Genomic DNA, 1,065,628 nt, shown 5'->3' on the forward strand with positions numbered 1-1,065,628 from the left:
TATTTTTAAGGAGTTTTGTCTGCTTTTTGGAATACAAGGGGCCGCCCTAAGTATCTTAAGGATCCTTAGTAAGATTCATGAGTAAAATAATTCTGGTCTGTAGGAAACATTGACTGACTGTCTTCTCAGCATTTATTAGCCCTCTGCCATCTTCCTCACAGCACCCAAATTTTGATTCTGATACTGCGTCATTTGTACATGTCATTTATCTTCAAGTTCTCTTCTCGGCCCTCTGCCCTGGAATGCTGACCAGTATGGACCATATCAACAGAGCTCTGGCATCTTCAGGTTTCTGGTTTGGTTTGAATAATGAGGAGCCACAATAAAAACAGGAAAAAACAAGAACATATGATTATTGCTTCCCCCTAGCTCCCTCCCAACCTGCTCTGAAATTACTTGTGTTCCTAATGAGTCACTGCTCCTTTTAACATGCTATCCTCCACAGGAACTCCTCTTCCAGATTTTAGTAAACTCTTCCTCCCCTTTCCCTTTGGGCCTGGGATTAGAATGCAAGTTGGTGCAGCTACTTTGGAAAACAGTGTGGAGATTCATTAAGAAATTGAATATATGACCCTGCAGTTGACCTACTATGGCCCTGCAATTGCACTACTGCGTATTTACTCCCAAAATACAGATGTAGTGAAAAGAAGGGCCATCTGTACCCCAATGTTCATAGCAGCAATGGCCACAGTCGCCAAACTGTGGAAAGAACCAAGATGCCCTTCAAGGGACAAATGGATAAGGAAGATGTGGTCCATATACACTATGGAGTATTATGCCTCCATCGGAAAGGATGAATACCCAACTTTTGTATCAACATGGACAGGACTGGAAGAGATTATGCTGAGTGAAATAAGTCAAGCAGAGAGAGTCAATTATTATATTGTTTCACTTATTTGTGGAGCATAACAAATAACATTGGAATATGGAGAAGAGAAGTGAGTTGGGGGAATCAGAGGGGGAGATGAACAATGAGAGACTGTGGACTCCGAGAAACAAACTGAGGGTTTTAGAGGGTGGGGGTGGGAGGTTTGGTGAGCCTGGTGGTGGGTATTATGGAGGGCATGTATTGCATGGAGCACTCGGTGTGGTGCATACACAATGAATTCTGGAACACTGAAAAGAAATTTTAAAAAATAAATAAAATTTTTTTAAAAATTAAGAATATGACCTCACCCCTCCAAAAAAAAAAAAAAAGGAAAGAAAGAAATGGCTCTGCTAATGCTTTCTCCAAGTTCCCATGCTACGCCTTACAATCCTACTATACCCCATTCACAACTTTGCAATTTGGCCCTTTAAATAAAACAAAAACAAAGGCAAATACATCTCACCTCAAAATATCCTAATTTAGTGTGTATGATTTCTGATTCTTTTGGGACTCTGACAAATAGAGACATCTATAACTTGTTCATGTAGACTTATTTGCTTTGGGAAAATATTGTGTTAAATGTAATGCCAAGGATGGGTCCTGATTAGCTAAAGCCAATGAGAACATTTTATTCCACTTGGCTTGGTAGGAAGAAGGGTATTAGGCACATAACCTAAGCTGATTCAATTGGAATAAATATTATAAATTTTGCCTGGAACTTTTAGACACAAGTACTTTCTTTCCCAATGGATAAACCAAGAAGTATGTAGACTATTATCTGCTAGCTATCCTACAACCATAGGGCAATCAGCCTTAGAATAAAGCCAACATGTGGACTGCATAATGGTGAGTAGAAGATAAAAGCCTTAACTGAAGGTTAATGAAGATCCTTAACTGAAACTTTCGATACATCCTGAAATCTGTCCTTTTATACTTTCATTTGCTAATAAATCTTCTGTATTGTTTTTGCCAATTTCAGCTGGCTTTTCTGCAGCTTGCATCATAATGAGTCTGAACAAACACATGTTCACAAAGAAACTTGATTCTGATGATTTACCACAAATTTTCCAGCTGGAAATAGGTACAGGTAGCGAAATAAACCAGCAGGAAGTAAGGATCTCTTTTCCTTTCTCAAGGGCTCCTTGAAGTATTTCCAAGTGTCTAATAAAACTGTGTGCACCAGTGAGCTCATCTAGCTACGCTGGAACACTCTTTGTAGGAATCCAATTAAGACATTCTGCAATCCACACGATCTCTTCCCATTGCAAACTCATCCACAACCTGATGTCATTACTGGCACAGTTATCTTGTAAACAAAAGCTCAGTTCAAAACAGTACTTTGCAAAATCGTTATACACAAGTGAGGCAGAATGGTAGTGGCCAATGAAATTAATTTTTAAAGTATCCGGAAAATGTTAAGGTCCTTTGAAAAAGAAAGAAAGAAGGACAGAGGAAAGTGTAGATGATATGAATATATGATGAAGAACAAAGAAAAGACTCCAACATGCCTACACTGTGACACAAACCCAAGGGAACTATGAAAAGCGCACAAAATCTCAGAAGTGAATTTATTAGGAGATTTCAGAGATCAGAAGCTATTTAAGGCCAAAATAAATAAATAAACAAGTAAAAGATCATTTTCTACCACTTTACATCATGAAATCTGGGATTATCCTGTGCTGGTGACCCATTGAGAATCCAGATATCCGGGACACTTGGGTAACCAATTTTCACTGGCTTTGATTACAACGTAACAGGTGTCATTGATGGTATGTAGCAATCCACAAGGTATAGTAAGAGTGGTATATTATTCATTTATCTATTCAACACATATTTATTTTGAACCTTTATGTGTCTGTTTTATTTATTCTTTAAATATTTTTAAAATTTATTTATTATCTTAGAGGGAAAGAGAGAGAGAGCAGGGGGAGGGGCAGAGAAAGAGGGAAAATCTCCAGAAGACTCGCCACTGAGCAGGGATCCTGACACAGGACTTGATGTCTGGAGCCTGAGTTCATGACCCTGAGACCATGACCTGAGCCAAAGTCAAGAGTTCAATGCTGAACTGAGCCACCCAGACATCCCTATATGTCCGTTAGTTTATTAAAAAAAAAAAAAGATTTTATTCATTTATTTGAGAGAGAGAGAGAGAGAGATTAGAGTGAAAGAGAGAGCATGAGCAGGGGGAGGTCAGAGGAAGAGGGAGAAGCTGACTCTCCACTGAGCAGGGAACCCAGTGCAGGGCTTGATCCCAGGATCCTGAGATCATGGCCTGAGCCAAGGGAAGATGCTTACCATTGAGCCACACCATGTGTTTGTTTTAAATGTTGAGAATATAAGAGTTAAGAAACACAAAACTATCTGCCCTCATGGAACTTACATTCTAAGAGTAGACAAACAATAAACTAGAGAAATAAGGAAAATGTATACAGTGTTGGTGCCAAATGCTCGAGAGAAAAAAATGGAGGATAGAAAGTTCAAGGTAGAGTGGAGGTTATTTTAAAATTTTACATAGGCATCCAAGAAAGACTTAGAAGGAGGTGACATTTAATAAAAGACCTGAAAGTGTTTAGGGAATAAACCCTCTGAATAATTTTCTGAGTTGTATTTCTTGGCAGAGAGGTATTGCATGGAGAGGCCCTGCGGCAGGTGCTTGCGTGCTAGGTAAGCTTCAGGAACTGCAAGAAGTAAATGTGGCCTACAGTACAGTGACTGAGGAAAGAGTTGTAGTTGAGACTAGGCATCCAATGGGGAGGTAGGAGCAAATCATGCAGGCCCCTGAAGATCGTAAAAGGACTTGAGTCTTCACTCTAAATAAGATGGCGTACTTTTGAAAGGTTTTGAGCAAAGGGGGACAGCTGATTTATGCTGTTGTAAAATGTATCAGGTCATTATATTAAGATTAGCCTGAAGTCAAGAGATGATGATCCACGGTGACTGCAGTAGAGCTAATGAGTGATGGATTTTAGATATGTTTTTAGTACTCAAGGGGAAAGTTTTAAGACTATTACATAGAACGCCCATGTAACTTCCAGCCAGATACATCAATTGTTTGCCTCATTTACTTCCTCTAAATCTCCTCTTTCACCACATTTTATTCTGTATAACTTGAGAATATGTTGGGTATACCACGTATTACTACTAGTAAGTATTTCAGTTTGTTTCCTAAGAACAAGTATGTTCTATAGATTTTAAATTTTAGTATTTTTAAAGATAAAATCGACATGATTTGCTGATTGACCTAAGGTGAGAAATGAAAAAAAGAACCGTTAAGTGTGACACTAAAGCTTTAGCTTTAGAGAAGGATAGCATTATCACTGACTGCTATGAGAAAGGAAAAAACAGGAGTAGGTCTGGAAGAGAAGGTTACAAATTTAGTTTTGGACATACTTCACTTGGCATACCTTTTAAACTTCCCAGTGGAAATCCCAAGAAGAGGATTGGATATTCAAGTCTAGAATTCGGGACTGAGGTCTGGGCTAGTGATTTACATTTAGGAATCCATAGCATATGCATGATATTTTAAAAAATATAAGAAATATGAGTTTCTTATGAAATTGCATAAACACCTTTAGGAATTAGTGTATCTGGAAGACAGAAAAGATCCAAAGATGGAGCTCTTGATCCTTCAGAGTCTAGACATAGGGGGGATGAGAAGGAAGTAGGAAAGGAGACCAAGAAGAAATAGCCAGAAGAAGCAATACAATGAGGACAGTGTGTGGTAGGTTCAGAAGGCAAGCGAGGAAAAACATTTTAAGGAGAGAGGAAATAAGTCAAATGGTTCTGATAGGTCAAGATAGGGACAGAGACAAGAGCATTTAATTTAGCAAGGGAGTCAGTGGTAACTAGAAAAGTGGGTGCTGTGGGTTCAAGAGCAAGGGGCATGAGAGAAATGCCAACAGTGATTATAGACAACTCTGTCAGAGCTGGCTTAGAAAATAAGGGGTGATATTTGGAATTCAGGTCAAGATCAAGGTTTGTTTTCTTTTTAATAGGAGATGAATAACGGCATGTTTACATGCTTGTGAGAATAAACTAATAAGAGAGAAGAAATTAAAGGTTCTGAGAAGAAAGACACTATCATTGGCAGGAAGGATGGATTGAATATATAAGGGAGGAGTTCGCCTTAGCTGGGAGCTTGAGGAGTTCATTAGCGGCAATAAAAGACAAGTTTGCATATTATATATAGCACTGATGCAGATAGTGCAGATGGTGGTGGGAGATTCTCAAAATCCTCTTTTGATTACTTAAAATGTTCAAGGAAAATAGGAAGAAAAATTAGCAGTTGAAAATTTAGAGGCAGGAAAGATGTTAGAAGTTTGAAGAAAAAAGAAAAAAGTATGAAATTTGCTGAGGGACGTGAAAGGGTGTATTGATTAGAGAAAGAAAGTGTTCCAGGGCATCGGATGGAGGGATTGCGAATGGGGAGCGCAGCTGGGATGATGGGGTTTTGCTCGCATCATGTTCGGCAGCGTGAGCACAGGCACAATGTAGGTCGAGTTGAATTTAACAAGGTACGCGGTTTACCCAAGTGAGTAGGACAAAGTGAGAGGAAAAGTAGTTGAAGAGAAATGCAAGGACATGAAGATGATGATTAAACATGGACTTTACACCCGTTTCAGGGGAATAAACATAAAAGGGATGATGGGGATGAGACACAATGGTAGGACCAATAGTCCCCGAGCTGCCATAGATGGTTAATGTAGGTTATGCACTATTTTCACCGTAGATACCCCTTTCAAGTGGACTCCATTCATCCCTGAAATTTCTGATTTGTATATTTATTACAATAATGTTCTGGAAGATGACACTCAAATGTCTTGTTTTATCCAAACGTGGTATTATATCAGTTTCCAAAAGATCGAAGTGAAGTGTATTGAAGACGGATTCTAAGGCATCAGAGGGGCTAGCGGTGGCCCTAACTACGGATACGAGGTCCTGCTCAGTTGAAGGATTATTGGAATTGGAGCACTAGACGGCGTGGGCTGGAACCAAAGACGGAAGTGGTCAGAGAGTGGGGTGTTAACAGCTGAGATTATCATTATGGAATAGTTGTCAGTATTGGTAATGACAAGGTCAAGACTATGATCATGAGAGTGGATGGCTAAAGGAGGGACAATGGCAGTCTAAGAAGAACAGCTTCTGAAGGAACCATGGGGAGAAGGTGACAATATCACACTGGAGAGTTAATGACTTATCTTAAAATGGATCAGCAGGTTAAATTTTTTTTAAAACAGTCTTAAAATCCTAACTTTTAGAATTCCTGAACAATATTAAATATGAGTTGCAATAGATGTAAAAATTCAATGTCTTAAGCTTCAATTTCTCTGATTTTGATTTAAGTAAATATCTGCAAGATCCTGTTCACCCTAATTCTGTGCTCGGATTCTTGAATCCTGTTTTGTTGGCAAATAACTTTCGTTCACATCCATTCTATGTTCAGGGACTGGAAGTTTGGGAATTATATTTCTCAGGCTCTCAGGTTTTGGGTTAAATTTGCATTGGGCCAATGCTCTCACAAGAGATCTGAAAGCAAAGGGGACACAGAACAATTCTCCCTCAGACCTCAACCGCATTATTTCTACAGTGGCCGATGGAATGCCAAGCTCCACCACCAGGGGAGGCCTCTGAACAGGGGCATTGTGCTAGGGCCGGCCATTTGTTGCAGCATCTTGACCTCTAGGTGTCAGCAGTTAGTTGCTGAGTTCTGAAATTGGCCCTCGGATGGGGTTACCTGAAAGTTAAAGGCAGCCACACTAATGGTCACTTCCCTAGCTTTAGCAACAACTTTTGAGCCCTTAAATCCCTGTATCAAATATTCATATTGTTTTGATTTTTCATTAATGAATCCTTATTGGCACAATATTTCATGCTAAGACTATTCCAGAAAGATGGGAATCTTGTATTGGTTGGTTGATCGGATCAGGTTTGTATACAGTGATGATCTCAGTCCAATGTAAAATAGAATTCTAAGGAGACAGGGCATGCAGTGGCTAACATTTGCTTAAAGTAATACCTATGGATGCCTAAAGTTAAGGGACTACTGAAGTCAAGAATTCAGGAACCCACATTGTCTACTGCTGTGGAATAGGAAAGAGAGCTAGACAACTATGCAGCACGTCAGCTCCTTCAGACTATAATAGAGACCATACGAAAGAACATGATAAGCCCAAGAACTTTAGTCTTGGATCAAGGCATGGCCAAAGACCCAGAAATCTTCTAAGACCCTTATGCTTGCTGTATTGTTGATATAACCAAAAATCAGACCCAAGGTCTGTTGCTACAGCCTACAACTTTATAATGCAAGATGAATTCAAAGCCTTGCTAGGTCTCTTATGTGAAAGTGAGGCTTGTTACAGTGAAAAGTGGGTCCTGTGAATTGGGGAAAAGAACTTTTGGAGGATTTGGGTGAGCTTAGTACTTTGAACCCCAAATCTTTCTGAGGCTTCCTTGCTGGCAGAAGTGAGCCTTTCCTCCCTGGTTTTGTCCTTTATCTCTTGTTAGCAGACTCCACCAGCAGAAATTACCTAGTAAGGGGCTGCCAATCTCTTAAAATTCAATCAGACCAGAACTGACTGCATCAAGACCTTGATTTGTTAAAAGTCTCTTGAACTTTAAGAAGTAAGAGAGGGGTTTTTTTTTGTATAGAATTTCCCTGCTCTGTGAATAGAAGCGTGTTTTGAAGAAGCTTAAGACTAAAGGAGGGAGGTGGAAATGAAAATCCAGTTTTGGGTTGCACATGTTCTCTAGCCATAACGATACACCTCTAGTAAGACCCTAGGCTGATCCTTTTGATAAAGAACATATTTTAATTATGGCAAGTTTCTGTCTTAGTATTAATATGATTACATAAAAGAGAAATGATAGAAAAAAATGATTATTTGCTGATTTTGAATGGGCACTAGAACTCTAAATTTACAAATCCTTAAGAGTACAGTGATTCAGGCATTGGGGTAAAGCTAAACTGAAACCAGTGTGGGAGTTTTCGCTGTTTGTTAGCCCTCCTGTTAATGGAGAAAGCTGTCATGCTGGATGAGAATGGGTCTCTATGTAAACTGAAAGAGTAGGAAGAGAGGACAGATGAGAAGGACTGACCTTCAGCTTGGTAGAGGAGGAAAGTGGAAATTGCTACCCCAACAGCTGTCTCTCAGCCTGTGATGGTCCTGTGGTTATATTTTTCTGCTCTTAGGAACTGGTATCCTAACCCAATCAGCCTGTTGCAAAGTGGAGAGACTGTTTTCCCTTTATTTGCCAACTTCAGTATAGTTACTGTAACTATAATAGTGATGCATTATAATTACATTGCATTTCCTGGCCACATGCCAGGCACTGAAGTATAAAGTGCTTTCCAGGTGTCAGCCCATTTAGTCCTCACAATGGCCCTGTGAATGAGATATATGGTTATAACCCCCATTATGGGTTTATAAAATCTGAACTTGTGAGAGGTTAAATTTCTAGCTAAAAATCACATGAGTAGCTAATGATGGAGATTGATCCACGCCCAGGGCTTTCTTGTACCAAATCTGAGACTGACCATTATACTATTCTGACTTCCTTCGGCCACACATGGCCTTATGTCCCATAGATGTTATCCACTGAGCTCCCCTCAAATCCATCCACCATTTCCACCACCATCTCTCTAGTTATGAACACTATAATCCTCCTGAAGGATTACTATAGTCGCTTCCTAAATGATCCACCTGTACCCATTTGGTCCCATCTCTGATCTGTTTTCATATTATAGCCAAAGGGAACATTTCAAAACATGAATCTGATCATGTTGTACCACCTACTAAAAACACTTTCATGGCTTCATGTGAAGACGCATTGATTCAGGCTGGTCTTTCAGGCCTGCCTAGTCTGTCCCTCATCCCCCCTGAGCCTCATGGGGCCCACTGTCCCCGAAGCTGCCTCCCTTCCATTGCTGTCTCTTCTGCAGACGGACCTCCTCCCTTCCTCCAATGCACCATGTACTTTTCTTCCGTAGAGCCTTTGCTTATGCCCTTCCCTTTGTCTCGAGTGCTCGTCCGCACTGCACTTACATCTCCTGCCCTTCCTAGCAGTCTTTCTGGTCATTAAACTAATTCGCCAAAATTATTAACTAATTCACCAAAGGCTCTCATAACATGTGTCTCTTCTAGGAGGTTGGGGTTTTATAATTATTGGTGTGGTTCTCTGATGAATGGCTGTTCCCCATCATATGGTAAGCTCTGTGAAGGCAGGAACTGGGGCAGGTTTTGTCTGCCCCTGTAGACACAGTACATCAGGCATAGAGTGGGTGTTCAAACAACAGTTGGTGAATAATAGAGGCTACAACAAACCTCCCCTGAGATGGGGGCTATGAGAAAGAGAAGCCTTTTCCCAACGTCTGTAACATGCTTTGGCCTTGTGCAGGGGATGGAGACGAGCTGAGAGTGCAAGGTCAGCTCTTCAGACAACCAGGACTAGCCTGACAGCCCAGCCTCCAGGCTCCTCCTGAGCCTAGGAGGACTGTGTCTCATAAGGGAGTTTCACTTGATGGGAACAATGTTTCAGTCCTAGAATTTATAAGTATGCCACTAAGAAAGCAACTGCTTGATACACAGAGCATTGAGTTTGTAAAATACCTTATTCTGTCTTCAAAAGCCTTCGGGGTGAATTGGCTTTATAAAGATGGAGACTGAGAGGGAGTCTGATCCTTTCCTCTTGAGTGGCAGGCCTGGAAGTCTGGAACCCAGTCTCATGACCACACAGGAAGAGGGTGCTATCTGGAATGACTCGGATCTTCCAGGTTTTCTCCACAAAAAGCTCTGGGTATCCAATAAGTGTTACCCTGAGGCAGATGGAGGGTATACATTGAGAGTGAGTCTCCCAAACAGCGCCCTCTCCAGGCTTAACTTCCTGGTGTAACAAAGTCAGCCATTAGAGATTCATTCTTTGGTCTACAAAAAATGAAAATACAAGGAAAAAGAACACATCAGATTGGTTTACCGGATTCCTTTCAGAAATTGTTGTTTTGATGAGATCTGGAAGAAAAAGGAGTTTGAAGAAAATGCACAGTTAAATCATGGAGTGTTGACAGCAAGTGAGGGAAAGGCAGGCAGCAAAGACGGCCCCTCCATTTAGCAAATTTAGAGAATGGAAAACTGTTTCGACAGATTAAAAATTTGATTCTTGCAACACAGCTTTCATTATTTTGGTTGCCATAATCCTGTTCGACTAGCGCTGCTTTGTTGGGGAAGGGAGACTGTGTTTGACTTTGCTTGGAGACCATAAAACCACAACAAAATAGATTCCGCTGAACGCTACTAGGCAACACCAGGATCTCCTCTCCACAACGCGAAGGACTTGTGAAAAAGACAAACGGCTCCCAATGTGTTGCATGCGTACAGGGCGTCTTAAGAAACCGAAGGTGGTTCTGAAGCATCATCTTCATGAATAACCAGGAATAAATAGAACTAAGATGTCAAGAGACTTCTCAGGAAATCTGAGCTTTATAAACAACAACAAAGTCTATAGTCTCACCACTTTCCCCAAAATTGTTTGCAACTGATCTGACAGCCAAAAGGTCAGCTGTTAGGATCTTTTTGGAAGTTGATTTGAAAGGAGTGTGCTCAATGTCCTCGCTGAACTGCATCACTTCCTTCCTGGGACCATCAGGGAACCTCCCCAGCCTTTCAAGATAGGTTCTGCTTAGAAAGGTCAAGCGGGCAGTGGGAACCCCGGGCGAAAGTTGGCGGCTAGTGCAGCGCATCTCTGCCCCGGCGTTCTCGGTCGTTCCTTCTCCTCCTCTCCCCCCGGAGGTGGACCCCGTAGAAAGGTTCCGCCAGAGGGTGGGTCAGGGCTCAGGTTTGCAGCTGTGGAGAAGCGCCGGAGGCCGTGCATCTCCAGGAGGTAGGGAAAGCCTCCGAGAGAGCCTCCAGGCCCCCGCCCCCGGCTCTTCTAGGGACCCGCTCATCCTGGAACCCGGCGCGGGGCTCCCGGCGCGGGGCGCGGGGCCGGGGAGGGGTGTGGCGGCGCAGGGGGTAGGACCCGCAGGCTGCCGGCGGGGTGGTGGCGGGGGGGGGGGGGGCGCTGAGCCCGCCTGGCCGACCTCCGCAAGGAGCTTCAGTGCAGGGGGCGGGGGAGAGTGGAGGGGGGAGGCCTAAAACCTCAGGGTGCATACGAGGGGAGGACTCGATTGCAGAGGGAGGGCAGAGTCGCCGAGCAGCTGGGCGCAGGAGTGAGCGAGCGCGCGAGCGGCCCGGGGGAGCGCGGCTGCGGCTCTGCCGCGGGCAGGGAGCCGGCCGGCGCGTCGTACTCCGTAACCAGGGCGGCCCGGCTCCCCGCAGCCCTGCAAGCCGAGCCGGAGCTCCCGGAGCCCGCCGCCGGCCGTGCGCTCGCTTCGCTGCCGGGAACCTGGACGAGCCCGGGAGAGTGAAGGTAAAAGGAAAGAAGGAAGAGAGAGGGAGAGAGAGAGAGAGAGAGAGAGAATATGAGTGTGGGTGCAAGCCGAACAAATTGCAAATTGTAAGCAAGTTTGTACTTGCACGTTGGGGTTGTGCGTGCTTAATGGGAGGGAGAGGGCGGTGATGGTGGTGGTGATGGTGTGTGTACGTGTCTGATACTCAGGGATGAGGAGATAAGGAGGTGGAGAGCGTCCTCCCCGCATCTCGTACGTAGATATCCCTATTAATATCCCCCTCTCGGATTGTCATTTCCGCTTGTGGCACTTCTTTTGGGCTCCCGTGATGCAGAAGCAAAAGGCAGCCACCGTCTTGTGATGGTCGGTACTGTTGCTACTATCAGATGGGAGATGCAGGGCGTTGGGCAAATTCTAGGAGCCTCCCTTCCTCCACCCTCGACTATTTTAGGAAGGGCTGGGGGGAGGGGAAGCGGGTAGCACGGCCCAGGGCTTGACGACGGCGCGGAGGCCGGGGCTTCAGACTGCTGGGGTGTCGCCGTGCAATTGCTTCCAGGAGGAGCCTTCGCTAGAGGGCAAGAGAACTTTGATCTCCTCTCGGGAAAGACAGGTTTCAGACGGAGATTTTGCAGGGCTGCCTAAGGAGTTCTGTGAAATGGTGGTTCACAGGGCGGCAGGTGCATGGCAAAGGGCAGAAAAACAGTGAGGAATCAAGCAGTTCTCAGCCGCTAAGCAAAGAAAGCCCTTCTGGAAACCGGATTGGGTGTGCTGCCCCGGGGTGCCAAGAGCTTGGAGGCTGCAAGTTCAGGCCCAGCCTGCGGAGAAACATCAGCCGTGAAACCAGGATTAGCATCCTGGAATGTTCATCTCTGAGCTTTTCAGTTTGGGGTGGAAAACCTGTATGTATCCGACAGTCTTCCGTGAACGTTCCAAGAAAGTTCTAAGCGAATTATTTTTCTCTTCTTGAGTGTCTATATTTTTGTCTTCATCTGAGAGCTTTTACTGAAGGAAGCACTTGTTTACCAAAGCCAGACTTGTGCAAGAGACAATGTAGTAATTTTCAGTTAAACAACAATCATTAATATGACCCACATCTGTACAAAAGGCTGATCTAATTCTTAGTCATGAAGATTTTTCTTTCAGAGGCTTGATGAAAAAGAAATAGTATGGGTAAAAAGTTCCTAATATTGCCTGAACAGGGTAATAAATACACATAGCTGTTTGTTTCTTGTGTTTTTGAGCCTGTTCCTTACTTTGTGGCAAATTTAGAACAAAATGTACCAGATCAATGCTAATTTAATACGTTTCATGCTGAAGATAAAGGCATGGCTTCAGACTGACTCAGATAGTCATATTGCTAGCTTTTGACAATATTCGCTATTATCATCATAGACTCATTTTTATCTTTCTTAACTAGTGATTTTTTCAGAAACTGGCTTGTTCCTGTTCTCACTGTCCCCATATAAAAATTCTTGTCACTTGATTCCTTCCTCTTGCAGGGGACCAAGGGGTGGGAAAATGCAGTTTATCGGTCAGACTCTTTCAAGAATGGCTTGTAGTTCAATGTGCAGGACAGGCTCTCTGAGAAGTCTGCAGCACACATAGCTTCTTGGAAATGAAAGGAGGTGTAACTGAACAGGATGTAGGAAGCCCTCGGCTAGGCAAGGTTGGTAACATTTTCTCAGTTCTAGATGCTGCAGCCACACCCATGGCCTGACTGTGACTGTCACGTGGTTCCCAAGGGCTCCTGGGAGGGAATCTGCATTTCTCCTCCTCTTAGATGTGTTGTAGGTGCCCTTCCTTGTGATCTAATCCAGCCAGAGCTAGTGTTTGGCAGGCGGATATATATACTCTAGCGAAGTAGGGGAGAAAGGTAGCTGATACCTTGGGGTCTGATTTATCCTCCAAGCTTACCAAAAAGTGTCGAACCATGACACATCGTATCCATCATGTTGATCAGCTCTGTACTTTGTCTTTTGCTTACTTGTTTACATTTTTGTTCTCCCAGAAAAAGGGCTGATTCTTACTTGTTACCCTGTACAGCTCATAATAATGAATAATTCACAGTACTGTTCACTGATAACCCGTACACATACTTTAGTCGTGTACTTATATAACTCCAGATGTCCATCTCCTTCCCTACTGCTTAGCCATCTTAGTGTTTATTAATTAGTACCATTGCTAAAGGATGAATGCAGGAAAACAATAATTAAATTTAAAATTAGACACTTCATGTGACTCACTCCAGCAAAGAACTTAGATGTAAGGGGGTGGAGGTGTATTTGTTGGCTTTTTAATTTGTGTTTAATAACGATTTTTAATAGGGGTCTTATCCTTATACATATTTACACATCTATTTTAGTAATATTTATATTTTGTTCTGCTCTGATGCAGTCTGTGTTTTATGCTCTCAGCCCATTGTTTTCAGGTAGAAATGAATCACATAATCTCTGGTGGTCACAGGATTTGCAATTTTCTGCTGTAGTTTCCCAATACCTAAAATTGTAGTTGCATTACTTTACCATGTGTTCTTGGGGCCTCACAGTGTTCTTCCCAGTGTTTTCTTCATGCATTTCTCTTTAGGAGCACAAACAGGAAACTCTTCTGGCAGCCTGTTGTCCATTTTGCTTAGAGACTGGAGACTGGAGTTGAGTTTTGATGATTTGCTGATTTGAGGTCAGCAAATTTGATGATTTGAGATTTGATGATTTGCTCCAGTGCTTTCCACAGGTGCTGCTAGAAGAGTGTACGGTTCAGATAGGAGACCCCCCCACCCCCGCCCAGAGCAGACCGCATCCATTCCTCCTGCTTTCTGCACAATCAGTGCAGCAGCAGTGGTCATCGATTGGGCATTCAATTTGCTCACACAGTTCCATGGACAGAACTCACCCTACTTTGTTGTAGTATTATTGATAACATCTCCCCCTCTAATAGGTAAGCTGGAAGAAGGGCTTATCTGTCTTGTTCATTGCTATTTCCTCAGTACCATTGTCCTTTATGAGTAGTTTCTCCATACATTTTTGATGTGTGAAATAAGCACTGGGCTCTTAATTCTCTGCTAGCTGTGGTGGATGTACTTAGCTGCGGTGGGTTCCTAGTTCCTTCTCCTGGAAGGATTTGGAGATCGTGCTGGAGACTGTTCATTGGTCACAATCTATCAATGTCTACCTGATCTTCCCTTTCTGTCCCAGTACAGGAGCCGTCCCCACCTCACCAATGCCCACAATCTCCTGCACCTATGAAACACCTTTTAAATTTCCCTGAAGACGGGGAGCTTGTTGATGGTGCTGGACCTTCCTCTGATGTTCTGGCTCTTAGGTCCTGCCCACAACCCAGATCACTGCTAGGTAATCTGTCACTTCCAGGAGTGAATTTCAAGCTCTTATGACCTTGTACGAGTCATTATTTCAGCTGTCACCTATGCTGCCATTGGCTTTGCAACTGACAAGCACACTGGAGAGCATCTCTCCATGTTGGACCCACTTCACATATTGCATATTGGAGAAACTGAGGCCAGGAGAAGGAAAATGGAAACCATATATTTGCTGGAACTCTGTTACATGCCGAGTGATCTGCTAAGAATATTACATATTGATCTTTTAAAATCTAACTATACAGGGTGCCTGGGTGGCTCGGTTGGTTAAGCAGCTGCCTTTGGCTCAGGTCACGATCCCAACATCTTGGGATCGAGTCCTATATCAACAAGCTCCCTGCTTAGCAGGGAGTCTGCTTCTCCCTCTGCCCCCTCTCCACTCCCCTCATCCCTCTTGTGCTGGAGTATGTGCACTCTCTCTCTCATTCTTAAAAATAAATAAATAAAATCTTTAAAAAATTAAAAAATACATAACTTATGCAGGATAAAATCAAACTGAATTGGCAATAAAATAACTTCACTTTACAGATTAAGAAATAAGTGTTCAGGAAAGTTAACTTTTCTTAAGGTCATATGGACACAATTTAGACTCTGTTCCAGATCTTTCTTAGTCCACAGTATGTGCATGCCCCATAGGTACCACATCCCCTGTGATAGGCCATTGTTGAGGACCTCCACACAGACAACCAGCTCAAACTCACCCAGCCGATTGGAACAGAGCTAAACCTAGAACTCAAATCTTCTAATCCCCAGTCTCCTTTTATATTTGTTTTATTAATTTGAAATTTTTTATATATGTCCCTGTAAGTGAAAGTATCAGTAAAAAAACAAGATATCATAATTTCACAATGGAGGAAATGTGTGTATACATGAGTGATGAAAGCAAATATTTTATCTTATGTCTGAAAAAGGAAGGATATTGCATTAACTTCTTTTGCAGTGAAGAGGAAGAAGTTTTCTGGGGGTTCTCTCATCGAGGGAAAGTATTATGAAGTTGACTCTAAGAACGTATAGATCAAGGGCTTAGCATGTTTTTAGGGATATACTTGGTATCGATGGTGGGGATGTTAAAACAAAGCGAGTTATAGACTCTATGCCTGCAGAATGCTCACTGTCTACTTAGAGTTGAGGCTAACCACAGTGATGAGTAAAAGACAAATCATATTTATAATCGTATAGATTGTTAGTGCTGAGTCTATACTGGAGTGTTTAGGGACAGCTTCAAGCTGAGTGTGGGTCCTGAGTCAGGTGTTTAGGGATCCTCTGGGTCTGCTCAGCTGACAGTGCCCCACCCAGGGGTGGGGGAAAGTTGTTTAGCAAGGATAGGAATGTATAAGGTGAAGAGTGTTAGAAGTAAAACCCGCATAGCCCTCCAGGCTGCTAAGCTCAGTTGATGGCACCATGGCTCACAGACCCTCAAGTCAGAATCCCAAGAGTCATTTCAGACACTTGGAGAACCCTACCAACTGCTTCCTAGCTCCCCTCCCTGATCAGTCACCAAGTCCTGCACATTTTACCTCCTAACGATTTAAAGATTTTATCTTCTACTCACTCACTGTCTAGTTTCAGTCTGTCATCATCTCCTATCTTGACTCCTCAGATACTTTCCTAACTGAACTTTCTGAATCTTTCAGTCTTGTCTTCTTCAAACACACCCTTAAAAACTGTATCTAGAATAATCTAAATTATACTTGGGCACTTTCAGCTTAAAATCCCTCAGTGGTTTGCTATTGCCTTCCAGAGAATCAGGACCAAGCTTCTGAGCATAACACACAGGGCCCTCAACCATCGGTGCTACCTCCTTCTCCAGCCTCAGCTCCAGAATGTCACCTGGTAGAGTCCTTCATGATCTCCCTGTTGGTAATCCCACATAGAATCATGCCGTTTCTTGTGTCCATGACTTGGCTTGAGCTATTCACTCTGACTGGCCTGTGCTTTCATATTTTTCTCCGGACTAGCTCCAACTTGTTTACGAAGACCCTGCCAAGACACTTTTGCGGAACCTTCTTATTGGTTTAAATCCCATCCTTTGTTTGCATTTTTCACCTCTACATTGGCACTTGCTCATGACATTGTTCTATTATTTTCTTCTATATTGTATCTTCTACTATGTTCGAAGCTCCTCAAAAAATAGAATCCATGTCATATTCATCTTGGGACCACCAGCTTGGAGCTCTGACATCAGAACACATTTGTTATACTGTAGAAGTAAGACTGGATACGTAACCTGCACTTGGACATAAGCAAAGAAATTCTGAGTTCAAAAGATAGGTATATATATATATATATATATATATATATATATATATATCTCAAATATGTTTTAAATACTTGATATATGTATCTCATATATACAGATGAAAGAGGAGGAGCAAGAGTTAAAAATTAATCTATTGTGTAGTATGATTGTGAACTAGAAGAAGGAAGAAACATGGTGATCTGTAATGCAGTGACTTAGAGAAATCCTTTTTAATTCCATAATTCTTGATTGATAGTAGGAGCCACATCTTTCATGAACTCCAGTGCTGGGCAGGGGCTGGCTTGGGATAGCTGAGTTAAGATGAATTTCTTCCTTCATCACTATTTAGTATATATATGTAGTTAGCTAGCTAGCTAGAGTTCAGAAAGTTGTATTCTTGCATTTGGAGAACTTAACTTTCTATTAGTTTAAAGGAGCCATTTGTAAGATTTTAGGCACTTCCCGCTATTTACTAGTCTCCAAATTATGGTGGGTTTTGCATGTGGGCAAGTGGAATATTTTCCCCCAGGAGATGAAGGCTGCTAATGGACACATAATTCCAGTAGGCTAAAGGCCTTGATACATGATAGGCTAGCCATAAGTAATTATTTATCCTCTGAGAATCCCTTAGAAAGCTACCCACTGTGAGTCACCTCTCTAGCCCAGAAGCTCACAGGTATTGGGTCCTCCTTCTACCAAATATCTTTTCAAGGAACCTAGAGAAGCCCCCCATTAGGGCTGTTCACTACACCACTTCACCCTAACTTGCTTAGAGACCAGTATATCCTTTCTTGCTCCATATACCTCTCTGATGGTTTTGCACACAAGGAAGCCGCCATATGCAATGTTTTGCATCCTTTTGGATATAGTATTCTAAAACAGGTAGTATCAGCTTTGCCTTCATGCATGCGAACCAGATGCCAATGTATACCAGTTTTAATCATGCCATTTAAAAATCAATTATAGTTTGTAATTATATTTTGTTACGTAACCAATCTCTCATAAATGATGTTGCTTGTATGACCATATGGTCAGGTTACAATATCATTTTTGATAACACTCCTAGACTCCTTTTGGTCTCTTTTTTTTCCTTCTGGCAGGTGGACCATCCCACATGTATGTGTTTTCTTTACAGGTTTGCCTTTACCATCTTCCCCTGCCTCAGCCCCATCCTTTTTCTTTACCTTCCTCCTCCTAAGGCAGAGATGCAGTGTGAGTTGTAATAAAGTGTCATCTCACATGGGCCACCTTAGTGTGGCCCCTTGGTTAAGCTTCTTTCCCTGGTCCCTCTTCACCCTCCTCTTCTTTCTTCATTATTTATCCTCTCCATAGCAAAACCTTCTCTTCAACTAACACTAGGGTTAGGAAATCCTTATTAAGAGTAAATGTCTCTCAAACCATAAGAGACTCTTAATCTCACAAAACAAACTGAGGGTTGCGGGGGGAGGGTGGGTAGGGAGAGGGTGGTTGAGTTATGGACATTGGGAAGGGTCTGTGCTATGGTGAGTGCTGTGAAGTGTGTAAGCCTGATGATTCACAGACCTGTACCCCTGGGGCAAATAATACATTATATGTTAATTTTTAAAAATTGTAAAAAGAAAAAAAAAGTAAATGTCTCTCAGTATGAAGTTTTCATCAACTACTCTCCTGTCTCTATTTCTCCTTGCTCAATTCAGAATGATGACTTAAACTTGACCAAAATAGAGAATTCAGGAAAGCGGTACAAGGGTTATGGCTTCTCTGTGCAGGCCACCCCCACCCCCCAAAACCTTAGCCTTCAACCTACTTTAGAGTCTTTCTGTATAGGAAGAAAAGTAGCTAAATCAAATCCATTTTGACTACTAAAAACAGAATATTTGAAACTGATGTTGTTAGAATGATATACTTTTACATTTTTACTGTTTTAATTCATCAAATTGTTATTAGAAGTTAAGATTATCTTGTTATTTTTATTTTTATTTTTAAATTTTAATTCTAGGGTAGTTAACGTACAGTATTACATTGGTTTCAGGAGTGCAATATAGTGATTCAGCAATTCTGTGCCTTACTCAGTGCTCATCTAGAAGCTAAGATTTAATCTCATTCCTGGAAAGTGTACAAATGAAACAGCAAAATAAATGTACAAAGCAGGTTGAAATAGCATTGATGAGAGAACTTGGGAATATTGAGAAATAGGACTCCCTGTTTTGACTTCATAATACATTCACTTTCATAGATCGATGGAGAAATTATAGTTTAAAAAGAAAACATGGAAGGGGCGCCTGCGTGGCTCAGTCAGTTAAGCGTCTGCCTTTGCCTCAGGTCAGGTCAGGTCATGATCTCAGAGTCCTGGGATCCAGCCCAAGGTCATGCTGCCAACTCAGCAGGGAGTCTGCTTCTCCCTCCTCCTCTGCCCTTCCCCCCACTCCTGCCCTCTGTCTCTCCTCAAATAAATAAATAAATAAATAAAATCTTAAAAAAAAAAAAAAAGAAAACATGTAATAAGGAAACCTATCTTTCTCAGCAACCATCTTTTTATATATGTCTCCTGTACTTTGTCAGATCTACAGACTCCTAGCATTTGCCAAGTACTTTCTACATGTTTCACTTGGTAATGAGTCATCTATTAAAACTGAAGAGAAATAGTTTTCTTTTTAACATTAGGGGGATCTATGTAGATTTTTAAAAAAATATCGTACCTCTTATGTTTGTTTTCCAGGTACCTGAGTTCACTTAACAGAACAGTCTTAAAATAAAAGAAGGAAAAGGAAAAGGGGTCCGGTCTTTGGAAGCGCTGCCCCCTCGCTCGCTGCAGTGGGATTCCCGTGCGACCCTGTAGACCCAGGGAGCCCGGGCATGTTTCCCTGAGTGGTGTGCTGCGCCTGCGCCCTGGGGCAAGAGTCCCTGGTCAGGGTGTCCTGCTGCAGGAAGCACCATGGCGGCTTCTAGGACGGCCTCACGGTCTCCTCGGGACATTGCCAACGTGATGCAAAGACTGCAAGGTAAGGGGCAGAGCGGTCGAGACCGGTTTTGTATTTTTAAATACACGTTAAAGTTCAAATACCAGCTTCACTCAGGGTCTTTTCAATGTGCTTGCACTTTATTTCCATTTTAGGAGACTACAAGGAATCAAAAGGTGATGTCTCTTTTCCTAGCGTTTTCAGACTAGTCCCTGCTCTTTCCAGGTGCTGTCTTTTTCATGTTGCAAAAAGACAAAGATCGAGCTCTCTGTTTAGCTTGGCGTCTGCATTAGTGTGACCTTGACGGTTAGTCAGTGGCCTGTTGGGAATCCAGTGATGGTCAAACTGCCCTTCAGTCACCAAGGACGATTCCCCACTGTGACCGTGCACAAGGTTACGATGATGGTGACAGAGATTGTACACGCTGGTCAAATAAGTCAACCAGTAGTTTACTTATCCCAACTAGAAAGCTCTACGAGATCTAGAAAGTCTTTAGGGAAAATGAGGCAGTGAGGCCCAGAGGGTTTGTGACATGACAAGACTGACAGTGACAGGCAGTGTGGCGACGGGAACCACATTCCCCACCGCTGTTTTTTTCTCTAACAGCACATGATGTTCTAGAAGAGAATTAGCCCTGAAATGTTCTGGCAGCTTATGGATTAATTCTGTAATGAATAAATTATGCAATTAATAAAGTCATTGTGAATCAGACATGCATTTAAACATGTATATTCCTTAAACCATGGAAATAATCATCTGTCAGCGTATGACAATATCGCTTCCTTGTCACCATCCTAATGCTGCCTCTCCCCAGCTTCAGAAGTATATTTTTAGAGACAAAAATAGCCAGATTTAACAGGGTTCTCTTCTAGTCTTTGTCAAGAGAGCTTAAAGGTAATGCTACACTTGGCTTGTTGTTTTTCAAGTCTTTCCAGCAAGTGATCACTGTGGTTTCACACCACAGCCGTCATAATAATCTCTAATAGTCCCACTTTCTTAGCTTTACAAGGTATTTGATGTGCATAGCGGTCATTTCCAGTGAAGGACTCTTGACTTTCAAATACAGATGAAGACTGTGGATATTCACAGCCCAGGGCATGCTCTCAGCTAGAGAAAGCCAGGGAGTTTCTTCATGTCTGACCAGGGACCACGAATTTCACTGAAACTTCTGTAATCACAAGGATCCTGCTCATTTTGGGTTGATTGTCTTGGGCTGATTTTTGATGCTTTAGTTCCAGTGATGCTTGTTTCACATTTATTGCTGGAAGACCTCATTGTCATGCCAGAAAGAGCCTGGTGGGATGAAAGATCAGATCCTTGCTGAATATGTGGGCACAGACCTCCTCAGTAGGCTAAAAAACAAAACAAAACAAAACAAAGCAAAAAAAACCCCAAAGCCCTCTGATTGGGTCTACACAATGCCAAGGGTCTCCAACTGAAGTTGTACATCTTTATTTGGAGAGATTGAATTCAGAACGTAGAGTTCCATTTTTCTGTCTGTATCTGTCTTTGCTGCTTCCTGGGTACAAATTCCTGAACCATTTTGTGCCTCAGTGACCTCATTTATGAAATTATAAGAAGGAGCCTAGCAAGTCCCTTATAAAACTGTGGGGGAGATAATTAGGTAATAAAGCAGATTTTCCTTTGAGTCTATTGAATGTGAAAATTCTCTGGATGACATATATATATACACACACATACACACACAATAAAACAAAATTGTAGAGACTAAATTTGAAAAAAATTCAGAATCAGATTATGATTCTATGAATAGCTTACTCTTTATTCTTATTTTGATTCAAATGAAATTTTTTTTACTAAGGTAGTGGTTGGCATAAGAGGAGCGGGAAGAGGACCGATGCCTTAGTGTTTTATTATTTTCTGTAATGTATAGATAAGTGGTTTTTCTTGAAAGGTATGTGGAGTGGGGGAAAACACTGGAGCCCCACTCCCCTCCCAAATCTGGACTGTGACAGTGGATGTCCTATGTAACATCTGGGCATTTGGGGACCCTATTTTTAAAAGGTGCTCTGTTCTCACTCTGGATTGTTTCAAGATCAGTGAGATGATGATAAAAGTTCCTTTAAAAATCATAAATAGTGTCATCTGGTGAGGTGTTCAAATGGTCATGGAAGAAAAGTGGATTAGGAGGCATAAGCTTGATAATTTGTTGCAATTTTTTCTAGCCATGCAGACTTGAGAACAAATGTTAATGGTTTTATATATTACATGCCAACTAAAACTAGTAATTTTATTATATAATAAAGTGACTATACTCACTGTATTACTTTCCCCTTTCTAGTAAAAGAATGAATTATAACATGTCAAAGACTATCTAACTAGAACAATAAACTTTAATCATTCAATAGAAGACAAAATTAATGAGCACTAGATATTTATCATTAGTTTTTAGCATTAGTTATTTTGTATGTGTGTGTGTATATATATAATTAATGACAACAGAGTATAAGGTCTGCACTGCCCTAAGATGCAACGGGTCTAGCCTACAGATGTGGAAACACATCGTAGAAGTGAAAGAGATCTGGTGGCTCTATCTGTCGGCATATCGATCTGCTGGGTTACTTGTGCTGATTCAGCTGGCTAGGTCTGTGTCTCCCGTGCATCTCACTCATTGTGTATCCTACTGATGCTTGGAGTCCAAACAAGAATCAACCTGCCTGGACAGAAGAGACCTGTTTTCTGTCAAAAGTATTTAGTGATTCTTCTTGCCTGGTAGAACCTCCAACCCAGTGACCGTGGTGCTAATAAATGGAGGACTGGCATTATTGCCCAGATAATTGTGACAAATGAGGGAATGTGTTTGAGGAAAAATCTGTTACCTTAAATAGAATCAGAGTTGCTGTTTGCAAAGTTCAAATCCATAAGAACATTCTTCTAGAATCCCCTTTTCTTTGCTTAGAGTGATAATCCAAGCAACTAATGCCCCCCTCCCCGGGTTTTCTTGTCATATCAGATCTGTGTATAACTAATAAAAATCATGTAGCTTTGAATAGCGGCAACTTGGCTTTGCTCTCTTGCTTATTTGGTTTGCAACCATAATTGTTGACTGTTTTTCTGCTTTTAATTTTTATTTCTATTGCTAGGGAATTGAAGCACACACAGATTGCTTCGTGATTTAGCTGCTACTGTAGCAGTTCAATATTTCACCTTTGCCAATATTTGTGCTTGTTTGAGCATAATGTTTTAAGCTGGGATTCTGAATTATGGATGAGCAGGCCGACTGCAATGCAGAGTTTCATTTGCTCTTAAGAATAATGAACGTTTCTGTAACTTTCATCAATTTAAATATAACCTTAAAAGCAAATACAAGGCAATAGAATAATACAGGAGTATTAAAATTTTAAATGCTCTTTGAAGGCTAAGGGGACCCATTTCATGGTGGCTTATGGAGTGCCTTTAGTTTTTAGTCAAATCAGGAAAAAAATGAATGTCTGAACTCCTAAGATTATAAATTTCTTTAGGATACTGACAATAACTTTGTAAATTTCATCATGTTGCTGCATAACATCTGCTTATAAAAGATTTGTTGAGTAACTTTGGTCAAATAAATATGTTTTCTTCATTTTTTTCATTTGAAGATAAACTGTCAAAGTTTGAGGATTTTTAAATTAACATATTAAATGTTTGTAAGATAGGGCAGTATCCATACAATCTTACAGAGTGAAAAGATTCAAAATGGGCATACTACTGTGTCATATAGAGATTACTTGGATAAAAAAGGAGGATTATTGGCTAAAAGTAGAGTTTTTATTTTTAGATCTGTGAATCAATTCAAAGAAAAAGAAATGAGAAAAGGGATGAATATGTCCTGTTGCAGATATAGCCAAGAAGTTTGCTAACTGCTCAGTAAAAGATAATCATGACCTCCCTCTAAAATTGCTTTTGTGACAAACTTTAAATTCTTTTGGTTAAATATAATATTTCCTATAAATCCATGATACTGTAAAAGAAAACCTCAGACTAACAGAAAGGTTAACTGAAAAGTAGAATCAGTAATAATAAATAGTGAGATAATTTTTGGTATTTTAAATTTTTTAAATTTTAATTCAGTTTAGTTAACATATAGTGTAGTATTGGTTTTAGGAGTAGAATTTAATGACTGATCACTTACATACAACACCCAGTACTCATCCCAACAAGTACCCTCCTTAAAGCCCATCACCCATTTAGTGCATCCCCTACCTGCCTCCCCTCTAGCAATCCTCAGTTTGTTCTTAATAGTTAGGATCTTTTATGGTTTGCCTCCTCCTCTGTTTTTATCTAATTTTAATATTTTTCCTTCCCTCCCACTATGTTCCTCTTGTTTTGTTTCTTAAATTCTACATATGAGTGAAATCATATGGTATTTGTCTTTCTCTGGCTGACTTAATTCACTTAGCATACTCTCTGTTCCATCCAAATTGTCACAAATGGAAAGATCTCATTCTTTTCTGATGGCTGAGTAATATTCCACTATATCTGTTTATCTGTCTATTTATCTATGCTACATCTTCTTTATACATTCATCAGTCAATGGACATTTGATCTCTTTCCATAATTTGGCTGTGTTTGATAGTGCTGCTATAAACGCTGGGATGCATGTGTCCCTTTGAATCAGCATTTTTGTATGCTTTGGGTAATTATCTAGTAATGCATTTGCTGGGTCATAGGGTAGTTGAATTTTTAACTTTTTGAGGAAACTCTGTACTGTTTTCCAGAGTGGTTGCACCAGTTTACATTCCCACCAACAGAGTGTGATGGTTTCCTTATCCCTGCGTCCTTGCCAACATCTGTTGTTTCCTGAGTTGTTAATTTTTGCCATTTTGATAGGTGTGAGGTGGTATCTCGTTGTGGTTTTGATTTGTATTTCCCGAATGCTGAGTGATGCTGAGCATATTTTCATATGTCTGTTGGCCATTTTTATGTCTTCTTTGGAGAAATACCTGTTCACGTCTTCTGCCCCTTTCTTAATTGGATTGTTTATTTTCAGGGTGTTGATTTTGACTAGTTCCTTATAGATTCTGGATATTAGCCCTTATTCAATATGTCATTTGCAAATATCTTCTTCCATTTCATAGGTTCCCTTTTAGTTCTGTTGATTGTTTCCTTCACTGTGCAGAAGCTTTTTATCTTGATGAAGTCCCAATAGTTCATTTTGCTTTTGTTTCCCCTGCCTCTAGAGACATGTCTGGTAATCAGTCCCTGTGGCTGAGGTCAAAGAGGTTGCTCCCTGTGTTCTGCTCTAGTATTTTAATGGTTTCCTGTCTTACATTTAGGTCTTTCATCCATTTTGAATTTATTTTTGTGTATGATGTAATACAATGAGCCAGTTTTATTCTTCTGCATGTCACTGTCCAGTTTTTCCAACACCATTTGTTGGAGAAACTGTCTTTTTTCCACTGGATGTTCTTTCCTGCTTTGTTCAAATTAGTTGGTAATACAGTTAAGAGTCCATTTCTGAGTTCTCTGTTCTGTTCCATTGACTAATGTGTTTGTTTTTGTGCCAGTACCATACTATCTTGATGATTACAGCTTTGTAATACGGCTTGATGCCTCCCAGTTTGATTTTCTTTTTCAACATTACCTTGGCTATTCAGGGTCTTTTCTGGCTCCATACAAATTTTATGATTGTTCCAGTTCTGTGAAAAATGCTGGTGTTATTTTGATAGAGATTGCATCGAATGTGCAGATTGCTTTGTCCAGTTAGACATTTTAATAATATTTGTTCTTCAAATCTATGAGCATGGAATATTTTTCCATTTCTTTGTGTCTTCTTCAATTTCTTTCATAAGTGTTCTATTGTTTTCAGCATACATAACTTTTACCTCTTTGTTAGGTTTATTCCTAGGTATCTTATGGTTTTTGGTGCAATTATAAATGAGATTGATTCCTTGATATCTCTTTCTGCTGCTTCATGATTAATGTATAGAAATGCAACAAATTTCTTTATATTTATTTTGTATCTTGCAACTTTGTTGAATTCATGTATGAGTTCTAGCAATTTTCTGGTGGAGTCTTTGGGTTTTTTACATAGAGTGTCATTAATCTTCAAATAATGAAAGTTTGATTTCTTCCTTGCTGATTTGGATGCCTTTATTTCTTTTCATTGTCTGATTTCTGAGGCTAGGACTTCCAGTACTATATTGAACAACAGTGGTAAGAGTGGACATCCCTGATATGTTCCTGACCTTAGGGGAAAAACAAAGTTTTTGTTTACTCTAAGTTGTTTTTCTCCTGTTGAGAATGATATTTAATATGGGCTTTTCATATATAGCTTTTATGATATTGAAATATGTTTCCTTTATCCCTAATTTCTTTAGGGTGTGTACCAAGAGCAGATGCTGTATTTTGTCAAATGCTTTTTCTGCACCTACTGAGAGGATCGTGTTGTTCTTTTTCTTTCTTCTATTAATGTGTTGCATCATGTTGATTTTCAGATAGTGAAACACCCCCTGCAGCCCAGAAATGAATCCCACTTGATTGCGATGAATAATCCTTTTAATGCACTGTTGGATTTAATTAACTAGTTAGTATCTTGTTGGGAATTTTTGCCTCCATGTTCATCGGGGATTTTAGCCCATAATTCTCCTTTTTTTTTTTTTTTTTAAGATTTTATTTATTTATTTGACAGAGAGAAATCACAAGTAGACGGAGAGGCAGGCAGAGAGAGAGAGAGGGAAGCAGGCTCCCTGCTGAGCAGAGAGCCCGATGCGGGACTCGATCCCAGGACCCTGAGATCATGACCTGAGCCGAAGGCAGTGGCCTAACCCACTGAGCCACCCAGGCGCCCCATAATTCTCCTTTTTAGTGGGGTCTTTGTCTGGTTTTGTAATCAAGATAATGATGGGCACATAGAATAAGTTTAGAAGTTTTCTTTCCACTTCCATTTTTTTGGAAGAGCTTCAGAAGAATACGTATTAATTCTTCTTTATATGTTTGGTAGAATTCCTTTGGGAAGCCATCCAGTGCTGGACTCTTGTTTGTTGGGAGACCTTCATTACTGATTCAGTTTCTTTACTGGTTATGGGTCTGCTCAAATCTTCTATTTCTTTGTGTTTCAGTTTTCATGGTTTATATGCTCCTATATATGCATGTCTTCCGGATTACCCAATTTGTTGGCATGTAATTACTCATAAAGTTCTAATTATTTGTATTTCTGCTGTGTTGATTACAGTCTCTCCTCTTTCATTTGTGATTTTATCTACTTGGGTCCTTTCTTTTTTCTTTTTGATAAGTCTGGCTAGGATTATATCAGTTTTTTTAATTCTTTCAAAAAACCAACTTTTAGTCTTGTTGATTTGTTCTACTGGGTTTTTAAAATCTCTGTCATTTATTTCTGCTCTAATCTTAATTATTTCTCTTCTTCTGATAGGTTTAGGCTGATTTGCTATTCTTTTCCTAGTTTCTTTAGGTGTAACGTTAAGTTGTGTATTTGAGACTTCTTGTTGAGGAAGGCCTATATTGTTATATACTTGCCGGAGGACCACCTTTACTGTGTCCCAAAGGTTTTGGACTATGGTGTGTTCATTTTCATTTGCTTTCATGTATTTTTTTTTAATTGTATCTTTAATTTTCTGGTTAACCCATTTATTTTTTAGTAGAATGTTCCTTTTTTAAAAAAAGATTATATGTATTTATTTTACAGAGAGAGAGTAAGAGAGCACAAGCAAGGGGAGCATTGGAGGAAGAAGGAGAAGCAGACTCCCCACTAAGTAGGGACCCCAATGTGGGGATCCATCCCAGAACTCTGGGATCATGACCCGAGCTGAAGGCAGATACATAACTGGCTGAGCCACCCGGGTGCCCCTTTAGTAGAATATTCTTAAATCTCCATGTCTTTATGGTCTTTCCAAATTTTTTCTTGTGATTGACTTCACGTTTCATAGTGCTGTGGTCTGAAAATATGCATGATATAGACTCAGTCTTTTTATATTGGTTGTCCTGATTTGTGACCCAGTATGTGATGTATTCTGGACAGCATTCCATGTGCACTTAAAAAGAATGTGTACTCTGCTGCTTTAGGATGTCCATCTGGTCCAGTGTGTCATTCAAAGCCATTATTTCTTTGTCAATCTTCTGCTTAGATGATCTGTACATTGCTGTGAGTGGGGCTGTTAAAGTCCCCCACCATTATCATAATATTATCAATGAGTTTCTTTATGTTTGTTTTAATTGATTTATATATTTGGCTGCTCCAAGTTGGAGATGTAAAAACGTACAGTTGTTAAGATCTATTGGATAGACTCCTTTATTATCATATAGTGCTTATCTTCATCTCTTATTACAGTCTTTGGTTTAAAATCTAGTTTGTCTGATATAAGTATTGCTGCTCCAGCTTTCTTTTGATGTCCATTAGCATGATAGATAGTTCTCCACTCACTGAATTTCAATATGGAGTTGTCTTTAGGTCTAAAATGAGTGTCTTATAAGCAACATATTGATGGGTCTTTTTTTTTAACGCATTCTCATAAAACTATGTCTTTTGATTAGAGTATTTAGTCCATTTACATTCAGAGTAATAATTGACAGATAGGAATTTAGTGCCATTATATTACCTGTAAAGTTGCTGTTCCTATAGGTTGTCTCTGTTCCCTTCTAGTCTTTGTTGCTTTTGGTCTCTCCTACTCAAAGGGTATCTTTTAATAAATCTTGCAGATCTGGTTTAGTGTTCACGAACTCCTTCAGTTTTTGCTTGTCTTGGAACCTCTTTATCTCTCCTTCTATTCTGAATGGCATCCTTGTTGAATATAGTATTTTTGGCTGCATATTTTTCCAATTCAACAAGTTGAATATATCATGCCACTCTCTTCCGACCTGCCAAGTTTCTGTGGACAGGTCTTCTGTCAACCTGTGTCTAGCCTTATAGATTAAGGGCTTTGTGTCCCTAGGTGTTTTGAGAATTTTCTCTTTATCTTTGTATTTTGTGAATTTTACTATGCTGTGTCTTGGTGTTGATCTGTTTTTGTTGATTTTGATAGGGGAATTCTCTGTCTTTTGGACTCGAATGACTGTTTCTTTTCCCATATTAGGGAAGTTTTCAGCTGTAATTTGTTCAAATAAACTTTCTGACTTTTCTTCCTGCTCTTCTTCTTTTGGGACTCCTACGATACGATACAGATATTATTGTGTTTTGTGGAATCACTGAGTCCCCTCAGTCTATATTTGTGATCTGATAGTTTTCTTTCCCTCTTCTTTTCAGCTTTATTATTTTCCATAATTCTATCTTCTATTTCACCTATTTGTTCCTCTGCTTCTTCCATCCTTGTTGTGATTACATCCAGTCAGTTCAGCATCTCAGTCATAGCATTTTTTTTTATTTCGGACTGACTAGTTTTTATGTCTTTTATCTCTGTAGCTAGGGTTTCTCTGGTGTCTTCTATTCTTCTTTCAAGTCTAGCTAGTGTTCTATGAATGTTGTTCTAAATTCCTGTTCATATATATTGCTTATATCTGTTTTAAGCAAATCCCTAGCTGTGATTTCTTCTAGATCTTTCTTTTGTGAATTCCTCCACCTTGTCATTATGTCTAGGTTTCTGTCTTTTGCATCTTATGGAAGCTTGTTATGTTTCCTGCTCCTGAGAATAATGCTATATTAAGGAGTTATACACTATCTAGGGCCTGGTGCTTCAGAAAGTGTTTCTGTTGTGTGCTGTGTGCTCACTGTTAATGTATTTTGAGTGCTCTTTCCCAGAGGCAGTCCTCTGCAGAGTTCCTCCTTACTTACAATGGGGGATGTTTGGACCTTTAACTAGGTGTGTTTTGATTTGTTTGTTAAGGTAAGCCTGGAGGGAGAAAAACCTGATCCAAGAGAGAAAAGGAAAAGGAACAAAAAAGCAAACAAACCGATAAACAAAACAGATAAACAAAAAACTGTAAGACTGATTCCAAAGAAAAAAGAAATAAAATTAAATTTAAAAAATAATTATGAAAACAACAACAACAAAAAGCCTGGTCCTATTTCCACCAGAACCGAAGCTACTGATTTGGAATACTCTGTGATCAGTAGACTTGGTACCTATGGTGGGGCCAGTGATGGTCTTCTGAGGGAGAGGCCTGATGTGCTGGCTCACAATCAGACCTGCCCTAGTAAAGATGCCCCTCCAGTGTGGAAGAAGGTGGAGTTTGGTGTAAAGGACACCAGCTTCCACTGGAGGCACTGGGTTTCTCTCCGAAGTCTGACTGTGCTGGTGGGCTTGGTGGGGGAAGGGGTGGAAGATGGTGTCACCCGGCATTCTCGTCCCAGTGGAGGGAAACTCATAGCCCCTGATGTTCAGGAGGCCATCACAGAAAACCAAAAATTCTCTCCTGCTGTGTCTCAGGCTTTCATTAGATCTGTGCCCTCAACCTGCCTGTGCCCAGGCCATCTGGGAAACACAGTTCTCCTGTGTTTTATCTCTGGCCAACCGCTGGGTTCAAAACTCCAAATCTTAAATAACCCAGGAAGGCATGGACCTTATTCCTTCCTTGAGAGAAGAGCCTCACAGCACTGTGCCTGGCACCATTGTATCTCAGAAAAACAGTTGAATGACTGCACAGGTGCCTGTGGTCTACGGTGAAACACAGCAAAAAACTGTAACCACGTTATCTGCCCTGTGCATGCACCTCTGTCTCCTATTCTAGGGCTAAACACTGGTGCCCAGTGGGCCTCTTGTCCTTAGGCAGGCAATATACCTTCTTCCAAGTGTGCTCCAGGATGGGGAGCATTCTCTCTTAGTACAACCCAGGGTAGCCCCACATTGTGGCATCTTGCTTGAATCCTACATGCTGCTCTCTCTCCTGCTTCCCTGACTTCTTTCCGTGAATAGGGTTCCCTCTCCTCTGTGGCACCACAGCTTTTCTTGCCCCCAGTTTACATTTCTGAACCTCACATCTGTTATGTTCTTTTCCTCCAGTTGTGCAGATTGCTTCCTTAATCCTCAAATCGATTTCTTCATTGTTCAAAATGATCTGATGTTGATCTAGTTGTGTTTGAAGGGTGAGGCAACGTCAGGGTCCCCCAGCTACTCTGGCATCTTAACTCCTCCCCTTTAATTTAACATGAAATAAGCATCAGGAAAGGAAAGGCTCACCCTTTATGATGATTTTGGGTTTTTTTAAGAGTTCTTTGAGAGATTAAGTTCTAAATTTTATTGCTCTGACTTAATGACTCTTCTTATTAAAACTCAAAATATTGTCAAAAATCCATCTATTGTATTTAGACTAAAATTCTCTTTTTGCTTTAATCTTTCTTCCTTTAATGATTGTTGTATGCTAGTCCCTCAGGTTTAAATATTAAGCAATACTCAGCACAAGACATGATCATTTATTTATATTTTGAGCGATCATGGTTAAATAAGTATTTAATGAATAAATGGATAATTCACAATCCCTAAATTAATGAGTTGAAAATGAAATTAGTCAAGACACATGTAAAAGCAAAGGGGAAAAAAACCCAAACTGAGTCCTACTTTACTTGCCCTCTTTAAAAGAAATTTTTTATCTGAGTTTTATTTTTAATTAAACTTGATTTCTGACCATAAAATCAGTGTAAGGACACTTATAAAATCTGAACAGTTTCCCATGTTGACCTTTCAGATGTGTGTGATTTTTTTGCTTTGCTTTTTTCCTCATTTAATTTTATTAACATTTAAAAAACATTTTTACCTTGTGGCTCCTGGGTAGCTCATCAGTTAAGTGTCTGACTCTCGATTTTGGCTCAAGTCATGATCTCGGGATCATGAGATCAGGCTCAGTGTTGAGCTCCATGCTCAGTGGGGAGTCTACTTCAGATTCTGTATTTCCATCTTCTGCTGCCTCTCACCCTGCTCACACACACTCTCTCTCTAAAAATAAATAAAATAAGGCTTAAAAAGAACAAAAAAACTTTTTTTATCTTACATGTTCATATTACTTTTAAATGCATTGAAGTATTCACATTTGAATAATACCCTGTCCTTCAAGCCTTTCTATTTGCAGAGCCATTTTTTTTTTTTAAAGATTTTATTTATTTGACAGAGAGATCACAAGTAGGCAGAGAAGCAGGCAGAGAGAGAGAGGAGGAAGCAGGCTCCCTGCTGAGCAGAGAGCCCGATGCGGGACTCGATCCCAGGACCCCGAGATCATGACCTGAGCCGAAGGCAGCGGCTTAACCCACTGAGCCACCCAGGCGCCCTTGCAGAGCCATTTTATCTATTACATATCATGGAGAAAGTGCCAGAGGCTTTTGGGATTTTCAAAGGCCTGCACAAGTATTAGCTCTCAGATAGAAAAAGAAAACTGCTAAATCAAAATTAACAGAGGTTTACAAATTCTAAAATTATGTCAACAAGTCAAATGTAAATCAAGTTAATTCAAATATCTGTATTATATGTGTAAACATATTTAAATATGCAGTATGGGTGTACTTTATTGCTCTTGATATAGTGTGTGGCAGACCCCTAAATATAAGGGTATCTGACGCCTACAAGTAGAACATAAAGCATTCCTACACATTGCTTTCAAATTAATTCTTCTTAAAATACCACTTAATTTTATTACTTCTGTGATGAAAATCTTTCTTGACCTCCCTATTAATGTCCCAATTTCTTGACTTGGCTTCCTTCTTCAAACTTCATCTTAACTGCCCAACATCTGTCTCCTCTAGCTCCCCTACTTATCCCTAGATTGATGCCAAATTCCGTGACCTGAAATGCTCTCAAGATGCCCTGACTCTTCTCTGTCCTTCTGGGGCACTTCCAGAAATGAGCTCTGTTGATTGCTCCTAAAACTTGACTTACCTGCAAGGGTTGACTTAAATTCAGCCTCCTCTAGGAAGGCTCTATTGCTGATATAATCAGAATTTCTGTCTAAATCCCTTTTGCACTTTGTAGCACTATTACTGAATTTATCTAGTATTGCTTCACATTATGTTACATGTATGTGGCTAATCCACCCACTCAGAATATAATCACCTTGAATGCAGAAATTGGGTCAAGTTCAGATGAGTGCCCTACACATTGACTAGGCAGTGCATTTCAGTGTGGATACTCCATAAGTACTTGTCGAATGAATACAATATAACTATGTAATATCGTATTGTTTCTCCGTGGTAGAAGCAGGATGACCAGGAGGGGGATAATTTGGATAAGTCACAAGAGAGATTAGAGTGGCATGGACTAGATGTCAAACAATGGATGGGGAGAGAAGCAGTAAAAATCTAGATATATTTTGAGAGTAAATCTGAAATAATGTGCTCCTGGATTGGAGGTGGTGTATGAGAGAGAAGAAAAAAGTTGGCCCCCTCATTTTTCATTTTGAAATGAGATGAGACAAATGACTGTTGGGAATAGGGTTGAGGAAAACCGAAAGCTTTTTTGGGGTGTGTTACATTTTAGAAGGCTGTCAGATAGCCCAGAAAGTAGCTGGGTATATATGACTGTAGAGATCAAGGGAGAGGACACAGCTGGAGAAAACACTTGGAGATCCTAAACACACAGGCAGAATTTAAAGCTGTGTAGTTGATTGACACCACCCAGAGAATAAGGACATAGGAAAAAAAAGGTTTGGAACACAAAGCATCAACCATTAGTGGTAAGGGAAGGAGGAGAGTCCCACATAAGAGACCAAGAGATGCAGCCTATGTGGTAAGAAAAAGAGGAGAGAAGGAAGATCTGGAAGCCAAGAGAAGAGTTCAAGGAGGGAGTGATCAAGTGTGTGTTAATGCTGTTAACATTCTTGATATGTTCCTGCTTCCAAATGTTTATGGTCTAAAAAAAGATGATGTGCTTATATATATAAATATCAGGGCTGAGTGAGCCAAGTACATGTGCATATAGCTTCAAATTCATTTCTGGAGGAGTAAAATAATAGTCCTGTGCATTTCCCAGAAAGACTTGCAAAATTCTTGGAAGTTCATTGGATAGGAGCAATTCCTTAAGAATTTATTAAATACAGGTCTGTACTTCATGTACAGCCCAATCAGAAATGCATCCTAAGAATAAAATGTCTCTCCCTATGACCCTAATGAGTCCTCCATTCGTATGGAGCAGGGGCCCTGCTGTGAACTGACAGATGGTCCTCATGAGAACAGTGCTCCCACTGATGCCATTTTATGTGTGACTGTTGCATCTCAACGCCTTCCTTCCTTGTGTACGTCCTCCCCTCACAAATTTCCATGTGTACCCCTTGACATATTTTTCTAGGTTCTTTCCACATAATAAAATTAATAACATTCCTCTCGTGTTTTAGAGAAAATCTCTTGGAGTCAGTGTCACGTATTTTCATTGTTTTGGTCATTGTTTAATTAGTTTCTCCAGGGCATACTTTCTTGAAAAGAAACGAGAAAGCATGGCATCGTAAGTGTTTGGATTTTCTGAAACATACTGAGAACTCAGATTTTCTCTCCATCTAGAGTAGAATGCTAGCCTTCCCCAAAGTACAGTACCTGAATTTGGGCAAATTACATTTGCATTGAGGGAAACCTGCAGTACTGGTAGTTCTTTAACCCCGCTTTTGTTGGATCAGACTGGGGCCTCGGGGTAACCTCTGGCAAGGATGAAGACCACACTGGTGCCCATGAACTTTAGTTCCATTAATGTATATTTAGGGCGATAGTTACCCATAAAGGGAGAAAAATACTAGAGTCTAAATTTCATGTGATGGGGTGCCTGGGTGGCTCAGTTGGTTAAGGAGCTGCCTCTGGCTCAGGTCCTGATAGAGCCTAGGATCGAGCCCCATATCGGGCTCCCTGCTCAATGGGGAGTCTGCTTCTCCCTCTTCCTCTGCCCCTCCCCATGCTCACTCTCACCATCTCAACTAACTAAATAAAATCTTAAAAAAATTTTCCTGTGATAAATCCCTCCTGTCTCTTAAGAGCCTTACAGAAAACAGTTCATGTTCTGAGTAATTATTTTTTTCTTTTCTTTTCTTTCTAACTGGGGCTGGTGAGACTGTTGATGCATTCTTTACATGGTATTCACCTTAAATACAGAGTTCCTGTTCAATGCGTGACACTCTCTCATTTAATTAAGCAGCTATTACTCACAGATAGTCAGGAAATCATGCACTTATTTGAACACGTAAGAAGACACCATATAAGAATAGATGCAACTTTGTCATAATGCTGAGAATGGGCAAATCATAACTTTTTATTTGTTTCTATTTAAATAAATGAATGGAAATATCTGGGAGAAGGAAAATTTGGTGCCTGCCTCAAATAGGGTCTAGTCCAAATGATTTATGTAAGATTTTGAATTCCTTAGATATAGTGAAGTTTGCTTCAGTATTTTTAAAATGGTTTCTATGGTAACTTATGTTCTTTTCTTTTTTTTTTTCATTGTTCAGAATGACCTTTTGCATCAAAAACAAACAATTCCTTCCTTTACTGATATTAATCTTTCATGTTTAGTAAACACTGGTCTCCACCCATGTTTAAAAAAATTATTTAGCTTGAATTTCACAATTGTTCTCCATTCTTTTGCTTACTTTCTCCTCATGTGCTACCAGCCTTATTCACATGGCACTTTGAATCCCTTTTATCTGTTTATTCTTTATTGTACTACTGAGTTGTTTACTAATTTCGGAAGATGCTTCAGATTTCCAGGACTGATCTTGTGTTTTTGTTTTTGTTACTGTTATTATTATTTTATGAGCCACAGTGTTCATTTTGCCAAGAATTAAAATAGTTACGTACTCACAGCCCATGTTTTCAGCTCCTTCACTTTTCTCAGAGTTCTCAAAGGTTATCTCATTTTATCCAGCTGTGGCTGATAGGAACAGTCATTGCCTCAATAGTAAACAGCAAATGGAGACCTCTTACCCAGAAACTGTGTATTAAATTAGACTGTACCCTTGATATTGTAATAAGAGAGATCTTTCAAAATGTAACTCCGATTGCGTTCTTTTTCCTGGTTTTTTTTTTTTTTTTTTTTTTTTTTTAGATTTTATTTATTTATTTGACAGAGATCACAAGTAGGCAGAGAGGCAGGCAGAGAGAGAGGGGGAAGCAGGCTCCCCATGGAGCAGAGAGCCCGATGTGGGGCTTGATCCCAGGACCCCGGGATCATGATCTGAGCTGAAGGCAGAGGCTTAACCCACTGAGCCACCCAGGCACCCCCCTTTTCCCTGTTTAAAAGCTTACAATGACTCATCAAAACCTTCGAGATAAATTCATCACTCAAAAAGGATCTCTATCATTTGGCTCCTTTTAGTCTTCTGTCTTCAGGATCATCCTCCACTGATTAAATCGTGGTGTCTCAGTCACTCTGAACCACTTCCAGTTCTGCTCAAGCAGACTCTGATCTCACTTCCATGTCTTTTCATGTCCTCCACGACAGCCCCTCTTTTCCTTTTTTACTTACCTGGGCTTTTACTCGGGCTTAAGACCCAGCTCAAACATTGCCTCCACTGTGAAGCCTGCCCCAGCACCACCAGTCAAATTGAAAAGATTCCTTCTTTGTGCTCTGAACATGCTTTTATAAAAGTATTGATTACATCAGCTGATGGTTTTTGTTTTTGTTTTTGTTTTTTCTTTCTGTGTCCCATTTGATTATTAGAACCTTGAGGTAGAGGCTCTTGTCTTACTCGACTTTGGATACCCAGTACTGAACATGAAACCTTCACATTTAGTAGATACTCCGTTCATTCAAGTGTACATTCGTGCATTTAACAAATGTGTTTTGGGCGTCTACTGTATCCAAGTCCTCTGCCTACTGATGTGAGCATGTACAAAGTTCTTATCCTCATGGGGCCGTAGTTGTACTGGAGTGATGTGATAGTTAATGAAAAATTTATAAACTGGGTGATAGATATGATGATAGTAAGTACGTGTTTGATGAATAAATTAAATTTCCACAAAAACATGGAGTTGGAATTAATTGACCAGGGTGGCAGACTTTTGAGTGGCCCAAATTATTTTCTTTTTTTTTCTTAAAGATTTTATTTATTTATTTGACAGACAGAGCTCACAAGTAGGCAGAGAGGCAGGTGGCGGTCGGGGGGCGGGGGAGAGGATCCCTGCTGAGCAGAGAGCCTGATGTGGGGCTCCATCTCAGGACCCTGAGATCATGACCCGAGCCAAAGGCAGAGGCTTTAACCCACTGAGCCACCCAGGTGCCCCATATTTTCATGTAATCTTTGACTCTGCCTTTGCTGAAAACACTTAGTTTTTTGTTTGTTTGTTTGTTTGTTTGTTTTTTAAGTATAGGGGAGTGTGGTTGTTTAGATTGGAAAGGGACTTAGAGTGCATCATATGATGTTCTTTATTTTGTAGATGAAGCAACAGAGTTCTAGAGCAGTAAAGTGACAAGCAAAAGTCATAAGTAGGTTTTTGAGGAATTCCAGTCTCTAACAGAATTGAGGGCTGACTCGATATTCATACATTACTGCATATTCCTTCAAGGTCATTCTTTTGCACAGTTGCTGGTGGTCACTGGATCATTGTGGATAGGAGGCAAAAATGGCTACGTAATTTTTTAAATTTTAGCCCAGCTTAAAATCTTAAAATAAAACTGTGTGGCCCCTTGTTCAATAGTTGTTAAGAATAATTAATAAGCAGCAGATCATTAAAGCCATGTGTAGGGCCCATCGTAGTGCAGAGCCCCGTGCAACAGTCAAGTCACACACCAGTGAGGCTGGCACGAATAAATGAGATTTTGGAAACCTTGAGGCCCTAAGGATTTTAGGGCCATCATGAAAGGGAAATTAAGAGGCGGAAAAGGATGAAGAGAGGAAGAAAATATCAGACAGCCCTCAGCCATCTCAAAATTGTATCAGGGATCAGTCATGCATAAAAGGCAGGAGAAAAGAAGAGGACTGTCTCTCATCCTCAGGCACTACTGGTGCTACTAGTCACCTGCTCCCTGGGTGAACACACTGAGCTGGTCCTCAGGCACCACTGGTGCTACTAGTCACCTGCTCCCTGGGTGAACACATTGGGGGCCAGGGGGCCTTTCTGTCACTTACAACCTTATCTTTCTGGGTTCAAAATAACTTCTCACAAAAACAAATCCATGGCCTCTTAGTGAATTGAATTTGCTCATACATTGCATCAAAGAAAAGACCACTTTGAATATTAATTATTTTCATAACCAGTTTTCTACCAAAAACACTTAGGTCATACCAAATAATCATCATGAGAAACTAGCAGTTATTTTTCTTATTTATAGAAATATTCAAGCTAATTATATCCATTTAATTTCTCTATCCTTATAATTAATAACACTATAGTCAAATTCATGAGAAATGTGATATATGGTATACACAAAGATTTGGGGGAAATTTTTTGTCTTGACTTCGTCTTACTCAGTGAAGTTGTGGAAAATCCTTAAAGAGGGCATTGCTCTTGTGTTTACAAGTCAAAAGGTGTTAAAACACTTGGCCGTGAAAGCATTGCCAAGTTCCTGGGTCTCGTACAGGAAGATTCAGATATTTTGAGGTCATTTTGCATTCTAGTGTTATAATACTTGTTTATGTAATTTTGGTACCTACACCAATGCATAATTAATGACTTAAGTAAATTAATACAAGGCATCTTTAAATTTGACTAGAAACATGTATACAAGTAGCACCCTTTAACGGTTCCTGTTTGGTTTTATACTTTTCTGTGAAATACATGTGTCTCACCTTTGAGATAAAATGGCTCCTTTTCAAAATAATAACTCTCACAAGCACAACAGTAATCAGATAAACAAGAAAAGAAAGCTCTTTCTGATGTATTTTTTTTTTAAGATTTTATTTATTTACTTGACAGAGAGAGAGATCACAAGTGGGCAGAGAGGCAGAGAGAAAGGGGGAAGCAGGCTCCCTGCTGAGCAGACAGCCTGATGGAGGGGTTGGTCCCAGGACCCTGAGACCATGACCCGAGCTGAAGACAGAGGCTTAACCCACTGAGCCACCCACCCCCCCAATCCCCACCCCCTGCCAATGTATTTTAAAGCTCTGTGTAGTCTCTCCTTTTGATACTTTGTTTTTTCAAAAAGAACAGTTTTATAACAATATTGAATCTTAAAGCTACTTGTATGGGGATGCCTGGGTGGTTCAGTTGGTTAAGCATCTGCTTTTGGCTCAGTCATGATGGCAGGGTCCAGGAATGGAGCCCTGCCTCAGCTCCCCACTAAGTGGAGAGTCTGCTTCTTCCTCTCTCCCTGCTCATGTTCTTTCTCGCTATCTCTGTCACTCTCTCTGTCTCTCTCTCTCTCAAATAAATAAAATCTTTAAAAAATATATACTTGTATGAGTTCAATATAATGATAGCAATGGCTGCATAAAACTTTATTAAATACCTATAAATATTTGGAAGATGGCAGTTATAGCAAAAATCCAACTTTGGCTATTTAACTATTGTCCATAAAAATATCTGCATTTTTTTTAGATTCCCTAATTGATACTTATGGTCAAAATCTAAGTGTTCCGGAAGACTTACAGAATCTCATAATTTTTGAGAAAAAAATCCCAAATGATCAACTTGTTTAATTCTAAATTTAAGGATAAATAATTGAGATTCCTAAAAATTAAATGACCTATACAAAGTTGTGCATTTAGTTGAGGCAAAATAGGACCAGAACCTAGACGAACTGAATCTCTCCAGAGTTAGGAAATTTTATGGACTTTTCCCCCTTATGATAAAATTATATGGGTTTATTATTAAATATTGCCTTTTTGGCTCTGTTTTAAGTTGAAAAGCAAGATTTGTACTTAGTGTGTGCTTAGTTTATATAAAGTTATGTACTTTGTATTCACCTCTAATTAGAGCACTTATTACAAAGAGTTGGAGCTGTTGAGGGCATCGCCAATATCTTTTCAACTTTGCAAAATATGGTGAATGTTCACTAAATATTTGTTGAGTGGTGTTAGTCAATTCAGAGAGAAGGAGATTTGTGGGGAGGAAAAGAGGGATCTTTAGCTCATCACTTTGTTTTTCAACTGCTTCAATGGGCTGTTGCAAAGATTTCTCTGTAGGTACAACTTACTTGTTGTGGTCACTTCAACTAATCAATATCAACTGTTTGGCTGTAGATTAAAATATAATGCTGTTCTCAAGGATACTTTTTCTTCTAAAAAGCTGTTATGTGATTGATTCCTTTATTTGCATTTATGTCATCTTTTGTTGTGAAATGTGTTAATGGGTGACGATCTGGCAGATATTCCATTCCTACAGCAAATAAAATTGAACACCTCCTGTGTTCTAGATACTGAGCTGAACATAAGGGATCTAACTCTGACAATGGTATTCTGGTCCTTCGGGACCTCCAAAGCGAGTGACTAGGTTGTAGCTATGATTGAATTTTGCAATGAGTCACCCTGGACAGAGGCAGAGGACTCCATAGAGGTTAGTTGAGATGCCTCCCGCGCTAGTTCCAGACAGTCCCAGGAGCCTCCCTGGCTACCGCTGTGCTTGGGCTCCAGCTTGGGCACAGGCCCTTCCTCATGTTAATTCTCATGCCAGGTTTTCAGAACTAGGCCACATTCTGACAGAACTGCCAATGAGCTCCCCTTCTTGTCACACTCCAGATGGGCCATTAGGTCTTAGACAACAAACTGTGGCTCCTTCTCTCCAAGCACTGCCAAGCCACAGACGGTGAAAATGGAGGGTTGAAGGATGTTCACTTTCCTCCCCACAGTGCATCCGTGATGTTAACCTACTCTTCATTGTACCAAGGCAAGTGGGCTTTTGTTCCATGTCCAAGACACTTAGTAATAATAATTGTTATTATTACTTTCCTGAACTTCATGTTTTAACTTTGATTTGGGGAAGGTCTGGACTAGTTGAATAGCACATGCTCCCCATGGTTTTATTTAAAACAGGGCACTACTGTATGAACACATAGCTCCAACAATAATTAAAAAAAAAAAAACAACCTTTTTGAATTAGTAAAAACCCTAAGCCTTAATCCCAACTATAAAAATATCTTCAAGCATCTGCTTTTAGAAAAGTAAAGTTGTTCCTGTGTTCAAACTATATGGAGAGCCTTTCTTCCCAGAAAGCTCTGTGCAGTTTGAACCTAGAGCTGGTTTTAATTCACTCAGTTACTGATGCCTCAAAAAGTGGGGTTTTAAAAGAGAAAAGTTGAATCAGACTTAAGTGTAGACCACTGAAATGAAGTGCTGTAATGCATTTGTTCTTGGCAAACTTGCTTTATATGTTTGATAAAGAAAACTATTTCCTGTTGTCCAAAATAGCTTCTAATGTGGGTCAGATTATTGATGCAGAACATTAGACACTCCCTTTACATTTCAAGGACAATCAGTGCTTTGAAGTACCAAGTGGCCTTTGTTTCTGGTTTAAGGAAGGAAACATGAGTCCAGTTCTTCTTTGCTAGTAAGCTATTTAATAATTTAAAGTAGAAAATATGATGCCTAGGAAATAGATTTTATCATTACTTTTTAGCCACATAGCCACATAGGCTAAAAGAAATGAATCCAAATGGAAAACTAGTAAGATGTCTGTATTTAAGGGAAAATATTCTTCATAAACTGTAGTGATTGTTTTTTCAGCATTCCGTGACATTAACCAAAGAATGTATTAGATAGGTTTCTGAATTTTTTCCAAAGTTTAAATAACTTGATTTCCCCAAATTATACAAATATATGTTTATTCAAATTCAACCAATATAGAAAAGTATAAAGAATAAAGTGGTAGTCTTCCAATACCACTACATAGATGGAGAGACAGAGAGAGAAGAGATAATAGATGGACAGACAGATGGTAGGAAGGAAGGAATGGAGGGAGGAAAGAATAAATATTTTGGCCCCCCCAAGTGTTTTTTAGTGTACACACATACAAATGAAAGAAAGTGTTTTCACTATGAATGTTATTCTATTCTGCTTTTTTTTAATAGAGTGATATAAATGTGCACATCTTTACACATTAATAAATACTAATCTACATTGACATCGAATGGTTAAGTACCATTCTATTTTAGGTAAGCCCTGCTGTTGGTTTAACTAATCTACTCTATCTAGTTTTTCACTATTTTAGATAAGATTGAAAACCCCTTAAAAACAGGATACTTTCTGCATTGAATTTTACTTTAAGAAACATTGACTGAGGGCGCCTTAGTGGCTCAATGGGTTAAAGCCTCTGCCTTTGGCTCAGGTCATGATCTCCGGGTCCTGGGATCGAATCTCACATCGGGATCTCTGCTCATTAGGGAGCCTGCTCCCCACCCCCCACCCCGCCTGCCTCTCTGCCTATCTCTGTCTGTCAAATAAGTAAATAAAATCTTTAAAAAAAAGAAACATTGATAAATATGAGATAGTTTATGACCTTTAAGAATCAGATTTATAATAATTTTCAATGGACAAATTTCCCCAAAACATGAGATTGTGAGAGTCTAATAATCATTATTAGGGACTTAAAACTTTGAACATAAGTTCCCCAAAAAATGAGATTGTGAGAGTCTAATAATCATTATCAGGGACTTAAAGTTTGAACATAAGATAAATTTCCCACTACTTATGGAGTATTTTTTTTAATTTTTAAATTTTTTTGTGAGCATATAATGTACTATTAGCCCCAGGGGTACAGGTCTGTGAATTGCCAGGTTTACACACTTCATGGAGTACTTTTTCAATGAAGTCCCCAAACCTTTTCTTCAGATATAGTCAAACTACCTAACCCGGACCGAGTAGCCCTGGCATCTGTGTCCCCTTAAAGGAACTTCTGAGAGGACATTTCTGTCAAGAGCTGGTGCTTCCTTTCCTTCTATCAGACTGATTCGCATGTAGCTAAGGGCAGAGCCTTCAGCAGTGTGTCATTTAAAAGGGCACAAACGCTTTTGCAAAAGAACACGACCTCTGTTGTAATAAAACTGAAGTTCGTCCTCATATGCCGAATGGCACGTTGCAATCAAGGACGTTGGCCAAAAAAGTCTCCAACTCCAGTGCAATCCATAGGCCACTGAGGTATCGGAGTTTTATTTTCTGTTTCCTTGAATCACCCAGACAACTGAGCTCTCCGTTTTAGGCTGTGAGTGGGAGTGAGAAGTTGTGAGAAGTCATGAAAATAGGCGCCAAGATGCTAACGTCTCGCCTCATCTTCCTGGCAAGGATTGCTTCACCTGCAGGGTAGTTGCTCTGGTCTGAAACCCACGGCTCGTCTTCCCTGCGGGCCCTGCTGCAACACCACTGCATTCAGACCTGTGTCATATTTACTTGGATTTTGTTCCTGGGCTGCTGGTTAATGGCTGCAAAGGAGCGCCTCTCTCTCCAAGTGAGCTCCTACAGTAAGACTCTGTCCTTCCTCTCTCCCTCCCGTCCCAATATTACCTACTTCACACAGGACAGGTATTCACAAAAAATAAAACAAACAGCTCTAGGTCTAGTTTCAGATCATGAGGGATCTTTATTTATATCCTACTTGTTCCAGAAAGGATGGAAAATAACAAACATGCATATGACCAGATGCGATTTGTTTTTAAATGAGAAAGTGAGCAACTTGGGCCCGTGGAAAGTACTAATTAACAGTGCCTTCATTCTAAGCTTAGCGCAGATGTGTCCACATTTTTCTCAAGCTGAGGGTTGAGGGAGTTGGGCTGTTGGAGGAATGGAAAGTGGAGGCGAACCACTGAGTATCTTATTTCCAAGCTGCTGACTGCCAACTTTGGCGTTGACCAACATGAGTAGGAGTCAAAGGATAAGACAATCCGGGACAAATGAAAGTGGCCAGTGAGCTCTGGAGATGAATTTCCAAGGCATGAGTAGCTTGTTGCACACAGCCGTTGACTGATTATAGTGGGGCCCGTATGGAATCAGTAACCACACATGCACACTCCGTTTTGAGATGTCCTCGCATTGCTTACTGCTTAGATCTCACTATATAGAACCATTTCTCTTAGCACTGTTTAAATTCCATTCCTGCTGGAACTACTGCTAAGTTTAGTGACTCTCAGGTCACTTCAGGTCATGACTTCAGGTGAGTGTCCAAGGTGCCCCTCTGCTCATGGTTTGCAATTCATCTTCACTCTGGAGCTATTCAGCCGGACTGTATCTCTGTGTTCTTTGTGCTTTGGTAAAGGAAAGCATTTGCATCCTTACCCTGCTGTGGTTTTCCTACCTAGCTTAGGCTGCTGTCTTTCATTTCTTTTGGTTCCCCTCCCAGAGATCTCAATGGCATTGGTTATGGAAATTCCATCTCAACCTATTGTTCTCTTTTCTTTGGCTTGTCTAACCTGTGTTGACTAGCTCATGGTTAAGGATGAATACCCAGTTTGGTGAACCTCCGTTTTTCAGTTAAGCCTGTGCCTGGCTAGGTCTGCTGCTGTTCATGGTTTTGAATGGGCACCATTATCCATAAATTTTGCTTCGCCATAATCAGCAAGGCTTGTCTTCTTTCTATTTTTAGGCATTTAACTCTCTGTTGAACTTCTACCAACGTTCCTGTTTTTGTTATAAGTGAGAGCCCCCTAGCTTGGTATAAATTATTAGAATATACCCTGTATATTAAATGAACAGTCAGGTGAACAAGGCTTCCTCACCTTGGACAGTCTCATACCAACAATATCATTCTAATTCACAAGTTCTCTTTGGTGTTTCAGATTTGGTAGGTGATCTTACCTTCCCAAGTTATTTGGATTTATGCTTGCAACTGTAAGACAACATAAATACATGGGAAGATTCATAATAAGGTTTCTATTAAGAGGGAAGCTGTTCATACTCTCCCTGGGCATTGCGTTCCTTACTAAAATCATTTTTGCTTTACCATGGCTATATTTAAGTAAGAGCTTTTAGTTCATGGTGCATAAATTCTTACTCAGAATTTCTGAGAACTCTACAGATTACCTTTTTTTTTCTTATGAAATAAAGAGGCATTTAGAGAAAAACTTTCCTCCAGTGATCCAACCCCTTCCCCTCTCAATTTCTCAAAACATCAAGGAAAATTTAGACTGCCAGAGGGCAAAGCCAAGAAGAAAGAGGAAACTCATTATAAGGAATAGAGTTAAAAGATTGTCATTAGTTAAAAGAAAAATACAGTGGCAAATTTCAGTAGATTAATTTGCTTCCTTTTTTTTTGAATCATTTGCCAGCCAGCAAACACATCTCCCACAGGAGAGAAAGGTTACTATAGCTTCTACTTGGTCATGTCTGATCCTAAAATTCTGCATTCAATTTTCTATGGAAGATAAAGGAGACGCTAAAAAAAGATTTTTAGTTGTTTTTATTTTTGTTTTTTAATTAGGAAACCTCCTTTTTTTTTTTTTTAACACAATTATCCCCACTTACTAGCCACTGAAATAAAAGTTACTGCTTAGATGGTACATTTTGTACTCTTGAGTCTCAAAGCTCTCCAAAGGTGAGGTTTGTTTGGACTATCAGTTCCTTCTCACATAGGTGGTAGCAGCTGCTCCTTGTTGCCTCTCGCCATCTGTTGTCTTGTTTTGTCACCTCTTCTAAGGTTTTTGCCACAACACATCTCTCCTGTTACTGTTGAACTGTTCGTCTTTGTTACTATATGTGACATTTTGGGGCTTGTCAACTGCTACTACATTTAATATCTTGGTCAGTGCTGTCTAATACCACTGGCCTTTGCTGCTACTCAAGGAGAGACATTTCAAATCAATTATTGCATCTTCTCAAGCTCTCAGTATTTTGGGATTCAACCCAACTAATACTTCCCATTATCCTGTTGGTTCCTATGTCTGTACTTACTTTGTCTTCTGCTTTTTATCTACCAGTTATCATTCCTTGTGCTTAATGCTGATCTATTGACCTGTAAGAGCTTATCAGAGTGCAAAATACACACTTGAATGCTTGCCATTGCTGTTTTGGGATAAGCAGACAATGGAAGACAGGGTAGTGTAAATAAAATAATAACCCTAAACACACTTGACTCAAATGAATCTGACCCATGGATTTTAATTCTTGTCAGAGACAGGCAGTAGCAATTTAGTTATGTAAATTATCAGTATTGTGTTAAAAAATTGGGAGATTTTTACCAAAGCAAGTGACCAAGTCTCATGAAACATTTTGCAGTTTATTCATCCTATCTGCAATTTGAAAGAAAAACACTGATCTATCTGGTTGTGGTACATAATGTCCGAAGCACTAATTCCAAGATGCATGTCTATGTGATGTTTAAAAATAAACTTGCCTCCAGGTACTTAAAGGGAAAACATCACATTGTTTCCAAACTCAAATGTCTGTTGGTTTATTAAAACATCTAGAATCTCCAAGCATCCATTTCACATTCAATTTAATAGAAATCCTCCACATCTTTTTCCTCTGGGAACCAAAGGTATTTTTAGTTCTTTGATCTGAAAGAGTCACCTGTGCAGAACTGCTCTAGAGAGGGAAGAGAGGGGAGTTCTGGAAAGCGTGTGGGTGTGTGAGAACCTAATGCCATCAGATAAGTAGATCCAAAAAGACTGCGAAAACAAAACAAAACAAAAAACCCCACCACTACTACCAACCCCCACCCACCCCAAAATCCATTCTTCTTCTGTATTCCAAGCACTTACTAGAGTAAACCACAGTGATGTTTTCCTTGGCAGGCTTAACAGAGCATTTATTAGCCCTTGGGTTCTCCAGCCTAAAATTTATGGCAATTTGAGAGACTCACAAGGGTGTGGACTTAGTGCTTTAAATAAATTCAGAGTGATAATTTTTGTCTCCTATGAATTTTCATTATTGAAATTATTAAACAAACAGTAAGCTTTCTTAGACGACTTTGCTTATATATCTTATGTGAAGCTTACAAATCAAATCCCTATATTTGCTCTCTTTTTATTTTTTGAATGTTGTGGAAGACTTGGAAGACTCAGAAGAGACCTCTGATCTCTTACAAAAGAGTATGATATCACTTGAAATTACTAATTATTCTGCTTCTCTCCCTGACACAGATGAAACAACAGTAAAACATCTGGTTTAGTAGAGAACAGCTATATGAACAAAAACACTATTAATAATGTTGTAAAAGCTCTTGTTGGTCAGTGTATTTGTCAGATATAGATCAGTTATTAAATATATATGTATATATTACTGATGCTAGGTCTGCCTGATTCTCTTATGCATAAAACAGCAGATTTACCCAAACTCTTACAGGCTGTTATTAGCTATCAACAGTGATGAGTAATCTACCACTTTGTCCCTTCCTCTCTTTTGTTCTATGAAGGATGAACTTCCTTTTACCCTTATAAATTAAGAGTATACCATGTCCACATGATGCTATTTTGAAAATCTTGAACCTGAAACCATGTTTATTTTGGGAGATATTGCTAAGACACCATTGAGCTTGTGGAAAATTGATCAAAGTGATTAAATTTCTTAAAGAAGAATAATCTTCATATTTTGATGCGTACATTCAGTTCCTGAATCTGAGCTCCCAGCCTGAGCTTTTTCTCCCTCTCAGCCCCAGGAGATATCTTCTCTTTCTTACTTTGCTATATAATTTGTATAATAAAAAGACAGTGCATTTGTTACGACTTCATCAACTCAGTGATTCTACTGAGTTAGAGGGAGCTCATGGATCAAGTCTTAAGTCTCAGAAAAAAGAGAAGTATGCACATAAAAGAATCATCTCCATATAAAGAGTAAATGATACCCAATACCATAGTTGCCATAGGAACTATGAAAGAAAAGGGAGGTTTTCTAATGGAGAAAACCTTTCCATTTAACTGTAAAGTATATTACATATTCAAGCATGTATTTTACTTTTTTCCCTTTGAATATATTCATAATAATTACAACAAAAGAAAGAATTCCTGACATGTGGCTACTTTCTCATTAGACATATCCTGTACAATTGGATAATAGTGGACGTTGTGCCTGGAGCTTATATGCACTCATTCCGAGCAGAACAGCTGTCTGAGCTACTGAGTTTAATGCAACTGAGGTGTTTATCTTGTGCTCATTAAACCATATAAATTTCATAAGGGAGAAAAACTGAGGCAAAGAGGAAGATACTTCAGTGAGCTTGAGTCAATGTAAGATGAGAGTCTGTTTGATGTTTAAAGATAAATTTGCCTACATATGCTTAATGGAAAAACATCATGTTGCTCAAAACTCTAATGTCTGTTCTTTATTAAAATATCTGAAGCTGTCCAGAGCAGTGCATGAAAATAAAATCCACCATTTCACATTTAAGAAAAAAAATCATCATGTTGCTAAGATTTAATGAAAATGGTAAGAGTGGTTTTATTGAACTTTATCTACCAATATGATATCTACATTTTCCATAGACATATGGAAGCCCTCATGTTCCTGGCACAGAGGTCAGGCAGTTTTTGCTTGCGCCTTTGTCTGCACTTCTGTAGAGAACGAGTTCTTTGTGCAATAAATCAGTGCTTTATTGAGTTAGGAAGCATATAATGCCAGATTTACTTAAGGCTGTCAAAATCAACAGGAAGGAAAAATAATAGGAAGGGAGATCTCTTTTCAGTTAATTTTTAAAAGCTTTGTCGTCTGAGTTCCATAGTTAAGAAGATATAAGTGAAACAGTCCTATAAAAATCATGCTTCTGTACCTTTTCCTTTCCCTCTTCTTGTATCTGACACTTACCACAAGCATAACCTAACTGTTAACAGTTCCAGGCACCATATGCAGTGAAGGCTTAAATTAAAAAGAATAATAAGGGAGAATCAAGTTAAAAGTTAAAAGTATAAACTATAACATTTTTAAAATAAGAAAATAATCAAAAAAATCTGTGCACAAAGTTGGCCTTTAAGTATATATCAACAATTCTTTGTTTTTATTTTTTATTGAGCTATAATTGACATACATTATATCAGTTTCAGGTAACAATAGAAAGATCTGGTGTTTGTATATTTTGTGAAATGATCACCACGATAAGCTTAGTTAATATCTGTTGTCATACAGAATTACAGAAATTTTTTCTTGTGATGAGAGTTTTAAGATATATATGCAAGTTTCATGTACACAATACAGTGTTATTAACTGTAGTCACCATGCTGTACATTATATTCCCTGGACTTATTTATTTGATAACTGGCAGTGTACCTTTTGACTCCCTTTATCTATTTTGCTCACATACCAACCCCTGCCTCTGTTCACTGCAACTACCAGTATGGTTATTTTTTTGGGGGGGGGGGATTTTTTAGATTTAACATGTAAGTGAAATCCTGTGGTATTTGTCTTTCTTTGTCTGACTTATTTCACTTAACATAATATCCTTAAGTTCCATATGTGCTGTTGCAAATGGCAAGATTTCTTTCTTTTTTATGGCTGAATAATATTCCATGATACATATACCACATTTTCATTATCCATTTATCTGTTGATGGCTACTTAGGTTATTCTTACTTATTCTTGTCTTGGCTATTGCAAATAATCGATAATTATTTCTTCTCTATGGAAGATCCAGCCAAGGCACAGAGATCAGAGGGGCTTTTTTTTTTTTTAAAAAAAAAAAAGCTCTCCTTTTGCTCCAGGTGTACCTGGAAGAGAAGCACAAGAAATACTGAAGGAACCTGTTGAACCAACCTCAGCTCTTTACTTCTTTTGGCCATGATAAGACCAGCCAGCTCTGCCTCCCATCTCCTACATATGGCAAAGTCCCCAGTTAATTACTTGGGATATAATTAAAAACTATTCGAAACATAAAAGCACAGAATTTCAGAACTACATGGGACTGTAGAGGTCATCGCCCCAACAGTGGCATCTTACAGGTGAGGCCGTTAGAGCCTTGAAGTTTCATGCTTTGTCAAAGCCTGAACTTTGGCTTAGCTGCTGCTACCACATCCCCTTTATAAAATTTCCAAAGTTCCCACTAGGGGCAGACGCAGAGCCAAGTACATTTTTCTGTAACAGCTCTGTTAACAGATTTCTGTTCTAGTGATTCCAAATTCAGGAAAGAATATATAGTTTCTGGCAAAGCAGTTTGGAATAGCTCATAGCAGCATTTTTAAGTATTATGATAAAAAGAGATCCATGATTGCTCACTTATTCATTCACTAACCATTTAATAAACTTCTGTAATACTACTTGAGTTAAGGTTGTCGACAAAGGCTTGTGTCAGAGTTAGCATTTAATCAGAGAGCTGAACAAGAAGGATGGTCCTTGAAATGGTGTAGGACATTCCAACCTATGTGAAAAACAAACATAAAGCTTTGTGGAACAAATTTTGCCAATATATCTGGGGGATGAGGCATGGGATTAACTGTTGTGCTTTAGAAATGTTCATGTTGAGATGTTAAGTATCCAGTGGTGATGTTGAAAAGCTATTTCATCAAACAGGCTGGAGTTCAGGGAAGAATTCAAGACTGGGGATAGATGTTCGTGGTTCAGAAGCCTAAAGGTGACATTTCTCGGGATGAGATTTCCTGAAGAAAAACGGCCAGCAGAGAAAGAAGTGATCATTGCTTACTTGGTCCTCACCAGTATTTGCAGTTTAGCAGAAGGACAAGAGGCAACAATGGAAACCAGAAAGGAGGATAAGGAAAACAAAACAGGAGGAGAGATGGCTTGGCTTCCATGTCAGTAGAGTTTCAAGAATGAGAGCATCACTAGCAACATTGGTGTGCTGAGGGGCCCTGTGATACGATACCTGTGAATTAAGCTTGAGATTTGGTAAGGTGTAGGTGTGGCGCGGACAAGGAAGTTTCATGGCTCCTAGTGGGGATGAAAGTCTGACTGCTGTAGGGCTTAAGAGAGACTGGGAAGTAAGGAAATGTGAGTTGGTGTATCAGAAATTCCTCGGGATGTTTTTAGTACAAGAGAGTAGGGAAATTGATGGCAGCTGGAAAGAGACATGGGATCAGGTCAGGGGAGGTATTTACTTAATGAACTGATTTTAGTTATTTTTAGAGTAAATTTAATGCACGATTCAATAATTTAAAATAATTACTCTGTTTGCTATAACTAAGTCCCATATATCACCAAACACACGCACACACACAAAGTTTCGTGAAGATTGCATAGATTTTTATCAAGTTCAGAATAAATCCTAAAGGCAGGACAGTCTGACCTCTTCTTAGACCAACACGTCTGTCAGTGAGGCAGTGCATGCTATCTTTGGAGAGACTCAACAGTCAAAACCAAGTTCTTCACGTCTACTCAACAGAAATATCTTCTTGTAACTGCATTTAGGTGTCCTCATTTTATCCCATTAGGCCGCACAGACATTGTTGGGCTCCTACTGCTCGTGAGGTGACCCTGGTCTTCTTGGTATTTCTTTTTTCCAGGCTGATGCTTCCATTTGCCCATGCGCTCCTTGTAGGAGATGGTTTCACATCCCTTTACCAGCAATTCCTTTCTAGTGGCCCATGTCCCACATAAGACAGTATCTCCTTTGTGACTTCAGCTCCTAAAAATGACTCCCTTATTTAGCCGCTTATGCCTCTCCAGTATTCAAGTGAATAGGAATTAAGCAGAATGGGGAAAAAATGAGTAATTCCCTCATCTAAAATGTTCATAAAAAGAAGTTAATGAGAAGGTGGGTGGGTGCTTGTCAGTGATGAGTTTGGTACGATAGAGCAGTCATTGTCTTCCCCTGACCTGACGGATTAAAGGACACCTTTGTGAAATCTCACTTTACATATAGGCTCAGAGTACATTTAGATGCTCTGCTAAGTGATCTTATAGAACTTTCACATCATTTTAAGCAGATGTGTCTATCCTTATTTAGTAAATGAGAAAATATAGGCCCCCAGAACTCTAAATAAATAGTCCAAAGTCACATTGTTTGCAAATGGCCCCTTTGACATTAAACCCCAAACCTGTCTGACCTCAGAGGGTTTTTTAGGCCTGGCCTGGGTACTTGTCTGTGTTCTCAGATCACAGACTTGGAACCTTGCCTGTTTTCCTTGCTCTGTGGTCCTTTAAGATGGGTCATTTCTTAACACATCGCATTATATTATACTTCTCGTTGTAGCATGATTTTTATTGTACTCTACTCTTCAGATGTTTTATTTTGTAAAATATTTCATTATATTATATTCTTCTATTGAGTATCTTCTCTGGTCTGGTAATATTCAAGGCTCTTTAGGAGAAACTAAGAGGGAAAAACTCAATCCCAGCCCCTAAGAACTTGGTATTTCTGTAGAAAAGATAAATACAAAAATAATTACCAAAAATGAAATACGATGGGTGATCCTGGAGAGAGGCACTAATAAATTCTCTGGCCTCTAGATCCACTGTATGATGACTGGGAGGACATGATCAAGTGATGATCTTGACTTTCTCCACGAAAAAGTTAAATGTCAGATGAATTTTAAAGGATCAGGCGTGTATTATACATGTAGTCAACAGCATAAACAGTGGGTTGAGGTAGGAAACCCTAAGATACATCAGAGGACAGCTTGTTATTTAATTCAGCTGGAGGAAAGGATGCATATGGGACAGATCAATGGGAGAAAAGTGAGGAAAGTCAGGAGCATATTGACAAAAGTATGACTATTATTTTGTACCTGGCAACAGAGAGACATACAGGACTTTTTTTTTTTCTTAAAGAAAAGTAAAAATTTTGCTACACATAGGAGGCTCATTTTTTTGGTGTGTGTGTGGGATTTATTTTGGTAGTTAAGAGAAATTATATTTGTAATTTTTTTTTAAAGATCTATTTATTTAAGAAAGAGAGAGAACATGAGTGGGGGTAGGGGGAGGGGGAGGAGGGGCAGAGGGAGAGGGAGAGAGAATCCTAAGCAGACTCCATGCAGAGCATGGAGCCTGACTAGGACTTGATCTCACCAACCTGAGATCCCAAGAGTTGGTGGCTTAACCAACTGTGTCACCCAGGCATCCCTTGTAATTATTTTAAGAATAATTGTTTTTGCCTTTTTGACACTATGTAACATATAACAACCTATTTGGAATATGACCTATTTGTATTTGATGGATTTGCCCCATCACTTACTTTAAACAGTTTTTTTTGTAAGTTGAGACATTGTTATATCTTCAGGGGATTATTCCATAAGGTGAACACAATTTAAAAAATCATTGGTAATAACAAATAAGTGAGATTTTAGAGGAAGTTAGTTCTAATTCTCCTATTGAGTGACGTATGTTTTTATATATTGAGATTATAGAATGAAACCAACAAATAAATAAATTGGTGAAATATGAAAGACTATATATAAGAAAAAATAATTGATTTAACAAAGATTTGCTAAATCCTTTATTTCATTTTGAATTAATATTCCAAGTGAATAATTATAATTCATATTTAGTTTAAAAAGCTCACAATAGGTTGTCATACTGGTCTTTTGCTCTTCCCCCGATGTCCCTCATGATTCTTGCTTGACTCAAAGCTGTCAAATAGTAATATTGATATAAATTGATGGATAAAATGCTGACTATAGACTTAGATGAAAAGCCCCCAGCCGGTTCTATTTCTGTATCTTTCAGATTGTAATTTATGCCATGAACCTCTATCTGTTTAGATCCATTTATTACCCAGACTCATTTTTGTGATTGATTTTCTGGTAAGAGGATGAAATTTTTTCAAGTTAATGGGTTTTTTATTTAAAGCCCATAAAAAATAAAAAAAATTAAAGTAAAACTAGATTTATGTTAAATTTCCTAAGAGGAAATGGCTTTATGGGATTACTAGTAGCCTTTACTACATAACCAAAACTATTAAAAGAATATTTCTTTATTACATATTTCTTCAATAAGCCCTGCTTACAAATGTCTAATAAATGCTCATGATTTCTTTTAAAAGGAAAAATTGAAATATAAGCATTTAAAACTACTCTGGGTTTTTCGGGCACCTGGGTGATTTGGTTAAGCAGCTGACTTTTGGTTCCTGCTCAGGTCATGATTTCAGGTTCTGGGATTGAGCCCCGCCTGGAGCCCTGTGCTGGGCTCTCTGCTTGGCTCAGAGTCTGCTCCTGCATTTCCCTGTGCTCCTCTGCTCCTCCCCACTCTTTCTCTCTCTCTCAGGTAGATAAATAAATAAAATCTAAAAAAAAAAAAAAAAAAAAAGGAAACTCTGGGCTTTTCCCAGTTTTGCTTTCACAATCTACTAGCTGAGCATCTCTCCTCCTATGTAAGCTGGCTGTCTCAGTCAAGTGCTTTTAGCTCTAGGTGCCCTTCCAAGGACCAAGCTGCGTGAGTCCTTCCAGGACAGTTGTTCGCCCAGACCTCTGTGCATGCAGAATTGCGGGGGGGTTACCTAGGAAGCTTTTATAAAATACGTGTGCATGTCTCCTCTTGTCCTCCCTTGAACTGCAAGGGGAGGAAGACAAGGCATGTGTGTTTAAAAGAGCTTCTTCTTTTTTTTTTTTTTTAAGATTTTATTTATTTATTTGACAGAGATCACAAGTAAGCAGAGACAGGGGAAAGAGGCTCCCTGCTGAGCGGAGAGCCCAATGCGGGGCTGGATCCCAGGACGATTCCAGGACGCTGGGATCATGACCTGAGCAGGAGGCAGAAACTTAACCCACTGAGCCACCCGTACCCCCAAAAGAGCTTCTTTTTTTTTTTTAATCTGCCTTTGTAAGTTTATTTATTTTTAAATTAATTAATTTATTTTCAGCATAACATTATTTTTCACCACACCCGGTGCTCCATGCAATCCATGCCCTCTATAATACCCACCACCTGGTACCCCAACTCCCACCCCCCTGCCACTTCAAACCCCTCAGATTGTTTTTCAGAGTCCATAGTCTCTCATGGTTCACGTCCCCTTCCAATTTCCCCCAACTCCCTTCTCCTCTCAGAATCCTAGAGGAGAACATAAGCAGTAATCTTTAGATATCAGCCATAGCAACTTCTTTCAAGATATGTCTCCAAAGGCAAAGGAAACAAAAGCGAAAATAAACTTTTGGGACTTCATCAAAATCAAAAGCTTCTGCACAGCAAAGGAAACAGTCAACAAAACAAAGAGGCAACCCACGGAATGGGAGAAGATATTTGCAAATGACAGTACAGACAAAAGGTTGATATCCAAGATCTATAATGAACTCCTCAAACTCAATACACACGAAACAGGCAAACATATCAAAAAATGGGAAGAAGATATGAACAGACACTTCTCCAATGAAGACATACAAATGGCTATCAGACACATGAAAAAATGTTCATCATCACTAGCCATCAGGGAGATTCAAATTAAAACCACATTGAGATATCACCTTATACCAGTTAGAATGGCCAAAATTAGCAAGACGGGAAACAACATGTGTTGGAGAGGATGTGGAGAAAGGGGAAGCCTCTTACACTGTTGGTGGGAATGCAAGTTGGTGCAGCCACTTTGGAAAACAGTGTGGGGATTCCTCAAGAAATTAAAAATAGAGCTTCCCTATGACCCTGCAATTGCACTACTGGATATTTACCCCAAAGATACAGATGTCATGAAAAGAAGGGCCATCTGTACCCCAATGTTTATAGCAGCAATGGCCACGGTCGCCAAACTGTGGAAAGAACCAAGATGCCCTTCAACAGACAAATGGATAAGGAAGATGTGGTCCATATACACTATGCAGTATTATGCCTCCATCAGAAAGGACGAATACCCAACTTTTGTATCAACATGGACGGGACTGGAAGAGATTATGCTGAGTGAAATCAGTCAAGCAAAGAGCTTCTTTGATAGGTCTGATATAACCCATTTCTCCCTCCTCCCCAGTCACTAGTATCCATAATGTAGGGTCAGCTTAGCCTTCCGGGAGGATTGTTTTTTCTTCTCCCAGTTCAACCTTGACCTTGCTTGTCTTAGAACCAAGTCAAACACTGGCCAGAGCTCTCCAATTTGTATCTATTCAGGGAATGAAACCATAAAACAAACGCAGCAAAAGAACATGAATAGTTCTTGCCTTTCTATATGATACCATAATCACTGATCATTTCAATTTTAGGATATTTTATACACTGAATTGTGAACTGTACATAAATGACCTATTTAATATAGGACAGTGTGAGACTCTCCTAGGTATAGATTATATAATAAACTTATTTGTCCTTACTGCCTAGCACAAAGCCTCAAATTGGAATTTTTTTTAAAAGTTTCTGTGGTTCTTGTTGTCAGCATTGATCTTATTTTAGTTCCTACTGTCTGCCTTTGTGCTCAGTCTAATTTGGGGAATCTATATCTGATAAGGTAGACGGATGGTCTGTGTTGAAAAGTCTTGAGAGGCAGCTGCACTGCTGAAGTCTATAGGTTCTTCCAGAAAAGGATAAATATGAAGACTTTTAAAAATATTGTGGCATCTATGTCTAAGACAGGTGGCCAGTAAAATTCTGGTATCATTATTCTTAAAACAATGTAGACAAGCCTAAGATAGGAGCTTGCCTCTTTTATTCAGAGTGTCTGTCCACCTGACTGTATGTTGATGTACTATCTTCATAATCATAATTTATGCTAGCTGAATTCCATGTCATAAAATGACAAGTCTGACCTAAAACACATGACTAATGACAGCCTTAGTATCTTAGCATCTTACATGTTGAGTGACAGAGGTGTTCTAATTTCCCCCAACGGTGTTGCCACAAGAAATTCTATATGAGAGAGGATGTGGGAAAGAAAACAAGCAGACGGTAGGAAAGAAGAGGAACTTGCTAAACCGATGAAGTTCCCCTTATACTCCTTTCTGCCTGAGCACCCCACCCCATCGAAGTAGCACACCGTTTTCATTATTCTGCTCCTCATTATTTTGTGCAGTTGAACTGGATTTTCTCCAGTCCTGGTCTTTTTGAAAAGTTTCTTCTTTTCAGTGATATTTGTCACAGTGAAAATTTGGGGCAACCTAAGTATCTACAAGTAAGGAGATTGGTTAGACAACCAGCCACAGCCATACAGTAGGACAACAGACGGCCGTTAGAGTGAAGGCGTAGGAGCTATGGTAAAAGATTGGGAGAAAGGTTATTTTTGTTTCATATGTCTCCCTGAGATTTATCAAAAACAATAAAAAAAAACCACAGGAAAAATGATGAAAAAAAAAAACAGACTCTAGTAAATGTGAAAACAGTCATAGTCTAACTTCGCTCAACATCTCTGACAAATAATACCGACATTCGGATCAGCTCAAGTGGAGGGCATTGAGAATGGGTTCACGCTTCTCCAAAGCTCAGGCAGAGCTGGGGACCCTCTGTTTTCACTTCCCTTGGGCGCCCCAGGGCTCGGGGGTGGGGTCTGTGGCCTGCACCGGTGCAGGACATCCTGGCCGCCGTAGGCCACTGGTGCTGCTCGCTGCTCTGTGGCCCCGGGGCCTCGTCCACGTCCTACGCAGGCCCTGGTGCTGCTTGGGAGCTCGTATTTCCTGTAAAAAAGTGCAAGGGAACCAAAGCTTGTGCGTTTGTGTAAAGCGGCGCCCCTCGGAAACCGCCAGGCTCCCCCTGGCTGGCTGGACGGCCACCGCGCTCCCACGCCCCCGTGCCTGCAGTGCTGTGGGGACCACGAGGCGCCAGCTCTGAAAGGGGGACGGGTATGGCTCCCTTTTTGACGGCACCCCGCTGCTTGGACAGCCACTGGAAGCGGTGACCCGAGGGGTCGCTGGGAATTGGAAAGGATGCCACTGCTCAGCCTCGGGCGCCCGAGGGACAACCTGGAGGCTCCAGAGGCACCACGGATGGCAGGGCCAAGGTGCTGGCGCAGAAGCAGAGAGAGCTTAGCACCATGGTCCACCCCAGCGTTGGGAGGGCCCCTCCGGGCCCCTCCCGGACACAGCCGACAGCTCCGTGACAGCGCGGCCTCAGAGGACCCCCAGTGGCCCACCCAGGAGGCCAAGGCCCTTGGGACAAGTGGGGCCAGTCTGCAGCCGCACCCTCCATGGACGAGGGACAGCCCGAGAGGAGCAGTCCCCTTGGCGTGAATGTCCGTCCCTGGTCTCTTTTAGCTTAGATCCCCCTGGAGAGACTGAGGTCACCACATTAAGGGCACAGGTCTCTCTAAAAGTAAGCATCATGGTCTGAAACGACCTTTTTCAAAGATTCCACAACTGAGGCTCTAATGAGTTATTGTAGACAGGTTTATACAGATGTGGTTTCCTCACTGAAGCACATCAGATCATCAGGACTGAAAAAAGAAACAGAGAGGTATGTTTAGTCTCTCTAATCTTGAATGGATAGAATGTAGTGGTGTATTAGAATAATAATACACCACCAAATGGGGTTTCTTTCATTAATGTGGGAATGACTCAATATCATGAATGCTCTTAATATAGTAACTCAATGGAGAAAAACCATATAGTCACCCAAATGCGAATTAAGTTATATGAACTTTACATTTAATTCTATTAAAATACCTTTGTAGCCAACATCAGGCTTAAGAAGTTTTAGAAACATTTTCACTGAAGTTAATAGTTGCACACCAGCCAATGTAATCAGACAAGGATAAAAAGTATAAAGATTTGAAGTGGTATGACAATTATTAGTTACATTAATATGAATGCATGACTGGAGAACACAAAAGAATCACTTGAAAAATTGCTAAAAACAGTAAGAGAATTTAGTAAAGTGGCAGATTTCAAATGCAGAAGAATTATATAAAGAAAAATTTGAACACCCTTTTGAGGAATATACAAAAGAGGATTTGATTAAATTGGAAGCTATATGCTTTCTTAGGAAAACTCACTATAAAGATGTCATATCTCCTTAAACTAATATTGCACTCTCAATCAAGATATTAGCAAGATTTTTTAAAATTTGGATTAACCAAAATGATTATGTTGATTTAGAAAAATATGCATCATGTAATACACAGAAAAAGAAATCTGCAGAAGAATTATGAGAGAACATTGATTCCAGCAGATACTGCAATATATTTAACAACTACAGGGATTTACCAGATCCATCCTTACAGCAGAATATGCAATCCAAAACAGGCCCATAGATGTGGGAGAGGGATATTCACTAAATCATTTGGAGACAACTGGATGGCCATGGGAACCCGGAGGGAACCCACTGACTTATTGCTGCATATCCGTACACATGCATAATTACACATTCTCTCTCTCTCTTTTATCCCTCTTCCTCTCTGTCCCTCTCCCTCCTGCCCCCTCCTCTCCCTCACCTAAGTTCAGCTGGGCCAAGAATTAAATGTTTGTTTGAAGTTGACTTTTTGTAGGCTAACACCACTTGATTATTAGTGACTTTACATAGTGTAATGCAAATTTTAAAACACAAAACCACAGAATTAAAAGAAATTATAGAGATTATTTTTTCTCTTTTATAATCTGGTAGTGGAGAAATCCTTTCTTGGCATGTCAAAAACCCAGAATTAAAAAGGAATTGATTTGTATATATACAAATATATATAAAAATATACTGAAATATACAAAACGTATAACTAAACAAAAAGCAAATGAAAAATTAGAGAAAAACATCTGTCGCACATGTTACATTATGTATGTAATGGACAAAGATTTTTATAAATCAGTAAGAAAAAGAAAATCAAACAGTAGAAAATGGGCAAAGGACATAAGAAGTCATCTGCATTTAGGCGACATTCCTCCAAGTGAAGGTACATATAAATGTTCTGTCAACTATTTTGTTTGTAGATTTTATCCTATGGATCTATTTGCACTTGTATGCAAAACTAGATTACAAAGTTATTGATTGCAGCATTTTGATAAAAAAAAACCAAATATACACACACACACACATATATATATATATATATACACACACACATATATATTTATATTTTAAACCTAGAAACATCCTAAGTTTCACAAATAGTAAAATGCATCCATATAGTAAAATATTATGGATCTATTTTAAAAAGTGAAGATTTATATGCAATGTAATGTGAAGATGTGGAGGGATTTGTAAATACTTCATCCTAGAAGCAGTGTCTGTATATGTAAGAGTGTGTGATCATATGTCATATTACCTCATTATATTAAACACTATATAGTAAAAATGTAAGGATAACCAAGAAGCTATTAAAATTTATTGACATCAAGATAAATTAAGTAGAAAAAGTTAGATATAATATGACCCTGTCTGTGGTCTCATTTTTCTTCTTTCTCACTCTCTTGCTTGCTTTATTTATTACAACTGTGTCAGGCACTATTGAAAGTGGTTTACATGTATCATCTAATTTAAACCTCACAATAATCTTATGACTTGTATTATTATGTCCCCAGTTTAGCCAATGAGTATACTGGCACGTACAGTTTCATATTTTGCCAAAGATCACAGAGCTATTGAATACCAGAGCCAGGATTGGAAGCCGGGCAGTCTGTCCTCAGAGCTTATGTTCATAATCTTTAGGTAATAATGCTTTCCTGTACATAAATGCATAAAAGTCCATCACAGAGTCACATAGAAAAAGGGTCTGGAAGATATAACTTTATAGTCACTGGGTAGCATAGTATAAGCAATTGTTTTTCCTTATGGTTTTTCTCTATATATTGTTCTATAACACCAGGTGCATTTTTTTACATGACATTTTTAATAGGGTGTTTTTGTTTAAATCATACTTCTGTATATAAATTATATATTCTGTGGCCAGGATACAGTTTTACTGTGCTACTACAGTTTTGTTTTGTAAATCAGGCAGGATATTCTAATATGTGCTGTAAAACAAACTCTAGCACACCCGGGCCTGCCTTGTCCTCTAGTGGTGAAATCAAGCATGTTACCCAGCAGCTGGTTGTGGTATTTTAAATTTATACTTTCCACTGAGAAAGCAATCAGATCAGTGCTTCCTTATGTTGACATTCCCATGTACCTTTTTTCAGTTTCTGTTTTCTTGGAGAAAAGTTGCACAAAAGGCAACTATCTATTAAGAGTATCTGGGAACGTTTTTGTTGTTTCAGGCTGATTTTTATCCTTACTGAGTGTTTAAACAGTCTATGCCAGGGTGCTTGGGTGGCTCAGTTGTTGAGCGTCTGCCTTTGGCTCAGGTCATGATCGCAGGGTCCTGGGATCGAGCCCCACCTTGGGCTCCCTGTTCTGCGGGAAGCCTGCTTCTCCCTCTCCCACTCCTCCTGCTTATGTTCTCCCTCAGCTGTCTCTCTCTCTCTCTCTCTGTCAAATAAATAAAATCTTTAAAAAAAAAAAAAGAAGGCTTTATAAACAGTCTATGCTAAGTGCAGTTTTCTTAATCTTAATCGACATTTCTACCTATAATCCATTTTTTTCATTGCTTACTATTCCTGATTTGTCTAAAAATATTGCTTTTAATTTTGAGACTCAGTGGCATGGTAGCATCCTGTCTTTGTTTCATGTTCATACTGCACTTTTCAAGGCTTGACGGCTGACCTATCTTGGTTCATCGTTGTCAAAAATACGTTTATTGGCAGACACTTATCTGTGTTGTGATTTGCTGTGATGGTGTGTAGAATGTTATCTGAGGTAGCTGTATTTCATCATTTTGAAGTTACATTTCCAAGTTTCCTGGACTGTTTTACAGATGAACCCCTGACTGTTTCTTGGGTACTCCTTACAGCCAAGCTGCTCCTGGGTTTTGCTCACACAGATCCTATGCAGAAGTCTTTCAAAATTTCTAAGCTTACAGGAAGTATTGTAGGAATTCTTTGGCACGTGAAGTTCTTTTTTTATTCCAATGTGACTATGATGTAGTTATTTTTAGATGACTTCTTGACCTTTAAGTTGGTACAAAGGTAGAGGCTGAGTTTTTGCTTGTCGTGGAATAAGTCAAGCTACTTTTTATCTACCTCAAGTAACTTTCTTTTTCAAAATCATATGCTTATGCCATAAAAGTTACTTGAAGGTGTGACTCCATGGTTACAATCTAAAAGTCTTGTCCTTGCTACATACACATCGATAATGCTAACCCAGTGTTTGAGACAAAATCATTCTGCAACATAGGGCTAAAACAAAGTGTTTATTTACTTGGTTGACTGGTTGTGGGAATGGTCTAGCTAGCCAGAGCCATATATCCATACTAACCTAATGTGTTTAATGTGTTTACTTTTTAAAAGCTTTCATGAATTCTTATATAGTTATATTACATTTTTGTTTTTACCCCAGGAGGAACGAGAGGGAATCATAAATAATATGCCACTGGTTGGCAAAAATACACAAATACAGTAGTCTCCTCTTTTCCACAATTTTGCTTCTTGCAGTTACCCATAGTCAGCCATAGTCTCGAGCAGATGACCTCCCTCCTGCCATGGTCAGAGGCTCAGTAGTAGCCGAAAGCTTGATCACAGTGTCTCAGTCCTTCACTTCACTTCATCCCATCATGAAGGCCATGTTCTCATTTCACACCGTCAGATGAGTGAATATAGTACAACAAGATATTTTGAGTGAGAGAGACCACAATTACATAATTTTTATTACAGTATATTGTTATAATTCTTCTATTTTGTTATTATTTATTAATCCCTTACGGAGCCTAATTTATAGTTTAATTTAATTAAACTTTATTGTACGTATGTGTGTATAAGAAAAAAACACAAGGTTTGGTTATATATAGTTTCGGTCATCCACCAGGGGTCTTGGAACATATCTCCCTTGGGTAAGGAGGGGAACTACTATGGGTATTCTACTCCAGTCCCAAGAGAGGTTTTATTTTTTTTTTTAATTTTTAAAAATATTTTATTTATTTATTTGACAGAGCAAGAGAGCACAAGCAGGCAGAGCAGCAGAGGGAAAGGGAGAAGCAGGCTCCCTGCTGAGCAGAGAGCCTGATGCCGGGCTGACCCCAAGACCCTGGGATCATGACCTGAGTAGAAGGCAGAGGCTTAACCCATTGAGCCACCCAGGTGCCCCCAAGGAAAATAAGTTTTAGATACAAAGTAACTAAATAGAGAAAAATAGGCAGAGGGACACTTCATATCAATTTTAGTGAGTGAGAGAAGCTTAATAGGAAAATAAAATAAGTAACATGAATCAAATATACTAATATATCATCATTATTTTGTTTCGGAAGTTCTGTATTTCCTCAGAATTTGCAAGCCATGCTTCCATACTTTTCCTCCTGCCTTCTCTGTCTCCCCAGTATTATGGGGGGTGGGATTAAGAATACAGGCTCTGTGGCCATCCTGCTGGATTATGACTCTCTCCTTTGCTACTTAATTGCACAACTTTGGAGGAGTTGCTTATCCTCTCTCTACCTTTGTTTGGACATACATAACAGGGGGCTATGAAAAAGATAGACTTCCTGATTTGTTGTGAGGATTAAATGTTTATCCACATCCAGTGCCCAGAACCCATAAGCAATGTGTTCAGTAAATGATGCCAGTTTCATTATATTGATGTGAGTAAATTCAGCTGTATCCATTGAACAGTCCGTGATTGGAAGAAAGAGAGAAGACATTTATCCAGATGGTACGGTGTTCTGCATCTTCCTCTGATCCTGGAGCAAATTAGACAAGAATTGAGGTGGGAGTCTAGAGCCTGCTCTTCCCTCAGTTGGTCTTAACACCCACCTGTCTCTCAGCGCATGCGCCTCCCCTCCCTAAGTATGATTCTAGGCTTAAAGTTAAGATGTTCAGGATTGGGGGTTGGGTGAGCCTGGCGGCCGGTACTAAGGAGGTCACCGATTGCATGGAGCACTGGATGTGGTGCATACACAATGAATCTTAGAACACTGAAAAAACAAAGTTAAATTAAAAAAGAAAAAAAAAAAAGATTTTTCTATGACTTGGCTAACACAAGCTAAGTATATCATTCTATGAGATTGCCTTCATGTGATGGCTTTTGACCTACAAATTTCATGTGGTTCAACCTAGTACGTAATCGAGTGCTCAGGTAGCAAATTCTTGGGTTTCATTTGCCTTGTTTTAGAATTAATTATTGAAAAAGCTAAGATAGTATGTGTATTTTTTCCTCACTCCCATCCCCCGCGCCCCAACCAGGGAGTATGTTTTCTGTTTTTCTCCTTCATTGTGTGGAATGTCTGTTTTTGAGGCAATTTTGAATAGTAGAAATGTGTTTTTGACAACTCACTACCTCCAATCCATACCTGTTTCTTTCTGCTCTGCCTCAGGGCTCATGCATCACCCACATCTGCTCTCTCAGGAAAACACCTAATAAATTCAGTCATGCAGAGGAACAAATGGCAAATAAGGCAAAGTGTTCTCCAAGAAGCATGCAGATTTCTGTAACCATCATTCTCTTTAAGGCGGGCATGAACCACACATTATGGACTGAAAGGCTTTACTTAGTCATTGGGAATTTTCATGGGCCCAGAGGCAGGCAGCAGCGATGTAGAAGAGTTCCTGAAACCTATAAAAACACATCCAGCCCATTTCCCAGCTTCTGGAGGTACGAGCTTCCCTGTTTCTCCTTTTCTTTCTCTCTTTCTTTCTTTCTTTCTTTCTTTCTTTCTTTCTTTTTTTTTTTTTTTTGACAAAGACTTTAAGACCACACATTGAGATTGTGTAATAGATAACATTTATAGATTTCTTATTATCTTCTGTAAACCCCGCAATATCCTTTGGTAGCTGGTAGACATTATCATGATCCCCATTTTAGAAATGAGGACATGGAGATTTATAGCAGTGAGGTAACCCCCTCAAAGCCAGTAAACTAGTGACAGAGATGTCATGCAAAATGTAAAACTGTGGGCTGGAGGTGTGAGAAAGAGAATGTTGATGGTGTTAGCACTGCAAGCCCCTCCCCTCTGAGATTCCTTGATTTGAGGATGGGACCTTTGAGGCCAGTGTGTTCCAGAAGTCCCAGCTTGCAGCTGTCTTTAATGGCGGTCATTATTTAGAATCTGAGTAAAGATAATTAATAACATATTTTCATGTATTCCCTTTAGTAAAAAATAACTTTTCGTTTGGCTAATATATTACCAGAGAGTAGCTCTGATAAGCTTTTTCTGACCTGTAATATTTGTAGTAATTCAGAAGCTCTCTAATAAAAACATTTATTTAGTTATAAGAGCACTCCACGATTTTATCCATATTTATAAACAAACAAATGCTTCATAAAATAATTTGATAAAAAACAATTTAAAGTACTGACTGAGTGCAAGAAACTCATGTAACACAATTGTGCTTAAAGGAAAGTACACATTCTGTGTTGGAGGCTATAAATACTGATTTATTTATTTTGCCAAAAATAGAAGTATATTTTCTAGAAATTAATAAATAAAAGCCGGTTTCTTATTAGAGTGAGTGCAACCCTAAATTATATTTTGTGCTATATCATTTGTGAATCGAGATAGCCATTTACATTTCAAAAGCCCTTTGAGGGGCGCCTGGGTGGCTCAGTGGGTTAAGCCGCTGCCTTCGGCTCAGGTTATGATCTCAGAGTCCTGGGATCGAGTCCCACATCGGGCTCTCTGCTCAGCAGGGAGCCTGCTTCCCTCTCTCTCTCTGCCAGCCTCTCTACCTACCTGTGATCTCTCTCTGTCAAATAAATAAATAAAATCTTTAAAAAAAAAAAAAAGCCCTTTGAAACTAGACATTAGTAGAATAAATTATCACAAGGTGATAGAGCATGATTTGTTTCTGAATTTCCTGCTGAGATTACTTCATGTTTGTAGCTGTCCAGGACTGCCACCATAAATTATACATTTGCTCTTTCTTTTTAAAGTTAACTCTGTGTGTATATGTGACACACACACACATCCTTAAGCACTTTTAGGGCATGAAAGGGGAACAGAATTGACATTATTACTACAAGGAAGGATGTACTACTTGGTGCTGCTCTACATAGCAGGAGAACTACTTCAGAAGTGTTTAAAACAAGGTGCGACTAATTTTAAGAGGAGGAAAGGAGAACTTCCAGATGTGATGGTATCTTGGGAGAACTTGCTTTTGTACTAGGTGCTAAGGAGGAGGAGGATTTTTACCAGAAGCCATAGGAGAGCTGGAGGTGTCCAAGGTGGCAGGGCCAGCCTGCATAAAGATGGCGCAGAGGCAGCTGGAGAGAGGAGCCCGGGCTGAGTTGATGAAGTGTGCAGCGGCTGCCGTTTGGTAGAAGCAAGCTGCAGCGCAAGAGAACTCTCTATGTGGGTTATTGGTGACAGGACTAGAAAGTAGGTTAAGGCCAGTCTGGAAAAAGTTTTGAGTCCTGGGATCTGGAAAAAGAACCCTGCTAGGCAGTGGTAACCCATTTTAAGGTGGCAAGGGAATGACGTTATCAGAGTTATGCTCTGAAAAATTAATCTAGTGCTAGTGAGTCGTATGAACCAGGCGGCAGAGACTCGAGTCAGGGGAGGCTAGATAGATGCAGAACCATCAGCCGGAGCATTTATAAAAATACCAAGCCCGGGGCCTATCAGTAGTGATTCTGCAGTCAAATGCTCTACCACTGGGCTGTACCCCCGTGGCCCCGGAGTGATTCTGATTCAGTGAGTCTGCAGCAGCCCAGAGGTCCGCAGTATCAACAAGGACCCCAGTGATTCTCAGGCTGGTGGAGCGCTGTCTAGTCTTCAAGGACCACCCCGGAATAAATCGAAACTGGAGTGGGAGAGGCCTGGGCGGTGACAGGCCTGACAACAATCAGCGGTGACTTGGTGCAGGAGAGAGGCCCACCTGTGCTGAAGGGAACTGTGTTTTCATGGCCATTTCCCTACCCAGAAGTCCCTGCTCGACAAGAACACGGTGGATGCTTGGTGAATATTTGTGGAATGACACCACACTTTGCAGGCTCAGAAGCACCTGTACAAGATCTGGGCTCTTTCTCAGGAAACAGGTTGGTCATTCAGCTTCAGGTTCTGGTTGCCTTTGTGGCTGAGAGAGCAGTCTGGAGCTCTCCCCTGTCCCTGTCCCTGCCCCTGCAGGCGTCACCTCACACCCAAGAGCAGGAAAATACTAGCCCACATCGGCCGTACAGGGTTGAGCGTACTCTGGTTGGCCTGGAATTCAATTAGTTGCCGGTGCCACGTGGAGAGCAATTCTTTGCACACATCAGTTTACCCATCAGCGGTTCTTGAGGCCTCCTAGGAAAACTCTTGACAAACTTTCATTGGCCATGGCCAGCTCTGCAAGGGTAGACTATAGTAGAGTTTACCAAGTGGAGAAAAAACTGGTCAGTGGAGAAAGTAAGAAATTGTTTAAAAAGCCAAGAGAAAAGCAGTGCTATAAGATGTTGGTGAATGTTCCCTGTAAGCGTCAAATAGACCTTGTGTGCGTCCTCAAGTCTAAGTGCACATGTGTTCTGGTTAGCCGGGTCTCTGTAACAAACTTGGTAGCCAAAAGCAATCTCTTAGATTATGCTCACACATTTAATGGATCAGGAATTTGGACCCGCCACAGGAGAGATTGCTTATCTCTGCTCCATCATGGCTGGGTCCTCAGCTCAAAGACTGGCTTGCTGGAGGCGGGAATCATCTCCGAGCTCTCTTACCACATGTGGCAGCGGATGCAGACTCTTGGCTGAGGCTTTTAGCTAGAGAACCTACATGTGGCTTCTGTGTGGCCTGGTTGTCCTCCAGACATAGTGGCTGGGTTCCCAGGGCAGATGACCTGAGAGAGCAAGGCAGAAGTCTTTTTGCCTATAAGAGCTAGCCTCAGAAGTCGCCTAGCATCACTCTGACACGTTCTGCTTATCACAGCTGTGCGCAAAGCCCACCCAGTTTCAAGAGGACAGAAAACAGTCTCCCCTCATGGAAAAGGTAGCAAGGTTCTAAAAGAGCGTGTAGGACCAGAAATGGTGTGACTGTCTTTTTCAGAAAATGCAATCCTCCCCAATATGATTTAAAAAAGTAAACCTCTCAATGTTACAAAATTTAAACCAGTGGAGTCTATTTAGTGAAATGCATCTGGTAAAGTATTATAATTATAAATTTACTTTGCTTGGTTATAGGCATATGAAGTCAAATCTCTTCTGAAACAAATCAGAATATTAAATTAGCATCTGTTACCAAAGACTTAATAGATTTTTAGGTGGATAACCTGGAAATAAAATGTGACTCTTAATGCTAAAAATGTTAATGAAATAAACAGAGAAGTGACAGTGATGTAAAAAATTATTTACATGAATTCATAGAAGAGGTCAAAATTATGCGTAGGGTCAAAATTCTTAATTACTAAAGTTAACAGGAAAGCAAGGCTATCACTGTCACTGGCTTAACTAGCCTGAGAGCCTCCAAAGTTGGGAAACTTAGAATTAAAGAATATTAGAATTAAAGAATATGAAATTTTAAGACTATACTTTCAGGGATCATTTCTATAATTTGTTACTAGAGAAGTTTCTCTGAATGTGTAGAGTACCTAAAGAATATGAAATTTTATATCTCATGAGTTTAACCCAAGAAAAGTAGTTTGCTATTGTTTGGGGACTGATAATAGGAAAAAAACCATTTCTTCTATCTAGATTTTAATGATTTAATAGATTTAATAGAATCAATAAAAAATTTAATGTTTTAATAGAAAAAATAGAAAAATAATAATACAGACATACACCCACACACCTATACACCCACACACATGCAAACAGTGTGTCACACTATAATATATGTAGGACAGGGAAATGCAGGAAGTAAAGAAGGTGTGTGGCTTGTCCCAAGAACTGTGTGTTTCTGATGTTTAGTTTCTGAGTGAGGCATATTAGATGCAGTAAGTCTTCTCATAAGTAGGTACGTTACAGTGTAATAAATAAGTAAATTATTTTAGGGGCGCCTGGGTGGCTCAATGGGTTAAAGCCTCTGCCTTCAGCTCAGGTCATGATCCCAGGGTCTTGGGATCGAGTCCCGCGTCTGGCTCTCCGCTCAGCAGGGAGCCTGCTTCCTTTCCTCTCTCTCTGCCTGCCTCTCTGCCTACTTGTGATCTCTGTCAAATAAATAAATAAAATCTTTTAAAAAAAATAAGTAAATTATTTTATTGCCATATTGCTTGAAAAGCTAAAAAAAAAAAAAAAACCCAGTCAAGGCTACAATAATGAGATGTGAGACCAGTAACTGTAGCTCTTTACCCCAAATCTGATATGAAAAATTATCGTAATGATTAGAAACATTTCAAATATTTTATTTATTTATGTGACAGACAAAGATCATAAGTAGGTGGAGAAGCAGGCAGAGAGAGAGAGGAGGAATCAGGCTCCCTGCTGAGCAGAGAGCCCAGTGCGGGGCTCCATCCCAGGACCCTGGGATCATGACCTGAACTGAAGGCAGAGGCTTAACCCACTGAGCCACCCAGACACCCCTAGAAACATTTCAGTGCTAGAAAATGTTTTTGATTCAAAATACCACAAATAGGTCAGTTTTATATTCAGTTTTTTTCTAGGCTCTTAGTGAATTTTCTTTACCGGCAGCAGGATACACAGCCTCTTGCAAAGTATGTGTCGGTATGTCCGTATTTCTGCCTGTTAATATGGGCTTTGGATTAGCTGGGTAACTTTTAAAGACCCTACATTAATTGTAGCTCCTAATAAAATTCTTTCTATTACTGAGCCATTTATAACAGGTTTTATTCTTGTTAAAGAAAAGAAAAAAAAAAAAACACTTCATTAGCCCCAGTGATTGTAAGTAGCTTGATTTAATTTAAAGAAAAGACAAGAAGAATATCCCTTTTTAATGTAAGAACAATTATTACTGTCTGTGTCTGAAAGCTGGCATGTCATGTATTCCTCCATTTCTTTTTTAAAATCCCTTCTTGCATAAAATGATCAGTGTATTAACACATTTTTTCTTTGGCTCCCAATCTGTTTTCCATAGATCTTTTGTTAATGTTCAGTCACTAAGTTAAATTGTATCTCCATTTCCTCTGCTTGCTTTGAGGGTTATTTACTCTTCTTTAATCTAATAGGATTAGATTTGGGAAACACAGAGAAAAAGCTGGATTTTTCCACTGACTTTTGATAGCCAGATTTGGAATAATGTAAAATGGTTTCTGTACTTCCTCTAGCGAATTTTAATAGGAAGGTTGAGAATCTGGCTATTTATTCTTATACCTGCTGTGACCCAAAGTCTCCTGCCAAGGTTTTGAAATCCTTCAGGTCTATGTGTCATTGTCTCACTTGGAAATACCTGTGTCTTTTGGGGTGAGTCACCATTTCGTAGTAATGCTTCTTTAGCTACCTGTGACAAATTTAAAATAATAATACTTAATATCTAGTACTGTGTACTTTAGAAGTTATTTTGTTGGAAAAAGGACTTAAAGAAGTGAAATACTAAGTTGCAAATGATTAGTCATTCATCAAGAACCTGGAGTATAATGTACTCTCAAACACTGATTTAGTGAAACAAAAGTAACCCTGTATGGGAGAGTGTTGTAGAGTTGGCATAGCAGGACTCAAAACTCAAGACTAAACATGGGCTAGTATTTCTTCCCTATATGCCTCCTAATCAGTTATCCCCAGTCTGTTCTGGTGAGCTGTGGCACAGTAATATCTTGCTTGCTCTGGACCACTTGAGAATCTCCTTATGCAGAACAGCCTTTATTTTCGATATATCCTATAGCTACCGAATGTGAATATATCCCAGTAACTGCCTGAGGCAAACAGCTAATGCAGATTAGATTTAACATTAGTAAGCAAAGATGGCTTGCACATGTGAAAAAGGGAAAGAAAAGAAATCTCAGCAGGAACAATGTAATAGCTGGCTGCATGGCTACAGGAAAGGCATGCACAGGCCTGTCTGTGGATTAGTCAAACTCCACTTTGTTTTAGTGGGCAGATTATGCAACAGTTGTTTCCCAGAACATTGCTGATAACACCGAGGAATTACAAGAGAAACTTTGTTTAAACTGAGCATTGTTAAAGAGATTATATGCACATCAGGTTGCTAGAATGGAAGATAAGAAAGTTTACCTTAGATTAAGTTCCGGGCACGTGCTCCGTGTTTTATATATACTTTGCCCATTTAGCTTCCCAGCAGACCTGTGAGGTAGTTGTTAGTTTCTCAACTTTAGATTAGAGGAAACTGATGCTCAGATAGGTTAAGGCACTCGGTCAGTTTGGGAGCTAGCTAGTAATTGGTGGCGAACTTCATTATTCTGACTCCAAAGATCACGTTTATTCTCATGATACCACGCTCTAAAAACAGAAAGACATCTTAGATGATTACTGAGCTATATGTTGAAATGTGGTATCACTGCTCCCTTGAATGTTAGGGTAATTAACATAATCACATTATCATGCAGATATTTCAAGGATCTGAACACTGGTTTTTAAGCCTTAGTTTGGACAAGAATTATATGAGGGTGTGTCCAAGGAAGACCTCTAAGCCTTATCTGAGATCCTCATTCAGAAGATCTGGTGCAGAACCCAGGAATCTCTAGCAAGCACCACATTCTGATGCCAGTGTCCATGAACAGTGTTTGACAGTAATAATCTAAAAAGCTAAAATCTAAAAAAAGCATCAAGAAAAGCTTCATTTAAAATTGTCCTGCTCAAAATAGTATTTCATTAGGGAAAACTTTAGCAAGTGGGTCTTCTTGAAATAGTGCTTCAGGAAGTTTATTACATTCCCAAATTGAAGACTACAATCTCATACCATGGGACCAGAAATAACCTCATCATCTGGATATACTACCAGGTGTTTTTCAGAGATATAATTTATGCCTCAAATAGAGGAACTCTTACATTTAAGGTTTTGATATGTTCAATTATATTTATTTTTCTCTGAAGAGCATGATTCCAAGGGTTATTCTCTTGAAGCACTTACATGGTGGTTTAAAAGAACCTAAAACCATAGAGAAACAGAACAAAACAAAACAGAACAAACAGAAACCAGCGCAAAGTGAACTGAACTTCAATGCCCTCCCCTATAAGGACTTGAACAGGTGAAACCCAGAGTAATGCCCAGAATGCTGTCTTCTCAAGGAAACTGAAAGCATTTGTATTCCTGACAAAACCAGCAGTTGGGGGGCGCCTGGGTGGCTCAGTGGGTTAAAACCTCTGCCTTCGTCTCAGGTTATGATCTCGGGGTCCTGGGATCAAGCCCAGCATTGGGCTCTCCGCTCAGCAGGAAGCCTGCTTCTTCCCTTCTCTCTCTGCCTACTTGTGATCTGTCTGTCAAATAAAAGCAAAAAACAAAAAACAGCAGTTGGCTTACACATTGGGGCAAGTCACTTTGATTACCTCAAACATCTTGAATAATTGTTTAGGAACAGAGTTGAACATCAAACCTTCAGGTGATGTCCCGCTTTTACCACCTAAGAAACAACTTTGTGGCTGTTAAACAGCTTCAGTGTGGACTCCTCACCTGTCAAATTCATCCCCTTCTCTGCCCTCAAAGCTTCTTTAATGCAGTTAATGAGAGGAGATTGGGACCAGTGACGAGACCCTTCAAGCTAAATCAACTAACCAAGACGGGGAGAGAGCGGGACAGCCCTGAGCGTGACGGGAGGTAGAGGGCCTCGGAGTCTTTTGTCCAATTCAGGTGATTAGCAGTCAGAAGAGGAAGGACAGTTACAAAAACAAAGAGGAGATACTCATGCAGTATTGAGTGTGGGGGGGCGGGGCTTGGCTATACAAAGGTGTAGGCCCATATGGTAGACAGCTCTCCAAGAGTCCTCTGCAAGTATACACGTATACATACCTCCACACAGTAGGTTTTGTCTCTCTTCATTCTTAGCCCTGTTCTGAGGTTCAAGTTGTCATTACAGAACATTATCAGTGCCCATTTTCACAGCTTGGAATGAGGAGATTCTTGCTTGCCCGAGCCTTGGGCCTTGTCATTTGTTTTCGAGAAGCTGTCACTGGTCAAGAGATGACTCAGACCTTGGATGAATGTCACTAATTTTTTTTTTTTCTTTTTGATAAAGTTAAAATATATTCTACGGTTCCAGCAGTTGGAACAGAGCTTCGGTGATAGTCTGCCCTGTTTGAAAATGAACCCATTTGGGCTGCCTGGGTGGCTCAGTGGGCTAAGCCTCTGCCTTCAGCTCAGGTCATGATCTCAGGGTCCTGAGATCGAGTCCCACATCGGGCTCTCTGCTAGGCAGGGAGCCTGCTTCCTCCTCTCTCTCTCTCTCTCTCTTTGCTTACCTCTCTGCCTACTTGTGATCTCTCTCTGCCAAATAAATAAAATCTTTAAAAAAAAAAAAAGAAAAAAAGAAAATGAACCCATTCTGTTTCTTTGTCATGGAAGTTTGCCTTCTCAGATAAATGTTATTCTAGAACAGGTTGATGCTATTATCACAATTACTTTGATAATCGGTTTTTTAAAAAATGATTGACCTGATTTTTGAGCATATATATAAGAGTACCCAAGTAGTGGACTCTTATATGGGAAATCTTGAGCAAATTCATAAGGAAGTTATAATTTGTGAGAGTCCTAAGATACATGCTTAGCATTTCCTGAGGATGAGTTTTCTAAAAGTTTCTTGAGCATTTGTTCCTATATTCAAAATTGGAGAATAACAATTTGGGGCCATTGAAGGGAGGAGACAGTCGTGAGAAATGGAATTCAATCTACTTTTTCAGCCTTTCTCTCCAGCTTTTCTCTATGGAGACCTAAACCACCTCGAAGTGCCTCACCCTTAGAAAACTATGCCTTTCTCTTTCTTCACGTCTTAATTTTCAATGCCGGAGGCTATTCAGCAAGCAGCCCTCTAATTAGAGCAGTTGAGAGTGAGGTGTGAATGACAAAAAGACCTGCACTTCCTAGCAGGTGTTGACATTCCTGAAATGTTTATCGGACCAAAAGCAACTCCCTGCTTCAGAATTCACTCCTGGCTGAGATATTTTTTTATTCTGGGGTACTTTCCCCGCCTACCCTAGTAAGCCAAATGGCCAAGACAACACCTCAACACACATGAAAACACCAGTGAACAAAATTCATGGGATCCATTTTATATTATAGTTTTTTGGCATTACATGACTTAATTTTCTTTACTTCCGTTCCCTCACCTTCGAGGTGACTCCTCATCCCCTAGCGGCAAGTGAGTCACCCTTAGAAAAAGACTTTTCTGTAGCTAATCTTTCCAGTTACAGAAAAAAAGAGCTTTGGGGTGTCTGACAGCAATAAGCATTGTTTCTGGCTTTCTGTGGCTAACTGGTTTTATGACACTGGGCACATCACAGATTCGAACTACAGGTTTTTCTAACCTGTACACAGTACTCTAATTCTAGAGTTCTGCTATCCTGCGAGTTCCCTTATTCTGTTTGTTTTGAAGCCCTTCCAATCTGAATAATTTCTCCATAAGGCCTGTGAAATGTGCAGTTTTACAAAAGTTTTACAAAAGCAAGCCATCTGAGATTCTAGCTCAAGTGAATTGTTCTAACAGCTAACTTGATTTCGTGCATTTTGAATGTGTGTAATGAATGGACACCACCTTTAACAGGGGGCTGAGAAGAACTGAACATTAACAGAATTGGCAAAATACGAAAATACTTTGTAGAAACCTCAGTTTATGCAGATTGTAGTAAAAATTACCTTGGTATGGCTGTAAAATGCTAAGTATTATGTAATGGCAAAAGAAATATCACCCGGGCATTAAAGAATGTCATGAAAGATGTAGACATTTTATTTTTAAAAATATCGATTTCTGCTCACTTTCTAAAAGGCTTAAGGCAAAAAGCCAGTCCAAGATTGTGGCTTTGAAGCTGCCCTCCCCATCCCCCATCCCTGCCTTATTCAGGAAGTGACAGAAAAGAAAATGGCCAGTGCACCTAGAAACATGATAATCTCTTCTCAAGGGCATCGTGAAATTTTGTGATGATGCACAAACTAGTATTACATTTTTCCAAAACCCATTAAAAATAACAATTTAGTTGCTCATAACAAGTGAGCAAGAAGCAATTTAAAAGTTGAGCCCCATGTTACTCTAAATATTTGAGAAAATAAAATGCTGATATTGTTTCTAGCAAAGAAAATGCCCCTTCTGTTATAGTAATTGGTCCAATAAAAATATAGCTATAATTAGACAGTTTTGTTTCCATGACCAGTTGCTCTTCTTCCCTTCTTGTGGGCATTTTACAGTCACAGATTTGCAAACAAGTTAAATTGCACCATTTTTCATAAAAGGGTAACATGCCTGCTCCCACCTCCACTCCCCATTTTGGTTAGGGTAAAAAAGTGTGTGTGTGTGTATACATATATATTTTTAATTTATATTTATATATATATGTGTGTGTGTGTGTATATATATATATATATATATATATATATATATATATATATATGTATGTTAAATATATGTTCTCCCCTTCATCCTGCAGCTGTTACGAAATGCATCCAAAGGACGGTACTTATGTAGTTCTAACCAGTGTGTACACAAACACATATATGCTCCATTTTTTAAAGGAATCTTTTGGGTCTTTTTTGTTTCTAAAGATTGTTTTTCTTTCTTCTCTTGATTTTCTTTTTTCTGAATACTCAGATTCAACAGAAGTGCCAGTTCTCACTTAGAACTCATTGCCAAGGCTTGTTGTTTAAAAGAGCAAGTCTAGTCATGGGTACTTTGTTTCCTGTTCTTAAGCATTCTCAAGACAAAAACAAAAACAAAACAAACCTCAAAACAGCATTGCCATTACATTGGGTTAAGAGGGATTTCAGAAGTTAACACATTGTAAGATAACGCTTACTGGTTACGTTTATTGAAACGCTTTCAGGTCACTGAAATAAATTGTTGTTTGAAAAAATATCTGTGTATTCTTACCTCTGTCAAAAAGATCAGATTAACAATCAGATTGAAGAGGCAGTTTCATTTCTGACTCCAGTCCCTTCCCTTCTAGTTTTTCAACCAATGGGATGAATCACCCCATATCTATCCTTTCTTGAGACTGGGCAGAAGGGTGTCACTCAAACCCCTCCAGACCGGGGAGTGTCTTGGCAGATGCTCACCTACTGACAGTCTCCATACTGCTCTAGGTCGGAGTTTGGTTTTCCCTTGTCAGTGATGTAGGCAACAAAGATGAGATTTCTTGCGTGGTCCGAGGGTATGAACCTTCCTAGATAGCTCTTTATGAATTTGTAGGAGGAAAGGAATCCAATCATGTCAATTACCTCTGCTCGTGGGAGGAGTTATGAGAGGGTGAGTCTGACTTCCTGGTGGGAACAGATGGAGGATCACCCCTCCTGTATTTGTTAACGGTAAAGGATAGGAGGAACCCTGCATCATTCCTTGTACTGTGAGTAGACTAAAGATTCAAGATAGTCTCAGTGAGTCATGTCCCTAATGATGACAAGGCTGGGACTCACCAAAAGGTTAAAGTTGACTGCTTTGTTCTTCAGTAACCTCCATTCTTCGCGAGCCTCAGTGAATTCCCCATCTACCTGACCCCAAAGGCCCAGGGAGCTCCCTGGTTACTCTGTTCACATGAGAGAAGCTGAAAATTATACAGAAACGGAATGTGATAGAGCAAATGTTTTACGGACAGATATTCAAAAGATTATAGAAAGCATGACAAAAGATGACAAAGCATGACAAAAGATACTGTAATGTTTTAGACGATAAAATATCTACATGGTAAAGGATAAGTATTAGTACTTTTTAAGTTTTGTATTATCTTAGTCTTGAGCAAGATGTTTAAAAATAGAAAATATAAGATTATGTTTTCCATTTATTTTGCTGTGACTTCATGATGATTTAGTTATTATTAACAGCTAAATAATTGAAGAATTCAGTGGAGTTGTCAGACAGTGTCTAGACAACACTGAAATAATTACCAGACTTGCACTTTTTGTTTTGAAATTATGTCAGTATTAAACTGTAAATCAGAGAAGTAAGTATTAATAGACTGAAACCACTGAGATCACATCTTCTTGACAGGCTAAGATCATACTTGGATCATTTATAAATTAATAAAGGGCTATTTATTATATCAAAGTATGGGCTCAAGCCATGTTTCTACAGCCACTTTATTAGCATAGAAAATCAAACAAACACTTTTTTACCATCAAAGAGAGAAGTTTTAAATTCCCAAATTGTTTGAGACAGTATAAGCATTCACACTTCAGGGTTATCTCTCTGAATTACTTTTATATGACTCTCTCAGAGTACTTGAAATTATTTCAGATACAACCTATATTATTCCTTCGTCTTTCTCTCTCCTGTTCATCTTATCATTCATGAGCTGTTTACTTATCTAGGATCCTATTACAGATATGCAACTTGATTTATCATTTTAATAGTATAATTGTTGACTATTTAAAAACAACTTTTAATGTGGTCTTTTCCCTTTTTAAATAGAAAATTTTTTGTTTTTTTATTTGTATTTAACGACAGGACTAAACTATATACTACGTACTATTTTGTATGCTTTCCAAATATTAGCTCAAGCTGTCTTCCTAACACCCTTGTGCGGGGTATGTGATTATTATCACCATTTTACAGATGAGGCAACTGAAAGACAGAGTCTGAATAATTTGCCCAAGAGTTGAAGCTGGAACTTAAACCAGGCATTTTGGACGCATGCTGTTTTACCACAGCGTTTTATACAGTTTATCATCCGCACAGTGATCCCCATACTTGATTGTGCCTGAGAATCACCTGTCTTGTTAAAACAGATTACGGGTCTGATTCTGTAGGTGTGGGTTAGGCCTGGGGAGTTGACATTTCTGCCACGTTCCTGGTGATGCTGATCCAGACATTCTGAGAACCACCGATCTCCCGTAATATTGAGGTTATGGGAAACACATAGCTAACCTACCCATGTTGGTTAATCTTCATTATAATAATTGAAAATAAGATCTTTTTGTGGCTCAGAATGTCTTTTTTTTTTTTTTTTAATAAATGTATAATGTATTTTTATCCTCAGGGGTACAGGTCTGTGAATCGCCAGGTGTACCCATTTCGCAGCACTCCTCATAGCACACACCCTCCCTAATGTCCATATCCCCACCCCCCTCTCCCGTGCCTCCTCCCCCAGCAACCCTCAGTCTGTTTTTTGAGACTGAGTCCTTTATGGTTTGTCTCCCTCCCAATCCCACCTTCTTTCATTTTTTTCTTTTCCTACACCCCCCCAATCTTTTTTTTTTTTTTTTTTTTTTTTAAATTACCACTGGATTGGGGACCCTGGATAGCTCAGCTCTGGTCATGATCTCAGGAGACTGACTCCTATGCCAGGTTCTATGCTAGACATGGGGCCTGCTTAAGATTCTCTCTTTTCCTCTCTGCCTTTTCCCACCTTCTCTCTCTTTGAAAAGAAAAAATAATTCCCCCGGATTTTATGCTTATCTTATTGTTTTAATATCCATTTTTTTATTGAAATAATTTCAAAACTTATCTCACATATTTTAAAAGCCCATTTTGTGAGTTGCTTGTTCATACCTTTGTTTAATAATTCAATATAGCATGAGGTTTTTATCATTGATTTTATTTAAAATTTTAACTCTATTATATTTTTGGCAAATATTTTACCCATATACTCTTTGTCTTTAATTATGTTTAAAATTTGCTGGGTGTGCACTTTTTATTTTTAAGCAATGAAATCTATGTAGCTTCTGTTACTTTTAGGCCATGATTATGCTTCCTCATTCCGTAAACATAGGTATTTACCTTATTTTCAAGTACTTGTTACAGTTACTTGAATTCCTTAAACTGTTTGGAATTTATTTCGGTGTGAAGTGAGTCTCTAAACTGACTTTTCTATCTTGATTTGCCTTCTAATTTTGCCTAAGCCATTCACTAGATAATCTTTTTCATTTAAAAAAAAAATTTATTTATTTGAGAGAGAGAGCGTGCGATCCCAACCGAGCACAAGTAGGGGACTGGGCAGTGGGAGAGGGAGAGAGGGGCAGAGAAGCAGACTCCCTGCTGAACATGGAGCCCCACACGGGTCTCAGTCCCGGGACCCTAACATCATGAACTGAGTCCAGACCGAGAGTCAGAGGTTTAAACTACTGAGCCACCCAGGTGCTCTTCTTTCTCATTTTTATTTTCATAGGCTGCGGTCTCTTTCTGAACTACGTTTTCCATTCCATTCTTGGCTTGTTTCTTACCTGTTATCACACTGCTTCAACTCACTTCGCCTTTTCTTGTATTTGAATGTTTGGTAGAGTGGGGTACAAATACTTGCTGTATTTGAATGTTTTGTTTTATTTGAATCTGCTCCCCTCGTTGTTATGTTTCTTTGATAGAACTAAGATTATCTTCATAAAGAACCAGACCTCTCTCCAATTTTTTTTTTAAGGAAAGCATTTAAGAAACTTTTTTGGACAACTTAATAAAGATCACTATTTTCTTGGATTTTTCAGAAAAATCTATAAATTCAAAGTTACTCTTAACAATAATTCTTTGGCACTGGGACAGCTGGAGAATTTCAGACTAAAGACATCATGATAGAAGAAGAGTTTCTGAGAATGGTATAAGGACTCAATGTCTCCAAAAAATGGAGACAAATAATTTAATAGAGGCATCAGAATAATTATATATATATATTAGATTACATAAATATACATATATATACAAATATATATGTATATTTTACTCTAAGCTTGCAGTACAATCCACTGATAAAGACCTTTCTAAAGAAAATTTAAAGAAATTAAAAATTAAAGAAAAATATGAGTTAAGGAGGTTAGGAAAACAAAAGAATATACAATTTTATATTATTGTGAGGAAGGAAAATGTTTCATTGTTGAGTGTTACCATGATTTGGTTAATGTTTAAAATAATATGTCAGCAACCAAAGGCTACTTTACAGGCCACAAGAAAACTGAGTTTGTGGGTTGCTTCTTCAGCCTTGAAATGACACCCTGAAATGGTGAGAGTCCCTCTTATCACTGCATTTGTTTGTGAAATTAATATCTGAGTCAGGCCAAGCTCTACGTGGCGTATCCTGTAAGGACACCTTGCTGAAAGTGAACCTGTGGTTTCTCTTCCTGCCTGATGTCCATTTGGCAGCCACACTCTCGATAATTCCACTGAGCCTTATCCTAGAGTACCATGAACTTGAGATTTACTGACAAAGTGCTATTTTAACCATGCTTTCAATATAACTTGAACAGTGGTGGATTGGACTAAAACTGTCTCTGCGACATTTTACTGCTCTTGCTTCTTCCTGTGCTTCCTTTGCACATCCTTCCTATCATACTTCTTTGTTGTTGCTATTTTTTAAGCCAGATTTTTTTTTTTCTTTTGGTATTATTGTCTCTTCCTGAAAAGAAACAAGATTGCCCTGGACAAAACTGAAAAGGGAAGGTCATGCTCTTTGCATGCTCTAGCTTGAGAAGAGAGAACATATTGTTGGTAAACAAGCCAACATCTGCTTGCCCAAGTCAGTCCTTCCTTGTTGGCTTTTCTCTCTGATCTGAACACGATGAGGTGCTTCACCCTGGGCTCCCACATGCACCACAGGCTCAAATTTGGGGATCAATAAAATCACAATGAGGCTATTATATTTGCTTCTTCACCTGACACACACATAGTGCTGTGTTCTTGTAGCGAGAAAAGAAATACAGAGATCTGAAGGTAGTAAGTTCACAAAGAGGCTAGCTTTAGGACCTGGATCTTCTTTTTTTTAACCTTGTTCACTTTCACCGCCCCCCAGATCATCAGTATACCCAGTTCGTATCTTGCACATAATTTGTGTGCAGTAAATCTTGCCTAAAGCCAGTTAAGAAATTTGGTCTTCCTGGAGGTCTACAAACCCTCTTTAACTTGTCATCTCCACATTTCCTTGCTCTTAGTGATTAATAGCTGCTTAGCAAGTAGAGGTAAGGCTGAAATGAGAAATTTGAGAAAATAAGACATCCTATTTGTAAATCCATGGTAAATCATTTCTGTCTTCTTTTCCTCTGTGTTTCTTGAAAATAATGCCCTTTTTTAGAGGAGCCTTTTAAAATTTCCCTTTTTTCAGCAACAGAATTATCTGAATAAGTGGAAAATTTGAAGTGGTAAGTTTAGCAAACGTTGAGTCTTTTGGTCTTGAGTGAATACGAGTGAAAATTTCAAGAATAATAAGGGTGAAAACTCAGTGTTGAATATATTGGGATTGGATGAGCAGGGATAGCCTCCCCACCCAGTAAATGATGAAACGAAAGTACCAAACACAAAGAATATTGTTAAGTCCACACCTTCCATGGACTTTTCATTATAGCACTTGCCATATTGGAGGACAAGCCCTTATAGGAGGAGTGGTAAGCCCTGATCTCCAGGCTGGAGGATTACTTTATTCCTAGTAGTTAAATAACTTACTCACTAGCCCTAAACATATCAAGATAAATCAGACTTCATGGCTCAGATTTGTTCAGTAAACCTGTGTTGGAATGCCTTACCCTTCACACGAAGCACTGATTCTTAGTATTTGGAAGCAAGTAAAGATAAAAGACATAAAAAAAAAAGAAATCAAGTTTCTCCTGGCTTATAGAAATTTCTTAATTTTCCTGCCTTTGCTAAATATAATCTAGTAATAAAATCAAAGCAAGCAATGGTCAGTTCTTTTTGCTTAACACAAACTTTTATTATCATATTTAAATTAATGAGCGAAAACAAATGTAACAAAAAACAACCTTTATTGATGATAAATACTATGTGGAAAGCTTTATGTAAGTTACCAAATTTAACCTTTACAGCAATTTTGTGGGGATTGTGTTATTTGCATCCGCCTTGTGCAAATGAGTCAACTGAGGCATAAAATGGCTGAGTCACCTCTTTAAGGTCTTGCAGTAAATGCTAACGCTGGGGATCCCAAATTAGGTCTGTTGCCTTCCCAGAGCTAAACATTTACTTCTGAGGAAATTAATCATTCCATTTCTGCCTCTACTAAGTGGTAGTTTTGTGGTTGTTTTCTGTAAGTCATGGTAATAGCTAACATTTTTCATAAACATACTTTATAATCAAATTTGGTATCACAGTCAACATCCCTTACTCTAAATGGGACAGAGAAATGAAAACAGTTCCATTACTAATTTCATTATAGTGTCATTTTAACAGGCAAGAATATGGCTAAAACTGATTTCCATTTTACCCTGAAATCCCAGGTCAAGAAATTATTGTATTCTAGCCTGGAGAGACACACAAATCTCAACCCACAAAAAATAAGTAAGCATTTTTACTTGGGGATCCAGTCTTAAGTTGTTTTAGGAAGCGTTAACAAGGAACTTTTAAAATAGTCTTTGTGGATTCTTGTGCCTATTTTTTTTTTCTTTTGTATAGCTTTTTCTTTAATATTTTATGTATTTATTTAAGTAATGTAAAAACTCTTTAATATTGTTTATACACATATACAAACTGAGTGTGTGTGTGTGTGTCAGTGTGATTCGCTTAGTAACTTGCTATAATTATAATGTATATCTCTAATGTGGTAATTATAATTTTTAACTTGATGTGTCACAATACTAGATATTTGGATAAAATTCCAGCAAGTTCAAAGAACAAACTAGAAATAAGTAAAAGTAAGAGAAGATTAAGAAATTAAGTAAGAAAATAAGAAAATTAAGAAATAAGATGATCTTTTATATAAAAATAAACATGAGAAATTAAAAGTTAATATAATATTTCCTATAAAGGATTCATTTCATTCTTTCTCCAGAATTCTAAAAACTTTACATATACATCTAAGGTTATAATTTGGGACTTTTAATAATTTGAGTGATTTCTTTTCAAGAAAAAAGACAAAAAACAAAAAAACCTTATAAACTTTTAAGACTTTGACATAATAAGCCTGAATTCCTAAGTATAGGCAGAAAAAGGTGTTATTTTTTCCCCTGAAATGCATCTGAAGCACTTTTTAAAAATCGATAGAAAAACCGTCTTTGTAGAAATGCTGGCATTAGAGAGTGGTGCATTTGGTCAGTAAGCAGGGGGTAAGGCTAAAGAATGAGAGAATAATGTGCTATTATAGAGGCGTTGCTATAGGGATACTTTAGGGAGAACGCTGCTAGCTGAGTTGGAAGTTCCCTTGGTGAAAGCTGTGTTTGATGTTGATACTGATTGAATTAGGACAAGTTCCAAAAGTAACTATAATAGGTGGGATATGATAAAAACAAACTTCAAGACTCCTGGTGCGATAAAAGGTACTTTTGTTATTGTTGTTTGTGTGTGTGTGTGTGTGTATCTGTGTGCATGTGTGTGTGTGCACTTTTTCTTTTAATATAATTGTGTATGTTACTTTTTCTTTTAATATAATTCCAGTCTGAATCCCTGGCACAGAAACATTAAGATTGTATAAAATAGATTTTAAAGCAGCTCTAAATTGAAAATTTTATCTTCTTATTTTATCTGTGTTGAACACTAATAGGAGTGAAATGAATAGTTCTGGTCTATGTTTGTGATTCTGGAAAACCTAAAACCCATATTTACAGTGTAAGTCTGAACAGTAAAAGTTTACCAGGAGTGCTAAGATAAAATAAGAGTCAACTTTCAGTGTAGGAATTTAGATGATTGATACTTATATGTTCTAAAGAAGAGGTCTCTGAAACCTAAGACTTATCAGTGCATCAGCGTCTACCATTTATAACAGAACTTAATATCTCCTCAAGCTAATAAACAAAAATACTCTTGAAACCCAAATCTCCAGTCAAGAATTTTCACAGTCTGTTAACGACTTAATTTTCTTTTTACTTCCAGTACTATTGTTTTAAAATTCTAATATTTAAAGTACATTTACTTATTTCATATCTTCATCTGAATGTAATGAAATTATTTTATCTTATTTTCAGACTTTTATAAAATGTAAGGATGAAAAGAAAAATAAAATAAAATAGAATAAAATAAAATAAAATGTGAGGATGACTTACCTCTATGTTTACATAGAAGGTGGTACCCAAATGCATTCCAGTTTGCCTCTGGGGTCACGACAACTTTTTTTTTTTTTTTAGTGATGAGACCTCCAAACATAGTTGGCTGAGAAATTTTTCTTACTAAGAAGCAATTATAGATACAATAGCAAGTCTTATGCTAATGTTTGACTACATGGAATATCCTGATAACAACAAGTTTGTTCTTAACCTAGATTCTGGTGATTCCCAAAGTTTTATAGAAAGGGTACCATGTATTCTTATAGCTCATTGGTATTTGGAATCTGGTGTTTGTTATATATGAAAACACCAAAATCTTATGTTTATTTATATACATTTATCAAACTGTGTTTCCTTGATTTAAATCTTTACATAATTACAAGTTATGTTTAAGTAATTCTGATTTTTCTGAGTTTCCATGAAATATTTTAGTTGAAATAATGTACTTACCTACATTTACACCAATTTAAAATACTGGGAGGTGGGGGTAGAGAAAGGGAACAGAAAACCTCTTCTACTCTTCTCAAGGATATAACAGAAAAAACCACATAACAACCATATAATATATTTTTAATTAATATAATTATTATAACATATTAATGTAACATATTACATATTATATTATACATTATATATAATATAATCTATATAGTTTATATATTATATGTTCTTTCTCTAAGGATATGATTAAAATAGTTATATTAATATTTAGAATAGCTTCTTTTTAAATTGGGAGAGTCTTTATTCTGCTTGTTACCACTTCCTAAGATTTCTCATCATATTTTCCCCTTACCTGCTTCCAACCTGGGCATATATGGAAGTCAAGTCTTCCTTTTTCCTCGATGTCTGAAAGTCAGTTACCTTCAGGTAATCTGAGAAGTAACTGGTCTAAGAAAATTGAGTAAAACTGGGAAATGTTAAGTCTCACTCCAAAACATGCTAGTTAAAATATTTTCTTAGAACACTGGTTAAAGAGAACACATTTTGGGCCCAGGTCCTGCCTACAGGTCAGTGATGGGCCCTCCATTTCTTATTGGCATAGGCTCCTGGTCCTGCCTACAAGTCAGTGTTGGACCCTCTATTTCTTATTGGCATAGGCTCCTGGTCCTGCCTACAAGTCAGTGTTGGACCCTCTATTTCTTATTGGCATAGGCTCCTGGTCCTGCCTATAGGTCAGTGTTGGACACTCCATTGCTTATTTGCATAGGCGCCTGGCTGAGCTGGGAGGAGCTAGAAGAGCAGCATCACCTACGGGGGAAAGAAACTGACAGGATGGATGGTAATATGGAGGCCAGACAGAGGGCAGGACTAGCCAGTGGTTGCTGGAGATGTCTGGTTGGAGAAGTAGAAGGGTACCTCAGATAGGAAGGCCCAGAAGGCCCAAAGGCAGAACCAAGCTCGGTTGGCTGGATTGAGAAAGTACATGAATTAGTGAGGATGCATTCAAACTGGTAGGACTAAATCATCTGGATGATTTGGAGAACCTGTCTAATGACTTTCTCATCAGAGGTGTGACCCTGCCCCTTTCTTTGCAATATCCTCTTTGTGGCCTATGTAGCTCAAGCTGTGGGGTGCAGTGCAAGTCCTGTTCTTCAGTCCTGGGGCTCTCATTCCCCCAGCCACCCAGATTGTTGCCTGCTGGAGGCTCACCGCTAAACCCTTCCAGGATATGTCCTCAGGTCAAGGGATCTGCCTCATCCTACTTAGACCCCTCCCCAGGTCGGCCCATATCCAGTGAGTGGTCAGTGCCTAGGTATAAAGCCCTGGCTCCTTGCCTCAATTTAGGACATCTCTGAAGAGATCCCAGCTTCAGAGACATAACTGCATCTCAATTCAAAATCTCTGTCTGTCCAATGCTGCTTCCCTCATACCCTTAAAAATACTGTTTCTGAGAGCACATGCCCGAACAACCTCCTGCTAACGAAGTTTCTTCACTTTATCTTAGCCAAAAGGCCGAGAAGCGATGTTAACAAAATTTCTTCTAAAGTTGGTTTCCCCGTTGGCCTGACCTGTGACACCTGATAATACCAAGGCAGATAGAAATATAGAGATGAAGAATAAAGAGGTGGGAAAGGTTGGAGAACTGAAGACAACAGGTCAAGGTATCACTGGGGAGAAGCAGCCCTTATAGCTTGTAGCTCAGGAAGATGGTACATGACCTAGCGTGGAGGCGCTCTATCTATTGTCTAGATTCTAGTGAATTAGTTGCTAATATGGTGCAGGGGGTCAAGGATTCAGACTAACTTGTTTGGCTTAGACACTCATTTGCTGAGACAATTTATTTATGAAACTTGGTTGTGTTATCTTGAGTTGGGTAGAGTATCACTGTTGAGTATCTCTAGGGTTTGGTAACAATCAGGTGGTATAAATAAAACTATTCTAGAAACCCTAATGGGCAGTTGGAGGTGCAAGTAGAGTGACGTGATTGAAGCTACAGGCTTTGGAAAGACACAGAGCTGTGCTATGCCACTGAGTGTCTTTGTCACTGGAAGTAAGTTGATGAACCTTGTTAGCCCACTTTTTGCAGGTAAAATCCAGGTGAGGGGATATTTTCTCTCAGGGTTGTTGTCAAGTTTAAATTAGATTATATATATAATAAACATACATACCATTATGCCTGCCACGTGATACTTTCTAAATAGATGATAGCTGTTGTTGCTATTATTTTAAAAGCTTAAGATACTATATTACTCATAAGTACATGCACATACATTACACATAAACTTGACCACTTGAGGAAGTTCCTTTGTGACACTCACCACCTGTTTTCTCATGTGGAAGCCTCTGCAGTTGGCACAGTGGTCATAGCTTCTGTGATCCAGCGGATTGTCGTTTATGACCAAGGTCACTGCTGTCACTCCACTCCTGAAGCAACCAAAAACTGAATACCATCTGGGGCTCAGTTTGTGACTGCACACGGAATTCAGGTTTTCCAAGTGGCTAACTGACCATTATGAGCCAGGGTTGACTATGTTTGAGACTGGGATTTCTGGCATCTCCTCCTCAAACTTTGTGATCTGATATTTTTTTCACTTTTACTGTTTTCAGCTTTTATTATTTTTTTAAAAGATTTTGCTTATTTATTTGACAGAGAGAGGGATCACAAGTAGGCAGAGAGGCAGGGAAAGGTGGGGGGAGCAGGCCCCCACTGAGCAGAAAGCCCAATGTGGGGCTCAATCCCAGGACCCTGAGATTATGACCTGAGCCAAAGGCAGAGGCTTAACCCACTGAGCCACCCAGGCACCCCTCAGCTTTTATTATTTTGCCTTCTTTTCAAATTCAGGAATTTCACTGTTAGAACTGTAGCTCTCTTTCCTTCTGAAGAGGACATACAGTATAAAACAGAAGTGAAATTGTGTCAAATTATTGTATTTTGTGTTCAGATATTGATAAAAATAATGAAGTGGGAGAAAAAGAAATTTAGATCACAGGTCGAGACTAAGAAATAATATTAGCGGTAATTTAAAATACAGAATCCCCAAAGGTGGGATTGTAATCCTAAACCTGCTTAAGACAAAGGATAGTAATTTAATGAAAAAAACAAAACACCGCAACTGAACTCTGAAGGTCCTAGCTAGAAAAAGTCAGATTTATTTGAAAGAACTATATGCTTGTTGGTTTTGTTTGTTTGTTTGTTTTTATTTATTTGTCAGAGAGAAAGAGAGAATAGGCAAGAGGAGCCACAGGCAGAGGGAGAAGCAGGCTCCCTGTTATAGGCAGGAGCCCTGTGCCAGACTGTGATCCCAGGACTGGAACTCAATTCCAGGACCATGGGATCATGACCTGAGCCAAAGACAGATGGTTAGCCGACTGAGCCACCCAGGCACCCCTGAAAGAGCTATTTCTTTAAAAATTACGTCTAAATATGGAACATAAAATACGTGAACACTGTGATCAACTACTCTCTGCTCTCCCTCCCTACCCAAAATAAAACACTGTATTTTGATTGATTGAAATTCTAGTGTTGAAGTACAATTTAATGTTTCAATAAAATGGTTGTATGAAGATGGTATTTTATGACATTTTCTAATACTTACTTTCCTTCTGCTGCACTCGTATTGCTAAGCACTCACAACAGGAAAAGATTTCAACATTGTGGTCCTTTCCTTGCAAAATCAGGAGATGTGCCACTTTTTACCATTACGGAGCTACGTGTGGCTAAGTTCATCTGGCTCCAGCTTGAAACTTTTCTAAAGGTCTCTGTGCTAATTGGAAGTAATCCTTCAAGGAGATCAGCTCTTCTCGCTTTTTTATATATCGAGTGACTTTATTTTAAAAAAAACAGTTGCAAAAGCAGCGTTTTGCACATAGCTCCTAGGCAAGCAAACAGTAGGTGTTCGCTTTCACTTTTTCTACCGATCAAGATGCCTTTAATTTGATAGCTGCGGTCTCTTTTTCTTTATTCCACTCACATATGCCAAGTTATTGTCCTTTGCTCTGCATGCACAGAACCTGGACTGTGGTGCTTCTTAATGAGTCCTGTTCTCCTTTCTGGAGTGTAAGAAACCACACCAGCCTCTCAGAGTGTTTCCATAGCCAGCCAGAGTATTGTGTCCTCTACAGTAGGGACGCAATGGTATTCATTAAATAAGTGATTCAAATAGCAAGTAAATTTGGTGGTAATTAGGTTAGACTAAGACTCAGTTTCGTCGTGAGATGTTACTCAATTTTGCAAGAGTAACTTTAATGAAACAGGGCTTTTTAAATCTGGTCATTGGTTTCACTTAAAGAAATGCAATTCCAGTTCTAAAAATCTTAAAAGCAATATGTCATTACTGACATTTGCTTACAAAAAATTGAAGGAATGATCAGAGCACTCAACAGAGGCAAAACTCCCTTGAAATTCTCTTTACTCCATCTTTTTCCTCAAGCCAACTCCTCTGAGAGCTCTTGATCCTCTCCTCTCCTCTTCCCCTCTGTCCTCCTCAGTTAATCTCTGCTTAAACACAAGGAGAATAACTTTGGGTGTCCTTGTTCCTTAACACACTTTTCTCCTTGACTCATCTGATCAGAACATCGAAGGTCCAGGAAATGGACCCAACCAAGCAAGCCGAGAAACCTATTGCAGAAGGCAGGGTAATGAGGAAGGAAAAGAAGGATTACTTGTGCGTCTATCATACAAGTAAATGCATTTGTTGTAGTTAGCTATCGCTGTGTAACAAACCACCCCAATCTTAAAATAATCAGATTTCATCATTTTTCATGATCTGTGGGTTAGTTCACTAGTTCCCAGTTAAATAGGGATGGTTTCCTAAGGACAGATATATAAGACAATGTGCCAGGCAGTGATTTAGTCTCTAGGGATAGAATGATGGAGAAAGTGCTTTCTTGCCATGAGGCATTTGTGATCATGTATGATGGGCCTGTGGGAGAGAAGAGGTAAGAGATGCATCAACCCTGAATTCTTAGGTCTCAGTTTTCTGGCTTCTTCTGGGATGAGTTTATATGCAGGCTTGGCTGAACTACATCCTCAATAACCTCAGCCATGTATCTGGCAGTTGGCTCTGGCTATATGATAAGGCATCTCAGCTCTTCTCCACATGGAGTCTTGTCCTCCCATATAGACTGCTTTCCCTACATGATAGTTTTAAGACAGAAATCCAAAACAGCCAAAATAGAAAGTACAAAACTTCTAGGGCCTAGAATCAGATGCCATAAAGTCATTTCTGCAGTGTTGTTGATCAAAGCAAGGATAATACAAGGAGGGGGGATCAGTTCTACCCTTTGATGAGAGAAAGAACAAAGTCACATTGCAAAAGAGGATGGGACCAGAGAATTTTGTGGCCATAATTTAAAATCTGTCCTCTGGTCACTATTACTTCTATTCTTTCTACATCCAAAGACATTTACGTCCTCTCAAGACACTGGAAATATCATCCAATGATGTCGACAAGCTCCAAATCCAGTGTCGTGTGATCTGCCTTTGGTCCACATATAAATGAGCCTCCTCAGGTATAATTCTTCCCAATATGCAGGCCTATAAACTAAAAAGAGAAGTGGGTGCCTCCTCTTTATCCAATATGCAATGATGAGATGGACCAGCACCATTGCACTAGATGCCTCTGTTCAAAGGATGGAAAAGAGATAATAGTCATGGTCTGAAGTAGTTCTGAAATCCAGCTAGGCACATGTGGCAGGTCCCTTTAATCCGGGGGCCAGAGGTATTCTTATCTTTTTGATAAGAAGTGGCTTGTGTTATGGCTGATCATTTTCTCAGCCGTCTTCCTAATCATATAAAGTTGTCTTTCCAAAGTCTTGTCTTCATTTTGAACTGTTCTCTCCCCTTAGTGCAAAGTGGTGGTGTTTGACTTAAAAGGTTTGTTGATGTGGGGTGCCTGGGTCACTCAGTTGGTTGAACATTTGACTCTTGATTTCGGCTCAGGTCATGATCTCAGGTTTGTGAGATGGAGCTTGCCTTGTGCCCTGTGCTTAGCCTGGAGCCTGCTAAGGCTCCTCCCACCTCCTCCCTCCTCTTACACTCGCTTTCTCTCTGTCTCTCAAATATGTGAAGTCTAACAGATTTGTTGACTTTCTAAAAACTAGCTTGAAGCTCATTCTGTGCCACTCAAATCCAAAATTCATTTTTTTAAAAAAAAGATTTGTTTATGTATTTATTTGAGAGAGTGCGTGTGTGTGCAATCAGGAGAGGGCTGGACAGAAGGAGAGGGAGAGAATCTCCAGCAGACTCCCCACTGAGTGCAGAACCCAACGCTGGGCTCAGTCTCATGACCCTGATATCATGACCTGAGCTGAAATCAAGAGTCCAGTGCTTAACTGACTGAGCCACCCAAGAGCCCCTCAAACCCAAAATTGAAAAAAATTCTGGACCACAGGTGAGGGTGCTGTGGGCAGTGTCCTTATGACTCTCAGAAGCTGGCTTATCTAGTTGAGAAGGTCAAATCCATGGTACCTTTAATCTTTCTGAGTTCTTAAAAATGGGTCTTACATTAAAACCTGATTGATAAGAATGTGAATTGATTTAACCTCAGAGAAAGGTAATTTAGTAAAGTTGGTCAAAATTTAAAATGTACATATTTTTAAACTCAACAATTAAAGTTCTAGCGATTTATCCTGAAAAAAAAAGGGGGGGGGTCTTACAGTCACACTCTTGATTTATTGTTACACGGAAGCTACTTTTTACTTTGCAAATATTTTTCCAGGAAAGACTGGGGATGGCAATTTTGTAATCCAACACAAATGAGAAAATGCCTTCTTTGGTTCATTTTTCTGTCTTCTAGTACCTCATAAGAAGGCAGTTGATGCTTTCAGCCTTCTGCAGGAAAGGCAGTTGATGCTCTTAGCCCTCTCTCTAGCCAAATGCACAAGGTCAAGTTACTGCAGATGACAGGATCTATAATACATAAAATATATGTGACTCTCCTGATCTCCGAGAGCAGTGTGCCACCATCTTTTTAGTCTCTACCAACAGTCTGTGTCCTTTTAGCCTCCTTCCTACCTGTTCCCAAAGCAATACCCCATGTTGTAGATTTTTGCTAAAGCACCACTATATTCCCCATAGAAGTTTCTGTTTCCCTTATTTTTTGCTAAACCACCACCCAAACTTAGTGGCTTAAAGCAGTAACACATTATGGTTTCTCATGTTCTGTGGGTGGGCTGGGTGTTTCCTCTGTTGGCTGTGCCTGAGTTCATTTACATGGATGCATTTAGTTAGAGGATCAGCAGGACTATTAGGTCCACTGACTTGGAGGTCTGACAGTTGGTGCTGGCTGTCACCTGCCTAAGTTCTCTTCAACGTGTCTTTTTCCCTCTAGGATGCTGGCTCAGCTCCCTTGTGTGAGGTCTCGGGGCAGAGTCCTGAGAGAGCCAAAATGGAGCCTCAAGACTTTTCAAGGACCAACCTCAGAAGTCATATAAAATCATGTCAGCCACATTATTGGTCAAAGCAAGTCTTAAGGCCAATCTAGATTCAAGGGGTGGGGAAATCCATTCCAGGTGTTGATAGGAAGCTCAACAAAATCAGATTGCAAAGGGTGTGATGATCAGGATAAGAGGAATTTGTGTACATATTTCATAATCAGCCACAGCCTGGTTTTGAATGTTTTTTATTTACATGTTTAACTTACGGATTTAAACATTGGATAATTATAAACGCTATTTTATTATGTTGAAATAGTCAGTATACCATAGACCCTACCCAGGTATGACAAAGTTAGTGATGATTTTAGTAATCATAGATCGACAATCGGGACCATATAATTCTGAACCCAAAACCAATAATTTGATTGAGGCCATCTCATTGTGGCTGTTATTCAGTTAATAATGATTACATTGTCACCCGATGTTTTTGTTGTTTTTTCCTTCATAGCCATGTTTGTTGGTTGTGTCAAAAAGTTAAATTTAGGGCAACTGGGTGGCTCAGTGGGTTAAGCCGCTGCCTTCTGCTCAGGTCATGATCTCAGGGTCCTGGGATCAAGTCCCGCGTCGGGCTCTCTGCTCAGCGGGGAGTCTGCTTCCTCCTCTCTCTCTCTCTGCCTGCCTCTCTGCCTACTTGTGATCTCTCTCTGTCAAATAAATAAATAAAATCTTTAAAAAAAAAAAGTTAAATTTATGTTGTACTTTAAAATTTCTTTCCAACTTTTACTGAGGTGAATTCATCTGCTTTGGAAATAATGAGGAAACCTTACTAAATATAACTAAGAAATTATGATTTTAAACCTTTGTTTTAAATTAACATTTATATTTCAGGTAACTAAAATCTGTAAGACTTTTATTTAAGCCATCATTGTCATTAAAGCACCTAAAGAATAAAATGACAATCTGCACACACAAAAAATGTTAATCATAATCAATGTATCTATATGTGATACACAAATATTTTTATAAAAGAGAGCAATTTCAGACTTAACAATTATATTTATTTATTTTTTAATTTTTTTTTCTTTAAAGATTTATTTATTTGACAGAGAGAGAGAGAGAGATCACAAGTAGGCAGAGACAGGCAGAGAGAGGAGGAAGCAGGCTCACCACTGAGCAGAGACCCCGATGCGTGGCTCGATCCCAGGACCCTGAGAGCATGTCCTGAGCCGAAGGCAGAGGCTTAACCCACTGAGCCACCCAGGCGCCCCTATATTTACTTATTTAAATAGTCTTTCTTGCTGGTATTTTTATATTAATGTGACATTGATTAAGGATGGGTATACCCAGGAATTCAGTATTTTGATCTTTATGATTGTTCATGACTCTGATAAAAATATGCAACTTTAGGTGCATACCCATTTGTGAAGTGCTCTAGCTCTCAGAAATAAGTTCTTATAGAAGATTTGTTAAATATATTGAAATATGTCAACTTCGATTATCGTTAGTATTTTTAAAAACACTCTGTTAGGAGGCACCTGGGTGGCTCCATTTGTTAAGCGTCTGCCTTCAGCTCAGGTCATGAACCTGGGGCCGGGGCTCTAAGTTGGGCTCCCTGCTCTCCTTCTGCCCCTCCCCTTCTGCCTCTCCTTGTCCTTCTGCCCCTCCCCCAACACTTGTGCTCACGCTCTCTCTCTCTCTCTCTCTCTCTCAAATAAATACATGAAATCTTTGAAACAAACAAACAAAAAACCCACCATCTGTGAGAAGGACTTTGGCATGTATTTTAACTTTTTAAAATTTAGTAACGCTATTTAAAAGCTAATGAACATAGGGCTCACTTTCACAGTTTTACGTATTACATATGGTAAAATGAAAATACAGTTAACCCGTTTGTAGGCAGCAAAATTTTCATGATTGATTGCAAAGGCTCAAAATAATCTGGGCTGCTTTTTACTGGTCTCTTTGCTTGCAGGTATACATGTAAGTCACTTGTGCAAAATCAGCAAGTCACTTACTATGACTCATCAAGAGGAAAACTGTTGACTCTAAGTCAGGTGTGACAGCTTGTTAATGGTCAAATTTAATCACTCTTGCTAAACTGGGCTTCATTTTTGCATGTGTCATGATCTTATCCTAAAATAGCAAAATACTTTAAAAATATATACCAGGACAAAGACTTAGAGAAATTGAATGTCAGAGCCAGTTCCCTTCATCTTTCACTCATTTCTAGAGAGGGATAGTGCCTAGGAATTTGGGGATTATTTCTTACGACACCATTCCCCAGGGCCACGCTTGTACAATAGCCTTCCTATATAGACGTCCCTTAAGACCTCATGATTTCCAGCTCCTGAGGTCTGTTGGACCAACTGTCTTTGAGATGGAACCAGTGATGGAGACAAGGGTGAAGGACTTAATTTCCATAACTAGTTTTGTTGTTTCTTGTTGCTTTTGTTATTATCGTTGTTTGCTTTTTTATTTCTTGTTTTTTACTCACACAGTCTGGCCTTTAGAAAGAAATCAAGATCCAGGTTTAGAGGAGAGGAGAGTTTGAGCTGCTTATGCCTGGTAATACCTGGATCAAAGCCTGGCCTTAAGCTGGAGTCTCTCACAGGTCCTTACCTGTGGAGCACCCGCCTCCTAATCCAGCTTCTGAATTCTCAGCTCTCCTCTGCGCGGACGCTACCATCTTACCCAGACGTTTCATGATGCATCTGCGGCGCATCTGGAGCCTACTGCTTGTCTTTCCTTCTTTGATGAGTGACATAATTATGCATAAAAATGTGATAAAAATCTAGAAGGCACCCTTAGCTCCTGTCTGACTACTTCTAGTAGTTACTATGCAGCCGTCTCATGCACCTTGTCCCTCTTGGCACATTTCGAGAACAGAATGCATCACCTTTAACGTGCGTTCTGCTAGTATATTCCTAAATATCCTACCTGCTCCCAGCTTCCTCTCCGTTCAGTTAAGCCTCTACACTACCATTGTAGTATGAATTTCTGTGTCTCAGGTCTCATATGATCATTTCCAAAACTGTTGATGGCTTCCCATTGTCCATAGATAAAGACCAAACTCTGGCATGCTATTCAAAGACTTTAATTAACCCGATTGTTACCTGTTTTCCAGGCTTACTTACTTGTTTACCCTTCTTAAACCTATTCCATTTTATAATCCAGCTGTAATAGATTTTTACTGTCACTTTAGTATATAATGCCATGCTTTTAAAAGACGGCCTCTTTCTCCTAAAAGTTTCTCCACCTGCAAATTTCCACATATCTGCTGATGGTTGACGTCATGGCACCTCCTTTTTTAGTTTCTCTGAATCTTCCAACCTGTTCCATTGCCCTATAAAAGAATTACTTGTTTGTGTATTTATATTCCCTCAACATTTTATATGTTCCTCTGTTACAGTAGCTGACACATTGCTTTGAGACATTGTTTACATACTTGTCCCTTCCATGTAGTACCAGTTCCTTAGAACAGCTCTTGTTTTCTGGTCTTTAGCACGTCCTTAGCAAATGTATCCATTCGTTTCTTCATTAAGCATCTCCTAAGCCATAATGACTAAGGTGGTGATGGTAAATCAGACGATGTCCATGCCGTCTCATCTAAAACTTAGATTCTAGTGGGAGAAATGAACAGGCATCCAAAAGATGATGGTTTCTTCACTAGATTGATCTTGATTGAGATGAGATATTTGAGAAATAAAACCAACAACAATTCCTTATGAATTTGTTGCGCAGGATGAGGATAAGTAAAGATCCAAGAATGACTTCTAACTGACTGGCTTAAGAAGTAGGTGGATTTTAGTTTGCATTAACAGAAATTACAGATTACATGTAGAAATTAAGATTTATGAACAGGATTAACTTCTTATTCTCTGTGATTCCTAGAACTGGAGATCCAAGTTTACGTGTATGATGTAGACAGACCTCTGTGTTTACAACTAACATATATGTTTAGCTAAATGTCTTAATGAATTATTCCTTTTATAATTTTAGTGGAAATATTTAGCATGCATACGTACGAACACTTGATAAGAGCATATCATGTTGTTCTGACAAGTGTAAGATAGAAAAATCACCATAAGATTAACAGTTAAATTTACTTACATAATGCTTCATCAAATATAACTATGTATTCACAAGAACTGTAAACCTATATTATGGAGATTAGGTCAGTTCTTCATCAACAGCTTAAAATTGGACTTTATATTTTATAGAAGTTCTGAATTCTCTCGTGGCTCAGTTGGTTAAGCAGCTGCCTTCGGCTCAGGTCATGATCCCAGCGTCCTGGGATCGAGTCCCACATCGGGCTCCTTGCTCCGCGGGGAGCCTGCTTCTCCCTCTCCCTCTGACTCTGCCTTCCACTCTGTCTGCCTGTGCTCGCTCTCACTCTCTCTCTGACAAATAAATAAATAAAATCTTTAAAAAAAAAAAAATCTAGCTTGACTACTGGAGATTATTCTGCTGCTAAATTACTTTATTTATAGAACTTAAGGATTTTAAGGTCAAACTCCAAGTGATTTAAGTATGAATTTATCATTTTAACATGATTAATATTTGATATGACTAATATAGTAATTTCTGTGCATCCTTGGGCAGTAGTATAATGGTTTAAGAACCTGACTTGTGGAGGTAAACACTTGGCTCGCCACTAGGTGGCTTTGGTAAAAATGCTTACTTACAGGTAGGTGCCTTGGTTTTCTTATTTCTAAAATGGCATTAGTTCGGGGCACCTGGGTGGCTCAGTGGGTTAAAGTCTCTACCTTTGGCTCAGGTCATGATCGCAGGGGCCTCGGATCGAGCCCCGCATCGGGCTCTCTGCTCAGCAGGGAGCCTGCTTCTCTTCCTCTTTCTCTGCCTGCCTCTCTGCCTATTTGTGATCTGTCTGTCAAATAAATAAATAGAATCTTTAAAAAAATGGCGTAATAGTTCTTGCTTGAAGATTTGTTATAAGAATTATATGAGTTTATAAGTATATATTATATATGATAGGTAATAATTTTTTTAATTAAAATATAGGATCTATATAGAGACATAGAGATAGAGATATCCATGCCTGGGTATACCTGAAACTAATATAACACTATATGTTAATTATACTAGAACTAGAAAATAAATAAATAAATAAATAAAGATAAAGAATGGTTCAGAAGAACAAACAAAACCCTGAATGCTCTTGTGTCTTAGGCAGTTAAGTGTCTGCCTTCTGCTCAGGTCATGATCCCAGGATTCTGGGATTGAGTCCCACACTGGGCTCCCTGCTCAGTGGGGAGTCTGCTTCTCCCTCTACCCCTCTCCCCTGCCTGTGATCTCTCCCTCTCTCAAATAAGTAAATAAATCTTAAAAAGAAAAGAAAAGAATAAACAGTACATTGACTTTGCCAGGAATATTTCTGTAGGAAAAGAAGACATTAATAATTTTGATGAGGGATGATTGCATACACATAGATTCATCCAGAGTATTTGCTTGCTGAGTCATTTTAAACTGAGCAGTCAATAATTACTTTGATTCGCTGGGGAAATAACACTACTAGAAATAATTAAATGCATTTGGAACCAGAAGTTAAATGTGCATTATCACTTCCCCATACTGCAATACTGCAAATAAAAAGACTTGAAAACATTATGAGTCATATTATGTGAGACCACAGAGTTTCTATATTATAAGTGACAGTAAGCTGCTTTTGTGCTTGTTTCACTTAGCACTTGCCAAAATGATCACATTTTTGATATAATAAATTTTTTCTTCATTTTTTCCTTTATATCCTTCCTTGGTCATAAAAACATACAAATGGAGTGATATTTTTAAAATTTGTAACCAAAGCATGTCATTTTCGTGTTTTAAAACTTACTATCTGTAATTTCTAATAAATTACATATTTTCCTGTATATTTAGTTGTCATCTAATCCTCAGTGTAACAGGACATTCATATCATGAAAGGCCTAAAAATAAATTTTTTGGTTACAGTCAGTCATATCAGATAACTCAAAGGAAGATATGTAATCCAAAAAAATTAATAGAGCAAGTTAAATTATTAGAATTTAACTTTCAGCAACATTTGACACAACATTGTCAGGCATGTATCCATTCCATTATCTATTTTCTTTTTCTGAGAACACAGAGTATATTTCCAGCTTCTTTTGTAGTTCAATTTGAGATTTTATCTGGGTTTTCCAAAAAGATATACATAGAAATCTATCTGCTTTCAAACTCAGCCCTCCACACATCCCATATAATTCTTAAATTCTTTGAAAATTTAAAAGAAAAGAACAAAAATAAATATCTGTGCCTAGTACATTGCTTTTTAGTATACTGATTTGTTTTTGTATGTACTTGAAAGTTTAAAATCATATGCTTAAAGTACATTAGAAGTAATGGCATTCTGTAAATTCTATGGGTATATCCAAAATTTCTCTAAATTAAAATGTTTTGTTATTAAGTTTCCTCATTTCTTTATTGAACAGTATTTTTGGGGTCATATTTATAGGCATTGGGAACAAAGTTACTGTCCTCATAGGGCTCATATTGTCACAGGCAGTCAGATGTTCTCCGCTGAAGCCCAGGAGAGCTCAGCTCTGGGAATACAGATCTGAGCACCATCCCTGAAAGGGTGAGGAATTGAAATGGTGTCTTCATTCAGCTGTGTTCCTCACAGCCTCTGGTCTTGTGTTTTACAGACAGTTGATACTCGGTATATGCTGGTAGAATTAACACAACTCATCCTTTCTTCAAATATGTTAAACTGGCTCCTAGCTCTCTGGATTTCCTATCTTTAATGGCTCTGATGAAAGCCTTTCTGGATCCTATCTCCCCCCCCCTCCCATATTAATTTTCTCTTGTTTCATAAGAAATTACAACAAACTTAAGAAGTTAAAATAATTTTCAGGGGTGCCTGGGTGGCTCAGTTGGTTAAGCAGCAGACTCTTGCTTTCAGCTCAGGTCATGATCTCGAGGTTGTTAAGATTGAGCCCCGAGTGGGACTAACACGTTGGGTGTGAAGCCTGCTTAAAGATTCTCTCTCCCCCTCTGCACCACCCTACCACGTTAACTCCCCGTCTCTAAAAAAAAAAAAAAAAAAAAAGAAAGAAAAAGAAACCAACCAATACACAAAACAAAACAAAAACCCCAAAACCCCCAAAAAACAAAAAACAGTTTTCATTTGTTATCCTCAAACTTTTGTAGGTCAGGAGACAATGTTTAACTTAGATGGATTCTCTGCTCAGGGCCACACAAGTCTGCAACTAAGTAGACACGCCCATAATATCAGCTGCATTGCATTTTTATCCAGAGGCGGAAACAGGGAAGAATGCACTTTTGAACTTCTTTGGGTTGTTCGCGCAGAGTTCGTTTCCTTGTGGTTGTGTGACTGAGGGCCCCAGCTTCTTTCTGGCTTTTGGCTGGAGACCACCCTTCTCTAAACACATCTCCCTCTTCCCTGCTACATGACCCTCTCCATGGGCAGTTTCCAACATGGCTATTTGCTTCTGCAGAGCCAGGAGGATTTCTCACTCTGGTCAGCTAAGATGGAATCTAACGTCAAGTAACATCTTTATAGGTAGGACTTTGCCACAGTCTGTTGATCAGAAACAAGTCACATATGTGTAGTCTGCTTACACAAAGGTGTGGACTTCAAGAGGTGGTGGGATCTTTGGAGGTCATGCAATCTGGGTGAAGGCCCTGTAATGCCTCACATACACAGCTCTGTCTTATTGCATTACTGTATAATCCTCTAGTATACATATACCCTTGTTTGTCTGTCTCTACTTCTAGATTTTTCATGGCGAAGATGTTGCCCTGTTGTTTTCTATCTATCTCTGGGTCTAACCTAAAACTTGGCACTTAGTTGGTCTCAGTGAACTTTTTCCAAACAGCTTTATTGAGGTATGATTGTATATGAGCTTTGAATAAGTGAGTGAAGGTTAACATATGGCTAATATATTGAAAATTTGGAAGCATTTTCTGGTAATGTATAAAGAAGTAGTCAAATTGGAGTTTTACTGGCACTTCCTTCAAGACAACAATTGACAAAATTGTTTTGAAGATAAAATAATATTATGATTACTTCTAGACTGTGTAACCCAATGTCTTTTAGGATACAACTTTATGATATACTGTGTCATCTAACTAGATTCATTTTCTTTTTTTTTTTTTTTCCTTCTAGATGAACAAGAGATAGTACAAAAACGTACTTTCACAAAATGGATCAATTCTCATCTGGCCAAGGTAAACGAAACTACCCAGACTTCTATATTTTCTTCTTTGGAGCCAATAAATCATTAAATGCCAAGTGTAATAAAGGAATGCTGTTGGCACTCTTGTCACTAATACTAATCAATGATATTGGAAGTTCTATCAGTTTAACTGTTGCCTATCTGTGACATTTGCTAACACCGTCTTCAAGAGGAAATGAATGGATTGCTAGAGTCAAGAGCAGTGACTTCATGTCAATTCTGTGAATTCTGATCAAAATCTTTTGTTCAGTCATTTCCTCTGTACTAATGTGTATGTCAAGTGGAAAGGAGAAATCATGCTCAATTTTTTCTTTTTTTTTTTTTTAATGTACTTGTTTCTATTTGGGACAGAAAGAAGCAAGGAGTGGTGTGTCTTGAGCAAAGAATTCAGTCTGAGCAGATGATGACAGCATCTGGGCTCCCCTCTTAGGTGCTTTGATAGCAAAGTGACCATGGTGGCAAGACACTAAAAAGATGAATCATTCCGAGATTATCCACACTGACATTAGGTTGTATCAGGTGACGGTGTATTTGTACATTGTAAAGACTTTGAATATAAATGCTACCATAAAACAAATCCCAGTATGGCAATATTACAATCGAATTAGTCTCATAAATATGCATATGAAAAAATATGTGAACCATAAACCATTGCATTTGTAAAAATAAACATAGACAACAGTACAGTAGTCTGAATTGAGTTAACGGATCCTTTTGCTGGGAGTGGTGCCTACAGTGTGCCAGACATAACCCTATGAGCAGTTTTTTATCAGGGACTTCCCCAAAGCTTCTTTTATAGTTCAGAAGCAAACAAAGCATGGCGATTTATTACAGTCCCATTGTACGAATTAACTGCTCACTGCGTATCTAAGCTAGGCTTTGGAGACAGGAAGATGTTGGTAAGACCCTTTCCCAAGCTTGAGAAGCTCCCAGTCCAGTAAAGACAGCAGACTAAAAGATGCGTCTAGATACAGGATAAACTGGGATTATCTCCTCTATAATCTCTTTCCAAAAGCCCCTGATCAGAAGAGAATTCTCTCATACAGTGGTTGTCCCCAGAATCTGCCCTGTGACAAGGCAGTACATGCCCTTGGGGGCTCATTTTCTGTGGTCTTGGCTGGCGCCAGCCGGCCATTACTTTACTACAGAATTGTCATTAATTGGGAAAGATTTTTTTTTTTCCAAAATGAAAATAGAGTTACTGTTTTTGCATATTGTTAAAAAGATTACATGTTAATTATAAGTAATATTAATGATAAGCCTCTTACACAGGGTAAAGAAAGTAGAAATCACCTTTAAATCTCATGATACTGATACAACCATTACTAACATACTGATCACCATTTTTCTACACACAGACACATGCAATTCCACAAAAATGGTTTTGTAGGATATTGTTGTATATGCCTCTGTTTTACTCACTATATATTTCCATGTTAATTCAGAGGTATGTAATAATTTTATTGGCTGAATTGTATTTTATTATAGATATAATTACTTATAAATTATGAATCATAAATTAGGCAGTTTCCTCTTGATGGTCATTTATGGGTTTCCAATTAGTTAATATTATATAAAATACTACTTTGAAAATCCTTGGGCATATTTCTATTTAGGATAAATTTCTAGAAGTAGGTCAATAGTCAACAGATTTGCATGTTTATGATTTTAATATATACCAAAAGTTTCTGTGAATGCCCATTTCCTTACACTATTAACACTCTGAGGTTAACTATGTTTTCTAATCTGATTGGAAAAAATAACTTATAATTAATTTTTTCAGGTTTTTAAAATCAGGAGTTGAATATCGTTGTCAAGTCTTTAAAGTAGAATTATTGGGATATGCTCATCTGTGTACTGAACACTTAAAAAGATGGGAAAATTTGACTGTAAGCCACGGCAGACAGTATATGAAAGGCTTTTGTGAAGGGATTATATGACAAGAACTTACTTTCAAAAATATTTTTGTCATTCAAAAACATTTTTGTCATCATTTTAGCTTTGCTCAAAGTTACTTTACATGTTATGTAATAACTGATTATTAGACTAGGCTTTACCAGTGTGCATGCTTTCCTGTTCTCTTTTCTAGCCCTGCTTTGTAAACTCACCCTGTAATTTCCCTTCTAAAATCTAAGTCCTACCATTAATGTGTGGTGCTTGGCCCTCCCACTCAAGAAGTCTTTTCTGACGACCTGGGAAGCAGTGAGCCTGCCCCCTAGCGGATGCTCTCAGGACGGTTGTGGCTGCCCCTGCACCCCCTCCTCCAGCGCCCATCCCTCTGCTCTGGTTTTCCTGGTCTGGTGAAGCAGAATCTAAAATGTAGCACTTCTCCAGAACCTGTAGCATAGGTGGAGAAGTTAAACATCACTTAAACTATTTTGCACTGTGTATCTCTGCTTCCCAACAACCATGTAAAGTCTTCAAGGCCCATGCTGATTCTTAGAATTTCTTCATAGATCTTACAGCTCTAAGCACAGTGCTAAGTACCACGCAGAAGTGCATTTTAATACAACAAGAGCAGCAGAGTCTTTATGTTTTCTTACTTTGTTAGAATAGTAAAGATATCACATGGGGAAAATTTCTTTGAGGATATGTTCCTTTTCTGGTTCACTTATATCTGGAAAACATTTTAAACATCCAATCTGACCCCATGGCCCACCTTGGCAGAGTTTTAGGATAGCTGTGGAGTCAGTGTTTGTCTGCCTTTGTCTCGGCAGCTAATGACAATTCCCCACCATCGCCCTCTCTCTTTCCACATCCTTCGCCCACCTTCTTCCCTATCTGAGTTTTCATTTCGAGCCCCCTCTCTCTCTCTCTCTCATTGTCCCTCCATCTCTTTCCTACCCCTGGGCCATCTCTGTTTCTCCCCGCCTGTCTCCTACCCATTATTACTCCACGCCGTCTGTCTCTGTCTTAATTTCCCCATCCCCGTCCTTACCTACCTCTTTCTGTCTGATGCCGCCCCTACAAAAACACACGCAACCTGCACATCCTGGGCTTCACAGTTTCACGAGCTCCCATTTACAGGCACACCCAAGCTGAAATGGAAACACACACTTCCCGCACCATGGCAAAGCGCGCCCTGACTTCTGAGATGAGAATGATGATGCTTCACTTGCAATAGAAAAAAAAGGCCAACCTCATATCTTTGATCTGGCCTCTGGCTCGGGATACTGTGTCACTTTTCCAGCTGCCTCCATTGGAAGGCTTGTTTCCAAAGCCATTCTGTGTTGCTTGAGTGTGCTTGGTCCCATCACTCTAGCACCTCATGGACATGGACAGCAGGCATGTGCACACACGTGCACACAGGTGTGCGTGTACACCCGTAGTCAGCTAAGCTTCACAAAAGTATATTTTAGGCCCAGGGTTTTACTAAGTCCCTTATGAAGGGAGCTTCTATAATTTTTGGCCTTCAGCTCCCAATCACTTATCAGCAACATCCAGGCTTTCAGTGACAGAGAAGTCCTAAGTACTCAGGATGAAAACATTTCTCACTAGAAGAAGTAACCCATGAGTAAGCAGTTTGACCTGTCTCAACATTTTCTCTTTATCCCCCAAAGCTTTTGAAACCAACTTTCCCTCTTTCTTCTTGCTGATTAAATAACCAAAGCAGTGGTTTATCTTGTAACTAAAAGATAGTCTGCCCCCAGGAAGGAGACATAATTGTTGTCAGCTTTGAAAGGATGTGGTACCCTATAATTTGTTGGATCAGATTGAATCTGGTTATATGGGTTGTTTGTATGTTAGATTGTTTACTTTGTCCAACAAATACTCGATAAATTTGGACCCTGTGTTAGTCAACTTAGGCTGTTTTAACACAATACTGTTGATTAGGGACTTAGAGAATAAGCATTTATTCCTCATAGTTGTGAAAGCCCAAGAAGTCCTAAAATCAAGGTGATCAAGGTGCTGACAGATTTGGTTCCTGGCGAAAACCCTCTTCCTGGCTGGGTCCTCACATGGCAGAGAAGGAGAGAGAGAGAACTCTGTCTCTCGTCCTCTTCTCTAAGACACTAGTCCCATCATGGGGCATCACCTCTTGACCTCATATACATCTAATTACTTTCCAAAGCCCCCATTTCAAAATACTACCACAGTGGTCAGTTAAGGCTGCAACATGGGTTTGGGGGACATATAAGCATTCAGTCTGTAACTGGCCCCAAGTTCATTCTGAGGTCTGGCTTGAAGAACATGAGAATTTCTTCCAAACTTATAATATAAGGATGAAAACTCAATCCTGACTTGAGGATTTCATTTTATTGTTGGTGATTCCTGTAGTACATAGCTCTGTGCTCTGGAATCATTCAGATAATCTCAGGACCAAACTATTTAAGGAGTTAAAATGCATTTTATTCCTTGGTTGTCTTCTTTTTCCCCTATAATTTTCTGTTGACATCTACCAATAAAGGTAAGGGAATGACCCATGTCAAAGATATTTTTATGCTAGTTGCCAAGGTATTAGTCTTAATTCACTTATTTCTTATGCTACAGAATGTGTCAAGTTATTTTACCTCTAAGAACAAGAAAAGAGAAAAGTGCTAATAAGTTGGCAGAGGAAAAAAAAAAGAGTTTCAACTTTTTTCTAGAATGTAAGTTGTAAATATTTGGCAGGATCTTCTGAGAGCTTTTGCAGAGTAGTCATGGGAATGTTTGGGATTTAAACTGGAATGGTAAACCATTTCACCTTAAGTTCCATAATAATATCTTGCTACTACAATGTTGTCTTTAAAATTTTTAAGAAAATTTAAAGAATAAAACTTTTATTTTAAAGGACAATTTAAAAGACTCATTATTTAGATAGAAAATTTGTATCTATCTTCTACAAATTTTCTTTGGAAATTGAGTATATCTAGAAATAGCTTTAATGTTAGGTTGTATCAGGTTTTAAGAGTGAATTGAGAAGTAGAGAAATCGATTGTTCTCTCCTAAGATCATTCAATCTTGGCTGCATTAGGAGATGTTTAAAAGATATTTAACGGAGATGGATTTAGGGGAGTGTTTTTAATGGGAAAATTTTAATTTTGTTCTTGGCTGCTCTGCTCAGTTGCAAATTAACAAACTATTTACTTCTAATTAAATAAAATTACAAGCTCTTTTACTGATGGCATTCCATTCTATTATAATAATTCTTTATAAATATTATGACAGCTGTGTGACGAGATTGGGTGCAAATAAGAGAGCAATCTGTTTAAAAAAATACTTTCCTTAAAACAAAAATGTTACTGAAGCAGGGAGAAAAACCAAGAATCTTCTGTGTATATGTGTTTTATGCCATTTTTAGTACACAGATGTAGATTTTCTGAACTTGTGGATGTAATTAGCAGTTCATTTTTTTAAATGTTTGCTTTGTTTTCAAATTGAAGCCTTTATGGTTCTGCAATTATGTAAAACATTACACATCACAAATGGTCAATGTAATGAAATGTACCTAACAAAAATTAGTGAGTTACATTTATTTTATACACCTGATAATTCCTTTCGGGGATGGGGTTTCTTCAGACATGAACTCTATCATTTTCTTTTCAGGAAGATACCTGAATCTTTCTTTTCTGTTTGCCCTATTAGTGAAAGAAGGTATTTGTTTTTTTTAATTAGCCTGATGTTGATTTCAAGTAATGTTTTTTCAAAGTTAGATCATGATTCAGTTCTAGCTTCTCATCACTCACTGCTAAAAATATTTTTTAAATTGCATTCATCTTTTACCATGTGCCAGTTTCTCTGCCCTCTCAACTCTGTCTTCTATTTAATTTAATCTTTACTACAAGAATCAAATAAAAGTATAATTTTCACCATTTCACAGATGATGACCCTGAAGCTTAGTGTTAATTAATAAATTCAAGGTCACATAGCAAGTAGATAAAAAACCAGATTTCAACCCCAAGCCTCTTAAGTTTGGGCATTAACCATTGTGTTACCTATTTTCATGCTGCATTTGTTTCTTTAGCTATTTAGGCAGCAAATACCTTTTAAGGATCTAGTATGCGTTAGAGGTTGTGGACACAGTGGTGAACAGACCCGTTGTCCATGCCATCCTAGAACTGATATCTCACAGGAGAAACAAACAATTACCACAAGGTGTGTGGTAGATGCCATGAGAGAGAAGCACAGGGTGTCAGGGAGCCCAGGGCAAGCATAGCTAACCACAGGGGAAATCTGAAGGAAAGCATCAGAATAGGCTTTCAGAGAAGAAACATTTTAGCTAAGGCTTGAGAAATGCCTGTGGGGTTTGATACATGAAGGAACCAATGTTTTTAAAAGATGAGAGATGAGAAAAAACATGGTACATTAAAGGAAGTGGAGGAAGTTCAGAATACCTGAATATAGGATTCCAGGAGTGGGCTGACAACATTGGTCAAAGGCCAGTCATTAGGAGGATTTCACCTGTATTATGGGAAGTGGGAGACATTACAGAATCTTAGACAAGAAAAATAAAATTATCACCCTGGCCCTAAACATCTCTGTCTCTCTCTGTCATAAATTAGAATAGGAACAAGTAACATTAATGGTGAAGTAGGAGAAAAGTAGACACACTGAAAGACATATAAGGAGTGGACTCAGTAATTAATCAGAATCTTGGAGAAGAGCCAAGGATGGTATCTAGATTTCTGACATAAGCAAATGATTGAGATCATTCTTAGAGAATACAACAGGCTTAGGGAAACCTAGTAGTTCATTTTTAGACAGAAATTACTCAGAGATAAACCCATTTAATTTGGCAGTGAGAAAATCATTGACCACCACAGGGAGTAGCCACATTGTAACAGAAATCAGATTCTAGAACACTGATGAGTAGATGAGAGGTCAGGATGTTAGGGCAATGAAGGTACCTTACATGTTCGTGAGATAGAGTATTAGCTAAAACATAACACAGGATCTGGTATGAGCTGTTTTAATAAAGGGTAGTTTTAAGTGTGTGTCTACTGAAAGGAATGATCCAGAACTAGTAGAGGGGAAGAGACTTCAAAAGAAGGGGAGAAATGTTGTTTCATGAACACAGGCTCTCAAGGAGGCAAGATGGGATAGAAAATTAAGAGCATGGATGGAACATGTAGGTTTGTACCAAAGGAGAGACGTCCCCTTCTGGAGACCAAAGGAAATAAGAAGGGTGAGTGCGGATGTGCCTGAATTTGAGATGCGGTGAGATGAGGCGGACTTGAATGTGAGGGAATTCCTACCTAAGGGCTGTTGTTTTTTAGATCTGACAGAAGAGCCTTCGTTTCTGAGTAAAGAATTTAGGTTGGGGACAGCTGGATGGCTCAGTCGGTTAAGCATCTGCCTTCAGCTCAGGTCATGATCTCAGGGTCCTGGGATTGAGCCCCACATCGGGCTCTCTGCTCAGCAGGGAGCCTGCTTCCCGCCCCCCCGCCCCCGCCTGCCTCTCTGCCTTGTGATCTCTTTCTATCAAGTAAATAAATAAAATCTTTAAAATAAAAGAATTTAGGTTGGGGTAAATATTTTAAACATTGACAGTTATAAAGATGTTAGTTCTTTCACGTTTTAAAATTTATCTATCTTAGCAAATTCCTGAATTTCATGCGCGATTCGTAAGCGATGGTAATTGTATTGTGCCACTGTGGCCCCCAAAGGAAGCAACCTAAAGATGTGTTTTTCAAAACACTTTCACAAGAAATTAGATTTTTTAAAAAGATTTTATTTATTTATTTGAGAGAGAGAGAGAGAGAGCACACATGTGAGCACACCAGTAGGGGGAGGAGCAGAGGGAGAGGGAAAAGCAGGCTCCCCACTGGACCTAGACTTCCTAGGTCCTAGACTTCCTAGGACCCTGGGATCAGAACCTGAAACAAAGGCAGCTGCTTAACTGACTGAAACATCCAAGTGTCCCAGAAGTTAAATTTTTATTAGAAAAAGATAATGTAAATGTTCTTGACATTACCATTGGCTTCAGAATTTTGTAATTTCACATTTTCTCTCATTTCATCAAATGAGATAGAGTGTTATATTCATATGTAAATCCCCTGATTCAATCTTTATGTTATTTGCTGTGAAATAAATCTGTGGTTTGATATTAAGTCCTTAGGGAAAAACAAATAGGTCTCAAATAGTCATTGTTTAGTGTTTCTATAAATGGAGCTGCTTTTTAATAAGAAAAAAAAAAAAACAGTTCTTTCTCCATCTGCCAAACTTAGATCTATGGGGCTATTAAGGATTGGCACTAAATATTCTAAATACGGTCTTTTGGATGACCCCAGGCATGATATGAGCATCTCCTCACTTTTTAGAAGAATTTTTGAAAAGCATTATAAAATGTTATTTAGATTCTGTTGTTCATTTGCCAAAGCTACCATAACAAAGTACACATACTGGGCAGCTTAACATGGGAAATTTATTATCTCAGTGTTCTCAAGTCTAGACAGCCATGCTCCCTCTGTTACCCTGGGTAGAACCCATCCTTGCCTCTTTCTAGATTCTGGCGGTGGCCTGACGTACCTTCTTGGAAAATGCTGCTCTTAGCAATTTTCATGCGTCATAAAATTATTTTCAGTACATAGCATAAAAGAATTACTCTCCCTAAGTTATTTTATCCCATACAAAGTTGGGGTTATCCTTTTCTCTTTTCCTTTGCTCATACACCATATCTGTCCCATCAACAAATATCGGTGACTTTATCCTTCAGAATTCATTGAGAATCCAACCTCTGCTCACCACCTCTGCTACTTACCACCTTGATTCAAGCCACCGAGTCTGTTGCCTGGATGACTTGAACAGCCTCCTAACTTAAATCCCTCCTTGTGGCCTGGCCCCTCATCAGTCTGTTCTCAGTGAGACAGCTTATTTGCTCTCTTTCCTGTCCATGTCCCTCATTAGTATATAAGCATCATAATGCAGGGATTATTTCTTCTGGTTTGTTCACTGCTACCTTCTTTGTACCTAGATAAACAAGTAGGTTCTTTTATGCTGTATACTGAAAATAATCTTATCATACCTGAAAATTGTTAAGAGCAGAGTTTTCTAAACAGATTTAAAGTTGGGCTGAAACAGTAGTCATTGCCTTTGGTATTTGGAATTAGATGTATTTGGAATTAAACTAAGTAATTAGGGAAGTGGAAATGATTATGCTGTCATAGGAAATAAAAAAGAATGGGAACTGTCTCCTCACCTTTGACAAGGAGAGATGGAAAATCATCATAGCCGTGTTTTTATGAAGGCAGTGAAAGAGAAACAGATTACACATACAATTGTAATTACTTTACCTTGTTTCTGGAGATATTGGAACATCTAATTAGATTTTCTGAATATGATGGCAAAACTTTTAGATATTGAGTTAATTTTATGTGGCCGCCACCAGTGGTTGCAATCATGATTTTACCGTTCTGGTCCAGGGTACTTTGGCATTTTTAAACAATTTAGTGTGGTGGGCTCTCAGCCAGTCTTTGGGGAGGTAACTCACTCCACATCTGCTGGTCAACCCCGCTTTCCTTCCCACTGCTCTCTGTTCCTGTTGTTCAGCTTGTTGCTCCCACCCAGCAGATAACCATCAGGGAATGAGCACGCTATCAACTGGCCCTGTGGTGGGATTTTTCTCTGTACACTTGCTGTCCTTCAGCCTGTGAAATAGTTCCTACCTGAAATCTACGGAAACCAGAGGTAGTTTGACTGGCTTTAGAAGTAATTCGTCATTGCCTATACAGAGGTTTCGAGAGTGCACGGAGCACACCATGAGAACCTGCCTTTGCCTTGGGACCCCTCTACAGCCTGTGCAGAAGGCCATTTTGAGAATATTTTAGGGTGTGGTTATGTGTAATTTACAGCAAGCCTGACAGTGTTCAACAGTGTGTGTGTGTGTGTGTGTAGTGTGCGTGCATGTGTGTGTGTGTGTGTGTGTGTGTGTGTCTCAGTTGGAGTAAAGAGTCATCTGCGCCCTGTGCTTTTACTTTAGGCCTTTTCTAGTTCATTTTTATTGGTATCAATGGGTATCCAGCAATCACAAATTTTAAACACTAGGGTATTTAAAATGCCATAGCTTTTTTGTGTGTCATAAAATGTTTTGAGAGCTCTTTCCGCACGTGGGAAAGCATTCAGTAAAAGACTATCCAACGGTTCTGAGATTCAAAGTCATGATCATAAATGAAGACCTGGGTTGGTCCTGGCATGAAACAGGAGATTTTGCCCTTTTATTTGCTCAAGACCAAATTCTTCACACTGTAAAGCTCTGTGATAGCTGTGGGATACTTGAGGCTAAGGAACTCTAAGATTCTAGCAGATGTGTAGGTATATCTGTTGATAAAGCAATAGTATGCTAGTAATGTTTTTAGGTAGATCTATATCCTTCTACATTTCTGAATGCCTCATACCCAATGCTTCTTTCACCTTAACTGATGTGCATAAGATTGTCCTCTTATTGCAAAGTTAAAAATGGTAAAAATATTTTTAGTCTATTGCCATAAAAATGTGTTATTTTTGGATATAGGCATATAGTGGTCCATGTGAAATGGTTCTATTTATTTATTTATGCAAGAATGTATGTATGTTTAACTGTTTATCAGCAACATTCAGCTGTGTCTACCTTTGTCGTTTACCAGCATCAGTTGGTCAAAAGGTTATAAAACATCTTTTTGCATCAAATACAATTAGGTCCCCTGAAAGGGCACACTTTCATCAATAAAGTATTTTTGGTCACTCATGTGGGTCTGATCAAGGGGTAGCAGTAGAAGGGCACTGAACCGTAAACTGTTACCCTCAAGATGGTGTTTACAAAGTAATAACAAAATGGACCCACGTGTCGGTTGTGCTTTATTTTGTTGCAAGTAAATGAAATGATCTTAAATTATTTAACTAAGAAGTGAAATCTGTTGAAAAGATACACTCTCTGACTGGGCAGGAAAAGGTTAGCTCAGCGGGCTTGGGTTGCTCAAACTCTGTACATTGCAAATAAAGACCTATCTTTAGGAACTGTCCTTAACTGGCTCCTAGGAGCTCACCTCTGAGCCCTTGGGAAATTCTGCCTGATAGGAGTGTTTTGTATGCCTGGACCTTGGGCCATGCTGTTCTACTTTGATGTGATCAGTTTAACAATGTGTTTCATGGTGAAAACCTACCTGTTGGGAAGTGCGGGAGTTTGAGTAGCTGAGGCCAGTTATGTAAGTAGTGTATGCCTAAGTGACAAAGTCCAAATAAAAACCCAGGCAATGGGGCTAGTGCATACTTTTCTGGTCTGTGACACTTCACATATCACTGCACACCATTCTGGGAAAAATTAGGCATGCCCTATGTACTTCTCCTGGAAGGTCATTCATGCATGGAAACTCATCATGATTTCTCTGGGACCCTACTTTATGAGCTTTGCCCCTTTGCTGATCGTAATGTGTCCATTCACTGTAATTAATTGTAATCATTAAGTATATGAGCTCTTCTGAGGGTCCTTCTAGTAGAGTCATTGAGCTTAGGATGGTCCCGAGGAGCCTTGATGTACTGAGTGACCCAATCTTGAGAAAGTCTGAGGCAAGTGGTTCTTGGGGCCTCAACAGCAGGACCTGGTGATAATTGTATTTAGGCCATTGCCATGTGACAGCTTGATTCCAGCCAACTTCTGGATCCAAGCAGAGAATGTGATGATGCAGCTCAAGTCACTCATGTAACAGAAGATGGGGCTTTAGCACAAACATGACCACGAGGGGACACGGTGTGAATTAGGCCAACTATTTTCTATGCCAGTATGTATTTATATACATAATACTTCCATTATTACTATTTAGTCTTTTTTTATATCCATTCACATTTCAAAGTGGCCTTTTATTAATAATTTTTTTTTCTAGTAGAATGACCGGCACTTCAGCTGATTAGGTATTACTTTTCATATTAATATTAGATAAAAATTACATTTACAGGTTTATGTATTATTCTGGAAACATTTATGTTAATACCTGGCTCAAAGTTTAATATACCTGGGCTCAAATGTAATCACTTACAAGGGCTATGATCTAAGCCAAAAATTTTTATTTCATGCCAAATAGTTATGTCTGATACATCTTTTTGGTCAAAATTGTTCTCTTAATCCTTTTCCTCTAAGTAACATAATTGTTGCTAGGGGCATAAACTCAACATGTGGCAGAGCAAACATGGTCATCCTTTCATGAATAAAAGAATGAAAATAGATGGTAGGTCAGGCTTAAATATATACTGATGCTTATAGACTAGTAAAGTGACTCAAGATACACACACACACAATGTGAGAGAGTGGGTTGTCTTCCCCAAATAGAGGAAATGGTCAGGAGAAATTATGTCAAAGATACCTGTACTTTTATACTCCATAGAGATCAGGGATGGCTTTGAAGCTCATCATGTGTCACTAAAGGAGCTGCATCGCAAAAATAAAGGAGGTGGAGAAGAAACAGAGAAAAAAGCTCCATGATGTCTGTTTCACTAATGAGTTAGCTCCCAAGGGTATAGCCAGGCACAGAGCCATGCTCAACTTCCCTGTGTTTCCAGGGACGTTTAGACCCAGGCAGTCCTCTGAGAGCCAGAATTTTAGGTTTAAACCTAGTTTGAGGAGAGCTGAGAGAAGGGAGTAGCTGCAGAAGTGAAGTGCCTCCTTCTCCATTCTCTTTCCCATCTCCGTCTCCCTCTCCTCCTGACCCAACTGGCCATTCTGTTCTTTGAATAGCCTCAGATTCAGCATGAATATATTTTGGTTCCACTATAGAACATCTAAGGAGAATATAATTTTTAAAAATATTGTACCAAAGAAAGATAAATGATAAAAAATGATAATTGTAGTTTTGAAACGTACCTGATAGGATTTCTGCCTCGTGCTTAAAACTGAAAATTGGTAGGCAAGAGGAGCAAAAGCACATTGTTTTTGTTACTCCATTAAGTCAGGCTCCAATTAGTTACTTTCATTCCAACCCTTTCTTTTGGCTGCCAGTACCATGACCTAAATCCTGCCGAAGTATTCAGATTGGTGCTGTAAATATCTATATATGTGACAAGAAAGACTTTTTACCTAAAGGTTCCTTACTAAAACATTGTTCCAAAAATAACTGTGATATAGTCAAAATAATAAAGGTCGCCTCTATTTGATCATTTGCTACATGTAAACAATTCTTTATGCAAAATGGAACACCAAAACTTGTCCAATAATCCCTAGAATGTTTTTATTCTGATGTAATTTTTGATAAGTGTTTTGTTAATTTTGCACAATATTTACATTATATGCAATTGGATAGAGCTTATAAAAATATGAAGATCATTCTCTATTATTCATTTTTGCAAGCTCTTTATAGTAAGTCTGGCCAGAGGTTTATTATTCCCCTTCTTTTACTAGTTAAGTAAAAAATCGATACATCATGCTTGGTCCTATAATTTGGTGTGTTGAAAATATGTTACCTGTGCATTACAAATTAAATTGATACAAACATTTTTATTTTAGGGAGAAATATTTTCTCCCAATTTCTATTTAGACTGGTAATAGCCATCAGTCTCCATGTCTTTACTTTGTGCAGGAAGACACTGGTGGAAAAATTTCCAGAAGCAGCTCGTATTTCCTATAAAAAGAGAAATTCTGCGTCATGATCTTATTTCTGTGTATCTCTAAGATTCCCAAAGATATTTGCAAATAAGCATCACATATCTCTGTTGAGTGTGATTCACTCACCATTTACACGATTATTGCCAACTAGTGCCAAGCACTGTGCCTGGTATTAGGTATCTAATGATATATCCAACTTCTTTATCTTCAAGAAACTGCCCCATGATCTGAATTCCTAGAGACACAGATTTGTAAATAACCAATTGTAATGCAACATGATCATTCTAATCTGAACAATATATTTAGGGCAAAAGAGGGATTTAATTCTAGTGGGAAAACTGAAAAATATTACATATGATGAGCTGAGTCATGAAAATCAAGCAGGAATTTACGAAGCAGAGAAAGAGGGAAGTGAGAGGATTTTAGGTATCTGTTCTTGAAATAAAAACCATCTTCCCTTCTTTGTCGTGCAGACTGGAAACTTCAGTCATTTCTCCAACAAATACTTGATGAGTTCTTACTGAGAATAAGATACTCAAAAACAAGATATTCTGTGTTGAGTTGCAGTCTGATTGCCTGGAAACAAGAGCTTTTTCTTTACCCATTATATATGTACCACATTTTAAGAGCCATTAATGTGCACATAGGGGCTACAAAAAAATTTTTTTTAATTGCATTTATTCATTTATTCAGTGAGTCATTCCACCAATATTATATATTGAGGGCCTGTCATTTACCTGGACAGAAGGATTCAAGAGTTATGTGTATCCAGATAGCATTCTGTGGAGAACAGAGGAATCAGGATTGATCTTGGTGATGGCCATAGTCAGAAAGAAAGGAGAGTGAACAAGGCAGACTCATCAAAGAGGTTTGGGGAAGAATAGATGAGGGAGAGGTTGGTCCCAGCAGTCAGCACAGAGAGGCTGATGAGCTGAGTTGCTCAGTGGTCACTACTGACCCACCGGTTGTGTCCATAAGCCTGTGCAGAAGCACCTGGTGGCGGGGGAAGGTAGACTGTGGGGCAGCCGTCGATTCAACAGGAGATACGTGAGTGGCAGAAGAGGTTCACAAGAAAATGGTCTTCAAAGTGGCAGAGACGAGTTTGTGTTTAAAGGCAGAATGGGAGCTGCCTGGGTGGCTCAGTCCGTTGAGCGTCTAACTCTTGGTTTTGGTTCAGGTCATGATCTCAGGGTGGTGAGAGCAAGCCCCAGGCTCCGTGTGGAGTCAGCTTGGGACTCTCCCTCTCCTTCTGCCCCTCCCCCTACTCCCTACACACACACACTCTCTCTCTCTCTCTCTCATGCACAATCTCAAATAAATAAGTAAATCTTAAAAACAAAAGTAAACAAAGGCAGAATGAATGGATGTGACTTGTTTTTTTTTGTTTCAAATTTCTTAGAATTTTTATCATTTCAAGAAAATTCCCTGCTCTATTTCATTTTCTTTATATATTTTCAGGTTAACACAGTATAAGAAAAACTTCATTTGCATTTGTTCACTGAATATATCACATATTTATTAACTTTTTCCTCATTGTTATGCTGCATTTATATTACTAGGATACAAATGGACATTTTGCATGATAAACAGGTTGCATTTTTAATGATTACATATAACCAATACAATAATTTTGATTCTTATCACACTGAATAGTTTTCATTGTAGCTCAGTAATAATTTTATTTACATGCTTAGAATATAAAGTCATTATTACATTTTTGCTATATTAATAATAAGCAGTGTGAATAATGGAATATAAGAGAATGCCTGAAAAATGAAAACTCTGTTATTTTTGAACATGTATTTCACAGCATAAGAACAAAATGTATTCAGCTGTTCATTTTATAAAGAGAGAAAATGCGTTTAAAATTAGAATCGTACCATTCAGAGACCGTAATTCATGCAGTTATAGGAGAAATATAAATGCTTTCTATCAGTGGTTAGAGAAAAAAAGTCTCATTTCAATAAACCATTTGGTGATTAAATATCTCTACATAGAACTTTTCCTGTCTTTTTTCTTTTTTAGAAAGAAAGACAATTGGATAAAGTCAGAAATATAGCATTAGACTTTTAACATGTTTCAGTGAGAACCAGAAAACTGTAGAGCTTGAGCCCAGGTAATGAATGGAAAAGCTCTCATTCTGTGAGAAATCTGAAGACATCAATCCTCCACTGACCATGAACAATAGCATTGTTACTTCTTTCCTTCCTTCCTCCCTCCCTCTCTCTCTTTCTTTCTTTCTTTTAAGAGAAAGCAAGCACAAGCAGGGAGAGCAGCCAGCAAAGAAGTAGAACCCATGTGGGGCTCAGTCCCAGAACCCTGGGATCATGACCTGAGCCAAAGGCAGACACTTAACCCTCTGAGCCACCCAGGTGCCCCACTTCCCTTTCTTCTGAGCCAAGAGAGACCTTAATTCAAGGTTTGACAAAGCCTAGTACATAGGTATTTTAGTGATCTTTATTAAAAACAAAACAAAACAACAACAACAACAACAAAAAACCCTCCATGAATGGAGAATGGGCTTTGACTTATTTTTCCAGTAGTGGTGATGGATTTGTACTGATCAGTCTGTAATCTTTCACTTGTGATCCTCTGGGTTCAGTTCCATGTTCTGAAGACAGCCGAACTGGATTTGTCAGGCTGTGGAACAGGACATGGCCAGCTAACCCACAGGAGTTTCAAACTGCAGCCCTAGTTGTGCTAGCAATGCTCCCACAGCTGGCCACTGAGCTAAGGAGGTTGCTGTGGTGAGAACAGGCTCCGGGAAGCCGTGGTAACGTACTAGCCCGCAGTGAGGTTGGGAGGTTGATAGTTTATCTGGGGCACCTCCTCTTCTGTATTTAGGCCCTGCATTAATGTCTCTCTTATCTTTTATGTTGATAGTGACTTATTTTCCTTCTCTTACCCCATAACATCTCTTTGACCCTTGCAAAAATTCCTTTATAGAAAGCTGGTATGTATACGAAAACCCAAGCATTAAGTATCCTGAGGTTTTTGAGTAAGTTTCTCTTCAAAGGGTTGTTTTTCTGCTATAATTGGTAATTGCCAATCAGATCCAAAATAATTTATGTATTTAGAAATTGTTCCTACAGATTTCACAAAAATGAGTGGCAAAAGTATGACAGAGAGAGAGAGAAGCATTTTTTGCATTTATTCTTTTTGTTTGTTTGTTTTTTTAATCTTACAGCGGAAACCCCCAATGGCAGTAGATGATCTTTTTGAAGACATGAAAGATGGTGTTAAGCTACTTGCTCTTCTGGAGGTTCTCTCTGGACAGAAACTGGTAAGGACTTTTCCTGTGACCACACTTGTCAAATTGTCCCCCTTTGGAATTTGAGGGTGTGGAATTGGGAGTGGAAAGGGTGCTGTCCCTGTAAGACAAAGTTCTCTTCTTGTAGTTGGTAATACCTTGGAAACACTAGCCTGTCAGCCACTTCCGGGAGCTGAGAATAAATTCCCTTTAGCATTCTGACACACCTTTAGTGGATCTGAAATGTTCTATGTCATAGTGGCTCCCTGAGAATGCAGAGTAAAAGAATTTCATCACTAATCTGTCATGTTCGTCTTCTGGCTCTGTGTGGCATCCAGGACGATGACTTGCAGATTAACACTACCTCAGCTCATAGTGTTTGCTTTCCATTTGGGAAGGATTGTTGGTGCATAACTGTGCAGTATTTATGTAGCTGTTTGTTGAAAATTAAGTTGGAAATCAGCATGACATTCTCCATACACTTGTGGACATCCTCCATCGTCAATCATGTGTCACAGCAACAGCTTTTTTTTAGGTGCGGTGGAACCAGCAGAGTGAAAAAAAGCACATTGACAGTGAACTACAGAATGTCTTTTTCTACATTACTTAATAATAAAGTACAAACAGCCCCCAACCTACAGTGGTTCAACGTCATGACTTTTTGACTTCGTGGTGGTGTGAAAGCAGGACACATTCAGTAAAAACCATACTTAAAATTTTGAATTTGGATCTTTTCTTGGGCTAGTGACACACGGGATGGTCCTCTCTTGGGATGCTGAGCAGTGGTGAGGGCCACAGCTCCCAGTGAGCCACGTGATCGTGAGGGTAAAGAGCCAGTACACTTGCAACCATTCTGTACCCACACAGACATTCCTGTTTTTCACTTTCAGTTCAGTATTGAGTAAATTACATGAAATATTAAACACTCCATTGTAAGGTATGTTATATGAGATGATTTTGCCCAAATGCAGGTGAATGTAAGTGGTCCGAGCATGTTTCAGGTGAGCTAGGTGAAGCTGTGATGTCTGGTAGGTTAGAGATATTAAATGCATTTTTGTTTTGCAGTATGTCCAACGTAAAATAAGCTTATTGGGATATAACCCCGATGTAAGTTGAGGAAGATCTGTATTTCATTTTTCTGGCTTATCTTTTATTATTTCAGAGTAGTAGAGAGGTAAGAAGTTTGCAAAGATGAACTACTTATAAATGTTGTCTGTCATAATTACAAAAAGGTACCTAGGAAATAATCTTCAAAATATTGTCTAACATGTTAGACACAGAGTCCAAAATTGGGAGTACTCATCTTTTCTTTATCTACTGCTTCTTGGCAACAGCTGCCCCATCATTATTACTTGGGTAATTGAGTTTTTTAAGTGTTTTTGCCTAAACATCAATTTCCAGTTAATTTTGTGCAGAGTCCTCAGAATAGCTTTTGTAAAAGAGTTTGTTGGAAAATTACAAACTGATGCTAACTTTGTGTAAATCATTTATCTACTAGGATGCACATTGTGGTGGATGCTTTCAGCTCCCCTTGTGACATCTCAGCTTGCCTCCCTCTTCAGTGAGTGCGATTTCAGACGGTGGAGGGCATTGCCCACACACTGTAGTAGCACCTTGCCTCAGGTCCTCTTAACAGGTCTCCAGGATTCCATTCTCTTGGCTTTTTATCAAAGGCACAAGTTGCTTAAGGCAGCCCTGAACTATGGAAGCATTAGTAATCCCTAAGGGCCCTCAACCAGTGGAGATGGGAGTCCATGAATAAATGCTCAGCCTTCAATTTGTAGGAGGGACAATTCTGTGACATATTTTATAGAGTGCTTGGATCCCCAGCAGGACTGAGGCCCAGTCGCTCGCAGTGGGAATCCTCAAAAGCACTTTCCTTCTTCCCTGTCTTACTCTCCATACCTCTCCTCACTCTCACTACCTATAGTCACCTCCCCAATAAACTACATGCACCCAAGACCTTGTCTCACACTCTGCTTTGGGGGAATCAAACCAAACCCGTATGAAAAGCTAATCTGCAATATACAAGTATATGCATGAGCTAAATAAACTGGATTAGCATCCAGATGTGGGAGTCATTGACAGTACAGCCTTGGTTTCCAGATATAATTGGCCATCTTTATATATCTTCCTGAATTAAGCTCTTTACTAGAAGGTTAAAGGAACCTTTGTTATAATTCAGTTGGTTATTAAAGAGGTATAAGCTTCCACATCAATAAATTTGCCAGTGTACTTGACCAACAAAGTATAGAAATCTTGATGGGCATTTAATTGCCAATCTAGATGATTCTAGAAAAAGTAAATATTTTTACATAAGAGACTTACTTCTGTTTAAGTGCCATACTCATTCAGACATAGAATTATAAGACCTTGAAGCTAGAAGAAATTTCGAAAAGAATCTCAGCGTTCTTACTTAGTGGGTAAGAAAACGGAAACATGCAGTGGCAATTTCCAGTTTAACCTTTCTTATTTATTTATGGGAGTCCTTCAAGATTCTGAATTACATGAAATGAGATTACTCTGAAATTATAAATAAACCTTGGAAATGAAAATGGTTTTTTAAATTTTGTGCAGGTTATTATGGTCCAGGACCACATTAACATGAGAAATACCATTTGAAGGAATGAGTATCCTTGGCATCTTTTTAGAGCTTTCAAAGGGAGAATGTGGGTAAGACCATTTCTCTCAGGAGCATTAATACTATTCAGGAATTCTATAATATCTCAAAAATATAACTCTATTAAGAACACTATGCTTAACATCAGGGTTCATGTAGCCTGGGACTCTGACTCTGACCGCTATTATCTGGGAAATGGAGCCAAATGGGTTAGTGTCCTTGAACTGCCAGCATCTCTTGAGAAATCTCTATGATTTTATTTAAAGTCTTAGGGTATTTTTAATTTTTTAATTACTGTTCTTAGATTTCTCTACGTTCTTTGATTATTTGTGGAACATTTACTCTTTAAATGAATCAGGGATTATATATCTTTAATTGCCCATAAATATAGGAGCACTAAATTTAATTTGCACTTAGGATTTTTTTTTTTTAAAGAATATGATGACTTGTCATTGAAAAATTAGAATAAGAGTAGCAATAGGAAAGAGTTAAGGACTTCAGAGAAACTTACTTCTTATCCATTTGGTTAACCCTCTCCTTAAAAAACTCCTTAACACTTTGCAGAAACCGAACAATCCACTTGAGAGTACACAATAAAAGAAACAAAACACCAGTTCAAAAAGATACATGCAACCCCATGCTCGTTGCAGCTTGATTTAAAATAACCGCATGCACGTATGTACCAAGAGCACTTTTCATATAAGTGTTTCCTCACATATAGGAGGGACAGTCTCAGTAGGCAACATGGGAATTTTACAAATTTCTGCTCTTGGCATACAGAAACCTGACAGGCAGTTATATCAACAGATGAGCTGAGAATGAGTCTTTGTTGAGTAAATTAGTGTACCTTCCAGCTGCTGTGGCGATAATGCTCCTTTGTGTTTCTACTAAACTTTATAGAAATTGATGTTGTTCTTGAATATTCTTCAAGTCTATTTTTAATCCATTTAAATTCATCTTATAATTATATTTTTAGTGTGTGCATTTTTTTTTATTCCTATTCCTTCCTGTTTATAGCCTTGTGAACAAGGACGCCGTATGAAACGAATCCATGCTGTGGCCAATATTGGCACGGCACTCAAGTTCCTTGAAGGAAGGAAGGTAAGAGACAAAACAAAACACCTTTTTAAAGAAGAAGGTGTGGGCATACTGATGTTTTTCAAGTTGGCTGTGCAGTAAAAACACTGCATGTAAATTATACAGTGAGACATTCCATATTATTGTAAAATAATCCTAGATTTACAGAAAAGTGGCAAAAAAGGGCAGAGATTTCCTGTCTATACTTTGGGCAGCTTCCTGTAATGTGAGGAACTTACATACCTAGTACGTGTTTGTGTGTTTGTGTGTGTATGCGCTCATATATTCATATATATACTTGTGCTATATACATAGCACAATTATTAAAGAAGGAATTTAAAATTGGTGTGATACCATTCATTAAAGCATAGACATTAGTCTAATTTCATCCATTTTTCCATTAATGTCTTACTTCTCTCCAGGATCCAATCCAGTACCACACCTTGCCTCTAATTGTTGTGGCTCCTTGGTCTCTTCCACTCTATTACTTTGTCTTTCCTTGTCCTCCACGACCTTGAGAATAGCTGCCGGTCAGTTGTTTTTGCAGAAGGTCTCTCAATTTGGTTTTGTTTGATGTTTCCTCAAGATTCGATTGAGATTATTTATACATTTGTGGAAAGAATTCCAAGGAAGTGATATTGTATTCTTCTCAGGGCATCATGTTAGCAGATCTAGGCTTGCTAAGTCTTGTTGCTGGTGATGTTAACCTCAATCACTTGGCAAGGTTTTCTGCAGTGTTTTTTTTTTATGATAAAGTTACTATTTTTTCCTTTAAAATTGAGAAATAACTTAGGGGAGATAACTGCTATTGGGCTGATATTCTGCTTCTCGGCAAACTTTGCTTACTGATTTTAGCATTGATTGCCTTCAGTAATTATTTCTGTGGTGTTTGCCTACTGGTGATTTTGTGTTTCCCTCAGTCCTTTCACATGTATTAATTGAAATTGTTCTCTGAGTAAAGGTTGTCCCCCCCCCCCCGCCATTTGTTTACTTATTCAGCTCTTTATTTTGGCATGGACTTATTCTATAATTATAATCCAATTAATATTATTATCCATTAATAATAATAATACTCAAATTGTTCTAGCTTTGGCCATTGAGATTTCTTTCAGGCTGGCTCCTATACTCTTTTAATATGGCCCCATCCTTTTTTTTTTTTTTTAAAGATTTTATTTATTTATCTGACAGATTACAGGTAGGCAGAGAGGCAGGCAGAGAGAGAGGAAAGGAAGCAGGCTCCCTGCTGAGCAGAGAGCCCCATGCGGGGCTCGATCCCAGGACCCTGGGATCACGACCCAAGCTGAAGACAGAGACCTTAACCCACTGAGCCACCCAGGTGCCCCAGCCCCATCCTTTTTCAGGCTTTTCCTCATTTATATTTTTCCTCATTTTATATTTTTCAGCTTTTCCACATTTATATTTTTCCTGCTCCAGTTCGGGAATCTACCACTTCCCTAAGCAAGCTTTGTCCTTTTTATTAGTGAGCGACATTTGAGTGCTAGGTGTGCTCATTGCTACTGAAGTTTCATTGCCCCCAGGCCCTCTCAACAGACAGATCTAGAAAATATGAATATTTATTAATCCAGGTATATGCATATATGTTTCTCTGTCTCCCCCTGCCTCCCTTCTGTGTGTGTGTGTGTAAACCATGAGTTTAAACTGATGCTTCTGATTACAGTCCAATACCGCAAGGTTCGCTAATGGTCTTCCATGCTTACTTGTTTCGGTGTTCTCTGACAATGAGATACCTGGGTCTCATCTCTAATGCATTCACCCATTTTTTAATCTGAGTATAGACATAAAATTATTTAAGACTTGCTCACCACGCCCCTGTGAGAAACAGATATACTCACTGGAGAACAGTGTGTATGTATAGGTCTTTTGGTCTTTAGTATTACAGCATTCGGTCAAAAAGACTATTCCAGATTTACTTGTTACTTTTGTTCTTTTTTACTCCCTTCAGTGTGATTATGTCCGTCTTTTGTAATAGAGTTAGGTAACCAAGGTATATTCAGTTTTGAGTAATGCCTTCTTTCACACACACACATTCTAGTTGGTATTGATGATTATTATTGTTTTTATTTTGGGGAGACATTATGATGATTCCAAGAGTAAACGTCATGCTTCAAGGAGGCAACCCCTTGTTATCCTTTCTATTCCATTCCCATCTTTCTCCCTTTCATTCTCTATCTCATCTCAGGGAACCAATCTCTAGCTTCTAATTTATTCTGCCAACATTTTTTTTTTTTGCATAAATTAGCAGATGTATTTCCGTACACGCTCCTTTTTTTTTTACATGAAGGATAACATCCTATAATACATTCTTGCACTTTGCTTTTCTCATTTAGTAGTACATCCTGGAAATCTTTCAGATCGGTTCATGGAGATCCTCCTCATTCTTTTTCAAAGCTGCATTCATTATCTGGATGTGCCAGAGTTCATTCAACCACTCTCTTATGAGTGGGCATTTATGGTGTTTCTAGTATTTTTCAAACACAGTGATGCAATGAATGGCTGTCCACCCATACTTTCACACTATTAGAAGGGTATTTTCCGGGTGAATTCCTAAAAGTGTGATTGCAGGGTCAAAAGTGTGTATGTGATTTGTTAGGTATTGCCATGTTTCCTTGCAAACCAGTTGCACCAACTGGTTTATATTTAGCCTTTTCCCAACTTGTGGGAATTCAGGTGTCTGTGGCTGTACCAAAACCACCTTTACAAATGGATCTCTAGATACCCCTAGGAAATAGAATGATTTAACTATTTCCTTCAAAATCTATATATACTAAATTCATCTATTTACTACCCAAATGCATATGTGGGTACTTTCCATACAACCGGAACTCTAGAAAATACCAAAATACTTGATTCTGTTCATTAAATAATTTATATGTTGATCAGCTGGTAGTACAGTGAAATGATGTAAAATGCAGTCAGCTGTGCAGACTCTGTGCCAAAGGGAGATTCTGAACGTTATGATGGTGTAGAAAAATGATATTAGCTTCTTATAGAATATTGGACATTGTTTCCAGATCACTAATATCATTATTAATGGAGTGTTCCTCTTCTTCCAGATTCCTCCATGAGTTTTTCATAGAAAGCTGAAAAAGCTATGTCGAACAAGATATTTATAGTCTTCCAAGTCATTGGGTCTCCCATTTTTACCTCTATAACTATAGTGTCCTACTTTGTTCTGAGCTATCTATCCTTCATTGGCTAGAATATAAAAATAAAACTCCTCTTGCTAATGTCTTGGGGAAAATTTAAGGACTTAACCTATAAAGGCATTGTTTGCAAAAAAGACCAAAGAATCTTCTTTTCACAGAGGACTTGTTTTACACAAGATCATTTTCACAGAACAGCCCTAAGTAATAAAATTTGACTGTGGGGGAATGAGTTTTTTTGAGGCTCTTTAGCGCCCCCCCCCACTATTTATTTTATTTTTATCATCTAAGAACTTATATCTCAAACATATTTTCAGGGATTTATTTTTGACCTTTGGACTTAATTTGCCCTCACTTAGATTTTTTACTTTAGGTAATAGAAAATCAATTTAGTCCTTGAATTCTGGCTTGATTAAGGAATAAATCAGTAGGATTGGAACCTGATAGGAACCGTGTAAATGTGATTCTAATGAGTAAATCCAGTACCATTTCCACCAGTTTCTTTCTCCAGGAAGGTATCATGTAGGTCATTCCAAACAGTAACACAAGGAGCCAACCACTGACCAGTTTTTCTAAAACTTCCCTTAGTGTAGACAAGCGACATAAATTTAGGTTCCTGTAAAGTCAGGAATAGGTAATCTCAAAGATGATGTGAGTTAGAGGCTAATTATGGAAACAGGAGAATCTCAAAGATGATGTGAGTTAGAGGCTAATTATGGAAACAGGAGAATTAAGCAAGTTTTGTGCCCTGTCCAGAAAATGGAAGCGAACATTCAGTTCCAGCTATAGTTGCCTCAATGAAATGCAAGCACAGGGATCCCAGATTTTCCAATTAAACAAGAGAAGTCAGCAATCTGGATTTAAAGTAATTTATTAAATAATGCAGGTAGTTGGCTGCCTGTATCAATGGCTAGAATGACTTACTCTACACCTCATTGTAGAGAGCAACTAGTATAAAGTGGCAATGCATCCATGCGTTAAGCTTTCCAATTTCTAATTTCCAGCAAGGAATCTGAAATTTTAATTTAAATTTTTAAAAAAATTTATTCCCAAATAATTGGAATATTTTTTGGAAGTATCTGTGGGCCTTGTATTAATCTGTTATGGCTACCATAGCATTACCACACACTGGACGGCTTCAATAACAGAAATTTATTTTTTCACAGTTCTGGAGGCTGGAGGTTTAAGATCAAGGTACCAGAGAGTTGGTTTCTTTGTCTCTTCCTGCTTGCAGATAGGCACTTACTCACTGTGTCCTCTTGTGGCCTTTCCTCTGTGTGGGTGGGGAGAGAGAGAGAAAGAGCTCTGGTATCTCTTCTTCTCATAAGAACACCAGTTCTATTGGATTAGGGCCCACTCTTAGTACCTCATTTGACTTTAATTACCTCCTTAAAGGTCCTGTCTCTAAATATGGTCAAACTAGGGATTAGGGCCTCAACATGTGATTTTGGGGGAAATACACATCTGTCCATATGGGCCTCTAGCTTGCAAAATCAAATTTCCCCAGATTCCCTGGGCCATAAATACCAGTTGTCTGGTACAGGATTCTCGAATATTGACATGCATCAGAATAAAAAAAAAAAAAAACTAGAGATTTTGTTAAAGCAGATTCTTGAGCTGTACCCCCAAGGTCAGCAGGTCAAAGGTGACTTTGATCAATGTGATCCCATTCTCTTTCTGGTTCCTGGGAATTCTTCATTCTCTTTGAATGTCTCTATTGCCCATCACACACTCCTAAGCTATTAAGAATTTAATAGGATAAGTTCCGTAAGCCCAATAAGAATAAATTCCATAATCCCATTATGGAAAACACAGTTTTTAAGAGAAAAAATAATTATGAAAAGCATTTCTTCTTCAGAAGTTGAGCAAAATAGCTTCAGGTTCTAGCAAAAGTTCAATATGTTAACTTCATAGTGAGGTAAAAAATTCAACTCATCATTTTTAAAAAGAAAGATGTATAAGGAAAGATAAATAATCTGCTATTTATGGAAGGTATTAATCTTATGGTTATTAGCATGTATTATATATCTGTGTCCTGTGGATACTAAAATGGATGTGGAGAAAATTCTGGAGAAGCTGCAAATGAGAGTAATTGATTTTGGACATTGCTGGAGAAGCTGCAAATGAGAGTAATTGATTTTGGACATTGCAATAGGTTCTGTCATAAAAGGTTAAAAAAAAAGATGTTCTTTGTTTTCCACAGACATGCTTTATTTGTCTCATGTTGTGCTAGGTTTAAAAGAAATAGGTACATAAGCCTGTAATCTATGAATTTCTGAATTTTTTTTCCCTGTTTCTAAACCTGATGAATGAATTTCATTCATAGGTATATTTCAGATTATTTACAGTGATTTTTGTGCTAATTTTTACTCTACTCATAAATTTAAACTGATTATTCCAGAGTAACGTATTTGTGGGATGATTTTACGCCTGATTTAACCATTTACAAACTTCTGAACTTTATTCTTAATAACACAAGGTATTAAATCTTGTCTGAGAACTATTGAACTAGAAATCTAAGGATTACTTTATTTTTTTTCCTACTTTGTTTAGGGATTATTGAAAGGTTGGTGAGCAGTTGTTAATCATATTCTTTTGAGAATGGCTAAGATAGATGTCCATTTTGCTGGAACTTAGGAAATAACAGTTTTAATAGTTAGGAGGGTAATAATTAGAGACAACTGTAGACGGGTTAACATCTATCCGGAATGCTCAAAAGTCAGGAACTAAACCCTAATGGTCTCTTCTACTTTATTATTTCTTGCTTTCTTTTGTCTTTATAATGTATTCCCCAAATCTTGTTCTAAATTTATACCTACATTTTTATTCCCTTTGAACAAATAACTCTGATTTTGAAAAAATATTTATGTATGTATATCATCTTCTCCCTTTGTTTTTCATGTCAGTCCATGTACAGAGGATCACCGGTTAGTACAAATTTTAGAATTTTTAACTCCTGACTTTTATAGGTAAAAGAGAACATAAGTTTCATGCTATTTGGTAACAAACTTCAAAGTAAGTGCATTTTTTTAAACTACTCATCACAGTTTCTTTTAAGTTCCAGTCAACTTCTAAATGTAAAAAAATAACCTTTTTTTTCCCCTGTGTGGTGTTTTGTTGGTAATTTCCTGCATGATGTCATATTTTTTCAACTTAAAACAATTTTTTGAAATTCATTCTATGGATGTTTTTATTGTGTGCACCTAATGAATGCTCCTGAAATTTCCACTGAAACCATGTACTTGTTTGTTTTGATGGCTCACCCAACTTACTCTTGTGTATCACTATAGAGGCATGATCAAATTGTCCAACTGATGTCTAATAAAGTGCTAATAATTGCATAATTAGATGGCCTATAATCTTCTAGTACATTACTAGTACAGTTTTTCTTTTTAAACAGATTAAATTAGTCAACATTAACTCCACTGATATAGCTGACGGCCGACCATCAATAGTTCTCGGATTGATGTGGACCATTATTCTATATTTCCAGGTATTGTACTATATAGCTCCCTTTTCAGTTGATGTAATGTCATGGATGGAGGTAGTGGTGGAAATTTTAGTAGTACTCTCATTTGCCCTGCCTTTGGGGTTGATTCTCAAGTGAGCAGAAACTTGACTTTCCTGTGTACATTGTTTTTTGTTAGCAGAAAAATTTCCTTTTCTTCCCTGCAAAGATGTTATATAGGGAACTCTGCCAGAGAACTGTGACATCGATACTTAATCTGAAAAGTGAGCAGGGCACAATGGAGATAAAATATTGGTGTAGAAAGAGTTGAGGAAATTTTTGTTGTGGTTGTCTAGAAGGGACCAGTTTTATGTTCCTATTAGAATTAAGGGGAGCTTGAGCAAATTCTCTCCACTTTCTTTTCCTTCTTTTTCCCAACCAACTTATCTTACCGACTCCATTTTTAGAATTTTTAAAAATTTTTCATCTTTACAGTCATATCCAATCCTTCATTGTGTTTACCCTTATTTTTGTGTGTGTGTGTATATATATATATATATGTTTTTCTTTCTTTAAAATTTTGGAAAGTAGTTTCTTCTAAGAGACCAAAATACACCCAGAATCAAGTGAGTGGCTCTGTTCTATTCACCAGTCTAATATATATATATATTTTAACTTCTTTTTACCCCCTTTCTTTTCCCCACAATTTGGGGTCTTTTCTGATTTGGTTAATGCACATTTTTCTGGGGTCTTTGCCATCCTTTTAGTATTTTATTCTCTTGTTCATATATTCTTATTTGGATAAAATGACAAGAGGGAAAAACTCACCACAAAAAAAAAAAAAAAAAGAACAAGAACAAGAGGCAGTACCAAAGGCTAGGGACCTAATCAATATGGATATTGGTTACATATCAAATCTAGAGTTCAGAATGATGATTCTCAAGGTGTTAGCTGGGCTCAAAAAAGGCATGGAAGATATTAGAGAAACACTGGAGAAATAAAAGCCCCTCTCGAGGAATAAAGGAACTAAAATCTAACTAAGCTGAAATCAAAAAAGCTATTAATGAGGTGTAATAAATAACAGAGGCTCTTGCTGCTAGGATAAATGTGGCAGAAGAGAGAATTAGTAATATAGAAGACCAAAGGACAGAGAATAAAGAAGCTGAGCAAAAGAGACACAAACAACTACTGGGCATTGAGGGGAGAATTCGAGAGATAAGTGATACCATAAGATGAAACAATATTAGAATAATTGGGATTCCAGAAGAAGAAGAAAGAGGGGAGTGGAAGGTATATTGGAGCAAATTATTGTAGAGAATTTCCCTAGTATGGCAAAGGGAACAAACATCAAAATCAAGGAGGTGCAGAGAATCCCCCTCAAAATCAATAAGAATAAGTCCACACCCCATCAACTAATAGTAAAACTTACAAGTCTTAGGGACAAAGAGAAAATCCTGAAAGCAGCCTAGGAAATGAAGTCTGTAACATACAGTGGTAAAAATATTAGGTTGATGACAGATTTATTCACAGAGACCTGGCTGGCCAGAAAAAAGTGGTGTGATATATTCAGAGCACTAAATGAGAAAGACATGTAGCCAAGAATACTATATCCTGCTAGGCTATCATTGAAAATAGAAGGAGAGATAAAAAGCTTCCAGGATAAACAAAAACAAAAAAAAAATTTTAAAACACCAAACCAGCCCTACAGAAAATATTGAAAGGGGTCCTCTAAGCAAAGAGAGAGCCTAAAAGTAGTAGACCAGAAAGGAACAGAAACAATACACAGTAACAGTCACCTTACAGACAATGCAATGGCACTAAATTCATATCTCTCAATGGTTACCCTGAGTGTAAATGGGCTAAATGCCCCAACCAAAAGACACAGGGCCTCAGAATGGATAAAAAACAAAACCCATCAATATGCTGTCTACTAGAAGCTCATTTTAGACCCAAAGGCACCTCTGGATTTAAAGTGAGGGGGTGGAAAACAATTTACCATGTTAATGGACATCAAAAGTACTCATGAAAGAAATTGAGGAAGACACACAGAAATGGAAAAATGTTTCATGCTCATGGATTGGAAGAACAAATATTGTGAAAATATCTATGCTACCTAAAGCCATCTACACGTTTAATGCAATCCCTATCAAAATCCCATCCATTTTTTTTTTTCAAAAAAATGGAACAAATAATCCTAAAATTTATATGGAAGCAGAAAAGACCTTGAATAGCCAGAGGAATGTTGAAAAAGAAAGCCAAAGTTGATGGCATCACAATTCCAGACTTCAAGTTCTATTACAAAGCTGTCATCATCAAGACAGTATGGTTCTGGCACAAAAACAGACGCATAGATCAATGGAACAGAATAGAGAGCCCAGAAATAGACCTATGGTCAACTAATCTTCCACAAAGCAGGAAAGAATGTCCAATGGAAAAAAAGTCTCTTCAACAAATGGTGTTGGGAAAGTTGGACAGCCACATGCAGAAAAAGGAAATTGGACCATTTCCTTATACCACACACGAAAATAGACTCAAAATGTATGAAGGACCTCAATGTGAGAATCCATCAAAATCCCTGAAGAGAGCACAGGCAGCAACCTCTTCGACCTCAGCTGCAACAACTTCTTCCTAGAAACATCGCCAAAGGCAAGGGAAGCAAGGGCCAAAATGAACTATTGGGACTTCATCAAGATCAAAAGCTTTTGCATAGCAAAGGAAACAGTCAACAAAACCAAAAGACAACTGACCGAATGGGAGTAGATATTTGCAAATGACATATCAGATTAAGGGCTAGTATCCAAAATATATAAAGAACTTATCGGGCGCCTGGGTGGCTCAGTGGGTTAAGCCGCTGCCTTCGGCTCAGGTCATGATCTCAGGGTCCTGGGATCGAGTCCCGCATCGGGTTCTCTGCTCCGCGGGGAGCCTGCTTCCTCCTCTCTCTCTCTCTGCCTGCCTCTCTGCCTACTTGTGATCTCTCTGTGTCAAATGAATAAATAAAATCTTTAAAAAAAAAAAAAAAAAGAACTTATCAAACTGGACACCCAAGGAACAAATAACCCAATCAAGAAATAGGCAGAGGACATGAACAAACATTTCGGCAAAGAAGACATCCAGATGGCCAACAGACACATGAAAAAGTATTCCACATCACTCGCCTCAGGGAAATACAAATCAAAATCACAATGAGATACCACCTCGCACCAGTCAGAATGGCTAAAATTGACAAGTCAGGAAAGGACCGATGCTGGCGAGGATACGGAGAAAGGTGAACCCTCATACATTGTTGGTGGGAATGCAAGCTGGTGCAGCCACTCTGGGAAACAGCACGGAGGTTCCTTAAAAAGTTGAAAATAGAGCTAGTCTATGACCCAGAAATTGTACTACTGGGTATTTACCCTAAAGATACAAACGTAGTGATCTCAAGAGGCACGTGCACCCGAGTGTTTATAGCAGCAATGTCCACAGCTGCCACACTATGGGAAGAACCTAGATGTCCATCAACAGATGAATGGATAAAGAAGAGGTGGTATAGATATACAATGGAATACTACGCAGCCATCAAAAGAATGAAATCTTGCCATTTGCAACAACATGGATGGAACTAGAGAGTATTATGCTGAGCGAAATAAGTCAGTCAGAGAAAGGTAATTATCATATGATTTCCCAGATATGAAGAATTTAAAAGGCAACATGGGGAATTTTGGGGGTAGGGAAGGAAAAAATGAGACAAGATGGGATTGGGAGGGAGACAAACCGTAAGAGACTCTTAATCTCACAAAACAAACTAAGGGTTGCTGGGTGAGGGCAGTAGGGAGAGGGTGGTTGGGTTTTGGACATTGTGGAAGGTTTATGCTATGGTGAGTCCTGTGAAGTGTGTAGACCTGGCGATTCATAGACCTGTACCTCTGGGGCTAATAATACATTATATGTTTATAAAAAATAAAAAAATTTAAAAAGAATTAAGGGGAGAAATGAACTTGCCATTCCATCTAGAATAATTGTTCTAGCCATTCGGTTGTTTATTTATTTATTTATTTATTTATTTGAGGATTTTATATATTTATTTGAGAGAGAGGACAAATAGGGGTAAAGGGCAGAGAGAGAGGGAGAAGCAGACTCCCCACTGTGCAGGGAACCTGACACCTGGTTTGATCCTAGGACCCTAAGGCAGAGAGTTAGGTTTTTATTATTGTTGTTGTTGTTGTTTTTAAGACTTTATTTTTTAGAGTAATTTTAGTTCACAGCAAAACTAAACAAAAAGTCCAAAGATTTCCCATATACCCTATGTCGGCTCCTCCCACGACCAACTCCCCCACTGGAGTTATACATTTGTTACAAGTAATGAACCTCTATTGAGACACCATTATCATTCAGAGTCAGTAGTTTTCATTAAGGTTCCCTTTTGGTGTTGTATGCTCTGTAAGTTTGGATAACCATTATGTTTTATTTTATTCATTCATTCATGTGTTTAATAAGTGTTTATTGCTGTGTACAAGGTAGTTTTAGATGCAGTGGGAAGTTGGAAGAAGAGTACAATGTCAATCACGTCCTTAGGAACTTACCTTGTCAATGGTGTTAAGGGTGTGAATTTAAATTACTTTTAGTTGGAACCTTGACATCCAAGGAAAGAAGAACAAGATAATTCTTGTGTTTTTGTCACCTGTTAACTCACGAACAGATTGAGGAGTTGACCAGCAACCTGCCACAGCTGCAGTCTTTGTCCGGAAGCACATCCTCTGTGGACAGTACGGTTAGTGCTGAGACCGCCAGCCCCCCAAGTAAACGGAAAGTGGCCACCAAGATCCAAGGAAATGCCAAGAGGGCTCTATTAAAGTGGGTTCAGTACACAGTAGCCAAGTAAGTACCAAGAATTTGTTTAAATTTGAAACCTTGAATAATTTGAGTTACCAATTTATTACTGAGTGCACCTGCCAATGTTGCAAAATTTGAACAGACATTTGAATGAACTGCGTTGCTTCAGCTGTTCTGTTCTTTCCTTGAATTAAAATATAAACAGAAATCATCACTAATACTCTTAGAAAATGCTGTAATCGACCTACTTCCTTCATTATTTATTGATTGGGCCCAATTAAGTTTTTTTTAAACACACACTTGGATTGGTAATCTGAGGAGTAATTCTGTTTAGGTCATTGTTTGGACTTCCTGCTTTTATTAAATAATATTTACACAAAAAATTTGAGGTTTAAATGTGATTATCTCTTCATAATACTATTGAGTTCTATTTAATAATAATGTGAACTAAGGCGCACTTCTGAAATAATTCTATTTGTTTTTGTTTCCCAAAACTTTCTAGAAATTTTATTTTAAAATTCTTTTTCCTTGGGTCTCCTCTTTTATTGGGAATATAGATTCCTTTGTCAACTTCAGTTTTATATATTGTGGATTTGATTTTGGGCATATTAAATTTATGTGTGTGTACATTCATGTGATAATCTAGATAGAAAATTACTACTCTCAGTGAGTATCTTTTCATAGCAATTTCAGTAGCATTTTCAGTTGAGCATACCATTGTTTTGTGGTCAGATGTGGTCAGTGATAAGATCTCTTCACAAAGAAGTTGTGCTTTTGTGTGACTTCCGGGATGACATGTCAAGTTAACTCACTTTCTGTTTTGTTTTTGCATGCCTAAAGCTAATCTGAATTCCCTACTTCTGGAAAATAGTTTTAAACAAGTACTTATCATTATAAAATATTGAAGCACTAAATGTAGGGAGTTCTATTTTTAAAGTGTTTGAAGAGCAAAAATAAAGAGAGAAAACTAAACATAGAGAAGTTGTAATTAGTGTTACTATTTTACATCATTTTGTTTAACTTTTAAAGTGTGTTGGTGGTTTTCTAATTTGGGATATATTTTTATGATTCAACTTGTATTCAGAAATATTTCTGAAAGCAAAGCTTTGCGGCTTTTTAGAATCTGTAGTGGAAATGGAATGTTAAAAGCCTGACCACATTGCTGGTACACTGCATCCCATCCACAGTGGCAAGTACTAATCTCTTTTGCAGCTTAATTGGGCAGAAAGAAGAAATGTGCTAGGTAGGAAGAGACAGGTGACCATATGCTGCAACATTTGTCATCATGTTATTCAATAAAATTTTGTAATAATATCAATGGATACTCTCTTTCCCATTGCACCACAAAGCATTATATTAACCAAAAATAAATTGGTTTCCACTTAATATTATAGTAGCTTAAAATAAACTCAAATTTAATGCTGTTGGAGTTTTTTGCATTGGGTTTGTTTTACATATGGTGTGTTAGCTTTCAAAGATGTACGGGGCTCTAATGGTAACTAAAAGTCATTCCTGCAACTTGTATATTTGTAACATCAGGGGAAGTTGTATTTTGCTTATCTGTATAAATGTCCAGATTTATGGATCTAAAGCTTTTCCATCATCAGCTTATGAGTGAGATCCATTTATTTTATAGCTGCATCAAGTGAGGAGATTTGGGGAGCTGACTTTCTAAAATAAAAATTCTGTGATGAGCACATGATTCCATTATACCTGCCAAATTGTTGATAATTTTTCTAAAACCTGTTTTTTTAAAAAAATACTATCCCCCTGTGTACTCTTCAAGCAACTTTTTACCTGATATGGATAATAGTCTTCAGAATCCGTACTCATTTCAGTTTATGACATTTTTTTTAATTTTTAATTTTTTATAAACATATATTTTTATCTCCAGGGGTACAGGTCTGTGAATCGCCAGGTTTACACACTTCACAGCACTCACCGAAGCACACACCCTCCCCAATGTCCATAACCCCACCCCCCTTCTCCCAAACCCCCTCCCCCCAGCAACCCTCAGTTTGTTTTGTGAGATTAAGAGTCACTTATGGTTTGTCTCCCTCCCAATCCCATCTTGTTTCATTTATTCTTCTCCTACCCACTTAAGCCCCCATGTTTCATCACCACTTCCTCATATCAGGGAGATCATATGATAGTTGTCTTTCTCTGCTTGACTTATTTCGCTAAGCTTGCCATTTGCGACAACATGGATGGAACTAGAGCGTATCATGACATGTTTTTAAAATTATAATCTGTGAGAATCTGTGGTCTGAATATTCATCAGCCTCACAATCCTGACCATGACAAGAAAGGACAAAAACATCCAGTAAACACCAAACATGTTGTCAGAATGTATTCACTGTTTTCATGTAAAATTTCAAATTATGTGAGAAATAAATTAGACCTGTCTCAATAATGCGACATAATAAAGCCTTCTCTGTTTTTTTAACCAATTTTCTATCCTATCACTATTACTCTCAGACATGAAAGCAGTAAATTGTAGCATATCTGATATTTGCTTACTTTATTTTGAGATGTCTAGGAAGAATAATTGTATTTTAAGACGAAAATTAATAAGATAACAAGACAAATGAAAACATGTATATCCAGGTCCATTCAAAATAACTTGAAGTAAATATGTATTAGAGATCACATCTGCCTGTAAACTGGGTCTACTTCATCACTTCTTTAAGTGATGTGTCCAAGTTTCTTTGAGTTATTGTATTGTTTTTTTAAGTGACATATCCAAGTTTTCCTAGATTTTGTATCTCAGATTCTCAAATGAGGGGTTTGGACTATTGTAGCCAATGAGGTTTATCCGAGGCACGATTATTGCTAATTAAAACTAAAACTTTTAAGGAATATCACCTATTGCTTTGATATAATATGAAACACAATAGGTGTGTATGTGTGTGTCTGAGTATGTTCAATAAATATAGAAAAAGATGTAACGAAACTTGAAAAATTATTCCAACATAGTAAAATTTGGGAAATATTTTATATATTTATTGTTGAAATTATCTGAAACAATAAACAAGTTGGGGAAAATCAGAAAATATCTAATACGTGATGAATATTTGCTAGCTAATTGTTTGGCTATTTACACATGCCTTATTGCATTAAAATTATTGCAATAATTTGAGGTATCTGTGAAGATGAAAACGTTTTCAAATGAGGAAACGTGAGCAAAAGGAAAATGTAAATGGAAAAATAAGATGAAGCCAGGGTAAATGTACGAAGCGAAGAGTTGACTGGAGCCTGCTAAACTGTCCCATCCGGGTGGGTTTTGCCTGTGTGTCAGACACCGGCTGAAAATATTACTTGCAACTACCAGAGACAGAAATTCTCAAAGAACTAAGAGCAGGTAGAGGATTACTTTGTAATTACTGGCATTTTACAAAATTGTTTTGAAAATATGTATTTATGAAGGCAGTGATGAGATCCAGTGATGCTATTTTCAACACAAGCTGTTTAATCCAAGCTGAATGTACATTGTTAGGAGAGGATAAATTGACTCTTAAGTTTGCAGAGATAAAATTTAAGGGCACTTACCAACTTTGTATATTAGTCAACGTATCAGACAAATATACCTTATGGTCCCTGGGAATCTTGAGAATATAGTAAAAAAGAGAGTTTGGTGATATTAAGTCTGCTTCATTTACAAAGAATGATAATGGGACTATTTTTTTAAAAGATTTTATTTATTTATTTGACAGAGATAGAGAGGGATCACAAGTAGGCAAGAGGCAGGCAGAGAGAGAGAGGGAAGCAGGCTCCCCACTATGCAGAGAGCCTGATGTGGGGCTTGGTCCCAGGACCTGAGACCATGACCTGAGCCAAAGGCAGAGGCTTAACCCACTGAGCCACCCAGGTGCCCCCTATTTTTTTTTTTTAAAGGAAACTACGAAGATATTCATCCATTGAATGTCAGCTAATTCATCACCTTCAAAGGCTCTATACTTAACCAAGAGATGCTGTTCAAAGACATTTTTGTAATCTCCTTTTTGGAGCTGCCTTTATATTTAGTTGATAAGTTACATGGGAAAAAAATAATTGTGAGCTTGTATCACTTTTATTTTCAACAACAACGTATTACTATTACTATAGTAATACTATACTATTACTATTTGAATGAATTCTTAATTATCATAACTGGCTTTGAATTAATCACATCCACCACAAAAGTGCAGAGATTTGCCACCAAATCTCTCAAGGCAATACCAAAAACAGAGTTTAAAAAAAAATTTGATCAGGAGGGTAAATGGAAACTTGTCTGAACTTATGTGACGTGACGTGTGGGTTCCGTGTGACTGCTTTAGAGATATGATCACATGCATTTGCACTTGTTCATTCTAAAGCATTTGATAAAATTCATCCATATAATCTTAGTAGTTAATACCTGTGCACGTAGAACACATTTTTTTTTTATCATTGTCATTAGAAATGTGCTAGACACTTCTTCAGAAATATACAGTGATAAATTACCATCAGTTTTGATGTTTTTTGAATTTCTTTTTTATTTTTCCAGATATGTTTTCTCTATATTAGTTTCCTTTAAAAATGTGCTTTTAGGGTTGCCTGGGTGGCTCAGTAGGTTAAACCTCTGCCTTCGGCTCAGGTCATGATCTCAGGGTCCTGGGATCGAGCCCCACATAGGGCTCTCTGCTCAGCAGGGAGCCTGCTTCCTCCTCTCTCTCTGCCTCCTTCTCGGCCTGCTGTGATCTCTCTCTCTGTGTCAAATAAATAAAATCTTTTTAAAATGTGCTTTTACATTGAATGTCTCAATGACTGAAAAGTCTGATACAGAAAACTCAAGTATGGAACCAAAATTTCTCCTGCTCTCTTGTTACCCTCTAGAACTTTTGTTTTGCCTAATTTTTTTCAAGCAGCTACCTACTATGACTAACTGCCCTTCAGTCATTCCTGAGGATTAGATTTTGCATTAGTCCTTGAGGACAGTGCATATTATCTCTTCAGAATGTGACATTATTGTAATTTTTTATCACACTTAGGCAGACAGGAATCGAAGTAAAAGATTTTGGGCGGAGCTGGAGGAGTGGGCTTGCCTTTCATTCCATCATCCACGCCATTCGACCGGAATTAGTGGACTTGGAGCGAGTGAAAGGGAGACCTAACCGGGAAAACCTGGCGGAGGCTTTCACCATTGCTGAAACAGAACTAGGAATCCCGAGACTGCTGGATCCTGAAGGTAAGAAGAGTCATTGCTGGTTCTTGCACACACACGTCAAAGCAGTAGTTTTCTATGTCTTAAAGGCAGAAATCACAGATGATTTCCAAGACCCTATCAGACCTTATCCAGAAAACTTTAGGGAAAGCAGGAAGAAATAGTACCTTCCTGCACTGATTTTCTTTTGGAAAAAATATTTACTACTAGATATGGGAGCAAAATATAGTTCTGTTGCCCCAAACAGCATTTTGACATTGGTGGTGTCAGCCAGGTGAAGTGTGGTAACTCCATAGAGTAAGGGCGGAACGAAAGCTTTAGAAGTGTGCATGTTAGCGTGAGGAGGGATGTTCAGGGTGACAGAATCACTCTCTTTACATAACAAAGAATCTAGAAGAAGCAAGAGGTTATTAATAATCTAAGATCGTATCTTTAAAATGTCAGTCATGGGGCGCCTGGGTGGCTCAGTGGGTTAAGCTTCTGCCTTCGGCTCAGGTCATGATCTCAGGGTCCTGGGATCGAGCCCCGAGTCAGGCTCTCTTGCTCAGCAGGGAACCTGCTTCCCCCTCTCTCTCTGCCTCTCTGCCTACTTGTGGTCTCTGTCTGTCAAATAAATAAATAAAATCTTAAAATAAAATAAAATAAAATGTCAGTTGTTAGGAACTTAGAAATGTTGACCACCATCCAGTGTCCCGGTGTCAGTTGGGAAAACCATACAAATGGTCGAATTCTCTTTTTCATTAGAACTGTCTGGCAACTTTTTGGTAAGATTGTGAATTTTAAGATGTTGTGGAGGGGTGCCTGGGTGACTCAGTGGGTTAAATTCTCTGCCCTCAGCTCAGGTCATGATCCTAGGGTCCTGGGATCAAGCCCCACATCGGGCTCTCTGTTCAGCAGGGAGCCTGCTTCCTCCTCTCTCTGCCTGCCTCTCTGCCTACTTGTGATCTCTGTCTGTCAAATAAATAAAATCTTAAAAAAAAAATCTTTTAAGATGTTATGGAAATGGATTCGACTCTTCCAAGCCTGCAAAAGACAATTTTGATGCCTTTAATAAACTTTAGTAAACTGAATAAATTGTTATATTGAAATAAAAGGATTAAAAGTGAATTTTCCAGGGGCATCTGGGTGGCTCAGTTAGTTAAACATCCAATACTTGATTTTGGCTGAGATCTGATCTCAGGGTCCTGGGATTGAACCCTGCTTCTCACTCTGCTCTCAGCAGGGAGTCTGCTTCTTTCCCTCTCCGTCTCTCACCCTCTACCCCTCCACTGCCTGCTCTCTCTCTCTCTCTCTCAAATAAGTAAATCATTTTTTAAAAGTGAATTATCCAAATGTCACAAACAACTTATTTGGGTTGACGGTTATGGATATTTCTGTTAATGGATGTGCAGGAGTAAATACAGAGGTGCTTGGGTGGCTCAGTTAGTTAAGCGTCTAACTCTTGATTTCAGCTTAGGTCATGATCTCAGGGTCATGAGATCAAGCCTCAGATCAGGCTCCATGCATGTGTGGAACCTGATTAAGATTTTCTCTCTCTCTCTTTCCCTCTACCCCTCCCCTCCAATTAAAAAAAAAAAAAAAAAAGCAAAGTAAATACAATGAAAGCAAGTTCTTTTCAAAGATGAGATTTCATAGTGAGCATGCCTGACTCTAAACGAATGTCTAAAGTGGAGACAATTGTACCTCCAGGAGTAGGTTATAAATAGCTACAAACCCCTGGTTGACTTCCCCTGAGATGAAAGCAGCATGGAGATGCCTTGCCACTTCAGGATCCTGCTGGGGACTCCCCAGATTCACTAGGATAGCCAGGGTCTTTCCAGCTTGTTTCTGTGGACACACACAGACACACACATACACATCAATAGTGTTTAGCTCAAAAAAGCCATATGCACAACCCAGCCCTCAATTTTTTTGAGTAGGACGACAGGAGGGTATAAATGATTCTTTCATATTCACTGGACTAATGAAGCTTAATGTTACCTTTGATGATAGAACTGAGGTTGCCCAGATACAAGGCTAGCCCAGATATAAGGTGAGGAAAACTTTTGTTTTCCTCATACAAAGCCCCCCCCAAAAGTTATTGTTCTTAAACTTCTTTAATTAAAAAAATTAAACATAAAAAAATTAATTAATTATTTTTATTTTTTTTTAATTCTTAAAAAGATTTTTATTTATGTATTTGTCAGAGAGAGAGAGCGCACAAGCGCACAAGCAGGCAGAGGCAGAGAGAGAAACAGGCTCCCCGCTGAGCAGAGAGCCCGATGCAGGACTTGATCCCAGGACCCTGAGATCATGACCTGAGCTGAAGGCGGCGGCTTAACCCACTGAGCCACCCAGGCAGTCATCCCAAATTAATTAAATTTAAAAAGGTTATTTAGCTAACCAGGATGTATAAACTTTGAGGAATATGGATTAAATAGATCTATATCTATTATAACAATTAGTTTATGATTTAGTGACGCATATGTTTAAATGCTGAATTACTGTATTAAATCACGTGTTACGTGTTTTTCTCCCACATTCATATCTCATGAAAGTTTTACTTGTTCTCCACATGTTCCACGTCCTGATCTTGCCATTTCTACAGCCACCTCTGAGACATCCGGTGCTTTCAGAATGCACGACCATGGTTTCCTTTGAAGTCTTTTGAGCCGTAGTGCTTTTTCTTTTTTTTTTTTTTTTTAAGATTTTATTTATTTATTTTTTGAGAGAGAGACAGTGAGAGAGAGCATGAGAGGCGAGAAGGTCAGAGGGAGAAGCAGACTCCCCGTGGAACTGAGAGCCTGATGCGGGACTCGATCCCGGGACTCTAGGACCGTGACCTGAGCCGAAGGCAGTTGCTTAACCAACTGAGCCACCCAGGCGCCCCATAGCACTTTTTCAATCCTGCCTTGATAGTCTGTAGAAATTGTGTCTCAAATCACAAGGCACATTTCAAAATATTAGAGTAGTTTATATTTTGGCTTCATGGCTTTTGTTTGTTTTGTCAGATATTTGTGAACTCCAAATGTAGTCACCATTTCATGGCCTTTAAAAGGGATAATTAAAAGGTGATTTAAAACATTCAACACTTTATATGTTGCAGTCTTAGCCCCTCTCATTCTATAATGATGAGTAAACCTCTAATTAAAAATATCTTTTCAGGCTCTGTGTTTTCCCTCAGAGTACTTCACTGTTCAAACTGTAGTAATTTAGAGAATCATGCACAAGGGAGAGGTTATCCAAAGAACTGAGCATAAGGCATCTCCCTCTTTTCTAAAATAAAACTTGTGGAGGCAAGAGGGAGCTTATCTATATTTGTCCAGATACAGTATACAGGCTTTATGGGCATGGCATTTGTTGCCACACCTGTTAACATTTTTTTTTAACTACCTGATCACCCCAGTTCTGAAATTTACATAGTATTTGTATTTTATTAATGATGCAGAATATCTGAATTACCATATCGTGTCTCAGATTTCTGGTGAATTATCGTTGAGATTAACTTAAATGAAACATGTATTACTTTCCCAAAAGTTAGTAATTAAAATGTGTCATCTATCTACATCATAGCATTCCTATCACGTATCAGCCAAACTAAATGGGTTTGCGCTCCCTCACCATCTCAAAATATTAATTTTCTTTTTCTTTGGCATTGGTATACTAGCTAGATTCCAAAGTCTGTGTTATTAAAATATAAAGAAGGCTGATTAACCTGTTCATATTTGGTTTTGGTTGTTCCAGATGTTGATGTGGATAAGCCAGATGAGAAGTCTATTATGACATATGTAGCCCAGTTTCTGAAACATTACCCTGACATCCACAATACTGGCACTGATGGGCAAGAGACTGATGTAAGTATTTTTTTCTTCAAGCACTGATAGCACACTCAGTGATAGTGACATAGATGTTTAAGCATGGTGCTTTCTAAAAATTAAATTTGAATGCATTATTTTATTTATTTTATTTTATTTTATTTTATTTTGGAATGTATTTCAAAAAGTAAGGATGAGGTATCACCAACGGGAGAGGAGATTATAAGGAAAGATTTTTCTGATGTATATGTTGGATATGTGAGAGAAAGCATTATTAATGATAAATGCTGGACATATAACACTGATGAATTAAAAGTGAGAAAGGTAGACATGTTGGGGGATTCATTTAGTAATCTGAGGATTGAAGTAATTTTATAGTCATCATGTCATTTGTGCCTGTAGAGCTTGAGACCCCATATCCTGTTCAATCTGAGAAAATCTGATTTTGACTTTCAGATTTATTATATAAGTCACTACTCACAACAGACATACAGAAGGAAGGCAGACGTGTAAAAGTCCTAATTATCCACTGTGATTAGATTTTTTTAGCCTCAATATTTTAAGTAATGTATTTTTATACTAATCCAATGACTTATGTTCATTGTCATAAAAAAGAAAAAGTGAAAAAAAAGAAAAAGAAAATGATCTGTACTTAGATTTCTTCTAGAGAGACCCTATCCTAGAAAAAAATCAATATGTTGGTGTAAGCTTCCAGTGTTTTCTATATGTATATAGAGATGTGTAATATTTTAACAGAAATGGAATTACAGTACACATACAATTTCATCATTTTTTCTGTTAACATAAAAAATTCTTCCTATGCCATTCTCTCCAGGACATCATATGGTATACAATAATTTATTCACTCTTACTTGTTGAAAATTTCTGAATTTTTGCCATTATAAAAAATGCTTCTAGGAACAATTTTATAATAAAACATTGTTTTTGTATTCTGTCTTAAAAGTGGAATCTCTAGGCTAAAGTGCATATAGATTTTTAATGCTTTTTGAATTTTTTCAAATTTTCCTGTAAAAAGTTTGTCCCATTTTACAGTCCAGCTAGCACATCAGAATGCCTGTTTTCACAGATTTTAATAATGGATATTACCATTCTTCTAATTTTTAAGTATTATTATTGTTTTTTTAATTATAAGGAGGTGGATTTACTACTGAATTTAAAATTAATTATGGGGCAAAATGACATCAGGGAAAGAAAGAAATGGAATTTTCAAGATATGTTGAAGAAAATATCTGTCTGACTTCACTGCTCAGGTCTCAACTGGAGTTTTTAAAGCAGTTTGAGATTATAATGAAGAGAAACACCCCCCAATACACACACACAAAACCCTGAAAAACTTCACTTGGCTTCTAAATAAGACTTAGGAACAGGTCTATGAAAGGAAAAAGCCAAGGGTTCATAACCCCAGATTTTCAAATAGGCAAAGGTATTGCACTAATAGAAATCTGTGACTTCACAGAAATTAAGCAAAACTGGTGTTTCCTAATTTGCTTGGATGATGTTAATTTGGCACTATCAAGTGTTCTATCAAGAACCATGTTTATTTTTTTAAAACTCTCATTCAGGAAACCTGTTTTGTTCCTTGACAAGATTCAGGCGCAAACGTTGACCAGCCGAGTAACTTCTCCATAGTCAGCAGAGCACATGTTTCTAAGAAGCATCATATGCAGACTTTCTATACACATCCTAGCATAGATTGATGCAGATGCTTTGGTGTCATTCGGGGCTTTCTGGGTTTTGAGAATATAATCCGGTGTGGATACTGCTGTGTGAATAAGAAACTCTATTAGAAAGCATATTAGACTTACCCCACACAGCCTAGACAAAGTCAGCTTTCCATGTGATTTTCATATCCAAGTCCTGTGTTTCCCAATCGGGTTTATTTCTGATCAAGTTTCTGCGTTTGTACTGTTTTAATTTCTCTGACATTAATCGTCTCCCCAGATGAGTAAACTCTGTGACTGGCAGTGTCTGAGAAACAAAACGAGGTGCTTTTATTGATGTCCATGAGCAAGAATCAAATGCCAAAACTCCTCGGGATTTGAAAGACACACATTCCTGGCATAAGCTTGTTAATATGCTTTACTAAAGAGGCTTTATTATAAAGAGATTAATTTCATTATCTAGAAAATAAATTCTGATTATCCCTTTAAAACATTCCATCTATGCCTTCCTGAAAAAAGAGTACATATAATTTCTTCAGGGTTATTTCAAAAATTGATTTTAAGAAAACACATTATAAGCTTTGCCCCTTTTTGTGTGGCATTTATAACATAGGGCATATGCATCTAAAAATGAATATTTTCAATAAGAAAAAAGGAATTTTATGTATTTTATATACTTTTAATTTGCTTAATGCAGCTAAATGGCCATCTAATTTTATCTAGTGAAACTTTAAGATTGTATAGACTACACCCCTATGGGCTATTGATGCCATCATTTCATGATACTTAATATCTGTCTAATCAAGTCTTAGGGAATAGTTCTTTTAATTCACTTTTTAAGAAGCTTGGCAACAACATGTCTCCTAGGCTTCCATTTTTGGTGACTTTGATTTCTGTGTCCTCATTATGAGTATTTAAATTAGATATTTTATAGATAAAATTTTTAAATCTGATTTTCCTATTGGAAATAGATATTGCTATGCCTTTCTTACTCCAACTGATAAAACTGATCTTTTTCCCTAAAGGTGTTCTAGCACTCAATCATAAATAAATAAAATAGGCCCATTAGTTCATCTCTCTGAGCTATTCAACTTTAAGTTATTTATTCACTCATTCCTTCTCCTGCAACAAATACTGCCGACTGCTCTCAGCACTGCACCATCTTGATTGGTATAGGGTAAGAGATGCATATTAGGAGTATATTTAAGAGAAAAGAACCTCCTCTCTACAAAGTTCATCATTTAAAATGGTTACTATTTCAATCTATAAATATATGTGAAATGTAAATATTGCCAAAAATTAAAACAAAACATCAAATGCTAGAGTATTACATTGCCTTATTGGATTTGCACATTTCGATGCTTTCAAAAGTTCCAAAAAGCTCTTAAAGTTACCATACCCATAAAATTACCATCTATTTATTTATGGACAGTTGTCTCTCCATTGTTTTTTTTTTTTCTTGTTTCCTGTATAACTTTTGTCCCTGATTTATATTATTTTTCTATATATTATCTTTTCATATTGTTAGGAAATACTTCCAGGTTTTCCATCTTTTGCAAATTCTATCCAAATTTTTAAGGTAAGATTTAAATAATCTTGAATCAGTGACCTCTTTCAAGCATCCTATGTTGCATAGCTTATTAGCCATTCCTTTGCATGTATTTGTCCTTACCTACACATTTCTTTTAATGTATTAATTCTGTTATTTCCTTTTCCTTTCTAATGGAATAAATAACATACGTGTTATTGAATGTTAGTTATAGTCTAAGCCACTCCCATGGGCTAATCTTTAATTATAAGATAGCATCAATTAATTTCTTTTTAATAACACAAAAGCACTAATAAAAGGAAAAATTTATAATAACTATGGTTTCTTTGTACGTGATAGTAGAAATAAAAAATAAAGCTAAAGATTTATTTTTATATGTTAAAATATTAAGCAGGAAATAATTATTTGGAAAAAGGTAAGTATTCATCTAGCTTGTATTCTGAGTTTTATCACGTCTCCTGCTCAATATTTGGTCATATAGTTTATTTAGTAAAGTTCATGACATGCAGTAAGTGCTCAATATGCTTGTGAAATTCATGATTAAGAGCTCTTTCCCATTCCATGTTATCCTGTACTTTTTCCATCTTTCTTTATGTTCCATCTAGGCCTGAGGTTAATGATCTCTCAGCAGAGTAGACTTTATGCCAACATTGGAATAACAATTAAAAGTAATTTTATGTCAACTATTAAATTAATTTTTATTTCATGCTCCATGAATCATGAGTTGATGTACATATAAACCTACTACAGAACATGTAAAGATGCCTGTGTGTATGTCTGCATGAAAAAGAGAGAAAGAGAAAAAGTCATGAGAATTTCGGCCATTTAGCTGCGTGGAGTTTACTTGGTCTTCTGTAGGTGAATAGAACCCCAGGTCTTTGAATGCATATGGAAGTTAACAGTTGAAGCAAAACCACAGACTAAATGCTCTCTGGGAATCTAAATATTGTTTGTCCAGTATCTCCTCTTAAAAGGAGAATGTTGAGTGTGTGAATAGCCATATGCTTCTTACTTTATTGCAGTTGGCCTGACACTGCCCCACCAGTGGAAAAGTCATTTACTAGATGAACTCTATTGAAGTTATTTTAAGAACATAATTCTTTCTCTCAGATGACTTTGTAAAATAATTTCAATTGGTGAGAAATGGGTCCCTGGAGGCTCATAGTGAGGTCCCATGCTCACGTTGATGGAGTTCCCCCCACTTAGTGGTCACATTACTTTGGAGGTAAACCAAGAGCATTTAGTTCCTCTGAGTGCCTAAGAATGTGTCATATGTGCTTTTATGGGCATGATGGTCAACCAATGAATCTTTATCACATTTATCTGCTCATGCAGAGGAGCCATCTTAGAAAAAGCTAAAGCTTTGAAGTTTTGGGCTCCTGTTCCATTTCTTTCTCTACTTATCTATATTACCAGTCATTTATTCTACCATTATATAGTGAGGGAGACTGGGCAGGCAAAACTGAGAGAAGGCATGCATCATGACAGCCCTATGGGCCAGTCTCTGTGCTTGGTGTGCTGCCCAGGTTATCATGAATTTCCTCCCAAACTGGGAAGCAGTGTGTGGTGTCTACTCAGATGACAGCACAACAGTAGAGAGGATTAAAAAAAAAAAAAAAAAAAAGATGTGTCAAAAGTCACAGAGTTGATACTTGTCAGAACCAGAATTTGGACCAGCTTTGCCCACCTCCATGGCCAGCACTCTATCTCCTCTGCCACTTAACCTGTCATCAGTCACCTCGTCTGTGTCACAGGGCTGTGACTGAGTGAGATGCTGTAGTTGGAAGCTATTTGTAAGTGCCAAGAACCATGTTAAATGTGTTTTTGATTACATTGACATTCTTACCAGATAAGAAGTCTTTTGAAAGATTAAGGTATTGTCACTAAATCGAAGCTAGAATGGCTTGTTATTATTTGTGGAAATAATGATATAAATCTCTGATGAGGTTTTGTTTTGTTTTGTTTTTGTTTTTGTTTTTTCATGTTTGAGATGTGTGTGGTAGCCTGGATGCATTCATTCAGGAAATATTTTGGCAAATATTCTTTAGGTGCTGTGTTACCAGCATCTGGTAGTACCATATTAAACAAAATAAATATTTTCTGTCATCGTAGAGCTTAAAATACTCAATAGCATTTTAAAATAATACTAGTCCACAGTGTTACTCTGACTTTAATTCCTTGGGTTCAGTCAAAATTTTTCTCATCTGGAATGGTCCTCTGGGGGTACAAATGACCTTGGGTTGAGAAGCACCCTTGGCCTATGTTTTCATAGGCCATTGCTCTGAGTATTTTTGTATTTAGGACATTTCCTCTTGAGCACATTTTCTTAATTAAATACTGTTCCTTGAAAAGAAAATGGAGGTAGATCATTTCAGTATTTAGCAAGATGATTAAGCTATTTTTCTAGAATTAACTTTTGTCTCTTACTCTCCAAAAGAGGTGAGGGAGAGGAGAGAGAATATTTTTCAGAGACAGTTGGAAGTTATTAAATACTCAGTGCATTCTAGAATCAGTCAGGTATTAAGTAATTAAATCAGTACATAGTTACTAATGAAATTGTGACGTCTGCTGGTTTCTAGAGAGAAGACAGGCTAATTCTGAAGGAAGCAAAAGTTTGGATAGAACAGTTTGAAAGAGATTTGACAAGGGCACAGATGACGGAATCAAATTTGCAAGATAAATATCAGGTAATATATGAAAATGATTTCAATTTCTTGAATACCTTTTTATGAGTAATATTAATATATGTCATTTAATCCATGTCCAATCTTTCAAATGATATTAATGAGAAAAACCTTGAAAGAAATATTATGTGTTATCTTAAGTTTGCATGTAATTTAATAATTGTGTTTCTGTATAAATAGGTAGTTTTTTAAAAATTTAAGAAATTCTATTATCATATGATTGCCATCGTAGAGATAATTAGCACCTCTGTCACACCACTTAAGTATTTCTTTTTTGTGGTTGGGATAATTAAATTCTAGTCTTTTAGCAAGTTTGATGAATATAATACAATATTGTTATCTACATTCACTCTAGGTCTGACTTACTACTCGTTGCAAGTTTGTACACTTAAATAACATCTTTCCTATCTCCCCACCACCCTTGGTAATCACCATTTTCTTTCTTTTTATGAGTTTGGTTTTTTTCACATGTAAGTGATACCACAAATTATTGTCTTTCTTTGTCTGCTTTATCTCACTCAGCATAATGTCCTCAAGGTCCATCTGTGTTGTTACAAATAGCAGGATGTCCTTCTTTCTCATGGCATTTATAGATGGATTGATCTGTCTATCACATCTCCTATCATTTATCCATTAATAGGCACGCAGGCTCCTTCCATGGCTTGGCTATTGTGATTAGTGCTGCAGTATACAAGGGAGTGCAGGTGTCTCTCCAGTATCTTCTTTTCATTTCCTCTGGGTATATCCTGAGAGGTAGAATTAGTAGTTTTAAATTGTGTGTGTCCATTCTGTACTTAGAGCTCTGACGGTTCATGACTCTTCTGGAACTCGGAGTCTTATAGATGACCCCAAACATAAACGTCTGGTCATTGCTTTTCTACAGCTCATGATCTTGTAGATGTCACATAACAAAAAATTCCACCAAAAAATGACTTCAGTGCAAACAGAAAACTAGTATAGAATAAGCCGTGTTTAATAAAGTCTCGCAACTTGACTGTTTGGCGTGGGCCCATCATGGGATCTGTTTCTGTTGCCACCTGCCTGGTTCAACACTGTAGCTCTCAAATTGAGGCCAGGGTTGTTGCTGCTGTAGTTCCCCCAGTCTCCTTACACCGCCATTACTTGGATTTCGGCTTTCAATTTTCACACCTCAGACACAAAATCTTAGGTTTTCCCATGAAATTGTGATTTATTGCATGCAGCATTGATGTTTTCCTTCTAGTTACAATAGCATTACATTTCAGCGGCCAAACTGTAAATATATTCTAGTCTTTAATCAGTCTTGCTACATAAAAGGGGGTGATGATATGAGACTCAGCATGGCAGATGAGAAAGGATTTCGCCGTTGGCATTAATGTGTGGATTTTATGTAACAATATCTGTAAAGTAGCCCAAATTTAGATGGATGACTCCATCAATATTATATTTGTTGCACATGACAAAGCAATGTGTAGGTGCGTATTTAATTGCTTTGACACTCAGTGTAATCTTTTTTTCTGAAATATAATATTTTCTGGATGAGCTTCATGAAAAAAATGATTAAACCAGTAAATGGAGAATAGAAATACAAGAACAAATGTGACTGTATTTATTAGACCATTGGTGAGTTTTTGTTTGGGCGTAAATTATAAAAAAAATCAAGTCCAAATTATGAAGTTACCTGTTATACATATGTTTGTATAAAGGGAAAACAGAGGATTAGAAAAGTATGAAACAGAAACACTCCTTTCAGGCCAAAGATGATCAGCTGTCTTTTAAAAAAGATTTAGGGACCATCTGAAATCTGGAAACAGGGAACATGGAAACAGGGAAATGTTCCCTGAAAACAGGGAACATTTTTCTCATTGGTGTGTTTCTTACATAATCAGCATTTTCTGTTCCCACTTATCAGTCAATAGTTCATTATCCTGTTTTTTCATGCATAGAATTCTGTGGAACAAAACTGAAGATCGATTTTATGTTTTCGGTATTTCTAAATGACATTAAGTTAGAGTCAATGGAAGAAAAGTTGTGGTAAAATATTTACTCACCGTCTCCCCCCAGTGTTCTTCTTGTGAACTGACATGTTTGTTTATTCAGAAATTCTTTCAAATGTGTTACCGGCTAGATTCTGTAGGGACATTCTCATGTTCTTTAACATAATTGCACATTTTAGTGACATTTTCAATTCATATTTGGACTTGGAGACTTATTTTAGGATGTGTTCATTTAATAGGAAATGTAGAACTTTAATTAAAGTCAGTACTTGTTAAGGTTAGTATCAGACATATGGTTAAGTCTATGTATTCCAGATTTATGTTTAACATGATGATAAAGGGAATGATACAATAATTAATATTTTAATGCCAAAAAGTTAAATCAAAGTATTATTATATAATTGAGGTCCCTTAAGTAAACCTCTTTACCCCGGCTTACTTAAACACAAATTTATTTATCTTTAAACCAGCATAATTTGGATATGTATAATTTCTAACCTAAATTATTTGGTACTTAGAAGTAAAGCAACTATTTTGATTCTTATCATAGGTTTATATTCCTATTTACTATTATTTCTTCATGTGCATGGACTGACATATAAATTATTTAACTAGAAATGAGAAATCTTAGGTTTTAGTCCTGCCTCTGCTACTCATTCTTCCCAAGTTACCTCTGGGCTTCCTGTGGTAATAAAAATAGAGTATGTCAGTGTTGTAGGGCTATGGAGGGAGCCCGAGGAATGATGTGTAGAGAGGAGTTAGCATGGGACCAAGCTCATCATTGGGCTTGGGGCACAGTAGCTGCTCTCAGTATCATGACTGCCATCATTATGTCAACAACATATACTGTTTTCCCACTATAAAGGACTGTTATTTAGGAAATGTGGTTTCCTTTGCATTTGCTGTTTTTGACTCATTTCCATGTTGTTGCTCTTTTTCCTCTTTTAGTCATTTAAGCACTTCAGAGTTCAATATGAATTAAAAAGGAAACAGATTGAACATTTAATACAACCTGTACATAGAGACGGTAAATTGTCACTTGACCAAGCATTGGTAAAACAATCCTGGGACAGAGTGTCCTCCAGGGTAAGTTCTCTCGAGATTAATTTCATGAAGGCTGACAAGAAGTCAAGAAAATTTTCCATCATGTTTTTCTACAGAGCAATATTTCATCTGGTCCTACAGCCTCTATCCAAGACAGGAAAGGCTTACCTATGGGAGTTTTCTTCTAAGTTAGTGGAAGTACTCGGCTTAACAACTCTTCTACTTTGCCTGCCTTGTACATAGTTTCCCCGTTGAGTAGATGAAGGATGGAAATCCTGAAAGACTCAATTCTGGGACATTTAGAAGAGATGACTCTGCCGAGAATGGAGCCTCAACAATTTCTCTAAAGTCTATAACCAGGGTTCACCACCAGTCGGTCATCCGCCTATATGCACAGTCATTTTTACAGCCTTTAATTTAAGCGAATTTTCTTATCCAGTCCTTCACGAGCCTGAAGAAGAACTGCTCAGTAACATTCATGTTAATTAATTCTGCAAACTTAAAGGCCAAGATTTCGAAACCTCTGAAACTCCTATCACTAATCAGAATATTTGCCTTGAACTTACCCTGTTATCTTTTTATTTTATAATCTAATCCTTTTCCCACAAACTCTACCAGAGACTAGGTTAGTTCTAACTAAGCACCTCAACCTCTCCCACCTGACATTCCAATAAGTCAGGAAACACTGCTTAAGAATTGTTTGACGTGGTAGAAATTAAGAAATAGTTAGAAATTATACCATCATAGAAGCAATGTCAAATATTCTACTTCCTCCACAGATGACTGGATGACCCTGACTTTTCTGGACCTGTCCTCATGTGGCAGATTTTAAAGGATATGCATCAGCTAGTGTACAATAGCTACATCCTTGAGCATTTCAGCAAACCCAGTCCCTTCCCTTTCAGTGAAAGCCAAATTGAAACTCAGCAGGGGTTTCATGCTCTTCCTCTAAGAAGAAAATTGTTTAAGCTCTCAATAATGTCCTTTCATGTATAAGATGTATTTTAAGTTTCCTCAAAACTTTCTCATAACTAAAGTTTTCTCCTCATTCTCAAAGTATCAAATTCAGAACATAGATATTGTCTTCCTTGATATTTATTAAGTTAACCTGAAATCATTAACTCAGACCCTTATGTGGGCCTTGGAAATTATTTGGGTGAGTTTTAGGAATTGTCTTCTGTATTAAAGATAATTATGTGTTTCTCCTTTTGTATTTCAGCTCTTTGATTGGCATATACAGCTTGATAAATCTCTCCCCGCACCTCTGGGCACCATAGGTGCTTGGTTATACAGAGCAGAGGTGGCCTTGAGAGAGGAAATTACCATTCAGCAGGTCCATGAGGAAACAGCCAACACAATACAACGGAAACGTGAGCAGCACAAGGTAAAAATTCTGGTGGGGAGATCTTCTGGCACCGCAGTCCTAGTGTGATCTGGGCATGTGGCTCTTTAGACCTTCCATGGACACGGGTCTCTCAAGCATCACTCATACCATTTCAGAGATGCGGAACTTGACTCACTCATGCTTGTGACTGACGGTCCCCGTAGATTCATTTTCTGAGGTATTTTCCAGTAGCTCCGTGGTATTTTTAAAACTGTGGTTATCTTTGTTATTGCTATTGATGTATGTTATTTTTCAAAAGATAAGCCCACAGGCCAGACACATTTATATCATAATGTGGTTGGCCTTTGGCTGTAGACCTCATTCCTGTCTCCATTCTCAAAGAAAGACAAGCCAAGTTGACAAGTTCTTAGGTCCTGTGCTGTGGTGGGGCTGGGGTTGAAGGACAGTGGTGATTTAAGGAAGTGGTGGGATGAGGCCTTGATGACTTTTTAGTTATTTATAAATGTTTCAGCTTATTGCCAAGTCAGTTGTGCTTAGTGTAAATTCTAACATCCTTCCTCTTTGTGTTCTGTCATAGTACAGACCTAACTAAAAATGCTGTTTTTCATCAACATCAAATTAAACTCAATTCTGCATTTTGTGCAATTGAATTTGTGAACCACATTTACTGTGTCATGGTGGGGATTACTATATATGTGGAGAACAGCCAAGCAGGGATGACCACATAGGGGCAATTTATAGCTTGTTTATATTTTCTGCCAAACTATTAACATTTTTAACACTGCTTCAAGGGAATAGATTGTTATATATTCTAGACCAAACTGTAAAGCAAATTCATGACAGGTTTTGTCCCATGCCCCTCTGGGACCTTATGTTTGGAACCAGAAATGTAGAGGTACTTTGGTGTCCTGCAGTTTCAACTCCTGGCCTTCTCAACTCGGTTCACTCAACCCAGACTCGGCCACCAAACAAGAGGGACACAGGAAGATTTTGTTCCTGCACAGCTGGGGCCCTTCCTGTGTGGTTTCTTGGCCTCTCTTCAGTTATAATCAGTACCTCCAGACACTTGAAGTTTTGCTACTTATCTCTTAGCCTTTCCCTCTCCTGCCACCATCAACACGCACAAAACACACAGAATCCACTTTTCGGGTAAGAACACCATTTGGGATCTGTTCCATCGGTAGAGATACACACACGTAAAATTCAGGCCTGCTAGTCTGTACTGTCTATGGAGAAGGAAGATAAGAGATCAAGTCCCAAGAGTTTTTCTGGGATTGAACCAGGGTTGAGGCTTCTTAGAATCAGAAAAGCCTAGGCTGTGTCCATATTGAGGTTCCCAGGATATTAAAAATAGAGGGAAATTCTGAAACAGTGTTACACAAATGATACCACTTTAACAAATTACAATTCATCCTAAATACCATGTAATGCATCATGTATCAACTGAAATGATGTTTAACTGATATGAATATTTCACACAAAAGAAGTCACCTTAGGATTTAAAATCAAATGTATAGTATGCTTCAATTGTGGGTTAAATGTGTTAATTTAGCAAATATACACCAAGGGTCTACTGTGTGCTGGCTTTATGCTCCAGAGGAACTGGGCGGTGGGGGGGTGCCTCCAATCTAGAAGTTTGAGACACAGCATGTGTTTGTTGTTTACATAACATACGTAAGTCTGACTTGAATGTTCCACCTTCGAGAAAAAGCCGAATGATATTAGCTGTGCTATGTACTAGGTGATAAGAGTTAGCAGAAATGTTAATTTGCCACACACTCTGGGCTGCCACAGTCCCTGCTCAGGAGTGAGTTTTAAGTTGGATGCATACATGCTGTCAGTGTGTCTCGCAGTGATTCTATGACTCCAGGCTCCTCATGACCCTTCTGGATCCCTTGAGAGAGAAACCCTGTGCCAGCCACCAAGTGTGCAGCGAGAACCATCCTTTTGCCAAAGTGCAGTAAACAGCCATAAAAACAAGAAAAGAAATGGAGTAGAGAAAAGGGAAGTGGGAGGAATTGGAGGAGATGCTTGTCTGAGACTAAAACTCAGGAGCTGGGGAATGCAGCAAAGAGACACCAGGAAGCCAGCAGAGGCATGTAAGGGCGAAGACTAGGTTCCGGGCAGATCTCCAGAATGATCTTCTTACTGAGGGAGGGACCTGTACTAGGTCTGAACACAGGTCCTTAAAGTCATAGAGTCATAAAACAATGTCATTGTCAGTTAGAACGTCAATTCTCTCTCACTTAAAATATATTTATTAGGTGCCTAGAGTAAGATCAGTTTCGCTGATGTGGGCAATTTGAATCATTGTTGAAATAACTAAAATTCTAGGTCCCTTCAATAGTAGAAAAATCAGCCCATCAATTTGGTATTACTACTTTTTGCTGGTATATTGAGCTCATTTGGAAATGCAATATATACATCAAAAAGAGCACAATATAGGACGCATCAATATATAAGCAAGGTTTTAGAATATTATCTTCCTATCGCAGTCTATAAGTAATGACGGCTTTGCCATGAAAACTTAGATATGCTATCAGGATCTAGAATTTTTCGTTTTCTGCATTACTCACATCATATATATATATATATATACATATATATATATATATACACACCACAGGACAATTGTTCATTGCTGAATACATAATAACTGTTGGAAAACTGGATTCAGATAATTTTTAAAATATGTTTTTTGCAAAGAGGTCATTTTATAAATGGTTTTACCAAAGTTTTTTAATAACTTGCATGTATATAGAGTCATATTATTCTGAAAAGCAAGATACACCTTTGCTAGCTTTTCTATTTTCCAGATGCCCTTAGGCTTAGTTATCTAGGAAGGTAAGAAATAGAGTTATAGCTAACTATGATTGAGCATTTAGCCACATTTCTGTCTTAAGTACTTAATTTTGCTAAGCACTTGACATGTAAGATATGAGACAGGTAGTATTATCCTTAGTTTGCAAATGATTAATTGTTAGGCAGAGAGAGGTTAAGTGCCTTGCCCAAAGTCACATAGCTGATAATCGAGATTGTTTTATAATTTGTTTATTTATCAGAGAAAGAGAGAGAGAGAGAGCAGAAGCAGGGGGAATGGCAGGCAGAAGAGAAGTAGGCTCCCTGCTGAGCAGGGAAGCTGATGTGGGACTTGGTTCCTGTACCTGGACAGGACTCTGGGATCATGACCTGAGCCAAAGGCAGATATTTAACCCACTGAGCCACCTCAATATCCCTAATCCAGATTCTTTTAAACACTAAACTTAAACCGTGTCCACAAAGCTATCGCATAATACATATAGAGCGATTAAAATTCCTAATTTTTAGTAGTAGTATTGCTTTGGACGAGGCTTTCAGTCATAAGGAATCATAAAAGTAGCCATCAAACTCTACCACCTACTACCCATCCCTACTGTAGTCATCAGCCCTACCTAGATCACTTCTCCTCCTGTTTTGAATTTTATTTCTTGCATGACAATGCATGCCATAATTCTTAATAACTTTAGTAACGCACAGATGATCCTACCAATAACCTGGCCTTTTAATTTCTTGGTCTCTTGTCTTCCAGGGACCCCATCCTACACCCTCTTCTAACCCTTCAAGACATAGGCATAGTCCACAGCTTGTCATCACCAGTAACTGAACCCATCCCCCCCGACCCACAAGCTCTTTTTCAAGCACCTATCTCACTGTCTAACCAATTTTGCCCCAACTCTAAATTGCCTGGACTCTCTGCCCTATAACCCATGATTTTTACTGCCTCTCCCCCTCTTCATGTCATCCTTTCCCTTGATCTTCTACCTAAATTCAGTGCTGAATCAGTAAAGGTCATCACTTGTACACACACTCGTTGTCTTGACCAAGTTTCCTTTGTCCTGTGGGCCTGGTTAAAATACAACCCTGGTTATAGCCCACTCACTGCCGAGTGCCCCCCCCCCCGCCCCACACACCATATGTAGCTGAGTGTGGCTGCAGAGAAACACACCCCCAGGCACGATGACTAACCCAGCTGGGTCCCTAATGCTGCCTGGCACTCCAGAGGCATTTCCCGACTCCATCGCCTCTTTATTTTGGGGACAACTGTTCCACCTTTTCTCTTCAAATCTCCCACACCTCCTCCCATATCCTTACTCTCCGCTGGGGACACTGCTTCCTATTTCTCTGAGAAAATAGAAGCAATCAAAAAAGAATTTCCGCAGGCTCCCACGACCGCATCAACCCACCTACATGCATCTGTGCCCGAACACTCAGTCTTCACTTCTGTTACTAGGGATGAACCGTCTGTGCTGCAAACGGAGACCGGCCCCTCCACATGTGTATGCTTTCCTCCAGTAAACAATTCCTGCACTTCTTGCCTTTTGAAAAAATTTTTTTCCCTCTCTCTGCTGGATTTCTTTCCCACCCACGTAAAGTATATGCTGTTAATCCTCTTGTCTTAAAGACTCCTTTAAAAAGAATCAACAAAATTTAAAAAATAGAACCTGTCTTTCTTAACCCTCCCTTCCCCTCTGGTTACTGTGTCTTCTCCCTCCTCCTTTCTCGATGAGGCTCTTTGAAAGAAGTACCTGTGCTCATTTAGGTTTCAGGATTCTCTTCTCCAGTTCTTTGGAGAAGCCATTCCAGCCGAGCTTTCTCTTGTTCAGGCCAGGTTCATGAGCGTCATCCTTCCTCACTCAGTGCTCAATTCTCAGTTCTCATCCTCCCTTGCCTATCAAAAGCATTTCACATAGTTATTTCCTTATCCTTGAACCACTTTCTTTCTTTTTTTTTTTTTTTTCAGATTTTATTTATTTATTTGGCAGACAGAGAGATCACAAGCAGGCAGAGAGGCAGGCAGAGAAGGAGGGGGAAGCAGGCTCCCTGCTGAGCAGACAGCCCCTTGTGGGACTGGATCCCAGGACCCTGAGATCAATAGCTGAGCTGAAGGCAGAGGCTTAACCTACTGAGCCACCCAGGCGCCCCAACTTGAACCACTTTCTTCATTTTGGTTTCCTCATTTTCTTCCTACCCTTCTGGCTATGCTTCTAACGTTTCGTGGTCTTTCCACAAATATTTACTGCATATTCTCTATCTGCAGAGTTAATGTTCTTGGCATTTGTGATGCACCCGAAGAAAAACAGAAAAATTCCTACACTCATGTAATTTCTCTTCTAATGGGAGGAGGTGGATAAGAAATACTCAATGTAACTAAGTAATAAATAAATTATGTATTAGCTTAGAAAGTCAAAGGACAAAGAGTATTAAGGGTGTTGCAGTTTTAACTAAGGCTGTCACTGAAACCTTGCAGAAAAGATGTTATCGAACAGGCAAGCACATTCCCATCTGAACCCCTTTGCCCTTGCCATTGTTCCAGAATGTTCTCTGTCCTCAGCCTGAAACATTCTTGCATTGATTAATCTCAGTACATTCTTCCTCATTTCCTTTGGGCCTTTACTGAAAAGTCAACTCTTAGTCAGCATTTTTTCATCCACCCCTTTGAAACTACCACTTCTTTTCCCTCTTCCCTGCTTGATTATTCTCTTTGGCATTTATCTGCATTCTCAACCACTATTTCAACCGCTATTTTAATTATGTATCTCATTTACTTCTTGATTTGCTATACTCTAGTATCAACTCCATAAGGGCAAGAATTATTGTTTGTTTTTTTCCTGATTATTCCCAGCCCCTAAAAATGATGAGAAATAGTCAGAATTTTAAGTGGGTCAGTAATACAGATTCAAAGGGAAATTGTCCCTTTGACTAAGTTTTCAAAATCATTGGCATAAAATCGTTCAAAATATTCTCTGGTAATCTTTTTCATGTAGTTAAGCCCCTATTTTCTCCTCAATATTGTTTCTTTGCACTTCCTTACTTTCCTTAATTGTGCTTTTGGCACTGCTGATTTTCCCTGTCATAACTTTCTTTCCCATCTACTTTCTTACAGAAGAATGATGGTATCACTCTGTCTGTTATGTGAGAATAGAGACTGGGTTAGTAACAGAGGGTAGAAGCCAGGGAACCAGTCTCAATAATCCACGGAGGGTGGCTTGAGCCCGGATTGTAGTTACAGAGATGGTGAGAAATGGTCAGATTCTGAATATTGTTAAGGCAGAGCAATTTTTGGCATTAGATACTGATTATGAAAAAAAGGAGAGTCATATGAGACACTGTTTTTTTCAACTGAGCATTTGGAAGAATGCGGTCTCCATCAGTTGAGATGGAGAGACAGTAAAGCAGGTTTGGAGAAAGCCCAGGTGTTCAGCCTGGGGCACAGTATGTATGTGGCATATATGTATATTAAATTTTTTTTTTTAAAGATTTTATTTATTTATTTGTCATAGAGAGAGAAGCGAGAGCAAGCACAGGCAGACAGAGTGGCAGGCAGAGGTAGAGGGAGAAGCAGGCTCCCCGCCGAGCAAGGAGCCCGATGTGGGACTCGATCTCAGGACGCTGGGATCATGACCTGAGCCGAAGGCAGCTGCTTAACCAACTGAGCCACCCAGGCGTCCCAATGTATATTATATTATAATTATATTTTATATATATATGGCACAGGATATGTGGCATAGATAATAAGAGATCAGTGACAGGAGCTCAGGACACAGGTGTAGGATGGAGATAAATATTCAGACTCATTGCTATATAGAAGGACGTCAGAAGCTTTGAGACTAAAGAATTTAAGGAAGTATACACAGAGGAAAAAACCTGTCAAGAACTGAGCCCTGAAGGGAATCTAACATCAAGAGATCAAAGCGTAGAAGATGTACCAGCAGAAGAGTATGAGCAAGAGTGCTCTATGAGGTGGGAGGGAATCCAGCTCCTGTGCTCTTTTAGAAGCTACGGGAAGCGGTGCCTCATGGGTGGGGCATTACCCTAACGGGTAACATGGCCACAGCAGTGCTTTTAAAATACAAGTCAGTTCATTTCAGCCCTCTCAAAACTTCCCACTGGCTCCCACCTGTTCCCAGTAAGCATTCCCAAAGTCTTACAAGAGCCCACGAGGCCCCCAGAGCGGCCCCATCGCCCCTGGCTTTCCCTCCGCTCTCCGCCACCTGCCACCCCACTTGTTCCTTCGCTTCATCTCGGTCGCTGAGAGAGGGGCTTTGGTAGCTCCCACAGCCACGTGGTTTTGTCAGTCTCCCTGTAGTTCTATCGGTTTTTACTCTAAATATTTTGAGGCTTACTAGACATGTTCAAGTTCAGAGTTAAGATAGCCACTAGTAAATTAAAAGGCTTCGCCTTAAACGATTAATTACATATAATGATTTTATTCTCAAATCTATTTTGCCTGATATTGTTACACTCCTACCAGTTTCCTTTTGTTAGTATTTAAGTGTTCTGGCTCATTAGAACTCTGAGTTTCATTGTTTTCGCTTTCTCCAAGTTCCAAGATTCAAACTCCTACAGCAGTGGGTATAGATATTTGCCTCAAACAGTTAGCTTTTTCCATTTATTTTTGCTCACAGGTCTGTGATCCAGTTTGGGGGTCATATTTTAATGGGAGTTGGAGACCTAAAAGATTTTCCTTGCTTCCTGTGAGCCCACCAATGAGTGAAAGTCACATGCTGTGCTCAGCAACTAGCTGATTTTAAGTGCAATGGCCAGTGGCATCACACCAGCTATAGTTCCTTTATCATATTTTTGAAAACATTTTTGTTTGTTTTGATATCTTGTCAAGATTCTTTTTTTTTTTTTTATAAGATTTTATTTATTTATTTGACAGGCAGAGATCCCAAGTAGGTGGAAAGGCAGGAAGCAGGCTCCCTGCCAAGCAGAGAGCCCGATGCGGGGCTCGATCCCAAGACTCCAGGATCATGTCCTGAGCCGAAGGCAGAGGCTTTAACCCACTGAACCACCCAGGCACCCCTCTTCTCAAGATTCTTTCCATTAGCTAGATACTGACTATAGTAAGGAAAGCTGTTTAGAAAACAACTGGGCATACGAGTGTTCCAATAGAGTCCCAGAACCCTGCTCATATATTAACATGTAGTCATATATAATACATCAGAGCTGTGTGGGGTAATGGCTCTAAATTTGCTCTGCACTCACTTGTAGGAGTCTCAGCCAAGATCATAAGACACAGAAGTGTGTCTAGATGTTATAAAGGAGGCAAGGAGTGACTACTCCCAGTCATTAGCTGTTTTAGGTTGGTCTTTTGTCCCCTGTGATCAGCTCCTGCACACAGTGGTCTTCCTCTGGGCATGAGTGGCTTGTGAATATCTGTACAGTTACCCATGCAAATATACCAGGATAGAAATACTATGGCCCTAGAGTTTTCTACAGTGTAAAAAGTAATGCCCTCAAGTTAAAAGGCACAAACACATATGTCTTTACGTGAGCAAGCACATATAACCTTAACATACTTAAATTATTATTTTCAGTTAGTCAACCTATAGTATAACCTTAACATTTTAATTTATATATGGGAGCCTTCATTTTTTCCCCCTTCCATCAGTGTTTCTCTTAAGGCTTTCGAATGTTTTTTTGCTTCTCTTTTCTCCAATTAATCCACTAAATCTCAATGTCCGCTAAACACTGTTAATCTTAATGGATCATTCTGGTGGTCTAATGGGTCTTTTCAGTGAGTGACAAGCTATTGGGTATTTATTCTCATACTGAGAAACAAACTAAACTATAGAAAATATGGCGTGAACCACATTTCATCTTTGCTTCTGGGTGAGAAGTTGGCTAGGAACCGTGACATACCTGTAAGTCTTTATACAACTCAGTCTACCGACAGTGAAAAACTCAGAAAACAAATCTAGATATTATTAAAATTTGTGTGGTTCTATATAGTGTACAAAGAATATATGTAAAGATCACATTTGATCTTCCCACTCTGATATCTATGGAACATTCCCTGTGCTTGTTTGAAATCTTCTAAACCATAAGAGTATTTTCATAATATTGTGATATTATTGACTTAAAAGGTGAACAAGTAGCACTGTATTGTAGTCCACATGCATTCAAAATAAAATAACAAGAGAGTAATATATACATGTGTGAATGTGTGTGTATTACCATTAAAGGGTTAAGCCAGTTGCTTTAGTTTACAGCTTCTAAAAACCAGTATATTCGAAATCAAGGAAGGAGGAAAATCCTAACAAATCTTTGTTTATAGCAGTAACTACATTTTCCTTTGGACCATGTGCCTTTAAAATGTCTGAATGCATTGCCGTGCAAGTGTCATGTGTGTTTAAAAGATGCCATAGTTATTAGATACAGCTCTAGCACAGGCCTTATAGACCAGCACCAGGGCTCCTGGACAAGGTAAAAACCTACAAGAGGCACCAAGCCGCATATGGATGTAGCTGCACGATCGGATTGTTGAGTACATTGACTCATCGGTGCAGGCTGAAAATTATGCTTCTTAGCCTCCTGTGAACATGTTTTCTCATTTTTTTTTTATTTTTTTAAATTGTATCTTAGGATCTGCTTCAAAACACAGATGCCCACAAAAGAGCATTCCATGAAATCTACCGGACCAGGTCTGTTAACGGGATCCCAGTGCCACCTGATCAGTTAGAGGACATGGCCGAGAGGTAAGAGGACAGCTGATTATAAATGAAGTGCCTTTTTTTAAATGCTTGGTGGGTGTTTTTTCCATTTCTTTTCTTTTCAATGAATTGATTTTTTTTCTTTACAGAGATGCTTTCATTCGGTACATAAAAATCGAGTTCCCGTAACATATGCTAAGAATGCCAATGTTCTAATGTATTATTGTTTGAATAATAGACCTGAATATACCCACAGCCTGGAAATCATAGAAATGGTTTCTTCAGAGACTGTATTTTTATTCAGTACTGTGAGGAACATTATGTAATATTACAAAAACAGCTTATAAAAGAAACAGATGAGAGTTGCCTTGGCAGGGGAAAGACCTAAATTAAATACTTCACTCAATCATGATTTGCCTTTAAATCCAGAGCGAGAAAAGGAGTCAGATCTCCTGATACCGATTGATCAGCCAGAGTTTAGAAGACCTTGTGCCTGCTATTATATTTAGCACTGACGTGTAACGTGTAACAGGTTAAGTAAGCACCGTTCTGTTACTATTAGTTACATTCTGTAAATTCTCGGTGTTTTATTTCTAGGTTTCATTTTGTTTCCTCCACATCAGAGCTGCACTTAATGAAAATGGAATTTCTAGAATTAAAGTACCGTCTGCTCTCACTGCTGGTTCTTGCAGAGTCAAAGCTGAAATCTTGGATCATCAAGTATGGGAGGAGAGAGTCAGTGGAGCTGCTTCTGCAAAACTACATCGTAAGTCTCCCTGGTGCTTTGAAAAAGAAATCAGAAGACACATGGGTTTAGCATTTTGAACCTACCAGTTTATTTGACACTATTATTTTTATCTGTGTTAAATGGGCTTGATATAAGTTAGCTCTTTGCAATAATCTGAAATATTCACCTATGTCCTTTGGAAAAATAGAAAGATTTTGCTCTAGTAACCATACTAAACCCTTGTAACTGGCTTTATTGCTTAGGAAAAAAAAAAAGTTTTTACATTGCATACCCATGACTTTGATTGTGAGCTCACCGTTGAAACTGAGTTAAAAATACTTATGTCATGTCCCTAAAAAACAATCATTCTCTGTTATTCACATGGGAACTATAATATGTATGTCTCCAAGTTTCATTACTTCTTGTGTGCATGCAGGAAAAGTAAAATTCTTGTCTCCGAGTCTCTGTACCAATTTAATTTTTATGGATCATCATGTATTTTGGGCTATCAGTATGAATAATTCCATATCTACATAGAATAGTAGCCCTCTATTAATGAAGATATTAGGTTGTTCTCTAACTAGCAGTTTCTATTTACATGTAATAGAGAATTATTTATTAAAGGTAGTTTATTTCTGTTAAACAACCCTCCCACAAATTTATTAGCAATACAAATTTGCTTTCAAACTTATTATGCGTAAGTCATCTCAGTCCTGTACTACTCCATTTGTGTTTAATCATATATTCTAAATGAGAAATTAGTAAATTTAAAATCTAAGCCCATTTCTAATATGACTAGTCAGAGCAGCTCTGTAACTGGTATGACTGAATGTTTGTTGAAACCATATCATTATTGAAACATTCTAGAATCAGAATATATTTTGCTACATTTTAATTAGATTTTTAAAGTGATGAATGAACAAGATGCATTTGGGAAAAAAATACATTTACAGTAGAATCTTTCTTTAGGGTTACTACAATTGTCTTGGAAATATGTGTCAAAAATGTGAAATCTGTTATGATGTGTTCCCTTATTCTAATTATTTTGGAAAATAATGAAAAATCTTATTTTTTAAGTTTGAGCAATTACTTTAGTCTTATAAGCATTAGCACAGATAAGCATTTGTATTTTGGGGTTTAGTCATGTCAGTGGTACACAATGAGCTCAGCAGGTAATTATGCAGGATCCCTCTTTGTTCTCCTGATTTAAGGACAATCAGATTGAATGCCTAATGGGATTGTTCCACCAGGTTAATGTTCTAATAAAAGGATGTTAGTAATTCTTTTTTTTTTTTTTTTTTGGATGTTAGTAATTCTCTTTGAACTTCTCAAATAAAAGATATGTAAGTAGAGAGTTATATATTAATGATTTAAAAAATTAATGTTAATTTAAAAAAAAAAAAACCTAGTTCTGCTTTCTCCATAAAGTAAAGAGAAGTTCACTAAGCTGCTGGTTTTAAACTGCTTCATCACTTTTAACTACTGGTAAACTTGCCAATTTCACAACAAATGTAGCACATTTGCATGAACATTTCTTAATATTTTTATTCCATGGTGAAAAACACCTATTTATTGCTAACCCTTCTTTTCTATGAAGGGCCTTACAGTATTTTTTTGTTTAATAGTTTTAGTAATTGTGGACTATTGAGTGTCCCCCATGAACCCATTGTGTTCCCTGTGTCATCTTGTATCCTAGTGACAACCCTAGGGCATGGGCATTTCCATGTAGTTTCACTGAGAAAAATAGAGCCTTTCAGCGCTCACCCCACATGTTCCAGGTGGCACAGTTGATAAGAAGTAGACTCTTGGTAAGAATTTGGTTAAGAAGAAGACTCAGATCCTGACTCTTCAGGATTTGAAGTCACATCATTCCAAACCAAAAGTTTCGGCACTGAACCTAACAAAATGGGCTGGGAAAGTTTTGTTACTGTTGTTGTTGTTGTTTAACTTAAAAGACCAAATAATTAAAATGATCTCCTGTAGCTTGGTGAACTAAGGAATGCAGCTCACATAAATATTAGTTACATTTAATGTTAGTTCATATTTAACAATATTTTACACTTACATACATATAGTTTGATAGTGACGGTGACAGAAATAATAATTTCTTTTTTTTTTTAAGTTTTATTTATTTATTTATTTATTTGACAGAGAGAAAGATTACAAGTAGGCAGAGAGGCAGGCAGGGGTGGGGAGAAGCAGACTCCCCACTGAGCAGAGAGCCTAATGCGAGGCTAGGGCCCAGGACCCTGAGATCATGACCTGAGCTGAAGGCAGAGGCTCTACCCCACTGAGCCACCCAGGCACCCCAGAAATAATAATTTCTGTTTAGGCATGATATTGGGGCAGAGTGGGGTGAAGTAGGGGAGATATTACAGTCTGGCCACTAGTCACATGGAAATGCGTTGAATTATAGTTCAACTACTTACAACCCATGTGACTTCCTAAATAACTTAATTTCTAGGAGACTTAGTCTTTCCCAAATTTTTAGTAATGATGATGATGATGATGATGATGATAGAATTATAGGGACTTTTGTAGGGAAGAGCGACACATATTACTTTCCTTTTATCTCACACCCCCTATAGCTTCTCTCATCCCTTTGGAATTTGTGAGAAAATAATTTTTCTTTAGGATGGACTATTTCAAAGAGTGAAGACTTCCAAATAAAATAATAAAGTCAGGTTCTTAAATCTAATCCTTTCCTTAGTTTCTAAAAAAATGTATTCTAATGAGCCATATGCTGTTCTACATCATCTATTAACCAAAGTAATATGCAGGATGTAAAAGTTCCATAATTATCTTTTCCTTAGTTTGAATTTTCAATTCAATCTTCTTCATATGCAAAAAACCCACCATGTTTTAAAGGGTTAGAGAATCAGTAAATGTGCTTCCTACTTACCTCTGTACTAGGCGCTCAAGTGTGCATCTGCCGTGTGTTTAAGAAACTCTTGGAACATACTCCCCAAATGCTTGCTAATTCAACCTGGGCCACATGCTGTTCATAAGAGATTTCATACTGTACTATAAATCAGAGATCATTGGTTTGGATTTTGCTGTCATACTTGTTCTTGACATGACCATGCTTGTTAACACATGCTCCAGTTTTACTATGGAAGAAATAGGATAATTCATTCTTTTCCATAGAAGGAGAGCTCTTGGAATCGTGGCCTGTGTGAATGCAGCATAAGTAATGTGAACACTTATTTTATTATTTGTGATTATTTTATTAATGTAAGTAGGCAAGTCTGATAAAACCTCTTCTCAAGGATGATTTCTTAAATCTTAAATTACCTGGCTTAGCTCCGTTCAAGTGAAATCAATGAATGAAATTTATGTATCTCTATATTTATCTTGTGAGAAAAGTTTGGTTACCTTCCACTAATACTTTGGATTTAGCGGGATAATGAGAGATATTCTTTTTCTTGAAGTGCCATCAACTTTAACATGGCTTATTTGTTGAACTTGATAGCCAAATGTAAACCTTATTTTTATTTTTTTTAATAATTATGTAGTTCTTTGTTTTTAAGATTTTATTTATTTGAGAGAGAGAGAGAAATGGCAGGAGCAGGGGGGAGGGGCAAAAGGAGAGGGAGAAGCAGACTCCCCACTGAGCAGGGAGCCCCTAAGCAGGCTCTGTCCCAGGACTCTGCGATCATGATCTGAGCTGAAGACAGACACTTAACTGACTGAGCCACCCAAGTGCCCTGTAAGACTTATTTTTAAGAGAATAAATTAATCCTATCATTATTTTAAATATACATTTGCATTTTCTTTTGCACCCTTCTGAGAGACTGTCTAGTTAGCTCATGGTAAAAAGGAGATTTAGCAGTCCTCCTGCTAAAATGATATTAATATGCAAAATAATTCATGCTATGAAATGGGTTTACTCTGTGTTCAGAAAGAAAAAAGTGTCAAAATAAATGAAACAGTTAAAAGGTAAAATAACAAATAAAGTATCTTCCTTCAAAAATTAATTGCCTAGTCTTTCTAATAGAAAGGCTCAAAAACACTTTAATGAGTCCCTACAACATTTATAATATTCTTTAAAAATCTCCTGTTTTTACCCTTGGAAATGAAACGAAATAAACTTTTCTCTTGTTCATTTGTAATTAATTTGTAAACAATCCAAGCAAAAGCATATTTAATGAAGTCTGTCCAATATAGGCACTGTTTCCCATTCCTCGCACACTTAGAACAATTGTTTTCTCATTAGCTTCTTGAAATTTGCTCCAAAAATAAACAGAGAATATTTTTTAAACATTGCCAAATATATTTATCTCTTCAATTGTCTGCAATTTCTTGCACATTAGGTGTAACTTTCCTTTTCTGAACAAATTATGGTATATGTTCATTTGGTTTAGTTATTCCAAAATTAAATTGCCATAAATTACTCTTTCCCTAGTTGGGGAACAGGGAGGTTAAGGGAGTTGAACATGAGGCTAAATAATCACTTAACCAATTAATTGCTTTACTTACCAAGGTAATACAGCCTGTTAAAATATTGAAATAAGTGTTCCTCATGGAACCCTTCATTCCAGGTAACTCGCAGCTTTTCCTAGTTACTATATTCCTGAAAAGTAACTTATATATAGGTAAAGTGCTTTGTAAAGATGAAATGCTAGAAATATATTATGCATGGAATGTTTTTAAGTGTTATCTTAAAATATAAAAATTTATCAGTAAAATTGAGGGAGTCTATGACATTATGAAGTTTTATATCTGCACTCAAATATTTTACATCTGTGTATTAAAAGTATTCATGAACATATCACACTGGACTTCAGCTGGTTTTTAAAAGCTAATTTTGCATTTTATAATAGAAACACTTATCAAGTATTTTACTGGGTTCAAATCATAGGAACTAGTTGTACTATTAAAACGTTGATAACTATATTTGCATTTTTTTTTCTTACTACAACAGGACTAATCTTCAAAACAGGGGTTATTTCATATTTTCTGGAGTTAACAATAAAATTTACCTAAGGGTTTCTTGCGTGTTCTAAATTGTATTGTGCCCATTTGCTGATGGTGGCTCTGTTACATATGTAAATTACATATAGGTATAGACATGGCTTATCTGTAATTTTTACACTTGTGGACGGGCTATGTGATTATTTAAAAATTTTTCTGCTTGTAAACATTTTTTGTACTATTTATTTTAAAGGAAGTGTGCAATGTGCCATTTATTTATAATCCAACTTCCTCAGAGCCATCATTCACCAGAATTAATGTTCAAAGAGCAACAAAATCCCACAGCTCAAACACAGTTGGACAAGAAAATGTTCTTCCAAATTTAGTGCTTTCTAAATGTTAGCCCCAGGTTGTCTGGAGAGACTTCAGTCTCTTCTAAAAACAAACCCTTGTGTGGAGAAATAGAATACTTTCTCAATAGTGCTGAATTAGAATTAAAAGTGTGGAATCAATTTATAGTCTCAGAATAACCAGATTATTTTATAGCAGTTGAATTAATTTGCTGGGGTTTTTTTACAAGTGTGAGGCTGGCAAATTTGGGCAAAATACCCTTATTCCTCTCTTGAAGAAATGGACTTTGGTATTTCTTCTTATGCCTAGGGTTTGCCATCTTCTAACCACTCCCCCTTTCTAGTCTTTTATAGAAAATACCAAGTTCTTTGAACAGTATGAAGTGACATACCAGATCTTGAAACAGACAGCAGAGATGTACGTCCAAGCTGACGGGTCAGGTAAAACACATGATAGAACTGGCTGAACTGTTGAATGCAGTATAATTTAGAACCTACAGGTTTCTGTGATCAGATTTTTTTTTCCCTGCTGAATCTTTCTGTGACCATGCCATGGGCCTGGAGAGCACATATTGGCTTCAGTCCACTTGACTTTGTGCAATGCCTGTCTGACTTATATAATCGTACTGTGTGTGTGTGCATGTCTCTGTGTGTCATCTTCTGAGAAGAGGCAAAACAAACAAACAAACAAACAAACAAAAACCCAAAGCATTCATTTTCTAAATTGCTATTTTCTAAACTATTTTCAATTCTGATAATTAGATAAAAAAGAGGTAACTTGAATATTATCAAGTGAATGAAAAGTTAGTGTGAAGGCGCATGTTGTAAAATATGTTTGCTTCATTGTAAATATGTCTATCATGTTTGTCAAAAATGAATTACCGCTTTTGTGACCAATACTAGATATGTGACCATGTATTTGAGTGCATATAAAATGTGAAAAAATACATGTCATTCATTGCATTCCCATTTATCAAAAATTTTAAATGTATTATCACTTTTAATCTTTATAAATGCCTGTGAATATGGTATAACATATTCCCGGCATTAGCTGAAAGAAATTGTAATATTTCATCTTTTAACTTTATAATCTAAAGAAGAATTATAAGAAGAATTATAATTATATATAATATAATATATAATTATATAATTATAATTATAAATAATAATTATTTATGATTATAATTATAAGAAGAATTATAATTGCACAGTGTATAGACCATAGGGGAAAAAATAACTTGGTGGATTTAAAATATAAAGTAAGAGTTATAATTTGTTGTATCTGTCTTAGTGGAAGAAGCCGAGAATGTGATGAAATTCATGAACGAAACCACTGCCCAGTGGCGGAACCTCTCGGTAGAAGTCCGAAGCGTTCGGAGCATGCTGGAGGAAGTAATTGCTAACTGGGATCGATATGGCAACACTGTGGCCAGTCTTCAGGCCTGGCTAGAGGATGCAGAGAAAATGCTAAATCAGTCAGAGCATGCCAAAAAGGTAAGATTGCCTCTCACCAAAGGAAAGGAATACACCCAAGCTTAACAAGAGACATAGCAGAGTTCTCTAGGGAGTGTTACATATTCACAAATGGGACTCAAGATTCTTGACTTTGCCTGCTCTCAGCTTGATAAATTATTTTAGGCCAAGAAATACACTGCTTTATAGAGGTTATGTTAAAACAGTTCCCTCTCTGATCAGTTCAGTGTTTTGCTTTTGCATTCAGAAAAGCAGGAACCTATGGAGGGACAGCCAAACCCCCAGGAAGCCCAGGGGGCAACAGAGGTCGGTATACTTACCATTAGGTCTGTATGTGGAGGACACTGATCTCTGTGGATTTCCTCATTTTGGAGAGGACAACATAATACTGATTCTGTGTAATGACACACACCAGCTGGACATCTGGATCATCAGATTTTTTTTTCTCTTTGGATATTCTTTTTTTGGATTTTATCAGCCCTCCGACAAGGGTTGAGAGTGGCCAAAGTAGGCAAGAGTGATATTTTTTGTTCATTTACAGGTGTATGTATGGGTTTAAGAGGTACCGTTTTACTTTAATGTCACATACATTAAAATGTATAAAATGGATTGACTTCTGTATATGTACTTCTTGTGCTCGCTTCGGCAGCACATATACTAAAATTGTATATGTACTTCTTAATGGGAACTGATATTTTCTCATGAAAAATTAATTTATGTGTAAAAGATATTAAAATGCCAGGCTTCCATTAAAAAGTATAGTAAATACATTAGAATTAGTGCTTGCTATCCAAGATTGGTTCTTCTATTATTGTGTTATGCAAGTAGATGCATAATTTTTAAATGTTTAGCACTCTATATTTCACATAGATTAAATATTCTTGTGTTGTTGAGGTTGATAAGAACTGTATGCCCATACAGATTTTGGCTTTTCTGATTAGACTGGCAGTGCCCTAGTAGATGTCATATGTGTTCATTTCATCCAAGGGATTATAACCACCAGAAACAGAAGTGTTCTCTTCTATTTATGTGGGAAGTCCTCCCACATATGGCTTATAAAATAGATTTTGAATTATCTTTGGTATCCTTGGTTTTTACTGTGGTATGTGTGTATATGTATGCACAAGCACATATATATTAACTTGAAATCAGCAGAAAACTACTTCATTGCCAAGTCAGTAACCTTAAACAAACAAGAAACGATATTACTGTATTAAGTCTTCTTTGGCCCAGATTTTTAATTTTTAAAAAATTGCCTTCAATGATTTATATCCATGATAGTTAATTATCTTCATGTATTATATTCAGGTTTTAAACCCAAAAATAATAGGTCAAAGTTTGTTTATAAGTTTTAAACAAAACTATAAATTACTGTAAAATACCATACCTTTTATATGACCCTGGCTCTGGTATTTACCTGCCCAAACACTATGTACACATCCTTTACACTTACAGAAATTCAGTTTTTTCATCTGTAAAATAGGAACAACAGAAAATGTCTATCATGTTTCGTTTTGTCTTCAGCAAAAGTTATGGCAAAAAATAAAATTTTTTCTTGTAATAAGACACAGCATTTTTAGTTCCCGTTTTTTCTTTAAAGATTTTATTTATTTATTTGAGAGAGAGAGACAGTGAGAGAGAGCATGAGTGAGGAGAAGGTCAGAGGGAGAAGCAGACTCCCCATGGAGCTGGGAGCCCGATGCGGGACTCGATCCCAGGACTCCAGGATCATGACCTGAGCCGAAGGCAGTCGTCCAACCAACTGAGCCACCCAGGCGTCCCTTTAGTTCCTATTTTTGAACCTCTTTACTGAAAATTGTATTTGTAAAAAGCGCTAACATTTACCTTAAAATGTGTGCAAATTTAGAACAAAGATACTTCTCGTAGTTTGGTTACTTCCATATCCTTTATTAATTTTTGGTCTGTGGTTTACAGTAGTGTGCATGGTTTATTTTATAGGATTTTTTCCGAAATTTGCCTCACTGGATACAGCAGCATGCTGCCATGAACGATGCGGGCAATTTCCTAATTGAAACGTGTGATGAGATGGTCTCCCGGGATCTTAAACAGCAGTTACTACTGTTGAATGGGCGATGGAGGGAGCTGTTCATGGAAGTCAAGCAAGTGCGTCCTTCAGTCTCTATATGCTCAGAACATGCACGTGTTATAAACGTGGAGGTGCACAGTCTGTTTAGAGACTGTCTTATTGTAGCATGGGCTTATTTAGGCAGAGTATAGATGTGTTTAGAACCTTTATGTTTATTTTGGGCCCTTTATTCTTTCCCTTTTATTATAGAGGAACGTTACAGAAATATATGGTTTGTTGAAGGATTCTACTGACATATGGAGCCTATAGATATGGAACGACTCGTGTTTGAAATCATAATTCTTTGCTTCTATGCTAGTTCCTTTTTTTTTTTTTTTTTCACAGCAATTGGACTTCCTTCAAGTGTATCTAAAATAAGAATCAGAAATTAGTATCTTTCTTAACGTATAGCAATTCCAGAGAGTGTGTGGATGTGAATGTTACAGGCTCCCAGAGGTTCGACTTCATGGTTCTTCATGTTGTGCTCCTCCCGTTTCTTCACAGTATGCTCGGGCTGATGAGATGGACAGAATGAAAAAGGAGTACACAGACTGTGTGACCGCCCTGTCCGATTTTGCAACTGAAGCCCTTAAGAAAATGTCTGAACCCTTAGAAGTCTCTTTTCTTAATGTCAAGTTATTAACTCAAGACTTGGAGGTGAGGGGGGGTTTCTGGACAACAAAGTGAAAACCTGTTCTGTTGTGAGACGGAAGATCGCCGAAGTTAACCCAGACCATCGCCACGTTGTCCTATGTCTCTTGGGCACCATTTTGACATGTGTGCCTAACCTGATAGGCACTTCCAAATTGAAAAAAGTGCACTTAAATAAAAAAATCTATTTGGATTGTTTTTTAAGGATATGTTTTGACATAGATTAACTTCAGAATAGTTTTTTGATTCAGAGATTTTCTTTTCTACAACCGAATTACAAAGGACTAGGTGAAAACAGGAAACATCTACTAATTGTACCTCTACATAAATGCCTCTTCTACAAAGTGTTGCCTAAATGATTTGTGCTCTTTACATATTTTGAATACCTTACAGCTCTCAAAAATGAAGCAGTAAAAGAATATTTAATGACACAGAAAGCTTTTCTAATACACTATTAAGTGAGAAAAGCAAAAAAATTGTATCTTTTTTGGTAAATATAAAAAAATGGGTATAAAAATGCACAGGGGGAAACATTAATGATGTGTAGTGATGAGGTGTGGGTCTGGTTATCACTGTGTGAGAAGACTACGTAATTAACATTTTTTTATTATATCTGATTTATAAATTTTCTTTGATGACAATGTGTTACTTTTTTTAAGAAAAAGTAAGTTGTGTAATTGTGAAGGTCAGAGGAATTGGCCCAAATTAACATAATGTTTATATACTACATTAGCACACATATTTTGAAAGTGTACGGATTACTTCAGCTTGTCCGTATGTTAATTTAAGGATTCACAGTGACTTCTGAAGGAAAGGTTTTATCAATTCATGTGACATTACCGATAGATCATAAATTAGCAGTAAAGGAAAGCAGTAAGTGGAATCTCCAAAAATTTATTAGAAGTATAGGATTTTATACAGTACATATTGATTTTTGTCCAAACTTCTGTGGAATCCTGAAATGAAAAGGAAATGTACCGTGTATACCTTTGACTGTTTCAATGATTCATGCAGGACATTGAGCAGAGGGTACCTGTAATGGATGCCCAGTACAAGATGATTACCAAGACTGCACACCTCATTGCCAAAGAGAGCCCCCAAGAAGAAGCTAATGAAATGTTTGCAACCATGTCTAGGCTCAAGGAACAGCTAACCAAGGTGGGAACACACTTAAATGCATGACACACCGTGGTAGACCGACGCTGCCTTCCGTGTGCGTTACGCCTCCTCAGTCACACCCAGGGGCAAATCCTTTACCTGTTAAGAGATCATGCTTTTGTTTTTTCCTGGGATTCTTGATTTAGTAACTCTGTCATTTAGTAACTTTGTCATGAGTTTTAAAACTGAAACTATGGAGCTGATGTCATGTATTACCCCTGTTAATTTAGAAATACTAGGAGCTCTATTTAGAAAGATAGGTCTGCTCTGGAGGAATCAGAGGCCAGTTGAACGTGATAAAACAAAGGCAGGGGGAGAAAAAGAAGGGGAAGGAGGAGGAAGAAATCAGATATTTAAATGAGAACGAATTCCCAAATGCCCTTTTGTTGAGTTTTATTCGATATCCCCCGGCTCTAAGACTCTTTATGCTATTTTCTGCTGGCATGGCCACGAAGCAGCGAAAAAGTCTGCCCTTCCCAGCTCATGGAGCTGACTTTAAACTTAAGATCTATACATTTGTACCACCTGTGTCCAGGGAAGCCTGTGGATACCAAGCGCTAGCCATAAGACTTTGCTGTTCTGTTGAGGGACTTTCCTTAAGAACTTTGGAAGTTCCATTGGGATTTTGTTTATGTATCTGCAGTTAAAGATTTTATGAGGATGGTATTGTTTGTGATGGGGTAATTAATTTCTGACAGAAGAAAGGAGTGACTATATAAATGAAGAGGAAATTCTTGTAATGAAGAATTGAGAAACAGAGAAAAAGAAAGCAGAGAAACCTGTTATTTGGGAGGGAGAAAAAGCAGAATGAGAATAACCTACATGAAGTCAGTAGTGGAAAATTAATGAGGAATAAATGAGACAGGTGAAAATATGAAGAATATGGTCTTGAAAAAATGAGAAAACTTCATTTGCCAAACTGGTATTAATTAGAAGGTTAATTTCTAATTCTTTTTATTTTAACATTGAAGTTAAGATTAATTATAGAGATTGGGTAAATTCAAGGTCGATGTTGTTGATTTGATAACCTTCAAGCTTTTAGAGCCATATCTTGGGCTTGTACATCTTAGCTTAGGCCACGTTGATGATTTAGGGCTACCTCAGAGAAAGCAAATCCCACCTGTACACCCATCTAAGTTGTTCAGCTTTTTGAAACTGCTCCTTCAGTTGTGGCATCTTAGTTAAGTTTCTGACTGTATCCAGGAAAGATTTCTAAAGCATACTTGATTTTTATGCATATGCAGATTGTCTTCATTTTGTTCAGAGTCATTTCAGCAGAGCCTTGTTGCAGTAGATTTCTTTGGTGAGTTTATCCTTCAGGCAGGGTATCCTACAGCATGAGAATGTTTATAATTTAAGAAAAAAGAGAATGGCGGGGCATCTGGGTGGCTCAGTGGTTTAAGCCTCTGCCTTCGGCTCAGGTCATGATCTCAGAGTCCTGTGATCGAGCCATGCATCGGGCTCTCTGCTCAGTGGGGAGCCTGCTTCCCCCCTCTCTCTCTCTCTCTGCCTCTGCCTACTTGTGATCTCTCTCTGTCAAATAAATAAATAAAATCTTAAAAAAAAAATAATGGAGAATGGTGGACTAACAAGTACTCAGTTTCTTTTCCTTGGCTCCCAAAAGTATGAATAATATTTGGGGAGCAATTCTAAGTAAAATAAATGGGGACAAGGAGATCTTAGAGAATGACCTGGTCCTGGATTCTAACATAAAGGTGATCAGGCAGAAACTTAATGGATCTCATGATCCTCAGGAGTGTATGGCCTCAGTATTAAGATTAAAGAATGCAAGTGCATGAAGCAATAAGAATTTTTTCAAAGACAAATAACAAGAGGGCTGAGTCAGTTCCGACTAGAGAGATATTCCCTGGCATGTGGACCTTGTAAATAAGTTGGTACACGACTTGTTCACTTGGGATGAGTTAGCTGATGGGCAGAGAGTAGGGAAGCATGCAGCTGGGGGAGGTGGAAAAGCAGAAGGTCTGCCTGGGAAGAATGAGTCAGCAAAGTTACAGGTTTGACTAGAGTTAAGGATTCAAGTAGTAGAGACCCAGAAAATGAAGTTGGAAGGTCAGTCTAGAGAATGTAATTCATGGTCTCCGGTCAAATTCTGAGGCCAAAGTGAAGAGGAGCTGCATAGTTTAAGAGATGGAATTCGATGCCATCTGCCTCACCAACAGCATCATTTAGATGGGAAAATGCCATCCAGATGGACCGCTTAGAGGAATCTTCATGGGGAATTTCTAGCATTTATTTGTCTCAGTGATAATAGTGGTATTGTTTTTTATATGAAAATGTAACAATACATAGGAAATATCATTCAATAAGTGTCTTTGGAGATCTGTAAGCACCAGATGACAATGTTCCTGAAGACAATGTTCCTCAGAACTGTGAACGGTGCCCTGAGTTTGTGGTAATTAGTGGCCTTTAATAGAACTTTTGTCTTTGTATTTTTAAAGGTCAAAGAATGTCACTCTCCACTCCTTTATGAGTCTCAACAGCTGTTGATCCCACTGGAAGAATTAGAAAAGCAGATGACACTCTTTTATGACTCACTTGGGAAAATCAATGAAATCTTAACAGTTCTTGAGCATGAGGCACAATCCAGTGCTCTTTTTAAACAGAAACAACAGGTAAGGAGAAATCCCCTCGAGGAGACAAAGTTATTTTACAGCGTGTGTAGCAAGACTGAGATGGTGCTTATAGTGGGAGAAATTCAGTTAGGACAGGAAACATTTTTCTAGAATAGCATTCCTGAGTGGCTGATGGCTCAGTCAGTTAAGTTAATCATGTCTTTGGCTCAGGTCATAATTCCAAGGTCCTATGACTGAATCCCGCATCACTGGGCTCCCTGCTCAGGGGGAAGTGTGCTTCTCACTCTCCCTCTGCTCCCCCAGCCCTGCTAATGTACTCTCTCTCTCTCTCTCTCTCAAATAAATAAATACAATCTTTTTAAAAAAATAGAATAGCACTGGCATCTCAAAACAAAAATATACATCTGTCCAAAGATGACACCCCTTTCCCCTAACAAGAGAACAGAAGTTTTATCTGTCTATTAAATTTATATAGAGTTAACTTTTTATAAGTAAATTTTAATTTAGATACTTAGATATATATAAAAGCAAACAGTTGCATTCCATTTCTATCCAGTGTCTGTAATCTGTGTCTTATGAGATCTTTTCTTTGCATCTAAGATTAAGTCTGATTATATAGTCATAAAATTCTGGAAATGTGTGTCGAGTGATAATCCTTTTTCTTTATGTCTCATTTTTAGTAAGCAGATCTCTATGCAGAACAGCTTTGCACTCTTGCAGTTAATTGACTTATTTAGTTGGCTTATTATAAATGACCCTACCCATCAGAGGAGTGTGAAATTTAATGGGCAAACGGTCTACCACGCATTCCCTGAAACAGATTCCTGGAGGAAGGGCGGCATCACTTAGCAGAAAGGGCAGAGAGTATCTGAAATGAGTCAGACAAGTATTCAGATCTTAGATCTGATACAATAAATTACAAAGCCTTGATTAGCTTTTATTTCCTCTCCTTAGTTGAGAGCTTATTATGGAGATTACATTATCTGTTCCACAATGTAACTGACACATAGTGGCACATAGTTGGCACTCTATAACTGGTAGCAATTATTTTTATTTTTATTATCTTATTATTGTTCATAGTAAAGCCATAATGCTTATACCACCAAACCCTATTCTAGTAGGTTCTTGTCATATTAGATAACGATTGTCTTTCACTCTGAGTCACAGTGCCATTTCTTGTATTCTCAAATTGCTGTAAATTGCCATCAAAGAGGTAAGTGCAGCAAATTGCGTAAGACTGAGGAATCACAGACCTGTACCCCTGAAACAAATAATACATTATACGTTAATTAAAAAATTGCCATCAAAGAATCCTTCCACAATTAAAATAACATTTAATATTTTAGTAATGATAGTATTGATAATATTTAATAATATCGTTCTAACATATATTACTCTTTTGTATCCTAAATCTTCAAAAGGAGAAATATGTCCTGACTTCCTTTTGCCAAAACAAATAAAACCTTGGTCTTAGTACTTGCCTCTGGTTACCAAAACTGGTATCCAAATGAGCAGTTTGAAATACTTTTCCAAAGCTGTTGAGGATGTCGAAATGCAGATAATGTGGCTTCAAGTTAGAAAATGACTGTTGGCCTTGGGTTGGGCCAGATGATTTCCGTGCTGCCAGTTGCAGAAATCACTATGATGCCAGGTTACTAAGCAGAGGTGGAAGGCATGGGTCACCATGGTTTCTCATCCTGTGAACATGGGACAACTGCCGCTCCTCCCACACCCACCTGCCTTTGTGGTTAGGATATGAGGTCCACCGTTTTGTTAATGAGGTTGACAACTGATGAACCTTAGGAATTCAAATGTTGTGCATTTGGGGATACACAAATAATACATCATTTGCGGCAGCTCTGTCAGTGAAGTATGTGCACTGGCATTAAATTTATTTAGTCAGATTAAAACCTAATACGTTGACTGATTTTGTGATTGTTCTCTCATTAAATCTTAGGCCTGGGAGTTGGACACATTGCAGGCAAATAACAATTTTGATGGCCTTTTGGTTTCTTAATGTTAGTAACACAGGCATGAAATTAAAAAAAAAAAAACAAACTCAAAAAAACTCAATGTGACATTTAAATGCCTCATATAAAAAGCACTGACTTTAGTGATTTCTTAAAATTCAGATCTTCTCAATGAAAAGAAACACTTCCCTGTACTTTTGGTTTTACTTACAGCTGACTAAATGCCTAAAAGCTCTATAGTGTTGTTCTTCGTGTTTTGTAATGGTTCTCTTTCCTCCTCTTTCTCACCCTTTTATACTATTGTTATGGGCTTCGTGTCCCTGTAGGAGCTGTCAGCTTGTCAAGAAAGCTGTAAGAAAACCATGACACAAATTGAGAAAGGCAGTCAAAATGTTCAAAAATTCGTGACCTTGAGCAGTGTGCTAAAGCATTTTGATCAGACAAAGCTGCACAGACAGATTGCCGATGCCCATGGTGCTTTCCAGGTAAGCTTGCTCCCTGCTACGGAGACCTGAGCCAGGGAAAATACAAAGACGATATGTCGTCCTCATGTTTCATGCTTTCCCTCTTGCTAAATGCCTCTCCTCCTGAAGTTTGGAAGCAATCATTTACTTCTTCTTTTGCTGATATTCATAATGTCAAAAGAAGTTGATTACTCTCATAATAATGAAATGTATTCCTTCCAAGTGTTGTTGTTTATTTTAAAAGAAACAGTACTCTTTAACAAAATGATGCTTTCAGTAACGAGAAAGCAGCATCACATTGGCATTATTTCTTAAATCAAGAATATGGTGAAGAAAATTGGAGACTGGAAGAAACATGTGGAAACCAATAGTCGCTTGATGAAGAAATTCGAGGAGTCTCGAGCAGAGCTGGAGAAGGTGCTGCGGATGGCACAGGAGGGTCTGGAGGAAAAGGGAAACCCGGAGGACCTCCTGAAGAGACACACCGTGAGTTTGTCCCTCCTGGGGCACTTGACCTGAGGACACATTACAAGTGGTCTTGAGTGAGAAATTAAAAACAAACAAACAAACAAAACAAAACATAACAAAAACTCTGTTCTAGTCTTAAGTTTTTGAGGCAGCGGGGAAGCAGAGGTGAGTTAGGAAGGCTGAGACATTTTAGATTATTAGAACCCAAAACATGGCAGCAGCAAAAACAACAACAACAAAACAACCTTTAAGAGCAATTGATGAGCTGCCTTATAATTGGACATTCCAAAGCCCCTGAAGTGGTAGAGAGTTACTGGATGTATAATGAGGCTCTCCTGAATTATTTAGCTGAGAAATTCTTGTATAACCAACATATTCCCTTTAAGAGATCATTTTAGGTGGATGGCTAAGTCTTTGTGCTCATTTCATGAATCCGCCGTATCAAAGTGTGAGTACCACATCCCTTGAAGCTTGGTAGCTGATCCACAACTTGTCCTGTTGTGAAGTCATCTTCCTGTTAATCATACTCGTTTCAAACATATGGGTACTGAAAATGTTAGCAATCTCTTAAATGCTCTGTAGAGATTAGGGGCCCTCTGAGATCATGTATTTTGAGCTCCGTTTCTTGAAATTCCAGTGGGTACTGGTATAAACCACGCTGTCATATGATGACCGCAATGTATTAGTGCCGTAGCTGGCTGAAGTTCGGGTTGATGTCTCTGGCCACTCAGCATCTCCTTCACTGATACTTGGTCATGCACATAGGTACACATGTGCTGTATGGGTCTTTTTGATCTGCAATTAAAATATACACAGATTAGGTGGCTTAAGCAACAGGCATTTATTTTCTCACAGTCCTGGAGACTGTAGGTCTGAGATCAGAGTACTCGCATGGTTGGGTTTGGCAAGGACTCTCTTCCTGGATTGTGGGTAGTCACTTTCTTGCTGTGTTCTCATAAGGCAGAGATACATAGGGAACAAGACCTTTGATGTCACTTGTTATAAGGGCACTGATTCCATCATAAGGGTCCTACCCTCATGACCTCATCTAACCTGATTACCCCAGCGGCTTCGTCTCCAAATATCATCACATCGGCAGGCTATGGATTCAATATAGAAATTTGGGCAGTTAGTGGGGGGGAGCCCACAGTTCTGTCCATAGCATGTGGGGTCATGTTGTACTTGTTTGAATGTAGAAATGGCTCATAATGAATCAGCAGGGCCTGAAACACATTAAATTAGGGTATGAGGAATTGTGAGGCTAAATGCTGCTTCTACTCTGCTCTTCTGACTTTACCAAAGAGGAAATGAAAACTCTATTCCTATGGAATCAAGGTTTTAGACCCCTTGGCCTTCCAGAGTAGTCTACCAAATTTGAAAACTGCAAAGATTTTTTTTTTTTTTCTAAAAAAAATGAAAAGCACTAGTTGAATTTCTGATGTGGTGGCTTCTGACTCATAACTATAGATAATTATAGTTCATTCCTGAAAAAAAAAAGAAGAGTAGTTGCCAGGAAGGTTTGAAGAGGGCATCAGCTGGCTGAGGGGCTTGTGTAGAGGCACGATTGCTTAACTGGGTAGTGTCTGATGCTGCCTTTTATTCTGCCCGACACTCTTACCCACTTCCTCCTCTCCGAGCCAGGAGTTTTTCAGTCAGCTGGATCAGAGAGTGCTCAATGCTTTCCTGAAAGCTTGCGACGAACTCACCGACATTCTCCCTGAGCAGGAGCAGCAGGGTCTGCAGGAAGCCGTTCGAAAGCTCCATAAACAGTGGAAGGTGAGTCAGGACATAATGGGACACACGCATAGGTAGGTGTCACGTGTGATGAGAGAGAGCCTGAGCGTGTTAAGGTTCAATTGTAAGAGAAATGTGGAAATTCATGGAAAACCACCACAGCTACTTCTCCCATTGAAAAAAAAACTGAACTTGAATAAAACAATGAAAAAAACGTGACAGGATTTTGTTTTTCTTATTTGTTAATAGCATTGATTTTCTCATATTACTCAGTAGTGCTCTCTTTTCCTGAGTATTTTTGGGGATAAGAATGACAAGGGCATTTTACTTACTCGGTAACATTTGGTGAACCCTTCTCATCTAAGTAACTAAGGTATACTAACATTTTATATACTAAGTATGTAGTATACTAAGGTATACTAACATTTTGTTGTTTTTAAGGATTTTACCATCTGGTTTAGATTATTATGATCTAAAAAATATAAATATGAACATTTATTGTTTAAGGGCTCAGTGACAAACACAAAAGCACAATCAATTTCTCCAAAGAGCTTAGAGTTAATTATCTCCAGTAGGAGTTAATTATCTCCAGCAGGAAATAATTAGTTGCAGATAATGAAAGTATAATGCATAATAAGCCCCCGCAAATATAGGTAATACTTAAGAAAGCTTTGGACGAGAGAAGTGGCCCCACTTGGAGAGTAAAAAGGAATGAATCACGTAACTAGTTGTGAGCTAGGATTTTATTCATTTATTTATTTATTTATTTATTTCGGCCAGTTAGCCACTGTATAGCACATAATTAGTCCTTGTTGCAGTGTTCAGTGATTCATTAGTTAAGTATAACACCCAGTGCTCATCATAGCACGTGCCCTCCTCAGTACCCATCACTCTGTTACCTCCTCCCCACACCCTTCTTCCAGATTGTTTCTTGGGTTCTCTAGTTTCTCATGGTTCATCTCCCTCTCTGATTTCTCTTTGGATTTCCCTCCCTTCCCCTGTGGTCCTCTGTGCTATTGCTTATGTTTCATTATGAGTGAAACCATATGATAATTGTCTTTCTCTGTTTAACTTACTTCACTTAACATAATCCCCTTCAGTTCCATCCATGTTGATACAAACAATGGGTATTCACTGTTTCTGATGGCCGAATAATATTCTCTTGTGTATCTGGACCATATCTTCTTTATCCATTCATCCGTTGAAGGGCATCTTGGGTCCTTCCACAGTTTGGCTACTGTGGACAGTGTCGCTGTAAACATTGGGGTACATGTGCAAGTGGGGGATGTAGGGGTTCACTTGACTTGTCTAACCTGAGTGCCCCACATTGAGCTTGTCACAAGGAAGCTGACTCTAGAAGCTGCATGCCAGGGGAGAGCTGCAGTGTAATGGAGACCCACCCAAGGCTGTCGTCTTCTAGCTAGGCTGGAGGAAGCCTGCCCTAGCAGCAGATTAATGAGTGCTATCACAAGGGAATAGCAAGTGACGAACTTCATGTGCATTACGTGAAGTGCTCACAGGGTCTGGAAGATAGGCAGCTAAAATATTCTCCATCAGTTCTTGATTTTTTTTTTTTTTTCATCTCAGTAACATAGGCTAAAAAATCAACTCCAAGCACAGAAAAAACACAGTTAAGGACATATTTTGTTTACATGCTAAATTTGAAAATTAAAAAAAGATTCTTAAAGAAACCCAAGCTTTTTGAGATGTCTTTAAAGCCTAACATATCATAAATATATTGTGGAATGGAGACTCTAATGGAAAGCTGTAGTTAATGTAGATAATGATGTAGTTTATGCTTATATCAAAAAAGAACATAAAACATTTCATGTTTGATGAGGCTGGCTTATTTTCTCAAGGAATGCTCTAAGGAAGAAGGACAAGGCAGGTGGTCAAATGTGTGGCCTGTTTGATCCTGGCTTCTTTACTAGTAAAGTTTTCTCTTTGCCCTTTGTGTAGTGAGTATACCTATGTTCTTCCTACCTCACAAGGTCGTTGACAAAATTAAAAAGGACATATGCCAGGGAGAGGGTATGTGGAATCAGTGCATGGTTTACATATAGATTCAAATCTAGCTTTTCCACTTACCCCTGAGCCTCAATGGTCTAACGTATAAAGTAGAAATAGTAATACTGTGTGGGGCTATGGTAAAAATTAAAAAGAATAATTATTGTGAAAAATCCGACCGTGCAGGTTGAGAGAATTCATTGTGGTCCCAGTCTTTGGAAAAGTACAAATCACAGCAGCCAGGTGCAGTCGATAGTGATTAAATCACATTGGCCCCAAAGGGAATATTCTTGGACTTTTGTCACTCCAGTTGAAAATGTGTATGATTGGAATGGCATCATATTTTTTTAATCTTCCTATGGAATGCAGGATCTTCAAGGAGAAGCCCCATATCACTTGCTTCATCTGAAGATTGGTGTGGAGAAGAATAGGTTCTTAGCTTCTGTAGAAGAATGCAGAACTGAGCTGGATCGGGAGATCAAGCTGGTGGCCCAGGAAGGCAGTGAAAATATCATTAAAGAACACAGGGTACGTCTGACACACCCCAAGTGCAGGCATGAAAAGTCACCTTGTTACTTAAAAGATTTATACCTGATACTTTGGTTTCGGTCTGAAAACACGTAATAGCTTAATTACTGTATACTAGTAGACTAAAGGGGAATCGTCTATGAAAATATGGAAGTATTGTGTGGATTCTCACAGGCAGTTTATCAACGGTTTTTGCTCATTAGATTTTCTTCAGTGACAAAGGTCCTCATCATCTTTGTGAGAAAAGGCTACAGCTTATTGAAGAACTGTGTCTGAAACTCCCAGTCCGGGACCCGGTAAGGAACACACCGGAAACCTGTCATGCTACTCTGAGAGAGCTCAGAGCTGCCATCGATGCCACCTACATGAAGCTCGTGGAAGACCCAGACAAGTGGAAGGACTACTCTAGCAGGTAGTTGGGGAACAGAGATGGACATGGTCTGTCCTAATACTTGTGAATTCAGAGATCATCGCCCAACAAGAAGTGACATGTGTTTCCTCCAAAGCAATAAAGAAAATCAGATTGTGTGACCTTGCCCGTGCTCTTACATAAAAATGCTTCATTTAATAAAAAAAAAGAATGGGTTTCAGTCAGAAACAGGGTCAAACCCTTTATTTCGGGCGCCTGGGTGGCTCAGTGGGTTAAACCTCTGCCTTCGGCTCAGGTCATGATCTCACGGTCCTGGGATCGAGCCCCACATTGGGCTCTCTGCTCAGTAGGGAGCGTGCTCCTCCTCTCTCTCTGCCTGCCTCTCTGCCTACTTGTGATCTCTCTCTCTGTGTCAAATAAATAAATAAAATCTTTTTAAAAAAAAAAAAAAAACAACCTTTATTTCCAAGGGGCCCAGATATTATCTCTCTGAAGCACGTTTGGCAGTTCCTTCCTCCTGGATATCCTCATATCCCCAGAGGGCAACTTCTGCCTCTGGGTTCTGTCTCAGTCTGGGGGAGATGGATGAGGCCAGACCCCAGGTGGTGCCTTCCACACTCCCAGGTGCTCAGGCCCCGGGAACATACCTTTTTCCTTAGCTGAACTCCATCTGCTTTGCTTTCGCTTTCCTCCAAGTAACTGCTCAGGAGAGCCACCCCTGCCCTGAGCTTCATGCCAAAGGGGCAGTTTCCAGAAAATGTGTTCATTGACTTGCTAATCAGTTGATTGTTATATTTCCATGAATAAATTCCAAATAGAAAATGTATTTTATCCACTGAGATATTGTCTCCCTTTAATTAGAGAATACTTTTGATATTTCAGAATTTCCGAGTTCTCATCTTGGATATCTGCAAAGGAGACACAGTTGAAAGCGTTTAAGAGTAAACCCTTCGATACTGCCAACCACGGAGAGGTTAAACGTGCTGTAGAGGTTAGTTCTGGGCCATATTTTTCATAATAAAAAAATTAATGGTAGACAGTCTGACTAACTGATGTATTGTTTTCTATTTGTAAAAAAATTAAATTGCTGAAAAAACAATCCTAAGAATCCTCATGTTACTGTGGAGAAGAACAGGGGACTCCCCCATTGAATCATTCTTAGCTTTGAGATTTAGTCCTGCTTAGTTGTACCTCTCATATGTCTTTAGCTAATGGAAAATCCTGAGAAGAAAATTGCATGCATGGGCGTATAACACAGCAGAGATTTAAGAATTGTTATGGAAAACAAGAACACTGGAGGTTTTTATACATTTTCAGCCACAGATCACAGAATTGGGCGAAGTTTCTAAGTTTCATTTCTATGTCACAGTTAGTCTGGATTGATCAGCTCTTTAAGCATGGGCACAGCCTCATAAACCGAGTCAGGTGACAGAACCCTAAGCCCGAACCCAGTTCACGTTCTGTGAATGACATACAGCAACCCTCTCATTCTTAGCGTGGCTCTGCTCTGTTTTGTAGACACACGCCATGGTGAAAATCCTTATCTTTCAGCATTTTGAACACTTGTAAGTCACATAGCTGCTGTTAATGAGGACATATTTCCTTTTTATTCCTATCCTCTGAGTTTCATGTTATTCTCTTAAATTTATAATACCATTAAATACTAGAGATGCTCAGTAATATCATATTATACCTATAGTAGGATACTATTATTGGCTATTGGTTGCAGTTATATTAAAAAAAAAATGCACAGCTTCAAATGAAGAGACCACTTGGTTCTGGAAGCGGTCATTTTCTGTGGGTGTGAATTTACCCTGTATGGTCTTCTGTAGCAACTTGCATGGTTTCCTCATGCTTCCCAGAGCTGTGTAGGAGGAAGACGTTGTCCCAGTCAGCATTCCCACGGTTCCCAGACCTCACAAGGGCTGAGGCCCCAGAATCTTTCCAGCATTGTCCTGGTCAATATGCCTTCCCTTCCCAGATTGGAGCTGTGCTCCTTTTTGCACATCGTACTAAGTGGGTTATTGACTTCCAAGCTAACAAAAGCGAGGCAGAAAATATAAGTTCATGAAGTTAAGTTCAATTTTTAGGGCATCCATAATAGTATTCAACAACTAAACTCTTCCAATAAAAAGAAATCTGCTCTCTAAAAAAGGGATTCTTTCAACCTTTTTTTTTTTTTCTAAAAATACAATGTTCCTACCAACTAACAGAAAATAATATGTGTTATAGTTCCCAATTTTGGTATCTCATTTTCTTCTACAGTACTTTTAGAGGCATCTTTATTTGTGCTCAAAGGGAATATCTGTAAATATCTAACCATCTAATTATGAACTAACCATCTAGTTAACTTTTTCGATACAGAGTATTGATTTTACATATTAGGTATTGGCATTGGGGAAATATTTTCTTTCTAGCACTTGTGAACTTTTGTTAAAGATGTGAACAAAAAGCAAAATAAGCAGGCATTACTGGTGAGTGAAGGGCTCTCTTGGCTCCACTGTCTCCACTTTCTCGGTCTGTGTCCATTCTGGATTCACAGTGTATTCTGTTCATTCCAGGAGATCAGGAATGGCGTTACCACAAAGGGCGAGACTCTCAACTGGCTGAAATCCAGGCTTAAAATTTTAATTGAAGTTTCTTCTGAGAATGAAGCCCAAAAGCAAGGAGACGAGCTGGCAAAATTATCTGGTTCTTTCAAGGCTCTTGCAGCTTTGTTGTCAGAGGTAGATCATTTGCTCACACTCTAACTAGATAGTTTTGAGTGAAGAATCTGGAGGGTTCTTTGCTTTGGGTTGGGATTACACTGTAATTATATGAAGGAAGTATAGTTCAAACACAACAGTTAAGATACTTATTCATATGAAGATTGGTGGGGAAGATATTTGAACTGTGGTGTGTGCCATTATCGGATATGTTAGTTCAGAGTAACAACCTGTATTTAAAGTATGAAACTTACCAGATATACACTTTTTACTCTTACTAAAAACATTGTTTCATGATCAGTTGAAGGTATATTTTGGAGGTTAAGAACCTAGACTTAGGAGTCAGATGAACCCAGAGTTATAGTTTAACTCTGATAATAATAAAGTAAATAACTCTGATATAAAAATAAAATACAGTTTAACTCTGGTAAAGTTAAAAAAAACTCTGGTAATAATAAAATATTCAATGTTCACAGACCAGTAAAATCTATTTTATGCAAGACTTATCCATTTTAAACTTCTTGATAAACATTTCAGTGTTTATATTCCTATATGAATTAAAATAGACAAACCTATTTACTTCATTTCTAGTAGGTCCCTTCTACCCTCGGCGAGAACATTTTTACCGACCAGGTTGTCATGCATGTCTAATGAGTCTGTGCATGGGAAGATAACTAAGAATGGAAAGTTGAAGAGACAGCTACCATTATTTCTTGAAGTCATTTATGAACTTGCATGGCAAAATGATCATCTAGGTGACTTAAAGTTCCCTGATTCTGAAGATTTGGAATTCTCTGGAGAATTCCCTAATCTAACATAATTTGGTCAATTAACCTTTTATATTTTGAATGCATGTAGATCTGCTTACGACCCTAGCGGTGAATTTACATAAGCCCAAAATACTCTAAAGTGCACGTGATTTTAGTTTTATTTGTGAATTTTGATATGATATATCATTTTTTCTTAACAGTTCTTGACAAAATGAAAATAGTGGTAGGATTAATCAGATTTGGGGATGTGAGTTACCTCAGTCCTTCCATACCCGTCTTTCACAGCACTAGTCCGGGAAGCGTAGCCGCTACCATCCTTTCAGTAAAATTCTGACATTATTCTTCTCTACTCTTTCTTTGATCAAGAAGGTAAGGAGAAAAGTAAGGATTGCAGCTTTAAAAAGTAAATACGTGGGACATCTGGGTGGCTCAGTGCGTTAAAGCCTCTGCCTTCAGCTCAGGTCATGATCCCAGGGTCCCGGGATTGAGCCCCGCATCCGGCTCTCTGCTCCAGCGGGAAGCCTGCTTCCTCCTCTCTCTCTGCCTGCCTCTCTGCCTGCTTGTGATCTTTGTCAAATAAATAAATAAAATCTTAAAAAAAAAAAAGAGCAAATATGCATGCAGGTGAGCTTTGATCCAAGACTTAACAAATAGTTTTAGTCACATTGATAGATGAGTTTATATTTTGTTGCACCTCCCCACACATAAAGCACTTTGTCAGCCTTAAAAATTAGAAATTACTAGTCTCCCTAACACTTTACCAAGGCTGTTTATGACACTGCCCCTGGGACTTGTAGCAAGAATCTGCCCCTAAAAAGTACAGACATTAATTCTTAGCATACCTATCTACCTTTTGTTTTGTTTTGTTTTATAGTTTTTTAAAGTTTTTATTTGAATTTGAGTTAGTCAACATTCAGTGTAACGTTAGTTTCAGGAGTATAATATAGTGACTCAGTAACATCGCAGGATACAAAATCGAGGTAGAGAAATCGAATACATTTACATACAACAATAAGGAAGCAGCAGAAAGAAAAATCAAGGAATTTATACATTTACAGTTGCACCAGTAACATAAGATATCCAAGAATATTATTTTTGTACGTCTCTTTATAAGGAACATAAGATTTTTGTTTTCAGTAAATCCACTCTATTTTTTTTTCTTTTTTCTTTTTTCTTTTTTAGAGAGAGAGCACACAATCACAGGGCAGAGGCAGAAGGAGAGGGAGGGTCTCAAGCCGACGTAACGCTGAGCTTAGAACCTCACCACCATGAGCTCAGAACCTGAACCCTAGCTACCTTAAAGGTCATAGTTTATACTCATACCCTTGTATGCTACTCAATCATTAGTAAAACCAAAGAAAGAGGAAGGGAAACATTCATTTTGTTCACGTAGGGAATTTATATTAAGGGATGAATTTGACATTTTCAGTCCATACTTTGATCATAATCCATTTAATATTTAAATGAGTGTTGAACACAAAGTGTTTGCTGTTGTCCATTCTAAGAAAAGGCCGTGGTTAGACGGGCTTTATGTCAGGAGGAGTCACTTCTTTCAATGAAAGCTGTGATTTACTGAGATGTGGAGTCTGTGGTTTTCATTGTGTCTCCTTGCTGTTAGTTGGGAGCAGAGCACACTCACGTCGCCGGGGACAAACTCAGAGGAGAAGAGGATCAGAGAAAAAGATGGGATAAGAGTAGGAGAAATGAAAAGGCTTCCGTGGAACCCAAAGGGCAAGCAGTGTGAAAATGGCGATCTTAATGAAAAGGGAGAGCGATAGACTTTGAATACAAAAGAGGCTGGTGACCCTGAAACAGTGAAAGCAGAAATGAGACAGAAAATTCAGGGAAAAGAATTTACTAAAGAACCACAGAAAATTCAGGGAAAAGAATTTACTAAAGAACCACAGAATGAGCCATTGTATCGTGTTTTATGTAAAAATATTGGAAGTGCATTTTCAACAGATACTCTTCATTCTCCTCATTTTTTCCCCTCCACAGTTTTTCTCCTTACTTAAACAGGAGGGACTCAGCTTTATTATACTTTATTTTTTAAATTTATGATTAGATTTTAGTTGTGGGACTGTCATTAAAGGGATCCAGGAAATAAGGTATACAGCATAGCCACTTCCATCACCTTGCTTTGACTGTCAGATTGAGTGGACACAGAGCGCTGTATCCCTTGAGGCTTACAATCCCCACAAATGGCTATGCAGTTAATAATAACTAAATAAACCTCAAAAGTATAAAAAATAAAAGAGATCCATGTATATATTTCCGAGTTACTGAGATGGACTTTACACATGTTCTTAGAATATTTAAGATTCCATGAGCATCATATGAGTTGTAATTTTTTCATGAAAATCCAGGTTGAAAAGATGTTAAGCAACTTTGGGGACTGTGTCCAGTACAAAGAAATAGTGCAGAGTTCCCTTGAAGACTTAATTTCTGGCTCTAAAGAAGTCCAGGAGCAGGCGGAGAAGATCCTGGACACGGAAAACCTGTTTGAAGCACAGCAGTTACTTCTCCATCACCAGGTAGGAGGCCCGTTCCCCGGGGCACTCGTGCAAAGCTCGTTAGCCACTGGCAGAGCCAGAGCGGTGACGAGAACTGTATGTCCAAGAGTAAGGACAGAGGGAAGGGGGGAACAGGGGGAAGTCCATGTGAATGGTTAAAAAAAATCTTGGCACCTTTGTTCTCTGTTAAATATTAGGTATTTCAGAAGAGCCTGCCAGGTAAAATCCCAGCCTGAGTGATTTGATGACATCAAAAAGTTCAAGGAATAATTTAGCTACGAAAACCTTCATAAAACTTGCTCAGTTGTCCTTTTCATAACAGAGAAGGAAAGCGTAGAGATAAAATGATCTATATTTGAGATCACTCTTCTTTGCCGTTATGTTAACAGCCTGCCCTTCAGTTTACAACTTTGAATACGTCTCAGTTGGGAGAAGGATAACTTATATGAAGTATGAAACCTTTCAGGATAATACGCTTTTATGAAGGATTAGAACTGAGAGTAAAGAAATTCTGGTACATGTATTGATAATAAACAATTTTAACAAACTTACTTGCCAAACTCAATGTAAGTAGAAGTATGACTCAAGTATTTTAATGGCAAAACCTTAGCTAACGTAATATATAGCAAAATGCTAGCTAATTTTGTATATAATAATATATTAAATGGAAGTGGCATTAAAAGCGTGTATAGGGGCGCCTGGGTGGCTCAGTGGGTTGGGCCGCTGCCTTCAGCTCAGGTCATAATCTCGGTATCCTGGGATCGAGTTCCGCATCGGGCTCTCTGCTCAGCGGGGAGCCTGCTTCCTCCTCTCTCTCTCTCTGCCTGCCTCTCTGCCTACTTGTGATCTCTCTCTGTCAAATGGATGAATAAAAAATCTTTAAAAAAAAAAAAAAGCGTGTATAAAACAGCAGCCTCTGGGCATTACAGATTTATTTAATGATTATAAAAAGGCTGAGTACAAAAAAATTAATGCTTGGCATTACATTGTTCTCAGTCATTTTAAAAGTTGTGTTAGGGTTCAATTTAAGTCAAAGAAATATGTAATTACAGATATTTACATGAATGTTTTAAAACTCTTACATTTCTTGGAACAGTGCTTGGTTTTATGTATGCTTACTTCATGTAAATTCATATGTATACACCTGAGATCTGTCTACCATTGTTTGTACATTATACCTCAATAAAAAGTTTATTTTAAAAGATAACTTTCCCCATGTGTCTCAGCAGGTTTATCAGTCTGACTATACCCAGGAATTAAATTCTCTTAGTATCAGCATTTTTACAGCACAAACGATTTAAAAAAAAATTAGAGTTAGGAATTCACGTTTTTAGGCAGAAGTAGTTCTTTAAGGAGAATCATGTCAAATGAACGCTTTTGTCAGATTCCTTCTGGAATATTCCATAAAATGCTAAGTGCCTAAATTTGCACACAGTTAAAACACCAATATCAAATTATGTTGTTTACCATTAAAAACACAAAATATTCTTAAATAATGCCCATTTTGACTAACAGAGTCCCCATTGCCATTTTAACTGTTCACATTTAACTTTTTTTTTTTTAAGATTTTATTTATTTTCTTGAGAGAGAGAGACAGAGAGAGAGAGAGATAGCATAAGCAGAGGTGGGGGGAAAGGGAGAGTAAGAGGGACAAGCAGACTCCACTGAGCCTGAAGCCTGAAGGGTGGCTTGATCCCAAGACCCTGAGATCATGACCTGAGCTGAAGGTGGACATTTAACTGACTGAGCCACCCAGGCGCCCCTGTTCACATTAACTGTTAAAAGACAGTTGCGGGGGTCGGAGGGCACCTGGGTGGCTCAGTGGGTTGAACCTCTGCCTTCGGGTCAGGTCATGATCCCAGGGTCCTGGGATCGAGCCCCACATCGGGCTCTCTGCTCAGCAGGGAGCCTGCTTCCTCCTCTCTCTCTGCCTGCCTCTCTGCCTACTTGTGATCTCTGTCCATCAAATAAATAAATAAAATCTTAAAAAAAAAAAAAAAGACAGTTGGGGCCCACGCTGCCGCGAGGTTGTACCTCTCTGTACCCCTATTAGACTGTAGGTGTTTCTATCCTTAGTCGCTCACAGAGGAACTTTCATCCACCTGTTCTCCAGCAAAAGACAAAGAAGATTTCTGCCAAGAAGAGAGACGTGCAGCAGCAGGTAGCGCAGGCTCAGCGGGGAGAAGGCGGGCTGCCCGGCCAGGCCCGGGAGGAGCTTCGGAAGCTGGAGAGCACCCTGGACCACATGGAGCACAGCAGGGAGAAGCAGGAGCGCCGCATCCAGGTGGGAGACCGGACGTCCAGGGCCCTGTTCACCCCCAGGTCACAGCTGGCGTCTCCTCATGGGAGCGGGCGTTGGTTCCCGCCTCTGACGCTCCAGCACTGTGCTAAGTATTGACACGAATTCTCTCTTTTAATCATCTCGTCAAGCTTAGCAGAGAGGCGCTATAATTAGCGCATTTTGCCAGAGTGGAAGCTTAAACAGAAACAGTTTGAGGACTTTACCCTAAGTCACAGAGCAGCGATCAGTGATAAAGCCAGAATGTTAATGCTCACTTGTCGGAGTCCGGGAATTAACACTGGACCGTTTCACTCTTCTGGGCGGTCCAAACAGTCACATGTTTATTTATTTATTTATTTTAAGATTTTATTTATTTATTTGACAGACAGAGATCACAAGTAGGCAGAGAGAGGAGGAAGCAGGCTCCCTGCTGAGCAGAGAGCCCGATGCAGGGCTCCATCCCAGGACCCTGGGATCATGACCCGAACTGAAGACAGGGGCTTTAACCCACCGAGCCACCCAGGCCCCCCCACATGTTTACGTTGTATTGTGATCTTGACACTCTTAAAAAGTGTTGAGGTCTTGCCACCTACCCACTCCCCACTCCCTCCTTTCTCTTTCTCCCTTTTCTGTTTTCTTTTTTTTGAAAGAGACTGGGAGGCTCTATTTTCCTTTATCCCTTATCCACATTTTAAGTAATATCCTTAGACTCATAGGACTTTATAGTGGATAGAAAACCCTGAGAATGCTGGTCTACACATCCTCTCTTTTGTAGGTGAGTGAAATTCTTGCAGGAGACATTAGCACCGTCTTTGTTCAGCAGAACTCCGTGAAATTGGGACAGAGTTAACTGGAGGCCGACAGCCCAACAAACGAATGGAAACGTGAACAACATTTGGTGATGCGTGTTGATGATTCCTAACATGATATGTGCATTTTTTTTTTTCAAATTTAGGTCACATTAAGAAAATGGGAGCGATTTGAAACAAACAAAGAGACAGTGGTCAGATACCTTTTTCAAACAGGTTCCAGCCATGAGCGCTTTTTGAGTTTTAGCAGTCTGGAAAGTTTATCTTCAGAACTGGAACAGACCAAGGTATATCAGTCTGAGCGTACAGTCCCTTGGTGCTCATTATTCCGAAGCAAAACTGTTTTCTTTCTTCTTTTTTTTTTTTTCATTTTGAACCTGTTTTCATCCCTTATTACAATCAATTATTATAATTATTCATTTAATCAGTACTCTTGCTTATTGATCATCTACTCTTCAACACAGTGGTCAAGTTGCTCTGAGGAATGAAATAAATAAGATTTAAATATGAAGAACTAAGAAAATTTTTTATTAAAGTGGGAGATGGTTAGTTCGCTCATAGATGAATACTTAAAAAAAAATCTTTCTGAAGGCAGTAATATTTTTAACTGAACCTTGAAGGGCAGGTAAGACATAGAAAAGCAGAATGTGGAACAAAACATGAGCATTTCTATAATGGGAAATGGCATGAAGTATGAGACTGTATGGAGATTCTGTTTTAAAGCAGAAAAATGGAAGTAGAGCTGTAAAGGAAAGTTGGGCCATATTACACAGATACTGGAAGGTCTAGGCCACATGGAACCCTTAAAGGTTTTTAAGAAAAAGAGTCACATGATCAGAGCTATACTTTACAGAGATGCATTTTTTTTTAAAAGATTGATTGATTTAAGAGAGAGAGAGCACGCGTGCATGTATGTGCAAGAGGGGGGAGGGGCAGAGGAAGAGGAAGAGAGAGAATCCGCTAGCTGACTCCGCCCTGAGCATGGAGCCTGATGCAGGGCTTCATTCCAGGACCCTGAGTTCATGACCTGAGTCAAAATCAAGAAACACCCCTCAACCGACAGACCCACCCACGTGCTCCCAGGGAGAGAGATTTTTAAGCAGTGTAGAAAATTGAAAGGGTGCAGGGCTTGCGTCACGGGATCCGATTAGAAATTTATTGCATGTCGGTATTAATGTGGACATGAATCAGGGCAATAGGGATGGCCGTGGGGACAGACGCAAGAGAGAGAGAGGAAAGGAAGGGAAGCTATCCCGGGTTCTGAGCCCGACAGACACCCTGGGAGTGAGACAGGAACTTGGAGGAATGGCTGTTAGTTGAGGAAGATGATGGACTCAGTTTGGGACAAATCGAGGTTGAGGCTCCGGTGGGACATCCAACAGCTAATACTTAGTAGGCGTGTTTCACGAGCCCAAGCCTATAAGCCCAAACACCTTAGAGAGTCAGAGCAGACCAATACATTGTCTGACGCATTTAGAGAGTTGTACAGGTTGTTTTGGTTCCCTTTGTACATATTTTGGGTTTACAGAATGACTTGAGTTATTATAGAAATGTGTTAGCCAATGAATAAGAAAGAAGACTCCTATCCATGAGGTAGTAACCTTCAGCAAGTATACCCGTGTGCTGCTTTTTTCTTACCAGTAAAAGGCTTAAAAGGTTTCTGTCTCTCATCCTGCCAATTTTGTATTCTCTCTCCTATTATTAACTCACTGGGGAGTTTGAAGTCTTATAAAGCCATAGAATTTTTCAATTCTGTATGATTTTCATCATCCATTTAAATAAACATCATTTTTAATTTTAATTTTAATTACTTTATGTATTAAAACTATATCAGGTGTCTTTTATAAATACAAACAAATCTATTGGGTTAATTACTATGTGGGTGTTCCACCAGGTTACATCCAGAGTTTCTGATACCTTGTGGTTCTGATCCCTCTGAATAGGTTTAACAGCTGTAGATGAAGCAAATGTAATGTTTTTAGTCTTACTATTAAATTTTTCTTTAGCTAACCATCTTGCATACTTTGCGATTGGTTTAATAATGAGAGCTAACATTTACTGAACATATATATATATATATATATATATACACACACACACACACACACACACACACACACACATATAGGTATAGACATATGCTGGTCTATTCATATGGTATTTATCATCTTTAAACTCTAAAACAATCCTAAGAAATAGGTGTCACGATGAATCCGGTTGTGTAAGGAGGAAATATAAGGTACAAAGGTTTTTTAAATGATTTTATCCGAGATCTCAGGATGACTCACTGGTGAGGTTGGGATTCAAACCTACGAGAGCTGAGCCCAGAGCACACACCTTCAGCCACTAGGTTTTTCATTGAAAAACTGAGCTACTTTACTGTTTCTGTATACTGTCGCACAAGCACATGCCGTCTAGAATAATCGTTCTCTACTTTTTTGCTCCCTCCACATTGTTAACACCACGTTCATTCCATTTGTAGCCCTCGTGTGGTTGTGCTCAAGAACTTGAGTGCATTCTGTCACTGTGGGGTAAGACGTCCATAGCAATATCATGTTTATTCTTTACAGCAAGCCTTGACTGATGAGGAAATGAAAATGCAGAGGTCACACTCAAGGTCACACAGCTAGTGCAGGACAGAGCCTGGTTCAACTCTAGACCTACCTGAAGCCAGAGTCCGTCCTTTCCTGCCGCATTGTACTGCCACTCATGGGTCTTCTTATTGGGACTTAGAGATAAAGCCTTATAATATTATTCTGTTTCGGTTCAATTTGGTTTTTATCAATATCACTCTGTCCTTTAAATTCCTCTGCCTTGTGCTTTCCCCATACCTAGCTCTGACAGAAAGCTCTTAGAGTGAAGGTATATAAGCATTTTTAGATTTAACACCACTTTCTTCATGATTTTCTTGAGCTCTGGGAAACACTGGGGAAAAAATACTATTTTATGCTTCTGATTCTGTTCATAGGGTTTGGAGAGATTATGCTGTGAATCAGGCTTCACAAATGAGTTCACCATGATTCTAAGCCCATCACACCAACAGTGGACATTTATAACCACAGTATTTAATGTGACATTGGCAAATACCAATTTTTGGAATATTATAAATCTATCATGAAAAGGAAGCTGCACTTACCCATTTTTATTCTATCAAATTGCTGGGTCCTTCTCTGAAGTAATGTTGATATTTCTATGTGGACTTTAAGTCTTTCAAACATGAAGATACAATAGTATTATGTAGTAACTATCTTACATTGGAATTATGTAATAATTCTGGGAGATACTCTGTGGGAAGAGGTGGCTGTCAGAAGTCTCACCTTTGAAAATACTTCCTTTGGATTTCTTCATTACCTATTTTGGAAAGAGGAGTTTCTGATCAAAATTTAAACCTCCCATGAATGTCTCTTACGTGAGAAGAAATGAGACACTAAGATACTTTTTTCACAAAAGATTATCTCTGCAATTAGCTTTTTAAATTCAGTTTTCAATACATTTACCTGACAAAATTCAGGTAACAGCTAAAATTTACCAGTGCCTCACCCATATTAAATTCATTTTTGAATTGAAGTAGTTCACTATTAATGAAAATCAATGGGTAAATTTTATAAATCTTTTTGTCCTCAAATTTATGAGAGACATTTAAAAAATGATAATAGGCACCTGCTAGAGTGCCAGACACTTAAAAATGAAATTACTGATGAGCTGCTAATAGCAACCTTATAAGAAACCATTACTACCTGCATTTTATATGAAAGTCTGAAAAATAATTCACCAAAGTCAAAGAACTAGCAATTAGCAAATCTAGAGCTCTAGTCCAGGTTCAGCTGGTTAAGAACTTATCTTCTTTTCAGCATATAGTATAGGTATACAGTGAATAAGATTTGACAGTAATGAATAAGATTTAGCAATAAATAAGATTAACAATAAATATTTAAGATCAGATGATCTCTCTTTTCAGGGAACTAGTTAACAATATGTTTATTTATAGGTAAATATCAGTGATACACTGTATTGACTAAGATATCCTTCATTAAATAAAATATATTTATATTAATTAGCCTAGAAATCTCTTATCCATATGACTGAAAAAAAATCAATCACCATTAATTATTGCCTGAATGGGGCCTGTAATAAACTAACATGTTTGTAGAGCAGTTAGTTAGTTATAATGCAGCTGAGAATTCAAAGCAGTAAACCCAATCTAGGGAACCATGGAAAAAGATTTTTGTGAGAATTGTTGGATAACTATGAAGGTAGATAGGATAGAAGGATAAAAGGATAACTATGTCTTCCTAACAATGATAATCTCTTTTTCTAGGAGTTTTCTAAACGAACAGAAGGTATTGCAGTCCAGGCTGAAAATCTTGTGAAGGAAGCTTCTGAGATACCCCTTGGGCCCAAGAATAAGCAGCTGCTTCAGCAGCAGGCTAAGTCAATCAAAGAGCAAGTCAAAAAATTAGAAGACACACTTGAAGAAGAGTATGTGCTTGACAAGTCCTAAACTTTCTTCTCTGAGATAAAGTTTCATACAGTCTTTCCTGTATATTGTATTCAAAGCATTCCTTTAAAATCTCAAAGTGTCTGTGTATTTCAGCATGTTTTGAGGAAGCACTTACAGTTCAAAAGAAAGTATCAGCAAGACAGAAACTATCGTCTATATAACAGAGCAGAAAAATATAAAAGATGTGGTTTTTGCATTGTAAACTGACTTGGTTCATGAGAAAGCCATATCTATTCAATTCTGTGGCCTTCATACAATCTGAAAAAGAATCAATATTTAAAATATATATATATTTTTTTTACTGTATTGTTCTGTTGTCACCAGTTACAGGGAAGAAGAGATATTTTGGTTGTGTAGATGCTGGCCTAAATATGTGTGACATAGACGAAGTGTCTCCATCTCCAAGAAGCTCACAGAGCTTGTTTATAGTGCCTCCATATTTGATTTGTCACTGATTGATATGCTGTTTCCAAAAATTAACTTCAAAAATTTATTTTACTTTTTAACATCTAATATTTGTTTATTGAAAATGAAAGAAAAAATAGTTTAGCTTATGGTATCCTATTACATGCAAAATGAACACACAAAAGAATTGCAGGGAATAAATATATGAAGATATGGCCAATGTTCCTCAACATAATATGGCCACACATTTTTATTAAAGTAGATTTACTGGCAAATCACCAATACATATTATTCTTAAGATATAGAACATGATTTCTAAGGTGGATTTTTTAAACTGTAAAATTTGTTTTTAATACTAGTAACACCTTAAAATTAACATTGTACCTTTGCCTAAACCTTAAAATTTGTTAAATAATTTAAAGGAAATTATGACTCAAAACTTTGTGAACTTTATATTAAATATTATCCATCAAGTTCTGGAAATAATGAAACTCAAGAGTTTGTTAGAAAAGAAGCTGCTTTTATTAGAAATATCCATTTGAATCTATTTCATTTGAAAGCTTGCAATGTATTTTAGCTTGTGTTACCTGTACTGATAGGAGCATTAGGCACATCCAGGGTATACATTTGAGACTGCAATATTATTTAATTTAATATTCAGTGATGCCATTGCATTCTTTTTGCTGTCTTCAAGTGCCTTTTGGTAAACAGGGAAATTGTTTCATTTTTTCTTTTACCCCAAGGATGTATCAGTTCAATGATATACTATTAGTTTCTTAGTCTTTTTCTAACTGAAAGCCATAATCATCTGGTTATATACACATAGCTAAAACAAACTGGACATCTCTAGTTGAAATTTTGTTCACTAGATTTATAACAAATAAAGCCCAGATTTTCTAAAAGCAGTTAGGGTGCTCATGTACAAGACTGTCTATAGAGTCTTTTGGAATCAAGACTTGACCAACACGGGAGAACAGCTGAAATCGTTAGAGATCATAAATTGTAGGCTTAGCTCTAATGATAGAAACAGTTCCTGTAAGGCAGTGTGGGATTCAGAGTATAAGCTCTGTCTTGACTCGTAAAGGTACATTTTATAAAGATCTTTGAGTCTAGAGCATCCCTGCAGTATCTCTGCTCTGAGAGCAAAAGGACCTTGTCCATGAAAGCCAGACTGCTAAAAGTCTCCGTGCATTGGAATCTGTGTAGGCAGCCTTATTAAAAGTCCTGGCAACTACTGGCCACATGCAGAGTTTACCTAGATTATACCTGGATTCAAACCCTTTTGGACCCAGCTATATTTTTTCAAAGCACAGTTCCATTCATAACATAGTGTAGATACTACCTCGTTAAATGCTCATTCTCAGAGGAGACAGAGAGGAAGACTTGAGGACTAAATACTCAGATCGAATGTGCATTTTTTCCTGTTCCAGTAGTTTCAACTTTGACATCATCACAAATGCCTTTGCTGTCTTTTCATCTGGTGATTTAAAGGAAAATGTGTTGTTGTTTTCTATTAAAGTGCTGCATTTTATTTACTTAATTTGGTTAATTTTAGTATTAAAACCATGGAAATGGTGAAAAACAAGTGGGATCATTTTGGCAATAATTTTGAGACCCTGTCCGACTGGATAACTGAGAAAGAAAAAGAACTCAATGCCTTGGAAACTTCGTCATCTGCCATGGACATGCAAATCCACCAGATCAAGGTGACCGGCTCACACGTTACATTTATAATCCATGTCTAGCTTTTAAGAACTCCTTTCTTACATTTCATGAAGTGCTAGTTGGCCCCACGATTAATCTTTCACTGCTATGTGACTCTATTAAAATTCAATTCACACAAAATGTTGAGCTGAGAGGTCTTGATTGATACTGGGCAACACTTTATAGCTGGAATTGTGTATTAATATTTTCTGACTTATGCATTCAAAGTCAGTATTGTGTGCAATATCATTAAAATGTTTCTATGGTTATATCATTCTTTTCTTTGATTCTGAATTAACCCCATTGGAGTGTTCTGTTGATTCATCTATACCACCTGAAATGGATTCATCACCTACAGCTTTACTTTGTAAGTGTCATGCAAATGTCTGGCTCCAGTATTAGTGGCATTTACCCCCACAAACCACGGGGGGGAGCAATTCCTTTCTTTAGGGGAAGACCTCGGACTCCACTGCTCAAATGCACAGGCTGCATTTGGGCACAAACTGAGACACTGAGACTTATTGCTATCCCAGCTCCAACATGACCACATGCGTAGACTGTCATTGTTCACTTCATTCATATAGTTTAAGAAAAAGTGGACTGAAAGAAATGTATTCTTTCTTTTATAGTTTTTGCACAACACACTTTCAAAATGCAGCCACTTTCCTATCTAATTTTTTTTTTTTTTTTTTTTTTTGGAATGGGAAAACCCTCTTCCATTTCATGCAGTTAAAAATAGTAAAATAAATACCAAGTAGTTCACATTATTGCTCAGAACAAGTCATTCTGGAAGGGTGGAAGGGTGCTATGTCACTTAGCTACGATTACATTGCTGGGCAGATTATCCTGGTTTATCGTGCATCTTTTGCAATCAAGGTTACATGGAATCTGGTATATATGGAGTCTGCTTATGTCTTGTGTGGTGTACTAGGGAAAATAGATGTCAACCCACTAAGGCATATTCATGAAATATGTTTAATCTCTAAAACTGTTTTTAAAAGTTGTCATTTGATCATTTCACTACATCCTAAGTAAACAAAAAATAGCGCCTTTAAATGACTTTATCAAAAATTTTCTTCCAAAAAATTTTGGCGTACACTTTTTAATGTGTTTATTCTTGCTACAATTCATCTTATTATTTAAACCTTAATTCAATTCCAGGACTTCTGAAATATATCAGTGATCAACTGTCACCGCCTCTTTACTCTTTAGGAAACAAAATGATTACACGTTTTATTTTTAAATATATAAACATTCAGTCATAGATTTCCATGCCAGTAGACTAGAAATACATTTTAATATTCCAATATAGTATTTTGGAAACATCTAAAATGTATTAAATGAATATGAGTAATAGGAAAAAAAGTATTTGCTAGAAATAAGCAAAGATGGTGTGGAATACACTGGTGCTGTGAAATTTAGGCAAATAATTCATATTCTGTTTCCATTCAGAAGACCACACTATAGGAAACATTAGAAATAAGGTAACAATTGTCATGGTGTTTCACTTTAAAACAACCTTTGATTTAAAATGAATGAAGCATTTGCTTGTCATGAAGACATTTTTCTAGAAGCCCACTTTTAATTCTTCATTGCATGCTATTCCAAATTGACCGGTTTTCTTATTCTTAATTGATAATTTACAAATGATAAGAACATACACTGGGTACCTCTTCCATCTTCCCTTTTTGGATTAGAATCCAACAATATGATTACATAGTTTACATCTATGAATTTATTGGTAACATGTATTAATTACTCTAAAAACTAAGAAATTTTGTCTTATTTTAGATTGCTTCACTGAGCTAGTGCAAACACCTAGAACAATTTTGGCACATAGGAGACACCAAATATATATTTGTTGAATTTATGAGTGATTTTTCTAAAAAAAAAAATCATCTTGAAAAACAAAAAAGAAAGGTTGTATTCATGTTCAAATAACAAATATCTATTAGCTATACCATGGTAGTCCTGGACCGAATTTATTTTTGACTATGTTGTCTCATGTAGACATAAGTCACTTTTTTTTTTTTTTTTTCCGTAAGGTAACTGAGACTTGTCTGAAATTTTGGCTTTACTGGATTGGAAGATTTGGCTCTTTTTCTCAGAGAAATCATTTTTATTCCCTTATGCATAAATAAGCCTCTGTGTTTATGACAGACATGCCTCCTTGCGCCCACACACATCCTTGGTGTCTTTCAGTACTTCTCATGTGTTGGCCAATACAGTGTCTCCTGCTCCAAATGGAAATGATACTATGTAGCTTCTTCACTGTGCGCCCACAGCTAATGAGGAAGCAGTGGTTCAGAGCAGCATCGGCAGGATTAGCATCGCCTGGGTATTTTTTAGAAATGCAAAATCCTGGCCTCACTTTAGACCTACTGAGCCAGACTCCCTGAGGGTGGCGGCCAGGTGATCCTAACGTATTCCAAATTTGGAAACGACTGGCATAAAAACAATACATTTGAAAAGACTGGTTTTGCAAGAGTGGAATCAGACAAGCTTTTAGTTTGGTAAAGATGAAATACTCAGCTACATTTGAGGAAAATTAAACGAATCAACATTAGCATTTCTATGAGGTACTGGAATACACTGCTTCCCAGATCCGCTGGTACAAGGCATGACTCGGAGGATAAGCAAGGAAATCTCTTTACCTTTAGAGATACTTCTTGTTTGGTAAAACATGAAATACAAAAATGAAAAATATGAAACACAGGGACATCTCCCTGTTTACTTCTCTGCAACAGGGGTAGGTCTTTTTCTGATTCTTTATGCACGGAACACGACCACCATCACTTCATATTTTCCAACATTTATCTGCATTATCTCTCCTCCCCAAATGAGGTCTGGAAACTTACTGTGTTTGTTCCTAGCTGGTCTCTAATGGTCCAAGTGTGTTGAAATGTCAGCTAAGAAGCCCTCTCCTGATTTTCTCTCTGTGTAGAGAATCTATTATTTCAGAAAGACAAGCTTACTCAGCCTATATTGTCATTTTTCTTGTTTTAACTATTAGGTCACAATTCAGGAAATAGAAAGCAAGATGAGCAGCATTACAGAACTAGAAGAAGCAGCTCAGTCTTTTGCTCAGTTTGTCACCACTGGAGAATCTGCTCGAATCAAAGCGAAGCTGACACAAATAAGAAGGTACTGGGAGGAGCTGCGGGAACATGCACAGTGTTTGGAAGCAACAATCCTGGGACATTTATCTCAGCAGCAAAAGTTTGAAGAGAATCTTAGAAAGGTAAGAACGGGTCCATGCGTGCGAAAAGTATTATTTCCTATTGCATTTATAATGAAATGCAGTAAGTAATCCAGAAATAGTGAACTAAGGGAAGACACAATTTGCTAAGCATTGACCCAGTTGTCAATGATGACTAAGCCTTTAATTATTCATGTGATACCTTTTTTGAGGGAATATAAAATGTCATTATCCATTGTGTTCCGACAGGCATTAAGGCTTATCTATTCCTTTCAAATAATAGGACACACTGATTTTAGATTTTTTTTTTAAATGTGTATTTTAATAATTTTATTGAAAGCTATCAAAAGAGATAAGCATGCTGCTTCCTTGGTAAATTTTTCTGCCTCAATATATGTTTTCCCCACCATTATCTTTGTATTTCAATGATGTTTTAGATCCAGAAGTCTGTGTCTGAATTTGAAGATAAACTTGCTGATCCACTTAAAATTTGTTCTTCAGCCACAGAAACATACAAAGTCCTCCAAGAACATATGGTAAGAGCGATTTGATAATTCCTGCTTGAAAACATAGTAAATGTTTTTATGATGGTTAAAATTGAAAGGATTTTTATGTTACTTGAGGAATGACATATATCAAACATGTTCGCCTAACACAAGAAGTGTAAGTTTACAAATAAGTTTTTATTAAAAATGCATATTAAAGGAATATTCATTTACAGCATTTCTTTCTCATACTTAAGATATGATTTTTTTTCTGATTTTAGCTTTAGTAAATTCTGTTACTTGTTGCGAGTATTATAAAAAATCAATGGTGCATAAAAACATACATGCACAATGGCGGATTTTAGATTTTTAACCCACAACAGTCAGATGTGCAAAGAATATGTCCTCACTAACCTTTTACCAATGGCTACCAATGGCAAAAAATTGGTCTGCTGCCTGAACTAGTGACTATTGATGGGTGTTCACAGAGCGACAGATGCCTTTGGTGTAATTTAGGGGAAGAAGCAAAGAGGGAGACTCAGGAGCAGAGAAAAACCCAGAAGAAATGTGCTAATTTAAAAAAACATATCTGTTACCCCTATCTATATGCACGTGTGCCGAGGGAAGGGGCTGCAGTGATAGAAAGCAAAGGGCTGACAAAAGCACATCTGGAAAGGGGAGTGGAATTTATAGGTTTGAATACTTACAACAAGAATGGGGGGGGGCTGGGTGGCTCAGTCCATTAAGCTTCTGCCTTTGGCTCAGGTCATGATCTCAGGGGCCTGGGATCGAGCCCTGCATTGGGCTCCCTGGTCAGTGGGCGGTGGGGAGTCTACTTCTCCCTCTCCATCTGCTCCTCCCACTTGTGCTCTTTCTCTTCCTCTCTCTCCCTCTGTCTTAAATAAATACATAAAATCTTCTAAAAAATGTGTTTTTGTGCTACTACGTAATTCTTTTTAAATATCCAAAACCTGAGGAAAGGTGGGAAAACTGAATTTCATGGAATTATTTTTAATAGTTTACTAAGTTAATAATTGAGTACCAGAAAGGATACTATTTTTTCTAGTATTTAGATTTTGTAAAGCAAGTTATTTTTCTCTGCCTTGATTGTCTGATCTCTAAAATGAGAATAATGAAAGAACATAACTGTCAAGATTCTTATGAAGATTAAATGAGTTACTCTATGAAATGGATGTAACATAGAACCTGCCACATCCTGAGACAGGATGATATGATTATCACTGATTCCTGATAGCAGCTATGCCAGCCATATTGCGCGCGCACGCACTCTCTCTCTCTCTCTGTATATATATATTATTTATTTATTTATTTTTAAGATTTTTATTTATTTGACAGAGAGATATCACAAGTAGGCAGAGAGGCAGACAGAGAGAGAGAAAGAGGAGGAAGCAGGCTCCCCACTGAGCAGAGAGCCCAATGTGGGACTCGATCTGAGGACCCTGAAATTATGACCGGAGTCAAAGGCAGAGGCTTTAACCCACTGAGCCACCCAGGCACCCCCCATATATTTTTTATAGAGGTTATAGCATGCTTCATATAGCTGTTGTAAATTAAACAGAGGTTTTTTAAAAGTCATATTTGGCATAGAAGGAATAATAATTTTCACAAATGATCTGAATCATGAAAGGAAAGTTGAAATTATTCAGATATACAGCAGTAAATTCTTATTTGGGGAAGAGCCTTTCCATTTCGTTTTTGATTTCCGCATTCATGAAGTAACTCTCCTCACTTTGACTATGTCTCGCAGAAGATCATGGACTGAGGGAAAATTTTTAGTGATAATGGGTCTCAAAAAAACTGTCGGCCTTGTTTCTTGATGTTGTGCTTTCTTGGCCTCCCGTTAGGATCTCTGCCAAGCCCTGGAGGCACTGAGTAGTGTGGTAGCCACTACCTCAGCCAGCGCCCAGAAGGTGGCTAACAGAGGTTCCTCCGTCCAGGAGGCAGCGGCCCTGCAGCAGAGGTATGAGGAGACGCGGACTCGGGCCAAGGAGAGGCAGACAGTGCTGGAGACCCTGCTGGCCCACTGGCAGAGGTGAGCAGCCTTCCTTCCCGAGTTGGCAGTATGGATTTCAACTGGCACTCTTAAGTAGGAAATTCTGGACCAGCTTTGGGAAATAATCATCCCAGATGTAAAACACATCAACTCACGCGTCTAATATGAGAAGATCTTGGTCTGTGTCAAAAGGTGAAGATCCCTAAAATGGAGAGGACGTATGCGTAACTTTCCTATGACATAGATATAAACACAGGTGACAAATACATATGAATGTGAAGGGAATGTTCTTTTTACCTTCATATCTAGGAATAAGAACCAACACTGTATTATTCACAATGGTTAGTGTTGGACCTTCAAATTTGGAAAGGTTTCATTTTCTGACATAGTAATTTTGATAAATTTGTCTCTCATCTCTGCTTTCTTTAGACTGGAGAAAGAATTATCAACCTTTTTAACCTGGTTAGAGCGGTGTGAAGAAATAGCCAGTTCCCCAGAAATGGACATTTCTGCAGACAGAGTCAAGGTGGAGAGTGAACTTCAGTCAATACAAGCAAGTTCAAATTCAAATTTCTTCCTTCTTTGACTTTAAGGGTTTCCCACATTCTTGCTTCTCAACAACTTTCTAGTTCATTGCACACTGACGTTCTGCAGTATTCTCCCCAAAAGTTGCCCCTCAGAAACCCCCAGGGACTGTTTCCTACCCTAAAGATAAAAAGCCATCCTTAGTCCACACTGAGGAAAAAAGTTCTTATCTTTTTTAAAAATATTATTTACTTATTTGACAGAAGGAGGAGACACAGTCAGAGAGGGAACACAAGCAGGGGGAGTGGGAGAGGGAGAAGCAGACTCCCCACAGACAAGGGAGCCCAATGTGGGACTCGATCCCAGGACCCCGGGATCATGACCCAAGCCAAAGGCAGATGCTTAACAACTGAGCCACCAGCCACTTTCCAAAAAAAGTTCTTATCTTTTTATAAATATACTGTGAAGTGTCCTAAGAGACACAAAGCTATCTGGCCATGTAAAACTAGTCCTACACATCTCTACACAGAGAGTAGGTGCTCTACAGGTTAAGTGTTGTGGAGGAGGCTGAAGCCTCTGTGACATCTACATCTGGGTCCAGTGTCCACCAAGCTGCCTCCCACTGTGTTCTGAACATTTCTTGTCCATCCCCATATTCTGGCTTTGTGTGTTTTGTCCTGATTTGGAGCCCTTCCTGCCATCCATAGGCTGTGTGACCCTTCTTCAGAAACCTTCAGCAGCTTTGCTTGTATCACACATGTGGCCTCTTTAAGAAGGGGGAGAAAGCACCCTGACAAGCATCTACTGTGCGTCATTCTACAGTATCATCCCATTTGATACTATGTTATGCTGTTAGCTGTCTATAGGTGTTTATCTTTTATATCTTATTAGATAGGGACTGAAAATTTTATGCAGCGCTCACAGCACCTTACAGTTCATTGCCTGATTAAAAATAAGTCATTCTGTTGTGCGAAAGCAAAATGGAGAGCCCTTAAGTTCTCCAGTTTGGCCTCATATAGTCTCTAAATAAAGAAGGAGACCACATTTCTGGTACCCAGAATTGCATCTCTATTATTGTTAAATATGCACTGTTTCTCTTTAGCAGTAGCTTTTCTTTGATTCTCTTTACCTACACAGTTTGTTCATCTTGAAAGAAATTCTACAGCTTCTAAAGTTGCCTAACTTAATAGAACTCAGATTCCGGAACACTAATTCAGGTCTCAGTAGTATTTTAAATGTTGCATTAGAGGTTAAGCAGATCCACTCTAAATCAAGTAATAAAAACTCTCTTTAAGCCTGGTCCCAATGACCTCTGTGTTGCAAGAATGCAAAGTCTTTGGAGAGCAGCCACCTGTGTCACATGGTCCTTCCTAGTCAATCGTGCTGGGATGAGATCTAGAATGTATTCTGTTTTTCTTAGGCACTGCAGAATGAAGTTGTATCCCGGGCCTCGATCTATAGCAGCCTTTTGCAACTGAAGGAATCACTATTCTCAGTGGCCTCCAAAGATGATGTGAAAACAATGAAAGTACACTTGGAGCAGTTGGATGAGAGATGGAGAGATTTGCCACAGATAATTAACAAAAGGTTGGGTTTTTTAAAAAGAATGTTTTTATATCGTTCATTTTTTAAATAGTAAGCATATAGATTAAGAAAGCAGAGATTTTTTGCTTTTACTTAATTGAGCTATTCAAAAAGTATGGAAGGGAAAGAAATTACTTTGTTATTTGTGGTGGGTATTAAGGAGGGCACATATTGCATGGAGCCACTTGGTGTTGTATATAAACAATGAATCTTGGAACACTGCATCAAAAACTAATGATGCATTTTATGGTGACTAACATAACACAATAAAATAAATAAATAAATAAATATGCCCAGCAAAAGAAACAAGCAACAGAACTAAAAGACAACCTACTGAATGGCAGAAGATATTTGCAAATGACATATCCAATAAAGGGTCGGGATTCAATTAAAAAAAAGAGTTAGTATTCAAAATATAGAAAGAACTTCTACAAACCCATCACCCAAGAAACAAATAATCCAATTTAAAAATGGGCAGATGATATGAATAGACATTTCTTCAAAGAACATGGCTAACAGACACTTGAAAAGATGTTCAACATCACTCATCATTGGGGAAATGCAAATCAAAACCACAATGAGATGTTGTCTTACACCTGTCAGAATAGCTAAAACAACACAGGGAAAAAGCAGGTGTTGACAAGGATGCAGAAAAAGGGGAAGCTTCTTACACTGTTGGTGGGAATGCAAACTGGTGTAGCCAATATGGATAACAGTTCTTCAAGAAATTAAGAATAGAATTATCATATGATCTAATAATTCCACTACTGGGTATTTACCCAAAGAATGAGAAAACTTTAATTTGAAAAGATATATTGCCCCTATGTTCATTGCAGCATTATTTACAATAGTCAAGCTATGAGAGCAGCCCAAATGTCCATCAACAGATGAATGGATAAAGAAGAGGTGGGGTATACACGCACGCACACACACTCACACACACATACACACAGTGGAATATTACTCAGCCATAAAAAAGAATGAACTCTTGCCATTGGGAATAACATGATTGAATCTAGGGAGTATCATGCTAAGCAAAATAAGTCAGAGAAAGACAAATACCATATGATTTCACTCATATGTGGAATTTAAGAAGAAAAACAATCAAGCAAAGAAAAAAGACAAACTGAAAAACAGATTCTTAACTTAAAGGGGGGTGTGTGGGGGAGGGGTGAAATAGATGAAAAGGATTAAGATGTGCTTACTGTGCTGAGCATCGGATAAGGTACACAGTTGTTGAATTGCTGTATTGTACACCTGAAACTAACATAACACTGTATGTTAACCATACTGAAATTTAAATTTTTTTAAAAAACCCTCACGTGCTCAAAAATCAGCATTTCTGATGAACCTCAGTCCCCAATTTTTGTCTCACCATTAGGGAAAATGATCAAACTAACTGAAAAATGTTGAAGAGGGTAGGGTTGCTCATGTTTGTATTGTTTTTGCCCAAGCTGTTTGTATACTGGAGAAAAACGGTATTTAAAATTTCGCCTCCCATGGTATTCTCCACGGAGGCAGCGGCATTGCGGAACAGGGCTGTGTCAGATGAGGTCGGAGGAGTGGATTATGTGGGGTCCCTCATCGGCCACAATAAGGACTTTTGAGTTTGCCTTCCTATGTGCAACAAGTTGCCTCCGTGTTAGGCTTGGCAGACAATGTCCTGCTTACATTAAAGCCATTCCTGGCTATTACCTAGAGAGTGAACTGTGGAGACGCAACGGTCTCCCCTAGTCTCTCTAGTGGTTTCTAGTAGTCCACTAGAGCCAGGACTGTGGAGACAATGGCAGGAAGGAGGCCACGAGGAGGCCAGGCTAGAGATGAAGCATTATGGGGAGGAGCACACAGACTCTACTGTGTGTGTGTGTGTGTGTGTGTGTGTGTGTGTGTGTGTGTTACGGAGGCGGTATATGCAGATTAGCTGTGATGATAAAGAACCAGGGGCATGAACGATGGCTCAGGGGACCACCTTGGGGACAGTGGTAATGCTAAGTGAGATGTGGGAAATTGAGAATAAAGGGTTTGAGAAGTAGAAGACATCAAAAATATCGGTGTGCTCACGTAGGACAACATCTTTTTGCCTTCAGTTAAGGTTATTGCAACAGCGAACATAGCATTTTTTCTGTGAACTTGTGGGACATTTTCACTTTAACACCTTTCTCTCCGTAGGATCACTTTTCTTCAGTCCGCGGTTGCTGAGCACCAGCAATTTGATGAACTGCTGCTTTCCTTTTCTGTCTGGATTAAGCTGTTTCTCAGTGAATTACAAGCTACTTCAGAGATAAGCATAACAGACCATCAGGCAGCATTTACCCGGCACAAGGTAAAGGGCATACTTTAAGATCAAAAGAAGAATTTATTCATAAAAGAGCTCTGGAATTATAAAGAAAGCATTTTTTTTAACCCAGCCATTCTGCACTAGTTTAACCCTGCATCCGTATGCAGATGTTTTAATAATGGGACCTATGGGTCCTAGCAGTGTGTTACACAGATAAATTAAGCTGATAAAACCATTTCACATGAACTAGACAACCACATTAAGACACTGTTTTTTCAAAATGGAGTAAGTGATTTCTAGGATAAAGTGATGAGACTGTTTGTTTTTAAGCTTCTTGGTTTGTTTTGTTCCAATGCTGAAAACTAATAGGGAATTCCAACGCTTTAATGATGCAATTTTACTAAATTACTGTTTAGCTCAGAAGTTATTTAAAATTCATGATTTATTTTCCTTATTTGTAGATCATGCATAATATCTATCCTGGCATTAAAAAAATAACATTTAAATCAAGTGTTGGGGTAGTTGGAGATAAGCTACGTAATAAACTTAAGACAATATTTAATGATAAAACATTTAATATTTATAGAGTGCTCACTCTGCCCTGGGCTTGCTGATTGGTTTTACCAAAAGAAATAGTACTTTCTCGTATCTTTATGATCTCAAGTAGTTTGTGTCTTGCCATGGGACACACTTTCATTAAATGGCCGTGTAAGCATGATGAGCTGGGGGACCCTATGGGAGTATCATCGCAGGGTCACTCTCGTTCACTTTTGGTCCTTTCTGCACAACTGCAAAGGTCCTTCCCGGCTTGCTCTCCTCTTAGCTTATCAGTACTCGCGGAACGTGTACAAAACAAGCTCATAAATCAGGTCAACCAGAGTTTTCTTAGGGTAAATCGGTCAAGCATTTGTTCACTCAGTGTGTTGGTTTCAAAAGGATGACTCCCATGTCCTTTACAAACTTACTCTTGGGTTTTAACTGTACAGAAGCTTTGTGTCTCAAAAGGGCAGAGAACGAATTGTAAATTTTCTGAAGTAAATGCTCAAAGCTTCTTTCTAGAGTTTAATGGTCAAAGAAGGGGCATTTAAGGCCATTGTGTTCAAGATTAAGTGGGGTGATAATTTCTCTTTAATGGGAAGCATGCTGAGATTGTTAGCAATGCTCTGAGAGATTTCGAACCTGATTTATTCTGAGCAAGTTACATTGCCCACACAACGGTCTCGATGAGTTCATTTTTGTTTCTTTACAGGAGGCAGCTAAAACCTGTGTTCATCTGCCTCGCGCACTGCCTCTGAAGAGAGGCTGATGCCCATCTATTCCTAGGCTCCTTCCCTACAAGCTGTTAAAATTAACATTATTGCATATATACTTAAAATTTCCAAACTTCAGTATCTTTTATATAGATAGATAGTAATATAATATATAGTATTGAGAATATAGGTATATATATTTGTATATATACGGTATTGTTAAAAAGCAAAAATTTACTGAGTAAATGTGAAGATTTAATTGGCTTTACGAAGTGATTTGTGAATCAAGCAGTATCTTATCTAGCAAATAGAAAGGAGCTTAGGGGGTTGTAAAAAATGTCACGTTTTCATTAAAGGAGAGTGAGGCACGGAAGTTATTAGTAAAAGAAAAGAAAGGATCATTTTAGGCAAGGCCACTTTCCCTTGGGGGTAAGAATGGGGGACTTATCTTGGCGGGGTGGGGGAGGGGAGGAAAGGGCCTCTGTGACAGATTACCTTATCAGTACTGACCAGAAAATTCCTGACTGACAAGCTAACGCTGTATTTCTGGAGGATTCTGAAACCGCAATTAGGTTAGGTATGAAGGACCAGTTTGGTGACCTGACCTACCATAAGTGACTCCATTTGGGGCCTGTGATTTGCTTTTTGATGAGATATATAGATAGATGAATAGAGTTAGAGATAATATTTTGTTGATATATATATATATATAATACTATTATATATAATAGAGTATTTAGGAATGACATATTATTTATACTAGAGTAACAAACTTTAACTATGTATACATATGTATTTTAAATCTTCCACATTATACATATATGTGTATGTATTTATATAAGATTTCCTTCTACAATTCTATTCATGAAGACATTCTCTTCCATGCAATGAATTAGTTCCAAATCAGAGTTGTGTTTTATGTGAAATACATAGACGAGAAAACAGAAAACTCTAAGACCGTTTCTTAAAAAAGATTCACCACCGATGACCTTTAAAGCCTACAGCATCCATTGCACTGAAAATGGATCTCGACATGACAGACTGTGAATGTGTCTGTGTCCTTAGCCACGGTGTATCCGAGGACTCAGTGACCCGCTCTTCCCTTCCAGGACCACACGGCAGAAGTCGAGAGCAAAAAGGGAGAACTGCACAGTCTGCGCGATCACCTCGTCAAGCTGGGTGCTCTGGGTCGAGCTGAGAACCTCCCCGTCCTCCAGGGCAAGACAGAGGACTGCTTCCAGCTGTTCGAGGAGGCCAGCCAGGTCGTCGAAAGGCGGCAGCTTGCCCTGTCCCAGCTGGCGGAATTCCTGCAGAGCCACGCCTCGCTGTCAGGGGTTCTCCACCGGCTGAGACACACGGTGGAAGCAACCGACAGGATGAGTAGGAAACAGACCGATTTATTGGAAAAGGACTTAAATCATGCGATTCAAGACGCTAAAGCGCTGGAATCCGCGGCCATCAGCCTTGACAGCGTTCTGGCCAAAGCTCAGTACCATCTTAAAAGCGGAAATTCTGAGCAAAGGACATCCTGCCGGACGACAGCTGATCACCTCTGTTCTGAATTAGAGCGAATCCAGAACCTTCTGGGAATGAAGCAGAGCGAGGCAGACGCGCTGGCCGTACTGAAGAAAGCATTCCAAGACCAGAAAGAGGAGTTGCTGAGAAGCATTGAGGACATTGAAGAAAGGACAGACAAAGAGAGACTGAAGGAGCTTACCCGCCAGGCTCTTCAGCAGAGGTAAAAAGAAACGACTAGAACCTGTTGTTCCGTCGACTTTTTATTTGTTCTAGAGTTAACGGCAATGCTTTGATGGTGTCATATTTAGCAACTTCTTTTAATATTTTGAGGATAAAATTAATGACCAACTGGACACTTAAGAAGTACTAATATGGGGTGCCTGGGTGGCTCAGTGGGGTAAAGCCTCTGCCTTCAGCTCAGGTCATGATCTCAGGGTCCTGGGATCAAACCCGGCATCTGGCTCTCTGCTCAGCGGGGAGCCTGCTTCCCCCTCTCTCTCTCTGCCTGCCTCTCTGCCTACTTGTGATCTCTGTCTGTCAAATAAATAAATAAAATTAAAAAAAAAAAAGTACTAATTTTTTTTGGTTTCCTGAAGGATTTTCCCAAGGGCTTTATCTATATAAGCCGTGCTAAGATCTTATCTGTAACAGACAATAGAGATCATATTATCTATGTTTAAGCAATGTTTCGCTGTTAGGAGAAGGGCCTGCTTGTCTGGAGTTCCAACGAAGGCAGAGGCGAGAGCGGGTGATCCGAGTAGCGCTGTGGTCCTGGTGGTGACAGCAGGAGGGAATTCCTTCCCGGTGGCTGCCAGGCCCTCAGAAAGACGGAGCAGGCTCCTCAGATGAGAGTGAACGACAGGATATTGGCAGAGAGAAAATGGCATAAAATGGTTCTTTTGCAGACAGGAAATGGAAATGATATCCCTGGACCTTGGTAAGGTGATAAAGCTGCCGTCTGAGATTCCCATTCCTTCACTTGAAGTGAAATCAGTCCGCTGGCCAGAGTCGTTTTCAGCAGCCGCCGGCAACGGTTTGCTCGGAGGTGTGGCAAAGGCAGACGAGTGGGTTTAAGCAAAGTTGGGGTTTTGTCAGTGCGTTTGCTAGAGAAGCTAAGAGGTGATGGGTATTTTCCTGCTGTACATTTGGAAGTGATTTTTTTTTTCCTCTAATACTATAGCCTTCTTCCCAATCTTGTTTTTCCTCCTTAATAGAACTTTCTCCCCTTTTGTGTTCTCAGGGATGTTTGTCTTCCATTTTTTCAGGGGGCAAGGAAACAGCTGAAATGCTGTCAAACCAAAGTGTCCACAATTGAGAAGGATTTTGTTGACATGCAAGACCATTGCCATTTGCCTCCTTTTAATTGGAATTAAGCACTTAGCAAAGGCTTACCATCAGATCGTAATGGCTCTTGAGGTTTCGTGCCTTTTGAGCACTAGGCCCACCAGCTTAACAGTAAACTAACAAAAAGGAGTAAGATTTGAGGAGGAAACATAGCCTCCAGAGTAAAGACAAAAAGAGGAGCCAAATAAAAAATAATAAAAAATAATAAAAAATAAAACCTTAAAAATAAATAAATAAATAGATAGATAGATAAATAAATAAATAAAAAGAGGAGCCAAACATGGCAAAGGAACAAACAGCTTTGCTGGACCGATTCAGCCAAGCAGTCAGGAGATCCTGACATTGCTGGAGAAGAAGGTCCAGGTTGGGCTCAAGAGCCACATCCACACACCTAACACTGAACTCACCAAAGCCACGCAGAGGTGATGGAAAATGTTGCGTTCAGTTGATGGGTTTATTAAAGCCCCCCGTACTTACGCGTCACTGTGTGCCTTCGGGCAAATCATTTGTTTTCTTATAAGGTGCAGATCATGCTAATGTGTGCTCCTAACCACTTCGTTTTGGAATTCAATGGAATCATGCATGGATATTCACTTTATAAACTCTACACCACTATGTACCCAAGAGCAAGAATGCATGAGTCCATGGCTGCCTCTATGGGACCACTTCTTATGAGTACTCAAATATTAGTATATTAGGGACAAAAAAAAGTTATTTTTATTTTATTTTAATTTTAAAGGTTTTACTTATTTATTTATTTATTTGTCAAAGAGAGAGCGAGAGAGTGCACAAGCAGGCAGAGTGGCAGACAGAGGCAAAAAGAGAAGCAGGCTCCCTTTGGAGGAAGGAGCCCAGTGTAGGACTTGATCCCAGGACCCTGGGATAATGACCTGAGCTGAAGGCAGCTGCTTAACTGACTGAGCTACCCAGGCATCCCAATTATTTTTATTTTAAATGAAACAGCGTACCCTTAAATATTATTATTTTACATGAATTGGACTTTGGGACATGGAAGGCCTTTTTACTAAAGATCTTTTAATAAATACTTACCTGCTTTGCCTACAAGCTCAGCCCTAGTCTTAAAAGTCTTATAACCTGAAATCAAAATAGAAAAAGAATATAAACTTAATGGAAAGTTGAAGATGAATGGTAAGAATGACTTTAAATTTTCCCAAGGTATAGTCTGTAGTTCTGAAAAGTTCATTTTTAAAGTGTCTTTCACAGTTGCTATACATTAATTCAATTGTTGTGTTGAAAGTTTTTCTAGATACCTATAGGCATGCTTTATGGAGAAGAAATATTAGTCCTTACCTTTGGTAACTTAATAATAAAATGTTTTAATTCACAGATTGAGAGTCTTTAATCAGTTAGAAGATGAATTGAATTCTCATGAGCATGAACTATGTTGGCTAAAAGACAAAGCTAAACAAATTGCCCAGAAAGATGTAGCCTTTGCATCTGAAGTCGATAAGGAGGTAAACCGTTTAGAGGTTACCTGGGCTGATACCAAAAAACTAATTCATGAAAAGTAAGTAAAAAAAAAATGGCTTTTTTTTTTTTTTTAAACTTTCTATCTTGTGGCACTGGGCTGTTGTCTGTTGATTTGCATTGGTGTGATCAAGATTTGAATACCTTTTGCCACTTCTGTATTCTGCGTCTCTTTAGTACCATTAGAAAGTTAGTCATGCAGAATTTTGTTGTGGAAGTTGTTGAGATGACAATGACAGGTGTAATTCACCGGGGGAAAGCAGTAGCTGTCAACAGTTATAAGGTGCTAACCAATGAGACTTAAAACTTTTGAGTTTCTTTTTTTTGTTTTGTTGTACTTATTTGTCATTAAGGTATGATTTGCATATAGTAAAATTCATCCTGTTTAGTGTATGCCCTTAAACTGTATGAGTTTAATGCACATCTAGTTAATAAGTACACACACATAGTTAATGAGTAACTATTACATCTAGTTAATGAGTACATACACATAGTTAATGAGTATACACATGTAGTTAATGAGTAACTATTACGACTATCAAATCTCATATAATCATTCCACCTCCTGAAAAAAAATCATCTCATTGTAGTCAGCCCCTCCCCCGCTCCTAGCCCCTGGCAACCTTTGATAAGTTTTCTGTCTCTGTAGTATTGTCTTTTCAGAATCACATACAAATGGATTTTTTCCAGTTTGGATATTATAAATAAAGCATCTATAAATGTTCAGTTTTTTGTGTATACATAAGGTTTTACTACATTTGGGTAAACAACTTCTTTTACTCAACACACTAGACATTGTTATGTAGTCAAATTGTATTTATAGTCAAATTGTATTCCATTTAATAGGCATGCTGCAGTTTATTCATTCACCAGTTGATAGATATTCAAGTTCTTTCCAGTTTGGATGACGATAAAAAGAAGCACCTATAAACATTCATGTTCCATTTTTCATGTGTACATAGTTTTTATGACACACTGTAGATTATTAATGTGAGCTTCTAAAAATTTAACAATGTTGTAAAAATTTACCCCATGTTATTGAACATTCTCTTAAATTGTGATTTGTTAGAGATTGTACAGTATTCAGTTATAAGAAGGTATCAGAGTTTATTCAATTATTAACCTATTTTTTTAACATTTGGGCTATTTCTATTTTTTCCTCCTATTATAAATATTGGTGTAAAGAGTATAATTTTACATAAATCTTGTGCACATCTTTTTCTTTGGAAAAATTCTTATGTGTGGAATTGCTTGTGCCCACGGACATTTTATGCTTATAAACAGAAACCATCTTCTTTGTTTGACAGTTTCAGGGGATTCATATTCAATGAAAATTTGTGTCATTGAAAATGGGAAAAAAAATCCTCGTGTGTATTTTACTTATTTAGCAGCGGTTTTTTGTTTGTTGGTTTGGTTTGTTTGTTTTGCTTCCCCTTAATCTATACCATTATGATGTAGTTAAATAGTGAAAAAATTGAAAAGCAAAAATTTGTTGACATCTACAAAAGTTTTAGTTGTCAAGAACATATATTTTTTTCTTGTCACTGAGGTCACAGATTTTGTTTTAATGTGTGCATTCTTTTCTCTTGGAGAGCAATTTGGATGCTAGAGTTAAGTTGACTTAACCGCACTCTTCATCTCTGTAGGTAGAAATATGGCTTCCTCTTGATTCCAGCATCCATCTAAGAATAAATTTACATAGTTACATATCAGGTCCAGTCATAGGGAACACTTACCTTTCATACATGATAATAAATGATACCTTTTCTTTAATTACTATAGCCAGGGTCAGTGCTGTGGACTTATTGACTTAATGAGGGAATATCAGAACTTGAAGTCGGCTGTATCTAAAGTCCTAGAAAATGCCAGCAATGTGATTGCAACCAGAAATACTATAAAAGATCAGGAAGATCTTAGATGGGCTTTATCCAAGGTAATAATTCAAAATGTATTTATTTTAGTAGACTGCTTAGTAGATCTGATTTTCACATATAATTTTTTTTTTTTTTAGGAATACCGATATCCTAGGATTCTAGCAATCCAAAAAAATGTATAGTTCATTAATATCACTGGTTTCTGCATAAGGTCAACCATGAAGTAAATTTCTTAGAGGCAAATGGTTTTGAATGACTGACTTATCACTGATTATTTTATTAATTAAGGAAACATTTATGTCCACAGCATGAAACCGTCAAGAATGAAATGTGTAATAAACAGAAAGAATTGGATAATTTTACCAGTAAAGGAAAACAGTTGTTATCCGAGCTGAAAAAAATTCACAGTAGTGATTTCATCTTGGTGAAAACAGACATGGAGAGCACTGTGGACAGATGGCTGGATGTAAGATAATCCACCTGAATTGTATGAACAGTTTACATAGTCACATTTGTCAGTCACTATTTTTTTTTTCTTTTCTTTTTTTTTTTTTTTATTTCCAGCATAACAGTATTCATTATTTTTGCACCACACCCCGTGCTCCATGCAATCCGTGCCCTCTATAATACCCACCACCTGGTATCCCAACCTCCCACCCCCCGTCCCTTCAAAACCCTCAGATTGTTTTTCAGAGTCCATAGTCAGTCACTATTTTTGAGTAAAGAATTATTTAAGGATGTGAATTCCATTTTTAGCTTTTTGAAATTTTTTTTTTTTTTAAGATTTTATTTATTTGAGAGAGAGAACCAGCACAAGCAGGGGGAGAGGGAGAAGCAGACTCCCAGCTGAGTGGGGAGCCTGACTGCAGGGGCTTGATCCCAGGACTCCGGGATCATGACCTGAGCTAAAGGCAGACGCTTAACTGAAGGCAGATGCTTAACCGACTGAGCCACCAAAGTGTCCCTCATTTTTAACTTTTAATGCTAATGTGCAAAATTATATTTTGAAGAAAAACAGTATTCACATAAAGTTTAGAACTAATAAAAAAAAATGTTGTTTGCTTTATTTTCTTAAAATTTTGTGGCAGATTTTCAGGGGCGCCTGGGTGGCTCAGTCAGTTAAGCATCAGACTCTTGATTTCTGCTCAGGTCATGATCTCAGGGTCCTGTGATCAAGGCTGGGTTGGGCTCTGCACTGGGCATGGTAGAGCCTGGTTAAGACTCTCTCTTCCCCACGCCTTCCTCCTCCACCTCTTAAAACAAAACAAAGCAAAACAAAACAAAAACTTAGTGGCAGATTTTCTCGAATTTCACTTCGTAGCTTCAATTACAACAAATTTATAACTCTAAATATTTTTTCCCAAAACTCTAGGATTATGGATAAAAATTAAAGAATAATTTATAAGTATCCTGTAGAATATGAAACTATAATGTGTAATAACTTGGGGCTATAAGATTATAATTTTGCATTGAAAAACATGAGACTTGTAGTCTACATCCTTGGGTTTTAGTTCTTGCTCTGTCATTTTCTAGCTATGGGACAGAAGAACAAGTCACTCGATCTCTCTGGAGCTCCACATCTCAAGCCATACATATTTTATGTAGCATCCAGCTCAAAAATCCAGTGATTCGGTTGCCCTCCTGTTAACCTGCACTCTATTACTGGAGGTTAAGTTACATAAGCTGAATTACTAAAGTTAGACATTGATAATTATGTACTGTAATCTAATAATTTGGGGACTGCAGAAAACCTTACCCACTTCCACTTTTAAAAGAACATTCTTATTACAGGAAGACTATTAAATACTAACGCTTTACTTTAAACCGACAAAGTTGGTTGATATCTTATGTATTTATTTATTCTATAAATATATTTAGGTCTAATTAATGTCCATTTTTATGTTTCAGCCTTACAAATAAAAGTGCTTGCTGTGTTACTTTTAAAAATAAACCCAACACTCCCCTTGGTGGGTATCTATCCTATACAACTCAACCTCAGAGTATGTTACAGTTGACGCCAATAGACCTGCTCTTAATTTCCCAATTTACAAATGAAAATCAAATGTCTCAGAAATTTGGTCAATTCTCCCAATGACAGAAACAATTTAGTAACAGTTAGCATTTGCTTGAGTCAAATGCACTAATTCCCTTACAATCATTTTTGTAAAACTTCGTTTTCCAGTGAGAATATAATTTTTTGATTAAGGCAGCATCAACATTGTTAGTACTTGGGTGGGGAAAGAAGCACCTAAAAGCCCCAGATGAATAATGGTGTGGTTTCTGTTTTCCATCCCAGATGTCAGAGAAAATTGAGGAGAACATGGATAGGCTGAGGGTAAGCCTGACCATTTGGGCTGATGTACTTTCAAGTAAAGAGGAAATTGATGGGTGGTCCAATAGTTCCGTTCCACAGTTGGCCGAAAGCATCAGCCACCTGAATAACAGCGTCAGAGCAGAAGAAGTCCTTAAGGAATTTGAGGTAAACTGACTATATCTACTTTTGTGAGCTGGTGAGCTCATTAACCAGAATATGAGAAAGTTGTATCCTTTTTGTTAAAGTTCTTTCTTTCAGAGACACATATGTATGCTACCGAAGTCTTAACTATCTTTGTCTATTTACCTGAGAGTTGAATAGGCAATGGTTAAGACTTATTCCTCCCATTTTTATCACTTCTTAGTTGGGGCTCTGTATTTAAAATATTAGTAGAAAAGTGAAAGTCCATAAAATCTGTATTCTTCCCACTTTCCATTCAGCTAAGACTATTACGCCTTCCTACTGTAAAACCAAGTTGAAAGTGTTTGTCATTTAGTAATATTTAGAGGAGTTTGGGTTTTTTTTTTTTTTTTCCACTCAAACAAAATGTTTACTGAGTACTTACCATGTGCCAAACACTTAACCTTAGGTGCTAGGTTCTTCTACTTCCTCTTCGGAAATGGGAGAAAACTGGAGACCAGAGTGTGACAGGTTCCCCCAGAAACTGGCCTTTTAAAGTTCTCGTCATCAGGTTATTTTAAACTTTTTATTTCCATTTCTTGCATTCATTTATTTATTCATTCATCAGATTCTTAATAAGCACCTAAAGTATGCCAGGCACTGTGGTAGACCCTGAGAATAACCGGTAAGACAGATAAAGTCCCTGTACTTGTGGCATTTATTTTATTTACATTTACACTCTGTATGCAAAATGTGCAGTCGTAGTTAGGCTGGGATGAAAAATGAAGTGGATACGAGGAAACGGTGACAAGAGATAACTTGTTTCATAAAGCATATAATCACTACTCTCCACGAGGGCACAGATTAGTCACCACTGCATGCCCGGGTGTTCAGGACTGTGCCCAGCACTCAAATGGAACAAGACATATACGTGACTGCAAGACACGTATCAAGACAGATTTCAGACTACAGTCTGAAAAAATGTAGGGGAATCAACTCTATGCCTACATTTTCTACCTTTGATCCAAAAAACTTTCTAGAGATTTTTAAATCAAATGCCTATTTCTTTTTTTTTTTTTTTAAAGATTTTATTTACTTATTTGACAGAGAAAGAGATCACAAGTAGGCAGAGAGGCAGGCAGAGAGAGAGGGGAAAACAGGCTTCCTGCCGAGCAGAGGGCCCAATGTGGGACTCGATCCCAGGACCATGAGATCATGACCTGAGCCGAAGGCAGAGGCTTAACCTACTGAGCCACCCAGGCGCCCCCAAACGCCCATTTCTAAGGGCAAACAGAAGTCGAGGAAATTAGCCAGACTGAAAATGCAATCAGGAGAGGGATACTGCGGTCTCTTAAGTTCTCTTTGATGTTAAATTAACATTACAGCTCAGAACAGTAGTACCTGCCAGAATAGGGCTCCTACCAGCTCTCAAAAGTCAATTATTCAATTTTAAAGACATTTGCAAGCCAGTGTTAAACATAGTCATTATTGAAAATTAACTTACAATTAAATGATATTAAAAATCAAGCTAATAGTTACTTAAAACTTACCATTTTCAATTTCTACTCTACATACAGCTATTATCTAGGCTCTTGAGCTATAGGTATCCACTTGATCTGCACGGTGGGAATGTAAAAGCTCTGGGGCACAGCAGTGCTTTCCACCCTGTGGGCGGTGACATCATGTGTAGCTCAGAATGCTGGTCAATGCTGCAAGGCAGGGTCTTTTTTTTGGTGGGGGGAGCTGGTTGGTTAATCGGCACACACTGCCCACCTACTGCTGATCTTTGGGATCCAGAAAGCCAGTGAGCATCAACCCCACATTCACGTCTAGGTTTAGTCACTCACAGAGGTGGGTTTCTTTATGGTACCGACCACCTGTATGGTACAGCAATCAATAACACGAGCGGACTGGATTCGGCCCAGGGCCTGACTGTGCATTGCTGCTGCAACTCAAAAATAAAGCATGTACATGTGTATGTGTAAACCTTCAGTTGTTCAGCCGCTCCTGGAGGAAGCCAGGGGCCCCGGCACTTAGTTCATCACGTCTCACCGGGTAAGTAAATCACTTTCTGGAATGAGGCTCAGGACCTTTGTTAGTGTCCATCAAGAACCAAAATGCTATATTTAAGTTGAGAGGGATGCTTTATCAAGTGGTGCTTTGTGGCCCCAAATAAATAATGAAGTTTACAAGGATCTAATTTGTTCAGTAATGATTCTTTGTTCTACTTTTCTTTGTTTTGTGTTAGTGTTGGTGAAATCAATCAATCAATAGCCCCCCAAAAAAAATTTTAAAAAGGTTTTTATTTACAATAAAAATACCTTAAATTTTTATTTGAAACATTTCTGATGTATTACGTATAGCCTACAGTAACGAGGCATTCCTAATGTGTATTTGCTTTGAAATGCTTCCTCAGAAGTGCAATGCTGCCATGGTAGCCAGTGATATTAAAGCTAATGTATAAATGACAGTTACTGAAAATCCCCACTGACTCAAGACTTTTTTAGTTAGTGTTTAATTTTTTCCAGGAGCTTCCCTCCCCCCGCCCCGCCCAATAAAGGACAGTGGGAAGAAAGTTCCGCACACTCCCTCATGTTTGAAGTAAAAGTTAATGATGACATTTTTCCACATGCATAAATAATGAGTCCTCAGAAAATCAGAGATTTTTTTTTTTTTAAACTCTGGCTTGAAGTTGGGTTAACTCTTGGAGTTATTAAGTGCCAAATGTAATATGTCCAGGTTTGCACAAGTTGTGCTTCTTCTCTTTGTCTTTTATTTTGGCAGACTGAAGTTAAAAACAAAGCCTTGAGACTGGAAGAACTTCACTGCAAAGTTAATGATCTTAAAGAATTAACTAAAAATCCAGAAACTCCACCAGATCTTCAGGTAAGTACTCGGGTTTGTAATAAGTACTACATACTAGACTCTATCTCAAATATAATCTCTAATATAATTGACATATAACAACAATAAATAAATGTTATGTATTATATATAATACCTATGCATATATTCTCATTATTATTATCATCATCATTTTAAGCAATCATGTGGATCTTACCATATAGGGGGTTAAAACATTAACATCTTTAGAACTCCTTGTGCTAGTATTAGTAGCATATTTCTAAGACAAGTATAATAAGATTAGTTCCCCTTTTCCTTACTAAATTTTGTAAGTATTATCATCCAGCTTGCCTCACGGACTGTTTTCTGTCTGTACCAGAATAGAAAGCACACTTATGAATACTGATATTTTTCTAATTCATGTAGTCGGTGATCGGGTTTGGCAAAATCACTGTTGCAAACCTCATTCGAGGACTCACGGATGGCACAGACCCACGGGGCGCACGGGGCAGGCAGGCTAGACCCGCTCTGACCAGCAAGCCTGGACTACATTGGGGGAGCTCTGGGAACGACCAGTGGGGGGGGCTCTTTGGGCAGCTAGCACTTCAATCTCCAAGCTTAGTGTCCGCTGCCTTACTTTAAGCCGTGCATTTCTTGCTGCCCTCATGGATTTTCTCTACCTTTTCCTTCTTCCTGTTGGGCCTTTGTCCTTTACTCCCTGCTTCTTGCTAACCCCTGTATCTTGCATGTTTATACATTCTCTCTGACCTGAGACTGTGCATCTGTCACTTAGTATCATCGGTGGATGATACACACATACCAGAATGTTAGAATTTCACTTGACGCTGGAAGAAGCAAAGGGTGTTAATCATACAGGAAACGAGAAAGGAGTGCTTGTGCCTGTCGCCTGTGTCATGGATACAAATGGGCAACAGGTGGCCTCTCGCAGAGTAAAGATGGCGGCAGGGTTTGGGGAGAGAGCTACTGTTGTACTGTGACTCTCATAACCCCCTGTCCCTCACATGTACTCCATGAAGAGGTGTTGGGGCACCTGTTCCTTACCTCAAAATCAGGAGAAGAGTTTCAGTGGTACCATCTGGAGAGAATGACGTGCCCCTGCAGCTGGTGGACCCTGGAGTCTCCTCTCTGACTCCCCTGAGAGACTTTATGGGTGAAAGACGGGCTGACTCACTGTTGATGCTTTTGCCAAAAGAATTGATTGTTTTGGGTGGCGTGCATCTTAGAATCATCTGGTGTGAATGCCAGAGTGGGCCCCTGGCCCAGAAGTGAATTATCAGAGGAAAGACAAGGAGAAGGCATCGGTGTTGGGTATCTCAGGTTCTCTAGGAAGGCTTTCTGGAGGGGAGCGAGCCTCAGCAGCGAGAAGCAGAGCTGCCTACAGGCTGTGGAAGGAGAAACAGGAGAGCACTGCTCGCATGCCGGCAATGCCAGTGCGAGGTCCCTCGAGGTGAAGGGAGTCTCAGAAAACCCCACAGTCTAAGGCCTGTGACAGGAGAGAATGTGAAATGTCACCAGGCCTAAGGAGCACAGATAACAGCTCATAATAGTTCTCAAAAATGTCAGAGCCCCTCCCCCACCTCCTGCTGGTCCAGGCCTTTACGGGTCAGAAGCTATAGGACGTGTGGGAATAGAAATAAAGTAAAGAAAGACAAAGAGGCACTTGGCTCTTTTCTTCATGCGGGCTTCCTTTTTGTAGCAGATCTGAGCTGGGGATAAGAAAAAAGCCTTAACTTTAAGTTCAGAGTTTTGATTATTAAATGGGCCTAGATGTTTTAATTGTGGAATTGAAACCATTTTGCAATTTATCATGATTTTATAAGTCCTTTTGTTATCTGTAGGGCCAGAGAAGTCAGGAGCCCTCCCAAAACAAATCTTCTAGGAGGAGAGAAGAAGCAGCCTCACTAAACACATTAAAGTGGGAGGCAGAAATAAAATCGCTTTATGATAAAATCTTGCGGTGGTGTTTGTTCAAAGTAGTGGTTACATCAGGGGATAAAATGTGTGCGTGTTTCCCAGGAAGAAGTAAGAGCAGGGTTTTGGTAACCACCGTGGTAACTGCGTAGGTTGAACTCTGCTTTTGAAAACTGATCTTACGTATTCCTTGGATCTCCACCGAACTGCCGCTCTAGCATCCAGTGTCAACTGCCACTGTTTCCACGTTCCCGTCACTTACAGTGTTTGACCACTTGTACACACTGATTTCCCTTCTTAGAAGAGTTGAATTAGCATCCCAGGTTAGGCTTATGTGCTTTTTACAATCAAGCTGCACACGAACAGATTTCCCACAGAAAGAGTGTTCTGGTCTTCACAAATTTTTAATGAAATCTTACTTTATGTTTAGTTTATAGAAGCAGACCTAAGGCAGAAACTGGAGCATGCCAAAGAAATCACTGAAGAAGCCAAAGGAACCTTGAAAGATTTCACTGCTCAGAGTACCCAGGTGGAGAAATTTATTAATGACATGACGAGCTGGCTAGCAAAAGTAGAGGAGTCGCTGATGAACTGTGCCCAGACTAAGACATGGGAAGGGCTGAGAAAAGTAAAGGTAGGTAATCACCTATCATCAAGCCTGCACACCTCCAATGGTAATATTGCTTCTCCTGTTTTGTGGTGACTGGAATAAAAATATAACCTTTGCTCTCAGTTATACCTGTATTAGCACCAGGCCAACTAATTCACGATGTTGGATACAGCAAGTAAGTTGTGTTTGGAGAAATGAAGGCAGGTAGTAAGAAGTTGAAGATGAATAATCTAGAAATAGAAAGCACGCGTTATTGTAGGACCTGCTCATAAGCTGTGCTTGTTAGTATCTTTTTCAGTAAATGGGTAAAGCCAATAGAAGACCTGTTTGAATTTCCATGATTTTTCAAATTTGAATGCCAAATAGTTTTTCATTTCTTAATTTTTATTGGTTGGTATGACTGCTTTTATCTAGGGAAGAATATTAAAAAAAAAAATTTGAGAGCTAGCATTCTACTTCCATGTCTTCTATCCATAGAGATAATGTTCCTGATCGACTGTCTGTCTAGCTTGGGAGTTGAGTGTTCAACATATGTGATCTGTTCTCTTTAGCATTTTTCTTACTGTACTTAAGAATAAGGACATATATTTTAGAAGTACTGGTACTTTTTTGGTGTGGCTTGTGACCCTGAAACAAAGCCTTACTGGCCCATCAAAAAATGTGAACTTGGGTTGTGACTCCGCTGATAGTTTCTAGTCACCTGAGTAAATCCAAGGTTATGGGTTGGCATCTCTGAGAACCTATTCCATTTGCTCGGAATCCTAGACTGTAATCCACATCCTAGTACCTTTCAACAACCATTTGCAGTGGGTCCCAAGGAGAGCTGGGCAAAATTCTGCAAGTCAACAGATCTATCACGAACACTTTAAAAAAAAAGAAAGAAAGAAAAGAAAAGAAAAAAGAAAATCCCACAACAGTGTGTACCTTACTAAGTAGATTTCAACAGCATCAGTTTCCAGAAAGTGCCATGGTGGAGTAGGGGGGATATTTCCCTTGAATATCCTTCATGGCTTTCTTCCATTGTGTAGGAGATACAAAAGGAACTTCAAAGTCAGCAAAGCAACATCAGCTCTACCCAAGAAAATCTCAACAGTTTGTGCCGCAAATACCATTCCGTTGAGCTGGAGAGCCTGGGCAGTGCTCTGACGGGACTCATAAAGAACCATGAAGCTGTGAGCCAGTTGTGCTCCAAGACACAGGCCAGCCTGCAGGATTCTCTGGAGAAGCACTTCAGTGGTGAGCTCTGACGGGGCTTAGCATGAAACGTTTGTTTACCAGAAAGAATACAAACCAAATGCTGCCTAGAAACTGCCAGCACTAGTTGGAGAAAACTTTCCAGAAGATCCTTTAAATTTATTTGTGTGTCAAGATTTGAGCACTGTACGTGCTGTGCTCAGGCTCTCGCCATAAGCTGAGTTCTTCCTGTTTCTCTCCAAGAAAGTAGGAATCCACCATTTTGAGGATTCCAAATTTCATCTGGATTTTCTGCATGTAGCTCAGTTGTGTGGAAAATTACTTCCACTGCTGTGATGAAGTAACACAGTGAACTTGGAAATTAGGAGAGGCCATGAAATAGCAGTAGCCGTATAGTTTAGGAAATTGCCAGTCATATGTCCCCGATTGGGCTCTGTGCTTCTGCCGTAATGACAATGCCGAATGATGTTCTAAGTCCGCTTGGCTGGAAGAGGAGATGGCTCCTTCCTTTGCCATAAAAATGGCCCGAGCCTTTCTCCCTTCTCTGTCTTCCATATTCATTCAATTATCTTTCTTTATCAAGAGGAAGACAGTGGGAAATCGGGTATTTCAGGAATACAAATTTCTTTTCAGTCTTTCCCCTGAGGTAATTTCTCAGTCCTGCCATGAACAGTCATGTTGTAGTCTATTCTACATTATTATGATTTTATTTCTGAAATATTTCATATGGCAAGATGCAGTGAGCTGAAGGGCAGAATTAATTCATTGAGCCTAGAGGCTCATTCAGTGTTTTGAATGTATTTCTCATTTTTGTTACTTTTTTTTTTTTTCATGTTTGTTACTTTCGAAAGAGTCTATGCAGGAATTCCAAGAGTGGTTTTCTGGAATAAAGGCAGCAGCAAAGGCATCATCTGATCGAACTGGCGATAGCAAAGTTCTAGAGGCAAAGCTCCATGATCTTCAGGTATGGAAGCTGGCAGTGTGCCATCGTCTTCTCTGAGCTGCACTCCTGGGCCTTGTGGTCAGACCTAAATCATCTCTTTCCAAAAAGAAGACATGACTTGAGCTTTTTAATAACCTATAATCCAATTTAGAGCTAGGGCACACTGAAAGCTATAGATAATACAGGTTTTACAGGTTTTATTGACTATGAAAAATATATGAATTCAGGAAGGAAAAAGCCATTGCGAAGTAGAGTTCAGAAGTGATTGACTCAACTTGAGTTTGGGACAACTTTTCCAAGTAGCTCATCTGAACAAAACACTGAGTTAAGTATTATATAAAAACATTTTTTTTAGGGGAACCTGGGTGGCTCAGTTGGTTAAGCATCTGCCTTTGGCTCAGGTTATGGTCCTGGAGTCCTGGGATCGAGCCCCGCATCAGGCTCCTTGCTCAGCGGGAAGCCTGCCTCTCCCTCTGCCTGATAAATACATAAATAAAATATTTTAAAATAAAATAAAATAAATAACTGTTTTAAATGAATGAGGAATATGAGGATCTTTGTAGCCTAATCAGTGAGGACAGTTATGTAGGTAACTCATGAAAAGCCAGAGTAGCGAGATCATTATAAAAAGGAAGTTGGTTTTCCAGGAGGCATGGTGAATTGAAATGTGCAGTTGTCCCCTTTAAGCTTGTGTCCACGCATGTGATCTTTCAAGGAAGAGGTGCACATCAAGAAAAAAAGGGACCTGAGGGGAGGACTTTGTGTGCAAGGTGGACCAGAAGACGGCTTCTCACTACACTTCTCACTACAAGCAGCTCTGTACTGAGAAGGTATCACGTGAACCTGTGAAGAAGTAGAACCTGGGCTGGGCTGGGACAGTGAGAGTAGGTAGAGGCTGAGAGCAAGGCCTGGATGAGTACAACCTCCTTTACAGGCTAGCCTTGTCACAGCTGATTCTTCAGTGGTTCCAGTCCTGGCGGGCACCGTCTTCGGTCATGAGCCTTGTGTCTACCTAGTTGTACCTTCTCACTCTGGCCTAAAGACTTTCTGTCTTCAGGCTCTGAGCTTTTCTATCTCAACTCAGAATTGTGGTCAGTGCTCACATGCTCCAGGGTCCTTGAATAACAGCAAATATTTTCTATTACCTTTATTTCTTGAAACAGAACATTCTGGACTCGATCAGTGATGGACAGAGCAAGCTTGATGCTGTGACTCAAGAAGGACAAACTTTGTATGCACACGTGTCTAAACAAATTGTCAGCAGCATTCAGGAGCAAATTACAAAGGCTAATGAGGAATTCCAGGCATTTCTGAAGCAATGTCTGAGGGACAAGCAGGCTCTTCAAGACTGTGCTTTAGAACTTGGGAGGTAGGTTGTTTTGATAATATCATCATGTACAGAATACGTTTTCAAAGACTTTGAGAAAAGAGCCACTGTAAATAAACAAATAATGTTGGAGAGTACAGGTTCATACTACGATAACACTTAATTGCTTGAACTTTGATGGGACTGTGGCTTTATTTTCTACATAGAAAAAGTAAGGAACTATATTCACTAGTTATTGTAAATGGCCTACATGCATGTGTTTTTGTCTATTTGATTAAAATGACTAAATTAAATTAAATTTAAATTAAAACTAAAAGTCTGAGAGGCTTGACACACAGGTTTTAGATTATCCAAGTCCTTTCTTTGCTTCCACTTTTTTTTTTTTTTGAAGATTTTATTTATTAGAGAGAGACTGCTAGAGAGGGAACCCCAGCAAAAGGACTGAGAAAGGGAGAAGCAGGCTCCCCGCTGAGCAAGGAGCCTGATTCAGGGTTTGATCCCAGGACCCTGGGACCATGACCTGAGCCAAAGGCAGACACTTAACAACCAAGCCACCCAGGCACCCCTTTGCTTCCACTTCCGTTGGGTTTGAGTAATGACAGAAAACACTGGCCTAATTTCTATGAATGAAGATTCCAATCAGAAAGCTATGTTAACAGGGATGAATATAAAATTAGAAGGAAAAAAATGTAGGGGGGAGTGAAGTTGTCAGTATAATCAAAATACCTTTCTGGTCACAGAGTAATTTATTCTTGTCCAGCTTTCTTAGAAAACTTATGTTGTTTTCAAAACTTCTAGTCCTTGTGCTCTTTATGCCTATTCAAATCTCCATAAGATACAAAGACATAGAGATGACTTTCCCTTCCTTTCCTGGGCTTCCACTGCTGTCCTTAACCCATTGGTCCCAATTCAGAGTCCTTGTTGTAAGACACAAAGTCAAGTGCACATTGACATGGGAATGCAGTCTTGCTGATAACTACCAGCTGATTACCAGGAAATCAATTTAAGATAGGATCTCAAAAGAAAGAGTGAAATAAGCCAAGCAGAGAAAGTCAAATATCATATGGTTTTGCTTATTTGTGGAGCATAAGGAATAACACGGAGGACGTTGGGAGATGGAGAGAAGAAGGGAGTTGGGGGGAAATTGGAGGGGAAGATGAACCATGAGAGACTGTGGACTCTGAGAAACAAACTGAGGGTTTTGGAGGGGCAGGGGGTGGGAGGTTGGGTGAGCCTGGTGGTAGGTATTATGGAGGGCACGTATTGCATAGAGTACTGGGTGTGGTGCATAAATAATGAATTCTGGAACACTGAAAAGAAATTTAAAAAATAAATAAAAATTAAAAATACATACATACATACATACATACCCACCCAGGTGGGAATCAATAAAGTTTTTGTTTGTGTTAAAAAAAAAAAAAAAAGTGTACACAGCTTAAATTTAAAAAAAAGGAGAGAAAGTTCCATGATTTTTCATTTTGTTACTGAAGTAAGTGGTAATATGGATGGGCTTATTGTTGAGTTTTCTTCCATACTTGGGAAATTCATGAGATTTTAATGGCCATAGACGCCATGACCTCAGATACTAGATGTTACTTATCATAATGAGTGCAGAAGAATTTCTACAAAGTATTTTCCTTTCTGTAGCTTTGAGGATCAGCATAGAAAACTGAACTTATGGATCCATGAGATGAATGAAAGGTTAAGTACAGAAAACTTAGGAGAGAGTAAGCAGCACATTCCTGAGAAGAAGAATGAAGTCCATAAAGTTGAGCTGTTTCTAGGAGAGCTACTGGCTGCAAGGTATGGTGCTGCAATGGAGCAGGTCTTTCCCTACTAACAAGTGTTTTTTGTCTGGTTGGTTGGTTATTGGATTTGGTTGTTAATTGGTTGGTTGGTTGGCTGGTTGCTTAATTAGTGGTGGTTGTGTATGTTTCTGTCCCTAAATGTCTAGAATACAGATGATTGTGCAGTGTTCTCTACAGCAGAGCGGTATTCTAGAGAGAACATAGGGATGGCAGTGTGGATCTATCTGCATCTGCCTCCCTTTGCTCAACAAACTGGACAGGCCACCTATTTCCTGAACTTCTTGATATTAGCCTGTAAGCATTACACTGCTAAGGAGTACCATACGTTTTTCTCAGGTTGTTAGGATTGAAGGTCCTTATAAAGGCACGCTACACTTACAGAAATAAGGCTGTGGAACCCATTTCCATATATTCTTCACACACTTCAACATCTACTTTCATTTTTTTCTTAAATGTATTTGTCAGAGTGAGAGATAATGAGAGAACAAAGCAGTGGGAATGGCAGGCAGAGGGAGAAGCAGGCTCCCTGCACGTCCAGCCTGGCGCTGGACTCGATCCCAGGATCCTGGGATCATGACTGAGCTGAAGGCAAGCGCTTAACTGACAGAGCCACCCAGGTGCCCCTCTAGTTCCATTTTCTTTCTTTCTTTCTTTCTTTTTTAAGATTTTTATTTATTTATTTGACAGACAGAGATCATAAGTAGGCAGAGAGAGAGGAAGGGAAGCAGGCTCCCCGCTGAGCAGAGAGCCCGACGTGGGGCTCAATCCCAGGACCCTGAGATCATGACCTGAGCCAAAGGCAGAGGCTTTAACCCACTGAGCCACCCAGGAGCCCCTCTAGTTCTATTTTCAGTCCCCACCCTCATCCTAACAATGTCCTTAGTAAAGCAAAAGGTATGGTCCTTAAGTTTGACTACCCTGGAGGTTCCTCTTCTCCTCCGCGGTATTTGTCTCTTCATTGTTTCCCGACTAAGCCAACATTTGTGGCTCCTGGCCCAGGCCGAGTCATCTGGACTGTGCTTTTAACTCCACCAGCCTTGGGGATTTGATCCCTAAATTCATAATCCAACTGGCATTATCAGTTGCTTTGTTGTTACCTGGGTACAGCTAGACCCAAAACTTCTGATCTGTCCTCTTCAAAGCAGATTCACTCGTCTGTGAAGCAGCAGAGGCCAGCACCCAGCCTGCTTGACCAGACACATCAGGAGCATCAATCAGTTCCAGTCTAATTCTGATCATATTCGTTCCTTGTTTCTGCTGAGTCATCTTTTGGGTCAAACATGCCTAGTACGCCTTGCCTTAAAAAACAAACATTCAAACAAATACACAAACATGACCCATAATGACAGCTCTTATTGGTGTTTGAGTTTAATGAGGGTTACAAAATTTTGCTGGAATGCTCTGGTCGCATCGCTGTGAGCCCTTCCCATGGGGTAAACTCTTTGTTGACTCTATACATGCCAGCCCCGGACAGTGAGTTCCTCAAGGCCAGGGACCTTTAGGTCTTCATCACTGTTACAGTCGCAATGTCTGATATCATGCCAGAAAAAGAACATATTTGCTGAATTAATAGGATGACAGTATCATTTTAACTATATAGCTTTCTGAAAATGACACTGCATTTTATTGCTTTTTAAATCTTAACTCAGGTCTGGATACAATGTAGCATGACCAGACCTACTTCTCTCTTCCAAACTTCTAAAATGACTTTACACAGTCTTGTGGAATATTCTTCTGTGATATTCCAGGATTGAAGGATAAGAGTCCTTCAGTGTGCTTGCTGCCAGGCTCTTTGTAACTGGTTACTTCTCCAGAGAATCTTAACTTACTCTGATGCTTCCCAGCTTCTCCAGGTGAGTTACCTCTCACGTGTGGGCCGCTTGATCCTCCTAGCCCTCTGGACTTTCCATCAGAATATTTCAAGTACTCAACTATCTTGGGGGATGCCTTTTTTTACAGTACCCCAGATTTGAGAATTATTGAACTTTTATCATCCATTAAGCTGTCCTTCTTGTAGTAACAAGTGATGCACATTGTCCTGATTTATTTAACTGACATCATTGCTTAAGCCAAGTTCTTGTCTTACCAGATTATAAGAAAGGCAAGTTAGAGTAGGTGCAATATTATATGAACAATAAACCTCCCAGAGGGCCCCAGGATGCTATATCCTTGGTAGCTGATCCAAAAAAAAAAAAAAAAAAAAAATGACAGACCTTGCAGGGGATAAAGTTTGTGTTCTTTTTCTACTACTCACAAGAGTTCATGTTCACATATCTGTACTCTCTCTTCTGGTATCCTGGGAAGTTCCCGACACACAAGCTGAACTCTGTCAAACAAGATGAAGCCAGTCCAGCCACACAGGACTGCACTTTCCCTGCACCTAATTAACATAACTCCAAACTGAGATGAGCCAAGTATGCAAGAAACAACAAGGAAACCCATCAGCACTCATATAATAGCCTTTTGATACGAACTGGTTTTTTGCACTTTATCTTCCTGTGTTGGGTCCTGGGGATACGAGATGAATGTGATAACCCTGGTTTCTAGAAGTTGAAAGCCTGTGGATTGAGACAGACAGGTTGTTTGAGGAGATAGAATAAGACAGGGGCAGAGGGCACACAGGGGAGGAGCCCTATACTCTCCTTCTCTTGGGGTATCAGGGAGGTAATGCCTGCCTAGGCTTTGAAGAGCCAGCTGAGAAGGCAGCAAGGGAGAATCACTGGGTTTTCCCAAAAGAGGAATCCCCACATAGACCCCAAAAAGCAGAGGGCTTGGGGACATTTCAGGATTAGAGCATTCAGTCGGAACAGAGATGTTAGAGATAAGGCTGGAGAAGCAGTCTTGGGCCATTTTCTGCAATGAATTCCTCATAATAGAGCGGCCAGGATCTAAGCACAGCATAGATGGAGTGAAATTCCCTGATGTATACGGACTGCATTCACAGACGTATAGAGAAGGCAGAGCCAGCCCTGTGAGAGTCCCCGGCATCTTCATTTCAAAGGCATGTCAGCTATGAGCTCTTGTCTGGCGACTTCTCCAGGATCAACAATCACTCCTCACTCTGCTGCGTTCTAGAATGTCAGAATTCAATTTCTTTCTTTTTTTTTTTTTACTGTTTTCTTTAGAGAATCTCTGGATAAGCTTTCCCAGAGAGGGCAGCTTCTCAGTGAAGAAGGCCACGGCGCTGGAAAGGAAGGACGCCTGTGTTCCCAGCTCCTCACAAACTACCAGAACTTACTCAGAACGACCAAGGAGAGACTGCGGAGCTGCCAGATGGCCCTGCAGGAGCACGAGGCCTTGGAGGAAGCCCTGCAGAGCATGTGGTCCTGGGTGAAGGGCATTCAGGACAGACTGGCCGCGGCAGAGAGCACCGTTGGGAGCAAAGACACCCTGGAAAAGCGGCTGCTACAGATACAGGTAAGCAGGGACCAGCCACACACTGACAACTCGTGAAGATCCGTTTGCTGAATTCACATATGTTCGAGTTGGGTCCCCGTTGCTCTGTGAGCCTCTAAGTGAAGATTTGAGGACATGATGGAGAAAAGATGATGTTGGCAAAAGGGATCATGGAGGGAGCCTGTTTCCCCTTTGTAAAGGAACATTTTTGTTTCAATAGCTTTAAGATAATTTTTAATGTCACTTAGTAAGTATTCAGCAAACGTGGAACCAAGCACCGTGCAAGTTGTTGGAAACGTCAAGGTGAAAAGGACTGCTGGCTTTCTAGGTGTTCCCAGTCCAGAGGGAGAGACTAACCTGTAAACTGTAACTTGCAGTATCCATGTAGTCAGGGGTCATGGCTGAAGCAGACGAGGGTATCCTCCGAACACAGGGAGGCCACCAGCCCAGGCTGCAGTCAGTGAAGGCAACCTTGGAAGACAGAAATTAGCTAGACGGTGATGGTAAAGCTTTTGACAGGTGTGTCTTCATTTTCAAAACGATTTATTTTTACTTTGAATCCAACTTTCAGTAAGTGTGCAGTTTCAAGGTTAGTGGCCCCAAGTTTCCCAAGAATTTAAATGGGAGTTAATCCTTGACTCCCAGACTCTTGATATCTAATATTTAAATAAAGTATCATATTGCTGTAGGGTACAGAATTTGTTGTTGTATTTTCATTTTGTTGTTGTTGCTGAGTTTCCATTTCAAAGGTGGGGCGCCTGGGTGACTCAGTGGGTTAAAGCACCTGCCATCGGTTCAGGTCACAACCTCAGGGTCCTGGGATCAAACCCCGTGCAGGGCTCCCTGCTGAGCAGAGAGTCTGCTTCGATCTCTCCCTTGCTCACATTTTCTCTAAAATAAATAAATAAAATCTTTATGAATAAATACATAAATAAATAAAAATCAAATGAGTAAGGTATTTCCGACCTTGACTCTCATGGGAAACAACAGTTCCTAAAAACACGAGAAGGTTCTAGTGTTCCTACTGACCTGTAGTCACTGCTCCTTCATAGGATATTCTCCTGATGAAGGGTGAGGGAGAAGTGAAGTTGAATATGGCCATTGGCAAAGGGGAACAGGCCTTGAGAAGTAGCAACAAACAAGGTCAGAAGGTGATTCAGACCCAGCTACAGACTCTGAAAGACGTGTGGGCTGACATCATGAGCTCCTCCGTCCACGCTCAGAGGTAAGGGAGCCTATTTTCAGTGTTGATTCGCCTAAATAAAACCCAGTGGCTTAGTAAAATGATGAAACAGTGCAGTATCCTGCGGTAGAGTTACCAAGCATCTTATTTTAGCTAGCTGTCTACCTGCTTGGCTTTGCCTAGATTGTGTTTTCTGTGATAGCAAAGGCAGTTTGGTTTGCTTGCTTGTTGTGTGCCTGTGTGTGGGTGGGTGTGTAATATTTTCATCTCCCATAAATTTCTCATGGCATCTTGTACACAACATGGGCTCAATAAGATACCTCCTTTCAGTTCATCAAAGCAAGTGTTTATTAACTTTTCCCTTTTTAGAGGAACATTCAAGAAATTAATTTGTTAGCCACTATTGAGCTTAAGTAAGAATCTTTTTCTCAGCTAGAAGTTATGTCACCCGCAATGGGGCTGTGGAAATGTGCACAGGGTTTTTGATTGTTGTAGTGATGGGTGCATCCCTGGCACTTAGAGACGGCAGCCAGGAGAGCTTATGTCTTAAGTGGGGGCGTTCTCACACAGCAATCAACCTGCCCAGGGTTCCCTAGTGCCCCTGTGGAGAAGCCCTGCACCAGCCGCTCCTGAGCAGTCAGAGAAGAGACTGAGTGTTACACCAGGTGGTGGTGTTGCTGTTACTTTTATGAGTGGGAGACTCCTACCTTCATCTCTTTTCCAAGTATCCACAAATAATCTGGCCGGCTGGTTGGACAAATGACCTGGCAGTCAGAATTATACCAAAGTACCTTCCAGAAGCCATATCCTGAAAGTTATATATAGTGTTAGGTTACTGAAGAAGTGTGGGCTTAATAAAAATAAAGAAACAGCATAATAAAGAAGTGAAGAAAAGATGAAAGTTCATCACAAAACGAAACAAAGCAACACTGCAATTACCCACTCCGAAGGAAGCAGTGAAACATGGTTATAACTAAAATTTTGGAAGCTTTGTTTTGTTTTGTTTCCTTTAAATATGGAACATAAGTGGTGACTCCCTATGCCAGCAGGACTTTAAACCTCAGTAATAACTCATGGTGGTCTGCAAAGAAAGAAAACTCAGATCCAGTGGTTCTAGTGGTATGGACCACTGGAGCTCGAACAAACTCTCCCCGTGCTTGGCAATGGGCCAGCTCCAGAAAAGTGAGTAACAGTGTGGGTGAATGGTTTTCAGATGTTGGAATAAAAGAAGCAGATTCAAATCCTTGATTCTTCCTCTTCAGCAACAAATTAAATTTGACAGCCACATATTGAGCAATAGCAGTGCTGCAATTAATTGAGCTAAAATGACGAATCAAAACAAAGTAGTGTTTGCTCCCTAAGTGCTCAGAGGCTAGGGTAGCGTGCATCCGAAAACACTGACTCAGACTGCGTTACTAGGATAGCCAGCACTGTGGGGTGGTGCAGGGCCTGGGGTTAATTCTGGAGAGGTGAGATTGATTTGTACCTTCTGGAAAATTCTTTGAGGAAAGAATAGCACTTTAAAGCACTTATGTTGAGGTTCCTATTGATGCAAAAGGAACAGTTTGAGAGGATGCTGGAGGTGTATTTACCACAGATTTAACTCCTGGATCATAGGATTATATGCAGGGAATACTCAGAATGGTCACTGAGTATGAGTTTAGAATAGTTTGTAAAGATAAATAACGGAAGTTTTTTTTAAAAATTCCAGTCTGGAGAGCCTTTTACTTGACAATCTAGAGAGTGGTTTACTTGACTATTACTTATATGGTTATGTTCCTTATATTATAAATAAATGAAGCCTTTGTTCCTTCACATGTTCAATTCCGAAGCACTAAACACTGTGATATCCTTAATTGAAAATCAATCTAAGAATTATTTACTTAGAAAGATACCCTAGGGGCACCTGGGTGGCTCGGTCATTAAGCGGCTGCCTTCAGCTCAGGCCATGATCCCAGGGTCCTTGGATCGAGCCCTGCGTTGGGCTCCAGGCTCACGGGGGAGCCTGCTTCTCCCTCTCCCACTCCCCCCACTTGTGTTCCCTCTCTCGCTGTCTCTCTTTGTCATAAATAAAATCTTTTTTTTTAATTTTATTTATTTATTTGACAGAGAGAGCGATCACAAGTAGGCAGAGGCAGGCAGAGAGAGAGGGGAAGCAGGCTCCCCGCTGAGCAGAGAGCCCGATGCGGAGCTCAATCCCAGGACCCTGAGATCATGGCCTGAGCTGAAGGCAGAGGCTTAACCCACTGAGCCACCCAGGCGCCCCATAAATAAAATCTTTAAAAAAAAAGAATACGTTAAATGCTAAATTCTAGTTAATAGTTATCAACTGATTTGAATAAGGTAAACTGGGTCCAAGAAAATTAAGAATTGATAAATACTAAATAAAATTTAATCGGTGCCCCAGGGCTGATATTTTTAACAACAAAACACAGAACTCTGTCTGTCTATTTAAGTCAATTGGTGTTTGACAGACAAACCTCTAGAAGCCTATATGACTATAACATCTGACTTCAAATTCAGCATAGATTTGTTTTCATTTGAAGAAGCTGTTTTCGTGGGTTGGAGAGTAGTGTTCCTCCCTGCCCTTAAAAGCAGTGTTTTCATCACAGAAGAGCATTCAGTCAGACAGCTGACGTGGATGCAGTGCTCTCCTCCTTGGTTTCAGTCGAGATGTCAAGATAACTTGTTTTGGTGACGTGTGACATTAATTCTAGCACTTTGGAGGCTGTGATTGGCAAATGGAATGACTACCTAGAGTGGAAACACCAGCTGGAGCAGTGGCTGGAATCGGTCGATCAGAAAGTAGAGCAGCCCTTGCAGCTGCAGCCCGGCCTGAAGGAGAAGTTCGCCCTCCTGGACCACTTCCAGTCCGTCGTGTCTGAGGCGGAGGAGCACGCCGGAGCCCTGCAGAGTCTCGCCTCGAAATCCAGGGAGCTCTACCAGAAGACAGAGGATGAGTCTTTCAAGGAAGCAGCTCAAGAGGAGCTGAAAACACAGTTTAATGATATAATCACTGTTTCCAAGGTTAGTGTTGTATAGGGAAGAAAAATCTTCAAGGTTCAGGTAAGGAATAATACAAAAGGTTCAGGGCGTGCGGGTGGCTCAGTGCGTAAGCATCTGACTCTTGATTTTGGGCTCAGGTCATGATCTCAGGATTGAGATGGAGCCCCATGTTGGGTTCTGCACTGGGCATGGAAGCTACTTAAGATTCTCTCTCTCCCTCTGCCCTTCCTCTCTGTGTCTCTCTAATTAAAAAAATAATAATATATATATATGTATATGTATATATATATGAATACAAACACACACAGACAAGCACACGCACACACACAAACACATACATACATATATACACATACATACACTACGGGTTAAATTAAAGGGGACCCAGCTGCTCTTGAAGTATTTGTACATTTAGTGAACAGTTACTACAAGAAGATCATACTTGCTTCTAGATGCCCAGGAATCCTTCTCTTCCTGCAATCTTGGGATTATTTTTTACTCTTTGTTTTTTATCTTTCTCCACTTAGGGTGTTGGTCAGTCCATTTCTTTTCTTTGTAAGACTGAGCCCCAAATGTCAGTATTTGTAGTTCTTTTTCTTTTGTTGCCTTTTGTATTTGTTGTATTAAATGCAAGTCTGTTTACTTCCCAGATGTTAATCATGTACAGTGTATTTCATGCATTTCTTATTGTAGTATAAACTGCCCTTTCCTATTCTTATTCTCCAGGTATAGGCTCCTTTACGTAATATCAAAATTGGTTTTAATTCCCTCTCTGAATCATTACTTTTCCTCATGATTTTTCTTTTGTGTATTTGTGACTATGTCTTTTTCCTGGGTTTCCATTTGGGAACTCTCTTTGTATTATTAATGTAATATAATTTTTAACATATGTATTAGTTTATCTTAATTTTTATTTTGATAATGGTTAAGTTCTATAACTCTGGAGTCAAAAAGACCTAAATTTGAATTCTGGCTCTGTCCCTCTTCTTTTTTTGGGGGGGTATGTTCTCTAATGTTAAAGCAGATTTATTTTAGGGACGCCTGGGAGGCTTAGTTGGTTAAGCGGCTGCCTTCGGCTCAGGTCATGATCCCAGCATCCTGGGATCGAGTCTCACATCGGGTTCCTTGCTCAGCAGGAAGCCTGCTTCTCCCTCTCTCTCTTCCTGACACTCTGTCTGCCTGTGCTCACTCTCTCTGACCAAAAAAAAAAAAAAAAACAAAAATAAAAAACAAACAAACAAAACAAAACAAAAAATGAAACAGCTTTATTAAAAGAAAAAAAGAACCAGTAGGTTGCTGTACAGATTTTGACTCATTACTTCTGGAGTCAGAGCCCAGAAGGCTGCATTTAAAAAAAAAATTTTTTTTATTAACATATAATGTATTATTTGCCCCAGGGGTACAGGTCTATGAATCATCAGGCTTACACACTTCACAGCACTCACCATAGCACATACCCTCCCCAATGTCCATAATTCAACAACCCTCTCCCTATACCGCCCCCCCCGCAACCCTCAGTTTGTTTTGTGAGATTAAGAATCTCTTATGGTTTGTCTCCCTCCCGATCCCATCTTGTTTCATTTTGTCCTTCCCTACTCCCCAAACCCCCACTTTCCCTCTCAGAGTGAGTCAGGGAGATCATATTATAATTATCTTTCTCTGATTCACTTATTTAGCTCAGCAAAATACCATCTTGTTCCCCATTGTTGTCGCAAATAGCAAGATTCCATTTCTTTTGATGGCTGCATAGTATTCCATTGTGTATCTATACTACATCTTCTTTATCCATTCATCTGTTGGTGGACATTTAGGTTCTTTCCATTGTTTGACTATTGTGGACATTGTTGCTATAAACATTCGGGAGCACATGCCCCTTCAGATCACCACATTTGTATCTTTAGGGTAAATACCCAGTAGTGCAATTGCTGGGTCATAGGGTAGCTCTATTTTCAACTTTTTGAGGAAACTCCATGCTGTTTTCCAGAGTGGTTGCACCAGTTTACATTCCCACCAACAGTGTAGGAGGGTTCCCCTTTCTCTGTATCCTCGCCAGCATCTGTCACTTACTGGCTTGTTAATTTTAGCCATTCTGACTGGTGTGAGGTGGTATCTCATTGTGGTTTTGATTTGTATTTCCCTGATGCTGAGTGATGTGGAGCACTTTCTCATGTGTCTGTTGGCCATCTGGATGTCTTCTTTACAGAAATGTCTGTTCAGGTCCTCTGCCCATTTCTTGATTGGATTTTTGTTTTTTGGGTGTTGAGTTGTTAAGTTCTTTATAGATTTTGGATACCAGCCCTTTATCTGATATGTCATTTGCAAATATCTTCTCCCATTCTGTCGGTTGTCTTTTATTATGTCTGGCTTTTGACATGTTACTTGATCTCTATAACCACTGTAAATGCCCTTTCCTACATATAGTGGTGATCCTAGCATCTACATCCCAAGGATGTTGTGAGGAGTAAGTGAGCAAATGCATTTCAAGTGCTGAGCAGACTACTGTACATAGTAACTACATTATACTAAATAGTAATAACATGCTGTATTATTGCATGAATAATAAAAATAGTTATTACAATAATTCTTATCAAGTCAGTTATCCATGAGGGATGTTAGTAAACATTCATTCAGCATAAATTTTTGTTCTAACCCAGACTAAAGTAAATTTAAAGGAAAATGGTTGCTTCCTCAAAGCCTTTTAGTCTAAGCTTTTCATGTTAAGAATAATAGGAATGACATCTTCTGAAATCATTAATATATGATGTTTGATTTCATATTCTCACTAATGCCTGCTAAAATAGCCTTTTCTGTGTCTACTAGGAAAAGATGAGGAAAGTGGAGGAGATTGTGAAAGATCACCTCATGTATTTAGACGCGGTCCAGGAATTCACGGATTGGCTCCACTCCGCGAAGGAAGAACTTCACCGGTGGTCGGATATGTCTGGAGACTCCTCAGCCACCCAGAAGAAATTATCTAAAATCAAGGTCAGAAGATGCACAGATATTATAACTTCATTGTTTCATTGGTTCTTAAGTATGACATACCTGTGGTGAAGATTCCGTGGAGAGGATTGTTATTTAAAATGTTTCCCATTTTCTATTTGTTCATCTTTGTTACCTTGTACCTCGCAAATTATAAACATAAGCAAGGGGGAAAAAGGGAATTCAAACACTTTACACTTGTGAGCAAAATGGAACATTGTCTGTGTATACTTCAACATGCAGATGTGCTTATGGCCATAGTTGGGGAGGCTCTGAAATATATGCCAGCTTGGTGGGCTGATGGAACCAGACACTGTTTCCCAGCACAGTGATAGAAAAATTTATAACATAACTTTGTTAAAGGTATTTGAGCAGTAACTTGGAAATGTTACTGTTTCCTAGCCAACAGCACAAGAACCTAAGGGAGGGCAGTGCTTTAAAAGACATTTAAAAAGGGGTGCCTGGGTGGCTCAGTGGGTTAAAGCCTCTTCCTTCAGCTCAGGTCATGATCCCAGGGTCCTGGGATCGAGCCCCACAACAGGCTCTCGGCTCAACAGGGAGCCTGCTTCCTCCTCCCTCTCTCTCTCTTTGCCTCTCTGCCTACTTGTGATCTCTGTCTGTCAAATAAATAAATAAAATCTTAAAAAAAAAAAGACATTAAAATTATCACCTAGTTTACTCCTCACAAGGACATCTTAGAAAATAGAAATTCACATATCTGAGGGAGCTACAAGTATATTTCTAGTTATTTGAATAATAAATTGCAATAATCCCCCCATGAAAATAATAGGCTTTAATTTAAAAAGTAAGCAATAATGAAATCCTAAATGATTTAGTAGTAGATGAAGAAATGTTGGGAATAAATAGTGTAATTGTGATCAGGACTTTAAGATTCACACTGTGTGTTCTGATCCCTGGACATCAGAATATAAAAGTCTTAAAAATACTAGTTGATGGGACGCCTGGGTGGCTCAGTTGGTTAAGCGGCTGCCTTCGGCTCAGGTCATGATCCCAGCGTCCTGGGATCGAGTCCCACATCGGGCTCCTTGCTCGGCAGGGAGCCTGCTTCTCCCTCTGCCTCTAGCCTGCCACTCTGTCTGCCTGTGCTTGCGCTCTGTATCTCTCTCTCTCTCTATAACAAATAAAAAAAAAATACTAGTTGATGATAATAGTAATAACTACGTTTTGAGAATTTATTTTATTATTATTATTATTATTATATTATTCTAAGTGCTTAGTAATCTTATAGTGACCATGTAGGTTTTAAAGGAGGTAATCACATAAACCAGCCTTTGAAATTCTTATTTTCTGTGTGATTCTTTAAAATATTTCTTTGGTCCATTTTTCTCTCACTAATATTTTATTCATCCATCCATTTATCAATTTATTCAGCCAGCATCGTGCATTCCCTCAAGGAACCTGCAATAAAGTTGAGAACAATGATGTAAAAACTGATGTTTATAAAATAATACATTACATCTAATGACAGCCCACTATACTTTTAGAGCTTAGGATCTAGAATCCTACCCTGATGGCTGTATTCTCCCTCTACTGCTTTTCTTTTTCTTTTTATTATTCTTACTCTTTATTATGTTATGTTAGTCACATACAGTATGTCATCAGTTTTTGATATTGTGTTCGAAGATTCATTATTTACATATAACACCGAGTGCTCCATGCAATCCGTGCCCCCCTTAATACCCATCACATACCCATCACCGGGCCAACCCGGCCCTCCGCCACCCTCCCTTCTAAAACCCTCAGTTTGCTTCTTGGAATCCACAGCCTCTACTGCTTTTCTAGCTGTGTTTGGTAAGTCACTTGAGGTCCTGAAGCTTCAGCCTCTTAATTGGTAAATTAATAGTCCCTGCTTCACTGAGAGATTTCGAGAACTAAATTAGATCATACACATAAAACTTTTAGCATTATGCTTGACCCATGGGACACACTCAATAAGAGAATTCAGTTGATTTGGTAAATGAGTGATTTTAATTGGCTATGGAATGACAGTGCGGGAAAAGTCCAGAGTGATTGTCCAGCCTTTATACTCTTTTTCTTGAAATACTTTATAAAATACTTCCGCAAATATGGGAAACGTAGGAGAAGGAGCTGGCAGGAAGAAATTGGAATTAGGGAAGGAAAACGTGAAGTCCGCCTCCGGCTCTACTGGAGGCTGGTGCGTGGGTGAGGGGGAACCTTCGAGGAAGTCAACGGGCATGCGCTGTCTTTTGGTGTCTTCCCCCCTCATCCCCAAGAGTCAACACCAAGGACAGGCAACTTTGTAACCAAATATAGGTGTGTATGAGGGTGTGTATGTGCATATGATATTTTTAAATAGTTAAGTCCAAAACAAGGAAATACATATACAAATCATTTCAAAACACTTTAAAGTGATGACATTCTTGGGGTGTGTGGTTGGCTCAGTCAGTTAAGTGTCTGACTTTTGGTTTCGGCTCAGTTCATGACCTCATGGGTCATGAGATTGAGCCCCATATCGGGCTCTGTGCTCAGTGTGGACTCTGCTGGAGACTCTCTCTCTCTTTCTCCCTTTACCCCTCTGGCCCCCACCCTGTGTGCATGCACACGCTCTCTCTTTCAAATAAATAAATACATTCTTTTTTTTTTAAAAAATGATGGCATTTTTTTAAAGATTTTATTTATTTGACACAGAGACACAGAGTACAAGTAGGCAGAGTAGCAGGCAGAAGGAGAGGGAGAAACAGGCTCCCCATGGAGCAGGAAGCCCCACATGGGGCTCGATCCCAGGACCCTGACATCATGACCTGAGCTGAAAGCAGCTGCTTAACCCACTGAGCCACCCAGGTGTCCCATAACGGCATTCTTATTCAAAATCTGGACGACTGGAATTTGTGGCTGCAAATATTGTAATGTCCCATTTTCATGTGAAAGAAAACTGAGATAATGCATTAGAGAGTATTTTGGGAAACTGTTTTTTCACTATTGATATCCTTTAACTCCAAATTTAAGATCAGTCATAAAGGCAAATTATAAGTATTTAAATCCAATAATTAGATATAGCTCTTTTAAAAAAATCTATCTGTGTATTTTTTCCACCAAATAACTACTTACTATATACACTGATGAACAAGGCAGGTTTTTAGAATCCTGCTGCTGAGGAAACAGTGGATGTGTATATATTAAATGCTAATTGTGTGTAAGATTCATGTGGTTGCCTCTTGGACTACAATATAACAATACTTTTAAATGATCTTTACTAAAATGTGGCTCTTACATGTAATTATAAGAAGGTATATTTATTTCAAGCAAATCTAATGAAATATGAACAGTATTTGTAGATTAGTTAAGACACATTATGTTTGATATAATATGCTTCATACTTAATGTTACTATTTTTTTGTACTCGTTAATTTGTAATTTTCTTTTTTTTTTTTAAAGATTGTATTTATTTATTTGACAGAGAGAGAGATCACAGGTAGGCAGAGAGGCAGGCAGAGAGAGAGGAAGGGAAGCAGGCTCCCTGCTGAGCGGAGAGCCCGATGCGGGACTCGATCCCAGGACCCTGGGATCATGACCTGAGCCGAAGGCAGAGGCTTTAACCCACTGAGCCACCCAGGTGCCCCAATTTGTAATTTTCATCTTGAAATTTTTTTCCCTAATAACCATCTTTTCCTTCTATTTAATTGAGGACAGAAGTCATAATTTTGTATTAATACTAACAAAACCCTAACTTGAGTGATAGATATGTAAATGTATAAACACCAGTGATAGAAATTTCAGTGGAAGAGTCTGTTCTCAGAAAGAAATGCCACTATTTTACCTAATTTGTAATGCATATTTGAATTTTATCTTGTCCTTTAGAGCACTGGTGTGCTTTGAGCCCAAAAGCTATATCTAAATTGTTAAATTTCTGGCAAGTTTCTTAAAAATAAAAATAATAGCAATAAATAAATGTAGTCTGAAAGTTACTTGGAACTTTTGACTGAGGAGGTCTGTGATTTATTCATTTTGATTACTATAAAAATGTTTATTTAAGGTTCTGAAGTGTTTGTAGTTGAGGAGGGCTCCTTCTTTGGTTGCCATGGCTCGGCCTGATTCCTCAGAGCATGGAACCGACTTAAGCCATCTTCTGGAAGAAAATGAAATGGAGCACAGACCCAGAGCATTATTCTGCAGCGGTCCTTGGTCACTGTCTGTCAACTTAGGGAGAAGCGTGGATTTGCATAATTGTAGGAGAAACACACCACAGGCGGATGTTTCTATCACTATCCAAACAATTCCACATATTCAAACCCTGCCCGACTCCAGGGTCCCCGTCTAGTCTGTTCCAGGACGTTGTGGGACTCTGCAGCTCATTTTGCCACAAACCTCAGCGCCGAGAAGGATCACGCTCTGCCCCTCCGACTCAGGGGTGGGCGGATGAGTTGATTCCAGTCCTTGCGGCACACTGGCCAAAACTTCCTCGCAGGACAGGGTCCCTCTCTGCACACATTTGTAAACTCGCAGTCCCAGTGACTCACAGCCTCCTTGGTTGTCATGACGATATTCCATTACAGGAGCTGATGGATTCCAGAGAGATCGGTGCAGGCCGCCTAAGCAGAGTGGAGTTGCTGGCTCCGGCAGTGAAACAGAACACAAGTGCCAGTGGGTGTGAGCTCGTGGACGCGGAGATGCAGGCCCTGCGCGCCGACTGGAAGCAGTGGGAAGACAGCGTGCTCCGGACGCAGACCAGCCTGGAGGACCTGGTGAGCCAAATGGCCCTTTCGGAGCAGGAGTTCTCGGGCCAGGTGGCTCACCTGGAGCAGGCGCTGGGGCAATTCAGTGCCCTTCTGACAACCTGGACCCAGCAGTTAGCCCTCCTGGAAGGCAAGAACACGGATCAGGAGATAGTGGAATGCTGGCAGAAGGGACAAGTAAGTTGGCTTCCTCTTGTCTGTTGGTGGTTATGCGAGCAATTTTGTTTGGTTCTCGCTGTTGCTAAAAAATAAATGAAGACACAAAATCCTGGCTAACTAAAACCATGCACCACTCAGACCTAAAAAGAAATAAGTACGTACCTACCTAAATGTTTGAATCGGATTTGTTTCCTTTTCTCCTGAGTCAAACTACTGTAAAACAAGCTGTGAGGGGAAGGAGTTTTGATTTACTGTAGGAGACACGGAGGGTTTGTGCAGACATTTTACTTTCATTCTTATGGTGCAAGAGTCTGTAAGACTGTATTCAGCCATTCAGCCCGATCACTCGCCTGTGGGCAGAGGCATAAGTAGACGGAGAGTCATAGCTGGTTTTCTGCCAGTGAATTATTTCCAACAATTAAATGCTCGAAGTTATAGCTTAAAAGAAGCATTTGGTAATCTCCTAAAGCACAACCATTAGTTTTCACCCTGATTAGCTCTCCTAGGGCTGGTTTTGACAGCCATGCTCGAATTAAGCCGTCAACAGAACTCCTGTGTCATGCTCACGGGTTTTCTTCCAGACTTTGTTTTTTTTTTTTTAAACTAATGGCAGCTCTTTCAGAATATGACTGTAAGAAAGCATAGAGGGGATCATGAAGAAAGAGCAGAAGCTTGAAATCCTTCCTCTTGCTGTTAAATGGTATCTTCAAAACACTGTTATTTGCAGCTTTATAACAGTTGGAACCATGGATGTCCTTAAAAGGAAGTTTCAGTGAAGTAAACTTCTCTGTTTCTATTTATGTTATAATCATTTCAAAATAGTTTCAGCCAGTGAGAAAGTCATGTAGTATTTCCAGCATTGTCTTGTTCTAAATCAAGGATTTCAAACAAATACGGCACACCATGAAATGAAACTTTATAATTATCTCTTTGAGCTACCTTATTTATAATGCTTCTAGCTTATTTTTTTTTTCCTGGTGCCTGTCCCATCTTATAGATTTAAGCACCAGAATAAAGTGTAGAAAGCAATTCTGTAAAAGGGAGACAAGGAAGTCGGTCATTGTTCCATGCGGTCAGTATTATTCACTCTGATAGAAAAAAAGAAATCAGTTATAATTTTTAAACTCTATTTGATTTCTCTTCCTCTCCCTACCATTAATGTGAGGGACAGTTTTAAAAAGAAAGATTTGGTGGTGCTTAAGTTACAGTAGTATTTTGTGTTATCATTGTTATTTGGATAGATACTATTAGTAAAAATGGTTAGTGAGACCTATAAAACATCCACATGATAATGCAAAAGTCAATGTGGGTTTTTAGTTTTACTGATAGTTCAAGGATGACAGTGCTCTGCTCAGATCTACTTCCAGGTCTGGCTCCAGAGCTCATTCTTTTGATGACAGTAGTGCATTACCTCTCAATGCTCAGCTTTTCTCTTATTTTTGTTAATACTATAAGAAAGAAATGATAATTATGTGATGGGGTTGAGGTGTTAGCTAATGCTGGGGGGAAGGTAATCATCTTGGAATATATAAATGTATCAAATTAGCACACTCTATACCTTAAACTTATTACAATGTTATATGTCAATTATATCTCAATCAAAGCTGTAAAAAAAAATTAATGTTTAAATGGAGATAACTTCCAATGGAAGTTCCACTGTAACTTCCATTACAGTGAACACATAGGGAAAGTTTTACAAAAGAATGAATTTGTTAGGATCCTTATAACATCGTTTTGCTGTTGGGGAGGGCTTGACATTGTTGACAATCATAGTAATAGTCACAGACCACGAGTGTTTACTTTCTCTTTTGCAATTAAGTGATGATACCCAAGAAATATTTCAAAATGTTAAAATGGATCATCTATAAACTATATAGTCATGATGCCAAAAATCATGTTTGTGGTGTTTGCAAAAGTCATCTCTTAATATCTATTGGGTTATTAGTGTTTGAAATATAGCCAGTTTCTTAACCTTTATAACCTCTAAGGGGAAAAATGAGTTCTAGGACTTAACTGAAACAGAAATATATAACCTGATGTTTATATAATGAGACTACTAAAATTCTTTAATTTGTGGTAAAGTTATGGAAGTTTATTTAGTGTAAAATTTTGGTCCAGAGCTTTTTTCTTTGGTATCATCTACCTTATAAATGACTACCTTGATTCTCTGATTTTTTTATTTGTTCGCTGGCTTGCTTTTTTACTTTTTTGGTATGTGGTCAAGTTTCTAGAGTTCTAAGTTCTTCCTTAAATAAAAGATACAATGTAGTATAAAATAATAGCTACTAGTTTAGTGTTTGGAGTTTCAGAAAGAAACTTTATAGTTATTATGAATTTTGTGAATAAAAATATCTTAGACTCCCCTAGCCCAGACACTAGGATAAATAATTTTAAAACCAAGAGAGCACCACCCCTCTCTCAGAATCTCAGTCTAGATGGAAAGGCCAGTGAGTTCACAGCCCATGGGGATGCTCGATTGTGATGAGCTGGCGTGTGTGTGTCCTCAAGCGAGGAGCCCTCACGAAGAGGTAGGAAAGAAGGCAGAGTCCTTAGAGAAGTTGCTAGTTGAGCTGAGTCTCGAAGTCTGTTACAAACTGACCAGCTGGGTGAGGTGGAGGGACAGTCCCAGGATCCAAAAGTAGCAAGGAACAAGAAAACACAGAAGAGAAACCTGGAGAACAGGTTTCACATTGAGAGGACAGCGTGCCATTCCAGAAAGAAATGACAGATGTCCAAATGGGAGACCAGTCGAGTGCAGAGGGAAAGTCGCTGAAAGAGAGCTAACACAGAACAGACTGCACCTTGTTGTCTCTTGTTTCTTGGCAAGGCCAACATGGAGCTTGATTTTCTGATGTAGATCAGTGGCAGGACGGTGGAGCCATTTACTGGGATGAGGAATGCAACACAGACCTGGCTTGTTGAGAGGTGTGGTTTTCCTACAGATCTAGGCCATGTCTAGATAAAAATCTGAGAACATGAAGAGTAACATCAACACCCATCTGAGTAGTCAATCATCTTCTTGGCTCACCTCAATTAATTTTTTTTCTCCCTGTGGCAATACCATTATTTATACAGTTCCACTTAACATTTGGGTGCTGTTGACCTGCTGTTTTCACTAGGCAGACATTTATCCGTGTTCCGGGAATTGTGTGAGCACTTGACATTTGTGATCTCATTTTCTCCCTGTGACAGTCCCGTAAGAGCACGGTGTCCAACTCAGGGGATCTCGGCCTTGGTTTTAGAGATGTACTTGTCAAGTCTCAAGACTTTATGTTGGGTTAGATAGTCTTGGTATTGTGATTATTCATGTGTCTCTCTCATCTGTTAAACTGTGAGCTCTTCTAGTTCAGCCTTCTTGTCTTTATTCATTTTGGGGAGTCCTGAAATTCGGAAAAATGCTTGGCTCATGGCAGAAATTTAGCAAATATTTGATGCCTTTGTGAATAAAACTATGAAATGGATGGATTGCTAGTTAAATCAGACCTATGAGCTAGAAGCTATTTTTAGTAATATAATGTAATATAATGTAATACTATATAATATAATGTAATACTATATAATAATCAGTGGCTATATATATTTTTTAATCCAAAATGAGTATCGCTTTGCTTGGAAATGATTTCTCTCTGCCTTTAAACAATATCCCTATCTTCCAATGGCCTAATCAAACTGGTGTTAAGCAATTAAGTTATTTTCTCTCTCCTTTTTCTTGTTCCACTTTGACTTATTTGACCACATGAGCATTTGATTACTTGGTGACATTTGATGCTAGAGTGCCTATACATGCCTAGAAAAAGATACAAATAAGCCAGTAGGTCCCCTGAAAATAGGATGCATTTATTTACTGAATCTATTATGTTGGTTCTTCCCTCACTAATAATTTATAATATGATTTATGCACGTGTAGTTTGAGGCTATGGAAACTACCCAATTTAGGTGTTTGTTCCTCTGTCTTGTTATTTCCTAATAGGAGATACTGGATGCCCTACAAAAGTCAGAGCCTAAAACAGAAGATCTTAAATCTCAACTGAATGAACTTTGTCGATTTTCCAGAGATCTGAGTACATACAGTGGAAGAGTTTCTGGCTTGATTAAAGAATATAATTGGTGAGCATGAACCTTATTGGTCTGCAAAAGATTTTTATACAAATAAGCAGCCAGAAGTGTGTTTATTTTAAGGCATGATAAATTGATCATTAACTACGTTGCTAAATGTGACTGCATACGCTAAGAACTGTTGATTCTATCAAACTTTATTTTAATATATATTTTATCATTTTTCTCCATCCTTTAAACATTTCAAATCCTGGTGTTAGTCTTTGTTTGCAAGCATCCAAGGGCTGTCAGAATAGAGAACAGATTTTACAGCAGCGATTTCGAAGAGCCTTCAAGGATTTCCAGCAGTGGTTGGTTAATGCAAAAATCACTACTGCCAAATGTTTTGATATACCTCAAAATATTAGTGAAGTTTCAGAAAGTCTTCAGAAAATACAGGTAAGAGTTCCTCTAGATCTTTCTATAAGTATATTAAATTTGCGCTTAAGAAACTCAAATTTCAAATAAATCCCTGCCTGAAACAATTAATTTTGCATGTGAAGAGAAACTAGTCCATTTGCCCAAAAACATGCTATTTTTATATGTTAATAGGGATGTAGGAACTAATAAAAGTCCTTCTATATGACAAGCACTGTTCCTGAGCACCCTAAGCAGATTTTCTCATTTAATTTTCACAATAACCATATCAGGTATATAAGATTATTATTCCCAATATCTTAGTCATTTAATATATGCAATAAAAATGGTTTCTTTATTCTCTTTGTATCAAGAAATAAGTAGACAATCAATGTATTTGAAAGCATAGAACATTTTATTATGTCTAATCTTAACCATTTTCTTTGTAGGAATTTTTGTCAGAAAGTGAAAATGGACAGCACAAGCTAAACACGATGCTGTCGAAAGGAGAACTTTTGAGTACTGTGTTGCCCAAAGAGAAAGCTGAGGGCATCCAGGCCAAAGTTGCAACCGCCAAAGAAGATTGGAAAAATTTTCATTCAAATCTCCACCAGAAGGAATCTGCCTTAGAGGTATAATATAGCCAGGCACATGGATAAGTTCTCTGTGGTTTGTTGTTGTAGTCATCATTGTCCGTTAAAACCAGACTTTATGTCCAAATATGGTTGCCAATGATTTTGGTCATTCCTCTATGAATACTAATGGGTAACCGGACAACTGTAAGAACCAGCTCGATTTTTGAAGTAGGAACCTCACTGAGAAATTCGAGAGCCTCTTGCCTGGTAGGGGCTGTCATCCTAGGCTTGCAGTATCCCACCAGAAATGATTGGGTTTTGCTCTTAAACAATGTCACTTAGTCATTCATTTGAAATCCCTCAAGTCTGGAAGTCGTTCTAGGAGAATGAACAGAAATATCCATGTAAGACTACAAAATGCTATGGATGATAAAATATATGGCAACTAATGCAGATAGCAAACAGTAGGCTTTTAGAAGTTAAGTATGCAAAGAGCCAATGGTTATGCAAATTTCTTTTATCCAGAGACAACATAAGTTGAATTTATTATAATCATAATTACCGCCATGATGGAACTGTTTGTTTTTTCTTGTGAGATCACCTGTTTTGTGTATCAGCTCTTCTCTTAGAGGAAAATTTAGAGGCATGGAGAGTAATTGTTTCCCTTTCACCCAACATTTCCTGGCAGAATAGATTCTTTATTTGATGATGACCATAATTAATTCAGGATGGGAAAGAATAATAATAGAGAATTAATATCTGGAGAGAGAAAACGTATGTTCCCTTAATTCTTCCTTAGCCCAAGACTGTTGTGATTCTTGTTTGTCATGGCCGCTGTTCTCTCATGGCGGGCATCGTCCATTTACTAGAGAGTGATAACCATTGTGCATTGCCTAGAAATTTACTCATAATCTTAAAGAAATCTAAGTTACTGTAATGTGGCCTGAGTGCTGAAGCATTGATTGTTGAAGGTAGTACATCTAGCGTTGATTGTATGATTACCTGGTCCAAGAGATGTCCAGGAGTGAATGGGCAGGTGAGGATTCACCTGCCTTTATGCCTTTCTTCCCTTCCTTCCCTTTTTTCTCTTTCCTTCCTTCCCTCCTTCCTTCATTTCTATTAGGAATAAAATAGAAAACAATACGTGCCAGCCACTATGTTAGGAATACAAAAGGGTTAATCTCTTCCCTTTCCTCAGGGAGTTTACTTTCTAGAGAGTATAGTATATAAAGAGATGATCGCAATGTAATGTAGATACATTCAGGTTATGGGAGTCATTCAGAGAACGATGCAAGTAACTCCACTTGGAGAAACTGAGGCACGGTACAAGAAAGATGTCATTTTAATTGATCCTTGAAGGCTTAACATTCTTTGAATTTGCCAGAGCTGACCTGTGTTTCAGCCAGAAGGATCTGCATATACAAGGCCAGGTGTGAGTGTCAACGATGGAAGACTTTGAGAAATTTGACATCCACGTGGAGTTTTGTGGGAGGAATAAAAAAATAAGATTGGAAATGAGAATTAGGGAAAAATAGGAAATGTCTTGTATACTAAGCAATCTGATCTTGACTTTTATCAGGGTTTTCTTATCTGAACCCCTGAACAACGTTTATGTTCTCAATTTCCCCAAGGATGTAACATGACCTGTACTGTTATACATGCATAGGAATGAGGTTAATTCATTACATAGAATGGATGCTTTAGAACACTAGAGCTTAATTCTCTCTCAAAATCCTACTTGAAAAAGGCTGAGTGAGGAACCTGCTGGTCTTCAAGCTGGAGATAAACTTGCTGGAGTGTCAACTGTGAACATAGTGTGGATGAGAATGGGGAAGCTGTGAGACTAGAGAAAGCTTCTCATGATGGTTGAGATGAGAGAGTTGAGGGCCTGCATTAAGGAAATGATGATGGATAGAGAATTTATCCCTAAGGTAAGACACAACAGGATTTGGTAGTTAATTTCTCTGAGGGGCATGGGGAAGAAGGAAAAGCTAAGTTTGAATCTAGTTTCTCGCTTGGAAGATGGCACAAATGGTGATGCTGTTATCCGAGACGTGAGTATGGTAGAAAAGGTAGTTTTGGAGGGGATAGCAAAAATTAATTCCATATAATAGATGTTCAGTTAAATGGGCCTGGAAGATATTCAGTAGGTAATGCCAGGAAAGTAGCAGCGACCATGAGTAGTGGTCCAACAGAGAGGGTAGCCCTCCAGCAGTAGGGCCAGAGCAGAGCAGCACCAGCGTAAGCACTGAACATGCATCAGCGCCTGTAACCCTCATAACCATTCTCGGAGGTACGAACTCCCTTATTTCTGTGTTGAGGATGAGGAAACTAAGGCAAAATTTGATTACATAATCTGTCAAGTTCTCAGTGCTAATAAGTGATGGAGACGGGGTCAAACCCAGGCTTTCTGGCTTAAAGTGTTGCATAAATACAGTTCTGTAAATGTGGGGTTTTAAGAGTTAGAGGTGGTCATTGAAACCTTGGGAGAAGTAATTGGAAACACATGCAGAATAAACATTTAATAGGAAGTCTCTACAGCCCTATAGACGGGAAGCGTAGGAGAAATGTTAGGCGTCGTTTGACTTAATATTAGGCTCTTCTTCCTGCTCCTGGGGCACCCTGCTCACACCCTTTGTCTTCAGTCCTTACCTAAGGAACCCAACTATCTTTCCTTGGATGTCTAATGCTCTGCTCCTTAACTCTATTTCTTTGTAGAACTAAATTCCTTAAAATGGTCTCCAGTTTGTCCTTGGGGGACCCCATGAGAATCCACTAGCAGAATGATGGAAGCACCTTGAATTTATGAATTTATTTGATTATTCAACAAATATTTATTAAGCATCTTCCTTCTGCCAAGGACTAATCTAAGGTCTGGAGATAATAGCAGATAATACAACAGAAGAGAACCCCTGCCCTCATGAAGCTTAAATTTCAGTAGAATGCTCTAGGAATTATCCTGGTGTCTTATATTTGTGAAGCACTCTAAGTTTTCCAAAGCATTTCTACAGCTACCCATGTCCCTAAGAGGGGACCATGGCAGGTGTGACTGTCCCACATTGTAGATAGTCTGGATCAGATACTGACGGAACCGTGAGCCGTTCTCCCACAGGCTCCTGTAGCCCTTGTCACTTAGCTTTTCAGCTAACCTTTGTGGATTATTTCTTTGATAATCCATAAAGCTCTGATTTAAATTTAAGTTTAAATTTAAGTTTAAAAGCCTTTAGTCTGTTCACATGGTAAAATAAATTTCAAATTCTCTTCAGCTTGGCATTTTTATAAAGTAATAGTGGATATGGACACCTTTGCCAAAGTTAAATGGCTCTGTATAAAACCTTATCAAATACATTTTACAGCTATTAATGCCTACAAAGTATCTGTGAAAGTAATCACAGCTTCTTATGTAACAAACAGAGAACACTATTTGGGTTTTTTAGGGGGGTATCATTTTAAATTAAAATAAAGAAATTAATTATTAAATCCTAATAAACATATAAAAACCATATGCTAGTTCTTGTCCCATAAATTAATCAAAATTGACAAAGTGTTAATATTTATTTACATTTCTACAAGGTACCAGTGGTGTGCCATGGGCCCTCCCTTCATGGAGCTTAGAAGCTAGTGTGGAGACAGGGCATGTCTGCATGAGACGAAAACTCACAAGCCTGCCCAGTCTGTGAAAAAACACATACTGGGGGCACCTGGGTGGCTCAGTGGGTTAAAGCCTTTGCCTTCAGCTCGGGATCGAGCCCCACATTGGGCTCTCTGCTCAACAGGGAGCCTGCTTCCTCCTCTCTCTCTACCTGCCTCTCTGCCTATTTGTGATCTCTGTCGGTCAAATAAATAAAATTTAAAAATTTAAAATTTTAAAAAAATTTATTATTATTTTTTTTAAAGCACATACTGACTGATATAAACAACAAATGTGACAGAAGTTGAGGACTGGGTGTGAACTCTGGTGTGGGCTGGGTAACGAGGCCAAAGCTCCTTGTTGAGAAACTTGTGCCTAAAAGGATGTTCAGAAATGATACAGGTGCTAGGGTGAGAGTTAGAATGTCCTCCACCTCGGGAACAAGGAAAGAGGGGAAAGGGCAAGGCGGCCGGACTGTGTGTGCTGGGCTTTCATTGCCCAGTGAAGGTCTTTGCACTTGGTATTAAGTTTTTTTTTAATCCCTAATGTAATCTAAAACCTCGTAGAATCTAAAGATCCAAATGAAGGACTTTGAAGTAAGTGCTGAGCCTGTGCAGGACTGGCTGAGCAAAACGGAGAAGCTGGTGCAGGAAAGCAGCAATCGCCTGTACGATCTTCCGGCAAAGAGGAGGGAACAGCAGAAGCTCCAGGTAATGACACCCTCCGCCTTCTGGCCACGTCTTCACCCCCCTCCTCTGTTCCCCTTGCATTCAGGCGGGCCCCTGGAGTCACGTTCTGCTGTCTGGAGACGGAGTGTACCCCTTCCCGATTTCTGAACAGATTTTAATGTTTTCTGGCTTTCCTTTGAGGTGCGATCTGTTTCCGTCCTGTAGTCTAAGCCGCGTGTAGCCTGGAAATAACAAAGCCGCCGGGGGCACACCCGTCGCTCACCGTGTTTATTTCCGTGTTGTTTGGACCAAAGCTTCGTCCGCAATGTGCTTTTCCCCAGCCTCTTAATAGTAACTTGCTTGTGCTTTTCAGTCTGTCCTTGAGGAAATAAACTGCTACGAGCCTCAGCTCAACAGGCTAAGAGAGAAGGCTCAGCAGCTGTGGGAAGGACAAGCTGCCAGCAAGAGCTTTATGCACAGAGTGTCGCAGCTGTCTGCTCAGTATCTAGCTCTAAGCAATTTAACAAAGGTAACGCCCGCCATGTGCTGCGTGGCTGCGTGTGTGTGTGCGTGTGCATGTGCGTGTGTGTGTGTGGCACTGAGGCCACAGATCTGGAGTCTCGTTAGGGTTGTGCAAAGGTGTGCGCAGGGTCCGGAATAAGGTGTGTAAGTGTCCTTCCCAACCTTCCAGTCTGAGTCGTGCTTTTGTGCTGCGTCACCGTAGTGTAGTTGTCTGAAAAGAAGCAGGGGTGGTTTCAAAGACTGAAGAGACTTCCAATCTCTACTATTGGAAATATCTTCTTCAATACTGAGATGGTGTGTTCCCCAAGGCTTTTAGCTTGAAGACTCAAAGTGTAAACATAAGGCAACATTCAGAGTTTGGGATCTAAACAATCTCAGATTGAATGATTTTAGAAAAACGTGAATTCAAAGCAGTTTAAACTTATTGGATTGAATATAATGAGTTTGGGATCATTTTTAAATCATAGCTGTCAAGGATGTGTTGATTGAGAGTTTCATTTTGGATTCCGGAGTAGAGCTCAAAATCAGCAATGATTTATATCACTGATGAAGTATCTTTTCTAGCAGCTTAGGAAAAAGTACATTGGGCACCCTGGTGAGCTAACTTAGCGCATTCAACAGGCAGAAGGCAGGCTCATCTCGAACTTCTTCGGGCAGGACTACCTTGAGCTTTATATGGCTTCTAACATTTGTTCCCTAGATTTGTCTTCGGCATTTCAGATCATAGAAAGTAGGGAACCTGCCATAACACAGCTTCACCTGTTTTGCTGTGGACTTGCTTCTGGTCTGCTGATTTGGGTCCTCAAATAGTCTATGTTTATAAATAGTCTATGTTCACACCCATTTTTTTCCTGTGAATAAATTACTTCTTATTTGTCCTCAGAAAAAATGGCATATATCTGAAATTAGAAAGAATTAAGGACATTTTCTTATTCCTTTGTATTTATCTAGATGTCAAAATCAGTAGATATATCTGTGAATACTTTAAGAGCTGGAAACATAGTCATAAAATCCTCACTAGAGTCAGATATAACCTTTAACTAATAAGTAAAATCATATCTATGGTCCCAATTTTTAAAATTTAGAGCTATTAAGAAATCTCTGATAGTTTCAGAACTGGCTACAAGGTAGGTCATACGGATACAGGGTATCGGTTGAGCCAAATGCGGTATGGGAAAGGTAGAAAATACTCTGATTCTCTTCCAAATGAGGCATTAGGAAGAAATTGTGCTGATTCCAAAAAAAAAAAATCACAGTTGCCATAAAAAAGAGCAGTGTTTAAAGTGGGGGGCAGTAAATTATCATCGTAATTGTTCTGCTTTTGACGCAGTTATTCCAAAGATGCTCCCCACGTCTCCGATCAATGCAGACGTGCATCATATCTGTGCAGCTCAGGAACCTACGCCTGATGGCTGTTATTTGAAACCAGTGGTTAGCTTTGTGACTGGAGCATCTGTAGGCAGTAGAGTGGTCATGCACAGCTGGAAAACGATTTCTGTCTTTTCCAGGAGAAAGTGTCGAGATTGGATAGAATTGTTGCGGAGCACAGTCAGTTCTCCCTCGGGATTAAAGAGCTGCAAGACTGGCTGACGGACGCCGTTCACATGCTGGAGTCCTACTGTCACCCAACATCCGACAAGAGTGTGCTGGACAGCAGGATGCTCAAGCTGGAGGTGTGCACTTTACAGAGAAATGGGCTCTAATTTCCAGAAGTTGTTTTTCTCACAATGTCTCAAAGCTCTGTCTGTCTTGTATGATTAAGTCACACTCTATCCGCAACAACTCTGAGACGGCTCTGGGGGTGCGACCCTGTTTGCAGAGCATCCCCGAGTCATCTGACCCCAGACATGTCCACTCATAAATGCTTTACAGAAATTAAACTCAAATTGCAACCCAGGGTCGTTACTTGTTTGATATAGGTAAGAGGTGAGTTTCAAATGATATCATAGATAACATTTATTCTTGGAAAATATTTTCATGAAATATTTTTAGAGCAAGATATTTCCCATCTTGGTCAAACTCACTCGTCTGCCTGTATCCTGGCCAATTCTTGGTCAATTCTTCTCTTATCCCAGCATATTAGTTCTCTTTCACATTTGTGATAAAATCCTGCAGTCATTTGCCTGACCGTCGTATGCTGGGCATCTTGTCGGAGATTAGCCCTCTGTCTTGATTTCAAGGACTCAAAAATGAATGAAATGTGGTCATTGTGCTCGAGGATTTCATGGTCTGGGGCTGGAGGCCGACCTGGAGAAGACAGTAAGAGCAGAGAAGCGAGTGCTCACGGTGCTGCAGATAAACGGGAGGAAGAGTGGGGTGTGCAGGAGGGACTTGGTTGGGATTCTGCAGAGCTTTTGCAGAAAACCTCACACCCAGACTGAGATTTGAGAATGGTACCTGCAGAAGCCAAAGCCAAAGAAAACAAAACAACATGGCGTGGGAGCAATTGCTAGCAGTTCCTTCTTGCCGCAACACAAAGTGATGGCAGTGCGGGGCTGACAGTGACTCTAGATGCTGGCAGCATCCGGATTCGGGAGGGGGAGGAACTTTGCTTTTTAAGCGGTAACACCAGCTTTATAACTTTGAATTCAAACTTCTTCTATAGAAAAACAAGCATGCCTGGGAAGACCTTGAAATGTCTAGATTAATATACAATATCAACTGACCTATGGCTTTAGGCTTGTTGTGACAGAGACCTTAATATTATAAAGCTCTTCATCCTGTGCCCTTTGAAAATCCATGAATTCTGTTGTAGTCGATTTTTCTCTTATCAAAAACCAGTAGCTATGGTGAGCACTGGGTGCTGTATGCAACCGACGAACCACTAAACTCTACCCCTGAAACTAATTTAAAAAAAAAAAAAAAGACTGTTGAGCAGACAAAGAAAACTCGTGGATTAAAATTTCAGTGGAAAGAAGGGATTATACAGAGAAAAATTGAGATCTGAAAAGCCAAGTCCACTCTGAGACAGGCAGGGGACTGGGGACTGGTTACTGACACTCACCAGCAAATGAGTCTCCCAGCTGCCACCCACGCAGCCCAGCTGCCACCCCCGCAGCCCGAGAGATTCATGGCTCAATGCAATCGTATGTCATTGTACTATCTTCAGGAGCTGGGAAAGTTAAAGCCAGATACACTAAACATGCAAATGACAAAGGACTTCTGTATTGGCTCTTATAGGCTCTGTTATCAGTGAAACAGGAAAAAGAGATCCAGATGAAAATGATAGTGACCAGAGGGGAGTCTGTCCTGCAGAATACCTCTCCGGAAGGCATTCCTGCTCTCCAACAGCAGCTGCAGAGTGTGAAAGATATGTGGGCTTCCCTTTCGTCCGCAGCAATTCGCTGTAAGAGGTAAGGGAAAAAAAAGCCGACTCCTGCCAAGCCATTACCGAAAGATCAGTATGACAGCACGGTAGAAGACTGCTCCTGGGGTTTTCTTCCCTTCTTTCTTCTCCTTCCTTTCTCTCTCTCTCTCTCTCTCTCTCTCTCTCTCTCTCTCTCTTTTTATTAGAACAAAAGAAACTTACAGATATAATCTTACATTCAGGTTGGCCTGCCATGCCTATGTTTTAATATAACTCCATGTTTCTTTTTGTTAGTGTTCATTGCTTTAAAAGTCACAAGGTAAAGGTTTCATCACTTCAAGATACATTATTTCAACCAAGCAGTTTACTTGGGAGGTAACCCCAGGGAAATACCAGTAGGGGCTGGGGGCGAGAGACCAGGAAGGAAGGGCCGCTGATCAAGGGAGTGTTCTTGACCAGGTTAGCCCGCGGACAGCTGGAGCTGAATCCGGCCGGGCCATGCTGGGAGCCCGTGAAGAACAGGGTCTCAGAGGTCCCCAGCGAGGACTGGGGAACTAGAATGTTTGTAAACAAGTTCTCCCGAGTGTCCGGAGGGTGGTGGAGAGCTGCTCCCAGGAGAGCCACCATCCCTGGCACTTCTCACCTGTGTTGCCCTCAAGTTAGGCAGGCACCAGTGAGCAGAGAATGCCCTTGGGCCAGGAGGGCGCGGGGCTGGCGGTGGGCAGTGTGTGCTGCGGGGGTGTGCTTGGAGCGGGAATGTGGGTGGAGCATCTGCCACCAAACAGCCCAAAGTCTGGGTGTGAAATTAGGCACATGTGATTAATGGGGTCGGAAACCGAACATCCACTTTGAGGGAAGGAGTGCGTGATTTATCTGGAAGGGAAGTAATCAGGTTAGACCAGTTCCGAAAACGTGACCCTATTTTTCCATTGTGATTTTCTGATTTTTAAATCTCATGCGAGGTACTTATGTGCTTGTTCTTGCTTGGTGCTTCCGTCTTTTATTTATTCCTTTTTGCTCTCCTCTGGATGTCCTGCGCAACTTGATGGAGTCAAGTGTTGCTTCGCTTCCTCTGTAGGGTCTTGGCTCCAGAAAAGCCTCAGACAGTGGGTCTCTCCCAGTTTTGCCCTCACGCCTCTCCCAGGGTCTCGGGCGACCTGCTTATGGCTTCTGAGTTTTATGTCCAGTCCCACTATTCCCCCTGCCAGCCTCGGCTTCACTGTCCTTTGCTTCCGGGGGTCATGCTTGCCCGGGACCCAGACTCAGATTCGATAAGCCCCGGTCATTGCGCCCCTCCCAGCTGGCCGCTGTCCTCATCTGCGGGCTCGCTGCTGGCGCCGTGGACAGAGCAGGTGCAGGTAGAGATTAGACAGACTGGACATTTATGGCTTCTCAATGTAGATTATTGCCCTTTTGCATACCTTTCAGTCAACTCGAAGGAGCTCTTTCTAAGTGGACAAGTTATCAGGATGACGTTCGGCAGTTTTCCAGCTGGATGGACAGTGTGGAAGCCGGCCTCAATGAATCCGAAAGGCAGTACGCGGAGCTGCGCGAGAAAACCACTGCTCTGGGGAAAGCCAAGGTGGGAGCTGGATTTCAGATGCCCTTTGCCCTCTGGCAGGCTTCTTCAGAATGCCAGGGTTACGTAAAAGTGGGACTACCTGGATGCTAGGGCTGTATACATCGGTAAACAGTATTTGGGGCTTTTACTGCAATTTCTAATGGCTTCTTAAACCTGACTTTCGTTTGTGACTATTTTATTAGTGAGCAAAAGTCTTCTCTTCCAGGAAAACTGCATAGATGTTCTGTGATATGTTTAAAATTTGGCAACTTGTAGTATCTTTCAATATCTTTATGCTGATCATCATTAGGAAGTAAAAATGCTTTGTGTTTATGACATCTTTTGTACTTTTGTACATTTTCTTAATGCTTATGTTAGTATAGTGCTACATATATTTTTAAAGTAGATGATAGGTAGGTAGATAGAAAGAAAGATGATAGATAGATAGATAGATAGATAGATAGATATTGGGGATATGTTACTGAGTTCTTTTGTTCATAGTGGTGATCAAACAAAAAATTCTGGAGACCTTTGATTTATGTCCTTACTCCTGTGCCTATTTTTGGGAGGATCTGTTCTACCTCAGCCTCATCACACCCTAAGCAGTGCGTACTACTTCTGCCCCCAATTCCTTCAACTTCTGATATTCTCATTCTGAGTTCATCTGTGTCATCCTGTGCTGAATATCGTAAATTAGAAACTTTATTATCTGCAGCTCCTTCTCTCTCTTCCCTGCTTCAAATGAGGCATTAAAGTCCAGCTGATTTCATCTCAGAAATGTCTCCTGACCATAATCCGTCCTTCTTTTCCTGATTTGCAGCCGACTCCGAACTGCTTGTCTCTTGTCTCCATCTACTTTTATCTTCATATAAAGGTGGATGCCTCACTCTCCTGCCTCAGGGATTGTCTATGGTCTCCGACCAGTCTTCCCCATCTAGTCTGTAAGAATTGTCACCATCTCCTTTGTCACCCTCCTTTCCTTCACTCTCCGGCCCCCCTTCCACCCATGGCTCCAGCCTTACTGTGTTTCCTGAAAAGGCCACTCGCGATGGAACAAAGAGTCCACGCCTCTGCGGTAATGACCTAGCTCTGCTTCCACAGCCGGCAACTTTGCACTCACCTTTCTGAACAGACGGAAGTCTTTGCTATGATACCACCACCCTAAGCTTACTTAGTTCCTCTGTTCTCTGTTCTTCATATCTCTCTATCCATTATATTAAATATATGCTTACATCTCTCTCTCCCCTAGCAGATAAAGGTGCTTAATTTTTTTTTTTTTTTTTGGACCCTACCATTTGGCTCTCTGACACAGAGAAAATGCTGAATAAGAGTAACTTGAATGACTAAATTGCCTTATGGGACCTATGCCAAGTCTCTTAATGTTTTAGGGTTTCATTTATGCATCTGAAAATTAATTTAATCATAGTTATCTACCTTGTAATTGTATTGTGGTAATGATTTATTGCCTAATTAATTAAATTATTCATCTATTCAATAAATACTGATTGAGGGCTTGCTACATGCAGGTGTCATGCTCAATTCTAGGTGAATAAAACAGAGGACTGTGTTCTGGTGGGGAATTAAACATTCTTCCGAGTGCATGAGCAGATCAAGAATTATAACTGGGGATAGATGCTCTGAAGAAGGAAAGCTGAGAAAGGGGAATGTGCACAGAGCTAATGCAGATTGCTTGGGGTCAAGAAGGGACAGAAAAGTCTCTCTGAAACAGCAGAGTTTAGACCATGCCCAAAGGAATGTCATGCAGAGAAATTATTCTGGGGAGCTGGTGGGAAAGGAGCAGTCCAAATGCAGTAATCAGCGTGTCCTCGGGCCCTGAGGAGGGAGAGGGTCTGGCTCAAGAAGTGAACTAAAAGAAGGGCCACGAGTTGCTGGAACAGAGAATAAAGAGGTGTGCTGGCTGAGCGGCAGGACCCTGGCCACGCGTCGCCAGGTGGGCTGGCCGGAGGAGCTCCCCTCGGTCCTGACAGCACAGGGAAGACAGTTGATGCTTTGAGCTGAGGAGTGACAGGATTCTGTTAACAGTTTTAAAATGTTTTATCACGCAGGCTGCTGTGTGCAGTGGGGAAAAGGAACAGAGTGAGAATGGGTAGCAGGGAATCTGCCCAGCAGGATATTGCAGAAGTCCAGTAAGAGACAGCAGCAGCGTGGGCTAGAGAGTGTACAGGACGCATGAGGACAAGTGTCAGGACGCAGTGAAGAGGTAGAACTAACACAGTTTCACTGTGGCTGGAATGACAGAGAGCAGGGAGAAAATGGCCATCTTAGAACATTGGGGTGGCATGTGGCGGCATTTACTGCTTGATGAAAAAGACTGCAGGAGAAGGGGAATTGGGGTTTGGTGGGCCTGGGGAAGTATGGGAGTGGAAAGGAGCCCATTGGGGGACCAATTAAGTCTCCAAACTTTGATTCCGAAGTTATTTGGAATCAGTATCTCAGACAAAGTTCTGAGCCAGGTACCAAATACATGTGCGTGCACACACTCACACACACGCGCACGCACACACACACACACACACTCTCTCTCTCTCTCTCTCTCACACTTTATATACATGTATAGACAGATGGGTCTGTGGATCTACTTGTCTGTAGGTAGATAACCTAAGATCACTTGTCAACTAAACAGCTAAAATCTCTTAATTTTAGCAGTAGCACTGATACGATGGTGTTTCTTTTAAATGTTCTCTAGTTACTAAGTGAAGAAGTGCTGAGTTACAGCAGCTTGCTGGAGACCATTGAACTCAAAGGGGCTGGCATGACCGAGCACTATGTCACCCAGTTAGAATTCCAGGACCTTCAGGAGCGATACAGAGCAATCAAAGAGAGAGCCAAGGTATGGCTGAATGTGTTCGCTGCAGACTCACTGAAATAGGAGGGGTTAGACCCAAGACTAATTTATTTGCAGGAATGATGATTTGTGAAAGCACAGAAGAACAAATGAATTTTAATACTTTCAATGGCAGCAAACCCAAACAAAAACCTTCAAATACTGTTATAACATACATGAGAGTTAGTAAAGGAAATTAATTCTCAATAAAAATTCCCAGAAATTACCCAATTTAAGAAAGAAATTGGACAGCTTCATAATGAATACTCATAAATGTTTTTAAATGTCTGTCGATGAGAGTTTTCTAAAGCAATAAATAATCACAGATAACATTTGTAATTCTTATTTAGGCCTCACCAAGAAACTAAAAATAACTTTCAAGCACATCCTATTTTATTAGACAAGTACATGGAAGATTAAATCCACAGTGAGTCCCAATCCTCACTTATAGCACATAATGAGAATTTCAGTTTCCTTCATTAGTAAAACTGTGTTATTATAACACATAAAGTTAATTCATTTTTTGGCATATCCAGGTTACATTTCATAAGGAATTCAAAGATCAGGTAATTATTTCGAAAAAATAATCTTCAAGGCCCCTTTTCATCTTGCTAATATGTTTTTATATTTTTTTATGTAAGCCTTGACACTTTATTCTTCTAGGAAATCATACTTCAGTGATTTGATAATCATGTTTTCTTAAAATCCCAACATTACATTCTTATAGTACATCACCACTGCATGTAGTAATGTTTTCCTATCTTAATCATCTTAACTGCTGATAATAGGAAGCAGTAACCAGGTCTGAAAAGCTAGTTCGCCTGCACCAAGAGTACCAGAGAGACCTAAAAGCATTTGAAGTTTGGCTGGGACAAGAACAAGACAAGCTTGACCGACATTCCGTCCTTGAAGGCGATGCTGACAGTCACGAGACAACATTGCGGCATCTTCAGGTAAAGTCTCCTTCATCTTAAAGAAATTTTCATTCTGAACATGCAGTTATTATTTTAAGCCATGGGAAGTTAATATAACCTTGAATTGTATGAAGAGCTGAGAGTTATCAAGGGAGATCCTGATTCACAGGATCTCTGTAGTATACTCGTGGAGATCTTTGGTGGGCAATTTAGACAGAGTAGGACTGGGACTTGAGGAATTTGTTCAGCTGTGAAGGCGGCCTCTGACAGCAGCGGCTAATGATCTAATTTATGGTCCTGACTGGCCCGCCTGCCTGTGACTCCCTAGAGGATGAATTGGCAGTGGATCTTAGCAGCAGGAGTCAATGGAACATGACATTCCTCAAAGTGAAACTGATGACACCATCTAGTTTCAACCAAAAGCTCCCACACTGCTGAAGAAGGAATTAGAAGAGCTAGAAGAATTGCCGGCATGCGGGGCAAGACGGCAGACCTAGTGGGTAAAGTGGTCCTAACCCTTTCACGTATTTACCCATTCTGCATTTCTTGAAGACCTAATGTTGTGCAGAGACTGCACATAAAGATGATTACAATATATACCTGCCTTCAAGGAACTTGCCATTTAGTGAGAAATGCAGACCTAGAGGCAGATCATTATGTATAATGTGATAAGGAATAGGCTGGTTCAAGGGATCTTAGGGGAACACCTAAGAGAGCCCCCCATCTTACCTAGAGAAATAGGGAGGGGTTAGGAGGTGTCCTTAGAAGAGACCACCACGCACACACAGTAGAGAACAGAGAAAGGCCAATGAGACAACTGTGGCACCAGCTGTGCATTGGAATTTACTGACAAGAGTATCAGCCCCGATGAGAACTCGTTCAGGATTGAGCAGGATGTACCTATAACTTGCACAAAGCAGAAACAAGGACTAGGATGGTTACAATCAGCATATAGAATTTCTGGCTATTTCAGAAATGTGGCTTTGGGGGAATGTCTAATGGCAGGAGCACAAGTTTGGGATTAGGAAGTTTGGACTCTACTCCTTGGTGGGAGCAGACACTGGATGACTTTGGGCAGGAGAGAACCTCTCTCACACAGTGTCCTCCACAGAGTTGTCTTGAGGAAGGATTAAATGAGACAGGAACAAGGAGCTCCATTCATGAAATATGTATGAAGCGGAAGTTAAAAGGGTCCTAATTTCATTAGCTTAAGTAAGAATCTAATCCATCTTGTTTCAAAAGAATAGGTACCCCCGTCGGCCACATGTGGTTGTTGTAATTTATTTTACGAGATTTGGCTTTGTTTTTGCTAAATAACCCCTCTCAGCACTTCACTTCAAAATCTTGGCAAGCATCTACCAAGCTCTCTCGCCTTCTGGGTGGGAGCCGAGCCAGTAAGTTACTCGTCATCAGCAGATGTTTCTCTTGTTCTGGTCAGAAGAAAGTATTTCCCTTCAGTCAGTAGTAGTGTGGCCCAAACTGATACCCACCTCTCATTTCGCCATGCATTAGTTCTTACATTGTCTTATTTTGAGACAGCACAGATCTTAAAAAGGAGGGATGATGCTAGTGGTGGGAAAAGGGGCTGGGGAATCGTGATGTTCTACCGCCCAGCAGACCTTCTTCAGCCTCCTGAGGTCCTACAGCTCACCTCGTGGAGATGGGTCAGCTCTGTGGAGCACGATCCCAAGTTATTTTGTGTAAACTGAAGGCCTGATCTGGCTCATAGAACATATACATTATAAAAATATTGAGCCATATTTTTCCGTCAGACTAAATACTTGAAGCATGGGATATAAAAGAATTTACCTAATACAGTGATGATTTGTGTAATAGAGAAAACTTATAAAATAAAGGAAGAATGATATATTGGGAAGATTAATAAATTAGGGTGAGCACCAGTAAGCCGCAGCCAATGCCCACATGCTTACATTTTCAATAAAGTTTTATTGAGTCACAGCCATACCCATTCACTTATATATCATCTCTGGGTACTTTTGTGCTGAAATGGCAGAGTTTTAAATAGTTGCCGCAGAGAGTGTGTGGCCCTCAACACCTAAAAAGTTTCTTATTATGTTTTATATTACAAAAAAGTTTGCCAATCCTGAATTAAGAGAAAATGTCCACAAACAGAAATTTTGCTCCAATATTCTTAGTTACTTTAAAGTTAAGTTTAATTCAGGATTGGCAAACTTTTTTGTAATACAAAACACAATAGGAAACTTTTTAGGCGTTGAGGGCCACACACTCTTACTTGGGAAATGATGTTCAGTGTTAGATACCTGGTTTTTTTTTTTTTTTTTTTTTTTTTTTTTTTTTTTTGCATTGTATAAGACAGAATAAAATAATTCTTGTCTAAGGTGGAGCTCAGGCTGGCACAGGTGACTTGGGTGAGACATGGTAACTCATGCAGGTGTGGACTACGAATGCGGTGTGACAGGCGTGCCTTTGCCTTTTCCCCGGCAGGAGCTACAGGTGCGTTGTGCAGAGGGGCAGGCCCTGTTGAATTCGGTGCTGCATGCCAGAGAGGAGGTGATACCGTCGGGCATTCCCCAGACTGAGGACCGGGCTTTGGAGTCTCTCCGACAGGACTGGCAGGCCTACCAGCAGAGACTGTCTGAGACCCGGACTCAGTTCAATAATGTAGTCAACAAATTGAGGCTCATGGAACAAAAGTATCAGCAAGTAGATGAGTGGCTTAAAACGCTGGAGAGCAAAGTGAGCGTCAGGACAGGACGTCAGTCTAGCCGGGCAGCCAAGGAGATGCAGTTACATCAGATGAAGGTACAACTCCTGCAAATTCTCGGTCTTTGTTAAAGCAACAGTGACCTTGCAGTTTCTTTCATTGAAATATTTAGTAACTTTTTGTCTGAGTTTTACATTTTACAAAATCTCTTTCTGCTTATAAAAAAGAATTACTGTAGAGCACGTTCTGCGACAGCATTTACTAAATAGAATCTTAAATTAGTCTTTAACAAGATGTAATTTAATGAAGTATTTTGTATTTTTTGTATTTTGCATTTCCCATACCCTATTACCTTGTTTTATAAAGACGCATGAATGCTAGTATTGAAATCATTTAAGTTTAATGTTCTGATATGAAATGGCTCTAATGTAGTACATTGAAATAATACTTGATAATTAGTTTTTTACTAACTTTTATGCAAATTCAGTAGGCATGATAAAAATAATGCTTAGGCCTTTGGAATTTTTCTTTTAAAGATTTTATTTATTTGAGAGAAGAAAGTGTGTATATGAGCAGGGGGAGGGGCAGAGGGAGAGGGAAAAGCAGACCCCACACTATGCAGGGAGCCTGATGCAGGGCTCAGTCCCAGGACTCTGGGATCATGACCTGAGGAGAAGGAAGACACTTAACCAACTGAGCCACCCAGGTGCCCCAGGCTTTTGGAATTTCTTATCCATATTCATCTACTTTAAGATTTATCTAACAGAAGATACAACAATGTATGCCACTCTTTTTTTTTTCAAGTTTTAAACCAGTGTAATATATACAGAAAACTATTCAAACTCATAAAGAATATTTTTATCATGTTATTATAATACAATTTTTCATGAAGGTTATATAAGACACGTTTTCAAAATTATATCTCAAATATATTCTAAACATACATTGACATCATTTCCTTTTAGGGTGATTTTATATATATATATTTTTTTTAAAGATTTTATTTATTTATTTATTTGACAAAGATCACAAGTAGGCAGAGAGGCAGGCAGAGAGAGACGGAGAAGCAGGCTCCCTGCTGAGCAGAGAGCCCGATGTGGGGCCGGATCGCAGGACCCTGGGATCATGACCTGAGCTGAAGGCAGAGGGTTTAACCCACTGAGCCATGCAGGAGCCCCAGATTTTATATATTTTTATACTTTTTTCTTGTAATAAGTTCAGTATATACAGAAAAGTGCCCAAATAAGAAGTGTACAGTTTTTACCATAGTGCTATAATAAAATTTTTCATGAAGGTTATATATGGTATGTTTTCCAGAATTGTATCTCAGAATAAATAAATTCTGCACCTACAGTAAAATCATTTCCTATTAAGAAGATATATATAGGGACGCCTGGGTGGCTCAGCTGGTTAAGTGGCTGCCTTTGGCTCAGGTCATGATCCCAGTGTTCTGGGATCAAGTCCCACATCAGGCTCTTTGCTCAGCGGGGAGCCTGCTTCTCCCTCTACCTCTGCCATCACTCTGTCTGCCTGTGCTCACTCTCTCTGACAAATAAATAAATAAAATCTTTAAAAAAAAAAAAGAAGAAGAAGATACACACACACACACACACACACACACACACACATATTTGCCCAACACAGTTAGGCCTAAGATTGATCCTGTTCCTGTCACGTTTCTGTCATTTCAGAAGTGGCACGAAGAAATCACCGCATACAAAGACGAAGTTGAGGAAGTGGGAGCCAGAGCTCAGGAGATGCTGGATGAGAGCCACGGGAGCAGCCGAATGGGGTGCCAGGCCACCCAGCTGACTTCCAGATACCAGGCCCTTCTTCTCCAAGTGCTGGTGAGTGGGCTACAGGCCAGCAAATTTCACCAGCGAATTTTCTCCCTCGCATTAACTTCTGGTGAAGACACACATTTATCAAGAAACGCACTACTACAGGTCTGTAATTCACTGTCTGATTCTCTTTTTCCTTTTAAAGGAACAAATAAAATTCTTGGAGGAAGAGATTCAGAGTTTGGAGGAATCAGAATTATCCCTAAGTTCCTATTCTGACTGGTACAGCTCTACTCATAAAAACTTCAAGAATGTCGCCACCAAAATTGACAGAGTAGATAAAGCGATGATGGGGAGAAAAATGAAGATGTTGGAGGTAAGTGTGCAAACATGGGGCTTGTCTCTCAGGCTTTTTCCCACACTGCTGTCCCATTCCCTCGCGCAGACGTGGTGGGCATGAATGTTTATCCCTGCCCCCGGATGAGTGATGGTCCGTGGCTCATGCTTCACTCCAAATATTGTTATAATCTGTATAAGTCTAAACGCTGGCTTTCAGTTACTTATAATGTGATGTCATCTGAATGACTTAGACTTGGTTGCTTATGTCCGAATTCCAGTCTGACACTTAAATATTAGGAGAAAAAAAAATTATCTCTGGTTCCTGGCACCACGTATTAACAAAAGAGTTTTTACTCTGATCTTTAGGAATTCTAACAATTTTTTTTTATTTTTATTTTATTTTATTTTTTTTTTAAGATTTTATTTATTTATTAGACAGAGAGAGATCACAAGTAGGCAGAGAGGCAGGCAGAGAGAGAGAGAGGAGGAAACAGGCTCCCCGCTGAGCAGAGAGCCCGATGCGGGACTCGATCCCAGGACCCTGAGATCATGACCTGAGCCGAAGGCAGCGGCTTAACCCACTGAGCCATCCTGGCGCCCTGATCTTTAGGAATTCTAAATGAGAATTTAGTCGTGAGATGAGACAAATGAGAATGAGATGGAAGAACATCATGTTCTCTGATTTGGAAGTGACCTCTTGATGAAGACTTGTTCAAACCTATCTTAAGTAAAGAAGAGAAGATTCTGCTTCCTGGCAGATCACTTCTTTATAAAACTCCAGAAACATGTCTTAAGGGGAAACTCGAGAATGGGGACTTGAAAGCCTTTTCTTTAAAAGGAGAGAAATACTAACTCCCTGTTTGCTTCCTGCTCACTCTCTTCCTCAGGGTTTGCTAAAAGACATGGAGAAAGGCCATGGTTTGCTGAAGTCAGCCCGAGAGAAAGGAGAGAGGGCTCTCAAATACTTGGAGGACGGCGAGGCAGAGACTTTAAGGAAAGAGATCCAGGAGCACCTGGGGCAGTTGAAGGAACTGACCAGTGCGGTCCGGAAAGAGCACCTGACCCTGGAGAAAGGCCTCCTCTTGGCGAAAGAGTTCTCAGATAAATACAAAGCACTAACTCAGTGGATATCAGAATATCAAGAAATCCTACACACTCCTGAAGAACCCAAAATGGAATTGTATGAGAAAAAAGCTCAGTTATCGAAATATAAGGTAACGTGTTGTTACTCGCTGACACAGGGGTGGGAAGGTCCCGCACACAGGCAGGGCACGGAAGGAACGTGACTCCCAGTGGGTGTCTACCCAGAGTGGGTGTTGGAAAATATCCTTAACTTGCCCATCCTACTGGTGTGCGTGATGTAGATTTATTTGTCTAGGTATGCTGTGTCAGACTTAGTTTTCCATTCGGGAATCATATTTGCCTGATACTCAAAGATTGTATCACTAAGTGGAGATCTGCTCTGCACTCTGACTCAGGCACAGGGCTGCTGCAGGTTCGTCTTCCCGGCATCAGGATCTCACACCTGTCCATTCTCTGCCTGTCATGTAGAGTTTTTCCTTCATCTTTTGGTGCCAATGCCTATGAGTTGATCTATGGTGAATTGAAAATGAGATACTATATTTGTAAGAAAAGAAATTCTAATTAACCAATGTAGCTAAACATCTTAAAAATTAATTTTGGGGGCGCCTGGGTGGCTCAGTGGGTTACGGCCTCTGCCTTCGGCTCAGGTCATGATCTCAGGGTCCTGGGATCCAGCCCGGCATCAAGCTCTCTGCTCAGCAGGGAGCCTGCTTCCCCCCCCCCCACCCCGCCTGCCTCTCTGCCTCCTTGTGATCTCTGTCTGTCAAATAGATTAAAAAAAATCTTTAAAAAAATTAATTTTTGAAAGAACAAATGGTGACATGGTTGTAGCTATATATGTGTGTAGAGAGATTTCACCTGCTCAGATCTTTGAAAGAATTTGTGGAGGCTTATATGTGGAATAATTTATATTCCAAAGTTGACACAAATTATTAGCAATATTTTTTTAAGATTTTATTTATTTATTTGACAGACAGAGATCACAAGTAGTCAGAGAAGCAGGCAGAGAGAGGTGGGAAGCAGGCTCCCTGCTAAGCAGGGAGCCCGATGCGGGTCTCGATCCCAGGACCCTGAGATCATGACCTGAGCCGAAGTCAGAGGCTTCAACCCACTGAGCCATCCAGGTGCCCCTAGCAATATTTTTTAAGAATTAAAGTGTGATCGTTTACCTTGGAGATTTTCATGTTGGAAGCTTTTCCCTCCTCTAGCCAGTATGTCTATTCCTGTCTCTCATTGTTTTGTTTTTTGTTTTTTTTTTTTTCACCAAGGGTAGCAGTATGCCTTCGAAGGTGCCACATAAGATCACAACTACTTTGCCCTTTTTCCCCCTTGACTGAGTTTTTGTTATATTTAAATAGCACTTTTTTTTTTTTTATAAACATATGTTTTTATCCCCAGGGGTACAGGTCTGTGAATCACCAGGTTTACACACTTCACAGCACTCACCAAAGCACATACCCTCCCCAATGTCCATAATCCCACCCCCTTCTCCCAAACCCCCTCCCCCCAGCAACCCTCAGTTTGTTTTGTGAGATTAAGAGTCACTTATGGTTCGTCTCCCTCCCAGGGGGCTTAAGTGGGTAGGAGAAGAATAAATAAATAGCACTTTTAACCTATCACAGCGATGTTGCAGCTGGAACCTGTCTCTGTAACTTCACATCCATTTCAAGCTGCTATTAACTTCATGAACTCGGCCTCAAACGACATCACCTCACTCCCTTTTGTGTTGCGTTTTCTTTCCCGGGTGGAAGAAGTAAGGTGGAAGCCAGAAACGTGAACTAGGTTAAATTTAGCCAAAGGTAATTCTTCGCCCTGCATCCCTCTTCACGTGAGCTGAGGGCTGTTCGATGCGTTGCTCTTACTCTGTATTTTAAAACTTTAGTAGCCATAAAAATTAGTCTCTAATACCTATTTATAAAATAGACATCGGAGCTTTATGTGAGGTAGGTCGTCTCGCACGTGGCACGGACATAGGCATATATTCACCTTGATCACGGAGATGAATGAACTGGCTCTTTTATTTTTCCTCTTCGAACTTCAAGTCACTTCAGCAAGTGGTGCTGTCCCATGAACCCTCCGTCAGATCAGTGAGAGAGAAGGGGGAGGCTCTCCTGGAGCTCGTGCAGGACGTCACTTTAAAGGATGAAATAGATAAGCTTCAAGGTGATTACAAGGACCTCTGTGGTGCAGGAAAGGTAGGAGAAAACAGAAATTCAATAAAAATGTGCACTTTTTTTGGGGTCAGAAAGGGGTCTTGCCTTTTTTTTTTTTTTTTTTTTTTAATCTATCAGAAAATTAAGGGCTGGTCTGAGTCCGTCTTTTTCCTTTTATTTGGATCATCATTTTAAATGGCATGATGATTCCTTATGTTTTTCCTGTTCCTGGTAATTTTTGGTGGCTGTACCTACCCTGTGAGTTGCATGGGGTTTTTAAAAATATAAAACAGTTCTGAGTAGATTTTTGGCTTGAAATTCATCTCTAATGGGCACCTGGCTTCACAGGAGCACGTCTGCAGCCTCGAGGCGAAAGTCAGAGACCACGAAGATTATAACAGTGAGCTCCAAGAAGTAGAGAAGGGGCTGCTGCAGATGTCGGGCAGACTGGTGGCGCCGGACCTCATGGAGACGAGCAGTCTCGAGACAATTACCCAGCAACTGGCCCACCACAAGGTAAGCCTCTTCTCTGAAGAGCTGGAGAATGCAGTGTGGTTTTAGCAGCTATGCCTGTGTGTGTGTGTGTGTGTGTGTGTCTGTCTGTCTGTCTGTCTGTGTCTGTCTCTGTGTGTGTGTGTGTGAGAGAGAGAGAGAAAGAGAGAGAGCGAGCGAGCCCATCTCTGGATCACAATGACTGTACTTAAAGAATCAGGTCACAGTCTCAAGAACATCTGATAACAGAATTGATTCCACATTTCAGTGAAGGAACAACAGTTAAATCCTGGCTTTCACCTTCTGAACACATTGTGGCCTTTTTCCCAGCTAACAGGTTTTTTTTTTCTTTTCCCCCACAGAATTTAATCTCTATAAAGTAATTTATCAGAGGAAGAGATTATCTGTATTTTAGAAAAGTGTAGCCAAAGATAAGATACAGGGAAAGTAACGGGAAAGGCGGATTCTAGCCCGACTCGGGGGTTCCCAGCTAAGGGAACACCCCCTCTCGGAGTCTCCCCCTTTCTCTGTTCTGTAAAGAGCAGTGATGAGAGCGGCCCCGTCACAGCTGTTGTGGTCCTCACGGGTGATGATGTGCATGAAAGCATTTTGTAAGCCACGGAGCATGATGCCGATATGCAGTGTTCTTCGCTTTGTTAACATATATTTGTAGTAATTTTATGTGCCAGACGACAGAGGTCATATGGTGACAATTTTTTGGAGTAGTTTTGGTGACCTTAATGGGAAACTGAATTGTAGTCCTGATGTGGTGACATTCTAGTGTACCTTAGGAAAGCCAGGCTTTCCAAGCTTTCTCTAGGCTTCAGGAACCCTTACATGTAGGAGGAAATTTTATTTAGCACATACGAATAGAAAAGTAACTATACAGTGTATTCTATTAGGCATTGAGGAAATGCCCTCAGTCCCCTCATGATGTGGTAGTTCTGTAACAGCTCGAAGACAAATGGTTCTTTTCTATATGGTGGATATATGATAACTATTATCCCAGCACCATCGCAAAAGTGACAGACCGTGAGCTGCTGGGGACCAACAGAGTTTCTCTTAAATGTACTGACCTATCAACCCAAGAAATCTTATGTTGGAATGTGCCACTTATATTAGTATTGTAAAGCATTAAGAAATTAAAGCTTGATTTAAAAAGCTGATTCCCCACCATAAAGCGTCTGTGAGAGCGCTCACTAGAGATCACGTGAGGGGTTAGTGGTGTGTACGAGCTGGAGTCAGACAGCCCTGCGTCCAGAGGCTGGGGCTCTGACATTTTCTAGATGTATGACTTTGAGCATGTTATATAACCTCTCTCTGTTTCAGTCTCCTTATCTGTAGAATGAGGATAATAATATACATTTTTCAGAGATGTATATAGTTCCTGGACTATACCAGGTGCTTAAAAAATGTTGCATGGTAAATATTATTTTTATTAGTATAAATACTACTCAATGTAAGTTAGGTATGATATAAATTACCAATTAGATATTAGATTAATATATCAGTGAGATATTATATTATTAGATAAATTAAATATTATTAAATTAGGTTAAATAGTAATTAGATTATTTTAGGTATAAATTATACCAGAATTATAATTTATAAAGCTAAAAAATATATGAACACCCTTTTTGCTGTTAATAATACCATGGAACAGATATCTCTGTAACTATAACTGAGATCAGCCATGAATTCACTCTGGTCTTAATGGTAACTACATCACCCCTATTTAATAAGCTAATCTATTAAACTCAATAATTCTTCCCATTAGAGTATCCCTGACATTTTTTTTTGTTTGTTAATATGGTAATCAAGACAAATTACAAAATTCTTTAAAAACATCATTAAACAGTGAAATTACTGATTTTAAACTTTGATAAATTTGATAATTTGATAAATTCCATAAATGGAATTACGAAAACTCTGTATTTCTTCCATTTCTGCAGGCAATGATGGAAGAAATTGCTGGCTTTGAAGACCGTTTGAACAACCTTAAAATTAAAGGTGACAATTTGATCAGCCAGTGTGCAGACCACCTTCAAGCAAAACTAAAACAAAATGTGCATGGTCATCTGCAGGGCACAAGGGACAGTTACTCAGCTATCTGCAGTACAGCTCAGAGGGTGAGTACCCCTGGAACATTCTACAGCAATGATGAATTAAGGAAGAATTCTATACAATATAGAGGTTTTTAAAAGTACCTTTGATTTTCAGTTTTTCAGTTAGTTTTATTGTTTGTACAGACAGGAAATAAGAGGATAGGTTTCCTAGTTTCCCTGTGGACACGAGAACTATCAGACATTTGGTGGATATGATGAAGTGCTGAGTTTCAGATACTCAGTTTTACCCAATCCCTTTATTTCGTAGATTGGGTATGAAAAATTTAAAAAAATTTTTATTTTATTTGTTTTTATTCACACACTTTCAGTATTTCTAATTTGCCATTTATTCTCCAACACCCAAGTAAGTTTATTCTGGAGTTTTTTTACAATAATTAGTTTCTGTTTAACTCTGTGCTGCCTAAGTGCTACTCAAATTTAGTACTTTTATGAATTCATATAGCAACTGGATGGAATTCATACCAAATTTGAGTTATAATGTAATGGGTGTACTTCCACAAAAATGGAATTCCTAATGTTACAGAAATAAATCTAAGATGAATAAGAATTACACTTCTAACAAAAATTGGGTAAAATATGTGAATTGTTTTTTATTATTTTAGAATTTTTAAGTGGCTCCGCAAAAAGTCCCTGTATTTTTATTGTTGGGCTAGCCAGTAAGAAGTGGAGATCTACATGTGACATGGGAAAAATTCTCTGTCTTCATCATGATTTGAAAAAAAAAAATAAGTGCTGGGTGATGCTAGTTGACTTCCCAGACTTGAAAAATTCACTTTTGAAAAGTTAAGAAAAAAGAGCAGCGGAGAGGGGTGGGGAATGGGGTAACTGGGTGATGGGCATTAAGGAGGGCACGTGACGTAATGAGCACTGGGTGTCACACAAGACTGATGGGTCGCTGACCGCTACCTCTGAAGCCAATAATATGCTATATGTTAATTAATTGAATTTGAATTTTTAAAAAAGGAGAAAGAAGGAAGGACAAAGTAAATCTAACAGATAATTGAAAATGATGACACAGAGATGATTTTGAACACTTTGTAGTAAGCATTTTCTGCATATTAAGGATTTTGTAAATTTAAAAAAAAATGAGTCAATGTTCAAAAGACAAACATGTAGCTTAAAAATAAATTTTTAAAAAACAGATGAAATTCTAAGAACATAATCAGAACCTCATAATTAAAGTGGGTAAAAATGATGAGAAGAACAGCCAGTGTGCAGACCACCTTCAAGTGGGTGGTCTTTTATTTCTGCTAGAATAAGAATAAATAAGAGACAGTACCAATTATCAGATGAAGATGATGAGTTTAATAGAAGACAGAAGCAGAATCAATTACTGTTTCACTTGTCTTAATAAAAAGCCAGGCTAACTTAATTTCCTTCTTTTTTTTTTCTTTCTTACTCTTTTTTAAAATAAAATAGTTTGCTCAGAAAAACATTATAGGTAAACTTCACATTGATTTCAAGGAGACACATAATAGTTTCACATATGTCTATGGATAAAATGGAAATTGATTGGCTGATTAAGGATTAATTAATTGAATAGACATACTAGAAAATATTTCGATTATTCTGGATCATTATTATTCTGGAAAACAGCTTTAAAATGAAATGAGGACATTCAGCTATCCCTTTCCCTGTGTGATAGTTTAGTTACAATTTGACCATATTCTTAAAGCAGAAGCATTTCAGTTAGGGAAGTATCAGTTACCTTTCAGGATATGGTATTTTATCTTTATGTTTAGTTTCTAGGTTCGACAAAAAGTGCAGTGATTATACCATGGGGATTGGGGACTGAAAACCCTCTGATTTATGTCTGACAATTTACTTCAAAGATGTCATTATTCTAACACATTTCTACAGTAACATTAACCCTGCCCATATTCTCTTTCCCTAATCAGGCTATTACATTATAACGTGTGGGTTGAGAAATTATACATTGTTGATGGTCACTGAGCTTTGCAACATTTTGGAACTTATGCAAACTCCTTAGATAGGTATATAGTACTGGGGAGTCCTGTGGGGGAAATTCATGGACTTGTCTGCGCGTTTCACTGGCATCCAGTGATCCTTATAGAGATCAGCAGAGATTTTTTTTTTTTTTTAACACTCTCATAATGACAGCATGATTGTTTTGTCTCAGGTTTACCAGAGTTTGGAACATGAACTTCAGAAGCACGTTAGCCGACAGGACACAGTGCAGCAGTGCCAGGCCTGGCTGTCTGCGGTCCAGCCAGATCTACAGCCAAGCCAGCATCCACCTCTTAGCAGGGCAGAAGCCGTGAAGCAGGTAGTAGACTCCTGAAATTTATATTATACTGTAATTCATTCATTCAATGAAATTGTATCGAGTACTTATTAGTGCCACATGTGTGCTGGCTCCTGAGGGCATAGAAGTATACATAAGTTTCTTCCTAGCTAGAATATGCACTTGACTAGAGCCAAGCTCCTGAGGGCATAGAAGTATACAAAAGTATACATATATATACATATACATACACGTGGGGGCGGAAAAGCTGCTTTAATGTCTTTTCGGGGAACAAGCAGTGCTTGTCCTAGGAGCGAGGTCTGCATCTGAGCTGTGGATTGTTGGTTCCTGGAGAAGAGAACCCTGTTTCAAGTACAGCACATTTACTTTTTTTTTAAGGAGCCAGATAGTGAATAATTTGAGGCTTTATGGGCTTTGGGGTCTCTGCCTTAGATAGTACAGAAACAGATGAGCACGGCTATGTTCCGGGTAGACATCTTATGGACACTGAAATTCGACAATCTTCACCTGTTAGGGAATTTGGTTTTTTTCTCTATTTAAAAATGTGCAAACTATGCTGAGCTGGTAGGCCATGCAGAAACAGTGCATGTTCTGAGCTTGACTAGTCAAGTGCATGTTCTAGCTAGGAAGGTGGACCCAATACCGATGGTCAGCCTGGTAGAAAGAGCGTGGGCTCTATGACCGAGACTTCAACTCTAATAAACTACTCAGCGGGTGACCATGGGTACATCACTTAATTTCTCTGAGCCTCAGTGGTTTCATGTGTAAAGTGATGATTCCAAGTATACTTATTTCTGAAAGTTATGAAGAAATTCAAACGTCATACCGCAATGCACATGATTTGTAAACAGAAGGGAAGGGTGGTCAATGTCGGAAGACAGTTTGGTCTGTCACCCCTGGGGGGGTAGTCATGCTATTAGTATCAGCCAGCGAAACGGCTGAGCACCATGCAGTGATCGGGACAGCCCCCCAGCAAAGATTTACTTGGCTTCAAATGTCAGGAGTTCTGAGGTCGAAAAGGCGTAGATGCATGAACCCAACAAACTCAGATGTACGGTCAACTCCCCTGTAAGGTGGTCCATGGGTTGCCCCCCCACCTCTTTGACCTTTGCTCCTGCTGGGTCACTCAGGTCTTTGCACTGGCTGACCCCTTCTCACCCCATGGTATGATTTGCTCCCTCCCTGGATTCAGTCCTGTTCCTCAGAGAGGTCTTGGAGGCACATTCTTTCCAAAGTAACAGTGCCTTTTCATCAAAGTTACTTCCCTTTATTCTGCTACATGGTATTTCTCACTGCCAAACATTGCACTGCATGTTTATGTGTTTGCATATTATCTGTCTCTCTCATAAGAATCCAAGCTCCATGGAGATGAGGGTTTCGTTTGGGGTACTCCTTTGTCCCAGTGTCTACCGTAGAGCTTGCATACACCGAGGACGTCTTCACAGAAACACGCCTCTCTGTGTTTCTGTGTGTGAAGACCCACCTGTACCAGCCTTTCTTGGGGTTATGGAAAGGGAAGAGACTGTGTGAACTTTCTGCAGAGAGAAAGAGCCCAGCCATCTGCGTTTTTACCAAACTCCAGTGAAGTCTACAAATGCATAATGACCTTTTTCCCTTGTGTCTCCAGAATGTGCGAAACCATGTGAAGAAGCAGGCCAGGGCAGGCTACTGAGCCTTTCTCTGAAATGGAAAATACGCTAGAATGGGAGCAGGGAACCTGGAAAGGTTATAGAAGTTCCCTGGGTGTTCCCCTTCCTAGACCCCACAGGCTGATTACCCTGAGAAGCAGCTGCGGGACAAATAGGATCCCTGCCGGTGTGTTTCTAATGCCTTCCTGCAAGTCACGAATGTGTGTCATTTATAACAAGGGTGAAAATATGGAGCATGGCAAGGTTATTTTTGAAATGTCAGCCGAAGATTACAAATAGTACAAATATTTGCTGTCTAAAAATAGCATGTTTCTCTTTCACTCTGACAAGTTTGTTTGGTTTTGGTCTGTTTGTTTTTCCAGGTCAAACACTTCAGAGCTTTGCAGGAACAGGCAAGGACTTACTTGGATCTTCTTTGCTCCATGTGTGACTTGTCAAACCCTTCAGTGAAAGCCACAGCAAAAGACATTCAACAAACAGAGCAAATGGTAAAATGTTTAAAACATCACATTGGATTTGTCTGTATTATTATGTCCTCTTGCCTGATGCTAGATGGGACAGAAACTATCTCCTTGGATTATTCTTTCTGTGCTGCTCCTACAGCCATTATAGTAAATAGATATTTGAGTTTCAAGTAAGTCACAGAAAGTAAACACATTGATGGCACTAAGGCCACCGAACTGGTACTTTGAGTTCCACGGAGCTGCCAATCATCACCTCCTGTTTTCTCCTTAATTACCATTCTCTCTTCTTCTTTTCTGATTTTGCCACTCACGTTTTAATTCTTTTTTGTTCCAACTTTTTCTTTAGGTAATACTTTATATAATATGGCTCCTGATTCTTGCTTTATATTAGGGATGGCAGAGAGCATGCCCTCCGTCAGGACCTTCCTAATCCACAGGCAGTGCCTGAGGGTGGTGTTGAGAAAGATCCAGAAGCTGTATCTGGGCTCAGTGGAAAAAGGTTGTGAGGGGTTCACAGCACTTACCCACAGCAGATGGCAGCATCCAGCTCACTTGTTGGCCCGTGTTGCCTTCAGCTTGTCCAGGCAACATGTTCAGGTTTAAAAAAAACAAACTAAAAAACCTGGTTTTGATATTTAATTGACTGAGTATTCACCAAATAGTAAAAGAACATAAAGGAAAAAAGTATAGAAGAAATTAAATAATTCAATAATGTAGATATGAAAACAATGTAGGTGTTTTTTTTTCTATTTTTATATTACCAAAGCAAATCTCTCTTTAAATCCTTATGAAAGATGATATAATTCATTTATTTTTTAGAGAAATTATTTATTGAAATAAATTATATGGTTTTGGAAACCAAGGAAGCTGATCTAAAAATATACCCAGAGCGTTCATTATTCGGTGTTTTGTAAGTATTGACAAGTGCACACTAGAGAACAATATTAGTCTTTTCTAATTAAGCCCAAAACCAGATTCATGAGTCAGTCAAGCAGATGTGTCCCCTAAAATGCCCGATATAAAAAAACCACTAAGGCAGCTCTGACTTAATAAATTGTTAAAACTTCTAGAGCTTCCCAACTAATTGAAATCACATGGCCTAAGTCTCTGACATTTAAAGTCTTCAGAAAATATAGTACTGAAAAAAATAAAATAAAATGCAAAAAAAAAAAGTCTTTAGAAAATATAAATAGAAAAAGAAAATCTGCTTTTCTTCAAGCAAATAAAGAACTCATTTTGGATTATTACAGAGTATGTGTGTGTGTGTGATGTGTACATATATGTCACACGTGCACAGGTATGTTGGCCTGTGTGCATGGACGGCCCAAAGGATGACACGTATGATTCACTCAACCTAAATGTTTCTGTCTGTTGCCGCTAAGTCTTGCCTCTGTGTCCTCTTCAGATTGAACAGAGACTCACCCAGGCACAGAACTTGACTCAGGGCTGGGGAGAGATCAAGCACATGAAGGCTGAGCTTTGGATTTACCTCCAGGATGCAGATCAGCAGCTCCAGAATATGAAGAGGAGACACTCAGAACTGGAGCTCAACATTGCACAGAACATGGTTTCCCAAGTGAAGGTAGGAATTAAGGGATCTCCAGGGGGGATGAAGGGGACTACGACCGGAATGTGGCCGCCAATCCTTCCACATCAGTACAGCCATTTAAGGAATGAGATCAAATCAGAGCAACCTTCACTGGGTACCAAGAAAGGACAGATGAGAAAGTTAACATTCACGTATTTTCTTGGAGCTCCAAGGAGCTGCTTGGATCAAAGGACATTCACTCTGTAGTTTGTTTCTGAACAAAGGAATTGTGGTTTAGCCTACAGAACAAGAAGACGTTTCCATTAAACAAACACGAAGCCTTATTATTTACCAAGTTTTCATCACAATATTGCTAAAGCTGTAGAACTGTAAATATCAATTAATTAAATCTAACTAAGCTGTAAAATTATATTAATATATCATTTTAAATATAATAAAAATAGAATTTATATTATATGTTTACACACAGCTTAAATGTAATAGAAAATTATTTAAATTATATTAACTTGATTGGAAGTTGTACCAGATTTTTAACAAACTTCAAGATTTGTTTTTTGCCATGATAGTGAGCCAGTATATTTTCTACTGGAATATAGTTCACATATCCAGAAAAAAGAATAGAGATAAATCAGATTTTTTTCCTCAAAAGAGAAATGAACTTTAAACATTTTTAGAAAACTAGGGCAATATTTTAAGATACTACCTTTTTTTTTCTTAATCACTATAGTATTGTTTCACATTTATCAGTTTTCTTTATGTTTTTCAAAGTATAGGAAGTAAAGGAAAATATAGTTACCCTTTTATTCGTAGATGCCTAAAAACATGTATTCATAAAGAGGTATGATTTTTAGACTTTCTCTTTGTCCCTCATGACCCATTCATTATACAGTGCTCAGATACCTGAAGTGTTTGGAAGTATTGTGTCTATGTCTCTGTATTTATTGGATGGGGGCATGGGGGATGGTTATGACACATCATTTATGTTGTTGTTGTTGTTTTCCTTCAGGATTTTGTTAAGAAGCTACAGTGCAAACAGGCATCCGTGACCGCTATTACAGAAAGAGTGAATAAGTTAACCAAGAATCAGGAGTCTCCTGAACACAAAGAAATAAGTCACTTAAATGACCAGTGGTTAGATCTGTGTCATCAGTCTAACAATCTGTGCTTGCAAAGGGAAGAGGATCTTCAGAGAACAAGAGATTACCATGACTGTATGAATGTTGTCGAAGTGTTCTTAGAAAAATTTACTACAGAATGGGATAACTTAGCCAGGTAACAGCAATTCTCCAGTGGCTCACCAAAATGCTAAGCCAAAAATTTCCTCATTTTTGTAAAAATCAAAAATGTACATCTTAAACATCGTATTGTCTATCATGACAAATACTGATAAGACATTATTAAGACTCTAATGTCGTACGGTTGCAGAGTCATGGGTTCTTTTGCTCACTATTAACTTAACCAGTGAGTAGAAGGAAAATGTTTGAAAACAGTACCATTTTCCCCTATGACCTTAAGGGATATTCCAAAGACTGTTACATTGTAACCTCAAAGAATATCCCAACAGTATTTCTAGTTTTGTTTAATTATCAGTTATAAGACTATCATCTAATCAACTTACGAAATAAATCCTTCTCGAGTCTATGTATACTATAGGTTTCTTGCCAATTCTGTAATGTAGTATATTCTATCTAATTCAGTCAAGTTGTCTTGTACTTGTGGAATTCTAGAAATTAGTGAACAATCCAAATTCAATTAATGTACGTCATTTGTGATTTTGTGGCAATTGAACCCCTCAGCTTGTTGTTTGGAGAGGATTTCTTCACCACATATACTGGGTCATTATATGGAGATCTTTTCTATATCTCTGATCACTATAATTGTTAAAATCTACACTTCTTCTGCCTAGATTTACCAATTTATAAAAATTAAAACTTGAAATACTAGATGTAATTAAACAATAGTGGTGTTTTTGAAAGGAGGTGCTCTGGTTTCTGATTTGTTTCCTTTTCTTCGTTGCTCAGCATTCTACTAGTCTTTGGAATAAATCCAGTCAATACTAGCAAAAACCTGTATTTTGGGTTTACAGGAGGGACCTCCATCCGGTTGGTCCACAGACACCCGAGAATAAGGCTTAAACAGATCTCATCACACTACCTCTCAAGCCTGTTCCTCATACTTCAGAAATGATCATTTTGTAATTAAAAGAAACTTCTAGGATTCCTTTTTCTCATGTGTGTTTTATAGTCAAAGGGTTGAGAATTCTTTGCATTTTACACTTACTTTTAAAGATTTCTGATGATACGCAAAAAAATATCTCAGTATACAGATGAGTGTCTGTTAAAGTCATCGGCTATATCTCACAGATAAATTAGTGCTGTATTGTTTATTGGAGCTTCTTCTCATAGAAGAGTGCATAGCTCGCAAATAACTTAAGAATTTCTTTAAGAATGCAGTAGATCAGTTCTTGTCAAAATTTAGTATTTACATGAATCAGCCAAGGATGTTGTTAATATGCAGGTCATGCTCAGTTGATAAGAGCCAGAGGAGGAGGCTAGAAGTTCATGTCAGTTGTGATGGGAGGGCAGCATTAGCCAGAAGAAAAAGCACAGAGAAGTATCAAAGCATCTTATTTTGGTTCAGCTTCGATACAGAAATATATGGGTCCATAATGATCACAGAACCCCTTCAGTAAACCATGAATTAAGCTACTGAAAGCTTAGAGCATCCACTTTAAGAAAACGTTGAAGTGTAATTTTAACATGGCATGAACAGACATAGATCTTAACTGAAGCTAATTTATTTTTATACCTTTCGATGTATTTATAGATCCGATGCAGAGAGTACAGCCGTCCATCTAGAAGCTTTGAAAAAGTTAGCCCTAGCACTGCAGGAGAGAAAGCAGGCTATCGAGGATCTAAAAGATCAAAAGCAAAAAATGATAGAACACCTGAACTTAGATGACAAAGAATTAGTCAAAGAGCAGACCAGTCACCTTGAACAACGTTGGTTTCAGCTCGAGGACCTTGTGAAAAGGAAAATCCAAGTGTCCGTCACCAACCTGGAGGAGTTGAATGTGGTGCGGTCCAGGTTTCAGGAGCTGATGGAGTGGGCAGAAGAACAACAGCCCAACATTGCGGAGGCCCTGAAGCAGAGCCCCCCGCCGGATACGGCTCAGCACCTCCTCATGGATCACCTCAGCATTTGCAGTGAACTCGAGGCCAAACAGATGCTCCTGAAATCACTCATAAAGGACGCGGACAGGGTGATGGCTGATCTTGGGCTAAATGAGCGGCAGATAATCCAGAAGGCGCTCTCTGAGGCACAGAGACACGTGAATTGTCTCAGCGACTTAGTGGGCCAGCGGCGAAAGTACTTAAACAAGGCCTTGTCCGAAAAAACCCAGTTCCTCATGGCGGTGTTCCAGGCGACCAGCCAGATTCAGCAACACGAGCGAAAGATAATGTTCCGTGAGCACATCTGCTTGTTACCCGATGATGTGAGCAAACAAGTTAAGACCTGTAAGAGTGCGCAAGCCAGCCTCAAGACTTACCAGAACGAAGTCACCGGACTTTGGGCTCAGGGTCGTGAATTAATGAAAGGGGTCCCAGAGCAGGAAAAGAGTGAAGTACTCGGTAAGCTTCAGGAATTGCAGAGCGTCTACGACACTGTTTTACAAAAGTGTAGCCATCGGCTACAAGAATTAGAGAAAAATTTAGTTTCTAGGAAGCATTTTAAGGAAGATTTTGATAAGGCTTGTCACTGGCTAAAACAAGCAGATATTGTCACGTTTCCTGAAATCAACCTAATGAATGAGAGCCCTGAGCTGCATACACAGCTGGCCAAATACCAACACATTCTTGAACAATCTCCAGAGTATGAGACTCTCCTGCTTACCCTACAGAGAACTGGGCAGGCCATGTTGCCATCGCTGAATGAAGTCGATCATTCCTACCTCAATGAAAAGCTAAATGCTCTGCCCCTGCAATTTAATGTAGTTGTCGCCTTGGCTAAAGACAAGTTCTATAAAGTCCAAGAAGCAATTCTTGCTCGGAAAGAGTACGGCTCCTTGATCGAGTTGACGACCCAGTCTCTGAGCGAACTTGAAGACCAGTTCTTAAAGATGAGCAAAGTCCCTACGGACCTGAGGGCCGAAGAGGCTCTGTCTCTTCAGGACGGTTACAGAGCCCTTCTGGGAGAGGTAGCAGGCCTCGGGGAAGCCGTGGATGAACTGAACCAGAAGAAAGAAACTTTTAGAAGCACAGGTCAGCCTTGGCAGCCAGACAAGATGTTGCACCTCGTCACCTTGTACCACAGGCTGAAGCGACAAACAGAGCAAAGGGTCACCTTCCTGGAAGATACCACCAGTGCTTACCAAGAGCATGAAAAGATGTGCCACCAGCTAGAAAAACAACTAGAGGCCGTGAAAACAGAGCAGTCCAGAGTGAACGAGGAGACCCTTCCCGCAGAGGAGAAGCTCAAAAAGTACCACTCCCTGGCAGGAAATCTTCAGGATCTGGGAATTGTCCTAGAACGAGTCACTGTGCATCTTGAAGATCTGGTCCCCCACCTCGATCCCTTGGCTCATGAGAAAGCCAAGCAGCAGATCCAGTCCTGGCAAGAGGAGTTGAAACGGTTGACTTCTGCCATCGGTGCAACGGTGACAGAGTGTGAGAGCCGCATGGTACAGAGCATAGACTTCCAGACGGAGCTGAGCCGCTCCCTGGACTGGCTGAGGAGCGTGAAGGCAGGGCTACGTGGGCCGGTGTGCCTGGACCTGCGCCTGCAGGACATCCAGGAGGAGATCAGAAAGATCCAGATTCATCAGGAGGAGGTACAGTCCAGCCTGAGAATACTGAATGCCCTGAGTAACAAGGAGAAGGAGAAATTCACGAAAGCCAAAGAGCTGATTTCTGCTGATTTACAGCACACCCTTGCTGAGCTCTCAGAGCTGGACGGAGATGTTCAGGAAGCTCTACGCACCAGACAGGTCGGTACGCTAGGGCTTCTCTTTTCTTTTTTCCGCTCTGTGTATTTGTAAATGGTTGTGAGAAATTCCTTAGGTTTTCTTTTTGGTTACAGTTGCTTCATTCAGTATTTTTCTTTTTCTTTTCTTTTCTTTTTTTTTTTTAAGAAAGAGAGAGAGGAGATAGGGAGGGAGGAGTTACAGGAGGGGAGGGAGGGAGAGAATCTCAAGCAGATTCCACGCCCAGCGCAGAGCCTGATGCAGGGCTCAATCTCACGACCCTGGGATCATGACCTGAGTGGAAAGCAAGAATTGAACCTTGAGCCACCCAGACGCCCCTGTATTTCTTTTCTGATGCTACATGGAATCATCTTTAGTATCTTTATTGCATGATGCATGGTATTAATCTCATACAGTCCACATTTTGATTTTTCCTTCGTTGGAACACAGTAATACCTCAGTTCTCTCCCACCTTCGGGAGAGATAACACATGAGAGCACTAATATAGTCAGTACCCCACATGAATGCATTAATACTAAAATTGATTAATTAGCGATGTATAAATTAGTGGTGCCCTTTTTAAACCAAGTGAAGCCTGGCATTTCTTAGATTAGCACTGGAGGAAGAGCCTGTAAAGGAGGCCTTGCGGACAGGATGCCGTCCTGACCTGACGCCGAGCCACGTTTCCCGGGGGAACTCCCATCAGCTGCCCCGCCTCTCTGTCCTCTCCTCCTCTTCTCTTGCACCCCTGCAGCATGGCAGAAGCAAGACTGTCAGATTCCTTCATGCCTTGACCTGGGGAGAACTTCCCAGCTTGACGACCTGATCGCAGCCTGTTCTGAGGCTTGTGGGTTCTGCATGTTCAAAAATAAGAGATCTAATAGTGCCCAAGGGTTCACTTACTTATCCTTTGGGCTCTTTTTTTCCACATCTCTCCTCCGTCCCCGGTTCTATGGGATTTCAACCAGCCATTTAAGTGAAAGAGAGTTATCGTAAGGATAACATCGCAGCTAAAGCTTTGGAGTAAGGCCCACGGGGGTTTTAATCTCGGTGATTTGACCTGGGGCAAATGGCAAATGACTTTCCTCCTTTAAATCTCTACTTCTGCTCTATGGAAGAAAGATAGTAATATTTCCTCCTCAGATTTGTGTTCTCAGTGTAGGGCCTGATGGAGATAGAAGTAGTGCCTGATGAATCCTAGCTATCATTTAATTTTATTTTCCACAGAGATTAAGGTTAACACCAAATAATAAATCTTTTTTTAGTCTGAACATTTGGGAAAAATCTTGCGAAACTTCATCAGCTGAAGTTCTGACTTCTCAGATATAGTCTATTTAGTATACTTCTACATTTGCTGGTCGATTCAAGGTCACTGTTAAAAGTTGTTTTTTTGTTTGTTTGTTTGTTTGTTTAAATTTCCCTGTACCATAAAGTATTTACCCTAGAGTGAAGAATTAGGACAGAAGTTACCTGAAACTGTCATCTGTCCTGTTAGCTTGTTTCTTTTGATTTTTTGATTTTGGAACCAAAATCTTGCATCTGTTAAGGTGTCCCTACTTCGGGCATCTTGTGATTGATGGTCTTATTGATTGTCTTGGCCCCAGTGGCTGAAGGTGTGGTTCCCGGGGCATCACTCACCTCCATCACTGATTCTGCACTTGGCCACCCATATTCTTTCCTTATTAAGTGCTTTCCTTATTAAGTGCTCCTTAATAAGTTCCTTATTCTTGCCTGTACGTTCTACATGTGCTCGCACAGTGATGGCTTGTCTTGTCCAGTCCCTGCTGCGCAGTTATAATCTAACCTTTCCTTCTGGATTTGAATGGATTTTACTTTATGGAGTCATCTTTCCATTCTTAAATTTTCTGTTTTAGTCTCTGTTCAAGACTTAGGGACTACTAGTTCACTTCCAGAAATTGCTATTTACTCTGGCGAATGCCAGTTGAGAAGTTTGGGGTTGTTATACTTCCTACCTCCCACCCCCATCTTTATTGAGGGTTAACTGACAAACAAAATTCTAAGGTATTTAAAGCATACAATGTAATGGTTTGATATACGTAAACACTGTGAAAGGATTTCTCCCATTGAGTGAATTAATACACCCATCACCTCACATTTTTTGTTTTGGTGAGAACATTTAATTTCTCATGTCTTAGCAAATTTCAATTATACAATATAGTGTTATTAACAATAGTCATCATGTTGCACATTAGATCCTCAGGCTTTATTCAACATAAAACTAAAAATTTGTACCATTTTACCAACCTCCCCCATCCCCCACAGCAACCACTAATCTGCTTAGTTTCTGTGATTTCATTTTTTTTTTCCTTCAGATTCCATATGTAAGTGAGACCATGTGGTATTTGTCTCTCTATGGCTTATTTTACTTAGCATCATATCCTCCAGGTTCGGGGCACCTGGGTGGCTTAGTGGGTTAAGCCTCTGCCTTCAGCTCAAGTCATGATTTCAGGGTCCTGAGATCGAGTCCCGCATCAGGCTCTCTGCTCAGCGGGGAGCCTGCTTCCCTCACCCTCTCTGCCTGCCTCTCTGCCTGCTTGTGATCTCTGTGTCATATCCTCCAGGTTCATTCACGTTTTCTCAAATGACAGGTCTTACTTCTTTATTAAGGCTGAACAGTATTCATATTGACAATAATTTCTTTTCTTTTTTTTTTAATTGAAGTATTGTTGATACACATCACATTAGTTTCAGGTGTGTGATGTAGTGACTTGACAACACTCTACGTCACGCTATGCTCACCATAAGTGAAGCTACCATCTGTCAACATACAACACTATTACAGTACCGCCGACTGTATTCCCCAAGCTGTACCTTTCATCCCCCTGACTTATTCATTCCATAACTCCAAGTTCAGACCTCCCACTGCCCTTCATTCATTTACCCAGCCGCCATCCACCTTGCCTCTGGCAACCATCAGTTTTTCTCTGTGTTCTGGGGTCTGTTTCTGCTTTTTGTTTGCTCGTCTGTTTCGTTTTTATATCCCACATGTAAGTGAAATAATATGGTATTTGACTTTGTCGGACTGATTTCATCCAGCATAATAACCTCTGGCTCCATCCCGCTTGTCGCAAATGGCAAGATCCCCTTCGTTTTTACGGCTGAGTAGTATTCCATTATGTATGTATACCACAGCTTCCTTATCCATTCATCTTTCGTTGGACACTTGGGTTGCTTCCATGTCTTGGCTATTGTAAACAATGCTGCTAGAAACATAGGAGTGCATATATCTTTCAAATTAGCGTTATCATTTTCTCTGGGTAAATATCCGGTAGTAGAGATACTGGATCATTTGGTATTTCTATTTTTAAACTTTTTGAGGAACCTCCATACCGGTTTCCACAGTGGCACCAGTTTACATTCTCACCAGCAGGGCATGAGGGTTCCTTTTTCTCTGCATCCTCACCAACACGTGTCTTATTTCTTGTCTTTTTGATGCTCTCCGTTCTGACAGGTGTAAGGTGATGGCTCCTTGTGGTTTTGATTTCCATTGCCCTGGTGATGAGTGATGTTGAGCATCCTTTCATGTGTCTTTTTGCCATCTATATGTGTTTTTTGGGGAAAATGTCTATTCAGATCCTCTGCCCATTTTAATTGGATTGTTTGTGGGGTTTCTGGTATTGCGTTGTATAAGTTTTTTATGTATTTAGGATATTAATCCCTAATTGGATATATCATTTGTGAATATCTTCCATTCAGTAGGTTACCTTTTTGTTGATGGTTTCCTTTGTTCTGCAAAAGATTTTCATGCGGTTGCCATTCCAATAGTTCATTTTTGTTTTTGTGTCCTTTGCCTGAGGAGCCATATCTAGAAAAATGTTGCTAAGGCCAATGTCAAAGAAATTACTGCCTATGTTTTTTTCTAGGACTTAATGGTTTTAGGTCTCACATTTAGGTTTCTAATCCATTCTGAGTTTATTTTTATAGACTGTATTTTCTTTAACCATTCAACTGTGGATAAACACTTAGGGTGTTTCCATACGTTGACTAGTGAAAAATGCTGCTACAACCATGGGAGTAGAGATATCTTTTCAAAATAATGATTTCATTTATCCTTTGGACTAATACCCAGAAGTGGGATTGCTATACTCTACGGTGGTTCTATTTTTAATTTCTTTAGGAACTTCCATCCTGCTTTCCATAGTAGCTATGCCAGTTTGCATTCCCACTGGCGTTATACTCCAACCCACTGAGACATTATTTCACGTTGGTAAATATTCAGCCTCTCCTATTTGCAAAGCATTATATATTTATTTTTAAAAGGGAGAGAGCAAAGCTTCAGAAATAGTGAAGATCCCACTAAAAGATTTCTATTCTATTTCTATTTCTGTATAGGTTTATTTATTTTAATGCCATAATAAAATCATAATAAGAATAGCAGAAGGAAAAGTAAAAGATAATGGTGAATTGCACCTCAAAAAATTCCACCGACTTATCAGTTCCCTTATACACATATATCCACGTCACTGAGGACTGGAAAAGAAGCGGGAAAAAAATTCTACTATTTCTAATGAATACATTGCAACTGAGAGTTTATTGTGTTTGCAATTACTGTTTTTCAGGCTGTCTTAACTCAAATATATAGTCAATGTCAAAGGTACTATCAGGTATCTCAAGCAGCTAACGACTGGCTGGAGGACGCTCATGAAATGCTACAACTAGCAGGCAATGGCCTAGATGTGGAGAGTGCAGAGGAGAATCTCAAAAGCCACAAGGAATTTTTTAGCACAGAAGATCAGTTCCACAGCCATCTGGAGGAGCTCCAAGGCCTGGTAGCCAGCTTGGACCCACTCATCAAGCCAACTGGAAAGGAGGACCTAGCAGAGAAAATGGCTTCCCTGGAAGAGAAGAGCCAGAGGATAATACAGGACTCGCATGCCCAGTTGGATCTCTTGCAGAGGTATTAGAGTTGTTTTAGTTTTTCTATTTCAGGGAAATGAATTTTCACATGGAAAAGAGGAATATGGCAATGATGTATATTAGCACATAAATTCATTCTTCTCTCTTAAGTATCATTAGTCATATTAACATCAGAGCTCTGCACAGAAATGTGTGATTTTGTGTTGCTTATTGGCTTTTATTTGACTTTTTCAAGATGTTCAGCCCAGTGGCAGGATTATCAAAAAGCAAGGGAAGAGGTTATCGAACTGATGAATGATGCAGAAAAGAAGTTGTCTGAGTTTTCTTTATCGAAGACTTCTTCCAGTCATGAAGCAGAAGGAAAATTGTCAGAACACAAGGTTAGTTTTTGGTTGTTGTTTTAAATATACTTTCATTGTAATTGTAATGGGTCTTTGTCATCTGAGAGTTCCAGACAGGTCAGTAAGTCTTCATTTCCACCTGGATGCGTTTATTTTTTATTTATTTATTTTTTAAGATTTTATTTATTTATTTGTCAGAGAGAGCACACACAAGTAGGCAGAGAGGCAGGCAGAGGCAGAAAGAGAAGCAGGCTCTCTGCTGAGGAAGACGCCCGATACGGGACTCGATTCCAGGACCCTAAGATCATGAGCTGAGCTGAAGGCAGATACTTAACTTAACCAACTGAACCAGCCAGGCATCCCACACTTGGATGCATTTAAATACAAAAATGATATTATATGTGAAATGGATACATTTAGTCACATTTCGCAGCAGTGTGAACTTAATTAAATGCTATCACCTTTTTAGGATTCCTGTTGAAATGCACAGTTAGGGGGCACCTGGGTAGCTCAGTGGGTTAAGCCGCTGCCTTCGGCTCAGGTCATGATCTCAGGGTCCTGGGATCGAGTCCCACATCGGGCTCTCTACTCAGCAGGGAGCCTGCTTCCCTCTCTCTCTCTCTCTCTCTGCCTGGCTCTCCATCTACTTGTGATTTCTCTCTGTCAAATAAATAAATAAAATATTTAAAAAAAAAAAAAAAAAAAAAAGAAATGCACAGTTAGTTTCACAAAAAGACCGGAGAAATTTGCTTCTGATAAGATATGACACTTAATAAATTTCAGTAAAAGTGTCCTGGTAATAACTTCAATAAATTCAAATAATATTCAGATACTAATAACTGAGTCTCACTCATACATCACAGCAATATATGGTAGAATGTAACATATTTAAATATCAAATTCAGTGCATTTGTATTTCCTGCCCCTTTGAAATTGAGAAAATGTTTTCTCAAGTCACAAATAAACATTTCTTTTTAATAAATAAATTTTCAGTAAAGACATAAATATACCTTATCTCCTTTAAAGATTCAAGCCTAAGTCAATTAAAAATTAAGTGTAGGGGTGCCTGGGTGGCTCAGTGGGTTAAGGCCTCTGCCTTCAGCTCAGGTCATGATCTCAGGGTCCTGGGATTGAGCCCCGCATGGGGCTCTCTGCTCAGCGGGGAGCCTGCTTCCTCCTCTCTCTGCCTGCCTCTCTGCCTACTTGTGATCTCTCTCTGTGTCGAATAAAGAAATTTTAAAAAATCCTTAAAAAAATTAAGTGTAAAAGTAAGAGTTACCAGAGGAAAATAAAAATATGTAGGAACATATCCTTTTGCAGGTTATTTTGGGCTTTATGGAAATCCATAGGACTTTTGAAACATCAGTCTCTCCTCATAACCTTTTTTGTCCTCTTTCTATCTCAGTCTTTAGTGTCACTAGTTAATTCTTTCCACGAGAAAGTTGTGGCCCTTGAGGATAAAACTTCACAACTGGAAAAAACTGGAAATGATGCAAGCAAAGCAGCCATAAGCAGGTCGATGACTACCGTCTGGCAGCGCTGGACACGTCTCCGTGCGGTGGCTCAGGACCAGGAGAAGATACTGGAAGATGCTGTAGAGGAGTGGAAGGGCTTTAACACTAAGGTAATTTCCACGAGTGATGGGCTCAAAGAACTGTTTCCTTGCTGAAAACAATGTATTTTGAAAAGCACTTTTTGTTCCCTTTTAGAAAGTGGCTTCCTGTAAAGCAACAAGCCTTTCTTTTTTTAAGTCTCTATTTCAGTGACATGAAAGCCAAATTATGAAATGCAATGTGCAATTTAATCCCAAATCAGGGTCTGACTATTTTTTTTAAGATTCATTTTTTTTTAAGATTTATTTATTTTTAGAGAGAGAGAGAAAGAGAGAGCATGAGAACAGAGGGACGGACAGAGGGAAAAGGAGAGACTCCCCACTGAGCACAGAGCCTGGCTCAGGGGCTCAATCCCACAACACTGAGATCATGACCTGAGCCAAAATCAAGAGTCAGACGCTCAACGGACTGAGCCACCGAGTCTCCTCAGGGTCTGATTATTTTAATGAGAAAACCAGGCAATGAATTTTGAAAGGAATCCAAGCCCACTTTGCCTCATTTGCTACGCTCTTCATGAAATCATCTTACCCCCCTCCCCAAATGAATAAATAAGTCTTAAAGAAAAATAGGGCTGCGGGGTAGCCCAGTCGGTTAAGCACCTGACTCTTGGTTTGGGCTGAGGTCATGATCACATGGGTCCTGAGACTGAGCTCCCAGGGGGGCTCCCCCACTCAGAGGGGGTCTGTCTGAGATTCTCTCCCTCTGCTCCTTCTGCCACTCTCACACACTCTTTCTCCAATAAACAAATAAATCTTTTTTTTTTTTTTAATTTCTTACCTGGCCTTGAAAAAGTATAAAATATTTTCTTTTTTAAAAAAAAAATTTTAATACTTTGTTTGCCATGAAAATGAGTGGGAATTTAACTCATTTTGAAAATCTTATATATTTTTTTAAATATTATTTATTTATTTGACAGAGAGAGAAATCACAAGTAGGCAGAAGTAGGCAGAGAGGCAGGCAGATAGAGAGGGAGAGGCAGGCTCCCTGCTGAGCAGAGAGCCTGATGTGGGGTTCCATCCCAGGACCCTGGGATCATGACCTGAGCTGAAGGCAGAGGCTTAACCCACTGAGCCACCCAGGTGACCCCCAAATCCTATATTTAATTCCTTTTATCTTTTAAGTAGGCTTCAATGTTTTAAACCATAAATTCCTTAATGACTCAAAGGCACACATTCATGTTAACATAAATTTTGGAAAGAGATTTTCTTTTATCTATTTAGTTTAAAAAAAAAAGCAACCTTTTCTCTGTTATGCCATCTGCAATTGCCCCATTATTTTGAGATTAAGTCTTAAAACGCAAAGATCTCTCCTTTCGTGTTAAGGAGATTGTTCATGTCTAGTCCTTGAAATTTAGAGTTCACGCCATCAACTTTAACGTGCTTCGATGCCTTAATGTCAAATATGGCATTTATTGGTATTGCTCTCTTTTCCGTTTATTTTTGAGCTTCATAGTATATACATTTGTCATCAGGTTACAAAAGCCAGTGAAATGATTGATCAGCTGCAAGCTAAATTACCGGACAGTTCAGCAGAGAAAGCCTCCAAGGCAGAGCTCTTCGCTCTTCTTGACCATCATGAGACGCTCGTTCTGGAGCTGGAGCAGCAGCACTTGGCCTTGGGCCTCCTGCGGCAGCAAGCACTGAGCATGCTCCAGGATGGGGCCACGCCGTCTCCCGGAGGGGAGCCATCCATCGTCCAGGAAATCACGGCCATGCAAGATCGGTGCCTGAAGTAAGCATACACTTGCTTTCATTCTCTGTTACTAACCTTGGCCGTGGCCCAAAGGGATAAGCATTGTAGTCGAGTCTGGGGAGGCTCCCATCATGCCGTCTTAAAAACGTGGGGAACTGTTCCCTTCATCCCTACTTTTCATTTTTCTTAACTCTTCAAGTATTGATCTGGCAAATACATACCGTTAGTATTTAGGAATACAGTAACGAGCCACGCAAATTCAGTCTCCATCTTCATGAGGTTTACAGGCAAGCAGCAGAGACCAACAGCTCCGGAAGCATTTCAGCAGAGCGTGGCGGTAAGGGCATAGGCAGCAGAGGCAGCTACACTAGGAGAGGAATCAAGGAAGGCTTCCCTTCAGGACGGGTGCTTATGCTGAAGACTAGGCAGGACTGAGCTAGGCTGTGAAGAGGGAGGAGCGGCTGGCCAAGAGGAGAGTAGAGTGTAAGAGAGCTTGGATGTGATCCTGTCACTTTCAAGGAGCTGTTGGGTGACAGGGCGATTCCTGAGAAATGAAGCTTGAAAGGTAAACACGTGAGAGCTATTGAGAACTTCGTTTTGATGAAGTTTGATAACTCATTGGTCAAACTGAAAGACGGGGAGATCAGAGCAAGGGTAACATCAAAGTCCAGATAAATAATAGCTATTTCCTGAGAGTGAACTTAGCGGAAAGAGAATGGTAGTCTTAATGATGTATAACCAGCCCGGTTCACTTACTGAGCCAGAGGGAAGAGCCAGAGGGCAAAATGTCAGTAGATAATTTTATCCTGTATTAACTAATCCTTTATTCACCTCCTGTACCTATAAACGAATTCAGGATAATCTGACTTCACTTACTTACACTCTTTTGCCAAACCTTTTTCAGTTCAAATAAAAACTTACATTTTGGATGTTGAACATTATTAATTGCCAAATTCCAAAGCTTTATACTTTGTTTAGAGACTGATGTCTAATAGCCACAAATATTCCAATTACACATTACCTTTAAATGCTGGTGATTCCGCACCATTTGAGTCCATTTCCAAAGAAGAAATGAATAAGCAAATGATCTCCAGTTACTTAAGAGAGGAGAATTCATTGTAATTTAGTGGCTTCAGAGTGTGTGAACTCTCAGTTTTCCGGGGATCATTTGTTAACTTCCATTCTTCTGCTGTGCTTGGCTTAAGTGTTACTGAACATTCTCTCACTGCGAAGCATCTTTACTTCCAGAAAAAAGATATGAAGCTTTACTCTCCTCATGTCTGTTTCTGATAAGAGGATGTCATGGGTAGGGACTTCCTTTCATTTCAAATCCTCTTCTGGTTTCTCCCATTGCTGCTTCTGAAGCATACAGGACAAGGTGAAGCGTAACGGGAAGGCGGTAAAGCAGGAGCTCGAGGAGCGAGACGTTGTGGAGACTCAGATCAACTCAGTGAAATCCTGGATTCAGGAAACAAAGGAATATTTGGGGAACCCAACCATAGAAATAGAGGCTCAACTTGAAGAACTTCAGGTACCACGCTCTCCTAGTTCCCTATACCCATCATTTAAAAATGTCATCTTGATTTTAATGAGATATGTTTATTTTCAGTGAGTATTGAATTAAAATTTTTCAGAAATGCAATATATAAAAAGATTTTATTATTTTAAATTATATTATTTTATGTTATATAAACATTTTTAATTTTATATTTACCATATATTTTATGTTATTATTTTATTATATATTTATATTATATTATGTTATCGTTTATATTAATATTTTATATCATTAATGTTATTAAATATATTTTATTTTTATTATTATAGTATATATTTTATTAATATTAAATATTTTGTATTATATATTATTTTATATTTATTATATATTTTATATTATTACCATATTTATATTTAAATATATTTTATATTATTTTATTGTTATTTTATATATTTTATATTATTATTTTATATGTTATATATTATATTATTATTTATGTATTATTATTTTATTATACAAAACAATTTTATTATTATTTCAAGGTACTTTCTTTTGTCCTTTCCTTTTCCTTTAGTCTCTGGGGAGAAGCAAGGGGACCTGCTTCTCCCCAGAGACTAAAGAAAGGCTTGAGTTTGTTTTTTTTAAAGATATTTCTCTAAATCCAAACTTCATATATTGATGAACGATACATAGTCTTATCTCTGCACCCATAAAAATGAATTTCCTTATCAGGTTCCAGGAAGTTTCTAATTTTTTATCTTTTTTTTTTTTTTTCAGATTCTCCTAACGGAAGCCACAAATCACCGACAGAACATTGAGAAATTGACTGAAGAGCAGAAGAATAAGTACCTGGGTCTCTACTCCATCTTACCTTCTGAACTGTCCCTCCAGTTAGCCGAGGTGGCACTGGAATTGGGAACTATCCATGATCAGGTAAACCAAGAGGCACAAAGTATGCCTTTCCGTTCTTTCAGAGGCTCAGGGCTCTTGTATGAGGGTTCTTGATTTTCACAGTCATGTCTTCATGAAAACAGTTAAAAACACATCAGTATAAAACAATAATATTATATTAGAGGTCTTATTTGTTGGCAAAAAATATATCAGATGATCGCAGATATGAATAGTAATGTCATACAATTAAAAAGTAACTTATCTACTTAGACTTTCTCTAAAATAAATGACTTAAAAATTTTTATAGCTATATTTCATGTATTCAACAAAAATGTTTTGAGTCTCAGGACCTGCCAGGTACTCTTCTAGCTCTTATTTCAGTTCAGCAAAATATGAGTTAAGTAGGTAAAGATATTTGAAAAAGGAAGGAAAATCAAAGTAAAAAAAAAAAAGAGGTAAAGCCAGGGAAGAAGTTATTACCCACAATGCACATTGGTGGGTCCTATAAAATATTTCTAGAGGAAGGCCCTTCAAATAAACCCTAGCTTTCAAATGACCAAAGAAGGAAGTGACATATGAGCCAATTCATGTCTATAAATTTAAAATAAATCTTTTTTTTTAAACTAAGTGTTGCATAATCAGTATTAGCACTGAGATCAGAGGGAGAGTTCTATCTTAGGTCCCAAAAAGAGAACATGCTTTCACATTGTGAAAATAGCTTTAGTAGCATCTGTAAGGACTCATAATAGCTTTTTAAGACCTCCCCGGTGACATAATGCTAAAGTACAGTTAAGTTGAAAACAGTCCATAGGGGACAAAGACAATATATATCACTAATTCTAAAGTGCCACATGAAATGGAAAATGGTGTCACATTGTAGCAATTATAAAATTCACACAAGTGCACTGCATTTTTTGGACCCTCCAATGTATAGTGCAAAGTGTTTTAAAAACTTCTTCAAAATCCAATGCTACTACATCATGGTATTGACCTAAACTAAAATGTTATTTTCTATTTTAAATATTTAATTGGCCTCTTTGGTTTTTCTTCTTAGACATTGGAAGGTCTACTGGGAAGGATGACTTGGCAAGTTCAGATCTTAAAAATTTTTCTTTTTCTCTCGATAAATTTCTCTGTTAGAGTTACTCTCATGCATCCCACTTATGTTGGCACTCAACTCAAAATAATGAAGGCCAAAGAAGTATTCTTTTTTTTTTTTACGTTTATTTATTTATGTGAGAGAGAGAGAGAGAGCAAGTGTGAGCAGGGGGAGGGGAGGAGAAACACAGGGAGAGAAAGAGAGAGAGAGAGAATCTCAAGCAGATTCCCCGCTGAAGAAGTGAGGGCCCCATCTCACAACTCTGAGATAATGACCTGAGCTGAAACCAAGAGTTGGACACTCAACCAAGCCCCCCAGGCTCCCCCGAAAAGTATTCTTAAGGCATGTTTCCTCTATACTAAAGTACTTCTCACTTATGTAAAGACAATATTTCTTTATTGTTTTCTCTTAAGCATTTTATTATATGCAAAAATATCACTGTTATCAAATCAAACCAAAACTATTTGAAACTTATAATCGTTAATTGTACTTTTTTAACTTTTCTTTTTATTGGCTCTGCTTAACACTTTTTTGATATAGGGATGTACTTGGGAAGTTGGCAAAAGGGTTAAGAGATCACCAACAGCTAACTTATAAAAAGATGCTTGGGAACAAATCCAGATGCTTCCAGTGATCTAGCAGTGTTTTTCATTTTGTAGAGAAAAAGGCTTAAAGGAATTTGTACTCCAAAGTTGGTGAATGGAGAAGCTAGGATTCAAACTCAGCTGGATACATACTGCGATTTATGAGTTTTTTATAAATATTTGGTGCATAGATCACTGTACATGCATTGCTTGTTCCTTTGCTGAAACAGCAAGGAACAGTGGAGGCATAAAGGTCGGGGGAGGCAAAGCTGCGTGGAAAGCCATGAGAGCTAGTAACGACACGTGGCTCGTCTGACAAAGAGAATCAACGCCAAAGTAGCGTTAACCACGTCGAGTGTCTCTTGTCAGCTTCTGAAGATTGACGTTTTTAGCGGCAATTATGCAATTTTTTAAATCATGGTTGATTTTGCTGTTCTCATTGATTATTTAGATCCAGGACAAGGTAAGAGAAGTTGAACAGAGCAAAGCCATGAGCCAGGAATTCGGCCGACAAATTCAGAACATAGCCAAAGATCTCACAACTATTCTAAGTAAGCTGAGAACAAAGACAGATAATATAGCACAAGCTAAAACCGACCAAAAGGTAAGAAAAAAGTGGAAACATAAGAGGTGTTATTAAATGAATTTACTGTTTTTTGGAGTTAGTTTATCTTGGGGATATGGGGAGGGGGAGTTTTCTTGATTAGCAAGCTTCATTAAAACCAAATAGTAAATGCAGGCAGTAAGACATTTTAGAAACATAACATAGATTACTTACAGCATTACTTTGGACGTGTATTAATATAACTACTTACTCATGTGTGTAAGAGGGGAGAGCATCAAAGGAACAAATAATGATTTGGGAATATAAGTATAAAAATTCCAAAATGAATGGTCTTGGTGGTTAAATCTGTGTTCTCGCTCTGCTGATGAGGTAAGAGACGAATCCTTTTTGGGTGGGGCAGAAGGAAAACATTAACCTTCTCACTCAGCCTCATAGGAAACAAACCCCAGGATTACAAAACATCCTGCCTGCTCTGCCTTTCTAACTGAAGAAAGAGAAATGACCTGATTGGAGTCAAAGTATTCTTTATAATAGTTGGCATTTACAAAAATCATTTAAAATATCACCCTTGATCTTGGAAAATCTGGAGAAATTCACTTTCTGTAGGCTAACGTCCTTTTGTGTTGATTGCCATTTAGGTGCTAGGAGAAGAACTGGATGGCTGTAATTTAAAATTAGTGGAACTAGATGCAGCAGTACAGAAATTCTCAGAACAGAATGGCCAACTGGGTAAACCGCTGGCTAAGAAGATAGGAAAACTGATTGAACTTCATCAGCAGACCCTTAGGCAGGCTGAGAACCGGCTCTCCAAGCTCGGTCAGGTATGTGTTCTGGGCCAGGAATCAAAGTCTTCTAAGGCAGAAATTCAGTGGTCACTTTTTCTTTTGAAAATTAATCAAAAGATAATATGGACAATGATGAGGGTAGTTAAGGGTAGCTCATTTAATACCACACCTGTGTTTCTAAAATTTGCATGTAAGATTGCCTTTATTTTGTATCAAACCGTATTGTTGGTACATTGACAAACATGATCGTATAATGGACTTTGGAATGAATATTTTGTCAACTGGGGAAGTAGTTTGTGGAATGAATACTCATCCAGTAACATGCTTTACAAAATCAGTATGGGGTGAATTCAAATATCTTAAAATAATATATATATGTATGGATACATATATATATAAAGTATATCTATATATAAAATATATTTAAAGGCACAAGATATAAGATATATATATAATATATGTAAGACATAAGATATATATGTATATATGCACATATATATACTCTTGCATTTACCATTGAATAGGTTCAGATCACACATCCATCATAATTGTTGACTGTAGATATACCTTCATAAATTGATTATGTGTTTTTTTCTGTAATCAGGGACAAACTAAATCACAATTTGGCAGTTAATGAATTACAGTACCAAGCCTCCTTACTCAGTGAGGGTGGAGAATGGGGAAGGGAGAGAGAGGTCCCAGACAGATGACTAAGAGATGAGAATAGGGAATAATTTTAGAAGACAGTTATTCAAGCGTATTAAGGACTTGGACTTGATCCTAAAGTCACTGGGAAGTCCTTGACAGGTTTTCAACAAGGAAATGATTATTCATGTTACCTTTAGATATTACGGGTGTTATAACAATTATCCCCTAGGATTACTGTATCTAAAGAGAAGTAGAAGACTGATTTCTAGCTCATGAAGCAGAGTTGACATTGCTATGTGAATGGTAATGATTTTTCAGGCAGCATCTCATTTAGAAGAATACAATGAAATGCTTGATTTCATTCTGAAGTGGATTGAAAAAGCTAAAGTGTTGCTACATGGAAAGATTACATGGAACTCAGCACATCAACTTCGAGAACAATACATTTTACATCAGGTAACTTTGGGAAAAAATCATGTTCAAAGAGTCACTAAGAGAGCAATTTGATGTAACTGGCTAGACTGATAGAAAATTTAAAGGACCATGATGTAGAGTTAATGCAGATGCCAGAGAAAAAGAAAAGTAAGGTAGCCCTAATGACTCGTCCATGAAAGAAAGTCGTTACTCATAAGATTTCATTAGACTGTATAAATAATAGTATCCTCTATCTCCCCTAGACTTTTCTTTCTCCAAGACCCCAAGTAATCGGCCCTATGTAGGTCTCTCTTTTCTTGCGGCTTCTTTGAAACAACCACATGTTGTGGGGATATGGTGGAAAATTCTTCCCCAGGCAGAGTTGTGACATGTGGAAAGATGATAGGCTCCAGTCCCAGACAGATGGGAAAACCAAACTCTGCTCTTTAGGGCTATGTGATTTGGAACAAACTGCTTTGCCTCTCTGAATTCAGTTTTCTCATCAATCAGGTGGAGCTATAAATGATATTTATATGGCAGAATTATTAGGAGAATCAAATGGTTTAACATATGTGCAGATATTGGGCACAGTAGGTGTCACAGGGTTGCTCCTCTCAGCATTCAGCCTGGTCTCAGTTGTCCGGCTTTCCAGAGGAAGCAGGGTCAGCTGGAAAGGAGCAAAGAGTCCGTATCACATGGTGGCTGCATTACTTCATTTCCGGAAGTTTTCTTCTGGTCATATCATCCAGGAAATTATTTCATCCTTTTATTATCTTTAGCTTGAATTAGATACAAATATCTAACAGCCCAGTTAGCTTACAAGACAATACATAATGGTTTTTACTTAGTTATATGGATATCCTGAGGTATTTTAGATTCTCTTTTATTCTGATTTATATATACTCATATCTTTTAAATCATTTACTTTTCTAATTCTGTGGACAGGTTTCTAGATCAAACCCCTATTTTCTGCTTGGAATGCTTTTACAGATGCTAACCAATTTCCCTGTGTACGTGATTGTTCTTCTCTAATTAATCTTGTAAACTCTTCTGGAATCTTTCTTATACTATGCAAGACAAGTCTTAAGTTACAGTTGATTGTAAACAATGAAAAAATATTCAACCTCATTAGAAATCTAGAAATGAAAAATTTAGAAGAGAGAGAGAGAGAGCACGCTATCAAATTAACAGCATTTAAAAGTTATTTGAGGTTCATATTTAAAGAAGTGAGACCTCTCAACTCTGAAGATTACTTGTTAAAATCTTTTTGAAAAACAATTAGTAAAGTGTATCATGATCATCACAATGCTACTACTTCATAATCCAAAATGTATAAAATATGTGGTTTAATAACTATACTGGAATCTTATTTTTTAAAGATTTTATTTGAGAGAGAGTAAGAGAATGTGAGCCCGGGTGGGGGAGTGGTGGGTGGGTTGGGGGGGATGGGCAGGGGGGGAAAAAGTATCTCAAGGGGTCTCCACGGTGAGTGTGGAGCCTGACACAGGGCTTGATCTCATGACCCTGAGGTTTTGAACTGAGCTGAAACCAGGAGTCAGATGCTTAACTGACTGAGCTACCCAGGCACCTCACTAGAGTAAAATTTCTTTTTTAAGATTTTATTTATTTATTTATTTATTTATTTATTAGAGAGAGAGAGTGAGCAGGAGCAGAGGGGAGAGGCAGAGGGAGACAGAGAAGCAGCCTCCCCCCTGAGCAGTGAGTCCAACATGGCGCTCGTTCCTAGAACCCTGAGATCATGATCTGAGCCAAAGTCAGATGCTTCACTGACTGAGTCACCCAGGCACCCCTATAGTGGAATTTTAAAGAAAAATGTCAAATCACTTTTCCAAATGACATTTTGGATATATAATAGAGTATAAATGTAGTCTTTAAAACAACCATCAGGGGTTTTTGTTTTATCTTGTTTTGCTTTAAGTAGGACCTGTACTCATTTATTTATTCAACAAACATTTATAGAATGATTTCTTTCCAAAGCTGGGAATTTATTTATTTTTTAAAGAGTTTATTTATTTATTTTGACAGACAGAGATCACAAGTAGGCAGAGAGACAGGCAGAGGAAGAAGCAGGCTCCCCGCTGAGCGGGGAGCTCGATGCAGGGCTCAGTCCCAGGACCCTGAGACCATGACCTGAGCCAAAGGCAAAGGCTTAACCCTCTGAGCCACCCAGGCACCTCTGAAGCTGGGAACTTAGAATACAAAGACTATTCCTTGTTCTTGCCCCAGGGAGTTGATAAAGGGAGGTAGACAACTACAGACTGTGGTAAGTACAGCAGATGAGGGATCAAGGTGCTGAGGGATCCCACAGGAGCGCTCTCTGCCCACACTGCCCGGGGTCTCGGGGAAGCTGAAGGAGGCTGTCCTAGGAAAAGGGGATTCTGGGCTGAGGCCTGAATGACAGGCTGCCTACTCGTGTGAAATGCGGTGTAGACAAAAATGCATGTTGAAATCCCAGTAGTAAGAGTGAGGGGTGCTTTGGTGCAGTGGCGGGGGCGCTCCAGGTAGGAGGTGTGGAGTAGAGCTGGGAGGGAGAGGCGTAAGAGGTAAAATTAGAGAAGAAAAAAGATCCCAAGTTTTGTTAAGAAGAACTTGGGCTTTAACCTACAGTCACTCTGAAGTCTTTGACAGAAGACTTTGAGGCGAACGACAAATTCAGGCTTGTATTTTAAGGAAGATGATTTAGCAGCCTGTGGAAAACAGACCGAGGAAGGTAAGAGAGCAAGGAAGGTGGCTTCAGTCCTAGCCAGAGGGTGACAGGGTCCCTCTTTGGAGCTTGAGAGAAGACAGAATCGAGGGCTATTACTGAGCTGGAGTTCTGGACTCTAGAGACTCTGGATGAGGATGACAGAGAAGGGGGAGCCCTGGTCAGTTCCCAGGTGTTCTGACCTGGGCAGGCGGTGGGTCGAGAGCCTCCGAGACACGGGACGCCGCCTGTCCGTGGTGCTGTCAGATGCTCAGAGTGTCTTGAGGAGCTGTCGCTTACCTGCCCTAGGTCAGGCTGCCCAAGTTTAGCCAAAAACAGTACGCCGGGAGAATGCACGTGCTCCCATGCTAGGTGGAAAAGAAAGATGGAAAATTTTACATATATTATGATCTCAGTTACCTAAAAATATGCCCACATGTAACAGCAGTTATCCCTATTTAAAACTGTCTCTGATATTATGGAATATTTTATCTTCTTTATATTTTCAATATTTTCTAAGCTTTAATATATATATAGAGAGAGAGAGAGAGCATTCCTCATGAGGAAAAAATACTGTACTTTATTATTTAAAAATTATTATAATTATACATAATATGTAATTGTACATATTATATATAAGTATATTATATAGTTTAAAATTATATAATTATTAAATTATTATTTTATTAATATTTATTTTTCCTCATGAGGAGAAAAACACTGTACTTTATTATTAAAAAATAAAGATTTATTGCCTGAGAATCATGTCCCAGCTCCCATTTCTCTTCACACACCCCATATCCAGTCCCTGCGCATTTTGTGCGCACTCTCTGTTCCCTTGTTTGAGCTCTTCCTTTCTCCAAGTCTTCCTGCAAGCAGGAGCACATCTCGTTTCTGTCATCTTTAACCTTTTCTCTCTGTCACTGTCCTCACAGAATGTGTATTATGTGGTTAACAACCCATTTGTGTCATCCGTCCCACTAGGTGATACCGTCCTGAGTGACGAGCGCTGTGTTTTGTTCCTCCTGGTTTCTCAAGTTGCTTCGACCCCCTTTGTCTCACTAAAGCAAGTGTTGAAAGGTTTTTGTTTGTCATGCCCTTGTGTTATGTTCATTTCTTAGACTAATAGGCATCTCAGATCTTAGACTTAGAGTCGGAGAGCTGAAAGGCATCTCCCGAGTTTAAATATGAGTAAAAAGGAGGCTCAGCAACCTGACAAGATGCCCAGCCTGTCAGAGGATTGGCACTCCTGGGATACTCATATCCTGGCCCTCACCATGGAGCAGCTTGGGGCGGTAGATAGAGCATGAGCCTTAGTCTCCAACACTTAATAACATGTGGCCTCAGCTAACGGTTGACATTTCCTAAACTTTGATTTCTTTTCCTGTGAAATGAGGAGAAGAGTAGGTGGGGAGTAGGCACAGGGTATGAAGGTTAAATACAGTAAGACACACACTCCGCAGTGCGCGCGAGATCTCTGCAAGCATCTCCCTCCCTTCTGGGCGGACGGTCTTCCACCACACCAGACTGATGACCTACGCGTCTACCTCGGCCCACCTGTCATTGTCATGATTATTGATAACTCGCTCTAGAGCATGCTAGAAGAATCTGAAGAGATCCACAGCAGTCTGGAAGCAATGATTGAGAAATTACAGCACCTCGCTAGCGTGTACTCCACAGAAAACATGTCTCAGCAAGTGGCAGAACTGGGACGGGAGTCTGAGGAGCTGCGACAGATGATCCGAATTCGTATGCAGAATCTCCACGATGCTGCCAAGGTACATAAATAATAATAATGATAACAGTAACAATAATAATAATAATGTTAGTGATTCTAATTGGAAAGTCTATCATTTTAAAATATGACGGTTTTATAGTGAGGATGTTGTACTCACCTCTGATAATGCCATCTTGACTGCAATGTTACTCTTCTATGACTTTGAACTTCAGGTGCTTATATACTGACATTCATATTGCTTATACTCTGTAGGATATGAAAAAATTTGAAACCGAGCTAAAAAACTTACAAGTTGCTTTGGAGCAAGCCCAGACAACCTTGACTTCTCCAGAAGTCGGACGTCTTAGTCTCAAGGAGCAACTTTCTCATCGACAGGTAAGCAGGATAATTCAGAGGAAATGAGTTAAGGAGCTATATTTAAAAAAAAAAAAAAAAAAAGGAAAATAATGAGGAAAAATGATTTTTGAAATCAGTTATAGTCTTAGTACACTATACATTAAAGAAAAATTCCTTGGAAAATATTTATAACATGTGACAGACCTGTTATTTAGTAAACGGCTCTTATGAAATAAGCTATTAATAGAGCTTATGAAATAAGCTATTAAAATACACATTTTTTCCCCCATGCTTTCCACGATGTAAAATGTGAACTCGCACTTTCAGCATTTGTTATCTGAGATGGAGTCACTCAAGCCAAAGGTCCACGCAGTGCAGATCTGCCAGAGCGCCCTCCGGATCCCCGAGGATGTGGTCACCAACTTGCCGCTCTGCCACGCGGCCCTGCACCTGCAGGAGGAGGCCAGCCGGCTGCAGCACACGGCCATCCAGCAGTGCAACATCATGCAGGCATGTGCGGCCGTCCCGGGTCCCAGCTGGGGACTCTTGCGGTCCCCGTGCCCGCAGAGCAACAGCAAATGAGTCATGGACTTCTTTTCTTAGCGCTGTGTGGGCTCAGCCATCAAAACACATCCAGAGTGTTAAATCTGACAGATTGTTGTGGTTACATAAAATAAGGAGATGAAATGCTATCATTTGGATCACCCACAAAAGCCTGGGGAAAGCTCTATAAAAAATATCCTTTGGTGAAAACTATCTTTGAACAATATATTTTAGTAAAGAACAACTTATAAAGGTTAATTTTATCTTCAGTCATACATTTTTACCTCTTATTATTCATCTGAGAATCCTCTAACGCCTTGTAAAATGCCTTTACTGCTAGTATATGTTACAGAATTTTTTTTTCAGATCTCAGCTTACTGATGCACCAAATGCATTTTCTTGCCTGAAAAGTACACCCAAGTGTAACTCTTAATCTCTTTAGCTAATAAGAGAAAAATCATTTACTAGAAAGGAATGACATTCTCCAAGTCTTCTCTCCTTTCAACTAATACCTTACCTGCTTTACCCAAAAATTGCACACATATGTGCTCATTAAGTAGCCAATGGTCAACTTGGTCCACCCTCCCTGCTCCTTGGATTATCTCTTAATTTGTTGCACCGTAAATTCCTGAGGATAGAAGTCATGGTTACTTCATTTTTTTGTCTTCCACCCAGCATTTCAACAAGTGCCTTACATATATATGTATATATATGTAATATATATGTATATATACACATATATGTAATATAAATACTAAATATACATAGATAGACATAGATATGTCTATACCTATGTCTATATATGTCTGTCTATATATGTCTATGTATCTAAGAAATACTAAATACTATAGACATATATAGACTATATATAGTAATATATGTCTAATATAGTATATAGAAATACTATAGACTATAGACTATGTAGACTATATAGACTATATATCTAAGAAATACTAAATACTATAGATATATATAGACATATATATGTATATATATATGTGTCTATAGTATAGACATATAGTCTATAGTATAGACATATATTACTATATATGTCTATATATGTCTATACTATAGACATATATAGTAATATATGTCTAATATAGTATATAGAAATACTATAGACTATATACTATAGACTATATAGACATATGTCTGTACATATATATATGTATGTATATATATATATATGTCTAGGTATAGACATATCTATGTCTATCTATGTATATTTAGTATTTCTTAGACAAAAAAAAAAAAATGAAGCAATCATGTTTTTCATATTGCTTCCCACCATGCCATTGTTCTGACCAAGACACGGCCATTTTCAGGACAACATGAATGGGGAGAATGGAGAGGACCTAGCCACTTAGCCATTCTGAGTGGGTCAGTAATCTTAGCAAACTCTTTTAGAGAGAAATCTTGGAACTATCTGCATACACTTGAGGACTTGAATCACCCAGGGATTTTCCCCATCATTTCTTTGCTCCCTAGACACACAGGAAAATACCAGTTAACACTGTAGACGGCCGCACAGAATGAGTCCCATAGTTATTGTTACCGAAAGATAATCATGCGGCTGTTTTTTCTCTCTTTCAAAGGAGGCTGTGGTACAATATGAACAGTATGAGCAAGAAATGCAGCACCTCCAGGAGCTCATAGAAGGAGCCCACAGAGAAATTGAGGACAAACCTGTGGCCACCAGTAACATCCAGGAGCTGCAGGCCCAGATTTCTCGACACGAGGTAAGAGGGGAGTGCAGGCGCTTGCTGAGAACGTGTTCTCGGTTTCTAGTGAATCACAGAGGAAAGTTTGCCCTGTCCCACACACAGTGTGTTCAGTCCTTGAGGAGCATCTCTGACTGTCTTTGCGTTTTCAGCCCTGTTTTTGCTGATCCTCTCCAAGACCCAAGAGCCTGAGTCTTTCCCTTTGAGGCCAAAACCTCTTTATGTGTTGCTGATGATGTAACTCAGCGGGGACCCACCACTTGTCTCCTGCACCCAAAATTCTCACAGTCAGTTACACCGAAACATAGTTCACTCTGTACTCAGAGCCTGCTAGAAACAGCAGTGCTCAAAGCTTTGCTGCTTTGATCACCCTCTTTAAAAAGAAGAGACACTGCATATCAAAAAATCATTTGCTCTTTCAAACGTAGATTATTTCAGTTCCTTCCACCACAATCAGAGTATGGTCCATGTTGTTTTGCTGATTTCCAGATCGTGTCTGTCAGCATCTTCCCCATTTTCAAATATGCCTTCTTTTTTGTATTTATAACTTCATTATAAACTCAGGACTTGAATACTGCTTATGCAGACTTGGTCTTAGGGATCACAGACCTGGAGTGTCTTGGCCCATTGATACCTGCCAGTGAGCATCATGAACTGGGGTAAACAACAGGGCAGAAGAGTGTGTCTTATCTGCCAAGGGTAGATACTTAGTTTATTCTAACATAGTACAGAAAGTATATATTTTTTTAAATTCTTGTCTGAAATAACAATAATTATCATTACTACAGTTTTTTGAGTTTTTTAAATAGTTTACAAGGTTGTTACATTATCTTTTATAACATCACTGTGAGGTAAGGATTTTCTTTTAAATCATCTCCATTATACTGATAAGAAAACAGAAACTTATTTTTGTAAGTGACTTCCCAAGCTCCCAAATCTAATAACTGGTAGAAACCAGATTCTAAGCCAGAATCTGTGGCTCCAAATTCCATGATTTTTCCCCTGCAGCAGAAACTACCTGGGCTACCTTATTGCACAGAAGAGAAGAATGATGGTCCAGGAAAATAAATGACTTGTCTAGCATCCCAGAGCTGGTGCTGAGCACAGTCAACTGTAGACTGTCCTCCAGGGTCCTGTTCAGTGAGCCCCTCATTCTGTACCATTTTCTCTTTCCAGTTCTAAACATGAGTGTAGATATTTATAACTTCTGTAATGTGATTTAGAATGCATTTTCATAATAATAATGGCATTGTCCTGTGTGAGACTCGTGGTATGTATTAAACAAACACAGGAAGGAAAGTGCTGAATGGAGAAAGCCTGATTTATGATAACATAAGAATGGGGAAGGCTGCTTTTTCCTGTATTTTCAGTCTGCTTTTAATGAAATTTCAATTTTGAGGTGGATCTAATGTATAGAAGGATAACTTTCACTCCTAAAAATAATTGATAATTTATTCATTTCTAAGAAATTCACATTTTTTCTGTAATTTTTAAGTGTTGCCTTTAAGTTGAAAAAAATTATTCTGTCACTTTTCGATCATAGGAGAGAAAACTCAGGCTCTTTGCTTCTTACATACAAGGTCTTCTCCTAAGTGCAGGAGATTGCCCAGGAGAGGGGCAGCCACCGAACTTAGAACAGCCACAGTGTCTGCAATTCCTGCCTCTTTATGCTCATCCTTGTAGTCATTTTCAGAAATATCCAGTAAAAATTAAAAATACATACGCTCCCTGAGAAAAGAGAATACTTTAAGCCAGAGGGGCTCCATTTTAATTGAGTAGATTTAATCACCAGCCCACCAAGTTATTATTATGATATGGACAGGTTTTATTCTTACAGAAGAAAGTTCTAAAGAGCTATTTCTCCAAGGGAGTCATATGGGATAAGCATAAAATGCTTGGTAAGTCAAAATCCTTTGTGGAGACCAGAATTTCATTGTTAACAAACATCCCAAATGAATTTTATACACAAGAAAGTTGAGAACTCAAGGTTAGGAGGTAGGTGTCCGTTGTCAGGTGGGCGCACAGCTTTGTGGGATACTGCAGTAGGGGGCATAGCCATCCACATAGGCAGAAAAGGGGAGGGACTAAAACTAATGCTACTTCAGAAAGATTCTTCAAATCTACCCCTGGAGGGCAAGCCTTGGAAGGCTTAGTGATTTGTCCTATGAAAACGGAATTCATGGAGTTCACTGAATTGGTAGATGTTTTCCATATGTGCATGCTAATTATAATAGAGAAACCATGTAGTAGGCACTAGGCCAGATGTAGTAAAGAGCTGTTTAATCGCTATTTTGAGAAAAACAAAACCTATTAGTTTTAATTAAGTGCCTGCAGCTCTAAAAGAAGTGATGATTTCTACTTTTTAAAATTTTTGCTTTAAAAATTATTGTGCTATAGAAGAAGTCAGGAAGACAAGCTACTGGCTGAGTTTTGCTGGGTTTTTCCTTCCATTTAGTCAGTTTTGGCTGGCAGGGGTGGGGATGTGTGTGTGTGTGTGTGTGTGTGTGCCTATATATACAGACACACACGTATATACACATCTATACATATACACACAATCACTCATAAACACATATGTACATGTATATACATAAACACACATTATATATAAACCTGTTTGTTATTTCGTTTGTGAACTTCTGAGTTGAAAGCTATGGTTTGAATGTCAACATGTTTAAAATGATAGGATGTGCATAATATGTACATACAGGCGTAGTAAGTATATATGCCTTGTGATTTATGTATATACATACTATTGTTTTAAAGGCATTTAATGTTTTTGTCACAAAATGTGTTACATGCAAGCACTAAATGACAGCTTTTCAAGAAACACATATAAAAGGAACAGAAAAAAGTGATGGTTTGGTACTTTTAGGATTCATGTTTTGAATACACATCTTCATTTTTGTCAAACATGTATACATCTTTTAAGTAAAATATAAATTTAATATTTTAAAATTACCATTTTAGATAATTTTTACTTAATATTTTGGACTTTAGAGAGCTACGTACTGTCCAGAATCTATTTTCAGTAAGCTCTTGGTAAAAACTTTAACACCTCTATTTCTTAAAACAATTGTTCAACAATCAATGAATTTAAAAGCCATTGAATTTGACGTGAACTTCAAGTTCAAAGCTCTGGTTTGAAACATCAGAAACGTGTGAGGCATGGTAGAGCCTATGAGGGAGAATATGGTGAATGTACAGAATGTACAAAACTTTATTGTGGGAACGATCTGCATAAAAAATTAGGATTTCATATGTAATACTTAGCTTATCTACAAAAAAAAAAAAAAAAAAAAAAACAACCAACTCCGTGGGTCACAGAATTGACACGCAGGTTACTTTTGCGACGGGGTCCGTAACCGATGACTGCTCAGTTTGCTGCATTAAGTACGGTGAGAGCTGAGCGTTGCATTTTTTGTAGTTTCAGTCATCACATGACCTAATTTCCATGGCATGAACCATCTGGCAGTTTCAGATTCTTTAGGCATTTTAAAGAAAGTTGTGAGTGCTTCACGTTACGTAAGTCCCGGATTGCACCCGGAGCTTCTCCCGGGCGTGGACTCTCCCACCGCGGGGCACTGGGTGTCCGGCCCGTGCGGCGCAGCGCTCTCCCAGGCCCGCGGCGCGGTGGTCGGGCTGCGGGCGCGCTGCAAGCAGGCTCCTCCGCGGCTCGCACGTCCACATCCTGCCTCTCGGCCGCGGCCGCTGCTGTCGGCTGGCGCAGCTCTGCGATTTCATTGGCCCGCGCTGGAGGAAGATGAACGCTACTAGTTGTGTTTCCTTTTGATGCTGCTCTGACACACGGGGTGGGGGGTGGGGGGGATGTTTCCCCAGGAGCTGGCTCAGAAAATCAAGGGCTACCAGGAGCAGATCGCCTCTTTGAACTCCAAGTGCAAGATGCTGACGATGAAAGCCAAGCACGCCACCATGCTGCTGACGGTGACGGAGGTGGAGGGGCTGGCGGAGGGGACGGAGGACCTGGACCGGGAGCTCCTCCCCGCGACCTCGGCCCACCCCTCGGTGGTCATGGTAAGTCAGGGCGAAGGCCGGGCGCGCTGGGAGCCCCGCGCTCCCTTCTGACTGCACCCTGGCGGGGGGCTCCAGTTTCCCTCTTGGGGCTTGTTTTAGGGATCAGTGCTAGTAGCTCTTGCAGACTCGGACTGAGGAACAGTCTCCTTAACTCTCTGACTACATTTGGGCCAAGGCCAGTTTTTGATACTGAAAACAGTGACAGTTAAAATGATGCGATTTGCTTGAGGTGGCTGAATTATTTAAGGTGCCGGAGGTCGGCCCTTCATTTGTTTATAATTTATCAATAATACTGAGAGGCTGTGTGCTTTAAAAAATAAATTAATAAATAAAATAACATTCCTTTGCACGGTTTTCTACTGTTCTGGGGGATAGGAAAATCATGCTACACATATTGTTTTTGTGTATGTTTTCCAAACTAAAACTCTGGCCGACTAGATATACTTGTGTATTCTGTTATAATAAAATATAGAAGACATTTGATAAAATCTAGATGAAAAGGTGCTATTAGGAAAATAAGAAAACCGAAAATCCAAAGTTTAGCTTTGAATTAAAATAAAATAGTTTCCATCAATTTCTGTTCTGCAACATCACTTACCTGTCACTTTGCATCTAAAATGCATTACTTATTTTGGTAACTGTAACATTTTCCAGTGCTGTATATTTTTTCCACACATATGTGCTGTGCCTCAGGTGGTGTGTAACCGTACCTGGACTCATTTGGCAAAATATCACCTCGGGTGCATTTATTTCCCTAGAATATTTAGAATTTGAGATGGCCACAAAAGACGCAAGGTTTATTTTGTAGACCGTTCCCTCACTTGGATGATTCATGATTTTTCTACTTGTTTATAGTGACACAGACATCAAAGAAAGGAAAATAATAATCAACAACACGAGTCTTTATTTTGATATGCACTGTCTTTTACAAATGGGCCCTAGGGTCACAATCACTTGGGGACAAAACTCTTAAATATTAACACAATTTGTATGTAGATTTGGGTCTTGGGGTCTCTAACCTTTGTCATATTATTACTTTTGTTTTGACCAGTGCCTGACCAGGTCTTTCATTAACATAGCTAACCGATGTTCATGTCCTTTGGGCTACATTTTATGTGATAGATGACTGCAGGTCGCTGTCACACTTTGCTGTCACCTGTCACTGAGGAGTCTGGGGAGGAGGGAACCAGCAGTGAAATTTCCTCTCCACCTGCCTGTCGCTCCCCTTCACCTGTGGCTAATACAGATGCTTCTGTTAACCAGGTACCACCTCTTTGGAATTCCTCCATCTCTGATCTCTGAATGGTTGCAGGACTCCATTCTCTGTTTTTAATAGACTGTGGGCATGAATCTTGGACTTTGAGGGACACACCGTTAGGTGTGAAATTGCACAATCAGTGATTGTCATGTGAGACCATTGCTGGCTCAGCACATCAGCTCCTGTTCTGGGCTGCTAGCAGTGAGATGAGCAAAAATTAGGTCACAGAAATTATAGATGGAGAAAGCCCTGTTTTAAGGTATTACAGTGTTAGTTTCTAACAGCTGTCTGTCATGGAGTACTGCATCCTAACAGAAAATGAAGTGTTTGTGTCACCATTGTAAAATAATATGATCTCTTTGTATTTTAACATTCATTAAACATTGTTTTGCTGGTTACCAGCTCAGATTTTGAAGTTGAAAAGCTTCTGCTCACCATATTACACTTTTTAAAAATTTGCTGTTGACCAATTTATGGGGTGTCTGCCACTGTATATATATTGGAATGCTTCAGTAGACGTGTGCTTTTTTGCTTATTTTAATAATCTTAGTAATTAATAATCTTAAATTTGATTTCCTATACAGGTAATACCTTGTGGTTATGTGGTGCACTTCACATGTATTGTATTAAATTTAGCTTGTACTAAATTAAATATGTCAAAGAGTTTTCATGAAAACTATTGGGTAGAAACAAAAAAATATGCTTTTACAATAGCCAAAATTTTTTAATGCACATTAAGTAATACCTTTTCTTCCTTTAGCCAGAATAACTTTAGTAATTCATAGTAATTACATTACTATGAAATTATTTAAGTGTTCAAAAGAGTTGAGATTTATTTATTAGGAAAGAAGCTTTACACAGAGCAAATGTTCTATAAGTTATATTACAAATCAATTACAATTATTTTTATTTTAAAGCAGAAGCATTTGAAATAGTATTTATGTGATTTAAAAAAAAAACAAAAAACCTCATCCCCCAAAGGAGGAAAATAAAATTGATGAAAATTTTAGATGAAACAATTCTCTTGGTAAAAATGTATATAGCTCTAGGACGTTACCAATTTATTTATTTAGCAGACACATTCTGAGCACTTGCTTCACATGAAGTCTTGTGATGGGTCTCAGGTAAGTAATAAAGGAGAAGACAACAGTCCCTCTGTCCTCAAAGACCTTATAATTTAGAAAGAAAGATGGTTGTGGGGTGAAGATAACAGAAGTGTTGAGAGGAAATTAAAAACAAAACAAAAAAAAAAGGAGAAGTTCAGCGCACTCTGGGGGAAACTGTTCTTCAAATTCTGATTTTAAAATACATATTACTCATTCTTTGATGTTGTGTTCTTCTCTGTGGTCACAGATGTTATTAGAATCAGAGAAATGTGGCTATAGTCAGCTGTTCATTGTATAGGAAAAAAATTACCCTATATAGTATACTTAATGTCCTTAAAATTTTCAAATTGAACGGTAAACACTGACCTTGAGATTAACACTGTGGGAAGAATAGCCCTTTTCTAATATTGTCTGTCTCAGTGATACTTCCTGTAAAGTGTCTTTCAATGTACATGTAAAAAGGCCTTATGAATGATAAAATATGCAAATGTTTTATTATGGTTACTTTAACCGTCAAACTCAATCAGATCTTAAAACTATGAGATTTTTGCTTTAAATTCATTTTGATACCCCCTGTATCAAAGAAAAACATCAGTTAAATCACATTGTTAACTACTTTTATGTGATCCTGCAGACGAGCAAAACTGGCTTTATGTTACCAGCGGCTTTACTCAGAGGGGGCTGTTAAAAAGCAAATGTGTTCTGCCTGGTGTTGTGCAAACACATCAACCCTATCATACGGCCACATGTTATTCTTCTCGTACAGTCATAGAAGTCAGAGGAAAATGAGCAAATACCCCAACATGGCCAACAAGCTTTCTCGGGAAGCCGAGGAGGACATTTAGAATCCCCCTGAGTTCTACTTTTCAGACTCAAAATACTGTACAGAATGTGCACAACTGTTTCGAGGGCAGCCAAATATAACCGCTTTATAAAATTGCAGCTGTTAAGAAAAGGTTTGGGGCTTGCTGCTTCTGCAAGTAGATCTTCATTATATAACTGATTGCTTCCCCACCCCACCCCACAGGCAGTGTGTTCCGCCTCTAACAGTAGCTATTAGCTGAAATGTGGTAATGGTGTAGCTTCCCGGAGAGTGGAAAGAACCAGGCAACCCCCAGGGCCCCCTGCCCCTGTCCCACTGGCTGCAAGAGGAAAGCAGGAGTTGGGCTCCCCAGTAGGGTCAACGGAAGTCAAAGTTTGAAAAGCGCCATCTTGTACCAGGTAGAGTGCCAGACCCCCGGTTAAAGGCTTAGGACGGGGGCCAGGTCTCCTGCCTGTTAGCTGAAAGGGCCCGCAAAGTCCCTTGGCGTCCTCCTCTGTGATGGGAAGCAGTGCTTTTCAGTTCACAAAACTGTGGAAATTCAGTGTGACGTGAAGCCTGAAAGTACTCTTTAACCTGGACCATGTTAATGAAATAGTAGCTATAGCTTTCCAGATGTGGGTTCCCAGGAATCTGCGGGATAATGACTCTCCTAACGTAGGCACAAAGCGACAAGAGACATGTGCCTTAAGGATGATTCCTCCCTGCCAGCTGTATGGGACTGATTCTATGTATTGAATCTATGTAGCCCTCAAATAGATACAAATTATTCATCTACAAAAGGTGATATATATTTTCAAATGCTTTAAGAAACCAGGAATTGTCAGTCCTGTTAAATCCACCTGAGTGATACACATACGCACCCACAATGTGTCACACACACACACACACACAGACACACACACACACACACACACACACAAACAAAGAACCAGGGGGGGAAAGAAAAAAAGAATTTTTTAAAATAACATATTTGTTTTATTCTGGCTTTTTTGAGGGGCTTCTTTTTCTATAAAAGAGTCTTTAAAATTTTTACATTTAAAGCAACTTCTTGCTTTTCTTTGTGGACAGTAATAGTATTACCTTCTGTGTATGTGAGATGATAAATTTTATAAAAGCAATTATACAGGTATGATTCCTTAGGGATGCATATGCCTGCCTGTTATTTGCCAGACTCCCTAAGGCATGCTCGGAGTCAAAGACAAAAGGCTCAGAGTCCAAGACAGCAAGCTCACTCCGGTCTTGAGAGCTCACAGTCTGTGTGGGAGCAGGCGAGTTATCACAGTAGCGGGGGACGAGAGCCATGACAGTGGGAAAACTGCATGTGAGGGTGTTCTTGGAGCAAGCGCCTGACCCGGAAGTTCGGGGGGTCAACGGTGGCACCCAGAGCTTTCAGAAAGGAGTGCAAGTTAGGCAGCTGGTGTGCACTAGAGTGACGTGAAGTTTTTCAGACAGAGGGAAGGACCCATAGAAGGAGTGCTGATTGGACGGAGAATAGCCCATCAAGACAACTGCAAATAGTACCAGGATAATTAGAGAACCAGATTTGGAGGAGGAGGGAGAGGGGGTAAAAAAGAGACCGGGGGACTGAAGGAAACACATCATGAAGGACAGGACCGTGAAGGCCACACACCAAAAATTGAACTTGATCCAGAAGCTCATAGTTAACCGCAGAGGGAATTTAACTAGGAGCTATGTGCGGAAATCGGTTTTAGAACAGATCATCCTGGATCACTGTGGACAATAAAATAGAACCAGAAGCTGGTGAGGGACAGGAGCTGCACACTCTGGTGCCTGCCTGGGCCAGCACTGGTGAAGTTCATGAGAGAAACAGGTCGGGGGTGCAGGAGACCTGAACAGCACCTCCGTTCATGCACCAAGCGGCCTCTCCTCTGTTAGAACTGCTGTAACCTCGTGGAAAGAGCTGTGAATCTTGATTCTTATAAAGTCTCTTCTTCCTAATTTGATGACATTTTCAACAATTTAATACACTGCATAAGCCAAGCTAAATGTATGCAGGCCAAAGGTAGCCTGCGGGCTGCCAGTTTGTGCCTGAGAATTAGGAAGTGGTTGCTCTAATGAGAACTTAAACCAGTGCCATGGTAAGGGTATATGTCAATAGAGTTCATCCTAAATAAGCAGTGGATGGAAAAGGAAAGAAGAAATAGAGAATCCCAAGTTCAGAGCTTTGCTGAGTAGAAGTTCCATTTATTGAAAGGGGGATAAAATGTTAGTTTTTTCCCCTAAATTCAGTTCTCATCCTGGATTTTTTTTTTTTGAAATGTCTAGTTTGAAGAGCATCTGGGATGTGAATGTACAAATGAATTTGTGAGTATGGAGCTTGTAAATAGCCCATATTTCAGAGTGAGGGGAAAAGACAAACTACACAAGAGAAAGCCTGAGTGACCAGAGCTAGAAGGAGGACAGATTCAAGGGAACGTGTTTCCAGAAGGGGACGGGCAGCAGTGTTGAATGCTTCTGAAAGGTCAGGCAGAAGAAGGGCTGAAAATAATCAGTTGGTTTCATAGTAGAAGAGTCATTAGGATCGAAGTTTTTTGGAGGTGAATTGAGGGTGAGAAAGTGAGCATTATCAAATGTAAACTGCTATTCTACTACTACTAGAAGCTGAATTATCAAGCGAAAGGGAGAAAAAGAAGAAATGGTATCGTGACTGTGTGTTCACGTGTGATGACTCATAATGTTACGATTTATGGACTTTTCCATTATGTGGTGTCCTATAAGAAAAATACCCCCCCAAAATATGTGTTTAGACTGAAAAATATTGACTCTACTTATATACTGGAGAAAAAGTCATCAGAGAGAGAGAAGAGGAAGGTATTCACGGACGAATGTCCTTGAAAAAACGAAGGTGGCCGGGATTCTGGAAGTAGGTGGGAAGATTATCCTTAAGCAAGGAAACTGGCAAGTGTAAGATCATGGTGAGTCTGAAAATAGACAGGTTTGTGGAAATTTGAGAAGTTTCGGGATGATCTCAGTGGTTTCAGCTATGTGTCTGTGCTTGTGTGCGGAGTGTGTGTGTGTATGGGTGTGAGCGTGCGTACACATGCACCCTGGAAAGTAAAATTGGATTGAGTCCTGCTTGGGATTTTCCAGATGGGTAAAGCAGAGTTTAGGGGAAGAAGGAAGCAAAGGTGTTGGTGAGAGAAGAGCTTAAGTAACTTTAGACGTAGCTGTAAGTGCACATGGGGTGAACCTATTCAGTGATGGCAGGCTATCATGTTCAAGAGTGCGGAGGGCGGACGTCGGGTGAGAGTAGGGGAGCATGAGCGCGGATGAGCCGAGCAAAGACTGGGGAATAGCAAGGTCGTCTACTCAGGATGGCGACCGGATGACAAATGAAGGGGAACCAGTCTCCACATTCCAATGCCATCAGTTCAGGTTGGGGACTTACCCAGAAGTCTCAACACCACCACCAACAAAATAGATAGAAGATCCTCATGGCCTCTCTCATATGGCTTCCTTTAATCCTCTGAACTCCCCAGTGCTATACAGATGAGGGACCCAACTCATGAGATGTGAGTTTCTCCAATTACAGAGCTACTTAGGAGGAGAATTTCCACTGGAATCTTGGTTGTCCTGATTCCTCGGGTGTCAGACTCCTGTCGGAACTCCTCCTACTACACAATCCTGCTTTTGTCCTTGTACAGACCGCTAAATGCCAGGCCCCTTCCTGCTATTACTTTGGTTTTTCTAGGGGCTGGGACCTTCATAAGACATTATTATCCATAAGGCTCAGGTATTTTAAGTTCATGTGCATAGTTTTCTTCAGTATAATTGTAAAAGTAGTGAACTTTATAATATGAATTCCCAGAATATAAACATTACTCCCCAATTCAATTTCTATTAATACACAAGCATAGAAACAATTGAGAACAGATGAATTTACATGTCTTGAGAGAGTAGATTCCATTATGAGTACTATAAAATATGTAATGTTATTTATATCCCAAGAAACTAATAAAAAATGCAGAAGTTTGTTTTTCATCATTTAAGTTGATTATTTCTAGTCTACTTCCAGGAATTGCTTAGAAGGAATCCCTTTCATTAATTGTTTCTTAGAGTAGTTTTAACTTCTAAGCCGTTACATTTTCCTTTATTTAATATTAAAATATTTTAATTAATTTCTGTGATTAATGGATTCACAAATACTGAAGGTCTGGCTGTGTCTTAAAAATGACGTACAGATTTATTTAAATCAAGTGCTTCTTAAATTCAATTAACATATAATGTATTATTGGTTTCACAGGTAGAGGTCAGTGATTCACCAGTCTTCTATGTTGATTTTAAATGAAAATTAATTTTAAAAAAATGAATAAATCAAGTACTTTTTAGAGCTTTCACCAATACATGAAACAACATTTTGGGAAATAAGATCATTTGGATTCTCTGTTTTTGCCCTACTAATCAGGCTTTAAACATGTGTTCCGCTCAAATCGTTTGTATCTTCATTTTACCAAATAAAAACTAAGAATGAGTTTTGCCAATTGAAATACTGGCAAATGTGTTCATTTTTTAATAGAAGCCAAAATTGAAAAGAAACTGTAATGTGCTTCGATATGATCTTTATATTCTTCTTGTCACAAGAATTCTACTAGCTTCTATAGTTTATAGTCCCCTGGGACGGAGGGGGGTCCTGAGCCTTTCCTCCACGGGACAAAGAGTGCCCAGAGCATGTGAGCTCTGTCTTTCCCTGGAGTCTGACACTGGGCTTTGTCCCCACAGGACATTGCTTATTACCAAGCGCTATCCCCTGAGAGGTTGCAGACCGACGCCGCAAGGATACACCCCAGCTCGCTGCCCCCTCAAGAGTTCTACGAACCAGGGCTGGAGCCCTCTGCTACTGCTAAACTAGATGATTTGCAGCGTTCTTGGGAAACCTTAAAAAATGTGGTAAGTCTCTGAAATGTGGCATTAAGTCGGCCAGACACGGATTACCTTAGCGACTGTCTTACGCAACACGCGCAGCGAGTTTACACACTGGGTACACCGTTGAGTACCCTCTGTTGGGCCACAGAGGTAAGAAAGTCATATGAGGAAAGAACTGTCATAATCACGGAGATAAGGGGCTAGGAAACATTTGGTAACATCCTGTTCTCCAGATCAGTGAAAAGCAGCGCAGTCTCTATGAGGCCTTGGAACGTCAACAGAAGTACCAGGACTCCCTCCAATCCATCTCCACGAAGATGGAGGCCATCGAGATGAAACTCAGTGAGAGTCTGGAGCCCGGCAGGAGCCCGGAGAGCCAGATGGCTGAACATCAGGTAATAATAGCAATGACTTCAGCTTCCTGCATGATTAAGTAGGTGCACCCTTAAGACTGCCTGATCAGCCAGCCAAGCGGCCAAGCATGGTTTGGGAGAGCAGACTGACTTCTTTTTTTTTTTTTTTTTTTAATATCAGTTCTTACAGAGTAAACAAGATTCCAAAAGGTGGTTGTTTCCACCACTGCTTCAGGGAGGGATCTCAGAGGGGAAGATAGAAATTCAGACCTCGAACTTAATTAAAGAAAGCTGCCTGCATTAGTATTGCTTCTTTACTTCTGTCACACAGAGCGCCTTTCCTACTACTACGTGCCAATTTATTTTATTGTTGTTGTGAGCTATTGTTATAGGAATAGAATGTACCCCACGTCCCCCTTCTCTGGTTATTGTTGTTTTTAAGAAATTTAGCCGGTGCGTGCCTAGCAGCTTCCCAGTATCATGAGAGAATAATTCTCAGGCTTAAGTGAACAAAGAAGCAGTTGAAGAATAGGGTTATACCTATATTCAAAGTTATACCCTTAGGGTTGTCCCTGACTTGAATCATTATTTAAAAGTTATATAAACTAGGCAAAACTTCAGTTTTCCATGAGAAACCGAGATGATTACATTAACCTAACTCCGAAAGATGTTAAAAATGCATCCGTTTAAAATGCATGCGAAGAAAGTGCATATGTTAAAATCTAGTTAATGCTTCAGCAACATGATCGAGTGTGCTGTTAATGCACAATCGGGTATGATGGGGCCAAGGGTGCTGAGGTGGTCACCTAAATATGCAGTCATGCTGATGGGGGAAACACTACCGACCCCAAGCACAAAGAAGGAGCATGTGATGATGCTATAAAAGGCAGAGGAAAAGGAAGGTATTTTTAGATGCAAATGAAGTGTTGTAAAAGCATGGCATGATACGCGTATCTGTCAAGTATGGGGACATTTATGAGCTTTAAGAGTGAAACTCTGTACTTTGTTTTTGGAATCCAGGATATCCTTGTAATATGCTAATTGTTCATATGTATAGTCTACAACAAGATTTCATTCTTTTACAGTATAGGACCTTACAGTAGAACACAAAAATGAGAACATTTCATCTAGAGACAACCTATTGAGAAATAGTAGTTTCAGGTTTTTGACACTCTGATAACTTCTTACGATAGAGACCAAAGTGGATACCACCCATTTTTAAGCCTTATTTTGTTAAAACTGCCTTCTTTGGTGCTTTCTGCTGTCCCAAGGTCATCCATAGTTGGTCTGGTTTGGGGAGGGTGTTATAAAAATAGAAAATTAAAGGCTATCTTTGTTTACCTGGATAAACCAAACATGAGGATAACCAGGGACTTAGGTGACGATTACAGTGAAATTTTCTCCCAAGTGCCACTGTCCTCTTTGATACGGTAGCTGCCACCGCCTCACGGTTACTGAGGTGTTGTTTGTGTCACACCAGGTACTCACTAGGATTCCGTCTGCTCCCCTGCCCGCCGCCCCCAGCCCTATGCCTGGAGCAGGGAGAAAAACCACCTCCATTTGGTTCCAGTTTTCTCTAAGCATTCAAAAGGAATTTGGCATAAATTATCCCAGGGGTGCATTGGAGTGAATTTAAGCATTGCCGGCTCAGATTATCAGGACCAGGGGTTCCAGGGAGGGTTGACATAGTTCGACTCTCTTAATGCTCAGGGTCATCTCCGCCTTTGTTCAGAACTCATCATGCTGGGGCGCCTGGGTGGCTCAGAGGGTTAAAGCCTCTGCCTTCGGCTCAGGTCATGATCCCAGGGTCCTGGGATCGAGCCCCACATCGGACTCTCTCCTTGGCGGGGAGCCTGCTTCCTCCCCTCTCTCTCTGCCTGCCTCTCTGCCTACTGTGATCTCTCTCTGTCAAAAAAATAAATAAAATATTAAAAAAAAAAACCAAAACCATCATGCTAGTGTCCTAGGTGACTGACCACAGCCTGCCAAGACCCTTCACTAGATCCCCCCCAGGATTTAGGAACTGTGTGAGAACAGGATCCTGCTAGTCTGCCCTGACATTTCAGAGTTCCTAATGGGAGATGCAAATTAGCTCCCAATTAGGGCTACCACCCCCTGCGTGGCTGGCATTGGTGTGAAAACATGCATGAGACGTGTAGAACACAATTATTATTTTGTTCAAGGGATTTAATGGAGAAAACTCAAAATTGCATGTTAATGCTAAGTATTAAATATTAGAAATGAATCTGAGTTTTCTTGTAATTAATGCCAACCACTTGACTTTCTGTATCTTTCTAAATTGGGAATGGTAATGTAAACAATGTTAACAGTGAGGAGATGTAGCTAGTTTCATGATGATTACACATCTTTTGAACTTAATAACTATATTAATGCTCTAATGAGAGACAAAGAAAATATAAATAATGTAATGTTTTTCATATGATCACAAATCTAAAATTTTCCATCTGACCTACTTTTACCATCTGTACCTATGTTCTACAAATTCTGGGACAGAGCTGCCCACGTGAAAAGCTAACGGTATCACAAAGTCTAAATTAGTTCTTAGCTTCTGGAAGGCATTTTAAAAATTTCAAGAACTGTTGTAGAATTACTATTTCTAAGTTCCAGCTGAATGCGGATGAGGAAATCAGGTATGTTTTTTATATTTTCTAAAAATTAATAGAAACACTTAACTTGTTATTTCTTTCCCAACTCTCTCTTGGAAGTATTGATATTTCTTTAAAGAATTCCTAGGTTTTTCCTCTAAACATTTGTCTAAATCTGCTGAATTCGGGTGGAGTGCTGTGTCTAAATTGTATGGTAGATCTAATTTTAAGACATCCCTACAGTTCATAAGCTGACTTGTGGCTGTTCTAAGTGATAAGGCTTTCTTTGATAGGGACCTTCATGGTCATGGACAGTTCATGCTTTGTAGGTGTGTGTTGTCTTTGCCACATTAAGCTCTGAGATGGGTAGTAAGCAGAGCTCTGAGGTCATTTTCTTTTTGTTTTTGCTTTCTCAGTATACATGACAACTCAAAGTTTGAAACGAGGTGTGCATAGTTCTGAACGTCATAATAAAATTCATGTATACCTTTGGTGTTAAACCAAGCATGAACTTCATGTTCTCCCCAAAATGAGTCATTTTAGAGAAGCCCAAGGTACTTCTCTAAAGCGCAGAAGTGTCATGCACATATCCTCCTTGTAAAAACAAGTCCGAAACCCAGAGATGTGCATTTCTTCTCCGTCTCTTAGTCTTAAGTCGGATTTTGTAAAGGAAGAGCTGGCCACCAGCTGAGGCAGAGTTATGGGGTGGAGACATATTTGACTGTTGGATCTTTTTGTTGAAATTCTCTAATCACATAAAATTAACCACTTTTTAGTGTGCAGTCAGTGGCATTTAATAATTTCACAATGTCATTCAACCACCCCCTCTATGTGATTTCAAAACATTTTACCTCAGAAGAAAACCCCATCTCCAATAAGCTTGGCTGCTGGACCTCAAAGTTTAAAACGATAGCTACCTTCTAAAAACATTCACTCCCCCCTTGAGAGTAAGCTGAAACATTAATGGGGAGGCTTGACCCTAACAGGATGAAAACCAGCCATTCCAGGATTCCTAAATCACTTATTCCTTACTGCAGACCATGCAGGGAGCTGTTTTAGAACATTGTGAGCCTGAAACAGAAGCTGGTGACCTCACCGCACACTGGCTGGTCAACTCCGCTGAGATTCAAGGAGGTGGCTTTTTTCTTTCTGGTTGCTTCATGATTCAGATACCTCTTTTATCTGTTGTGAGCTAGAATTAAGTCAGCTAGATGTGTGGAGCACCTACTATGTGCACAGCTGAAAAAAACACACACTTCTCATGATACGTGATTTAAAAATATGCTTTTAGGGGTGAATCACCAACACATTGTACAAATAAAGCAATGAGATTGTGGGTTACAGCGATGGGAAGTAGATAAAAGGAAATTCAGGCCTTTTGGGAAAGACAGATCTTAAAAATTTATAGTGGCAACAGGAGTGGGTAGGAGGCACTATAAATATAAACACATGTGAAGAAAGGCACAGAGTAGCGAGGGCCTCTCCTTGCTCGTACAGAGGGTCAGTGCAAAAAAAAAAAAAAAAGACATAATAGGGTCAGTCTAGTTATGGAGAAGCCTTTGAAAGAGACCAAATAATATGAATTTTATGTATTTGACAATAACCAAAAATAGTTATGAATTAGTGGAAAATTTACTGAAGAAAAGGCATTTCAAAGTAAAACAAACAAAGTCAGTCTTTAAATTCATTACAATCTCATTAAAACATTTCAGCAAGTTATTTGGTGGAGATTGTCAAGCTAATTCTAAAATATTTTGCAAGGGGCACCTGGGTGGCTCAGTTGGTTAAGTGTCTGCCTTTGACTCAGGTCATGTAGTGGGGCTCTGGGATCAGCCATGTGTTGGATTCCCTGTTTCTCCTTCTGGCTCTCTTGCTCACTCTCACTTGCTCTCTCTGTCTCTCAAATAAATAAATAAATAAAATCTTATTAAAATTTTAAAAATAAAATATTTTGTACATGTATAAAAATATATATTGCAAATGAAAAGCGTCAAAAATAGCGAAGATAACCGAAAAGAAAATGAGTAAGGTTGATGGATGGATCCTACCAGAGAGTAGGACTTACAAAGCAGTAATAGTTGCGATAGTGTGGCATTGGCACAAAAACCCCAACTGAGTCAATGGAACAGAATTAGAAGCCATAAGTGCACAGATACCTACAGAGACACTTGGTTTATGTCAAATATTACACTGAAAAACAGTGGGTGAAAACACATTTTCTTTTTTTTTTTTTTAAGATTTTATTTATTTATTTGACACAGAGGTAGAGATCACAAGTAGGCAGGGAGGCAGAGAGAGAGAGAGGGGGAAGTAGGCTCCCCGCTGAGCAGAGAGCCCGATGCAGGGCTGATCCCAGGACCCTGAGATCATGACCTGAGCTGAAGGCAGAGGCTTAACCCACTGAGCCACCCAGGCGCCCGAACAACATATTTTCAATAAGTCATCCAGAGTCAGATGTATATCTGTATAAAAAAAATTTTGACCCCTGCCTACCCTGGACACAAAAATTAAGTTTGGGTATATTGTAGATCTAAATATGAAGGTTAAAAAAAAGTTTTGAAACAAAACTTCTCAAACTATCTGTAGTACTTAATTTTTGAAATTTCTGACCCATCAGATCAGTATTTTAGCAAAATAAAGTAAGATACTGCTTAAGCATGTCAATGTCAAGTTGCTTTAAAAATTTCTTGACACCTACATTCTCTCAATCTTGTCGTGAACTGGTAACAAGCACTTTGCGAACTGATACATTTCATGGGCCGTACTTTATTTAAAGTATCTTCTTCTAGAAGAGGACATGGAGAAATAATTCATGAGCTTGGGTAGGCAGAGATCTCTTAAATAGGACACCAAGTCTAACCCTAACTTTTCTGGTGAAGGAAAATGCTGATATGTTAGACTATGATAAAATTAAGAACTTTATTTTATTGAAAGGCAGCAGGAGGGAAGTCATTCCCATTAAGGGACAACTATGTCACAAAGTGGGAGCAGATATTTGCAATGCACAGAACCAAAAGGAACACTCCTAGGACTCCACAAGGCCTTTTGACCCCCTCTCTGTTACGACCTTCCTCCTCCCCAAAGATCACCACCATGTGACCTGTAAACATCACAGACTACTCTTGCTTGTTTTTGAGCTTTATAAAAATGGAATCATGCCTGAGGTATTCTGTGTCTGGCTTCTTTCCCTCCCTGTCACGATGATGGAAGTTGCTAATACTGACTGTGCGAAGGGCTGGTTACTGTCACCTCCGTATGGTACGCCACTGTCACCTGCTTTGGGGATCTTCTTCACCTAAGCCTTTCAGAGGGTTCCTAGCAGTATCTCACTGTGGTTGTAATTTGCATTTCCCTGATGACTAACGAGGTTGAGCACTCTTCCCTATGCTTCTTGGCCATCTGGATATCCTCTTTTGGGACTGCCTGCTAAAAATCTTTGGTCCGCTGGAGTCCTTCCTTTTCTTTTCTTACTGATGTGTAAAGTGGTTTCTATATTTTGGAAAGGAGTGCCTGTGTTCCTTTTGGTTTCTTGATCTGAGTGGCAGGACATGGGTTGTGAAAATGTACAGACCGATACTTAGGAGTCTGTGCACTTCTCTAGATGTATAGAATAACTTCAGTGTAAATATTTAAAAATCAATTGAGTGTGATGACACTTGATAGTAGGAGAAGAGAAGGTTTTTTTCGTTGTTTGGCTTTTTAGTATTTGTTGAGAGCCCACTCCGAGGAGGCACTGGGCTTACCCTGAAGCCTGCAGTCGGTGGCAGAGCTGTGAACCATTCAAGTACGGGGATGTTAGCAACTATGAAATATTAGTAAATAGGAAGGCTGGGGTAGCACCTGTTTTGTTTTGGGTTTTTTTTTTTTTTTAAGATTTTATTTATTTATTTGACAGAGAGAGATCACAAGTAGGCAGAGAGGCAGGCAGAGAGAGGGGGAAGCAGGCTCCCCGCTGAGCAGAGAGCTCGATGTGGAGCTCGATCCCAGGACCCTGAGATCATGACCTGAGCCGAAGGCAAAGGCTTAACTTACTGAGCCACCCAAATGCCCCAGCACCTGTTTTTCCTAACATACCATTCAAGTCCTAAATAAGAATTTCTCCTGTCAAGATCCTAAAGAGCAAGTCATAACATACCAAAAGCCGAGAAATAAAAACCGTGTATAGAATCGTGATGGATGTGAATAAAGAAGTCCGTGTGCTGTTTCCCCAAAAGACCTGGAGGTCCTAGCGTGAGTACAGGAGGCAGGAACTTCATGAGCAGGTACCGGTACGAGCGTGGCGAGATGTACAAGTAGGGCAAGGAGTCTGGCTCTTCCTTTACAGGCAAGAAGCCACTAAGTATTCTAAAGCAGGGGAGTGAGAGGATCTGATTACCTTTTTAAAAGCTCACTCCAACTGCTTTGTGCAGAGTCGAGGGGAGCGGCCAGGTAAACCCGTAAGCAGGAAAGCCAACCCTTAGAGCATTAGAGCAATTCAGTAAGAGAGCTGGCTCTGACCTGGGGTGGGGCAGAGGCGACCTGCAGGATACATCCGGGAGGAACTGGTGCTGCCCTGGATGTGGCGAGTGGAAGAGGGAGGCTGTGAAGAGAGACTCCTAGGTCCTGAGCTTGAACAATGCTAGAATGTTACCTTCCACCGAGATGAGGAAGACCGAGGAGGAAGCAGGCTTTGTATGGTTCACACTGGAGATACCAGGAAACCTGTACGTTGAGTATAAAGCCTAAAATTTACGAGAGATGTCTGGGTAAGGGATACACCCGTGTGAGCATGCAGGAATGGACAGGAGACAACCAGGAAAGGGTGAGGACATAGAAACAGGGGACGGATCTCCCTGGTCTAGAGTCACGTGAGCTTTGGGTTAAACTGCGGTGTTGTGTCAGACTTGGGGATATGGGGAGTGGGTGAAAATCACGTAGAGGAAGAAAATAGTGAATTCTGTTTTCAACACGGAATCGTAGACTCAGACTGAGCATGACCCCTCTCCTTGGACGGCAGCTGAGCCTAACCGAACGTCAGGAGGACTAATTAACTGGTTCAGATCAGTTTTGAAGTCAGAAACGTCCTGGCATTCATTCTGGTACTTTCATTTCAGAGCTTTAGTTAGTGGGACCCACTTGCTGGTGCAACGACTTGCCCGTGAACTACCTTCACTCATCTCGGGGTGAGATTCCGCTAGGGATGTGATTCCTCAGACCCCAAAAAATACATACAGTCTTGTGATTGCACAGTCTTCTCCACAGGCCTTGATGGACGAGATCCTCATGCTTCAAGATGAGATCAGCGCACTCCAGTCATCGCTCGCGGAGGAGCTGGTGTCCGAGTCCCCCGAGTCCGACCCCGCAGAGCAGCTGGCCCTGCAGTCCACGCTCACCGTCCTGGCCGAGCGCATGTCCACCATCAAGATGAAGGCCTCAGGGAAGCGACAGCTTTTGGAGGTAACGAGTGACTCGGAAGGTGCCGCTCACGTCCACGTTCAGTCCCCAACTTGTGTTGACAAGCGTGCGGGTTGTTTACGTGATCGACATTTTTATGGTTTCCCACTCAAGAAGAAGCTGGTATTGTGTGTGTCTCAAGGAGGGTCCCGTGAATAGAGCACTGAGTCAGTGTGGAGCCATGAATGTGTCTTTTCACCACTTTCTGACTCATTTCAGCATGAAAAATTGAGAATGTGGAAAAGCAAAACTTGGTAGACGTGAGCCTTGGGAAGGATAATTGTGAAGGGTTTGCATAATGGGTTGTTCTGTTTAAATAAGGGCATTTTATGACTAGTATTACTAATACTCTGAAGAGTAAATCTTTAGTCATCCTTAACCAATTTGAGCACATTAGTTCATGAAAACAGTTTTGCAATTCTGGTTCTCATGTTCCTTAACATTTAATAGATAAATTTTGGTGACAGTAACATAGGTTACAAAGTAAGTTATTTTGCTTTTTCTTTGTTTTCTTATAATTCCTGGCCCTAAATATAAATGATGTTCATATTGTTGCTTCTATAAATTTGATTAGACTGGAGACCTCTTTTTTTTTTTTTTTTGAAGATTTTATTTATTTGACAGAGAGTGACACAGCAAGAGAGGGAACACAAGCAGGGGGAGAGGGAAAGGGAGAAGCAGGCTTCCTGCGGAGCAGAGAGCCCAACGCAGGGCTCGATCCCAGGAGCCTGAGATGATGACCTGAGCCAAAGGCAAACGCTTAACCAAATGAGCCACCCAGGCACCCCTAGACTGGGGACCTCTTAAGGATTTTTCAAGTTTCTCTCTCCTGGTGTCTCTAGGGTGAAGCACATAATCAGCTCTCAATACATTTCTTATTATATGAACTTAAGAGTATTTATTTAGCTGCTGGTTATGCTGTAATTCAGTTGAACATAGACCTGTTGTATGTAGGCTCTTACCAGTTTTACCTATTGTAAGATTAGTCAAATCATATATTCATGTATTTTTTGAGAGAAATTTAAAATAAGGTGTAAGCTATATTTAATCTCTATTTTCAGCAAGCTTCTCTGATGATTCTAAGGTGACCCCAGAAATTTTAAAAATAACGACAATAGTAAGTTATTAGTGAAATAATTTTTAAAATAAGGTATTTACAGTCCTTGTCTTAAGAATTAATTTTTGAATTCACTAATACTGTTCCTAATCACACTATGAAATCCTTATGGAGTTTTAAAATGACGTGATTGGCCTTGATTTTTTTAAAATATGAATTATTTGCTATCCTTGAGAAAATCCAAAGTTGTAACCAAAAAATTTGAATTTCTGCTTTCACTCAAGAAACTCGTACCACTGAGCCCACGCTTCATGTGGGGAATCACGTGTCTGAAACTTTATGGTGGTGCTCTGTCCCCACCACTCCTTACACTTTCCCAGACATCGAGGTAAAGTATCTATTGCTGTTTACCATCTTCTGCCATTGTTTTGTTCTAATCCTTGGTTAATTTCCGTTATTTACATTATCTGCCTAGCCCCATAGGCATATTATGTAAGAAGCTTAAACTCTGGGTTCACATTAGAATCATCAGAGAAGCATTTAAAAAATACTGATCTTTTTCTTTTTTTTTTTTAAGGTGACCTGCAAAGTTAAGACAGGGATTTTCTTTCTTTCTTTTCTTTTTTTGTTTTGTTTTTAGGTTAGTTTTGTTTGTTTGTTTGTTTGTTTGACAGAGAGAGAGAGCACAAGCAGGCAGAGTGGCAGGCAGAGGGAGAGGGAGAAGCAGCACTCCCTGGGAGCCTGACATGGGGCTCAATCCCAGGACTCTGGGATCATGACCTGAGCTGAAGGCAGTTGCTTAGCCAACTGAGCCACCCAGGCGCCTCTAAAAAATACTAATCTTGAGACTCATTTCCAGAAACTCTCATTTATTGCTCTGGGATGTGGCTAAAGTATGGGTTGGTTTTTTTTTTTTTTTTTCTTTATAAGTCGCAGTGATTCTGATGCACAACCAGGACCAAAAAGAACCGGTTCTTTTGTGTTGAATCCTCATGACTTTACCTGGTGGTGATCTATGTTACATTTTACTTAATTCATAGGAGAAGTTAAGTGAGCAGCTTGAGGAACAGAGACAGGAACAGGCTCTGCAGAGGTACCGCTGTGAGGCCGACGAGCTGGACCACTGGCTCTTGAGCACGAAGGCTACTCTGGACACGGCACTGGGCACAGCCACGGAGCCTATGGACATGGAGACCCAGCTGGTGGACTGCCAGGTACAAAAATGGCCATGAAGGAAAATGCCAACATCAGAAAGTATATTGTTGAACTATAGAAAACAAAATAGTAAAAAGACTTGGTATGGATATATGATTTTTCACAATCCATATGCTTTATATAGTTAGAAAGTAGAAAAGCAACACCTTATAAAAACCTAAATGATATCCAAAATTGAATTTAGTCTTTTGAAAAATTTTACCAGTGGTATCTACTCTTTAGAAAATCTTCAGCTTCCTAAAAAGGACATTTTTTAAAGACCATAAATACCAAAAACACTTACGGTATTTATATTTAGTGGCTAGTAAGGACTACAGACCCAATGAAAAGAATTACTGTCAGTGAATCAGACTGTGGATGAACACAACAGGAGGTGTCTCTAGGTGCTCTGTTGTAATTTTGGTTCTAACTCTGATACATTGTTTGGAAAACTTGGAAAAACTGTCAGTTATAAAGAGATAGACTAAACATAGGAAGGTTGTCTTTTGGAGCAGAACATTACCTTCCTCTGATGTGAAGCCACTCGGAATTAATGTAAAGACTAATGATATTAAGGTTTTATTGTAATATTTTTTATCTCTGCATCATGGAGATTTTAAGACACATGTATTAGTATAGAGAATAGATAATGAACTCCCAGGTACCAGTCACCGAATTTCAGTGATTAGCAACATAATAGACTTCACACGTGGGTGAAGTCTATCTAGAAGCTCTTTCATTTAACAAACTAACACGTATCTAGAAAGATTTACCTAATCCGCAGCAGTAAGTATCAGTATGCATGACTTCATATGGCTCCTATTTAGAATCAGGAAATGTGCAAAAACCATTAATGAAGGAACACTGTCTTTTTTCTTAATATGTAGTATGCTATTTTGATCGTTCCTTTTATGATTTGGGATTTATTGTAACAGTGATCATTGTAACTTGGATTTTAATCTCTCTAGCCAGCTTATCTATGTGTATTCAAAGCACTGTTATTCTCTGCCTGGATGGTAGAGAGTAGAGAGCCGTGTGTGAGTGTTTTCTGTTCTTTATATCATCCTTTCTTGCTGGAAAGAAGTGTCTATTTTTTGCGTTGCCTGCTAGTGCTTAAAATTAGCACATGTACTAACTAGCGTTCCCAAATTATGTCTTACCATTACTCCTACCTCTCCCTTTTGGATGTCTCTATTTTTATAGCTATACATAAATTCCACAATTCAGATAATACATTTCAGGGTTTTTATGAAGTATTGAAATGGTATTTTGACAACATTTTTAGAAACTAGAAGCATATGGAATCACACAAATGTACAGCAATTCCTCAGTCCATTCAAATGTAGTATTTAAGCCAGTCGTGGAATTAGAACTGTGGCTATTACTAGGGTCTCATTATAACTTTTGGGGCCCTGGACACTTGGACTCTATGGGTATCTTCCAATATAAAATAACAAAAATTATATTTTTATTTTATAACTGCTTTGGTATAGGAGTGATATGATCCACAGTGGATTTATTAATACATTTTCATTATTATATTCATTCTTTTTTCTGATTTTAGAAGAAATTAAAATTAAGATTTTTATTGGCTCTCTGAAAGTATTATGAGCTCTCAGCACTGTGCCAGCTGTGCCTAATGGAAAAGTCTGTTCGGCACAGAATTATATTAGTTTCTCAAAAATAATCTTCAGAAAATCATCCGTTAAGCCCCATTACGCTAAACATTTCACGCTTCCATTTAGTTCAGGTTTCTTGGTTCCAACATATATTCTTACAAGTCGATGGTAGTTTTTCTGATTTAAAATATCTTTTCTCATTAATATATTACTTTGACTATAAGTTAGCACATTTTAAAAAGTTCAGAGTTAAGGAATATAAGAACAGTGATTTCTGCAGAAAATAAAATGGCTATTATTTGTTTAGCTGTGATGTTTTTATTTTGTAATTTGTTAGTTTTTGTTTTAAATCTTACGTTGGGAGAAGGAAGACTAGTTTTCTCCTTCTCTAAATTTAGCCTCTATTTCAGAAGAAAAGGCAGCCCTAAAGAGTTGCCACAGAAAGTGAGAGTAAAATTCTTAGGAAAACTTTTGGAAATGCAAGGTTAAAAATGTATTATATAAAAAAAATTAAAATCAAGAAATGAGAGCAGCAATCTGAAAAAAAAAAAAAAGCAGTTTCTAGAAAGAGAGAATCAGCTTTAAGTTGACACTTAAGGGTTGATTTTATGATGTCTTTACTCTTACCAGTCATAAGCATTACAATGTAACACTAAAATGATAAAACAATCATAATAATGGGATACCACAAAGGCATGGTCTTTTCCCCTTATCCGCTGGCTAGAAGAAATATGCTTTCCATGTGCTTTTCCAGTATGTTTTCCATTATATAATATTATATAATATCTAAACTTAAAGAACAGAAAAAAAATTAGGAAGCTCAAGGAATTTTTAAAAATGCATAACCTCTGTTCAGGTCTGTCAGAGAAGTAGGGAAAAACCCCAAAGGCATACTCTTCCAGTGACAGACGAAGGAGGTGTTGCGCTTCTATGTGAGAAAGGATCTTCACGGAGACCCGCAGGGCGCGTGAATGTGCTCCTCATTTCTGTTGCTCCAGAACATGCTGGTGGAGATCGAGCAGAAGGTGGTGGCCTTATCGGAACTCTCAGTCCACAATGAGAACCTGCTCCTGGAGGGCAAGGCTCACACGAAGGAGGAGGCTGAGCAGCTGGCTGTAAAGCTGAGGACCCTCAAGGGGAGCCTCCTGGAGCTGCAGAGAGCGCTGCACGACAAACAGCTCAACATCCAGGTGAGGGCTCCCGCCACCGCCTCCACAGCAGGCCAGCCCGGCAACACTGCTCAGTCCTAGGGCATTGCTGCGGGACCTTTTCTGTGCCTGGTGTCCCCAAAGGGAGATTTGGGGAAGGACACATATTTCCCCTTGGATCTCCTTTACACACACTTTGGCATTGGTTTTCAGATAGGTTTTGTAAGGACTGTGTGAAATCCATAGACCTGCAGACTGCAATATAGGAAAAGGAAAGAAAATGAAAATAAACATCCACATTTAGCAAATATACTGTTTTAAAGTATTTAAACATAGGTCATAGGTTAAGATATTCTATAATATTTTAATATTTTTCTTTTATTCGTCTGTATTCTGTTTTTCAGATATACTCAGGCTTTTTAATCTAGGGCTCATACCTTACAGTGTCATATATTCTAGGTGAATTGAACCTTTTTAGTCTCACGTGATGACCTTACAGTTCCCAAATAGTGATTTTCTGTTTTATGTTTTTGGAGCTTTTGATTTCAGGAGCTTTTGGGGGGTAATATTTGCTTGAGGTATCCTTTAACTTTCCTTGGTTCTATCCTTTCTGTGTCCTTCTGTTTTAGATTTGCTTCTTTAAAAAAAATTGGCTGTACTTTGTTGGTTTTAAACTTTTATCTAATCAGAAAATCTATGACTTTGAAAGGACGAGGTTAGTTCATTTAAGTTTACGGGGATTACTGATCCGCGTAGGCTTCTGTTACCTCATTTTTTGTTTTTTATTTTTTTGTTCTCCTCCTTTGATTTCTTTTTTCTCCTTTTTAACCTTTATTTTTAAGTGGTTGAATGCTTTTTTCCCCGTATCTATTCTTTACCACTCATACCTAACAAAGTCTAAGTTTATTTCTTAATCTTCTTCTATGTCAATATAAGAACCTCAGAACACATTCACCCAGACTTCTCCTCATTAACTTTCATTCTGATACTGTCCAGTATTTTAATTTTGTTCTTTTTTAATCTATAAAAATTAGAAATTACTATTATTATCCTATACAAAAATTAAGGGAACATTTATTGAGAAGCAACTATGCATCAGCTGCTCTTTTATTTACCAGAGTGAAGGAGGGTTGAAAATAACTATATTTGTATCAATATGTCTGTGTTTATGTCTATACATTCCTAACCTCAGAGGATTATGGTTGGGGGAAACAGAAATAAATAAAATTAAAACCCATTATTATATATTAAGTTAGGAGATGATGAGAGCTCTAGGTGAAATACCAGAACGTGAGTCGATGGAGAAAGGCAGTCTGCGTAGATTGGCGGTTCTAAACAGGGTGTCCAAGGAAGCCTCCCGAAGGTCACATTTGAAGGAGGAAACTTTGCTGATGATATGAAGGAGAGAGTTCTACACAAAGGGGAAAGCAAGTGCAAAGGTCCCGGGTGGGATCATCCCCGAGAAGGCCACTGTGGCTAGAGTGGAGTGAGCAAGGAGAGAGTGGTGTCCGTTAGAGCCCGACACAGGTAACGGGACATGGTACAAAGGATCTTACAGGCATTGTAGGTACTTTGGTTTTTACCCTGAAGGAAATAAGAAACCACTGGAGTCTCTGGGAATGACAAGATCAAAAGGAGTGACAAGATCAGGCTTTATCCACTCTAGGGGACCAGGGCGGAAGCTCAGACACCAGTTAGAGGGCAGAGTATAGAGATTGAGGTGATGAGAACTTCCTAGATTCTGTAAAGGTGAGAACTATCTGAGGAACAGATATCAGAGGAACAGAAAGAGTAGTTAATCAATAGTCTAATTTTGTAAAGGTGAAGTCTGAGATGCCTGTTCAGTGTCACTTCGTGGCTGGAATTCAGGGGTGAGAGATAGACTGGAGTCCTCATCCTCTAGATGGTCCTTGAGGCGTGAGGTTTGATAAGATCCCAAGGGATTGAGGAGGGACGAAGACCCAGCTCCCAGAATCAAGTGCTGGAACACTCCAGTGTTAAGGGTTTGGTAGAAGTAGAGGAGCCCTCAAAATAGAATGAAAAGGAGAAACCAGGGAGATGGGAGAAAGATGAAGAGTTTGTTTCCTGGAAGCTACTTGCAGGTCAGTGGGGTGAGAAAAGGATTGGGAGCTGACCACTAGATCTCATGACATGAAGGTCTTTGGTGACGTCAGCAGCAGCTGTTGCAGCTGAGGAGGGAAGGCTGAGGTACTCGGAATGGAAAGTGAGGACGAGGGGAGACAGGTTGGAGAGGAGAGTATGAATGACTCAGGAATTTCCCTATGGGGCGTGGCAGAGAAATGATAAGCTTAAGAAACATTTTAAGATCCGAAGAGTAATGGCATGCCTACATGGGGATGAAAGTATGTTGGAGAAAGTAGAGGAAAGAATGATGAAAAAGAAGCTGATGAAAAATGTGTAGGAGGGAGAAGATAGGGCCAAAGGGCAGGGTGTGGTCTTAGAACTCCAATACCAGGGAAACCTCTTATCTGAGTCAGATGCTGGCAGGGCACAGGACACCAATATTGTGGTGGAAACTTGACCGACATACACTCTGACTGCTTCTGTGTTCTCGGTGTAATGACGATTCTTTTCAGACTAAACTATGTATTTTCAGTTCTTTTTGCTAATCGTGTAATTATGTGGTCTGGAACATCAAACCTGATTAACAGAAAACTGTTAGAAGAAAAGGAAGAATTTAGTAAGATGACTGGCTTATTAAAAATAAATAAAGTAGCGAATCCAGGGGCACCTGGGTGGGCTCAGTTGGCTAAGCATCGAACTCTTGATTTCAGCTCAGGTCATAATCTCAGGGTGCTGGACTCCAGCTCCATGTTGGGCTCTGTGCTCAGTGGAGAGTCCATTTGGGGATTCTTTCTCTCCTCCCTCCCTCTGCTCGCTCTTTCTCTCTCTCTCAAATAAATAAATGAGTCTTTTTTTTTAAAAAAATGGAGAATCCATAACTTTGCCATGTACAAACAAAAAACAACTTAGAGAAATAAGAATTTTCCATCTGTAATACCAACAAAATATGAAATATTTGGATTCTCAACAAATAACATTTTAAAACCTGGGTAGAAAAAAAATGTGAAATGGACAGATAAACTTTATTCTTACGGAGGAATACAACATTTTAAATAAAAGATGATTTTTTTTCTGTACTAACATATAAATTTAAGTTATTTGGAATGTAACACAATGATAGAAAATGTGACAAAATTATTCCAGATTTATCTGAACAAAATAAATGTGAAAAAACCATAATATTCTGAAAGTGAAGAGTTCTGAGGGGCTAATTTAATTTTACCATATATTAAAATACAATATTGCAATAATTAGAATAGTTTGGCATTGGCACAATAAATGAATGAACAAAAAAATTTACAGAATAAATATTCCAGAAAGAGGCTCCAATATTTAAGGGACATTGATTAATAGTTAAGGTAGTATTTCAAATCAGTGGATAAAACAAAAATAAAGCATTAGGCAAACCACTTGAAATATAATAAGCTAGATTTCCTGTTCCATTCTTTATAGTAAAAAAAGCATCACAGATGAATCAATATTTAAATATAAAAACTTAAATCTGAAAAGTTCTGGATATATATTTTTTAAAAAAATCTTAAGATGGGAAGGATCTTTGTCAGTAAGCTCCACACCCAGAATTTTAGCTTCTTTAAAACTACTACGCAAAAATGAAAAAGTTCTATATGACCAAAAAACGACTACACAAAAATGAAAAAGTTATTTTTTAAAAAATTTTAAATTAACATATAATGTATTATTAGCCCCAGGGGTACAGGTCTGTGAATCTCCAGGTTTACACACTTCACAGCACTCACCGTAGCACATACCCTCCCCAATGTCCATAACCCCACCACCCCTCCTTTTTTTTTTAAGAATTTATTTATTTATTTGACAGAGAGAGATCACAAGTAGGCAGAGAGGCAGGCAGAGAAAAAGAGGCAGGAGGAGGGGGTAGGTAGCAGGCTCCCTGCTGAACAGAGAACCCGATGCGAGGCTCAATCCCAGGACCCTGAGATCATGACCTGAGCCGAAGGCAGAGCTTAACCACTGAGCCACCCAGGCGCCCCAAAAATGAAAAAGTTCTATATGACCAAAAACATAGTAACATAGGAAAAGACAGAGAAATAGGGAAGAAACTGTATAATTCACATAACAAGGAATTAATTCCCATAATCTCCACACATCTTTTATAAATCAATATGAAAAGGTCACCTAATAGAGGTCTAGACAAAAGATGAAGAGATGATTCAAATGAAGAGACATACAAAATAGCCAGTGAACAATGAACGTATGAAAAGATATTTTAACTCACTATTGGTTAAATAAATGCAAACAAAGGCAAAATACTGCTTTTTAAATTTAAATTTACATACTTTAATATGTACATGCAATCTGACTTTACGAATTAAAGCAAAAAGGAAAATGTTAAAAATATTAAAATTAGGGAGTAGGGAATATAATTGGGCAAATGAAGATGATTTTCTGAGACGAAAAGTTGATAGTAGTTTACTTGTTTTTACAAAAAAAAGTATTATCAATCTAATGTAGAATGTTTTATTTTTTTCCCCCTAATGGTGATATGTGAATGAACCTTATTTCTAAAACCAGATCAAAGGGAAAGACTTCAAGGTTCCACATCTGGAATAGTTATTGAGAGAGCTGCAGTTGTTGAAAATCACATCAAAAACGGATGATGTACTCTATGTTGGCTCATTGAACATCATCATCATCACCATCCTAAAAAGGAAAGCTTCTCTTGCGCCCCTACCTCTTAGAGCAGATAGGAAGCAAGGGGGAAGCCTGATACGTTCGCAGGTGGCACATGTCAGGATTAAAAAGGAGGTTTGAGGGGTGGGGATGAAGGGGTGAGGGCACAAATCCCAGGGCTTCAGGCCTGCCACAGGCATATAAATGAGCGAAGCAGGCCCCGTCAGGACCTTGGCGGGCTGGTCTCATGTCAAGCAGCTGTTCCTCAGCTTGAGCTATTGTCATACGAGAACTTAGAGGCAGCATTGCTAGATCTTCCAGAGAAGGGACATTCAGATTTATATCTAAAAATCTCCCAGTTTTAAAACACTGCCATTTGATTCTAGAACTTAAAAATAATCTGTGTGCCAAACAGAGGTCAGACTAGGTTCTTGGACCGTCACTTTGCAACTGCTATCCTCAAGTGTCCCCGTCCTCGAGTACCTCAAGTTGTTCACTCGGTGACCTGGGGCAAGATCCTGGAACTTGAGGCCAAATAACCCGTTTTCTCATCTGTAAAATAAGGATATGAATAGCATTCGACTTTCAAAAATCCTGAGGATTTCTATGCAAGTAATGCTCACAGGAAGTGCTCAAATACCAATGACTCTGATAACAACATCACCAGCTGTTTGCAAACCACATTCTCTGGGGGGAAAGCAACTCCTGACATGTTGGAAGGTTAGGTCTGAGATGGGTCAGGGCTGGCTGGGCTGAGCTCTGCGGCCGCTTGCAGAACTCACACCTGGTCTGCTGCCCAGGGCCACAGAAATTCTTCAGATAGAGTAAAATCCTGACCCTGCCCACAAATGGAAGGACTTCCTGAGCATTGTAAAAAGTGTAAATACTGGAAAATACAGTGTTTCACTGAATCGAAATTGAACCTTGTTTATTTTTAAAGTATCTATAAATTTCCTCATCTTTCGTCTAATGAGTTTCCAGCATACAAACTATTGATTTTCTTTTTTTATAATTCGAGTTATTTGAAGAGATTGTTTTTCCAACTGTAGGAGTGAAAGAGCCCTGTTTCCATTATTGTTACCATAAAAAGGGCCATTTGCCTTCGTGTAAAAAAATTCATAGTTGATCTGAAATTAACTAATGTTGATTGGGGAAAAAACTGAATGTAGATGTCAGTGAGGTTGTACCTTTCGTTTGGGGCTTGCAGGATTCAGGAGATCCGAAGCCCCTTCCTCAGTCTTGTATGGCCATAAGCACACCATTTCTCGGTGCTTCGTGGTCATATCTATCATGGCCATCTTTTTTAACGAATTGGACTTCTGTATGTATCAAAGAATAACCAGTCCCTTTAGGCCCCCCCCAAAAGATTTCTTCTCTTTGTGAAGGGACCCAGACATATGGGCATGTAATACTATCTCTTGAATTACATGGGATCTTTCCTCATAAAAAGTTTAGGTCATTTTCACACATTATCATCCTTTGAAGGAGCAGAGTTTGCTCTATATAAACAATGAAATGCTTTATAAAGTAATGTTTTATTTAATGTTTAGCATTTCCAATCCTCACTAATCTTCCAAAGAATGTTCCTGGCAAAAGTGGTTACTGTTCTATTATTTCCAAAATAAACAGCTTATGTAGCCCCACCCTTGGGGAACTCTGGGGACCAAAACTGCCTTACTTCCTGTTTCCTAGGTAGGAGAGAAAACGGTTACCAGACCTACAAGAAGAGAATGTAATTATCATTATTCTATTCCTTCAATCAGTGCCTTCTCATCCCCTGAGGAAAGGGAAAGAAATTTGAACTGGATTCTTAATCATTTTTTGTTTCCTGTGGTCCAAGTCTTATGTTTCGAAATGACTAAATCAGTCAAAGAAAAATTTACTAGCCTGAAAAATGGAACCTAACCACATAGAAAATACATACTAAACATCTGCTTTTGATGCTACTTAATTTTTGTTTCTCTGAAGCTGTGGATTCAATTAGTGAAATATGACTCCCCTTAGATTTTAGGTCTTAGATTCTGAATAAGTGTCTGGCTTGTAAAAGTAGTTAGCTGTTCTTAAGATCTAACATTTCCATCGTTATTTTTCTAAGCCCAAATTCAGCGTGAGGAATTTGGGGCGGGCGGGGGAGAAAAAACTCTCAATCGAACAGCGGTAACCTGTGTAGAAGAGTGAGGTGCTGTCCCTGAGTAGTCACCACGTGAGTCTCTATGATGGGCTCTGAAAACAAACCCTTACCGAAGAACAAAGCAGAGAGGAAGGGACCCGATCCCACATGAAGTGGCAGGTCATGGCCATGGCCACCGTTGTGTCAGCGGGGCAGCTCTCACTGGGAACAACTTTCAGCCTTGTACGCTGACTTCCTTGGTGTCATTCTCTGCAGGTCCCTTTTGACCTGCTGTCTCATCCTTATCAGAAAAGCCAGGATCTTTCAGAGTTTATGTTGAGTAGATGGTGCATTCTCGGATGGGAGAGAATCTGTTTCGTGCAGAAATGTGTGGGCTTCGTGCTGAAGAGTGCCCACTCACCCCATACCTCCTACCCTCAGGAGAATCAGGGCTCATCTGTAAGCAGCATTCCTGGAGGAATGGGGAGTATACTGAACTGGGTGTCCCTGGTCCCCCATTGGGAAGGTCCTGTGAAATGCAAAGGGCGTCCTTTAAACCAATGGTGTCCCCATTGTCCTCTCTAAGCATGTTCTCTTGCTGGGAAGCTGGATCATCTTAAAGGAAGGGAAGTCACCCGTGAGCTAAGGTGACTCCGTATCTGGGAGAGGATTATGTATAATATTACCTCTGGGTTTCACGCTTTCCTTCAGTTCACTGTACTTCAAGAATTAATATGAACACGGGGAAGTCCATGATCTGTACGTTATCTCAGACATTTGCAACTTAATCATGAGACTCTAATTAGTGAGACAGAAGGGTCAATAGACCCTATTTATCTCCTTGAATAGTTAGTGTAAAAATCTGAAAATGAGAGGAAGATCAGGCTGGATGACCAGCAGCGGTGGGCTTTCATTCCTTCGTCAGATTTAGCCAAAGGACTGGAGAGGAGCAGCCTTGGGGCTCAGGAGCAGGACCCCTCCTCCATGGAAGCTACCTGTAAACTGTCCCTCTCCTCTGCCCCGTGGCACAGCCACACTGGTCCCAAAACTGCTGCTGCTCTCTCTGAGATGCCCGATTTCTCTCCCTTTGCCGCCTTTGGTCCAGCTCTTCCCTCTGCCTGGGCGGGGGGGCTGCACCTACAGCTGTGCCAGGCAGGTGGTTTCTCATCACCCGGTGCTCAGTGCACTTGTCTGCTCTCAAGAGACTTTCTCTGCCCAGCCTGGGAAACCTTTCCGTCCCATTGTCTAGTTTACAGTCTTTGTAGCTCTTAGTTCATCTTCTCGGTTTATGGTCTGCCTCCCCAGCAGGGTCCCTGTCTGGCTTCATGGCCAAATATGCCTAGAACGGTGGCTGACACACAGTGTGTGCTTATTTAATAAGTGCTTAGTGAATTAGTCATCTTAAGATTGTAGAATTTATCTTTTTGACATATATAGATACACTCATGTGAGTAGAAGGGCTCTCATTCTGAGCTAATTGCATTCCGATATGCAGTATCAAATTCCATCAGAATTCCATCAGAATAATCCTGCAGGATGGATAAACTCCTGCCTGGGTAACAAGGGATTTCTCTTGTCTTTCTCCTTTACCCAAACAGCATCCACGCCATCAGTGGCAAGAGATGACAATGGGGTCTGTTCTGGGTGGCAGTGGTACAGGAAGTGAGATCTAGAGTTATATTCACATGGAAAAAGTTCTGGAATATCTGGTGACCACATCAGTTAGCTAAAAAAGCCCAACTTCTGAGTAGACAGTTTCCCCTTCAAATATTTGAGTATAATCATCTATTTATTGTTCTCATTTCTGCAAATACCATAAATTTGGTGGGTTTTGTGTTAGCCTTTTTTTTTTTTTTTTTAAGTCTGGTTTCATGTCCAAATGGAACTACTTTGGTATCATTCTGCAGACCACACCAAAGTCGCCTTCACTCCATTTGGTTAAGGTTTCTCTGTGGATAGTATGACTCTTGATTTCTGCCTCATTAAAAGCAGGGCACAGCGCAAGAGAAGGAGGAGAGCCATGCGGACCTAACTGCCAGCCAGAGCCCTGGGGTCCAGGACTGGCTGGCCCAAGCTCGAACCACGTGGGCCCACCAGCGACAGAGCAGCCTCCAGCAACAAAAGGTAAACCACTTCCGACCTCTCCATCGCCTGCAGACTTGCCGCACAAACACCTTGAGAGACGTGTTTTAGGTGGACAAGTGACTTCTGCACTAAATACAGAGTGCCCCTTCATCTTCCCTTTGGACAGACACAAGGCCTGGCTAACTGCTTCGGTGTACTTTCTTCTGACCCCTGGAATGACTGGTCTGATCTTTAAGAAAAGGTGGTGTTCAGGTTTACAAATAGCATCACTCAATTACAATCTGCCTGATGAAGATTACCAACTCTGTTCCCAGATTTGCCCCAATTTGAGCCTATTTTAGAGAATGAATAATCTCAGAAAGGCCTTTGAGAATTGGTAAAAATAAATAAATAAATAAATAAAACCTGAGTTACATGTTTTAAAAAAAAACTTATTAAAAATGCAATTTTATTTCTCACTTTCAGTAGGTACCATCATAAGATAGGATTAAAAATTATTGGCAGTGAAACAAATGAGCTTTGATGAGTAAGAATGATTTCTCATTGACACTGTAGCTTTATGTATGGGGCATATTAAAATATTTCCGACATTTTTCACAAGTAGTGAAGAAGTAAAACCAAATCTGTTGATTGTCCAATTTACAAAGCAAGTGGGCAATTCAAGGGAGCTGCTGTCCCCAAGGATTTATCTCAGCGGCAACAGGCAGTATTCATTTTGAAAAGTGAAAGTGTGTTGTGTACCACTTGAGGGCACCATTGCCCAGCAGAATTCTTTCTTTTTTCCATTAATTTTTTCCAAGATTTTTCAGAGATACCTTTTATAAAAGCCAAAGAAAGGTATAGAGTACTTTGGAGACATGATTGTGCATTTACCTAAATCACACCTGATACGCAAAATCTGAATTTAGGAACTTACTACAGGCGTTCTCTGAGAATTTTCTAGACATAAAACCATGATTGTAGGTAATAAGCAAAGTAACACATGTTTTCATTTCTTCTCTTCCTTGAACAGGAGTTGGAACAGGAATTAGCCGAGCAGAAGAGCCTCCTGCGGTCAGTAGCCAGTCGTGGAGAGGAAATTCTCACCCAACACTCAGCTGCAGAGACCTCTGGTGGTGCTGGGTATGTTTCAAAAACACTTTCTCTCAGCTTGCCCAGATTTGAAGAAATGTAAACATCTCACTCGAAATTTTATTTTAAACATCTGCAAGAACTTAATCATTTTGTTTTCACTTTGTGATATTAAATTTACTTGCATTTTGAACATTTGTTGTGCAACATGAGTATAGCCAGTAACTATGAAGACTGGTGGCTGACTTGTTTGCCCTCTTTCCAGTACGCTGAACATATCTGTCCAAAGAAGATGCTTCTGAGTTCATTTTTTAGAATCAAATAAGAAATGCATTCTAAACACATTCCTGTGTGTTTCTGAGTGATTATATCTAACTGCAAAGTATTTTCCCTGCAAAATGAGCTTACCTATCTCTAACATCACTCGGAAAAATAAATGTGTGTGCCCACTAAACGTCTTCGTTTCTCTTGATGATGTCTGTTTATAATTACTACATGTAAAGTCATTGAGTTTCAAGAGCTGGTTTGGAATGGAAACTGAAAGCCTTGTACACAGCTGAGCACAAGTGTTAAAAATGAAGGAAGTTGGAGAATTTTCAGGTTGGAGATTCTGACTTAAAAGGCAGGACAGAAAATAAACCACAGCAGGGTTGCAGTATCCCTGTATTTTGAGTCAGGTCTGGGTTTTATTCCATTTCTCTGGCAGTCGTCGTGGGAAAGGAACTCAGTCCTGAGCCCCCGTGTGCTCACCTCTAGGATGACAGAGATAATCAACTGCCTCCATCTCAGAAGGGTTTGAAAGCAGAGGATGCAACTGAGAGGCTGTGGAGGAAAACCTTCAACTCCAAAATATTATTTAAAAAAGGTTTCAATGAAACCACTTGTGCCTTGTAAAGATTTTGATTTAGTGGTATCCTCCCGCAACCGGAAATCGGCAAGTAGCTCGAACACCGCTGACTCCAGTGTTGTCAATGCTGAACATTTACTGGAGGAAGCAACCAAAGGAGGAAATAGATGCTATGGAGATGACTTTTGAAATATTATTTATAATACCAAGTAATAGAAAAGGAAGCAATACCTGCTAGTATAAAAAAGCCTAAGGAAAATTTTATGCATATATAATCTTAACAAAAAATTATATAACAATATCAGAAAATGTGTGTGTGGTACTACGTAAAAGTGTGATATACAATTGTAGGTATAGTCTATGAGTGGATAAGAACCATTTTCGCTATTAGATTATTTATCAAAGCTAACTTTTGGGGCATCTGGGTGGCTCAGTCAATTTAGTGTCTTGTCTTCAGCTCAGGTCATGATCTCGGGCTCCTGGGATCGAGCCCCTCATCGGGCTCCCTGCTCAGCCAGGCAGTCTGCTTCTCCCTCTCCCTGCTAGTGCTCTCTCTTGCTCACTCTCTCTCAAATAAATAAACAAAATCTTTAAAAAGAAAAAAAAGCTAGCTTTGGAGAGGATAGATTTGGAGACTTTTATTTTTTGCACTTTACTCAATGCTCCTGAAATACTGTGGACATACATCAGTGTTGACTATATGTATATATGTCTACATTTAAGAATAGCAAGTGCAAAATGATAGAAACCAAACCATGACATAATTGAAATAGACATATTATGACAAAATATATGGGAATTAGGATGTCGTTCAAGAAAAGAAAAATGAAACAAAAAGACAGTAGAAATATTGATAAAATTAATAACTATCAATTTAAACGGATACAAATGAAAACTATTGTGACATAGTTAGTCAGGAATTCCATCATAATAATCTTGAAACTGTAAAAATTGTGTTAAAATGTAAAAGAGTTTTCAAAATCCTGATGGTCCATCATGCTTACAAATACAGATAAGGCCATAAATATGTGTTTCTGTATAAAGACAACATGAGAAACACTGTTTCTTCCACACCGACTCTGAATCCAGACCTACCTTCGCTTTTCATTTTCTATTCTGTCTCTAATTCTTCTAGAACATTTATTCATCCTTCACAATTTTCTGAATATTTTTGCCAAACTCTGTTTTTACAAAGAACCCATTCACACATTGCCTTCTCATCATATGAATAGTTACAAAAAGCAACAGTAGGAATCTTCTGCAACTTTCTTGCCATGATATTTTCTTTCCTTGGCCTTTAGCTTTGGAAAGGACCCAGATGAAAGACAAACAACTATAAATTGCTGTTTCAAATACAAAAATATTTTAAAGAGAAATTCGCAGTGCAGTGCTGCCTTTCTACACAGGATCCACTTCAAAGACTACTTGATAAATTTCACACATTTTTAAATTTTTATATAAAATCTTTAGAAAAGTCACCTGTAAATCAGTTTGATTACAGTTCAGTCATTCCTTTCAAGCATCTGCATAAATAAGCCAAACAAAAAAAAAAACATAAAATAAGCAATATCTAGAAACCAAATGAATATCATATTATTTTAAAAGAACAGAATAACATTGCTAGGGGAAAAAAGTCCTTGTATTCATATTTTAACTTATTAGCTGATTTCTAAGACTATCAAATATATGAAGTAGTTTGTGTAAGAAAACCTCTGTGGAAGGATGACTTGTTTCCAGTGTACAAATTTAAAAAGAATAAGTACTATGTGATGTATAGAACTGTTGAAGAATAGATAAGGAAACTCAGCTGGACGTTAATTGATATAAACATCAAAGGCAAATAATATTTTTCATGGGATATAAAAGGTTTTGTTCTCATTTAAGACTGATTTGCTGCTGGCATTTTACATGTGTCAGTGATTAAGTTTATCCCCTGGTTATATACTAGATTGTTATACAAACATAAATGAATTAAAAATGGTGTGCTACCATCCACCATTACAAAGGACATCACAATAAAGAAATTTAATTTCATTAAGACTTTAAAACTATTTTTTAAAAACACACAGAAAATGCCAGAGACTACCATGACAAATGAAATTAGAAGTCCCAACATGATTTTAGCACTCTTTCACCCAATATTACTTTTTTAAAAATTTTATTTCATTTTTTTTCAGTGATCCAAAATTCATTGTTTATGCACCATACCCAGGGCTCCGTGCAATACGTGCCCTCCTTAATACCCACTACCAGGGTCACCTAACCCCCCACCCCCTCCCCTCCAAAACCCTCAGTTTGTTTCTCAGAGTCCACAGTCTCTCATGGTTTTTCTCCGCCTCCAATTTCCCTCAACTCACTTCTCCTCTCCATCTCCCAATGTCCTCTGTGTTATTCCTTATGCTCCACAAATATGCAAAACCATATGATAATTGACTCTCTCTGCTTGACTTATTTCACTCAGCATAATCTCTTCCAGTCCCATCCATGTGGATACAAAAGTTGGGTATTCATCCTTTCTGATGGAGGCATAACATTCCCATTGTATATATGGACCATATCTTCTTTATCCATTCGTCTGTTGAAGGGCATCTTGATTCTTTCCACAGTTGGATGACTGTGGCGGTTGCTGCTATGAACATTGGGGTACAGATGGCCCTTCTTTTCACTACATCGGTATCTTTGGGGTAAATACCCAGTAGAGCAATCACAGGGTCATAGGGCAGCTCTATTTTTAATTTTTTAAGAAATCTCCACACTGTTTTCCAAAGTGGCTGCACCAACTTGCATTCCCACCAACAGTGTAAGAGGCTCCCCTTTCTCCACATCCTCTCCAACACTTGTTTGCTGTCTTGTTGATTTTGGCCATTCTAACTGGTGTAAGGTGGTATATCTCAGTGTGGTTTTGATTTGAATCTCCCTGATAGCTAATGATGATGAACATTTTTTTCATGTGCCTGTTACCCATTTGCATGTCTTCTTTGGAGAAGTGTCTGTTCATGTCTGCTGCCCATTTTTTGGTGTGATTATCTGTTTTGTGCGTGTTGAGTTTGAGGAGTTTTTATAGATCTTGGATATCAGCCCTTTGACTCTAGTGTCACTTATAAATATCTTCTTCCAGTAGGTTGCCTCTTTGTTTTGTTGATTGTTTCCTTTGCTGTGCAAAAGCTTTTGATCTTGATGAAGCCCCAAAAGCTCATTTTCACTTTTGTTTCCTTTGCCTTTGGAGACATGTCTTGAAAGAAGTTGCTGTGGCCAATGTCGAAGAGGTTACTGCCTATTTTCTCCTCTAGGATTTTGATATATTCCTTCTCCACTTTAAGATCTTTTATCCATTTCGAGTTTATCTTTCTGTATGGTTAAGAGAATGGTCGAGTTTCATTCTTCTACATATAGCTGTCCAATTTTCCCAGCACCATTTATTGAAGAGACTGTCTTTTTTCCACTGGATATATTTTCCTGCTTTGTCAAAGATTATTTTACCATAGAGTTGAGGGTCCATATCTGGGCTCTCTACTCCGTTCCACTGGTCTATGTGTCTGTTTTTGTGCCAGTACCATGCTGTCTTGGTGATCATGGCTTTTTAGTAAAGCTGAAATCAGGCAACCTGATGCCCCCAGTTTTGTTTTACTTTTTCAACATTTCCTTAGCAATTCGGGGTCTTTTCTGGTTCCATACAAATTTTAGGATTGTTCGTTCCAGCTCTTTGAAATATGCCAGTAGAATTTTGATCAAGATGGCATTGAAAGTACATTGCTCTGGCAGTATAGACATTTTAACAAAGTTTATTCTTCCTATCCATGAGCATGGAATGCTCTTCCATCTTTTTGTGTCTTTTTCAGTTTCTTTCATGAGTGTTCTGTAGTTCCTTGAGTATAGGTCCTTTACCTCTTTGGTTAGGTTTATTCCAAGGTATGTTATGGTTCTTGGTTCTATAGTAAATGGAACTGATTATCTAATTTCCCTTTCTATATTTGCATTGTTGGTGTATAAGAAAGCAACTGATTTCTGTACATTGACCGCTATTACTTTTTAAAGCCAATCTATGTTAATACATATAGATCGAGTTCTTTCATTTTAACTGCTTAATTGTATTTTATCTTGTGACAATAACTTGTTCACCCATTTTTTTTTTAACTGATGGGCATTTACCTTGCTCCACTTTTTTTTTTTTTTTTTTCTATTACCAACGTTGCTGACATTAACTTTCCTGGGTCTCTCTAACTGAGCAGGTTGGGGAGATTCTCTAAGTTGTATCCTAGAAGTAGCATATCCTGCATTATAGCCTTATAGATAATTTTTAAAAACTTACTTCAGCAGGCTTACCTGAAGAAACTATTGTACTCAATACTTCTGAGATGAGTAGATTTCAGGGTAGTGTATAGTATTATCCTGCTAATGAACTTGTTATTTTTTTTCACTTAAGCAAAAGTTCTGTCTAAATATTAATTACAATGTGGTATGTCTTTCAGATGACATAATTCTATTAGGTCTTTTTTATTTTTAAGATTTTTTAAAGATTTTGTTTAAATCTTTGAATTTTATTATTACTTTTTAAGATTTTATTTATTTATTTATATGAGAGAGAGAGCATAAACAGGCTGGGGCAGAGAGGGTGGTAGAGGGAAAGAGGCAGACACTCCCTGAGCAGGGAGTCCTATATGCCAGTGCTTTATCCCAGGACCCATGAGATCATGACCTGAGCTAAAGGAAGATGCTTAACTGACTGAGCCTCCCAAGCATCCCTCTAGTTAGCTCTTTAAAAGTCTTGACAAACTAGGATCTATTTGGAACTTGGGTCCCCCAGACTCTTATCATTAGACCCCATTTATCAATTGGCTATTATGTTCCTGGTAGGGTTCTAGGCATTGTGCATATCTTCTCTAAATTCTTATACTTCTGCAAGATAGGTACTATCTTTATTGTGAAGATGAGATAATTGAGAGTCAGAGAATTGAAGCAAATTACTCAAAGTCATAGATCAAATATGCTGGGACAGAGATCTCAACCCAGATCTGTCTCCCACAAAGCCATAATCTTTGATGCCCCCCTGCTGCCTTAATAAGGATGATACTCAATGCCTTCCTTTCTCCCTTTGTACTTCTGTTCCACGTCCTGACCTTGTCTGTAGCATTTTCTCTGGACTCAGGATAAAAGCTCTCAGTAGACTAAGTGGAATTTTTAGGGTTTTTAAATTATTCTCTGAGCTGTTTGATGAAGGACACTAGTCTAATTGTACATTTTCTGATTGTAAATGTTAAAATTACCTTATATCTGTAATACTGAGCTATTTTCAATGAATTGTTAAATCATTATTGTCCTCATAGTTCACTTATAGTATAAGTTAAGAATATATTTGTTTATGGTTGGTCTCAAATTTTCTATTTTAATTGATAGTTTGAAAGTGTAAGCTAATGACTAAAATAATCTAGTTCCAATCTTAGAGGTCAGATCTAGTACATACAGTAAGTTACCTAGAACTTAATGCCTTTTTGCACACATTGTAAACTTAGATTATTTATTCTTCTAATAGCGAAAAACCTGATGTGTTATCCCAGGAGTTGGGGATGGAAGGGGAGAAATCAGCTGCTGAAGACCAGATGAGAATGAAATGGGAAAGTCTACATCAAGAATTTAGTACCAAGCAGAAGCTACTACAGAATGTTCTGGAACAGGAACAAGAGCAAGTGGTATCCAAACATTTTGATTTTATATATTAACTAATATAAAATGTGTATAGCTTATGCTAATGGAATATATCTGTGCAGTAGTCTATAATTTCATTATCAATTCAAGAATAAGACATAAAAGAAATCATTCATCTTATATTTTTCTTAGCAAGCATGTTTCGTGCTTCTCTTAATAATTATATATTTATATGTGTAAATTCATTTGATTTCTAGATACTCTTTTCCTCAGAGATGATTACTATCTGATGACTCATTAGCGTAAATCATTAACGGCCCCCCTTTTTTTTCCACAATCTTGAAAATAAAGGTTATAAGTCAAGAATATACGCATCTAGGACAAGAGAAACGCAACAAATTTGATTATTTTACTAGAAGTAAATTGTCAAGTTATCTTATTTTCCATTGCTATTTCCAGGACTTAATGGCTTCAGGCGATCTTAATGAGAAACATGTTGGGACATCAGTGGATCTAAAAGGAAGGGGAAGTCAGTGGCCTGCTAGAATAGTTACTGGCCCATCTGTAAGCTTGCTCCTGAGATGGGCAAGTACTGTGTGACATTGGACTTGACAAAGCAAGCCAAGTCCAGTGGAATTGAATATAGCAACAGAAGGTTCTAGGTAGATAATAACTATTAGCTCACTATAAGCAGAAGCCAGAGAACATTTGAGAGTCGGAGGAATCAACCCCGTAGAGAGGTACTGCATGAGGTCGGAACCCAGCTTGCCTGTGATGTTTACCACAGTTGTGGCCCAGCAGGATTTTGAAGATAGAAGTCTAGTCCTGAGTCATGGCCCCACAGTGCTCATCTCAGTGATTCTGTGACAGTAGTGTTATCAGAGTAAAGTTGAGGTCCTTTACCGTGGATCTGAGGCAGCTGCTGTTGTCTCACTGGTCTGACTAGGGCTAGCTTCAGTGCTGGGAGAGGCTGAACCCAGGAATGGAAGAATGTCAGTAACTGGAGTGCATCTGAGGCATGAAAGGCAGGAGCTGGCAGAGCAGGCTCTATAAAGAAAGCAGATACAGCTTGCCAGGACTACCTGAAAAGGAGATAGTCCTAAGGTCACAATGTGTCCCCTTATCTGTGGGGAGCCACGCATCAGTGCCAGAGCCATGCGTGTCTGTCTCATTTTACAGAATCTTGTGCATGCCACCCTTTCTCACTCCTCTCCTGCTCTGATCAGGATCCTTCTTTGTCACTGTCCACATGCATAGCCGCCAGCAGTGGCCCTGGGCAGCATAGAGCGAGACTCCATTCTTGGAGGTAGTTATTCCAGAATCCTCTGCCACCCTGGCACGTGGTGCCTTGTAGCTTCCGCATGGACTTCCTCCCTGTTTGAATTAATCTTTCTCCACATCCCGAGCAAACAGTTAGACTCATAGTCTGAATTCTTGATTTCCGAGGTGGGTCTCCCAGTCTTGACCACTAGCTCACCTTCATGTTCTAGTATTCCCCATTCCTTTGACTATAAGGGATATTTACAGTCCTACATCAGGAACTGCAGTCTTCTCTGACTATCCTAGATCAGATAAATCCAAGGTATTTCTAGTAATCAGCAAATATTCTCTATCAGTTAAATGCTCATCCCCTGGATTCCTCCTGTTGTCCTCCAGCCTAGAGCATCTGAGTGGTTCATGCAGCACTGCAGACTTCCTGGGTGTCTCATCCATGATCACCCTTATCTCGGAGAGCTATGTCTTCTGTCAATGCTGTGCTGTAACCCCGGCATCCTCCATGGGAGCCTACCACAAGAGCCCTGCCTGCTGCCACCGACATGCCTCTGTGAACCCCAAACGGTTCAAGTTTAGGTTCAGGTCCATAGCTCATTGCCCTTGGGAACTGGAAATGGAAAACATCGAATGTTCTTTATTTTATGGCCTTTTGGGCATTTGAGTGCTTTCTTTCCATAATTACTACTCATTTGTACAAAGTGCCTCCGAGGTGGTTTTCTTCTCTTTGGCGTGATGAGGTGAGACAAAAGGTGAGGAAGAAGCAATTTGGCTGGCTGTAAGAGTTGCCAAGAAGAAAGGGTGGTGATCACTTAGTGAACATATTTTGTGTTCTAGGTGTTATTTCTAACAACACTGTGGTGAGGGTGACATTACCTCTGCTTTGTAGATCTGTAAACTAAGGCTTGGAGAAACTAGATGATTTCTCAGGGTCTTGTGTCTAAGAAGAGGCAAAGCTGGGATTTGGATGCAGTCTGTCCAACTCCACAGTCCCTCCTTTTTCATACTACTTTCCTGACAGTTTTGTTTACTGGTAGTAGGTGTGGAATTTAAGGAAGTGGATTTTAAAGAGGTGTTATGTTGTGGGTGTTCTCGTTACAGTGGGAAATGAGTTGGGCATGTTTAGAGGATAATGAGTAATCAGCCTGAAAGGCAAAGTGAGAATGAGACATTTTATAAATTATAGGGACTGAGTTTGATGGGAAACATCTTTGAAAAGTCAGAGGGCTAAGCAACACCATGGTCTTTATCAGGCATTGTGTGTGTGCCTACAAGAGTGTAGGGGAGGTTGAGTGAATGAAGAAAGCATAAGGATCAAGTCTAGATCTGGTATCTAGGATGGATGATTTCATCATGGATAGTTTAAAACCAAGAAAACAAGTTGAGGGGAAGACCATGATAGAGTTCAAGCATTTTCCCCACCACTTTGGTTTTTTTTAAGTCCATCAGTGGAAACATTACCATTGCTGAATTTGGGCACCATGTTTAGTGGATGTGGTATATTAAAGAGGTCATATTTCTCTAGAAGAGCTTTTTATAAGGACACTTTCTCCAGCATGTGCTTCAATATGTAATGCTAGATGATGAAACCTAAACAGAGTACATATGCTGTTAAATAAGTGCACCTGTTTGCCTACAGCTCTACAGCAGGCCGAATCGACTCTTGTCTGGTGTGCCACTATACAAAGGAGATGGACAGACCCAAGACAGATCTGCAGTGACATCTTTGCTGGATGGATTGAACCAGGCCTTTGAGGAGGTTTCATCTCAGGTAGGGCTGCACTCTTGGCTTGCTTATGGATCTTGGTCTCCCTGAAGCTGTTCCACCTCTGGGCATGACTGGTCGAGACCCAGCACTCGTGATTAGCCCTGAAGGGCAGAGCCACTGGACCCTCACATCTCATCCTGGTATTTTTCTTTGAGTCCTCAAAGCGCTATAATTAATTCTATGCTCTCCCTTTTTCTCAGGGTGGGGGGACAAAAAGGCAGAACATTCACTTGGAACAGAAGCTGTATGATGGGGTCTCAGCTACGTCTACATGGTTGGATGATGTTGAGGAACGTTTATTTGTTGCCACAGCACTTTTACCAGAAGAAACGGAAGCTTGCCTCTTCAACCAAGAGGTAAGATTGGCAGCTGATGTCTGTGAGTATGTGATATTACAAAGCACTTGAAATTTTGGTGTTGGATAATTAATGTATAAGGAAGGTCAACATAAAACAGTTCTAATAAAGTACAAATTAGGTATATTTCTAAGCTGCATAATACCGAAGTGAACTGCCTGATATAAAAAGCTCCCAGAGATACTCATGTTTTGCATTTTTATCCTCTATCTTGTGTATGTAGGAGGAAGAAAAAAAATGGAAGATTCTTTGTAGAACCTTGTTGTGTATTGCAAACTCTCTTTACATGAAACACAGGCTAAAAATAGTGTTTCTAAATAGCCCTTTACAAATCTTACCTTTCATCAAATACATATTATTAGCTAATGATGTAAAATTTCTGAGAAAAATCTCTCCAGCAGCAACTTGCCTAATATTTGTGGAAGTGGGTCAACTTACCTTAGATATAGTTACCACTGAGTAGTAAGAGAGATATGGTGGGCTTTCTCTGAGGAAATGACTTGATGTGTATATAGATTCATAGATCCAAACACTGAAATGTGCTTTCTCTTTTATCAACCCTAGACTCTTGCCAAAGATATTAAAGAAATGTCTGAAGAAATGGATAAGAACAGGAACTTGTTTTCTCAAGCATTTCCAGAGAATGGTGATAACCGGGATGTCATTGAAGACACTTTGGGTTGTCTTTTGGGCAGGTTGTCCTTGCTAGACTCAGTAGTAAATCAGCGCTGTCATCAGATGAAGGAAAGACTTCAGCAAATACTGAATTTCCAGGTAAGACATCATCAAGAGATGGTTGATAATACTCTAGCTATATTCAGTAACAAGGAGGATGTCTTACTGAGGTATGACATATACCTATTTTTTTTTTCAAAAGTACAATGAAGAGCAAGAACATTATAGAAAAAGAAGGGGGTTCCTGGGTGGCTCAGTGGTTTAAGCCGCTGCCTTCGGCTCAGGTCATGATCTCAGGTCCTGGGATCGGGTCCCACATCGGGCTCTCTGCTCAGCAGGGAGCCTGCTTCCCTCTCTCTCTCTCTCTCTGCCTGCCCCACATCTACTTGTGATTTCTCTCTGTCAAATAAATAAATAAGTAAATTTAAAAAAAAAAAGAAAAAGAAGGGACTAGAACTCTAGGATGAGGAAACTAAGAGGCTTATGTTCCTAGAAATGAAGGGTTGAGAAAACCAACCAAGTAAACTAAGGGCTGAATAAAACATTAAATTCAACCAGTAATTTATATGACTATAATTATAATTTTCAATTGATAATTGGAATTTAAAACATATGACCAAAATTTTTTAAAAACATGACCAAAGAAATATGTGGGAAGAGCCACAATACAGGACCTTAGACTCTAGTGCCCATGGGCCACTGAGAATGACTATGGCCTGCTTCTGCCTGCATTAGAAACATACACAATTGGGACACCTGGGTGGCTCAGTCAGTTAACCATCCGGCTCTTGATTTCAGCTTGGGTCGTGATCTCAGGGTCATGAGATGGAGCCCCACTTCAGGCTCTGTACTTTTGGCAGAGTCTACTTGGAATTCTCTCTCTCCCTCTGCCTCTCCCCATATTTTCTCGCTCTCTCTCTCTTTCTCTCTCTCTCTCTCTATATATATATAATAAATCTTTAAAAAAATATTTACGGTGCTACTTCCTAATCCTAACTTCTCAGATTTATTGCCTGTAAGCCCTAGACTCACGTTCCATTGCCAGCTGACTAATTGTCTGCTTATGAAACTTTTCCTCTGACTATAAACTTCAGCAAATGCCAAAGCCACTGATAAACTTTTTTTTTAAGAATTATTTATTTATTTGACAGAGAGAGCACAAGTAGAGAGGCAGGCAGAGAGAGGGGGAGAAGCAGGCTCCCTGCTGAGCAGGGAGGGAGCCCAATGTGGGGCTCGATCCCAGGACCCTGAGATCATGACATGAACTGAAGGCAGAGGCTTAACCCACTGAGCCACCCAGACACCTGCTACTGATAAACTTTGAGTTGATTTACATTCCTAATAAAGTCATCTTTTGGGAATACTTAAGTTTTAATTGAGATTTCTTTCTTTCTTTATTTGTTTACTTATAGAGAGAGGGAAGAGAGAGAGATAAGGGGAGGAGCAGAGGGAGAGGGAGAATCCCAAGCAGGCTTCACAGCCAGCACAGAGCCTGATGCAGGGCTCAATTTCACAACCCCGAGATCATGACCTGAGCTGAAATCAAGAGTAAGACGCTTAACCAACTAAGCCACCCAGGAGCTCCTAATGGAGTTTGATTTTTAACAATTGTATAAGATTTATAAAATAGATAACATGTAATTTGGACCAAGAGTTTGATATAAATGTTTGATTTGTAAAAAATACTGTTAAAGTGTCAGGTGTAGCATCAGTCAAGAAATGTGGAATTCCCTAGATATTCATCTAAAGGGACAAATTATCACTGCCATTCGGTAGTGTTCTTAAAACTACAAAGGAAAATCAGAATGATTTGTGTAGCATTTTTTATTCACAAAGAATTTTCACCTGTATTTTTGTCTTTAATCTTCACAACATAACTCTTAGCTAAGCATTGTTCTGATATTCATTTTGCAAAAATTAAGAGCAGCCTCCAAAACCATCCCTCCTGGGTTCAAATTCTGACTTTGTCCCATGATACTATACACCCTTAGCTGTGTCTCTAAGGCTTATTAGAGTAACACTCATGCTGTGGTCTCCAGGAGTTCTTTGAGGATAAAATTGGTTAAAATGTGTAAAACAGTTTGAACGATGTCTGAAACATAGTAAGTACTCAGTCAGTTTTGTTATCGTTGTCACTATTAATAGGAGTATTCATTATAACATACAGAATCTGAAACCAATATAAAAGTTAAATTAATTCTCTAAGATTATTTAGCCATCAAGAACTAGAGCCGGGATTTGACTCAAAGAATATTTTTATATTTTATATCATTAGGGTGCTACAGGGGTGATGAAGAATAGTAGACCTCTTCACGATGTATTTTGAAAGCAAAATCAACAAGAGCAGATTTGTGTGGGGGTTGGATATAGGGAATGAGAGAAAAGGACACTGCTGAGGAAGTCCAGAGACCCCGGCTGACAGGCCTGGTGCAAAGCAGTGCCATTGACCCATGGGCTAGGCTGGACAAAGATACTAGAGTTAAGATACTCAGCTGACTACTCAGAGTAGACATTTGGATATGCATGACTATGGCTTCAGGGAATGACCTAGACCAGGTGTTTGCATTTGTAGAGGTTAGGTTGTAGAGCTCATAGAGAAGAAAGCACATTTCACTTGGAATCAGAAAAGCTGGGGTTCTTATTTGGGTATTTTGTTTTGGATGCAAGATCTGATTGCATGCCCACATATATACCATCTGTCTAAAATCAGCAAAACTTGTACAATTGATGGAAACTTGTATCATTACTCTAAAATCCACCTTTCATAAAATAATGTGCTGAGTTTTAACAGCATTCTAGTTGGTCTATCAGCCATGAATGGTGGGGAGCGGTTAAAGGTACAAATGTTTGTATCACTTAGAAGCATATTTCCCTTTACAAATTGCATTTACTATGCTAGTGTCTTCAGCCCTTTTAAGTTTTTATTCGTAATTATAACCAGTCAGAGTAAAATATGAACAAAGCATGAATACTCTGGAACTGATTTTCTGTAGAGGACCAAGAGAAGAACATACAATTATGAAATTGTCTTTAAATCACGTTCTCTATTTTTCTTCTTCCAACAAGTTTCTACTTGTTGGTGGCCAGCTCACGGACAGCAACTGACATTTCAAAATGTTTGTGTTCCAATTTAGCTGAAAGAAATAGTTCCAATGTTAATATAATTAAAGGTCAAGTCGTAAACCATTTTATTTTACTTTGCACCAAGCACCTGGTATGCTGTCCATGCTCGGTAATTAATGGAATGGTATGCCTTTGTCTTCCACTTAACTTTTGAGTATTAGCTTTTCCCAGACTGGTAACATTATCCTCTACCCAGCAGAGAATCTGGAAGAACATGTTGATGTTATGTAAATGTATGTTATCTCTATGGAATCAAAAGAAGTTAATCATCAGTTATTCTATTAAAAATGTTTTTACCTAGAGACTTAATCCCAAATAAATTTACTGGACATTTTTATGATTGGGCATTTTAAGTTATTTAAAAACTGGAAAAAAAAAAAAAGAATTCTTTTTAAATGAGTGAGACAGCACAGATGATTCAAAAACTTGAAACCTTTGATATACCTGTTTCTCAAAAAGCAATAATCCTGCCTCTTTATGCCCTACAAGCAGTGCCAGTGACCATATGATAAAATTTGTGATTTCTGATATTTGTATAATGTGGAGACACCTTAATTATCCTGCTGTGTCATATGCATAGTAACAAAACAGTTAAAGCCTTTGGATTTTCATTTTTAAGAAAATATCAACATCCATGGGGTGCCTTGGTGGCTCAGTTCATTAAGCATCTGACTTAAGTTCAGGTCATGATCTCAGGGTCCTGGGATGAGGCCCCCCTCAGGCTCCCCACACAGTGGGGAGTCTGCTTGTGCCTCTCCCTCTCCTTCTGCCCCTCCCCCATTTGTGCTTGTACATATGCACATCCTCTCTCTCAAATACATATATAAAATCTTTTTAAAAAACATTGGGATTGGGTTGCCTGGGTGGCTCAGTTTTTAAGCATCTGCCTTCGGCTCAGATCATCATCCCAGGGTCCTGGGATCGAGCCCCACATCGGGCTTCGCAGGAAGCCTGCTTCTCCCTCTCCCACTCCCTCTTCTTGTGTTCCCTCTCTTGCTGTCTCTCTCTGCCAAATAAATAAATAAAATCTTTTAAAAAAATAAAGTACCAACATCCATGTGGTTATTAACACCTCTCAAATCTCTTGTTTAGTAATTTTTAGATTAGTTGTATTCTTGGCTTTAGTGTCTTCTTGACTGGTCCTTTCCAATAATTAGTGAGACCTCCAGAAATGTGAACTCTGTTTTCTATTACGTTGAGTAGAATATAATTAAGACAGAAAATATGTTTTTTAAAAAAATAAAGATGATGTACAGGAAATAGATCTACAGTCTTTCTTCTTTCTTTCTTTTTTAGTTTATTTATTTGTATATGTAATTTCTATACCCATCATCGGGCTTGAACTCATGACCGCAATATTAGGAGTCACATGCTCTTCCAACCGAGTCAACCAGGCGCCTCCACGATCTTCATTTCTAACCCATGATATATTATTTAGAATTATCTACTCATTTAGATGAGCTGAATTAATGTTCTAAATATATGTCTCTAGTAGAGACTTTTCTTTTGAATTTGTTCAAATGAATGGAAACATATTTTCCTAGGCATACAAACAGATAAATATGTCATCATTCTAACGGCCCACATGGCCTCACCATGAGCACAGTTGAATAATACAAACATTGCTATAATTCATAAGCAAAAACCTTGCTTCTGGCAGCATTTTTCCAGGACTGTTACAACAGTTTCCTAGTGAATCTGCAGCAAGGCTTGCAGACTGGTTTGCATTTTGGTTAATGACAGTTATTGCCCTGTTGGATCATGTGCTTTTCTCTAATGTTCATGTGCAATTTTTTTCTTTTCCTTTTTTCTTATTATACTGCATAGTCCACCCACTGTTCTGTTTTCTAGACTCGCATTTTGTGTTAAAAGGCTGGCATACATCCTTAAAGATGCTTTCTTCTTCTTGGGTGTGATTATCCTTCTCCTTGTAGGTAGACAGATTTTTGCATCTTGATGATGTGTCCTTGTGTATAGATCAGCAGCCCCCAGTGAAGAGGATGTGATGAGTCCAATTTCAGCTTCCACTGAACAGCCAACCCGTCATATATGTTTACTGACGTTTCAGGGGGAAAAACTGGGAATTATATCATTCAAATTTTGCTCTAGTTTATTATTTCCTGTAGAACTGAGGACCAAAATTCTGATAGTTAACTTTTTTTTGTATAAACATAACTCAATATAAATATACGTGGACTTTTAAGTGAGAGATCTTTATGAACAAAAGGCTTTGCTAGGTCTTTTTGTGTTGTCTCTTCATATGTCTTTGGTCATCATGGATAAAATTTATTTTCTACACTTCTGGGTGGCTTTTTATAAGCTTGGGCAAATTCTCTGAAAATAGAGAAAAGGAAGTATGAGAGAGAGGGAATGAAGGGATAGGAAAGAAGGAATTATATTCTTCTTAAGAATCACATTTTTTTGTTAAATTTAAGATGTAGTTTTAAATAATATTCGGACTTCCATGCCAAGTAAAAAATACCAAATAACTTGAAATGAAATAAAAGGATCCTATTTTTTCCCAAGTAAGGGTAGCAGCTGTAGGCTCTTTCAGTAAATAGAAGTCATTAGGGTAGTATTTCCAGTGCAGTGTTTAAATGTGTGCATTGATTTCAAATGTATCAACAAGATTAGGGTGACTAGCATTGCTTTTTATTTGTATACTTCGTCATCATTTGTATTGTGTTTAAAAAATGCTTTCTGTAACAAATTCTTCAAAAGTCAGTTTTAACACTTAAATTGTCACCACTTACTTTCTCCTTTTCCCAGGACAGTATTGTTTCTTCTGGACATTAAATTCCTACAACAATACATTATTTCTAAGGATGTGTGTTATACTTACAACCATTCTGAATTCCCAGTTACTCATATTAAGTCTTCTTATTTTTTTCCTCTTTAGAATGATCTGAAGGTGCTGTGCACGTCGCTGGCTGACAACAAGCTCATCATTCTGCAGAAACTGGCAAATGTGTTTGAACAGCCTGTGGCAGAGCAAATAGAGGTATTTATAGCCACCTTTTTCTAGAAGAGCAAATGCATAGAGTTGTTCTGATTTGGCAGGAGATTTCAGATATTCTATAAAAGACTAGTGGCTTGCTATAACATTGTTACTAAAGAACTTATATTTTTGACAGACAGAAAGTGAGAAAAGGAGAAAGAGCACGAGCAGGGGGAACCGCAGAGGGAGAAGGGGAAGCAGGCTTTCTGCTGAGCAGGGAGCCCGATGCGGGACTCCATCCCAGAACCTTGAGATCATGACCTGAGCCAAAGGCAGAGGCTTAACCCACTGAGCCACCCAGGCGCCCCTTGCTATAATATTTTTGTTTGTCATACATTTTGTCTCTTAGTGTCATGTTTGAGTGACGGGCCAGGCAACATGGAATCTGTCACTTCTCTCTCTATGGAACTAGGAGATAGGTAAAGGTGTCGGTGGCAGATGATGACATGAAGAAGTTTGCCACCTAACCCTGAGATTAGACAGGAGTCTCAGGGACGCAGGGCAGACAGTCAGACTGTCCTGGGGTGATACAGATAAAGCACTATGGACATTCAGAAGAAGAGCCAACTGCCCCCAGCAGAGGTAGGATCCGGGGAAATTTTGTAAAAGAAAATTGGAACCAGACTGAGAAGTTTGGACACACAGAGACTGGGAAGAAAGATACCCAAGTCAAGAGGACAACATGAACAAAGGCTTAAGTGGTAGACAATTCAGAGCACTTCCAGAGAAAAGCAAGGTATCCTTAGATAATAATACAGGAGCTATATCTACGAATATATCTTAGAAAAGCAAGTTATCCTTATTCAGCTAAATGCTGAATTTATGATGAATGAAAACAATTGAGGGGAAGTAAGTTTGGATGAGTACATTTGAGGCAACTTGTGGGGCCTTTTGAATGTCAGAGAAATTTAGACTTTATTCCACAAACCAGTGGTTTCTAAACTTTATTGATGGCATATCTCATTAGTTTAAAAAAATAAGCACACCCCAAAAGTATATGAATATTTGCTTATTTATGAATTATAAGCAGGTACTTTGTTATAAAGCATATACACAAATGAAAATTCAGAAGAATGTGGTTGCATAGAAAGGAAAAATGTAGTGTTTCATCCTCACCAGTCATCTCGTACACGCGGGTCCTTGCACTCACCTTGGAGACCACTGGCAGTGCAGAGTCCCTGGGGTGCTTTGAAGGTGAGAATGAGACTCAGTGCCCGGCCCTGCTTCCCGGACAAGACCGTGTCAGGTCAGGAAGCAGGATATGCCTCTAGAGGCTTCATGTAGCTGCACTGAGGAGAAGGAAAAAGATTTCTAACTCCAGTGATGTCATTGAAAACAGCGGGGAGACGGAAAGGATGTTACACATTCTATCTCCTGTTTCCCAAGCTAAGTAATTATGTGTTTTAATAGAATTTCCTAATTTCAGTAGACCTCTAAGGGTTCTATGAGTAGGTTATAGAGAATCATCTGTGATAGAAATCCCCTGATATATTCCTCTAGATAGAAATAGAGATCATTCTGTCTTATCCATCCATCTGTAAAATTACCTAAAATAATTTGCTAAATTATGTGAATGTTTGTTTTTCTTGACCATAATTTCATCTGCTTTTTAAAACAAATCTCTCATTTTCCCCAAATTAAAAAATAAAAATTCTTCTATGTTGAAACTTAAACTTGAAAGGAACTTTTAAAAAAATTTTTACTTTTTCATTCTTGGATTTTAATATCCAAGATTTTAACATGCCTGATTCCAAAAAAGACTTCAGCAGCTGTAGCAATGATTTTCCTTGAATTTCGGAGGTGAAATATAGAGTATGTATGTATGATCACAAATAACATTTTTACTAAGTATTGACCAGGATCACTAAAATGATTCCCACAGATAAAAATAAATAGCTAGACTATTTCTCTGAATAAATAGAAAGCCACCAAAAAAAAAAAGTGCTAATTTCACCCCTACCCTTGTTGGGTTAAGAAGATAATAATAGCAGGAGACATAAGGATGATATTTCTCAATATATTCATCCTTTGAGCAATGTCATTCTGATCTAGAACAGACTTGTCCGCACAAGCTGGTGCCAAGTTGACTTCCAGGGATCTCTCCCTTTTCCGCTCTTCTGAGAATTTCCATCACTTCTCTCTCCGTTGGATCTTCTCTTTTCTGAGTCTCAAGTCCGTCTTTATTATATTGCTTCCTTGTTTTGTTACCTATCCTTACTAAGAAAGGATGCATGCTAGATGTATTTTTTAGTATTTTGCCTATCTGAAAACGATCTTACACTGGGTTCGCTCTTTCTTGGTAACGTGGCTCACTGTAAAATTCCTGCCTGGAAATCAGTTTTCTATGGAGTTTTGAGGCACCTCATTGTTTTCTAGCTTCTGAGGTTGGCTTGAGGAATCTAAAATCATTCGAATTCCCACAACGGTATGAAATGTCACAGTGATACATGGGAAGGGTGAGTTTTATCCACGGGGCTGGAGGGTCGGTAAGCTGTTTTTTTTTATTTGATAGCTCTCCTCTTTCTATTTTGGAAAATTGTCTAATGATTTAATATTTTTCAGTCCTCCATCTTATCTGTCTCTCTTTCTGGAACTCTTTTTAGGCAGATGTTGGATATTCTGGTCCAGTCTTCTAATTCTTTTATCAAGAGACAGTCTGCTCTATTTTTTGGAAGACTTCCGTGATTTCAACTCTCAACTTTCCTACTGAGTTTTATATTTCTGCTGTCATGAGTTTCATTTTTCCTGAGCTCATTCGGGTTCTCTAAATGATCCTTTTTTTGTAGCATTCTGTTCTTTTTCTAATAGATGCATTATCTTTTGTAATCTATCTGCATATGTTAGTGATTTTTTGGCCAAAGTTTTATTTTTCCCATAGAGTGTGTTTCCCTTCAGCCTGCTTTTAGTTGTTTGTTTCTGTCTCCATCTTTTCATGTTAGTGGCTTTTCTGAGATTACGGAAATTCTCTGGCTATCTGTTCACGTTTAGGATGGAGAATTAACAGCCAAATGGGAACTTTGTGTATGGATGTGGCTTGATGGTTTTGAGATTTAGGAATGTTGGGCTCTGTGGGCTATTTGTCGGAGAATCTTTGTGTCCAGCTTTTAGATTTTTCTATTGGTCTTTCTACATTTTCTCTCCTCTCCTGTCTGGAGACCAGAGGTCAGGCTCCAATACCTTAGAAGATGTGAGGGCTCCTCATTTAGCATTCTGTGGGCATTCAGTCATGTATCCTCTGTTTTCAGTCAAGTACTCAACACTGCTATTCTGTCTGGTGCCCCTCAGTCCAGAGTCTGCTTTACCTTCTCTAGAAAATAAACTCCCCATCTTTCCCAGAGAAGGAGAAGGGTAACATGGAGTGAGAAAGAGGCTCTGGAAATTTTGCTGCTCTTTAAGAAGCTTTTTGCCAACTGTCCTTATCTGGCACCCGCCCTACCCACCCAGAGCGCCAGACTCCTGTTCCCGTAAGTCTGGTGATGGAGCTCTCCCGTGAGCTTAGGATTCAGCTTTCTCAGATTTCTTAAGTCAGTTATCCCATATCCTTCTGAATTCCAGCTTTCAAAATGGTGTTGGTATTGCTTTCTTTCCTGTTTCTTTGTCCTTGTAGATTTATGGGCAGGAGGGGCACCAAAAAGCAAGCAAGAATTTTTGCTGTGCTGTAGCGGTGATTCTGGAAGGAGAAAATAAGACACATGTGTTTCATCTGCCATCTGGAGTCCATGTTCTTTTCCTCCTTCAGGGCAGCTGAGATTGTGTTTCTTCCAAAAGTCTACTTGGACGACCCCAGAATCCACTCCTGTATTTCTTATCCAGGCTCCTCTAACAGAGATGAATTGCATCGAGCTGAATACCTGATTGGTATTCCTGATTGGTATACCTGATTGGATTCACCCCTGTTTTGTTTTGCTGTGTTTACTCGGGCTTCCTAACCAGACTTCAGGCTCCTTGAAGGCCAGGAGAAGACCTTGTTCTCCTCCTACAGAACTCACACTGGGAAGACGAAACCTAGTGCCAGCAGCCACTTCAATAATTGTTAATCACTGCTTTTTCTTTCTTTTTTTTTTTTTTTTGAAAATTTTGTTGATTTATTTGACAGACAAATCACAAGTAGGCAGAGAGGCAGGCAGAGAGAGAGAGGAGGAAGCAGGCTCCCTGCTGAGCAGAGAGCCCGATGCAGGGTTCAGTCCCAGGACCCTGGGATCATGACCTGAGCCGAAGGGAGAGGCTTAACCCACTGAGCCACCCAGGCACCCCTATCACTTGCTTTTCTACTAAACAAAGAGTGAGATTTAGGGAAAGGACCATGCTGTGACGTATTTTTCTCTTGCGTCACTGTATCTCTCTCCCAGGATGCTCAAAATGCATCTCAGGAAACCAGAACATGTTTCCCCCAGAAAAATCCTAAGCCAGTGCCTTTTCTAACCATGTCTAAGTCACACTTCTTTTTCAGGTGTTTCTATTTACCAATTCCCATATTTGGTTCAGGAAGCCATTGTTCCCCCAGCGCTGCGTGTGAAGTCCTTCCTGCCTCCTTACCCGTGAGGTAGCTGGCTGTGGTATAATAAAGGGTCCCCTTCTCCTTCCTGTACACTAGATGGCCATGGTTTTTACGCTGTATTAGAATGACTCCTTTTGTAGACATTGAAAATATTTAATGTGGAGAGAAGAAGAGATAGTATAAAAGTATAATAATAGAAGTAATAGAACAAACAGTAATCACATTTCGTGAGGGAAATTGCTTATGAAGTTCTAATAAAGTATCATAAATCTTATATAGGCGATACAAGAGGCTGAAGATGGGCTAAAGGAATTGGATGCAGGAATCATTGAATTAAAAAAGCGTGGGGACAAGTTGCAGATTGAGCAGCCGTCCATGCAGGAACTATCCAAACTTCAGGTATGGTTTTCTGCCAGCAACATTTTAGCTTCAATGATGCATCCTAACTAGAAGTCAAGAAAAAATTATTTTCTATGTTTCCTTGGTTGTTCTCTATACAATTCATGTCATTTAGGTCCTAATTTTTATTTTAAGCAACACTTAGAAAATTTTCTGAAACTTTTACCAGGTTTAATGTGATAAAATAAATTGTGTTCTCAAACTTCTAAGATTTTTTTTCCTGACATTTACTTTATTATTATTCCAATTGTAGTGTACCTCAAAAAACTATTTGTTTGTTTCTTTATTTGATAGAGAGAGAGAGCACAAGTAGGCAGCGGGACAGGCAGAGAGAAAGGGAGAAGCAGGCTCCCTGCTGAGCAGAGAGCCCCATCAGGTCTTGATCCCAGGACCCTGGGTCCTGGGATCATGACCTGAATTGGAGGCAGCTGCTTAACTGACTGAGCCACCCAAGTGCCCCATCAAAAGTCTATTTTAAAGAAAAAATGCTCAAGCTAATATTTAGAAAGTAGTTTTTCTCTGGTGTTCAAAACTATAGTTAATCTTTCATACATGTCTGAATGGAAGAGAGACACAGTTTTAATACCAGACCAACAGAAAAAAATAAACTAAAAGGTAGGTGAAATCTAAACTGATTTCCCAACATCCTCCAGGAGTAGGAAATAATTGGGGGTTAATTTGCTCTCTTAGATCAGGTTGCTAGGCAAAAATCCAACTTGGGATATTAGAACTGGAATATTAAACCAGCGAAATTTAGCAGTTGATAAGCAACATAGTTAAATTACATTAAGAGAGAATGGTGTACAGTGACACACACATGTTAAGGTTTCTCTGCATTACTGAGAATCACTGAGGGATTAATAGTGTAAGTCCAGCGTAGGGTCACAAGTTCTTCCTTTTGAGAAAATAAAATAGCTCTTATTTTAAAAAGAACATTTTTATGTTAACTGTCTCATTCCATTATCTAACATTTCACAATGTCGTAAGCCCGGTGCCCCCACTTTGCACTTAGACAGTTTTCCAACAGTGCTTAAATGTCAGGTGGAAGAGTCAAACATCATAGTTGTAAATGGGCATTAAAGTTGAACTTTTCCAGATTGAGCCATTTTGGCCTGCTAAACCTTAATATGATACATTAATCAAGTCCATATGGTTCAAATAAATTTTGTGTTTGGTGGATCATCATCTCCTAAAATGTCTTTCCAGTTTACAGAGTTATTTATTTACTCCACCACATTTGGCAAAAACATTGCCTTTTTAAGTCTTAAAACATTTCGCTCACATTAAACTCCTCTGTTTCTCCAGCTCTTTATTTAGTCCAAAATCTGATCATTATTTAGCAGATAAAATGTGGAAAATACTTTATTCAATTACTCTAAAATTATGTAAATATTAAGAACACTATAAAAATTAGAATTACATTAGAAAATTAGAATTTACACTTAACATTTCCCTCAGCCACATGAATAACTTTTCAACATTTTAACCCCACATCCTACCATAAACTTTTGATACTCTGAGAAGAGAGCTGTCAAACCGACCTCACGTCATCCGTAGCCAATATTTTGCATATCCTTTGGAATTTGTAAATATTCAGCTTATCTTTTCTGAAGGAAGTTTCAAAGAGAATCATGAGAAAGATAGGCAGTGCTCTGCATAGAGAGTATCACCACTGGTCCGATACCTGAGGGACTGTTCTTGGCTGGGTTGTGGACTTCATAGGTAGCGTGCCTTTCGGCAAAGAGTCAACACATGAGATTATGCTGAGTGAAATAAGTCAAGCAGAGAGAGTCAGTTACCATATGGTTTCACTTATTTGTGGAGCGTAAGGAAGAACATGGAGGACATGGGGAGATGGAGAGGAGAGGGGAGTTGAGGGAAATCGGAGGGGGAGATGAACCATGAGAGACTATGGATTCTGAAAAACAATCTGAGGGTTTTTGCTGGCGAGGATGCGGAGAAAGGGGGACCCTCCTACACTGTGGGTGGGAATACAAGCTGGTGCGACCACTCTGGAAAACAGCATGGAGGTTCCTCAAAATGTTGAAAATAGAACTGCCCTATGACCCAGCAATTGCACTACTGGGTATTTACCCTAAAGATAACAAACGTAGTGATCCGAAGGGGCATGTGCACCTGAATGTTTATAACAGCAATGTCCATAATAGCCAAACTATGGAAAGAACCTAGATGTCCATCAACAGATGAATGGATCAAGAAGATGTGGTATATATACACAAGGGAATACTATGCAGCCATCAAAAGAAATGAAATCTTGCCATTTCCGACGACATGGCTGGAACTAGAGGATATTATGCTTAGCGAAATAAGTCAATCAGAGAAAGACAACTATCATATGATCTCCCTGATATGAGGAAGTGGAGATGCAACATGGGGGGTTTGGGGGGGGTAGGAAAAGAATAAATAAAACAAGATGGAATTGGGAGGGAGACAGACCATAAGAGACACTTAATGTCACAAAATAAACTGAGGGTTGCTGGGGGGAGGGGGTTTGGGAGAAGGGGGATGGGGTTATAGACATTGGGGAGGGTATGTGTTATGGTGAGTGCTGTGAATTGTGTAAACCTGGCGATTCACAGACCTGTACCCTGGGACTAATAATACATAATATGTTTATTAAAAAAAATTTAAAAATTATTAAAAAAATAAAAAGAAAAACAATTTGTGGGTTTTGAAGAGGCAGGGCGTGGGAGGTTGGGCCAGCCTGGTGGTGGGTGTTGTAGAGGGCACATATTGCTTGGAGCGCTGGGTGTGGTGCATAAACAATGAATTCTAGTACACTGAAAAGTAATTAAAAAAAATTTTTTTTAAAAAGAGTCAACACATGAATTGAGAGTGAGTATTACTGTCTCTATTTTGTAGGACATGTACGATGAACTGATGATGACCATTGGCTCCCGGCGGAGTGGGCTGAACCAGAATCTCGCACTTAAGAGTCAGTATGAAAGGGCCCTACAAGATCTGGCTGACCTGCTGGAGACTGGACAGGAGAAGATGGCAGGTGACCAGAAAATCATCGTGTCCTCCAAAGAGGAAATTCAACAACTACTTGATAAACATAAGGTAAAGAGAATGAGAGAGAGAGAGAGAATGTAGTTGTGAAAGCATATTCTCGGTCACTGATATGTATCTACCTAGTAAAACCTATTATTAATATTTTATGAGTTCCTCCTTGAATAAAACACTCTTTAAAATAGTTACCAAATGTATATTCAAACCTGTGGACACTAAATAACACAGAAAAATTATGGAGGATACATTCCTATAACTTTGCGAGTTAAAAAAGAATGCAGAGGCACGTGGGTGACTCAGCTGGTTAAGTGTCTGACTCTTGATCTTGGTTCTGTTCTTGATCTCAGGGTCACGAGTTCAAGCCCTGTGTTGGATTTGATGCTGGGTGCGGAGCTTAAACTTAATTAACAACAACAACAACAAAAAAGAATACCACCATTCCTAGTAATTTTAATTATCACCACTTCCTCAGTATAAACCAGGCTTTTCCCCTTCATTTACTGCAACCAGTGGGAAACTTGACTTTCTTCAAAGTGCCTAGCTTCCTTATTAACTCTTTTGATTTGTCCTTGTGTCTTTTATGTCCATTTATTTAGCTAGCCCTAAGTATTCTGGAGAGAATGTTCTCTTGTCCTGGCCAAAGGCTCTTCATTGTGCCCTGGGAAAGTAGAGCTACCTACCCAGCTGTGGGACTGGGTATCTGTCTCGTATGTACATCACTCGGCACTTCTGGCCAATAAGCACATGTTCCTCTGGCTGCTGTGGGCCTCAAAGAGTTTATTCCTGGGGACAATGAGTCCTTTTCCTATGTGATCAAACGTGGTATGCCTGAGGCTGCCCTATCAGTATGTCCCATTGCCAAGCTCAAGTTAGACACTGCTCCTTAGGAAAGGAATGCCTGTTTAATGTGTGCACAAATAACTCTTGCATTTTTGGAATGACTACAGAAGGAGTAGTTTTACCAGTCCAGAAACCCAAATTCTCAGACTGTAGGAATGTCATACATGGAAATTTTGAAAAGCCCGCTGGGATATAGACAGTTAACATTCCACCATTATGTAGCTCTGGTGGCTTATAAAGGTGAATTTTGGCGGGGAGGTGGGTGGGGTGTACTTCTTGCTATTTTTCCCAGAGATTTTTGTCCAAAACTTTGTGATTTATTAAAGCCTTATCATTTGGCTTTGAAAACATTGCTTTAAAGTTCACAGCTGGTTTTCTTCAAATCTCTGACAACAGTAATAAAATATCATCCTGAGTTATTCCAGAGAGGAAGCTAGGATCAATGAGTATAAATAACAGAGACGTAGGCCCAATAGGTAAAGAGCTCTAAGAGGAACACTGCCATTGAGCAGACAGCCCTTCTGGCCATGGGAAGACCATCCAAGGCCATTAGGGGGAGATCGGGTTGTAAAAGGAGTATCCGTTTTTGGTGAATGTTGGGCTGAATGACCTCCAAGTTCTCTTCGAGCTTTAAGATTCTCTGATATAATAATGGTGAGTTAAAAAATGAAGATTCTGGCTTCTTTTGACCAGACTATTTCTGACAGAGAGCTCTGCAGTGACCTTGAACATAGCATGTTCTATAGCCTGGGCAGTTCCGTGTCCTCACCTACCAAATGGGAAACAGAATTCTATACCTCGAAGACGTGTTGTAAGGGTTAACCGAATTGGTCAGTAAAGCATTGGTGGAGTTTCTGCATATAGTAAGCACTAAACACTGTTATCAGTTTGCAGGTCTTCAGCTTCACCCACAGTAGAGGGAACAGAAAATGGGATAAGGTCTGTTTACCTCCTCTAGGGCCTTTTACATATAAAAAGTAACATTTCGAAACATGTTTGTAGGACTGCCCAAGGCCTATCCTTCTGTTGTGTGTGGGTATAATATAAGGGAAATTTAAAACTGTGTAATACCAATAGGTACTTGTCGAGCTGTGTTTGGCAGTGAGTATTGGAGCACAACGAATGCTCTGGGAATTTGGAAAGTAGAGCTCCAGCCTAGACACAGAGGAAGGAGAATCATAAATGTGTAGAGTGAGGACATCTTGGAAGTACAGAGTCAAGACAGAGACCGAAGACAGGCGCCTGCGAGCTCATGTGTCCCGGGATAAGGAAAGCCAGTGTGTGTGGTGGGGTCGTGAGTGTCTCCCAGACTATACAAGGATGAGGCCTTGAGAGGGCAGAGGAACTGTGTTAGCAGCTGGTCACGCCTGAAGAGCTCTGTCCGGGGGGGCAGAGTGTCTGCAGCCTGGCGTGTATAGGTGTCCTTGAGTGGAGGGGACTGAAGCCCCCTTCTCTGTTGGAAGCTGTGAGTGCCTGCATGAAGTGGGGGGCAGCGGGCTGGAGAGACACTGCTCCGATACTGAGTTCCGCCAGCTTTCACGTGTAAAGCAGCTTTTGTTGTCGGGTGGGATACGTTTGAGTCGCTGACCTCTCTGTCCCCGAAAACTTGCAGGAATACTTTCAGGGCCTGGAATCTCATATGATCTTGACTGAAACGCTCTTCAGAAAGATCATCAGCTTTGCAGCCCCACAGGAAACACGGTTCCACACGGAACTGATGACACAGGCTTCCGCGGTACTGAAGCAGGCTCACAAGAGGGGCGTGGAGTTGGAGTACATTCTGGAGGTGAGACTGTCGATGGACTCCCTTCCCCACAGCAGACTGTGCCATTAAGGCAAGACCTGTTTACCCATGCCATGCACCTCGTAGAACTTTGGAACTCCCTCAGACTCAGCAGTGTGTTCTGCCCTGACCCTCTTGTCTTTCTATTTCTAGTTGGATAAAGGCTCTGCCGCACCTTGAGTCGGCTAGCTTCCCTCCGTACTGACTTTAGTTAGGGCACGAAGATACTTAGGGTTTTGACAGTCAGACTAAAAAACCGCCAACCTCGCTGTACAGGATTGGGAAAAGCTGCAAATGATTTTTAAAAAGATTCTCCAGTTTTGGCTAAAGTAAAAATCAGAATTTAGGAGTGACTGGTGTGGGATTTCTCCTTAGTAGAATGTCTACACTGTATATTTCTGTTTCTCAAATGCCTGTGGTAGCTTTTTCTATTTGTGAATGTCACGTATTCACTTTACTATATGAAGTAAGCACCCTCTTCCCTTTTGCTTAAATCATACGCGCATCGCCACTATGGTAAAGAATGAAACCGTGCATATCAGAGGCCTGCTGTGTTCCAGGTGCCCTGGGTACAATCATTCCATTTAATCCTCATGATGGACAAGAGAGTTATATTAGCTCCATTTTTTTTAATGTTATAAATGAGGGTCAGAGAGGTTTAGTAACTTGCCCGTGTTCACACAGCAGATTGGTTGCAGATCGAAATCCCGTTCACAGTGTTTTTGGGGGCCGCCATCTGATTCACGTGCTTCAGAGCCGTCTTTTGCTTCTCAGAGCAAACCCCCACTATAAACAGCTCCCACATAACTTTAAAGAGAATCTGTTGAAAGCCTATTTTTGCACACAAACGAGGATTCTGTTCCTGGAGGACAGTTCTTTAGCTCACAGACCGATACTATGTTTCTAGACATGGTCTCATTTGGATGAAGCCCACCAGGAGCTCAGCAGACAGCTGGAGGCGGTGGAAAGCAGCATCCCGAGCGTGGGGCTGGTGGAAGAGAGCGAGGGCAGGCTCATCGAGCGCATAACGCTCTACCAGGTCAGCGTCCGAGGGCATCTCAGTGTGGGAGAAGTGGCCACGTCTTCTTTCGAAACTTTCCCACGGTTTTAATGGAATCTAAGCAGACTTGAAATCAAATATTTCATTAAGTATTTTTACTTTTATTTCAAGCTATTGACATTGTTGAAAGCAGATAGATTTTAAGTATTTGCTTTATAATAGAACATAAGAAAGATCTTTTTTCTTCTTCTTCTTCTTTATTTTTAAACAAGAGAGCTCTTTGAAAATTCAGCCGCCACCAAGCATTTTCTGTGTTGTTATGCTGGTGTCATGGTATTCTTACAGCTTCATAGTTTTAAAGGTACCTGAAGGTACTACAAAAAGAAGAAAGGAAAGGGGGGGGGGTAGGAAAGGGGAAGGGAGGGGGGTAGGCGAGGAGTGTGGGGGGAAGGAGAAGAGAGGAGAGAAGGAAAAGAAAGAAAAAAAAGAAAAGGAAGAAGAAAGAGTAACATCTATACTTAGATATGGATGAGCCATTTCAAAGTTTCTAATCTTACTTGGGAGCACATAGTTGAAGTCTGACTAACAGGGCGTGGGAACTTTATGGGGCACCGGAGATACTGTAATTCTTAAAGAGAAAAATTGCATCATCCAAACTTTTAACCCAGTACTTTCAATCAATTTTAGCATTTGAAATCCAGCCTTAATGAATACCAGCCCAAATTATATCAGGTGTTAGATGACGGGAAGCGACTGCTCATGTCCATTAGCTGCTCAGATCTGGAAAGCCAGCTAAATCAACTTGGAGAGCACTGGTTAAATAATACCAACAAAGTGTCAAAGGAGCTTCACAGATTGGAAACAGTGTTGAAACACTGGACCAGGTAACACGGTGACTATTATATATCACTGTACATTAGTGAAGAGTCTTTATAGGGCATTTAATATTTAATATAGGCACTTAAGATCAGTGGGCGTGAGACTTGAAAAAGATGATCTCTTATCTGGGCACTTATTTTGTATTTTGGAAAACAAAGGCAAAAACAAAACCCCCACTTGGATTCTTATGTAATTGTATAAACAAGGAATTAGAAGTGGGCAGGGAAGCAAGTGCCTAATGCACTTTAACTTGGACATTTGCCTATGGACTATACATGGATGGTCAAAGTAAAACCTTAGAAGGAGAGGTAGAAGGAAAGTGTGTTTGAGAAAGTAAAGTTTCTCAAGGGCAGACTGATTTTACATAGTGAAACACTATTTCTACACCACCTTTATTTTTAAGAACTTTCCTATTTTCTAAATAGCCTCAATGTGAAGGAGTAAGTATGTGTATATAGTAGGTATATAAAGGTGTGTGTGTATGTATATACATATTTATATGTGTGTGTGTGTGTATACATATATATATATTTACATTCAGCTTAGAAATGGGAAAACTGAAACTTGCTTACAGTATAAATTTAAAGGGTAGTTGAGAGTGTGAATGCAAGAGATTATTCTCCCAAACCTGTCATGTCTCTTGTTTTAAAACTGACATTGCTGTATAAGATGGGTTAGCAGAAGAGATATATTGGATGTTTACTTAGTAGGCTCATTAATATAATTACAGATATCAAAGTGAATCTGCAGAACTTACTCACTGGTTACAATCTGCAAAAGACAGGCTAGAATTTTGGACTCAACAATCTGTGACAGTCCCACAAGAACTGGAAATGGTCCGTGATCATCTAAATGCTTTCCTGGTAAGCCTAAGGTTCTAAATCATTTGATTAAATTTTCTATACTTAGTAAGCCAACCCGAAGAGAATTTGTCCATGTTAACTATGTGTGGTCAATCCTTGTGCAAAATAATAGGCTTCAGCATTGCCTCATTAAAGCAGTTTTCAAGGAATGGCTATTGTTGGCTTTCGTTCAAGGCAATGGTGTGCTTCTTTTGTTTTTCTCTGGAGTGCTTACCGTAACTCCCCTTCAAGATGTAAAGAAAAATTGTTTACATAGTAAATGGTTCTCTTTCCTTAAATTAAAGGTCAGTCTATTTACTCCCAGTTTGAACATTGCTACTTCATTTAGGAGTTTTCCAAAGAAGTGGATGCCAAATCGTCCCTGAAATCATCTGTTATGAGCACTGGAAATCAGCTTCTTCGATTAAAGAAAGTGGACACAGCTGCCCTACGTTCAGAGCTGTCACACATTGAGAGCCAGTGGACTGACCTGCTGACAAATATTCCCACTGTACAGGAGAAGCTCCACCAGGTATAGAAATAATCATAAGTTTAAATCATAATAGTTGATTTAAGCAGTATTCAATGGAAAGAGAGCTAACCTGCTTATACTTAGAAATTTAAATCAGCTTTGTCATGGACATCTTGCCTTTTCTCTCTTTCATTGTTCTGCATACTAAAAGTGAACTGTTCTGTAAAGCCATATGTATAAATGTCATATCTTCCAAGGACTTCTTTATTGTCTGTGTGTGTGGGATGTAGAACAGAACCTTCATCTGGCCTTGTTTAAACTGTTTTCTCATGAGTAAAATGTGAGAGATTACACTTCCCTCCTAAAGTGAGTAGTTCTGAGGATTCAATCACAATACGTATAAAAGACCTATAATCTCACCTATAATAGGACAATTGACATTCAATAAGTATGCACTTTCCTTATCTGGAAATACACCTCCCTTCCCTGTATCCCAGACAGTGTATGTTTCTCTTTCTTTGGGATTCATCCCTCTACCAGGTATGATAGCCGTGTTCGAGATCTGTCTTAACCCTCCTAATCAGCAGCCACGCATTTCTAGGGGCAGGAAACATCTCACATTCATCTCTGTATCTTCCCACACCACATAGAAGTCCATAAATATTTTAAATGATGGTTTTTGTTTCTCCAAGTCATTATAATAAATATCTACAAAAATGTATGATCGATCAAGTAAGAGTCAGAATTCTAAGTATATTTTAGTTAAAGAGTAAGGAAATTGGCCATGCTCTTAGGAATAAATATTAGAGTGCCAAAAAATCCAGAAAATGATAGTTTGTAGTGTGGTATTTTTCTTTCTTCCTTTAACATTCCTGAGTCATAATACACAGAAATTTTTACAGGATAATTAATAAAATACATCTGTTGAATGTTTTGTAGTTAAGTTTTTTTTAACTCATAAAACTAGCTATAAAATAAGAATAATATTTTCTTCTTACTGGTATTTTGATTAATTAGTTAATGTTTATACAATGTTTATAGTATTGGATGTCAAGTGAACATAAGATGACTATGATTGTTCCGTGTTTGCCTGATGTTTAATTTTAGGCTTCTAATGAGGTTAAGATCCAAAGATGTCATTAAGAATGGTTATCTCTGTTGGTACACTGGCAAGTATTAATGCAGAATTTTTAGGTTGGCAGGATTCTGGTTTGAATTTTAACACTTGTGTCTTGTTTTGTCTCTTATTGGGCAGCTCCAAATGGATAAGCTGCCTTCCCGCCATGCCATTTCTGAAGTTATGACTTGGATTTCTCTCATGGAAAATGTTATTCAAAAGGATGAAGAGAATATAAAAAATTCAATAGGTTACAAGGCAATTCATGAATACCTTCAGAAATATAAGGTAATGGGACATTTTTTTCTTTTATTTTTTCATATTTTAGGACTATTTTATTAAAAGAATTCAAAAAGATCAAATTATAGACCTCAGATTTCGGAGCGTATGTTTCATATATAGTGACCAGATAGGGGGACAAGGGTAAGAAAACTGCCTCCCTAGTTGTAGACATGGAAGAGTTGTCCGGTATTAGATATAGCTTTGAAGATGATTTTGTGTCATTTAAAAAATGATAAAACAAACCATGAGAGACTCTTAACTCTGGGAAACAAACTGAGGGTTGCTGAAGGGGAGATGGGTGGGGGCGTGGGGTAACTGGGTGATGGGCGGTAAGGACAACCTATGATGTGATGACGCTCAGTGTTATAAGCAAATGCTGAATAACTGAGTTCTACATCTGAAACCAAAAAGGTCATTCTAAAGAAGAAAATGGTATCATTGATAAATATGTTATAGTGAGATTATACAATTTATCCAATTCTACATCCTCTACCTAAAATATGCCCATGTATTCATATTCAACATATTTATAAATTCAGGATGTCATATGTGATCTGTAATGAGCTTCTGATAGTAATGCATTATGTAAATATATACAGATTTTGCCATTTGGACTAAATCATGGAAATGATAATATTAATCTTAAGGTTACTTGAGGCTTCCCCATTCCTGATGAAATATAAGATATTTATATGCATAACCTTGTTTTCTTATTTTCTCCCTTCCCTTTTCAGGGTTTTAAGATAGATATTAACTGTAAACAGTTGACAGTTGATTTTGTGAATCAGTCCGTGCTACAGATCAGTAGTCAGGATGTGGAAAGTAAACGCAGTGATAAGACTGATTTTGCTGAGCAACTGGGAGCCATGAACAAAAGTTGGCAAATCCTGCAGGGTCTCGTAACTGAGAAGGTAAGCCTCTCCTGTCCATAATTACATGAAAACACCAAGAACAGGCACACTCTGTAAAGAAAATTCATTTCACAAGTAGCTTAGCTACACATAGCATGCAAACATTACTGCAGTGGACGCCACTGCATCTCATTGCTCTAAACACTCTTTACTCTTGTTAATTATTTTCTCTTACACATCCTCTCCTCTTCACCTACTACATGTTGTTTTACTTTTTCTAAAGATGCCGCTTAACTTTGCCTTCCCTTTAAGTTGACTTCTTTACTTTCTTACCAACACTAGCCACTGATTCACACTTGGTAAGATTTATTTCTTAAACATACATACAATAAACTGTATTGGAAGAATTCTTAATTTAAAGCGAATAGTGTCTTGAGTTTAAAATAAAATTACACATTTCATTTTGTTATTTTTTTTTTCAGATCCAGATGTTGGAAGGCTTATTGGAATCTTGGTCAGAATATGAAAATGATGTACAAAGTCTGAAAACTTGGTATGAAACCCAGGAAAACAGACTAAAGGAACAGCATCGCATTGGAGATCAGGCTTCAGTTCAGAATGCAATGAAAGACTGTCAGGTAACTTGTCCAGGTGGCTGACAGGCGAATGTCACAGTTTCATGGCATAGGCCAAAGGAAGACTCAGGCCCTGGCAGTTGAGATGAAATACTGAAAAAAGTTTTGCTCAGTAATGAATTTCTTGGATTATGTGAGTTTATAGAGTTTTTTAACCATTATGTACTTTCACCTATTTAAAATAATTTGAAATTATGAGAATTTCGAGACATACTCCTAAGTAGAGAGAATGCTTCTAACCCTTCTATACTGATCATCAGATTTAATAGTTAAGATTTTGATGTCTTTGCCTGAATTATTTCTTTTCTTAAATATTTTCCAGTAAACCCCAGATGTCATGTTATTTTCTTCCTGCCTACCACAATACACATCTCTAAGAAACTGACGTTTTCTTATATATCCATAACATCATTATCACCACAAAATCTTTAACAATAATCCTTTAATATCATTCAGTGCTCAATTCATAATATTGTTTCTTCAGTTTTCTTTAAAATGTCTTTTTTTTTTCCAGTTAATCTATCACATAAGGGTACAAAAATGTCCCCATGCCACATTTGTTATCAGATCTCTAAAGCCTCTTTAGTACTTTTTTTTTCCTGGTAGAAAGAAAAACTTTATTAAGTCAAGTTCTGTTTTGTTTTGTTTTTAATTTATTTTTTATTATCAGCATAACAGTATTCATTATTTTTGCAATATACCCAGTGCTCCATGCAATCCGTGCCCTCTATAATACCCACCACCTGGTACTCCAACCTCCCACCCCCCCGGCACTTCAAACCCCTCAGATTGTTTTTCAGAGTCCATAGTCTCTCGTGATTCACCTCCCCTTCTAATTTACCCCAACTCCCTTCTCCTCTCTAACACCCCTTGTCCTTTAGTATTTTTTTTAAATTTTTAAATACAATTAACTTGTTGCAGGACCTGTAGACTGGCCCGGATTTGGGATTAGCCTGTGGACTTCTTTTAAGATGTCATTGACATTGGTTCTCTCTCATCTGTATCTCCTGTAAAGGGAAGTTAACACTAGAGACTTGAAGGAATTCGGTTATCAGCTCTAAGGAGCTGAGTGCTTCACAGGTGACCGTGGTGCCTTCTCCCATGTTCCACGGGAAGCATTCAACAGCTTCTGCTTGTTCTGTTGTTAGTGATAAGAATCTCCAGTTCAGATGGAGTGAGCGTACTCTAAATGTCTTCCAGTGACTTTGGAACACTTAACATTTGCCCAGGTGTTCTTGTTTATACAAAAGAAATGTGAGTTATTACAGGTAGTACTATAGTAAAATTTTAAAATAATACAATAATTTTTAATGTACAGATTAGCTGTGATGGTTCTCTGTAGTGCTTTCAAAGACCAGTTGAAGACTCAGCTGTGTAGTTTTACAGAAACACTCCTTTCCCCAAATCTTGAGAGACCTTTCATAATGATCTTCCTTCCAACTAGCATTTTTTTTCTGAGGACACATGTAAAGCGAGATATATTTAAGCTCTTGGTGAAAGCTTTTCCATTCAGACAAGGAAAAGCAGATGCCCTTGTGCTGGGCTGACAATCTAATGGATTGTCATTTCCAGAGTGTGTAAAAGTGACAAAGAAAACCATCATATAGAGAAATACCTAGAAGTTTTTAAAAAATGCTTCACATCAGAAGACGGGTGTGTAGAACACTGAAGACTGAAACTATGTATCAATGATTCTCACTGCATTTCCTGTTTTCCAGGGACTAGTAGTGTTTCTAATTTTGGCCACCAATTTTATATATCAAAATGTACCAAAAAATCCAGAATTTCACAATTTTACTTTGAGGGACAAGTCAGACCTCTTAAGTTCCTAAATTAAAATGTTTCCATTCAAGTTAAAAGATCATTTAAGTGTGAACATCATTAAGATAAGTGCTTCTTTGTTATGTCCTTGTGATAAACTTTTCTGTTAAAACTGAAATAATACTTTAACTTTTCCTTTTTTTCTTCTTTCTCTCCTACTTTTTCTCACTATTTTTCTCTTCTCTTTCATATACTTTTTTCCTGCCATTTTCCCATTTTGTTTCTTTTCATGGCCGTGTCTTCTATTTAACAGAGGCGTTACTATCAGAAAATGTAGTGGAAGCTTGTCCAAGTTGTACTCTTTTCCAGACCCAAATTTTAGTCTCATAGAAGGTCACACCAGGCAGTGTCAGAAGGAAAAGCTTAAAATGTGGTTTAAAGACCTTCACACACAATGCCAATTAATAATTTCAAATGTAGTCATTTTTTTTTTTTAAACAAAGAACAGAATGAGAGTAACCCACACAGTTATTTTGGGCATCACATAAAAATCACAACAGCTTAATGGCAGGTTCTATTTGGCAGTACCACAAACCTTGATAAAAATTTATTGTCATTTTTGAGAAATTGTTCCTCTGGACCGAAGTGTGAAATTCAAGCCAGCAGACTTAAATCGGTGACTGGATTTAAGCTTTATTTTGTTTAAAACATCTTGAATATTTTCCCACTCTTTCAGAGGTGATTTATTAATTTAAACCAACATAAAAAATAATATTTATGAATTAACTTAGGTTAAGAGTGATTTATTGTAGCAAAAAAATGTTAGGTTTGGCTTTTTTCTTCATTGATCAGAAACAAAATCGTCTTTTAATTATTATTGAAAGGAAAGGAAAACACATTTTCGTTTTGTACAAAATATATATTTCAGTCTTGTTTCCTTCCTGGGATTTGCTTTGATGCCAACATAAGCAGGCAGGCCATTTTAGAGTTGTGTTTTTAAGCAAGGATCATTCATTTAATATTATTCCTTAAAAAAGTTAACATCTATGGATAAATAGGATAAATTTAATTCCAGGGGCTGGATTTTAGAATCATATTAAAGACATGTCGGAAGGATTGTTTATGGTTACCTTTTCAAAGAAGTAGAGAGAGAAATCCTTAAATAGTAAAATTAATGATGTTCTCCATACTGTATAAAGGACCCATAACTCTAGTAATCACTATATTCCATTCTCTGGTTAATTATCAAAGCTGTCAAAATATTGACAGAATTATGAAGTGGAAGTGAAAGCACAATATTAAAAACAAAAATGATTTCCTCAGGCTACTAATTGCATGAATTTCTAATTAATACATCAAGAAAAAAATAGCCTCATGATAATTAAGGAGAGAAAAATACATAAATCAGTACTGACTCATAGCTGATTACCAAATAACTGACAATACTATCCTACATTTGCCAAGTTTTTAACAGCTTAAAGATGTTTTTCATGTTTATTATTTGGGGATTTTCTTCACTTTACCCTCCAAGGCCTACATATCTACATCTCAAGTTCTGGAGATACGCTTCTGAATATAAGAATGCACCCATGCTTTAATACATGACTTCTCACATCGCCCAAACTTGGGATTTACACCCTTTCCACAAGTCCCATCTGGGGACTCGCCTCCAACACTGTGTTGGGAGTCAGTAGGCTCAGGAGGCTTGAGGTCTCATCCCATCTCCTGGCCTCCCCAGCTCTGTAACCCAAGACAGGTTGTGTGACTTGATCTCCCATTTATTCATCCATAAAATGTTAATAGCAGGCTCAGCCTGCTATACTGAGCTTTCCAAAGTTTCCAATGGCATTAAAATGTAAGTGGTATTATAATGTATGATTAAGGATGATCTCTAGAACGTTGCCTCGTTGTATTTTCTTTCTTGAAGATTTTATACTGTTATAAATGCACATCCCAAAGAAAGTAAGAGTTTGACTCATTAAAAAAAAAAAAGCCCATAATCTTTCAGAATCACATAGAATCAGAGAGAAAGAAAGGCTAAAAGAGATTCTGATTTTCTGTCTGAAGGAACAAACCCAGTGGCAGTTTCTAACTTAAAAGTGGCACAGCTTCATAGTAGCAGAAATGTAACTAAACTCAGATACCAAGAATACCGTCCTATTGCATTTTATCCTTTGGCCTAGGACTATTTTAACTTTCCCGACATGAATTTAAGAATATAAATCATATTACCATTTCCCACATACATTTCTTTTCTTCTAACTTTTTGAAGAGAATTACACGTTATCATGTCTCTATCTATTAAGTAATCAAATTTTGCTTAAACTTGGGGGGATATCAGGCTGTCGTGCGTGCCACAGAGGTCCATAATAGAACAATTTAAAATGACTATTTTAATCTTTCAGGATCTAGAAGATTTGATTAAAGCAAAAGAAAAAGAGGTGGAGAAAATTGAGCAGAATGGACTTGCTTTGATTCAGAACAAGAAAGAAGAAGTCTCTGGTGTTGTCCTGAACACACTGAGGGAGCTCAGGCAAACATGGGCTAATTTAGACCGCATGGTAATATTGCTGGCGGAGACTGGGCTCCAAACATGTCATGGCATTTTAGTTTTCCTAAAATAACTGAGTAAATCGTGACGGAACCTCTACATTATCTTTTTGTATTAAGTCTACTTCATTAACTGAGATTATTATTTATGTGTATGAGAGAAAGGGAGAGCACGCATGCATGTACAGGGGGAGAAGCGGAGGGGAAGCGGACTCCACACTGAGTGTGAAACCCAACACGGGTTTCATCCCATCTCCCAACCTGGAAGATCTGACCTGAGCCAAATCCAAGTCAGATGCTTCCCGACTGAGCCACCCAGGCACCCCTGTTAACCTCTTTTAAAAATAAAATCTAGCTTTGGATATTTCCTATCATAAACCATTATTATGATGTACATTATTATGAATTATTATAAACATTACTCTTTTAATAACCCCAGGATTACATTTAGAAGATTAAGGGTGACCTTTGGGAAATCCAAAGTAGAGGTCTTTCCAAATGACACCGACCAAACTAAGAGCCTGAATTTTCTGTTGCAGATAAGTCTCAGGAAAGAATGTTCTTAGATGTTTTGTCTTAAGATATAAATTTGAGTGTGTGTGCGTGTGTGTGTGTGTGTTTGAGAACGTGCATATGTGAGATGAGGAGATAGCTAGCTAGCTAGATAGACAGATTTTTTTTTAATTTTATTTATTTATTTGACAGAGATCACAAGCAGGCAGAGAGGCAGGCAGAGAGAGAGAGGAGGAAGCAGGCTCCCCACCAAGCAGAGAGCCCGATGTGGGGCTCGATCCCAGGACCCTGGGATCATGACCTGAGCCAAAGGCAGAGGCTTTAACCCACTGAGCCACCCAGGTGCTCCGATAGACAGATTTTTATTTCATTTCCTGGGACCAGACTGCCTAGATCTCTCTTAGTCCAGAAGTATGATTTTAGGTGATTTTCATAACCTCATTGTGCCTCTGGTTTTTTATCTATAGGATGGGAATTATAATCACACCCGTCTCATAAGGTTGTTACAAGGACTAAATGAGTTAATGCATTTAAAATAATAACAATGTATTTAAAATAATAATATATTTCCAAATTAAATATATTGATCTTCTATCATTTTTATATTTCATAGATATATAGCATATATATTACATATATTTACATGCAAAGGTTGTAAGTTACCTTTTAAAGCATTTTAATTTAGACTGAGTGGTCAAAATTCACAAAAAGACATACATTTCATTGTGGCCATCTCTCTTTTCAAGTCTTTTTTTTTTCTCATTTCTTTATAATGCCTGAAACCCTGATGAAGTTCTTATATATTAATGTTTCCATCAGTTAAATATGTATTCTATCACTTTAAATATTTAAAATTTTAAATATGCAATTCTAAGAAACACCGATCTCTTTCAAAAGGCTGGACAATTAAAGATACTGCTGAAGTCCGTGTTTGACCAATGGAATAATCACAAGGTAGCCTTTGACGAGATCAACAGCTACCTCATGGAGGCGAGATACTCTCTGTCCCGCTTCCGTCTGCTGACTGGTTCTTTAGAAGCTGTACAAGTTCAGGTAGACAATCTTCAGGTAAGGAATGAATGTAGCCCATCTTGATACTCTTGTGAATTTGAGAAAATTTTAAAAAAAGCAAACTTGAACAGCACCCTGGAATGTTGCTGTATATTGTTGGCATTTAATTATTTTTAAATACTTGAAATTAATCCTACCTGCTTTGTTTGTAACTTTTCCCATGGGCACCAAATTTCTGGATTGCTGTCTAACTAAATGGTTTTTAGTTGCTATATAACTAAACGATTTTTTAAATTCTGTGATATAAATCTCCCCATGAATACTTTTTATAAAATGACTTTACATCCAGCCAACCTCCTTGATCTATTGCTGCTGCCTTTATGTCTTCCCTTTCTCTCTTTATCCTGCTTCTCCAAACATATTCTAAGGGAACAAAAAGAAAGCAAAGAGAAAGATAGCCAAAATGGTAAACGTGTAAACTATTAACCAGTTTTCTTTTCATTCGGTTTAGTATCAGTCGTCTGTTCGATGCGTGCACATAAGCCTCTTTTTCTAACACTTCCTGCTTAGTTTCCTGGGTGCCCGTCGTCACTGAACTCATACAGGATTGAGGCTGCTGTTTGACTGTGCAGAGCACTGTCTTCTACCTCAGGCCCCTGCCTTCAAATCAGCTGCTGCCCTCACTGCCCTGCACACCACTCACTGACTGGGCGCTCTCTCACCTGTGGCCGCTCATTCTCCCTGGCTAGCTCATGCAGACAGGGACACGAGATGGGCAGGGTAGGCCCTCAAGGGACGGGACGCCAGCAGGAGCCCAGCATGTGCCCTCCGGACGTCTGTCCACTTCCCTGGCTTGGCTATGAAAGTCTCCATGTCGCTGAACCTCATCCACACATGCTTTGATCAGGGAATGCCTTTTCTCGAGGGTGGTGTAGGAGGGAGGAGAGATAAAATGTGTGTACCCACAATTTCTTTAAACCTTAAATAGTTGTTGTAGATACTGAGCATCATTAAAACTTGCTTTGAGACTAGTAAGTCTGAAAACAGATTTTATGATTTTGAGGTGATTAGAAGTAATTTTTAATGTAGCCTATTCCGTATTTAACACCAGCACATGCTGTCTTAAGATATGAAAGGGTTTTGATTTGATGGCAATCAGATAGTCTTAAATAGAACTGGGTTTTTGTAGCCTCCGTCACCTATGGGGTTTTGTTAAGAACTGAGTCTAGCCCTCCAGCAGTATTTGCAGGGAAGTGCCTTTCTTCAAGATCCTTCGCTAGTCCTTGGTAGAAGACTGTGCCAAGTCTGTAGCCTGTGTAATAAATATTCTTTGGAAGGAAGAACACCCAGAGATAGAACTTACAAGTGGTACTCAGAAAAGTTAGGACTTCTTAAGGTCTGATTATCTGGAGTTTCCTGTAGAAGAACTCTAGATATGTAATAAAATGGGGACCAGGGTTTTGACTTTGAATAGCAAAGAGATCCAGTGAGACAAACTGCGTCCAGATCATGGCCCTAGCTTCCTACTAGGAGACAGACAAGGGACTCATGTGAGCTTTCCCAGCAGAATTCCAGATGCTACTGTAAGAACGTTTAGCTGTTTGGAATCCCTTTTCACACCTTTGAGAACCAAATTATAAAAGAAGAAATGATGATTGAAAGAAAATTTACAAAGCATCAGAACAAAATCATGGTTTATATATTTATATGTACATAGTTATAGAAATAGCTATAAATTACTTTTAAACAATTATTAGAAATTACATCCTGTCATGTCATCTGTGGCACTTTTTTTTTTTTTAATTTTGGGGCAGAATCTTCAAGATGATCTGGAAAAACAGGAAAAGAACTTACAGAGGTTTGGCTCTGTCACCAACCAACTGTTAAAAGAGTGTCACCCGCCTGTGACAGAAACTCTTACCAATACATTAAAAGATGTCAATATGAGGTATGGAACATGCTAATTTTGCACTGTTATGCATTATTTATATCACAGCCTTATGACAAATAACCACAGAATTAAGGCATTTTGAATTTGAGCTTTCTACATTCTATTCTACTCATGTTTCAATTTTCACAAATGAATTGAAGGTAACTAAATGTAGTGAAGAGACTTAGAAATAGATGAACACTGCTGTCTACCCAAAGATTACCTCATTTCTGTTATCTGCCCTTGAACTGTGAGTGGGCATTGTGTCAAAGAGAAATGAGACATCTCTGAATTATTCCCATATTCACGTGAAGCAGGATCGTCAAAAATAAAAGAGCAAATAACAGCATTTGGTAAGAGGTGCTAATCTGCCCGTGAGTGTTGGCTATTGTTTCCAGATGGAATAACTTGCTGGAAGAGATCGCTGAGCAGCTGCACGCCAGCAAAGCCCTACTTCAGCTTTGGCAGAGGTACGGGGACTACTCGAAGCAGTGTGCCTCTGCGCTGCAGCAGCAGGACGACCGAACCAACGAGCTCCTGAAGGCGGCCACCAACAAGGACATTGCTGATGACGAGGTTGCGACGTGGATCGGAGATTGCAATGTATGTTTGGCGACTCTAGTGTTCCCCCCGCCCCCATGCCATTCTCAGCCATCTCAAGTTTAGCAAGGCCAGGGCTGATGTGTGCAAGCTTCTGGTATGCCTCAGTATGTGGGACAGCTATCCAAAAATGGTTTTAAGTACCAAAGAGCCTGCTGGGGTTTCAGAACCCAGTTGCAGATGTATCTGATTTAAGAGGTCCCTCCCCCTGTTTCATTTTCACAGATGAGCTGTTTTCTCATCTTTCCTAATGGCACACCATCCTTGTGAAGACTTAGGTTGGTTGTTTTACACATTTGCCAGTTAAGAAATAAGAGAGTATGGAGAATAATGTTTTATCTTTTAAAAATCCACCGTGAAAGGTATTACCTAGTTAGGTCCATTATTTCTTACGTAAGCATCGACATAATTATTTCTTCTAAGAATTTAATGGTGGAAAGAAGTCTTTCTCTCCTGATTTACTGGTGTGCCTCTTTTTAATAGCTTTTTAATATTTCTTTTTTTTTCACTGAAGTTGCCAATAACCTACTTTAGGTTTTCAGAAACAGTCTCTTGTTTCACCCATTACATGGTTCTTCTGTTTCTCCTTATTTGTCTTTATTTTAATGAACTTGTTCCAAAGATCTTCTTGTAAACGTTCCCAAATCAGTTTATTAGAATTAAGCAAGTTATAGAAAGCACATAAATCTCAACCTATTTGGGGCGCCTGGGTGTCTCAGTGGGTTAAGCCTCTGCCTTCGGCTCAGGTTATGATCTCAGGGTCCTGGGATCCAGCCCACATCGTGCTCTCTCTGCTCAGCAGGGAGCCTGCCTCCCCGCCCCCCCCCCCGCCTGTTTCTCTCCCTACTTGCGATCTCTCTCACTCTGTCAAATAAATAAATAAAATCTTTTAAAAAAAAATTTCGACCTATTCTAACACCTTCACACAAATACTAAATAATCACTTTAAAGCTAACATTTAATACTAAAGATAGCATAAGGCTTCTTTCTCCTCCTTCTACATAGTTTATCCTTATAGGATTTGTTGTTTTTAATTTTCACTCCTCTGGAGTTGATTCATCACACCTATTTTAGGGGGTAGTACTCCAAATTATTTCTCTGAATTGTTCTAAGATCTGTGTCAAGGTCAAAGCTTCCTTCTGTTTGTTTTTCTCCCTGTCATAGGCATCGCTGTCTAGCTAGAGCAGGCTCTACTCTTTCCACCATGTCGGGTGGAGCACCAGCAACAGGTAGAAGAACCAGTCATTTGTCAGCTCTTAGTGGTAGATGGAAACCAAGAAGCAGAATTTCCACTGGCTTAAATTTTGAACATTTAGGAGTGTCCCACCAGAAGTGGAGGCAAGAGAAGCCATGGAAAAAGGGTGGAGATGCTGTCTGCTTCTGTCCCTGCCCACCAGGGCCATCGCTGGGGTTCCAGGCTCCCCTGAGACAAGAGGGTCTGTTGTAACCGTTATAATGTGGCCATGCGTGTGAAACACGCTGTTGGCGAACTCAGCCACTGTGTGTGCAGCATTCGACAGGAACAGGCGAAATGTAGCGCTGTGTTATTGATTTTGATTTGGTATCAACTGCATGAAAAGAGGAAAAACATGCCCAAACGCTTCCGCTTATTGGTTCTTCTTGTGGATGTGCCTTCTTATGTGGGTTTCCCTGCACTTCCCCCCACCCCGTGTCCTCGTGTCCCACCCTGAACCTATGTGGCTTTTATTATAGAACAGTCCGTGTATGTCTAAACATGTTAACACACATCCATTTTCAAAAATCAGATTTAATCCCTCATTATTTTTCTGCAGGTGAAGTGTATTTAGTGTAATAATTTGACAAGTAAGAATTGAGTGTTTCCGGATGCGTGGCCCTTTGCTGATGATCAGTTTAAGGAGTGCTCTTACCACATTGTTTCATAATGGGCCTATTTTCATCATCTGTAGGATCTCCTCAAAGAACTGGGGGTAGTGAAGGATTCCCTATTTGTTCTGCGTGAGCTGGGAGAGCAGCTCAAGCAGCAAGTGGATGCTTCAGCAGCATCGGCCATTCAATCCGATCAGCTGTCTTTGAGTCAACATCTGTGTGCCCTTGAGCAGGCTCTTTGCAAGCAGCAGACCATGTTACAGGTATGTTACCGACCTCATATTCCACATGTGTTGTCAATTGGCTTTCTATAACATCTGAGCCTAACCACAGGAAAAGAAAGTTTTCTCATCATTGAGACAATGCCTTGTTCAAGACCAAAGAATTAAAAAGCAAATGAACTTGGAAGTTCCAGTGGGGACAAGGGGAGGTGGGAGGTGGGAGTCTTGTACTGTTCTTGACAATGTAATTTTGCCCCTAAAAGCAATGCTTCCTTCTATGGTACTGGGTAAAATACATCCAACTAATAAATACCAAGTGGCTTTAGTGTTGACATTCCTATTTATATAACAAGTTTTTGCCAAGAATAAGAGTATTTTTTCTGTTTGGTAGTATATTTTAAAAATAATTGGTCAATTCATAAACAGTATCTAGGAGTAATTCTGTGTTTTCAAAAATATTTTTACATGAATGAAGAGAAGAAAAGTTAAGAAGAAAAGTTAAGTCATGTAGCCTTATGGCATCTTGAGGATGGATACTTGACACAAAGATATGAAAAATAATTTCAATATCCAATTGTACTTTCATTAGATATCTAAATACCAATTTTCTTTTGTGAAAAAAATAAAGACTGGAGTTCTTGACTATGAAACCTTTACCAAGAGCTTAGAAGTGCTGGAGGCCTGGATAGTAGAAGCTGAAGAAATATTACAAGGGCAGGACCCAAGCCACTCATCTGACCTCTCAACCATCCAGGAAAGGATGGAAGAACTTAAGGTAAGTACATTCAAATCCTAGGCCTAGATCTTCTATCTTTTGTCCTCAAAATATTCCTCAAAGGAATACTCACAACTCCTAACATTAGACCTACTTTTATTTTGAGCTCACAGAGAAACCCTTGCCAGCTCTGTTTTCCTGCAGTGTGCACACACTGATTTCATGCTCTGCGATGAGAGTCAGCCAGGGGCAATCCTAGGAGTCCGGGTCACTCCTCCCTCCCACCTCTCGTCCCTTCCCTGGCCCAGCGGATCCCCTCGAACCTCCCGTTTCCATCTCTACCCTCATCCACTCCTGGACAAGCCCCAATGTCTCGGACCCCAGCAGTAGCCTCCAGGGTCCTCTCTGCGGTGACCCCAACCCCTCCAACCCACAGCTGCCAGAATGATCTTTTTCTTTTAAAGGGTTTTACTTAATTATGAACTGTTTTAAACATTTAATAAGTAAAATGATAACAAAAGACACACCAGTTTTATCGTATCATTCCTCTGCTTCAGACCCTCCACGGGTTCCCACTGCTCTCAGGGTAAAGACCAGTGTGGACCATCACCCCCCAGTGGACCAGGCTTCCATCTTCCAAAGGGTCTCGTCTTCCCCACTGGTCATCTCAGTGTCCGCCACCGCGCTTCCTAGCCTTTGCGCGCATAACGTCACCCCTTGCTGGAATTTGTCAGCTCCCTGCCCACCAAAAGCAATGCATTTTGGGTCATTTTGTTCAATGTCATTCTCTGAAGAAAGCTTCCTCTTTTCTTGAAGCTCACTATTTTCTTGATAGCACACTATTTTTTTTTCTTCAAAATATTTTACATACCATTTTAATGACATTCACGGGATTAGGAGACGACTCTTGTAGATTAGTATTATCGGCATAGTATCTTCTGTCCAGATGCCCCATGAGAAGGACCACTGCCTGTCAGTTTCGTTCACTGCTGATATCTACCCATGACAATTCTGCCATCTAATTGTTACGCTTCTGACTTCAACAGTTGGAAAGATTTATTCTGTCTTGAGGGTAATGAGCCTGTTTCAGAGCCTGTGAAGAGAAAATACACACAGCCAAGGATGTCCTCCCATTTACCTCTTCCTGTCTTCCTAGATGGAGTTACGGGTGCCCACACATAAACCAGAAAAGACCGTTTTGTCCTGTGTTTGAGGAGAGGGAGGAGCCCTGAGAGCACAGGACGCTTTGTTAGTTGTGTCTCACCAATTTCAGGGTTGGGGCCAATGACCTAAAACTGAAGCTTCTAGGATATTGGGTGTTGCCTTCAAAGCTCAAAGGGGATCTCACTCCATCGAGCAAGTGCTCGGTGGCTCTTACTTACCCAGCTCTACCACGTACTGGCTGGGTGGCCGTGAGCAATTTACGAACCATTTCTGAGCCTCATCATTAAGTCAGAATAAGTCAGAATACTCATGGTACTTACCTTAGGGGATTATTTTGCAAATAAAATGAGTTATTACCTGTAAAGCTCTCATGCTATTATTTGATTCATTGTAAGTGCTCAAGAAATGTTAGCTCTTACTCTTATAATGGTTACCATTATAAATATTCTTATTGGTAATAGATAATAAAGGAGCAGAATAGCCTAGACAGATGGAATATAAAGGGTCAGAAATACGCCTTTTCAGTCATCAGCATAATTTTCATCCATCAGCAAGTAAATGATTCATGGGTACTACTAAACGTTCGGTGGGAGGGCGTGAGGAGCTATAGCAGCAGGGGAAACGGGTCAGGAGACGCCACTCTTCTTTACTGGCAGCTCTGGAGATGACAAGTCAATGGCCCAGAAATGCAGGGAGACCAAAGACCTGCTTCTTCCTGAAATCAGCAGGTCACTGTGAAGTGTGAAAGAACTCTGCGTTTTCTGACCATAGTGCTAAACTGACTTTTAAATCTTGTTTCCAGGGGCAGATGCTAAAATTCAGCAGCCTGGCCCCTGACCTAGACCGTCTGAATGAGCTTGGATACAGGCTACCGCTGAATGATAAAGAAATCAAAAGGATGCAGAGTCTGAACCGACACTGGTCTCTGATCTCCTCACAGACCACAGAGAGATTCAGGTGGAGTAACCAAGGGATGTTTGGGCCACTCTGATACACCAGTAGACAGAAGTGCATGGCTTGTGCATACTGATACATTCCAGGTCTTTCCAGTGGCACTCACAAAATTTGAACTAGAAATGGTGAACTCAGATTGTGACGTGGTTTCCCATGCTTGATGCGTGAAATCTTGTTTTAGCAAAAAAAGAAGGAACTCTTTTACATAAAACTATATTAAAGGTACATACATAATTTTATCAATCTGAAAACCTACCATTTTATTTGGGGGGGAGGGGGTGGTTGTTGTTGTTTTTGTGTGCCGAAACCCGGGAGAAAACCTACCATTTTAAACTTTTATTCTTTTTGAAACATTTGCTACCTAACATTGAAAGCTTTGTGGTGGTCCAGTTAGAATCGGAGACAGAGGATATTTTCTAATCTAATTTTACATATTGACAGGGTAAGAACTAACAAATGACACCGTAATCGTGTTCTTTTTCCTTCGTTTTATCAGTAAGTTGCAGTCATTTTTGCTGCAACACCAGACTTTCTTGGAAAAATGTGAAACATGGATGGAATTCCTGGTTCAAACGGAACAAAAGTTAGCGGTGGAGATTTCAGGCAACTATCAGCATCTTTTGGAGCAGCAGAGAGCGCATGAGGTAAGGTAGGCTGGTAGGGTTTTGGGTAATGAAACCGTCTTAGGGAAAGTCTGTGCACTGCCACGTGCAGGAGTTCAGGCACTGTTTATTGTGCTGAGTCTGCTCTGGTGTAGGCACTGTTGTGCCTTCTTTCTTAAGTTTGAGGTTTCTGTATCTTAACTATAAAAATGTGCCGCAGTTCTTTGCTTCCACTGTTGGTTTTCCAAATGTGTTAGGCTTCAATATCCTGCAATGTATACTACTAGAATTGTGGTAAAAGTCTACTTATGGGGGTGTCGGGGGGAAGCCAGGGGTGTGTGCGGAATACCGAAAGTTAGACAATTTTCAAATTCAATTACATGCTATGTTAATATTGCCAAAGCTAGTTGCTTAAGAGATTTTGCTTTGATCACAAGTCTTTAATAAATGAAAATTGAGTGTTCTGTAAAAAAAAAAAAAAAAATCCATATTTTATACTTGGAAATCAAGCTATCAGATGTATCCGAGAGTACCTCTTGATCAAATGGCATTATGATTATTTCTTAGGAAACACCAGCGAGAGAACTAGATACAAAAAGCAAATTAATTAATTTGCTGCTTGTCTCAATTTTGTTGTTCACTGGTGTAAGCACATCGGCCCATGTGTTTCTGAAGTACATACAAATGGAGAAATAGGATTTACCTAAAAGCAGAGAAAAGCTTAAACAAACTTAAAAAAGAATGATACTAAAAGTTTTTTCTTAAATTTTAACAATAAAGACTTTAAATATGTATAAGGTATTTTAAAATCCAGTTTTATCAGTTTGACTAAAGATGGAATAAAAGAAAATGAGTTAAAACTACAGTGAGTGCAGAGGAAGGGGAATCTTCTTACACTGTTGGTAGAAATGCAAACTGGTGCAGCCACTCTGGAGAACAATATGGAAGCTCCTTAAAAAGTTCAAAATAGAACTATCCTATGACTCCGGAATTGCACTACTGGGGATTTACCCCAAAGATACAAATGTAGTGATCCGAAGGGTCATCGCACCCCAGTATCTATGGCAGCAATGTCCACAATAGGCTAACTATGGAAAGAGCCCAGATGTCCATCGACAGATGAATGGATAAAGAAGATGTGGTGTCTATTATATGCAAGGGAATACTACTCAGCCATCAAAAAATGAAATCTTGCCATTTGCAACAAGGTTGGAACTAGAAGGTATTATGCTAAGTGAATAAGTCAATCAGAAAAAGACAATTATCGTATGATCTCCCTGATATGTGGAATTTGAGAAACAAGGCAGAGGATCATAGGGGAAGACAGAAAAAAAATGAAACAAGGTAAAACCAGAGAGGGAGACAAACTATAAGAGACTCTTAATCTCAGGAAACAAACCAAGGGTTGTTGGAGGGGAGGAGGGGGAGGAGAGGGAAGGGGTGGTTGGGTGATGGACACTGGGGAGGGTTCTGTGCTATGGTGAGCACTGTGAATTGTGTAGGACTGATGAATCACTGAAACGCCTGAAACAAATAATATATTATATGTTAATTTTAAAAACTTAAAGGATAAAAAATTAAAAATAGACAAGGGTAAAAAAAAATGCATTTTCCTATACTGCAGGATTTCGCATGTATCCAGATACAACTGGAAATATCTTTCAAAGCCTTGCTAAAGCCAGAATTTTTGTGGAAGTTACTAGCAAACTGATCCCTAAAATTGGGAACTCTAAAAACATGTTTTTCTGTTTTTTCAAATAATAGTTGTTTCAAGCAGAGATGTTCAGTCGCCAGCAGATTTTGCACTCAATCATTATTGACGGGCAGCATCTTCTAGAACAAGGTCAAGTTGATGACAGGTAGGATCTTTGATATTATGAAGAAAGGTTTCAGTGAATTAGTCATTTTCTTTTTAATGAGCAAATTAGAAGGCATATGTCTAATCTTCCTAAGGCAATTGTACTGCAATGGAGCCCCAGTAATTGGAGAAAAGGCTCGTCTGAATCTCTGAAACGACTGAGTATTGAATCTTTTTAAAGAACTGCTATTATATTACATGAAGGACATAAAGTAATTGGAAATCACCTAGTCAGCCTTCTCCAGACTTCTGCAGGAGACTGGAATTAATGAATAGATCAGAACAAATTGTATCAATGATGTATCAATGGTTTGTAAACAGATGCTTCTAATTCTCTCATACAGTTACAGAAATTATATTCCTCAAAGGAGCATAGAGATCACTAGATCATCGTTATTACTTATAGATGAAAACTTGAGGCCCGGAAATGCAAACTGATGGGACCAAGGTCACTCAGGGTTTTAGTCAGGACCAGCCAGCTGGGTTTCCATACCAGGGTAATTCCAGTTCGGAAATGGTTGCTACCTTAAGTCAGCTGACACTCTGACACACTGAAATCCTGCTTCCTCTTCATTTGCTTAGAAGATGTCCTCTTTATTTAAAAATGAAGAGGTAATCTAGCTCCTCTTTTGACTTCCCGTATGTGAATTACTGATCTCGTACTATATTTACATTTCCTAGGGACAGAATCTAATCTATCCCATCTGCTTTATATAGTGATATTTGGGGTATAAACCTCATTGATAACTTATATATTTACATAAGGACATCTTTCCCATATTAAAGACCAGTAACTTGATTATAATTAACTTACTATTTTTTCAAAAAAAAAAAAAAGAAAAAAGAACATAAATCACTGTTTTCACTAAAAGGGTTTTTTAAATGTTTTAAAGCAATTTCAGTTTTAAGTGATATTTCTTTGGAGGTAACATGAAAGATTTTCACGGTTAAGCTTGGAACAACAAAATGCGGTACCATATTTACTCTATTCAAAGGAAGCCAAACTTAAATGTGAGCTTTACTAAGAATTTAAGGCCTTCAAAATAAAACAAATTCAAATGCAATTAATGTATTCTTTGCTTTATCCTCCTTTGGTCAACTCTGTAACAGTATTATAAAAGCCAGTAGGCAAAACAAAATTCAAAGTTCATGCACAAGCCAACATCTATTAAATTGTAAATGTTAACAGTTAAGGAGAAACTCCAAAGAGGGGAAAATGGGAGGTTTGGACTGAGGATAATTCTGAAAGTTGCAGAAGAAAAAAAAATTCAGATTAGAGCATGAAGGCCCCAGATTACAAATTGTGTCTTAAAAGTTGTATAAGTTTTGTGTTTTAGAGTTCAAGTTCAGCCATGTGAACAGGCTCCTCATGTGTTGAGGACTTCCTCACCTGGGCTGGCAGGTGACTCAGGACATTTGGACTCTCCAGAAAGTGAGGACAAGAGCTTCTAAGAGATCTTGGATAGTGGCCTGATGGGAAAAGCAGTGTGTGGGGCACTTTTCCTGAGGTCGGACAGTCTCAAGTCCTGCAGTGAAAGGTCTTCAGAGACGATAGATGCTTGAAACTTCTAGGGGAATTTCATGAACCTAATTCGTCACATTAATTCTACTGCAATTGGATGATTAACATCAGAATTTCCTTTCAAAATCGGAAGCACCAATAACACATTTAGTTACAAACACCAAGGATTTAGAGTGGGCCTACGTGATAGGAAGTGTCAGCAGGACAGCAGTCCAGAAGAGTAATTTCAGCTCAGATTTGAAGCCACCCTCAAGAGGAGAGAATAGTGTATCTAGGGAGGAAAAGCAAAACTCACACAACAGAGAAAAAACAAGTAATGTTACACTTTAATATTAAAATGTGAATAACATCGTAATTTACAAAGAAACTCATTCTATTTGATACTGGACAAATCAGTTCTGGATCTACAAACTACACATTAGTTCTAGAGCTACAAACGACTCATTAGTTCTAGAGCTACAAAACTTCCTAAAGAACTACTGACATTTTTTACAAGTAGAAAACACAGAGGTAGAAAGGACAGACTAAAAGACCTGAGATTTTTTAGCCTGAAATTGAGAACACTTAAGTACAATTTCCTATCTCTAAATATGCAGACAACCTTCATACAGACAGTGATGACATAAATAGTTTTCATTTTCCTAAGAACAAAATGAAGTGGGTTTAAAATGTAAAAGGGATGATTTAGATTAACATGTGGAGTAATTTGCTAAAGATTAGGGCTGTTTATTGTGAGGGAATATGGAGCTTATGAATACAGTTTAAAAAATTTTTAGGGATACCTGGGTGGCTCAGTTGATGAAGTGTCTGCCTTCCACTCAGGTCAAGATCCTAGGGTCCTGGAATTGAGTCCTTCGTCTGGCTCCCTGCTCGGTGGGTGGTCTGCTTCTCCCTAGCCCTCTGCTCCTCTGCCTTCCCTCCCCCCACCCCTCCGCTCGTGATCACTCTCTCAAATAAGTCAACAAAAATCTCAAAAAAAACACTGTTTTTAAATAACAGGATTGTGAGTGGCTTACGATTCTAGCTGAAAAAGCCACTGTTGTTCGTCCAAACTGGTTTATAATTATGGTTGAAGAGAGAGGTTTACAAATAAGTTTGGTCCTCGCTTTCTTTTTTTTTTTTTTAATATTTTATTTATTTATTTATTTTAATTTTATTTAGTTATTTGACAGAGAGTGAGAGCACAAGCAGGGGGAGAGAGCAGGTGGAGAAACAGACTCTGCACTGAGCAGGGGAGCCCAACGCAGGGCTCTGGGATCATGACCTGAGCCAAAGGCACATGCTTAACCGCCTGAGCCACCCAGGGCCGTGGGCCTCATTTTCTCCCTCCCCCTGTAGCACTCGCAAGATGCGGTCACCTGCTGCATACACTACTTAGTGGGCCCTTTCCCACTGCATCTGCTCCCCTATGCTCCTTCCTCTCTCGCATTCAGGGAGGGTGTAATTAGTGAGCTTACAGATACACTTTTAACCTGTGCTGAGACATGAAACTGTTTGCAAAAACCAATAGTTATTAATTTCGAAAATTACTGGAAAAAGACCTGGTAAAAGATCATGGCGTGACATTTGAAAGCCTCTGCCTTAAGTCACACCTCAGGGCTTATTAGCATCATCAAGTGTATGTACACTGGATGCATCCGTGGCTGATATGTAAATGCATCCAGGATAAAGCGTTTCTTCCCTGCATCATTATTTCTGCACCAGGGATGAATTCAACCTGAAATTGACACTTCTCAGCAGTCAGTGGCAGGGAGTGATTCGCAGGGCCCAGCAGAGGAGGGGTATCATCGACAGCCAGATTCGCCAGTGGCAGCGCTACAGGGAGATGGCCGAGAAGCTGCGTAAATGGTTGGTTGAAGTGTCCTATCTTCCCGTGAGTGCTCTCGGAAGCGTCCCCATACCACTGCAACAGGCAAGGACCCTCTTTGATGAAGTGCAGGTAAGGTGCGAAACACCCGCTTCTGAAACCTCTTGTCCGTTTCCACTGCACACCTTACTCTCGCGTCAGTTCTTCACAAGGATCCTGGAGTGACACTGGAGTGAGGACCATCACTGTTCCAAAGTATCAGCAGGAACTACAGTCTGATTGCGTTACAAAGGCCTTATTTAATGATGATAGTCTGGCGGGCCCAGCCTCTCACAGACCCCGTCCACGGTCCACACCAGTACCTCTCAGCAGTTCACTAACCAGCATGGAGGGAAGGGCGGTGGCCGGGAAAGGAGCACTTGGCATTGATTATAACCAGGAGCAATTTAATTGTGTAACTTGGATAGTCCAGAAAAGATAAAAGTCTCAGTCCTGTCTGAGCTCTTGGTCCCTTCCTGGTTTGGCCCCTTCCTTCCCTCTGCCTAGGAACCGGGGCCTCCAGTCCTGTAGACAGTTCCCTCCCAGCAATCCGACCAGTCGTCCCTGGTGTATTTCATGTCGCCTCTTGCTTTCGAGGTCATTGTTTGCTGCTTCTTTCTCCTGGAAGACCTCATTCACCTGTAGCTCCGTCTGCTTCCTACCAGCACGGGAGGGCCAATGTGCTATCTTCCAGTCACCTCTACCTCCCGAGCTTTTAACTTACTATTTTCAGCTGGGTTTTAGACTTATAAATATACATGTGCAGCACAGGCACAATATACTCCATGAGTTCCCACGGAGGCTGTGATGTCCAGAGGAGCCATGTGGTAGTCCCATGTCCCATGTCCCCGATTCGAGGAAATGTCATTACCAGCTGTCTGGTCTATCAGTTAGGAACCTCAGAGTTGCTCTAGAGCTTTATTCTTGTTCTCTCCCTCCCCATTTCTAATAACTCCCAGTTTCCATCCCCACTGGCACTATGTTAGATGAGGGGCTCTTGGTTTCTTACCTACAGAGACGACAGCTCTCTACCCTATTTCAGTATCTCCAATATATGCCCTTTTCCATTCCGTCTTCTACCCTACTGCGGAGGGTTTTAATCCAAACACATCGCTTCTCTGCTTAATATTCTCCTGTGAATCTCAGTCACTTTCACTGTTAAAAAAATTCCCGTGAAAGGTGTGATCTTGTATCATTCTCTGCTACTCTTTCGTATGCCTGGCCCCTGAAAACTACACCAGGGTCCTGAATTCATCCTCATGCTCTCATATAGTAGCTTTGCCCGTCTTCATTTCTCTGCATGGAAGGACTCTTCTCCGACTCCTGGCCTTTGTCATACGAGGTTCTTCTTAGCCTTAGTATGCATAGGTCCTCCAAGACTCATGAAGCCTTTTCCCTTTGAGGAAACCCGTCTTGCGTCCGTGTGGGTTAGATATTTGAGCACTGGTCTTTCTTGGAAGAGGGTTGTTTGTATGAAATGAACATCACAAACAGTTTTTTGCAGAAGAAATGAAAAAATCCTAATAAAACTTAAAACAAGTGAAACATGGGGCAGTGTGTTCCCTATGCATCCGTCTCCTCGAGCAGTTCCCATATTGCGCTTTGAATGTATTTAACTTGGGGACAGAAATTAAGCCTCTCCCTGTTGAATTCTCATTCATTCATACAGTGCTGCACTCACGCCCCAAGTGCTAGTCCATGAATGTTGGATAAAGAGGGTATGCAATGTATGGAAAACCATACAGTCACTTAAAAACATTGTAATGGGGACCTGGTAAAGAAAAGAATGAGAAAGTAAAAAGCTGTGGTTCCTTTCAGTTTAAAGAAAAAGTGTTCCTGCGACAGCAAGGCAGCTACATCCTTACAGTGGAGGCAGGCAAGCAGCTCCTGCTCTCGGCCGACAGTGGGGCTGAGGCCGCCTTGCAGGCAGAGCTCAGTGAGATCCAGGAGAAGTGGAGATCAGCCAGCACGCATTTGGAGGAACAGAAGAAAAAACTGGCCTTCTTGCTGAAAGTAAGTGCTGCTCTTTCCTCCTATAGACGTGATGCAATTTCAAAAGCCACGTAAGTAATGTGCTGCTCCCTCCTGTTAACTTTCCAGACAAGGCAAAGATTGTTAAGTCCTACCCCGAAGTGTTTTGATCCCATGCCCTGTGTCTTATTTAAGACTTTGTCCTGTCTTGCACGAACTAGAGAAGTTTCCCAATTTTCAGCAATTTGTCTTTCAGAAAAATCCCCCAGCAAAGTAGTTTTAAGTCTAATAAGGCTGTCCAAGTGATAGATTCTGATAAATGGTCAGTCGGTGCCGAGCCAAGGGCCATGTGATGATTTTATAAATCCAAACAGGAATGCAAAGAGTAGATTCCACTCCCTGATCTAAGACTCTAAAGTGGTTTTTAAGATTGGTATCTCTTATTTTATAGCAGGGAAAAACCTATCCAAGAGGACACTCTTGATTTCATCCTAGTTTCTCCAAGCACGTCGCTATGAGATAAAATTCAGGAGGTATATTAAGCCTTTAGTTGGATACAGAGAGCATACTGAATCACACCGCAAGTCTAGAGAGATGTAGCTTTATCCAACCCCCTCCAACAGGATGCTTTCTCCCTCACTTTCCGTAACCTTACTCAATGCATAATCAGAAGGCATTGGAAAAAGGGCATGGTTTCTGAAGTCAGATCTATCCAAGTTAAAATCATAATAAACCAAATAACCTGGTTAATTCAACCTATCTGAGCCTCAGTTTCTGCCCCTCTAGAGTGGGCACGATTACCCCTTCTTTAGCCAGCATCATGAGGATTTAATGAAATCATGAAAGCAAACAGATGGCACAGGACCTACACAGACTGAGCATGTGATAAATGATGGTCATTATCACTGTTGATATCATTATCAGATCAAAGAGTGAACAGAGCTAAATGGTGAAGTTTTATATACATTGGTAGTCTCTAACTCTTCAACAAAATTATCTATTAAATTTGACCTGCCATGTTTTTGGATCACAGGTACTAACTAAAGGTAATGGAATACATTTTGCTTTTATAATGCTTCAAGTACACACCCATTGGGTTTATTCTGCTGAATTTTATTTAATAATACATTACCTTCTGTGTAGGATATAATCAGTCAAAAATGCCACTGAATATTTGTTAAAGAACTGTTATTTGCTTGAAGCACAATTCATCAGTAATACAATATGTCTGATTCTTTTTTTCTTCTTTTTGTGCTTTCAGGAAAGGATTAAAAATGCTGTAACTCATTCTGTAGAGATCATTTTAATCATATATTTTTCTTTACTTGTGATGTGATTTTTGGACATATTCCCAAAACTTTAATTAGGTGAAATGGCTGAGTCACTGCGTTTGCTTTTCTTGCCAGTCTGTTCATTGGTGTGTAAAACATACACGTTGATAGATGTTTGCAGACCATGACATTTTTTTGTTTCCTTGTAACTCATGTAGTAAAAAGACTGGGTTGTAGCTTTGGAATCTAAACCATCCTTGGAAAGGGGAATCCTTATTCTTCTCTTGTTAAAGTTTGTTATATTTTAAATCATACACTAGGACCCATTTGCCTAAGAAGGAATTTCTGAAGCTAAATTCTAATGTTAATGTCATTTTTCTTTATTTTAGTATATCTTTACATCATAGCTATAATGCTTATCTAATTTTAGCCCCTGATTTACTGCTCTGAGTCCGTGTGCCAAAATACAGTGATTCCCATTCTGTGACCTTCATGCTCACCTGCTTCACTCTGGCCTCTTAATTTTGTTGTGGAAAATAAGAAACTGACCTTTTCTCCTTTAGGTCAATGAACATTCACTGATGACATGTAGATAGGTTTCAGAATGTGTGATGATTTCATTGAGAATGCTGTTCTGTTTAGTAAGAGGACCTCACTGTGCTTAGCATTGATGAATTACTTGTAGCCTGGGAACACAGAGATATTTTAACAGAGGGGAATGGGAGCACATCTGACCAGACAGACAGTTTGTGTTTTTTCTGGTACACAGAAACAGGGAATGTGGTTATGCACTCTAGGAAGTTCCCTGAAGGAATTTAAAGAGAAATGAGACTCTTGGGCCAAAGGCTCAGTTCAGTTAGAAACCAGAAGACCTTTTGAGTAGGGAGGCACTTCAGTCAGCACTTCTGACAGAAGAAAGTTTGGGTCATAGCACTTATGGGTGGCTTGTGCTAAAAATAAAACATCAGGAAAGAAGAGAGAAAGAGCCCAGACAAGAAAGGACTGGTGACAACGGAAGAGATAATGTGAAGGAAAAGGCGACATGATTTGGCACCAGGCTCGCTACTAAAAGCAGGTCTAGTTGTCTGCTCTTGGAGCTCAGTCATTTAAGTGGTGGGGAGCGGCCACCGCGAAGGGTTACTGGCAAGGCAGGGCAGAGGAATGGGAGGTCATAGGCAAAATTAAGGAGATTTGTTGAGATGAATTTAATTTGAATTGTCACTGAGACACTAGATAAGAGTTAATTTGTAGATCTAATGCTAAAAAGAAGCAGGTCTCCATTATGGTTCCTATCATTTTTTTCTTTTACTTAAAAAAGAAATACATGTGTCTGATTAAAAAAAAAAATCAGGTAGTAATTAAAGTATGAAGAGTGAAAAACAAAATTTCCCCTATAACACCACCAAATCCTCTAATTTTCCACAGAGGTAAACACGGCTACGAGTTTGGTGCGTCATCGTCCAAAACACAACCACATGATGTAGGTGTTCTCTGTCACTCTGTGGAGATCTACCAGTCCACACCGCCATGCTCTTCACGAGTAACCTGCTGTAGCCTTCCTCAGAGCTCTCATTACTATTGGACATACTTGATGTCTGTTTTTAAAATTTTGCCTTATCTCTCTGCTTCCACTTATTGATTGTTTCGGGTTTCGTGTGCTGTGTACTCAACCTTCTGGGATGCACGTGTCTGTGCCTTCAAGATGAGATCCACCTGGTACCAGCCTTTGGTACTTGGGATTCTGCTTCGGTAACAAATCAAATGTATGTGCCACATACTGTTCGTATAATGAATTGAATCAGAGTCAGGGTTATATTATTTTTTACTCTTCATCCTGAAAGAGATTCCATATCCTCTTTCTTTAAAATCTCTTACAGAGCATTTGACGTTGGGTAGACACCTTATGGATGGGGTTAGGAAAGAGGCAAAACACTGTGATTACCTCTTACCTCTGCAGATTGATCCAAATGCAGATAACATTTTTGAGTACCCGTGATATTCTGGGCCTTGTGTTTGAGTGTTCATACCCACTGCTTCCTCCAGTCCTCCAGCCTTTATAGAGTTTGTGGTTTGCCCATTTTCGCAGGGAAAACCGAGGCGCAGCGTATTACCTGCTATAAGTCGCATAGAGGGAGCAGAGAACTCAGCTGTCCTGCTGCTGCCTACATGACGATGGATGTGGACTCCCCAGTGAATCCTAACTGTTTCTCTTGGATTAAAGAGAGGGTTTTTCTTTTGTTCCAGTTTCCTACCTAAGTTTAAAAAAAAAAAAAAAAAAGTGAATTTCTTTCTTCTCCCATTGCAGGACTGGGAAAAATGTGAGAACGGAATAGCTAATTCTCTGGAGAAGCTACGAACGTTCAAAAAGAAGCTTTCTCAGCCTCTGCCGGATCACCATGAAGAGCTACACGCAGAGCAAATGCGCTGCAAGGTAAACTGCGCCTGCGCTGAGCCGTTAGCCGTCACTTGCCTGTGAACTTGGTTGTCATGTTGCCTTTGAAAGCACAGCGCAGTCAGGCCGCTCCAGCTGCAAACAGGATGGTGCAGGTTCCCGGCTGTCGCGTTCAGGCAGACTACTCTGGGGAGACCCGGTTGTTATTTTATTGCAGTTGATGAAATTGTAGACCAGTTTATGGATTATCTTGAGAAATATAAACACAGCATTAAAAGATATTTAAAAGCCGGGTCCAAAGCAATAAACACTATCTCTTTAAAGCATCTACACTGGAGAGTTGTAGCAGACTAGTCTAGTTGGCAGAGAGAAGCGCAAGGCTCAGCAGCCTGGAAATCCCAGGCCCCTTCGGGGAACGCCCTCGTCAGTAAGGAAATGGGGAACTGTAAATAGCCAGTCTCAGGTATTGCACGGAGACACGTAGTCCTTCAGGGACTCAGGGCCCCAACTGCTTGAAAGTGACGATCCACACCACAAGTCGCAGCTGGAAGCGGATCAGGGGCGAATACAGACCCCTCCCTGCATCGTGAGCTTGCTGAGACCCAGGGATGTGGGGGCTGTAGGATGTGTTCCATTCATTCCTGTATTGTCAAGTGGAGTATCCGCTAGCCGTTCTCTCCTGAGCGATAGGCAGATCTTGTCAAAACGACTTTAGGGAATGTTTTTTTTCTCCCCCAAATAATACATGTCCTTGTGTTTCCCAGTCGTTTGCAAATTATTGCTGTGGAGTAATGCTGTGAAAACTTCACAGATCCTGGGGTGCCTGGGTGGCTCTGTTGGTTAAGCCTCTGACTCCTGGTTTCTGTCTGCTCAGGTCGTGATCTTGTAAGTTGTGAGGTCAGGCTCCATGCTCAGTGTTCAGCAGAGAGTCTGCCTGAAGATTTTCTCCTTCTGCCCCTACCCCCACTCTCTCTAAAATAAATAAATAAATCTTTTGAAAAGAAACTTCAAATACTTAAATGATTTGGATTTTAATCAGAAGGTCTCTGCTAGGGGCACCTGGGTGGCTCAGTGGGTTAAGCCTCTGCCTTCGGCTCGGGTCATGATCTCAGGGTCCTGGGATTGAGCCTCACATTGGGCTCTCTGCTCAGCAGGGAACCTTCTTCTCCCCCTCTCTCTCTGCCTACTTGTGATCCTTCTCTCTCTGTCAAAAAGAAAAAAAAAAGTCTCTGCCTTATGCTGGCTATGAAGTCATAAACATTAAAGAAAAACTAATTTTTTAAAGAAGTCTTGAAATCACAAAAAGCATGGATTCTTCAGTATCAGAATTTAAGGATATCCTTTGAAACTCAAAAGAGGCAGATTTATGGGGCACCTGGGTGGCTCAGTCAGTTAGGCATCTGTCTTTGGCACAGGTCATGATGCCAGAGTCCTGGGATCGAGTCCTGCCTCAGGTGTCTGGTTCTCCCCCTCCCATTCCCACTGCTTGTGCTCACTCTCTTTCTCTCTCTCTCTCTGTATCAAATAAATAAATAAAATATTTTTAATCACATTTTTTAAAAGATTTTATTCATTTATTTGACAGAGAGAGAGATCTCAAGTAGACAGAGAGGCAGGCAGAGAGAGAGGGGGAAGCAGGCTCCCTGCTGAGCAGAGAGCCCAATGCGGGGCTTGATCCCAGGACCCTGAGATCATGATCTGAGCTGAAGGCAGAGGCTCAACCCACTGAGCCACCCAGGTGCCCCAATAAATAAAATCTTTAAAAAGAAGAGGCAGATTTGGGAAAAAGAAATCTTGGGTGGCATCACGGATGATGGCAAGTGAGGAAAATATTATCTTGAGATGCAAATTCAGAAGTACACAAAGATTAAAAAGTTTGTTTTAAGTCTGTGATAGTAGATTTCTAACAAATGGTTAAAGAAAAGCGTGACAAACAGAAATAGGCATTTATTAGTCTCTTCTTACGTGGCAGTGACTATACGAGCGTGATCTCCATGGACATAAACACAAGCTCACGCGGACAGTCTATTATTTCCCTTTTACAGATATGAAAACTGAGGCTTCCAGAAGTTTAATAACATTTCCAAGTTAGTAAATATCAAGGCTCCCTGAGTCCAGAGGCTGTATTTTTAAACATGGACTCTTCTAATGGAGTCTGTGAGTCTGAAACAGTTCTTGTGGTGGTATTGTTTCTTTTATAATCCGTATACCATGGACTAGGTCTGATATTTGAGTTAGGGGCTAGAAATTGGCATAAACAGTGAGAAATCTTTACACTGGTATGACAGCTTGATATGTGTACAAATATAAGCAGAAATTCTGCGTATTTACTCCACCTGGATGGTTCGTTTTTTCAGCCAAATGCTGTTACCATGGGACCTCATCTCCCAAAATATAACAGTTACAATCATACCCGGCTATTAAATTTGGAGATTAAAAGGATGCATTTTGGTCCAGCTCTCTGCTACTCTTCCCCAAACCACCCTTAGCAGCAAAACAAAGCAATTACCTAGAAAATTCAAACTAAAACCTTGTTTGCCTAAATTGCCTGAGAAGTTAGCCTCAAACAGTACTGTTAATTGCCTTTCCTTTGGAAACTTGTCTCCTGTGTGAAGAGACAAAAAGAGAGGGGAAAAAGCCATGTGAAATACTCTATTTATACACAAAATTAGCTGGAATCTAAATGCATCAACAGCTGGCAAAAAGCAAGAGTTATACAAATTGCAAAACTGGTCAGCAGTTCGAAGCGTTTCAAAAACCAATGTCAACTCGTTGAAATGTTGTCTTGTGGATTTTTCCTTAAATTATTTCCCAAAAGGACAGAGTACATAATACTTTTCTTCAATAACCTGAAGAGATCTGTGTTCCTGCTGGAAATGAAGTTTTTCAATTATTTTCAATTGAGCAATAACAGCAACACATATTTTCAGCAATGACATAATATTAAGTCTATATCACAGAATGTAAACTTACAGTGTTTGAGGATGAAAGTTAACCTAGGAGTTAGGTTTTTTTTTAATATTTTATTAACATGATCAGTTAATTTGAGACAAAAATAAAGGCTGGATTAGCAGTTTATGAAATGAGTTTAAAAGTAAAGAAGATCATGCAGTGAGGAAACTTCAGTTTAGAAAAATGAGCCGGGAGCCGCTGGGTGGCTGTCAGTTAAGCGCCTGCCTTCAGCTCAGGTCATGATCCCAGGGGCCTGAGATCCCCTGGCATCCGGCTTCCTGCTCGGTGGGGATATTGCTTCTCCCTCTGCCCCTCTCCCCAGTGTGTATGCTCTCGCTCTCTCTATCTCCAACAAATAAATAAAATCTTAAAAAAATAAAGAAGAGAGAGAGAGAGAAAAGGTGAGCCAAAATGATCAGTTAAATGGTAAATAGATACATAGGAAGATTCTTCAAGCAGCCTGGGTTGTTTTATTTTCTAAGATTTTTTTTTTTAAGTTATTTGAGAGAGAGTGCATATGCAAGAGAGAGAGCATGATGGTTGGAGGTGAGGAACAGAGGGAGAGAGAGAAGTGGATTCCCTGCCAAGCAGGGAGCTAGGCTAGGCTCAATTCCAGGACCCTGAGATCATGACCTGAGCTGAAGGCAAACCCTTAACCAACTGAGCCACCCGGGTGCCCTGAAATCTGAGGTTTTATCAGAAGAATTTGATGAAGTATCAGACAACACCAGAACAAATAAAGAAGACCAAGTGAGATGTTGAAATAGGATGGTGTAGAAAGATAATTGTATCAAGAGGGGATTCTTTGGGTAGTTCGGTCATTAAGCATCTGCCTTCGCGGCCCAGGTCATGATCCCAGGGCCCTGGGGCTGAGCCCTACAACGGGCTCCCTGCTCCGTGGGGAACCTGCTTCTCCCTCTGCCTCTGCCTGCTGCTCCCTCTGCTTTTGCTCTTTCTCTCTCTCAAATGAATAAATAAAATCTTTAAAAATTTTTTTTTTAAATTTTTAAAAGAGGATTCCTAGAACACTTCAGGATTATTGAGGATAGATATCCATGGGCACTCACATTTTTGTTTTTTTAATCTAGGAGTTGGAAAATGCAGCTGGGAGCTGGACAGATGACTTGGCTCAGCTGACCCTCTTGAAGGACACCCTCTGTGCCTACATTAGTGCTGACGATATCTCCATCCTGAACGAGCGCATGGAGCTTCTGCAAAGGCAGTGGGAAGAACTATGCCACCAGGTAAGACAAACGGCGCGGAGCATTGGCTCGGAAAGGTGGAAAACCGGAAGACGACTAGGAATGTCAAATGGCTTGATCCATGCTTGGACCTATCCTATAATTCAGAGTATACATGGAGGAAGAACTCTGGTTTTTGAGGAAAATATTTCAGATTAAGACCATTGTATCTTAACATTATATTTGAGATGCATCTCAGCGGGATTCTCTTGCTGTCCCTTTCGCTGGCTGGCATAATATTGTAAAAGGAAAAACATTTTTTTTTTTTTTTGGTTCATGAATGTGGTCTTGCTGGGGACTGGTGCTCTTTTTCTTACTTTAAACATGTGAAAAACCTTTGTTTTATTTGCAGTTTTTGCTAAATACTGTGGAAACGGTTTTTGTATTTGGAAACATTGTGTCTGTTGATTGACCATTATTGTTTCCTAGTAATTCATGTGTTTGGCCTTTTTAGTCATATGTGATTCATTTATTAAGTATTTCCCTTGAACGTAATACTATAAAATTGAGATCCCAGATTGGATTTTGATTTTGGAATGGAAGGCAGAGATCGGTGGCAAGGCGATGAGAAGGCATCAGAGGCAAAGAAGAACATAGATTAAAGGCCCACAAGTGAAGAGCAGGTTCTGACTGATGGCCTGGAGACCGTCGCCTCCGGGAAGCTGGGAGTGTGTTAGTAGTGTCCCTTGCTCTACCTGATTGCTCTGCTTGGCCCTTAATAGCCTGCGGTCCATATTTGTTCAGTGAATCAGTCACATTAATGGCAGACTTCACAAGCTATAGTAGATGTTCCTACGTTGAGTTCACAGCAGAGCTGAGATGAAAATCAGTCCAGAGGAACCTGTGCAGTGAAGAAGGAGATTGATATAAACAAGTTAAAACAGTGGCTAGTGATATAAGCAAACTAACGACAGTGTGCTTTGCAGAGAATAAAGGAAATGCTTGTTGCAATGGATAAATCTTGAGCTGACCATTGAGAAGGGGAGCAGAAGAGACAGATGTGGAGGGAGTAAGTGGCTGGGTTGGACGAGGTTGCAGCTTGAGTAAAGGCACAGGAGTGGAGTAGACAGAGACCTGGCTGGGGAAAAGCAAGTGCTACAAGGTTGAGGAATGGGCTTTTGAGAAGGGGTCTCTTCCTACCTCCCCAGTTTCAGGCCAACTGTGCCATCCTAGAGATCTCTTCTCCAGCCTCCTCACTTTCTCTGACTTTAGAGGTGCTTCCCTTCATGCTTCAGAAAACATTAAACAGAGTTTACGAGGCTCATAGCCTCGTGAATCATTTGACATGAACAAGAAATTTGTTATTAGGTCAATTTCTCTCAATGTTTAGATGAAAAGCAAGAATTTCTCAGACCATTAGCCAAAGGGAAACTCTGGAGCACACTTCCTAAATGGGTGAATAGTTTTCTATGAATCTATACTTTTAAAAGGAAAGAGTGTAAGAGGTGATTTTTATAAACATGCCAGTGATTTGAGCTCAAAATTAATTTAGCCATTTTTCACTGAGCTTCATATTCTTAGTGAACACAATGAGACGCTCACGTTGAACGTGCTATTGCTAATCAGAGTACGTTATTCTTCTCTGAATTATTCAATCCAAAATCAGTACGTAACTATCCAGTAAATTATCATACGATTTTCTCATCTAAGGACTTCATCATGATATAGCATATAAGTACAAGAAAACTTGATGTGTATGAGTTATGGAAAATGATCACAGCAATGTTCAGTTACTTTTATGAGCCTTATTCATTTGTCTGTCTTAAAACTGAGAAAAATCTAGCACTATTTGCTAACTCAATACTTTTCAGCATATTCTGTGAAAGTAATTATACTATATCCATTTCTCTGGCTAATTGACGTCTTAAAAGGTGTCGGGTGGGGTGCCTGGGTAGCTCAGTGGGTTAAGGCCTCTGCCTTCGGCTCAGGTCATGTTCTCAGGGTCCTGGGATCGAGCCCCACATCGGGCTCTCGGCTCAGCAGAGAGCCTGCTTCTCCCTCTCTCTGCCTGCCTCTCTGCCTACTTGTGATCTCTGTCAGTCAAATAAATAAATAATCTTAAAAAAAAAAAAAAAAGCTGTCAGGGAGATAACAATTTAGATAATGGCTTCCACTCGCTTTCCAAATCTGCCACGAATTGCCCTACCCCAAGACCTTGTCAGACCACTCTTCCTGCCTACACTGACTGTTCCTTTCCTTATGATTTTAACCCATCTTTTTTCAAATACCACAACCCCTATGATGCCATTGTTTGAGATGGTCAAACCTCAATATTTTCCTGTTCCTCTGAATGCCCATTTCCCTTTGGCCCGTGCCATCACTTGACACTACATTGTTCCTGATGTCATCGTCATCGTCGTCTTTTTCTTCTTTTAAATGGTTTTGACTTTATTTCAAGACTACAAGGCCCTTGAGAGTGAAGACCATTTCTTTTTATCTCGAACAACTAACTGTTCCTATATACTGTTAATAATTTAAGGAAGACTTTAGGGCATTTGTTTTACGTCATGGTACTTACATTCCTTTAAATGTAAAATAATGATAGGGTCTTTGAATCTTTGAAATTTAAGAAGATTATGATTATGCAGTATTTTTTGATTTAGGAAAACACGCACTGTATAAAAATGCCATGACATAGAAAGGACACAAATGTCCAGTTATAAGATGAATTAGTTTTGGGGATCTAATGTATAGCATGGTGACTATAGTTAGGAAGACTTATTAGATTTTTGAAAGTCACTAAGCGAGTAGATACTTGATTTTTTAAATTAATTTATTTGAAGTTTTATTTGTTTTTAAAATTTCAAAATCATGAACATACAGTGTTCTATTAGTTTCAGGTATACAACAGAGTGATTGAATATATCACTCTGTGCTCATCAGTATAAGTGTACCTTAATCTCCTTTACCTAGTCACCCTTCCCCCCACCTCCCCTCTGGCAGTTTGTTCTCTACAGTTAAGAGTCTTTTTTTTTTTTTTTTTTTTGCTTGTCTCATTTGTTTTGTTTCTTAAGTTCTATGTATGAGTGAAATCATATGATATTTGTCTTTCTCTGACGGACCTATTTCACTTAACATTATACCCTTTAGCTCCATCCATGTTGTTTCAAATGGCAAGATTTCATTCTTTTTCTTATGACTAATATCTTAAATGCTCTCACAGTACACACAGAAATTGTAATTGTGTGACATGATGGATGTGTTAACTACTCTTGTGGTAATCCTTTCACAGTACAAATGTGTATCAGATCATCACATTGCACACCTTAAACTTACACCATGTTATACATCAATTATATCTCAAAAAGCTGGAAAAAGAAAAAAGGGGACAAAAGTGTCTATGTTTAACGTTGCTCCCCAGGCTTAGATATATCTAGGCAACAGTCTGTTTGGAAATATGTTGTGAAGGCTGCTGTTGATCACGTGATAGGCTGTGACAAGGCTAATACCTTGCACCTGTGAGTGGACTAAGACTTAAGTAAAAAAAGAGGAAGTGCATTGAATACAGCGTGTTTCTAGAAACTTTCTAAATTGAATGTCTTGGGCATGAAGCTAAAGCATCTGATCTCCCATTACTTCAGTCTAAAAAAATTATTTGACTCCGGTGAGATTTTAGTCATGGGGAGTCCTACCAAAGGTAACAGGACCTAGCTGCAAGTAGGAATATATCTTAGTTGCTAGTCCTCGAGCTAGTGTTTCCGGAGTACTGCCGTCGAGTCTGAAACCACAAAAGGAAATGAGCTTGAGCCTATGGTCTCATTCTAAAAGCTGAAAACTATAGTTAAACCTGGCACTATCCCACAGTTAAAGAGCAAGTAGCCTGTTCACAGTCCAATCGAAGCAGTGGACGAGAAGGCAGGAGTTGTCGGCACTGCAGAGCAGGAGGAAAACTTGCCGTGAGTAAGTGTTTCAGAGGAGAGTTAATGTAGGAAAGTGCACCGTTCACAAATAGACTCCCCAAATGGTTTGTTGTGTCTGCCTACAGCCAGAGCTTCTCTCCGTTTTTATTCCCATTTGGTTTTGTAGATCTGTGTGTAATTCTAGTTGAGATATAAATATATCATCATTGTAATTGCTTGGTGTTTTTCAAATTGTCATGGTAAAAATATGTGAAGTCGAAAAGGATGTATTTCCTGTTCAGCTGCCTCACGCTCTGGAGGTTTGAGCCAGTCCTTGCCAGCTATTGGCAATGAAAAGTGCTTGTAACCTTGCGAAAAACCCAAATATATGCTGAGCTAATAAATAATTCGAGGGTTCCAGCTGACCCCAAAGAAGGAGAGAGTGATGTTCACTTACCATATGGCCTAAATGTCAGTTTTACAAACCAAAAGGAAAACGCCGCCTCCATTATGAACTGACATCTCTTGAGCAGCTCTGGGTGCTGCTTTGCATCCAGCGCTTGTGGTCTGCCTGTGTCTTCTTTCAGCGGTTGCTTTACGGTGAGCAGATGAAGGCAACACTCCCGTGCCCCGTGGTAAGCACCAGAGACATATAGTCAAGCTGCTCAGTGGAGGTATTGAATACCTGAGTGTCAAGAGGGAAAAAGATTAAAAACTCAAATGAACCCCTGTACCAGTAGTAGTAAGAGTAGTAGTAGTAGTACTCATAGTAGTCGTCGTCGTCCATTAATGGCCAGCTTCCTTTACATCTTTGGTATGTACTGGCTACTTTCTTATTTTGTTTGTATTCTACTACGAGCCTACTATTCCTAGACATACATCAGTGCTTGGCACAGAGCAGACACCTGTTTACTGCAAACAGTAAATATTTGTTTAATGAAATTTGGAACAGATGAAAAATTCATTCACAAAGGAAGTAAGGTATAGAGAAGATGATTCCCCCTGCCCTGGTCATATCGTTAGCAAGTGATAGAGACTGTTTTTGAATCTTAGCTGCCCCTGGGTATTTGATCGTAATGTTCCACGGCAGCCTGTGTCAAAGACTCAAGCTTTGCTGGTTCTGTCTCATACTGACTACAAACAAATGCCTCAGATTTATCTAACTTTCTCTCTTCTTCACTCTGGAATGGGGGTAATAAAACCTACCTCTCAGGGAAATAGGTAGTATTTTTCTATTATGTGCTCCTCTTCCCTGTGGATCTTGTGGGGGAAAGCCTTAGAATTCGTCCTTGCTCACGGCCAAGATTTGGGGGAAGAGGAAAAGAGGAACCACACATAGCAAGAACCTAGTTAATCTTAATTAAATCTGAAGGGCAAGGGCTTTTACTCTTGTCTTAAAAAGCAGTTGCTTTTGGAACATGAAAAAAGAAAGTTACAAGCGTGTGTGTGACTCTAGCTGTGTAAAATGAAATGTTTACAGAATAAAATCTGAAAAGACACATACTAAAAACAAAAACAAAAACAAAAACAAAAAGCAGTTGTTTTGGGAGGTCCCAATTATGAAAACATAATTTCAGTTTGGACATCAGTTGAACCAGAATTTTAATGACCAACCACACTTTTGACTCTGATGCTGTGTGAATGACAGGGAAAAAAATCATATCCACCAAAAAATTCCACATTTTAGCATTCCTGCTGAAGATCAGAATCCAGTCTTCTATCACAGTTCGAGAGGAAAGGGGTTGCTGGAAGAATCTCGCTCTTAGCTGCATCTCTGTCTTGATAGAGCTTACTGTAGGTGAACTTTGTCTCCAAAACTCTTTAACCTGTGTTTCCTTAGCCTTTTCCATTCCTACCAGTATCCACCCCGAGTAAGTTCACTGCTTTTGGGCTATTCTGTATTTTTCTGCCTCAATGAAAACTTAATGATAAGCTGACTTGTACTACTGCGGAAATACTTAATGGATTCATCAGTGTCACCCTACCCAGAAAATTTTTATTTTAAAAGATCGTAATTAATTCAAGAGAATGCATTTGTACTGTTGACAGTCAGAAACTGTGAGGTTATGGGGCCCACTATCTAAGTGACCCATATGACTAGGGCTAGCCCCAGCATAGGGAACCTGGTCTCAAAGCCTAATTACCAGGTGTTTTCTTAGGCGTAGAATCATAGACATTTTGGGACGTGTAGGACCTTGACTATTAATGACCCAGTCATTAACAGAGCCAACCCTAGCCAGAACTGCTAACTAGGAAGCATATAGTACCTTAGAAATATTTTCATTTTCATTTTTAAAAGGAAATTGGTTTGAAGTGCATCACAAAGTAAAATGGATAAATGGATTGATGGATAAAGGAATACATGTATTAAAGCAAAATGAGGCAAAATGTTCACAATTTTAGAGTCTAGTAAGTGTATTATAGGTGCTTACGCTTATAGTTCTTTCAACTTTTCTGTATGTCTAATGTTTATCATGATAAAATGTTAGTGGGGGGAAAAGAAAATTAAGAGATGGTGTTTAATGCTATGGGATGACTGGTAGAATATCTAGCATTATCAATGGGAGTGTGTAGAACATCTATAAAAAAGGTCATCTTTATGCCACTCAAGTCCCATTATATTTTGCTAACATGTAGCTTAGCTCAACTAAAAATATTCCTTAGGATCTATACCAGCACTGCAAAAACAAGAGTACTGTGAATCATACAATTTTAAAATACCAGAAGGGATCACTCTAGACTTAGAGATAAGAAACAGGCCCCTTCTGTCTCTAATGCATAAAGAACTATTACAACTCAGTGCTAAAACAAACAAACAACAAACAAACAAAAAACCCCATTTAAAAATAGGCAAAGGATTTGACCAGGTAGTTGTCCAAAGACTATATACAGGTGGCCAAGAAACATGAGATTTTCAGCATCATTAGCCATCAGAGAAACGTGAATCAGAACCATGGTGAGATACCACTTCGTGTCACTAGGATAACTAAAATAAAAAAACAGATAATAGCAAATGTTGGTGAGGATGTGGAGAAATGAGAACCCTACTGCTGGTGGGAATGTGACTGGTGCAGCCACTTCGGCAGACACTCTGTAGTGTCACCAGGTAACCCGGCAATTCTCCTTGTGGGTGTGTACCCCAAAGGCAACTAAACGTGTGTCTCCCTGCACAACAGCAGCATTATTCATAACATACGGAAGCAACCAAAACACCCACCCACAGATGAATTAACTTTTTAACTTTTCTTTTAACTGCTGAATATAGTCCATCAGATGTCTATCCGTATGAGAGACTGTATTCAGCAGTTAAAAGGAATGAAGTAGAGACACATGTGACAACATAAATAACTTTGAAAACTTTAATCGGAGCAAAATTATATGGTATGTGAATTATGTCTCAGGAAACCCTTATGCACAAGGAAGAAGGAAAGGAAAAAGACACAAAGGGAAATGAATTAAAAAAGAAAGCGGGCAGGCAAGTGAGAGAACTTGCGTCAAGTGTAAGGGTCGGTACAGAGCTGAGCCCCAGGGACCCGTCTTCCACTTCTGACCTCTTGGCACCGCGCCCCTCTGCTCCACTCGCTTGACACCTGCGACTCGGCTCATGCTTCCTTTTCTTTCCTTCCCTTTTCTTCCTTTTCACTATTCGTCCTTATTTTTCTTTCTTTCCTTTTCCCCTTTTTCCTCCTTTCCTTCCTTCTTTCTCTGTCCCTTCCTCTTTCCTATTTCTCCCTTCTCTTTTAGTACAAGTGCATTCAGCGATGCTGTAGAAGTCTCCGCTGGGTGGTTCAGAACCTTGAGTGAAGATGCGCGCGGCCCTTCAGGAGGGAAGCAGAGGGCCGGCTGCCTCCCACTGGCGTTTCACAGCGGGTCCTTGTGCAACATCCTAGATCCCTCCTAGGACCGTACAATGACCTAAAGAGATGCACAACTATTGCTTATTCCAGTCCACCCAACTCCATTTATTGGCTTTTTTCCTCAGGTTACATGTTCTGCTCTGATGATCCTTTTATGTGTTCTCCCATTTAAACCTTCAGCTCTCCCTAAGGCGGCAGCAAGTAAGTGAGAGATTGAATGAATGGGCGGTCTTCAGTGAAAAGAACAAGGAGCTTTGTGAATGGCTGACCCAGATGGAAAGCAAAGTTTCTCAAAATGGAGACATCCTCATTGAAGAAATGATAGAGAAGCTCAAGAAGGTACGGAATGCGTGGCTATGTATGTTTTCCCCGTTCGTAACACGTAGGCATACTTGTAACAGGTATAAAAGATGGCTTTACTTATTATTAAACTATTAAATTCCTGTCCTGTAAAAGCACTATATTTTAAATGTTTTTTCTTTTTAATATGAAATAAACTTGCATGCAAAGGCCTCCTTTGCACACAATATATATGGATATGCTGAAGTAAATTATCTGCTGATAAGAGAAATGTTCGGTGTGTGCCGGTTTTAGCTACCTGCCCAGAAGGAATTGTTTATGTGTATTAGTTTTCTTTTGTGTCTTTTGTTTTTGGTTTTAGAGAAGTAAAATCGCTAGAGTGGGACTAAAAGAAAGAATTCTTAGGATTAATTAAGCTGACATTTTCTCTGTAAAACAGAACGCATGGACACTTACAGGAATGAAAACTTTTCTGAGGTTCCTGGATAGCTCAGTCGGTGGAGCGGTTGAATGTCAGACTCTAGATTTCAGCTTGGGTCGGGATCCCAGGGTCATGGGATGAGGTCTGCATTGGGCTTTTGCTCAAGGTGGAGTCTGCTTGCCCCTCTCCCTCCCACTCTTTCCCTCTGCCCATCTACCCACTCATGCTCTCTCTCTCTCTAATAAATCTTGGGAAAAAAGGAAAATCTCCTGAGAATTTTGCTTCATATTTTTTTCCAGTTATGTATGACTATTAAATTATAGTCATACGGTTACAGAACATTTTTTGGGTCTGTGTAGGGCTGATCAAATTTATTAGCCTTTAAAAATATTTTTGATGGGGCGCCTGGGTGGCTCAGTTGGTAAGCATCTGCCTTAGGCTCAGGTCGTGATCCCAGCGTTCTGGAATCAAGCCCTGTGTGGCATCAGGTTCCTTGCTCGGCGGGAAACCTGCTTCTCCCTCTGCCGGCCGTTCCCCTTGCTTGTGCTCGCTCTCTCTTTCTCTGACAAATAAGTGAAATCTTTTTAAAAATAAAATAAAAATAAATTTAAATGTTTTGAAAAAAAAAGAAAAAAATGTTTTGGATAGAATCATTGATGCTTCCACATTATTTTTGAATAATTATTGATCGTATTCATTTATTTCAGTTTGTGTTCCTTGTTAGCACACATCACTATCTGGTTCACAACGTACTTTCCCTATTTACTTGTTGGTTCTTTGTCTGCAATGGGAGCCCCACTGGATTGTCAGCTTTGCTAGAAATGTCTTTGTCTGTTTTATTCATTGCTGTGTCTCCTGTGCCCAGAGCAATGCCTGTCTTCTCATAAGTACTCAGTCATTACTGAATACTGAATAAACAAATTATAGCCTCATTCACTCTAAAATAAATGCAAATAATTATTAGGAAAAATCGTCCATGCATATACGTAAAGGAAAAAAACTCCAGTGTAAACATGCAATATTAACAGTTTTAAGGCTTTCCACTTAAAATGTCAAATTCTAGCAATGAGCATTTTTATATTTGATATTGTAAACCTTTAAAATGTGAACTAAGATAAAACAGATTTCATTTCAATATCTGCCAATAACTTTGCACTCTGATAGTTTCTGGATATCAGAGAATGCTCCACTGGACATGATTAATGGACTATAAGTATTATAGTGAAGCTTGCTATAGAATCAGTCTTTCTTAAGTGCATCTCTATTCTCATTGATTTTCTTCATGAAATTTAGAATGCATATTTTGGGGTGTGGAAAAAACTATCTCTTGGACAAAATACAATCACAACTGAAAAATTAGAAGAATTTTAGTTTTTCACATAATTTTGTTAAACAATTTGGCACAATGTTAGAAATAATCTTTAAAATATTAGCGATGCTATTTTGTGTATAAAATGAGTTCTGAGATTTCAGAAGAAGTGTTTATGAGCTTGACTCTGTGGGGTCAGGACATCTATGTATCGGTCACACAACCCCTCTGTGTTGAAATAACATAAAATGAAAGAAGATAGGGTGAGGGTGCTTGGCAGAAAGAGAGCACTTGGCACTGAGATAGGAAAGAACTGCACTGGCTTCTCCCATTTTGGGGGTAAGGGGGGGTCCTTCTTGCTTTGATAACTGACTTGAGAGGATATCCCTGTTGCCACACTAACTTTAGAGCAGGGGAGGGTTAAAATATCCATGACCCTGTAATGTGTCTTTGTGTATTATTTTGTTGAGATAATATTGGCTGCATGATGGGAGTTAAGCCCAAACAATGAAGGAAAGGCAATTCTAAAGATTGGCTTCTGGCACTGTGGCGGGAGTGAGAGGATCATTGGTCAGGCGGTGAGGGTTGGGGAAGATAGATGTCCATTCATCATTACTTAAACCACGCCGGTCAGTGGCTTTTCTCTTGCATAGGGAGCCAGTGTTTCCTTTTCCAAAACAATCTTTAAGAGAAGTGAGTACAGCAACTGGGTAAATGAAAAAGGTCGAGACCCGTTAATCCCCTAGGACTAATGGTTATTATTCTTGGGAGCTAGTTCGCCATTGATCTATGTGTTATACAATATTGACACTGCGTAGAGGATAGCTCATTAAAATGAAGGTATTTGTTCTAAAGCATTCTGCACAAGTGACTGACAGAAGCACATCTATACTTTTACATATAAATACACATATATGTCAGTTGCACATACGTAATTGTACACACACACGCACACACATACACACAACTTCTAAGCCTCTTAGCAACTGTTTGTATGAGGATTGATTCTAAATATAACACCCAGGTCGGTGATTATAACAATAAGGTGTAATTTCTCAGTATTAAAACCCTTCAAGTTTTGTCTTTCTGTGTGTACACTGTTACTGATTTTTTTAATGCCCATTTTAAGTAAATAAAAAATATTTCCATTCTCTTTAAAAGAAAAGTTCTATGAAAATTCAATCTAGAGTCTGTGCACATCCCCAAAATAATAGGGACCCCTAATTCTTGTGTACATGGACTGATACTCATACAGCATTCCTCATGCCCAAACATTCCAAGCAATACAAAACGGTAATTATCGTGTTTCTAGTGGAGCCGGGCTGAATGCATTAAAAATATGATTTCTGATCTCTGTGATTGCTATTTATTATGCAGGATTATCAAGAGGAAATTGCTGTGGCCCAAGAGAACAAAATACAGCTCCAGCAGTTGGGAGAACGACTGGCTCGAGCCAGCCATGAAAGCAAAGCCTCTGAGATTGAATACAAGCTCGGAAAGGTCAATGACCGGTGGCAGCATCTTCTGGATCTCATGGCAGCCAGGTAAAAAGGATCCTGTGCCACGGGACACGTGTGTGCAGAGTTTTCAAGCATTCAGTCCACCTTTCATTGCAGCTGAAGATAACCCAATGAATCTCTGTCTGTGCTCGTCACCCCACATTTGAGTTTATGCTTTTCTCGTAAATGTCACTTTCATTAACTTTGAAATTCTCCTTCTTGATTAATAAACTCAGTGGTGTTTGCATTTAGCGGAAAGAGAGAAAGTCCTGTCCAAACATAACCCATTCCCAAAAGAGAATTCTTGATTTCAGGGCTGCATGGGTATTCAAGGTTCTATGAGGAAGGAGGTAAAACTGCTGACGAGTGTCCAGGGAGGGCATTTTTATCCACGGTAGGAAAAAAAAAAAAAAAAAGTATATATAGAAAATCACATTCCTACTGTATTTCTGGCTAGCTGAGTGTGGGAATGAAGCTAATTATTGCCACTCGGCATAGATGTAGAAATAATCTGTAGTACTGCAATTTTGTTTTAGCTTTAATAACTAAGTGTCTGCCTTGTATTTGAGAGGAATATTATATTCGGTTTCTGTTGCTGAAGGTCAGGTTGAGGAAAAGAGGTAAAAGTAAAGAAAGAAAAAATATGTAAGGGTCTTTATGAGCATTACCCAAGTCTGATAGAGCGAATGAGACACTATGTTATTTGATATAAAGGGAATGACGACGTAAATGCTGTATTTTAGGTGAACTTGGTTTCATGTAGTAATGTAGGCTCCACAAGGGCAGTGGACATCCTTGTGCATACTAGTCCCCGTATATCATGAGCACCAAGAGCGGTGCCTGAATGCAGTTTGGGCTCAAAACATGTTTGAATGAATGAATGAATGAATGAATACGTGACTATCTGAACGGACATGCTTTTGTCTGGCAGTTAGAACAGTTCAGATGTTATGAATCCTTCTGATTCATAGCCGTTTGGAGCTAACTGACAATACACTTTTAAAGTCTGGGTTCTTTTCCTTAGCACAAATGAAATAGTGCCCTTTGAATACCGTGTGCCCACAATAATTGCATATGGGCATGGCAATTGCATGTGTTGATGTTGAAAATACCTAGCATATTTTTTGTTCTCTAAGGGAGTTTCAGAGAGGAGCTTATTTAGGAAGATGAGATATTTTTTTTATTTTAAAAAATAATGAAATATTTTAAGAATAATGAAACAAAAATGGAGTAAATGTTTACCGATTTTTAAATTGTTTATCAAACAGCACTGTGATAGCTGATGCTTATTGAACCCTTGGTATGTGCCACTGAGCATGCCACAAGCTTCATATGCTTCTTCTCCTGTGTCGTTCACAACACCATTAGAGGTGGGCGTTATTATTATACCCATTTTCTAGATGCAGAGGCTGAGGCTCAGGTTTGCCCATGGTTACTCGCGTGCTGAGTGGCAGACCCTGCACTCTGTGATTCTAGAAGCCATGCTTGGGAGCACTACATTCTCCTGTCTGCCAAGTTTATGACTTCCTTGTCCCTGATCTAAAGGAAACTAGTCTCTAATTATTTCAACAATCTAATCTCCCCATCCTTTGTAAAGGGCTCACAGCAGCTCTGAGATATTTTGAGGCTACAAAGACAGAAGCCCCTTTCCTTGAGGAGTTCATGGTGGATATCTAGACATGCAAAGACATCAAGTAAAGTGACAAGCTAAATTCCCTGGTAAAGGTACTACAAAGCGATGGTAACATACGGTTGAGCTCAACTACTCCAAGTCTTCCAGCATATGTAGGTTTTAGAACCCCATTTGCTATGTGTAGCCTCACTTCTCAGACTGTGATAACCAAATCTTATTTCAGAAAGACAAATCAAAGCTCTGCTATAAATACCCTTCTTAGGGAAGCTGCCCAGTTGGTAAACATCCTTGGATTTTTGGGGTTAGATTATGACTCACGGGTTGGCTTGCATTGGCATGTACAATCCAGCTAAACTAGTTAGTGTTCTTTTCTAATCTTTAGTGGCTCAGGGGTATGGAATATACCAGGGGATACACTGTGTCAAAGATGTTTTAAATTTAATTTAATAGAGTTTATTTGTAAGATGCTAGCTTAAGTGTTATGACCAGTCATTAGCCAACTTTACATCTAAAGAGTTAGGTGCTTTCTCCTCGAAGTCGTTTATTTATAATTTTTCTGCGGTCCAAGTGAGGATATTCTAGATGTTATTTATCTTTCCAAAGACACATTAGTAACGTTTGAATCAATTAAATGTTTTTGGATATGCCTACTTTGCACTATAGTCACAAAAACGCTCATATGTTTCTACTCTAGTAGAGTCTCATCATGCACAGATGTAGATTTTTGTAGATGTGCTGTCCATTTTTGATTGCCTCGTTCCAAAGTAAACCAGATGGCTGGTTCTAGAGCTTAATCTGGCTGGTGCCAGATTAATAAATTCATAGTCTCTCTGAGGCCTCTTTTAAATGACACTCAACCATCACATTTATCTTCCATTTCCTTGTTTATCAGCTCTTCAAGAGTACACACACCAGGTGACTGTCCCCCACACCCACCTTCAACTATGAGCTGCCTGCTCAAGCATCAGATTTCTAGGGGTCAGTCCCATTCACCCCTCTTCCCTCTTCCTACTTTTTCTCACACTGATATATTACAGCAGAACACAACTTAGTTGTGCCTTTCGATATTTCTAAATGTTATTTTGGTGCTCTTGTGGGAAGGGAAAGGTTATTTTTGAAGATCGTATTTTCAGGTGAACAGTTTGCCAGCTAACAGAAACAGGAGAAAGGAAAGAAAGATTTCCTGATAATACACCTACTGCATACAAATAGAATGCATAACTTTGAGCCACCTTCCTGTCACTAGTGAATTAGCTTGGACTATTCTGAATACAAAATAAATGTGTTTTGTGTTGAATTTTTAAACTGACTGTTACTAGGAATTGTCAGCTTTTTAGGGCAACAAGATCTGTTTAGTTTTTCTTAGGTCTCCACAGTGGATAATGCTCTAGTACCTGTCCATGCTTTCTATACCTTCTCAGTTTAATATAGCAGTCATTAGCTACCCGTGGCTATTTAAATTAACTGAAATAGGATGCAATTAAATTACAGTTGAATTTTGATTACAGTCAGTTGTGCTAGTCCCATTTCTAGGGCTTAATAATCATATGAGGATAATAGCTACTTTATTGGGCACTGTGGATACAGAACATTTTCTTTATCCCCGAAGATCCTTTAGGTCGATTGTGGCCAAGACAATTGGCCAAGGCATTTCTGAGCTGTTGGCTTTTCGTTAAGAGTAAACATAAAAAACAGTAATTGCTGTACTTATAGAAACAGTAATTGCTGTACTTATAGTTTCTATAAAACTGTCTGCTAGGATTCTGGCTCTCATTTTGTCTCTGAACCCTATGAAAAAACCCACATAGTACTTTTTCTAGCTCAGGATAACAGGAGCTCTGTCATTTAGCATTAGTTGTTTGGTGCCCTTTTTTTTTTTTTTTTTTTTTTTAAGATTTTATGTATTGACAAAGACAGAGAGACAGAGAGAGAGACAGAGAGACAGAAAGGACAAGCAGCGGGAGCTACAGGCAGACGGAGAGGGAGAAGCCAGCTCTCTGCTGAGCAGAGAGCCCAGTGTGGGGCTCAATCCCAGGACCCTGGGATCATGACCTGAGCCAAAGGCAGAAGCTTAACCAATTGAGCCACCCAGATGCCCCATTCAGTGCTTTTTATAACCATTGATGTTTTATTGAACATTCCTACTTGGGTATCTAGGAAGGTCAGACTCAAGTTGTGTGCTCTGTTGTAATGATGTCTTCTAAAAAATTAACTGTATTCGCTAACAGAATACAGTTAATGCAGTTCTGTTCCTTCTACTAAACCTAAATCCTCATCACCAAAACAAAAGTACACTTTAGTTATTTGGTACTTTTTTTTCAGTAACAGCTTTATTGAGGAATAATTCACATACCATGCAACTCATCTATCACAAGTATAAATCATTTAGTGATTTTTAGCATATTTACAGATCTGTGTCTCCATCACCACAATCAATTTTAAAACATTGTCATCACCCCCTAATAAAAGACTTAGTCATCCTTTTCCCCTCCACCCTCTCTCCTTCCGCTGGCCCCAGGCCAGCACAGATCTGAATATACTTGGAATCATACAATCTGTGGTCCTTTGTGGCTGTTTTTCAACTACCTATTTATTATAATTCCCTTAAACACTTCATAGAAGTAGAGCGACAACAAATATAATTTTAAAAAATGCCTGAACGTCCCCTGTGTATGAAGTACTGTGGACGTTGCTACAGGCTGGGATTGGCGATCCCTTTGCACAGTACTATCTAGTTAATATTTTCGGCTTTGGGGGCCAATGGTCCCTGCCGGAACGCCTCCGCCATATTGCAAAAGCGGACTTAGCATGGAAACAGAAAAATGCAGCTGAGTTGCAGTAACATTTCATTATCAAAACAGGTGGCCGACCCTAGTTTGCTGACCCCAGTTCTAGTGAATGTAGAAGACGAAAGAGAAAATGGTGCCTCACCAGTTAAGGGTACGGAGCAAGTGTACACACAACTCAGCCCCGCCTTCCTCCTTCCATCACATCTGCCTGCTCATGTCCTGCCCCGCTCCGGCCTGGCCCTCTCCTAATTGTTCTTCATGTGCTTCCTATTCTTTGGATTAAGTGAGACTCTTCTTACCTTCTCAGCAAGCTTTCCGACCTCTCCTTCTTAGAATTGCCCTCTGCTGTAATAAGCATCTTGTGTGATAAGTTGTTTACAGTTTCATCTCTCAGCGACACTGTAAGCATGACCGTAGCATGACCATAGTGAAGCTGGAACCCAACGCGCAGCTCTTTGCACGTAATGGTCACTCCAGTATTCACCGCATTTCTCCAATCTAAGACATAGGATGCAAAGTGCTACCCCTACAGATAAGAATAAAGCAGGGGCACCTGGGTGGCTCTGTGGGTTAAAGCCTCTGACTTCGGCTCAGGCCATGATCTCAGGGTCCTGGGATCAAGTCCTGCCTCAAGTTCTCTGCTCAGCGGGGAGTCTGCTTCCCCTCTCTCTGCCTACTTGTGGTCTCTCTCTCTCTCTCTCTCTCCATCAGATGAATAAAATCTTAAAAAAAAAAAACAAACAACACAATGGAGTATTGTGCCTCCATCAGAAAAGATGAATACCCAACTTTTGTAGCAAAATGGACGGGACTGGAAGAGATGATGCTGAGTGAAATAAGTCAAGCAGAGAGAGTCAATTATCATATGGTTTCACTTCTTCGTGGAGCATAACAAATAGCATGGAGGACATGGGGAGTTAGAGAGGAGAAGGGAGCTGAGGGAAATTGGAAGGGGAGGTGAACCATGAGAGACTATGGACCCTGAAAAACAATCTGAGGGTTTTGAAGGGGCGGGGGGGTGGGAGATTGGGTGAGCCTGGTGGTGGGTATTGGAGAGGGCACGGATTGCATGGAGCACTGGGTGTGGTGCAAAAACAATGAATACTGTTACACTGAAAAGAAATAAAAAATAAAAAAAAAAAAAAGAAAAGAATAAAGCAGAGCATGGGCCTCAGGCCTCACCTGCCTAAATCACCACATTGTTCTGCTTCGCCTGCCCTGAGATGCTAGACAAGTTCCTTCCCCTCAGTACCTCAGCTACCACCAGTGTAAAAGGTTTTAGGCGGCCTAAATGAGATAGTACCAGTAAACCACCTCACAGAGCCCTCAGCAAGTGGCAGTTCTCGACCCAGAGGGAGCTTCGAGGCTGTGTAGATAAACCGCGTATGCAGTGCAAGGAAGGCATTGTGAAGTTGGAGCAGCTGCCCTTAGAAGGGGTTTCAGTCTAACAGAAGTTCCACTAGAGGAGGAAGAAAACTTGACTCTAGGAGTGGTCAATTTGGAGGTCTCTGGCCAGGATCAGGAATGCACTGATGCAGCACGCATGGAAACAGCGCAGAACTAGTCAGGAGCCCTGAGTTTAGTCCACCATGTTCAGGCTGTGTGACCTAGGGCTCACTGCATCACTTTTCTGAGCCCTAGCTTCCTCATTTTCAAAGTATTCATTAAAATAACTGCCGTAGCTCCAAAGAGGGAATGCAGAGGGAAGGACCATTATACCACAGAATGTCACATGTGGCCGTCTTGTTCTTTTAGAGAGCTACAGAATATTCCATAGTTTTAATACACCATGATTTATTCAATATTTTCCCCAGTGTTGGACATTGATATCGTTACCATATTTTGCTATTACAGTAACTGAGTTTAGAACTTTGCTTTCTTTTTAATTTGTTGCAATAAATATATTGTCCTCATGATAATGAGCATGGGAAAAAAATTTGAACCCGTGAGAAAAACTAGAAAAAAAAATTAAACTAGGAACATAATGGCAGTACAAGGTTTTAAAGATCTCAGGTTTCTGGAAGTATTAGTCATAATCAAGAAAAAATAAATTTGCCTGCTGTTATGGAATCATGACTAATATATTCCTTTAACCAAAGCTTATATATTTTTCTTCCTGATTGCTAAAAATAATATATTAGAGGACTGATTGTTTTATAAAGAATTCACAATAAGATAGCTTTAAGTAGCACGATTTGAAAAATACTTTTATTTATAAGTTTTCCAGAGTGTATTTCTTATGTAAAAAGTAGGTTTGTTGCTTTTAAAAGGGAAATATGTTTCTGTTTTAAAAGCCATTACCTCACACGATCAGACCCAAATGCTTTGTTTTATTTTGCAGCTCATCAAATAGGGCTTTTAAAAAGAACTTAACAAATGTTCATCATTTATTTATTTTTTTGTAATCTATTTGTGCATTGTATCTATACCTTCATCCAAAAAGGACTTAAAGCAGCTAGCATTCACCACATTTTATTAAATTACCAGTAATTACTAATTTGAGAGCTTACTTTTTTAGAGCCTAGATTGTGAAATTCATATAGATTCAGTACAGAAAGTTTGAAACTCTTGAAATCCACAAAAAAAAGTTATCTGAATCCCACCAAGCAAATGAACAGATAACCTTATTTATTAAGATCTTAAAATAAACATGTTACTTTTGTCACTTTCTATCATTATTTTTAAAAGGACAAAGGTTTGGAATATGTAAGGGAAGAATAATATTTCTTTCATCACTTTTATTTTGTAAATAACCCTTTCAAAAGTGAAGACCGACCACTGTTGTACAGAATATTTTATCCATCCCACCTTCGCAAAGAACCTCTAAAACTCCTACTTTACACCATTTCGCTGGCATTTCAAAGAGAAGGGGGAAAAAGTTGCGTTTTTTGCTACCCAACTTGCTGTATTTGTGGGGGTTTTGTTGGTTCGCATTTGGTTGATTTATCTTTCTCAAAAATCCTTTCCAACTTAACAAACAGCCCCCGAGAAGAGTTGCCCGTCCTTCCAGAAGGGCAGAGCGTCCCCAGCCAGCCTTATTTTTGATGTCCTCCTTTCTTTAGAAAGCCTCCCCCTCGTTGCAGATTACACTGAGCCTTTCCCCTTCTTACACTCGTGGCCTACATTCCAGGAGATCAGGCTTGGCACATGTTAATGAATGTAGGTTTTATTTAGAAACATGACCACTTGTCACTGTGCAGTGTCATATTATCAGGCAGAGACCTCACCACATTTGTTTAGAGCGAACATTTTCATACTTCCATACGCAGACAAGGGGAAACTTTCATCCCCACCCAGGATTTAGCTTTTTGCTCTGCAGACCTAACTTTTGCAAGTTGGAAACTTCATGGTGGTGGCAGAAGATCTGTGTGCCCCGAGGATGGCAGAGGACGGCTCTGTGGACGCAGATCTTCCGGAATGTAACTGCGATGTCACAAGGCAGGCATCTCCTTGAGGTTCTTCCATTGTGCATAGCTGGCATGTTACGTGGGCTTCGTGGGATAGATGCTGGATCTTTAATCCGTGATAGCTTTGGCCAGCGTGAAGTGGAGATTGTTTGGTGCTGGGAGCTTGTTAGCCATGGACTCCCAAGAGTTCTTTGTTGGTTTGTTTTCTTGTCCCCCTACTGGGCATGCGGAGCTGGAGGGGAAGGTTAATGGACTTGGTTATGGCTTGGTATTCCAGCTGTCTCTGGACTGTATGCGTCATGCCCGGGGAATGCTACCTTAGCCTGAGACACAGGAAAGAGACCCAGTGAGAAGACCCAGTTGGTCCATCATCTGCTATTTAAAGGATGGGGCTCCTGATGAAACTGGAATTCGGCCTTAGCCAGCTTTAAGCTTTGTAGCGGGAAGCTCTCCCTTTATTAAATAAAAATCTGTTCATAGTGCGGGGGCCTGGAGGGTTTTGTGTATGAGAAAGAGTTGTTTCTGTTTAGGTTTGTCAGGAAGTTTTGGTCACATGACTAGCATAAAGGTTTTAAAACATGTACAGCATGTAAAAATTTATGTCTAAAGTAGTAATTTTGTGCATTATACAAATGTTTATTTCATGAGTTTTTTCAGTTAGAACAACATTAGATCAGGAATTTTAACTTCATTTTTAAGAATATTATTCTTATACCATAACATTCCCCCCAGATAAACTCCTGCTGGTAAATAGGATTTCCTGATGGTACTTTTAGTCCTATTACATTTAGAATGTGACCTTTTTTTTTTTTTTTTTTTTGGTTTATAGATTTACAAAATTAGTTTGAAGGAAAGTAGTGATAAATATATACATGTAGTGTATATGTGTGTATATAAAGCTGTCTGTGCAACTGGATTTAGTAGTGATTCCTTCTCTAGAAGGTGAAGTCCCAAGAGGCACCCCGGACAGTGAGAAGACCAATAGGCTACAGAACTTTCAGATGTACAAGATTTGCTAAACTTACCCAGACTTGTGACATCTGCAAACATCCATTTTGAATTATAATCCTGGATGCTACCAAAAAGAATGTTGCTCAAACTTCTTACAATGATAGATAAATGAAAATATTGTGACACTTCACACAAAGATTTCCTTTAAAGAAATAATGGGAAAAAGATGGGACATTGTTCTTAAAAAAAAAAAAAAAAAGAATGAGCTATGTCCTGCAAATATCAAGTTTCATAAGTTCAAGGAAGATGTTTGGGGCTTTTCTACCCATTTCCCCCAGCTCACATCTGCTTCCCCCAACACACACACATAATGCATTTTGCTATTTGTACTCAAATACATGTTTAAAAAAATGAGAAAAGGAAACCACTTAAATGTTCACCCCCATTGACTTTACAAAGATTCACTCACTCATTTGAAAGAGGAACTTGTCCTTAATGGACTATATGAACAAGCATTTCCATGTCACGATGCCCTTGACATATTACCCACTAACTGCTCTGACTATTGGAACCCATTCAATATCATACAAGATTACTAATCTTGTAAATTATTTGACTAGTGTAGACAATATCCAGTGGAGGAGTGTTCACACACATTCTTTTGTGCCTTAGCTCTTTTGGTCATTTTTGTACGTGAAATTTGAACCAAGAACATGAATAAATTTTAGTACTTGACAGACCACTTGCAAATGTTGGTGTAAGGGAAAAAGTTAAGTATACATTTAATATCAACTAAATTAAGAATAAAATATGCTAGCTAAATAAAGGTATTTTACTTAGAATACTAATTATTTGAGTTTATCTGGCATTTAAGTATTGCCGAACTTTGTGCCAAACACTGAGGGTAGCATTGCAGGGGAAGGCGAAAACCAAAAGCAGAAATTCACAGTTCTAGTTTCCCAAGGAATTTAAATGGGAAGAGGAACTTGTGCATAAATAATACCAGGGAGTTAAAATAAGGGAAAGCAGGAAGCAAGCTGAATGAAGTGTTCTTCCAACCTCTAGCTCCACACCAAACCCTGATGATATTATGAGCTTGCTATAAAACCCCATCCCAGAGCCCTGTCAGCATCCAGATCCTACCAGATCCGAAGACAGGAAGCTGGTTAAGTGGGAGACGTTCCCAAAAGGACTTTCTTACAGAGGTAAAACCAGGACAGACGTCTCAGAGCAGTGAGCCACTCTGGAGTCCTATTCCCATGTGTTTATTGACTGAGGACTGTCCTTTCAGCCTGGGCCACTAAAGCAGGATGGCCAGGGCCACGTCGAATTCCAAGCCCATGGCGTGGTCATTGATAAAATGTGCACCCAGGGCTTTGCACCCAGTAGCTGTTCTAAAACTGCTATTCACTGACCGACGCTCAAGTGAATTTTATTTATGAGAAAAATGTGAGTAGGTTGTATTTAAGTGTTCTTGGAATTATTATTCAAGGCCAGTGCCTTGAACTGCCCTGGGGACAGGGTACAATTTGTACTTACAAAGCTAATTAGAGAAGTCTCACCTTGAATGGAATTATGAGTCATGATAAAGAGCGACACGTTTTCGGTTTCCTATTAATAGAATATGTTGTGGAGTATGAACATAATTTTTTTAACATAATTTTTTTAAATACACATTTTTTTTGGTCAAAACAACATAAGTTAGTGCATCTAAGAGTGTCTTTACCAACAGAAAATATTATTCAAATGTTGGTATTCTTATACCTGAATGGACTTCCACATGAACCTCCCTTCAGACTTACTCACTCAGAATCAGACCTGATCTTATCATTCCTTGGTAGACACGTCCCGGCAGAGTTCCTATTTATCTTTAAACTGCACACAACACCATTGTCATGTCACTGCAGGACCTGTGTAATCCCACTCCAGTCCATCCATCCGCTTGCCTCAGCACAACCACAGCCCTATTCTGCTTTCCTTCCCTACCCTCCACACCCCCATCCCCGCTGACATTACCACGTGATGCCTTCAAATCTGCTTCTCTTCCCTACTTTTCCCAGGCTAGAAATATTCAGCTTGGCTTGTATCTACCTTTCAAGATGCAGCTCTAATATTACTTCTTCATTTCCTCTCTTTCAGCAGAGCCAAAGCTGCTCCGTGACAGGGTCAGTCATTGCTGTATTTCTGTTTCCTAGCACCATGCCTACCTAGCATCACAGAAGTTTATAGAAGGAATACAGACATGAACAAATGAGTGAGTGATTACTGAAGTTGCCAGACGAATTGATCACTCCTTATTTACTAGCCAGGGCCTTAGTCTGTTTCTTTAATTTAGTTCTTACCACATTACATGTTACATTTCATTTGTGTACGTGTCCAGATTTTCGGTCTGATTGTATGTTTCATTAGGAAAATAATCAAGTTTTATTTATTTTGTCTTCTCAGCATCTGACATATAGGATGTCCACACATGATTGTTAGACGAGTGGCAATCTTAAACAATTTGGTTTTTACTCCTTCCTGGAAAGAATGGGAAAACATTTTTTTAAAAAAACATGCTGTGTAACAAATACGGCACCGAACTAGGCTTTGCAGGTTATGACTGGCTGGAGGCCAGCCTTGCATCTGCCCTCTGCCACTGGCGGCCCCGCAGACCCTCAGTCACCTTTAACGTGATCTGGCATGAAAGTGTAAATCATCACTCACTGGTAGTTCATCTCAAGTGTGCTTTCTTCTATTAACTGAGTTTCTGCCACAAAGGACTGAAATCGATCCCGTCCAGGCTGGAGTAATCAGAACTACAAATTCATATTCTGGTGACAATCCATTAGAAATATTCCTTCTTTCCTCTTAGGTATTCTTCGTATGAGTATAAATTACATAATGGGTGGAAATAACAATCTTCATGACGTCATGAGGCTTCTGTCACTGTTACGTAATTGTCGCCATGTTGAACATCATCACTGCTGACACTTATTGAATGTGTTCTGTGGACCCTGCATTATTCAACCCATTCAAATCTCACAGATACTTCTCCTCTACTTTTATATTATAGATGAGGCAACAGAGACACAGGAAGGGTGTACAGTTTCCCAAAATCACCCAGCCTCTAACTGGCTGAGCTAGGCTGGACTTCGGCTCTAGGCAACTTGGCTTTAAACCCAGTGTTCACTTGGTCCACAAGGGAATCTCGAGTAAAGTCTCTCCTCTGCCCACAGGGTGAAGAAGCTGAAGGAGACCCTGGTGGCCGTGCAGCAGCTAGACAAGAACATGAGCAACCTGAGGACGTGGTTGGCTCACATCGAGTCAGAGCTGGCCAAGCCCATAGTCTACGATTCCTGTGACTCGGATGAAATACAGAAGAAGCTCACTGAGCAGCAGGTAAAACGCAAAACGACTAGAGGAACCAAGTAGGCTCCTGAACTTCTGTGCTCCTGGCCAGGATACAGAGACAGATGTGAGATGGTGAATCGAAATGGAAAATTAGGAGGAAGCTAGACAGGCTTGCTGAGAAAGGGGAGGCTTGGGCAGGACTAGTGTTTGGGGCAAAGAGGTCCCATGTCACCAAGGAGTTGAGTCTAGAAGATAGATACACTCTCATAGGTTTAATGTCATTGGTCCACCAAGAAGACATCCTAAGCTCCCTGAGCCTCAGTGATGGTCCCAGAAGACAGCTTGCGTTTTGTTGATTTTTTTGTGGGTCATAAGCGCACTACTACCTACACAGAGTAGAGACTTTTTTCCCCTGCATATAGTGTTTGAAGTATATTCTTAGAGTTTTTGCAGTCTAAAGCAGTTTTGTTTTACAAGAAGTGTTACATGATCTGCAGAGCGCACACTGCAATTCTACCTTCGTTTCTGTAGCAAAGACAGCACCTTACACTGGCATACAAAAAAAAAAAGGCAAAAAAAAGTGACCATGATAAATGCATACAGAAAGGATTTTTTTAATCTCCTATTCCCCTTCCTTATTTTTACTAAGCATGTCAGACTCCAGTAGTTAGTGGTAAATGCCGCAAATGCCCCATAAGAAGTATTGCTATTCCATGCCCTTAGATTGTCCTTGAAAATTCTTCCCATACTCCGGTTACTTCCATTGCATTTAGGCCCTGAGAGCCAAGTTACTTAACTTAAAAATACTACAAAATATAAACAGAGCTGTTTTATGAAATCTTAGGAAATAGTTTATGTACTTACTTTATTTTACAAACTACTTAAACCAATACAAATAGATATTAAAATACAGTAATTAGATATTGGGATTATTTTAAGAGCATTTCTTCTTTAAAATATTGTTAGCAGGACATTTTTCTTTTTTTGTAAGATTAAAGCCCTGTGATGGATTCTCTCACATTTGAAATTCTGATAATTGAGCTGTTGGGGTTATGGTTGACCCCCAGCTCCCTGAATACTCCTGGAGAACATGGTAATGATGTCTGTCAGTGAGAAGTGTTATAAACAGTTAAAATCCTAATAGCCAATATTGTAATTTAGCAAATGTAAGAGAATCAAAACAGTATCTAATTAAATAGAGCAAATTGATCCATGCATCTATAGCCTAACTACTTCCAAACCCCAGTAAAATGATAGGAAAGGGGGAAAGGTCAAAATTCACAACGGCAGAGACCAGGAAAGAAAACGTTAGAGAGACAGACATCCTTCACAAATTTGGAAGGCAGAAGTAGATGAATGAATAGTTACTTGTGTTTGCAGAATGGAGGATAGAAAGCTGACTCATGCCACAGAATTCCAAGGTGGCTCAGGGTGAAGAGAGCAAGTTGTTAGGGCCTCACAATGTAAGATTGCTTAAAAGCCTAAATAAGTGGTTGGACTGGCAGATTCTCCCGAATCCCAGCTAGCCAGACTAGTCTGCCTCATGCACTCCAGCAGAAGACCCAGGGTTTACACTCTGGAGAAAGCAAACCCAGAGGGACTTTGGTTGGGAGCTATAAGGCACCATTGAGGCTGGAGCCACTATCTTAAAAATAGAGATTAAGTGAAATGCTCTGTACCAGATAGTATAACTTCCACCCCACCACCCCAACTCTCTCCATGTCACTAGCCAGCATTATCTCTCACCCAGGATTCATGCAAGAGCTTTAAAATCCAGTTCAGTTATTCCATAAAAGTCCCCCACAAAAAGTAAAGAAAATAGGAAGAAATTATCAATGTAGTAATGTTAAAAAATAAAAAAATCCCCAAACTTAAAAATGTGTAGAGTTGACCCTTGAACAATACAGGTTTGAACTGTGTGGGTCCATTTATTTGTGGATTTTTTATGCAAGAAAATATGAGTACTATAGATTATTTTCCCTTCTTATGATTTTCTTTTTTCTAGCTTGCTTTATTGTAAGAACACAGTATATAATACATATAACCTACAAAATATTTGTTATTGAATTATTTATGTTTTTGGTAAGGCTTCTTCTGACCTGAAGAAGGTCAGATGGGGGGAGTCAGATGTTACGTGCCGATCTTCAACCATGTGTTCATGGGTCAGTTGTACATCCAGAGCACAAGTCCTACAAAGGCCCAGGAAAATTAAAAACAAAACAAATCACTATAAAATTTCAGAACGTGGGAGACAAAGAGAAGATCTTGAAGGTTTCCAAGATGAAAAAGTCTGATTTCTCCAAAATCATGGTTGAAGCTAAAAGATAATGAGACAGTGCTTTCAAAAAGCTGAGAAGATTATTTAATTTAGGACATTGTACCTGCCATTTACTATATAAAATACTTACCCCCATGTATATATGCTAATGAAAGGTAGATCACACATACTAAAATGAGAAGAAAAATAATACTCAACACGAGAGAGAGAAGGAAATTCCCAGGGTAGATGGTAAGGGAATGTCCCAGATGCCAGCTGCCCCACAGCCTAGAGCATCCCTGTTCAGACTGGAGTAGGGAACTGGGTGCTGTGGGCGGGATGTCTCCAAGGAATAAGACAGTCGAACTTGATTACCTGATGGGCTTAACCATACTGGAAGGAGCTTTATTAGCTCCATAGAGAGAGGATAGAAGCTAGGGATATTCATGGTTTAAAGAGAGGGAGAAAGCTACTGATTCCATATAACACAGAAAGTTATATAAGGAGAGAAATAAAACCGTAGCATAGTCTGTTGCTCAGATGTGAAAAATATTAAGGAACCATATTAAATGACCAAAATCATCCAATCAATCATTATCGCTCCAGCTATAAGATGTGCTGAAACGGCAGTGGAACCACTTAAGTTGAGAAAAAGGTCATTCTGTTTCTACTAGAGAAGCATAGATAACGTCTAAGATTTAAAAATCAAGAACCAGCAACATAAATGTGCCACTTAGAAATTCAGAAGTTAAAACCAGAAGACAGAGCTACAAGAGATGAAAATGAGAATCAGGAGGGAAAAGGGAAGCTTAGCAATAATTTTTGATCTGTTAATATAGTAATATATATTCATACTGCCTTTTAATTCAATTTTAAGTTAAAGTTGGAAAAAAAAAAAAAAAAGTAAGGACTCCCGGGGGTAAATTTGCAATTCACCACTTTTCTGCATGACCTGAGTAACAAACTGTTTTAACCCTCACATAGGGTGCCTGGGTGGCTCAGTCGGTTAAGTGTCTGCCTTCGGCTCAGGTCATGATCCCAGGCCCTGGGATGGAATCCCGCATCAGGCTCCCTGCTCCACAGGGAGTCTGCTTCTCCCTCTGCCTCGCCCCCCAGTCATTCTCTTAGTCTCTCTCCCTCTTGTGCTCACTCTCAAATAAATAAAATCTTAAAAAAAAAAAAGTACTTTAAAAGAAACTTAGAAAAATTTAAAAAAACCTTCATGTATATAGAATGCTGATGATCACAGTGTTATAAAAATTAATGTGAAAAACACTTAGCACAGCACCCAGCACAAAGTGCGTGCTTACTAAATTTTACTTTAATCCTATCATATTCACCACAGCTTCCTTTGTGGCAAATGTTTAACCATGATTCTGTAAAAATTATAGCATTTAGAATCCATGTTGTAAAAGACAGATAAATATTAATCTGTCTCCAAAGCGGAAAATTCTCTTAAATATTTAAAAAGAGATTAAACTCATAAGAAATACATTTTCCTCTATTCCTCTCTGTGGAGTTTCTATATATTTCTCTTGCCAATGTACTTAATCCTCATATACTTCATTGAGCAGAAATATATGTAGACTTGAGAGGGCTTCGGAGGACATCTTGTCAAATTTCTCTGTGTTATGGATGAAGAAGTATAAATTCAGAGACACTATGTGTCAATTCAGGACCATTACTGATGGATGTTAAAGCTGAGACTAAAATCTTTATCTGCAATAGAGCACTTGCCCATAATTATAACCCCCCTCAAGCTTATTTCATGTAATTGATTTTCACAGAAACTTTTAAGCAGATGTACAAGGGGTCTTTTCTTTGATATTTACTGTGGGAACCTGGTTGAGCTCCTGGAGGTAAATTTCACAAAATTGTGCAGCCCCCTCCAATGACTGGAGCCTCTGGAATTTTTAACTCAGTTGTCTACACTGAGCCTCCAGCAATCCATCAGTTACAGTTCTGGTTTTCATACCCTGGCCCCAAATCTCCTCACTGGGGTAAATCCAAAAGTATGTGGAAGAAAGAATCACATCATCAAGATGGCCACATAGGTTATTTCTGACTTAAGTCCCCCTCCAAAAAAGACCAATGAGCAACTATCTATAGGCAAGGCACCATTGTAAAACCCCCCCCAACCCAAGGATAAGCATGAAGCACCACTCTGGACCCCAGAGACCAGGAATACCACATTAAAAGGGTAAGAGGTATGGTCACACTGTGACCACATCATCCTTCCTGGCTGGCATGGAGCTGCACCAAGAGGGCACCACTTGGCCAAGATAGGTATCTAGCTCCCCCAGCTTCCCCATCCCTCCTCCCAGGGGGCCCACTTGGCTCTCAACTCATGGGAACCACTAAGGGAACTTCTGTAGCTTGATTACTGGGGATCAAGTAGTGAGGGAGAAGGGGGCTGAGGCTCACTGCCACCAGGACTCATACCTTAGCAAATTGCATTCCCATTTGCAGCTGGACCCAAGCAGAGGTCCCACCCTGCATCTCTGCCCATCTGCAGAACCCAGCCAGTGGACCTATCTGACCTGGGAGTTCACTTGGCAGTTCTGCCTGATTTTGGTCTCCAGACAATGGACCAAACTGACCTTGGAGCCCTTTCTACCATCTGACCTGGGCAGGGAAGCCAATTCCCAGCCCCGCCCAACAGCTGAGCATGGCCTTCATCCTTCCCCACCAGAAGGCTTGGCTAGAGAACCCAAGCAACCACGGAACCCATCCAACAGCCCTGCTTGACCAAGGAACCAAGCCAGCAGCCCTCCCATCTGCTGAGCGTAGCCTCTGGCACTGCATAATCAGGGAGTCTGGACAACCTCAGAGCTCAACCTATAGCCTAGCCCAGCCACAGAACCTAGCCTACGACCCTAGCTAGCTATGGAGCCCAGATGACAAACCTACTCAGCAATGGAATCCAGCCTGTGGTCTCGTCCGTTAGCTGAACACAGCCTGCAACCTTACTCAGACAATGACCCCCACCAATCACCAAGCATATCCTGTGACTCCACATGACAAGAAAGCCTGGATGGGGACCCAGCTTGACCATGGAGCATAGTCTCTAGCTCCACACCCTTTAGGATACATCTGGAGACACCTCCCTATCAGAGAACCCAACCAGTGACCTTGTCCAATAGGGTAGCACAGTCCGTGGCCCACCTGATGGCAAAGCCCAGACACCTCACCCAACTGCAGGGCACAGCCGGCAGCCCTGCAAAATCAAAGAGCCAGCCTGAGATCTGGTCCAGCTGCAAAGCCCTGCCTATGGCTCTATGAACAAAGAGTCCAGCCAGTAGCACTCTCTGGTCTTAGATCACAGCCTGCTATCCCACCCAACCAGAAGTGGTTGCAGAGCTCATCCTGTAGCCCTATCCAATCAGAGTCCAGCCAGTAACCCTACCCTGACAGGGAGCATAGCTTGTGACCTCATCCAGCCAGAGTGGAGTCCAGTCAGTGGCACCTCAACCCCTACCTCAGAGCATGGAGCATTTTCCAGGATAGATTATATGTTAGGCCACAAATCAAGTCTCAACAAATTCAAGAATATATAAATTATATCAAGGATCTCTTCTTATTACAATGAGGTGAAACTAGAAATCAGTAACAGGAAGAAAGCTAGAAAAATCACAAACACATGAAAATTAAATTAAACAACACTCTTCTAACCAAAGAAGAAAACAAAAGGAAAATAAATATCTTGAGACAAAAAAAGAAACACAACATACCAAAACTTAAGGGGCATAGCAAAAGCAGTGCTAAGAGGGGAACTTACAGTGATAAATGCATACATGAAGAAAAAGAATCTCAAATAAACAATATAACTTTCCCCTTCAAGGAACTAGAAAAGAAGAAAAAACTAAACCCAAAATTGACAGAAGGAAGGAAGTAATAAATATTAGAGCATAAATAAATGAAATAGCATATAGGAAAACAATATAAAAGATTAGCAACACTGAGCTGGTTCTATGAAATGATAAACAAAATCGACAAACCTTTAGCTAGACTAACCAAGAAAAACAAAAAAGGGTGTCTGGATGGCTCTGTCAGTTAAGCGTCTGACTCTTGATTTTGGCTCAGGTCCTGATCTTAGGTTTATGAGATCAAGGCCTGTGTCAGGCTCTGTGCTCAGCATGGAGTCTACTTGAAATTTTCTCTCCTTCTCCCTCTGTCCCTCCCACTTGTGCATGCATTCCCACGCTCTCACTCTCAAATAAATGAATCTTTAAAAAAAAAAAAAGTGATCCCAAATTAATAAAAATTATAAATGAAAGTGGAGACATTACAAGAAATACAAAGGATCATAATAGCATACTATAAAGAAATGGATAAATGTCTAGAAACATGCAACCTATGAATACTGAATTATGAAGAAATAAAAAACATGAACAGACCAGTACTGAGTAAGGAGGCAGAATCCGTTATGAAAACCCCCCCAACAAAGAAAAGTCTAGGACCAGATGGTTTCACAGGTGAAATGTATCAAACATTTGAAGCCAATTCATTTCTCACTCTCCCAACAATATGAGGAGAAGGAAGTACTCTCAAACCTATTTTATAAGGCGAGAAATACCAAAGCTAGATAAGGATACCACAAGAGGAGAAAACTATAGGCCAATGTTAATGATCAATAGAGATGCAGAAATTCTCAATAGAGTACTAGCAAACCAAATTCAACAGCACATTAAAGGGATCATACACCATGATTTAGTTTGATTCATCCCTGGCATGCAAGAATGATTAAATATATGCATATAAAAACAAATATGATACATTACTAGAATGAAATATAAAAATAATATCATCTCAATAGATATAGAAAAAAACATTTCACAAAATTCAAAGGAGAAAAGCTCTTAACCAAGGGTGTGTGTAAAAGAAATGTACCTCAACATAATAAAGACTATATGATATCATACCCAATGGTGAAAGGCTGAAAGCTTCTCCTCTAAGATTTAAAACAAGACAGGGATGCCCATTCTCACCAGCCCTATTGAGCATGATACTCAAAATCCTCGAGAGATTAATCAGGCAAGAAAAAAATAGAAGGCATATATATATATATATACATATATATATATCATCAGAAATGATGATACAAATTTTTTTGTTTGTAATGACATAATCTTACATATAGAAAATCCTAAAAATCCCACCAAAAAACTGTTAGAATGAATAAATTCAGTAAAGTTGTAGGAAAAAAATTTAACACGCAAAAACCAGTTGCATTTCTATACACTAACCATGAATTTTCTGGAAAATAAAAGAAAACATTTCCTTTAGAATGACATCAAAAACAGCAAAATACTTAGGAATAAGCTTAACCAAGGAGCTGAAAGATCTCTACATTGAAAACTGTAAGACTCAGGTGAAAGACATTGAAGAAGACACAAATAAATGGAATGCCATCCTACAATTATAGATTGGAAGAATGAATATTGTTAAAATGAACATACAACCAAAGCTATCCATAGATTCAATACAATCCCTATCAAGATCCAATGGCACTTCCTATAGATAGAGAAAAAACAACTCTAAAATTTGTAAGGAACCACAAAAGACCCCAAATAGCTGAAACAATCCTGAGAGAGAACATAGCTGAGGGTATCACACTTCTTGATTTCAGACAATGACACAAATCTATAGTGATCAAAACTGCATGATGCTGGCATAAAAACAGACACATAGACTAATGGGACAGAGTGAGAGCCCAGAAATACTCCATACATATGTGGTCAACTAGTGTTGGACAGGGGAGCCAAGAATACCCACTGGGGAGAGGATAGTCTCTTCAGAAAGCAATGTTGGAAAACTGGATATTCATTCACATGCAAAAGAGTGAAACTAGTCCCCTATTTTACCCCACTTACAAAAAATTATGTATTACATATGTAAATTAATATGTAAAATTATGTGCATATGTAAATGTACATATGTACGTATGTAAAATTATGCATTACACATTATGTACTACATATTACATATACAAAATAATGTATTAAAGACTTAAATGTAAGACCTGAAACCATAAAACTCCTAGAAGAAAATGTAGGGAAAAGCTTTTTGACGTAGATCTTGGCAATGATTTTTTAGATATAACACCAAAAGTACAACCACCAAAACAAAAAATAAACAATTTGGAACAAATAAACTAAAAAGTTTCTGCAAAGCAAAAGTAATGATCAACCAAATGAAAAGGCAGCCTCTGTGATGAGAGGAAATATTTGCAAACCACATATCTGATAGGGTTAATAACCAAAATATATAGGTAATATGTAGGTAATTCCTACAACTCAACAGCAATAAAACAAAACAAAACAAAACCAAATAATCCAACTTTAAAAATGGGCAAGAGACCTGAATAGACATTTTTCCAGAGGAGATATTAAAGTTGCCAAGAAGTACATGAAAAGATGTTCGATATTACCAGTCATTATGGAAATGCAAATCAAAACCATGATGAGATATGTCCTCACACCCGTTAGAATGGCTATTATCAAAAAAGACAAAAGTTGGGACGCGTGGGTGGCTCAGTTGGTTGGACGACTGCCTTCGGCTCAGGTCATGATCCCGGAGTCCCGGGATCGAGTCCCGCATCGGGCTCCCAGCTCCGTGGGGAGTCTGCTTCTCCCTCTTACCTTCTCCTCGCTCATGCTCTCTCTCACTGTCTCTCTCTCAAATAAATAAATAAAATCTTTAAAAAAATAAAAAAATAAAAAAAAAGACAAAAGTTAACAAGTATTGGCAAGGATGTAGAGAAAGCAGAACCCTCGTGAACTATTGGTGAGAATATAAATTGGTATCATCACTATGGAAAATATTATGGATGTTTCTCAAAAAATTAAAAATTAAAAATTAAAATAATTAAAATTAAATTTAATTTAAAATTAAATTTTTCTTTAAAAAATTAAAAATTAAAAACAGGACTACCATGTGATCCAGGAATTCCACTTCTGGGTAGGTTTCAGAAAGAAATGAAATCACTATCTTGAAGAGAAATCTCCACTCCCCACATTCACTGAAATGTTATTCACAATAGTGAATGCATGGAAGCAACCGAAATACCCATCAGTAGATAAATGGATAAAGAAAACGGGGTATCTATACACAATGGAATATTATTCAGCCGTAAGAAAGGAACTACTGCCATTTCCAACAACATGGTTGAACCTTAAAGTCATTAGGCAAAGTACAGTAAGTCAGTCAGACAAAAACAAATGTTGTATGGCCTCACTTATATGTGGACTCAAAAAAACGGAACTCCCAGAAACAGAGTAGATGAGTGGTTACCAGAGGTGGGAAGAGGGTGAGGGAAATGGATGAAGCTGGTCAAAGGGTACAAACTTCTGGTTATAAGGTGAACATGTCCTAGAAATGTGACATTCAACATGGTGACTGTTGTTAACAGTACTTTGTTGCATATTTAAAAACTGCTAAGAGAGTAGATGTTAAAAGTTCTCAACACATGCATGCACAATCATATTGTAACCATGTGAGGTGATAGATACTCGTTAAACTTCCTGTGGTAATCATTTCACAATATATACATATATCACATCATCACATTGTGCATCTTAAACTTACCCACTGCTGTTCTAAGTCAATTATATCTCAACAAAGCTGGAAAAATCAGTTTTGAGTACTTGGGGGAAAGTACATCAAAATGCTATAACATTTTAGAGTGCATTGATTATGTTCCTATACCTAACACTACTTCCAAATGTATATCCTTGTATGTAAAGCACTTTAAGACTTAGAATTTACTTAGTGTCTCATTCACAGATGTGTCTGTCTTTATCTTTGAGCAAAGATTGAGTTCAGTTTTATATTTTTTAGACTAGCAGTTCTTGTGATAACTCCCACATAGCTGAAAGAGGTTACACGAGAGATCTGAAAAGACTGTTTAGTGAAATAGAGATATTTTTTATAGAATCTATCTTCTGTCTAGGTCATAAAATCTCCAAATATTAATCAAAGGCACCATTACTACATTTGACAATAAGCTAATGTTTGCATGGAAGACATTGAAATGTGGTGTTAAAGAGAAAAACAAGAAAAAGAGTACACATACACAAACATAAATTTCAGCTATTTGAATAACTTGAGGATTTATCTTTAGAACAAGTGAAAAGCTAGGCACATCCAGGAATTGTTTTAAAGACAAGGAAAATACATTAAGAACCTTGATGCATACGGCAAGAAAAATACCAGTAGCCTCACTTTTAATAATGAAATTCCTTGAACCAAGTGAGTTAAAAGCTCAATGAAAAAAATAATGTACATTTTGCATTTACATTATATGCAGTTAATGACATGCGGTTAATGTGAAGACTGTTCATGGTGGGACACTGGGGAAATTCAGTGTCTCACTTATCATCATCTTCTCTCTATTTCTGTCCTACCTTTAAAATGGCTCACTGGGGAAGCTGTTGATGTTATGATGTCCTATAGGATAGAGAACTTCAGTCTTTTAAACCCTGGTACTTTTTAATGGTGGTGGAATTAACTATTTAAAGAGTTTGCGGAACTTTGGAGATGAAATCGGGCCAGCGCCTAACAAGAACGCATATTCCTTTGACTGACTGATTGATCAATGCGTTGAAATGGAAGTGATATATCTGTAGAGTCTGGAGCAAGATTTCTTGCTCAACCGCTACAAAAGCCAATATTACCCTTCATGTAGTCTATTTCATTTGTTCTGTTTATATCTTGGCATTGCTCACATGGCCAATATATCTCTAGCTTAACTTTCTCCCATCTTTGAGCTCGCCATTTTTCATAACGACATTGGAGAAACCTCGTGCATCCAAGGAAAGGAGATACTTGTCAAGGGTTGGCCTCACCACGTTTTAGTGAATCCAATTGCAGTTTCTTTCATCTGCACCCAAGAATTTGAATAAAGCATGTCTCGTTCCCCACAGGAGCTTCAGAGAGACATCGAGAAACACAGCACGGGCGTGGCCTCCGTGCTCAACCTGTGTGAGGTCCTGCTGCATGACTGCGACGCCTGTGCCACAGACGCAGAGTGTGACTCCATCCAGCAGGCGACGCGAAACCTGGACCGGCGGTGGAGGAACATCTGTGCCATGTCCATGGAAAGAAGGCTCAAGTAAGGGGCACAGCTCAAAGAGCTGGGAAAGAGGAAGGACCCAAAAGAGAGGCAAAAAAAAAACAAAAAAACCCGGACTATCCCATTTATCATTTCCTTTTAGTTGCAACGTCTAAAAGGAGCACTGGTGTCCCAAACTTGCCATCATCTACATTTAGTTGAGAAGATAAGTAGGCATAAAGGTCCTACAGTAGTCACCCCACCCCACCCCACCAACCTTATCCATGGTTTCTCTTCCCATGGTGTCAGTTACGCAGGGTCAAGCAGGACCCAGAAGGAGAGGATCCTCCTGTTGTACGGTGAGAAGGTCCACAGTCGCCCAACACTAGCCACAATGCCTACATCATTTGCATAACTTCATCTATCACGTAGGCATTTTGTCATCTCTCATCATCACAAGGGGGGTGAATACAGGGGCGCCTGGGTGGCTTAGTCAGTTAAGTGTCTGCCTTGGGCTCAGGTCATGATCACAGGGTTCTGGGATGGAGCTCTGTGCCCTGCCTTCAAGCTCCCTGCTCAGTGGAGAGTCTGCTTCTCCCTCTCCCTCTGCCCCTCACCCCTACTTATGCCTTATCTCGCATGCTCTCTCTCTCAAATAACTAAAATCTTAAAAAAAAAAAAAAGGATGAATGCAGTACAGTAAGATATAAGAGACTACACTCACATAAGTTTTATTACAGTATAATTGTTCTATTTTATTACTGGTTATTGTTGCTAATCTCTTACTGTACCTTATCTATAAATTAAACTTTAACATAAATATGTCTAGGATGAAACGTAGTATATATAGGGGTTCAGTACTACCCACAGCTTCATGCATCGACCAGGAGTCTTGGAACAGATATCTCACAGATGGGGGGAGGGCACTACTATATATAAATATACTGTATACAAATACAATATACTGTAATGTCTAAAACAGTTATGCCTGACCTAACAGTTTAAATATAATCCAGAAAAGTAAAAATACAACCCTGCTGGATAAGTCTATTGTTCTAGAACTGGTGGAGTGAAAAGTAATATTCTTTTACTAAAAATGAAATATGAACACAAAGATCTTATCCTTGTTTAGAAAAACCCTTTGAAATTCAAGGCATAAGCAATAGTGATGGGTTAGAAAATAATCATAATGATTTACAACATATAATCTTTTTTGATTATATGTTTGGAGAACTCTGGAAAGATTAATATTTGTCTTGCTGTGATAGGTTAACTTTGAGGAGGGTAAATTTGATGTCAGAACTTACATGCATTTTGAGACCTTCGTTTTATTTCAGTGGAACCATGACACGAGTGTGCCCTGCACACCCGGCCTTACCCTTCTGAGCTGCCCGGCACGTTGACAGAAAAGTTCATGTTACGTGCTTGTAAGGCACAATTTGACTAATTCCAAATCCAGAACTCCAGGATGTGTATTTAAAAAAACAAAAAGCCAAAAGCAAACAAACAAAAAAATCCCCAAACTCACAGCTGTTCCATTTTCGCTCAGACAGTTGTCTCTTTCTCAGTGTGCTCGCGTTTGGCGGACAGCACGATGATGGCTTGGCACAACCCTCGCTCGTTTGTGCACTCTTAATCCCACGACAGGCATCAGGGTTCTGGAGCAGAAATAGTCCCAAACAATCAGTGCCTGTTTTTTGTTTTGTTTTGTTTTGTTTTCGTTTTCTGTCTCAGAATCGAAGAGACGTGGCGACTGTGGCAGAAGTTTCTGGATGATTATTCTCGTTTTGAAGATTGGCTCAAGATTTCAGAGAGAACAGCTGCCTTCCCCAGCTCTTCCGGGGTGCTCTATACAGTTGCCAAGGAGGAACTAAAGAAATTTGAGGTGACTTATCATTCCAAATATTTGATCCTTATTTTACTATGAGCATATCCAGTAGTGGTTCGTGTCTCAAGACACAAACTGTTCATCTGCGCGGTATCTGTTCAGACAGTTGGGTGGTGACTTGCAGTGGTCTTTATTACCGCTTGACAGGTAGGCAAAGAAAGGGGAAAAAGAGGTTTTTATGTTAAGAGTCTCAAGAATCACAAACAAAGTCATACTGGCAAGAAATTCTATTACAAATCACAAATCATGATTCCCAAAAAAAGATCTTCGCATTTTTTTTTCATTTCATAGTCCTTTACTATCAGATATCTGAGATGAAAATATGATGTTTCACACTAGGAAAATCTCTCTTCCAAATTTATTTTCTTGATTTTCATTTTATCTAATTAGAGGACAGGTAAATATATATATATACATATATATACGTATATATATATACATATATATTTTTTAAATCATTGATACAGTAGAGTTGGCTCCAAAATTAAATAAAACACTTTAATCATAAACCACTTCTAATTAATAATGAAAAGCAGTGCCATTCTTGGGTCCGCAGGACTTTTCCGTTACAGAGACAAAAATAGCAGCAGTATAACCATATTCGCAGAGGATCTGCCCAGTAACTGCCTCTTGCCTGCCTGTGTGATCTTGCGTCCACTCTCCCCGTGAGATGATACAGCCCAAGCAGCTGCCCCCCCCCCGTTTTCACAGAGGACCAGACATCGCCTAAAGATCAGCATGTTTTAATTTGAAGTTTGTTTTCCATCAGTTCCCACTGGCAGGCGGATATGTACCCATAGATACCGACGGCAAAGTCCTGATGCACGTACCTTACCAAAAGCATTCTTGGTTACTAATTCTGCCGCAAGCTCCCTGAGAAGCTTAAAAGTTAAACTTAAAAATCCAGCCAAATCCAGCCGAATTTATTTTTCCCTTGTAATGTCAGTTTACCTGGCATTTCCTGAGGCCTATTAGAGTAAATATGAAGTTTGGTTTCTGTGCTTGTGGGATTTAAAATCAGAGTTTTAGATGAGTAGCTATAGGAATCTTAAAAAATAAAAATAAAAAAGCCCCAATACTTATGTAAAATAAATAAGAGTTAGTCGGATGTCAGAATATGGGCTTATGCATAACTATACTACCAAATTCCAGGAAAATAATTTCATATCTAAAATGTTTGCCCATAGAAAATTTCTGGTGAAAAGCCACAGTGGTCGTACAGTCAAGTTCAAGTCGTCCTGGTGTGAGCTAGAGCCAGGGAGGCATTCATGTACTCTGTCTCGCCACACTCTGCTTCGTAAAGGTTAAACCTTCTATAATTGGCTTATACTACAAAGTAGATTATGCTTGGTTGTTTTTGATGCTATTTTAGACTCTCAGATTTTATGGCAAAAGTTAGCCATATGGTTAGCTTCTATAATAAATGATTTTATCATTTATCTTTTAATGTTCTTTCTTAAGAGAAAAATAAATTTCATAATAAAAAAATGTTGTTTGAGGACAGTCTTTTCCTGTTCAAATGCATGACAATTTGGGATGGATCTGTGTACCCCTGTGGGGTGCCTACCGTCACTCCAGTGGGAAAACACATTCTATGACTCCCGGTAATGGCAAAAGCTGAACTTTTCTTATTGCTTCCTTTTCTGGGGAAGTAATTTAAATTGTTTCATAGACTAGGAGGTTAGACTTACTAAGACAAAGTCTCTTAAAGCAGCTCTCAGAAGGAAAGCCTTATCAGAGGCACAGATGTGGTAGCAAGTAAACAGTGTATGAATGAAAGGAAGCGGAATTTTGTGATTTAGATGAGTACAGATCACTTGACTGTCCAGTTTTCTGCCCAATGTCAAGATCAATGTCAGTCATAAATCATACACGTGAATTTGGAAAAGAAAAACATTTTATTTTGGTCAAATGATTCTTACGGTAGGACTGTGTTACACTGCAGAGAGAAAGAAGAAAGAGTATTTTACTTCAAAAATTCCAAAATGTACATAGGGTAACCTTAAAAATAAATAGACACAAGTGGATTGGACTATGTTTTAATCATTTAAAAACTAACTTTTCATCATTAAAAGTGATGGTGTAGTTATGAAATATGCCCAAGATATGCGAACTGGGCCAGGAATGGAGTACAATTGTTAGCACATGGTAGAAATAAGTGATTGTAAAAGAAAATTAAATAAATAAGTAAATAAGTAGACACTACCATGTAAGCTGGTACATATCAGCTCTAAAATGTTTTTAAAAAACTGAGTAATTCATGGGAATGACAAAAAAGAAACAGAGCATGTTCCAAATTTTCCTCTATTTAAAGTTCCTTGTGTTTTACTAAACTGATTTTCTTAAAAGCTAATAAAAACTTGCCTTCAGACATCTTCTGTAAAAAGTGGGCTTAATTATTTTAATGGACATCAGAATTAAAGATGTGTCTGGGTTTTTAGGAGGTTACATCTTTCACAGATAGAGCATTCTTTTGCAGTTATCTTTTCTCTGTGTTGACATCAGAGATTTCTGAACCTTTCAGACGCACATTTCAGCACACATCACATAGATATCTGGGTAATCAGTTTTTTTCACATGAGAATTTTTTCCGGAATGTTCAGTATTTTAAAAGCTGTAACATAGGAACATGTATACATCATACATATATATGTGTTTGTATATATATATATGTATATTGTTTTTCCTATTTACCAATTTCTTTCGTATTTTTGTTCGCTCTACGCCCTGTCCTTAAGCCACACTGATCCTGTTATTCTGCTTTAATAAGGGGAAATAAAGTCTCTTTAGAAATTGTCCTTTCCCTCTCCCTGCAGGATGAGGCCGGGTGCCCTTGCTGAGAGCCCTTCACTGACCCCCTCACTGACATGCTTCTCTGCGGTCCTAGGCTTTCCAGCGACAGGTGCACGAGAGCCTGACCCAGCTGGAGCTGATCAACAAGCAGTACCGTCGCCTGGCCAGAGAGAACCGCACCGATTCCTCCTGCAGCCTAAAGCAGATGGTTCACGAAGGCAACCAGCGATGGGACAACCTGCAAAAACGTGTCACCTCCATCTTGCGCAGACTCAAGGTCTTTATCATGCCTCCCCTGTCGCTCAGAGACCCAGAGGGCCATTCGAACATATTAAGACGTAATCTCAGTGATTCTGTAAGGTTGGGATGGTGAGAGTGGTTTGTATGGTGAAGGATTACAGGGTTCTCATTGCTCGTTGAGAAGGTGACTTTCCAGAAGAACATCGCAGTTGGCAGTGTCATCTCCACATGCACGACGTGGACTTCAGTTTTTTATCATTTTCTTTTCACGTCCAGCATTTCATTGGCCAGCGTGAGGAGTTTGAGACCGCGCGGGACAGCATTCTGGTGTGGCTGACGGAGATGGATCTACAGCTCACGAATATCGAGCATTTTTCGGAGTGTGACGTTCAAGCTAAAATAAAGCAACTCAAGGTAAGATAGTAGAGATTTTTCAAATTGGGAAGAAGATGCGAAGAGGAAGGGATTTATAGATCCTTTTGTAAAGAACATAGTAAAGAACTCTTTTTTTTTTTTTTTACTTTTTAAAAAATTTTTATTTTTTGCAATATTTTTATTTATATAAACTATTTTTGTTTTAATATTTCAACTGGATATATTTAATGTGAAGTATACATTATTAATTCTTCTCCACTAATATTAGCTTGCCTATAGTGCTGTATAAGATATAATACAAATATTCTAAATTACAATGTATTAATACACTAATACATTAATTTTGAGTTTTATAAGCAAGTGTTTGTTGCCTGATAGAGAACACTTTTTTCCTTGCTTTCACGAAGTACCCAGGAGGTTTCTGAATTTTTTAAAGTTTATAATAATGTTATGGGATAGGAAATATTTCTGTTATCAATTTGTTATACGATAAAAGCCACAGAGAGGTTAATTTGTTTGATCAAAGTCACAGAGCTAAAAACTTCTTCAGTAACTGTATGGGTGCATTTCCAAGTTCAATTATTCCATTATTCCACTCTTCATTTATTTCAATAAGTTTTACTTTGCAAAAATGCAGTATGCTGATGGAATCATATCAAATCCATGGATTTGTAATTTAAAATTATTACAAGCTTGTGAATGACTGCAGGGAATTCATTTGATAAATATTAAGGAACTATTTATGTACTAGACACTTTTATACTTTGGAAGTTTGAAAAATAAAATATAAGGCTACCTGGCTATTACTTTTTCCAGGAGAAAATCTCATCTAAATCATTTGTTCAATAGAATCTGCACATACAATTTCCCAATTTTCTGTATTTTATTAAATTGAACTAGTTGGAGATTAAAATTTTAAATTATTACAATAAAACCTAGGATTTTCTATTACAAAAAAACCCCAGTCATTTAAAGTAATAAATAATCAAGTAATTTAATGGAAAGGGCCATTATGAAAAATATTTTTTTTCATTTTAACATTCTAGCTGCCACTAAAATTATTAAGCTAAAATAGTTGAGTTTTATTTTAATTAGGTTAAGCATTTGTTTATAATTATGTTTGATTATAACATAAATATTCTTAGCAGGCCTATTTCATATGAATTAAACTCTAATTGGCTTCAAGTCGTTTTCAAAAGAATCTGAATTAGTTGATGCTAATCTATGTGTATATATTCTTTTTTTATATTCTTTTTAAAAATTTAATTTAATTTCATTCTTTTGTGCATGTTCCAAAATTCACTGTCTATGCCCCACACCCAGTGCTCCATGCCGTACATGTCCTCCTTAACACCCACCACCAGGCTCACCCAACTCTTGAAAAAAATTAGTTCTTGATTGAAAAAAAATTCAGAAAATACAAAATATATTAAAAATGAAATAAAGAACATTACCCAGAAATAACTACCATTAGTCTATATAGTTTTAGTTATTAACTTCATTGCCAGCGTATTAGGAATCTTGGGGGGAGGTGTTGTTTTTGTTTTCATTTTCCTGCTTTGTTTGTAACACCTTCAAATAGTTTGACCTCCACCTTCCAACTTGTTCGTGTTAGGGTTTCATTCCACTTATTCTCCATCCTTAGATGCCAAGTTAATGTTTAAACATATTTGATATGTTTCACCCACAGTTCAAACACAGCGGCTAATTAAAAATTTAAATAGGAGTGATACGCGTTAGATATGAGTCGTCCCTGGACAGGAGAGTGTTTTAACAACTTGAGTATCATGCAAGGATAAATAGTCAGGATGAAAAAAATCATAGATTCTGATAGATTTTCAGGATGAAAAACAAAATGGTAAAATAACAAACCCTGAGAGTGTACCCGACCCCACCCCCACTGACTCTTGGGAGTCTGAGTCCTTTGGCAGACAAATGGGAAACAAACAGGAAATTTCTACCAAGTGGTAGCTGAATCTTTTCTTTTTAGACTCTGGCGAGGTCGCAGAACTCCCTACCGTGCTCCCTTCCCCCCAGCAGCCTTTTCATTCGTGAATAATTGCAACTGCCCCAGAGTTTATTCTTGTATTGAATTAAAATTTACCCCCGAAATCTGACGCCACCAGCTTACCTCTTTTCAACTTTATAGAATGAGTCTAAATAATCCCCCAGAATTCGTTGTTTTTCACATCTTCATAATCTTTCCTGATTATGTCCTGAACCAATAAAAGAATCATCTGAGAAGAATTTGTGACACTATCATTTGAATGGTTTCTCTTAGTCATATTTGACATATGATCAGAAAATCTAAAATTAAAGTATTTAATTAAGTCTCTAAAATAAATTTATTTCGGTGGCACTCTATTGCTTGCCATGGCTTTTCATTAGGGATAACCAGTGCTATCAACTTTATGATGGGTTTCAATGTTTTTTCCTGTGATTCTTTACCCACACTGTCTGTGGCAGTAAATTTCATTAGCCAAAGGCGCCTTTCTGGTCATGGAATTCTGACGATTCTATTTCTGAGTCCTGTTCTGATTTAAAATTTTTGTGTTTGACTTCAGAAAGTAATAGCTTCTTGGCTTGTCACTGTATATGGTAAATTCCATATCCCCTGCATGGTTTTTCTAAATATATATCTTATAATTATTTATGTCACTGTGAACAATAAAAAAAAAAAATTACACAAGATTTGTGTTCCCTAGGCCTTTCAGCAGGAAATTTCACTGAACCACAATAAGATCGAGCAGATAATTGCCCAAGGAGAGCAGCTCATAGAGAAGAGCGAGCCGTTGGATGCCGCAGTCATTGAGGAGGAGCTTGACGAACTCCGACATTATTGTCAGGAGGTCTTCGGGCGCGTGGAGAGATACCATAAGAAACTGATTCGCCTACCTGTATGTGATCTGTTTTTTGTTTGTTTTTGTTTGTTTTTTTTTTTCATTTTCACTAAGTCTAAAGAGAAGTAGTTGCATGGGGTTAGTTAGCACTGGACAGTGGCCAAAATCCCAGAGTCAGGAGCTCTGAGCTCTGACACATGTTGGCTACGTAACCTTGGGCAAGTTACTCCCCATCTCTTGCCTTGGGGTCCTCAAATGTGACAGTGGTTTAACACTACCTGGTAGACAGGATTGCTTCGGGTATGAAACAAGTTAATACATAGGTAAAACCTTAAGGAGTACTCGGCTCACATCGTCTGTGGAAGATAAAGATGCTTCTAGAAGAAATAGGGAGACGAAAGTGAGAAATGGAAACAGTTGCTCGATTGATGAAGTTGTTTAGTTAATTTTTTTTTCATCCCCTTTCCTAACTGCTACCATAACCACACCACAAAATGTTATTAGAATATTTGGAATATTCTGTGATAAAAAAAAATATTTTGCATCTGGGATATAAGGTAAAAAAGGACCAGGTAAAGTTTTTATTAGCAATTTCCGTTTGTTTGTGAAATGTGCCATTGTGTAACTGTTGTGTTGCAGGCATGCTACTAGGCTGCCTTTATTTACATTATCTTATTTAATCTTAATTATTTGAAGTATGTTTTAATATTATTTCCATTTCAACAGGGATAAAAACTGGAGCTTTGGTAGGTTAATTTATAAGACATTTCTAAAAGTGATCGGAGGATTCTTACTTATTTGCTGATAGAAAGTTATAAATTAGCCCCCTGAGGTAAGAATATGGCCCAGATGAGCTCGAACACTGAGACTGGGTGAAAGGCAGAACAGGAAGTGGTAAGGGCATCACCTGACCGCTGCGGTAATGGAGTTGGCTTGACTACATTTCCAGCTCCCAGATGATGAGCATGACCTCTCTGACCGGGAGCTGGAGCTGGATGACTCCGCAGCTCTCTCCGACCTCCATTGGCGTGACACCTCTGTGGACGGCGTGCTTTCCCCCCAGCCTTCCTCCAACCCCTCCCTCTCACTCGCCCAGCCCCTGCGGAGCGAGCGGTCGGGACGCGACACCCCTGCCAGTGTGGACTCCATCCCCCTGGAGTGGGACCATGACTATGATCTCAGTCGTGACCTGGAGTCTGCTGTGTCCAGGACGCTGCCCTCTGAGGACGAAGAGGGTCAGGATGATAAGGATTTCTACCTCAGGGGAGCTGTTGGCTTATCAGGTAAGAAAGAGCTCTTCCGATAGGCCAGCTTGAAAGAAAATAAAAGGGGCTGCGTATTGTATTTGAAATGTGTAAACGAAGCACAATCCTCTTCTTCCTTCCTCCATGAGAGTAAATTGCACATCATAGAATAATCGGGTATTAATGTCATTACCAGAGACAGAAATTGGCATGGCCATTGGTTTATCCCAAATACACTTACATTCTTACTGTGTGACAAGCACTGTGTACGTATTAAGGATACATGGTTCCTTTCGTTCTCAAAGAGCTTACACTCTAGTGTGAAACACAGACAGATAAGCAACACCTATGGGCCGTGTTGGTGCTCAGACAGTATCGGACACAGACAGGGTGGCCCAGAGACACTGCCAAGCGGTGACCAGCCAGAGCTTTGAGGGAAGGCTTTAGGGAAAAGACTCATGAGCTGAGACTCAGAGCTCACAGCAGTCGGTCAGATAGACACGGCGAAGTTCAGAGGCGGAGAGGAGAGGGTGCCCACCTAGCTTTATGATCAACCACAGAGCTTTGGTCACGCAAAATTTGTCTGGAATGACAAGGCTGTAGCCTGCAAGACACAGAGCAAACAAAGAGGAGGTGGAAAGGCAAACGAAGACCTGGTTGGACAGCAGCCTACTTGCCGTGGAAGGGGATTCTCTCCCGAAGACGCTGGAGCGCCATCGCAGATCTCTAAGGAGGAGGTGACATGACCAGACATGACCAGATACGTGCTTCCACCGAACCTGTCTCCGCACGGTAGGGAAGGGATGGCATGGGAGAAGGGCTCCGGTGGAAAGATTTTATGATCAAGGACAGAGAGACCATGGTGGCCTGAACTAAGGAACAACACTGGGGATGGAGAGAATGCAAGAGAAGTGACAAATCCTGACAAGTCTCTTCCTTACGTCATAGTTGATTGAACTGAGATTGAGGCAACTTTCGGACTTGGGTATCTTGGGGAAAGGTGCAGGTTGCCCGGGGCCCTGAGGACCTCAAGAGGGAGAGAAGGTTGTGGGTGCCTGTGGGCCGGGGGCAGGGCAGCGAGAAAAGGGTGCTGATTCGGTTGTGCACACCCTGAATTTGAGATAGAGTAGAATAGACCAAAGAAATACCCAGCAATAGATGCATGGTCTGAAATTCCAGAACCAGAAATGCGGATTAGGTGACAATCCACGTACATATGGTAATTGTCCCCGAGGGAAGGGAGGAAATCACCCAGGAAAAATGTATAAAGCAAAACAAGAAAGACAAAACCCCAGGAAGCACGTATAGTGAAGGGGTGGGCAGAGAAAGAGGAAGGTTATAAGGAAAATGAGTAAAAATCGAACAATCAGAGGCAAATCCACGGCATTTATAAATGTGTCTCACACGTTCTCCAAAAGGCTGTATCTGCTTGTCTCTGGTGGTTCACATTTGGATTCCCCAGGGTATGTCACTGTCTAAAAAGAAAATGATTTCCCTCATTTCTGTTTAGTTTTTACAGTAGCACCTAATAAGCGTTTCTTGTCCATAGCAGAGCTCTCCAGTATACAGCCATCAGCCACATGTGACTGAACGTACTGAGCCCTGAAATGTGACCACGCAAAATGGAGATTTGCTGTGTCAAATGCACTTATGTTTTACAAGTTTCAAAGACTCAGCACAAAGAAAGAATGTAAAATAATAATAATATTTATGTAGTTACACATCATAATTCAGATATATTGGTTTAGCAAAGTAAAGCACCGAAATTATGTTCATCTGTTTCTTGTTACTTTTTTAAATGTGGCTCTTAGAACCTTTAAAATGACACGTGGCTCACTTTATTTCTACGAGACAGCGCTGCTCTAGAGTCCGTCTGGATTGAAATCTCAGTTCCGCCAATTACTACCTGTTGATACTGGGAGAGGTCGTTGAATTCCTCTGGATCTCAGCTTTCTCGGCAATAAAATGGGAATAAGACCTCCCTGAACCCTACAGGGTTTCTTCAAAGATAAACGCGTGCTTAGAACAGTGCTTGGCTCCAGAAAGCACCCTGGGTGGGAGCTCTGACGATTTTATTTTAGGAAACCTTCGGTCCGTGTGTTCACACTCCTCTGCATATTCAAGAGCTGTCTGTCTGGAGTGACTAACTTCCTTTTTTTCCCTAGGAAGGTTATTTCCCGCCACAAGGAGTCTAGCTGTCAACTTAGACTGTGCTCTTTTTGCAGAAGTAATGATCCCCGAAAGTCCTGAGGCCTATGTAAAACTCACAGAAAGTGCAATCAGAAATACCTCTGGTAGGCACCAAAAGCCAAAGCGAGCCCCCCTTCCTCACCCGTAACAAGCCTCCTCTCTGAGCACACCTGCTGCCCCTCTCGCAGCTCTGTGGCACCCGCATGTTAAGGAACCACCTCCTCCTCTCACTGCTGCGGTAGAAACAAAGAAACAAAACCTAAAACTATTCTTTTGATCAACACCAAGAATTAAGATTTCAGTAATCAAGTTGCAGTGAAATAACTTCTCAACTTGTTAAATGGGAATGAGTCCCATTAGGTACAGACCTCTGCTGCCCACGCACAGCAGAAAGTACTTGATGGAAGCACTAGTGTTCAGCATCTGTGCCCCGGCGCCCTGCTTCAGGGTAGCCACGCTGCCTTCATAACTTCCGGGGCTCAGGGCTCCCGCCCCACGCCCCCCAAGCCTGCACATGTGACCTCAGGCCCCCCATTCATTCTCCTCATCTCAAGGGCCACATACAAAACGAGGGGTGAGACTAGATGTGTGGCTCTAAAAAAAAATTCTAATCAACCTTAATAAGTCATAAAATAAAGAAAGGAGAATTGAACCAATTTTGTTTCATGTTACACTAGATTAACTACAGTTCAGCATAGTTGAGCAGTTTGGGGGCAGGTGGAGAGAATAGGGTTCAACCACAGCGATGAATACTGAATTGCAAAGTTGTTAGTTTACACTTAGTCTTTGAAGCAAAGTCGTGTTAGCGAAACAGTGACTTTCCGAGTGACCCCAGGGAGAGACCTCATCCAGGTGTATTTGGAAGCCTTTAAAAAAATAATTCATAAAGCTTACTAATACATGCTCTGCTCTCACCCTGTGTAAGCTTCACTCTGACCACCAACGTTCTTGCTCAGTTCGTTCAGAAATCCTAGCACACGCACATTTTGCGCACACACACCTCACACCTGGAAAGGCGATGAGCCGAGAGTTCTGGGCTCTGACTAAAAGCATGCTTCAAGGCAAATGCTGAAATCTTGGCTTTCTCCTGGTTTGGGTTTGGGTTTTAAACAAAAGCCAGCCCTTGGTCATTTGGCATGTCCACCCATACGTAATCCAAGCCAGTCTTAAGTGAATGACGCAGCCACGGGTGACTGTCTTCCACCGAGCACGCGGTCTTCTGTTGAGATGCAGAAAGAAAACAGGATTGTGCCTTTTTCTGCTTGATAAGTGCCTGCAGAGGGAGTATGAGACATAACTGCCTCTTGGTTTGGGGGAGCAGAAGGCACCATGTTAGGCTTCTGGAGAGGTCCTCTACAGCTTAGAGCATGTAGATTCTCAGGGAATCTGCTGGAAGCAGACAGGACACCCAGGCTGTTAGAGCCCGCTGCAGAACCTCTTTGCAGTATCGGGCCTGGAAGCCAGCCACATTCAATGATCGGTCTGGTCTTTGAACATCTAACTCACCAGCATGGTAGTACTAAATTTGCTTTGTAATGATGCACACATACACCATTCCTGTATCGCCTTAGCCGAAGTAATTTCTCTAACTGCTGCTTGACTGTCAAGCGTGTTAAAGGTTCTTGTGGTTAACACCGCAGGAGCTCCCAGTGCCTTAGAGTCACAGATCCGACAACTGGACAGAGCCTTGGATGAGAGCCGTTTTCAGATGCAGCAAACTGAAAATATTATCCGCAGCAAAACTCCCACAGGACCAGAGCTAGACTCCACCTACAGGGGCTACGTGAGTATCCTGAGCCTTGTCATTCCCGCATGTACCTGGGAATCATAGCTGTGTGACAGAGAACAGTCTGTCTGCGGCACACAGCTTTCTGAGCTATCGAAGCACCACGCCGTCCTTGAACTCACACAGTTGGGTGTAGAAAACAAAGCCACAATAGCAGGTTACCTTTTGAGTAAAACTGGCCGGTGCTCAGATGCACTGACCTACTGCAGTGACCAGCCTGTTCCTTTACATGGAGAACTGAGTGAGCCCCATTTGATTGAAAGCAACAAAATGCTTTGGCTCCCAAAAGTGATTGGCTTTTTTCCAAGTTCACCTAATAATTTTGGGGCTGAGGTTATCCTTGGAACAACAGATTTAGCTGATAGATTACTAACATGAAATACACACACACACACACACACACACACACACACATGTATACATACACATATTTTTTTTTCTGGGGTTTATTGGTTCACTTACTGGATTTAGGAATATTTTTATCCTCTGTTATATGTGCTTATTCTGGAGAAAATAAATCAGACTAACAAGAAGGATTTGGGGGGAAAGATGGCAAAAGATTGTACCTCTTACTAACTTCTGTTTTCGAAGTTCTTACCTAGTAAAGTATATACTAAGTTTATTTGCGGAACTGATCAAATAATTTTTCCTGGAGAACTACCCATTTTCCTACACATGCTTAAGCAAGAGAATGGACATTGGGGAGGGTCTGTGCTATGGTGAGTGCTGTGAAATGTCTAAGACTGATGATTCACAGACCTGTACCCCTGGGGCAAATAACACATATGTTAATAAAAATAAAGAAGTAAATAAATCTCTTCCATGGCTCATACTTTCTTTTCACACCCAAAAGACTGCCTAGTAAAAGGAAAGAAAAATTAATTTCCCTAAATCTAATAACTCCACTGTACCGCTTTTTGAAACCAGGGAAGGTTTAATTATGAGGAATTAATGCAGACATTAATATCCTCACAATTACAAAGATTAATCAATCATGAGTTTATTTCCTGTCCAGTTGGGTCAACTTCTGTTATAGTGAAACTTCTTTTTTAAAAAATATGATAAGATTCCCAGCACTATTTATTGAAGAGATTGTCTTTTTTCCACTGGATATTTTTTCCTGCTTTGTGGAAGATTATTTGCCCATAGAGTTGAGGGTCCATATCTGGGCTCTCTACTCTGTTCCACTGGTCTGTGTGTCTGTTTTTGTGCTGGTACCATGCTGACTTGGTGATCACAGTTTTGTAGTAAAGCTCGAAATCAGGCAACATGATGCCACCAGCTTTGTTTTTCTTTTTCAACATTTCCTTAGCAATTCGGGGTCTCTTCTGGTTCCATACAAATTTTAGGATTGTTTGTTCCAGTAATTTGAAAAATGCCAGTGGAATTTTGATCGGGATGGCATTGAAAGTATAGATGGCTCTAGGCAGTATAGACATTTTAACAATGTTTGTTCTTCCGATCCATTAGCATGGAATGTTTTTCCATCTTTTTGTGTCTTCTTCAATTTCTGTCATGAGTGTTCTGTAGTTCCTCGAGCACAGATCCTTTACCTCTTTGGTTAGGTTTATTCCCAGGTATCTATGGTTCTTGGTGCTATAGTAAATGGTATCAATTCTCTAATTTCCCTTTCTGTAGTTTTATTGGTAGTGTATAAGGAAACAACTGATTTCTGTGCACCGATTTTGGATCCTGCCACATAACTGAATTGCTGCATGAGCTCTAGTAATTTGGTGGTGCATAAACAATGAATCTTGGAACACTGAAAAAATAAAATTAAATTAAAAATAAATAAATACATACAGACATAGAAATATTTGAACCATTGAAAAAATATATGGTAAAGTTTCATGGTGACCATGCTGACATCACTGAGATTGTACTCAGTCTCAGTCAAATATAGTCAAATTTCATAGCAGTGTGATTTGTTAAAGGCTTTGACACAGAACTTTATGGTTAGTAGAGCAAGAGTTCTTTGAATGCTGTACATGATACTAAACTTGGAAGATTTTCCTTTGATGTTAGAATTTATTCCCTTAACACCTATTAAACTTCTCTTAAATTTTCTTGTGAAATAGCTGGCTTTAATAGTACTTTCTGCTTCTAAGTATTTTAATTATTTAATGCAAAAAAATGTTCCTTTGGGATTTGTGGTGATATTATTGTTCCCACATTTCAATTTAGGGAAGAAGAAGCAACTTGCCAAGAATTATATATTATATTGCCAGCTGAAGGCTCTGAGTTTTAAATCCCAGATTGCTTTTTTAGTCTGTTTTGTCTCAGAGATGTAAAAGAAATTTTGAGGGATTCTGATGCAAAATCTATTATGTGATGTGTATCTTCAAGGCATAGCCCTGTGTGTGTATGAATGTGACCTATGTTGCAGAAACATATTTTTTTTTAATTAACATGTATTATTTGCCCCAGGGGTACAGGTCTGTGAATCATTAGGCATACACATTACACAGCACTCACCACAGCACAGACCCTCCCCAATGTCCGTAACCCAGCCACCTTCTCCCTAGCCCCCACCCCCTGGCAACCCTCAGTTTGTTTCCTGAGATTAAGAGTCTCTTACAGTTTGTCTCTCTCCCAATCCCATCTTATTTCATTTTGAACTTGATTTTTTGGTTTTGTTTTTAGCAGATTTTTTCCCCACAGAGCAGTAAACACAGCCACTGTCCTTTTTAAGGAACTAGAAAGATATTTCCCCCCAGAAGCTCTTGCCCTTATGAAAATCTGAGAATTCTGAGCCGGGGGCCCGTTTTCTGTGTCTCGACAGATGAAGCTGCTGAGTGAGTGCAGCGGCAGTATCGACTCCGTGAGGAGACTAGAACACCAGCTGAAGGAGGAAGAACAGAATTTCCCCGGCTTCGTTAACCTGAATACTACGGAAACCCAAACGGCTGGTGAGTGAGTGGAGCTCAGTCCAGGAAAGAGGGAAATAGAAGATCCTGAAATACCTTGCTGCCCCTGTGTGACCCTGTGTGGCGCATCTCACTTTACACGAGTCTCCCCCGAGAGCTTCTCGCTATGTTCCAGTGATCTCCTGGCGGAAGGGGTGGGGAGCAGCACCACCGTGTTCTCTTCCACGTCCCATTTATTTTAATGCATTCTCTGAAACATCTCTTGTCTGGCGGTTTATTTTATTTTATTTTATTTTATTTTTAAAGCTTTATTTATTTGAGGAAGAGAGAGAGCGTGGGTGGGGGAAGGGGGGGGAGGAAGAGGAAGAGAGAATCCCAAGCAGACTGCACACCGAGCGCAGAGCCCGAGACGGGTCTCGATCTCAGAACCCTGAGACCATGACCTGAGCTGAAATCAAGAGTCAGCGTTTAACTGACTGAGCCACCCAGACTCCCCTCGTCTGGCATTTTATTTGTGTGCTTTCTGAGTTCTGTTAACCAACTGAATATTATCTTCAGGCACATTCCTGCTTATTAGTTCATACAGGTCTTTATGGGATTAAATCCTATGTAGTTGTTTCTTTACCCCATTATCATTAAAAATGCAGGTAGGATAAACACAGCCATTATGCTGTTTTGTTTTGTTTTGTTCTTACAGCTGACAACAACAGATGTGCCTGTTAGCATTACTTTTCCTCACATCTTCTCCAACATTTGTTATGTCTTGCCTTGTCAATTTTTGCCATTCTGACTGGGGTAAGGTGTTGGTGGGAAGGCAAGCTGAGGCAGCCACTTTGGGAAACAGTGTGGAGGTCCCTCAAAAAGTTAAAAACAGAGATACTCTGTGACCCAGCAATTGCACTACTGGGTGTTTACCCCAAAGATACAGATGCCATGAAAAGGAGGGCCATCTGTACCCCAGTGTTCATAGCAGCAATGGCTGCAATAGCCAAACTGTGGACGAGCGGAGGTGCCCTTCAACAGATGAATGGATGAAGAAGATGTGGTCCATATACGCAATGGAATATTCCTCAGCCATCAGAAAGGATGAATACCCACTATTTGGATGGACATAGATGGAACTGGAGGGGCTTATGTTAGATGAAATAAGTCAAGCAGAGGGGCGCCTGGGTGGCTCAGTGGGTTATGCCTCTGCCTTCGGCTCAGGTCATGATCTCAGGGTCCTGGGATCCAGCCCCACATCGGGCTCCCTGCTTAGCAGGGAGCCTGCTTCCCCACCTCTCTCTGCCTGCCTTTCTGCCTACTTGTGATCTCTGTCTATCAAATAAATAAATTATATGTGGAACGTAAGGAATGGCACGGAGGACATTGGGAGAAGGAAGGGAACAACGAAGGGGGGATATCAGAGGGGGAGACAAACCATGAGAGACTGTGGACTCCAGGAAACAAACCGAGGGTTTCAGAGGGGAGGGGTCTGTGGATGGGTTGGCTCAGGGATGGGCATTAACGAGGGTGCGTATTGCATGGAGAACTGGGTGTTATACACAGTGAATCATGGAACACTATAAAAAAAGGAAAAGAATTAGGTTTTTTTTAGAGTTTTTTTTTTTTTTAATTTATTTGACAGAGACACAGCAAGAGAGGGAATGCGAGCTAGGTGAGTGGGAGTGAGAGAAGCAGGTTCCCTGCTGAACAGAGAGCCCGATGCAGGGCTGGATCATGAGCTGAGCAGAAGACAGACACTTAACAACTGAGCCTCCCAGGCGCTCAGATGACTTTTCTTTTTGTTGTTACTTATCAGTCGCTACCCATGTATGTTTAAGGCATTTCCCAGACATCCTGTGCAGAGAACTGCAGCTCACTAACCTGTGTGTGTGTCGGGTCCCGCCAGGTGTGATCGACCGGTGGGAGCTCATCCAGGCCCAGGCCCTGAGCAAGGAGCTGAGAATGAAACAGAGTCTCCAGAAGTGGCAGCAGTTCCAGGCGGACCTGCACAGCGTCTGGACGTGGCTCGGGGAGGCGGAGCAGGAGCTGGAGCAGCTGCGGCGCCTGGAGCTCAGCACCGACATCCAGGCTATCGAGCACCAAATCAAAAAGCTCAAGGTAGCTGCCCTCACTGCGATGTGCACTGCCTACTCCCACGAAACCACTTGCTCTAGCTGATCTGTTGTCACCCAGCCACAGGAAAGCTGTGGACAGAGACAGACACAAATGCCCTCCTCTCCCACAACTGTCGCAAACCAGTACTTACAGAGCAAGCTGGGAAGGGCAAAAAATGGACCATGTTGTAGAACCAGCCCCCACGTGAATAAACAATCACGTATGATTTCATGACTTGGTTCTTTAGGAATGACTAATCGTAAAAGTTCATGAAACACCCAGGAACTTCTGGGACCTGGTTAGCTTCTTTTAAAGGAAATGCAGAAACGACCAGGTCCCTGCAAGTCCGTATCTAGAGCTGGAGAGGTTTCCTCTCCAAGACTGCATCTCTGTGACTTTGTGGAGACGTAGTAAAATTGTGGGACACTCTGGAGGTAGCAGAACATCTGAAATCGATTATAACAGTCACAGAAGCAATTTTCAGTGTAATGAATACAGCAAAACAAAACTGTGGAGTGATCAGGGCTAGAGCACCTGGCGTGGGCACTTGAGTTTGACCTGGATGGCTGTCTGTCCACACAGGATCATGTCCTTTAGCTCCATCTCCGGGTCTTAACTCTCCTCCTTAGTACAGTTCTTAAAGTGCATTACTATGCGGAGACTTTGGGAAGCATACTCTGGACGGAGAGCCCAGTTTGTTTTTAATAGCTCCCTCGGTCTTCTCTTTTTTTGGAGAACATCGAGATACACTCTTCCTCAGAATGGAACTACCTAGGCTCTCCAGGCTCAAGGGTCAAGTGTGCTGCTTTTGTGTCTCTCGGGTTTCATGTGTGTCATTTATTTTGGAGTGATGTTTTGGTGGCTTGTTTTAAACTTCCAGAAAAAGGAGTCTTCCCCACTGTGGCTCTGATTTCTTCTTATAGAACTAGCCTCTGCACTAGCCCCATCGATTTCTGGTCGAAGCATCAGATGGGAGATGTGATTTATATTATCTGGATTATAAAATACGGTTCTCTCTAGAGTACTTAAATTATTTTAGTTCCTGTCTGGGAAAATGTAAGGCAGTGTGTATGATGACAGACTCCTTAAAAAGCTGATAAAATGAATGTTGGCCAGAGTGTGAGACCTACGTGAGATTAGGGTGGGGAAATGAGACCTTGATCGTCAGCCTCTGTGATAAGCAGCAGCCCCCCTCCCCATGCCTTCCCAGTCCTTCTTGTCTGTTTCCTGAGGATAAGTCTGTGGAATAACCAAGTATCTTTCCACAGTATACCTTGATCTTACAATATCTCTGTGGTCAAATCTATATTACAGCATTTTAAGAATCTTCTGGAAAGTGAAAAATTAAGACAAGCTGGCAACATAACAGCAACGTTGAGAACTTAGAAGAAAATGTAACATGGGCAGATGTGGTTTGCAGGATCACCGACCTGAAACTAATCTAGGGATGTTTCGACAATACCCAGATACTGAATCATTAATGTGTAATCATGTGCTACGCAAGTTCTTGGGATAGTTCTAGATTTCTGGGAAAGGCATCGTGCAAAAATCAGTTGTCTAGTTTCTTGTGAAACCAAACTGAATTGGTTAGCTGTTGAAATACCCATCCATTCTCTCAGCCATCACAGGAATGTGGCATGGGACACCAGCAGGACTCTCCCCTTCTGGGCCACTAACTCTCTGTGCCTGTCAAGTCCAAACAGCTGGAGGCTGAGGCCTGGGCCGACTTTCAAGTTTCCCATTTCATTCTTCTGCACACAACTTGGAGTCCCATTGGTCTAGTGATGAGATTCTTAGGCCAGAACATTTCCTCTTGCCCAGAACTCTTCGAGCCAGATCTGGGTGTGTGTGGTTTTAGCGCTGTTGGACTCCCATTCTGTGAGTTGAGTTCATCAGCTCCTTAGTTCATTGTACAGGGTCATCAGTGCTTCCTGCGAAGTTCCTCTTAATTGTGTTTATTTATCCTTTCCCCCTACTTTTTAAATTTCCATTCCTGAAGCCCATGGCAAGCCTTCTTAAATACCAAATGAGTATTCATTCATATATGCATGAAAAATGTGGATTTGTGTGTGTGCGTGTGCCTTTTAAATCACATAAATGCTGTTATATTGCATATACTGTTCTGTTTCTGACTCTTTCACTCTACACCATATTTTAAAAGCCACTCAAGTTGCCCAGTGTACATCTAATCCATTTCCTTTACCTAAAGTGTGGCCCTCGGTGGTATGCAACACTGTCTCTTATCTAGCCGTTCAATTAAGGCCAGTTTTAATGAATGGATCTTTTAATTTGGGTGAAGCATTCCCTATGATCTTCAACCGTGCTCTAAATGTTTTTATTGTTATTTCCTTTCTTTCGTGGTTCTCCTTTCTCTTTGTAGGAGCTCCAGAAAGCCATGGACCACCGCAAAGCCATCATCCTCTCCATCAACCTGTGCAGCTCCGAGTTCACCCAGACCGGCAGTGAGAAGAGCCAGGATCTGCAAGACCGCTTGTGCCAGATGAACGGGCGCTGGGACCGGGTGTGCTCGCTGCTGGAGGAGTGGCGGGGCCTGCTCCAGGACGCGCTGATGCAGTGTCAGGTTCGTGGGAGTCACACATTTCCAGGGTAGCTGAGTCTGGGACTTGATTTATCCAAGGTCGCTTCAAGGGATGCCATCATTCCCCAGTGCCAGGATGTGAACAAGATAACTTCCTGCCCAAACTACTCATTATAGTGGAGAATCTGTACATCAGAACAGGAGTTCGAGCAGCTGGACCCTGTCTTGTATCCAGCTAACTGAACTAGTCCCACAAGTTTATCTCAGCCCCAACCCATTCATTCATTCATTCATTCATTCATTCATCCATTCATTCATTCAACTGATACTTAGCATGTTGGCAGAACATCTCCTGAACACAAAAGTGAGCATTACAAATACTGGCTCATCCATTTTACCATAATTATTTGATGAGTGCCTACTCTCTGACGGAGCAGTCAGGATACAACTCAGCCTCTGCTTCTGTTGGGGAAGACAAACAGTAAAATGCAAGTATTGCTGGGACGCCTGGGTGGCTCAGTTGGTTAGGTGTCTGTCTTTGGCTCAGGCTATGATCCCAGGGTTCTGGGATCAAGTCAGGCTCCTTCCTCAGGGGGGAGCCTGCTTCTCCCTCTGCCTGCTGCTCCCCCTGCTTATGCTCTCTCTCTCTGTCTCTTTCACACACACACACACACACACACACAAATAAATACATTTTTTAAAAAAATACAAGTAATTGCTTAACCAAAATGCTTGCAAGTGCTGATGATAAGATGAGAAAAGCCACTTTGGGATAGAGGTCAGGGAACTTCTAGGCATCTTGGAGCCCACGCTGGAGGGATTTTGCCAGACAGAGCCAATGGGATGTCCCATAAACAGGAAAGGGCTTAGTGTCTTTAAGGTCGGAAAAGGGGCCAGTGGGATCAGAATGTCGTCAGAGAGGTAGGGAGTGATCAGAAAGATCAGGGAGATGCTTAGCGACCGGATCATGCAGGGCCCTGTAGGTCCGAAGCGGGATCGGAGGGCATCTGAACACAGTGCCGACCTGCTTCCCGGGTCCGCATGTGCCCCAGGAATACCCTGAAAGCAGGCACACAGGCTGTTGTTTCACCGTGGGCCCCCTCCCTGTCCTGTGCTTAAGAGATTTTCAGTGACTACGTGTTGAATAAATGAATGAACAAATGGATGAATGAAGGGCATGGGGAGCCAGATTAAGGCCTTGCGACATGGGAAGGCTTGAATAGAGGGGAAGAGCCAGGAGCGGAGTTGTTTCCTTCCAAACTGAATGGTAACCGTAGAAATTAAGTACCCGATGCCAGTGTTCCCTTATGTCCAAATTCCCCCCCAAACAGCAAACTAGATGCTCTTGGTGAGAATGTGAACTCAGATCATTGCCACAGCAATGGTGCCTTTCTCAGAAAGGAGTTGTGCCTCAGACCTTAAATGCAACATTTTTTCGCCAGGGGCACCAACTGTAAAGACTAGAAATTGAAGCTGCGAGGGAAAGAAAAATATATTATTCAAGATGATTTTATACTCTATTTTTTTTTTCTCCATAGGATTTCCATGAAATGAGTCATGGTTTGCTTCTTATGCTGGAGAACATCGACAGAAGGAAAAATGAAATTGTCCCTATTGATTCTAACCTGGATGCAGACACACTTCAAGACCATCACAGGCAGCTCTTGGTAAGACTGTGAGCTCTGGTAGCCTGACTCACCACAGCAGTCTCCATTTCATGCACAGAAAAAGAATGTGGGTGACAATATATGTGTGTGTGTGTGTGTGTGTGTGTGTGTGTGTTACATTTTGCATACTGGTCTCTAACTTTCTCTTGTTTATTTGTTATAGTTTCTGATCTGGGGGAGGCAAACATGCTTATAGGAGACGATGTCTACCAGCTTTAGAATCTGGTTCTTCCTTTAGTCATTGCTCAGTTGTAGAAATCTTAGATGTTCTTCATCTTAATGAGATTGTTTTTACTAAAGCAGATCTTTGGCAATTACACTTATTTTTAATTTAAACTGTATTTGTTACATCTATGTATAAAATAAGAGTATATTGGGTGGCTTAAATTTTATCTTTATGGACATTGAAACTATTATTTAGAAAGAGACCATTAAGACTTCTAAGAAGAAATTAAGTGGGGTCACCTGAGTGGCTCAGTCAGTTAAGTGTCTGCCTTCAGCTCAGGTCATGACCCCAGGGTCCTGGGGCTTTGGACTCCTTCTCAGTGGGGAGTCTGCGTCTCCCTCTACCCCTGCTCATGCTCCTGCTCTCACTCACACTCTTTCAAATAAATAAATAGAATCTTAAAAAAAAAAAGAAAGAAGAAGAAATTTAGATTTAACAGTAACCTTGTCATCCTGTTTTGTGAAAATGAAGACAAAAAGGAAAATGTGAAAGGTTATTTTCATTATCTGAGGCGAAGAAAACATGCCAGTTCTCAAGGAGAAAGAAACTTTTTCTAGCACCGAATTCAAAAGGAAATTTGCAGAATCTTGACATAGATTCTTATACAAAGAACTTTAGACAATATAATGTACAGTGTACTTAGGAGATTTTATAGAAGATAAAGCAGTATATTTGAGTTCCATTAGGAGAAAATGATTTGCATTTTGTAGCTTCCTGTGTTTTCAAAATGTCATTTCTCAACATTTAATGCTTACTAACCTAACCAACAGAATTGATAGCTTTTGATTCAGTACCATAAAGGTCTTTGAAACCAAGAGGGAATAGCTATGCAGTGGCATTTTTACTGACTTTTGACCTAAGATAGTAGTTATAAATAATGAATCACTACTATAGCCTTCAAAAAATGTTGAACAAAGATCAGCGTTAGACATACCTGAGTTTTGCTATATTTGTATGTTAATTTTTCTCTTTCTGTATAAAAGAATATCTTATGTTTCTTTTGCTAAGTACTTGATATTTTAAGCACTTTCATGTATAATCACCAATTTGAACCTTTTAATATACTTACTGTGAACCAGGCAGGAAAGAGTATTATCATTTTCTGAAATGAGAAAACTTGAGATCAGAAAGGTTCAGGGGACTTATAGACTATTTTTGGCAGAGGCAGACCCCAATTCCCAAATGCCACAGGCTGCTTCATTCTTCCTTATGTGAGCACAGCATTCGGATATTCGGGTTTAATTGCCCGCTAAGTTAAACTGAGGTCATTCTGCCTTTTTGGAATTTTCCCCAAATATCAAAAGTTGTTAGTAAAGCATTTCTTATCATGCACGTAGCAAATAAGGCATGAGCTCTTGGAATCCCAGCTCAGAGTGGCCTCACTGCAAGACATGTCTTGCCAACTCCTGGTGAACGCTGAAGGCACAGACTGTTTGGAAGCCAAAGAAAAAGTCCACGTAATTGGAAATCGGCTCAAACTTCTCTTGAAGGAGGTCAGTCGTCACATCAAGGAGCTGGAGAAGCTATTAGACATGTCAAGCAGTCAGCAGGTAAGCTCTAAGCAGACATCATTGTGTGGCATCTCTTAGAGAAAACCAAAGAAGCATCATCTTTATCCATTTTTAGAAGTACTTTGAATATAGTACTTGTCAAAATAAAGCGCCCGCTCTCAATCACTGCTCTCACAAGCCCTGTCTGAAAATTCAAAAAAGGGACTCAAACTTTTATACTAGGACACTGCTTTTGATTCTATTACATCAAAAAAAAAACCTCTTACAATTGTTACCGCTAACCCTTTACCGTCTCTACTGTGGTATTGTATTTTACCTGTTTATTTACGAATTCACACGTTTTCACATTTTCATTCACATGGCTGTGGTAGATCATAACCAGTCATGGCATCTGAGTTTTGTATTCAAACACTGGGAGGCAAGAGATCTCCTGACATAGACGGCAATTCATTCACAGAGAATGTCTTCTGCTCATTTACTTTTTAGATTTTTTTTTTTAATCTAGATTTTTAAATCTAGATTTTTAGATTTTTTTCTTAAATCTACTGCATCATGGCCATATTATTGGTTTTGAGAAATGCGTCTGTAGAGACAGAGGGGCTTGGTGAGACTTCAAACAATCAGTTGCGAAATCTTGTTTTGAGCACACAAACACCCCACCCCGTCATAAGCCTGCAAAGGACCAGTCTCCTCTGAAAATCAGTAGCACCAGATGTACTACAAAAGCAGGCTCCTGGATGACTATATTTTGTTTCTAACTCAAATGAATTGGTCTCTCCCTGGCCCGAGAGACCTGGAGTGTGAGACCAGTTCCTTCTGCTCCTTTCCCTTCCACTCATTCCCATCTGTGTCATCAAGAAACAAGAAAGCTGTAAGTGACCTAGGAGTAGCAAAACTGTGCCGTGTTTCCCAGCAGGAACAAATTTACAACCAGAAAAGTCCTGATATGTTAGAAGAATCAGGTTCTGTTCTTACAGTTGTCTGATTCGATTTTGCCCAAGGAATGGTTTGATTTTACAGAGGATGGGGGCGGGGGATGGGCTGGTAAATGCCTTGGGGATGACCAAGCCAGCATGGCCTTGGGACACGGAGTCATTGGAGGAATCTGTTTCCTACATAGGATTTGTCTTCCTGGTCTTCGGCTGATGAGCTGGACACTTCGGGATCTGTGAGTCCTACTTCCGGAAGAAGCACCCCAAACAGACAAAGAACGGTAACTTTCCACTGGTCCTTTTCAGTTGGCCCATGGGAGGGAACCCAGGGACGCGACACTATCTATACCTACCTCAGGGTCCATAGGCTCCCCCTGGGGAGAGCAGGAGTCCCCCTACAGAAGAGGGTTGTCACACAGTAACCCAGCCAAGTGGTGTTTCCTCAGCCCTGCGGCATGCCCTCCCCACATGCACTCAGGAATGGAAAAGAACATTCTGTTTTTCCAAAGAAGGAGGGCTCGAGCTGTGGTTGGTACAGGGAGACAAATTATTTCTCTTGCTCCAAGGGCCATCGACAGCATGGTGTATCCTTGTTTCTTTGGTGGCTCCTCCCTTCAAACCACTAGCACCAGAGTCCACCTAAAATCGTAGGTTCCAGGTAAAGGGGCGTCTCAGCCAGAAGCAGACAAAACTGAGAGCGTCTCATGAGACCCGTGAATGTCTGAGACAAGTGGAGGTTCTTTTGAACTCTCAAGCGAAGAAGCTCCTAAAGGTGGTTCTGACGGTTTTGGGCGACTGTGCTGCCCACGCAGAGGCAACAGCTCAAGAGGCCTCAGCCATAGAACCTTCGGGAGGCTGCCTCACTGGCATTCTGTGAGGACGGAAAGACGAATCTGGCCCCTGCTACCCTCTATACTTTGATTTCTCTGTGTAATTAGAAGCTTGTTTTTGTTTTGTTATTTTTTTGTCCGGCTTTATGATTATATTCATTTTTATTACATCCCATTTTCCTTAGTTTCTAGAAGTATTGATTTTGTTTGTACTATTTTTGTTATAAACACTTAAGTTCTATGCTGATAAATGTTATTATCTTATTTAGGGTTGTTTTTTACTACATTCACTAGTTTCCTATAGATCCTAGTTTAAGAATGTGAAGGAATACTGGCTTTTCGAGTCAAATTCTAGCCCTGATTTAACTTGTCGGGTCCTCAGCATTCTACAAAGAAAAATCTCATATTGCCGTTGTTATTTTTTATCTGCCGAGAATTTCAATACTGTTTCAGTGTTCTAGAAGACTAAGAAATAATGGTGTGCAAGCCATATTGACCTTCATAGTTATTGTAAGTGAATCCTTGGCTGGTGTAGTCACCTGTGTTTAGACCATGAAAAATGGGAGAAAATATACCCACTATAGTGGGAACTCCAAACCCCCATTGTTTCCTCAGTGACCAATGCTAGAGATTTGAATTTGTTTCATTTCTTCCATAAAAGAAAAGCCAGTTTCCTGAATTCATGGGTACTGATCATTTCATTTGATTTATTTTTCCTTTGCCGCACTTTTAGTTCATTTTTTTTTTCAGTAGCTTGTCTTTATTTGCCTGGACTGAACATTCTTCTTTCTTTACCCCTGTTCATTGCAAACAGCCACGAGGCAAATGTAGTCTCTCACAGCCTGGACCCTCTGTCAGCAGTCCACATAGCAGGTACCTTATTCTCCTGGTTTCCACACTGTTCTAGAACTCCAAGAGGATGATGAAAATGGTCCATGATTTAGGTAGGCCTCTATCTGGTCTGCCTCAGGGTAGTTGAGAAATTTCTTGTTTCATCCGCACACCCTTTTTCTAGTAAATTGGAAGAGACTTTTCTAAGTGCAAAGTATAAGTAAAGCCCGGAGTCCAAAATATTTGGATCCCACCAGAATTTCATCTAACTATACATAGGCCATCTGGTACTTTTTGTCCCATCGTATTCTGTGTGCGTGGAAGGATTCGGTGCCGTGGATGGCACATTTGATTCATGGCAGACTTTCATCATCCTCTTTATTTCTAGATTTTACAATAAGACAGGTAATAGATCAATGAATTATTTTACCACTCACAGAACCCACAAATCTGAATAAAATATACTAACATCCCCAGCTTTTTCTTTTATTTTCATGTTTTATCCAGATTGTGGGTTTTGAATTCTCAAAACGGCAAGTCCTAATTTGGTATTATTTAACATTTATAAGCACCTTCTCTCTTTTGCTTATCCCAAAACTTCTCTTCTGCCAGCACACTCAGTCACTCACCTTCCTGACACTTGGCAAGCTCTTTCACGCTAGGGACGAGGGAAGTCAGCGCCCCTGCCAGGGGGCGCCCCGAGAGCCCACGCACAGCTGCCGCTCCGTGCTTCACGCCTGGCTTCCAACAGCCCCTTGTTTCTGCCCTTACTGGTGCTTTGCCTTCTTCGTTGTTGGTGTGATGTCTGTGCTGCTCTGCCCTTTCACTACTCAGTTCGTGTTCCCCGGGTTGACTTTTTAGACATGAAAATACTGTCCCTGGAGCTAATTTTTCGTTCCAAGCCCAAGCAGACTGTTCACGTAGTTTGCCCCTCTGGAAACTTACCATTCCTGAGCTAGAATCTCAAGAGGGGCCAGGAAGTGTAGAGCTGAAAGCGATCCCTGAGTAATAGTTTTCGTTTTCCAGCTGCGCGCTGAAGGGACTGGATGTTTGATTGGGTGATTCCTACTCAGCTGAAGCAATACAGAATGTACTTTGATGTGCTTTTTGGTTTTAAGCCTTGCGCTTTTTTTTTTTCTTTCCCTTTGGTTTGGTTTGATGACAATTTTGTGGGTTTTCTTTTCTTTTTTTTTTTTGTCTATAATACATCAATAATGAAATATGAATGGAGAAAAACTCACAAGGATTTTTAAAGATAATGATGGAGATCTACAGCTGCTCTGATGTTCTCTTAGTCCCCTGTGAAGAAAAGCCAATCACGTACTAAAGACAGATTATTGTTTTGTCCATCTTGTCCACTACCGATTGCTGATACGCCATGAACAGAGATGGGCAATGTCCCTCTAGCAGTCCTTTTAGGATGCCAGAGATCAGTTCTTTGGTTGACATCAATGATGGTCTTTTACATTACTATGCAACACCAATAGCAACCACCTTTTGGTTCCTAAATATCACATCAGTCTGTAGCCCCAATTATTTCAGTCGCATGGGTCTTCTGAAAATGTCCAAGGCATCATCTTCTAGGGCAGCAGGTGCTTCAGTGTGTCTCCTAATGGGGCTTTGCAGCTGGGACAGCCACCCTCTTCCTGTGACATCCACAGGTGCCTTTCAGCTCTGCTCTGCCCAGCGCTATTTATTAACATCTTTCTGAGCACACAGCACAGTGTTTACTTTGCTCCGTAGAGGGTCTGGAATACGAATGATCTACACCTGAAGGGCAGATGTCATCAAACCCCTTGGCAGCCAGGTTGTGGTTGAACATTCTTGGACTTCTTAATTTCTTGGCACCTCTGTTTGGGGTGCACCCAGCCCCGACAATGGAATGCGGAGTCCGCTGGGAAAGAATTAATTCACTCATTATCCAAGCTGTCATGGTGTTCCTTTACGTTGAGACTTGAGAGTACCTTGTGTTTGATCTTGCACTGGTCCAGCAAATTTGAAAGCACACACAGTTTAGAATGTTGACCCCACCGATCTGCCATGGAAAATGGTAGACACATTTTCTTTCAAAGAGAGGAAAGAGGCTGAGCTGGAAGAAACCGTTTGAAGGAAGGGGGTTCTTACATTGTTTTTGTTGTTTAAGGTCTGGTGTTCACGATACAGTTGTTTACCTGCTGTTTATCATTTCAGGTTGATCTTATAGCTACATTTCTGTGTCCTCGTATCTAATATTCTAAGCCTACATATAACTTGATGCCAGTATTTACTGTATCCCTACTACATTTACGTTCTGGGCTTACAAAATCACTACCACATGGTCCTTGCCATGTGTCAGAACCTGCAGATTCCCAAATCCATTACAAGGAGCTCCTCAAGACTCCCTGAAAATTATGAACATTTGAAAGACATTCATAGTAATCCTTCGTCATTTTTAGATTAAATAGATTTAAGAAGGAATGTTTATGGTGGTCCAGCTGCATTTTATTTTTCTTCTTTTGACTTAAAAATCATCTAACGCAATCACCAGTAAGTTTTCCCAACTCTACTGTCGATTATTTAAAGATGACACACGGGAAGATTTTACTCCGGCTCCAGCAAGGCAAAGGAGAAATTACTCTATAGTGTGGATACAGTGAAGTGATGACTTCATTCCAAAAGTTAACCACAAATTCTGAAACATATTCTAAATGTTCAGACATGCAAAGTTTCCTCAGACACCTTTGGTCTCTGGTACCTTCTACACAGAGAACTAAGGTGGAAAAAGAAGCAGCAGATGAAAGGAAGGGGAAAAAAACTGTGAGCACTTTACTGTAAACACTGTCCAGTTTCTTTTTTTTTTTTTAATAAGCATTTTTTAAAGATTTTATTTATTTATTTGACAGAGATCATAAGTAGGCAGAGAGGCAGGCAGACAGAGAGAGGAGGAAGCAGGCTCCCCGCGGAGCAGAGAGCCCAATGTGGGGCTCAATCCCAGGACTCTGGGATCATGACCTGAGTTGAAGGCAGAGGCTTTAACCCACTGACCCACCCAGATGCCCCCACTGTCCAATTTCTTATGGAATTTTTTTTCAAGTCTTTTGTCAGGCTCTGATGGGATCTACTATCCGTAGGCATTCAGAGAGCCTCGGTCTATACCGGTGTACTACTAGGACAGGCTGGCCACCAAGGCTGAGAACAGTTGTAGGGTAAAGCGCCAATGTTTCTTTTCTGATATTTTGAGGTATGCATTCCCAGTGTTCCCCAGGAAAAGGTCAACCACTTTGGCAAATGTATCACGTCTTTGCAAGAACTACTAAGAAATCAGGACCCTTCTCCTGGGAGACAAGGCTCTATACAACCAGTCTCTCATGGTATGAGTTAGCACGCCTTTGCTTTAACAATGATGATAAGATAATAATGATAAATTGTGACATTTATTTAGCGCTTAATGTATCCTAAGCACTATGCTAAGCATTGTATATCTGTCATCTTATTTAACTCTTACCACATCCCCGTGGCATGGCTATATTCCCAAATTCACAGACAGGGACGCTGAAAATCAGAGGCACGAAGATTATAGATTTGAATCAGGCTGACCTGACTCTGGATCCTAGCTTGTAAATCCTTCCCTCCGCCAGAGAATGGGAGGGCTCCTTTACACAACAGTTCTAGACCTTGGGCTGCCCAAGGCTGCCTGACACTGCTTAGGACCAGCCGGGTCATTTTTTTTTTAAAAAGAAGACTGAAATCCTAAATTGATTCTGGAAATTTGTCTTCTGAACCACACATCCAAGGAACAAAGGCCATCCACACTAGAGCAGACAGCAAGATCATATACAACCTAGCTACTCTCTCACAATAAATTCCTGTTAGGACACTGCCACTGTTAGCAAACAAGGAACAAAATGCATTGAAAGTTTCTCTTCACTTGCCTTTAAATGACTGATGCCCAGAAGTAATTCATTTTATTCTCCTTGATTATATAAAATTTTTGAGATGAGTCCTACTTTGTGCAAACTCTTCAGGCTTTTGACATCCCTGGATCATCCTTTCGTGTGTGTGGTGTGTTATTTTGTCCTGGTTCTTCCCCTACCTTCTTCCTTCTCCTACAACTGTATGTATTTAGGGAAAGAGATTAAACAACTCCTGGGCAGCTATTTACCCAGAAATTCGAGTGAGGGGAGAGAGAAAAACGATAAACTAAATATTTACTTGGAGAGCATAAGCACATTTTTGCTGGGCAGAATTGTCTGGAACAGCTCCATGGACTGAGTTTCTTGGATAAGTTCACACATTTCATTTTTCCTCTATAAACACAATCTCAGCTCGCATCTATTTATGTAATAAGGCCATCGGAGAGTGATGAGTGACTAGTTAATGAGTAGTCTTTGTTCTTTCCCTTGTCAGATTTCCCAAGACTCTGGAAACAGGTGCCCTTAGGTCAATAGATAAATATTAAAAGTGCCCTTTTACCTGGGCACCATTATCCTGCTGGTACTAAGAGCTCTAGTACAGGTTCGTCCTAGGAGAGGCAATTCTGGGCATGTTGATACCCTGATAATTGTCCCAAGGGGATGGCATTTATTTCAGTAGATAAAAGTAGACATTTCCAAGAGCAGCCAACTGCACGGAAGCCCGCTCAGCACCGTGTGTTCTCTCTGGCCCTACCTCAGCCCATTACTTCTCCCCAGGTTAGCATTCTTCAACGTTAGAAGGCCCATGCTAATTAAATTTTAATAAGAAATGCTCTGATGCTGTTAAATGTGCCATGTCCTTCAACAGACTCTGTAACACATGAGCCCATATTCCAAAGATGGTGACCTTTCTAGTGTTTCTCAGGAGCGGACTTGTCAAAGTGCAGCCCCTGTTTTCATCTTGATCTCTGGCTTCCTTGCTCAGAGAAGGTAATAATTGACAAACGGGCTCTTCACCACGGTCAGTCAAATTGGACTGTTAAGTATATGCACAGACTTGCCCGTCACTAATGTCCTTAAATGTCTGTCTTCGAAAGAAAGAGACTGTTAGAAATCAACTTCATTTTATTTAAATATTGAATGAGGAAATGTAGAATTGGCTTTGGTGCTCCTGTTATAACTCATCCAGGGACAGGTGATGCGTGGTGTTTGCCAGGGCATGTTTTCAGCTCAAAGGAAAAATACAGTGAAGGAAAATTCAATCCAGAGTTCATGGGTGACTGTCCATTCTTCTCGACACACTTTAAGGCAAACTATTGAATTCATACATTGTCAGACCCAAAATGATTTGAGAAAATTAATGCACCACTTGTCTTTGCAAATGAGAAAACTGAAGACAAGACAGACTAAGTTACTTGCCCAAGATTGTACAATAGCCTCAAAACAAAATGCTCTTATGTCCATAATACTAAGTTGGTCTGTGTGATACTCTGAGGCTTTACAATTAGAAGCATTTATTTCAGACCCAAGGAAACCACTCACCTCCAGGTATTTTAGGATACAAGCGTTGTCTTCTTTGCTTCTACATGTGAGATACGTGAGTATGGCCTGGGCGACCTTCATTCCTGTCATCAAACAACAAAATGTTGCAGAGAGGGTGGTAGGGCGTGACTTGGGAACCCTGCTTCCTGCTAGAGCTCTCCATTTCACTGTGTGATTTGGGACAAGTGATCCAGAGAGTCCAAGTTCTGGGACTTAAAAGATCTCAGGGTTGAAATCTTTTTTTTTTTTTTTAAGATTTTATTTATTTATTTGACAGAGATCACAAGTAGGCAGAGAGATAGGAAGGGAAGCAGGCCCCCTACTGAGCAGAGACCCTCCCCTCCCATGTGGGACTCAATCCCAGGACCCTGAGATCATGACCTGAGCCGAAGGCAGCAGCTTAACCCACTGAGCCACCCAGGCACCCCTCAGGGTTGAAATCTTAATGCTGCCACTTGCTAACTGTATAACCTTGAGCCGGCTACTCTATCTGAGTCTCCTTTTCGTCATCTATAACGGTAATGAGCACATGGAGACTATCGAAGGGATTAAGTGAGAGAATAAGATAAGTGCTTAGTGTGTTGCCCAGTGATTAGAAGAGTCAATGTTAACCCTCCTTAGCCACTTATGTATGGAGTTAGAAGATGAACTAGATATTCCCTAGATATTTCAACAGGAATATTTTATAATCTGAAAGCTTGAGAAGTATGTTTTCTCCTTCCACTAATAGATATGTGACATACTTCATGTATGTTCTACTATATTTTCACAAAAATATACAACTTTTCCTACTTACTTTATGAGGAGTAGCTCGGTGGCCTGAGCCTAAGGGCAGTTAATCAGTTTGACCACTAGATGGTGATTAAACTCTTATGGCCTCCCAGTTGGTAGCCTATACTGACCAACTTGTAGAAGACATAAAATGTATAAAATATGGAACTTTCAAGTTGGAAGACCATCTAATCTAATTTGGAAGGTTTGAAGCTATTGACACTCAGAAGTGAAGTGAGTTGTTCAAGGTTACACAGATGTTAGTCGTAGACCTCGGACAAGAATACAACAATTTGGGCCAACAATTTGTTTTTGGGTTGTTTTGTTTGTTTGTTTCATGAAACTGCAAGAACCATTCTAGAAACGCAGTGTGGTATGTGGCTGTTTGGAGCTCCTGCCCGAGTACTCTGCTTGTCTCATGATGGTGTAATAAGAAAGCTTCGAGTACTCCCTCTGTTCTCTTTTAAGGGATTTGTGTCTGTTTTTTTGTCTTAACATTTATTTTCTTTGGTGCCACCCCTTATCCCTCACTGATATGAATGTAATCTGTTTTCAGAAATTAATGGCTTATAGGATACCTGGAAACATAATGTTTTCTTATGAGAAAAATGTAGAGTAACCAATATAGTTTTTAAACTTTCTTATTTCTCCAGTGGCCTCATATTCAGTGTCTTTACCCTAAGTGATATTATAACACTTAGTGATATTATCACCATTAGGAAATTCATAGTAGGTATGGGGGAATGTGTCTCATTGGTACATATATTCTTTTTGTTCGTGGAGTGTTTTGTGTGTATGTGTGTACAAAATGCCTCTTGTAAATACCATTTCCTTCTACGGCTTTTCTGCTCATAACCACATAAGACATTAGTGGATACTCACAAAGAGAAAATAGTGTACCTCACCCAGGACTTCACTTCCATATTCAGAATTTTGCAGTCTTTCTTAAGAATGCTGAAATTCATACTTAATCTCTAATGTACTATTTAACATTAGAAGGGAAAATGGAAGTAGATAGGAAAACTTGGAACTGTGAGCCTAGAAGGAGCCTTCAAAAAGATCATCTATTCTCCGAAAATGGTGTCTGTTTCCCAAAGTCACAGAGCTAGCAATAGATAGGATTGGCCTAGAATCTACGCCATCCCACACAAGTGCTCTGTAGGCTAACTGTGCTGCCACCATTTCACAGACAGCTTTGGGACCCACATGGCTCAGGGTCAGATGCTGATTCAGTGCAAGATGAAACCAGGGTCTACTCTAAGACTATTTGAACTTTGACTCTCTTCAAGATGGCTGCCGCTGTTCTTAACTTTGCTGCATAGGTTTCGGCCCATCCAAGATGGCACGATGGGATACTTTGCATAATTCTGACAGCAACTAATTTTGCCTAAAGGTGCTGCTGACACCCTTAAACCAAAATGTCCTGCATCAAACATCCACATTTTAATTATCCTGGATCTGCTTGATCTATGCTGGTCGGATGTGTGTAGAGCAGTTATCTTTGTGGATGGAAAGTGTTTTACCAAATTAAGGGATGGGATTTGAAAACCAATTAGTTGCCTTACGTTGACTGACTAAATGTTTATTTTTTCATCAGTGATGTGTCCAAAAAAAAAAACTCTTCTTGTGGTGGTGGGGAGATCACGCGGGCATACTGCAGAAGGCCGCCCGCTCATTGCCAGGACAGGTGGGGTTTAGCTTTCGGGAAGGTGAGGAAGCAGAAAGCAGCATCCGTCCAACACTGGAGATACTTGAGTTATTTATGTTGATTCTCCTCTCAGGTCCATAAAAGGTGGCTCCGATTCCTCCCTTTCTGAGCCTCGGCCCGCTCGGTCCGGCCGAGCCTTCTGGTTCAGAGTCCTCCGAGCGGCTCTTCCGCTTCAGCTTCTCCTGCTGCTCCTCATCGGGCTCGCCTGCCTCGTGCCGATGTCAGAGGAGGACTACAGCTGCGCCCTCTCCAACAACTTTGCCCGATCATTCCACCCCATGCTCAGATACACAAACGGCCCTCCTCCGCTCTGAACCAAGCAGACGCCATCTGCAGCGGTGCTGGGAGCAGAAGGAGGGTTTGGCCAAAAGGGATCCCAAGCTAGCAAAAACAGGACCCGAATCTTGGCGAATGCCCTCGGTGCGGCAGCTTTAGCTCTCCTCCATGTCCCGTGGATGAAATCATGGCTCCAAAGGTGGATGGTAAACTAGGACAGGAGGAGAACAGACAGACAAACTCTGAGCCTCAGCGCTAAAGAGATTGAGGACCTCCAACGTTCTCTGGACTCATGAATTCTGGGCCATTGGCTCATCCTATGCACACCCAAGACGTCACTAGACTGAGCAGCTCTCCCACAGCACTGCTCCATCCATTCAATAAAGGACTCTCCTGGGAGCCATGCTGGCATCGAGCAATGTACCAACCAACCAATGCTGAAGAGATTTTAGAACCTTGTAACATACAGTTTTTAAGAGCTTATATGGCACCTTTCTTTTTACCTTGTTTCCTTTGGGGCATGAGATTCTAACCTTTGCTTTAGAAGCACAAGCTGTAAATCTAAAGGCACTTTTTTTAAAGGTATAAAGAAAAACTGGATGTAATAAATAAGATCATGAAAGGCTTTATGTGAAAAAAAGTTGAATGTTACAGTCAAAGAAAAGTTATTTATGTATGTACAGTTTGCTAAAGCCAAGTTTTGTTTGTATTGATTTATTTGCATTTATTATAGATACTATAAAATATGTTGTCTGTGATTTTTTTTCTCCCCCCTGGAGAAATGACTCTAAATTTACATACTAAGCAGGCACTTAGCATAGCACAACCTAAATGATCCTTTGTGGAGAATAAGAGAAGCTGAAACATAAGTATATATGAAAGAAAAAAAGATGATCGCAGGTAGCGCACATTTAGACATAAAGGACTCTGGATGATTTCTTTCCCTTTCCCCTTCCCACAGCTAATCAAATCCACTGACCTTCTAGTCCCCAGCATTTTTCACAGCCCCCTTTCTTCTCTATTCCCTTTGCCCAGTTGGAAGAAACCCCACACTAACCTTCTCACGGAGACCACATCTCCTTTCCATCCCAAGGATACTCAACAGCTATGTGGATTTTCTTAAAGCTCTCCTGTTCACATCCCTACTCTACTCCAAAACCTTCTGTTGCTTTTCATTACCTGCTAGAAGAAATAGAGTTTTCATCCACCATTCAAGTCCAAATATAATAAGATTTTATTCTGCCCCTCCGATCTTGCCAGCCAGCGGCCATCGTGGAATTGCTTGGTGCTCATGGACTTTTAATCCATCCTTTAATAACTGGAAGAGGAGGATTTATATAAAGCCCAGGTTTCAGGCTTCCCTTGAACATGGAAAGCTCTGGTGCCTTGGGTATATACTCTTGCTTGCCAATTATGGCAGGGGTGACATGGTTGTTGTCACTTGAAGAGCACGAAGAGACAGTTTTTACATTTGCCTTTATATCCTATTAACTCTGCCCACTACCTGTCCCAATCTAACTCCTGTGGGCATTTAGTGCACAAATCCTGCTCTACTTGGAGAATCTAAACCAAACTGAGGTACTCAACCTGAAGCTGCCTGCCATGGTTTCCATGATGTTGTAGCCTGAGTGACATCTCAACGAGGGTTCCTTGAGGATTATTAGTTCTCCCAGTTCCCGGGGTCACTACAGACCTTCTCATCCCATCTCTGGGGGGTATGACCTGGGGGCTTGCATTAGAAACAGACACCTGACGTGACTTTAGTCTGACTGTTGAAAAGAACTTCCCCATCTCCTCTTACCACTCTTTCTATCCTCTCCGGTAAGACTCAACTCACAAAGCCACCCTCCCTGAAGACTTAACGGCCCACTCTTAGACTATATTCAAGACTTCTCCCTACTGAATTTTCCTCACATGAGCGTTCTGTTTTCTTTTTCTTTTTAAGATTTTATTTATTTGACAGAGATCACAAGTAGGCAGAGAAGCAGGCAGAGAGAGAGGAGGAAGCAGGATTCCCGCTGAGCAGAAAGCCCGACTCGGGGCTTGATCCCAGGACCCTGAGACCACGACCTGAGCCGAAGGAAGAGGCTTTAACCACTGAGCCACCCAGGTGCCCCGAGCATTCTGTTTTCTACTGTCAGATGATTCCTATCTCTTTTCCCCAGAACCTCACTGAGGGAACAGATCAGAGTTGAGTTGTTCTTATTTTAAATAAGAGAAACCTGTGTTAATTAAAGTTTCCCATCCTCCTGCTTCTGGAAAGGCTGTGAGCTGTGGCAGAGAATGAGCTGCAGGCGCCCTTCCCGGAGATGGGGCCACGCTCTTACCTCACTTCCCTGCTACTCCTCCCAAGTAGTGGGGTCGGGGCAGTCCAGCCCTACAACAGACAAATGTTGCTGCTCAGGAAAATCACCACACAATGAGATATTACTCATGGAGACCAGCACCAAGAGATGGCAGGGCCCTTGCTTCTCCGCGTTATGATTACTTGACTGACGAGGCATCTCCCATCACGGAAGAATCAAGTGTTAAATGTGGCTGAGAAAAAAGTTTAGTTTTGACTAAGAAAAATCTTCTAATCTTTCTGTGCCTTTCTAAATAAGCCTGTGAAGCAACCAGAGGGATGGGTGAGGTGCATTTCTATTTAATTTTTGAAGACTTCATCCAACGATGGGACAGAACAGAAGTGGAAAGTCCTGGCGGGTGGAAACATTGAAGCCGTGAGGTCCTGGCTTTTCCCCAGGGGGTGATACGACCAGTCTCTTGAGGACCAAGCCAGCCACCAATGGGGCTGGTACATCTGCCTGGAGCCCTCACACTCTTACCTGCCTCTTGAGAAAGGGGACACAGGACAGCATCAGGAGAACCCTTACCTGCACCCCAGCCAACCCTGGTAAGAAAGAAAGGATGTTTGGGGACAAGATGAGGGGGTTTAAAAGAATATTGAGGGGGCAAAAGGGCCCTCATTTCTGGAGTAAAGACTGCCACGGGCCCTGCTATGGCCTGGAGGTAGCCGGTGATCCCGAGAGTGGGGGACGAGGAGGGGCAAGGCCCAGAGCCACTGGCCGACTGGGAACATGGTGAGATTGCACAGACAACCAGGAACTGTTCGAAGTGGTGAGGAAAGAGGAAAACCTATAGAGCTAACATGGAGAAGTAAAGGCTTGGAGACCTAAAAGTAGAGACTTCACAGGAATTCCAAGGACGAGTGAAAGACTTTTGGGAAAACCGCCCCTGGGGAGCAGGAGTGTTGCCTCCTGGAAAATGGGGCGGCAGCAGCTTCCCTTGTTTTTGTACGAAGAGAGGAGAGACACCTTCAAAAGGTTTGGATGAGAAATTCAGCAAGCTGAGGTCTGGGATTTCCTGTTCAAAAACGCAGGTTGTGGTCAACTGATTTACAGCCTATGCTCCGGGGCCAATTATTAAGAAACTAAAGCTAAAGAACTTAACTGACAAGCCACGGAAGATATTGTAAAGCAAAAAGAGGTGGAGCAGGTTGTTTTATGAAAGCTGATCGTGGCCAAAAACACAGGGTCTCCAGGCGCTGGTGTGGGTGGGCCTGGGACCAGCCACGCTGGGTGGATTCGTTCCCCGCTGCCCACCGGGCCGGCATCACCAGATGTATCCTCGGGGAACTGTGGAGAAGGAAGAGGCCCGGAGGGCGCCCTGAATAGGTCCAGACACACCAGGCAGAGCACATTCCCTTCCTGTCACGGTGTTTATCCAATGCCCACTGTGGTGCGTGACCTGCGCCAGAGCTCAGGAGGCCGGTCTCAGCCAGGAGGGACACCATCACTTCTTGTGCAACCCTCACAGGTCCTTTGAATATGGAAGAATGTGTACTTGGCTCCACCAGTGATGGCCTGAAACCGGGGTTCAAGGTCAATGAGACTAGAAGGAAACCAAACAGAAACAGTGTTGGATTTAGGGGAGAAAGGGGAGCTTAAATCTATTGCATCTGTCTTTGTCATTTCCTAGCAGCAAATTTCTTCTTTTCGCTTCTTCGTCACCTGATCTATGTGACGGTGGCGTGTGTGTTTCTGAAGAGCGTGAGTGTTCATCTGCGGACGCAGGGACAGGGAGGCGATGGACAGGCTTGGAAGCCGTTTGTCGTGAACAGCACCAAGTTCAGGTGACGCGAAGGGACATTTTACCAAGAGTGGTCATTTCTGTTTTAGATTTAATAAAACACTGTGATAAGAGGCGGACTGTCAGACTTCCATTAATCCAGAGACAAGGAAACTGAAAAGGAATGGCTTTTATTTTTCAGCTCCTGGTTTCTCACTGACGTCTCCCTCAGAGTTTAAAAATATCTTCCAGGAATCCATTTGGGAATGCCACAGAGGAGCCTGAATTTGGGGAAGAATCCTCATTCATACGAGTCAGTGAAAGGAGCGGGTGAATCGGGGGCATTTCCTGCCACTGGGCAGGACACTGGGCAAGGGCAGGCTCTGGAGGAATTCACTGGAACTGCTGAGGAAGGAGAATCTTGGAAGGCTCGAGAAGTCAGACAGTTGAGAATTGCTAATAAAAAACACAGCGACATGCTGTAACCCCATACCATTTGCTGAACGACGAGGAACATTTAATCTGGGGAGCCGAGGAAGCCAGTTGGGACAGGGGTATAATCCTTCTAAAATATAAAGGTCACAGGAAAATAAATCAACCTTGCCATTTTTTTTTTTTAAACCTGTTACCTAATACAGGAGCAGGAACATAACAATTTAAAAACTCCCATTTATCAGAAGACAGCCCTTGGTAGGCTGTGGTACCCATGACGGACTGTATCAGTGCCACAGGCGGTGGAGAAGAAATCCGGGTCCTCCTGCCCCACAGTAGGGTCGGCGCCTCACAGATGTGCTTTCCAAGCCCAGGCCCAAATCCTGCTGGACACATTCTTGAGGCAGTTGCTGAGCCCGGAATGTGAGGCTGCCAAGCAGCTGTCGACACTGCCGAGCGTTCCCAGCGGTCCCCCCAACCCCAACCCCCCCAGCACGGCTCACCTCCCTCCTCTTCCCCACCTCCGTGGGGTTCGCAGGTTGACCGGAAGCTGCAGGGGTGCGGTCTGTCCGGGCCAGGGCCCTCCGGGTGCGGTTCGGGTCCAGGACGTCTGTGCTACCTGAAAACTCATTAGCGATGTACCACTCTGGGCTCTAGGCCACCACCTGCCCCAGATTTCTCCATCTTGGGACTGGTTCACTCTCCCTCGCTGGCCACAAAGCCCACATTCGTTATAAGCGATTTTCCCATCCTCCCCCACAAACTTATCCATTGCATCAAATAAGTATTCGCATAAATCTGGATTTTTGTTCTGGACTCTGGTGTGCTGTTGATCTGTCTTTCCATTGCTATCTTAATTGTAGCAGTATATGGAATTACATGGAAAAACTGATTACAAACGTAATGTGTATATCTATATTATATCTGACTACAAAGTTATAATGTATATATCTATATTATATCTGACTACATATTGATATAACATAGATATATAGTAAATAGTGTAAATATAACCACTAATATACTGACTGGCATGGTATATCAGTTACTTTATTATAGATTTTATTTATTTATTTGACAGAGCGATTTAAAGAGAGCACAAGCGGGCAGAGTGGCAGGCAGAGGAGGCAGAGAGAGAAGCAGGCTCCCCGCTGAGCGAGGAGCCCAATGCGGGACTCGATCCCAGGACTCTGGGATCATGATCTGAGCTAAAAGCAGCCGCTTAACTGACTGAGCCACACAGGCGCCCCTATTATAAGTTTTAATACATCTAAAGACAAACCCTATTTCTTTCTCTTTTTTATAAGTGTCTACTTTAAAGGCTAATTGTTAAAGTCAACCATTTGAACTACAAAAGATTTTCCTGTTTCCTAAAGAAAAATGAGCAGTTTCTGACCTCCTTCTCATTCCTCTCTCTCTTTGGTGTTACCTTTCTAAGCTTTTTGATTTCGTTATTCAAACAGTACACACATACTGCTTTTAAAGATGAGCTCTATTTTTATTTTTCTGTGACTTGCATTTTTAACTTAACAGTGTTCCGCAGACCTCAGTACATACGTGTTTATTCCACTGGACTCCTCAGGATCTTCCTTCAACGGTGGGTTCCTTCCAGATTTTTCCTGTCAAACCATGCTGCTGTTGATTCGCATGTATCTGCATGCATATCTTTGGGTATTGCTGCCTTTAGTTCCGTAAGAGCATTGTTCTAGGTGGAATTTCTGAATCAGAAAGGTATGGACATTGTAAATTTCAATAAATTTGCCAGGTTATTTTCTGAAAAGTTGTAGTGATTTACAATCCCCACCCCCCACAGTGGAGAAGAAAACAGTATTTTCACTCCCCACTCCCCCTAATCTAAAGCAGTGATTTCTAAGTTATGGGAATCATTTCTAAGTTATCAATGTCTAAATTCTGCACATTAGAATCTCTCAGGGAACTGACAAAAATGTAAAATCCCATGCCTCACCTTAAGCCAATTAAATCACGAGCCCTGAGGATCAGTATTTGTCGGTAGCTCTCTGGTGATTGCCACGCCCCAGACAAGTTTGGAAGAGCTGGACCAAATGTTACCACTTTTCTAAAATATTGCCCAACGGAGGGCAACAGTAGCTCATTGTTTTTAAAATTTGCATTTCTGTGACCTGTTTATATGATGATTCTGTTTTTGTTACCTCTGTGTCTTCCATAGCCTCTACTTTTCTCTTTTCTTTCAATTTTTTACCATTTCCGAGGAATGCTTTATATATTAGAGAAATAAATAACCCTGTATATCATTTGTCTTGACTTTATACAGTCCTTTAGTTACACAGAAAGTTTTAATTTTTATGTCCTCATATCTGACAGGTTCTTTCTCCTTTATAGATTCTGGATAGTCTATAGTAAGGAGGTCTTTTCCTCTCCGAAATTATGAAAATGGTTGCTTGCATTTTCTTCCGGTAGGTTTCTAATCTATCTGGAGTCATTTTCGTAGTTTTAACGTGAAGTAAGAAGCTACTTGTCAACTTCCAGACAATTGCCCCAATGCCAGTAGGGAACAAGACAATGATACTTCCTTTTATCACTAGCTTTAGCAGCCAAAAGCCAGCATGGGGCTTGTTGTATAAATTTGACTGCATACCTAATATTTACTATAAGGCAACTATTTTTTAAAATGAGATTAATCTATATTTATTGAGGAAGATGTTAAATTTTTTTAAAAAGCTATGGAATAGTGTCTAAATACTTTCCCATTTTTGTAGGAAGAAAACCCATGTTAATTGCCTAAGGCAAGGAAATTTTTAGAAAGATATATATGAAATTCAAGGCTTCACATTGTGAATAGAATCATCAGGGGGAGAAACTATTTGAAGTATATTATTTAAATTGTGACAAGGAGCATGATTTGTTTTTGAGATCCTAATTGCTGTAATACTGATAATTTAAAAGTCAGCCAAAAGGGTACTTCTGTTGTTGCCTGAGAGACATTTGATTTGCTTTTTAATTAAAAAAACAATTTGGATATGCTCAGCATAAATGTTTGGGGATCGTTTATTAAAAGTACCATCTTCATGGCTGACTTCGCTCTGGATGGTCATTCTGAACTTAGTGTGGGTTCCAGTTCCAGGGTGGAAGGGCCACGGTGGGCGAGCCCCCAATTTCAGACGAGGAGACTCCCTGATGGAGGGTATCCAGTGAACCCCAGAGAAGAGCCTTCCTGGGAGAGAGGTCCTCCCAGTGAGATGCATTTGTTCAAGTAGCACCTCGGCTTTCTAAACTACTCTCTGCTCCAGAAGTTTCCACCTGCGGGTGAGATCAGTCCATCAGGGACAGCATGGCCACCGGAAGTGGTGGGGGCGGGGCCACCGGAAGTGGTGGGGGCGGGGCCACCAGAAGTGGTGGGGGCCGGGGCACCAGCAGCCCCTGGGAAAGCCCGGGCGGCTTCTAATATGCCTTTCCTCCCCGAGACAGGCTTCGAAGATTCACTTGCGTGACTCTTTCCTTAAAATTTGCTCCTAATCAACAACCTGCCTTAACCATTCTGCCTCCTTAAGCCAGGCTTGGCGTGGGGCTCGGCCCCTCCTGTCCTCCACCACCCTCACGGATTCTGCTGATCAGAATGGAAACCTGATAGAGGAACGAAGGTCCTGGACTTTTGTAAAGTCCTCTGTGTCCAAGTCTTATGAAGGAGACTCCCCTGTAGCAGAGACTCAAGGGTCACAGGCCCAGCCAGCTCAACCCGGTAGCTGGACCACCTCCTAGCTGTGTAGTCTGGGCAAGTTACCTCACCTCTCTGGTCCTCATTAGCCTCCTGAGGAACAAGGCTAGTCCCCACTGCAGGAGGTTCTGTTGAGGACTGAAGACATCAGTGTGTGTCCTGTATGGTGCGTGACAAGAAGGGACAGATTTGCTGGCCATTTGATGATTGTTTCCTCTAACATCAAACTGATTTCAGAAATAGCTATGGGAAGAGTTTCTAGAGCGCACATTAATTTTCAGACTTTTCTGGGAGGAGAAAAGCTTGCCCACCCAGGAGTTGCCCAGGAGTAACAACACTGGCTGCAGGGCTATTCTCAGCGTGACCCTGGGGCCAGTCAGACTCCCAAGTCCTGGTAGGATTGCTCAGCATGACATCCCTGCTGGGGTAGCTCAACACTTGATCAGCCCTCCTGTACCTCAATCTGGCTTCCTTTTGCGGTTCCTCCTTCTATGGCTTCCATGGAACATTCTTTCATTTTTTTCCCAGTTGTTTTTGTTGGGTTTTGTTTGGGGGATAGGGAGGGGGTAGGGCGAAGGCTGCAATGTTCTTGCTTGGAATGGAAATGACATCTTCGCTCCTGGGTGGTAGGCACAGAAAGTTCTGCAAATCCTTTGGCCAGTCAGCGATCACGTTGTTTGTGTCCTAGCTGGAGCATCTCTCAGGTTCCGGGGTCCTTGGTGTTCCCTCCACTGTGAGTGCTGGCATCAGGACAGCAAGGGTTCTGGCCCCTGTGCAGAGCTCCTTTCTCAGAGCTGGGGACTTCCCACTGGCAAAGACAGGGCACCCCTGGCTTCCCAGAGCTCTGCAGGAGTGGGAAGTCGGGGACCTAGATGGTGACCCAGATGGTAGTCAGGCAGGTGATAAGCCTTGTTTGTTCAGGGTTTTGGATTCTTTTGATTCTGTGAGGTCCTGGCACCCCTTCCCTGGGGTTTCATCGAGCAGTTTCTTCTCCTGGTGGCCTTGTGGAACCCCCAAGGGTGAGCTGCCCTGCCAGCATCAGAGAGTGCAAATCTCCAGTATCAGAGGGGTAGGGGGCTGGAGAACAGGAAGACCCACTTGTCAGGATATTTTAGTGGAAATGGAACACAGGAAATTTGAGAGGGAACCCATTTTATCTTTCTGCCTCTATGCAGTCGTAGAGAATAATGAATAATCTCTGTATTGCTTTAAGTTCTCTGATGTTGACTTCCCATTATTATTTTTTTTAAAACATGGTCCAAAGCTTAGCAGTTTTTTCCATAGTGTGAAGCTTGGAGCTGCCTTGGGTTCCGTTCTCTTGGGATTCAGGTCTTTCCTCTTCCTGGATCCAGGGTCTCATGATCCTAGGCTAGAAGGGCTTGGTACCAACCTTGCCAAGTAATGAAAACAAGATTCTCTATGCAAACCTCCCAGCTTTTTTTTTCCCCCCATAAATCCACTAAAGCTTTTCTTTTTACACATTTTATTTTTCGCATTCAAGAATGGATTCGATTATAAGGATTGTTTTGTGTGTTTGTTTCGTTTAAGTAGGCTCCATGCCTAGCACGGAGCCCATCGTGGGGCTTTGAACTCATGACCCAGAGATCAAAACCTGAGCTGAGATCAGGAGTTGGACGCTGAACTGACTGAGCCACCTGCGTGCCCCTATGGTAAGGACTGTTAAGAGACATTTTTCAGCATTTAATAATACATTCAAAAATAAGTGAATGGGTGATTTGCTCTGGTTTATAATCCATCTCCCATGAAGCAGGAGGCAGTTCCGGCATCGCACATTCAGCTCTTTCCTTCATGTTGAAGGACAAGCTTCCCTGGTATGGTTGAACCCCAGAAAGCCAGCTGTGCCTGGTGTCCTTGAGGCACTAGGATGACACATAAGGCAGCTGCCGCTGGCAGTGACAGGATTCCCTCCTGTGACCACAAACTCTTATTGTTCCTGCCCCATCCCCAGCCTGGGTTTGGGCATCCTCAGGATTCCCACGTGTTCTTTCTGGTTGTAAATGTGGAAATACTCGAGAACCTTCATGGCTGAAACTCTGTTGAGCCTGGGATGAACTCAAGCATTCAGTCATCCCATAAAAAATATTTATCAGCTCACAAACCTTTCATTGGCTTTTCTCACAGTTTTTGATGTCTTGATAAAAAGACATCTGCTGACAGGTCGAGTGCTGTGGAAAGGCCTAGCAGGGCACTGAGTCCAGAAAGTCACGCAGAGTGCTCTCTCGCGGCCTTCTGAGTGACTGGCTCATGGCCAAGAGTCCAGAACCGGCCACTTTGGACTCTTTTCCTCTGCTCCGCAGTTGTCTGGCCACTGAAGCTTCCCACCCAGCTTCAAAAATCACTTTAGAAAATGTTTTCCCAAAGGCTTCCTTGCTTCAGTTTTTTTTTTTTTCCTTGTCTTTCATCTAATTGGGATGAGAGCCACTGTTTTGTCCCTTCTACCCAGACACTAAGTGCCTTGGCTGAAGGCCATGGTCTTGTTCCTGGGCCATGAGATAGGTGCTGGTCTTGTGACAAAGAAAGGGAATGAGCTTCACCTAGGTACAGTCCCCTCTAAAAGCCCCACTTCTGGTGGGGTGCCGCTGCCTCAGACCTCAAGGTCTCGGGTCATCAGCTAGAAATAGTTCTCCCCCTGGTGCCAAGGTGCAGAGGAAAATCACTCCTCCCCCGCCATTGCTGGCAGAAACCAGGGGCAGGACGGTGTGCCTGGTACAACCTCAGAAACCAAAAAGCTCTGGCACTAAGTGTCAGGGACGGTAGCAAAAGAAGTGCTTCGCAGGCTCTGCTGTCCGAGGGCCACCCATCGGAAAGGGAGGGGGGACACATTTTTTTCAGAACTTGAGGGACGTAGCATTAAGCTTCCTGTCCAAAATGCCTTAAGACTCATGTTTTGCCTTAAAAGTTCATGTGAATTTTTCTACTCATAAAATGTCAACTTGGTTAAATAAAAAATTAGCACATTCTCTGATCTTGATTAAAATTTCACATGTATTGGGGCGCCTGAGTGGCTCAGTGGGTTAAGCCTTTTTCTCTTGGTTTCGGTTCAGGTCATGATCTAGGGGTCATGAGATGGAGCATTGGGCTCCGTGCTCAGTGGTGACAGTGTTTGGGACCCTCTCTCTCTCTCCCTTTGCCCCTCCCCCCGCCACAGGCGTACCTGCGCATGCTCTCTCTCTTTCTAATAAATAAATAAATCTTTAAAATTTTTTTCACAGATGCTATATGGCTTTAACTTCCAAGAACCTCAAACCCAGTTTCTGAAATGGGAGTCATGTTTACAGTCCGGAGAAGTGATCAGATGTCTGCCATTCCTGAGATTTCTGATACTGTGGAAACCTTACTTAACTGCGTTCTCAGTTTCCTCCCTGGTAAGTAAGGACAGTAACATATCTACCCTCATATCATAAGTAAAGATTACCTAGAAAAATTTGTATAGAGCTAGTATGTTGCATTGTGAAGCACCCAGTAAATGGGACTTTTCTTTTCTTTTTTTTTTTAAAGATTTTATTTATTTATTTGACAGAGAGAAATCACAAGTAGATGAAGAGGCAGGCAGAGAGAGAGAGAGAGGGAAGCAGGCTCCCTGCTGAGCAGAGAGCCCGATGCGGGACTCGATCCCAGGACCCTGAGATCATGACCTGAGCCGAAGGCAGGGCTTAACCCACTGAGCCACCCAGGTTCCGCCAAATGGGACTTTTCTGTGTGAGAATGTGCATGTGCTGCAACGCCAGTGGAAAGGAAAATCAAACATCATTCCTTATGCGCAACACATTTTGGCTTAGAGGTTATCTCATCAACACAGAGGAAACTCCTGCTAAAGGGAAGTCACCTCACCTGTACTTTCAACCAGGTGTCCCAGATCATCTGCAGGTAGTTCCAGTAGAAAGCGTATCTCTGTCTTGAGTGACCATCGCTTGCCTGGACTTAGCACTACTTTTTTGGTGGTAGTTCTAAATCTTGCAATTTTAAGCAACCATGAATGTGAACATAAAACGAGCTTTTGAATGCACATAGCCCGTGGTGTAAATAATACAAGTTGTGAACATTTGCTCCCCTGAGGTATATATTCTGTATTTGGGGAGAAACAAATCTAAATATGGCAAGTCTTAATTTAAAGGTCCGTTAAAGGCTTAAGACTGTGTCATATTGGAGACTGTGATCTGGAGCCAGTTCGTGCGTAGAATCTACCTTTAGTCCCCATTCCAGCCTTGACACACAGATCGCGAACCATTCTCCCCAAAGCTGGAGAGCCCTGGAAATAACACACGGCACATGAAGACAACCGCATTCCTTCGTATTCAGAGAAGGATAGTAAGGGACAAAGAGACTGTGGAGACACATACAGAATGAAAGCACCTCATGCAATCCTCAAAACCACCCTGTGAATTAGGTGTTACTGTCACCATTTTGTTGACAAGGAAGGGGAGGCTCTGAAAAATTCATTGCCGGCGATCATAAGCCTTGTATGTGGTAGAACCAGGAAATGAGGCCAGGTCTGCCGGCCTCCGACGCCCGCACACTTCCTCCTGTGCCCCGGTGGCCAGGGGGCGGGGCGGGGGGAGGAGCCTGGCCTCAGAATGATCTTCGGGATTCCCCGCATTCCAACACCTTGGTTTGAGGCAATCAGTGGTAAACCATAAGCATGAAGGGAGTTTACAGAAACCGAGCCGGTTGACATTTGTTTAATTTTTTATTTGAACATCAAATAGATTGAGAAAATTGTTTACAAGTGCTTGAGCATCCCGCTGGACTCCTTACTTTTTAAAGGTGCGAAAGAGGTTTACAAGTGTGTTTCATTAAACAAAGCAAAGCTGCAACAAAACAGAATCACATCAGTAATAGTATGCATCTGCGAAAAGGCATATTAAACCATCAGACACAATTTGGCATATAAGCCTTTTCCCATAAAACAAGAGCTCTACATTGAAGAGTATGTTGTGCACAAAAAGCATTGTTTATAAGCTGTGAGAGAACATAAACTGGCATAATTTCACTTATTAATTCAAGTCTCTATGACCAATGACCTCTCTGTGAATGCAAAGGGGTCCACATCTCAGGCACCTGCTCATGGGGCTGTATGTTGTTTCCAGGGTACACAGCTCTATACAAACACACTGAAGATGGGTTTGGAATATGGCAGCATTTACATATTTTAAAAGTTCAGGCACATTTGGATGCAAAAAAAAAAAAAAAGAAGAAGAAGAAGAGAAATTGTCCTTGAACCTCTGAAAGACAGTGCAAAATTGAAGTGCCAAAGTAGAGCCAGCGGTTACTTAGAAAACAATGACAAATGACATAGAAAGAGGCCACACTCACTTTAACCCAAATGAGAAGGAGATGCGGCCAGAAACAGAGGAATCACACTAGTGAAAAGATGAATATTTGGGACCACAGTTGAATTTCTTTGCTCCAGCTGCAAGTAAGTTTTCAGGGAGTTCACCTAGGAAGTGTGCGGTGTAATCTGGATTGTCCTCCCAAGCCTTGCACCGAAGGGAAGCGGGACTGCCTCACAAACTACTCTACGATTCTAACTGCCTTCCGTGTAACTCGTTTCCCAAAGCGGATTTGCCTGTGAACATTAGCTACTACTACAGTCCTAGTGATCATTCCCAGCATCCACAGTCCATCTCAGAGTGGGAAAATATGAATAGGAAGGGATATGCATTGGTTTCATGTAGGGGTACTCTAAACCAACAGCCTAAATCAGTGGCCATTCCAGTGTATAAGATTTTAATGTAAGAACACCTTCATGTGATCGAGAGTAAATGATCAAGAAATCCATTATTTGATCAGCCCCCAAAAAGGCATGGGATACGGCATGGTTAGATAGCCTTGCAAGGTTCAGAGGAAACTCTAACCAATGACTCTACTTCCTTTGGGGCTGGATTTTGCAACCTCTGTAGAGTCTTCTCTTTGGATGAACTAGCTTCTCTGATGGTTGCACATCAGCCTTCCAGAATCATCACTGCAAGCCCAGAGCTAAGGAAGGGCCAAAAGGAACTCAGATTGCTAGCTATTCCTTAGACTGTACAGTGGACGATGCCTGGTCTTCCATAGAACTCCAGATGCCATTTTAGAAATGGCTACCATCCGTAGTTCACAGGGCACAAGAGGGGTACAGAAGCCTGGTGCATACCCCAAATACCAGTATCCATGTGCCTCAAAATACTTACAAAGCTCTTATTACTGTATTTCCCACTCTCAAAATTCCTGAACCTACTTCCCCACCCTACCCTAACGCCCAGGTTGATTATATCTTTCAAAACTTAAATTGCCTCAGCATGGCGGGGGTGGGGGTGGGGGGGAGAGAAGCACGTTCCCTACCCCCAACAGCAGTATCAGCTGCAAAGTGTCAGCTGTCCAATAGTGGCACTTCAAAGAAGAATGAAAAGAGATTTCTAAAATTATTTGAATTTTCCTGGGCTAACATTCCAACCATCTGGTGTTCTCTGCCCATCTCAAAGGTAGTAGTATCTTTAACATGAATACAAACACATTAGATGAATAATGTAAAACCCTCCACTTTATTATTGTTTGGATTTAGCTGGTATTACATCATCTATAGTACTAGAATTTTTTTGTCTGTTTTTCTTTTTTTAAAAGAAAATCTAAGTATAAACATTAAAAAGAACCCACTGACCCATTAGGTACTGTCCAAAAATATTACTACTGATATTTTGGTAAAGCAAAATTAGCTGCCCTGAATAATTTTCCTTTGCAGGCATAATCTCTGCTACATAAGATTGTCTATCATTCGATATCCAACAATAGGCATCTGGATTAGTGCTATTTTGTCTACTGTGGATATAAAAGTTGATATGAAATGTGATCTTCATTTAAATGAATAATCACCAGGCCCTAGGTATCAATGACTCCATACATGACAAGGTAGCTATACAAAAAAACAATGTTTTTCGTTGGTTTTGCATGTTTAACCCAGTCAAATTAAATCCAGAACGGAATTACTACATTCAATTGTCCGATAAACAAGCATTGCAATTACAAAAAAAATATATATTATACTATATAAGGTGCTTCTTAAACAAAACAACAACAAAAGAATTATGTTCTAAACACGTTCCTAACTGCAGATACACAAAATTGCTCCTAAATTCAGATGCACATATATGAAAAAAACTTTTTTTATTTTTTGGCCCTCCCAGGTTCCCAGTCCTTTGGTGCTCACTTACTAAGTAATCAAAAATGAGTGAAACCTACTTTTTGAAATAGGCATCCCAAGAGAAGTCCTAGAAGCTTGACTGGGTTGTTGGCTAACACATCACTTCTCAGTGGGGTTTGAATTATAGACAATGAGGTCACCGGAGGAAACCAAATTTACTTTTTGGCTGAGAAGAAGAGATACACCCTAGTTGCTCTGGGGAAGCAAAGGCCTAGGGTAGGCTGCCCTGTGGCTGGACTGAGCCTTTCTCGTTTAGCCTGCAGGTCAAAGGATTCCTACAGCTCCCCATTCTAGTCTCGCTTTCTTGGCTTATGAAGTTTAATGAAATGAGCTTCGGGGGAGTTTTTTTCCCCAAGGCCAAACCCTGGTTTCTGGACGAGCTCTAAACGACCAAGAACGGGTAGAGTCTGACCAGGTCTCAGGCAGCCTGAGGAGTGAGCCTCCATTCCGTGTGTTCTAGCCCCAGTCAGCCGTGTGCTGGGCCAACCAACAGGAAGAACACAGCTGTTTACTGCTGTTCCTTCCAGTCAGGGTGGTGAGAAGAGAAGGGCCACCCATGGATCCCAGGGCAGCCCCACTGTGCCCACAGGGCCTGCCAGGGGCACTCCTGGGTAGAGCTACAGCCCGAGGCAGGGTCACTGTGAACCTTCAGTTTTCTCTGGTTGCTGCCCTATTCTCCTCCTGTTCTCTAATATTTACAGTGATCATGCACATTCACTGTTGCTCCAAGTGTCCCAGCGCTAAGAGTGTCACCAGGGTGCCCACTGATTTAAACTGCCCTTGGTCATACGCTGGACACTACTACCTGTGATGAATTTACTCTGTGTTAAGTTAATCTGAGCAGAGCGCCCTCTGCTGGTGGGTGTGAGACCACAGGAGAACAGGGCCTGAAGCTGATGGATGTTAAGTCCTGGCGGAAGAAGGCTTTCTTTCATAAATTGAAAGCAAAAAACAAACCCCAATAATTTATCCCTTAGAAGGTAACTGGTCTGTGTGGAGGTGAATTAACTGCAATCAACTTGGTGTTTTCCATAGGTCCATGGGAAGCAAGAATTAACTGGAATCCATGCCCCGCATGTAGTGTTCTCAAAAAACCAGTGGAAGAACATGCAGCAGCTCAAGGCGCAGTGTATCAAACCGACAGAGTTTTGACAATTAGGGGGCCTTCCTCCTCTGTGGGCATCTTGTATTCCTATAGGGCAAATGAGTAGACAATCACTGAATATTCGGTTCCAGCCATGCAACAGAGCAATAGCTTTAAGGTATTACTTTAATAAAATGATACGTTGCTATAGGAATACAGGACAATGCCATAATGAACCCTTGACCTCGCTCTCTCCAAGTCAGCAAGGAAAGGAGCCACTTTCAAGTCTCTCCTGTGGCTTTTTCTTAGATCCACTAAGAAGCACTTCACAGAGATGAAACGTCCACTCTCCAAGTCTGGGTCTCAACAAGTAGCTTAAATGCACAGTCACCCAGTCCTAGCGCCTAGACTGAGTTCGGTCATGGAAAGCTACAGAATCCTCATGCTTAGTAATGTAGCAAAGAGAGAAGAGAGAGAGAGAGAGAGAGTCAAAGAATTTAGCCCTGGAATCCCTTTGGCTGTCCCCCAAAGAAGGCGTGCCACTAAGCACTGAGCAAGCAAACAAATGGCCACTCATATATCAGAAAGCCACGGTGGCGGGTGCGAGCTGCAGTGAGCGCGGGCGCGGGACTCTGCGATCGCGAAGTACGACGTGGGTAAAAGGCCGCGGGGATTCTCAGGACCTCGGGGTGGCCCCGGAGCTCTCAGACCGTGGTGGGGAAGCTCCCCGCCTCCTCGGTGATGTAATAGGCTTGCAGGGAATGTGACGAAGTGGCGCCCGTGGTGGCCAGCTGGCTCTCGCTCATCTCCTCCATGGGCGCGCTCCCGCCCCCACGGCCGGCGGGGGCGTGCAGGCGGTGCGCGTCCAGCATCTCCAGCAGCAGGTCGTAGAGAGGCACCACGTTCTTGCACTTCATGCTGTAGAGGTGCTCCATGCCTTTGTTGCTGCGGGGGCGGGAGATACGGGGAGGACCACGTTAGCGCGACCCACCAAGGGCAAGGGAGGCAAACTCCAAAGACACCTGCCAACCTTTCTCGCCCTTTAAAGAGCCGTTTCAGGATCTGCCGTGCAGGTGGCTGCCTTCCCCTGACTCAACTGAGGCTCTCTTCCCCTCTATTAGCATCACATCTAAAAAGAGAAGAGGGACCAGACAGCCATGGAGGTGGGAATTTTTTAAAATGCAAAACACAGGAGTAGCCTGGGTGGCTCAGTCGGTTTAGCGGCTGCCATCCGCTCAGGTCTTGGCCCCAGGGTCCTGGGATCGAGCCCCACGTCGGGCTCCCTGCTGGTGGGGGGGCTTCTCCTTCTCCTTCTGCCTGCTGCTCTCACTATTTGTACTATCTCTGTATCAAATAAATAAAACCTTAAAAATAAATAAATAAATGCAGAAAACAGTTCAAGGACTTCCCTGTTTCAGACGTTCTAGGTGTTTGCTCATTAATCAGAATAAAATCTAAATTTCTTTCATGCACTGCAAGGTCTAAGTGATGGAGCTTCTGCCGAACTCTCAGAGCTCCCCCTGCCCTTCTTCCCCGGCTTATGCTTTTTAGCCCAGCCGGCTTTTGTGCTAGAAAGAAAAACGTAACTGAGCTTTTAAAGAAGGAGCTGGAAGAAACTGAGTTCTTCAGTTCCAGACACGGGTGTCTGCACTCGCTGCCCCCTCTGCCTGGGGCCTCTTTCCCCAAACCTTCAAATGCTGCCTCCTCTGAAAGATCTTTTGCTGCCACAGTCGTAGTGACTTCAAGGCCCTATCGATGGCTTTAGCTGTCCTCTGACATTTACTCTGTTTTCCTCCCAGGGCCAGGACAACCTGAAATTCCTCTCCGGACACACGCAGGCTTATTCTTGCCGCACTCGCATACACCAGCACAGTCAGGGCAAGCTCCCTGCGGGGCAGCGATGTGCCTACCCTGTGGGCCTACAGCAGTGCCAAGAATGTGCTAGACACTCAGACAACAGGGACAAATGGACACAGGGAAATGTGGGTAAATGGCATTTCTTCTTTTAACCTCTGTCCTCCCCATCTTCCCCAAGCCACAGCTCTGCTCTTTCCCCACCCACCACCCATGGAAAAGACATAGAGCAGCTCTTATCGATCTTGAGATATTTTAGAAAGAATTATGTATCATGAGGAAACGGGACCAAAAGAGTGCCCTGGAAAATAGTTGCCTATTTTGGTAGGGGCAGAGTCAGCACAAGCTGGAAACAGGCCATGAAAATCCAACATCAGACTGTTCAGGTCTTACAACACTACAACCTAATTACATATCTAAGTGGAGTTTGTTTGTTTGTTTTTCACTTAAAATGCTGTTAATGTGAAGTGCCCGCTGGATCTCACACTGTCGTGCTTGTGCAACCTAATGAATACCATTCATAGTCACAAAAAATCTGGTGTTAAGTGTTCTGAGTAACAACATATGGCTTGGGCCAAACTTAATAAAACAGAGTCCTGTGATTTAGGCTGGATGTAACAAGGCACCAAAACATTATCGTGTGTGTGTGTGTGTGTGTGTGTGTACACGCATGCACCCCAGTGAGAGAGAAAGAATATGCTCACAGCTTTCACTAGAAGAGCAGCTTCTCTTCAGCTTTTCACACAATTCAAGCAAACTCTAGAGAGTTCTCGCACTGCTGCTGCCCTGTGTCATACGTTACCAATAAAACGACCAGAGCCCTATAAATTTAGTGCAGATATACTGGGGTTTTAACTAATTAGGTTTGCTACTGCTGAAAAGCAGTGGACAGATTTGAAAATTCAGCAATTCCTACCAGCAAATAAAAATCTTCATCTGCAATATGGTTTCTACGATGTCTTGGACCTTCCTAGCCCCGAGTAAAAGCGAATACATTTCTTCAAGGGGAAATCTAGGAGAGGACTGTTATTCTGACACACCCCCTGCTCCCCTCTTTGTAATATTCATAAAAACAACAGAGGGGAAAGGACTGGAAATGTGTACTCTAAATGCAGTCCCCCGCTCTACCTGGCCAAGGTGAGTCCTCTGTTTATGACAGCAGATACGCAGGAAGTCCCTGAGAAACAGAGACTTCAATCACTCTCTCTCTCGAACTTTGGCAAGTGGAAGTCATCAAATGGGAATTTTGAATTCACAGGGTAGGAAAAAAATAATCGAGTCATTCTCATTCACCCATTTAGTCACATATTCATGCACTCAGCAATAATGTTGAGCCTACACAATACATAAAATGGGACTGTGGGGGATACAAAGAAAAATAAGATACATTTTTTTTTTCCAGAAGCTGCCAGTTTTCAGGGTTCTCTCCAGGGAGGGGGACTCTTGGGACTTTGATAGGACAAGCTTCTTGCCACTTGATGCATCATCTCAAGGTTTGAAAGCCCCTTAGAATGTAAGCCAACCCTCCAGACACGGTGGCTCTTCCCTCACAGCCACTAAGAAAAGAAATTTCATTTCTGTTTCTAGGGTCTGGGTGTAAGCCACACAAACTTCATCCCACATGGGTACCTGATTCCTAGTCTCATCACGTCTCCTCATTTTTATGGCCTTTCTGGAGTAAAGAATTTTTTCTTTTCTTTTTTTTTTTTTTTTCTCTACTTTATCTCTGCCCCACTGGCTGAGTTCTGTTCCTGGGAATAGTATCCACTAAGCCTCTGGCCAGCCACTCTACAGGACTATTTGAAATGGAAATAAGACCGCTTTCTCCTTTTGGCACAGAAAGGCTCCATTTCCTTTGTTAATATTCTTCCTTAACTCCTATGCAAAATATCCATGGAGTGGTTCCTATGTGCCAAGCACAAGCTAGGTGGTATTGGGTGCACAGATGATCCAAGATGGGCTGCAGTAACTGCCTTACAGAGTTTCTAGTCTAACTGGGGCAGAGAGCAAAATAAAATGGGCAGCAGCAATCGGGAAGAAGAAGGTGCAAACTCCAACTGGGTGAGGGCTCCGGAGACCCTCCCTGGAAAGAGCACCCAAGCCATGATGGCTTAGCTTACATTCACAAAAACCCAGTCCGCGTGCCACATGCCCATGATCTTAACTTTAGCGTCATTGTGTGACTTGCTGGCCGTGGAACACTAGTCGATGTGACTCAACTAAAAGACGACGAACTTGCCCTCACAGGCTTGCTCTCTTGGACCTCTGCCATCACTATGAGGACAGTATGTCCCAGCTAACCCGCAGGAACAAGGAGGCTAAAAGACCCCCGGAGGCAGAGTCGCCTTGCCAACCTGGAGTCTCCCAGCTGTGCCCGGCCTCCGTCAGCTGCCGCACAGATGTGGGAGTGGACCCAGCGGGGCTGGACAGAGCTGCCAGCCAACCTGCAGCCCGCCCATGAGTCAGAGAACAGTCGTTTACGGCCAGGGCTCAGACTCTCAGGAAGCCCTCGGAAGTTAAGTAGGGTTAGAGCACAAGTTATATGAGCAAAATAAAGGGACTAATGCAATGGGAAGCTACTTCGGGGTTTTAAAGAAAGGAATGACGTGAGTCGATGTGGTATTAGCTGGCCACTCTGGCTCTGATGTGGAGAATGGGTTCGGGGGGTCAAGACGGAAGGCAGGGAGGTGCATCGGGCGGCCACCGTAGAAATCCAGAAGGAACGCTGGCGGGGATGTGGGCAGCAGCAGGGAGGGGTGGCCAGAAGGGGTCTGAGAGGAATGAAGGAATCACTGTTGACTCTCTGAGGCACGAGGCTTAGGGACGGAGAGTCTCTCAGAATTTCTAAGTGTGCATTGGGGGAATACGATGCAGGAACCATAAGGGAGGCGCCCAGGGCCTCCGGAGGACAGGGGTGCTCACAGACTGGCCTTGACTGGTGGGACAACGTGAATGACCAGAAACACTGCCGTGCTCCCGCAACCCACACATTGCCCACCCCTCCCCCCACGGGGCCTTGTGCAGGCTTCCAACTGAGCACAAATGTCACCTCCTCTAGGAAAGCTCTCCGTCTGCCCCATGGCCTAGCCAGACGGCCTCTCTGCCCTCACCTTTACGCCCCTCACATGCCGGGAACTGTGCCAAGAGGGCTATCTGCCTTCAGGCACCGGCACTCTCCAGCCCAGCGGTAACATGTTTGAGAGCTCCTGTTCTGGTGCTCCTGTGGGGAACCCAAGGACGCCTCACCTCATGTGCCTGATGTGGGAGAGGATGAGGAGGAGCTGGGCCAGACGCCGGTGCTGCTGCTGCAGAGTGAGGCCCGCTTTGGCCATCAGATGGATCAAGGTGTCTGTGATCTTGTCCAAGACACGGTGGATATGGTCCTTCTCCTCCAGAGACTTCAGGGTGCTGGACAGGAATGTGTACACTCCTGCATGTGCAGAGAGAGAGAGAGACAGAGAAAGAGGATGAGGTCTAGGAGACTGGCGGTGTGCGTGGGACCGATGCCCAGCCAGCACCTTCCCCTTCCCCTGCCCCACAACCCTGCACAGCAGTGGGGAAGTTTGATCTAAGCAACCCTACAAAATTCCTAATCAATATACATGTCTGAGAGGACCAAGAAACCCATCCGGCCTCCTATGTGGAGCCGACTTCCAGGATTTATCATCAAGATACCCAGGAAAGTCACTGTTTCCTTGGGGCCGTAATGGTGTCACCAGCCACCTCCTCTCTGTCGGGTCTGACACCCACACAAACTATCCCATTAACGCCGACCACAGCCCGAGAGAGGCATTATTAGTCCTTTTCTCAGGAAGAAACCAAAGGGCAGAGAGGTCCTCAGGACAAAGCTGAGCTGGGAATGAAGCCCCACACGCTGACTCCACACCTGGTCATTACCAGGGAAACTCCCAGGAGACCCGTGTCACTCTGGTAAGATGCACGGAGAGCGACAAATGATCTGTTCAGTGATTCAGGTCGTTTTTTTCTAGGTAGGATCTAATTTGCTGTTATGTTTCAGGTCAGGCTTAAGGGCCTTTTCATCCTCAGCTGAAAGGTTTATGATTGCGGGGGGCGGGGGTGGTTCTAGAGGACCCTGGGAACTGCTGTTTTTCACTGCCAGGCATGTTTGGGTTTTGTTTGTTTCCCTCTTGCCTTTCTCCTGGTGACAGACCTGACTTCCTGGGCCACAGGTACACTCAGGACCAAAATTAGACAATCAGGTCACTCGTTCTTTGGGACAGTATTAGCCCTGAGCTAGACAATCAGAGCTTTTTCTGGGATTGTATATGGAAGTTGTGAGATGGAAATCCTTCCCTCTAGGTTGTGAACTTGGAGGGGGAGAATATTCGGCTTTCCTATAGTGCCCCCCTCCCTGCCCTTGGGGAACGCCCATCTGCAGAACTGATTTGAGCCACAGTCAGCAGGGGTGATAGTTACATGGCAGTGGGGAGTGGCCGGGTGGGGAATCCTGGCTCCAGTCACGAAGTCCCACTCTTAACATTGTTTTCCTTTGACCTTGGAACTTCCATAGTCTCCTTTCTAACATTCCCAAATTCCCTTTTTACTTAAGATAGTGGGAGTGGGATGTCCGTCCCTTGCGACTGAAAGAGTCTATTAGAGTTGTGAACTCAGCGCAAGGACCAGAGGAAGGTGAGTGCGAAAGAGATAGAACAACTCAGAGCAAGAGGAAGACAGGACGGATCAGTCTTGGCACCACAGGGATGGATTTCCCATCAGGAAAAAACTCCAGAAATAAGGTCCACCTGAATGTACCATGTTACAAGGTGCAGATGATGCTATATTTTTCTCCAGATGATGCATTATGTATTTATGTATATAAACACTTTTTTTGGTCTATAAACTGTATGTTTATATACACTTTATGTTTATATATAAATATATAAGCATATATAAACATATTTATATATGTTTATAACACCTTATGTATATAAACACTTATTTGGGTCTTAACCTCTGTTGGTTCATATTAACCTCTATTAATCTCTATTGGTTAATTGGGCCCACCAGCCTTCTCCTAAAGAGATTTCTTCTCGTCCTCTTCCTTCCCGTTCCTCAACGGTAACCTCAAGCGAAGACCCAAATCTATGAATCCCTGACCCTATACTGGTAATATGGTGATGGTGACAAGTTACTGCTCACAGCGCGTCCCGTACTGGATCCTGGGGGAAATACCTCCACCATGGAATCCAAAGTAGACAGAGTTGTAATTGCCCAGAATGGAAAATGGCTGAACTTTAAAACAAATAAAACAGCAACAATAAAACCAGGATGGTTAAGATCTTGGCTTACATGAAGTTGAATAGAATAGTGTAGCTTTTGGTACCCTGAGGCACTTTGAGCCAAAGCAAATAGACCACAGAACGAGTAAGCAACAGACAGGCAGTGAAATAAGAAAGAAATTGCTGGATTCCTTTACCTATGTTCCCTGTGAACCGTTGACAGAGAAAGAAAGTGTCCATTAGGAAAAATGCACATCCAGGCATCCTGGGGTCTGCCTGGAGGCGACGGAGAGCAGGAAAGGGGTGCACCAGCGGGTTGGAGGTCAAAGGCACCTCGGAGCTCCTCCAGCCCCACCTCCCACTTCCCTCTCTGTCATCACACACATCCAAGTGTCATGTCTCCCCACGGCCCTGCGTCTGGATGGGTATCCTGGGAACCTGCCCAGGCCACACTGCTGAGTTAAACCAACTCTGGTGATGCATTTTCTACCAGTTTCCTCTTTTGTCACCACTGGGGATGCTGACCTCATTCACCGAAAATCCCGTTCTGGTTCAAGGGAACCAAAGACACGAGGAGCAAGCAGGGTCCAGGTGACATGCAGCCGCACCTGCTCGTCTCCCACGTGTGCATGCCTAGAGGCTTTCACTAAAGACCTACTTGAGCATGCACTACGATACTTAACAGGGATTCCAAGCCTTATTTCAAGTGTTAATGTTTTAAGTGAGGATTGCCAGTGGAGAAAGAGTTTTCTTAACACTGACTCTTGGGCTGCAGGCCATTCTCAGAATAAGCCTGTTTTTCTACTCCTGTTTTGGCACCAATACAGCTTATCATTTCTTCCTTGTCAACAGTTGCTTCCTTGCTGTGTAAATATACTCGGGAATAAAAATACAGTCCGTTGAAATGCCAGTAATGGACAACAGCAGCCACCATCCTTTTGGGCTTTTCTGGCAAAATGTGGCCCATGTTTGCTACCTGTTGCCCCTAAGGAGACTTTTGTGAAAAACAACAGAAATCCAAAGTCCCAGAATACTTCAGGTGCTCCGGCCAATGAAAAACTGGGCTGCTGGTAATTTCCATATCCCAGGTGGTCTCTGCCACCCTGGACAGCTGCACCACGGTGCCCAGCAGCCCAGCGCCAGTGATCAGACAGTGAGGGCCTTCAGAAATATTCCTGCAACAAGACTGGCTTTGCAACTCCCAGAGCTGCTCCAAATCCCCAAGATGGAAAAAACCAATCTGGATGTCATTATCCAGTCTTAAAATGTTATTAGCAAATCTGAGCTTCTACATACTCTGAATCTTGGCCAACACTGGGAGATGCAGGAAGAGTCTATGGAGAAATCTGGTGGTAGAAAAGAAGGGGGAGAGAAGCCACAAGGACCCCCTCCCCCGTACAGAAGAGACCGCAGCCAATCTCTCTCGCTCTCTTGCTCTCACTGACTCTTGATTCCACTCTCTTCCTCCTCTCATTCTGCTTGGATCTCCTTGTTCTTCCTTCTTCCTTCTTTTCTCCCCATCTGCTTCTTTTACTTGTCCAGATAATGGAGTCTTCTGGAAGCTGGAGGAATGCAGGCATGGGCACTGAGGGTGTATATGCATGTGGTCATGCCCAGAAGGAAGACCTAGCACAACCAACCATGGACCTGCACTGGTGGCACATCTGACTGCTCCGGAGGGAATGAAAAGTTCCAAGGCCCATGGCTCAGCAGTTGTTTCAGGACCAGTTCTTCAAAGAAGGACCGTGTTTTCTCTTCCAAAAGGAAGAAAGTGACAGTAGACCCTGAGAGAATCCTTCACTCTACGGCAGTTTAACCAAATTTAAAAAGAGAGAGAGAGAGAGACTCAAAGGGTAAAGGTAGCAAAGAAAACTCCTCAAGTCCACAGAGGTAAGTAGTCTGGGCCAGCAAGCTGCCACTGCACTTGCATCAAAAGGGACTTCTCTTTCTATCCTGCTCACCCAGGGATTAGTCCTTAGGTCAGCCTTTAGGCCTTTAACCCTAAAGTAAGCCAAGAGCATGACAGCTCAGAAGTGCCTTCAAGACTGGCAGTTGGATGAGCATCCATTGGCTTTGTGCTTCACCTATGACTGCAGCTGGACTGTGCCCTGTGGGGCATTGGGACAGCTCATGTGGCTACAGCTACTTAATGGGAGAGACCTGTTGGATGTCCTACAAGGTGTGGGACAGTCCCAAAAGATGAAGGATATTTTCTTGAATGTACTAATGAATTAATCCTATTATAAATAAAAATTCTGTAGCAAAAAGTTTTTGCAAGACTGTACACAAGAAGTCCAGTATGCAGGTGTCTATATAGCAGGGGAAGCTTAAATGGAATACTTTTTCTCAAAATTATTAAAAAATTTATTCACTTGATGTAGCCAATTGAATGTATTACATAAGCTTTCCAACAATATGGTTAGTTGAAATGATTTCAGTGCAGGTGTACAAGTACTACATAGGAAACATACCTGGTTGCAATTTATAGAACAGATTTCTTCTAAACAGAAACAGAATCAACTATTATAAAACAGTAGACATTAATGAAATATTGTGGTTTTGCACCTATGTGTTTTTAAATAATTTTGTGGCACAGTAAGAAATCCATTTTGTGAAAAGTACATGTTAAAATTATTTTGGGGTTCTTGTCTTCTGTCTTGGACAGACATTGTCTCCAGGGATTTCCCTCAGATTTCTTGATCACCACTTATATGTATTGTTGTTTCTTTTTCCAATTCATCATCACTTCTCCATTGCTTATCCAAAGGAAATTGTCTCTAAGGCCTTTTTAAGTTCTTAAAAGTTATGAGCATTTGAGATCAGATATGTTTTTGTATAAGAGTGTATTTCAGATATAAGAACATACAGAGACTGAAAGAGAAGGGATGAAATAAGATATTCCATGCAACTAGAAATGAAAAGTAGGCATAGCCATACGACATATGATGTAGTACTTATGTCAGAAAATATAGACTTTAAAATAACAACTTTAACCAAAGACAAAGAAGGGTATTACCTAACAATAAAAGGGTTAATCCAACAAGAGAATATAACATTTGTAAATATTTATGCACCCAAAATAGGAGGGCTAGAATATAGAAAGCAGACATTAACAGACCCAAGGGAGCAATACAATAATAGTAGCGGACTTTAACAACCCACTTACCTAAACAGATATAGCATCCAGACAGAAAATCAGTAAGGAAAGACCAGCCTTAAGCGACATGTTAGAGCAAAGGATACAGAGCATTCCATCCAAGAGCAGCAGAATACACATTCTTCTCAAGTGCACATGGAACATTCTCCAAAACAGATCACCTTTTAGGCCACAGAAAAAGTCTTGGTAAACTTAAGAAGACTGAAAGCATACCAAGCGTCTTTTCTGACCACATTGGTACAAAACTAGAGATGAGTAGAATAGGAAAACTGGAAAAATCACAAATACAGAGAGATGACACAACATGCTACTAAAGAACCAATGGGTCAATGAAGAAAACAAATACCTTGTGAGAAATGAAAATGAAATACAACAGCTCAAAATCTCTGCGATGGAGCAAAAGCAGTTCTAAAAAGGAAGTTCATAGCTATAATGGCCTACCTCAAGAAATAAGAAAAATCTCAGATAAGCAATCTAACTTCACACTGAAGGATACTAGAAAAAAGAACAAATGAAGCCCAAAGTTAGTAAGAGGAAAGAAACAATTAAGATGAGAGCAGATATAAATGAAATAAAAACTGAAACACACAATAAAAAAGACTAATGTAACTAAGAGCTGCTTCTTTCAAAAGATAAACAAAATTGACAAACCTCTAGCTAAATTCACCAAAAAAAAAAAAAAAAAAGAAAAGAAAAAAGAGAGAGGGTGCAGATAAATACAATAAAAAATCAAAGACAAGTTAAAACTGATGCCACAAAAATACAAAGGATCATAAGAGACTATTACAAATAATTGTGTGCTAAAAAATTGGACAATCTAGCAAAAAATAGATAAATTCCTAGAAACACACAGTCTTCCAAGATTAAATCATGAACAAATAGAAAATCTGAATAGACCGATTACTAGTAAGGAGATTCAATTGGTAATCAAAAAACTCCCAACAAACAAAAGCCCAGGACGAGATGGTTTCACTGATGAATGCTACCAAACATCCCAAGATTTAAGACATATCGTTCTCAAAATCCTCCAAAAAACTGAAGGGGAAGGAGTGCTCCCAAACCCATTTTATGAGGCTAGCACCACCCTGTTACCAAAAGCAAGGACATTACAGAAAAAAAAAAAAAAAGAAAGAAAGAAAGGGAAAGAAAATTGCAGGTCAATATCCCTGATGAATAGAGATGCAAAATCCTCAACAAAAATATAAGAAAACTAAATTCAATAACACATTAAAAGGATTATCCACCATGATAAAGTCCAGGGATGCAAGGATGATTTAACATCTGCAAAGCAATGTGATGTACCACACTAACAAAATGAAGAATAAAAATCATTTGATCATCTAAATAAATGCAGAAAAAGCATTTGAAAAAATTCAGAATTCATTTATGATAAAAAAAACATTCAACACAGTGTGTATAGAGAGGAAGGACCTCAAAATAATGAAGACCATAGGACAAACCCACAGGTAACATCATACTCAACAGTATGATGAAAAGCTGAAAGCTCTTCCTCTAAGATAAAAAATAAGACAAGAAAGCCCACCCTAGCTACTTTTTTTCAATATGGTATTGGGACTTCTAGCCATAGTAATTAGGCAAGAAACCAGAAATAAAAGACATCTATATTACAAAAGAAGAACTAAAACTGTTGCTATTTGCAGATGACTTGATACTATATGTAAAAAATACTAAAATCTCCACAAAAAAAAAACCTGTTAGAACTAATAGATGAATTCAGTAAAGATGCAGAATACAAAAACAAAATTCAGAAATCGGTTATGCTTCTATAGCAAACTGTCAGAAAGAGAAATTTAAAAAAACACTCTCATTTACAACTGCACCCAAAAGAATAAAATCCCTAGGAATAAATTTAACCAAGGAGGTGAAAAACCAGTAATCTGAAAACTATAAGACACCACTATCACCACCACCACCAACAACAACAAAAAATGGAAGAAGACACAAATAGCTACATTGATATCCATGCTCATGGATAGTAAGAATTAAGATTGTCAAAATGCCCATGCTATCCAAAGCAATCTACATATTCAGTATAATCTCTACCAAAAGCCCAATGGCACCTTTCACAGAACTGGAATAAATAATTCTAAACTTTGCATGAAGCCACAAAGGACCCCAAATAGCCAAACCAATCTTGAGAAAGAACATATATCTACTAAGGGGTTAACATTAAAAATATGTGAAGAACTCAAACGACTTATCATCCTTCTACTGATGTGATTATTTACTTGAAAAGTGAAAAGCCTGTTCATAACCTAATCCTTGAGCAAGATTTACTGTTACACTAGTATTTGTGAAATCACAGTCATTCAAGTCCTCTTTTAAGTGGTCTCAAAGTGAGAGGGATCACAGTGAAGACAAGTGTTCTTGCCAGAACCCAACATGAGAACACAGTGGTCCATCTGGCATCACCATGTACTACTCACGGGTACCCTCTTGGCACAGATGACTATGAGATCATATGCTAATGATTCAGTGATATTTACCAATTTAGTATAATTTTTAATGAAATCTACTAAAAATCCTAAAAGGTAAATACTTGGTATGTCAATACTTTCAAGCTGACTCAAAGGACAAGTCCTATAATGACTTCACATGGTGAAATTGATGAACTGACTTAATTGACTTGAGAAGAAATCTTAAATTTATACTTAAGAAAATAATTTAAGTGACAGCCATGTGTCTCGGTTTTGTATTGAAGTATAATTGACATACAATATTATATTATTCTCAGATATAGAACATAGTAATTTGATACTTACATAGATTATGAAATGATCACCATGACAAATCTAATTACCATCTGTCACCATGCAAAATTTTTATGCTATTATTGACTATATTCCCTGTGATGGATACTACATCCCTGTATCTTGTTAATTTTATAACTGTTAAGACTGTGCTTCTTAATTTCCTTGACCTGTTTCATCCATCTCCCCACCCCCCTCCCCTCTGGCAACCACCAGTTTGTTCTCTGTACCTATGACTCTGTTTCTGTTGTTTTATTTGTTCATTGTTTCGCTTTTTAGATTATACATATAAGTGAAATCCTATAGTATTTCTCTTTCTTGGACTCCTTTAATTTGGTATAATACCCTCTAGGTCCATCCATGTTGTTGCAAATGGTAAGATCTCATTCTTCTTTATAGTTGAGTAATATTCCATTGTGTGTATACACAAACACACAAAACACACACACAGTTCTGTATCTCACATCTTCTTTATTCATTCATCTATGGGTGGACATGGACACTTGGGCTGCTTCTATGTCCTGACTACTGTAAATAATGTTGTGACCAACGTAGGGATGCATATGTCTTTTTGAATTAACATTTTCATTTTCTTTGAATGCCCAGAAGAAGAAATGCTGAATCATATGGTTGTTCTATTTTTAATTTTTAAAGGACCCTTCATACTATTTTCCACAGTAGCTACTCCAATTTACATTACCACCAACAGTGCACGAGGGTTGCCTTTTCCTCACAGCCTAACATTTGTGATTTCTTGTCTTTCTGATAGTAGCCACTATGAAAAGAGTGAGATCGTAACTCACTGTGGTTTTAATTTGTATTTTCATGATGATTCAGGATGTCGAGCATCTGTTCTTGTGCCTGTTGGCCATCTGGATGTCTTTTTTGGAAAAATGTCTATTCAGGTCCCTTGCCCATTTTAAAAATTGGATTGTTTGTCTTTTGCTGTATATGTTGTCTACCTTGGATATTAAATCTTTATTGGATACTTCATTTGAGAATATCTTCTCCTAGTCAGTGGGATGTCTTTTCATTTTGCTGATGGTTTCCTCCACTATACAAGAGCCTTTTAATTTAATGTTGTCCCATTCATTTGTTTTTGCTTTTGTTGTCCTTTCCTGAGGAGACAGAGCCAAAAAAATAATACTAGACCGATGTCAAGGCAGCTATAGCCATGTGTTCTTCTAGGAATTTTATGATTTCAGGTCTTCAATCCATTTTAAGTTTATTTTATATAGGGTATAAGAAATTGGTCCAGTTTCATTCTTTTGCATATAGTTTTTATATATTAAATTGCAGTTGTGTGGGAGAATGGGAAAAATGAGTGAAGGGGAGAAGGAGATACATGTTTCCAGTTATGGAATGAATAGATCACAGGAATAAAAGGCACAGGATAAGGAACACAGTCAATGATATTATAATACTGACATATGAGGACAGAGGGTAGATACACTTGGAGGAGCATAGCATAATGTATAAACCTATTGAATCACTATATTTTACACCTGAAATTACTGTAATATTGTGTGTCAACTATACTCAAATTTAAAAATGGCAGTTTTTAATATTTGTAGTAAATTGTATCCTAACCTTATACCTTTTTAGATGATTCCATTATGGGTCCATGTTTTGCTTCAAAGCTTTATTTTGGTTAGTTATATCTGTAACGTATAAAGAAAGCACCGAGGTTCTGATTTTTGTATTCCTCAAACAGTCAACTACTAGGTTTCTGAGGTCAAGAAGAAGATATTCTGAAGGAACATTTGATGGAAAATGTGCAGCCCATCTATTACAGAGGGATTTACTCACAAGGTTCCATGCAGAACTCCCAGTCCTAGTAGCTTGCCTGGTCTCAGAAGGCCTTGAGGGTTTCATTTTTTTCCCCCCCAGAGAAGGTAGGCCAAAACAATCTGCATAAATTCTTTTCCCTGGACTTTATTTTTCTTGCTTGGCATTTTAGGGGTAATGAGTGACAACACAGAGCAGGAAGCAAGTCTTACATGTTGGAGCAGACTGTGTTTTCCAAAGGTGACCACAACAATATTTCCCATTCAACATGCTTCTCTATGATATGATGCCTGCACGCCTCCCCTAGAGATGTCCAAGCTATGCCCTCCCTTGAGTCTGGGTGGACCTGTGACTTGCTTGTAATTAAAAAAATAAAAATGGACTGGAAGTGATGCTGTGTGACTTCTAAGGGACTATCACACAAGGCCATGCAGCTTCTGCCTTGTCAGCTGGGACACTGGCTTCTGGAGCCCTTGCCACCCCTAGAAGGGGCAGTGCACCAGGCTGTGGGGGAGCAGGGAAGAGAGACCACAGATAAGCCCCTTCACTGACAGCTCCAGCTGATGTCCCATCTGACAGCCAGCACCAACTGTCAGCTTGTGAATTAAGACACCGCAAGGTGACTGCACCCAAAACTATCATGAGTCTCCCCATCTGAGGGATGGGGGAAAAAGGACAAGATATTCCCTGTGCCCTAGCCAAATTCATGATCAAGATAATACAACCTTTTTTTAAACCTATTTTGGGGGTAATTTATTACACAACAGCAGCAAGCAGAACACACCTGGATTATCTGCACAAAATGCCCAGAAAGGAAAATGATCCAGAATGGGCAGATTGGAGATTGGACTCCTGTGCTGGTACATCATGAAATGAAACAACATCTGGATACTTCCTCCACATTATGAACACTACTGACTATCAACGCCTTAATCCAGACCTTGACCTTCAGCCGTGATACAATGGTAAAGGCCTGAACTCATCCTATTATATGCAATTAACAATTTTCTGTAGAAGCCATTAGCCCTGACCACTGCCCAGCTTATTATCAAAACACCTGGATCTTCTCCTAACTGGCAACCCAAAATATCTGCATCTGGTTTCTCACCACCAGAGAATAAAACACTCCCAGTTTTCAGTTCCATTTATCCTTATCAAGCCTTAATTGTGAGAAACAGACTTTGTAGAGATTTGCCCAAAGGAGAGTTTTTATGTTAAACAACTGGTCTATTTACTTTTATTTTTATTAAAAGTCTGTGAACCTTGTAATGGAATGTGTTCTCCTCTATGCTTTGGCCAACAGAAGGAAAGTTAGAGCCAAATTTGTGGCCTGCTCCACAGAACTGTACAGATGTTCTTCTGCATGCTAATTCGACTCCTGGATTCATTATTTCAGTCACTCTATTTTCCTTTTTTATAAATTTTGCCAATTATCGATTTACTCCTTTGTGTTGCATAGAATTTTACGAAGCCATTTCAAATTCTCTGTGAAAGAGGCTATATGTGCATCAAGTAATTAAAAAGACATCCCTCCACCTTCTGCCAAATCAACAGTGTTAGTGTGAACGCAAATGTTTATAAATATTCATCTGACTTAGCTTCGAAGCCAGAACAAAAGTGCCATATGATTAAGAATATATTATAGGCAGAAATGCGCATGAGCTCATCCCCCCGAATTGAAGAGCACAACTTGAATATCTTGCAATGTTCAGCACTGGTTGCTAATAGAGGAAGGTCGCACATTCTTGGTCTTGATTTGTATGTTTATCTCCAGAGCCACAAGGTTTCAGATATAATTTCTACCTAGATATAAAACCTTGATATAAAACTGAAATGGCTGATAATGCTCCGTAATGGCATCTGTGGTTCTTTGGGTTTACCAGTTTCATCATTTTGAGTGAACATGACAGTAGATGAACATTATATTGATAAAGGGCCACATGACTGTGACAGGTTTCTCATTTTTCCGTAAGGAGAGAAAGGTTATATTACATTGTAAATAGGAGATGCAGAATTCCAGAATTATAGATTTAAAGGGGGCCTTACGTTCATCTAGTTCAGTAGTTTTTAAACTATTTTGAGAATCAAAACCTCTGAAAAATGTGAACCTCATTTAAAACCCTCACATTGGGGCACCTGGGTGGCTCAGTGGGTTAAGCCGCTGCAGGCTCAGGTCATGATCTCAGGGTCCTGGGATCGAGTCCCGCATTGGGCTCTCTGCTCGGCAGGGAGCCTGCTTCCCTCTCTCTCTCTCTCTGCCTGCCTATCCATCTACTTGTGATTTCTCTCTGTCAAATAAATAAATAAAATCTTTGAAAAAAAAAAAACCCTCACATTATAAACTTGGTGAAGTGAAACTTCAAAAGCCGGAGAATTGAAGGAAGGGGGCTGGATCCTACTTACTCAGCCTCTCCTCCTCCACCAGAGCCTCCTTCTAGAACATAAGTCTTCAAGCAGAAGAATGTTTAAAAACCAATGATCATAAAAGAATGAGAAGACAAGCCACAGACTGGGAGAAAATATTTGCAAAAGATACCTGCTGAAGACTCTCACACAAAATATACAAAGAACTCTTTTTTAAAAAATTATTTTTATTAACACATAATGTATTATTTGTCCCAGGGTACAGGTCTGTGAATCATAAAAAAATATAAAAAGAACTCCTAAAAGTCAACAATAAGAAAATGAACAACCCAATTAAAAAATATTATTAAAATAATATTAAAATTTGCACTGAACCAGATTAAGATCCCGAATAGTGAAAGCAATTCTGAGAAAGAAGAAAAAAGCTGGAGGTATCACAATTTCCAATTTCAAGATCTACTACAAATCTGTAGTAATCAAAATAGAAGGATACTGGCACAAAAACAGACATGCAGATTAATGGAACAGAATAGAGACCAGAAATAAATCCAAATTTATATGGTCAATTAATCTATGACAAGGGAGGTTAGAATATACAGTGGGGAAAAGACAGTCTCTTCAGTTAGTGGTGTTGGGAAAACTGGACAGCCATATGCAGAAGAAGAATGACAATGTACCACTTTCTAAAACCATACACAAAAATAAAGTCAAAATGGACTAACAACCTCTATGTAATGCCTGAAACCACAAAAATCCTTGAAAAGACCACAGGCAGTAATCTTTTTAATATCAGCTGTAGCAACAGTTTTTTTTTTTTTTAGATATGTCTCTTAAGGCAAAGGAAACAAAACCAAAAACAAACTACTGGTACTACACCAAACTAAAAAGTTTTTTCACAGAAAAGGAAACCATCAAGAAAACAAAAAGATAACCTAATGAATGGGAGAAGATATTTGCAAGGGACATATCTGGTAAGAGGTTAATATCCAAAATATATTAAGAGCTTATGCAACTCAACACCAAAAAAAAAAAAAAAAAAAGTCTTTTCAAAAAATGGGCAGAGGACCTGAACAGACCTTTTTCCAAAGAAGACATCCAGATGGCCAACAGACACATGAGAAGATGCTCAACATCACTAATCATCAGGATAATCTGAATCAAAACCATAATGACATTACCTCACACCTGTTAGAATGGCTAAAATCATGAAGACAAGAAATAACTGTTGATGAGAAAGTAGAGAAAAAGGAACCCTATGCACTGTTGGCAGGAATGTAAATTGGTACAGCCATTGTGGAAAACAGTATGGAGATCCCTCAAAAAATTAAAAATAGAAATACCATATGATCCAATAATTCCACTACTGGGTATTTACGCAGGGAAAACACAAACACGGAAAGATATTTATTGGAGCATTATTTACAACAGCTAAGACATGGAAGCAGCCTAAGTGTCCACCAGTGGATGAACAAATATGAAAATGTGGTATCCCTACACAATGGAATGTTACACAGCCATAAAAAGTATGAGGTCATGCTATTTCGGACAAAATGGATGGACCTAGAGGGTATTATGCTACATGAAACAACTTTGACTGAGAAAGACAGATGCCATATGATTCCATTTGTAAGTGGAATCTTAAAAAATGAATAAACAAAAAGCAGAATCAGACCTCTAAATAGAGAACCAACTGACATTTGCCAGAGGGGAGGGGGATAGGTGTTTGGACAAAATGGGTGAAGGGGAAAAGGAGATACAGGCTTCCTGTTATGGAATAAGAACAGTATGGGAATAAATGCAGAACATAAGGAAGACAATGTCATTGTGAAGGTGATGATGTAATGGGACAGATGGGAGCTACACTTGTGGTGAACATGGCATAATGTATAAACTTATCAGATCACTAAGTTGTATACTTGTAACTAACATAACATTTTGTGTCAACTATACTAAAAATTTTTTAAAAAATGGGCAAAAGACCTGAATAGATACCTCACTAAAGAAGAAATATACAGAGGGCAAACAAGCATATGAAAAGATGCTCCAGGTCATGTGCCATTAAGGAACTGCAAATTAGAAAAACAATGAGATACCACTATACACCTATCAGAATGTCCCAAATCTATAACACTGACACCCCCACATGCAGGCAAGGATCTAGAGAAACAGGAGCTCTAGTAGGAATGAAAAGTGGTATTGCCACTTTGGAAGACAGTTTGGCAGGTTCTTATGAAACTAAATATCCCCTTACCCTAAGATCTAATAATCACCCTCCTTGGTATTTACCCAAATGAGCTGAAAATGTATGTCCACACAAAAACCTGAACATGGATATTTATGACTGCCCAAACTTGGAAGCAACCAAAATGTCTTACAGCAGGTGAATGGATAAATCAACTGTGGTGCCTCCAGACAGTGAACCATTACTCAGCACTGAAAAGTAATGAGCTATGCCGCTATCAAGAGATGTGGAGGAATCTTAAAGGCATATTACTAAGGGAAAGAAGACAACCTGGGAAGACTATATACTATATATTATATGATTCCAACTCTATGATATTATAAAAAATGCCAAAACTATGGAGAGAATAAAAAAAGATCATTGTTTTTGAGGGAGGGAGGAAGGAAGACTGTATGCACAGAGTAAAGGGGACTGTTAGAGCAGGGAAACCATGCCAGAGGTTGCTATCATGGTGGGTATGTGCCATTATCCATTCGTCAAAACCATGCTTGACAACACCAAGCATGACTAATGTCAACTATGGATTGCGGGCGGTAACGGTGTGTAATATGGGTTCATCAGTGGTACAACAAATGTACCATTTTGGTGCAGGATTTTGATAGTGGGGAAAGCTATGTGTTGGGGGTAGAGGAGGTACATGGGAAATCCCTGTACCTTTCACCCATTCTTGCTCTAAACTGCTCTAAAATATATAACTGTTCTAAAAAATAAAGTCTATAAATAAATAAACAAAAATTAAAATAAAAAAATTTTTTTAATGTAAAAACCTCCCAAACCCACTGATCCCCTTCAGTGACTTTAATCATTGGGAAAAGGCTCTAAGAGTTAGGGAACCAGGCCAGTGGCCACTAGAGCTAAGAGGGGTTTAAGGCAGGACAATGAGGCTGGATTGGCCTGGGGTCACCCTGTCAGTAAATAAGTGACAGAGCTGGGACCAGAACCCAGATATCCTTCACACCTAGCCTACTGCTCAGAAACTACACAGAGAATTTCCTAATTTCAAGGTTTGTGAGAAACTAGACATAATTGATAATGGGCTCACCTCCAGAGATATTTGAAAAAAACTAGTAATTGTCCTGGAATGACTTAGGAGCAATGCAGTCTTTCAAAACCATGCAGGATGGTGCGGAGAATGGAAGGAACACAGTGTACATGGACATCTTCTAAGAGTCTCTTTAATTAAGAACTTTCACCAAAATGTTGACAATGATTACTTTTGTGTAGCAAAATTATGAATCCTTAGGAGATTATTTTTCTTGGTGGTTTTCCTGTATTTTCCAAGTTCTCTGCCTTGGGCATGTAGGACTTTCATAATTTGGTGGAGGAAAATGCTATTAAAAATACAAAATAAAAGTCCCTTTCATTCCTATTATTTCATGAGCTTTGTCGGAGCCTGGACTGATGAGAGAGAAATACAGCTAGTGAATGGACATTCCAAGGAATGAGGAGCTTGTTGTAGAGATATTACTTATCAAATTTTCATAATATTTCTATCATCCCTAAGGCTGTTCACATTTCTGAAACTCTTCAAGGCTTGTCACTTTGACGAGAAATAAAGCTAACACTTCTGTCACTAAAGCTGCTGAGAATAATTTTCTTATCTGGAAATGTTCCTAACATGTCATCAATAACCCAAACTAATGTCTAAGTACAAAAGAGGATCAGCTTCAAAAACTGGCAACACTTTTTGTCCCCAGAGGACTTGCGAGTTGGAATGCAAAGAAGCATGGCACTGAAGTTTTACTAGGAGATGCTGAGTGTTTGGCTTTCACTGAATGCGTAGGTTATGTGCTCTTACTCGAAGAGTGACATTTGCAGGCGAGTAGGGGGAATGAGGTAACTGGGTGATCACATTAAGGAGGGCACATGATGTGGTGAGCATAGGGTATTACATAAGATGGAAGAAGCATTGACCACTACCTCTGAAACTAATAACACACTACATGTTATTTAATTGAATTTAAATTGTAAAAAAATGAGTGACCTTTGCTATATCAAGAGAAAGAGCAAATGCTTCTTCACCTGTCAAAAAGAAGATGAATTTCCCCTGGGGATAAAAATACATGTGTATAAAAAAAAAATTAAAAAAAAATTAAAAAAAAAAAGAAGATGAATTTTACATTCTGGGTTTAATTCATCATTGTTGATGCCAGTTTTAAAGAATGAACAAACTGCTCCTGCTGGTCCCTTCCCAACAGCCCTGATTAGCCATCCTTAGGGCCGACAATTGTTCTGAGTTGGAGCTGGACTAGCTTGCTCAACATCTGTCTGCTTCCAGCTGTGAGAATGTGGAGACAGGCCTGCATTTGATCCTTGGGGCATCAGCGACATTGGACAGGGTGCTCTTAGAATGGGCAGCCCATCCATCACCAGAGAATGACATGATTGGAATAGTAGTAGGCTCAGGCAGTAAGCTGCATCTTCCAAGTTCATTAGGGACTAGGAAAGGTCATCTCATTCTCACAAAGCCCCAGAGTCCAGAGCAAATGAAACCACAGAAGGAACCAAGTTGTCTTTCCCTGGATGAGTTTCTAATCTTTAATCTTATTCGATTGCTTAATATTTTCCATTTGGGGAAAAAAGCCTCTAATTGTAATGATGATATTGGCTTATATTCTTAAGTTATCTTGCTCTGACATTACAAACCCATAAGGCTGACAGGACTGTTTAGAATTATTATTTCTCTTTGCTGGTTGAGGAAACCAATGAAGAGAAGCGTACTTCCAGCCATTCAACCTGGTGTCTTTCTTTTTATAAATATCACTTTTAAAAAATCAGTGGTAAAGGAACCAGGAGCAGAAGGTGGAACATAAAATAGCAGGCCTTTGTGCACTCTGAGCTTGGAATAAGGGCAGGTCCAGTATCTGGGTAAGTCACAAACCTTAAATTTAACATAACAAGCACCTATACAGACAATAACATAAAACAAAATTCTCTAGGTGATAATTGGCTTCAAAAGGGGCTAACTTGAAGGTTCCTAACATGACGCTTATAATATGACTGATGAAGAAATTGCTACCTATGGGTCTTTCACAGCAGAGGGCAGTAACTGGGCAGCCGAAAGCCATCTGCCCTCTCCCACCTGGCCTGCGGTCTGTACTCACCTGTCTTTCACATTGCATGATAAGGTTACAGTTACGTAAAAGTGTGATTTGATAAGGCTTTCCAGGACCATAGGTAACACAAATCAAGAGCCTTTTGTACCATTTTACCAGCAAACCTAATTCTACAAACACCAAAAGTTATAACCAAATGTGGGCAAAAGATGTAGGAAAAGAATGCAAAACAAGCATAGTTTATAAAACCAGAAAAAGAGAAAGCACTTAAATGACTAATATCATATTTGTTGAATGCATGAGGATATATCCTCCTGAATGATGATGCAGCCATTTAAATATTAATTTTTAAAAGATTTTATTTCTTTATTTGATAGACAGAGATCACAGGTAGGCAGAGAGGCAGGCAGAGAGAGAGAGAGAGGGAAGCAGGCTTCCTGCTGAGCAGAGAGTCTGATGTGGGGCTCGATTCCAGGACCCTGGGATCATGACCTGAGCCGAAAGCAGTGGCCTAACCCACTGAACCACCCAGGCACCCTAAAATATTTTTTATGGAAAGTATATGTGTATAACACTAATTAAAATGTGTAAATATGGGGAGGAGTCAAGATGGTGGAGAAGTAGCAGGCTGAGATGACATCAGCTAGCAGGAGAGCAGCTAGATAGCTTATCTAAACATTGCAAACACCTACAAATCCAACAGGAGATTGAAGAGATGAAGAGCAACAATCCTAGAAGCAGAAACCACTTTCTGAAAGGTAGGACTGGCGGAGAAGTGAATCCAAAGCCACGGGAAGATAGACACCCGGGGGAGGGGCCAGTTCCCGGCAAGCGGCAGAGCAACGGAGCACAAAATCAGGACTTTTAAAAGTCTGCTCCACTGAGGGGACATCGCTCCAGAAGCTTAACTGGGGTGAAGTCCATGCGGGGTCAGCGTGGCCCCAGGTCCCGAGAAGTCACAGAAGGACTGGGGGTGTCTGAGTGTTGCAGAGCTTGCAGGTATGAGAACGGGGAAGCCGGCTACAGAGACAGAGCCGAGAGTGAGCTCACAGCTCGGGGTTACCTTGAACAGGTCACAGGTTGGATGAGCTCAGAGCGCAGCCGGAGGCCAGGGAGATGGGAGTGATTGAGCGGTTTTCCCTGAGGGCGCACTGAGGAGTGCGGCCCCTAGCCCTCAGCTCCTCCAGGCTGGAGACTGGGAGGCCGCCATTTTCACTCCCGTCCTCCGGAACTCTACGGAAAGCGCTCAGGGCACAAAAGCTCTTGAAAGTGAACCTGAGCTGATTACGTAGCCCAGGCCCTGGTAAGGGCTGTGCCATTCCGCCTCGGGCAAAGACACTTGAGAATCACTACAACAGGCCCCTCCCCCAGAAGATCAATAAGAAATGCAGCCAAGACCAAGTTCACTTACCAAGGAGAACAGTGGAATTCCAAAGGAGGAATAAGCAAAGCATGGAATTCATGGCTTTCTTCCCATGATTCTTTAGTCTTGCAGTTAATTAATTTTTTTAATTTTATTTTTCTTCTGCTAATTTTTTTTAACTTTTACCCTCTCCTCTTTTAACTTTTTAAACTAGTTTATCTTAATAATACCTTTCATGAAAAAAAATAATCTTCTTTGAACCTACATTATTATAGTCATATTTTATCCTTCAATGTATCTAACTTTATTTTTTGTATACACGTAGGGTTTTTTCTTCTAAAAAATTTGGGGTACAACTTCTTCTAATAGATCAAAATATACCCCAAATCTAGCTCTGGGCTTGTTCTAGTCTCCAGCCCGAGCAAATTCTCTCCACTTTCTTTACCTTTATTGTCCCAATCAACTTACTTTATCAACTCCTTCTTCAGAAATTTTAAAAATATATATTTTTCTCACCTTTATAGGCATATTCCATCCCTTCATTGTGTTTACTCTTATATGTTTTTCATTCTTTAAAATTTTGGGAGATAGTTTCTTTGAAGAGACCAAAATACTCACAAAATTAAGTGGGTGAACCTGTTCTATTCACCAGTCTAATGTATATATATATATATATATATATATATATATGTTTTTTCTTTATTTGTTTTCTTTTTTTAAACTTTTTTTCCTGAACTTCTTTTTATCCCCTTTGTCCTTCCCATGATTCAGGGTCTTTTCTGATTTGGTTAAAGCACATTTTCCTGGGGTCTTCACCACCCTTTTAGTATTCTATTTGCTCCTTCATATATTCTTATCTGGACAAAATGACAAGGTGGAAAAACTCACCACAAAAAAAGGAACAAGAGGCAGTACCGAAGGCTAGGGACCTAATCAATATGGACATTGGTAATAATCTAGATCTCAGATCTAGAGTTCAGAATGATGGTTCTCAATATTCTAGCCGGGCTCAAAAAAGGCATGGAAGATATTAGAGAAACCCTCTCTGGATAGATAAAAGTCCTTTCCGGAGAAATAAAAGAACTAAAATCTAACCAAGCTGAAATTAAAAAAGCTACTAATGAGGTACAATAAAAAATGGAGGCTCTTACTGCTAGGATAAATGAGGCAGAAGAAAGAATTAGTGATATAGAAGACCAAATGACAGAGAATAAAGAAGCTTAACAAAAGAGGGACGAATAGCTACTGGACCACGACAGGAGAATTTGAGAGATAAGTGATATCATAAGAGAAAACATTGGAATAATTGGGATTCAGAAGAAGCAGAGAGAGAAGGGGGAGCAGAAGGTATATTGGAGAGAATTACTGTAAAGAATTTCCCTAATATGGCAAAGGGAACAAGCATCAAAATCTAGGAGGTGCAGATAACCCCCCTCAAAATCAGTAAGAAAAGGTCCACAACCCGTCACCTAATAGTAAAATTTACAAGTCTTAGCAACAAAGAGAAAATCCTGAAAGCAGCCTGGGAAAAGCCTGTAACATGCAATGATAAAAATATTAGACTGGCAGCAGACTTATCTACAGACACTTGGGTGGCCAGAAAGAACTAGCATGACATATTCAGAGTGCTAAACGAGAAAAACATGCAGGCAAGAATACTATATCCAGCTAGGCTATCACTGAAAATAGAAGAAGAGATAAAAAGCTTCCAGAACAAACAAAAACTAACAGAACTTGCAAACACCAAACCAGCTCTACAGGAAATACTGAAAGGGGTCCTCTAAGCAAAGAGAGATGCTAAAAGTAGTAGATCAGAAAGGAAGAAAGACAATATATAGTAACAGTCACCTTACAGGCAATACAGTGGCACTAAATTCATATCTCTCAAAACTTACACTGAATATAAATGGACTAAATGCCCCAATCAAAAGACACAGGGTAACAGAATGGATAAAAAAAAAAAAACAAACAAACCCATCAATATGCTGTCTACAAGAAATTCATTTTAGACCCAAAGACACCTCCAGATTTAAAGTGAGGGGATGGAAAACAATTTACCATTCTAACAGACATTAGAAGAAAGCTGGGGTGGCAATCCTTATGTCAGATCAATTAGATTTTAAGCCAAAGACTATAATAAGAGATGAGGAAGGACACTATATCATACTCAAAGGGTCTGTCCAACAAGAAGATCTAACAATTTTAAATATCTATGCCCCTAACATGGGAGCAGCCAACTATATAAACCAATTAATAACAAAATTAAAGAAACACATTGACAGGGGCACCTGGGTGGCTCAGTGGGTTAAAGCCTCTGCCTTCGGCTCAGGTCATGATCCCAGGGTTTTGGGATCGAGCCCTGGATCGGGCTCTCTGCTTGGCAGGGAGCCTGCTTCCTCCTCTCTCTCTCTCTGCCTCCCTCTCTGTCTGCTTGTGATCTCTGTCTGTAAAATAAATAAATAAAATCTTAAAAAAAAAAAAAAAGAAACACATTGACAATAATACAATAATAGTAGGGGACATTAACACTCCCCTCACTGAAATGGAAAGATCATCCAAGCAGAAGATCAACAAGGATACAAAGGCCTTAAATGACACACTGGACCAGATGGACATCACAGATATATTCAGAACATTCCATCCCAAAGCAACAGAATACACATTCTTTTCTAGTGCACATAGAACATTCTCCAGAATAGATCACATCCTAGGTCATAAATTAGGTCTCAACCGGTATCAAAAGATTGGGATCATTCCCTGCATATTTTCAGACCACAATGCTCTGAAGCTAGAACTCAATCACAAGAGGAAATTAAAGAAGAACCGAAAAAATTCATCGAAACAAATGATAATGAAAACACAACAGTTCAAAATCTGTGGGACACAGCAAAGGCTAGTCCTGAGAGAAAAATATCTAGTGACACAAACCTTTCTCAAGGAACAAGAAAGGTCTCAAATACACAACCTAACCTTACACCTAAAAGAGCTTGAGAAAGAACAAAGAAATCCTAAACCTAGCAGGAGAAGAGAAATTATAAAGATCAGAGCAGAAATCAATGAAATAGAAACAAAAAAAAATTAGAATAAATCAACGAAACTAGGAGCTGGTTCTTTGAAAGAATTAATAAGATTGATAAACCCCTGACCACACTTATCAAAAAGAAAAGAGAAAGGACCCAAATAAATAAAATCATGAATGAAAGAGGAGTGATCACAACCAACACCAAAGAAATACAAACAATTATAAGAACATACTATGAGCAACTCTATGCCAACAAATTTGACAATCTGGAAGAAATGGATGCATTCCTAGAGACATATAAACTACCACAACTGAACCAGAAAGAAATGAAAACCAAACAGAACCATAACCAGTAAAGAGATTGAAAGAGTCATCAAAAATCTCCAAACAAACAAAAGCCCAGGGCCAGACGGCTTCCCGGGGGAATTCTACCAAACATTTAAAGAAGAATTAATTCCTATTCTCCTGAAACTGTTCCAAAAAACAGAAATGGAAGGAAAACTTCCAAACTCATTGTATGAGGCCAGCGTCACCTTGATCCCCAAACCAGACAAGGATCCCATCAAAAAAGAGAACTACAGACCAATATCCTTGATGAACACAGATGCAAAAATTCTTACCAAAATACTAGCCAATAGGATCCAACAGTACATTAAAAAGATTATTCAACACAACCAAGTGGGATTTATTCCAGGGCTGCAAGTTTGGTTCAACATCCACAAATCAATTAATGTGATACAATACATTAATAAAAGAATGAACAAGAACCATATGATACTCTCCATAGATGCTGAAAAAGCATTTGAAAAAGTACAGCATCCCTTTCTGATCAAAACTCTTCAAAGTGTAGGGATAAAGGGCACATACCTCAATATTATCAAAGCCATCTATGAAAAACCCACTGTAAATATCATTCTCAATGGAGAAAAACTGAAAGCTTTTATGCTAAGGTCAGGAACATGGCAAGGATGTCCATTATCACCACTGCTATTCAACATAGTACTAGAAGTCCTAGCCTCAGAAATCAGACAACAAAAAGAAATTAAAGGCATCCAAATTGGCAAAGAAGTCAAACTATCACTCTTCATAGATGATATGATACTATATGTGAAAAACCCAAAAGACTCCACTCCAAAACTGCTATAACTTGTAGAGGAATTGAATAAAGTGTCAGGATATAAAATCAATGCAAAGAAATCAGTTGCATTTCTTTACACCAACAACAAGACAGAAGAAAGAGAAATTAAGGAGTCAATCCCATTTACAATTGCACCCAAAACCCTAAGATGCCTAGGAATAAACCTAACCAAAGAGGCAAAGAATCTATACTCAGAAAACTATAAAGTACTCATGAAAGAAATTGAGGAAGACACAGAGAAATGGAAAAATGCTTCATGCTCATGGATTAGAAGAACAAATATTGTGAAAATGTCTATGCTATCTAAAGCAATCTACACATTTAATGCAATCCCTAACAAACTACCGTCCATTTTTTCAAAGAAATGGAACAAATAATCCTAAAATTTATATGGAACCAGAAAAGACCTTGAATAGCCAGAGGTTTATTGAAAAAGAAAGCCAAAGTTGGTGGTATCACAATTCCAGACCTCAAGCTCTATTACAAAGCTGTCATTATCAAGACAGTATGGTACTGGCACAAAAACAGACAGACAGATTAGTGGAACAGAATAGAGAGTCCAGAAATAGACCCTCAACTCTACGGTCAACTAATCTTCGATAAAGCAGGAAAGAATGTCCAATGGAAAAAAGACAGCCTCTTCAACAAATGGTGTTGGGAAAATTGGACAACCACATGCAGAAAAATGAAATTGGACCATTTCCTTAAACCACACACAAAATAGACTCAAAATGGATGAAGGACCTCAATTTGAGAAAGGAATCCATCAAAGTCCTTGAGGAGAACACAGGCAGCAACCTCTTCGACCTCAGCTGCAGAAACTTCTTCCTAGGAACATCGCCAAAGGCAAGGGAAGCAAGGGCAAAAATGAACTATTGGGATTTCATCAAGATAAAAAGCTTTTGCACAGCAAAGGAAACAGTTAACAAAACCAAAAGACAACTGACAGAATGGGAGAAGATATTTGAAAACAACATATCATATAAAGGGCTAGTATCCAAAATCTATAATGAGTTTAGCAAACTCAACACCCTAGGAACAAATAATCCAATCAAGAAATGGGCAGAGGACATGAACAGACATTTCTGCAAAGAAGACATCCAAATGGCCAACAGATACATGAAAAAATGCTCTACATCACTCGTCATCAGGGAAATACAAATCAAAACCACAATGAGATACCACCTCACACCAGTCGGAATGGCAAAAATTAACAAGTCAGGAAAGGACAGATGCTAGTAAGGATGCGGAGAAAGGGGAACTCTCCTACACTGTTGGTGGGTATGCAAGCTGGTACAGCCACTCTGGAAAACAGCATGGAGGTTCCTCAAAAAGTTGAAAATAGAACTACCCTACGACCCAGTAATTGCACTATTTACCCTAAAGATACAAACGTAGTGATCCAAAGGGGCACGTGCACCCAAATGTTTATAGCAGCAATGTCCACAATAGCCCATCTATGGAAAGAACCTATATGTCCATCGACAGATGAACAGATAAAGACGTGGTATATATATACAATGGAATACTATACAGTCATCAAAAGAAATGAAATCTTGCCATTTGCGACAATGTGGTTGGAACTAGAGGGTATTACACTTAGCAAAATAAGTCAATAGGAGAAAGACAATTATCATATGATCTCCCTGATACAAGGAAGTGGAGATGCAATGTGAGGGTTTGGGGGCTAGGAAAAGAATAAATGAAACAAGATGGGATCGGGAGGGAGACAAACCATATGAGACTCTTGATCTCACAAAAGAAAATGAAGGTTGCTGGGGAGAGGGGGGTCAGGAGAGGGTAGTGGGGTTATGGACATTGGGGGGATGCTGTGGTGAGTGCTGTGAAGTGTGTAAACCTGGCAATTCACAGACCTGTACCCCTGGGGCTAAAAATACATTATATGTTTTTTTAAAAATTTTTTTAAATTAAAAATAAAATAAAATGTGTAAATATAAATATGGGTATAATACACTCACAGCATGGAAAGAGAAGAAAACAGTACCTCTCACAAATGGAGTGTTAGTCTAAGCAGACATTGTTTTAAGAGCTAACTCATATTAGCAGGTCGACACTATCACAATCTCCATTTCATGGACCAGGAAACAGAAGCACAAAGGGTATAAGCAATTATCACCTCTGCTATTCAGCAGAATAGTCCAGAGCTCTGTGTCCAGAGCCCCACAACTAAGAAGTATCAGAAAGGGGATCTGAACATGGAACTCGAGTCTCTGGCTCTTCACCCTATACTAGACTGCAATGAGGCACATCATAAAGCCCAACCAGTTGCCTAACTTCGGGTCATTGTTTATTGCTCTAGTAATATATTTTGTATTCTTAAATGGTTTCAATTGAACATACTGCTTTATAATTGCAAGCTTATTTTTTTAAAAAGATCAGTTTACTTTTTCCTTTTTTTTTAATTTTTAAAAATTTTTTTTTAAGTTTTCTTTTTATAAATGTCTCAGTCTTTAGACTGTGAGGACCTTGAGGTAGGAACTGCCTTAGTAATCACCACTATTACTATCACCACTGGTAGGATCACTGACAGCGCCACCCTTAGGTGCCAGGGAGCAGTCCCTACGCCTCACCTCGTGGAAACCACAGGACAAAACTACTACAGGGAAGGCAATGAAGGGCAACTTTGCATTTCCAGCACTTAATACACCCTTAGAAAGTAGTAAATACTCAATAAAGGGTAGTGAAACTACCAAAAATAGTGTCTCAAGCCATGGCTATCGCTCGGTTCAGTGGAGGACTGCTGCCTAACATGACAGAAGAAGCATAAAACCTAAAATCTAGATATAAAGTAAAGACTCAGCGAAAAATAGGCCTGAGGCAGTCTGAATTCACCTCAATTTACAGAAGCAGCTATACCCCTCCTGGGGGAAAGTGCTGTAAGAGGTCAAAGCCAGCCTGTGCTCGGGACCCAGGGAGGGGAGGACAGAACCTGCAACAGGAAGTCTGTTTTTCCATCTTTCTTTCACTATGAGAGAAGCAGTCAGAGAGTCAAGAGGCCCTGAGTGGAAGGCCACACCCAGAAGTAGGTCTTCCAACTAACTGGAGGGATGTTCGGTTTAGACTAGAACTTGACAGGACAGTCTGACATTCCATTTAAATGTGTCAAGAAGCATACATATTCTATTATAGCTTTTATGTATTCAATGAGTATGTTGTGGGGAACGATAAGCCCATTAAAAAACAATATTTTATTTTACTTGTGAACCTAAGAAATTAGTGGGATTTTATTGTTTCTTCTCAAGTATTAAAACACTTTTAAATATAGGTCGATATGCCGGCATGAGTAAAGGAAGGGCACCTAAGGCCCTTCCAAATACAGGCCTTGAGTATACTTCTGGTCCTTTGATTAGAACAAGGTGATCGTGACACCAAAATCTTGGTAGACTATTTGATTGCTTAATATTTTCCCACTGGGGGGAAAAAAAGACTATAACAGCAATGATGATATGATCATATTTTTAAGCTATCTGACTCTGTCACAATAAACCCATAAGATTGGCAGGACTGTTTTGAATTTATTCTCTCTCTTTGCTAGTTCAGGAAACCAATGAAAAGCAGTCCCATGGTTTGATGAGATCCTCACTGCTAGATGAATGAATTGGGGACTGAGGGTACAGTGCAGAACCTTCCCCCTTGCCTTTCTTCAGACTCCAGCTAAGTCCCCTCATCCTGAAGACTCAGCCGGTCTATCTGTCCTCCAGTAGCAACCCTACTGTCCTGTGCTTATCTATAACACAGCCCTCATCTCCTGATATGCAAATAAGGAGTTAATTATCTGTGCCCCCACTCTTACTCATTTGTATGCCTCCAGGCCCAGTATAGCTCTGAGCAGGAGTGTGTGCAGAAGTGGTTAGTCTCACAGCACACTAGAGAACGATTTTAATGTAGCTGAAAGGTCATCCTCTATACCGTAGTTTTCAAACAAGGTTTCACATACTCCTGAGAATTAAAAATAAAAGGTCTTTAAATTGTCTTAGAATTTTATAATTTTGTGTTTTCATTTTAATGATAGTCTAAGAAATACCATAAAGACACGAATACCAGGGTGCCTGGTGGCTCAGTGGGTTAAAGCCTCTGCCTTCTGCTCAGGTCATGATCTCAGGGTCCTGGGATCAAGCCCCATTGGGCTTTCTGCTCAGCAGGGAGCCTGCTCCCCACCCCCACTCTGCCTGCCTCTCTGCCTACTTGTGATCTCTGTCTGTCAAATAAATAAAATCTTAAAAAAAAAAAAAAAGACACAAATACCAGAATGTTCTGCAGCACTTACATGAACAGTTCTCCGTCCTGGTGAGATGGGAGTCTTGGATGGGGGGAGATTTAATCAATACTAATATTCGGGCCCTTAACCTGAATGACATCTGAACCAATTACATCAGAACCTCTAAAGGTGGGTCCCCCCACAGGGATTTTTTTTTTAAGACCCCCCCCAGATGATTGAAATGCGTGCAGCATTGATCCTCACCAATCTAGATGATCTGTATCATCTTTGTTTCCTAAGTAACAGGTTTCCCACCAGTACTTACCATCGCCTCAAATCCACTAGTTATATTTTAAGTACCTCAAATAAATAAATACAGAAGCCAACAGAATATATCATGGATATGTTCTTGCCAAAGCCAGGTGTTACAACATGCTGTACAAGCAAAGGTTTTGTCATCATTCTGGATACAGGCAAGTGGGGGTGGTGGTGGGACGGGACTGAGTCATCACTAGAGCATGTGGTAGACCCCAGCAGACCAGAGGTCCTCCTCAGGCATGTTAGAAAACAGGAGCTCAATTTCTACAAAAACATTATCAGTTTGCCTTTTAGTTTCTATTTAATTTGTGAATTTGTTTTGGTTTTGTACTTATATAAGAGCTATAAACAAAGTCTATGTTTGGTTGTCCATTTAAATAATAAATATGGTTAAACATATTTAAGCAGCATTATAATACAAAGAACAAGAACATTAAAGTCAGTGTTAGGGGAGTTGGTGGCATTTTTTTTCTTTTAAATGGATCAGACTTAAAAATGCTGATTTCATAGTTTCTGGCCCCTGGTCCAAAGGGTGGTTGAATCCAGGACCCAGGAGATGGCTTCCCCCTTTGTTGGTGGTCTTGAGAGCGCAAGATGATTCTGTTCCTCCCCAGGGCTCTTGGTGTGATTGGAAAGCTGTTCCTAATATTAGAACGCTGCAAGGGTTTCCTGGCTCCCAACAGCGGCTGCATTTTGACCCATCCCAGGAGGTCACATGAGGAGTCCCCCAGTCTTTCCCTGGAGGCAGGCTTTTGGTTGGTTCCCCTAATTCCACTCTACAGAAGCTCCAAGAAGTGTGTGCAAGATACAGGACCCAATCCTCTCGGTCTGGGGCCTGAGTCTCTTCCATTCACCAGAAGGACATTTTGGTCATAAGAATGCAATTTTTTAACCACAAAAGGCAGGGGTGATCCTGCCTCAGAAATCCAGGAAGGAATTTATTTATTATCTACCTGCTAAGAACTCAGTAATTCCTTTGAGAGGGAAGCACCTTATCAAAGGGCACCCATCATCCCCTAAGTAAGTGGTAGACTTGCTTCTCTTGAGTGCCAGGCCTCTCCAATGACAAAGTCTGTGCCACACCAAATTTTCAGTGGTTTAGTGGAGACCCTAAGCTTGTTTCAAGCCACACCAGAAGTCTGTAGCAGGCAAAGTTTCTAATCTGTGAGCCCACTACCTACAGAGCCCAGTCAGCCAGAGAGAAGGAGACAATGAGTCACTTAACAACTGTGAAGTACCATTTATCTCAAAATCACAACAATAGAAAGACTAATCAAAACTTCGCCAGGGCCAACAACTGCCTTCCTGATGATGTACCCATTGACAATTTCCAAGGCCTGTTCCTGTTAGAAGCCTTCAACTGTTGAGAATTAATGATCCTCAATGTTTACAGTCATTATTTTTTTAAAAAGTTCTTTTGTCTAAATATAGGGACTCTAAATCATTGTCCTATTTCTCAAGTTAAAACTATAAATGCTCTAAATGACTATCTAATAATTAACATCACAAAGAAATCAGCTCAAGAGAGAGGAGATGGGGCACCTGGGTGGCTCAGTAGGTTAAGCCTCTTCAGCTTAAGGTCATGACCTTCGTCTCAGGTCATGATCCCAAGGTCCTGAGATCGAGCCCCGCATCGGGCTCTCTGCTCAGCAGGGAGCCTGCTTCCCAACCCCTCTCTGTCTGCCTCTCTGCCTACTTGTGATCTCTATCTGTCAAATAAATAAATAAAATCTTTAAAAAAAAAAAAAAGAGAGAGAGAGAGAGGAAACATTCCTTGTGATGAGAGCTTGTCATAATCTATCAGGAAGTAAATGTTTCTCCACCCAGGGCTCTGGTGAACACATCTAAAGTGAGTAAGTGTCATAGCTTCAGCATCATATGCTTTGTTAAGCCACCAAGGTGACAACGTTCACCATATTAACCAAGCAGAACTAATGACAGACAAGAACGGGCACCATGTTTATGGTTATGTTTGACATATATGCTCCTGCTTGACATTCCATACCCCTTGTTTTCTGAAATGAACATCAGGGTACACATTTTAGAAATGGGGCCATAATTCTTGATCTCATGGGTAATAACTGTTTTCCTTTTTGCTCTACATCTATTATTGTTTTCCTTTTTGCTCTACAGGTTTTTACCTTTACTCCCCTCTATTACTCCACCAGTTGAAAGAGAAACGATGTCTGAAGGCAGTTGTGATAAACAGGTAATCATGAGAACAGTATTTCTATAGAGTAAGACATTTCAGTAGGGAGGCAGGGATCCAGCAGGCCCAGGGCAGACTTCTGGGTACCTGGAGCTCCTTGTGAGCCAGGAGAGGAAATCGGATCTACTGTTAAACAGGGGACAGGGGAGCTGGAATCTGGAGTCTGATGGGCTCTCCAGAGACCCAGGGGGATCAAGTCACCAGGGAGTGAGGGATGAAATGCTCTTTGAAATTACTGGGGAATATAACAAACTGTGGTCAGTAACAGCTTCAGAAAAGGGGCAGAAACAATTAAGTTGAATTTTGAAGGCCAAACCAAACATCTGTTAGATATGGTAGACTTACACATATTAAGCTTTGATGGGTAAATTCTTCTGAGTCTTGAAAAACACTCACTAAAAGGGTAGTGATCCGAAAGGGAGTGGACTCCAAGGGACTTGTGAGACTCTTCATGGTAGGGGAGGGCAGGAGGGGGATGGGAAGAAACACAGTGAATGGACCAGTGAGAGCTCTGGGAGTTATCTGCCACTCCCACTCACTGTAGCATTTTCATCAAGGTTGCCAACATTAAGGTTCAGTTAACAATCAATTATTACCCATGAGATCAATCTTGCTCGAAAATTTCTCCCAATACAATTGAACAGCACAATTCAGCAAGTCTCAGGGGAAGATTCACGGTCTCTATTATTAATATTATCCTTCCGTTCCTGCGTACTTTGAAAGCCTAGCAGGAAACCTTTAAACTGAAGTAATTCATTATACACATAATTTATATTATATACATGTATAAAGGTGTAAATAGTCAGTTGAGCATCCAACTCTTGGTTTCAGCTCAAGTCATGGTCTCAGGATTGTGAGAGCTCTAAAATAAATAAATGTATCTTTTAAATTAAAAAAAAAGGGGGTATTGAATGGCTCCTTTTTTTTTTTAAAGTGAGAGAGAGAGAATGAGTGACCACAGGCACATGCGAGCCAGTGGGGGCAGAGGAGAGGGTGGGCGGGAAGGAACAGAGGGAGAGGGAGAGTGAGAATCTTATGCAGGTTCTACTCCAATGTTTAACTGACTGAACCACCCAGGCGCCCCCAGACTGGCTCCTTCTGAACTGGAGATTCTCGAATGATGGTGATGGCCTACTGTGTTCCATAAACCACACTTGACATCTTATATACAATTTTCCTTTTAGATCATAGTAATGCGAGGAGATGGGCATTATTTTTTCCCATTTAATAGTTTGATGTTATCTAGATAGGGAAAGGATGACATGTTTCATAATGGTAGAAAGAACATGTGATAAATGGGAACTTTCCAAGACCCCATGGTCATGTCCAGCAAATAAACATCTAGAAGGACTGAATGGCATGACACCTGTTGACAGTTCACAGGTTAAAGACTGTGAGAAATGTAAAAAAAAAAACAGTTTATATAGTTTTTAGGGAAATCAGGATATAGATGCATGAAGAAGCCATCCCGGTAACACTAAAAAACTGAAAACACAAAACCAAAAAACAGTGCCATCCATTTTTGTGTATTTAGGATAAAATTTCTGAATTAGTGAACAAATGAATGCTATCAGTCAACCGATTGACCAAATGTTAGATAGTAGGGGTACGGACTCTAAGAACTAAAATAGTTTAGTGAAGGGAATCATTATGGACTTGGGTGGTCGCAAGATTTCCTGAATGAGATGAGGTCAGAGTTGGGCCTGGAAGAATTATACTGGAATTATCAAGAAGGACTGAAGTCCCACTGAGCAGGGGGAATAGGGTAAACAGGCACAGATGACCCCTTCCTGGTCCCCGGGTCCCCTTCTTCGGCACCAGCCCTGCCTCCTGTCACTGTTCCCTCTCCGCCTTTTGCCCTGCGCTCATCTGCTCTGCTCACATTTCCTTCTCCTGAGATCCGCCCAGCTAGTTCTCAGAATGCCTTGGAGCTGGCACTGATTTTGCTAAAGCAAGTCTGGATTAACCAGGAATGCCTCTGTCCTTTAGTGGACAGTGGAAAAGTCGTGTTCGTCCTATGAATGATTCTAGGCTTTTGTAAGCGATGTAATGAAATAATCCTAAGGAGGCATAAGTTATGATGAGTATCCCCCATTCCAAACATCTGTGAAGGGGCTTCCCATGGAAATTTCAGCATTTGGGAGACCCTCTTTTAGGTGCTGCAGAAAGTCACTCCTAGTAGTCCACAGAACAACCTTTCAACTACCCTTTGGCCTCTGCCTCAAAGTCAAGGCCAACATAAACACACCCTCTCAGATTTTGGAGACAGGGACACAGCACACAGCCCAAAGCTCCCCCATACACTGAGGTCTTGTTTCCCAGGAATCAGAAAAGCATCTCTCAGCTCAGCCTTCCTGAATCTTTTCTAACTTGGCTTCTGTCCGAGATTCCTGGAATGACTGTCCCTTTGGTCCTTATCTCATGACAGGGGAAGCACTGACCTAGTGCGGAGTCCTGAATTGGTTGGGCTTTTAGAAAAATCTGTACCTTCAATTGTGCGCAAAGATTGTTAGGATTGTAGTAACCTTCCTAGGACTGACTGCTTTTTTATTCTGAAAAGTCTCCCAGCACCGCACCATTGTGTTTCATTCTTGTCCTCTCTGGTTCTGTTTTTCAGGAACAATATGACACACTAAGAGCTGTGCTCAGCAGCAGACCTGCTTTTCCAAACATAGCTCACTTCTGGATTGAAAAGAGTGGTTTCACTTTTTACAGGTTGGGAGGCGGCTTCTGTTTTGTTCCTGCCTGCGAGCCAGCAGCACTGCCCTTGACAGAAAAGACATGCCGTGGCCCTGAGATCTCTCTCAGGAGAAGGACAACTGTAAACTCTGTCAGACTCCGGGGCCTTGTGTTTGCAAACTAGTGTTCTCACCCTTCAAGTGCAAGGAAGGAAGCTCACAGAAGATTCTGAGGAACAAGGAGAAGAACAAGGACAGCACAGGAAAGATTCACCACCGTGACGAGGAGTCAGGTGTTGGTCCCAGCTCTGCAGTGGGAAATGTGTTTTGAGATTCTGCGGCCAGTCTCTCACAAAGACTTTCTCGTGAGGGCTGACATTTTTTTTCCTCTGGGATTTAAAAAATCCTGGGTCTATGCATTCAATATTTTGATGGCCAAAGTCTTGCCCTTTTTTAATATAATATTTTAAAAACCCTACCCTGTCATAGGAACAGGACAATAAGGTAGAAAGAGGCTACACAGATTTGAAGGGAGTGTTTTTGGTGACCAAGATCAGAGCATCTCCTTGTGTGGGTTATATAACTCCAGCTAATTTTTGCTTCCTGTCTGGGGTGTTATTTCCTGGTAAAAGTGGGAAAAAAGTCCCAGCACTTGATAGGCCTGCTTTCCCTGAAGTTAACAGATTGCCCACAGGAAAGCCGTCAGCATGTGCCAGCCCTCCACTGAAGAAGGACCAGGTTCAGGGCCTGGCACAGTGCAGCCGAGTGGCATTGCTCCCAGAACTCTCTTCCAATAAAGAGCCATTGTGGGATGTGAACCCTTCAAGGTACCAGACAAATGACTGAAATGAAAAGCACAATGCATGTGAGTGGAACCAGAAACTTGAATGGGGCGGTAATCACTTCCTCAGTGTGGGTCACAGCGTTTCTCAGGTAACTTTGTTCCGTAATTCAGTCCTTGCCTAGTGGAATAGTACAGATTTCCATTTATCAGTTGATAAGTGAGGATGATTACTGTCTAACCATGAAGCGATATAGGTTCTTAGCACTAGAGGGGAAGGAAGTGGAACACGGCTAGGGGAGGTGTAGCAGGGTGGGTGCTCATCGGGAAGAGACAAGACATATGAAAAGAGAAGAAAGTACTGATTCTCTTCCCATGTGATCAGCACCAACAGCTATAGTCCAGCTCTCGGGAAACTGGAAACCCTATCTGATTCTAAACCAGGCCTAGGGCTTCAAAATAGCTACAGTTTCTATGTGAGAATGAGGTCTGAGGCATGAAGTAGGCAAGGGAAGGGGACAAAGGCCCAGGCTAAAGGCATCTACTGTGCGGCTGACACCCATCTGCGGAGCTTTGGGTCCCACCGCCTGGGTATCTCGTGCTTGGATCCAAATAGTGAGGGCCAGGAGGAACATGGCGCTCAACTGGGCCCCAGTTTCCATCTGGGTGACCGGGACCAACTCTTTACACAACAGGTGACTTCACTGCAAACAAACCAAACCGAACCGCAAACCAGATGCCATGGTCACCTCCACTTTCTCAAAAGAATCAATCGGAAGCCACAGTTGAATTCGACCCCTTACAATACACGATCTTTTGGCTGGACCTGCCCTCCATGTGCCTCAGTTTTAGGACCAGGTGTTTCTGCTTCTGAGCCAATTATATTTGTCACCTAATCAATTTTAACCAGAAACATGGCTGGTCTCAAGAAAAGAGGCTTCCCTTAGGATCTGGAGCTTGATACTGATCCCTTGGTCTACGTACCTCCCGACCTATGCAACTATCAGCAATCTATGCCTATACACTCGTACCACTTCGGTAAAAACATCCACTTCAGACTAAATAAATAAAATTAATAGAATGAAAACATCACAACTATCTGTGAAAGGATGCAAATATTTCAACAAAAAAGCCCTTTGGTTCAGTGTCCCATTTGGGTTCTCATCAGTCACGGTATTTGACCCACACAGGATCCACCTCTCTAAGCAGTCTACAACGACAAAAGATTATGATAAGGGTGCATCGGTTGTTTCAATTTATGGTTATGCCTTTACATAATAGGCAGCTCATATCTGGCTGAAAATCCAAATAAAATCTTTCTTCCAGTAACCCAGCAGTAAATTCCCCCATGTTATCAACTCACCGGAATTAAGCAAAATGATGGATTTGAGGCACACGAACTCCTCTCCCTGGAGATTCATCATACGGAACCGAGATGATGTAGCCAGCAACATGTCAAAGATCTCCACCATGCCCTCTACACATTTTCCCTGGTTCCTATGAAAACACAGCAAATAAAAAGAAAAAAAAAGTATTAAAGCACAGAAAAGCTGGGGCTCCTGGGTGGTTCAGCTTGTTGAGTGTGACTCTTGATTTTGGCTCAGGTCACAATCTCAGTGCTGTGAGATCAAATCCCACATTGGGCTCCGGGCTGCGCAGGAAGACTGCTTGAGATTCTCTCCCTCCTTCTCCCTCTGCCCCTCCCCTTGCTCACATGCTGGCTCATGCTCTCTCTTTCCCAAATAAGTCTTTAAAAAAAAAATAATAATGCCCAGAAAGCTTTCAGACCCATGATAAGGTTCACTTTCATAAAAATCTACTGGCTCCAAATCTGTAACAAAAAACTGTAGTCCATTCTCTTCATGAAACATGAACATATCATTTGAATTCTTGAAGGCAAAAAAAAAAAAGTTTTTCCATCAATAAAACATTTCACTTCAAATTCCTAGAAGAAACATATTGTTCAATTCCCAAATCTGCCATGTTAAATACTGAGTTCATCAAAGAGAACACAGGTAGTACCTTTTCTAACATCAGTCATAGAAAATTTTTCTAGATAGGTCCACTGATGCAAGGGAAACAAAAGCAAAATCCAACTACCGGGACTACATCAAAATAAAAAGCTTCTGCACAATGAAGGAAACAATCAATAAAACTAAAAGACAAGCTACTGAAATGCAAATGACATATCCAACAAAGGGTTACTATTCAAAATATATAAAAAAAACTTAGACCACTCAGCAACCAAAAAGCAAATAACCCAACTTAAAAAATGGGTAGAAGGCATGAACAGCCGTTTCTCCAAAGACATACAATTGGCCAATAGACACATGCTTGACCTCACTGATCACGGAAATGCAAATCAAAACCATAATAAGATATCACCTCACACCTATCAGAATGCCTAAAATCAACAACACAACAATAGGTGTTGGCAAGGACGTGGAATAAAAGGAACACTTGTGCACTCCTGGTGGGAATACAGACTGGTACATCCACCGTGCAAACACTATGGAGGTTCTTAAAAGTTAAAAATAGAACTACCCTATGATTCAGCAATTGCACTACTGGGTATATATCCAAAGAATTAAAAAACACAAATTCAAAGGGATACACAGACCCCTATGTTTATAGCAACATTTTTTATAATAACCAAGATACGGAAGCAGCCCAAGTGTCTGCTGATTGATGAATGGATAAAGAAGTTGTGGTACAGTTATACAATGGAGTATTATTCAGACATAAAAAAGAGTGGAATCTAGACATTTGCAACAATATGGATGGAGCTAAAGGATAATAATGCTAAGTGAAATAAGTCTGTCAGGAAAAGACAAATTCAATTAATATGTAGAATTTAAGAAACAAAACAAACGAGCAAAGGGGAAAGAAAGAGACAAACCAAGAAACAGACTCTCAACTACTGAGAACAAACTGATGGGTCACCAACACAGAGGTGGTTGGGGGGGTGGGGGACACAGGGAATGGGGGTTACGGAGGGCACTTGCCGTGATGAGCACCGGGTGGCGTATGTAAGTGTTGAACCACTGTATTGTACACCTGAAACTAACACAAAAACTGGACACTAACTGGAATTCAAATAAAAACTTAAAAAAATACAGAGTTCTTCAATCTAGGGGTAATCAAAAATGATTAAGATTCAGATAAATGATTTGTCTACGTATTTATTGATCTGCTACTATATTCTTTGTGGTAGTTATGGCCTCTACAGGGCCTCTACTCTCAATATGCTCAAAGCCTTGAAATAATATAATCAGGTTGAACAGACTTGTATAAAGTGCTTTTGAAATATAGAAGGAAGTGTAAGAAGGGACCGTGCCTGGGCTGGAACCATTCATTGCCAAGGATGACAGGTAAGGCTTCGCCTAGTAGGTGGCATTTGAGTTGACAATTTAAGAAATGGAGGCTTTCATGGAGCAGGAGTATGAAAGCATCATTGGAAGCGGGTCTTAGACATGGACAGGAAGAGCAGAGAGAAGGTACAAAAGAGACAAGGGGTTAATCTGAGAAAGGAGAAAAAGGTCAGGTGATGAAGGATGTCTTACGTTATAAGAAACTTGGGTTTTTTCCCTGGGCAACAGAGCCTTGGCATCGAGGATTGAACATTAGTAGTGGCAATTATTAAACAAGCAAACCTGAAGGTTCATAACACGTTACATTTAAAAAATAAGGTATTGGGGGCACCTGTGTGGCTCAGTCATTGGGCATCTGCCTACAGCTCAGGTCATTATCCCAGGGTCCTGGGATTGAGCCCCGCACCAGGCTCCCTGCTCAGCAAGGAGCCTGCTTCTCCCCCTGCTTGTGCTCTCCCTCTCTCTGTCAAATAAATAAAATCTTTAAAAAATATATAAATAAAAATAAAAAGAAAGTATTGAAAACTTTTCCATAGGGTTGGTGCAGAAGTTCAGTGAGGTAATACATGTGAAAGGAACTCCATCTTTTTGTTCACAGGCTGAATTGGGGTAATGTTGTCTTTGAAGGGGACAAGAAGAATTTAAAATATCCTATGCATATGCAAACACATATTTGTGAAAAATATAATAATTTAAAGCATGGACAGTAAGCACATTCTTCAGCACTTTGTTTTATTTTTAATTAATGTATTTTGGATCCTTTATTAATTGTTCTTTTTTTTTAAGATTTTATTTATTTATTTGATGGCGATCACAAGTAGGCAGAGAAGCAGGCAGAGAGAGAGGAAAGGAAGCAGGCTTCCTGCTGAGCAAAGATGTGGGGCTCCATCCCAGGACCCTGGGATCATGACCTGAGCTGAAGGCAGAGGCTTTAACCCACTGAGACACCCAGGTGCCCCTCAACTGTCCTTAACAGCTGCATAACTGTTTCTAATAGCATAAGTTTTGCCTTGAACGATGTGCAAAAATTTTTTGAACCATTTCTTTGTTGGCTGACATTTCACTTGACTTTAAGTATTTTGCTGTCACAAACATTTCATGAAATAACTATTCTTAAGTTTTTGTCTTCAGACACATGAATAGAGAGCTATAGAAAAATTTCTAGAAGTAGAATTGCTAGATTAGAGGACTTAAGCATTTTTAATATTGGTAAATAGTTCAAACCTTGCTGCCAAAGAGCTTGTACCAATAGGATTTTGGTAGAAAAATATCTTGGTATAAGCTTTTTCTCTAAGATTCCTACTCTTTTCCTTTGCTGATATTTTTCTGTTGGGTTATTAGTCATTTTCAGGTTGATTCTTAACCACTCTTTATATATTGTAGCCCTTTGCTCTATGTGCATTCAATGCTTTTCTACTGAATTGTCGTGTTTTTCTTTCCTTTTTGTGTGTGTGTGTTTTCTTTGGCAGAATAATTATTACATAATTGATCTGCCAAGTTTATTGTTTAGAACAGTATATCTTGCTTGAAAATTCCCTTTCAGTAATATATAAAAAAATTATCTTGTGCTTCCCTCTAGTACACTTCCACATTTTCATACTTAAATATTTCATCTTCTGGGATTTATTTTTTACAACAACTGTACTGAAATATAGTCACATATCATATCATTCATTCATGTAAAGCGTACAATTCAATGGATCTTAGTACAGTCCCAACGCTGTGCACCTGCTGTACAGGGTTTACTTTGTGTGATATTTGAGACAGGATTCAGCCTCATATTTGTCCCAGGCAGCTAGGTAGTCTTAACACCATATATGGAATATCCCACTGATGTAAAATATGCTAAGTACTTTCAATAAATCCATTTCCTTCTCACAACTGCCCTTTAAAGTAGCAGTTTTTTTGTTATTGCCCAAATGAGGGAATTAGGACTCAAAACTATTAAGTCAAACCATACTATCTACCACCAGAGGAAAGACTTCCAACAAGATTTTGTCTTCTTTTTTCACCCTACTTTAACTCATACTTGCCCATTATATACCAGGCCTTGTGCTAGACATAACGGTATAGAGAAGACAGACATGGGCCTTGTTCATAAAGAGATCCAAAACAGGAGCAAGACAGACAGGGCAAAAAGACAGGTGCAAGGCCATGGGCTACCTTCCCCCAGAGAAAGTACAGAGAGAAAGTCTTGCAACTAATATCAGCCTCCCCACATTTAACCCACATGTATTGAAGCTATTGCCATAGTCTCCTCTGATAAAGGTAAATGAGATTTTAGGTGAAGTGTTTAGAATGGCATGTGGCACACAGTGGCAGCTGTATAGAACTATCCCTAGGAGACATCCGGATAAATGGAGACACAGATGTTCATGGAGAGGTTGGCCTTTTTACCGAAAGTATCCAGAAAACAATCGCCACAGTGCATTTTGCTTTGACAGTGGTATTCGGGTTCATGGAAGCTCTCTAGAAACATAGGAATCTTTAAAAGCTACGTTATACAACAGAAGGTTGAAACAGTGGTCACATCGTAGCATGACTTGGCCCAAAGCAGGGACAGCACATTACAAGGGAGTGTTTCTTATCCTGAAGGTGATTTTTTTTTTTTTTTTAAAGTAGCACATTTTCTTTCTAGTGAAAAAATAAACAAGGATGGGGAAAATGTTTGGAGGATGAAGCTTTAAAAATAACCACCCATAGCCAAAATAGAGAAATGTTCCTTTCTCAGTGTAAAGTCTCTGTTTACTTAACAGACTGCACACAGGCAGGGGAGGAAATCTCAGTGTGGGAGGGAACCTGTGCTCACCTGCTGTGAGCAAAAGTTCACTTCAGAAACTGAGAACGTGGAGCCCGACCAACTCTCCTTCCCCCGGGTCCCTTCTCAAGAGTCTCCCACATTTTCCCAGAAGCTGGTTCTTAAGTGTCTCCCTCTTTAGCCTCTTCTCCGCGGACATGCTGTCGAGTGAGTGTGTGTGAGGATGAGTATGTCTGAGTGTGTGAGAGCATGAGTGTGTGAATGAGAGAGTGTGTGTGAGCGTGAGTGTGAGTGTGTGTGTATGAGAGAGAGAGAGTGACTGTGAGCATGGGTGAGGGTGGATGTGCGTGTGTTTTTCTTTAGAGGATGAGGAAGGAGCAGACACTAAGTATAAATCATTGAGCCATGATTAGAAGATCCCGGGGCTTACCTTTCATGCAAACAAAAGTGCTTCTCAACTTTGAGGGCTCCTGGGGGATATTCATTCCAATAAAGCTACAGTTTTCTAAGCAGTGCTGTAAGATTCTTGAAGAACTTTACACCGGCATCTCTATAAGATTAAACTCACTGTCCTTTCAATAGGGAAAACTCACTTGTTCTAAACACTTCAGCCAATCCACTATCTGTGCAATAAATTAAAAATATGTGCTTTGAGAGGCACCTGGGTGGCTCAGTTGGTGAAGTGTCCGCCTCATGGTTTCAGGGCTCAGGTCACAATCTCAGGGTTGTGAGTTGGAGCCCCTGAGTCAGGCTCTGTGCTGGGCATGGATCCTGCTTAAGATTCTCTCTCCCTCTCCCTCTGCCCCTTCCCATCCCTCTCCAAAAATAAAATAAAATAAAATAATAAAATAATAAATAAAATAAAATAAAAGTATGTGACCCTGCAGGTGTTTCTTCACTAGAACATTGCCCTCTTGGAAATAACTGCCTGGTCGCATGGCAGAATGGGTTTTCCATGAGTGCTGTGGACACGGGAGAAAAGGCTGGAGATGTGAGCTAGTGAATGGATGACATGTCATCCTCAGATCAGGTACAAACCGATGTGGCCTTCAAAGGGTGGACAGACACTTGTCGCCTGCCTCACACAAAGGGACCCTTCACTGTGCACTAAAGTCATTACATCTTGCGGTCAGGCCTTCCTTTTCAAAGTCCTACTGAAATATTCTCTACTAACCTCAAAGAGCCAATCAGATTAGAGCATTTAACTCCATTTCAGACAGGATGGGAAAGCCAACAGCACCAGAAATTGGTGATTACTAAGAATCTGGAGGTAAAGTTACTACAATAAGACAAATGAAGTGAAATCTGTGAAGTGTTCCTAAGGTGGAGAAACATGTGGGGTATAAAGACCAAGATTTTATTTATTTATTTTAAAATATTTTATTTATTTATTTGACAGAGATCATAAGCAGGCAGAGAGGCAGGCAGAGAGAGGAGGAAGCAGCTCCCTGCTGAGCCGAGAGCCAGATGTGGGGCTCAATCCCAGGACCCAGAGATCATGACCTGAACTGAAGGCAGAGGCTTTAACCTACTGAGCCACTCAGGCACCCCCAAGATTTATTTCTAAAGGAAGCACAACCACATAGATCAGAAGCCGTTTACCAAGCAGACCAGCCCATAACCCCCACTGTGGGACATGACAGCCTGACAATGACCTCCGCCCGTTACATCAGTCCATGTTCAGAGCATCTCAGAATCTCCTTGTGAGATTGCTCTGCTCCTTACCCTCTTCAGATGTCTGTCTGCAGTTAAGTAGTGTGAGAAGAAACAGAACTTGAAAAAACATTTGCTCATGGCATGTCCTGGGAAGTTTCTCTTCTACAGAAATGAAAGCCAGTTATTCAGGCACATGTAGGTACTATTCCTCCACATGGGAGATAAAAGAGTCCTAAGGCACGTAGGCAGGTCAAACCTGTCCTTGCATATCTTCCAAAATAATCTTACAAAATTCCCCATAGCCTCTCCTCGTAGGAAAAGACATGGAATAAATGGAAACAGAGAACCCAGGAGATCAACGTAAGACTCTTAATTGATTTGTCCTGCAAAGAGAGCGCAATGTAGGTAGAAAAAGATTACAAATTAAGATGCTGTCTAAAATCAACAGTGGCAGGTTTGGGTGTATTTTTTTTTTTAAGATTTTATTTATTTATTTGACAGACAGAGATCACAAGTAGGCAGAGAGAGAGAAGAGGAAGCAGGCTCCCCGCTGAGCAGAGAGCCCCATGTGGGGCTTGATCCCAGGACCCTGTGATCATGATCCCAGGACCCTGAGATCATGACCTGAGCCGAAGGCAGAGGCTTTAAACCACTGAGCCACCCAGGCACCCTTAGGTTTGGATGTATTTAAAGAGTCTCTATATCTTTGATGCTACAAAAGCTCTCAGCACGTGCTCTGAGATGCTGTGACTCCGTAACTATTCATATGATCCAGAGGTTCAGAAAGACAACTCTCTGGCATGTGGAACAAAATGCTGAAGATGGCAAATTCTAAGCAATACAGCCTGAAAGATGCAAAATTTGAATGTCTGTATCTCATGGCGGATTACTGAAGAGATTGGTTTAGACCTTGGTGTCTGACTACTTACATTCACATTATGCCACATCTATTTACCAATTATGTGACCTTGAACCATTTATTTAAATTGTGTGCCCGAATGCACATATGGACAGAATCATCCACATGAGACTGTACATTGCATAAGAAATAATTAATCCATTGGGATGTGATGGCTGTTTGATCCGGCAGTTTGCCTATATGGATCAGTAAAGACACAGGACTGGCCGTGGGGCAGTGCCATAAAAAAGGTTTGCTCCCTTAGTGCCAAATAGCAAGAAGCAGATACAGCAAGCTAGAAAGGTTTGTCACAACGTGGTGGCAGAATATCAGATTAAGTCATTCTCTGAAATAAATGCGAAGGCAGCCCACGTACCTGGGGAAGTGAACAGAGTCCAAGTGATGGTGTGCAGGGGACACTACAGCTGCCTTAAGTAAATATTACAGAGGGGAGCTCGGGCAGGGATGAATGGTCCTTAAGCGGAACTTAAGCAAATGGGGAAATCCCAAAGATAAACAGTGCTTGAAGTTGGGAAAAGCCAACCGCTTCTGGCCATGAGATGTTCAGAGATGAAACTGAAAAGGATCTGGGTATGAAAGAGCTAGGGGGTTTCTCACGTTACAAAGTAGCTCCATGTTCAGAGCTCTTCTGGTGAGAAGGGGTGACACTTACGAGGTGGGACCTCCTACGTGAGCACGTTATTTCAAAAAGCCTCAAGGAGTCACCAGGAAATCTGCAGGGAGGGGCCAGAGGACAAAGAAGCAAGTAAGAGCATCAGACTTGAGAACCAAGACTAAGAAAGCGCTTGGCTGTGGTTACAAACAGATGGAAATGACAAGAGCAAACAGAAGCCTGCTTTTTTTTTTTTTTTTTTTTTGAGACAGCTGTACTGCCAAAGAAATCACAGGCTGAATTAAAAATCCAAAAGCCTTGGGGGTGTCTGGGTGGCTCCATCAGTTAAACTGTCTCTTGATTTCGGTCCAGGTTATTCAAGATCTCATGGTTGTGGGATAGAATCCTGTACCAGTCCCCTTGCCCAGTGCAGTCTGCTGAAGATTCTCTCTCCCCCTCCCACGGCGCCTCCCCACTCCTCTCCATCTCTCTTTTTAAAAAGAAAGAAAGAAAGAAAGGAAGGAAGGAAGGAAGGAAGGAAGGAAGAAAGAAAGAAAGAAAGAAAGAAAGAAAGAGAAAGAAAGAAAAAAGAAAAAAGAAGCCTCTGAGTTTTTAAGCCTCCAACCCTAACATTTCAGCTGCTCAACATAGTAAAGTTTATTTCTTTCTTAGGCACTGTCCAATGTAGGCAGCTTCCCTGGTAAGATGACTTTCCCATTCAGGGACCCAGGATCCTTCTGACCTCTAGCTCTGCCATCGAGGTCCCTGAAATGTTCGTTACATGGGCAGCTGCTGGGGAAAGGGCTGAGACAGGCCCTGAAGAGCACACTAGCAGGAAGTGCTAAGAGCTCACCCAAAGGACTGGCTTCTCCCCACTCACTACAGATGTGGCCGAGAAGAATAAATGCAAAGAATGAACCTTCCAGAAAGTGAAGCCAGTGTGCATGGAGAACATGGGAAGCTCCTTCTTCCTAGAGAACAGATTCAGGGACTAATCAAAGAACTTTCAGGCTCCTGTCCATAGAAGCCTCCTCTTTCTGCCCAGAACTTCACAACTGCTGTGTGAGAGTGACACTCACTATTCCCTGCTCCCTTTTTTCTCGGTGGGAGTTTTTACTACAGTTTTCTGCCCTCCCACCAACACTGAATATGAAGTTTATCTGTGGGGTGAGACTGCCCTTCCAGGAGGAGTCCCATTCATGCTCCATGAGTGGATGGCCCATCCCTAAGAAATCTTTCAGTGGTTGGACTTGGAGCTGGACTGTTCCCCTAGGGAAGGAGCAGGGCATGTTCTATGTGTGGGAGGCATGGATATTTGGTGACTGGAAGCAAAGACTGACAAAACGCATCTCCTTTTTCTCCTTCATTTCCTCCCAGACAATATCTCCCAGTCTCCCTTGCCATTAGGAGTGGCCAGGTGGCTGGATTCTGCCCAGTGAAAAGTGAGTGGGAGTGACTGATATCACTTCTGTGATGAAATAGGGAAGAAGCAGGTGTTCTTTTCCCAGTCCTCTTCCCCATCTACTGCAGAAATGAAGACCATTCCTAGGACCTAGTAGAGCGGGAACTAAAAGTTAGAAGGATCCTGGTCTCTGAATGAGAAGATCACCTCTCAAGATGCCTATACTAGACAATGACCTGAGTAAGAAATACATTTTCATGTGTTAAGCAGCTGAAATTTCAGGGATATCTGTGGCAACCATTAGCCTGAACCCCATGACATAGAATAGACGCATGAGTCTGATTACTCCCTGCCCCAGCCCATTGCTGAAACACTGACACATAGACACACTTAGGATGCAAAGATAGACTTATCTTCTGTAGGCATGGCTACTGACTTGATCAAAGGGATATACAAAATGTATTCACGGACACCTTGCTTTATAGATTCTAATCATTTCCAAATGGCATGAATCGGAAAGATGTCAATGAGTATATGGCATTTGATGTAGGTCTCCTAGGATAGATTGAGTCAGAGAAGAACATTACAGGCAGATTAAATGGTATCAGTAAAATTTAACAGGTGGAACTGATGACGGAGTGATAAAGGAATCTAGCTGGTAGAGTTTGGAGCTTATAAGGAAAGACACTTAGAAAAAGCTTAGTCAGCATGTGGAATGGTTAATAAAAAGCTTAAGAGATCCTGTGTAAGGAAAGACCATGTAAAGCTTAATAGTGGGTAACATGATCAAGTAAGTGCTTTGTTATATTTAGTTTGGCTTCAGTGTGCCGAGGAGAGTGAGGGAGACAGGAGAGTCTGGAAAGAGACTGCAGGCATGAGGAAGGAAGAGAAGGCACAAGACAGTGACAATGGTTACGAAGATATTTTCAAAACCTGTGAAGGGAGAAACAACAGACTTGGGTGAATGGTCTACAGTGTTGGGCAAAGAAAGGAAGAATTTAAAGACACCTTTGAAAATGTATGTCAGAGTGACTGGAAAGAAACAGAAAAAGAAACAGAAAAAATAGCAGAAATAAAGAAATTCAAATTTGTCATGTGCCAGTAGAAGAAAAAAAAATTCCCTTAAAAAACACTGAATTTAAATTTTCTCAAGATCAAGTAGAGATGATATGCAGGAAATTGAAAATGTTTGTCTGAAACTTGGGGGAGAGGCCAGGATTAAATATATGAATTTGGACTAGTTTGTTCCACTTCTGATGGTGGGCATTTTTTTCATATCAGCACAGCAAAAAATAGCTCACTTTTTAAATGAATGCCTAATATTTTACTGTATTCATGTGTATTTGAATGCTCTCCTACCAATGGGCATGTATATTGTTTTCCACTTTTGGCTACAACAAACAATGTATAATTATCATGATTGCACACATATTTTCCACACTTGCAAAAGTGAACAGAAAAAATTCTGACACATGTAACATTAGAGTCAAGAAGTAAAAACATGTAAAATTAGAACAAGTATTGCCAAAATGCCTTCCAAAAAAGTTGTACCAATTTGCATTGCCCCAAACAGAGCATGAAAATGCCTAGAAATAGAGGTATTTCTATGAGAGGTATTCTAAAATGGAGGTATCTGAATAAAGATGGCTAAAACCGGGAAAGGGGGCACCTGGATGGCTCAGTCGGTTAAGACGCTCAGATCACAATCTTGGTCCTGGAATAGAGCCCTGCATCAGGCTCCATGCTCTGGGGAAAGTCTGCTTGTGGATTGTCTCTCTCCCTCTTCCTCTGCCCCTACACATCCTCTTGCTATCTCTCTCTCTCTCTCTCAAATGGTAAATAAATAAATCTAAAAAATATTTTAAAAATCATAAAACTGGGGAAGGGAGTGAGCTCATTGTGGGAAGTGAAGAGACAGACAGACAGATGGAGAGACAGAAGAAACAGGCCGAGGAAGGAAACGGGAACATCAACTCCGGGGTGGAGCTAAAATTGAACCAGTCAAAAGAAGGAATGGTCAGAGAAGTGACAGAACAGGAGGGACCACAATGTTTGAAGAAGGTGACCGGGAAAAGGCAAGCAGTGGGGACAGATGACAGAGATGGAAGGAGAGTGACATGGAAAGCCAAGGGGTGCCCACTGAATACTGTCACTGGAGAAGGAATGTGTTTTTCTAACTGAAGAATAAGAGAAGAAATAATGTGAAAAGAGAGAAGCTCTGCAGTTATTATTAGAAACAGTATCACTTTAAATTGTTTAGTAAATAAGAAGTGTCTTAGTTGCAAAAAATATGGCAAGGTAGATTGAGGCTAGGCATTTGGGGACATGGGAGGAAGCTGCAAATGCTTAAGACCCTGGAATTGGTTAAAGCTTGAGAATGTCGTTGGAGGGGTGCCTGGGTGGATCAGTCGGTTAAGCGTCTGAATCTTGGTTCCTGCTCAAGTCATGATCTCAGGGTTGTGACACTTAAGCCTACATGGGGCTCCTCACACAGTGCAGAGTCAGCTTGAGATTTTCTCACTCCCGTTCCCTTTGCCCACCCCCCCTCACTTATGCACATACTCCCTCACTTTCTAAAATAAATAAAATTTAACAAAAACAAAGAATGCCTTTAGATTTCTGGCCCTTGTCCAATCTTCTCAAGTCCATGTCTTATGACCTGCCTTGCTGTTCACACTGCCCAGCACTTCTGATCATGTGCAGATGATCGACAGCATTTGCTTGTGATGTCCGGTTTGTCATCCGCATCCTATCCCTTCCTGCTCTTTGATATTTCTTTCTCATCCTTCAAGGCTCAGATAGGTATCTTCTCTTCTGGGATGACTTCCCTGACAGCCTACCATTCTCTACTGTGTTATATACTCTTCCTCTGGGTTTTGAGAGTATCCTTTATATCAGGGGTCAGCAAATGCTTTATATGTAAGACCAGAGGGTAAATATTTTAGACTTTATGGGCAATACAGCCTCTGTTGCATTGGCTCAACATTTTTTTATGATGAAAGCCACCATAGACAACATGTAACCAACAAGTAAGAATGTGTCCCAATAAAACTTACTTTATTTACAAATATAGGAGCAGAATGAATTCGCCTACAGGCCATGCTTTGCTCGTGCCTGCTATATACATTGTTCTATATCCAGTGAATTTATCAAACACCAACTACATGTCCATGTTGGGTGGTAAGAATGTAACAATGAGCAGGAAAAGAATGTACTGCTTCAAAAGAAGTTACAATCGACTTGGGAGGTAGTTAAAAGGAAAAAGAAGGGAAAGAAGAGTAATTTGATAAAATTTTAATTAGTGGCATGAAGGGAAGGAAAACTAGATGCTAAGGGAGTGAAAAGCAAAGAGCCCTATGTGGAAGAGAAGTCTGAGATGGCTGCAGGACATCCTAACAGATCTCAGAGACCTGGAGCTCAGAAAAACCTTTGAGTCTGGAAATTCAGCTCTGGGGACTGCCACTGGAGAGTGAGTGCAGAGAGAGAGGAGCAGATAGCACGGTGGGCAAACACAGCCTAAAAGGAAGACGAGTCTGTGCAAGACACACAAGAGACCAGTGGAGAAGATGAAAAAGGGATCAACCAGGGAGGAAGGGATCAGGAAGTACAGAATGATCTCTATAATAGGTTAGAGAAGTCAAGGCAGATAAGCACAGATTAAGGCCAGATCAAGATGGGGCCCTAGCTTTTTCTAGCAGTGTTAAGTAGTGTGGGGATGAAAGAGAAGCAAGTAGATGGTGGAGGGGAGCCCAGAGTAAGAAGACGGACTCTTTAGGCATGGAGAGAAGTTGAGGGGACAGAGATTCTAGAGGACAGCTTTTCAGTGACTCATTGTGGGGCTTAGGATGGACCAGGAAAAATGGAAATCAGAGGACTGTTTGTAATCAAAGAAGAAAATGTATTGAGTGTCAAAGATAAGCAACAGGTCCAGTAGGAATAAGGGCTCAAGGAAGTAGGAACTACAAAGAATATATCCTAGAGAGGAGCTTCCAAATTAAGATACTGCTGGTAGCAGAGTTTTGGCAGGGAGGTTGGCATCTCCTAAACTAGAGAAGGAACCGAGTAACTGGAATGTAGAACCTTAAGAACATTGAGATCAATGCTCCTGTCATTATAACAAAGCACAATCCTAAGTAGCTGATTAAGAACTGAAAAAGGATCTGTTTTTAAAAATTTCCCAAGGCTCATTTGTTTCTGACTCTTCAAAGACCTCCCAAGTGTGAAGTCTTTTCCTTGCAAGACTATCCTGAACAAGTGCACTGATCTGAAGGCTGTAAGAATAGGCCCAGCAAATGCACTAGGAGAGCTTCTGTCTCTCACGCCCAGTCTTCCCTCTGTGCACCTGTCAACATCCAAACCTCGTGATGTTGGGCCAAATTCCAGGCTTTCTATGTTAGTGTAATTTAACTATCACAGGCTATATGTCAAGGCAAATGAGCTAAAAACATGCTACTAACGAGCAAAAGATGTCATTCTTCTTAGGAAGGGTACTGTTTAGGTAGAGAATTATGACAGGAGAAAATGGAAGAAAATGAAAACTAATAAAGAAAATCCTAAGAATATGGCCGGAAAATCATCCTCTTAGAGTGATTCTGAGAAAGGGAGCTAAAAATCATGTTGTATGACTCATAGAAGGATGGGATTTCAAAGGGAAAATGAATTCGGGTCCATTTTTTGGTTTCCAAGAGACCAAAAGTCAGGGCCATCTTCACTCAGTGTTTGAGGAATAAATGTACAGAGCAATTTAGCAGCATTTTAGAAACATAAAGTTCTCCGAAGCCACAGTCCGAGAGAGGCAGAGCTTGCTGGAGAAGTTGGGAAATGTGACTGAAAACAGAGAGTTCCCAGTCCTCTGCCTTTTCTAGCTTAAATTGTATTTAGCTTCGTTGCTGTTGCTGTTCTCACTTGACACATAACCAAACAACACTGGTACCCAGTAAAAGGATTTCTAATGAAAAGGAAAGAAAAGCCAAAAAGATCCTTTTGGCATAAAGAAGACCATGCTCATTGCAATAAAAAAAAAGAGCGGGGCGGGGGGGGGGTGAGTATTTCCTTCAGGCAGTGTCCTCAGGATATTTTTAGCTCAAGGAAAAAGTCATTCTCCTTCAGAGACTTGCCTTGCTGAGGTATTAACTCACTGGCGAGAGAAGTGTGGACGTAGCTCCTAATAGTTACTAGGCCACCCACACACATCTAACTCCATACCCAACCCCTCCCAGAATGAAGGGCCCACCCATGGCCCCTACTCATGTCCCAACGAAGAGCCTGGAGGACTCTCATTTCTTCCTCCTCCCTCTGAATACCAGTCTCCAAGGGTGGGCTACAGTTGTGGAAAATTTGTTGGGAGCCTCCCTTCACACCTGACAGGGTACAGAGAATGGATATACCTATTACTCATCCACAAGGATTCAGACCCTCTTTATTCATGCCAGTGCAAATGGTGGTCATGAGAATTATATAGAAATGTTAGCTTGACCTCCCTGAGAGACATGTCTGGATATTAGCTTCCAACACTTAGTCATCTAATGTCCACTTACCTTGATTAAGCTATCTGTCATACAGGAGTAAGACTCTAGGCAACTCTTCGCTATTTACTTTTCTCTCATCAGGAGGACGATAGTCAAAAGAGTTTTTAAGCCAAGAGATATTTCTAATGAATAGAACAAGCCTTAACTTGCACTACTTTCATACCCTTTTGGGCGCTAAAGTGGCAAGAAAGGAGGTTAGAATCAGTTACCATGGATGTGTCTGTAGGAACATGTAAAACACACTTCTGGGTTTGAATGGTTTGTCAAAGGAAGATGGAATTCTTTATGTTTATAGATAATGACCCACTTGAGTTTGTTTGTTCAGCGTGTATGGTTTAAGAGCTAAAGGAGGTCCCCAGAAAAAAAATTCTCTAATGGTTGCGTTTACTGAAATATCTAGCTGAAAATAGATTTGATCAATCTTTTAAGACACCTACATCAGGTATGTAGAACATAAAGAAGAGTACCTCACTTATTCACTTTTCTTTTGGATGTTCTGGAATTATACAAGCAAGGCAATTAGGTGTTTCTGCTTTGGATAAGCCATTGGTTGGTTCTCCATAAAGAAGATAAGATTAACACTTCATGTCTTTATAGTAATTATAGTCATGCACTATTTTTTGAGTCCATTATATATGTCAGACTCTGTGCTAGACACTAAAACCTCAATGATCAGTTTCACTCATGTATCCCTTTACTCATTCAGTAAATATTCATTGAGTCAGAATCTACTGTTAGAGGCACTAAGGGAGGTGTTGAAGGTGTAGCAATGAGTAGAACATTGCCCTCTTGCAGTATATAGCTTGGTAAGGTAGACAGTAAACACACACACACACAGCAATAAAATAAAAACTATTAATTGTGATAAATGCCAAGAAGTAAGAGTATGGAGTCAGATGAGAGAGTATAACTGGGGAACGATGTCAGAGAGGAGGCGACATTTAATCTGGAGCCTGAAGAACAGGCAGTTATACAGGACAAGAACTGGCAAGAGTGTACTGAGGAGAGAGACTTGTGTGCAGGTTTTGGAAGCAAGAAAATGCTTGACGAGTTTGAGAAACCAAGAAAAGGTCAACATTCTGAAACTCTGGAACTCAGGGGTCCCAGATACAAGTAGTCCTGGATGAGACTGAAGAAGCAGACATAAAAATAGGGCCTCAAGCTTTGATCAGCAAGGCGGTCTTCACCCCAGGCCAAGAGAGGCCATGGCACTTTGATGAGAATTCCTGAAGGAATGTAAGAGAAGGGTGGCCAAGATGTGTGTCTTCTGAAGATGAGACTCACAGCAGGGGATATTCTCCCAAGTCTCTATAGCAGGGAGAAAATAAAATTCACATTTTTTTAAAAGATTTTATTTATTTATTTGACAGAGAGAGATCACAAGTAGACAGAGAGGCAGGCAGAGAGAGAGGGAAGCAGGCTCCCTGCTGAGCAGAGAGTCCAATGCGGAACTCGATCACAGGACCCTGAGATCATGACCCGAGCCAAAGGCAGTGGCTTAACCCACTGAGGGTTAAGGCACCCTAAAATTCACATTTCTTAACCTGGCCATCCCAGTTGCAAAAGTTCTTATGCCCACAAAAATCAAACAAGATATAACACAATCAGTCATGGCATTCAAAGGGCCTACAAAAAAAAACTCAGTGTGTGTCTTTCTTTCTTTCTTTCTTTCTTTCTTCCTTCCTTCCTTCCTTCCTTCCTTTTCTTTCTTTCTTCTTTCTTTTTTAACATAAAACCTTAATCCATTCACCATCCTTTAAGACAAATGACACATATCCAATACAGAGTGTTAGAATTCAATGAAAAAATGAATGACCCAAAATTCTCACAGAGATCCTAGCTACTCATTCAATTGGTATTTATCAAGCTCTTATTCAATGCCAAGTACTTTGCAAGTTAGCCAAAGCCCCTACTTTCCTGAAGCTTCCACTCAAGCATAGAGGCAGATAACACACAAATAAATACAGATAAGATCATCTCCGATTGTGATAAGTGCTTTTTGTGGAATTAAAACCAGGAACCAGCAGATGAATTGGTAGAGGGCCACCTCTGGAGACCTCTATTTTGCTAGATTTTCCTTGAGGAGGTGGCATGGAACCCAGGCCTGAGTACAGGATGTTTTGAGGCAATCCAGACTCCATTTTTAGAAGAGAAATGATTCTTGTTTTTCATTAGGATATAAAATAGGACAAAGCAGTTATTTTAATGGTTGGTTTTAAGGTTAGGAAAAACTGTTCTGGCTTTGAAATCCAATCAGGAAGACCAACAAATGCAAACCATTTTGCCAAACAATCCAAGAAACTTGAATTAAAAAAATATAATCAGACATGACCTGAGAACTATCTTCCTCCTAGAATTTCAGGTTTTTCATACTGAAATCGAAACTGCAACCATTAAGACAGGCCCTTGAAGCCAGTTCACAGAGTAGGCCCATGAACAGAGTCAAAAGAGACTACCAGCACTTCTTAGCTCACGTTTGAAACAATCCTGTTTCACTGAATATCATTCTTTAACATTTACCGTTCTTTTGGAGTTCTTTTGTTTCCTTTGTCTTTTCTTTCCTTTCTTTTTTTTTTTTTTTTAAAGATTTTATTTATTTATTTGACAGAGACAGAGATCACAAGTAGGCAGAGAGGCAGGCAGAGAGAGAGGAGGAAGCAGGCTCCCTGCTGAGCAGAGAGCCCCCTGACGCGGGGCTCAATCCTAGGACCCTGAGATTATGATCCGCGCCGAAGGCAGAGGCCCAACCTACTGAGCCACCCAGGCATCCCTGTCTTTTCTTTTATTATCAACAATCCTCCCCTTGAGTTTACCATGTAATTTCTGTTTTCCAATAACTTCATGTAATGCTTCCAAATCTAAGTTTTAATCAGATAAAAATTTGGACATAAAACAAACATATCTATTTGAAGAAGGGCAAGTGATACTGAAAGCTGTTTCCAATGTGGTGGGGGGAGTGGATATGTGTCTGCCAAGTTATTGGCAATTGTTTCCTGTATCTCTCACATTTAGGTGCTCAGAGGAGTATATTTTTAAATTTTCCTTTCGATTTTGCTAAAACCGGAAAAATGCAGTCATCTTGTACTCTGCAGTAACAGGCAGTATCACATAACTAGTAAAGAGCACAGTACCAGGAAAAGTACTTGCGTTTTTGCAGCCCCCGCCCCCGCCAGTGAATGGCTGTACAACCTTGGGCAAATCCCTTAACCTTTCTGGAATTCCATTTCCTCATCTGTAAACAAGGAGGCTGGACCACATCAATAGTATTCAAATCATTTTTTCAAAGAGGTGGCCTTATTAAATAAAATATGTGACACTCCAATTATAAAACAGAATAAAGTGCATCTGCTTTGGAAGAACTGTGAGCATGTCCCACAGACCCACTCCTTCCTTCCTTCCTTCCTTCGAGGCTGCCCCTTGGTTATCTCCTTGGAAGGACCCACAGAAGACAGTTTGAAGAGCACCACTCTAAGCCTCAAAAGCTATGTCAGTCCTTAAATAATGATTCAGTGACTCTGTGAGTGCAAAGGAGGTAAGTCTCCAAAATCATACGTCACAGATTCAAGTTTTTATACATTTACTGGTATCTACAAAAAGGTAAAAGTATTTATTTACTCATTCTCTTGAATTACCTCGCTCCACTTTTGGTGACCAAACTTCCTTAAAAAAAAAAAAAAAGATTTTATTTATTTATTTGAGAGAGAGAGTGAGTGAGAGAGAACATGAGCAGGGTGAAGGACAGAGGGAGAAGCAGACTCCCCACTGATCAGGGAGCCTGATGTGGGACTTGAACCCAGGACCCTGGGATCATGACCTGAGCTGAAGGCAGACACTTAACTGACTGAGCCACCCAGCACCCAAAACTTCTCAAAGTACTGTTAACTCTTATCTTAGTACGAACAAAATCTCATTGATTAGACCATGGTGCAATTAGCTCCACTACCAAGCCTAACAACTACGAAAGAATCACACAATAATAAAAGCAAACATTTATTCTCTTATTTATTTATTTTCAGCGTAACAGTATTTATTGTTTTTGTACCACACCCAGTGCTCCATGCAATACGTGCCCTCCCTAATACCCACCACCTGGGGGAACCAGGTGGTGGGCATTTATTCTCTTCTTACTGAGAGCTGATAAGCATGGTCCAAGCACTTGATATCCACTCACTGAATGCTCATCAAGCTCTAAGAAAAAGACACTAAGATTACAGAAAAGGAAATCGAAGCACAGAGAAGTTAAATGACTGCCCCAAGTCACAGGTCATTGATAGCCAATCTGCAGTCTGGTCCCAGATCCTGGGCCCTCAGATACCCACAGAATAGCCCCTCCAGAACCATCCCCTCTCCAGCTGGGCTCGTGTTCATGTGCCTTTCCTCTCATGCTCAACCCTCATAAAAGGCCGCTTGGGGACCCTCCTCACACACATATTTATGTATCTGAACATGAGTGTGGAGAACCATGACCTGGTCGATCGCCAAGCTACTGCTGTGCTAGGACTTTGAAGATTCCTACAACTGTCTTCTCAACAGGTTCCAAAGTATGTTCACTGATCCAGTGCAGGGAGCCAATCCCGGGACTAAGACTTGGAAGTTCAGTACCAGACCCACAGACTGAAGATGCCATAAAACTTCTGTCTTCCTCCTGTGCCCTGAGACCAAACCATTCATTTGCCCATAGTAAATAACCCTTGTGCCTTGCCATCTACCCCTCCCGTGCCCCTTCTCCTGAGATTAGGCCTGGACTATGGACATACCCACAGACACACTTACTGCCTCTCCCCTCATTTGGTACTTGTCTACTTTTTATTGACACATGAAGCCTCACATATTCATGTAACTGTCCTTTTCCCCTCAGTGGACAATAAACACTCAGAGGATAGGCTTGTATCTTATTTTTCTCTATATTCCTAATGTCTAGGAAAATGTTGATATTAGCAATCAATACCACTCATTCACGGTGCAGTGAAAAAGCCCTGAAATTGAGATGAAGTGTCTTGATTCCTTCACTGACCGAACTTGTGATTATAAGCAGATTCCTTAACAGCTATAAATGACATTTTCCCAGAGGAAAGATGAACCTTATAATGTCACCTTAATATCCTCCAAAGTTTTTCTAAGGATAAATGAGAGAATGTGTAGGAGAGCACATTGTAAACCACGAGAATGGCACCTACTGCAGAATTATCATCGCACTGGAGATCTGCCCTTATTTTCTAGAAGGGATGACTCTATGGCATTTTTTTAAGTGATGCAGTCTAAGAAAGGGAAAGGTAATAGTTCATGCATGCTTATTAGAAACTGATATAAAAATTAAGGAAACTTCACAGAGTGTCATAACAGCAACATCATCTATGTGATCTCAAAGGCCAGGTGAACCTGGTCTACTCCAAGCAGAGTCATGTGTCCTGGTACCTTCAGGAAAGAAATCCGATGATCTATGTGTCCTTTATGGGTACATGTGTCTTTGTCATCATCTTTACCATAAAGGGCAACATTCTGGCCTTTGTTTAGTTGTTCGTTTGTTTTCATGCTTTCTCCCTCTCTTTCATTTTCTCTCTCTCCCCTTATTAAAAATTTCCAAAGCTGCAGGCCGCAGTACATGTAGAAATTATACCTTTAGTCAAACAGAATAACACAAAACTGGGCCAATGCTATTACTCTACGTTACCAGAAACTTCTTTAAGAAACTAAAGTAGGGATTGGAGTATAATCCTATCATTTCATCAGTGGTTGGCACTATAACCTATTGTTCTGGAAACAACTGGTAAACAAAACTTGAGCCCATTCCTGGGCTTTTAGGAAAACATTTTTCTCCTTTCTTACCCTACCCGGTATATTCCCAAGGACTTCGTGCTGCACTGTGACCCCTCTGGGCCTCAGTGATGGTTAAAATTGATTCTGAACCAAGGTAAACAGGGTTCCTCCCAAGGGCCTGGAGAGCTCCAGTCTGCAGAAAGCTAATGAACCCCTTGAAGTAGGCTGCTTCTCTTCCACCCACACTTTATTGAAATGCTTTTGAGTCTTATTGTGTTGTAATTACATGCTATAGAAAACTCGACCAACATCTATTTCAAGGATTGGACCCATGACTCTTACTAAAACATTTCAATTCCATTTTCCTGAACATACAATCTCTAAATGCATCTGTGAGGGCCCTCCACAAGTATTTCCATTTCACATTTCAGAGAACTTAAAGTGGTGCCGGTTCCTGACTTAGCTGACGGTGGACGCCAAGGGAAGATGGCTGAGGCTGTCCAGGTTGTTCTCTTTCCTGATATCATCAGTGTTGTATTTGGTCCAAACAAAGGATTTTAACAACACGAGTGTTTTGTAAAGAGTAATAGAAAATGAATACTCATTTGTCTACAACCTACTTCCTTGTTATTTTCTTTATAAAATGTGTTCATTACAGAGAGAGCCACTTTATCGATATTTCTTTTACAGCTAGTACTTTTTGTCTTTGTTTTCAGACATAATGCCTAACTCCATGATAGACTTTTTCTAACACTGTCTTATAAAAATTCTAGCTTTGCCTCTCAGTTTAGTCCTTCCTTCAACTACAATTAATTTTTTCACATGTTATAAATTAGGATCCAATTGATTTATTTATTTTTCTGCATAGATAACCAGGTGTCCCAGGAACAATTAATGTAATGGTTTCTCTTTTCCTTCCAAATCTCAATGTTCCTTCTACCATAGGTCAATTGTTCCCAAATGTCAGTTTCTGAACTCCCTTTTCTATTAGTCAGTGTGCTTATTTCTATGCCATACCACATTGTTTTAATTATAATAGCTTTATGACTTTATAACTTAATTATGGTTTTTTACCCAACTTCCCCATCTTAATCTCAGCCTTCAGAAGCATTTAGGCTATATTTGGTCTTTGACTTCTACCACATAAATTTGACAAGAAACCCAGAATTTTGCTTGGAAATACACTGAATTTATAGACAGATTTGTGCAGAATTGATACATTTTTCAATAAAACTTCTTAGACATAAACATAGCATAGCTTTCTTTTTAATGCTCTATATTCTTAATGGCTTTCAATAGAGGTGCCTAATTGTCTCTATAGAGCTCCTACCATTTCTTTATTAAATTTTTTCCAAAAGGAGCATCTGGTGGCCCAGTCAGTTGAGAATCAGACTTTTGGGTTTCAGACAAGGTCATGATTTCAGGGTGGTGAGATGAAGCTCGTGTTAGGCTCTACTGAATGCGGAGTCTGCTTTGAGATATTCTCTCTCTCCCTTTCCCTCCTCCTCTGGTCCTCCCCCACTCGTGCTCTCTCTCTCTCTCTCAAATAAATAAAATCTTTAAAAATTTATTCCAAATTACATTATAGTTTTTGTTACTACATAAAAGAGTATATATAATTTATAATTAAAGTATACCTAGATGTACATTTAATTATGAATCTATGTAATATTTAATTACATATATATAATATGTTGTGTATGTATATTAATTTTGTATTTGTTGCTGGTGTTAAAAAAAACAGATTCATTGGATCTTGTAAACATTCTGCTGGAATTGAGTATCAGAGATGTAACAAGGCAAGCTGTTATTTAACAATGTTTTAAACCATATATATCAAGGCTGTCTAAATTGCTCATGGCAAAAAAACAAAAAAATAAACGGAAACCTGGAATTTTTTATTTTATGGGATGCAGCTGCTAAAGAACGGAAGCTAATCTCATAGACTTTTTATCTACAGAAATACTAACAAAATACAGAAAATGAGAAGCATGGCCCATCTTTAGCTTGTATCCTTTGCTAGTTGTTAGTCAAAACCTGGTGCAGGGAGTGAGATCTGTGATTCAGTGGGATCTGCTTTGACAGTTCAGCTCTCTGCGGTACTGCTTTCCACAAAGTAAATGAAAGCTATAGTCTATTTCAGAATTAAAAATACTGAGGAATACGATAAAATCTTTGAATAGTGGCACATATTGGCAGCAGAAAATACAGAAATGATATGGTCAGGCAGCAGAAACAAATAAACAAGAACTGAGACATTTTAAAAATAAACCTGAAAATCAAGCAAAAATATTCAGAAGCAGACTAAATTAGACAGGACATACCAGCAAATAGACTCTACGGACAACATGGTGCAGGGGACAAACGATGCAAAGATAAAAAGTAAAGAAAACAAATAAAAGGATTTAAAAGAAAGTCATAAATATAAAGCATAGGTAAAGGGTATCCTTTGCGTGCGGGTAAAACTGACCTAAATTGGTCAGCAAAGAGACACAGCTTAATAAGATTACTAAAATTTAAGTCTACGGAGAAAAACAAAAACAAAAACAAAAACAAAAACCTTATAGCATTCAGACAGAGTCCAAATTACTAATAACGAAAAGAAAATCAGACTACCAACCAACTTCCTGCCAGCAATATTTCATACTAGAAAACAATGGATCAATCATTTACAAATACTTGAGGAAAAAATGTGAGCCAAAGACTTTGTATATAGCCAACCTTTCCACATAAAGGACACAGAAAAACAATTATAAACATTTTAAAACTAAAAATATCATGCTCATGAAACTCTCCTGATAAATGAAGCTCCAGACAACCAAAAAAAAAAAAAAAAACCCCAAAGTTTAGAAAATCATCAACATATGGTCTGAGGGTGGACATTAAATATGTTAAAGATAACATGAACACTGAAAATTGGGGTTAGGTGTTATAAAAAAAAAAAAAGAACACCTAAGTATTACAAGCTCTAATGATGTATAAAAATACAAGTGATAAAAATAAGATGGGAATGGAAGAAATTAATTATTAATTTCATAGAAATTATTAGCTAATGATTACTTCATAGGTACTGACTGAATAAATTGATAACATTTGTCTCCAATAATTCAAGTAGTAGAAGCTTAAGTACATCTAACTCTGCAAAGTCTAACACAAAAATAACCCTAGTGGCTAAAATTCCAGGGTGGTTGAGGATGTTAAGTTTCCAGCTAACTTTACTACTACTCATGGTAGGAAATACACGGTTTCTAAAGGAAGAACTGACTAAATATATATAAATCTAACAACCAAAACAAAAATACAAAAGACCTAACAATAAAAGAAAATGGACTAATGAAAATAGCAAATAGACCATTTAATATGTGGGAAATACAAAATAACAGAATTTGAATCAAACATAAAGTTTGTATCAAGAAATATAAGTTGGCTTTATTCACCTATTAAAAAATATTCCCAGATTAGCTACTAAAGTAAAATCCAGTTAGAGACTATATAAAATAGAGACTTAAAGTAAAGATATTCAGATATGAAAAATAAAGAATGAGAAAAATAAAGTATGTGAAAATAAAAAGAAACCAGAGGTCGTGATCTTGATATTAGATGGTAAAATATAATCCAGAGAAAAGGTAAAATGAATAAAAAAATTTTGCAATACAAAAACCTATAACGGGCAATAGAGCTAAAGCAAATATAAGCATGTATGCATTAGATCACATGTCATAGATTTCCATTAATCAGAAATTACAGAATATATAAAGATAAACATAGGCAGATACTTTACCTTCTACCTTAATAAGAATATGTAAACTTTCTTAACAAGTGTATATGGAATATTTAGAAAAACTGAACTTACATTAGGTTACAAAGAAAACCATAATAAGTTCCAAAATAACTGAAATAATATAAGCAGTATTCTTTGATCCCCCCCAAGAAAAGTTTATTAATAACAAAACAAAACAGAACAACAACAACAAAAAAACAAAAAATACCCTAGAAATTAAACCATTTACTAAATAATTCTTGAATAAAAGAAAAAATAAAATATGAAATTGATTAAATAGGATAGATAGATAAGGATATTCTAAGGATAATAAAAGCAAGATACATCAGAATCTATGGGACATAACCAAGGAAAACTTTTGAGAAAACTCTATGTATTAGCTGCCTATATTATGATCTGAAAATAAATGATTTTAAAAACAATTTAAAAAGCTAGAGAAAGAACTACAAAGTCAACTGAATGAAAGCAAAAGGAAGGACTTAACAAAGCAAAAATATAATGATGAGTTAGAAAGTAGAAAACCAGTAGAACTAATAAAAATAAAATTTAAGCTAGTCTTTTGGGGAAAAGAATTGACAAAATACAGAAACCACTAGCTGACCTAAGGTTTCTAAAAGAAGGATAAATACACAAAATAAATTACAAAGTAGAAGGAACCAACAAGCCAGAGGAAAGTTTTTAACAATCATCAGAAACTTTCATGCAATTTAATGTAATAAATTTGAAAATCAATGAAAAATAAATAACTTTATCAGATTTTATACAGCAAAACTGACTACAGAAAAGATGAACAGTCTTTAGACTAATTACTACAGAAGAATTAAAATTTCCAGGGAGTTCTTCTCTGAGAGAGCCACCAGGTCTAGAAGGTTTGTAAAGAGAATTCTACCAAAATTTGAAGATTTAAAGATCAAATAATCCCAGTGCTACTTAAACTTTTCAGAGCATAGAAAAGAAAACTTCCAGGGGGCACCCGGGTGGCTCAGTGGGTTAAGCCACTGCCTTCGGCTCAGGTCATGATCTCAGGGTCCTGAGATTGAGCCCCGCATCGGGCTCTCTGGCTCAGCAGGGAGCCTGCTTCCTCCTCTCTCTCTGCCTGCCTCTCTGCCTGCTTGTGATCTCTCTCTGTCAGAAATAAATAAAATCTTTTAAAAAAAAAAGAAAGAAAAGAAAAGAAAACTTCCAGACTCCTTTTGTGGGGCATGTGTAACACTGAAAACAAAAACTAGTAAAGACTATCAAAAGAAAAAATTTCATACCAAACTTTCTTAAGAATTTTAATGCAAAAACAATAACCTTCATTCCTAATTAAAACACCGAAAAACACAGAAACATAGAAACTCTTATCGGGACACCTGGGTGGCCCAGTCATTTAAGTCTGACTTCAGCTCTGGTCATGATCCCAGGGTCCTGGGATGGAGCTCCTCATCAGGATCCCTGCTCTGTGGGGAGCCTGTTTCTCCCTTTGTCTCTGCCTCCCTCTCTCTCTCTCAGTCTCTCATTAATAAATAAATAAAATATTTTTAAAATAATAGAAACTCTTATAATATGAATATAAGAACAAGGAAATGGCTTTTACTTTGCCACTGTTTTTATGAGGTATTAGAGTTATTATTCAACACAACTAGATAAGAAAAAAACCACTTCAATTCTTAGAGATAAAAAGAAAGAGGTAAAACAATCTATTTGCAGATGATATGATTATATATTAGGAAAGCCTATGGAAATTAATGGAACTACTCTAAACAATAAATGAATTCAGTAAAGTAGTAGTGTACAAAAATAACATTTAACTATCAAGGATACTTTAAAACACTTCTGAAAGACACATGAAAATAATCTGAACAAATGAAGAGGCACAACTTATTCTTAAATGGGAAAATTCAACCTCATAAAGACATTAATACTTCCTAAGCCAATTTATATGTAACAGAATCTTAACGTTATCAAGTTTTCGCATGGAGTTAAACAAGTTAATACTAAAGATACCTGTAAAAAGAAATCAGGAAGCATCACCTGTAAACCCCTGAGAAATCAGCAGGCACATTAGAGTCTGACCTGACCAGAATTAAAACCCAATTTGGGGGGCGCCTGGGTGGCTCAGTGGGTTAAAGCCTCTGATTTCGGCTCGGGTCATGATCCTGGGGTCCTGGGATCGAGCCCTGCATTGGGCTCTCTGCTCAGCAGGGAGCCTGCTTCCCCTCCTCTCTCTCTGCCTGCCTCTGTCTACTTGTGATCTCTGTCAAAAAAGTAAAAAATAAAAAATAAAAATTAGAAAAAAAAAATTGGGGGAAGCCTGGGTGGCTCAGCCAGTTAAGTGGCTGCTTTCCACTGAGGTCATGATCCTAGGGTCATGGGATTGAGTACCACATTGGGCTCCTTGCTCAGCAGGGAGCCTGCTTCTCCTTCTGCCTGCCACTCCCCTCACTTGTGCTCACTCTCTCTCTCATTTAAAAATAAATAAATTAAAAAAAAAATTTGGAGCTGCCGTAAATAAAGCTATGAGATAATGAATCATAAATTGATAAACCTTAGAAGATAAGTAAAATTTCATAAAAGGATTTAAGTTTATGAAGAAATCATGCATGTAATTAAGGATGCATCTCAAATCGCTTGAGAAAATAATTTTTTCATAAATGGTGCTGGCAATACTGAAAAGCCATTTGGAAAAATATTAAAAAATCAATCTTTATTTCACACTGTATATCAAGATAAAATCTAAATGGACAGACCCAAGACATAAGAGTAAAAAGTACTAAGAGCAAGCAGAAGTGAATATAATTATAATATGGAGGTAGGGAAATCAGTCCAATAATGGGAAAATTAATATATTTTTGCTATCAAACTTAACTTACAAAAGCATTTTATACAGCAAAATCCTCCAAAAACAGTTGAAATGTAAATGAGAAACTGAGAAAAGATTTTGGCAACCTATACTAAGAAAAGCTCATCTATCTCTAACATACATACAGTTCCTAAAAAATCAAGGAACAGAAAAAGACAAGCTGGTACAAAAATTGACAAAAACATGAATATACAATCACCAAAGCATAAATGAAAGAGGACCTAATACATAAATAAGATGCTTGATTTCATTCAAAAATAAAAGGAAATGTACTTAAAACCATCCTGGGATACTTCTTGCCTATCAGATTGGCAAAAATCCAAAGTTTGACAACATAGTCTATTGGAGAAGCTGTGGAAAAACAAACCCTCTTCTACATGGATGGTGGAAAAACACAATGACACCCTGTGTCACGGGTAGTAAATAAATTTTCTAATATCTAGAAAAATTGTGTATGCATGTATTTTTCGACCATTTATTTTATTTTATTTCATCACAATAAGCGAACTCTAAACCGCATCCCCAGTTTCCTCCATCCCCACCCAGCACCCCTGGCAACAATTTGGTTGTTCTCTATAATGAAGTGTCTGTCTGATTTGTCTTTCTCTCTCTCTTTTTCCTTTTGCTCATTTGGTTTCTTTCTTAAATTTCACATGAATGAGATCATATGGTATTCATCTTTCTCTGACCGATTTATTTTGCTTAGCATTATACGTTCTAGCTCTATCTACATTGTTGCAAATGACAAGATTTCATTCTTTTTAAAGGCTGAATAATATTAATAATAATAATCAATTGTTAAGGATTAATATCAATATTAATTAATATTGATATTAATCCTTAACAATCGATTATTGTCATTAATAATTAATAATATTATTAAGGCTGAATAATATTCCACTGTATGTAGATATATACTACATCTTTTCTATCCATTCATCTGTTGATGTTTGGCTATTGATGATCCACAGTTTGGCTATTGTAAATAATGCTGTAATAAACATAGGGGTACATGTGCCCCTTTGATACAGTGTTTTTGTACTTTGGGGGGTAATTACCCAGTAGTAATTACCTGGAATGTAGGGTAGTTCTATTTTTAATTCTTTGAGGAATCTTCATGCTTTTTCCACGATGGCTATGCCAGTTTGCATTCCCACCAACAGTGCACAAGTGTTCCCCTTTCTCCACATGCTCACCAACACTTATTTCTTGTGTTGTTGATTTTAGCCATTCTGACAGGTGGGAGGTGATATTGAATTACAGTTTTGATTTGCATTTCTTTGATGACCAGGGATGTGTATGCATGTATCTTTTGATGCAATAATCCCATTTCTAGGAATCTATCACAAAGACAGATTGCAAAAAGTACAAAATGACTTAACCACAAAGTTATCTATTGTGGCATTTTTTTGTTGTTTATAGCATAAGACTGGAAAAAACCTACATGTCAATCCATAGGGGATTCCACACAATGGAATAGAAGATAGTCATAAAAAGGAATAAGGAAGCTCTTTGTACACATACATGTTGAAACCTCCAAAGCAATTTGCAGAATATTATATATAATGACTACTTTCAGATATAAAGGGTATGTAAATATACATATAGTTTCAAAGTTGCTTATATCCTAATTTTATCCACTGAAATATCTACAGGTAATGGGAGCTCAAAAATAGTGAACACACCAAGTGCCAAGATTGAGTTCTAAATACCAATTTCTCGGAAACAAATAAGCCCTCCTTAAAGGAATGTTGGTTCCACCTCTGGGGCAGAAAATTTACAAAAATTTACAATAAATTAAAAAAAAATAAATTTACAAAATTTACAACAAGGTTAGGACATGTTTAAGGAGGCATTAAGGATGAATGACACAGAAGTCACATGAAAGAACTCTATTAGCCACAGATGGCACAACTGAAGCACCAAAAAAAGGATAATAAATCAACTGATTGGGCATTAAGGAGGGCACTGATCTGTGTTACACAGGGTGTTACACACAACTAATGAATCATTGAATACTACATCAAGAACTAATTATGTACTATATGTCAGCTAAGTGCCCTCAATAAAAAATAAATAAAATAAAATAATCAGTCAACGGATTGATGCACACTAAATAAACAAAACTCATAAAAAAGCCCATAATGCCAGTAAAAAATTCTCGTAGGCCGTTAACTGGATGGAACTAGGACAGCCGCTCCCCTTGATGCTGCTGCTATCAGCAACTAGAGCTTCTTAGCTTTTTGAACACCAAATATTTCAAAAAGCTAATTTATATTTCCTTTCACTCATTTTTCCTGCCCGTCTTCTCTTTTATACATTATATTTTCATTCAACGCATTGATACTCTGGTTGTTGTTGTTGTTTTTCTACTTCTTTACTAAAACTGTCCTCCTTGGGGCAACTGTGATGACTAATTAACAAATGCTTAGTCCCTTCCTCTTGCTCCTACACACCTCTCTGTAGTATTTAGCATAATTCACTATCCTTCTCCTCTGGAAAGCCATCCCTCCCTTGGAATCAGAGACTGTGCTTCTGTTCTCAAACGATTCTGCCTTAGCCCCAGGAGGGCAGGCGGGAGTTCTCTTCTACTTACAACTCCTAAAGGTCAGCCTTTGAGGAGGTCTTTCCTCAGCCCTTCAGACATCTCCTTCTCCACCGTCTTGTCCGCTTATCGTATTCATCCCACCTTTTAACTACGAAGATGACATGAGTCTTTGATCTCCATCTCTCCTCTGACATTCAACTTCCTGCTGAACATGTACAGTACATCCTTCAGTACATCCTCTCTACACCTTAAACTCAACACGTATAAAGAAGAACTCAGCATGTCCCCAGTACCACTCTTCCCCCTGTCTTCCTAACTCCTGCCCAGAGCACCGGCATCCATTCCATGGCCAGGACCACAGATCTTGAAACCTTCTTCATCCCAGGGCTCTCTGACACACCCACACTCAAGGAAGGGTTTGCTCAGGCTCTCCTCTCCTCAGAGGCTGAAGTGGACCCAGCTGCAGCCTCAACTGCTCATCCTGACCAAACCCGGAAGATACAGGGTCGCCCGGAAGATCGCCGCCCTTGATAAACTTTTCCCTCTCAAGGGTATACAGTAAGCAAACTTTCTTTACCATTGCACCATGCTTGTTGCATCTTGTTTTTCAACAATTCAGTCATGATGGATCTTAAAATCAGTGGCAAGGAGGAGTGGTAAATCATGTAAACAGGTTAAGAAACTGAGTCTCTACTATGCTATAAAACCAAAGAAGATAACCAATGGTGCGCTTTTTTTCATCTCTTTTCCATTTGAAATGAAAATACAGGTAAAATATAAATAAGAATATTTAATGACTTAAAATGCCATAGAAGCATCAGAAGAAAAAATCCATCCTTATTCTTTGTATTAGGAGCCCAAAAGGAGAAGTTAAGAACACCAAGAGGAGGAGGGAAGAAGGGAACTTAATCATAGATCGTAAGTTCACATAACCATGACACTAATAGTAAAGACAATTTTGATTCATAATAGGAAATGGAAACAAACACAGTAATTTCTTTTGCCCTGAAGCCAAACATTGATACACTCATAAAATTAAGAGCTATCCTCAATAGGAAAATATCCAAGTAGTACTAATACCTTGACATAAGAAATATTTCAAAGAGGGGTAATCTGTGATCGTCGCCCTTGATAAACCTTTTATTTTATTGCCCTCCTGACAGCTCCAAAATGACGAACATATAGCGTGTTCTCACCTTCAGAGTTATTTGTATTAGAGTATATTTTAAGACAGGAGGAATGTACAATAAGTGTATTTATGCCAGCATGGAAATGTCAAGTGAATTGGTACATAAATGCAAGTGTACATAAAGGACTGATTTTTACCCAGAATCTATAACCATTAGAAATTGATGGAGGAAAATACACTAGATATGAATGAACTGGGGTGCAGTGAGGACCTGCTTAGGTCTTGCTTTTGCTTGCATTCATTTGTATAACAATATTACTCTACCAGTAGACAGTAAATTCCCTGAGGACAGGTCTGCTTTTTACACATCTTTTTTTTTTTTTTCCCCATATCCTCCAGTATCATGCAGAACCCCAGAGATGTAAAAAAAAAAAAAAGAAGAACCCCAGAGACTTGGGGGTTCTCCATAAATATCTACTAAGTTGATTTACTCTGAATTAACTCACACAGACTTGAACTTGGTCATCTTTATCACTGGGTTTTAATGTGACTCATTAAAATGAATGAGAATCAGAATTTCTGATGCCGACTATGAAGAGGTACCCGCGATGAAAGTAGATCTGAAGGGGATTACTTGATTATTCCTGTGTGGTATGTATGCTTACATAATATTAAGATATTTTAAAATTAAACTGTCAAAAGTACTATTTTGATTATATTTAAGTACATTAAGCTGATGTTTAATTGTTAATAATTAATGGTAAATACAAAAATAATGTGGTACATAGAAATGTAAGAAGTCAAATTAACCTCCTACACAGGATTAATTCTTGGGTTGGAATTCTGCCTTCTCCTCCAGAGCAATTTTACATTGAGCGGATCCTTACTGTTTACAGGCTTATTCCTTTTGAGAAATGAAAGACTTGGGGCTTAGCAAGGTTTATAATATAGTGCTACTTAGTTGCCTTTGTTTTTAAGGAGAAACCTTGGTTTCAATGTTTAGTTTTTCTGCCTTTTTCAATAGAACCCCTACACGTGCCTTCATGAATTGATGGTCAAGGTGACTTTTCCTGAAATTCCTGTATGCACCCACACGCGTGTATGTGTGTGTCTAATATCTTCCATGAGATAAAATTCACACATCATATAATTACCCCATTTAAAGTGTATAATGCAACTTGGTTTTAGTCCAATAAATATTTTGATTCATTTTCAATCACAGATAAGCAGTAATAATAGCAGGTTGCTAATCTCTCTCTTTTTTGGGGGGGCCTCAATTTTTCTCCAGTACCGTTTACAATGTCATATTCCCAGGGTTTGTCAGCATGTTAAATGAAACACTTTGACAAATCAGTCAATTGGCATCTGCTGTTCAGTCATTAAAGACTCAGAACTGGAAAGAACCAAGGGATCCAGGGTCAGAATATAAGTAATCTTTCTAACCTGTATGCTCATACAGTTAATGAGATACAGCATAGAAGAAAACCCACCACTGTATTGCACTCACTGAAGAAGTTCTTTTTTAATCCAATTCTATAAAGTAGAGTGGAAAAAAGGTCATGAATACATTTCTTGAGATATGAATGAAGCAAACAGTTATGCAAACCAAAGCACACCTGGAAAGTTATAGAGGGCATCCAGCAGAACTCCCAGAGTCATGAAAACTGTCTCCGGTCCAGGACTGCCTTTTCCCATGGGTGGATCACTTGTCCCTCACCCCTCCCACTGCACCTGTGTCCCCAGCTCCTCTAATGCTCCCTTCCATGTGGCACACATTTTTTACAAGCTTATTCCTCTTGAGAAGGCTTGAGAGAGGAGAAATCTGCAAAGGGAATATAGAGAGAGGTCCCTCTCTTCATATTTGAGAAACGTTGGACAGATTACATTCTGAATTCATCAAGCTATTCCAGAACTTTATTTTTTACTCTTCCAAGTAAAGAATCTGCAAAGAATTTACATCAAGCTTTACACAGGAAAAAAAAAAATTTTTTTTTTTTTTAAAAAAAGGGCCCATAACAGTGTTGCTGGAAGCACTGTTTTATTTGCATGTTTTTATCTACATGTTTTTTTCCTGAAATATTTACAATACACAAGCCAAACTGAGAAATGTTCTTGCTTCTAGAAAACGACTTTTTCTTTTCCATTTAAAATGAATGCATCATCTGGAAACAGTCTGCTATTTAGTAGAAGAGGCCAAATGTTCTCTCTGGTGCAGCAACCTGTTTTTCTCTTAAGGAAGAGAACTCATTCCTATTCCATGCCTCCAAGTAGAACTTTCTGCTGCTCGATACTATTTCCTACAGGCAGAGCCTCCTGAAGCAGGAGCGAGGGGAAGAGCTAGGTCAACAACCCTCTGGCCAGAAGCTGGGTGAAGGGAATATTCTGCTTGTCGAATTAAGCCCTGCTCTTCAAACGGATGAACAGTTTTTTTCTCTGAGAGTGTACAGGACCCGAAGCAGTGCTTTGGCTTCACTGAGAAATCCGCAAATATTTCTCAGAATTTGTTAGCGCTGATGGCGCCAGCAAAACAGAATTAGACTGCCCCTTGGAAACTGGATAGTCCTACTGAACACGCAATTTACATTGTTTCCTCTAACATTACATCTGCCTTCCAGCATCGTAAATGGCACTCCTGCAAGAACAAAGACACCCCACCAGGGATGATATAGGTTGAGCATTTTTGCTTCTGTTTTTAGGTCTATATTTTTCCAATGTGGGCACTCGAGCAGGACTAAACGAAGAGACGCATTCCTAGTTGACACAGAGGACATATTTTGTATTTTCTGGTGCCAAAACACACCAGAGGATTAGGTGCTAGAATGGAAAATAGTTCTCTCCATTTCCTGATTACTTTCACAGGCGTTCTTATTATCTTTAACTTTGCTCTTGTAAAACACACACACAGCGCGAGAAATTACTGGGTTCTTTATTTATACCTTATAATAACCTTTATTTCTTGGTTTTCGCAGGAAGAGATGACTGCACTTAGAGCCTGGAACTCACTGCTGCAGGACACAGGGAAGAACTGGAAAGTGTGGGCAGGCTAAGCATGCCAAGGGTAAAATTAGCCTCCGAGCATATGACTACCAGGAAAGCTCTGAACTACCAGTATCAAGATATCATGGGTTGTCATCGGGGAGTAAATCAGGCAATAACTCTTTTTAAATAGACTCAAGATAGGAAATATGTCCTCCGTTCACAAATGTGGGATGCCAGCCCAGCAGGTTTTTATATTCCTGTAATCACTAAACCTCATGTGCCAGTACTAACCTCTCAGTAATTACAAGGCATGACCGGGACAAATTTTATCCTCCTGATGGCCTTGCAAGGCACAAGGTTTGAGAGAACGGGACATCACTGTAATCAATCACAGATAAGCCCCGTCTCCAGGGAACGGCGTTGGTAATCCGTGGGTGACGGGACTGCGTGGGACTCCTGGTTTTCCCTTTTCCCTGTTTCTATGCAGAGGTAAACAGCCTATGGAGGTGGCTGACTTTTAAAAGGCTGTGTCACAAAGCCAGAGCTAAAATTAAGAGGAGGACTCTAACGTTCATTTTGTGCTTACCAGCTGTCAGTTAAGCTTTGACAGTTAGGGTTTTCTACCGTTTGTTACAAACCGTGTTTACTGGGCACACACTGTTGGGAAAAGACCAACAGGGAGGAAGGACAGAGTGATTTATGCTAATCAGAGAGTTGGATGTTATTAAGAGGGTTAGGAGCCTACAAGGTAAAAACATAAACAGTTGTTCTCAGCTATCACTCAAAACCATCTTACAGGTAGATAGAACTTCAAATGGGCTGCTGGTCACGTATTTTTATTGTTATGCATAGATCAGTGCCATCACAGGGAGTCATCCCCCCCAATAGAAAGGGTAATGTTATAATATGGACATTTCCTGATATTTGGGTGCATGTTAACTAGGAAAGTATAGAAAATTTTATATTATAAATCAAATTTTATTTTTTATGTTTTATATTATTTATATAATTTACATGTATTTATATACCTTTATAATCACTAAAATGTGCCTGGTGTCCTTAAATCCATTAACATCTTGAGGAGTTTACTCGATAGTGGCTCTAGTTATGGGAAAAAATAAGAAGCAGTTTATCCCTGTTTGGAATTCAGAAGCTGCAGAACAGGTCTGCGGAGTAGAAGCAGTGTGTAAGCCTTAGCCAAATGCATTTAGTAATTTTAAAAAATCCTTTCAAAACAGACGGATTTTAATTTCTGCTAAGTCTTTATGGGACCAAACCAGGAATTGATGAATAGCAATGAATAAGAAGTGAATGAATTTGGGGCACCTGGGTGGCTCAGTGGGTTAAAGCCTCTGCCTTCAGCTCAGGTCATGGTCCCAGGGTCCTGGGATCGAGCTCTGCATCGGGCTCTCTGCTCAGCAGGGAGCCTGCTTCCTCCTCTCCCTCTGCATGCCTCTCTTTCTACTTGTAATCTCTGTCTGTCAAATAAATAAATAAAATCTTGAAAAAAAAAAAAGAAGTGAGTGAGTTTGATGACAAAATAGCTGAAATGACCATCCGATGATGTAAATTCTACTGATGGCCACAAGTTACTCTCAGGTGACCACAGCCAGTGAGATTAACAAACACTTGCTGGAGAACCGTAGAAGACTTTGTGTCTCAGAGGTAACAAAAGGGTGAACAAGCTCTGGTTCCTGCCCACAAGAAGCTCGCGAGCAGGTGCGGAAAAGACACGCCATCGCAATATCTGCATGGTGGCCGGGGGGTGAGAGCAGACCACACACAAGAACCGAGACCAAGGAAAGGCCACCTTCACCTACAGAGGGGAGGGCGTGAAGAACGGTTTAATGGAAGAGTACATCTCAAATGAGCCATAAAGAATGGGTAAGCTTCTGACAAGGAATTCTAAAGGCAGAGGACCTTTCAGAAAAACTTGAAGTGTGTAGTTACGTTGATGCTGAATTCAGCATCCAGGTGTTTTTAGCCTGGACAAGAGCTCACCAACTTCACTTAATTCTCAACACCGCCTTTTGGACTCGCACCCACTGGCCTTCCTTATTTACAGTATTTGACTGGCTCTGCAGTTGTTTATGTTTAGACATAATGATCAAGATAAGAAGTCTAGACAGTTTCTTCTAAGGATTAGAAAGAGCCAATTGAAGCTGAGTCAGGAAGTGTCAAGATCATAACTGAGCCTTAGAAAGAAGTCAGAGGCAACACTGTGGGGGCCGGACAGAAGGAAAGAGGGGTGGTGGCCAAGACAGACAGACTATAGTGGAGAGGCAATAGTCTGGAGAAGGGACAGTGAGGACCTGTGCAGAGAGCACATGGGGGCAGAAGGATGGAGACCAAGGAGAGGTATGGATTTCAGAAACCGCTCAGAAATGATATGACAGCTGGGTAACATGATGGGTGGGGTGTGTGGCCTCCATGATTAACTCAAACCTTATAGCTTCAGTGTCCAGATGAATGTTGATGTCACAAACACAGAGAATAAAGAAAAGAAACAAAATGGATAAGGAAGATAATATATTGGAGTGAGAGATAATGGTGAGTCTAAAGAGCTTACAGGGCACTGAAATAGAAAAGTCTAGAAGAGTTGTTCTCAACCAGGGTCAATTTTGCACCTCCCCTATTACCGCACACTGGGCATGTTTAGAAATGTCTAGAGACATTTGGGGTTATTATCACTGGGGAAGAGGGGTGTTAACCCACCAAAAATGTCAGTAGCGCAGAAGATGAGAAATCCTGCTCTAGAGGAAGTGAGAACTTCCTCTGGAACTGAAGAAAGTAGGAAAAGAGGCAGATGAGAACTTTCACTCATTCACACCATGGTAAAAGATTTGAGAGAATACTACCTACAGTGAAAGTATGTGGAAAAGAAAGAGAAGCAAGTGGCTGACAAAATCCTAAGCAATATCAATACCTCATTAGCAAAATGAGTTCTTTGGTGTGAAGTTAATGTCACAAATCATTTCACCTTTTTTTTTTTTTTTTAAGTAAACTCTACCCTCAATGTGGGGCCAGAATTCATAACCCTAAGATCAAGAGTTGTATGTTCTACTGACTGAGCCAGACAGGTGTCCCAGACCCTTTCATATTTAAAATGCAATGACAGGATGACTGTCTTCAGAAAGTGCATACCCAGGAGGGAAGGAAATGGGGAATCATGGAGAAGATCAGTTATGAATGAACATCCGAAAAAACTAAGCTCTGAAGACACATTCCAGTCTGCAGCAGGGAAGCACTGTATGTGGTCTGCAAATGTGTTATAACTTGGTCACAGAACCACACAACTGTAACACAAGACAATTAAGAAAGAAGAATTTGGAGGAGGGAGAGGTGGATGAGAAGAAAAGAAGGAAGGAAGAAACAAAGGAAAACAAAGAAGAGTGTGGAAGGGGAAAACAGCAAGAGCAGAGAAACAGGGGAAGGAAGAGAAGGAAGAAGAACAGTAGAGACAAACTCTAGAAGACACACAATACAGTGTGAGCACAGTTCTAAAGAACAAGACTAGGGGCTATCCTCAAAGTTCTGACAAACTCTAATACGGGACTCCATTTTAGAACACCAAAATCTGCTTCTTGAACAGTATCATCAATGTTTTTCAAAAGCTATCTAACACAAAAAGACAAAATGGTAACCAACACTTGTACAATTCTCCAGTACTTAAATAAACTTCACTGGTTCTGCTCCACAGGGCTCACCAGAGGTGGGAAAACTGGAGAGGGACAGGAGATGGGGAGGTAGCGGAGCACTCCAAAGTGAAGGAATGTGGAAGGATGCATCACAGGCAATCTGGCAGCCCCAGAGCAGAAGCAAAGGAAGCTTGCAAGAAGCATCTAGAAGATGATCCTTTCCCATTCAAGTTGTTATGTGGGCCACAAATATTAGGTATGCCTGGAAACCAACAGAGGCATCACTGACCAAGAAAGAGGATGAAAAACATGCGCACAAGACAGAGGCAGTATGAGTGTCAAGCCAGACAGATCCTGAATTCCAATCTAGGCTCCCCCACTGGCCAGTTGGATGCTGTTTGTGAGTAGCAGAATGGCTCTGAAATAGCTTCTTTCTGGTCAATTGTGAATGGTAGGCTTCCCAGGCATGCCGTGATGCTTAAAGGACATCATGTACGCGAAGTGTCAACCCAAATAGAATACATTAACTAAGGTAGCACATTTGAAAACTGAAATCTTCATTTTTGAAAATGAACAAGAAGCTTTGCGCAGTGGCAGTATCGTAGCCAATGAGGTTTATCCGAGGCGCGATTATTGCTAATTGAAAATGAACAAGTAACTTTTATGAATTCATAGAACTGGGAGTTGCCTTCAGAAGGCTGGTCAAATTTCCTCCTTTAACTGATAGGAAAATTGGAGAAGGAAATGAAGAGGCTATTCTGGTTTGGGTGTATGTGGGCCAAAAGAGACCTTAATTAAAGGGAGATTATTCATTTTTTTAAAAAAATATATGTAACACAAGATGAAGGTTGAGTTAGAAAATTAGAGTCCATAGTTATATAGATGTGTATAAATACAAACATACATACGTATGTATGTATGTATATATATATATACACAAACATGCATACCTATGTGTATATATATAAACATTCATTTAATATGTATATGTACAGATAATATACAAATTATATATGTGTATATTCAAAATAACATACTGCTCTGAGGATGTTCTATTAAGACGTCTAGCATCCTCCAGCAGAAAGCTGTCCTTAGCTTCCCATGAAATTCACTAGACTGCATCTCCCACATTCACCACTTTGTAAAGTAAACACATCTCATAAAGTTCTTGGGCACTTCACGGAGTACCAAATAAAAGAGGTTTAGACATAAGTTGCTGATTATAAAGGATGCACTTCCGCCAAGCTTTGGTCAGGTCACTTACCTGTCCAGGAGCAAGTTAGGAGCAAATAGGAGCTTCCCTGGGTGCTCCATGGAGCGCCAGACAAGTCCAATCATCAGGATCTCTAGCCAGGCACATTCCAGAAGGTGGACCTGATCATGCAGGCTCAAATCAACAAAGCCTAAAACAAGACAAGAAAACCCTGCTGACTTAAAACGGAAAGTCATCATTCCTAGTGAAATGAATGCAAGCAGGCATTTGAACTGGTGAGGTCTAATTCCTATTAGATGGTATGGATGTAATGGAAGCACACTGGACAGGAAAGCCAAGGAACTATTTTTAAACCTAGTATATTAGTGAACATTAATGTAGCCACAAGTTTCTTGGTACCTGAGTATCTCATCTGTAGAAATATATGAACTTACACAACCCCCTAAACTTTCTATAAAGTTCTATACTTCATGTTATAATTTATTATCTTAGACTTTTTTTTTACTTTGATATCTCTAATAGTCCTATGCAATTACTATGTTTCATTTCTGATTCAGTTGCAGATACTTAGGTATAAGAAATTTAAACTATTGCCTTAAACCAAACAGGAATTAGAGAATAGGCAAGGACTGAAGTCACTAAATTTCCATTTCTTTGCTTCATCCCTAAGCCATGGTCTTCTTTTTCTTCACACTATGTTAAAAAAAAAAAAAAAGCTAATAAAATAGCGTGTGTAAATAACTAACTTGGGGGGGGGGAATGAGTCAGAGGAATAAAGGTGACGTTATGATTACTTCTGATAATAAATAATAAGGTGCCCTTTTTTGATAAAGGCTTTAATGGGAGATTGAATTTTTTTTCCCAATTATCATTGACAATATGGCAGATGCCTAATGATAATAATAATAACAACAACACTAAGCAAGAGGAGAAGGGGAAAAGGGAGAGGAGGAGGAGGAAGAGGAGGAGGAAGAGGAGGAGGAAGAGGAGGAGGAAGAGGAGGAGAACAGGCGGAGGGAGGAGGAGAAGAAAGGGGGAAGGAGGGGTCAGAAGTGAAGGAGAAGAAAGAGGAGGCGGCGCAGGAGCGGGGAGAAGGAAGAAAAGGGAGAGGAAGAAGGCGGCCAATTTATTGAGCCTTTACTATGGCTTTGAAGTATTAAACAATTAGCTGTTCATTTCTGATACATAGTTGGGCCATCCTGACTGCTAAATAGGTGACTAACCATACAGAGAAACCCCAGCTACACAAAGACCTCAGAGTCTATGCCCCATGAGGTCATCATCCCCTAATCAAACCTCACCAATTCTATCTTCAAAGTAATGCGAAAATTCTTCCTCTCCTTTCTATGCACTGTCACTATTTTAATCTAATTCCTAAGAGTCTCTCGTCTTTCTGTCTGACTTTTGTAACTCAGCATAATTATTTTGAGACTTACCCATGGTCTCCTTGTATGAATAGTTGACTGCTTTTATCGCTGAGTGGTATTTCATTGTATGGAAATATACAATAAATAAATACAATTTGCTTATTCTTTCATTGGACATTTGGGTTTTTTCCAGTCTGGGGATCTTACAAATAAAACTTTTATGAGCAGTTTATGTACTAATTTTTTGTATGAACATAGGCTCTAATTTTGGTGGGGAGGGGGTAAATATTTAAGACTCTGATGGCTGGACCAGATGGTAGGTGTTTATATCACTTTTTAAGAAATTGCCAAATTGTCCATTTTATATTCCCACCAGCAACAGATGACAGCACTAGTTGCTCCATATCCTCACTCACAGTTGGCATGGTCAGTCTTTTTTTTCTTAATTCTTTATTTAAATTCAACTTATTTAACATATAGCAAATTATTAGTTTCAGGGGTAGCATTTCTTTTTAACTATAGCATGTTTTAGTAGATGGACAGAGGTATCAGACCAGTTCTGTAGTTTTAATTTGCATTTCCCTAATAACTAATGATGTTGCACATCTTCTCATGTGCTTCTAACAGATCACTATCATACATTATATTGATGTTAATTATGCATGTGTCTATAAATTCTGCTAGGCTGCCTATTCATCAGAAGCACCCAATGCATGATTCTATCAAATTCTGCTTTTTAAAATCTGTATTTGTTGCACCTTCTCCTACATCAATCAACCATTCCAAGGCCCATTACAGTGTAGACTTTCTCCATTGTAAAGAGTGAGTTTCACTCACTGAAATCAGGGCTTGCAACTGGAGAAAAAAATTGGTAGCTCTGTTCATTAAAAAACAAACAAACAAACAAACAAACCATGACTGGGTATTAAAACACCATAACTGGTTTTCAGGCCTCCTGGATAGAAAAAGGAACAGATATCTGTACAACCTACAGCTATTTACCTCTGGAGTACACTGGGTCAAAATGGACTAACCTTGTTCTGGAAGAAACACTGCCTCAGGCAACAGGACATGTTTCTTTTTCTTAGTACCCAATGTCTAATGGGATAAATTGACTCCAGTGAGTAGTACTTAAAAGGAAAGCTCTCAAGGAAGTTTAATTCTCTAAGATTTTACCTCAATCTTTTGGGTAAAGTCTCAGAATAGCGTTGTAAATGGACACTGTCAATTAAACTCCCTTTCAGAAATGTTAACATTAGAAAGTGATGTCTTCTGGGATACCTAGGAGGCACAGTGTGTTGAGCGACCAACTCTTGGGTTTCAGCTCAGGTCATGACCTCAGGGCCATGAGACTGAGCCCTGTGTCAGACTCCATGCTTAGCATGAAGTCTGCTTAAGACTCTCTCTTTTCCTCGCTCTCTGCCCCTCCTCCCCCCACGCTCTCTCTCACTCTCTCACTCTCTCTCTCTCTAAAATAAACAATTCTTTTAGAAGAGTGATGTCTCCTTTCATGGCATTCACTGTTTTATATGGGGAAAAATATAACCATGTGATAATGTTATCCATGACGACACGTACACCCTGCTATTCAATACCCCCCAGAAACCTCAATCACGCAGGATGAGACTGGGGAGTATCCTTCGAGAGAACCCCCGTTGGCCACACAACCATTCGATTTTGGAACACCAAAGGAGTGTTTTCTGGTAGCAACCTTACATAGTAAACTGAATCATACTTTTTAATTCTCATTTCAAATCTTCAGTGCTATTTAAGTCTGACAGTTTTAGTGGTCTCTTGGGAGCCTCAGAAGCTCACCATAACCATTTGTACCACACAAGTCTAGTGATTATGAAATCTGTCTGAAGTAGGTCTGCTAGCAATACTTCTTAGTCTGAGTACAGCAGAATTGCTGGGGCCTTCTGTTGAGATGATATAGATCTCTCAAAAAGAAAGAGTCTGTTTAGTCATTTTTCCCAACTGTGTGTATTGCCTTCAGACAAGGGTTGATGCATCTCCTGCATAGTGTCCTCTGCAAGTTCCTGGGGCATGAGTGCAGGTGGTGTGGGTGCAAAATGACTATCAACCTTCCCCATGAATGTGAAGGCTCCTGAAGACAGTCCATTAAAGACTCTCGATTTGGGGGCACCTGGGTGTCTCAGTGGGTTAAAGCCTCTGCCTTCAGCTAAGGTCATGATCCCAGGGTCCTGGGATCAAGCCCCACATCAGGATCTCTGCTCAGCAGGGAGCCTGCTTCCTCCTTTCGCTCTGCCTGTCTCTCTGCCTGCTTGTGATCTCTGTCAAATAAATAAATAAAAATTAAAAATTAAAATAAAAAAAACTTTATTAAAAAAAAATAAAGACTCTCAATTCATCAATGGAGACAAATAACGCCCTAAATCCCAAATGAAATTATATTATCTATCTATGGACAAGAAGCTTCAAACCTTAGCTATTTTCCTTATAAACAAAAGGAAGGATGGACAATTCCAACTGGATCTGCTACAATAAAATAAAGGCATTCAACAAGGCCTTTCTCAAATACTTGAATGTGTTGCCACTGTGAAGATCGGAGAGAGCAGCATTTATGGGATATGAACACAGGCATCAATGACAGATATTTTTCCAGGTGACATAGTCAGAGACAGTTCACCTCCCATCACCTGGGGACTCCCATCTTAGCAACAGTGAGAGTGACAAGGGGCCCTGAGCCTGTGGAATCCACAGCAGTGAGACAGAATGGATACCTAAAAAGTACAGTTTGTTGAGACCAAAGGAAATCAGATGCAAGGAAATCTCATTTTATAAAATAGAATTTTCAAAGAAAGCAAACATGGATCTTTTCCTCTAGCCTACATTCAGAGATCAAGTCATAGAGTATCTACAGATGGAATATCCTGGAAGACAGAAATGCCTCACCTCCTACTCCCCACGGACTATGAGGGCAGGGCTCTGATGAAGTTGAGAGAGGTCTCTTTCACAGAGAAATAACCCTTTATACATACAACTGGCTCTATTATCTCCAGCTTTATCACCACATAAATACATTCCTCCCTCTGTCCTCCATTATAAAATAACAGTTCTTCCTATAAGATTTTTATCTTAGCTTTAACTGTGAAAGCAGCTCATGGCATGTCCTCCTTCTTCCCTGGGCCACATGAAACCCTAAACCTCCTTCCCCACTCTGTTGGAGATTGCCAGACAAATTACTAAATTTGCTTTGGCACACAGGAGATCCTTCAAGCCTCACCCTCCCTTATGGGGTATGACACGACTCTTAGAAGTGACATTGAAAAGTGTGCTGAGGGGACGCCTGGGTGGCTCAGTTGGTTAAGCAGCTGCCTTCAGCTCAGGTCATGATCCCAGGGTCCTGGGATCGAGTCCCACATCGGGCTCCTTGCTTGGCAGGGAGCCTGCTTCTTCCTCTGCCTCTGCCTGCCTCTTTGTCTGCCTGTGCTCGCTTGCTCTCTCTCCCTCTGTCTCTGACAAATAAATAAATAAAATCTTTAAAAAAAAAAAAAAAAAAAAGAAAGAAAAGTGTGCTGAGATCCTTAGGCAAAATGACTAATATAATATGAATGCTTGTAAAATTCTGCACCGCAGTGGGGGTAAAACGTAAATCACAGTGGCTCTTCAGGATAAGCATGAGAAAAAATAAGTACTCTGGTAATTATATTTCTTACTTCCATGGGATAAATCTATAGAGATGTAAAGTGAGGTAGAAACACTGTGGAAGAAAAAAAAGCAACTACGAAACTAGAGGCCAGGTGGTTGGTTCCCTTAGTAAATCCACTGGAAAAAAATATTAGTTTCCTGACCTTCAGAAAAAATTAATCATGTTCTCAGTCATAGGATGACCCCAATGTTCTCCAAAATGTCATTTTTGAAATTGCCTATTAAATGCTTTTTGTATTGCTTTAACTCAATAGGAGATTTAAATAATTCATCTCTTCCTCTGGATACCAAAGACTCAGTGGAGGAGGAGAAAGAGGAGGGGGAGGGGAGGGAAAAGGGGGGGGGAGGGGAAGGAGAAAGAAGAGGAGAAGAAAGGGGGAAGGAGAAGAATGGAACATGAAACTATAGCATAAAGACAGCTACAAGCTGAACAAAATTGGGGATTTCTGGGAGAAAGCCTACAGAACAGATAATACCAGAGGGACCTAGGTCCCAGTTCAAATGCTAAGCAGTCTTCATGCCCTCCATTTGTAATAGTTTCTCTTTTTTTTCTCCAGAAAATGGCCACTTGATGTCATACTATGGACATGTACCCCATGATACGAGCTCCTGCCTCCAAATAAATTCTTAGATCCTCTTTTTATGCAGTCCTATTTATAAATTGTGATTCCCATTCTACAACTCTTTAAGCTATACCCGACAACATACAAGCACTGAAAAATTTTTAAGCAATGAGCTGAACCCATTTAAATATCACGCACCCTTCTCACCAAATACGTAGCACTGTTACAAGGTATGAAAGTGACAACAGATTATCACAATGCAAGAGCATGGGCCTCCTCCCCAGCCTGCCCTACATCACCATGTCTGTGTGCCTTCTGGCTTTCCTCTGCTGTAAGAAAGGGAAGGGTGCACAGGCCCCCCTCTGGCACAATACCACTTATCCAACGCTCTTGTGCAATCACCATACTAATAGACATCCACCTTGCCAATACCAAGCTGACACTTTCTTGAGGTTACAATAGCCCTCAATTCTCAGGCCCGATTATGACAAGCTATTTCCAACATGGAATTTTTTTGATTATCAGAAGGGTACACCAACCTTCCTCCCCATCCTCCCAAAGGAATGAGGAGGACAGAGTAATGAAAAGAGTATGAACTGAAAAGTCAAGTAGACCTGGCTTGAAATTCTTCTGTGGCCTACAGCCAGTAACTTAAGATCTCTGAAAGCTCTTCCCATCTGAAAAATGCAGATGGACTGACCTACCACTTCAAGTTATTATAAAAGTAAAGGACTTGGCAGAAGTCCTGAAGTACCAGAGTCCTACTCAGCGATATTCATTCTCCTTCCGATTCATCCCGACAGGCCTGGAACTTCTTCCTAATAGAAAGGAACACAACTTTTGCAAAGCACCAGAAGAAACGTTTTGTTTCAAAATATTTTAGATTTAGAGCTTCAAACCTAAATTGGGCACTTTGTGTTTGCCCTAAGTCATGTTGTGTTTTCTGTTTATATTTTTCTTTTTTATTTATATACAAAAATAACCTAATAAAAAAGGATAAAAGACTTCCTGGACATCAAACAGCTCTTACAAAACAAAGTTTTCATGATTTAAAAGTGGAAGGAGCAAGAGCATGTGGATTATGTTTCTCCTAAAATACATATGTGAAGAAATGAGAAAAGAAAGCACGTTTGGGGTTTTATTACACTCAAAGCATTTCAAGATGTTTAGCAAATCCGGAATCCAGCTGTATTCATACCCCCCCAATATAAATGGTTGATGGTTTCCTACTGAACTCAGCAGACTTCCACTCTGTATTTGCTGCTCCTTATTTGTCTTGAGAGAGAACAAAACTTGCACTGTGGTGATGACCTGCCTTGGGAAATAAAACAGCGTTCTCCAGGCAATGCTCAGCAATAAAAACCAGTGGTTAAGTGAAGAACCGAATGTGACAAATTTGATATTTTGAAAATGTCACATTGAGCATGGTTGATAGCTGTGAGTTGAGTTTGGAGAATTCAGGGCAGAGTTTTTAAAGTAAACCAAAGTAATGTTTTTTGAATGAATGGTGTGTATCTTAAATGCTCCTTATTAAGATGACTGTATGTTGAAGGAATTACAGATGATGAGGTCATGATATCTATATAAATCCACACTTTCTTGACTCTCTAGCCTGACAAGGGTACTATGTTTTCATATAATATAATGAGGACATTTATGACATCATTACCAACTCAACTATGGTGGTTTTTTTTAAATATAGATTTATTTATTTGGGAGAGAGAAAGCATGTACACGGCGGTGGGGGGGGGGTTGCGGGGGCCAGAGAGAGAGCTCCTGCTGAGTGCGGGGCTCAATCCCAAGACCCTGAGATCATGATCTGAGCCGAAATCAAGGGTCAGACGTTTAATCGACCAAGCCACCCAGGCACCCCAACTGTTGCTTGGTTTTAACCACCATCCCCCACACTATATTCAAGGAACCATACCCCTTATAACAATTCTTTGAAAAATTATTAGACTTGCCCATGAAAAAAGACTTCACTTCAGAAATTTTCTAGCATTTTTCTCCCCACTCTGGACATTAGGCTAGATTTTTCTTTTCTTTTTTTTTAACGGTAGACTCTATATCCAATGTGGGGCTTGAACTCAGGACCCTAAGATTAAGAGTCATGTTCTACTGGCTGAGCCAGCCAGGTGCCCCCTGGACTTTAGGCCCAATTTATTGTATACTCATCATAAATGATTCTAGGTATGGATTTGTGTATACAGTAGTTTATGGTTACATTTTACTTACCTAGCGATATTTGATTTTTTTTAAACACATCAACACATAGGATATGAAAAAAAGTATATGGAAATAAATTGTGTCTGATCTAGAGAGGTAATTATAGAACTTCTTTGATTAGTAAGAAAAGTAGAGTTATTTTGAAAAGCACCTCAAGATCTTAAGGTTTAGGATTATATATTGTAGCATATGTAAAATAATTAAAACACAAGGAAGGAAATTATTCTTGACCTTAAATAGGAGCTTTGTAAAATATTTCCCTGAACTTCTATTTAGCAGTTTTGTTGACACACACTTTTAAATGGCCAGGTACATATTTTCTTATTTTTCTAAGGCTAGAGGGATCTTAATTCTGATCATCGAATTGTGAAATGGCGACTATTTTCTTATTAAAAATTATGTCCTCAGGTTTGAGTATGTCATTGCATCCATTTATTCTGCAAATTTCCCTCTAAATTTAATAATAAGGAAAGGTTTTCCTCTCCTAAAGAGTCGATGTGTTCCTTTTGTTGGACAGTAAGAACAACAGGGCTTACCACAGACTGCATGAAGCCCTAGGTCAGGAAGCACAGACATAAATACAATATTGAAGGCCATAATGATTTTACCTTTTTCCTGGGGAAATGACTGCCTTACTCCTCCTTTTTCTGGCCTTAATTTTGACTGTACTATTCAATTACAAGGCATCTCATACCAGATTTTGCCAAGTAGATAGAAGAGTAAATCATTAAAACATATATGTTTCCACACACACTTAACTATCCCCCCCTTTTTTTTCTTTCTATTTAACAAAAAATTATTTACGTGATGACAGATAAGGAAGTGGTTTGTCAGGAGAAAAGAATTAGTCTCACAACTATATCTGACTCCAAAAAGAAAAATAAGTCAAGACTTGCAGATATTGGGATTAGACTTGGGGATCAAAAAAAAAAAAAAAAATGTCCCTCAGAGAAAACAAAGCAGATGGCGACTCTACCTTGTTACCAACCCCATCTGTATTACACTCAGAGCCTTGGTTTATGAAGAGATGGTTGTCATGACAATAAGCATTTGAGAAGAGTTCTGGAGAAGCTCATGGATTTAAGAGTGTCTCCTAGCTTCCCAATTTTTGAAACACACAGAAAAAAAACCATTCCCTCTGTCCACCAAATAAACAATTCTACTACTTCTTGTATTGGCTACAATTATTCTCTATTGAAAGTATACATTTTTTTCTACTCTCTCATGTCAAAATCCTCCTTGGAGGGACAGAAAAGCTCTTTACTCTGATACAGCACGGCTTGAAGGTAAACTAGTCTTTTATTTTTATTCAGCAAGGGCAATGGTATTAACTACCGCTTAATTTTTTTTCCTTCCTAGCCCAGAAAAAAAATCAATTTCAGCTTAAATGAAGAAAGGGGAAGAAAGTAAAAGAAATGATTTTCCAGTTTTTGAGAGCAGATTGCAAACCAAAGAAGGAAAAAATTTAGTAAACTATAAAGGAAAGTACTTAAGCCTGTCCTTTGACGTGCTTGGCAAATGCACAGGAAGGCCAGCACTGTGGGGCGGTGCTGGGTTCACGCACAAAGAACGTGGATTGGCTGTGTTTAAAAAGTCAACAAGCACTTGTACCTTGGAACATACATTTTTTCCCGTCCACCTAGAAGCATACCTACAGAAGCATTTCAAAGACTATTGTCATCAGTCTTGAGTTTTCCGGATAACTGTAGGCTCCCGGGAAGCACTATAAACGTCAACACAAAGACTGAGAGGGAAGCAGACAATTCTTTTTAAGCAAGTCCCCTAAACAAATGGGCAGCAATGATTTCCTCCTCCTGCCTCCCCACTGCCTAAGCCACTCAATGAAACCAAAATTGATGATTATCTTAGTCTTAGGGAGTGTTTTCTCACACACGTGCACACACACACACTCTCACACACACACACACACACACTTGCTAGAGGAACATCCATTATTGTTGATGACCTGGGGACATCTAGTTCTAGAATGAATTAAGAGCAAAAAAGAGGCTTATTTTCTCATCGTTTTCACTTAAATTCAGCACATTCAAATGGGAGTCTTCCAAAGCAAAATCACCAGAAATGTTGAATATCAAATCATATAACAACTGTTCCTCTGAAAAACCAGAGGATAAGGCATAGGATCCCATCCCAGGAAGGAGTAGGCAGCCCCAAGTCTGAGGCTAGTGGGGACCCAAGAGTCCCACAAGACACAGGGGATTTATTTAGAAAAGTTTGCTTCCTTACTTCCAATCTTCCTACAGCTCCCCGCCTCTCACATTCTTGCCATTAACCTACCTGAAATTCAGCCCCAAAGAGAACAAACAATGAAATAAAGGAGAATCATTTCAGCCTCTTCCAACCCAGATCTGAAGTCAGTTATCACTGACCTTATATATATGCCTGTAGAGAGAGCCCATAAAGAAATTAGAAAGCCAGAGACTACTTTCCTTTAACCCATGATGGATTCTTTTATAAGCACAGCAGATCTTGCCAGGCAATTAAATAACCATGCTAATGATAAGGTAGGTAGCTGGGAGAACCTCTAAGAGATATTCTCTAAATGCTAATTACCTTCAAAGCAAGAACTATTTCATTTCTTATTAGTTCAACATGGCCCTTGGCTTGGTATTGAGCTCCATCAGGAACATTGGCTCTAGGGGCACCTGGGTGGCTCAGTGTGTTAAGCCTCTGCCTTCAGCTCAGGTCATGATCTCAGGGTCCTGGGATTGAGTCCTGCATCATGCTCTCCACTCAGTGGGAAGCCTGCTTCCCCACTCCCCACCTCCCTCTCTGTCTACTTGTGATCTCTGTCTGTCAAATAAATAAATAAAATCTTAAAAAAAAGAATGTTGACTCCCTATGGATTACAAGAAACTGCAATAATATTTTTCAATAAAAATAAATAGTAACTGTATTAGTTTTATAGAGCTGCTATAACAAAGTCAACTGGGGAGTTTAAAAAACAAAAACAAAAACAGAAATCAGGAAACAACAGTTTAGAGACCAGAAGTCTGAAATCAAAATGTCAGCAAGGTCATGCTTTCTCCAAAGATGGTAGGGAAGAATCCATTCTATGCCTTTCTCTTAGCTTCTGGTATTACAGGCAATCTTTGGCATTCCTTGGCTTATAGATTCATCATTCTAATCTCTGCCTTCAACAACACATGATGTTCTCTGCGTGTCTTTGTATCTTTTCTCTTTTTATAAAGACACGAGTCCCATTGGGTTAGGGCCTGCACTGAGTATGATCTCATTTTAACTTGATTAATTGCAAAGACTATTTGTAGGTAAGGTCACATTCATAGATACTAGAGGTTAGGACTTCAATGTATCTTTCGGGGAGATGCAATTTAACCCCCGACAACACAAACTGCAAACACTGTACCTCTTACATGGTCATGCTCAACATTCAACAAATACTATTGAGTATCTCCAATTTATATAAACCTGGCATGAGGCTAGGTACTGTGAATACAGAGATGGGACAACATTCTTGTTCTCAAAAAGGTCATAGTCTATAGAAGAATCAAGAAAATCAAGAAAATGTCGTAAATGTCATGAAAATGTCATAAGACCATAATGACTGTGTTGAGTGCCAACAGAAGGGAAATATCTGAGAAGTGGGAAACTTTAATCTTTGAAGCTAGGGAAAAGGTGGTTCCTTAGTTGTAACACAGTTTTCCCCTCTTCCCAGCATATTCTTTTAATGACTTCAACTCTTTCAACATCAAGGTTAAGTTTTTATTCCTATAGTAACTCTTCCCCATATCAGGGCTTACTCATAAATTCATCTCTCTCACGAGACTGGGAACAGAATGAGCACAGGGACTATGTCTTGATAAATTATACCAACAGTACTTAATGTCATACCTGGTTAAGAAAAAGCCCTTAAATAAGTATTTGTCAAATAAGCAGGGGGGAATAGGTAAATAAATGAATGAGATAAAATGAGTGTAAATGAATTATCCTCTGCAATTTGAAGGACTTCCTGGAAGATCTCCAGTTTCTCAGTGAAGAGAGGTGTTGACAGGTGAAGATGCAGAGAGGTGAAGTGACAGGATAAGGTGTTGGAAGAGCAGAATGGAGTACTGAGATGGTTGCTGTGGAAATAGGAAGAAGGCAAGAGCAAGAGGAATTGTGAGATAGAGAGAGGGACCAAGGAGAGAAAGAGAGAGAATGCACTAGATGGGCAAGTAGAATATTTGGGAAACCACTGTTGCACTCCCCAATCTAACTAAAAATCCAACCTCTTGGACTCCCCAATCTAACATTTAAAAATCTCTACAACATAAAAAAAAAAAATACGATCTTAGAACAAAATAATCTTTCCCTTTAACTAGAAAATTATCCTTTTGAATATAGGGTTACTTACATCCTAAAAATTCAGTATCATCTATGTATAGACCCAATTTTTTAAGGAGCAAAGACTGAAATTTAAATGCCCAATACATTTTTTTCCCTATGAAGAAAAAGAAAAGTATTTAGTAACAGTCCTAAATACGATACTCATTGGAGTACTTAAAAGCATGAATTAATTACAGAAAAGTTACTTAAAAGCATGAATTATTACACTCTTTGGAACGCCTACTATGGGTCAAGCATATATTGATGTCAGGGACAAAAAAAAATTAATATGTCTTGGTCTCTGACATCAAAGCTAAGAGAGAAGACTGTCTCATTAAAAACTGATTGGAAAGCAGTATCTAAGACCACATTAGAGGACTAACCAGAGCTGTAAGACTTGTTCAGTTTTCTAATTCGCATCTCAGTGGAATACTTGGGGAAAGGGAGGCAGTGAGACACAGGGACCAGAGGTATGGCATGACACTGAAACTGTCCCTACACCAGACATGCAGGGATAGAGAACCTGGAGATAGGAGTGGTCAGAAATGTGGCTGTTGAAGGAAGCAGGAGCCAGGGGGAGCTAAGGAGTTCGGGCTTCAGCCTTGAGGCAGAGACCAATGAAGCATTTTAAAAGTAGGAGTCTTAGGGAAGCTCTATTTTTAATTTCTTGAGGAATCTCCACACTCTTCTCCAAAGTGGCTGCACCAACCTGCAATTGCACTCCTGGGTATTTACCCCAAAGATACAGATGTAGTGAAAAGAAGGGCCATCTGTACCCCAATGTTTATAGCAGCAATGGCCATGGTCGCCAAACTGTGGAAAGAACCAAGATGCCCTTCAATGGACGAATGGATAAGGAAGATGTGGTCCATATACACTATGGAGTATTATGCCTCCATCAGAAAGGATGAATACCCAACTTTTGTAGCAACATGGATGGGACTGGAAGAGATTATACTGAGTGAAATAAGTTAAGCATAGAGAGTCAATTATCATATGGTTTCACTTATTTGTGGAGCATAACAAATAACATGGAGATATGGGGAGATGGAGAGGAGAAGGGAGTTGAGGGAAACTGGAAGGGGAGGTGAACCATGAGAGACTATGGACTCTGAAAATCAACCTGAGGGTCTTGAAGGGGCGGGGGGGGGGCGGGTAGGAGGTTGGGGAAACCAGGTGGTGGGTATTATAGAGGGCATGGATTGCATGAAGCGCTGGGGGTGGTGCAAAAACAATGAATACTGTTACACTGAAAAGAAATTAAAAAAAAATTTTTTTTTAAAGTAGGAGTCTTAGGTAGGGTGAAGGCGAGGAGAATGAATAGAGATATGCTGAGATATCGAGGAAGGATAATTAACTGAATTTAACAAATGAGGGATGAAAAGACGGGGAGGAGTCAGGATCTAAGTGTCTGGCCAGTGTGACTGGCCATGGTGATGGGCATACATAAGGAAGAGAAGGCTCATGAGGAACGCAGTGAGCACCAGCTTAAATATGTTTTGTCTAACTTCCTGAGAAGCAAGGAAAAGTCTCATGGATTGCTGAAATAAGGCTCTGAAGCCAAGAGGTCTGGAGCAGCCTCGAGTTATAGATTGGGTATGATTAGGAAAAAGGTAAAAACTGAAGTCACTGGAGATGAGTTTACCACAGTTATACCACTTAGAAGGGGAACGCAGAGAGAAAAGAGGCAAAGATGTCATGAAAAATGCCAATGCCATCAAAATAATAACCATTTTTTTTCCATACTGGAAACAATGACTTTGTTACTTTAACTTTAAAAAAAAAAAGCATTTTTCATTCAGAGACTATTTCTAAAGTTAATAATAATAATAATAATAATAATAGTACAGCATGGGGCTGGCATGTGCCATCCTCTCTTAAATAGAAGTTCAAAAAAGGAAAAATAAACATCTGTTATCCACTGATTCTGAAAAGGATCAACTCTGGCCATGTATGTGGCTTTTTGTCAAAATACTTTCAATAATAAGAATTCACAAATGGCATAAAATATATCTTCTCTTGATCATTCCCACTTGGGGTGACTCAACACTTCCAATTTCTCAGATTAGGAGCTTAATTTCAGAAGATCATCAACATTCCTCCTGTTGAATCCAGAGGGGGTCCTGAGAGGAGACAGGGTCCCAGCTCGGAGGAGCCTCCTGCATCTGGAGGCCTGAGTTTGTGTTCTCCCCACTGGCTTTCTGAAGGTGCACTTAAGTGGAAAATGTGGTCTCGCCTTAGCAATGACGTCACCTCATGCCTCCCAGCAGACCTTGTAGCAGCTTCCGCTTTCTGGGGAGCTGAATGTTGCTGAGCTGCCCTGACAGGAGTCAGCCTTGGAGCTGGCCATGTCCTCTCCTGAGGGGAGTGAGCAGAGCCACTGGGGCAGTTTTTCTCACAGAGCTGGCAAGCAAGGTGACAGCAGGGAATAAAATTTGAGGAAAATAAAACTTAAAATTACATTGTCTATTTTGAATTCTTGGAAATAAAAAAATGTTGAACAGAATTATTTTTTCTTCTCAGGCAGAAGTTGTCTTTATTTTTATAAATGGAAATTAAGAGAATATCCATAATTTTGGACTAGTCAGATTTCTAAGCTACATTTCATTGTCATAAAACCAAAGAAAAGAACTTTCTCTCTCTCTCTCTCTCTCTCTCTCTATATATATATATATGTATGTATACATATATATATGTATGTATACACACACACACACACACACACATACACACACACATATATATATATATATATTTGGTCGTTCTCTTCCTACCATCTATGAAGCAGTTAGGAAATTCTCCAGGGAACAATGGACTAAAACTCCTCATCACAATTTCAGTATCTCTAGTGCTATGGTCAGCTTCTCAAATCAGCTTCCAATCCAGAAAGAGGAATTAAGCCAGAACTGGAGATGGGCATGAAGGTAGTTCCTTTGATTCATAGAAATTGTGGTTATCAGCATGAACCTATCTTACAATTAGCAGTGAAAATATACTTTGTCTTCAAGGCTGTAAAATCTCTTGTTCTAAGTATTTCAGACCACAGATAAGAAAATCTTACAATCACTAAAAAACCAAAACAACCACCCCCAATACACACATACACACACACACATACACATACCCCAATAACACATATACCAAATCAGAAGCAAGGTTTAGGAATACTTAGCAAGACGGAGGAATGGATGTGTTTTCTGGGATACGAGGACATACAGGTGCCATCACTGTAATTACATATATTCTTATTCTTTCTCATGATAACAAGATTACTGATGGTCTAAGAAGAGAACGGGCTCAATCCAGGAAGTCACTGACTGGGTTCCGGTTTGCTCAGGCAATGCTCGAGTAGGTAAAAGCATGAGCAGAAGTTCCACACTCCAGGAAGACCTAATTATGTCTCACATTTGTAAAAAGAGAAAAATGACTGTTGGCTACCTTCTTCGAGTTCCATGTTTTTCAATTGGATTTTTAATGTTTCAAATTTAGAATGAATTATGAAAATGCAAGGTGTAAGGGGAGAGATAATAGGTTTTGTGGAGACCAGGTTTGCTACTTTCTAGGTACATGAGCTTGGGTGAATTATTTCATTCCTGGTGCCTAGCACAGTGTCTCTCTTGATATATGCTCCATGAATATTTTGTGAATGAATGAATTGTCCTGGGCTTCACAGTTAATTTTTTTTTAAGTTTTTATTTATTTGACAGAGATCACAAGTAGGCAGAGAGAGGGAGGGAAACAGGATCCCCGCCGAGCAGAGAGCCCAATGCAAGGCTCGATCTCAGGACCCTGGGATCATAATCTGAGCCATAGGCAGAGGCTTAACCCATTGAGCCACCCAGGAGCCCCTCACAGTTACTTTATCTACAAAGCCAGAATGATAATAATATACCCATAAGATATTATGATGACAACTTAAAAGTATATAAAGAACCTAGCACATTGCCTAGAAAATATTGCTGGCCAACAAATAAATGGTGGCTGCCATTGCTTTGGTTCCTTTTTGCTTTTCCCCCCCAAAGATTTTATTTATTTATTTGTTTGTTTATTTATTTATTTATTATTTTAAAATATTTTATTTATTTGACAGAAAGAGAGATAGTGAGAGAGGGAATACAAGTAGAGTGAGTGGGAGAGGGAGAAGCAAGCTTCCCGCTGAGCAAGGATCCAGCTGCGGGGTTCGATCCCAGGACCCCGGATCATGACCTGAGTAGAAGGCGGAAACTTAATGACTGAGCCATTCAGGTGCCCCAAAGTTTTTTTTTTTTTTTAAGTAATCTCTACATTCAATGTGGGGCTCTAACTCACAACCCCAAGATCAAGAGTCATATGCTTTATTGACTGAGCCATCTAGGCATCCACTTTTTAATGACAAAAGTGCCAAATATTATGCAGAAGACAAATATTCTTCCCACACCCTGATGATAAGTTTCACTGTTTACAATGGTTATGACTGTGTTCTTAAACATCTTTATTCAATCTGGATGTCTGAAGTCTATGGACTCCTCAGAATAAGGTTCTGAATGCATGAAATAAAATAGTTAAAGATCACAGAATAGAACCAATTATACTGAAATCCAGTTCTTTTGAAGAACTTGGTGCGTTGGGGCGCCTGGGTGGCTCAGTGGGTTAAGCCTCTGCCTTCGGTTCAAGTCATGGTCTCAGGGTCCTGGGCTCAAGCCCCGCATCAGGCTCTGCTCAGCAGGAGCCTGATTTCCCCTCTCTCTCTGCCTGCCTCTCTGCCTACTTGTGATCTCTCTGTTTCAAATAAATAAATAAAATCTTAAAGAAAGAAAGGAAGAAAGAAAGAAAGAAAGAAAGAACAAACTTGGTGTGTCTATGGATGCCCAGTTAAGAAGCCCTTGCAGCAGAAGGATGGAAATCAATGACTTCCCAGGCGATCAAGGGCTGCTGGTATTTTCCTGCACATCATGTTACAACAGGGGCCTCTTTGCCCTTCCCTCCACTTTTCTTGGAATGTTCGCATAAAACTACTGAAAAGCAAAGAGGATATTATTAACTACTAGAAATGCTGTCTACATATAAGACAAGGAGATCTTGGGGGGAAAGGTTGTAATACAGACCTAGTAAAACAACAGCATTTGAGCTCTTATTGAAGAGCACACACAGGGATTGGTCTTCGTGACTCACTCTCAGTGACTCAGTTCATAAGCTATTAGGGGAAATTATTAACGTTGTTACTTAACTAAAGAATCTTAGTGAAAATTCACCAGGATTTGAAGACTGAAGAGAAATGGCAGGTCTTAAAATAGATTATTAATTTAATAAATTCTAACATGACTTTGAGATGTCAAAAAAGATTTTATTTACTCTTAAAGGATAGCAAATCTGTTATTAAGGAGCTATGCATGAAATAGGTAAAACCTCGAAAAGATACACTTCTCACCTTTCAAATCTCTCAGAAAGATTTGTCAGATATGTGAAGCTTTGTCTGGTGCCCGGCCATATACAGCCAGCTGAGGACTGGCCAAGAGGAGTAGGGCTCCCACTCTACCATTCGCTTTGACATGACCATTATGAAGGGTGGTCATAATGGAGAAAGGAAGAACTGTCCACCCAGTTCACTTCAAATAACTTCTACGTATTCTTTCCAAGGCATCTTAGATACCAATGAAAGTCAGATTTTAAGACTAGAAATTGATAGCAAAGCCAAATCATCTCAAAGGCACACAGCTCTGTGAAAGGATTCTACTTCAGACAGAATAAGAATGTGAAAAACACCTATCCTTCTGAATGTGAGATGACAGGAAGAAAGCAGGTCTTAGTCATAAATACATGGAGAATCCTAGATCATATGGGAATTGATTACACAGACAAGTGATGCTGTCTCTATCTGGAGTCTGCAAGATGGTACATGATTAATGATATTGTTTCAGAAACATGTAACTTGTTGGTTGTTTGAACAAAAGTCTCTGATTCTTTGTCTCAACTTTCCCCAGTTCTGGAAGATACACTACCACTCCAGGGCATGACTCAGTGGGTCAGCCCGAATTGAGGACTTACTAGAGAGGCAGAAACAGACTCACTCATCTTTGCTTCCCCCAAAGAATTAAAAACTGTGCTTTTCACAAAACTGACACTCGAAAAGATTCTGAGTGAATATTTGCAGGGAGCTGAAAAAGAAACAAACTCATGATGATTTTATTGGCAATTAGAACATCCTAATGGCATAATCTCTTAAGCTGGGCCTCATTATTTTTCTATATAAATGGCATATTTACATATAAATTTTACCTAAACATTTAATATCCTCCCCAAATTGGGATACTTCCGAGAAATAACAAAGATAAAGAGACAAAGAAAAGTCCTCACTACATGGAAAAATATAAAAGAAATAGACTGAAAGTAAATAAACTGCCTAATAATAAAATCCTAACAAGTAATGAGAAGGATGAGGAATGCTCTCATCACTTCTGGAAGATTTCGGAGGCACGTTCCAAGGGCTCTTTTCCTGCCCTTTGCTTCCAGTGGCTAGTTTTCTAATCTCTTCAGGATGATGGCATCTTTAAACCTTCTCCACTCCCTTTTATTCCCTTTCTTTTATTTGCATGGTTTTCTCTTCTGCAACTCCATCGTCCAGTGGAATTTCAGGAAAGTGAACATGATTTAAATTTTGAACTCTAGCAAAAATTTCAAATCACTTTTGCCCTGCTAAAAGCATAGTCAATGTCAAGAAAGGGGCAGAAAGTGGCACAATGGTTTGTTGAAAAATAACTCAGGTTCTTGGCTCCATCAGCTTCCATCAATAGTAGCTACTCTGCACATTACTTCTTGGGGCATAGTTTTATCCTGACACATCAGTATTAACAGTTGTAATGGGTTATACTTTTCCTCCTCAAGTTTCTACAGCTATTAATGTTAACCCTCTGGTATACTTTGTGACTTCTGTCTCATTTTGCAATCCTGGGACTGAGGTTGAAAAAAAAAACAACATTCTTTTAAAATGTTAAGTGTAAAAAGTATCCTAAATTCCCTAAGGCTGCTACAGAACAAAAAATGATGTATGCTGAGCACAAGGGTTTGTGCGTATGCTTATCTAATGTTTAGTTCTATGTCTTGAATGAGCTACCACAGATCCATTCATTTAGGAGTTGATTAGTAAATGATACGTTAACTGAATGGATGAGACAATAAATAACAAGAAAATTCAGGACCCAGGTATATATCAATACTGATCCCCCCCCAAAAAACTGATCAAATTTAGTTCTATCAACTAAGTTTTAGAAAAACAATAAACAGTGAGATGCTCTTCACATTATATTTTTGTTTTATTTTGCCATTTTGTTTTTGTTTTCGCCAAAGCTAGGAAAAGCATTTATATAGGAAGAGAAAGCATCTGCTTATGAAAGGTTCCTATGACCCCATTTTGCTAGCTGTGAACAAATATTAGAATAACACTTTTGGATGGTCTGGAAACCCTCTTGTCATCAAATCTCCTTTATCCTTAATAGGTGGTGAATGGCTCTTTACCTATTTGAAATGACCCAGAAGATCAGCTTCTCTGTGCATTACATTGAGGGCAACTCTTAGGGATTTGCTCAAACTAACAACAACAAAAATGTCATCCACCAAATATTTATTGAAGGCCTATTATATTCAAGGCATTGTGTTAGGGACCAAAACTGTCACACACTCATTTATTTTACATGTTGTATAGGGACCCCAAGTTCTAGCTTTGCCTTCTAATTACATGCTTAACACTCTATTGCTAGAAGCAAGTGATATATAAAGAGTTATATTTCCTAGTCTCATTTTATAAAACTCAAAGTAAGGCACTACAAGACTTGGCACTCAATGCAGAAGCACACCCTACAAGATTAAAGAGTTTGGGAAAATAAGAAATTCAGTGGAGACAGGTGTACTGAGGCAGAGGGGTTTGGGGTATCCCATCAGATGGAGATGGGATTCTTTGTTGTTATTGTTTCTACATCATTTATTTCTGCTCTATTTTTTTTTTATTTCCTGCCTCCTGCTGGCTTTAGGCTACATTTGTTGTTCTTTTTCTAGATCCTATGTGTAAGGTTAGGTTGCATATTAGAGATTTTTCTTGTTTTTTGAGGTACGCCTGTATTGTTATGTATGTCCCTTTTATGACCGCTTTTGCTGCATCCGAAAGGTTTTAGACCATCGCATTTTCATTCTCGTTTATTTCCATGTATTTTTTATTTCTTTCTTTAATTTCCTGGTTGACCCCTACATTGTTTAGTAGGATGTTCTTTTTTTAGTATTTTTTAAAATTTCCTTTCAGTGTTCCAGAATTCATTGTGTATGCACCACACCCAGTGCTCCATGCAATACATGCCCTCCACAATACTCACCAACAGGCTCACCTAACCCCCTACCTCCTTCCCCTCCAAAACCCTCAGTCTGTCTCTCAGAGTCCGCAGTCTGTTATGGTTCATCTTGCCCTCCAATTTCCCCCAACTCCCTTCTCCTCTCAATCCCCCCATTCCTCCATGTTATTCCCTATGCCCCACAAGTAAGTGAAACCATATAATTGACCCTCTCTTCTTGACTTATGTCACTTAGAATAGTCTCTTCCAATCCTGTCCATGTTGATACAAAAGTTGGGTATTCATCCTTTCTGATGGAGGCATAATACACCATTGTATATATAGACCATATCTTCTTTATCCATTCATCCATTGAAGGGCATCTTGGTTCTTTCCACAGTTTGGTGACTGTGGCCATTGCTGCTATGAACATTGGGGTACAGATGGCCCTTCTTTTCACTACATCTGTATTTTGGGGGTAAATACCCAGTAGTGCAATGGCAGGGTCATAGGGAAGCTCTATTTTTAATTTCTTAAGGAATCTCCACACAGTTTTGCAAAGTGGCTACACCAACTTGCATTCCTACCAACAGCGTAAGAGGGTCCCCTTTCTCCACATCCTCTCCAACACATGTTGTTCACTGCCTTGTTAATTTTGGCCATTCTAACTGGTGTAGGGTGGCATCTCAGTGTGGTTTTGATTTGAATCTCCCAGATGGTTAATGATGATGATTTTTCATATGTCTGTTAGACATTTGTATGTCTTCATTGGAGAAGTGTCTCTTCATGTCTTCTGCCCATTTTTTGATGTGATTATCTGCTTTGTGTGTGTTAAGTTTGAGGAATTCTTTATAGATCTTGGATATCAGCCCTTTGTCTCTAGTGTCATTTGTGAAGATCTTCTCCCATTCCGTGGGTTGCCTCTTTGTTTTGTTTATTGTTTCCTTTGCTGTGCAGAAGCTTTTGATCTTGATGAAGTCCCAAAAACTCATTTTCACTTTTGTTTCATTTGCCTTGGAGACATGTCTTGGAAAAAGTTGCTGTGGCCAATGTCGAAGGGGTTACTGCCTATATTCTCCTCTAGAATTTTGATGGATTCCTGCCTCACATTGAGGTCTTTTATCCATTTCGAGTTTATCTTTGTGTATGGTTTAAGAGAATGGTAAAGTTTCATTCTTCTACACATAGCTGTCCAATTTTCCCAGCACCATATATTGAAGAGACTGTCTTTTTTCCACTGTATATTTTTTCCTGATTTGTCGAAGATTATTTGACCATAGACTTGGGCTCTCTACTCTGTTCCACTGGTCTCTGTGTCTGTTTTTGTGCCAATACTATGCTCTCTTGGTGATTACAGCTTTGTAGTAAAGCTTGAAATCTGGCAACGTAATGCCCCCAGTTTTGTTTTTCTTTTTCAAAGTTTCCTTAGCAATTCAGAGTCTCTTCTGGTTCCATACAAATTTTAGGATTGTTTGTTCAAGCTCTTTGAAAAATGCCAGTGGAATTTTGATCTGAAAAGCATTGAAAGTATAGATGGCTCTAGGCAGTATATACATTTTGGCAATGTTTATTCTTCTTATCTATGAACATGGAATTCTCTTCCATCTTTTTGTGTCTTCTTCAATTTCTTTCATGAATGTTCTGTAGCTCCTCAAGTACAGATCCTTTGACTCTTTGGTTAGATTTACGCCCAGGTATCTTATAGTTCTTGCTGCTATAGTAAATGGAATTGATTCTCTAACTTCCCTTTCTGTATTTTCATTGTTAGTGTATAAGAAAGCAACTGATGTCTGTACATTGATTTTGTATCCTACGACATTACTGAATTGCTGTATGATTTCTAGTAGTTTGGGGGTGGAGTCTTTTGGGTTTTCCATATAAAGTATCATGTTATCTGCGAAAAGAGAGTTTGACAATCTTCTGTGTATATGTGGTCTTCCCAAATTTTTTCTTATGGTTGACTTCAAGTTTCATAGTGTTATGGTCAGAAAATATGATAGTATGATCTCAATTTTTTTGTACTTGTGGAGGCCCAACTTGTGATGCAGTATATAATCTATTCTGGAGAATGTCCCATGTGTACTTGGAAAAGAATGTGTATTCTGCTGCTTTAGATTGAAATGTTCTGAATATATCTTCTAAGTCCATCTGTTCCAGTGTGTCACTCAAAGCCATTGTTTACTTTTTGATTTTCTGCTTAGATGATCTGTCTATTGATGTAAGTGGGGTGTTAAAGTCCCCTGTTATTATTGTATTATTATCAATAAGATCCTTTATGTTTTATATATTTGTGTGCTCTCAAACTGGGGGCATAAATATTTACAGTGGCTAGATCTTCTTATTGTATAGTCCCCTATATTATGATATAGTGCCATTCTTCATCTCTTGTTACAGTCTATGGATAAAAAATCTAGTTTGTCTCATATAAGTCTGGCTAGTTTGGCTTTATTTTGATATCCATTAACATGATAAATGGTTCTCCATCCCCTCCCTTTCAAACTGTAGTTGTCTTTAGGTCCAAAATGAGTCTCTTATAGGCAGCTTGTAGATAGGTATTCTTTTTTATCCATTCTGACACCTTACATCTTTTGATTGGATCATTTAGTCCATTTTCTTTCAGAGTGATATTTGATAGATGTGAATTTATTGACCTTGTATTACTTGTTAAGTCATTGTTTCTGGAAATTTTCTCTGTTCCTTTCTAGTCTTTGTCAGTTTTGGTCTTTCTTTTCCACTCAGAGCATCCCTTTCAATACTGCTTGCATGGCTTTAGTGGCCATGAACTCCTTTAGTTTTTGTTTGTTTGGGAAACTCTTTATCTCTCCTATTCTGAATGAAAGAGTTGCTGGATAGAGAGGGTGTTCTTGGCTGCATATTTTTTCCATTCAGCACTTTGAACATAGCACTCTCTTCAGACTTGCCAGGTTTCTGTGGGAAGATCTGCTACTAACATTGTCTTCCCTTATAAGTTAGGGACTTCTTTTCTATTGCTGCTTTTAGGATTTTTTTAATCTCTATATTTTGTAAATTTAACTTTGCTATATCTTGGTTGGCCTACTTTTGTTGATTTTGAAAAAGTTCTCTGTGCCTCCTGGATTTGGATGTCTGTTTCCTTCCCCAAATTAGGGAAGTTTTCAGCTTTAATTTCCTCCCAAAAACCTTCTGCCCTTTTTTCCCTCTCTTCTTCTGTGGCTCCCATGATACCAATGTTATTAAGCACTATATGAAGTCACTGAGTTCCCTAAATCTACATTCATGATCTAATATTTTTCTTTCCGTCTTTTCAGCTTCATTATTTTCCATAATTTTATCTTTTATATCACTTGTTCATTCCTCTGCTTCTTCTATCCTCACTGTGATTATACCCAGTCAATTTCACATCTCAGTTACAGCATTTTTTATTTCAGCCTGACTAGTTTTTAGTTATGGTAAGGGGCTCCCTGGTGTCTTCTATGCTTCCATCAAGCCCAGCTAGTATCCTCATGATTGTTGCATTAAATTCTGGATCAGGCCCATTACTTACATCTGTTTCAATTAGATCCTTGGCCATGACCTTTCCTTATTCTTTCTTTTGGGATGAATTCCTCCATCTTGGCATTTTTTTCCAGGTCTCTGTCTTCTTCTATGTGCTAGGAAAGTCTGTTATGTTCCCTGCTCCTGAGAGTAATGGCTTTTTAAAGAAGTCATATACTGTCCAGGGCCTGGTATTTCAGAAAGTGTCTCTGGTGTATGCTGTGTGCACTCTGCTATTATGTTTTGGCTGCTTTTCCCCTCGGGTCAGTCCTCTTTTTCTCTTCACCTGCAATGGAGGGGTGCTTGGACTTTGGCCAGAGTGTGGTGAGTTTTAACTAGGTGTGCTCTGGTCCACTTGTTAAGAGACCTGATGCTATTTCCACTAGAGCTGTAGCTTTGCAGAACTTCATGGTCAGTAGAAAAGGTGTGTGCATGGGGTTTGGCTGGTCTTCTGGGGGAGGGGCTTGGTGCTCTGGTTCTCAGACACACTTGCCCAAGAAAAGCAGCAACAGCAAAGCACAGGGTGGAGGGTGAGAAGGAGCTTGGTGTGAGATTTAGGCCACCACTGTTGGTGCTGTGCTGCTTACTGAAGTTGGTTTACGCTGAGGGGCAGGGAGAGATATGGCACAAATTCCCTCCTTCCTCCCAGAGAGGGGAATTCACACCCACCACTGTCCAGAAAGTGGCTCCCAGAAAATCAAACAATCTCCTCTTGTGTGTTTCAGGCATCCTTCAGATCCCTCCTTCACCCTGACTGTGTCTGGGCCATCTGCCTGCCTTGCAGTGCAGTGCACCTGTTTTCTATCCCAAGGAGGCTGGCTGAGTTTTAAAACTCCAAACTTTAGGGATCCGGTATAGCAGGGACCCATGCTGGTCCTCTGGGGGAGGGTCACGCCACTCTGATACTGATGCCAGTTTGCCCCAAAAGGACAGTCACACCAAAGCACAAAGGGGTGGATTTTGGAGTAAAGCACAGCAAAGAGCCAGTGTCCAGGTTAGATACCCTCAGCAGGTTTCTCTGTGCCTAAGTTGAAGGGTGGAGGATGGTAATAATGTTTAATGGCTCTTTTGTTCCCAGAGGGCAATGCTGCCTTTTCCAGATGCCCTCCAAGAAGGGGGAAGCATCTCTCCCAGTGTGTCCCAGTCTCCCAGTGTGTCAGATCATGCAGTCCACTAGTGGGCTAAATGCCCTCCTTATCCACAAGAGTACTTCTGTGCCCTCTAGGCCCCACACCAGCCATGTTGAGCACTGGGTGTTAGATGTAAGTGATGAATCACTAAATTCTACTCCTGAAACTAATACTACACTATCCATTAAGTACCTGGAATTTAAATAAAACTTGAAAGAAACAAACAATAAATAAATAAATAAAAAGCACTTGCCTCATGGGCTTACCAAGATGAGTAAATGAATCAATCAATAAATATGGAAATAGTTTAATTATGGTTCAAGGTGAAATAATCAGTTTGGTATTTTTGCTTGTAGGGTAATCAAATTCCTCTAAAATCTTGCCAATTCATGTGAAATAAACAAAATATGGGCCCCTGGGTGGCTCAGTGGTTTAAAGCCTCTGCCTTTGGCTCAGGTCATGATCCCAGAGTCCTGGGATCGAGCCCTGCATTTAGCTCTCTGCTCAGCAGGGATCCTGCTTCCCTTCCTCTCTCTCTCTCTCTGCCTGCCTCTCTGCCTACTTGTGATCTCTGTCATATAAGTAAAATAAGTAAAATATTTAAAAAAAAGAAAGAAACAAAATAAAGTAATAATAATACTGATAATTTAATTTTTTAAGATTTGATCCAAAAAATGTATAACTGCAAAACCAAAGCTAAGGACACAATATATTTAGAATAATAATGTTGAACTTAAAAATACCCTCATCAAATATTAAATATACATTTTTAAGTCATAATCTCACTTCAAGCATCATTTCTCATATGAAATTTTTCTTTAATATGAGTTCATGTCCCTAGAAGAATTGTGTACAATTCTCTTTTGTATCTCTAGCACATTTTCTGGCATGTAAGTGCTCAATAAATCTTCAGTGGCTGAATGGATGAATGGATGGGTAGATGATGGATGTGTAGATGAACTAAGAAAAGAAAATAGGTAGGCAGACCAGTAAGCCAGAGCCACTTTCTCATCCAGAATGGGAGGCCTATAGGGAGGAAGATATTTGGTGTGAACCATATCACTCAGACCATCTGGATTCAAGCTGAATTCTCTCATATTTTTTCCACTAATCAGACTGCCTCTGTGACCTTAGGCAACTTATTCCATATCTCTGTGTCTCAATTTCTCCATTTTTAAAAACAGCGATAATAATAGTGACTACTTCATACAGTTTTGGGAAAGATTAAATAAATTACCCCATATGCAGTATTTAGAATAATGTCTAGCATAGAGTTAGAATTATAGAAGTTATTTGCTTTATCATTATCATTATTTTGCAGTACAAAATATCAAGAGAGAAGTAGTACCAGCCCAATACAGGGCTCAATCTCATAGCCCCAAGATGGTGACTTGTGCAGAAACCAAGAGTCAGTTGCTTAACCAACTGAGCCCCCCTACCACTCAACCTTTCTGAACCTCAATTTCCTTACCTTTACAATGAGGATAAAAACGCTCACTCTACTCTCTGCCACAGCGTTGAAAGGTTCAGTTGAGATACAGGATAATAATGCAAGTTGTAAATTTCTAAGTTCTCTGTATACCAAGATCATAGGGCAGGAAATGGGGTCAAAACCAAAAAACTAAATAAGAAATCTCTCAACAAGGACCTGGGAGGTTCAGCTGTTCCCAGGGGCTCAGGAACAAATCACGTGTCATTTCCTTGTCTTGTGTCCTTTGTGGAATGACTTTTATAACAGTCAGGAAGCTATGACTTGTGAGAAGGGGGTAAGTTCCATTCACTTACTCTACATCAGGTCTGATTCAGAGAAGAGAAGAAAATATCAGATCAACACATATTGTTCCATACGTAGCTGGCTATTATACAAAGGTGTTGGGTGTCCTTTTGGGTAATATGTCAGTAGCACTTTGCATTTGAGTGTGGTTGTATTATCTCAATGAACTCCAAGATGGTTCTCTCAGTTTTAGGTGGGTAGTTTCCCCGCACAATTATAGACACACACACACACACACACACACACACACACAGTGTGTATATGTATGTTTACACACATGCACCTCAGATTGTAGAAAAGCCAGATTATCAAACTTGCAAAGAAACCACTTAAAAATACATTAACTCATTTATATGATGGAGTACTGTTCACCTTATGAAAAGTTCCTTTTCCTCTTCATAATTTCATTTTTAAAATGTGTGAGTGAGGAGAAACTCTTCTCCCTCATACCAACGTTTTGCAATGCAAGCAAAATCACTAAAATTAGTAAGCTATAAATAAAATAAAATTACCAAGCTAAGTATGCTTAATTGTACAATAGAATGTGCTCTTGTGTGGACACTATAAATACTGAATAACATGTAGTATATCAGAGATGTTTATGAAAAACTAGACACTCCCTGTTATTTCAGGCTCTATACCCTTTTTAATCTGCTTCTCTTCTCTACCGCTGGGGTAAATAGCCAGGTAAATAAATAACTCACTGGGATGAGACAGCGTCCCTCACATAAGCCCTAAGAACAATCATTCTTAGAACAGGAGTAAGTGTACCCAGGAAAACTTAAGACGTTTACCTCCTCAAAAATTTCAGTGACCCACCACTGCTTACTGAATCAAATTCAAATACTTCAAGAAATTCAATACCCTCCCATTTTTGCCCTGCCTACCTCACCCATGTCATCTGCCTCAGTCTTCCAAATTCTAAGCTACAGAGTCCTTGTCCTCAGAAAAGCCTCTCTCATGTGTCTCTAGATTATGGCAAGTTATTTCCTTCTGCTCTTCTACTTTCATTCAAAAAACATTTTTTACTTTCCCTGTGCAAGACACAATAAAAGAGGTTTAAAAATAAATCAGAAAACATAGATGAAACTTAAAAACATGCCAAGTGAAATAAGCCAGGCAAAAGAGGATAAATATTGTATGATTCACTTACATGAAGTACCTAGAGTTATCAAACTCATAGAAACAAAAGAGGTTACTAGGAACTGTGAGGAGAGAGGGAAAGTGGGGAGTTATTGTTTAATGGGTTCAGAGTTTGTGATGAAGAAAAGTTCTGGAAATGGAGAGTGGTGATGGCTGCCCAATGATATGAGTGTACTTAATGCCACAGAGTTTACACTTAAAATAACAGGAATACTAAATTGAATGTTACATGCATTTTATCGCAATAAAAAAATCAGCGTAACAAAAAAGTGAATAAGATACAATCTTTGCCCTCAGAAAGTTCACTAAACAGCTGGTGTGTCTAGACAACCTTAAACAAAATGGTGGATGCGCTAATAGGAGTCTGTATCACACTTCATGGAAGGCGAAGGAAGACTCAGCCTGGAGTCAGGGAAGTTCCCCTGGATGAGGTGACCATTCGTGTGAGCCTCATAAGATTAAAAAGCAAATAAACCAGGAGTTGAAGATGTTTGGAAAGAGATGGTGGGAATGAGGTGAATGGGAAGAAGAGAGAATGCAGTTGTGAAATGGGGCAGCCTGGAGGGAGAGAAGGCTCTGGGTCTGTGTAGGGCACTTCATGTGCCTCAGTGCTGTGGAAACACAGGTGAGAGGCAGGGTCATAAGACATGAAGCAGAAGAAGGACTTTTATTTATCCTGTCATATCCACCACATTGTTCTTTTCCTGTCTTCTCCTTGCCCCTCGTACCATCTAGACAAAGCTGATCTATTTTCCAAACACCAGTTGAGAGCCAGTTTTCTGTGACCTTTTCTCTTTCCACGGTAGTTCATGACTTTCTTCCTATTCTCTACAGTCTCATAACATTTCTCTACCACTTGTTTTGTTTCTAACCATACACTCTAGCCCCTTGAGGGCAGAAACTACATATTGTTTTGTCCCTCACAGCAGCTAGCAGGTGAGATTTAATCATTATTTCTCATAAATATTCCTGGACTTGAATTCTTCTTAAATTTCCAACTCCTGTCTTCTAAGAAATAAAAATGAAACTCAAACACAATTCTTCAGAAGAAATGCTTCCTCTTTAGAAATAATTCATATGTGGAAAAAGAAGTTCAGGCTGCACTAAACAGTGATTCAAGTTCTCCACATGTCAGAATAACCCAGAAGTCAATCAGTATTTTCTCTGTCATCACAGAAAGTCAAGAGTCATAGATACCAAGAAATTAATACACCATCAGTAGTATGGAGGTAATGTGAAATGGGTTTTTTGCTTAGCATTCTCCTTTAAAATATCATCCTCCTAAGTGATCATAATAGGCAAAAATTCAGTGAATTGGTACAGATGTGGAATTGGATTTAGAAGATATGGTTGCAGAAGATCCAGAAATCTAAATGAACGTTAATGGTTATATGGGGAGTGAGGACAGTGAGAACTTGGTTCACCACTAAGCAGTGCTGTGTTACAACGTAAAGGAGGACAAAAGAATCATGTTTTGATTTGCAATTTCAACATTTTGTTCACCATCAATTTTTGCATTACTTTTGACGTTCTAAAATATCGTATTAAAATACTATCTGTCGGGGGCCTGGGTGACTCAGTGGGTTAAAGCCTCTGCCTTCGGCTCAGGTCATGATCCCAGGGTTCTGGGATCGAGCCCCACATTGGGTCCTCTGCTCCGCAGGGAGCCTGCTTCCTCCTCTCTCTCTGCCTACCTCTCTGCCTACTTGTGATCTCTGTCAAATAAATAAATAAAATCTTTGAAAAAAAAATACTATCTGTCTTGAATCTTGAATGTTTTGACTCCTCCTTAAATTTTGTGCCCAACATGAGTGCCTTTATGAAGGCAAGCAAGGGCACCTACCAAATCTTCATATGACACACATTCTCATTAGCAATTTGACTATAACATTTACCTTCCTCAACCTACCACACCACATGTAAATAACACTCTTGAAAATTGAGACAAGGAAAACTTGACCAAGAGAATTAACTCACCATGTCTTGCACTATGTCTTGCAGTTGCCCCAGTTTAAAGCTTAGAATTGTTGCCTTGCTTTACAGAGTATAAGGCTTACATCTGGATAGGAAAACTCCCTCAGAAGATCCACGGATGACATTATCCAAAGATCATGCTCATTTTTAAAGACAGACTGTATCATCTACGGTTGTCCTAAAGTATACAAGCTAAAGCTAAAGTAGGATAATATTTAAAATAGAAGAAGAGTGCCTGGGTGGCTCAGTCAGATAAGGGTCTGCCTTCAGCTTAGGTCATGATCCCAGAGTCTGGGGATTGAGCCCCACACCAGGCTCCCTGCTCACTGGGGAGTCTGCTTCTCCATCTCCTGTTCCCCCTACTTGCGTTCTCTCTCTCCATCAAATAAATAAATAAAATAGTTTTTAAAAAATATTAACAAATAAAATAGAAGAAAAACTTAGGCTTTCTAAATATTTGTTAAAATTGTCTGAGATTTTGAATTTGGGTATAGATTACTTTGCACATACAAAAATGATATGAACATGGCATATGGCTATAAGAAATTATGTGGCTTATTTGCTAAGGAAGTTCATCCCTAGTTCTGAGATGAAGAAGCAGGGACAGAAATAATACATGCAAACAGTAGCTCACCAGTGCTCAGACTTTACACCTCAGGGTAGACTGCAGGGTCTGGAGCCAGACTGTCCACAAGCACAGCTGGGACATCATAACAGAGGTAAAAATCACTTTGCATAAGAAATTCTGCAGTTGTAGGCATAGGTACCATAACTGTTGATTTTAGCCTAGTTTAAAGTGCCAGAATTGTTCACCAAGTTTGTTATTGCTAGTGTTTGGGTTCCCAAATTGAATCTTGCTTAGCTACGTTCACTTGGGTTTGAACAGCCTTGCTACATTTCTACAAAGAGCATTAGTTTCTCCTTCGCCCATATTTCTCAGAAGAGGAGAGACTTCATGACTGAGGGAAAGTAGCCTTATTGGAGACATCCAGTGAAAAAAAAACAGACATGCAGATTTGATTTGAAGAAAACCTTCCTGTGACTAGGAGGTTTACAAGATAACAAAACTAAACTAAAAACACAAGGACAGCAGCAAAAGTCTCCTTTACTGAATATTGTAAAGCATAAACAATTACCTTGTCGAAAATAATCTTGAGAATCTTTCTAGACATACCAGACTGTCCTTGTCTATGTTTTTCTTTTGTTCCATTTTGTTTTTCAGTTTGTTTCTTCCTCCCCCACGCCCTTAATCTTGAGGGAGAGTTGGTAAAAACAAAGTGAGGGGCAAAAATCTACCCCAAGTCAACTGAGCAGAGATCTTCAAATTTAGGAGTTCACTTGATCTTACTAGGGACTCAGAATTGCAAAATAAACAATATACTGAGGACTCTACAAGGGTTTTAGTGGCTCAAAGGAGTCATCTGAATCGAAATCATCTGTTGTCTAGTGAACAAATCTTGCTCCCCAGATGGCGGACAGAAGAGTAACCCCTCCCATCGCTGCCCTGTGTATTCAAGTAAAAGAGCCAAAGACAGGAATGGAACTTAGTCCAATTTTGGTTGGCAGTTGAAATGCCAACAAGTAAATGACTAGTAGGCCCCAGAGGCAACAGAAGACTTTCAGTATGGGCCATGCCATCTTTGCCAATCACAAGCAATTTAGACCCTAAGCTACTTGAGCTCAAAGACCATATCTATCTAACTGAAGCCCCAACACCTAGCCCATTCACCCGACCTAAGGTGCATTCAGTAAGTTAGTGTGAAGTAATCAGAGCCTAGTACTGCTACTCCACATGCTTTCAAGAGATCGAATTAGAGAATTTTCCCTCTTCTTCTCTACTTGGTGAATTCCTACTGGGTTTTCAAGATCCACTTCATTGATTCCTTCCTTATCTCCCAAAAACATTCAAAATACTGATTAATAACATTTTATTTCGATTACCTGTTGAAATACTAATATTTTGGATATATTGGATTAAATGAAATATATCATTCAGTAATTTCACTTGAACCAAAAAGAGATATCACTTCACACCTGGCAGATTGGCTATCATCAAAAAGACAAAAGCTACCAAGTGTTGGTGAGGATGTGGAGAAGACAGAACCCTTGTACATTCACCTGTTGATTGGAATGTAAATTGGTGGAGCCACTATGGAAAACAGTATGAAAACTCCTCAAAAAATTAAAAATGCAACTACTATGCAATATAGTGATCCCACTTCTGGGTATATATGCAAATAAAATGAAAAAAAAAATCAATTCAAAGAGATATATGCACCTCTATGGTCACTGAAATATTATTTATAATAATCAATATATGAGCCTAAGTGTCCATAGATAAAGGAATGGATAAAGATGTGGTCTTTATATATAAGGGAGTATTACTCAACCACAAAAAGAATGAGATCTTGCCATTCTTTTTTTTTTTTTTTAATTTTTTATTTTTTATAAACATATGTTTTTATCCCCAGGGGTACAGGTCTGTGAATCACCAGGTTTACACACTTCACAGCACTCACCAAAGCACATACCCTCCCCAATGTCCATAATCCCACCCCCTTCTCCCAAACCCCCTCCCCCCAGCAACCCTCAGTTTGTTTTGTGAGATTAAGAGTCACTTATGGTTTGTCTCCCTCCCAATCCCATCTTGTTTCATTTATTCTTCTCCTACCCACTTAAGCCCCCATGTTGCATCACCACTTCCTCATATCAGGGAGATCATATGATAGTTGTCTTTCTCTGCTTGACTTATTTCGCTAAGCATGATACGCTCTAGTTCCATCCATGTTGTCGCAAATGGCAAGATTTCATTTCTTTTGATGGCTGCATAGTATTCCATTGTGTATATATACCACATCTTCTTGATCCATTCATCTGTTGATGGACATCTAGGTTCTTTCCATAGTTTGGCTATTGTGGACATTGCTGCTATAAACATTCGGGTGCACGTGCCCCTTTGGATCACTACGTTTGTATCTTTAGGGTAAATACCCAATAGTGCAATTGCTGGGTCATAGGGCAGAATGGGAGAAGATATTTGCAAACGACATATCAGATAAAGGACTAGTGTCCAGAATCTATAAAGAACTTAGCAAACTCAACACCCAAAGAACAAATAATCCAATCAAGAAATGGGCAGAGGACATGAACAGACATTTCTGCAAAGAAGACATCCAGATGGCCAACAGACACATGAAAAAGTGCTCCATATCACTCGGCATCAGGGAAATACAAATCAAAACCACAATGAGATATCACCTCACACCAGTCAGAATGGCTAAAATCAACAAGTCAGGAAATGACAGATGCTGGCGAGGATGCGGAGAAAGGGGAACTCTCCTACACTGTTGGTGGGAATGCAAGCTGGTGCAGCCACTCTGGAAAACAGCATGGAGGTTCCTCAAAATGTTGAAAATAGATCTTGCCATTCTTTTTAAAGATTTTCTTTATTTATTTGACAGATAAATCACAAGTAGGCAGAGAGGCAGGCAGAGAGTGAGGAAGGGAAGCAGGTTCTCCGCTGAGCCGAGATCCTGATGCGGGGCTCGATCCCAGGACTCTGAGATCATGCCCTGAGCCGAAGGCAGAGGCTTTAACCCACTGAGCCACCCAGGGGCCCTAAGATCTTGCCATTTTTGACAACATGAATGGACCTAAGGGGCATAATGCTAATTGAAATAAAACAGAGAAAGACAAATATCGAATAATTTCACTTACATGTGGAATCTATCAAAAACTAATGATGTACTGTATGGTGACTAACGTAACATAATAAAAAAATAAAATAAAATTTATAAAATGAACAAACTGGACAGAAGAATAGACTCAGATTCAGGAAAAAAAAGAAAAACTGGTTGGTTACCAGAGGAGGGACAGTAAAATTAAAAAAAAAAAAATTTACCTACTTCTTTTTACCATCTTAATGTAGCTAGGAAAAAACTTTAAGCTACGCATGTGGCCTGAATTCTATTTCTATTGGACAAGCCCAGGTAGACAGTCTGTGAATAGTTTCTAGTGTTATTCAATAAGATAAGCATTTTATATGTTAGATCTGTTTCACCCATAAGAAAACAAAGCTCCTAAAAAGAAGTCATTAACAAGCCAGGAGTGCAGTTACAGCGGGATTTGAATCAGGTCTCCATGGCTTTGGGGTCCCAGTTCTCGCCTCTTCTTCTGTTTGGTATCTTGTGTGTCAACCCCCATCCCACTGTGAGTTCCTCCACGGCACAGACCCAGCCTTCACCACATCTGTGTCTTCACCAACTTGCACTCACTAGGCAGGCAATGAATTTTTATTGAGTTAGACACAGAGTGAATAAATTAAATGGAATTAGCTATGTAAATATATTTGTAACATATAAAAATTCCATATGATGTTAAAGTCAAGTTTAACATAGAGAATGAAAACACATCTGATTTGTCTGGAAACACTGCAGAAGTCCTTAGTTTTGTGTTTACATTTGACCCAAGACATAGGACCCTTTGGAGGAAAACTGTTCATTATGAACATAAAGAGTTTATTCAGCCTGCACCTGAAACTAATAAAACATTGTGTGTCAACCATCCTTGAAACAAATTGTTTAAAGGAGTTTAGCCCAATGACATTCTGGCTGCCGGGAAAGCATGCAGGGCAGAGAACAATGTCTACCAAGGACATAGGAATATTAAGATAGCATATATCTGAATTTTTAAAAAGTCAGTGTAGTTGAAAGTGCTCAACCTAAAGCAGCAATAACTTTATGCAAACAATTGGAAAAATCATGTTATTGGGTTTATATTTCACAACAGACTTTTTAATAGAAATTCTGCACAAAGTTCACAAGTCCATTCTATTGGCCTTGATCTGTCACTAAAATATGTTCATGTTTAACTGTGGATTTGTTTTACAAGAAAAAAAAAAACTCGGGTTTTAAGAAGGAGAGTATAGAACTTTCCTCTTGATACTTCCCTTAGAAGGAAAGTTCTGTAAAGACTATTTTCCTTATCGTTGTTTACTCTAAGAACAAATTCAGTTCACTCCACGAAATTCAGCCAAATGCCTGCTGGGTGTCTGTCACTGTGCTAGGTGATGCTTATTAAAAAGTGAATAAGACCATGAATAAGAAACTCCTCCGATCACTAGTTTTATTATTTCTTTCCCTTCTTACCCACTACTGAAAATTAGTCATTACTTTGGGAATGGCAATATAGGAAAAAAATAAAACAAGTTTGTAAAGAAGCAAGGCAAGATCAAATAATTCTAAACCTTAAAATGCAAGTAGAGAGTGAACAGGAAGACCAGATCCACTGTTCAACTACAAATAGAAACTGCTCAGAACATTCTGTGCAGGACATGAGAAACGAAGCATAACCCTAGAGTTCATGGTCTGGTCATTCTTTCTAATCATTAGAAAATAAAATTAGTCTCCTACTAAGACACCTGCAGCCATTTTAAAACTTCAGATGGCTCCAGTTTGCAAGGCTCATGTATCTGAATTTCTTTGGGGCAAGACAGCCTAGACATGTTGGATATTACAAACCAGTGGTCAAATTCTGTCCTTAGTGGCTACCCCAAAGAGAAAGGATCTTAAGAGCAGTTAACTATGCCAATTAGTTATCTATTTTTCATTCCCTATCTAGAAAAATGCTTTAGAGTATTTAGATAAAAATAGGTCTATCTTTTATTTAAGAAAAAATATACATTCATTCCTTCATTACTTCTCCCTCCCCTCAAAGTAAAAAAATCGTCCTTGAACAGACGCCAGGCACTGAAAATTACTCAAAGCATTATAGTGACACATCAAAGAAAAGAAGAAACCAGGAAATTAATTGCAACAATTTCTTTTGAACACTCTAACAAGTGCTTTAACTGGTGTGTAGGAGTGTCAAAATCCAAGAATGCAAAAGGGGAGGACTTTATAGGAAGAATACAAATGGCAATGTAGCTGACCATTTGATTTTTTCTTGTCTGGTAAAATTAGCAAGCAATGTGTTCCAAGAAAACCCATCACTTACGAACCAACTAAAGGCTTTTTTTTTTTTTTTTTTTTAAAGATCCCTTTCCAAATTGTGACAAATCAAAGTGTGTTGTGTGAATCTTTCAAGTTCAGGCAAGCACATACTGAGTAAAATGTGTGTCACACACACCCAAAATTATGTGCAATTAACGAGGCAATAGCATTATACAATCTGTCTAGCCCTCTGATTATTTTTAAAGTTCCTATTCAATCCACTATATGACACAATAAAATATTTCTCATTAAAAAAAATAGCAAAGCTGGGGCACCTGGGTGGCTCAGTGGGTTAAAGCCTCTGCCTCCGGGTCAGGTCATGATCTCAGGGTCCTGGAATTGAGCCCCACATCGGGCTCTCTGCTCAGGGAGAGCCTGCTTCCCCCTCTCTCTCTGCCTGCCTCTGCCTGCTTGTGATCTCAAATAAATAAAATCTTTTTAAAAAATAGCAAAGCTTATGCTTGTTGAGATCAGAGCACTAAAAGTTCATTAATTTCTAATTCCACGAGATTTTGGCATGTAGAAGACAAATGTGTCCAAGATTCATGCTCCATTATCTAAAAAAAGCCAGATTAATCAAGAAAAGCAATACTATAAACAATAGTGAAGAGGAGGAATATTTATCCTGGGTAAAGCAAATTATTTTCAAGAATTTTAGAAGAACTACATGTAATTATTTTTCATTGTCAACCATTTTATCTATCCATTGAAACAGGTTCCACCCTCTGCTTTTCTAATTTGAGTTACCATATATTCTTGGAAGTAAATTAAAGATTTTTTTAAAAATTGTATTTATTTATTTTAAAGAGAGCAAGAGCAGAGGATAGGGGCAGAGGGAGAGGGAGAAGCAGACTCCCTGCTGAGCCGGAAGCCTGACATGGAGCTTAGTCTGAAGACACCAAGTTCATGATCTGAACCAAAGGCAGACGCCCAACTGACTGAGCCACCCAGGCACCCCTATGACTTAATTTTTATAGAAATCGTTCTATAACATTAAAATAAGAATCAGGAAACTGAGTTATGATTGTGAGCCTATTATTTTATTGAGCTTTTTAAACATGTCAAGACATTAATAAAATCATAAAGGACAGAACCTAGCATGGCTAATGTCTGATTTCTCCCAAAAATATTTTAAATTAAATAGTTTCAATCCTCCACAATAACTTTGGTCTCTGCCTGTTCCATAAAATCCTTATCACAAATGTTGCATTTATAATGATTATGGGCTGAATGAAGTCTCTGTCAAATCTATAGGTTTAAGTCGTGACCCTCAGTATCTCAGAATATGATTGCATTTGGAGAAAAGCCTTTTAAAGTGGTGATTAAGTTGAAATGAAGCCATCAGAATGGGCCCTAATACAATAGGACTGGTGTCCCCGTAAGAGGAATCTTGACATAAAGGAGACACCAGGGATGCAAAGTTCATAGAACCCACCGAGCCTCATGATTCTCTTCCCAACTTCTCTACAGTTATTGTCCCATATTCTAGATCTACTTATTTAATCTTCAAGTTAAACACTGTTTCACTAGTCAAACTTTATTTTTATTTACTCAAATATTTCACAATTTTTACTCACCATTCCTCCTTGCACCATTCTTTCTAGAATTTTATTTCTTGGGCTTAAAATATACCTTCCAAATTTTCCTTTGGTGGTTGTTTTTTGCAGGAAATTCTGTTTCCATGTGATAGTGTCCTATCACTTCCATTCTGGAAAGATGTCTTTACTATGTACTTAATTCTCAGTTGGGGAATGTGTTTTCTCAGGATATCTAAAATATCATATCACCAGCTTCTCATTTTTCATTGTTATTATTGAGAAATCAATCATCGAATTCCCTCCTCCATTGAGGTTTTTTGTCTTTTTTCTCTGACTGCATTTAAGAAAAGCTCCATATCTTTGGTGTTCTGTCAAGTACTAAGAAAGGTTTTGGTGTGGATTTCCTTTTCTGCTTGTAAACTGTAGGCTTCTAAACCCAGAGCATCAGTGTCTTTCAGCATTTCTGGATGACTCTCAGCCATTGTGTTTTTTGAATGTTGTGTTTTTCCATTCTTTTTTCCATCTCCTCTTTAACTCTGGTTAGAATTTATTACAACTTCATATTCTGTCTTCTGTGTCTCTTAAGTGAAGCTCATACTTGCCATTTATCTATTTCCCGAAGCTTTTTTCCTGATCAGCTGTTTGGATATGTTTTTCAGTTCATTAAACTTTCTTCTGCAATATCCATTCTATTGTGTAACCCATCTAATGATATTTTTTTCCACTATAATGATTATACTTTTTATTTCCAGGTGCTGAATTTGGTCCTGTTTTCTAATCTATTTCATCATTTTTCATAGATTCTTACTACTTGCTGAAATATTCAAGCCCATTGCTCCTTAAACATATTTAACAAAGACCTTTTGCATTATGTGTCTAAATCTGCAAAATCTGAAGTTTCTAAATATTGTTCCACTGCCTTTTTTCCCTGAAGTTTTGTTCATGATAGTTTGCCTTTGTAAAGGGTGACTGGTGATTTCTGTCGGTGGGCACATAATCTTTGAAACTTTTTTAGTGGGTAATCTTTGAGGCCCAGATTGAAATCCCATTACCCAGTGAGGATTTGTATTCCTTTTCCCCATGCCCTATAGTCACTATCAAGCTGGGACTGCATTAAAGTACAAAGTCCGGCTGAGACTTTTTTTTAGACTGCATGATAACATCAACCCTAGGTGCAAGCTCACATGAGCACCCACTTGTTGTTAACATTTCACAAGGAAGATATTTTCCTTTCCACTATGCAGAACTAAGGTTGTACCAGAAAAGTTTCGTTACTCTTCAGCCTAACACTGGGGGTGTAGTTTTTAGAGCCCCAGATTTATGTAGGAATATCCTACTGGACTATGTAGGCCAAAGTGGAAAATTGAAGCCATCAGGTTTCATAAATATCTCCAGGCTCTCTTATTTTCCAGGATTTCTGCCTTCACTTTCTTTTCTTATTATTATGTTATGTTAGTCACCATATAGTATTTCATTAGTTTTAGTTTTTGATGTAGTGTTCCATGATTCATTGTGTGCATATAAAACCCAGAGCTCCACGCAATACATGCCCTCCTTAATACCCAACACCGGGCGAACCCGTCCCCTCACCCAACTTGTATACCCACCAACAATGTAAACGGGTTCTCCTTTCTCCACATCCTCTCCAATATTTGTTGTTTCCTGCCTTGTCAATTTTTGTCATTCTAACTAGTGTAAGGTGGTATCTCAGTGTGGTTTTGATCTGAATTTCCCTGATGACTAATGATGTTGAACATTTTTTTTTTTTTTACATTGGCCACAGCAGCTTTCTTTCATGACAGATCTCCAAAGACAAGGGAAACAAAAGCAAAAATGAACTTTTGAGACTTCATCAAGATAAAAAATTTCTGCCCAGCAAAGGGAACAGTCAAAAAAACTAAGAGGCAATCCACAGAATGGGAGAATATATTTGAAAATGACATGGCTAGTATCCAAGATCTATAAAGAACTTCTCAAACTCAAGACCAAAAAAACCCCAAAAATCAAATCAAAAATGGGTAGAAGACATGACCAAACACTTCTCCAAAGAAGACATAGAAATGGTTAACAGACACATGCTTTCACTTTCTTCTGTTCTCTATAATGTCATACTTGCTAGCCAGCCCAGTGATACATTTTGAAAGTCACCCTTGCTAGCCAGCCCAGTGATACATTTTGAAAGATATTATTTAGCATGTAATCCAGCAATTATACTTGTTTCTTATGGATTCTCCAGATATCTAGTAAACATACTACCAACAAAGGAAGTCTCTAAATAAATTCTTAAAGGATTCAAATAGTCGCAATTCAAAATTCCCTTACTGTTTTCAGTGGTAGATTTCATTTTTAACTATATATTTATAAAGTTACATATATTTCATACATTGATACATACAGAAATTTTGGAGTTTCTGTGAGTGCTGAAAGGGAAAGAACTGCCAAAACTTTATATTATTAAAGGAGTGCCCAAGTATAAGGAAAGATACTATAAAAAGGTTAAATTTTTAAGATATCAGGTGAGGATTGCTAATACGGAGATAATTTACTTTCTATCAATGGCTAAAATTTTGCTTTTTAAATTTTGTTAGTTCTATGTTGCATTTTTCTGAATAGGAAATAACAGCTAACTGTAAGAGACTTATTACTTTTATGGTATTTCTCAATTAACCCAAATCAAGCCATAATGAAACATCACAAGAAATACTATTCTCATGGGCTATTTCATTTCCAGGTAAGTAGCACTTGTAAAACCAAAAAAGTTCCGGAAAGTTCTGAAAACCAAAAAGGCATCAATAACAAGTAAGGAGATTGAATCAGTAACCAAAAAATCCCTAACACACCAGATGGCTTCATTAGTCAAATCCACCAAACATTTAAGAAAGATTTAACACTAATCCTTCTAAAACTCTTCCAAAAAATTGAAGACAAGGGAATGCTTCCAAACTCATATTATGATCCTAAAACGAGATAAGGACACTACAAGAAAAGAAAACTACAGGTTAATATCCTTGATGAGGGGCACCCAGGTGGCTCAGTAGGTTAAGAGTCTGCCTTCAGTTCAGGTCATGATCTCAGGGTTCTAGGATTGAGCCCTGCCTGCATCAGGTTCCCTGCTCAGTGGGGAGCCTGTTTCTCCCTCTCCTCCCCACTTGTACTCTCTCTTGCTATCTCTCTCTCTCAAATAAATAAAATCTTTTTTAAAAAATCCCTAGTGAATATACATGCAAAAATTTTTAATAAAATACTAGCAAAATGAATTTGATAAATCATTAAGAGGATCATATACCATAACAAAGTGGGATTTATCTTTGGGATATAAGGATGGTTCATCATACACAAATCAATAAATGTAATATACCACAGTAATATAATTTAGGTAAAAATCATATGATTATTTCAAAAGATGCATTAAAAGCCTTTCACAAAATTCAACAATATTTCATGATAAAAACTCTCCACAAATTGGAGAAGGAGCATACCTCAACAAAATAAAGCCATATATGGAGAGCCTACAGCAGTGAAAAGTTGAAAGCATTTCATCTAACATCAGGAACAAGACAAGGGTGCCCACTCTCACCAATCCTATGTGACATAGTAGTGGAAGTCCTAGCCAGAGCAATCAGGCAAGAAAAAGAAATAAAAGGCATCCAAATCAACGGAAGTATTAAAATTGTAATATAGATTTTATAATTGCCTGAAGTTACATAAAAAGAGGGAATTTTTATTCTCCAAAAAGTCATTTGGGATAGTTACATAATTTTATATCTCAAATTACTGCCTTTTATTTTTCTGCTCAACTGTATATTTGAAAAGGCAAATCTTTAGCTACTATTATTGGAGTCATTGTTTAAAATGTTACGCATATAGAAATATATATTCAAACAGTGTAGAAAATACAAAATGAAAGTTAAAATCTCCTAACCCTACTCCTCAGAAGTATCATATTTGATCATGTCAATTTTCAGTCTTGGTGCAGCAAAATTATTTATTTACTCAGAAAGGACACATATTTTGAATGCTTACCAAAAGCCTGAACTGTGTTCAAAATGGTGTAGCATACTGTATTACTTTAACTAAGAGAAATTGTTCCATCATGTCAATACCAATGAAGAAACACTTCATTGAAATTTTTAGCAAAGAGTTTTAAATTTGTTGATATTTAAGGCAAAAGTTGTTTTTCAGTACAGGACTTAACCACATAGAGCTTCCCTGCAACCATTACCAAACATACTTTAAAGTATTTATATAAATTCATATGAATAACTTTCATATCTTATAAAATCTGAGGAAATTTTTAAATTGATATGGTGCTAAAATGTTTAAAGAAATAAATTTGCTTTTAAGACCAGCTCAATCAGAATTCAGGGAGGCTATATTATGGCATAAATGTATAAATGCTAGGCAAAACAAAAAAAACTAGAGAGGATAAATTCAAGTGTAATGTGACCAGTTTATTATTGTGGGATCATTATGAAAGTATTCATTAGCATTTTCTTAATTTTCAGCCACATAGTTGATCTCAATCCTCCAACTTTCCCATCATCAAATGATCCTCCCAATTTATGGTTATTAAAAGCAAGGATTCAAGTGGGGGTAGGGGTAGAAATGTATATACACGTATGGCAGAAAAACACACAGTTGATTAAATCAAGTCACTGAAATTTTTAAAGAGCTGACAGTATTTTTCACACTCCCCTTCTCCACCTAAATGTAACTGGTGGATGGACTACTTTTTTTTTTTTCAACTAATCTGAATAATTCTCCAACTTAGCAAAAATCTCACATAAGCAAAAACAGAATCTCCGAGCCTTATGTGGAAATAGTTATGCTACCAAAGAACAGGCGATCACACTTCTGTAGGTTACCCTCTTCTCTCTTGCTCTTCCCATTTTTTTAAAATGAGAGAATGAAAATGGGAAGAACAAGAAAGAAGACGGTCACTTACAAAATTGCAACACAGGAACCCCACCTGAGTTTCCAATTTGCCCGCCTGCCCTAGAGATTTTGGAGTTGGCGGACACCCACAATCACATGACCAGTTCCTTAAAAATAAAGATAGATAAATAGAAAGATGACATATAGATAGATATAGAGACAGAAAGATAGAGAAGGCCTATTGGTTTGTTTCTCTAGGGAAGCCTGACTATTATCAACTTGATACAGACTCATCTAAAGAGGTAATAAAAGAGAGCTAAGTTAAAAATTACTAATTTACTAAGTAATTTACTAAATAAATTAGTAATTTACTAATAAGTAAATTTATTACTTTACTACTGATTTACTAATAAGTAAATTACTAATTTACTAAGCACAATATTGTAAAGGAATTGCCTGCGTGGCAAAGGAGCAGCATTCCAGAATGTCTCCCTCCTTTTTGTTTCCTTTCAGAGGGGGGAGATGTACAACATTGACCTGGGAGTATATTGCTAATATCCGGCCCGACGCTGTGCAAAGGGGATGGACAGGATGGGGCCGTGGGTGCCTTAAAATCATGCCAGCCAAGTGGATTTTAACCAGATTTAGTTAAATTAGGATAACACATTTGAACTCCATAAAACCCAACTATGCTTTATTTGCTCTTCAGCCTTATCTCTACCCACCCCATGTCCACCCAGGGCGAGTGATCTAGGAAAAACCCTTTTTAAAAAGTTTAGTCTTGCTCAGCAGAGCAAAGGAGAAAAGGAGTGAATAGGACACCTTTTCTTCACAGGAGAGATGGGCCTATATAGAACACAACAAACACCCAGGAAAGGTTAGCGCAATAGAGCAGAGAGCGGTCAAGGAGGATATGAGTGAAGGTGGCTTTAGGTATTGACACTGTTTACCAATCTTAGAGTTTCAAGAATTTCATTGCTGTTCTTAAGTTTTTATTTCACATGGGGGGGAAGAAAAAACGAAGATATATCCAAGTGACAGACTAAAAACTAACAAGGGTATCGTGTTTACAGTTTGTAAAGCACATTCATGTCTCCTTTTATCCTTAGGCAATCTCTAAGGTTGGAGGGTCAAGTTATATGATGATTCCCCTTTTATTGGTGGGGAAATGAGGCTTGGTGCTAATATACTTTGCCATAGCATTAGGCTGGGATGCGGACCCAGATTTCTGATTACAAGTCCCATGTTTTTCCCTCTCAGTTCAGTATCATTATGATCAGTGCAGGTGCCCATGGGGTCCTGTAATTAAACGCCTGGTCCAATTTAACAGTGACATGTGAACTCTGGCAGGCTATTTAAGTTCTCTGTGACTCACTTCCCTCATTTTACATGGAGATGATAGTACTTGCTTTCTAAATCATATAAAGCATGTAAAGTGCTTAGCAGAGTGCCTGACATGTTGCAAACAGTAAGTGTGAGCCATTATCACCCCAATTATTAAGCTAGATGATTGTGTCATCAAGCTAGTCATTTCCTGCCCAGTAAGTTTTCAAAAAATATAGAGAATACAGACTCAAACACGGTGACATCTAATAAGCACAGCACATTTAGTCTTTGCTTTAAATCAGGGGTCAGAAAACTACAGCCCAGGCTGACTCCTCATTTTTTTCAATAAAGTTTTATTTGAACACAACCATACCCATTCATTTACATATTGACTGTGGCAGCTGAGTAGGTATGGCAGGCGGCCCACGGAGCCTAAACTATATACTATCTGGCCCTTTACAGAAAAAGTGTGCCAACCTCTGCTTTAAATCAATGATGAAGATGGAAAGAAAAGAAAACTAACAACACTGCTAGGTATCTGACAAGAGGGAAAAGGAATTACAGAAACAGGAAGGGTCTGTAAGCCATCTGTGAAACAAGAAAGCCAGGGAGATGTGTTCTTCCAGTCGTGTCTCTATTCAAGAAATATTCACTGAGGGGCACCTGGGTGGCTCAGTGGGTTAAGCCTCCACCTTCCACTCAGGTCATGATCTAAGGGTCCTGGGATCAAGCCCTGCATTGGGCTCTCTGCTCAGCAGGGAGCCTGCTTCCCCCCGCCCCGCTCTCTGCCTAGTGCTCTGCCTACTTGTAATCTCTGTCTGTCAAACAAATAAATAAATAAATCTTTTAAAACAAAAAAAAAAAGAAAGAAAGAAAGAAAGAAATATTCACTGAGTATTTACAAGATGTAAAACTTCACTTTCTACCAAGATGCACTCATTGGCCCTCCTATGAAATTGTGTCTTGTTTCTCAAAGCATCTGGAAAGTTGTGGTACCTCACGTGATGACTGTCTCAGCACCTGCCTCTAACATACTGGAGGAAGGCAGGAGCCCAGGGGACATGTGGGGCTGGGAATACAGTAGGCATTCAGGAAATGTGTAGTAACAGCTTTGTGTATCCTGAGCACTGATTTTTGGGAGCCACTCAGAGCAATTCCCTGGTATTCTTCAAGAGCAAGATCATCTACCATTGTTGACCCTGCAGGATGGTAAGCCAAATTATAAAAAACGGGAGTAGACTGAAAATCCAGTTGTATTCTTTAGCTTGTTTACAATTCAGGAACTAATAAACCAGCAGACATTTTTAACACAGAACACAGTGGTGTTGCTACTCTATACCAGCTGTGTCGTCTTGGCAAATTATTTGAATTCTCTAAACCTGTTTCCTCTTCAGTGAAATGAAAATAAATGTGTACTCACAGAGTCGTTGTAAGGATTAAATAGGATAAACTTTTGGTGTTTTTCCAGGCAGGCTATCAGCTATATTTGAAATTTTAGTAATCAATGTCCTCCCCCAGATCAGAACCTGTACTGGCCAGGACAAGTAAATGATGCCAATTTAACACAAATCCAGTCAACAAGCATCTATGGATTATGTATGTGTACAAGGTACTATGCTAAGCACTATTTGGAGTATAAAAAATGAATGAAATATATTGAGTCTGGAAGAAATAAGGCATATCCTCAAAAGCTCTAGTATAGTTGAATCCTAATGTAATAAAAATGCAAACAAACAGCTAGATGGAACCAAGATTCTTACTGGGAAATGGGTGAGGAACATTATAGAAAAACTAGTAGTTAAGCTTGCCTTGGAGGAGTTGAAAAGCACTGTGGGGAGAGAATAAAGTGGAAAAAGAAAACGGTGAGGTCAACAGAACAGGAAGTCAACCTGTTGGGCAGGAGATCAGAGTGTAAGGAGACCAAAAGTGCTAGTATCCCAAGACAAGGGGCTGGCTGTCATGCCAAGAAGCAGAGACTTTGGTTCTTCTAAGTGCAGGGTTTCCTGGTCAACCATCCAGAGTTTCTCAATAGTCTGTTGCTAATAATAAATTGGGAATAAGTCCCTTTAGAGTATAAATTGAAGGAAATCCAAGGCACAACATTTCTTTCATTAACTTGGATCTTCTTTCTGGAGTGGGAAAGAAAGGGGACGATTTCCCATTAGTACTAGGGCTATGACTGCCCCAGCACCAGGCCTATCTTCAGGGGCCCAAGAAGAAGAAGCCTTGAAGGGATTTGCTTCCCTACACATTTTTGTCTGTTTTCATGAAATCTGGGCATGCTCATGGGAGGGCTTCTCACTTGTGAGTGTCTTGGAGCCATGCATGTCATGACGGAAAGACTGAGATGCTGGAGGCCATGGTGGAAGAATGAGGAAGGGCAGTGGCAGAAAGCAAGCTTTCTTTGACCTCCATTTTCTGCTGGCTACGTATCTAGAGCCTTGACTAACCGTATTTACTGTATGCTGGTCACTATGGTCAGCAGGTAGAAAACAGAGAGAAAATCAAACAGAAAACTGTCTAATCTAGTCATCTTCAGAGCCACACACTGACTGGAAGGGCCTCTCTGGAGACTCAGGGTATAAATGATGGGAAGGAGAAGCAACTAGAAGGCTTAAGCCCAGCAGAGAGACTAACACCAGAGTTCAGGACCAGAGGGATTAAATAACAGCAGTGTCACTAGAAAGGAGGGGACCTTTAGGAGTGACAATGAATAAAAGTTAGGGAAAACATTTAGGTATGTTTAAAAAGGACGATCAAGCAGGGAGGAAGAAGACCACTAATAAGAAGCATTATAAGAGGATTTGGGGCGTGGGGAGAGACAATGAGTTCAATTTCATGGAGCTCTGCAATCCTGAAATGACAAAATGTTTTTGGTGTTTGTGGTTCACAGTGGGCACAGGCTAGGCAAGTCGACTGAAGCTGCCCCCACTGCTATTTGAGGGAGCTGACTGTTACAAGAGAACAGGTAAGTGGGAGGCAAAGTCATTTCCTTCTGACTCAATTCTTCACTATTATTGACATGGCTGGCTCCTGCACAGGGTTCTACCACAGCCACTGGCACTGCAAATGGCAAAATTACTTCCTGTGTCTCCTGTAATAGTCAGATGACAGGAGACATGGAAAACTGCAGTGTGTGTGTGTGTGTGTGTGTATGCGCGTGCATGCACCCATGCACAGATTCAGGGGCTCATGTCCGTTGTATATCTGAATGGCTTATTTAGAAAAACATCTCAAACCATTTTGGAACCTAAAACTTCATTTTGGTCTGCTCTTACCTTGCACATGAAAATTAAGGCTGATTTTTTATTGACTCTAGACCCAAACACTAATAATCCGCAACAGTAAAGTTTCTGGGTCTGTAAAAATATAAATCTTATTTAAAATAATTCAAAGGGGCTTCTGGCTCAGGAAAGGGTTGGAGCACACCCACATTGTTTCCGTACTCTCCTGAGGCTGAACTAGCACAGAAATTAGAGCAGAGGAAACCTATACACACCAGAGTTTCTTCCTAGAAGCTCAAAGTATACAAATGCAAAGCACCCTGAAGCAATTATCAAAAGGATAGCTCATTAAAGAACTGAATTCAGAAAAGCTTGGAAAACTATGTCCTTCCCGCTGTCACCCAATAACCTGTAAGCCTGCGTCCAAAGCCTTCGCTCTGTGTGTTAAAAATTTGAATGGCCTGAATGAAGAAGTTTCCTGCCAGGGGTTTTAATGTGCAGAGAGAGACTTAGAAACTCTACCTTTTAACTGTAGACTGAAAAAAAAGAAAAAATAAATCAAAGAAGGCAGCACTGACCAGAACCATGCACAGAGGAAGTCTTCTCTAACTTGACATTGTTCCAGACTATCTTTCTGCTTGTTCTCCCCATCAGCCTGGAGGCATGCCAGCAGGAGGAAATGATCCATCCACTGACCCAGAACCAGATCAGCTCGCCCAGTGTGAGGCAAGGCATGTCAAGGAAACAGATTCCCACAGTTACAGTGAAATCAATGATCAGCTACCTGGACCAACCTTAACTCTAACTAATAAATGTGAACACTACAAACAGACCACAATAGATCATTGGATGTTTGAAGAAAACCAAGAGCAAGAAAGAAAGAGCCTAACATGAACAAAAAGAATTAATGAGCCATAAAAAAAATAGAAATCATTCTGGGAATACAAGAATACTTTAATAATTCTCTTCTCTATTCCCAGATCTACAAGTTACTATCTCCATAAAATACGAGAAGATTTCAGTGAAAAGGAGTATGGAGGGGATCGATCCCTCACCCTTCACAACCTTTATTTTTCTGACCTTATTCTAAACAAAGGCATGCAAAACAAGATGAACAATGCAGATCTGAGTGACAACAACATGAAACTCAGATTTGCTGATACCACTACAAAGAGTGATAGCAGAATAAAGTTGGAACTCAGGGGTGATGGTGGAGGTAGGACAGAAAATATAATAAGGATGATGAGGGAGGTGAAAATTCTGAGCATCAGGGGAACCTGAGGAAAGTAGCAAAATGTTTGCCCCATCACATTCTGCACCCTAAGTGTACTCCTAATCAGCCATAGAAAAGAGTGAGTTCTTCCTAAGTATTGCGGGTTATAAACATAGGGTTTCAGGAAAAATAAAATACAAATAGCACATTCCTAAAAAAAAAAAAAAAATCCATAAAAATATGGTTACCAAAATTGAAAATTTTACTTTTTTTAAGACTTTTATTTGTTTATTTGACAGGCAGAGATCACAAGTAGGCAGCAAGGCAGGCAGGGCAGGGGGGTGATGGTGGGGAGAAGCAGGCTCCCCACTGAGCAGGACCCTGAGATCATGACATGAGCCGAAGGCAGAGGCTTAACCCATTGAGCCACCCAGGCACCCCCAAAATTGAAAATTTTAAATGTAAAGATAGATTCAATAATAAAATTGAAATAACTAAAGATTTAATAGATATTGACCTTAAAATGAAGAGTATTCTAAATGTAGTATAAAAAAAGATAGGAAACTATAAGATAATCTCAAAGATATGAAAGATAGTGATAGGATACTAGCCCTTTATCTGATAAGCCATTTGCAAAAATCCTCTCCCAATATATGGAGAAAGAAGAAAACAGATGAACATCGGGAATGGAAGGAAAAATAAGATGAAAATTGAGACACTGAACTCTAGGAAACAAAGAGTTGCTGGAGGGGAGGTGGGTAGAGGGAAGGGGTAAATGGGTGTTCTTAACTGACCTGAAGAAAGACTTTGACTGAAAGGCTTCCTGAAGACTTACAAGATTAAACAAAATATCTCACACCTAGAGAGGTAATAGAGAAGTTTCATCATTCAGGGGATAGTTTCATAGAAGAAAATTATTCCTCAAAGAAATAAGATTCAGATTGATCAGAATTTCTCATTAGCAGCAATAAATTCTAAAGCAGGATAAGGCAATACCTTCAAAGTTCAGATGGGAAAAGAATTTGAACCAAAATTTGATACTCTATCAAAATATTAGTAAATATGAAGGCAAACTTTTTGTACATATGAGAAGTCAGAAAGTTTGAAACACTCATACCCATTAAAAAATAACTCAGGAATATACTCCAGTCAAAAGAAAAGGGTTTTATACTAGAAGTGCTAGCCACAACAATCAGACAAGAAAAACAACTAAGAGCTTCCATATTGTTAAAGAAGTTAAACTGTCCCTATTTACAGATGACATGATACTTTACATAGAAAATCCTAAAGACTCCACCAAAAAACTACCAGAAATAATAAATGAATTCATTAAAGTAGCTGGATACAAAATTAATACCCCCCAAATCAGTAATGTTTGTATAAAGGAGCAACAAAGTAGTAGAAAGGGAATTTTTTTTAATGCCATTATAAATGCACCAAAAGAATAATATACCTAGGAGTAAATTTAACCAAAGAGGTGAAAGACTTGTACTCCAAAAACTATTAAATACTAACAAAGAAACTGAAAATGACACAAACAAATGGAAAGATATTCCATGTTCATGGACTGGAAGAATTAATATTGTTAAAATATTTATATTACCCAAAGAAATCTATAGATTCAGTTCAACACTTGTCAAAATACCAACAGTATTTTTTACGTAACTAGAACAAATAATACTAAAATTGGTACAGAACCACAGAAGACCCCAAGTAGTCAAAGCAATCCTGAGAAAGAAGAGCAAAGCTGAAGGTATTATAATCCTGGATTTTAAGATCTACTACAAAGCTCTTGAATCAAAACAGTATGGTACTGACACAAATACAAACACATAGATCAATGGAACAGAATACAGAACTCAGAAATAATGCACATTTAAATGACCAATTAATCTATGACAAAAGAGGCAAGACTATACTATGGAGAAAAGACAGTCCCTTCAAAAATATAGGGTGCTGGGAAAACTGGACAGTTACATGCAGAATGAAATTAAACTACTTTCTAACATCATACCAAAAAATGAACTCAAAATGGATTAAAATCCTAAATGTATGACCTGAAACAATAAAAATCCTAGAACAGAACACAGGCAGTAACTTCTCTGACATCACCAATAACAATTTTTTCTAGGTACATCTCTTTAGGCAAGGGAAACGAAAGCAAAATAAACTAAGGAACTACACCAAGCTTTTGCATGGCAAAGGAAACTATCAACAAAACAAAAAGGCAACCTACTGAATGGAGAAGATATTTGCAAATGGTATGTCCAATAAGGGATTAATATCCAAAATATATAAAGAAGTTATTCAACTCAACACAAAAACCCAAACAATCTGATTTAAAAATGGACAAAGGACCTGAATAGACATTTTTCCAAAGAATATATACAGATGGCCAATAGACACATGAAAAGATGCTCAACATCACTAATCACCAGGGAAATGCAAATAAAAACCATAATGAGATATCATCTTACACCTGTTAGAAAAGCTAAAATCAAAATGACAAGAAATAACAAGTGTTGGAAAGGATGTGGAGAAAAAGGAACCCTCATGCACTGTTGGTAGAACTGTAAATTAGTACAGCCACTGTTGAAAACAGTATGAAGATTCCTTAAAAAATTAAAAGTAGAGGGGTACCTGGGTGACAGTCAGTCAAGCATCCAACTCTTGGTTTGGGCTCAGGTAATGGCCACCAGACGGTAAAATCCAGACCCTCACTGGGTTCTGCACTCAGTGTAGAATCTGCTTAGAGTTTCTCCCTCTCCCTCTGCTCTTCCTCACCCATGCGTATACTCTCTATTTCTCTCTCTCTCAAAAATTAATTAATTTTTTTAAAAATTAAAAATAGAAATACCATATGACCCAATCATTTGACTTGGGTATTTACCCCGTCCAAAAATGAAAACACTAACTCAAAAAGATATATGCACCCCTATGTTTATTGCAGTATTATTTACAATATCTAAAATATGAAAGCAATCCAAGTATCCACTGATAGATAAATGGATAAAGATGTGGGGGGGTGTGTATGTGTATGTATATATACACATACATATACAAATATTACAAAGCCATTAAAAAAATTGGGATTATGCCATTTGAGACAACAGGGATGGACCTAGAGGGTATTCTGCCAAGTAAAACAAATCAGATTGAGATAGACAAATACCATATTGTTCCATTCATAACTAAAATATTAAAAAACAAAAACAAACAAACCAAATGAATAAACAAACAAAAAGTAGAATCCAGTGTATAAATACAGAAACTAAACTGATGGTTGCCAAAGGCAATGGGGTCAGGGGTGGGCAAAGTGCATGAAGTGGAAAGGGAGATACAGGCTTCCAGTTATGGAATCAGTAGTCACGGAAATAAATGACACAGCGTAAGAACAGTGTCAGTGATGGGGGCCTGGGTGGCTCAACAGATCAAGAGTACAAACTATGATTTGGGCTCAGATCTTGATCTCAGGGTTGTGAGATCAAGCCTCACATGGGCTTTGCACTCAGTGGAATCTGCTTGAGATTCCCTCTGCCCTTCCTCCCCACCCCCGGCTCACACACTTGCTCCCTCGTGCTCTCTCTCCTTCACATAAATAATAAATAAATAAATAGATAAATGGGTAAATAAATAAATAGGATAAATAGGTAAATAAATAAAATCTTTAAAAAGAAAAGGAATATAGCCAGATATTATAATAGCAATGCAATGGGACTGATGGGAGCTACACTTGTGGTGAACACAGCATAATGTATAAACCTGTCAAGTCACTAAGTTGTACATCTGAAACTAATGTAACATTGTGTGTTAATATACACATATAAAAAATAAATAAAAATATAAAATAATGTTTAAAAATGGTGTTAAACTCCAAGGACAATTGATCCAAAATAAACAACCTCTACGCTTAGTAAATTCTTCTTTGAGCTTCCTTGTGCACTCACAATAATAATGTTATGAATATTAGTTGTACAATTAACTTTTACATAAAACATGAATATATTTTATTACTACAGAATAGTAATCATAAATCATCACAGTCTTAAAAGGAGTGGTTTGGAGAAATAAAAGGTATATTGTTTTTGCTTAAAAATGTAGAACTTATAAACTTCTTCATCATTTAGATTTTTTAATAAGTCTGTATATGTCACATAACTAAGAAAACAGACAAGGAATATGACCAATATACTACGCCTGAACAAAGAAAGTTCTTCATATCAGTATAAAAAGGCCTATGACACTGTATGATTTATAATTTAGGTTAACTTTATCATAGTGCTTGGCAAAGCAACATCTATTTCTAAATGGGTAGCCCTGATTGTAAACTATAAAAAGACTTAATAATTTCATAATTAATAAGCTATCCTGCTTATTATAGGAAATAGAAACCAAACTGCATCTGTAAAGTAATTATCTTCTGCAGATTATTTACATACTTCTTGCCCTACAACATAAAATTCTTAGCCTAAATTGACACCCTGGGGTTTGATGTGCTAGGATTGGAAAAAAATGCATCTAATTCATTTCATGTAACTTTTCAGAAGAGCCATAAATGACTGGAAGAGCCTGTCTCCTTCAAGGTAAGTAATACATCTTCCTTCTACTAATGGTGATCAGGAGATCACCATAAGACTATCTAGAGGGACTACCAAATGGCACCACTTCGATTTCTGAAAACCAAAAGTCCGGGGCCTATCTGAAAAGAAAATGCAGTATGTTGATTTCAAAATTTTTCTTGAACAAAAGCAATCACTAAAAAATTTATGCCCAGTATTAAACAAATTGGCTGGTGAAGAAAAAGGCAGCTGGAACAGAATCAGTGATAAATCAGCTAAAAATGCTTCCAAAAAGGCTTTACCAAATAATCACAGTAAGTTATTCTAATGATCACTCATAATGAGTTATTCTAAAACAACAACAAAACAAGAAAACTCAAGACAAGGGATTCTCTCATTGACTCTGACAAATACCAGAATTTTCTACAGAATCTATTTGCTTCTACTGATTTAGGTTATTGGCTACTGAGTCATAGGGTAGAAACTCTAGCTTAAACCACAAATGACATGGAAATTTATCCACACACAGTAGGGCAAAAAGTGAAAAAAAATTTTTAAATTTTTTAATTAATATATAATGTATTATTAGCCCCAGGGGTACAGGTCTGTGAATCACCAGGTTTACGCACTTCACAACACAAGTGAAAATTTTTTTATCAGCCACTTGTTACTCAAATGGAAATCTGGTTAATTAAGTCCTTTATACCACTTAAGGGGTGATAAAAACAGAAACAATGATATGCCAGGCTTACAAGTTGGAACTAAAAGAAATTTTAGAATATTTTCTACAGTCTTTTGAGAAATGCAGCCTTATTGGCTCAGGTGTATAGTTTCTCAAGGAGAGTTGAAGGAAAATGTTCATTTGGGAGCATCAGTTTGACATTTTTTTTAATGGAAGTTTCTTCACATTATTACAAAGAATCAGGTATGGAAAAGAATATTTAAAACTTAAAAATTCACTCTGGCAGTGAAAAATGTGTTAGAGGTACCTTTGGCACGTGATACCTTACTTTGAGCTTGCAGCACTTTTTTTAAAACTTGAAAACAGAAACCAAAAATATTTAGAATCCCTATAGCCAGTGGTCCCTACCGTGTGTCCAGTCATAGGAAAGCTCTTCCAGGGAAAAACAGTAAGCACACAGCCAAAGAGAAGTATTTCTTTTTTAAAAGATTTTATTTATTTATTTATTTATTGCAGAGAAAGAGAGAGCATGAGCAGGGGGAGGGGCAGAGGGAGAAGCAGACTCCTGGCTAAGGATCAAGGAGCCTGATGCAGGGTTCCATCCCAGGACTCTGGGATCATGACCCAAGGTGAAGGCAGCTATAACTGACTAAGCCAGCCAGCTGCCCAAGAAGAGTGTTTTTATTTTTCTTTTTTTAAAGATTTTATTTATTTATTAGACACAGAGAGAGAAAGGTACAGAGGGAATCAAGCAGGGGAAGAGGCAGAAGCAGGCTTCCCACAAGCAGGGAGCCCAACGCAGGTCTCCATCCCAGGACCCTGGGATCATGACCTGAGCCAAAGGCAGGTGCTTAATGATTAAGCTACCCAGGCACTCTGAAGAAGGGTCTAAAACCCAGCTTTTAAAACAGTTTTTATCTTTTTAGGGATGACACAAGGGATAGAGGGTAGAAGCAAATATCAGTGAGAAGCAAGGCAACTGGCTCTCAGAATCCCAAAATGGTTCAGAAAGATACAGTACAACATAGGCATGGACTAAGATATCAGAGGAATTGGTGGGAAATCTGTATATTGGTTAAAGGAACAGGCCTACATCCCACCCATCAACATCAGGCTTCACATTTTACTTCCTACTCCCCATCCCCCCAAATCCCTGTCAAGATACTACAGTTTTATTTTCTGGGAAAAAGTGGTGAAGGAGTTTTATACTATAGGACACCAAATGGAGTGAGAGTGGTGGGGATCTAAGGATGGCAAAGAGGCAAATTAATGAGTCTGCCTTTGGGAACAGGGGTCTCTATCATCTCTTGCATTTTCAGAAGGCAACTCCATAGGCCACTAGGGTTTCCTAGTTCCCAAAAAGGAGATTGGGAAATTATAGATTTCAAGAACCTAATCAGTCCCAGAAAAGCCTTGTTTTGAAGCTCACTATTCCACTATTTGGAGTGTAGTCTCCGAAGTCTCCGACCAGCATTTTTAGTTCCTCACAGTTACAACTGAATGGATGGTCAAGTAGTTGTGATAAGCTTCCAAAATCAAGAGCGAGAGAAAAGAAAAGGAAGGAAGGAATGGACAGATGGGGGGAGAAAAGAAATATTTCAGGGAGCAGAAGAAAGGTGTTTTTATAACTATAATTAATATAACCAATATCCTCTGGGAGATTAAAAAGGACACTGGAACAGTGAGCCAAAAGTGATTATAAAACATGTATAAATTATCATTTTATATATTTTAAAAGAAATCTCTAGAAGAAAAAGACATGCAAGAAATTTTAAAATGTAGCTACCCAGGCTAACATGTGCCCTTTCTTTGGAAGTTCCTCAAGGACTTACCCCAGAGAGCGAGACAAGAAAATAAACCATTTGAAGATGACATAAGCTCACAATTGGAAGAGAAAGATGAGAGATTTTGTCAGGTACTACTCCAGGGGTAAGAAGTATCTCTTTGTATTTAAGCATACAAAAAGTATTATGGACGGGCATGTCACAGAATTGTTGAAGTATGTGGGGAAAAAAATCAGTTTGAAAACTGGGCAAGAGAGAACATGACACAGTTGTTAATCACAGAAAGAATGAAAGGTCTGGAAAAAAAAGGAAGAATGTGGCTGCAATACCCTATGTGGCTCAGCAATGGACCTTGTTTACATATCGCAGTAACGATTTAGTCAATAATTGTGATATAATTATATCGGGGCAAAGAAAAAAGAGAAAATTGTGTTGAGTGGAGAAGAGCTAAATTATCTTGCATGCTTGTGAGTAAAGAGTTAATGGGTCTTAAATCAATGAACAGGTCAAGAAATCTTGGCATACCACAGACTGTGTAAGTGCACTTGCTGATATTAGGAACCCTGTTTCTGAGGTGTGAGTAAGAGAATAGTTATTTTTCATAAAACTTATTATGGTACTAGACTTTCTGTAACTAAGGATATCTATTGCCTCAACCCTTATAATAACCCTAGGAGATGCATACTAGGATAGATGGCAAAAAGTTCAAGAGATTGATTTCTCCAAGGTTAACCAGCTTTGATTGTAGCAAAGCTAGATTTTCTTTTGTTTTTCTTTAACCAGTTTGTGCTTTTCAATCCAAGGCTGTGTCACTCATGAGTTTGAATGCTTTGCCAGTCCTCACCATCTTTATGCAGGCTGATTCTGATCACCTGTGGAAGGGCACTGCGGTATAAATAGCATCAGTAGGTAAAAGCTTGGCCCCAAGTCTCTACTCGAATCTGTAAACCTCTGGTCCAGTCCATGTCAGTAGTTTTCTCCAGCCCCATATCCTCCATTCATGGAACACTGTGATGGTGTAGTTCATCAATAATACATGTATACCGTACTATTATCTATGCTCACCTCTTTTTTTTCCTCTCTGTTTATAGGTAGAAAAAGATCTCTGCATATCTTCTCTGGCAGAAAAATAGAAAATCACCACGTGCCTTCATTTACAGTAGTCACTTAAAAACCACGTCTTTTGTTTTCTAATAATGGGTTCTGAAACGCAGACTCTGGATAACTATACTGGTTTGATTTAGTGAAGAAGATAATAAACTTACATTAGTGACTGCTTGTGAGCATATGTGCTGCAGAATTTTCATTTATAAGAAATTTCAAGTGCTTTGCCTCGTTGATGGGACTATTTCGGGGTTTGGGGCATTAAAAATGCTCTTTGTTTATTCTTTTGTTTGTTTGTTTTAGTCTGTCTTCCACACCTTGGTCTTGGTTTGTAAAGGAAAGAAAAGTCAATCACCATTTCATTCCTTGCCAGATTGCTCTGTTAGATTCATCTGGAAAAGTATTACACCGACTGGGACCTACATGCCACTTGAGGATATACGCTGAAGGCTGTGATTACACCAAAGCAGGCAGGAGGGGTGCAGAACCCCCATTTCAGGGGGGTGCTCTGGTGGTCCTTGCAGGGAACACAGGATGGAACTAATATAAGCTTAGGTAACCCACCTTCAAGTAACCATGGAAATTCTCCTCACATCCTCCTAAAGGGCCTCAGGATAAGGCCACACAGAATGCAGGTCTTCCAAACATACCCCTGAGCAAATATCAAAACATCCATGAAGAATGCCATGTCAGAGAATCCCCTGAACCAGCAGAACTCCTAGGAGATGCAAGAGGCTCTTGACCCAAATTACAAGGGACAGGCAGGATCCTACTCCCTCTCTTGATTCATCACACAGAACTGCTCTCCTGGCTAAATGCAGCTCACCACCAGCTACCCATGCCTCTGAACTGACTGAAGAGAACGGACTCCTCAATCTCTCAATCCTTTCCCTCCACCCTCACGCTCAGTTGATGACCTTGCTCCTAATTCCCTAAGACATGAGGCAACCAGAGAAGCTCCTCAGGACCATGCCTGCCCATCTATGGGCTCTGCACCTAAACTCTGCCATCTTGCCCACCCTCCTAAGGGAAAACAATTCCCAGAGTTTCACCAGTAGAGCAGGTTCTACCCTCCTCCTCTTCCATGATTCTTCCTCCTCCCTCTTTTAAAAGAGTTGTTTCTACTTGATCATCCCAATTCCTTTCTTCCCAATCTCTTACGAATTCACTCCAATTAGACCTTCATCCTGACCAATCCATCAGAACAGCTCTAGCCAAGATCACCACCAACCACCAAGTTGCTAATTCCAATGGCCATTTATCAATTCTCAGTGTATTTGACCTAAAAGAAACATTTGACAAGACCCATCATTTTTTCTTCCTATACTTTCTTCATTTGTCTTTCAAGATGCCACAGGGAGGGGGCCTCCATCTCAGTCTCCTGTGTCAGTTCTTCCTCTTCTCTCTGACTTTGGTCTTTGGTCTCTCTCTCTCTCCTTTTTCTTTTTCCAACCATGATGAAATCATGAATCTAGGCAACTAGTGGTAAATAAAGCTGTCAGATGAAATGTTCCTAGAAAACTTAATAATGGAAAGGTTGTTAACACTGAATCATTGATTAGTCTTTTAAAAAAATTATTTATTTATTTGAGAGATAAAACAGCAGGGGTGGGGGAGCATGAGAGGAAGCAGAGAGCAAGAGAGTCTTAAGCAGATTCTCTGCTGAGCGTGGAGCCCGACATGGGGTCTCATGACCCTGAGATCACAACCTGAGCCAAAATCAAGAGTCCGATGCTTAACCAATTATGCCACCTGGGAACCCCTTAATCAATGATTAATCTTAATATCACTAAAAATTATAAGATCTTATGGCCTCCTGATGAAATTCAGTAGTTTTCTTACCAATAATATTGAACAGGACTCTAAGTCTTAAGATCTAATGAAAACTGGGGCAACTGGGTGGCTCCATTGGTTAAGCATCTGCCTTCGGCTCAGGTCATGATCCTGGGGCCTTGGGATCAAACCCCGCATTGGGCTCTCTGCTCACTGAGGGCCTGCTTCTCTCTTTCCCCGCTCCCACCCCCACTTGTGCTCTCTCTCCTTCTTACTCTCTCTCTCTAGTAAATAAATAAAATCTTTTTTTTAAAAAGATCTAATGAAAATTTAACAGGTAATAAAGGATGGAATTATAGGAGATTATGATAAATGCTTTACAAACATTGTAAAGATTCAAATGGACAACTCTAAATTGTAGAATATTTTACAGCATTTATGTCATTTCTTCAGCAAATAAGTGGTGGATAAATAAATAAATAAATAAATAAATAAAGGGGTGGTGGGTACATTGTACCAAACAAATGCACTATTTGGACTTTGTTTGGATCATGATTGGAACAAACCAACTATAAACAGACATTTCTGAAGTGAGTGGTAGAGAATCAGGGAACTTATTATGAAGAAATTATTCATTTTACTGTTAAATATTGTTATGTATGAGACCATATTTTTAAAAGTCCTTCCCTGGTAAGGATATACACTGAGGTATTAATATCATGAATGCAAAGTATAATATTAGAGTTGCAAAAAGTAAAGGTTTTCTTTTTAAAAACTCACACATATACACACAAATGTATATGAGGGAATTATATAGCATTCTCTCCATTTTTCTCAGATGTTTGAAAAATTCTAGATGTTAAGAAAAAGTGGCATAATCTAAAAATATAATAGATATATAGGGGAAAAGGAGTATGAAAACTCTGGTCTCCTTCTCTTTTTTCTTTATACACTTTCCCCTGGAGATTCCATTCATCATCGCTGCACTGAGGACTCATAACATTGTAACGAGTCCAGACTCACTCCCCAATCCCAGATATCTCTACTTGGATTGAAAACATCTCAAATTCTACAGGACCAAGTTGAACTGATTTCCCCCAAAGAAAATGTCTTCTACCTGTAGATTTTCCTCTATCAATTGTTGACAACTCCACCTTCTAGTTGTTCATGTGAAAATAACTGGAGCCATCCCCGAAGCTGCTCTCACACACAACACCCCGTCCATCAGCAAACTCTTATCAGCTCTACCCTAAGCTATAACAAAGCAGTGAACCACGGCTGCCACTTCTAACCATACTATGAGCTCATTAGGGCAGTATTTTCCCCATTTTTTTAAGTGCAGAGACTCCATCTGAACATCAGAATAGTCCAAGGATCTAACCCCAACATACACACGTAAGTTAATGTCCTTTTAGGGAGGGTTGATTGAGAAAACACATAATAACCAAGAAAATACTAATATCAATAATGCATAGACTGAGTTTTTTTTGTTCATTCCATGAGCCCAGGAAATAAATTTGTATTAAAAAAATATCATCATGCTATGTCATCAAATATTTAATAAGCACCTACTATGTTTCAGGTACTATTCGAAAAGCTGAAGAGAGTAACAATCTGCCCTCAAAGAACTTATAACCTCCATAGGTTTGTAAACATTTGAAAACATAGTTCATACATGTGTAAGATGTATTGTTGCGCTCATACAGAGTAGTGCACTTCTTATATTAATGCATTTTCATCAGGACAATTATCATCTCAGAGGGGCAAAACTGAGTTTTGGAGGATCAAGAAATCCTACATATTATAATGGTTTCTGGTCTTCTAAAGCCCAAGTACCTAAAAAAATTTTATTCCATAGTATTCAACTGTTCTCATCAGATTAGATCAGATTAGATTTTTCAACTTGGGGGAGTTAATAAAAAAAAAAAAAGATTGAGGGTCACCTGGGTCTCTCAGTCCATTAAGTGCCTGCCTTTGGGTCAGGTCATGATCCCAGGGGTCCTGGGATGGAACTCGGGGGGGGGGGGCACTACTAAGCAGGGAGCCTGCTTCTCCTTCTACCTCTGCTATTCCCCCTGATTGTGTTCTCTCTCTCTCTCTCAAATAAATAAAATCTTTTTTTTTTTAAATCATTGAGATACATTACCATAATGTGTCAGATCCCCTGGGTTCATGGATCTCAGATCCCATGCTCCAGGAATACCCCCAGCCCAGGATTGCAACCTCTGAGGGTTATAGGACCCTCAAAAGCTAGTGGCTAGATAGGAGCCATCCACAGCACAATATGGCCATGGAGATGTGTGAATGTAGAGACTGAGAAAGGTAAGTAAGATTCGTAAGGAGAGAGAGACAAGGAAAAATGCTATGATTATTTAGCCTAAGAAACTTTTTTTTTTTTTTAAGAAAAACTCATGAGAAAATCAGCACTTGAGTTAGCTCGTGTGTAGAGAAAGGTGTGTGCTGCACCAATGATTTTTAACAATTAACAGTTTATGCTTTCATAGATGACTAAGTGATCTCTCACAAAGGTTGATTAATGGAATGATTCAAACAGAGATAGAAGAAAAAGCCAAGCTCTACATCCAAAAAGGTGAGGGTTGAAGAGGGGCATTTCCTGCTAAACATTTCAGTTCTCAGTTGACCAATTCATATAGTGGGTGGTGTAAATATTTACATAATTAGGCAACTGATTCTGAAGTCTCCAAATAATGCCAAACCTGAGCCTATGAACCCTTTCCCAGTCTTCTCTGCACTCCGCCCCACTCTCTCGCTCATGGCAGGACCCCCTGCAGAGGCACGAAACTTCTCTTTTGAACCACACACATATGCAGACACACAAAACTCTGTCTCTTCCGGTGGAAGCAGTAGGACGCCACTTCAAATTTTTCATCTTTTCATTTAAAAAGGGGGCAAAAGCAGAAGTGTCGCAAGAACATCTGATCACTGAAGCTGTTAGCCAGCCAAGGCACTGAGGCTGGGTTCTGGGACTCCGCGGAGTGGTACTTTCTGAAAACAAGTACGTACTATTTGTTCACCACTTGTGCTCAGAACACATCCTCTCACCTACAGAAAAGTTTCCATCAGAATTGGAACTCTTCTGCATTAAATGTGAGTGCATATAATCTGAGCCACAGCATACATTTTTTTAAAAAATACGCAAACAGTATAATCACATGTGTACAGAAGAGTCCCAACAAAACAGTCCAATAATGTGGCCTGAATTTTTAACAAGACCAAAAAGTGGCAGCTGATGTGATTATGACTAACTGTAACAACCTAAAATACTTCCTGAGTTACAAAATGAAGCAGCATCATGCAATGACCTTGAGGGCACAAGGTGAAGAACCAGACTGACCAGGGCTCTGCCACCTCCTTAGCTCATGCCACATTTGGGAAGGCCACTTATCATTTTGATGCCTCCATTTCTGTATCTGTAAAATGGCCACAATAATGGTATCTAATTTATAAGAATGTTGTGAAGACAGTTCATACAATGCTTGACAATACACTCAACAGATGGTAGCTTCCTACCCCCCAATATGGCTTTCACGTGAATTTTGGGTTTTGGTGTTCTGATTCTTTCTTAAAATGATAATCTATGATATAGGTTGATACTCACTAAATCAGAATATTTATTAAAGAGGATATCTAATATTCAAATTATGATTTGAAGCTTCTTACTTCTTGTAGAGAGACTGCTCTTTGCCCACCCGATATGCATTCAACTCTTATTATTATTCTTAATAGACCTTGGGCTTTATTCGAACTATAATGTGCATAGTTTAAAGACTGTATTTCCCAATGTCTTTTACAGCTAGATGAAGCCTAAGTTCTCACCACTAGGTTATAAGAGAAAGTACTTCAACTTCAAACCCCCCAGACTGTTTTTCAGAGTCCATAGTCTCTCATGATTCACCTCCCCTTCCATTTAGGTTGGGGTACCAGGTTGTGGGTATTATAGAGGGCACGGATTGCATGGAGCACTGGGTGTGGTGAAAAAATAATGAATACTGTTTTTCTGAAAATAAATAAATTGAAAAAATTAAAAAAAAAAAAAGAGAGAGAGAGAAAGTACTGAGTAAGAGATTCCAGAAGTCTGCTTGGAGGAATCAGCTTCAGCAAAGCCTGTCCCTACTGTCTTTCCCCTCTTGCACTTTCCGCAGCAGCCTGTCATGCAGCTGGGTTGCATGCTGTGACTGCTGGAGCTCCAGTAGCCACAATGGACCAGGAGTTGACTTTGAAAATGGAAGCCCTGAGCCGGAATAGGGAACAAAAAGTCAGAAGGAGCTTGGGTCATTTTGACTGCAGAGCTGCTGTACTACTAGTAAAGAAATACAGGTTTATTTTATATGAGGAAAAAATAAGCTTTGTCTTGTTTAAGCCACTATTATTTTGGTGTTGTCTGTTATAACAGGTGGGTCATTCTACTCCTAAAACAGTTATATTTGAAATAAGACTTCTTCTACAGTATATGATTTCTTACCTCTATATTCTTTCCTATTTCACTGAAATGCTTATGTGTATAAATACTTTAAGCTTATAGCATAGCTTAAAGCTTCCAAATGTAGCCAAAATCTCTAGTTATATTAACTCAGAAAATTGGCAAAAGCTGATATACCTCAGGAATGTTTTTTGTTAACTTTAATGCCATTGTTTTAAAAAAACAAAACATTGTTTGTAAAAACAAAACATTGTTTGTGAAAACAAAACAAAAGCAAAGAAACAATTATCAAATCTCAATTAGTTTTGATTAGTGGCAATTAAGATTATTTGGAAAATAAGACACAAGAGCATGAAGACAGGTTTCATAACAAAAGTGAAAAGAAATGTGTGCTAAATTAAAAATGTATTTAGAAAACTGGTTTCTAGGTTAGCTCTCAAAATGCCAGGTTATCTCATGATTTTACTGAATAGTTACATAACAGTCTTAAAAATTAGATTCAAAATTAATTATATTAAACAACTCTTAAACCAACAACTATAACAATAGCTAGTATTTATTGAATGCTTACTGTGGGCCAGGGTCGTCCAAAGATAGGGATTGTATTTTTAGGTCACTTAATATACAGACCCTCTTGATGACACCTCTGCCATATGGCAAGAGGGGGGAAAAGGTTTTCTAAAAAATCAAATAATGCTAAAATAGTACGACTCCTTACATTTGTCACTTTCTTTTACCCTATTCTAAGAGTTTCACACAGGTAAGTGTTCTAGAATCAAAATTGTTTCCCTAATACTAAACTCTATTATTAACTTCTCTATGTCTGTTTTCTCATCCATAAAATTAGAATAATAAAAGCAATAAAAACTGAGTTACTACAGGTAAAATGCTTAAGACAGTACCTGCCACAGTCTGCTACTATTTGTAACATAAATTTGCTAAAGTCAGCCATGCTTCTGCTTCTTCATATGTAAGAAGAACAAACCATTACAAGAGCGTTCACATTCCTCTGGGATAACTGGCATAGTAGCATGTAAGTTCCTTGAAGGCAGGAATCATGTCAGTTTTGCTCTCCAGTATATCCCTATACAAAGAATAGTACCCAGCGCATGCAAGGAACTCTGTTAAATGAGTGAAACTGGTTTCCTGTTGTTGTTACAAAAGACTCTGTAGGAGCCTAAGGCACAACTGTGTCTATTTCATTATCCCACCCCACTTCACTGGTTAATCAATCTGCCCTCTTGCACTATGTTTATAGTCTTATCTAAAAATCAAATTTAAGAGTTCTAGAAGAGAGAAAGGACCACTGAATTCGATATCCTTTTAAACTATTTTATTTTTTGCCATGTGATGCTTGTTCCCTTTTCATGTATCTTAAAGTATTATACCTCCTTTTTTATTATGGGAAAGGATACATAACATCAAATTTAGCATCTTAACCAAGTTTAAGTGTTCAGTTCAGTGGCATTTAAGTTCATTCACATTGTTATTTAACCATCATTATTATCCATCTCCAAAATATTCCCCCCTTTTAAAATGATGGCTCCTGGCATACATTCTTACTCTCTATTTATTAATAATATTCCAGACAAATCTGAACTTGGTTAACCAAGCCAATAATAACCATTTTCCAATTCTGACAATAAAGATTCTGTCAGAATGGTCTGCTACTCAGTAGGTAAAAAAAAATGAAAGATATTTAAGGTAAGCCTTTCTGATTTCATGAGATGGGGAGTCACGTGTTTTGACAAAAATTTATCAAACTATAACTGACTAATTGATTATATATCTATATATGTGTAAACTTTTTAAATTTGAAGACTTTTACAGCCAATTTCAGTGAGGCCTTCTAATCCCACAGACCCAGTATAAAGAGAGCATTGTTCTGGATCATAGTTGGGAATTTTAAGATGTACTCTGGAAAGGCCAATATACTTTTTTCAGCTTACATTTCTGAATTGTGCATAGTAATACAGAAAAAAAAAAAAACGATCTGTTTATATCCCGTTTCCTGTCCTATTGATACAAGAAGAAAAACACTGCCAGATACAACTTGAATGCCTGCCGTGGAAAATATTCCTCCATAGCTCAGGGCCTTAAATGAGAATGAGTCCTAAAATTCACAGCGTTTATCTGCTAGTTTTCAAATATGCGTTTCAAGTGCCACAAGCAAATTTCAGCAAACATCTTAAACAAGTAAAAATAACCAATGTTACTAAGTGACATGCTATTCTATGAAGAGACACTTCTAATCCCCTCCAGAGAAGTAAACTACCCACCACTTTACTAGATTTCAGGTTTATGAAATGGTCACACAGTAAGCACATGCTATCCTATAGAGAGAAACTTAATTTCCTCTGGAGAGGGGCACTGCCACCACTTTAATAAATTTCACCTTTATTTAACAATTACACTTCTAATTTTTCATATCATTGTGTTAGGGGCTTTGCAAACAACTAAGTGATAAAGCCTAGACAAGGAGGACAAGGTCATTTGTTTTTTAAGTACATCATGGTGAAACTGACTTGAGAATTTTTAAAGAGAACTTATATTTAAACACATCGAGCAATTTACTTACAAGGGAGAATGTTCCTAGGAGAAAGACGTACCCATTCAAAGTTGAGCAAACTGCATGGAACAGTTTAGTAACCAAGGCAACAGAATTGAATTCCTAGGACTCCCTGGAACTAGGGGTTCCCAACCAGGAACAGTTAATTCTGTCACATATCCTTTTGAAGAAGATGAACCAAACACCAAGCAGCTTATTATGGTGACTCAGGTGAGTTTAAAAATGCAACATAAACAACTCCAAGGTTGTATCTACCTTACTGTTAATGTTATAACACCACAAGCCATAAAAGGACTTGACCACCACAGTTTTTCTCATTTTTTACCTTCTGTGTAACTGCAGGGGTACTGAGCAGGCATCCATGTTTCCCTAATGAAGACTACTACTTTTCAGCTACAAATCACTGTAAGAGAACAGCTATACTGCCTTCTCTGGGGGGAAAAAAAAGTATTTGATTGAGAGAAGAGGAAGATAGAGCTATGTTCTATCTAGTCAAATACTAACGCTTTCCAATCTGTTTCAGTGTTTAACCACTTGCTAGAAGCAGTGGATTTATTTTCACATTAGCAAGAAAATGCTTAACACATGAAAATCTGAGAGCTGGGGGTGGGAGGAGAGAGAAGGAATAATTATGCCAAAAATAAACTGTCTGAACACGGTCTAATATAAAGACCTCAGTGTACACCTATTGATTAGAACTTGGGTTCCTGCAATTTGTCTGAAACAAATTCAACTCTATTTATTGAGTTTTCTCTAGAAATTATTGATTAGATAGAGAAATGTATGGCAGGGGGGAAAGTGAATTCTTTTCATTCTACTCCACTACTGAGAATGTTTCCAAGTTCCCGTTGCTTTTGATGGCTCCACATGAACTTAGATCTCATGAGGGCGAATGCTGGTTTTCTCTACCTTATGAAGTTCTCTGTTCTTCAGTTCCCTAAAGGAAACTAACATCTTACATCACTGAGGTGTGCCCTCCACCACCTAGCAGGGAAATTGAAATTTCAGCTTGGCCATGTTGATGTTTAGGACACACAAGAGCTAAGCCCACAGGATAGTCTAAATATACCTCTGTTAGGGGTATTAAATCCAGATATAGAATTGGTGATGCTGAATGGTCAAATGTAGCCACTCTAGAAAGTCAGCCACATGTATCTTGGAGAAGCCATACAGGTTCAGCATCATTCTGAGAAGGCAGCTATACGAAGTCAGTCCAAATGGATGGCCACCATGTTAAGAAATCTCAGTTTGTGAAGAATCATATTCTTTCATATGTTTTGTCAAAGGAATGCTCAGTTCACATGAGTATCTACAGTAGGTTTTTTTTTTTAATGAAACACACCTACAAGAATACGATTCACCTAATATAAACTCACTTTTCACATACACAACTTTAAAAAAAAACAAGTTCATGGCTTAAGCAAGTAAAACTCAGATTGGAGAAATACTTTTCCCTTGACAAAGTCTCCTAGACAAAAATAGGTACCTGGCCAATAAAAACTATCCATCTTTCCATTTAAAAGAAGAAATCCAACCACAGTATAAATGAGTCGTCCAGAAACAAATCTACTATTAGTGAAATAAGACTACAGTGGAAAAGCTACTGATGTGTTTTAGACCCCAGCAGATTGAGTTCAGCAATATACATCTGACAAGATACTCTGGACCATGGACTGGTTGTCCCGCCCCAGCAAATTCAATCCATCACTATGTTGGTTAAAGAAATGTGAAGTTTCAGAAAGTAAGTAGAAGTTGAGGTGTCCCTTCAGGGGAAAAAATGAGCATAGAATTGAAACAGAGTGAGGGAGATGTAGGAATTCAAACAAAATAAAATAAAATTAACACACTATGTAAAGGGGAGAAGAGCCAGCGGAGAATGGGGCCAGGAGACCATGCTGGAAAGGACAACGCAACTAAGATTGGAGAGTGCCAGCTGGTGAAGAGTTTTTCTACTCTAATAAGGCTAACATAGGGTTAGACGACCTAAGGCAAAGTCAAATTCTATATTTTAGGCTTCAAGGGACATTAATCTGTTAAAACTATTACTAAATTAGACAGTCAAATCCACTACCAAATTTTTAATTGAATAGTTACCTCCCCCCAAATTCATGTCTACTCAGAACCTGTAAAAGTGATCATATTTGGAAAGAGGTTCTTTGCAGATGTAACCAAGTAAGGTGAGGTCATATGCCAAGGATTGCCAGCAGCCTCCAGAATCTGGAGGAAAGAGGCATGGAAGGTTCCTCCCACAGGGTCTTCAGAGAGAGCGTGGCCCTGTTGATACCTTGGTTTTAGACATCCAGCCTCCATCACTGTAAATTTCAGTTGTTTTAAGCCACCTCATTTGTCAAAGTGTTATGGCAGCCATAAGCATTAATGCAGGGAGTGAAGCATTCTGAAATGACGATTTACAGAAATGATCCTGGCAGTGATGAGTGGGATGAACTGAGGGGAGGAGAGGCTGGAACCAAAAAGGCCAGTTAGGAGGATATTCTAGTAATTCAGTCTTGGAAAACACAAAGGACGTGGGCCAGGCTAATGACAGTGCAACAAAACAAAGCCAAAATCTAGAAACATTGGAGAGAAAGAACCGATAGTACATGGTGAAGAAGAGCCAGACACAAAGATGATTCCAACGTCGGATAAAGAAGAGCAGAGCCTCTTGGCAGAAACGCAAAGAAACAGGGGAAACCAGTGAGTTTGCTCTAAAGGGGAGAAAGGGAAAATGGCGAGTTTGGTTTCAGATATGTTGGTGGAAGCATGACACTGAATTGGTGGCCTGTGGGCAGCAAAAGCGGGCACTGAATGTTTGGGTGTTGGGGCCCTCAGAAGGAAATCTGGAAATCACGAATCTAAAAATTAGCAGGTGAAGCTCTGAGGGAAGTAACTTTCCAAGTTGGTTAAAGCAGCAATGGTACCCCCCGCCAAGTAACAGAATATTGGGGGTCACCTACAACAGACAGGAAAACAAAGAAGAAAAGCCCAGTATATCCTTCTTCTTTTCTCCCAGGAAAAAATTTTCTGTCCCATGAATATTGAACTCACCCAGCTGGGCTTTCCTAAACAAAGCAAGCCTCCTGAACTTTTGCTTCTATTTCTAAGATTAATGGAAAATTATGAACTATATCTATGCAGGACAGACTCATTCACACTTTGTATTAAGTTATCATAAGTTAAGCAAAACCTATAACTTCTGATTAAGTAGCTTATTTTCTTTTTAATTTCAGAATTGGGAAAAATAACCAAACACATAAACCAGTATCTATTTACTCTAAAAACTCTAAAAATAGTAAACTTGGAAGGTCAACTATAAGAGAAGTCTTAAAAATACTTCTTGGGGCACCTGAATGGCTCAGTGGGTTAAGCCACTGCCTTCAGCTCAGGTCATGATCTCAGGGTCCTGGGATCGAGTCCCGCATCGGACTCTCTGCTCAGCAGGGAGCCTGCTTCCTCTTCTCTCTCTGCCTGCCTCTCTGCCTACTTGTGATCTCTCTCTGTCAAATAAATAAATAAAATGTTAAAAAAAAATACTTCTATAGGAAGCTGTTCAATAAACACAATTGATACAATTGTGCAGCCATCTGTATAAAAATGATTCTGGGGGCTCCTGAGTGGCTCAGCCATTAAGCGTCTGCCTTTGGCTCAGGTCATGATCCCAAGGTCCTGGGTACGAGTCCCACATCAGGCTCCCTGCTCGGTGAGGGGCCTGCTTTTCCCACTTCCCCTGCTCGTGTTCCTGCTCTCGCTGTCTCTCTCTCTGTGTCAAATAAATTAAAAAGAAATCTTTAAAAAAAAAATGATTTCTGGAACCACACCTCATGCTTTATGCTAGGACAAACTCAAACAGATCAAAGATACGAATGTAAAAAAGGAAACTATTAAGGTACCAGATTAAAACATTCTTCCGTGGGTTAAAATTTTCTTAAAGGTATCTGCCAGGTAGACTCATGGAACTGTTAAAATCCTAAATCAACTTCAAAGCCAGAAGTTCAGTGAAACCACTTGGGCGGGCAAAAAAGAGTGAATGATTAGCCAGGTCTACACTAGGTGAGCCAAACTTTCCTCTTTAAATCAAAAGGTCCTTATTTCTTTTGCCTCAAAAATACAGGCATCTTTTTCTTTTTAATACAATGTGTAATAGTTTCCTAGGGCTCTCATACAAAGTAAAAACAAAACAAAACAAAACGGGTGCCTTAAAACAACAGAAATTTATTGCCTCACAATTCTGGAAGCTAGAAGTCTGAGATCAAGGTGTCATTAAGACCAGGCTCTCTCAGAAGGCTCTGGGGGAGGATCCTTCCTGGTCTCATCTAGCTTCTGGTGTTCGCTGGCATCTTTGGCATTCCTTGGCTTGGAGGTACAGGGCTCCAATCACATGGCCATTCTTCTTCCTGTGAGGCTTTATATCATCTTCTTTCTGGGCATTTCTATCTCTACATCCAAATTTCCCCCTTTTTATACAGATTGGGGCCCACCCACAATGACTTCATTTGAACTTGAAGATCCTATTTCCAAATAAGATCACATCTGAAGTACAAAGCATTAGAAATCAACATATCTTTTGGGGGGAGCACAATTCAATCTACGTCAACACACTTTAATAGTAATACATCCAAACAGTGACAAGAAACTGATATTCTCCATGCTGAATCCCCCTAGAAGTAGCAAAGCCACAGGCCAACACTTCCCACTGGGTGGCCATGGGACGCCCAACATCAACCAGCTCAAGACCAACATGCAGATGCCGAGGCCCCGACCCACACTCACTGTAAAAGAACCCTGGGTGAGAGGGGGAAAAGAGGCCCAAATGGGCCATGTTCCTCAAAACTGTCAGGATGAGAAAAGGACTTTAAAAGCTTAAAGCATCTGGGCCAACAAGCATCAACGGGGCTTCAAAGTTTCACGTGAAAGACAAATCTGCTAAGCGGTTGCTTTCCCTGGGCTTCAACCAGAGCTTCCACAGGAGCAGTGAAAAGCTGAGCTGGGCTGACTTGGAAATGGAACAGTCCAAAGTAAGCTCTGCATCGCCAGCCCAGAGGGACTGCCACCATTCATGCTAGGGTAATTCTAACCCGGTCCCAAGGCTCTTATTTATAGAATGGTTGTAAAATCTAAACCACAAATCTACCCTTCAACATATGCATTTGTCACCTCTCCAGGATGTCACCATCCTTCCATGTCATGTTATTTTTCATTGCCATGCCATGCCAAAACACGCTGGTACACTATGACTGCCTGAGAGCAGGGTCCATTGGTCTGATTACAGGTTGGGTCTCAGAGCACTAGAGAGGATAGCCAAGTTCCTGGAATCCACAAGAACCTCCCAGAATAGAATGTGTTCCTTGAAGATGCTCCCAGTACCCACATTGAGGTATTGTGCCCTTTCCTTGCCCCCTTGTCCCTACCCATTCTAGGTTTTAAATTACATACACTAAGTGAAACTAACTTGCTTCAAGCCAACTGATGCCTGTTAAAGTCTTCAGAGGCTCAAGATCTGTACATTCCTCTGAATATTGCTCTGCCCCTTACAAAAGAGAGGTTAGAAATGAATCTCACTGAGGCAGCGGCTAGAGAGATATTAGAACAGCAGGTAGATTCTGAAGAGAGGTAAAAGAGAATAACAGCCCAGCCCTAAAGATCACTTCTCCTTCATGGAAAAATTGAGTTCTAACAGCACTCAGAAATTTTTTAAAATCAGAAGTTGCAAGAAAACACCATTCATTCATTCATTCATTCATTCATTCATTCATTCATTCAAATATGCACTTCCCAGGCTTCGCTGTTGATTTCAATGATGAGGATGAGTATTAGAGTCAGGGAAGCTCATTACTAGATTCGTGATGGACACCGAAGCGGGAGAAGTCTCGAGCCCTGATGGCTAAGACAGTGACACACCCTTGAGACAACACAAGAAGATTCTAAGAAACAGAGCTTGTAGCTGATGGGAGGCATGTCCAGAAAAAGTGGATACCCTTCCCCCAGGACCAACACTGAGCAAGAAAGAAACACAAAGAGAATGGTGGGGAGTTGGGGACACAGAAAGAAGTGGGGACTCATTTAGTATCGAGTAGGCATGGACTGGGAAAGGAAAGGGGAAGGAGAAACATTGCCTATTTTGCCACCAAAAGAATGAGGAAGAGCTTAAGGTAGCACATTTCCCATGAAACTGAACTCAACTGTCATCTTCCCTTCATTATTCTTCCTGGGCCAGCAGCCTCAGCACGCCTTCCCAGATTTGTACCCAGTGGTCAGTGAGGCTGTGAGCTTTCTGAGTGTTAGATTTTAAAAGAGAAAAAAGAGGCCAGGACTATCTATTTATCCAAATAGTCATTAAATAGAACTAGAACTTGAAGTATGAAATTGCCCTTGAGATATGTATAATTTCAGTGAATTTTGGAAAAGGCCTTATTTTTAATCAATCAAAGTAACAGTTTTGTGATGTGATTCAAGCTTCTAGGGGAAAAAATTAACTAGCAGCCTTGTTTCCACTTTCAGCAATGGTGTGTGATGCAGATATTAAAAATATAACAACTTCACAGTCACTTCTTTCTTTCTTGACCTTTAGATAAACAATATTACTCTTGCTAACAAGTGTTTACCACATATAGAGTAATAACAAATTAAGATTTAATAATCTAACCCTTTAAAACTAAATCTCTACCTATAAGTATATTATGTAAAGTGTTTTTTAAAAAATTGACAAATTTCAGAATGAATTAAGATAAAGCCTTTTCTATAGCTAAATATCAAAAAGCAAATATAAACACATTATTTTTAAAAAAAGCATCCTTTGCCAGAGCTAGATAGATAGATTTTTATCATTCTTCCTGTTGTTGTTTTTACATTACAAAGGGAAAAATTATGTTCTTAATGTAAACTAAAGCCAAATCTAATACAGCAACTTTAAAGATGGAACCTGATTATCATAACTGCATGATGTATTTTATCATAAAGTTCTTCATATATTGAGTTAAAGAGATATATTATTAAGTCAAGCCCCACATGTTAAGAAAAAGGAAAATTCAACTTAAAATCACTAACATTTGAGAATCCTGACAATATTTTATTAGTAAAAAAAAAAAATACTGCTTGAACTACTAAAATAGTTAAATGAATTGACTACTTTTATTAAAATTCATCATGCAAAATGAAGTCAATTTGGGGGTTCCAGTCCAAGATGGAGACATAGGAGTTTCCTGAATTCACACACTCCCATATATATACTAAATCTCTAGCTACATAGAGCAATGTCCTCTGAAAGAAATCCAGAAACTGAGTGATTCCTACACATTGGGAAAATGAAAACACATACACACATACACACACACACATCAAAATGGTTCATAAAGACTGAGACATGCTCTCTCATGGTTCACCTCCCCTTCCAATTTCCCCCAACTCCCTTCTCCACTCTAAGTCCCCATGTCCTCCATGCTATTTGTTATGCTGGAAATAAAAAAAAAATAAATAAATAAATAAAATAAAATAAAAAGAAAGAAAGAAAGAAAAAAAAAAAAAAAAAAAAAAAAAAAAAAGACTGAGACATGCTCTCACCATAAACCCCAACCCCGCTGGTACAGTGACACACAATCAAGCAGAAACTTGAAACTCCCAGAATCTCTCTGAGGAGTGAAGATTTGGACCCAACATATATCATTCCAGCTTTTAAGACTTCCACCTAAGGGGTGAGCCACCAAAACAGGTGGCTCTGAAATACATGAGAAATATAAGACTATACCAAACAAAGAAATTTCTTTATGGGCTCACAAGCTCAGGGACCTGCGGGGTTCAGAGACTCCAGGCAGGGCTGTGTGCCAGAGACAGAGATGCTTGGTCACAGGCTGGGTGAGCTCAGGGTGCAGATGGAAGCCAGGGAGATGGGAGTGATTGGGCTCTTTTCTCTGAGGATGCACTGAGTGGGTCCCTGAGCTCTCCACTCCTTTGGGCCAGGAATTGGGAGGCCACCATTTTCATTCCCATCCTCTGGAACTCTACAGAAAGCATTCATGGAACAAAAGCTCCCAAAAGCGAACCTTAGCGGATTACTTAGCCTGGCCCCTGGTAAGGGTGGTATAATTCCACCTGGGGCAAAGACACTACATAGAGCTACATAGAGATTCTCAGAATCACTACAACAGGACCATCCCCCAGAAGACCAGCAAGAAATCCAGCCATGACCAAGTTCATTACCAAGGAGAACAGCAGAATTCCAGAGGAGGAAAAAGCAAAACATGGAATTCATGGCTTTCTCCCCATGATTCTTTGGTCTTGCAAAGATAATTAATTTTTTTTAATTTAGTTTTTTCTTCTAATTTTTTTTAACTTTTACCCTTTCCTCTTTTAATGTTTTTAAATTAGTTTATCTTAACAATACCTTTCAAAAAAATTCTTTTTTGAAATTTCATTATTATAGTCACATTTTATCCTTCATTGTATATAGTTTTATTTTTTGTATACACATAGGGTTTTTTCCGTCAAAAAAAATTTGGGATACAACTTCTAATAGATCAAAATATACTCTAAATCTAGCACAGGGCTTTGTTCTACTCTCCAGCCTGAGCAACTTCTCTACACTTTCTTTTTCCTTATTCTCCCAACCAACTTATCTTATCAACTCCTTTTTTAGAAATTAAAAAAAAATTTTTTTTCATCTTTACAGTCATATTCCATCCCTTCATCATGTTTACCCTTATATATGTTTTTCATTCTTTAAAATTTTGGGAGGTAGTTTCTTCTAAGAGACCAAAATACTCCCAAAATTAAGTGGGTGAACCTGTTCTATTCACCAGTCTAATATATATATCTTTTCTTTTTAATATTTTTTATTTATTTTTTTCTTTTTACCTTTTTTTCCTGTACTTCTTTTTACATTCTTTCTTCCCCCAACGATTTGGGGTCTCCTCTGATGGGTTAAAGCACATTTTACTGGGGTCTTTGCCACCCTTTCAGTATTTTATTTTCTCCTTCATATATTCTTATCTGGATAAAATGACAAGGCAGAAAAACTCACCACGAAATAAAGAACAAGAGGCAGCACTGAAGGTCAGGGACCTAATCAATATGAACACTGGTAATATGTCAGATCTAGAGTTCAGAATGACAATTCTCAAGGTGCTAGCCAGGCTTGAAAAAGGCATGGAAGATATTAGAGAAACCCTGTCTGGAGAAATAAAAGCCCTTTCTGGAGAAATAAAAGAACTAAAATCTAACCAAGCTGAAATTTTAAAAAGCTATTAATGAGGTGTAATAAAAAATGGAGGCTCTTACTGCTAGGATAAATGAGGCAGAAGAGAGAATTAGTGATATAGAAGACCAAATGACAGAGAATAAAGAAGCTGAGCAAAAGAGAGACAAACAACTACTGGACCACGAGGGGAGAATTTGAGAGATAAGTGATACCATAAGACAAAACAACATTAGAATAATTGGGATTCCAGAAGAAGAAGAGAGAGAGAGGGGAGCAGAAGGTATATTGGAGAGAATTACTGTAGAGAATTTCCATAATATGGCAAGGAAACAAGCATCAAAATCCAGGAGGCACAGAAAACCCCCCTAAAAATCAATAAGAATAGGAGCACAGACCATAATCTAATAGTAAAATTTACAAGTCTCAGCGACAAAGAGAAAATCCTGAAAGCAGCCCGGACAAGAAGTCTGTAACATACAATGGTAAAAATATTAGATTGGCAACAGACTTATCCCCAGAGACCTGGCAGGCCAGAAAGAACTGGCATGGTATATTCAGAGCACTAAATGAAAAAAACATACAGCCAAGAATACTATATCCAGCTAGGTTTTAATTGAAAATAGAAGGAGAGATAAAAAGCTTCCAGAACAAACAAAAACTGAAAGAATTTGTAAACACCAAACCAGCTCTACAGGAGATATTGAAAGGGGTCCTCTAAGCAAAGAGAGATGCTAAAAGTAGTAGATCAGAAAGGAACAGAGACAATATACAGTAACAGTTATCTTACAGGCAATACAACGGCACTAAATTCATATGTCTCAATAGTTACCCTGAATGTAAATGGGCTAAATGCCCTAATCAAAAACACAGGGGATCACAATGGATAAAAAAAAAAACTCATCAATATGCTGTCTATCAGAAACTCATTTTAGACCCAAAGACACCTCCAGATTTAAAGTGAAGGGGTGGAAAACAATTTACTATACTAATGGACATCAGAAGAAAGCTGGCATGGCAATCCTTATATCAGATCAATTAGATTTTAAGCTAAAGACTATAATAGATGAGGAAAGACACTATATCATACTCAAAGGGTTTGTCCAACAAGAAGATCTAACAATTTTGAATATCTATGTGCCTAACATAGGAGCAGCGAACTACATAAACCGATTGATATCAAAATCAAAGAAACACATCAACAATAATACAATAATAGTAGGGGATGTTAACACTCCCCTCACTGAAATAGATCATCCAAGCAAAAGATCAACAAGGAAATAAAGGCCTTAAATGACACACTGGACTAGATGGATATCACAGATATATTCAGAACATTCCATCCCAAAGCAACAGAATATACATTCTTCTCTAGTGCACATGGAACATTCTCCAGAATGGATCATATCCTGGGTCAGAAATCAGGTCTCAACCAGCACCAAAAGATTGGGAATCATTCCATGCATATTTTCAGACCACAATGCTCTGCAGCTACAGCTCAATCACAAGAGGAAAGTTGGAAAGACCCCAAATACATGGAGGCTAAAGAGCACCCTACTATAGAATGAATGGGTCAACCAGGAAATTGAAGAAAAATTGAAAAAAAAAACCATGGAAACAAAAGATAATGAAAACACAATGGTTCAAAATCTGTGGGACACAGCAAAGGTAGCCCTGAGAGGAAAATACACAGCAGTAGAAGCCTTTCTCAAGGAACAAGAAAGGTCTCAAATACACAACCTAACCCTACACTTAAAGGAGCTGGAGAAAGAACAACAAAGAAATCCTAAACCCAGCAGGAGAAGAGAAATAATAAAGATCAGAGCAGAAATCAATAAAATAGAAACCAAAAAAACAATAGAACAAATCAATGAAACTAGGAGCTGAAGCTTCGAAAGAATTAATAAGACTGATAAACCCCTGGCCACACTTATCAAAAAGAAAAGAGAAAGGACCCAAATAAATAAAATCATGAATGAAAGAGGAGAGATAACAACCAACATCAAAGATATACAAACAATTATACGAATATATTATGAGCAACTATACGCAAGAAAATTTGACAATCCAGAAGAAATGGATGCATTCCTAGAGACATATAGACTAGCACAACTGAACCAGGAAGAAATAGAAATCCTGAACAGACCCATAACCAGTACAGAGATTGAAGGAATCATCAAAAATATCGCAACAAACAAGGACCCAGGGCCAGATGGCTTCCAGGGGAATTCTACCAAACATTTAAAGAAGAATTAATTCCTATTCTCCTGAAACTGTTCCAAAAAATAAAAATGGAAGGAAAACTTCCAAACTCATTTTATGAGGCCAGCATCACCTTGATCCCAAAACCAGACAAAACCTTGTCTGGTTTTGGGATTCCCATCAAAAATTCCCATCAAAAAAGAGATGCAAAAATTCTCACCAAAATACTAGCCAATAGGATCTAACAGTACATTAAAAGGATTATTCACCATGACCAAGTGGGATTTATTCCAAGGATGCAAGTTTGGCTCAACATCTGCAAATCAATTAATGTGATACAATACATTAATAAAAGAAAGAACAAGAACCATATGATACTTTCAATAGATGCTGAAAAAGCATTTGACAATGTATAGCATCCTTTCCTGATCAAAATTTTTCAAAGTGTATGGATAGAGGGTACATACCTCAATATCATCAAAGCCATCTATGAAAAACACACCACAAATGTCATTCTCAATGTAGAAAACTGAGAGCTTTTCCACTAAGGTCAGGAACACGGCAGGGATGTCCATTATCACCACTGCTATTCAACATAGTACTAGAAGTCCTAGCCTCAGCAATCAGACAACAAAAAGAAATTAAAGGCATCAAAATTGGCAAGGAAGTCAAACTATCACTCTTCACAGATGATATGATACTATATGTGGAAAACCCAGAAGACTCCACTCCAAAACTGCTAGAACTTGTACAGGAATTCAGTAAAATGCCAGGATATAAAATCAATGCACAGGAAACAGTTGCATTTCTTTACACCAACAAAAAAAACAGAAGAAAGAGAAATTAAGGAGTCGATCCCCACTACACCTAAAACCATAAGATGACTAGGAATAAACCTAACCTAAGAGGCAAGGAATCTGTACTCATAAAACTATAAAGTACTCATGAAAGAAATCGAGGAAGACACAAAGAAATGGAAAAATGTTCCATGCTCATGGATTAGAAGAACAAATATTGTGAAAATGTCTATGCTACCTGAAGCAAGCTACACATTTAATGCAATCCCTATCAAAATCCCATCCACTTTTTCAAAGAAATGGAACATATAATCCTAAAATTTATATGGAACCTGAAAAGACCTTGAATAGCCAGAGGTTTATTGAAAAAGAAAGCCAAAGTTGGTGGCATCACAATTCCAGACTTTAAGCTCTATTACAAAGCTGTCATCATCAAGACAGTATGCTACTGGCACAAAAACAGACACATAGATCAATGGAACAGAAGAGAGAGTCCAGAAATAGACCTTCAACTCTATGGTCAACTGATCTTAATCTTCAACAAAGCTAGGGCGCCTGGGTGGCTCAGTGGGTTAAGCCGCTGCCTTCGGCTCAGGTCATGATCTCAGAGTCCTGGGATCGAGTCCCGCATCAGGCTCTCTGCTGAGCAGAGAGCCTGCTTCCCTCTCTCTCTCTCTGGCTGCCTCTCCGTCTACTTGTGATTTCTCTCTGTCAAATTAATAAAAAAAAAAAAATCTTAAAAAAAAAAAAAATCTTCAACAAAGCTAGAAAGAATGTTCAATGGAATAAAGACAGCCTCTTCAGTAAATGATGGTGGGAAAATAGGACAGCCACATGCAGAAAAATGAAACTGGACCATTTCCTTACACCACACATGAAAATAGACTCAATGAAGGACCTCAATGTGAGAAAGGAATCCATCAAAATCCTCAAGGAGAACACAGGCAGCAACCTCTTTGACCTCAGTCGCAGCAACTTCTTCCTAGGAACATTGCCAAAGGCAAGGGAAGCAAGGGCAAAAATGAACTATTGGGACTTCATCAAGATCAAAAGCTTTTGCACAGCAAAGGAAACAGTTAACCAAACCAGAAGACAACTGACAGAATGGGAGAAGAAATTTGCAAATGACATATCAGGGCTAGTGTCCAAAATCTATAAAGAACTTATCAAACTCAATACCCAAAGAACAAATAATCTAATCAAGAAATAGGCAGAGGACATGAACAGACATTTCTGCAAAGAAGACATCCAGATGGCCAACAGACACATGAAAAAGTGTTCCGCATCACTCAGCATCAGGGAAATACAATTCAAACCACAATGAGATACCACCTCACACCAGTCAGAATGGCTAAAATTAACAAGTCAAGAAAGGACAGATGCTGGTGAGGATGCAGAGAAAGGGGAACCCTCCTACACTGTAGGTGGGAATGCAAGCTGGTGCAGCCACTCTGGAAAACAGCATGGAGGTTCCTCAAAAAGTTGAAAATAGAGCTACCCTATGACCCAGCAATTACACTACTGGGTATTTACCCAAAGATACAAACGTGATCCAAAGAAGCACGTGCACCCTAATGTTTATAGCAGCAATGTTCACAATAGCCAAACTATGGAAAGAACCTACATGTCCATCAACAGAAGAACGGATAAAGAAGAAGTGAGATATATATATATATATATATATATATATATATATATATATATACATACACACACACACACACATACATACAATGGAATACTATGCAGCCATCAAAAGAAATGAAATCTTGCCATTTGCAACAACATGGATGGAACTAGAGGACATTATGCTGAGTGAAATAAGTCAATCGGAGAAAGACAACTATCATATGCTCTCCCTGATATGAGGAAGTTGAGAAGCAACATGGGGGGTTTGGGGGGTAGGAAAAGAATAAATGAAACAAGATAGGATCGAGAGGGAGAAAAGCCATAAGAGACTCTTAATCTCACAAAACAAACTGAGGGTTGCTTGGTGGAAGGGGGTAGGGAGAAGGTGGTCGGGTTATGGACATTGAGAAGGGTATGTGCTATGGTGAGTGCTGTGAAGTGTGTAAACCTGGTGATTCACAGACCTGTACCCCTGGGGCTAATAATACATTATATGTTAATTTTAAAAATTAATGAAAAAAAAAAAGAAAGCGAGAGACAGAGAACAAAAGAAAAGTGAGATGCTGCTGATAAATAGAACTGAGTTATTATTTTGTATCAAAAGCACAATGATTCTGATGAACATTTACATTTAAGCACTAACTCATTTGCACTTAAGGGTTGTTAAAACTCTAACCACTATAGCAAAAATATTTAGTATACAGTTCAACTGTTATATTTTCCATAAAAACTAAATGTTGAGTGAAAAAAAAAAAAGGTAGCATGAGGGGCTTACAAGACATCAAGAAAATCACTATCCATATTACAGGGGTTCCAGGAGATGAGAGAATGAAAGGGGTAGAAAGTTCACTCAAAGAAGTGATGGAAAACTTCCCTAACCTAGGGAAAGAAATAGACATCCAGATCCAAGAAACCCGAAGAGTTGCAAAAAATATGAACCAAAGAAACCCACACCTAGACACATTAAAATTAATTTGTCAAAAGTTAAAGACAAAAGAATCTTAAAAGCAGTAAAATAAAATCACCTTGTTACACACAAGGCTACCACCAGATAAGGCTCTCAGCAGATAACACTATTCGCATCAGCATATTTTTCAGAAACGTCACAGGTCAAAAGAGAGCAGCATAATATATTCAAGGTGCTGAAAGAAAGAAAAACACGAATTTAGACTCTACCAAGCAAAGATGTCCTTCGGAATTTTGAAGGAGAGTCAAGAGTTTACCAGACAAGCAAAAGCTGAACGACTTTATCATCACTAGCCCTGCCTTACAAGAAATGTTAAAGGTACTTTTTCAATCTAAAATAAAAGGATGTTTTTTAGTAATAGGAAAATGTTTGAAAGCATAAATCTCAACAGTAAGGTAAATATAGAGTTAGATTCAGAATACTCTAATGTTGTTATGGTGACGTTAAATCACTTGTAAGTCTAGGGGCACCTGGGTGGCTCAGTGGGTTAAAGCCTCTGTTTTCGGCTCAGGTCATGATCCCAGGGTCCTGGGATCGAGCCCCACATCTGGCTCTCTGCTCAGCAGGATGCCTGCTTCTCTTCCTCTCTCTCTGTCTGTCTGCCTCTCTGCCTACTTGTGATCTCTCTCTGTCAAATAAATAAATAAAATCTTTTAAAAAAAAATCACTCGTAAATCTAGTAGGAAGGTTAATCGACAAATATAGTAAAAATAACCATAACTACAATAATTTATAATGGATGCCTAAGGCAAAAAGATGTAAATTTGTGACATCAAACATAAAACATTGAGGGAGAGTAAAAAAAAAAAAAAATAAATAGAGCTTTAAAATATGTTCAAGCTTAATTTGTCACAAATCACCAATATATGTTATAAATACAAGTTGTTACATGTAAGCCTAATAGTAGCTACAAAGCAAATAACTATAGTAGATAAAAAATAATAAGAAAGGAATCTAAGCAAACCACTGCTAAAATCATCAAACTGCAAGAGAAGAAACAGAGGAACAACAAAACAGAAACAATTAACAAAATGGCAACAAGTACACATCTATCAGTAATTAAGTGTAAATGAATCCTCTAATACTGAATCCTCTAATCAGACATAAAGTGACAGAATGAATAAAAAACAAGATCCAACTATATGCTGCCTACAAGAGACTCACTTCAGGTTTAAGGACACAAAAAGACTGAAAGTGAAGGGATAGAAAAAGATAGTCCATCCAAATATAAACCAAAAGAAAGAAGGAGTAGTTCTATAAATGAAAATTCAAGAATTTTCAATTACAGCAAAGACTGTAATAAGATTAAAAAATCATTATATAAGGATAAAGGGGTCAATCCAGCAAGAGGGTAAAGCATTTGTAAATATTTATGCACCCAACAATGGAGCACCTAAATACATAAAGCAAGTATTAACAGACCTAAAGAGAGGAATAGACAGCAATTCAAGAATAATAAAGGGCTTTAATATCCCATTTTCAACAATGGATAGATCATCCAGACCAAAAAAAAAATCAATAAAGAAACATTGGGCTTAAATAATACACTAGACTTAATGTGAGAGATATCTCATGGTCATGGATTGGGAAAAAAAGAACTATTAAAATGTCTATACCACCCAACCAATCTACAGATTCAGCGCAATCTCTATCAAAATTCCAATGAGATTTTTCATTGCAATAGAAAAAAAAATCCTAAAATTCCTATGGAACCATAAAGACCCTGAATAGCCAAAGTAATCTTAAGAAAGAAGAGGAAAGCTGTGGGTATAAGTATCACACTTCCTGATTTTAAACTATATTACAAAGCCATAGTAATCAAGAGTATGGTATTAGCATAAAAACAGTGACACAGATCAACGGCACAGAATAGAAACTCCAGACATAAACCCAAACATATGTGGTCAGTTAATTTACAACAAAAGAGCTAAGGATATACAATGAGGAAAATATGGTCTCTTCAATAAAAAGTGATGGGAAACTGGACAGGCACATGCACAAGAATGAAATTAAAAATAACTTTAGCACAGCCCAATAAAAAGACAACCGACTAAATGAGATAAAATATCTGTAAAACATATACCTGATTAGGGGTTAATATCAAACATATATAAAGAACTCATACATCTCAAGAGCAATAAAAACAATCTGATTTAAAAAATAGGCAAGAAGGGCCCCTAGGTAACTCAGTCCATTAAGCATCTGACTCTTGGTTTCAGCTCAGGTCATAATCTCAGGGTTGTGAGATAAAGTCTTGCATCAGGTTCAGCACTGGGCATGGAGCTTGCTTAAGATTCTCTCTTCCTTTTCCTCTGCCCCTCCTCCCTTGACACTTGCATCCATTCTCTATCTTTAAAAAAAAGTGGGCAGAGGACTGAATAGACGTTTTTCCAAAAAGGACATACAAATTGCACAATACCAATAGGTATATGAAAAGATGCTCAACATCACTAATCATCAAGGAAAGACAAATCAAAACTACAATGAGAGATTAAAAGTCACTTATGGTTTGTCTCCCTCCCAATCCCATCTTGTTTCATTTATTCTTCTCCTACCCACTTAAGCCCCCATGTTGCATCACCACTTCCTCATATCAGGGAGATCATATGATAGTTGTCTTTCTCTGCTTGACTTATTTCGCTAAGCATGATACGCTCTAGTTCCATCCATGTTGTCGCAAATGGCAAGATTTCATTTCTTTTGATGGCTGCATAGTATTCCATTGTGTATATATACCACATCTTCTTGATCCATTCATCTGTTGATGGACATCTAGGTTCTTTCCATAGTTTGGCTATTGTGTAAACCTGGTGATTCACAGACCTGTACCCCTGGGGATAGAGTATTATGCCTCCATCAGAAAGGATGAATACCCAACTTTTGTAGCAACATGGACGGGACTGGAAGAGATTATGCTGAGTGAAATAAGTCAAGCAGAGAGAGTCAATTATCATATGGTTTCACTTATTTGTGGAGCATAACAAATAGCATGGAGGACATGGGGACTTAGAGTGGAGAAGGGAGTTGGGGGAAATTGGAAGGGGAGGTGAACCATGAGAGACTATGGACTCTGAAAAACAATCTGAGGGTTTTGAAGGGACGGGGGGTGGGAGGTTGGGGTACCAGGTGGTGGGTATTATAGAGGGCACGGATTGCATGGAGCACGGGGTGTGGTGCAAAAATAATGAATACTGTTATGCTGGAAATTAAAAATAAATAAATAAATAAATAAATAAATAAATAAATAAATAAATAAATGAAAAAAAAAAAACTACAATGAGATATCACCTCACAACTGTTAGACTGGCTTTCATCAAAAAGACAATAGATAAGTGTTGAAAAGGATGTGGAGAAAAAGAAATTTTTGTGCACTGTTGATGGGACTGTAACCTGGCACATCCACTGTGAAAAACAGTATAGCAGTTCCACAAAAAGTGTAAAAAGTAACCACCATATGACCACACCAATCCTATTTCCGGGCATATACTAAAGGAAATGTAAGCCGGATTTCAAAGAGATATGTATACTTCCATGTTCGCTGCAATATTATACATAATAGTCAAGAGAGGAAAACAACCCAAGTGTCCATCAACAGATAAATGAACAATTAGGATTTGATAGAGCTAGATCCAGATATAATGGAATATTAGTTAGCCATGAGAAAAAAGGAAATTCTGCTATTTGTAACACATAGATAGACCTTAAGGCCTTATGTTAAATGAAATAAGCCAAAGACAGAAAGAGAGAAATACTGTCTGATATCACTTAGATCTGGAATTTAAGGAGACAAAAATGTCAAATTCCTAGAAACAGAGTAGAAAAGTGGTTGCCAGGCTTTGCGGAATGGGACAGGGAGGGAGAGGTTGGTAAGAATATAATTTGTCAGCTATCAGATGAAAGAGGTCAGAGGATCTAATGTAAATCATGATGACTATAATTGATAACACAGTATCATACAATTAAAATGTGTTGAGAGAAGAACTTAAATGTTCTCACCACAAAATAAAAGAAAGAAAGAATAAAGCACAGTGATGGATGTGTTAATTAACTAGATGAGAGGGGATCCTTTCACAAAGCCCAAATACATCAAATCGCCACAACTTTAAATATCTTATGATTTTATTTGTCAATTATACCTCATGAAAACTGAAGTTCTTTTTGTTTTTTTTGTTTGTTTTAATTTTATTTATTTATTTGACAGAGAGAGATCACAAGTAGGCAGAGAGGCAGGAAGAGAGAGAAGGGGGGAAGCAGGCTCCCTGCTGAGCAGAGAGCCCGATGTGGGGCTCGATCCCAGGACCCTGAGATCATGACCTGAGCCAAAGGCAGCGGCTTAACCCACTGAGCCACCCAGGCACCCCAGAAAACTGAAGTTTTAAAAAATGAAGTCAACTCACAATTTCTATTCTATTGATAGTAGCTAAAGATTAACCAATGCACACATGGGTGGCTCAATCAGTTAAGCATCTGAGTCCTCATTTTGCCTCGGGTCATGATCTCAGGGTCCAGAGATCCAATATGCCTAAGAGTCTCTCTCTCTCCTTTCCCTCAGCCCTCCTCCCACTCACACTCAAATAAATAAATAAATAAATAAATAAATAAATGAATGAATAAATAAATAAAAAAAATCTTTTAAGTAACTAAATATAAAAAATAAAGATTAACCAAATGTTCCAGGCAGGTTTTTGAATCATGTAAATTCCAAGTACTTCTAGAACTGGCTTTCTTGCTACTTTTACCAGAAATGCTTTGTACTTCGTCTCTTTTAACCTCAAACCATCACCATAGAAATGCACTATTGCCTATACTAGATTTTAGGGATGGACTATTTTTTTTTAAATGACAGATGGCATTTGGATATATAAAAGCTTGCCAAATGTGATTTTGTCAGTTTTCTGTAAAGCTTGACAATCATCTTCAAAGTTTTTCCTAAAGACTTTTTCTTCCTTCAGTTTTCATCTTTTTAAAATCAGTGACTATTTTTATTTTGCTTGGTCAGACAAGTAGGCTTTTGATTTACAACAGCTGTATTTCAATAGTGCACACACAAACAATTTCATTTCTGCCTTTATAATTCTTTTTTTAACCATCAAGTAATAAATCATAGTTTGGTCCAAGGGTTTTGGAATCATTTTGGACTTTTAATCTAATATAATCAAGTGGGTTTGCTATACATCTAATTATCATAAGTTTTGTTTAGCTCTGTGTTTAACAATTGGTTAGCTCAGCACGAACATATTTTCTTTCCCTTGATTTCTGTCTCCATTTCATTCCCAAATTTAGATTATTGTCACGAATTCTTCATTTACTGCTAATGTACTTGAACCTCATTCCAGTTATTCCACATGCCCTTCAGGTTTTTATAATTATACAAATGTCATGATGGAAATCTATAGATAAGTGTGAAGATATATACTTGTATGCAACAGCGCTCTGGAATGAATACTGCCAAGACTTCAAGAAGGAAAATATATGCTTACAGGACAACAAAACTTAACAGCAACCAAGAGGTAGCTGCATGGAGCACTGGGTGTGATGCATAAGCAATAAATCTTAGAACACTAGAAAAATAAAATAAAATAAAAGGAAGTAAGAGAAATTGGAGGGGGAGATGAACCATGAGAGACTATGGACTCTGAAAAACAATCTGAGGGTTTTGAAGGGGTGGTCATGGGAGGTTGGGTGAGCCTGGTGGTGGGTATTATGGAGGGCATGTATTGCATGGAGCACCAGGTTTGGTGAATAAACAATGAATTCTGGCACACTGAATAGAAATTTAAAAAATTAAAAATTGAAAAAAAATAAGTAAATTAAGTAGGAGTAGATAAAATTATCAAAAAATTGGTAAATATTTAGTCTTCCCTGGTTTTTCTGTTTGTTTGTTTTTTGGGTTTTGGTAACCAAAAAGCTTTAGAGTTTTATTGACTTAGGTTAAGCGAAAAACTAAGGTAAATTCATTTAAATTCATTAAACATGTAAACCATTTCCAAATAAATAAAATACTAAAATATTAAAAAATAAATAAATAAATAAAAATAAAATTTAAAAGAGTTGATTCTCAGGTATATGGCCATAATTTGTTTTCTTTTGTTTTGTTTTTTTCTCTTCTCCCAAGGTTTTTTTTTTTAAAGATTTTTCTTTATATTTATTTATTTGACATAGAGAGAGATCATAAGGCGGAGAGGCAGGCAGAGAGAGAGAGAGAAGGAAGCAGGCTCCCTGCCGAGCAGAAAGCCTGACTCGGGGCTTGATCCCATGGGATCATGACCTGAGCTGAAGGCAGAAGTTTTAATCCACTGAGCCACCCAGTCACCCCTCCCAAGGTATTTTTTACAAAGGGAGTAACAAATATAAAGACAAAGCTTAAAACTTTGTTACATTTAGATTCCAATATCTTCTTACATGGATCTGCTTCACCTGAGAATGGTAAGCTAGGCAGGTGCCCAATAAAAATCTTAATTTCAGAGATGGACACACTTTTTACTTGCCAGTTGGACTGACCCTAAAAATCTAAATATGCCTGTCAATTCTCATGTCTCCATTTAATGCAATCTCCATCACCTACATGGATACCCCCTATCAAGTTGGGTTCAAACATTGCTGGCTCCTTATTCAAAGGACCACATGTTTATATATTAATATATGCAAATACATTAAATAGTCTCTAAGGCCAGACATTTGTTCACTTGGTCTATAATCAATGAACTCTGAAATGCAAGTATAAAACTCCACATTTATTTAGTTTAATAAAATTCCATGTGTCATAGGAAATAATTAATTTCATCTATTAAAGGAAACCAAACAAGACAATCTCTGTCCAAAAGCATTACTCATTTGATCTATAAGCCCAGAAAAAAGATTTAACTTCCTCTTGCCTTGGTTCACCTACATTATTAGTTCCTGAATGGATATGTTGGGGCATGGAGGAGGTCATTTTCTAGTCTTGTTTCCATAATAACTAGAATTCTTCTCCCTGAACAACAAGAGTAACAGTCAAGTTTTACAGGAACACCAGTTCTGAGAGAACCAACTGAAGGACCAAGTGTCATTCAGCCAATGATTCCTTCTACAGGCTCTTCTCAGGGATGAGAACCCAATTTATTGTTCCTTTGTATTACCTTTCTCCTAAAATATTAAGAGTTGACAGCTGAGTAAATAACTGGCATTCAGTAAAGACACCTATTATTATCTCTTTAGTCCACAAAGATCTTAAAAGAAAATATTTTAAGGTAAAATTGTCTACTAATAATTGAGGTGCTTTGAACAAAAGTTCTCAATATTATAATTTGTAGTGCATGGATCATGGTGTTAAAAACTTCTGACAATAGCAACACATAATAGTACATGCACTTCCTGGGTTGTGAACATCCCAGATTTTTTGGTTAAAAATAATGCCAGGTTAAAGACTTTAATCTTCTACATTTTGATTTTGAAACATTATCTCCTAATTTCCAGGAGAATTGTGGTATGTTGATAGCAAAAATTAACAAATTCAGAAGAAACCGTGAAACCAATTCAATAGCAAGATGTTGTTTCGCCCCACGTCTCCCATGACAGCACAACTGGGTCAGGAGTAATTATTAACTCTCAAAATAAATGTTGAGCTTAGCATTCTTACCTGGCACCCTCTTTGCCCAGTTGATCATGTGAACCAGCTCCCTGTCGGCAAGGTTAGTCAGCAAGCCCATCATCGAAGCCTCACTGAAGGGTCTAGAAGGATCGTAGTCAGAATAGATTATGGGGGGCTCAGCCTCCAACAAGGCACTGACCATCTGATCGGCTGTCAGAGACAAGGCTGGGCTGTTCTTCTTAGTGTGCTTAATCAAGAGTGGGCTTGGCCACAGGTTGGAAGTCCTCATATCTCCAGAGGACCCCACTTCATTCCTGCCCTCTGCATCATCTCTCTGGCGCTTGTGCTTCAACATTCTCCCTCCTCTTCGGTCTTTCCGTATCCCTGAGAACACAGAAAGGAAAAAAAAATACCCGGTTTATTTATTCTTTTCATATTAACTTTCTTACTAAAACCAATTTCAATGCTAATAGCCTTTATTTTATTTACAGAAATATTTGAGGCACAGGTGGACTAGTGTTTACCAACCAGCTGCCTAAGAGGAAAAAAGGCTTTGATCCATAGCACTGACCGATTTCCATGGTGAAAATGCTTCCACTGTGGCAAATTTCAAGCTACTTGTCTTATATCAAGCGGTTTTCAGAATGGCTGGAAAGTTCACAGTGGACTTTTTGTGAGCTGGTCCAAGCTGATTCTCACAAATGGGTTGTGTGTCTGTGTGTGTGTGTGTGTGTGTGTGTGTATGTGTGCACATGCATGGGTGTGTCACAGATGCTATAAAAAGAGCAGAATTATAATTACTTATTCTTGAAATATGGCTTAGCATCAAAGACCACTTCTGCTATGGACACTCTTTTAACAATAGATTTAAAAGTCAATGAAAAAAGGAAGATGGCGGAGAAGTAGCAGGCTGAGACTACATCAGGTAGCAGGAAAACAGCTAGATAGCTTATCAAACCATTGCAAACACAAAACAGAAAATCGGCCACTTTCTGAAAGTTAGGACCAGTGGAGAAGTGAATCCAAAGTGACGGGAAGACAGACTGCAGGGGGAGGGGCCGGCTCCCAGCAAGAGGTGGAACAACGGAGCACAAAACCAGGACTTTTAAAAGTCTGCTCCACTGAGGGACATTGCTCCAGAGGCTAAACCGGGGTGAAGCCCACACAGGGCCAGCATGGCCCCAGGTCCTGCGGGGTCACAGAAGGATTGGGGGTGTCTGAGTGTCACAGAACTCACAGGTATTAGACCAGGGAAGCTGGCTACAGAGACAGAGCTGAGGAGTGAGCTCTCAAGTCAGGGTTACCTTGAACTGGTCGAAGGCTGGGTGAGCTCGGAGCACGGCCAGAGGCCAGGGAGATGGGAATGATTGGGTTCTTTTCTCTGAGGGCGCACTGAGGAGTGGGGACCTGAGCTCTCCGCTCCTCCGGGTCAGAGACTGGGAGGCTGCCATTTTTATTTCCATCCTCCGAAACTCTACGGAAAGCATTCAGGGGACAAAAGCTCCCCAAAGCGAACACAAGCAGATTACTTAGCCCATCACCTGGTAAGGGCGACGAAATTCCACCTTGGGCAAATCACTACAATAGGCCCCTCTCCCAGAAGATCAACAAGAAATCCAGCCAAGACAAAGTTCACCTACCAAGGAGAGCAGCAGAATTCCAGTGGAGGAGCAAAGGACAGAACTCATGGCTTTCTCCCCATACTTCTTTATTTTTGCAGTTAATTTAATTTTTTTGAATTTTTTTTCCTTCTGCTAAATTTTTTTAACTTTTACCCTTTTCTTTTTTAACGTTTTTTAACAAGCATATCTAATATATATATGTGTATATATATATTCTTTTCTTCTTTATATTTTTTATTTGTTTTCTTTTTTAAATTTTTTTTTTTCTGAACTTCTTTTTATCCCCTTTCTCCCTCCCACGATTTGGGGTCTCTTCTGATGTGGTTAAAGCGCATTTTCCTGGGGTCTTTGCCACCCTTTCAGTATTTTATTTGCTCCTTCATATACTCTTATCTGGACAAAATGCAAAGGCAGAAAAACTCACCACAAAAAAAAAAAAAGAACAAGAGGCAATACGAAAGGCTAGGGACCTAATCAATACAGTCATTGGTAATATGTCAGATCTAGAGTTCAGAATGACGATTCTCAAGGTTCTAGCTGGACTCGAAAAAGGCATGGAAGATATTAGAGAAATCCTCTCTTGATAGATAAAAGCCCTTTCTGGAGAAATAAAAGAACTAAAGTCTAACCAAGTTGAAATCAAAAAAGCTATTAATGAGGTGCAATAAAAAATGGAGGCTCTTACTGCTAAGATAAATGAAGCAGAAGAAAGAATTAGTGATATAGGAGACCAAATGACAGAGAATAAAGAAGCTGAGCAAAAGAGGGACAAACAGCTACTGGACTACCAGAGTAGAATTAGAGAGCTAAGTGACACCATAAGATGAAACAACATTAGAATAATTGGGATTCCAGAAGAAGAAGAAAGAGAGGGGAGCAGAAGGTATATTGGAGAGAATTATTGTAGAGAATTTCCATAATATGGCAAAGGGAGCAAGCATCAAAATCCAGGAGGTACAGAGAACCCCCTCAAAATCAATAAGAATAGGTCCATAGCCCATCACCTAATAGTAAAATTTACAAGTCTTAGCGACAAAGGGAAAATCCTGAAAGCAGCCCAGGAAAAGAAGTCTGTTACATACAATGGTAAAAATATTAGATTAGCAGCAGACTTATCCACAGAGACCTGGCAGGCCAGAAAGAACTGGCATGATATATGCAGAGCACTAAAGGAGAAAAACATGCAGCCAAGAATACTATATCCAGCTAGGCTATCCTTGAAAATAAAAGGAGAGATAAAAAGCTACCAGACAAACAAAAACTAAAAGAATTTGCCAACACCAAACCAGCTCTACAGGAGATATTGAAAGGGGTCCTCTAAGCAAAGAGCAATGCTAAAAGTAGTAGATCAGAAAGGAACAGAGACAATATACAGTAACAGTCACCTTACAGGCAATAGAATGGCGCTAAATTCATATCTCTCAATAGTTACCTTGAATGTAAATGGGCTAAATGCCCCAATCAAAAGACACAGTGTATCCGAATGGATAAAAAAAACAAAACCCATCAATATGTTGCCTACAAGAAACTCATTTTAGTCCCGAAGACACATCCAGATTTAAAGTAAAGGGGTGGAAAACAATTTACCATGCTAATGGACATCAGAAGAAAGCTGGCATGGCAATCCTTATATCAGATCAATTAGATTTTAATCCAAAGACTATAATAAGAGATGAGGAAGGACACTATATCATACTCAAAGGGTGTGTCCAAAAAGAAGATCTAACAATTTTAAATATCTATGTGCCTAACATGGGAGCAGCCAACTATATAAACAAATTAATAATAAAATCAAAGAAACACATCAATGATAATACAATAATAGTAGGGGACTTTAACACTCCCCTCACTGAAATAGACAGATCATCCAAGCAAAAGATCAACAAGGAAATAAAGGCCTTATATGACACACTGGACCAGATGGACATCACAGATATAATCAGAACATTTCATCCCAAAGCAACAGAATAGACATTCTTCTCTAGTGCATATGGAACATTCTCCAGAATAGATCACATCCTGGGTCATAAATCAGGTCTCAACCAGTATCAAAAGATTGGGATCACATTCCCTGCATATTTTCAGAACACAATGTTCTGAAGCTAGAACTCAATCACCAGAGGAAATTTGGAAAGAACACAATACATGGAGACTAAACAGCATCCTTCTAAAGAATGAATGGGTCAACCAGGAAATTAAAGAAGAATTGAAAAAATTCATGGAAACAAAAGATAATGAAAACACAACGGTTCAAAATCTGTGGGATATAGCAAAGGTAGTCCTGAGAGGAAAATCTATAGCGGTACAAGACTTTCTCAATAAACAAGAAAGGTCTCAAGTACACAACCTAACCCTACACCTAAAGGAGCTGAAAACAGAACAACAAAGAAAGCCTAAACCCAGCAGGAGAAGAGAAATAATAAAGACCAGAGCAGAAATCAATAAAATAGAAACCAAAAAAAACCAATAGAACAAATCAATGAAACTAAGAGCTGATTCTTTGAAAGAATTAATAAGATTGACAAACCCCTGGCCAGATTTATCAAAAAGAAAAGAGAAAGGACCCAAATAAATAAAATCATGAATGAAAGAAGAGAGATCACAACTACCACCAAAGAAATACAATTATAAGAACATACTATGAGCAACTCTACACCAACAAATCTGATAATATGAAAAAAATGGATGCATTCCTAGAGACATATAAACTACCACAACTGAACCAGTAAGAAATAGAAAACCTGAACAGACCCATAACCAGTAAGGAGATTGAAACAGTCATTAAAAATCTCCAAACAACAAAAGCCCAGGGCCAGATGCCTTCTCAGGGGAATTCTACCAAACATTTAATTCCTATTCTCCTGAAACTGTTCCAAAAAATAACAATGGAAGGAAAACTTCCAAACTCATTTTATGAGGCCAGCATCACCTTGATCCCAAAACCAGATAAGGATCCCATCAAGAAAGAGAATTGCAGACTAATATCCTTAATGAACACAGATGCGAAAATTCTCACCAAAATATTAGCCAATAGGATTCAACAATACATTAAAAGGATTATTCACCACAACCAAGTGGGATTTATTCCAGGGATGCAAGGTTGGCTCAACATCTGTAAATCAATCAATGTGATACAACACATTAATAAAAGAAAGAACAAGAACCATATCATACTCTCAATAGATGCTGAAAAAGCATTTGACAAGGTACAGCATCCCTTCCTCATCAAAACTCTTCAAAGTGTAGGGATAGAGGGTACATACCTCAATATTATCAAAGCCATCTATGAAAAACCCATCTCAAATATCATTCTCAATGGAGAAAAACTGAGAGCCTTTCCACTAAGGTCAGGAACACGCCAGGGATGTCCATTATCACCACTGCTTTTCAACATAGTACTAGAAGTCCTAGCCTCAGCAATCAGACAACAAAAAGAAATTAAAGGCATCCAAATCGGCAAAGAAGAAGTCAAACTATCACTCTTCGCAGATGATATGATACTATATGTGGAAAACCCAAAAGACTCCACTCCAAAACTGCTAGAACTTGTACAGGAATTCAGTAAAGTGTCAGGTTATAAAATCAATGCATAGAAATCAGTTGCATTTCTCTACACCAACAACAGACAGAAGAAAGAGAAATTAAGGAGTCAATCCCATTTACAATTGCACCCAAAACTATAAGATACCTAGAATAAACCTAACCAAAGAGGCAAATAATCTATACTCAGAAAACTATAAAGTACTCATGAAAGAAATTGAGGAAGACACAAAGAAATGGAAAAATGTTCCATGCTCCTGGATTGGAAGAACAAATATTGTGAAAATGTCTACACTACCTAAAGCAATCTACACATTTAATGCAATCCCTATCAAAATCCCATCCATTTTTTTCAAAAAATTGAACAAATCATCCTAAATTTTATATGGAACCAGAAAAGACCTCAAAGAGCTAAAGGAATACTGAAAAAGAAAGCCAAAGTTGGTGGCATCACAATTCCGGACTTCAAGCTCTATTACAAAGCTGTCATCATCAAGACAGCATGGTACTGGCACAAAAACAGACACATAGATCAATGGAACAGAATAGAGAGCCCAGAAATAGACCTTCAACTCTATGGTAAACTAATCTTCGACAAAGCAGGAAAGAATGTCCAGTGGAAAAAAAGACAGCCTCTTTAATAAATGGTGTTGGCAAAATTGGACGGCCACGTGCATAAAAATGAAATTGGACCATTTTTTTACACCACACACAAAAATAGACTCAAAATGGATGAAGGACCTCAATGTGAGAAAGGAATCCATCAAAACCCTTGAGGAGAACACAGGCAGCAACCTCTTTGACCTCAGCCCCAGCAACGTCTTCCTAGGAACATCGCCAAAGGCAAGGGAAGCAAGGGCAAAAATGAACTATTGGGATTTCATCAAGATCAAAAGCTTTTGCATTTAACAAAACCAAAAGACAACTGACAAAATGGGAGAAGATATTTGCAAATGACATTATCAGATAAAGGGCTAGTGTCCAAAATCTTTAAAGAACTTAGCAAGCTCAACACCCAAAGAACAAATAATCCAATCAAGAAATGGGCAGAAGACATGAACAGATATTTCTGCAAAGAAGACATCCAGATGGCCAACAGACACATGAAAAAGTGCTCCATATCACTCGGCATCAGGGAAATACAAATCAAAACCACAATGAGATACCACCTCACACCAGTCAGAATGGCTAAAATTAACAAGTCAGGAAAGGACAGATGCTGGCGAGGATGCAGAGAAAGGGGAACGCTCCTACTCTGTGGGTGGGAATGCAAGCTGGCGCAATCACTCTGGAAAACAGCATGGAGGTTCCTCAAAAAGTTGAAAATAGAGCTACCCTATGACCCCAGCAATCTCACTTCTGGCTATTTACCCTAAAGATACAAAAGTAGTGATCCGAAGGGGCACGTGCACCCAAATGTTTATAGCAGCAATGTCTACAATAGCCAAACTATAGAAAGAGCCTAGATGTCCATCAACAGATGAATGGATAAAGAAGATGTGGTATATATATATACAATGGAATACTATGAAGCCATCCAAAGAAATGAAATCTTGCCATTTGTGACAAAGTGGATAGAAGTAGAGGGTATCATGCTTAGTGAAATAAGTCAATCAGAGAAAGACAACATCATATGATTATGATCTCCCTGATATGAGGAAGTGGAGATGCAACATGGGGGGTTAGGGGGTTAGGGGAAGAATAGATGAAACAAGATGGGATTGGGAGGGAGACAAACCATAAGTGACTCTTAATCTCATGAAACAAACTAAGGGTTGCTGGGGGGAGGGGGCTAGGAAGAGGGGGGTGGGGTTATGGACATTGGGGAGGGTATGTGCTATGGTGAGTGCTGTGAAGTGTGTAAACCTGGTGATTCACAGACCTGTACCCCTGGGGATAAAATTACATTATATGTTTATTTAAAAAAATAAATAAATAATAAAAAAAATAAAGGGTTCGTCTGGTCTGAACCATGACCCCAGTGTAGTCTCCTGAGAGACTTCTATACACAGATCTCCAAATACTCCATCTTAACCTATTTCTTACTGCATTTTAGGCAAAGCTATACTGTTTTGATTAGATCATAAAGAATAAAAATAGGTTAAAAAAATCAATGAAAAAAGCACTTTCTAACCATCCTTACCGTCCAAGTAGGTCTCTTAATGGAAGGCATGGTTGGAGAATGACTTCTCGGAAACGTATCTCACTCTGGAGCCCACAGGTCCTCAGTGAGTCTTTGTGGCTAAGACTGACTTAGCACTTGACCTAAGACAGTCAAGTTGTTTACTTGGTTCTAACATTTTCCCAAATGTATTTCTATTTCCCTCATATAAGTTCTTTAAAACAGTTGAGAATAATTGCCCCCCAAAAGCTTACCCAGCTGTGGTTCTCACTAACTAAATTATAGAGAGAAGGGGAAATCCAATCTCTCTTGCAGGGGTTCTTTGAGGTTTCAGCTCAGCATCTTAACCTGGAAAAGGCCATGCTATGGTGCTGAAATATATCAGCAGAAAAAAATATCTCAAAATGACAAAAATTAACAGAAGCTTCCATATTTTCAAAAATGTTCATCTAGGGGCCCCTGGGTGGCTCAGTCCATTAAGCATGTGCCTTCAGCTCAGGTCATGAGCTCAGGGTCTTAGGATCAAATCTGACAAGGCAGGGCTCCCTGTTTGTGCTCTCTCTCTCTCTTTCTCTCAAATAAATAAAATCTTTTTTAAAAAATTAGAAAATTAAAAAATAAAGATTTATATGAAAATACAATCATTTTGGTAAAAAGCTAATACAGTTTTTTTAAATATTAAAGACAGGAGAAGAATACACTTTGTAATATACTATCTGGTCTCTCACTCATAACAAATGAATAACTAATGTCAGAACTTTATTCTATACTGTTCTAATTTGTCAAAGAATTTGGACAAATGAGTATGAATTTTTTATGTGTAGCTTTTATTCTTATAGGTCTAGATTAAATATATTAGACACTGCCTTCAAAACATAACAAAGTCACAAACCCTTCCTATTTATTTAGTATTAAAATAAGCATTTCTCAGAACTCTTGGAAAAAGTAATAGTAAAGATTATTATCACTGGGGTGCCTGGGTGACTCACTGGGTTAAGCCTCTGCCTTCAGCTCAGGTCATGATCCCGGAGTCCTGGGATCGAGCCCCACATTGGGCTCTCTGCTCAGCAGGGAGCCTGCTTCCTCCTCTCTCTCTCTCAGCCTGCCTCTGACTACTTGTGATCTGTCTCTCTCTGTCAAATAAATAAATAAAATCTTTAAAAAATGATATCACTAATACACACTCAGCACTCACCATATATTTTAAGCACTTTATATACACTTACATAAAAGCACTTTACAACAAATTTATTTTTTTTATTTTATGATGTTATGTTAGTCACAATACAGTACATCATTAGTTTTTGATGTAGTATTCCGTGATTCACTGTATGAATAACAGTGCTCCATGCAATCTGTGTCCTCCTCAATACCCATCACCAGGCTAACCCATCCCCCAACCCCTCTCTGCTCTGAAACCCTCAATTTGTTTCCCGGAGTCCATAGTCTCTCATGGTTCTTCTCCCCCTATGACTCCCTTCCCTTCATTTTTCTCTTCCTTCTCCTAATGTCTTCCATGCTATTCCTGTGTTCCAAGTATAAATGAAACAATAAACAATCAAATCAAAATATGAGCAGAAGACATGAACAGATGCTTCTCCAAAGAAGACAAATGAATGGCTAACAGACACATGAAAAAATGTTCATCAATAATTAGCCATCACAGAAATTAAGATCAAAACCACATTGAGATACTACCTTATACCAGTTAGAATGGCCAGCCTTAACAAGATAGTAAACAACAAGTGCTGGAGAGGATGTGGAGAAAGGGGAACCCTCTTACACGGTTGGTGGGAATGCAAGTTGGTGCAGCCACTTTGAAATACAGTGTGGAGATTCCTCAAAAAGTTAAAAATAGAGCTTCCCTATGATCCTGCAATTGCACTACTGGGTATTTACCCCAAGGATACAGAGGTAATGAAAAGAAGGGCCATCTGTACCCCAATGTTCATAGCAGCAATGTCCACAACTTGCTCTTTATGAGCCCAAATGGTAACACAGAAGAAATATGTGGAAACTATGAGTAGAGTCCAATATAAGGAAGTAGTTTGCAACAGTCAAAGCTGACAATAAAGATAGACTCTGCTGCCATGGGAAATGATACTTTGGATCACTGAAGATTCCCAACAATAAGCTACATGAAGACCTTATGGGGATGTTACTGGAGGGATTCAGTTATCCGGTAAACATTTGCACTAGGTGACCTTCAATACATATTCTCAAGACAGTATGACTCTAAAGTCTTCCATTTGGGATGTAAGACCACTAGCCTTGGAATGAAAAATCGAGGTGGGGGGATCAAAAGCAAAGACTTCCTTTAGGGCCACATTTCTTAGAAAATTTTGAGGGCAGAATTTTAAGAGGATGAACTGTGATGTTTATCTACTATGGGTGGGGAATGGGTTAAAAAAAAAAAAAGGACATTGTTCTTCAGTGTTAGTATTATTCAAATAGTCTTTATTTCCCTACTCTACAACTTTAGAAAATGATTGGGAATGTGAACAGATCTTATAGGAAATCTGTAGCAGCAATGAAAATCTTTTAATATCTGATCTACATGGAATGATAAAACCAAGGGATTTGACTAAAGAAAAAAATTGTTAAAAATGACATTGTTTTTCCTGAGTTGAAATCAGGAGTGACCTGATCACAACTATACATAAGCACTTTATTTTTAAAAATAAGAAGCATGCTTTCTATTACAAATGTAATTTATATTTTAAGATTTCAAAGGTAAAGACAGTGAGCCAGAAGATTAACACAACAAAACAAAACACAGTATTACCACCCACTTTAAAAAGCCCCAGTAGCCATAGTAGACAATATGATTTTCAGAAAGGATTTTAGACTCAATTTAGGTACTAATCGCAGCACTTGTCAAATTTATTAAAGTATTTATTTGTTTGGTAAAAATGTGTTCTCTACTTATAATATATATTCACAGATGATACAGTGTAAACAAAGATAGGCTATGTTACCCTCCACTAAGTTTTCAGGTTGGAGGAAGACATCAAGAATCACTCAGTGATTGGAGTGGATGGATGGATGAAGAAAGGAATGAATGAACTGCCCAAAACACAATGGAAGGGATGAGGTGAGTCAAGGAGGAGGAAACAAAGAAAGCTTCTCCAAGAGAAGTTATATTTAAGCCAAATTGTGAAATTTTCTTTATTGGAGGAATTTATTAGTAATCTACTCAGAGTGAGTTGAGTCTCACAAATATATGATTTAGGTTGTGGAACACAAGACAAATATGGCCACAGGTTTAGCATGCAGAACAATGAGACACATCTGGAAAGATCAAGAAGAGTTGAATATGTATAAAATCATCAAAGAGTCCAAAAAGGAAAGATGGATTCAATTAGCATTAACAAATATTTTCTGTAATTTATACCTAAATGTACTATATTTTTAAATGCCAAAGTACCTACAAAATGTACAAACAGGGGACATCTCTGTGGCTCAGTCAGTTGAGGGTCTGTCGTAGGCTCAGGTCATGATCCCGGGGTCCTGGGATCCAGCCCAGCTCTCTGTTTAGTGAAGAGCCTGCTTCTCCCTCTCCCTCTGATCCTCCCTGCCCTCACTCTCTCTCTCTCTCAAATAAATGAAATCTTTTTAAAAATGTACAAACAGAACAAAAATAGAAAATTGTTCATTTTATTTGTCCAACTGCATGTGGTAGGATCCCAGGGCACAGCTCAATGAGGGAGAAATCCTTTTCCATTTGTAAGTAGTAATTGTCACATTATCAGTGATATACCAGTGTCATCTACCAGTAACAATATTGCACAAATATTTTATAGTGGTTAAAAAAAATCAAATTGGAATTGACTGGAAGAAAGTAAAAAAAAAAAAAACGACCCAATTTCTACTTCTATTTTAACCTAGGTTAAATGAGAGTCACAGATCAGAACCAATGATTACAGGCTGTGTTGCTATGGAACATACAGCCAGTTTTTAATTATATAGAGTGATGACACATAGGAATGGCACGCATAATTGAAATCCAAAAGCAAAATCAAAATTGCACTATTGGGTATTTACCCTAAAGATACAAACGTAGTGATCCAAAGGGGCACATGCACCCGAATGTTTATAGCAGCAATGTCCACAATAGCCAAACTATGGAAAGAACCTAGATGTCCATCAACAGATGAATGGATCAAGAAGATGTGGTATATATACACAATGGAATACTATGCAGCCATCAAAAGAAATGAAATCTTGCCATTTGTGACAACATGGATGGAACTAGAGCGTATCATGCTTAGCGAAATAAGTCAAGCAGAGAAAGACAACTATCATATGATCTCCCTGATATGAGGAAGTGGTGATGCAACATGGGGGCTTAAGTGGGTAGGAGAAGAATAAATGAAACAAGATGGGATTGGGAGGGAGACAAACCATAAGTGACTCTTAATCTCACAAAACAAACTGAGGGTTGCTGGGGGGAGGGGGTTTGGGAGAAGGGGGTGGGATTATGGACACTGGGGAGGGTATGTGCTTTGGTGAGTGCTGTGAAGTGTGTAAACCTGGTGATTCACAGACCTGTACCCCTGGGGATAAAAACATATGTTTATAAAAAATAAAAAATTAAAAAAAAATGCTATGCTCCCCACCAAGACATTCTTTTTTTTTTTTTTAAGATTTTATTTATTTATTTATTTATTTGAGATCACAAGTAGGCAGAGAGGCAGAGAGAGAGAGAGCAGGTGGGGAGAAGGCTCCCTGCAGAGCAGAGAGCCCGATGTGGGGCTCGATCCCAGGACCCTGGGATCATGACCCGAGCCGAAGGCAGAGGCTTTAACCCACTGAGCCACCCAGGCGTGCCCCCCCCAACAAGACATTTTCCAGAATTCTCTGTAATCAGCAACCTAGATTGTTATGTATTTTATTTAAGCTCATTTCCCTTTGTCTAACTTATTTTAACTATCAGTTAAAAAAAAAAGTCCAAAAATGAGTTCACAAAGCAGAGGGGGAAAAAAAATTAGATTAGATCATGCAAATATTCAACAGGCAGCCTCTTGACAGGTAAGATATTTATTTGCAGCGAATACCATTTTAGCTTATAATGCCATATAAACAAGATGTAGTGTCATTCAGTAGAGGGAAATGTCCTTTTCTAGAGTGGCTGAGTAAAATATTCAGCAGCACAATGCTAATGTTCTGCAGTAGATATACCAGAATACACACATTATTAGCTCTCAGGTTGTATCATGGATTAGGCAACACCTGCATCAAAGCAAATTTCTTTACATTCCCTTTTTAAACTGTTAAGTTTACAATAAGCCAAGATTACCCACTGGTTTCCTATGAGGGATTGAGAAAATAAATTATCTCTCATCCAGCAAGCCCACCATTAAGTGTGAATGCCACCAGTTTGAATTTTATCCCCTTGGGTTAAGCCTTCTCTAATATCCTTGTCACACTCTTGTTAGGATCTAGAGAGGCTGAGTATAGAACTTGCACTTAGCAGCACTTAACGTCAATTTGCATGATTCTAATCCACTAGGAAGTGTTAACTTAAGGGAATTTATTAAATTAAGTAAGAAGGGGAACTGGTATGAGAATAAAAGGGAGAGAGAAGGTGCACAGAGCTCTCTCTAGGTTACAGCAAACACAGGGAATCTCTTCCAAAGCTGCCTGGGATCTAGAAGGTAGGCTGTAAGGCAGCTCAGGGGCTGAGTGTCCTGGCAAGGAGAAAGGGTCTGAAGACATATCAATTGCTTCAAGAATTATGTCCTGGCCCTAAAATAAAAACATCTGTCCTAATGCATCACATGAGGTAGTTTGAAAGATTACCTCTAATTAACCTCAGAGTTTGGTTTATCATTCTTTTTTTTCTTTTCATTCTTTAAATTCTTTGGCTTGGCTGTTGTATATCAGAAAAATTAATATGTTATCTGATTATTCATTAATTAAAAAAATTCATTGGATTATTGGCTTGTAATTCATTCTCTCTTTTAAACTTTTTTTTTCCGAAACGACCTTTTTTCTTAATATCCTATGCCTCTACAAAAAGCCAATATAATTTTAGTAATTTTTCCAGTTCCCCAAGACTACTTTAATGTATTATTAAATATTTCAAGCATTTGCATATTGTTTCTCAATAGTTTCACATTATTCATGAGATACTAAAAAGCCAAAGAAATACACTAAAAGCATTTTAATTCAATATGTTGAAGAAAACAGAGGCGCTAATTAAGAATTAAATAAAGGCAAGAGCTAATAAAATCTGCTCCAGAAAAATTCCTCTGCATGGGGGAATAGCTCAGTGGTAGAGCATTTGACTGCAGAAAAATTCCTCTGCATCAATTCTAATGTTTTATCTTCAAATGCTAGAAAAGAATCCTATAAGGTAGGTGCTGTTATAGTCCCCCCTCTAACAGAAGAACTGTTTAGAGTAACTAGAATGCCATAGGTCCCACCAAGAGCAGCTTTGAGATTTGACCCTAAGTGAATTATGTAAGCACAAAGTATTATTAATATTGTCCTGGCCCTTTAAGTGTACCAGGTCAAGGGTCTATGAATTATCCAGTTCTTTCAGAGCATCTTAATGCTCTTCGCCTTCCTTCTTTCACATCCAACCTACTATTCCCTTATGTATTTCTTCCATGAGCCTCTTTCTGTCTTTATTGCCGTCGTAATTCATGCCCCTATCCTTCTTTTTTTTTTTTAATTAATTTTTTATTTTTTATAAACATATATTTTTATCCCCAGGGGTACAGGTCTGTGAATCACCAGGTTTACACACTTCACAGCACTCACCAAAGCACATACCCTCCCCAATGTCCATAATCCCCCCCCTTCTCCCAACCCCCCTCCCCCCAGCAACCCTCAGTTTGTTTTGTGAGATGAAGAGTCACTTATGGTTTGTCTCCCTCCCAATTCCATCTTGTTACATTGATTCTTCTTCTACCCACTTAAGCCCCCATGTTGCATCACCACTTCCACATATCAGGGAGATCATATGATAGTTGTCTTTCTCTGCTTGACTTATTTCGCTAAGCATGATACGCTCTAGTTCCATCCATGTCGTCGCAAATATGCCCCTATCCTTCTTTGCCTAAATCTACGCAGCAGCTCCTAATGCGTTTCCTTGCCTACTTTCAATCTCCCTTCCAGTCCTATTACCTGGCAGTTGGTTCATCTTCATTCCACACCCATTTCGTCCTATGATTGTCTGTCTGAATCTCTCAAGGACTTCCTTAGCTTACAGCAAGCGTTCTATGCTCTGAAAATTGAGCAGTTCTGAGGAAGTATCAGAGGTGGTGTGGTTGGGACTACTGGTCACCCTATTGTTCCCCGTTGTCTAAAGCAGTTAGCTATGTTTGAGAGACAGAGAGTGTGTGTGTTGTATTGTATTGGGATTAGGGAAAAAACTTACTTCTAAGGGAGTTTCCTGGCTTTATTTTACATTTAAAAAGCCACCAATCCACCAATAAAATCAAACATTACATTAAAACTCATGAGTTTCCACAAGTTTCCCAAGGTACCTTTCTAGTCTATCTTTATAATTTCCCTCCACAAACCTTTATTTTTATGAAATAGACTTGGACATGTACCACTTTTTATATAATACTTTGCAACATCACCATCTTCATCTTTCTATCCCTCTTATACTGGCCTCCCAAACCCAAGTAAGACCTCATTTCATCCATAATCAATCTTGGATGCACCCTAGTCTAGTGGCTCTACCTCCTCTAGTAACTTTCCTTTCCTCTGCCATTCATTGAACAAAGATCACGTGCTCCCTTCTATGTTTAGTTGCACCTGAGTTCCCCCTCCCTGAGCTATGGCCTGGACCTCTCCCCAGGCAGGAAGCTGGAGCAATTGTAGGACTCATTTCATTTAATTTCTCTTTCTAAAGAATCAATGCCCCACACTGCCTGATATCAAAGGTTTATAAATAGTTGTTTCATATATTTTATCCAGTTTTTTAAAGATGTTTCTTATGGGAGGCAATATGGTTAAAACTGGAAATACACAAATCTGCTATTATAGCTAGAAAGAAACTTTATCATCTCCTGGTCAATAACTGATACTTTAAGTAGACAGAAAATCAATATAGATAAAGTTGACCTCAACAACACTGTCAATCAATTTGATTTAGCTGGTATTCTAGTACTTATAGAATACTCTGCTAAACAACAGATGAATATGTATTATTCTCAAGTTTCAAGATGGAGCACATCCTGAGCCATAAAAACACCCTTAACAAATATTAAAAGGAAACATAATATAAACCATTAAATGCACTAAAAAGTAGTGAAGTAAACTAAAAATCAATAATAGAAAGATACCAAGAATATTCCCAAATATTTGGAGATTAAACAACACACTTCTAAAGAACAAATGGCTCAAGGAAGAAGTTTCAATAGAAGTTTTTAAGAATTTTTAACTAAATGAAAATGAAAATAAAACTTACCATGATATGTGAGATGTAGGAAAAGCAATACTTACAGTATTTAGAAGAAAACTCACAGAATTATACATTAGATATCAATAACCCAAGCTTCCACCTTAGGAAACTAGAGAAAGAAAATCAAGTCTAGAGCAAGCAGAAGAGAAATAATAAAAATCAGAACACAAATTAATCAAGTTAAAAATGGAAGCACAACAAAGAAAATCATGAAACCAAAACTGGTTCTTTGAAAAGATCAACAAATTTGATAAATGTCTAGCCAGGATAATTAAGAAAAAAAAAAGAAGACATAAATTACCAATATCACAAATGAAGAAGAGTCACTATCACTGGGCCCACGGACATTAAAAGGCTAATAAAGAAATATCACAAGCAACTCTATGCCCACAAATCTGATAATTTAAATGAAATATGCTAGTTCTCTGAAAGGCACAAACTACCAAAACTTAAAACAGAAGATACAAATAACTTGGATATTCCTATACCTATCAAATAAATTGAATTGTGAATTAATAATCTTCCCAAAACTTTACCAGGCCCAGGTGGTTTCATGAGTTATTTCTAAAAAACTAAGAAAGAAACCATGCAAATTCTCTATGGTTTCTCCCAGAAAACAAAAGAAGAGAAAGCACTTTCTAATTTATTCCTTGAGTCCAGCACTACTCTGATACCAAAATCAGATACAGACATTATAAGAAAGAAAAACTACAAACCAATATCTCCCCTGAGCATTGGCACAAAAATCCTCAACTAATGCCATAAGGTCAAATCCAGAATGCGTAAAAGGAATTATACACCATGACCAACTGGGACTTTATCCAAGTATGTAAAGGCAAGTTCAACAATTGAAAAGAAATCAATATTAATCCACCACTTCAAAAGAGAAAACAGGAAAAGTCATATGACCATATTAATTGACACATAAAAAGCATTTGACAAAGCTGAATATCCATTCATGACTTAAAAAAAAAAACCTTCCAGTAAAGTAACAATAGGAAATAACTTCAATTTATTAAAACACATCTATCAACAAAACAAAAAACCTATAACTAACATCTCCTTAATGATGAAGAGCTGGATGCGTTGCCCCTAAAATCAGAAACAAGGCACAAATGTCTTCTGTCACTCCCTGCTCAACAATACACTGAAAATCCTAGCACAAGTAATGAAACAAGAAAAATAAAGGAAGATTGTCTCTATATTTCTGTTCAATGCTATTCTTGGGCTTTCTCCTCCTTTAAAGAAGCCCCGTTAATATTTCCTGCAGTATCGGCTTGGTGGTTGCATAGTCTTTTAAGCCTTGCTGGTCCTGGAAACTCTTTATCTCTCCATCCATTTTGAATGTCAGTCTTGCTGGATAAAGTATTCTTGGCTGCATGTTCTTCTCATTCAGTGCCCTGAATATATCTTGCCAGCCCTTTCTGGCTTGCCAGGTCTCTGTGGACAGGTCTGACGTTATTCTGATGGGCTTTCCTCTGTACGTAAGGATCTTCTTTGTCCTAGCTGTTTCAAGAGGTTCTGCCTACAATTATAATTCTTCATTCTTACTATTAGGTGTCTCAAGGACTTTCGAGAATCTGTAAATTGGGGGGAAACCTTTCGGCCTCTAGTAAATGAACGCTGGTTCCATTCCATTTTTCATGAAGAACTTGTTCCACTATATCTTATAGACTTCTTTCTTTCTCCTCCCCTTCAGGGATTCCAATAATTCTGACGTTGGAACGTTTCATGGCATCATTTATTTCCCTGATTCTGTTTTTGTGGCTTCTAAGCTGTTTGTTCCAGGATCTGTACTCGAGGAACTACAGAACCCTCATGAAAGAAATTGAAGAAGACACAAAAAGATGGAAGACCATTCCATGTTCTTGGATCAGAAGAATAAACACTTGTTAAAATGTCTATACTACCTAGAGCAATCTATACTTTTAATGCTATTCTGATCAAAATTCCACCTATATGCTTCAAAGAGCTGGAGCAAAAATCCTAAAATTTGTATGGAATCAGAAGAAACCCCGAATCGCTAAGGAAATGTTGAAAAACAAAAATAAAATGGGGGGGGGGCATCACATTACCTGATTACAAGCTTTACTACAAAGCTGTGATCACCAAGACAGCATGGTACTGGCATAAAAACAGACACATAGACCAGTGGAACAGAGAAGAGAGCCCAGATATGGACCCTCAACTCTATGGTCAAATAATCTTCGACAAAACAGGAAAAAAATATACAGTGGAAAAAAGACAGTCTCTTCAATAAATGGTGCTGGGAAAACTGGGCAGCTATATGTAGAAGAATGAAACTCGACCATTCTCTTACTCCATACACAAAGATAAACTCAAAATGGATAAAAGACCTCAACATGAGACAGGAATCCATCAGAATCCTAGAAGAGAACATAGGCAGTAATCTCTTCGATATCAGCCATAAAAACTTCTTTCAAGATATGTCTCCAAAGGCAAAGGAAACAAAAGCGAAGATGAACTTTTGGGACTTCATCAAAATCAAAAGCTTCTGCACAGCAAAGGAAACAGTCAAGAAAACAAAGAGACAACCCACGGAATGGGAGAAGATATTTGCAAATGACAGTACAGACAAAAGGTTGATATCCACGATCTATAATGAACTCCTCAAACTCAACACACACAAAACAGACAATCATATCAAAAAATGGGCAGAAGATATGGACAGACACTTCTCCAATGAAGACAAACAAATGGCTATCAGACACATGAAAAAATGTTTATCATCACTAGCCATTAGGGAGATTCAAATTAAAACTAAATTGAGATATCACCTTACACCAGTTAGAATGGCCAAAATTAGCAAGACGGGAAACAATATGTGTTGGAGAGGATGTGGAGAAAGGGGAACCCTCTTCCACTGTTGGTGGGAATGCAAGTTGGTGTAGCCTCTTTGGAGAACAGTGTGGAGATTCCTCAAGAAATTAAAAATAGAACTTCCCTATGACCCTGCCATTGCACTACTGGGTATTTACCCCAAAGATACATATGTAGTGAAAAGAAGGGCCATCTGTACCCCAGTGTTTATAGCAGCAATGGCCACGGTCACCAAACTGTGGAAAGAACCAAGATGCCCTTGAACGGATGAATGGATAAGGAAGATGTGGTCCATATACACTATGGAGTATTATGCCTCCATCAGAAAGGACGAATACCTAACTTTTGTAGCAACATGGACGGGACTGGAAGAGATTATGCTGAGTGAAGTAAGTCAAGCAGAGAGAGTCAATTATCATATGGTTTCACTTATTTGTGGAGCATAACAAATATCATGGAGGACAAGGGGAGTTAGAGAGGAGAAGGGAGTTGGGGGAAATTGGAAGGGGAGGTGAACCATGAGAGACTATGGACTCTGAAAAACAATCTGAGGGTTTTGAAGGGGCGGGGGGTGGGAGGTCAGGGTACCAGGTGGTGGGTATTATAGGGGGCATGGATTGCATGGAGCACTGGGTGTGGTGCAAAAATAATGAATACTGTTATGCTGAAAATAAAAAATAAATAAAAATAAATTTAAAAATTTTAAAAAAGAAAAATAAAGGTATACAGATTGTAAAGAACAAAATAAAACTATCTATATTTGCAGATGGCATAGTTGCATTTTCAAGAAAATTCCAATGAACTGACAAAAAACAACAACAACAACAAAAACAATCCTCCCAGAACTAAGAAGTGATTACACGAGAGTTAAAGGATATAAGGTCAATATGCAAAAGTCAACTGCTTTCCTTTATATCAGGAGTAAATAACTGGAACTTGAAATTTAAAAAATAATACCACCTACAATAGTACATGAAATAAAACATTAAGGTATAAACTATGTACAAAATAGAAGATTTCTATGTAGAAAACTAAAACACCAATGGATAAATAAAAGATCTAAAAAACTGAAGAGATACAGTCATGAATTAAAGATTAAATATTGTTTATGTTCAGTGTTCAGTACTATCAAATGTCAAGTCTTCCCAACTTGACCCATAGATTCAGTGCAATCCCAATCAAATTCCAATTTATTGTGCAGAAATCAACAAACTGATTCTAAAGTTTAAATGAAAAGACAAAATACCTAGAACAGGCTTAAATACTAAAGGAGAAATGAAATGCTGAAGAAATTGGGAGACTTTCATTCCTTGATTCCAAGACTTACTATAAAGGCTAGTGTGCAGTGAAAGAATGGAACCAGTGAACCAGAAGAATGAGTCCAGAAACAGAACCACACACATATAGTCAACTTATCTTACAAAGGAGAGAAGGCAATAAAATGGAGAAAAGGTAAGTTTTTTCAACAAATTTTGCTGGAACAATTGGACATCCACATACAATAGAGTCTAAACACAAACTGTACACCTTACACAAAAATTAATTCAAAGTGGATCACTGACCTAAGTGATAATGAGAAACTAAAACTTTTTGAAGAAAACAGAAAAAATTCTAATGATCTTGAGTTTGCTGGTTTCTAACACAAAACCAATAATGCAGTCTAATAAAAAAGGAAATTAGTAAGTTGGACTTGCATTAAAATTAAAATTTTAAATTCTACTCTGAAAAAAACACTGTTAAAAGAATAAAAAGACAAGTCACAAACTGGGAAAAATATTTGCGAAGTTAATATTAGATAAAAGACTTGTAATAAAATATTTAAAGAACTCCTAAAACTCAATAAATAATGGGTAAAAGAACTAGAGTCTCCGCACTAAAATATATTTATATACAATTAATTGGTAAGAAAAAAATGAAAAGATGCTCATTATCACTTGTTATTCAGAATTTGCAAATTAAAACAACAATAAAGTATTACTATATACCCATTACAATGGTTAAAATCCAAAACACTAACAAATACCAAATGCTGACAAGAATGTGGGGCAGCAGAAACTTTCATCCATTTCCGGTGGGAATGCAAAATGGTACAGTACAGCTACTTTGGAAGACAGGTTGGCAGTTTCTTATGAAGCTAAACACAGCCTAACCACATGGTCCAACTGTGCTCTTAGGTATTTACCCAACTGATTTCAAAACTAATGCCCACACAAAAATCTGCATTCAAATGTTTCTATCTCAACTTCATTCATAATTTCCACAAACTGGAAACAACCAAGATGTCTTTCATAAATGAAGGAATAAACAAAACAGTGGTACATCCATACAGCTGAATACTATTCAGTGATAAAAAATAAACAAGCTATCAAGCCATGAAAAGATACAGATGAAATATAAATTCATATTGCTAACTAGCCAGTCTAAAAAAGTTATATACTTTAATTCCAATTATACGGCCTTCTAGAAAAGACAAAACTACAGAGATGCTAAGTAGATCAGAGGTCACCAGTGGATCAAGGCAAGAGAGAGTTCAAATGGGTAAAGCACAAGATATTTTATAAGGTAGAGAAACTATTCTGTGTTACAGTAATAGAAACTACTTTACAGTAATATGTTACTGTAATGATGAACATAGACACTGAGTATTTTCCAAAAGCATAAAACTTTACAGGACAAAGAATAAACCTAACATACGCACATTTTAAAAATCATTTAGAAAATCAGAGGATTCCAGGGTACAATGAAGAATGTTACAAAAGAATCCAAAGGTATGAACCAATTTTACAGAGGGAGGTAGAGAAATAAGGTGATAACTTAAGTAATTTGGAAATAAGTGGAGTCTGTTAAGACTAAAGGCAAAAGGAACTGGACACAAACACTGATCTCTAGTTGATAAATTGTTAACAATTGTGAAAACACTATATGCCTATAATAGAATTAAATGACTAAGTAGATGAATAGCAGATGGTGGGAGCCATGAATCACACTATGGGAGTACAAAGTGTATGTATGTAAGAAGAGGCTAGAATGATCCATGTTCCTATAATGGTTAACATAGATACAGACGGTTATGTATAAAAATATTATAGGGGCTTTTGGGTGTCTCAGTCAGTTAAGCACCTGACTCATGATTTCAGCTCAGATCATGATATCATGGGTCATGAGATCAAGCTCCAAGTCGGGCTCCAGGCTCAGTGGCCGGACAGCATGAGATTCTCTCCCTCTTTGGGAGGGAAAGTACCTCAATATAATTTTAAAAAACCATATATTGGGATGTCTGGGTGTCTCAGTCAGTTAAGCATCTGTCTTCAGCTCGGGTCATGGTTCCAGGGTCCCAGGATCAAGCCCTGCATTGGGCTCCCTGCTCAGGAGAGACCCTGCTTCTCCCTCTCCCACTGTCTGCCACTCTGTCTACTTATGGTCTCTCTTTAGCTCTCTGTCAAATAAATATAATCTTTAAAAAAATAAATAAAATAAAGGCCATATATGACAAACCCACAGCTAACATACTCAATCGTGAAAAGCTGAAATCTTTTCCTCTAAAATCAGGAACAAGATAAAGATACCACTCCTGCTACGTGTATTGAACACAGTATTAGAAGTCCTGCCCAAAGCAATTAAGCAAGAGAAATAATTAAAAAGTATTAAAATTCGTAAGGAAGAAGTAAAACTGTCATTATTTGCAGATGACTTGGTACCATATATAGAAAACCCTAAACACATTACTAAAAATTGTTAGAACAATAAATGAATACAGTAAAGGTGCAGAATACAAAATACACAGAAATATGTCAAATTTCTAAATACTAATAATGAACTATCAGAAAGGAATTGAGAAAACAATCTCATTTACAGCTGAATCAAAAAGAATAAAATTCCTACAGATAAATTTAACCAAGGAGGTAAAAGACCTATTCAGTGAAAACCACAAGATGCTGATAAAAGAAACTGAAGAAGACACCAAAAAAATGGAAAATATTCCATGTTCATGAATTGGAAGAATTAATTATTGTTAAAATGTCCATACTTCCGGGGGGAGGAGTCAAGAAGGTGGAGAAGTAGCAGGCTGAGACTACATCAGCTAGCTGGAGATCAGCTAGATAGCTTATCTAAAGATTGCAAACACCTGCAAATCCATCGGCAGATCGAAGAGAAGAAGAACAGCAATTCTGGAAACAGAAAAACAACCACTTTCTGAAAGGTAGGACCGGCAGAAAAGTGAATCCAAAGCGACGGGAAGATAGACGGGGGGAGGGGGGGTCCCGGCAAGCGGCGGAGCAACGGCGCACAAAATCAGGACTTTTAAAAGTCTGTTCCACTGAGGGACATCGCTCCAGAGGCTAACCCGGGGCGAAGCCCATGCGGGGTCAGCGTGGCCTCAGGTCCCGCAGGGTCACAGAAGGATCGGGGGTGTCTGAGTGTCGCAGAGCTTGCGGGTATTGGAACAGGAAGCCGGCTACAGAGACAGAGCCGACAGTAAGATCGCAGCTCGGGGTTACCTTGAACCGGTCGCAGGCTCGGTGAGCTCGGAGCGCGGCCGGAGGTCAGGCAGACGGGAGTAACTGGGCGCTGTTCTCTGAGGGTGCACTGAGGAGTGGGGCCCCGGGCTCTCAGCTTCTCCAGCCGGAGACCAGGAGGCCGCCATTTGTATTCCCGTCCTCCGGAACTCTACGGAAAGCGCTCAGGGAACAAAAGCTCCTGAAAGCAAACCCCAGCGGATTATTCAGCCCGACCACTGGTAAGGGTGGTGCAATTCCGCCTGGGGCAAAGACACTTGAGAATCACTACACCAGGCCCCTCCCCCAGAAGATCAACAAGAAATCCAGCCAAGACCAAGTTCACCTACCAAGGAGTACGGTTTCAATACCAAGGAGAGCAGCAGAATTCCAGAGGAGGAGAAAGCAAAGCACGGAATTCATGGCTTTCTCGCTGTGATTTTCTTTTTCTTTTTTTTTTTTTCCCTGTGATTTTTTTAGTCTTGCAGTTAATTTAATTTTTTTCTTTTTCATTTTTTCTCTTCTTCCGCTAATATTTTTTAAACTTTTACCCTTTTCTTTTTTAACGTTTTTTAACTAGTTTATCTAATATATATTTTTTCCTTTTTATGTTTTTCTTTATTTGTTTTCCTTTTTTAAATTCTTTTCTTTTTTTTTTCTATTTTTTTTCCTTTCTTTTTGAACCTCTTTTTATCTCCTTTCTCCCCCCTCACGATTTGGGATCTCTTCTGATTTGGTTAAACCATATTTTCCTGGGGTTGTTACCACACTTTTATTATTTTACTTGCTCTTTCATATACTCTTATCTGGACAAAATGACAAGGCGGAAAAATTCACCACAAAAAAAAGAACAAGAGGCAGTACCGAAGGCTAGGGACCTAATCAATACAGACATTGGTAATATGTCAGATCTAGAGTTCAGAATGACAATTCTCAAGGTTCTAGCCGGGCTCGAAAAAGGCATGGAAGATATTAGAGAAACCCTCTCGGGAGATATAAAAGCCCTTTCTGGAGAAATAAAAGAACTAAAATCTAACCAAGTTGAAATCAAAAAAGCTATTAATGAGGTGCAATCAAAAATGGAGGCTCTCACTGCTAGGATAAATGAGGCAGAAGAAAGAATTAGTGATATAGAAGACCAAATGACAGAGAATAAAGAAGCTGAGCAAAAGAGGGACAAACAGCTACTGGACCACGAAGGGAGAATTCGAGAGATAAGTGACACCATAAGATGAAACAACATTAGAATAATTGGGATTCCAGAAGAAGAAGAAAGAGAGAGGGGAGCAGAAGGTATACTGGAGAGAATAATTGGGGAGAATTTCCCCAATATGGCAAAGGGAATGAGCATCAAAATTCAGGAGGTTCAGAGAACGCCCCACAAAATCAATAAGAATAGGCCCACACCCCGTCACCTTATAGTAAAATTTACAAGTCTCAGTGACAAAGAGAAAATCCTGAAAGCAGCCCGGGAAAAGAAGTCTGTAACATACAATGGTAAAAATATTAGATTGGCAGCTGACTTATCCACAGAGACCTGGCAGGCCAGAAAGAGCTGGCATGATATTTTCAGAGCACTAAACGAGAAAAACATGCAGCCAAGAATACTATATCCAGCTAGGCTATCATTGAAAATAGAAGGAGAGATTAAAAGCTTCCAGGACAAACAAAAACTGAAAGAATTTGCAAATACCAAACCAGCTCTACAGGATATCTTGAAAGGGGTCCTCTAAGCAAAGAGAGAGCCTACAAGTGGGAGATCAGAAAGGAACAGAGACCATATACAGTAACAGTCATCTTACAGGCAATACAATGGCACTAAATTCATATCTCTCAATAGTTACCCTGAATGTTAATGGGCTAAATGCCCTGTCAAAAGACACAGGGTATCAGAATGGATAAAAAAACAAAACCCATCTATATGTTGCCTCCAAGAAACTCATTTTAAGCCCGAAGACACCTCCAGATTTAAAGTGAGGGGGTGGAAAAGAATTTACCATGCTAATGGACATCAGAGGAAAGCAGGAGTGGCAATCCTTATATCAGATCAATTAGATTTTAAGCCAAAGACTATAATAAGAGATGAGGAAGGACACTATATCATACTCAAAGGGTCTGTCCAACAAGAAGATCTAACAATTTTAAATATCTATGCCCCCAATGTGGGAGCAGCCAACTATATAAACCAATTAATAACAAAATCAAAGAAACACATCAACAATAATACAATAATAGAAGGGGACTTTAACACTCCCCTCACTGAAATGGACAGATCGTCCAAGCAAAAGATCAGCAAGGAAATAAAGGCCTTAAATGACACACTGGACCAGATGGACATCACAGATATATTCAGAACATTTCATCCCAAAGCAACAGAATACATATTCTTCTCTAGTGCACATGGAACATTCTCCAGAATAGATCACATCCTCGGTCCTAAATCAGGACTCAACCGGTATCAAAAGATTGGGATCATTCCCTGCATATTTTCAGACCACAATGCTCTGAAGCTAGAACTCAACCACAAGAGGAAGTTTGGAAAGAACCCCAAATACATGGAGACTAAACAGCATCCTTCTAAAGAATGAACGGGTCAACCGGGAAATTAAAGAAGAATTGAAAAAAATCATGGAAACAAATGATAATGAAAATACAACGGTTCAAAATCTGTGGGACACAACAAAGGCAGTCCTGAGAGGAAAATATATAGCGGTACAAGCCTTCCTCAAGAAACAAGAAAGGTCTCAGGTACAAAACCTAACCCTACACCTAAAGGAGCTGGAGAAAGAACAAAAAGAAACCCTAAGCCCAGCAGGAGAAGAGAAATCATAAAGATCAGAGCAGAAATCAATGAAATAGAAACCAAAAAGACAATAGAGCAAATCAACGAAACTAGGAGCTGGTTCTTTGAAAGAATTAATAAAATTGATAAACCCCTGGCCAGACTTATCAAAAAGAAAAGAGAAAGGACCCAAATAAATAAAATCATGAATGAAAGAGGAGAGATCACAACTAACACCAAAGAAATACAAACTAGTATAAGAACATACTATGAGCAACTCTACACCAACAAATTTGACAATCTGGAAGAAATGGATGCATTCCTTGAAACATATAAACTACCAAAACTGAACCAGGAAGAAGTAGAAAGCCTGAACAGACCCATAACCAGTAAGGAGATTGAAACAGTCATTAAAAATCTCCAAACAAACAAAAGCCCAGGGCCAGACGGCTTCCCGGGGGAATTCTACCAAACATTTAAAGAAGAACAAATTCCTATTCTCCTGAAACTGTTCCAAAAAATAGCAATGGAAGGAAAACTTCCAAACTCATTTTATGAGCCCAGCATCACCTTGATCCCAAAACCAGACAAGGATCCCATCAAAAAAGAGAGCTATAGACCAATATCCTTGATGAACACAGATGCGAAAATTCTCACCAAAATACTAGCCAATAGGATTCAACAGTCAGTACATTAAAAGGATTATTCACCACGACCAAGTGGGATTTATTCCAGGGCTGCAAGATTGGTTCAACATCCGCAAATCAGTCAATGTGATACAACAAACACATCAATAAAAGAAAGAACAAGAACCATATGATACTCTCAATAGATGCTGAAAAAGCATTTGACAAAGTACAGCATCCCTTCCCGATCAAAACTCTTCAAAGTGTAGGGATAGAAGGCACATACCTCAATATCATCAAAGCCATCTATGAAAAACCCACCGCAAATATCGTTCTCAATGGAGAAAAACTGAAAGCTTTTCCGCTAAGGTCAGGAACACAGCAGGGATGTCCATTATCACCACTGCTATTCAACATAGTACTAGAAGTCCTAGTCTCAGCAATCAGACAACAAAAGGAAATTAAAGGCATCCAAATCGGCAAAGAAGAAGTCAAATTATCACTCTTTGCAGATGATATGATACTATATGTGGAAAACCCAAAAGACTCCACTCCAAAACTGCTAGAACTTGTACAGGAATTCACTAAAGTGTCAGGATATAAAATCAATGCTCAGAAATCAGTTGCATTTCTCTACACCAACAACAAGACAGAAGAAAGAGAAATTAAGGAGTCCATCCCATTTACAATTGCACCCAAAACCATAAGATACCTAGGAATAAACCTAACCAAAGAAGCACAGAATCTGTACTCAGACAACTATAAAGTACTCATGAAAGAAATTGAGGAAGACACAAAGAAATGGAAAAATGTTCCATGCTCCTGGATTGGAAGAATAAATATTGTGAAAATGTCTATGCTACCTAAAGCAATCTACACATTTAATGCAATTCCTATCAAAGTACCATCCATCTTTTTCAAAGAAATGGAACAAATAATTCTAAAATTTATATGGAACCAGAAGAGACCTCGAATAGCCAAAGGGATATTGAAAAAGAAAGCCAAAGTTGGTGGCATCACAATTCCGGATTTCAAGCTCTAATACAAAGCTGTCATCATCAAGACAGCATGGTACTGGCACAAAAACAGACACATAGATCAATGGAACAGAATAGAGAGCCCAGAAATAGACCCTCAACTCTATGGTCAACTAATCTTTGATAAAGCAGGAAAGAATGTCCAATGGAAAAAAGACAGCCTCTTCAATAAATGGTGTTGGGAAAATTGGACAGCCACATGCAGAAAAATGAAATTGGACCATTTCCTTACACCACACACAAAAATAGACTCAAAATGGATGAAGGACCTCAATGTGAGAAAGGAATCCATCAAAATCCTTGAGGAGAACACAGGCAGCAACCTCTTCGACCTCAGCCGCAGCAACATCTTCCTAGGAACATCACCAAAGGCAAGGGAAGCAAGGGCAAAAATGAACTATTGGGATTTCATCAAGATCAAAAGCTTTTGCACAGCAAAAGAAACAGTTAACAAAATCAAAAGACAACTGACAGAATGGGAGAAGATATTTGCAAATGACATATAAGATAAAGGACTAGTGTCCAAAATCTATAAAGAACTTAGCAAACTCAACACCCAAAGAACAAATAATCCAATCAAGAAATGGGCAGAGGACATGAACAGACATTTCTCCAAAGAAGACATCCAGATGGCCAACAGACACATGAAAAAGTGCTCCATATCACTCGGCATCAGGGAAATACAAATCAAAACCACAATGAGATATCACCTCACACCAGTCAGAATGGCTAAAATCAACAAGTCAGGAAATGACAGATGCTGGTGAGGATGCAGAGAAAGGGGAACCCTCCTACACTGTTGGTGGGAATGCAAGCTGGTGCAGCCACTCTGGAAAAAGCATGGAGGTTCCTCAAAATGTTGAAAATAGAACTGCCCTATGACCCAGCAATTGCACTACTGGGTATTTACCCTAAAGATACAAACGTAGTGATCCAAAGGGGCACGTGCACCCAAATGTTTATAGTAGCAATGTCCACAATAGCCAAACTATGGAAAGAACCTAGATGTCCATCAACAGATGAATGGATCAAGAAGATGTGGTATATATACACAATGGAATACTATGCAGCCATCAAAAGAAATGAAATCTTGCCATTTGCGACAACATGGATGGAACTAGAGCATATCATGCTTAGTGAAATAAGTCACGCAGAGAAAGACAACTATCATATGATCTCCCTGATATGAGGAAGTGGTGATGCAACATGGGGGCTGAAGTGGGTAGGAGAAGAATCAATGAAACAAGATGGGATTGAGAGGGAGACAAACCATAAGTGACTCTTAATCTTACAAAACAAACTGAGGGTTGCTGGGGGGAGGGGGGTTGGAAGAAGGGGGGTGGGGTTATGGACATTGGGGAGGGTATGTGCTTTGGTGAGTGCTGATTCACAGAGCTGTACCCCTGAGGATAAAAATACATGTTTATAAAAAATAAAAAATTTTAAAAAAAATGTCCATACTTCCAAAGGCAACCTTACACATTCAAAGCAATCCCTATCAAAATCCCAATGACATTTTTTCACCGAACCAGAATAAATAATCCTAGATCTGTAGGGAACCCCAAAAGACCCTTAATAGCCAAAACGATCTTGAGGGAAAAAAATAAGCTGGAGATACATACTCCTGATTTCAAACTATACCACAAAACTGTAATAAGCAAAACAGTTTACTATTAACATAAAAACAGTCATATATATCTATGTAACAGAATAGAGGGTTCAGAAATAAACCCACATTTATATGGTCAATTTATGACAAAGGAACCAAGAATATACAACAGGAAAAGGACAGTCTCATCAGTATATGAAGCTTGGAAAACGGGACGGTGACATGCAAAAGAAGGAAACTAGACCACTGTCTTACCCTATATACAAAAATTAACTCAAAATTGATTAATGGTTTGAATGTAATACTTGAAACCATAAAATTCCTAGAAGAAAACATAGGCAGTAAGCTCCCTGACATTGGTCTTAGCAAAATTATTTGTTATCTGACTCCAAAGACAAGGGGGAAAAAAACAAAAATAAATACACAAGACTATATCAAACTAAAAGGCTTCCAGACAGCAAAGAAAATCATCAACAAAATGAAAAGGCCACCTACTGAATGTTAAAAAAAAAAAAATTGCAAATAGTCTATCCAATAAGGGTTTAATATCCAAAATATATTAAGAAGTAAACAATAAAACAAAAACAATCTGATTTAAAAATGGACAGAAAATCTGAATAGAGATATTTACAAAGACATACAGATGGCCAACAGGCACAAGAAAAATGTTCAATGACCCGTATTACCAGGGAAATACAAATCAAAACCTCAATGAGATATCACCTCATACCTGTTAGAATGACTTCTATCAAAAAGAGAAGAAACAGGAGCTCCTGGGTGGCTCAGTCAGCTAATTATCCAACTTGATTTCAGCTCAGGTCATGATCTCAGGGTTGTGAGATCAAGCCCTGTGTCTGGCTCCATGGTGGGTGTGGACCCTGCTTAAGATTCTCTCTCTCTTTCTCCCCCAACCTACCCCACACTTCCTCTTTCTCTCACTCAAAAATAAAAAAAAAATACAAAGAATAACAAGCATTAGAAAGGATGTAGACAAAATGGAATGCTTTTGCACTGTTGGTATGAATGTAAATCAATATAGCTACTTTGGAAAACAGTGTGGAAATACCTCAAAAAACTAAAAACAGAACTACTATATGATCCAGTCATTTCACTTCTGGATATTTATCCAAAGAATAAGAAAACACTAATTCAAAAAGATATATGCACCCCTGGGTTCACTGAAGCATTATTTACAGCAGTCAAGATATGGCAACAACCTAAGTGCTCATCGATGGATAAATGGATAAAGTCAATGTAGTGTCTAAATATACACTGGAATACTACTTAGCAATAAAAAAAAGAAGGAAATCTTGCCTTTGCCTTTGCAACAACATGGATGAACCTGAAGGTATCATGCTAAGTGAAATAAGTCGGACAGAAAAACAAATATTGTATGATTTCACTTATATATGGAATCTCACACAAAACAAATGAGCACATAGAGCAAAACAAAAACAAACCTATGAACACAGAGAACATATTAGTGGTTACCAGAAGGAAAGAGGGTTGAGTGGGTAGTGGGCAACTGGGTTAAGGTTATGGTGATGGATGGTAATGAAACTTATGGTGGATCACCTTGTAGTAGGTACAAATATTAAATTATGATATTATGCACATGAAATTTATATAATGTCATATGCCAATTTCACCTCAATTATATATATAATTTATAATAATTATTGTGTTATCTTCAGAGAAGATCATAAAGCTGGTCAAGAGAAAAAGTTAAGGCTACCAGAAACAGCAACCATAAACGGAAACTAGAAAGATGATACCTTTACTGCTTAAGAAGGTTTCATCTCCATCTTCAGGGTGCAGAATAAGCTTTGTAATTGGGCACATACATTTAATGCTGTTGTATCTTTTTATCTTGTCCTAAAATATGAGGATAGAGGGAGATAGAGATAGAGAGACAGAGGAAGAGAAGATAGAGGTAGAAAAGAAAGAGAAAGAGAAATCTGTCCAGAAAGTTCTTCCTCTTTTATTTACCCACTCCTTTCCCTTGTCTATTGAACTCCTACTTATCTCTTGAAGTCCAGTTAAATATCCCTTCCTCAAGAAGTTTTCTGTGATCCTCCACACCAAGCAATCAACTAAATGCTGTTCTCATAGAATCTAATGCTTTTCCTTCTCAGCATTTACTGAAATTACAACTAAAATATCAATTTACACTTTAATATTAAAATGACTGTGTAATCCCAAAATGATTACAGGGATGGAGTCAACATATTCCAAAGGGAGTCAATATTTTATAACCTCCCAATCTAACACAATTCTGTAGTGGGCCTCAACATTTATTGTACGTATGAATAGAGTGTGGCTATTATCATTTTCAGAGCTAATACCCTCTTCTAAGACCACTAAAATAATTACTGCAATAAAACTGTCTCCTAAATATTTAACAACATGATTCCAAAAACTACATGTGTTTCTTATATATATATATATATATATATATATATATATATATATATACATACACACACACACACACACATGTATATATTAGCCTAGCTATATTGGACACTAGATTTAACATGGAAAAGAAAAACCAAGTATTTCTGTCTCAGAAATGCACATGACATTTTCATTTCTAACACCTGAATTTAACACAAGTCAAAATTAAAAGCTTTCCCAATTAAAGAAGTAAAACTATCACAATAAAATATCAAAGACTAGGGGTGCCTAGGTGGCTCAGTGGGTTAAGCCTCTGCCTTCGGCTCAGGTCATGATCCAGGGTTCTGGGATCAAGCCCTGCATCGGGCTCTCTGCTCAGCAGGGAGCCTGTTTCTGCCCCCCACCCCTGCCACCACCTGCCTCTCTGCCTACTTGTGATTTCTGTCTGTCAAATAAATAAATAAATAAAATCTTTTTTTAAATATCAAAGACTACTCAATTGCAAACCATATGAGAGCTGAGACTGTCTTGTTTAATATTAAACATAATTACGTCAGGCTTCAACAGTTAAGTTAGTTGAATACATAAATGAGTCTTAGCCTCAAATCATACTGAATATATTAATAATACAAATTTGATACATTAAAAACATTTTGGCCACTCTCAGTTGCTGAAACTTTATTATAGCAGTCTTCCAAATAGGTCTTTCTAGGAAGGCAATTCCCTTTACATAATCAATTTCAGTATGAGAAATCTTAAACAAATTGCTAAATGAAAGAAGGCAGAATCAGGGTTTCTGCATTAAATCTCCTGATCCAGCTCTATAACCTAATTGTCTGTGATCCAATTTATGGTTTGATCCCTTTGTCCCCTCCTCATATTGTTAAATTCTGTTTTCAGTATCTTCTTTAACTTTGGAATAAATCTATTAGTAGTGGGGAGAATGTTATGTATATGATACAAATAGGATTGGTTCATCAGTTCAGTTTTCTTTAGCAGTAATTACTTCCAAACTTTTCCATCATCCTACTACCACAGCCACCAGCTAACCTCAATTGTCCCCTGGACTGTTTACCACATCTGTCCTTCTCCCAGCCCAGCAGCTTATCTGCCATCTTCTCAATAAATGGCTGTATTCAAGAGTAACCATAATATTCCATGAGGTCATCTGCCAGCACCAAAGAGCACTGACAAGTGCTCTTAACACTAGGATCCATTGTGAATTAATTGACCTTGATGAGGCTACTTGGATACCGATGAACAATGATTCCTCCTGGAAGGTGCAAAGGGTGCATTTCCTCCCTTTCCTCCTAATCTAGAACTCAAGTCATACCTACTCAAATTGTTCCACTTGCATAGTTATAAGCAGGGCCCATCATGGCAGCCAATCACGTTATCCAAACCCAGTCTGGGCTCTCCTTCATCCCAGGCCCCAGAGCAAGGTTCCTATTTACTGTGACACTAGGAACTCAGCAATGATGGAAGGGAGCAGCTGCAGCACTGCCACCGAAGAAAACTTGATTTAATATGCTGTCAGCTCTGCATGGTCATGCCTGTTCCCTCCCAGAGCATGTGCCTACAAGTGTACAATAACCCAAGTCTCTGCCCTGTTGAGCTAGAGTTGTCTGACAGAAGAGCACTTGACAAACACCAACTGCAAGATAACACAGTGATTCTTCTTTGCATTTCTCATGTATTTATGTTTGCAACCAAGAAAACAAAAACTATCTATGTTATAGTTTTTAAGATTATTTTTCCTGTAAAGCAAGTACATAGAAAATTAATCATGCTCTTTGCTGAATCATTTCAGAAAATTATAATTTATTGTGACAATATTTATTTCAAATTTTATTTTTTAAAAAAAGATTGCACTGTTCCCATTCTAATTGTTGATACTCTTTTTTTTAAAAAAAAAAAAAGGCCCTTTATGGAAGCTGATGCAACCAAGGAGGTAGGCCTCCAATAAGAATGCCTTGTTTTGGGGAAGCAAGGGCAAAAATGAACTATTGGGACTTCAACCAAGATCAAAAGCTTTTGCACAGCAAAGGAAACAGTCAACAAAACCAAAAGACAACTGGCAGAATGGGAGAAGGTATTTCAAATGACATATCAGATAAAGGGCTAGTATCCAAAATCTATAAAGAACTTGTCAAACTCTACACCCAAAGAACAAATAACCCAACCAAGAAATGGGCAGAAGACATGGACATTTCTGCAAACAAGACATCCAAATGGCCAACAGACACATGAAAAAGTGCTCAACATCACTCGGCATCAGGGAAATACAAATCAAAACCACAGTGAGATATCACCTCACACCAGTCAGAATAGCTAAAATTAACAAGTCAGGAAAGAACAGATGTTGGTGAGGATACAGAGAAAGGGCAACCCTCCACACTGTTAGTGGGAATGCAAGTTGGTGCAGCCACTCTGGAAAGCAGTCTGGAGCTTCCTCAAAAAGTTGAAAATAGAGCTCCCCTATAAACAAGCAATCACACTACTGGGTATTTACCCTAAAGATACAAATGCAGTGGTCCAAAGGGGCACATGTACCCCAATGTTTATAGCAGCAATGTCCACAATATCCAAATTATGGAAGGAACCTAGATGTCCATCAACAGATGAATGGATAAAGAAGATGTGGCATATATATACAATGGAATACTATGCAGCCATCAAAAAATGAAAGCCTACCATTTGCAATGACATGGATGGAACTAGAGGGTATTCTGCTAAGTAAAATAAGTCAATCAGAGAAAGACAATTATGATATGATCTCTCTGATATGAGGAATTTGAGAGGCAGGGCAGGGTGCTGTGGGTGATAGGGAGGGAAAAAATGAAACAAGATGGGACCCGGGAGGAAGAAAAACCATAAGAGACTCTTAATTATAGGAAACAAACTGAGGGTTGCTGGGGGGTGGTTGGGGAGAGATAAGGTGGCTGGGTTATGGACATTGGGGAGGGTACATGCTATGGTGAGCGCTGTGTATTGTGTAAGACTAATGATTCACAGACCTGTACCCCGGAAGCAAATAATACATTACATGTTAATTAAAAAAAAAAAATAAAAAGAATGCCTAATTTTGGAATTCTCCCAAATGTCTGGGTAAGGAGTGCCAAGAAAAAAAAAACCAATCACAGGTCACCACACCTTTAGTTGCATGTCAAATCATGTCACCTTAACATGAGCAACAATACCCAAGATTCAAGGTCCAAGTCAAGTAAAGGGTAACAACCACATGTGTTCTCAATGACATGCATTTTGACTTAAAAGTATAATGTTCACTCTTAAAACTACTGTGTATTTTAATAAAAATTCTAGTAATAAAACCTTGTTTCTAGGGACAGCTGTGGCAGGCTGTTCCATAAGAATCTGATTTATTAATAACAAAATTTATGGGGTGAGGAGAAAAGCAATACATACTTTTCTTGCCTGGTTTCATTTTCCTATAATATCTTAGTGATGAGTCCCCTGCTGGCAAGCATTCTGTAGCCAAGAGGAATAAATAAGACACCAAGGTTCAACCTATGAAGTTCTCTCTCTTTTCTCTCATTCCTTAATTGTTCTGCAACTCACACCTACAATTTTCCTTCTCCAACTTGTAAAAACAATTCGTCTCCCCATCTCCCCATGGGTCTCTTCATCTCCTGCTAACCTGTGCAGAGTTAGATATAAATAAAGTCCCTGGTGTCTTTAATTTGGTCACAGATGAGTCTTTCCTGCCTCCCCAGAGTCACCAACATCCAATTACATGCTCCTGGACCAGAAGTGCCTGCCAGAAGGACAGTCTCAAACAGTAATTCTACAAGTGCCTCACAAAGTAGTTCACTGGTCACTGGTGATTTAACAAATCCTCAAGTCAGGACATGTCAGATTTCTGGAAGCGTAAAAGGAGTTATTCCTTTCTATAAAGTTTCACCTGTGAACTCTGTCACCTAAATACATCAGAGATATTTGGTATGGTCTATCGTCCCAAAGCTCACGGCTAGGCAAATGAGAGGCTCAATAAAGACATGTTAAATGATGAATTTACATCATATCCTAGTGACTAATGGTAATTGTCAAGGCTCCTTTCCTATAATATTGATCTGAGGAAATACTAATATTAGAGGGATGAAGGATTGAGAGTCATCCAAGAGGCTTAATGATCACAAAGTTCTACCACCCTTCGTGGGGTAGAACAGAAAGCTCAGCAAAGGAAATCTCTCATTCTTATCACTGATCCAGCAAGAGCATTTCTTTCTCACATGCTAATGCCAAAAAGACCTCTATTGCCCTAAACCAGAAAATTTTTCTCTCTGAAATATGCCTAGATTTAAAATTTTCTTAATAAGAACTGTACCTAGTTCTTTGTATTTCCCACTGTACTTAACTCTGTGCTTGTTAATAAATTAGCTTTCTTCCATAAGGATCAATAAATGTTTTATGCACTGAATGGAGCCAGTGCTGTTCTGAGACCACATTCCACTGTGGCCAGGAGGAGCCCAGGGCCAGCCTCTCCTCTTCAGAATCTCCATGCCCCTTTTCTCAGACGATATTTCAGTATTAGTGACTCCTCTGTCAGTCCAAACAAAATAGCCAGTTCATTATACGGTTATTTATTTCTGAATATCAACTATCTCGCTCCATCTGATTTGAATTCCATTATTCTCTCTCACAATTTCTTACCACTTTTCAGAAATATTAATGCATCTCAATGCAGGCAGCAGGTCCACACCTGTTCACTTCACCAAATACCAACTGGACCGTTTGCTTACAACTGCCAGAGCTGAAACTGTATTGAAAATGTCTTAAACAAGCTTGTTTATCAAATGTCAAATGGTAAACACATGCTGTTCCCCCTTCAATGGGAAGATATTTATCAACCTGACATAACTACTGGTTTCCTATAAAACCTAGATTTTACTGCTGGGGATGCAGGAAGAGAGAAAGAGGGGGAGGAAGGAGGAAAGGAAGGAGTCTTTAGTGGAAAGCCAAAAGTTGACCTTAGTGATCTCTACAATAGCGTAGCAGAAGAAATTCCAAAACAAGCTGTCCAGAACACTCTTGAACCCAGAAAAATACACGTGTAACCATATATATACATATACATATATATATGTATGTATGTATGTAAAAACAGTTCAAGACTAGAGAAGTCATCAGGAATGGTTAACAGTTCAATTACATATATATCGAACTCCCAGAATGAGGTGCATTTTGTTATCTGATTCTTTGAAGTCTTAATATTTTGTAAAGATAATTAAGTGGTTCCCTGGCCTTGTCTTTATTGCACCTGTATCCATTTCTAAATGCTATTTGTTCTGCCCACATTTGGTAGAAGTTAGAAGTTATGATAAACGATAAAGAATCAATTATATGGTTTCACTTACTTGTGGAGCATAAGAAAGAACATGGAGAACATTAGGAGAAGGAAGGGAAAAGTGAATTGGGGGAAATTGGAGGGAGACATGAAGCATGACAGACTGTGGAATGAGAAACAAACCGAAGGTTTTAGAGGGGAGGGGGGGTGGGCGGATGGTGAGCCTGGTGGTGGGTATTAAGAAGGGCACATATTGCATGGAGCACTGGGTGTGGTGTATAAACAAAGAGTCTTGGAACACTGAAAAAATAAAATTAAATTAAAAAAAAAAAAGAATCAGAATGAATGTTATAGCCCAAATTGGGGGGAAGGGGGAAATGCTCCTACTGATATAATTTTTTAAAAAAGGAAACTTCTTAGATTTTATTCATAGCTCATGAAATTATACATATAGTTCCAAAAGAAGATACAGGTAGAAAATTAGTAAATGATTTCAAGTTTTCTTGGTAATGAAAGGGCTTCCCTAGACACACCCTTTCCCTTCTGGAAAGAACATGAGGGCTTCCAACCTTTTTCATGAAGCCAAATGCCACATATATTATAAACTTCATCAAATTATTTGGTTCTGGGCAACCAGTAAATATACATTCTCGCAAGTTTACTATATTTTTGGAAATAATTATGATATACAAAGTATATCTCTGTTGAGATTACAGATCTCCAATAAACAATCTGAAAATATCCTGTATAAACTGGTAGGACTTTGATTCAATTAAGAAAGAAGCTACTGGAGTTGAACACATGGACTTTTGGGTTTATTCATAAGGTTACTTCAATGTCTACGACCTCGAGCTTTCCAGAAAAGACTTGTATAACCACTAAGTCAATGTAAGCTGAATGAATTGTCTGACTAGGGAAAAGGTAGAAGAAATTGTTTGAGGCCAAGTGATACTTGGTAGCTGAGTTAGAAATAGTTTAAAACCCGGAAAGAATATTTAGTTGAGATTTGATCAGATGGGATATTTAACCTAATACTTTCTTTAGAGCTGATAACAAAGGTTTTAGTCAGTGAATGAAGTGAAATCAAGTTTAGCCACCATGTAGCACATTTATGCAGTAATGATTTCTTTTAAAGTGTTCTTTTATTTAAAGAATTCTTTTTTAAAAAAATTAAGTGTTCTCTTATTAAAATGGTTATGTCTAGCCTGAAGTTCACCTATCCAGAATTCAAAGAAAAAGTGTCCATTTTTTGGAAGGGAGAGAATTATCATTAAGTAAGTTTCCATAGGGGGTATCTGTCACATCACTTCATTGAAACACTGGAGATATTAACCCCCATTTTATAAATGGAAGGCTCAGGAAAGGAACAGTGCCTTAGCCCAAAGGCACACAATTAGGGACTGACAAAATGTTAGCATTCAAGACAGCCAGTCCAAAATTCCATGGCCCCTTCCCTACAATACCATCACCAATACTAGTATGATTTGTCAAATTTCTAACAAAATGGTGACTTTCCTTATAGACTTGTTGACCCAGTGCACAAGATAAGCAGAATCTCATTATTATTTCTTGATATTATATTCATTATAAGCTATTTCACTTCAGCTTCATTGCACATACGCAGTAACCTGAATATGCTAGAAAATTCTTTCACAGTACATGATTATTTTTAACTCATTTAGAAGTTATACATTCAATATGATTAAGCAGGATGGAAAGCTAGTTTTAGTCAATAAGCAAATGGCTTTTAAATACAGCAATATACAGATGATAAAGTCATAAAAAGATTGAAGGGTTTTTTTTTTTAATGAAAAGGTAGACACAAGTACAAAGGATAATCTAAGAAACTCAAAGAAATTGTGAGCCCTGAATTGCAGAGAATAGAGCAGAGTATAAAGTTCCTTACAGTAGGCAGAAGAAAGGGAAGAAAATTGGCTCGCTGAAAATGATGAGGGAATTGGAGACAGGGATAAGGAAATGACAGTTATTTTTCCCATGATTTTAAAGTGAAGGAATAGAACACAGAGCTCCTGAAACTAAAGATTTTATTTTTCAGGGAGAAAGCACATAAATACCACATAATGTAGAGAAAAGAAAGATATAAGTTTTGATGAAATGTCCTGAATGGAAATGAGAATAATGAGGGACGGATGGATGGGGGAGTTTCTAATGACGCTACTTTTGGAAAATTACCAGATTACTCCAACTTTTTAAAAGGAATCATTTTGGAATGAAGTACCTGATAGCTATAAGAATATTCTGGTAATTTGGTGATGCTTATAATTTTTAGCTCAGTAGGTAAAAAAGAAGATCTAATTTAATATGTTATTCTTCATAATATTACAATTTTACAAAATCGGACAAATCACATTGGGAAAGACAGCCTTCTTTGGGAGAACAAAATTAAATCTGACTATATATGAACTGAAGTAGGAAAAAAAGATCACACAGGTTATCAGATCCTATCAGAATAAGCTGTTCTACTTAATCTTCATAGGTATTCTAATAGAACAAACTTTCTAGAGTTACTCTCTGGATTTTATGAGCTAATGATTAAAATTATTAAATACAGTAACTAGCTAATCTGCCACAGATATTAGTTATACTGTCATTGGAATAATTCTTCTTTGTACCAGTGAATGCCATTCTTTGAAACAGGGTGAGACTTAACAGAATGAACTTGTTCAAAATGAAGTGTGTGCATCTACAAAAGCTTAATTATAATTACATAGTCAATTGTGATCATTTTCAATAGTTCTTGGCAAAGACAAATGAGCATAATGAATTCCATTAATGGACTGATGTGCTTTGTTTACCTGCCAGGGGAGGACTTAATAAAAGTGTCAGAAATAGGAGGAGAGCATATGAACAGGTACAGGTGAAAACCCGTCTGGTGGTGTGAGCGGAACCATCATGTAACAAATGAGATTTCAATTTATTCAAGAAAGTGATTTTCGGGGCACCTGGGTGGCTCAGTGGGTTAAGCCACTGCCTTCGGCTCAGGTCATGATCTCAGGGTCCTAGGATCGAGTCCCGCTCGGGCTCTCTGCTCAGCGGGGAGCCTGCTTCCTCCTCTCTCTCTCTGCCTGCCTCTCTGCCTACTTGTGATCTCTCTCTGTCAAATAAATAAGTAAAATCTTTAAAAAATAAATAAATAAATAAATAAAAATAAAAAATAAAAAATAAAAAAAAGAAAGTGATTTTCAAACCAACATACCAAAAGTCAGTATGCAAATCCTCAGCTGGCAAAATGGCTACTTTCAGCTTTTACCTTTTTAATAAGTGAAAACGATATTAAGCTCAATACTCTCTCACTCCGAAATTTCCTGTTATCATAAAACTCTACGGTAGTGGAAAACGAGGATTATTATTATTATTATTATTATTAGAGCATGAGATCTGTCCCTGCCTGGATTTCACAAATGTCATGGTGCAAGGTGATGACTGACACCATATTTTCCTTTGGTAGGATTAGAAACCAGCTGTTCACCTCTTCCATAAAACAATATACATTTCATCAGGGCTAACCTCTATGATTCAATTGTCTTTAAATGGCACACATAACAAAAAACAAGTCGGGATTGAGTGAACTGTGGCCACAAACACTTTTAACAAGGGAGCAACATAGGTTAAGCAAGTCATATCAAAGTAAATCAGGCTTTCACTTAATTAACCAAAATTCATTTCAACTGAACTTAAAAATTAAGGGATTCATAAATGAAATTCCACATGTAATGGAAGACCCAGCCTCTACCAACCACACAGAATGCTTTGGGTTTCTGTTACAATGGACTCTCCCTCCTTCGCTTCTCTAATTTGAAGTTTCCCGATTGTTAGCACAGCACAATGCAACTCTCTGTGGTGACGAAGTGTTCTAGATACAGCTGGGCTGTGTAATAAAGTAGCCAGCCACTAGCCACTTGTAGCTACTGAGCATTTGATTGAGGTTCATACAACTGAGTTGCACTTACAATATTATTTGATTTTAATTGATTTCAGTTTAATGGTTAAAATGGCTATTGGCCACCGATTGGGCATGCATTGGACCAGTGTGTAACATGAAGTAATATCTGATAATATTTAATAGAGTTCTGAGATAACAAAGACCTGCCATCTCAGTGGGGCTCAACTCCAGATGCTCATCAGAATCTCTGGGGAATTCTTTGGGAGCCTGGGTTGATCAGTCAGCTAAGCATCTGATTCCTGAGTTCAGCTCAAGCCATGGTCTCATAGGTTGTGAGATCGAGCCCTGCAGTAGGCTCTTTGGTTCTTAGTAAGGAATTCTGCTTGAGACTCTCTCCCTCTCCCCCACCCCCAATAAATAAATAAATCTTTTTCTAAAAATATAGAATCATCTAGGGAATTTTGAAAACCATTCTGGGACCCTCCCTCAGGGCCTAACCTAACTGATTTGGAGAAGGGCAATGGAAGCGGGATTGTTATCTCTTAATCAGAACAATACAGGAACCAAAGTAAGGAAGATGCTTTCAAGGTTAGCAATTCCAGAACTGTATTCATTTTGCATTACCGTGGAGGCAACTGTGAGCAGCAGCAAGGCAGCCCCTTCCAGAGTCAGAGAAGGTTATGAAGTGAGATTGCGGTTTTAAAGCTTCTGACTGATTTTCAGAGATAGTCAGAGGGAGCTATAAAGATATAGGAAAATGAAATATAGAAAAGATACAGTATGGGAAGAAACAGGAAAACTCTGAGTGTAAAACAAAATTATAAAACTTCTAACAAATGAACCAGTTGATATAGTTATTGAATATACTAGAAAGAAAAGCCATACAAAAAATTTTTTTCTGTAATGATGTTATCAAAATATCTGAGATTAGGAACAACGTTTAATCACATTAGCCCAGGGATAGACTTTTCTGTAAGATACACTACCGACCACATAGCTCTATTCTTTTCTGATTGTACATCTCTATTCGGAAAAAATACTTAAGCAAGCACTCCCAATACATGTGTATATTTAATTACATTAAAGTGCTCATGTGCTAACACGTGATGTGAATAGAACACAGACAAGTTGAAATACGATCTTCTTGATGAAACCAAAAAAAGCAAGAAATTATATTCTTTTCTTCCCATACTTGAAGAGATTGTGTTGCGTGCTTCCAAAACTATTTGCAAAATAGTTTGAATGATTTGATGGGAAAATTTAGAAACTGACCCATTAACTACTGCTTGTGATAAATACCAATGAGATTCTAATCACCGTTTTACAGATGGACGATCTGTGGCACGATACAGGTCCACAAAGGAATCCAGTGCTCTCTGACTATGTGAAATCTCAATATCAAGGTGAACTTTCATCACTACAGAGTTCACATTGTGTAAGTTAAAAGATGAATGTCACCTATCAGAGGTTAGGAGTATGACCAAGGCCAGCAAGAAAGATCCATTTGGGTTTTACCCTGTTCTTTTTTTTTAATTATTAATTTATGATTCTCTATATAGGATTTGCTGCTACCACTTACTGTAGCATCTACATCTATTCTGTCCAACCCAGTAGGCACTAGTCACATGTTGCTGTTTGAATTTAAATTTAATTTAAGTCAAATTTAAAAAGTTCCTCACACTGGCAACAGGTCATCTGCTCTATAGCCACATGTGGCTAATGGATGCAAAAATGGGTAAAGGTGATTAAGAAATACAGAGTTCTAATTATAAAATAAATAAATCATGGGAATAAAAAGTATAGCATGGGGAATATAGTCAATAATATTGTAATAATTTGTATGGTGACAGATGGTAACTACATTTATCATGATGAGCACTGAGCAATACATATAATTTTTGAATCACTAATGTACATCTGAAACAAATATACTAGTGTATGTTAACTACACTTCAATATAGAAGTAAATAATCAAATAGGGATGGAAGTTACTTCTGGTAAAGGCACTACACACTGTAGAAAAAGGTATGGAATTTGTAATTGGACAAACATGGAGCTCAAATCTTCACTCTATCCCCGAGCATTCAAATTACTCAAACTCTCTGAAGCGGAGTTTGGTCATCATTAAAATTACTTTAAAAAAATAATTCAATGGAAGGTTGCACAATGCAAGTGTGTGTAATACCACAGAACTGTACACTCAAAAATGGTTGGAATTGTGAATTTTGTCACGTATTTTATACATGACATGTACATGTCATATAATTTATAATTTTACCACAGTGAAAAAAAAACCTACTTCCAAAGAAATGGACAGGACAGAACAGAACATTTCCATCTTAGCAGAAATTCTATGAAACAGTGCTACACTAGATATGTAGTTACCCTTCTAGAACTGTCAGAGATGAAAAAGATATTGCTGCCAACAGAATGTCCTCTCCACCTAGTTTTTGCAATAATGAGAATTGTTCACACCTTCTCCACCCCCTCTTTTATCCTCTGTCTCCATGTTCGTAGCATCTTACAGCTGGTTTTTTTGGTGGCCCCTGCCTACAGATCATCCCCTCCCTGTCCCCAAGCCAGCCGATGCAGAGAAAGATGGTATGTCAGCATTCCTCCTTGTCTGTCTGGTGAAGCTTGTGATTAAATCATGCTCCCAGACACAGCACAGCATACATTCCACACCCACACCTAAGGTCTGGGCAAACAGCTGTGTTGTTCACCAAACATCCCTCACTTTGTACCTACCACTCCTGAACAGCTCAATTGGCCAAATTCCAGAGGTTCTGCTTCTGCCCAAGCTTTTCAGCTCTAAACTCAATGGTAGCTGGAGAACCACATATGGCACTTGCCCATGTGCCTTCCAGAAATGGACTCCATTCCCAGAGCCCGTACCTGATGGTGCATGTCCTAACCCTCATCCACAGATAACCTGGCATTGGTTTACACAGTCACTCCTTCTGCAAACTTTCCTAGTGGCTGAACCTGGCCTTCTTTGCTACACCCATTGAATGCAGTGCGTTGGACTGACACTGACTTCCTGGGGTTCATTTAACTTTTCTCATCTTCAACTGTGCTCTGGCTTAAGGTATACTAGACCCTCTCACCCAGCCTCAGCTGGCCCTCTTCCTTCATCCCACAAACAGCTTCTAACTGGAGATTCCCCAAGGAATGACATAATTCACTAAAACCCCACAGTCCTTTGCCTCACTGCGAATGGCTAGCAGATGTCCAAGGGAGCTTGTGCCAATGTGATGAAGCTCCCTTTGAGTCTGGAATAGAACTCACGACCTTGGTGTCATTAGCACCAAGCTCTCACCAGCTGAGCTAACATGCCTCTAAGTTTCAACAGAAGTTCAAGGTCACAGAGATTGGGTTGCCTTTTTCCGTTTTATTCTCTGAGGATAAGGTGAATTACCTTGATTGCAGAAGTTGCCCAAATAAAAATATTTCAACTTTGTGATTTTTTAGAACAGCGTGTACTCTGAATGGATGTGAAATGAGCTACCATCTATCAGTTACAAAATCGCTCTGGAAAGAGACCTGATGACAGTGGGGCGTCTTGCTGAGAAAAAATTACTTTAAACATAAAATCATTCAACTCTTTGCCAGTCATTGCCTTAAGAAAACACATTCAGATAAAAGGATGGGGCATAAGTCATTGTTTCGAAACAATTTTTTTCTCGATTGCTTGGAAGGCTTTGATCGTTTGTGAAATCCCTTTGTTCCTTATTTAGTGTTGGCCCACTTACCTTCAAGAGGGATTGAAAACATGCTGATAAGGGAGGGGAAAGTTAATTTATTTTTCCACAGCTTCATTAAGTATCTCCTGTGTGAATTACACTAGTCACTCCTGCTTCAGTTTTATGTAAGGTAGGGGAAGGGTACCCAGTGAGTGGTTCTTTGTGTATTCTTGCCATTTCCATGGCCGCCTTCCATCATCAAAGACACAACTGTGATCAGCAAACATACGAATATCCCAATAGTCAGAGATTTATCATTGATATTTCTACATTGTGATGATGAGTTGAATGAACTCATTCAAAGATATCTCTGGGGGCGCCTGGGTGGCTCAGTGGGTTAAGCCGCTGCCTTCGGCTCAGGTCATGATCTCAGGGTCCTGGGATCGAGTCCCGCGTCGGGCTTTCTGCTCAGCGGGGAGCCTGCTTCCTCCTCTCTCTCTCTGCCTGCCTCTCTGCCTACTTGTGATCTCTCTCTGTCAAATAAATAGATAAAATCTTTAAAAAAAAAAAAGATATCTCTGAACTCACCTAAAATATAGTGAAGTACCAAATGAGGAATTAAATAATTACAGTTGTGAAATTTCATCCGTTAAATGCAATAATGACAATGTACAGAGTTGTTATAGTCAGACAGCTGGTCAATCTCACTCCCAAAAGAGAGGAAGAAACATAAAAGAAAAAGAATTGCCAGGAATAAATTTCCTAAAAATGAAAAAAAGGGATAGATGTTATCCCACTAAATCTATAGAAGAATATCAAAGTTTTTTTTTTTACTATTTTATTTATAAATACTTCATGCATATTGTTGAAAATAGAAACTATAGAGAACTTTATAAGCAAGAAACAAAAATCATACATAATTCCCTTACAGGGCTAACTGCTGCTACACCTTTATTGTCTCTCCTTCCAGAATCATTCACTCATTCATTGATTCACTCCCCTCTTTATTGCTCTATACAAACCTACACAAACTAAAATGCTTAAGTACTATTCATAAGCCGCTTTCTTCACTATATATTCCATGTCAGTAAGTACATTTCCATATATCATAATCTGTAATGCTTGCAGTGTGTTATTTTATATTATATATCATGATTTCTCAACAAGTCACTACTGGATTGGTTTTTACAACATATAGCAAGTATGTATATATTTTGATTCAGAAATTCAAGTTCAAGGAATGAATTCTAAATAAATAATTATTTTTCTGTGCCAAGACTTAGCAAAATAGCTGTTCATAGTCTTGTTTAAAATCATGAAAGATGGGATGCCTGGTGGCTCAGTCTGCTATGTGGCCAACTCTTGATCTCAGCTCAGGTCTCGATCATAAGGTCATGAGTTCAAGCCCCTTGTTGGGCTCAAAGAAAAGAAAAGTTATGAAAATTAGGTGTTTGCTTCAGTAGCACATATATTAAAATTGGAAAGAAAATCATGGAAGTTAGAAACAACATATTAATAATTTTAAAAATATCTAAATTAATTATGATATGTCTATACTGGAATGTTAATGCAGCTACCCTAAAAAATCTTGTTTTGAAGAATATTGAATAGCATGCAAATATATAAACAAATAGGCACTATTATCCTTAATTTATAATTTTTAATAAATACATGACATTTCTGAAAAGCAAGATAATGTAATTATTAAAAGATATGTCTTAAAACTATCAGTAAAATGAGATAGCTAGGAGGATTTTTTTTTTAATACAGGAAATTTTACAATATTATTGAAAGTCATTTTAAAAGACCTAAAATAATGGAGAGTTTTATAATGTCAATGGGTGGGAAGACATAATATCACCAAGATGTCAATCCTTCCTAAGTTAATTTATACATTCAATACAATTTCATTAAAAGTTGATTTAAAAATTCCATTGGAAGTAAAAATAGCTGTGAATAGCCAAAACAATTTTGAAGAAGAACAAAGTCCTTTCCAAGAAGGATTATAAAGTCAAAGTAATTACAAAGCTATGGAAATTGAAACTGGGCTTAGTGAAGGCATAAACAAATAGAGGGAAAAAAATAGCAAAAAGAGCCCATAATCAAGATTCTCATATAGGGGAACCTCACAGATACTGGAAGTACCTTTTCTTTATATATGAGAAAACTATATAGATCAATGAGAAAATGATGTGTTATTTAATTAATAGCTCTGAGACAATTTGATTGTCCAGATGAAAAAAAATAAAATTTTATCCCTACTTTTATCATAAACAAAAATCTCTTTGAGCTGGAATAAATAACAAAACATGAAAAAGATACATTAATACTTTTAAAACAGAATATAGGTAAATAACTTTATGGTGTTCAGGCAAGGAGGGATTTATTAAACAAAATTCAAAGAAAAACTGTAAAGAAAAAGTATGATGTTTCCTTTTTTTAATTTAATTTAATTTTATTTTTTTCAGTGTTTCAAAATTCATTGTTTGTGCACCACACCCAGTGCTCCATGCAATACGTGCCCTCCACAATACCCACCACCAGGCTTACACCACTTCCAGCCCCACTGCAAAACCCTCAGTTTGTCTCTCAGAATCCACAGTATTTCATGGTTTCTCTCCCCCTCCAATTTCCCCCAACTCACTTCTCCTCTCCATCTCCCAATGTCTTCCGTGTTATTCCTTATGCTCCACAATTAAGTGAAACCATATGATAATTGACTCTATACTTTACTTATTTCACTCAGCATAATCTCCTCTAGTCCCATCTGTGTTGATACAAAAGTTGGGTATTCATCCTTTCTGATGGAGACATAATAAACCATTATATATATGGACCATATCTTCTTTATCCATTCCCCTGTTGAAGGGCATCTTGGTTCTTTCCACAGTTTGGAAACTGTGGCCATTGCTGCTATGAACATTGGGGTACAGATGGCCCTTCTTTTCACTACATGTGTATCTTTGGGGTAAATACCAAGTAGTGTAATTGCAGGATCATAGGGAAGCTCTATTTTTAACTTTTTGAGGAAATCTCCTCACTATTTTTCAAAGTGGCTGCACCAACTTGCATTCCCACCAACAGTGTAAGATGGTTCCCTTTTCTCCACATCCTCTCCAACACATGTTGTTTACTGTTTTGTTAATTTTGGCCATTCTAACTGGTGTAAAGTGGAATCTCAATGTGGTTTTGATTTGACTCTCCCCAATGGCTAGTGATGATGAACATTTTTTCATGTGTCTAATAGCCATTTGTATGTCTTCTTTGGAGAAGTGTCTGTTCATGTCTTCTTCTGCCCATTTTTTGATGTGATCATCTGTTTTGTGTGTGTTGAGTTTCAAAAGTTCTTTATAGATCTTGGATATCAGCCTTTTGTCTTTACTGTCATTTGCAAATATCTTCTCCCATTCCGTGGGTTGCCTCTTTGTTTTGTTGACTGTTTCCTTTGCTATGCAGAAGCTTTTGATCTTGATGAAGTCCCAAAAGTTCATTTTCGCTTTTGTTTCCTTTGCCTTTGGAGACATGTCTTGGAAGAAGTTGCTGTGGCTGATGTCAAAGAGGTTACTGCCTATGTTCTCCTCTAGGATTCTGATGGATTCCTGACTCACGTTAAGGTCTTTTACCCATTTCGAGTTTACCTTTGTGTATGGTGTAGGAGAATGGCTGAGTTTCATTCTTCTATACATAGCTGTCCAATTTTCCCATTTATTGAAGAGACTGTCTTTTTTCCACTGTATATTTTTTCCTGCTTTGTCTAAGCTTATTTGACCATAAAGTTGAGGGCTCTCAATATCTGGGCTCTCTACTCTGTTCCACTGGTCTATGTTTCTGTTTTTGTGCCAGTACCATTCTGTCTTGGCAATCACAGCTTTGTAGTAAAGCTTGAAGTCAGGCAATGTGATGTCCCCAGTTTTGTTTTTCTTTTTCAACATTTCCTGAGCAATTTGGGGTCTCTTCTGGTTCCATACAAATTTTAGGATTGTTTGTTCCAGCACTGAAAAATGCCAATGGGATTTTGATTGGGATGGTACTAAAAATATAAATGGCTCTAGGCAGTATAGACATTTTGACAATGTTTATTCTTCCAATCCATGAGCATGGAATGGTCTTCCATCTTTTTGTGTCTTCTTCAATTTCTTTCATGAGTGTTCTGTAGATCTTCAAGTACAGATTTTTTTTAACTATATCTTTTTTTTAAGATTTTATTTATTTATTTGACAGAGAGAGAGATCACAAGTAGGCAGAGAGGCAGGCAGAGAGAGAGGGGAAAGCAGGCTCCCCACTGAGCAGAGAGCCTGATGCGGGGCTCGATCCCAGGATCCTGAGATCATGACCTGAGCCGAAGGCAGAGGCTTTAACCCACTGAGCCACCCAGGCACCCCTCAAGTACAGATCTTTTACCTCTTTGGTTAGGTTTATTCCCAGGTATCTTATGGTTCTTGGTCTACAGTAGATGGAATCGATTCTCTAATTTCCATTTCTATTTTTTCATTGTTAGTATATAAGAAAGCAACTGATTTCTGTACATTGATTTTGTATCCTGCCACATTACTGAACTGCTGTAGTTTTGGGGTGGAGTCTTTTGGATTTTCCATATAAAGTATCATGTCATCTGTGAAGAGAGTTTGACTTCTTCTTTGCCAATTTGAATACATTTTCTTTCTTTTTGTTTTCTGACTGCTGTTACTAGGACTTCTAGTACTGTTTTTGAACAACAGTGGTGACAGTGGACATCCTTGTCATGTTCCTGATCTCAAAGGGAAGGTTGTCAGCTTTTTCCCATTGAGGATGATATTTGCTGTGGGTTTTTCATAGATAGATTTTATGAAGTTGAGGAATGTTCCCTCTATCCCTAAACTTTGAATCATTTTAATCAGGAAAAGATGCTGTATCTTGTCAAATGCTTTTTCTGCATCAATTGAGAGGACCATGTGGTTCTTCTATCTTCTCTTATTGATTTGTTCTACATTGATTGATTTGTGAATGTTGAACCACCCTTGCATCCCATGGATAAATCCCACATGGTCATGGTGGATGATCTTTTTAATGTACTGTTGGATCCTATTAGCTAGGATCTTGTTGAAAATCTTGGTGTCTGCATTCATCAGGAATATTGGTCTGAAATTCTCCTTTTTGGTGGGGTCTTTGCCTGGTTTGGGGTCAGGGTAATGCTGGCTTCATAAATAGAGTCTGGAAGTTTTCCTTTTGTTTCTATCTTTTGAAACAGCTTCAGGAGAATAGGCATTACTTCTTCTTTGAATATTTGGTGGAATTCTCAAGGGAATCCATCAGGTCCTGGACTCTTGTTTCTTGGGAGGTTTTTTTTTTTTTTTTTAAGATTTTTTATTTATTTATTTGACAGAGATCACAAGTAGGCAGAGAGGCAGGCAGAGAGAGAGAGAGAGAGGAGGAAGCAGGCTCCCTGCTGAGCAGAGAGCCCGATGCGGGACTCAATCCCAGGACCCTGAGATCATGACCTGAGCCGAAGGCAGCGGCTTTACCCACTGAGCCACCCAGGCGCCCCTCTTGGGAGGTTTTTGATGACTACTTCAATCTTGTTACTAGATATTGGACTATTCAGGTTGTCAATTTCTTCCTAATTCAGTTTTAGAAACTTAATAGGTTTCCAGAAATGCACCCATTCCATCTAGGTTACTTAACTTGTTGGCATATATCTGCTGATAATAATTTCTGATAATGGTTTCTATTTCCTTGGTGTTAGTCATGATGTCTCCCTTTTCATTCATAATTTCATTAGTTTGGGTCCTCTTTCTTTTCTTTTGGAATAGTTTGGCCAATGGCTTATCGATCTTATTGATTCTTTCAAAAAACCAGCTTCTAGTTTCGTTGATGTTTTCTACTGTATCCCTAGTTTCTCATTGATCTCTGCTCTAATCTTGATTATTTCCATTTTTGTGTGTGGGGTTGGCTTAATTTGTTGTTGATTCTCCAGTTCTTTAGGTGTAAAGAGAGCTGATGTATTTTGGACTTTTCCATTTTTTTGAGGGAGGCTTGGATGGCTATGCATTTCCTCCTTAGGACCACCTTTGCCGTATCCCATAGGTTTTGAAGCGAAGTGTCTTCATTCTCATTGGTTTCCATGAATTGTTTAAGTTCTTCTTTGATTTCCTGGTTAATACAAACATTCTTAAGCAGGATAGTCTTTAGCTTCCAAGTGTTTGAATTCCTTCCAAATTTTTCTTGTGGTTGAGTTCCAGTTTCAAAGCATTGTGACCCAGTCTATGGTCTATTCTGAAGAAGGTTCCATGTGCACTCAAGAAGAATGAGTATTCTGTTGTTTTAGGGAGAAATGTTCTGTATATATCTATGAGGAACATCTGGTCCAATGTGTCATTCAGTGCTCTTGTTTCTTTATTGATGTTCTGCTTGGATGATCTATCTATTACTGAGAGTGGTGTGTTAAGATCACACCACCACTATTAATGTATTCAAATCAATATGACTCTTTATCTTGATTAACAATTGTCTTATGTAGTTGGTTGCTCCCGTATTGGAGGCATAAATATTTACCATTGCTAGATCTTCTTGGTGGATACATGCTTTAAGAATGATGTAGTATCCTTCTTTATCTCTGACTACAGTCTTTAGTTTAAAATCTAATTTCTCTGATATGAGAATCACTACCCCAGCTTTCTTTTGAGGCCCATTGGCATGAAAGATGTTTCTCCATCCCTTCATTTTCAGTCTGGATGTATCCTTGGGTTCCAAATTGGTCTCTTGTAGACAACATATGGATGGGTCCTGTCGTTTTATCCAATCTTCAACCCTGTGCCATTTTATGGGAGGGTTTAGGCTATTCACATTGAGTGATTATTGAAAGATAATTTCTTATTGACATCATGTTGCCTGTGAAGTCCTTATTTCTGTAGGTGGTCTCTGTAAATTTCTGTTCTATGACATTCTTGGGTTCTTTCTTCTTTTATAGAACCCCCCATTAATATTTCTTGTAGTGCCAGCTCGGTGGTCACATACTCTTATAAACCTTGCCAATCTTGGAAGCTCTTTATCTCTCCATCCACTTTGAATGTCAGCCTTGCTGGATAAAGTATTCTTGGCTGCATGTTCTTCTCATTTAGTGCCTTGAATATGTCTTGCCAGTCCTTTCTGGCTTGCCAGGTGTCTGTGGACAGGTCTTGTGTTATTCTGATGGACCTTCCTCTGTACATAAGTATGATAAATTTCATACTTTAAAAATTAAAATTTTCGGGCGCCTGGGTGGCTCAGTGGGTTAAGCCGCTGCCTTCGGCTCGGGTCATGATCTCAGGGTCCTGGGATCGAGTCCCGCATCGGGCTCTCTGCTCAGCAGGGAGCCTGCTTTCTCCTCTCTCTCTCTGCCTGCCTCTCTACCTACTTGTAATCTCTCTCTGTCAAATAAACAAATAAAATCTTTAAAAAAAAAAAATTAAAATTTTCCATGAAATAGATGACACCATAAACACAGCAAAGACAAGCTACATACTATATTAACACATTTGCAATACACAAAATAAATAAAAAATTAGAATTCAGAATATACAAAGAGTTCTGAAAAGTCAATAAGAAAAAAACAACCCAACGCTACTTGTACATTTTTCTTACTGGCATCATGCTGCTATAGTATTTGGACATAAAAATTCAGAGCTGTGATAGGTGTCTCTTTAAGGGGTCTTTTTCTTTTAACCTGGCTCACTATTTTTTAAGCACTTGTCTAGTCCAGTTTCATTTAATTTTTTAAAAGTTTTATGAGTTAGACAAAATTCACTTGCAATTGATTTTTAATGGCACTTATGTATTTTTTAATTTCTCTCTCAATATTTTAAACTGTTTCTTTCCTAAATCAAAATTAATCTTGACTAATACAGTTTCTTAAAAAACAGTCATCTGTTTAAAAAAAAGTACTTTTAATTTCCTCATTTGACAAAGAAAACTCTGTCATTGAGTTCATTTTTAGGGTTTGTCCATCACCTGTTTTGCCACCTGTGTAAAAAGTTTTTAAAAATATCTCATAGTTCTCAAGCTCTTATAATTTTTTAAGAGGGTATCTAACATCATTTATTCTACCTTCTAACATCAACCTTCTGTTAATGTGCTAATCCTCACCATTTAGAGGTCTTACATCTGTCTCTCATCATCTTTTCATCTTTTCAGATGTGGGTGTGGGGTCTAATATCGAAGCCTGATTTAGATTTTCAATAAAAGTTTAAAGTCATTTATTTTTACAGTGTAAATCTTGAACTAATATCTTTCTTGCTTTCAAATAGAAATGTTAGCCTGTCTATAGACTATGCTCATGATACTCAGGAATCTTTCTTAATTTCTGTACTTTTTCCTTGAATCCTTAGAAGTAAGCTCTTGGAACAGTTTACCATCTTACTTTTAACCCAAAAGTTTCTCTCTTTTTTAATGGAAAAGCAGGTTCTACTGGTCTATTCTGTTTTTAAGGATTATGCCCCAAATCTAAGTCCTTAATTACAGGAATATGTCCTTTATTTGATATGCCTCCATTTATTTTCCTATTATCACCTGATTATTTGAAATTCAAATCTCTTTTTTTTCCTACCATGAGGTTCCCCTGCTGTACCTGAATCATCATCAGCTCTGTGTGACTAAGGGATGTGCACCTCACCTGCATTTCATCTCCCCCTCTGTTCTGACTGCTTCTAGCATTCTGAGCACATTTGGAGTATCAAACCTCAGTATTCTACCACATCCCTTGTCAGTCCTTACCTCTCTTTTTCCTTTCTGTCTTTCAAAGTAACACAGTACACCCACTATCCCTGTAGATGCTCTCCTGTGCTATGCCTGACGGGCTGTCCCATAGCTGGCCCTGCGTTTTGCTATCTCAGTATTCTTGCACTGGACTTGAATGCTTTGTTGGAGTATTTTATTTTTAAAATATTCTCAATATTTTAAAAACTGATCTTGCTAGGGTTTGTTCTGCTGTTTTTAGTTTTGTTATTTGTCCTTGCATCAGCCGAGTCCTCATGAATATATGACCGATATGGATGGACACTGTTTTAACCCATTACTACTACTACCAGCTGGAAAGCTACATCTCCTTGGGGGTAAACAATATATCCATGTGAAGTGAATCAGTTCCACATTTAATTTGGGGAAGGATTCAGCTGAGTAGATGGTGAATGAAGCATTGGGGCAAACATAGTAAGTTCTTCCCAAATCAGTTACTATTAAAAATGCTTAGAACTGGGGTGCCTGGGTGGCTCAGTGGATTAGCCGCTGCCTTCGGCTCAGGTCATGATCTCAGTGTCGTGGGATCGAGCCCCACATCAGGCTCTCTGCTCAGCGGGGAACCTGCTTCCCCTTCTCTCTCTGCCTAGCTCTCTGCCTACTTGTGATCTCTCTCTGTCAAATAAATAAATAAAATCTTTAAAAAAAAATGCTTAGAACTATCTAAAAAAAAAAAAAAAACACTTTCATGGAATGAATTAAAACCATATTGAGAGAAGGAGAGGGAATTAGAGTGTGTGGATACATTAAAACAAATAGAGTTAATACCTGCTTGCAAGAAAAATGTCTAGAAAATTAGTGATGGAATTGCCACACTACATTTAATATTTTATAGGAAATCCCCAATATATAGCATGAAAGGCATATGTTTTTTAAAGATTTTATTTATTTATTTGTCATAGAGAGAGAAGCGAGAGCAAGCACAGGCAGACAGAGTGGCAGGCAGAGGCAGAGGGAGAAGCAGGCTCCCTGCCAAGCAAGGAGCCCGATGTGGGACTCAATCCCAGGACGCTGGGATCATGACCTGAGCTGAAGGTAGCCGCTTAACCAACTGAGCCACCCAGGCTGAAAGGCATATTTTTGAATCCTTTACAAAACAATATAATAAACATGAAAATTAGGTTAAAGGGAAAAAACTGAAGTTGACAATCAACAATAAAGATGCTCTACCTAGAACTTCTCAAAATGAATACCTGTAAGAAGTTTCAGCAACCAAAGAAAACAGTTTATTTTATCTGTGATACTGAATATTATTAAAATAATAATGAATTATTATTCATTACACTGAATATTATTAAAATAACTCAACAATATGGAAATTTTATTTTTAACTTAGTAATTTTAGAAATGAATTTTTACACCCTTAAAATGAGCTTTTTTTTTACTAAAATGTATAGTTTTATTTGTTATGATAGTTGTAGTACTTAGTGTTAGTACTTTTCATGTTTAAAGCTGCATAATAAATTTTCCGTAAGTCTATGCACATGTAAAAAGTGGGAAGAAAGAGTGTGCGATAATACGGTAGTGGTATTACTTCTGTCAGGCTTACATGATCTGACTAATAGACTAATGCCAAGGTAATTGTTTAATTAAACATTAAGATAAACCACCTCTTGAGGCACCTGGGTGACTCAACTGGTGAAGCATCTGACTCTTGGTTTCAGCTCAGGTATGATCTTAGGGTCGTGGGATAGAGCCCTGCGTCAGGACTCTGCACTGGGTGTGGACCCTGTTTAAGATTTTCCCTCTCTCCTCTCCCTCTGCCCCTTCCCTGCCTCCTCTTGCTCTCTCCCTCTCTAGAAAATAAACAAATAAATAAAGCACCGCTTCTCCTTCTTCTGTTTTCATTAATCTCACCATCAATAACAAATATATAAAAAATATCACTATGCTGTGAATAAAACAAGCATATGACTATCCCTATAGAAATTAAAAATCTAATTGGAAAAATAGAAAATAGACATGCTTTTAAAACACAATATTCTTATTAACTTGTTAGCTTGGCTCAACTATCTGGCACATAGAAGGTGAATCCTACACCCCATTCAATTCAGTGCTCAACAAATAAAGTGACCCAGGCAGTTTGGGTACTGGAGGAGCAGCACAAAGGTCCAGGAAATAACTGGCATGGGCACTGTACCCCTCGAGAGGTCAGCCTGGGGATGAGATGTGGGGACAGTGTTAAGGACAGAGCTCAGTAGTTGGCATCTCTATTGGTAAGTGACAGCAAAGTCTGTACATGATTCTATCAAAGAGAGAATAAGCGGTCAGATAAATAACCTTTGAGTCAAAAATCAAAGCTTCTGTGTAGATGGGGTCATGTCCAAGATAAGAAATGGAGGCAAGACAAAGGACAGATGTTGAAGTATATGTTAAAATCAAGGGAGCAGAGGTCAAGCAAGAGTCAGAGCCAAGATGGTGGAAACTGGTCTCTGGCAGCCGGAATTGACTTGACACCAAGGTGTCTAACTTGTCCTTGAGCTGGCAGGATTCAAAAAGCTCATTTCCTGGATTAACACAGGGGCTCAACCAGTAGCTCACATGACTTTCTGATTCACACAGAGCAAGAATATTATGAGATACTCAGAGGGAAAAGGTGATGATTTCCAGAGTGTCCTACATGAGTTACAGAGAGGGGCTTTAGTAAACAGGAAAATGTATTACTAATAAAGTATTTATAAGTAACCGCAGATTGAAAGGAGGCATAAAGGGACAAGGTATGTTCTGTAGTCAATGGGCAGACCTGGTTGCTGTGCCCAAAAGTTTCTTAGGAAACAGCAAAGCAGCATGAAAAAAAATGGTGTGATTCAGTGGGTGGAGAAGTCGGAATACCAGGGTAGGAAGGAGGCGGAATTGTAGGTTCCTTGGAGCTAGACACTACATCTTATGTATCACTGATTATCCACATCCAGCTAAGTAAGTAATAACTAATTACTTAGTAATTCCTGATTCATTATGATGAGGATGGTACTATAGTGGAATAGCATTCTATTTAGAGGTTAGATTAAGTACACAAGGCAAAAATTGTGCATGTTCTTTGTTACATGTTGTAACCAACTTTATGGAGCGCTCACTAAAAGCCAAATACAATACTACAAGTTATACCTTAATTCCTGAACAACCTTATTAGGTAGGAAGTATTACTATTATTACAATTCCTCATTTGACAAATGAAGGAACTGGGGTTTGGAGAAGTTAAGTGTCTTATTCAAGGTCACACATCTCTAGACAGAGCTGAAATTTGAATCCAGGTGGTCTGATTCCAAAGTGAAGGACCACAATGCTACACCATATATGAATAATGATACCTAACATTTGTAAGCAAATCTGTAATTGCCAAACTATATAATTCATCCACTTGATTCTCAGAATAGCCCAATGGAGTAGTTGGTATTTTTACACAAGTATGTCTTCTATGAGACTAGAACCCACAAAGAAAAATCAATAAATCAAGGAAAGGCAGAACGTAACTTGGCAATAGGATAGATCCCCAAGAATGTGAGCCAGAAATTGAAAGTAAGTACAATGGCCCAGCCAGCACACTTGAGCTTGCTTGATCCCTGGGAGCACAGTATCACTAGGGTCAGAACTGGTGGGTGAGCTGAGAAAGCAGGAAGTTTGAGGCCAACTCCAATCCTAGGTCTCTTGAGGAAATGAAGGGGTTTCATCACCTTTTTATGTGAATGGTTTCCTTCCATCCTTAGGTTGCCAGGACTCTGTGATCAGTGACCTCCTGCTACCCTTGTCCCTCCGAAACCTTCACATAGTAAATGCTCAATAAAGGTTATCTGGAAATGATTTAAGGTAAGGAGTTTGGACTCAGCCTGGCATTTGTTATGTAAAATTTGCTAAATAAAACTGCCAAAAAGTTACTACAAAATAAATGCAGTAACAGCCAGTCTTTTAAAGTAAGCTTCTAAAGATATAAACACCTAAGTATAATGTGTGCCTCTTGCTAACCTTTATTTGCTCAGTCAAGTTTAAACTAAACCACATGTTGCCTCAAGGTGTAACCAGACATTTCTTTATACACGACTCCACACTTTACCTTAGGATCTCTCTTAGGGCTGGCATCGGTTTCCCAGAAGTCTGAGCGCGAGTGTGTCATGGCTTCCACTCATTGGATACGTTTGCCAGCAAACATCGCCAGATGAGCTTCTGTGATCCTTAATCAGGAACTTCTCCAAAGTTACTATCTAGCCTCCTCCTTTGTCTGCTCCACAAGGCAAAAACTAGAGACTTCCACCAGTTTGGGGACTCAAGTCTTTGGTATAACTACTACGTCTCTAATAACAGAAAGAGCTTAGTTTGGTTAAAGTCCTCTCTCAACAAACTTTGTTCTTGAATTCTTGTGCGTGGCCGAATAGTGGGGATGATACAAGTGATGTTACAGCCACCCTTTCCTAGCTCAGCCCACTACAGTGGCAGCACCACACTCATTTCTGCGACACTCCATGCTCAGAAGAGAGTCTCTTTCCATGCTCATTACTGAAGAGAATAACTTCGTCCACCCCAACAGGTTTTTCCAGTTGCTGGTGGTTCTCCAAATTCAGCATGAAATGTGCCTATCATGGCCGCTGCTGTTGTTCCTCATACCCGGAAATGGAAGTACACTACCTTCAGCTTTAGATTCTGACCTTTGCACTACTAAACTGAACTTAGATTGAGCAACATAAATTTTAAGATTTGAAAGATACTTTAGAAACCACAGAGCCCTAAGCCCGTATTTTTCGGAAATGAAAACTGAGTTCAGAAAAATTAGGTGTTCTGTCCAAGAGTCCTTAGAAGAGCCAGCTCATATACTCAATCCTAAGCCAGGCCTCCTTCTACCTGGCAGGGTTGCCTTTTTTTATACCAGCATAGTCTAAACATTTAAAAAAGAAAACAAAGAGGCTTTACAACAAACACTGAAATTATTATTGGAAAATAGTGAAAACCTGTGGCCTGAAGGAGTAAATGTCCTTTATAAATTATATTAAATATTAAGCAATATTAAGTAATTAAACATTAAGTAACTCAAAAAAATCACCGTATAAATATATTTTATTTTATTTTTTTTTTAATTTATTAATTTGACAGAGAGAAATCACAAGTAGATGGAGAGGCAGCCAGAGAGAGAGAGAGAGAGGGAAGCAGGCTCTCTGCTCAGCAGAGAGCCCGATGCGGGACTCGATCCCAGGACTCTGAGATCATGACCTGAGCCGAAGGCAGCGGCCCAACCCACTGAGCCACCCAGACGCCCCATATAAATATATTTTAGTACATCAGCTGTGCAACTGGACCAAATGCATTGATTAATGTTCTTGTGGAAGAAGGGTAATTTTATTTTGTGTCCTTTGTTGCGGTCTATGTGATACTAATATCGTACTTATGCGTGTGTCTCTCTTTCATGATGATCTAAATCACTATTCGTCACCAAGGCAGTGCAGTACCATGGAAAGAGCACTGAAGGAGGAGTCCAAAGGGTCTTGACCTCTTCTCTGAGAAGTTAACTAGCCCTGTGACTTGGAAGGGAGCAATACACTGAAAAACAAAGAAGTGGGCTAGGTGATCTTTAAGCTCTTTTCAGCTCTAAACACCCTTCATTAGCCTCATCCCAATCCTTGAAACTCAAAGTAAACACATGAAAATTCATGAGACCTTAGGTTTACAGAATTTAAAAGCAGCAATTCATCCATACAATTTACTGTCCCCAAAATTCTACCTTTTATAAGTTCTAGCCACAGAAAGGATCTTTATATCATTTCAAGGCCAATTTACTTTTGCAAAAGCAAACCGCAGGAGCAAGAAAGACCCATCCTGAAATTTTTGCCTGGCCTTAAAACACTGTCAGCATTCCTTCTAACTTGCCAGGTCATTCTTAGAAAAGTAAATGAAGATCCTTCTTTCCATCCTTTAAGAACTAAACTGACCTCTAAAAGAGCCATCAAATTATTTTAGTATTAAAAAAATTAACACAGGGGACGCCTGGGTGGCTCAGTTGGTTAAGCAGCTGCCTTCGGCTCAGGTCATGATCCCAGCGTCCTGGGATCGAGTCCCACATCGGGCTCCTTGCTCAGCAGGGAGCCTGCTTCTCCCTCTGCCTCTGCTGCTACTCTGTCTGCCTGTGCTCGCTCTCTCCCCCTCTCTCTCTCTGATAAATAAATAAAATCTTTAAAAAAAAATTAACACAGTATTCCAGCTATAACTTAAATACAAATAAAAGTATGACTGCCAGTGTTCTTTGGTTAATTTTATGTATGCAGGAACCTTCCAGTAAAAGATTAAGCAGCCTTACACTTAACTCCTTTTTGTTTTGCATTCATAAGCAGTTGTAACATACACATGCATACACTAAACCCACATCTGAATAAATGAGTGAAAACTAGCCTATCGGAAACTAGCCCATATCTCTCCAGGAATACTGGCTCCCATCTGCTTCTGGGTTTTTCTAACTCACTGTGTCCCTTCATCATATGTATAAGAGAGGCATGAAAATAAAATGCACATCTGTTTTCAGCACTCCAACATATGCTATCAGGAATGCCACCTACAAGATTCCTAATACAAGATTACTCACTGGTCTCCTCCACTTCTGAGATTCTATGACTCTACAATTATTTTTGAGTCCAAAATGTGAAAAGCCCATCTTTCTGATTGTGATAAAGTATAAAAATGGCCCCAGTTTCTCAGCCTTTGCATGTAACTCTGAATCTCTCCCCCACACCCTCCCACCCCTTACGAAGCCAAAGGACGCAGCCATTTGACTTCGTTGGGCCCAATGGATATCATCAGATAATGCAAGCAAAGGCTTGAAATGGATTTGTGATCTGGGGCTTGTTGTCCTCTGTGCCTCTGCCAGCACCACGAGGATAGGCCTGCATGAGCCTGCTGGAGGATGAGAAACATGTGAAACCAAACTGAGTTCATCCCAGCTGCACTGGCCAAAAGAGCCAGCTGATTGCCAGATAGATGAGTGAACCCAGCTAATCTCAGCAGTCTCCTAGGTGATCTCCCTGACAGGTACTAGATGGTTACTGTTGTTTGCCATTGATGAGGTTTGCCATCGATGAGCTGCTAACTGCGATAAGTAAAAGCTAACTACTGTACTGCAGGTTTTCTGTTCCAAGCCAATAGTCTCCCTTAATTAAAAACAAACAAAAAACTCAATCTCTTCTCCATCTATACATAGCTCTACAGTTATAATGATGTACTTTCCATTTTACTCATTCATTCTAGTAATTCATTCACAGTACAACTATTTATTGACTGCCTATTATATGTGATCATGGATCTAAGCATATAAAAGGTATTTAAAGCCCCTGGGCTAGAGGATACCAACAAGGAATACAGACAGAAAACAGAAGAGGTCCCTAGACTGAACCCTGGGCCACCCCAGAATCAGTGAAGATGATGAGAAACACACCAAGAAGACATAAAAGGAGTAATCAGGAGGGTTGGAAGAAAAAGAGTGTATTTTCCTGGAAGCCAAGTAAAGAAAGTAGATTAAGGAGAAAATTAACTATTGTGTCAAAGGCTGCTAACTGGTCAAGGAAAGTTCTGAGAATGGACTGTTGGATTTAGCAACACGAAGGTCATTAGCAACCCTGACAAAAGAAGTTTTGGTATCAATCTTTGAATTGAGCTGATCCCATCATACTCTGCCAAATCTGTAAAAAAGTTGTTCCATCGATGCCAAGAGGTCTGAAATTCTTACAAGGATGTTCTTACAAGTTCTTACAAGGATGGAAGCACTGGGCTACCCACCATCATGCTTCACCCAGCTGAACTAACAGTCACAGATGCTGACCTGCCTCTACCCCATTGGGCAGCTGAGGGCATGATATATCAGGACATCTCTTTCACTTTTACCAACATTTGGACAGAATGACTAATTCTCATTAGTTCTCATTCTCATAGTGATCTCATTGTTCTTGTTTATGCTAAATTAATGGACCCCGATGTCGCCATTATCTACCTCCCCTTTTCTTTTAAATTCAGAGTTAGTCCTGACACATTCCACATACCTTTCTACTGCTGTTGCTGCCACCACGTTAAAGGCAGAAATAGAGAGCTATTCACAGGTTAGCTATGAGCCTAATTCCCTTAGCTCCCCAGGTCAACAGATCACCAAAGTCTTAGTGCCCACCATGTCATCTGGAAGAATAAAATAAAGGTGGTTTCTTTTACTCTGGATTTCTTCTCTCTGGAGTATATGTATGTGTTTGTGTGCCTTAACTTAGTTATATGCCACCCATATTTTTAGTCCATTATTTTTCATGTTAAATGTGAGTGGTAGCATGGAGCACTCCCAGTAAAGAGGTATGCTGGAAAAAGAAAGTACTCTGAGTCTAGAATCTATTATTCTAGGCTCAATTCTTCTGCTAAGTATTCTGAGACTTTGATCAAGTCATATAATCTTTCTAGCCTCAGTTTTCTTATCTAGAAGATGAAGTAATTAGATCAGCGGTTTGCAAACGGTGTTCTGTAGAGTCCTGGGGTTCCTTTGGGTTTCTCAGGAACACCAAATTGAGTGAAAAGAGGTTATGTCAAATCAGCTTTCACCTGTCTTATAGATAGAGAATCTGCTACTGCTGGTAGAAGCAGATGATGGATTTAAATGTGGAAAAGCATTGGATTCATTAATCTTTTAAGTCCCATATATGATTCAAGGACTGGATTCAGAATATTTCTTTGTCTGCAAATGAAAAATGATCATATAGGAGAAATTTTTAATAAATTAAGTATTAATTAGTAAAATAATATTCTAATAGCATAGATATATAGGTTGCTATTTAAAACATCCGGAATCTCTTTGGGCAAGAGAAACTAGCTTTTTTTTAAACATTTTTCTGAAATTGAATCCTAAACATGAACCCCTAATCCTGCATTCAGTTATAATTCTCACATGAATTACTGGAAAATACCAAGAAAGAACCTAACATTTACATTCTCAGTGTACTGATTTGGTGCTACCATCATTAATACTAATAAACAGTTGATTACTAGGGCACTTAGGTGGCTCATTCTGTTAAGGGTACTGCTCTTGGGTTCCGCTCAAGTCAGGATCTCAGGGTCGATCTCAGCATCATGGGATAGAGCCCTCATCCAGGTCTGTACTCTGAGCAGTCTGCCTGTCCCTCTACCTTCATCTCTGCCCCTCCAGGCGCCCACTGGTGTGCTCACCCATGCATGTTTTCTCTCTCTCTGTCTCTCTCTCATAAATAAAGAATAAATAAATAAACTCTTTTAAAAAGAAAATAATCAGTTGATTATTTTTGTTAAAAGACAGCCCATGTACAATTAAGGGAAAACTAATTTTCTGGATTGGCAGCTAACCCTTCAGTACAATGAATTATAGCTGCTCATAATGATAAATTTTTAACTTGGGAAATTTGTACTTTCCAATTCTTCTCTGGGCTTCTAAGTTATTCTGGACACATAACATACATCTCCCCATCTATATTATTAGTACCTTATCTTTTCACTTTAAAATTATAACGTTAATTTATTTACTGTTTTGGAATATTTCTCAAAATCATAGCATTGTTATTAAAATCAAAACTAATCAATATTTCTTTCTTTCAAATTTCATCTTTTTTTTAAATTTGAGTATAGTTGGCACACAATGTTACATTAGTTTCAGCTGTATGGCATAATGATTTGTCAAGTTTATAGATGACACTACACTCAACACAAGTATACCTACCATCTGTCACCATACATCGGTGTTAACATAGCATTGACTATATTCCTTATGCTGTGCCTCTCATTCTGTGAGTTATTCATTCCATAACTGGAAGCCTGTATCTCCTACTCCCCTTCAAATTTCTTCTTAATGCATTATAAGAAAACATAATGGGTTATAAGAAAACATAACCAGAGTGCATGTCCATCAATTAATTTCCTGCATCAATTAATTTCTGTGTGCCAATTTCCTCAGGTGAAAAATGAAAACTTTGCTACCAACACACTTCTGAGTCTATTGTGAGGAAAGAATTTCAACAAGTTTGTGTAGACCTCTGACATCATAAAATAAAAAGCACAACAAATATTACCCATCATGAAACCATATCCAGGATACACACCAAAAAGCAAAAAACAAAAAAGCAGATGTGTCTGAGCCAGATTTTTATTCCGCCAAGGGAATTAGATGTTTATACCCACTATAAGTGATGAAATTACCATTCTCTTTCTTCCAACAACAATAACAACAAAAACAAAAAACAAAAAAGAGGGAGAGAGAGAAAGAAAAGACATAATAACTAACACTTGGGTGGTAGTTTAAATTTATAAAGTACTTTTATATGTTATGAATTACAACTTTTGTAACAAACTTGTTAAGTAGAATTTATTTATTTTTATTTCACATTTGAGGATAATGAAGCTCATAAAAATGACTATAACAGGACTGCTCAGCAAGTCTGAGAAGGAGCAGTATTTGTACCAAGAATTCCACCTCTGAAGTCTTCCCCCTTTGCACCAAACCAAACTAGAACATCAGTTTCTTTGATAACAATGTACACCTGGGGGCACCTGGGTGGCTCACCCAGCCCTTTGATTTTGGCTCAGGTCATAAACTCAGGGTCCTGGGATCATGCCCCATGTCAGGTTCTGTGCTCAGCAGGGAGTCTTCTTGTGGGTTTCTCTTCCTCTCCATCTGCCCCTCCCCTCTTTAAAATAAATAAATAAATCTTAAATATAAATATATATGTATATATATGTATACATAAACATACATATATATATGGGATATATACATATATATCTACATATAGATTTACATGCCTTGGGAATCAGACAGTCTGAATAATATCCTGGGTTGGACTAACCCAGGAGTGGTTGGTTAAAGCTCTGAACTTCCATCGGCCACTCATCTTTCATTATCATCTTCATCTTCCAACCATTCTCAACTTGTCTTCTGGACTTTTCATATGCAAATGTCCTTTTTGTACCATGAGGACAGTGATAGAAGGGACCGGGTCTTACTCATTTGCTCCATAATAGCTCACGTGTAAGACATACAGAAATAACTAATTAAATGAATTAAATCATCACTTCATGCAAAAAAAAAAAAAAAGAAAGAAAGAAAGAAAAATGTTTTGAACTCTTATTTTGTGACTTGTTTAGTGCTAGCTCAGTAAACAAGACAGAGAGAGTCCCTGCCATCACGGGAGTTTATGGACAGTTGCTGAATAGCTAACGGTAATAATTATGGTAAGTTGAGAAGAACTGAGTACTGTGAAAGGTAGAACACTGGGAACCAACATAGCCTCCCTGAAGAAAAGACACGAATCTGCGGTTGGGGAGGAAAATGCAGCTGAGGCAGAAAGGCCTGCACATATGCTACAATCAGGAAATGCATTCTCCAGAGCACTTAAATCCTGTATCTTACGGAACTACCAGGGCTCAGAACCAAATCTAATAATGATGTTGTTATTTTCAGTGTAATACAGGCATCGAAACAGATTCAAATAATTTCTTCATGTAGATAAGTCATGTACTCTTTCAGATCTTTAGAACATTCAGTAAATTTACTCGGTCTTGCTATAAAAATAGGGAGTCTAGGTATATGGTTCTCTCTTTAATCTGAAACTAATAATTTGATGTTATAGGTAGAGATTCACTAATCTAATTGGTATCCAGCCTGGCTAAGAAAGTGGATTCTTACACTGTAAAAGTAAAATTAAAAAAAAAAAAAAAAAAAGGAACTGGATTCTTATGAAACCAGTAGGAAATGTTATATTTATTTAGTCACAGCTGTTTTTACAAAGTAATTTCAAACTTTATAGTTATATTTGTACTTCCAATTGTAAATTAAGTCTTTATTCAGTGGGATTTGGAGAGTTGTTATACAAAGTGTCATGAGGTTATATGTGGTATTTCATGTTGTAGAAAATGTAATAAATTACATTGTGTTAAGGGCAAATGCTTTATACATATAATTAAAATGAGATGTTTGCACAGCCTATAATTTTGCAACTTTAAAGCTTGGCATAAAACTTACACACACATATATAAACTGCCAGAAAGATACATGCTCTAATTATATGTAGACAGATACTGAATAACCACTGAGAAGACTTTATGAGATACTGGTATGTCCTGAATTTTGTTCCCCTCAAAATTTGTGTTGAAGCCTAACCCCAGTACCTTATAATATGATTTTATTTGAACACGGGGTCTTTAAAGAGATAAAAAAAGATCAAACAAGGTCACACAGGTGGGGCCCTACTCCAACAGGACTGGTGACCTTAGAAGGAAAAGAAAAAATACGAAGGATGTGTGAGTACAGGGAAAAAAAAAAAAAAAAAGGCCATGTGGGGACACAGTAAGAAGGTGACCATCTGTAAGCCAAGGAGGAGAAGACCATCAGATGAGACCAAACCTGCGGACACCCTGACCTTGGACTTCCCAGTCTCCAGAATTGTGAGAAAATAAATTTCTGTGGGTTAAGCCCCCCAATCTATAGTATTTTGATACAACAGCTGTTATAGACTAAATTATTTCCCACCCAAATTCCTATGTTGAAGCCAGGCAGTGTGACTGTATTTGAAGATAAGGCCTCCGTGGAAGTATTAAAGGTTAAACAAGGTCATAAAGGTGGGATACTAATCCAATAGGACCAGCATCCTTGTAAGAAGAGACACACACACCAGAGAATGCTCCCTCTATGTCTGTGCCCACAGAGAAAAGGACACACTGAAAAAGCAGTTATGTAAAAGCCTGGAAGACACGCCTTACCAGAAACTGGATTTTCCAACCCCTTCGTCTTGTACTTTGAGCCTCCAGAACTGTGAGAAAATTGATTTCTGTTATTCAAGCCCCACAGGCTGTAGACTTTGTTATGGCAGGCCAAGCAGACTGATTCGGCAGCAAACTAACACAGATATATATTTTAGTCATAAATACACTTGTACAAGTATATGCATGTACACACAGACTGCCTGGGTGTAGTCAGATTATCTAGAGTTCTATTTTAAAACAGTGGGAAGACTCTCATTTTGACTCTGCATATTAAAATTTTTGTTAGATTAAAAACAAGTATGCATAATTTATATTTATGCAGCCAGACTTTATTTGGATATAAATTAGGAAAAAGAGAATTCTTTTGGGGTGGCTCAGTGGGTTAAGCCTCTGCCTTTGGCTTGGGTCATGGTCTCAGGATCCTGGGATCAAGACCTGCATTAAGTCCCTCATTAGGCTCTCTGCTCAGCGCGGAGCCTGCTTCCCCTCTCTCTCTGCCTGCCTCTCTGCCTACTTGTGATCTCTCTCTCTCTCAAATAAACAAATAAAATCTTTAAAAAAAAAAAAACAATTCTTTTTATGAAGTGGGGACAGCGTATGGGTACTCTAAAAGGAAAAATGTTTTGGACATATTCATGAGTTGATTATTTCAGCTTTCAGACAGAGCCTAAGAGGCTGGGCTTAAACTACTTGCAGTCATCAAAGAAGCACATTAAACTCGGACTCCGCTGGTTCATATTAAACTTTTTACATGCAGCTGTTATATTCCTGTCACTTTTCAAGTTACCTTAAGAAGACTTTTGTGAGTTCAAGTAAGCCTGACTAATTCTCTAACGGCACAAAGAAAAATGAATTCCTTAAATATTTAATCCATTTATGACTCTAAGTGTCATTTTCTGAATATGGCTGTTAAATTCTTAGAATTAATTACCCTTCGAGTAAAAGCTGCTTTTTCAGACATCCAAGACATATAGTCACAGCTCACAAATGAGTAAATTCAATATTTCGTCTGTTCATCAAGAGAATTTATTCCAAATGCTGCATTGAAAATCCCACCCTGCAGGCTTATCTGTGATCACAGAACTCAGGAATCTTCGACTGTAAATTTCCTTCCAACCAGGTTATTAGTTTTCCTTCCGCTTCCCCTTTCAGCGAACTATTACCAAGCTAAAGGCTAGCTGCCCTCCACCTGCACAACCGCCATTTTTTTTCTTTGTAACCCCCTTCTCCTTAACTCATGTTCACTCCCCATCTCCTTCAAAAAGCTCTTCCCCTATTACAGTCAGCAGGCAATATAACACAATCCTAGGTCCCTCTCTCCCCTTTTATCCTCCTAAAACACTGAAAGCACCATGACTTTAGTTACACATTTTCTGTTTGTTCTCTCCCAGTATTTTGGAAGCTACCCAAGACTGGCATCTTATTCCTCAAGACTAGATGCCCAAGAATACAAGGTCAGGCAACCACACCTACAGAGCAGGCAATACCCTCAGAACCAGACACTGGATTTCCCTAAAAGAAAACTGGAAAGCTGGGTATGCGAGGCGACAGAAAACCACACCTATTTGTGCACACGCACGCGCTCGTGCACGCGCACACGCAGGCAGCCACAAAGATGGAGGCACACGGGCACAAAGCCTGAGCGTCTCCTGATCTGCTAGCGCTCCACGATCATTCCACTGTCCCCGCCCCAGGCCAGATGCTCAGGTTATGGGAGCTACGGCAACGTCTAAAGGAAAAAGCTGCCTTTTGATTGAAATTCAAATGCCCTGAGGGATGTTCAGAGATTGTTAGATCACAAATAAGCTCTTTATCTCTCGCATTTACAAGTCTCAATTTAGGGAAAGCTTCTTCTCAGACATTGTTTTCTAGCATCAGCAATATAAACAGTCACTGAAAAGTATTTCTAGAATAATTCACAGGGCACTCTTCTCCCTTTCCTTCCACCACCACCTCCCACACACCTCTGATTTAAAATAGAAGTATTTACATCTAAAATATAAAACACAAAAAGCATGTTAGAATGTCCAGTTCCAGGCACTTCCTATTAAAAAAAAAGTTATAAAAATACTTTTGTAGTAAAGAAAAAGAGGAATAGGAATAAACAACTAATTAGAAGAGAAAGCACTGCACTGCCACGGTTGTTGGGACCGAAGCAGCCAGCACTGGGGGCCAGACAGGGACACCCTTTGCCCACAGGCACCCTGCGGGGCGGAGAGGTACCTACCGCCTTTCATCATGCCTACTTCATAGCACTTGCGGAGCCGGCAGGCCTGACAGCTCTTCCTTCTGTTCTTATCAATCGTGCACTGGTTGGTAGCTGGACACATGTAGTCATTATGTCCTATGAAAAGCAAAAGGACAAAATTAATATTATTTTAGGAAATGTAGCCAGTCCAAAGCTATAGGGAAGCCACCTGGGGGATGTTTTCCTATCAGTTACTTGGCCTGATTGTGCTACTACTTCGTCATACCATCCTTTTGCTGTCCTTCTCCAAGTCGGGGGTGGGGGGTTGGGTAGGAGAGGGGTGGTGGGGCAGCTTAACTCTCCTAGACTTGATTTTTGCCTCAACCAACTGCTTCCAGAGTTGGTTGAGCAAATCACCTTCAGTTCCTATGGCTTATACTTGGGGGCACAAAGCTCTATCTACACTCACACATTTTTCTCAGCAAATAAGGCTTTTTTTTTTCCCCCCCTTTGACCCACACCACAAGCTAGAATTCTTGTTGGAACAACACCACAAGAACTTTCATAGAGTTTTAAAGTGGCCTTTCTTAAAACAGAAATGAGAAAACCGTAAGGTAACTATTCAAACACAGCCCCAACATCTACATTCCAGTTGGGGGCGGTGAGCTGGGACAGAAGCAAAGTTCAGTCCTCAGGTCGATAAGTTAGTCCTTCACTTACTAGCTGGAGGATGCTGCATCGCGTCGTTAACATCTCTAGGTCTCACCCCTCTCTCACCTGGAGAAAATAATGGCGCCCACCATGTGGCACTATTCTAAGAATTCGATGTCAGAACACCTGTCAGGGGCTTATAAAAAACATTGTTGTCGCTACTGTTGCTTTATATTGATCCTCTTTCTTTCACTTCTTGTTTACTGCGTCCTTCTTGCTCAGATGCCCATCACGTGCAACTGTGCCCACAAAAAAGGTCTCTCCAGACCTCACGTCCCTCTCAGACTTTCATCTTACAACCCACGCTGCTTCTCAGTTCAGCTCCTCAGAAAGGTCTACACGCTTGAGATCTGCTCTTTCCTCACGTCTCCTGCCTAGCTCAACCCACCGCCTGGTTTCTATCTTAGCTGCCCCACAAGAGCTGCTTAAATCCTTCCATCAAATGACCCCTATTGCTGAAGCCAACAGATATTTCCAGCCCACATCCTATTTGACCTACCAGAGCATCCGACAATTCCTCCCTTCCTCTGGAGACATGCTTTTCCCTTGGCTTCCATAACGCAGAACTCCCTTGGGCTCTTTCCACCCCTCGGGCTGTGGCTTCCCAGTGTCATTTGCAGATTTCCTCCACCCAACATTAAGCTAGAGCAGGACAGGTCTCGGTGTCAGGCCCTTCTTAGGACTCCAAATTTTCCCACAAGAGAATTTAGTCCATGGCTCCGGCTTCCTTGGTCATAAACTGAGGACTGAGAGGACTTGCAGAGTCGTCCTCCGGCCCAACCCTCTTCTCTGAGTTCTGGGTACACACAGCCCACTGCCCACAAGACATTTCTGCTCTAAGATTTAGGGGTCACCTCCATTTCTTTATCCCTCAAAAGAAGTCTGGTTTCTAATATGGAAAATATTAAACTCCACAAATCAATAAATATTGGCATGTTTATATGAAGAAGTTCATTTATAGAAGTCTAAATTCTTACGTGTGAATTTAGACTATGGTGATGATATGGACAATTATAAAATGTTTCCCATTCTCAAAAAAAAAAAAAAACTGATGAGGCAATACTGCACCCTCTAATTCAGATCATCTGTGTCTCTATTTCCCTATTTCACCAAGGGCAAGATGCAACATGTACTGAAGTCTTCACTACAGAACTCTTTGTTCTTTATTCAATTTTAGGGTCAGTCTCAATTAGAATAGGGTGGAGTGGGGCCTTAACAAGAAAGGCTGGTCTGATAAAACTTGCTTCTCCATCTTTAGATATACATTATAAAAACTACCACATAAACAGGCTTTGGATCAAATTAACACTTTGCATTCTTCTTTTGCCTAACAGGAAGCAGCCAACTAGCCAGCAAAATCGTAAACTGAATGCTTTAATAAGAGACCACACACTGCCTCAAATATTCAGGCACAATTTTTATGTTTTGAACTGCCCTTGTTAACAGGGACAAGCTAAGGAAATCATAGAACCAGAAACAAAATTTACCTGGGTAGATGTTAACTTTAAGCAAAAGTTGCTGTCTTCTGACACCTCAAAGAAACTTTCAGTGTTTGGTCTCCTATGACGTTTATGTTGTACATCCTGATTTATTTTAACTCTAAAAAAACGAGTTTATATTAAGTCTCAGAAGAAAATAGTCAAGAATCATTGGAACCGGAAATTAACTTTGATTCACTTTTCTCTCAAAAACCAGTTGTTCTGCAAGCCAGAGGATGGAATAACTGAATTAGATCAGAGGCCAACTGGTGAAATGTTATGTTTGCATTCATTATCACCGTAGATGTGTATCTTTATAGACCCAAGTGAAATTCCTGAGCTAACATATTTAATAGATAAAATACACTGGACTTGTGGAATTGAATTCACCCCTTAACAAGAAAGAAGCTAGATACCCTGCAGAATCATGTTTGTACTGCAAACCTTTGGTGACAAAGTGGATTTTCTCTTGCTCCAACTACATTAAAATTTAGAATTGCTGAATTGGTAACAAGAAAAAATGAATAGGTACGGATTTGATGTACGACCTAAAGTTTAGTACCCTAACTAAATACCATTAACAACTATTTAAAAGTCTTCACCTGACATCAGAGAAGGATAACAGCAAAATAGTTTTTTGTTCTTTGAGCATAATAATTTTATAAAGGTGTGTTTGTGTTTGTTTGTTTATTTGTTTGTTTGAAGTAGGCTCCACACTGGGCAGGGCTCAAACTCAGGACCCTGAGATCAAGACCTAGGCTGAGATCAAGAGTGAAATACTTAATCAACTGAGCCACCCAGGCAACCCAGCAAAGGTGCATTATGAAAGCCACTGAAGACATTAAAAAGTTAGTTGCTTTAAGAGGAAACTTCTCTTTAAACTTTATTATTTGTTCTTGGGAAAACAATGCTTGTAAAAATCCTATCCTTATTGAAGTAGAGCTAATTAAATGAGAAAAAAAATCTCACACCAACTGTATGAATGAAATAGTGTTTTCACAGAAGACACTGAAGAACTCCTTGTACCTGTGACCAGACCAGCTCCAACATGCCTTTCACACAGGCCTAGATGAAATGCAGAAGGCCAAAGCCAAGATGTGAGGCTCAGATGACGTTTTGGAGAAATAATCCCTATTTCGTTGCCCACCATAAAATAAAAAGAATACCTTCGGACTGATGCGGGGTCTGAATAACTGGGAGTAGAGAAAAGAGGGAACGGATGAAACCTGAACAGAAAGCTTGAGGAGCAGAAACCACCAGGCCAACCCCCAGCTCCTAGGCTAGCAAATGAGCTCACATCTTACCCACAGTTCTCTGGGATTCTTTCTCTCCTCTTTTTGTTTTACCCTTTTCTTCCTATTTTACCCTCTGTCAGTAGCAGGTGTTTTTGCATTGTTAGCAACACATAGAATGATAACACTTGCTAGCTACAATAATAGTCAATGACCCATAGTCAGAGCTTCAAAAAAAATATAAAACATACCAAATGGAAACAAGTAGGGGAGGACTCGAAGAAAAGGAAGCCCTTGCGCACTGTTTGGTGGGAACGCAAACTGGTGCGGCCACTGTGGAAAACAGTATGGCGGTTCCTCAAGAAATTAAGAACAGAGCTACCCTATGATGGAATGTTTCCGATACTAGGTCCTTAACAGAAGAAAACAAAATCATTAACTGTACTACCATGTTCACAGCAGCGTTATTCATAATTGCCAAGGCATGGAAAAAACCTAAGTGTCCATTGATAGATTAAAAAAAGGAAAGGTGGCATTTATATATTTATATAAATATACTGGAATATAATTCAGCCTTAAAAAAGAAAGAAATCCTATCATTTGTGACAATAGGGATAAACCTGGAGGGCATTATGTTAAGTGAAATTAGCCAGACAGAGAAATAAATACTACATGGTGTCACTTGTGTGGAATCTTGAGACTAAGAAGGTCTAAGGCTCTGAGGCAGAACATGGTGACTAGAGCTGATGATAATTCTAATGTACCATGGAAATCTCCTCAGAAAGTAGAACTTAAATGTTTTCACCACAAAAAAGTAAATACATGAGGTAATGGATGTGTTAACTAATTTACTGGAGGGTATCCTTTCACAAAATACAGGTACACCAAATCATCAAAATGAACACTTTTAAATATCTTATAACATGTCAATTATGCTTCAATAAAGCTGAAAAAAAAATAAAATAAGCAGTATCCTGAGAGAAACTTGGGTATCTTTCCTGTTGCCACACTTTTCTTTCAGCACGTTCTGGCAGTCACCTCAGACCAAGTCTCTTTGGCTGAGCTTCATACCCATATACCTACCTACCTGCCTACGGTCGGTCCATTTAGACTTGACTTTTTCATAGCTCTTCAAGATGGCTCTTCCAAACACAACCAACCGGTGGTCGTCTTTCCTCACCAGTCTCTTCCTTTTTATCACCATATCACAAAGCCTGAGACCTGGTGTTATTTCAAGACTCTCTAGCCTCTTCCTCACTTCAACCCTCTCACACATGCACTCACTGATCCAAATCTATTATTTTTAAATTCTTTTTCAAAGAAAAATCAGTTTTACCCTGGCCCATCACCCCTACCAGAATTCATAACCTCTCCAGCCCAGAATATCGCAGCCGCCCACTAAGCCACCCCCTGCCTCCAGCCTTCTCCTGCCCACCATTGCCCACGATGTTGCCGGTGATTCTTCTAAAATCCTACACCACCAAGCCACCATCCTGCTTTACTATTCTGATGCTCCTCAAAGCTCTAAGGATAAAATCTAAATGCCTTAAAACAGCTTACCAAGCTTACCTGGCCTTATCTTTACCACTCTCTAAGTTCTAATCATGTCCCATTCTAACACACTCTTCTCTTTCCCGCCCCCCGATTGCACACACCATTCTTTCTTGCGGGAACACACTTCCCCTACTCTTAGCCCAAATGACTCCCATTAGACTTTCAGATGTGTCAGTCAATATAGCAAATCCTCTGAGGTTCCTCTCTGCCCCTCTGATGATGCCTAGCTTTTGTCCTGTCACAGAGCTTACTACTTTGGACTTTAACTGCTCTTCAAAATCCCCAGGTGACTATAGGCCTGACAGCGGATGGACTACATCCATCTTATTTATCACCCTCTGTCCTGTGCCCAACACATTCTCAGGCACACAGTGGAGTTCAGCAAGTATTTGTTACCTGAACAAAATGGAGCTGCTAAAGCTCTATGTTGCACCCCCCAATCCCATCTGGAACACGGGCCTTTGGAGGGGGCAGGTTGGAGTTCTATAAAGGAAGTCATGACTGAGAAGATGATGACCCCAAAGCAATGGCTGCTGTACCCAGACCCTAAAACTCAGGTCCACAGGAGCAAAACTTGGTCCTAAGAGAATTTGTTATGGAAATGAGAGTTCAAAATATAGGATTTTCATTAGAAAATGAAGGATTAAAAATGTTCAAGGTAATGCCAATGGAAAAAAAAGACCAAAATATGCATTAATCATCTCTGAGTATTAGAGCAGACAAGACAGAGAGAAGAGGTTAAAACAAACAAACAAACTTAAATTAGCTTTGCCAAATTCTTAGGGCTAGAGAAGGAGGAACAGGAGGAAAAGGAGGTCAAAGATTCTGGTAGCTTATGTCAGGATGTCTCAAAAGTTATTCTTATCATTAATCAAAAAGAGGATCTGATTTGGGAGTGGGGTGGGAAGAAGATGTATAGAAACTTCTGAAACATGTTGTCTTTGAGATTTCAGTAACACAACAACTACCCAACAAGCAAGCAACTACCCAACAAACTATTATTACAAATGTAGTCCCAAAGCCTGGGAGGCTTGTCAAAATGAAGTTGGAGATCATATGAGCCAGAAATTCCACTTCTGGGTATCTGCCCAAAAGAACTAAAAGCACAGACTCAAACAGATACTGGTACACCTATGTTCATAGCACCAGCATTCACAATAGCCAAAAGCTGGAAACAACTCGAATGTCCACTGACAGACAAATAGATAAAAAATATGGTAAATACATAAAATGGAGCTTTATTCAGTCTTCAAAAGAACTAAAATTCGGGTACAAGCTACAACCTAGATGAACCTTGAAGACATGCTAAGGGAAATAAGCCAGACCCCAAAGGGCAAATATTGTATGAGTCCACCTAGATGAAGGACCTAAAATAGTCAAATTCACAGAGACAGAAAATTGAATAGGAGCTATCAGGAGAAGCAGGAAGGGGGAAATGGGGAATTTATTGTGCAATGAGTATAGAGTTTCCATTTGGGATGATGAAAAAGTTCTGGAGATGGACAGTGGTGATAGTTGCACAACAGTGTGAATGCACTTAATGCCACTAAATTAAAAATGATTAAAGTGGGAAATTTTACACTATGTGTACTTTACCACAACCTTTTAAAATGAAGCTGGATATATAAGAAGCATCTCCATGAGGTAGGGTGGGAAAAGGAATTAAAGATGTGAATTTTAAGTGGACCTGTTCAGATTCCCTCTAAAAAAAAAAAGTGCCCCTGGGGCCAGCAGTATTGGCCATGTGCTCACCACAGACCAGGCACCCTGCCAGGTGACTTTAGCTCTCTTTCTCATCTAAACATCACAATGGACAAGTCAGGTCATTGTAACTCCCATGTCATTCAAGCAGAAACTGAGACCCCCAAGAGACCAACTTGTTCAAGGTCACTTGGCTACAAGAGGCAGGTACATGATCAAAGCCTAGGTCAGCCTCATTCACAAGTCCTGTTACTCCAGGAATAGCACCACAGGGCTGGTGACATAGAAAAGAACATGAGGGGCGCCTGGGTGGCTCAGTGGGTTAAAGCCTCTGCCCGCGGCTCAGGGCATGAACTCACTGGGATGGAGCCCCGCATCTGGCTCTCTGCTCAGCAGCGAACCTGCTACCCTTCCTCTCTCTCTCTGCCTGCCTCTCTGCCTACTTGTGATCTCTGTCTGTCAAATAAATAATAAATAAAATCTTAAAAAAAAAAAAAGAACATGATACCTACACCTAGCCAGTTGTTTAAATACTGTTATACTTTAAATTATAATAAAAATGTTTCTCCCTAATATAATTACCATATTACAACATCAGGAGGGCATTTCAGAAGCAGCAATGAAATTATTTCCAGAACCTGTGATTCCAAAGACTCCCAAAGTTAAAGAAATGCGAGATGAACCACATGAAATATATTTAGCAGTAGATAATGGCGTATTTTATCAAAATCTCCCTGGAAGACCTTTCAGCACATTCCAACATAACATAGAAAAGGAGAGAGTAGAAGGCAAGGTATTAGGGAAATAAATAAGAAATTTACTTTCTGTACAAGAACAACTGCAGTATTATGTTTGGAAATAAATTTTGACTCAGATATTAAAGTGAATATTCTCTGATTTACAGCCAGTGCAATGAGCCAAACAAAATGAAATAAAATTTGGCTGCCTCCGTGAACACATTCCTAAAAATCCAGTGAGGACATTCAATGTGCCATGATTTGAACTATTTCACAACCACATCTGTATGTCATGGCATGCAAATAAAACCGGCATGCCTTAATAATGCAGCCTGAATTACATTTTTACAGCTAGCCAATTCTGGCATATTTTAAGGGAAATAAAAAGATTATTTGCATCTAAGGATATTTTTAAAGGAAAAAATATTTAAAGGAATTCTAAGAAGGATAATTGTCCTGAAAAGTTTCTTTTTCTAAATGAAAATGAAGAGGAAATACTCTATTTGCCCTTGTCAGACTCCAGTCTGCTAAAAATTTCGGCCAGGGTAACAACAGGATCCCTTTTCCCCATCCAGCCTTCCTTACCATCTGCAAAACCACAATTGTTTTAAGCACCTGGCCCAGGATCAAACCAACAGCTGCAATAAAGGAAAACATAATGAAATCAGTGACCACCATCTCACTGTAATACACCAGAGACAATGAACCACTTTCAATAATGCCTCTGAAGGTTCAACAAATAAGCAAGGGCTGTTCTACAGCCCAGAAAAGGACTTTCTGAAATTGCTTCTTCTGGGACAATAGATAAGAATCACACAAAAGAAAGCAGTGTGACAACCAGTGTGAGTAGTTCAATGCCAGGCAGCCTTCAGCTCACCTCTGGACCCCTCTCCTTTGGTCTGTTCAACTGTTTCCAGAGAGTTCCCCAAGCTTTCTCTCAACTTAGAGTCATTTAATGTCCAGACATGGGTGTCCAAAAGCAGTAGAAACTATTGCAATGTGTTCTTATCCAAAGCCAAGGAAGTAAGGGGGAACGGGGGAGAGGGGAAACAGAGCAAGAGGGCAAAACTCAGAGACCCTGAGCTGCATTGTGCTTACGTCCTGGACTCCACGGGTCACTAAGAAGCACAATGTCCCCCCAACACACACTTCTGCACTATCCATGCAGAGCTTTCAGAGAGAAGGGAAAGGAGGCGTTTACTCGGATCTGATGTGCTGTGGAATATGAACGTCCTTTAAGCTTCTGGCCACCCAAAGGCTAAATAAGGGGTTTCATCCTTCTTCAGGAGCCCCCCAAATGAAGTCCCTCGTGAAGTTCCTCCCAGACATCCTGATTCAAGTCCTGAAAGAAGACGAACTTCTGTTTCTTTTTTTTTTTTTTTTAAGATTTTATTTATTTATTTGACAGAGAGAGATTTCACAAGTAGGTTGAGAGGCAGACAGAGAGAGAGGAGGAAGCAGGCCCCCTGCCAAGCCCAATGCGGGGCTCGATCCCAGGGCCTTGGGATCATGACCTGAGCTGAAGGCAGAGGCCTTAACCCACTGAGCCACCCAGGTGCCCCGGAACTTCTGTTTCAAGGTCGAAAGACTCCTCCAGCATATTTGAAGAAGAATTCAGTTATTCTCTTTTTATCTTTAAGTCCATTTTGAAAATGAGGAAATCAGCCGAACAACAGTCTGTCAGACTTTGAAATAACCACCAGTCTATATTTTCAGCTTGAGTAACAATTCTACCAACCAGTAGGAACAATTGGGTTCATTCATTGTATCGCCAATGAACCATTACACAAAGGTTGTTTGATAAAAGTAAACCTACACGTAAAGACAACTGTTTTGTACTTATTTATCCTTATTTGCATGGTGAATTTGACCCAAAGTAGCACAGATACTCTCACATGTTTTCTTGTCCTTGTGGCTGGGGACAGTTTCACTCACATGTAGCCCTGCAGCCTAGCAAAGATCCAGATGCATGTTACTCAGTAAATGAATGTGTGGGAATGTAGTATATCCACACTTCCTGGGTGTCCACACAGCTCAGGTCTATGTGGCCAGACTCCCCACGAGGGGACTCTCAGGAGAGCCACTCCACAATGCTCAGAAAGGACTTTTCTCATTTCTCAAGGGTGTTTGGACTCCGCAGTCTATCTGCTTGTCCACACCCCATTCCAGCTAATAAAAACAAGAGAGCCTGGAAACGTCAACAGTCTCCTGCCCCCCTCCACCAACCTTGAGAACTAGCCTCTGGAAGGAAAATGGCCCGAGGGTCTTGAACCAGCTAAGCTGTTGGATTCTTGGCCCCATGCTCTCATCTACAAAAGGTAAGGGAAGAAGAGCCCATTCTCGTTCTGAACTTTGATTATTCTCTTTTCTCACCTTCCTGAAGAGCATACTTCCTTTTTGTCTGGCTTCCTGGGATGCTAGATTGTTTGTTTGTTTGTTTGTTTGTTTGTTTGTTTGTTTTTTACTACTGAAGAGCCAATCTCCATTTGTGCTTGCTGCACTAAATGGAAGGAATATGGGGTACTGGGGGAATAGCCCAGAGCTCAGAATACTGGACTCGTGTTTGAGTCCGAGGCTTCATGGGCTCCCAGCTGACCAGGCAACCCCTCTGGGCCTTTTGATACCTCCCTTAGTGGCTGCTATGAGGCCCAGAGGGATAATATATGTAAACACTTGGTCAACCATAAAACTTTGTGCCAACAGAATGTATTACTATGGACTAAAATACAGCCATTTAAAAAAATGAGACCTATATGTACCAATATGGAAAAATCTCCAACATATATTATTCAGAAAAAAAAGCTATTCATAGAATAAAGTGTAGAATATAATACCACTTTTATAACCAAAATATACCTATGTGTGTATGTGTGTATATATATGCAATTTTTGGATGAAACTATTAATAGTGTTCACCTATCAAGAAAGGAAGAATGGATTTTGGTAATGGACCAGAGGAAGGCCTTAACTTTACATCACGTACCATCTTGAACTGTTTAACATCTAACGTGTACTCATAGTGTTTTTTAATAAAAATCAAAATAATAATTAAAAAAGCGTTTTAAGAATGTCTAACCAAAACCAGCCTGGCATTAGCAATCTTAATTCCTTTTCTGGTTCTGCTACCACCCATCCAGCAGTTATTTCTCTCTACTGTACAACCCCTGGACTAAGTAATAAACTTAACCACCAGAACCTTGTTAAGCAAGGCAAGACTACCACATTTCTTTCATAGAGAATAGAAAAATGGCTAAGCATGAGCCGTGCTTTCTGACCTGCAGATACTCCAGCTAACAACAAGTAGCAGATGCCCAAGCCAAAGGCAGAAGCTCCAGTCTGTTTCTGCTCCTGTCCCAAAGCCATCATGAGTACCTGTGACTCTCCTTCTGCCCTCCTAGACCTGGCACTCCTTCCTCTGACCCAAACCTTTATCCCTTGAGGGACCAAGTTCTCCTCTCCATATAGAGGGTGAAGTCGTCAAGTTGCCAAGTAGGATAGAAGGAGGCACATGGTGGGGGGTGGGGGGGAGTTCTGCCCCATGCATCATAACAGCCCTGTTCCCCTTGGCAAGCTGGACTAGTCCCAGACTACTCTGTGCCCCTCTCTTCTTGCTTTATGCCTAGTGGGATTAAGAGCCAGCTACACTAGCAACCCTCACTCCATTTTAGAAGAATTCCTCTTTGAGGGAGGCAACAGAGCACAACATGTACCAATGGATTCTGTACTCCAACTAGTCGGGTTGAATACTGGTTTTATTTCTTAAATGCCTCCATTTCCTCACTTACAAAATGGGAGCAATTGTAGAACTAACTTCCTAGAATTTTGTGGGGGATTAAATGACATAATCCATATAAAACCCAAAACAAGGAGCCTGGCGCAAGGCTCATTAAACATTAGCCATCATTATTATTAGATACTAAGTCTCCAGATCAGCAAAGCTCTAATTTGTAAGGACAGCCCCTGAATGACAATACCCTCAAATCAATCTATAATAACCTATCATTTTCTTAGTAGTTAAATAATCCCTGTTTACGTTTAACTAATTCTCTTCACATCGTATAACCTGTACGGCTACATTTATGCAGTCAAGTGTCAATCATCCAAAACACTTCGTCATATCAAAAAAATTCACTCCAGTCAGCATACGGCTGACTGTCAGAGCTGGAAACTATTCTAGTGCTTGAAAAAGCAAGCAAAACTGTAAGAAAAATAGTCATTTATTCGAGCTTCTTAAAATACATTCAAACACCTTTTCAAACAACCTAGAATTACAGTCTAACTGTCCAGGAATGTCAGGAAGTCATAACATGCTTCTCTGAGAAGAGTTAAACTACACTAATAATTCACTTCTGGGCTTTAAAGACAATGTGTCCAAGAAGATAAAGGACAAAAGTCATCTATGGCCAGAAGTAAGCCCCAAACTATTAAGCCAATCATACTCTGATTTCTGATTCAAGGCACCTGAGTTATCCACATTGCTTACAAATAAGAACAGGGAAGAGGGACTACATTTATTTAACAGAATATATTTCAAGAGGTGTTAAATTTGATATAATTACCTTTTTGAAATCTACTCTTTTCTACTGATTAATAATTTGGTGTCACTCCAAATTCCCATTTTGAAGTGGCAATTATAAAGGCTATTATGAAGTGTTTTTTTTTTCTAATTTACTAAAAAATTCTAGGCTAATTTGGAAGCAGAGCCCGCTCCTTTCTATGCTTTCATAGAAAGAGATTTTATTCTTTGGTGTCACTATCAAAGACATGACAAGGTTTAAAATGGACTATTTAAACTCACCCAACCATAAGATAAAGTCTATCCCAATAATCTATATATCCAACAAGTTTTAAATTTAAAAAGTATTTGCCTCTAATTCTATACAACGCAAGTTAAGCATTATATTTGTTCTTTTTTAAAGGATTTTTTTTACTTAATTTCTTTTCAATAGAACAGAATTCATTGTTTATGCACCACACCCAGTGCTCCATGCAATACATGCCCTCCATAATACCCACCACCAGGCTCCCCCAACCTCCTACCCCCCACCCCTCCAAAACCCTCAGATTGTTTTTCAGAGTCCATAGTCTCTCACGGTTCATCTCCCCCTCCAATTTCCCTCAATTCCCTTCTCTCCATCTCCCCATGTCCTCTGTGTTATTCCTTATGCTCACAAGTAAGTGAAACCATATGATAATTGACTCTCTCTTCTTGACTTATTTCACTCAGCATAATTTCCTCCAGTCCCGTCCATGTTGCTACAAAAGTTGGGTATTCATCCTTTCTGATGGAGGCATAATACTCCATAGTGTATATGGACCACATCTTCCTTATCCATTCGTCCATTCAAGGGTATCTTGGTTCTTTCCATGGTTTGGCGACCGTGGCCATTGCTGCTATGAACACTGGGGTGCAGATGGCCCTTCTTTTCACTACATCTGTATCTTTGGGGTAAATACCCAGGAAGACTAGATACATTTTTTACAAAAAGAAGTGATGTAGAAGAAAAAAAAATTCATTCCTTCAAGCAACTTTGAGTCTCTACTATATGCAAGAAGCTACAAATGTTTCTGCCCCCTCCCCATCCAACAGTAGAACATTCCTATGAAACCCTCTTTGAGAAAAATGGTATAAAGCAAAGACTATACCCTGCTTTCCAAAAGTTTACATTAAGGTCAAATGGCTTTTAGGACAGACATACATTAGTACCTGCTTTTGCCAACTGAAAAAAATCTGAAGAGGATTTTGCTTTTACAATAAAAGCTATTACTAATGTAGGTTTGTTGTAAAGTGAAGTGCCTTAACATGAACTTTCAGAAAACGAAGGATACATATACTTGATATTTTGAGAGACCCAAGGATACACTGGGTTCTCCAAAGCTTGACTTTCTCTCTCTCTCTCTCTCTCTTTTTTTAAGTAGCACCAACATGGAGCTTCAACTCACGACCCTGAGATCAAGACCCTGAGCTGAAATCAAGAGTCAGGTACTCAACTGACTGAGCCACCCAGGCACCCCAGCTTGACATTCTTTTTACAAAGATCTTTTTTTTTTCAAAGATTTATTTATTTATTTTAAAGAGAGGGCATGGGCAAGGGGAGCAGGTAGGGGAGAGGGAGAAAGAGAGAGAAGCAGGCTCCCCATTAAGAGCAGAGCCTGATGCAGGGCTCGATCCCACAACCCAAAGATCACAACCTGAGCCAAAATCAAGAGTCAGACACCCAGCCAACTGAGCCACCTAGGCACACCAACATTCTAAATAAGATAAAGAAGCAGAGGTAAGAGGCAGGCATCCACAGAGAAGTTTTCAAATTCCTGACTCTCTTCTGTGGGTTTTGTAATGGAGATGTTACTAACTTTCAGGTGCTGGCTATGAGAAAGAAATGTATGTTTAAGAAGAGAAAGATTGATTTAGAAGCAAAATAATGAAATGTTAAGGTATTTGCTCTACTTAGCCTCAGAGTAGAGACATACCCTAGAGGAAGCTTGATAGAACCAATAGGAGGAAAGAATGATGATGGCTCTTTACAGGTTAAGCATAAGCTCTAACCACCATATCAGTCCAGCAACGTAAAAATCACTGTGCCATTTATAACTGAGGAAATGGAAGCTCAGGGACTTCAGGTATGACAGACACCGATAGGGGCAGATTGCGGCAAACTATGACCTGGATTGAAAATGTGAAAAATACACTGAGGGTAAAGAACAATCATGCTATTTTGTGTACCATAAGTCATGAAAATTGGGAAAACAAGGGAAAGAAGGAAAAGTAAAAGGTTGATGGATATGAAGCCTTGTTTATCTGACCCCTTCTGGATCTCCTGCCAGATCAGCAGGTGCAAAGCAGAGAGCCCCATAATGACTGCTCCTGTAAAGACTTCCTTGGAAGAATGCTACTGTAGCCTGACTCATATGCCTTTTTATAATAGTTCACTCCACTTAATTGGTAACTGAAACAAAGCTTATTTTAAAGAAAGGAACAAATCTCTACCAAGTCTTATAAAAATAAATCAACCTGACCTGGTATTTCTTGGTAAGTGATTCAGTCTTTAATTTCTATTTCTTTTACTTTAAATATACTATTAAATACTTAAATGACTTCATACCATGAACTACAAATAATCCAGTTACAGTTTTAAGCAGAAGGGTAATCCTAAATGGGAGTGCGCCAGATCCGGTGTGAGTGATCTTATTTCTACTTATAATACAAAAGCTAAACTCCTTAGGGGGGATAATGCAACAATTGAAAGTAATATATTAATTCACAAATAAAATACTAAAAACAAACAAGAATGGAGCAAGAAGCAGTGTAGTGGGGCAGGACACATCTCAAATTCGACTCCCAGTCTTGTTACTCAGTAGTCCAAATGCATCGTTTAAAAAAAAAAAAAAGAGAGAGAGAAAGAAAGACAAATTCTCACATCCTGACTCAACATCTCAGAATCCTCCTCTTCGTCTCCTTCAAAATCCAGTCTGTTGTGATTCGCTGTCTGGTTTCTACTTCCCAATCAGCTGCTGCCTCTCCTCCCACAAGGCGGCCTTCCTCCTGGTGAGGGTGGGGCCCACTTCAGCGGCCGGACTGCACATTCCGTGATCGTCTACTGCTCCCCAGTTCCACCCAACTTTCTTTACCTTGTCTGTGTCCATGGTTCCTTGGCTCCGACAGCTTTTGCCACATCCAAGCAAACTCTACAAGAGCAAAGGGACTGATCTAGTAGTAGCAGCAGTATTTTAAAAGAGCTCCCTTCTCAAGGAGGTGAACATGAAGAGCTTAAAAAGAGAATGGCCTCAAAAACTAAAATTCATTTGGATAAAGAAGGTCCATCATTATGAGAGTCAAGTAAGAAAATCTATTATCTCTAAAAAGAAAATCACACACACAAAAGAATAAAAGAAAATCACTAAGACATTTGTGATATTTCTAAGAGTTAATGCAACAAAATATTCTGTCTCTGCCCTGAGGAAAGAAGAAACAGCTTCTCCTAGGGGCACATGAGCCCTGAGAAAATGTCCTACACTTGCACTACTGACCCTGAATGTGGGCAACCTGGAGCCAAGGCAGAGCTCAGAACTCCCTGGGACTTCAGTAAGTTTATCCCAGAAGTCAGTGTTAGCTGCTTGTCATTGGGAATCTTTCTATCCCAAGACCCTCTTACAGGTATAGCTAGATGTGTTTTTGAACAAACAAAATAGAATCATTGCAGTGATTAGTCCAGTATAGTCAAAGATAATCTTTGCTTTCAATTTTTCCAGCCAATTCAAAATGACTTTCCTACCTTCTATGCAACTATTTTCAGAATTAAAAAAAAAAAATACAAAATTTCTAAATGAAGGAGTGGGAGCAGAATGAACTGCTAGAGTTCATTTCATCAGTTGCTTCGGGGCGGCTGGCAAGAGGGAGTTAATGACACAGGGCAGACAATCAAGGTGAGAATCAAGCACTGTCTCCAGACTGATCTAATGTATGCTGTCCATTCAAATGAGCATGGGCTGCATGGCAAACTTAAGAGGCAAATGCTTTGGAAAGCACCACTCCTTTCCTGAAAGCATGTTATCAAGATGTGCTTACTCAATTAGGGGACAATGAGGAGAAGTATAACCACTGTCATGGGCACATCCTCAAATTGTATCCCCTTTTAACGTGCTCCTGATTCTTGAAAAGCCATGGAAATGTCTGTCTAATGCATACTTAGTCTAGTGCCTTAGGCAAAAGGCTAGGACACTGAGCAATGCAGCCACATCCCCAATCAGAACTTCATGAATTTCAGTGGCTCTCTGCCATATTCAGATCAAAGGGGAAAAAAATTCTGAACTAACACTACTCCTCTTGAATGACTAAATTTCAAGACTCTAAAGACATCCTTTGGGATTATAAAGAAGACTCTTAAAGGCGGTGGGACTTGAGAAATAGGAAAAGGAAGTTAAGAGCCCCTACCTGTGGGCATCAGGATTGCAATTCTTGGTTCTTGCAAGGTTTTTCAGTTCTATTACCATGCACCTAACTAGCAATCAACAAACTGGTAACACCCAGCCCCTCCCAGGCTGGCTCCTGCTCCCTGGGATGTATGGTTTAGAATAAATGGTCATTGTTTGGCTGCATGACGATAATATTTCATCCTTGCTGGTCAGGCCAGCTGCTCCAATGACCTAGATTCCTGATGGTTTCACTAAACACGAGGCCTCTCTTCCCCTTCCTTTGTTATAACTTCTCGACATCTCAAAAGAAATGACATTTTGTGGGCCTCCGCTACCTAATGTCCACCTGATGTCATTTCACGTGGGTTCATGAAGAATAAGATGAAAGCGACATTTCAGTGCGGACTCGGCCTCTTGTAAACAAAGAATAAAGACACTTTAAAAATAAAGCATGAAGACTTGCTAGACACAAAATAATCTTTCTCTACTTAGGAAAAACTAAGGAAAACACTAGTATGAAACCAGTTAATCAATTACAGCCTGGCTTTTTAAAATCATGTTTTTATTATACAAGTGGATATGCTTATTGTAGGAAGATTAAAATGTACGAAAGCAAAAAATACAATTTAGCCATAATTCTATCACTCAGAGATCCTCATTGTTTAATATTTTATAGTACATATGTGCAAAGTTTGTACACATTCCTTTCCCTCTATATGGTATGTAGATGAATATGCATAATTACATACAAACCTATGTGTATGTGCACACACACACACACACAAGAAAGTGTCTACAAGAAACCTTTGATTCAAGCTATTTCTTCTATCTTGTATTCAGAAAAATTAAGAAGCATTTTACAAGCAATGAATGGTCCACAAGGCTCTTAACAGTATTTGAATTTCTAGGAAAAATGGATCCAAAATCAGGGATAGTGACTCTGATGCCCTTCATTGGTTCAGTAATCAGATGTGAGAACAAAAGCAGGAAAAAGGAGAAGGGTCCCCAAGCCCCAAAACCAAGCCAGCACACACTTTGCTTCTCCTTCCCTTCCCTTGGATTTACAAAAATTCAGGGAGGAACACTTGCAGAATAGGCAGCAAACTGGAAAATGCCCATTTCTGGGATCTACATTCATACAATACGATTATCACATGCATTTACACCACTACATCAATAGTGGCAACCTTAAGGTAAGTATTGCAGAGAGAGTGGAGGAAGGGGAAATGAACCCCTTCAAAAATTCTATATACAATTGATTAAAAACTAGCCAAACCCTTGTCTTCCTTCTCCAAAATGAGGTTTACTGCCACACTTTTAAAAATTAAAGGATGTATCTAAGTTTATCTCCTACTAATGGTTCACGTTTTGGGAAAGTTTCTGTCAATTCTTGAGAGCAAAAGTCTCTGGCCATTTTTTAAAACATCCCTTCATAAATATCTCATAAAATATCAAGAAAGTTATAAACATAAAAATTATGAAGTCTAAGCTGAGCCTCCCTAAATACATCTTAGCTTGGGACCAACTGTTTACCTCCACATCAGCTGTCACATGCACTTACCCCAGATTAGCTGCATATTACCACAGAGGACCATCTTTGGATTTTTATTAAGATCATTCATGTCAAACTTTGAAAATAAGTTGAAATAAACCATTACTCACATCCTGGAAAGGGATAAAGCATTATCACCCTCTGGATACATAATAGATTTACTGCTAATAATAGAGGTACCGATAAACACATGGGATATGTTTTTAAAATACATGGTTTTTAAAAAACCCACCCACTTCTAAAATACTACGGAACATTCCACAGCATCGAACGTGCAGAAGGGAGGATGTAATCACAACAACAAATCATGGGCCACTTAGAATGAAGTAGAATTCTCTTCCTCATCCTCGGTTCAGGCGCCAGTTGAAGCACCATCTTTTCCACAACGTCTTTGAGTTTACTCCAGAGCACTGTGCCTGCTCCCTCCTCTCAAGTCCTAATGTTATCTTCTGAAAGACCCTTCTGTCCCTGTGTTCTTCTTGGCAACATTTCCTGCAGTTGCTGGGTTGAACTCTTCTATGGTGTGATATATGTATTATTCTAACCTTTCTCTTTGTGCACAAGCTGAATCCTTCAGTGGATTTCAGGGTCTCTGGGTTATATATTTTTGCATTTGTGAGGAACTCAAGCAGGGTGGTCTGTGGGTGTATAGATATGTGCTAGGAAGAAGATGGGAAGGAAAACCAAGGATTGAGTCTTATAAAAGAGAGACCACACTCCTTAGAAGTCAGGTTGGGTGGTGAGAAGGGAAGAAATGGTATGTACCCGATAACACAGGGGAGGAAATCACAAATCCCATGAGGTGAGGACATGGAGCAAATCAACTTGATAAGCATGGGAGCCAGTGCAAGGGGTTGGGCATGAGTTAGAGGAAAATACAGGGCTGGTCTATGGGCCCTTGTGCAGTGGGAAGGGCATCCTTAGAGTAATCGGCATGCTGGCAATCAAACAAGACAAAAACAAAACAAAATAAAGAAGAAAACCATCTCTCCTGGTGACTAAAATGTACTACCATGGCCCTGGTAAACAGTTTTGGTAAATGCACTCTTAATGCCATGGTCACATGAATTCCCTTAATAAGGGAATAATAAGTTACTAATAGTAACTCTGAAGTATCAAAGGAACAAAATGATCATGAAATCTGATTCTTTTAAGAAGGTGTAATTTTTTTTAAATGTGTAATTTATCTTCTCTGGTATATAAAGAAAATATTGTACATATCACTTAATGAAATATATGAAGGTGGTACAGCCACTATTTAAAGCCATTGTGCTTAAACTCAATCACAAAAAAATTCATATTTATAAATTAATCTAGCCACCCATTCACTCCGTACTTTCTAATACATGATACGTGATTCTGAAACTGCCGAACAAATCAGACAAAAATGATGTTCATTTGGATCAAATTTTAAATCCATACACTCTCTCTCAAAGAAAAGAGAATAGGACCTATTGCAGACAGATATTTTAGTTACTAATGAATAATAATTAAGTTATTTTCTTCTTTTCCCCTTTGTGTCTTAGCTGCTGAAAAAATAAAATCTCCTTTTATTGCAGTTAAAGGAAGATGTAAGTGGGGGGGGGGGGGAATAATAGGAGCGCTCACCCCACTATGCTCTCTCTCAAGTCAAGTATGTCTTTCCTTTAAAACACATCAAATCTGCTCTGTAACTTGCATGTGAGAAGAGAATTAACATATTGGCAAGAAAAATTTTACAAAAGAGATAATATATCAATGAAGTAGATTTTTCTTGAATATTATTTTTCAGTCAAAAAGCCAGCCAAGCAGGTTATACTATAACCTGTATATATAGAGATCTGAAAGAGTAATGTATATTATATAGTTCAGAAATGAGCAGCCTACAATCTCAAAGCATACTTTTCCCTGAATGAGTATCAGAAAAACAGGTCATTCTTTTGGGGGGCTAGGGTGGCTCAGTGTGTTAAAGCCTCTGTCTTCGGCTCAGGTCATGATCCCAGGGTCCTGGGATTGGGACCCACATCAGGCTCTCTGCTAAGCAGCTCCTATCTCTCTGCCTCTCTCTCTCTCTCTGCTTGTGAACTCTGTAAGTCAAATAAATAAATAAAAACTTTGAAAAAAAAAAAGAAAAGAAAAACAGGCCATTCTCTTTAAAGGTATTGACAGCAGCTTTCTATGAAGGGAAGAGAAATTTGAGCAGAATTGGGCCATAGGCCACCATTGATAGGTTTTGAATGAACAATGTCAGCACATAATTGTGAGAGCTAGTTGATGCCCTTTGAAAATGTGCCAATTAAAGGCTATCTATAATTTTGTGCAAAATTTTGTGTGAAATAGGGCTTTCTAATGGAATTGTTGATATGCTTAACCACTGTACATGGGCACAAACTCTACCACTTTAATGGAAATAGTCAACACCATCGCCAGGACAGAACCACTTAGTAGGGAAATTGTAAATTTAATTTCAATCAGACGAACAAAAAATTGAGAAGAATGCTTGAAGTGGTAGCATAAAAAACACCAGCGATTAGAAACATTTGGAACCTTTGCCTACCCTTCAAAGGCATTTGTTGCCATGGTTTTTAAAGACCTCTGAAAGCTTCAGCTGTGTCCACAAGAGCTGCCAAGAAATAGGGGTTCTATACTGATTTTATTTGTCAGATGCATTTTGTCTTAATTATCTCCAAGATAACGATTACTTTGCCAAAGGGAAAAAAAAAAAAGGAAGAGCCACTATCATTTCACAGGTAAAATGACTATGATTTTGCTTTTCTGAGCCCTTCTTCCAAGACATTCGTGCTCATGCCCGCACACATCTAATTTCATACTACAGCATTAGAGTAACAAGCACATAAAACTGGTAAGAAGAAGGACATTCTTACATGGAAGGAGGTTTTCAGGTCTTGAACTTCATGGTTGTGCCTTTCGTTTTTTGTCTGAGGAGAACCAGGAACCCAACATCTAGCAAATTTACTACTACCTGGGGGTAAGGCCTTTCTTTCAAAAAGTTTCATTACAAATGTTTTAATTTGAAAATTATATGATACTTATATGTGTACACACTGAAACTCTTCTGCTCTTCCTCCTCACTGGCCTTATTTCTCTGTTGTACAACATGCATGTGACTACAAGATAGAACTTAAAAACTAGAAGTAGAGGGGCACCTGGGTGGCTCCGTCAATTAAGCATCTGCCTTCGGCTCAGGTCATGATCCTGGGGTACTGGGATGGAGTCCTGCATCGGGCTCCTTGTTCAACAGGAAGCCTGCTTCTCCCTCTCCCTCTGCCTGCCCTCCCCCTGCTTCTGCTCTCTCTCTGTCAAACAAATAAAAGCTTTTTTAAAAAAAAGAATTAGCAGTAGAAATAATGGAAGGATTAGGCAAGCTTTGGGTCAGAAAATATCCTTGTGGACTTTCACAGTATAAATAATTTGGGGGAAAAAAACCCACCTCTTTTTTATTTGAAAGTCATAAAAAATGCTTCTATTTGTTCCTGCTGTTTATTATTTGTACAGCTCTATGTGATGGAACCAGCATGTTCTCTTTTAAATTGTAAGCTCCTAGAGAGCAGCATTTGGCCCGTTAGGCTAATTTGTGATTTTCTTCTTTAGAAGGGCCTCAAACATACAATTTTAATAATGAGAGTGTTTCTTACAAGGTTTTGGTAAGAAGCAGGGAACTCATAATACATTATTATGAGAATCAAGAGGAAGTTTCTAGAGTTACTTCCCCACTATTAATAATGGGCAACCTTCAGGAAGTAGTTAGCCGTTCTCTTCACCAAGTTTCCTTAATATTAATGTAGGGAACTGATTCAAATCCCCACCCCTGGGTTGTCTGCAGAGTGTGTATTCTCTCTCTGTAGCTGCTGGGTAATTCTATCTAGGCACCCAATTATCACATCAAACTCAGTATCTGGAATTGAACTTACCACAACCCCTCTCTGATTGCCCTTTCTTTTGCTGTTCTCAGTTCAGGTGATGACACCATTATTTTCCCTCTGTGTATGAACCTCTTAACTTCCTTCTCTCCCAAACATCCTATACTGAATCACTTTCAAACAATCTAGATTCTTTCATTATAATATCCTTCAGTCTATTCCCTTTTTTCCTCATTTCACAAATACCCACAAGTCCAGACTTTTAGCCTGTCCAGACAACTGGTATACCAACCAACTTAGCCTATATGCTTCTTCTCTCTCTCTCTCTCTCTCTCTCTCTCTCTCTGTTGTCTCTCCTGTATGCCTCTAGCAGGTTAATCTTCATTAAAGTGTGTTCTGTCCTATCTCTCCCATGACTGAAAAAAAAATGTAATGGCTTTGTGTTGCCTGAGACCCACAAACTGATCCTAACCTTCATGTCATACTTTTGTTAATTCACTGAGTGACTCCAGCAGTATGAAGCCTTGATTTGGGCCTTAACCTGTGAGGTGCTCACATTCATTAAGGGAAAGATCCATCTGTCTACACAGATACTTGCAGTCCCAGACAGAGAGGGCCACTGGAGAGTGGAGTGGCCCCTGCATTAACATCAGAGAAGATTTGATAAGAGTAACTTTTGACTAGAATAGGAAGAGATTTTACAGGCAGGTTTGAAAGTAACTCCCAGCAGAGAAATGAATGCTCATATTTTAGTCATAACAAGTAGTCCGATATAAAATGTTTACTTTGAAAGTACAAACAGATACTTGGAAATCCCTGAGTGGTGGTCTTGGGGCTCTTCCGTGGGCCATGGAAGTCATTAAAGTGTTCTGTACAAGGTACTGACATGATTAGGGATTTGCCTTAAGAACATTAGGAGACTGGTAGTGTGCAGAATGGCTTGGGAAGTCAAATGAAGCAAATGGTTTAAGTGAAGGAGAAGGCAAAAGGAAACATTAAAGTATTGCAACGATCCCAGGGAAAGTTAGCAAGAATCAGATGAATGCACATTAGAGAAGTGGTCTCAACAGACCTACACAACAGTTCTGATGGGAAACGTGCCGGGTGAGAAGATGAAGACAGCTGACCCTAAGGTTTTCAGGGTGGGTGCCTGAGGGAATGGATACCAGCAGCGTTCACCGGAAGGAGCTCCTAGTGTCAGAGGAAGACACAGGGGCGTCACTGAGAAGCCAGGTTGAGGCAGAGCTTGATGTGGGAGATAATCTGCATAGTTGTGACACTTCAGGTCTCAAATACTGTTTCCCTAGGGCTTCCATGACAAAGGAACACAAGTGAGTAACTTAACATAACATAAGGTATTGTCTCACAGTTCTGGAGGCTGAAACTCTGAAATCAAGTTGTCAGCAGGGCTACACAATCTCTGAAAGCTGTGGGAAACACTACTTTCTTGCCTCTTTCTAGCTTCGTATTTGTGCAGCAATCCTTGGTGCTCTTTGCCATGTAGCTGCATCACTCTTATCTCTCTCTTTGGTCTTATGGCCTTCTCCTCTCTGTCTCTATATCCAAATGCCTTTCTTATAAGAACAGTCCTAGTCCTGTAGGATCAAGGGTCCACCCTACTCCAATATGACTTTGGCTAATTATATCTACAGTGATTTCTTCAGAAACACCAAGGTATTGGGGGTTAGGATTTCAACATGGCTTTGGGGGAAGCACAATTCAACCTATAAAGAGATATGTATGAGACCACCTAGGAAACTGGTGGGAGAAAAGGATGGGGAAATGAGAGGAGAAGAGATTGTAGATGCTGGGGAATGCCTACTTTTAAAAAGCGGGGTGAGGATGGGGCGCCTGGGTGGCTCAGTGGGTTGAGCCTCTGCCTTCGGCTCAGGTCATGATCTCAGGGTCCTGGGATCGAGTCCTGCATCGGGCTCTCTGCTCAGCGGGGAGCCTGCTTCCTCCTCTCTCTCTCTCTCTCTCTCTCTCTCTCTGCCTGCCTTTCTGCCTACTTGTGGTCTCTGTCTGTCAAATAGATGGATGAAATCTTTAAAAAAAAAAAAAAGCGGGGTGAGGAAAAATGAAGAGACAGAGAGAGCACAATGAGCCCTCTGTTCTCTTAAGGCTTATTTACCCCATTTTCCCTGAGCTTTTCTTGGTTTATGCTATTTCACAATTCTGGAATTATTTTCCAAACTGCTGGCTGTCTATGAAAATCCTTCATTTCTTTCTAGGCCTCTGTCAAATTTACCACTTGCATTAGTGTATCTCCTGCCAGGCCTACCCAGTGAAATTTCTTCCTTCTCTGCAGCCCTCTAGCAGATCTTATTTACCATTCTTTCAACTTCTTGTCCTAATCTATCTAACAGAGATGTGCCCAACACCACTAAAGGCACTGGAGCAACAGGGCAGACCAGACCTAAAGTCAGCTTTCACTGAGCTTACATCCAAGTTCCGGCAGGAATATGGGGAAGCAACATCTGGTATAGACAGACAGTCATCAGCTGAAGGAATGATTAAGAGAACTTCTTTAAGGGTCTAAGGGCCTTAACAAAAAATAAGGATAATGGAGTAGGGAAAAAAAATAAATCCTAAGTGAAAAAATTTGTAGGATTACTTCGGCTAGGGTAATCATGCAAGACTTCTCTGAATATACTGACATGATCATGACATGACATGACATGATCTTTTTCTCTGAGAAAGTGATCTTGGACAGAGATCTGAATGACAAGGAGCCAGCCAAGTAAAGATGTAGGTGTTGCAAGCAAAGGGAAAAATATGCTGAGGTCCTGAGGAAGGAACATGGCTGGTGGGTTGGAGGAAGAGAAAGAAGGCCAGTGTGGCTGGATTATAATGAACAGGGGGAGAAATAAGCAGGACTAAGAGACTATAGAGTATTATAAGCCATAGGAGGGAATCTGGACTTGAAGTACAGTGTGTCTTAAGGGAAAGGTCATATGACCTGATGAATATATTGTAAAAGATTTCTCCTGTTGTTGGATGGAGACCAGATGGTATAGGGGCAAGTGTGGAACATGGAGATCAAAATTTCATTTTTGTGTGTGCATATATTGTCAAGACCTCAACTTTGAGCCGTACCTCTGAAAGAATTCCAGAGATGAAATAGACAATGAGCGAGCTGCCATCACTTTTCCCCCGTCTGCTGGCCTTTTCCAGGCATGGGTACATGTGTCAAGCCAGAAGGTGATTAGAAATACGAAACTAAATGTAAAAGCTAAGCCCTCTTGGAAAAACAAGGGTGAGTTCCTAAGCACAAAAGGTCTAAGTTCTCTCTTAATACAGCTCTACAAAGTGGAAGGAGCCAAGTAAATGGGCCAAGGTTCTTCAGAAAGTAAGGCTGTGGTTACTCTGAGCTACTGTTTCAGGAGCTATCCAGGGTGCTGAATGTCTCACCCCCAACCACCCCACCCCTGATGCTTTCCAAGGACTCATGGACAAAGCTTGTCAGTTATCCTATCCAGTTACCTGGACCTAATACCTCACTGCTTTGAACTATAACCAGATTCTACCATGATACCACCCCGATGGCCTTCTGGTCTTAACTAAGCTTTAAGTCAACACCTGTCTGGGCCATGTCTGTTTGATCTAATGTTAGTTATCTTCTTTGTGCACCTGAGAGAGATAATATGAAATGGCAGCATAGCTAGTGGTATACAGATAGGTTTGGGCTCCACTCATGACCATTTGAAATAATAATGTCAGAGAAGCCGAGAGCTCAGTGGGGTCTTTTTTTCCTTGGACTTATACTCAAAGGTGGCACCTGGCTGTTAAGCTGTTTATTGAAACAAACCTGTTTATATAACTCATCCAAAGTCTCTGCAACACATCTTAAAAAGTGCTGCTTAAGGAAGACACGTATTGTATAGAGCACTGGGTTTGGTGCATAAATAATGAATTTTGGGACACTGAAAAAAAGTTAAATTAAATTAAATTAAAAAAAAAAAACAGAAACACTGCTTCTCCATCTGCAATGATTAACAAGTTCATGTACTATACCATTTTACCCTCCCTTAAATAGCATCCTTGACTTTGCTTTAAAAAAAAAAAAAAAGAATATGTTCAACTGAAGGCCATTACTCAATTTCTTGAGTAATCAAGTTTATACACTAAGTAGTGGATGAAAATTTGTATGCTTTCAAATCAAACACTTTACCTCTTCAACTAAAACACTTAGAGCACTAGAGTAATCTGATGGATACTTATTTCTAGCTCTCCTCTTAAATAACAAGAAAAACAGGGACAGCTGCAGCATCTTCAGAAGTTTCTACCTGCATGTCAGACCCTTCACTGTCCTTAAATAGGTTTGAGGGTCAGTGTGACTTTTAAAGAGCCAAAGAAGTTCAGTAAAACTTTTTAGATGCATGTTATCAAGACTATCATGAGAAAATGGGACAAGAAACCACTAAACTTGCTCTGGTATTTCCTTTTTATATGCAAGACAAACCAAATACACAGAAATGCCATTCAAGTAAAAAGGAAATAAGCTACATTATTTTTACATAATCTAAGAATAAATACATGGCCAAGAATGTCTTTGTTTGATCTAATGTCAATTAATTTCGTTAATTTCTATTCACAGAACTCCCCAACGTCCCTTTCTTCTCCAGGTCTTTGCTCATATGCTCATTCCTATGAACCTTCATCCTGACTTCTTTCATTCTGCACATTCAGCTCATCCTCCAGACTTAATTTTGAATCAGGGAACCTTCTTGGAGCCTGACTCAAGCCCCACCAAGACTGAGTGAGGTCTGGACTCCTATATAACACCCTCCACTCACCCTTATCTTGGCACTTGTCACACTGTCATTTAGTTGCCAGTTGATTTGTACAACTCTCCCACTACCTATTAAGGCTGAGTCCCTGGTCTTTCACAGTGCTTTGCCTAGTAGAGGCAATCAATGAATAAATGAGTGAACTAAGAAACTGAATTATTTTTAAGGTCTCTCCCCATCTCTAAACGTTAATATCTCTGCCTCATTTCTATGCTTTTTCCAAAATAGTGGACTCAATATTCACCTCATTTAACAGAGTATATATACCATGATAAGAAGTTTCTGAAGCCAGGAGGAAATTGTAGTTTATACAATTTATATACAGTAAAATTTTAGATAATATAATTTACAGTGCAATGAAATCCTACTATTTGGTCTGTATATACAAGAAGGAGATAAGATATATATTTTAACCATCAAAAAGTAAATAGAAAGTTTCTAAATATTTGAACTTGAGATAATGCCACACCCATAAAATATTTTTTATTAGCTCACATTTCCTTCACTATTTTAAAGACATTTTTCTTCTTTTCTGTGTTTTTTTGCTCTAATGCCTTAATGTTCAGAGATAATACTCAGTCTGATATGAAGTTATACAGTATACTCTTCAAAGCTGAACAAATAAGATGAAAATAATTTGTGAGCATATTGGTATTATTCCTTGAAGAAAGGTCCTTTCTATCTTTAATCTTAGTAATTTGATTTTCATAACTAAAAATATTCATTTTCTTATACCCATCTATTATTTTCCTCATATAATAGCACTTTATCTATACTGACTTACTCTCTAATTGTATCATAAGAAGAAGTACCTTTGCCTCTCTGGTAAATTTCCCAAATAAATTCCAAATTTCATGAGATTATAGATTATATCTTACACATATTTTCTCTTTTAACATCTTACACAGGTACAGAATAAGTTTTTAATAACATGAGTTGTCAAAACTTTAGATTTAGAAACAATCTATTCCCTTTACATACATTAAATCAAGGGTCAGCAAATTATGGCTTGCAGGCCATTTCTGGTCAGTTCTAGTCTGTTTATGTATATAAAGTTTTATTGGTACACACCCACCTACTTGTGTATTGTCTATTGCTCCTTATAGGCCACAATCTCAGGGCTGAGTAGTTGCAACAAAGACTATAAAGCCTAAAACAATTACTGTCTGGCCTTTTCAAAAAAAAAAAAAAACAAAGCATTGTTGCTGAACACTGCTCTCAATCATTTTTACAGATGAGAGAGCTCAATCTCAGATAAGTGACTTGTGAGAGCTTGTAGTTGAATCTGTTCACTAAATCTACCTCTGTAAGATGATTTGTCAATACCAGAGAAAATGGCCGGTGAAAATAATGCTATTTTAGAATACATAAAAGTAAACAAAAGAAATATCACAAGTGAAGAGAGTTGTTGAAAAACTTTTCAGGGCTTATGCTAACCAAAACCAAATAGAAATATCATCTTTCTAAATTAAGATAGTATCATCTGGGGGCGCCTGGGTGGCTCAGTGGGTTAGGCCGCTGCCTTCGGCTCAGGTCATGATCTCAGGGTCCTGGAATCGAGTCCCGCATCGGGTTCTCTGCTCCACGGGGAGCCTGCTTCCTCCTCTCTCTCTCTCTGCCTGCCTCTCTGCCTACTTGTGATCTCTCTGTGTCAAATGAATAAATAAAAAAATCTTTAAAAAAAAAAAAAAGATAGTATCATCTGGTAAAATCAAATAATCTATGTTGCTTTAACACACAGATATGTCTATATATACATATCCATGGGTGTATTTATATTTCTATTTCTTTGTGTGTGTACACATATATGTATAGAAACAAAAATTTACTATCAGAGAATATAATTAATTTTATTGAAAAATCCAACAAAAAAGTGCAAATCTTACAGAAGACTTCTAAAAGATGTTGAAAGCAATTACTGTCCAAAAGACTGTTTTTAAAATGGACCAAGCTAAATAAATTTAAAAAATGGACCAAGACAAAGTTCACCCAACCTAAACTCCTGTCAGACTGCCACTCCTGTCAGACAAAGGATCTTTAGCATAGATAGTTTAGGTAGTAGAAATGATTGATGTTTCCCCAGGGCATCCCCTAAAATGCAACAATATAGACATTCTTGGAGTAGAAATAAATTATAGCTGGCAGGTGAAGGGAGAAGCTGCACTGGTAAGCCACACACCAAAGAGGATCAAGGCACACAGGTGAATGAAATTTGCTTAATTGCTTATGCTGATAACATGTCCCCTCTTACAGGTCACCAGCCATTGAGTCTTTTCATTTTAGCAACAAGTCATATCACCCAGGAGACAACAAAGAGAGGGACAAAGTACAAGAGAAGAACCAGTCGAGTTAGACCTGATGGAAATAATTGGTGCTCTAGAGCAAAGAGCAGAAAAGAATGCATATCTGGAAACAGCCAAGGTGGAGAGGTAATCATGTTTAGGCAATTACACTGTCTTCCACTGTATCATATAAGCCTAGGTGCCTGTCATCCCTAATCAGGGCACAGACCTCTCGAGACTCAGGTATTGAAGTCCTCTTCCCATAGAGTTGCTCAGGACTGCTTGGATCTTGCCAGTGAAGAAAGCATAATTACTCAGCCACAACTGTCCTGGGCTCTGTCAACTCTTTCTCCTGAAAAGTCTTTTTTCTCCCTGATTCTACCAAAGATACTAGCGGACCTACCAAGTATTAGTGTTTTCTTTTACAAATAGCTGCTCCTACATGCCTTCCTTCTTCAGTTGCTTCCCCTCCGAATTAAAGGTGGAATAAGTTGTTTTTAACACACTATTACCTTGAATACTTCTCTTGAAGAAGGCCTTGCAGCCTTCACAGGACCAGACTCCATAATGGTAGCCCGAGGCATAGTCATTGCACACTGCACAGTAGCGGGTCTCCTTGGCAGACTCCATGGCCATGCTTCCTTTGTCACTGGTGCTAGCCAATCTCTCTCTGCCACCCTGGCGTCGACTGTCTGAATTTGGCCTAGAAAAAAAGAAATGGGAGAAAATAAAAACAGTGAATCTATTAACATAGAAAAGCAAAACATGCACGCTCTTCTACAGAATAAGAGGCTTGGGGGATGCAGCAGATCCACTTTATTCTGACATTTTGAAATAATGAATCATAATGTAAGCTAATCTTTCATTACCTCTTGCCAGCTGTTACAGCAAAAGGTGTTTGCCTATTATATTAACCTTGAAGGGAAATTGTTTATTGCAAACTTGCTTAAGAAATGGACTGCCTACACTAGAATATATTATCTAGAAAATGACAAAATGAAATTAACTGATTTTTAATAGATTTATTCCTTTTTTTCCCCCAGGAATTCACAATTAACACAGAATGATAAGAGACCAATGCTTATTCTAATTCTAGACACACTAAGGATCTTTAGGAAATAGAGACAAGCATAAAGCAGCTGGGGCATTTGAAACTCAAATGAACTGATGAACGACATGGAACATGTATAGAAATATAACAATACAGATGTTTATGTCATCGTTACCATGTAACCCTGGAAATCAGTTTCTATAACTTGACTGTAACTTAAGGATGCCATCTAATACTCAATACTCCTCTTTAAGTGCATGTACACTAAGAAGAGCAGAGAAACACAGACGATTACTTCAACTTTAAAATGTTCATAGAGGAAGCATATCCCAGAAAGAAACCTAAGAATTAATAGTAAGTTCTGGGAGAACCAAGGAAATGGAGAAGTAATAAGTTTTAAGGAAGTAGAAAGCTTTCAGAAGGAAGAGTGATTGACAGTGCCAAGTGGAGCAGAGAAATCCAATAAAGCAAGGACTGATGAAATGTAGTAGGATTTGACAAAGAGGAACCTTAGCAAGGAGCTTCAGTAGAGGTATCCAAGCACAAGTCAAAAGCCAGTGGGTGGAACAGAAAACGGAGTAGGAGGAAATGAAAATGAGTGAAGACCATTCTTTTGAGAACTTGGATGAGAATGGGTAGAGAAGAGATGGGGTGGGGTGCTCGCTAAAGAATATAAAGATTTAAAAAATATATATTTTCAGAATAGAAGCAGAAGACTTATCTAGACTGAAGGGAATGAGTAATAGAGAGGGAAGAATTGGGGGTGGAGATAAGGGTAGAACAGAACAAAGCCAAGGGAAGTATAGCAGTTGGGATTAAAGACACAGGTAGAAGGAACAGCCTCAACAAAGACACCCTGAAGAAGACAGAGAGAAAGTATCAACCCTGGATTTACTAGGTAGGCATGTGCGACCAAATAAAAGCAGTAGAGGAGAACTGAGGGTGTATGGTCAGAGCCCACCACAGTGCCTGGTACATAGCTGGCACTCAATAATGTATTTAAATGAACTCATCGAATGTTTCAGAATGTATAGGAAAAAAAGAAAAGTTGAAAGATATTGGAAGGATAGATGGAGTGATGGTTTCTATAAGATTACCAAAGGGTGGGGGTGGGGAGCTGGGACACCTGGGTAGCTCAGCCCCTGATTTTGACTCAGGTCATGATCTCAAGATCCTGGGATCCAGCCACACTGCCAGGCTCCTCACTCAGCATGGAGTCTGCTTGTCCCCATGCCCCTCCCCCTGCTCAAATCTCTTTCTCAAACAAATAAATAAAATCTCAAAAAAATAATAAAAAAATAATTTTTTTTTAAAAAAGCAACCTAAGATGAGATAAAATGAATTGAAGACAGAGCTTCCAGGGCCTCTGATTAAAGAAACTCATGCTTCCTGCCTCTATTCCATACCCAAATAACCAGACCACATTGACTTTCTCACTGGCCCTCCTCCCTTTCACATGCCCTGTCTTTCCTTTTAGCTCAAATTTTATGATCCTTTCCTGCCCTGATCACTCATTGATATTGTCCACAATTTTGTGGCATTGGTTCTCAAACAATACTTGCCATAATACTCACAAAATACCAGCTCCTTGCGTTGAGCGCATCTGACTAGGTCAATTTTTTCCATTCTGAATGACACAGCTCTTAGTCTGGCAGCCTCAAATGCAAGTTCTTTATTTTTTAATATCTTTAGAGGGCACTGGCTTGCCATTTTCAGTTCTAGTTCATAGTCTTCTGTCTATCCCCTTCCATTTAATCACAGTGCAGTTGAACTCCCCTCTCCCCAATCAACCTGCTCCTCTACTAACATCTTATGCATGATTCAAATCAGCAGGAAGCAGCTGTGACTATTTAACTATGGAAGCTCAGTGCCTTTCAGGGGCAGTGTGGTTAGCAAGCTGGACACTGACAGTTTCGAGGCCTTATAAATCTAAAGTACTGCAGCCTCCATACCCAGCTCAGGGCCCAGCCCACAGCAGACATTCCATCCACATTTGCTGAACGAAGGAAGGCAGGAATGAATAATAGATGCATGGACAAAAGTTCCAAAGTATCGGGCAACTTCCATCCATCACTGCATAATAAAATACTGCAAATCTTTAAACTGTGGTAGGATAAATGTAACATAAAAATTTATCATCTTAACAATTTTTTAGTGTAGAGTTCAATAACGTTAGGTTATTCACATCAGTGGTAACCAATCTCCAGAGCTTTTCCATCTCACAAAACTGAAACTTCACACGCATTCAGCAATTCCCCATTTACTGCTCCCCCCAGGAACTGGCAATCACCATCTACTTTCAATCTCTATGCATTTGACTACTCTAGATAATTCATATATGTAGAATCATATACTAGTTGTCTTTTTATAAGTGGTTTATTTCACTTAGCATAACGTCCTCAAGGTTCAGCCATGTTGTAGTGTCAGAATTTCCTTTCTTTTTGAGGCTGAACAATATTCCATCGTACATTTATACCATATTTTATCTATTCATCCACCAAAAGACAATGGACATTTGGGCGGCTTCCATATTTTGAATAATGTTGCTATTAACACAGATGTTCCAATCTCTCTGCAAAAGCCTGATTTCAACTCATCTGGATATATACCCAGAAGTGGGACTGTTGGATCATATAGTAGTTCTATTTTTAATTTTGTGTAGAACCGCCATATTTTTTCCTCCCACGTTGACCGCACTATTTTGCATTCCTACCAACAATGCACCAGGATTCCAATTTCTCTGTATCCTTCACAACAGATGTTTTCTTTCTGTTTTGTTTTATTTTGCTTTTTTAATAGCAGCCATCCAAATGTGTCTGAGGTAATCACTGCATCTTTTTTTTTTTTTTTAAGATTTTGTTAATTTATTTGATAGACAGAGATCACAAGTAGGCAGAGAGGCAGGCAGAGAGAGAGGGGAAAGCAGGCTCCCTGCAGAACAGAAACCCTGATGTGAGGCCCGATCCCAGGACCCTGGGACTATGACCTGAACCAAAGGCAGAGGTTTTAACCCAGTGAGCCACCCAGGCGCCCTAATCACTGCATCTTAAGGTCACCTCTCTTACCAACCATTCTTACCCCTTCAGTTGTACATTTATGTGTCTCCATTGTTGCTAAGTTGTTCATGTCTTATTCATCTTTGGAACCCCAACTGTTTATAGTATAGTGCCTCATCCAAAATAGAGACTAGATAAATATTGATATTAAATTAATTAACCAATAACTGAATCAATGAAGTGATCACTTTTACAATATAAGTGGAATATGCAAATATTGTTTTTAAAAGTATTGATAAAAGTTTAATTGCAAAAGCTCATTTTCCCCAGATCTAGCAGAGATATATGCTATTTGCAAAATGTCTTCCATGTACACTTTATTTTTGAGGTGTCCTGGAATATGGAATATGGAAAATCCACTGCAGAGATAGAGCATAAAACCCAAAGGCCTCCAAAAAGAAGAGAGAAAGCTACTCAGGCCATATTTCCTCCCCATAAAGGAACTTTTTTATCCAACTTGGAAAATCATATACGTAACACTGTCGGTTATTGTTTTGGCCCAACCCTGCTCTATGAATGCTCTAAACAGGGATGTCATGAAAATTATAATCCGGATCAACCTAAAAGGCAAGCGAGATCTTCTCATGGTCTGCAAAGCACTGTGGCGTCTTGGAATAGGTTCAGGTTTTCTGGAATATCCATTAGGCCAAAGTAATTTGGTACAACTGCCTCCAGACAGAGATCTGTGTCCCCAGTATGCAGACTAACTTGGCTCATCATTGTAGTGGAAAGGAACAGAGTGGGAGGTGTCTGTGCCTGGACTCAGACCAAGCCGCAAGGGTAGGCCAGGCACTGACCTGTGGTTAGATCAGCCCCCAGGGAAGAGCCTCATTAGAGGTCTCAGACTCATCTCTTCCCGCCTCCCTCTCCCTGGCCTTGCCCAGCTGCATCTGTCAAAGACATGGCACTCTTGGCTTCATGCTTCTTTGGTAGGAAATGCTTTATACCATTGTTTAGGGCAATCTTTCTTCGCCTCAGTCAGCCTCAGAGGCCCTTCAGTTTCTCCTTATTTTTATAGAACCAAAATTAATTACTCTCATTTTCATGAGCTAAATGTATTCAAGTTCTCCCTTATCTCATTATTATAGCTGAAAAATTTAATTCTTTAGCCAATTTGCTAAAAGATGTCTGTCTTTATAAAATTCTTACCCCTTTCTCACTGAATGGTCATGAAACCTCAATAGTTCCTCATCTTGGGCACATTCTCACAAGACGCAGATAAGAAGTTGATTAGTTTACCAAGATAATGTTCTTCAGCCTTCCAGGTATGTCTAAAGATTCTCTAAAAAGATGTAAGGTGGAAGCTTAAGGGCAAAATGGAGGGATGTGTTGTCAGTGACTGAACACATCACAGTTCGGAGGTGCACAAGTGCTTAGGAACAGAGTGATGATGGCAGAGAAAAGAAAGCCAGAAACATGAGATCAGAAAATGAGAGACAACACCACTGCAGCTATTGAAACTGGAAACTCAACTGACTAGATTTAGTTCCCTTTTCATTATACCCATGGACTACTAAATATTTCCCAGTGGGTGCCTACTGATAATATATATTCAATATGATGAAGAAAGAAGTCTGAAGGCATTCGTATTGGGTCCAGAGAGTGGACTCTCTTAGACCAAATCACAACAGAGCATAACAAAGTGCATTTATCAAGATTTTCATTGATCAAAGGAAGAGTTTAAAGCTCAACATAATGAAATACTGTTTGTTTTCCAACCATAAATCATGGTACCAGCCAATCCAAAGGGATTCACCTGATGAGTCAAGAATTTTTAAAAAAATTTTTTAAAGCTTTTGGTTTCTAGAAGAAACATTTTTGAAAAGCTAAGTGAAAAAAACCAACAGATGTCCACACCCTAGAGATGGGGTGTAATTAAGTGCCAGTGAGATAACCTCATGAGACTCTAATCCCCAAATCAAATCCCCAAAGTTATATGCACCCAGAGGGCCTTATATTTTTTCTTGATGACGCTTACCACAATTTCCAGTCCTATACTTAAGTGATTATTGACAAATATATGTTCCCCCTATTAAACAGTGAGTTCCAGGAAGGCACGGATCATGTCTCATTTGCTCCCAGTTTTAACTGACACACGTTTAGGTCCTTGATGAACACGTGCTAAATGAACCTCTTCCATCTAATCCATCACCAAATTGTATCAGTTGTTTCTTCAAAACACTATGCCTATCTTCCTGTGCATTCCTTGTTTGCATTATTCTTGCCTAAGACATAAATAACCCTACAATTGAATTACTAAAATTAGTCCTCCTGCCTCTCACAAGTCCTCAAACTCAGCCTGCCTGCCACTGTCAAAAGAACGGTCATAAAATACAACTTTCACCTTTCAATAACTTCTCATTACGTATATATGAGGGTCATTACCCTTTGGGGGGTCTCGGGGACCTGTTTAATAATACAGAGAAGACTCTGAAACTGTCTTTTCTAGAAAACACACATAAACGAACTCTCAGACTTGTGGCTTTAAGTCTTTAATTTAATTCTGATAAATCAGGAAAGTGAAATTTTAAAATCGTCAACATATAGAATTAAGCTCAAATTCCTGAATTCCCTGCTCCAACCAGTATTGTTCTCTCTATAGCTCCCTGAGGAAAATTTTATCAACTCCATCTCTGAGAAATTACTCATACCACCATCTCTGCTATCTCCGCTTCCCTTCAGCCATCACATCTCACCTATCACAGAAAACTAAGCTGTAGTTCCCCATCTTACACAAGGCTTATCCTAAGTGTTCCAACTCACACGGGTTCAACTTTGAATTCCTACAGCACAAGTCTTCACCACTCCTCTTGACAACTAGTTAGATAATGGATTATCATCTGTCTGACACTACTCTACACCTGTTTCCGTTGCAGTGTTTTCTTCCTCTACCGGGCTCCTAAATGTCACTGTTCCTCAGAGCTCTGCTGTCAGCCATCTGTCATCCTTAGTCGACATTTTCTTTGTGGGAATCTTAGCCCTGTGTAGGACCACACTCAACTACCAACCTACATCCCTCTCCTGGACTTCAGATGTGGATTCAAACTACCCACTTTCCAGCTCCTCTTGAATGACCCACAATTTGGGTCATTAATGTGCACAAAACTAAACTCAGTATCTTTTCCAAAAAACCCCGCTTCTATTCCTGCATTCCCATTTTGGCCCTAGACCCTAGGATCCAACCAAGGCAGTCAAGCAGGCTCTTCCCTCTGCCTGGCCCCAGAGTAACTCCTATTTACCCTATAGTCACAGCCTGAGCTTAATTTTCTCCAGGGAGCTTTGCTTACCTCCAAGAGCTAGATTACACACATCCTGGACTCTCCCCAGTGAAGCAGCCATCTTTTCACTCCCTGTGATACTATGATTTCTAATAAGAATATATATATTTGGTCTCTGTCCCATTTCTTGCACAGAGCTTCTGAAACCCTTGGAATTTCCCAACTGATAGGAGAGCAACAAAGGTGTATCTTATACTTTAATGAGATGACTTTTGGATCCCACCCAAGAATGAAGGCTGGTTGCCAGGGAAACCATCCAAAATGGTGAGTTAGAACTTTCAGTCTCCTGCCACCCCACCTCCTGCCTCCAGGGGAGAGGGGCTGGAGGCTGAATCAGTCACCACTGGCCAGCAATTTAATCAATCCATTTACATAATAAAGCCTCCATTAAAACCCAAAAGGAAAGGGTTCAGAGAGCTTCCAGGTTGTTGAAATATGAGGAGTTGCTAGAGAAATGGTGTACCTGGAGAAGACAAGGAAGCTTCAGACCCTTTCCCCATGCCTTCCCCTAAACATCTCCCACCTGGCTATTCCTAATTTGTATTGTTTTATTAAAAACAAAACAAAACAAAAAACCTGGTGATCTAGTAAATAAAATATTTCTCTGAGTTCTGGGAACAACTCTCAATTGAACCCAATAAGGGGTTCATGGGAACCTCTGATTTATGTCTGGTTATAGTTAGAAGCACAAGTGAAAACCTGGGCTTGTGATTGGTATCTGAAGTAGGGGCAGTCTTGTAAGACTGAGCCCTTAACCTATAGGATCTAATGCAATCCAGGTAGATGGTGTTGGAATTGCATTAATTCCTTGGTGGTATATTAAACAAACACACAGAGTCAAAGTCACACTCCCCTATATAAAACCCTTGGCAGCTTCCTACCACATCAAGAATAAAATTCAAGAAAACCCAGCATGATCCATGTCCTGCCCGTCACTCCAACAGGGACTGACTCCTCACACTCCCTCCCTGATCACTGAGTTACAAACGCTGACTCCCAACTGCCCCCAAACACCAAGCCCCTCCATGTCTCCAAGCCCTTTTCCCTGACTTGCTCCCAATCCATGCAGTTCCCTACCTTCTCAAGTATCATTTCTGACCTTGCTAAAGTAGTCTTTCTAGGACTTCCACCCTCTTACACCCTCTTAACACATCACTACCCAACTTCAAACCAAATTTTAATTTATTATATAACTTCCCAACTTATAAAATGTAAGTTTCATTCCCCAGCGCCTTGAAGAGAGCCTACTCTAGAAACAACGGTTGAATAAACCAGTGCTTAAATATACGTTGGTGCTATGAATCGGCATTTTGTTGTGCTCTGTTTCATTATTATTACCCCATGCGCCATAACCCACACCACGGCAGGGACTGTGGCCCCTTTACTTAGCATGGTCAACCAGCTCATGCTCAGCAGCCAGACACACAGTAAAGTGATTAGAAAGTATTTGCCAACTGAATGAGTTATGGACATGGTAAAAGCCGTCCCAACTCTACACCTGGATACTCCCGTATCACAAACCCGTCCTCCACACCACACAGGAGTGATAGCTCTCCCCTGCAAAATGGGCCCCTATTGGAAATCCTTCATGTCTCCTCAACATGTGGTAAGCCTTCTTAATCTTCTTTGGATGGCAGAGCACAGGAAAATACCCTTATTTACAGAAATGCAGATTTCGCTTATAATCTTAGGGTATTCATTGGCCTCTGAAGCCTGTGAATGGTCTCCCCAAAAGACTTCAGACTGAGAACTCCCAGCCTACAGGAGAAATGCAGACTTAATCTTATGCATTGCCCTTCCCGGATCAAGGCAGTCCCTCTCTGGACCTTTGCCCACACAGCTTCCTATCTTGGCCAAAAGGCAAAATCTCCTGAGGGAAAAATGCCAAGTCAGATAGCCACCACTGAATCTCTCAATAGAACCAACATGTGCTCCTCGAATATCACCTATAGAACTCTCTGGAATGGTCATCATCATCATTGGTAGTCACTGTGAATCTCCAGGAAAGAGATCCTATTACAGTCACCTTTGCTTTCCAATTTCCAACAAAGCACAGACAGTCAATTATGGAATGAATAAAATTATATGTCCCATACTGTGTGTCTTGCCTTCTTAGCTAGGCTATAGGTTTTCAAAAGTAGGCAAACTATATTTTAAATATTTTTTTTTATCACCAAAACACCTGGTATGGTACTTTACGCAAAGAATGTATCTCATAAATAGTGAATACATCCATCAACAAAGAATTAAGAACAGCTTTGCAAGAGGCATTGGTTCAATTTGTTGCAGTAACAGAATGATGTATCAAGTTAATGAGAAGCCAATTATTGATGCCTGTGTATGTAGCAACAAATATATCGATCTGATTGTGGCTTCCTGTATATTTCTCTCTGCTGTAAATATAAAGATGAATGGGCCTAAGTTAGTGGTGATTGGTGTCTAGGACTAGAACTTACCTGTGGGTTTTTCCACTCTCTATAAAGGTTTGTCTTTGAATTTTAATATAATCTCATTTTCCATGGCAGTAAACAGACATTCTTTTAAAAAAAAAACCAAAAAAATGTAAAAGTTGATCTAAAATGGTAGAGTCCAGCAAGGATAAATACTGAATCTCATTTTGAGAAAAGCCCAAGTTAACTGAGTCCTGGGCCAGGTTTGAGTAACCCATTAACCAATGTCACATGTATTTTGTGGGCAAGGTCTTTAAGCAATTTTAATATTTTAAGCAAGCTAAGAATTATTTTCTGGATGAGAAAAGTTACTCCAAAGACTCCAGCCCCTTTACAATGCTCATCTGAAAGCTTCATCTATCTCTTGCCTCATACTAACCATTTAATGAGTGTAGTTCTTGTTTGTATTGATTGTGTGTCTTCTGGTTAATAAAAAGAGGCAGAGAACATTCTTCCCTGAGAGATGGAAAAGAGAACTCCTTCCAAAAAAATGACTGGTGGTACATACCATTGAAAGTCAGCTCCACCAAATGACCTAGGGAGAGAGCTTCAGCTGTTGGTTCAAAGTTCTGCCCGAAGTTCAATCCACACCCTACACTTCTGGAAGACCAGCCTGACCCCTGACCTAACAAGATAAGGGGATCTGGGAGAATAGGCAAGTAAAGTGTCACAGAACACAAAAGGATGGTCATAGCGGGCCCTATTGTTGAGCGCCTTACAAGTCATTGATCCACTGAACCCTTAAACTACACCAAGCACTACTATTATAACTGCACTTGTTTTAGAAGTTAGGTACCTGAGGTACAGAGGGATAAGGAGCTCACAAAAGTCATACAATCAAGCAACGGTGGGGTCAAGGAATCAGGCAGTCTGACCCCAGAGCCCCGACTCCCAACAGAGAATGGAATCCTTGGGAACTCCACCCAAAGGCAGCAAGAGCCAAAGAAAAGTATTTTGCATGCTCTGGGAACAAAAATCCTTACTTCAGATATCATCCCTAATCTCATAAATAATAATCCCAGCTGAAAGTGCCCATGGCTATTTATTACCCAGCCAATACTAGTTTTTTAAGGGAAAATGCTAATCCAATGTCTAGTGCAAAGGTTGAGAACTCTGTTGAGGTCCTTGGAAACAGAATTTAAGGGAGCTGACAACAATACAGGAGAAGAACTAGATGAAAGTTTGAATATTTCCTTAAGATATGATTACATAAAATATCTAAATTTTAACTCATAAACAACTGGAAAGTGTTGTGTTGTTAATGTCCATACATAAGGGTTCTGAAACTCTGCACAAAAAACATTAGCATTCACCATTCAAAATGGAAGGCTCTCTATAAAATGTCAAGAGGTTTTCCCACTCACTTAAGAGAAATATCTTCACCCCAAAATACAAGTGAGTGTTGATTTTCCACACTAATGGGAAACAAGGATAGCCTGGCAGAAAGCTCCCTAAGAACCCCATTTAGTCAATATCTTTTTATCTGTTCTCGGCTCCTAATGTGTAACCAAATGACCTGATTTGAGTTTCATCACCTCTCCTTTCTCTAGTCACACCAACCTGTTGCAAGTGCTAATGAACCGTGAGGGCAAGAAGCCCAAAGTGGGATGCAAGAAACAAGGCATAGGGATGACATAAAAGAGATAAGACAAGAGAGGCTCTGTGGTGTGACACCACACCTTCTTAAAACAAGTCTGATTTCCAGCCTAATTTCCACACAAAGTATGACATATATCAGGAGGATAAAACCTACCCATATGCAGAAATACTAAGAAATTCATTCATTCATTGAACAGCATCGCATAAGCATCTACCTACTGCCCCCTACCCAGGGAGTACAGGGGGGCAGAGGACAGCTGCAAAAGGAGGAGAGGAGAGGGGAGGAGCAGTAAGAGAGGGGACAGAAGGAACAGAAGGATCACCTCTGCCCTCAGAAAGCGGACAACTCCAGGAGGAAGACAGACATGAGCCTCTGGGAAATACAGTCGTGCTCTAACACTGGCCTCTGGTTGGTTTTTTAATGTGATTCATAAATCATTCATTTTATGACCCTCCAAGAGATAGGAACAACATGTCACCACATAAAAAGTCCACACAAACATATCTAGAACAGCAAATGGAAATTTTTACTTACAAAGATTATTTGGGAACCTGTATGCCATTAAAGATCATACTGCAACAAATACAATAAACTTCAGGACTTCTTTTAAACAAGGGACTATTTAAAAGAAAACCAGAGGCCCAAAATGGCATCACGTGGGTTAAAGCCTCAGGTCAGCAAGCCAGGGCTGGATCCCTAACCGAACTGCAGTTTCAATCTCCCCAGAAATGTTAAGTCTTAAAATATCAATCAGGAATTTTCTGAGACGGATCAGTTAGACAATCTGTCACCTGTGCCTACACCATCCCACAAAGAAAGATGAGGTCACTGGCATAATAAGACCCCTACCATTCCCCCTAAGAGAAGAGCTTGCCTGGAATAATCCTTCCTTTTCTTTTCTGTCTATCTCTCTTGCCCCACCCTCCTTCCTGAAAAACCTTCCATTCTGTACAACTCCTCAGAGTGGCCCTGTCCTTGCTAGAAGACATATTCACTTATTCATGAATTGTTTCATAAAGCCAACTAAATCTTCAAACTGACTGAGTTGAATTTTGGTTTTTTTTTAAACAAGAGGCAGAGTACTGAGGTTGGAAAGTTCTAGACTATTCTAGAAAGTTCTAGAAAGTTCTGGGTAAGAATCCCTGGGTTCTAGACAAAAGGCTGCCGGTAACAGCTACATGTGCTGAATCAAGTCACCAAACCTCTCTGGTCTCAGCTACTTCTCTGTGAGAGAAGAAACCCCAACCATGTTCTCTAAATTCCTGTCCAGCTCCATGATTGTAGGATCATGATTCTATTCCATGCCTCTGACCAATGGCACATCTCCGGCCAGTTAGAATTTCTTCAATGGATCTCATGAACGCATAGCCCATTTTCTAAAACTCTTTCCCAAGAGTAATAAAATATGTACAGATGAGCTGGCGAAAGGTGGCAATACTGCCTTTCAGTCTGCTCAGCTCTCCCTCCCGTGACCATGACCGATTCAAAATGACAAACACCCATTCCATCACAGAGAGCTGTCGGCGAGGGCCATTGTGTTTATAACGGCTAACATGACCTGCCCGCCCAAAAAAAAAAAAAAAGTCACTTCTCTACAAGAGGCATGAGAAACAGAAGGGGAAAAAACTAGAGGGAAGGCAAACAAGAAATGGAGAGAAAAGGAAAGGGGGGAAGTACCTCTTTGTTTTGGACATTTTCTTAGTTCACTGAACTCTACCAGCAATAATTGAAGCAGAAACCTGAACAGAAGAAAATACAGCTGAGATATCAAAGACAAAGTAAGCAGAATTCATCTACTATGTCTCTCTGCCCAGGCTAGTGCACATGGCTGCAAAGAGCTCCAAAGCAAATGAATGATTCTGGAATAAGAGACAACTAGGATATGGTTTAAAAGGAATAGAGGTTCTTTTGCACAGAATGGCTTCATCAAATCCTTTATATAATCAGTGATCAGAATTGTAACTCTTCTGAGTAGAGACCAATAGCTCTCTTAGGTGTGGAGGTTGAAACTGAATCTTCAGGGTTACTCTTCTTTGACTTTCCAATCCACCCAACAGGAAGCAAGCTCAAAGAACAGTCCATTTTTGTGTGTGGATTTCTAAGAAGACACAGTAGATCTCTCTTTGATGTAGCCGTGACCACAGCTGTAGATGGTGTCATTCAGAGACACAAGGAACACATGGGACCTATATCGAGCCACATGCCATATGGGTCTCATGGCCAAAGATGATTGGGTTGCTGTGTGTGATATGCCTTTGTGGGGCCAGGGATTTCATAAGTTTCAGGAAGTTCTGGAGTTCTGATGTGCTACTATTATCTCTTTGACTAAGGTTAACATATGCAGTGCTTTCTAGAACCCTCCTGTGTCCCAATCCCCCCCACGCATCTTTGTTACAAGTATTTTCACCGCATAACTAATCACCCATGAGGCGATTTTGTTGTAAAACATAAAATCACAAATGTCAGAAGAGTGACATTCATTAAAAAGGACATAATGAAACATGAAAAACGAGTAACAAAATTAAAAAGACTTTATTACAAATTCAAAATATTTGATTGCACTCGAAATGTAGAGTGGAGATTTATGTCAACCCTGTGCAAATAACAGATGTTATTTTGTGGATCGCACCTAGGCACTTGTCTTCAAAGCTGATTAAAGAGGTTTTCCTTTTCTCTTTTTTGCTTGTTGATTTGTCTCCTCATTGTACTTTTTCCTTTTTTTTTTTTTTTTTTTTTTGCTAAAATTTCTCCCTTCCTTAAAAGAGGCATCAGTTTCCCCATACAAGGATGCGTATTTGTAAAGGAGCTCTGTTATTGCATTGTGAAAGTCTACACTGCTCTGGATTCTTGACATATGCCACATGTTCATTGATAAGATATTCCAAAATTCTATGGGAAATGTGTGTTCAATACTCTGTGCCACTATATAGATTATTATGAGGGTTAAGATTTATATAATTATAAGAAAATGGGAGCACTGGGGCACCTGGGTGGCTCAGTCAGTTGAGCATCTGCCTTGGGCTCAGGTCATGATCCTGGAGTCCTGGGATTGAAACCCATGTTGGACTCCCTGCTCAGCAGGGAGTCTGCTTCTCCCTCTCCTTCTGACTGTCCACCCCCCCTCCTCTCTCTCTCTCTCTCTCTCAAATAAATAAATAAAATCTTTGAACAAAGTGGGAGCACTGTGTCAACAGAGAAAGGAAATCAAGCTGTCAACCCATTTGATAAAACCAAACCATCAAACAAACCACTGTTGATCCATTTTTTTTTTATCTTTTATGGCAAAACTGCTTTACAACCAATTATGCACTAAAAATGTTTGCAGCAAAAATGCTGGCAGCAAAGATGCTTACAGTCGATGTACCTACAACCCTCTGGAAAACCCCAATCTCTTTCTCCTGACTCATCTCCTGGTGTTCCTTTGCCCACCTTCTAGCAGCCCATTATGTGCCAATTACTTCCCAACCAGCCATGCCTTTGCTCGTATTGTTTCCCGCCAAGAACACCCTTGTCCAGCCCTGTTAGCCCAGAGAAATCCTAACAGCATTCAGATTCAGCTTCTCCACTCTGCTACCTCCACACAGTGTGCCCACATCTTCTCAACCCTCTGCACACTGCATTGCAATAAATAGTTACATAGGTTGTCCACCTGTTAGAGTGTGGAATCCCTGAGAGCAATAGCTAACATATAGGAGGCAGGCAAAAGCTCTTTTGAATGTATTTAAATCAAATTCAGGGGCACCTGGGTGGCTCAGTCGGTTAAGCAGTTAAGCATCTGCCCTCGGTTTGGGTCATAATCCTGGGTTCCTGGGATCAAGACCCAAGTGGGATTCCCTGCTCAGTGGGCATCTTGTCTCTCCCTCTCCCTCCGCCGCTCCTCCTGTTTATGCACATGCTGTCTCTCTCTTGTTCTCTCTCAAATAAATAAATCTCTTAAAAATAAGATAAGTAAATAAACTGAATTTAATTAAGTGAATTATATGGAACTAGTTTCATGATATCCTTAAAATAACTAGAAATACCTTAAGAGGTTACTAAATCAGCCCTGATATGTGTTTAATTGTCTGCCCAAACTTCTCACAGACAAGAAGAGATTATAAAGCAGAAGAAATTTCAAGTTTGGATAAGTCACTTCCAATTCACCAGAATTTTCTAAACTGCTCTCTAAGGGCCTTTAGAGTAAGTTACTCAACATGTAAGTTCATTCTGTGCCACTTTTCCCCCTCTGAAAATAGGAATAACAACATTTTCTGTGGCTGAAGAATTGATGCCGCTAGATGTTTATGAAAAAAATAAATATGTAAAAATCCTGAGTGGAGATGCTGATGTGAATCTTTAAAACCTATTTTGAAATAAATATACAGTAGTCCTCCAATAAATGTAGGACAGTGAAGAGATTTTAATAACTATGCAATCCTTGACCTCCTCGTTCACATGCTACATGAAAACTATAGAAAATCCCATCCACTCCAACTTCGAAGTACCTAACAATACAAATTCTTGACATTTCAGGAAATAATATTAATTTTAAACAAGTAATTAGTGTGGTTGTTATTTAAAAAAAAAAGTCATCATCCTTTAGAAATGCATACAGAAATATTTACAAGTGAAATGTAATTGAGAAATCTGCATATTAGAACACATGAAGTCATTTTATTATTCCATTTCTGTAAAAGGGTTTGCAAACTTCCACAATAAAAATTCAGAAGGTAATACTCCTCTTTTCAAACCCTCTACTGGATCTCCAGTTCATTCAGAGTAAAAGCCAGAATCTTCACAATGGCCTTCAGAGGACTGACTTACTCCAACCACGCCCCCCACCCCGCCTCCTCTCCTATTCACCTCCAGGCTCTCAATTCCAGGCATCCTGGCCCCTCTGTTGAATACACACCAGGTATGCCCCTGCCTCAGGGCCTTTTCACTGCTGTGACCTCAGGCTAAAATGCTTTTCACTGGGATATCCCCATGGTACCATTCTCTTCCCTATTTCAAATCATTGCGGAAAGTCACCTTCCCAACGGAACCTTTGCTGATTTGTCTGATTTGTTCACTGGTCTGCTCACTGTCTAGAACAGTGCCTGACCTGCAGTAGATGGTCAATGAATATTTGTCGAATAAACCAATGAATGAATGAATGAATGAGCAAACTGGGTCAGCCATCCAGTGACGCCAGGTGGAGGTCTCACAACATCATCACAGTGAGGTCAGAGCATGTCAGCCAACTGCACTGATCAATTCAAACCAAACACCAGACAGTGATTTCAGTGGTCCAACGTGGTACCCAGGAAGTCAGCAGAGTACATACGGCAAAGTTTTCTAGAGCCTGAGAGTGAAGTAGCCCGAACACCCAGCAGATCCCTGAGCTGACCCCCACCTCCACCAAACAGCTGGCCACCACCATCAGCTACCTGAGCAACGTGATGTACCAGGCCTACAGCCATCCTGCACCCTCTGGAATGTCAGGACGTTCTTGAAGACCAAACCCAGGGATTACAGACCGGTCAGCAAAGGCCTACCGGGCCGCCTCACCCCCATGGTGGCCCACATGCGACGTTGGAAGTGCTGACCTCCCGCACACACGGCTGAGAAAGGCAGGCCTGGGGTTCTGGGGTCACGGACTCTCTAGAACGGACATGCTCACCAACTCTGACCAGGATGGAGCAGAATCTGCTTCCACGAGGCTCGGTTCATTTGTAGAATCAAAACGTGCTACGCATTAGAGGTCTATCATTTGAGAAACATTTTCAGGTGATTTTTTTTTTTTTTTAATGATCTGAGCTTGGACACGGAATGAATAAAAGCTGAGACGTGGGGAGGGTTGGGGGGGAACAGCTACGTGCTGTTACTCCTTGGAAACGTCAAGGTCTCGAGCTCCCTAGCACAGTCCCTGGCAGGACGTCACTCGCATCTGCAGTTTCCTCTCTCTTCTGGACGGCAGCAGCCAGCACGTCCTCCGGTATCTTCTGGTGGCTTTGTCTAGACAGCAGACTCAGAAGGAACCTGAAATCTCTGGGAATAAAGACTCAGATTTCCGGTGTGTCCCCCATTTTCTCCATCCTCTTATAAGACTCAGCCTTGGTCAGAGGAGAATCAACATCATGTATCTCTATTACCTTTATAAGTGATATTTATAACTTTTTACATTTAGCTCTGAAATACTTTTCTTGATTCTTCGGCTACAGTTCTGCTAGGTATAAGCATGCTACGAAGCCAAAAGCAAAAAAAGCAAACAAACCAACGTTTGATTTGCTGCCTTTCCATTCCCAGTTCTCTGCTCAAGCCTGGCTCCCATCCAGCTGGGACAGAATCACTCAGCCAGTGATTAGTCAGTGGCCTCGGCTGCCACCAGCTAAAGCAACACGTTTCTCAAGCAGCTGAGAACCCTGGAGAAAAACCTGTCCAGCCCCTGCTCCAACCCTTCCCTCCCAGCTCCATCTTGGAGTATGACTCTGGGAGTTCTTCAAAGTCCCTGGGTTGGGAGAGAGTAAAAGGAACTATTTCCAAGGCCTTGGAAATTCTCACTCACACTCCGTTCCCTGTGGTCTCACTCATAAGCCTTCGGAGACTTTTCCTCCAGAAAATTACACACATACGGTTATCTGACCTATACTCAGAAGATTATTGGAGCATTTCCTTATCCCACTGACTCTAGCGTATCTCCTTTTCACCACCCATAGCCTAGATTTCTTTCTTTTTTTTTTTTTTTTGCAATCCCCCTTGAATCCATGCACTGGAGATCCCCCATGCCACATACCATTCCCACAAGCCCCCACGTGGAACCCTGGTCTTCCAAGCCACCATGGCCAAGCTCAAGTTCTCTGCTATCAACTTGGCCACTCCCAATGTGCTGCAAACCAGAGGTGGAGAAGGGTAAATGCAGATCTGTTTACTATGTTATCTAGATAGAAGTCCTGCTTTTTCTTCTAAATCTTTCACACTCTAGAAAGTATTTAAGGGAATTCTTTTTCCAAATGACTATTTTCTCAAATCTAATAATGCTACAAAAGTACAAGAGAATTTCCCCCCAAGACAACCAAGTGTTGTTTCTATAGCACTCACTAGACTACTCCCTTAACGAAAGTTACCTAACTGGTAGGTCTTTTAACCACATCCTATTTCTCTTGTAATTTTGTAATATTACATTGTAATATCTGCCCTTGTCTTTTGTCTATCTTTCCAGGTAACAGAATGAACAGATATGTCCTTCTTTGCTTACTCAAAACCTACATGCTTCATTAAAATTAATGACAAGGACAAAAATGAGTGTGTGAGTTCTATACTGGCCTGCCTCCTTTCCTGATAGGAAAGACAGGCAGGCATCTGTGTGCTTGCTAGAAGGGGGAGCCATAAAAAAATAACCTTCAGGCTTCAAAAATGAAACACAGTAAACAGTGAAGCAACATGGCTAGTCCTGCCAGATTTAACCAATAAAAATGCAAGACGTCCAGTTAAATTGAATTTCAGATAAACAACAAAGAATTTTTTAGTGCAGTATTACCCAGGACACAGTAATGCTCAAAATTTGTTGCTATTTATCTGAAACTGAAAGTTACCTGGGCATCCTATAATTCATCTGGCATTCCCAAACATGATGGGTTTTGAGATTTTATTTATTTATTTGACAGAGAAAAAAGAAATCACAAGTAGAGAAGCAGGTGGCAGGGGGTCAGGGCGAAATTACAGAGTCGAGCTCTGGACAGTGGGAGCGTTCATTGTAATGGGCTTCACTGCGCTTTTCTTGTCAAGAGACAAAAGTATGTTTTGGACAAAATTAGGCCATTTGTAGGTGCATCATGTCTTAGGCCAATAGGATATCACATTAAATTAATGTTCACCTATTTACTAAAATTACCTAGGAGGTTAAAAGACTAATGTACCTTCTGACTCACACAGCTTAGGTCATTCACAGTACTATCTAGCAAAACACAGGCAGACATGTGGCTTTAATTGATCTTTCTCACTTTCTGCCCCCCCTCCCCATGCCCATCACTCTCCTACGTGTAGATCCAGTTAGAAAGTTGGGGCAAGTCCTGACTTAGAGAAAGCCGCCACTGACCTACTCATCGTCTCTGTGTATGGCACCGCTTGTCGGCAAGGCCGACAAGGCACAGAACACAGGGCAAATGCCTCTCAAAATATCACTGCAGTCGTTTAGTTTTGAGCTTCTCAGTGGAAATCATTTTGCTGAGAGCATACCGATAGCCCTCTCACAACCGGACGTAAATACATTTTTTGCTCTACGATTCCTCACCAAACAGGAAAGAAGGAAGAAGGGCCACCTCAGGAAGTCTGCAGTAGCTTCCACCACTTCGAATTATTTTCCCTGCACACATATAAATGCCATAAAATGTTAATAAAAGCATATTTAACTTCTACATGATTCTCTTTACAGTGCTGAGAATTACAAGATTAATACCTTCTTTTTATATATTTTCACTGGCAAGTGGAACAGCTAAAGAGCTGTTAAAATTCATTAATAGCTCCATAACATTGAAAGAATTAAAAGGGAAAAAAAAATTATAGGTTGGTATAATTATAAATCCTATCCTGATCGATATAAATTTCTATAGAATAAACAGTGTTAAGTGTTCTCGGGTTAGTACGGTTGTAACCCATCAGCCAGGCATGTCCTTCTATAACAAGTTTATCAGGAACATGAATTATACTTAGGACATATGGTTCCACCAATTGCCATTCTTATTAAACTTACATTTCATTTCCTGGAACAATATTAAACTACAAATTTAATAGTAAACAGTATATAACCGATGTTGGGTTTACTAATTAGCTTCAAAGAAGACGCATGTTTTTCAACACTGGGACCATTTAAAAAAAAAAAAAAAAAAAAAACATTGTAACCTGACTGCTGGGTCAAGCACAGATTGAATTTTTTTTTTTTAATTTTGCCAATACTAAGGTGAAACATCTATTATAAAATAAATCAAGTTCCATTTTCACATTGGTAATTGAGACACAAAAATAGCACCCAACCTACTTAGAAATCTGAAAGGATTCAGTGTAAGTTCCCAGAGAAATCTAGTAATTCCTAACCTTAAAGCCCCAAACACAGAAGGAAGGAAAACAAGAAAAGAAATCTTCAATCACAAAGTAAATAAGATATAGTTATCAGAACTTAAGGGGAATAATCAAAATGTAAGTACAGGAAGTAAGTTTCCACTAGAGCCTTAAAACTGAAGTGGCAAACCAGGGTTACAAATTCTCACTCGGACCAGTTAGACAGACGGCGCGTCCAGACAGACGGCGCATCCAGACAGACGGGCGGGGCCTGGTACCCTCACTTCCCCCATCGTTACTGTTTGGCAAGGTCAGCAGCAGACATTCCTTCATTCCACTCGCCTTGGGCTTCCACTCCCCACGCTAGCACCATTACAATGAGGACAGCATGGCCTCTGTGTCCTCCGTGAACATGGGCCGGTCATACCTCCACATGTGAAGGATGACATGATGGGCTGGAGGCGACATGGGTTCTTGTCCTGTTCCACCTGCACTCGCTGACATATTTTGGAGAAGCACTTCCCCTCTCTAGATTTTAATCAATAGGCTTGGGAAATATAGAAGTAGGAATACATCGTGCTTATGGCCCTGCCTTGGTTCAAAATACTGATTTCATGATTTTTTTTTTCTGCATAAAGAGAGGGTTGGGCCAAATGAGCACAGTAATTCTGTCCAGATTTAAAACCACTGGGTAGGTTTCACATACAGAGAAAAGCATTGGGCTGCTATCAGGAATTCTTTGTAGGATGTTGTTCAATGGATCCTTCTGATATTAGAAGAAAAAACCATCCTCCTACTTAACAGAAAAAAAGAATGTTAAAACGTGCTTTTAGCAAGCAACACAAAAATAGCCACTTCCCATAAAACTAAAAGCAGCAGCCCAGGGACATAATCTAGATTTAAGCATTGTCACAACTAACTATAAAAATATTACAAGGAATTAGCAAACCAATGCCAAGTAAATTAAGCTCCAGTTAATTCTTCTGCACACTATAGTGCGTAAAACTTGAGCTCCAGAGTCCAGCCTATAGACTTAGAATCCCGAATGCTCCAGTACTGACTTATTACCAGCTATGTGATCATGGCAAGTCACCGGCCCTCTCTCACTCTTAGTTTCTTTATCCAGAAGATTAGAGTAATATCAGTACTAACCTCTAATGGTTAGGATAAGGCGGTAACAAGATTTTCCACTTAAATCTTTCAGCAGGGTCTCCGGCGCACTCTGCTCAAAAAATTTTAGCAAATGGTAGTATTAACGTTATTTCCCAGATTCTTAGCAACTTACTCTCATTTGGCTCATTTACCAGTTTGGCTCTATAAATCATCGAGCAGTTATTCTGGGAAAGAACTGGTAGGGAGATGCAGGGAGTATCCGGGAACGAGACACGGTTTCACTTCACATCCTGCCCTGCCCGTCTTTGCCTGGTTAAATCCTCTTCCCATCAAAGCATTTGGACCTCTGCATTCATAGTTGGGGGCCCTCCATCAAGTTAAGTGGCCTCCACAGTTTTCCTGGTAGTCTCTTCTTTGTGACAATTCTTATTCCACTGTTTTTTAATTGTCTTTACATTTTACCATCTTCCTCATTTGTCTATCGCAGCAAAGGTGTCCAATCTTTACAGCTACCATGGAAGTCAGTACACGATCAACATTGAATAAAAGTTGCTGAGTAAGTGAATATATCCACTAATAAATAATTCCATTAAATTACTCTAACCTATAAAATTAATAAAATTCATAGAGAAATTTATCTGCAACCATCCCATGTCGATTTCCATATTGGAAACACCCAGAAAATGTGCAATGGGTGCACCATGACCATTTGAGAGAACACCAGGTGAAAAATCCAGCGGGTAGAGGTTGACATTTGAGCTGACCACCTTGACTTCTGGTCTACAGAAATGGGACAAGAGGAAAGGTTCCCATTAGAGATGGAAATGAGCATGAAGAAGTGGGGAAGCACCATTTAACTATGAGTTTGAACAGGAGCTTCATGGATGAGAGGAAAAGATTAGTCTGAATCAAATTACAAGGGCTTTGAATGCCACACTCTGGACTACGCATGTGTTCTGTGACTAGTGAGAAACTTCTGAATGGTTTTAAGCAGAGAAAAGATTAGATCAAGTACATACTCTGGGTAGCAAATTGAAAAATCTGAGTTTGAAAGCTTGAAGGCTGAGAAGCCAGTCGGGAACTTCTTGCACCAGTAACAGAGAGCTGGCCATGTGTGGAGAACAGAAAGAATGATGTGAGAGACATTTGAGAAGAAAATTCTTGTCCGTGTCTTTTAAGATGTCCTAAATGACTGATACTGCATTTCCGGGAACTAAAGCTGTTCAGAATTAAAACACTGGAACCTGTGAACACTTCTCCAAGTTACCTGATAACTTTGCTAGCCATCTCTCAATGTCAAACGTTGACTTCTCAAAATAGGGCTAGCCCAGTGATGAGTATTGAGGAGGGCATGTATTACATGGAGCACTGGGTGTTTCACGCAAACAATGAATCATGGAATACTACATCAAAAACTAGTGATGTATTGTATGGTGACTAACATAATGCTAAGAAAAAAAAAAAAAAAGAACAGAGTTGGACTCGTTATAGAAAAGCAACTTTTTGGGGGGGCAGGGGGTGGGAGGTGCACCTGGCTGGCCCAGTGGGTACAGTACGTGACTCTTAATCTGCAGGTTGTGAGTTCTAGCCCCATGTTGGGTGTAGGTTATGTAAAATAAAATCTTTTTAAAAAAAAAAAAAAAAAAAGGAAAGAAAAGAAAAGCAACTTTGGTTTCATCAGTCACAACTGCTGAGCACCAGAAACAAAGAACCAAGAACCAAAAAGCCCAGCACCATCACGGTCATAGTCCCTCACCGTGCGGGACCTAGAACTTCTACTGCAAGTCATGTGGGCACTCGAGTGTGCCCATGTTCGCTTCTGAGCCAAGGAGTTGCATCTCTATGTGTTCTGAGACTTCAAGGACGTGCTTTGAGCTGGACTCTGGGCAGTCCTGTGGGGAAATGAACAGCCATGAGACTGAACAATGTGGAAAAGCCTCACCAAACTGTATCCTGGGCATTCGTGTCCATTTTCTTTACCGATAAAGGAGTCTTCTAAAATGCAAAATGTTGGGGAGGGGAGGCCTAAGGGGAGGAAGCATTCAAAATAGCACAAATTCTATTAGCTAAAAAAAAAATTGTGTAAATACCTCATGATAGAAAAAGAGTACACAAGGAGAGCTTTAACTAGGCCCTTGACATCAGAGACTCCGGGGCACTTTCTAAACATGCAATCTGAAAATTGTAAAAGAATCAATTAACTGTACTGATATTTAGGGGCTTAAAGTTGTATAAACAATGCTAGAGTCTGGTGGGTGGCAACTATCAGAAGAATTATGGGAAAGAGAATCCTGGGGCGGTGGAGAGAAGGGTGAGGAGGAGGGAAGGGTGTGCAGGTCAAGTCTTCAATCACCATTGATCATCTAAACCCTCGACAGAAATCTGCATCATGCAGGCTAACCGGCCTAGGCATGTGTGTGTGTCCTAACCTTCAGTTTGTCTGCTTTGCATCTAGTCAACATCCAATGCACCTGCCTACTTCAAATTTTATTCTGGGAGGAGGAGAAATTAATGTTGCTGTCATTCTTCTTCCTACCTCTGCCTCTGAGACCCATGGGGCCCGATGAACGGAGGGTTTGGAAGTCAGGCAGACCAGGGTTTAAACAGTCCTCTGCGGTGGGGAACACAGCAAAATCACCCAGGGAATTGCTAAGTCATCCTTGATTCAAATGTGCAGGCAGGGTTGAAAACCCACTTTGCAGACGCACTAGAACGGTAGCTTCCGTCCCTCTTCCTTCTCCGTGCTCCTGTTTTCCAAATCACAGAGAAATGCCTTCCCTGCCCTCTCTCCATCATGGCCCTCTCCATAAACTGCTAACCTCGACTTCAAGTATTTCCCTCTCTGGAACTGCTTCAGTCCACAGCACCTAACGCTGCTCACTCTTTTTATTGATTTACTTATTTTTACTTATTTGGAGTTTATTACAATTGCTTTGTTTTGTGTTTCTAGCATAGCACCTGGCATAGATTAAGCATTCCAAGAAAAACTGGCTTCCTGCTTCCTTTAGGTTGGAAAATGTAACTTCTAATCACAATAGGGTATTAAATTTGGTCCCTCGAAGGCAAGACAAAGACATACAGGGAAGTCACCAACATTCCAGACTCTTAAAGAGCCCTTACATCACCTTCTTCAAGGTAGAGTTGCCAATTCCCTTCCACAGGAGTTACAAAAATAATGGCTTGCTATGTGCCGGGCATGTTTTAAAAGCTTGATGTCTATGAACTCATTTAATCCCACAACAACTGAAAGATGTAGGTCCTACTTTGATTGGCATTTTACAGAAGAGTAAACTGAGGCACAGTGAGCCAGAGATTACAAGCAGGCAGCAGTCAAGTCGGAAACAGAAGCTGCCTGCCTCCCAAGCCTATACTTGAGTCCCTCTATTACACACAAGCAATCCTCATTATTTGTGGTAGTTAATGACTTTCAAGTCTCCACAAAGAGTAAATTAGTTACTACTACACCACTGTTCTGAGGGGAAATACAGCCCTGTATTTTTTTATAAGCCTCTGATCATTCCATCTCCACCAACCAATCAATAGGTAGCCTCATTTTATGTGTGTCTCTGTTTAAAGATACCTTATTTAACGTGTATTATTGATTCATTAACACTGAACCCACAGCCAACAGCATTAGAACTCATGCCCAAAGTTTATCGAACACACATGTTTTCTACAGCCTTGATCGGACACATCACAGCCTTCTGGTACTCAGGAACATTAGGAAGCACTTCAGCATTACACTTGGGAGTCGTTTTCAACAGCAAAGTCACCAACAAAAAGTCCGGAAATGGAAAAAAAAAAAAAATGTGGCACTACACAGATCCGAACAGGACACTTGTTTATAGGAGAAGAGCTGACACAGGAAGGCAGAGTATCACCTTGTTTGACCTCAGCTGGGAGCATGTGTGTCAGATGACTCAAATTTTTCACCACTCTGCCCACATCTGTGAATGACCAAGAAAGGGCCATGAGTCCTGATTTGGGGGTAACCATAAATTTGAGCAAGCAGGCAAATTCGTAAATATGGAACCTGCAAATAATGGGAATCGACTGTACTCGGAATACCCACTGGACTCCTTTCCACTTTTATTCCTAAGGAAGGGAAATTCACAAACTCCCCACATTCCTCCAGTCCCACCTGAAGATCGACTGCTGGGGCGCCTGGGTGGCTCCCTTGGTTACGCGTCTGCCTCTGGCTCAGGTCATGGTCCCAGGGTCTGGGGATCAAGCCCCACATAGGGCTCCCTGCTTGGTGGGGAGCCTGCTTCTCCCTCGCCCTTTACTTTTTGCCGTGCTTGTGCTCTCTTGCTCTCTCTGACAAATAAACACATGAAATCTTTAAAAAAAAAAAAAATCCACTGCTGAATGGCCATTCTCCCAGTAAGCAACCCGAGCAAGTCAGTATACCCGGTGTTTCCTACCTACCATCAGCCATCCACTCAGCTAAAAGCTGCTCAGAACATCTGTGTGCTACACCCTTCACTAAGAGCTGAGAGAAATGCAGTGAGTGAACAAGACGCGGTCTCTCTTTGGACCAGTGCTCAGGGATTCCTCCTACTTGAAATCAAAGGGAGTTCCAACGGTCCCACAAGTTTTTCAGATAACTACAGAAAATAAGTTCTCAATGTAACTAAATTGTATCTTGTACTCAAATTAGAATGTACATCCTTTCTCTCTGAATTGCTTGGAATGTTCCAGCAGAAATAAACACAACCATTTGTAAGGTCTTCCAAAAAAGACAGATGTAAAAGTTAACATAAGGGATCCTTAAAATCAATCATGTTTCTGATAATGTCGTGTTGCGCAAATTCTACAAGAGCAAAACACAAACAAACAAACAAAGCGCCATTTAAAATACTTTGCTGATACAGGTAAAACGAATTATGGATACACCTATGCCTGTTCGAAAAGAACAGGTTTTTTTGTTTTGTGTCCGAGGCCAGAATGGCAAGTTCCAGTCCGCTTTAAATGCCTCATGTAAATTCACATGGGTCTAGAGCCCCTGAAACCAGGAGAAAGGGGCCAAGGCTGACTTCACTTATCCCTATACTAAATCTCCTTGCAGAAGACCATGGCATTAGGACTCCATCCATTCACACAAGGAGATTACTGCAACTGTGTGCTAACACGGACACCTGAACTGCCAGGAATACAGAAATGCATTTCCTTTCATCTATGCCACTGATGAGCTACACAATTTGGGACAAGGTAGCCAAATGAATGAAGACATGAATGAACTCTCAAAGCAATTCCATTAAGTGAAAATTTCTTCCTGGTCTTTTTTTATTTTCTTTTTCTTTTTCTTTCTTTTATTTTTTTTTAAGTTTAGAGAGAAGGAAAAAATGTTTTGAAAACTTTTAATGGAGTTAACACTACTCTGGGTTATTCTTACATCGCTGGCTTTCCTGTGCTAGGTAGAAACTCTATTGAGCCACGTTCCAAATTTCATTAGAATAACAGATAAAATAGGTTAATAAAGAAATAAACCAAAAAAGGTGGGAGAAAAAATCTGGGAATACACCGATGGAACAACTAAAACAGGAAAAAAGAAAAAAAGCAAGCAAGCAAGCTTGATAGGAGAAAAGAAGCCAAAAGGAGTTTAAAGCACATAAGAAAATAAAACAAAGAAAAAAGAAAATACGAGAATGGACTATTACTAAAAAAAAAAAAGAGAGAGAGAGAGAAATCAGCAGTGGAAGGATGAAGTATGCCAATGTAAAAATTACGATTTCTAACATCAGTTTACTTGCAGGGAATTAAAAGAAAATTGTCTTTTATTTTCCGGGGTCTTAGAAAAAAAAAAAAATCTCAAGTCTTTCTATGAGAAAAGTGAGTCCAGTTGCCAAGAACACTGGCCAGGAAGTAATGCCCTGCACAGCCGTGTCGGCTGGCTGTCGGGGGCCCTCCACGCGCTGCTTCGGGGAAGAGGCAGGAGCCCCAGCCCACGGATGCACCCTGGGGATGGAAGCAGGGAGCGGGAGGAGGCTTTAGAGCTTTCCAGCTCCATGGACCTGAGAATCTGGACACTAAGCCATTCGCTGCCTCCTAGGAACTGACAACATTTGGGGAGCTCTTAGAAAAGAAGACCCTACCTGATTTTCTCCAGGACTTGTTCAGAAATATCTAGCCCCGAACATTTCTGAATTCGCTTTATTAGCTTTAAGTGAACTTCTAAAATCTTCCCAAAGCATAATTCACAGAAAGTAGAAAAATCACAAGACAACATAGCCTACTCTCTCATCCATGATAACACATTTCATTAAAGTAGTTGTTATGGGAGCAGACTGGGGGACCCCGTTTTGTCCCTCCAAAAAGGAGAAACCAAAAAAAAAAAAAAAAAAATCCAGACTTGTTTGGAGCTTTCTTTTTAAATCTTCTGTGTAGTACTTCTTAGATGCACGGTATTAATATCACTGATAATATCATTATTGACATTTTGACTATTTCTTAAATTATAACGACACACAACTACGTGAAGTGCATTAAAAGGATTTGATTTCTGCCTAGGAAAAACATCCCCAGGCTCTATAACAGACATCCAGAATCACTACCCCCAACCCACGACTAACACCAGTACTCTCTGGCCACCACATCAACACATCAACACCCTCTCCCGCCCCGCCACCACCATCTCCTTCCTCATCCTCACCACCATCACATCAGGATTCCTCATGTCCCTTACAAGTGCCAGCCAAACCATCACTTAGTTGAGCTAGCTTCTTGAAATGATGACTTTACCAAGCTACATAAAATTTCATCGGTTGGGACTAAAGTCGTTGTCCTTTCTATCTTTCTTCTATCTAATAGGGTCTGAACATGCACACGTGACTGAAAGTGTTGCCCACTGATGTGAAGCTTCCCTCGTAATTCCTAGTAACATTCTCCAGGGTGCAGAGCTCAGGAATTAGGATGTCTTCCCCAAGACATATCATAAAGGTGCTTCCCTTAGCCTCCAGCCCACCGAGGTCTTCAGATTTCCAAGGGCAGCACGGGATGATGGGTAATATTTTACAAGTGGAGAAGGGAACAGTTCAAATATATCTTTTTTTTTTTTAAAAGGCATTATCTGTCCATGCATGGACACAGTTTAAAACATAAAACAAAACTATTTGATGGCTCGGATGGTCTGGCTCCCTTCGATGAAATCCCTCACAGTTTCACTTTGTGTTCGAGTGGATTGTATTTTGGGGATTTATAAAGCATCTTTCTCTGGAGTGTGCATCTTGGCTCTAAACAGTGGTGGTCATTCTGTTTTCCTTCTTCAAAAAGCAAGCAGAGTCTTGAAATTAAGCTAAATGACTAATTTGTTCTACCCATTCAATGGATCCTGGAAAAGCAGGGAACACACTTAGCAAGCTGTACCACGCACTGGGTTCATCTAAAGTTACATTAAAAATAATACTGATGTCACAGGGAGGAGTCAGATGTTTTCATTTTGTGCTGCATGTGTATTTTAGAAAAAAATATAATTATAACTCATATATTTCCTGATGTAAAACTATTTTCACATAATCAGGGTTTTAATTTTTTTAATGTATCTATAAATAAATGGTATTTATGATAACCCAGGCTGCAAACACATGTTGCAGATGGTGGTAAAGATTTTATTCAAATCTGACTTCCACAGAAAATGATTTCCCATTATCATTCATTTATATTTGTAATGAAGCTCCTGACCATTGAAGTCTGTTCTTTCCTACTGTCTTTTAGCTTACAGAAGCACTGGAATGAATATTAATATGTGAAAGAAATAATGGAATGCTGAATGCCTGTGTCCCTTATGGGCTGCTTTCCTATGCTCTATTCCACTTAACAAAATTATTAATATCATTAACAGCAAGTTTTTCCTGCTATCTGTTGTTCTTGTCATTGTTGATTTCTTTCTGTCTTTCATGTTCTCAAAACAATAAGAAACCCAAATGCTAAACCTGAATTTTCCCAAATTAGGGATGTCACATCCTGAGTGCATGCACAAAAGCAATCTAAGGATCCAAATTAACTGAGTGCGAGAAAGAAGATTAGAATAAGTGGCAATTATCCCGCAGGGGACTTTCTCCCAAACAGGTACAAGCTACATGCAGTAGGTGAAAATGAAATGGGGATTCAAGATGTGAATCCGTTTTTCAACCTAAAATATACTCATTCCGGAGACAATATGTGGCTCCTTCGACTATTCTTAGACCAACACAAAATGTCAGGGGAAGAGTAACAACTTAAATGAATGAAATAAGAAAGAACAGAAATAAAGGGTGCTAACATATCATCTACATACAAGGAAAGAATGACTGGACACTTGAAAACTAGCTCTTCAAATCTCCCCCTAGAAATGAACCTTAGTTAAAGGTGAGAAATTGTTTTTAAATGATCACCAACGAACACGCTATTCATTCAGAATATGCATACAGCCAGCAGACAAATTACTAAGACATTGATTTTGAGGCTAAAGATCTGTGTGCTTGTCAAGTTTGGGGGTATGGGGAGTGGGGAGGAGAAATGCATAAAATTTAGCCTTTAAGAATATGGGGTAGTAAAACTGAAATGAACACGGAGCACTAAATATTTAACTTGAATTTCTAAAAACATGGTGGATATAATATGTTTTATCTTTAGTTTTGTTCAAACCTCCTAAGTTGTTTGAACACTGAAAAGGAGTTGAGGATAAGAGGACTCCCAGGTGCCTTCAGTCATGAAATTTTAGATAAGACACATCTTGGAAAGTCACAGCTCGCCTGTTTACAAATATATTCCCTCCCAACAATTCATTGGGATGTGTGACAATCTTTCTCACATTATGGTATGCCCAGGGCAGTTTGATCGATTACATTTCTTTGTACATAGATATGGCTGCATATTGTGACCACTAGAAGAAAGTCACCGTCGTATAAGTTACTGTCGTATCTTAATGCTAAATGATGTGAACTTCATGTAAATTCTTTAAACATCTCAGCAGAACATTCAGGTAGACAATCCATAAGACAACACCATGTTACAAATGGAAAAGTTAAGAATCAGAAATAATAAACCTTTATCTAACGGACCTGAAGACACCAGCTAATTTTGAGGGAAAAATAAAATAAAGGTAATCAAAATACTTTTTTGGTTTGTGTAACTAAAACAACTAGCCACTTACCCAAATTCTGTGTCTTTTATCGAGCACAACACGTTAGGCCACTAACTTTCAAACATCTATGGTAAGAAAGGCATTTTATTTAAGAGTCGGTGCCTATGAGTGTGTGTAATTAAAACAAATTTTCAGGAAACAAAACCCATCCTTATGAAATACCATGTGTTCTGGTACTTTCTATTATATTCTTTTCTATTTTACTTCTTAAAAAAAAAAAATGTTCCAGACTCACTAAGGGATATCACGTATATCTGGATCACAGCAAGCACTTTGAAAACACTGCTTTCAACCCCCAAAACTTTAGTCACGACTGAAGGTAACAGACGGTTTCTAAACTGAGCGGGCAAAAATATTAAATAACATCTGTCCACTTGAAACAATACTGGGTACAGAGTCCTCTCTTCCTCCCTGGTTACCCAGAGGCAGAATTTAAAGAGTGAGGACGTTATAGGAAATAAATTACAAAGGAAAAATCATCGTAAATCTGAGTTTCCGCATTGAAACCCATGTGTATGAGTTCTTAATTTTATTATTAAAGTTCCACATCATTTTTTTTCATTATTCTAAATATATTTGAATACCATCTAATGCAAAAAGTTTAAGATGGGGCATATTATAGTAGTAGTATTTGCCACGGGGATGATGAACATTTTTGAATTAAATGTCCCCTCTTTATTTGACCATGCTCGCTTTGTAATTATTAGCAAGGCAGTAAATAATTCGCTGAGGAGCAGTCTCATTAGTACCCATTGAAATTCAGGAGGATTAATTTGCAATAAAAGAACTGAAAATTAAATGGAAAAGAAAATAGTTTCTGGAGTCCACTATAAGGTTATGGAATTCACATCATACCAAGTGCCTTTCTTCACATCAAGAAATTTAAAAGGTTGTATGAATAAGACTTAATCGTTATATTTTGTTCTAACACTCCAAAAAAAAAAAAAAGCGAGAATACATTTTTTCTTTCCATTTTAACCCTGAATTAAAACAAGGAAAATTAATTTCAAAAATGCCAGCTTTCTGAATTTTGTTCATTCTTTGCCTTTTTAAGTAATAACTCAGTCTGAACCTGTTTGGCTGTGAGATGATGCTCCGAAGTCCTTTGAGGGGCCGAAGGACATGGGGCACGTTCAGATACCCCAAGAGTGTTCCCCTTCGGTATCCTCTGGGGCCAACCTGTACCTTCTTCCTGTTTCTTCTGCTCTGAATATCTCTCTGGAACTAGAACACCGAATAGAAAACGGTTCACAGCTTGGACTGCAGAAGGGTCCAGCTGGAGGTGGGAGGCAAGTGCAGACACCAGTCTACAGTCTCGGTGTGCCTAATTCAACGCGCAGCCACGTGGCGCCCCAGAGTACAGCTCGCCGTTGGGTACCTAGGGCACAGGTGTTCATCAGAATCACCCACCTAAGCCCCCCTCCCCAGGTCCATCAGGAAGAGAAGGCAGAAACTGTCAAAAGGGTAATGGGAGAAGGGAGGGGAGGAAAGCATAATCCTTGGGGATGGGCTGGGAGATATAAGGACACAAAACACTGGCCACTTAAGCCACAAACGTGTTCCTGTATGTCCTGGACGACTAACACTTCCACAGCGACTGAAAGGCGCGCAAGGAAGCGGACCGCGCATACCATTCCCGGGCACGCTCTGCCGGGTAGGCCAGAAATGTAACTTAGCTGGCAGGAGAGTTATTTCAAAACACTCTTGGATTCGGCATGTTTTAAACTCACAAGACACCCATAAATCTTCGGCTGTCAGAAGTCATACGCCAGCAATCTGCTCCAGTACGGACCCGGCCAGACAACTCAGAAATCAGAAACTTGTTAAGACTCATTCAATTCCTCTACAGCTCTTTGAAGGGGCACAAAATTCAATCCTAAAGCCTCCAACTTGGGGTGGAGAGGAAAGGGGGGAAGTGGGTGCTAGCACTTTTTGCTAAAACAAAATCATAGTCATCGCAATAATAGTGCGCATAGTTCCAATAATAAATTCTAGATGAAAGGAAATTTCGCGAACACATTAAAACAATTTCAAATAATAAGAAGAATGATAATAAACTCTGAACTCCGCTAACCCTACACACCTCTAGCCTTAAAGACTCCAAGAGCTTTGTGTTTATCTGCTGTGGGGTGTTCCCCCCAACAAATGACCGCCGCTTGGTACGATTTTCCAAAATGAATTAGGACGCCCACGGGTTTTCGGATCTGCCTCTTATGCAGATGGAAGGGGTGTGGAGAATAGAATTTTCTTTAAGCTGCCAGGCGAGAGAACTTGGCTCTCGAAAGCAAGATCCACAAACCTTTCCCCCCACCCTAAACCCCCTGCCTCGAGACTCGCGGCTCCCGTGGCCCAGCTGCCGGATGCCCAGCCCCAGGGCCTAGGGCCTCCCGGGAGGTCTCGGCCGCGCGGCCCCCTCTCCCTCTCTTCCCCTCTCCCCCTCCCGCCCGCGGGGCGCGCAGCTGCCACCCCGACGTGGCGCGGCGGGCGGCGCGGGTACCTGTAGAACGCGGGAGGGCCGGCCTCGCGCACCGCATAGCCGCTCGGTTCGTTCTCCAGGTAATAGGGCACCTGCTGGCCGTGGGGGTGCAGGAAGGGCGAGAGCTGCGGCGGCGGGTGCAGCAGCACCAGCGGGCTCGGAGACACGCTGTTGAGCGGCTGGAAGCCCCCCAAGCCGTTGGCGCCGAACGCCGCTGCCTCGGACCCGGGGCCGTAGGAGAGGCCGGTCTGGCCGTAGACCGGCGCAGAGGCGGCGGGCGCGGCGTTGAAGTCGTACGCACCGCCCTCGGGATAGTTGTACACCGCGGGCTTGCTGCTGTCCACGTACACCTCGCCCAGGGGCCGCTCCAGGGGGATCTTGAGCTGCGGGCGGTTCAGAGGCTCCAGCTCGGTCCCTTGGATTTGATGCAGCAGGGCCATTCCGGACGCTTTGGTGTGGAGGGTCATGGTCATGGTCAGTGGCCGCGGGTAAGGTGCGCACTGTCTCCCCTCCGGGCAGAGGGCTCAGCAGCCGAGCGGCCACCTAGAAGAAGAACAAAGCCCGCGGTTAGAGGCAGTGCAGCCCATGTCCCGCCACGAAGCGAGTTCTGGCCCTGTCCGGGGAGCCGGCCCGTCCGGTGGAAGCCGGGCGCCCAGACGCGATCAAGTGCAGCCCGGCGCGAGCGCGCTCAGCGAACTCCTGGGCTCCAAGAGTCTCCAACTTTAAGTACCGATCTCCCGCGCTCATATGCATTACAAAGGTACTGGAAGCCGGCCAGGGGCTGTTGCCTCGCACTGACATTGGTTTAAACATCACTCCAGGCGCAACTCGTTTTGGAGCGATCCCAAAATGCAGCTTCCCTGAACTTTACTTTACTCGTCGTGGCTGCGGGAGGGCGGGGGCGCAGAGGGATCTCCTAAAGGTGGCCCGGGGAAGACGAGGTTTAAAACAAACTCGCAAGACTAATCCAGGGGCCGGCTTTCTCCACGTGCTGCCTTATGTGCCCCAAGCCAGACTCCTATCTATCTCTGTTTGTCTCTCTTTCTGTTTGATTCACTCTCCTCGTTGGCTGGAAGTATGTAGTGTGTACATAGAATGACCCTGGGGAGGGCCACTCTGTAACTGAGATATGGCAGATAGAATGGGCTGTGGGGCTGCCCGTGCTGCCAGCGCCCGACAGCTATATTTAGCAGCTGCGGGGACTGAGAGGAGACATCTGGGGAGATGGGGGGGTGGGGGGTGGGGGGTGGAGAGTCAAGGTGTACCTATAGGAAGAACTGTGCTTTGCAAGCAGAAGAATGGTGCCTGCCCTCAGTTTCCTCATCTGTGAACTTCCCCGAGTGGTCCCTTCTAGCCAGAACCTTCTAAGATGCTCCCAGCCTGACTGGTATGTTTGCGTTGGACCACACTACTGTACTTGCTCCCATTATGAATTCTCATGTGAATGATGATTCACAAAAACCTTTGGTTAGGCGCGCATGGGTGTCCGTGTCTTCCACAGGTTATGCAACCAAAACTTCAGAAAGCTTAATATGAATTGTGACCTTTCCATACAAATGTAACCTCAGGTCATTAACTGAATCCTTGGCCCCTCTGTTACACTCTTGGTCTAACCAACAAATTTTGAAATGCAGTGCTACGTTTCTTTTCTTTACTTCTGCAATTCGATTCTGCGTTCACTGCAATAGGATATGCAGAATCAAATATTCAGATGAAAAAGGAATAGAAAAAAGTTTTGAACTGAATGAAAAATCTAAGCCTACACACACAAACAATACATGTATGTACGTACACACGCGGGATATAGTAAATATATTGTGTACCCACAATCCTGGAGAGTTTATACTTTTTAATAAACTTCCTTTGCAACAGCCTAATGAGTCTGATACAACTATCTTATATGACCACTAATGCTTTGCTTTAATTGCTATCCCAAACACCCAACAGAGCACCTAACGAAATGCTCATGGCACATATAAATGCCACGGCTGATGTTACCAACAGTAATTTTTTTTAGTTTTTTATACTAATAAGTATACGTTTCACCTAGTTCTTACAAGAACAAACAGACCATTTTTGGACACTATGCAGATGTAGTTGGTTTACAATGAAGACAAAATTGAGCTTAGCATCAATAACCACAGATTGTAAGCAAAGAAAGGGTTAAAAATATATTAGGTGAATCACAGATATTTCTCTTTATGGCCAGCAACCATTACTTTCCAAAGCAATTTTTTTACAGATGATTTCGTTTCCATAAATCACACTTTCAATTTTCAAATGTCTTTTTTAAACACATGCAAAAGCACTTCCTAGGGTTCTTAAAAATCAGCACCCGCCAAATTGCACATGAATTACACAAAGAATCCTCCAAGTCCTGGGAAAAAAACGGAGATACACACACAAACCCACTGAAAACAGCGAATCCTCATCTCCCTGCTAGGATACAGACACTGGCCAGAAAGGTAAGTTGCTTTCTCAAAATGCTAAAGCTACAAAGAGAGAAATCAAAACAATCCTACCCTGCTGGATCAAGAGCGTCTTTCCAGAAATGTTCCATGGGCTTGTAGAAGTCAAGGGCTGAGGCAGTGAGAGGGAAGGAAGGAATGTGCTCGCATGTGCGCGTAGCTCCGTGTGTGAGCGAGGCCGAGCGTGTGTGGATGTGTTTGTGTGTGGAATGGCAGGGATCCGGGAAGCAGCCAGTAGGCAGGGCACTGGGCAGCCCCTCCCGGCAAACACAGCAGCTGGGCGGCAGCGCTGAGCCCGATGAATGGCAGTGGGGAGGGAGGGGACGCTTGCTGTCTTGCTCGGGTGTGCGGTGGGGGGGAGCGGAGTGGCACGGCCAGAGTCAGCCTTCTTGGGGGGGAAACAAAACCCCAACCCCGCTTGTTCCTTAACCTTGGAGCCTGGAAAGCGCCCTGTCCTTTCTGCTGCCACCCTAAGCAAGAGGGAAAACAGGCTTGCTGTAAATCATAGGCTTCTGGCTGAAATAGAATGCCAGTCAAAAGTGTATAGATATCAAATTTACAAAATGTGACATGGGCGGTTTTTCCTGAAGAATATAATTTAACAATAAAAGCCTTCTGGAATACACTTGGATCAGATGCCTTGCTGGCCCCGGCCCCCCCACCCCCCCCACCCCCCCACCCCAGTCTCTGAACAGACACACTATTGCCGTGCCTCCGATTGCACCAGGAAACCAGACTTTGGAATAAATGTTTTGGCATTCTAGGGATGTGTTTCCAGCTGAAATGTAATACTCCTCCACCTCGTTAACCAAACCCACAAACCTTTCCACGAATAGCTCAGTTGACTGCTTTCTGTAAACATACAGAAAAAAATATATTATTAAAAGCCTGGGGTATGAAGATAAGATAAAGGTGGGTACCTCTGTTTTAAACGGATTTTAGGCTTTCTGGGTGTACTGGCATTGATCACGGAGAACGGGGGTGGGGGGCTCGCATACCACAGTGGTGTCCTGGATGGACCCACCTGGTCCTCAACTTTTCTCCTGACCGTGGTACTGACACACAATAATGAGGTGTTCTCTTTGTGCCCTCACCCAAGGTCCCAGGACACGGGACACCTAGTGGAACCTTTGTTGCCAGGCATTAGTCATGGCCTTGGGTATTAAATGACTCTAATCACAATGCCAGGAGTGGCCGTCTCTGGCCCTGGGACCCTCTGCAGTAACCAAGATACTATGAGTGGCTCTCCAGAGCAGTACAGAGAAAAAAGTTAGAAGTTTTATACATATATATATATATATATATATATATATATATACACATACATACATATGTGTATACATATATATATAAAGAGTTATAAAAACTTTAATGTTGTCATATTGTAAATATGAATTTCATGTTTTAAAAGACCCCAAACACTGTAATAGTTGAGCAGAGAGGCAATCCCTACACAATCGGCTGCAAAGGCAAATATTGAAAAGACAGTACCTCTTTGTAGGTGACAGTGGTGAATCCTAATTCCTCCTTAGGTCAACAGTGGCCACCCATGCACTAGGCCCGTCCAAAAATGTGGATGTGTAGGAAGGAAGAAGGGAAAAAAGGAGGAAAAACGAAGGAGACTGTAATAATCTTAGTAGACTCTGATCACTCCAAGACCAGCAGGCAAGGTCAGTCCACTGAAGGCAGTTTTCTTGAATGCTTTCTCTCCAGCATTCTCTTTCCTCGTCCTGGTCAGATTCATCTCCCAGGCTTGGAAGACGTCCTGCAGCTTGCTGCTTTCCCTTCGCTTCTTCTGGCAAAACACCCAGCTCTCCCCTCAGCCCTCTCCTCGAGGTCACAGGGCACCTGCTCCCCCCACGGCCATGACTGCGGGCACTGGCAGGGGAAGAAGGGTTGGTCCGGTGCCTCTCTCTCCAGCTCCACCGCTGAGTGCACCTCCGGACCCGCTTTTCCAGCATCTCCCGGGCTTTTCTGGCTGGCTCAAATTATGAGTCATCACTCTTTCTCCCACAAACATGACGCTCCTCTCAACTATGGGCTATGCACAGCATCACTGTCCCTCCAGTCAGAGCCGCCAGAAGATCATCTCTCAGACTTCTCCGCCGGCTGTCTCTCCCTCTCTCACCTTCTACATTGCTGAGCATTCTAGATGTGCTGCCTCCCCCCGTCCCTCCACGTTTCCATCAGGCTTCTTCAGCCCTCATTACCTGACTTGTAAGAGGCTCCCGGGGACCTGTCTGCCTCTTCCTTCTCCCTACGTCTTAAATTCTGCTGCCTTTTAGCTCCTGGGTTCTTATTGCTTCAGAATCTATCCTCTGATGACCTGGCTCTACCCTTTCCCCAGATCATAGCTCCCCCAGGGGTTCAGGCCTTCCTCTTGCCTCTTGTATCTCATCGGACCCCTAGCCCTATGCTCCAGCCAAACAAAACCCCAGCGTTCCAAGCACTCACAGCTTTCCTGATGACATTCTCTCTGCCTACAACCCCTGCTTCTCGCTTGTCAGGGCAAGCACCCTTTTTTCAAGGTCCAGCCCAAATGCCACCACATCCATAATCCTTATTCCCTTTTAAAAAGGAATTTCCTGGGGCACCTGGGTGGCTCAGTGGGTTAAAGCCTCTGCTTTTGGCTCAGGTCATGATCCCAGGGTCCTGGGATTGAGCCCTGCATCGGACTCTCTGCTCAGCAGGGAGCCTGCTTCCTCCTCTCTTTGCCTACTTCTCTGCCTACTTATGATCTCCGTCTGTCAAATAAATAAATAAAACCTTTAAAAATAAAATAAAATAAAATAAAAAGGAATTTCCTCTCCACTGAACATCAATGATATTCTATGCATTTATTACATTCTTCCTTGAATGAGTTATTAATTTATTTTTTTTAATCCCCTTGTCCTGCTCAGAAGCACCTTGAGAACAAGCCTGCATAGAGTTATTTGGGAACTCGCTGACTGCTTAGCACTGTGCCTGGTCATATCAGGTCATCACATATTGGCTAATTTATTAAGCCAGATACTTAGAACAAGAAAATAGGATCCCATCTATCTAATAACTATCTCTAAAATCCAACTTTCCATGTAACATTCTACCATTTTCAAAAGTGTTTTTGCTAAAGGATTATCTTTGTATCCTCATAGCAACTGAGGCCATAAAGTCAAAATTCAAATTCATACAATCCTGAAGATTAAGCCTGCAATTCTTGGCAGCAGGACTCACAAGAGAGTTCTGAATTTTTAGTTTGTAACCAGATAATACTATGACCAAACATAGTGTCTTCTCTAGCTCCATTAAAAGCTTTTTACATTTACAAAACCATTATTCCTCCAACAGAAACATGGAAGGAAATAAATGTGGAATTATTTCCAAAACAGCTTATGGTACTAGAGATGGTTCCTTCACTTCAAAACATGAAGATCTAGCTGTGTCCAAACTGATCTTTACTTTCATTAAAAATTCTGTTTGGGGGCGCCTGGGTGGCTCAGTGGGTTAAGCCGCTGCCTTCTGCTCAGGTCATGATCCCAGGGTCCTGGGATGGAGCCCCGCATCGGGCTCTCTGCTCGGCAGGGAACCTGCTTCCCTTCCACTCTCTCTGTCTGCTTCTCTGCCTACTTGTGATCTCTGTCTGTCAAATAAATAAAATAAAATCTTAAAAAAAAAATTCTGTTTGGGGGTGCACAGGGTGGCTCAGTCAGTTAAGCATCTGTCTCTTGATTTCAGCTCAGGTCATGATCTCAGGGTCATGAGATCGAGCCCTATGTTGGGTTCCATGCTGGATGTGGAGCCTGGTTAGGATTCTCTCTCTCCCTCTCCTTCTGCCCTTCCCCCTCTACTCGTGCGGCACACATGTGCTTTCTCTCTGTAAGAAAAAAAAATTAAAATGCTCTGTTTGGGATCTTGTCTTGTGCATTTATTTGACATCATCCATTTCCTCCAAAGTAAAAGAAAAATGAAGAATTTTCTTTTAAGTTTCACTCATTTTAAAAATAATTCTGTCTCTTTGTTTTAAAGGTTTTTGATTAGCTCCTAGACTTCTATTCAACTGAACTTCAATTTTAGTTGTATAATGAGAAATTTATATGCAGTGAAATGCACGTATCTTAATGTGTATAGCTGGTTAGTTTAGATAAATGGGTATGCCCTTGTGGCAACCATCTCAGTGAGGTGACAGAGTATTTCCATCACTCCAGAAAGTTCTCTTCATGCCCTGCACTAGTCAACCCCTAACCCCTATAGGCAACTACTGTCCTAATTTCTCTCACCATAGATTTAGTTTACCTCCTGGCCCAGAATATGGACAAATTGGAGCACGTACACCGCATTTCCACCCAATGACACAACCAGGCATGTGCTGGGCACATGGTTTTGCCAAGGCATCAAAACATGGAGCTAACCTTCTCTCAGTGGGAATCCTCTCCCTGGGGTCACCTCCTTTAAGACCACAGAGTTTTACTAACACTGTATCTATTGGACCTTTTTAAGCATAACAGGCTTTTTACATGACCAAATGTTACATAAGCCTGCAAAGAAACAAGGTAATAAGAAGCCAAGTAGAATCAGTATTCATTAACGTGTTCTTAAACAGCCTTTTCTTCCCACTGCCACTCTAAAAAAAAAAAATTTTTTTAATAAAATTACTTAAAAGCCAAGAATCAAACCCCAAGGTCCTTAGTCTCAAGAACCCTGGGATTCAGTGGCCATTTCCTGGCTTCCTACCCAGGAGTGGATAGAGATAGTTTGAATTTGGGGTTGTCAGGCAGAACGGCAACTCTGAACTGTGAATCAGTGTGTGACACAGATTTAATTCTCCAGCTTAACAGAATTTAGTAACTTTCATCTTATATTTTCTTGAAAAAAAAATTTAAGTACTTTAGAATCTTTTTCATATAATTTACTTATCCTGCATGTGGCAGAAGACACTTCAGAAAGTACTCTTTCACTGTAAGTGCCATGAATTATAAAAGAATTCCAATTATTCCAATTATTATTACACTGTGTCCCTCTTCCTCCCTTTATCAGTTATGTACTTGAGATATCTCATTGCCGGCTTAAGATAGCCTCTATAGAGGGCAGTATCCATTGGGCCAGAATTTACCTTGGTTCAAACAGTCCAATCTAATGTGGAGGAGGGCCTTTGCGTGCATGCACGCACACATACACACACACACACACACACACTGCACACACACTTAGAAATCAACCAAGAACCTTGCCCAGTTTCAGAACCAGCCTTAGCCAAATGGTAAAAAAAGGAGATTTGTGCATGTTGAACCTTTTCAGGTCTTTCTTCCTATTTTATTACCATCCTCATCTGGATAATTGGTTCCGTCCCACTCCCCCTGAGCACCCAGGACCTCTGTGCTAGTCAATGCTTATCGTTTTTCCCAACCCCTTCAATGACAAACACACTGTCTCAAGGAAGTTATATACTTGTGAGCACCTCAGGGAATGACTCATTCATTCAATTGGCTCAAAAGCATAGATCAGTAATATAATGCTATGTCAAATACATCTCAATTTTAAAAATGTTGATTCCTTACTATTTACCAGGATCATTTCTAAGTGTTGGACACTATCTTAGTTAGCTCAGGCTGCCATAACAAAATACCGTAGACTAGATGGCTTAAAAAGAGACATTTATGTTCTTACCGTTCTGGAAACTGGAAGTCTGAGATAAGGGTGCCTGCATGATCAGACTCTATTGAGGGCTCGCTTCCAGGCTTTCAGACAGCTGCCTTCTCCCTGTGTCCTCACAGAGCAGACAGAGTGCTCTCTTCTTCTTATAAGACCACAGTCCTATTGGATTAGGACTCTACCCTTATAACCTCATTTAACCTTAATTACCCTCCAAAGATCCTAATTCCAGACACAGTAAGCTTGGAGGTTAGGACTTCCTCATATGAATTTTAAAAAGACCCAATTCTGTCCACAGCAGCCACTCAAATATAAGCCAAATGAATATCTCTGCCCTCACAGAACTTAACCTCTAGGAGGTTAGTGTTTAGTCCTAGTTAATGATCCTTCCTACTCTGCCACTTCCGAAAGCATCTCTGCCTCTCTACTCAAGTACTGATACTCCTCCAGATTCAGGCGCTCGGCCCTCCTGTCTGCTCTGTACTCCTTCCCCTGGATGATCAACCACTCCCAGGATTTTAGGTTCCCTCTGTACATGGAAGACTTAAAAACAGATATCTCCACCCAAGATCTCCTTGCTGACTAGGAAAGCCACAATTCTAGATACCTGTTAGACATTTTTACTTGCATTTTCATTCGTTCAATAAGTATTTATTGAACACCTACTATGGACGGGCCATTTGAGGTTTAACTTGGCCAAAATTAACTTATTTTTTTCCCCAGACCTACTCTACATTCTGTCTCCTGGCTCAGCAAATGGCATTGCCTTCATGTAACTGTGTAACATGGCAAAAAAATCCAGTCTGCAGCCCTAACGTATTTTTTTCACTCCCTACATTTGACCCATCACAAATCTTTCCTGCCATCTCCCTGACTGCTCTACTTTCTTTTCTCATCCTTGTTATTGTTTTCAGGCCATTCTCTTCTCTCCCAAGCTGTGCCTCTAACCTTGTCCTTTCACTGTCCATTCTGCAAGAAGTCCACACTGCAAGAAGAGTAATCTTCCTCAACAGTAAAAGAACTTGAATCATTTTCTCATTTTTCCAGAGTCCGCACCCATTTTAGCATAGGTATTGTGCTCCTGCCATATCAAATTCCTTTCAAGTTCGTCTAACCCTCTGGATTCTAAGTCTAAATGGTCACAGTGTGGTTGACTCTATTGGGAATCTTCCTTTTTTTTTTTTTTTAAAGATTTTATTTATTTATTTGCCAGAGAGAGAGAGAGAGAGAGTGAACGGGCACAGGCAGGCAGAGTGGCAGCAGAGGCAGAGGGAGAAGCAGGCTCCCCACGGAGCAAGGAGCCTGATGTGGGACTCGATTCCAGGACGCTGGGATCATGACCTGAGCCGAAGGCAGCCCCTTAACCAACTGAGCCACCCAGGCGCCCCTATCCGGAATCTTCTTCCCATTCTTTCACCAGACTTACTCCTGTCCATCCTCCAAGTCTCCCTTGAGACATCTACAGCTACCAGGAAGCGCTCCTTGATCTCCTGGATTTCCTAATGGGTGCTTCTCCTGTAAATGCACATAGCTCCCTAAATATCTCCAGTTATAGCCCCTATCATGCTCTTGGAATTTCCTGTGTGTTTCTCTGTATCTTCTCTTTTTCCAAGTCATGGGTCCATTGCCTAGTATAATGCCTGATGTATAGTTGACCCCCAATAAACATTGTTTGAAAAATGAATGCTGGGGCATCTGGGTGGCTCAGTGGGTTAAAGCCTCTACCTTCGGCTCAGGTCATGATCTCAGTCAGGGTCCTAGGATCGAGCCCCATGTGGGGCTCTCTGCTCAGTGGGGAGCCTGCTTCCCCCTCTCTCTCTGCCTGCCTCTCTGCCTACTTGTGATCTCTCTCTCTGTCAAAGAAATAAAATCTTTTAAAAAAAGAAAAGAAAAGAAAAATGAATGCTTACACCCCTCCAGATATCACATTTGCATTGTTAACTGATTTCCTCAATAACTTAACACAAAAGGAATGGATATAATGGCTAGACTTTAGAATGAGAGCTCAGGGGAAAGTTTGGAAGCAGATTCCTATTTCCTAAATAAATCTGATTTCTTATCACATAACAAACAGGCCATTAGAATCGATGGTCCCCTTATGGATTATCAAGCCCAATCTCTCCATTATATTTACAAGGAAACTGTGACCCAAAAAGACATAGGAGACTTGCAAAAGGTCGTATGGCTAGGGGAACCGGACCAGTACTTGGGCCTTCAAAGTTAGGATACATCATGCTTTGTACCCAAGCCCAGCAGCTCCAGGTGAATACTGCCTTGTTTCCTCTCTTAGTGTGGGTCATGATTAGGATAAATCAAATTAAGACATAAACTTTGTGGCTCAGTGGGCTATTCTTAGAGTCTTAGAAATTCCCAGCTCTTTGGAAAACACAAGACTGCTTCCACGTTCCCAAATCACTGGTAAAGAAATGTGGAGAAGGATTTGAGAAAATAAGTTAAAAACACTGAAACGACTAGCGGTCGGAGAAATAACTTGCCTTATAACATGAAGAAATGAGTTATGCAACTCCTATCCATTACTCCTCAGAAGAGTTCATTTAGATCTGACTCTTAGGACAACAGCATATGAATCAAACTTTCTAGCTAAAAACAAAACAAAAAACAAACAAATGAACAAAAAACTTTAAATCCTTCTTGTATCTGCTAAATTGTACAAACTTGCAAATTATAGTACCTTTAACCAAAAAGATTAATTGTTTTGGTATAGTTCAATTATCAAGAGAATTCAGTTTGAAAGACTTAAAAATTCTTCCCATTTTGCTATGGTACTTGTCAAGAAAACCACTTTATGATCAAAACGTGCTAGCCTTCCTAAAAACCACAGCCTCTTAAAAGAACTGGAAAGATTATTGGCACTCACATTATAAACACTCAGAGATTCAGAAAACTTCAGTGGCAAACTTTTGGCCAATTCTTGAGGAAAGACATTATTTTCAGTAAATTTGCCAGCAGCTTTTTTCACTATAAAGACAAAGAAAGAGTAATTCTATAGATTTTATGCCAAATGTTAATGTTTGTAATGTTGTACAAAGAGCAATTTCCTCCTTTTCTCTATCTTGCCCTTCCCCTCAATCTTTTGTCCTTAATACATCTCTACCCTTCCTTACCCACTGGTAAGCCTCTCTCTTCTCTGAAGTGTTTGCGAACCAGCCCTAATCAATGTGGGTCAACCCACTGAGACCCAGAATCCTAACATTAAAAAGATGTCTGCCTAGCCAATGTGTTCTCTCTTACATGTGTGTCCTCAACTCCCTTAGCTTCCTTTTCAGCAGCCCCATCGCTGACCTCAACACAAACATCCCAGGGCCCTTCGTGGATGTCGGTGGGGTTCAAGACGAACAAGAGTTCATCAAGAGTTCAAGTTCTAGATGAACACCTCCCTCACCCTCCCAACTCCCCATCCCATCAAAACTCTCGTTTGCTCAGTTTGCAGAAATACATCTGATCGTACTAATTTCTATTCTTACCTGACATGCAGGTATTTGAATTTTAAAAAAGGAAATCTTACCAAACCGAAAAAATCTCTACTTGTGGAAGCACGGAAGCTTGAAAAGAAATGCATAGAGCCTGGGAGGAGGTATCTGTATGTGAAGTTTGTCCTGTGCCAGTCTTTCTCAAGAGGTATGAAAAACTCAAAAGGGAAAGGAGCGATAGCAAACCATCCCTCGGTTAACCCTTGGAGTGCTGTAGTAAAGACATCCTGCTCTTCCTCCCAGGGACAGTCTTCATTCTTGCATAAGCAATTGATCATCTAATATAAACAACACAACCAGTGCCGGGGCCATGTTAGGGCTCTGATGGGTATGCTGCAGAGCAGTCCAATCAGAGAGACTCACCATTTTCCCAAAGGGCAACTGAAGGTGAGACCATTCCAAATACCTAGGATTTCACCCCTCCCCGCATCATGATGCTAGAGATGGGGGAACACAAAAGTAATAAAAGTGTGTTCTAGATGCCTGTTCATCTAGAACACATCTGAACACACATCAGATGTGTGTTCAGATGTCTCAAAAGTTTAAGCCTGACAGTCCCTTTCCCACAGGCTTTTCTTTTCATGAAAAATGGGATCTCGGACTCTTCTTGATGTGATAATGTATCTTTTTCAGAGCTGGCATAAGAATGATGGAACTAAATACAGTTTTGCTCATGAATCTGGACATGCTTATTCTTGAAAGTAAATGCTGCATTCCTTTTAGTGAATGTTTCCCAATCAACCCAAACTCACCCTTCACTATCATGTACTTAACAGGGTCTGCCATCTCTGCTCCCAGACAGACCCACTTCCTGTTTTGGGTAATCTAGTGTTTGTTGAGTGGTCGGGAGCCCGTGCAACCTTGGTTTTATACTCTCCACATCATTTAAAGGAATTTGCATAGAAACTCTGAACAGGAACTTCATGAGTCTCAGCCTGAACCACGTGGGAGCCTTGCTCATAGTGGCCTTGACTGCCTTGTGTGTATGACCCTGGGTTTCATCATGTCTCCCCAACCTAATACAGGTTGGGGAGACGGACGTTAATCATCTGTCTTAGGTTGGGGAGACAGATGATGAACGTTGGCAAAGGAAAACCAGATTGTCTCAAAGACGTTGGCAAAGGAAACCAGATTGTCTCAACCTCTCTGTTAGCTGAGTTGTGGTGAGGATTATTTCTGTTCCCTCCCAGCTAGAGCAGTATGAACAAGACCACCAATTTTGGTGATTTTGATCAGATCGGTAGGATGACAACCAAAACATCCCAAAACGAGAGTTGATTTCTTTATTGATCTCTCTAAAGCTCACCAGAGGCCTCAGGTAAATCTGGGTGGTTGTTAACTGAGCATCTCTCCTTTGCTTCACAGATATTACTTCACTTTGACATTTTAAGCATAAAATGTGGTTTCTGTTGTAAACGGCCAAAGTTATTTTTAAAGACATCTTGAGAAGATTTCTTCTCACCTCTGCATGCCACTCACCAATTTCCCCTTTGGAGGCAAAGGATGTTAACATTGTTTTCTTTTCTTTTGATTAGAGGGGGAAGCGGTAAAAGGAAAGAGGGGGAGAGAATCTCAACCAGGCTCCATGCACAGCACAGACCCAGTGCAGGGCTCAATCTCACATACCTGAGATCATGACCTAAGCTGAAATCAAAAAAAGTCAGATGCTTAACCAACTGAACCACCCAGGCACCCTGAATGTTAACAGTTTTTAGAAGTTTCCTTCCAGAGATGGTTCATGCAGATATACACCATGGAGTATTATGCCTCCATCAGAAAGGATGAATACCCAACTTTTGTAGCAACATGGACGGGACTGGAAGAGATTATGCTGAGTGAAGTAAGTCAAGCAGAGAGAGTCAATTATCATATGGTTTCACTTATTTGTGGAGCATAACAAATAGCATGGAGGACAAGGGGAGTTAGAGAGGAGAAGGGAGTTGAGGGAAATTGGAAGGGGAGGTGAACCATGAGAGACTATGGACTCTGAAAAACAATCTGAGGTTTTTGAAGGGGCAGGGGGTAGGAGGTCGGGGGAACCAGGTGTTGGGAATTAGAGAGGGCACGGATTGCATGGAGCAGTGGGTGTGGTGCAAAAATAATGAATACTGTTATGCTGAAAATAAAAAATAAATTTTAAAAAATCAAAAAAAAAAGAAGAAGAAAACACACACACACACACACACACACACACACACAGTCTTCTACATTCTTTAAAGAAAAAAAATACAAATAGTAGCATATATCCTGTTTTGTGTCATGGCTTTTGTTTTTGTTTTGTTTTTTAAGATTTTATTTATTTGTTTATTTGACAGAGGGAGACACGGCGAGAGAGGGAACACAGGCATGGAGAGTGGGAGACAGAGAAGCAGGCTTCCTGCTGAGAAAGGAGCCCAACACAGGGCTTGAACCCAGGACTCTGGGATCATGACCTGAGCCAAAGGCAGATGGTTAGCTGACTGAACCACCCAGGCATCCCATGTTTTCTTTAATAATATATCTTGGACAGCTTTCTATTTTGTTACATACACATCCTCCTCTTTTTTATGAATGCATGGTATTCTAGTGCATAATTTATTTTACCACCTCCCCATTAATGGCAATTAAGTTTGCCCCAGTCTTTTTCCATGATCAACAATTCTACAATTAGTCAATCCTCATGGATGTCAATATGTACAATATCTAGCTTAGCAGACGTTGCCCAAACACCCTCTCTAGCGGCTACACAGTTTGGACCTGCACGCCCTCACAAATATAGCGGATCTTTAAACTTTTTGATCTTTCTCAAAATAGTATCTTCAACTTGCACTTTCTAACAATCAGTGAGGCTGGATCTCTTTTCACATGTTTTAGTATGAATGCTATCTCTACCACCTACAGGTTGGGTGAATTTGAACCAATTAAAGTCTACGATCCATTAAGTTGGGATAATTCCTACCTCAAAATGTTGTCGCAAAGATTAAAAGCAATGACAGAGGAAAGGCATGTTCTACTTGTTCGTTTTCACCATTATTTTTCCAGTAGTTAACAATGACTGGGGCCCCAGAAGCACAAGCTAATAATGCATTAAAGGTAATGGAAAGTGTGATAAAGGTCAGAGCTGTGTGGCCCAAAGGTTTCAGATGAAATAAAGAGCTGTTGTTGAAGGCCTGCTTACTGCTTCCAAAATGACAGTTTGCTTAACACAACATCATTGAAATTCAGTACAAATCACGACTGTTTCCCTGAGGATAAAAAATAACCACGCATAGTGGCACCTTAGGTGTGGAGTAGAACATTAACACCAGAAACAAGCTATGTAAACTTGAAAAACAGAAACTCACTTATGAAACCAGTGTGTTTTTGGAATGAATTGTTGAAATGCCAGTTCTTACTCTTTTACAATGTTTTCAGACCCACTGCAAACCACCTCCCATTGCTCCTACTGAGGCATTGTACAGCGCAGGTAAATATCCATCGTTGGATTTGAAACCTCTGTAAATAAGTGGGAGATTGTTGACAGATCTGAGGTTGTCATCTCAGGATGACAGGCTTCCATAAAAATAAAAAATATTTTGAAGCAGACTGTCAATATGAGGAATTAAGATGTTTTAATATACAACGAAAATGCTTGGCACTCAAATGGCAAATGGAATTTAGAATCCCTCTACGCACAAAGTTCTCGGTAAAGTTGAAACCACAAACCACCCAATTTTCCTTAGTTATATCTTTTAGTCTTTCCATTTATAACATATTAATAAATACGACCGCTAGATTTGGAGACTGGGCTCTAATAAGAGATTGGAAGACAATAATGGTGACCTTCAATGTCTTTTTCATGGAAAGAAGAGGTTTTATATTTATGATTAATTTTTCATTGTTTACAAAAAAAATCCAAATAAGTTGTTTTTATATTAGAAGGAAGCCCAGATGTCCTGTATGTATAAGTTTTCTGATCTGTAGAATAAACACCACAGAGGTTTTATATTGAGACTCCTTTCCACAATTAAATATACTCCATGTCAGATTTTTAGAAATCCATTAAAAGAAAATTAAATAGCCTATCATTAAAGATAATATCCTCTTCCCCTAATATTTTTTAAAATGTGTTTTTACATTGTAAGTACATAGATCTAAGATGAACAACTTGAACAAGCAGATTTAATCCTCCATGAGGAGTGGGTAGGTAGGCAATCTACTACTACAGGACCTGTCACTTTGAAACACATGTATTGTTGTAGTGTTTGTTCCTTTGGGATCCTGCTTGGCCCTTATCATATTGCCTGGCACATATTCATACTCAGTAAATATATGGAAACAGAATGAACGAATGAATGAAAAAATGAATGAATGAATGAAAAAGTGGATGGATGAATGAATGAAAAAAATGAATGAAATTACCCATATTTATTATTTAGCTTCATGTAGATAAAGGGTTTCTGTGACACTTTGCCTGTTGTTCTGAATCATATAGCACTTACAGGTATTTATTAGTATCTGAAATAGTGAGCGATATCCATCCCTCAAGAAGTATAGGCAGGACAGTCTTTCCTGCTTTGTCGAAGATTAGTTGACTGTAGAGTTGAGGGTCTATTTCTGGGCTCTCTATTCTGTTCCATTGATCTATGTGTCTGTTTTTGTTCCAGTACCATGCTGTCTTGATGATGACAGCTTTGTAATAGAGCTTGAAATCCGGAATTGTGATGCCACCAACTTCGGCTTTCTTTTTCAATATCCCTTTGGCTATTAGAGGTCTTTTCTGGTTCCATATAAATTTTAGAATTATTTGTTCCATTTCTTTGAAAAAGATGGATGGTACTTTGATAGGAATTGCATTAAATGTGTAGATTGCTTTAGGTAGCATAGACATTTTCACAATATTTATTCTTCCAATCCAGGAGCATGGAACATTTTTCCATTTCTCTGTGTCTTCCTCAATTTCTTTCATGAGTACTTTAGAGTTTTCTGAGTATAGATTCTGTGCCTCTTTAGTTAGGTTTATTCCTAGGTATCTTATGGTTTGGGGTGCAATTGTAAATGGGATGGACTCCTTAATTTCTCTTTCTTCTGTCTTGTTGTTGGTGTAGAGAAATGCAACTGATTTCTGTGCATTGATTTTATATCTGACACTTTACTGAATTCCTGTGTAAGTTCTAGCAGTTTTGGAGTGGAGTCTTTTGGGTTTTCCACATATAGTATCATATCATCTGCGAAGAGTGATAATTTGACTTCTTCTTTGCTGATTTGGATGCCTTTAATTTCCTTTTGTTGTCTGATTGCTGAGGCTAGGACTTCTAGTACTATGTTGAATAGCAGTGGTGATAATGGACATCCCTGCCATGTTCCTGACCTTAGCGGAAAAGCTTTCAGTTTTTCTCCATTGAGAATGATATTTGCGGTGGGTTTTTCATAGATGGCTTTGATGATATTGAGGTATGTGCCCTCTATCCCTACACTTTGAAGAGTTTTGATCAGGAAGGGATGCTGTACTTTGTCAAATGCTTTTTCAGCATCTATTGAGAGTATCATATGGTTCTTGTTCTTTCTTTTATTGATGTGTTGTATCACATTGACTGATTTGCGGATGTTGAACCAACCTTGCAGCCCTAGAATAAATCCCACTTGGTCGTGGTGAATAATCCTTTTAATGTACTGTTGAATCCTATTGGCTAGTATTTTGTTGAGTATTTTCGCATCTGTGTTCATCAAGGATATTGGTCTATAGCTCTCTTTTTTGATGGGATCCTTGTCTGGTTTTGGGATCAAGGTGATGCTGGCCTCATAAAATGAGTTTGGAAGTTTTCCTTCCATTTCTATTTTTTGGAACAGTTTCGGGAGAATAGGAATTAGTTCTTCTTTAAATGTTTGGTAGAATTCCCCCGGGAAGCCATCTGGCCCAGGCTTTTGTTTGTTTGGAGATTTTTTTTTTTTTTTTTTTTTTTAATGACTGTTTCAATCTCCTTACTGGCTATGGGTCTGTTCAGGCTTTCTATTTCTTCCTGGTTCAGTTGTGGTAGTTTATATGTTTCTAGGAATGCATCCATTTCTTCCAGATTGTCAAATTTGTTGGTGTAGAGTTGCTCATAGTATGTTCTTATAATAGTTTGTATTTCTTTGGTGTTAGTTGTGATCTCTCCTCTTTCATTCATGATTTTATTTATTTGGGTCCGAATACTATGCAGCCATCAAAAGAAATGAAATCTTGCCATTTGTGACAACATGGATGGAACTAGAGCATATCATGCTTAGCGAAATAAGTCAAGCAGAGAAAGACAACTATCATATGATCTCCCTGATATGAGGAAGTGGTGATGCAACATGGGGGCTTAAGTGGGTAGAAGAAGAATCAATGAAACAGGATGGAATTGGGAGGGAAACAAACCATAAGTGACTCTTAATCTCACAAAACAAACTGAGGGTTACTGGGGGGAGGGGGGTTGGGAGAAGGGGGTGGGATTATGGACATTGGGGAGGGTGTGTGCTTTGGTGAGTGCTGTGAAGTGTGTAGACCTGGTGATTCACAGACCTGTACCCCTGGGGATAAAAATATATGTTTATAAAAAATAAAAAATTAAAAAAAAAAGAAGTATAGGCAGGAAATACATGTTCTGATCAGCAGGTGCCCTGAAACCCACATAGGTCCAAGTGTCCCAGCCCTGCCAAAATAGGCTCTTTCTGGTAGTTGCACTAAGTCTCCCCTAAACCTCTTGAGTCCCAACTCCCTTCACAGCATGGGCTTCTCCTAATAATCCCTGGGAACTCTGTAATGACGTGACCCAGTAGCCACAGATTCACCCCACATTGACAAAGTCAAGACATATGAATAGAATGGCTCTGATGGCTCCTAACCCCATACACCCAAGAGCAGGCCAGCTAGCTTGAAGGTGCTTTCTCTACCGATGACTGGATGCAACCATTCTACTCCATCACCACGAAATCCTCACAACCATTAAGAGCATTTACTGCCTACGTAGGTATTTTGGGGAAATATCATGACATTTACTTTATATAGCCTTTTATTTAGGTTATAAGGTTAATTTGCTACATAATATTATAAATTCTTTGAAGGTGAAGACTAAGTTCGGGACTCATTTCAGGATGACCTAATGGAGACTCCTGAAGGCAGAAAGATGAGCCTCATTATTTTAGTCTTTTTATTAGCTGAATTAAGTGTTTTGATGGTCAGTAGGTTAAAGAAGTTTTTTGGTCAAATATGGATATACAAACAGAATGTTAAAATGGAGCCATTGTGTTGCAATGTTGGGCTGAGATCCCTAAACAGTATATGGCACAATCAAAGTAACATCAAAGGCCACCACACAGTTTTTGGGGGGCAGGGGGTGAAGCAAAGGGTAGCATGGGGGGTTTCACTCTCCTCTCACACATCAAGAGTATATAAGGATCAGGAGTTGGAGAATTAGAGGATTTTCAGAGAAAGCTGTTTGCTGTCTGCCCCCTCCACCTGGGATGGAAGAGGTAGGACATGCCCATGTTCACTCCAAGCCCTGGAAAGGCGGCCTCAATACAACTCCTGGGAAAACTTGGTAAGTGTCTGCTGAGAACAGGCAGACACACTGATCCACCTGGAAATCTCAAGAAACAACCTGGCCCACTACTCTGACAGCAAGCAGGAGGGATGGCTGTGCTGGGACTGGTCTATGCTCACAAAGTTGGTGGAAGCAAAGGATGGAGCTGATGACGGCCACGGCCAGAAAGAACTAACGTAGGTTCGATCTGGATTCAGCCTAAGGGGGCAGCCCGAAGGAGACGGAAGGTGCCTTGTCGATTCCGAGGCTGAGGAGGGACCATCCATAACCAGCCAGAGGATGTGATATCACACATGCACGGATCCACGAGTGAAAGATGCCCAGAGCTGGGGTACAGGGAGTATAGCCAAAGCGCCCACGAGTAAGTTCCTAACACGTGCCAGACCTAGAAAGCATGACACCACCTCACCGTGTTTCATCCCCCTTTCCTCTGAGCTGGACCAGCCATTCTAACCCCGCAGGAATGAAACACTTAGCTGGCAAGATGCACAAAGAGAAACTAATGTGAGAGAAGGAAAAAGAAGCCAACTGCCCTTTCAGCTGCTGCAGGCAGCAAGCTTCTTTGAGGCCTGAACGGGGGAAGGGGAGGAGATGCGACAGTAAATGAAACTCACATGGTTTGATATTTACATTGGACTGGTTATGTTAATTAGTGACTAGAGGTCCTTTATTACTTGGAAGTGACCAGAAAGTCTTGAGATTTGCTTTGCATTTCATCCAGGGAAACAACCAGCCCCACAGAACAGAAATTTAAAGGCACAGTGAATACTCCCTTCTTATATTCCACGAGACCTGCTTTTCGGCATAATGGTCACATTTATGTTCCTTCAAGGAATCCAGGCCTCTCGCGCCCCCTTCCCCCTACCGCCTTCAATAAATAGAACAAATGGATTCCGTAACTGGTGGTTGAGACCAGTTGAAGTGAAATTTGTGAAGTCAAGGAAGTCAACATATCTGCTCTTTCTTTTCAAGGACGCACTAATGCCCACCAGAATAAAATGCCTCCATAATTCTTCATTTGTCGAACTCTAGATTTTTTAAATTAGTCAACAAAAGGCCCTCCAAGAGGTTTCGTGTATACCCTTGTATGAAGAGGTTTTGACCCTTGTATAAAGCCAAATGTCTCCTTAAGCAACATTTGTATGTATAAATGGTTGTTTGTTGGTGGTGGTGTTTAAAAACACAAAACTTAGGGGGAAATGGGGCATGTTTTTTCATTAACTGCTCCCTAAATCAAGTCCAGCAAAGATGAAATGAAGAAAGGGTATATTCAGTTCCCAGAACACCAGGCCCCGGCAGGTCCGCTCCCAAGTCAGTCGCTCCTCAGCACAGCTCCCTGCCCTGCAGCGTGCCGGGAACTGGATCAAGGGCAGAAAAGGCAGCCTCCTACTGGACGGTGGACGGGAGAGTCAGGCACGCAGGGCTTGTGAAGAACATCTGACTTTGTGGGTTGGTCCTGGCTCCACCAGAATCAGGAAAATTCTCTCAGGAAACAGACCACGAGCAGCCACTTCTGCAGCAGCTGTTACAAGGAAGCAGCCCTCTAACTTTAAAATTCTGTCAAATCAGGATTACCGTGAGCACAGCGCCAGGAGAAGCCAGGACAACAGGCTTGTGAGTGCTAGACAGGACCTTGGAGGTCATCCAGGTCAACCCGCCACAGTCTTCCCAGTACTGCCCACTCGCGCAGAGGGTAAGGTTCACAAAGGCTTGAACGTCCCTCTGTCCCCTCCTGGATTCTCTGTAATCCTTCCTGCACCAAGATTTTCCTCCCACAAAAAGGACATCATAAGGGAATAACCGCTTTGCACAAAGCACACGGACATCATTTGACAACAGAGTACTTAAATCATACCATCCTGGCAAGTCTCTTTCCACAGGTCCGTCACAGGGTACAGCCCGTGACCGCTTCGCTGTGCATAGACCGCACTCCTTACCAATGGACGAAATCCGTGTCTAGTGTCACTTTCCAGGAAGCCTCATCCTTCCTTGAAACAGCCCTCCAGCTTCACTCTTTCTGAGGATCTTTCAAAGTTGCCCTTCTGAGATTTTTACCTTCTCAACAAAAGCCTCGGCTTCTCAGGGTATGGGAGATAGGGACATTGAGGAACATGATCACTCTGAGATGTTAAGGGGCTGTCCCAGGATCAATTGTATAATTAAAGAAGTGTACCCTTAAGCCGCCATGTTTCTCAAAGTACGGCCCCAAGCAGCGGCATCCATACCATCTGGGAATGGGTAGAAATGCAATAGCCGATTGGCATAGCTGATTCTTTTCCATATCTCAGTTCCAATGTCATCTCCCCATGACCGTTCCAAGTCAAGTGCTCCCCCATGTCCCCTCTCCATTCCCATGTCCCACTGTCCTGTCATTACGATGTTTTCTGCCTCATAACACATTTCTATCCTGGTCATTGTAATGGTTGATTTGACATGTTAACTTGGCAAGCCTGTAGTATTCAGTTATTCAGTCAAACACTAGTCTAGGTGTTTCTGTGAAGATATTCTGCTGATAATGTTAACCTCTACCATCAGTTGACTTTAAGTTACCTTCCATAATGTGGTTGGGCCTCATCCTATCAGCTGAAGGCCTTCATAGCAAACACTGAGGTTTCCTAGAGAAGAAGAAATTCAGCCTAAAGACTGCAGTGTGAACTCCTGCCTGAGTTTCCAGCCTGACAACCTGTCCTACAAATTTCAGATTTGCCACAAATGCGTAAGTCAATTAATAAATGTTACTAAAGCATGAAAATCATAGGTTTGAGATGAGGGGCACTCAGAGGGAACTTTTTTTTTTAAAAAAGATTTTATTCATTCATTAGAGAAAAGGTGAATGAGAGGAAAAGCACAAGTAGGGAGGTTGGAGGAAGAGGGAGAGGGAGAAGCAGGCTCCCCACTGAGCAGGGAGTCTGACGTGGGACTCCATCCCAGGGTTCTGGGATCAGGACCTGAGCCAAAGACAGACGCCCATCCGAATAGGTAACCCAGGCACCCAATGAAGGAAAATTCTAAAAAGAGAAACTAGTATATGCAAAAGCTTTTTGGTGGGAAGATAATATGTTAAAAAGAAATTCTTTAAAGAACCTTAAAAAGTTTCAGAAACTAGAAACCAATAAGGGAAGTGACAGTGGCCATAGTGACTATACCATGTAGCCTCAAAAGAACCATGGCAAGGGGTCCATCTCCAACCCAGGAGCAACAGACCAGCAACAGACTTAGGACTGAGAAAGGTATGTCTTACAGCACTGAATCACGCATTGGCCTGACTCAACCTTGAAATCTTGTCACTCATTCTCTGATCTTAGCACATGAGGAAATAAACACTAATTTTTAGATTACAGGCAATCATAATTTCTTTGATGGAAGAATAGTATAAATGAGACCAATTAAGGAAAACAAAAAGCATTTTCTCCTGTTACTCAAGTTGACAGAGTTCTTTGATGAGTGTTTTATTTTTACTTTTATTAAAATTTTATTTATTTATTTGACAGAGAGAGAGAGAGCACATGAGCAGAAGGAGTGGCAGGCAGAGGGAGAGGGAGAAACAGACTCCCCACTGAGCAGGACAACACAGGACTTGATCCCAGGACCCTGGGATCATGACCTGAGCTGAAGACAGATGCTTAACCAACTGAGCCACCCAGGTGCCCCGATAGAGTGTTTTTATATTTTAAAATATATATGTTTTCTCAAAGCTGGGACAATGTGAGCAACAAAATTAAGGAGTATGACATTACAACGCAAAGTATAAAATAAATATCCATGAATCTATATTGATATAAAAAAGTGGTAAACTGGGGCGCCTGGGTGGCTCAGTGGTTAAGCCTCTGCCTTCAGCTCAGGTCATGATCCCAGGGCCCAGGGATCAAGCCCCACTTCGGGCTCCCTGCTCAGTGGGGAGCCTGCTTCTCCTTCTGACCTTTCCCCTCTCATACTCTCTCTCTCAAATAAATAAGTAAAAATAAAATATTTTTTTTAAAAACAAATAAATAAATCAAGCTGATAATATGTATCTTTGATATGATGTAATGAGAATGTCATTTGAGCTCTGCCGTCTTCCTCCCAAAAAAGCCATAATTCCCATCTAAGCATGAGAAAAACATCAGACAAATACCCACTGAAGTACATGCTACAAAACACCTGCCAGTGCTCCTCAAAACTGTCAAGGTCATTAAAAACAAGAGAAGTCGGACAAACGGTCACAGCCAGGAAACATAACAAATTGTCATACGGCATTCTGGATACTAGACTAGAAAGAGGACATTAGGTAAAAAATAAGGAAATTGTTATAAAATGTGGGCTTTTGTTAGCCATAATGGATCAGTATTGGTTCTCCACTTGCAATAAAGACACAGTTCTAACACAACATCTCGCTAGGAGTGGAAACCAGGTGTGGAGGATATTGCAAAGCTCTCCATCTTCACAATGTTGCTATAAATCTAAAGCTGTTCTAAAATTAAAAGTGCCTTTATTTTTTTTAAAGATTTTATTTATTTATTTGATAGACAGAGATCAGAAGTAGGCAGAGAGGCAGGCAGAGAGAGAGGAGGAAGCAGGCTCCCTGCTGAGCAGAGAGCCCAATCGATGAGGGACTCGATCCCAGGATCCTGGGATCATGACCTAAGCCGAAGGCAGAGGCTTTAACCCACTGAGCCACCCAGGCGCCCCTAAAAGTTCCTTTAAATACACACACACATGCATATACAACTTCTGTGAAAACTAAAATTATTTTCTAAAGGGACACATGCAGAATTTCTGACCCCTCTTTTCTGTTAGATGACCTTGGAATCAACTCAAGTGGGTTACTGTCTATACCCATGGCTTATGGGATTCCTACAGCCACTAGAGGGTTTCCTCTGCCTGTTTGTCCCTGCACAGACCCATAATACTTGAAAGCCTGGCTCCTGGCCACAAATTGCCCATCCTTTCCAGCCAGAACACCTGCATCTCCCCAGCACAGGGAGAAGTGCCTCAAGGGTGTGGCCCTTCTACCCGGCACACACAGCAAAGGTGTTTGGTTTGGGGAGCAGATCAGGAGCTGGAGGACAGCCACCACTTGCCCCCATAGCCCAGCACAAGCTGCCACACAAGTTGTGGCAGTGGCCTCAGGCAGCTGCTGGGTGACATGAAGGCCAGGAGGCTGGAGCGGGGAAGCCCACCTGTGCTACAATGAAACTCACATAAACACACCACTAGCTCTTGAACCTCAGCTGTCATATAAAATAAGGTTAATTTCAATTTCAAATTTGAGTGAGTGGAGGTAAGGCAGCATACATGGAAGTCCTCATGGACAAGGTGGGGGAGGGAGGTGTGCTTAATATTTTAGTTGACTTTGATTTACCCTTAATGTCTTTCCACATTTGCTCCGAACTTTGTTGGTTCACACATACACTTCTTGTGTTTAAGTGATTAGGTTCCTGGAGGGGAGCCCTAACATCAGGGTAGCTGGATATATGGAATGCAGCCAGGACAAGAGGGTGCAGATAAATGAGTACCTCACACACACATTTCTGGAGGGGAAGATGGAAGTACTTACCAGGAGTCTTACACGTATTTGTACTTCCAAAATTACTTATCTTAAAGAACTAATCTGGGGCGCCTGCGTGGCTCAGTGGGTTAAAGCCTCTGCCTTCAGCTCAGGTCATGATCCCAGGGTCTTGGGATTGAGCCCCACATCAGGTTCTCTGCTCAGCAGGGAGTCTGCTTCCCCCTCTCTCTCTGCCTGCCTCTCTGCCTACTTGTGATCTGTCTGTCAAATAAATAAAATCTTTAAAAAAAAGAAAGAAAGAAAGAAAGAAAGAAAGAAAGAAAGAAAGAAAGAAAGAAAGAAAGAAAGGAAACAGATTCTAAAAATACCTGGTATGTTTGCCTTGTTGTGGTTTTTAGTATTTTCCACATGAACTTACAGGACTTTCATAAATAAAAAGAAAACAGCCTGAGTGATAACAGCCTGATAAACTTCTTCCTTTTATTTTTAATATCCCAAGAAAGAAGGATGCAGAATCAGATCTAAGTTCTAGCTCCCAGTGTCTGTTGGTTGACCTTTCGTCAGCATACATGGAAGTCTTCATTTTTAAAACAAAAGATCTGAGCCCAACAATCCAAACTCCAAACTTTTCATAATTCCATGATTTCCATGACTATAATGTACATTTCCATAGCTTATGACAGCTAACAACTTTGCCCAAATGTTTCTCATCTTTCAGAATTTTAGTTATAAAGGGGACACCTGGGTGGTTCAGTCATTAAGCATCTGCCTTCAGCTCAGGTCATGATCCCGGGGTCCTGGGATGGAGCCCCGCATCAGGCTCCCTGCTCAGCGGGGAGTCTGCTTCTCCTCTCCCACTCCCCTTCCTTGTGTTCCCTCTCTCACGCACTCTCTCTCTTTCTGTCAAATAAATAAATAAATAAATAAATAAAACCTTATGTAAAAAAGAATTTGTTATTATCTCTTTAGTACCACTTACCTCTGCTTCTTACTCTCCTACAAAAAAAGCAGAGCTACAATAAAATCCATTATGCCAGCTACTCTTAAGAGCTCTGCTGTTTCCACCCAGAATGTAATTTGGAAAATATATCCTATCCTGAAAATGTGTCTTTTGCACAGTACTTTTTTAACAAATATTTGTCACTGTTTATTAGAAAGATATTTTATTCTGCTCCACTAAATGAAAACTTGGAGTCATTGTGACCTGTCTGGTACCCAATTTGGGTGCGGAGCAGTTAGCAAATACGTGTTGCAAATAGATGGAAACATAAAGGAAAGAATGGAAACAGGAGAGGCAGGATTGCAGGAGAGAGAGCTCTCTGGGGTGGGTATCAGCATAAGATGATCCTGGTCTCTGTCTCTTTGTCCTTTCCTCCCTGTGCACACTCACATAAATTACTACATCTCATGGACTCTCAGGGTCTCCTCCATAAGATTAAGGCATCATATTAGAATAATTTTCAAGGATTCCTTCACTTCTAAAGCTGTACTTTAAAAGAACTTTGGGAAAGAAAGGTAGAGTTTTAAAATTAAAAAAAAAAAAGATTTAGTTTTGCTAGTATTTACACCCTACAACAGCGACTTACAAGCCACTTATATTTAATAACTCTGTTAGATTTTGATTAAGAAACATGGAAAATAAAGACACAATGTCTGGCTGGAAATTTCCACACTATGATTATACGGACAAATTATCAAAAATACTATCAGGACTAGAGGGATCAGCAAGCTGACTGTGGCTCACCCCAAATGCTTTCCTGGGACATGTTGAGTGGACTGACATTAACAACCCATGAAAGCAACCTAGAACATAAGTCTAACCCATCACCTGAATTCTGCCCAAGGCTGGGCTTCACCTTTTTGAAAGTCCAGAGAAACCCAATCGTCCAGTGGCTTTCAATCCTGGCAACATGTTAAAATCATAAGAGGAGCTTTTACCAAATATATGTGGTGCTCAGGCCGTACCAATGAAATCAGAACCTTGGGGGAGTTCGCTACAGGTATTTTTTTTCAGTATCAGAGTGATTTTAACATGCTGCCAGTGGAGTACCGCTGGATTAAATAATGAAAGCTAGGAGGAAAAATAAGAAGTGAGAAGTGAGGGCGCCTGGGTGGCTCAGTGGGTTGGACTTCTGCCTTTGGCTCAGGTTATGGTCTCAGGGTCCTGGGGTCGATCCCTACATCGGGCTCTCTGCTCGGCGGGGAGCCTGCTTCCCCAACCACCCAACCACCCCCCGCCTGCCTCTCTGCCTACTTGTGATCTCTGTCAAATAGATAAATAAAATCTTTTAAAAAAAAAAAAAAAAGAAGTGAGAAGTGCTCAAAAGAAAAGGACAGTCTTTTCTTAGCAACACACAGGTGCACGGGTTGCATTTACTATTCTACACTCTGCACTGTGCACAAAACAAGAAAAAAATGGGCTTAACCATGAGAATTTGTGTGGCCAAAAAGGGAAGGATTCAAAGGGACAGCAGCTGCCTGTCACTTCCTGAGAAAAGTAGACACTTCTTTCAAAAATTAGGCTGGGCACTAATTCTGTCTCGGGTAGTTGAGAATCAAGAGGTAGATTTCCCGGTTTTATACAGTGGACCACACGTTCAGTCACTCACAGTCTCCTGTTGCCTCTGTGTTAACCGTTCTGGCCTCCGCCGACCTCCTGTGCTTCCTGGTCCTCCTGCGCCCATCCTTACATTAACACCATTCGAACCACAACTCCTGGCTCTTTCCGTCAGCAACATCCAACATTCATGTCCAGGGAAACTCGTCACTGCTAGTGTCACCTCTTCTCCCCGATTTCCACAGCCCTTTCCAATGGCCTTAGCAGAGACTTATTTGAAAAGAAAAAACGAACTCAAACCTCCGAGCTGGACACGCCCTCCTCTGGCTTCTTCTGCTCAAAGCTAGCTTCTACACAAGCCCCGAGTCACCCTTCTCAGATGCCATCATCATCCTCAAAAAAACCATTTCGGAACTTCTTGCGTATCCGGCTGACTCTCCGCTGGCTAGCCCATCCCATCAACCCAAATTTTTATGTCTCCCAGGACAACGGACTTCCTCCAGTTAGTCCAGTCCATGGCCAGTCTTCTGAACACATTTTTTCCCTGCATCTGTGTATGTGAGAATTTACTGCGATTTGTCCTGTAACCAACAGTCACCAGCACGGTATCTTGCCAGTCTGTTCACTGACGGGCAGAGAACAGGAAGCTTCTGCTTTGGATTTCCCATCAGAAACCTGCTGCAAGAACCACTGGCATTGCCCCCATAATTCTCTTCTGCACTGAACTGAATTCCTGGGACTCCTTTTCCTAGTATTTCAGTACTGTGGCTTCTGCCTGTTTGTCTGCCTTTTTCGGCTGGAATGTTGCTTATTTCCCCAAACTATTTTCTGCTCTTCCGCTATGTTCTTCAGGCATCCAACTAATGTCTCTGATTCCTGTGCCAGATCCACTATGGCCCGGCTTTTTCCCTTGAACTTGCATTACCCGCTCTTCCCTGCCTCTGACGTCCTAAACCTTCCTAGCTGTCAGTCAGACTGCCTCCCGTCCCTCGTCCCCTTCTCTCCACTTCCCTTCTCTGATTCAAGGATATCACGTGTTCCTCTGGTAACTGCCCTTCTGACCACAGCCCTGCTATCCAAATCTTTAAAATTCAGCACATCTTCTGATTAGAACAGACCTCTGGGCCTGACTTCTCAGCATGCCCAGTCCTGGTGCTCTCTGAGACCTGGCTCGAGCAGGCCTGGAACATCCGTCTCCTGCAAGAGATTTGGTTGCTCTTCCTCTACTTCTCGAAGTTGTAACTCCGGCACTTGATCAATTCGCAAGTATTTGTCTCCATCAAAGAGCAGTTCTGTTGTTTTGGGTATGTCTGCTCTGTGGGACAAGTTATTTTCCTTTTTAACATCGGCTTCTGTCCTAACTCTTCCTATGTCTATGTCTGCATTTCCCCCTTTCATAGAATCACCAGTCATATTAGATCAGGGTCCAAGCTAATGACCTTATTTCAACTTTATCAATCTCTGTAAAGACGGTCTCTCCAAATAGGGTCACAGTCTTTGATACTATTGGTTAGTATCAAAGTATTGGTTAGTATCAGTCCCCCCTTTTCAGGGGACACCATTCAAACTGTAATAGACTTCAAGAACCTGAAGGAAAAGGTTATTTTATAATCCAAGAAGCAACAGATTTGAGGTATAGTCAAATACAGGTGAGAATCGTTTAGGTGAGTTTGTGAAAGAAAGCTAGTACCAAGTCTTTACAATGTGTCCACTTTACAACCACGCAGAGCCTTGATGTTTGCAAACTGCCTGTCAGCCAGTCCTCTGGCACTGACATATGTCATTGACACTGTCCATCTGATAATAACGCAAAGTCTGTAGTTGTTGGTTCACCAATTTGGGTTTTCCAGTTGGCAGAATTCAACGTGAAGTGCTCCCCAGCAGGGGGGTTACCATGCAGCAATCCCTACTCTCGGCCATGTAGTCCCCAGGGCTGGACTGATCTCAAAGCTCCTCCAAAGAGGACCTCTACCATACATCCCCTGAAAAGTATATCGTGTCTACTTGGTAAATAGTTGAAGAGTCTGCCACATATTTTTGCTAAACCCTGCCTTAGAAATTAAAACCAGGGGTGCATGGGTGGCTCAGTCAGTTAAGCATCTGCCTTCATCACAGGTCATGATCCCGGGGTCCATGGATGGAGCCCCATGTGGGGCTTCTTGCTCAGCAGGGAGCCTGCTTCTCCCTCTTCCTCTGCCCCTCCCCCTGCCTGGGCTCTCTCATTCACTCTCTCTCTCACTCAGTCTCTCCCTCCCTCCCTCCCTCTCTCTCCTATTGTCATAAATAAATATATAAACAAATAAAATCTTTCAAAAAATTAAAACCCAAAAGGAATCTGAGTCTAGTTTTTCTTTTCTTTTTTTTTTTTTTTTCAGCACGTACCCATGACCACACAATGGACAACTCCCCCATTGCAACGGGATACAAAATTTATTAGCAACTGTGTTCTTTTTATTAGTTTGATTGTGGGAGACACAGAAAAGTTCAGAGGGATTCAGACTGGTGCATAAATTCAGTCCCCTTTCATGATGTTTGGTGCTTGTCACAGTGCCCCCAGTACAGCTGAGACCCCTACAGGTGCTTCACTCCCCGTTGTTCCAAATCTCCCTTCCTGCTCCAATTCAATAAATCAGCTGTTGCAAAACCTGGTTTCCCTTGGACCATGGTGGTGCACACTGCCCTGTGAAACACCCACATTCCTTGGTTTACCCTTAAAATCTGCATGTGGCACTTGTTACTAACAAAACCAAAGTTGAGGCTGGAGGTGGGAAGGTTGAGCTGTGCATTTCATTAGAAACATTGACCCTTCCTTTTCAAGGCAACCTCCTGAGAAAAGCAGGGGAGTTTGGGTTTAGCAAAAGAAAATAATGGTCAAGCGCTGTATTGGCAAGTTCATTATTTAAACATACTCCACTCCAAGTAATTTCTTACTACCCGTAGTTTTTTGTCAGCTGCTTTCGTTTTGCTACAAAATAACACTTGCTAATTTTTTAAAATTTGAATACAGAAGTGCATAAAGTAAAAAGTGTAACATAAAAAGTAAAAGTCTCTCCTGGCGTTGCCCAATCCTGTTCCCCAGAGGTAATCACTGTTCAAAATTAAGCAAATACCTAAACATCTATACTTAGATGTTAGCTATACGGTTGCTTATTCGAAAAATAGAGCTTATTTGGCATTTGCACTGTAACTTGGATTTTTTTTTCACTCCACAATGTATTATGAACTCTTATGTCATTTCATGTTTCTTGAAAGAATACAATTTTATTTTTTGATCAACGGTGAAATAGTGACCAAAGGTGCAACTATGTGAACACGGATGGCTAGCCTGCCACGACAAAGTCCAGCTTTTTCCCTTGTGCAGGACTGAATTTTCAACAGGCTATACTGGGGAAAGTGGAAACTTTAGAGCAAAGCTGAGTGAACAGTATTTCCAGTGCCATGGACAAAGGTGGGGAATTTCATTACTTCCCCAAGTGCCCAATTTTTCGACTAAGAGAGGATAAACGCTTTCAATTACATGAATTCCCATCAGGCAGACAACAATAGGCATGGACACAATTCTATAGCTCTTGAGCAATAAAAAGTGTATCATAAGATGGAGAACAGGACAAAGAGAAAGAGCTTTGCCTCCGTAATAAGTGGAGTGAGAACTGTTATCTACAAAACGCTGCCGAAGCACATTAACTGGAAATTTTAAGCAAATAAGTTGTACACGATTTCTCAGTGATTTACAATACTTCTGTAGAAAATTCTAGTATAATCCATGCTGCTGGTGCATATCTGGCATATCTTACCCATTTAGGAGCTGTCTTTGTATTTCTACTTTATTTCCCCCCTTCAAACTTTTTTCCCTCTGTTCTGAACAGTTACTTTTTTTTTTTCTTTTTTGGCCCAAAACCAACTGAAATAGTCAAACTAATCATCTCCGGATCTAATTTGAGGTACAGAGAGAGTTCTAGAGTCTTCATCTCTCTAACTTTCTTTTTTCTTCCCATTATGACAGGCTCTTTATTAAAAAAAGAAAATAGACCTTGGGGCGCCTGGGTGGCTCAGTGGGTTAAGGCCTCTGCTTTCGGCTCAGGTCGTGATCCCAGGGTCTTGGGATCGAGCCCCACATCGGGCTCTCTGCTCAGCGGGGAGCCTGCTTCCCTCTCTCTCTGCCTGCCTCTTTGCCTGCTTGTGATCTCTGCCTACCAAATAAATAAATAGAATCTTAAAAAAAAAAAAAAAACAGACCCAATCAGATTTATAACAAAATTACATAATTAACTAATCAATTATACCAAAAACACTTTGGTCTAGGATTCTAGTACTGCCTTAATTCTTCTTACCTTTGTATATATACAGACCTAATCATATCACCATCACCTCTTGAAAAGCAGCAGTTTTAGAATTCTTCATCAGGTGGTTTTTTATTTTTTTATTTTTATTATTATTATTTTTTTAATCAGGTAGTTTTTTAAATAAAGATTTTATTTATTTATTTAGCAGAGAGAGAGCACCAGAAAGAAGAAGCGGGGGAGTGGCAGAGGGAGAGGGAGAAGCAGGCTCCCCACCCTAGATAGTTTAAATTTTAACCTTTTCCAGTTATTTTTATCAATTATATTTAATTATGTTATATCCAATTAAATATTACAGTTAAATTATATATTAGTTACAGTTATATATCCATTATATTTAATAACTGGAGTGTTGTAAAAGTCAAAATTATGGGACGCCTGGGTGACTCAGTCATTAAGCATCTGCCTTCAGTTCAGGTCATGATCCCAAGGTCCGGGGATGAAGCTGAGTCAGGCTTCCTACTCAACAGGGAGCCTGTTTCTCCTTCTTCTTCTGCCCCTCTCCCCCACTCCCATGCTCTCTCTCATTTTCTTTCCCAAATAAATAAATTTTTTAAAAAATCTTTAGAAAACAGTCAAAATAAAGCCTGGCTTTGTTAGTGATGACTACATTTTTAATGCTGCATAATAAATATTTCTAGAGTTTCTTACCCTAATTTAATAAATATTTATAACGAAATCTCTTCCAAGCAAAATGGTTTTTCCATTTTAATTGCATTAACATTTTTCACTTTAGCTCTTAGAAAAGTGTAGAAAGTCTTATATAATATTTTCTTATAAATGAAATATTAAGCATGCATAATGCTGAAGTGACTTGATCTGGAGCCACTAGAATGTCACCACATAATTTAGACTCACAAACGACCTGAACTGGTTATTAAGACAAAGAATTCCTTCCTTAGCTCAACTACCATTCTCAGGTCCCCACACCCTATTATTCCATCCAGGCTGATATAACCTGAGTTTGCTCGCTTTCCTTCGGTGCTTTTCTTCACAGCTCTTATAATATCAGGTGATCACATTTTATTAAGATCTTCCCTTCCAGTTGTTCAATAGGGTCTTAAAAATCTCATTTTCTCTGAAGCTTATTGACCGATAGGAGTGAAAAAATAAACAGCCAACTTCCTATTTCACACCTTCACCTGGGCATTTTACAGAAATCTTATTCTGGATTGAATGTTTTGTTCCCCCAAAATGTATATGTTGAAGTTTTACCCCCCAGTGTGATGGTATTTGGAGTTAGCACCTATGGGAGGTAATTAGGGTTAGATGAAGTCGTAAGGGTAGTGTCCTCATGATGGGATTGGTGGCCTTATAAGAGAAAGGGACTTTCTCTGGGAGCACCCAAAAAGAGGTCATAGGAGGACAAAAGGAGATAATCGCTGTCTGCAAGCCAGAAAGAGGGCCTCACCAAGAACCAAAGCCACCAGAATCTTGCTGGTGGACTCCCAGCCTCAGGAACAATGAGAAATAAATGTCTACTGTTTACATCTCCCAGTCTATGGTCTTTTGTTAATGGCAGCCTGAGCTAAAATATACCTCAAGCTTGGTGTGTCCCAACGGAACATATAGGCTACTCTGCCTATCCCAATCTTTTTTCTTTTCAACGTTCTCTATGTCACTACATTTCCCCACGTTCAATCACTTTCAAAATACAGAAATTCATTGTCCATTCAATCACCAAGCTTGTCAGTGACAGATCCTAAATTCCCCCTGTCCATTCCATTACTCATAATTTCAACTGCCATTATGATAATCCCTGGGAGAAATAAAGATGGTATCTATGCCACAGTGTTTGTTAAGAACTATGTACTGATGGGACTATTATTAGGATAAGTGCAGCTAAATCAATCAACCTGTTGGCTCAGGTTATTTGAGTTTGTCCCATTTAAATGTTGAAGAAAGCCCATCCCTAAGAGTTTAAGTCTGGGTGATTTATTGAGCTGTCCCTTCTGATAGCAATGAATCAAAATTCAACCAGCTCTGAGCAAAACTTCTAGTTGATAGATGTTTTAACAGTGAAATCATAAAAACAGAATGCTGCGTATACATTCCAGATTAACACAAAAATATTTCTGGGTTCTAACTGACATGAATACTGAAATTGGCACTTTAAATGATTTCTTTACTGATTGGTTAAAACTCCTGGACTGGAGGAAAATTACCAAAGGTCAACTATCAAAAGTCTATAATGCAAACTTCTCTTTCTCATTACAATATTAACCTTATTTTGTTGCCATTTCCAGTGTCTCTCTGGTTGGTGCCAAGACTTGATCCCTCCAATGACTTCTCATCAACAGATGATCCTTTCTACTCAAGGAGGTTCATACATGTTTTACTGCATTGGATTCAGCTGCCTTGCCTTTTGTAACTCCCTTACATATTCCCCAACTGACCAATACTAACCCATAGGTAGGGACAACCCTACACCCCTATTCAGCCGGAAGAAGTTACAGAAGATGAGACCTTCCATCTTCAACAACCTTAAAGATTTAAGGGTCAAAATTGTTCAAGGGGGAAATGATGGGGGAGCAAAAGTCTAGCTAAAGACAAAACTAGGCTGACACCCTGCAATCTTCCCCTTCCCCCCATTCTTGGGTGGGACATGCGTGATGTTCTTCCTGGAATCTCCCAACTATCTTAATGTTAATATCTTGCTAGAGGGGAAAACAATCTTAACTTGACAATGGCAAGACCTCTGGTATCTCATAGGTATCTTGTAAGTGGGTCCTCTTTAGCATATGAAAGTTCTTTGGAAATCTCCCTTTCCTTACTCCCCCCAACTCCCCAGAGTATATAATCACACACTTCAAGACCCTGGTGCAGCAGCTCTTTCTGCCCACTGGATCCTGTCCCTGTGCTTTAATAAACCACGATTTTGCCCCAAAACAAACAAACAAACTTCTAGTTGAGAAACAATAAATTACATCAGTATGAAGGAAATATTCTTCTCTTCCATTTTCCATAAAAAGATGGAATGTGCTCTTTACACGATATTTATACCAAGGTACTATAAGATAAATTTAAGAAGTAAATACAATCCTACTTGATACCACTGAAAACAGAAATCAGTTGGTCTACTTGATTATGAGCTTTGCAGTATTGAGGACACTGCATTACCAGCAGTTAACACCAAGCATAGCATGTAATAAGAACTCAATAAATGATTGCTGAATACACGCACAACTTCATTATCTCTTCATTTTATTGGGCTGTTGTGATACAAACTCCAAAGGATCAGTAATAGTTGTAAATCAATGTAATAGTTTGAATCAGGATTATTTTTAGCTATGCATTCAAGTGAAAATCAGTGGGGTTTGAAGACAACTTCAAGTTTCCTGAACAATTTCTTCAAGTTGATAAACTCCATGTAATATCATAAGCAGTGACAATGTGTCCAAAACCCAAGTGTTCTTTACAGTGGACACTACTGGTGCCAATGCCAAATCCACTTCCTTTAGTTTAATGGAATCCCAATTTAAATCATGCTATATTCCCCCACAAAACTACCTTCAGCTTAGAGGAAGATCCTGATTAATTCAAGCCAATCCACTGGTCCAAGGATAAATAAAACACTTAAATTGAACTAATAAAACTGAAAGGAACAATCAACATCCCACGCTTTGGAGAAGCTTTTCTCTGTCCCTTAACTGATGTGAACACGAAAACCTATTATTCTAGAGACTGGTGGCACCAATTTTTTGACAGTTTGGTGATGCAGCCTCAGGGTGAAGCAGATACATGAAGCAGAAAGCTGGAAAGAACCCGAGTCTTTGATAAGACTGTTAAGCCACCAAACCAACCAACTGTGGATTCCACCCTATATCTGGAGTCTCTGCAATGTGAGATAAATTTTCTAATTATCTCAACCAGTTTGAGTTTTCTGCTAAAATGCTGCCGATAATTCCCTTATAAAAGATAGTTTGTTGAAAAGAGAGCTGATACAGGCTTTGGGGAGAATGTTCAAAGTACTAATCAGTCTTTAACGTTACTGAGAGAAGGATTTCCCACTGAAAGATAAACTTGATCTTGCTTTTCGTTTCTACTGAAAGACCTATTCCTGCAACAGTAGTAAAGAAGGTAAATATTAAAAGAATGATACTTTTTCACTTTTTCCTTATTCAACAAACATTTTCCTGTTTAGGTGCTTAATCAACTATTTCATTTGATCTTCCCAAAAACTCTGTGAAGTAATTACCATTAATCACATGTTAGAAAAGGAAACAAATCACAGAAGTAAACAACTTGCCTAAGATCATAGAAACCCTAAGAACGAGGACCAGATCCTGGAACTACCCTCCAGTACCTTCCGTGGCCTTCCGTAATGAGGTTGGGCAAAAACTGGTCTAATTCCCAAATTTGGTAAACTGTTGGTAGAAAGTGGTATGTGTTCGTTTATATGGTATGTGTATACCACTGCAAACTAGTAAAGGCATTTTGGAAATAATACACAGAAAGAGTATACACATACACACACAGAGTAGCTAGCTAGCTAATTTGTGCATATTCTTAGATATAGCAATCTTGCTCCTGGAGCTTTACCCTTAGAAAAGAGTTCAGTAGAAGAGAAAACTATGTAGATGCTCCTGAGAAGGATGGTTATCATCTCTTAAATTGGAGGGGAAAATTTCATATCCTAAAAATAATGGACTAGTTGAATAAATTCTGGCACAAAATTTAATAAGAGAATATTACATATGTAGTATGAGGAGTTATTATCACTATGTAGGAACACTGAAAAGGATTTATAAGTTTAAAAAGCATAACACAAATCATATATCTTCTATTCAAAACTACAAAGAATAAATCCATATAAACAGACAAGTGGAATCCACATACACACAGACACACACACACACACACACACACACACACACACACACAAATAAATCGTGACTGGGACATCTGGGTGGCTCTGGGTGGCTCTGCTTTGGCTCGGGTCATGATCCCAGGGTCCTGGGATCCAGCCCCTCATCGGGCTCTCTGCTCAGCAGGGAGCCTACATCCCCCTCTCTCTCTGCCTGCCTCTCTACCTACTTGTGATCTCTGTCAAATAAATAAATAAAACCTTTAAATAAATAGATAAATAAATAGTGATTAAGATGGTGGAATTTTGCAAGTTTACAATTTCTTTTTCTTTAGTGCTGTTTACAGTTAAACTTATTTATATGAGGTATACAATTCCAAATAGATTTTATTTCTTTTTTTAGTTTTTTTCACAAATAGATTTTAAATAATCTGGGAGTCAAACCATTCTTTGGAAACTTTGTAAAGTTGCCAGTAATTAGTTGATCATATTTTAGCTCTCAGCAAACAGACTCCAGTAGGGCTACATAGTTCAATAATTTTCATCAATAGAAACTTACATCTTTATAATTTATAGTTATAATTATAATTCCTCTAGAAACACCTGAGAAAAGGTATACTAAAACATTCTGCAACATTGTTGCTGTGAGATGAGCCCAAACCTCTCACCGATATTTATTTTGAAACATGTTTGGAACAGATAAATTATTTATATAAAGATCTAATCCTCATAAGACTGGGGTAAATTCAACTGGATTTTATTTGCTATAGAGCAAAGAAAATTCATTTTACTTTTTGACATATCAGGGTCTCTGAGTGTGGAATGTCTCCTTTCCTATCAGCATACAGTCCCTAGTTTCTTTTTTTTTTTTTTAAGATTTTATTTATTTATTTGATAGAGAGCATGAGAGGAGAGAGATCAGTGGGAGAAGCAGACTCCCTGCTGAGGAGGGAGCCCGAGGTGGGACTTGATCCCAGGACTCCAGAATCATGACCTGAGCTGAAGGCAGTTGCCTAACCAACTGAGCCACCCAGGTGCCCCCAGTCCCTGGTTTCTAAGGCAAATGACAGTCAGACTGCTTCCAACAAATCTAACATTGGAAGACATCAGTTATAAGTGAATCTTCTCCAAACTATGGCTATCAGAATGTTCCCAACAGATTACTTAAATGTAATCAAAGTGATAATTAAAACGCAGAGAAATCTCGAACTCCACTTAAACGTCCCTGTCACCATAATCTGGCATGGCCACAGTAGATGCCCATATGCACTCAAACTCAAGACCCGGGATATCAAGGATCCAAACAAAAGTAAATCAGCACTTTTAAAGAGTGTAAAATGACTATAATGGTTGTTTCTTGGTAAGAGATGAAAGTAAATATTTTCTTAGATTCCCAGAAGCTACCACTCAATATTATAAGCTTTCGTTAATAAATGAGTTTGATCAGATCTTTTCTTCTGTGCTTAGAGATGCCTGGGGGAAGTAAACTTCCAACTCCAGATTTCCCAATGAAGTCTTGGCAGAACCACTGACAATCTGACCTTCAAATCTACCCAAACATGTAAGCTAATAACAAAATAAGAAAATGGTCCAGTATCTGAAGGATTTATATGCCAGTTACTAGGCAGTATCCATACACTAAAGCACATCAACTTACTCTTATCAGGAAAATAAAATCAAAATACGGAGAATTATGTTCTTTCCAGACGGCCTCAAAACTCCTAGACTTAGATTCTGGTCTTCAACAGAATACCAGTCACCAAGCCCTCAGGTTCTTTGATAAAGAGAAAAGCACAAGGCATAATGAAAGTTTAGACCATCCTCTTTGGTTTTATTTTTTGTTTTTAAAGATTGTATTTATATAAATTTCTTTGTCAGAGAGAGTGGACAAGGGCAAGAGAGAGCAAGAGGCAGGCAGAAGGAGAAGAATGCTCCCTGCTCAGCAGGAAGTTTACTTCCCGATGCTGGACTCGATCCCAGGACCCTGGGATCATGACATGAGCTGAAGGCAGACATTTAACCAACTAAGCCACCCAGGGGTCCCAACCTCCTTAGTTTTATAAGAGGCTTAACAATATTTTAATGTTAAAATAATTTCAGATTTTAAGGGAAATGTTGCAAAAAAAAATTTCCATCTATGTTTTACCTAGATTCTCTAAACATTAATATTTTATCACTCTGTGACCTACCTACTATCATTCTATCATCTGTGTCGTCCTTTATCCGGAAACATTTGAGAGTAAGTTGCCAACATCAGTATGCATATGCAAAAAAAAAAAAAAAGACATTTTAATTTACTTAGCCACGTTACTCTATCAAAGTCCATAAAATCACATAGATACAATACTGTTATCTAACTTGTAGGTGTTATTCAGATTTTGCCGATTGTCTTCCTTATGCTCGTTTTCTGATCCGCTGTCCAAATCCAGGATGGCACTTGTATTAGTCATCATGTGTTTTTAGCCTCTTTTAATCTGAACAGTTCATGATCTCAACAATTTTGAAGAGCTGTAGCCAGCTGTTCTATAGAATGTCCCTCAATTAGGGCTTCTCTGATGGTTCCTTCTGATTAGAGCTAAGCATTTCTGGCAGGAACACCACACAAATGATGCTGTCCCTCCTTTGTGCATCCTAGCAGGAGGCTCAATGTTAATTTGCCTCATTGTTGGTGACATCACCTTTGATCACTTGAAGAAGGTGGTGCCTGCTAGATCTTTTCCACTCTATGAAGTTACTGTTTTCACTTCCCAAGTATTAGCAAGTATGTTGTGTGGAATTACCTGGAACTATAAAAGCATCCTGTTTCTCATTGTCTTTCTTTACTATTTTTTTAAATTTTCCACTTATTTTAGAGAGAGAGAGAGCATGGGGGAAGGGACAGAGAGAGAAAAGAGTCCCACGCAAACTGTGCAATGAGCGTGGAGCCCTCTGTGGGGACGGATCCCAGGACCTTGAGATCAGACCTGAGCTGAAACCAAGAGTTGGATGCCCAACCAACTGTGCCATGCAGATGCACCCCTCTTTACTACTTTTAGCATCCAACGATGATTCTTGCTTGAAACAATTATTGTTCCATTCTCTCTACACCTTACCTTTTATCTGGTCATGCAAATGAAACACAGTTCCTGGCTCTCTTTCTTGGAGGACCAATACAACCAATTCTAGCCCATAAGCTATGATCGTAATTAGCATATGCCTTTTTCTGCATTGGCTCTCATTATTCTATAAGGCCTTTGCTTGTCAGTCAATTGCATGCATGAGATCTAGTAAAGGGCTCCAGGTCATTGGGGAGTACCTAGAACCCTAGATTTATACCATATAGGAAATCCTATAAAATTGGATTCTATTGGGTGAAAAATCTATATTTTCATAAATTTCATAATTCTATATTTTCATAAACCTTTAACTGCTACTTAGCATTTCCTTTATTTCTGAATGTGGACAACAATTACAGTAGTGTTAGCAAAATGTGGCTTTGTAATAAAAATCAGATATGTCACGTTACATTATACTTGGGGCATATATATTGAAATCTATTTACCTACCACTAATTTGAAATTAACTTTGAATTTTAGTTATCAAATCTGTCACTGCATCTTTTTTTTTCTTTTTCACATTTAGAAACATTATTCTTAGAAGATATCTATGGACATCAGCAGACCACTGAAGAGCTCCAAGACACAGGCTAAGTTAAGATGGAGAGAACAGATTCCTGAGTCACCACTTGGTGGAGAGGAAAACACCAGGAAAACAGATGGGGAATATCTGCATTAGAATTTGTGTGTGAGGGGCGCCTGGGTGGCTCAGTGGGTTAAGCCACTGCCTTTGGCTCAGTCATGATCTCAGGGTCCTGGGATCGAGTCCCACATCGGGCTCTCTGCTCAGCAGGGGGCCTGCTTCCCTTCCTCTCTCTCTCTGCCTGCCTCTGCCTACTTGTGATCTCTCTTTCTCTGTCAAATAAATGAATAAGTGAATCTTTAAAAAAAAAAAAGAATTTGTGTGTGAGAAAGAAATAACTTATCAAGATTTATGATATTAGTCATTCAGCAATTATCCTACTCCAGCCAGTAGAAGAAATGAAGTCACTAATTTCGAAATTAATATGCATGGGAAGGTAGTTGCCACCATGAGACTGGATGTGATGATTGAAGAAAAAGGAGAAAAAAACAGAAGCTAGACTCTGGGCAGGTGTTACAGTGTGGAAAAATAAGACAAAAACAAAAAAGGAAGCAGGGAGAAGAATTATCTGGATAAGGAAAGAGAACCAGAAATGTACGGTGTAAGAGATGACATAAATGGTACCATATTTTTACTTTTCATTTAATTAAATTTGTTAAGTGATAGGTTCGGCACTTCTCAAAGTCTGTCTAAGATTCCTTATCTATGAAAAAAAATTGCTATTCAGATTAAACAGGGAAATATAAGCAAAATGCATGCAAAAGAAACTTAGCACTTGTCACTAAACACATTGAACTTTTTCTCTCCCCAAACTTTCCACTCATCTCTACCATTTCACAGACTATATTAGAGTTTAAGGTAAGAAAGATTAAGAAAACTATAATTTTTTGAGTCAACAGCCGAGATACCACGCTTATACTCATTACAGTATGAAATTCAGTATAAATTTATAAGACATAAAACTAGAACAATCCAAATCATGATTAGAAATCATACAGAACCTTGACATTCTATTTGGGAAGCAGACTGAGTGGTAATTGCGGGGAAAGAGAGCCTGCGATTTTAAAATGTCAGTCAAAGGTAATCAAGAAAACACACCACATACGGTACCTGGGTGGCTCAGTTGGTTAAGTGTCTGCCTTTGGCTCAGGTCATGATCTGGGGGCCCCAGGATCCAGCCCCATGCGGGGCTCCCTGCTCAGCGGGGAGTCTGCTTCTCCCTCTGCCTGCTGCTCCCCCTGCTTGTGTGTGCTCGCTCTCTCGCTCTCTCTCTCTCAGTCAAATAAATAAAATCTTTAAAAAAGAAAAGAAAAGAATAGAAAACACAGCACAGTTTGCTGGAGGTTCCTACAAGAAGGCTTCTTGGGTGCTATATACCAAAATGTGCACCAGTCCTCAGGAAACCACCTTGATTCTCTCCAAGGTCTCCTGTTGGTAGCTTATCCTGATCTCATGTTCCTTTACCACAAACGCAGTGTGAAGGGGGAGGGACGGCTGTTTTGAAATGTGAAAACATGAATCTCATCCGAGTATATAAAACTTCCGCTTATCTAATAGGAAACCCTGTACGCATTCTAGGAAATTTTATAAAACCCACTGGAGAATGGAGAAAAAGAAAGAAAGAAAGAAAGAAAGAAAGAGAGAGAGAGAGAGAGAGAGAGAAAGAAAGAAAGAAAGAAAGAAAGAAAGAACGAAAGAAAGAAAGAAAGATCAACATTGGCACAGTCTGTAAAACAAAATCTACCCCTCCACGACTTTGTAAAATTTTATGACATGGCAGTTGGAATCACCATTTCCAAAATGCGGCTATGAGCAAATTAAGCCTTTTGATAAAAATCTTTAATTGCATCTTTTTCTCCTCTCAACTTAGAGCTTCTTTTCTCTTACCCAAATTTAGGAACGTGCAATTTTCTAGATTAGAGGAGAAGAGATTGTTTTCTTAATCAAGAGCCATCTGTACAGAATGACAATGGAACTGAAAAGATTCTAACCTATTCTACCAAAGAATGATCCACAGAATTGACTCTTTCTATGAAAATGCCAGAATCTGAGTGACAAGTCCTAGCAACTGCTCCCCTTTACAATTTCAGGAAGAACGTGCTGCCATCTACAGGGGGCATATGGAACTGATGCTTACAGAAAAAAGTGTTGATTGGGGTTTAAATTTTCGTGATCAGCTAGAAAATAGAAAATGACAGGACAAAGAAGAGTAATAAAATGTGCCCACTTTTAAAAAAAGATTTTATTTATTTATTTGACAGAGAGAGACACAGCAAGAGAGGGAACACAAGCAGGGGGAGTGGGAGGGGGAGAATCAGGCTTCCTGCTGAGCAAGGAGCCTGATGCAAGGCTCGATTCCAGGACCCCGGGATCATGTTTAAATGTGGCTTGTCTGACTGAGGAATGGAGTTTATTTTATTTTATTTCTTTCAAATAATTTAATTAGTTTAAATTCTAAAACTGACATTCTATTCAGTCATTGGAAAACTCTTATGTATGTTTGTAATAACTTAGGTATATAAATCCACGTTTCAACTGTGTTTTAAGAGAACTACGTACAGATCAAATAGTACCAAGGAATATTTAGCATCTGAATTGAAATATGCTAAAAGGAAATATGCTAAAAAGGAAAAATGCACACTGAATTTCAAAGAGTTAGTATGAAACAAACAGAATATATCTCATTAATAATTTTGCATCAATAATGTTTTGAGGGTGGCTCAGTTGGTTAAGTGGCTGCCTTCAGCTCAGGTCATGATCCCAGCATCTTGGGATCGAGTCCCACATCGGGCTCCCTGCTCAGCAGGGAGCCTGCTTCTCTCTCTGCCTCTGCCTGCCACTCTGTCTGCCTGTGCTCACTCTCTCTGACAAATAAATAAAATCTTTAAAAAAAATAATGTTTTGAAATTATGGTATTTTGAAGATATTAAGGTTGATTTCAGGTGCCTGGGTGGCTCAGTCAGGGGAGCCTACTGCTTCCTCTCCCTCTTCCATTCCACCCACTTGTGCTCTCTCTCTCTCTCTGTCAAGTAAATGAAATATTTTTTAAATGTTTTTTAAAGATTTTATGTATTTATTTGAGAGAGAGAGAAAGAGAGAGAGTGTGAGAAGGGGGAGGGTCAGAGGGAGAAGCAGACTCTCTGACGAGCAAGGAGCCCAATGCGGACTCAATCCCAGGACTCCAGGATCATGACCTGAGCCAAAGGCAGTCACTAAACCAACGAAGCCACCCAGGCACCCCTAAAGTATTTTTTAAAAAGATTGATTTCATTGGCTTCTTTTTAGTTTTGAATGTGGCTACTAGAAAGTCTTAAATGACATAGGTGAATCATATTATATTTCCATTGCACAGCACTGTTCTAATTAATTTAAAGTTTTAAGAGAAGGTAAACATGTTAAGTGTCCATGGAATTATACAACATGCTCTATGTAAAATGTTTTTAGGTCCTATCTGACCCCAAGATTCATAAAAAGTGTGCACAGACGCTGGTATTCGTGTGGCTATTGCAACAGCTCTAGAAATGATCTAATACCATCTTCAGTGATCCACATTATTACTGATAAATACCTAAAAATGGTAGGAAATTTGGATATTGATGAATGTAACTACATAACCGTCTTTGTTGTGGCTAATGAACCAGTGACAGAAACCACACATATTTAAGGGAATTCCAGTACGTTTGCCCCCCGTTCCATATTTTGCTCCATTTCTTCCACCCACCTCCAGCATTCGATCTCCAGACTATATACTTCAAGGACTCTACCCCCACAATTTCCCATCGTCCTTCATTCTCACCAGCGCAGGGCACAGACTCTTCTCTGTGAACTTTCCCTTTGTCTTTTAGCTGTGGAAACAATCCTCGGTTGTATGAACACATCCTTCATCAAGGATGGCCTCTTCCAAGCTACAGAAATCAACCTTTCCTTCCCTTCTTTTCCAGATCGCAACTTCAACACATTTTTCTGTTATTCAGACAGAAAACAAACAGAAAATAGACCCATGATTCAGCAGGTAGATACCCACTCAAAGATAGGGTCTTCAACCATCAGTATTCAAAATGTCACCTTCCAGCAAACTGGGACAGTTGGTCATCCTACTTACTGATCTGACCTGTTGGCAGCGAAGCAATGGAGAGGCTACTAGCTTCCCAGTTTCTGCTCCAGGGATACCCACCCCCCGGCCTTGTTTCCCTGCAGTGATTAGCCTCTTTCCCTTTACCCATAGGCTGTCTTTGTCCTTACCACCCCCTTAGCTGTTCTGACTCACATTAAATCTTTCAGGTGTCATTTACTCCCCAAATCCTTCACTCACTCCTCCAAGCTAAGGGAAATGGTTAACTCTTGAAGTTTCAAATTCTCTGTCCATTCCCCAAGGCTCCACCAGCTGTGAGCTCCTTGAATCAGAACTGGTAGCCCTCATGTTTATATTCTCACATAAGCTGAATTTGTGAATGAATGAATGAAGGTTGATGTGTCCTAGAAAAGCACCTGAGCTCTGGGTAATTTCTTCTGCCTTCTCCCAACTAATTCATCCCTCTTCTGCCAAAATGACCAAAAATAAACTGTTCTCAAGCCTGGATGTCCATTTCTCAGCCTTGAAGAATATTTCCCTTTTCTTAGCCCCGCCAACACAGTGGATAATACCATCTCATCACCAACCACTGACTGACTGCCACTCTCACCCCCAGGGGGCAGGGAGGGAAGAAGATACACCCCCAAACACATACACATACCAAAAAGCAACAAGAGCACCTCCCATAAAAAAACAAAACCAAATACAAAGAAAGAACTTAGTTTCTATTTTCTACATTGGCTAGTAATTTGTGCCTTTGGCTATTGCAACAGCTCTAGATGCATATTTCTTTCCATCGTGCCACTGAAGGCTGCAGCAAGGAGGAGTGAGTGTGTAGAATGAGTGAAAGAAGAATACCTAGAGGTTTCTGCATATGGAACAGTGACAAGCGGTTCTCAAAGTGGCGGGTACTAAGGGAGATGCAAAAGAATACCGGAATTTCCCAGGAGCTACATAAGATATTATTTAGAAATTACATCAATATGTTTTATAAGCATTATATAAAACATGAGAAAATAAATTCCTTTTAGAAATACAGAGACAGGGGCGCCTGGGTGGCTCAGTGGGTTAAAACCTCTGTCTTCAGCTCAGGTCATGATCTCAGGGTTCTGGGATCGAGCCCTGCATCGGGCTCTCTGCTCAGTGGAGAGCCTGCTTCCCCCTTCTCTCTCTGTCTGCCTCTCTGCCTACTTGTGATCTCTCTCTATAAAATCTTAAAAAAAAAAAATACAGAATGTTTAAACACGTTAAACATTCTAACATATTAATTTATATATATTTGTGATGTATTTTAAACTGCTATATTTTAATATATGTTCAAATTTACATATCTTTGTACATAAATAGCATATTGAAATATACTCAAAGTGTTTTTGATTTCAAATATATTTTAAAACACTAGACGAATGGTCATTTTTTAAAAGACTTTACTTATTTATTTGAGAGAGAGCGAGCGAGCGAGCGGGAGAGGGAGGGCAGAGAAGCAAGGTCCGCACTGAGCAGGGAGCTGGAGATGGGGCTCGATCCCAGGATCCTGAGATCAAGACCTGAGATGAAGGCAGATGCTTAACCAAATGAGCCATTAATGGTCTTTAGTGGTCATTTTTGAGTGCTAATCATGTAAAATAACTTTACCTAATTCTCAAAATATTACAAAGTGGGTTCTGTTATTATCTGCATTTTGCCCAGAAACCTGTGGTACAGAAAAGTGAGGAAACTCATTCAAGATCATAGAATTTGCAAGTGGAAGAGCTAGGGTTTAAAGCAAGGGCAACTCTCGGGATGCAAAGAAAGATGCCTACACTCTTCTCCAATAATGCGACAACAAATACCGCAAAACTGATTTATAAAATAATCTGCAAAATCCAAAAGCAATTTTGAGGTACACCATGCTGTTTTGCTGCCAGCTGTACAAACTGTGCCCCAACAGATGCCCCACAGGTAGATACACACCTCCATAAAGCAGTGTTTATTTCTCAGGAGGTACACCCATGCATCAAGGAGTAGAGAATAGGGTCCTCCTGAAAAATTTCTTTTCTTCTTCATTTAAGTTAGAATTATGGGTATTTTTGACCTGGAAAAGACCTTAGAAGTGGTTGTCAACCTTGACTCTTCCTTGGAAGCACAAAGAGACCTTGAAGAGCTATGAAGATATGGTCAGCACCTGCGGAGATGGTGCGTTCGTTGGTCTGGGGGATAGCCTGGGCATGGGGATTTTTACACTTCTTAGGTGAGTTTAATGTGCTGCCAAGGAGAATCACTGTTTTGTTTAGAGTAAACTAAGGATTCCCAAAGTGAGTCTCCAGATTGGCAGCCTCAACTTCAGCTGGAAACTTGTTAGAAATGTAAATTATTAGACCCCATTCTAGATCTACCAAATCAGAAACTCCAAGGGTGGAGCCCAGAAAACAGTGTTTTACTACACCATCCAGGTGAGCCTGATGCACCCTTAAGTTTGAGAACCACTGAAAGTTCAATTCTTCCATTTAGAGATAACTGAAATCCAGATTTAAATAATTTGCTCAAGGTCACATGACTCATCAACATGGCACTGGAAATAAACTACTAATAATGGCTCAATAACACTTCCTGAGGGCTTGCTGCCAGCAAATAGGGGCACAATTTTGCCCTGACTAATTCATGTAATTCCTGCAACAATCTGGAAGGGATGTTTTCCATTATTACCCTATTTCACAGATGAGGAAACCAGGGCACAGAAATTGCTTTAAATAGAACTGAGGAGAAGGGAAGCAGAAAGCAGATTGGAACATGAATCTCTCCAGCCAGGAATGTAATGGGAAAATGTCACAGAGCCCAGAAATCTCATTCTGTCTGAGAGAGAAGAGGGGCTGAGTTTTACTTTCCCATGCAAAAGGTAAGGAATGTAAGCAAAAGAGATGTTAGGGAAGTGCATGCCTAAATTTTCAGTTCCACTCTTGGTAACTTTTTCTACTTCAAACCACTATGTGAGAATTGTTACTATTTCCTTTTTAACATTATTGAATGCATATCAAAAAGTACATAAAGCATATATAGGGAGCATCTAGGTGGCTCAGTAAGTTAAGCAGCTGCCTTCACCTCAAGTCATGATCCCAGGGTCCTGGGATAGAGCCCCGAAGCAGGGTCCTTGCTCAGTGGGGAGTCTGCTTCTCTCTATCCCTTTGCCCCTCCCCCCAACCCATGCTCTCTCTTTCTGTCTCAAATAAATAAATAAAATATTTAAATATGTATAGAGACCATATGTAAAAATAAAATGAAGATGAATACCCAGGTGATCATCACTCAGATATTGCTGGTTAATTCTTTATATTTTTTACCAACAACTCTGTGGGTCAAATAATTAGCCATGGGAAAAATGGTATAGGGCTAGATATTAAGAAACATCTGAATACCACTGGTCATCAAGAAGAGAAGAGCATGCAAGTAGAACATGATGTACACATGTCTTCCCAAAAGTAGTACCCTTAACCATAAATCTATGAGATATGCACTGAAATATACTAATATGCAAAATATCACACACACACATATATTGACACATAGATTTCCAATATTCCATAGCAGGAACTCAACCATAAAGAGAGTTTGTATCTTTTAAAAGGTTAGAAATTCAAATTTAAGGGTCCATTGATATTTTCTGAGCCTCTTGGCATAATAACAATGTCTACTAATTTGTCTAGCACTTTTCAAAGAGCCTACAGTTTCAGAAATAGCTTTCATATAGTTATCACAACAATCTGTGTGTTTGGTATGGGCAGAGAGTTCCCGGTCATAGGGTTGTGAGGGGGGAGATTCTGGGAGGCAGCAACTAGCCTAGAAGGACTCTAGGACTCTGTTCTTGCAGGAGAGCACTGGAGAAGCAGGCTGGGGAAGCAGGCTAGAAAAGCACTAAGAAACCTATCTGGGAATTCCACATTTGCCATAATAGATCCGTTATTGTATCCATATATCTACTGGCATGCCAACATTTCTACTGTAAGATTTTTCCCTTAACAGAGATCCAAGTAATTTTTATTTTAAAAAAATTTTCTTTACAGTCCATATTTCTTCACGAAAAACATATGACTTTTAACTACCTTAGGACCACGAACATTTTTCTAAAGCAAGAAAAAAAGATATATTCTAATTCACCATCCTAATATCTAAACTCAATTCTACAGGTGGCAAAAAATGAATACTAACTCCATTGCACTTCAGGTTTTGCCCCACTGTTTAAACCAATCTTGACATCCTGGCTACCTTCTTATGAAGAGAGATTTTTCATTGTTTTCCTGCCATGAATAGATCCCACACTCCTTCAAGTTGGAGTATTTTGCAACAAAAACAACAAAAAAACACGCCTCAACATTTCTAATTAAATGGCATAAGTGCACAGAACAGGTAGCTGTTTTTATATTCAAGTAAAAACAATCTTATGGGGGTACCTCTAGTTACCCACTCATTTTAGCAGTGATCCATTTTACTGGCATACCCTCTACACAGCGGACAAGGAAAAATTAAATAGCAGAATCCTTATTGCTGCAAATAGAGACTGCATTGATGGGGACAAAACAGAAGGTAACCAGACATAATATTTGAGTAATAGCTGAAGATTTTATAATGGAACACTCAATCTGGAATTTATTTCTTCCTCTCCAAAGCCAGAGAAGCCAAAATTCCCATTGCTGACGGGCAATTCAGAGGCTGATGTTGCTAGGTACATAGAAAGTGCTTAAAAGAGCTGCAATTCCATCCTGTGCATGGAACTGGGCAGAAGTTGTAAAAAGAAAAATCTAGAACTATACTCCAAAGACGCTACAGTAAAGTCAGATCCTTAAGCAATTGCAAACAAATTAATTTTTCTCAGTGATCAGTACACTAGCCCATATAAAAGGAACAACTTATTCCAAAAGGAAATTGATTGAAGATGTACAAGTTCGGTAATTAAAAGAAAAGGACCCAGATTTAAAATACAGCAGACAATTTTCCCTTAGCTACCTGGGGCTAAAACATTGACCAGTCCTTCATGAGGAAGGACTAGAATTAACACAAGAACCATGATGTTACTTGAACTATGTAGTAATTGCAGGGGTGTATGTGTGTGTGTGTGTGTGTGTGTGTGTGTGTGTGTGTGTGTGTGTAATAACTTATATATGTATTTTTATATATGTATTTATTTATAACATCATAACAAGTAGCAACTTACAGGCGGGAAATAGTCTTCACTTAGAAAAATAATCTAAAGGTATATGGGTTGTTTTTTGTTTCGGAGTTGCACTGTTGTTTTGGTTTGGTTACTTATTTGTTTGGTTTTTGGTTTTTTTAGTGCATAGGATCAAGCAAGACCAAAAGGAGAGAACGAAACAAAGAATTGACCAAAATACTCTGTGTAAGCAAAAATAATGAAAGCAAACCCAAGGTTAGGCTTGCTCTCAAGATGGCTATAAGGAGAAAAGTAGAAGGAATGCTGAGAACACCAGCGATGTTGGAGGCTGAGTTGGACGACGGACTTTTAAGGAGAAGGATTTTAAGATTCTATTTCCAGGGCCTTGTCTGTTGTGCTATAAACTCTTCTTGGGTTGGATCTGGCAGTAACTGTAGGGTCTTGTCTGGGTGGCCTTTTGCAGAAATCAAAGAAAGAGAATGAATTCCACTTCTGAATCCACTCACTGTGTAACGTGGACATGACCCACAAGGGGGTAAAATGACCCGCGTGGAGTTAATTCAAGGAGAAAGATTTGGGGGCCAAAGACAGCCCAGAAGAAACAAGTCTCCTCGTAATACGTGTACTTTGAAGCGAGGGAGAAATTGGTCCTCCCAAATTGAGGTTTGTGCAGTCTTACCTAGATTTTCCCTGGCAGTGACCCCTACAAACAGCTTGTTCACACATAAGCATGCAGACCTCGGTTGAAGTGCTTCACGAACTGTACACGGCTTTGTCTGTAGCTTAGATCAGACACACTTGATCAAGCTTCTACTAACTCTTTAACATTCAGATTTCCACTAACCCTTTCCAGTTCTGATAAAGAAAGGTTCTAGAAGGACCCAACATTCTGATATCAGAGTAGTGAAGCCCCACTTCTCTAAGAATGGCCCCTGAGTAAGGGCGGCTCATTCTTGGCTATGCAACCTCCCTTAAAAACATCAAAAATATTTACAAAGTGGAATCACGGCATTTTGCCATTTTCATTAAAAATGAAACTATGCTGAGGGTTGTTGGGGGGAGGAGGGATGGGAGAGGGTGGTGGGTTATGGACATTGGGGAGGGTATGTGCTATGATGAGTGCTGTGAAATGTGTAAACCTGGCGATTCACAGACCTGTACCCCTGGGGATAAAAATACATTATATGTTTATTAAAAAACTATGTCCTAAGATTCCCACTGTCTAGATATGAGCTCTCAGGTGATGTTTGGCTGACCAAAGCTCCATGGCACACCAGGACGGGACAAAGAATAACAAAGCTGACATTTTTAGGACATTTAAATACAATAATAAGAATCTAACCTATAAATATAGTTTTGAAAATATGTTAGCAGCACCATGTTGTCTTAGGCAAGGGGGAGCATAAGAAGATTCTGGTTTTATTTTTGGTTCTCTAGAATATACGGTAGATCTTGAATATTTTGTTGTTTTGCTGACTCCAAAGTATGTCATAATTTTTATTTTTCCATGTGATTGAAAAATATAGAAAGACTATTTTGAAAAATAACTTCATGTTATTTCTTCATTTGGAGAAATAACTTCTCCGTGTTTTAATGACAAGAGCAGCTGAGTGAGATTAGGGGAGGCAGCTTTCAATGCCCAATTCTACCAGTAATTCAGTGTAAGAGCTTGGGTAAGTTAAGGCCCATCTTTACTTTCCCTGTTCTATAAAATAAAGGATTGGGCTAGGTGTTCTCTAAAGTTTCCTGGAGCTCAAATATGCTGTCGTTTTATTATTCAAAATGCATCATCATTATTATCATTATTACTATTCTATCGTATTATGGAACAACCTAGGAAGAACAAATTGAGGAATATTAAATGCTTTAAAAAACTGAAGGGATAAGCATATTTTAAGCCCCACTCATGAAAGGAGCCCTCCTAAGGCATCTATATTAATAAAAGTGGTTTTCTTCTTCATGTCTCTCTCCATACCTCTATTAGGAAAAAACAAACAGTCCAGTCTATAATGAACAAAACTGCACAAAATCCCTGTTAAATTTCTCTCATGCAGGTGCCTCTAAAGAATGCTAAATAGCCACAAAAAGCCAAAGAATTCACACGGCACAAACGCTGAACTTCCAAACTCCCAGTGATTTGGGAGACCTTGCCTTGTATCCCTAACATTTTACAAGCTACCGTATAGTTTAATAAGCTACCTTGTTTCTGAATACAGCTGGGGGTAAATACCAGTCCACACCAAGTCCTAGACATGGCCTCTGTGTTTGGAAGCACACTTTAATAGGTTCCTCAAGGTCAGACTATTGCCTTATGACAGGAAGTGGATGAAGTCATTCCTGGCTTTCCGTTTGTCTCAAATGCTACCTGCTTTCTCAGTTGAACAGACAACACTCCACTCTACGTATTTTTTGCCTGTGTGGTGGCAACACCTGCTCTTGGCACCAAAGCTTTCATCTTTGTTCTGGTCAGACATGAAGAAAAGCGGGGGAGAAGCCACGAACAAGGAGAGCATCCAAGAGAGAACTTCTCCTTCTAGGGGAAACAACAGCTAAATGGGTTCTCAGTAGAGAGAACACGCATGAGCTCACTCTGTTAGGAGAAGTAATTTGTGTCACAGTTCCGAAGGCAGGATCTAAGGTTCTAGGCCAGCTCCTCTCAAGCCTGCTCTCATCGAAGCACATTTCCTCCAGACTCTCAGGGTCTTGCTTTCAACCATTTGGGGTGCAAAAAAGGAAGATGAGAGGGAAAGCAAGAGACAAGGGCGCTGGAAACTTTTTAATATGTCCCTAAAAGCCTCTTTTATAGAGATGAGTAATGAAAAGATTGGGGCCAGCAAATATATCCAACCTTTCCACATTTTCTCTAAACAGTTATAAAACTGAGAGTCTACTAAGGCCAGAATTAAAGTAATACAGCCTTGTTTTTGTATTTTAAATGGTTTTTTAATGGAATGTTAAAATAGCCTCAGCACTAGTAAAAAGTATGCTCGAGGGTAGTTTTGATTTGATTCAGGAGTGGGGAATGGGACCCACCACGTAGAGAGGGGAGATCACTGTTGTAGGATCTGAAACCCCTCCCCCTGCCACATATGCATGTCCTACCTCATCCAATCAAGGAATGATATATCATGAGGTCATCTCATTTCTTTTGACCAATCATCACTTACTATTTTCAATTCATTCAAGAAACATTAACTGAATGCCTACTACATGCCAGACACTGTTCTAACTACTAGGCATACAGCAATAAACAAAATAAAGAACGCTGCCCTCACAGAACTTATATTCTTATGTAAGGAGACAGAAGAATAAGTAGAAAGTAAGTTAGAAGGTGGTAATGAAAGAAAACTAAGGAAGGAAATGCAGTGGTGTGGGCAGAAAGGAGGGGAGAAGATGGAGAAAGTGGCAATTTTAAATAGGGTGGCCAAGGAAGCCCTCACCCCAGGTCAACGTTAATTAATAATCTCAAGAAAACAAAGGAACGAGCCATGAGTTTGAGGAACTAGCAAATGGCCAAGTTCTGGGTCAGAGGCATGTCCAGTGTGTCCCAGCACAGTAAAGAGGTCAGTATGCCTAGAATAAGTAAAGAGTTAGCAATAAGTCAGAAAGGTAAGGATGGGTCGGAAACAGATTTGGCTTTTCCTGAGCAAAAGAGAAAGTTATTGGGAAGTTTTCAGAGAAGAAGAGTCATGACATGATGTGACTTCCGTTTTAAAGGATAGAGCTGACCGTTGATGAGCAGGAAAGGCCCAAGCAGGGAAGGCAGTCACAGACTGCTACAGCATTCCAGGCAAGAGACAGTGGTAGCTGGGACCAGTGCGGCAGTGATGGCAGTGGAATAAAGTGGCTAAATTCCAGATGTAATTGATCATAAAGTCAACAGGACTTTCTGGTATTTAGATGGATGGTATGGAGGCATTGAGAATTACTCCATGGCTTTTGGCATGAGAAGTAGAAGAAGGATTTGCCATAAATCAAGGTGGGATGTGTTATGAGATGAACAGGCTTGGGGGAGGCGGTATTAGGGATGTGTTTTCAGACGTGTTAAATTGAGAAACCTCTTAGACACCCATGCAAGGATATGAAGTAGGCAGATGGGTGGACAAGTCTAAAGTCCAAAGGGAAAGAGAGTGATATATGGTATGTATGCATGTATGTATTTAATCAAAGTGTAATTGACAATGTTATATTAGTTTCAGGTGTACAATATACTGATTCAACAATTCTGTGTATTTCTCAGTGCTCACCAAGATGAGCATACCCTTTAATCCCATTCACCTATTGCATCCATCAGTCCCACCTACCTTCCCAATGGCAATCGCCAGTTTGTTCTCTGTATAAGAGTCTGCTTTTTGCCTTTTTTTCTTTGTTTGTTCATTTGTTTTGTTTCTTAAATTCTACATATGAGTGAAATCACATGGTATTTATCGTTCTCAGTCTGACTTATTTCACTTCACATGATACACTCTAGGTCCATCCATACTGTTGCAAATGGCAAGATTTCATTCTTTTTATGGCTTAGTAATATTCCACTGTATACATACTACCTCTTCTTTATCCATTCATCTATTGAGGGACACTTGGATTGTTTCTATATCTTGGTTATCATAAACACTACTGTAATAGACACAGGGGTGCATGTATCTTCTCTAATTAGTGTTTTCTTTTTCTCTGGGTAAATATCCAGTAGTGCAATTAATGGGTCATATGGTAGTTTTATTTTTTGATGAACCTCTATACTGTTTTTCCATAGTAGATACACTAATTTACATTCCTACCAACAGTGTACAAGGGTTCCTTTTCCACATCCTCACCAACACTCATTATTTCTTTTTTTTAATTAACATACAATATATTATTTGTTTCAGAGGTACAGGTCTGTGATTCATCAGTCTTACACAATTCACAGCACTCACCATAGCACATACCCTCCCCAGTGTCCATCACCCAGCCACCCCATCCCCCCCCCCACTCCAGCAACCCTCAGGTTGCTTCCTGAGATTAAAGTCTCTTATGGTTTGTCTCTCTCTCTCTGGTTTCATCTTGTTTCATTTTTCCTTCCCTTCCCCTATGATCTTCTGTCTTGTTTCTCTAATTCCTCATATCAGTGAGATCATATGATCATTGTTTTTCTCTGATTGACTTATTTTGCTTAGCATAATACCCTCGATTTCCATCCACATCATTGCAAATGGCAAGATTTCATTTTTTGGCTGCATAATATCCCAATGTATGTATACGTGTGTGTGTGTACATTTTCTTTATCCATTCATCTGTTAATGGGACTCATTATTTCTTGTGTTTTTTATTTTAGCCATTCTGACAGGTTTAAAGTGATAGCTCATTGTGGTTTTAATTTGAATTTCCCTAATGATGAATTATGTTGAGCATTTTTTCATGTGCCTGTTAGCCATCTGTATGTCTTCTTTGGAAAAAATGTCTCTTCGGGTACTCTGCCATTTTTTAATTGAATTATTTGTTCTTTTGGTGTTGAGTTGCATAAGTTATTTATATATTTTGGGTGGTAACCCCTTATTGGATAGGTCATTTGCAAATATCCTCTCCCATTCAGTAAGCTGCCTTTTTGTCTTGCTGATGGTTTCCTTTGTTAGGCAGAACTTTTTGTCTAGTACCAATAGTTTAATTTTCTATGGCCCATGTTAAAGAAATTACTGCAAAGAAATAAACATTTTCTTCTAGGAGTTTTATGGTTTCAGGTCTCATATTTAGGTCTTGAATCTATTTTGAGTTTATTTTTGTGTATAGTGTACAAAAGATAGATAGTATTTAAAAACATGACACCAGGTATAATTGAGACAGAGGAGGAGGAAGAGGAGGAGGAGGAGGGGAATGGATCTAGGAGAGTTCCAACTCTGAGAGATTGTGGAAATAAGGAGGAACCAGCAGAGGAGACTGAGAAGGACAGGAAGGAAAACAGAGTATGCTGGCAGCCAAGTGAAGAGACGTCTCCAGATGAAGGCAGTGATCAACTGGGTCAGATGTGGCTGACAGGTCAAAAAAATAAGGACTGAAAACTGACATTGGATTTAGCAATTACCCCGAGTAAGGTCAATGAGAACTGACTGCTGCTCAAATATGGCTGCCAGCCTGAGCAAAAGAAATCGATCAAGTTTTTGGCTAAATAATTAGATCTCAGGGGGGATACTTTATCATATTCAGTTGTCTTTTATTTCATAAATATTATGTTAGAAAAAGAGAGTTTTATTTTCTCCCCAGTGACAGGAAGACCTAATAGTAATACTTCTTAGCTAAAAACAACAGGCTTAACTTCATGTGAGGTACAGGTACCTTCTGCTTTCTAGACTTAGAACACTGCAGGTGACTTTTCTTTCTTTCTTAAAAATAAACTTTCCCCAGGCCACCTGGGTGGCTCAGTTGGTTAAGCAACTGCCTCAGCTCAGGTCATGATCCCAAAGTCCCGGGGTCAAGTCCCACATTGGGCTCCCAGCTCCATAGCGAGTCTGCTTCTCCCTCTGACCTTCTCCCCTTTCATTCTCTCTCTCTCTCTCAAATAAATAAATAAAATCTTTAAAAAAATAAACTTTCTCCTTCTTCAAATCATACCTGCAATGCAAAAATGAATATTTCTATTGACTATCCTTCTGTGAGTTCTTGTGTTCTATTTTTCTCTCCCTGCTGCTAATTCTGATGACTTCCTGTTTGGATGAACATCTCAGATGTCTAGTAAACTCAGACCCCTCTCCAGCTCCTCACCCTGCATTACCACAGACAATCCCATCTGAAGCATCATAAAGTCCTACTGGTTCCCACAGCAGCAGACTTGATGTCACTGATAGACATGATATGGGTTCTAAGGACATGCCAGCAAGGGCAAATACAGGTAAGAACAAAAGAGGGAAGGGGTGCCTGGGTGGCTCGGTGGGTTAAGCCTCTGCCTTCAGCTCAGGGCATGATCTCAGGGTGCTGGGATCGAGCCCCGAATCGGGATCTCTGCTCAGAGGAGAGCCTGCTTCCCCCTCTCTCTCTGCCTGCCTCTCTGCCTACTTGTGATCTCTGTCAAATAAATAAATAAAATCTTAAAAAAAAAAAAAAGATAAAAAGAGGGAAGCTGGAGGAGGAGGACTTAACTGACTGTGTGCTTCCATTATTTTCCACATAAACAAGATAAACCAGAAACTGCAGGATTTAGAAATTCCACATCAATAAACTTCAACCAAACTTTTACCTAAATAATTGCATATGCCCACTTAGACCACGGCATTATCTATGCACCTCAAGTGATGATACTTGTTGGAAACCAGCCTATTCAAATTCAATAAAATAACCAACTTGGGGAATAACTCCCCATTTGCATATTTTTTCCAAAATGGAATTTATGCATATAGAAATTGCTGAGTTCTCAAAGATGGGCAGTACACACCAAAACAGTGACAGTTTGTAGGATCTTCTTACTGTGATATCCAAGCCTAACTTTTTTCTCCATTTTTCTTTTTTTTTTATTAATTTCTTTTCAGCATAACAGAATTCATTGTTTATGCACCAAACCCAGAGCTCCATGCCATACGTGCCCTCCAAAATACCCGCCTCCCGGCTCCCCCAACATCCCACCCCCCGCCCCTTCAAAACCCTCAGACTGTTTTTCAGAGTCCATAGTCTCTCATGGTTCATCTTCCCTTCCAATTTCCCTCGTCTCCCTTCTCATGTTAATCACCATACAGTACATCATTAGTTATGATGTAGGAGTCCATGATTCATGTTTGTGTTTACCATCTAGTGCTCCACGCAATCCATGCCCTCCTCAATACCCATCACCAGGCTCACCCATCCCCGCACTGCCCTCCCCTCTAAAACCCTGTTTCCCAGAGTCCATAATCTCTCATTGTTGAGAGACGAACCATGAGAGACAATCCTAACTTTAAAGCACATCAACAGTTGAAGATGTCAATTATTCTTCATTATGGTCAATCTTAGTATATGATCAGCAAATATTCTGAGCTAGATGTTCAGCAAGCCCAGGTGGTTCAGTCAGTTAAGCAGCCAACTCTTGATTTTGGCTCAGGTCATGATCTTGGGGGCACGAGATTAATCCCCATGTCAGGCTCCACACTCAGCACAGAGTCTGCTTGTCCCTCTCCCTCTTCTTCTCCCCCTGCTCGCTCTCTCTCAAATAAATAAACAAATAAATACAGTATTTTTTTAAAAATTACTATATGTTCTACATCAGACTCGATTATTTTGGTGTTCTTGGCACTTTTAAAAGAATTATAACTGAGAATTTTTGAAGATACAGTTGCATTGGATTATTTTATTAGTCTATTAGTCTAATTAGAAACTAGTCACTCCAGAAAATGCTTAATTTGACAGATGTCTTTGTTCTATAATATCCTTTAAAAGAGAAAAAAAGCAGGAAAGAACAAAGAAGGAAGATTATACTGCCCAGAACTCCTAGGTATACTGTCGGAGTGTAAACAAATATTTTCAGGGAAAGGGCATCAAATGTTCAAGGAAAAAATGTTGAAAACACTTTAAAATAAGTAATACTTGTTGAAAATATCATTTTCATAGTATACAGGAGTCCTTTCCATTGCAGTGAATTTGAAACCTTGAAAAGAAGTTGAAGATTTTTTCTATGTCTTTGCAATTTGGCACTGTTACCATTTATTATCTTGGTGAACGATTTTGCAGAAAATGATGGAAACATACATAGGGAACCAGTGTCCACACTGTAAATTTCTGAGAAAACAACTACAATATTCATATGAAAATGAAATCCAAAATTTGGAAGTGAACTGTGAGAAGACAGTGTTTTTAAATAATACGGTTTTTTAAAATGCCATTTGGCTCTATATTTAAATCAATAGTAACAATACATTTCAGAGTGTTTCTATATTGCCATTGCTAATTGTCTTTATTCTCCCAGGGCACAAGATTTTTACTATTTAAAAATAATTTTTTTTTTAAAAGAAGGCTACATTAAGATTCAGCCTCTAAAGAGGCTGAATTCCTAGTAACTGCAGGTGCATGGCACTTATTGCTAATTGGACGTGGCTGCTTTTAGCAAATCTGGTAGCTGCTAAAAGCTACTGTTGCAGTAAAGCTGCCTCACCAACCCACAGGGCACACGTACACCTCTCCTTCACCAAAGCTACGCATGTGCAAAATTTGCCAGCCAAAACACAGAACTAACTCCTTTGCTTAAATGCACAAAGACAGAAATCTTGAAGAGCTGCCTACAAAGTCGATGCAAGAAAAGGTAAACCTCCTCATGCATATTAAGTAGTCTGCTCAAAATATTATTTCAGTAGAATATCTTCCTATTAGAATATGTTGTTTTAAGGTCCCTGTCTGGTAGAGTGGGCTACAAAATGCATTGCTATTAGCACATTCTTAATTCTCTTCTCTTTGGTGTGCCATACCAACTGGCTGGTAGACAGCAGTTCTGGAAAACACGGTGAACTAAGTTCTATCTGTGTCTCATATCGCCATTTGTGTTTATGTAGGATGTTTGTTCTGAGAATACTAAAAACACTTTGTTTAAATTGGACCACATTTTACCAGCTAAGTAAAACTTACTGGGTAAGTCTTCAAGTTTGAATATTAATTCTTTCCACTTTTTTTCTCTAAATTTGCAGCTTCGGGACATTCTAAGAATACTCTCCAATAATAATTCCATGAAACATTCAACAAAAATGTCCTGTATGCATCATTGTTTCCATTCATAATCTAAGACTCTTTGTGTCTTACTGTCTGCATTAAACACCTTCTACAAGGGTAGAGTTATTGCAAGGGAATTACTGAGGAATAGAGAATGAATAGAGAAAAATCCAGAATTAGTGACTTTAACTCTCAAATGTCCAAGGAATGAATTTCCAGCTGTACAACTGTTGATCAAACAAATGTAAATCTTAAACAAATCATTATATGCCCCCTCCTATTTTTTAGGATCCCACACATCATGACCTGTAGGAAATCCCAGTGGAGAGCCTTTCACTAAAGAAGTTAATATTATCCATTTCAGGCAAATTTGCCCAGGGTCATATGGCAAAGTCAGGGTCATCCAAAGATTGAAACCACTAATAATGACACCTGACAGACTGTCATGCTTCCTTAAGATTTAATGGTCTATGGAGGGGCACCTGGGTGGCTCAGTCGCTTAAGCATCTGCCTTCGGCTCACGTCAAGATCTCAGGATTGTGGGATGGAGCCCCAAGTCAGGCTCTGCGCACAGCAGGGAGTCTGCTTGCCCTTCTCCCTCTGCCCTTCCCCCTGCTCTTCCTGTCTCTCTGTCTCTCTCTCTCTCAAATAAATAAATACAATCTTTCTTTAAAAAAGATCTAAATAGTCTACGCAGTGCTATTTAAGTGTCTGAAGACTGTGATGAGACCATTTCCCTACATAGATTCTAGTTTCTCAAGACTGTCTTCTTTTACTGCCTTTCACACAAAAGCAATTTCTTTTTCTCTGCTTGGGTTAGTTTCCAGATTTCTCCTCAAATAAATCTTGGATTCCTGGAACAAAAGTTTATAGAGGCAGGATGAACAGTCTGAACTCTGACCTTTCCAGTTGAGAGAATGTGATTTTTTTAAAAATCATAGTCATAAAATTAGACCTGATTTCCAGAACAAAGCATGGCAATGACTTCTCTAGTCCCATATCTTTAGAAATTGTACATTTGATGCCAAAATTAAAAACCTGCCTCAATGGGTCTTGTTTTAAGGTTAGCATTCCAAAAGAAGAAAATGTTACTTCAAGCTAATCAGAGGATTGTTTCTCACTCTAAAGGAAAACTCTTTGGAAAACTTGGCAGAATTATACCTGGTCACTTAAAAAAAAAATTTTTATTGGAAACCTGGTAAATGTTCTTCATCAGAGATGTCCTTCTGCTGGTTCTAAAAGAAAAACTACAAAATACCTCTTTTAAAATACCTAGAAATATCACTGATATGTGGGATTTGAGAAACAAGGCAGAGGATCATAGGGGAAGAGAAGAAAAAATGAAACAAGACAAAAATCAGAGAGGGAGACAAACCATAAGAGACTCTCAATCTCAGGAAACAAACTGAGGGCTGTTGGAGGGGAGAGGGGTGTAGGGGATGGGGTGGTTGGGGAAGGACATCAGGGAAGCTATGTGCTATGGTGAGTGCTGTGTCCTGTGTAAGACTGATGAATCACAGACTTGCACCCCTGAAATGATTAATACATTATTTGTTAATAATAATAATAATAAATAAATATAAATAAAATACCTAGAAATAAGGTAATCCCTATCTAGAACTCTGAACATTCCTTACTCACCAATGTTACCAGGGAGCATTGACCCAAATCTGGGAAGACAATGGGGAGAAAACACTGAAGAGCACTTCTCATCGTCCCCTTCCCACTAAATATACTCTGCAAATTACTCGCCACTGCTTAGAATTATTAAACAGCATTAATTATCAGAAATAGATACATGGGTAAATTTTGTTTTCTAGAAAACTTTCACTGAAGGAAATATATACTTATAAATGCACAACCCAGAAAAATCTAATTCCTAAAACAAAGTGGATAGAAAGAACCACAGCCATGTTTTTCTCGGAGAGTTTTGAATATATAAATCCATGATTCTACATTTTAAAAATGATGCATGAGGAAATATTTCCTAAAAATAGGTATTGGTTTACATTGCATAATATCAAACCTATCTGAAGGGTCTCTTCGTGACAGCACCAGTTCACACGCCTCTCTCCCTCCCTCCCTTCATGTGTAAGCAACTATGTCACGACTGGCATTTTACACAAATCCTATTGTATAGCATCTATTATGTGATCACATGAATCATGATTATTATGTCACCGTAAGATTTTATATAGAGTAGTCTAGCTCATTAACAACTTGGGGCCTCTGTGACTTGTTGTACTCTGTGACAGACTATAAACTCTGTGTTGACAAGGAATTGTTTCGGGGTTCCTTTTCCCCCACAGTGTTGAAAACATCACAGTGGCACCATACTGCCTCTCCATCTGTCTCCCAGGCTATGGAGCCCAAGTCCAACCCCCACTTCCTCCAGAGCAATATGGAGGTGTGGAGTCACCCAGCTAGGGTTTATTATCCTAGCCTGCCTTGCAGCTAGAATTGGCTTGCCAATGGATTTTGAGAAGTACTGTGTACAACTTCCAAGTTTCTTGCTTAAAAAGAAGTGGCATACTCCCCATGTCCACTCTTGTTTTCCACAAGTATTTTTGGTCTCTTCCCAAAACCGAGCGGTCTACTAACACACACAGCTTGCCTATAGCTGTGCGTACCTCTATTCCATTTCCTTTATGAGTATTTCTCTATATGTAGTCTCCCTTACTGAGACCATATATTACTTGGGACCAATGTAAATCTCTTACCATCCTCCCTTTTTCTAGCACTTGAAGTTCTGCCTGACATACAGCAACTGATTAATGCATGTCAACTGCATAGATAAATGGGCCAATACACTATTTCACCTAGCATCTGGCTTTACTAATTATTAAGGCAAATTTAGACTATTGCAATGCCTGAATTTATTTCAGAAATTTGAAAGCTTTCTGGGATTCAACCTCAATAGATTGAGAAAGTTTAACTTCAAACTTTATAATAATATATATTTGATTCATCTTTATAGGTCAAACTCACTTTCATTAAACTATTAAACTATTAATTCAGGTACCACATTGGCTATGACAGAAAAATCTTATGGCCTTTAAGGTATGTTTGATACTGTGCTATATACTCATTCCTACATTTGGGGATATTCCTTCATGCTTTATTTTCTAATGTATGTAGGGTTTTATATGTTGGAGAGACTAGGGTCTGACAAGTACTTTCATCCCCTATGACTGGGAACATGAAGCAGCATAATTAATTTTTTCCACGAGTATCTTCACAAATGTATGCAAAGACAACCTCACAAAGATGCTCATGGGACATTAGTTATAACAGCAAAATACTGGAAACAGTGAAAATAACTATTTATATGAATTTCTTCTATCCTCAAAAAGGAGTTCTCTGCTGAGAGTGAGAAGAATAAGGTAGATCAACACATTCTTCTATAGAAATTGCTCTAAAATATTGGGGCACCTGGGTGGCTCAGTGGGTTGAAGCCTCTGCTTTCAGCTCAGGTCGTGATCCCAGGGTCCTGGGATTGGGCCCTGCATCAGGCTCTCTGCTCGGCGGGGATCCTGCTTCCACCTCTCATTCTATCTGCCTGCCTCTCTGCCTACTTGGGATCTCTGTCAAATAAATAAATAAAATCTTTTAAAAAAAGTAAATAAATTGCTCTAGAATATATTAATTGGAAAAGAATAATATATGAGAGTATATACTCTCAGATATGTACCTTTTAAATTATATATATAAGAATTATTCTATATGCAGAGACCACTTTGGAGGGCTACAGAAAAAATTATAACACTGGGAGGCAGGCCAGACCTGAACAATGTTTTCTGTACTATTCTATTTTACATGTACTCTATTGTATTTTCTTTAATTAAAAAACAAAAAGTATTTCCACGACTTCCTACCAGTTGTGATGGCTAAAATCAAAAAGACAAGCAATAACAAATGTTAGCCAGGATGTGGAGAAATTGAAACTCTCACACAGTTGGAATAAAAAATTGTGCAAGCATTTGCCAGTTGCTCAAAATGCTAAGCACAGAGTTACCGTATGAGTCAGCAATTCCATTCCTAGGTATACATCCAGCAGAATCAAAAACACGTCCATGGTGGCTCAGTCAGTTTCAGTTGAGCATCTAACTCTTGGTTTTGGCTTAGATCATGATCTCAGGGTTGTGAGATCAAGGCCTATGTCAGACTCCACACTGGTCATGGAGCCTGCTTGAGATTCTCTCTCTCTCTCTCTCTCTCCCCTCCCTCTTTCTCTTTCCTCCCTCCCCAAACCAAGCCAAACCAAACCAAACCATAAAAAAAAAAAAAAGGCCACACAAAAACTCGTACACAAACATTCATAGCAGCATTCATTATAATAGGCAAAAAGTGGAAACCCAAATGCCCATCAATGGATGATGGAAAAACAAAATAGAGTACATCCATACAATGGCATCATAATCTGGCCATAAAGGGAATGAAGTACTGACAGCAGCTACGACATGGATAACAAGCCAGACACAAAAGGCCAGATACTATATTGGTCTATTCATATGAAATGTCCAGAATGGGACCCCGCCAAAATATAAAGGAGTTGAGCATGCTCTAAAATTAGACTACGGTGGGGCACCTGGGTGGCTCAGTGGGTTAAAGCCTCTGCCTTCGGCTCAGGTCATGATCCCAGGATCCTGGGATTGAGCCCTGCGTCGGGCTCTCTGCTCTGCGGGGAGCTTGCTTCCCCCCTCTCTCTGCCTGCTTCTCTGCCTCCTTGTCATCTCTTCTGTCAAATACATATAAAATAAAAAATCTTTAAAAAAATAAATAAATATAAGTAAAAGTGGACTATGGTATTGGCTTCGTAACTCTGTGAACACACCCCTAGATGGTATACACTTTAAAATGGGTGAATTTTATGTTATGTGAAATACATCTCAATAAAGATGTCAAAAATTGCTTTCAAAGTACTTTCACATACACTACCGCATTCAATCCATCTGTCCTGAGAAAAAATAGCTATGAAGAGCAGATGAGATAATATATGTCGAAACACAGAAAACAGAAACAGTGATTACTTTATTATTAAAGAACATTTATATTTAACATATATTTATATATAATATAAAATTTATTATTAAAGAGTGTTTATATTCAATATATATTTCTATATAAAATATATACATATACTTTATTATTAAAAAATGTTTATAGCCATGAATGGTGGACATTTACTGCTCAGAAGTATTTCTATAGTAAAAGAAAAAATTTACTAGGGGTTTGCCTCCCACAGCCCATCTGCCTACTCAATGATTCATTCATTAAAGACACTTAAAATCACCCAGAAAATATTTGTGATGGACTCACTGAATCTCCGGGTGTTCCCTGCGCATTCACGATCTAAGAGCTTTTGATGTTCAGTCCATCAGGGATTTTAGACCTTTGGTAAGTCCAGATTTTTAAAATCATTCAGGAAGAAAAAAATTCTAATTTTTGCAGATGACAACAACATGATGCCTGAGATAACACAAGATACGTAGAGCAATCTAAGAACTCGTGGCTGGTTAGAAAATCAATAGCAAAATCTTACATAGCACATCCTCCCAAATGAGCATTGTTCTAGCAAGTTACGTATATTAACTCATGTAAGTGGCATAACAACCCATTACTAACTGTAGTTTGCAGATGAGACTGTGAGGCTCTGAGAACTTTGCCCAGTGTTACCCAGCTAGTAAGTGGCAGTAACTGAAGTGGCACCAAACCCTGACTCTAGAATCCCTGCCCTTGACCCAGTCTACCTCCTCTTTATTTAAAATCCCAGTTTGATATGGAAAAGAAAGATACAATATTATGTTTTCTCTAATAATATTTTTAATAAAGATAAAATTTAAAATCCATTGCATAGGGCCACCCTAATTTCACCCTTCATCTACCTTAGTCTTCCTCAACCAGACTCATTTATACTGCATAGAGCCCTTCACTCTCAACTACCATATGGAATGTAATCACAGTCATGTTATCTGTTAGCTAGAGGGCTTCAATGAGTATCTGTGCTCTCTATTTTGATGGAAAACAAACTTGAAATATTAGAAAATTTAACTTTGGGGTAAAGTACATAAAGAATGTTATAAAACACAAAAACTATCATGAGATTTAAGAAAATTGCCGAAATCCCTTCTAGTTGTTACAAGAACAGTTTTAAACAATCATCCTCTTCATGTACTATGTCTAAAATGATAGAATCCTCACAAATCTATAGAGGCAAAAGAACCCTTAAATCCATCAAATATTGGGGCTACATATTTCTAAAAAAAAAAAGGGGGGGAGAGAGGAACTCATTGTTATTTTTTCATCAAGAGGAGATCTTTTTTCAAATGGACTGAGCAGCAGGTGGTGTGGGGGGGAAGCAGGCTCCCTGCTGAGCAGAGAGCCCAATGTGGGGCTCCATCCCAGGACCCTGAGATCATGACCCAAGCCAAAGGCAAGAAGCTTAACCCACTGAGACACCCAAGCGCCCCAAGATGAGATCTTTGAATTGCACCATGTCTCCCTAGAGTACTGGAGAGCCAGCCAATAGCCCAATGGCAACAATAGTAATTGATCTGCTTATATTTTAACGTCCAAGTTTGGTAAACTTTAGCACTTCCACTGTTTGAAAAAGAAAGCATAGGCGGGTGGAATTCACATAATAACTCGTTCATGGTTACCCTAAAGGGATATGTTTTCAAAGAAGCAAAATACAGAGATAGAGATGTTCAGAAAACAATGAAAAGCCTAAATCAAGAAATATGAGCCACTGGCTGAGAATTAATGATCATTTAGCAAGTTTAGGAAGATGCTAACCATGAGCCCAGAGAATCAGGAGGTAAATAAATCGCCTTCATTTTAATTACCTACAGAGTCGGTTGTGAAAGTTCAACCTGAAGAAATAGAAAGCCATTTTCTTTTATAGTCTTCTTACTATATACAACCCTTACAAATTAGAAAGGTGAAAAGATGTGGTTTGATGGTTTCCTATAGGAAACATATCTTTTAGAGCAATAAAGACACTGGACATACATGGGTTAACACTAGAGACAAAAACCTAATTTATTACCTTTCCTTTAAGATCAACTGAAAAATCGGGGCACCTGGGTGTCTCAGTCATTAAGCATCTACCTTCAGCTCAGGTCATGATCCCAGGGTCCTGGGATCGAGCCCCACATCGGGAGCAGGAGGTCTGCTTTCCCTCTCCCACTCCCCCTGCTTGTGTTCCTGCTCTAGCTGTCTCTCTCTGTCAAATAAATAAGTAAAATCTTGAAGAAAAAAAAAAAGAAAAAGATCAACTGAAAAATTATTGACTCTCCTTACACTTGGTGGGAATATGAAATGGCACAAGTGCTATGGAAAACGTTATGGTATTTCTTTAAAAAATTAAAAATATAGCTGTCATATGATCCAGCCATCCCACTTCTGCATGTAGACCCAAAATAACTGAAAGCAGGGTGTCATGGAGAGAGTTCCCTTCTCTTGTTCACAGCAGCACTATTCACAACAGCCAAAAAGTAGAAGCAGCCCAAGTGTCCACAGCCAGATGAAGGCATATCTATGTACATTCAGGTATCCTCTTATCTCCCCTCTGTATTCCCAGTCTGTGAGGCCCGAAGGAAGGAAATTGGGAGTTGCATTTCTTTGTATCTCTACTATCCAGCACAGTCGTTCATTCGCCCATTCAAGAATACAGATTGAATGCCTACTGTATCCTCAGTCCCATTTAGGTAAAATGATTGCACAAAATACGCTTCTTCACTAAATAAATGAGGATGAACTTGATAATAATGATTCTGTTAAACTGAATTCAACACCTAATAGTAGACATTTATTGTTTTTAATAGTAGGCATTCAAATACCACTTATAATATGGCAGAAACTGTCCTAAGTACCATTCTGATCACTTCCAAGTTGCAAAAAAAAAAAAAACTGAGGCACAGAGAAGTTAAGTAAGGTGCCCAAGAGGACATAGTTAAGGGCTGGCGAGACCAACATATGCCCATCAGAAGGCTCGTCCCAGAGTCATCACCCATAACTACACCACTGTATTTACTCTACTCTGCTAGGCTTAAGAGAAATGATATTAATAATACCCTGTGCTTATGCTCTATGAGCTCAGGGATTAGCAGCATAGAGAGAGCTACGATATGAAATGATAAGGGCTACAACAGAGAAATAACCATAGAAGCACAGAGGAGGATTCAATTAATTTTATTTTCAAAATGTGAAGGTTTTATAATGAGAAACATTTAAGGTAAGCCTAGCTCAAGGAGCCAGGAGGAGAAGAAGGAGGAAGAAGAGACGGGGAGAAGAGAAGGAGATGGTTCTGATCCCGGAAGGGTTACCATCAGGGAGAGAGAGAGGGTGGAAAACCAGCATCGCTGTGGACTGCTGGGGAGCAGCGGCGGGAAACAGACCCACCTCTCGGGCCCCAGTCAGAGAAGGAGCGACTTCCTCCTTCCTAGGAACTGGGCTGCCCAGTCATGACAGAGGCCGCAGATGTGGAAGCAACACCTGCTGCTGAAGCATCCATGGGTCTCGATACACACTCACCCACTGTCCACCTGAAAAACACAACATCTGCCCCCAGATGTCTTAGATAAAAGCCTGGGGTTTGCGGAGAAGAGGGAGAAATGCTAAACAAATGAGAAGAGAGGAATTTCCAGAGTGATTCAAATGGAGTAGTTCGGGCTCCAGATTCAAAGAAGAGCTAACCCTGGTATACACCTGCCCACCAGAAACAAGTCCTCATAATAGTCTGTTTAAATATACAGTGAGGGGAGAGAGAGGGAGAAAATACTTACCAAAAATTAACTAAGGAAACTCCAGGAAAATGTGAAGAATGTTCCTGGAGAATAAGAGAAAGGCTCAGAACAGAGGTGAAGGCCGAGGTGAGCGCCATTTTGCCAGCTACAGGATAGCACAGTGGAGTAAGGGTCTGGCAAGTACCTCAAATACCAGTCCGTTCCTAAGTAGCAGAAAATGCAGAGACCTTCAGAGAACATTCGTTTTAACAAGCATAGGGAAATCCTTATGATAATACAGCCATAAATCTCAACTGGCCTAATAATCCTCAGTGACAAAACAGGCAAAGACTGTGTCCAGTCCAGCTCCTAAGGAGTCCAGTCCTTTTCTGATAGGAGGCTCTCAATTAATACTTGTGGATGGGTCATGAGCAAATAGGGATAGAGACAGAGAGGGAAGAAGACAGCAATGAGGACCATGTAGTTGATGATCGCGGGTGGATGGCTAAGAGATGAAACTAAAAGGTAGGAAGGAAAGAACAGCCAAAGAAATTGAAGTATGACACGTATATATTATGACAGGAGTTCAAAATCAACTCAGAAAAAAAAAAAAAAAACTAGAAAAAAAAATCAACTCAGAGCTGGAACAACATGGTAAAATAAAGTAATTTGATCTAGGGCATGGTCATATTTTGGAAATCGGATCAAAGAGGTTTGGGGTAAGAGCCCACAGGAACCTCTTGGCACCCGAGGGCAAATGGCTTCGTGAAAAACAAGTCCATGAAGTATATTACACACAGGATGCTGAAGACTTTTACAGTCCTGACAATGGCTCCTCTTCACATTGTTTGATAACATGCAATCAAAACTGGACTTGAAATTCCTTCATGTTCATGAGAAGAAAGAAAGACCATCTACACTGAAGGTAAACAAAAGATAATCTGGTACTAGTAAAATTCTTCATGAGAAGAAAGAAAGACCATCTACACTGAAGGTAAACAAAAGACAATCTCGTACTAGTAAAATTCTTCTAGAAAGCAAGCCACACTATGGTTTTAGACCTTTATCTTGAGTATTTGGAGTAATAAATAAAATCTGATTGCCCTCCACAATATGACTACAAAATATAACAACATCAATGGCCACTACCTTTATATTACACTTACATGCTAGGGACTTTACTAAATGCTTTCCATGTTTTTGCTCATTTAGCCCTCGCAACAACTCTGTGAGGCAGGTACTGGTATTATTACCCCTATTTTAAAGGTTAGAAATCTTACAACTACCAAGATGAAGAAACTTGACCCTGAGTCACCTAGTGGTCAAGCCAAAATAGTCCTACTTGGTGAAGCCTCATGCTATGAATATTAGGAGAGACTCAAGATAGAGAAACCTCTACCAATAGGTCACATTCTAGGATTTGAAAATGGCAGCAAGTGTCCGTCAAACACTAGGAAACACCTTCTGAGTGCTAAAAGCAGGACCAATATTCCAAGCTAACAAAAGTAGGAATGGAGGTAAAAAGGTTTTCAGCATTGTTCCAATACCTTCTTTTTTTTTTTAATTATTTTTTACTAATATACAATGTATTATTTGCCCCAGGGGTACAGGTCTGTGAATCATCAGGCTTACACATTTCACAGCACTCACCATAGCATATAACCTCCCCAATGTCCATCACCCAACCACCCTACCCCTATCCCCCGTCCCAATACCTTCTTTAACAGACATTTCACCAACAAATCCTGTCAATATAAAGCTAATCAATCATTTCTTTTTTCTTTTTTTTTTTTGCTAGTCAATCATTTCATCTTAAGTCCAATTCAAAATCAAAATTAAACCCACTTTGACCACAGACATTGAATTTCAGCTTATGCCCATTAGAAATCATTTTGTAGATGGGGCATATATAAAATCAGACTGATTGATAAGAGACAAAAATCTTCCACTATAAGTTCCCAAGGGCTCACCGTAATTTATGATATCGCTTTTTTGAAATATGTGAAACTGGAAGGATGTCACTTGGAAGCTATTTTAAAATAATAAACTCTGAAAGAAATGTTATATTAAAAACTATTGGTTCTCACATCCATTATGATGGTTAATATCAAAAATCCAGAACATATCAAGTCCTGGCAAGGTTGTGGAAATAGAAAGACTCTTGGTTCCTATTGGTTGGATTGTAAAATGGTGCTGCCACTATGGAAGACATTTATGGAAATTCCTCAAAAAATGAAAAAGAGGGGCGCCTGAGTGGCTCAGTGGGTTAAAGCCTCTGCCTTCGGCTCAGGTCATGATCCCAGGGTCCTGGGATCCAGCCCCGCATTGGGCTCTCTGCTCAGCGGGGAGCCTGCTTCCACACACCCCTGCCTGCCTCTCTGCCTACTTGTGATCTCTCTCTCTCTCTGTGTCAAATAAATAAATAAATAAATAAAAATCAAAAAGAAAATTACTATAAGAGTCAGTAATTCCACTTTTGTGTACATATCCAAAGATATTTAAAGCAATGTCTCAAAGAGATATTTGCACCTCCATGCTCAGAGCAGCATTATTTACAATAGCCTAGAGGTGGGGGCAACCCAAAAACCCATCGACAAGTGAACAGATAAACAAAAATGGCATATACATATAATGAAATATTATGTGGCCTTAAAATGCAGGAAGGCCTGTCTGTCACACACTACAGTGCGGATGAACCTGCAAGGCATTACGCTAAGTAAAATAAGCCAATCACAAAATGATAACTACCATACGATCCCTCTTACATAAAGTATCCAAAGTTTTCAAATCCGTAGAGGAAAAAAGAGTAGAATGGGCAGTTGCGGGAGGTGGGCGGGGGGGGGGGGGGGGGGGCGGAGCAGGGGGGAAATGGTGAGTCGTTTCAGGAGTACAGAGTTTCCGTTTTGTGAGTTGGAAAGTCTGGAGATCAGTCATGCAACAATGTGAATATTCTTCAAACTAGTCAACTGTACACTTCAAAATGGTTAATATGGCAAAAACACACACCAACACGCACATTACCATAAGGTAATGCTTCCACACTTTCCACACTTTCTTGCAATGTTGTCTTACAGATTTTAAGTAATACATCTAAAATATGGATTGCTTAGGGGCGCCTGGGTGGCTCAGTGGTTTAGGCCGCTGCCTTCGGCTCAGGTCATGATCTCAGGGTGCTGGGATCGAGTCCCGCATCTGGCTCTCTGCTCAGCGGGGAGCCTGCTTCCCTCTGTCTCTCTCTGTCTGCCTCTCCATCTACTTGTGATTTCTCTCTGTCAAATAAATAAATAAATAAAATCTTTAAAAAAAAAAAATTTTAAAATATGGATTGCTTAAAGGAGAATTTAAAAAGAATATATTACTTTTAAATATTGATTGTCCATAGAGCTGAAAACAAATCTGTTTCGTTTATTAAGAAGCCAAAACTACACAGAAGATTCACAGAGTTGTGTTAAGACCCCCACACCGGGCCAACAGAATGGGTTTTGTTAAGGTAGTGAGCTCCTCCTGGTCATGGATTCAGTCAAGCAAAGAAAAACCTGTATCTATCAGCACTGCTATATGGGATTTTGCCCTGACTGGAAATTTTTCCTCCATTAACTCTAAGATCTTTCTAGTCCAAATCCCATGATTCTATGTCAAAAGAATTCAAGTAAACAGAGACAGTGGTAGCTTTTGATCATCCAGGAAATTCACTCACAAACCAAACCAAAAAGAGTGATAGCTTTCATTACATAAGAAGACTTCTCCATATCCACACCAAAACAAAACGAACAAGCAAACAAAAACTATCACCACAAGACAAAATTAAAAAGCCAGCCATAAAATGTGAAAATAAAATTTGCATTCACTTAACACAAATGGCCTGGTAACCTTATTACACAACAAGTGCTATGAATCATCAAAAACAAACAATTTTTAAAAAGACTCAAAAAACACTGATGGGTAACCACAAAAGAAGAATGCTTACCGCCAATAAACAAATGTTAGCATTTGCAACCATTTCTTTATAATGCAATAGTATATAGACATTAAAAATAATAAGATAGTCCTTTCTTTACTGATATGTAATAATCTCCAAGATATTTTGTGAAGTGAAAAAAGCAAGGGGCCAAACACGATGTATAGCATGTTTCTTTCTCTGCATGAAGAAAAATTAGCGGCCATGCACACACATGTATATTGCTGCTCATTTGCATCTTTGAATGTATATGAATCATTATTTTAGGAAGACTACTAGAGAAAATTATAACAGTGGCTGTCCTCTAAGGGTTACTAATGGATGTCTGGGAAGTAGGTGTCGGAAGTACATATCATTTTCACTAGATAATATTTTGTTTCTTTAACATTTTGAACCATGTGTGTTTATTCAAGGGATAAATAAATTTTATTAACTTTTGTACTTCTTGCAAATCAAAAAAAAATGCACGCTGACATGAGAATTTTTTCTTTTGTTCTGTCTGTTTAATAAAAATAGTAGGAAGAATAAGAACCCAGAGGCATCCAGGGTCCAGGCAAATAGGCACGCTTGTTCGTTGCTAGTACTAACGTAACTTGAGATGGTATTTCTGGAGGAGGACAGGTAAGATGCATAAAGGACTTAAAATGTGCATATCCTCTACCTCAGCCTCAATCATTCAGAAGTGATTTTAAGAATTTATCTTTAGGAAATATCCAAACATATGTCTAAAAATAAGGTAGCATAACATTTATTACAGATTTGGAAATAACATAAATGTCTTTTAATAAGAAATTTCATTTTGTAAATTATATGTACTTCCGTAGAGTAGAGCATTACGCAGCCAAAAGAATTATGGTGGAGAAGAATAATGTGACCCGAGAAAGTACAAAACAACAAAACAGTGCAAATAAACTATTTTCTATTTTTAAAAGTTTATATGCACATAAAAATTCAGAAAAGTACATATAGCTAAGTTTTTTTCCAAGCTTTATTTGAGATATAATTGACATATAGCATTAAAGTTTAAGGTGTACAATGTGCTGATTTCATACAGGTATTCCTAGCTAAGTTTTACTTGTTTCCTTTTAACAACTATTGTGGAATGGTACGGGAAATTGGTACTTTTTTCTCCCACTTTTCCCCATTTTCTTGTACCTCTTGCATTAAATGAAGCTCAGTTGTCAGGAGAATGGGTTTAGAAGCCAGCTGGAGGGATTCAAAAGCCTCTGCTGCTATTTGCTACTCTGTGCAAGTTACGTAGCCTTTCTGTGTCTCCATAGGAAAGTTTCACTTTCCTATCTGTAGAATGGGGTAATAACAGTTACTATGAGTTCAATCCATTAATAGAAGCATACTGCTCAGAAAAGTACCTAGAATATGTTCTCTAATACTGTTGCTGTTACATGGAGAATTAGGTTGAAAGTCTTGCAAAAACTCAAGTTAATGATCTATTATGCATTTTAACTTTCACTGTATTACATGTTGTTAAGAATAAAAAAGCAAATGCGTAAGTTTTAGAGAACAATGGAAGAAAAAATATTTAATACAAGATTCTTACAATGGAATAACTACTATTAATAAGTACTATCAAATGCTCTATAAGAGGCTTATAGAGCCTTTCTATTATGCATATCCTTATACAAAATAAAACAAATGAACTGATAAAAACCATCGCCTCCTAAGGTGAGCGCTGCAATGTGATCGATCTCCCAAGAGAGAGCCTTCTTTTTGAGACACATGATCATAGATTCACAAGCAAGGTATGTGTTTCTATTTAATTGGTGGGATCACAGGCTTTAAAAAAAGAAAAATGCTCTAGGGATATTCTATGAGTGATAAGAAGCAGCACAAAACTTTTACCAACCTGTGGGAGACCAGTGATCAGGACAATCCTACTTAAACAAGAAATCTGTTGCTAGGATTCCAAAGCCTCAAAACTCTGCAGGACAACAGGGGACTGATGAAGTAGGCTTGGCAAAAAGAATCACAGCCCATGAGGATCACGACAACACATTATGCTAAGAAACCTAGTCCAGAACTATTGGAAACAAAACAAAACAAAACAAAAACCCTGCAGATGTTAGATTGGTTTTATTAGGTATCATCTATCCCCAAAATAACACAATCATGAAAGACAGGACTTTTGTCTAATGAAGGAATGGCCAAAGAATATAATTTGCTGGGGCACCTGGGTGGCTCAGTGGGTTGAAGCCTCTGCCTTCAGCTCAGGTCATGGTCTCAGGGTTCTGGGATCGAGCCCTGCATCGGGCTCTCTGCTCAGCGGGGACCCTGCTTCCCCCTCTCTCTCTCTGCCTGCCTCTCTGTCTGCTTGTGATCTCTCTCTCTGTCAAATAAATAAATAAAATCTTAAAAAAATCTTTATCTTAGTCAATTTTTAAATCTTCCAATGGCTCATGAGAACCTGGACTTCATTTCAGTTTACACATTTGGGTTTTTTATGTTTTTTTGTTTGTTTGTTTTCGTTTTAGAGCTTGGCTTTGCATTTGTATAGAAAGCAGCAAGCTGCCCTAAAGTGCAGCAATAATTCCAGAACCTTCTGGCTCAGCCTGTGAGGTCCCCTCCCCACTGGGTCGGGAGTGATGGACTGGGTCAGATGTCATGGAAGAGCAAGCTGCAGGTCCTTCAAAGTTCTCATAAATTAACCTTGTTATAGCAGCTGAGGTGGTCACAACTTGACACTTGAAGGCATTGGCATAGTCTCCAAAGACAGCTCAAGGGGAAATGCCCTTTGTGATCCCAGGAATCCCAGCTGCCACTCTGGTCTTGGCAAATCCCAAGGATGGAACTCACACTGGATCATGCCTCCTTCTTTTTCTGCACCTCCTTTACACATAATAATACCTCACAACCCCTTCCTTGCAAGCAGTCAGGCCTCTTACATGGCCAGCTGGCTCTCCGAGAAAGCCCAGGGAAATGCTTCATTATTTCAACACCAGTTTGTCTTTCTTAAAGTACCCCAATGCTCCAAAAGGCTTCTCGATTCTGCAATCATTTAAAATTCCCATTCCTGCACTAGTGTAAGCTGAAATGTTACAAATAAAACCATCTGATTCAAATGCTTCAGTCTAAGTTGGAAATTATGGGAACTATCTCAGTCTTAAAATGGGAGGGATTCCCCAGTTACCCCAAATGAATATGTACTCAACAGAACATGTAGAAGAAAATAATTGCGTAAGAGGGAGGCATGCAGTGAAGACAGAGGTATCACTCTGAATGTAAGAAAACCAGGGTAAATAACGCAGCCCATCTCCTTGTGCAGATACCTGCACAGGACCTCAGCATTCTAGCACATAACGTGAAGGAGAAAGAAATCCAAACACCTGGAGGAGCAAAACTCATGATGTCATTGTTTTGGGTTTTTTTCCTCATCTACTTAGTTCCTTTTGTTTTAATTAATTGAGCACGTAACGTACAGTAGTTAAGGGAAAGGATTCAGAAACCCAAATGGAGGGGTCTTGAATTCCTATTCTATCACTTCCTAAATGCAAGGTCTTTTAACTATAAAATGGGGGAAACATGAACCTCATAAGACCACTGTGAGAATTAAATCTAATTATGTAAAGTAAATGTGCCTGACACATGAAGGTGCCTAATATATGGAGACAATGATGATGATAAGGAGAATTAATAGTTATAGGGCACCAACTATGTGTAGCCCCAGATGCTGGAAATGGCATCTATTTCTCATCATAGGTAGCATACAATTAAGCAGAAGAGTCAGACGCACCCTTATTTATACTATGTGATGATGCCAATTTGTTTTTTGTTTTTATCTTCTTTTAAATTCAAATTCAATTAGCCAACATATGGTACATTATTACTTTCAGAAGTAGAGTTCAATAATTCATAAGTTGTCTATTATACTATAAGTGCTCGTCACATCATGTTCCCTCTTTAAGACCTTTCACCCAGTTACCCCATCCTGCCATCCACCTCCCCTCCAGCAACCCTCAGGTCGTTTCCTATAGTAAGAGTCTCTCATGGGTTGTCTCCCTCTCTGATTACTTCCAATTCAGTTTTCCCTCCTTTACCCTATGATGCTCTGCACTGTTTCTTATATTCCACAGTGAGTGAAACCATATATTAACTGCCCTTCTCTGACTGACCTATTTTGCTTAGCATAATACCCTCCAGTCCCATCCATGTTGATATAAATGGTAAATAATCAACCTTTCTGATAGCTGAGTAATATTCCATTGCATACATGTATATGCCACGTCTTTCCATTCATCTGTTGATGGATATCTCAGCTTCTCAGCTCTTTCTACAGTTTGGCTACTGTGGACATTGCTACTATAAACATTAGGTGCATATGTCCCTATTGATCATTACATTTGTATCTTTGGGGTAACTAACCCAAAAAGAGTCCCCCCCCAAAACTTCTAAAACTCATCCAGGAATTCAGCAACATGGCAGGATATAAAATCAATGCACAGAAATCAGTTGCATTTCTATAAACTAACAATGATACAAAAGAAAGAGAAATTAAGGAATGGATCCCATTTACAACTGCACCAAAACTGATAAGATACACAGGAATAAACCTAACCAAAGACGTAAAGGATCTGTACCCTAAAAACTACAGAGTACTTATGAAAGAAATTTAGGAGGACAAAAAAAAGATTGAAAAATATTCCATGCTTATGGACTGGAAGAACAAATATTGTTAAAATGTCTATGCTACCCAGAGTAATCTACAGATTCAATGCAATCCCTATCAAAATACTATTGACATTTTTCACAGAGCCAGAATAAAAAATCCTAAAATTTGCATGGATCCAAAAAACACCCAAATAGCCAAAATATTTGAAAAGGATAACTAAAGTTGGTGACATCAATCAAAATTCCAGACTTTAAGCTCTATTACAAAGCTGTGATCATCAAGACAGTATGGTACTGGACAAAAACAGACATAGATCGATGGAATAGAATAGAGAACCCAGAAATGGACCCTCAACTCTATGGTCAACTGAACTTCAACAAAGCAAGAAAGAATGTCCAGTGGAAACAGGACAGTCTCTTCAACAAATGGTTTTGGGAAAACTAGACAGTCACTAGACAACCAAAATTCTATTTTTCATTCTATTTTTCCTTAAACCATACACAAAGATAAACTCAAAATGGATGAAAGATCTAAATGTGAGACAGGAATCCATCAAAATCCTAGTGGAAACCACAGGCAGCAACCTCTTCAACCCTAGCCAATGCCATATATTTGATTTGGGTTCAAGGTGCAGGATAGTGTGATGGCCAGTAACATAGGTTCTAGAATTAGACTTTCTGGGTCTAAATCTTGGCTTTGCTACTTGCTAACTGTGTGGTTTGGGACAAGTTTTTAGTCCTGTAATGCCTTGGGTTCCTCAACTATAAAATGGGGGTATGAATAGAATATATTCATTGGGTTTTTATGATGATTGAAAGAATCATTATGTGTTAAGTCCCTAGAACATTGCACAGTATATGGCAAGTGCTCCATAAATGAATGTTATTTGTTATTGTTGCTGGACTTTTCACAGGTCCAGAAGGATGGTGTTCATGGGAGAAGAGAGACTGGAGCACAGAGTGTGTGGCCAGGCAGCCCTGGGAGATGTGGTGAGGGAGCTTGACTCAAAAAGTCAAAAACTTTTACTTCCCCTCTTTTCCAAAAGGCAACCATCCCTTTAAATCTCAATATCATGGTTCGTACACCCATCACAGGTCATGGTTAGAGTGGCCACAGTCTGCAAAATTGGATGCGATGGCTGATTTAAAAAAAAAAAAAAAAAACCTCTGCCCTGAAGTAGGTCCTTTGTTAACCTCTATGAGAACACAGTCTTTCACACCATTGGAGTTAAATTTTTGGGTTATGGCACTATATCCAAAAAAAGGTCCCTTAAAATGCAGTAGGTCAATGGAAAGATGACCATATTGAATTAACACCTATTAGCATAAAAGCATGAGTTATGTACATCCCATATAATCACACACACACACACACACACACATAATCAAGGAAACTCTATTTACCCATATGAAAATCCAAGTGAGAAGTCTTTATTTATTTATTTATTTATTTATTTATTTATTTATTTTTTATTTTCAGCATAACAGTATTCATTGTTTTTGCACCACACCCAGTGCTCCATGCAATCCATGCCCTCTATAATACCCACCACCTGGTTCCCCCAACCTCCCACCCCCCGCCACTTCAAAACCCTCAGATTGTTTTTCAGGGTCCATAGTCTCTCAGGGTTCACCTCCCCTTCCAATTTCCCCCAACTCCCTTCTCCTCTCCATCTCCCCTTGTCCTCCATGCTATTTGTTATGGTCCACAAATAAGAGAAGTCTTTTTACTTTTTTCTTTTTTCTTTTGTTTATTTATTTTCTTAAGTAGGCTCCCCACCCAGCATGGACCCCAATGTGGGGGTTGAACTCACAACACTGAGATCAAGACCTGAACTGAAATCAAGAGTCAGACACTTAACTGAGTCAGCCAGGTGCCCCAAATCGTTTTTATCAGAGAAATAACCACAGTTTCTTTCTCATAACCAGAATAACTTCAACTAGCAAATACAAATAAATTCTTAGTGCTTTGGAATAATGCTGGCAAGATTATGGAGTAACTTTTCACATTTCTGACAAAAAGAACCATATACAATATGTGACAAGATATCAGTTACTTTTTTATTTTAGTTTAAAGACGTGTACTTTTTTTTACAATGTAAATTAGCTGCCTGATAAGAGTAATACCCTATGAACTTGAGCTGACTATTTATAGTGGCAATTCTACAATTGAAATAAAAATGTTATCCTGGAAGAAAAGAAGTATAGCTTTCTAAAATCTTATTATAAAAAGTCACTGATTATACTTGAAGAAACTTGCATTTTCAGATTTTCTCTTCCTTTAAAAAGGAAAACTGAACAGACTTTCAGAGTAAACAGCAGCCCATGAGTAACAGGGATCTAATGTATAAGAGGGAGATGGCATACTGGGCACCTTCTCATCACTCATAATTCCACATATGGTCTCTTTCTTGCCTTCCATTTCAGAGTGGGCCCATTTCTTTATGACTAGCAATTTCTCTTCTTGATAGTGGGAAAATGGCATTTCCTACTAATGTAGGTGCCTGCTGCAGTCTATCTCAACATAACCATAGATTTAACCTCTATCTGGTTCTTGCAAGTGCATAATGAAAGTGGCAATGTAGACACCTTATTCCGTCTCCCTGATGAGGGAAGAGGGGGGATTATGAAGGCTAGTAGAACCCAAAATCCACGCAACTTCATTCTGCTGTAATTCCCTGACTATTATTCCATGAGGTCAGGGTGAAATTGAATCAATATTCCATCACAGGCAAGCCACGGTTGAGGGACTGGATTGGTGTGAACTCTTAGAGAGTTTATAGAAGTCTTAAGCACTGACAAAAAGCATCAGAGACCTATGACATCTCAGATCATTTCCTGTGTGATTCTGTGCTAGACCTCCATGTGGACCCCACAAGCAGCTGTCCCATGTCCACATTACTCCGGGAGCCTGGCCAGCCAAGTGCAATCCTCCCAAGGATTTAAATTATAAAAACTTCTTTTCAAAAAACCACATCTGCATTCACATCTCTCTCTCCTAATCTGTTTCTCAGGAGAGGAAGAAGGTATAAAAAACAAGTGTCCCCCTTACCCTTGGGTGACTCAACAGGTGGCTTTCTAGAGCTAGAGAAAAGAGTCAAGTAAAATGTCTTTTTATGATTAGTTTTATACAAAAATCCTTCTAACTGCAGTTTGGCTAGACAGAGAAAATTGAATCTAATTTAATTTAGTGACCTATTAAAAATTGTGTGAACATGGTCTCAGAGATAAAAGGAAAACTTGGGATGAACATTTCACCAGAGAAGACTAGTAGGAATGCCTAGAGTGCTATACTTTATGCCTGTGACCTTCATATCATCCCATGTCCTTGAAACATAGGCAGCCTAGTTCCTCTTAACGATGTCAAGTCATCCAATGAGATATTGCTTCCTCAACCCTATTAGACCTGAGTGAGTTCCAAACTGGAAGTGATCAGTTGTGAAGAAAACACATATTTGTTTGTTAATGATTCATGCAGCAAGGCCAAAGCTAGATCAACAAAAGGAAAGAACTTCCAAAAAGGAGGTAGTGACAGAGTCAAATGATACAGGTGAGAGAGGTGTCTGTCGGTCATGAGACCTGAACAAGTGGAACCTGAGCCCCTCTGTGAAGGAACAGACCCCAAGGACAAATCAGCTGTAGAAAATAGAAGGCTGGCCCAGACCAAAAGAAGGTCAGAGAGAGCAGCACCCATGCAAGCAGAACCCAGTTTGGCCAGACCCAACCAAACAAGGCCAGGTAGGGAGTACCCATCAACAATGATGGACACACAGAGTCTGAGATGAGGAAGAGGAAAGTAGGCAGGAGGCAGCAGATGGTACATCAGGGTTTTAAAGGCAGCAGGAAGAGAAACCCCAGTGGGCACATCAGGGACCCAGATGCCTGGCACCTACCCTGATGAGAGCCCATTGAATGCCTAGGGCCTCAGAAATTCACAGATTCCAGTGTATAAAAACTGGATCTTGGGGAGAGCCAGAGGCTTATAGCAAACACCAAGAAAGAATTAGCTCCCAGGCCTAGGGTACAATTCAGAGCAGGGACAGCAACAAGACTAATAGGATGCTGAAGGAATGACCCCAAACTCTCTTAATTCCACATTTACTACTTTCAGCTTCGACACTGGTAACTCTGGAGCCTTGGACAAGTTACTTAACCTCTCTAACCCTCAGTTTCCCCATCTGTAAATAGTAATAGGACCTATCTCATAGGCCTGGGGAGAGGTTTAAATAAGACAATGTGTGCAAACCCTATCAGCAAGGTGTCTACCACGTGGCAAGGCCCAACAAACATCACTTACTTTCCTTGACACTACTAGTCTCTTCACTTTATTCCTACTAAACTCTAAGTTTCTTAAAGATAGGCCCAAGCCTTATTAATTCCCCTGCATATCTTACCCAGTTCTTCCCCAGTATCAGGGACACATGGGTCCCATATGCTCTGTGCTGAACTGACTGGCAGTGAAGGGTTGTGGAATACAAAGTATTGGTCTGGCATGGCAGACCTAGGCTCACCCTAGTCACTGGAAATCAAACAAATAAATGCTTTCATCTACATGTATTTTAGCATCGCCGTTCTGGAACAACTCCTGTATTTTAGCACAGGGTGTCTGTAGCTCAAACTACATCTAATGTCCGTTAAAAGCCAGGAGAACTCCAGAGCAGGGTAACACTTTTGCTCTCTTTCTCTATGGGATTTTTGAGGCAGGATCACATTGCCCCTGAGCACCAGCACCCATTTCTTGATGGTCAAGAAATGCTCCCCATTTCTTGTGGGGAACAGAGGGAAAGTGGTTTTGAGAAGGGGAATTTAAAAAGGAGGCCTAGAAATATGTTGGGGGTTGGGAGTGGGTATGTTTTGGATATATCCCTTATCTTGATTGTAGTAATGCTTTTTTAAAATATATATATATGTCAAAACTTACAAAATTGTACAATTTAAGTATGTACAATTTATTGTGGGTCAAAGGTACCTCAATAAAGGTGTTTAGAAAGTTCAAAGGATGGAAGTCATGGAACAGCTTGTATATATAAATTCATTCTGAAAATTATTCAGGGTTTTGGATCAAGTCAAAACATCAAACAACACAGTGTTTTCAGTTGATTACATTTTTTTCTGATAAATTTAAGGATTTATCAGAGTTCAGTTGAACTTCCTATTTACAGGCTGCCAGGTAGGATTTTTTTCTAATCATATTAAACAACAATTATAGCTAGAATTAAAGCATTCACTATGATCCGGAATGACCTACATACTTTAATGTGTTGCATCATTTAATCTTCAGCATAAACACATAAAGTAGAGCATTATCCTCATTTATTTTTTTTTCAGCACATCAAAATATGGAATTATCCTCATTTATAGAGAAGGGACTTGAGAATGAAGGTCACCCACCAAGTAAGACGCAGAATTGGAATTTCAAACCAGTAGTCTGAGTCCAGAGCTTATGCTTATGCTTTTAGTCACAAAGCTATGCTGCCTCCTGATCTGACTTTGGGGAAAACCCTCTTCTTCCACTAAAGATTATTATTCAAGGAGCTCTGTCTTCCCCTGTCCTAAGTCCTATTTTTTTTCTGAGTCTGATTTGTCAACTTATCCTTTGACAAAAAAAAATATGTCACAATCAAGTTGGATGTAGTTCAGAAAGGAAAAATTTATTTGAAAATCAACTAATGTAATCCATCATATTCTTCATACTCACAGAATAAAGGACAATATTCATTTGATCACTCAGTAGAAAGAGAAAAAACACTTGATAAAATTTATTATAACAATAAATTAATCAGTTAATTAAATTTTACATGATTTCATTATTTTAAAATAACTTTTAGCTAACTGGTTAAGATAAACTACTTCAATCTGGTTTTTTTTAAGTATCTACAAAAACTGATAGATAAACATCACTCTTAATGGTGAAATGTTAAAATCTGTCCCTCTGAGATCAACAGTGAAGAAAGAATGCCCACCATCACCTTCTATTCACACGGTATAAAGGTCACAGTCTGTGTAATAAGGGAAGAAAAAAGAATATAGCTATAAGGCTGGTAAGAAAAAATTCATATTCATATTTATACGTGCTATAATTGTATACTTGGAAAATTCAGAAGAATTTATAAGTAAAATTATTATAATTAATAAGTTACATTAGCAAATTTCCTGGATACAAAGACAGTATACAAAAATCTATTGTATTTCTATATAACATCAACAGTTAGAAATTAAAATGTGTTTTTAAAGATTTTTGACAATAACATAAAATTATCAACTACCTAGGAACAAATGTAATAAAAGATGTGCAAGTTTTCTACACAGAAAATGATTCAACTTATAAAAAATAAAGAGATATTAAATGAGGCTTAAATAAATGGAGGATATACCACATTCATGGATTAGAAGACCCAATATTATAAATTGCTTTTCTGCCTAAGTGAGCCAGAGCTGGCTTAAGCTTGTTACAACCCAAGCACCCTGACTGGTCCAAAGGTTTTGAATTAACAACACCCCTCTCCCATACGCCTAATTTCCTTCCTCTCCATCAGATATGGCCTGTGGATTTTTGCCTCCTCATTTTTACCCCTTTTTTTCTTCTATGTCTTCCCAAATCCAGTCCTCAAACACAATTTCACTCTTCAATAAGTTCTTCCTTCTCAAATTCAAGTTCATTTCTCTTGCCTTGAATTCTATAATAATTTTTGATATATAATTACTCTTAATAATATTTGCAAATTCTTATAGCATCTGTTATATAAATTTTGTTATTCAACTTTTCACAACTCATCTCCCCAGCTAGAATGTGTTCACCCCAAGAAGACAAATATTGGAAACTTTTAGTTCTTTGCTTCATTCTTGCATAGTGCTTTCCACATAGGAAATGCTCAGTACACATGTACAAGTGAGATTTGTTTTATATGCAGTATGTGATCACAATTGCTGGATAAGAGCTAGACAACACATTGGTTCCAACACAAGTAGACACAATAGCCCAATATCTCATAAATCTAAGATTTATATGGACTTTTCCCCATTAATTTGAACAGTATGACAAATAATCATCTTGGGAGCCTTAGCAGTTCCCAAGAATTTACCCAGAAAACTAAGCATTGGAGACATTAACCAGAAATTCTGTAGTCCCAAATCAAAGAACATAGCTGCAAATTTCCTGGAAAAGCGAACAAAAACTCAAAACTCGATTTAATAAATACTGCGTTCTTGGTGTTTTATAATACTAGAGAGACACAATTAAACGTCCCACCCCCACATGACCTCAAAACACATGAATGGCTGTTCAGCAAACACAAAAGCTAAAACTCCAATCAATAAAACTACTTAGAGTAGACCAATTACACAGAGGGGAAAAAAATATATGGATTTAATGAGTTGCCATGAAGAACTGTCTGCAATTCCTTGATCCAAGGCCAGAGGTGGGAGAATTATAATAAATTTATGGCAGAAAGCCCTCCATGGGATCACGCATGAGATGAAAGATCTTATCTTTCTAAATCCTTCATGTTGAATATGAAGTATGAGACGAAATGCAAAGACTCACAGCAAATGTATTCCCTAATTTCATTTTGCTGACACTATAGGATAAAAATACTTAAAATCCAGAAACTTCGCTATTAAAATGACTAAACAAAAGCATATTTCCTAGGTTGCCTGAGAGTTCTAGAAGATGAATTTTGAAAATAGATTCATAAATTTGTTCTAGGTGTTATAATCTGTAATAAGTCTGGATTTAAATCTGGAAATGAGAAAAAGTGGGGACAGACCAGGATGTACCCAGGACAAACCCTATTGCTGATTAACACCAAGCAGATTTTCTCTGTCTCACAAACATCTGTCTGAAGGGTGGAGTGAATTTAGCTACAAACATTTGTAATCATTCTTTTTGACAAATGGTAGCTCAGTGAAGATTACAAGATGTTCTTCACCCTATATAGTCACTCCAAGAACTGAAATGTGTGTTGGGGGGGGGGGTGGGACGGGGAGTCTATCTTTGGTGTTACCAGTGTCATCTAGTGATCTTTGATTGTATTTCTAGAGTAATCAGGTGGGGACCTAGTCATCTCAATGGGAGACCATTAACTGTCAGTTTCTGAGGGTTCTCTCTCTTGGACTGGTTGGTTAGTTTTCTCAGAGACCCACCCACCAACTCCTGCCTGAATGACATAAGCCTCACAGTCAGTATTGAGGTGGCAGAAGCTGGGGGAACCTCCCACTTGGCCCAGCAGCCTTCTCTTAATCTCTATTTTCAAGAAGACATTTATCCCTTTCCACTGAACTGTAACAGATTCTGAAATCAGGAGGGTATCTGCGGCTCTCATTGCTCCTTTTGAAGATTTTCAACCAATTCTTCTGTTTTCAGCTGTATGCGAACCCTAGCCTTGGGAGTAACCATTACCTCCAAATGCCAAGCCCTTCTAGGCTACACAGATTAATAATGGAGTTGCTTTTTAATGACTGCCCCTACCCACAGGCCTAGGTTTCACCTGAACTGATCAGCTAAGTGGATTATCAGTCATCCAGCAGTTTTCCACATTCTAGAATTTCATGGGTCATTCCAGTGTGCTATTTTCTCCAACTCCAGTGTATTTGTGTCTCAGTAGCTCTGAGACAACTCTGCTTTTATTTTTAGGGGCTCTCTTCCAATTCTTTTCTCTATTGGTGAATTAAAAAGGAAGACAAATTTATAAAATGAAATTTAAGAAGATTAACCACACAAAAGTCTGCTTGCCAATCAAGTTTTCACCTGAAAGTGACTTTTATAAACTGTAAGAAAACAAAACCTGAGAAAATTTTAATTTAAACTTAGTCAAAGCACTACCTTTTGAACTCCCCAATTAAAAAGCAGTTCAGCTGCCCACTCTCTTCCTTAACCACCCCGGCCTCCCCCTTGCTGGGCTCCAAGGCACATTGCCTCCTAGAAGCAATGCTTCTACCAAAAGGCAGAGTACTGGCTCTTCCCTCTGCCTGGAAATTCCTTCCCCAAATACCCAGTGTCTCACTTCCTTAACCCATTCATGTCTTTGCTCAAAACTCCCTTCTCAGGGAGGCTTACCTGAACCATCCTACTGCATCCTCCCTCTACACCCACACAACGCTTCCCCCTTTTCTTGCTCTACTGTTGTTCTTTGCCAGAGCACCTGCCACCTATGGCTCTATACCTACTCATTAAGCCTGCTGTTTATTATTTGTCCCCCTCTGTCACAAGAAGCAAGTTCTGTAAAGGCTAGATCTCTGTGTTGTTCGCTGCTGGGCCTGAGCATCCAAAACAGTACCTCAACATAGTAGGAACCTAACATCTTTAGAATGAATCCATCAACACTATACGTTGGATTAGATCTAGGGTTGCAGAACGAAGGCAGAGCTTGATGAAAGAAAGATGGCAGAGGAAGGAATGAAGAACCAGCAAGATGGGCTCTTTTCTCCTTTCCCTGCCTCTTACTGATTCGGGCTGCTTCTGTGACCCCCACAGATGGGGAAGAGGGAAGGAAGAGCTAAGATAAGAAGCGTGGAGTTAAGTAATAAGATGATAAAGAAAAGAAGTAGAACTTCAAAGGAGAGTCATCTGAAAAGAGGCAGCAAAACAGTGAGCCACATTCCGTCCTCCTCAGCTCCTTGTTTCTCCGGCTGGAGTTGATACTAACTGGAAGAGATTTTTAAGGCCCAATAAAACAGCATGATTTAAACAAACACTACTAATTATCAGCAAGCAAAAAGGACTTTCTTGGGGCACCATAACCTGTTTTTCAGTCATTTAGGTAGTAAAATCACTCCGTCACCCCCGCATTCAACTACTTGGCAAAGGCAGATGTGAGTTTTTTCTCCCAGATCTTGTATAATTTTTCTCACTAGTATAATATTTCAGTAGTAAGTAGAGATGTCGAAATCTAATGTATGTTTAGAAAATAAGAAGCTTAGTAATACTCAATTCTTTGGTCACCAAAACTAATGCAATTTTTAAAATTGGTTTATCAATACTCTGTGAGTACTTACTAAGTGCTAGTCTCTGTGCTAGGAACTAAAATGGAATTCTTCACTGTAATCCAATGCAGTGTTTCTCATCCTTTGTATAAGTAGAGGAATCTCATGCTCCTTTCCAGACAGAACCCTTGGGAGAGAATTGGCTTTCTCAGCACAACTTTCTTATTACTGACTCATAGAAGAGAACATGTATCTTTTGTATATTGCCACCAACCAATGTGATATCTTTATTGAGTTTCATTTTTTTTATTTCACATTAAGAAACCCATAGATTTTTTAAAATTTGTTTTCAAAATACAAAATGTTACAATATTTTGTTTAAATGTTTAATAACCTTCACTCATTCATCAAATGTTGAGAGTGCTCCTAGATACCAGCTAAGTGGTAGGCTAAAATGGTGACTAATAAAATATTGTCTTAAATTGCATACATAACCCTAACTAAGAGCTTCTTCCTATGTCCCAACACCTTTCCTTCTTAAGAATCACTGATCCAGGGAGATAATAGCAGAATTCCATGTGAAATTCTTGTATATACAGTTTTCCAAGGTTATTATGATCCCCATTCCATTTAAAAGCAAATTTTATTGGGATACATGGGTGACTCAGTCAGTTGAGCATCTGCCTTCAGCTCAGGTCATGATCCCAGGGTCCTGGGATCAAGCCCTGCATCGGGCTCTTGCTCGGGGGCCCAATGGGGAGCCTGCTTCTCCCTCTCCCTCCTCTCTCCTCCCCGCCACACTTGTGCTTGCTCTATCTTTCTCTCTCAAATAAATAAATAAAATATTTTTTAAAAAAGTAAACTTTATTAACCTCTTACCATTATTTAAAAAAAAAGGCATGATCCATATGGAAAAGTTAGAAAATATACAAAAGTGGAAGAAACAAAAATAATTCATTCATAATCCTACCACCAGGGCCAGCTAATGTTAATGGTGTGACATATTTCCTTCCAGTGTTATTCCTCCTACTGGATACTCTTATTCCAGAAGGAAGCATGACAAGAAAGATGCAAAACCAACATGAAGATTAATCCTATGGAAGGACCTAACACAACGTCTAAACAAACATAAAGACCACAAAACTGTCAAACCATTGAAAGTCAGAACATACATTTAAGTTAATTCACAAGTTATGTTTTGCTTTTATTTGTTTGACTAATTTTTAATAAAATTTAATTTTCATAGGGAAGTCTAGATGTTGAAAATGAGTCTAAAACTATGAAAAAGGAGAAGAATGAGTGGGAGGCATCAACCTGCCTCAGATTAAAATATACTCCACAGCCATTATACTCAACAGTTGTATATCTGGGCCTACAAGTAAAAATATAGATCAGTGGACTAGAGAAAAGAATTTTAAAAACACACCAATATGTATGGAAATTTAATTCATTAAAGAAAAGACAGTTTATTAAATAAATGATGCTTACAGGACACCTGGATGGTTCAGTGGGTTAAAGCCTCTGCCTTTGGCTCAGGTCATGATCTCAGGGTCCTAGGATTGAGCCCTGCATCAGGCTCTCTGCTTGGCAGGGAACCTGCTTCCCTCCCTCTCTCTGCCTGCCTCTCTGCCTACTTGTGATCTCTGTCTGTCAAATAAATAAATAAAATCCTTAAAAAAAAAAAGAAATTATAATTTAAATTAGAGGAAAAATTAAGAAAACAGGTGGGAAGACCTTTTAAACCAAGGCGGGAAATCCAGATTCTGTAAAGGAAGAGAGACAGATGTGATATCATAAGACTATTTTTTAAAATTTGGAACACAAAACTATAAAAATAAAATCAAAGAACAAATTATTGGTGGGAAAAGATAAAGAAACTTTATATGACCAAAAACTCTATAATAGTCAAAGAGCTTTTACAAATTATTAAGAAAAAAGCAATTATATTGAGGGAAATGCACCAAGGATACACATAGGTAATTGACATATAAGAATCCAAAGGAACATTTCCAAAAAAAAAAAAAAAAAAATCCAAAGAAACAGCAATAATATGAACAATCAACCTCATTAGAAGTCAAAAATAGTAAAATTAAATTAATAATGCTTACTCATCAGATTAGCAAAAATTAGAAAGTGGAGAAATAAAAGTACTAATGGAAAGTTAAGGAAAATAATTTTCTTTAGCATTGCTGGTGGGAATGAGATTTGCTATAATATTTTTAGAAATTAATACGGGAAAACCCATTAAAATTTAAAATACACATACCCTTTGAACCAGCAATTCTATTTCTGGGAATTAAACCATAAAAATAAAACCACCAATAGCTAAGAACATGTATCTACAAATATTTGTAGTGACAGCACTTTTTTATGTGTTGAAAACATTTTTCACAACAGAATGCCTATTGATAGCAGAATACTTGAATACATTTTAGCAAATTCATGAATAAAATATTGAATTATTGAATAAAATAGATCTGTCTTTCCCAGAGTCTCCAAGATGTATTTCAAAGTGAAAAAAAAAAAAAAAAGATAGAGCATAATACACACACGCACGCGCACACACAAACATACTGTGTATATAATCAGATTTGTTCATTTTAAGAGACGTAGGATCCATTCCTTTGGATATTGGTAATGTGTATGTATGGGGTGTGTGAGCATAGAGAAAGGAGTAGAGAACACACATCAAACTGGATTCACTAATTTCTCTAAAGCAGTACAAGCAAAGCAAAAAGAAGGAAGGAGAAGGAAGAAAGGCAAATTATTATACCATATGTTATATATATGCTATTGTATGATATATTATACTATATATAGTATAATAGAAACTATGCCTAACCCAAGAACAAAAGAAAAAGTAGAAAAAATTCTATCCATTGTATTAATGAAAATAATAATAGAACATGTTCATAACCAAGGGCCAGAGGTGACATAGCCAAATCAAACAGTGATTTCCAGGTGGGGTTGTCAATAATTTTTGCTTGGAGGCTTTGGAGAGTTCTTTGCAATATAATAATATTTTAAAAGGAAACAGAAAAGATCTGGCAATATTCCCTCAAGAACCTTGAAAGTGGCTTTGCCCTTTGATACAGTATTTCTACTTTCAGGAATTATTTTTAATGAAGTAAACAGAGATATGGGCAATAATGCTTCTTAAGTCACCTAGGTAATTAAATAAATCATAATTTTAAGTAAATTCTGTAAGATACAACATAATTTCCACTTATAAAATATATCCCTGTATGTGTATAAACATATATGTGTGTGTATTTTTATTTTATTCTTTTTTAAAGATTTTATTTATTCACTTGACAGAGATCACAAGTAGTCAGAGTGGCAGGTGGTGGGGGGGAGCAGTCTCCCCGCTGAGCAGAGAGCCCAATGCAGGGCTCGATCCCAGGACCCTGAGATCATGAACTGAGCCAAAGGCAGAGGCCTTAACACACTGAGCCACCCAGGGACCCCAATAGGTGTGTATTTTAAACATATGTTATACATATATACTACATAATATTAATCAAAACCGAAGATAAAACAGAATTTCAGTTTGCAAAATATACATTTTGTGTGTGTGTGTGTGTGTGTGTATGTGTGTGTGTGTGTGTGCATTTTGCAAATGGAAATTGTGTTATATTTTGAGTTTTGTTAACATTATGTTGCAGGGTGTTTTTTTTCATTTTACTTAATATACATACATACATATTAAGCAAATGACTATAAGAAAATATATTAAAATATATTTAGTAATTATCTATGGCTGGTTAGTATATAGGTGACTTCTATTTAGATCTTTATTCTTTTCTTCTCAAAATTTGTTAAAATTACTATGCATTCTTGGGGCACCTGGGTGGCTCAGTGGGTTAAAGCCTCTGCCTTCAGGTCAGGTCATGATCTCAGGGTCCTGGGATCGAGCCCCACATTGGGCTTTCTGCTCAGCAGGGAGCCTGCTTCCCCCTCTCTCTCTGCCTGTCTCCCTGCCTACTTGTGATCCCTCTCTTTCTGTCAAATAAATAAATAAAATCTTTAAAAAAGAAAAAAATTACTACGCATTCTAAACGATGCAAAAACACAGTAACTATTCCAAAAGGGAAGCATAATAAAGGGAATGAATTCTTTTAAAAATGACAGTGGGTCAGCTGGAAATGCTCAAAAGCATACTCTTTCTCCAGTGTACCTTCAACATCAGAAAGCCACGCCAAAGCTCTCATAACGTAAATCCGTGTCTACAGCCCTCAGTTAAAAGTTGAATGACAGAGTCCCCTGGATTGACAAACTGTCCCTTCAGTAGCATATAAACCCCAGAACACTACGAATCTTCAAGTTTCAAGGATGAATCTCTCAGGTAATCAGGCCTCAGTGAGGCTATCCAGATAGCCTTTGTATGAAAACCAGCAAAGCTGTGTTTTCCATTACCTCTACCGAATAACATCCGCACTTTATTTCTTCAGATTTCCAGTTAGAGCAGAATTCTACAGTTTAGTCTGAGGTCTGAAAATTAAAAACACTTGCTCTTTTTTCTCTCTTGGTTCTCCTCCTGGATAGAAAGGATTTCAGCAGAAATACGAGGCAAAGATCCTGGTGTGGAAAGAGAGGCCTTCAGAGAAGGTGCTGGTGAGGTCTCACGGCTGAGCAAGGACAACCAATAAGCTCTGTTCTTGTCCCAGAAAATCTCTGAGAGGATCCCATAAGTCAACAAGATGAACATGAACCCTATGAGGCATGCTTCTCCCTCCCACCTTCCTTCCCACTCCTCCCTTGGAAGGTCTTTTGCTTTGCGGCTGATGCAACAAGGATTCCCCACACTACATCCTGTCCCGGTAGGACTGAAGAAAGATCAACAGAAACGGGAACAGCTTTCGTTAAAACACACTAGCCGTTCTCTCTTGTCAGCCAAGTAAGTGGAAGTGATGTGTTCTGCATGCTGGAGCTGAGTAAAAAAATCACAAAACTATTATGAAAAGTTTTCCAATACTCAACCGGTAAAATATCATTGACACCCGGAAGGGCAATAACGTGTTATTATTTAAGTAGGTGTCAAAACAACAGCTGCGTGTTGCAAGAGGAAGAAAATGTAGACATGAATATGGGCATGCATGTCCTTAGTTATTTCTAGTTGCCGGTGTCCAGCTCGCTTTGGCATTACGGAACCCAAACTTCCAGATCTAAGATTTTCACTTCTTATGAGAATGTACTGTTGTTGTATACATACAGCTTCAGCCTGGAGAGAAAATTGTGGTGTCAGGTCACATAGATGAGTAGAAAACTAGATGAGTAGAAAACTACTATAATTAGTTGTGTGGTGCTGTTATGTGTGTAGAAAGGACAAAATAAATTGAATGAACCAAACTGAATCTATTAGACTCAACCAACCATAATCAAAGTTGAATTAGGACTCCTATTAGCACATATCCAGACAAATACATTAATAAAAGAAGTCCCTTCTCTTGACACCTGGCATAAAGGCAAGAACCACAATAAACAATACTGGAACATATTTACTAGCTTGCAATTTACCTAGAGACAAGATTAGAGCCACAAGCCAGAGTCAAAACTGGAAGAATCACAGCGAATAGGTACCAGTAAGAGTGGAAATATAGTACAGAAGTAATTTGACCCAAATGGAGAGTGAAGAGAGCATAATGATAGTTATTTATTAGTAGAATGAACACATATTGTTACATTGTATTCAGTTCTTGATTACTTATGAGTGATTTGCCAATTTTGTGGATTATCCTTCCCTCAGCCAGTCTTTTTACATCTGAGTCATGTCTTGCCATTTTTAATTCATATGTGTCCAAGATAATGTTCACCATTAATCTATGTCAAACTTAAGTAGTAAAGCAAACCCAATTGGTATGGCTATGGTTTACTGATCAAAGAACTCCCTCACCTCTCGAGCTTGAGAACAAATCTGGTAGACATATTTTCATTAGTGGAAAAGAAGTCAGAATGGGAGTTGAACTTGATATATTAAGACACTGGTCAGCTAATCTTTGCCTGTTGTCTTTTTACTAAGTAAAATTGATCCAGATATAATCCATCAACTCTATTAAATGTCATTTACAGGCAAGAAAATGTACTCATAGGATAAAGAAAAATAGAAAAGTCACTGTCCATGCCCTGTAAAGGCTTAGACTCAGAGTTGTTGTTTTTTTTTTTAATTTCGGCATAACAGTATCATTATTTTTGCACCACACCCAGTGCTCCATGCAATCCGTGTCCTCTATAATACCCAATACCTGGTACCCCGACCTCCCACCCCCCCCCGCCCATTTTTTTACTTAAGATGAGTTTCTAACAGTAAGAAGGAAATCCTAAGAATTTGTCTCATGCAATGGGCACACAAATATCATTTCAGAGTGGAGATTTGAGCCTCATTTGAGTGGATTATAAGCTTAAGGCAAGAGATTTTCCTCTTAATACTGCTTCTGTACTTCCTTCAGCATCTAAGCCCTTTGCTTGCAAACATAACCTGAGAATCCATATTTACAGTGGCCAGGATCTCGAGTTTACTATTCTAGGTTCAAAACTTATTATACCATTTACCAACTAGATGATCTTCAGCAAATTACTTGATTTCTCTAAGCCTCGGTCTGGATCCCTAGAAAGTGGGTCTCAGGACACCCACTCCTAGAGATACCATAATGACTAAATAAGCTAGTCTCTGTAAAGCACAAAGCACCATATCTAGCAGAAAAAGTGATCAATGAATGTAGAGGTAGTATTACTGGCATTATATTAATTATATGACTGAACTGACTACCCCAGGAATGAGCAAAGTAGATCATAAAAGAAATAGGACGTTACAGAATTGGTTTTTGTAGTTTGAGATTTGGATGGAAGGATGGATGGATGGATGGATGAAAGGAAGGACAGGGGAGAAGGAGGGAGGAGGAAGGGAGAGAAGAAAACAAGGAAGAAAGAATGCATGCACCGATCAGCGTTTCCATGTGGGCACCACACTAACCTATTAACATATAGTTCATGCACTTTATTCTTCAGCTCTTTGACTCTTTCTACATGAGACCAACATTTAATATTAATAGACAATTAATAGACAATATTAACCAACAATTAATATTAATTAGTTAATATTAATTAAAATACCTTTCAGTGGGAGAAATACTGATGTTATGGGCTGTTAGCAAACCGAAGAGCAATAAAAAGGAGTGGGGGAGTATGACTCTGGTATTATTGCTTAAGGGACAAAATTATTCAGATAGATGCACAAGGAGCCCCGGGTTCAATGGCATCTGGAATCCCCATGGTTTCATTTCAGACCTTTATCAAAGTCCCAACAACCTTAAGCCTTGCCAGAATACTCAACTTTGAATCTAGCTGCTCCAAGTGCAAAGAGAAACTCCAGACAACCCAGAGACTGACCAGTCTGTAGAAACACACAGAACTGAGAAAGGAAATGGAATATCGAAAACCACGTAAGACGCAAACTCCCAATGTTTTGTAGTGGTTCCACTTTCTTCGGCCCCAGCTGGGGGGAGGACTTGTATTTGTTAAAAGCTTTTCCTTCCTCCCTTTTCCTTCGTTGTCTTTCTCCTTGCTCTCCAAACTAGCCATCTGCCCTGAGCTGCCAAAGAGCTACAAGCATGGTCTCCTCCCAGGTAGGAAGCGACGCTCTTCACCCTGTTGGCGGTCCCACGATGCCCGCGAGAGCTCCTTCACAGATGCTCAGACTCTTCATCAAGGGAGAGGATTCGAGCTGTTTAAAATCTCTAAGCCAGAGGAGTTGGGGCTGTGCCTCTGATAGCCTGCCGTCAGCCTTACCTTGCTGATGAGAGTGACAGTTCCGCATGCCCAGAAACAGTTGTCCATCCCCACCCTTGGAAGACTGGCCTAGCCAGTCCCACTGCACTTTTGAGGACAGTGGAAAAGCCTGGAATTGGTGACGTTACTAAACATTTTGGTTAGTCACTAAGTAAAGTCTTTGCCTAGAAACCTTCATTTCCTGTACAGCAGGGTCGACGAGGTCCAACCGAGGGTTTCCTGAAATAATTCATTAAAACAGGCCAGTTCTACAATGAGGAAGTTGTCCCCCACCCGCCCCCGAACACTCCACACCATTTGGGTCCTTAGCGAAATCAGATTTCATCCACTAGCCGATGGGCAGACAGACCTGTGTCCCACATTCCAGCCCTTCCTTGCAATCGGGGCAGGTTATGTAAAAAGAAACTTTATGGTACTACTCCGCTGACTCAGACTTCCTGTGCTTTGGACCATTTTGAAGGACAGCATGGTATTTACAAATAAGAGAGGCTTTTAGCCTTTTTAAAACACATGCCTGGTACGGGATTTGCAAACTGCTAACTAAACACACAGCCTCTCTCGTTAGCGTCTAGGCAATGACGAAAACCCATGCTTTCATTGAAATATACATGTGTCTTTTTAAGAAGTCTGCTAACTAGTTTAGAAATAAATAGCTTATGGAGGAAATGAGAAACGGACTTGGAAGTCAGTAAGTTGTTTTTCTCTTTTACTGTTAAATAAAAAAACGATGTGATTACTTGGTGATCACAAATACAAGAGAAACTGGTCCACCTAATAGGGATTTTTTCCCCTTATGAAACTACCACTTGTCACTTTGAATAATTAACTGCAGTAGAAATGCTCCTCAATGATTGAAAATACAAGAATCATGTCTCTATTTTGGGGTAGGTAACTGAATATATAGAGTCTATGTTCTGAAGATGTTCTCCTATTTTAGGGTTAAATTAGAAACAAACATTTTGCTTCTTGTTAGCACCACACAACTGGCAAGGGAAAAAGATTGTGAAATTCAAATCAGGAAGTTTTTTTGTTTTTTTGGTTTTTTTCCTTGCTAGCAGCTAAAGCTCTGAGGGAAAAAGAATTAAACAAAAAAGCTTTTTTAAAAAATTTAAAAGTTTGAAAAAAAATTTTTTAAGTTTGGGTTTTCTGTACGGTGAGTGAACTGTTGAGTATTGAAGATAAATGTGTTAACCTTCCTGATGACATACAAAGAAACTTTGACCACACAGTGGATGCAGGGGATTTTTTAAATGGGAGAACTCACAGACTGTACCCTTTACCTCAACTCAAGAAACACACATGGAATGTTCATATCAGGTGTATCGCTAGGCCCCTGCACCACATGCTTGATAATCACAGACATTAAATGAAAAATCATTTTCCAAACTAAATGGCCAAATCAGGTCTTACGTATTCGTGGAGGAAGGTGAGAAAGAGAAAGAAAAAGTTGATATGTTCACACATACCTCAGTGGCAATTCAGAACTCAGATTAATATCGACACCCTTTCTTGAAAAGACCTGTGCCAGGATGAGGTGTTATAGTCCTGGACAAGATGCAGACATTTCTGTGCTCAAGTCTTTCTAGTTTTCCTCTTCCTTTTGCTTCGAACAGGGAGCAAAAGGATGGGAGAGGTGGTTTCTGAAGGTTTCCTTAGTTAAAGCAGGTTTGAGTCTCACTTAAATGGAACAAGGTCGTTCGGGATCAAAGTGGTCCCATTCATCAACAGGCACTGAAGAGGCAATGGTTTGCTTGTCTGCTCAGCTCAAACTCCTTGATTATCTTTGTTTACAAAGAGAAGCAGGGCAGAAGCTGATCACCACGGACACGGCTAACAAGCGTTTGTGGAGAACGCACATGCCCCATCAGCTGTACCAACTCAGGTCCGTAGGTCCGACTGGGCCTACTTCCATTTCTGTTGATCAATTTTGCCATGAGAACAAAAAGTCTTGGTCCAGGGTCTCTCAAATGTGTTCAGTGGCAGAGGTGCACCTGCTGTGGCTGCGTGGCACAGTTTACCAGAGTCAGCTGTTGCTGATATGATGGGAAAAGCAGTCACTCCACAGAGTAAGGAAGGAATTCAGTAACACCATTTAATACGTACCTTTATCCTGTTACTTTAAAAAAAAAAAAAGCTTTCTTGCAAGAAAAATCCTTCTTAAATTTTTATTTTAAGATACCCCAGGGGTTGCCTTGGAATGCTTCAAGAATATTGCATGGGTGATTTTCATGGTGGATTTCAAACATCAAACTGAACGATATAAAAGAGCCTTCAGTTATTTTTTTGTTTCTAAAATGCTATATAACAGGGGTGCCTGGGTGGCTCAGTCCGTTAAACAACTGCCTTTGGCTTAGGTCATGATCTCAGGGTCCTGGGATCGAGCCCCACATCGGGCTCCCTGATCAGCAGGGAGTCTGCCTCTCTCTTTCCCTCTGCCTCCCCCCTCCAGGTCTCATGCTCACACACACTCTCTCTCTCGCTCTCAAATAAATAAATAAAATATTTTTTAAGAAATTCTATACAACAGCTTCAAATGTACAAGATATGAGAGTGAAAAGTTCTTTTTTCTTAATTCTAATCAGCAGTGAACCAAATTTGTGACTTTTTTCTCAATTTAAAAACAACAAATGGAAAGCTTAACATTGAATTAGGGCATCTTCAGGATTAGCAGGTATACAATGACAGATGTATAGAACCCAATAAACTGATAACTATATTTTAGATCTAGAAAACATCTACTCAGAGTACACAGTTTATGGTTTCCACATCAAGTAAAAGGAAAAAAGCATCACATTGATCTAAGATTTTGGTAGGCTTTTTTGTTTAAACAAAAATGATGCAAATCCTCTTACAGGGGACTTGTGTGCTTCCTTAATATGTTCTACTTAGATCAAAGGGATGCAGAAATTATTTCATGAGGAAATGAAAAAGTTAAGTGAATACCAGGGTTTTCAATGGAAAATTTATAAGCATATGCCTGGAGTTGGAGGGAAGACTAATTAAATACAATATTTGATTAATCTAGAAAAGAAAATTTTTCTCCATGTAAATCTACAGATTATATGGGCTTCCTCAACCACCTCAACCCAGTAATCCGAAATAATGAAATGCAATCTCTGGAAATACTCAGAATTAGACATGCCATAGATAGTAACACAGATACAGAAAAGTTTTGCACAAACATGCAACAAGCTTGATAATGAACTCATTTCTTTAACCCCAGTTCTAATTACATGAAGCAAGGAATTGGATGTTATCCAGTGAATTTTGACCATGGACACTGACCAAATTGTTTTACCCCCATCCCCTCTATTTTCGGTCCACATTTTCCCTCCATGGTGAATTTCTGGTTGTTTTATCTGGTTTTGGCTGTCTCTACTGCCTACTTCGGATAATTGCTCAACTCTCCACTTGGCTTCTTGCTGGGTAGGCTTGACCTAAGAAAATGGATGAAGAAAGAGCCAGCATTTCCTTTGATCTCTTGGAACTCAGGATTCCATTATATAATCTACCATAAATCCTGGCAGTAGAGATTGACATCAACTTCCAAACTTGCCATAATATGACACTCCTAGTTGATTCATCACGTATTCTGACATTTCTTAATTAACATGAACTCAATACTTCAGTGTGTCAGTGATAAGACATTTTTCTTAGTTGCCTTCTCAATATTTTTACGGATTTCCTTGATTAATTTTTCTCTTCTGCAATGTAAGCCTCATATGCCAAATGTTCTAACTGGCAAACTGCCTCTAAGGTTTAAGCTCACAGATGTTTCCTTGTGGCCACAGCAAATACTACTCCCCTGAGAATAAGTCTGATAAATAAAATTGGCAATAAATTTAGAACTAAAGGTTTGGATAATAAAAGCAAGTGCAGCTCTGATTAGCTGCACTTTTGTCAATCTACAAACTGGTCTAATGTCCTCAATCCTCAAATATCGATCGTAGTAGATTCTAGGAATCCCATCAACAAATTAAAGATTTAACAATCCAAAAACTTCCTCTTATTTGATGGTATAAATCCCTTTCCTACTGAGCATATTACCATGGCAGCTAACAAGTAGAAAACTGGCACATTTAAATTTTGTTTCTGTTCCAAGGGCCGAGGGAGGAGTAGAATGGACAGAATCCAGCTGGTGTGAAGAAAGCAAAGCAAGGGTCCTGCGTAGTCTGAATGTCGATAATTTGTAAACTGGTCTGAATGATTAATACTCAACATTAATACCGCTTAGGCAACACAAATGCCATAAGCAGGAAACCTTTGCTTGCCACTTTTTCCTTTCCTAGAAAACCCTTTTCTATGAGTCTTTTCCTTCACAAAGTCGATCTGAAGTACTTCTCGGCTTGATTTGTGAAGCTTTGGTGACAGGAAAGTGGAAACAACAAACCAACATGAACAATGTTCTTCATGCTGAATATTCTGATGTCATCTTCTCCCTGCGTTTCTGGGCTTGAAATACAAAGTACAGGTATTGCCCACCGTGGAACATTCTCAAGAGTGTAGTATTATCACTTGAGATTTATTGTAACTGAAATTAAATTACCTCGTGTGCTTGGCCTTTCCCCCTACCCCACACACCAGTGAATCTGCTTTTTTATTTTTTAATTGATGTCCTTGCCTTTCATTCCCCTTAGAAGGAAAAGGAGGAAAATAGAAAACACAATCTGCTTCCTTCCCTCTATCCTCAAATCACTGGATTCACCTCCCCCATTCCCATTAGCAGGAAACAGGTTAGGATGCCACAAGAGACATCACTGTCTTCTTCTCCAACTCAAGCCCTAAATCAATGGAATGATGACATATCTTTCTTCTGCTTTCAGCATAGATGACTGTGGGTTTGATTGTGCTTATGAGAGAATCTCAACTCATTGTCCCAAATGGAGATTGCTGAAAGCAAGAATTATAGAATCACAAAATGATCTGAGCACAGGAACCACAAATCTCCCCACATCCAATGCCTTCATTTCACTGGTGAGGAAATGGGGTCTCAAAATGGAAAGACTTGTTCAAACAAAGCTGATGGCATCACACTGCCTGATTTCAAAATTTATTATGAAGCTACAGTAATCAAAACCATAAGATATCGGTCTGGACAGACATACAGACCAATGGAAAACAGTAGAAAGCCCTAAATAAGTCCACACATGTGGAATCAACTGATCTTCAACAAGGGTGCCAGGAATACTCTATGGGAAAAGGATAATCTCTTCAACATATGGTGTTGAGAAAAGTAGATAACCACATGTAAGAGTAAAATTTGATGTCATCTTTACCATACACCAAAATCAAATCTGAATGGATCAATGACTTAAAGGTAAGACTTGAGGGGGCGCCTGGGTGGCTCAGTGGTTAAATCCTCTGCCTTCGGCTCAGGTCATGATCTCAGGGTCCTGGGATCAAGCTCCACATCGGGCTCTCTGCTCAGCGGGGAACCTGCTTCCTCCCCTCTCTCTGCCTGCATCTCTGCCTACTTGTGATCTCTGCCTGTCAAATAAATAAATAAAATCTTTAAAAAAAAAATGGTAAGACTTGAAACTGTAAAACTCCTGGAAGAAAAAAATTAGAAGACAAGCTTCATGACTTGGCATTGATTTTATGTTCATATGCAAAAACACAGGCAGCAGCAACAAAAAACATAAAAATTAAAAACATAAGCAAGACTACACTAAACTAAAAAGCATCTGTACAGCAAAAAACAATCAATAGAATGAAAAGATCACCAGACAAACTACAGAGAGGGAGAAAATATTTGTATACTATATATGTAATAGGGGGTTAATGTCCAAAATACATAAGGAACTATACAACTCAATAACATAAAACTAATAATCTGATTAAAAGTGGGCTAGGGACTCAACATTTTCCAAAGAAAACATACAAGTGGCCATCTTATAAATTTCTTAAAAATGCTCATCATCACTAATCCTTAGAGAAAGGCAAATCAAAACCACAGTGAGATACCACCTCATATCTCTGAGGATGGCTATCACTGAAAAAACACAAGACAACGATTATTGGTGAGGATGTGAAGAAATCTGAACCCTTGCACACTGTGAGAAGGCAAAATGCTCCAGCCGCTATGGCGGTTCTTGAAAAAATTAAAAATAGAACTACTAGTGGGTGCCTGGGTCACTCAGTCAGTTAAGCATCCCACTCTTGATGTTGGCTCGGGTCATGATTCAGGATTGTGAGATGGAGACTTGCATCACGTTCCGCATCAGGCGTGGAGTCTGCTTAAGAGTATCTCACCCTCCCTCTGCCCTCCCACCTCTACTGGTGGTCTATCTCTCTCTCTCTCTCTCTCTCTCTAAAAACAAAAAAGGTCATGATAATAATAAAAAATAGAACATCCAGATGAGCCAGCAGTCCCACTTCTGGGTATATATCCAAAAGAATTGGAATCAGGATATGGAAGAGCTATTAGCATTCCCATGTACCTTACAACCCCATTCAGAATAATTTGTTTAATATGAAAACAACCTCAGTGTCTTGATCAGATAAACTGATTGAGAAAATGTGTCCTTCTTAAAAAAGAAGGACATTCTGCAGCAGGCAACATTTATGGGCCTTATGGACCATCATTCTAAGTGAAATAAGCCAGACACACAAAAGCAGTATTGCATGATTCCACTTCTATAAAATATCTAAAATAGTCAAATTCCTAAAGTCAAAGGCTGACATAGTGGTTGCCAAGGGCTGGGGGAGGAGTTATTAATCAATAGATGTAAAGTTTCAGTTAAGTAAAATAATAAGCTCTAGAGATCTGCTGTACAACATCGGACCTAGAGTCAACAAAAATGTACACTTTAAAATTAGTTAAGAGGACAGACCCTCTGTTAACTGTTCTTACCACAATAAATTTTTTTTCCTTTATAAATATTTTATTTATTTATTTGAGAGAAAGAGAGAGAATGAGAAGGGAGAGGGTCAGAGGGAGAAGCAGACTCCCTGCCGAGCAGGGAGCCGGATGTGAGACTCGATCCTGGGACTCCAGGATCATGACCTGAGCCGAAAGCAGCGACTTAGCCAACTGAGCCACCCAGGCAACCCCACAGCAAACTTTTTTAAAAAGACGTGTTCAGTACCTTATACAAAGTACCCATTTAATAACTAGAAAAAATTATAATAATTTTAATCAAATCTAATAGAAAAATGAGCAATTTTCTTCTGGATCTATATCCTGTCCAAATAAAATAATTTTGCTATAAAAGTATTCCAAGTTGATAGCATTTTACACATACCTAAAGTGTGTTACTTTTCAAATTTCTATCACTTAACTTCCATTGCATCACCAATAGGATCTTTGGTAGGAATCTGGTAGTTATCATGCCCATCTTATGGTTGGGAAAACAGCACTAAACGTGCAAGGCATTTACGAAGGTCACTCAGCATATCGGTGGCAGAGTAATATATTTTGACCCCCAACCTTCTTTCCCCACTAGCCACTTTTGGAACGAATCTCTTCCTTAGAACCATAAACAATCATGACTTCAAAAAGCATATCCTAAAAGATTGTTTAAACTATATTACACATCTCTTGAACCATTCCAGTCACCTCCAAACTGACATACTCACTCTTCCTCTGAAAACATCAATCTACATAGTATTTCCCTAAGCTTAAGTTTGTATCTCATTCCAGCCTTACCCCAAAATCTTGACTATCCACACTATCAAGTCCAAAGATCTGGCATTTACAACTCCATTCCTAGGCCATCTCACACCACCTCTCAACCTATTTCTCACCTGTCTTCCTGAAAACTGGTGAATAATTCCCCCAAAACCCTTCTTCTCATGCCTTTGCTTATGCTCTTCCCTTTCTTGACATCTTTCTTCATAAACATTGGCCATCCTGTAAGCTCATGAACAAATGTCTATGTGAAACTTCCTATATGAAACCATCTTTCTTCATCCCCAACCCCTCTACCCCTGTCACTGCCTTCCCCTACCCTCCTCAACCAGAAATAATTTCCCCTCTCTGTGCTTTCACACCTCGGTGCTTACCACTCTCCAAGCACTCAGCACGATCTACTCTACCGCCTTACGTTCTGTAAGATTATGGTCTATTGTGCAACTTACACTTATGATGTAATAGTCCTATGTCAGGTGATGTGTTACCGACCGTAACCAATAGTGAATGTCAAAGAACCTGTCAGGCTCCGTCACACACAACAGTTGTGTCCCAAGCCCCTGGTAGATCCCAACACTCCCCAACGCACAGGAGTGAAAGTCTGAATAAAAACCCTTTCTTTGCCCTTGAGGCACTTCAGGCTTGTGTAGGAGCGGAGATTTTGTGACAGACCTTGATAAACTACCACAGGGCCCTTAAAATATTACCTCTCCCTTAAATAAAATAGGGAAAAAAATTTTACAGAGGGTGTCAAGTTTAACTGCACTGGATTCTGAGTAACCTGAATCTCTAAATATCCTTTTGGGTAAACTTGATGCAAGTAGGATTTTAAAAATTCCATGCCAAAAATAAATGTATATCTGTACTGTCACATAGTTTTAAAGTGAACTATATTTAAATTGATTATTACATATAATGTGATTATCTTTATTAAATTCCTTTCTGCATGTGGTTTTAAGAAAATGAATTTTAATAAACAATTGGCTACAGTAAATAAAAATGAGGTACAAAAGACTCATGTTTTCTGTAAGGTAAACTCAAATTTTCTTTGGATTTCTTGGTGTCTTTATCAAAATTCTGAAAGGAAATACCCCAATGAGACCATTTCTAGGAACCTCAGAGGGAAGAAGCATCTCAGAAATACAGATGGCTGTGCAGAAGCTTTTGATCTTGATGATGTCCCAAAAGTTTATCTTCGCTTTTGTTTCCTTTGCCTTTGGAGACATATCTTGAAGCTTCTGCACAGCAAAGGAAACGGTCAAGAAAACAAAGAGGCAACCCACGGAATGGGAGAAGATATTCGCAAATGACAGTACAGACAAAAGGTTGATATCCAGGATCTATAAAGAACTCCTCAAACTCAACACACACAAAACAGACAATCGTATTCAAAAATGGGCAGAAGATGTGAACAGACACTTCTCCAAAGAAGACATACAAATGGCTATCAGACACATGAAAAAATGTTCATCATCACTAGCCATCAGGGAGATTCAAATTAAAACCAAATTGAGATATCACCTTACACCAGTTAGAATGGCCAAAATTAGCAAGACAGGAAACAACATGTGTTGGAGGGGATGTGGAGAAAGGGGAACCCTCTTCCACTGTTGGTGGGAATGCAAGTTGGTGCAGTCACTGTGGAAAAGTGTGGAGATTCCTCAAGAAATTAAAAATAGAACTTCCCTATGACCCTGCCATTGCACTCCTGGGTATTTACCCCAAAGATACAGATGTAGTGAAAATAAGGGCCAGCTGTACCCCAATGTTTATAGCAGCAATGGCCACGGTCGCCAAACTATGGAAAGAACCAAGATGCCCTTCAACGGAGGAATGGATAAGGAAGATGTGGTCCATATACACTATGGAGTATTAGGCCTCCATCAGAAAAGAGGAATACCCAACTTTTGTAGCAACATGGACGGGACTGGAAGAGATTATGCTGAGTAAAATAAGTCAAGCAGAGAGAGTCAGTTATCATATGGTTTCACTGATTTGTGGAGCATAACAAATAGCATGGAGGACAAGGGGAGATGGAGAGGAGAAGGGAGTTGAGGGAAATTGGAAGGGGAGGTGAACCATGAGAGACTATGGACTCTGAAAAACAATCTGAGGGTCTTGAAGGGGTGGGGGTGGGAGGTTGGGGGAACCAAGTGGTGGGTATTAGAGAGGGCACGGATTGCATCGAGCACTGGGTGTGCTGCAAAAACAATGAATACTGTTATGCTGAAAAGAAAAAAAAAAAAAAGAGTGTAAAAAAAAAAAGAAAGAAAGAAAGAAATGCAGATGGTCTATTTGTGAAAGGGTTTTGTGGGCTTCCTCTGAACGGTAGTAGGGGAAGAATCATGTTTATAGGGTTCAGCTACCTGCTGGCGGTGTGATAAGAAAGGAGTTTGATGAGATCCGAGGAAAAAGAAATGACAAAAATCCAGTGGCAACATACTATCCCAGTAAAAAGAAAGAATGCTACACTTTTCGTCTTCCCCAGAATTGTCATTCTGGTGTGGCCTGTCTCTTACCTCTTGTGACTGGCGGTAAACCACAAAGGGCCTGAGTATTGTCTTCCAGGCAACAAGAAAGGGGCTGTGCTAATTTGTATCCATTCTTATCAGGAAAACCCAAAGAACCAAGAGTTAGTGACAGTGGTAAACAGGAGAGTAAAGTCAGATTAAGCGCGCGAGGGCTGAGGTTAGGAAAAGGAAGCCGCAGGTGTACAACCATTACAAATCCTTGTGGCTTTTAGAATAGAAAGGTTAGGACAGCTTCTAGCCACTTGTCTTCTCAAAGAAGTCAGAGAGCATCCGGAAGACTCCAGGGGTGTCCCAGGAAGAGGATTATTCAGAGAAGTAATGCGCAGGCTCTTGAAGTCACTCTCCCTCCAAAACCCCACCCATCTTGCCTGCCATAGTCACCAGCCTCGCCAGCCCTGCTTGCACCACCGTGCACACACTCAGCTCTTTAAGACATAGGTGAACCGCCTCTCATAGCATTTCACAGCACCACCCCGCAGAGCTACTGTCCTTCACTTAGTAACAAATTTTACAGGTAACGAAGTAAGAACTTACATGTTCCACTTAAGAACGTATTTCATAAACCTGTACTTTTTACAAAACTCTTTCATATACATTATTTAATGAAACCTCATCGATAGCCACCAAACTTCCCTAAGTCAGATTCATTATTCTCCTTTTACAGATGAAGATACCGCAGCCTAGAGAAAGTGTGCTATTATCTCCTGCGAGACCCAGACCCTCGCTTCGCCAAAGCAAGAGCCGCCTGGATCAAAAACTCCAGAAGATGACATCGTATCAAGTAGCAGCCAAGAGCATGGGTTTTGCAAAGGCTTATCTGCAAGTCTTAGGCCTGTCACTTATAAAGCTATCTAACGTTGGACACAATACTTAACTTTGCAAAGTCTGCATTTCCTTGTTTGTAAAATTAGAATCATAATGTTGTTTGTCCTCGGGGGTGGTTGTAAGGAAGAACCGTGATAATCCCTATAAAAAGTATGTCACAAAGGTAAGAGCTCCGTAAACCTCAGGCACTAATAGGCTATTATTACCACCCTGTGGGCACTAAGCTGTTTGTGACAGAGCTGGGGAGCGAGAGGCCACCCCAGGTCTTGGGCACTACATTGAATTAGAAGTTAGCATACGTGGGGCACTGGGCAGCTCAGTGGGTTGACTGTCCTACTCTTCTTGGTTTTGGTTCAGGTCATGACTTCATGAGTCACGGGTTCGAGCCCCAAATCGGGCCCAAGTGGGGGCCAATGCTCGGTTCAGAGTCTGCTTTGGCAATCTCTGTCTCTGCCTGTCCCCCCACACCCCGCTCATAAACTTTCTCTCTCAGGTAAATAAATAAAATCTTAAAAAAACAAAAAACAAGAAGTCAGCATCCAACTCTACGTGTGAACACACATGTGAACTTGTCTAACAACCAAGCAAAATGCTGCTTCTGATAGCAAAACAAATGTGAAGCATTTGCCACACGTTTTTACATCCTTGTCTCCGTGAGAATGTGCCCACCTTCCTTGCTCCTCCTCGCATCGCACAGGGATGTGGCCGTCCTTACAGACACAAAGGCAAGCAACAGCAGAGGGCAGGAGGTTGGCGGTTCTGCCCTTTGTCTCCAGACACTTGGCTCTCATCGCGAAAGCAGGGCCGTTTCTACAGGCGGCACACTCAGCCGGCTGGATTTATTGTCTTCTCTCCCAGTTACCACCTGATGGATACAAACTCCCAGCAGCTCTGGTGCCGACCATGAGCTTGGTCATTTATTCCACCAACACGCATTATCAGGTTCTGTACCATGCTCGCAAAAAAAATGACTTTGTCGGGGCACCAGAGTGGCTTAGTCGGTGAGGCCTCCGACTCTTCATTTCAGCTCAGGTCATGATCCCAGGGTTGCGAGGTCGAGCCCCTTGTCAGGCTCTGTGCTCAGTGGGGAGTCTGCTCCTCTCCCTCTCCCTCTGCCCCCTCCCCACCCCATGCCTGCAAGCTCTCACACTCTCTCATGCTCTCTCTCACTCTCTCTCTCTCTAAAATAAATAAATGAATCTTTTTAAAAATGACTTTGTCATATTAAGTTTCTAACACCTGGAAACTACAAGCGGTTCATTGAGTGGTTTCACTTTACTTATTCCATATAGTTATATCCGGTAGTTTCTCTTATTTTCCCTATAGGGATATTTTTGGGGGGTAGGGGGGCCCGGGAATGGCTTGGACTCAGCCATCTCCTGAGGATTTGAACGGAGCTAATGTCTTCATCCTCCCCCAAGAGTTACTGCTATGGAAAACCTAAGCAGGAATATACACTTTCTAGCAAAATATTTTTGTGGATGAGTAGACGGCACAGGCCTCTTTATCCTCAAAAAGAGTCACATGCTTTCAGAGGGAAAACTTATGCTTCTTAGAAAGAACATGAAAGTCACTGATGGGCAAGATTTTGCCTTTGTCCCGTGGGAATGATCCAGAGAAGTCCGCCGAGATGCTGCCCAGTAGGCAGACTTACCATCATCCCCATCATCAAAAGCCACCTGCCTTAAAACACGGCACTTTATTACACCTGCTGTAGGGAGCTTCGTAGAGGATTAACAATGGAGAACAGCCCTAATGAAGACGGGTGGGCAGGTCCCCATCTCAGCCGACATCAATGAAACATATGCTATGACTGTTTCACAATGCGGACGGTCTACTCAGAGCTGGTCACTCTCATTTCTTGGCTCCTTTCCCTTGTAGCCAATCTGCTGCCATGGAGCAGGACTGTTCGCTGTTCAAAGCAAACTGAAGCCCAACCACCGGGCCCTCAGCCCGAGAGGTTGCTCTGACCAACTGGGCTGAACAAATACAGACAAACACTCCAAGAACCCCCAGATAACTGCGTAAAAATGTTTAGCAGACACCCAGGATGTAAGTTTATCCTGGGGAGAGGTTTAAAGAGAGTGTTGGTGGGGAAGGTGGAGGTAGCCAGGTCTAAATCTGAAACGGAATGAAAAGTCACAGTTAATCCAAATAAAAGATCCTTTTTTTGACTATTCTTACAGCAAGTTTAAGATGCAAGAGCTTCTTCCCTCTCCATGAGTGTCAAGAGCAATAATACAAAGCAAATACTTGCAAGGGTCTGAGAAAAATAAATCCCCTGGGGGTAAATATGACCCTTCTATTTATAATCAAGATTTTGTGCTTTTTGCCTACATGCTATGTCTCTGAGACCTAGATTATTTTGATTCCGAATTTCTTTGAAAATCTAACAACCTCTAGAGCATTGCCTTTAACCTCTGGAGTATTTCAGCCGTGCATGCCAAGGCCTAGTGGGCAGTCTTCATAAGTAGTCACAAAATGGGAGCAAACATTTGCTTTTGACAAATCAGGAAGGATTGTATAGAGCAGAAATGGGCTCAGAACCCTCGGTCTCTGAAGTTCCCAAGGGTTTCTGAAGACCCTTGGTCTTCTGAAATTTCCCAAAGAAATTTCATTTCTTTGGCTCTCAGAGCTTCTTACAATAAAATTGAAATACTTCTCCCTCATATTCATAATTTCACTCTCAACATTAACATATATCATATATAACATTCCTATAGATCCTCCTCAAAACCAGATGACTTTCCCAGCAACCTCATGCACGGAGTTGCTCTGCAGGCCGATTAGAACTGGCCTGTAGAGCTGACAGAAATTTGAACAGGAATCAGTGTGATGATCCCAAGTCCTGATAAAAGCCCAACCCTTACTTAGGAAAAAAAAAAAAATCACATTGGCTTCTAGGAGCATGTCTGCGAGAACAAACACTGGTTACCCTCTCGACAAAGCATGAAACTTACAACTCAACACACATTTCCTGAAACGTGTGGCATTCCCCTAACCAAAATGAAAGTAGCCTGCCCTGTCTTTTGTGACTGCCACATCGTTACTCAAGCAACACACCGCTGTCCGTGGGGGAGGCACTAACGTACACACCACCCCGCTGCAGAAAAATGACCGCTAGCTTTTTTCACGTGAGAGCAAACCACGGCAGCTGGACTCAAAAAGAACTTACCTAAGATCACAGGGCAATTTAAAGACTAGCAGTCTCACTTCTGTTATTGCTAGATTACGCAGCTTTTCAGAAAACTGGACAGCCCTCGGGAAACAACTGCTGGCTTGTTAGGACTGCCTCGTTCAAAGTCAACGCTAACTTATGCCACCCAAGATTAAGGAAACAGGTAGCGTGTTCATAAGAGCCTGAGATCGGTCCAATTAATAACCTGTAAAATTCCAACACGTTTCGACCATGCAACACCTCCTAGCTAGGGCTGGGTCCAGTATGTGCACGTTATCTGAGGCAGGCAGACAGCCTGCGAGGGCTGTGCCGAGGAGAGGGTAGATGTCCTGCCCTCTGACTCAGCTGAATATTATTCCAAAAGTGAGTTTCCACTTTGTACCAAGTTTAGATTCAACATTCTCATGTCGCCATAACCTCTTGCCAGCAACTTTGCAAAATATCCCTGGAGCATTAAGAGAAAAACTTGGAACACCTTTTAGCATGAGAGGGAAGCCCTACAGTTACATCATGCTGGTAAACAAGCACATACAGCAAAAAGGAAAAACTTACATCGAGAAAAAGAAAAGGGAGTACCTACTTGAGGAGAAGAATGTCACTCAGAGACTGTCTTCTTACGGTACAGATTGGGCAAGAGAGAGGAAGACTAACCTTCCGAACCCGTTAAGGAGCTTCTGAGCATGGAGATTGCATTTTCAGTTTTGGTGAACTCCGTTCTGAGGCAGTAGACAGGAGGCTGTTACGACCATGAAATTAGGAAATGCAGCAACTCAAAACTAAAGAACTAGCACCACCATTTGACTAGGAGTGGAAAATCTCCGGCACCAAACAGAGGAGGGGGTGGCCTTCCTTTCTCTACAGGAGGACCGATTCGAACTTTCTTAGCCCTTCAGTCAGGACAGGACATGAAACGAGGGGTAAGTAATCTGTTAATCTGCCTGAAAATGTTTTATGTAATCTAGCTGAGTTTTCTCTTCACACTACTAATGAAGTTTGAAGTCTAGACGGGCATGTCGAGTTGGAAAAAAAAATAAAGTATTCATTCAGCGCATAAATTTTGCTACTCCAAAATTAGTTAGAGCTAAGAGCAGGAGTGAAGATACGTCTTCTGGGAGCGCTTCTGTAACTTTCTCCTCCGGCCATTGACTCAACACCAGGCTCTGAGTTTTTTGTCACTGATCAATTAGGCTCCTGACTTCACCAACCTGCAGATGCCGAGCTTCTCTCCAACTCCTAGGCCCTTTATTCTGTCATCTGATCTTTCCATAGACTGCCTGGCGTTTCCTGCAGCCAGTTAAGAGTGTAGGCCAAGTTTTGTTTTGTTTACATGGACATAAACATTCTGAAGTAGAAAATGGACTGAGAATTGATTTGAAAATTAAAGAACTAATATTAAAAACGCTACTAGCTGACAAAGCCAGCTGTGCTTTATATAGTATGTATTTTAAAAGGTTGTTTTTTAATAAAGTAGATTTTTCTACTCTTCAAGTCTTGGGAGAGGCTGGTTTTCTGGAAGTGAGAATGGTAGAGGAGTAGGAGAAGGAACCTATCTCGGTCCTGGGCTTTCTAGAATCTCCAAGTGCTGGTTGGCAGGAGATGCAGCTCTCAACAGGCTTAAGAAAGAAAGAAAATCAAAATTCTCATAATCAACACTATAAAACATTTTGAAATAAAAGATCTTAACTATCTTCCATCTTCCCTATACATGTGAGTTAGTCCATAAAATAATTTGAATATGCAAATTTGTCTGAGATTAATTTCTGCAGAATACATAGAACAGGGCATATTTTAGCAAATATGTACAGTATTTAAATTTTGGTTCAAGAAACAAAATTTCAACAAGATCCACTTATAAAAAGAACAATCGTGTATACTAAGGCAGTATCAGGATTTTTATTCACTTTTTATTATTTTTATTATGGTTTCTGGCAAAATATAAATTCTTCAATTACATGTTTTGACCAGTTTAAATATCTTGATATTAAAATATTTTTGTCTAAACTAATTAAATCCTTCAATTATTTTATTTGCCAGCATGAATGGACTACGCTTTTCAAACACCATTTAGCTGTTAAAATCCTTTGTACACATCAGTACAGAAAAGAAAATCACTTAGAGCAACGGGTCTCAACATAGACCATCTGTTAGATTCTGAACTGAAGGTTCTAGATTATTCTTTCTAACATCTGTTAGATTCTGAACTGAAGGTTCTAGATTATTCTTTCCATTAGAAAATATAAATGTATAATATAAAATTCCTATAAAATATACATTAGATTCATTGTCCTTAAGAGGCCATTATTGACATTTCCAATATGTACTTTCTCAAGGCGGGGGGGGGGGGGGGCGGTACAGAGGGAGGGAAGGGCGGGGGGCAGAGACAAAAATAATAGCAAATGTCCTCGGAACAGAAACTAGAAGTCAGATACCGTTCTGAGCAATTGTACAACAAACCAATGAGGTAAGTATTATTGCGAACCCATTTTACAGAGAAGGAAACCATGGAATGGCGGGATGAATCACCGGGACCAACATGTTAGAGCTGAAATCAGGGCTCAAACTCAAGACACAAGCACCCAAGTTTTTAATACCTCACTGCAGAATCAAAACCACACTAGGGAACACCCATGTTTTCTATATGTCATGGGAAGAAAATGTGGAGAGGTCGCCAGTGGATGGCTAAGAAAAATTTCTATAGATTGATATAGAAATGTTATTATGAATCATCTTGAAGTTTATCATTCTATGGAGCTCACTAAAAAATTAAAATGTAGGCTCAGACTAACATTGTTTTTAAAATGTTCTATGCTTTCTTATAGGAAAAAAAATTTCTTTTGAGGAAAATGTTCTAATTAAATTGCATTCACTGTTATTAGATTAGACTGAAAAATGGGAAAAGAAGGTAAGAAGAAAAGAACAATTTAGGTAAAGCAGTTTAATGCTATTCTAAAAATCTTTCTAGGTTTAAAACTTTTTTAATATGTTCTCTCATTCTAGAAGTTGCTTCTAACAGCCTGGGCTCCACAAGCAAAGGAAAACAGAAAATTGATGAAGCAAAATCCTGCTGTGACCCAGGTGATTCTGATTAAAATAAAAATTAGATTTTTCATTTGGAGTGTGTAGTTTTGTCTAACACTCCAGAGGACAGCGGGCTCAACTAGGACTCTGTTAACATAGATAATGGCCCAACTTCTTCACTTGTCCTCATTAGCAAAGGCTTTTCCACTGGGCACTGCTTTAAATGTTATCCGGATTCTGTCCCACTACACAAGCGGCTGTGAACTTCTGGTTTTCCTCATGAAGAGCAACTGAAATTGAAATTCTGCTTGCCTTGGGATATCACTCAGCACCTGAGCATCCACTCAGCATCTTTCTCAGGGAAATTACCCAACCCCTCCCCTATCCTGTTTCCGAAACAACCAAGTCACATCCCGATGACCCCATCTCAGATCACAGCTAATTGGACCAGGGATAGGAAACTAACCAAGATCGGCAGTGGCCAAAGCCATGCACTAATTTGAAAAGATGAACTCAACCAATCACATTCTAGCTCTCTAGAGTATGCATTTAGAAAACCTAGACTGAGCTAATGGGGCACACAGGCAGGAAGGGTGTCTTGGGGTAGACTGGAGACCATGGTAAGCAAAGGCCCTTTAGCAAGTAAAGTTATGCAGGGACAGAGAAACTCACTGAGCCAAAATGAACAAAGAGGGGGCCCAGAGCCCCTGAACACCTGGCAGAGTCTGGTTATAGCTGCACTAGCACCTGGTGCGCTTATGGACAGCACTCAAATTCTCCACTAACCCTTATTACCAGAGAACTGGGAGAGTCTCTGTTCCTTCCCATCAAGAGTATAACTAAAATGCTCATCCTGGATCACAGCTGCTAGCTTTTGCATCAGAAGGCACAGAATCCACAGTCCTGTTTGCAATGTATAGGTCCTGGATATTTGAAAACAATACAGGATGACTCTTTCTACTGTCATTTGCTCAACACTGATGGCCTGTAGTTGAAGTTCATGGGAATAAAGATAATCTCTTTCCACAAAAAAAAAAAAGACTATCTTTGCTCAGGTTACAAAGTTAGGCAGAAGAAACTTATGCAAAATTATCAACAAACACAAACCTTACACTTCATCTTTAGAAAGCCTTTTAAAACTTGCCTTCATGGAAAAATAAAATAAGATGAAAACAGAGAGGGAGGCAAACCATAAAAGATCCTTAATCGTAGGAAACAGACTGAGGGCTGTTGGAGGGAAGCTGGATCGGAGGACCGGGTTGCTGGGTGACGGGCCTTAAGGAGGGCACCTGATGTAATGTGCACTGGGGGTTACATGCAATGGCTGAATCACTAAATGCTGCTCCTGAAACTAATAATACAGTATATGTTACCTATATTGAATATAAATTCACTTTTTTTTTTTCAAAAATATCTGCTTTCAAAAATCACATGCCACTCCGTTATTTATATAAAGCCTCAAACATCCCATATGGAGGGATGCCTGGGTGGCTCAGTGGGTTAAGCCGCTGCCTCGGGTCATGATTCCAGGATCCTGGAATCGAGTCCCGCATCGGGCTCCTTGCTCAGCAGGGAGCCTGCTTCTCTCTCTGCCTGCTTGTGTGTTCCCTCTCTCCTTCTCTCTGACAAATAAATAAATAAATAAAATCTTCAAAACAAAACATCCCACATGGAGAAATAATTACTGAAAAATTCTACTAGGAGAATCAAAAGGCGTTCATATTTACCAAGGAGACAAAGGAACTAACATCTGAAGAATACAATGATTTCCAGTGGAAACGCTATTCCCTCTGCTGAGCATAGAAAACAGCTCTCTGCCCCTCTTACTGGCTCCAAACCCTGCCGCATAGTTTTCCTTCTCCCCAAATAGCAGTTTCGAACTACCACCTGACCACATCAGTCTCAGTAGCCAGACAGATCCACAAACTCCCCTCCTCCTCCGCAGAAAGAAGCAGTCTCGGCTGGGATTCAGAGAGCAGCAGCCCTTCCGGTAGGTTATTTTCGTCGACTACTGAGTTCATCCGCTGCACAACTAGCAAACACCTGAATTAGAGCAAAAGGGGAGGCTGCCAGGAGAGGCTGAAGAAAGATGCCGTAAGACACAGAACGCAGAGGGTAGCCTTGCTGCCTAAACCAGATAATGACTGGCGTGAGGACTACTCCCCACCTGAGGATGCAGCCAGCCCCCTTTGCAGCAAGTGGGTCCTGCCTATGTTGGCACCTCCGATGGCCACCAGCGGCAAGAACCTTGACCAACCTTGGTCACTTCCTCAGGCCTATGGTGGTGCTCAGCACCTGTGGCGAGTACTACAGTGTCTGCTTAATCAGCGGGCGCTATGGGAAGGAAGGTTTTCAAAGCACTGTAGATTGCAGAACAGTCAGAGAGCAGGGTGAGAAAAATAATACTATGTTATTGTTTTCTGCCTATTTTTGCCCTGGGCCGGTTTATTCTAGGGAACTGTGAATTGCAATAACTTCAGCCTCCCCTCCAAAATGTCTCCAGCCTCCACCCCTTTTGCTTCCTTCTCTACAGCCCTACTCAAGCCTTCTTCAGCTCTCAGCTGGACAGGGCAGTGGTGTCCTGACTGGTCTGACTGCCTCCAGCCTCTTCCATTTCTAACCCATTGAATGCACCTTCACCAGGTCACTCTCTGGACTAATCAACACCACTGTCATTCCAAGTTCCTATGTCGTGCAAACCACTCACCATCTCCCTGTTAACCCGGTCCCAGCCCACCTCTCCAGCCTCAAGGTCTGAACCACCAGCCTCCTTCCCTACATCCGGTATCCTGTGTTTGGTCTCTGCCTCTTCCCTATCCGGGTCAGGTATGATCTTACCACTTCTTCCAGGTTCATCTCAAAGATCCCTTTCTCCATGCAGCCCTTTGGGATTGCCCAATATCACCTTGTTCTCGTCCACCTGAGTCCCCACAACCCATTGCTTACACCTCTCCCTTTTGACAAGTACTTAGGAAGCATCACCTCCTGCTAGACAAGGACATGACCTTGAAGAGCTTATAACTGGGAATGGAAATAGACACTTCAACAGATGACTTGCAGGACACCCTGGTAACTGATGCATCAGACCTGAAACATACTTTTGCTGAACACTTGATAATGCTCTCAGGTAAATGCCAAATTCAGTCTGGCCCCCCTTTAGGTATGTGTCTCCCACACCTCCTACCTCCCGTCTACTGCAGTTGATTGGGAATGTGGCTTACCCAATGGCAGTAAGTCACACAGTTTAGGGCACACAGATTTTCATTTCATTCAAACGAATTTCAACTTGAATAGAAGGGACAGAAAGGCCCATTCACCTCCAATCCACATCCCTCTCTCATCGCACCTAGAGACCTAAGTCCACCTTGCCCTCTGAGCAGGAGAACAGCAGAGCTTGACCAGTTAGCCCCAACCCCCAAGCTCCTCCCTGTCTGGGTTTGGAAATCTTCTTCTACAATGTCAAAATCTATATTGGAAACTACCTTTTCCTCAGGCCCCAATATCTTCACAGTCTTTGAAATAGGGACAAAGGAGTGAAAAATAAAATGTAGGAAACAAGGAACAAAAATAATTACATTAGAGACAGGATGTTTAAATTGCACAGCTGGGCATTAAGTTAAATGGAAGATAATAGCATATAAAAACCAAGCGTGTGGATCACTAGGTCACCGTAAGTGTAAAATGTGTTTAAATGGATAGTCATAAGAGTACAATTTTTGCCATCACTTGAGCAATGTGTTTAACATCATTTTCCTTATAACTAAATTTTGATTGATTACTGTACATCTACATTTCTCTCCATAACACCATTCTATCCTTTGCTTGTTTGCTTACTCTACACTGTAAAGCAAAGATCCACATGGATGCTTCCAGAGGACTTTTGGAAATCATATCCAGTCTTTTGAATACATAAACACATCTGCATTCTTCTGAGAACATTCTAGAAACTTCATCTGATTCTTTAAAAAACCTAAGCAAGATAGATTAAGAACTACTAAAGGGGGGGAACCTGGGTGGCTCAGTGGGTTAAGCCTCTACCTTCAGCTCAGGTCATGATCTTAGGGTCCTGGGATCGAGCCCCACATCAGGCTCCCTGCTCAGCAGGAAGTTGTCATCTTCTCTCTCTCTCTCTCTCTCAAATAAATAATTTTTTTTAAATCAGCATCTTTTACCATATTAGTAAAATTTTACAATTTGCACTTGTCTTCTACAATAAATTGGGATAGTCACCTTCTCATTCTGGAACATTTCACTTGTAAAACTCCAAAGAGATCCCAATTTCCAAAACTGTAGGTCTATTCCATAATTTCCAGCTGCGATTTGAAGCAGCTCCTGGAGTTCAGAATGAGTAACACACAGACGTCGTGTCAAAGAGATCCAATTCTTTCTCTTTACGCGACAAATGCTTGGTCTTTCAGGAAACGAAAGATGTATTAAACGCGTTTTTGACTTATGACATTTTCAACTTAGGGTGGGTTTCTGAGACATAACCCCCTTGTGAGTAGAGGAAGGTGTGTACCAAGTAATCAAGGAAACAGCTGCTCTGTCCATGTTGTGTTGGGCTGTGTCTCATATGGCTGTGTTCAACTCTGGTTTGTTTTTGTTTTTGTTTTTTTTTTAACTGTTTTTGGTGCCTTTTGTGGGGTTTCTATACTCAGGAGACATGGGTAAGGGGCCACAAGAGATGTCCAGCTGCGAGCAGCGCCTTGAGGTGGGCCGCCTTCTAGAGTCGCCACAGCGGCCACAGTGGGTCTCTGTGTGCTACTTGTTGAGACTTTTAAAAGGTGTTTTGGCAGAATCCACGCTCCCAGATGGAGCCCCAAGGCAGGACCCAGCCCAAGCCAGCCGCGAGCTGCGGGCCACCGCTAACCCAACAAAAGCAGCCGATCCCTCAGAAGCGCTTACACAGAGGAAGCAGCCTGCCCTAAGAGTTTGTGTCCTATTTATTCAGGCAGAAAAAGGATATTCATTTCAACCAGCAAGGGAAATGTTAGGTTATATAACACTGGGGATGAAGAAAATGAGGCTGGCTTTCTTTCTTTCTTTCTTTCTTTTTTCTTTTTCCTGGAGAAAAGTGTTGTGAAATAGTCTAAGAGTGACCTCCAGTTTCCAGAGTCACTCCTATCCCCCAGAAGCTTCTGGAAGCCCTGGTCTCTGAGGTTAGGGTTAGAGCAGGGGAAACCACATGAGAAATGGCAAGCAAGCGACCCTCCCCCATTGGGCTCTGCCCCCTCCCCACCATGAGAGTTCCCTGGGGGCCACCAGATTTGGCCACACACTCTTCATCCCGCATTTCAGAACGATGACATTCTGACTATCCTGAAGCACTTTACCCGCCTTCTCAGCAACCTGAGAATCATTTTTATGTAGTGTGCTGCGTAGAGCCATTTGAAGTATAACTAAGAGTTATTGACCTTGGTTGACCAATATAGCAAAATCCAAGGAGATGAGCAGCCGGTGAGGGCAAGGGCTATTTGTCTAAGGGAGAAGTAAGAACGTGAGCACAGTGAGGTCTTAGCCAGGGGATGGGTGCAAGAGAAGTGGGGGCAGAGAGTGCTGGGAGGGAAGGCTCCCACCCAACACCCCAACTGGCTGACTAAGCAGGAACAAGGAAGTGACCAGCAACCGGCTCCGGCAGTTGGCAGAGATCCAGGTGGGCAGGACAAGCGAGGAGGTGGCATAATGCGACTATGGAGCCTCAGGTTCTCCGAGGAATGGGGAGTCCTCCCTCCAGGAGACGAGGGTATAAGGCCAAGACTGGGTCACAGACGAGCAAGGCAAACTCAGTCACCCAGACAGGATTCTAGAGATTATCTAGGACACCAGTTCATTTTGTTCTTTAATCCAGGAATGATTTACTGAGTACCAGCAATGGGCCCAGGTATTGTCGGGGTTAGGGACAGAGCAGTAAACAAAAGAGACAAAAATTCCTGACCCCATGAAGTTTATACTCTAGTGGAAAAAGTGGGAAAGAGGAATAAAGGATAAGCAATAAATAAAATATAGAGAGAAGGTCAAAGGGTAACAAGTACTGGGGTGAAGTAAAGCAGGGAATGGGGACAAGGGCAAGACTGGAACCTTGAATCAGGACGATCAGACGAGGTGACCCGAGAAGATGACATTGAGCAAACACCTGAAGACAGTGAGAAGACAAGCAGCCATCTGGAGGAAGAACATTCTGGAAATCCAGCAGCCCCAAATACAGCATCAGGGCAAAGGCAGGAGTGTCCCGGGCACATGTGGGTACAGGGAAAGTGCGGGTGGCTGAGCGGATGTCTTGGGGGACAAGAAGGAGAAGAGGAGGAAAGGGACAGGCGTTCCAAGTTGTGTAGGACCTCATAGGCCATCCAAGGGGGGTATACTTTTACTCCGAGTACAGTGGAAAACTACTGGGGGTTTTTTAGCAGGATGGACATAACGTGACTTATGCTCTAGAAGTCTCGCTACCACCGATTAGTATAGACTGGAAGGTGGGTGGGAAGGCAAGGATCCATTAGGAAGCCACTTCCCCAATCCAGGTGAGAACCAACGGTGCTTGAGCCAGGAGTTCCATTTACAGTGTGTTTGAAAGGTAAAGCCAGCATATTTGCTGGTATAGCTGATGCTCCAGGAGTGAGAGAAAAGATGGAGGCCAGCCTGACTCTCTGGCTTTTGGCCTCCAGATCCCTGGGTATGGAGCTATCGTTTGCGTAAGGTAGGAAGACCACAGCTGGTGCACGTCCAGGGGAAGAGAGGGGGCAAGAGACGGGTTTTAGACATGTTCAATTTGAGATGTCAATCTAGAGATCCCGATGGATATGGCAAGTGGGAAACTGAAAGCCAATAGAAAGAGTCTGGATGCAAATAAAAATTGGGGGGGCGGTCATCATTCTATAGACGGCATTTAAAACTTCGGTGACTCCGACTTCAGTCTACTGCCATGGAACACCAGCAGCACCTTCCTTCTGCTCAGCGTCCTAGGACCCCCGCCCTCCCTATTCTCAGGTTGCCTTTTGTCCCTATTATCTGGCTTCACCCAGGTTTGTTTTCCCTGCTCCCGGCTCTTACCTCCTTCGACCCCAAACACATTGGCCATTTCTGAGTCCCATTCTCCTAGAGCACTCTTCTTTGGATGTAACTGAGTAACAGATATAAATTAAATTAATGGGTATAATTTAGAGGTCTGTAAATTGCCCTTTCCAAGCTGATGTGAATACTTTTGAATGAGGGACATTTAGACCATGTCAAAGGAAGGAAGGAGATCATGTATAGGACACGCGGCTCCTTTTTGAATTGCCTGGGGGAAGACAGCTGGCTCCGAGGCTGAGAACATTGCCTTTAAGATACAAAGTAGACCCGTAATCCACATTCAAAAAACACTCTTTCCACATTTGGATCAGGCCCTTTGAAAAAAGCATATATTTCCATTACAATTTAAGTAAAGGCAACCAATATTATTTCATACCATTTCATTCAGCATTTTCACAGTACCATAAATGCTCCAAAGGTCCAACTGTAGAAATGCTTATTTTTTTTTTTGGAAGTCAGGAAGAGCCAGACAGCATGGAAGCAAGTGCTAAAAGAGGAGGCCTGTTTGAAGCTGGATAAAATCCACAAGTGTGTGTTGGCCCAGACAGGTATCTGGTACGAGGCTAAGACCTCCGGCCTGGTGACACTTCTAAGAAGTGTTTTTCTGGGGTGCCTGAGTGACTCACTCATTAGGCATCTGCCTTCAGCTTGGGTCGTGATCCTGAGGTTCTGGGATCGAGTACCTCACTGGGCTCCCTGCTCAGTTGGAAACCCGCTTCTCCCTGTCCCACTCCCCCCTGCTTGTATTCCCTCTCTGGCAGTCTCTCTCTGTCAAATAAAAAATAAAATCTGTTAAAAAAAAAAAAAAAAAAGAAGAAGAAGTGTTTTTCTGTTTGTTGTCAGTAGGTCTCAATCCTGGCTGTCACCCTGAGGGGTCTTTACAAATGACTGTGCCTAAACCACACCCCCCAGACATTCTGATTTTGGTGGAGAGATGCGAGCATCAATTAAAAAAAAAAAATCTCCAGGAGTTTCTAATGTGCCATGAGAAGTGAGAACACCCGAGCTGGACTGACCTGTCCTCTCCATTCCCATAAATCTGTCCCCTTCAAGCCCATTCATGTACCTCACACACACAGAATCCAACCAGACCATGACATAGCTCGTTCCTCATATCGCCATTTCTACATGCTTACTCTTGTTTCTTTTGTTACATTTGCTTGAACATTTTTCATTAATTTTTTTTACAGGCTTAACATGGTTTAGAACACCACTTACGACAATGTGTCAATGTTTATTTGTGGGAAAAAAAATAATAACTCCCAAGAAACAGTTGTAGTATCTGAGAAAAGAAAGCCAAAACAATATAATACTGCAAATTTACACCAAGACCCCTCCCTTTGGAAACTCTGCTGCAGAAATCACCATGTGTACCCCATTCCCAGAGTGATTCTCTTATTGACAATATGGGCAAAGATGTAAACAACAACAACAATAAGAAAAAACCCAAAAGGGAAAAAAAAACCCATACACACACAAAACCATGCTCATTTCAAGCCACCATGAAACACAGGCCAAAAGAAAGATAAAATCAATCAACCTTTGCCAAGTGGAAAAGAACCAAACCAGCAGGGACTGAAGTTCCATATCCAGCTTTTAAAAGAGTATCTTGAACAATAGAGAACAAATACAGGGTAATAATTCAAAAGATTTACAAACAATGCAACAGAACAATGTAAAAATGAGTCAATACTCTTGGGCATGTGTTTACTCTAGAAAGAAAAACTGGCCACCCTGAACTTCATTAATAAACTGTCTGTGTTTGCTCAGTAACCCTCACTCACAGAACCTGGGGCTGTCGGAAGCAGTCTCCATTCTTACCCTTGAGAACTTGTTGAAACCTTGTCAGCGCTTTGGTTTCCACATTATAAAGAGGGAGATAAAGACAGGAAAGGGTTTACTACTCTGATGCACAAAGTAGCAGCTGAGCTGCCTTGGACACAGCTACCAATAAGCATCAACCTCTGTTGGTGTCTCACTAACCAAAACATTCCCATCCATTTGGCTATCGTTTTACGTCTACAGCCTAACCCAAATGTCCCTGCCTTTGCAAGAACAATCTTATATTCTCCCCCTGTCTTTCTCCATGCTCTGTTCCATTTCCAAATTGCCTTCCTTGATTCAAACCCTGTTATAATGATCTCTAAAGGGCTATAGAAAAGGCTTTTTAACTGCTAGGATGTGGGTGACTATCTGTGTCTTGAGATAAGCAGCCATCTGTTAGGATTTGGTAATGTTCTTTACTGGATAACAGTTTCTCTGGTGAGGCAGTTTACTCGCATGGTAAAAGGTAGATGGAGAGAGTACAGCTAAGAGATCACCGGAATGCCTTCCCATGAGGCCCGCTAACTGCAGTGTGTGAGGGTGCCAAGTCAGGGGAGGGAATGGTGCCCATGTGTTGGCTCTGTTAATTAACACCACTTGAAAATAATTATGACAAGACCACACAGGGAGAGCTTCGTGTTTCAAGTGGAGTAGACCATTAAGTAAACAGCATTTCCTGGATGGTTGTGAAAAATATTCTAAAAGATGGAGGGGAGGCTGCTGAGGGCTTTAGCTCTTTAAAGGAACCAGAAGGAAGAGTCCAAGCCAAACTTCACCACCGCACCATGATTACTACCAAATTGTCCCATGATTTCTCAACTCATTTCCATAATCAAACAGTCTCAGCTCAAGAGATATATGGGGCTGACACTTCCCATATCTCTATGCAGTAGGAACCACTGCCCTTGGAAGACCAAGCAGGACCAAATAGGAACCTGGCCACTGTGGTAGGAAGGCACTGGAAGAAATGCTAGGGATGCAGGCTGTCTTCCTCCTGGTACCTCCTGTCTACCCAGCCACAATGGCCTTCCTGTTTCTCCTGCTCACTTTGCTTTTGCTATGGAGCTCTTGGACTTCTGAAGTCCTACTTCAATCCTTGCTTCCCTTGTATTCTGATCTTTGTGATATTTCTAACACTCTTGCTTTCCTCCCCTTTGCTCAGATACAGAGTCCTCAAACTTTGACTCTACTGTCTCATTCATTGCCACCTCCTCCTGTGTCCTAGGATCCTAGCAGATGCGCGACCCTTGCCTTTGGTGGACCTCAGCCAGCTCTCTGCCGCCCCCACCTGGTCCACAGCGCCATCTACAGATGGTAATCGGACAAACGGGCCCTTAAATGCAATGCAGCTTCACCTAATTTCTGGCAACAACTCGAATTTTGCTTATTTGTTTCAATGTAGCCTGACTGAATGTATGGATTCCAAAAAATTCTTCAGTTCTAATAGCCAAGTTATGTCTCTGTGTCATGAGTTATGCTAGCGGGCAAATGAGCTGCTTTAGGGAATGCATTCCAAGGGAAGTGCAGACCAGTGGTAGCGTGGTAAGTGTTCTGAAAAGGCCAACCTAAATTGATGGCTTTTTAAAAAGTCACTAGGGCACACTATATAAATGTAAAGTTATTCCAAAAAGCTACCCATTTATGTAACATTATTTTTTTTAACTTTTCTTCGATTTCAAATTTCCTATACTAGTAATAAAGGAGGTAGAAGAAGAACCAAGAGGAGGAGGAAGAGGAAACACTTGGTTTTTGAAACAATTCAGAAACTGGTTAGACTAGATTCCAGCACTTGAAGCCATGGAATTAACCATCTAGCCATTCACGCTCAGAAAACGAGCGAGACATAAATACGTGCCCGACATGTTCACCGCCACGTCGCCAGCACCTGGCTGGGATCAGGTGCACGGCACCTTCCGCAAGCATTTGCTGAACAGATGAATGTATGCACATGTAACTAATAGCACTTCGCAAACCATACCTTCGTTCAGTGCACTATAAATATTTGTTATTTTATATGGCCTGGAAGTTACAACACTTGCTTGTCGTTTGCACAAATACTCAAGAGTGCCTGCACATCCCCTCTCCTCCATGGCCTTGGTTATTCCCACCTTTCTACTCCACATTACCGATCAAAAATGGGCCCCGAGTGGGGAAAATATTTATTTTCATGAATCACCAAAGCACTTCCATGTTCTGGCTCAGAAAACAGTGACCTCAAATCACATCTCTACGTTGAAGGTATGTAGTGGTACTGGGGCCTCTGAATGGTCTGGGGTAGAATGGAATTGCAACTTAGGTCCTATAGAAAATTACACATTATCTTCTGTAAGAGAAAAATCTTTTGATTGTAACTCATGTCCAAATTAAGCATATTGGGAATAGACAGTTTTTTAAGAATGGAAAAGAGTGACATGGAATTTTTTTAAAAGATTTTATCCATTCATTTGACAGACAGAGATCACAAGTAGGCAGAGGCAGGTAGAGAGAGAGAGAGAGGAGGAAGCAGGCTCCCCACTGTGCAGAGAACCCTATGCGGGGCTTGATCCCAGGACCCTGAGATCATGACCTGAGCCAAAGGCAGAGGCTTTAACCCACTGAGCCACCCAGGCACCCGTGACATGGAATTTTTTATCAATTATCTTAATAAACTCAAGACTGAAATGTACAGTCTTAGATAAATCCAAAGGCCCATCAGCTGTGTAAAAGAGTAACATTAATACCACGGCATTTTAATTAGTTATTTTAAAAACTGGCCAAACAAGATAAAGAGGGATATTATTAATATAAAGGTACACGTTTATATAAACGTGATAAAACAGCCGATAAACTGGAGGACCCAAATAACACAGCAGCTATATACACAAAGAAAAGCTATTTAGAAGTAAAGAAATTGACTGATTAAAAGGTAATTGCAGTGGGAGATGTCAATACCTCTCTTTCAGAAATGAATCAATATTACACTCCAGCATCTACATTTGATAGCCATATAGGGCTCCTGACATTTTTCAGCTAGAGAATTTCTGTTCATTTACCAATCAACCATTTATAAAGTTTGATTATGAACTTGGGTACAAAGGTTATGTTTAAAACATTTTCAAGGGCGCCTGGGTGGCTCAGTGGTTAAGCCACTGCCTTCGGCTCAGGTCATGATCTCAGGGTCCTGGGATCGAGTCCCGCATCGGGTTCTCTGCTCAGCAGGGAGCCTGCTTCCTCCTCTCTCTCTCTCTCTGCCTGCCTCTCCATCTACTTGTGATTTCTCTCTGTCAAATAAATAAATTAAAAAATCTTAAAAAAAAAAAAAAGTCTGTTTAAAACATTTTCAAAATAAATATAGAAGCTTACATGACAAAAAAACCTGATAAAAATCCAACACAATCTGGGGTGCCTGGGTGGCTCAGTGGCTTAAGCTTCTTGCCTTCGACTCAGGTCATGATCTCAGGGTCCTGGGAGGGAGCCCCACATTGGGCTCTCTGCTCAGCGGGGAGCCTGCTTCCCCTCTCTCTCTCTCTGCCTGCCTCTCTGCCTACTTGTGATCTCTCTCCTCTGTCAAATAAATAAATAAAATGAATCTTTTTTAAAAATCCAACACAATCTGAATTAAAAAGAAATAAATGATCTGGGGTGCCTGGGTGGCTCAGTGGGTTAAAGCCTCTGCCTTCGGCTCATGATCTCGGGGTCCTGGGATCAAGCCCCGCATCAGGCTCTCTGCTCAGTGGGGAGCCTGTTTCCCTCTCTCTGCCTGCCTCTCTGCCTACTTGTGATTTCTGTCAAATAAATAAATAAAATCTTAAAAAAAAAAAGAAAGAAATAATCTTTACCTGAAAATTAGAGGATATTTACCTAATTAAACTTTAAATTTGAAGAAATCAAAGGTGATATTCAAACTGTCATGAAGGCAATAGCAAAGATGCTTCAGACCAAAGCCTACAGGTCACAAAAGAAACAGACTCAACTGAAGTTTTATAGATATAGATATCTATATATAGATATATCTCAGATATATGACACATACAATGATATCTATATATCTATATAAGTTATATCAATATAGATAATTATATAAAATCCATATTACATATGAAATATATAATAATACATAATATAAAGTAGGATATAACATCATATATCTTCTGAGGGACATCTGGGTGGCTCAGTCAGTTAAGCATCTGCCTTTGGCTCAGGTCATCATCTTAGGGTCCTGGGATGGAGACCCGCATTAGGCTCCCTGCTTCACAGGGAAACAGCTTTCCCTTCTCCCTCTGCCTGCCCCTCCCACTGCTTATGTGCCTGCTTGCGCACGCACGCTCTCTCTCTCTCTCTCAAATAAAGAATCTTTAAAAAAAAAGAAAAAAAGTCTTGTGATATCTCTTCTGAACCCAGAGGCTCAACCTCACTCCCTCCTTTCTTTCTTTTTTTTTTTTTTTAAGATTTTATTTATTCATTTGAGACAAAGAGCACGAGCAGGGGAAGGGGCAGAGAAAGAGGGAGAAGCAGACACCCCGCTGAGCAGGGGCCTGGGATCATGACCTGAGCTGAAGGCAGATGCTTAACCCACTGAGCCACCCAGACACCCCTCACCTCACTCCTTTCTACATATTATTTTACTTCATGATTTCCAGGAAAAGAAAAGTCTTATGGCTCCATCTCCTCAATGTCCTTCCTCTCCACTTAAGAATCTATCCTCTTGGGGCACCTGGGTGGCTCGGTGGGTTAAAGCCTCTGACTTTGGCTCAGGTCATGATCTCAGGGTCCTGGGATTGAGCCCCACATTGGGTTCTCTGCTCAGCAGGGAGCCTGCTTCCCCCCGCCCCCTGCCTGCCTCTCTGCCTACTTGTGATCTCTGTCAAATAAACAAATAAAATCTTAAAAAAAAAAAAAGACTCTATCCTCTTTGCCCAGACTTGCTTCCCATTTTTCTCCCACATTCATTCCTTCTCTCCCACCTTGTGTGTAGAAGGAAACCATGGTTTCCAAAGGGATGAGGTCCCTGCCTCCCCGAAGCTTGTATCTGGTGCAGAGAGGCAGACGAGAACCCCATAAATAAATAAACAAGACAGCACTGAGTGGTGATAAATCAGTGCAGACCTAGAATGTGACTAATGGGATAGGCAGTGCACCGCTGCTTTGGATTGGGTGCTGAGGGAAGGTCTTTACAGATTTAAAGAGAGCTAACAATAACAGCTAGCCAGCCAAGTAAGGACCGGTACAAAGGGAACAGAGATGAACTAGGTAGGGCACAGACCCAGCTGAAAACAGTCTCTGCAGGGCTGAGAAAATGCGGGCAAGTAGAAAAGGCAACACAGCCAACCCCTTTATCCACATGCATATGTTCCAAGAACCCCAGGAGATGCCAGAAACCGCAAATATTACCAAACCCTAAATGTACTGTCCTGTACATACATTCCTACAATAGAGTTTAATTTATAGCGTGAGAGATTAACAACAGTAATCTAATAGTAAAAGAGAATAATTATAATGATACGCTGTAATAAAAGTTCTGTGAAGGTGGTCCCTTTCTCACCATATCTTTTTGGACTGCACTCACCCTTCTTCTTGCCATGATATGAGATGATAAAACGCCTACGTGAGGAGATGAAATGAGGGAATGACGTCGGCATTGTGATGCGGCGTCGTTAGGCTGCTCTGTCAGAAGGCGGGTCGTGTGTTTCCGGAGTAGACCTTGACCTGGGTGACTGACACCGGAAAGTGAAACCACCCCCGAGAGAGAACTCCTGTTGGGAGAATGGGAGGAGTTATAGCTGGAAAGCTGATAGGAGCCCATTCCTCTGATGTCTCGAAGGCCCAGGTGAAGAGCCTAGATTTCATTCCCACGGCAAAGCGAGGCCATTCATCCTTCCTCTGGGACTAGGTTTACCCCCAAGGACTTATTCTATAGCCTTTGGCCTGGGTCTGAATTTACTTCCAACAAACCTTCTTCTCTACCTCCCATTTCTTCCCTCTTCCATGAGAACTTCCCTCAACTTTAAACATGCTTGAAAGATCTCCTACTAATTAAAAGAAAGAAATTTCCCTTTTTTCTGCTCCTCCCACCAACCAGGCCCCTTTGTACTTGTTTTCACTGAACTTTTTTTTTTTAATTAACATATAATGTATAATTTGCTTCAGGGGTACAGCTCTGTGATTCATCAATCTTACACAATTCACAACACTTAACTTTTTAAAAAGCATCCTCATGAGAACAAACACAGATAGCACAGAGTGTTATGTTTATTAACTCATTTAATCCTTACAACAACCCTACCAGGTGGTTACTATTATTAGCTCCACCTTACAGATAAAGAAACTGAGTACCAAGTAGTCGATGACTTGCCCAAGTTCCCGAAGTTAGCCAAAGGTAACCCACGATTCCAACTCAAATGTCCTAGTGTCAAAGTCTTCACTTTTAGTCCAGACGGGTGCCCCTGGGGCTTGCTGAGAGCCCTTTCCCTCTTTGGAATGATAGTTTTGTCTGAAGTTCCTCAAATTTCTCAAGAGGGTCATATCCTTTTCTCCTCTATCTTCCTCAAGTCTTCTGTAGATTTCATATCATTGAATACCTTCTCCACTACTCCAATGGTTCCTCTGCAGCCCATGTTTAAGAGTTCTCCTTCACCCATGCCAGCATGGCCCCATTTCCAGAACAGCTTCAGCGCGGGTCCCAATCCAAGCTCCCAGCTGCCACACCACCACTGTGGATCCTTCTGAAGCCCGGCTGCAACAAACACCCTGCTCAGATACCTGCTCTAACCCCACACTTCCTAGAGATCAAAACCCAAGTACTTTTAGGTCACAACCTGCCTTTCCAAAAGAATTTGCCACAGGTCAGCTTCACATATCCACTAGAGATGAATGAACTCCCACCATGCCCAGAAATGTCAAGTGCTTTTCCACTTGCCTTGCTTCTCTCTCTACTTGGAATATCACCTCTAATCTCTAACTGCCCAAACCCTGCCATTCTTAAAGGCCAAGCTCAAATATCACTTCTTTTATGATGCGGCAGGAGGTAATGTTTCTTTCCTAACCTCATATCCACAGTAGAGTCTGGAAATTTTCCTTCTGCTTCAATTTTTTGAAACAGCTTCAGGAGAATAGGTGTTATTTCTTCTTTGAAAGTTTGGTAGAATTCCCCAGGGAATCCGTCAGGTCCTGGGCTCTTGTTTTTTGGGAGGTTTTTGATCACCGCTTCAATCTCGTTACTAGATATCGATCTATTCAGCTTGTCAGTTTCTTCCTGGTTCAATTTTGGGAGTTTATAGTTTTCCAGGAATGCATCCATTTCATCTAGGTTGCTTAGCTTATTGGCATATGACTGTTGGTAATAATTTCTGATGATTATTTCTACTTCCTTGGTGTTCGTTGTGATCTCTCCCTTTTCATTCATAATTTTATGAATTTGGCTTTCTCTCTTTTATTTTGGATTAGTGTGGCCAATGGTTTATCGATCTGTTTCTCTCAAAAAACGAACTTCTAGTTTCATTGATACGTTCTACTGTATCTCTGGTTTCTACCTCATTGATCTCAGCTTTAATCTTGATTATTTCCCTTCTTGTGTGTGGAGTTGGTTTGATTTGTTGTTGATTCTCCAGTTCTTTAAGGTGTAGAGACAGCTGGTGTATTCTGGATTTTTCCACAATAGACATATGGGCAACTCAGTCTTTCCATAGACATCACTCGTTCTCCTCCTCTCCCTAATAATAAGGACTGGTCCTAGCCTCTATTTTGTACCACCACCCTCTACCCTGGCCCAATCCAAGGTCCTGTATAAACAGTCTAGCAGGCAGTCACAGTTTGTATTACAAGATCTTCAGTGTCCTTACAGATGACACCCCTGTCTTCTTGGGGACCATGTAGGTACAAAGTCATAGAAGACCGGTGCTAGGCTGGAGTGTTGATTTATCAACCTGACCATCACCTTCATAGTGCAGATGAGGACCGTGCAGTCCAGAAACCTGAAATGACTTGCCCCAAATGCTAGGCTTTCAACAAATATTTAGTTATGTAATATGGACAGCAATGACTTTGCTAGGTGCTAGGCTCATCATGATGAAAAAGACAGACCCTTCATGAAGTTGCTCTCTAATGGGAAAGAAAGCTAACAAAAAGCAAACTTACTAAAATGTCAACAAGTGTTCTGATACGCACAGTATAGATTTCCACAAGAACACACAGGCTCCCTGCAGAAGAAAAACAGATGGAAGTAGAGGGTGAGCAGAGATGGGTCATCAAAAAAGGGGGAGAAATGTTAGCTAGCTAGTGAGATCTGGGCCAGGTAGCAACTCCGTGAACTTTTGTCTTTCGCATTCTGTTTTTGACTGTAGTTCTTTCCCACTCTTTAATACTCATCGTCCAGCTCTGAGTTCCATGATGCTTCAACTACTCTCCCATCTTTCCACTGCCTCCCTCCCTTCCTCCTTGCCTGCCTCTCCCTCAACCCCTTCCACCCAGCCTCCATGTAGTCCCCGGAGCAGGTCGCAATCCCTACACAAAGAATTAAAGATATTTTGCTGATTGGAGGTATTCTGAGAGTGATAACAGAGCCTTCCTCTTCTAGCCCGTGCAGTGATCCCTCCACAAACACCCACAGCCAAGTAAAGGTCAAGTGGTAATGCTTCTGGCCACAGAAGTAGATGTGTGAAGACCAGGAGCCCCAGCATTTTCAAGGAACTCAGAGATCATTGAGCTAGATCAAGTTGAAGACTACAATAGGGTTGGCAAGGTCAGTAGAGGTCAGATGGAGGAGACAAGCAGCCCAGGGGCTGTGGTTGCCTCTGTCATATTCCTCCACTGGGAACCTGATGATTGCTTCCATAGGACATTAGGAACATGCAGTTTTCTCTACAGAAAGAGTTGACATTATTAACCAAAAATGCTCTTTAAAAGTACTTTTCAATATAATAACAGCAAAGGAAGTGTGTGTCTCTCCCTCCCTACCAGCTTTGTGACTTTTTTTTTTCTCACTTCTGAACCAAAGGGCCGGTATTTGGGATCCTCTGGGCCTGGAACTTTTTTCTTTTCTTTTCTTTTCTTTTTAAATATCTCCACACCTAAGATTTAATTTTTTTCGATGTAGCTTTTCTTCCTCTCTATAGCTTGAAATCAATTTCAAAATGCCAGTTACTTAGGGCTGATACATTTCACCAATTTTCTATGAAAAGCCCAAAAGAGACACTGAAATTAGCCAATTTCTTCTGATCATGATAGTTGTGATAATGGAATTCTTTTTCAATAATTTCTTAGTTTTTCAATGCAATTCTTTAGGCCCCAACGAAGTAAAATATAATTTTTAAGTGATACAAGAAAATACAGAAGGAAATAACTGTCCAAGAGATTTGGAGGAATTGAAATAAAATAACTGAAATGATTTGAGAAGTAGAATGGTACAAAATTCTTGTCTCTGTCTCTTTGGAGTAATAATTTGAGATAATGTGTCTATATCCCTAAAAGAGAATATGGATTAGAATGAAATCACTTCTTAATATGCCATTTGGCTTTCAGAAATGTGATAAAACATTTCATGTTAGTAGTCTGAAGTGATTTGGAAATCATTTATTTTTGAGGTATTTGAAACCTTTTAAGTCTTGCCACTGGAAAAGGGAGGGAAGATATGTTTTTAAGAAAGAAAAAAAAAAAAGAAAAAGAAGAGGAAGGCATTTTAAAAGCTTCAGGGAATGGTGTTAAGAACAGAGATGGGGGGGCACCTGGGTGGCTCAATGGGTTAAGCCTCTGCCTTCGGCTCAGGTCATGATTTCCGAGTCCTGGGATCTAGCCCCGCATCAGATTCTCTGCTCAGCGGGGAGCCTGCTTCCCCCGCCCCACCCCCGCCTGCTATTTGTGATCTCTAACTCTCTCTGTCAAATAAATAAATAAAACCTTTAAAAAAAAAAAAAAAAAAAAAAAAAGAACAGAGCTGGCCTGGTGGGATGACAATGGGGCCAGCCGTCCCTGTCCCTGTTGTCACCCCTTCCGCAGGCCCCTCACCTCCAATTAGTGCTCCGATAAAAAGAGGAAACACTAGTTCAATATTTGTCAAAAATCAAAGTTCACCCCAAATATAAAATAAACTGTCGGCATGTAGTCCCACTACTCTCCAGGTGGGGTAAGAGAGGAGCGAGAGGAGGTAAGAGAAGCCTTAAGTAAAGGGTTGAGCAGGGGGAAGCCGGCCCCGCAGATAGCAAATAAACCTTCGGGTCCAGCAATGCAGAGCTGCACCTGCGCAGATCCCCAGGGCTCCCAGCTCTGGAATCCTGTGCTTAGCAGGTAAGAGCTCAGGATTCTCAAACTGCATTGTCTCTTTAAAACAAAATCTCTCTAAAGCCAGTTTAATGATGACACCAGAAGTGATTTATATGTCATAAAAGACACTTCTAAAAAACAAACCACTTAAAAAAATCAGCGGACTGGAAGACGCTTGAGTTCAAGTCCAATTCTCTGTTACCCTGCTATGTCTTTGACTACCCTGCCCCCCCCACCTTGTTTTCTTGTTTAATAGAGGGGGCTTCCAGCCAGGAAAATGAGATCATGAAAGCAACTGTGCAGGACACAGCTGTGAGCAGGGAAGAGCATTATTTCTGCTAATTCTAAACTACTCTCCCCCAACACACACATACAAATGGAATTTGGGGTGTTCGCAAAACTTCGTTTGATTTTTATCACTGCTATTTCTGTTCATAGTAATAATAGTAATGTTACAAAAAATATTTTAGGGACTCCAAGGTTTTTGGCAATTAGATTTGGCTTTTTGTTGTTTTGTTTTGTTTTGTTTTCACTAATTTTACAATTGAAGGCAGTAATTTGGAAAATGCTTATTACTTTGCAAACCCAAACTCTTCATAACAATAAAATAATTATGAGCATTATCTCTTTTCTTTTCCTGAGGCCATTTTAAAGACACTTCATAGTCTTCCTTTCTCTTCTCAATTAATTTAGAAATGAGAAAGTTCTGTGAGAGGAGTTTAAAAGAAAGCGTTGAAGGCAGAAAAAAACCAGACACATCACATTCATCATCACTGATACTCAGAACAACACTGATTGGTCTCTAATGTTAAAAAGGAAAATAAAAATTTGCATACAGCATAGAGAAATTCAACATATTGTTTTCCAAACTTTAAGACAATGGGGCAATTTGGGTCAGGAAAAACAATTTTACTGTTTTTGTCAGGCAGGTGCTGTGTGTATGAACTTGTTTGGGTGTTCAGGCATTGACCTTTATCAGATGGAGTGGAGAGCAAGGATCTGGGCAGGTCATGCTGTCAAAGATAAATCTGTATTTGCCTGGTATTTTTCTGCCTAAAGAAAAATTGCCTTCTCATGTTATCTAAAGCTTTGTCCTTATAACCTGCTACATTTGAAATAGTTCCCTCTTGGTGATAGTTTTCCAATAAGCTACTAGGTTTAATAGATCAATAAGAAACCATGATAAGATCAGTATTACTTGATTTCTCTAAATTAATCTACTTGAAAATATGGTAACGGTGTCCTTGTTTATTTGCTCGTACAGAAGGTTGACCTTCTCCCAGTAATCCAGAAAAGCAGTGTTCACTTCATCTGGTGGTAATTTGAGTTTCCGGCCTGGCCTACAATCTAAAATAAATATGATTTTCTCCACAGAATCTGTATTTCCTCAGCTTCAAATCACCATTTTAATCCCTTCCTTAATCTTCTTTCAAATTATGCTTACCTTTACTCACCTAGCAAGAGTGTGATGCAACCGGGATGGCATCAAAAAATCTAAACCAGAGGGCAGTGGGGAAACAACAGAAACACAACCAGGATCCTTCAGAGAAAGGACAGCCCTGAAAAACGGTGTCTGCGGCAGAGAGTAACAACTCAGCCACCAGAAAGGGAAGCCTACGCCCAACAACAGGGCTTGGATGAAAACTTACATGCTCCAAGTTCTCTTTTAATCCATTTCGCTCTTAGGTTGCCTATTATTTCAGAGTCTTATTTCTTCACAATCTGGAGGAACTGGTGATTTGTTTCAGACCAGAGTCATGAAGCACACACAATCCAAACTTCCGTTATGTGTTGTTCTCCTGTCATCTGTTCTTCTTCCCTAATTGTTTCATGTGTGAGGCTTCTCGTTCCCGCAAGATTGTCATGTCCTTGAATATAAGACTGCGCTGTTTCAGGCCGCTGTTAGCACATCACACAGGTCTAGGGACACAGAGAAAGCCCTAACAGGAAATGAACGGAATTGAACAAAGAAGTAGAACAAACACGATTTTCCAGGCCGCAATTAATAACCCAAAGAAACTGCATGAATGCTTCAGTCATGATGGGCAGTTAATGTGAAAGTATTTGAAACTAAAGGCACCAACCCTTTGGAGGGATCAGAGTCTGCATGTGTACTAGCCTCGCTCTTACCAAATGTCCCGAGCCAAGGGCTGACACAGATGATTGCCCAGAACTCTCAGTCACAGCAGAAGAAAAGGTCTTGAAATAAAAGTGATAAGCGGATAAATATAAATGGGATTTTGGAATACCCAATCCATGTAACAATCCACAGACCCTTAATTAATCAATTAATTTCTAAACCAACTCCTTCCTATAGTAGAGACACACGTTTCACCCCATGCCTCCCAGACACTGTATAAAACGCTTTTTGTTGCAATGTCATTGAATAATCCCAAAAAGGAAACCAAAGCTCCAACATGTGAGAAAATGTGTCCAAGAGCATACGGTCAAGTCCCCTTACCAGTAGAGTAGCCCAATCCCTGTGTTTAATGAGTGAGAATCACGAGGCTCAGGTAGTTGAAGCGAGTTGGCTAGTGGCCGTGAACTGGAGACTGAACCATTCCGAACCCGAGGGTTTCCTGACTCATACTTGAGGCACGCTTTCCATTACATCGAGTAAACAATGACTTCATTTACTAGCTGCACTAAAGTTTTACAAGAATTTTCCAGAGAAGCATGGAACACTGCACATATTTTTTTTAATTAACCAATGTCTTTGTTTTCTAAATACATGCTGAAGACCTTTTACCTTATTTTGAGAGAGAGAAAGGGTGGGGTGTGGGGAACGCCGTGGACGGAGGTAGAGAAAGAGAGTCTTAAGCAGCCTCTGCACGAAGCATGTAGCCTGATGCGGGGTTGGATCTCACGACCCTGAGATCGTGACCTGAGCTGAAACCGAGTCTGACGCTCCACCGACTCCACCACCCAGGTGCTCCTTTGCTAAAGACTTTTTTTAAAAAATTCAATTTCGTTAACACGTAGTATATTACTCGTTTCAAGGGTGGAATTCAGTTCACAACTAATTTTGGACAGAAACTGAGAAGTGGGGCAGTTGTTACTGATCTCTACTTCTTGTACCCTGGGGCCAAGCGCGGCTCCACCGGACAGAAGGCCGACCCTCCCGCACCCCCCCTCCCGTGGGGCCCCGCCGGCTGCCGGCGCTCACTCACCTGCCGCCTTCTCCGCATTGCGCGTCGTGACGTCATGACGCAGGGATTCGCTGATGCGGACGTGAGGGAGGGGCAGCCGGGCCGAACTGGCAGCGGCGCCCCGGAGCAACATGGCGCCCGCTCCAGACTCAGCCCAAGGCTCCCCCAGGCCGGGGTTTGAAGTCTGCTTCTTTCACTTCCCGACTGCTGATTGGGCGCAGGTTACTGGTGTACAATAATGCTATCCCAAAGGTGGGGTGAGGATGAAACGGAACCATGGGTTCTCAGAGTGTGAACTGTGACTATTATGTCCCCAAACTGGAAGGCCAGCGGTGCTGGGGTCCATCAACTGTACGCTAGTGGATAGACAAGCGCGGAGAGAAAGGGTAGACAACTCAGAGCTCCGTGACGAGAGGCCGGCGGAGCTAATAACTACCCTGTATGCGCCAGAAAGTCCAAGCGGGGGGGTTAAAATCGCAAAATAAATAGCCACACCAGTTGTCGAAGGGCCACTAACTCAAGGCCCCAGAGTGCTCTTTCGTGCCTCCCCGGCTGCCACGGTCCCTCCCATCTAACTCCACCCAGGAGCCCACGGGTTCGCACCTGCCACGGGGGTAAATGAGTGATGGTGGGGGGAGACACCCCAGTTCCTGCTTCTGTGCCACTGGCCACATCCCTGCTATTTCGTTGGTACCTGTACGATGCGGGCTGTGCCTGTAACTATTTTGAATATTTATTTGTGTTTCAGAGAATATATCGTGACATTCAGTAGCGGTCTTAAGCACCAAATGAAGCCAATGCCAAGGGGACCTAAGTAAGCATGCACCTTTCGAAGCTTTGTGCTAACAAGAAAAACCACTACTTCCTCCCCTTGGACATAACCCCACACCAGGAGACTCATGTTGGGGTGACACACTTTGGGGAGCCGGCTTGACTTGAGCCAGCGCTTACCTTTCATCTAGACCCTGTTGCAAGGCATGGTCTCATACAGCTAGTCTCCACTTGCTGCCCCAATTCCCTGAATACACACTTCAAAATAAAAGAAACACTAAGCTGCAAAATCCTTGTAAGGAAGTCCAACAAAGTCACAGTTTTTTCCATGATAGCTACACGGGTGCTTTTCTAAAATCTCTAATATTGAACTAGTTTAATTTGTACCTATTACCCTAATTCTTATAAAGTAATTCCAGTATTGGTTAATGTTAACTTCACATTAGAATCACCTGGGAACCTTTCATCCAAAATGTTGATGCCTGGTCCCAATCGCAAGTCAATTAAATCAGATTGTTTGGGGATGGAACCCCAACATCAGTATGTGGGTTAAAGTTCCTCAGGAGTATCTAATGGACAACCAAGATTTAAAACCACTGTCCTACAAACCACTAGAAATATAGAACAGAGTACGGGGCTTACCTGTGTGTGTGTGTGTGTGTTCTAGCCCTCTCAGTTGTGTGTGTGTGTGTGTGTGTGTGTGTTCTAGCCCTCTCGGTTGTCATCATAAATATTTATTGAGTGAAATATACATACAAAAGATCCCACATGACATATGTCTCTGTTTAAAAAATGAACACCCAAAATACTCGATTAGTTGAGTCCCCTCAACTAAAGAAATGGAACATTTCAAAATCTGTAAAGCCTAATTTTTGTTCCCCATATTAGTATTCTTTCTTCTCTCTGGCCAGGTAACCACTACCCAAAATTTTGCTTATCCTTCCCTTTTTTCCTTTATGATATTTTTCCATAGATTTTGTACTTCCAAACAAAATATTGTTTGCTTCTGCCTGTTTTCAAATTTTTATAACTAGATTTCTACTAGATACATTCTTCTGTGCCTTCCCATTTTTTTTTGCTCAAAATTATGTTCTGACAAATTTTATACATTTTTCATTTAATGCCCCCCAGTAACTCCATAAATGAGTTTTACAGATGAGCACACCGAGGCTTGAAACAGCAAATACTTTGACCAGAGTCACATTCTAATAGGAACAGAAGTGGAGTCAGAGCGTAGATCTCAGAGCTCACCCATTGAACTAACCTGGCTAACCATTGTACTGAAGTTGACACAAAATTGGGAGGACTATGAGAAGTCAAGTCTGGATAACAGAATTGAGAACTTAAAAACACAAATTATGCTATTTCACCATGCCTAAACGATTCTGTGTTCACTGAAACTGCCACAGCAAGTCATAAAATCCTGTACGGAGTTTATTGGGAATTTCACATCTTTCCATAAAATGGGTATGTACAGTTCACCTACCAGGCAAGTATATAGTACTGATGTCCATTCCAATTTCTTTGAAACTCCTGAACTTTAAAGTGTTAAAGTGATGACCAGATAGACATATCTATTATTAGGTGGATATATTGCATATGGATACATGTTATCAATTCTCTTATCTGTTTTACCATATTAAAGCTGAGTTTTTCCCACAAGCAACTGTAAATAGTAATGTGTTAAAGGAAAATTATGCCTAATAATTCATTTTGTTTCTATCTCTGTTGCCTCCTCAATTTGGCTTAACGATCAGCTATATGATCAGCCATAATCTGCTATTAATTTCAGGGGTAAACAGTATGACTTAACATATGTACCACGCACATTCTTTTCTGGATTTTGGTTTGGTTTGGTTTGGTTTGGTTTGGGATTTTTTGTTTCTACTTAGTTGAGACTCACTATAAACCTTAAAACTGTTGTTCTGAATAGAAAGTTTTTGGTGAAGTTGGAGCAGTGACCAAGAATACATTTGTTTGGATGAACTACTCCAGTCAAGGATCTAACCCCCAAATCTTGCCTACAGCTAGGGAGTGGAGCCTTCTTTCACAGCTGGTTTAGAGAGTCCTAAGATAAACCCAAATACCAATTTATTCCTTAACCATGAGGAATTCAATGATTAAAAGTCTCGTACAATTGCATCATTGCACAAACCAAATAGGAAACCATTTTATGTTTCCTATTGATGGCAGATTCTGTGTAGGAAAGGCTTTCCACTGGGATTGAGAAAATGTGGGGTTCTGGTCTCCCCGTTTACTAGGCAATGTCTGGCTTAGTATTTCTTGGTTAATCCTCCTTGTGCCTCCCTTTAGTAAGCCTTGAGCTGGCAATTTTCAGGCAAACCTTTTCTAGCTTGATCTATGCACATTTGAACTGTAGTATTCACAATTGGATTTAGATGTGGGCTTGGCTGCTTTGCTAACTCTGTGCCCCTAGACATAAAGTCTTTAAATCTGGGTTTCTTTATCTATAAAGCAAGAAAAATATTCCTTCCTTTCAGGATCGCATGGGGATTAAATGAAATAATAACTTTAATGCACCTAGAACAGTACCCACAACATAGGGTGCTTACTATATGACATATACTATTATTTTAAAAAAAACAATTTTTAAATAGGAGATACTATTTACAAATATATGTTTAATATTGGCATCTGACTTTTTGACAGAAGGGGAAACAAAGCAATGTTATGGGCTCGTTAAAATGAACGACAGTCCTTAGAATAGTGCTTTGTGCAGTACTAGGCAGCACTGATTTTTATCAAATGAGGCATATTTGTGGACACAATTTTAATAAAAGAAGAAAACAACAACACTGTGTTTGCATGTAAGGATCACAAAATACTTCTTCAATTCAGAGTTCAGAAATACAGGAAAAGGACCGCAGAGTCAAGAGGAGCTTTTGTGGGTCATTTCATCTACATGAAAGAGAATATTTAGAGAAACTGAAAAGGTCAAACTAACCTGAACTCAAATTTTATTGACAAAAGTTTAAGCTACCTTTAGCATATGTCATCACACCATAATCAGGACCATCAACAAATATTTGCTGAGTGCCTGCTGTACTCAAAACATTTATGGTTAAGTGATTTGGAGAATTACTAAGAAGAATACAAAAGGTACCTGTCTTGAATGATTACAATCTAATTTAGGGAGACAGAACATAGCATACAAATAAATCTATTAAAAAAAAAATGTGGGGGCGCCTGGGTGGCTCAGTGGGCTAAAACCTCTGCCTTTGGCTCAGGTCATGATCCCAGGTTCTGGGATCAAGCCCCGCATCAGGCTCTCTGCTCAGCCAGAGGCCTGCTTCCTCCTCTCTCTCTGCCTGCCTCTCTGACTATTTGTGATCTCTGTCAAATAAACAAATAAAATCTTAAAAAAAAAAAATGTGGAAAAAAACCAGCCTGCAAAATTTTCCAATTTTTTTTTAGGATTTGCCTTTATTACTCTAATGTAGAGAAAATATTTTAAAACACAAAGCTTATGAGAGAAAGAGTAAACAATTCTCTAGCCATCACAAATTTTTTTTCAATAACCTCACATACAAAAAAAGATTTTTATATTGAATGATATGAAAAACACCAATTTCAACCTTTTTTTCCACATGGACAACTAGAAATTTTGTATGGTTCCAACTTCATTTCAGTGAGTTGTTTTTTTTTTTAAGTCGAATACATATTGGTTTATTCTATGCACTCTAAACTCCTGCTGATTCTCCTGGAGCCTTTTCAGATTTGAGGGAAATTTGGGGAAAAAAAATTACACCATGTTTAAACTTGGCAATTGAAAAACTGGCACAAAAAGTTGATCAGTAATGCAGAAAAATTTCACGCAACACATTTCATAAAGAACAAAAACTTAAATGCACATGGTAGATCCATCCAGTAAACCATGTTAGTGTAGTGATATGATCTATCAATCAAACTTGAAAATAATTTCCCCAATAAAAGAATTCATTTTGCTTAGAAGATTATGCAGAGGGGCATCTGGGTTGCTCAGTGGGTTAAAGCCTCTGCCTTTGGCTCAGGTCATGAACCCAGGGTTCTGGGATCGAGCCCCGCATCGGGCTCTCTGCTCAGCAACGAGCCTGCTTCCTCCTCTCTATCTGCCTGCTTCTCTGCCTACTTGTGATCTCCATCTCTCAAATAAATAAATAAAATCTTTAAAAAAAAAAAAGATTATGCAGATTGTGAACATTTATGGAATACAATTGCCACCCTAAATATTTAACTTCACAATAAAGAGCAAACTGTTTCAATTTTCCATATCATGGAAAAAGTTTTATTTTTAAAAGTTCATATCTTCAGAAGTTCTCCCTTTTTCCATGGTGGAGTTGGATCTTAAAATCTGAAACTCATCTATATCTTGCTATGCATTTTCAAAACAATTTTAAGGGGCGCCTGGGTGGCTCAGTGGGTTAAGCCGCTGCCTTCGGCTCAGGTCATGATCTCAGGGTCCTGGGATCGAGTCCCGCATCATCGGGCTCTCTGCTCAGCAGGGAGCCTGCTTCCCTCTCTCTCTCTCTGCCTGCCTCTCCGACTACTTGTGATTTCTCTCTGTCAAATAAATAAATAAAATCTTTAAAAAAAAAAAAAAACAATTTTAAATTCCCACACATTATTTACAACCATAACTCTAAAAATATGAATTTTTAAGAATGACAGGTGATAACCTTACCTGAATAAAAAAAAAAATTCAAGCAAGCAAGCAAACAAAAGATATTGACTTATTTAATACAGTTAAAGAGCTCTTTGGCTCTCATTCCTTGATAATCTAAAAATTCTTCTAATGTGAAAGACTGTCACAATTTATGAACTCTGAAAATCTAGGAACCCTGCATCAAGTCCTTGAAGACACCAACCATTGTGTCCACGTATATCTCACATTCATGTCTCAGCAACACTTTATAAGAGAAAAATGCTCTTTTTGCTTTATGTGATTTTAACACAATATGCAAGGCCTGGATCTGATGACAGCTTTTCCTTGCAACTGTAACATTAGATTATCTGTGGTAAATTTAATAACATAGAAAAAATTACTAAAACTTACCTTCTTTGAGAGCTAGAGAATATAATTTCTAATTAAATAGATTGGCATCAGATTCTGAACATATTGGAAGTTGCATGATCATTTATCTGACTGACTAGAACCTTAGGACCTACCAAAATAAGATCTATAAATTGATTTTTTTTTTTTTTTGGACAAAGCTAACACTGTTTATTTAGGCATTGATAGCATTCCCAGGAGATTAATTTCTGCTTTTAGATAAATTTTGTTTACTAAAAGAAAGCACAAAAAAACTATCTCAAAAAAAAAAAAAAAAAAACCCAACACTTTTTTTTTTCCCCCCAAAAGATGGCGAATGTGCCATTGACAGGGAAAGGAGTCTGCTGACTCCCTTGGTGTCTGCCGCTGGTCTTCATGGTTCATACATCACAAGCTAGGGGAAAAGTGGAGTAGCAACTCACAAGTGTTTTGTATCCTGAGCCTCGGAGGTGAAAATGTGTATCGAGGAAAGAGATGCTGCAAACTACTAATTATAATGGACAATGGGTTAGTATTTTTAATATATAAAGTGATCTTTAAAATCTTTTTTAGTAGATTTTACTTATCCATTGAGAGAGAGAGAAAGAGAGAACAAGTGGGGGGAAGGGCAGAGGGAGACAGAGGATCCCGAGCAAACTCGCCTCAGAGCTCCTGCTGGATTGCCCCGCCCCGAGATCGTGACCCAAGCTGAATCCAGGAGTCAGACACTTAACCAACTGAGCCACCCAGGTGCCCCTGAAATCTACTGTAAAAATGAAATGTGTGAAGAAAAACTAGCAAAAGATTTACAGAGACAGAATACCAAAGGCTAATAAGCAGAGTTTTTTAAAGTTCAACTCCACTGATAATCAAAAAAATTACAAATTTTTAAAAAGCTGTATGTGATCAGTTTTGAAATCCCATTTATGGTTTGATGATGCAGGAAAGAGGCACTCTGGAACACTACTGGTGGAAACAGAAATTGTTACAGCCTTCCCAGAGGGAAGTGACTTCAGTTCAAAATCTCAATACAAGGATAGGGGAAAAAAGCTTTCCTATTGTCTCATCTGCATTTCAAAATAATATAATTGAAAAAATACCTCACTCATGAAAGCAAAAAGGAATCTTTTATATACACATAAAAAAATCTCTAAAAATATATAGTGTTATAGACTCAGAAATTTAATATTATAAATGTATTTTTATTTCCAAAATTAGCTTCTAAATTGAGCCCTCCTACAGGAATAAGCATATGAGAGTAGCCTAACATATCTGAAAAGGAATAAGAAGAGAGTTACCCCACAAGTTATAGTCAAGCATTATTTTAAAACTAAGATTAAGGCAGTGAAAGACAGTTCATTAACACGACCAAATTATAAGTTTGCGGTTTTTTTGTTTGTATTTTTGTTTTTTAAAGTAGGCTCCACACCTAGTTGTGGAGTCCAATGCAGGGCTTGAAACTACAACCCTGAGATCACAACCTTGAGCTGAGATCAAGGGTCAGATGCTTATCTGACTGGGCCACCCAGGGGCCTCCAAATTAAAAGTTTAAAATGGAACTGTTATGGATTAAATTGTATCCCCCCCCAATTCATTAAGTACATCAGAATATTGGTTGCTTTGGGGATAAGTTCCTTAAATGGGTAATTACTACATCTGAAACTAATGATGTGCTATATGTTGGCTAATTGAATTTAAATAAAAAAAAAAAAAATGTTGGGGCACCTGGGTGGCTCAGGGTTAAAGCCTCTGCCTTCGGCTCAGGTCATGATCCCGGAGTCCTGGGATCAAACCCTGCATCGGGCTCTCTCCTTGGTGGGGAGCCTGCTTCCCCCTCTCTCTCTCTGCCTGCCTCTCTGCCTACTTGTGCTCTCTCTCTGTCAAATAAATAAATGAAGTCTTTAAAAAAAAAAAAAGAAAGAAAGAAAGAAATGTCAAAACCCCTAAAAAATGATAGTAATAATTAAATAGGTAATTAAGTTCAAATGAGGTCATTAGGCCCTAATCCAACAGGACTGACATCTTTATAAGAGCAAACTAAGACGTAAAAATTGGCAAAACCAGAATAATGTCTATAGTTCAGTTAATAGCATTTTGCCAATGGCAGTTTCCTTATTGTAATAATGTGCTATGGTAATGAGATATTATTGGGAAAAACCAAATAAATGTTACACAGGAACACTAAATCTATTCTAAAAGAGAAAGATTTTAGAAGTATACATTGTAATAGACAGTTCTGAGGGGAAGGGGGGGCCTGCTTAGCAACTATTCCCCCTTTCTGAGATCACTTCATTTCCTTTTGGATAAAAATGATATAAATATTCTCCCACTGCATATAGACAGTGAAAATCTAAATCAAGGAGATTTTAGACTTCCAAGCCAAATGCATCTATACTGGCCATCACATATGACTTCGGCAAGAAAATTCCTCTCCAAGTAAAGGCCTGGGGACATGATTCAAGTTGGTTTAATCAGACCCTCTCTCCAGGGCTTTTCATCTACATCAGTGATGGAACGAAGGAAATACAGTCAGGGGTTATTCGTTCCTAAATACTCACATAGCACTTGTTACCCTGGTCTTCCCGTGGCTTGTGACCCGATGATCTACTGGGTATTCTTGCAGGGTATTCCCTTTTGTTTGTGTTAGCCAAAGCCGCTAAACAAGGAACTGTAATTCAATAAATGGTGTCTTATCCAGGCTTATTTTAAATAAAGAGTTAAGTGAACTTGCTGCCCTGTGACTTCCCCTTCATTTAAGGGCAACTGGTCACCGATTCTCATTTCTTTTCAAAGTATTTCCAACTTTCATTTCAAATTAAAGTTCTCATTTCAAATTAAAGTATTTCCAACTTAAAGTTCTCATTTCAAATTAAAGTATTTCCAACTCTGCCAAAAATTAACAGCAGAGTCTTAACGTTTGTGTCTCTTGGGTTTCCAGTCTGAAACTTTCACCAAGCAGTTTTGTCTACCAGATCCATTTTTTGGTCGGACGGTCTTAAGATCATTGGTTTCACCTTAGGAAAATTCTCTACCAAATTCTCTACCAAAACTCAAATTCTCTACCAAAACTCAAACGTTTCAAGACTTCTCTCACAATTCTCTGGCACTTTGTTTAAGCAAAGGAAATCAATAAATTAATCACAAGAAAGACTAAAGACTTTGGAATCCAACAGATCTGATTGGACATCAATCAATCGCTGTGTGCTGGTTTTCAGAGCTTTGTGCAACCGACCTGACCTCTTTGAGCTTGTTTCCTTCTTCAAAAACAAAAAGTAGTATCATGATCTTGCGGATTATTTGTGGTATTAAATAAGAGTTTCTGTGATACTTCTGAAACGGTCAGGCACAAAGTAGATAAGCTTTAAGCCTTTGGCCGTGCATCACACAAGGAAGAAGAAGGAAGACAAAGAGGAAGAGGAGGAGGAATGAAGGGGAAAAAATGTGTTCCTTCCTGGCCCCTAGAGATGAAAGAACTTACAAAGCTTTAAGTTTTCATGTCACTGTATATATATTATCTCATTGTGTCCTTACAACAGACACATGAACTAAAACAAGTATTCTTGGGCGCCTGGGTGGCTCAGTGGGTTGGGCCGCTGCCTTCGGCTTGGGTCGTGATCTCGGGGTCCTGGGATCGAGTCCCGCATCGGGCTCTCTGCTCGGCGGGGAGCCTGCTTCCTCCTCTCTCTCTCTCTGCCTGCCTCTCTGCCTACTTGTGATCTCTGTCTTTCAAATAAATAAATAAAATAAAAAAAAAAAACAAGTATTCTTTTTCCTACTGTAATGGGAAGAAACTGAGGCATCATGTGGAGTGGGGGCAGAGCCAGATCCAGAATCAACCCCACTTCTCTGATTTCCTCTGCCTGGTTCGTATTTTGGGGGAACAATTACTTTTGACACACCTACAACTGTCTAATTCAGAAACATACAATTCCAATGCCAAAAATCAGGATATAACTAACATTGGTATCGTGACTCGAACAATCTCTTTAGCTATGTGTGCAAAAAAAAAAAAAAAAATCGTTTTATATGTGTACAAAAGCAATAGATACTAAAATTTTCCCCTAGTCTAGTCATAAAACTGGGACATACAAAATACAAAATATTTCAGATTATGTTACCTAAAAGACATAAGCCACAATGGTACTCAACGAGGACAGCATATTCTATGATGTATCATTCTGAGCTGTACCCGCTGTCAAATAGGCTCAGGCATTTGACTGTGTGACAGGATCAGGCCAAAACAAAATCTCACTTCTAAGGGCTCCTCCGTTAGAGGAAAGATGGCCTCATAAAAAATCATCTCTCCATATTTTGTATTTTGTGATTTCAATAATATCCCATTTGGGGTAAGGAAAGCAGATCATTATAGCAATTGCATCTTGCAATAAAGTACAGCAATGAAAAGAGACATAGAGTAGTAGCTGGCTCTCATCACCATTTCAATAATACAGTTAAGAGCCCGGAGTAATTTATCAAAAAGCATAATCTATAAATGGAGGTGCAATTCAAAGTAGGCTCATAAAATTTTAGATTTGAAGAAACATTAGAAATTATTACTTATACCAACATCCCTCGCCTCTGTTTTTAGATCTTGAAGCTGAAGATCAGAGAGGTTAAAAAACTTTCCAAGGTAACACAGACCCAGAGCAGTAAGATGGTGGGAAGATTTCAAGATCTGGAATCTGAAATTTGCTCTGCTTCATGTCACTTGCGTCACCTTTTGTGTAATATTTAATAACCTATACATAATCTAATAATCTATATTTTTGCACTGTGGGGGATATAGTCCAACTGCTTCCTCATAGTAAAATGGTGTAATAATGAAAAGACACAAAACTAATACCTACGTCTTAGGTTGCAGTGAGAATTAACCAAAATGGGCTTTGTATTAAAAAGCACTTTGTAACCTATAAATCTCCATACAAATGTTGGTTATTAGTAATAGGACACTAAGTGATGGAAATTTCTTTTTTTTTTTAAGATTTTATTTATTTATTTACATGAGAGAGAGAGCACAAGAGGAGAGTCAGAGCGAGAGGCAGGCTCCCACTGTCGGGGAGTCTGAAGTGGGTCTCAATTCCAGGACCCCAGAATCATGACCTGAGCCAAAGGAAGACACTTAACTGACTGAGCCACCCAGGTGCCCCAGTGATGGAAATTTCTTGCTGTTTTCCCAACCTGTTGGAGTTCACTAAGAGTTCCTAAAGAGCCAAAATTGTCTTATTCATCACTGTATCCTGAAAACCTATCATGCCTGGCATGTAGAAGATAGTCAACAACTATTTGTTAAATTGGTATGTTATCTTTGGAAATAATGTAGTCAGATTGAGATAGAACAAATCTTGTTTCCATAACTCACAATACTAGATAATTCTGTGGTGATTTTTCTCCTTGATCTCAAGGAAAATCTGTGTCCACCAGAACAGGTTTTTTACTTAGATAGGAAGGAAATAAGTTGGTGGACTGGACTGTCTCCTCCCAAATACACATCCCTAAAAATGATGGGGAAGGGAGGCAAAATTCCGTTCCTACTTCTTCTCTTTAGTGTCCTATGAGCTACAATCTGAGAAAACTCTTTGACATGATTTTCTAGCTCACTAGCTTACTCCTCGTCTGGTCTTGGATTCTGTTATTCCTCTCGTCTGTATCACATTTGTATTTTCTAAACTCTATTTTTTCTCTCTAATGGACATGGTATCACTCATGTCTCCCTGAAATGTTTAAAGATATGTGATGGTACCTGTTCTAAAGTCTGGTTCTGTTTGTTCTTTTAGCTCTGTCTTCTCTCTTTGTTGAAAGGGAAGTTTTCTTTCTTTGTGGGTGATCCCCCCCAGATGTTAATCTTGGTTTTAAACTCACATTTTAATTGGAGTTTCGTCATTAGTTTGTGAATGCCTTATCTTTTTTATCAAAATTTCCTCCTGGAGATGTGAGAGAGTGGAATATGTGGCCACAGATAAAGTAACTGCATGGTTACCGCAGAAGAATCCATAGAACTTTATAATAGGTAAGAGAGGATTCATTCAAGGTAAGTGGGTAGGTGAATGGACAGATAGATATATGATAGATGAGAGATGGATAGATAGACACACAGATGATAGACAAGAAGAAATACATAGTCAATAACTATATAGATACATAAAAATATACATTACACTATCGTTCGTAATTTATAGTCCTTGTGGTCAAGACTAGGCATCAGGTAGAAAAACCTGACAGGTCAGGGGCTGTAAGAACCATTGGCTGTCATTCTTTGAATGTGGTAAATGCTTCTGTCTTTGAGACTCCTAAGTACCTAAAGCATCTGGTGAAGAAGCAGCCTAGGACCACAGAACCTTACCCAGACTGGATGCCAGTTCTTTCTGTACTTAAGTGCCTCGCTTTCGTGGGACTCTTGACTGAAGAGGAGATAATTTATTTATCTGACCGCAGTTATCCATCTGCCCCTGTTATCTCTCCACTGAAACCTTTTAATACTACATGAGCTGCACATCAATTCCTAATAGCAGCAAAAGCATGTATTTTGGCTTCCTCTGTAAAAACATCAATAACTCTAACAGTTAACTTCTTGTCACCCTTAGCACTCTCTTCCTTATTAGGCCACAGAGTAAACTGTGGAGCAGGACTGAAAATCATGGAAGCAACAAGGTTTTCTTGGTATTGAGGGTTTTATGACTGTTGATAGCAAACTAAGAGATCACTGGTTGTTACAAACCCACCTGAATCCCAGAGGTTGGGGACTTGGGGTCCTGCAGGAGACTTGCACGGTCCCTAAGGACTAGTGGGTCACTGCAGGCTGGCAATGACTTCTAGGAGAGAAGGTGGCTCATAACCTTGTCCCTTGACCCACTCTTGCCCCATCTACACATAGACTATGCCTGTGCCACAGGAATCCATAAGTGCAGTGCCCTTGGCCAAAAATCAACTATGATATAAAGAATAGTAACAGAAATATATGCTCACCCAGTGCACCCTGTCCCATGTCCCAAGGCAGGGTGCACTCCTGCCTCATAGCATTTTGTCTTACTCTACCTGGACCTTTGGATTCCTGTCCCTACCGGAGTTTGCCTGCCCCTACCAGCGAGAGCTGGCATTCCTCCTTCAGCTTGAGCAAACACAATTTTATTTTTGTTTATGCATCACGCTAGTCTATTTTATTTATAATATAATAATGACCAACATCCGTTGAGCCCCTACCAGAGGCCAGGCACTTGCCACCATTCCTTCATCGCTGGTGGGGGTGCAAAATGGTACATCTCCTTTAGAAGACAGATTGGCAGTTTCTTACAAAACTAAGTATGCTCTTAGCATATGCACCAGCAACCATGATTCTTAGTATTTACCCAAAAGAGTTGAAAACATGTGCATATGAAAACCTGCACACAGATGTTTATAGCACCATTATTCGTAACTGCCAAAAAGTGGAGCAACCAAGGCGTTCTATGAGTAGTTGAATGGATACACAAGCAGTGGTGATCCAGACGAGGAACAATTATTCAATGCTAAAAATAAATGAGCCTACAAAGCCATCCAAAGATACGGAAAAATCTTAAATGCGTATTTCTAAGTGTAAGAAGCCAATCTGGAAAGGCTGTATACCATATGATTCCAACTACATGACATTCTGTGGGGAAAAAACAAAACTATGGAGACAGGAAAAAAAAAAGATGAATGGCTTTCAGGGGTTGAGGTCGGAAGGAGAGATGGAGCACAGAGAATGCGTAGGGCAGTGAAACTATTCTGTCTGCTACTATAACGATGGGCAGGTGTCACTATGCATTTGCCAAAACTTCATAGAATGGACAAAAGCAAGAGAGAACCCTAATTGTAAGCTATGAATTTTAGGTGATAATGGTGTGCTGATGTTGGCTCATTGATTGTAAAAAATGTACCACTCTGGAGGGAGATAGTCGGAGAGGCTGGGTGCGGGGGCGGAGGGGAGAGAGTATGTGAGAAATCTCTCTACCTCTCACTCAGTTTTGCTGTGAGCCTAAAACGCCTCCAAAAAGTAAAATCTATTAAAAAAAAAAAAAAACTGTTCCTCCAAAAAAAATTTTTTTTTTAATTTATTTTATCCTAGTCATGGATTAAATGTATTTCCCCCCCTAAGGATTTATAATCTGTTCCCATGTCCATACCACTCAGTACATTTCAGCTAAATGCAACAAGAAAGAGCAGTTCCAGAAAGGGAATCCGAGTCATTGAGACCAGTACGGTTCAGTGCATGTACCTGAGTCAGCCCATGTAGCAAGATTAAGTCACATGTCACATCTCTTCAGCAGCCACAGTACCAATGGGCTCTCATCCCTTCAAATCCAAGAATGTCAGCATTACTTAGTCAACTTCTTAGAGCTCTCTGGAAATGACCAAGTCCTTACTCTACTCTTCTTACTAACCACATGTTTTGGAAAAACACCATTAGGGTGAAATTGGCACTGATAGTTTCCAAATAAAACATTTATTTCTGAAAGTATAAATTGTCTTATTTTTCTGTTGTAAGCACTGATTTTGTTGGCAAATGGAAATATGAGATGCAATTATTGTGGTAAGGCAGTGGGAGAGTCTGTGAGTTGTTTTTTCTGTTGTTGTTGTTGTTGTTGTTTCATATTTCCATAGGCTGGTGGCCACAGTGCTGGCTTTCCCATCAGGCCGGAGTCCTGGCAACTCTCCAGGTGCCTTCTGATAGACTTCTTGGCAACAGGACATGGGGCCAGGATAGAGATGCGTCACTTTAAGTTCTTTGAAAACTCTTCTCTTTCTCCATAGCTGTCCTTTTGCCGTTGGGATTATAGTACTCACGCTGTATTTTTATCACTACAGGTTTGGTAAGCAGTCACATTTCACAGGATTATGCATGCATCACATAGGACATTTCTTTTTTTTTTTTAAGATTTTATTTATTTATTTGACAGAGAAATCACAAGTAGTTGGAGAGGCAGGCAGAGAGAGAGAGAGAGGAAGAGGCAGGCTCCCTGCTGAGCAGAGAGCCCCATGCGGGACTCGATCCCAGGACCCTGAGATCATGACCTTAGCCGAAGGCAGCGGCTTAACCCACTGAGCCACCCAGGCGCCCCCACATAGGACATTTCAATCACTTATTGCTTCATAACGAACTGCTCCCCAAAAATCAGTGGCTTGAGACGATACAGATTTGTTATTTCTCATGATTCTGTGGGTTCTCTGGAACTCCTTCTGTTCATTACTGGGGTTGCCCATGCAGTTGCATTTAGCTGAAAGATTGGCTCAGGGCTGGACTGAACCAGAACACTAGGATGGCTTTGCCTACCTCTCCATGTGATCTTAGGGTCTCTCTCCAAAAGACCAGCCAGATCTGGTCTTTCTGGCATGGTCTCTGGGTTCCAAGAGGGCAAACCCCAGTGTGTAAGTGTTCATCCAATTTCTGCTTACCCGACCCTTGCTGATATCCCATTATCCAAAGCAAGTCACATGGCCAAGCCCAAGGTCTGTACAAGGGCATCAATACGGGGAGGTGCGATTTATTGGTGACCATCCATATAACAGCCTACCCAGAGGGAGGAAAAATAATTATCTGATTGAACAGGTTTAGTTTAGGAACAAAGCCATTAAATATGAACATAATGATTGGACATATAAGGGCCTTATATCAATAATAACTAATATATAAATGGGCAGTTATGACACACCAGGCACTGAACTGAATGTTTCATATTTATTATTCTACTTTACCCTCATACCAACTGCACAAGATTGGTACAAATCCTCATTTTATGGATGACAGAACCAATGCCCAGACATGGAAACAAGCAGTAAAATGTAGGGTTCAGGGTGAGAGTCCAGTGAGTACAACTCCAAAGTTGATGCTCTTAACCCCCATACAAACCATCATATTTCTAAACAGGTGGTAGAGTGATCCCCACTGTAGTGACAGAGGCATGTCTTTTAAAAATTCCCTTTCAACATGAAATTGAAGTCACTCATCCTAAGTCCCAAATTAGTGCGTCAAGATGGCCTCCTGTCAACAAAGCTCTCTACTGAGCAGACTTCTTTTCTCCTCATCCAATTCACCTAGACTTCTGGCTAATACATGGGCACAGATACAGTTCCCTCTCATTTAGAGGAGAACACAACCTGGCCAGCCACCATCCCCCCCCCACCACACACACACCTTCAGAGCCTGGCAACAGCCCAGGAGGAAAAGCATCGGTTAGACCACCCAGCAGCACAATCTGACACCAGTTACTTAACCTCCCTTAGACTGTTTCTTCAGCTTTAAAAAGAGGCAATAACAATGTCTGCCTCAGAGGGTTTAGGGGAGGATTAAATTGGATTAAATCTTACAGGCAGCTCAACTGCAGCCTCTAGTACATAAATAAATGGTAACTATTGTTATGAAGAGTAAGTGCTTTTCAGAACTTCTTTGGAAGCCGACTTTTCCTTGCCAGTCATATACTTTGAGAGAAGCATCCCAGGGACTTTACCATCTCTGTGGAGGACCTTCTAAAGACAATCGTCAGAACCACGTAGACTATATGTTAGCTTATTTCCAAGAAATGATCAAAGAAAAGATTTAAAGAAGCTACTTGACTTGGCCGGGGGGGTGGGGGGGTGGGGATAAAAAAGGCAACATGATTCTCCGAAGTATGTGAACCAAGTTTCCCAAAGTCATTTATTACATATCTTGTCTGTTTGTATGTCAGCTCAACCTCTGTACTAAGGGTAATAAAATCAAATCACATGGGTGAGGAATCACATTGAAATGCATCCTTTTAAATCTAACGTTTTAATTTTATGTATTCTTGCTAAAAGAAGAAAAATTCAAAAATATTGAGTTAAGAGTCTCGTGTTTAAAGATGCATAAACACTTTGTAGATTTCTTTTTCATGCGTTTTACAAGGTTAGCATTCCTCATTGCTACAACTGTGCACAACTAGAGTGCCCCATGTTCCACGGGGAGATTTACAAAGTGGAGGTGCCTAGGGAAGTATTTTACGTCATGAACCAACTCTTCCAGTCCTTTTCAACACTATCACAAAAGGAAGCCACAAAGATATGAGCCAGAATAATGTCCACAAATAATCTTCACAACTCCCTGTTGCTTATGGAGATGGAAGTCCCCTGAAGAGCAAAGAGTGGTTTAGGAAACTTTTAAATAAAATGGGGAATTAAAGTATCCACTCAAATGTCTCTTTGTCTAAAACAGGAAAATTTCAGTCTTCTCAATAAAGTCTTTTTAGAGATTTTTTTTTTTTTCACTTTCACACACCTGGAACAAATCATGAAAGCAACAGAGACATCCGGGTATGGGAAGGAAAAGCAAGAGTTCAGTCAGCTGGAACCGAGGGCAAGCCCCACATTCTTTTTTTTTTTTTTTTTTTTTTTTTTTTTTTTAATTTATTTGAGAGAGAGACAGTGAGAGAGCATGAGCGAGGAGAAGGTCAGAGAGAGAAGCAGACTCCCCATGGAGCTGGGAGTCCGATGTGGGACTCGATCCCGGGACTCCAGGATCATGACCTGAGCCGAAGGCAGTCGTCCAACCAACTGAGCCACCCAGGCGTCCCAAGCCCCACATTCTTGCACTTGCTAGTTTAATGACCAAGAGTGAGCCCCATTATCCCTAAAAATGAGAATCATAATTCCTCCTTTAAGAATTAATGAGAGGATTACATGAGTCATTGTAGATGAAAATGCTTGGTACACCATTTGGCACAGAATAGACACTTATTAAATGTTTATTTTGTTCTGCCTTTTCAATAGGCTTTTCTTTCTTAACACCAATTACCTTCAAACCTACAGCATATTGGGAAAAAAGTCCTTATAAAAGCCTTAGTCGTTGGCAAATATAAGCTTTTGCCTAAAAGCTCTACATTAAGGGATTAAATTCTTTGCAAACCATAACAGCAAAATTAACGGTCACCTTACAAACATGGGGCAGGTGAACTAATCATATGCTTCACATTCAATACATACCATCATGCTTTTAGAATGAATCATGAGATTTTACGCCTATGTGCATAAGCAGGAACTTAATTAAAGCCAACTAATATTTTTTAGAAGTACAGGTTGATGCCTAAGTGCATTTGCTGCCCAGATGGCCTTATGAGCTTCATCCATCCTCTACCAAAAAAATCACCAATCACCCTTTCTCTCAGTTTTGCCAGGTATGGGTCCAGTGGGTCATTAGCACATAGAGCTACTGCAATGTTCTCATTTACAGAAGGAGAGACAGCTGTTGGAAGGACTCAAACCCATTCTCCTAATTCTCAGTCCACTGCACACTATGGCATATCACTACGTCCCTCCATGAGCAGCCTTCAATCCTATTTGTTAACGTAGGGGCAGGAGAGGGAACAGTATAGCATAGTGGATATTGTTGACTGGCATTTAACATCCACTCCTCCCTTCTTGTGGTCAGTATTCTTTTTCCAGACTGTTAGTTGTTATCCATTAATCTGTCATGAAATCAACTAAGGGGTTCAAGACTGGCATTTCTTAATGGAGTGGCACCTAGAGTAGACCTAGAGTAGCCCTGAATTGCATGGCAAAGACTAGAATAAAATCTATCAGGGCATCCAACTCATCCAACTCTCTTGTTGGATCTTTTATCTGAGGTGGACATGAATGCAACTGGGTGTATGGGTGAGTTGAATCTTAGAGTTTATCAAATAGTTAGAAAAACATTGTTCTGGCATGCCTTTTGGGACTTCTGACATTGAGAAGCTGAATACGATGTTTCTCAGAATCCCTGCAGAAAAGATTGCAGGTGCAATTTGGATTTTGCCAGTTAGATGCCTGAGTGTGAGAACTGGAAGATGACAGTGGTCACACCTCTACTCCCCAGCTATTCTGTGGTGGACACTTGTGGTTTTCTGTGGCATTATTGATAGAGGACCCAGCATAGAGTCATAAATGCTTGGATTTAGGATAGTAGGAGAGAGATGGTGAAGGAATAGTAGACCTAAATACCATTGGGTCCCAGGAGTTCAGTTAGATAGTTATCAAACCATTCTGAACACCTACAAACTCAATAGGAGATCAAAGAGAAGAAGAGCGGCAATTCTAGGAACAGAAAAGCAATCACTTTCTGCAAGGCAGGATGTGCAGAGAAGTGAATCTCAGGCAATATACAGGAAGACAGAATATGGGGGGGGGGGGGGGCAGGGAGCCAGCTACCAAAAGCAGTAAAACAGCAGCAGAGCACAAATTTGGAACATTTAGAAGTCTGCTCCACTGAGGGATGCTGCTCCAGAGGCTAAGCAGGGGGTGGAGCCCTCGCAGGGACAGTGTGATCTTCAGAACCCATGGGGACACAAAAAGATCAGGAATGTCTGAAGGTGATAGAGCTCCCAGGAGCTGGAGCAGGGAAGCTGGCTGCAGAGATGGAGCTGAGGAGGGGCTCTCAGCTTGGGGTTACCTTAAACCATGATCCAAGGCACAATTGAGCCACTATTCTTTGAGCAGGGACCCCACAAGTGACGGATCTGGGGATACCCTCCTCCTTCCTCCTCTGGGAGGAATGGTGCGGGAGTGCACTGCAGGAATCTGCTGGGTTTGGAGACTCCAAACAGGGCCACACGCCAGATATAGAAACTCTCAGTCACAGGCTGGATGAGCTTGGAGTGTGGCCAGAGACCAGGGAGACAGGAAGGATTGACTGCTTTTCTCTGAAGGTGCACTGAAGAGTGGGGCCCCAGCTCTCAGCTCCTCCGGGCCAGAGACTGGGAGGCCGCCATTTTCATTCCCATCCTCTAAAGCTCTACGGAAAGCGTTCAGGGACTAAATGCTCCCAAGCGTGAACCCGAGCAGATTATTTAGCCTGGCTCCTGGCAAGGGCGGTGCAATTCCACTTCTGGCAACAACAGGCCCCTCCCCCAGAAGATCAATAAGAATGTCCAGCCAAGACCAAGTACACCAGTGAGAACTGCAAAACTTCAGAGTTAGCGGACTACAATACATAGAATTCATGGTTTTTTTCCCATGATTCTTCAGTCTTCCAAAGTTAAATTTTCTTAATTTTATTTTTTCTTATTCTATTTTTTATTTTTCCTTTTCTATTTTAATATTTTTAAACTATTTTATCAATACTTTTTTTAAATCTTATTTAATTTTCAATGTTATAGTCATATTCTATTCTTTCATTGTATTTAACCTTATTTTTTGCATACATATAGGTTTTTCTTTCTTTAAAATTTTGGGATACAAAATTTTAAAAGAATTTAAAAATTAAAAATTTAAAATTTAAATTTTAAAATTTTAAAAGAAACAAAAAGTTTCTTTTAATAGATCAAAATAAACCCTAAATCTATCACATGGCTTTGTTCTAGTCTCCAGCCTGATCACATTCTTTTTTTTCTTTTTTCAACCAATTTCTAATATTATCAATTCCTCTTTTAGAATCTTTTTTTTTTAAGATTTTTTTTTATTATTTATTTGACAGAGATCACAAGTAGGCAGAGAGGCAGGCAGGCGGTTTGAGGGGGGGGCGGGAAGCAGGCTCCCTGCCTAGCAGAGAGCTGGATGTGGGGCTCCATCCCAGGATCCTGGGACCATGACCTGAGCCAAGGCAGAGGCTTTAACCTACTGAGCCACCCAGGTGCCCCTAGAATCTCTTTAAATTTTCATCTTTACAGTCATATTTCATCCCTTCATCGTGTTTACCCTTATTTTTTTTTGTATGTGTGTATATATATATGTATGTGTGTGTGTATATAGATATAGATAGATAGATAGATATGTTTTTCTTTCTTTAAAATTTTAGGAGATACATTCTTCTAACAGACCAAAATACACCCCAAATCAAGTGCAAGGCTCCGTTGTACTCACCAGTCAAATATATATATATATATATATTTGTGTGTGTGTGTGTGTGTGTGTGTGTGTGTGTGTGTGTGTATCCCCCCCCCCTTCTTCTCCCCCTGGTTTCGGGTCTCTTCTGATTTGGTTAATGTATATTCTTCTGGGGCTGTTGCTACCCTTTTAGTATTTTGTTCTCTCCTTCATCTATTCTTATCTGTATAAAATGACAAGGCGGAAAAACTCACCACAAAAAAAAAAAAAAAAAGAATAAGAGGCAGTACCAACAGCTAGGGACATAATCAATAAGGACATTAGTAATATGTCAGAACTAGAGTTCAGAATGACAATTATCAAGGTGCTAGCAGGGCTCAAAAAAAGCATGGAAAATACAAGAGAATCCCTTTCTGGAGAAATTAAAGAAAGAAAATCTAACCAAGTTGAAATTTTAAAAGCTATTAATGAGGTACAATCAAAAATGGAGGCTCTAACTCCTAGGATATACGAGGTAGAAAGAGAGAATTAGTGATATAGAAGACCAAATGATGGAGAATAAAGAAGCTGAACAAAAGAGAGACAAACAAGTATTGGATCACGAAGGGATAATTTGAGAGATAAGTGATACCATAAGATAAAACAATATTAGAATAATTGGAACCCCAGAAGAAAAAGAGAGAGGGAACTGAAGATATATTGGAGCAAATTATAGTAGAGAATTTCCCTCATTTGGCGAAGGGAACAAGCATCAAAATCCAGGAGGACAGAGAACCCTGCTCAAAAATCAATAAAAATGGGTCCATACCCCATCATTTAATAGTCAAACTTACAAGTCTCAGTGACAAAGAGAAAATCCTGAAAGCTGCTCAGGACAAGAGGTCTGTAACATACAATGGTAAAAATATTAGATTGGCAGTAGACCTATCCACAAAGACCTGGCAGACCAGAAAGGACTGGCAAGATATATTCAGAAAACTAGACGAGTAAAATATGCAGCCAAGAATACTATATCTAGCTAGGCTGTCATTGAAAATAGAAGGAGAGATAAAAAGCTTCCAGGACAAACAAAATGAAAAGAATTTGCAAAATCAAACCAGCTGTACAGGAAATATTGAAAGAGGGTCTCTAAGCAAGAGAGAACCTAAAAGTAACAGACCAGAAAGGAACAGAGAAAACATACAGTAACAGTCATCGTACAGGCAATACAATGTTACTAAATTCACATCTTTTGATAGTTACCCTGAATGTAAATGGGCTCAGTGCCCCAATCAAAAAACACAGGGTATCAGAATGGATAAAAAAAAAAAAAGCAAGACCCATCAATATGCTGTCTGCAAGAAACTCATTTTAAACCCAAAGACACCTCCAGATTTAAAGTGAGGGGGTGGAAAACAATTTACCATGCTAATAGACATCAAAAGAAAGCTGGGGTGGCAATCCTTGCATCAGATAAATTAGATTTTAACCCAAAGACTATAATAACAGATGAGGAAGGACACTACATCCCACTGAAAGGGTCTGTCCAATAATAAGAAGTAACAATTTTAAATATCTATGCCCCTAACACAGAAGCAGCCAATTATCTAAAGCAATGAATAACAAAGTCAAAGAAACACATCGACAATAATACAATAATAGTAGGGGACTTGAACCCCCCTCACCGAAATGGAAAGATCATCTAAGCAAAAGATCAACAAGGATATAAAGGCTTTAAATGACAACACTGGACCAGATGGACATCACAAATATATTCAGAACATTCCATCCCAAAGCAACAGAATACACATTCTTCTCTAGTGCACATGGAACATTCTCCAGAATAGATCACATCACGAGTCAGGTCTCAACCAGTAGGAAAAGATTGGGATCATTCCCTGCATATTTTCAGACCACAATGATTTGAATCTAGAAATCAACCACAACAGGAAAGTTGGAAAGAACCCAAATACATGGAGGCTAAAGAGCATCCTACTAAAGAATGAATGGGTCAACCAGGAAATTAAAGAAGAATTGAAAAAATTCACAGAAACTAATGAAAAATGAAAACACAATGGTTCAAAATCTGTGGGACACAGCAAAGGCGGTCCTGAGAGGAAAGTATATAGCAATACAAGCCTTTCTCAAGAAAGAAGAAAGGACTCAAGTACACAACCTAAACCTACACCTAAAGGAGATGGAGAAAGAACACCAAAGAAAACCTAAACCCAGCAGGAGAAGAGAAATCATAAAGATCAGAGCAGAAATCAATGAAATAGAAACCAAAAGAACAGTAGAACAATTCAATAAAACTAGGAGCTGGTTCTTCGAAAGAATTAATAAGATTGACAAACCCCTGGCCAGACTTATCAAAAAGAAAAGAGAAAGGACCCAAATTAATAAAATCATGAATGAAAGAGGACAGATCACCACCAACACCAAAGAAATACAAACAATGATAAGAACATATTCAAATTTGACAATCTGGAAAAAATGGATACATTCCTAGAGACATATAAACTACCAAAACTGAACCAAGAAGAAATAGAAAACCTGAACAGACCCATAACCAGTAAAGAGATCGAAGCAGTCATCAAAAACTCTCCCAAAAAACAGGAGCCCAGGGCCAGACGACTTCCCACAGGAATTCTACCAAACATTTAAAGAAGAATTAATACCTATTCTCCTGAAACTGTTCCAAAAAATAGAAATGGAAGGAAAATGAGGTCAGCATTACCTTGATCCCAAAACCAAAGACCCCATCAAATAGAATTACAGACCAATATCATTGATGAACATGGATGCAAAAATTTTCACCAAAATACTAGTCAATAGGATCTAACATTACATTAAAGAGATTATTCACCATGACCAAGTGGGATTTATTCCTGGGCTGCAAGGTTGGCTCGACATCTGCACATCAATCAATGTGATACAATACATTAATAAAAGAAAGAACAAGAACCATCTGATACTCTCAATAAATGCTGAAAAAGCACTTGACAAATTACAGCATCCTTTCTTGATCAAAACTCTTCACAGTGTAGGGATAGAGGGCACATACCTCAATGTCATAAAAGCCATCTATGAAAAACTCACAGCAAATATCATTCTCAATGGAGAAAAACTGAGAGCTTTCCCTCTAAGGTCAGGAACACAGCAGGAATGTCCACTATCACCACTGCTATTCACCATAGTACTAGAAGTCCTAGCCTCAGCAATCAGACCAACAAAAAGAAATTAAAGGCATCCAAATTGGCAAAGAAGAAGTCAAACTCTCACTCTTTGCAAATGATATAATACTTTATGTGGAAAACCCAAAAGACTCCACTCCAAAACTGCTAGAACTCATTCAGGAATTCAGTAAACTGTCAGGATATAAAATCAATGCACAGAAATCAGTTTCATTTCTATATGCCAACAGCAACACAGAAGAAAGAGAAATTAAGGAGTCAATCCCATTTACAATTGCACCCAAAACCATAAGATACCTAGGAATAAACCTAACCAAAAAAACAAAGACTCTGTACTCAAAAAACTATAAAGTACTCACGAAAAAAATTGAGAAAGACACAAAGAAATGAAAAAACGTTCCAAGCTCATGGATTGGAAGAACAAATACTGTGAAAATGTCTATGCTACCTAATGCAATCTACACATTTAATGCAATCCCTATCAAAATGCCATCAATTTTTTTCAAAGAAGTGGAACAAATAATCCTAAAATTTATATGGAATCAGGAAAGACCCCGAACAGTCAAAGGAATGTTGAAAAAGAAAACCAAAGTTGGCCGCATCACAATTCTAGCCTTCAAGCTCTATTACAAAGCTGTCATCATCAAGACAGTATTGTCCTGGCACAAAAACAGACACATAGATCAATGGAACAGAACAGAGAGCCCAGAAATAGACCTTCAACTCTATGGTCAACTAATCTTCGACAAAGCAGGAAAGAATGTCCAATGGAAAGGGAAAAAAAAAAAGTCTCTTCAACAACTGGTGTTGGGAAAATTGGACAGCCACATGCAGAAGAATGAAAGTGGACCACTTCCTTACACCACACACAAAAACAGACTCCAAGTGGATGAAAGACCTCAATATGAGACAGGAATCCATCAAAATCCTTGAGGAGAACACAGGCAGCAACCTCTTCGACCTCAGCTGCAGCAACTTCTTCCTAGGAACATTGCCAAAGGCAAGGGAAGCAAGGGCAAAAATAAACTATTGGGACTTCATAAAGATCAAAAGCTTTTGCACAGCAAAGGAAATAGTCAGCAAAACCAAAAGAATACTGACGGAATAGGAGAAGATATTTACAAATGACATATCAGATAAAGGGCTAGTATCCAAAATCTATAAAGAACTTCTCAAACTCAACATCCAAAGATCAAAGAATCCAATCAGGAAATGGGCAGAAGACATGAACAGACATTTCTGCAAAGAAGACATCCAAATGGCCAACAGACACATGAAAAAGTGCTCTACATCACTCTGCATCAGGGGAATACAAATCAAAACCACAGTGAGATACCACCACACACCAGTCAGAATGGCTAAAATCAATGTCAGGAAATGCCAGATGTTGGTGAGGATGCGGTGAAAGGGGAACCCTCCTACACTACTGGTGGGAAAGTAAGCTGGTGCAGCCACTCTGGAAAACAGTATGGAGGTTCCTCAGAAAGTTGAAAATAGAGCTGCCCTATGACTCAGCAATCACACTATTGGGTATTTACACTAAAGATACAAAAGTAGTGATCAGAAGGAGCACATGCACCTGAATGTTTATAGCAGCAATGTCCACAATAGCCAAACTATGGAAAGAACCTAGATGTCCATCAACAGATGAATGAATAAAGATGATGTGGGATATATATATATATATATATATATAATGGAATATTATGCAGCCATCAAAAAAACCTGAAATCTTTTCTTTTGCAATGACGTGGATGGAACTAGAGGGTATTATGCTAAGGAAGTAAATCAATCAGAAAAAGAAAATTATCATATGATCTCTCTGATATGAGGAATTTGAAAGGCACAGCAGGAGGTCACGGGGGGTAGAAAGGGAAAAAATGAAACAAAATGGGGTCAGGAGGAAGACAAACCATAAGAGACACTTAATCTCAGGAAACAAACTGAGGGTTGCTCGGGGGTGGATGGGGAGGGATAAGGCGGCTGGGTGATGGACATTGGGGAGGGTATGTGCTATGGTGAGTGCTGTGAATTGTGTAAGACTGATGATTCACAGACCTGTACCCCTGAAGCAAATAATACATAATATGTTAATTAAAAAAAAAAAAGATGCTTGGATTCTGGGAGGCAAGGCACAAGGCACAAGGCAACCCACCTGGGCCAGCAAGAAATGGAGTTAGCAGCAGGAGGGGAGGCACTCTAAAAGTGGTAGCTTCCAAATCTTGGTAGTATCAATGAGATTCTGGGTCCTCTGGTTTTCTACTACAGAAGCAGCAGCAGCAATCATGGTGGTTTCATTCTCTGGTGTGCCTTTGGGAATCGCTATGGAAAACTCAACCTCAAGTCTATTCTTCAGCCCTCGCATGATTCTGAAAGCCACTTAATACCCTGTAATAAATCCTTTCTTGGTTAAGCTACTTGGAGTAGTGTCTCTTCTGTACTCTACACTGCTAAAACTAACAGGAAATGGAAAAATAAGAATAAAATATTCTTTTGGTACTCAATACCATACTGGAACCTAGTTATGAATCTTGACAGAGAATTCTGAAAAGAAGGAAAAAGCCAAATCATTTAAGTCATAGATATTTTGGGGGGGTTGTTGTTGTTCTGGATTTTGTGGGTCCTATATCACCAACCGATCAATAAACACTTGTTCATTGATAAAACTACATGATAGAAAAACACCAAATATTTTCATACATTCACAACTAGTTGCAAGGAGAATGAAAGAATCTAAGGTCAGACAGACCTAAGACCCTAAAAAAAAGTCCTGGAAAGACCCTGAGATGGGAATTTGGAGGCAGGGATTTACTGAATCACACACTTAGAACAAAACCTGTAAGAAAGTAAGAAAACAGGACTGGGCAGAGGAAGCAGTTGAAGCGTGTTGCCACAGGGCCTTGGCTGATTTGGGAAGGGGGTGGTTTAAATGGGTGGGGGGCATAGTTCTGAATCTGACATGGCCCTTCAGAGTGGTCCTGAATTGAAGAAAGAAGGCCAGATTTTTGTATCCCCACATTGACCAGCACTAGATACAAACTGCCTTTGGGAAAACTCTGTGACCCAGGATGAGGTAGCTCCCTTCAACCACGGGCAAGTCCTTGCAAGGAACTCAGCTACGGGTTGTCGAAAGCCAACAGCTCTGGGCAGCTGAAAAAGGAACACTTCAGTCCTAAAGGGGGGTGGGGGGCTGGGTGGTGAATGTTCAGAACCCAGAGAAGTCTGAGTGAGAGAGAGATAACGAGGTCTAAACTATTGTGGTGTTCATGTGGAAGGAAGGAAGAGATAGATAAAGGAGAAGATGGGGTAGAGCAGAATTTATGGCTTTATGATTTATCTGCTGTGGGAGGAGGGAGAGGGACAAGTCAGAGTTCCCTCCCTAAACCCTGCCTTGGACACTTGGACAGATACCAGGCCATTGGCTGAGGCAGGGAGCCCAGGAGAGAAGTAGGTTATTGGTGAGAAGGAGATGGAAGCAGATATTATAAATTCAATGTTGCCTATATTGAGTTTGAGATACCTGCAGGGTTTAACAACAATCACCGAGCTCTTGTGACATCCATGTTCTAAGCTACACACCTTATATACATCGACTCTGAATCCTTGCATAAGGATCCCTCTAAGATTAAACTGATCTTCTTATTCCTATTCTGGCCCTGATACAGATGGGTTTTCAAAGTGGTTGACCGCCTGGCCCAAGACACTCAGCAGAGCTTCTATGTGAACCTAAGTCTGTTTGTTTGGCTCAATTCCTACAGGTGTCCTTTCCACACCATCCTACAGGTGAGGGGATCAGGACAGGAATGTGATCTAGAGGGATAACGGTTGGCATCATCACTGCATCAGTGATAATTAAAACCACAAGGATGGATGGAACTAGTTAACGGTATTAACAGTAACAACGTTATTGGCTAATGTGTGTCAAGAATTCCCCATGTGCCAGGATATCGTCTAGATGCTCTACATTATTTAATCCTTACAGCATTCTTATAAGATGGGGCCTAGGCTCCTCAGGCTGTGTTAACAGACTGAGCGGTTTACACAAAAATAAATGTATTGTCGCGCAGTCTGAAGGCCAAGTGTCTGAGACACCAGCTGAAGCTACAGAAGCAGAAACAGAGGGAAGCTGAGTTTTCATGGCATTGAAGGAAACCAGGACATATGGGACAAGCAAGAGCACCCAGCCGTGAGAGCCACACTAGACCGTACATTTGGCAGTCCAGTTGTTGGACCATCGGCCACATTCTGGTTTCAGAGATGTAGAACTCTTCCTCACTGAGTTCTGACTGTGACGTCGAGATTCCCACCCACACTCATAGCCACACTTATCCTTACATTAAACACTCATTTCACTTATTTTTCTTATAACCTTAAAATAATTTGACTCAGTCACACAGAGAGGCAGGGGGAAAGAAATGCCGCATCATGGAAGCTAATGCAAAAGAATAATTGGAGAAGGAAATGATCAATGGTATCACCTGTTACAGGAAGATCCAGTAAGATAAGCGCCCGAAAACTAACAGAGGTTTGCTAATAAAATAATGGGAGAGCCGGGTGAGTGGAGACGGAAGCCAGGCAGCCACGGGCAATAGCAGAAGTGGGAGATCAGACGAGAGAGACAGCCATAGAAACCACACTTTCGAGTGGCTCGCCTCTGAAGAAAGAGGGGGAAGTAAGGTCTTACACAGAAGTTGTTGCAGAATCTTGGGACTGGTTTAGGTGAACACATTTAAAGGCAGAGGGAGAGGAGCCATTCATGAGTGTGAGGTTGAAAACACTATGGAGAGAGGACAACTGATGGCATGAAGTTGCTGAAGAAACGAGCAGCCTCGGGGAGGAAAGAGTCTGAGACAGGGAGAGGGAAGGTGGCAACGAGGGGTGTGGACACGTAACAGGCTATTTTAGGATCTGATATTGAAGATATTTCCTATAATGGCTTCTATTTTGTGGGTGAAATAGGAGACAAGATTATGTGCTGACAGTGAAGAAAGAGACAGGTTAAGAGCCTTGAAGAAGAGAAGAAGATTTGCAAGAGTCATTTTGGAAAATGGCAGTGAGTTCTACGTGGAACCCTGCGGAGGATTACTGATTAGTAGAGGGCTCCGGTGAGAACACAGACCTGAGTGTGGCATGCCCACCTGTGATTTCCCCCAGTGTCCTCTGGTGGGGCAGGAAAAGCAGCAGAAACATTGTTAGTTGGGATTACTTGAAATCTGAGGGGAGAGAAGCAAGGGCATGAGTCAATGTTGGAAAAAGAATGATTGAAGAAAGAAACCAGAGGATCCAGGCTGACCCCAAATGGCAAGGCTAGTAGGGAGAAAATAGGAGAACCAAGGAGACTCGAAGAACAGCTGTGTGGGAATAAGAGATGGAGGTCTGCAGTAGTAAGAGTTTATGGAGATTTGAAGATTTCAGAGATGGAGAAGTTGTAGGTGATGAGAAGACCCTAAAGTGCACCATGGGTCATAGATGAATGTTGTGTGCCTGTCCAGCTTCTCTTCCTTTGGGGAGCTTTCTTTCTGTCATTACTTGTGATTCTGGTTGAAAGATTACCCTAGAGCCTCCCCACACCCCACCTCTGCTACAGGAGTTGGCATGGGACACAGGCTAATGAGTTCATCCCCTGACAAAGGTGCTTGGTTCAGGAATGAGTAGGTGACCAAGAGGCGAGGATCAGACTCTTCTTTCCTGACATTCTTTCCCTGGATGCTGGAGCAGAGAATCTCTCATTTTCTCAGCTCATGAGTTGTAAAGACCATGTAGCTTCTTGTGACCATCTTTCCTGGCAGCATGGAGGAACCAGTTGCAGAAGGAGAAAGTGAGGCCAACATGCAAAGACAAGCAAATCAAGGAGACATGAAAGATGGGTAGAAGCAAGATTTCAAATAACAATTTTAAATTGCTGATCTAGCCATGCTGAAGCTAGTCTACCCCTGAATCTTTCAAATGAGCTCTCTCCCCACCAAATTCTCTTTGGCTGAAGGGAGTCTAAATATAATTTTTTTTAAGATTTTATTTATTTGTGTTTGCAAGAGAGAGACAGAAAAAGAGCACAAGTAGGGGTTGGGGGAGGAGCAGAGGGAGAAGCAGGCTCCCAATGCAGGACTCGATCCCAAGACCCTGGAATCATGACCTTAGTGGAAGGGAGACACTTAATCAACGGAGCCATGCAGGTGTCCCAACGGAAGCTAGTCTGGACTGGGTTACTATAAACTGCTATCCAAGGTTTAAGTAGCTGAAACAAAAGGAGGTAACGGTACGGGGGCCAAGAAGGCCAAGGAATGAAAGATAGAGCATTGTTTGAGTTTTCCTTATAGGCACTAAAGTCATCCAAGATGAAGGTAGTACTTCCCGGGGGTGGAGAAGACACCCATGAACCATCTGCAATAGGTCTTAAGTAGGAAGAACAGACAGGATGTTAGTAGGTAACTGCAATGAAGAACAGAAGAAAGTTCCATATCCATTAGCAGAAGTCTCAAATGAGCAATGGGTTTATACAAAGGTGCAGGCATTTCAGTGTGGAAACCGCATCGGGGAAAGAGAAGCATCCAGACCCCACTTACTGATGAGAAGCTAAGTGGAGTGGAGCAATAATGTGGATCAGATCGCTACTGCATAGAGCAGGCAGAGCCTTCCTGGTCCATGGTTATATAACCATGAAATGCTTCCCAGTGAAAAATAAACTCCACTTCTAAGTCCTAAGTATTATTACAATATAAATAATAGAGATGCCCTTTAACCATTTTCCGCCCACCACCCCTTGACCTTGAATCACTCACTGTTCATCTGTAAGACAGACTAGAAGGTAGAACTGAAAATGTAGATGGCTCAGGCTTTTCCCCCCCACCAACTGAGATGTTTTATGCATACATTTAAAATGTCTCAATGACCAGAGTAGTAATCTCAAAGGCAATTATCACTCAAGCGTATTTGGTACAATTAGTGTTAAATATTTTAAAGCCCTATTTAGAAAATCTCATCAACCTAACACATTTTATTGGCCAACATAAAATATACATGGGTATTAGGGAAGAAGAAGATCTAACACAAAAATGTGAGGCTGGGCTGCCAACTCTAGAATGAATACCACAAAGGGAAAGCCAGCGATCAGCTAACACTTCGACAAGGAGGGAAATGGCTTTATTTTTTTTTTTTAAGATTTTATTTATTTATTTGAAAGACAGAGATCACAAGTAGACAGAGAGGCAAGCACAGAGAGAGGAGGAAGCAGTCTCCCTGCTGAGCAGAGAGGCCAATGCAGGGCTTGATCCCATGACCCTGGGACCATGAACTGAGCTGAAGGCAGAGGCTTTAACCCACTGAGCCACCCAGGCGCCCCGGGAAATGGTTTTATTAAGGGATTTCAATTTGTCCAAATGACAAATAGTTAACGTACCTATGGGTGATATACATAAACAGACTTCTTTTTCTTATGCCGTGTAGTCTTTCCACCAGAAATGGAAACATATTATAAGACCAGTTTATGTTTTTAAAGTAATGTTGTTAAAAGTATCTCTGAACAGTGTCGAAAGTGAAATTTACAGAGAAAATAAGTGCCATTCATTAGAGATTGTACTTGGAGAAGGAAAACAGAGGGAAGGTATAGAAACAATCCCTCCATCTCTAAACACCTCCATCTTCCCATGGATGAAAGAGAGCCGCTCAGCAAGTTCTCTAGAGACCAAACCAGTAAAGTCACCTCCTTCTTTCTGGGTGAGTGTGGGTCCAGAGCCATAGCCACTGAATCTTTGGATCGTGTGTGATGGGGGGAGGGGGCGGTTCAGGGGGTGTCTCCAGAGACCACAGGCTTTCCACTGGGAAAATACAAACCCCCATCTCCTACCTGTTGAACCCCCAGTTCATGTCCTTACTCATGGCTCTGCAGGTGTTCTTATTGGGTCACAAATGCTATTTCACACTGCCCTTGCACACCCCATGCCCAAGGGACATACTGGGTCACTCCCTCTGTGTGATCTGTCAACGAGCCTCTAAATGTTACACTTATTTCCTTTCCTCTAGAATTTACTTTTTCTCTTAATGTTTGGGGGTAGTCTATTCCCCCTCCTCCTTAATTAGACACCAATGCTTTTTTCAGAGACTATTTAAAAATTCAAAAATAAGATTCAAAATAAAAATAAGATTCAAAGGGTGCCTGGGTGGCTCAGTGGGTTAAAGCCTCTGCTGTCAGCTCAGGTCATGGTCCCAGGGTCCTGGGATTGAGCCCTGCATTGGGCTCTCAGCTCAGGGGGAGCCTGCTTCCTCCTCTCTCTCTGCCTGCCTCTCTGCCTACTTGTGATCTCTGTCTGTCAAATAAATAAAATCTTTAAAAAAAAAAAAGATTCAAAAATAAGATTTAAATACTCAAAAATAAGATGCTCACCCAAAAAAGTAAAAGTTTCTCTCAATAAAGTTAAGAATATGGTTTCCTGAAAAACACTTGTGAAGTAGAAATTTAAAAAGATGGCAGAAAGTGATGGAAATTCATAATAAAACTTTACCCCATTCTAAAAAAGTCCTCTTGCTGTCAGTACATGTGATATATTGGTGAATAAACCTGGGCAGGATTTCTTCATTTTATAGGTTTCACATTAAAGGTTTCATTTTTAAAGGATTGAGATCAACCTTGTTCAATGAAAAATTACCACCAAATATGATCTGGCAGCAACATTTAAAACCGGTAGGTTTCTTACAGGACCTCAGACCTATGTGTTTTATCCAAATAATTAGATATAATGCTTTTTAAAGAAATCATATGTGTGACATTCATGAATCTCAGTCACTTTGTGGACTTGATTTAATGTATGAATGTTTATCTTCCTTTATGGGGGCAATTTTCACCACGATAACAGGAGAAACTGGAGGAGGGCGGAGTAGCAGAAGGCACAGCCTTTGATCTGGGGCCAACATGGTCAGAATGCTGGTTCAATCACTAACCAATTGCAATCTTGGGTAGGTAATACCCTCTCTGAGACCCAGACAAGTCATAAAATAAAACATTAAATCTTCTCTACACAGCTACGATGAAAATTAAATTGGATACTAAAGCCCCCGACTCATAAAAGGAATCCCACAAATGTTAATCCCCTACAGCCATTGTCCACTCTAGATATGCAATCTGCTAGAATTCTTCTGGGTCCCAAAGTGCTAGCAAATAAAATAATGTGTGCTCTTAACCTACAGCTGGCACCTCTAAGATCATATTTTGCAAATGGGATTCTGGCTTGATCATCAAAGTATATGGTATTCACACACTGACCAAATTTCAAAGGTTTAGGGAATTTGTGAAATTGACCATTGTGTTCCATCTCTTATCTCCACCAAAGAGATGGTATTCAATGAAGGAGCTTTAAGCAGCTCTGTGGATGCCTATCGCCCCCTGGAATCATATCTTTGAGACAGGCACAGGTGACAAAGTGATGCTGATGTGAATGGATCAGTCTTTCAAGGCATTTGATGATTTCATAGTCGGGAAGTGCAAGACTGGACACGTTCAAGCCCAGCATCTGGGAAACCACCTCCCTGAAGTCCACCAGCTGTAATATCAAACATACAGGAGAAGGGTGAGAACACAATGTATCAACTACTGCTGGTCCAAATGCAACCAAACAAACCAACCCACTGAAAGCTCAGGTGTGCATGAGGTAGGCAAATTACTTAACTATCTTTAACCTCAGTTCTCTCATTTATAAAATAAGAAGGTGTCATCTATTAAATTACCTCTAAAATGCTTTCATCCCCAACTTTTGGAGCTTTCATAACCTCTTTTCTGATAAGCCAATTGGTGTGGCACTGGCTACCAAGTCAAGAATCTCAGTTAGGCAACCATGAACAGGACCCTGACCTAAGACTCCGTGTTCTCACTTCCTGGTGGGAATAACCATACACCTCCTTCCCAGGGCTATTCTGAAATTTGGATCCAATGAAACAATGACTGTGTATGTGTTCTATACAATAAGAAGTGCTTTACAAAAGTGTAGTTGTGTCCATGGGTGGTAAATCCTTATCCACTGGAATTTTAACTGGGCATGGAATCTTTCTTTTTTTAAGATTTTATTTATTTATTTGAGAGAGAGTGTATGAGAGCTGGGTGGGGGGCAAAGAGAGAGGGAAAGAGAATCTCAAGCAGACCCCATGCTGATCATGGAGGCCAATGTGGAACTTGATCTCATGACGCTGAGATCATGACTTGAGCCAAAACCAAGAGTTGGGGGCTTACCTGACTGAGCCACCCAGGTGCCCTGGGCAAGAAACCTCTTAAACTAAAGGAAGAACAACGGGCAAGAAAGTATGAGCTGAGGCCTGTGTGGTTCAGTGGGTTAAAGCCTCCGCCTTCAGCTCAGGTCATGATCCCGGGGTCCTGGGATAGAGCCCCGCATCGGGCTCTCTGCTCAGTAGGGAGCCTGCTTCCCCCTCCCTCTCTGCCTACTTGTGATCTCTGTCAGGTAAATAAATAAAATCTTAAAAAGAAAAAAAGAAAGAAAATATGAGCTGATAAAAAAAGGAGGACTACTAAATAATGACCGGATCACATCACATATCAGCCTCCTTCACAACCCATAACATTAGACTCTCTGGGACTACCCTTCATCCATCACAAAAGGAAAAATGGACAGGTGGGGAAGTTGGAGACAATGGATGAAAATGTGCCTCATATTCCATAAATTCTCGTACACTGTGTACACTGTGATTCTGTGCTAGAGCAGAAGCAGATTAAGTCAGGGCTATCTGGTCAACCCCTTGATACAGTACCTTCCATTTTGGAAAGATGTGATCCAACAGACATTGCCTCCAGGAAAAGTGCCTTCCAAACATTCTCACCATGTCTTCATTCACTTCCCAACCTCCTTCCCATGCTGAGTCCAATCTAGGGGAACATAACACTCTCTCCAGCCTAGAATCCCTGATGAAGAAGTTCCCCCTCAAAATTGTCTCCCCTTTCACATATGGCCGAAGCTCTTCATTCCTGAGAGGTTTCTCTCTGAGAACACACACTTTATAGTTTGGCCTTCCTCAACGTTGCCTGACACATGAGCCAAAGCAGAGGCAGCCAAAGAGAGGAAAAGAAAATATATCCTAGGATCAGAGTCCACTCTCTGCCCTTTTGAGCTTCAGAAAGAGAGGGAGATAAAAGCCAAAAGCAATGGGGGTCAGGCTGCCCGGGACAGTTTCTTTATGCCTGACCTCCTGATGTGCTCAGCAGATAAAACTCTCCTCCTCACAACCAGTCAGCAAGTGAGTACTGTTTATGGCTTACATCTGGGTGAGATTGGCCATCGAGTCTGGGTGCCACTGTTTGAGAGTTGGGACTGTTTCCTGCCACTGATCTGTGATGGAGATAAGCTCTCCCTCCTGAGGCTGAAGCCTGGGCTGATGCAAACTTCAGAGGCAATCAGAGAACATAATCAAAACCTCTCCACAACCAGAAACTGGCTTTCCACAGCCTTTCCACTGCTTTGATGAGAATGTCTTTCTCTTTCCTACAATTCGTGCCATGAAACTGTGGATTATTTTTCTTAGCAGAGTAAATCATAATGGTTATTTTGATGCCAGGAAGATGCTAGAGGGCAAGCAGATACATTGAAACGATAAAGAAAACTTTGTAGATTGTTTTTGAAGAAATGTAAAAATAATTATCAAGCTTTTGAATTGTCCGTTTTCCTAAACAAGGTTTCACCCCAGATTTCTACCCACCTGCTTTTCTCTCATTTCTGCTTCTTCCAGAGACTTCTTGAGCATCTTCGTTTCGCTGGCTACCACTTCCATCATGCTCCTGGCCCTCTCCTTATCCTCCTGAGCCTCATGCTCTGTGGTATCCAGTTCCGACTTGACAGACATTAGCTTTTTCTCAGCTTTCTCCTTCATCTTCTCAAGTTTGTCTCTGGACTTACTTAGGTCTTCAATAATTTTGGTCTGTTCCAAAGCTTTAATCTACAAAGTTAAGGGAATGCTAATAATTTCTACCATATTTGTTTTTGGACAATTGTATCAACAAGATAAAACTAGAAGTCAATAAAATTCACTTAATAACTTTTTTCTAAATAAAGAATGGAATCCATCCCAGTTATACAGACTTTGCTGAGCATACATGCTGGACAAACATGTCTTAAGGCAGTTACAGCTTATAAACATGTCAAAGGACCATTGCTTAGAAAATCAATGAGACAAAAGGTAGATAGCATGATTCTGGGGTGAAATATCCAAATAAAGTCTGCTGGTACTTACTCACAGACTCTAATATACTCCATAGGCAAAAGCAACTTGCACTTTGGGCCTTATGAAAGGGTCATCCCCAGCATAGAAACACTAGGATAAGTAAATTATCTCCTCTGCTAGTGGTCTATAACAAGGAAGCCTACCTAAAATCCCCTCAGTGAGTCTTCATTACTACTGTAAGGAAAATCTAGAACAGCAATATTTCAGAACTAATGCCTTCGGACTTGACCAATGAATATAGGAGGCATGAGACGGCCACAGCATCCCACTGCAAACAAGAGGGAAGGTGTGAGGGTGCCTCTCTCTTGGAAGCTGTCCCAGGAGCTTAAAGCCAACACAAAGAGCATTCTGGAGCATGAGGCACATTTTCTTTATTAGCTTAGTATTTAAAATTTTGCCAGATCTGCTTACAAAAAAGAATTTGACCAAAACAGATAAAATAAGCCAGACGCAAAGAAACAGATATTGTATAATTCTATTTCTATGAGGTACCTGGATAGACTAATTCATAGAGAGAAAATGTGGAACAGAATTCCATCGCCAGGGGAGGAATGGGGAGTTATTTAGTGGGCACTGGGTTTCGGTTTGGGAGGATGAAAAGTTCTGGAAATGGATGGTGGTGATGGTCGCACAACACTGTGAATGTATTGAATGCCACTGAATTGAGCAGTTAAAAATGGTTCAAATGGTAACTTTTATGTTATGGATATTTTACCACATTTTTTTAAAAAAAAGAATTGGAGGTAGTTTTACATATCCGACACAAAATTTTTAACAGCGACCATTACAAATAAGTATGAACGAGCTACCATTCAGCATCCACGGGGATGGCTGCAGTCAAAAAGAGAGACAGCAGCAAGTGTTGGCGAGGGTGTGGAGAAATTGGAACCCTCACACACTGCTGGTGGGAAGGCAAAGTGGTGCAGCTGTGGGAAACAGTTTTTCCAGTTTTCAAAATATTAAACACAGAGTTAACTCATGAGCCAGCAATTCCACTTCTAGGTTTATATATTCGAGAGAATTAAAAACTTCTGTCACATAAAACCTGTCCACAAATGTTCACAGCAGCTCTATTGATAATCGCCAAAAAGTAACAACAACCCAAATATCCATCAACCGGTGAGTAGACAAATAAAATGTTGTACATCCAGGCAAAGGAATGTTATTCACCAATAAGAAGGAATGAAGCACAGATACATGCTATGGATGAACCTCGAAAACCTTTTGCTAAAGGGGAGAAGCCAGTCAGGAGAGACCTCTTAGCGTACTATTCCATTCATACAGAAGATCCTGAAAAGGCCAGGGACCAGTGGGAGGGGAGACTGCGGGATAACTGCCAATGGGTTGTTTTCAGGGTTGATGAAAATGTTCTGAAATTAGATAACGGAAATTTGCTTTCATCTACTATAACACACACGACTTCTTAAGAAATTTATTTTCTGTTCCCGCAGAGAGGAGGCTGATGGCAGCCATGCCTGGACAAGTTCAAAGCTTTGAACTGCCTCCATGCAGGAGAAAGGAAATCCTCGGGAAACTGACAGCTGTTGTGGGACTTGCAATGGGGAAGGCATAAAAACCACCACTGCCGCTTGAGAAATCCACAGGCGATACCATGCCAACCACGGTGGAGGGAAGGAATTCAGAGTCAGTTTTTGAGCCAATGAAATGGCACTAGAAGACCAAGTTTCTACCACCCACTAAGTGCAGGTCTGCAGAGGCTGACCTTGGAGATCATGCACAGATTCCAAGTTATGAAAACCCACATGATCAATACAATGTGCATCCTACCCATAAACCTTTATGAACATTTATGTATATTTATTTATAAATTAGATCAGCCGGGGCACCTGGGTGACTCAATGTATTAAGCTAGTGCCTTCCGTTCAAGTCATGATCTCAGGGTCCTAGGATGGAGCCCCATCCCGCTCTCTGGTCAGCAGCGTGCTTGCTTCCCCCTCTTGCTCTGCCTGCCTACTTGTGATCTATCTCTCTATCTATCTCTCTCTGTCAAATAAATAAATACATCCTTTTTAAAAAATAAATAAATAAATTAGATCAGCTACTGCTCTAAATAATGTAGTCAGTCGACTATCAAATATGTTACAAATTGGGGGACATTGCATGACTGAAATCTTTATCAATTTCAAAACAAAGTTATCTCCTCTTAAAACAAAGAGATTCCCCTCATGTGCAAACCATCACATGCTACAGAAAGACTATGCGGCCAAGTAGAAATTTGCTGGGATTGGGATACTGAATTCAAAAGCTTGTATTAAAGGATATGTTCAGCCTTTCTGCTCAGATTAGAAAAACATTTACAGTGGGCTATCTACCAAAAGTGACGGAACACAGCTTGGAGAGTTAGAAGTCCATAAATCAGGTCCTAATGAGGAGAACTCATAGCCAAAAATTTCCAAAAAATATGAGACTTTATCACAATCCTAAAGGCTGCCTCAAATCTCGTCATCCGGGAGCAAAGGCAAGTCATGGAGCTCTGAGCCAAGCCACCAGAACAGAACTAAAAGCCAGGGGATGACAGAGACCTCGCGCTCCTAAATCAAACCCAACAACCAAGATTCTGGGAAGTGGGGTGTGGCTAAGCTGGTTTCTTAATCCTCCGAAAGGAGCTTCCCAGATCCAGCCAGAGTTCAACAAGAGCCCGTGTCCCTAATGGTCTTCCAGTGGGGCAGAACTGGTCATTGACAAGGTATATGTGCCACCTAGACCCCAGCAGAGATGGAGAAGGCTCCAAGGGGGCTTTATGTCCAGGGAACACTCTGCCTAGTGTCAGCCTCCTTGAGCGAAAAAATGTCAAAATCCAGTGAACAATTCTCTCTCATGTTAAACAGGCCCAAGGCTCAGAAAGAGATGGTGATGGAATTTAAAATCTGATGGGTTGAATCCCCCAGAGGATCTAAATTCTCTAGCTGGAGGGCTTTCAAGAAGCTGCATTGAAAATGCAACGCTGTGGGAACTCAACTCTACACACAGGTGCCCTGAAAACTGGGAACCGCAAACAGGGAGAGCATCCCCGTGGCCCAAAGACACGCTGCGCCCTTACTAAAGAGAACCACAAGGATTTCAGCAGAGGGAAATTGAAGCAGAAAACAGAAGGTGTTCGACTCGGCAGTCTGAGCACACCTCCACTCCCACCGCTCTACAGCCCGAGAAGTCCTTCCTTGTAGGTTCTGCTCGCTGCACACATTCAAAGTAGGAAGAGTTCAAACTCAATTCCAATCTACCATTGGAGAGCCACTGAGCCCAAGATGGTAGGTTACAAGAAATATATATAAAGAAAGGGTGCACTGACTGGGTTGGAGAAAGTTCTAGAGTAGAGAAGGAGCATGGGGAGCCGCTGTCTTGCATGGGAGATGATCAAAAGAGTTAGCCAGAGGAAGAGACATTTGCTGCTGGCTAAAGGATATTATTCCCCTTTGGTGTTTCCATGAGAGGTTAAATGAAGGTAACAATGGTTTTTCAGGTTTTGGTTGTCTGACTACTGATTTGGGGGCACAGTTCCCTACTAAAATTGGGCCACATGGTACAGATGAAAAGCCGATACCTCTCCACCCAATATCTATTCTTTCTTTAGTTCTTACTGCCCACAATAGACCCATTTCTCAAGCTGACTTCATCTAAGGGAGGCCTAGGGACTAAGTTCTGGCCAACAGAGATACAAAGCATTGCATTGTTCCTGGAAAGTGGCCTATAGGGTGTCCTCCTGGCTTTCCTCCTCGCCAGTGGCTGGAATGAGGCCAGAGCCCCAGCAGCTAGCTTGTGTTAGGAAGCAGCATTGAAGATGAAAGCTCTTGCCAGAACAGTGCGGCAGAAAGAACAAGCCAGGGCCGCCGATACCACAGAGCCATTCTGCTAAGCATGGCAGGCCTTCTTTTCCATGAGAAAGGGCTCTTCTGTCTAAGCCTCTGTTATTACAGGGGTGTTCCAATATATTTCACTGAAGCTAATCATAACTGACACAGGTTAAGAAGCAACTGGTGTTACAGGAGTTACACAAAGCATCTTCTGGGTCCCCAGGGTTCTGCCACATGATTTCAGTGCCTGCACTTCCATTTGCACAAAAACCCATGTTTGTGCCAATTAGTAGTACTACTTTAATTATTCTAAGTTAATGAGAAAAGAGCAATGGTGGACTTATTACATAATAATGTGTTCCTGCCAAGGGAAGGCCAAACTATGTCACTGTGCATATACAAACAGCACATCTGCAGCTTTCAGTTAAAACACGGGCTAGACTAAATGCTCTGTCCTAGACCACAGGCATGCGAGACTTCAGAAGAATCCAGGCCACAAGCAATGGATACTACACATTCTAATTAATGGTGATTGTAGTGAAATAATATAATCCAGCACATTGAATTAATATCGTTAATGTTTTCAATTCAACTTTTACACTCCACTTTGCTTTCTAATTGGTCTAATTTTACAATGGTAAAAATGTAGCAAGATTGGGGCACCTGTGTGGCTCAGTCAGTTGGGCTGGCTCTGGGTTTTGGCTTGGGTCATCATCTCAGGATTATGGGATCGTGCCCACCCCCCCCCCCCCCGCCGTCAGGCTCCATGCTCAGCAAGGAAGCTGCTTGAGATTCTCTCCCTGTCCCTTTCCCTCCCCCTACTCCTCCCCCCAACTCATGTCCATTCTCTCTCTCTCTCTCTCTCTCTCAAGTAAATAAAATCTTAAAAATGGTGAAAAAAATCTGTTAACCACTTTTTTAAAATGTAACAAGATTAAGAAATTTTTATACAGTGTTAAGTTTATATATATTGTATACATGAAAGCAATATTATAATAAAATTATTTTGACTCAACACAGGGAGGGGAATCTGTAAAAGAATATTTTTCTTTCCAGAAGAGATTTTCTACAGTAATCATGTTTGCCTGCCAACTTAAAATTTAATAGTTTTCTGGAAAGGTCTACATATTCCTGGTTGAGAATTCACAGGGAAACGTACTGCATAAGTCGTAAAAAGCAAGACTGGGATAGACCAGGAGTCAAGGTCTTCAAGCATGGTTTTGCAACAGACAGAGAAATGCGCTCAAACACTCCACACAAATCCTCCTAACAGCCTTGCTCATAATAGCCAAAAAGTGAAAACAATCATAATGTCCATCACATTTTGAATGCATACACGGTGGGTGGTGGGTCCCAATGGTAGAATATTATTCGGCATACGAAGGAATTGTAATGGTTAATATTATGCATCACCTGGGCTGGCCCACAAGCCAGATATTTGGTGCAACACTGGGAGGACCCTGGGAGGGTGTCCTGGGGAGAGACTAATATTGAAATGAGTGCGCTTTCAGTAAAGCAGATTTCCCTTCCATAGCGTGTGGGCTTCATGCAGTCCGTTGAAACCCTGCACAGAACAAAAGTGACTCTCCCTGAGCTGAGAGGGAATTCTACCAGAATCCAACCTTTACACTTGACCTGCAACACCAGCTCTTCCTGCCAGCCTATCCTGCAGATTTTGAACTTGCCAAATTCCATAATCACATGAGCCAATTCTTTAAAATCAGTCAATCTCCCTGTAGCTCTCCCTCCGTCCCTCCCTCTGTGATGTTACACACACACACACATACACACACACATACACACAAACACACACACACACACACATAGATCTTGCTCCTCTGGAATACTTGGATAAAATAAATATATTTCCTATATATATCATATGTACTTCATGTATATATATATATTTCATACATATATATGAGAGATACAGGATATAAATCAAGAGAAAGTCAGAGAAATACTATTAGTTCATACACATCCTATTCGTTCTGTGTGTATATAACAGAGAGAAAGGGAGGGAGACAGACATACCCTATTAGCTCTGCTTCTCCGGAGAGCTCTAATTTAGGAATGAAATGCTAACACGTGCACAAGATGGATGAATGCTGGGAACAGACTAAGGGAAAGAAGCCAGAGGCAAAAGGCCACATATTGTATGATTCCATTTATATGAAGTGCTCAGAAGAGGCAAATCCATAGAGACTGGATATAATTTAGTGGTTTCCAGAGGCTGGGTCAGGGGGAAATGGGGAGTGAATGTGGTAGGTATGGGATTTGCACGGGAGGGCGGGTGGGGGCTACGACAAACGATCTAGAATTAGGAAGCAGAGATGCCTGAACAACCCCATCAGTGTATTAAAAGCAGCGAACTGTGGGGGCACCTGGGGGGCTCAGTCGGTTAAGCAGCTACCTTCAGTTCAGATCATGATCTCAAAGTCCTGGGATCGAGCCCCGCATTGGGGTGGGGGGGGTCCCAGCTCAGCCGGGGGCCTGCTTCTCCCTCTCCCTCTTCCCCTGCTCCCGTTCTCTCTCTCTAATAAATGAATAAACGCTTCAAAAAAAAAAAAAAGAAGCCAGTGAAATGTACACTTTAAAAAGGTGAATTTGGGGACATCTGGGTGGCTTAGTCAGTTAAGCATCGGCCTTCAGCTCAGGTCATGACCCCAGGGTCCTGGGATCGAGCCCCACGTCAGACTCCCTGCTTGGTGGGGAGCCTGCCTCTCCCTCTGCCTGCCGTTCCCGCTGCTTGGGCTCTTTCTCTCTCTCTCTCTCTCTTTCTCTAATGCTCTCTCTCTCTCTCTCAAACAAATAAAATCTTTTAAATAAATAAATAAATAAATGGGTGAGTTTAATGGCATGTGAATTACATCTCAATTTTTTAAGGCATAAAAATGTAGTTCAAATTATTATTTTCTATATCATCCTTCCATAAATGGTGAAATTCTCTCTTTTTTAAAATTTTATTTATTTATTAAATTAATTCTTAATTCAATAAGTGTAGTGGGTTGAACTGTGTCTCTCCCCACCAAAAAATAAATATATGTCCACCCAGAACCTCAGAATGGGAACTTATTTGGAATAAGGGCCTCTGCCGATATCATTAAGGTAAGGATCTCACCATGAGATCATCCTGCAATAGGGTTGCCCCTAAATCCAGAGGTGGGTGTGACTTATGAGCCTTACAGAAAAGGAGACAGAGCAGGAGGGACACACCAGAGGACAGTCACCTAAGGGTGGCAGCAGAGAGGAATTCCGTAGTTACAAGCAGCAAGCAGGAGCCAGATGATAGAGTGATGGGCCCGCAGCTTCCCCTGAGGGAATCAAGCTTCCCAACACCTTGCTGTCAGGCTCCTGCCCTCCAGAATTATGAGAGAAAAAATTCCTGTCGTATCAAGCCACCCAATTTGTGATCATTGGTTATGGCAGCCCTCAAATAGGACATGAAGGCCATCTTTGCTACCATTCAGAAATGTTACCTTGTGAATAATAAAGTCAGTACAGGGACAAGCACAGGCAACATACAAAGATAAAGAGTTAATATCCTTGATCTCTCTTGGACACGAATGTGTCTCAAACAATAAAAAATAAAAAGTCACTTGTAGCTAAAATCTCTGACAAACTCATGAAGTTAGCATTCACGGTGTTAGTAAGACAGAGAGATCTCTGTTCTCTAATGGAAGGCATCCTGTGGTGGTGAAGGGCCTGACTCATTCTTGAGTCCGTCAAATCCCTCCTCTCCTACATCTTTCCTATAATCTTAGCTGGTAAAAAACAAGTGGATCTTAGTCACCTGGGTGGCTCAGTGGGTTAAAGCCTCTGCCTTCAGCTCAGGTCACGACCTCAGGGTTCTGGAATCAAGCCCCACATTGGGCTCTCTGCTCAGTGGGGAGCCAGCTTCTCCCTCTCTCTCTGCCTACCTCTCTGCCTACTTGATCTCTGTCAAATAAATAAATAAAATCTTTTTTTAAGAAGTGGATCTCTTTACGCAAAATAAAGCAAATTAACATACAAGCCAACTTTATTTACTTTCCTGACTCTTACACTTTTCATCTAAATATTCCAGAAGAGCAGACCACCAACTTTTGTTTCCACTTCTCCTTCATCCCTCGGCATGTTGGAACTTTACCTATTCCCAATGCCATCACCCAGGACCACTACAGTCTACACCACACGTGCTTGAGTCTGAGGTGTCCCGATACCAATGGCAGGAGACAGCCATTCCCCTCTACCTTCCCACTATACTTGATGCTATTGGTAACAGCCTCACTTTAGAGACCCCCTGTTCTCCCTCCCTTGTCTCTCTGTTTCCTCTTAGTCTCTTCCCTGATGGTTTCCCTCTCGTGTCTGAAAGTCTTCAGTGGCTCCCCAGGGCCCAGAGGACAAGTCCAAGCATCTAAGGAGACACCCAACACCCTGGGTGATCTGGCCCCTGTCCGCTGCCCTGCTTCTTTTTCCCCCACCCCGCCTCTGGACATCAGCATGGTGCCAGCAACAAACGACCGAGCTTCTGCTCGCCTGCTGAATGCATCTGGTTATGGCTGGTATCACTCCCTTCTCCGGTCTACTTGTCGATACTTCAGTTACTCCCATCATACGTCCACAATTTTTCCCATATCCACGTATCACCTATGGTCATCATTCCTTTCCTTAAGCCAACCATCTTTTGAACTTACCCAATTTATTTCTATAAAAAGGAATTTTGTAGGATTCCAGTAGAATTTGCCACGACTGGAAGATAACAATAAAACAGAAACTGTGCAATGACCATGAGGAGCATCGAGTCATGTATGGAATAGTTGGTCACTATCTCATACGCCCAAAACCAATATAACTATATCTTAATTATACTGGAATTCAAAATTTTTTAAAAAAAGAAAAAACCCACTGTACAATGAAAACAAAACAGTATTTCTAGATACTATTCCTTGTACCCAGCGCTGAGCTTAAGGCTTCTTCTTTATTTAAAATGTAGACTAGCAGGATGCCTGGGTGGCTCAGTGGGTTGAGTGTCTGCCTTCAGCCCAGGTCATGATCCCAGAGTCCCAGGATCAAGCCCTACACTGGGCTCCTGCTCGCCAGGGAGTCTGCTTCTCCTTCTCCCTCTCCCCCACTCATACTCACTCTCTCTCTTTCTCTCTCAAATAAATAGATAAAATCTTTAAAATAAATAAATAAAATGGAGACTAGTAAATGTTCTAGGGGCATAAAGACATAATAACCTCTAATTAAGATTTTCTCCTTGATAAAGAGTTGGAAGAAAATGGAATTGGAAGGAAGGAATTGGAAGAAAAACGAAAGGGCACCCATGTTTTACCTCACGACGGAACATTGTATAGTGACCTGAAGCACCGAGAAGCATTTTATATGCCCCCAGAGCTGTGTGCCCCACACTTAAAAGCGTCGCTTTACCCCAATGACCCCAGAAGAAGAAAGTGTTAAGCCTGACACTATCACCAGAACCACGCATTGCACAGTCCCGTCACCCAAAGAGCAAAGCTTCATTGCAAGCGTCAGGCTTGCTTGTGAAAGGTTACGTGGAGAGACCACTGGCAGATTAATTATCATAATCCAGGCGGAACAGAAGGCAGATGTGAGGCAGCTGTCCTTGCAGCCAAACGCGAACACACTTCTCAGATGCCAGGCCCAGTCCCCACCAGCTGTTGACCCCCTTCTGCTACAGAAAGCGTGCGCTTCTTTCTGCGCAGCACCATTTGTAGGTTATAGGGTCACCTTGGCAGGGTCCCAGCGCCACTCTCGTACACCCAGCCTGGAAAACTCCCTCCTCAGAAGCCACACCCCCAAGGGGCCCCCAGACCGCCCTTCACCAGGAACTTCCAAAGCCACTCTTCCTCCACTCACCCCCAGCAGCTGCCGGGCCCTGTGCCTGGGCATCGCCCACGGGGGATCCCTTCTTCCACCGGCACCTCACTGGCTGCTGCACCGTGAGCTGTCATGCCTCGTGCAGGCCAAGCTTCCTCAAGCTCCTGACGTGTGTGGTAATCCTAAAGCCTCGTCCAGCCCCCCAGGACAAACTGCCCACCCCTCCAGGAGTGACAGAATTAGCTGCAACGGTGGGGCAACTGGGTGGCTCAATGGATTAAGCCGCTGCCTTCGGCTCAGGTCATGGTCTCGGGGTCCTGGGATCGAGCCCCGCATCAGGCTCTCTGCTCGGCGGGGAGCCTGCTTCCCTTCTCTCTCTCTCTCTGCCTAACTCTTTGCCTACGTGTGATTTCTCTCTCTCTCTCTGTCAAATAAATAAAAAAATAAAAATCTAAAAAAAAAAACCAAAAGAAAGAATTAGCTACAATGGCAACTAACATTTGTACCGGGCTTTATTCTATTTTAGCTTTATGGTAACTGGCCACATGCAGAGAGCTAGCTGGAACCTTCCAGTAAATGTCACAGAGTCCAGACAGCCCTTTGTCCCGGCCCAGCCCACATCTCTCAGAGATGGAATCTCAGTTCTTAGAAACTGGCAAAAGCAACGCAGGCCTGGAGCATGGGGGGAAGCAAGGGCCTCTGTGATGATATGGGGACGGGCGGGGTGGACAGAGCCCAGTGGGATCCAGCTAGGGAGAAGGGATGCTCCGAGGCCCAAGCCACGCAGATTTCACAGCAAGGTTAGCAGTAAAATAAACAGCAAGATGAAGTCAACCTTGACTTTTTAAATTAAGCTTCTTAATTTTTCCTGAGCACAGAAGAGCGCACTAGAGGAGAAGGGTAGTGGCAGGCTGGAGGGAGCCGGGGGAGAGAAGCCAGGCAGCCCACAGGTACCTCCCAGCACCAGCTGCACCTTGTTTCTGAAACATAGCGTGGTCTCATCAGAGATTTGCTTGGGTCCTTCCTCGGAGAGACCAGGAGGCATCAGGCCTCTCAGGTGTCCCCCCCCCACTTAGTCATCCGTAGTAACCACCCAGACTGCTCCATGTCATTCTCTACCCCCCTGGCTTCATGGAGCTCCGGAAGCTTGGAGTATGAAAATCCCCAGTGCTGTTTCCCCTTCCTTCCTATCACAGATTTCTTTGAGGAATTTGAACTATTCCCTTGACACACACTTACAACGAAACATATCCAAACCCGGAATTTACTTCCCGGTTTTGAAATCCAAGTTCACTTTATTTATCATGCCTCGGCTATGTTTTTCTACCTGCCTACTGAACACCAGTTATGGGAGCTATTGTCATCTCTCCTTCAACAGGAGGAAGCCAATGAATAGAACAGATTCTTCCAAGGCCCAAGGCTAGGGGTATGGCAATAATAGTAGTAAAGACATTAATAAGTTCTAATCGAGATTTCCTCCTTGACAATGGAAAGAACTGGAAGAAAAAAACCAAAGGGAACCCATTTTCACTTCAGGACTCAACATTATATAATGCCCTGCCGTACACCAACTAGAAACACGTTATGTCCACCACAGGACATTTGAACACCCGGCTTTACAACACAGATGCTGCCTCAGCTCCCCCTGCAGCCCCTTCCGGCCAGGGTGGGAACAGTGGCTTGCTGACCCCATACCCCAACATCCCCCCAAGATCAGTCTCAAGGTGTGAAGAGGTGTAGAAGATACTTGATATTTTTCTCCCCACATTTTGCACCCCATCAGATCCTTTCCCTTGCTTCCTGCTTTCCTTCCCCCGGCCTGTGTCTGCCCTTCTTTTTCCTCTAGGGAAATAAGCCTCAACTGAAAAGGGTTTCAGGGGAAAAGAACTAATAACTCAAAATGAAAAATAAGGGCGCCTGGGTGGCTCAGTGGGTTAAGCCGCTGCCTTCGGCTCAGGTCATGATCTCAGGGTCCTGGGATCGAGGCCCGCATCGGGCTCTCTGCTCGGCAGGGAGCCTGCTTCCCTCTCTCTCTCTCTGCCTGCCTCTCCATCTACTTGTGATTTCTCTCTGTCAAATAAATAAATAAAATCTTTAAAAAAAAAATGAAAAATAAAATAGGAAATACTTCCTAAAATACTGTCCCCGCCACATATATTTAAGTGCTAGCTTAATGCCAGGTTCCTTTTCCCTCCTGGTCTGTTTCCAGACTCAGAAACATTCCAGAAGCCCAGTCTAGAGTGCTATCTGCAAAGCGCCAGGACATTATTCTCATCTGTATTCCCAACACGCGTATCCGCCAGAAGTGGTTTGTGCCTATGGAGTTACATATACATTCCAGGGGCACACACGCACACAGGACGTTTAAAGATTTTGATTAAATTTGTTTACGTTTTTCTCTGTAGTGACTAGAAGGGGAACGCTTGAAATCCAGGACACATGCTGCCCTGATCTGGGCACCTTCCTCACTTCCGGGGATAAGGCTTCTCCCGCGGCTCCTGAAACACCAGTTGCCCACCTGACTCTTCCCAGTGAAGAGCTGGGATCATTTGCTCATTTCTTCCTAAGCAAATTCCTACGCAATCACTCCCTACAGGATCCCAAGAACCAGTCACCCACCCTTGGAAGAAATGCTTCTATTTTCTGTAGTTCGCACCACCCCTTTCTTTTCTTTCAATTCCAGAATAGTTAATAGACGATGTTCTATTCCTTTCAGAGGTACGACACAGTGACTCCACACTTCCACGTCTTAGTGCTCACCCCAGGACGTGGCCTCTCCATCCCCTCCACGGACAACACCCTCTTCGGACTGACTTTTCACCCAGCCACCACGGTCTCATTCCAATTATCGAAGACACGCTGCGCTGATCTAATATGCCGATCTGTGTAGCTTTTGCCTTTCCCCCACGACTCTAGAAAATCAGAGGAAGCTTTTTGTCCCTGTTTCTGTTCTGCTGCATCTGTTATAATAAGACTTCCACTCTTTGGGGCACCTGTGTGGTTCAGTGGGTTAAAGCTGCTGCCTTCAGCTCAGGTCATGATCCTGGGGTCCTGGGATCGAGCTCCACATTGTGCTCTCTGTTCAGTGGGGAGCCTGCTTCCTTCCCTCTCTCTGCCTGCCTCTCTGCCTACTCGTGATCTCTGTCAAATAAATAAATAAAATCTTTAAAAAAAAAAAAAAAAGAACGACTTCCACTCTTCCACATAAATTAAAAATGCTAACTTGCAAGAAGCAACAAGGGAACCAAGCCAAGCACTTGCCTTGAGTTCACTGGCATCAGCCAGCTTGGCTCTGAGCTCCGTGTTCGCTTCTCGACACACACTCAGCTCCTTCTGCAGCCTCTCCACCTTCTTCTGCAACTTTCTTAGAGTGAGATTGGCCTCGTCCCTCTCCACGGCCAAGGCCGAGCGCACCTGCTTCTCCTCCTCCAGCTGGGCCACCTTCTGCCGCAGAAGGCTCAGATGTAGTTCTTTGCTCTCCAGCCTTTCTCTCTGAGTCCTGAGCTGATTTGGTACAAACAGGGATTTAAAAATAATAATAATAATAATCATTGGACAATCAGTAAATAAAAATGAATCACTCGGACCATGTTGTTCTTTATCTACACTTCAGTAAGACTCATCTGTAAACCGCCCAAAAAGGTTATTGAATTCCTTTCCCTGATTGCTTTTTTTATTCCTATTTTTCCAAGAATTAATTTTGTAGCTATAAGGATGAGACAAAGGAGGCACAGAAGACACAGAGGGCAGTAGGCTTTCAACATCGGATTCCCTCCAACATACGTGCAGCATAATAGGCACATAAAATTACTTTTAAAATAACTAAAACGGCCTTATCAAGACCAGAATATGGTAGAGAGACAAAATCCTCTCCACCACCCCAAGCCAACTATACTTACACTGGCCTTTTCTAAAAGAAGCCAGAGTGCAGGTTAGTGCCCAAAACCTAGACTGAGTAATTTCAATCCTGTAGAACTAGACTGAGTGACATCAAACATGAGAGTTGGTATATTTTTAAAGTAAGCTATACAAGGGAGAGTTTAAAGAAAGCTTGGTTTATATGTTTAAAATCTTTGAAATAGAAGGCACTTAAGGGGTGCCTGGGTGGCTCAGTGGGTTAAAGCCTCTGCCTTCGGCTCAGGTCGTGGTCCCGGGGTCCTGAGATTGAGCCCCACATCGGGCTCTCTGCTCCATGGGGAGCCTGCTTCCTCCTCTCTCTCTGCCTGCCTCTCCACCTACTTGTGATCTCTGTCTGTCAAATAAATAAATAAAATATTTTTTTAAAAAGAAGGGACTTAAGAATGTTTTTAGTTCATTGGCATCTTTATTATATACCTTGCCTATCCCATCCACAAACCAAGCAGAGAACAAGTTCTTCAAACAGCACTTATCACTCACAGTCAAACTTGATAAAGGAAATTACAGTGGTTTTTAGAAAAAGATTATGGACCCTAAGGGGGGGAAACGTTCCTCGTAGGCATCAAATGTCACATTTAGTGAGTAGAATATTAAGTACGGGAAACTCTTTCCTCTGCTGTGTGCACTGGACATTAGAATCGTTAGAATTCTAGAATGTTAGAGCTGAAGAGTGTTGCATTTTCCCTAATTATATACTCCACACTCGTGAAGTGTTCGGAGATGTGAAGAGCAGACGGAAACGCAGGCTTGTACATCTTGTCTAACATGTCTAACTTGTCTGACAGCATGGTCCAGACCGGAGCCATCCTTAACAAGGCCCTTTTCATGTTCTCTAACTAAATTTCCTTCTCTGAGCTTCTTCATGTCAAATCCACTCTACTGCAAAATTACACTGGTAAGATCTGTAGACTGGTAATTTTAATGATTATACAATACTTAATAATGTTAATTTTAATGATTATACAATGCTGTAAGAAGGAACGGTGTTGAAGAAATCAATTTTCTAGGAGAACTCAAAGAACAGTAGCTCAATTCAATGTCTCCAGTGATAATAGGGTTACTGCTTTTTTAAAATAAAACACCCCTAAACATCTAGTAAATGGAGAAAGGTCAAATGTGAATCGATACAGTCTATAAGCCAAGAGTTTAAACACGTATTTTATTAAAAATGAACAATCTTATGAGGAAGATATTATACCTACCTTAAATATGTGGAAACAGGGAGAGCTATGTAATTTGTCTACGGTCACATAGCTTGGTGGAACCAAACTGGGATTCAAGATGTGACTCATTACACAGCCTGTATAATTCCATCATAGAAATTTCTCCTAAGAACTATTACAAGAACACATCTGTGTTTTGCTCTCTTTCGCCAATGCCAATAATTATATAGGATTTAGATTTTTACCCTTTCATCCACTCATTCATTTATTTCCTCTAAACTGTTTCTAACTCTTCTTTTGAATGAGTGAAAAATTAGCTTTTCTTCTCACTTTACTATCCAATGCAAGAGGATTTATCCAGTTGGAGACTGTCACATGTTCCCCAGCCCTCCTCCTCTCTTTTAAGAATATAAACAGTTTCTTAGCAAGGCAAGTGGCTACCCAGAGTGAAGACTACAGTTTCCATCTTCCCTTGCAGCTAGTTTCAGCCTTCAGAACCATGTGATATAAATACAAGTTCACACAGAAAATTCTAGAAGCCTCCATCAAAAGACTGCTCACACATGCTCTATTGAATCCCTCTTCGTCATCCCTTTCTGCTCTAAACTTCTGTCTGAAACACAGACATGATGATTCTAGGTACCATTATGAACCTTCAGGATGTGGACCACTCCAGGAATGGGAGATTAATGGACTGAAATCAGCTGGGCTCCGTGAAAACTTTACGGAGCAGACCTGCCACACTTACCCTGAGCCGCCTACCTCCAGAAATTTATGTGAGGTGGGGGGACCACTTCGTGTCATTTAAGCCACTTTTATTTGGGATCCCTATTACTCATGGTCACACACCACCTCAGCTGATACACTTACCATCCCTCAGACTTGAAACAGACTCAAATTCTAAATATGTATTTGTATGTTTCCTCACTACAGTCGCAAATAGGAAGGAGCACATTATTTTTCAATATTTAAGTCTCTCCGCAATTCCTTCTCTCAGCACCAGCAAGTTTCAATATGCCCTACCTTTCTCTGTAAATTGTGGGCAATAGTCTTGTTTTCAATGACTGCGTTGCTCTCGAGACGGACCAGCTGCTCCGTGCGAGCTAAAACTACATCCAGACGCATGTCAAAGCCAAGTTCAGCAGCCATCTGGTCCAGTTTCATTTTTTCTGAGAGTTGATCCAGAAATTTAAGATACTAAACCCAAGAACAAAAATTAAATTGAGACACAAAAACAAAGTTAACAAGTGATCTCACAGTACCCCACGCTTATAGACAGGTCCCATTAAACCTAGTCTGTAGCCCAGCCTGGGACCCCAGTGCCTGGGAATGAATCTCTGTACCATCAGGCCAGTTCCATGTCCTGCTTCATGTCCAAATTCACTTGACTCTCCTGGTCAGTGATCTTGATGTCCAACCTAACAATAAACACTCTTCTTCACCCCACCACGTGACAAATCTGCCACCATCCTGACTACATCCACATATCTCTGTTTTGACTACTTATTGCTACCACGATGCCCCTTCTATGTTAATCCATCTCCTGGCTACTCACGTTCCATGGCAATTTTTCCCACCTAAGTGGGCCCTGCCCTCAAATGTTAAAAAAAAAAAAAAAATGACAACAGTTACCACTCTGATCACTCCATAATCAAAGCTCTCCATACAAATATACTTGGACAATGCCTTTGCTTCCATATTTAAAATCTTACACACACACACACACCCCAAAAAAAAAGTCTTTAAGAGGTTTTTTTTAAATTTCTTTTCAGCATAACAGTATTCATTGTTTTTGCACCACATCCAGTGATCCATGCAATCTGTGCCCTCTCTAGTACCCACCACCTGGTTCCCCCAACTTCCCACCCCCCCGCCCCTTCAAAACCCTCAGATTGTTTTTCAGAGTCCATAGTCTCTCATGGTTTACCTCCCCTTCCAATTTCCCTCAACTCCCTTCTCCTCTCCATCTCCCCTTGACCTTCATGCTATTTGTTATGCTTCACAAATCAGTGAAACCATATGATAATTGACTCTCTCTGCTTGACTTATTTTACTCAGCATAATCTCTTCCAGTCCTGTCCATGTTGATACAAAAGTTGGGTATTCGTCCTTTCTGATGGAGGCATAATACTCCATAGTGTATATGGACCACATCTTCCTTATCCATTCGTCCATTGAAGGGCGTCTTTGTTCTTTCCACAGTTTGGCGACTGTGGCCATTGCTGCTATAAACATTGGGGTACAGATGGCCCTTCTTTTCTCTACATCTGTATCTTTGGGGTAAATATCTGGGAGTGCAATTGCAGGGTCATAGGGTAGCTCTATTTTTAATTTCTTGAGGAATCTCCACATGGTTTTCCAAAGTGGCTGCACCAACTTGCATTCCCACCAACAGTGGAAGCGGGTTCCCCTTTTTCCACATCCCTCCAACACATGTTGTTTCCTGTCTTGCTAACTTTGGCCGTTCTACCTGGTGTAATGTGGTATCTCAATGTGGTTTTAATTTGAATCTCCCTGATGGCTAGTGATGATGAACATTTTTTTCATGTGTCTGATAGCCATTTGTATGTCTTCATTGGAGAAGTGTCTGTCCATATCTTCTGCCCATTTTTTGATATGATTGTCTGTTTTGTGTGTGTTGAGTTTGAGGAGTTCTTTATAGATCCTGGATATCAACCTTTTGTCTGTACTGTCATTTGCAAATATCTTCTCCCATTCCGTGGGTTGCCTCTTTGTTTTCTTGACCGTTTCCTTTGCTGTGCAGAAGCTTTTGACCTTGATGAAGTCCCAAAAGTTCATCTTAGCTTTTGTTTCCTTTGTCTTTGGAGACATATCTTGAAAGAAGTTGCTGTGGTTGATATCGAAGAGGTGACTGCCTATGTTCTCCTCTAGGATTCTGATGGATTCCTGTCTCACATTGAGGTCTTTTATCCATTTTGAGTTTATCTTTGTGTACTGTGTAAGAGAATGGTCGAGTTTCATTCTTCTACATATAGCTGTCCAGTTTTCCCAGCACCATTTATTGAAGAGACTGTCTTTTTTCCACTGTATATTTTTTCCTCTTTTGTCGAAGATTATTTGACCATAGAGTTGAGGGTCCATATCTGGGCTCTCTACTCGGTTCCACTGGTCTATGTGTCTGTTTTTATGCCAGTACCATGCTGTCTTGGTGATCACAGCTTTGTAGTAAAGCTTGAAATCAGGTAACGTGATGCCCCCTGTTTTATTTTTGTTTTTCAACATTTCCTTAGTGATTCGGGGTCTCTTCTGATTCCACACAAATTTTTGGATATTTGCTCCAGCTCTTTGAAAAATACCAGTGGAATTTTTATTGGAATGGCATTAAAAGTATAGATTGCTCTAGGCAGTATAGACATTTTAACAATGTTTATTCTTCCAATCCAAGAGCATGGAACAGTCTTCCATCTTTTTGTGTCTTCTTCAATTTCTTTCATGAATGTTCTGTAGTTCCTCAAGTAGGACCAGATGGACCTCATAGATATATACAGAACATTCCACCCTAAAACAACAGAATACTCATTCTTCTCAAGTGCACATGGAACCTTCTCAAGAATAAACCACATACTGGGTCACAAATCAGGACTCAACCGATACCAAAAGACTGAGATTATTCCCTGCATATTCTCAGATCACAATGCTTTGAAACTAGAGCTCAATCATAAGGAAAAGTTTGGAAGGAACTCAAACACCTGGAAGCTAAAGACCACCCTGCTTAAGAATGCTGGGATCAACCACAAGATCAAAGAACTTAAACAATTCATGGAAACCAATGAGAATGAAGACACTTCAATCAAAAATCTATGGGATACAGCAAAGGCGGTCCTAAGGGGGAAATACATAGCCATCCAAGCCTCCCTCAAAAAAATTGAAAAATTCAGAATACACCAGCTGTCTCTACACCTTAAAGAACTGGAGAATCAACAACAAATCTAACCAACTCCACACATAAGAAGGGGAATAATCAAGATTAGAGCTGAGATCAATGAGGTAGAAACCAGAGATACAGTAGAACGTATCAATGAAACTAGAAGTTGGTTTTTTGAAAGAATCAATAAGATCGATAAACCACTGGCCAGACTAATCCAAAAGGAAAGAGAGAAAGCCCAAATTAATAAAATTATGAATGAAAAGGAAGAGATCACAACTAACACCAAGGAAGTAGAAACAATCATCAGAAGTTATTATCAACAGTTATATGCCAATAAGCTAAGCAACCTAGATGAAATGGATACATTCCTGGAAAACTGAACCAGGAAGAAACTGACAACCTGAATAGACCGATATCTAGTAACGAGACTGAAGCAGTGATCAAAAATCTTCCAAAAAACAAGAGTCCAGGACCTGATGGATTCCCTGGGGAATGCTACCAAACTTTCAAAGAAGAAATAACACCTATTCTCCTGAAGCTGTTTCAAAAAAATTGAAACAGAAGGAAAACTTCCAGACTCTTTCTATGAAGCCAGCATTACCCTGATCCCCAAACCAGGCAAAGACCCTACCAAACAGGAGAATTTCAGACCAATATCACTGATGAATATGGATGCTAAGATTCTCAACAAGATCCTAGAAAACAGGATCCAACAGCACATTAAAAAGATATCCACCATGACCAGGTGGGATTCATCCCTGGGCTACAAGGATGGTTCAACATTCACAAATCAATCAATGTGATAGAACAAATCAATAAGAGAAGAGAGAAGAACCACATGGTCCTCTCAATTGATGCAGAAAAAGCATTTGACAAAATCCAGCACCCGTTCCTGATTAAAACACTTCAAAGTATAGGGATAGAGGGAACATTCCTGAACTTCATAAAATCTATCTATGAAAGACCCGCAGCAAATATCATTCTCAATGGGAAAAAGCTTGCAGCTTTCCCGTTGAGATCAGGAACACGACAAGAATGCCCACTCACACCACTCTTGTTCAACATAGTAATCGAAGTCCTAGCAACAGCAAACAGACAACAAAGAGAAATAAAAGGTATCCAAATTGGCAATGAAGAAGTCAAACTCTCTCTCTTCGCAGATGACATGATTCTTTATATGGAAAACCCAAAAGACTCCACCCCCAAAACTACTAGAACTCATACAGCAATTCAGCAACGTGGCAGGATACAAAGTCAATGTACAGAAATCAGTGACTTTCTTATACACTAACAATGAAAATACAGAAAGGGAAATTAGAGAATATATTCCATTTACTCTAGCACCAAGAACCATAAGATACCTGGGAATAAACCTAACCAAAGAGGTAAAGGAACTGTACTCAAGAGTTTTTAATGTTTTGTACTTTAAGGAATAATAGGGTATAATAGAGTTGTATTTAGGAAGTCAAGGTTCGTATTTGAACAGGTTAGTGTCACAAAACTGTTCTAGGATCTTCTGCCACTTGATTTCCTTTTTCTTTCTTCCAAGTTTTTATTTAAATTCTAGTTATTTAACATATAGTGTAAAATTGGTTTCAGGAGTAGAATTTATATTCTACATTTAGATTTGACACTTACATACAACACCCAGTGCTCATCACAACAAGTGCCCTCCCTAATACCCCTAATACCCATCACCCATCTAACCCATCCCCCAGTCACCTCTCCTCCAGGAAACCTCAGTTTGTTCTCTATAATTAAGAGTCTGTTCTATGGTTTGTCTCTCTTTTCTCCCCTTATGTTCATCTATTTTATTTCTTAAATTCCACATATGAGTGAAATCAATTGATACTTGTCTTTCTCCAACTGACTTATTTCGCTTAGCATAGTACACTCTAGCTCCATCCATGTCATTGCAAATGGCAAGATTTCACTCTTTTTATGGCTGAGTAACATTGTTACACAGACACGCGTGCGTGCACACACACATACACACACACACACATACCACATTATCTTTATCCATTCATCAGTCAATGGACATTTGGGCTCTTCCCATAATTTTTGTTCCATATTGTTGATAATGTTGCTATAAACATAGGGATGCAAGTATCCATTTGAATCTGTATTTTTTTTTCAATTTTACTTTATTTTTTTCAGTGTTCCAAGAGTCATTGTTTATGCACCACACCCAGTACTGCACACAATACATGCCCTCCTTAATACCCACCACCAGGCTCACCCATCCCCTCACCCCCTCCCCTCCAAAACAAACATGAGGACATTGGGAGAAGGAAAGGAAAAGTGAATTGGGGTAAATCGGAGAGGGAGACAAACCATGAATCAGTATTTTTTGTACCCTCCATTTGATTTCTGTGGTTTCCAGCCATCCCAGCCAGAGTAATGCTTCCAAAGTGTTTGCTGAATGAGTGAACCAATCAATGAGTTTTCTGTATCATCACTTCATGATTTGGATTCTCTCTTTGAAACTTGCTTCTCATTGCAATAAGTCCTCATCTATCTAGCATCTCTGAGGCAATTATATGTTTAAATAAGTATAATTTCCTGAGGACTGAAGCATGCCAACATGAAGCCCAGAACCATCTACACTTTGAGTCATCAAGATGAAATTGTGAGTATTTTCAAATTTTGCTGAATGGCATATCTAAAATTTTATCTCTTCTTTGGGAGGCACAGTCATGGCAAAATACTGCTTATTGGCTGGGTTTCGAGACCATGGGTTACCTTGTTGTGCTATAAGATCACATCATCAATTTGTCACTTTTTAATGTGTCAGCTCTCCCCTTGGAATTACTTTTTTTGAGAGAGAGAGAGAGAGAGAGAGTGTGTGTGTGTGTGTGTGTGTGTGTGCACAAGTTGAGGAGAAGGGGCAGAGGGAGAGAGAGAAACCTAAGCAGACTCCATGCCCAGTGTACAGCCCCACACGGGTCTCCAACTCACGATCATGAGATCATGACCTAAGCTGAAATCAAGAGTGGGATGCTTAACAGACTGAGGCACCAGGTGCCCCGGAATTACTCATTTCTAATGTGCATGAATGAAAAGAAAATAACTGCTATTATTTGTTTTGTAAGTAAAATAGAATCAGTACCTTTCATGCAGAGGCATAAAGCCTCTCTTGCTATGTCTACATGTGACCCATCCATTTAGCATGCAAAGATCTCTACCAGGAAAAAAGGTTGAAGACCAAGCCAACACCACATAGAACAACTGACCATTTCAAGGATCTTGGCTACGCCTCAAAAAGTGAGGGTTGCAAGAAGGACTTACTGTACAGCTTGTTTCTTTGAGTCACAGATTAGCCTAGATACCTTCTATGTGGCATGAGCATCAATTACCTACATCTAAATCTCAGCTCTGTACAACTTAGCTCTTCTGGTTTATACTCCCAACCCCTCACTAGGAGGTGCGTGTTGTGGGTGGTTATCTGCGCAACAGTCAGCAGGATGGAATCTGTTTACATAATTCGCTTTCATAACTGAGAGTCTTTCCTGGCTCTTCAGTCTCAATGAAAATTAATGAGTCACTACAATGATTTTTAAAAAGGGGGGGAAGAGACACCAATCTACCTAAAATTTTTGCCTTTTATTATGTTTCTTCATAATTTAAATACTATTTATTTAACTCTTCCCTAAGTGCTGGAGAAACCCAGAAAAAAAGAAAAAAAGAATATTCCCCTGGCCTCAAGAAGTTGGAGCTGACTGGAGAAGATGACTTAAAACTGAAGATGGGGTGGGAAGGTGCCCAGGTGGCTCAGTTAGTTAAGCGTCCAACTCTTGGTTTCAGCTCAGGTGGTGGTGATCTCAGGGTCGTGAGCTTAAGTCCCACGATGGGCTCCACGCTAACTCTCTCTCCCTCTCCCTCTACACATGCTCGCTTTCAAATAAATAAATAAACAAATCTGGAAAAAAAAAAAAAAAACACCTGAAGGCAATTGAGTCACTAAGTGCTGGGACAGACACGGGCATGTGTTCCACGACAGAGAACTAAGTCTCTAAGGGACTCCCAGAGGAAGTGATACTGGAGCCAATTCTTCAAGGGACAGCTACTACCTGATGAAGAAGATAAGAACATTCTCCCAAACAGAACGGCAGTGTGCAATACGGGATGCCACGGGGACCCTCTTTTTTTTTTTTTTTTTTTAACAAATTTGAATTTGGATATCTTTGGACTCAATCCTCACACACCCTTGAAGGGCCTTGTTGGTCCCTGGAGGCCTTGAATTGGCCATCGTCTTCTGGAAAGATGGCAGGTGATGGGAAGCCTGGCCGGGGTGGGGGTGGGGACCTGGTCACGTCACAGAACGCTTAGCCAAGGCGAGAAGGAATCTGTAGCTGAGCCTGAGGGCCATAGAGAGCCCCTGGCCAGTTTGAAGATGGAGAGAGGCAAGATTAGGCATACATTTATTAAGACATTGCTGCCCGGGACGTCACAACCGTGAGAAGGTTGTTTTTGGAATCCATGCAAATGATCATAGTGCTCCGAGCTAAAGCACTGCCGCCAAATACAGAGTTGGGGGAGGGGGGTGGTATTTGAGATACATTAAGGAGATGGAATCTGTAGTGTTTAGGACTTGCTTAAAAAGAGGGAAGCATTAAGGATGACTCTAGGGCTTTGGGCTCAGGCGCCTCGAGGCAGATGACCTCACCATCCCTGAGGCAGGAGGGGGAAAATCTGTAGAGAGGTGATCATTTCCATTTGGAATAGATTTAGTGCCAGGTGTACGTGGGACATCTATGTGGACGGTCAGACAGTCAGACTTCTTCCAATGGAACATATTCTGTTCAGGTGCAACACGTCCTCTCAAATTCAAAACTCAACCGACACACCTTTTTCAGACACCCTTCACCCCTCCCAACATCTTCAATCTACCCCTTCATACATAAAACCACTATTTGGTCCAAATATTTATTAGCTTCTATTCTACACTGTTCTGAGACTCCTTCAGCTGAGCTCTCTGCCTTTGGCCTCCAGACCCTCAGAGCCAGTCTGCTTTCAGAGACTCAAATCCCTTTCTTTCTTTTACTTTCTTCTATTCAAAAACCTACGGTGTCTCATTACGTACAGGATAAAGCTTTGGGAAATGAACCTTGTCTATCCCAATTATTCCTACATGTTTCTAGAGCCTCCTCGTGCCTCTGGCCTCACCACGCACCACGTTCATTCTCCCCATGCCTCACTGGTCTCGAGCAGTCTGGCAAACCTCTGTTCCTTCTCCCTCCTGCTGTTCCCTGCACCGAGTCCCTTCGCCACTTCTTCTGCCTGACAAATTCTTACTCATTCTCCAAAGCCTCTCACGAGTGCCACTTCCCGTGTGAAGAGGGCTCCTTTCCTCACACACAGAAATAGGGACTTTGCCCAAGTTCCTGTTGAATTTCACCCCTATCTCGGTTAATTCATGATTGTGCCCTCACTGACCTGGGCCATCCACTTAGACTAGGACTTCCTACAGACCCTTATGCGTCTTGGCCTAGCCAACCTCAGTGCAGGCACGATGCTCCCTCAGCTTATTTAAGTACAGAAACATGAGAATGAATGAGTTTCCAAGGTACAGATCTCGTAACCGAAGAGTGTCTTTGTGCCAAATTCCAATCCCATTTGTCTTTTTCTTCTCCTGCGGACTCCTGGGACCCACAAACATGGACCTTCCCATTCCATCCAGTAAAACCTTTCTCTGGTCCTCCTGCTGCCTGACTCGCTTTCCCTGGTCACCAGACTTCGTAAGAATCTTTTTCTCCATCTCTAGCCTTCCCTCCCCACTCACCCCTCAGGCCAGCGCAAACTGGCCTCTGTCCTCCGTCACTCTACACCTCCGCCCAACCTCTTAGCCCTACAGGATCGGCTCCTTCTCGTCACTAAAATCTGCCTTCTCCTCCAAGGGTGAACTGCATTATTTTCTCTCCTGTGAAAATCCTCCTCTTATCATTCCCTAAGGGATGAAGTTATCATTCCCTTCACTGAGTTCCTACAGCGTTTCGTCAATCAGTCCATCTACAACACCCACAGCTTCAGCGTCACAGCAAATGACCAGAATGCCGGCCTCCTTTACTGAATGATGAGCATTTTATGATCAAGAATGATTAAGGCCATTCGTACCTTAGCCCTCAAACCTTCAGGATCTCATACAGAATAGGCATTCAACAGATAGCTGATGAGTTTACCTTGATTAATTTGACTGATGAAAGCCCCCCAAAAGTAGGAGGAGCCCCAAAATGATATCTGTTGTTTTCTGACATTTCCTCATTACTCACACACAACCATTCTTCTAAAGTGCTATAAAATTCGGAATATTATCAGGTAAAATTTTACACTGCAACAGATGTTTCTACCCATGGATATAGTTGGGTTATTACTTTTTGTTTCTCAAAATTCAAGTGATCTCGCAAAACATCTCCAGAAACCAGCTCTCCCTCGAGGTGTGTCAGCTGACCCTGAAGAGTTTCCAACTTGTTTTCTGCGTTCTGGGCTCTCTGTAGAGCTTTCTGGTGAAACTCAGATTCATTTCCCAACTGTTCCACAAGCTCAGATATTCGGGCTTCAAGCTGGGAGACCATCTGGAAACAAAGAAACAGACAAGGCTAAGCCTTGTTTTCGATGCAACAAAGTGTTAAAATCCAGTGCTCCGCCAGAGCAGCATAACTATTTATAACACCAACTTCCAGATTCTTTGTAAAACTTAAATTAAAAAACACACAATTTGATAGCAGTCTTTTCCTCTCCTGGAAATAAATATGCATTCGTTATCTAATAAAATATTTCTATTGGTATTTTTAATTCTTATATAATTCCTTAAACAGGTTCCTCGAGAAATATTTATGGATCCTACTGACTTACCCTTAAAACTGCCACTAATTTGGGGGTTTCAAAGTTCAGCTAGAATAAAAAAGAAGCTCAGACAAAGTACTTTTGGACCTCTTTAAATGTCATTGTCTGGAGAAACCCTTCCACCAAATAGAGTGGATTAAAGATTATACAGTGAGTTAGTTTTTTTTTAAGATATTATTTATTTATTTGACAGAGATTACACATAGGCAGCGGCAGCCAGAGAGAGAGAGAGAGGCAGGGAGGCAGGCTCCCTGCTGAGCAGAGAGCCTGACTTGGGGCTCGATCCCACGACCCTGGGATCACGACCCGAGCCGAAGCAGAGGCCTCAACCCACTGAGCCACCCAGGCGCCCCTGTGAGTTAGTTTTGATAGGAAACTTACCAGGAATTCAAGGACATAAAGTTTTTTTAAGCTTTCTTTCAATTTCCCATGGAATATTGATTACTTATGCACCAAACTCTGGTGATGTTGCCTCTGTCCTACATACTTAAGCAGTGATGTTATCATTTTAGCCTTTGAGAGGTCAAATTTCATACAGCAACTTTACATACAAGAAGGCAGGAGAATCTGATTGCTACTTCCTCTCCTACAAAAAGAGACCACAGTTTCTCCATGAAGGCCCCCATTCCCTTCACACACCCCTAACTTGCCCTTCCCTTCCTGAAGTTTCCCTTTGTCCTGATAATCCCTTAGTCAAGAACATCAGTTTACCAAACAGCCCAGGTACACTCTGAGAATATTCAAACGGATTCTACCAAATCTACTTATCATGAAATGATAAAAATGAATTCAATAAAAAATACCAAGTTTGGGATGATGGATTTGTTCTGATGGTTTGTTTCAGAAGAGAAAAAGAAAAAAAAATAGATTATTTACGTAATACTCAGTACCACTCTTGCAAATTGAAATAATTTGGGGCACCCAGGTAGTTCAGTCAGCTAAGCATCTGCCTTCAGCTCAGGTCCTGATCCCCATGACTCCCACAGAGTCACTGGACCCAGAAACACTCCCCTGGAGGAAACAAAGCCTTAGGTGTGCCTAAGAAGAATGAAAGAGCCGTCTAGATAAAAGTCCGTGAGCTTATAGGAACTGTCTTTAACTTGGAAAAGGACACAGGAATCAATCACGATCATGTCCTCTCTGTACATAATCATTTCTCATCCAGATGGTTAGCCAGTTAGGAAACATCTAAAAGTAAGAGAAAGGGGCGCCTGGGTGGCTCAGTTGGTTAAGCAACTGCCTTCGGCTCAGGTCACGGTCCCGGAGTCCCGGGATCGAGTCCCACATCGGGCTCCCAGCTCCATGGGGAGTCTGCTTCTCCCTCTGACCTTCTCGCCTCCCATGCTCTCTCTCACTGTCTTCTCTCAAAAAAATAAAAAAATAAAAATAAAAAAATCAAAGTAAGAGGAAAATGTTTGCCTTGACTTTCCACACCAAAATCTGAAAATGTCGCAACTTTCTGTCATTGTGCAAGACATCATTATTTCAAAAACACCTGCTACAAGGGTACTGAAATTTCAAGGCTAAATAACATCTATGCCCATTTAGAATTCCTCGGAAGCCAATGGTAGGGCATTCCTCTAAGAGCGTGGTTTCCAGCTGGGGGTACTCTTACCCTTGAGGGACATTTGTCTGGAGACATCTTTGTCACAGATCGAGGGGGGAAATGGTGTGACTGATACCTAATGGGTAGAAGCCAGAGAAGCTGCTCAACACTGCACTGTACAGAACAAAGTGTACAGAACAGGCCCACGACAAAGGGTTATCCAGCCAGAAACATCAATGGTGCCAAGACCGAGAAACCCTACTCCAAGATGTGGTAACACTTTGAAAAAGACAATTCAGTTTTACTATAAGCAGAAAAGCAAGGAACAAGAAGAAGTGACTTACTGAAAAAGTGTGGGTGGTATCCTGAATTCTACTGAGAATTGCAAACACGGGGGAGAGTCAAAATGAGCAGCAGCAAAGTAAACAAGAAAAGCGAGGTTCAGAAAGTAGGAGTCGACCTGAAACGGTAAATTTGCCAGGCCCAGCCTGAACCCACCCTTGGGCCTTCCTGTGGCTTATTACTCAGCCGCTGGGTGTGTGTCTAACCAAGGCAGCTGGCAGGGAGCACAGCCTCCTCGACAAACAGATTCATCAATTTGTAAATCTCCCATTCTTCAGAAACATTTCTAAGACAATATATGAAATCCATTTTCTCCTAATTTTACTCGAAGATGAGTCACATAAGACCCCGGCTATATGCTTGATTTCAGGCTTTTAAATAGTGGGAACAGCTATTGAAAAAAATTACAGGGTAGAAGAGACAGACAAAGGCACTGAAAAGACTGAATCATTCTGATTTTTGGGGGGGTGGGAGAGAGGCATAGCAAGCTTAACCAATTTACATCATTTTTCTTGAGAAAATAAACATATACAGCATGCTGACAGTTTCATGCCGTGTTTCCCATGCTGAATTAAAATAGTTTGAGGAAAACGTTTGGGAACACAGAAGAGGGATGCCATAAAACAAAATGGTAAAGAACCATTAGCTACGGAATTCGATCAACCGCAAGTCAAGGTAAATAACTGACTGAAGTATTTCTTGGTCCTGGAGATACTTCTCTTCTCCAGTCCAGTACCAATCACGAGAAAAACTGAGTTACTCTCGGAGACCTGTACATGTCACAGGATGGATATTTCATATCCACAAAGACGATCCTACACTTGGACAAAGGGGTCACTTGGGTTGCTCCTAAGAACACACGTGAATTCCGGAGAATTTTTTTTAAGATTTATTTATTTGAAAGAGAGAGAGAGAGAGAGAGCTGCGGCAGGGGGACAGAGGAAGAGGGAGAGAGACCCTAAAGCAGACTCCACGCTGATTGGGGAGTCCCACCCCGAAACTTGATCTCACGACCCTGAGATCACAACGGGAGCTGAAACCAAGAGGCGGGTGTTTAACCAACTGCGCCACCCAGGTGCCCTGAATTTTGGAGAATTTTTTAAAGGAACTGAAAATGTTTAATCATTAAAGGAAATTGTGAAATGCAACCCTGAACTCTAAGTTAGTGATGGCTTGGGGTTATTAGAAACATCAAAAGAGGGGAAAATACAACTTCAGCCTCGGACCAGCCTGAACTCATCGAAGAAAAAGATCACAATGGAATGCTACCTAGAATTTGGATATTATTTACTTTAAAACATCATTAATTAGAACTTCGATAATTTGGATTTGATGGTGATTTAAACAGAGTCAGGCTGAACTTGACTCTGCTAAGCAAAGCTACGTAATAAAGGAGAATTGTTAGTAGTATAAACAAGACGAGAAAATTAAACAATCTTCGATCATATATGTGAATTTAAACATCTTTCTCCATGTTTTAAATAAGTCCCTTAAAAGATGGTTCGGGCACCATTATGAAGAGGAGGACAGAGAGGAAGAGAAGCAGGGGCACCAAGGGTTAATATTTGTCATCATTATTGGCCAGGAAGCGTGTTAAGGAATTCATAAAATTCTTTTTCATTCAATGCTTCCAACAAACAATAGCCTTCTGAAGCAGATACTCTTCCAGGTCTAGGAAACCTTGTATGCAATTCCAAAATCCAAAAGCATCTGAAAACTGACAACTTTTTTCCTAATTCACTTGCTTATGATAAAGCTTGCCGGGACCGGACTGGGCAGCAAACCCTACCCAGAAGCACCTACAGGGCACCTGGGTGGTTCAGTGGATTAAAGCCTCTGCCTTCGTCTCAAGTCATGATCTCAGGGTCCTGGGATCGAGTCCCGCATCAGGCTCTCTGCTCAGCAGGGAGCCTGCTTCCCCCTCTCTCTCTGCCTGCCTCTCTGCCTACTTATAAAATAAATAGAATATTTAAAAAAAAAAAAAGAAGAAGAAGAACAAGTGCCACGGAGCTCCTCATGGTCCTGGTACGCTCCGAGGGATGGAGCTGCCACAGGTTTTGCTGCAGAACCACGAACACGGTGGACTACAGAGTGCTGCCCAGACCCCAGTGAGGAGGAATGTGTAAGTGCGCTCTCTCCCATGCCTTTCTGTGTTACTACTTTACCTTTCGAAACTCCAAAACATTCTGAATTCAAAAACACATCGGACCCCGGGGCAGGGGGGTGGCTCAGGTGAGGGAGGGGTGCGGCTCCGGAGCCTTCCCTGTCCAGCGGATGAGAAAACAGCATCTCAGGGGCTGCCGTCTTAGGAACCTGCCAGTGTCACACCTGGACTGAGGGCGTCCACAGCAGGGACAGGATTGAGCCCAGGCAGCTCTGACTCCAGAATCCACATCGTGGTCAGTGGTCACTGAAGTGACTCTCCAGGCTCCCAAAGTACGATATATAGTTGAAAGTAATAAAACCCACATTGGAAGGACCCAGCAAATGACTGTCCTCAAGAATCTTACAAGCGGCCACCTCCCACTCACCCTTTCCCTGCTGTCTTCCTGGCAGGCCATTTCTCGGATCCTTTCCAAAACGGCATCCTCCGTGGGCCCCGTCGGGCCCCAGCGGCCTCTAAGCCGAGCTGCGACTTTCTCCCTGAATGAGGAGCACTGGCTTCGCGAGGCTGCAGCCACGTCCAGACTGGTCTCCAGTCTCTTCTCCAGCTCTCGGGAGCTTTTCTTCAAGAGGCTCAGCTCCTGCTTCGAATCATCCCAGACCCGCTGGCCAGCCAACAGCCTCTCCTGGAGGACCCTGACTTCCCTTTCAAGGACTTCTTTGATCTGTACGGCGTGGAGCAAGTCCTGAAACAATTACAGACAGTGAAGATGAGAACCTGAGTGGCCACCGAGAGACAACAGCATTTGCTTTTTTTTTTTTTTAAGATTTTTATTTATTTATTTGATAGACAGAGAGAGATTACAAGTAGGCAGAGAGGCAGGCAGAGAGAGAGGCGGAAGCAGGCTTCCCCGCTGAGCAGAGAGCCCAATGTGGGGCTCGATCCCAGGACCCCGAGATCATGACCCGAGCCGAAGGCAGAGGCTTAAACCACTGAGCCACCCAGGCGCCCCCCTTTTTTTTTTTTTTAAGATTTTATTTATTTGACAGAGAGAAACACAGCAAGAGAGGGAGCATAAGCAGGGGAAGTGGGAGAGGGAGAAGCATGCTTCCCGCCAGGCAAGGGGCCCGATGCGGGGCTCGATCCCAGGAGCCTGGGATCATGACCTGAGCCAAAGGCAGCCACTTAACGACTGAGCCACCCAGGTGCCCGCTGCATTTGCTTTTTATTTCCCTTACTTACAGACTTCATGCAGTGAGGATGAATTCATCACATTCCCTGTTTAACCGTAAGCTCCCCACCACCTCTCCCTAAAGTTATTGAATTGTAAAGGCAATGTCAGGTAAACGGAGGTGCCTAAGAAAGAGAAGAGATATAAAGCCAGAGCTAGGAGAAAAAGGAGACTGACCTATAAGCCTTTTCTGTGTGGACCTTGAGAAAGGTCCTGCTGGCTGAAATGCTGGCAGAGGCAAAACAGAGAGAGAAAAATTTACAGAATTAATTATCTGTTCTAAAGCTTGACATCCATGGAAATTGACTCTGAATAACAGTAAACTTTCAGAGTCTTACCTACGAGTCCTATTGCAATAAAAAGTGTCTGAATAAAGATGCCTCCTTAATACTATTTTAAATAACAGAGTAGTGTTCTCACAAAACATCACAGCATAAGAAATCATCAGAACTTTCTTCCAACATCCATTTACTGCGTATCTCCTTGTCTCATAAAGTGCATAGAAGAAAGACCGAACTCTCCAGCCATTCGCTGGGCAGGAGGATTAAAAGTAGAGGGAAATAAGGGACCACACTGAGAACAGTGATTTGAAAGAACATAGTATGGATGGTTAGGTTCACAGAAATAAATGAAGGGCGTAAAGGAGGCTACCGACGCACTTACTTCTATTTACTTCTATTTACTACGATCTAGAAGGGTCCAAAGTGGCATAAAAGGGACATCTTAAAAAAAAAAAAAAAACTTGTTGACATGGATTTCTAAAATACATGAGTCCACATCAGATAAAAATAAGCAACTTGCTAACCAGCACTGCTACAGTATTACAGCCTAGTTAACTGGGGGGGGAAAAATGTTATTTATTACAAACAGTATGTTAGGGTCAAAAGCAACAAAAAAGAAACGTTATCTTCAATTAACAGATTCTATGCCTAAACAGGCCAGTAACATTTTAGGCTGCCAGTTAAAATGCACTCAACCCTTTCGCACTGGAACTAGACTTTAAAAGGAATTTATCAAAATAATAATAATAATAATAATAAATAAAAGGAATTTATCTCCACCAAGATGTTCCTTGAATTGCTATGTCTTTACTTTTTATTTAAAAAGTGAGTATCTTTCTTTTTTTTTTTTCTTCTGATGATTTTTTTTTTTTTTATAATCAAGGTAGTCCCTGGCATCAGCTTGAAATAAAAAGTTACTGAGTGTGGCTAAGTAGTTAAGGAAGTCTGACCTTTACAGAAAAGGAATGACTAAACTAATCGTGGGACCTATTTTGTGAAATGCTTTGGTCTCAAGGTCCTGGCAACACTTCCCTTCCCCGGTCCCTTTCGATACTGGTCCTCTTGGTGGAGAAGCCCCACTGTTGCTAATTAAATTATGGCCCTTAAGGTAGAGTCAAGGACACTTTATCACAAATACAATATTTTAATACTTTACAGATTTCTTTTCAGAGAGTAATACAATAGGGGCTCCTGGGTGGCTCAGTCATTAAGTGTCTGCCTTCGGCTCAGGGCATGTTCCCAGGGTCCTGGGACTGAGCCCCACATCTGGCTGCCTGCTCGGCAGGAAGACTGCTTCTCCCTCTCCCACTCCCCCTGCTTGTGTTCCTTCTCTCATTGCATCTCTCTCAAATAAACAAAGTCTTTAAAAAAAAGAAAAGATAGTAATATAAAAGCTACTCAATTTGGATAACCAGTATCACCGCTGGTGATAATAAATTAGGCCCCTACTTTACTTAGAAATGACCATCTAACAAGAAAACTAAAGGTCAGGGGCGCCTGGGTGGCTCAGTGGGCTAAAGCCTCTGCCTTCAGCTCAGGTCATGATCCCAGGGTCCTGGGATTGAGCCCCGCACTGGGCTCTCTGCTCAGCAGGGAGCCTACTTCCCCCTCTCTCTGCCGGCCTCTCTGCCTACTTGTGATCTCTGTCTGTCAAATAAATAAAATCTTAAAAAAAAAAAGAGAGAGAACTAAAGGTCCCAAATTCAGTGATGCAGAGATGATAATGAATTCTAATCCCCTTCAAGCTCTAAAATCTTATAGAATATTCTATGTTAACTTGTATATGGAAAGAAAACCCTAATGTAAAAGAGGGGAATTTCCATGACCCAGAAAGTGATATTTTTAACCACGTAAGAAAGGTCCTCAAAATACACACACAAAAATATATCAGATGCTTGAGTACTACAGCCTTACTGTCAGTTTAGAGTGTGCTAACCAACTGATGGCTTACACCAGGAAACCAATAAACACAGTGAAAATATTCCAGCTATGAGGAATTTTTTCCATCCCCAATATCAGACTATTGTCTCCCTGCTTTCAAGACAAGAGCCCAAACTGTTCCCAATGAATTCAGAGCACAAACCTTTATGACTGGCAAAAATCAGAAAACTCAATTTGTGGTCCTAAACTACAGTGGCACTTGGCAGCAGGCCAGATTTTGTTTCTGGACACATTTCAGCCCCATGAAGTCTGTGTTGTTTCTCACATGAAGTCCAGCCCTGGGGAGCCGGCACAAGGCCTTAGGGACGGCCCCTCCCTCAGTGCTCTGATTAAGTGCTTCAGGGTTTCGAAGCACTGCGCCGATCTGCTGGAAACAGATGTCCTCAGACTACAAATGCAATTACCGCAGCACTCGCAGAAACAGCCCTGAAGTGGAATCTGGTTGCGTGGCTACCTCAAGGATACGCTCAAGTAATGTGACATCGGTATCACTGGCCAGGTCCTGGGGACCGCTGTCAGACCACACTGACACACAGAACAAGAGACGAGTAGCTCCCTCTGAGCAAAATCAGGGCTGACCTCCACAGAGGAAATCGTATTTGCAAAAGAGGACAGCCACTAGAGAGACACTGATATGGATGAGTTATTTAACAAAACCGTTCACTTTCTGTTTGTCCTACCAATGCAAGAAATGAATAATGACCCCTTCACAACCACTTTTAACCAAAACAGTTGTAAATAATATGATTAAGGTATTCAATCTACCTCCCCAATTTAATGCATGTCTATATTAATTCTCATTAATTAATGAGAATCATTAATGCATTAATCATCGTTAATGCATTACGTGATAAAGTCATTCAAAGATTTGTTTTTAAAATGTAATTGTTTCCTATTTTAATGTTGCTAACTATTATATAGATTTGGATATGCACGAGATCAAACTGCCTCTCAAAAATCCATAGCTAATTATTATTTGGGTGGAGAACCTCTGGCTTGAGTTTAATTCATCCAACCCTAGATGAATTATGTAAAATGAAAAACCAGTTGATTACTTTTACCTAGTGCAGTTAAAATTAACAAATAAACTCAGAAATTCTCCCTGAACAGGTACTCTTATACATTGCTGGTGGGAGTGTGGATAGGAATAATTCTGGTATAAATATTTAACAAAACAGAGTATGCACAAAGCCTGTGGTCCTGCAATGCCAGTCCCCAGAACAGATCTGTAGGGTAGATTACTAAATATGGAAAAGGACATATGCACAAAGTTATTCCATTACAACTAGAGGGCATTATGCTAAGTAAAATAAGTCAGTCACAGAAAGGCAATTATAATGTGACCTCACTCATATGAGGAATTTAAGGAACAAAACAGAGGATCATAGGGGAAGAGAGGGGAAAATAAAACAGGATGAAACCAGAGAGGGAGACAAACCATAAGAGACTCTTAATCATAGGAAGCAAACTGAGGCTTGCTGGAGGGGAAGAGGACCAGAGGGACGGGGGAACTGGGTGATGGACATTAAGGAGGGCATGTGATGTAACGAGCACTGGGTATTATAGAAAACTAAGGAATCACAGACCTGTACCTCTGAAACCAATAATACTTTATATGTTAATTAATTGAATTAAAATTTTAAAAAAATTTGGGGGGCGCCTGTTTGCCTCAGTCGGTCTGCCTTCAGCTCAGGTCATAATCCTAGAGTCCTGGGATCTAGTCTCGCACCAGGCTCCCTGCTCAGCAGAGAGCCTGCTTCTTGCTCTCCCTCCGCTTGCTGCTTCTTCTGCTTGTGCTCTCTCTCTTTCTCTGGGAAATAAATAAATAAAACCTTTAAAAAAATTTTTTTAATTTTTAAGCTATTCCATTACAATATAGCAAAAGATTAGGTACTACACAAATATTCACTGATATGTGACCAGCTAAACAAATACAAGACATCTTTACCGTAGAACTTCTGTCGCTCATAAAAAGAACTAAGGAGATTTTTTATGTACTGATATGGAAGACTCTCCAAGATACAGTCAGTGAGAAAAGTAAGATGCCTAACCATGTATCTCGTGCCATTTGGACCTACATAAAAAGAGCATCTCTCTAGAAATAAGCAAAAGCAACTGCCAGTTCTGATCATCTCTAGAGAAGGGACCTAGCTGGGGGGCTAGAAATGGAAGGAAGATATGACAGAACAGAGACAACTATGAAAACATCCAGGAAATTCTGGTCCAGTGCTGAGTCAATAGTGGTAAGAACACACTCACACACACACACACACACACACACACACTCACGAGTTAGGCTGTCCCACTGACATCATCAGCCTTGGGAAATAATAAGAATTCAGCATAAGTCTGAAATTCTCATTATTGACAAACACAAGTTGACAATGAATTTGGCTGCCTGTGGGGCCAGCGTGTTTCTGGGCTTCACCATAGAACTGCTAACACTCCACCCTGAGCTGGTCAGATTGTGCCTGGAGGACCATGGACAGTTCCCAGCTGGAGATGCTAAGAGGGACAGCGTCAAAATGGAATGGGTTCAGCATCCCAGGCTAGCATTCAACCTGTAATACAAATATTTATGTAACTGTTTTCTTTAAAATGTTGTTTTAATTTATTTTGAATGTATAGAACGAATTTAAAAGCAAAGCACAGAAGGTTTAATTATGGTTATAGAACAGAATGTAAATACTACAAACCTTGACAATGTAAATACAATAATAAAACTGGGAAGTAGAGAGAGGGAAGTAAAAATTAAAAAGCACTAAATTCTTCCACATTGTGGCAAAAAGTCTAAAAATATTATCTCACGTTGGTGAATCAGGAATAGAAATGTATTCCGTTAAAGTCTCAATAGTAAGTACCAGAATCTAAAACAGGAATGCCCCATGAGGCTAGAAGTAGGAGAGAAGGCTTTAAATTTTAGTTCGGAGTCTTATGAACATATATTATTTTAGTGCTTATTTTCATTTTAAATCTTCACCCAGAGGCCAGGACTCCCCTAGCCTCATAGACGACACTAAAGAAGGCTCAACATTTGAGAGATACAGGCTGTTTAGCCAAAAGAAAAGACATAAAAATCCATGATAAGTGTCTTCAAATGCTTTAAGGTTAGCCATAAGAAAGAGATTTCAGTTTATTCTGTGAAGTTTCATTAAGATAGAACCAGGATGAGGATGTAAATTGTAGGGATTCTGATCCTGACGTGCTATAATGAAGAACTGTCAAAAAAAATTAAAACTATACAGAGAGGGCCTGGGTGGTGCAGAGAGATTCTCTCTCCCTCTCCCTCTGCCCTCCCACCTGTGTTCTTTCTCTCTGTCTCTCCAATAAATCTTTTTTTTTTTTTTAAAGAACTTCACAGAGAATATGGATCTCCTTGTTCGGTACTGAGTTCCCTGTCTCTGGAAGAGTTCAAGTGAAGGCTGGAAAACTAGCTAGATAGTGATATTTTAAAGATGATTCTGGGAGCGCCTGGGTGGCTCAGTGGGTTAAGCCTCTGCCTTCGGCTCAGGTCATGATCTCAGGGTCCTGGGATCGAGTCCCGCATCGGGCTCTCTGCTCAGCAGGGAGCCTGCTTCCCCTCTCTCCCTGCCTGCCTCTCTGCCTATTTGTGATCTCTTTCAAATAAATAAATAAATAAAATCTTTAAAAAAAAAAAAAAGGAAATAAAGATGATTCTGATTCCACATAGAGGGTTACATGATCTAGATTCTAAAAGGCCATAAGGTCACTTCCAACATCATGATTCTAAGATCGTAAAGAGATCTTCAAATTCTTTAGTAATTTATCTTAGTAAGTCCTCCCTTCCAGGAACATATTTCCATATGCCTATACCCTGAAAATAATTTTGTTTCTTTGGATCTCTAGGTAAATATAAATAACTAGGAAAAGGAAATGAAAACACAGAGCATTAAGTGTGGTGGGCATGTCCTGAGCACTTCATGTATATTATGTCATCCAGTCCTAAGAATAATTTTAAGAGATGGATCCTTAAATTATTTTTCTATTTTACAGACAAGAAACTGAGGTTCCAAGAGGTAAGGCCATATACCTCAGATCACATTGCCAAATGACTCTGAAGTCCAGATAAAAACCTGAGAGCCTAGACCCTTCACCACTCGACTCCCTGAGAACTGTCCCATGCTAGTCTCTCTTCCGTTCGCTACTTCATGCTAACAAACCAAAAGAGCAGAAGGGACATCCTTCCAAACCAGACCTGCCTGACTCCAAAACCAATATTCTTTCTTAGCTTTGACTCTAGCTACCAGAATTAAAGGAAATGTCAACAGCATGAAGGAAAAGAAGCTGTTTAAAATCCCTTAACTTTAGTTTCTGATCTGATCTGAACTTGTATGGCCTATAGGAAATGCATGTGTGGCTTGTGGAGGGTTAAGTGCCTACTCTTTTGAACCCTAGATTATTTCAAAATAACAGAAAGAAAAAGTGTCAATCATTGAGAGTTGTTAAAACATACTTCAATGGTAACTACTCAAGATTTTCAAATAATATATTTTCCTTACATATAATAAATCACCTGGTTTTTTATTGGGGAAGTTTTCATAAAGTAAGTCATAAAGTAAATAGAGTAATTAAGAAAAAGAGAAAAGCTGAGTTTCGTAAAAACAGCACCCCAGCCTGCAAATATTACTACTTCCGCAGTCATTCTGGGCTTCACTAATAAAGTAAGTTTCCTACCTCAAAAACAGAGCTTTAGAAAGCATTATAAAGACGCTTCCTGAGGCCATTAATGTGTCAGTAAAAACCACTTGACAGTATTTTTCAGTAGTAAATCTTTGGAGTCATAATCCTATGAATGGGCACTTTATTAAAGACCTCAAGTTTTTTATTGCACCTTTTTTTTTTTTACAATTTTTATTATTTTGGCAGGAACTACATCCTAAAATGAATGTGTTTCCAAGCCTGAACAACACTGCATCATTTACAAGTAAAAATACATATGACAAATAACTTGGTTTTTTTTAAATGTGCTCTTATAGCACATTTTCATTTCCTACTGCTCATCTTCAGAAATGCATTCTCTCTTTTTTTTTAATCTGACAGAGACACAGCGAGAGAGGGAACACAAGCAGGGGGCGTGGAAGAGAGAGAAGCAGGCTTCCCACCAAGCAGGGAGCCTGACGTGGGGCTCGATCCCAGGACGCTGGGATCATGACCTGAGCCGAAGGCAGACACCTAATGACTGAGCCACTCAGGTACCCCCAGAAATGCATTTTTATAGGTAAGTATTAACTTCTGCCCAATTTTCAAGGCTTGATATTTTAATCATTACTATCTGTAATCACATTCAATTTATTCATTCACTGAGGAAATTTGCATAGCTAATTACTGCTGTTGTCTCACTGACAAATAACTTGGCCTCACACAGATATATAGGATATAGCTGTGACCACACACGGAAAGGGATTACTGATGATGGCAAAATCACGAGCAGGGTTCAAATCCCAGCTTTGTCACTTACGAGCTATGTGAACTTGAGCAGAGTACACTTAGCACAATGACTGTGCTAATAGTAAGTGATTGATAAATGGTGACTATTACAGAAATGATTACTGATAGGATGCATGTAAAAAATCTGAGAGCCTGAGACTTCACTCAGAATGCTCACTGGTAGGTAAAACACTAAAAGCATAATTCTGAAATACTTTTCTGTATATGGTAAGACAAAGCACAAGAGTAGATATTATGATTAAGATTCAAAAGATACCAATATAAAACACAATGATAATAAGAAAACTCTATCACTTTTAATTAAACATACCACTAAGAGTTTATTTAACTAAAAATGTATTTCTAGCTCAGTCCACCAAAAGAAACAGCCCAGTAGCAATAAGCCCATCGAGAGCCTAAACCTTAGTTGCAAGCACCATTCTCCAGGAAAGGGCACCAACGATCCCTACAGAACAGGTCGATTTTAGTTCTGTGTCTGAAAATTCTAAGTGATCCTCAATGCCATGTCTTCTGTCAGAAAAAGCCAGGAAGTGTTAAAAGACCAGAGGCAGGTTATAATGTCACAGAGACCAGAGGGACTGCTGCTGGGCCAATATAATGAATTTAGAGCACCAAAAAAAAAAAAAAAAGTAATCGATTCTAACACAGTAAGTAAATACAAATCCATGTGTCCACAGAACTGAAAAGAAAAAAAATAAATAAAAAGATTCTCTTTACAGAAGAATCCCAGCTAATAGGCAGAAGGAATTGTAAAATTTGAATATTAACTTTTTGTCCCCCATGATGTAAATTAATCCAGACAAGAATCAATGATGATAATCCCACTCAGTAAAGTCAATGGGGAACAGAAATAAACCTGCTAATTATCAGGAATAATCTGCCCAGGGATACCTTACTTAACTGAAGAAGAAAAAAAAAAGTCCCTTTATGCTAAAGAGATGGGCAAACTTAGTGTCAGCAACAAGGAACAATCCAGTATAACGTGCCTATAATATGACATCTACAAACTTAAACTCTGAAATGTCCTCGCCAAAAACATTGAACCTGAATCCAGTCCATTCATTATCTGATTTTGAACTACATCTCCTTTACCACTTAATTGTCTCCTATGTATTTTATTAATGGATTGCACTGGCTCGCTTTCACTTTTGAAAATTCACCATTATTATTAATCCCATAATTAGTTTCTTTGTCACAAGAATATAAAAATATAGTTGAAAAATTATATAGCATGAAAATACATATAGGATTAACTGGCATGCTCAAACATGGCTTTGGATAATTTGAAAAGATCAAGCAATTCACTATATAATTAAAGATCCAGTATTAAGGAACTTCCCTTTGACAGTCTCTTTTTTATTTTTTTAAGATTTTATTTACTTATTTGACAGAGGCAGAGAGCACAAGCAGAGGGGGAGTGGGAGAGGGAGAAGCAGACTCCCCACTGAGCAGGGAGCCCAATGTGGGGCTTGATCCCAGAACCCTGGGATCATGACCTGAGCCAAAGGCAGATGCTTAACCGACTGAGCCACCCAGGTGCCCCATGACAGTCTCTTCTAAGTAACACCCACCTCCTTTGACCCTGCAAGTATATACATTCTAGGGATTTGTCTTACTGATACATTCTCAAGCGTGACAAACCAGATTATTCATAGCAGCCTTGCTTATAACAGTGTATGGTATATTAACATTTTGTCTTTAAATGAAAGGAAAAATATAATGCAGAGCATGTTGCCATTTGTATTAATATTAAATTTTAAAAAGAGTAAGCATACACATCATAGAACATTTCTAGAAAGGTATAAAAAAAATAACAGAGGTTGCGTCTGAGGACAACTGCGTGGCTGGCAGGAGGGGTGGGGGTGGGGAAGATGTTCACCTTATACCTTTTTTTTTTTTAACCATATACCTTTATATCTATTTGGAATTTTGTATCTGATGTATGCATTACTTATCTGTTCAAAAAAGGTTAACGTTTGAGTTTTCAAAATCCTTAGAAGCTAACAAAGGAAAACATCGTTCTCTACAGACTCTACCTTCAAATATGGGGTGTGTGTGTGTGTGTGTGTGTGTGTATCTGTTTCCTAATTAGGAAAAAGCTATGTATCCAATGGCCTGTTCGGGTCACGGAGTCCCACGCTGCCCCCAGCCCTCCTGCTGACAGCAGCCTTGGGAGCTGGGGTCGGTCGTGCCGGTGTGCTCACCGACATCTGGCTGTCAATTTCCGCTTCATAAACATGATCGCAGATGCACACACACACTTCACATACTGTACCTGGTTCAGCTTGTCTCTTTCCTCGGTGCAGGAGGCAGCTTTTTTCTGCTCTCTGTTTACTTCAGAAACCAGCCTCATGATGGTTTCTCTGCTAGCTTTTGCTTCCATCTCATGGACATTCACAGTCTCTTCAAGAGTAACAATCTGTCTTCGCACCAAGGCGTTTTCCTCGCACAGCTCTCTAAGCTGAAGAGAAAGCAGTCACAGCTAGCTGATAAAAATTAACAATTTCATTCGGGTTCCTGTAAGCAACTCTGATCTACGTACCCCGCTGTCTGCATGATCACACGAAACCCAGGAAAGCACTATCCCTCCATCCACTCAAAAGAACACATTTTCATAAGCAGCCTCTAAACTCTGTTGGTACGCGCAGACCCAGTGATCAAATTAAAATTAATCAAAAGATAGCTTCAGGGCAGCACTACTGAGAGCCTTGCCAAATGCTTCCCGACAGAGCAGGCAACAGCAAGCCCCTGGCTTAAATAATCGAGGAAAGGTGATGTTCCACAGAGATTACAGCAGGGGAGGGAGCAAAGGACTTCTATTCTGCCCACGACTGCTGGCGCCAGTGGCATGTGAGGCGCTGCCTGGTGGGGTGCTGGGGAGGGGGGCACAGAGAAGAAAACAGGACTTTCTTTTTAAAAAGAAAATCCTCCTAATTAATATAAGCATAGAAAAATCTCGAATAACATGCTCAAACAGTGGCTATCATTAGGATTAGCAGAGCTTTTCACTCTCTATGTTGTGCATTTAGGCTGTCAGCAGAAAGCATGAATAAGATTTATAAGATTTACAAGGAGGGAAAATGAAATCAGACAGGCTCCTTGGCCTGGGGAACCAGCCCTGCTGACAGCTCAGGCTGGAAGGCCACGAGGACGCCTACAGGAAGAGCTGAGACCCCGTATTACAGAGTCAGTATCTGCATTACGACGCTCTGGGGAAGCGGCATATCTTTCAGCCTCAGCACCTGGCCAACATGGCATCCAGATCCCAACTCAGGGCCGTTCACCCTCCTGAATGCTTTTCTGCATATGCATATGTTCAGTCCCCAATATCTTTCAAAAGGCCCCACCTCAGAATGTAAGCTGGCACAGCCACTCTGGAAAAGAATGTGGAGATCCCTCAGCGAGTTGAAAACAGAGCTGCCCTACGACCCAGCCATTACACGACTGGGGATCTACCCCAAAGATATAAATGTAGCGATCTGAAGGGTCACCTGTACTCCAATGTTTATAGCAGCGAGGACCACAATAGGCAAACTATGGAAAGAGCCCAGATGTCCATCAACAGATGAATGGATGAAGAAGGGGTGTGTGTGTGTGTGTGTGTGTGTGTGTGTGTGTGTGTGCGCGCACGCGCACATACAATGGAATACTATGCAGCCTTCAAAAAATGGAATCTCGCCATTTGCAACAACAAGGATGGAACTGGAGGGTATTATGCTAAGGGAAATAAGCCAATCAGAGAAAAGTAAGTATCATACAATGTCACTCATATGTGGAATTTAAGAAATAAACCAGAGGATCGTAGGGGAGGGAGGGGAAAAATAAAACAAGACAAAATCAGAGAGGGAGACAAACCACGGGAGACGCATAATTAGAGGAAACAAGCAGGGTTGCTGGAGGGAGGGCGGGGGGGGGTGTTGGTGTAACTGGGGGATGGACATTAAGGAGGGCACATGATGTAATAAGCCCTGAGTGTTAGATTAAAATTGATGAATCACTGAAATCTACCTCTGAAACTAATATATTATATGTTAATTAATTGAACTAGAATTTTGAAAAATAACTTTAAAAAAGTAAAAAGTTCCTACCTCCGAGGGGCACTCCTTGGCCAGTCCACGTAAACTAGCCTGCCACACCTCTAACCTGCCTCACTCTCTATCCCCACATCTTCATTGGTGTTTCTTCCCCTTTACTACGTGAGATAATATTGGATATTTGTTTATTTCCTCATTATCTTTATCTCACAGTAACAAAATTTCTAGAAGAGCAGATTCAGTCTTATCTCATTCACTGCGGCACCACCAGCATCCAGAACCGTGTCTAGCATATAGTAGTCACTCACTAAATATCTGTGAAACAGATGAATGTCCGGTAAGTCCTGAGGAACACCTCCTTGGTTTCTTGGGGCAGCGGGGGGGGGGGGGGGGGTGCACATGTGGTTGGGAGAGCTGTGAAAGGGAGGAAGTGGTTTTGAAATTGAAGGAGTGGTTTTGTTCCACTTCCCAGAGGACCACCTAGTGAGTGCCTTTCTCCTCTGGACCAGTGATTTTTTTTTTAATCTGAAATGCTAAAGCCCTAGAATCCTAGTATCTGTTTTAAAATATAGGTTTTTTTTGTTATTCAGGTATGGGGAACTGAACAGATCTGGAGAGAGCTGCTGCTGCAAAACAATTTGTTACTCACAGTTGTTAAGAAGAAGGGACACGCTGTGCCACATGAGGCCATGGAGGGAAGCACCAGGTCAGTCAGGAGATGAGGACAGCAAAGGAAAAGAGAGGTAAGATTCTTTGTCATGGTTTCCACAGGATGAGGTGAGCAAGACGGGGTAAGCAGGCTCGGGACTGGCTAGTTAATCTGAGGCGTGTAAGGGCTGTGTGGTACCTAGCCCCGTGGTGATCCGGGAAGGTGGACGGTTGCCCAGAGCCTGACAGAAAAAAAAATGGCTGGGGTGTGGGAGTGACTGGTTTGCATGTGAAAGCCATACTCCCCAGAGGGTCATTTGGGAGAAATTGGCGAACCCTCTGAGTCAGTCTCTCCTGGGTCAAAAAGACCCCAGATGTCAAAGCATTCAAAATACAGAAGACAATAAGGCGTAATTAATATAGTATCAACTTCCAGATTAGCACCTGGAGCTCATCTCTGATGAGGGGAAGGGTGTCATGAAAGAAGAAGGTTCTCCATTCTCTTTTCTTTGCCCCATCATTTGGCTTTAAAAACAATCTCCCAAACTACACTGCCCCATGGACTTGGACAGACAGGCTGCTGGTCCACGTGCACAACAGGGAGATGGAGGAGAAGCATCTAGAACCCTTGGGACTATCAGGCCTGAGCTATCAAAGCCTGTCAGTGAAGTGGAATGCTTCCTGAAGTTAACTGAAATGATTCTGCAGCTTGTAGGACGTACAGCTGAGAAGATTACTAATAAAATTCTGAGGTGTGGCTTTAAGAATGACTGCATGGATTAATGAAAGAAATTGAAGAAGACACCAATAAATGGAAAGATATTCTGTGCCCATGGATTGGGAGAGTTAATATTGTCAAAATGTCCATATAAGTCAAAGCGATCTATAGATTTGATGCAATCCTATCAAAATCCCAATGGCATTTTTCAGAGACATAGACCAATGACAATGTTTGGACGGAATCACAAAAGAGCCTCAATAAACAAAACAATCTTGGGAAAGAAGAACAAATCTGGGGGGATCATGTTGCTTGGTTCCAAATGATATTACAGAGCTATAGTCATCAAAACAGTATGGTAACAACATAAAAACAGACACATACGTCCACAGAATGGAACAGAGAGATCAGAGATAAACCCACACATATACACGGTCAACTAATTTACAACAAAGGAGACACAATATACAATACAGAAAGGACAATCTCTTCAATAAGCGATACAGAGAAAACTGGGCAGCCATAAGCAAAAGAATTAAACTAGACTATAACTTATAGTGCACACAAAAATGAACACAATGTGGATTAAAGACTTGACTATAAGACCAGCAACCATAAAATTCCTGTAAGAAAATATAGGCAGTTAGCACCTTGACATCAGCAACTTTTTTTTTTTTTTTTTTGGACCTGACTCCAAAAGCAAAGCCAACAAAAGCAAAATAAAATAAAATAAAATAAAATAAAAAAATAACAAGTGAGACTCTACCAAACTGAAAAGCTTCTCCATGGCCAAGAAAACCATCAAAAAGATGAAAAAGCAACACACTAAATGGGAAGAAAATATTTACAAATCATGTACCTGACAAGGGGTTAATACCTAAAATAAATAAAGAACTTGTAAAAGGAAAAAATTCAATTAAAAAAGGTGGGCAGAGCACCTGGGTGGCTCAGTCAGTTAAGCTTCTGCCTTCTGCCTTTGGCTTGGGTCATGATCTCAGGGTCCTGGGATCGAGGCCTGCATCAGGCTCTCTGCTCAGTAGAGAGTCTGCCTCTCCCTCTCCATCTGCTTCGCGTGTGTGCACACACTTGCTCTCTCCTTCTCTCTCTAATAAATGAAATCTTTTTTTTAAAAAAATGGGCAGAGGACTGAATAGCCATCTTTCCAAAGATGACATACAGATGGCAAACAGACTCATGACAAGATGTTCAAGATCATTCATCATCCTGGAAACATAAATCAAAACCACATGAGGTTTCAGTTTACATCTGTCAGAATGGCTAATATCAAAAAGTTACAAAGTAACTATTGGAGAGGATATGGAGAAAGAGGAATCCTTGCGCACTGTGGGGGGGAATGTAACCTGGTACATCCACCATAGAAAACAGTATAGAGGCTCCTCAAAACATGAAAAATATAATTAGCATATGATCCAGCAATTCCACTTCTGAGCATTTATCCCAATAAAATAAAAACACTATTTAGAAAAGATATATGCGGGGCACCTGGGTGACTCAGTCCATTAAACATCCAACTCTTGATTGCCGCTTAAGTCATGATCAAGGTCATGATCAGGGTCATGAGATGAAGTCCCGCATCGGGCTCTGTGCTCAGTGTGGTGTCTACTTGTCTTTCTCCCTCTGCTTCTCCCCACTCATGCTCCCTCTCTCTCTCTCTCAAATGAATAAATAAAAGAAAAAGAAAATATGTATACACCCATATGTTCACTACAGCATTATTTACAATAACCAAGCTATGCAAACAACCTGAGGGTCCATCAGTAGATGAAAAAAGATATATATTATATAAATACAGATATATATTCATATATATGTGGAAAATTATATACATATGTGTATGTGTGTGTGTGTAAACCTTGAATACTACTCAGCCATATAAAAGACTGACCCCCCTTTTGGGGTTAGCTCAGTCAGTTAAGCATCTGACTCTTGATTTTAGCTCAGATCATGATCTCTGGGTCATGAGATGGAGCCCCACATTTGCCTCCATGCTGGACATGGAACCTGCTTAAGATTCTCTCCCTCCCTCTCCCTCTGCTCCTCCCCCCAAAACAAAAAGAGAGAGAGAATGAATCTTTCCCATTTGTGACAACAGTGGTGGACTTTGAGAGTATTATGCTAAATGAAATAGTCAAAAGACAAATACTCTATGCTTTCATTTATATGTGGAATCTAAAAAAACAGATGAGCCGGGCGCCTGGGTGGCTCAGTGGGTTAAGCCACTGCCTTCGGCTCAGGTCATGATCTCAGGGTCCTGGGATCGAGTCCCGCATCGGGCTCTCTGCTCAGCAGGGAGCCTGCTCCCTCCTCTCTCTCTCTCTCTCTGCCTGCCTCTCTGCCTACTTGTGATCTCTCTCTCTCTGTGTTAAATAAATAAATAAATAAATAATAAATAAACAGATGAGCCAAAACAAAGAAAAAGCATATGAATATAGAGAACAGAGTGGTTGCTGCCAGAGGGGAGGAGTTTGGGGGGTACAGACTTCCAGCTGGGAAATGAACAGGTGATGGAGATGCGGTGTGCAGCATGGTGACTACAATCCTCAGACACATTTGTAAGTTGCCAGGAAAGTACATCTTGAAAGTGTTCCTCTCAAGAAAAGAAATAATAAATTTTTTCTAACTCTTCATGGTGACAGATGGTGACCAGACTTACTATGGGGATCATTTCACAGTGTATACCAGGTCAAATCATTACGCTATACCCCTGAAACTAAAATAATGTTGCATGTCAATTACACCTTTTAATAAATTTAAATTTTAATAAAAAAGATTGGCTTCAAGGAGATCTGTCAGGAAGCAGGGATAAAAGAAAGGTGTGAAATGAGCAAAGATATGGTGAGAGCTCCAACACCGTCAGGTGCCCTAATGAAACACTATGTGCTGAGTGAATTATTCATTGACTATAACTAATTTCCACCTTACTGGGAACCTGGTTATTATTTGATTTCAGTGGAAAATTAAAAAGTACTTTAGAACTAATCTTAACCTTAGACTCAGTAAGTATCCCAAAAATGACACAGCTGATTTGCATGTGGGTTTCGTGTGTATGTGTGTGCTTCTGTCTGTAACTAAAACAAAAAACTCCCTAAAACACATTGTTAAGATGAATGATGAATTGTATTTGGCAACCTAAATACATTTAAGACCAAACAATTCATCTTTTCTGGATAGTTATTAATCCCAGATAATGTTAGAAAGGACTTTGGAATTGAGCTCAGAGAGGTGATAAGGTTAGTCCCAGATCACACAGCCAAGCCATGCTATATTTGGGCTACTGTCCTAGTCTCCTGCCAGCCCCGGACTCAATCACAGCAATTCCATTCACGGCACACGTCAGAACGACTGCTACATCTGTCGTCTTTTTCATGTGCATTCACCTTCAGAATTAAATCTTCATCTGATGCCTTTTCATTCTTCTTCTCTGGATCTAAGACGTCACCAAGTTGAGCTAGAAATTCCTCATGTTTCTTGCAATTCTTCAAGGCTTGATTCTTATTGTCCTCATTTTCCTTTAAACATTTTCTACAGGGCAAACAACACATAAGTCAAGCTATAACACCACGGAAGAGATCATTCATCAAACAAAGTTCAGAACTTAAGCTATCTGATCCAATCACCACTTTCATCACAACACAGTTTCCCGGACACAGAACACATCATTGCCCTGGGAGCCATGTAAAGGCTGCCTGTCAAAGCCAGGCATCTACACTTGGCAGAAATGTACAAAAATCTTCATGGCATCTTAGATCTTGTAACAGCAAAGGAGACAGACCCTCTGCCTCTTGTCCTGGACCATTTATGATCTGCAGAAGTGGCAGGGAATCTCTAGATCACAATGGATGTATGTAGTCATGGGTCTCTGTTGGGTCCTCACGAGGAAGTAGGACAGTGCTGCTATGTTTCTTCTAGTGTATCATCCCTTGCTTTATTTTCAGACGTTATGCAGTGATCTATAATCGTTACTTAGGGCATACCCCGGGTCACGGTCAAGCATAATATAATAAAAAATATACCAGCAGTAGGGTATGTTCAAAGAGAGAAATGTTCAATCACCAGCAAAGACCATTACCAGTTTTCATACATCCAGAGTGTTTTAAGAGTATTGAAATGGGCCAGTCAAGGAAAATCAGTTTATTATGCTCTGCTATGAATATTTCAAATCTCAGAGATAGGTTTGTTGAAATAGCACAGTCTATTTCTAATGCTTTAAATGTTACCAACTAAGAGATCATCAAAAAATAGACATACTTTAAAGGCAAATTAGAATCATTTCAGTAATTTGGTATCACTTTTTCAGTACTCTAGATAATAAACATGATTATTGCTTTCCCTTTTTACCATGTTCAGTGTCTACCGCAAATTCCTTCACTCTATTCAAAGATTAACAAAGCATGTAATTGCTACACTCAAAAGCATATCATATTTCTGTTTAGAAAAATGTATCACAATAAAAGACCAACATCAATATATCTCTGAGTTCTTATTTTCAGCATATGAAAGGTAAAATGTGTTCGGTCTCTCTGGCTCATGAAAAGCACAGTTAATGCTATGATGTGGTGGACTGATTTATGTGCATGATTCCACTCAGTCGGTCCAAGACTTCAGTCTTGCTTCTCCGTCCCAAGTGTGTCTGAACTATTCCCACGTCTACGTGCATTTCACTTGGACCCAACAAAGTTCTAGGAATCTACCCTAAGGACACGATCAATAAATGTGAAAATAGGAGTACACATGAATATACTTGCTTTATAATGATTCTTTGAGTGAAACCTACCTGAGTGTCTGCAAGAAATAACAGAAAGAACTGGTAAGTAAATTATGATATTTCAGGCAATGAGTAACGTGGGCTAATAAGGATGATACAACGAGTGAGTTTTTAAAATATCTACAACATAGGGGCACCTGGGTCGCTCAGGTGGTTAAGTGCCCAACTCTTGATTTTGGCTCAGGTCATGATCTCAGGGTCGTGGGACCGAGCCCCACATCGGGCTGTACGCTCAGCCCAGAGCCTACTTGAGATTTTCTCTCCCTCTCACTCTCCCTCTGACCCTTCCCCTGCTCAAGATCCATCAATCAATCAGTAAAATCTCTTTTTTTTATTCTATTTTTTCAGTGTTCCAAGATTCATTGTTTATGCACCACACCCAGTGCTCCACGCAATCCGTGCCCTCCTTAATACCCACCACCAGGCTCACCCATCCCCCCAACCCCCTCCCCTCCAAAACCCTCAGTTTCTTTCTCAGAGTCCGCAGTCTCTCATGGTTTGTCAATCTTTAAAAATACATGTCTACAACACATTATTCAGTTAAAAAAAAAAAAGTGGTTCATTATATGGTGTCAACTACCCGAAAACCTGTTCACCAGAATCTGAAGTATAGTTCTCAGGAATCATAAGGTCCTGAGTAATTTTAATGTTTTTTGGTAATTTTCTATATCTTAAAAAAATTTTCTTACAATCAGTACATATCATTTGTATTATTCATTTATTTAATAAATATTTAATATTTATTTTATTTATGTTATAATAGAATATAATATATATTTAAAATTTTGAGTTATTATTTATTAATATTACTATATTATTATAATTATAACATGTTATAATTATGACATTATTATTATTATTATTATTTATGAAACATTTAATAAATATTTACTGGATACTCACTATGTACCAAGCCCAGTTAAAGGTACTAAAGATACAGTAGTGAACAGAACAGATGAACATCCTCGCCCTCACAGAGCTTACGTTCTAGTCAGGAAGATGGACAGTAATCAATCAATGTATGTGAGATGTATGCGGTTATAGAGATAAAGCTGGAGACAAAAAAATTAAGCAGGAAGGGGAGGAAGAAATATATGGGGGAAGCAGAGTAAAATTTTAGATGTCGTCACTCACGGAAGACCTGGGAAAGCGACTTCTGAGTGAAGATCTAAAGGGAGCAGAGGGGAAACCATGCAATATCTGGGGGAAGAGCTTTCCAGGCCATGGGATTAGCAAGTGCAAAAGTCCTGAGGTAGGAACACACTTGTTATGTTCGAAGGACAGCAAAGGAGACAGTGAGCTGAAATGGAAAGAATAAGGGAGAATGGAAACAAAACCACGTCCGGATGAGCCCTCTCGGTAACAGAATATCCTTTGTCTTTACCCTGAGAGAGAAGAGAAGTCACTGCAGGCCTCTAGGCAGAGGACCAATGAGATCTAATTTGTGTTTTTACAGGATTACTCCGGCTGCGAGGGGCACAGGCAGCAGCAGGAAAATCACTTCGGAGGCTACTGCAAAAGTCCCAGAGAGAGATGGTAGCCCCTTGAACCAGGTTAGTGGCAATGAAGGCAACAATGGGAAGCTGTCAAAATGTAGACTGATTTTGCAGGTAGAGATAAGAGGACTTGTTGAAGGTCACACACAAAGCATGAAAGAGCAAGAGGACCAAGGATGGTGACCAAGATTGTTGACCTGATGAACTAGAGGAATGGAATTATCACTGGAGATGAGGAAAGCGGCAGGAGCATTCTGTGGGAACAGCACGAGCTCCGTCTGGTCATGTTAAGTGTGAGATACCCGTTGGACATCCATGTGACGATGTCCAGTAGGTAGTCAAAATATGTGGGTCTCTCTTGAGGTCCGAGAAAAGATCCAGGCTAGACACAGAAATGCGGGCCTCACTAGCATTTAGATCATCCTTAAAGTCATGAGATCACCGAGAAACTGAATTTAGACAGAAACCAGAAGAGACGCAAGGACTGCGCGCCTGGGCACTCCAGTCTTTGCAAGTCAATGAGATGAGCTGGGGAAAACAGAAGAGACCATGGCAGGGCAGCTAGCATGGAAGGATACAAAGCAGGCATGGCGAGTGTCCGGTAGCCAGAAAAAGAAGGTGGTTCAAGGAGAGACACCAACTGTGCCTGATACACTGGTAAGTCAAGTGAGGTAAAGACGGACCATTTAATCCTCAATGTGGGGTCACTGGTCACAGGAGTTTTGCTGTAAGATTGGCGGGGGGGAGAGACGGTATGAGTTGGAGGTGTTGGGTTTTCTTTTTTTTAAGATGGAATAAGTAAAAGAAATATAAAGCATCTTATTATCAAAGTTATTTAAGTTATTACACGTAGAATTTTAAAAGTATATTTTTGGAACAACTACTTCCCAGTTTTGTCTCAAGAATTACCTTTTGCCAGAAGAAAGTGTGGAAAACCCACATTTTGTGATTTTTCTGCATAAATGGGTAATAAAAGCTAATGAGGAGTATTCGGGGTGGTCTGCAGTGGTCTGGGCTTCCAGGATACTTTTACAGCTAGCTGTGGAATAAACACCTCCCTCTCTGGGCCATTCCACCACCTCTAGTTAAACCTCTACTTCCAGAAAATCTTCTAAATTCTGTATATGAGCATTTGCAGCCCCAATCAACCAGATATAAACATGCTTAGGACAATGCCTTGTTTGTTAAGATTCCTGGTACCATTTGGAGATGAGCTTGAGAAAAATTTTCAAGACTCTGAAGATATTTGAGATTCAAGATTTTTTTTTCCCCCCAAATTGAGTTTCAGGGCCAAATAAGACAACAACACACCAATACCTTCAAGGGCATATCCTGCTATCAGAAGCTAGTACTTGAACACTAACTATCATAAAATATATTGAAATACCCTTACTGTAAGTTCTCATCTAGTTCTGCAACTTTCTTCTTTAACTCCTGGTTCTCCGTGATTGCAGTGTGAGCTGTGATTTCGGTTCTAATTTTAGAAGCAGTAAGCGCTGCTGATTCTTCTTCTAGCTCCTGAACTCTGTCTCTCAGGGAGGTGAGGAGAGATGATTTTCTAGCATTATCTTCTCTGTAATTCTCCATTTCAGCTTTCAGCTCTTGACAGGAGGCTTCTTTCGAAAGCATCTTGGATCGGAGGTCTCGAAGCTAACACGGAAAACCCGTAAAAAGGAGGAAAAGGATTTCAGTGGCGTAAGCGTGAAGTACTTTTGAGAAACCCAAAACCATAATTTCAAATCTCACTCTTCGTTCATGACTTAATCCAGCTTTTCTTTTTTTTCACATTTGTATCTGTATCACCAGATGGGAACTTACAACTAAACAGTGGACTTCACATACTGTCCCTTTCAAAACCAACTGAGCAATGTCTTGGGGTGATTAGTATCACTCAAGAAACTTCTGTGGTATATTTTACAAAAAGCAATAAAATACTTTCAACGGTAATTCATTCCCTAAATCTGCATTGCTTTTACTGCTGCTAACAACGAAACAAGAAACCTACAAACTAAGATATTGTCATTTCACAGGCACAGCTGATTCCTAAGTAGGTACAGACGAGCTGACACGTCACCGTGGTTCCTGCACTTGCCTTCGGGATCCTTATTGTGGGCAATTTAAAAAATATTAATAAAAAAAAAATAATAGATGTCTGGGGAAAACACGGAAGAAAAGGAAAATCCTTACAGGATTTATACAAAAGAAACATTTTAACTTTTATAAATTCTGTGGCATCAAAATGCTGTACAACGTATTGGCCCGATTAAGATGTCAGGTCCGCCCTATAAGAAAACTTCTTTAGAACTATGAGTATCCGTGCACACAATTTTTCATACACACAAGGTACCAAATCGCCTCTCAGTGGATTCCTGGTAGGCCAGTGAAAGGACAGTTACCTCACAGGCAAGCTCAGGCCCCCTCAAGCCCACCAGACTGTGAGCAGAGTGGATCCAGAGGGACTCTCTCAGGAACTCCACAATAGACCTGATCCAGCCCAGAGGGAAGATAGACCCCAATCATTGTCCTAGAATTTCCCCCAGCCAATCCAAACTAACACTAGGAAGGGATCCAGAATTCCTTTCTAAGACCTCCAGACTGCAAGCTAATCATGTTAAAGATACATATTCAGGGAGATGCTAAAAATGACCCAACACCAAGGCAACTTCAACCAAAGTCATCAGGTGCCCCCAAGTCTCTCAAGGGTGGGAAGCTCCTCTGACAGGATCCAGGATCTAGCCCATGTCACCTCGCTCTGCACCACAGCAAGTGCACAACCTTTCAGGAATGTTCTCTATAAGCAGAGTAGGCGCACCAAAGGAGTATCACCTTTGCCAAAAGATGTAAAACTGTGTTCTCCCAACCTATTTCTAAACACTTCTACACTCTGTTTCACTCTCTAAGAAGCTAAAAGGGCCCATGTCTAAGTCACAAAGATGCATAGTCTTACCTCGGACTGAGCGCATTCAAATTTGACCAAACTTGCCGCCAGTTCGCTTCGAGCATTTTCGGCCACATTCCGATAGTGGCTCAACTGCTCCCGAGTGACTGGGACTTCCAAGGGATGGTGGTAAACTTCCTGACAGGGATCCCCCCAAAAGACAAAACAGAAAGAAGAGTTTTAAACCACCTTTTCTGTGCAGCTGTGCAAACCAAGATTACACACAGAGCATTCTTTGTAGCCCCCCCGATGTCTCGAAAACGCTGCCCAGCTCATGTCTTCGTCCTTATCGCTTTACTCTCAAAATTCTGACAGAGGCGGGAGGCTGACCAGGAAGGAGTGACGTGCTCTCACAGACGGTGTTTAAGAACTGGCCTTTGCGGGGCGCCTGGGTGGCTCAGTGGGTTAAGCCGCTGCCTTCGGCTCAGGTCATGATCCCAGAGTCCTGGGATCGAGTCCCGCATCGGGCTCTCTGCTCAGCGGGGAGCCTGCTTCCCTCTCTCTCTCTCTCTGCCTGCCTCTCTGTCTACTTGTAATCTCTGTCTGTCAAATAAACAAATAAAAAAAAAAAATTAAAAAAAAAAAAAGAACTGGCCTTTGCCACTATAGAGAGCTTCCTTCCACCCAAAACTCAAATGCTCCTTGACCTCTGACCAGAATGGATCGAGTCCTCACAGGACTGTCGGAACAGACACAGTACGACAAGGTCCACAGCAGAGAGACCGATTTCATTGTCTTTCCAGACTACAAAAATGATCAACTCACCTCATCTTTTGACGAAAGGGCATCATTTGTTTACCAAAGAGATCGTGTGAGTTGAAGGCAAAAGGCTGTCTCCTTCCTAATTATTCACTAAACCATTTATTCTCAATCTCATAGCCTCTCTGGGGATTATGACTCATGAAGGTGACTCAGATGAACTTGGGAGACCAGCGATCGTGAGGCAAGGCCTGAGGAGACCTTGTCCCACCCACCAGGCAACAGCCCTCAGCTCCACAGACGGCCGCCAACACAGAAATGTGGATCCGAGCCAAGCCAAATTTTTCCAATTTTTCAAGACAAGTCCTATATCCAGACTTTCTGAAGTAAAAATTTTCAGTTTTTGCAACTTGGCAACTGATTTCAATGTTTAAAAAAGAAACACCATAGGAGCCAAATAAACACATCTGCAGAGCAGATTTGATGGGTTTGGCCTGTGGGTCAGAGTTGACGAACTCTGGTTCTGTTACTTACACCATAAGGCCTGCTTCTTTCAAGAATTATTCCTGACCTTGGACAGATACCTATGCCTACCTCTGTCAAGTTTCCAAGGCCTGTGGTCTTTGCGAAAGACACACAGAAAAGCCATTCATTTTTGAAGGAATATGAGAGAGGTCACACAAAGCATGTTTTCCTGGAATTATCTATGAGGCCTCAGGGGACACACAAGTTAAACTGGTTGATGGCTGCCCAGCTCCTGAACTGCCAAAGACTACTGTTTGGAAACACTCGAGAATGCAAAAGTCCTCTCAAAGCCCTTCACTTTACAACAAGCGTTGTCATGACTAGTGTGTTTCGATGCACGAAATGCCAAACAAAACCTTCAGTGCACCTAGTAATAGCCCGTGTTTGCCAGATACAACATATCCAAAAAGATGGTAGGTGTGTACTCCTGGGGAGAAAGCATAAAAGGCTGAATGACATCTAATGAGAGAACCACATCCTGGTCAGCCTCACTTTATACTCAGAAGTGACTTTCTCGCCCCTAACCACCACAGCAAGATTTCCCAAAACAGGCCACATAAGGACTGTGGCCACTTATAAGAGGTATAAAGTAGAGTGTGTAGGACACATCAATTTATTTGACGTCTTTAAAGATTTTATGTAGGGGCATCTGGGTGGCTCAGTGGGTTAAGCCTCTGCCTTCGGCTCAGGTCATGATCTCAGGGTCCTGGGATCGAGCCCCGCATGGGGCTGTCGGCTCAGCAGGGAACCTGCTCTGCCAACCCACTCCCCCACCCCGCCTGCCTCTCTGCCTCCTTGTGATCTGTCAAATAAATAAATAAAATCTTTAAAAAATAAAAAATAAATAAATATTTTATGTATATATTTACTTGAAAGAGACAGAGAGTGCAAGCAGGGGGAGGGGCAGAGGGAGAGATGGGGAGAGACTCTCAAGTCGGCTCCACACTGCGCACAGAGCCTGACCCGGGGCTCAATCTCACGACCCTGAGATCACGACCTCAGCGGCAATCAAGAGTCAGACACTTGGGGCGCCTGGGTGGCTCAGTGGTTTAAGCCGCTGCCTTCGGCTCAGGTCATGATCTCAGGGTCCTGGGATCGGGTCCCACATCGGGCTCTCTGCTGAGCAGAGAGCCTGCTTCCCTCTCTCTCTCTCTGCCTGTCTCTCCATCTACTTGTGATTTCTCTCTGTCAAATAAATAAATAAAATCTTTAAAAAAAAAAAAAAAGAGTCAGACACTTAACCAACTGAGCCTCCCAGTTGCCCCTGGATGGCACATCATTTTATAAAATTCATGAGGAAAATAAGTTCTTCAATAGCTATGATTATTTCTTCCAATGACTAGCATCCCTTTTCAGGGAATGATGTAATCATTCCACCATGTTATATCTCCTTATGGAAAAGTATTATCCATTGGACATAATATTAAAAGCCACGTGAGACAGGTCAGATACGGCCCTTCATTTTAGAAGGTTACGTTCTAGAGCAGAACACTACCAGAAATCATTAACATCTTCAAATGCAACAACACAGTAGGATCTCATGACCACGGATGCCAGGACATGGCCCACATTAGATCACCAAGTTTAGACGACAGTTGCTCGGTCTACATCACCCTTCGAAGTCCAACAAACTAGAGATGATTCATCAAGAAATATTTACTGAAAACTTACTGAAGGCCAGACACTGAGCTTACACCCTACTAAGATAAAGTGCATTTATCACACAACCACACTAATGATTACATAATTACAAACTGAAATGCGTGCAAGAAAGAAAAAAAGGAGCTAACAAAGGAAAGTGTGACTTACAATCAGAGATGGGAGAAAGAAACATTTCCCAAAGAAGTGATGACTGAGTAGGTATTAAATAGGCAAGAGGTAATGAAGCAGGTGCAATACACATCATTCCAATAGTCAAAAGTCTGAGCAAGGGTCCTGTGGCAGAAACATGTTGCATAGGCAAAGATCTGAGCAAAGGCAGTGAGGCTGAGGGACAAGAGCAACTTAAGAACAGTGGCTTGGTAAGAGACTCTTAATGTCACAAAACAAACTGAGGGTTGCCGGGGCAGGGGTGGTGGGGTTATGGACATGGGGGAGGGTATGTGCTATGCTGAGTGCTGTGAAGTGTGTAAACCTGGCGATTCACAGACCTGTACCCCTGGGGCTAATAATACATTATATGTTTATTTAAAAATTTAAAAAATACATTTAAAAAAAAAAAAAGAGCAGTGGCTTGAAGGGCAGCTCTGAGTTCATTCCCATGTGATAGTACCAGGTAGGGCTTCTTTTTCAGAATATTCCTGGCTATTCTAACCTGTGCATTCTGCCATATGAAACACAGAATCCACTTATCAAACTCCCAAATATCCTGTTGGTATTTTCTTTGGGACCATGCTAATTTTAGAAAAGTTTTCAATTAGCAATAATCACGCCTCGGATAAACCTCATTGGCTACGATACTGCCACTGCGAGAACATACATCTTTTAAATATCAAGGCTTCCAACGAAAATCACTTTTTTTTTTTTTCAATGTTCAGGAATTCTTCTATGTCCCTTAGTAGCTGTGATGACTAATTTTATGTGTCAACTTGACTGGGCCACAGGGTGTTCAGATACTTGGTTGAACACTATTGTGGGTGTGTCTGTGCGAGTGGTCCTGTGAGGTTAGCGTTTGAACTGGTCGACGGAGTAAAGCAGATTGCCCTCCCCAGCGTCAGTGGGTCTCCTCCAAGCCACTGAAGGCCTGAGTAGAACCCAAAAGGCTGAGGAAGGAGGAATGTGCTCTCTCTGTCAGGCTGTCTTCGAGCTGCGACGCCAACGTCTTCCCCTGCCGTGGGACTCAGACTCAGCCTGAACTTACACTACCAGCCCTCCTGGGTCTCCAGCTTGCTGGTTGCAGGCCTTGGGTTTCTCAGCCTCCATTATTCCATATCACAAATCTTTCTACAAATGTATAGAAAGAGAAAAAATTATAGAAAGAGAACCCCTCTCTCTAGCCTGAGTGCGAGAGACCCCCCCAGGCTGAGAGGGCTCCGGAGTGTACCACAGAAATCCACTCCCTCAAGACCCTCCGAGGTAGCCTGACAGAGAAGAAACGAATGGCAGTAGCAGGAAAGGGTTCCAGGGACAAGGAAAGGCAATCCAGAAGCCGAAAGAATACATGAGCATATTCCTTTATGACTAAGCTCTTCGTCTCGGCCCTCCAGCCCCCTGACAGATTCTAATGACGTGTCCGTCCCATCTCCTCGATGTCTCCAGTTTGGTTTAGAACTCTTTCCCCTGAGCTAAGAGCTGTGTTGTTGTTATGGCTCTTTGCTTTCTGGGTTTGTCCTGGATTTCTGCTCCATGACACCAGGCTCAGAGCCCGGTCTGCATTCCGGGCTGACGCTCACGGGCCGGCTCCACGGTGGTGGGCCGGCATCCTCTCAGAATCGGATCTCTTCAGACGGGGCGGTCCCTTTGCTCTAGCAGCCAGCCCCTATTTTCCCCATCCTCCTTGTCTATGTTATTTCTACTTCAGGGAATTTACTGAGGTTTTCGTGAACACTCAGCTTTATGGGCACTTGAAAAGGTGTTTTCTCTGCCTTCGGGGCTTGGAGCCCAACATGTCGCAGTCAGTCCTACTTTGCTCCGTTATTTGAACTGGGTCCTTCTAGCACAGTCTCATTTCTGTCCTTTACTGTGTCATGAGCTGAGGGGGGAGTTTAAACTCCTGTCACTACTGAAAATCTCTGCCACCCGGGATCGCTGGTTTTCTTGCTTTGGGAATGCTGGTGCTGTCTGACTTGGTGCAAAGATTCAGAACTTAACTTCATGGTGAGCGGTACTGAGGAGCATCATAACACGCTCACGTCTTCCTTTCTGCTCTGAATCCAGTCTTTGCTCATGCTGAGACCGCGATCCCTGATTTCTTTTTGTTTGGATCTGACGACGTAAACCTCTGTTCCGTATTCTGATCTTCAGCCTCCCTGGATCACTTTATTTTTCACGTCCCCTAATATAGCTGGGTTTGAACTTGCAATTGGTCCTATAACTCTTCTTCCCATCCTGGATGTCTCCGTGACGTTTCCACCTGTTCATGGGACAGATATATTTGGTCTTAGGTCTGCTGCATTATTTTGTTATGCTTCTTGTTTTAATTGCTTTTCCAAAATCTTTCACCACACATCTGTTCGCTTTGCTTTGTGTGGTCGGATCATGGGGAAGGTCTGTATTTTTGTTCTAGTTACTCGTTTCAAACTGTAAGTAATACCATTTAGACAACATCTGCTGATTCACTACAATGGCCTAAATTCCCTTCCTTGCTCCGCTCGTCCCCTCCCTTACAACTTCTAGTTTTTGATCTATCTTTATAGTCTCATTCCAGATACCTGCCAGTGCACCAACAAGACTGTTAGATGGAAGAAACCGAAATGCTTATGCTACCTCTCCCCTTTCTTCCTCTCTTACTCTGGCTTGTCTTCTTCTCAGGGGATTCTAATAATGCACCTGCTTAATCCCTTCTCTATGTATTCCATTTCATTCATTTCTTTTCCGTTACTTTTCAATTCTTTATTTCCATTCCATCTCTCTGATTCTCCCAATTTCTTCTCTGTGCTCACCTTCCTGCCTGGGTCCCTTTTTGTCTCAGGATGATTCCTGCAATGGCTTCACTTTTTTTTTGTCTTTTCTTTCCCGAGCCCCGCCCAGGTCACATTTCATCTCCTCTCCTCACCTTGCTGTATCTTCCTTGAAGTCCCGGATCACTGCTTTCTGAACGCGCTTCGGGCACATGTTGGCTTTACTCAATTGTTTTATTCACGATGAATGCCTGCTCACAAGCTTTCCCGTGCTGTTTCCTTCTGGACTGCTCATGAGAAGGTGAGTGCTAGCGGGGCGCACTGTGGAAGAGGTTAGTGCGCACAAAGGGACGAGATGGTAAAGTCATTCGTGGTTCAGCGAAGACACAGGATTTGGGTACAACTTCCTTTGACCTCTTTTTCATTCCAGCCCATGGAGGGCTTATCACAATGCAGACTTTCCACGAGCCCCCTACTCCACAGCATCCTGCAAATCTGGCTCGTAGCGTGATTTCTACTTGGCTCTCCCTCGTCTACTTTTTGGAAGCCAGGGAGGTGCAGAGAAGCTCCCCTTCCCAGGCCACACACCTCCAGCCTTCTTGCAAATGAGAGATGCTGGCTCCACTCCTCTGAGTTTGCCTCCTCATCTTTGCAAAAGAAGCTCTCCCAGCCCTTCCCACCCTCCCAGACAGACACACCTCCCTTGACCTTTGCTGCTTGGGAAAGGCTTGTCACCTACTTTGTCTTGCAAGATTTCGGCCACCTCCTGGATGGGCCAACTGTGGCATTGATTCTCAAGGTCTTTGTTGCTTGTGACTAATTTCCAGGAATAGAAGGGAGAAATGCGGGACGCCTGGGTGGCTCAGTTGGTTAAGCAGCTGCCTTCAGCTGAGGTCATGATCCCAGCGTCCTGGGATCAGTCCACATCGGGCTCCTTGCTCAGCAGGGAGCCTGCTTCTGCCTCTGCCTGCCACTCTGTCTGCCTGTGCTCGCTCTCTCCCCCCCCTCTGATAAATAAATAAAATCTTTAATAAGTAAATAAATAAATAAATAAAAGAAGGGAGAAATGTTATCTGTATGTCACCACTTTTAAACTAGAAGTACCTACATAGATAGATTTTTTTAACTAAATGGCCCTTCGGTCACTTACAGGCATTAGAAAAAAATGTCCTTTCAAACATTTTCATTTTGAAAAAAAAATCTAGTTATAACAATGTGATACTCAATAGGAAATCAACAGAAAGACCAACAGAAACCCCAAGAACAGTCTTTAGTCTCTAGTGCTCAGAAAAATCTAGTGTATGGAAAAAGTAGAGAAAAAATATTGGTCAATAAATAATGAAGCTAGTTATTAAAGAACAAAAGAAAGAAATTTTAGAGTTGTACTACACATTAGAAGCCAAAATAAATTTAAGATAGACTTGAAGCACTGAATATTAAAAATGCAATAGTAAAAGTACTATTTATATGTATCTTATCTTGAAAAGGGTTTTCTAAGCATAAGCAATGAAAGAACATCAAGAAAAAGCTCACATATGACAAAAAATTTTAAAACTTCTACACGTTAAAAATATGTAAACAGAATTTAAAGGAAGAGCAAACTGGAAAAATATCCACAAAAGTAATACAAAGAGTCAAAACCATAATATGCAAAGAACCCCCTCAAACTAATAAGAAAACAAATACCACAGAGAAAAATTACATAAAAGATTGGGAGGGAGACAAACCATAAGTGACTCTAAATCTCACAAAACAAACTGAGGGTTGCTGGGGGGAGGGGGTTGGGAGAAGGGGGTGGGGTTATGGACATTGGGGAGGGTCTGTGCTATGGTGAGTGCTGTTAAGTGTGTAAACCTGGCGATTCACACATCTATACCCTTGAGGCTAATAATACATTATATGTTTAAAAATAAATAAAAATTTAAAAAAAAAGAACTAATAATTATCAGAAAAACTATAAATGTCCAAAAAAAGAGAAGTATTCAGGGCACCTGGGTGACTCAGTGGGTTAAGCCTCTGCCTTCAGCTCAGGTCATGATCTCAGGGTCCTGGGGTCGAGCCCCACATTGGGCTCTCTGCTCAGGGGGGAGCCTGCTTCTCCCGTCTTTCTGCCTGCCTCTCTGCCTGCTTGTGATCTCTTTCTCTCTGCCTGTCAAATAAATAAATAAAATCTTAAAAAAAAGAGAAAGAGAGAAGTATCCTTCTTCAGTGGTCATCAATTAAATACAAATTATACTACCAGTGAGATATTATTTCTGGTCTTTAAAATTGGCATTTTTTTAAGATTTTATTTATTTATTAGAGAGAGAGAGAGATCACAAGTAGGCAGAGAGACAGGCAGAGAGAGAGGGGGAAACAGGTTCCTGCTGAGCAGAGAGCCCAACGTGGGGCTCAATCCCAGGACCCTGAGATCATGACCTGAGCCGAAGGCAGAAGCTTTAACCCACTGAGCCACCCAGGCACCCCTAAAATTGACATTTAAAATATACTTAATAATCAAGTGTATTAAAAGATAGTTCTAAAAAATAAGACAGAGAGAGAGAGACGGTTCTGTGAGAAACACATGCTGATACACTAATGATAGAAAGATAAGCTGGTATTAAATTTCCAGAAAAAGATTTTATAATATGTATCAATGAAATTTAAGTTAATACTCTTTGCCCGAATGAGTTTCCTTCTCATAATCTTATCTGAAGAAAGGGAAATACACCAAAAGATTAAAGACAAAGATATTCAGAAAGGCAATCATCAGCAAAATTTTCCAAAACTTTTCAACAGCAAAATTGAATTAGAGCTCAAGAAGAGAAGCATGTTAACTTGAAGAAAAAAGAAAAATAAAATGTTGCAGTCACACAATAAAATTACACTCAGTCATTAAAAATCATGTTGTTGGAGACTCTTTAATGACAGGGGAAAATGTAATATAATTTTAGTGAAAAGAGAAAAAATATAAAAACTACACATGCAGTTTCATCCCAGTCATGTACAAAAATTTATATAGATCCCTAAATAACAGACTGAAAGAAATTATTTTATATGTATCAAAGGATTAAAACATAGAATTTTTTTTTATTTTTTAAGGAACTTTTTTTAAAAGATTTTATTCATTTATTTGACAGACAGAGATCACAAGTAGGCAGAGAGGCAGGAAGAGGGAGAGGAGGAAGCAGGCTCCCTGCTGAGCAGAGAGCCCGATGCGGGGCTTGATCCCAAGACCCTGGGATCATGACTCGAGCCGAAGGCAAAGGCTTTAACCCACTGAGCCACCCAGGTGCCCCATAGAATATTTTTTTAAAGATTTATTTATCATTGGGGGGCAAAGAGAGAGAATCTCAAGTAGACTCCCCAATGATCACAGAGTTAAAACCTACATAGAATATTTTGGGGCGCCTGGGTGGCTCAGTGGGTTAAAGCCTCTGCCTTCGGCTCGGGTCATGATCCCAGGGTCCTGGGATCGAGCCCCGCATCCGGCTCTCTGCTCAGCGGGGAGCCTGCCTGCCTCTCTGCCTGCTTGTGATCTCTCTGTCAAATAAATAAATAAAATCTTAAAAAAAAAAAACTAGAATATTTTGAACACTTACAAATTAATAAGAAAATCAATAAAATGAGGATACATATAAATAGAGAATTCTCATTAAGAGAAATACACAAAAAGATACATAAAAAGATCCTCCAACCTCCCTAATAATCAGGTGAATAAGAATTAAAACAAAGACACACCATTTTTGGTACATCAATTTGAAAAAAATAGATCTGATAATAACAAGTGTTAGCAAAATATAAAGAAAGGGTTACCTTCATATGTAGCTGCCAGGAATATGAAATAGTTAAACCCTTTGGATGCTCTACCGGTTTCACTGTATTAAAATCAATGTACTGAGGCATCTGGGTGACTCAGTCGGTTCAGTGTCCAGCTCCTGATTTCAGTTCAGGTGGTGATCTCAGGGTCATGGGGTCAAGCCCCGTGTTGAGCTCCACACTGAGAGGGGAGCCTGCTTGAGATTCTTTCTCTCCCTTTCCCTTGGCCCTTCGCACCCCTCATGCACACACATGCATGCTCTCTCAAATAAATAAATAAACAGGAGTTAAAAAAATAAATCTATGTATTTTATGTATTAAATGTAAACATTATTCAGCTGAGCAGCTCTACTCTCCAATTATCTGCCCATGAAAAATACTCACACATATGCATAAAAATATGTTAAGGATTTTCATTATACTATGGTTTGTAATAACAAAAGAGGGAAGGAAGGAGGGCTAAAACCATACAAATCTCCACTGACAGGGCAAGTACTAAAACAAGGCATTTGCATACTATGGAATACTGTGCAACACACAGGGTGAGCTAGATCATATGTTTGAACATACTAATATCTCCACGATACATCACTGAACAAAAATAAAGTATATACCCATGGTTTGACATTCTTTGTCATAAAACATATAATGGGGTTAATGTACTATTTATTTTCCATAAACATATGTAGAGAGAAAAAAAAAAAAAAGGTCTGAGAGCATACACATCACCTCAATAACAGTACTCACCTCTGGGGGTGACACAAGAATTAGAGCTGGGTGTAGGGAGAAGGCAATGGTTCTGTTTTTTCAAGAAAGATGCATTATTTGTATAATTAAATATAATTTAAAGAAAAGGAAAATATTGGAAAGAAAATGTTAACTGTAGTTATCTTTTAGTTATAGAACTAGATTTTATTTTCATCTTTCTTCTATATTTCTATATTTTCCAAATCCTTTACAATGACCATGTATTACTTTCTTAATCAGAATAAATGTCTCCCCTTTAATTCACAAAAAAAAAAAAAAAAGAGCAAGGGCAAGGATAGACAAAAATCACAAACCCACAATAAACTGTCTTTATGAGGAACACAAGCACAAAGCAGCAACCCCAGACAGCAAAGAACACTCAACACACGCAACAGCAGACATTTCAGGGGAGTTTTTCTCTTAGGGAAGCCTTTGTGTAGTTAGCAAACTTTTTTGAAAATTCCTCAACTTTTTCTACAAGTATTAAATAATCGTCACTTCTCAAAAAAACTAATTTTACCCTATTCAAAATTGGCAAGATTAAAAATTTATCCATTTGTCCTCATCGGAGGATAATCTAAGTTATTAGGAATCTATCAGCTAGGCTATGAAGCAATTTTATATTAATTTTAGAAAGCCAACTACATATTATTTGATTCTGCTACTGATATTATTATGATAATGACAGAAATTGACTCACAGGGTGGCTCATAGTCTTCTCAGAATAGAGAATGGTTTCAAAGCTCAATGGCATCGAGGAGACATAAATTTATTCATAATTTAGTACACAATGTGCCCAATTACCTGACCTGGGGACAATGTCTTGGGCCAGTCTTGCTACTATGATAGATAGTTGTCTTATTACACCCATGGACAAAAAAATGAGAAGAAAATCACTGTCTGCTTGTGACACACAAAATCTCCTAATCCATTCCTATCTCCCTATGCTATAAGCAATTTTCTCTTTGTTCCAGCATTGTTCCACACTGCAGTGCACAAGTGTGTGACCAAGGGTCTCTCAGTATGGAGTGTTTCCTATAGTCTCAGTGTCTGTCTGTCTGTCTGTCTCTCTCTCTCCTCCCCCGCCCCTTCAAGCTTCTAGGGCTGTCCCAGTCAGCAATCCCTTCTCAGACCTTCTCCCCTACTCTCCAACTTCTTCCCACCAAATACAGTTTCTTCCCTAGTTTACAGCATAAATTAAGTCTTGCAAATTGTATTTCTCCAACATAATCAGTGCTCTAGTCCATTTTTGACCACTCATCTGTTCTTATCCCTAATTTGAGGGACTTTCCTGGTCCTCCCGCTTTCATTTCTTTGTATATGTGGATTTGGTCTCTGGGGATCACTAGTGCCTGCAGGGTGTAGTGTGATGTGTGCGGAACCCAGGAAATAAATCCTTGCAGTTGTGGGAAACGTTTTAGAAGAGACATTACGATACAAGTTTTGTGGAAAAGCTGATCTATTATTTTCATATTATTTTCCAATTTCTTGGCTCTTAGATATCACTCTTATTCATTTAAAAACCCTTCGAAGGAGGATGAAAGAGTAGAAGGACCCTAAGCTGACCTCATCCCTTAGATACAACTAGGTAACAGCCGTATCAGTGTAAATAACCCAAAAAATGACACAGGGACTGGCCAGATTCTCCTCAGTTAAATGTAGAGAAGAGGCTTCATAGAAGAAGGTACAAAGGAAAGAGACAAAGTCAGGAGGAAACAGACCTGCAGAACTGTCCCCAGAAGGCAGAGGGAACTCCACAGATATAGAGAGGGGAGAGAAACAGATTCTCACAAGAGGGAGCCTGCACAAAAAAGATGAATCCTCATAACATTTGGCTTTGAAAATTAGAGGGGCCAAATTCTATAATTTCTTGCCATAAGTGAGGCTTAAAGCTTGGAACTTTAAAAATAGCAGGCTTGCAGGAGAGCCAGGAACACAAGAGGAAACTGAGTCCCTGCACTTAAAGAGACAGTGCAACAAATAACCCCATGGAGACATAGCATGGAAGCAGATTTTGAAAAACACCTGGGGTATATGGAACAAAGATCTGTTTACTAATCTCAGAGCACGGGTTAGGGGGGCAGGGATCATTCAGAGATTTCTCCGGGAACACAAGTCAGAGCACGGGCTAGGGGGCAGGGATCATTCAGAGATTTCTCCGGGAACACAAGAGCTGGCAGCTTCATTTCCCTCCACTCCTCCTCACCATAAACACATAAACACCTGAGGGAATCAACCGTGAGCCAACATTTACTACATAACCTGCTAACAGTGTGCCCTGCCCACATGTTTTCCTGTGGAGCCAGGCCAGTGTATGCCTTGCTAACACTACACATCCAGCCACCAAACTCTTTTACAGATCCAATCCTGCTGCAGGTCACCTCCCAGTGATGCAGACCTTGCTGGCACTGCGCACCCCAACCCCCACACTCTCCTGAGGTTCGGTGCTACTCTATCTCTGCTAAACACCTGGTCTGACTCAACTTAAGCCCAAAGTGGCCTTAGACTGTCCCATTAACACCAGAGGAACAAAACACTGTCCGTAACAGGCAAAGGGTGCCATTGAAGATGATCTGCCTAATGGCAAATGGGGTTCAGCCACAACATCAGTGTGTATAGACACACACAGGAGACACCCCTGAAGTGCCAGATGCTAGTGAACAGGGAACACTGAAGCACAGGGCATTACAGGACATCTTTTTTATAAGGCGGCTATTTTCACTAGCAGAAGGCACAGCTGACTTTTCTAACACAGAGAAACAGACACAAAGAGTAAGACAAAATGAGGAGACAAAGGAATACGTTCCAAATGAAAGACCAGGACAAAAATCACAGCAAGAGACCTAAACGAAACAGAGGTAAGTGATATGCCTGATAGAGAATTTAAAGTAATGGTCATAAAGATGGTCACTGGACTTGAGGAAAAACTGGAGGAGCTCAGAGACACCCTTAACAAAGAGATTAAAAAAAAAAAAACACATTAAAAAGAACCAATCAGAGATGGAGACCTCAATATCTAAATTTAAAAATAAATAGGTGGAATAAATAGTAGACTAGAGGAAGTAGAAGAATGAATCAGTGATCCAGAGGACAGAGTAATGAAAAGCAATCAAGCTGAACAGGAGAGAGACAAAATAATAATAAATGAAAACAGACTTAGTTTTCATTTAATAATAAATGGAAACAGAAATCAGTGATGCCATCAAGTGTAATAACATTCACATTATAGGACTTTAACAAGGAGAAGAGAGAGAAAAGGGGGCAAAAAATTTATTTGAGAAATAATAGCTGAAAATGTCCAAAATCTAGGGAAGGAATCAGAAATCCAGATCTAGGAGGCACGGAGAACCCCCAACAAAATTAACTAAAAGAGGGCCATACCAAGACACACAATAATTAAAATGGCAAAGTGTAGTGATAAGCGAGAATTTTAAAAGCAGAGAAAAGAAAACAGTTACATATAAGGGAAACCCCGTAAAGCTATTAGCTGATTTTTCAGCAGAAACTTTGCATGCCTCACGAAAGGGACATGATATATTCAAAGTTCTGAAAGACAAAAACCTGCAGCCAAGAATAGTCCATCTAGCAAAGGCTATCATTCAGAATAGAAGGAGAGATAGTGTTTCCCAGACAAACAAAAGTTAAAGGAGTTCGTGATCTAGAAATGTTAAAGGGGACTCTTGAGTGGGAAGAAAAGATCATAAGTAGGAGTAAGAAAAGTAGGAAATACAAATGCAGTAAAAATAAGCATATCTAGGGGCATCTGGGTGGCTCTGTGGGTTAAATCCTCTGCCATCAGCTCAGGTCATGATCCCAGTGTCCTGGGATCGAGCCCCGCATTGGGGTCTCTGCTTGGCAGGGAGCCTGCTCCTCTTCCTCTCTCTGCCTACCTCTCTGCCTACTTGTGGTCTCTGTCAAATAAATAAATAAAATCTTTTAAAAAAAATAAGCACATCTATAAAAATCAGTCAAGACATTCACAAAATTAAAAATGTAAAGTATGACCTCCAGTACTAAAATGGGGGGATGCGAGTGAAGAATGGATTCAGACTTAAGCAATCATCAACTTAACTGCTATATGCATATCATATATAAACCTAATGGCAACTATATATCAAAGACCAGTAATAGATATGCAAAAAATAAAGAGATAGGAATCCAACGACATCACTAAAGAAAGCCAGCAAACTTTGGGAGAGGAAAGCAAGAGAAGAAAGGAACAAAGAACTACAAAACAATAAAACAAATAACAAAATGACAAAAAGTACATATTTACCAAATAATTACAAATGAAAGTAAATGGACTGAACACCCCAATTAAAAGAAACAAGGTGATGAAATGGATTTAAAAAAGGAGACCCATCTATATGCTGCCTACAAGGGACCCATTTAGGACCTAAAGGCACATGTAGATTGAAAGTGAAGGGATGGGGGCACCTGGGTGGCTCAGTGGGTTGAGCCGCTGCCTTCGGCTCAGGTCGTGGTCTCGGGGTCCTGGGATCGAGTCCCGCATCGGGCTCTCTGCTCAGCAGGGAGCCTGCTTCCTCCTCTCTCTCTGCCTGCCTCTCTGCCTACTTGTGGTCTCTCTCTGTCAAATAAATAAATAAATAATCTTTAAAAAAAAAAAAAAAAGAAAGTGAAGGGATGGAAAAGTGTTTATCATGCAAATGGAAGCAAAGAGAAAGGCAGGGTTGCAGGAATTACACTGGACAGAATAGACTTTAAAACAAAGACTGTAACAAGAGATAAGGAAAGACACTATATAATCATAAGGAGAACAATCCAATAGAAAGATGTATCAATTGTAAATATTTATGCATCCAATATTGGAGCTCCCAAATACATAAAATAACTAACAGCAAATATAACAGAACAAATCTACAGTAATGTAATAATAGTAGGGGAATTTAACAACCCCCTTCCATCAATGGATAGATCATTCAAACAGAAAATCAATAAAGAAACAGAGGTTTCGAATGACCCATTGGACCAGATGGATCTAGTAGATACATTCAGAACATTCTATCCTAAAACAGCAGAATACATACTCTTTTCAAGTATACATGGAACATTCTTCATATGGTCATACATTAAACCACAAAACAAGTCTCAACAAATTCAAAAAGACTGAAGTCATGCCATGCACCTTTTCTGGTCACAATGCTATGAAACTAGAAATCAACCACAAGAAAAAAACATGGAAAGAACACAAATACGTGGATGTTAAATAACATGCTACCAAACAGTGAATGGGCCAACCAAGAAATCAGAGAGGAAATACAAGAATACATCAAGACCAATGAAAATGAAAACACAACAGCCTAAAACCTTTAGAATGCAATAAAATCTGTTCTAGGAAGGTAGTTTATAGCAATACAGGCCTACCTTAAGAAGCAAACAAGAAAAAAATCTCAAATGAACAATCTAACCTTACATCTAATGGAGCTAGAAAAAGAACAAACAAAACCAGTAGAAGGAAGAAAATAGTAAGATTAGATCAGAAATAAATGAAATAGAAACTTAAAAAAAATAACAGAACAGATCAACGAAACTGGGAGCTAGTTCTTTGAAAAGACTAACAAAATTGATAAAACTTTAGGCAGACTCATTAAAAAAAGAAAAGAGGACTCAAATAAACAAAATCAGAAATGAAAGAGAAGAAATAACAACTAACACCACAGAAATACAAAGGATTATAAGAGAATATTATGAAAAACAATGTGCCAATAAATTGGATAACCTAGAGGAAATGGATAAATTTATTTTATTTTTTTTAAGCGCAGACTTTTTTCCACTATTAACATATAATATATTTGTTTCAGGGGTACAGGTCTGTGATTCATCAGTCTTACACAATACACAGTGATTACCACAACACATACCCCCCCTAATGTCCATTACCCTGCCACCCCATCCCCCAACCCCTCCACTCCAACAGCCCTCTGTTTGTTTCCTGAGATTAAAAGTCTCTTAAGGTGTGTCTCCCTCTCTGGTTTCATCTTGTTTCATTTTTTCCTCTCTTCCCCTATGAAGCTCTGTCTTGTTTCTCAAATTCCACGTATCAGTGAGATCATATGATAACTGTCTTTCTCTTATTGATTTATATCACCTAACATAATACCCTCTAGACCATCCACATCATTGCAAATGTTAAAATTTCATTTTTGATGGTTGCATAATATTCCTGTGTGTGTGTGTGTGTGTGTACCACATCTTCTGTAATAGATAAATTCTTAAAAAAATATAACCTCCCAAATTGAATCAGAAACAAATAAGAAATTTGAACAAACCAACTAACCAGCAATGAAATTGCATCAATAATTTAAAAACTCCCAACAAACAAAAGTCCAGAATTAGACGGCTTCACAGATGAATTCTACAAAACATTTAAAGAAGAACTAATACCTGTTCTTCTCAAACTATTCCAAAAAATAGAAGAGGAAGGAAAACTTCCATTTTTATTCTCTGAGGCCAGTATTACCCTAATACCAACACTAGATAAAAATACTAAAAAGAGAGGGCGCCTGGGTGGCTCAGTGGGTTAAGCTGCTGCCTTCGGCTCAGGTCATGATCTCAGGGTCCTGGGATCGAGTCACGCATCAGGCTCTCTGCTCAACAGGGAGCCTGCTTCCTCCTCTCTCTCTCTCTCTGCCTGCCTCTCTGCCTGCCTCTCTGCCTACTTGTGATCTCTCTCTGTCAAATAAATAAATAAAATCTTTAAAAAAAAAATACTAAAAAGAGATTAAGAGAGAACAAGAAATACAGGCCAACATCTCTGATCACCAAAAATGCAAAAATCCTCACCAAAATATTAGCAAACCAAATCCAACATTTTAAAAAATCATTCACTACAATCAAGTAGGGATTTATTCCTTGGATGCAAGGGTGGTTCAATATTTGCAAAGAAAATGAAAACACTAATTTGAAAAGATCTACACACCCCTATGTTTATACTAGCATTATTTACAGTAGCTAAGATATGGAAGCAACCCAAATTTCCATCCACAGATGAATGGATAAAGATGACATTGGGTGTGTGTGTGTGTGTGTGTGTGTGTGCAAAGCAATATTACTCAGCCATAAAAAACAGTAAGATTTTTGTCATTTGTGACAACACAATGCTCAGTGAAATAAGTCAGACAGAGATAGAACCCACATGATTTCACTTACATGTGGAATCCAAACAACAAAACCAATAAGAAAACAACCAAAAACAGAACATCTCTTAAATACAGAGAACAAACTGATGGTTGCCAGAAGGAAGGTGGGTGGAGGGATAGATGATATAGGTGAAAGGGATTAAGAAGTACAAATTTCCAGTTATAAAATAAATAAGTCATGGAGATGAAAAGTACAGCATCGGAAAAATAGTCAATAATATTGTAATAACTCGCATGTGATAAGATGGTGACTATATTTACTGTGATAAGCAATGAGTACCGTACAGAATTGTCTAATAACTGTGTAACGCTCCTGAAATTATTCTAACACTGTCAACTACACTTCCAATAATAAGTTTTTTTAAAAGCACAGAAGAGTACTATAGGAACAGCACCATAAAGAAATGTACAAAACGGTATCAGTAACCTTTCTGATTGGTAATAATGTGGGTGACTTTTTTTTAATTGATCGCACAGATCATTATTAACCAGAATTGATACAACAAGATGGATGAAGACGGGAGTGGTAATAGGAATAAACATTTCTGCCTGGATGTCCCATGAAAGCTCGGCAGAAAAGTGAAGTCCAGCACCGGTCAGCTAGAGGAGGGGCCTGGGAAGGAACGGAGCAGGCACCATAGGCAAGAAACCATTCAAGATACATGGCAAGCTTGAACAAACTAACTTTCCATGTGACTGAAGGTTTGGCTAGAGATTAGACAGGGGTAATGTGATTCGGTTGACCTAAGGAGTCTGTCTATTACCCACCCTGTCTACAGAGGACAGTGTTCGCCCGCTAGGGGAGGAATCTGGTCGGGTCTGCGTGTCATCACGTCTACTCTGTGGAGCTGAAAAGGTTAGATCAGTACCAAGGAGATGGGATGAAGGGAAACCAGCCAGGAGGCGATTGCATCAGCCTACACTGATTTTTGGATGAAGCTTTGGCAAGTCCATTTTCAAGCCTCATGTTGAAACACTTTACAATTATTATATCAGTTTAGAATATATGACAGTTGGAGGCCTGGGAAGTTGGAGTTAGACAGATGATCCCTCTACCCTCAGGCGACGGGACACACTTCACTGGTCTCCGCGGGAAGCTGAATCCAGCTGATGAGGAATGCAATCTTCATACCCAGACAAGAGGTTCAGAAATATGTTTCTGATATGAACCAAGTTCATGGTGTCAGATGGCATTCAGAGGATTGGCTGAAGAGTGTGCATTCACGCATTCTATATGCTCCACTTCAAAATGATCCTTAAAAAGCCAGAAACTCAGAGAGAGGTCTACTCGGACTCCATTTGCTTTGATCCTGCTCTAAAAGAGCTTTTACTGAACAAGGACTTGCCATTGCATTGTTTCGTGGGCCTTGAAATTTGTCATGGTTTCCTGTAGTGAATAGGTGTGTTAACGAGCAACTTGTTTGCATTACCTTATGGCCCTAGTGGATTATGTGATCCCGGAGGGTCTGCTTGGAAGGGCCAAGTCCAAGGAAAATGCTACCTCGCACCAGCACACAGCCCCACGAGCACATGCGTGATACCCTTTCCCATCCTCCCAAGCTCTCCCTCTTTTAATATTTCTTTATTGGCCATGTACTTCCTTTTCTCTTTTTTACACTGGATGAGAAATAAATCTGAAACTTGGGAGGGAGGTTAGAAATTATTTTCTGAAATCTGGACCCCTGGTAACCTGCAAAGATTCTGGGAAACCTAGCAAGGTGGTGACTTGCTTTTGGTTTAAAATCTTGCCATAGTGTAGAAGCTCTTCGGTTACTGGGGTGTCTGTTTCAGAACACCCATAGAGTCGAAAGAAAGGCAACTTTGGTTTGTGAATGCTACTGGAGAGGGACAGGCCTATGGGCTTCCTAACAGCCCACTGCTGGGGCAGGGGGCTCAGCAGACGCCAACAATCCTACAGGGGTTGGTGGAATTCGGTACAGAATTTGGCAGATGAGAACGGGATGAGATTGTAGGGTGAATCAGACGTGAGGACTGGAGTATTGGTAAGAAGAACGGTCATCCGTCCCTCCTTTCATTCACCTACTCTACAAATAATCACTGAGCATTTTCAGTAAGGTCCTGAGTAGTGCTAGGGACGACTTAGCGAACATCACAGTGTTCTGCGGGAAGGAGACATTAAATACTTAATTATGCATGTAATTTATTACTTGTTATTGTGTTAAGTGCTGCGAAGGAGAAGCCTCAGTTGCTATGGAGAATAGCTCAAAGACAGCACTGTGGTCAATGGGGTTTTGATTGGTGAGGTTCTGCAGAAAATTAGAGGAAAATGAGTTAGGAAGACTTTGAAATCACAAATAGGAGAAGAGGGACAGGACTGCTAGGAAGGCACAAACACCGTCCACCCGGTGACTTTCTTCCTTGGCTCTGATGTCTCCTTCCACCTTGCCCAGCTGCCTCCTGCGGTGCCCTTGTCCTGCCTGCACGGAGGACGTGCTGCCGGTGCCGGCGAGGACGCAGGACGCGCTCCTGTCATAAAGCAGATTAGGGACTCTATGTTTCAGAAGGAAGGGCTTCCGAAATGGGAGTCTACTCACATTCATCTGTCCTACAGAGCGTGCCGCGGACATCCTTATGCTCTTCTTGATAAGCCACTAGAGTTGCTAGGCACTGAGGTTTAAGGTTGGAAATCTGCCGTTAATCCGATCTATCCTGGACACAAAAGAGAGAAAAATTAATTCTAACAACTTGACTGTGGCTTGGTTTGTCTCTTTGCAAGGATTCTTGCTGGAAGGTGACACATGATGGGATTTCTTTCTAAAGTGAAAGCTGGAAGGATTATACATCGCTAACATTTCCCTGCTGTCATTTTCTTTTTTTTAAATAAAGCAGGCCTCTCTCGAGACTTTGTTGCTCTCAGGAGTGTGTAAGCTGCACATCAGGGCTTCCTTCTTGCCGTGGCATTTTTATGGAGTTTTCTTTGGGCTGAGCTAAGGGCCAGCCACCCTGGAAGAGAAGGCAGGGCTTTAGCGCAACACACAAGCTATGTAGGTCACTTTCTCCCTCCCGCTTGCCCTTTGTTGGTTGAAGATCTTTTTTACAGTTAATGAAAACATCAGAAATCACTGAATTCTCATGTTAATCCTTGAAGACACTTACTATTCTGGCTATAAGATTATTTATATTCCACTTATTTTTGTGATGAACTTCCTGTCCCAAATGTAGTCAGAAGGTTGTACTTGCATAACAAATGCATTCCAAGGACTGCTGGGAACTCAGTGATGCTGCTTTCCGCCTCTCCCTTCTTTCCGCACACTGAGGTTCAGGTTTGGGGTTTCCTGTTGCCTCTGCAGCCAGGAAGGAGTGCACAAACATAATACTCGGTTTCTTAAGTCTGAAAATTAGGATGTGAAAATTGAGAACCTAATAAACCGGACTCTTTAAGCACACTTTCAGTGGCCTTTGACTTAATGAAGAAATTAATCTTAATATTAAAATTAGAGTCACTGTTCTTTAAAAGACTGGAATATCAAAAATGGAATTATAATTTCCTTTCTCCGTGATCTCTAATCTTGATCCTCTGCCTCCATCCCAGAGGTAATTACTAGGTAAGTTTGGTGAGTATCCTTCAGACCATTAAAAAATTTGGGGGGGGGGGGGTGTGCCTGGATGGCTCAGTCACTTAAGCATCTGACTCTTTTTTTTTTTTTTTTTTTTAAGCATCTGACTCTTGATTTTGGCTCAGGACATGATCCCAGGGTCATGGGATAGAGCCCTGCCTTGAGCTCCGTTTTCAGCAGGGAATCTGCTTCTCCCTCTCCTTCTGCCCCTCCTGATCCCCCACTCTCTCTCTCTCAAATAAATAAATCTTTAAAAATATTTTTCATTTTGGGACGCCTGGGTGGCTCAGTGGGTTAAGCCGCTGCCTTCGGCTCAGGTCATGATCTCGGGGTCCTGGGATCGAGTCCCGCATTGGGCTCTCTGCTCAGCGGGGAGCCTGCTTCCTCCTCTTTCTCTGCCTGCCTCTCTGCCTACTTGTGATCTCTCTCTGTCAAATAAATAAATAAAATCTTTAAAAATATATATATTTTTCATTTTTACTTATACCTATAGAAGATATATTATTTTAACATATATTCTTAACCATAAATAGTATGCTAGTTTTGCTCTCATTTATTTTAAAAACAGTATGTTTTTAAGATCTATTCATATTGTAGCCCTAAGTAGATTCAGTTTGATTCTTTTCTTTTTCGATTCCCATCTTACAAATAGACTACACTTGACCAATTCCTGTATTATAGACACCACAAACCATGAACATTCGCGTGGAGTTAGAATTGCACCTCTGGGCTACACACTAAGTGCCTCCTACACTGGCAGGGCCATTACCCACGTCCATTCATTAAACCTACCTAAACATATGTTTTAAATTGTACACTACAGAAGAGCAATCATTGCTTCCAGACCTACTTCCAGTTGTTTGTTATTTGCAAATAGAATTTGCTTTTCAGGCCTTAATTGCCTCATTTGCAGGTGAGGGGGTAAGAACAGTCCCCACCCACTTGTGATGAATTGTCAAGAGTGAACAGAAGGGCCTCTGGGTGGCTCAACTGGTTAAGCATCTGGCTGGGGTCCTGATACCAGCATCCTGGGAGCCGGGAGTCTGCTCCTCCCTCTCCCTCTGCCCCTCCCCGTCACTCATGCTCTCCATCTCTTTCTCAAATAAATAATAAATAAATAAATATACAAATAAATATATTTTTATTTATAAACAAATAATATATAAAAATAAATATATTAATTAATTAATTTAAATAAATAAAACAGTGAATGGAAATCATTCCCAACTCAGTGAATATTAGTTAGGATTATATATACATCATACACATACACATACACACACACATACTTTGTATGTATACATATTTTATATATATATATGCATTATATATAATTATGTTATATATATGTAGGGTTTTTAGAACACACACACACACACACACACACACACACACACACATATGTATCTATTAGAGTTATATCAGGATTAGTACTTGAAGCAAACCTCCCGAAGTTTTGGCATCTCAGTTTTTCTAACTCCGCTCCTCCCCACCCAATGAAAACAAGACTCAATTTCTTTTAACAGAGCACCAGGACTAAGGGTATTTTGGAATACTGTATTTTTTTCAATAGAGATTCTGAATTAGAAAGCTTTTTATTTTTTCCCAGTGGGGTTAACATACAGTGTTCTGTTAGTTTCAGGCGTACAATACAGCGACTCAACATTTCTGTGCATTACTCCGAGCCCATCATGTGAGCATCCTCTGAACCCCCGTCACCTATTTCGCCCATCTCCCACCCACCACCTCCGGTAACTGCCAGTTTTTCTCTATAGTTAAGAGTAGGGTTTTGGTTTGTCTTTTTTTTTCCTTTGTTCTGTTTCTTGAATTCTACATATGAGTGAGATCATGTGGTATCTGCCTGTCTCTGACTGACGTACTTCACGTAGCATAATACTCTCTAGTTCCATCTGTGTTGTTGCAAATGGCAAGATTTCAGTCTTCTTTGTGACTGAATAATATTCCACTGTATCTATGTACACCACGTCTTCGTTATCCATTCATCCGTCGATGGACACTTGGGCTGCTTCTATAATTTGGCTACTGTAGATAATGCTGCTATAGACATGGCGCACATACATTCTTTTGAATTAGTGTGCTGGTATCCTTTGGGTAAATACCTATTACTACTATCACTGGATCATAGGGTAGTTCTATTTTTAATTTTTGGAGGAACCTCCATACTGTCTTCCCCAGTGGCTGTGCCAATTTACATTCCTGCCAACAGTGCAAGAGAGTTTCCTTTTCTCCACATCCTTGCCAGCACTTGTTGTTTCTTGTATTTTTCGTTTTAGCTGTTCTGACAGGTATGATGTGATCTTATTGTAGTTTTGATTTGCATTTCCCTGATGATGAGGCTGAGGACCTTTTCATGTGTCTGTTGGACCTCTGTATGTCTTCTTTGGAGAAATGTTTATTGTGTTTTCTGCCCATTTTTAAATTACATTATTTGGTTTTTGGGTGTTGAATTGCGTAAGTTCTTCATATATTTTAGATACTAACCTTTCATCAAATATGTTATTTGCAAATATCTTCTCCCACTCAGTAGCTTGCTTTTTTGTTTTGTTAGTTTCCTTCACTGTGCAGGAGCTTAATATGGTGTAGTCCCACTAGTTGATTCTAGCATTTGGTTCTCTTGCCTGCAGAGACATGTCCATAAATATGTAGCTGAAGCCAATGTCCAAGAGATTACTACCTATGTTTTCTTTCAGGAGCTTCATGGGTTCTAGCCTCATATTTAGGTCTTTTATCCATTTGGAGTTTATATTTGTGTATACTGTAAGAATGTGGTCCAGTTTCATTTTGTTTTAATATTTTTATTTATTTATTTGACACACAGAGAGAAATCACAAGTAGGCAGAGAGGCAGGCAGAGAGAGAGAGGAGGAAGCAGGCTCTCGGCTGAGCAAAGAGCCCAATGCGGGGCTCGATCCCAGGACCCTGAGATTATGACCTGAGCCAAAGGCAGAAGCTTAACCCACTGAGCCACCCAGGTGCCCCAGTTTCATTCTTCTGCGTATAGCTAGCTGTCTAGTTTTCCCAATACCATTTAATTAAATTGTGTGGGTTTTTTTTAATTACATGCTTAAAAAAAAATCATGGCGGGCGCCTGGGTGGCTCAGTGGGTTAAGCCGCTGCCTTCGGCTCAGGTTATGATCTCAGGGTCCTGGGATCGAGTCCCACATCGGGCTCTCTGCTCAGCAGGGAGTCTGCTTCCTCCTCTCTCTCTCTCTGCCTGCCTCTCTGCCTACTTGTGATCTCTCTCTGTCAAATAAACAAATAAAATCTTTAGAAAAAAAAAATCATTGCGATCAAGCTATAACTCTAATTTTATACCTTATCTTCTTCAGTAAATATTAATGTTTCCCCAAACATTCTTTAAAATATTAAAACCTGGGGCGCCTGGGTGGCTCAGTGGGTTAAGCCCCTGCCCTTGACTCAGATCATGGCCTCAGGGTCCTGGGATCGAGCCCCGCACTGGGCTCTCTGCTCAGTGGGGAACCTGCTTCTCCCTCCCTCTCTGCCTGCCTCTCTGCCTACTTGTACTCTCTGTTTCTCTGTCATATAAACAAATAAAAAGCCTTAAAAATAAAATAAAATATTAAAAGCTGTATAATATTCCTCATAAATTTGCAGTTTAACCTGACTATTCTCCTATATTTGGACATTTAGTTATTTTTTCCTATCTGTCACTATTATAAATTTATTAGAATTCTGATTGTTTCCTTAGGATAAATTTCTGGGAGGGAAACAACTGGGTTAACATAAATAAAAATTTTAAAGATTTTGGTACACAGTCTATAAAAAGTAGTACCAACCTAATTCCCAGCAATAATTTATTACAACATTCTCATGGCATTGGGAACACAGTTTAACCAGTCCCTTCTCAAAATTTTCTATATCACTTTGAAGATGCCTGCATTTTAATATTTATGATATGAATAATAACAATAGTAATATTAGGGACGCCTGGGTGGCTCAGTTGGTTAAGCAGCTGCCTTCGGCTCAGGTCATGATCCCAGCGTCCTGGGATCGAGTCCCACATCGGGCTCCTTGCTCCGCAGGGAGCCTGCTTCTCCCTCTGACTCTGCCTTCCACTCTGTCTGCCTGTGCTCGCTCTCGCTCGCTCGCTCTCTGACAAATAAATAAATAAAAATCTTTAAAAAAAAAAAAAAAAAAAAAAACAATAGTAATATTAGCCATCATTTTTTTGAGGTCTTGATATAAACAGGCACAATATAAGCACTTTACTAACATTACTGCAGTCAGCCCTTAGAACAGTCCTTACAAACGGTGTGGAGCCCCAGCTTGCCCAAGGACACACACATAGTGAGTGACCGAAACGGACTTCAAACTCCTAAGTCTATCTAACTCTAAACCCATGCTTTTATCCTGGGGTCTGCAAATGTTTTTGTTTATACAATATATCAGTATGAATTTATGGAATCAATTCAATATTTATTTATGTATAAATGGCTAACAAGTACTACTATGCAGATTAGGCACATTACCAAATATACACAAAAATACAAATAAAGATGAGATTACTATAAATAAAAATTGAAATATTTTCTTACTGAATCTCTCATAAATAATTTTCTGCACCTCCTGTAGCCATCAACCCACTTTGGAGAGCACAGCCCTTACCTGCTGCACTTGTTCTTAGGTCCACCCCCTGAATAAAAGCTCCACCAGGGCAGACCCCATGTCTGTTCCCCAGCACTGCATCCCCCGTGTCTGCAACAACTCTGGGCACAGAGTTGGCACTCATGAAACACATGTTGAGTATTAATAATTGAATGAATGATTTGGGTACAAGGTTGTGGGTTGGAAGGCAAAACCTAGAAATTAATTATATTTGTATCCCTAGTGCCAGGTACCTTTCCTAGGATATGACAAGCACCTCCATAAATGTCTGTTGAATGGAGACCCACTCAGTATTTTTTAAATGTTTTGTTAAATAGATGGATGGAGGAGTAGATGAACAACAGAATGAAAAGGCTTCTTCCCTTTTGTTCACATCTCTAAGGTCAGCATAAAAATAAAAATAAAAAACATAAAAATACCTACTTGAATTTATTTACTTATTTATAAAAACACCTAACTAGCCCTAAACCATGGCCCCTATTAAGAAGTACAGGCGAGGGACGCCTGGGTGGCTCAGTTGGTTAAGCAGCTGCCTTCGGCTCAGGTCATGATCCCAGCATCGTGGGATCGAGTCCCGCATCGGGCTCCTTGCTCCGCAGGGAGCCTGCTTCTCCCTCTGACTCTGCCTTCCACTCTTTCTGCCTGTGCTCACTCTCACTCGCTCTCTCTCTGACAAATAAATAAATAAATAATCTTTAAAAAAAAAAAAAAAAAGAAGTACAGGCGAGGGACACCTGGTTGGCTGCCAGTTAAGCATCTGCCTTTGGCTCAGGTCATGATCCCAGAATCGTGAGATCGAGTCCTACATCAGATTCCTTGCTCAGTCTGGAACTTGTTTCTCCCTTTGCCTGCTATTTCCCCTGCTTGAGTGCGCGCTCTCTCTCTCTCTCACTCTCTCTCTCTGACAAGTAAATAAAATCTTAAAAAAAAAAAAAAGACAACTAAAAAAGAAAAAGAAGTACAGATGGGATTTCCCTCACCTCTTGTAAAAATAGAGAATAATACACCTCCTATTTTTCAATTAGCCCTTGCTAGAGATGAACCTAGAATAGAGATAGGAGCTTTAGAAGAAACCAGAGAGGGCAGGAGACAGTTGACCAAGACACCCTGGGAAGGAAAGGCCATGAACTGTTCATCCACATCTTGTTCGGTAAGGATAAAAGTATAACACATTTGTAAAATGCTCCCCTTGAAGGAACTAAAACTATAAATCTTAATCCTTGTTAGGATGAAGGTCCAAAGCTAATAAATTTGCAATTATTTCTCTAACGCGTCCTGCCTTTAGAAGCTTGTTAGGGCCTGAGCAACAGCCAATCCTGGTCTCAAGGTTTTAGAGACTAGAGGTACAAGGTTTTACAGATGGGAAACAACATCAGTCAACTCTGTAACTTCAGCATCTTTACTCTGTAACCTCACTGTTACATGTCACTTAAATGCACTCGTTAGTACATTAAGGTGGTTTGTCTTGCCTTTTCCTTCAGATACGACTGTAATAAGTCATTAAATGTGCATAAATGTGGCACTTCTCTCTGTAGCTCCTCTTCGCTTATTTCCATTCCTACGGTGGATATCGTCACCTCACCAGAACGTAAACTCCATGAAGGTACTAGTATCATTATTTACAGCCACCAGATAATAAATACTTATCATGGTAGGTCTGTGTTAAGCATGATTTAAATACTATGTTTTTTTTTAATTCCAAGACCAACCGTCTGTAGCTGTTACTACTATCTATAACAAGGAAATGTAGTTTCAAAAAGGAAAAAAATCTGATCAAATCTTACAGCTGTATATTTCTGACTCCTCCCCTCTCTGCCCCTCCCCTCTTTTCCGAATCTCTCTTAGTCCGGCTCCCTCTACCCCAGCACCTGACGGCCTGCTCTCCCTCCTTACATTGGTCTTCGCGAGCCTCAATCTAAATGAGTTCTTGTGTTATTTGATTTCATGGCACCCCGTCTGTATCCTTCATATTATAACTATTATTTATATGAGTTTTTATTTCATATCTCTTTCCCAGTGAGACCATGAGATCCACACGAGGGAGGAAATGCCTGTTTTGTTCACCACCATGTCCCCAGTGACCAGGTTTCAGTTAAATACTAAAAAATGAATATGAAGGGGCGCCTGGGTGGCTCCGTGGGTTAAGCCTCTGCCTTCAGTTCAGGTCGTGGTCCCAGGGTCCTGGGATCGAGCCCTGCATCGGGCTCTCTGCTCGGCACGGAGCCGGTTTCCTCCTCTCTCTCTCTCTCTCTGCCTGCCTCTCTGCCTACTTGTGATCTCTGTCAAATAAATAAATAAAATATTTTTTAAAAAATGAATATGAGGGGTGCCTGGGTGGCTCAGTGGGTTAAGCCTCTGCCTTCAGCTCAGGTCACAATCTCAGGGTCCTGGGATCAAACCCTGCATTGGGCTCTCTGCTCAGTGGGGAGCCTACTTCCTTCCCTCTCTCTGCCTGCCTCTCTGCCTACTTGTTATTTTCCTGTCAAATTAAAAAATAAATTAAAAAAAAAAAAGCCTTGAGGATTTAATGCGGAAAATTTATTCCTTAAAATTGTAGACTAGAGGGGCGCCTGGTGGCTCAGTGGGTTAAAGCCTCTGCCTTCAGCTCAGGTCCCAGGGCCCTGGGATCCAGCATATCCCCCCCACCCCCCGCCTCGCCCCTGCATCAGGCTCTTAGCAGGGAGCCTGCTTCCCTTCCTCTCTCTCTCTCTCTCTCTCTGCCTGCCTCTCTGGCTACTTGTGATCTCTGTCTGCCAAATGAATAAATAAAATCTTTAAATAAATAAATAATAAATAAATAAACAAATTGTAGACTAGAGAACAGTCCATGCTGGAGAATCTTTTTCCCCCTTGAAAGGGGATGCGTGGCTCCAGTCTCCAGAAGGAGGAGACATGACCTGCGCTTAGGTGTTGCTGGCCCTCTTGGGAACTAACACCTGAGATGAGTGGGAAGGATAATAAAAACCCCAGCTACCTCCCTGGCTTCCCAGGATGGTGCCCCCGCAGACGGACGCCCGCTGGAGAGCCCTACAGGCAGCAGAGTAGCTCCTGGGAGTGGGACGAGAGCAGGGATTGAGGGACGTGCCCATGGGGCCCACAGGCGGCTCTGCCTTCTGTATTCACTTCTCAAGCAGGGAAGCGACACCCTACCCTGGTTCCCCATCTCCCCAAGAAAACCAAAAAGGGGGACATAGATCAGGCCACAGATGTAAAGGGACTTGGGATAGGAATAAGCGACCTGCTGCACGGCTGGGTTTGAGAGGCCAGAGCAAAGCCGAGGACGTCAGCAGAGACCCACGTCCAAGTCCCCAAGGGAAGTCGGAGCCAGGGCTGCAGAGGACAGTCTCCCACCCAAATGGGCCTCCCCCCCCCCCTCCCACCGCCCCCCCCCCCCGGGTCCCAAGAGCCTCAAAACCACACCCATTCCCACCCACAGAAACTTGGTTCGCCTATGGGAGAGAGGGAGTGAGGGTAAACACTGGAATAAGTTCCCCTGAATTGACAAGATGGTCTTTTTCTTCTAAAGGGAGGAAACAGTGTCTCCTGAGTTAAGCTCAGTTGTTGAAAAAAGTTTCATTTTTGCCAGCCTCGGTTACATGCTCTATACTCACTCCCTGTGAACTCTCTGTACTCGAGGCACTCACCAGAGGAAGTTAACTATTGTCTGCTCAGTAACCACCCCCAAAAAAGTTAAATTTTTAAAAAATCCAGATATGGCAGCCAGAAATTAATAGAAACAGGTTAAGTTGATATTGCTCAGGTTCTAGAAATTATAGGGGCAGAACACATTTCTCCAGAGAAGTCACGTCTTTAAGGCACAGGTTAATGTACTTCAGCTTCGAGAATGAGTGTTGCTAGAAACCACCACATGAAGAAAGGCTCTGCTTTGAAGACACTGTCCATTGTGTACCATCATAACACTTCACATTTGTCTGAAGGTCGTGACCGGAAGTGGGGAGGGCTGGGGGCAAGTTGTGAGAATAGGAGTGGGTAGGCTAACTTTAGAACACTGACTATATCAGGTGGGCGGTTGTGGAAAAAAAAAACACACACACACACAAACTGGGTGGCCTCAAAGACAGATGTTTGTTCCCCACAGTCTGGGGAGGCTGGGAAATCCAAGATCAAGGTGCCAGGTGATTTGGCTCCTGGGGAGAACTCTCTTCCCAGCTTGCTGATGGCCATCTTCTCACTGTGTCCTCAAAGAATATAGAGATGTCCAGTCTCTTCCTCTTCTTAGAAGGACACCCATCCCATCACAGGGGACCAGCCTCATGACCTCATCTAAACCCAGTTACCTCCTGATGGCCTCCTCTCCAAATACCAGCACCCTGGGGGTGAGAGCTTTGCCGTGTGAATTTGGGAGGGACACAAACATACATCAATGCACAAAAGACTGCACGTTGAATTGCCCAAGGTGGGGAACAGGGGAATCCAAAGTGGAAGTGGTTGTGGGGTACTGGGCATGGAAGCAGTTGATTCACATTTCACAGTCATCAGTGATGTCTACCTGATTTCTTCCTACTTTCTAATAATCCAGATCCACATCTGCTGATGCCAAGGGTGGAAGCTTCCAGAAATCTCTGGGAAGAACACTGCTCTCTTCTCTGCCGTTGATTTACCTGATGACTCCACTGTCTTTGTATTTTCCAGAATGATTAAAAAAAATCTGGTCTTAGGGGCGCCTGAGTGGCTCAGTTGTTAAGCATCTGCCTTCAGCTCAGGTCATGATCCAGGGTTCTGGGATCAAGCCCCGCATCAGGCTCCTGGCTCAGCAGGAAGCCTGCTTCTCCCTCTCCCACTCCCCACTTGTATTCCCTCTCTAGATGTCTCTTCTTCTCTGTCAAATGAAATTTAAAAAAAAAAAAAAAAAAAAAAATCTGGTCTTATACCCAGCACTGTTGGGAAATGATGCCGTTTTTTACTTTTCCTCTCTTTGAATGCGGCTCAGAGAAGCAGCAGACGTAAGCACACAAGCTTGGTCTACTCTCGAGTGAAAAGCCCAGATCAAGTACTAATGCTCCAAAGAGGACACTGAGGCCTGGAAGGGTTCAGGCACGGTCATAAGTTCTCAGCTTTATAAAACAGCGGGGCTGACTTAATGTCATATGTTCTCACTATTTTATATATGTTTCTGGTATAAAATATTTTGGAAATTTTGATTAGTTTATTAATATTTTCTTGGAAAACTTGAGGTGCAAATGAACCTGACAACATAAAGAGACCAGACCTCGAAAGATGAATTCAGCTCATTTCAGTCAATGATATCCAAGTCTCTTTATTCCAAGGTTAATATTCTTCTGAGGCCAACAAATATTTGGTCAATAAATGAATAAAATGATGAGTAAACAATTTTCTTAATAGATGCCCTTCACAGGAAGAATTCATTCCCTTCGGATCTTTTCTGTGTTCCCTTCTGCTTCCCCTCAACCATCACATGGTCAAAGTCAATGTTTTAAAAATTCTTCTTCACACTCTCCATGGAAAACCTCTTATTTCAATGATGTCTTAAAAAAAAAAAAAAGCAAAAAAAAGAGAGAGAGAGAGAAAAGAAACAAAACAAAAAAAACTCATTTCTCTGGCCTTCCTTTATGACTTTCAAGAACCACCTATGTACTGAGGAGCCCCAAATATATGATGATCCCAACCCGAAACCTCTCTGTTGGGCTCAGGATCTACATCTAACTGGCCAGCAGGTATCACCCAGACAGCCAAGACACCTCCCACCCAACATGTCCAACACTGAACCCTGAACTCATGCTACTTTCCAACCTGTTCGTTCTCCATTTCAGCGAATGACAACAAACACCCACCCCGTTCCTTGAACCAGAAGCCCATACTTTACATTGTCTCTCTCTCCTTCCAGTTCCAATGCCTCCATCTTGATTCTCACACCTAAGTCACTGTTCCCTTTCCATGTCCATCGTGCCTACCAGGTCACCTAGACTACCACAATAGCCTCCAGAGTGTCTCCCCAACTTCAGACTTATCCCCACCACCTTCACCCTCCCCCCGACCAAAGGAATATATATATATATATATATATATATATATATATATATATATATATATATTTTTTTTTTTTTTTTTTTTAAAGTAAGCTCTAGCCTAACATGGAGCTCAGACTCGGGACCCTGAGATCAAGAGTCACATGCTTTATGCCCTACCTCGAAAGGGATCTTTTTAAAATGCAGAACTAGTCGATATATCCCAAGACTTAAAATTCTCCAGGGGCATCCCTCGCCCTTAGGGCACAGTCCAAACTCCTGTAACGTCCTGTATGATCTGACCCTTGCCTACTTCACCAGCTTCTGCGCCCATGACTTCTCACCTCACTGTGCTCTCCAACCACACTCCGGCCACGCTGGCCTTCTGCAGATGCCTGAGTGGACTTGGCTTCCTGCTCCTCCACCCATGCTTTCTGGTGTGGAGAAAACGTATCCAACACAATCACCCTGATCCTTTGCCTCGCTAACTCTTACCTTCCAAAGCTCAGCTTAAAATTCACTTCCTGGGAGAAGACTGCCCTGAACACCATATCTGGGGAACACCTTTTTTTTTTTTAATTAGTTTCAGAGGTAGAATTTAGTGATTCATCAGTTCCATGTAATACCCAGTGCTCACAGCATCAAGTGTCCTCCTCAATGTCCGTCACCCAGTTACCCCACCCCCCACCCACCACCCCTGCAGCAACCCTCAGTTTGATTCCTAGAGCTCAGCATCTCTTGGGATTTGTCTCCCTACTTTCATCTTGTTTTTCCATTCCCTTATGTTCATGTTTTGTTTCTCTGCATAGAAGTGACATCATATGATATTGTCTTTCTGGGACTGACCTTATTTCACTCAGCACAATACCCTCTAGGTCCATCTGCATCATTGCAAATGGCGAGATAGTGCTCTTTCGGAAGGCTGCGTAATATCCCATCGTGTATACACACCACCTCTTCTTTATCCATTTATCTGCTGGTGGACATCTGGGCTCTCTCCATCGTGTGGCTATTGTGGACATTGCCGCTATAAACATTGGGGTGCACGTGCCCCTTCAAATCACCATGTTTGTATCCTTTGGATAAATACCTGGTAGTACAGTTGCTGGGTCGTAGGGTAGTTCCATTTTTAACTTTCTGAGGAACCTCCATACTGTTTTCCAGAGCCGCTGCCCCAGCTTGCATTCCCACCAACAGTGTAAGAACGTTTCCAGGGAACACTTTTGCTCCTCACCTGACTTGACCTCCCTTTGGCACATGCCACACAAAGCACACTCTCCTTGAATTCTCCTCACACCTCTTCCTCTGCTCTCTGCATGGCTCCCTCCTCTGACTTACCTGGCCCTCCCCTCTCTCAGTCCCTCTTGAAGCTCCTCCTCCTTCACCACTTCTTAACTTGTTATTTTTTGGGGTTCTGTCCTCAGCCCTCTGTCACTGGAGACACCTTCTCTGGCCAACTTCCTGCCCTGTTGAGATTTCAGCCATTCCCAGCGTCTGATGGCCCCCAAACCTGCACCTCTAGCTAGAGACACCCATTTCCAACCGTCTACTGAACATCACCGCATGTCCAGCTGGGGCTTCAAAGCCAACATCATCTCCCCGCCAGAAGCCAAACTTGCCCAGCTCCATCCTTGCCTCTGGTCTACCAGAACGCCCATATAATTGTTCTTGTATTTCCTGCAAGATCCTTACCTGACACCATGTCTTTACTCCAGGCATGCTTTCTGCCACCCTTTCTTAAACTTGGATGTGTTACTATACACCCTTTAGCTCAGCAGTTAGGAACAGTACCTTCTACTTTGTCACTCCATTCATAGCAGGCACATGTTTCTTAAGTTTCATTTCAAGGTGACAGAAAAGTTGCAAGAATAATCCAATTAACCCAAGTATACGCTTCCCTTGGATTCGCCAGCCGTGAGAACATTTTGCCACATCTGACTGATGCCTTTCTCCATGCGCTGATTACAAATATGACTGCTGAACCATGGGTAATTGGCCGACATCATGGCCCCTCACCCCTCAAAACTTCAGTACGTATCTCCGAAGAGCATGTTCATCCCTTTGCATTAAACAGTCAAATTTAAGGACTTTGACAATGACATCATAGTACTCACCGATTACCTCAGGATTGTTCCCAGGAGCCCCTGTACCTGCCTCACATGTGTTGTCAAGCACCTGTCGAGCAAAGGGTCCTCAGCCTCTCTCGGACTTTCCTAACATCAATGACAAGATGAACAGACACACGGCTCCTAACGTGGTGCACTGAGAACCCAACAGCTCTCGTAGAGCATGACCATGGATGCCAGAAAGGATTCAGCTCCGTCTATGAGGGAATGCTGGACTGGACATACCCCAACTGAGGGACGGTCTATGAGCTGGGCCCTTTCTAGGCACATTGCTCTCATTCCTGCCTAAGGGCCACTAGCTGCCCCTATGATGACTGAGAACATTCCTTCTTGGGATCATTCACAAACCGGCACAAATCTCTCCTTAGGGCACCCTTTCTACCGGCCCTATCCAAAGTAGACCTCACCCTCAGCCCAGCCCGCCTCGATCTTGATACCCTGCTTTAGCTTCTCGTTAAAGCATTTACCACTCTCTCTTTTACCCTAAATTACCTTGCTTACCTATTCACTTTTTTGTTATCTATTTCCCCCAAAAGAATACAACTTTTCTGAGAGCAAGACCTTATCTAAAACAGCGCCTGTTTGGGACACCTGGGTGGTTCAGTCAGTTAAGTGTCTGACTTTAAGTCAGGCCATGAGCCCAGGATCATGATCCCGGGGTCCTGGGATCAAACCCCACCTTGGGCTCCCTGCTCAGTGGGGAGACTGCTTCCCCCTCCTCCCCATTTCTGCTCTCTCTCGCTCTCCCAAATAAATAAAATCTTTAAAAAAAAAAAAAAAAAGGAAAGAATTTCTGTATCTTCAGTTCCTAACAGAAAGCCTAGGATGCAGTGCAAGATTGCCAAAATAGGTGAGGAGCACGACGTGTGACTCACTAAGCAGAGTACTTCTGACTGGGGTTTCCTCCCAACTGCTCACTTTCGATCACTCCAAATGTTCACAGGATGTCAGCATCAAGACTGCCTCTTCCTATTCCATTTCTTTTACCCTGAAGTAGGAGAGACTTAGGGAAATGTGACAATTATACTCAAATATAAATATGTGCACGAATAGTGAGGTTAAGCTATAATGGTCTGACCATGCTGAGAAATTAATTTCTGTACGAAGTTTAACAGGAAAGATTCAAGAAGGAAATCACAGGATAAATTCAAAGAAAAGGAAGTTATTTCAGTTGCTCGGGAATATAAGGTATATATTTGGTCTTGTAACCAATATTTAAGACATTTTATTCAAGCACTCTCTATACATGTCAAGAGAAAAGTCACGATCAATAGCTACACTGGTGTCAGTAAGAAAAATATGGTGCTCCTGGTCCCACTTCTGCAACGCCTTGGAAGTTCTCTGCCTTAGATCTAAGCCACCAAAGCACCAATTTCTAAAGGGGAAAAAAAAAACTGGAAGCAAAACAAAGAGGGTTGAAAAGCACACCTTGGGTAAAGTACATAGCATAAATAATTCCTAGTACAGCGAGCATTACTCCCTTTTTCCAGTTAAGTTTGTCCTTGAACATAGAAAAAGACTTTATTATGAGTCAACTTAATTCAAGTACAAACCAAGAAGCACTCACTACTGTTTCAAATACACCACACATTGTATTTGCTGACATTAACTAAACACATGCTCATTTTAAAATATGCAAACAAGGGGCACCTGGGTGGCTCAGTGGGTTGAGCCGCTGCCTTCGGCTCAGGTCATGATCAGGGTCCTGGGATCGAGCCCCGCATCCTGGGATCGAGCCCCGCATCCTGGGATCGAGCCCCGCATCCGGCTCCTTGCTCAGCGGGGAGCCTGCTTCTCTATCTGCCTCTGCCTGCCTCTCTGCCTGCTTGTGATCTCTGTCTCTCTCTCTCTGTCAAATAAATAAATAAAACCTTTAAAATATATATATGCAAACAAAAACGTGCCCTGCTTGGTGTCCAAAAAGCTTTCCTACTGGTCCTTAAAATGCTTTCTCTCAGGCTGCGTTCTAAAGCCAAGGGGTCAAAGAATGATTAGGTACCAGGAGAAACCAAGTGCTGGGAGTTAAAATCAACAAAGTGAGATACACAAATGAATCAACTGGTTATCATTTATTTTTTTTTCAAACACTTAATTCTGAAATCATTTTAGACTTAGGAGCGCCTGGGTGGCTCAGTGGGTTAAAGCCTCTGCCTTCGGCTCAGGTCATGATCTCAGAGTCCTGGGATCGAGCCCAGCATTGGGCTCTCTGCTTGGCAGGGAGCCTGCTTCCTCCTCTCTCTCTCTCTGCCTGCCTCTTTGCCTACTTGTGATCTCTCTCTGTGTCAAATAAATAAATAAAACTTTAAAAAAAAACGTTTTTGAAATCATTTTAGACTTAGAGAAAAGTGGCTATATCTGTATATCCTTTACCCAGATTCCCCAACATTAATAACTAGGATAAGCAAGGTACATTTATTAAAACCAGGAAACTAACATTGGTAAAATACTATTCACTAAGCTAGCAGTCTTTCCAGTAATGTTCTCTTTGTGGTCCAGAAACCAGTCTAGGTCCCCACATCGCATTTAGTGTTGTGTCTCCCTTAGTGACCTTGACACTTTTGAGTACTGTCAGCTATTTTATAGAAATTTCTTCTAGCTGGGTGTGTTTAATGTTTTTTGATCAGACTGTCATCATTTGCTTTTGATAACAGAAAGTCCTTATTTATTTACAAGAGAAAAACATGTAATTACTGATCTACTTCAACCCCTACCAATGGAGTACATTTTCTAGGATTTTTGTCCAATTAATTAATTCCTAGTCTAAAGGCATCTTTTTCCCTTGGACAAAGAGAAAAAGGCATCCTGTTAACTTCCACAGCCAAATCCCAAATACCTTATACACTTTAATTCTTCTTCACAATGACTTTACCAAGTCTGTGTCCTCAGTTTTTTTAATAGCTCTCTTACCAAATTTTTGCCTGGTTGCTATTCAGATAGTAAGAGAGGTATGTTGAAGAAGTACTAGTCTAATTTGGGTTCATCTCTATGTCCTTAAAGATTTTTGTTCCTGTCAGTTTTTATCTTGCATATTTGAACACCAAGTTTTGATGCCATGTTATTGCATATACATTTAGAATCCTTACACCTTCCTGTGAGTGAAAATTTTATTATTAGATAGCGAAATAATTTGTATTGTGACTCTCTTTACCTCTGGTAATGCATTTTTGCCTTAAAAATATTATATCTAATCAGCTTTGTTTTGCTTATTTCTTGCCTGATGAATATTTTTTTTAATTTATTTATTTATTTTAGAAAGAAAGACAGTTGGCAGCAGGGGGTGGGGGCAGAGGGAGAGAAACATAAGCAGACTCTGTGCTAAGCCCAGAGCCCATGTGGGACTCGATCTCACGACACGGAGACCAGGACCTGACCCAAAACCAAGAGTCAGATGCTCAACCAACAGTGCCACCTAGAAGCCCCATGCCTGATGAACCTTTTTGTACACTTTGCTTTCAACTTCTCCATATACTTTTGTTTATATGTCTTTCATAAATACCATATACCTAGATAAAAAAAAAATCAATCCGACAATTTTGTCAGTTAACTGAGCATTTCGTCCATTCTCCTTTATGGTAATGCCTGCTATATTTATATTTACATTTATTTTCCCTGCTATATTTAGATTTATATTTCCACCATCAGTTTGGGTTTTGTTTTTTTCACTACTTTTTCTGTTTCTTTTTCTCTTTCTTGGCTTTTTTGGTGAGCTTTGGGCTTTTTTCTTTATACCTAGAATAAGGAGTCTTCTAACTTAAATTCATATGAAGATGTGTGATTAGAGTCATATCTTTTCTTAAACTTGAGTTTGATTAGGAGGCGGGGGAACAAAAGAGGAAACCAGAAGAGGGAAGAAATGATTCTTCAAAAAGTAGAAATGGAAGGGCGCCTGGGTAGTTCAGTCGATTAAGCATCTGCCTTAGGCTCAGGTCATGATCTCAGTGTTCTGGGACTGAACCCCACATGCTTCTCCCTCTTTCTCTGCACCTCCCCCTTCTCGTATCTTCTCTCTTTCTCAAATAAATGACTATCTTTTTTTAAACTATTTTTAAAAAGTATAAATGGATACCACCTCATACCCATTTAGGATGGCTACTATGAAAAGAAAAAAGATAAAAGGAGGGAAGCAGGAAAGAAAAATATAAGTGTGGACAAGGATGTACAGAAATTGCAACATTTGGGCATTGCTGATGCCAATGAAAAATGGTCTAGCTACTATGGAACCCAGGATGGTAGCTCCTCAAAAAATTAAAAATGGAATTGCCATTATCATCCAGCAATCCCGAAAGAATTGAAAGCAAGGTCTTGAGCTATTTGTGCAGCCACAATCCAAGCGAATTCACTAGAACCAGAAGGTGGAAACAAGCCAAGTGCCTATGCACAGATGAATGGATAAACAAAACATGATATACACATATAATGGAATATTATTCGGCCTTAAACAGAAATGAAATTCTGCCATGCTACAAGATGGTTAAGTTTTGGGGACATTATACTAAGTAAATAAGGCAGTCACAAAATGACACTGTATGATTCCCCTTACATGAGGTACCTAGTGTAGTCAAATTCAGAAACAGAAAATAGAATGGTGGTTTCCATTGCCAAAGGAGAGAAAGGAATGGGGAATTATGGGTTAGCGGGTCCAGAGTCCCAGTTATGCGGGATAAAAAGGGCTCTAAAAATAAAAAAGAAAACAGTTCTAGACATGGACAGTGGCAATGGTTGCAAAATAATAGAAAGGTAATTATTCCACTGTACCATTCACGTAATATGGGTAAGGTGGTCAAGTTTATGTTACATGTATTGTTTCATAATTTTTTAAAAATGGAAATAGTGGGGAAATAAAGGGAAAACTGACTTTCCTTCCTTCATCATTATTGATGACCATCTCCAGGGCCATTGCCCTGATGACCTACAGATGATACAGTTGATAAACGGAGTTGCTATTTATATTTTCTTCTCACAACAACCCCATCAGACAGTTAGTTTACCTGTTTCACAAAGAGGAAAGCGACTTGCTCAAAGTCCCAACAGTGCTATTTACTGGAGACTCCACTTTGGTTCAGGTCTTCTAGGTATGTGAAAACACTGAAAGAGCAAAGCCACAGGATGTCTGTGCCCTCTGATCTCAAATGCAATCACTTCTTGCCAAAGGACTGCTGTAGCTTTTTGCTCACTGGTATTATTTTAATAATTTAGTAACATTTTTAGGCTTTCACACCTTCTTTCTGCTTTTTTCCCCATGCCTTATTTCAAATGCACAACAAAGTTACACTGTTCTGCTGGAAGTTCTACTTGTAAATTTCTTGAAAGCATGTTTCCCTCTTCCCTGCTTAAGCTGTTAAATTTCAAGTCATGTAACATTGCTCTCAGTATTCATCATGTTTTCTAGCCTAGTAAAGGTCTGCTTATGATTTGATGAGAGGCAAAGCCAACCTGAGAAAAATGCCACATTAAATCTGGGTCATGGGTGATACCCACGGAAGCCAACTGTTTCTGTATCTGTTTTTCTTGACTGTGAACTCTTGATTCTTCACTGAGAGCAGAAACTGTGAAATTCATTTTTTTAATCCTCAGTACCTCATACAAAGCCTCAATTACTGATTGCTGAGATGGTGACTGAGGTCTTATTAATGAAGGTGTCAGCGATGACAGGCGTGGAGTCGATGCCAAGGCAAATTCCAAAAGTTATAGAGAATAAGAATAGCTAATATTAATAAGCACTTAATCTCTCAGTCTGTTGGGTGGATTAGATATATTAACTGTGAAATCCCAAAACTATCCTATGTGGTAAGGACTCTGATCCCATGACTTCAGATGAAGGAACTACAGCTCAGAGACATGAGTAATTTTTTTGCCCGTGTGTCATCACAGATAATAAGGGATATAATCAGGATTGCTTGAACCCAAAACTAGAACCTTTGGTCTCTGCAGCATTCTGTGTCCTCATAGAGTTGCACAGAATTGTATTTTAGTCTATTTTTCAGTACATGATGGTGCAGTAGGAAAAGGACTAAACTTACAAAAGAAACATATTTAAGTCCCAGCTACAGCAGTCGCTAACTAAGCAAACCATTTTCACATCCATATAATGGGAAATTCTTACTTTGCTTACCTGAGTTATAAGATTGTCTCAGATGAAATATTTAGCAAACCGAAAAATTAACTTTAATAAATGCTGCTCTATCAGTTTCTACTTCTGGTGTAAGATTTAGGTCTTTCGGGTCAATTAAAATCTTGGATTTGGTGAATATTTTCCTCTTTTTTAAAAAAGATTTTGTTTATTTATTTCGAGGGAGAGCATGTGCGTGCAGGGGGAGAGGTGCACCAAGGGAGAGCCGACTCTGAGCTGAGCATGGAGCCCCACTCGGGTTCAATCCCATGACCCTGACATCGCGACCTGAGCCAAAATCTAAGAGTTGGACACAATCAACTGAGCCACCCAGGCGCCCCAAATATGTTCCTTTTATGTAGTTAGTAAAATTTATCTTAAAAATCTCAACATGCATCGATAAGATTATTCAATATGATTACATATTTATTGCCGAAACTTTTCTTTTTTCACTTTTACTATGGAAAACTCTGGCAAATATCACCAATCAGGATCACCAAAAGTGGGACAAAGTGACATCACGTACCTCCTGGTGTGACACACTGAGACATATCACTTTATAGTATTTCTACCAAAAATCTAGTTATATGTGCTGCCAAAGTGAGCAGTCTACCAAAAATCTAATGAAAAACAATCAGATGAACTCATTCTCAAGAAAAATGACCCAGACTCCATAAAAATATCAGTATCATCAAAGACAAAGATTGAGGAACTATTTCAGGTTTATAGAGACTAGAGACACACAACTAAATATAAAGCATGATCCTGACATGAAAAAATATTCTGCAGTAAATGGTATTATTGGGACAATTGGCAAAATTTTTGTAGCTAGTGTACATTAGGTGAAGTTACTGCAGCAATGTCAAACATCCTGGGTTTGATCACTGCATTTTGGCTGGAGAATGCCCTTGCTCTTAGGAGATACCTACTAGAATATTTGGGAATGAAGGGTCACAATGTCTATGATTCACTTTCAATTGTTTCTCCAAATTTAAATAATATAAAAATACTAAAAAACTTATGCATGGCTAATATTCTTTTTTTAAGATTTATTTAATTGAGAGAGAGAGCACGAGTGGAGGAGGGGCAGAAGGAGAGGGAGACAGACTCCTCAAGCTGACTCTCACTGAGCACAATGATGTGGGGGGTTCCATCCTAGGACCCTAAGATGATTACTTGGGAAAATCAAGTGTCAGTGGCTCAGCAGACTGAGCCACCCAGGTGTCCCTGGACTAATATTCTTAATTCACAGAGGATACCATATCAGGATAAAATTTGCAAATGTCAAATGGGAAAAAAAATACTTTTTATTTGCATAATATATTACTAATTTTCCTCAATAAGCCAGGAATCAAAGAAATCGAAATATAGGTCAGATATAAGGCAGCAATCAAAGCTTCTAAATATTAGCAGAATCCCTATAACGTTTTGGAGAATCCACCCCATGTTTTGAATCAAAGAGTGTCCCCAGAGATTTCTGTGGCAGTATGGTTAGGCTGAGGACAACTCTCAGGTCAGCAGCTCTGCCGAGCACAATCCCTTCTCTATCTCTGGCAACACCCCTAGTACACTGCGCCTGGTGGGACCCTGATGCCAGGTCCAAAATGGGATACTTAACCCGGGCTCAGCCAGCCCTAACTTCGTGTGTGTGTTTGTGTTACAACATATCCGACGCCCCAAGTCCCTAGTGCCTAAGGAATTGAGCAAATGGATCCAAGGACAGCTGAGTGACTGTTTCTACGGTGACTAGCAACAAAACGGCCAGCGACTTTGCTCAAGACCATCATTAACCCGACCACACCAGATTTTGAAGAAATTGCTCTCAATCACTACTTAGGCAAGGAGTGTAAGTTACACGAGGCGGGGGGCGTCGCGGGGCACCTACAGGAGCGGTCTTCCCAACTTCGCCGTTTACATGGTCCGAGAAGCAAACCGGTGCCCGCTAACACCCAGACGCACTTCCCCAACTCTCGCCCAGCCCATAACTTCCTAAAATTAACCGGCCGCTGGCAGTCCCCGCGCACCCCAAGGCGGAGCCATACCCACCACGAGGCCCCGGCGCACTGGGAAGAAGTTTGCAACCGCCCGGCGGCCGTGCAGCCCCGGTGCTCGGTGCTCGGTGCTCCGCGGCCTTCCGAACGAGCCCGGAGCGCGGCCGGCGGGCCGGGACGTACCTCGGGCGCGGGTGGCGAGGCGGGGCAGCGGCGCGGCAGGTCCCCGGTGGGCGCACGGCTCCCGGCGCGCAGGCGGCGGGGGCGGGGGCGCGCAGGCGGCGGGGGCGCGGGCGCGTGCGGGGGCGGGGGCGGGGGCGCGCGCGTCTCCTGGGGCAACTAGTCAACAGGCGCGGGCGGCGCAGCCCCGATGCGGGCGGCGCTGGAGGGACCTGGAGGCCCGCTGGGCTGCGTACTCGCGGGGCGGCCCCGCAGCCTCGGGCCTCTGCGATGCGCCGCCGGCGTCTGACAGCCCGCATCCTCCCGACGGTGGCCTCCGGCGCGCGGGCGGCGCGGGCGGCTTCGGCGGCCCCGGCGGCCGGGTCTGGCCAGGCCTCACCTTGGCTGAGCCGCAGACACTCACCAGAAGGCCGGGGTTCCCGGTGGGAGAGGCCGGTCTTCGCCGTGGAACTCCCCCGCGAGCGCGATTCCAGGTCTTGTCCTTCTGCCAGGCACGCACAAGTGACAGCGAGTGGTCAGTGTTATGGTCAACGTTACCGTGCTAGCGCACGAGAGCTCTAGGACTGCGCTGACACAAAGGTGAAGAGCATTTATTTAGCACCTACTGTGTGCAAACGCTCCGCTCCTTCGGGCTCCAGGGCCGGCTCGAGGGCGTGCTGGCTGTGCGGTTGCACAGGCTCTGTACTCAGAAGAGTCCCGCGCTTGATTTAACGTTCCAGCCTTGACATTCCTAATGACTTGTACACCGGACCCTACACTTTCATTTTGTACTGGACTTTGCAAATTTAGTAGCTTGTCCTGGGGAGGGAGCCTTCTTCCTTCTTGCATTTGACCTTCTCAACAACCTGAAGGAAAATGTTAAGTGATAGTAATACTAGTGTTAGTATCACCCATTGTTTCTAGTTACTAAGTGCTTACATGTTCCTACCAGAGCTGCTCCAAGTGCTTTCGGGGTGTGATCTCGTTGAATAAACAATATTATAAAGCGGACATTAGAATAATCCATTTTTAAAATAAGGAAACAATCACAAGGGGATAAAATAAATTATTCATGCAAATACAGCTGGCCAGGGGCAGAATGGGGATCAAACCCGAGACGGTAAGACCCGAGCACAGAGAATCTGAGTATCCTGCCTAAGATCCCAGTCTTTGCAGCAGAACCTAAAAATGGAACCCCATTCACCTCCCTTGAAGGCCCTTGGTGAAACTGTGTGCTGTTCTAAAATTAAACAAAATCAGAAAGATAGCAGCTCTCCTTGGATTCCATCCAGTGATCCCACATGCATCCATTATTGGCTGAGGATTTCTTGGCCTTGACAATGGTTTCTGTTTTTATAGCTACATATCCAATCCATAATCACTTCAAAGGCTTGCACTTGGAGCACCATTAAAAAAAAAAAAAAATCCTTAGAGGAAACTAAGGCTTTCAGAAATCTCCTATTAAACTATAGTATCATTTGTAATAATCATGTTTTCAAGTTGCATTTTTTCCTTGCAGTAGAATTATGACACACTTTTAAATTTTTCAATTAAAAATTTCCCTACCTGGGGAAACAAATACATAAATTGATGGAACCCCAAGGCAGCTGGCAGAGACCCAAGCTGAGGAAATCCCTTCTCTATTAAACTCTACATCCAGTTGTTTCAGAATTCAATTTTATGAAGTCTAATTCTGGTCACTGTGGTCCGCTTTGTAATTCTTCTTCTTGACAACACAAGACATGAATTCCCACAGTCTATTAAAAAGTCAGCATTGAAAAAATAAATTAATTAATTAATTTAAAAAAGTCAGCATTGGTTGGGATGCCTAGCTAGCCCAGTTGGTAGGGCGTGCAACTCTTTCTCAGGGTTGTGGGTTTGAACCCATGTTGGGTGCGGAGGTTACTCAAAAATAAAAATCTTGGGGCACCTGGCTGGCTCAGTGGGTTTGAAGGACCCCAGGTCAGAACTATAGTATAGCCTATAAGTTTTAACATTCTTTTTATAACCAGCTTATGCTAACTAAGAAACTGTGGCCAGCTGACCATAGATAAGGGAGTCAGCAAGCAGCATAACAGGATAACGAATAGCAAAAATCTGTGTTTAACCCAGCTGTTTCTGGCTTCTGTATAATAATGCTTCTAATGCTTTGCTAAGAAATGAAAAATTGCTTAAACCCTCGCTCGCTGTGTAATCAAATAAAGTTATACCCTTCCCCTGTTAAGAATTTCCCCTACTACTAAGTAAAATTGATAAGGGTTGTCTCCCGTACCAAGGCCGGAGACATGCGGTTCAGCACGTATACAGATAAAGGTTAGAAACGTGCAATTCAACACGTACCCTCTACTGTACACTACCTGAAGGGTGACTGGCCAGAATGTATGGTTGGTTTTAAAGGATTGGCTACCTGTGTGTAGGCCTTGCTGTAATGCTTTGAAATTACTGGCTAGAAAAGTGAGGGCTCTGATGTAATGGATTGTAAAATTCTATATTAAGTCATTCCTGAAACAGATCGGGGCTCTCAGACACTGACCCATCCCTCGCGGATTTCGTGGTCAAGTGTCCCTGGGAGTCCGAGCATGCCCGAATAAAATCCTCTTGCTTATTGCATCCAGTGGGCTGTGAGTGCGTCCTTGGGTGCGGGTCCTCTAGGGTCTTTCAGGTTAAAGGCTCTGCCTTTGGCTTAGGTCATGATCCCAGGGTCCTGGGATGGAGCCCCACATCGGGCTCTCTGCTCAGCAGGGAGCCACTTCCCCTTCTCTCTCTGCCTGTGCCTCTGCCTACTTGTGATCTTGTCTGTCAAAAGAAATAATAAAATCTTAAAAAAAAAAAAAATCTTTTAAAAAGTCAGGGGCTCTTGGGTGGCTCATTCGGTTAAGCATTTGACTCTTGATTTTAGCACAGGTCTTGACCTCAAGGTCATGAGTTCAAGCCCCGCTCTGGGCTCCACACTGGGCTTGGAGCCAACTTAAAAAAAAAAAAAAAAAGGCAGTGTAGGTGATGGATGCATTAATTAACTAGGTGAGAGGAATCCTTTCACAATGCAGAACAGATCACCGCTGTGTGCACTCTATTTATCTTACAATTTTACTTGTCTATCTATCGCAATAAAGTTTTTAAAAAATGCACAATAAAAAAATTTTTAACCAGTATTATACAGATTTTTTTCTAAGTGACAGCAATGCACTTTTGTGTAAGTGGGAGCAGACAAAGGGCTTGGCTGGCTCCTGCCCAGACGCCTTTGAACTTTCTGGGATGTCAAGACCTGAGCCAAGTGAGTCTTCAAGGCAGCATCTGGTGACAGTGTCTTTGAGGGTTGAGAGGGAGGAGACAGAATCAGAGTGTATATCTGAGCTGGAACCTGGAAGGGACGAGCTGGTATGACGGTGACAGAACATGCAGGCTGGCAGCGGGGGGACCCTGGGCGGGATGAGGGTTTAAGCAAGGGAGGGAGGTCCAGAGCCACAAAGCAAGTTCCAGCCCCGACTTCTCACCAACCTGCATGTCTGCACAATACATCATGACCCATCGCACCTCAGTACAGACTTCTGGTTTTCGTTGTAACGTCAGGAAAGACAGAAGGCTACCAGCTGTGCGACCTGCTGCAGCTCATATAACCCCTTCTTCGGGATTAGATGCCAGGCTGAGTTAGGGCCGTGGCGTGTAGGACTCTTCCGCTGCCCAGACTTCGGAAGGCGATCATCGGGAAGCTCGCGCCCGCAGGATGACAACGGGGCAGGAAGAGGCGGGATGGGCTGGAGGAGAGCGAGGAGACGCGAGGAGGTCTTCCGGACGGGCCGCCATGGACCAGCTGAGAGCTGGCCCCCGTGCCATGGCGGGGTGCGGATGGGGAAGAGGGGGAGGTCTGGAGTCTGAGCTTCCAGCCAGGCTGGAAGTGGGGTGAGGCCTGACAGGCAGCAAGGAAGATAAAGCAGAGGAGGGGGGAGGAAAGAGAGTTCAGCTGGGGACACATTTAGTCTGAGGTGCTGATAGGGGAAGGCAAACATTTTGCAGTTTGGGAACAGGAAGTCCTGGGCACATCCAGCTTAAACCAGAATTTCCAGCTCATTCTGCTATAAGATTAAATTTTATCCTGAAATGTGTTTATAAACCTGGCCCAGCTGAGGTATATGTTAAATAAACAGGCTCTCGGAGACGAGATAAAAAGTCCTCATGAGTAGCTCTGGGAAGCAATGAAGCGCTCTGTCCCCTCTGGCGCCGGGGGTTCTCTTGTGATGTCACAAGTTTATTGCTCGGTTTCTCCTTTTGTTTGTTTGTTTGTCTTACCAATCTACAGGGTTCTCATAGGAAAATTTGTAATACGATAATAACTTTGGGGGCTTTTGACTTCTTTTTCGAAACCTGTCGCTGAAACCACTCCCATGATATTTTAGTTGTCTGAAGGTTGTTTTAAAAGACCATATTTGATTTCACTATTTCTCCAAACAACCGAATGAAACGTGGCCAAAGGCTGCAAGCAACTCGTGTAGCTGAAAGCATGGGATTGCAAATTGTGAAATTCTCTGAAGAAAAATGAAGCAATAATGCTTAGAAAAATATTTTGGCTGTTGCACAGCAATAAAATCTTTAAAAGAGAAGTTTACAATATTGAAAGAATATCACTGCTGTATTACTTCAGTAGATGTGTTATTGAAAAATTAGAACTGATCTGTATCGTTGGCAGATTTTTTTCCCAGACAAAAGCCAGCCCTCCTTGGGACCTGGAAATAATAGACTACCAAGGGAAAGTGTTGTCAGGTCAAGCATTTCCCCCGCTGTAACAAAATTGGGAATCAGGAGACTCCCCCTTCACTGAAATCAGATTATAAATGAGATCTAGTTCTTTTTGTATATATGGGGTAGGGGGAGAACCAGTGAAATATAAGCTTGTATGAGAGACCTATTCCTTGTTTAAAAAATAGTAAAAGTCCTTGGATTTATCCCTGGACTTTGAGGCCCTCAAACAGAGGTTAAGTGGACAGACTTTTGAGCCAGGTTGCCTGGGATGAAATCCTGGCTTTGCCATTGCCTGGTCTTGTGATCTTGGGTAAATTTCTCCACTTCCTTGGGTCTCTTTCCTGGTCTGTACTATAGAGGTAACAATAGTTAACCCATGGGGTTGTTGTAAGGATTACATGAGTTAATGCATGTGAAGGCCCCAGTACAGAACCTGGGACAAAGTTCAAAGTGTTAGCTGTTTGCACTGTTCTTTTAAAACACAAGAGTAGGAAATTCCCTCCCAAAACACCACAAAAAAGGACTAGAAATGCAAAATTGTTTACTCTTACTCTAAATTGCTTAGAACTTCAGAAGATCGTAATCTTTTTTTTTTTTTTTAAGGTGAGGACGGGACAGAGGGGGAGGGAGGGAGAGAGAGAATCTCAAGAGAGAATCTCGTGACCCTGAGATCTCACGACCCTGAGATCATGACCTGACCAGATTCAAGAGTTGGACGTTTAACCCACTGAGACACCCAGACATTCTGGATGATGATCATCTTTTTAAAAAATTTTTAAACTACTCAGTATATACGAACAAATTCTTTAAGTACTTTCTTTACTTTGAAAAATCAGAATATTAGAAAGGGTTCGTGGGTAGCAACTAGCAGCAACAGAAGTGCCTTATCTCCAAGAACTTAGAAACCAATTGGCCTCATTCGACTAAAACAAAACAGAAATATGCAAGATGCTTTATTTTTTTAATTAAAGATTTTATGTATTTATTTGACAAGCAGAGATGACAAGTAGGCAGAGAGGCAGGCAGAGAGAGAGGGGGAAGCAGGCTCCCTGCTGAGTAGAAAGCCCAATGCAGGGCTCCATCCCAGAACCCTGGGATCATGACCTGAGCCAAAGGCAGAGGCTTTAACCCACTGAGCCACCCAGGTGCCCCTATGCAAGATGCTTTGTGAAGACACTATTTCCCCAGCCAAGTCAGGACTATAACTTCACTGACTACATTAACACACATAAAGAGGGAATGTGTTAATCACCATAGAGGTTATGGTACACCAGGAACTCAGGGGAAAGTCCCCAATCTCAAATGTTAATGTCTTATCCACTTGATACTTTATTTCTCATCGAAATTAATAAATAAGATTTGGAGGTTTTAGAATATCCAGATTCCACTCTCAGAGCCTCCAAACCTGTGGCTACAGTCTCCCCATCCATTCACAGGACGTGTTAGGAATGTTCCAGAACAGAACCCTAATGTCACAGCGTAGTCCGAAACAGCAATGCGAAAAAATGAATGTAGTTCTTCAGGTTCTTTTTGCTCCCACAAGTTGGACCAATTGGTCTTAAAGGACTGATGTTAAAAATTCCACCCAAAAATATGATAATTTGCCAAGCATTCCATTAAATCAACTTTCAAAAGCAAATGTGGTTTCTAAATTAAGCAAAACCCCAGTTTCTTCTGGATCTTTAAAATGTCTTTATTATTTTGGAAAATCTTATGGGTTTGGGTGGGGGAGTGTGGGATTTTCCTGACCTCATTTTAGACATGCTTTAAATTTCTTTTAAAATAATGCCAACTTTCTTTCAAAGCGCAACAAATAATTCTTGTTAATAAAACGTTTATAAAAGTTGAGAGTGAAGAGTTTCTCATATGCACTACTCTGGCTTCTCAGGATGGGTCCTGGCTTCCTGCTGAAAGTTTTCACAAAAGCAATCAAAAACATTTTGATGATTTTTCTCATTCAGACCAGGCTAGATTTTATTACCAACTGAGCCTGAACAAACCATATCACATATAATATATATTAAAACTGTAATATATAAATAAAGCAATCTTCATCTACTCTTCTGAGCAATAGCATAAAAAATAAATTAGCCTAATTTTTGAACAGAGATTTTGTCTTCTAATTTAGAGATTTGGCCTCAATTAAAATAACCTCTTTATAAGCTTGAATTACTAGTCATAAATGTCCTTGGTCTATAAAGCTTCCTCTAGTAAAAGAGGAAGAGAAGGAATCAAAATACAGAAATCTGAGCACTCAGATAATCAACTGTTTTAAATGAATGCCTTAGCCTTCCCCGGGACAGATAGCTCTCGAGGTCGTTGCTCAGTTTCATCATTGATACAAACACTGATTTATGAGGGAAAACTGCTTAATTTCTTTGGATAAATCAGCCACAAATACTTAATACCTGTTCCACACAGAACAGTGAGTTTAAAAGGAAGGGGTATTTCCCTCTAAGCTCCAGGACTTTCAGAGTGAGGAGGAAACACAAGACATGGAAGACATAGAACACAAACACCGAAAGAAAACCCAGTCCCTGAGCAATACTGCAAACATGGTAAGTCACAGCTGGAGTGGAAGTACCTGACGAGGTAGCCCTTGAGGAGCAGACTCTTAGGTAACTGCAAAGATAAGATGAAAAAAAGGAAGAACTTCCCTTACTCAACACATCACACTTTGGAGGCCACCATTTTATAACATGTATGTGGAAAAAAAAAATGCTCTGAATCCATTGCTATATGTTGCAGTGTTCACACATAGTCACAAAACCCCAGACATCAGTGCAGCCTGACTGGCCCCACGGCAAAACCAAATCTGGGGTCCAGGCTTGTGCTCCGGTTTTGACATCACAGTTGACTATGGGGCAGACACTGGTTAGTGATTCACTAAGCCTGGTTCCGTGCAACCTTGAAATCTGGCCTTTGGTATATGAGTGGAAGTGAAGGTCATGGCTTCCAGGTTTAGCCCCTTAAAACCTCTTGTGGGATTCTGTGTGCTCTTGCCTCTCCTGTCCTCTGGAGAGACCCTGATTCCAGAATGATCTCTGCATATCGCAGGTTGTAGAGTCTCCAATAGCCCGGACCCCGGAGGGTCTGCAGAGAGCACATGAGGCTGTTCCCTCCCACACACCCATCCAGGCCACCTGGACTTCCCGGAGTACTTTCTTTTCTGCTAAACCACTGAGCTCTGGGTGCTGACCAGTCCTAACAAGGAGCATGCCTTAATGGTCCAATGTGTTATCTTCAAACCACAGAAAACTAAAGCAAAAAAGACATGTGATCCTGCTGAATTTTGTTGGAGAATGTTAGACATTTATGAAAGGAGATGTATTATAACTTCATTTTCATTTTTTTAAATAATTTTATTTATTTATTTGAGAGAAAGAGAGACAGAGAGAGAGGGAGAGGGAGAAGCCGGCTCCCCGATGAGCAGGGGGCCTGAATCCCAACTTGGGCTCCATCCCACGTCCCTGAGATCATGATCTGAGCCGAAGGCAGAGGACAGAGTCACCCAGGTGCCCCTTGTTTTCATTTCCTTAAAGTGAAAATAAAGCATTTGAATAGTGAGCAAAACTAAACCTGTGAGTATAGATATCGTTACAAGAAAATATGGAGAGAGAAAATTACTGAAGAGGAATATTTGTTTAAAACCGATCTGCGTGCAAGTAGCTGTGCCCTTCCCCCCCACCCATCCATCCCACCTGCGCCAGCCCCTGTGCTTGGGCCAGAAGAGCGTCTAAGGGGAAAGTCTCCCCATTCATCAAATAAGAAGGTTTTCGGTGTATGATTTCCCAGAGGGTCACCCTCCCTCCCTGTTCTCTTTGTGACACTTCACTCCAGTGAAATCTTACAGGGAAGCAAATATATAAAACAGATCTTGGCACCGCTCTGGATAAAGTCAGGTTGAAAATGTGGCTCCGGCCCCAAACTGTTCCAGGCATCCCTGGAAACAACTTAACAAAACCGGAAGGACACTTTGGAGCATAGTTTAAAAGCCACAATTTCTATGAATTTAATCACAAGATAGGTAAAGTCAGCCTAAACGTCCTTAGTTTCTTTCATAACTTCTGATTATTGCCTTGTCACCTAACAGCTTATCTGTATTTTCTGGAAACCATTAAAATTTTCGACCCGTGCGACACCTTACATAATAGATTCCATTTTCCTTTAAAATTTTTTTTTTACATTCAACTTTCTTCCATTTTCTCGCTACCGTCAGCCTAGTTCAGGCCGGGATTACATGACTCCTTTGTCTCAGTTTCTCCCCAATGCCCCAATCCATCCTGCACATATTCTCTCTCTCTCTTTTTAAGAGGTTTATTTATTGGAGAGAGAGAGAGCGCGCAGAGAGGAGGGGCAGAGGGAGAGGAAGAGAGAAGCAAGTGGACTTGGCGCTGAGCGTGGGGCTCGACGTGGGGCTCGATCTCCCGACCCTGAGATCACAACCTGAGCAGACACCAGGAGCTGGAGCATGAGCTGACTGCACCACCCAGGGGCCCGCGGTCTTGAGATTCTATTCTCTATTCTGCAGCATGAGTGGACTTTATGGAACATAAATCTGAGCAGGTCTCTCTTGCTCGAAACCTTCTGTTGGTCGCCCATCACACTTGGAATAAAAATCCAAAGGCTTTTCGGTAGCCCCCAAGACTCTACATGACCTGGCCTCACCTCCACCTCCTCGGTTTTGCCCGGACATGGCAAGTGTAGTCCCAGCCGGGACCCTTATACTCCACATCGCCTGTGCCCACTCCTCTCGTGTCCCAGATGGCCACGGGGTTCACTGCTGTATTCCGTCCAGGTCCGTGTTCAGATCTGACCTGCTCCCTGGGCTTTCCCACTCTACCTCCATCCTGCTCTGGCTCACCTCATCTCGTCTTCGACCCCACCACCCAGAGCACATCACTTCTTGACGTTAAATCACGTGTGTACTTGTTGGTTCCCCCTCACTGGATAGAACATCCTTGAGGATGGAATTTTCATTTTGCTCACTCCTCTACCCCCAACACCTAAAACAGTACATAGCATGTATTCGTTGCACGGTAAATAATTCTGTAAACGAATAAATGAATACCCCCAGAGTGTGTAGCTCCTGATTATCACCCTTTTCTGCTCAAAAACTTTCAGGCCCCAACATTATCAAGCTATGTTTCCCCTCTTGCAGCCTTTTTCCCATCTCAGAACCCCCCTAGATGTTGATACAGCAACATGGGTGACTTCTAAAGGCATTATGCTGAGTGAGACATACCAGTCTTGAAATGTCTGTATTGTATGATTCCATTTATACGACGTTCTCAAAAGGACAAAACTATAAGGACAAAGAACAAGATCAGTGGTGCCAGAAGTTATGGGTGGGGATAGATGCAACTTTATAAAAGAAAACATTGGTGGGGGGGGTGATGGGGGGATGATAGAATTGAGCTGTATCCTAATTATGGTGTTTGCCAAGAATCTACATATGTGTTGGAATTCATAGAATTGTACTTGAAAAGAAAATAGTCAAGTTTACCATGTGATATTTTTTTAAAAATAAAATATAAATAAATATGTAAGTAAAATACTTTTCAGACCTACGGATCCTAAGATCCAGAAAATTTGAGTTTTTGCTGTCCCCTACCTCTTGCTATGGTTTTCCTGTCCCCTCCCCAATCTCTCCTGCTTCCATCCCCTCTTTGTTAAGTCTGTCTGTACTAGACTCTCCACGCTGAAAGTCTTTTACAACAGAACTGCCAGACTGATCTTTCTAGAACATGGTTTTACCCCTTCCCTCCTCAGAATCTCCTTATCACCTACAGCAGTGGTTTCTAAGACTTCCTTCTTTTAAAGCCAAAGAATCTTTGCTCAACTGGAATTTTTCTCAGGATCCCAGTATGCAGAATAGACTGAATTTGGAGATTTCCCTGGTTCACCTAGTTGACTCAGGGCGGGCGGGGGGGATGCTAGAGTCCCACTAAAGAGCCCCCTCATGACCCCAATCTTACACACCACCCCTAAGCCACTCCCCAAAGTACCTCCACAGAATCTCAGGTTGAGAACCAGGAGTCAACAGCGCAAAGTTTAACTTTTTAGAGTTGTGTCTCTGTTCTCTGAAATCTTACTCCTTGTCCTAAAGAATTTATAAGACCATCAGAAGGGCAGAGGACTGGGAAGTTTTGGGTTCAAGCCCGAATCCAGCCACTGACCAGCCGTGTGGACCCTGTTGAGCTTCTATCGCCCGAAAGACCAAGTTAGTAATAACCTCTCTCCTAGCACTGTTGCAATGACATGACATAGTATGTTCATTCTTTTGAATTCTTCTAAATAGAGTATTATTATCACGGGAGGCAATGTAAGTGGTAGCAAAAACCTATGGGTTTGGGACCTTTTAACCTTGTTTAAATACAGGTTCTGTTGTTTGCACTACTGGAGTTTATGCTCTCAGAGTTTGTCTTGCATGTGTAAAATGGAAAAAAAATACAATCACATTAGGACATGAAAACCTTCAGGGGGCATGTGGGTAGTTCAGTCCGTTAAGCATTTGACCTTGAATCAGGTCATGATCTCCTGGGATGGAGTCTCACATCAGACTCCCTGCTCAGCGGGAAGTCTCCCTCTCCCTCTGCCCCTCCCCCTGCTCATGCTCTCCTGCTCTCTCTCTCTCAAATAAATAAATAAAATCTTTAAAAAAAAAAAAAAAAGAAAGAAAGAAAAGAAAAGAAAACCTCCAGAGAAAGAAGAGGGGCCTCTCTTTCCATAAGCATCTCTTTTTTATCTTTTTCCTATACTGTGCCTTTTTATTCCCATGGCTTATTCATTCTGTAACTAGAAACCTGTACCTCCAGCTCCCCTGCCCCCTCTTTGCCCATCTCCCCACCCCCTCTCTTCCCTCTGGCAACCATCAGTTTGTTCTCTGCATTTATAGGTCTGATTCTGCTTTTTGTTTGTTTGTTTGTTTGTTTATTCATTTGTTTTGGCCTTTAGATTCCACATGTGAGTGATCTGTATTGTAATTGTCTTTCTCAGTCTGACATATTTCATTTAGCATAATAGCTTCTAGGTATCACCCTTGGAGTCTTGTTGCTAAGACAGGCTCTTCAATATAGTAAAATATTCCTCCATTCCATGAAGAATTTCTGTCTACATTGCCTAAAGTCTACAATGTGCAATATTTTCAATCAATTATTTTAACTGAAAATAAATTGTATCCTTTGGCTCTTACTTCACCACATAATTATATCTCTAGCAACCTATCTGGAACATTAAGCAGCAGAATAATTGAACACCTAACTGAAAATCACCTAGTTTATTAGTAACAGAGCTGGGACAGGAATTCAGTCCTTGCCCACTTACCAACTCTTTGAAGAAGAACCTACCTCAGTAATGGAAGGTGGCTGACAGATCTTCTCTAAAATCACCATTATTGGGGCTTCAGAAGTTCACATCACATTCTATTTGGGAATTGATGAGAAAGGAAAAAGAAATATAGAATTAAGTCATCCTTTAACATATTAGTATAAAATTGTGCCTCATTTAGTTTGAAATAGCTTATCAGTACTGCTATCAAAGACCAGCAAGAGTTGAGATAATTTCCATGAACGGATTTTGGATTTCACCAAGATAGCAAAACAATTTTTATATCATCCCTCTGGTTGGAAGAATGAGCTAGTTCATTCTTGTCAAATCATTTCCATCTGTTCACAAAAATAATTTCCCTTCAAAATAACTACCCACTTGTTTTCAGCTGGTTGGTGGCCTGAAACATGAGAGGTTTCCATTTCATGACTGGATTTGCTGATGTGCAGCCCTACGAACACAAGTTCTTAGAGAAGATTCCCTTCCTCGGTCTGATGTTCAGCCTGTTGTAAAATTCCGTGAATTCGTGTGTGCCCAAAGATACAAAATGTAATGATGCAGAAAAACAATCCCTATTTCTGCCCCACCCACTCTACATCATTATTCTAGAATGTATCATTGATATTGAGAGCTGAGTTTTTTTCCACTTCTACTAAGACTTCAACATGTTAATGATTGATAATATGGCTTATGATCCATACAATCTCATGACTCAAATTTCTAATGGTAGTCTATTTAATCATTTTTTAAACTTAATTACATGGTTATAAATTATGCCTATGGTATAATAACTTCAATAAAAGCCATAACTTGAGTTTTGGAATTTAGCCCTTTGGAGTTTAAATTTTGGCTCTGTCATTGACTGCTTGAGTGGCCTTGTGCCCTGTTACTTGAAATCACTGAGACTCAGTGCTCCTGCATGTATAATGGAATAAAGATATTGGCTCCCAGTGTTTCTATGAGGATATCATGCCACACTATGAGTAAAGCACTTAATACAATGCCTGGAACACAGTGCTCCATAAATGGGATCTATTCTGATTCTAGCACATCTATAGATGCTTGAAACTCATGGATTGTCAATAATTATCATAAAATTGAAATTACATGTGAAAGAAATTGTGTTGAATTTCACTTCTTGCTTTATATTTTAAATAGCTTTCTGTTTCTGATTTTTTAGGATCTTTAAAGTATTTTTTAAAATAAGAGTTATAAATAAGAAAAAACATTCCAAGTACTTTTCATCTCTTAAAAATATCTGCTAATGATAAAGTGAAGGATGACTCAACCCATGTGCACATGTCAGATTTTCCCACTTCCCTTTTATTTTTTTTTTAAGGACCCCTGGAAGGTACCAAGCTGGGTAATAGATGATTAGCATTAAGTGAAGGTTGAGATGGGAAGAAAAAAATACAGGACAATGGGTTTCTTCTTTGCCAAAAAAAGAAAAAACACAAAAACCCTACAAAAATAAACCCAGTCACATCTTCCACCAGCTTTATGAAAAAGAAAGGAGACAAATTGGTGGGAAACAAGAAAAATAAGAGCTGGTGTTCTTAACTGTTTTTCTGCCATCAATTTCCCCAAATAAATGTCATAATTTTTGACATAATGATGAAACAATAATTTGAGATGGCTGAAACAACTGTTATATAATATGGAAAGATCTATGATTTCCACGGGTGACATAGGGACCAGTAATATTGCTAATATTGCTCAAGTTTGTGGCCCATATGCAAAAACGAAGGAAATACTTTAGGAAGCCATGTAAAAACCTAAAAATGAGCTCATTATAATTGCAACTGTATAAATAGAGAATAACATGAAAAGGAATAAGCTGAAAAACTGAGACTGAATATGGACCTTTTAAAACTTTTTTTGCCAATACTGCTGCAATTGCAAATCATTAAAAATCATCAAACCATTAAAAAATTTACAACTGACATAAAAGACTGAAGGAAATACTAAATTTCAGTTCAGGATTAATGAAAATGAAGATGAAACTTTTTCCCAGACAAGCTTACAAACTGCCTGGATATGTCTGATGAACCTCTTGAATACCACCTGAAAAATTTCTGCATTGAAGCCATAATACGCCCGATTTATATCTTTCTTTCTTTCTTTTTTTTTAGAGAGAGCATGTACGGGGTGGAGCTGGGGGTGTGGGGTGAGGGGCAGTGGTAGAGGGAGAAAGAGAATTTCCAGCAGACACCCCACTGAGCACAGAGCCCAGCCCATCCCAAGGCTCAATCTCACACCCCCTGAGATCATGCCCTAAATTGAAATCAAGAGTTGGTCACTTAACCGACTGAGCCACCCAGGCGCTCCCTAACTTGTATATATATATATTTTTTAAGATTTTATTTATTTATTTGACAGACAGAGATCACATGTAGGCAGAGCAGCAGGCAGAGAGGTGAGGGGAAGCAGATCCCTGCTGAAACAGAGAGCCCGACGCGGGGCTCGATCCCAGGACCCTGAGATCACGACCCCAGCCGAAGGCAGAGGCTTAACCCACTGAGCCACCCAGGTGCCCCTAACTCGTATATTCTTACATGTAAGGTACAATTAGAATATTAGTTACTTTAAATTTTCTGAATCACTGTAAAAATTAATTTCCTGGGGCACCTGGGTGACTTAGTAGTTAGGTGTCTGCCTTCAGCTGGGGTCATGATCCCAGGGTCCTGGGATTGAGCCCCACATTGGGCTCCCTGCTCAGAGGGAAGCCTGCTTCTCCCTCTCACTCCCTTTGCTTGTGATCCCTCTCTCACTGTCTCTCTGTCAAATACATAAAATAAAAGCTTAATAAATAAATAAATAAAATCTTTTTTAAAATATTAATTTGCTATATTAAAATTAACCAAATAAGGAGGGGAGCCTGGGTGGCTCAGTGGGTTAAAGCCTCTGCCTTTAGCTCAGGTCATGATCTCAGGGTCCTGGGATCCAGCCCCATATTGGGCTCTCTGCCCGGCAGGGAGCCTGCTTCCTCCTCTCTCTCTCTGCCTGCCTCTCTGCCTACTTGTGATCTCTCTCTGTCAAATAAATAAAATCTTTTTAAAAAAATTAACCAAATAAGGAAACAAACATAGTGTCCTTTTTCTCTTCCAAGTAAAGGTTAAATGAATGGAAAACAATTATTTTCATTTTCTTACAAAGTATTTCTAGCGTGACTTTTCTAGATTGTTAACAAAATTCTATTTTTTTTAACTTTTTCTGAGTTATAATTCTATTTTCTCATCTATTTTGATATAATTCTATGATAAACCACTATAATATTTGTTGCAAGTATTATATGTATACATAAAATTTCAGCCAAGAAAGGAATGAGGACATCATTTTTTGGTCATGGACCTTACTGCATTTTACCATGGCAGACCCCAGAAGCCGTGCTCCACTGTAATGATTTTAAAGTTGAAACCACAAGAATGTGTGCAGTCAACAATGAAAATTATACTCTGCCAATTTTTCTTGCTGAAATCTCTGTACACAGGAGGAAATTCAGCCGCTTTACTATGCTAAAGCATCTCCCCCTTGTGCCTAAACTTTGTATTGAACTCAAAAGAATTGAAAGTCATGATACATGGCAGGAATTAAAAAAAAAGAAAAAAAGTGGGGCACCTGGGTGGCTCAGTTGATTAAGCGATTGCCTCGGCTTGGCTCATGATCCTGGAGTCCAGGGATCAAGTCCCACATCGGGCTTGCTGCTGGGCAGGGAGTCTGCTTCTCCCTTTGACACTCCCCCTTCTCGTGCTCTCTCTCTCTCTCTCTCTCTCTCTCACTCTCTCTCTCTCTCTCTAATAAATAAATAAAATAATCTTCTTTTTTAAAACGTAACCAAAAAGAAGAGACCTCCCTTCTCCTATCAAGCAGTTTCTCAGTAGTGAGGGTTTGGGGCTATAAATCTAATACAAACACCGTTCTAGCAGGACCAATTAATTGGGTAGCTTCAAATGATTTGCAGTAACTAAAGACTTGCAAATCTTAATGGGAGTTAGTCGTCCAAAGATATTCATTCAGAATCTTTTTTAATAGCAAAAATTTTGAACAATCTACATAGCAAAAGAGGATATAATCTAGCTCTATGATGAAATGTTTGTAGCCATTAAAAATCACACTTTTGAGGCAAAAAAAAAATGAAAGCAAAAATGAACTACTGGGACTTCATTAGGGTAAAAAGCTTTTGCACAGCCAAGGAAACAGTCAACAAAACTAAAAGGCAACCTATGGAACAGGAGAAGATATCTGCAAGTGGCATATCAGATAAAGGGTTCGTATCCAAACTCTCTAAAGAACTTAACAAACTCAACACCCAAAAAACGAATAGTCCAGTCAAGAAATGACCAGCAGGCACAAACAGACATTTCTCCAAAGAAGACATACAAATGGCTAACAGGCACATTAAAAAAAAAAAAAAAGTTCAACATCAGTCAGCGTTAGGGAATTACAAATCAAAACCACAATGAGATACC

The 1,065,628-nt window shown here is 39.9% G+C and overlaps 3 protein-coding genes, 2 long non-coding RNA genes and 3 pseudogenes across 35 annotated transcripts; 5 read left to right on the forward strand and 3 right to left on the reverse strand.

Annotated features, from left to right (window-relative positions):
- Positions 1 to 10,527: 10,527 nt before the first annotated feature.
- Positions 10,528 to 473,272, forward strand: SYNE1 (spectrin repeat containing nuclear envelope protein 1). 20 transcript variants are annotated; one of them, XM_032338689.1, is made up of 147 exons: positions 10,528 to 10,741; positions 19,560 to 19,842; positions 99,069 to 99,130; positions 115,812 to 115,907; positions 119,512 to 119,595; positions 125,642 to 125,662; positions 126,136 to 126,228; positions 130,865 to 131,043; positions 136,008 to 136,204; positions 139,904 to 140,013; positions 143,185 to 143,235; positions 145,785 to 145,892; positions 148,814 to 148,951; positions 150,129 to 150,293; positions 159,663 to 159,775; positions 160,328 to 160,496; positions 166,066 to 166,162; positions 167,013 to 167,215; positions 169,154 to 169,318; positions 169,785 to 169,937; positions 170,946 to 171,089; positions 173,549 to 173,722; positions 175,980 to 176,138; positions 176,439 to 176,603; positions 178,227 to 178,361; positions 180,696 to 180,854; positions 181,058 to 181,266; positions 182,107 to 182,215; positions 183,786 to 183,950; positions 187,066 to 187,233; positions 189,326 to 189,496; positions 190,449 to 190,589; positions 194,621 to 194,781; positions 196,764 to 196,914; positions 199,926 to 200,153; positions 200,549 to 200,647; positions 202,462 to 202,649; positions 203,040 to 203,163; positions 204,556 to 204,722; positions 206,889 to 207,042; positions 209,357 to 209,985; positions 212,458 to 212,637; positions 214,380 to 214,530; positions 214,779 to 214,937; positions 216,768 to 216,950; positions 219,690 to 219,791; positions 222,111 to 222,314; positions 223,319 to 223,526; positions 224,336 to 224,448; positions 225,591 to 225,796; positions 227,402 to 227,557; positions 230,688 to 230,979; positions 232,011 to 232,183; positions 234,859 to 235,168; positions 237,968 to 238,132; positions 242,665 to 243,021; positions 246,974 to 247,110; positions 247,320 to 247,497; positions 247,905 to 248,087; positions 252,228 to 252,371; positions 252,703 to 252,858; positions 254,360 to 254,524; positions 256,032 to 256,204; positions 257,587 to 257,740; positions 260,427 to 260,570; positions 261,353 to 261,517; positions 263,945 to 264,262; positions 265,856 to 266,011; positions 266,151 to 266,321; positions 267,172 to 267,498; positions 269,410 to 269,562; positions 269,869 to 270,036; positions 271,965 to 272,141; positions 274,279 to 274,425; positions 276,416 to 276,541; positions 277,923 to 278,099; positions 279,073 to 279,338; positions 280,893 to 283,053; positions 287,610 to 287,947; positions 288,143 to 288,287; positions 289,654 to 289,872; positions 291,333 to 291,592; positions 292,919 to 293,084; positions 293,829 to 293,984; positions 296,077 to 296,229; positions 296,829 to 297,011; positions 297,942 to 298,079; positions 302,334 to 302,519; positions 302,732 to 302,854; positions 303,143 to 303,325; positions 304,954 to 305,097; positions 308,920 to 309,114; positions 310,237 to 310,377; positions 317,042 to 317,209; positions 317,419 to 317,580; positions 325,374 to 325,580; positions 327,675 to 327,848; positions 330,446 to 330,637; positions 339,429 to 339,563; positions 340,537 to 340,646; positions 346,973 to 347,129; positions 349,997 to 350,128; positions 350,326 to 350,481; positions 351,046 to 351,255; positions 357,179 to 357,280; positions 362,055 to 362,174; positions 365,058 to 365,258; positions 367,660 to 367,833; positions 368,738 to 368,869; positions 369,518 to 369,714; positions 370,440 to 370,572; positions 370,901 to 371,083; positions 372,279 to 372,428; positions 373,157 to 373,333; positions 373,756 to 373,911; positions 378,075 to 378,230; positions 379,630 to 379,800; positions 381,558 to 381,691; positions 382,072 to 382,276; positions 384,202 to 384,384; positions 384,971 to 385,117; positions 387,024 to 387,178; positions 387,672 to 387,819; positions 389,542 to 389,636; positions 392,862 to 393,096; positions 394,822 to 395,016; positions 398,551 to 398,676; positions 402,678 to 402,833; positions 410,707 to 410,865; positions 413,934 to 414,100; positions 426,054 to 426,216; positions 437,350 to 437,537; positions 439,212 to 439,362; positions 442,253 to 442,435; positions 442,675 to 442,812; positions 445,479 to 445,670; positions 446,563 to 446,896; positions 449,083 to 449,151; positions 450,688 to 450,830; positions 453,616 to 453,742; positions 455,592 to 455,803; positions 458,181 to 458,381; positions 459,878 to 460,006; positions 461,570 to 461,782; positions 462,864 to 462,956; positions 464,320 to 464,378; positions 472,324 to 473,272. In XM_032338689.1, exons 2-147 carry the CDS (start codon positions 19,776 to 19,778, stop codon positions 472,562 to 472,564), a joined length of 26,502 nt encoding a protein of 8,833 aa, XP_032194580.1. In that variant the 5' UTR covers positions 10,528 to 10,741; positions 19,560 to 19,775; the 3' UTR covers positions 472,565 to 473,272. The 20 variants fall into 20 exon arrangements, with proteins under 20 accessions (XP_032194580.1, XP_032194593.1, XP_032194582.1 ...); XM_032338702.1 differs by having other exon boundaries at positions 446,710 to 446,896; XM_032338691.1 differs by having other exon boundaries at positions 339,432 to 339,563.
- LOC116589483 lies at positions 67,662 to 67,760 on the forward strand (annotated as a pseudogene).
- Positions 473,273 to 479,220: 5,948 nt separating the features above from the next.
- Positions 479,221 to 489,041, forward strand: LOC116588050. Its single transcript, XR_004284759.1, has 3 exons — positions 479,221 to 481,114; positions 483,954 to 484,106; positions 488,954 to 489,041. It is a non-coding gene; the product is annotated as an uncharacterized LOC116588050 (long non-coding RNA).
- On the reverse strand, positions 485,414 to 893,508 carry ESR1 (estrogen receptor 1). 7 transcript variants are annotated; one of them, XM_032338713.1, is made up of 9 exons: positions 893,432 to 893,508; positions 784,791 to 785,312; positions 752,113 to 752,309; positions 722,836 to 722,952; positions 654,797 to 655,132; positions 567,370 to 567,508; positions 528,566 to 528,699; positions 494,103 to 494,286; positions 485,414 to 489,947 (listed from the first exon to the last, which is right to left on the reverse strand). In XM_032338713.1, the coding sequence occupies exons 2-9, from the start codon at positions 785,240 to 785,242 to the stop codon at positions 489,707 to 489,709; spliced, it is 1,800 nt and encodes a 599-aa protein (XP_032194604.1). In that variant the 5' UTR covers positions 785,243 to 785,312; positions 893,432 to 893,508; the 3' UTR covers positions 485,414 to 489,706. The 7 variants fall into 7 exon arrangements, with proteins under 7 accessions (XP_032194604.1, XP_032194609.1, XP_032194602.1 ...); XM_032338718.1 differs by having other exon boundaries at positions 752,119 to 752,309; positions 893,361 to 893,432; XM_032338711.1 differs by having other exon boundaries at positions 893,361 to 893,432.
- On the forward strand, positions 566,685 to 566,865 carry LOC116589498 (annotated as a pseudogene).
- A 109-nt stretch (positions 893,509 to 893,617) lies between the features above and the next one.
- On the forward strand, positions 893,618 to 896,463 carry LOC116588051. The gene is made up of 3 exons (XR_004284760.1): positions 893,618 to 893,697; positions 895,600 to 895,682; positions 895,778 to 896,463. It is a non-coding gene; the product is annotated as an uncharacterized LOC116588051 (long non-coding RNA).
- A 53,726-nt stretch (positions 896,464 to 950,189) lies between these two features.
- Positions 950,190 to 1,061,870, reverse strand: CCDC170 (coiled-coil domain containing 170). Of its 6 annotated transcripts, XM_032338721.1 has the most exons (13): positions 1,061,538 to 1,061,870; positions 1,061,180 to 1,061,254; positions 1,027,053 to 1,027,167; positions 1,007,019 to 1,007,147; positions 1,005,465 to 1,005,721; positions 1,001,188 to 1,001,332; positions 994,665 to 994,850; positions 983,895 to 984,212; positions 979,004 to 979,204; positions 969,764 to 969,937; positions 966,921 to 967,163; positions 953,503 to 953,739; positions 950,190 to 951,344 (listed from the first exon to the last, which is right to left on the reverse strand). In XM_032338721.1, exons 3-13 carry the CDS (start codon positions 1,027,083 to 1,027,085, stop codon positions 951,144 to 951,146), a joined length of 2,124 nt encoding a protein of 707 aa, XP_032194612.1. In that variant the 5' UTR covers positions 1,027,086 to 1,027,167; positions 1,061,180 to 1,061,254; positions 1,061,538 to 1,061,870; the 3' UTR covers positions 950,190 to 951,143. The 6 variants fall into 6 exon arrangements, with proteins under 6 accessions (XP_032194612.1, XP_032194613.1, XP_032194610.1 ...); XM_032338722.1 differs by lacking the exons at positions 1,061,180 to 1,061,254; positions 1,061,538 to 1,061,870 and adding an exon at positions 1,049,494 to 1,050,586; XM_032338719.1 differs by lacking the exons at positions 1,061,180 to 1,061,254; positions 1,061,538 to 1,061,870 and adding an exon at positions 1,049,118 to 1,049,187.
- LOC116589502 lies at positions 1,010,557 to 1,010,710 on the reverse strand (annotated as a pseudogene).
- Positions 1,061,871 to 1,065,628: the final 3,758 nt, after the last annotated feature.

Source organism: Mustela erminea, chromosome 4, assembly GCF_009829155.1.
Source record: "Mustela erminea isolate mMusErm1 chromosome 4, mMusErm1.Pri, whole genome shotgun sequence".
In the NCBI taxonomy this organism is placed as follows: domain Eukaryota; kingdom Metazoa; phylum Chordata; class Mammalia; order Carnivora; family Mustelidae; genus Mustela; species Mustela erminea.

Excerpts from the sequence above, each read along its gene's own strand:
- CCDC170 (XM_032338721.1), bottom strand. The coding sequence starts at position 1,027,085 with ATGTCCGCGGCACGCTCTGTAGGACAGATGAAT. Across the intron at positions 994,851-1,001,187 it reads ATGAAGATTTAATTCTGAAG|CTTAGAGAGCTGTGCGAGGA; the intron begins GTGAATGCACAT and ends CTTTCTCTTCAG. Across the intron at positions 969,938-979,003 it reads TGAATTTTGAGAAACAAAAA|TATCTTAAATTTCTGGATCA; the intron begins GTAATAACCCAA and ends TCTTGGGTTTAG.
- ESR1 (XM_032338713.1), bottom strand. The coding sequence starts at position 785,242 with ATGACCATGACCCTCCACACCAAAGCGTCCGGAATGGCCCTGCTGCAT. Across the intron at positions 494,287-528,565 it reads CATCATTTTGCTTAATTCCG|GAGTGTACACATTCCTGTCC; the intron begins GTGAGTTGATAA and ends CTGCACATGCAG. Across the intron at positions 489,948-494,102 it reads TCCCACATCAGGCACATGAG|CAACAAAGGCATGGAGCACC; the intron begins GTGAGGCGTCCT and ends CCGCCCCCGCAG.
- SYNE1 (XM_032338689.1), top strand. The coding sequence starts at position 19,776 with ATGGCGGCTTCTAGGACGGCCTCACGGTCTCCTCGGGACATTGCCAAC. Across the intron at positions 166,163-167,012 it reads CGTCCAAGCTGACGGGTCAG|TGGAAGAAGCCGAGAATGTG; the intron begins GTAAAACACATG and ends TATCTGTCTTAG. Across the intron at positions 167,216-169,153 it reads AGTCAGAGCATGCCAAAAAG|GATTTTTTCCGAAATTTGCC; the intron begins GTAAGATTGCCT and ends TTTATTTTATAG.